Source organism: Hyperoodon ampullatus (genome assembly GCF_949752795.1).
Source record: "Hyperoodon ampullatus genome assembly, chromosome: 13".
NCBI lineage: Eukaryota > Metazoa > Chordata > Mammalia > Artiodactyla > Ziphiidae > Hyperoodon > Hyperoodon ampullatus.
In genome coordinates this window covers 58877013-60030445 of record NC_136926.1, presented here as the reverse complement: position 1 = coordinate 60030445, position 1153433 = coordinate 58877013, and the positions used below count along the sequence as shown (strand labels likewise).

Below are 1153433 nucleotides of genomic sequence, written 5' to 3'. Positions count from 1 at the left end.
TCTACAAAACAGTTAAAGAAGAATTAATGCCAATCCTTTTCAAATTCTTCCAAGAAGTAGAAAAGGTGGGTACACTTCCCAACTCATTTTATGAGGCCAATATTATTCTGTTGCCAAAGCCAGACAAGAAAATAAAATTATAGACCACTATCCCTGATGAACATAAATGCAAAATAACCTAAACAAAATATTGGCAAAATGAATTCATCAATACATTAAAATGATCATACACTATGATCAATTGGAATTTATTCCAGGGATACAAGAATGGTTCAACATACACAAATCAATAAATGTGATACACCTCATTAAAAAAATGAAGATAAATTAATACTGATCATCTCAATAGATGCAGAAAAAACATTTGAAATATCCTTTCATGATAATTCTTTCTAATTATATTATAATTATTATAATTATTAACTAATTATATGTAGATGGAATGTACCTTAACAAAGTAAAAGCCACATATAACAAGCCCATAGCTTACACCATACTCAACAATGAAAATCTGAAAGCTTTTTCTGTAAGGTCAGGAACAGTATAGGATACCTACTCTCACTACTTTTATTGAACATAGTATTAGAAATACTAGCCAGAACAGTCATGTAAGAAATACATAAAAGGCATTCAAGTCAGAAAGGAAGAATTAAATTGTCTCTGTTTGCAGATAGCATGACATTGTCAAGAGAAAATCCTAAAGACTCCACCAAAAATCTGTTAGAATTAATCAACAAATTTGCTAAAGTTGTAGGATACAAAATAATTATACAAAAATAATTTGTTTCTATACATTAATAAAGAACTATTAATTTCTATACATTAATAAAGAACTATTGTAAATAAAAATTAAGGAAAAATCCCATTTAATATAGCATCAAACAAATAAAATACTTTTAGAAATAAATTTAACCAAGAAGGTATGTATACTGAAAACTATAAAGTATTGATGAAAGAAATTGAAGAAAAGAATAAATAGAAAGATTATATATTCAAGACTGGAATATATAATATCGTTAAATGTCCATACTATCCAAAGCCATCTATAAATGTAATCCCCTATCAAACATATCGTTCAGCCTTATAAAAGAAAAAAAATCATACCATTTGTAACACCATAGATGAACTTGGACAGCATTATACTAAGTGAAATAAATCAGAGAAAAACAAATATTGCATGGCATCACTTATACGTGAAACCTTAAACAACAACAATAAAAATGTTGAACTCACAAACAGAGAGAGTAGAGCCCCTGCTCTGCCAGGGGCTGGGGATAGAAGAAATTTGTATAGGCTCTTGTGAAAGAGTACAAACTTTCAGTTATAAATTCTGTCTGAGGATCTAATGTATTACAGGTACTACAGTTGATAATATATTACATTATTGAAGTTTGCCAAGAAAGTAGAACTTAGGTGTTCTCACCAAAAAAAAAAAAAAACAACTGGTAAGTATGTGAGGTGATGAATATGTTCATTAATTCAATGGGAATCCTTTCACAATATATATGTGTATCAAATCATTACATTTTATGCTTTAAATGCATTGCAATTTTGTCAACTCAATAAAACTGAAAACACACATACTTAAATGTGTACTTTAGAAAAGTATCTGAGACAAATTATAATAAAAATGTATGCAAATGAAAAAGTCTTTACTCACTATTCTCCAAACACTGAATTTCCATCACTTTTCCATTTTGTAGCTCATTCTTTTCAAAAAGAATCAAACACTTTTCATTATCTGTTTTTCCATTGCAATTAACTTAGAGTGAAGATCTTGGGCTGACTGGAAGAATATCCATGAGCTTATACTTCCCTCGTCTGAGCACCATATCCTTTGTCACTATAATGAGAAAATAATCCTGTTCTTACAATATCATGTTTTTAAAAAATTTCTTTCATTAAAGTATATTTACATAAGTAAATTTCAACTTTTTTATTGTAAAGTTTTTGAAGTTTTGATAAATGTATTTGGTCATGTTACCATACCAAAAATTGAACACAGAACAGTTCCATCACCCCAAAATTCCCCTCTTGTCACTTTTTCACCAAATACTCTGTCCTCCTTCTCTCCCCTAAAATCCATCCCCTTGAAACCATTGAGATTTTTTTTTTGCCTCTTAAGTACTTGCCTTTTCCAGAACACTGTATAAATGGATTAATATAGTATATGGCCTTTTTTTCTGGTTTCTTTACTTAGCTTATGCATTTAAAATTCATTTATCTTGCTTCATGTATCAGTAGTAGTTTGATCGTTTTTATTACTGAGTAGTATTTCATAGAATGATGTATAACTGTTATTCTACCAATTCCACAGTTGAGAAAAATTTGGGATGTTTTAAATTTTTTTTGCAGGAATGGATAAAATCTCTACAAACATTTGTATAGAAATTTTGGTGTAAAGATAAGAGCTTATGTCACTTTGATAAATACAAGTTCGGTTGTTAGACCATATTGTTTAACTTTGTAATAAGCCACCAAACTGTACTCCAAAGTGGCTCTACAATTTTTCATTCCTATCAACTATGTAGGAGAGTTCCATTTGCTCTGTAACTATGCCAGCATTTGGTACTATTCATTGTTTTTAAATCCATTCTAATAGGCATATAATGTCATTTCACTGATATTTTAATTCTTATTTCTATAATGACTATTGAGTGTAACTCTATTTTCTGGTGCTTATTTGTATATGTATGTTCTTTTTTTGTTAAGTATCGGTTTAAATATTTTGCTGACTTTAAAAAAATTAAGTTTTTAAAAATTATTGAATTTTAAGTTTATTTTTTAATATTCTAGATGAGGTCCATAGCTAAATTTGTAATTTGCAAACATTTTTGTGGTTTATATTAATATTTTTTTGTAAATTTCAGTATACAGATTTTACAGTTGCTTGGTTAGATTTATATTTAAGTTTTTAGATTTTTGTGGCACTACTGTGAATCTTATTTTTCTGCTTTGTTTTGTTTTGTTTGTTTGTTTTGTTTTTTGGTCTCCAGTAGTTCATTACTAGTATATAAAATTACAATTGATTTTTGTGTGTTAATCTTGCATCCTATGACTTTGATAACTCACTTATTAGTTCTAGAAGATTTATTTTTGTTTGTTTGTTTTGTAGATTCCTTGGTAAGTTTTGTGTAGAAAATTCATGTGATCTACAAATAGAGACAGTTTAACTCTGTCAAATCTATGCAGCTTTTATTTTTCTTGCTTTACAGCACTAACTAGGACTTTCAGTACAATGTACATAAGGGTGGGGAGATTAAACATCCTACCTTATTCCCCATCTTGGAAACATTTATTCTTTCATCACTAAGTATCATTAATGTCTGTGAAGTTTATAGTATTATCCCTTCTATCATTCCTGATGTTGTTAATACATGTTTCTTTCTATCTGCATTTTTATTTTAGTTTCTTAATTTTAACAAATTAACTGTGATAATGCAAATTAGAGGAAAATAAGCAAAGTATGTAAGGAAAATAGTTGTACTATCTTTCATTTTTCTGTAAATCCCAAATTATTCCAAGATAAAAATTTTACTAAAAAACTCATTAAGTTCATTTGTCTATATGTGATTTTAATATCACACACTAGAGAAAAGACAAAGTTTGATCATTTACTAATATTGATGTCACTATACTGAAACACCCTCTTTTCTTTCTATTCTCAACATCTAAATTTTTTGTATGACATAAGCATGGACCTTGAAACCAAAGTTTACATAATTTTGGATCATAGGTCTATTACTAAGAGACTGGGTGAAGTTAGGCAAGTAACTTAACCTCCACAAACTTGTTTTTACCTTTATAAAACAAGGTTAATTGTCTTTGGCATATAGGACTAGGAATGTTATGAGATATCATAATAATACATCTAGAACAGTCTCTGGGACATTTAGATACTCATTTCTAAAGAAGCATCTAAATGCTCATTTCTTCCACTTTGGACATAGGAATTGCTTATTTTTGCTTAGATGTCAATGTTCTTTTCTTCTTCTTTAGTTCTATTTTTGTTTATAAAATTATTTCTTATTAATACTTTAACTGGACTCTGTAAGTTGGAAACAAATTAAGACAATAGATTTTACATGCAAAACAGGAGACCATAGCTTCTGTACTTAATCACTAAATTTCTCAAAACTCTGGAAATCCTATTCTAGAGATAGTCATTATTAGATATGTGATTAGAGACATGCTGATATTCCTCCCTGAAAACAGCTTTTAGACACAGATACACAAATCTTGTCGTATTCAGAAATCTTGTATTATTTATACTCATATGAGTTAAATCGGAAATGTTGGGGACTCATTGACAAGGGTAAATGTATTGGAAACTAATTCTTTATTTTCATATTCTTCTTCTCTGATTTTTATATCACAGTCACAAAAGCTTTGTAGAATGAGTTGGAAATTGTTTTCCTGTTTTGCTTCCCTGGAATATTTGCAGTGTTTTTCAAGATCCATTTTTTAAAAGTTTAAACCTTCTGAAAACTATCCTTTTTTTTCATTCTTTTGAAGGGGAAGAAATTTTAAACTATTCAATTTCTTTAAAGATTATAGATGCAGTTATGCTGTTTATTTTGTCTTGGGTAATTTTTGGTAAGTTATATTTTTCTTGAAATTTATCCATTTTGTTATATTTTTCTTATAATTTATCCAACTTTTCAAATATTTTTCCATAAAAATTGTTGAAAATTTTTATATTTCTTTAACCTCTGCTATATTTCTAATCATGTTCTATTTTTCAAACCTGTTTCTCTCTTTTTTTTCCCTTGATCAATCCTACCAGAATTTTAATCTATTTTCTTAGCTGTTCCAAAGCCAACAATTTCCTTCAGGTACTATACTTGCTGCATCTCACAAATTTTGAAATATACTATTTTTATTATCATTTGGTTCTAAGATATTTTAAATTTCCACTATGATTTTCTGAGCAATAAATTATATTAGTTCCATCAATATAGTTACTTAACAGAGTTAGTAATATGAAACATGAAAAGAAATGAAGAATTATAGGTAGTTTATAATCACAGAATAAATAAAACACTACAGATTCTTCTGTCCTTATATACATTTATTCTAAACAATACAGAATCCTCTGAGAATTGTCCTTTAAATTCCTTTCAAAATTATCTTATATACAGAGCATGACAAAAAAAAGAAATTGAGATGCAATCACTCACCCTTCCCAGGTTTTTAATACAGTGTAATTCCCAGATATTAATTGTAATTAGCTATCATTATTTTAGCTTTCTCTGTCAAAGAATCAGCTGGTTTCCCTGTTCCATTTCCCTTCTCAGCTATATCTATAAGATATAACTATGACAAAAACAAAAGTCCAGTTATTAATGCATAGAAATAGTTAAATGTATTCTTTATTATTACTGTTGTATTTGTGTTCCTCTGAGTAGAAATATTACTAAAGATACATATAGTTAGGGTTTTTCATGACTTGCCATTTACAATTTCTTTAATAAACAAACAAAAACCTCAGGGAAAACTAATATTCAAGAGATGTGTTCTTTTTCTGGATATTGTTAACCAAAAGTATCTAAAGTGGTCTTTTGTTAATTGAAATATTCTGGTGACTGATTATGTCTAATTTTCAGAGTCATGGTCTTTTTGCTCAAAGAGTCTATTCCTATCATATCATAAGAACTAAATTGTATAAAAATACTTAATTAGGTGATTAAGTATTTAGTCACCATCTGTGCCTTTTTCTGAAAACTTCAAGTAATCACTTTGATGGATATACCTATTCACTGGCATATTCATATATTTGTTTACTCAGTTAAATAGTAAGTGTTTTAAGCACCTACTATGAGTTTCAACCTATCTCAGGAGCCATGGGATATTCAAGAAAAATAGAATAAATATCTACACAAGGAGATAAAATATAACAGAGAAAAATAAGACAAATAACAATAAAACTCTAAATGTTGTGCATAATTAGAACAAACACCCTATAAAAATCATCAGATAGTTAACACTTACTTTGTGTTAACTATTCATTCAACAACAACAAAAAAATAATAAAAATTTCTATTTGTAAAAGAAACAGGGAATACAACTATAAATAAGAATCTTTTGCAAATAACTAACACCAAAAATGAAAAAATATACTAAGCAATTAATTAAACATCATAAAGTAATGGGTATACCATACAAAAGAGAGTGTTTTGGGATGTCATGTTGGAGGGCACACATCTAGTCTTTGCAGGCCAAGGAAGGTTAAAACACACAGGCAGAATTCAAGGAGGACAGGGTGTAAGCATGAGTATTCCAGAAGTCAGAAGAATGTTATGTGCAAAGGATAAGAACACATTTGAAAAATTGTAATTAGTATAAATAGTTGAAGATGGCTGGAAAAATGACCAAGAAATGAGGTTGATAAACTGGGAGATGTAAGCAGAGAATAAAATATGACAGAATTTATAAGCCACAGTAGGAAACTGAGCTATAGTCTGAAGGAAATGGGTTCAGAAGTTATAAGTAGATGTAATCAAACTTATCTTTTCAAAAATCAGTTTTCTTTTATCATGGAAAACGGGTTAGACAGAAAGAAAACTAGAGTCATAATATAAGGGCTGCTCCACTAATCAAAGAAAGGTGATCGAGACCTAAGATAGCCAGATTTGGATATAGAGAAGTGCTGATTCAAAAATTATTAAGGAAGTAAAATGGAAAGACCTGAGGATTCTTACTTGTGAAAAACAGGAAGAGTGAAAGTCAATGATGAAGTTTTGGTTAACAACTTCTACATTTAGTGAATGGTGTTGTCATTCACCTAAGTTAGGGAATACTAAAGGAGGTTTGGGTGAATGGGTCATTGAGTTTTAAATATATTGATTTGGAAGTGCCTTCAATATACCTAAGTGGATATTCAGACTACATCATGGCTACTGAGTTCAGTAGAGATTCTGGATGAGACATGAAAATCTGGGGGGCATGATTACATAAAATAATTTCATAAACCTCTCAGCTGTCTAATGATACAAGTGTTATTCCTAATTTGTAGATAAGACTCTGAGGCTTAGAGTTGTTAAAGAACTGCCAAAGTGTCACATCTGGTAAATAGTAATACCAGGATAAAATCCACATCTTTTTTCCTCCAAAGTCAGTGTTTTTCAAAATTTATTTGTGTATTAAACTTTTTTTAAAGAAAAATAATTCTCATAAAACCATAGTTTATTTAAATTACTTTTTAATTGTAAAACTAAATCTGCACCAAAATGAGTTAGAGTATTCTTTTTTACCTAAACTTCGTATAACAATCAAAATCAAACACAAATCAAATGTAAAAAATCCCACAATATAAATGGAATTCATTTTAAGGACATTAATTTAATGGGGTAAATCGTGTTTAGCTTGGACTAAATCTTCACCTACTGTTTACCTATGGACTAATTGCTGTGATATGTGGAGTTTTCAGTTTGGCTGCCTTTACTATTTGTGCAGTGCAATAACTTAGTTTTCCTATTTCTTCTATTATGTTTCTCTTGGTTACTTATAAAACTTTAAGTTGGTAATTTTCAGACTTTCTTCCAGAGAAAACTATTTATTTGCTATTTTTTCCTAAGTCAAGAACAACTAAAGTAGCATACTTGGTATGAGCACTATTTTAGTCACAAATTAAGAGTAGGTACAGATTTTGGGGAGAAGATGGTGGAAGAGTAAGATGAGGAGATCACCTTCCTCCCCACAGATACACCAGATATACATCTACACGTGGAACAACTCCTACAGAACACCTACTGCACGCTGGCAGAAGACCTCAGACCTCCCAAAAGGCAAGAAACTCCCTGACATACCTGGGTAGGGCAAAAAAAAAAAAAAAAAGAATAAACAGAGACAAAAGGATAGGGACGGGACCTGCATCAGTGGGAGGGAGCCGTGAAGGAGGAAAGGTTTCCACACACTAGGAAGCCCCTTCGTGGGCAGAGACTGTGGGGGGCAGAGGGGGAAAGCTTCAGAGTCATGGAGGAGAGCACAGCAACAGGGGTGCAGAGGGCAAAGCAGAGAGATTCCCTCACAGAGGATTGGTGCCGACCAGCACTCACCAGCCCGAGAGGCTTGTCCACTCTCCCAACGGGGCAGGCGAGCCTGGGAGCTGAGGCTCGTGCTTTGGTCGGATCTCAGGGAGAGGACTGGGGTTCTCGGTGTGAACACAGCTGGGAAAAGTCTGGACCTGCTGAAGAGGCAAGAGATTTTTTCTTCTCTCTTTGTTTCCTGGTGCGCAAGGAGAGGGGATTAAGAGCGCTGCTTAAAGGAGCTCCAGAGATGAGAGTGAGCTGCGGCTAAAAGCGCGGACCCCAGAGATGGGTGTGGGATGCTGGGGCTGCTGCTGCCACCGCCAAGAGGCCTGTGTGCGAGTACAGGTCACTATCCATGCCTCCCCTTCTTGGGATCTTGTGCAGCCCGCCACTGCCAGGGTCGTGGAATCCAGGGATGGCTTCCCTGGGAGAGTGCACAGTGTGCCTCCAGCTGGTGCAACGTCACGCTGGCCTCTGCCACCACAGGCTTGCCCAGCACTCCGTACCCCTTCCTCCCCCCGGTATGAGCTAGCCAGAGTCCCACAAGCAGCTGCTCCTTTAACCATGTCCTGTCTGAGAGAAAAACAGACGCCCTCTGGAGACCAACATGCAGAGGTGGGGCCAAATCCAAAGCTGAGACCCGGGAGCTGTGAGAAAAAGAAGAGAAAGGGAAATCTTTCCCAGCAGCCTCAGAAGCAGCAGATTAGAGCTCCACAATCAACTTGATGTACCCTGCATCTGTGGAATACATGAATAGACAACGAATCATCCTAATTTGAGGAGGTGGACTTTGAGAGCAAGATTTATGATTTTTTAACACTTTTCCTCTTTCTGTGAGTGTGCAGGTGTATGTTTCTGTGTGAGATTTTGTCTGTACAGCTTTGCTTCCACCATTTGTCCTAGGGTTCTATCCATCCGTTTTTTTGTTTGTTTGTTTTGATTATTTTTAATAATTATTTTTTATTTTAATAACTTTATTTTATTGTATCTTATTTTATTTTATTTTATTATCTTTCTTTTTTCTTTCTTTCTTCCTTTCTTTCTTTCTCTTTCTTTCTTTGTTACTTTCCTTTCTTCCTTCCTTCCTTCCTTCCTTCCTTCCTTCCTTCCTTCCTTCCTTTCTTCCTTCCTTCCCGCCTTTAGACAATGAATCATCCCAAATTGAGGAGGTGGACTTTGAGAGCAAGATTTATGATTTTTTTCCCTTTTTGCGAGTGTGTATGTGTATGTTTCTTTGTGAGATTTTGTCTGTATAGCTTTGCTTCCATCATTTGGTCCAGGGTTCTTTCCATCCGTTTTTGTTTTTTTTTAAATTTTTTCTAAATAATAATTTTTTGTTTTAATAACTTTATATATATTATCATACTTTATTTTATTTTATTTTATCTTGTTTCTTCTTTTTTTCATTCCTTCCCTACTTCCACCATCCCTCCCTCCCTCATTTCTTTCTTTCCCTCTTTCTTTCTTTCTACTTCTACTAATTCTTTCTTTCTACTTTTTCTCCTTTTTATTCTGAGCTGTGTGGATGAAAGGCTCATGGTTCTGCAGCCAGGAGTCAGTGTGTGCCTCTGAGGTGGGAGAGCCAACTTCAGGACAGTGGTCCACAAGAGACCTCCCAGCACCACATAATATCAAAAGGTGAAAATCTGCCAGAGATATCCATCTAAACACCAGCACCGAGCTTCACTCAACAACCAGCAAGCTACAGTGCTGGACACCCTATGACAAACAACTACCAAAACAGGAACACAAACCCACCCATTAGCAGAGATGCTGTTTAAAATCATAATAAGTCCCAGACACACCAAAACACACAACCAGACGTGGACCTGCCCACAAGAAAGACAAGATCCATCCTCATACACCAGAACAAAGGTATTAGTCCCCTCCACCAGGAAGCCTACACAATCCACTGAAACAAACTTAGTCACTGGGGACAGACACCAAAAACAATGGAAACTATGAACCTGCAGCCTGCAAAAAGGAGACACCAAACACATTAAGATAAGCAAAATGAGAAGACAGAAAAGCACACAGCTGGGGAAGGAGCAAGATAAAAACCCACCAGACCTAACAAATGAAGAGGAAATAGGCAGTCTACCTGAAAAAGAATTCAGAATAATGATAGTAAAGGTGATCCAAAATCTTGGAAATAGAATAGACAAAATGCGAGAAACATTTAACAAGGACATAGAAGAACTAAAGATGAAACAAGCAACAATGAAAAACACAATAAATGAAATTAAAAATACTCTAGATGGGATCAATAGCAGAATAACTGAAGCAGAAAAATGGATAAGTGACGTGGCAGATAAAAAAATGGAAATAACTACTGCAGAGCGGAAGAAAGAAAAAAGAATGAAAAGAACTGAGGACAGTCTCAGGGAACTCTGGGACAACATTAAACACAACAAAATTCGAATTATAGGGGTTCCAGAAGAAGAAGAGTAAAAGAAAGGGACTGAGAAAATATGTGAAGTGATTATAGTTGAAAACTACCCTAATATGGGAAAGGAAATAGTTAATCAAGTCCAGGAGGTAGAGAGAGTCCCATACAGAAAAAATCCAAGGAGAAATACACCAAGACAATGTTAATCAAACTATCAAAAATTAAATACAAAGAAAACATATTAAAAGCAGCAAAGGAAAAACAAAAAATAACACACAAGGGAATCCCCATCAGGTTAACAGCTGATCTTTCAGCAGAAACTCTGCAAGCCAGAAAGGACTGGCAGAACATATTTAAAGTGATGAAGTAGAAAAATCTGCAACCAAGATTACTCTACCCAGCAAGGATCTCATTCAGATATGATGGAGAAATTAAAACCTTTACAGACAAGCAAAAGTCTGAGACAGTTCAGCACCACAAAACCAGCTTTACAACAAATGCTAAAGGAACTTCTCTAGGAAAGAAACAAAAGAGAAGCAAAAGACGTACAATAATGAACAAAACAATTAAAATGGGAATAGGAACATACATAATGACAATTACCTTAAATGTAAATAGACTAAATGCTCTGAACAAAAGACACAGATTGGCTGAATGGATAAAAAACAAGACCCATATATGTGCTGTCTAGAAGAGACCCACTTCAGACCTAGAGACACATACAGGCTGAAAGTAAGGGGATGGAAAAAGATATTCCATGCAAATCGAAATCAAAAGAGAGCTGGAGTAGCAATTCTCATATCCGACAAAATAGACTTTAAAATAAAGACTATTAGAAGAGGCAAGAAGGACATTACATAATGACCAAGGGATCGATCCAAGAAGATGAGATAACAATTGTAAATATTTATGCACCCAACATAGGAGCACCTCAATAAATAAGGCAAATACTAACAGCCATAAAAGGGGAAATTGACAGTAAAACACTCATATTACGGGACTTCAACAGCCCACTTTCACCAACGGACAGATCATCCAAAATGAAATAAATAAGGAAACACAAGCTTTAAATGATACATTAAACAAGATGGACTTAATTGATATTTATAGGACAATCCATTCAAAAACAACAAAATACACATTTTTCTCAAGTGCTCATGGAACATTCTCCAGGATAGGTCATATCTTGGGTCACAAATCAAGCCTTAGTATATTTAAGAAAATAGAAATTGTATCAAGTATCTTTTCCAACCAAAATGCTATGAGACTAAATATCAATTACAGGAAAAGATCTGCAAAACATACAAACACATGGAGGCTAAACAATACAGTATTTAATAACGAAGTGATCACTGAAGAAATCAAAGAGGAAATCAAAAAACATCTAGAAACAAATGACAATGGAGACAAGATGACCCCAAACCTATGGGATGCAGCAAAAGCAGTTCTAAGAGGGAAATTTATAGCAATACAATACCACCTTAAGTAACAGGAAACATCTCGAATAAACAACCTGACCTTGCACCTAAAGCAATTAGAGAAAGAAGACCAAAAACACCCCAAAGTTAGCAGAAGGAAAGAAATCATAAAAATCAGATCAGAAATAAATGAAAAAGAAATGAAGGAAACGATAGCAAAGATCAATAAAACTAAAAGCTGGTTCTTTGAGAAGATAAACAAAATTGATAAAGCATTAGCCAGACTCATCAAGAAAAAAAGGGAGGAGACTCAAATCAATAGAATTAGAAATGAAAAAGGAGAAATAACAGCTGACACTGCAGAAATACAAAACATCGTGAGAGATTACTACAAGCAACTCTATGCCAATAAAATGGATAACCTGGAAGAAATGGACAAATTCTTAGAAATGCACAACCTGCCAAGACTGAATCATGAAGAAATAGAAAATATGAACTGACCAAACACAAGCACTGAAGTTGAAACTGTGATTAAAAATCTTTCAACAAACAAAAACCCAGGACGAGATGACTTCACAGGCGAATTCTATCAAACATTTAGAGAAGAGCTAACAGCTATTCTTCTCAAACTCTTCCAGACTATAGCAGAGGGAGGAACACACCAAAACTCATTCTACGAGGCCACCATCACCTTGATACCAAAACCAGACAAGATGTCAAAAAGAAAGAAAAGTACAGGCCAATATCACTGATGAACATAGATGCAAAAATCCTCCACAAAATACTAGCAAACAGAATTCAACAGCACATTAAAAGGCTCATACACAATGATCAAGTGGGGTTTATTCTAGGAATGCAAGGATTCTTCAATAAACACAAATCAATCAATGTGATACACCATATTAACAAATAGAAGGAGAAAAACCATATGATCATCTCAGTAGATGTACAGAAAGCTTTAGACAAAATTCAACACCCATTTATGATAAAATCCCTGCATAAAGTAGGCACAGAGGAAACTTTCCTCAACATAATAAAGGCCATATATGACAAACCCACATTCAACATCATCCTCAATGTTGAAAAACTGAAAGCATTTCCACTAAGATCAGGAAAAGGCAAGGTTGCTCACTCTCACCACTCTTATTTAACATAGTTTTGGCAGTTTTAGCCACAGCAATCAGAGAAGAAAAGGAAATAAAAGGAATCCAAATGGAAAAGAAGAAGTAAAGCTGTCAGTGTTTGCAGATGACATAATACTATACATAGAGAATCCTAAAGATGCTAGCAGAAAACTCCTAGAGCTATTCAATGAATTTGGTAAAGTAGCAGGATACAAAACTAATGCACAGAAATCTCTGGCATTCCTATACACTAATGTTGAAAAATCTGAAAATGAAATCAAGAAAACACTCCCATTTACCATTGCAACAAAAAGAATAAAATATCTAGGATAAACCTACCAAGGAGACAAAAGACCTGTAAGCAGAAAATTATAAGACACTGATGAAAGGAATTAAATATGATACAAATAGATGGAGAGATATGCCATGTTCTTGGATTGGAAGAACCAACATTGTGAAAATGACTCTACTACCCAAAGCAATCTCCAGATTCAATGCAATCCCTATCAAACTACCACTGGCAGTTTTCACAGAACTAGAACAAAAAAATTTCACTATTTGTATGGAAACACAAAAGACCCCGAATAGCCAAAGCAATCTTGAGAACAAAAAACTGAGCTAGAGGAATCACGCTCCCTGACTTCAGACTATACTGCAAAGCTACAGTAATCAAGACAGTATGGTACTGGCACAAAAACAGAAATATAGATCAGTGGAACAGGATAGAAAGCCCTGAGATAAACCCATGCACATATGGTCACCTTATCTTTGATAAAGGAGGCAGGAATGTACAGTGGAGAAAGGACAGCCTCTTCAATAAGTGGTGCTGAGAAAACTGGACAGGGACATGTAAAACTATGAGGTTAAATCACTCCCTAACACCATACACAAAAATAAGCTCAAAATACATTAAAGGCCTAAATATAAGGCCAGAAACTCTCAAACTCTTAGAGGAAAACATAAGCAGAAATCTCTATGATGTAAATCACAGCAAGATCCTTTTGGACCCACCTCCTAGGGAAATGGAAATAATAACAAAAATAAACAAATGGGACCTAATGAAACTTCAAAGGTTTTGCACAGGAAAGCAAACCATAAACAAGGCCAAAAGACAACCCTCAGAATGGGAGAATATATTTGCAAATGAAGCAACTGACAAAGGATTAATCTCCAAAATTTATAGGCAGCTCATGCAGCTCAATAACAAAAAAACAAACAACCTAATCCAAAAATGGGCAGAAGACCTAAATAGACATTTCTCCAAAGAAGATATACAGACTGCCAACAAACACATGAAAGAATGCTCAACATTATTAATCATTAGAGAAATGCAAATCAAAACTACAATGAGATATCATCTCACACCAGTCAGAATGGCCATGATCAAAAAATCTAGAAACAATAAATGCTGGAGAGGGTGTGGAGAAAAGGGAACACTTTTGCACTGCTGGTGGGAATGTGAATTGGTACAGTCACTATGGAGAATGGTATGGTGGTTCCTTAAAAAATTACAAATAGACCTACCATATGACCGAGGAATCCCACTACTGGGCATATACCCTGAGAAAACCATAATTCAAAAATAGTCATGTACCAAAATGTTCATTGCAGCTCTATTCACAATAGCCCGGAGATGGAAACAACCTAAGTGTCCATCATTGGATAAATGGATAAAGAAGGTGTGGCACATATATACAAGTGCCACATATATACAATATTATATACTTGGAAACATATATACTTGGAAACAACCTAATTGTCCATCATCAGATGAATGGATAAAGAAGATGTGGCACATATATAGAATGTGGCACATATATTGAATATTACTCAGCTATAAAAAGAAATGAAATTGAGCTATTTGTAATGAGGTGGATAAACCTAGTGTCTGTCATACAGAGTGAAGTAAGTCAGAAAGAGAAAGACAAATACTGTATGCTAACATATATATATATATATATATATATATATATATATATATGGAATTTAAGAAAAAACAATGTCATGAGGAACCTAGGCATAAGACAGGAATAAAGACAGAGACTTACTACAGAATGGACTTGAGGGTATCAGGAGGGGGAAGGGTAAGCTGTGACAAAGCGAGAGAGAGGCATGGACATATATACACTGCCAAACCTAAAATAGAAAGCTAGTGGGAAGCAGCCGCATAGCACATGGAGATCAGCTCTGTGTTATGTGACCGCCTAGAGGGGTGGGATAGGAATGGTGGGAGGGAGGGAGATGCAAGAGGGAATGGATATGGGAACAGATGTATATGTATAACTGATTTACTTTGTTATAAAGCAGAAACTAACACACCATTGTGAAGCTATTATACTCCAATAAAGTTGTAAAAAAAAAAAAAGAGTAGGCATAAATCCCAGTTTTAGTGTTCACCTAAATAATGCATGATATGATTGTATTAATTTTGTAAGCATCTATTGTCATTAACATAGAGACAAAACTTTAAAATAAAATAGAATAAAATTTTTAAAGCTTTGAGGGTATTTGGTTAGCCACCATGAGAAAAAAATATTGCTCTGTGGGGAGCGTCTCCCCATACAAATTTGTGTATACTTTCTCTTTCATCATACATTTGATTTAAGGCATTCTCTTTGTATTTGTTTCTCAGAAGAAAATTAGAGTTTTCTTTGTCTAACTGATTTATTTCTGTAGACTGTTTTGTAAGCTAAGGTTATATTTTACCTAGTATGTTTAATTATCTACACAAGTTGATTTAAAAAGAAAAGTTGTTAGAAAACGGACAATTAAATTTTGAATATGGGAGAAGGAAATCCCAGAGTATCTGAAGAAGACGATTCCAAAGTGGAAGGAAGTAATTCAAAGGAATGCAGAACCACCAGAAACAACCTTGGTCTGTTTTAATGTAATAGCCTATGTTTGGTCCTGTTCTGACCTGTTCTGTGAACAATTCCTGCTAGATGTTTTGCATGTGCAGCTCATCAAAGAGGGCATTCACTGATTCTGCACAAACTGTATTCTGTTAAATTGACTCTAATGACTTGACAGCCTACTCAAGCAAAACAAAACCTGAGCCAGAGTCAATGCACTTGAATTCAAGAAAATGAAACTTAAGAGCAATCAATTACAAAGACACAACTAGGTTTTTTCAAATAAGGTAACTGCTTAAGCTATAACCAATTAAATAATTCTTTTTCTTTGCTTCTAAGTAGTCTCCATAAAAACCTCTTTTCTGGATTCCTTCTCTCTTCCTCCACACCATCCCAAAGTGCTTCTTCAAACAGCAGTCAAAGTTTCTTTTTAAAACATAAGCATGTCTCGCCTCCTTGTTTAAATTTTTTAATGGCTTCCATACCACTTAATGTAAAAACCAAATCTCAGTGCCACATTTTTCTGCCACATTGGCTTTCTTTTTCACCAGGGACACGAAGGTTGACATCTTTTCTACTTGGGATCCTCTTTCCCAGATTTTCATGTGGCTGGCTATTTCTCAACACTCAGCATAAATGACTCAGCTTCTCTTCACTAAATTTAGCTCAACTCTCCTCCCTAAAAAATGAAGTGTTTGTTATCCTTCTCTCTCATTCAAACTAACATTTGTTCAAAAGCAGGCATTTTATCTGTGTTGTTCACTGCAATGTAGTCAGTCCCTAGAACAGTGCCTGTTATATAAATAATACTCAAAAAAACATTTTTTTACCTCTTGTTGTAATTTTTTAATGGTGTTTATTTCCACTGATATTGCCATGGTTAGAGAATGTTCAAACATTATGATCTAGGATAAGGAAATCTGAGATCAAATAGGACAAAAATTATTATTTACAGGTGACTAAGCTTACATTCTGAAAGATAAACTAGTAAGTGAGAAAGCTGGTCTAGAATTCAGGACAACTGCATATAACTCCTGTGCTGCCTATCTTTTGTTTTATATTTACTACTACTGGTCAGTATTAATGTGGGCAGGAAAATAGATTTTTAATTAGCCATAAACCACTTATATAATCATGTGTTTGTTTGTGTCCTGGATATGTATGGAAAACAAAAGACCTCTGAGATGTAAACACTGCCCTCAAGAAGGCTAGTAATGGATAAACTTATTTTTTCTTTAGTCATTTATTTGAGTAAATTAAAAAAAAATCTTAAGCAGCTAAATAAGATCAAAAGAGGTGCAGACTCTACAAATATAGGGGACTGAAATTACTAGGTACATGACTATGAGCTGGAAGGGAGAGGCTGGAAGAGGGACTATGCTTGAGTTCTCATTTGAGGAAGAAAAGGATTTTTATCCAGAGAAGAAAACGGCAGATAGAAGAAAAGCATTGATGGACAGAACACAACAGAGGACTCTACAACATTACAGTTGATTCAGTTTGTTTTTAAATACATTTCGGAAACAAAATTTTAAAATGATGTTGACCCATCCATTTGTTTTAACTGGAAAACTCCAGGGAGTGAAACACAAAATTTGGAGTAAGAGGAATGGATGGGAGGGAAAAAACAAAACAGAGTATCTTACCTTAAGGATTTTTAACAAAAGTTCCAAATGAACTGGACTTTGGGAAATATGATCACTGTAGGGGAAGGGATTATAATAAGGAAAGGAGAGTGCAAAAAAAAAATAAGGAAAGGCAAAAAAAAAAGGAAAGTTATACTTAACTCTTATACATAAGAATGAGAAGACTTAAGAATGAGAATGGTAAAGAAACCTGTACTATAAAGAAAGCCACATTTCTTAACTTCAACGTGTGTAAGTATGTGGTGGAGTCAAATGCCCTGTGGCAGAAACACACATTTGTGCAGTAGTGGATGGGGTATGCCTAAAATGGAGTTTCATTCAACTATGGAAAGAGAAAGGAAGGAAGAGGAGCAGAGCGAGGCATAGAAAATCACAAAATTAATAAAAAGAGAGACAGCAAGGAGGAAGAACAGAAAGGAGGAGAAAAAACATAAAGAAGTTGACATTATAAAATGACACAGTAACATAGGTTTTGTTTTCATTATTGGTGTTCAAAGTTAGCCCATGTGTACTGAATCTTTGGAGGAGCCTGGCACCATCAGTACCATGTAGACAATTCTATCAACAGGTGGTTTATTTTCCAAATCTGATAATGAAGTACAGTAGCCCTCAAAGCTTGGAAATAAATGTGTCTGTTCTTCCCCAGGAATCACCTTGATTGGCAAATGACTGTAACTCCATCTTTGCCATTTAATGTCTCAGACAGTTCCAATGGTACCTGTAAGATAGTAAGGAGGTGTCGTATTTTTCTTATCTTTTAATTGCTCTTAGTCAAATTTCTTTTGTTATCCTGTAGGCAAAATTGTAACACTTGGCTAAGCATACAGTGGATAAAAGGAGATATAAATGTTCAGACTAAAATATTCTCTTAAGTACCCATTACATTGGATAACTATGAGCAACAATATAGTTTTGCAGGAAAACCTCTTCATTGTTAAAAATTAAATTGCCTTTAAATAGCTTTATTACATGCAAACAATTAAACTAATTATATCAAGATGCAGCTGATGTTCTGGTATGTCTGGCTACAAAATAAAATACATAAAAAGGAAAGAGAAGGAAAAAAAGAAAGTATAAACCCCAAGAGCAAATTCAGAAACTTGTGAAATCAAAGAATCTAAAATCAAAGTCGAAAGAGAAGGAAAAAAAGAAAGTATAAACCCCAAGAGCAAATTCAGAAACTTGTGAAATCAAAGAATCTAAAATCAAAGTCATACACTATTCATAGGGTTGAAGGAATTTTCTTACATACACTTCCATATTTATAAGAAAAATAATATAAAGCATCCCACACTATTTATAAGGTTTCATGGAACTTTTGTATTTTGTAAAGTGTGAGAAATACTGCTTTACAGAATCCCTAAGCAGTCCCCTCACCTTGATTTAGAACACTTTGTCAACAACTTAGACATCTCTGTGCCATGAAAAGTAAAATGATTTCAAAAGAATACAGAAAATTGGAAATTTCAACATCTCTGAAATTTTATTTGACCCCCATACATTTGTGCATTAGTTTCAGGTAAAACACTTGTGTATTAGGAGAATTCAGTAAGAAATTGCAAATGATTTCTGTGTGCCTAAGATTGTGTGGAGTTCTGTGGGACAAAAGAAGGCAAGGTATGCATGCATACAACAGGCAGATAAAACCATATGAGCTCCAATTCCATCCACTTTCCATCTTTTCAACATTTTTATTAATATGCATGGTTAATATTTAAAATCAAATTCAAATTTATCTAACTCTAAAGATATTATAATAAACCTGAGTTTCTCTTTTTAGAAGACAAACTGTTTCTAAACTTACTTAGTATACCTATGCAGGCTCTAAGTTGGTGCCACCACACTTGGCTTTGAAAATCATTTAGTTTTTTCACAAGTGCCCAATATTATACCTGTCTATGGTGTTTCCCTTTTGATGAAGAGAAACTTTAATTTCAATTTATATGAGTTTAATATATCTTACTTTACACCTTGTGCATTTTATGACTTGTTTCAGGAATCATTAAAGCATACTAATCTTCTTCTCTATTGTCTTCCAAAAAAGTTGTCTTTTATTCTTTCTCTTTAAATCACCTGGTGATGGACTTTACATATGGTTTTAGGTATGGTACAATTTCATTGCTTTCTGTATAACAACCAGTATTCAATTGTCCCAGGACTATTTGTTAAAATAAAGAACTAGTCTACAATTTTCTTACTCAGCTACAATTACAGGTTTATCATAAATTCTGTTTCCAAAAATGCATGGATTGCTGTTTATCATATTGCCTGTCTTTTTACCAATATCACCTGTCATGATTACTTTCAGGCATACTCCTTATTTTTTTAAAGATAGCCTTGGCTATTCATAGATTTTTTTTCTCTTACATATAATTATAGAATTAGTCTGTAAAGTTCCAATAAATAAATAAGGCATGAAGTTGCTGATTGGAGCGGCACTGAATCTAAATATGAAGTGTGAGAATTAATATATTTCCAATTCATAGACAGAATAGATCACATCTTGGGTCACAAATCAAGCCTCAGTAAATTTAAGAAAATTAAAATCATATCAAGCATCCTTCTGACCACAACACTATGAGATGAGAAATCAATTACAGGGAAAAAACTGTAAAAAACACAAACACATAGAAGCTAAACAATGTGTTACTAAATAACCAATGGATAACTGAAGAAATCAAAGAGTTAATCAAAAAATACCTAGAAACAAATCACAATGAACACATGAAGACCTAAAACCTATGAGATGCAACAAAAGCAGTTTTAAGAGGGAAGTCTATAGCAATACAATCCTACCTCAAGAAACAGGAAAAATCTCAAATAAACAACCTAACCTTACACCGAAAGCAACTAGAGAAAGAAGAACAAACAAAACTCAAAGTTATTAGAAGAAAAGGAATCATAAAGATCTGAGTAGAACTAAATGAAATAGAAACAAAGAAAACAATAGAAAAAATCAATGAAATTAATAGCTGGTACTTTGAGAAGATAAACAATTGACAAACCTTTAGCCAGACTCATCAAGAAAAAAAGGGAGAGGACTCAAATCAATAAAATTAGAAATTAAAAAAAAAAGTTACAACAGACACTGCAGAAATACAAATGATCATAAGAGACTACTACAAGAAACTCTATGTCAACAAAATGGACAACCTGGAAGAAATGGACAAGTTTTTAGAAAGGTACAACCTTCCAAGACTGAACCAGGAAGAAATAGAAAATATGAACAGACAAATCACAAATAATGAAATTCAACCTATGATTAAAAACCTCTAACAAAAAAAGTCCAGGACCAGGTTGTTCACAGGTGAGTTCTATCAAACATATAGAGAAGAGGTAACACCTATCCTTCTCAAACTCTTCCAAAAAAACCACAGAGGGAGGAACACTTCCATGCTCATTCTAATGGGTCACCAACAAGTGCTACCAAAACCAGACAAAGATATCACACAAAAAAAGAAAATTATATGCCAATATCACTGATGAACATAGATGAAAAAATCCTCAACAAAATACTAACAACACATTAAAAGGTTCATGCACCATGATCAAGTGGGATTTATCCCAGGAATACAAGGATTCTTCATTATACACAAATCCGTCAATGTGATATACCATGTTAACAAATTGAAGAATAAAAACCATATGACCATCTTAGCAGGTGCAGAAAAATAACTTTCAACAAAATTCCACACCCATTTATGAAAAAAACTCTCCAGAAAGTGAGTATAGAGCGAACCTACCACAATATAATAAAGACGATATATGACAAACCCAAAGCAAACATCATTCTCAGTGTTGAAAAACTGAAAGCATTTCCTCTAAGATCAGGAACAAGAAAAGGGTGTCCACTCCTGCCACTATTTTTAACATAGTTTTGGAATTCCTAGCCATGGCATTAGGGAAGTAAAAGAAATAAATGACATCCAAACTGGAAAAGAAGTAAAACTTTCACTGTTTTCAGATGACATGATACTATACATAGTAAATCCTAAAGATACCACCAGAAAACTACTAGAACTAATCAATGAACTTAGTAAAGTTGCAGGATACAAAATTAATACACAGAAATCTCTTGCATTCCTATATACTTAGAATGAAAGATCAGAAAGAGAAACTAAAGAAACAATCTCATCCACTATTGCAACAACAACAAAAAATAAAATACCTAGGAATAAACCTACCTATGGAAGTAAAAGACCTGCACTCAGAAAACTATAAGATACTGATGAAAGAAATCAAAGTCAACACAAACAGATGGAGAGATGTACCATGTTTTTGGATTGGAAGAATCAATATTGTGAAAATGACTATACTACTTAGAACAATCTACAGATTCAGTGCAATCCCTCTCAAATTACCAATGGCATTTTTCACAGAATTAGAACAAAAAAAAATTGTACAATTTGTATGGAAAAACAAAAGGCCCCAAATAGCAAAAAAAAAAAAAAAAAGAGAATCAGCCTCACTGACTTCAGACAATACTACAAAGCTAAGTAATCAAGACAGTATGGTACTGGCACAAAAATGGAAATATAGATCAATGGTACAGGATAGAAAGCCAAGAGATAAACCCATGCGCCTATGGTCACCTAATTTATGACAAATGTGGCAAGAATATACAATGGAGAAAACAATCTCATCAATAAGTGGTGTTGGGACAACTGGACAGCTACATGTAAACGAATGAAATTAGAACACTCCCTAACACCATACACAAAAATAAACTCAAAATGATTAAAGACCTAAAATGTAAGGCCAGGAACTATTAAATTCTTAGAGGATAACATAAGTAGAACACTCTTTGACATCAATCACAGAAAGATCTCTTATGACCCACCTCCTAGAGTAATGAAAATAAAAACAAAAATAAACAAATGGGACCTAATGAAACTTAGACACTTTTGCACAGCAAAGAAAATCATACAGAGATGAAAGCTACAGTAATCAGAAAAGACAACATTCAGAATGTGAGAAAATATTTGCCAATGAAACAACTGACAAAGGATTAATCTCCAAAATACAAAAACAGCTCATGCAGCTCAATATATAAAAAAAAAAATACTAATTAAAACTTTTGCTGAAGAACTAGTCATTTCTCCAAAGAAGATATATAGATGGCTAACAAACACATGAAAAGATGCTCAACATCACAAATTATTAGAGAAATGCAAATCAAAAGTACAATGAAGTATCACGTCACACCAGTCAGAATGGCCATCGTAAAAATATCTACAAACAATAAATGCTGGAGAGGGTGTGAAGAAGCAGGAACCCTCTTACAATTTTAGTGGGAATGTAAATTGATATAGCCATTATGGGGAACAGTATTGAAGTTCCTTAAAAAAACTAAAAATAGAGCTACCATATGACCAAGCAATCCCACCCCTGGGCGTATACCCAGTGTAAACTATAATTCAAAAAGATACATGCACCCCAAGGGATACATGCAGCACTATTTAAAATAGCCAGGACATGGAAACAACCTAAATGTCCTTCAACAGAAGAAAAGATAAAGAAGATTTGGTATATGTATACAATGGAATATTACTCAGCCATAAAAAGGAATGAAATTGTGTCATTTGCAGAAACATGGATGTACCTAGAGACTGTCATACAGAGTGAAGTAAGTCAGAAAGAAAAACAAATATTGTATATAAACACATATATGTGGAATCTAGAAAAATGGTATAGATTATCTTATTTGCAAAGCAGAAATAGAGGCACAGATATAGAGAACAAAATATGGATATCAAGGGGGAAGGGGGTGTTGATATATTGGGAGATTGGGATTGACTTATGTACACTACTCTGTATAAAATAGGTAACCTATGAGATCCTACTGTATAGCACAGGGAACTCTACTAGGTGCTCTATAGTGAGATAAATTGGAAGGAAATCCAAAAAAGAGGGGATATATTTATACAAATGGCTGATTCATTTTGCTGTACAGCAGAAACTGATATAGCAGTGTAAAGCAACTATACTCCAATTTTAAAAATTAGATAAATGGATTATGACTTTTACTTCAGACAGAAGAAAGGTGTAGTACACAAAAATCCCAATCAAGGATCTCTTTCAGGTGAAAGAATGGAAGTTACCTGCCACATTGAAAGAGAACAGTAATTACAAAGAAACTAGAGATCAGGCAATTTTTTTTTTTTTTTTTTTTTTTTTTTTTGCTGTATGTGGGCCTCTCACTGTTGTGGCCTCTCCCATTGTGGAGTACAGGTTCCGGACACGCAGGCTCAGTGGCCATGGCTCACGGGCCCAGCCGCTCCGCGGCATGTGGGATCCTCCCAGACCGGGGCACGAACCCGCGTCCCCTGCATCGGCAGGCGGACTCTCAACCACTGTGCCACCAGGGAAGCCCCCAGGCAATTTTTTAAAGCTAAATTTTGAAAGAAATATGAGATAATGTATGCAACTGAAAACATTCAAACATCAGGGCAGGAGTGAACAAAGATTGATATGTATGCAGCATTCCAGAAACTTTTACCATACTCTGCAAATATTTTTTCAGAATTCAAATAAAATACAGTAGGAGTTATAGCAGAAATAGCTGACTGTGGGAATTGTCACTGACACCCTTTGAGAGATTCTAGGAATATAAGCAGAGGAACTTGGAGGTGTTCATTGTTCTTATCTACCTTTTTTTTTTAACATTTATTTCTATTTAGTTTTGTTCTAGTTTCATAGATTGAATGCTTAATTCATAAATATCTAGATTTTATCATTATTAATATGTACAATTTAAGGTAATCTTTTCTAACTTTTTGTGATTATTTTCTTTTACACAAAAATCTATTGGAAGATTATGGCTTACTTAAAAAATATATGGAATTTAACTGGTTATCTCTTTGTTATTAACACCTAATTAAATAGCATAGTGATAATGGGCAGGAAAGGGCCAGGCTGAAGGACAGCCTCCTCATGCATTAGGCAGAAGGCAAAGCCACCTCCTTGTTTTGCAATTAATGAGGCCATTATGCATGGAGGGATGACATCTAAAACAGAAACTTTGTAACATGTGAACAAGAAACTCTGACCATGAAAACTTTGGTGCATGCACAGAAAAAATGCACAGGTTCTGATGACTGCTGTAAGACGTTTTGTGATAGGGCACTCAACTAGTCAGGGAAAACAGCTCTTTGATCACATGCATCATGATTTTCAGGAGACAAATGCACAGGATCAGGAGCTGATGCAACCTAGAGCAATCCAGGCCACCCTTAAACCTCCCCATCAATGAATAATCCACCCTTAATTAAAAAGGCCCCCTACCAGTAAAAATTTCTAAAAATAAGATAAAAAGGGGGTCAAAAAACTCTGCAGCTTACCCCTAAGTCCAGAGGATGCTCGTATTTTTCTTTGTGTGTGTACTTTTAGTTTTGCCTCAATAAACTGCTTCTTTGTTCTCTTTGCTCCTCAGCCTGTGTTGTTTTTTTGTCTGTTTTCTTTGTTTGTTTGTTTCCTTTGTGTTCCTTGCCCAAATTCTTTTGGATGAGTTGAGCAAGAGCCTGGACTTTTGATAAAGCTTTTCTGGTATAAGTAAGACTGTGATCTACATGCTATCTATCCTTAGAGAGTTATTTTTATTTGCTTTATGGTATTATTGGTACTTGGCCAAATGTTTGGCCAACTTTTTAAAATGTCTATTTATTTTTTTGTCATTCTTGAAATTATTTGGATTTTCTGAATCTATTGATTGTTCCCATTCATTATGTCTGAAAGCTTCTCAGCCATTAGATATTCAATTATTCTTCTATATCATTCTCCTTCTTCTGGACATATATTAAATGCTCCTTAATATACTCCATGTCTCTTAGTTATTCATATTTCTCAGTTATTTTATACCTTCTGTTTTGCATTGTGGATGAGTTCTTTAATTTTATATTCCAAATCCTTAATTCTCTTATTAAATGACCTTACTGACTTTTATTGTCAGTTCACCATGGTTTAAGTTTCTATTACATATTTTTCAATTTTATAAGAAACAGTTAGTTAAAAAAAAGAAATTCTTCATCATCAATTTGTATATTCTCTTCCATTTAAACATATTTTTAATTTCTTCTTTTTTAAAGTATATCAAAAATGATAATTTATTTTTCTGAGTCTACAATGCTATTATCTGAGAAATTTGCAGATCTGATTCTGGTGTGTGTTTGTGTGTATTTCATTACTTATCTTTAACTTATAAAGTATCATTTCCTTGTGTTTTGTTTTGTTTTTTGAATGTGAGGTCATAATTCTTGTCACTGTAAATATGAAAAATCTTTAAGAATAAATTCAAGTTTTGTCCCTTATAAGAGTATTTGTTTCTGCCTATTTCTGGGGAACTACGTATTCTCAGGACAGAATTTTTTCCTTTTCATTCAGCAGCCAGATACATCACTGAAAATTCTCTTTGGAGTCTCTAAGGAATGGAAGGTTTATTTCTGTTGTATCTACTCACAAAAGTTAGCCCTTTGGGGTCTCAGCTTTATGTGAAGAGGTCTTCTCTTCCTCTCCCTTATATGCAGACCTAATTTTTTTCCTCTCCCACATGTCTTGTGAGGCAATAAAAAAACCAAAATTGATGTTCACTGGGTTTGACAAATATCCTCGAGATAGAAGCCAGACTCTGTGCTCTTTTTATCTTTATGAGCTCTCTCTTTCCTTAATTTTTGCTTTGTGAAATTCCTTTCCTTTTTCCTGGTATATTAGAACATTTAAATATATACTTTAAAATATTTTTACATTTTTTCCCAATGCACTTGAGACATTGGTCAGCATACCAAATATGCCATACAGCCAGAAGCAGAAGCCCTTATAAGGCCTTTTTGTCATTTTAACATGTTTAATTTTGCTTTATTGCTGTTTTAACTTCCTGAAATTTTCTCTGTATCTTTTCCTTTCTCTATGAACTATTATGTGAGCTCTATTAAGTGGAGGCACATTTTTGTTGTTATTTTAGTTTTTTACTACAATATTCCCAGTGCCTAGAATAGTACTTGAACATAGGAAAAAAAATAAACATTTTTTGAATGAAATAATGAGGATTTTCATGTGGTTAGTGATCAAAGCCTGAGGTAGCTGAGTCTCCTTTTTCTCTTTTAAAATTTCTCTTTCTTTATGTGATAGCTGGTTCCAAAGTCATTACACTGGTATGAGAAGGCATTAGTTTTGCATCTCACTGAAGCTGCAGATTCCAAAATTCAGATTTTAGATTGAGAAGACCAAAGATACTTGGGTCTGTAGTGTTGGCAAAAGCAGTGATCCATTGGTCCAATAAAAAATATTAACTTCCTGAATGGCAAAACATGATTAATAATAGAGCTGTCATGTACTTTATGAGCACCAAGCCAATATTTGGGTATTTATTGTCCTTTTGCCTAAAAAAATCTTAATAGTCCTGTGGACTCACTTAACTCTTTAATAGTGTCCATTTAGAATTTTATCACCTGTTCTCAACAACATGATTTTTTTTTTCAGCTGGCAATACTATTCTTTATTTTCTTTTTGAGGGAGAAGCATGCTTTACAGCACCTGTAAACAAGTCAGTGAAGTTTACTGTTTTGAGTTTCTCCATAAATATATATTATTATTTTTTTGGAATGTTAGAATACCACAACACCAACTGCATTGCATAACAGCTACTGAAGGCAACACAGGTTACAACAAGGATAAAATTTTATGGCTAAAAATATTCATAGCAGCAATTTTAAAAGATGATTTTATTAAAGCAAGTCATTGCACTTGGTCATTTTGTTGCTAGAGCAAAACAAGGCCATTAAATTTTAACACTTCTTATTTCTGAATTGAACTGATTGTCTCATTCTGTTCATACCTTTCAAGTTTAAATGCAAGCATAAAATGTTTACCAACACATGTAGAGAGCATTTGGGTTTATTTTTTTTCTGTGATCACAGTAAGAAGCATAAAAAGAGAATCCTCTGTTACACCAGGCCCATTCTCTCTTCCTATCTTCAGACTTGGATTTTGTAAAGAGGTAACAGCTTTATAGTATGAGCAAAGCTTGGTGGTCGCACACACACACACACAATACTTCTCATATTGAAATATAATTAGGGGGCTTCCCTGGTGGCGCAGTGGTTGAGAGTCCGCCTGCCGATGCAGGGGATACGGGTTCATGCCCCGGTCCGGGAAGATCCTACATGCCATGGAGCAGCTAGGCCCGTGAGCCATGGACGCTGAGCCTGCGCGCCCGGAGCCTGTTGCTCCGTAACGGGAGAGAACACAACAGTGAGAGGCCCGTGCACCGCAAAAAAAAAAAAAAAAAAAAAGATTTACACCCAATTAAAAGCTATATAATTACAAAGCATTTTATGATATGAACTTTATAAACAGGAATTAATAAAATTCCTATATCAAGAGCAAATTCTGGTAAATTGCTAGATTAAAGTAATCGTTTTTCCCTTTGATTTTTGGTTTTCTTTTCTTTACTATTTGGTCAAGGGCAATAAAATAGAGACACAGTACTTGAATTACTTTTCAATTCTGACTGAGGAGTATACAAGCAAACACTTTAAATGTCTCTCAGTACTCATGACCATATTGATTTTATGCAATGGTGAGAAAATGACCAACAAAAACTTTAAGAACAGCCTGAAATCTGCTGGTAACTTCCCCTACCCCATTATTAGGGTGGGGAGGGAGCACTTAATCAGATCTTCCAGTCATAAAGCTGGAGGGTGATTTCCAGGGTATATTGTTTTTATTTCTACCTGAAGACTTTCATATTAAAAGAAAATAAGACCTAATTTATTTAAGAAGAAGGAAATCATTCATTTGACAAGTCATTTAAAAACACTAGAACAGGAATAAACAATTTTGTTCAGCAGTGACCTCATCAGAAGAGCCCAAGGACTTTAAGAAGTTAGAATGTACATACTTAGTGCACAGATTTCCCCAAAAGCACTAATTTAAGTTGTGAATTTAACATTAAGTAATTATGTATTGGAGTTTCTATTATTTTCTATTTCACTTTTATTTGAAACAACATGACAAAATTTCATTAACACAAGATTTCAGTATTATAAAACTAAAACTTAAAGGAAAAATATTGGTTTGGGGGTTTAAAGAACACAAAATAGAAGCATGATAGATGGTACTCAAAATCTGAAAGTCATTTGCTATAATAAAGCTTAAAATCTAATGTTTTTGAAAAAAAAGATCAAATTTTCTACTTTCAATATAAACCCACATATTTTGAGACATATTATCCGTAGATAACATTTTTAAAAGTTCAAGTGTTCATAAGTGACCGTGAAGAAACTGCTATTCACCCACTTTGTGAAAATGCATTTTGAATATGGCCAACTATTTGGTTTTAAATAAGCTGTGATATTACGTTTTATGACATACTAAACACTCTTTATAAAGCTGATTACCTAAATGACAGCCCCAAATATCTCCACCAGTTAGTTTAGTCTAGTAGGTAAATTACACAATGTAAAACCTGAGTATTTACATAATGATAACTTGTCAAAGTATGAAACTGCACACTAAAGTTCTGAAAGTTCTGGAGTTCTGTTTTTCTAACATTACCATTATTAAAAATCAAATGGAGGGGCATGAAGAATTAAATCACAAGATTATGAAATGAGTAATATTTGAGCCTGTAAAATAAGCAGGAAAGTATGGCAATAAGGCTGGTGTTTGCATATTATATGTGCTGTAGTTTCTAGGCACAACAAGTTAAGGGTTAAATTGACATTTTCAATTCCTTAGACCTGATGAATTTAAAATATAGCTCATATTTTCCCCAATATATTTAACAATCCCATACTTTTTAACTAAATTCCTTTATGAATCCTATAGTGCAAGCAATAAAAAAAAATACTCCAAAAGTTGAAGAAATTATTTTGATTAGTTCATTATAGTTATTACTATATGCACGGGTGAGTAACCTGGTTTGAAGCTAGGAAACTCCTATTTCATCACCCAGAGTATCACAAACTGCAAACAAACAGGCAAAACAGTGTAATCCTGGGTAAGAAGCTAAACATAAAAAATATATATATATACAAAGTTTATATCCCTTATGTTTTATGGGAAAAGTAGTGATTATAGTTACTATAAAGCTAAACTGTCCATCTCAAATGGTATATTTTACAGATTATTCATAAAGATATCATCATATTTATAGCATATATCTCTTTAAAAATAATACTAAAAGTTTCAATTAAAAAAACTATTGTGAATTTTTTTTCCATTTTATACAGATTCAGTAGTATTTTCAAGCAAACTAAACAAAAGAGTTCGCAATCCCAGCACATAAGAAATAAGGCCTCTTTTTTTTCATATTGGCAAAACAAAATATATAAAATAAATTCACCCTCCCCCTACATTTTTCTATAGATATAATAGTTCATATATGTATATTTCTTTATCACGACATCAGCATTTGTTATTTTTAAGTAACAAGTCAGTTGAAGTTCATAGTGTTGCTTCTGAATCCCTGGAACACTGAGAACACTGGGTACATGTCACTTCAAGAAGACATGATTGTTTTTTTCAGCTTCTCTATTTCCACTTCTAGATTACTTCTCGTTGCTTTCTCTTCCAAATCTTTTCGTAGTTTTTCCAGTTCTTTCCCATGATCCTTTTTTAGTGCTTCCACAACACACAGCAATTCAACAATCTGAGCTTTAAGTTCATCCAAGGAATTTTCTGTTTCTAGCTCAGCTTTGATTTCTAATGGAGTTAGAAAAGCAGCTGTATTTGGTTTAGAAGCACTTGAAGGTGTTGAAAGGTAAACAGACGGCTTTGGAAAGTAGCATGAATCCTTCTTAAATTCAGATGGCTTTAGGTTGGAACTATCATCTTCCTTTGGTAACTTCAGGATTTTTTCTGGGCTTTGAGTTGGAGAATGTCCACCATTGAAGTGGCCGGGCAATCTTCTTCCAGGCATCTTTGGTCTATTTGCAGTGAGATGTAGCAAGTTTTCTGAGGAAGCTATGTCATCATAATTTACAAGATCTGTTTCTTTAGAGCTTCTAACTGTAAATGTATCTAGGTCTACTGATTTTGGTCTGAGTGGTAACTGTTCAGAATCTAGCTTTGGTTTTGATACTGGCTCAGTTTCAAATTTTGATAAAATGGTAGAAACGTCTCCATTAATCTTGGCTACAGGAGGTGGAGGAACCGGTTTTTCAGGTCGCTTTGGGTACACTGTTCCAGGAGATCGCAGTAAATTATTGGTTTTGGTGGGTGGAGTAGTCTTCTTGGGTGGGACTTGTGGAGCAGCTGGTTTAGAAGGCTTCTGTTCCAGCACTGACTTTTCATCTTTTTCTTCAGGCTTTGTAGGAAAATACTTCTTCTCTGCACCTGTCAGCTCAGGCTCTGGAGCTGGACCCTTCGCAGGTAGTGGTGGTTTCTTTGGTTTAGGAAAGTCCTTATCCAGTTCATTTATCTGAACAGTAAAATTGTCTGGAAATACTCCTTCTTTACCATTAAGTTCACCCTTCCACCAGCTAGCTTCTCCAGTCTCCTTACTTATCAACTGTATTATCTCCCCTTCTTTAAAAGTAAGTTCATTTTCATTAGTACCTGCATAGGCAAACAACGTTCTACAATATTCTTTAGCTTTAATTTTACTTTCAGTGTCTGTTTTTGTTATCTCCAAACTCTGAGTTTTGGATCCTAGTGACTGTGTGTTTAAGGGCTTCTCTGGTTTTTTCTCTTCTGTTTCACTACTGGATGTTCTTGTCCTAAGTTTCACAGAGCCTTCTTTAAATATATCTCCAAATTCAATTCCTCGGATTTTCTTTGGCTGGGTAACTGATCCAGGTGCAGTATCGTTCCCATTTCCCGGAGAAGGTAAAGGTGAGGTAGACCCAGCCAAAACAGTTTCTGAATCATCCTGGGCTTCATGAGCTTCACCATCATCTGTTACTCTAATTCTTTCACAAAATTTGAGGGAAACAGTCCCAACTTGTTGTTCAGGGTTTCACTCCACCAGCTTTCTTCTACCTCTTTGCTAATATCAATAGTATCTCCCACTTTCAGCTCCAGTTCATCCTCTTTTTATGGAATGTATTCAAAGAGAGCTTTACACTGACGCTTCTTGGTCTTCTTCTTAATGCTTTTGGTTTGTGGATGTGGCTGAATTCCTCCGGCTAGAAGTCCATAGGTGCTTATTCGTTGTACAAGACTTGCTACATTCCCTTGCCTTTCCCGTTTGATGGGCAAATTGTCAACCTTGGATTCTGTCTCTCTCTTAATTTCCTTAACAAAATTATCAGGAAACATTCCTCTTCTCCCATTTAGTTCTCCTTCTAGCCATCCTTCCTCCTGTCGTTTTCTCACGTTTCTGATGATTTCCCCAACTCGAATAGTTAACTCATCATCATGTACAGCATCATAGTCACACTCCACAATATAGTCAACCATGCTTGGGACTCCCGCGGGGAGCAGCCCGGCGCCCACCGATCCTCCTCCAGCTGCTCGAGAGGCCGCTCCGGTGGCAGGAGGCGGGCCCTCCACTCGGCTCTAGCCCGGCTGAGCTCAGGCGGGGCAAGAAGGTGCCTCCATCCGCCCGCGGCGTTCCCCGGCCAGTCCCGTCCGTGCCTCCCGTGAGGAACAGGCGGCGGCCGCTCCTCACTCGCGGCGGCTGGAGTGCCCCAGCAACATGATTTTTTTCACAGTTTATTCTTTTGACCTTAAATTTGTTTCTAGCTATTGTTTGCTTGCTTGCTTGCTTTCTGTCTATGGTCAAATCCATACTGCCAAAATACTGTGGTTACAAATTTACATTTAGATTTCTGGTCACAAAGCTTTGTCCCACATTATAATAGAATTTTCTATTATGAAACCAAGGTATTTAACATTTCTTGCAAGAAGAGATGAAACTGAGTAGGACCCTGTGGGGCTCCTGGGCACAGAAGGCTTTCTGTCCCCCTCCAGCCTCAATGACCTTCCCTGAGTTCCAAAGGGCAGATCCAAACAGTTGATAATCCAAGAAAGGAAGGGATGCAAAGACAAAAGATGGGCAGCCAAGAAACAATAGTGAAGGCTTGGGGCGGGGTTCTGGTGCTGCCTCAAGGGATACACATAGCAATATCCTCAAGCCCTTTAGATGTCAGCATTCTTCACGCTGGAGAAGACCACCTGAGGCCAGACTAAATGAACCAGAAAAGCTCATCAAGAAGATTACCTGAGATGAGATTAAAAGAATGCAGGCCCTGCACATACCCTAATCTAATCAGCAATCTTGAACCGTTGCCATAAAACTCCTCACCAAACTCCCCTAGGTTGGGACACACAGTTTTCAAGGGCAGGAGCCCACTGTGTCCCCCTTTGCCTGGCAAAGCAATAAAGCCATTCTTTTCTACTTCACCCAAAACTCTGTCTCCAAGATTCCATTCATCACCCATGTACAGAGGCTGAGCTTTCGGCATCAGGGAAGGAGTGTTAATCAATCTTCCTAGAAGAGTTCTAAATTTATGTGTGAGTGTGTGTATGTGTGCTGTGTGTGTGTGCCTGTATGTGTGTTCATAGAGACTTGTACTTATTCACTGAAAGGGCTCAAATTTTTTGGAACAGAAACTAGAGGTACACGCCTCACTGCCCACCCAAACCCAATTTATTAAATTCCTTACCTATTCAAAAAATCAATATTTATCTTTTTCTAGATTCAGTTAAACTCAATGTTTACTTTATGATCTATAATTTTAAGTATGTGGTTAGATTGATTTGCTTTAAAGAACACTATTACAAAACTTTGACTTCAAAAATGTGTTCTTTTCTAAATATTTTAATATCTACATTGAAAAAAATGCAATTCTTAATTTAAACCTATAATTTCCTAACTTTAATTTGTCACATGTAACCTTCTTCCCTGGGTCATTCAATCCTGCTTATTTTCATTTGCAAAATGTACTATTTCTGGTTTTTGTATTATGATCTTTATATTAAAGCTACCTCTTTTAAAATATTATCTAAGATGAAGTTTAATCCAATGCTTTATTGATGAGTCCCAAGAGAAAGGTTCTTTCAAAATCTACCCAGATTAGAAAAAGCTATTGGTTATGTACCAGTGGCATTATCTCAATAGCATCACTGATCTTTATGGAGCAAAAGAAGCCATTTCTTTCATTGTTAAATCTTAGTGCTGGGTTTCAGAACTATCAAAACCAAAAGGCAATGCCTCAGTCATTTACATTCCTAGTCACTAATATAAAAGTGAGAAGGCCATTACTAGCTGTTTTTATCACACTGAATTTACTTTTCTTTCTGAAGAGAAAAATGAAAGAGCATATTAATTCTCTTCATACTCTTGGCTTTTTCTTCCTGCTGATAATTAGAGTGCTTAGAAAATAAGATAGCCACAGATTCTTGTCAGGCAAATAGAAGGCTTTCAAAATGATTGCATCTATCTTTCTTCCAACTGCAAGACGCAGAGAAGTCCTCATTCAATTATCATGCATTTACCTGAGGAAAATTCAAAAAGAGCTTAATGCTAATTTTCTTGTCAAGCATTTTCAAAATCTCATTTAAAAAAAAAATTAAGGTAAATCTTTCGGAATTACAAGATTGTTGTTTCTTTTCTGGGCAACTTTTATAAGCTGATCACTAGAAACAAAGGATCATTTATGAATTGAGGAGCTAATAGAGAGAATGTATACAAGAATATTTGCATATTTTACTTATACTTGAGGAAAAATTGTCCCCCTAATATATTTGGCTCCATCCTCAATTTTTAGGTATAGACTGAGTTTAAGAAGACTAAATGTTTCTGATTCCCATTAAAAGAGAGAATAGAAGTATGAATGGAAATGTTTTTTTTTTTTTAATTTTGGAAAACAAAAGCATGGATTTATTTTTTAGAATTTTTAATGTTTCAGTTTATTAACATCTGCTTTTATTATTTTTTAAATTAATTTTTATTGGAGTATAGTTGATTTACAATGTTGTGTTAGTTTCTGCTGTACAGCAAAGTGAATCAGCTATACGTTTACATATATCCACTCTTTTTTGGAATTCCTTCCCATTTAGGTCACCACAGAGCACTGAGTAGAGTTCCCTGTGCTATACAGTTGGTTCTCATTAGTTACCCATTATAAATGTAGTAGTGTACACATGTCAATCCCAATCTCCCAATTCATCCCACCCTCCTCCAACCTTTGATGTCCATATGTTTGTTCTCTACAGCTGTCTCTCTATTTCTACATTGCAAATAGGTTCATCTGTATCATTTTTTGAGATTCCACATATAAGCTATATTATACAATATTCATTTTTCTCGTTCTGACTTACTTCATTCTGTATGACAGTCTCTAGGTCCATGCACGTCTCTGCAAATGGCACAACTTTATTCCTTTATATGGCTGAGTAATATTCCACTATATATATTTACCACATCTTTATCCTTTCATCTGTGAGTAGACATTTATTATGTTTCCATGTCCTGGCTGTTGTAAATAGGGCCACAATGAATGTTGGGGTTCATGTGTCTTTTTGAATTATAGTTCTCTCTGGGTATATGCCCAGTAGTGGGATTGCTGGGTCATAGGGTAGTTCTATTTTTAGCTTTATAAGGAACCTCCATACTGTTCCCCATAGTAGCTATATCAATTTACGTTCCCACCAACCCCCATAGTAGCTATATCAATTTACGTTCCCACCAACAGTGCAAGAGGGTCCCTGTTTCTTCACACTCTCTCCAACATTTATTGTTTGTAGATATTTTTATGATTGCCATACTGACCAGTGTGATGTGATACTTCATTGTACTTTTCATTTGCATTTGTCTAATAATTTGTGATATTGAACACCTTTTCATGTGTTTCTTGACCATCTGGATGACTTCTTTGGGAAAATGTCTATTTAGCTCCTCAACCCATTTTTTGATTGGGTTGTTTGTATTTTTTTTTTCTTTTGCGGTACTCGGGCCTCTCACCACTGTGGTCTCTCCTGCTGCAGAGCACATGTTCCAGATGCACAGGCTCAGCGGCTACGGCTCACAGGCCCAGTCGCTCTGTGGCACGTGGGATCCTCCCAGACTGGGGCACGAAGCCACGTCCCCTGCATTGGCAGGTGGACTCTCAACCACTACGCCACCAGGGAAGCCCTGTTTGTATTTTTTATATTGAGCTGCATGAGCTGTTTGTGTATTTTGGAGATTAATCCCTTGTCAGCTGTTTCACTGGCAAATATTTTCGTGCATTCTGAAGGTTGTCTTTTCATCTTCTGTATGGTTTCATTTTCTCTGTAAAAGCATTTTAGTTTAATTAGGTCCCAATTGTTTATTTTTGGTTTTATTTCCATTACTCTAGGAGGTGGGTCATAAAAGATCTTGCTGTGATTTATATCAAAGAATGTTCTGCTTACATTTTCCTCTGAGAGTTTTATAATGTCTGGACTTACATTTAGTTCTTAAATCCATTTTGAGTTTAGTTTTTGTGTGTAACGTGAGGGAGTGTTGTAATTTCATTCTTTTACATGGAGCTCTCCAGTTTTCCTAGCACCACTTATTTAAGAGAATGTCTTTCTCCATTATATGTTCTTGCCTCCTTTGTCATAGATTAGGTGACCATAGGTGCATGGGTTTATCTCTGGGCTTTTTATCCTGTTCCATTTTGATCTATGTTTCTGTTTTTGTACAAGTACCATACTGTCTTGATTAATGTAGCTTTGTAGTGTGGTCTGAATTCAGGGAGCCTGACACCTCCAACTCCGTTTTTCTGTCTCAAGATGGCTTTGGCTATTCAGGGTCTTTTGTGTTTCCATACAAATTGTAAAATTCTTTGTTCAAATTCTATAAAAATGGCATTGGTAATTTGATAAGAATTTCACTGAACCTGTAGATTGCTTTGTGTAGTATAGTCATTTTCACAATATTGATTATTGCCATCCAAGAACATTGTATATCTCTCCATCTGTTTGTATCATCTTTGAATCCTTTCATCAGAATTTTATAGTTTTCTTCATATAGGTTTTTACCTCCTTAGGTAGGTTTATTCCTGAGTATTTTATTCTTCTTGCTGTGATGGTAAATGGTATTGTTTCTTTAATTTCACTTTCTGATTTTTCATTGTTAGTGTATAGGAATGAAAAAGATTTCTGTGCATTAATTTTGTATGTTGCAACTTCACCAAATTCATTAATTAGTTCTAGTAGTTTTCTGGTAACATCTTTTGGATTGTATCATGTCATCTGCCAAGAGTGACAGTTTTACTTCTTTTCCAATTTGGATTCCTTTTATTTCTTTTACTTCTCTGATTGCTGTGGCTAGGACTTCCAAAACTATGTTGAATATAAATGGTCAGAGTGGCAATCATTGTCCTTTTCCTGAGCATAGAGGAAATGCTTTCAGTTTTTCACCATTGAGAATGATGTTTGCTGTGAGTTTGTCATATATAGCCATTATTACTTTGAGGTAGGTTCCCTCTATTCCCACTTTCTGGAGAGTTTTTTTTTTTTTTAATAAATGGGTGTGGAATGTTGTGAAAAGTTTTCTTCTGCATCTATTAAGATGATCATATGGTTTTTATTCTTCAATTTGTTAATATGGTGTACCACACTGATTGATCTGTATATATTGAAGAGTCATTGCATCCCTGGGATAAATCTCTCTTGATCATGGTGTAAGAACCTTTTAATGTGTTGATGGATTTGTTTAGCTAGTAATTTGTTGAGAAAGTTTTTTTCTATGTTCATCAGTGATGTTAACCTCTAATTTTCATTTTTAGTGATATTTTTGTCTGGCTTTGGTATCAAGGTAATGGTGTATTCATTCAATGAATTTGGGAGTGTTCCTCCCTCTGAAATTTTTTGGAAGAGCTTGAGAAGTATACATGTTAGCTTTTCTCTAAAACTTTGATAGAATTCACCTGTGAAGCCACCTTGTCCTGGACATTTGCTTGTTGGAAGTTTTTAATTGCAGTTTCAATTTTGTTAATTGTGATTGGTCTGTTCATATTTTCTATTTCTTCCTGGTTCAGTCTTGGAAGATTGTACCTTTCTAAGAAATTGTCCATTTCTTCCAGGTCGTCCATTTTGTTGCCATAGAGTTTCTTCTAGTAGTCTCATGATCATTTGTATTACTGCAGTGTCTGTCATATCTCCTTTTTCATTTCTAATTTTATGGATTTGAGTCCTCTCCCTTTTTTTCTTGATGAGTCTGGCTAAAGGTTTATCACTTCGGTTTATCTTTTCAAAGTACCAGCTATTAGATTCATTGATTTTTTTCTATTGTTTTCTTTGTTTCTATTTCATTTATTTCTGCTCTGATTTTTTATGATTTCTTTTCTTCTACTAATTTTGTGTTTTGTTTGTTCTTCTTTCTCTAGTTGCTTTAGGTGTAAGGTTAGGTTGTTTATTTGAGATTTTTCTTTTTTCTTGAGGTAGGATTGTATTGCTATAAACTTCCCTCTTAGTACTGCTTTTGCTGAATCACATAGGTTTTAGGTCTTCATGTGTTCATTATCATTTGTTTCTTAGTATTTTTTGATTTACTCTTTGAATTCTTCAGTGGTTATTTAGCAACACATTGTTTAGCCTCCATGTGCTTGTGCCTTTCACTGATTTTTCCTGTCATTGATTTCTAATCTTATAGTGTTGTGGTCAGAAAAGGTGCATGGTATGATTTTAATTTTCTTAAATTAACTGAGGCTTGATTTGTGACTGAAGATGTGATCTATCCTTGAGAATGTTCTATGTGCACTTGAGGAGAAAGTGTATTCTGTTGCTTTTGGATGGAATGTCCTGTAAATATCAATTAAGTGTATCTGGTCTAATGTGTCATTTAAGGCCTATGTTTCTGTATTAAATTTTTGTCTGGATGATCTGTCCATTGGTTTGAGGTGGGTGTTAAAGTTCTCCACTATTATTGTGTTACTGTTTATTTCCCCATTTATGACCATTAGCATGTGTCTGATATATTGAGGTGATCCTAAGTTGGGTGCATAAATATTTACAATTGTTATATATTCTTCTTGAATTGATCTCTTCATCATTATGTGGTGTCCTTCCTTGTATCTTGTAATAGCCTTTATTTTAAAGTTTATTTTGTCTGTTATGAGTATCACTACTCCAGCTTTCTTTTGATTTCCATTTACATGGAATACCTTTTTCCATCCCCTCACGTTCAGTCTGTATGTGTCCCTAGGTCTGAAGTGTAGGTTCAGACCCTAGAAACCTAGTCCCTAGGTTCTCTTGTAGACAGCATATATAGAGGTCTTACTTTTGTATCCATTCATCCAGTCTCTGTCTTCAGGTTGTAGCATTTAACCCATCTATATTTAAGGTAATTATCGCTATGTATGTTCCTATTACCATTTTCTTAATTGTTTTGGATTTGTTTTTGTAGGTCTTTTTCTTCCTTGTGTTTCCTGCTTAGAGAAATTTCTTTAACATTTGTTGTAAAGTTGGTTTCATGGTGCTGAATTCTCTTAGCTTTTGCTTGTCTGTAAAGCATTTGATTTCTCCATCAAATCTGAATGATGTCCTTACTGCTTAAACTAATCTTGGTTGTAGGTTTTTCCCTTTCATCACTATAGATATATCATGCCACTCCCTTCTAGCCTGCAGAGTTTCTGCTGAAAAATCTGCTGATACTCTTATGGGGTTCCCTAGTATGTTATTTGTTGCGTTTCTCTTGCTGCTTTTAATATTTTTCTTTGTATTTAATTTTTGTTATTTTCATTAATATGTCTTGGAGTGTTTCTCCTCGGGTTTATCCTGTATGGGACTCTGTCCTTCCTGGACTTGGGTGACTATTTCCTTTCCCGTGTTAGGGATGTTTTCAACTATAACCTCTTCAAATATTTTCTTAGACCCTTTCTCTTTCTTTTCTCCTTCTGAGACCCCTATAATTCGAATGTTGGTGTGTTTGTCTCAGATGTCTATGAGACTCTCCTCAATTCTTTTCATTATTTTTCCTTTATTTTGTTCCATGGCAATTTTTTCAACCATTCTTTCTTCCAGCTCATTTATACATTCTTCTGTCTCAGTTATTCTGCTATTGATTCCTTCTAGTGTACTTTTCATTTCAGTTGTTGTGTTTTTCATCACTGTTTGTTTGTTCTTTATTTCTTCCCGGTCCTTGTGAATCATTTCTTCTATCTGCTCGATCCATGCTTCCATTTTATTTCTAAGATCTTGGATTATCTTTACTATCATTACTCTGAAATCTTTTTTCAGGTACTTGCCTCTTTCCTCTTCATTTATTTGATCTTGTGAGTTTTTACCTTGCTCCTTAGTCTGCAACTTATTTTTCTGTTGTCTCATTTTGTCTAACTTATTGTGGTTTTGGTCTCTTTTCTGCAGGCTTCAGGGTCATTGTTCCTCTTGCTTCTGGTGTCTTCTACCTGGTGGGTTTGGTTGTCCCAGTGGCTTGTGTAGACTTCCTCGTGGGAGGGATTGGTGTCTGCACTCTGGTGGGTGGAGTTGTCTTTTCCCTCTGATAAGCAGGGCTGTGTCAGGTCACGTGTTTTTGGTTGTCTGTGAGCTTAGTACTACCTTAGGCAGCCTGTCTGCTGATGTGTGGTGCTGTTTTCCTGTCTTGATGGTTGTTTGGCCTAAGGAGTCCAGCACTGGATCCTGAGACAGTTGGGTTGAGCTGGAGCTTGTTTTCGAGATGGAGAGCTCATACTGATTAATACTGCCTGAGGCTAGGAATTCTCTTGAAGTCCAGCATCCTGGACTCAGTGCTCCCACCCCAGAGGCTCAGGCCCAACCCCTGGCAGGGGAACAAAGATCCCTCAAGCTGTGCAGCATGGCAGAAAAAAAAAAAGGGAAAGGAAAAGAAAACAGAAACATTGCCCAAGACAAATAACAAAACCAAAACCAACAACAACAAAAAACAAAACAGACCAACGAAACTCAGACAAATGGTAAAATCAAAACCAGACAAACAAAAACAAAGAAATAGACAAAAATCAAAGAAAAGTAAAACATCAAGAGAACAACCAAACAAACAAAAGAATCAAAAAACAAAAACAAACAATAAAAACAAAACTAATAAAAATAAAAACAAAAAAACCCCAGAAAGCAAACTTAAAAAAAGCTAAAAAAGGGCTTCCCTGGTAGCGCAGTGGTTGAGAGTCTGCTTGCCGATGCAGGGCACACGGGTTTGTGCCCCAGTCTGGGAAGATCCCACATGCCACGGGGTGGCTGGGCCCATGAGCCATGGCTGCTGAGGCTGTGCATCCGGAGCCTGTGTTCCTCAATGGAACACAACAGTGAGAGGCCCACGTACTGCAAAAAAAAAAAAAAAAAAAAAAAAAGTAAACACAAAAATGATTAAAAAAAGATAAAAACAAAAGAAAACTAAGAACAAAAACAATAAAAAACAATAAAAAAGTGAAATAGAAAAATTAAAAATATATTAAAAAATTTTTAAAAGAAAAGAAAAATAAACAAAAAGTAAAAAATAATAGTAAAACATCAATAGAGCAAATGAAATAAAAGAAAAAAATAATAGTAATAATAAAATTTTCCTGGGGGCTCAGCTGTCAGTGTCCCTGCTTCCACAGTGAGCCACAACCAACACCTGCCTCCCCAGGAGGCCTCCCAATACCTCAAGATCTCTGGACCCACTGTGGGCACTGTGGGGGCAGCTCAGACTCTGACCTGGCCCAACTCCCATGTGTACTTGTCCTGAGTCCACAGCTGCTAAAACTAGACCCGTCTCTCTTGTGGGAGCACTCATTGTCCATTCAGATATTCCACAGATTCAGGGTCTACCAAGCCAGTCATGGGGATTTCATCTGTGGCTTGTGCAGCTGAAGAAAGATTTTTGTTCCCCTTCCTTAGTCCCAGAGCTCCTGGGGTTCAGCTTTGGTTTTAGTCCCACCTCTGAGTGTGGTGCACCTTCAGGTGTCTGTTCCTCACCCAGGTGAGAAGGGTGAAAGCAGTAGCTGATTGGGACACACTTACCCACTCAGGTTGGGGGGGGGAGGGATAAGGCAGCCACAACTGGGGCATGTGTGAAGTGGTGGCAGAGACTGGCAGGAAGCTCCAAAAACTGGGGTGTGCTGTATGCTCTCCCAGGGAAGTTGGCCCCAGATCGTGGGACCCTCAGCAGTGGCTGGCCATGCAGGCTCCCAGGAAGGTGATGGCAGTGACCTGCACTCAGTCACAGGATGATTTGTGACAGCAGCAGCAGCAGCAGCAGCAGTAGTGGTAGTGGTCTTTGTCCACTTCTGAGGTCCAAGATAGCAGCTGTGGCTTGCATCCACCCCTGCAGCTCATGTAGGTGGTGTTCTGCCACCTGTGAGTGCACAGAGAAAGAAGTTCCTATGTTGGGATAGCCCCTCTCCTCATGCACCACCCCAACAATGTTCCCTTGCCTCTCTGGTGGGCTCAGCCTTCTTCTCAGGCTCCCTCAGATTTGGCACACTACACTCTAGCCCCCTCAGGCTGTCTTCATGCAGCCAACCCCAGTCCTCTCCCTGGAGCCTGACCTCTGAAGCCTGAGCCTCAGTACCCAACCTGAACCTGCCCCAGTGGTCAAGCAGACAATTATCTCAGGTTGGGGAGTGCCAGTTGGCACTGACCCTGTGTGCAGGTTTCTCTCCACTTTGCCCTCTGCACACCTGCTGCTACACTCTCCTCTGAAATTCCTAAGCTCCCCCTCTGTCCCTGCCAGTGAGGGGACTTCCCAGTGTGTAGAAACATTTCCTCCTTCACATCTCCTTTGCAGAGGCATAGGTCCCATCCCAATTCCTTTCTCTCTCTCTCTTTTTTTTCTTTTGCATGGAGATTTCCTTGCGCTTTTGGAAGGCTGAGGTCTTCTGCCAGTGTTCAGTAGATGTTCTGTGAGAGTTGTTTCAGATGTAGATATATTTTTGATGTATCTGTGGAGAGAAGGTGAGCTCCACGTCCTACTCCTTTGCCATCTTGATCTCTAGTCAACCTGGTTGTTTAAATAATTGTCTGTCATGGTAAAGTGCTTTACATGGCTTTCTAAACCCATTGCCGCACTTTTGCTAATGCTGATCTCACAGCCAGCTCCCATTAGAAACACGAGATAATGTCATGCATTATCATTGTTTTACTCTTGTCCATCTAGCAAGCAACAACTTTTTAGAAACCTCTGTACATCTCCTCTCTCTGAAGCCCATTCCATCTACTTTGGACAACTAGTAGTCTTCTTCTTTGTATTTCCACAATAAAAATATGTTGAAAAATTTGTTATCCAAAAACTGGGTTTTCCTCTTGGTGGGTGTTAAGCCAAAATACACTTAAGCCAAAGAGCAGGAGAAGGAAGGGTTTATTACTTGAGGCAAGTAAAGAGAGAACCAGAGATATTTCCCAAAGCAGTGTCTCCCTGAACAGCAAACTTAAGAAAAATTTAAGCTAAAGGGGGCATGCATACTCCTGAAGAGGCTTGAGCAAAGAAGAATTCAGCATAGAGCTGGGGCAATTGTTGACAAAGTCCAGACTGTAGTTGATTTAAGTCATGAGGGTTAGAAAAGTTTAGCATCCTTATTCCTTAGGTTCCATTTAATTTGGTGGTTAAGTGGTGAAGGGGATTTGAATTCTGCAAAACATCTCAAGAATGTGCTTTATTCTAATCTTTATCTTTGAAATAGAACTGGGAGTCTTTACAACTAATAAACTGTCTCAGATACGGTTATCTCCCTGACCCGGTAATAGCTGTTTTACCTCCTTTTGTTACCTTAAAATCATTAAGTACTGAGACCTATTCTTCTGCAGTGCAAGCATTGTGGCCAGGCTTAGATCACCAAATGGCTTAGGCCTAAAATGGCTTCTCTTATGTTAAAAAATTTATGTATGGTTGTTTCTCTGGGGTCCCCCTACCTTATCTGCTTAGACTTCTATTAAAATTATAATTTCACATTTATATATATGTGTGTGTGTATATATATATATATATATATATATATATATATATATATATATATATATATATATATATATATATAATTTATTCAACTTCCTAACTGCATTGTGAGTTTTTGATAAATAGAACCATGACCGCATTATCACTAAGGCTAAAAGTGTTATCTTCATGTTTTAAGTGTTCAATATGGATTTGAAAAAAATATATAGTCTTACCTCTTCTGTAAGGATTGCTCTATTTTTTCCAGATTATGCTCATTACACTATCCTACACATCATACTTTAACCAAAGAAAATTGACAATAATTTAATGTGAGTAAACTGTGCTTTATAATCCAAGGTTTGATATATAGCTGAGCAATTAAGGGAGGCTGCTAGATAAGCTTGGCAAATGGATGCATAGATAGATGGGAAAAAAGGAAGGAATAAAAGGAAGAAGGGAAAACAGACCAGGGCTAATAGACAATATACAAATAACAAAGGCGAAATCATGTTTGACAAAAGAATTCTGACCCACAGTCTCTTGAGCCATCAGTTCAGGGAGCCAAACCCCAACCTCTGTGGGATCAGCCCAGAATAGACAGGACTTGGACTTCAGGCTTGCTCCCTCTCCCAACACCTGGCCAACCAGATAAACATAAATCTGCTTTCCAAACCAATCACATAAGATGCCTTGATTCTAGTTAGTCTGTTTCTAGCTTTGCTAAGCAACAACCTTCTACAGTAGCATACCTGAAGCCATCCTTTTTTTCTACTATAAAGCTTTCATGCTCCCCTTCCTGCCTTTGAGTTTTTGCCAAGTGCAAGTGATGGTTTTGGCTCACTTGCTATAGCAAAATCTGAATACAAAGACTTTGTTCCCATTTGTGTGATTTTTGTTTAATTCCACAGGCTCTCTGTGGCACTAGTTCTGTCAGTGACAATTTGAAGAAATATCAGTCTAACAGAAAAATAATAATGAACTAACTTACATTTAAATAAACCAAGGCTCTTTACATAACACAGAAGAGTGGGAAATACAAATATCTTTGAAATCCTCACTGTCTGTTATTATTATTCTCAATGTTCTTCACAATATAGCAAATATAGTCCTAAAACCCTCTCCCACACTTTCTGTCTGCAACTAAAATGTTATTTTAAACTAAGAGACTCTTTCCTTACAACTCAACCCATGAAATTCCTCCACTTCCCTCTCCCATAATTTTTATAAATCATGTGAAATTTCAGCCCTTTTTTTTTTTTTTTTTCAGTACACAGGCCTCTCGCTGTTGTGGCCTCTCCCATTGTGGAGCACAAGCTCTGGACGTGCAGGTTCAGACACCATGGCTCATGGGCCTAGCCACTCCGTGGCATATGGGATCTTCCCGGACCGGGGCATGAACCCATGTCCCCTGCATAGGCAGGCGGACTCTCAACCACTGCACCACCAGGGAAGCCCCCAGCCTTTATTGATGCAAATTCTCTGTGATGTTTTCCTGTTGTTTCCTTTTTCATACTTTTCTCAGATTCTGAATCAAAAGACAATTTGTAAATAAAACGGGAAATCTGGATAAGATGGGTATATCCTGGTTATGATATTTCATTATAGTTTTTAAAATAAACTTTATTTTTTAGAGTAATATTCACAGGAAAATTGAGTAGATGAAGGGATTTATCATACACCCTCTGACCCCACACATGGATAGACATTATCTACAACTCCCACCAAAATGGTACCTTTGTTACTTACATTAACACATAATTTTCACTCAGAGTCCATAATTTACACTAAGATTCACTCAGTGTTATATATTCTATGGGTTTGGACTAATTTATAATGACATGTATCATACATTTAGTTTTATTATAATATCATACAGAGTAGCTTCATGCCCTAGGTTTCTTCTGTACACCATCTATTCACAACTCTCTTCCCACTAAAGCTGGGAAACCACTGATATTTTACTATCTCCATAGACTGCCTTTTACAGAATGTCATATAATTTGAATCATGCAGTATATAATCTTTTCAGATTGGCTTCTTTAACTTGGTAATACACACTTAAGACTTCTCCATGTGTTTTCACTACTTGATACCTCATTTCTTTTTAACACTGGTCGATATTTAATGTACCATAGTTGATTTATCCATTCCCCTACTAAAAGACATCTTGATTGCTTCCAAGTTTTGGCAATTGTGAATAAAACATCATAAACATCCATGTAGAGAATGAATAATTTTAGTTGATTTCATCCCAGGTTCTAAAGATCACCTTTGTTTATTCTTAATGCTTACTAGTAATCCTTTAATAATTCCTTTCAAATATTCCCAGAGGTTGAGGTAAAATGTATAATTTGTGGAATGCACCTCCTCTTTTAAATAGAAATGTCATGATATGCACAACTATTTCATCCTGGCAGAACTCAAACTGTTCATTAGTATTTTTTTTTAACATCTTTATTGGAGTATAATTGCTTTATAATGTTGTGTTAGTTTCTGCTGTATAACAAAGTGAACCAGCTATATATATATATATATATATATATATATATATATATATATATACATATATATATATATATGTATCCCCATATCCCCTCCCTCTTGAATCTCCCTCCCACTCTCCCTATCCCAGCCCTCTAGGTGGTGGTCACAAAGCACGGAGCTGATCTCCCTGTGCTATGCAGCTGTTTCCCACTAGCTATCTATTTTACATTTGGTAGTGCATATACGTCAATGTAGATTAGTAATTTTCCAAGCCAGAAGTTACATTGTATATTTAGCTGGAATTTACCTACATGAGGAGACTTAAAATTGCTTGAAAAGTCCAGTTCCTCTCTTTTAAACACCTCATCTATTTTAAGCTTCAGTCTTTCTCTGTGAAGGTTTTTATCCTCCTTTCAAATCAAAGAAATTTTCCTTGACAGTGTATCCAAGAGACAATTAGCGGTCAAGGTTTTCTTTTTTATGTAAACTATTAATAATACATCATCTCCAAGGACAACAGTGCTTATCCTTTTGATGCATATTATAACTCCAAATCTCACTCTGGTTTTCTTGGCATTTTTTTTAAGGTTTGATTTTAACCAATCCATGATATACTGTTAACTTTGTTTGTTTGATATTTTAAATGATATTTTGATGTCTTTGCTCATTAAAATATCAGAAGTACAGTTTTGTCTTCTCTGTAGAGTTTTGTCAGCACAATCACAATAACAATTTGCAACTTGGGGTTTGAATGATTCTGCAAAGTTTTTCCTCTCCATTCCAATGTGTTCCTTAGAAGTCATTTATATTCTATGATTAGGTTTCTCTTACCTGTAAAAATGGAAATTGTAGTGGGTTGAATGGTGACCCTCAAAATGATATCTCCATGTCCTAACTCCTATAATTGGAAGTATACAGTATATAGTCTTTTCAGATGGTTTGTTTCACTTTGTTATATGCATTTAAGATTCCTCCATGTCTTTTCACTGCTTGATAGCTCATTTCTTTTTAACAGTATAGTATTTCATGTACTATAGTTTATTTATCCTTATAAGAAAAGAGAAGGATAAATTGATAAAGAAACAAGGGGAAAAAGGCCATGTGAAGATGGAGCAGAGATTGGAGTCATGCAAGAGCCACCAGAAACTGTAAGAGCCAATGAAGGATTCTTATCTAAAGTCTTAAGCAGGAGGGTGGCCCTGCTGACACCTTGATATTGGACTTTTCACCTCCAGAAGTGTGAGAGAATAAATATCTATTGTTTGAAGTCAGCAATTTTGTGGTAATTTGTTACAGAAGGCCTATGAAACTAATATAGAAATAATATCACTTTTTGAGGAAAGAAAATTCTGATAACCCATATAATAATTTTAGCAGAGAATCTCGTACATATCTTTGAACATTAATTCACTTCCTCTTTCTTAGATTTCCTTTTGAAATATAATGGTATTGAATTCAGGCTAAATATTTTATGTTTTTGGAGTCTATCTTTCTAAAAAGTTGGCTACCGTGTTTAGATGATACACATTATTCAATTTTCTTATTATTGTCACTTTATCAAACAGTCAATGTTACTTACAATAAGATAGAATTAGAGAATCACATCTAGCCACAGCTATGTTTGACTTTGTCATTAAACTGACCCCTGGACTTAATCAGGTCTCCATTCTTTCACCTTGTGTGTCCTGCTGGTTTCTTTATTCTGTCACCAACCTGGGAAAATGTTTCATGCTTAGGTTCATTTGATTCAACTCCCCACACAAACAAAATGTCTACCATATATTTAGAGCTTGGTGTTCATGGTTTTATAGTCAAGAGAAAGAGAATATAAATGTCATAGAAGAATGAATAGGATTTTACCTTTCTTCAGAGAAATATACTTTACTTTGCTTGAAGGTGAGAGGCTGACTTAAGAAACCTCCTATAATCAATTTCTAGTTTTCTACTTTATTGTAGAAAGCTCAAAACTATTTTTATTTAGTAGAAACCAATTGAACTTCTACAACTTTCAGGCTGTAGACTCATTTAAATTTGAGATATCTTACCTTGAAATTTGCATTAAAGTGTCAATATTGACAGGTTTACCTTAAAAAAATGACAACCTGATATAACAGTAACTGTTTCCTAAATGAAATAACGTGAACGTCTCTGAATCAGATGAAATAAATGTTGGTCTATAAAAGCAGTAATCCATTCTCACTGCTTGCTTTATTGCAATGTAAAAAATTATTACCATTATGCTTACTAACCTGAACAAATAGACATTCATTGAATGATTGCATTTCTTTTTTGCTATGATTTTCACAATAATAAATGTATCTAAATTTATCTTTTACATTATGTGTATGTTAAACATCTCAGATGAAAATGAGATGAACAATGTGATCAAAGTATTGAGGATAAAACTATTTAAGAAGAAATAACTTATATTACCAGAAAAGAACCTGTTTCTTTTCTAATATTCTTTTTATTTCCTTTTCTTTTTCACACCATGAATGTTCTCTATCTCTCTCACCTTTTCCTTCATCTTCCTTTCCCGTTCGCTTCCATCCTTCATTCTTTTCTTCCTTCTTGCTGTCTTTCTCCCATTCATCAAGTATGCATTGAGGATTGTCTGTGTCACCCATGAGAATCTAGGTCTATGACAGGTAACAAGACAAAGTCACTGATCTCATGAAGTTGACAAGTGAACTCTTTGTGGAGAAATTTTCCTCTACCCTTCTAGTTTCTTCTGCCTAGTCTAAGAATTAACTGACATGAGATAGGTTAAAAGGAGAAAATAAAACAGAAGTTTAATAACACATATACATAGGAGAGACCCAGGAAAACTGAATAACTCACCAAAATGGCTGAAGCCCTCACCTTAAATACCATCTTCAGCTAAAGACAAAGGAGGATTCGGGGATGGGGGTTTGGGACTTCAAAGGGAAGGAAGGCAATTGACACTGAGATGGAAAAGCATATGTTTGCTGGGCCATGTAGAGACAATGGAACACAGAGTAGACTCAGACCTCTAGGCTCCCCTGTGTTTCCCTACCACACCTATTCCATATTCTTTGCATATCTCTCTGGTGATAGCTTTATACTGGGAACAGGTCATCTATGGAAATATTTTTAGGAAGTTAAGAAGAAGTTGAAATTTCTTCTTGAGTCTTTTGGACCTTGATCAATTTCAACTCAATATAATCTGCATGCCAAAGAAACATTTTGGGATGGCAAATTTTGCTCCCCCATATTTCTTTATACAACCAGATTTTTGTACACAACCCCTAATTAGAAATTATTACCTGGTTGTCATTCTACAACTGCAGCAAATATGACATCTACAAATTAAACTCATTTTAAAATCTCTGAGCCCTTATGGATTCCTTTTCCTCCTTTATTCTTTACGTCTGGTCACCAAAACAAATTTACTTTACCTCTATATTTCTTGAATTTTTGATTACTTCTTTCCTGGTTTCAATGTGGTTATTCTCCAAATTCCTCTTTATCTTGTCAATAAATGATCTCTCTATAATTTAAATTGTATCATATCTGAATACTTAATGAAAATATTAAGATGTCTTGACAAAAAAGTTGCCTGTCAGTAAACAATGAATGTTGCTTGACATCAAGCCATCAGCCCTTGCAGCTTCCCCCGATGGTGTACCCTGAGGAGAATGCAAGATGGAGAAAAACAGAATACTAGTCCTAGATAGTTAAGATGCATATCTATGGAATAATTTCAGTGAGCCCAAACTCTTGCATCTTCCCATACATAGAAAGGCACTAAAATCATTAACTTGAGATATCTGATTTTTTGTGATTAGCAGTAAGCTTTTGATGTTCAACTACATTTTTTTTTCTTTTTTCAGCAAAAACTCCTATGTATACTGGCTCCTCTTTTATCTTTCTGGAACAGTTCCTCAGAGCTACTTGAGAGGTTAATTCTTGGGCTATAGTCCTCAGCAAGGTCCCTGAATTAAACACAACTCTCAATTTTTAGATTGTGTGTTTTTTTTGAGTTGACAGTTTCAGCAATGAAGAAGTGTCCACAGCAGACTTCTCTCCTTTGCCTGAACTCTATGAAGAACCAGACCTTTGGTACCAGCAGAGGCCTCTTTGCAGCCAGTAGAATAAATTGACATTCTGAGCAGTCTTTTTGTCTGGCTGTGCCAAATCGCAGGAAAATTTGACATAAGGGGTTTCAGCCCATGAGGTGCCTTTGTCACCTTAACCTTTGTTTTGTCTGCCTGTACAATGAAGGACCTTTACTTTCTTAGACTATTTTGGGGGATAAACTTTCTAGATCTTGTGAAGACTGCATCCTTTGTACTCTCTTGTGAGGATGCCTCTTGTGTCATTGTTTTGAGTCACTATTAAGATATTACTCATCAATAGCAAGATAATGGATACTTTAAATTGGAAAAACATCTAATTTGTTAAACTTTTAGAGAGCTCTCATTGTAAACACCTATTTTACTGACATCTATGAAAAAACCTTGAAAGTTGGATAAAAATATATATGTATTATATATAAATATATATACATATATAAGTGTATATATACATATATACATATACATACATATATATATATATATATATATACATATGCTAACTTAAAACTTTCTTAGTTTAAAAAACCAAAAAATACGAGTTTCGGAAGCCTATTTGCATATGAAAATATGCTCAACATCACTACTTATTAGAAAAATGCAAATCAAAACTACAATGAGGTATCACCTCACACCAGTCAGAATGGTCATTAGTAAAACTCTACAAATAATAAATACTGGAGAGGGTGTGGAGAAAAGGGAACCTTCCCACTCTGTTGGTGGGAATGTAAATTGGTACAGCCACTATGGAGAACAGTGTGGAGGTTCCTTAAAAATCTGAAAATAGAGCTACCATATGATCCAACAATTCCACTACTGGAAATGTATCCAGAGAAAACCATAATTGGAAAAGATACAGGCACTCCAATGTTCATTGCAGCACTATTTACAATAGCTAAGACTTGGAAACAACCTAAATGTCCATTGACGGATGAATGGACAAAGGTGTGGTGTATATATACCATGGAATATTACTCAACCATAAAAGAGAGTGAAATAATGTCATTTGGAGTAACTTGGGTGGACCTAGGGATAGTCATATTTAGTGAAATAAGTCAGAGAGAGAAAGACAAATATATGATATCTCTTATATGTGGAATCTGAAAAAAATGGTACAAATGAACTTATTTACAAAACAGAAGGAGAGTTACAGATGTAGAAAACAAACTTATGGTTACCAAAGTGGGAAAGGGGGAAAGGATAAATTTAGAGATTGGGATTGACATATACACACTACTATATACAGTAAGTCCCCTACATACGAACCTTCAAGTAGCGAGCTTTTGAAGATGCAGACTTGCATTCCATCAACGTCAGGCATGAGTGAAAATTGCTGCTTGCTCTTCACCTCTTATTGTTGATGATATTTCAGCTCTATTATCTCTCACCTCCTCTTCGTCCTCCAGTCAGTAACCCTTCTTACTGTTCACTCTATGCCAGCCCTTATATGCCAGCTGTCGTACCATACTACTGCACTTTTCAAGCTACTGTACTGTAAGATTAAAAATGTTTTCTTTATTTTTTGTGTTTTTTAAATATATTATTTGTTCAAAAAATTATTATAAACCTGTTACAGGACAATACTATGTAGCTGATTGTATTATCTGGGTACCTAGACTAAATTTGTTGAATTTAAGAACAAATTGGACTTAAAACACACTCTCAGAACAGAACTCGTTCATATGTAGGGGACTTACTGTATAAAATAAACTAATGGGGACCTATTGTGTAACACAGGAAACCCTACTCAATACTTTGTAATATGAGATACTTTGACCTATATGAGAAAAGAATCTAAAAAAAAGATCACACATGTCGGGTGGTGTGGGGAAAAATAAAAGAGTGGAGATATACATATATATATATATATATATATATATATATATATATATATATATATATATATATGTATAACTGATTCAGTTTGCTGTACAGCAGAAACTAACACAACATTATAAATCAACTATACTCCAATAAAAATTAATTTAAAAATAATAAATTGGAAAAGCACCTAATTTGGTAAATTTTTAGAGAGCTCTCATTATAAATAGCTATTTTATTGGCATCTATGTAAAAACTTAAAAGGTGGATAAAAATATACTATATATATACATATATAAAAATGTATATATACATATATAAATATATATTTATGTATATAGTATATATACATATATATGTTATATGCTAACCTTAAAACTTTCTTAGCTTAAAAAAACCAAAATATACTTTAGGAAGCCTTATTTGTGATGGCTTGTTTATTTCAATGGGTCTTACACATGGTAATAAAAACATTAGTTTAATTAATATTAATTAGGTTGATTAAGATCAAATAAGAAAAAACTGAGGGGAAAGTCTAGAGAATTCTTCCCAAAAAGGTAGAAAGTTAAAGGGACTTGTTCCAACAGCATAGAAATCATCAGATGATAGTTAAGAAATGGGATAGATAAAAAGGGCATCAATGGGATTAAAATGAAGGGTTTTGATAAAACACTACCTAAGGTTGCATGGATAGGTCAAAGAGACTCCCTATTTGTCCCCAACATTAGAGGGCCTCTAACAAATCTGCTCTATTGCTGCAGTTATCTATCTATCTATCATCTATCTATCTATCTATCTATCTATCTATCTATCTACATATGACTGAAGAAAATTACACTAACATACCCAATCAATAGTTGTTTGGGGCAACAGTCAGGCCAATTAATCAAGTTAAAAGATTGACAAAAGTGCCTGAGTCACTTAAATTGGTCAGAGGATAAAAAGAAACATTTCTGGACTCCTTGTAATAGCAAGACTGGTTGGAAATGTTTTAATAGAAGCTAAAGCTTGAAAATGCATATATGTGCGATCTAGAAAAATGGTACAGATGAGCATATTTGCAGGGTAGGAATAGAAATGCAGAACTAGAAAACAGATGTGTGGACACAATGGGGGAAGGGGAGGGTGAGATGAATTGGGAGATTAAGTTTGACACAAATACACTACCATATGTAAAGTAGCTAGTGAGAACCTGCTGTATAGCACAGGGATCTCAGCTCTGTGTTCTGTGATGACCTAGATGGATGGGATGTTGGGGAGGGAGGTACAGGAGGGAGGGGATATATGTATACATATAGCTGATTCACTTCATTGTACAGCAGAAACTAACACAACATTGTAAATCAATTATACTCCAATAAAAAATGTTAAAAAAGTTGATAGAATTGAGATGAAAGTTTATAAATGTTGGTATATTCAAATGAACTTTATATAAGATGGTTACAAAACTTTTGTTTATTTATATTATAGGATAGACATTATATCTCACTGGGAATGCTTGCCTCACGTGGCATTATAAGATAGGTCATAGAAATCTGCCTCCCAGGCAATATTAATTAAACATATGAAAGGAAGTCAGTAGGTTTACCTAAGTTCACACAATATGAAATAAAAACTGGGAACTAATATTCAGAGGTTAATAAAAACAATAATAGAGGTTCCTCCCACCCACTCCCTCCACACCCGGTTTAACTTCTACCTTCAAAAGAGAGACTTTGCTGAATGCCTTGGGCAAACTTTTTAAGCGTGATAAATTGAACCCTAAAGTTCTAGAACATTGAACTCTTGATTTTCAGTTTTGTTGAAAATCTTCTCACTGATATTAAAAAGTAAATTAAAAAATTTAGTTGGGCAAATCAATCTTTTAATATCATTTAGGTGACAGGCCAGTTCTTTGGAGAATTAAAAGCAACCGTCTTTGTTTTGCAAATCTCTACAAATCAGAAATGTAAGCACAGCCCACAATAACCTGTGACTGAACCTAATTAGCTCAATCAGGTAGAACCTAAAAGCAAAGGGGAAAAAAAGTGGGGGAAAGGCCTGTTTAAACTCCAGCTGCTGGAAAGACTCTCTCACTCAAAATCTAATTCACAGTCTACTTTAAGGATTTATCAAGGACAAAGACAAATCTTAAAGTCTTTTCCATAAAGAGTAAAGCCTTAATCATCTGAGCAAACAAATTTAACTTATTCCAACTATTATTTATAAAATAGTAAGTTTATGTTGTAATACCTGATTCATGACAATGTTTTAAAATGAAGCTGTGAGATCACTAGTTATGTCTGTCTATATATCTGTGTGTATGTTACACACATGAAATGTTTCTAACTCAGTATAGTATTAGCAAAATTAAATTATAAAAGTGCTCTAATTTGCTTAAAAGTAAGTGCTTACAAATTAAATATTTCTAAATATAATGGAAACTGGCCAGAATAAATTTCAAGTTCATGTGATCTAGGAAATATTCAGTATTAAATTAATATCTGATATTAAACTAGCTTAAGCTTGTTGATTAAATCAATACAGGCATGTATTACTTTTATTATACTTAGGTTTTCTGAAAGTGAAGGAGTTCATTTTATTTCTACTGCAGAGTTTGTCACCAAGAAAAATTAACTTGGTATGAAGAAATTTTCATGAGTTATAAAATAGAGGTAAAATGAGATAAGAGTTTTCAAGTGAACACTTTAGGAATCATTACATTTGGGATATGTCTATCTAAAATAATTTCTCCAGATTTTGGTAACTTGAAACTTTAGAGTTTTGCTCAGTTAAGTTAAATTATGGAATTCATTGAATATCCAGATCATTTCAGTAAGATAAAATACTGGAATATTAATTGCTACTTTTATCTTCTTATGAGAGGAAACTAAAGATATTTGGGTTTATTAGACACATATCTTGTACCACATTGAGGAAAGAAATTGTACTATGAAAAGATGTATGTTTCTAGAGGTGATGGAATGTTCCTAAGTTTGCCAGTCAGGAAATGCTGGTATGACAAACAGTTCCAATGACTTTTTGGTTGGTTTTCACTAGAGTTTATGGTTTTTAAAGGTTAAATTGTGATATGTGCAATTACTAGAATTAATAAGGGAAACATTCCAGTATGCAAGGAAAGTAGAATGTGAGTTTTAAGTAAAAGAAGGCATGAGGAATGGAAATGCATTTTGTTAAAGGAAAAGAAAGTGATTTTGTTCTAGAGCTGGTTGTTTCTAGATGAAAAAGAAAATAAGAGATAAACTAATATAGATACAGAAAATTATGGAAAGCTTGTGGAAAAAGGGTCCTGAAAAAAAGAGTTTTATGCATAGTCAGGCTGCGATTGGAATGAATTTAATTAGGTAAATGAAGCTTGTTATTGAGGGTGGACTAATGTAACACTGGTGTTTGGTTTTCCCTATGTTAAGGCAACAAAATTTTCTTAGAATGTTTAGCTACTTTCAGTAACAGATTTTGAGTTTCTTAGCCTTCTAAATGATCTGTATTTGTCCTAAAAATATTTTATTGTCATTTTTATTGGATGCATATGTATTATTTCACAGTGACCTATAATCTTATTTAACCAAGTGTTTTAAAACCTTTTGATATCTTTGACAACCATCTCCAAGTCAAATTCTAAAATTCATTTGACCTCTACCTAACTTAAGGATGCTTCAAAGGGCTCCTGAAACATCCCAAAGAGTGATATTAAATTAGGTTTATTTGATACCTTAAATTACATGAGAAACCATGTCAAACAAGTTATAACAAAACATTCTTGTTATATTATATGAATAAATATCATTAATCTTGTCACTACAAAATTTCTATGGAATTCCTAAAAATTGGTGTGCTGTAGTATAATGTTATCAGTCATAACTATAATTATTATCTTAAAATTTTGTATGTCATATAAATAACTAAGTTTATTATCAGTTACTTTGTAATCAGATCTTTGTGTCATTTTAAGTACTTTGTCATTTATAGACAATCATTGTTTTACTTTGATGCTTTTATAAGATGAAGATCTTCAAGAAGATTCATAAAAGGACTTTTTTTGACAAACATAAGTTTCTGATGACTTTTAGATCATACCACTGAACTGGAAAACGTTTTTGATTATGCTAACTATGACCTACAATAAGTTAATATAGTACACTTTTGCAAACAAAAATGAAACATTTATCTTTTTCTCTCTACTTGATAACTCCAGAATTAGGTTTCTCCAGCTGGCTCCCATTTAGACTTGATGACTTATTGCAACCAGATTACAACTAGTTATACTAATCAATGTTTTAATATGTTCTGTCTTGTTGTTTTAAAAATTATTTATGCCTGTGCTTCTCCCTGCTGTATTATGATTTTATTAATGTTACTATCTATATTACTTGTATCCTCTCTATTTAATAAAATTGTTGTCTCTTGCATTACTTAGTGTGTAGCCAGGTCTCTGACAATATTAACAATGGCTAATCATCTTAGGGTAGTCATCATATATATAACTCTACACAGAATAATTGTAATAGTTCAACTCTAGTTATGGGAAGAAGCTCCAGAGAATTGTAGGTTATCAATAGGGCTTAATCCAAAAATTAGCACATTAAGTGGCCTATGAACAGAATCCTCTCCTGATCTAGGAAAGTGACTACCTAGTGCCAAGGAACAAATGGGTCATGAAATGTCTCGGTAACCTTCGTCAAATTTATGATCAAGAGGAGATTCTGTAGATAAAGAAAATGTTGCCTGCCATTCCAGTAAACAGCAAATGTTGCCCACCGAAGCTGCCCCCAAAAATGCACACTGAGGAGAATTCAGGATAGAGGAAAACAGGATACTGGCCCTAGATAGTTAAGATGCATATATAAGGAATAATTTCAATGTGCCCAGCATCTTGCATTTTTCCAATGCATAGAAAAGTACTAAAATCTTTAACTTGAGATGTCTGTTTTTTGTGATTAGCAGTTATCTTTTGATGTTAAACTACATGTTGTTTTTTTTTTCCAGCAAAAATTCCTATATATCTTGGCTTCTCCCTTACCTCTTTGGAACCGTTTCTCAAAGCTATCTGAGAGACATATCCCCAGGCTACAGTCTTGAGTAAGGTGTCCAAATAAAACATAACTCTCAACTTTTAGGTTATGCATTTTTTCCAGTTGACAGCCTCTACAATGAAATCAGCAAGATAATTTTGGGCAGAAATGGAAAAATCTAAATAAATAGATGGATGTGTTATACTCAATATTGGAATATCAATATTGGAATACTTAATATTCTAAACATGTTAGTTTTCCCAAAATTAATCTGTAAATTTTAACCAATTCTAATTCAAATCTAAGCATTCCCCCTTCAATTTAACTAAATATTTCTAAAACATTTTTGGAAATACTGTAGGTCACCAAGAACCTAGTCAATTTTGAATAATCTATTGTAAAGATACATTAAATAAGACCATATAGTATTGGTGCAAAGATAGATATACTGACCAATAAAACTGAATATAAAGTTCAGAATATGATCAGCATATATATGACTGCCTTATTTATGGTGACAGTGGTATCACTATAGAGAAGTGGGGAAAGAATGGTCTTTTCAATAAACAGTGGAACAATTGACTAGTTTCTTCATACATCCAAATATTAGTGTGAGTAAGTTTGGAATGCCAGTACAGTTATTCTAAAGAAAAATTTCACTTGGTCTGGTAATAAAAATTCAAGATTGAAAAGATTTACTAATAACTATTTATTTTCTTTTAAGTCTTGATGACTAATAAAGATAGAAGTCATTGACAGAAACAAGGAAATAGGAAAGAGTTGCAGGTTTGAGGTAGGGGTACACAAGTTAGGTTTTGGATATTTAGTTAAACTCATCATTAGCAGTGAGTGTGTTTTGTTACTCATTGAAAAAAAACACCAATATCAAAACAAAACAAAAAACTAGGTGAATGAATTCCAGGAAAAGTTTACCATCTGGAAATCCCTGCTTATTTCACAGACTTATAGAATATATTCATTTTTGCATACTCTTTTTTTTTTTTTTTTTTTTTTTTTTTTTTTTTTTTTTTTTGCGGTATGCGGGCCTCTCACTGTTGTGGCCTCTCCCATTGCGGAGCACAGGCTCCGGACGCGCAGGCTCAACGGCCATGGCTCACGGGCCCAGCCGCTCCGCGGCATGTGGGATCTTCCCGGACCGGAGCACGAACCCGTGTCCCCTGCATCGGCAGGCGGACTCTCAACCACTGCGCCACCAGGGAAGCCCCTTTTGCATACTCTTTAATATGAAGGTGCCTAAATCTGCAAGAAACAATCAATTTAATTGGAATTGAGCTACTAATTGTGTGTAGAGTGACACAGAAGATGGATTTTTAAGGGCAAATATCTTTATTGCCTTTCAAAACTTCCTTTGCTTGGTTCTCCATTTCCAGTGTTTAACACTCCATAATATTCTGCCATTTAGTCTTTTTACTCAGCCTAAGAATGCAAATGCTGCTCAGTACATCACAGGCCTTTAGGAATCAATAAAATCAATAAATTAAATTTTACATGAGGCTGTGAAGAACTTAAAAAATACCTGGAGTGGGGCCTCCCTGGTGGCGCAGTGGTTGGGGGTCCGCCTGCCGATGCAGGGGATACGGGTTCGTGCCCCGGTCTGGGAGGATCCCATATGCCGCGGAGCGGCTGGGCCCGTGAGCCATGGCTGCTGAGCCTGCGCATCCGGGGCCTGTGCTCCGCAACGGGAGAGGCCACAACAGTGAGAGGCCCGCGTACCACAAAAAAAAAAAAAAAAAAAAAAAAAAAAAAAAAAAAATACCTGGAGTGAGCATTTGCATTTATTTTCTGCAAACCAGCTCAGGCCAGCCATTCTCCTGTGTCCTGTGTCTCTATGAGTTGTTCAGAGAACAAAGCATACTTTTTATTCCTATGATGATGCTTCAAAGTCTTTAAAACAACACAAGAATCATGTTATTTTACATACATAGCAGAGCCTTACAACAGGAAGATGACAAACAGAAGAGTTCTATCTCCTTGGCACATCATATCAAACATCTGCTAACTCAAATAAATATGTTCTCTGTTTTTCTTCCAGGTAATGTCAAAAACACAGGCATTTTAGTGGAACACTGTCATAATATATTTTAAAATAATATCTTAGAGTTTATCTCTTCAGCAAAACATAGTTTGGCAATCTCAAGGATAATTTAATTGTTTTTATTAACAATACCATAAATGAAACTTTTGTGTGACACTGATGAAGCTGCAATCAATGAAGGAAAATAATCTACTGATAGACTTAGTTGCTGTATTTTAAATTCTTAAGGAGCCTCCAAATCCAGGAGGTTGTCTTTGTCTGAAAAGACAGGGGTAAAATAATCTTGCTCTTCTTAATATCATTCTCACACATTAATCAATTATACAAGCCAACCAAATTTTACATGGAAGAAAAATTACCTTCTTCATGAACTTGACAATTGATAAAAACATAAAAATGTCAGAAATGAAAAGTGTTTTAGAAGTCCTTTACTTTAATCTTATTATTTGCTATTTGGAAGGCAGCATAGTGTAGGAGAAAAAGAATTTGTAGTTAAGTGTCATGATTACAATTATCATCTGAGTGATCTTGGACTGGTGAGAAAACATATCTAAATTTATTGTCATCATCTCTATATTATAATTATCCACAGCTTAGTATCCCAAGTGTGTAAAGAATACTTATAAATCAGTAAGAAAAATTAAATGTTCTAATAGAAAAAAAAAAAGGGTATGAGGTAGCAATTCACAGAAGACAGAATCTGCAAGGCTAATATGCATTTGAAAGGATGCTTATTCTCACTAGTAACCAGAGAAATCAAAATAAAATGACAATGAGATGTACTTCATACCATCAGATTAGCCAAAACAAACAAATTAAAAGAACCAATCAGTATTAGACATTGGTAAAAGGGTACTGCAAAACAGTGGCTTTCCAACTTTTTGAGATTTCCAATTGCTCCAGAGAGCAATATGGCTATATATAGTGAAAGTGAACATTAAAATGCCATATGACCAAAAATGTTCACTTCTAGGTATATTCCCAAAGGGAATTCTTGCAAATATATGCAACTGGTTATATAAGGGAATGTTCATTGTAGCAGTGTTTGCAGTAGCAAAAATAAATTGTGGCTATGCACAGTAATAGACTATTCTATATCAGATAAAATGGAAGAACTAGATTTATTTTTGTTGACATGGTTAAATCTAAAAGTAAATTATTCATAGGAAAAGTTAAGTTGCATAAGGTAGAATATATCATTGTTTAAGTAAAACTTTAATGTGCAAAAATATTATGTTTGTAATAGAACTAAAAATATGGGCCGATGTTGTAAAAGTTAATAATGAGAAACCTCAATTAAAATAAAGTTAGGAGACAAGAAGGAGAGGATCTCACACTCTAGGATGATAGCAGAGCCCACCAGGAGGAAGAAAGACTTCCACTGCTAGTCTGGCCAATAAGTGATTTTTACAACCTAGCAAATGAAAAGCCACTATACTTCAAACTCTCAATTTATCCAATGGAGTCTTTGTTTACTATAACCCTCCCAACTTCTTTTCCTCCTCTTTAAAAGAGTTCTCCTCTACTTGCTGTTGGGAGACTTGCACGTGGTTCATAACGGTTGCAGATCCAAATAACAATTCTTTGTTGATTCCAAATAAACCAATCTTTGCTGGAGAAATAACTGGCAGTGTACTTGTTTTAGATCAATGATTTCAAAATAAATTCATTCTTATGCTACTGGGAAGGACAAAATGTGACTAAGACATAGAATGAGGGGACTTTAACATTATTTGTTATACATTTTTTCCTCCAAAATATACAATTCATTGAGGCTGTTATTAAAAAGGTTTGAGGGCATATTTATTAGGAAGAGCAAAATTATGAAGCTACTTACATAAGATTTTAAAAAAAGTTTTCATTGAGATGGATCAAGATGGTGGAGTAGGAGGATGTGGAACTCACAAACCAGCATGAACACATCAAACATACATCCACATGTTGAATAATTCTCACTGAAAACTAACTGGAAACTGGCAGAAATACTGCGATACAAAACAAGGGTGTAAGAAAAATCCACATGAAATTGGGTAGGAAGGGAAGAGAGTGAGGAGTCAGTACCTGTGCCCCTGGGAGGGAACTCAGAGGAAAAGGGAGATTACTTGGGCAGAGATCCTCCCTAGGGTGTGAGTGGTTCAAACCACATGTCCAGTCCTGGGGTGTGACACAGGGAAGACCAGCACCTTTGGCTGGTTGTAAGACCAGTGAGACTAACAGGAGGGTTGTGGGAAGCCCGTACTCTGCTCATGAGGAATGCACCTGTGCTGGCTTGCTCCTGAAGCAGGGCAAAGAGAGCAAATTGAAAACTGCTCAAGTGGCCACCCCATTTCCCACAACTGTCCCAGCACTTGCCCCAGCCTGAGCCAAGAAAAAGCACTAAACACACTTATCTCATATTACAGGTCCACACTGGGACAAGGGCTGGTACAACTGAGCAAAGATGTTGTCTGTGAGACACAGAGGTAGCTTAGACCCAAAATGGCATGTAAGCAGGTGGAGACAGCCATTACTACCCCCACAGTAGGGAGCACATCAGAAGTAGTCCCAATCTCTGATGGTGTCCAGACCATCACAACCTGTGTCTTGACACACACTGAGAAACCACACATGACCTGCTTACCCTGCTGCAAATCTCCACACGAGGAGGAGGGTTGCAGAGGCCAAAGAGAGGGGCAAGTTGGGAGGGATGAAGGAGGCTTGGACCTGAAGTGCCATCTGAGTGGGGTCATTACTGGTGCTTACACGGGCAGAGAATCAAAACCAAACTGTACCTCTGTATGTGGCTGGGCTTCCACAGCCTGTGGCCAGTCACATGTCAGGCACCTCATGCTCTAGTACCACACCACTCTGGGACAAGGGTACAGGTGTTGGGAGAAGGGAGAGTACAAACTTGAAGGAAACAGAGCAAGCTTGGATTCACCTCTCAGGGCTTCTTCTCCTACAATTTGGGGCCACCCTTCCAACCTCCAACAGGGCAATAACAGACACTGAGCATAAGGGAAGCCCTGCTTCACATCTGGCACTGGCTCTGGCTGCTTCATCTCCAGGGATACCTTCTACCAAGGTCATAGCTGTCAGCATACCATGAGGAAAGATGTGACTTGTGTTCATGTGAAATCCAGCTCTTCCAAAAAAATGACTGGGCAGATGCAGACTATATAGTGATGCTCCCACAGAAGGACACTTTTTCAAGACAGCAATAGTAATTGTTTCACCTAATTTCATAGAGTCAAAGAAAGTTAAACAAAATGGGAAGATGGAGGAACTGGTCTCAGTTGAAAGAGTAAGAGAAAAATCCCTGAAAAAAAATAAATAATAAAACAGAAATTAAAACAAATTATCAAGTAAAGAATTCAAAGTCCTAGAGATAAGAATGCTAACTACATTAGGGAAAAGAGTAAACAGACTCAGTGAAAATTTTAACAACAAACTAGAAAATATAAAAAAAGAACATGTCAGAACTGAAGAATACAATAACTGAAATGAAAAACACATTAGAAGGAATTAATAGCAGACTAGGTGATACAAAAAAATGCATAAGAGATCTGGAAGGTAGAATAATGGAAATCACTCAATTAGAAGAGCAAAGAGAAAAACAAATTAAAAACATGAGGAAATTTTAAGAGATACCTGGGATAATATCAAGTATACCAATTTCATTATAGAGGTCACAGAAGGAGAAGAGAGAGAGAAGGGAGTTGAAAATGTACTTGATGAAATTATGGCTGAAAAATTCTGAAAGCTGAGGAAAGAAAGAGATGTCAAGGTAAAGAAAGAAAATAGGGTCCCAATGAGATGAACCTAAACAGGCCTACTCCATGACATATCATAATTAAAATGACAAAAGTAAAAGAATTCTAAAGGCAGAAAAAGAAAAATAAAGAATCATATAAAAGGGAAATCCCCACTTTACCCAAGACTATCAACTGATTTCTCTGCAGAAACTTTTCAGTCCAGAAGTGAGTGGCATAATATATTGCAATACTGAAAGGGAAAAGCCTGCAACCTATGATAGTTGACCCAGCATGATTATCATTTAAAACTGAAAGAGAGGTAAAATACTTAGAATAGCAAAAACTAAGAGTCATCAATACTAAACCTACCCTAAAAGGAATGTTAAAGGGTCTTTTCTAAGTGGATATGACAAAAATTTTAAATCTGTAGGAAAAGAAAACTCCCACTAGGAAAGAAAATATATAAGGCCTAAGGATCAACCACTTAAATAAGCTAGTAGGAAGATAGAAAGATAAAAAATTATAAAGAATTTATTACTATAACATATGTAAAGGGATAAATATGAAGATGAAGATGTAAAATATGACATCAAAATAACAACATATAGGGGAAGGGAGTAAAAATATATACCTTTTAAACTTAAATGACTACAGTTTAAAACAAGTAGATATGGCTGTAGATCAACATATATGAACCCCATGGAAATTAAAAATCAACAACTTAAAATAGATAGAAAAAACTAGAGAGAAACAAACACAAACATCATATTAAAGAAAATCATCAAACCACAAAGGAATAAACAAAAAGAAGAAGAAATGAACAGAGAACTATAAAAACATCTAGAAAAAATAATAAAACAGTAATATTTACATACCTATCAATAATTACTTTATATCTCAATGGCCTTAATACTTCAATCAACAGATGTAGGGTAACTGACTGGATGAAAAAACAAGACCCATCTATATGTTGCCTACAAGACACTCACTTCAGAGCTAAAGACACTCAGACTGATAATTAGGTGATGGAAAAATATATTTCATGCAAATGGGAATGACAAGAAAGCAGAGGTAGCAATACTCATATGAGACAAAATTGACTTTAAAACAAAGGCAGGGCTTCCCTGGTGGTGCAATGGTTGAGAATCTGCCTGCCAATGCAGAGGACACGGGTTCCAGCCCTGGTCTGGGAAGATCCCACATGCCCCAGAGCAACTGCGTCCATGAGCCACAACTACTGAGCCTGCATGTCTGGAGCCTGTGCTCTGCAACAAGAGAGGCCGCGATAGTGAGAGGCCCATGCACTGCGATGAAGAGTGGCCCCTGCTTGCTGCAACTAGAGAAAGCCCTCACACAGAAACAAAGACCCAAAACAGCCAAAAATAAATAAATAAATAAATTTATTAAAAAAAAAAAAAAAACAAAGTCTATTACAAAAGACAAAAAAAGGTGTTATAGGGACTTCCCTGGTGGCACAGTGGTTGAGAGTCCGCATGCCAATGCAGGGGACATGGATTTGAGCCCTGGTCTGGGAAGATCCCACATACCATGGAGCAACTAAGTCAGTACATCACAGCTACTGAGCCTGCACTCTGGAGCCCATGAGCCACAACTACTGAGCTCACGTGCTGCAATTACTGAAGCCCAGGTGCCTAGTGCTCTGCAACAAGAGAAGCCACCTCAATGAGAAGCCCACACAAAGCAATGAAGAGTAGCCCCCACTCACCACAACTAGAGAAATCCTGTGCTCAGCAATGCAGACCCAACACAGCCAAAAATAAAATTAAAAAATGAATAAAAAATAAGGCATTATATAATTATAAAGGGGTCAATACAAGAAGAAAATATTATAAATATTATAACACTCATTAATATATATGCACCAAATACAGAAAAACCTAAATATATAAAGCAACTATTATCAGTCATAAATGGACAAATTGACAACAGTAAAATAATAGTAGGAGACTTTAACCCTCCCATCAATGGCCAGAACATCAATAAGGCAAGAAAATATCAATATCAATAAGAAAATATCAATAAGGCAATGTCAATATCAATATTAAGTGACACAGTAGACTAGTTAGACTTTAAATAGATATTCCATTGAAGAGCAGCAAAATACACATTTTTTTAACTGCATATGGAACTTTATTCAGGATAGATCACATACTAGGCCACAAAATAAGTCTCAACAAATTTAAGAGGATAGAAATTATATCAAGGATTTTTTTCAACCACAACAGTATGAAACCAGAAATCAATTACAGAAAGAAAAATGGGAAAAGCACAAACATGTGGAGACTAAACAACATGCTACTTAAAAACCAGTGGGTAAATGAATCAATGAAAGAGGAAATCAGAAAATGTCTCAAGACAAATGAAAATGAAAACACAACTTTCCAAACCATGCTTATGAGCTGCAGCAAAAGCAGCTCTAAGAGGGAAGTTTATAGTGATACAGACCTACCTCAAGAAACAAGAAAAATCTCAAATATACAACCTAAACTACTAATTAAAGGAATTAGAAAAAGAAGAACAAAACCCAAGAAGATGTGGTATACATATACAATGGAATATTACCTACCCATAAAAAATGAAATGCTGTCATTTGCAACAGTGCAAATGGACCTAGATAGTATTATGCATAGTGAAATAAGTCACACAGACAAAGAAAAATACTGTATGATATCACTTATATAAAAGTGATTAGTGGTTATTAAAAAAAAGAAGAAGAATATATAAAACAAAACAGAAATAGACACAAAATAAAGAACAAACTAGTGATTACCAGTGAGAAGAGGGAAGGGAGGAGCAGTGAGATAGGGATATAAGTTTAAGAAACACAAGCAACTATGTATAAAATAAATAAGCAATAAGATATTGTACAGCACAGGGAAATATAGCCATTATTTTGTAATAACTTTAAATGGAATATAATCTCTCTATATATATTGAATAGCTATGCTGTATACCTGAAACTAATATAATCTTGTAAGTCGACTATACTACAAATAAATAAATAAATAAAATAAAAGCTTTCCATTATAAAAATTTCAAACACACACCAAAGTACATAGAGTAGTCATGTAGCCTTCAGCCAAGATTGAACAATTGTGGAGTCCTCGTTAATTTGTTATATCTATACTCACACTCCCCACTCTGTAGTATTTAAAGAAAACCTCAGGCATCATCTCAAGTAATACATTATTTCATTTAAAATTTAAGATATTGAAGCAAGAAGGCAGAGGAGTAGGAGGGCATGGAGTTCATCTCTCTATGAACATCTACGTATGCAACAGTTCTCACAGAACATAGGCTGAACACTAACAGGAGACCTTGGACACCAGAAAGGACTATAAAGATCCCTGCATAACAGGGTAGGATGAAAAACAGAAGGGAGAAGGTGGAGAGGAAGCAGGAACGGACCTGCAACCCAGGGCTGGAGAGCCAAAGCAGAGGAGAGATTCCCGAATTCAGGGAAACCCCCTCTCTGACGGGGAAATTGATGGGACAGAAGGGAAGCATTTGAGCCTGTCAGAAGAGGGTGAAATTGTTGATCTGTGGCAGATGGGACAGAATGAGAAATACACAGATGGTCTGTACCATGGCCCTATGTACCCAGGTCTGAGACGTGTGTTCACAGGTGTGCAAGGGGACTGGGAGATGGAGCATGGGAACTGAAGAACAGGCCCAGAGCAAGAATTGCTGTTGGCTGTGGAGAAATGGACTAAGGAGATGGAAGCGAGGAAATCCACAGCAGGGAATGCCTAGGGAGAAAGACCAGACTGCCATGGAAACAGGGCACTACTGCTGAGTCACTCACAGTAGGAGGAGCCACTATTGTAGTCTCTCTCTCCCCAGACGCTCGTGCCTGCTGATAGACAATAAAAGAAGCCCTCTCAGGGCTGGCTCTCGTGTACTGGCTGCTGAGCAAAAAAGAAGAAAAAAAAAAAAACCCTCAGGGCTGGCCCTCAGGTGTCTTATGCTGAGTACAAGAAAAGGCCCTCAGTAGGGCCATATCTCTTGTGCCCTTGGCCGCTGGCTTCCCTGCACATTTGGTGTCACCGGGGATCCTGCAATCCAAGGAGTCATACCACCTCTGCTCCCTGTATTCATTGGGGCAGACCCAAGAGTTCCAAGGCAGCCTCAGGACCAGACTTTTGTGGGTGGACAACAGCAGAGGTGATAAAACCAAAGCTGAACTCCGGGGATGGGGCAACTAAGGAAGATTGAAAATATTTCTGTCAGCTGTACAAGCTGCAGATTAAATCCCCATGGTCAGATATGTAGACCCTGCATCTATGGAATATTTGAGTAGACAATGAATATTCCCACACATGAAAACAGTCTACCTCTGAGAGCTGTAGACTTTGGGGGCAAGTACACGCAAGAATTCGGCCAGATGAGTCTGAGTGGTCCCCACAGGACCCACAGCTGGTCCAGAGACCAGCTCAGTGACAGAGGAGACCCTCTTGGGGAGGTGAACGTGGGCTGTTGCTTATGGCTTATGCAAGGACACTTACAACTGAGACCCCAGGGAAAAATAATTATTATTATATATTTTATTATGTTTTGATTTATTTTGTTTTTGGTTCTGGCTCTCTGTTGCTGTTTTATTTTTTCTTGTCTCTTTCTTGTTGTTTTAGGTTTGTTTTTAGGCTTTTGGGATCTTCAGGTTTTAGAACATATTTTTTATTTTTTTATATATTTCTATTTTTACTTTGCTTTTCTGTTGTTCTATGTTCTTTTCCCTTATTTTTCTCCTTCTTTTCCTTTAATGTATTTTTACTTCTTTTTATATTTCCTTTTCTACTTTGCTTTTCTGTGGTCCTATGTTTTTTCCCTTTTTTATTTATTTTATTTTATTTTATGTATTTTGTTTATTTTATATTATTATTATTTTTAATCATTTTTATCGGTTTGTTCTGTTTCTTTGTTTTATTTTTCAGTTGACACACTGCTTTAGTTTTGTTTTTAGGTCTTCCATTTTTGTTAGTTTTGATCCTAATTGTTTGATTTCATTTTTGAGTTCTCCATTTGTCTGGTTGTTCCTTGCTTTTTGTTTTATTTGGTTCTGTTTTTGTTTCTTTTGCATGTGTGTGTTTTGCTGTTTCTATTTTTGTTTGTGTGATTTTGTTTTTAGTATTTCTCTGTGGTTTAATATATTTTCTATTTTATTCTGTTATATTTTGATTTCTACGTTGCTTTTTTGTTGTTCTGTCTTATTTGCCTTTCTCTTTTCCTTTTTTAAAAATCATTTTTGTCAGTTTGTTTCTTTGCTTCATTCTTCAATTGTCACTCTGATTTGGTTTTGGTTTTGAGTTATGTGTTTTTGTCAGGTTTCTTCTTAATTGATTTTGTTCTTGGGTTCTTTTGTTTGTCTGGTTGTTCTCTTGCTTTTTATTTTATTTCATTCTGTTTTTTATTCTTTTCTGTGTGTGTATCTTCCTTGTTTCTGTTTTTGTTTGTTTGATTTTACTTTTTACCATTTGTCTGAACTTTTGTTAAACATTTTTTTCTTTTTAATCCCCTTTATTGCTGGGATGAGCAACTTAATGGGTCTTGGTTCCCCTACGGGAAGTCAGACTTGAGTCTCTGGGGTGGGAGAACAGAGTCCAGAATGCTGTACCACTAGAAAATTCCCAGCCCCAGGGAAGATTAATCACTAAGAGTTCTCACGAAGGCCTCTGTCTGAATCCAAGACCTGGTTCCACCCAAATGCCAGCAGCAACCTGTGCAGGACCCCTCACACCAAACAACAAACAAGACAGGAACACAAACCCACCCATCAGCACACAGACTACCTAAAGTCATAATAAGCTCACAGACACCCAAAATACACAACCTGACATGACCCTGCTCATCAGAGGGAAAAGAATCAGCCTCACACACCAGAATGCAGGCACCAGTCCCTCCCATCAGGAAGGCTATGCAAGCCACTGGAACAACCTCACCACTGGAGGTAGAGAACAGAAACAAGAGGAACTATGACCCAGTAGCCCAAGGAAAGGAGACCTCAGGCACTGTAAATTAGCAAAATGAGAAGACAGAGCAATATCTTGCAGGGAAAGGAACAAGATAAAAACTCACAAGGCCTAATAATGAAGAGGAAATAGGCAAACTACCTGAAAAAGAATTCACAGTAATGATAGTAAAGATGATCTAAATTGTAAGAAATAGAATAGAGAAAATATAACAAACGTTTAACTAGGACCTAGAAGAAGTAAAGAGCAAACAAACAGTAATGAAAAACACAATAACTGAAATTAAAAATACTCTAGAAGGAATCAATAGCAAAATAACAGGCTGAAGAATAGAAAAGTGAGCTGGAAGTTAGAATGGTGGAAATAACCACCACAGAGAAAAGTAAAGAAAAAAGAATGAAAAGGAAGGAGGAGAGTCTCAGAGACCTCTGGGACAACATTAAGCACACCAACATTCAAATTATATATATCCCAGAGAAAAAGAAAAAAAAAAAACGGTCTGAGAAAGTATTTGGAGAGATTTTCCTTGAAAATTTCCTCAGCATGGGAAAGGACATAGTTAATCAAGTCCAGGAAGCATAGAGTCCCAACAGGATAAACCCAATAAGAAATATGTGGACACACATATTAATCAAACTAACACAAATTAAACACAAAGAAAAAAAATTAAAAGCAACAAGGGAAAAGTAACATATAACATACAAGGGAATCCCCATAAGGTTAGCAGCTGATCTTTCAGCAGAAACTCTACAGGCAGAAGGGAGTGGCAAGATATATTTAAAGTGATGAAAGGGAAAAACCCACAACTAAGATTACTCTACCCAGCAAGTATCTCATTCATATTCAATGGAGAAATCAAAAACTTTACAGACAAACAAAAGTTAAGAGTATTCAGCACCACAAAACCAGCTTTACAACAAATGCTAAAGGAACTTATCTAGGCAGGAAACACAAGAGAAGGAAAAGACCTACAAAAACAAACCGAAAACAATTAAGAAAATAGTAACAGGAACATACATATCAATAATTACGTTAAATGTAAATGGATTAAATGTCCCAACTAAAAGACACAGATTGGCTCAGTAAATACAAAAACAAGACCTGTATATATGCTGTCTACAAGAGACCCATTTCAGACCTAGGGACACATACAAACTGAAAGTGAAGGATGGAAAAATATATTCCATGCAAATGGAAATCAAAAGAAAGCTGGAGTACCAATACTCACATCAGACAAAATAGACTTTAAAATAAAGACTATTACAAGAGAAAAGGAAGGACACCACATAATGATGAAGGGATCAATCCAAGAGGAAGATGTAATAATTTAAAATATACACCCAACATAAGAGCACCTCAATATATAAGGCAAACTAACAGCCATAAAAGGTGAAATTGACTGTAACACAATAATAGTAGGGAACTTTAACACCCCACTTACACCAATGCACAGATCATCCAAACAGAAAATAAATAAGTAGTCACAAGCTTTAAATGACACATTAGACCAGATGGACTTAATTGATATTCATAGGACATTCCATCCAAAACCAACAGATTATATGTTCTTCTCAAGTACACACAGAACATTCTCTAAGATAGACAACATCTCGGGTCACAAATCATGCCTCGGCAAATTTAAGAAAGTTGAAATCATATCAAGCAACTTTTCTCACCACAATGCTATGAGACTAGATACCAATTACAGGAAAAAACTGTAAAAAATACAAACACATGGAGGCTAAACAATATGCTATTAAACAACCAAGAGATGACTAAAGAAATCAAAGAGGAAATAAAAAAAAAAAACTAGAAACAAATGACTATGAAAACATGATGACCCAAAGCCTATGGGATGCAACAAAAGTACTTCTAAGAGGGAAGTATATAGCAATACAATCTTACCTTGAGAAACAAGAAACATCTCAAATAAACAACTAAATCTTACACATAAAGCAATTAGAGAAAGAAGACCAAACCCCAAAGTTAGCAGAAGGGAAGAAATCACAAAGATCAGATCAGAAATAAATGTAAAAGAAATGAAGGAAACAATAACAAAGATAAATAAAACTAAAAGTTCCTTCTTTGAGAAGATAGACAAAAGTGGTAAACCATTAGTCACTCTCAGCAGGAAAAAAAGGGAGAAAACTCAATTCAACAGAATTAGAAATGAAAAAGGAGAAGTAATAACTGACACCACAGAAATACAAATGACCATGAGAAACTACAACAAGCAATTATATGCCAATAAAATGGACAACATGGAAGAAGTGGACAAATTCTTAGAAAAATACAACGTTCAAAGACAGAACCATGAAGAAATAGAAAATATGAACAGACAAATCACAGTCACTGAAAATGAAACTGTGATTAAAAATCTTTCAACAAACAAAAGCCCAGGACCAGATGACTTCACAGGTGAATTCTATCAAACATTTAGAGAAGAGCTAACACCTATCCTTCTCAAACTTTTCCAAAATATAGTAGAAGGAGAAACACTCCCAAATTTATTCTACGAGGCCACCACCACCCTGATACCAAAACCGGACAAAGATGTCACACACACACACACATACACACACAAAAAGCTACAGGCCAATATCACTGATGAATATAGATGCAAAAATCCTCAACAAAATACTAGCAAGCAGAATCCAACAGCACATTAAAAGGATCACACACCATGATGAAGTGGGATTTATCCCAGGAATGCAGGGATTCTTCAATATATGCAAATCAATCAATGTGATACACCATATTAACAAATTGAAGGATAAAAAACTTATGAGAATCTCAGCAGATGCAGAAAAAACTGTTGACAATATACAACACACATTTATCATAAAAACTCTCCCAAATCTAGGCATAGAGGTCACCTACCTTAACATAATAAAGGCCACATATGGGGCTTCCCTGGTGGTGCAGTGGTTGAGAGTCTGCCTGCCGATGCAGGGGACACAGGTTCATGCTCCAGTCTGGGAAGATCCCACATGTCACGGAGCGGCTGGGCCCGTGAGCCATGGCCACTGAGCCTGTGTGTCCGGAGCCTGTGCTCCGCAACGGGAGAGGCCACAACAGTGAGAGGCCCACGTACCGCAAAAAAAAAAAAAAAAAAGAAAAAAAAGAAAAAAATAAAGGCCACATGTGAAAAACCCACAGCCAAAATTGTTCTCAATGGTGAAAAACTGAAAGCATTTCCTCTGAGATCAGGAACAAGACATGGGTGTGCACTCTCACTACTATTTTCCACATAGGTTTGGAAATTTTAGCCATGGCAATCAGAGAAGTAAAAAAAATAAATCTGTTTGCAGATGACATGATACTATACAAAGAAAATCCTAAAGAGGCCATCAGAAAACTACTAGAGCTAATGGATGAATTTGGTAAAGTAGCAGGATACAAAATTAATATACAGAAATCTCTGGCATTCCTATACAGTAACAATGAAAAATCAGAAAGAAAAATTAAGGAAACACTCCTACTTACCACTGCAACAGAAATAATAAAATGTCTAGGAATAAACCTACCTAAGGGGGCAAAAGACCTGTATGCAGAAAACTATAAGACACTGATAAAAAAGAAAAATCAAAGATGATACAAACATATGGAGTTATATCATGTTCTTGGATTGGAAGAATTAACATTGTGAAAATGATTATAATACCTGAAGCAGTCTACAGATTCAATTTGATGTGATCCCTATCAATTACCAATAGCATTTTTCACAGAACTAGAACAAGAAATTTTACAATTTGTATGGAAACACAAAAGACCCCGAATAGCCAAAGCAATCTTGAGAAAGAAAAATGGAGCTGGAGGAATCAGGCTCCCTGACTTCAGACTATACTACAAAGGTACAGTAATCGAGATGGTATGCTAGTGGCACAAAAACAGAAATATAGATCAATGGATCAGTATAGAAAGCCCAGAGATTAACCCCATGTACATATGGTCACCTTATCTTTGCCAAAGCAGGCAAGAATATACAATGGAGAGAACTAAGACTCTTCAATAAGTGGTGCTGGGAAAACTGGACAGCTATATGTAAAAGAATGAAATCAGAACACTTCATAACACCGTACACAAAAATAAACTCAAAATGGATTAAAGTGCTAAATGTAAGGCCAGACACTATAAAACTCTTAGAGGGAAACATAGGCAGAACACTCTATGACATAAACCACAGCAAGACCCTTTTTGACCCACCTCCTAGAGAAATGGAAATAAAAACAAAAATAAACAAATGGGACCTAATGAAACTTAACATCTTTTCCACAGCAAAGGAAATCATAAACAAAATGAAAAGATGGCCCTCAGAATGGGAGAATATATTTGCAAACAAAGCAACTGACAAAGGATTAATATCCAAAAATATACAAGCAGCTCATGCAGCTCAATATCAAAAAAAGAAAGAAACCAATCTAAATATGGGTGGAAGACCTAAATAGACATTTCTCCAAAGAAGACATACAGATTGTCAACAAACACATGAAAGAATGCTCAACATCACTAATCATTTGAGAAATGCAAATCAAAACAACAATGAGGTATCACTTCACATTGGTCAGAATGGCCATCATTAAAATATCTGCAAACAATGAATGCTGGAGAGGATATGGAGAAAGGTGAAGCATGTTGCCCTGTTGGTGGGAATGTAAATTGATGGAGCCACTATGGAGAACAGTATGGAGGTCCCTTAAGAAACTAAAATAGAATTACCATATGACCCAGCAACCCCACTACTGGGCATATACCCTGAGAAAAGAATAATTCAAAAAATACATGTACTGCAATGTTCATTGCAGAACTATTTATAATAGCCAGGAAATGGAATCAACCTAAATATCCATCAACAGATGAATGGATAAAGAAGATGTGGCACATATATACAATGGAGTATTACTCAGCCATAAAACGGAATAAAATTGATTTATTTGTAATGAGGTGGATGGACCTAGAGACTGCCATACAGAGTGAAGTAAGTCAGAAAGAGAAAAGTAAATAGCATACCCTAACACATATATATGGAATCTAAAAACAAAAGCAAAAAGGGTACTGATGAACATAGTGGCAGGGCAGGAATAAAGATACAGACGTAGAGTATGGGTCTGAGGACACAGTGGTGAATGGGAAGCTGGGACAAAGTGAGAGAGTAGCATTGACATATATTCACTACCAAATGTAAAATAGATAGCTAGTGGGAAGCAGCCGTATAGCTCAGGGAGATCAGCTCAATGTTTTGTGATGAGCTAGACTGGTGAGCTAGGGAAGGTAGGAGGGAGGCTCAAAAGGGAGGGGATATAGGGATATATGTATACATATAGCTGATGCACTTTGTTGTACAGCAGAAACTATCACAACATTGTAAAGCAATTATACTCCAATAAAGATGTAAAAAAAAAAAAAAGAAAAAAGATATTAACATTCAATTGTTCTGAGTGGTAGTTACATAGATATTTTTTATATTAGTCTTTGGCCTTTTCTGTAACTTTTAATTTAAAAAAAAGAAATACTAAAATGGCAAGGGAGAGTAAGAAAGGGAATTAAAAAAGAAAGAAAAGAAGCAATAGCCCTTGACTGTTTCTAATCATTTCCTCCAAGGTTAATCATTTCTCATCATTTCCTTCTGTTTCCATTACTGAACTTACTTTGACTTCTAGGGTATTGTTCTCATCTTTCACCCAATTATAGATTTCTTCTTCCTAAACAAAAAGAAGGATGGGGCTTCCCTGGTGGCGCAGTGGTTGAGAGTCCGCCTGCTGATGCAGGGGACATGGGTTTGTGCCCCAGTCCGGGAAGATCTCACATGTCACGGAGCAGCTGGGCCCGTGAGCCATGGCCACTGAGCCTGCACGTCTGGAGCCTGTGTTCCACAGCAGGAGACGCCACAACAGTGAGAAGTGAGAGGCCCACGTACGGCAAAAAAAAAAAAAAAAAAAGAAGCATGTTCCAAAAGATGTCATCAGAGAATATTGGATTTATTACAAAATAGAGAAATATTGAGTGTGAATTGCATTATAATGATACAGCAAGGTTATCTACAATTAGAAACTTCCTGTCCTGAACCTCATCTATGCACTTTAACCAAAGCAAAGCACTGTTCTACAAAGTGAAGAACAATGTGAGATTTTAAATGTTATTTTTAAATATTAGAACTGAAAAAAGATTTTCAGAAATATTTTCATCAAATTCACTGAAGGACTCCTGAAATGCACCCTCCCCCCCTCCTCAATAATCTAGAAAGGGAGGATTTTTACAATTATTTTGGGTTAAATAAATGAAAAATTGTTCACAGAGTTCCTAGAACCTATATTTGACTTGGAAACATACTCCAATTATGTTAATTAGAAATTTAAACTCACCCAAATACCAGGTGGATTAATCAATGACAAGAGACATAAATTAGAAAGTGGTGAAAAGAAATTTATTATCTTCATTTCTTTTCCACAATGCACACATTATTTGAATGTAAATGTCCAGGACAATTAATTTCATTCAGGTGAGAGAGAAGATAATTAGGTGTCAGGAGGAAGCATGGCTATAGAGCAATCTTTTCTCCTAAAATGTGAAAATTTAATTCACATGTCAGAGGTTAATTTAACATCTCTTCTTAGATCATGTCAATTGAATTTAAGATGGAAAAATGTTATATGTCAAGAACTATTTGATTAAATTCATGAATGACATAATTTAATTAACATTTTCTTTGTTAAATGTGATATTTACAAAATAAAAAAATAAACCACAGAGATGTTTGATAACCAGCTCAGGAAGAACTACAGCTACAAAATATGCCCAATAATTTCAACAAGTGCAAAAACAGAACATATTATTTTTATATACTTTAAACTGATTTTAAACCATATTTTTGTCAATTATATTTTGGGAAATGCTGGGTTATGTAGAAAGCTAGAAATGTGAATGTGTCCACTCAGTGAACTAGAAAGGTAATATGTTTATGAGATATATTATTATTATTTTACTGATGGCTTCTAATTTTAAATGTGCAGTTTGTGTTATCTTCTACCAGATTTTAAATATTTTCCTCCCCATCCACTCATTTCCAAAGTAAGGTGGCTACTTCAGTTAACTACAAATCATAGTGGTTAAGAGCACAGATGCATGTACTCTTTATTCAGCTATTTGAATTTGGAAAAGGAATATAATCTAAGTTTGTGGCTTCACCTGTAAAATAGGGACAAAGTTGTACCTGTTTTTATGCTTACCATGAGAATTAGATGAGATATTGTGTACAAAGTCCTTTTCACCATACCTGACAATAGTATGTATTGATTAAATGATAGTTATGATGACTATATATATTATTTTCTATTTATTTGTTTTTCTTAGTGATGCTGAAAGCTCAGCTTCTCTGTACACCAGTGCCAAATCAAGCCTTGGAGAGAGTTTTGGGTGAAGTAGAAAAGGATAGCTTTATTACTTTGCCAGGCAAAGGGGGACACAGCGTTCTTTTGCCTAGAAAAACTGTCTCCAACTTGGAGAAGATAGTGAGAAATTTTATAGTAGTGGTTCAAAGAGGGCATGAACAGTTCATGGACATTCTTCTGATGGGTTGGTGGTGAGGTAAGTAGGAGTCAGCATCACCAACCTTCACATTCCAACTGGTCTGGGGTCTACATGCTTGTGGGCATCATACCATCATTAATCATTAACTTCTCCCACTTGGAAGGAGTTTCAGTATCTGCAAAACGGCTCAAAGATATTGTGTTTACCAGTTGATCCGGAACCTTTACCCAAGGCTGCAGTATTGTTTCTCTTGACTGTTTGTTTCTCCCTTGTCTCACATCCCCTCCCTTCCCTAATTAACAACTGCTTGAATCTTCCCATTGGAGCTCAAGGAAAGTCATGAAGGCTTAATGAAGGCTATTTCCTGTAATCAAAGAAATAGGAACACAGAAAGACTTTGTGCCCAGGAGCCCCACAGGTCCCTGCTAGGGGTCATTAAGTAGAAATGTTGTAATGTTAGCAGTACTGCTGACACTAATATAGTAACTTGCATAATAACATTTTCTTCTTGGGTTAAATCTTTTACCAGCATCATTCAGACAAAAAAGTCGTGGCCTGGGAGTCAGAAAACATGGATTTGAGTTCTGTCTGTTTAATGCTAGATTTAGCTGTCTTCCTTATCTTTTGTGTGTTTTGGGCAAACATTAAAAGGGCAGAGGATGGCAGGTCCTGAGTGTTATGCCAATCGTAAGAATTTTAGACTTAAAGATATAGTGGGTCTGGGGAGGAAAGTCAGTGGGAACTGAAGGATGTTGAGTAGGACAGTGAATGTTTATTCTGGATGAATGAGAATGTAATAGGGAAGTAGAAATCTGATTCCATATTGGATCTTCTTCTTTTACTTTAACCTTTGTTTTTTATTGCTCTTATTACAAGTTAATCACTAAAGGGATGTTGTCTATAGCTTAAAATATACATAATGGTCCATCTCTGGGAACCCTGTCACCCATGCCTGATTGTTAAACTAAAACACCTTTGTTCAGCTCACAGGAAACATCTTGACCCAGCCCACCTGTGAATGGCTGCAGAAAAAAGAACACATCCCCTCCCAGAGTCTGGCCAAAATCAGGAGATATTTGCAACAACTTATGGCCTTTTTATGTTACCTCCTCACCTCCCCCTTTATTTGTTCCGTAAGATAAACTAGCACACAGACCCCAGTAAGATGGTTCTTTAGGACACTAGTCCATCATCTTCTCAGACTCTTGACTTTGTGAATAAAGTGGTTATTATTTGCTCCAACACCTCATCACCCAATTTATTGGCCTGTGGCAAGCAAAATGAGCTTAGACTCAGTAACAAGAAGAATCATTTGAATGGAGGTGGGTTGGCCTTAAAAGGCAGGCTGAGTGAGGCAGTTGGAATAATATGGGCTGAAAACAAGATCCTGAATTAAGACCATGGGAATAAGAAGGGAAAGAACAGGGTTAATATGGATGCATGGTATCATATATAATTATATCAAAGAGCTTGCCAATATGTGCCCTGTTGGCTTAGATACATTTTCTTCAGTTACTATAGAGAAGGTAGCCCTAAAGATTGATTAACACCAAGACTCGTAAAAATGGAAATGTCATGAGATTATTACTACTGAATAAGGAAGTCCCTTTCAGTTGTATAATGTCACTTAAGAATCAATGTTGGGAAGTCTGTCAGGGAGGCATTAATTCCAGTTTTAAAGTAAATACATAAACTGAGACTCAGAGAACTTAAGCAGTTCATTCATAGTGTCTCAGTTTTAAATGCTCAGGTCTTCTGTGCTTTAGTCCTCTTTCCATTCTGCTGCCTCTGAATTTAAAATGCATGGGCAATTATTCTTTCCCTTTGATTAAGGCTGAACCTCTATGGAAGTCTCAGGAGTTGAAAATGCCCTTTCCTGATTCTCACACCCTGAAAGTGAGTCACCCAGAGAATAGTCAGAAAATATTTAAAAGTAAGTCAGAAAAGGGTGGTTTTGCTAGATAGGAAAAGTCTCTTGTAGTATAGTCAAGTCAAAATCCTGAGGCTTTATAATCAACCCCCTACCCCATAATGACTACTGTCATAGGCTTCCTACCCCTGGAATTAGAACTAAGAATGGCTGATTTTTCTTATATGACTGACACATGCTCCAGACCATTGACTGAACTGCACTTCTTGAATTTCTGATCCTTCAGTCTTATTGTTCTTCTCTCATTGGCATATTCATGAATATAGCAACTGGCATGCTCCTGGGTCCTTTGTCCATCATGTTTCCCTTTTCCAAAAGGGTTTTTTCATCACCCATTCTCAGTGAAACCCCATTTATTATTCAGGTTGTAGCCCTGGTCTCATTACCTCTTTAAGGCTAACTGTCTTACAATACTCACAGGTCCCAACACTCATGTGATTGTGATACAATATGTTGCCATCTACTATGAAGGGTTTAGAAAATGTTTTTTAAATGAGAAGACTTGAGCTAGCCTTCAGCTTCCATAAAATAAACGATGTAGCCTTGGAAGTGCTACTTAAATTCTTACATAGGGCATTTGTTGTAAAGTGTAATCAAAAATATATGCTGAATAAATATAAATTCAGCTTCCACTTTTCTTTGAAAGTGGTGCAGTATGTTGCTGTATTTCCCAGCCCAGCTACAAAGTTATTTTTATGAACTAAAGATTAAACAATGAAAACAAAATTAATAACTACTACTAGGGTTGACTCACAAGGTAACACAAATTATTAATACAAAGTTTTCATTTTTCCACAATTTCCTTCTACTGAATTGTGCCTTGGCTGCAAGTTTTCTTGTTAGCCTGATGTAATGAAATATTAGCAATAAATCACTCTGATAATATTATGGTAATAAGTACATTATTTTACCAAATTAAATGAACATTATAATAATAACATAACCAAGATTTATAGGAAAATAATTGTATTCTTAATTCTTACTCATTTTACTGATGAAGCAACAGGTAGATAGGTAGATTAATCTCTGTTATCTTTGTCAAATGACATATACCAACTTGACATATATACAACTTGACAATACTTTTGAGATAGGGGTTACATAGTTTTTAAATATTTACTTTCTGTTTAGAATTACTTATTTGAGGGGAAAAGCTTGGTGAGTATGAAAAAAATATGTCACACCTCCTTAGATTTCCTCTCTTTAGTCTTAAGGTACCATAAAAAAGAACTGTTCTAATTCTGAGCATTTATAAAGAGGAAACAAATAGAGAGTTATGAAATGTGCAAACCTCTGTCAAAAGTTGGAGAGGGGTAAGACTTTGCAAAATTGAATCAAACTAAAAAGACTAAGTTGATTGAAGCAGAGGTAACATTTTTACTTGGTGTCCTGCAGAGGCCATATCTTGTGTATAGGGAAACTCTGACCACATGGCATTTGTCAGGACTTTATAATTCACGATAAATTTTCTGTGTTTATATGATAGTTTTTCTAATTAATGTCTCCTTTGTTTCCTTTTTTCCCATAAGTAGGCTTGAATTAGAGCAAACATTTGTTAAAATTTGTATCTCACAATGTCTCTCACCTGCTCTAAAATGAAACAAAATCTTACTTCATGTCCATGACAGAGTAATTGATATCTTCTTGTCTTTTCATAGCATACATCAGTAAGACTGCACAAAATGTAAAAGGTTGTCATAACATAAAACACAGGACTGTGATACTTGAAAAAGATAAAAAACACAATGTGAGTCCCATGATTAAGTTGGCTTTCTGTGTGGAGGAAGGAACATCCATTTATCAAAAAACTCTCAGCCAGAGAGATCCATGAAACAGTAAAGCATCAATAGCAAGGAGTACACCTAGCACCCAGATCTTTACTTCTAGATATTATTCTCCGTTAAAAGAAACAGAAGTCCTTAGAAAAAAAAGCTGACACCAGGACTGAGAAACAGGAGTCCTTAGAAAAAAAAGCTGACACCAGGACTAAGTACAGATGAGCCTGGATCATCTTGTAACTCTAGGAAGTAATGAAATATTCTTGGGACATATCAAAAACACAGAGACCAGGTTGAAGGTAAACTCACTAGAAAAACCTGGGAATATTTGTTTATCAAAATAAATAATGACAGCAGCAAATATAATTAAGAATCCCTAAAACCATATGAATATAAATAAATGAATAAATAAATAAATGGAAAGAAAAACTATTTTAGATGTAGAAGAAATAATTGAGTTAGACAATCATCAGGGAACTGAAAAACAAGTGGGTGAGTGCCTGATAAGAACAGTGATATTAACATTTTCTCAAAGTATCTTCAAAGTAATAATTAATTTAAAAGGTAAAATGTTGGGCTTCCCTGGTGGCACAGTGGTTGAGAGCCCGCCTGCCGATGCAGGGGACACGGGTTCGTGCCCCGGTCTGGGAAGATCCCACATGCCGCGGAGCAGCTGGGCCCATGAGCCATGGCTGCTGAGCCTGTGCGTCTGGAGCCTGTGGTCTGCAATGGGAGAGGCCACAACAGTGAAAGGCCTGCGTACCGCAAAAAAAAAAAAAAAAAAAAACCAAAAAAAAAAAAAAAAAGGTAAAATGTTAATTTTATAATGCAGATTCCTGGTGTATATTACCTTATCCAAGTGATTAAAGTTAACAAACACCAAAATTGGGACTAGCTGACATTAAAGGTCTCAGTGGTGAACTGAGAAGGGTGCAACGTCACTTCTGAGAAAGCATGCAAGGGAGGGATTATAATGGTTCACAATGGCCTTTCAACTGGCTAAGGAGTGAAGAGGAGAATCTGAAGGATATGTTATGCTCTTATCCTCACTTTATAGACAAGGACACAAGAAGGTCCAGTAGGTCAATCTACCTGTTCAAGTTCACAAACAAGTGCGTCCCAAAGACTATAAGAGTTCTAAGCTCTGTAAATTTTATTCTTTCTGTATAATTTCAAGTAAACAAAACATGAAATTAAGAAACGGAGATTAAAAGTGTTTCTGCCCAGAAAAAAACTGTGAAATTTTGTATTCTCAACTTCCCTGGACATCTATTACCTTTGCTGATTTATACTTTTATTGTTATAAGAGCAGAATGCCTTTGACCTAAGGGTATTCCTTTAAGTGGCAGCCCAATATGCTTGCATGTGGTAAATATATTCTTTGTAAAACTTTCAACACATTCAACATTTTCATGTGAAGCATGTTGGGGAGGGGGAAATTTATCCCTCTACCCTTCTTGAGTTCTTGTGGCTGGACTAATAATAAAATTGACACAAAACAGATTAACAGGAAAGAAAGAAACAAATTTTAATTCATGTGCATGGAGGTTCCATAGAAATGGGAACTAAGAAGTGTCCAAAGCAGGCAGCTCTTATACTTTGTAGACAAAGAAACGATTTGTAAGGAATTGAGAGGACAAAGAAACTTAGGTTTTTGGTGCCCAAATAGTGAAGAATCTAAACAGGGTTTGGGCTTGGGGTAGTAAATTAAAGAAGTAACAAGATTTGTTGATATAGGCTTCTCAACCGAATGGCCTATCTGGCAACGAGATGGTCCTTCTACCTCCAGAGGAGAGAGTGCCCCTTTTACATAAGAGACTTATTTCCTGCATTCATGGAGACAGAAAGGAGGAGCAGAATGTTCCTTTTCCATTGGCCATTTCTTAAGTAACTTTAGTTCAAAATAACCAATATGCCATTGAGGCACATTTGGGGGCAGCCTACTCTGGACCCTAACAAGGATAAGTCCATTTTGAAATTTTTTTCTGTTTTCTACAAACTGTCAGAAACACATGTAAATTTAAGTAGTCAGTACTTTCAATATACAACACTGTGCCAACAATGTTTTTATGAAGGAATATTCATTTAAAACACCTCACCACTCAAAAACACTTAGGATATTACCCTTCAGAGATTCCAAATTTCTGTCACAGGTTTACTTCTATTTAGAGGCAGTTACAAATAATTACTTCAAATAGAGAATTCTTTGTAAGTTCATGTGAATTCCTTTCATTTAAAATTTTTAAAAAGTTATAAAAATTTCCAGTTTCTCAGAAGTTTTATAGGAAAAATATATAAAACATAACTACATATAAAACATGGTGTCAGAGTAGGATCTATGAGATATGATACTACCTGGAAGAGTTTAAAACTTTATTGATCCAATATCCAACATTCATGCACACACAAATAGAGGATCTCATGTAGTCATATACAGACAAGGGCAGGCTTGTCAGTTCAAAGGCAAAAGCAGCCTGGGCTTTGTCAACTAAAGAATATCACTTGTCACCTGGTTGTACAAGAATTAAATCATTACCCATTGCAGTCACTGACCTTCAACACACCCTGAACAGAATTCAGTGCAGAGATCATAAGGAACTCTGTGCTCTGGGAAAACTGGCCAAATAGGCCATCAGATAGTTAGATATTTTCAGGAGAAATTTTTTATGAACCTAGATTATTCCATCTTTCTATACTTAGAAAAGCACTAAAACCATTAACTAGGATATCTGTTCCTGTGGCTAGCCTCCTACCAAGATGTGTGTTTGATTGCACATACCCCTCTGCTAAGATCACATGTATACTGTCCTCCCCCTTTATGTCTTCAGAACAGTTTCTCAGAGCTATCTGAGAGGCTTTCTCCTGGGTTATAATCCTCAGTAAGACACTGAATAAACTCAACTCACAGTTTTTATGTTGTACATTTTTTAAAAAGCTGACAGCTAGGTCTGGAATCAGAATATAAAAATATATTTTTGGATAACGGAGGATGGGGTTTGCCCAAAGTATCCAAATTATAGAAATGGAGGAATTCAGACAAGTAAATTCATGAGTAAACACAAGGTATTAGATTTAGTAGCTGTATGTGGTGTTCTATAGACTTCTGTTTACCAGATGTTCAGGTTTATTTGGGATATGGTATATGAAAACACCTTTTAGATGATGAGACTCTCAGGGACAGTCATCTCATCAGTGGCATCTCAGTGAGATTTCATGGCACCAGTGAAACGATTAGAGGAGTCTGTTAGTGATCCCAGAAGTATCCCCAACTCCACCACTTCCCGTACCCTGCTCTGGTTGCTATGCTCCTGCATATATGTGAGGCAAAACTTAAAAAACATTAACCGTAAGACCAGATTTCTATTGGCGTTCAAAGAGGAAATACGCCAAATCTGTCCTGCAGGAATGTAGAAACCCCATATTACGCCATATTAATGAAAGGAAAACACTCAAGCAACATCTACAAATCATATAGTATAAGGAGTTTACATGAGAAATTAGCACCTATGTTAAATTTACATATATTTTATTGACATAACTAGAGTTTTTAACAAGGGAAATGAATGATGACAGAGTAAAAGTCTAATACACTTATAGTTGTCAGGAACACTCTCTGCATGAGAAAAGAACAAGGCAGGAAGATCTCTGCTTAAAGGTGAAGATTACTTTTATCCTTAGCAATCCAGTTCAAAAACAAAAGCACCTGGAATAGTGACTCTTACACAACACTTATGTACCCCAGGTACTGGTCTAGTGTGTTACATATTTTTAACTCCATGAAACCTCACAATGAGTATGTTAGGTAAGTAACTCAACCAAGGTCACACAGTTATTGAGGGGCAGAGACAAGAGTCAAAACTGTGCAGTGGGGTCATGGAATCTGTCACAGATGAAGAAATTTTCCTATACAGTTTTATGTTCTTCTGGCTGGTCTAAGAATTAAATTGACATGAGACAGATTAACAGGAGACAATCAAACAAAAGTTTAATAACATGTATACATGGGAGAGACCCAGGAAAACTGAGTAACTCACCAAAATGGCTAAAGCCCTCACCTTAAATACCATCTTTAGCTAAAGAAAAGGAGGGGGTGGGGGTTTGGAACTTCAAAGGGGAAGAACGCAATTGAAATGGAGATGGAATGCAAAGGTTTGGAAACAAATATTTGCTGGGTCGTGCAGAGACAGTGGGACACTGAGTGGTCTCTGATCTCTAGACCCTGCCTAGAGTTTTCCTCCATCACGTGTTACCCATATTCTTTGCAGATATCTGGTGATAGCTCCATTCTGGGAACAGGCTCCCTATTTAAATTTTTCTAGGCAGTTAGGGGGAAGGTCAAAGTTTCTTCATGAGTCTTTTGGGCCTTGATTTGATCCACATGCCAAAGAGATATTTTAGGGAGACAAGTTTTGCTCCCCCTACAGGTCCTTGTTAATAACAAATGTATATTAATCATCCAATATACCAATTTCAGTGTTAGGCACTGAGGAAAGAATATATAAGACAAGGCTTTTAATCACAAGAAAATATCTATCTAATTTAACTTATATGTAGAAACTAAAAATTTTGTACTTATAGAAACAGTGGGTAAAATGGCAGTTTCAGAGACTAGGGGTTAACTGTTGACTGCAGAAAAATGAACAACTTAAAAATTGCAAAATATATTTTATTCAGGTACCATACTAAGGACTATAGCTCAGGAAAGATCCTCTCAGATAGCTCTGAGGAACTGCTCCTAAGAGGTAAGGAGGAACAGGAATATATAGCAGTTTTTGCTAAAAAAAATACGTAGTTGAACATCAAAAGATTGCTACTAATTACAAAAACCCAGATATCTCAAGTTAATGATTTTAGTGCTTTTTTATGTATGGGAAGATGCGAGAGTTTAGGCTTACTGAAATTATTCCTTAGATATCCATCTTAACTATCTAGGACCAGTATCCTGTTTTTCTCCATCCTGAATTTCCATCAGGGAGCACAATTTGTGGCAGCAGTGGCTGATTGCTTTATGGCAGGCAACATTTTTTGTTTATTGAAATGGCAGGCAAGTTTTTCTAGTTATAAGATAAATAAGTTCTTGGTATCTAATATACAATATGGTGACTCTAGTTAACACTGTATTATATACTTGAAAATTGCCAAGAGTAGATCTTAAGTGTTACCACCTCATACACACACACACACAAAAAAAACAAATTATGTGAGGTGATGCAGGTGTTAACTGACCTTATTGTGGTAATAATTTTTCAATATATACCTGTATTAGATAATCATGTTGTACACTTTAAACTTAAACAAAGTTTTAATGCTAATTATATCTCAATAAGCCTGGGGGGTGGGTGTGCAGAAATTCCACACTACAAGGAAGTTCATAGATTGAGAAAACCCCCTCTTTGAAATAGATTTTTATGTTGAACTAAACAAAGAGAAAGGCAGAGAACATCTGCAGCATTTGCCAAAGGCCACGTTCTGAATTACTAGCGTGGGTCTTTCAGTATAGTCTTTCATGTGAGCTGTTTTGAACTGTGACTGCATTATCTCCTGAAACCAAAACTAATCACCTCCTTCATCCTCTTCTCCTATTCTCCTCTATATGTATGCACAAAATACACTTGCTACCATATTCTGCATCTCTAAAACTTACTTATCATCCAAGACCTCATTTAAATCCTACCTCTTCCTTGAAGCCATCTGTTAACAGTTTAGTTCATATTTATTTTTCCTTTTCTTAACCTATCATATGTCAAATGCAAACAGAACTCATTTCGTGATGAAATCATGTTTTTACTCATTCAAGAAATAACCATTGTAGTCAGTATTCAGTGATCATAAAAAAAATGACCTTGGAGCTAGACTGCATGGGTTCAAGTCTTGGAGCTCCTGCCTACTCACAGTATGACTTTGAGTATGTTGTACAACTTCTGTGAATTGCTACTTCCTAAAATGACTTTAATGGTAATTTCTATCTCATAGCATTTTTGTAAAAAATTCAATGAATTAACACATGTGAGGTGTTTATAAGAATGCATAATGTACACTTTTTAAGATTTACACATTTTTATTTTGTTCCAGTTACTGTTATATCCCCAGTCATTGAGATAGAGCACTGAGCTTACAATTTTGTTCTATTCTTCACAACAATCTTCAAACAAGGGTGAAATAATTTAAATTGAAATGATAGTAAGTATTGATTGTATCCCAAGACATGGAGTTTGAATGAGTCCTTTTCCGAATCTGTCTACACCCATCTCAGTACTTGAATATTCACATCAAGTAAAGCCCTAAAATAAATTAGAATTTTCATTTATTGTTCAGTTTTACAATCGCTATTTAATAAAAATAATGGAACCACAGGGTCTTGATTTATTAAGAGGACAACCATCAATTTGTTACATAAAGCTAGCCCAATAGAGTTATCCATAGACAGAAATAAAACAATGAGTCATTATATAATGTTTTCCTTCTTTCTCCCATTTAAACGATTGGTACAAATAGAGATTCTGTTTTTGCTCAGTTCCTTCTCCTGCCTTTGAATAATCTAAGTTCTATTCAGTCACACAGCAAACAGCCATCTTTTTCTTGCTGTTCTTTCCTTACTAACAAAAATCATGCCTGTGCTGTACAATATGATAATCATCATCCACATGTGGCTAGCATGTAAAATGTGGTCAATCCAAATTAAGATGTGCTGTAAGTATAAAAAACACGCTGCATTTCTAACGTTAGGTATGAAAATTTTAAAAAACAATGTGAACTATCATTAAGTTTGTATATTGGCTGCATGTTGAAATAATATTTGAGTATACTGGTCTAAATAAAAATATATCATTAAAATCAATTTTATCAGGGCTTCAGTCAGAGCACAGGGAGAGGACTGGGTTTGGCTGCATGAACACAGCCTTCAGGGGATTAGTGCACCACGGCTAGCCAGGACGGAGTCCAAGAAAAAGTCCGGACCTGCCGAAAAGGCAAAAGACTTTTTCTTCCTTCTTTGTTTCTTGGTGTGTGAGGAGAGGGGATTAAGAGCGCTGCTTAAAAGAGCTCCAGAGAAGGGAGCATGATGTGGCTAAAAGTGCGGACCACCGAGACGGGCAGGAGAAACTAAGGCTGCTGCTACTGCCACCAAGAAGTGTGTCTGCGAGCACAGGTCACTATCCACACCCCCATTCCGGAGAGCATGTGCAGCCCACCACTGCCAGGGTCCCGGGATCCAGGGACAACTTCCCCGGAAGAATGCACAGCACGCCTCAGGCTAGTGCATTGTCACGCCCGCCTCTGCTGCTGTAGGCTCGCCCCGCACTCCGTACCCCTCCCTCCCCACGGCCTGAGTGAGCCAGAGTCCCCGAAGCAGCTGCTCCTTTAACCCCGTCCTGTCTGAGCAAAGAATAGATGCACTCTGGTGACCTACATGCAGAGGCGGGGCCAAATCCAAAGCTGAGACCCGGGAGCTCTGAGAACAAAGAAGAGAAAGCAAAATCTCTCCCAGCAGCCTCAGAAGCAGCGGATTAAAGCTCCACAATAAACTTGATGTACCCTGCATCTGTGGAATACATGAATAGACAACGAATCATCCCAAATTGAGGAGGTGGACTTTGAGAGCAAGATTTATGACTTTTTACCATTTTCCTATTTTTGTGAGTGTGTATGTGTATGCTTTTGTGTGAGATTTTCTCTGTATAGCTTTGCTTCCACCATTTGTCCTAGGGTTCTATCTGTCCGTTTTTCATTTCTTTGTTTGTTTGTTTCATTTTTGAGTATTTTGTTTGTTTGTTTGTTTTTTGTTTTTTCTTAAAAAAATTGTTTTTCTTAACAATTATTTTTTTATTTTAATAACTTTATTTTATTTTATCTCTATTTTATTTTATTTTATCTTCTTTCTTTCTTTCCTTCCTCCCTCCCTCCCTCCATTCTTTCTTTCTTTCTCTCTCTCTCTCTCTTTCTTTCTTTTTTTCTCCCTTTTATTCTGAGCCATGTGGGTGAAAGGCTTTTGGTGCTCCAGCCAGGAGTCAGTGCTATGCCTCTGAGGTGGGAGAGCCAACTTCAGGACACTGGTCCACAAGAGACCTCCCAGCTCCACATAATATCAAATGGTGAAAATCTCCCAGAGATGTCCATCTCAACACCAGCACCCAACTTCACTCAATGACCAGCAAGCTACAGTGCTGGACACCCTATGAAAAACAACTAGCAAGACAGGAACACAACCCCACCATTAGCAGAGAGGCTGCCTAAAATCATAATAAGTCCACAGACACCCCAAAACACACCACCAGACGTAGACCTGCCCACCAGAAAGAAAAGATCCGGCCTCACCCTGCAGAACACAGGCACTAGTCCCATCCAAAAGGAAGCCTACACAACCCATTGAAACAACCTTAGCCACTGGGGACAGATATCAAAAACAATGGGAACTACGAACCGGCAGCCTGCAAAAAGGAGACCCCAAACAGAGTAAGATAAGCAAAATGAGAAGACAGTAAAACACACAGCAGATGAAGGAGCAAGATAAAAACCCACCAGACCTAACAAATGAAGAGGAAATAGGTTGTCTACCTGAAAAAGAATTCAGATTAATGATAGTAAAGATGATGCAAAATCTTGGAAATAGAATAGACACAATGCAAGAAACATTTAACAAGGACCTAGAGGTACTAAAGATGAAACAAGCAATGATGAACAACACAATAAATGAAATTAAAAATACTCTAGATGGGATCAATAGCAGAATAACTGGGACAGAAGAACGGATAAGTGACCTGGAAGATAAAATAGTGGAAATAACTACTTCAGAGCAGAATAAAGAAAAAAGAATGAAAAGAAGTGAGGACAGTCTCAGAGACCTCTGGAACAACATTAAACAGACCAACATTCGAATTATAGGGGTTCAAGAAGAAGAAGAGAAAAAGAAAGGGACTGAGAAAATATTTGAAGAGATTATAGTTGAAAATTCCCTAATATGGGAAAGGAAATAGTTAATCAAGTTCAGGAAGCAAAGAGAGTCCCAAACAGGATAAATCCAAGGAGAAATACGCCAAGCCACATATTAATCAAACTGTCAGAAATTAAACACAAATAAAACATATTAAAAGTAGCAAAGGAAAAACAACAAATAACACACAAGGGAATCCCCATAAGATTAACAGCTGATCTTTCAGCAGAAACTGTGCAAGCCAGAAGGGACTGGCAGGACACATTTAAAGTGATGAAGGAGAAAAGCCTGCAAACAAGATTACTCTACCCAGCAAGGATCTCATTCAGATTTGATGGAGAAATTAAAACCTTTGCAGACAAGCAAAAGCTGAGAGAGTTCATCACCACCACACCAGCTTTACAACAAATGCTAAAGGAATTTCTCTGGCAAGAAACACAAGAGAAGGAAATGACCAACAATAACGAACCCAAAACAATTAAGAAAATGGGAATAAGAACATACATATGGATAATTACCTTAAATGTAAATGGACTAAATTCTCCAACCAAAAGACACAGATTGGTAGAATGGATACAAAAACAAGACACATACATATGCTGTCTACAAGAGACCTATTTCAGACCTAGAGACACATACAGACTGAAAGTAAGGGGATGGAAAAAGATATTCCACGCAAATGGAAACCAAAAGAAAGCTGGAGTAGAACTTCTCATATCAGACAAAATAGACTTTAAAATAAAGACTATTAGAAGAGTCAAAGAAGGACACTACATAATGATCTAGGGATTGATCCAAGAAGAAGATATAACAACTGAAAATATTTCTGCACCCAACATAGAAGTACCTCAATACATAAGGCAAATACTAACAGCTATAAAAGGGGAAATCAACAGTAACACATTCATAGTTGGTGACTTCAACACCCCACTTTCAGCAATGGACAGATCACCCAAAATGAAAATAAATAATAAAACACAAGCTTTAAATAATACATTAATAAAGATGGACTTAATTGATATTTATAGGACATTCCATCTAGAAACAACAGAATAAAGATTTTTCTGAAGTTCTCATGTAACATTCTCCAAGATAGATCATACCTAGTGTCACAAATCAAGCCTTGGTAAATTTAAGAAAATTGAAATTGTATCAAGTATCTTTTGCAAACACTGCATGATGAGACTAGATAACAATTACAGGAACAGATCTGTAAAACATAAACACAGAGGCTAAACAATACAGTACTTAATAACGAAGTGATCACTGAAGAAATCAAGGAGGAAATCAAAAAATACCTAGAAACAAATGACAATGGAGACACGACAAACCAAAACCTATGGGATGCAGCAAAAGCAGTTCTAAGAGGGAAATTTATAGCAATACAATCCTAACTTAAGAAACAGGAAACATCTCGAATAAACTACCTAAGCTTGACCTAAAGCAATTAGAGAAAGAAGAACAAAGAAACCCCAAAGTTAGCAGAAGGAAAGAAATCATAAGGATCAGATCAGAAATAAATGAAAAAGAAATGAAGGAAATGATAACAAAGACGAATAAAACTAAAAGCTGGTTCTTTGAGAGGATAAACAAAATTGATAAACCATTAGCCAGACTCATCAAGAAAAAAAGGGAGAAGACTCAAATCAATAGAATTAGAAATGAAAAAGGAGAAGTAACAACTGACACTGCAGAAATACAAAAGATCATGAGAGATTACTGCAAGCAACTCTATGCCAATAAAATGGACAACCTGCAAGAAATGGACAAATACATAAAAAGGCACAACCTGCCATACTGAATGAGGACGAAATAGAATATATGAATAGACCAATCACAAGCACTGAAATTGAAACTGTGATTAATAATCTTCCAACAAACAAAAGCCCAGGACCAGACGGATTAACAGGTGAGTTCTACCAAACATTTAGAGAAATGCTAACATGTACATTTCTCAAACTCTTCCTAAATACAGCAGAGGGAGGAACACTCTGAAACTCATTCTATGAGGCCACCATCACCTTGATACCAAAACCAGACAAGGATGTCACAAAGAAAGAAATGTACAGACCAATATCACTGATGAAAATTGATGCAAAAATCCGCAACAAAATACTAGCAAACAGAATTCAACAGCACATTAAAAGGATAATACACCATGATCAAGTGGCATTTATTCCAGGAATGCAAGGATTCTTCAATATATGCAAATCAATCAACACGATACACCATATTAACAAATTGAATGATAAAAACTATATGGTCATCTCGATACATGCAGAGAAAGCTTTTGACAAAATTCAACACTGATTTATGGTAAAAACCCTGCAGAACGTAGGCATAGAGGGAAGTTTCCTCAACATAATAAAGACCATATATGACAAACCGACAGCCAGCATCGTCCTCAATGGTGAAAAACTGAAAACATTTCCACTAAGATCAGGAACAAGACAAGGTTGCCCACTCTCACCACTCTTATTCAACATAATTTTGGAAGTTTTAGCCACACCAATCAGAGAAGAAAAGGAAATAAAAGGAATCCAAATCGGAAAAGAAGAAGTAAAGCTGTCACTGTTTGCAGATGACATGATACTATACATAGAGATTCCTAAAGATGCTACCAGAAAACTACAAGAGCTAATCCATGAATTTGGTAAATTAGCAGAATACAAAATTAATGCACAGAAATCTCTGGCATTCCTATACACTAATGATGAAAAATCTGAAAGTGAAATCAAGAAAACACTCCCATTTACCATTGCAACAAAAAGAATAAAATATCTAAGGATAAACCTACTTAAGGAGACAAAAGACCTGTTGGCAGAAAATTATAAGACACTGATGAAAGGAATGAAAGATGATACAAATAGATGGAGAGATATACCATGCTCTTGGATTGGAAGAATCAACATTTTGAAAATGACTCTACTACCCAAAGCAATCTACAGATTCAATGCAATGCCTATCAAACTACCACTGGCATTTTTCATAGAACTAGAACAAAAAATTTCACTATTTGTATGGAAACACAAAAGACCCCGAATAGCCAAAGCAATCCTGAGAACAAAAAACGGAGCTAGAGGAATCAGGCTCCCTGATGTCAGACTATACTACAAAGCTACATTAATCAAAACAGTATGGTACTGGCACAAAAACAGAAAGATAGATCAATGGAACAGGATAGAAAGCCCAGAGATAAACCCACACACATATGGTCACCTTATCTTTGATAAAGGAGGCAGCAATGTACAGTGGAGAAAGGAGAGCCTCTTCAATAAGTGGTGCTGGGAAAACTGGACAGGTTCATGCAAAAGTATGAGATTAGATCACTCCATAACACCCATACACAAAAATAAGGTCAAAATGGATTAAAGACCTAAATGTAAGGCCAGAAACTATGAAACTCTTAGAGGAAAACATAGGCAGAACACTCTATGATATAAATCACAGCAAGATCCTTTTTGACCCACCTCCTAGAGAAATGGAAATAAACCAAAAATAAAGAAATGGGACCTAATGAAACTTAAAAGCTTTTTCACAGCAAAGGAGACCATAAACAAGACCAAAAGACAACCCTCAGAATGGGAGAAAATATTTGAAAATGAAGCAACTGACAAAGGATTAATCTCCAAAATTTATAGGCAGCTCATGCAGCTCAATAACAAAAAAACAAACAACCCATTCCAAAAATGGGCAGAAGACCTAAATAGACATTTCTCCAAGGAAGATACACAGACTGCTAACAAACACATGAAAGAATGCTCAACGTCATTAATCATTAGAGAAATGCAAATCAAAATTACAATGAGGTGTCATCTCACACCAGTCAGAATGATCATCATCTCAAAATCTAGAAACAATAAATTGTGGAGAGGGTGTGGAGAAAAGGGAACACTCTTGCACTGCTGGTGGGAATGTGAATTGGTACAGCTACTATGGAGAACAGTATGGAGGTTCCTTAAAAAGCTACAAATAGAACTACCATACGACCCAGGAATCCCACTACTTGGCATATACCCTGAGAAAACCATAATTCAAAAACTGTCATGTACCAAAATGTTCATTGCAGCTCTATTTACAGTAGCCCAGAGATGGAAACAACCTAAGTGTCTATCATCAGATGAATGGATAAAGAAGATGTGGCCCATATATACAATGGAATATTTGTCAGCCATAAAAAGAAATGAAATTGAGCTCTTTGTAATGAGGTGTATGGACCTAGAGTCTGTCATACAGAGTGAAGTAAGTCAGAAAGAGAACGACAAATACCATATGCTAACACATATATATGGAATTTAAGAAAAAAAATGTCATGAAGAACCTAGTGGTAAGACAGGAATAAAGACATAGACCTACTAGAGAATGGACTTGAGGATATGGGGAGGGGGAATGGTAAGCTGTGACAAAGCGAGAGAGTGGCATGGACATATGTATACTACCAAACATAAAATAGATACCTAGTGGGAAGCAGCCACATAGCACATGGAGATCAGCTCGGTGCTTTGTGACCAACTATAGGGGTGGGATAGGGAGAGTGGGAGGGAGGGAGACGCAAGAGGGAAGAGATATGGGAACATATGTATATGTATAACTGATTCACTTTGTTATAAAGCAGAAACTAACACACCATTGTAAAGCACTTATACTCCAATAAAGATGTAAAAAAAATCAATTTTATCTCTTTCTTTGTAATTTTTTAATGTGGCTACCAGTGAATCTAGAATTACATATGTAGGCTGAATAGTATTTATATTGCAGTGTGTTCCAGCCAGGAAATGCATCCAGTTGGTATTCTGATGCAATGTATTCTTACTCCTTTATTAACCCCTCTTAATTCTTGTTGACAGTAGTGGCAGAAAGAATATATTGTAAAGGTAAATAGATATTGGGAGATCATCCAATTTATTCTACAAACTATAAGAAAGAAAATCTGAAACTATGCTTATGGTTATAACACTCTCTAAATGAAAATTCTTCAGTGAATTTTTGTTTTTCTCAGAGTAACATCCAGGGTCTGTCACACACCTTAAGGCCTTGCATAACCTAGCCCTTGTCTTTGTTCAAGCTTCATCTCTCCAAACTCCGCACCTGGCAGTTATATTGCCTCTATGCATTTTTTTTTTAATTTCTCATACAGAACTTCTTCTCTCCTGCCCACAGATTTTTGCACAAGTCTGTAAATACCTCTCTTCAATCATCATTTCACATGGTTAAATTTTGCTCATCCTTTAGTTTCCACTTCTTTTGACAGAAGTTCCCTAATTTTCTAAAGGTCCAAAGTTGGCTTAGGCATACCAAGTGTATATGTTGTAATATCTCATGAGTGGCAATTATATATTTAAATTTTATATGTTGTGCCATATTTTAAAATGCACATTGTTTTCTTTTCCTGCAGTGGTATTCAAGAGAGGTACTATAAGCATGTTGGGCAGGCCATTCTTTATTAAGTGTGTCTCTCCCAGGTTGCACAGGATGTTTACCATACCTGTACTTTAATCATTGAAGATCCATAGCACTGACCAATCATTATGTCAATTAATTGCAGCCAAGCTCTCCCCTCCCCCACTACGTACACACACATACACCATTTACCAATATTCCACACCCTACCTAGTGGGTGGCTAATCAGCTCTGGTTGAAACCCACATGATTATAAGACCCATGAAATCAGAACACCATGTCTGACCATTTCATTACTGAGACCCTTGCACCCAGTGTAGTATATGCCATAGAGCAGTAGTGCTCTGTTTGTTAAAGTAGAATTTTTCCTAGTATTATTTTAAACTTCATAACATGATACACGACTAGTCATTTTTAAATGACTAAAATAGAGTAAGTTTAGTGCTCCTCATTTAGCAAATATTCATTAAGGTCATCACTATCACTACATTCCTCCCTGGGTCTTACAATCCAGACTATATAAGTATTTATGAAATGAAGGCTGAGGAAACTAACTGTCCTTATTCTCATAGTCTCTGAATTCCAAGCTCCTTCAAACATCAAGGTTTATATATTGGTACATTTCAAAAGAACTTAATGCAATATCCAACTTAATAAAAAATCTTTTCTAATGGTTCAAATATTTAGTTCATAATTATTGTTCAATAAATATTTATTAAATTAAAATTAATATGTAAGTGCCTATTTTTCTATAAAAGATAGTGTTTGTTGCTAGAAATGAAAATAGGGGTAACATTTAAAGAAAAAGGAGTAATTGGGCTGAATGGGGTACTTTGTTGACTAATTTATTGCTTACATATTTCTGTAATTCTCCAATTAAGTCTAATGCCTGATTATTGTTACATCAGTTTGCCTAGGCATTCAATTTGATGCTTACCAAGGCTGTCTCATTCCCATCTTCTATTCTTGTCCCAATGTGTTTCCACTGCAATCCAAGTTACCAGTGTTGTCAGAGCCCCTACATCATTTTTACAAATGACATGTGTATGTATGAGAGCTTGTGTTCTAAACAATGAGCCCTGAATCTTAAGCTCTGGCTAATAATAGTACAAGATATAATATGGGAATTCATATTAAGTACAGAAATTAAAGTTAGATCCCAGCTCCAACAATCAATATTTAGGAAACCACTAAAATATCCAGAAAATGAAAGCCAACACACTCAGAATACAACTAAGTGAACAAAATATTTGTTTTGAGATATCATTATAAGCCACTTAAAAATCATTTTTGGATTAAAGCTTGAGCACAGATAAACTAAAAATAAAATGTGTGTTTTTATTTTATGGGGGAAAGAAATATTGATCTTGGTGACTGCCATGAGAAAAATAAATCAACAGATGCAAAATGGACTGATGACTTCAGATTTTTGTTGTTGTTAGATTTTTAAAACACCCGGTGCAGTACCTGTACCAAGAATCTGACAAATTGAAAAAAATGATGTGCAAATGTGTTAGCTTATAAGTAAAACTATATACTCTTCCAGTTCCATATTTAATTCACTACCTGATAATATGTATTTACATAGAATTTAAGAATGAATTATTTCAATTCATTCTTATAATTTCCCTACAAGTGGAGCATTATTTGTTTTATTCGTATAATTCAACAAGCAGATTATCTATCCTTATTGATTTTCCTTCACCGAGATTGACTGTCTTATCATTTAATTTCTTAGTCACACCCTTTCTAACCAATTTAACAGTAAATTATATCTTTTTTAAGCTAATTGCTATCCCATATGTTTGTCTTCCTTCTCAGATGCACTAAAAGATGTTTTTGGTCCAAGTATCATATTATTACAGGTGTATACATTCAGACACATGTTTACTTACTCATTAGCCATGAATTGATCACTTACTGAATAGAAAGGCAATAGTAATATATATCTGAATAAAATGTAAAAAACAAAAAGTTTGAATTTAAGTAGAAGAGGGATACTTGTGTAAGCAGCTTCAATGACAGATATTGAGTAAAGGGAATGAAAGGGCATTGTCTGGTGTACATTAAGAACTAGAATGATGTTTTCCTATGTGCCACTTGAAAATTCTCTTCTAATAGCTGCCTTGTCCTTTCTAAAGCTTAATTACTAGAGTCTTGAAAGCAAGCATATTTAAAGGACTACCCCAAAATCATTATGTTAAATTTTAAAATGTATCTGGACATCTGAAGAGACTTCACAGTGTTTGGTAAACACTGGATCTCTGCTAAGTATTCAATAAATAATTGTTTGGTTATTGAGACTTTAGTAGACATTGTTGATGCTGTCAACTACTATTGGCACTCACCACTGGGACTTGCCATCTACCTCTACAAGGATTAAATCATGTGCTGCTGCAGCTGCTGATTTTCAACACCCCCCTGAAAGGAGTTCAGGGTGGAGAACTGAAATGAGACACTCTGTGCTCTGGGAAAAACTGGCAGAACAGGTCTTCAGATAGTTAGATATTGTCAGCAGCTAATTTTATGAGCCCAATTCTTGTATCTCCTCATATCTAGAAAAACACTAAAATTCTTCATGGTGATGTCTGCTCCTCCTGAGTAGCAGTAACTTTCATGAGACTAACAGAAACGTTCTACAAAAAATATGTGCTTGATTGCATGTATTCCCCCTTCACCAAAATCACATATATACTGACCTTCCTCTCTAACTCTTTGGAGCAGTTTCTCAGAACTATCTGAAATGTTGTCTTCTGGGCTGCAGTTCTCATTTTGCCCCAAATGAAACTTAACTCGCAACTCTCACGTTGTGCATTTTTTAAAGTCGACAGTTATGGTGACCACGAAGGAAGAGACAGAGTGAACTTCTCTCCTTTGCCTGAGCTCTACAAGAATCGGGAGGCTTGGTACCAGCAGAGGTCCCTTGCATCCATCTGCCTCCTCAGAGAGTCCAGAGGAATTTGGGTAAGTCTCTCCTCATTCTCGGATCTCCCATATTGGTTGATGATCCTGAGTTTTTTTTGGCAATATAGCAGGTATCTGCCTCCTACCAGTGGAAAGATACTGGGCAGGGGGTTCCTGGTTGAAAGATACCAGGGAAATACCCACCCAGTGGAAAGATAGTGGGTGGGGCTTGGTTGAAAGATACTGGGGAATATCCACCCAGGTGAAAGATACTGGGGTGGGGAGGCTGGTTGAAAGATAGCAGGGTTTGTTCAGTTGTAGGAGACTGAGTGGTCTGTGCTGAGTGGTTAGGTAATTTGTTGATCTGATGCTTTTTCTCAATTCGGCTGCCTTAATAGAATTTGTAGCAATAAAAATGGAGAGATTACATGAGAACTTTGCTCCGAAGAAAAGGGACAAGACACCTCCCGGCCGGTTACAGCTTTCTCAGGAGACTGAGAAATATGCAGGAGTGGTGGAGGCAGAGTCCTCATACTGTGCAGTGGTCCCGTAGGGAAACCCACTCATTAATTAAAACACTTGCTCATCCAGGGGTCACAGATAAGAATTGGCCATTCAGCGATCTGAGCACCCGTGATGGTCTTAGAGCGCCAAAGGGAGAAACAGAGAGGTAAGAGGTCTGAAACAACTCTAGGGTGTTGCCTAGAGGAGTTAAGCTCACAAGCAGCACACTGACCTACCACACAATTTCACTAGTGTTTTTATCCCTGACAAATTCAACTTTAAAATGGGAAATAGAGCTTCTCAAACACAGAAACAAGGGGCGTCAGAAAGCCAGCCTCTGACTAACACTCCAGCCAGGTTCATATACATACAAAATCTCATACTTGCAAGTACACTTAATTGGGGAACTTATACTAAAGGAGATCTCAACTTAAAATGACCAAATTGGGTTTCTTTTGATATTCCAAAATTAATATTTTTGCACACACAGAAAAAAGCCAGCCATAAAATCAAACAAACTGAATAGAATGCTTACTAGAATCTTCTAAAAGAAGAAATGATAGAGTAACTTCTTTTCAGGAAACCAACAATTAATTACTTGAAACTATATATCAGACCAACTTTGCAGAACCATTAAAAAGAAAGAAAAGGGGGATCTACAAAAATTATGTACCAATTGCGCCACTTAAGTACTCAATGCCAATTAAGTACACAATGCCAGTTAAGTACACAATGAAGGTTAACAGACCCCCATTTAATTCCCAACCAGTAGAGAAAGCTAGCTTGAAGGAAAAAAATTCTCTTCAGAATTCTGACCCTAAGGGAATAAGTCCTACTAGGAAAACTTGATTTTCTCTCCTTGTGCCTTGAGACCAGGGCTCTCAGGAACACTTGTGTAGACTATTTCTAATTCCTAATATTGGAAAATAAAATAAAATAAAATAAAAACCTGGAAGAAGGATTAAAAAAATTTTTTTTATTCCAGCTGTTATTTATAAACCAGTGAGTTTTATATTATAATATCTGATTCATGACTAAGTATAGAAAGTGAAGCTATGAGATCTCTCATTGTGTCTGTATGTTTATGTGTGCATTATCTTTGTTTTTATCTTTGGATGGCATTATCAAAACTTAATTTGTAAGTGAGCTCTACTTAATTGGGTTAAAGGAAATTAAGTGCTTATATAAATTCTCAAAAAGAAAATACAGAAGGTAACTGACCAGAATTAATTTTAGGTTCATGTGAACTGGGAAATATTCTGTATTAAATTAATATCTGGTATTAATGTTTGTTGATCTAAATATTATAGACATGTTTTTAGTCATCAACATTAAATATAATACTTTTATTGTGCCTAGGTGTAATATAAGCTAAATAAAATCTTTTTATATCTGTTACAAATTTGTCAGCAAGGAAAGTAACTTGATGTGAAGAAAATTTTAAGGAAAGAAAATGTAAATGAGATAATAGCTTTTAGATAAACTCTATTAAGAATAGTTATGCTTTAGGAATGTCTATCTAAAATAGTTTCTCCAGATTCTGGTAACTTGAAATTCTAGATTTGTGTAAAATTAAGTGAAGTGATGGAAACTTATTGAATAGCTTGGTCATTCCCAAATAAGATACTGAAACATTAATTACTGAACACTGGCTTCCTCTTACAGAGAAACTAAAGATAACTTGGACTATTAATGAATATGTTTGGTGCCATGTTTTCTAAAAGTAAGCAAATGTTTTTAGAAATTATCATTGGCATTTATGTTCACCAATCTACAAAATGCTATTATAAAGGACAGTTCATGGTTGCTTAAGGAAAGTAAGATGTGTGTTTTCTGTAAAGAAGGCATGAGGAATGGAATTGCATTTTACTAAGGGAAAAGGAGGTAGGTCTGACTTACAGGTGGCTCTTTCTGAATGGGAAAATAAAGTGATGGATAAGGAAAGTGACAAAAGTGTTTGTGGAAAGTGGACCCTGAGAAAAGAGTTTTGTGCATGTTCAGGATTGACTAAGTTTAAAATACATTTAATAAGTAAATGAATTTTAAAAGTAAGTGGGTGCAAAACTGGCATTTGGCTTTTTTCTCTCTTAAGAGGACAAGATTTCTTAAAATGTTGAACTGCCTTTGATAACAGATTTTAAGTTTCCTTACCTTTTAAGTGATCCGTTCTGTATTTGCCTTTAAAGTGTTTTATTTTTACTTTGGCTAAGTGAATAACTATTGTTTCACAGTGACCTGTGATCCTAAATGAGTGAGTGTTCTAAACACTTTGATTTTTTTTGACAAAACTTCCTAAATCAAATTCTAATAAAGTCCTTTTGACCTCTAGCTAACTTTGGGATGCTTCAAAGGGATCCTGAAACATCCCAAAGAGAGTTATAAACTAGGTTTATTTGTACCTTAAGTTACATGGGAAGTATTGTCAAATGAGTAATAAATCTTCTTAGCTTTTAGTGTATGATAAATGCTATTAATATAGATATTCTAAAAATTATATGGAGTTCCTAAAATTCTGACATGTCCCAGTAAAATGTTATCAGTCATAATTCTAGTTATTATCTTAAAGTGTTGTATGTCACAGCATTAACCGAGTTACTTTGTCAGTTGCATTGCATTGTAAGAAGATTTTTTAAAATAGATCTTTATTGGAGTATAATTGCTTCATAATACTGTGTTAGTTTCTGTTGTACAACAAAGTGAATCAGCCATTGCATACATATATCCCCATATCCCCTCCTTCTTGAACCTCCCTCCCACCCTCCCTATTCTATCCCTCTAGGTTGTCACAAAGCACCAAGCTGATATAACTGTGCTATGCTGCTGCTTTAAACGTGCCTTAAGTCTTTTGTCACTATAGACACTTATGGTTTCACTCTAATGCCTTTGCAAAAATGTTTCCTCTTCAAGAAGATTTATAGACAGGACTTTTGGATAAATACAAGTTTCTGACTTTCAGACCGTAATGCTGAACTGGATAAGACATTTTTTATTTTTTTATTCTCTTATTTTTGTCTGCGTTGGGTGTTTTTGCTGCGCATGGCCTTTTTCCAGTTGTGGTGAGTGGGGGCTCCTCTTCATTGCAGTGCACGGGCTTCTCATTGAGGTGACTTCTCTTGTTGTGGAGCATGGGCTGTAGGTGCGAGGGCTTCAGTAGTTGTGGCACTTAGACTCAGTAGTTGTGGTTTGTGGGCTTAGTTGCTCCACGGCATGTGGGAACTTTCTGGACCAGGGCTCAAACCCGTGTCCTCTGCATTGGCAGGCAGATTCTTAACCACTGTGCCACCAGGGAAGTCCCTGAACTGGGTAAGAAATTGAAGAATTCTAATGAAAAACCTGATGGCTTCATAAAGCTGTTAACAAAAAACATTATTTACACAGGACTGGGTGAACTGGTGAATATGGTTATAAGTTTTATGGTTTCTATCTGAAAAATTACTGGCTTAAATCTGTGTTTTCCAGGTGTAAGGAACACCTTCCCCTCAAGGAAGGTTTACCTTATACATTTGTAAGCAGGATTGAAACATTTATCTTTTCTCTCTATCTGTTTCCTCCAGAGGTTGGAAACTCTTAGGTTCCCAGCAACTTTATCAGATAAATTAGGAAGGCTACCTCACTAACACGTATAGAAAACTCAAGGTATTTTGGGGACCTTGAAAAGGGAGGAATTCACCTAGATCTATTAGGCAAAATCTGTGATAAGCTCTTGGCGTGAATTTCCTAGCCCGAGAGGTATTTTTAATTTAATTTAATTTTATTTTATTTTTATTGGAGTAAAATTATTTTACAATGTTGTGTTAGTTTCTGCTGTACAATGAAATGAATCAACTATATGTATATCTATATCCTCTCCCTCTTGGACCTCCCTCCCACCCCCTGATCCCACCCATCTAGGTAGTCACAGAGCACGTAGCTGAGCTCCTTGTGCTATACAGCAGGTTCCCACTAGTTACCTATTTTACACATGGTAGTGTATTTACGTCAAACCAATCTCCCAATTCATCTCACCCTCCCTTTCCCCCCATGTCCACAAGTATGTTCTCTATGTGTACGTCTCTATTCCTACCCTACAAATAGTTCATCTGTACCATTTTTCTAGATTCCACATATATGCATTAATATACAATATTTGTTTTTCTCTTTCTGGGTTACTTCACCCTGTATGACAGACTCTAGCTCCATCCACATCTCTACAAATGACCCAATTACATTCCTTTTTATGGCTGAGTAACATTTCATTGTATATATGTACAACATCTTCTTTATCCATTCATCTGTCATTGGGCATTTAGGTTGTTATCATGTTCTGGCTATTGTAAATAGTGCTGCAATGAGCATTGTGGTTCATGTGCCCTTTTGAATGATAGTTTTCTCAGGGTATATGCCCAGTAGTGGGAGCACTGGGTCATATGGTAGTTCTATTTTTAGATTTTTAAGGAACCTCCATACTGTTCTCCATAGTGGCTGTATCAATTTACATTCCCACCAACAGTGCAAAAGGGTTCCCTTTTCTCCACACCCTCTCCAGCATTTATTGTTTGTAGATTTTTTGATGATGGCCACTCTGACCGGTGTGAAGTGATACCTCACTTTAGTTTTAATTTGCGTTTCTCTAATAAATAGTGATGTTGAGCATATTTTCATGTGTCTCTTGGCCATCTGTATGTCTTCTTTGGTGAAATGTCTATTTAGGTCTTCCACCTATTTTTTAATTAGGTCATTTGTTTTCTGGTAATGAGCTCCATGAGCTGTTTGTATATTTTTGAGATTAATCCTTTGTCAGTTTCTTCATTTGCAAATATTTTTTCCCATTCTGAGGGTTGTCTTTTCATCTTGTTTATGGTTTCCTTTACTGTGCACAAGGTCTTTTAAAAGTCCAGTCTGACGGCTTCCCTGGTGGCGCAGTGGTTGAGAGTCCGCCTGCTGATGCAGGGGACACGGGTTCATGCCCCGATCCAGGAAGATCCCACATGCCACGGAGCAGTTGGGCCCGTGAGCCATGGCCACTGAGCCTGCGCGTCCGGAGCCTGTGCTCCGCAATGGGAGAGGCCACAACAGTGAGAGGCCCACGTACCGAAAAAAAAAAAAAAAAAGTCCAGTCTGAGACTCCTTATAAAAGTTTCAGCAAGAAAAAATCCTTTATGATCAATCACAGTTATATGAATAATCAGGCCAAGTTTATTGAGACCAGATTTATTTTTCAAACTAAATAGTCTTAATTTGCTTATATTTAGTAGAAATAAGGGTAATTTTAGAGGAAAAAAACAATGTTTCAGTGAATGTTAAATCCCAGTTTTGTTAATGGAGGTCTGTATTTACTACAATGACTCACTTCTCATATAGTTCCCTGCTGTCATGTTATATTAATGTAAAGTTAAATTGAATTATTAAAAGGGCACTCTAAGTTTGTTCCTGAAGCTTACCTCAGTAATCTATCTTTGGATGAAAATCAGATGTCCCACAACCTGCAACCAAAGGACTATGTATATTGGAAAAGACATCATTTAAAGGACTCACTACAACCCAGATGGAAAGGCCCCCACTAGGTACTCTTAACTAGCTCATGTGCAGCAAAACTAAAGAGAATTCACTCTTGGTTTCATATTTCCCACTTAAAAAGGGCTCCTGCACTGGACTGGTCTATAGAGTGGACTGCTGACCTCAAAGTAACGTTAAAATGATGCTCAAACAGAGGAAAGTACACTCACACCAGGATGAGAAGATGACATCAGAACTAGACTTCTTACCAAAGATGCTGGACCTGATTCATATGATGTTTTATAATGTTTTCTTGAATTCTTGGACCTTTGCATATAAATAAAATGTTTCTCTATCATAGACACAATCCTATGCTAGTTTTAAAAATCAATCTAATTGTTGGGTTCATGGACACTTTCCTGTATCTAGTACTTCTGGATTACCTTGGTGGATTTCTGCACTCCAAGGCTCTAATTGGATGGCCCTTAGGAAATTTATTTTAGAAGAAAGAAAGTTCAGTTTTGTTCAGGCTACTCTCTATATTACTAAATGAGATCCCCACACTTAGACAATTAATAATACCTGCTTTGACACTGACCATAAAAATGAATTTTCCTCTAAAGTTACTCAAGCACAATCTGAGCAACAAGCAATATTTCAGCCAGGGAGTAAAACCTCTCACAATTATGGGATGGTTTTATGTGGTGAACACCAGGCTATGGTCATTTAAGTTTTAAGGCACCTGTTTATCTTGGGAACAATTAAATTATACTAAGGATAACCAGCCTAGTAACTAGGAAATTAGGCTGGGAGCTTTACAGACAGTGCCAATATATCATTTCCCTGAAAGATAAGGATTGGTACAGAACAGACTAAGTCAGACAACCTGAGGATATACTGGTCTGAACCTAATGGAAGTTCTTGGCTTAATTCTTTCTTATGGCTTTAATAATACTACTAGCTATGTTATTTGTATTTTGCCTGCTTTACAAGATTGTTTTTTCTTGTATTACCAAATGTGTGACGGAGCCACCAACAAAAATAATGATGACTAAGTTACTTGAAACAGGTGATCAAATATATAGTTCTGTATGCAATCAATGATTTTTATAGTGTAACTCTAGATATGGGAAGATGCAAGAAGAGGGTATCTTTTTCCTGGACCATAACAGACTAGGAATACAGGTGGTCCAGAGACCTTTGTTAATAAGACCTAGCCCAGTAATAGCACATTGAGTGGCGTATCCACGAAATCTTCGCCAGACCTAGGAATGAGCCTTCCTAGCACCGTGGGAAAAATGGTCATGAAATGTCTCCCAAAGCATGGTCGAATTTATGACCGTGAGGGGGTCCTGTCAACTACAATTGGCACTCGTCATTGGCACTTGCCATCTACCTCTACAAGGATTAAATTATGTGCTGCTGAAGCTGCTGATTTTCAACATACCCCTGGAAGGAGTTCAGGGTGAAAAACTGAAATGAGGCATTCTGTGCTTTGGGAAAAACTGGCAGAACAGGTCTTCAGATAGTTAGATATTTTTAGGGGCTGCTTTTATGAGCCCAATTCTTGTATCTCCTCATATCTAGAAAAAACACTAAAATCCTTCATGGTGACGTCTGCTTCTCGTGACTAGCAGACCTTCACAATACTAGCAGAAATGTTCTACAAAAAATGTGTGCTTGATTGCATGTATTTCCCCTTCACCAAAGTCACATATATACTGACCTTCCCCCCCTACCTCTTTGGAACAGTTTCTCAGAGCTCTCTGAAATATTGTCTCCCTGGATGCAGTTCTCATTTTGCCCCAAATAAAACTTACCTCATAACTCTCACATTGTGCATTTTTTTAAGTCGACAATTCCCTTCCTGGATCTCCTTTACCAAGCTGATGCACCTGCTCTCCCAGCTGCTGTGAATGTTGGTCACTAATGCTCACAGAAACTCTCTTCTCTAGAAAATTGCCCTCAGCCAAATGGCAGCTGCCTTGCCTGGGAGGTTGTATTCCCTATCCCAGTAATTGGTGTTATCAATGACTGATTGGCATAAAAATAAAAATGGCCAACTTTCTTGCTTTTGGTCTTTTCTCTGTGTAGTACAACTTATGCTCCAGAGCTCCTATGGAGATTAGGTTAAAGCTAGACTCCAGCTGAGACACATATTGGGCAAGCCTCTTTCCTTGCCCTGTCCTGCTTCCTTCATGCTCTTTCTTCTGAAGGCACTGACTTACAAAATATCACATGGACTTGAATATTTGTCTTCGGCATTTCTTCTAGGGAATCTAGCCTTAGGTAGAAATTAAACAAAGTTAAAAATGCTTGTGTATAGTATTTTTGACTATAGAGAATATACAGGAAACTACTAGTATCTGTCATTTTTCATTATAAGGGAGAATTCAGTATAAAGTGAATATAATGTAATTCATCAGTATTTGTATAATACAAGATAAAGGGAACTTCATTAAATAATTTCCTTTCTGAAACATTTCCTTTTAGAAAATATTTACTGAGTGCTGGATAAACTTGATAACAGATACGTGGATAATTTTAAAACATCATTCTACTTAAAGCATATTTTAAAACATTACTTGGACCAGGATAAAGTATAGGTATTTTTTAAAAAATAGAGGTGCTTGGATCCTTAAGGGCCTACAAGTCAGAATAGTAGGGAGTGGGTTCTAGGAATCTCTCTATAAAATAATAGCATTTTACCTACTATCCTGTCAGGGAAGAAGGAATTTTCTTTGTTCTTCTATGTTCTTCTGGATAACATAACAATTAAATTGACATGAGATGGATTAACAGGAGAAAATCAAACAAAGTTTAATAGCATGTATATGTGGGAGAGACCCAGAAAAACTGAGTAACTCACCAAAATAGCTAAAGCCCTCATCTTAAATACCATCTTCAACTAAAGACAAAAGAGGATGTTGGGGGTAGGAGTTTGGGGCCCAAAAATGTAGGAAGGAAACTGACAGGGAGATAGAAAAGTAAATGTTTGGTAAATAAATATCTGCTAAGCTAGGCAGAGACAATGGGACACAGAGAAGAATTTTAACAAACAGATTTTGCTAGGTTCCTCACTGTTTACCATACCTACTTCGTATTATAGTTATCTATGGTAATACCTCCCTTCCTGGAATATGTCCTCTATCTACACTCTTTTAGACAGTTAGGGAGAAAGTCAGAGTTTCTTCCTGAGACTTTTAGGCCTTGATTGTTTTCAGCTCAAAATAATCTGCATGCCAAAAAGACATTTTTTGGAGGCAAGTTTCACTTCCCTACACTATCAAAAATACAAAATACAAAAAATAATTGCTTTGATAAATGTAATCACATTTGCATGAACAACAATAATCTTTTATACAGATAAATCTTTTATCATAACCTTAAGAGTAGTATAGATGATGCATGTAAGGTACCCTGAAATGATCCTGGGGAAAAAATATGTGTGAGTGTGTGTGTATGGAGATGAAGGAAGGAGAGAGAAAATAATAAAGTAGCCAAATGGGGTTAAATGTTAACAGTGGATGAAACTGAATAATGAGTATATGGACGTTACTTGCACCATTTTTATTTCTGACACATTGTGTTAGCTGAATAAGTAAAACAGTTTTTTAAAATAATAAGTGATATAATATGCTCCATGATAGAGAAATGGTGTGGTATAGTGAAAAAATATATACAGTTTCTGTTCCTATGGAATTTCTGGCACAAAACCCCTAGAGCCGTTAGAATTTCCTGAGTGATAGGAGTTCTTTTTATGTTAATGAGGTAAAAAGGTAAGCCACTAGATAGTTTCAGGGTGAGGAATGGACACCATAAAGACCAAGTATATGATTAGAAGTTTGAAATTTTGGATGAAGCTGATATCCAAAGAGAGGAGGGTGTGCTGGAGATTGAATTCAATCACTTAGTCAATGATTTAATTAATCATGCTTACATGCCCAATACAAACTCTAGACACAAGACTTGGTAGAACTTCCAGGTTGGTGAACACACTGACATACAGGGAGGTTGATATGCACTGACTCCACAGAGAGAGGGCATAAAGGCTTTATGTCTGGGACACTTCAGATCTTGTTTTATGTGTAACCTTTATAATAATACTGAAATAGAAAGTATAGTGCTTTGAGTGAGTTCTGTCAGTTATTTTAGTGAATTGTTGAACCTGAAGGAGTTGTGGGGATTCTCTAATTTATAGCTGGTCTGTTGGCTCTTAGAATTGAGGCTGGCATTTGAAATGAAAGCAGTCTTGTGGGAACACTTAAACCTATGGAGTTTGATGCTAATTCTGGTCTTGGGTGACCTCGGCTTGCAGCAGCTTTAAGCAGGATTTTGGTTCCCTGGCCAGAGACTGAAGTCAGGCCATGGCAAAGAGAGTGCTGAATCCTAGCCACTAGACCACTACAGCCACTGATGAGGCCCTGGACTGTTGGATTTGTAGAAATGAATTTCTACAAAGTGACAGAAAGTAGTGAAACAAGTAAAGTGTTTATTAGGAGGAAAAAGAGTATGTGTGAGTAGACTCTCATGGGTTGGCTCAGAGAGAGAGTCACCCCTGTGTGGTAGTTTGAGTCACTTATATGGGGTATTTCTTACAGGCTTCCTATTGCTAATCATCTTGCTTTATCTGGCTCTGAGTCTGTATTTGGTTTATCTCAGAGTCCTAACATGTGTGCACATGCATCTCTTAGCCAAGACGAATTCTGGTGAAAAGGCCTATGGGTAGGTTGACATAACGTACTATGGGGTGGTGCCCCCTCCCTTTTTGACCTCTGAGGAGACTTTCTTCATGTGCGTAGTCAGGAAGGTATTCTTGATCCAAAGGATATCTCTTATGTGGGCAGGGTTCAGCTCCTCCTCGCTCCTGGTATTATCTTTATCTTGGAGTATCTGTCCACAGGGGACAAACTCCAGCTGCTCAGTCAGGGGCCCATCTATCTCCTGCCTCAAATCCTCCCTGAGAGACATAGACCCCAATAAATCTTTATTGGGAAGATGAAGAGTGAAGGCCTGTCTTCTGTAATTTCTTCAGGCCAGCATGGGGCTGGTAGACCCTACCTAGCTGGGGTCATGGAGCTCTCACCCTGTCTCATTAAGGGGCCCAGGGTGACTTCCACTGTTATTTCAACAGGATCTCTTCCAAGGACTGGCTGGAATCTCTGCATCACAGTCATCTTGTCTAGGAAGCCGTTGTGTCATTAGAAAGGACAAAGTAAGTAAGTAGATTAAGAAAGCAGGGACCAAAGATCAAAAAAAGAATTATTGTAACCAGGGGCCCAAGCAGGAGTAAGAACCAGGCCATGTTTGGTAGCAAGTTTGATCCTGGTTCAGATAGAGTTAGAACTTGGGTTACCCTGTCCAAAAGAATGGAGCCATTTGGCATGGTCATATATATTTTTGATGTCCTCTTCTATTAGCCCAGTGTGATTGATGTAGGTGTAACAGACACAGTTAGAAGTAGTTGGAGGTGTGCCAACTTGAATGTTAATAGACAAAATAGATCTCATTTCTTTTCAGGAGAATAAGCATGAAACCCAGTCTGGACCTTGGACTTTGGGGAAATCACACCCATAGTGTTACCTAATATTACCTTGCATGTCTGAAACATAGGTACTCCATTTTCATTTTTAATTTTAATTTTCTCCCTAATAGCCAAAGCAGATGTAACCATTAATGTTAGTGTTTCTCTAGGTATGAGAAGATGCAAGAATTTTGGCTCACAAAATCTCTTAAAACTATCTAACTATCTGAAGACCTATTCTGCCAGTTTTTCCCAGTGCACAGAGTGAGTACCTTATTCCTGATCTCCACACTGAACCTCTTTTAGTGGGTGTTAAAAGTCAGCAGCTGCAACAGCTCATGATTTAATCTTTGTAGAGGTAGATGGCAAGTGCAAATTTCCAGTCAGGATGGCCTATTCATGGTCATAAATTCGACCATGGTTTGTGGAGTATTTCATGACCATTTTGTCCCATGGTGCTAGGAATGCTTATTCTCAGGTCTGGTAAAGATTTCACTGATAAGCCACTCAATGTGCTATGACTGAACTAGGCCTTGTTAACAGTAGCCAAAAGTCTCTGGACCACCTGTCTTACTAGTCCCTTATGGTCCAGAAAATTATTCCCTCTTGTTGCTTCTTCCCATATCTAGGGTTATACTATTACAATCATTGATCTCATATGGATCTACATAATATCACAATTTTGTCAGAGGCTCAGTCACACATTTGGTAATGTAAGAAAGAACAATTTTCTGAAACAGGCAATATAGAAAATAATATAGTTAACAGTATTAGTAAGGTCATAAATAAGAATTTAGTTCAAGAAATTTCATCAGGTGCCATCCAGCATATCCCAGGTCATTTGACTTAGTCTGTTCTGTACCAGTCCTTATCTTTAAGGGAAATTATATACTGGCATTGTCCACAAGGCTTTCAGCCCAGTCTCCTAGTGTTACTAGACTGATTATCCTTTTTTTTTTTTTTTTTTTTTTTGCAGTTTGCGGGCCTCTCACTGTTGTGGCCTCTCCCGTTGTGGAGCACAGGCTCCGGATGCGCAGGCTCAGCGGCCATGGCTCACGGGCCCAGCCACTCTGCGGCATGTGGGATCTTCCCAGACCGGGGCACGAACCCGCGTCCCCTGCATCAGCAGGCGGACTCTCAACCACTGCACCACCAGGGAAGGCCCTGATTATCCTTAATATGATTTAATTGTTCCCAACATAGTGGAACCTTTAAATTTAAATTACCATAGTCTGGTGTTAACTACATAAATCCATCCCATAATTGTAGGAGGTTTTATTCCTTGGCTGAAATTTTGCTTGTTGCTCTGATTGAGCTTGATTGATAGAGGAAAATTCATATTTATGGCCAGGGTCAGAGCAGGTATTGTTAATTGGCCAGGTGAGGGGAATCCCACCTAGTAATATCAATAGTGGCCTAAACAGGACTATAATTTGTTTTTTCTAGAATAAATTTCCTAAGGGCGAACTAATTAGAGCCTTGGAGTGGAGAAGTTCAAAAAAAGGTAACCCAGAAGTACTAGACACAAGCAATTGGCCATAAACCCAACAATTGGATTGATTTTTAAAACTAGCATAGGATTGTGCCCACAATAGGAAAACATTTGATTCATATTAAAGAATCCAAGTTAAGAAAAAAATTATAAATGATCATATGAGTCAGGTCGAGGATCTTGGGCTAGCTGTCTACTTCTGATGTCATCTTTTTCTTGTCCTAGTAGGAGTGTAGTTTCTCCTCTGTTTGGGCATTGTTTTAAGGTGATTTTGAGGTCAGCTGTCCTCTCTATAGGCCAGTCCAAAGCAGGGATCTTTTGTGAATGGAAATTAAACTGTGTCAATTCCCTAGTTTCACTGTGAGTGAGCAGTTAAGAGTATCTGCTAAGGCTCTTTCCATCTAGGTTGGAGATAGTGCTTTAAATTATGTCTTTTCTGGTATGCATAATCCCCAGGTTGTAGGTCATGTGGCATCTGATCTTCATCCAAATGTAGATCACCAAGATAAGCTTCAGGAACAAACATAGAGTGTCCTTTTAATAATTCAATTAAATTTTACATTAATATAACATGACAGCAAGGAACTATCTGGGAAGTGAGCCTTAGTAAATACAAACCTCCATTAACAAAACTGGAATTTAATATTCACTGAAACATAATATTTTTTTGCTCTAAAATTAATCTCATTTCTACCAAATATAACCAAATTAAGACTAATTTGTTTGCAAAATATGTCTAGTCTCAGTAAACTTGGCCTGATGTTTTATATAACTATAATTGATCATATAGACTTTTTTTTTTTTTTTGGCTTTGCTGAAACTTTTTTAAGGAGTCTCAGACTGAACTTTTAAAAGACCTCTTGGGAATAGGAAAGACATGCCAAAGGCTTATCACAGATTTTCCCTTACAGATTTAGGTGAATTCGTCCCTTTTCGAGGTCCACAAAATACCTTCAGCTTCCTTCACCTGTTAAGAGGTAGTCTTCATAATTTACCTCATAAAGATGCTGGGAACCAAAGAGTTTCCAGTCTCTGGAGGGAGCAGATAGAGAGAAAAGATAAATGTTTCAATCCTGCTGACAAAAGTGTAATTTACTAAATTACTGTTAAGTCATAATTTGTTTGAGGAGAAGGTTTTCCTTATACCTGGAAAACAGATTCAAACCAGTAAATTTTCAGATAGAAATCATAAAAATTATAACAATATTCACCAACTCACTCAGTCATTTTGTTAAATTTTTATGAAGTCATTCATCAGGTTTTTCATTAGAAATTTCAATATCTTATCCAGTTCAGCATTATTGTTTGAAAGTCAGAAACTTGTATTTATCCAAAAATCCTTTCTATAAATCTTCTTGAAGAGGAAGCATTTTTGCAAATGTATCAGAGTGAAATCATAAGTGTCTGTGAATGACAAAAAAAATTAAGAAGGTATGGTAAAAAACCTGATTACAATGCAATTGACAAAGTAACTTGGTTAATGTTGTGACATACAAAACTTTAAGACAATAACTAGAATTATAACTGATAACATTTAACCAGGACATACCAGAATTTTAGGAACTCCATATAATTTCTAGAATATCTATATTAATAACATTTACCATACAATATAACGTAACAAAATTCATTACTCATTTGACAATACTTTCTATGTAATTTAACATACCAAATGAACATAATTAGTTCAATATCTCCTTTTGGGATGTTTCAGGGGCTCTTTGAAGCATCCCAAAGTTAGTTAGAAGTCAAAAGGCCTTCACTAGAATTTGACTTAGGAAGTTTTAGCAAAAAATTATCAAGAAAAGTGTTTAGAACATTCAGTTAGATAGGATCACAGGTCACTGTGAAACAATATTCACTTAGCCAAGTGACAATAAAAAATTTCAAAGAGAAATATAGAACAGATTACTTAAAAGGTCACAACACTAGAATTTCAAGTTACTAGAATCTGGAGAGACTACTTTAGATAGACATTCCTAAAACGTAACTATTCCTATAGAGTTTATCTAAAATCTCTTATCTCATTTACATTTAATTTACTTATAAGAATTTTTATTATACCAAGTTATTAATTTATTTGCTATAAATTTGCAACAGATATAATAAGATCTTATTTAACTTCTATTAAACCTAGGTACAATAAAGGTATTATACTTAATGTTGATGACTCTAAAGGCATGTCTATATTAATTAGATCAACAAGTTTATACATTAATACCAGGCATTGGTTTAATACTAAATATTTCTCAGTTCACATGAACCTGAAATTAATTCTGGTCAGTTACCTACTATATTTTTCAGAATTTATATTTGTGCGTAATTTCCTTTAGGCCAATTAAGTAGAGCTCATTGACAAATTAATTTTGATAACACTATCTGAAGGTAAAAACAAAGATAATGCACACATAAACATATAGACAGACACAAGGAGAGATCTCATGGCTTCATTTCCTAAACTTAGTCATGAATCAGATATCACAGTATAAAACTTCATATTTGTAAATAACAGTTGGAATAAGAAAAAAGTTAAAAGGTTTCTTCCTCTTTTTTATTTTTTTTTCCCTCAGTACTCAGGAATTAGAGATGGTCTAGATAAGATAAGGGTTCCTGAGACCCCTGGTCTCAGGGCACAGGGAGGGAAAATCAAGTTTTTCTAGTAGGACTTTTTGTTCTCTCAGGTTCAGAATTCTGGAAAAAAAAAAAACGTATTTTAACAAGCTAGCTTTCTCTGATTGTATATGCAAAAAAAGAACAGGTTTTGCATTTTCAAAAAAAAGTTTTTTCTTAATCAATTTTCTCTGGAGTCCAAAGAACATTGTTGCCACACTGTCAAAACTTATCTTCCTTTTTCTTTTGTCATAGTTTCATAGCTAAAATTTAGATTGGCCCTGATAACAGGAGCAGACTTGTTGATAAAATGTTGTCCCAGCAGAGGTTGTCCCTCTGGGGAGGTGGGGTTCTAGTTTGATCAGAAGAATCTGAAGGAGTAAGGGAAATTGCAGGAGTGGGGGAAGCTTAGTTTCCCCCATGACAGTTGGGAGAAGTTAGAAGGCAATCGTTTAGAATGTCAGGAGAGTTTTTCTGATTCCTCAAGATTTTGATTATAGGAGCCATATAGAGCAGGATTATGATAAAGGGCCATAAATTCCTGGACATAAGGGTACCTCAGTCCATTTTCCCATCCTGGGCCAATAAAGATATAATTGTAAGATAGTATTTTAATCTAGAGACCGATTTGCAGGCCATTTTCTATCCCCAAACTTAAATAAAGGCCAGGCAATGTTACAGCAAAACTTAAGTTTTCACTTCTTGGTCCATCTGGCTTAGAAAGGGGATCCTCTCATGTTGAGCAGCCTGCATCCGAGAACAGCACTCCTAGAAAACATTACTAGGAGGCACATGAAGGAGATTCAGAACATCCTTTGAATTTCCTTTGAATTCTGTTGCTTAATGGAATTTTGAACCGCCTCTACTCTCCCATTGATCCCTGACCAGATGTCTCTGGTCGACCGAGTTCCTGACATGAGGGGTCCCCAGAAGGGGGGATATTGGATGCACTGCCAGTGCATTACCATGACTGTCCTTGAAGGGAATCTGTTGTCTATGACAGTGCATAGGTTGCCAAGGTCTGGAGTAAAGGGGGAACTCCTAGAGGAACTGGAGTTGGCTGCAATGGAAAGTGCCATGGGGGTCAGGACATGAGGACCAAGAGGTGGGAGTATTCCCATAGGGGATTTCGGACACAGAGTAAGGTGGGAGATTAAACAGCAGAAGAACCCCTAGTCTGTTGCCCTGTTTGTTTGGCAGCTAAGGTAAAATTGAAGAGGACCTAAGGTTTAGGTGAAAAAGAAATCTTGCCTCGTGAGTAAATTAGGAAAGAAAATCTCAGGAAAAAAGTGAAGAGCAGTTGTGCACGTTGGTGGGGTGGTGTGTGTATCGGCGGGCAACTCTGGGTGAAAGACACTGGAAGACAGCGGGGCCCAGGAGATGAAATTTTTCCACCCCTAGGAAATAAAGTGTGCTGTGTAACAGGGTACAGTTTGTTGGAAACCGCAGCAGACACCAAGCTATGACTCCCAGCGTGTTGCTCACAATGTTCCTGAGGATACACACCTTGGGTGCTGGGCATGCTGAGGGTTGTGGTTTAGGCAGAGCAAAAGATAGAGAGAGGAGAGAGAATAAACCCTTGGGCTCCTTCATGGTTGGAAATCACATTTCCACCAGGTCCCAAAGGACAGTGTCAGCTGTCACACAAGCATTATTTGAATCTGCACAGCCTCGGGATACCAGCTGCCACCCTGAATTTGAGGGAACCATAATGCACATAATGCAGTGAGTGGATTGAGTTTATGCCTTGTGGGTCTTGAAAAGAAAGCAAAGCAGGGAGCAAGAGAAAGAGGGCAAGAGAGAAAGTCAGGGACCTCAAGCTGCACCCAGGCAAAGCCTGCAGTTTACCTTGAATTCCTGGGTTTCAGCACCAAAATGATTTCAGGTGGCTTCAGTCTGCAGCAGATTGAAGCAAGAATTCAGTTCTTCATCCAAAGATTGAAGTCAGACGTGTCAATGAGAGCACTGAATCCTAGCCACTAGACCACGATGGCCAGTGACACAGCCTGTCAGATTTATAGAAATGAATTTCCACAAAGAGACAGAAAGTAGTGAAACAAGTAATGTATTTATTAGGAGGAATAACAGTACAGTAAAGCTCCTACATATGAATGCGTTCCATTGGAGAGCACGTTCATAAGTCCAATTTGTTTGTAAGTCCAACAAAATTAGCCTAGGTACCCAACTAACACAGTTGGCTATATAGTACTGTACTGTAATAGGTTTATAATACTTTCCCCACAAACTATACATAAAAAACAAACAAACACAAAAAATAAAGAAACATTTTTAATCTTACAGTACAGTATCTTGAAAAGTACAGTAGTACAGTACAACAGCTGGCATACAGGGGCTGGCATCGAGTGAACAGGCAAGAAGAGTCACTGATTGGAGGAGGGAGAGGAGGTGGGAGATGGTAGAGCTGAAGGATCATCAGCAATAGAGATGGAGGGCAAGCTTCAACTTCACTCACACCTGATGTTGATGGCACAGGTTCTGGTTCCTTGCTGGATTCAACTCTATCTACACTCTTGAAAAAATGACCCAGTGATGTCTGGGTAGTAGCTCTTTTTTTCTTATCATAAATGACATCCTGGGCTTGAAGTAAATATACTGTACTACTGTAGTCTATACAGTACTGTACAGTAAAGTACACAAAAGCACAACCACTTGTAGAGGATGCATGCATATGACAATATTTGCCAGACATGTGAATTAACTTATGTGATTGGACATGCAAATGCATGTTCACCTCTTTAAAATTTGAAATTTGAAGGTTCGTATGTAGGGAACTTACTGTATGTGTGAGTAGACATACACGGGTGAGATCAGAGAGAGACTCGTGGCTTTGTGTAAGTTTAAATCACTTATACAGGGAATTTCATCTGGGTTTCCTTTGGCCAATCATCTTGCTTGGTCTGGCTATGAGTCCGTATTTGGTTTATCTCAGTGTCCTCCTCTGTGTGTGTGTGCATCTCTTAGCTAAGATGGATTCTAGTAAAGAGGACTATGGGGTAGGTTGACGTCACCTACTATGGGGTGGCATGCCCTCCCTTTTTAACCTCTGAGGAACCTTTGTGCACTTGTGTAGTTGGGAAACTCTCCTTGACCTCAAGAGTGAGAAATATGTGGTCTCTCTCTCTCTTTTTTTTTTTTTTTAATATGAACACATTTATATGAAATGTCAAGAAAAAGCAAATCCATGGAGACAGAATGTAGATTAGTAATTGCTCAGGGTTGGGGAAGGAGAAAAAAAGGGTATGGTGTTTCTATTTGAGGTAATGGAAATGTTTTGGATATAGTGGTGACAGTGGTAAAACATTGTGAGTATACACTATAAAGTGGTTAACATAGTGAATTTTATGTAAATTTTATATCAATAAAATCATAAAAATATTAAAATATACCATTTTATTTAACCCTTCATCAAAAAAAGTTTAGGAAAGCTTTCTTTTTTTTAACATATTTATTGGAGTATAATTGCTTTACAATGGTGTGTTAGTTTCTGCTTTATAACAAAGTGAATCAGTTATACATATACATATGTTCCCATATCTCTTCCCTCTTGTATCTCCCTCCCTCCCACCCTGCCTATCCCACCACTCTAGGTGGTCACAAACCACCTAGCTGATCTCCCTGTGCTACGCGGCTACTTCCCACTAGCTATCTATTTTATGTGTGGTAGTGTATATATGTCCATGGCACTCTCTCACTTTGTCACAGCTTATTCTTCTCCCTCCACATATCCTCAAGTCCACGCTCTAGTAGGTCTGTGTCTTTATTCCCGTCTTACCCCTAGGTACTTCATGACTTTTTTTTCTTAGATTCCATATTTATGTGTTAGCATAATGTATTTGTTTTTCTCTTTCTGACTTACTTCACTCTGTATGACAGACTCTAGGTCCATCCACCTCACTACAAATAACTCAATTTCGTTTCTTTTTATAGCTAAGTAATATTTCATTGTATATATGTGCCACATCTTCTTTATCCATTCATCTGTTGATGGACACTTAGGTGACTTCCATGTCCTGGCTATTGTAAAGAGAGCTGCAATGAACATTTTGGTACATGACTATTTTTGAATTATGGTTTTCTCAGGGTATATGCCCAGTGGTGGGATTGCTGGGTTGTATGATAGTTCTATTTGTAGTTTTTTAAGGAACATCGATAGTGACTGTACCAATTTACATTCCCACCAACAGTGCAAGAGGTTTCCCTTTTCTCCACACCCTCTCCAGCATTTATTGTTTCCAGATTTTTTGATGATGGCCATTCTGACAGGTGTGAGATGATATCTCATTGTAGTTTTGATTTACATTTCTCTAATGATTAATGATGTTGAGCATTCTTTCATGTGTTTGTTGGCAGTCTGTATATCTTCTTTGGAGAAATGTCTATTTAGGTCTTCTGCCCATTTTTGGAATGGGTTGTTTGTTTTTTTGTTATTGAGCTGCATGAGCTGCTTGTAAATTTTGGAGATTCATCCTTTGTCAGTTGCTTCATTTGAAAATATTTTCTCCCATTCTGAGCATTGTCTTTTGGTCTTGTTTATGGTTTCCTTTGCTGTGCCAAAGCTTTGAAGTTTCATTAGGTCGCATTTGTTTCTTTTTGTTTTTATTTCCATTTCTCTAGGATATGGGTCAAAAAGGATCTTGCTGTGATTTATGTCATAGAGTGTTCTGCCTATGTTTTCCTCTAAGAGTTTGATAGTGTCTGGCCTTACATTTAGATCTTTAATCCATTTTGAGTTTATTTTTGTGTACGATGTTAGGAAGTGTGCTAATTACATACTTTTACATGTACCTGACCACTTTTCCCAGCACCAATTATTGGAGAGGCTGTCTTTTCTCCACTGTATATTCTTGCCTCCTTTATCAAAGATAAGGTGACCATATGTGTGTGGGTTTATCTCTGGGCTTTCTATCCTGTTCCATTGATCTGTATTTCTGTTTTGTGTCAGTACTGTACTGTCTTGATTACTGTAGCTTTGTAGTATAGTCTAAAGTCAGGGAGCCTGATTCCTCCAGCTCCGTTTTTCATTCTCAAGATTGCTTTGGCTACTTGGAGTCTTTTGTGGTTCCATACAAATTGTGAAATTTTTTGTTCTAGTTCTGTGAAAAATGCCAGTGGTAGTTTGATAGGGATTGCATTGAACCTGTGGATTGCTTTGGGTAGTAGAGTTGTTTTCATAGTGTTAATTCTTCCAATCCAAGAACATGTTATATCTCTCCATCTATCTGTATCATCTTTAATTTCTTCATCACTGTCTTATAATTTTCTGCCTACAGGTCTTTTGTCTCCTTAGGTAGGTTTATTCCTAGATATTTTATTCTTTTTGTTGCAGTGATAAATGGGACTGTTTTCTTAATTTCACCCTCAGATATTTCATCATTAGTGTATAAGAATGCCAGAAATTTCTGTGCATTAATTTTGTATCCTCCTACTTTACCAAATTCATTGATTAGATCTGGTAGTTTTCTGATAGCATCTCTAGGATTCTCTATGTATAGTGTCATGTCATCTGCAAACAGTGACAGCTTTACTTCTTCTTTTCTGATTTGGATTCTTTTTATTTCTTTTTCTTCTCTGATTGCTGTGGCTAAATATTCCATAACTATATTGAATAAGTGTGGTGAGAGTGGGCAGCCTTGTCTTGTTCCTGATCTTAGTGGAAATGGTTTTAGTTTTTCACCATTGAGGACAATGTTGGCTATGGGTTGGTAATATATATTGCCTTTATTATGTTGAGGAAAGTTCCCTCTATGCCTACTTCCTACAGGGTTTTTATCATAAATGGGTGTTGAATTTTGTCGAAAGCTTTCTCTGCATCTATTGAGATGATCATATGGTTTTTCTCCTTCAATATGTTAATATGGTGTGTCACGTTGATTGATTTGCATATATTGAAGAATGCTTGCATTCCTCAACTAAACCCTACTTGATCACTGTGTATGATCCTTTGAATGTGCTCTTGACTTCTGTTTGCTAGTATTTTGTTGAGGATATTGGCATCTATGTTCTTCAGTGATATTGGCCTGGAATTTTATTTGTGACATCTTTGTCCGGTTTTGGTATCAGGGTGATGGTGGCTTTGTAGAATGAGTTTGGGAGTGTTCCTCCCTCTGCTATATTTTGGAAGAGTTTGAGGATAGGTGTTAACTCTTCTCTAAATGTTTGATAGAATTCGCCTGTGAATCTGTCTGGCTTTTGTTTATTGGAAGATTTTTAATCACAGTTTCAATTTCAGTGCTTGTGATTGGTCTGTTCACATTTTGTATTTCTACCTGGTTTAGTCTCAGCAGGTTGTGCATTTCTAAGCATTTGTCCATTGTTTCCAGGTTGTCCATTTATTTGGCATAGAGTTGTTTGTAGTAATCTCTCATAATTCTTTGTATTTTTGCAGTGTCAGTTATTACTTCTTTTTCATTTCTAATTCTATTGATGTGAGTCCTCTCCCTTTTTTTCTTGATAAGTCTGGCTAACAGTTTCTCAATTTTGTTTATCTTCTCAAAGAACCAGGTTTTACGTTTATTGATCTTTGCTATGATTTCTTTGATTTCTTTTTCATTTATTTCTGATATGATCCTTATGGTTTCTTTCCTTCTGCTAACTTTGGGGTTTTTTTGTTCTTCTTTCTCTAATTGCTTTAGATGCAAGGTTAGGTTGTTTATTTGAGATGTTTCCTTTTTCTTAAGGTAGGATTGTATTGCTATAAACTTCCCTCTTAGAACTGCTTTTGCTGCATCCCATACGTTTTGGGTCATCATGCCTCCATTGTCATTTGTTTCTAGGTATTTTTTGATTTTCTCTTTGATTTCTTCAGTGATCACTTCATTATTAAGTAGTGTATTGTTTAGCCTCCATGTATTTGTATTTTTCATAGATCTTTTCCAGTAATTGATATCTAGTCTCATAGCGTTGTGGTCGGAAAAGATATTTGGTACGATTTCAATTTTCTGAAATTTACAAAGGCTTAATTTATGTCCCAAGATATGATTTATCCTGGAGAATGTTCCATGAGCACTTGTGAAAAATGTGTATTCTGTTGTTTTTGGATGGAATATCCTATAAATATCAATTAAGCCCATCTTGTTTAATGTATCATTTAAAGTCTATTTTGGGAGAACCCTGGGAAGATGGCGGAAGAGTAAGATGCGGAGATCACCTTCCTCCCCACAGATACATCAGAAATTCATCTACACGTGGAACAACTCCTACAGAACACCTACTAAACACTGACAGAAGACCTCAGACCCCCCAAAATGCAAGAAACTCCCCACATACCTGGATAGGGCAAAAGAAAAAAGAATAAACAGAGACAAAAGGATTGGGACGGGACCTGCACCAGTGGGAGGGAGCCGTGAAGGAGGAAAGGATTCCACACACTACAAGCCCCTACACGGGCGGAGACTGCAGGTGGTAGAGGGGGAAAGCATCGGAGTAGCGGAGGAGAGCACAGCAACAGGGGTGTGGAGGGCAAAGTGGAGAGATTCCGGCAGAGAGGATCGGTGCCCTCAGGCACACACCAGCCCGAGAGGCTTGTCTGCTCGGCCGCCGGTGCGGGCAGGGCTGGGAGCTGAGGCTCGGGTATCGGCTTTCAGTCGGAGCGCAGGGAGAGGACTGGGGCTGGCGGCAGGAAGAGAGCCTGAAGGGGTTAGTGCACCACGGCTAGCCCAGAGGGAGTCCGGGGAAAGGTTCTGGAGCTGCCGAAGAGTCAAGAGGATTTTTCTTCCCTTTTGTCTCCTGCTGCGTGAGGAGAGGGCATTAAGAGGGCTGCTTGGGGAAGCGCCGGAGACAGGCGTGAGCTGCGGCAAAAGGCGCGGACCCCGGAGATGGGCGTGGGACGCTGGGGCTGCTGCTGCCACCACCGCCGCGGGGCCTGTGTGCGAGCGCGGGTCACTGTCCGCCCCACCTTCCGGGGGGCCTGTGCACCCCGCCACTGCCGGTGTCCCGGGACCCGGGGACGGCTTTCCCGGGAAAGCGCATGGAGCACCTCGGTCTGGTGCAACCTCACGCCGGCCTCTGCCGCCGCAGGCCCGCCCCACACTGCGCGCCCCTCCCTCCCCTTTGCCTGAGTGAGCCAGAGCCCCCGCATCAGCGGCTCCTTTAAACCCGTCCTCTCTGAGCGAAGAATGGACGCCCTCTGGCGACCTATGCGCAGAGGCGTGGCCAGGTACAAGGCTGAGACCCGGGAGCTGTGAGAGCAGAGAAGAGACAGGGAAATATCTCTGTGCACCCTCGGAGGCAGCGGATTAAAGCTCCACGGTCAACTTGATGTACCCTGCGTCTGTAGAGTGCATGAATGGACAGCGAATCATCCCAAATTGTGGAAGTGGACTTTGAGGACAAGATTTAAGACTTTCCCCCCTTTTCCTCTTTTTACAACGAATTATCCCAAATTAAGGAGGTGGACTTAGAGAGCAAGATTTCAGACTTCTCGCCCCTTTCCTCTTTTTACAACGAATTATCCCAAATTGAGGAGGTGGACTTGGAGAGCAAGATTTTTGATTTTTCCCCCTGTTCTCTTTTTGTGAATGTTTATGTGTATTCTTCTGTGTAAGATTCTCTCTGTATAGCTTTGCTTCCACCATATGTCCCAGGGTTCTATCTGTCCGTTATTTTTTTCAATAATTACTTTAATTTTAATAACACTACTATATTTCATAATTTATTCTATTTTACTTTACCTGCTCTTTCTTTTTTTCCTACCTTCACTTCCTCCCTCCCTACCTCCGCCCCTCCTTTCCTTCTTTCTCTCTTTCTTTCCTTCCTCCCTCCCTTCTTCCCAACTGTCTTTCTTTCCTTCCTTCCTCCCTCCCACCCTTCTTCCTTTCACTCTCTTGTTCTTTCCTTCCTCCCTCCTTCCCTCGCTCCTGTCTTTCTTTCTTTCTTTCCTTCCTCCCTCCCTCCCTACCTTCTTCCATTCACTCTTCCTTTTTCTTTCATTCCTCCCTCCCTCCCTCCTTTCTTTCTTTCTTTCCATCCTTCCTCCCTCCCTCCCTCCTTTCTTTCTTTCTTTCCATACTTCCTCCTTCCCTCCCTCCTTTCTTTCTTTCTTCCTTCCTTCTTTCTTTCCTTATTCCTTTATTTCTCTCTCTCTTTCTTTCTTCTACTAATTCTTTCTTTCTACATTTTCTCCCTTTTATTCTGAGCCGGGTAGATGAAAGGTTCTTGGTGCTGCAGCCAGGAGTAGTGCTGTGCCTCTGAAGTGGGAGAGCCAAATTCAGGACACGGGTCCACAAGAGACGTCCCAGCTCCACATAATATCAAGCAGCTAAAATCTCCCAGGGATCTCCATTTCAACACCAGCACCCAGCTTCAGTCAATGACAAGCAAGCTACAGTGCTGGTCACCCTACGCCAAGCAACTAGCAAGACAGGAACACAACCTCACCCATTGGCAGAGAGGCTGCCTAAAAACATAATAAGGCCACAGGAACCCCAAAACACAACACCAAACGTGAACCTGTCCACCAGAAAGACAAGATCGAGCCTCAACCACCAGAACACAGGCACTAGTCGCCCCCACGAGGAAGCCTACAAAACCTACTAAAACAACCTTAGCCACTGGGGACAGACACCAAAAACAACGGGAACTACGAATCTTCAGCCTGCAAAAAGGAGACCCCAAACACAGTAACATAAGCAAAATGAGAAGACAGAAAAACACACAGCAGGTGAAGGAGCAAGATAAAAACCTACCAGACCTAGGAAATGAAGAGGTAATAGGCAGTCTACCCGAAAAAGAATTCAGAATAATGATAGTAAAGATGATCCAAGATTCTATTTCCAAGATACAAAATCTTGGAAATAGAATAGACAAAATGCAAGAAACAGTTAACAAAGACGTAAAAGAACTAAAAATGAATCAAGCATCGATTAAAAACACAATAAATGAAATGAAAAATACTTCTACATAGGATCAATAGCAGAATAACTGAGGCAGAAGAACGGATAAGTGAGGTGGAAGATAAAATAGTGGAAATAACTGATGCAGAGCAAAATAAAGAAAAAAGAATGAAAAGAACAAAGGACAGTCACAGAGACCTCTGGGACAACATTAAATGCACTAACATTCGAATTATAGGGGTTCCAGAAGAAGAAGAGAAAAAGAAAGGGATTGAGAAAATATTTGAAGAGATTATAGTTGAAAACTTCCCTAATATGGGAAAGGAAATAGTTAATCAAGTCCAGGAGGCACAGAGAGTCCCATACAGAATAAATCCAAGGAGAAATATGCCATGACACATATTAATCAAACTGTCAAAAATTAAACACAAAGAAATCATATTAAAAGCAGCAAGGGAAAAACAACAAATAACACACAAGTGAATCCCCATCAGGTTAACAGCTGATCTCTCAGCAGAAACTCTACAAGCCAGAAGGGAGTGGCAGGACATAATTAAAGTGATGAAGTAGAGAAACCTGCAACCAAGACTACTCTACCCAGCAAGGATCTCATTCAGAGTTGATGGAGAAATTAAAATCTTTGCAGACAAGCAAAAGCTGAGAGAGTTCAGCACCACCAAACCAGCTTTACATCAAATGCTAAAGGAACTTCTCTAGGCAAGAAACACAACAGAAGGAATATACCTACAATAGCGAACCCAAAGCAATTAAGGAACTGGGAATAGGAACATACATATCAATAATTACCTTAAATGTAAATGGACTAAATGCTCCAACCAAAAGACACAGAATGGCTGAATGGATACAAAAACAAGATCCATATATATGCTGTCTACAAGAGACCCACTTCAGACCTAGAGACACATACAGATTGAAAGTAAGGGGATGGAAAAAGATATTCCATGCAAATGGAAATCAAAAGAAAGCTGGAGTAGCAATTATTATATCAGACAAAATAGACATTACAATAGAGACTATTAGAAGAGACAAAGAAGGACACTACATAATGATAAAGGGATTGATCCAAGAAGAAGATATAACATTTGTAAATATGTATGCACCCAACATAGGAGCACCTCAATACATAAGGCAAATACTAACAGCCATAAAAGGGGAAATCGACAGTAACATAATAATAGTAGGGGACTTTAACACCCCACTTTCACCAATGGACAGATCACTCAAAGTGAAAATAAATAAGGAAACACAAGCTTTAAATGATACATTAAACAAGATGGACTTATTTGATATTTATAGGACATTCCATCCCAAAACAGCAGAATACACATTTTTCTCAAGTGCTCATGGAACATTCTCTAGGATAGATCATATCTTGGGTCACAAATCAAGCCCTGGTAAATTTAAGAAAATTGAAATTGTATCAAGTATCTTTTCCGACCACAATGCTATGAGACTAGACATCAATTACAGGAAAAGATCTGTAAAAAATACAAACACATGGAGGCTAAACAATACACTACTCAATAACGAAGTGATCACTGAAGAAATAAAACAGGAAATTAAAAAAATAACTAGAAACAAATGACAATGGAGACACGACAACCCAAAACCTATGGGACGCAGCAAAAGCAGTTCTAAGGGGGAAGTTTATAGCAATACAATCCCACCTTAAGAAACAGGAAACATCTCGAGCAAACAACCTGACCCTGCACCTAAAGCAATTAGAGAAAGAAGAACAAAAAACACCCAAAGCTAGCAGAAGGAAAGAAATCATAAAGATCAGATCAGAAATAAATGAAAAAGAAATGAAGGAAACAATAGCAAAGATCAACCAAACTAAAAGCTGGTTCTTTGAGAAGATAAACAAAATAGACAAACCATTAGCCAGACTAATCAAGAAAAAAAGAGAGAAGACTCAAATCAATAGAATTAGAACTGAAATAGGAGGAGTAACAAATGACACTGCAGAAATACAAAAGATCATGAGAGATTACTACAAGCAACTCTATGCCAATAAAATGGACAACCTGTAAGAAATGGACAAATTCTTAGAAATGCACAACCTGCCAAGACTGACTCAGGAAGAAATAGAAAATATGAATAGACCAATCACAAGCACTGAAATTGAAACTGTGATTAAAAATCTTCCAACAAACAACAGCCCAGGACCAGATGGCTTCACAGGCGAATTCTATCAAACATTTAGAGAAGAGCTAACACCAATCCTTCTCAAACTCTACCAACAATTTCAGAGAAAGGAACACTCCCAAACTCATTGTATGAGGCCACCATCACCTTGATACCAAAACCAGGCAAGGATGTCACAAAGAAAGAAAACTACAGGCCAATATCACTGATGAACATAGATGCAAAAATCCTCAGCAAAATTCTAGCAAACAGAATCCAATAGCACATTAAAAGGATCATACACCATGATCAAGTAGGGTTTATTCCAGGAATGCAAGGATTTTTCAATATACGCAAATCAATCAATGTGTTACACCATATTAACAGGTTGAAGGAGAAAAACCATATGATCATCTCAATAGATGCAGAGAAAGCTTTTGACAAAATTCAACACCCATTTATGATAAAAACCCTGCAGAAAGTAGGCATAGAGGGAACTTTCCTCAACATAATAAAGGCCGTATATGACAAACCCACAGCCAACATTGTCCTCAATGGTGAAAAACTGAAACCATTTCCACTAAGATCAGGAACAAGAGAAGGCTGCCCACTCTCACCACTCTTATTAAACATAGTTTTGGAAGTTTTACCCACAACAATCAGAGAAGAAAAGGAAATAAAAGGAATCCAAATTGGAAAAGAAGAAGTAAAGCTGTCACTGTTTGCAGATGACATGATACTATACATAGAGAATCCTAAAGATGCTACAAGAAAACTACTAGAGCTAATCAATGAATTTGGTAAAGTACTAGGTTACAAAATTAATGCACAGAAATCTCTTGCATTCCTGTACACTAATCATGAAAAATCTGAAAATGAAATCAAGAAATCACTCCCATTTACCATTGCAACAAAAAGAATAAAATATCTAGGAATAAACCTACCTAAGGAGACAAAAGACCTGTATGCAGAAAATTATAAGACACTGATGAAAGAAATTAAAGATGATACAAATAGATGGAGAGATATACCATGCTCCTGGATTGGAAGAATCAATATAGTGAAAATGACTCTACTACCCAAAGCAATCTACAGATTCAATGCAATCCCTATCAAACTACCACTGGCATTTTTCATAGAACTAGAACAAAATATTTCAAAAGTTGTTTGGAAAAACAAAAGACCCCTAATAGCCAAAGCAATCTTGAGAACGAAAAATGGAGCTGGAGGAATCAGGCTCCCTGACTTCAGACTATACTACAAAGCTACAGTAATCAAGACAGTGTGGTACTGGCACAAAAACAGAAAGATAGATCAATGGAACAGGATAGAAAGCCCAGTGATAAACCCACACACATATGGTCAACTTATCTTTGATAAAGGAGGCAGGAATGTACAGTGGAGAAAGGATAGCCTCTTCAATAAGTGGTGCTGGCAAACTGGACAGGGACATGTAAATATATGAGATTAGATCCTTCCCTAACACCATACACAAAAATAAGCTCAAAATGGATTAACGATTTAAATGTAAGGCCAGACACTCTCAAACTCTTAGAGGAAAACATAGGCAGAACACTCTATGACATAAATCACAGCAAGATCCTTTTGGACCCACCTTCTAGAGAAGTGGAAATAAAAACAAAGATAAACAAATGGGACCTAATGAAACTTCAAAGCTTTGGCACAGCAAAGGAAACCATAAACAAGACCAAAAGACAACCCTCAGAATGGGAGAAAATATTTGCAAATGAAACAACTGACAAAGGATTAATCTCCAAAATTTATAAACAGCTCATACAGCTCAATAGCAAAAAAACAAACAACCCAATCCAAAAATGGGCAGAAGACTTAAATAGGCATTTCTCCAAAGAAGATATACAGACTGCCAACAAACACATGAAAGAATGCTCAACATCATTAATCATTAGAGAAATGCAAATCAAAACTACAATGAGATATCATCTCACACCAGTCAGAATGGCCATCATCAAGAAATCTGGAAACAATAAATGCTGGAGGGGGTGTGGAGAGAAGGGAACACTCTTGCACTGCTGGTGGGAATGTGAATTGGTACAGCCACTATGGAGAACAGTATGGAGGCTCCTTAAACAACTACAAATAGAACTACCATATGACCCAGCAATCCCACTACTAGGCATATACCCTGAGAAAACCATAATTCAAAAAGAGACATGTACCAACATGTTCATTGCAGCTCTATTCACAATAGCCCGGAGCTGGAAACAACCTAAGTGTCCATCATCGGATGAATGGATAAAGAAGATGTGGCAAATATATACAATGGAATATTAGCCATAAAAAGAAACGAAACTGAGCTATTTGTAATGAGGTGGATAGACCTAGAGTCTGTCATACAGAGTGAAGTAAGTCAGAAAGAGAAAGACAAATACCGTATGCTAACACATATATATGGAATTAAAAAAAAATGTCATGAAGAACCTAGGGGTAAAACGGGAATAAAGACAGAGACCTACTTGAGAATGGACTTGAGGATATGGGGAGGGGGAATGGTAAGCTGTGACAAAGCGATAGAGAGGCATGGACATATATACACTACCAAACGTAAGGTAGATAGATAGTGGGAAGCAGCCGCAGAGCACAGGGAGATCAGCTCGGTGCTTTATGACCACTTGGAGAGGTGGGATGGGGAGGGTGGGATAGGGAGGGTTGGAGGGAGGGAGATGCATGAGGGAAGGGATGTGGGAACAGATGTATATGTATGACTGATTCACTTTGTTATAAAGCAGAAACTAATAAAAAAAATAAAAAATAAAAAAATATATAAAAAAATAAATAAATAAAAGGGAAAAAAAAGTCTATTTTGTTTAATGTATCATCTTGGGTTTCCTTATTTATTTTCATTTTGGATGATCTGTCCATTGGTGAAATTGTGGTGTTCCCCTACTATGATTGTGTTACTGTCAGTTTCCCCTTTTATTGTTGTTAGTATTTGCCTTATGTATTGAGGTGGTCCTAAGTTGGGTGCATAAATATTTACAATGATTATATTTTCTTCTTGGATGAATCCCTCGATCATTATGTAGTGTCCTTCTTTGTCTCTTCTAATAGTCTTTATTTTAAAGTCTATTTTGACTGATATGAGAATTGCTACTCCAGCTTTCTTTTGATTTCCATTTGCATGGAATATCTTTTTCTATCCCCTCACTTTCAGTCTGTATGTGTCCCTAGGTCTGAAGTGGGTCTCTTGTAGACAGCATATATATGTTTCTTGTTTTTGTATCCAGTCAGCCACTCTGTGTCTTTTGGTGGGAGCAGTTAGTCCATTTTCATTTAAGAAAATTATCAATATGTATGTTCCTATTACTAGTTTCTTAATTGTTTTGGGTTTGTTATTGTAGGTCTTTTCCTTCCCTTGTGTTTGTTGCCTAGAGAAGTTCCTTTAGCATTTGTTGTAAAGCTGGCTTGGTGGTGCTGAACTCTCTCAGCTGTTGCTTGTCTGTAAAGCTTTGAAATTCTCCATCAAATCTGAATGAGATCCTTGCTGTGTAGAGTAATCTTGGTTGTAAGTTTTTCTCCTTCATCACTTTAAATATGTGTTGCCACTCTTTTCTGGCTTGAAGAGTTTCTGCTGAAGGATCAGCTGTTAACCTTATGGGGATTCCCTTGTGTGTTATTTGTTGTTTTCTCCTTGTTGCTTTTAATACTTTTTTCTTTGTATTTAATTTTTATTAGTTTGATTAATATGTGTCTTGGTGTGTTTCTTCTTGGATTTATCCTGTATGGACTCTCTATGCTTCCTTGACTTGATTAACTATTTCCTTTCCCATATTAGGGAGGTTTTCAACTATAATCTCTTCAAATATTTTCTCAATCTCTTTCTTTTTCTCTTCTTCTTCTGGCACCCTTATAATTCGTATATAGGTGCCTTTCATGTTGTCCTAGAGGTCTCTGAGACTGTCCTTAGTTCTTTTCATTCTTTATTCTTTCTTTTTTTTTTTTTTTTTTTTTTTTGGTGATACACGGGCCTCTCACTGTTGTGGCTTCTCCCATTGTGGAGCACAGGCTCCAAATGCGCAGCCTCAGCGGACATGGCCCACTGGCCCAGCTGCTCCACGGCACGTGGTATCCTCCCGGACTGGGGCACGAACCCGTGTCCCCTGCATCAGCAGGCGGACTCTCAACCACTGCGCCACCAGGGAAACCCCATTCTTTTTCTTTATTCTGCTCTGCAGTAGTTATTTCCACTATTTTTCTTCCAGGTCACTTACCCATTCTTCTGCCTCATTTATTTTGTTATTGATCCCTTCTAGAGTATTTTTCATTTCATTTATTGTGTTTTTAATCATTGCTTGTTTCCTCTTTCATTCTTCTACGTCCTTGTTAAATGTTTCTTGCATTTTGTCTATTCTATTTCCAAGGTTTTGCATCATATTTACTATCATTATTCTGAATTCTTTTTCAGGTAGACTGCCTATTTCCTCTTCATTTGTTAGGTCTGGTGGTTTTTTATCTTGCTCCTTCATCTGCTGTGTGTTTTTCTGCCTTCTCATTTTGCTTATCTTACTGTGTTTGGGGTCTCCTTTTTGCAGGCTGCAGGTTCATAGTTCCTGTAGTTTCTGGTGTCTGTCCCCAGTGGCTAAAGTTGGTTCAGTGGGTTTTGTAGTCTTCCTGGTAGAGAGGAGTAGGGCCTGTGTTCTGGTGGATGAGGCTGGATCTTGTCTTTCTGGTGGGCAGGTCCACCTCTGGTGGTGTGTTTTGGGGTGTCGGTGGTCTTATTATGATTTTAGGCAGGCTCTCTGCTAATGGGTGGGGTTGTGTTTCTCTCTTGGTAGTTTTGTGTCATAGGGTGTCCAGCACTGTAGCTTGCTGGTCGTTGAGTGAAGTTGGGTCTTGGTGTTGAGATGGAGATCTCTGTGAGATTTTCGCCATTTGATATTACATGGAGCTGCGAGGTCTCTTGTGGACCAGTGTCCTGAATTTGGCTCTCCCAGCTCAGAGGCAGAGCAGTGACTCCTGGCTGGAGCAACAAGAGCCTTTCATCCATGCAGCTCAGAATAAAAGGGAGATAAATTAGAAAAAAAGGAAGAAAGAAAGAGGATAAAATAAAATATAATAAAGTAAGATAAAATAAAGTTATTAAAATAAAAAATAATTATTATGTTTAAAATGTTTTAAAAAGTAAAAATACAAAACAAAACAACGGATGGACAGAACCCTAGGACAAATGGTGAAAGCAAAGCTTTACAGACAAAATCTCGCACAGAAGCATACCCATACACACTCACAAAAAGAGGAAAAGGGGAAAAAATATATATCGTGCTCTCAAAGTCCACCTCCTCAGTTTCGGGTGATTCGTTGTCTATTCAGGTATTCCACAGATGCAGGGTACATCAAGTTGATTGTGGAGATTTAATCCGGTGCTCCTGAGGCTGCCGGGAGAAATTTCCTTTTCTCTTCTTTGTTCGCACAGCTTCTGGCGTTCAGCTTTGGATTTGGCCCCGCCTCTGTGTGTAGGTCGCCTGAGGGCGTCTGTTCTTCATTCAGACAGGACGGGGTTCATTGAGCAGCTGATTCGGGGGCTCTGGCTCACTCAGGCTGGGGGGAGGGAGGAGTATGGATGTGGGACGAGCCTGCGGTGGCAGAGGCCTGCATGACATTGCACTAGCCTGAGTCGCGCCATGCGTTCTCCCAGGGAAGTTGTCCCTGGATCACGGGACCCTGGCAGTTGCGGGCTGCACAGGCTCCCGGGAGGGGAGGTGTGTAAAGTGACCTGTGCTCGCACACAGGCTTCTTCGTGATGGCAGCAGCAGCCCCAGTGTCCCACGCCCATCTCCGTGGTCCGCACTTTTACCCGCGGCTCGTGCCCGTCTCTGGAGCTCCTTTAAGCAGCGCTCTTTATCCCCTCTCCTCATGCACCAGGAAACAAAGAGGGAAGAAAAAATCTCTTGCCTCTTTGGCACGTCCAGAGGTTTTCCCGGACACCCTCCCTGCTCGCCGTGGTGCCCTAACCCCTTCAGGCTGTGTTCCCGCCACCAACCCCAGTCCTCTCCGAAGCCTCAGCTCTCAGACCCCGCCCGCCCCGCGGGTCAGCAGACAAGCCTCTTGGGCTGGTGAGTGCTCGTCGGCACCGATCTTCTGTGCGGGAATCTCTCTACTTTGCCCTCTGCACCCCGTTGCTGCACTCTCCTCCATGGCTCTGAAGCTTCCTCCTTCTGCCACCTTCAGTCTCCACCTGCGAAAGGGCTTCCTAGTGTGTGGAAACCTTTCCTCCTTCACAGCTCACTCCCACTGGTGCAGGTCCCATCCCAGTTCTTTTGTCTCTTTGTTTTCTTTTTTCTTTTGCGCTACCCAGGTATGTGGGGAGTTTCTTCCCTTTTGGGAGGTCTGAGGTCTTCTGCCAGTGTTCAATGGGTGTTCTATAGGAGCGGTTCCACGTGTAGATGAATTTCTGATGTATCTGTGGGGAGGAAGGTGATCTCCACGTCTTACTCTTCTGCCATCTTCCTCAACTCCCTATGTGGTCTCTTTATCTTTTATCTGGGCAGGGCTCAGCTCCTCCTTGCTCCTGGTGTTATCTTTATCTTGGACTATCTGTCCACAGGAGATAAACTCCAGCTGCTCAGCCTGGGGCCCAACTATCTCTTCACTCAATTCTGGGTAGTGAGAGATCAGAATTAAGTTGCAGGTCACCAAATTGGAATTGGAGAATTGTTGTCAGAGCATTGTTGGTGTTGAATTTTTTCAAATAAATAACGAATGTACCAAATATCCCCCTCACTCAGTGGCCTCCAGGGGTTTCACCTCATGCTATTGGATCCCTCTGTTACTTCCACTTATGGTCTCTGATTCTGGAAAGCATGATCAGTGCATCTTTTAGAAATAAATGGTTCTTGTATAAGCTTGTTATAATTATAGATTGATAATTAATTATAGTTTCAGAATGTCCCTTTTGCTAAAAATGACTAGTAGTATATTGGTAGAAATACCTGAAAATCTGTTCTTTCTTGAGTGTGGAATAGATAGAGAGGTGTAGCAAGAAATAAAACTAGAAAGATTGGATAGTGTTAAAAAGCACAAAGGAAGTCCAACGAGCAGTAGAGTGTTTTGGACTTTATTCAATAGAAAACAAGGAGTCTCCATGTGTTCTTACATGGGGCAGACATTATCTGACTTGTGATTTAAGAAGATAAATTGGGTCACCTTGTGAAGGAAAGATTTTAGAGAAGAGATAACAGAGAAGTCAGGAATCCATTGCCACAATTACCCATGTGAGAGACAATGAGGACCTGAACATGAGCTGTGGAATTGGCACTGAATACACAGGACACCATGACTGTCTGGATGTGGGGAAGGTAACAGAATCTAAAATGATGCTTTTTTCTGGAGAAGTTTAAGGATTCATGTTCATGAGTACTAAAGATAGCATAAATTTGGAGAGAGCCCAAAGGATGATGGTGACTTTCTGGAGCTTTAGAGCACTTAGACATAGCAGAAACATTACAATAAGGTCAGTTTTGATGTGGAAAGATGAGAAATACAGCAAAGAAGCAAAAGTTGCATTTTCTTTTCCAAATATTCATATATAATCTCCTGTCACTCTGCAATTAAAACTATCTAGTAATGACATTCTATATTGTGGGAGAATATTTGAATTCCCAATGTCTTTATATGAGTACTATTTTATTTTAATGAATGTTATTAACCTTCATTGGGTATGACTTGGAGGATGTCATATGGAGTCTTTAATGGGACTCTTCTATGTCTAGAACGTATATTTATATACATTCACCAATTATTCCTAGTTGAAACAACACATTTCATTATACAGTCTGTAGACTGGTCACTATATCATCTTAGAGTTAATTGGTGTCATTTTGGAAATACATATGCATAAATGTAGGCACCAAGTGTGTTGACATTTTTTCCTTCTTCAGAAATGCATGTCTTGCTAATGGACAATTTCAGGACTAAAATTTAAAAGGGACTTTTGGTATCACTTATTTTATTATTTGATCTTTAGGTAAGTTCTCTTAGATTATTTTCATTTTTAAGCTGGCAATATAATTTATTGTTTTTTTATTTTTATAATTTTTTTCAGGGTTGTTAAATGACATTTATGACTGCTCTACATTGCAGGAAGCAGTAGGGCGTGTTTAGGGTTCAGGCTCCAGTGACACCCACTTGGTTCAAAATCCTGCCTCCACCACCTAAGATGTGTTATCACAGGCAACTTGCTTAAATCTCTGAACCCCACTTCCTTGTTATAAAATAGGGATACCCTAGAAATGATCCACAGCCAGGTTAGGGCTCACAGGCCAGTATCTGTTCCAAGGAGTCCGTACCTCTTCTTGCTGTTTGTCTGAAGTGTTGAAACTATGACTCTTGGATATGGCTGCTACCCCATCTCACAGGGCAGCTGCGGGAAGCAGTGTTAAGTCACTCTGCATGCTGTGCTTTCACCCCACCAGCAGGTATTCTCCCCCTTCATGCAGGAAGGTCTGGAATTAGGTAGTTATAAAGCCCTGCATCACCACCTCCTAACTACAACCAATCTTTCCCAGCTAGCTTAGAAGATGGTCATCACAGGGGAGGCAAGGCAATTTAAAATAAATATCAAAACTGAGGAGAGACCTCTCTTTCTGCTCTTCTGAAGACTTCTCTCCTGCACAGGGAGGTCCTGCAGGTATAGATAACACCCTGCTTCAAGATATCTACTCCCCTTTGAAGAAGCCATCACCCACGAAGGAGGCAGGGTAGGAAAGGGTTCGATGTTCAGTTTCCTTTAGTGACCCCCATTCTCCCTGAAGGGCAGGTGCAGGCAGCTAGGCAATGGCAAGAGATGTTCATTTGAAGAATTTTCCCTGATTGAAGGCTTTGCCTGCATGCTGGAAGACCCCATCCCAGGAGAAATATTCTTGAACCAGCGGCTGGGTATCCTCGCTGCTGGGGTCCAGTTTCTGCCATGTGTATGACTCATAATCCACCTGCCAATCTGGACTCAGGGGAAAGGCAAGCTCCTGGTCTCGGAAGACCCAGACTCCAGAAATGGAGCTGCTATTTTTGGTTCCAAAGAGAATGACACTGGCAAAAGCATTCTTTCTCAGTTTGTCCAATCGCTGGAACATTCCATGGATGAAGTTGCAGCTTATGAATGTCCGGGTGAGTTCTTCAGGGAAGCGGTAGTCGGAGTACCACAGGGACCAGCCATTTTTGTCAAAGTGCTCCCAAAAGTACGGCAGCACCACGGAGAGTGTGTCCTCGTTGGAGTACTTGCACTTAAATTCATCCAACACAAAGTTACTCTTGGGCAGGTGAGCAAAGGGATCCTTGTCCTTCTGCTCAGCACCCAGTGCCTGCTCACATTCATCCAGCTCCTCCTCAATAGCAGGGGCAGCTGTCTTCTTCTCCTCTTTCCGCTCGGCCTGGGGCTTCTGCTTCTCTTCTCAAGAAGCTTTCTCTTTCCGTGAGGTGTCCTTTTTAAGCTGGCTCTCTGCAAACTTTTTAGCATCAAACTGGGCTATTTTTTCAGTTTCACCTCCCCCAAGACAGCCCAGAACTGGGGCTGGTTAATGCAGGTGAGGAGCCAGTGGTTTGTATTAGGAAAGGACTGGCAGAAAGAAGGCTCCAGAACCTGTTTATAAAGCCACAACAGGGTGCAGACAAATGTAATGTCAGCCATTGTCACACGTTCGCCCACCAGAAAAGTCCTTGTCTTCAAGTGAGCATCCAGCAGCCCCATAATTTGCCTCACCACCTCCTTTGCATTCTCTGTGACCTGCTTGTTGTGGTGCATGATGCCCAAGTTGGGGAACACCCAGATTCTGGCTGGGGGAACTATGTCGCTATCAGCAAAGCTCACCCACTGCACCACCTGGGCTGCTGATTCAAGAGTACTTCTCCGCAACTCCTCATTGCTCACATAGTAGCCAATGGCATTGCTCTCAAACACACAGAATCCATCATCACCCTCAAAGGCTGGAACCTTGCCAGCAGGAAATTTACTGAGAAATTCTGGGGGGCATTTGGTTTGGCCAAAATAGAAGTGGGGTGGTGCAGAGAGCACACGGACCTGAGCCCCACTGTACTGAATGTCAGTGAGGGCCTTGAAGGCTCTCCAGTTTTCAGGATATGTGCACAAGGTCCAAGCTGCCCTGGTGATTCTGCAGAGAAAGGGGCTAATTTATTGTTATAGTACCATGTGATCATTTTAAGCTGGGTACCTTATAAAAGTGATGCCTAAGGCTCTTAGAGGGAAGGCAAGCATGAAGATTTTATCAATAATGTGAAGATTCATTAAGTCAATTGAACAAAATTATCCCATCGCTTAAACAACCCTATGATTTTTGAAGCACTCGCTCAATCTTTATTCAGCTTACTTAATACATTAAGTGTCTTTTAAAATATTTCATATACTAGCTGGAATAAGAAAACATTCTCTTAAAAGTTTTTTTATTTTATCTCAAGAATTAATATAAGTACATTATTATGATGATAGATAATTCTACTTAGAACTATTATCTTCTCTTATGTACAATACTAACATTTCCATAAACTAGCAACAGGGAGAGCTAATATTGCTGGGATTTTTCAACCCTCATTACACGACTGGAACACATTTCTTTGGAAAAAAAAACCCGACATTCTCAGGTGACTATTACCCACTGTGATAAACTATTTCTTACTCTGCCATTATTGGCATAAGAGTTAATGAAAAGCCTCTTGTTACTTTACAAGTACAAATCTTTTTTTAAATTTTATATTTTTATGGAAGTAGAGTCAAGTTACAATGTTTCAGGTATACAGCAGAGTGATTCAGTTATATATATATGATACTGAATATAGTTCCCTGTGCTATACAGTAGGTCCTTGTTGTTTATCTATTTTATATATAGTAATGTGTATCTGTTAATCCCAAATTTCAATTTTATCCCTCACCCCCTTTCCCCTTTGGTAACCATAATTTTGTTTTCTATGTCTAGGACATTTTAAAATATTCATTCAGAAAATAGTTATTATTACTATGTGAAAGACTATGGATTAGGGACTAGGAATACAACAATAAAGACAAATGTTTGTGCCTCATGGTTTTCATTCTAGTGACGGATGAGGTTATGTCTAAGTGGGTTTTTCCTTTCTTGGCCACACGCTTAGATACTGACATTTGAATATCTAAATTTTAGCATCTCATGTTGTTTTGTTTGCTCTATTATGCATCTCTGATTGGTTTGTGTGTTTTGTCTTTAGGGAGTTGGTAACAACTTAGTGGTAAAAAGTGCAAGGTTAGGGCCTTATTGCCTAGGTCTGTGTCCTGCTCAGCTACTTTCTAGTTGTGTTATATTGAACAAGTTTTCTTTATCATTATAAGCTTCCCAGGAATAGCAGTAGGGACAACTATGCCATAGGTTTAAAAGAGACACTTGTAAAGCACTTAGCAGAGTGACAGGCACATTCATTAACCATTATTTCTTAAGATTAACTATTAATTTTGAGGCCAAATATTTTCATTAATATATATTTTTCATATCCTATAACAATTAGAATGGTGCTGTGTTCACAGAGAGGCAATAATAAATTCCCTGGAAAAAAAGTAATAAGAGCAGCTTTGATAAAGAAAAGCAGGGGAGAATACATAGGCTCTAAGCAATTCCATCAGGGGAAGTGATAAATGAAGGGGAGAGGGAAGCTGAAAACAAAGGTCTCAAGGTAAAGCCATACTCCATAGTTAGCTACTTTTACCATCTATTAATGGCCAGTCTTAAGGGGGAGGATTCAAGAGAAATTTTTTTTAAACAATATTCTCCTCAGAATTGAAACTCTGTATCTATGGTTCTCCCTTTCCCTGGAGAAAGTTAGATAAGAGGATACAGAGAAAGGGTCCTCTTTGAAAAGTCTTCTCTTCCTTGAAATGAGTTTTCAGACCCAGTAGCACAATGTGTTGGAGAGGCAAGGGAATTGTGGCCCATCAACTGCAAAGATGTCTTCCTGCTCTGCTTTACTAAGAAGCCAGATGCCTGGGAATGACTGCTTTCATCTCCTGATATCTCCAGAAGGTTTGATGTGTTACTGTGGGGGCCAATAATCCATTTTGTCTGTGATGAAAGAGTTCTGAGCCCAGCTGTATCAGACACAAAGAGGAGTGATTCTTTCCTTCGAATGTTGGGGTCTCACCTAGTGTGAGAAACCTCGATGGGATTGTAACTTTGGGGAGTTGTGACAATGATAGCATAGCCCTGGTTGCTGGGTCTGAGTGATGCATAATTCTTGCAGTCAGCAAAATCCTCAGCCAAGAACAGAGAATCCTTTTTGTACCGAGTTTCTCTTTTCTTCACACTCTTCTCTTTAGAGAATTCTGAGTTGAATTGGGCAGATGGAGATTTTGCTGTTTATCACATCAGACAGCCTTCTCTCTAGACACAATTCTTCTGGGAGTTTCACTGATTTTAGATGGAAGTCTACATGTGCCACATCCATATTGGGGCTGAAGAATTTAGAAATGTAATCAGGAGTCATCACTATTTGGAAAATGTCTTTGTCTTTGCTTGTTAGTTTAGCTTTTGCTGTGGGTTTTCTCAGTCTGGAGCTGGTCCAAGCAAATATGCTTTTACTAGCACCCTTCATGACAAGCTGAGATGCTGTTGACAGTATGATTTCAACCTGAGAGTAGATAGAGTCCCAGACTGTGAGCTGATTGAAATCTCTCTCCTCAAGTACTGGAGGGGAACTCATCTTTTATTAAACCAGACAGCACCCATTATGTCATGTCCTGGTAAGGTGTCATTGGCATGGCAATAGGAGATAAATATCCTGTTACACCTCAGCTCAAACTCACCCAGTGATTCATGAAGCACCATTACATTAAGGCAACTCAAAGTGGCTCATATAAAAAATTCTTCTTAAATCTCACCTATCTGAATGCAAATTTGGAAAAACAAATGGAGTAATATAAAATAATTCAGTAAATTTATCACGAAAAATGCATTTATACCAATGTGTAAAGTTTGCTGCTAAAATATGAACAAGATGGTAAAATAAAAAACAGAAGGTTTGTCAATGTATCAAACAGGTACACAAGGATTTAGATATGGATAGGGGGCTCTGTGTGTAATTTATAGTGTCTTTTTATTGATGGCATTTATGTTTGTTCATGTTTAGAGCAAAGCCTTTTTCATTTCCAGAAGCAGCTTGAAAATGACAAATGGTATTTGTGAAAGGGTAAGGAACAGATATTTTTATAGGGCGAGGGAACAAACTGATGTATAGTTTATATATAATTTATAGTTTATATAATACTTGATAAGACATGAATCTGTCACTTTATATTAAGTACATCCTAGTGATCTAGTAACATGTTAATTCGCCTGGAAGAATTAAAAAACAGAACCCCCGACCTGCAGGTACATACACTGTAAACACATTTTCTTGAAAAAATGCCATAGAGAAAGAGCAGTATAAATTAAAACACTTAGCTATATATCATTCAAATTATATTTGTGATTCTTAGAAGTATGGTGTGTAGTAATTTAGGAAACTGTGGATAATCTAAAATGAGGGATCATTTTTAGGAGAAATAGGGGAAGAGGGCATGGAGTGTAACATGGGGGCTAGGGTAGCACCGTGGCTCATGTACAGCTGTCAGTTTGGGCCACTAATGAGAGAGATAGGAAGTAAGGGGGTGGGAACAGAGACTTAGAGAGAGCTTGAAAGATTAAAAGAGAAGCATAGAATACATGTGCCAGGCAATCAGGAGACATCATTGCACTGAGAATATAACTGCAGGCACTGATTAGGTCAAAGGCTCCACACTGCCTTTCCATGCATTGGTGAATTTTGCACTCAGGTTTACAAGACCTGAGTTTACAAGCTTTCTCTTTAGAGCATTTGCTACTTTGCACTTCCCAGGATGCTTGAAATCTTGCCTAGTCACCACTAATCGTTCATTCATCACTTGCTGTATTCAGTTTTCCCAGATCCTGATGCTCTATCAACCTATCTGATTTCCAAAAGACTACAGATCTATTGGAGCATTAGAAGTTGGGCTTCAATGGGGCTTCTGATCATGTCTTCATTCCTCCCTCCTCAACAAACAAAATTAGGCTTGGAAGAACTCCCTTTGCTCTTCATTCATTTGCATGGTAATAAAACAAAACAAAACCAATGGAGTAGGGATCTATCATTTTGATCTGCTTGTATCCCAGGGAGCTTTGTTAAACTACTTTTATCGCTCACTATTGGAAGCAGCCAATTGAGTGAGGAACAATCTCTGCAGCCTGCTACTGATCTTGCTAACATGGAGGTAGATGTAGTTAGTGGAAAGATATATGGCTATAGATGCAGAAGATCCCACTGTACTCATACCCTGGATCTGCCTGAGGGAAACTCTTTTGGGGGCCTGACTCCTGTTATCAGGGTGAAATAAAACAACCTCTATAAAATATGTTGTAGTAACAAAAAGCTAAACATTCACTTATTAATAAATAAAATCATATTTTCAGGCAAATACACAATGAAATGTCTCCCTATCATTCATGCTTAGCTTTGGGGATACCACGGTAAAAAGGATTGATATGGTTCTCCCTCTTGTGGAGTTCCCAACCTAGTAAATTAGGGGTTTGGAGGATGAGAAAAATGTCATTGAACTAGGAAGAAAGAAGAGAAACATGAGAGATGCTAGGCTAAAAATCATACGATTATGTACCTTAACTAAACTGTAGACATAATCTCCTATACATGAAATAAAATGCAGCAAGACCTAAATTTTCTTGTTCATGATCTGTTTCCTTTTCCCTATTACCAACCCTGGTCATAACATACAAGATCAGCTGAAATTCTGGCACTATCTGTTCCTTGTAATGTCCCAGGCTAGATAAATGTACCACCCTTAGAAACTCCAATTTGTTCTTCTGGCATCACAGGAATCTTCTTAGGTTGTTGGATCAGAAAACAAAAAAACAAAAAAAGTTGCAGAGACTATCAGGGAACAAAGAAACAGAAGAAATTAAGGCCAAAAAAAAAAAAAGAAAGGAAAAAAGAAAGAAAGAAAGAAAGAAAGAAAGAAAAGAAAGGAAAAGAAAAAATGAGAAAGAAAAAGACAGCAAAAAGGAAGAAAGAAAAAGAAAGAAAGAATGGGGCTGGAGAAAAAAAGTGTTAAAATCTTGTCACTCTTGCTCACTCCCCAGTCTTTATTTATTTAGTTATTTTTCACTATATTACATTCACCAATGCATGGAAAGGCAGTGTGGAGCCTTTGACCTAATCAGTGGCTGCAGTTATATTCTCAGTGCAATGATGTCTCATTATAAAATGTTATACATTATAAAAGGTTATAACTCAGGAGCACAGAGCTTCCATGCCCTCTGAGTTCTCTACTTCCCAAATCTCCACAAGTTCACCAACCTGGAAACTCTCTGAACCTTATCATTCTGGGGTTCTATGGAGGCTTCAGTACAATGGGCATGACTGACTAAATCACTGGCCATTAGTGATTGTGTCAACCTCCAGCCCCTCTCCCCTCTCCAGGAATCAGGGGGTGGGACTGAAGGGAAGTAGAAAGATCTTAGAGGAACAGATTCAAGTTACTGGGCAAAGAACACCTCTGCCTGGATATTTTAGTAAAATCCTCTGGTGACTGTCTAGAAGATGAGCCAGAGATATTTGGGGGATATCAAGGCAATGCCAGCCTCACAGAATAAGTTAGGAAGTGTTCTTTCCCCTGAATTTTTTTTGCATGACTTTGAGAAGGATTGGTGTTACTTCTTCTTTAAATGTCGTATGATTCACCTGTGAATCAATTTGCCAGCTATCAATTTGTTCCAGAGCTCTTTTTGTAAAGAGGTTTTTGATTACTGATCCAACCACCTTACTAGTTATGAGTCTATTCAGATTTTCTATTTATTTGTGATTCAGCCTTGGGAGGTTTTATACTTTTAGGGATTTGTCCATTTTATCTAGGTTATCCAATTTGTTACAGTACAATTTTTCATAACCCTTTTTATCTCTGTACCATCAGTAATAATGCTCCCATGTTCATTTCTGATTTTCATAATTTGTCTTCCCTTTTCTTTAGTCATTCCAGCTAATGATTTGTCAACATTATTAGTTTTTCCAAAGAACCAATTTTGGGTTTTGTTGATTTTCTCTATTGATTTTCTCCTCTCTATTTTGTCTCTGCTCTAATCTTTATTATTTGCTTCCTTCTGCTAGTATTAGGTTTAGTTCATTCTTCTTTTACTAGTTCCCTAAGTTTCATGAAGTTAGGTTGTTGATTTGAGAGTTTTAAAAATGTGTTTATAGCTATAAATTTCTCCTTAGCACTGCTTTGCTGTTTCCCATGTTTGGTGTATTGTGCTTCATTTTCCTTCATCTCTAAGTATTTTCTAATTTCCCTCGTGCTTTCTTCTTTGACACAGTGGTTCTTTAAAATGGTTTAATTTCCACAAATTTGTGAATTTTCCACTTTTTCTCCTGTTGCTGGTTTCTTTTTCTTTTTTTTTTTAATAACAAATTCTTCCTTTTTAAAGATTTTTTTTTTGATGTGGATCATTTTTTTAAAGTCTTTATTGAATTTGTTACAATATTGCTTCTGTTTTGTTTTGGTTTTTAGGCCCTGAGGCACTTGGGATCTTAGCTCCCTGACCAGGGATTGAACCCACACCCCCTGCATTGGAACGTGAAGTTCTTTTTTTATTTTGAATTAATTTTTTTAAATTAATTTTATTTTTATTTGTTTACTTTTTGGCTATGTTGTGTCTTCATTGCTGCAAGAGGGTTTTCCCTTGTTGTGGTGAGTGGAGGCTACTCTTCATTGTGGTGCATGGGCTTCTCATTGCATTGGCTTCTCTTGTTGCAGAGCATGGGTTCTAGGCATGCGAGCTTCAGTAGTTGTGGTGCACAGGCTTAGTTGCTCCACAGCATGTGGGATCTTCCCAGACCAGGGCTTGAACCCATGCCCCTTGAACTGTCAGACAAATTCTTATCCATTTTACCACCAGGGAAACCCAGAAGGTGAAGTCTTAAACACTGGACTGCCAGGGAAGTCTCACTGTTTCTGATATCTGTTATCCCATTGTAGTTGGAGAAGATACTTTGTACGATAACAATCTTTTAAAATCTACAGAGACAAATTGTGACCTAACACATGGTCTGTCCTGGAGAAGGTCTCACATGCATTTGAGAAGAACATGTGTTCTGTTGTTGGGAAGGGTTCTGTGTGTGTCTGTTAGATCTAATTGGTTTATTGTATTGTTCAGTATTGTGTCCTCTACCTCCTCATTTCTATTGTCTGGTTGTTTATCCATCATTGAGAGTTGAATATTGAAGTCTCCAACTATTATGTAGAACTATTTTCCCCTTCAGTTCTGTCCACATTTGCTTGTCTTTAGGTATGTAAATGTTTATGATTTTACCTTCTTGCTCTATTGAACCCCTTATTAACATATAATGTCCTTCTTTGTCTCTTGTAAACTTTTCTGATTTAAAGTCTATTTTGTCTGATATTAGTACAGCCACCCCTGCTTTCTTTTGGTTACTATTTGCATGGACTATCTTTTTCTATCTATGTTCAACTTTTTTTTGTCTTTGGATCTGAAGTGAGTCCCTTATAGGTAGCAAATATTTGCATCATATGTTTTTATCTTTTTTATCTGGGAATGTCTTAATTTCTCCCTCCTTTTTGAAGGACAGTTTTGCTAGATATAAGATTCTTGGTTGACAGCTTCTTTCCTTCAACACTTTGAATACATCAACCCAAGCCATCTGATCTCCAAGGTTCCTGATGAGAAATCTGCTAATGAACTTCCTGGCAAATCATCCTGGATGTTAATAATATACATTATCATGTCTTATGCAACAGAAAATTTTTCTACAGTGTCCTGATATCAGTTAAGTTGTAACGTCTTTTTGAGATCAGAGTTTAAGGAAAAGGAATTGAATATTTCAAGTGTAGATATTATGAGGTCTTTAAAATTCCTACAGATTTTCAAACTAGAAATGAAAAGGTCACTGAAGCATCCTACAGATTTAAATGTCTAACAAAGTAAATACCAATCTGTAATAACACACATAAAGAAAAATCTCTTTGGGATCATTTTTTTCCAAGCATAAAGGGGTCTTGAGACCAAAAAATGAAAGAAAAAAAAAAAAAAAAAGCAAAACACTGTGGTTTATCCCCAGCCATGATTGGTCCATTTCTTTCTCTGACCTCATAAGGTGCCATTAAGTCCCTGGTTAGGCCTAGGTTTTTTGTCCTTAGAGTCCAGGAAGATGCTTTTTGTGACCTGATGTCCTTGGACTCACAGTGAGCTTGTGTTTTCTCCTTGTTTTTGCCATCTTGTTTTCTTTATTTTTTTCTCTACTCCTTTTTTATTTTTCTCGTTTTCTTTTGCTTTTCATTTTACTTATTTTTCTTTGTCCTGTTTTCTAATTTTTCTTTATTTTTGTCTTTTTATCATTTTTTAAAAAAATTTTCTTCTCAATTTTTTTTTGTTTTTCCCACTTTTTTCTTCCTGCTTTCTTTTATTTCTTTGTTCTTTTTCTCATTTTATCTTATTTTTTCCCCTAATATTGCTAGTATTAGTACAGTTAGTATAGTCATTATTGTTGGTATAGTTAGCATAGTTGGTATAGTTAATATTGTTTATTAGCATAGTTAGTATAGTTAGCATTGTTAATATAGATTTTTAATATTAGCACTGTTAGTATATTTAGTACACTTACCATACTTAGCATTGCTAGTTAGTGCTGTTAGTTGGTGTAGTTAGCAGGCCACCATGATGCAGGGCCCCAAGGCCATCTCTGTTGATGAGGAGGTTCATATTGACAACTATGAGATCCTCCACACCATTGGTGAAGGTAACATTTCCAAGGTGAAGCTGGCCTGACACATTCTGACTGGGACAGAGGTAGCCATCAAGGTCATTAAGAAAAGTCAGCAGAGCTCCACCAGCCTCCTGAGACTTTTCTGGTATGTCTACATTATGAAGGTTCTGAATCACCCCTATACTGTACAGCTATTGGAGGTGACTGACACTGAGGAAACGTTGTTCCTGGACATGGAGTACCTCAGTGGGGGGAACATGTCTAGCTAGGTACAGGACCATGGCCACATGACAGAGGAAGAGGCCTGAGACACATTCTGGCAGCTGATTTCTGCTCTGCCGCACTGCCACCAGATGGGCATCATGCACCAGGACCTGAAGCCAGGGAGCCTCCCCTTTGATGCCAAGATGAACATGAAAATTACAGACTTTGACCTCAGCAATGAGTTTAATTAGTGTGACAAGCTTGATATCTTCTGTGGCAGCCCCATTCATGCTGCCACAGAACTCTTCCTGGGCCAGAACTATGCCAACCCCATGGTGGACGAGAGATGACTGGGTCCCTACCCTTTGGAGGAGAGAACTTTTGGAAGCTGGGCAGCAAACCTTGAAAGGGCAACATTATATCCCCTTTTATCTCTCCTTAGAGATAGAATATCTCTTGAAAACATTGATGACCCTCAACCCCAGGAACAGAGGCACTTTAAGTGACTTAATGAGGCATTCATGGGTGAACATGGGCCAGGAGGAGCCACTCAGTCTGTACAGTGAGCTGTCTTGTGACAAGAGTTCCTGGGATTGGAGTGGAGCCAGGTTCACCACTCAGGAACAGGCAGGAGGCATGACAGCATGAGCTCCAAGGAATCCAAGGTTGGGTCTGCACCATCACTATGAGGCTCTCCCCTTTCACTAACCTCAACAGCCACAGGGTTGAGCCTCCCCAAGGCCTGAGGTGTCTGTCTGTGAAGAGTGAACCTCTTAACCCCACATGGCTGGAACAGGGAGAAAATGAGTGGCTTCAGGAAGACCAGGAGTCAGGGCAGAAGGCCAGAGAGCCTGCCAATTCCCCACCTAACCTGGAGGTGAGGACTGCCATCCCCATCCCAGTCCACGCAGTGAGGGCCTGGGGCATCCCCCTCCATCGGCAGCACCAGTAGCAGGACTGGAGCTCAAGAAGGAACCAGCTGCTCTCAGGATGTGTCCAACTCTGGAAATTCCTCCCATGCTGGGGAGCCTGATAGAGTGTCCCCAGCTGCTCCCTCTGACCACAGCCAGAAACAGCAGGAGGTGTCTGGGAGATTCTGGAACTTTATTTTAAAACACCTATGTTGCAGGCTGCCCAGCAAGAAGTGTCAAAATAAAGTGAGCCCAATGTAATACCGAATGGATGGCCAAAGCAGGAAGATCAGGCCGTGCTCCCCGAGACTTTGTCCAGTGGATGATGGGAGTGTTCTCAGCACATCCATGGCCTTCAGAAGCATCATATCCAAAACATGGCCAGCTCAGAGGATGGTTTGGAGTCGCCTGGAGGACGAGAGTAGAGGCCACCCTGACTGCAGGTCTGTCCCCTCAGTCCCCATCTAGGTGAAACTTAAGAGACTGAACTGCATCTCCTGGGGAACTTTCCCTCACTCTGTCTTCCATGTTAGTGGAGGAGAGGGATAGCTCTTGTCAGCTACTTTGTGCTTCCAATTCTTGTCAATAAACTTGATGCTCCAGAAAGATGTATCACAAACACTTTGTTTTGCATCCTCCCTTCACAAAATTGGGGCTATGCATTTTGCAGTTTGGGAAGCGTGTAGTCATGCAGTACTTGGAGATAATGAGAACAACTAAATGGAAAAATGACCTAAGAGAATTATCACGATGACTCCCAATGGCAACAATTGCTGCATTGCAGGGCAGAAATGCAGAAAGTGTGTATTACCTTCTGGCACTAACATTACCAAACATTTCCATAAGGTCCAAGGGGAACTTTTGGTCCCTGCGACCAGTGTTAATTATAAGAAATGCCATAAAATTATTCTATAGTTTACCCTGAGCTTAACTAGTATTAAAGAAGTAAGGATTTCAGGTGTCTTTAGAAAGGAATTGCCACAGATACATCATTTCATTAATTGAAGGGCTCTTTATAAACTTGATCCTGGATACCTCTTTGCCCTGGGTTGTTTACTTTATTAAAAAAAGTATTACCTAACTGCACTGTATACTTGAAATTTGCTGAAAGAGTAGAGCTTAAGTGTTCTTGCTACACACACAAAATGATAACTTTTTGTGGTGGATATGTTAATTGTTTTTACTAAATCATTTCCCAATGTATATTTATATCAAAACATCATGTTGCACACCTTCAATATATATAATTTTTATTAATAAATACAATTCTCATTGAAAGATAAAAAAAATATGACTGAGGGGTCTGTAATAGGATAACAATGTCCCATGAACCAACCTGTGTGTTGTGTGGTCACTTTCCTGTGCAGCTGAGTTTCCGATCATGTAGGATTTGGGCTCTGCTCTCCCCTTTCCCCATGGGGAGGGGCCCCAACATGTGGATTTGACTACAGGAATTGGAGAGCAGGCATCCGTACAGTAAGAAGCTGGAGTGTTGCAAGTGAGGCTGGGGAGTGGGGTGTTGGATGAGCACCACTTGCTTCCAGACCACCTCCACTGGTGCACTGTGCTCTGTGTCTCCAAACTTAACCATCCCCCAGTTCAGGGCTGGAAAACAGTTAGGCCTGATGACAGAACACTGTGCTCATGAGACCATCTCCTGTTCTGTAAGCCTTGGGCCTAGACTGGCTGGCTGGGCCATGGCTGCTTCTGGTTGCCCTCATTAATCCAAGCACAGTCCCACAGGGAGGGCTGTGGGTTTTGTTCTAAAGAGAAGGGGGTCCATGAGCAGGTAGTGACATGGTCACCTTCCATTGGATGAGACATCTCTGGCTTTAGGTGCCCAGTGAGCTAGTCCCAGAGGAGGGAGATGGGACACCACGCATGACCTCACCACATGAGGAAGCACAGGAGGAGGTGGAGGATCAGGGAGCTGTGAACAAACGGAAGACTTTATCATGTTTCATCACTGCCTGGACCATTCTTGTCTGTGGCCTACAGCGTCCACACACCCAGCACACATTCACTGTGGTCCTACTGTGCGCTGGGCAGCTTTTAGACACCAGGCACAGAAGGGAGTGAAGCATTCTGAAGGAACAGACAGCATGAATAAGTCCACAGGCAGAAGGGTCTGGCAGCGTTGTACTTGGAGCTCAACGATATCAGCAGGAATTGTCTCTCCCAACCTCTTGGCTCTGCTTACTGGTGTCATCCTCACTCAGGTGACTGTACCTTTATGAGAGCAAGCTGGCCACCCTGTCACAGGCTGAGGTCATGTCTCTTCTGCTCCAAACAGAAATCTTACTTCCCTGTCTTTATAAGCTCATGTTAATGTTTTTATTCTTTTTGTTTTTGTTATAGTCTCTACCAGTACCACAAAATACAGCTTTCAGTCATATTCAGTTATAATTTTGATTATGGTTAGTAAAAACAGAAACTGATTTGAATTAAATTAAGCTAATACTAAAAATAATAATAGTGATTTATTCTGATCTACAAGGTTGGCACACAGAATGAAAAGGCAGAATATAGCTGGGTTCAGGAGAATAAAAGCAGAAAATGTAAAGCTATCATAACTCCCTTTTTGACTCCTGATCTGCCTTTCCCAGCATATCTGCTCTTTTTAGTTCTCCCTGCATGGCAGCTCTCTGTTGCAGATGTGGTTTCTAGGATGAAGATGCTGAAATAGTTAGGATACAAGACGTTTATCAGCAATCTTCATAAAGGAAAGCAGGAGAAAACAGAATTGGGTAGAGAAAAAATTCAAATTCAAAGCAGGAAAAAACAGAATTGGGTAGAGGTACGCCTGACCAGGGCTCTACCAAGTTGGCAGAGATCTGGAGTGAGTATTACCTATCAGGGCTATGCCCTGTCAGGCTGAAGTGAGGGCAGCATTTTATCCCCTCTTGGCAGACATAGGATTTGGGCTGCCCTAGAAGAGGTGAGAAGGAGCTGCCTGCTGACCACACTTCTCAAAACTGGCAGCAAGTCTTTCCTTAAAGGGATCTGAGTGTCGCGTCTTCATGTTCACCACACTCTGACTTTCTTGAACTCATGTAAGAGTGGTCATTTCACCATGGCTGAGTTTCTTTCACATGCTGTCCAGCAAATACATTTTAGAAGACAAAAATTTCCCTTTACCACTTGTGTATTCCCTATAGGAGCCTGAGCAATTAGAAAGTAGACATTCAGAGCACCACACCATCAATGCAAAGAGTACTACACTTTTTTTAAACATCTTTATTGGAGTATAATTGCTTTACAATAGTGTGTTAGTTTCTGCTTTATAACAAGTTAGCTATATATATATATATATATATATATATATATGTCCCCATATCTCCTCCCTCTTGCATCTCCCTCAGACCCTCCCTATCCCACCCCTCTAGGTGGCCACAAAGCACCGAGCTGATCTCCCTGTGCTGTGTGGCTGCTTCCCACTAGCTAGCTATCTTACATTTAGTAATGTATATATGTGCATGCTACTCTCTCACTTAGTAAGCTCTAGTAAAATTCTTGATTAGTTTCTGAGGAAGACAGACATAGAAAAAATTAGGAAGTTTTAAAGTTGGGAGGGACAGAAAGAAAGGATTCTAGTGAGAAGAAACAATAGAACAGAGTACTGAGGAACTTTATGGAACTTATTTTCCTAGAGAACATTAAAAGGGGGAAATAATAATTTGCTTTAAAAAATATGTACAAGAGTTAACGTTGGCAACTTCAGTTTCTGCCTTAGTTATATTAATGATTATATGTGTGACATTGTTCAAGGCACTTAGATTTTCTGAGATCATGTTTTTTAATCTGTTAAACAAGAGGTTGGGATAGATGTCTCATGAAATCTATAAGAACATAGATAGTTACATACATCATGCTGGATGTTTTATCCATTTATCACTGAAAACTAGATGTCTTCCTCAGGGTTACTTGTTTTTCTCTTAATTTAGGACATCTCTAATTATAAACTGAAGGCTTATAGGGTAAATCAATAAAGAAGGAACAGAACGAAGAGGAAACAACATGGAGAAGACAAGATGAAGTAAGCCAATATGGCTGACTTGGATAATTATTACAATAGAAACATTTTTTTTTTGAAGCCTTGGATTTTACAATAGATAAACTTGAGTTGGAATTCATCTTCTTCCACTGATTAGCTCAGTTACTGTGAATAGGCCACTTAAACCCTCTGAATCATTTCCCATACCATTAATAAGAGGTATGTATAATATCTAACATATGCACCACAAGGTAATGCTGTAAGGTTATAATCAGTAGTATATGGGGAACAGTGCCTTGTAAAGTGTAAAGATTTATACATGCTTTAATGTGGTTATAATTTCTTCATCTTAGATAGTTAATAGATTTGGTATTTTAAAAAAGCTTAATCATGAGCAGGTCAAAGTGGGTGAATTTATAAGACCACTTTTCATGATGGTGTGGAAATCTGGGATAATTTGAGGCATTAAAAAATTGAGCAAGAGGTAGGGATGCTATGAAAATGTAAGGGTGGAATGGATAAACTATGACTTCCAATATTTCTGAGATTTGGCATGTTATCTGACTTGACATGTCATCTCTGTCCCAAGCCTGTCATTTTTTACTATCTATTGACAGATATTTTTTCCCCTCAAGATAAAGTAAAATTTCAAGAGATAATTGAAGTAAAATTTAGCTCTTAAAGAAATAAAGCCAACCATAAAATGAAAGACTTATTCAAACCATAAACCTCATTGAAGCCTATCATTTCAATTAAAGCTCATTCTAAACATCTATGATGGTCTCATATTTTTCTTAGTCACCAAGATTTTTCATGGAGCAGACATAAAGTCAGTAATAAATAAATAGTTTTGTGATTAATGGAAAAGTTGTAAAATCATCATTTTTAGTCACTGTAGTTTATATATAAGAAATCATACAATAATGGTAAATGATAATAATGTTTATAATCTCCTAACCTCTTACTTGCTCTATACTGACCAATTTTGTTTCATGATAGTAAAACTGTGTATAAATAAAATTGATATAAATAAATACTCATGAGCATGCTTTCCTAAGGAAATACTTTGTAAAACTAAGAATAATTTTGTGAAGTAAAGGATTGGTTCATAGTTATTTAGATTTGAATAATCAACATTTGGGGGTTTTAGAAATTAATTTTATCTCAGTTCCTATTGATATACAATCACTTAAAGCTGGCAATTATATTTGAAATTACTTTGTCTAACCCCTTTTTATTTTTCTGGAGGATAAATCTGAAGCACTGGTAAGTGAAGAGATCTGCCAAAAGTTCACAGCTCTTTATTAAGAGAGCTTGAGCCTGAGTTCATTCTTCTGATACCAAGCCTAGTGCAAAAGACACTGTGACTCTAGCCCTCCAAGCTCTCAGCATGAGCAGTCATTTCCAAAGTGTTCTGGATTCATCAACATTTATAATTTTTCTCCCTAGAAATCATCTTCTGAGTTCTTGGTCCTCCAATATTTGTGCCAGTGTAAGACATTCTTATTGGGTACATGTAACTCCAGTGACAGACTACAAGAATCATAGTAAAAGGAGACCTTAGAAGTCACTTATTATTACTCTTTATTCCATGCATGATGCCTTCAGAGTGGCCATATAAACCCTGATGAAACACCTCCAAAGACAGAAACTTACTGCTTTATGTATCATTGTGGGCAGTTTTAAGCATTGGTTGGTCATCTGTTTAAAACCATAATATTCTGTTTCAAATTTGAAGATATTTGAGGCAGCCATTTTTCTTCTTACCCGTTCTCTTTTTCAGGTAAACATAAAACATTAAGCCATGCACTGACACATTATTGTGTCTACTAAAGATCTTTATCTAAAACTTGAATAGGTCATTCACTCATGAGAACTTTAAAATGCATAGCATCAAGGAATAGAAAAATAAATTTATAAATAGTTCTATCATAATGAACTCATAGTCCAGTTGAGGGAAAAGTTAGGTAACTAAATACTTGCAAAAATCTTATTTAACCACAATATAAGTTATGCAATGCAACTTAGGAACATAAATGATTGAGAGAATGTGCCTAGAAAATGGGGAGAGGTAGAATTTCCAAGATGCATCGACATTGTTGTACTTGTGTAATTAACTCAAGGACCAGAAACAGAAGTAACAATAAAGATCACTTCCAATTTGCTGATTTTAGAGATGGAGACATTGAATCTTAGAGAAGTGACTTCTCCAATATTCTGTAGATTTGATGAGAAACTGGGGCTTTTAACATGCTCATAAAGACCCAAAGGGAATTCAGTGAGCAACGAGGTGTGGAAGGGCATTTTAGATCAAGGAACAGCCATTTTGAGACTTGGAGGTAAGACACTTCAGGAGTTGTCAGAGTTGCAGTAAGCAATTCAACATGGTGAGGCCATTGTAGCACCAGGGAGGAACAAAACAGAGAAAAATCACTATTAGTAAAAATAAAATTTAAAAATCTCCAATGTTTTGTTGTTGTTGTTGTTGTTGTTATCCAGTTCCAATCTTTCCCAACCTCCACCATCAGAGAGTTCTTTCCTCTGTTAAACCTCTTTCATTTGTTATCATCAATTAGAATTATACAAAAGAAATGGATATAACTGTTCATTAATCATTGCTCTAGCTCAAACAAATGGCTCTTCAAATTCACATTACCGCTTTCCTAATTTACATGTAAAGAATTAGGGGAGTAGATTTCTAGTTACCACTTTCTTGGTTTTCCTTTTATCTTGAAGCAAGAACAATTGGGTTAAGACATTGCAGAAACTTCCTCATCTCTTCTTCAGCCCTATTATATGGTTTCCCTTGGTTTTTATCCATCTACTTTTCTACATGACATGACAGAACTATTCACTTCACATAGTCATCCCTTCTGCAGGGTTTGTTTCTTGTCCACTTGTTCTGACATTATGGAAATGAACCTCAGATGTGAGGATCGAGAAGGCAGGCCTGTATAAATCTCCACCATTAGAATTATTGGCATATGTATAACTGATGTTCAATAGAAAATAAATAAATGCTACCCTCTACTGTTTTTCATTTGTAAATATGAGTGAATTCAGGAAGAATACAAGTAAAATCCTGTCTGCCTAAAAACAAAATAGCTATATGGAGCCTTAAAAGCCTATAATTTACCTAGGAGCGTACTCTCAAAATAACCAAAACAAAAATATAATCTGTTTAAAAACCATGAGCATTACAGACTTTTCGCTTCAAATTATACTTTCCATTAAAGAGGGAAGAAATCACTTGGATGTGTTGTAGAGATAAACAACAAATGTGTGTTTGTGCATCCCCTGAAAGATTTGAGGTTACGGTGCCCTATAATTCACTATGAGGAAGAACAGATTCTCTCACAGAAAATGGAGATGTTGACTTCTGAGCAGACAGTTGCATAGTCAGCCACAGAAAATGACATGGATGCGGATGGGAGTGTCTTGAACATGAATCAAATTTCATTATGGCAACATGAAAAAATCTTCAAGTGATATTGTGAAATAATAGAAGTTAGATATTTAGATACCCTGGAAGGAAAAATCTCTTTGTGGATCACTTCTCCCTTCTCCTCTGGAACCACAGCTTCCCACCGACTACACGAAACTGCAACACACAACCACACCCACAGGACATAGCAGTAGGAATTTTGGACAGTAAATTGATGAGACGACCCCCCTCCTTCAGTCTCTAATATTAAGCACTGAGGGTTATGACTATCTTCTAAGGACATTCTAAATAACACTCTATAAAATTTGAAAATTAGAGTTTTTCTTTTAAACATCTTTATTGGAGTAAAATTACTTTACAATGGTGTGTTAGTTTCTGCTTTATAACAAAGTGAATCAGCTATACATATACATATTTCCCCATATCTCTTCCCTTTTGCATCTCCCTCTCTCCCACCCCCCCATCCCACCCCACTAGGTGGTCAAAAAGCACCGAGCTGATTTTCCTGTGCTATGCAGCTGCTTTCCACTAGCTATCTATTTTACATTTGGTAGTATATATAAGTCCATGCCACTCTCTCACTTTGTCTCAACTTACCCTTCCCTCTCCCCATGTCCTCAAGTCCATTCTCTAGTAGGTCTGCATCTTTATTCCCATCCTGCCCCTAGGTTCTTCATAACCATTTTTAAAAATTCCATATATATGTGTTAGCATACAGTATTTGTTTTTCTCTTTCTGAATTACTTCACTCTGTATGACAGACTCTAGGTCAATCCACCTCACTTCACTACAAATAACTCAATTTCTTTTCTTTGAATGGTTGAGTAATATTCCATTGTATATATGTGTCACATTTTCTTTATCCATTCATCTGTTGATGGACACTTAGGTTGCTTCCACATCCTAGCTATTGTAAATGTAGCTGCAATGAATATTGTGGTACATGACTCTTTTTGAATTATGGTTTTCTCAGGGTATATGCCCAGTAGTAGGATTTCTGGGTCGTCTGGTAGTTCTATTTTTAGTTTTCTTAAGGCAGCTCCATACTGTTCTCCATAGTGGCTGTATCAATTTACATTCCCACCAACAGTGCAAGAGGGTTCCCTCTTCTCCACACCCTCTCCAACATTTATTGTTTGTAGATTTTTTGATGATGGCCATTCTGACTGGTGTGAGGTGATACATCATTGTAGTTTTGATTTGCATGTTTCTAATGGTTAGTGATGTTAAGCATCCTTTCATGTGTTTGTTGGCAATCTGTATAACTTCTTTGGAGAAATGTCTATTTAGGTCTTCTGCCCATTTTTGGATTGGTTTGTTTGTTTCTTTGATATTGAGCTACATGAGATGCTTGTAAATTTTGGATGTTAATCCTTTGTCAGTTTCTTCATTTGTAAATATTTTCTCCCATTCTAAGGGTTGTCTTTTCATCTTGTTTATGGTTTCCTTTTCTGTGCTAAAGCTTTGAAGTTTCATTAGGTCCCATTTGTTTATTTTTGTTTTTATTTCCATTTCTCTAGGAGGTGGGTCAAAAAGGATCTTCCTGTGACTTATGTCATTTAGTGTTCTTCCTATGATTTCCTCTAAGAGTTTTATAGTGTCTGGCCTTACATTTAGGTCTTTAATACATTTTGAGTTTATTTTTGTGTATGGTGTTAGGGAGTGTTCTAATTTCATTCATTTACATATAGCTGTCCAGTTTTCCCAGCACCACTTATTGAAGAGGCTGTCTTTTCTTCACTGTGTATTCTTGTATCCTTTATCAAAGATAAGGTGACCGTATGTGCATGACTTTATCTCTGGGCTTTCTATCCTGTCCCATTGATCTATATTTCTGTTTTTCTACCAGTTAGCATACTGTCTTGATTACTGTAGCTTTGTAGAATAGTCTGAAGTCAGGGAGCCTGATTCGTTTTTCTTTCTCAAGATTGCTTTTGCTATTTGGGATCCAGCTCCATTTTTCTTTCTCAAGATTGCTTTGTCTATTTGGAGTCTTTTGTGTTTCCATACAAATTTTGATATTTTTTTGTTCTATTTCTGTGAAATATGCCACTGGTAGTTTGATAGGGATTGCACTGAATCTGTAGATTGCTTTGGTTAGTATAGTCATTATCACAGTGCTGATTGTTACAATCCAAGAACATGGTATATCTCTCCATCTGTTTGTATCATCTTTAATTTCTTTCATCAGTGTCTTATAATTTTCTGCATATAGGTCTTTTGTCTCCTTAGGGAGGTTTCTTCCTAGGTATTTTATTCTTTTTGTTGCAGTGGTTATGGTAGTGTTTCCTTAATTTTTCTCTCAGATTTTTCATCATTAATATATAGAAATGTAAAAGATTTCTGTGCATTAAGTAAATATCCTGCTACTTTACCCAAAACATTGATTAGCTCTAGCAGATTTCTGGTAGCATCTTTAGGATTCTCTATGTATAGTATCATGTCATCTGCAAACAGTGACAACTTTACTTCTTCTTTTCTGATTTGGATTCCTTTTATTTCTTTTTCTTCTCTGATTGCTGTGGCGAAAACTTCCAAAACAATTTTGAATAATAGTGGTGAGAGTGGGCAACCTTGTCTTTTTCCTGATCTTAGTGGAAATGGTTTCAGTTTTTCACTGTTGAGAATGATGTTGGCTGCAGGTTTGTCATATATGAGCTTTATTATGTTGAGATAAGTTCCCTTTATGCTTACTTTCTGGAGTGTTTTTATCATAATTCAGTGTTGAATTTTGTTGAAAGCTTGTTCTGCATCTATTGAGATGATCATATGGTTTTTATTATTCAATTGTTTAATATGGTGTATCACATTGATTGATTTGTGTATATTGAAGAATCCTTGTATTCCTGGGATAAACCCCACTTGATCATGGTCTATGATCCTTTTAATGTGCTGTTGGATTCTTTTTGCTAGTATTTTGTTGAGGATTTTAAAATCAATGTTCATCAATGATATCAGCCTGTAGTTTTTTTCTTTGTGACATCTTTCTCTGGTTTAGGTATCAGAGTTATGGTGGCCTCGTAGAATGAGTTTGGGAGTGTTCCTCCCTCTGCTATATTTTGGAAGAGTTTGAGAAGTATAGGCATTAGCTCTTCTCTAAATGTTTGATATAATTCACCTTTGAAGCCATTTGGTTTTGGGCTTTTGTTTGTTGGAATATTTTTAATCACCGTGTCAATTTCAGTGCTTGTGATTGGTATGTTCATATTTTCTAATTCTTCCTGGTTCAGTCTCAGAAGGTTGTACATTTCTACGAATTTGTCCATTTCTTCCAGGTTGTCCATTTTATTGGCATATCATTGCTTGTAGTAGTCTCTCATGATCCTTTTTATTTCTGCAGTGTCAGTTGTTACTTCTCCTTTTCCATTTCAAATTCTATTGATTTGAGTCTTCTCCCTTTTTTTCTTGATAAGTCTGGCTAATGGTTTCTCAATTTCTTTTATCTTCTCAAAGAACCAGCTTTTAATTTTATTGATCTTTGTTATCGTTTCCTTCATATCATTTTCATTTATTTCTGATCTCATCGTATGATTTCTTTCCTTCTGTTAACTTTGGGGTTGTTCTGTTCTTCTTTCTCTAATTGCCTTAGGTGTAAGGTTACATTGTTTAGTTGAGCTGTTTCTTGTTGCTTAAGCTAGGATTGTGTTGCTCTAAACTTCCCTCTTAGAGCTGCTTTTGCTGCCTCAGATAGGTTTTGAGACGTCGTGTTCTCATTGTCATTTGTTTCTAAATATTTTTTGATTTCCTCTTTGATTTCTTCAGTGATCTCTTGATATTATGTAGTGTATTGTTTAGCCTCCATGTGTTTGCATTTTTTACAGATTTTTCTGTGTAATTGATGTCTAGTCTCATAGCATTGTGGTCAGAAAAGATACTTGATACAATTTCAATATTCTTAAATTTATCAAGGCTTGTTTTGTGACCTAAGAGATGATCTATCCTGGAGAGTGTTCCATGAGCCCTGGAGAAGAATGTGTATTCTGTTGTTTTTCATTGGAGTGTCCTATAAATATCAATTAAGTCCATCTTTTTTAATGCATCATTTAAAGCTTATGTTTCCTTATTTATTTTCATTTTGGATGATCTGTCCATTGATGAAAGTGGGGTGTTAATGTCCCCTACTATGGTTGTGTTACTGTCAGTTTCCCCTTTTATGGCTTTAGCATTTGTCTTATGTATTGAGGTGCTCCTATGTTGCATGCATAAATATTTACAATTGTTATAACTTCTTCTTGGATCAATCCCTTGATCATTATGTAGTCTCCTTTTTTGTCTCTTGTACTCATCTTTATTTTAAAATCTCTTTTGTCTGATTTGAGAATTGCTACTTCAGCTTTCTTTTGATTTCCATTTGCATGGAAGGTCTTTTCATATCCCCTCACTTTCTATCTGTATGTGTCCCTAGGTCTGAAATGGGTCTCTTTTAGACAGCATATATACGGGTCTTGTTTCTGTATCCATTCAGCCTGTCTATATCTTTTGGTTGGAGCATTTAATCCATTTACATTTAAGGTAATTATCAATGTGTATGTTCCTATTACCAGTTTCTTAATTGCTTTGGGTTTGTTATTGTAGGTCTTTTCCTTCTCTTGTGTTTCCTGCCTAGAAAACTTCCTGTAGCATTTTTCATAAAGCTGGTGTTCTGATGCTAAATTCTCTTAGCTTTTGCTTGTCTGTAAAGTTTTTAATTTCTCTGTCAAATCTGAATGAAATCCATTCTCGGTAGATTGATCTTGGTTGAAGCTTTTTCCCTTTCATCATTTTAAATATGTCCTGCCACTCCCTTCTGGCTTGCAGAGTTTCTGCTGAAATATCAGCTGTTAAGCTCATGGGGATTCCCTTGTATGTTTTTGTTGTTTTTCCCTTGCTTCTTTTAATATTTTGTCTTTGCATTTAACTTTTGATAGTTTGATTAATATGTGTCTTGATGTGTTTCTCCTTGGATTTATCCAGTATGGGACTCTCTGTGCTTTCTGGACTTGATTTACTATTTCATTTCCCATATTAAGGAAGTTTTCAACTATAATCTCTTCAAATATTTTCACAGTCCCTTTGTTTTTTTCTTCTTCTGGGACCCCTATAATTCAAATGTCAGTGCACTTAATGTTATCCCAGTGGTCTCTGAGACTGTCCTCAATTCTTTTCATTTTTTTTCTTTATTTTGCTCTGCAGTAGTTATTTCCACTATTTTATCTTCCAGATCACTTATCTTTTATTCTGCCGCAGTTATTCTGCTATTGATTCCTTCTAGAGGATATTTAATTTCATTTATTGTGTTTTTATCATTGTTTGTTTGCTTTTTAGTTCTTCTAGGTCCTTGGTAAATTTGTTTTGCATTTTATCCACGCTATTTCCAAGATTTTTGATCACATTTACTGTCATTACTCTGAATTCTTTTTCAGGAAGACTGCCTATTTCCTGTTCATTTCTTTGGTCTGCTGGGTTTTTATCTTGCTCCTTCATCTGCTGTGTATTTCTCTGTCTTCTCATTTTGCTTCACTTACTGTGTTTGCAGTCTCCTTTTTGCAGGCTGCAGGTTCATAGTTCCCGTTGTTTTTAGTGTCTGCCCCCAGTGGCTAAGTTTGGTCCTGTGGTTTGTGTATGCTTACTGGTGGAGGAGACTAGTGTCTGTGCTCTGGTAGATGAGGCTGAATCTTGTCTTTTTGGTGGGCAAGTCCACGTCTGGTGGTGTGTTTTTGGGTGTCTGTGAACTTATGATTTTAGGCAGCCTCTTTGCTAATGAGTGGGGCTGTGATCCTGTCTTGCTAGTTTTTTGGCATAGGGTGTCCAGCACTGTAGCTTGCTGGTCCTTAAGTGGAGCTGGGTCTTGGCATTGAGATGGAGACCTGTGAGAGTTTTTTACCATTTGATATTATGTGGAGCTGTGAGGTCTCTGGTGGACCAATGTCCTGAACTCGGCTCTCCCATCTCAGGCGCACAGGTCTGACACCTGGCTGTAGCACCAAGACCCTGTCCTCCACACAGTTCAGAATAAAAGGGAGAAAAAAGAAAGAAAGAAAGAAAAATAATAATTGAAGTATAAAAAATAAATTAATTATTAAAAATTAAAAAATAATTAAAAAGAAAGAAAGAAAGAAGAGAACAACCAAAACAAAAAACAAATCTACCAATGGTAACAGGTGCTAAAAACTGTACTAAAACAGAAACAACAACAAAAACGGACTAGACAGAACCCTAGGACAAATGGTAAAAAGAAAGCTATACAGACAAAATCACACACAGAAACATACACATACACAGTTAATTAAAAAGAGAAAAAGGAAAAAAATTATATATTTCATTGCTCCCAAATTCCACCGCCTCAATTTTGGGATGATTTGTTGTCTAGTCAGGTATTCCACGGGTGCAGTGTACATCAAGTTGATGGTGGAGATTTAATCCACTTATCCTGAGGCTGCTGGGAGAGATTTCCCTTTCTCTTCTTAGTTTTCACAGATCCTGGGGTTCAGCTTTGGATTTGACCCCACCTCTGCATGTAGGTTGCCTGAGGGCATTTGTTCATGTCTGAGACAGGACGGGTTTAAAGGCGCAGCTGATTTGGGTGCACTGGCTCACTCAGCCCGGGGGGTGGGAGGGGTACAGAATGTGGTGCAAGCCTGTGGTGGCAGAGGCCGGCATGACGTTGCACCAGCCTGAGGCACACCGTGTGTTCTTCCTGGGAAGTTGCGCCTGGATCACGGGACTCTGGCAGTGGCTGGCTCCACAGACTCTCAGGAGATGAGGTGTGGATAGTGACCTGTGCTTGCACACAGGCTTCTTGGTGGCTGCAGCAGCAGCCTTAGCATCTAATGCCCATCTCTGGTGTCCATGCTGATAGCTGCAACTTGCGCCCATCTCTGGAGCTTGTTTAGGTGGTGCTCTGAATACCCTTTCCTCGTGCACAGTGAAACAAAGGGGCAAGAAAAAGACTCTTGCCTCTTCAGCAGTTCCAGACATTTTCCCAGGCTCCCTCCTGGCTAGCTGTGGTGCACTAGCCCCCTTCAGGCTGTGTTCACACAGCCAACCCCCGTCCTCTCCCTGGGGTCTGACCTCCAAAATGAAGCTTCAGCAGCCAGCCCCCATCCGCCCTGGTGGGTGAGCAGAGAAGCCTCTCAGGATAGTAAGTGCTGGTTGGCACCGATCCTCTGTGCATGAACCTCTCCACTTTGTCCTCTGAACCCCTGTTACTGTGTTCTCCTCTGTGGCTCTGAAGCTTCCCCCCACCAGATGCACACCCCCGTCTCCACCAGTGAAAGGACTTCCTAGTGTGTGGAAACTTTTCCTCCTTCCACTGCTCCCTCTCACTGGTACAGGTCCCATCCCTATTCTTTTGTCTCTCTTTTTTCTTTTTTCTTTTGCCCTACCCAGGTACGTGGGGAGTTTCTTGCCTTTTGTGGTGTCTGAGGTCTTCTGCCAGCGTTCTGTAGGTGTTCTGTAGGAGTTGTTCCACATGTAGATGTATTTCTGATGTATCTGTGGGGAAGAAGGTGATCTCCACGTTTTACTCTTCTGCCATCTTGAAGGTCTCCTTGGAAAATAGATTTTTTAAATTAATTTATTTATTGGTTAAACCAAGCTCTCATCATGTGCTGCAACTCTTGATCTAGAAGAACTTACAGACTACACAAGGAGACAGACATGCAAACAAACACTGAAGAAATCAGCAGAGTTGTAAATGCAGCCATTTGGTTTTATTCCAGGAGATACAGACACAGAAGTAAGGGGAATCTCTTCAGAGAGTTCACATTTTGCTTTTGAGTTCTCAGTCTTCCCATTTTTCTGTCATTATGCCCTGCTGGCATTCTCCTTTTCACCATATCCCCACTGCCTGTCAATTGCCCCCATCTCCAATACCACTTCCCTCAGAATCTCAAAATCTGATTTCTAATCTATTCACACTGAGATATAAATGTGGAAGGGTGGACTTGGGGGATGGGGTATATAAAACTCTATTTGTATAATTTCAGATATAATCTAATGGACAAAAAGTATGTTTGTGTAAGGAATATAGTGAGGAGAGGGAGAAGCAGGCATCAGGCCCTTGTCTAGGACCCTAGACAATGTGTAAAGCTAGTACTGGAAACACACATCATGTGGCTATTTGTAACTGGGGCAAGCACTAATGGCAGTATAAACCTTTGCTCTGTCCACACATGCTGATTCAAAACTCCATGTTCCTCTTTCCTGAGGAATGTGAGCAGTGTGTAAAAAGTAGCTTGCATACACTCAAGAATAAATCACATCTGATGTCACCTGCCATTTACTGCTATGTTTTTTCTCCAGTGTTTCAGCTTCTTCCTGCTGTGTAGCTTGGTGTCTTATGGATTTTCTATGCTTTCAGTTTTTTTGGAAGCTGGTGTTGCTTCCTGTAGGTTATCCTCTGGTTGGAGGTTATCCCATTAGGATCTATGAAAGAGATATCACAAATTGCTTTCCTCTGTTCAAATGCAATAACCATAATTTGCAAATCAAAACATGGGGACTAACAAAAAATTTTCTTCAAGTAAGTGTTGCATTCATATTCTTACACTTTTATAGCAAATAATTCACATTTACTTATATGTTTACTTTATTAAATATTAATACAGTTATACTAATATAGTGATCATTGAAATCATTATTTTAGTCAATTACTGTGGTTTGATACTTATATCTTGTTGAAAACTCAGTTTGAACAATAAGCATTTTTTAAGAGGAATGATTCAGTTTGATTCTAGTTGTCAATATATTGGAATTTTCAGGGCATTTCTATGATATATGAGGAAAACACATAAGGATATATGAAAATGACATAAATAAAAATCTCCTTTACCCTCTAATTCTCTACAGGAAGAATGATTTCAATAGAATTATGATCATTTTATTGTTTTGTTTTATGTTAATTTATTTTAGGTTAGGAAATGAAACTCTTTTGCATTCCTGCTGGTATGAAACTCTAGTCAGGCAGATGTCTGCTTAATTAAACAACAGCAAAACATTCTGAAAAGCTAATCATAGTAGTTTTGTTTCATTTTTTGGTTTTTACACTGGTTCATGTGGTTTTTAATACTTCATACGTAGCTTCTGATATCCATATACTTCTCAACAACCAGGTTGTGTAATTGGGGAAAGTGGAAAGAGATAGGGGGTGTACACATAATTTCAGGGTGTAGAAGTCTAGCAAGACTTACTATGACAATTATGATCATATTTTGAGCTCTCTTTTTTCTCTGTTGGAATACAGCACTCATTTGCTGCACCAATGACTCCATTATTTCCTACACCCTTTATATTCCCAACCATATCTTCTCTTTCAGGTCCCTTGTCCTTTATACTACAGTGAAATGAAAGTTAAGCAGGCTGACTTCTTGGAACATGTCTCAGTACATGTCTCCTTCCTTCATTTGAATTTCTTAGGGTTGTTTTTATTACAAATATTTTCCTATACTTCTTAACTAGTGTCTTCAAACCCGTAGATAGAACATAGATACAATTCAGGCAATACTGATATTGCATGTAAAATTTTGGGTGTGTATATTTTTAGGCATCTTTCTTGGAGGAAGTTTGTTAATACTTGATAAATTCTCTAAAAACTACTCATAAAATTACAAATCTCTTTGTTATATTTTCTAGGCTTATATTTTAAATAATTAATATAACTTGATCAGCTCATTTTTCTTTACACAGAATCTCTAAATGTCCACATTCTTTAACATCTCACAATGAAATTTAAATTAATTAAGCTGAGTTCAAAGGCCTCAAAGATATAACTTTTTTTTCTATTAGAGTCATATATGAGTATCTATAATTTTTTTTAAATCTATTGAGCAATGAGGAAATGATAGTATTTCAACAAATGGAGCTGAATCAATTTGTTAACCATATCCAAATAAATGAAATTAGATGCTTAACTCATGTCATATACAAAAATTAACTCAAAATGGAATACAGATCAAAGTTTGAGGGCTAAAATTCTACTATTTCTAGAAAGAAACAGGAAAATTATATAGGGGGAAATATTTTAATAGACACTTTTCAAAGAAGATCTATAGGTGCAAAATATGCACATGAAAAGATGTTCCAAATCATTAGTCACTATATACAAATTAAAACCACAACTTGATATATTATATTCTCACTAGAATGATAAAAATAAAAAAATACTGATGATATTAAGTGTTGGGGAAAATATGGAGCAATTTAGACATTCTTATACTGCTGGTGGGAATGTAAAATGGTTTAACTCCTTTGGAAAAGTTTTACAATTTCTTACAAGTTAAACATACACCTTCAGTATGACCCAGCCATTTCATTCCCAGGTACTTGCTCAAGAGAAAAGAAAGCATATACAAGAATATTCATAGTAACTCTATTTATAATATCTCTAAACTGGAAGCAACTCAAATGTTTATCAACAGGTGAATGGATAAAAAAAATCCATAAAATGGAATACTACTTGATAATATAAAGTAATGAAACTTTGACATATGCAATGATGGGCTGGATTTGGCTAGAACTGGCTCATGAGATCTGATTGTGTTCATCTATTCCCACCAGTGACCTCATGTTAGTAGCTTGAAATCAGTCATAAGGGTAAATATTACACCATGTAAATCAGTGAGTGCTACAAATCAGTCCCCTTGCCCACTGCCACTAGAGAGCTGATTGTTAAATATTTACCAGAATGTAAATTAATACATGTAAAAATGTGAATGAAAATAAAAGTCATTACGATGTATGCAAGAAAACAGACCATAAGGAAGCATGATTCTATTTATATGAAATTCTAGGAAATGCAAACTGATCTATAGATCTGGAAAACATATCACTTGTTGTCTAGGGACTGGGGGAGGAATGAATTACAAAGGGCTATGAGGAAACTTTTGGAGTCAATGTATATGTTCATTGATGGTGATTTTGCTTTCACAGGTGTGTACATATATCAAAAACTCATCAAATTGTACTTTATTGTGTGCAATTTATTGAATGTCAACTATATCTCAATAATGATGAAAAATCCACTGGAGCACCAAATTATCTACTTCTTATTGCCAGATTATACTTTATTGACCATCTCAGCATTTTTTGTTAACTCTGTATTTTCTTCTGGATTTTTGTCTCCCTTTCCTTACTTTTCCTCTATGCTCATATAAAGTCTTCTGTGCAAACTTGCTTCATCACAGAATGGACATCTGACACTAGATACATGAGATAAATAGCAGTTTATTGGTCACATACTGTGAAGTATATTAGTCACATGAGTTGTGAAGTCCAAGGATAAGGAGACTGCATGCTGCACAGAGAAACACAGGGGTTGCATTCAGGAACAGAGTGAATAACTATTGGCGGTGGGAGGCAGATTTTGTAGTATCAAGAGAGTGACATGACACTTGGTTCCTAAGGAAGGATGTGATTTACTTATTTAAATAATTTTATGAGCTGCGGGAACTGAAACCATGTCCTCAGGGATAAGCAGGAACTATTCCTGATCCTCTTCATTAAAAGGATTGTTTGGTTAGGGAACTTTATCCATAGGAGTAGAGTCATGAGAGAACTTATGTTCAGGCCATTCAAGATTCTCCTGGTTTTGGAGGTCAATGCAGCACATAATAGTGGACCTTAATTTAATCTAATTTAATTTTTTTAATTTTTTTTCATTCTTTTACAAATTATTTTCCAATTTAGGTTATTACAGAATATTGAGCAGAGTTCCCTGTGCTATACACTAGGTCCTTGTTGGTTATCTATTTTAAATATAGTAGTGTGTACATGTCAATCCCAAACTCCCAAGAGTTTGGATGGACCTAGAAATTATCATACTAAGTGAAGTAAGTCAGACAGAGAAAGACAAATATGATATGATATCACTTATATGAGGAATCTTTAAGAAAAATAATACAAATGAACTTATCTACAAAACAGAAACAGACTCACAGACTTAGAGAATGAACTTATGTTTACTGGGGGAAGAGCAGTGGGGAGAGATAGACTGAGAGTTTGGGACTGACCTGTACACACTATTTTATTTATTTTTTTAAAAATTTTTTATTGGAGTATAGTTGATTTAAAATGTTGTGGACTTTAATTTTAGATGTTACACCACAGTTATGTGTCCCAAACAGTGAATATCATAATCATCACTAATATTTATTGGCCAGTTCCTACTTGTTAGGAATCTGTTCTAAAAGTATTACAAGTATTATGTCTTTTAATTAAAAAAAAAAAAAACCTTTGATGTAGGAACCATAAGAAACCATTTTAAACACACAAAAAAACTGAGACATAGAAAAGTTACCTGATTTTCTCAATTCAGTTAGTAAATATTAGAACCAGAATTTGAACCCCAACTTACCCAATGCCAAAGTCCTTGGAAAACGCATGATGCAGCATAATAGAAAGAAATTATCAGTCAGTGATTTATGTTTCAGTTAAATCCAGCACAGATATATTATGAATAAAATACCAAATATGCTTACAATTTTAAGACAAATTCAAGTGACTTTATACCCAGAGGGAGTTACTTTGGACTCTGATCCTAGATCCTGATCCCATCAAAAAGAGGGAAAAGGGGCTTCCCTGGTGGCGCAGTGGTTGAGAGCCTGCCTGCTGATGCAGGGGACACGGGTTCGTGCCCGGGTCCAGGAAGATCCCACATGCTGCAGAGCGGCTGGACCCGTGAGCCATAGCCACTGAGCCTGTACGTCCGGAGCCTGTGCTCTGCAATGGGAGAGGCCACAAGAGTGAGAGGCCCACGTACCACACAAAAAAAAAAAAAAAAAAGGAAAAAACAGTAAAGGTTTATGAAGACAGGTGGGCACAAGTTCAGAGAGGCAAACCACAACTTTAAAATGTGAGTCTATGTTCTTTCACCTAGGATATATCATGTTTGGAAATAAGATTTTACAAAAATACCTAATAAAAATATGAAATTAAGTGAACTAAAAATTCCAGGATATAAATGAGTTAATTTTTTTGTTTGCATGCAACATCACCCAAGATGGAGTCAGGCTTTACCTGCTAGAGATATGAAGTCAATCATTAGACATTGATATTACACAAAAAGTCATAGACATAAAGGTAGACAGACAAAACATAGACATCAAGAAAGATGACATGGGACATGTTTCCATCTCTGGGGTAACTGATGACGTTCCTGGTGATCTTCACAATTTCAGTCTAAAATTAGAGACAGAAGTTAAATTGCAGTGGGTTAACATAAAATGAGAGATGAGGGAGAGGAGAAATTTAAGGCTACTTTGTTAAGAAGAGGTTAATATAGTAAAGGTGGAAGAATGAAGTTAATTATAAGATCTCTATGGGACTTTTAAGTATGGTAGATGTTTAAACATATTTTAGGCAAAGGGAGAAAGAAATTGAAGCTTCCAAAGAGAAAGTGTAGTTAATAGAAAAAGTGTTTCAATTTTAGTCTATGCTGAACAAGAAAAAAAAAAAAAGAGTGAAAATTAAAATCCAAAGGACTTTTACACGGAAGAAAAAAGTGTGGTGATGGCCTTAAAGTACTGATAAGATAGCAGAACAGCTGGTGTGGGAGTAAGGTCGGGGGTAGAAACAATAAAAACCTGAGAACAGATACTGGAAGCTTAGAGACTAAGATTTTGGAGATAAAGAAATTCTCAGTGGAGTTGGCTATTATTTCTAGGAGTCCAAAATCATTGTTTTCTTTCTCTGCCTATGTTAAAACTTATATAAATCACTTTCTGTCATTTCTGTAATACACAGTTGCCTCCTGGCATACTACACCAGAGAACCTTTGGACTGGCATTGTCTTCTAATTATAACATACCTGGGACTAAATATGAAAATGTGGATCTGGATTAAAATGAGAGTATGACTTGTTGGATATTACAAAATAAAATCCATTATTTTTTTCAGGCTTTATTCTTATGTCTTAAATTCCAATGTCTTTTACTGATTTTGAAATTGAGTGCTAGGCACTGTGCTAAATACAGAAATTTTAAGTCAAAGTGAGAACAATAATAACCCCTGTTCTTATGAACTAAATTTATTTCCAAATGCATCACACTTTGAAATTGGGTTCAGAAACAGGAAGGCCTAGAGTAATGCAACTCAAAATATGGTCCATGAACCTACATCAATTCAGGAACTGTTTGATACCTGTGGGCAATGAGTAGTGAAATTGAGAGTGAGCATGTAAAAATGCTTGGATCAATTTATAAAATTATATTTATGTCGGTGAAATATAATAATTAAAAATAAGGGACTCAACTTCATTTTATATATCATTGTTGTGTTTGTATTTCATTTTCCTACACGTTTATTTTTACTTTTTTTCTAAAAGTAGCACCTATAACACATTAAGAGAACAAATAAGGCAGGCCTTCATCACAGGTAAGGTAGTTTAAGAAGCACTACCTTCTCAACACTCTCAGGAAGATTTTTGGTAAGAAATGCTTTGCACTTCAGGTTTGTAGGGCTTATGTTCTTGCTACCACTTCCATACTTCGCATAATAAAAGTCCTCACCATAATGCCGTGGATTCTGTATTCACACATCAAGGCCATTGACTTATGTAGAAGCCTCTGAGTAATAATACCAATATAAAATGAAATTTTAGAGGGCAATTTTTTTAAACTCCAGAAAATATTCCATTTTTGTAGTTAATTTCACTATCAATTCAAAAATAAATTTACAGTTAACTCCTAAGTTAAATTACTTAGATATATATCAACTTTCAGGCTTAATTTTGAATATGTTATGTTATCTGTGGTTATGGTAGATGAGTCTATTAAACGCCTCCTTTATAAGGCATATGAGTGCAAGTAAAGTGATTCCAAAATGTGTAATTAAACACTGGTAAGTATAAGTGTATTTGAATTGGATTACTCTGAAGAAATTATCATGCAAAGAATTTTTAATATTTGTTCTTATTTCTTTGAATGCACTGCTTTCACTGTTCGAATGAATAATACTACCTTTTAATTTTTGAAATTTTATGGGATAATTTAGTCAAAACGTCAGGTTTCAATTCTCTCAGACAGATAATGCACTCAGACAATGAAAGTATAAGTGAATTAACTTCAGGCAAAATGTTATATGAAAACTCAATAAAGCTAACACTTGATGCTGAAATGAAAAGCAGGCACAGGACACAACAATAAAAACAATGCCTGGTTGGAATTGTGGCCAATATGATGAAGTAGAAGACCCTTACATCACCTCATCTCATGGGCATACCAAAATTACAGCTATTTACAGAACAACTATTGATGAGAAAGACCCAAATATAGCAGAAAAGATCTTTTACAACTAAAGATATAAAGAAGGCACCATGATTAGATGAGTAGGAGGGACAGAAATGTAGTATAGATATCCCCAAGTGGACAAGCCACAAATAAGAAGATAGCTACAATTGCAGAGGTTTTTCTCAAGAAGCATGGGTCTGAGCTCTACATTGGCCTGCCCAGCCCAGGGGTCCTGCACTAGGAAGATGAGCCCCTAGAATATTTGGCTTTGAAGGCCAGTGGTGCTTATTTTCAAGAGAGGCAGAAAGCTGTAAGAAATAGAATGCTACTATTAAAGGGTAAACACAAAACCTCACACACTCCAGCACCCAGGATTGAGGCAATAATTTGAAAGGAGCCTGGGTCAGACCCACCTGCTGATCTTGGAGAGCCTTCTGCGGACATAGAGACTGGTAGCAACCATCTTGGGAGCTTATTCGGCAATGAGGACAGATGTGCTGGGAAGCAGCACTTTGGAATGCTCCCTCTAGCTTATTAGCACTGGGCCTGAGACCCACACATCAACCTGTCAACACTAGTACTGTGATACTGCAGGAGAAGCAACAAGCCAGTCAGGGACACAACCTCACCCAATAGCAGGCTGGCTGCCTTAAGACACCCTAAGCCCACAGTCATCCTGGAACATGGCCCTGTCCATCAGCAGACCCAGGATACAACCCTGCACACCAGTGTGCTGGCACTAGCTCAAGGACCTGCAGAGCCCTACAGCTGGGTACCCCAGTACCCTCTTCATTCACCAGAGAGCTGGCAGTAACCCTGGAACCAACCTCACCCATCAGTGGGCAGGCACCATATTCAGAACACCCTGGGCCCTGGGTCTGCTCATCAGTTGGCCAACACACCAACACTGGGACAGCCAGAGCCCTGCTGCAAGAGACATTGGGACCAAGCTTCACCCACCAGTGAGCCAGCACTAGCCCCGGGACCCCCTGGGCCTTGGCTACACACACCAGTGGACCAACACCAGCTCCAGACACTTGAGCCATGCAGCCAGAGAACCTAGGACTTGGTTGGTTCCTAGCTGGCACTAGCTCCAGGGACTAGCCTCACCCACTATAGGTGGGCATCAACCACAGGATGCCCTGAACTTTGGGCTTGCCCACCATCAGGCCAATATTAGCTCTGGGAAAATTTGGGAATCCTCAGCTGGCCACTCTGGGGTCCAGCCTTATCCAACAGAGGGCTGACACTTGATTCAGAACACAGACCCTGCAGCCACTGAATCAGGAACCTGTCTTGCCCACCAGTAGGCTGTCATGAGTCCCAGGACCCACAGGACCCTGAAGCCAGAGACCCAGGGACCTGGATCCTCCCACCAGTGGGCTAGCATTAAATGGAGTCCCCTGTGTACCCTGGACCCACCTACCAGCAGTGCAACAGAAGGTCTGAGACATTTTGGCCCTCTCAGCCAGGTGTGTTGAGATCCAGTCCCACTCACCAGCAGGCTGACATGAGAAGTAATCAACAGTAAATTAGAAGACACAAAGGAATGGATCAGGGAGCTGGAAGACAGAGTAGAAGAAATCACTGAAGCTGGACAGAAAGAAGAAAAGAAAGAAATGAGGACAGTTAAAGAGACATTTGGGACAACATCAGGTGTAGTAACATTCACACTATAGGGTTCCCGGAAGGAGGAGAGAGAGAGAGAAAGGAACAGAGAACATATTTTAAGACATATAAGCTGAAAATTTCCCTATCCTGGGAGAGGAAACAGACACCAAGCTCTAGGAATAACAGAGATTCCCAAACAGAATCAACTCAAAGAGAACCACACCAAAACACATGGTAATTAAAATGACAAAAATTAAAGTTAAAGAGGTAACGAAGCAGCAAGGGGAAAACAAGGTAAAAACTAGGAAACTCCCAAAAGGCTATCTGCTGACTTTTCAGGAGAAACTTTGCAAGGCATAAGTGAGTGGACTATTTAAAGTGACAAAAGGAAAGGAACAAACTTACAATCAAGAATACTCTACCTGGAAACAGTATCATTCAGATTTGAAGGAGAGATCAAAAGTTTTAGAGACAAGCAAAAGCTAAGAGTTTAGCACCAGCCCACCAGTTGTGTAAGAAATGTTAAAGGGCCTCCTCTATATACAAAAGAGAAGTCCACAACTGGAAATATAAAAATTAAAGAGGAAAAAATCTCATTGGTAAAACCAATTATACAGTGAAAATAGTCTGCATGTAAACCTCATGGTAACCACAAACCAAAAATCTATAATAGATAAACACACAAAAGGGGGAAGGAATCCAAACATAACCCTAAAGATAGCCAGCAACCACAGGGAAGAGAGCAAAAGAAGAAGAAACAAAACAGAACCACAAAAAGAACAGGGAAATAATTTAAAAATGACAATAAATACATACCTGTCAAAAACTACTATAAATGTAGATGAACTAAATGCTTTAATCAAAGAGAGTGGCAGAATAGATTTTTTAAAAAGACCCATATATATGTTCTCTACAAGAGAGTCACTTGAGATTTAAAGACACACAATAACTGAAAATGAGGGGATGAAAAAAGTTATTTCATGCAAATGGAAATAAAAGTACATTTGAAGTGTCTATACTTATATCAGATAGACTTTAAAACAAAGACTGTAACAAGAGACAAGGACATTACATAATGATGTAGGGATCAGTCCAAGAAGAATATAACAATTGAAAATATATATGTACCCAACATAGGAGAACATAAAGGCATAAAGCAAATATTCACAAATAAAAAGAAAGACATTGACAATAATACTAGAGAATTTGAACACCCCACTTATATCTAAGGGCAGATAATTTAGACAGAAATCAACAAGGAAACACTGGCTTTAAAAATCACATTACAAAAGATGGACTTAATAGATATATAAAGAACAGCCCATCCCAAAGCAGAGAGAATACACATTCTTTTCAAGTGAACAAGGAACATGTTCCAGGATAGATCACATGCAAGGCCAGAAAACAAGTCTCAGTAAATTTCAGAAAACTGAAATAATATCAAGTATCTTTTCTGACCACAATGCTATGAGTCTAGAAATCAAACACACACACATACAAAAAGAATGCAGAAAATCATAAATATGTGGAAGTTGTATACTACTAAACAACCAAATGGTCAATTAAGAAATCAAAGAGAGAATCAAAAAATACCTGGAGACAAATGAAAACACATTGATCTAAAATCAATAGTTTGGCTCTTCCTAGCACTGCCTACAGAGATGGCAACCATCACCTACTCAGCATCATGGCTGCCCTCAGACCCCTGGGGTAGCCCAAGACCATCAGAAAGAGGACCAAGAAGTTTATCCAGCACCAGTGAGACCAATATGTCAAAATTAAGTGTAACTGGTAGAAACCCAGAGGCAGTGAAAACAAGGTGTGCAGGAGATTCAAGGGTCAGATCTTGATGCTCCACATCTGTTATAAGAGCAACAAGAAAATAAAGCATGTGTTCTTCTGGAAGTTCCTTGTCTACAATGTCAACAAGATTGAAGTGCTTCTAAGGTGCAAAAAATCTTACTGTGCTGAGATTGTTCACAATGTCTCCTCCAAGAACTGCAAAACCACTGTGGAAAGAGCAGCCCAGCTGGCCATCAGAGTCACCAATCCCAATGCCAGCCTGCATAACAAAGAAAATGAATAGATAGCTCATGTGCACATTGTGTTTGTGTTAATAAAACCACGAAACTCAGAAAAAAATCAATGGGATGGAGACTTCCAGGGAAGATGGCGGAAGAGTAAGACGTGGATATCATCTTCCTCCCTACAGATACACCAGAAATACAGCTACACATGGAACAACTCCTACAGAACACATATTGAATGCTGGCAGAGGACCTCAGGCCACCCAAAAGGCAAGAAACTCCCCACGTACCTGGGTAGGGCAAAGCGGAGAGATTCCCACACAGAGGATTGGTGCCAACCGGCACGCACCAGCCAGAGAGGCCTGTCTGCTCGCCCACTGAGGTGGGCGTTGCTGGGAGCTGAGGCTCGGGCTTCAGTCGGAGCGCAGGGAGAGGACTGGGGCTGGCAGCGTGAACACAGACTGAAGGGGCTAATGCACCACAGCTAGCCGGGAGGGAGTCTGGGAAAAAGTCTGGACCTGCCGAAGAGGCAAGAGACTTTTTCTTCCCTCTTTGTTTCCTGGTGCACAAGGTGAGGGGATTAAGAGGGCTGCTTAAAGGAGCTCCAGAGACGGGCATGAGCTGCAGATGAAAGCGCGGACCCCAGAAACGGGCGTGGGATGCTGGGGATGCTGCCACCAACACGAGGCATGTGTGCGAGTGCAGGTCACTCTCCACGCCCCACTTCTGGGGTGCCTGTGCAGCCCATCACAGCCGGGGTCCCGGGATCCAGGGATGGCTTCCCTGGGAGAACGCAAGGCATGCCTCGGGCTGCTGCAACATCACGCCAGCCTCTGCTGTTGCAGGCTCGCCCTGCACTCCGTGCCCCTAACTCCCCCATGGCCTGAGTGAGCCAGAGTCCCCAAAGCAGAAGCTCCTTTAACCCTGTCTTGTCTGAGCAAAGAACAGACACCTTCCTGTGTCCTACATGCAGAGGCAGGGCCAAATCCAAAGCTGAGACCCGGGAGCTGTGAGAACAAAGAAGAGAAAGGGAAATCTCTCCCAGCAGCCTCAGAAGCAGTGGATTAAAGCTCCACAATCACCTTGATGTACCCTGCAACTGTGGAATACAGGAATAGACAATGAATCATCCCAAATTGAGGAGCCAGGAATCAGTGCTGTGCCTCTGAGGTGCGAGAGCCAACTTCAGGACACTGGTCCACAACAGACCTCCCAGTTACACATAATATCAAACGGCGAAAATCTTCCAGAGATCTCCATCTCAACACCAGCAAACAGCTTCACTCAACGACCAGCAAGCTACAGTGCTGGACGCCCTTTGCCAAACAACTAGCAAGACAGGAAAACAATGCCTCCCATTAGCAGAGAAGATCCCTAAAATCATAAAAAGTCCACAGACACCCCAAAACATATCACCAGACGTGGACCTGCTCACCAGAAAGACAAGATCCAGCCTCATCCAGCAGAACACAGGCACTAGTCCCATCCACCAGGAAGCCTACAGAACCCACTGAACAAAAATAGCCACTGGGGACAGACACCAAAAACAATGGGAACTACGAACCTGCAGCCTGCAAAAAGGAGACCCCAAACACAGTAAGATAAGCAAAATGAGAAGACAGAAAAACACAGAGCAGGAGAGGAGCAAGATAAAAACCCACCAGACCTAACAAATGAAGAGGAAATAGGCAGTATACCTGAAAAAGAATTCACAATAATGAGAGTAAAGATGATCCAAAATCTTGCAAGAAAGAGTTAACAAGGACCTAGAAGAACTAAAGATGAATCAAGCAACGATTAAAAACACAATAAATGAAATGAAAAATAATCTAGATGGGATCAATGGCAGAATAACTGAGGCAGAAGAACGGAGAAGTGAGGTGGAAGATAAAATAGTGGAAATAACTGATGCAGAGAAAAATAAAGAAAAAAGAATGAAAAGAACAGAGGACAGTCTCAGAGACCTCTGGGACAACATTAAACGCACCAACTTTCGAATTATAGGGGTTCCAGAAGAAGAAGAGAAAAAGAAAGGGACTGAGAAAATATTTGAAGAGATTATAGTTGAAAACTTCCCTAATATGGGAAAGGAAATAGTCAGTCAAGTCCAGGAGGCACAGAGAGTCCCATACAGGACAAATCCAAGGAGAAATACGCCAAGACACATATTAATCAAACTGTCAAAAACTAAATACAGAGAAAACATATTAAAAGCAGAAAGGGAAAAACAACAAATAACACACAAGGGAATCCCCATAAGGTTAACAGCTGATCTTTCAGCAGAAACTCTGCAAGACAGAAGGACTGGCAGGACATATTTAAAGTGATGAAGGAGAGAAACCTGCAACCAAGATTACTCTACCCAGCAAGGATCTCATTCAGATTTGATGGAGAAATTAAAATGTTTACAGAAAAGCAAAAGCTGAGAGAGTTAAACACCACCAAACCAGCTTTACAACAAATGCTAAAAGAACTTCTCTAGGCAAGAAACACAACAGAAGGAAAAGAACTACAATAACGAACCCAAAACAATTAAGAAAATGGAAAAAGGAACATACATATTGATAATTACCGTAAATGTAAATGGACTAACTGCTCCCACCAAAAGACACAGATTGGCTGAATGGATACAAAAACAAGACCTATATATATGCTGTCTACAAGAGACCCACTTCAGACCTAGAGACACATACAGAATGAAAGTAAGGGGACGGAAAAAGATATTCCATGCAAATGGGAACCAAAAGAAAGCTAGAGTAGCAATTCTCATATCAGACAAAATAGACTTTAAAATAAATACTATTAGAAGAGACAAAGAAGGACACTACATAATGACCAAGGGATCGATCCAAGAAGAAGATATAACAATTGTAAATATTTATGCACACAACATAGGAGCACCTCAATACAAAAGGCAAATAATAACAGCCATAAAAGTGGAAGTCGACAGTAACACATTCAGAGTGTGGGACTTTAACACCCCAATGTCACCAATGGACAGATCATCCAAAATGAAAATAAATAAGGAAACACAAGCTTTAAATAATACATTAAAGAAGATAGACTTAATTGATATTTATAGGACACTCCATCCAAAAACAACAGAATACACATTTTTCTCAAGTGCTCATGGAACATTCTCCAGGATAGATCATATCTTGGGTCACAAATCAAGCCTTGGTAAATTTAAGAAAATTGAAATTGTATCAAGTATCTTGTTCGACCACAATGCTATGAGACTAGATATCAATTACAGGAAAAGATCGGTTAAAAATACAAACACATGGAGGATTAACAATACACTACTTAATAACGAAATGATCACTGAAGAAATCAAAGAGGAAATTAAAAAATATCTAGAAACAAATGACAATTGGAGACACAACGACCCAAAACCTATGGTATGCAGCAAAAACAGTTCTAAGGGGGAAGTTTATAGCAATACAATCCCACCTTAAGATACAAGAAACATCTCGAATAAACAATCTAACCTTTAACCTAAAGCAATTAGAGAAAGAAGAACAAAAACACCCCAAAGTTAGCAGAAGGAAAGAAATCATAAAAATCAGATCAGAAATAAATGAAAAAGAAATGAAGGAAACAATAGCAAAGATCAATAAAACTAAAAGCTGGTTCTTTGAGAAGATAAACAAAATTGATAAACCATTAGCCAGACTCATCAAGAAAAAAAGGGAGAAGACTCAAATCAATAGAATTAGAAATGAAAAAGAAGAAGTAACAACTTACACTGCAGAAATACAAAAGATCATGAGAGATTACTACAAGCAACTCTGTGCCAATAAAATGGACAACCTGGAAGAAATGGACAAATTCTTAGAAATGCACAATCTGCCAAGACTGAATCAAGAAGAAATAGAAAATATGAACAGACCAATCACAAGCACTGAAATTGAAACTGTGATATAAAATCTTCCAAAAAACAAAAGCCCAGGACCAGATGGCTTCACAGGCGAATTCTATCAAACATTTAGAGAAGAGCTAACACCTATCCTCCTCAAACTCTTCCAAAATATAGCAGAGGGAGGAACACTCCCAAACTCATTCTACGAGGCCACCATCACCTTGATACCAAAACCAGGCAAGGATGTCACAAAGAAAGAAAACTACAGGCCAATATCACTGATGAACATAGATGCAAAAATCCTCAACAAAATACTAGCAAACAGAATCCAACAACACATTAAAACGATCATACACCATGATCAAGTGGGGTTTATTCCAGGAATGCAAGGATTCTTCAATATACGCAAATCAATCAACGTGATACACCATATTAACAAATTGAAGGACAAAAACCATATGATCATCTCAATAGATGCAGAGAAAGCTTTCGACAAAATTCAACACCCATTTATGATAAAAACCATGCAGAAAGTAGGCATAGAGGGAACTTTCCTCAACATAATAAAAGCCATATATGACAAACCCACAGCCAACATTGTCCTCAATGGTGAAAAACTGAAGCCATTTCCACTAACAGCAGGGAAAAGACAAGGCTGCCCACTCTCACCACTCTTATTCAACATAGTTTTGGAAGTTTTAGCCACAGCAATCAGAGAAGAAAAGGAAATAAAAGGAATCCAAATTGGAAAAGAAGAAGTAAAGCTGTCACTGTTTGCAGATGACATGATACTATACATAGAGAATCCTAAAGATGTTACCAGAAAACTACTAGAGCTAATCAGTGAATTTGGTAAAGCAGCAGAATACAAAATTAATGCACAGAAATCTCTGGTATTCCTATATACTAATGATGAAAAATCTGAAAGTGAAATCAAGAAAACACTCCCTTTTACCATTGCAACAAAAAGAATAAAATATCTAGGAATAAACCTACCTAAGGAGACAAAAGACCTGTATGCAGAAAATTATAAGACACTGATGAAAGAAATTAAAGATGATACAAATAAATGGAGAGATATACCATGCTCCTGGATTGGAAGAATCAATATTGTGAAAATGACTCTACTACCCAAAGCAATCTACAGATTCAATGCAATCCCTATCAAACTACCACTGGCATTTTTCACAGAACTAGAACAAAAAAAATTCACAATTTGTATGGAAACACAAAAGAACCCGAATAGCTAAAGCAATCTTGAGAACGAAAAATGGAGCTGGAGGAATCAGGCTCCCTGGCTTCAGTCTATACTACAAAGGTACAGTAATCAAGACAGTATGGTACTGGCACAAAAACAGAAAGATAGATCAATGGAACAGGATAGAAAGCCCAGAGATATACCCATGCATATATGGTCACCTTGCCTTTGATAAAAGAGGCAGGAATGTACAGTGGAGAAATGACAGTCTCTTCAATAAGTGGTGCTGCGAAAACTGGACAGGGACGTGTAAAAGTATGAGATTAGATCACTCCCTAGCACCATACACAAAAATAAGCTCAAAATGGATTAAAGACCTAAATGTAAGGCCAGACACTCTCAAACTCTTAGAGGAAAACATAGGCAGAACACTCTATGACATAAATCACAGCAAGATCCCGTTTGTCCCACCTCCTAGAAATGGAAATAAAGTCAAAAATAAACACATGGGACCTAATGAAACTTAAAAGCTTTTGCACAGCAAAGGAAACCATAAACGAGACCAAAAGACAACCCTCAGAATGGGAGAAAATATTTGCAAATGAAGCAACTGACAGAGGATTAATCTCCAAAATTTATAAACAGCTCATGCAGCTCAATAGCAAAAAAACAAACAACCCAATCCAAAAATGGGCAGAAGACCTAAATAGACATTTCTCCACAGAAGATATACAGACTGCCAACAAGCACATGAAGTGATGCTCAACATCTTTAATCATTAGAGAAATGCAAATCAAACTACAATGAGATATCATCTCACACCTGTCAGAATGGCCATCATCAAGAAATCTAGAAACAATAAATGCTGGAGAGGGTGTGGAAAAAAGAGAACACTCTTGTACTGCTGGTCGGAATGTGAATGGGTACAGCCACTATGGAGTACAGTATGGTAGTTCCTTAAAAAACTACAAATAGAACTACCATATGACCCAGCAATCCCACTACTGAGCATATACCCTGAGAAAAGCATAATTCAAAAAGAGTCATGTACCAAAATGTTCATAGCAGCCCTATTCCCAATAGCCCAGAGATGGAAACAACCTAAGTGTCCATCATCAGATGTATGGATAAAGAAGATGTGGCATATATATACAATGGAATATTACTCAGCCATAAAAAGAAACGAAATTGAGCTATTTGTAATGAGGTGGATGGACCTAGAGTCTGTCATACAGAGTGAAGTAAGTCAGAAAGAGAAAGACAAATACTGTATGCTGACACATATATATGGAATTTAAGAAAAAAATGTCCTGAAGAACATAGGGGTAAGACAGGAATAAAGACACATACCTAGTAGAGAATGGACTTGAGGATATGGGGAGGGGGAAGTGTAAGCTGTGACAAAGCGAAAGAGCGGCATGGACATATATACACTACCAAACGGAAGGTAGATAGATAGTGGGAAGCAGCCGCATAGCACAGGGAGATCCGCTCTGTGCTTTGTGACTGCCTGGAGGGGTGGGATAGGGAGTGTGGGAGGGAGACACAAGAGGGAGGGGATATGGGAACATATGTATATGTATAACTGATTCATTTTGTTATAAAGCAGAAACTAACACACCATTATTAAACAATTATACTCCAATAAAGATGTAAAAAAAAAATCAGTGGGATGAGGAAGAATGGTTCTAAGAGGGAAGTTATAGCTATGCAGGCCTACCTCAAGAAACAAGAACAATTTCAAATAAACAATCTAAAATTACACCTAAAAAACTAGAAAAATAAGAATCAACAAAACCCAAAGTTAGTGGAAAGAAATAATGAAATCAGAGCAGAAATATAAAAAATAGACTAAAAAAAAGAAAGAAAAAAGAAAAGATCAATGAAACTAAAAGCTAATCCTTTGAAAAAATAATCAAAATTTGTAAATGTTAGCCAGAATCATGAAGGAAAAAAGAGAGAGGTCCCAAATCAAAAATGTGAAAAGGGAGAATTTACAGCTGACACCACACAGATATACAAAGGGTAACAAGAGATTACTACAAACAATTATATGCCAATTAAACAAACAATTATATGCCAATTAAATGGGCAACTTAAAAGAAATGAACAATTTCCTAGAAATTTACAAAATCCCAAGACTGAAATAGGAAGAAATAGAAAATATGAAGAGACCGAATATCAGTAATGAATTGAATCAGTAATTTAAAACCTTCCAACAAATAAAGGTTGAAGAGGAATGACTTCTACCAAACATTTGAAGAAAAGTTAACACCTATCCTTCTCAAATTGTTCCAAAAAATTTTAGAGGAGAGAATGGTTCCAGGATTTTTCTAGGAGAACTGCATCACCCTGACACCAAAACCAGACAAGGTTATCACAGAAAAAGAAAATTGCAGGCCAATATCATTAATGAATATAGATGCAAAAATCCTCAACAAAATAGTAGTCAATTGAATTCAGCTATACGTTACAAGGATCATACATCATGACCAAGTGGGATTTATCCCAGATATACAAGGATGGTTCAGTTTCCACAAATCAATTAATGTGATACACCACATTAACAAATTAAAGAATAAAAATCATATGATCATCATAATAGATGCTTTGACAAAATTCAATATCCACTTGTGATAAAATTCTCCACAAAGCAGTACAGAGGGAATATACCTCAACATAATAAAGGGCATGTATGACAAGCCTTCAGCAAACACTATACTCAACAATTAAAAGATGAAAGCATTTCTTCTAAGATCAGGAATAAGACAAGGATGCCCACTCTCACCACTTTTATTCAAAGTAGTATTGGAGATCCTAGCCATGACAATCAGCAGAAAAGAAATTAAAAGAATCCAAGTTGGAAAGGAAGAAATAAAGCTGTCACTGTTTGCTGATGACATGGAAATAGCATTATGACATGCTGTTAATGGAAAATCCTAAAGACATCACTAAAAAATTACTAGAACTCATCAGTAAATTGAGAAAGGACCAGGACACAAAATCAACATATAAAAATCTGTTGCATTTTTGTACACTAATGAGAAAGAGAAATAAGAAAACAATCCCATTTGCAATCACATCAAAAAAAAAAAAAATAACATACCTAGGAATAAGTCTAACTAAGGAGGTAAAAGACATGTACTCTGAAAAGTGTGAGACACTGATGAAAGAACTTAAAGACTACACCAATGGAAAGATATACTGTGTTCATTTATTTGAAGAATTAACACTGTTAAAATGATCATTCTACCCAAGGCAACCTACAGATTCACTTCAATCCTTATCAAAATACCAATTACATTTTTCACAGAACTAGAATAAATAATTCTAAAATTTATATGGAAACACAAAATACCCTGAATCACCAAAACAATCTTGAGAAAGATGAACAAAGCTGGAGGTATCATGTTCCCTGATTCCAAACTCTACTACAGCTACAGTCATCACACAACATTTGTTTGACACTAGCACAAAAACACACACATAAGTGAATGGTTCAAAATGGAGAGCCAAAAAATAAAGCAATGTTTATACAGGCTATCAATTCTATGAGAAAGTAGGCAAAAATATCCAATGGGGAAAAGATAGCCTCTTTAATAAATGATGTTGAGAAAACTGGACAGGTACATGCAAAAGAATCAAACTTTACTACTTTCTCACACCATATACAAAAATCAACTAAACAATGATTAAAAACTTAAATGTAAGACCCGAACTCGTTAATCTCAAAGAAGAAAATATAGGCAATATGCTCTTTGACATCAGTCCTAGTAATATTTTTTGTATATGTCTCCTTAACCATGAGAACTAAAAGCAAAAATAAACAAATGGGACTGCATCAAACTAAAGAGCTTTTATTCAGCAAAGGAACTATCTATAAAACAAAAAGGTCAACTACAGTATGGGATGAGATATTTGCAAATGATATCTGACATTGTCTTAATGTCCAAATCATACAAAGAACTCATATAACTCAACTTCAAAAACAAGCAACCTGATTAAACAACGGAGAGAGGATATGAATGTATGTTTTTCCAAAGAATATATACAGATTGGTCAACAGGGGCCCTGCAAGAAGTCAACATCACTAATTATCAAGGAAATGCAAATCAAAACCACAATGAGATAACAGGTGCTATCATCAGAAAAGCTATCATCAAAAAGACAACTGTGTTGGCCAGGATGTTTAGAAAAGAGAACACTTGTGCACTGTCGGTGGGAATGTAAATTGATGCAGCCACTATGGAAAACAGTATGGAGGTTCCTAAGAAAACCTATAAATGGAATGACCACAGGATCCAGCAACTCCACTCCTTGATATTTACCTGAAGAAAACAAAAACTCTAATCCAAATAGATATATGTATCCCAATGTTCATTGCAACATTACCTGCAATAACCAAGATATGGATGCAACCAAAGTGCAATAGATGAATTGGCAAAGAAGACTGTGTATGTATACAATAGAATATTACTCAGCCATGAAAAAGAACAAAATCTTGCCATTTAAAACAACATAGATGTACCTAGAGGGTACTATGCCAAGTGAATTGTCAAACAGAGAAAGAAAAATAATTTATGGTTTCATTTATATGTAGAATGTTAGAAATAAACCAACATAACAAAGCAAAAGCAGATCACAGATTCAGAGAAAAAATAGATGCTTTCCAGAGGGGAGGGGTGGGAGGAGGAGAGAAATATGTAAGAGATATTAAGAGGTACAAACTTCCAGTTGTAAAATAAGTGTCATGGGTATGTAATGTATAGTGTGGGAAATATAATCAACAATTATGTAATATCTTTTCATGGTGATATGTGGTAAATAGGATCACCTTTTGATCATTCTGAAATGTATAGAAATATTGAATCACTATTTTGTGTTCCAGGAAATAACATAGTGTTGTAGGTCAATTATACTTCAAAAACAGACAGATAAACTCATAGAAATTAGAGATCAGATTTTTGGTTACCAGAGGCAGTGTGTTGGGAGAAGGAGAGTTGGATACAGGCAGCAGAAAGTTACAAACTTTTAGTTATCAAATAAATAAGTATAGGGATGTAATTCACACTATGATAAATATAATTAACACTACTGTACATTATATATGAAAAGAGAGTAAATCCTGAGCTTTCATCACAAGAAGATACTTTTCTCTATTTTTAAAATCTTGTATCTTTAAGAGATGATGAATGTTCACTAAATTTATTGTGGTAATTATTTCACAATGTATATAATTTAAATCATTATGCTGTAAACTGAAACTTACACAATGCTGTATATCAATTATATATAAAGAAAACTGGAAGAAAAATATCATAAAAAAGAAAGGTACCCAGAAATGCAAATTCTCTGCCACATGACCATATGTTTCAGAGATTGTGTAGAACTCCTAATCATTTTCTTTAAGGCTTTGATCACAGTTAAATACAAATTTACTTGGGTAAGATCATTTAACAGACTAACTAGGTGTCTATAATTTTAGAGATGGAAGTTGCTATAGAATTCTCACTTTGCTATCCTCTCTTTACTTTTCTTTCCTCTCCCTTCTGCTGAGTTTCTCTCTTCTCATTTCTTACTCCATTTTTCCCCACACCCCCTTTCCTTTCTTCTTTGGTGTTCTAAGATGTGTTCACAATTTAAAATCTGTACATATAAGCCAGTAAGAACATATTTGAAAATTTAAAATTTCACAAGAAAAATGTTTTTGTAGGTGCTTTTCCTAGTAAAGGGGTCAGCATAAGTAATAAAATTTACTTCAGAGCTATATGCCATTTTTTAAAAGGAAAAATGATCTTCTTGGTAATGGAAAGTAAAATCTGGAGCAGTTTTCAAGGAAGAAAAATATGGTTCAAAGATTAGTAATACATAATAAGTTAACATAACTTAAATGTTTCATGAGCAATCTGAGAGTAGAGTTTCAAGAGCCAGACCTCAAGTAGGAAGGAAGGTGGGAAAAAATTTCTACAAAGAGAGGGACTAGGTCACTGTTACATGACAGCAGTGGATGTCTAGTCACTATTGTCAGTGACTGACAGTATTCAGTGCAAAAAATCCTTGTGTCGATCATGGACAAGGACATTAGGAACACTTCAAAAGGGTAATGTTTCTCTTATAGTATGTCTTGCCTGAAGCATAAAAATTTACATTTGGATTTAATTCCAACTGTTTCTAACCTGCTGAAGCTAATATTGGAAAGTGAAATTTGACCCTAGGACACCAAACCATTACTGAAACTAACTGAATATTTTCCTGACTAGGGAAAAAATAAATTATTTTAACCAACTGTATACAGGCCTATGGACTCATTCTATCTTCTCCAATGTGCTAGCTTTCAGTGCTAATTAGCATAATGACCATGAGCTCCTTTTCAGTCTGCAAGATCCCTGAGCTTTCTCTTCACCAAAATATACAGTGAATCTAATAACAGTGTATATTTCCTTTGCTTGACACAGCTGTGTAATTTTTAGCTTTGTTGACATTTGTTTTATTTGGCAGGCTTACAGCTAATACTTAATTTGAAAACGTTTTTTACTGTCCTCTATTTCCCTTTCTCATCTCCAAACTTTAGCTAAAAGTCCAGTATACAAAAGAGTATTTCCTTAGTAGTGTTTTTGGAAATGTCTCCTAAAATCCCACTTTTATTCTCTTCTACCTGTAAAAGTTCTCCTTAATCTTCCATCAATCTGACCCTTGAACTAGTCATGCAGTTCTATCTCTTATTCCCATGATAATAAACTTCAATTACTCCTGCTTAAAGGATAAAATTCAAACCCCCAGAGTTTCATTAAAGAGTTGCCAAATCTGGGCTTCCCTGGTGGCGCAGTGGTTGAGAATCTGCCTGCCGATGCAGGGGACACGGGTTCGGGCCCCGGTCTGGGAAGATCCCACATGCCGTGGAGCGGCTGGGCCCGTGAGCCATGGCCGCTGAGCCTGCACGTCCGGAGCCTGTGCTCCGCAAGGGGAGAGGCCACAACAGTGAGAGGCCCGCGTACCGCTAAAAAAAAAAAAAAAAAGAGTTGCCAAATCTGGTTCTACAACTTGTTTCCAGTCATATTTATTTCTAGTCTTCTGAATTTATGTATTGTTGGTTTCTTTAAAATCTATTATTATTTGAATCTGCCCAACTTAATTACTTCCTTATTTCTTCAAGTTCCATCTTTCATCCAGAATATCACTTTTGCCTCTTCAAACCCTACTGATGTTTAAGGACCTGATTAAAGTCCTTCAATATCCAAAAGGCCTTTGAGAGCTTGCCTCTAGTTATTGCTCAAATCCCCTGAAGTCCTAGTTTTCATTATATATGTCATTTATGTGGTGACTAAGTAAGTACTATCTGATAGTCTCTTTTGACTGTGATTCTGTATTGTAATTTAGCTTTCCACTGGCTTTTAGCAAACTTGATAGGGACAAAGTACAGGGACAAAGTAGGTGACTAATTCCACTAGGAGACTGTAAGTAAAGAAAAAAATGGGAGACCCCTGTAAGTTAATGATTACTCAAGAAAGCAGCTTTGCTTAACCACAAAACCAAGCAGGCTTGCTTAGCAAAAAAACATGCCACAGAAGCATGAGACATGCCTCAAAACAATAAAACAATGGTAGCATGAGGCCCACATCCTACCCAGTGAGCTCAGTAAGTTAATGATTCCTAGGACATGCTCCTCTGCTTGCACTAAAAGCAAAAATATAAGGAAAAGGTGACATTATACTAAAACCTGAGATAATTTACCATTTTTAGCATATGTTATCACCTTTTTGCTCATTTCCATTGCACCATGACAGTCCTGGCTTGTCCATGTAGGGACAAGAAAACTTCTCAGCCCAACATGGAGGAGGAACTGATGATGGAAGTGTGACATTTACTCAAGAATGAAGAAGAAGGTGTTTTTTCCCCCTCCCCACCAAATTTTATGCATTAACCCTCTATAAAATTTTCCTTTGATTATAAAACTGTAGCTCACTAAGTTCTCGGGGCATGGCACACTCTCACCCAGCCACTAATAAGCCTCAAAATCATCCTATTCTAATAAATCACTTATCTATTACTTTGCCTCTCACTGAATTCTTTCTGTGTTGAGACATAAAGAACCGGAGCTTCTTGGAGCCCCCCTAAACATCACCTAGTGCAGTGCCCCCCAACCCTTTTTGTCACCAGGGACTGGTTTTGTGGAAGACAATTTTTCCATGGGCAGACAGGGGAAGGAGGATAGTTCAGGCAGTAATGCAAGCAATGGGGGGTGATGGGAAGTGGCAGACAAAGCTTCACTTGCTCACCCGCCACTCATCTCCTGCTGTGTGGCCCAGTTCCTAATGGGCCACAGACCAGTCCCGGTCCACAGTCTGGGGGTTGGGGACCCCTGATATAGCAACTTCAAATTCATGTCACATGAACTTCTTTTCTTTTATGCATCTGTGTATTTTCCTCAGTAACTAAAGTATTTTCCTCAGTCCAACTGTTGAATTTAGTAAAGATTGTTGAGCACCTATGATAAAGCAGACATCATTCTAGGCTCAGGGTGTACCACAATCAGGGTGTACAAATGTGGTTATATATAATCTGTGAAGTTAAGCGGCTTAAAGCCACAAATATTTATTTCTCACTGAAGCAACCTGGTTATCATAAGTTGTCTAGGCATCCTATGCACCCCCAGATGTAGGCTTCCAGAGCAAACACTTTCTGGAACATAGCTGTACCTTAGCATAGAGAAAGAAAGGATTGTAAGTCTCACACTGACTCAATGTTTTCCATATGGAAGTACCATGCAGCACTTCTGCTCACATTTTTACTGGTAAAACAAGTCACATGTTCAAACCTTATATCAAGGGTGTAAGGAAGTGCAATCCTACCATATGCCCATGAATGGAACTTGAAATATTTAGTACTGTGGGCAGACAGCATGCAATAGAGACATATGTGTCACACACTACTTCAACATAAGAAAAACACAACTTCACATGGTAAACAATTAACTATTAATATTTGTTATAAATTTTACACATAGTAGTGGGTACTATTGAAATATACCCTATGTATTCATTTGACTGGCATTTATGTATTCTGTATATTTTCCTACTTCTAATGATTGAATGCTTATTAGATAATACTTGATAATAGTGAAGGATGACTGCATAATAATCGCAGCTTGTTCCTTCATCATATGCTCAAAATAGTTAAGCTTCAGAGTTAAGAACTAGTCAAAGCTGAATGAAAATAAGAAACACTCAATTTAATTATTTCATGGTCTAATCTCTGGAAAGAAGAACTAGTTAAAGCAGATAAAAATAATTTAGAACTAAAAATAATCTTATACTTGTTTTTAAAGTTTACTTAAAAGATGTGAATTTGTTTAGAAAATATGCTACCTGAAACAGAGGCTTGGGGAAATGTTGTTTGTTATTCAAAATAATGTAAAATACATTAATTGCATTAACCCCTCATAAAATTCATAGTCTTTGGGCACATCCTCTCACCTGAGTGCCTGTTGGAAGAGGAACCTTGCCATATGCATTTTATTGCCTGTCCATCTTGTTCCATAAAAAGTAATCCTGTAAAATGCATCTGCATTAGAGAGAGAAAAAGGCAACAGAAAACCTCCAATAAAAACAGAACCTGCAGGTGTTGCTTTCTCCATATACATATTTGCACTGTAAATCCAGTCTTACCTTGTAAAGTTAATGAGACTCCTCCAAGCATTTGAAATGACTATAAAGTGGAACTCACATAACTAGAGAAATAAATGGAGGTTAACCTTACTTACCTATTATAATTCCTATGTTAACAGTCTCATAAAAGCTTGGGTTAAGTGAACAGAAATATTAAATATTAAACATTCTATTGCATATATTTTGGGGCTACTGAGAACTGGACAGTACAATTAGGTCACCAGATGTAAGGTCCTTGTGAAGATGAAGAAAAAGTGGTACCTCCAGAAGTAATATAAGGTGATGGGAAAAACATAAAAGCATTAGACAGGGATTCAATAGCAGGATAAATGAGGAGAGGAGCAAGAAATGGAAAAAGGAAGAGAGAGAGAGGATAAGAGAGAGATGGAGAGAGAGAATGTGCATGATCAGATGCTACATTTGTAGTGAAGGACCAGAACTATAATTGATAACTAAAGGCACCTACCTTTTCCTCTGAGGTGTGTGTGTGTGTGTGTGTGTGTGTGTGTGTGTTAGGCACTAAACTATGTTTTAATGAAGTATATCATACATTCACTAAGGACACAAAACTTAAGCATACAACTCAATGCATTTTATTTATTTTTTATTTTAAAATTAATTTTTATTGGAGTATAGATGCTTTACAATGTTGTGTTAGCTTCTGCTGTGCAGAAAAGTGAATCAGCTATACATATACATATAGCCTCTCTTTTATAGATTTCCTTCCCATTTAAGTCACCACAGAGAACTGAATAAAGTTCCCTGTGCTATACAGTAGGTTCTCATTAGTTCTCTATTTTATACTTAGTAATGTATATATGTCAATCCCAATCTCCCAATCATCCCATCTCCTTCTTTCCCGCTTGGTAACCATAAGTTTGTTTTCTACATCTGTGACTCTATTTCTGCTTTGAGGATAAGTTAATCTGTACCATTTTTGTACATTCCACATATACTCAATGTTATATGATATTTGTTTTTCTCTTTCTGACTTACTTGACTCTGTATGACAGTCTCTAGGTCCATCCACATCTCTGCAAATGGCACTATTTTGTTCCTTTTTATGGCTGAGTAATATTCCATTGTATATATGTACCACAGCTTCTTTATCCATTCCTTTGTCAGTGGACATTTAGATTGCTTCCTTGTTCTGGTTCTTGTAAATAGTGCTGCAATGAACATCAGTGTGCATTCAGTGCATTTTTACAAAGTTAAACCACCTATGTAACCACCACCCAAATAAAGAGTCAGAGCATTTCCAGAGCCTGAAAAACTCCCTATTTTATTGCCTCCAAGATTCACTACACCCTCCCATATTCTTTTATTATTATTATTTTTTATACAGCAGGCTTTTATTAGTTATCTATTTTATACATATTAGTGTATATCTGTCAATCCCAATCTCCCAATTCATCCCACTACCACCACCACCCTCCACTTTCCCCCATTGTTGTCCATACATTTGTTCTGTACATCTGTGTCTCTATTTCTGCCTTGCAAACTGGGTCATCTCTACCATTTTTTCTAGATTCCACATATATTCATTAATATAAGACATTTGCTTTTCTCTTTCTGACTTACTTCACTCTGTATGACAGTCTCTAGATCCATCCACATCTCTATAAATGACACAGTTTCATTCCTTTTCATGGCTGAGTAATATTCAATTGTATATATGTACCACATCTTCATTATCCATTCATCTGTCAGTAGGCATTTAGGTTGCTTCCATGACCTGGCTATTGTAAATACTGCTGCAATGAACATTAAGGTGCATGTGTCTTTTTGAATTATGGTTTTCTCTGGGTATATCCCCAGTAGTAGAATTGCTAGGTCATATGGTAATTCTATTTTTAGCTTTTTAAGGAACCTCGATACTGTTTTCAATAGTGGCTGTACCAATTTATATTCCCACCAACAGTCCAAGAAGGTTCCTCTTTCTCCACATATTCTCCAGCATTTGTTGTTTATAGATTTTCTGATTATGCCTATTCTAACAGGTGTGAGGTGATAACTCATTGTAGTTTTTATTTGCATTTTTCTAATAATTAGTGATGTTGAACATCCTTTCATGTGTTTCCTGATAATCTGTATATTTTCTTTGGAGAAATGTCTATTTAGGTCTTCAGCCCATTTTTGGATTTGGTTGGTTGTTTTCTTGATATTGACCTGCATGAGCTGCTTGTAAACTTTGGAGATTAATCCTTTGCCAGTTGCTTCATTTGCAAATATTTTCTCCCATTGTGAGCGCTGTCTTTTCACCATGTTTATGGTTTCCTTTGCTGTGCAAAAGCTTTTAAGTTCCATTAGGTCCCATTTCTTTATTTTTGTTATTATTTCCATTATTCTAGGAGGTGGGTCAAAAAATATCTTGCTGTGATTTATGTCAATTAGTGTTCTTCCCATGTGTTCCTCTCAGAGTTTTATAGTGTGTAGTCTTACATTTAGGTCTTTAATCCATTTTGAGTTTACTTTTGTGTATGGTGTTAGGGAGTGTTCTAATTTCATTCTTTTACATGTACCTGTCCAGTTTTCCCAGCACCACTTACTAAAGAGACTGTCTTTTCTCCATTGTATATCCTTGTCTCCTTTGTCATAGATTAGGTGGCCACAGGTGTGTGTGTTTATATCTGGGCTTTCTATCCTGTTGCATTGATCTATATTTTTGTTTTGTGTCAGTACCATATTGTCTTGATTACTGTAGCTTTGTAGTATAGTCTGAAGTCAGGGTGTCTGATTCCTCCAGCTCCATTTTCTTCCCTCAAAACTACTTTGGCTATTCGGGCTCTTCTGTGTCTCCATACACATTTTAAGATTTTTTGTTCTAGTTCTGTGAAAAATGCCATTGGTAATTTGATAAGGATTGCATTGAATCTGTAGATTGATTTGTGTAGTATACTCATTTTCACAATATTGATTCTTCCAATCCAAGAACATGGTATATGTCTCCATCTGTTTGTGTCATCTTGATCTCTTTCATCAGTCCTATAGTTTTCTGAGTACAGGTTTTTTACCTCCTTATGTAGGTTTAATCCTAGGTATTTTATTCTTTTTGTTGCAATGGTAAATGGGAGTGCTTCCTTAATTTCACTTTCTGATCTTTCATTGTTAGTGTATAGGAATGCAAGAGATTTCTGTGCATTAATTTTGTATCCTGCTACTTTACCAAATTCATTGATTAGCTGTAGAAGTTTTCTGGTGGCATCTTTAGGGTTCTTTATGTATAGTATCATGTCTTCTTCAGTGACAGTTTTACTTCTATTCCAATTTGTATTCTTTTTATTTCTTTCTCTTCTCTGATTGCCATGGCTAGGACTTCCAAAACTATGTTGAATAATAGTGGTGAGAGTGGACATCCTTGCCTTGTTTATGATCTCAGTGCTAATGCTTTCAGTGTTTCACTTTTATGAATGATGTTTGCTGTGGTTTTGTCATATATGGCCTTTATTATGTTGAAGTAGGTTCTCTCTATGCCCACTTTCTGAAGAGTTTTTTTTTTTTTATCATAAATGGGTGTTTAATTTGTCAAAATATTTTTCTGTATCTAGTAAGAATATCTTTTTTTTTTTTTTTTTTTCGTGGTACGTGGGCCTCTCACTGCTGTGGCCTCTCCCGTTGCGGAGCACAGGCTCCAGATGTGCAGGCTCAGTGGCCATGGCTCACGAGCCCAGCTGCTCCATGGCATGTGGGATCTTCCCGGACCGGGGCATGAACCTGTGTTCCCTACATTGGCAGGCAGACTCTCAACCACTGTGCCACCAGGGAAGCCCTCATATGTATTTTATTCTTCAGTTTGTTAATATGGTGTATCACATTGATTGATTTGTATATATTGAAGGATCCTTTCATTCCTGGGATAAATCCCACTTGATCATGGTGTATGATCCTTTTAATGTGTTGTTGGATTTTGTTTGGCAGTATTTTGTTGAAGACTTTTGTATCTATATTCATCAGTGATATTGGTCTGTAATTGTCTTTTTTTGTAGTATCTCTTTCTGGTTTTGGTATCAGGGTGATGGTGGTCTCATAGAATGAGCTTGGGAGTGTTCCTTCCACTGCATCATTTTGGAAGAGTTTGAGAAGAATGGGTGTTAGCTCTTCTCTAAATGTTTGATAGAATTCACCTGTTGAGCCATCTGGTCCTGGACTTTTGTTTGTTGGAAGACTTTTAATCACAGTTTCAATTTCATTACTTGTGTTTTGTCTGTTCATTTTTTCTTTTCTCCATTGTATAGCCTTGCCTCCTTTGTCATAGATTAGGTGACTATATTTTGTAGTTCTTCTTGCTTCTGCTGTCTGCCCTCTTGTCCCCTCCCATATTCTGTAGTCATATTCTGACTTCTATCTTCACAGAGTGGTTTTGGCTTACTTGAAATTTTATACATGGAATTACATGAAATGCATTCTTTTTATACCTGGTCTCTTTACCTCAATGGTATATTTTTGAGACTCACTCATGCTTTTTTGTGTAGTTATCATTTGTTCTTTCTATTGTTCTATCTTATTCTGTTCTATGACTATATCACAACTTATTCATTCTATCATCGATTACTTTAGGGTTGGTTCTAGTTTGAGGCTATTATGAATTCTGCTGCTGCTAATCTTCTTAGTATGTCTTTTGCACATATGCAACATTCTTTTTGGGTATTTACCAAGTATTGAAGTTTGGGGAGCATAAGGTATTCTCAGCATCAGAGGATATTGCCAAGCAGTTTTCCGTATAGCTCTACCAATTTATATTCTGGTCAGCAGTGTATAAAAATTAGAAATTCTACGTATTCTCATTAATACTGGATATTGTCACTGTACTTATATATGTATTTTAATTTTGCTATTCTGTTGATTATATATTGTATTTCATTGTGATTTTCATTTGCATTTCTAAAATGACTACTGAATTTGAACACTGTTCAGAAGTCTATCACATTTCAGTATATTGTTTTGGGAGGTACCCATTCAGTTCAGCCATATTTGAGGCTTTGTCTGTGTTTTTATTATTCATTTGTGGGCATTCTTCATGTATTCTGGATACAAATTGTTTGTCAGGTAAGTATAACAAATATCTTCTCCCACACCATACTTTCCTTTTCTCTCTCTTATACAGTATCCTCAAATGAATAGATGGTTCTTAATTTTTAATGAAGCCCAATTCATTGATCTTTTTACTTGATTTTGATGATTTCTCATAAATTTAAGAAATCTTTGCTCATCTAAATATTATTACAGGGGTTTCCCTGGTTGTGCAGTCGTTGAGAGTCCGCCTGCCAATGCAGGGGACACAGGTTCGTGCCCCGTTCCGGGAAGATCCCACATGCCACGGAGTGGCTGGGCCCGTGAGCCATGGCCGCTGAGCCTGCGTGTCCGGAGCCTGTGCTCCACAACAGGAGAGGCCACAACAGTGATAGGCCTGTGTACCACAAAAAAAAATAATAATATAAATAAATAAATAAATAAATATTATGACAGACTATATGGCAATTTAGACACAATGTTGCTTTACTTTCACCTTTAGTTTTGCAATTTACTTAAAATTACTTTTGTTTTTGGTAAGAGGAAAAGATCAATGTTTTGAAACTTTTTTCCATACAGATATGTACTTGATGCAGCACTATTTCCTAAAAAGACCATAATTTCTCTCCTCCCATCCCCTCCTTCTGCACTGGTGTGGTGCCTTTCTCATCAGGTGATCCTGTATGTGTAGCTTTGTTTCTGTGATCTCTTTTCTGTCCCATCGATTCATTTAGTTATCTTTACATAATTACCAGGCTGTTTTAATAATACAACTTTATAATATGCCCTGCTAGTATAAATTCTCCATCTTTGTTCTGTTTCTTCTTTGATGTTTTTGCCCCTTTTAGAATTAGATTGTCAATTTCCACATGCCAAAATAAATGACTGCTGGAGTTTTTATTAGGATTGGGTTAAATCTTTGGATCAATTTAGAAGAGATTGAAATATTTACATGATTGAATCTTCCAATATATGAACATGTTCTACCTCTCCATTTATTTAGGTCTTCTTTAATTTCTCTTGGTAATTTTTGTAATTTTCAGAGTAGAGATATACACACTTATTATTAGATTAATCCTAAGTATTTGATGCTATTATGAATGGTGTTTTAAATTTCATTTCCACTTGTTTGTTGCCACTATATCAAAATACAATTGAAGTGTTTATATTGATATGCTACCCCAAATCCTAACTAATGGCACCTATTAATTCCAGTCATTTATTTTTGAATTCTTCTGTATGTTCTACCTATACAGTTATGTTGTCTACTTCTGAGTTCATTTTTTTTCTTTCTTTATTGCACTGATTAGGGCCTTTAGGATACTTTTGAACTGAATTGGTGATAGCAGACATTTAAATTTTGTTCCTTATCTCTGGGATAAACATTCAACTAGTCTCAATAATTTTGTAGATAATATTTTTTATCAGATTAAGAATGTTTTTTTTCTATTTTTAACTTGTTAAGAGGTTCTGGGATATTTTAGGTTTTTTAAAATAATGATTAGGTATTGAAGTTGATTAAAAATTTGAATATATTGAGATGATTATATTATTATTATGTTAATGTGATAATTTACATTGACCAACTTTTTTTTTTGACTAACTTGTTTTAAAAAATTGATTGACTTTTTAAAATTGAAATTGGGATTATTCGATTTTCTAGTTGGTTCTTGTATCAGATTTTTAAAGTTATGTTTTCTCTGAGCAATTTTTAATTTTACCTAAAATTTCATATTTATTGACATATCAGTATTTATATTCTACTCTTATTATCTATTGATATTTTAAGTATGTGTAGTGATATAAACTTTTTGAGACTCTTGTACCTTGTTTTTGATTTAATAGATTTTTTGTTCTCATGTATATTTTTCTTCTACTTTTATTTGTGCTTCATTTGCAATATTTTAAAAAAGTTTCTTTATGAGGAACCTTATAACTTTACAAATAGGTCTTTAAGGCAATAATTTCTCTGAAAGTACTTCATTAACTGCATGCCACAAATTTTGATATATTGTTTTCTTTAGTAATTATTTAACATATTTTCTTATTTTACTTTTTTATTGACCATTAGAATATTTGGAAATAAGTTTTCTTAAAAATTTTGAAAATTTAGGTATTTTAATGTTCAAACTTTTGTTTTTATTTTCTATTTTCATTCATTACAATCAGTGAAGATATGCTTTATGTTTTCATTTGTTTTATACTTTATTTGCTTTATGATCCAGCATATTATCCATTATTGTAAAATTGGCATGGTTATTAAAAATGTGTTCTACATTTTTTGTGACCTATCTAGATCATTTTGATAATAGTATTTTTCAATTTCTCTATCTATCTACTGATTCCTTGTCAGTTTGTCTATCAGTTTGTAAAGACAGTTGTTTTCAAACCTCTGGCTCTGACTTAGGCTTTTCTTTTTATCCCTTTATTTCTGCTTTTATTTTATATTTTGGTAGCATATAAATTTATGTTAGTTATAACTTTCCACCGAATTAGCAGCTTTTATTATTATTAAATGCTCCTCTTTATCTCTAGTAATAAATATTACCTTAAAGTCTATTTAGTCAATGAATTTATATACACAAGTTTCAGTTACTATATGCATGTTATATCATATCTCTTTGATATTTTGAATTTTAACTTTTTGTGTCATTTTATTTTAGATGTAATTCTCCAGAGGATCAAATATTGTTTCCTTTTTTGTCTATTACTTGGCCTATTTATTTTTATTGTCTGATAATCTTTGCATTTTAATTGGAATATTTATTTATTTTTAATTTAATTATAGTTAAATTTACAATGTTGTGTTAGTTTCAAGTGTACAGAAAAGTGATTCAGTTATACACACACACACACACACATATATATGTGTGTATAAATATATGCACACACAGACACACAAATATATATATATATTCTTTTTGAGATTCTTTTTCATTATGAGTTATTACAAGATATTGAGTATAGTTCCCTGTGCTATACAGTAGGTCCTTGTAGTTTACTTATTTTATATATAGTAGTGTGTATATGTTAAACCCAAATACCTAATTTATCTCTCTTTCCATCCCCTTTGGTAATTGCTATGTAAATAAGTTTATTTGTATCATTTTTTTTAATTCTACATATAAGTCATCTCATATGATATTTGTTTTTCTCTTAATAATCTCTAAGTCCATTCATGTTGCTACCAATGGCATTATTTCATTCTTTTTTTATGGTTGAGTAATATTCCATTGCATATATGTACCACATCTCCTTTATCCATTCCTCTGTTGATAGACATTTGAATTGTTTCCATATCTTGGTTATTGTAAATTGTGTTGCAATGAACATTGGAGTGCCTGTATTTTTTTCAAATTATAGTTTTCTCTGGATATACAGCCAGGAGTGGGATTGCTGGATCACAACGTCATTCTATTTTTAGTTTTTAAAGAAATCTCCATACTTATCTCCATAGTGGTTGTACCAATTTACATTCCCACCAACAGTGTAGGAGGGTTTCCTTTGCTCCACACCCACTCCAACATTTATTGTTTTTAGACTTTTTTTTTAACATCTTTATTGGAGTATAATTGCTTTACAATGGTGTGTTAGTTTCTGCTTTATAACAAAGTGAATTAGTTATACATATACATATGTTCCCATATCTCTTTCCTCTTGCATCTCCCTCCCTCCCAACCTCCCTATCCCACTCCTCTAGGTGGTGACAAACCACCTAGCTGGTCTCCATGTGCTATGTGACTACTTCCCACTAGCTACCTATTTTACGTTTGGTAGTGTATATATGTCCATGTCACTCTCTCACTTTGTCACAGCTTACCCTTCCCCCTCCCCATATCCTCAAGTCCATGCCATTCTGACCAGTGTGAGGTGATACCTCACTGTAGTTTTGATTAACATTTCTCTAATAATTAGCAATGTTGAGAATTTTTTCATGTGCCTGTTGGCCATCTGTATGTCTTCTTTGCAGAAATGTCTATTTAGGTTATCTGTCCATTTTTTGATTGGGTTATTTGGGTTTTTTTGATATTGAGCTGCATGAACTGTGTGTAAATGTTGGAGATTAATTCCTTTTCAGTCTCTTCATTTGCAAATATTTTCTCCCATTCTATGGGCTGTCTTTTCATTTTGTTTATGGTTTCCTTTGCTGTGCAAACACTTTTAAGTTTAATTAGGTCCCACTTGTTTATTTTTGTTTTTATTTTCATACTCTAGGAGACGGATCCAAATACATATTGCTGTGATTTATGTCAAAGAGTGTTCTGCCTAAGTTTTACTCTCAGAGTTTTATAGTATCTGGCCTTACTTTTATGTATATGATCCATTTTGAGTTTATTTTTGTATATGGTGTTAGAGAATGTTCTAATTTCATTCTTCTACATGTAGCTGTCCAGTTTTCCCAGCACCACTTATTGAAGAGACTCATTTCTCTATTGTATACTCTTGCCTCCTTTGCTATAGATTAATTGGCCATAGGTGGATGGGTTTATTTCTGGGCTTTCTATCCTGATCCATTGATCTATATATCTGTTTTTGTATCAGTACCACACAGTTTTGTACTGTAGCTTTGTAGTATAGTCTGAAGTCAGGGAGCCTGATTCCTCCAACTGAGTTTTTCTTTCTCAATATTGCTTTGGCTACTCAGTATCTTTTTTGTTTCAACACATATTGTAAAAAAAATTGTCCTGGTTTTGAGAAAATGCCATTTGTGATTTGATAGGTATTGCATTGAATCTCTAGATTGCTTTGGGTAATATAGTCATTTTGACAATATTGATTCTTCCAATCCAAGAACATGGTATGTGCCTCCATATGTTTGTGTCATTTTTTATTTCTTTCATCAGCATCTTATAGTTTTTTTGAGTATTTGTCTTTTGCTTCCTTAAATAGGTTTATTCCTAGGTACTTTATTATTTTTGATACCATGGTAAATGGAATTGTTACCTTAATTTCTTTTTCTGCTCTTTCATTTTTAAGGCATAGGAATGCAAGGAATATGTATATTAATTATGTATCCTGCAAATTTACCCAAATTCATCAATGAGCTCTTGTAGTTTTCTGGTAGTGTCTTTAGAATTTTCTGTTTATAGTATAATGTCATCTGCAAACAGTGACAGTTTTACTTCTTTCAAATTTGAATTCCTTTTATTTCTTTTTCTTCTCTGATTGCCATGGCTAAAACTTCCAAATCTATGTTGAATAAAAGTGTTGAAAGTGGACATCTTTGTCTTGTTCCTCATCTTGGAGGAAATGCCTTCAGTTTTTCACCATTGAGAATGATGTTAGCTGTGCATTTGTCATATATGGACTTTATCATGTTGAGGTAGGTTCCCTCTATGCTCACTTTCTGGAGAGTATTTATCACCAATGGGTGTTGAATTTTGTCAAAAGCTTCTTCTGCATCTTTTGATTTATGGTCCTTTTAATGTATTGTTGGATTCAGTTTGCTAGTATTTTGTTGAGGATTTTTGTGTCTATGTTCAACAGTGATATTGACCTATAATTTTATTTTTTTGTAGTATCTTTATCTGATTTTGGTATAAAGGTGATAGTGGCCTCATAGAATGAACTTGGGAGTGTTCCTTCTTCTGCAATTTTTTGGAATAGTTTCAGAAGGATAGGTGTTAATTCTTCTCTAAATCTTCAGTAGAATTATTGAGAAGCCATTTGTCCTTGACTTTCATTTGCTGGGAGTTTTTAAATTACTGATTCAATTTCATTACTGGTAATTGATCTGTTCATATTTTCTATTTCTTTCTGGTTCGGTCTTGGGAGGTTGTACATTTTTAAGAATTTACCCATTTCTTCTAGGTTGTCCATTTTATTGGCATATAGTTGCTTGTAGTAGTCTCTGATGGTCCTTTGCATTTCTGTGGTGTCTGTTGTACTTTCTCTTTTTTCATTTCTAATTTGTTGATTGAGCCCTCTTCTTTTTGTTTTCTTGATGAGTCTTGATAAAAGTTTATCAATTTTGTTCATCTTTCCAAAGAACAACTTTTAGCTTTTAATTTCTATGAGTTTAAGAAAAATAAATTTAGTGCTTTATTTCACTGAAATTATTTTTTTATTTCCAGGTGACATTCCCCAGATGATTTTAAGGTTTATATTTTTCATCTCACTATAATCCACTGTCATCCTGTTTTGTATTCTGAACTCATAGAAACTGATATCTATATTTGGCAGTGCATAATCTGCTATAAGGATCATCAGTTTTATGTCTATTTTATGTTAATATATTTCATATTTATTCATTTAATATGTATCAGAAATATTTAATGTGTCCATGTGTTATAAACATATTGTATGTCTCATCATGCCTACTGTAACATCAGACACCTAATAAGTGCTGGGATGATTGAATGGTTTGTTCAGCTTGCTGGGTTCACACATTATTGACTTACACACTAGGGAGTAATGAAATAAGAAATGCTGAGGTAAGATTTCACAATTCTTTGGGGATACCATAGACAGAAAGTTGAAGAGACCTTAAAGAAAAAGACTGTAGACTTATTTTGTTAATTAAAATACTCTACACTAAAAAAAGTCAATTTGTGAACTGAGAAAAATTTATAAGAAAAATAATCATAAGTATCCTCTATATATAAAGAAATACTATAAATCTTTTAAAAATAAATGTAGGCACTATTCTACATCTGTGAAATACAACAATAAATAAAAAAGATAAATTGAACTTAGAGTCTAGTAGGGGGAATAGACAGAATGCATTAAATATAAGTTAATTCTAAGAGGTTCCTGTCTTCTGAATGTGATCTGGACCTGTTTAAACTACACTATTTGCTCAGTAAATAAAAAACTTTATGTACTTTAAGTTATGTTATATATACACACACACACATGCACACAAGAAAATACTTTGAAACCTTCTGATGGGGCTACAGTGGAAAGTGCTAAGTAACTTCAGGCGCCTCCGGGGTATACCTTGCAGGATACAGAATAATAAGTTAGGACTGTACAGTACAACAGCATTGTTTGAAACAAGGCCCTTACTTTTCCAGACAGGGAGACTTTAATTAAGGTAGGGGATCAGAAGAGAGAGGTGAGTGTTATTTTGTTGGAGAAAGATAGAAAATTACTATCTTATTCCTTTTTAAAGACCATTAACCATAGATAATGATAGATGCTCATTACAGTTATATTGAGTCATTTTTTAACTCCTTGAAAAATGGCAATCTACAAATGGTATACTTACTAAGTTTCAGTTAACCAAACTCTAAAGTTGTGGATAGATGAGTGATGAAGATACTTTTTGGCCTCAACCTGTTTAGTTCAGGCACGATGACACACAAAACCTCCACCAAAGCAAAAACTCTTTTGACTCAAAGATGGAATTTCAAGTTTAAATAAAATGATGCCATTTTTGTTATGCTATGGCAACATTTTACTAAATCAGTACAATCTGAAGAGTCTATAATAACAGGCTGGCTGGGAATACTTCACTGTAGCTATCCCAAGTGAAAGCAGATACAGGCAAGATCTGCCTCAGTCTAAAATAACCATTTCAAGAGTGTAGGATTCAACTCTATGATATTTCTAAGGTGGTAATGTGGAATCTTTTTATAAAATGATTGATTGGTATTTCAAAGCAAATTTATTTTCTTGAAGTCTGAGCAAAGTGCTTGAGGCTTTTCACAAGTACAGCATATAAAATATTAATACTTTTCTCAGTAACTCTACATTTTACTCCAGTCAGGTGCAGAAAAAGTTAATTTTAGAGGAATCAGCCAAGGTTTACAAAGACAAGAAGATGATTTTTTAATACATATTTAGATTTATTCAAAGTCCTCTCCTCACTGCTGGGTGAAATAGTTAAATACTAACATATCTTTCATATAAACATCATATTCAGTTGTAAAGCCCCCTAGCAAAGCTCAGAGTCCAGAAATGCTCCAATTTTGTCAACTTTTATAACTATGATAATATTTTAATGGGGAAAGGAAATACTATGGCTCTACTTTCTGTTTGGTAAACACACATTTCTGAGGTAAACCACCAAAGCTTCTCAAGGTATGGATGTTTCTTACAAAGGGGCACATTGAGATTTTTATAGCAATGTTTATCAAACTGCAGGTTGGAATGACTCATTAGATTGAGATTCAGTGACCCATTCAGTGACCCATGACCCACTAGAGGACCATGCAATCAATTTTGTGAATTATTTTGCTTTTTTATTGCAAGGTAATGGACTAGGATGGAATGAAATAGAAGATAACACAAAGGATAGAATAGAATGGAATAGAATAGAATAAAATAGATCAGAATTAGTCACATGTACAGAGGTCACATGATATAGATATATGTGTGGGGGGGAAGACATATAGATTTCCTAACTGTGCTCAGGTTACAAGTGTTTATTAAAAGATAATGGATACAAGTTATGAACAAGTATACTGCTGGATATTCCAAGACACAGTACTATATTATTTCTTATTTCTTTATATTTATGTTTAAATGAAGTATAATTGATTTACAATATTATATTAGTTTCAGATGTACAACATATTGATTTGATATTTTTATAAATTAAAATATTTTAAATAAAATATTTTTAATAAAATATTTTATTAATATATGTTAACTCCATTTAATGTTATTACAAAATAATATATATTTCCCAGTACTGTATAATATATCCTTGTTGCTTATTTATTTTATATGCAGTAGTTTGTTTTTCTTCATCCCATACCTCTATCTCTCCCCTCTCCACTTCCCCTTATTTATTTTATACATAGAAGTTTGTACCTCTTAATCTCCTATTCTTAACTTGACTTTCCTCCCTTCCCTCTCCCCACTGGTAACAACTAGTTTGTTTTCTATGTCTGTGAGTATGTTTCTGTTTTGTTATATACATTTGTTTGTTTTATTATTTTTTTTTAGATTCCACATATAAGAAGTGATAACATACCGTATTTGTCTTTCTCTGACTTATTTCACTAAACATAATACTGTCTAAGTACACTCACATTGATGCAAATGGCAGAATTTCATTCTTTTTTATGGCTGAATAATATTCCATTATGAATATAAATAAGATGTGGTATATATCTTTATTCGTTTATCTGTTGATGGGCACCTAGGCTGCATCCATATCTTGGGTACTGTACATAAGACTGCTATGAACATTGGGATGCATGTATATTTTGAATTAGTGTTTCTGTTTTCTTTGGCTACATAGACCCAGCAGTGGAATTTCTGGATCGTATGGTAGCTCTATTTTTAGTATCTTGAGGAAACTCCATACTGTTTTCCATACAGGCTGTACCAAATAACAATCCCATCCACAGCGTACTAGGATTCCCTTTTCTCCACATCCCTACCAACATTTTTATACCTTTTGTTGATAACCATTTTGATACGTGTGAGGTGATATTCTGCCTTTAATTTGCATTTCACTAATGATTAGTGATGTTGAGCATTTTTACATGTGCCTGTTGGCCATCTGTATATCTTCTTTGGAAAGAATGTCTATTCAGGTCTTCTGCCTGTTTTAATTGGGTTGTTTCTTTTTCTGATATTGAGTTATGTGATCTGTTTATATTTTGGGCATTAACTCCTTATTGGTTACATCATTTGAAAATATTTTCTCTCATTCAGTATGTTTTCTTTTTATTTTGTCAATAGTTTCCTTTGCTATGCAAAGACATATTGCTATTTCAAATGACAAGGTAGAAATAAGTGATTATGAAAAATGCTAAGCAGGGCCAAGTTCCTCCATTTAACAAATAAGCACTGAAATAGTTGTCACATTCCAGGTCCTCTACTGGCTCTGGAGCTACAAAGATAAAATATCTAATACCCTCTCTTTAAGGGTTAAATGAATATTTAATATTTGAATATTCAGCATATTTGAATATTCACTAAACAGGTTGCATCTTTTTGGTCAAAATTTATTTGTAAATTATTAATTCTTATCTAATGTGTAAACACAAGTATTTAATTATATATGTTAATATATTTAAAGATAAGATTATAAAACACTGTAATTTCTAATTATGGGAAATCCCTTAAAATTGACATTTTTACACCTTATTTTATACATTCTAGATGTAATGGCATTCTGTAAATGCTGCCAATTTGAATACTGTACTGTCCCCATTTACTAGATTTTTATGTGATAGAGAGGTCTCCTGTCATGAAGACCACATAGCCTTCACACTAACTTTTGATATCCAGCAGATGTGGTTCAATTCTCTTGCTTATGGATTTGCATCTATCCAAATATTTCTTAAGTTGACATATTGATATTGAAGGATTTTTTCTGAGAAATCAGGTTATAAAGAGAAACACAGAAGATTCGGAATTTTGCACACATTTTCTGAAACTCTTTTCTATATGGTCCCATACTGCTTCAAGAATTAGATTTGTGCCAGTACCATACTGTCTGGATTACTGTAGCTTTGTAATATAGTCTGAAGTCTGGGAGCCTGATTCCTCTAGTTCCATTTTTCTTTCTCCAGTTTGCTTTGTCTATTTGCAGTCTTTTGTGTTTCCATACAAATTGTGAAATTTTTTGTTCTAGCTCTGTGAAAAATGCCATTGGTAGTTTGATAGAGATTGCATTGAATCTGTAGATTGCTTTGGATAGTATAGCCATTTTCACAATGTTCATTCTTCCAATCCAAGAACATGGTATATCTCTTCATCTGTTTGTATCATTTTTAATTTTTTTATCAGTGTCTTATAGATTTCTGCATACAGGTCTTCTGTCTCCTTAGGTAGGTTTATTCCTAGGTATTTTATTATTTTTATTGCAATGGTAAATGGGAGTGTTTCCTTAATTTCTAGATCAATGGAACAGGATAGAAAACCCAGAGATAAACTCATGCACATATGGTCACCTTATTTTTGATAAAGGAGGCCAGATTATACAATGGAGAAAAGAGAGCCTCTTCGATAAGTGGTGCTGGGAAAACTGGACAGCTACATGTAAATGAATGAAATTAGAACAATCCCTAACACCATACAAAAATATGAACTCAAAATGTATTAAAGACCTAAATGTAAGTCCAGACACTATAAAATTCTTAGAGAAAAACATAAAAAGAACTCTCTATGACATAAATCACAGCAAGATCCTTTTTGAATCACCTCCTAGAGAAATGGAAATAAAAACAAAAATAAAGAAATGGGACCTAATGAAACTTAAAAGCTTTTACATGCAAAGGAAACCATAAACAAAATGAAAAGACAGCCCTCACACTGGGAGAAAATATTTGTAACTGAAGCAACTGACAAAGGATTAATCTCCAAAATTTACAAGCAGCTCATACAGCTCAATATCAGAAAAACAAACAACCCAATCCATAAATGGGCAGAAGACCTAAATAGACATTTCTCCAAAGAAGATATATAGATTGCCAACAAACATATGAAAGAATGCTCAATGTCATTAATCATTAGAGAAATGCAAATCAAAACTACAGTGAGGTATCACCTCACACCAGTCAGAATGGCCAACATCAAAAAATCTAGAAACAATAAATTCTGGAGAGGGTGTGGAGAAAAGGGAATACTCTTTCACTGTTGGTGGGAATGTAAATTGATACAGCCACTATGGAGAACAGTATGGAGGTTCCTTAAAAAGCTAAAAATAGAACTACTATATGACCCAGCAACCCCACTACTGGGCATATACTCTGAGAAAACCATAATTCAAAAAGAGTCATGTACCACAATGTTCATTGCAGCTCTATTTACAATAGCCAGGACATGGAAGCAATCTAAGTGTCTATCGACAGATGAATGGATAAAGAAGATGTGGCATAGATATACAATGTAGTATTATTCAGCCAAAGAAAGAAATGAAATTGAGTTATTTGTAGTGAGGTGGATGGATCTAGAGACTGTCATACAGAGTGAAGTAAGTCTGAAAGAGAAAAACAAATATCATATGCTAACACATATATGGAGTCTAAAAAAAAAAAGTTCTGAAGAACCCAGAGACAGGACAGGAATAAAGACGCAGTTGTAGAGAATGGACTTGAGGGCATGGGGAGGGGGAAGTGTAAGCCGGGATGAAGTGAAAGAGTGGCATGTGCTTATATATATATTACCAAATGTAAAATAGATAACTAGTGGGAAGCAGTCGCATAGCACAGGGAGATCAGCTCAGTGCTTTGTGACCACCTAGAGGGGTGGAATAGGGAGGGTGGGAGGGAGACAACAGAGGGAGGATATATGGGGATATAGGTATATATATAGCTGATTCACTTTATTATTGAGCAGAAACTAACACACCATTGTAAAGCAATTATACTCCAATAAAGACGTTAAAAAATTAGATTTATAGAGAATGGTTTGTGCATCATTTGCCACTATACTGGCTCAAAGTGAGCTTTTCCTACCTGAAGGAACATAGGAACAATGGAAATTCAAGCCTCTGTACTTTGGTGTTGTACAGAATATATATTTAAAATAATAAAGAGGGGCTTCCCTGGTGGCGCAGTGGTTAAGGATCCACCTGTCAATATAGGAGACACGAGTTTGAGCCCTCGTCCTGGAAGATCCCACATGTCATGGAGCACCTAAGCCCCGGTCCACAACTACTGAAGCACAGACACCTAGAGCCCGTGCTCCAAAAGAAGAGAAGCCACCTCAATGAGAAGCCTGAACACAGCAACAAAGCATAGACCCCACTTGCTGCAAAACTAGAGAAAGCCCACACGTAGCAACGAAGATCCAACACAGCCAAAAATAAATAAAATAAGTAAATTTATAAAAAATAAAATAAAATAATAAAGAAAAGTTAAAAATGAAAGTTTTAAAATTAAAAGGAAATTTCACTTACCTAATAGTAAATTCAAGTTCCTACATATGATGTCACCATCTTCTCGCTGTGTCTTCATATCATCTTCTTCTTTTTAGCTCTCTGTGTCCAATTTTCTTTTTATAAAGACACTAGTGAAAGTGGTAAGGCCCACCATAATTACCTAAATTTATTTTATTTTATTTTCTGTACCAATGCATATATTTAATCAGATGAGTACATCATGTGTTCCCAGTTTCCTCATTTACACAATTTCTCTCAGTATATACTTTCCAGCCACCATATGAGCTAAAAAATTTTGCTCAATTATTTACATCTTTTATACATAGTATGCCTCTGAGTTTTGTTTTGTTTTGTTTTGTTTTACTACATAATTACCTAATTTTAACTTTATTGCCTCAGTAAAGACACTATCTCCAAATATGAGCATATTCTGAGGTACACAGATTTAGGACTCCAACATATGAATTTTGTGAAGGACATAATTCAGCCCATAACAATGCTTAATAACTCTATATACCATAAGAAACAGCTACTATGTCAATTTTACAAATGAGGAAACCAGTACTAAGAAGTTAGGTGAATGATCCAAATTCACTCAACCAGTACAGGACAATCCACGGTTTGAATCTGGGTATCCTGTGTCTAATTAGGCATTCTTCCTAGTTCTGAATTCTGTTCTATAAAGCACTCCAGAATTGGCTCTGCATCACATTTTTCATTTTACCTCTTACTTACTTGCTACATAAGGCATTCTTGCCCTCAGTCCTTTGCAAATCTCCTATCTTCACCTCTATCTCTGCCTGTCAAGATTTTATATATCTATGAAGTTTTTACCTCAAATGTCAACTATTTTATAACTTAAAACACCTGGTAAGATTTTTCAAAATCTCGATGTCCTGTCTACCATCCACGGCAATTAAGTCAATATCTCTGGGGGAAGAGACCAGAGAAGAGTATGTATTTATTAGAGCTCCCAGATGATTCTAATGTGCAGCCAAAATTGAGAGCCATAGACTTAAAATCTTGTCTCATTCATAATCAGCTGATCGTTACCAACCCTTTTCCCTGTTAAATTTTTACATTGGAACTAAAGACATCCATTAAGCAAAAACAGAATGCAAATATAAGTCCATATTTTAAGATTATCCTTTATAATATTTTCTGGCTTAGTCTTTCATTTTCAAGACAAACAATGCACACATATTAAAATTTACCACTTAATTACCCATGCATATTATATATCTCTTATATTAAAAACAATATTATAATGGACTAAAACTCTATGGCTGTCATGCATCAGAGTATTTATATTCCCAAGAATACCAGATGGGAACATTTCATTCTGATTTGCTTTATATCTTTTATTGCAATGGCCTTTACTTGTTGGTACCACAGAAGTATTCTCATATTGATATAACTGTTAATACCATCCCCATCAACACCCTCCTCCTCATCATCATCATTAATCACTTCCTAGCTATTGAAATCAGGAAATCATTGCTTCTCACTTTGGTTATTGCAGTAACTTTCTGCCTCATCACTTGCTTCTTTTCCATTCTCTAATCTTTCTTCCACTTTGCTTCACAGGTAGTTCCCTACAGATTTTCTTACGTTAGTCCCCCATTGAAAGAACTTCAGTGGCTCCATATACACATAGAAACATGTTAACACCTGGCATTTAATACTTGGCATTCAAATTCCTGTCAAATATGGCTTCTATGTGAAATTTGCAGCATTTGCTCCCATAATATACCCCCTTGTAACTTATGGTCTCTGGAGACCCAGTCATCTTTCCCTCAATATATCCCAAACATGTTCTGCTAATTCCAGTGTCTGCCTGGGAAAATCCTAAAGTTTCCTTAAAATCAGATCATATCTATTCCATCAAAAAACCTATGCATAATCATCCCAATGGAATTAGTGTCCATTTATCATGTTTCTTTAGCACTTCTCTGGTTCTCCTAATGCAGGACCATGGATGGGATTTAAAGGTTCATTAGCAGAATTTAAATTATTTTCACAATTTTGTGTGTATATGCATTTCCCAAGTGTACATTTTTCATCAACATCTTACTAATTCCATGACCCCAAGAGTGAGTAAGACCCAATGATCTATGAGATAATTTACTTAACTGTATTTTCATTCAGACTATAGTATCCTAGACAATAAGGTCTGAGTCTTAGTTATCTTTGTAGTGACCTCAGAATTTGGCTTAAAGTGTAAGCATGATCTGGGAGCAAATAGAAACTGAGTTAGTTCATAAACTATTGTGGACATTTATTTATATTATGTGGCTAAAATATTATGTAACTCTCTTTAGCTGGTTAGACTATACATGTACAAGAATGAGGTAGCCAGCCCAAGTGAGCAATATCATAAAGGATTTTTTAAAGAAATACTAAGTTCAGGAAACTTGGAGACTTCTTTCCAGGAACAAGCAACTGACATATGAAAATCATAGTGGAATTCATCATCAAAAGTGTAAGAATTCCTAAGGAGAAATACAACTCTGCTGGGTGAGAAGAAATATGATAGTATTTTATTTTCCTTTCTATATCTCTCTAACACCTTATCCAGTTCCTTGAGGTAATTGGTACTTAATATAAGTTTATGGATTACATGATTAAATAAGTAAATGAGAAATACCCATGTGGCTGAGACATATATATATATAGTGGAGGTACTTTGTTGAAACAAGTGAGATTATCTCATCTGTCCTAGAAAGGGCTATGCTTTAGTAAAAAAAAAAAAAAAAAAAAAAAGGAAAGAAAAGAAAAGAAAAGACACATTTGTAAATGATTTTCCTTTACACCCCCAGTTCATAAAAATCAGTGAATTCTTTTTACAGACCATGTATTATTGCAGTGAAAATGCCGAAACAAAAATAAGTAATATCCCAGATGTATTAGTGGCTGAAGTTCAGCTCCATTTGACACCGATTTATCAATGTTATATTACTGGTGGTTTATATCATAGGTGGTAATTGTGGGGATAAAGTCAGACAAGGGTGTGAGAAATTACTTTTAAATCAATTCTTAATGCCTAACCGTCAGCACTTTTGTGACCTTCTTCTAATTCTTTCAACATTCTTCAATTGATAAAGCAAAAGAAGAATGATGTTAGCTTAAAGTTCCCACAACAATTTGGGGGGTTAACCTAATATTTGAATAGGTAAAAGTGAATTTTATGACAATGATTGGTAACCAGGATTACTGCTTACCATTACTAATATTTCTAAATGGAAACAATAAAACAGTACAATTTACAGAGAATTTTGAATTGGAGTTTTGAGAACTGCAGTCTTCCCCACCAATAGACACCATTATGAAGGAAAGAGAGCATAAAATATACCAAAGTTAAAAAGTGTGTGTTACACATTTCTTTTCCTTCAAATGTGCACATTGTTCCCAGTGTTTGGTTGCCCATAGGCTTATCACCACTGTAGGAGAAATGAATCCAGAATCCCACCAGGAGGAGAAGCCTGCTAAAGCATGTTCTAAAGAGGAGCAAAAACAATCTGGATTCTTAGTTTGGTGTGATGTGTCTTAGTTTCAGAACAGCCAGATAATGCACCAAATGTACTAGCACATTTCATACAGAGACAGAGTTGGAAAGTTTCATATAGCCACAGGGAAATCCTAGTGGTAGCAACCATCTGATTAGAGGTACAGCAGGATGATGGTTCACAGCAGGGCTTGTCACATTAGCTTATGATAGGCCAGAAAACTCTGCTGTTCAAGTAGTCTGCACTTGATCATTCTAAACGAGGTAAGCCCTACTCAGATCCAGTGCCTGTTAATAACTATCATCATTCTACCACTTCAGATGTTTGAGATGAGTATTTCCTCTAATTTTCAGCAGGATAAGTAAATATTTGTTCCTAGTCCTTTTATAATTGTTTTGAGATGCAGTATATAAAAATTGTTGTTGTTGTTGTTGTTAAGGTATTTTGTGTTTGATTTTTTTCTACTCAAATTTGCCATAAAATCAAAATTTCTTTTAAGTACAGGTGTACTATAAAAATCTTTAGTGCTACAGGGAAAGCATATCTCAGCTAGGTAAAGGCAGTGGTTCTCAAACATGAGCATGCATCGGAAGCTCCTGGAGACAACTTGTGAAAGCAAACATTATTGGACCCCACCACCAGTGTGTCTGATTCACTGGGTTTGGAGTAGGGCCTAGAGTAGGAACAGGTGATCCTGATCCTGCTTGTCCAGGGACCACACTTTTGAGAACCACTGACATAAGGGAGTATGGATCATATTTAGAGAAGGTGGTAAAATTATGAGGAAACTCATGCCATTTCTAAGGTATCATGTTACTTTTTTATGTGAAGCTCATGATGCTGTCCATAAACATGCTGGGCTTTGGTGTTTTTGTTCATCTATGTGTGTTTAATTTCCAAGAGTGGAATAGATGTAGCCACTGTCTTCATCCACCCTCTTCCTGCAAGTGGCAGTGGTTGAGGATCATCTAAAACTGCTTTGCAAGACACTGATTCAGGCCAGTTTGGGGAAATAAGAACTTAGTAAATAAAATTTTCCATTCAAGATGATATAAATATTAATGTTTTATCCTCCTACATTTTAAAAGGGAATAGTCTTTTCCTGTTTTTCCTTTTCTTTCTTTTATTTTTACATTTGGATTTTCAAGTTCAGCACAAAAGAAATTCTTCATTGCCTTTCCTAAGCATTTGTCCATAGGCAGCACTCTGTGGAATATATTCCTAGGTCATGGTCTTATGGTAAATAACAGAAGGACTTAAATTCTAGGATAGACAGGTGACTAACAAAACACACACACACACACACAGACACAGAGTCTTTGAAAATCACCTTCAAAGAGAAGAACAGAAATCTAATCTGTTCATTTAATACTTAAGTAAATATAACTCTGTTTTTCAACTCACCTTTAATTAGCATGTTCTTTTGGGGAAGACACCACTTCTCTTGGTTAAATCTTATGTCCTGTCACTTGCATGACTCTAGAGACTGAATTCAAGTTAGCATCTCAAGCCCTTGAAACTTACCACTACTTAGTTATGGATATGTCAATTTAGGGTAAAATTACAATGACTATATACTTTCATAGCCTACTCCTGAAGAAATGTAGTACTGTTTACTTCCTTTGTCTTCAGACTCTACTTTCTGAAAATACTAAAAAAATTACAGCATACACCTGCATAAACAACCAAATATATTTTTCCTGAAATAGATTATTTCTTACTTCTTCCATCTAAACTTCTTTTTGACAGAGAAAGTCTTTTCCCTTGTTTGTTTGGTTTCATTAGCTGATCTAGGATAAATTTAAACTTATCCCCCACTAGTAAGATGAGATTCACATTTGCTTATTATGCATAGATAGTAATATGTAAATCTCAGTTTATAACAAAAGTGTGTTCTTTAACAAAACAGCATCGTCAAAGAACACATTACTAACACAGACAGGAAATTTGGGCAAGCTTTTAGTTTTTTCTTGTGAATAATTCACATTTTAGAGATTTAAAGTGGTGAATTATAAAATTAGGATTATCCAACTTGACATGTATATTATGCATGTTAAATAATTGCATTTTTACTTATAACATAGTATTCCAATTGAGAGGTTGTAGACCCAGGAGAATTTTTTTTATATTTAAAAACTTCCTTTTTTATTTGTCAAGAGCCAAAAATTTAACAAGTATGAATGTATTAATAGATTGGTATCAAGAATTAACATAATTTAAAGTGTGGAAAGTCTTTGGGTAATTGTGATGAGATAGATCTCTGGGTCGGAGTGGACAAAGAACTAAACATGATTCATTTGTGTAGGAAAACTCCAAAAGGATGTACGTAAAATGTTAACAGTGGTTTTGTTGTGGTTTGGTTTATTTTTCTGGGTAACAGAATTATTTTTTCTTCCACTTCCCTTTACCTGCCTGTATTTGATAGGTATAATGTAGTGAATACATGTTGCACATGTTGCATCTGTAACATTTTTAAAGGAAAATCAGTTATTAAAATATCTTGATGATGAAGATTATTGAGCATGACATTGTAATTTTACTTTTACTGAAATTGTTAGTATAGAAATTTTGGAGGATTTTTGCTTTGGTGGTCAAAGTATAACTTTCTTCCAGAAAGTAAGAATGGTAGAACTTTTTTGCAGGTATGATATCTATGGCCCTATTATTAAAAGAGACACATATTATGTGTCCATTAACTTATTAGTTTATTAACCTTAGATTTATTACTTTTTGGTCAAGCCATGTTTAAAAGATATCAAAGAACTATTAATAGCTGATAATTAGCTCCTTGAATTGACAGGATTCTAGAGTATTCTGTAGATATATTTTAAACTTCTTCCTGACTCTTATTTCTAAATTAGGGTCAATAAGGCATGTTTGTATAGATGGTAATACATTTATGACAGTAATCTTTTTACTTTCCATACTCATCTATCTTTTCATACCTGTGCTCTCATTTCTCCACTCCCATTGCCCTACTTCTCTTGGTTGAGGACAATAATTATAGCCTCCTTACTAGCCACTCCTCACCCTCACCACTCCGTTTTTTCTCCTTTTCAATCACATTGATGCCATATTAAACTTATTAAAGGATGAATTTCTAGCTTAGATTTCAAACTACTCTATGAATTACCTCCTTAAATGCTTTCAAATTAATTACTCCTAAATCTCTCTCATGAACTGTATACTCTATCTGAAATTAACTATTCATCTTTTACCATACATCCCCCCACACCTGCATCTGTGTACATAAAGCAAAGTGCTTTGCACAAGCTGGCCCAGAGAAGGTGCTCAGAAAATGCTCTCATTTCTATCTCTTTAGTTGTCCATATTCTCTCTATACTTACCATGATCAAAAGTCCTGAGAGGGCTTTCTTGGTGGCGCAGGTGTTGAGAGTCTGCCTGCCGATGCAGGGGATACGGGTTCGTGCCCCCATCCGGGAAGATCCCACATGCCGTGGAGCGGCTGGGCCTGTGAGCCATGGCTGCTGAACCTGCGCGTCTGGAGCCTGTGCTCCACAACGGGAGAGGCCACAACAGTGAGAGGCCCGCTTACCGCAAAAAAAAAAAAAAAAAAAAAAAGTCCTGAGAAAAATGCCACTGCATTTAGGGAAACTTCCCTAAAGTATCCTAACTGGAATTCATCTGTCCCCTTTTTTGATGGTCATAGAACTTGGTGGTATTATTCATAACTCTTATATTTTATATCCTGTGGCATAGCAATTTCTGTATTTCTCTTTATTGAACTGAATGTCCCTTAAATTCATATGGTCTCAGTATCACCAATATTGCCTAATATATACTTCCACATAGTAGTTGCTCAATAAATACCTGTTTAATTAAGGAATAAAACCTGTAGTCTCTTGGAAATCCTAAGTGGGTTCCCTTATTAAACGAAACAGTAATCCTTTTCCTGACATTTTCTTGTCAAAATTGAAAGATCATTCTTCTGAAATTGTGGTCTCAGGAAAGGTAATTTAAAACTTATCACCAGGGCTTCCCTGGTGCACAATGGTTGAGAGTCCGCCTGCCGATGCAGGGGACGCGTGTTCCTGCCCCGGTCCTGGAGGATCCCATATGCCACGGAGCGGCTGGGCCTGTGAGTCATCACCGCTAAGCCTGCATGTCCAGAGCCTGTGCTCCACAATGGGAGAAGCCACAACGGTGAGAGGCCCGCGTACCACACACAAAAATAATAATAATAATAAAATTTTAAAAAAACGTATCACCAAAAACTAAAATTCTGACTTTAGGGGAAAAAGTTCTGTTTTAGTTCTATATATACAAATATGTGTACCCAAATATTAACAACCTTTTCCATATTCTGTATATAATGACCACTCTGAAGGGTCCTAGTCTGGCAGAAAGAGAAGTGAGAGGCAACTCAGATGTATATTTCAGGGAAATATACCCAAAAGTTTAACTTCCTTGGACTATTGTAGAAAGCTGTTATAAGGCCTTCAGAATATGCTAAAATATTCCTTTCCCAGAAAGACAATTTTAACAATGATTCTACCTGCCAATACTTCTTCTCATTCACTTCCAAAAATGAGTTGGTAAGATGTTTGGGGATGTACTGATCAAATTTCCTCAGAAGGATTTTTACTGTGAAAGTAAGTGTTCTAACTTTTATATTCAAATATTTTTAGTTTCTTGGCTGTCACCTATGTATGAACAAGTCTTTATTTTAAAAAATATTTTGGCAAAATAATACTTTATCTTTTAAAAAAATATTATGGCCATTAAAGACAAAATTTCCTATTGGATTATAATCAGCAAAAGTTTTATGTTCCTTAGGGAAATTATATCATTGATTAATAACTATTTACTATTTTGTATTGTTCTGCAAATCCCCACCCCCTTCTTCCACATTGAAACTTATCTGCCATGACTCGTTGTCCTAAAATCTTGGTTTGGAAACATAAAACAATGTAAATTAGTCTTGTATTGTTTCCCTAGTGAAACACTGGGCCACTTCTTTATAATCACTAGGGTCTTTATATTATAAGCAAAACTCTAAGCACTGGGCTTATAAAAACCCAGACCTATACAATTTCTAGAAGTAGAGATTGTGAATCTGTAATTTAATAAGCTCCAGAGATTTATTCATGCCAAACCTTGAGAACTGCAGGTTTAATGGGTTAGTTCTCTTGAAGAATAGTGACATTTTAAAAACTATTTTAAAATGACCAATTTCTATTTTTTGAGGTAATGTAAAATTAGTATGTACATTTCAGGTGTACAACATTATACTTAGACATCTGTATACATTATAAAGTGATCCAACTTTTAAAGGCAGTGCTAACTAATGTTACAAATATTAGCTCAAGCTACGACTATTCTGAAGGAGTCCTGCATTAGTTTTCAGGGGCTGACTTGTTCCTTACAAATACTAGCCACAATCTCCATTGCTAGAATGGTTGCTTTTGTTCTCCAGCCATGTGAGACTCCTTTTATAAGGAGAAATCAGGAGTTTGGAGATAAAGATAAAAATTTGAATATTCTTTGGTTGTAGAAAAACAGTTGGAGCTGGAAAGTCTGCTTGCTTCTTGGTAGTAATTAACAGTGGAAGACAAGTAGGTAGAAATAAAGAAGAAATGGGAAGAGTAAAATAAAAGGCACAAGATCACATTTGCTTATACCATTCTATTTGGTTACTTCAAGTGGTTTCAATTACACAATTTAATTCTTCACTCATTAAAGCTACTTTTTTGTTGTTTTTTACAGCGACGTTGCATGTTTTTAAATCAACAAAACAATAAACTGGTGGTATTTCCTTCAGGGATCTCTGAGTACAATGAAAAGGCAAGGAAGCTATGTACAATTTGGATAATTAACATTGATCTTCCATGCCTTAATGTAAAGAGGAGTTTATGCCATTTTGCTTAGGTGGGAAAAGAGTAATTTTCAGGTTCTAGCATAAAGAAAATGATGACCTAAATCTGAACAAATTAACAGAGAATCTCTGATCATTGTTGCCAGCAACTCATTGCATGCCAGCACACTGATATGTATTGGGCATGTATTAAGAGTCATGAACAGCAGTGGTCAGTAAAGATACTACAGTAAATAGGTAAACAGTTCACAAGTTACCAAGCAAATAAATTTTACAAGTTGCAACAGTAATAAATAGGAAACAAACAGGTATAAACAGTGATAACAGTGAAAACTAATTCAGAGATTGTGGTCAGAAAAGATCTTTTCTGACAAGGTCTGCTTTAAACAGTGGAGAGTAGATTATATACTTTGTTATTCTTATATAACTATGTGCTCTTAAATTAGCATGCACATTTTATATACTTTTTTACTTGTATATGATTTGTTTCAGAAATAACAAGTTGATACAACGGTTAAAATTTTCCAGGCATTCTTTACTGTTGTCATTTAAAACCCAAAGCACATAACATGATATATAGAAATGGCTCTTTTTGATGAGCGCTCTAATTTCTCCTCCACTATGTAATTGTTCATACCCTTCCCCCATGTCATAGTGACCACTTGCATTTCCCAACTGTATTATTTTATGACTGTGTGCATTTGTAGGTCTTTTAACTTTATGTGGAGGAGTGGCCCTACCTTATCCTGGTCACCCCTATCTTAGGCTTTCTAGCTAACTTGTATTTGTTCCATAATCCTCAGGTAAAATGTCTCCTTCTTTTTGCCTCCCTCTTTTTTATTAGATTTGTTGATTCCCATAGTATCTCATACAAATCTCTACTTAACAGTTTTTTTTTTTGCATACATTATGTTCAATTGCTGCTTTTCTTTTTTGCTTCTCCTACAAAAATGTGACTTCTTGAAAAGAACTATTGTCCATTCTCTGGATTGCCAGCATAATCCACAGTAATTAGCTTAGAGTAGTTCTCCAATAAATGTCAGGTAAATGAAGTTAGGAATTAATTGACTACACAATTGCTATTTAATTCCTGTTTTCTCATGTCACATCAGACTGTGGTTAAAAATAAGAAACACTTCTGAGAAGATGGAGTATTTCCATATTCCTCATGCTAAGTACAACCCAAAATTCTGGACCTTCAATACAAAACAAACACAAGAAGATGCTGAAAGGTGGAGAGCAGTTGACATGGTGATAAGTTCCCTTGGTTTTCTTTTTGTTGCATATATACTGTAATTGGAACTGAAGGAGCCAGCAACCTGGAAACAGAAACAGGCACAGACAAATAAAACCCCTTAAAAATCCAGCTCTCTTTAGAGAAAGAACAAGGAAAGCAGCAGCTTAGCAAGACAGAAAACTTTTAGATAAAAATATGGATAAAATTTTATTTTAGGTAAATAATGATATTACTTCAGCCAAACTCAACCCCCTAAATTGTGACCCCAACTCTAGCAAAAGCTGAGTGAGGAACTAAGTCTTCCATTCTTGTCACCCTATACCAAAATCCCTAGATCCCTGTTGGAACACTATCAGAGAAGGCCAACTCAGGCACCTGGGTTTTCATTCTCATTAGCCAGTAATGGGTCCCCATTGAACAATGCCAGTGGACACAATGTCAAGTATCTAGACTTTGATTTCCATCCATCAGTAACAAGGTGGCCCTCATCCACCAAACTGGAGTGGTGCCATCCCTTACCCACCCTGCTGAGGAGGTACCAAAGGAGGCCTAGTGGAGGGTCAGGATTTTCTACTTCCCAACGGTAAAAGGTCATGTCTTCCATGGTGTCAGGGGAGGTGAAGTGGAGAGCAATAAGGAGGTCTTCCTACTCCTCATAGCCAAGGCAGTACCATTAGAAGCCTAGTGGGATCCAGAACTCCCACAGCCATAAAAGAGTGATGAGGGTTCTTCCTCAGCTGTGTGTCAAAAAAGGTGTTGGAATGGAAAACCTTTGCTGGGACAATGCTATGAAAAGCCAACTAAAATCAAAGTTTTAATAAGAACCAGGATTTCCTCACATAATACCCAAAATGTCCATCTTTTAAATGAAAAGCCTTTATTTTGCTAAAAAACAGGAAGATCTCTAACTGAATAAAAAAAAAAGACAGTCTAAATTATTTTTTAAAAAAATTCAGGTAAGTCACAGGAAGATGGGAAAAAAATAGAGATAAAAAGCAGACAGAAAAAAACTGAAAACAAAAAGTAAAATGGCAAATTTACTTATATTAAACATAAATAGCCTAAATATACCAATTAAAGGAGGTACAAACTACTATGGATAATATAAATAATGGTATATTGTACAATTATTGTACAATGGCATATTGTACAGCACAGGGAATACAGGTATTTTATAATAACTATAAATGGAGTATAATCTTTAAAATTGTGAATCACTATGTTGTACACCTGAAACTTACATAATATTGTAAATAAACTACACCTCAATATACAAAAGATAGAGATTGACAGAGTGTATTAAAAATATCACCCACATATATTCTGTTTATAAGAAACATACCAATGCAATGTTATAAGCAGATCAAAAGTAAAATATGTATCTCAAGTAAATTTTAATTAAAAAAGCCAGAATGTTTATATTAGTATCAGATAAAGTAGACTTCAGAGCAAATAAAATTACTACAGACAGAGATGTACGTTATACAATGATATGTGTTAATATACTAAGAAGACTTTACAATTTTGAATGTACCTACCCTCAAATAGAACTGCAAAATATGTGAGCAAAAACTGATAGAACTGAAAGGAGATATAGAAAGATCAACAATTATAGTTGGAAACATCAATATCCCTTTTTCGTCAATTGATAAAATGAGACAGAAAATCCACAAGGATCTAGAAGAACCCAACAACACCATCAATCAACAGTACCTCATTGACATTTATAGAACACTTCATCCAACAACAGCAGACTATACATTTTTTTTCAAGTGCCTATGGAATAATGTATACCAAGTTTGACCATATATTGGGTTATAAAATAAATCTCAATAATATTAAAAGATTGAAATTATATAGATTGTGTCCTCCAACTATACCGATATCAAACAAATATCTGTAACAGAAAAATAATAAAAAATATTTTAATACTTGAAAAATAAACAGCAGACTTCTAAATAATCATGAGCCAAAGAGGAAACTTCAAGGGAAATTAAAAAAATACATTGAACTGAATTGAAAATGAAAATTGAACATATCAAAATTTGTGAGAGACAGCTAAAGCAATACTGAGAAGAAAATTACAACACTAAATGAATCATCTGAAAAAAGGAATGTCCCAAATGGATAATCTAACCTCCCACCTCAAGAACTTAGAAAAATAAGACCAAAAGAAAGGGAATAAATATCAATGAAATTAAAAAATAAAACCATAGAAAAAATCAATAAAACAAAGGCTATTTCATGAAATGATGAATACAATTGATAAACTTCTAGGAAGTCTGACAAAGAAAAAAAATCTACCACAACTACCAATAGGCAATTTGAATAGTCATATAAATACTAAGGAACTTGGTTTTACAGTTTAAAAACTCCCTCCAAAGAGAAATATCTAGACTGAAATGGTTTCAATGGAGAATTCAACCAAACATTTAAAATACCATAAGAAGAATTAACATCTAATATGTAAATAGAATTGGATGGGACACCTCTCAATTTATTTTATGAAACTAAGATTACACTGATACCAAACCCAGGTGAGGATTGTACAAAAAATGAAAACTAAGAACAATATTCCTGATTTGGGGCAAGATGACAAAGTAGGAGGACCCTGAGCTCACCTTCTCTCATGGGTGCACCAAAATTACAATGGTTTACAGAGTAACTATCAAGAGAAAAACCTGAAGACTAGCAGAAAAGATTTTCCACAACTAAAGATATAAAGAAGGAACAATAAGATGGGTAGGAGGGGAGGAGAGGCAGTAGCATCAAGACCCACATCCCTTGGTAGGCAATCCACAAATGGGAGAATAATCACAATTGCAGAGGTTTTCTCCAAATAGTAAGGGGTCCAATCCCCACATTGTGATCCACAGGCCAGGAGTCTTGCACAGGGAAGCCAAGCTACCAAAATAATTGGTTTTGAAGGCCAGCAGGGTTTGTGTATGGGAGGCCTGGAGGACTGTAGGAAACAAAGTGTCTGCTCTTAAAGGGCACACACAAAATCTTACACACTCAGTGCAAAGGCAGCAATATGAAAGGAGCCTGGGTCAGACCCACTTGCTGATTTTGGAGATTCCTCCCACAGAGGCAGGAGGCAATTGACATTCCTCCAAGGAATTTTTGTGATCTTATTCTACCACAAGGACACTGGTACTAACAAGTGCTATATTGGAGCCCTCCCTTTAAACTGTTAGTGGTGAGACCTGGTCCTGCCCAACAGCCAGTAGGCACCAGTTCTAGGTTTCCCTCAGGCTGAGTAGCCAACTTCATGGGGACAAAGTCCCATCTACCAGTGGGCCAGCACTAACCTGGGATCCTGGACCCTTCAGCCAGTCATGCTGGAACAAGGCTCCAGTGACCAGCAGGCTTGCACCAGCCCCCAGAAACCCCCAGGCACTGGATCCACAGCCAGCTGCCCTGAGACCTGGCTCCACCTATAAGCAGGAAGGCACCAGCCCCAGGATATCCAGGCCAAACTGCCAGCCATGCCAGGAATGAGCACTACCTAATACCAGGATGGTATCAGCCTGGAGACTCCATGGGCCATGCAGCCAGCCATGTCAACACCAGACCTTGCTCACCTGCAGCCAGCAGCCTCTGAAAAGTCAGGATCTGGCAGCCAACAGAGCTAAGGCCAGCCCTTCCTACCAGCATTCCCACAGAAGTTGGCCCCAGTAAAACATAAGGTCCCACTCAGTCCACTTAGGGTGCACCCCTAAGCATACAGCTATGGTGGTCAGAGGGGAGTGTGCTGCTGGACCCCACAGGAAGTCTTCTACTTAAGATCACTTCTCCAAGATCTGGAAATGTAACCAACCAACCTAACACATACAAATAAACACAGAGAATTAGACAAAATGAGGTGACAAAGGAATATGTTTCAAATGAAGGGAAAGGATAAAAATGCCATAAGAAGGACTATTCATGGTGGAAATAAGCAGTCTACTCAATAAAGATTTCAACACAATAATCATAAAGATGTTCAATGCATTTGGGAGAACACAGTAAGAAGTTTAACAAGAGCTAAAAATATAAAGAAGAACCACACAGAACCTGAAAAATAAAAGAACTGAAAATTTTAAAATACACTATAAGGAATTAACAGTAGATTAGATGATACAGAGGAATGGATAAGTAAAGTGGAAGACAGTAGTGGAAATCACTCAAACTGAACAGAAAAAAGAATTCTTAAAAATGAGGACAATTTAAGAGACCTCTGAGACAATATCAAGAGTACTAACATTTGCATTATAGGGATCCCAGAAGAAGAAGAGAGAAAGAAAGAGGCAGAGAACTTATTTGAAAGGATAATAGCTGAAAACTTCCCTAACCTGGGAAAGGAAACAACATCCAGGTCCAGGAAGCACAGAAGGTCCCAAACTAAATAAACTCAAAGGGGTCCACACCAAGACCTATTATAATTAAAATGGCAAAAATTAAAGGAAAACAAAATTTTAAAAACAGCAAAAGAAAAGCAATTAGTTACATACAAGGGAATCCCCATAAGACTTTTGGCTAACTTTTTAACAGAATCTTACAGGCTGGAAGAGAGTGGCATTATATATTCAAAGTGTTGAAAGGAAAAAACCTACAATGAAAAATACCTACCCAGCAAGGTTATCATTCAGAAGTAAAGACAGATAAAGAGTTTTATAGACAAGCAAAGCTAAAAGAGTTCAGCACCACCAAATCAGCTTTTACAAGAAATGTTAAAGGGCCTTCTCCAAGTAAAAAGGAAAAGGCCACAACTAGAAATATAAAAAATATGAAGGAGACTTCAGATATAAAAAACTGAAAGTGAGGGGATGGAAAAAGGTATTCTTTTCAAATGGCAAAATATTTTCAACATCATTTGCCATTAGGTAAATGAAAATGAACACAACAATAAGATATCACTACACACCTATCAGAATGACTAAAATGACTAATCATAACACCACTGAATGCCAGTGAGGATGCTGTGAAAGTGAATCACATTTACTTGGGAATATAAAATTACACATCACTCTGGAAAACAGTTTGGCAGTTTTTAAAATACATTGAGCATGTACCTATTATAAAATCCATTGCCCACTGATGGCCATGATGAAAGCACCAGCATGAAATAATTTCTCATTTCTCACCTAATCCCAGTGGAAAATGTTCCACCTTCATGCTTTTTCCAAGGCAAGCTGATAATTTTGCCAAATAGAAAAAAAAAAAGTCTTCTCCATTGTATCACCTAGTCTTTCATTGTCCTAAAAAGCAGTATTGCCTTGTCCTATAAAGTTATAGAGATTTTAAGGTTTCCTTTAATTGTTATTATAATTTTTAATGTACTAAATCCCTACTACCACCCAAGTAAATTCTCAATAGGATTTCAAGGGCTTTCTGCTACACAATAACCCAAGTTTTACATTACACTGCTCCCAGAATGGCCAATTCTGCCACTCTTCCTTTTTCTTTGATCAAGGCCTATGCTCTCTAACAGCTCTATCCTTGGGTTTCCTTTCATAATCTATGTGGGAATGTGAAACTAGCCCTGACCACATGCCATGACCAATAAGAACCAGGGTAAACATGCTTTTGCCTCCAGTTTGTATTGCCTTATACAAAGTGGCCATGCCACAGAAAATTGTCACTATAATATAAAGGACTAAGCTTGTTCCTTTGTGATACACTCTTGAATTTTACTCCATCAAGGAGCAAGAAGTTTCTGTTTACTTCTGACAAGTATAAAACCAAGACTGGATGGCAGCAGCATTAATTACTAAGTAACCAATACCCAGAATTACCTTTTAGAAATGGGAACTTCCATTCTAAAACTGTCTAAAATATATTAATAAACTATATTAATTATCAAAGATAGCAAGAAACAGAAAGCAAGATATTGCTTACCAGATGAAAATTTATAATATTTCAATTATAACAAGCTATTGAACATATAAATGCAATGAACCTTGCAATGCATATGAATTATTTTCCTGCCATGGGTAACAGTATCACAGCCTCTCCACTTGGTAGAGTAAATAGCATCCCATTTATTAATAAAGGCTGTCAATGAAATGCTAAAAGGCTGCTGGAGTGCATGCACACACAGCACTCATCAACAGTATATTGGTCTTCTAGGTCATTTCCTCTTTCACCCACTACCTCTTCATCATGTTTCAATGTCAGTGGCATCTTTGTGAGAACTTCCTGTGTTTTCCTTCCTAACTTCAACTAATAATTAGACAATGACTATTATGAACTTGGAGAATCCAATTGATCCTTAAGTTACTTTCTATTACTCTGATATCAGCCCTCCTTGCTCCTTTAATCATAAAATACATCAACAATTTCAGCCCACTTGCCATGAAGATCAACTTTCTGAGAATTTATGTGAGAACTGGATATATGTCTTTTCAATAATTTAATGTATTTTAGTGTATGTGACTCATTATTTTTTCCTAAATTTTTTTAACATTTTAAATTCATTTTCTGTTATATGACAATATATGATAATTTCTCACTTGCTGTTTCTTGTGTCCTTGGTAATTAATATACTGTATTAATATGCTTTGGACAGGTTCAGAATGGCAAGGAGAATGCATGACAATGGTGAAGAATTGCTACAGTAACAAAAGGGTGTGAAGGGTGGCAGGATATGCCACCAAAATATATCATTTTGGCATCAGGATTATTTTGAGCTAAAAATACTTAAAAAACATCAGATGCACCAAGGGTATTCTAAGGATATTCCCTTTTCTTCCTAAAAACATTAGCTTAAACTCCGATGTGAAAGATAAAAGTATTATTCTTCTATGAGGAGTCACAGCTGACAGAATTCTGTACAAACATGTTGTTAAAATAATTCTTACCTTCTTTTAGCCTCACCACACAGTTAAGTTACTTTTCCACATTGCTTCTCTTTGTTCAACCTAATATAAAATAATCAAAGTTTTGCTATGTCATTGAATCATTTCCTTATGAAGGCTCCCATGTCACATGAAAATTATATAATTTTTTCTCCTGTAAATGTCTCATATCAATTTAATTCTCAGGCCAGCTGCAAAACCCTAAATTTTGCCTCCCCTACATGTATAGAGAGAAAAATATTATATCCTCCTATACACTTCCCAGAGGACACCATATTACATACAATAAAGCCAATGTTTTATTTCTTCCACCACAAAGCCTTTGTTTATACTTTTATTATTCCCAATATAATATCTTGCATAGATGGAGCTAGTTTTAGACTATAGCCTATACCCTTCTCTTGAAGAAAAATGTTATGAAGCTAACCCCACCCTCAAATATTGGGTGTCTCTCTAGGTGTGTGTCAGGGGTGTTACTCATTAGCTTGTAGACCTGCACAATCACCATTGTTGTAGCCTACCCCACACTTACTAAATTTCAATCTCTTGTGTGGACCCCAGCAATCCTTGTTTTAAGTCTCTTCAGGTGATTCTTATGAACCCAAAAGTTTGATAAGTCCCTCTTTGATTGCACTTTGTATCATTGACTCCATCAGGAAATATTTATTGAGCATTTTCCAAATCAAGGAGCTCTTCTGAGTGGATCAGATATGAGTCATCTTTTGAGAGACTACACAATCTAATAAAGATGACAACTAATGTAAATAAGGCTACAATACGGTTGAAGTGGATATTATCATAAGAGATTCAAAGTATCATGCATAAGATAGAGATTCTTAAAATTAAAATGCTTTGTAAAATATTATAGAAAAGTGAGATTATAGCAGAACTTTGATGGATGTTTGAATATGGAATTACAGATGATGAAGATGGAAAGGCCAGTGGTATGGAAGAAAGAGAACACAAAAGTACAAGGTGGGACCATATGACAAGAGCATATGCTAGTAAGTGCCTGAGCGAAGCATAAGGTATGTAAATGCTTATGGTTGGAAATAGGAATTTGAAGAGTAACTAGGGCCATTTCAGAGAGGGTTTTGAAAGAAAGTCTACTACATGTTTACTCTAAGTTATTTTTCTATATTTTCAAGCGAGTCTCGAAAAAAAGCTCTCAGTGCATGTATTACAAAATTCCATAAAGACTTGACATCTTTGTATCTATGGCTCCTAGTATGGCTCCTAAGAGACTATAAAAGCTCAATATTTATATTGTTGAGTAAATAAGCCCATCTTTATTTAGAAAGTTAAATATTTATAGCCTCCAAATAAGCTAACAACAAACAGAAGTTCTAACTTTGTATATGGCTTCACACATCCAGCTGAAATCTGACTCCCAAGAGAAATTTAGATGATCAACTGTGTCCAACTAGTAGATAGGCCATATAGCAAAATAAGGAGTTTGTCTAAATATCAATTACTGTACTTATCTGATTTATAAAAGAATAAATGATAAAATGTTTTTGAGAAATAAGAAAAAATGTCACATGTTTTCATGCTTTCACAAGTCTAAAATCTGATTATATTTGATCTCTTGTTGCTAAAAGGTAATTATAATTTTGGCAAAATTCTAAATCTTCAGACAAGAAGACAAGGTTATAAGTTTTTCTAGGCCAGAGATCATGCTTATTCATCAATGTGTCTCTCACAGTGTCTTGCACATAATATGTGATCAATAAATAAATGTTTCCTTTAATTAAATAACCACCCAGAGAAAAGCTTGGGACAGCCAGATTCTAGGAGGTTTTAAAGACATTCTAAGAGACCCCAAATAGCCAAAGCAATCCTGAGAAAGAAAAACAGAGCTGGAGGAATCAGGTTCCCTGATTTCAGACTATACTACAAAGCTACATTAATTAAAACAGTATGGCACTTGCACAAAAATAGACACATAGATCAATGGAACAGGATAGAAAGCCCAGAAATAAACCCATGCACCTATGGCCAAATAATCTGAGAAAGGAGACAAGAACATACAATGGAGAAAAGACAGTCTTTTCAATAAGTTGTGCTGGGAAAACTGGACAGCTACATGTAAAAGAATGAAATTAGAAATTCTCTAACACCATACACAAAAAATAAACTCAAAATGGATTAAAGACCTAAATGTAAGACTGGATATTATAAAACTCTTAGAGGAAAACAAAGGCAGAACACCCTTTGACATAAATCACAGCAATATCTATTTGGATCCATCTCCTAGAGTAATGAAAATAAAAACACAAATGAATGGGACCTCATTAAACTTAAAAGCTTTGCACAGCAAAGAAAACCATAAACAAAACAAAAAGACAACCTACAGAATGGGAGAAAATGTTCGCAAATGGTGCAAATGACAAGAGATTAATTTCCAAAATATACAAAGATCTCATGCAGCTCAATATCAAAAACAACAAACAACACAATCAAAAATGGGAGGATGATCTAAATAGATATTTCTCCAAAGAAGACATACAAATGGCCAACAGGCACGTGAAAAAAAGCTCAACATCACTAATTTTTAGAGAAATGCAAATCAAAACTACAATGAGGTATCACCTCACACCGGTCAGAACTGTCATCAACAAAAAATGTACAAATAAATGCTGGAGAGGGTGTGGAGGAAAAGGAACACTGTTGGTGGGAATGTAAATTGATACAGGCACTATGGAGAACAGTATGGATGTTCCTTAAAAAACTAAAAATAGAGCTACTATATGATCCAACAATCACACTCCTGAGCACATATCCACAGAAAACTGTAATTCAAAAATATACAGACACCCCATGTTCACTATATATATCTGACTCATTGTGCTATATACCTGAAAGTAACACAGCATTGGAAATCAACTATACTTCAATAAAAAAAGAGTTTAAAATACATTATAAAGTAATAATAAACTAAATGAATAAATAATAAATAAAAATTTCTGAGTTACAAAAGTTTATATTTGCAATGGTAGATAGAGGTGGGGAGTCACTATGGAGGAAACATACACAGTCACCTGTGCTGGGAAGTCAGAGTGTCAGCAGACTGACCCATGCCTATCTATAATCATAATTTTATTATTGTTCTGGGATTTGGACAGCAAATGGAGATATTTATGAAGCCTCATTTTGTGAATACAATACCTCCTCCTTAAATGAACCAGAATGGTGCAGTTATGGTCATTTCCTTCCCAGAAAGGGGTCGAATTATGCTTAGAGCTCCAAGAGAGAAACTAACAATGTAATGGGACAGACCTGCTTCTTTTCTTCTTTCCCAACCTATGCCTCAGCAATATAGCAAAGTTTGTGACAATTAACCCTATGTGAGTCTCTTTCTTTTTGCAGAGCCTCCATAAGAAATAGAAATAGAAGTAATGACTGACTTACACACTTTTTTGTTGTGAAGAATAACATGAGTAGTCACCTCTGCCTGTAAAGCTGCTAGCAGGCAAATCTGTTTCATAAAATAGGGCTCAGATTTCATAGTCTTAAAAAGAAAATAATATTTTAGGGCAAAGTGCACAAGTTCTTTCCCTCATCCACTTCTCTTTTTTTCTCTTCTCTTCCAAAAATGAGCGACAGCTCTATTAAATATCTCCTTGCCTAACCAGGAAGACAAACAGTTTATCACAGAGATTGCTTATCCCAACAGACATTACACCTTTGTCTACCAGCCTGGATGTGCTGTCTGTAGGATTGAGGAAGGTAACTTGTTAGAATCTGAGTCCTTTCCTATATTCTGAACACAGATTCAGAATCTTATTTCCTATGGTGGAGCTAACCAACTCCAGAGGCTCATAATATTTCTTGAGGTCTCTGCAGTAAGCATGAAGAGTAAAAACTGTCATTTTGAATTGCTTATAGGCTGTTATTTAAAGCAGTGTGTCCTTTTAATGCTTTGAAAACAACTTGAATGTAGTAGCATATGAGAACACTATGAGTTTCTTAGAATTGAAACACCCTTTTCCCTAATAATATTCCATATTACAATTTCAAAATATAAAACACCATCCCTAAGTCCTTATTATATGCCAAAGAAAACGTTAATCAATTACATTCATTCTCTTTCTCTCTCTCTCTCTCTCTCTCTCCCTCTCTCTAAGTTTTTCAGGACATCCTTTACATGTCATATCTCATTAACCATTACCTCTCTACCACCCCATCCCCCAAACTACTACCACCACCCAGAATATAAGCTCCAAGACAGCAAGGTTTTTTATCTGATTTGTTGACATCTGCCTCCTCAATGCTTAAGACCAAGCCCAGCAATAAAAGTGTTTTGAATAAATTATTCTCATGTTACTAATAATGACCAGACAGGTTTTATCCTACACAAAATCACAGAGTCACATGGAGCTGAATTCCATTCTGTGCTTAGAAGAGGTTTTCCTCAGTCTGAGGAAGAAAAATGTTCCTTTTTATAATACTCAAAAAGACACCCTAGGTGCCAGCAGGCCATGCACTGGAGACTCTGAGCTGAAGTGATTAGCTCAGTATTCTAGCACTGAAGAACTGTGGAACTGGGGAAATAATGAGTTCTGACTGACTCCAGACATGTTCTCCCCATTATATCAAAAGGGAAGTGTTCACTTTTTAGCTAATGGTCTATACCCAGTTCAGAGGTATATGGCGGTGAGGGTGGAAGCATTACTCTTTGAAAAATTAATTGGAGCTGTGAAGTGTCTCTGGACACACACAAACACACACACACACACACACAAATACACACTTTGTACACAATTTTTAAGTGTTCAAAAGAAGACCTGAAGCAAAGATTAAGAATCCTTGTTTTAGTCATTATTCCTATATAGTCATTACTGTTGTCTGCTGTGAGCTAATTAGGAAATTGTATTAGAACACCTCCCATTTCTAATAAACATGTGTACTTGATCGTTTACGTAAACTGTAAAAATAACTTTAATTTTTCTCACCAGCTACAGAAGCCTTACGGTCAGTATTATACTGTTCTGTACCACCCTTGTCCCCTGAGCAACAATTGGTACTCATACACTCCCACAATAAGCACTGAAAAGTACATTTGTCAAGGACAGATTTTATCAGAGCATTGATAATTTAAAAAAATATATTGGTATATAGTTGATTTACAATATTATGTTGATTTCAGATGTACAGTATATTGATTCAGTTATACATATACACATATTCATTATTTTTCAGATTCTTTTCCCATATAGATTATTACAGAATATTGAGTCGATTTTATATGTAGTAGTGAGTATGTTAATCCCAAGCTCCTAATTTTTCTCTTCCCCCCACCTTTCCCCTTTGGTAACCTTAAATTTGTTTCCAAAATCTGTTAATCTGGTGAAATGTGTCTTTAATCCATTTGGAGTTTATCTTTGTGTATGGTGTTAGGTAGTGTTCTATTTACATTCTTTTACATGTAGCTGTCCAGTTTTCCCAACACCACATATTGAAGAGAGTGTCTTTTCTCTATTGTGTGTTCTTGCCTCCTTTGTCATAAATTAGGTGACCAAATGTGCATGAGGCTATCTTTGGGTTTTCTATTCTGTACCATTGGTTTATATTTCTGCTTTTGTGCCAATACCATACTGACTTAATTACTATACCTTTGTAGTATAGTTTGAAGTTCAGGAGCATGATTCCTCCAGCTCCATTTATTCCCCCTCAAGATTGCTTTGGTTATTCAGGGACTTTTGTGTTTCCATACAAATTGTAAAAAATTTTGTTCTAATTCTGTGAAGAATGCTATTGGTAGTTTGACAGGGATTATTACATTGAATCTGTAGATTGCCTTGGGTAGCATAGTCATTTTGACAATATTCATTCTTCCAATCCAAGAACATGGAATATTTTTCCATCTGTTTGTATCATCTTTGATTTCTTTCATCATTATTTTATAGTTTTCTGGATATAGGTATTTTGCCTCCTGAGTTAGGTTTATTCCTAGGTATTTTATTCTTTTTGTTGTGATGGTAAATGTGATTGTTTCTTTAATTTCTCTTTCTGATTTTTAGTTTTTAGTGTATAGGAATGCCAGAGATTTCTTTGCATTAACTTTGTATACTGCAACCGTACCAAATTCATTGATTAGCTCTAGTAGCTTTCTGTTGGCATCTTTAGGATTTTCTACGTATAGTATCATGTCATCTGCAAACAGTGACAGTTTTACTTCTTATTTTCCCATTTGTATTCCTTTTATTTCTTTTTCTTCTCTGATTACCATGGCTAGGACTTCCAAAACTATGTTGAATAAGAGTGGTGAGAGTGGACATCTAAATTGATAACTAATAAGAACCTACTGTATAGAACAGGGAACTCTACTCAATACTTTGTAATGGCCTATATGGGAAAAGAATCTAAAAAAAGAGTGGATATATGTATATGTATAACTGATTCACTTTGCTGTACACCTGAAACTAACACAACACTGTAAATCAACTATACTCTAATAAACATTTTTAAAAAATCTGTGAGTCTATTTCTGTTTGTACATAAGTTCATTCATATCATTTTTATAAATTAGATTCCACATATGGGTGATATCATATGATATTTGTCATTCTCTGTCTGACTTACTGCACTTAGTATGATAATCTCTAGGTCCATCCACATTGCTGCAATTATTTCATTCTTTTTATGGTTAAGTAATATTCCATTTATATATGTACCACATCTCCTTTATCCATTCATATGTCAATGGACATTTAGGTTGCTTCCATATCTTGGCTATTACAAATAGTGCTGCAATGAATATCAGGGTGCATGCATCTCTTTGAATTATAGTTTTCTCTGGATATACAGCTAAGAGTGGGATTGCTGGATCATAAGGTCGTTCTATTTTTAGCTTTTTAAAGGAATCTCCATACTGATGTCCACAGTGATTGCACCAATTTACATTCCCATCAACAGCGTAAGAGGGCTCCGTTTTCTCCACACCCTCTCCAGCATTTATTGTTTGCAGATTTTTTTGATGATGGCCATTCTGACCAGTGTGAGGTGATAATTCATTGTAGTTTTGATTTGCATTTCTCTGAGAATTAGTGATATTGAGCATCTTTTCAAGTGCGTTTTGGACATCTGTATGTTTTCTTTGGAGAAATATCTATTTAGTTCTTCAGCACATTTTTTGGTTGGTTTTTTTGTTTGTTTGTTTTTTTTTGACATAGAGCTGCGTGAGCTTTTTGTATATTTTGGAGATTAATCCCTTATCAGTCTCTTCATCTGCAAATATTTTCTCCCTTTCTGTGGGTTGTCTTCTTTTTTTGTTTATGGTTTCCTTTGTTATGCAAAAGCTTTTAAGTTTAATGAGGTCCCATTTTTTTATTTTTGTTTTTATTTTCATTACTCTAAGTGGTAGACCACAAAATTTATTGCTGCAATTTACATCAAAGAGTGTTCTGCCTATGCTTTACTCTAAGTGTTTTAATAGGGTCGGGCCTTACATTTAAGTCTTTGATCCATTTTACGTTTTTTTTGTGTGTGTGCAAGGTGTTAGAGAATGTTCTAATTTCATTCTTTTGAATGTAGCTGTACAGTTTTCCAAGCACCACTTATTGAAGAGGCTGTCTTTTCTGCATTGTATATTCTTGCCTCCTCTGTCACATGTTAATTGGCCATAGGTGTGTGTGTTTATTTCTGGGCTATCTATCCTGATCTATTGATCTATATTTCTGTTTTTGGACAGTACTATACTGTTTTGATGACTGTAGCTTCATGGCCTGATTCCTCCAGCTCCGTTTTTCTTTCTCAGGTTTGCTTTGGCTATTCAGGGTCTTTTGTGTTTCCATACAAATTTTAATTTTCTTTTTTTCTAATTCTGTGAAAAATGCCATTGGTAATTTGATAAGGATTGCATTGAATCTGTAGATTGCCTTGGGTAATATAGTCATTTTGACAATATTGATTCTTCCAATCCAAGAACATGGCATATATTTCCATCTCTTTGTGAAATCTTCAGTTTCTTTTATCAGCGTCTTATAATTTTCTGAGCACAGGTCTTTTCTTCCTAGGTATTTTAATCCTTTTGTTGCAATGGTAAACGGGATTGTTTCCTTAATTTCTCTTTCTGATCTTTTGTTGTTATTCTATAGTAATCCAAGAGATTTCTGTGTATTAATTTTGTATCCTACAACTTTACCAAATTCATTGATGAGCTCCAGTAGTTTTCTGGTAGCATCTTTAGGATTTTCTATGTGTACTATCATGTCATCTGCAAACAGTGACAGTTTTACTTCTTATTTTCCCATTTGTATTCCTTTTATTTCTTTTTCTTCTCTGATTGTAATGAGTAGGACTTCCAAAATTAGGTTGAATAAAAGAAGTGACAATGGATATCTATGTCTTGTTTCTGAACTTAGAGGCAATGCTTTCAGCTTTTCACCTTTGAGAATGATGTTTGTTGTAGTTTTGTCATATATGGCCTTTATTATGTTGAGGTATGTTCCCTGTATTCCCATTTTCTGGAGAGATGTTATCAGAAATATGTGTTGAATTTTGTCAAAAGTTTTTTCTGCATCTATTGAGGTGATCATTTGGTTTTTATTCTTCAGCTTTTTAATGTGGTGTATTACATTGATTGATTTTCAGATATTGAAGAATCCTTGCATCCCTGGGATAAATCCTAATTGATCATGGTGTATGATCCTTTTAATGTATTGTTGGATTCAGATTGATAGTGTTTTTGTTGAGGACTTTTGTATCTATGGTCATCTGTGAGATTGGCCTGTAATTTTCTTTTTTTGTGGTATCTTTAGCTGGTTTTGGTATCAAGGTGATTGTGGCCTCATAGAAAGAGCTTGAGAGGTCTTCCCTCCTCTGCAATTTTTTGGATGAGTTTCAGAAGGATAGGTGTTAACTCTTTCTAAATGTTTGCTAGAATTCACCTGAGAAATCTTTTGGTTCTGGACTTTTGTTTGTTGGGAGTTTTTGAATCACTCTTTCAATTTCAGTACTTGTGACTGGTCTGTTCATATTTTATATTTCTTCCTGGGTCAGTCTTGGATGGTTGTACCTTTCTAGGAATTTGTCCACTTCTTCTAGGTTGTCCAATTTATTGGCATATAGTTGTTTGTAGTAATCTCTTATGATCCTTTGTATTTCTGTGGTGTCTGTTGTAACTTCTCCTTTTTATTTCTAATTTTATTGATTTGATCCCTCTCCCCTCCTTTTTTTTTTTTTTTTTTTTTTTTTCTTTTTGAGATGAGTCTGGCTAAAAGTTTATCAATTTTGTTTATCTTTTCAAAGAACTAGATTTTAGTTTCATTGATTTTTTTCTGTGTCTCTATTTCATTTGTGTCTGCTCTAATCTTTATGATTTTTTTCCTTCTATTAACTTTGGGGTTTGTTTTTTCTTCTTTCTCTGGTTGCTTTAGGTGTAAAGTTAGGTTGCTTATTTGAGATTTTTCTTATTTCCCGAGGTAAGGTCGTATTGCTATAAACTTACCCCTTAGAACTGCCTTTGCTATGTTCCCTAAGTTTGAGGTCATCGTGTTTTCATTTTCTTTTGTCTCTAGGTAATTTTTGATTTCCTCTTTAATTTCTTCAGTGATCCATTTGTTATTTAGCAACATATAGTTTAGCATCCACGTTTTCTTCTTTTTAAAATTTTTTTCCTGTAATTGATTTCTAATCTCATAGTATACTGGTCAGAAAAGATGCCTGATACAATATCGATGTTGTTAAATTCACCAGAGCTTGATTTGTGACCCAAGGTGTGCTCTATCCTGGAAAATGTTCCATGTGCAGTTGAGAAGAAAGTGTATTCTGCTGCTTTTGGATGGAATGTCCTATAAATATCAATTAAGTCTATCTGGTCTATTGTGTCATTTAAGGCCTGTGTTTTCTTATTGATTGTCTGTCTGAATGATCTGTCCATTGATGGAAGTGAGGTATTAAAGTCCCCCACTATTATTGTGCTACTGTCAATATCTCCTTTTATAGATGTTAGTATTTGTTTTATATGATGAGGTGCTCCTATGTTGGGTGCATATATACTTAGAATTGTTATGTATTCTTCTTGGATTGATCTCTTGATCATTATGTAGTGTCCTTCCTTGTCTCTTGTAACAGTCTTTATTTTAAAGTCTATCTTTCCCGATATGAGTACTGTTACTCCAGCTTTCTTTTGATTTTAATTTGCATGGCATAATTTTTTTCATCCCTTCACTTTCTGTCTGTGTGTAGACAGCCTATATATGGGTCTTGTTTTTGTATCCATTCAGCCGTCGTTGTCTTTTGGTTGGAGCAATTAATCTATTTACATTTAAGGTAATTATTAATATGTATGTTCCTCTTGCCATTTTGTTAATTGCTTTGGATTTGTTTTTGTAGGTCTTTTTTCTTCCTTTCCCCTTTTGTTCACATCTCTTGTGACTTGATGACTATCTTAGTGTTGTGCTTGGATTGTTTTTTTCTTTTTTGTATTTGTATCTATTGTAGACTTTTTGTTTGAGCTCCCATGAGGCTTTGATATAGCAGTCTGTATATATACAAGTTGCTGGTCTCTTAATTGCCAATGCATTTCCATTATCCTGCATTTATACTCTCCTCTTCTCATGATTGCTGGTTTTGATATCATATATGTATGTGGATGATTTCCTACCTTTACTTTTTATTTGCCTTACCAGTGAGCTTTCCCATTCATAATTTTCTTGTTTCGAGTTGTAGCCTTTTCTTTGCCACCTAGAGAAGTTTCTTTAGGATTTGTTGTAAAGCTGGTTTGCTGGGGCTGAAATCTCTCAGTTTTGGCTTGTCTGTAAGTCTTTTGCTTTCTCCATCAAAACTGAATAAGATTTTTACTGGATATTCTTGTTTGTAGGCTTCCCCCTTTCATCCATTTAAATATATTGTGCCACTTCCTTCTGCCCTACAGAGTTTCTGCTGAATAATCAGCTAATAACCTTATGGAGATTCCCTTGTATGTTATTTGCTTGCCTTTCCCTTGTCACTTTTAATATTTTTTCTTTGTCTTTAATTTTTGTCAGTTTGATTAGTATGGGTATCCATGTGTTTCTCCTTAGATTTATCTTGTATGGGACTGTATGCACCTCATGGACTTCAGTGAGTGTTTCCTTTTTCATGTTAGGGAAGTTTTCAGCTATAATCTCTTCAAATATTTTCTTGGGTCTGTTCTCTCTCTCTCTCCTCCTTCTGGGACCACTATAATGTGAATATTGGTGCATTTGATATTGTCCCAATGGTCTCTGGAACTATTCTCCTTTATTTCCATTCTTTATTATTATTATTATTCTGTTCAAGGACAGTGATTTCCACCACTCCATCTTCCAGCTCACTTATCCATTCTTCTGCTTCATTTATTCTGCTATTGATTCCTTCTAACATGTTTTTCATTTCAGTTATTGTATTGTTCATCTCTGTTTGTTTAAATCTTCTAGAGACCATTGTTAATTTTTAAGGAGCCTCTCTTTTGGTCTGAAAAGGCTTAGTCATGATAGCACTATTCTGACAGTTAGCTCCAAAAATAGATAACCCAGTGAGATTCATTTCTTATAAAATTGAGGGTATACACATAATTTTAATTTTAAAATTTAGTTTTAAATCTAGTAGAAAATTTTGGTATTTGAAAGTCTATTCATGAATTCATTACCTCTTAGGATTGAACATTCTGATTTTATTACTAGGAATCTAAATTAATAAAATTATAACAAAAATTTTATTTTATTTTTTAAATTATTATTATTATTTTTTGGCGGTACGTGGGCCTCTCACTGTTGTGGCCTCTCCCATTGTGGAACACAGGCTCCGGTTGCACAGGCTCAGTAGCCATGGCTCACGGGCCCAGCTGCTCCGCAGCATGTGGGATCTTCCCGGACTGGGGCACGAAGCCGTGTCCCCTACATTGGCAGGCGGACTCTCAACCACTGCACCACCAGGGAAGCCCATAACAAAAATTTTAAATATCAGAATACATTTATGAGCTGAACTTATTATCTTAAAACTTGGCTTGCTAACCTAATAATTGGTTAAAAGTACACCTAGGCAAGAATCCTACTTTTGATCTAAAAGGAAAATAAGGATATTTGCTATAGAACTTCATTGAAAAAACCTGTTCCAAATGGTAAAATATATCACTAAGAAAATTATTGCTTAAAATCCCACTGGAATTTTATGCAATATTTTTTAAAACTAGTTGATATAACTTATATGCAGAATCTAAATAGAAATGGTACAAATGAACTTATTTACAAAACAGAAACAGACTCACAGACTTAGGGAACTAACTTATGGTTACCAGGGAGGAAGGGAAGGAATAGTTTGGGAGCTTGGGATTGACATGTACAGACTGATATATTTAAAACTGATAACCAACAAGAACCTACTGCATAGCACAGAAAAGTCTGCTCAATGTTATGTGGAAACCTAGATGGGAAGGGAGTTTGGGGGAGAATGTATACATGTTTTTGTATGGCAGAGCCACTTTGTTGTGTACCTGAAACTAATAATACAATGTTAATCAGCTCTACTCCAGTATAAAATAAAAAGTTAAATAAAACACCTAGTTGTTCATTCAAAAAGAGAATTATAGTATGATCTTCTTCCTAGACAAATTTTTGTTTGAATCAAGATAAGTGATTAGTTTCATAATGGCATTTCCTAGGTAGTTTCATTATACTCACATGTAAAGACCATTTCCTGGACAGTAGTTACTTAACTTGCTTTTATTTTAAGTTGTTCGTGGATTTTTCAACACTTATTTAAATCTCTTCAATGCAAAATTTTAATATAGCACATAAATAAAATGAGAATAAGGGCTTTAGCAAAGTGTTTTCTCCTAACTGGAATAATTATGCATTTTTGCTCATTTGTTTATCTAAATCCTGATTGCACTCCCACCCTGTGTTGTGACACAGTAACATATCTCAATGTATTCCTAATTTAAGTGTTAAAAATTAAGGTATTTTACAAACAAAAATCTGGGTTTTGTTCTTAAATAAAAAGCCCTGTAATTACAGTTTACAATATAAACTGTAATTAGGGACAAAGCCTGCTGTGGTTTTCTTAGTATAGTGATAGATAAACATTATAATAATTGGGTTGGCCAAAAAGTTCATTTGGGATTTTCTCTAAGATGTTATGGAAAAACCTGTACAAACATTCTGGCCAACCCTATACATTGTTGGCTCCTAAATGAAGTTTAATAAGTACTATCATCAAAAGATGGTTCTCGAGGGATTACTGGGAAGATGGCAGAGGAGTAAGATGTGGAGATCACCTTCCTCCACACAGATACACAAGAAATTCATCTACACGTGGAAAAGCTCCTGCAGAACACATACTGAACGCTGGCAGAAGACCTCAGACCCCCCAAAAGGCAAGAAACTCCCCACATACTTGGGTAGGGCAAAAGAAAAAAGAATAAACAGAGACAAAAGGATGGGGATGGGACCTGCAAGAGTGGGAGGGAGCCGTGAAGGAAGAAAGGTTTCCACACACTAGGAAGCCCCTTCGAGGGTGGAGACTGGGGGTGGCAGAGGAGGAAAGCTACGGAGTAGTGGAGGAGAGCTCAGCAACAGGGGTGTGGAGGGCAAAGCGGAGAGATTCCCGCACAGAGGATCAGTGCCAACCAGCACTCACAAGCCCGAGAGGCTTGTCTGCTTCACCGCTGGGATGGGCAGGGCTGGGAGCTGGGTCGGAGTGCAGGGAGAGGACTGGGTTTGGCAGCGTGAACACAGCCTGAAGGGGTTAGTGCAGGCTAGCCAGGAGGGAGTCCGGGAAAACGTCTGGACCTTCCAAAGAGGCAAGAGACTTTTTCTTCCCTCTTTGTTTCCTGGTGCGTGAGGAGAGGGGATTAAAAGCGCTGCTTAAAGGAGCTCCAGAGACGGGCGCGAGCCACAGCTAAAAGCGTGGAGCCCAGAGACTGGTCTGGGATGCTGGGGCTGCTGTTGCCTCCGCCAAGAGGCCTGTGTGTGAGCGCAGGTCACTGTCCATGCCCCGTTTCTGGGGAGGCTGTGCAGCCCCCCCTGCTGGGGTCCCGGGATCCAGGGACGATTTCCCCGGGAGAGCGCTCGGTGTGCCTTGGGTTGGTGCAACGTCACGTCAGCCTCTGCCACCGCAGGCTCATCCCACACTCCGTGCCCCTCCCTCCTCCTGGCCTGAGTGAGCCAGAGTGCCTGAAGCAGCAGCTCCTTTAACCATGTCCTGTCTGAGCAAAGAGCAGATGCCCTCCAGCGATCTACATGCAGAGGCGGAGCCAAATCCAAAGCTGAGACCTGGGAGGTGTGAGAATAATGAAGAGAAAGGGAAATCTCTCTAAGCAGCCTCAGAAGCAGCGGATTAAAGCTCCACAATCAACTTGATGGAACCAGCATCTGTGGAATACCTGAATAGACAATGAATAATCCCAAATTGAGGAGGTGGACTTTGAGAACAAGATATTTGATTTTTTCCTCTGTTTGTGTGTATGTTTGTGCTTCTGTGTGAGATTTTCTCTGTACATCTTTGCTTTCACCGTTTGTCCTAGGGTTCTATACCTCCATTTTTTTGTTGTTTGTTTTTTGAATTATTAAAAAAATTTTTTTTTCTTAATAATTATTTTTATTTTAAAGACTTTGTTTTATTTTATCTTTAGTTTATTTTACTCTATATTCTTTCTTTCTTTCCTTCTTTCTTTCCTCCCTTCCCTCCTTTAGACAATGAATCATCCCACATGGAGGAGGTGGACTTTGAGACCTAGATTTCTGACTTTTTCCCCTTTTCCTATTTTTGTGAATGTGGATGTGTATGCTTCTGTGTGAGATTTTGTCTGTATAGTGTTGCTTCCACCATTTGTCCCAGGGTTCCATCTGTCCGTTTTTGTTTTCTTAATGTTATTTCTTAATAATTGTTTTTATTTTAATAACTTTATTATATTTTATCATACTTTATTCTATTCCACTTCATTTTCTCTCTTTTTTCCTACCTTCCATCCTTCGTCCCTCCCCCCCACCTCCTTTCTTTCTTTCTTTCTTTCTTTCTTTCTTTCTTTCTTTCTTTCTTTCTTTCCTTCTTTCTTTCTTTCTACTTCTATTAATTTTTCTTTCTACATTTTCTCCCTTTTATTCAGAGCCATGTGGATGAAAGGCTCTTGGTGCTCCAGCCAGGAGTCAGTGCTGTGCCTCTCAGGTGGGAGAGCAAACTTCACGACACTGGTCCACAAGAGACCTCCCAGTTCCACTTAATATCAAACAACGAAAATCTCCCAGAGATCTCCATCTCAACACCACCATGCAGCTTCACTCAACGACCAGCAAGCTACAGTGCTGGACACCCTATGACAAACAACAACCAAGACAGGAACACAACCACAACCATTAGCAGAGAGGCTGCCTAAAACCATAATAAGTCCACAGACACCCCAAAACACAACACCAGACATGCACCTGTCCACTAGAAAGACAATATCCAGCCTCATCCCGCAGAGAACAGGCAATAGTGCCATCCACCAGGAAGCATACACAACCCACTGAAACAACCTTAGCCACTATGGACAGACATCAAAAACAATGGGAACTAGGAACCTGCGGCCTGCAAAAAGGAGACACCAAACACAGTAAGATAAGCAAAATGAGAAGACAGAAAAACACACAACAGGTGAAGGAGCAAGATAAAAACCCACCAGACCTAACAAATGAAGGGGAAATAAGCAGTCTACCTGAAAAAGAATTCAGAATAATGATAGTAAAGATGATGCAAAATCTTGGAAATAGAATAGAAAAAATGCAAGAAACAGATAACAAGGACCTAGAAGAACTAAAGATGAATCAAACAGTGATGAGCAACACAATAAAGGAAATTAAAAAAACTCTACATGGGATCAATAGCAGAATAACAGAGGCAGAAGAACGGATAAGTGAAGTGGAAGACAAAATAGTGGAAATAACTGCTGCAGAGCAGAATAAAGAAAAAAGAATAAAAAGAAATGAGGACAGTCTCAGAGACCTCTGGGACAACATTAAATGCACCAACATTCGAATTATAGGGGTTCCAGAAGAAGGAGAGAAAAACGGACTGAGAAAATATTTGAAGACATTATAGGTGAAAAGTTCCCTAATATGGGAAAGGAAATAGTTAATCAAGTCTAGGAGGCACAGAGAGTGCCATACAGAATAAATCCAAGGAGAAATACGCCAAGACACATATTAATCAAACTGTCAAAAATTAAACACAAAGAAATCATATTAAAAGCAGCAAGGGAAAAACAACAAACAACACACAAGGGAATCCCCATAATGTTAACAGCTGATCTTTCAGCAGAAACTCTACAAGTCAGAAAGGAGTGGCAGAACATATTTAAAGTGATGAAGGAGAGAAACCTGCAACTAAGATTACTCTACCCAACAAGGATCTCATTCAGATATGATGGAGAAATTAAAAACTTTACAGAGAAACAAAGGCTGAGAGTGTTCAGCACCACCAAAGCAGCTTTACATCAAATGCTAAAGGAACTTCTGTAGGCAAGAAACACAACAGAAGGAAAAGACCCACAATGACGAAACCAAAACAATTAAGAAAATGGGAATAGGAACATACATATTGATAATTACCTTAAATGTAAATGGACTAAATGCTTCCACCATAAGACACAGATTGGTGGAATGGATACAAAAACAAGACCCATATATATGCTGTCTACAAGAGACCCACTTCAGACCTAGAGACACATAAAAACTGAAAGTAAGTGGATGGAAAAAGATATTCCATGCAAATGGAAATAAAAGGAAAGCTAGAATAGCAATTCTCATATCAGAAAAAATAGACTTTAAAAAAAAGTCTATTAGAAGAGACAAAGAAGGACACTACATAATGATCAAAGGATCAATCCAAGAAGAATATATAACAATTGTAAATATTTATGCACCCAACATAGGAGCACCTCAATACATAAGGCAAATAATAACAGCCATAAAAGGGGAAATCGACAGTAACACACTCATGGTAGGTGACTTTAACACACCACTTTCACCAATGGACACATCCAAAATGAAAATAAATAAGGAAACACAAGCTTTAAATGATATATTATACAAGATGGACTTAATTGATATTTATAGGACATTCCATTCAAAAACAACAAAATAAACATTTTTCTCAAATGTTCAGGAAACATTCTCCATGATAGATCATATCTTGGGTCACAAACCAAGTCTTGGTAAATTTAAGAAAATTGAAATTGTATCAAGTAACTTTTCTGAACACCATGCTATGAGACTAGATATTAATTACAGGAAAAGATCTGTAAAAAACAAAAACACATGTAGGCTAAACAATTTACTACTTAATAACGAAGGGATCACTAAAGAAATCAAAGAGGAAATCAAAAAATACCTAGGGACAAATGGCAATGGAGACACGACAACCCAAAACCTATGGGATGTCCCAAAAGCAGTTCTAAGAGGGAAGTTTATAGCAATAAAATCCCACCTTAAGAAACAAGAAGCATCTCGAGTAAACAACCTGACCTTGCACCTAAAGCAAATAGAGAAAGAAGACCAAAAAAAAAAAAAAACCCAAAGTTAGCAGGAGGAAAGAAATCATAACAATCAGATCAGAAATAAATGAAAAAGAAATGAAGGAAATGATAGCAAATATCAATAAAACTAAAAGCTGCTTCTTTGAGAAGATAAACAAAGTAGATAAACCATTAGACACACTCATCAAGAAAAAAAGGGAGATGACTCAAATCAATAGAATTAGAAATGAAAAAGGAGAAGTGACAAGTGACACTGCAGAAGTACAAAAGATCATGAGAGATTACTACAAGCAACTCTATGCCAATAAAATGGACAACTTGGAAGAAATCGACAAATTCTTAGAAATGCACAACCTGCCAAGACTGAATCAGGAAAAAAATAGAAAATATGAACAGACCAAAGACAAGCACTGAAATTGAAACTGTGATTAAAAACCTTCCAACAAACAAAAGCCCAGAACCAGATGGCTTCACAGGCGATTTCTACCAATCATTTAGAGAAGAGATAACACCTATCCTTCTCAAACTCTTCCAAAATATAGCAGAGGGAGGAACACTCCCAAACTCATTCTATGAGGCCACCATCACCTTGATACCAAAACCAGACAAGGATGTCACAAAGAAAGAATGCTACAGGCCAATATCACTGATGAACATAGATGCAAAAATCCTCAACAAAATACTAGCAAACAGAATCCAACAGCACATTAAAACGATCATACACCATGATCAAGTGGGGTTTATTCCAGGAATGCAAGGAGTCTTCAATATATGCAAATCAATCAACGTGATACACCATATTAACAAATTGAAGGACAAAAACCATATGATCATCTCAATAGATGCAGAGAAAGCTTTCGACAAAATTCAACACCCATTTATGATAAAAACCCTGCAGAAAGTAGGCATAGAGGGAACTTTCCTCAACATAATAAAGGCCATATATGACAAACCCACAGCCAGCATCGTCCTCAATGGTGAAAAACTGAAACCATTTCCAGTAAGATCAGGAACAAGACAAGGTTGCCCACTCTCACCACTCTTATTCAACAAAGTTTTGGAAGCTTTAGCCACAGCAATGAGAGAAGAAAGGGAAATAAAAGGAATCCAAATTGGAAAAGAAGAAGTAAAGCTGTCACTGTTTGCAGATGACATGATACTATACATAGAGAATTCTAAAGATGATACAAGAAAACTAGTAGAGCTAATCAGTGAATTTGATAAAGTAGCAGGAGACAAAATAAATGCAGATAAATCTCTGGCATTCCTTTATATTAATGATGAAAAATCTGAAAGTGAAATCAAGAAAACACTCCCTTTTACCATTGCAACAAAAAGAATAAAATATCTAGAAATAAACCTATGTAAGGAGACAAATACCTCTAGGCAGAAAATTATAGGACACTGATGAAAGAAATTAAAAATGATACTAATAGACAGAGAGATATTCCATGTTCCTGGATTGGAAGACTCAACATTGTGAAAATGACTCTACTGCCCAAAACAATCTATGGATTCAATGCAATCCTTATCGAAATACCACTGGCATTTTCCACAGAACTAGAACAAAAATTTTCACAATTTGTGTGGCAACACAAAAGACACTGAATAGCCAAAGCAATCTTGAGAACAGAAAATGGAAGTGGAGGAATCAGGCTCCCTGACTTCAGACTATACTACAAAGCTACAGTAATCAAGACCATATGGTACTGGCTAAAACACAGATAGATAGATCAATGGAACAGGATAGAAAGCCCAGAGATAAACCCACGCAGATATGATCCCCTTATCTTTGATAAAGGAGGCAGGAATGTACAGTGGAGAAAGGACAGCCTCTTCAATAAGCGGTGCTGGGAAAACTGGACAGGGACATGTAAAAGTATGAGATTAGATCACTCCCTAACACCATACACAAAAATAAGCTCAAAATGGATTAAAGACCTAAATGTAAGGCCAGAAACTATCAAACTCTTAGAGGAAAACATAGGCAGAACTCTCTATGACATAAATCATAGCAAGATCCTTTTTGACCCACCTCCTAGAGAAATGGAAATAAAAACAAAAATAAACACATGGGACCTAATGAAACTTCAAAGCTTTTGCACAGCAAAGGAAACCATAAACAAGACCAAAAGACAACCCTCATAATGGGAGAAAATATTTGCACATGAAGTAAGTGACAAAGGATTAATCTCCAAAATTTATAAGCAGCACATGCTGCTCAATAGCAAAAAAACAAACAACCCAATCCATAAATGGGCAGAAGACCTAAATAGACATTTCTCCAAAGAAGATATATGGACTGTTAACAAACACATGAAAGAATGCTCAGCATCATTGATCATTAGAGAAATGCAAATCAAAACTACAATGAGATATCATCTCACACTGGTCAGAATGCCCGTCATCAAAAAATCTAGAAACATTAAATGCTGGAGAGAGTGTGGAAAAGAGGGAACACTCTTGCACTTCTGGTGGGAGTGTGATTTGGAACAGCCACTATGGAGAACATTATGGAGGTTCCTTCAAAAACTACAAATGGAACTACCATATGACCCAGCAATCCCACTACTGGGCATATACCCTGAGAAAACCATAATTCAAAAATTGTCATGTACCAAAATGTTCATTGCAGCTCTATTTACAATAGCTCTGAGATCGAAACAACATCAGATGAATGGGTAAAGAAGATGTGGCACATATATACAATGGAATATTACTCAGCTATAAAAACCAACAAAATTTATCTATTTGTAATGAGGTGGATAGACCTAGAGTCTGTCATACAGAGTGAAGTAAGCCAGAAAGATAAAGACAAATACTGTATGCTACCACATATATATGGAATTTAAGGAAAAAAATGTCATGAAAAACCTAGGGGTAAAACAGGAATAAAGACACAGACTTACTTGAGAATGGACTTGAGGATATGGGGAGGGAGAATGGTAAGCTGTGAGAAAGCGAGAGGGAGGCATGGACATATATACACTGCCAAATGTAAGGTACATAGCTAGTGGGAAGCAGCCACATAGCCCAGAGAGATCAGCTCGGTGCTTTGTGAACGACTGAAGGGGTGGGATAGGGAGGGTGGGAGGGAGGGAGATGCAAGACGGAAGGGATATGGGAACAGATATATATGTATAACTGATTCACCTTGTTATAAAGCAGAAACTAATACAGCATTTTGAAGCAATTATACTCCAATAATATTGTTAAAAAATGGTTCTCTTTTAGATATGAATAGGTTTTTCTTATAAAAACAAATTTTTTGCTATTATTAATTATTTGTTATACAGAGTATATTTAAACCATACTGTATGAAATAAGGGTTTATATTGCCCTGCATCTTTTCGTCCCAAAGAATTCTCCATTTCCACCAAAGTATAATAACTTGGATAACAGAAATCTAGTCAGTTAGAGTATTAAAGACAAGCATAGGAGGTAACTGATTGAGAAAGGCTGTTGATCCCTCTCTTTCACCATCTCATCTCATCTTGTTCTTTGTTAGTGTACTGATTGCTCACTGCCTGATTTATAGGGTGGAATGGTAGCTTGTTTATACAGAGATGAAATAATCATAAGAACACTCTGCTGAATTATAGTGTAAATAGTCACGAATTTAAAAGTAATATCGAAACAGGTAATTTAATCACAAGTGTGCAGAGACTCTGTCTCAAACTTTTATGTATTCCTTGACTATGGGTTAGACACCTTTTCCTCCAACAGGCCCTTGAGGATATCATGGGGTCATTGTTTTACATTTTGCTTTTACAGCAAGATTCCGTATGCTCACTTTTTGTGAATTGAACTCTGACCCACAGTAATGTTTTTCATTGTGTTTGGGATTGAGGGCAGGGGAATACATTGGAATGCATTTACATCCAATCAATATTTATTGCTTATATAATATACAATTATTGCTTATTGCTTACTTATTGCTTACCTTATATGATAAGGTAAAATCTGGTTGCAATTTAAGCTATAAGATACTAGAATCTTCCTAAATTATGGTATATATGCAACTGGAGGAAAAATGAGTAAACGTACAGCCCAAAGGTACAAATTTAGGGTTCCTTTTATAGAACTCAAATGGGAGCTCTTAGAAACCACCTGGGGTACCATTGCCCTTTGCCCTTCAATTTCTATACTCACATATAACCACAGCTTTCTAAGCAATATGTAACACATACATCATTCCACATAGTACAAAACTTCAGCAATATATATATATATATATATATATATATATATATATATATATATATATATATAATTATATATATTATAAAATAATTATATATATTATATATATTATAATATATGTTATATATATAATTGAAGCCATATATATATTATATATATTATAATATATGTTATATATATAATTGAAGCCATATATATATATATATATATATATATATATATATATATATGGCTGCAAGAGAGTAAATTGTACACTCCTTCAGCTAAAAAGCATTTTATCATTGAATTAGTTGATTTGAGCACTGGAAATTCAAATCAGATACACTCTCCTTATTTGCATGCCAGAAGTCAGAGTCCACCCAGAGCCTTCCTGCCCACAGTTGTTTTAGAGACCTACTTTTCTGCTTCTCAGTGCAGAGGTGGGGCCATCTGCACTGCTTGAGGTCTTCTGGTAGGCACATTCGTTACTCTGCTGCAGCATTTTTAATTAACTGAGAGTTAGGTAAAGGAATTTTCAGGTATTGAAGCTAGATAGTAGAAAAAAAAGAATCAAAGAAAATGAAGAAAATGAACATTATTATTATTATTAGTTGACTCATATTCTGCGACAATACCTTGGATGCAGACCCAATATTTTGAACCAGCCACCAAGGAGCACAAGATCAATTTCAAAAGAATGAAAACATTTTGCTGTATTATGAAAGAGAACAAATCATCACTGTTATGCAAAGTAGACCAAGCATTATGCTGTAGGGCTTTGTCCATAAAGCATAAGTGTTTGATAATTTCATAAAAGTAAAATATGTTCCCTAAAATAGAGTGCCCTGGAAAGTGTAATGTACCACACAGTTTAGTTTTTTATATATAAATTTATTTATTTATTACTTATTTAGTTAGTTATTTAGTTATTTTTATATTTGGCTGTGTTGGGTCTTCGTTGCTATGTGTGCGCTTTCTCTAATTGCAGCGAGCAGGGTCTACTTTTCATTGTAGTGTACAGGCTTCTCATTGCAGTGGTTTTTCCTGTTGTGGAACACGGGCTCTAGGCACATGGGATTCAGTAGTTGTGGCACGTGGGCTCAGTAGCTGTGGCTCATGGGCTTATTTGCTCCATGGCATGTGGGATCTTCCTGGAACAGGGCTCAAACCCGTGTCTCCTGCATTGGCAGGCAGATTCTTAACCACAGCATCACCAGGGAAGTCCACAGAATTTACTTTTGATTTTGCTAGAGGTGCTTCTAAATAGCTCAATTAAAACAATTGTTTCCACTTGTGATTTAAACTCACATAAGTACAAATCTGTGCATATAATGGCATAATTCAAACCTACATCCATACCTATGTAACTTAGAAGGAATTTCATAATTCTCTTTCTTTCTGCATTTTCCAATTCTCTGCGCTATGATCCTCCTTCACAATAGTATTCTCTCCATGGTCCCACTCCTCCAGGTCTTACTCTCACTGAACCTCTGTGATTTTTGCTGCAGTCTTATAAAGAAAATGTCTATTGTTTAGATTTTCTTTAAGCACTAACATAAGTTATTAAAAGGTGAGTGTTGATGGAATTCTAATGAATAAAGATGTAGTTCTTATACTGTATTTATAATCATAATGTTTAAATGCCATAAGTACTATTCATCACAACCACCATTTTTTTCAGACCTTCACAATGAGTAAACTTGAAAAAAATCTCCATGCCTAGTCTGATATAACCTCTGAGGAAAGCAAGTTTTATTTTCCTTTTGATTCTTTAAAAAAAAAAAAAAATAGAGTTACTGCTATCAGATTTAATCTGTGTAAGTAATCCCCACTGTTGGTAAGAAAATATTTCATAAAAAGGCAAGAATTTTTTAGTTCAACAATTTCAGTCAGTAGTCTTGCCCCATGTATATTCCTGGAATTGACCTGTATTTACTAAACATACTGAGTCAAGTGAATCACTACTTCTTCATGGATTTTTTTCTTGAATCTTAACTTCAACACTGGGTTTCACTCCTATAAAAGATTTTCGGGTATTCCTTTTTGCATTTACTACTGCTCTCTAACACTTAGCATCACCTTTATCACTAAACCTACTTCCTTTTATGACTACCCTTGATCCCATTTCCATCACTATTGGGTTAAGTCTACTAGCAACACACATTTAAAATCTTGTTGATTTTCCCATCTTTCTCCTACATGACACTGATGCAATTTTTGCTTTATAATATTGCTTGAATGTATATGTTTTGGCCTGTTATCACTGCCTCCACATTGGGGCAAGAAACTCATGCCTCACAAATGGGAAATTACAATAGTTTTCAAAGTATGCGTCTGTCTTCAGTGCTTTCTGGTTGTATAATAGGCAATGAATTTTTATTTCTAGGATTTTTAATACTTTTTAATACTGTAGCTTACCCCATGCTCTCAGTATGGACTACTGCATGGTTTTCTTTCTCCTACCTCCAGGAATAATGTCACAAAAGGACTAAAGAAGAATGAAGATAATATTTTTTTTCAAATTGAATTTTAAACTAATGGCAGAGGCAGTAGAATTGTAAAAGCTCTTGATTTGTCAGTTCCACAAGACAGGCTAGTCTGTCCCTCAAAATAATTATGAAGAGAAGATGGCAGAAGAGTAAAACACAAAGAAATCCTTCCTTCCCCACAGATACATCAGAAATATATCTACAGGTGGAAATGCTCCTATAGAACACCTACTGAATGCTGGCAGAAGACCTCAGACCTCCCAAAAGGCAATAAACTCCCCATGTACCTGGGTGGGGCAAAATAAAAAAGAAAAAACAGAGACAAAAGAATAGGGATGGGACCTGCACCAGTGGGAGGGAGCCATGAAGGAGGAAATGTTTTCACACACTAGGAAACCTCTTCACGGGTGGAGACTGTGGGTGGCTGAGGGGGAAGCTTCAGAGCCACAGAGGAGAGCACAGCAACAGGGGTACAGAGGGCAAAGTGGAGAGATTCCTGCACAGAGGCTCGGTGCCGACCAGCACTCACCAGATTGAGAGGCTTCTCTGCTCACACGCCCGGGTGGGCGGGGGTTGGGATCTGAGGCTCGGGCTTCAGCCGGATCGCAGGGAGAGGACTGGGGTTGGTGGCGTGAACACAGCCTGAAGGGAGCTAGTGCACCACAGCGAGCCAGGAGGGAGTCCGGGAAAATGTCTGGACCTGCCGAAGGGGCAAGAGACATTTTCTTCCCTCTTTGTTCCCTGGTGCACAAGGAGAGGGGATTAAGAGCACTGCTTAAAGGAGCTCCAGAGACAGGCGCTAGCAGCAGCTATCAGCACGGACCCCAGAGATGGCATGAGATGCTAAGCTGCTGCTGCCACCACCAAGAAGCCTGTGTGCAAGCACAGGTCACTATCCACACCTCCCACTCGGGAGCCTCTGCAGCCCGCCACTGCCAGGGTCCAGTGATCCAGGGACAACTTCCCCGGGAGGATGCATGGTGTGCATCAGGCTGGTGCAATGTCACGCCAGCCTCTGCCACCACAGACTCACCCTGCATCCGTATCCCACTCTCCCCCTGGCCTGAGTGAGCTAGAGCCTCCGAATCAGCTGCTCCTTTACCCGGTCCGGTCTGAACAAAGAACAGACGCCCTTAGGCGACCTACATGCAGAGGCGAGGCCAAATCCAAAGCTGAACCCAGGGAGCTGTGGGAACAAAGAAGAGAAAGGGAAATCTCTCTCAGCAGCCTCAGCAGAAGTGGATTAAAGCTCCACAATCAACTTGATGTACCCTGCATCTGTGGAATACCTCAATAAACAACAAATCATCCGAAATTGAGGAGGCGGACTTTGGGAGCAAGATATATTATTTTTTCCCATTTTCCTCTTTTTGTGACTGTGTATGTGTATGCGTCTGTCTGCGATTTTGTCTGTATAGCTTTGCTTTCACCATTTTTCAAAGGATTCTGTCCATCCATTCTATTTATTTTTTAATTTTTAAAATATTTCATAATAATTATTATTTTTATTTTTTATTTTAATAACTTTATTTTATTTTATCTTACATTATTTGATATTATTTGATTTTATCCTCTTTCTTCCTTTCTTTCTACTTTTTCTCCCTTTTATTCTGAGCCATGTGGATGAAAGGCTTTCGGTGATCCAGCCAGGTGTCAGGTCTGCGTCAGTGAGGTGGGAGAGCCAAATTCAGGACACTGGTCCACAAGAGACCTCCCAGCTCCACATAATATCAAATGGGAAAAATCTCTCAGAGATCTCCATCTCAACACCAAGACCCAGCTTCACTCAACGACCAGCAAGCTACAGTGCTGGACACCCTATGAAAAACAACAACCAAGACAGAAACAGCCCCTCCATTAGCAGAGAGGCTGCCTAAAATCATAATAAGTCCACAGACAACCCAAAACACTCCACCATGGACCCGCCCAACAGAAAGACAAGATCCAGCCTCATCACCAGAACACAGGCACTAGTCCCCTCCACCAGGAAGCATACACAACCCACTGAACCAACCTTAGCCACTGTGGACAGACACCAAAAACAACGGGCAATATGAACCTGCAGCCTACAAAAAGGAGACCCCAAACACGGTAAGATAAGCAAAATGAGAAGACAGAAAAACAAAGCAGATGAGGGAGCAAGGTAAAAACCCACCAGACCTAACAAATGAAAAGGAAATAGGCAGTCTACCTGAAAATGAATACAGAATAATGAGAGTAAAGATCCAAAATCTTGGAAAGAGAACACAGAGAATGCAAGAAACATTTAAAAAGGACGTAGAAGAACTAAAGAGGAAATAAGAAATGATGAACAACAAAATAATTGAAATTAAAAACACTCTAGAAGGGATCAATAGTAGAATAACTGTGGCAGAAGAACGGACAAGTGACCTGGAAAATAAAATAGTGGAAATAACTACAGCAGAGCAGAATAAAGAAAAAAGAATGAAAAGAACTCAGGACAGTCTCAGAGACCTCTGGGACAACATTAAATGCACCTACATTTGAATTATAGGGGTCCCAGAAGAAGAAGAGAAAAAGAAAGGGACTGAGAAAATATTTGAAGAGATTATATTTGAAAACTCCCCTAATGTGGGAAAGGAAATAGTTAATCATGTTCAGGAAGAACAGAGAGTCCCATACAGGAAAAATCCAAGGAGAAACATGAAAAGACACATATTAATCAAACAATCAAAAATTAAATACAAAAAAAATATATTAAAAGCAGCAAGGGAAAAACAACAAATAACACACAAGGACATCCCCATCAGGTTAACAGCTGATATTTCATCAGAAACTCTGCAAGCCAGAAGGCACTGGCAGCACATATTTAAAGTGATGAAGGAGAGAAAACTACAACCAAGATTACGCTACCCAGCAAGGATCTCATTCAGATTTGATGGAGAAATTAAAACCTTTACAGACAAACAAAAGCTGAGAGAGTTCAGCACCACCAAACCAGCTTTACGACAAATGTTAAAGGAACTTCTCTAGGCAAGAAACACAACAGAAGGAAAAGACCTACAGTAACAAACCCAAAACAACTAAGAAAATGGGAAGAGGAACAAACTCATTGATAATTACCTTAAATGTAAATAGATTAAAAGCTCCCACCAAAAGACACATACTGGCTGAATGGATACAAAAACAAGACGCATATATTTCCTGTCTACAAGAGACTCACTTCAGACCTAGGGACAGATATAGACTGAAAGTAAGTGGATGGAAAAAGGTATTCCACGCAAATGGAAATCAAAAGAACACTGTAGTAGCAACTGTCATATCAGACAAAATAGACATTAAAATAAAGATTATTACAAGAGACAAAGAAGGACACTACATAATGATCAAGGGATCGATCCAAGAAGAAGATATAACAACTGTAAATATTTATGCACCCAACATAGGAGCACCTCAACATATAAGGCAAATACTAGGAGCCATAAAAGGGGAAATTGATAGAAACACATTCATAGTTGGGGACTTTAACACCCCACATTCACCAATGGACAGATCATCCAAAATGAAAATAAATAAGGAAACACAAGCTTTAAGTGATACATTAAACAAGATGGGCTTAATTGATATTTATAGGACATTCCATCCAAAATCAACAGAATACACATTTTTCACAAGTGCTCATGGAACATTGTCCAGGATAGATCATATCGGGTCACAAATCAAGCCTTGGTAAATTTAAGAAAATTGAAATCATATCAAGTATCTTTTCCAATCACAACAGTGTGAGATTAGATATCAATTACTGGAAAAGATCTGAAAAAATAAAAACACATGGAGGCTAAGCAGTACACTACTTAATAACCAAGAAATCACTGAAAAAATCAAAGAGGAAATCAAAAAATACCTAGAAACAAATGGCAATGAGAACTCGATGACCCCAAACCTATGCGATGCAGCAAAAGCAGTTCTAAGAGAGAAGTTTATAGCAATACAATCCTACCTCAAGAAACAGGAAACATCTCAACTAAACCACCTAACCTTGCACCTAAAGCAATTAGAGAAAGAACAACAGAAAAACCCCAAAGTTAGCAGAAGGAAAGAAATCATAAAGATCAGATCAGAAATAAATGACAAAGAAATGAAGGAAACGATAGCAAAGATCAATAAAACTAAAAGCGCGTTCTTTGAGAAGATAAACAAAATGGATAAACCATTAGCCAGACTCATCAAGAAAAAAAGGGAGAAGACTGAAATCAATAGAATTAGAAATGAAAAAGGAGAAGTAACAACTGACACTGCAGAAATACAAAGGATCATGAGAGATTACTACAGCAACTCTATGCAAATAAAATGGACAACCTGGAAGAAGTGGACAAATTTTTAGAAATGCACAACCTGCCGAGACTGAACCAGGAAGAAATATAAAATATGAACAGACCAATCCAAGCACTGAAATTTAAACTGTGATTAAATATTTTCCAACAGGGATTCCCTGGTAGCGCAGTGGTTGAGAGTGCGCCTGCTGATGCAGGGGACACAGATTCGTGCCCTGGTCTGGGAAGATCCCACATTCCATGGAGCGGCTAGGTCTGTGAGACATGGCCACTGAGCCTGCACGTCTGGAGCCTGTGCTCTGCAACAGGAGAGGCCACAACAGTGAGAGGCCCACGTACCACAAAAAAAAAAGGAAAAAAAAAAAGAAAAAAAAATATTTTCCAACAAACAAAAGCCCAGGACCAGATGGCTTCACAGGTGAATTCTATCAAACATTTAGAGAAGAGCTAACTCTTCCAAAATATAGCAGAGGGAGGAGCACTCCCAAACTCATTCTATGAGTCCACCATCACCCTGATACCAAAACCAGACAAAAATGTCACAAAGAAAGAAAACTTTCTTTCATGTTCTGAGAGGTCCATGTACAACACACACACACAAAAAAACCCCACAAAAAACGGATTAAAGACCTAAATGTAAGGCCAGACACTATAAAACTCTTAAAGGAAAACATAGGCAGAACACTCTATGACATAAATCACAGCAAAATCCTTTTTGACCCAGCTCCTAGAGAAATGGAAATAAAAACAAAAATAAACAGATGGAACCTAATGAAACTTCAAAGCTTTTGCACAGCAAAGGAAACCATAAACAAGACCAAAAGACAACCCTCAGAATGGGAGAAAATATTGGCAAATGAAGCAACTGAAAAAGGATTAATCACCAAAATTTACAAGCAGAATATGCAGCTCAATAACAAAAAAACAAACAACCCAATCCAAAAATGGGCAGAACACCTAAATAGACATTTCTCCAAAGAAGATATACAGATTGCCAACAAACACATGAAAGAATGCTCAACATCATTAATCGTTAGAGCAATGCAAATCAAAACTGCAATGAGATATCATCTCACACCAGTCAGAATGGCCATCATCAAAAAATCTGGAAACAATAAATGCTGGAGACGGTGTGGAGAAAAGAGAACTCTCTTGCACTGTTGGTGGGAATGTAAATTGATACAGCCACTATGGAGAACAGTATGGAGGTTTCTTCAAAATCTAAAAATAGAATTACCATACGACCCAGCATTCCCACTACTGGGCATATACCCTGAGAAAACCATAATTTAAAAAGAGTCATGTACCAAAATGTTCATTGCAGCTCTATTTACAATAGCCAGGACATGGAAGCAACCTACATGTCCATCAACAGATGAATGGATAAAGAAGATGTGGCACATATATACAATGGAATATTACTCAGCCATAAAAAGAAATGAAATTGAGTTATTTGTAGTGAGGTGGATGGACCTAGAGTCTGTCATACAGAGTGAAGTAAGTCAGAAAGAGAAAAACAAATACTGTATGCTAATACATATATATGGAATCTAAGAAAAAAAAAACCAAAAAAGTCATGAAGAACCTAGGGGTAAGACGGGAATAAAGACACTGACTTACTAGAGAATGGTCTTGAGGATATGGGGAGAGGAAGGGGTAAGCTGTGACGGAGTGGGAGAGTGGCGTTGACACATATACACTATGAAACGTAAAATAGATAGCTAGTGAGAAGCGGCCCCATAGCACAGGGAGATCAGCTATGTGATTTGTGACCTCACAGAGGAGTGGGATAGGGAGGGTGGGAGGGAGGGAGACGCAAGAGGGAGGAGATATGGGAACATGTGTATATGTATGACTGATTCACTTTGTTATAAAGCAGAAACTAACACACCATTGTAAAGCAATTATACTCCAATAAAGATGTTAAAAAATTTATGATTCTATGACATGGGAGAAGGGATTGTTGAAGAAGAGAGGATGAATGATTGATAAAGGTTAGTGAAGCTTGTAATGGTAGGTCCTGACCTGAGCAGGAATGTATGGTGTAAGGATGGAATGAAATTTTATTTTTTTATTTATTAAATGAATAATATTATTTAAGCTTTACTTATTATAAGTCCATACTTTTTCCAATGATCTCCAATACCAGTTCAGCCAGCTTATCAATCAAGTTTATATACATGTATGGGTCTTTTTGGCTTTTATTCCATAGCTGTAGTCTAAATGCTAATCTCATGCTCTACAAACACTTTATCCTATTTGATATGAAAAGTCATATTATTTGGCTGATTTTCTCAATGATTCTTTGTTATTTGCTCCTTATAAATTTCAGAATCTGTTAGATTTTATGAATACAAACAAACACAAGGACCAATTTACGTGCAGTGATAGAACATTAAATCCACAGATTCATAAATTTCTGGTAGCATCTTATACCTCTCTATTTATTTAAATCTGCTTTAAATTTTTTAATAAAGTGTTATAATTTTGTCCATTTCAGTTTTGTATCTTTGGTTAGATTTATTTGTGGAAATTTATATAACTTATACATTATTAAATGAGAGTTTTAAAGTTACATTTCCTAACTATGTGTTGCTAGCGCATATGCAATTGCTATGTATCTATATATATTTTTAATGCAATTCTGTTGAACACTCCTATTAGTTATCTTATTTGACCTGTAGATTCTAATTTTATCTGTTATGATTGCTCACAAATATTCCAGTCTCTTCAATCTGGGAACACAATAGGATTGCACTCTTGTACCCATTTGAAGTTAGGCATATTCTTGATTTGCCTTGGCCAATGAAATAAATAAAAAGTGAATGGAAATGACACATCATTTCTAGATGGAAAAATGCAATTTCTGCGGATCAATTTCAATTTTCATTTCCACTTCCACTGCAAGTGTTATTGTGAAAATCATGTATGAAATCTTTCATCTTAATTGGGTCACCATCAACTGGGGTTCCTGACGAAATGTCAAGAGCATTTCTCTGCTCATTCTTGTTAGACATGAAGTGTGAAGAAAATATGTTTTTGATTTTTAAGCTTCTGAAATTTTGTAGTTTTTTGTTATCAGAAAATAATCCAGCCCATTTTAATTAATACAATCCTACTGAAGTTTTACATATAAATTTGTCTCAAGAACAGTAGCAACTTAATGTCTTTCCGTTAAATAATCATATTTCTATAGGTTCTTCTTGCCATAGAGCACTAGCCAGGACCACTAATATATTATTGTATAAACCAGAGTACAGTGTACACTCTTTTCTTGTTCCTAATTATGAGGTAAATACCATTTAGTATGAGGTTTGCTTGGCAATTTTGTAGATACTTTTTATTATATTAAAAAAAATTTTCTCTTCCATTCCTGGTTTGCTAAAAAGGAGTTCAGCTTTTTAAAAAAAATCATCAGTGGTTGTTGAATTTTATCTGATAATTTTTCTATATCTATTGACTTAGAGATACAGTTTTCTCTTTTAATCCTTTAATGTGGTTAATTATATTACTTGATTTTTCTAATGTTAAACCAAATTTACATTTCTGGGTTTTATTCAACTTTACCATTATTTAAAATGTATAACTAAATTCAGTTCATTAACATTTTGTTTAAATTATTGTCATTTATATTCTTGATCAAGATTGGTCTTATAATTTTCCTTTCTAATATTTTCCTTGAGAGGTTTAGTTATAGAGATTATAAAATGAGTTGGAAAATATTCCATATTTATCTAGACCCTGCAGAATTACATTAAAATTGAATGTATTTTTTCTATGTGTATATAATTCATAAATGAATAAATATTCACATAGTGAGGACTGTGCTATACTTTTCTAATCATGAAGGGATATTGAAACTGTTTGGTGGCCAGTGGTATATATAAAATGTACGATTCCTTAGTTTAGCATTTGAGGTTCTCTACAGTCTAGCTCTAGTCTCTTTTTTAAAAAATTTAAGTCTAAGGGAAAATATTATTCTTGATTTCCATTAGCTAGATTCATTTTCTTTGTATAAATATATAGAGTTGATATTTTAAGTTCTTAAGAGAACTTGTATGGTGTTTGGTAAAATCTTATCCCTTTCCAGATAGTTCTCTAAGGTCATGTAAATAAGGATTCACCCTTTAAATTTTAATTCCTTTTTAAGGTTTTTTTATTGTTCTACCACTCAAACTCCTACAACAGGAGGATGTTTCACCACTCTGCAATTACAATGCACCATATCAAACTTATCCTCTCTCATAATATATGACCTCCTCAGAAGACTAATAAAATTCATTACAGTCCATTGTTTATAAGGGTAAGAAAATGGAAATTATATTGTAGACGCACAATAAATACTTGTGGATTGGATACACTATTGAATGAATGACTATGTCTTCCATATATTCCATTAAATTGTAAGATTCCTGAAGACAGATTCAATGCAGAGGTGTTCCATACACGTATATTAAACTGAGGAATGCATGGAATAAACCAGTGCTAGAACTGACCCAGCTATTTTTCACCCATTCTATTTTGCTATCCTGTATGTGAAGAATATAAATTCACAAAAAATACGTATTTGAAACACCTCATAATTTTTTTTTTCCTGAAATGGAACTGAATGTGCAGAAGGAGTTAACAGGAGAAGGGATTCCCTAAGGAGGTTTTCTCTAAAAACAGCTTTTTTTTTTTAAAGATTGCCTAAGGGATTATTACACTAAATGCTCATAGTAAAATGCAGAGTAATGTGGCTTCCGTGTGCTCCTCCTGCAGTCAAAAGGACTATGATATTCATGTGTGTGTGCTTGTTTGTGTGTGTGTGTGGAACAAGGTAGAATTATAAATAAATATTTACATAATATAATCAAAAGGGACATGTTGTTCCACAGTTAGGGATCATGAGACATGCACAAGACAAAATGTGTGGTATTTTCTTTAATTAAACATTTATAAATTAACAACACAATCAGATATTCTCCAATTAAAAGCTAAGGTTTTAAATAATTAGAGATGACAATGTGCTCTTTGTTCTTTTGTAATCTGTGCATTTCAAGTGTCTATTAGTTATCAAAAAGAAAATTTAGACACTACCCTAAAATTGAGTCGTCCATGTCTTTTAGAAGACACAGATGCAGACAAATTTCATGTGTCTGGTTGTGATCCCAGTTATCATTCTGATGTGAGTCTAATCATGTGGAGATTGTCTAGGGCCAAAAGAACAGCAAGGCCAAGTGAGGAGAACCCTTGGGAGGTTTGAGAGAAAACATGATGCAGAAGTACTTGGGCCTCATTTATATTTCAAGCTGATGAATTTGATCTTTATTTAAGAAATGATAGTACTGGAAGGAATAATATCAGTTTGTATTGTTAATTATATGATTTTCAGTATAGTTCCTGGTTATGAGATGCAGTGTTGGGTAGTGGATAAGAATATGGACTTTGTAATTATATTGTGTGGATACATACCCACTTCTACTACCTATAAACTGCATGAACTTTAGCAAGCTTTACAATTTCTTAGTTTCCTCACCTCTAAACAAAGGCAATAATAGTTAGTACCTCTTTGGGTGTTTTGGGGAATTAATGGATTAATAAATGTAAAGCACTTATGACAATGCCAGGTGTATTGAAGCAGTTTATAATTATTATTATTATTGAGGCATAATATTAAAATAGAATTAACAGTGAGCTCCATACCTGGGGGCAGGGAGGTATTTGGAAAAGCAAAATTTCACCTTAAAGAAAATGACTTGGAATAACTATCAGATATGTTCATTGTATTTACTCTTTGCCACTTTTCTTCTAGCCAAATTGGGACCAAACATAAATCTTGTTAAATAAAAATTTTGGAAAGAAATGTGACTGGTATATAAAATCTAGAATTTAGATGACTGAGATTTAGAATGGATAAGAAAATGTGACCTTACAGTAGCAACCTCTCCTGAGATATTCTTTATATTTCCTCCTATCAAATAAGTGCAGGAATTATAATATATACTAAGAGAAGAATGACATTTAAGGAAGAAAGTTTGGGAAATTAACATGATTAAATCTTTGTGAAGTCTCTTTCTTTCTCCCTATCTCTGTTAGCTTTTGTCTTAATTATTGTTCAGCTCCCTTACAATGGCAGGCAACATATTTTTTCAAATAGGCCCCAAAGAGTTTCTGTTAAACTTATGTTACACAGGACTGTGTAATATAAGCAACCAACTGCTTACTAGACTGTTTTATTTCAATATCCCACAGGCAATTCAAACTCCTCAAAGGAGCCTTTCATCTGAATCCATTAAATCAGATACTCATTTTTTGCCTCTTATTTTAGTGAAGGACACCATTGTTCACCAAGTGACTCAAGTCTATATAAAGCTCTGGTTCATTCTAGTATACTTCCCTTCCATATTTTCCACATATAAATTTCCTGCATTCTGGGAATTTTGTACCTTTTAGAGCTTTTTATCCACTCCTTTCTATTAATTAACCAGTCACTCCCTTTTGAATTAGGCTTTTGAATTTTGTTAATCTTTTGGTTGCACAATTTCATACTTGTTTATCCTCCAGGCTCACCTCCCTCTGCTTTGCCCCTCTAATTCTTTATGTCATTTCCTTGCATAAAATATAATAATGGCTTCCCATGGATAAAATCAAATTCTTTGGAATTGAACATGTTTGGAATAAGCAGGATTTGGTCCTTGGCTACTTATTGAGCTTTCTGTATCACAATTCCCTAAATATGAAACTCCTAATACACCATGCAGGCTTGAATTTTAGAATGATCTGCTATAACTGATCATGTATATATATTTGATTATTTGAAATCTCTAAATCTATGGTCAGCAAACTACAGCCTGTGGCTAGCATGTGCTTTTGTAAATAAAATTTTATTGGAATAGAGCCATATTTCTTCTTTTACATATAATCTATGGATGACTTCACACTATAAGGCAGAGTTGAATAATTGTGATAGACACTAGCTGACCCCTCAAACCTATAATACTTTCAGGCCATATACAGAAAAAGCTTCCCTTACTCAGGTCTAAATTGTTGTCATAAATAATAAGGAAACTTGATTCAAATCAGGATTTTAGAAGTCAAGGTTTATAAGAGGTATTCTTTTGTTTTGTTGTTGTTTTGTTTTTACTTCATCAACTTCATATAAGTGAATACGTTTTATTAAAAAAAACACTTGGTTAGCATTTATTATAGGCAGAGCTTATATTTATTGTGTATTCTTTATCCACAAGAACTAAGATGCTATGTCATCTTCCAAAATTCCATTTTGACCACATTATTCTCTGTTTTGAAAATTCCCATCATTGATGGGCCAGAAATCTGAAAGTCAAACACTTCCCAGCTGGTGGCAGGTATGAGAAAAGGCTTCACAGACCTCCAAACACAGGGACCATAATTTACTGAGAGCCTAAACTGCTGAGCTAATATCCATGGTTGATTTGCACTGAGGCCATGGCTCCCATGGGCTCCTCCAGCCAGTGACTGAGTTCAGCATCTATTCTAAGGCAGACTTTTTCCTACAAAATGTATGTTCCTTGGATGCTTGCTTTGGCTTGAGGATTCTTTGAAGGGCTTGTCAAACATTCTTTAGATTGCATGATTGTCTAGGATGCTTATACCCAACCTTCCTTCCCTCTTTCCTTCACTCAAAGTCAGACTTGCATCAAGATCTGACAGCTCTGCCAGGTTTCCTGAATTCCTCCTCATTTTTCTCTCACAGGCATTTTCTATTAAATTCTAATATTACTATCTCTACTTGTCTAATCTCTACATCTCAAGACCCTTAGCAATCTTTCCATCTATAACCTTAATTATCCTTTGCCATGTAATTAATATATTCCCCCAAACTTAAAATCTTTTGCACAGAAAAGGAAACCATAAACAAAATGAAAAAACAACATAAGGAAAGGGAGAAAATAATTGCAAATGATGCAGCCAACAAGGGATTAATCTCCAAAATATACAAATAGCTCATACAGCACAATATCAAAAAAAAAAAACACAATCAAAAAATGGGCAGAAGGTCTGAATAAACATTTATCCAAAGAAGACATACAGATGGCCAACAGACACATGAAAAGATGTGCAACATCATTAATTATTAGAGAAATGCAATTAAAAACTATAATGAAGTATCACCTCACAGCAGTCAGAATGGCCATCATCAAAAATTGTACAACTAATAAATGCTGGAGAAAGTGTGGAGAAAAATAAACCCTTTTACACTATTGGTGGAAAAGTAAATTGGTAGAGCCACTATGGTGAACAGTATGGAGGTTCCCTAAAAAAAATAAAAATAGAGTTACCATATGATCCTGTAATCCTACTCCTGGGCATATAGCCGGAGAAAACTGTAATTCAGAAAGACATATACACCCCATTGTTCATTACAGCACTATTTACAGTAGCCAAGACATGGAAGCAATCTAAGTGCCCATTGACAGATGAATGTATAAAAATGATGCAGTATACATATGAAATGGAATATTACTCAGCTATAAAAAGAATGAAATAATGTCATTTGCAGCAATAAGAATGGACCTAGAGATTATCATACTAAGTGAAGTAAGTCAGACAGAGAAAGACAAATATCATGATATCACTTATATGTGGAATATAAAAAAGAGATATTTATGAACTTATTTACAAAACAGAAAGAGACTCACAGACATAGAAAACAAACTTATGGTTACCAAAGAGGAAAGGGGGGAAGGGATAAATTAGGAGTTTTGTATTAACATATACATGTTACTGTGTATAAATTAGATGACAAATAAGGACCTACTGTTAAAAACAATAACAAACAAGTAAACAAAAACCACACATATTCCTAGGTTCTGAATATTAGGACAGGGATGTCTTTGGTCACCATTATTCTGCCTACCACAGTATACAAACATCTAAAGAAATAAACTACAGTGGTGTAACCTCATAGGAATGAACCCCATCCATAACATATTAAATGGAAACAATTATCCTCAAAATATTATATATAACATGACATCCTTCTTATAAAGAGAGAAAAAAACTTTAAAAATGTGTATACTTAAAAAACAATGAAGCATTATAGAAATTGGAGTTTGGGGCACTCTAGTGGTATTGCAAGAAGATGTGGATGGGGAATAGGGACTGGAATGAGGGAGGTGAAATTTTGGAACACCTGCAGTGATGCCTCAGGTACAGCTTACTTTGTCTTATTCACCACATAATTTTTAAGAGTATGGATTTTTAAAGCTGATAATTTTTTGTGATATGGAAAATTTTATACATCCCATAGGAAATTTAAATCAATATTGCTGCCCTTTAGGTTAAAAAATACATTTATTAAACTTTACATATGTAACTCTACATGTGAAAACAATTATAAGAAAATAAATGGAAAGGTAGATTAGTGAATTTGAAATCACTGATCTGGGCTTTCAGAGTCAGGCCATACAGCATCATCTTGCTGAGTGCTCCCATTGCACTTTGGTGGTTTTCTCAGTGAGATTAATCTGTTTTTGGCCTGAGTGAAGTTATAGATAAGGTTATGATTGACTTTGGTTTTCAATTTAGTGTTTTTCCTTTGAACAATCATGCACAGGAGAGTATCTCTATACTGTGGTGTGAAAGGCAGGACTAAATGGGACCATGTGTTAACTTTCTCTTCACAACATCTGAACATAGATTCATCTATGCTAATAAGTATTTCAGAAACTGAGCAGGAAATCATTCACATGTATAAGAAGCAAGATATTTTGTTCAGAATGGAGATATCAATTCAATTTACTGGTCACTTAAGAGGTCTGGGCACCCCAAATTATTTTATAGTGTGTTGTACACATATCATATATCATGCTTTTCAGTAACTTCTCAGATCCATTATCTTATTAGGGCTACCCTGTGATCTTGTATGATGGTTGAAAAAACATAATTAGTGCCATTATACAGATGAGGATGCTGAGATATGACAAGATTAAATACCTCATATGAGTATAAACCTCATCATCATCTGATGATAGAGCTTATACCAGAATTCAAGTCTTCAAAATCCTAGCTATATTAATTAAATTAATGCTTGTTACAACAAATACCAAAATTCATAATAGTTAACATATTATAGAAGTTCCTCACTTGGATAAAGTCCAAAGTAGGTGCTCCTAATTGGCAGGCAATTTTCTCCAACTGTGAATTAGGGACACAGACTCTACCAGTAGCTTCCAAAGTCATTGTCTTTATCTGCATCAAGCAAGTGTAAGAGTAAGTAATATGGAAGATTTATACAAGCCAGGCCCAGAAGTGGCATGCATCACTTCCACTCACATTACATTTGTAGAATTCAGTTTAATGCCAAGAAAAGTCTGGGAAATGTCATCTAGTTGTGTCCCCAGAAAGAAAAAACTGTTCACAAGTTTAGTGAACAGGTAGTCTATTTTTTCCATACGATCCAAGCACTGTTTTCACTATTCCAAGTTATGACACAGGTTAATTTATATCCATTTCCCACACCAAAGTCATGAAACTCTGAAGACTGATAAGTTTATTCCCTGTTAGAATCTCTAATAGGCCCAGTGAACATGTTCAATGCATGTTATCAATGTGTTTGTTGACACAGATCTAAAAGGGGTTCTCCAATAAGGAGACAGTGCTTTTATGTTAACCTTACCATGGTTAACATTGCAATGGCCACCTGAATACAGATATAGATAAGCATATCGTTTCTACTCACAACACTCTGACATCAAATGTGTGTGGTATTTTTTTTTCACACTAATCAGTTCTCCAACCCTCAATACCAACTGGGTGACCTACGATTCAACTCAATTCTGCCACTAACAACCCAGAGTAAGAGATGCATAGGGTGAAGTATGGTGAAATGGATGTAGGCCTCCATGCCCTCCCCAGGTGGGTCACCTTCCCAGCACCTGGATGTGGTCACCACTCCAGAAGCTTTCCAAACTCTGTTGTTTAGGGTTTTTACAGAAGTTCCATTGCATAGTTATGATCAATTAAATCATTTGTCATTGGTAATGGAATTCATTGTCCTCCCTGGAAGTCTGGAGATAGGGCTGAAAGTTCCAACCCTTTAATAACATGGTTGGACTTTCTGGTGACCAGCCTGCATCCTGAAGTTATCTAGTAATCCCTCAGCCAAGAGTCATCTCATTAATTTACCAAGGCACTCATCAATCATTCCAAGGATTTTAGGAGCTCTTTGTCAGAAACCAGAGGCAAAGATGAGATTTTTACAACAAAAGATGCTCTTATCATCCCTGTCACTCAGGAAATTCCAAAGGTTTTAGAAGCTTTTTTGCCAGGAACCATAGACAAAGACTAAATATATATCTCAAATTATCAATATATCACAATATCACACACAAACCAGTTTTATAGATGCTTTATAGATGTTTTATAGATAACATTAATAAGTTAGTTAATGTAAGATGTCTGAAAATGGAAGAAGTTTCTGCATGATGTTGTGTTTAATAACATTGTCCATTTTATTAACCATATTTTATATGTCAGAACCTGAGTTCCCATACTGAGCAGTAAGGTGAGACAAGAGGGAAATGCAATGACATGCTATATCACACATGGATATGATCTTTTGAAAAAGTTTACTCTACTGCAATTATATCATTGGTCTTGCAATTATATCATTGGTCTTGACTTTCTTAAGGTCTGCTTGAATAAATGAATATTCCATGAACTGCTACAGCTATAATTATCTGTAATTCAGGGATGATATATAAAGAAAATAGTAAAGTGTTCTATGATGCTTTTAACCTCTTCATGGAAATTGGATTATCAGTGGATTAGATAAAGAACCCGTGTAATGTTTCTTGTAAAATCAGAGTCTGATCAAATTCCCTGCAACTGGCAGAGGTCACATATAGGAGTCTGCTCTCCAACCTTAGTTCCTGAGAGCACAGCATACACCAGCCCATGTACACAACCCACTCATCATTCTGTACTGCCTCTAGGAGTATTCTGGGTATCTTCTCAGCAGCCTCTGCTTGTTCTTCTCTTTCCTAGACAGCCACCTCTGCAGAGGCTACCTAAGATCCTAAACCTGTCACAAAAGCAGCAGTAGCCTACGTAGCACCATTCATTTTTGGGGGTGAATCATGATGCTCACCTGAACAGAACCCAGATCTGGTTTCTGAGATGCTGCATTCTCATCAAATTTCTAGACTAATCAAGTATTATTGGGAGTTTTTAAATGATCAAACTCTTTCTTAAAGTGAAATCTTTCATGGAAGTATACTATACAAAATAAAAAAGAAGATATCTACCATGCAAAAAAGATAAAGTTGGGTTGGGTTGCCCAGACTTCCACTGCTTAGCTATTACCTTTGTAAATGCCTCCAAAGATATCACCATATGCTCCCAAGGCATTGAGTTATGGGGTCTAAATCCACTGTATTAATCCAGAGACATGGGTTTGGGCCTTGATTTCCTCCCACTCTCTGGAAATTTATAGGCATTCTTCCTCCTGTCCCAGACCTCTTTTTAGACTAGTGTTTTATACTGATCCCCAGTAACTTAGATGAGGCTTTTGGGCCTCCTTCATGCCCCTCTTACTATGAGAGTAGACCCCATTGTGAATGGACAAATTGCCCAGAACTATGATGCAACTTGAAACTTCCTGCTTCCACATTCTTCCCTGCCTCAATAGACCATGAAGGTGACTGCTGTTATTTGATTTCAGTGATTCAATGCTCCAGCTTGGATTCTACCTAAGGACATATCAACTTCAAGTGTAGAGAGGTAGCCAGTATATGTGAAAACAGATATGTCCAAATTAGGCATAGTCAGACCTCAAACTGGGACCTCCCTAAATCCTTCATCCTCCACACTAGTTGCAATTTGGCCTGGATATTTTGTTCTTTACACCTGGCCCACAAGTTCTTCTAGAATTTCCTTAGGGTCCCTGTCCATGATAGTGTTAAACATATTGTCACTGGCTGCTGAAATAGGTGTTTGCATGACAGAACTCTCTCTTAGCTGCACTCTGTTCAGTGAGATGGAATAGCAAGTCTGATTTTATCCAGTATGTCTATTGAAATGGAGACCTTATGTTGAACCATGAAACCCTGGTCTGAGGAGTCCTCAATGAGGCTACTTAATGGTGGAGGTAACTGCCCAAGATATTGGTCTGCCTTATGTCCAGCACAGCCACCCTGAGTACTGAGGGCAGTAAGATCTTCATACACATATAGCTCAATTCTTTCCATTTGCACTAGGAATTTCAAAAGTTGGGTTAAACAACAGGGAGAACAAGGAAGAAAGAGGAAAAGGCTCTGGTACCCTGGTGACATATTCCAATACTGGGTTTAAGTAGATGTGCTAAAGGAATAAAAGGTATACAAATGCGTATAACAATGTTGGATATTTTTAAGAGTGGACATGGTAGTTTCCTCTACCCTTATTTCAGATATCTTCTTAAATTGTATTATATTGAAGGAGGCTTTCTACCTAAGCCCTATATCAACATACACACATACACATACACAACAGGCTCACACATGTGTGCACATGTGCACCTGTTCTTATACAAATAAGATATTAGTTAATATTTGGCATTTTCTATACTTACATGCTGAGCATTGATTTTCATTCTGAATGTCTGAACTTGAGGTTCAACAACTTTAACATCACTCATTATTATTCATGAGATGCATACAGGGTGAGGAGTTTTTACTGAAAAATTTCATTGAGTTCTGATTATAACAACCAAACTCATTTGACAACTCCATAGTCCTGAAAGTTTTATCTTAGTTTGAAGAACGACAGTTATTGATACTGTGAGGTTTAAAGGGCCAAAAATTTTCGTTGTTGATGTGTAGAAAGAAAATCAATTTTTATATCTGGAGAAACACAATCAATGATGCATTACTTTAGAACCAAGATTGAAAGGGGGATAGCTATAGAACCATTTTTGCCACCAGATGGTGTTTGTCTGCTTCTGTGTACTAGTTGCAATCAATAAGTTAACACAGGTCTCTGTATGCACAGCAGTGATTCTTAAACATTTTAGAATGATTATAACACATTTTATAGGTTCAGCTAAACATAGGACTCTGGCTGATTATGATTAAACATGCTGATACTAAATTTCATATTGATCTTACAAATATCAATGCATGCAGAGAAGCAGTGAGAAGAATGTTTGTAACTAGAAGGAGCAATTTAATTTTAAAAGATAATGGAGACAGTTTTTAGTGGAACATCAGGCAGAAGTTTGGATTCTCCCTGTTGACTTTCATCATGTAGGAAATGGATTCTGTTTTTCCTTTCAGACTATTAGACATTAATTATAGACTATGTCTAATTTTCTGAAGTACATAGCCAGCAAAATTGTATTCAAGTATCTTGAAAATAAAAAGAAGAAAAAAATTATTTTCTCAATATTTTCTTAGAACTGTAAACATAGTAATTAATACAACTTAAACTTGGTTCTATTTCCTTGAATGTTTACCACTCAATAAAAGAGACAGATGAACTGTACTGAATTCATCAAATACAAAAACTATAAAAGTTATTTTTGAAAAGGACATACACTGGATTGAAAAAAAAGGACTGTGGTTCAGACTGGATATTACCATGCTATGTGACTTTGTACCCAAACTCTTAACTAGACTGAGTATTTGTATCCTCACCAAGATTTCAAAGAAGAGGGTATAAAGTTTTCTGACGTTTCTTATAGCTCTAAAATTTATATGATACTATTATCTTATTAAATTCCACAGCTGTTTGAGAGGAAGCTGCTTTAGTACAAATGGGAAATGAGATTGCTCATGGAAGCCAAAGCTACATTTGATGATTCACTCATTTCCAGTCATTTCATCTGCAAATCCACTGACTGATGTAGATACTTTATATATTCTCAAAGCCATCAGATGATGAAACATATATAAAAAGCTCTCTCTCTCAATTATGAGTTATGTGTTCAACTGAGCTTGAGGAGACAATAAATAATGAAAACATTTGTACTATGTGAGGAAGGGCACTGTTCTTTATAAAAATAGATAAATGACGTATTCTTATTGTCAAATTGTTAACTTCTCTGTTATAGTGTATGAGATGCATAAAGAATAGATAATCCTTTCTTAGAGCCTCAGATAACTTCATAGAGCTTTTGTCTTCAAGAAGTTTCAAAAACTTTTAAGAAGATTTTAAATGTCACAATTGATTCATTCTCCTTTCTACTCTATCACTTTGATTTTCTACCAGAATTGCCTGTGCCAGTTTAGAGAGGAGACCAACAAAGTACATGGTCTCTACAAGGTCAAAGAATTAACAAAACTGTATTCACTATAAATATAGCCCAATTTACTCAGTATTATCAGGTTTCTTTCAGTGTGGCCTTAGGGACTTATCAATTCCAACAACTGTAGGACTCATTTTAAGGATATATTTATAAAAGTAGGTAAACAACAAAGGAGAAACCTCTACCACTCTTCATGCTGTGCTTTAATATCCTCATCTATAAAATAGATCTATTGATATTCCCATGAAAATATTAAATATGTTGAATAGTAAGACTTAACTATTGGAATTATATCAATTTCATATTGTAGTTTACTGTGAGCATTGCAATTTATCCCCATTCTGCTTTATTTTTTTTAAAAGAGATATTTACCCACGTTTATTCACTACAGAACTATTTAGCCCAGAAGTGGGAGTTTCCCAAGTGTCCATCGGTGAGTGAATTGATAAACAAAATGGGTTACATACATATGATGGACTACTTTCAGCCTTAGCAAGGAAGGAGGATTTCTTGCCACATGCTGCAACATGGATGAAACTTGACAAAATTAAGCTAAGAGAAACACGTCAGTCATAAAAAGACAAATTTCACTTATATGAAGTATCTAAAGTACTGAAATTCACAGAAAAGGAAAGTAAAATAGTGGTCATGAGGGGCTGGGAAGATGAGGTAAAGGAGAGTTGCTGTTTAAAGGAAATTGAGTTTCAGATTTACAAGATGAAAAAGTTCTTATACTTAACACTTCTAAACTGTGAACTTAAAAATGGTTAAGATGATAAATTTTATATGATGCGTACTTTAACACCATAACAAAGAAGAAAATTAGTATATGTAGATCGATAAAACAAATATTGCAAAATATTAACTGTTGAATGTAGGTAGTAGGTAAATGGGATTTCATTGTATCATTCTTTCAATTTTTCTGTATTTTTAAAAATTTTTAAAATCAAAGGTTGAAAAGAAAAAAGGACATATTGTATGATTCGACTTATATGAAAATTTTAGACCAGAAACATTTAAAGAGACAGAAAAAATAATGGAGATTGCCAGGGACTGAGGCAGAGGGAGAGTTTGAGGTGACAAAAAATAGGTGGAAACAGAACGTGGTGATGACTGCACAAAAATGTGAATGTAAATATGCCACAAAAATTTCACACTTTAAAGATATTATAATTGCAATTCCTGTGTTATATATTTTACCACAATTTTAAAAAGTAAAATGAGCATACAGTAAACATATCATTCCCTTTATAGAATTTTAATACCAACTTTTCCATTTTCAAAGTAGTAAGTTCAATATATTTTTCCACATTAATTTTTTAAAGTTTTTATTGGAATACAGTTGCTTTACAATGTTGTGTTTCTACTGTACAGCAACGTGAATCAGCTGTACGTATACATATATCTCCTCTTTTTTGGATTTCCTTCCCATTTAGGTCACTACAAAGCATTGAGTAGAGTGCCCTGTGCTATAGAGTAGGTCCTCATTAGTTATCTGTTTTATACATAGTATCAATAGTATATATATGCCAATCCCAATCTCCCAATTCATCCCACCCACCTTTCCCCCTTGGTATCCATATGTTTTTTCTCTATGTCTGTGGCTGTATTTCTGTTTGTAAAAAAAATCATATATACCAATTTTTTCAGATTCCTCATATATGAGTTAATGTATGATATTTGTTTTTCTCTGACTTATGTCACTCTGTATGACAGTTTCTAGGTTCATCCACGACTCTACAAATTAAACAATTTCATTCTTTTATATGGCTGAGTAAAATTTCATTGTATATATATATACCACATCTTCCATATGCATTCCTCTGTTGATGGATATTTAAGTTATTTCCATGTCCTGGTTATTGAAAATAATGCTGCAATGAACATTGGGGTGCATGTGTCTTTTTAAATTATGATTTCCTCTGGGTATATGCCCAGGAGGGGGATTGCTGGGTCACATGGTAGGATTATTTTTAGTGTTTTAAGGAACTTCCATACTGTTCTCCATAGTGGCTGTAGCAATTTACATCCCCACCAAAAGTTTAAGATGGTTCCCTTTTCTCCACACCCTCCCCAGCATTTACTGTTTTTAGATTGTGTGATCATGGCCATTCTGACCAGTGTGAGGTGACACCTCATTGTAGTTTTGATTTGCATTTCTCTAATAATTACTAATGTTGAGCATCTTTTCATGTGTTTGTTGGCCATCTATATTTCTTCTTTAGAAAAATGTCTATTTAGGCTTTCTGCCCATTTTTTGATTATTTTTTTTGATTTTTTTTTTTTTTTTGATATTGAACTGCATGAGCTGTTTGTATATTTTGGAGATTAATCCTTTGTCCGTTGCTTTGTTTGCAAATATTTTCTCCCATTTTAAGCATTGTCTTTTAATCTTGTATATGGTTTCCTTTGCTATGAAAAACATTTTAAGTTTAATTAGGTCTCATTTGTTCATTTTTGTTTTTATTCTTATTACTTAAGAAGTTGGGTCAAAAAAGATCTTGCTGCAACTTATGTCAAAGAGTGTTCTGCCTATGTTTTCCTCAAAGAGTTTTATAGTGTCCGGTCTTACATTTAGGTCTTTAATCCATTTTGAATTTATTTTTGTGTATGGTGTTAGGGAGTGTGCTAATTTCATTCTTTTACATGTAGCTATCCATTTTTCCCAGCACCACTTATTGAAAAGGCTCTCTTTACTCCATTGTATATTCTTGCCTCCTCTATCATAGATTAGGTGACCATAGGTGTGTGTGTGTTTATCTCTGGGATTTCTATCTTGTTCTATTAACCTATATTTCTGTTTTTGTGCCAGTATCATACTGTCTTGATTACTGTAGCACTGTGGTAAAGTCTGAAGTCAGGGAGCCTTATTCCTCCAAATCGGGTTTTTTTTTTTTTTTCCCCCTCAAGATTGCTTTTGCTATTCAAGGTCTTTTTGTTGCCATACAAACTGTGAAATTTTTTGTTCTAGTTCTGTGAAAAATGCCATTGGTAATTTCATAGGGATTGCATTGAGTCTGTAGATTGCTTTGGGTAGTATAGTCATTTTCACAATATTGATTCTTCCAATCCAAGAACATGGTGTATGTCTCCATCTTTTTGTGTTGCCTTTGATTTCTTTCATCACCATCTTATAATTTTTTGCATACAGTTTTTTGACTACTTAGGTAGGTTTATTCCTAGGTATTTTATTCTTTTTGTTGCAATGGTAAATCGGATTATTTCTTTAATTTTTCTTTCTGATCTTTTGTTGCTAGTATACAGGAATGCAAAAGATTTTTGTGCATTAATTTTGTATCCTGCAACTTTGCTAAATTCATTGATTAGCTCTAATAGCTTTCTGTTACTACATTTAGGATTTTCTATGTGTAGTATCATGTCATTTGTGAACAATGACAGTTTTATTTCTTTTCCAATTTGGATTTGTTTTATTTATTTTTCTTATCTGATTGCTGTGGCTAGGACTTCCAAAACTATGTTGAATATTAGGGGTGAGAGTGGGCACCCTTGTCTTGTCCCTGATTTTAGAGGAAATGTTTTCAGTTTATCACCATTGAGAGTAATGTTTGCTGTGGTTTTGTCATATATGGCCTTTATTATGTTGATGTAGGTTCCCTCTATGCCCACTTTCTGGAGGGTTTTTATCATAAATAGATGTTGACTTTTGTTCAAAGATTTTTCTGCATCTATTGAGATGATCATATGGTTTTTATTCTTCAATTTGTTAATATAGTGTATCACATTGATTGATTTTCATATATTGAATAATCCCTTGAATCCTTGGGATAAATACCACTTTATCATGGTATATGAACCTTTCAATGTGTTGTCGGATTTGGTTTGCTAGTATTTTGTTGAGGATGTTTGCATCTATGTTCATTAATGATATTGGCCTGTAATTTCTTTTATTTGTGATATCTTTGTCTGGTTTTGGTATCAGGGTTATGGTGGCTTTGTAAAATGAGTTTGGGTGTGTTCTTGTCTCTGCAATATTTTGGAAGAGTTTGAGAAGGATAGGTATTAGCTATTCTCTAAATTTTTCATAGAATTTGCTTGTGAAACCATCTGGTTCTGGACTTCTGATTGTTGGAAGATTTTTAATTAGTTTCAATTTTGTTACTTGTCATTTGTCTGTTCATATTTTCGGTTTCTGCCTGGTTCAGTCTTTGAAGGTTGTACCTTTGTAAGAACATGTTCATTTCTTGCAGGTTGTCCATTTTATTGGCATAGAGTTAGTAGTAGTAGTCTACTACTTGTAGTAGTCTCATATGATCTCATGTATTTCTGCAGTGTCAGTTGTAACTTCTTCTTTGTTTCTAGTTTTACTGATTTGAGTCCTCTCCCCCCCCCCTTTTTTTTTTGATGTGTCTGGCTAAAGGTATATCAATTTTGATTTTCATCTCCAGGAACCAGCTTTTAGTTGTATTGATCTTTGCTCTTTTTATTTTTTAAATTTCTGTTCTGATCTTCATGATTTCTTTCCTTCTACTAACTTCGGGTTTGTTTGTTCTTCTTTCTCTAGTTGCTTTAGCTGTAAGGTTAGATTATTTATTTGAGATATTTCTTGTTTTTGAGGTAGGATTGCATGGTTATAAACTTCCTTCTTAGAACTGCTTTTGCTGCATCCCATAGGTTTTGGGTCATTATGTTTTCATTGTCATATGTTTCTAGGTATTTTTTCATTTCCTCTTTGATTTCTTCAGTGATCTCTTGGTTATTTCATAGCATGTTGTTTAGCTTCCTTGTGTTTGTAATTTTTATGATTTTTTTCCTGTAATTGATTCATAACCTCATTGCTTTGTGGTCAGAAAAGATGCTTGATAGGATTTCAATCTTCTTAAATTTACTGAGGCTTGATTTGCCACCCAAGATGTGATCTATCCTGGAAAGTGTTCCATGTGCACTTGAGAAGAATGTGTATTCCACTGCTTTTGGATGGAATGTCATATAAATATCAATTAAGTCTATCAAGTGTAATGTGTCATTTAAGGCTATGATTCCTTATTAATTTTTTGTCTGGATGATCTATCCATTGGTGTAAGTGGAAAATTTCCCCATTTATGGGTGTTAGCATTTGCCTTATGTATTGAGGTGCTCCTATGTTAGGTACATAAATATTTACAATTGTTATATTTTCTTTTTGGATTGATCCCTTGATCCTTATGTAGTGTCCTTCCTTGTCTCTTTGACAGTCTTTATTTTAAAGTCTATTTTTTTCTGATATGAGTATTGCTACTCCAGCTTTTTTTGATTTCCATTTGCATGGAATATCTTTTTCCATCTCCTCACTGAAGTGGGTCTGAAGTGGGTCTTTTGTAGACAGCATATACATGGGTCATGTTTTTGTACACATTCAGGCAGTCTGTGTCTTTTGGTTTGTGCATTTAATTCATTTACATTTAAATTAATTATTGCCATGAATATTCCTCTTGCCATTTTCTTAATTATTTAGGGTTTCTTTTTGTAGGTCTTTTTCTTCTCTTTTGTTTCCTGCCTAGAGAAGTTCTTTTATCATTTGTTGCCAAGCTGGTCTAGTGGTGCTGAATTCTCTTAACTTTTGCTTGTCTGTAAAGCTTTTGTTTTCCCCATCAAATCTGAATGAGAGCCTTGCTGCATAGAGTAATCTTGGTTGTAGGTTTTTCCCTTTAATCACTGTAAATATATCACACCACTCTCTTCTGACTTGCAGAGTTTCTGCTGAAAGATCAGCTGATAACCTTATGGGGATTCCCTTATATGTTATTTGCTGCTTTTCCCTAGCTGTTTATATTTTTCTTTGTATTTAATTTTTGTTAGCTTGATTAATATGTGTCTCAGCATGTTTCTTTTGGATTATCCTGTTGGGACACTCTGTGCTTCCTGGACTTGATTGACTATTTCCTTTCCCATGTTAGGGAGTTTTTCAACTATAATCTTTTCAAATATTTTCTCAGACCCTCTCTTTCTCTTCTTCTTCTGTGACCTCTATAATTAGAATATTGGTGTGTTTAATGTTGTCCCAGTGGTCTCTGAGAGTGTCCTCAATTCTTTTCTTTTCTTTTTTCTTTTTTTTTTAATTCTTCTCTGTGGTAGTTATTTCCACCATTCTATCTTCCAGGTCACTTATCCGTTCTTCTGCCTCAGTTATTTTGCTATTGATTCATTCTAGTGTATTTTTAGTTTTAGTTATTGTGTTCATCACTGTTTACTTGTTCTGTAGTTCATCTAAGTCCTTGTCAAAGGTTTCTTATATTTTCTCCATTCTATTTCCAAGATTTTGGATCATATTTGCTACCATTACTCTGAATTCTTTTTCAGGTAGATTGCCTATTTCCTCCTCCTTTATTTGGTCTTTTGGGTTTTTACTTTGCTCCTTCATCTGTGACATAGTTCTCTCTCTTCTCATTTTGTCTGACTTACTGTGTTTGAAGTCTCCATTTTTGCAGGTTATAGGGTTGTAGCTCCTCTTTCTTCTGGTGACTGCTCCCAGTGGGTGAAGTTGGTCCAGTTGTTTGTGTAGGTTTCCTGGTTGAGGGACTGATGCCTGAGTTCTGGTGGGTGGAGTTGGATCTTTTCCCCCTGATGGGCAGGGCCACATCAGGCAGTTTGTTTTGGGTGTCTGTGGCTTTAGTACAACTTTAGCCAGTCTATCTGCTCATGAGTGGTTTTGTGTTCCTGTCCTGCTTGTTATTTGGTGTGGGGCCTTTTGCACTGGAGCCTGCAGGCAGTTGGGTGGAGCTGGTAGTTGAGATGGAGACCTCTGGGAGAGTTGTCACTGATTGATATTCCCTGTGGCCAGGAATTCTCTGAAGTTCCAGCGTCCTGGACTCAGAGCTCCCACTCCAGGGTCTCAGGCCCAACCCCTGGCCTGGGAACTAAGACCCCACAAGCCACACATGTTGGCAGAAAAGGGGAAAAAGGAAAAGAAAAAATGGAAAATATAAAGAAGGGCCAGAAGAACACAAATGAAAGCAAACAAACAAAACCCAAGACAAATAGCAAAGACAAAACAAGCAAACAGCAACATTAACAATTAAAAACAAACAAACAAATGGACAAACAAAACCCCAGACAAATGGTAGAAACAAAACTAAACAAACAAAAACAAAAACAAAGACAAAAAAAACAAACACATACAAAATAAGAAACAAAAACAGAGAAAACAATAAACAAGAGACCAACCAGGCAAATAAAAGAATCCCCAAATGAAATGAAACAATTAAAAAACAAAACTCACAAAAATAAAAATAATAAAAGAAACAAAAACAGAATGCAAACTGAAGGAAAAAAACGAACAAAACAAAACTAACACAAAAGTGATAGAAAAAAGACGATAAAAAGATAAGAACAAATAGGACAAAGAAAAAAGAGATAAAAACAAAGTTGAACAAAAGTAAGGAAAAAAAGTAAGGAAAAAACACAGAACAACAAAAAAGTAACTTAAAAATAGAAATATAAAAAAGTTTCTTAATTTAAAAAAACTAAATAAATATAAAAACAAATAAAAATCCCCACAACAAAAGAACAAAAGATATCATAAAAAATAGTAATAATTATATTTTCCGGCTGTCAGTGTCCTTGCTCCCACTGTTAGTCACAGCCAAACTCTGCCTCCCCAGAATGTCCTCCAAAACCTCTAGGTAGGTCTCTGGTCCCCCTGTGGGCATTATGGAGGCAGCTCAGACTCTGACCTGGTCCAACTCCAACGTGTACTAGTCCCCAAAGTCCATGGCTACTAGGGCTGGTTTCAGTTGTGGGAACTCATTGTCCATTCAGATATTCCATAGATGCAGGGTTTACCAAACTGATTGCAGTGATTTAATCTGCAGTTTGTGTAGCTGCACAGAAAGATTTTTGTTCCTCTTCCTTAGTCACCATGCCCCTGGGGCTCATCTGTGGTTTTAGCCCCACCTCTGCCTGTTGGCCACTTACAGGAGTCTGCTCCTGAGGCTGCCCTGGAGCACTCGAGTCTGCCCTAATGATGACAGGGTGCACAGGTGGCACAACTGACTGGGTCACGGGAAAGCCAGTGGCCACATGTGTGAGAGATCCAGTACTAGTGGGAGACTTTCCTAGTGCCTGAAACCCAGTGCAAGAAGGTCAGCCCTGGTGGGAGCTTTTTCTAGTGTCTGGCAGGGAAGGGGGCTGACACGTGGGGAGAAAGAGGTTTCAATGGTGGCTCCACCCACTGCATGTTACTCAAGTGCGTCACCTTGCTTCTATGGCAGTCTTGGTTTCCTGTACAAGCATTCCCAGTTAGGGACTACCTCCCGCCATTCCCTCAGCCTGTCTCCTCACAGACAACAGCAGTCTTCCCCCTGGGACTGCTCTCCAATACCCACATTCCAGCTCCCAGGCCCCTGTGCATCAGCAGACACACGTCCTGGTCTGCACCATGCAGGGCTGTGGCACAGACCATCTATGTAGGTCTCGTTCTGTCCTGTCTGCCACAGACTGGCCATTTCACCCTCCTCTGACAGCCTCCGCTGCTCCCATTCTGTCCTAACTAATTTCCCCATTGGTGAGGGGGGCTTCCCCAGATACATGAACCTCTCCTCTGACTCAGCTCCTCCCAGGGGTGCATATCCCATCTTGCTTCCTCTCTTCTTCTTTTTCTCTTCTTTCATTCACCCTACCTGGTTATGCAGGGATCTCCCCTGTCCATTCCAGTGTCCAAGAACTTCTGCTAGTGTTCAGCCAGTGTTCTGTGAGAATTGTTCCATCTGTAGATGTATTCTTGATGCATTTGTGGAGAGAGATGGACTCCATGTCCTCCTACTCCTCTGCCATCATGGTTTCCTCCCAATTCTGCTTTATTTAGAGATAAACATTGGACCCACTGTTCTCAATGACCTTCAAAAACTTTTCCTCCCAAACAGTTATAATGATTATGCTTGGGTTTTGTTTTGGAAACATTCATTGCTGTACGTGAAAGAATGTTGTCATTTTAGGTTGATAAAATCATCATAAATAAGCATATCATTTTATATTACTTGTTCAGGGTTTTGAAGTAACCAAGACAATAGTAGTGTAAGATTTTTAATATATTAATTTATTATGTAGTTTTTGAATTATAAAAAGACACATTGTCTAATAAAATAAAAAATAAAATCAAAATAACAGGAATAGGACAGAAACGCAATATGTTCTACATGTAACAGAAATATGGTGTGCAAGAGGCATCTGTACAATTTAGTGATGTAGAAAAATAAAAAGAGAACATATTTTATTTTTCTAACACTGTGCCTCAGAGTCAAACCCCAATAGATAATGACACAAAGTAAACTAAAGCAAGTGTCATAACATCACAATTGGATGTAAAATTATACAAAGAATGGATGACTGTGGTTAAATCTACAGAGATGTGAAAAGAGAAAATGCAGTTCATGGTATGTGTACAGATACCATATTACACATGTAAGTTGCTGCTCATGCAGATAAAGAAACATTATTCATAAGTTCACAAAGGTCATTTGAAATATAGAATTAGTCAAAATGCAAGACTGCATGTAGCAGGCATGCAGTGATGCAGATATATATGTGCAGATGTGCTTTGGAAATAGAATTCTCAACTGTCTTACCCAGTTCAGAATATATTTTTAAGTGAATGAAAATGTTGACTTGTTAAATTGAAATATAGTTGATGTACAGTATTATGTTAGTTTTAGGTGTACTATATAATGATTTGACATTTGCATCAATATGAAATGACCACCAAGATAAGTCTAGTAACAATTGGTCCTCATCAAAGCTATTACAATAATATTGAGCATATTTCTTATGGTGTACATTACATCCCCATGACATTTATTATATTATATGATTGGCGGATTGTACCTCTTAATCCCTTTCACCTATTTTGCTCACTCCCCCACACCTTTTTTCCTGGCAACTAACTACATGTTTGTTCTCTGTATCTATGAGTCTGTTTTGTTTTCTTTTTTAGATTTTACATATAAGTGAGATCATACAGTATTTGTCTTTCTCTATCTGACTTACTTCATTTAGCATAATACTTTCTAAATCCATCCATGTTGTCCCAAATGGCAAGATTTCATTTTTCTTATGGCTGAGTAATATTTCATTATATATATATATATATATATACCACTTCTCCTTTATCCATTCATCTGTTGATGGACACTTTGGTTGCTTCCATATCTTGGATATTGTAATTAATGCTTCAAGGAATATTGGGGTGCATCTATCATTTCAAATCTTCGATTTCATCTAGTAAATACTCAGAAGTAAAATTATTGGATCATATGGCAGTTCCATCATTAATTTTTTGTGTAATCTCAATATTTTTATTTCACAGTAGCTATACCAATTTACAATGCCACCAATAGTTTAAGAGTGTTTCTTTCCTCCACATTGTGCTAACACTTGTTATCTGTTGTATTTTGCTGATAGTCATTCTGACAGGTGTGAGGTGGTATCTCATCATGGTTTTGATTTGTATTTCTCTGATGATTAATGATGTTGAGCAAATTTTCATGTGTCTGTTGGCCATCTTTGAAAGAATGTCTACTAAGGCCTTCTGCTCACTTATTGAGTTGTTTTTGTTTTTCTTAATTTTCAGTTGCATGAGTTTTTTTTATAAATTCTGAATATTAAACCCATATTAGATATATCATTTATAAATATCTTCTCTCATTTAGTAGGATAATTTGCCTTTTATTTTGTTGATTGTTTCCATCACAAAATAAAAGTTTTTTAGTTTGATATAGTTCCATTTGCTTATTTTTCCTTTTGTTGCCACTGCCTGAGGAGGCACATCAAAAAACTATTGCTAAGACTGATGTCAAAGGGCATACTGGCTATGTTTTCTTCTAGATTTACAGATTCAGGTCTCACATCTAAGTCTCACATTTTAGTCTCACATTTAAGTATATGGTGTCAGAAATTAGTCCCATTTGATTCTTTTTCATGTACATGTCCAGTTTTCCTAACACAATTTGTTGAAGAAGCTATCTCTTCCCAACTGCATATCCCTGCCTCCTTTGTCATAGATTAATTGACCATATAATCATGGGTTTAATTCTGGGCTGTCTATTTTGTTCCTTTCATCTATGTGTGTGTTTTTGTGCCAATACCACACAAATTTTGTTTTGATGACTGAGTTGTATAATAGTTTGAAATCAGGGAACATGTTACTTCCAACTTTGTTTTCTTTCTCAAGATTTTTTTGCTACTCAAGGTTTTTGTGATTCCATACAAAGTTTAGAATTATCTGCTCTGGTTCTGTGAAAGGTGCCTTGTCATTTTGATAGGGATTTCATTGCTTCTGTATACTGCCTTGTGCAGTATGGTCATTTAAACAATATTCATTTTTCAAATCCAGGAGCGTGAGTTATCTTTCCATTTTTTTCTGTCATTTCATTTCCAATTTCTTTCATTATTGAAATACAGTCTCAAGTACAAGTCTTCTAATATCTTGGTTAGATTGTTTCCTAGCTATTTTATTCTTTTTGATGCAGTTGTAAATGGGATAGTTTTCTTAATTTCTCTTTCTGATTGTTTGCTGTTAGTGTATAGAAATGCAACAGATTTCTTTATATTTATTTTGTATCTTGCAACATTGCTAAATTCATTTATTAGTTACAATAGTTTTTTTGGTGGCATCTTTAAGGTTTTCTATATATAGTATCATGTCATCATGTAACTATTTGCTTTTCCTTTGTTGCTTGTAAGATTCTCTTTTTCTTTTATTTTTATGACTTAAATAATAAGGGGTCTTGGTGTGGATCCCTTTGAGTTCCTTTTGTTTGGGAGTCTTTGTGCTTCCTGGATATTAATGTCTGTTTTCTCTCACAGGTTAAGGAAATTTTCAGCTATTTTCTCCTCAGATAAGTTCTCTGCTCCATTTTCTCCCTCTTTTCCTTCTAAGATCCCTATTATGTGAATGTTAGTACACTTACATTGTCTCAGAGGTCTCAAACGATCCTCATTTAAAAAAAAAAAAGCTTTTTCTTTTACCTTGGGTGACAGAAAAATTTCCACAACTCCCTTTTCCTGTTTATTGATCTGTTCTTCTGAATCTTTTAATCTACTGTTAATTCATTTTAGTGTCTTTAAAAGATTTTAGTTATTGTATTTTTCAGCCCTCTTTGGTTCTTTATATTTTCTAACTCTTCTTTAAACTTCTCACTCTGTTCATCCATTCTTCTGCCAAGTTTGATGAGCATCTTTATGATCATTACCTTGAACTCTTCATCCAATAGATTGCTTATCTCTAGTTTTCTTAGTTCCTCTGCTAGAGTTTTATCTTTTTCTTGCATTTTGAATATACTCCTTTGACTCCTCATTTTGCCTAATTCCCGGTTTTTATTTCTATGTCCTATGTAGGTATGTTATGCTTCCTAATCTTGGGGGAATGGCCTTACATCTTATGGGGTCCAGAGGCATAATCTCTTTGGTCACTAGAACTATGGGCACCCCCTATATGGGCTCTGTGGGCCTCTTGGGGCCAACTACTGTGCCTGAGCTGGTAAGCAGAGATAGCGTCTGGCCTTGTTGCCTGGTAGGTCTTTCCTCATGTAGGGGCTGCCAGCTTGCTAGTGGTGGGTCTGGGCATCAGGGAAGCTGGCCTTATGTTCTGACAAATCTCAGAGCTGGTGTTGGCCCACTGTGTTTGGGGTTAATCCCCACATGGCTGGCTGCTTAGCCTGGAGAGTCCTGGGTCTGGTGCTGCTGGGCTGTTTGGAGGTAAGTCCCAGGCACTAATAGGCTAGAGGGAGGACCATAAAATGGTGCTTGCCAACACTAGTGTTCTCCTGGTAAAATAAGCTTCCAAAAATGGCCACTGCAAGCATCTATATCTCCAGGGGAAGTTTCAGTTGCCTCCTGCCTCTCAGGGATATTCTTAAAAATCAGCAAATGGAATTGACCTAGGCTCCTTTCAAATTATTGTCCCTGCACTGGGTGTCAGAGTGCATGAAATTTTGTGTAGCCCTTTAAGAGAGGAGTCTCTGTTTTCTACAGCCCGCTCACTCTCCTGTACAAAAACCCTGCTGGCTTTCAAAGGTAGATTTTCTGGGGGCTCGTCTTCCTGGCACATAGCCCCAGGATTGAGAGCCCAATGTGGGGCTTGTATCCCTTCCTCCTCAAGGAGAACCTCTACAATTGTGGTTATTCTCCCGTTTGTAGTTCACCTACCCAAGGGTGTAGGTCTTGACTATACTACTTCTTCAGCCCTCTTACCCATCTTATCACGGTTACTTCTTTATATCTTTGCTTGAAAAATCTTTTCTGCTAGTTTTCAGGTCATTCTCATCAATAGTTGCTTTGTAAATAGTTGTAATTTTGGTGTACCCATGAGAGACAGGGTCTTACTACTTTGCCATCTTGACCACCTCCTTTTAATGTTCTGTGTGTCCTTCTTTGTCTCTTATTACAATCTTTGTTTTAAAGTCTAGATTCTCTGATATAAGTATTGTTACCCCAGCTTACTTTTCATTTCCATTAGCATGGAATACATTTTCCATCCCTTCACTTTCTATCTGTGTGTGTCTTTAAATCTGAATATTTCTCTTGTAAGAATCATATATATGGGTGAGAATGTTATTAACTTTTGAGTACCTACATAAGGAGGTCATTAACTCTACTAAAAGTTAGTGTAAAGCCCTACTGATAAGGAATCCACAGTGAGAGAGTACTTTGCCTATTTTTCCTGAAACATCACTAGGAGAAATCACAAGGAAGTATGGTTCAAAGGATTTGAACATTGCCTCCTCAAAATTTGCCCTCTAATAATAATTTAATAATCCAATTCTGAAAGGACTGAATACATTGGCTTCCCAACAGTAAAGGGAATCACTCCAATAGGTACTTCATTTATTGTACATTGTGCCTCAAAAACAAATCTGATGCATTTATTTAATTAGGCCCAAGTATTTTCCATTGCATGCAGAAAATTAAGAAATAAATTGTACATTTCAAGCAGCATGAGTTTTTCTTTTACCCTCACCTTGGGTTAATGTGCCTAATTTGTGTCTTGGAATCTATTATCATTTATCCGTTCTCAGATTTTAGTTTTAACTACAGAGTTATTGAAGATCATGCAAAAGAAATAAGGAAAATTATTTTCATCCCTGTTTTCTTGAATGATCTCTTGTCTTTAAGATTCATCTGAGGTTTTTCTAGTTGCTTGATGACTTCAAAATATCCTGACATAGAGAAAAAGTATATCTTCTAATAACAGAAAAAAATATGTGAAAGACAGATTCATTCAGGGAATTATTAAGACAGGATAAATTCCTACAAAAGCATTGTTGTATGTAGTGTACCCACCACGACACTTAAAAGTTTTTCCATCTTTTCCTTACAAAGCTCATGTTGCTTACTTCTTTAGATGGTTTTGCAAATAGTGTAGCTTTTAAATTATTTATAGTTCCTGCAGGGAGTAAGTAAAGAAAGTCAATATGACCCAGTACTGCATTGAATCTAATAAATCAGATAAGCAAGATCAGGGAAAATCCCAAGAAAGTTAAAATAAAGGTGAGAAAAGTGAAGGGAAAGTAAAGTTTGGGTTGTGCACAAATTCTGTACTCCATGTAGGGTGCTGTGTGGTAAATATTGAAAGCTCTGAATGCTTGAAAGATGAAGAAGAAGAAAAAAAGAGAAAATGTAGAAAATAAATAGACATATACTGAAGACAATTTTGTTTTTAAAAGTTTTTATACCAAAGACAACTGCTGAGTATAATTGCTATCTTACACTGGTTATCTGGCAGAGAGATGTTGCTACAAAAACAGGGGCCAGAGTTAGAATTATCCCCAACACTCTTCTTCTCTTTGTCCTTCATTTGTAAAGAGAGAAATGAAAGGGAAAATTTTAAGAAATGGTTTAGTAGAAACTAATATTATTAAAGTATCAAAATACAAAACCAGTAGGAGAAGCTTACAGAATTAGATTCCTTCCTTCTCTGAGTCCAGATAGCACTTTTAGTCTAGAATGTGATAATAAAACTTGCTTATCCAATAGAGTATGAGTTTTTCAAGGACAAGGACCATCATTATGCTTCTGTTTTCTAAAACATATCTATGTCTATGTATATGTTCAATAGACACATGTTGATTATGTTTGTTAACTCCATAAACAGAGAAAAGAGGAGTCTAACAAGGGATTACAATTTTAGAGATGAACTTGGATGATAAATTCATATGGGATGAATAGTCTGGTGAATGACCTAAACCAAACTAGAGATAGCCCCAATTGCTGCTACTAAAATCCTGAAGACTAGTTGGTGTAGTTTCATAATATCTGGGCAGGGAAGGCATAATTCATGAATGACAGGGTTTGGAAGAGTGTTGGGAATAGCCTGAAATAAAATTCTTGTACTCTTGTGAAGGATTTAGAGTAATATAAAGCTCTTTTACACTTCTTATTCTTTCACAGCATAAAATATTTTCAAATAATCAATAGGATAGACTGAGTAAACATGTATATCCTTTTATAGCACTTACCACACATTATTGTGATTCTTTGGTGGTGTTTATAAGCTTATCTTCCTCACTAGAATGTACACTTCTGTAGTATAACTAAGATATTCTAATTCATCCTACAGTCCCTACAATGGCCCATTGGTAGAGAAACTCAATAAATCCTTATTGAATGTACAACTCAAACAAGTAAAAATATCCTGTTGGTGTTTAAGTTGTACCACAAAATTTTCCCAGGTTATTTCCAACATTTTAACCATTAATATCCTATACAAACACTAATAAACTCTAACTTCTTTACTCAATGAACCTATTTAAATCTTTCCTTTGGGGAAATTATTTGTTGATACAGATTATATATATATATATATATATATATATACATATATATATATATACATATATATATATATATATATATATATATATATATATATATATATATATATATATAATGATCTGTACTATGATACTTTTCCTTTGCTTTATCATGGCTAAACCAGAACAGTGATGAGAATTTACCTTTTGTACTAATATTCTAAAATGGACTTTTTTTTCCTATAAATGACCCATAAATTGGTGTCTTGCATTGGTTTATGTACCTCCTATGAAAAAAAAAACTAATACACTTTTATTTTGGAATAACTTTAGATTTATATGCAGGTTGAAAATATAATACAGATGACATAAAATTTTATGCAGAAAATCCCAGAGAATAATAATATAAAACCCTCCCAGAACCAATAAGTGAGGTTTGTAAGGTTGTAGGATACAAGGTCAACAAAGAAAATGTAATTGTGTATTTGTACATACAAATGATAGACAATTAGAAAACAAGATTTAAAACCACAACATCATTTACAATAGCTCCAAAACATGAAATACCTATACATGAATCTAAAAAACATACACAGGATCTGTATGCTGAACACTAAAATGTTGATAAAAATATATCAAAGATGACTTAAGTAAATTGAGAGACTTACCAAGATCATGGTTTGGAAGACTCAACATAGTAAATATATCAGTTCTCCTCAAAGTGATCTATGAGTCTGATATAATGTCAGCCCAAATCCTAGCTAGAGCTTTATAGATGTACACAAGCTGATTCTAAAGTTTATATGAAAGGGTAAAGAAACTACAACAGATAAAGTAATTTGGAAGAAAGAACAGTGTTGTGAGAATTACACTACTAGAATTTAAAATTTAATATAAATTTACAGTAATAATGTGATATTGTCAAATATAGACATATATATATATATATATATATATATATATATATTTCAATGGAACAGAATACAATCCAGCAATAGACCCATGCAAATATGATCATTTTGTCTTGACAAAAATTGCAAAAGCAATTCAAGGGAAAAAGGAAGTCTTTTTTTTTTTTAACAAATGGTGTTCATAAACTGTATGTAAACAAAAGTGAAATTCAAACTAAACTTCATATCTTATTCAAAAGTTAATGACAAGTGGATTATAGGTCTCAATGAAAGCATAAAATTATAAAAACCTTTTAAAAGAAACATTTCCTGACTAGGTTTGGAACAAGAGCTCTTAGAACTAACACCAATAACATGATCCATTAAAGAAAAAATTGATAAATCATAGTTTTTCCAAATAAAAAAATGCTTTACCAGAGGCATTGGCTAGAGAAATCAAAGACAAGCTGCAGATTGGTAGAAAGTATTTGTAAATCACACAGGATATTCCACCAGAGTATACAAAGAAACCTCAAAACTCAGCAGTAACAAAATGAACAACCCAGTTTTTAAAAACTGTAAAGTACTTGGACAGTGTTAATGTAATTAAACAAGGAGGCAAATAGACTGGGGTTCAAATTATTGGTAGCCTACATAAGCAAACTGAAACCTAAGGCACAGTAAATGAACTAGAATTGGAGAAAGTAAAACTTAAGAACAACCAACCAAATAGCCAACTTAGCTAATGAGCTATAAGGCAACCACTTTTGTAACAGCCAATCAAAAAAAATTATCTGCTTTGCTTCCAACTCTTTTCTATAAAAAAACTTGCCACAGTTCCTGTTCGTGCAGCACTCCTAACTACTTTCATTTCAGTGCTGCCCAATTAGAAATAATGTATGTCAAATAAGCTTTAAAATTTTTTATTGTTCTGAAGTCTATCTTTTAACAACAGACATTCTACGAAAAAGGATATACAGATGTAAGCACATGAAAAAATGTTCAGTGTTATTTATTAGCCACTAAAGAAATGCAAATTAAAACCAAAATGTATTATCTCTATACACACTTTGCACACCTGGTAGAAAGACTAAAATAGAAAATGCTGACAATACCAACTGTTGGTGAAGATGTAGAGCAATTAGAACACTCATGAATTACTGACAGAAATGCAAGACCACTTTGGAAAACGGTGTTTTGTTTTGTTTTGTTTTGTTTAATAACCGGGTAAGGTTTTCTTTAATGTTTATTTATTTATTTATTTGGTTGTGCTGGGTCTTATTTGTGGCACACGGGATCTTTGTTGTCATGGGTGAGATCTTCATTGTGACACACAGGACCTTTAGTTGTGGTATGTGAAATCTTCAGTTGCAGTATGCAGAATCTTCATTGCAGCATGCCTTTAGTTGCAGCATGCAGACTCTTAGTTGTGACGTGCAGGATCTGACCAGGGATTGAACCTGGGCCCTCCACATTGGGAGCATGGACTCTTAATCACTAGACTACCAGGGAGGTCTCATGCAGTTTCTTATTAAATGAAACACAAGCATGCCACTAGACCCATGCAAGCAACTGGGTATTTACTCTAGTAAAATAATAACATATGTACACAAAATTCTGGACATGATTGTTTCTAGCAGTTTTCTTTGTAATAGATAAAAACTGGAAACAGTCCAAATGTCCTTCATTGGGTTAATGATAAACAGTGGTTTATTCACAAAATTTAATACCACTTAGCAATAAAAAGATGAAACTAATAATACATGCAACAGCTTGAATAATTCTGAAAAGAAGTTATGCTGAGTAAAAGAAAGTCATCATTCATACTGTATTATTCCATTTACATGGTTACAAAGTATCAATACACATGGTATGATTACATTTATATGATATTCTCAAAAAGACAAAACTATAGTGATGTAGAACATATTAGTTGTTAGAATTTATACTTGAGAGGTGGTAGAAAAATAAAGATACGCCACAAGGAAGTTTTGAGGGGTGATGGAACAGTATCTTAGTTTTGGTAGTGGTTATACAAATCTATACATGTGTTAAAGTTCATAGAACCATACAAAAGAGTCAATTTCTTGTATTACAATTTAAAATGTTGAATTAAAAAATAGCCATAAACAAAACAGGTGGATCCAGCAGGTGGATCAAGATGACAGAGTAGAAAGACCCTGAGTTCACCTCCTCCCATGGGCACACCAAAATTACAACTATTTACAGAGAAACTAACTCTGAGAATTACATGAAGTCCAGCAGAAAATATTTTCCATAAATAAACATACAAAGAAGGAGCCACCATAAGATGGGTAAGAGAGGTGGAGACACTTTCTAGTAAGGACCACACCCTGGGTTGGTGATTCACAAGCAGGAAGAATATCACAACTGCAGAGGTCATCCCTGAGGAGTGAGGGGTCTGAGCCCCACATCAGGCTCCCAGCCTAGGGTCCTGCACGAGGAAGATGAGATCCCCAAAAGTCTGGCTTTCAAAAACAGCAGGACTGGGCTTCCCTGGTGGCGCAGTGGTTGAAAGTCTGCCTGCCGATGCAGGGGACACTGTTTCGTGCCCCAGTCCAGGAAGATCCCACATGCTGTGGAGCGGCTGGGCCCATGAGCAATGGCCACTGAGCCTGTGCATCCGGAGCCTGTGCTCCGCAACGGGAGAGCCCAAAACGTGAGAGGCCCGTGTACCACAAAAACAAAAAACAAAAAAACAAAACAAACAAAAAAATCAGCAGGACTTATGTTTGGGAGAGATAGAGAGCTGTAGAAAACTGACATTCCACTCTTAAATGGTGTGAGCAAAATCTCTCATGCTTGTGAATCCCAGCACAGAAGCATCAGTGTAAACTTTGCCTGGGTCAGATACCCTTTCTGAACTTAGAGAGCCTCCATGAGAGGAAGGGGGAAACTGGGGCTCCCCTGGGGAATGAGACATTGGAAGTAGCAATTTTTGTGATTTTTTTCTACTGTACTGACACCAGTGTTGGCAAGAACTATTTGGAATCCTCCTTCTAGCCTATTACCACTAGGAGCCTGCCCTACCCACCAGCATGCCTGCAGCACTTAGGTGCTGCTAGGCCCCACAACCAAGCTGTGCAGGAAAACTGCTTTGTTCACCTGCCCACCTGCAGCAGTCATGTGCTGCTGGACCTTGCAACAAGCTGGTCAGCATCAGCCTTGCTTACCAGCGCATCAACAATTTTCTTCCCCTAACAAAAATAGGGTGTATGTACCACATATAGGGGACAGCTCTGGAGAATATAGTCCCTGCTGGGCCATAGAATATGACTTACATAAAGCCACTTCTCCAACATTAGGAGATATAACAGACCTACCTAATAAATGGAAATAAACACAGAGAATTAAGCAAAATGAGAAGAGAGAAGAATGTCTTCCAAAAAAGTATTCTTTTGTTTTAACAAAACCTTAGGAAAAAAACTAAACAAAATGGAGATAAACAATCTACCCAAGGCAATGATTATAAAGAAGTTCATGGACCTAGGGAGGAAGATTGGTGAAACAACTGAGAGCTTCAACAAAGATTTAGAAAAAAATCAGAGCTTAAGAATACATCTAAAATGAAAAATACAGAATAAATTTACCATAGGTTAGATGATGTAGAAGAATGGATCAGTGATTTGGGATGAAAAAGTAGTGGAAATCACCCAAGCTGAAGAGAAAAAATTAAAAAAAATAAGAATTTAAAAATTTGAGGATAATTTTATGAACATCTGGCACAACATCAAGGGTACTAACATTCACATTATAGGGGTCCCAGAGGGAGGAGAGAGAAAGGAGCATTGAAATTATTTGGAAAAAAAATAATACTTGCTGAAAACTTCCCTAAGCTAGGAAAGGAAACACACATCCAGGTCCAAGAAGTACAGAGAGTCCTGAACAGATCCTCATAGAGGTCTACAACAAGACACATAAACAAAATGTCAAAAATTAAATATAAAGAGAAAATCTTAAAAGTAGCAAGAGTAAAGCAACAATTACCTTGTTATCTACAAGGAAACACACATAAGCTGACCTTTTAGCAGAAATTTTGCAAGCCAGAAAGGATTGACAGATGGATGAATAGATGATATATTTAAAGTGTTGAGAGGAAAACATACAACCAAGAATACACCACATGGCAAGGTTATTCAGAATTTAAGGAGAGATAAAGAGTTTTACAGAAAAGAAAGAGCTAAAAGTTGAGCATCACTATATCAAGTTTACAAGAAATGTTAAAGGAAATTCTCTAAGTGGAAAAAAAAAGGTCACAATTGAAATATGAAAATTATAAAAGAAAAAATATCTCACTGCTAAAGGAAACTATAGTAAAGGGAGTAAATCAACAACTTAAACAGCTAGTAGAAAGGTTTTGAGACCCCTGAACCTGACTCCACTCACTAGTGGACAGACACCAGCCCTGGGAACCCCTGGCCTGGCGACCAGCAGTTGAAAACCAGATGCAGGATCACAGCAGTATGACATGTCAGGATCCAGCTGACCCACCAGCAGGCTGGCACCAGGCCTGAAATGCCCTGGATCCTGGCCCTACCAGTTAGCAGGTCAATGCCATTTCTAGGACACATTGGAAACCTCAGCCATCCACTTCAGGATTGAGTCCCACCCATCAGCAAGCTGACAACAGCTTCAGGACATCCAGGGACCTGCAGCCAGAGACTCCAGGATCTGGTTCCACACATCAGTATGCTGGCACTAGCCCAGGGAAACCCTGAGCCCTGGCAATGCCCACCATCAGGCTGACACCAGCTCCAAGAAACACAAAGACACAAAGCCAGCCACCCTGGGATCCAGTTCCACTCACCAGTGGGCTTTGGGCACCCCAGGCACTGCAGTCAGCTGTGTCAACAGCAGTCCCATTCATCAACAGGCTGACACCAGATCCAAGAGCCCAGGCCACAACCACCCACCCTAGGACTCAGCTCTGCCTACCAGTGGGCCAGCACTAGTCCTGGAACTTCCAGGGATTCTGCAGCCAGCTGCCTCCTGACCCTGTCTTACTCACCAGTGGATGGTGGCTTCTGTACAAGGTATGGCCTGGTAACAACTGAACCAACAGACAACCTACCTGAGTGCCTACAGTAGTCAGCCTGCAAAATAGAAGAACCCCCACAGCCCACATAAGAATATAACTTTGGTGACCAGAGGGGAGTGTACTGCTGGTATGTATAGGACATCTAAAAAAATGTAAGTCTAAGTTTGGGAAAAGTAGCCAATCTACCAAATACATATAAATAAAAACAACAAATTAGGCAAAATGAGGTGACAGAGAAATATGTTCCAAAAGAAGCAAAAAGATAAAACTCCAGAAGAAGAACTAAGTGAAACTAGAGATAAGCAATCCATGTGATCATGGTCAAGAGATCATGGTAATAATCATAAAGATATTCAAAGAAGCAGAAAACATTGGATGAACAGAGTTAGAAGTTAAAAGTTTTAACAAAGATTTAGAAAACATGAAGAAGAACCAAACAGGAAGAATACATTAACTGAAATTAAAAATGCATTAGATGGAATCAAAAGTAGATTAGATGATACAGATGGATGGTTCAGCAGGCTGGAAAACAGAATAGTGGAAATCACTGAAACTGAACAGAAAAAGAAAAAAAATAATTTAAAAAGTGAGGACCGTTTAAGAGAACTCAGTGAAAACATCAAGCATAATAGTAGTCACATTAAAGGGGTTCAGAAGGAGAAGAGCTAGAGAAAGGAGCAAGGGACACATTTGAAGACAAGATATCTGACAAGTTCCCTAAACTGGGAAAGGAAACAGACATCCAGTTTCAGGATATAGAATATTTATATAAATATAATTATATACTAAAATGATAATAATTTACATATAAACTTCTTACCATGTACAGAACAAGACACTCTTCCAAGAGCTTTATGTATTTTAACTCAATTTTTGCATCAACTATGTAAATTAGGTACTTTTTTAATGCTCCATTTATTTCCAGTTGAGGAAACTGAGAAAGAGAGGTACCATAAAATTTCCATGAATACTTAGCTAGTAAGTGGCAGGCAGGATTTAAAACCAGCGTGTCTCTGGAGACCATACTCTATCCACTGCTATGTTGAACTCTCTCCCTGTGAATTACAAAGGTCTTTCAATTCAATTCAGCTCTCCCAGATAGCTTATGATCCATACTCAGAAATATGCTTCTTCTTCTAGACATACCCATAGAAAAATAACCAGATTAATTTAGTACTCCATTATTTTACTCCATCAGCACTGTGTTGATGTTTGGGGAGGAATAGGAAGCAAAAGTGAGTACAATATAACCTCTGCTCATAACAAACTTACAGTATCAGTGGATTCATACTAAATGAGCACATAAAATTTACATTAAATAAGGTCTTTATTTTTCACAAGATGGAAACATTCTCTTCAAAATAAATGTCATGCAAAAATGCACTATATATAAAATAAAAGTGCAATAATTTTAAAAAAAAAAACATAATTTATGGGAAGCAGCATAAACAGTTCCAGAGAAAAGTTTATGGCTATGCAGGTGTACCTTGTGAAACAAGAAAAATCTCAAATAAGCAATCTAACCTTACACCTAAAGGAACTAGTAAAACAAGGACAAACAAAACACAAAGTTAAGAGAAGAAAAGAAATAATAAAAGATCAGGGCAGAAATAACTGAAATAGTGACAGAAAATGATAGAAATAATCAATAAAACTAAGAGCTGGTTCTTTCAAAAGATAAATTAAATTCATTTACCTTTACCCAAACTCATAAAAAAAAAAAAAAAAAAAAAAAAAAAAGGAGGGAAGTCCCAAATCAATAAAATCAGAAATGAAAGAGGAGAAATTACAACAAACACACAGAAATACAAGGAATCATAAGAGATTACTATGAGCATGTATATGCCAATAAAATGGACAGACAAGAAGAAATGGATGCATTTCTAGAAACATACAATCTCTCAAGATTAAATCAGGTAGAAATAGAATATATGAACAGACTGATTACCAGTAAAAATTGAATTAGTAATTTAAAAATTCTCCTAGGGGCTTCCCTGGTGGTGCAGTGGCTGAGAGTCCACCTGCCGATGCAGGGGACACGGGTTCATGCCTGGGTCCAGGAGGATCCCACATGCTGTAGAGCAGCTAGGCCCGTGAGCCATGGCCACTGAGCCTGCGTGTCTGGAGCCTGTGCTCCGCAACAGGAGAGGCCACAACAGTGAGAGGCCTGCATATTGCAAAAAAAAAAAAAAAAAAAATCTCCTCAAAAACTAAAGTTCGGATGGCTTCACAGTTGAATTATAGTAAATATTTAAAAAGAGTTAATGTCTATCCTTATTAAACTATTCCAAAAAGTTGAATAGGGAAAAATGCTTCTGAATTCATTCTTTGGAGCCATCACCCTGCTACAAAAAGCAGACAAAGACTCTCCCCCCCAAGAAAATTACAGGATGGTATCCCTAATAAACATAGATGCCAAATCCTCCACAAAATATTAGCAAACCAAATCTAATAATATATTAAAAAGATCATATACCATGATCAAGGGTAAAACAGCTCAGGGATGCAAGGATGGCTCAGAAACACTAAATTAAACAATGTAATAGAGTGCATCAAGGAACTGAACAATAAATATCATAAGATCATCTCAATAGGTACAGAAAAAAAATTATTAACAAAATTCAACATCAGCTTATGATAAAATCTCTCCAGAAATTTGGTATAGAAGGTAAACACCTCAACTTAATAAAACAATATATGGTAAACCCACAGCCAACTGCATATCAAGAGTGAAAAGCTGAAAGCCTTTCCTCTAAGATCAGAAACATGACAACGATGCACACTCTTGCCTCATTTATTTAACATTGTATAGGAAGTCCTAGCCATAGCAATCAGACAGTAAAAGGAAATAGAAAAAAAAAATACAAACTGGAAAGAAAGAAGTTAAACTGTCACAGTTTGCCAATGACATAATACTATATATATAGAAAATATACATACTCCAATAAAAAATATTATCAGAATTAATAAATGAATCTGGTAAAGTTGCAGGATACAAAATTAGCATACAGAAATCTGTTCTTTCCTGTATGGAAAATCTGTGTATAGGAATCTGCATTTCTATACATAACAGAAATTAAGAAAATCCCATTTACAATTGCATCAAAGAGAATAAAGTACCTAGGTATAAATTTAATTAAGGAAGTGAAAGCTCTGTACTCTGAAAACTATAAGACATTGATGAAAGAAATTGTAAGTGACAAAAATAAGTGGAAAGATACACTGTCTTCATAATTTGCAAGATTTAATACTGCTAAAATATTCATACTACTCAAGGTAATGTACAGTTCAATGTTATCAAAATACCAATGATATTTTACATAGAACTGAAACAAATAATCCTCAAAATTGTAAGGAATCACAGAAGACCCCAAAAAACAAAAGCTATCTTGATAAAGAAGAAAAACCTAGAGGTACGAATCTACCCGATTTCAAACCACATTAAAAAGCTATAATATTCAAATCAGTCTGGAACAAAAGCAGACACATAGATCAGTGACACATAGATCCCAATCATAGAATACCTGGGAATAAAGCTATACATATATGGTCATTTAATTTACAACAAAGGAGGTAAGAATATTCAGTGGGGGAAAAGACAGGCTCTTCAATAAATGGTATTGGGAAAACTGGACAGTTACATGCAAAAAAATCAAACTGGACTACTTTCTTACACCATATATAAAAATAAAGTCAAAATGGATTAAAGACTTAAATGTAAGACCTGAAACCATAAATATCCTAAAAGGAAACATATGCAGTATGCACCTTTACATTGATCTTAGCAATAATCTGGGAGATCTGTCTCCTCAGGCAATAGCAACAAAAGCAAAACTAAACAAATGAGACTACATCAAATTAAAAAAAAAAAAACTTTTGCACAGAGAAGGAAACCATCAACAAAATATAAAGTTATCTACTAAATGCAAGAAGATATTAGCAAATTATATATATCTAATAAAGGATTAAGATCCAAATTTTACAAAGAACTTATAGAACTCAATATCCCAACAAATAACCTGGTTAAAAAAAATGAGCAGAGAACCTGAACAGCCATTTTTCCAAAGAAAACATACAGATGGACAAAAGATGCATGAAAAGATGCTCAACATCACTAATCATAAGGGAAATGCAAATCAAAACCTCAGTGAGATAATACCTCACACCTGTCAGAGTGGCTATCATCAAAGGACAACAAGTAACAAGTGTTGGTGAAGATGCAGAGAAAAAGGAACTCTCCTGCACTGTTGGACAGATTGTAAATTGGTGCAGCTACTATGGAAAACAGTATGCCACTGCTTCAAAAAATTAAAAATAGAACTATCACTTGATCCAGAAATTCCACTTCTGGGTGTTTACCCTATGAAAATAAAAATATTAATTCAAAGATATATCAACCCTTTGTTCATTACAGCATTATTTACAATGGCCAAAATTTTGTCCCTGTATGTGTCCAAAGATAGATGAATGAGTAAAGAAGATGTGGTATATATACAAAAGAATATGACTCAGCCATACAAAAATGAAATCTTGTCATTTGAGACAACATAGATGGATCTAGATGGTGTTATGCTAATTGAAATAAGTCAGACGGGGAAAGAAAAATATCTTATGATCTCACTTATATATGGAATACAAAAAACAAAACAAACAACAAAGCAAAGCAAAAACAGACTCGTAGACATGGAGAGCTGACTGATGGTTTCTAGAGGGGAGCTATGTGGAGGACTGGGAAAAATAGGTGAAAGAGATTAAGTGGTACAAACCTCTAGCTATAAAATAAATAATTCATGGGTATACAGCATATATAATATGGTCAATAATACTTTTGAATTGCTATGTTGTATATCTGAACCTAACCTAAAATTGTATGTTAACTATACTTCAACATGAAGAGAGAGAGAGAGAGAGAGAGAGAGAGAGAGAGAGAAATGAAAACAAAGCCCTCATTGCAGCTCTATTTACAATAGCCAGGACATGGTAGTAACCTAAATGTCCATCGTCACATGAATGGATAAAGAAGATGTGGCACATATATACAATGGAATATTACTCAGCCATAAAAAGAAAGGAAACGGAGTTATTTTTTGTGAGGTGGATGGACCTAGAGTCTGTCATACAGAGTGAAGTAAGTCAGAAAGAGGAAAATAAATACTGTGTGCTAACACATATATATGGAATCTTAAAAAAAAAAAAGGTTCTGAAGAACCTAGGGGAAGGACAGAAATAAAGATGCAGACATAGAGAATGGACTTGAGGACATGGGGAGGGGGAAGGGGTAAGCTGGGACGAAGTGGGAGAGTGTCACGGACTTATATATATTACCAAATGTAAAATAGCTAGTGGGAAGCAGCCACATAGCACAGGGAGATCAGCTCAGTGCTTTGTGACCACCTAGACGGGTGGGTTAGGGAGGGTGGGAGGGAGACGCAAGAGGGAGGAGATATGAGGATATACGTATATGTATAGGGGATTCACTTTCTTATAAAGCAGAAACTAACACACCATTGTAAAGCAATTATACTCCAATAAAGATGCTTAAAAATAAAAGAAAAAGAAAAAGAAAACAAAGCCCAGGATAAGAAAAGATCACAGACAAACGGAGGAGATAGAGGGATAATATAATAGTGATAACAGCAAAAAGACTCAAAAGGAAGCAAATTTCTGTGACTGCAATTTGTTAGTAGACTACTAAATTATATGTTTTTAAATTTTTCTATTCAAAAGAATTTCTTTTTTGCTTTCTTCTCTTCTCTGTCACCTCTCTTCCTTCCCTCCTTTCTCACTCATCTCTGCCTTATTCCTTTCTCTATAGTCTTGTTATTCTTTTCCCTATTTTTCACCTCTTCACTGTGTTGTTTCCTTTTCTTCTTCTCTTATACTTTGGCTCTTTGGACATTAACCAAATATTTTGATGAAGTTCATAATTTTCTAGAAGGGCTAATCAGCAATTCTGGGAGCGATGACTATACATCAAATGGACTAAATGTGGTTTGGTGTCCAAAGTTAATTAGTAGGTTATATTGATACTTAAATTAAAAAAAAATGATTCCTGTGAAAGATGGGGAGCAGTAAAATATGCAAACCAGACTAAATTAATTTCATAATTTCTAACTAATCTGTGTTATTGTGAACTGTTACCTAAAAAGGTAGCATTTTAATAGTGATGATTTGACATACTAAACTACCACTGACTTTTTCTTTCTCCAGATTATGGATACCTTCTCAGGTATCAAATGATAGTTATTAAGTTAAACTTTATAGTTTCTTCTCTTTTTTTCTTCCTTGCCACTATTAAATCAATACCATCAAAATCTTATCTTAATTTCACCAATATTTCTCATCAGTATGTGTCCTGCTTTCCAAGGGGAGATACTGAGAGGAGAAACAAAACAGCATAGTCATTATATGATTTTAGAGGCTCAGGTAGGCAGACAGGTGATTTTTCACTCTTTTATTAATTTCCTGTAGTAGATAAGGATCTTTGGTTATATTCACACATATAAGTATTTTAAAATCTATCTCCTCGTGCCTCCCTGGTGGCGCAGTGGTTGAGAGTCCGCCTGCCAATACAGGGGACGTGGGTTCGTGCCCTGGTCTGGGAAGATCTCACATGCCACGGAGCTGCTGGGCCCGCGAGCCATGGCCGCTGAGCCTGCGTGTCCGGAGCCTGTGCTCAGCAACGGGAGAGGCCACACAGTGAGAGGCCCGCGTACCGCAAAAAAAAAGAAAAAAAAATCTATCTCCTCAAGAGAAGTCACAAAAGGATTTTATTTAAAAGTATGCTATGATAAATTGCTATTAGTTTTTCACCCAAGAGAAAGTATGCATTTGTGAAAGGGAGAGGGGAAAACAGATAAGCAGATGAATACTAAGTTTGTGAAAAAGTGAGTACTGAAAGGTAAAGAAAAGGTTTGCGTAAGGCAAGGATAAGTATGTCAAAGACACATTTCAATGTCAATTTTTTATTTTGCACATTTGTATTGCTATACTTGACTTTTGGCAGTGGAAATGGTACTCTATGCAGAATAGGTTCAGTAAAATGGAGATTAGAGCTATTTCTGCTGGGGTAATGAACTGTTTCTTAGCATGGAATAATTGGAAGGAAGCTTAAAGGTCATGGAGTTCTAAACCTTCCCAACCTTACCTTTCCAATCTGATGTTAGATAATGGTTCCAGCCCCCTGAACTTCACTTCACCCTAACTGTATTATATATGTATGTATATATATATTATATATATATAAACATTTAAAATGTGTATTCATCTGATGTAGAAGTTCAAGAAGTTCACATTTCACATACATTTTCTTTTTATAATCTTTATGCAGAGCCAATTCCTAATACTTTCAATTCTCATAATAATCATCTATTTTTATAGTATCTGTACCTGGGTAAGGAAATAGTTCAGAATTGATGGCTCTCTCTAAATTCGAGGTGGAAGTGCAGCTCTTTGACTATGAGATAGAAGTGAAACTGACTAGATAGTTGAAAAGTTAAAGTTCAAAGGAATACTCAATTTTTGGAAAACAATTTAAAACATAGATGCATAATAAAGTATACACAGTCTATCTCCAATTTAATTTACTTTTCTGCCTTATGCCCAATTGCCAGTCATAGTTTCCTCCCTTACATAAATCAACTTTAATATCTACCCTAATTTTTTGTGTATATGTCCTTGAAAATATAATTGCCCTTGTAAGATATGTAGCAATGTTAAGTGCACACACACACACACACACACACACACAGATTTTTGGGTAAACTTTTTTTTGACATGTAACATATAAAGACTTAAACAAAAGACATAACACCATAAAACTAGAAAAGAACATAGGCAAAACATTGTCTAACATACATCATACCAATGTTTTCTTAGGTCAGTCTCCCAAGGCAATATAAATAAAACAAAATTAAACAAATGGGACCTAATCAAACTTACATGCTTTTGCACAGCAAAGGAAACCACAAACAAGACAAAAAGACAACATACAGAAAGGGGGAAAATATTGCAAACAATGTGACTGACAAGGGATTAATTTCCAAAATATAAAAACAGCTCATACAACTCAACAACAAAGAAAGAAGCAACCTAATTGAAAAACCAGCAGAAGACCTACATAGGCATTTCTCCAAAGAAGAAATAGAAATGGCCAATAGCATATGAAAAGATGCTCAACATCGTTAATTATTAGAGAAATGCAAATCAAAACTACAATGAAGTACCACCTCACACTGATCAGAATGGTCATCATTTAAAATTCTACAAATAAAATTCTGGAGAGGATGTGGAGAAAAGGGCACCCTCTTACACTGTTTTCAGGGATGTAATTTGGTACAGTCACTATGGAAAACAGTATGAAGTTTCCTCAGAAAACTAAAAATAGAATTATGATCTGGCAATCCCACTCCTGGGCATACATCCAGACAAAACTGTAATTTAAAAAAATACATGCACCTCCATGTTCATAGCAGCACTATTCACAATATCCAAGATGTGGGAACAACCTAAATGTCCATCAGCAGATGGATGGATAAAGAAAACGTGATACATATATACAATGGAATACTACTCAGCCATAAAAAGTACAAAATAATGCCATTTGCAGCAGCATGGATGCAACCAGAGATGATCATACTATGTGAAGTAAGTCAGAAAGAGAAAGAAAAATAGCATATGATATCACTTATATGTGAAATCTAAAATATGACACAAATGAACCTATGAAATAGAAACAGACTCACATAGAGAACAGACTTGTCGTTGCCAAGGTGGAGGGGCTTGGGGGAAGGATGTGGTGGGAGTTTGTGGTTAGCAGATATAAGCTATTATATATAGAATGGATAAACAACAAGGTCCTACTGTATAGCACAGAGAACTATATTCAGTATCCTATGATAAGTCATAATGGAAAAGACTATATATATAAAAAGAATGTGTATATATATATGTATAACTGAATAACGTTGCTGTGCAGCAGAAATTAAGTCAACTTTGTAAATCAACTACAATAAAAATTTTAAAAAATAGAACACCGGTTGTAACTGAGTAACTCAATGAGTTAAAAAAACGATTCACCATCTACTGCCCAGATCAAGATATAGAATATTAATGCCGAAGAAATCTGTCTGTGCTCCATCTCAGTTATTGCCTCCTTCATAGATAATCACCATATGACTTCTATTAACACTGATTAGTTTTTATTTTATTGAAATTTAAATAAGTGGATCTTATAGTGTTTATAATTTTCTATCTGGTTTCTTTCATTCAACATAATGTTTATGAGATTCACCCTTGTTATATATAGTAGCATTTTGTTCCTTTTCATTTCTGTATAGTATTATAGTGTATAAAGTGTTTATTCAATTTAGTGTTATAGGAAAGGTAAGATGTTGCCAATTTTTTGGCTACTGCAACTAATACTGTTATGAACATTTTTGTACTTGGGTGTAGTAATTTCAGTTTAGAATTTAACCACAGGTGGAATTACAGGGCCATAGCACATGTCTATGTTCTGCTTTAGTAAGTATTGTCAGTTTTCAAAATATTTGTAACAATATAAAAGCCAAAAAATCAGTGAATAAGATTTCATATTACCCCACATTCTTATCAACACTTTGTATCATCTTTCCTTACACTGTCAGGCCTTTTGGTGGGTGTGTAGTACTACCTCTTGTGGGAGGTTTTACTTTGTATTTTCTGATGACTGCTGCTGCAAAGCTCTTTTCATTGATCATTAGCCATTAAGATGTATCCTCCTTAGTGAAGTGCCTGTAATAAGGCTTTTGACCATTTTAAATTGGAATGTTTGTTTTTAAAAGGAATTTTTCTTTACATATTTCTGTATAAAATACCTATGTCAGAAATATTCATTGCGAATATATTCTCTAAGTCCTGCTCTATGGCTTGTCATTTTTGCTCTGTTGTTTCATTTGTAACTTTTATTTTTCCCTGTTTTCTTTCTTATCAATATTGCCAGGAATTATCAATAAGATTAATTTTCTCAAATAAATTATTTTAGATTTTTTAGCTCTCTTTATGTAGTATTGTTAAAATTGTATTAATTTATTTTCTGTCTATTTTCCTTCACAACATTTCTTGCATAGAATTGCTTTTGTTTCTATTTTTTCCCAATAAATAGTTAAATTATTGTTTTCCAGAATCTTTTCTATTCTAGTATGTGCATTTAAGACCACATACTCTCTCAGCATTTTTAAAGCTGTATTCTACATAATTTAATATATGTTGTAATTATCATTCATTTGAAACTTTTCCCCTAATTTCTACTGAGATTTCTTTGTGACCCATGGGCTATTTACATGTTTCATGCTTAGTTTTCAAACAATAAGTGGTTTTCTAGATAGCTTACTGTACTATTTCCTGCTTAATATCTTTGTGAACAAACTGAATTATTTCAGTCTTTTGAGGTGTTTTGAAACATTTAATGGCTACTTCATGATCAATTTTACTAAATGTTCCATATTTACTTGTAAAAATTACTAGGTATTTTTCATTAGCTCAAATTTATTAATTTGTTTAGGTACTGTGTTTCTGTACTGGTTTTTGTCTGCTGCTATCAGTTATGAAAAAGTTTTGAAAATATTTCCTCTATGATGTGGATTTGTCTATTTCTCATATTATTCTACCAACCTAAACTTTATAGATTTTGAAGCTGTATTAATGAGCATATATAAATTTAGACATTTTATATCTTCCTGACATAGTTATAAACTTATCATTATAAAATATCCATTATTATCTTCCAAATACCTTTTTGTCTGACTTAAGAATACTTATTCAAAGTACATAAGTAGAAAAATGAATATATACCACCTTCTCTCAGTTAGCGTACGGGACATATATTTTCTATCCTTCTACTTTGATACTTTCTGTCTTTTACAATTGTCTCTTATAAGCATCATAGAGTGATGTGTTAGGTTTCTATCTTTTTCTCCAGTCTGACAATTCAACCCCCCATCTTTTAATAGGAATATTTAGTCCATTTCAGTTAATGTTTTTATTATTATCCTCCAAATTTTCATTTGTATTCTATTGGGCCACCTGTTTCTTTCTTTTTTCTACCTTTTTTTTTTTTCTTTTACTTTCTATTAGCTCTTTGGCACTTACTAACTTCTTACGTACATTTTTTCCCCTGATACTCATTTGGAGTTACCCTGGAGATTAAAAGTTAAATATAAATTATTACTATTACCATTTCCAAGATTTAAAACATGATAACTCAACTTACTCTCTTTTAATCTTTGAAACATTGTTAGTCATACATTACAATTCTACATATATTTTGTATATCACAATACATTTTTATTCTTTTAAACAGTTAATATTCATTTATACTTAGACACATATTAACCCTTTCTGTGTTCTTTGTTTTACTCTGCATTTCAGTGTTTTGGTCTGTGATCATTTTCCTTCACTTAGTTAACATTTGCTGGCAATAAATACTCTCGTCTTCTGCTTTTCTAGAAATTTCTTTCTTTCATCTTGATTTTTGCTAGGATAAATTTCTAGATTGACGGTTCTCTTTTATCATTTTAGAGTTATTCAATTGTCTTCAGACTTCTCTCATATCTATTGAGATGTCAGATGAATGTTACTGCTGCTTTTTAAGGTAATATATATGTTTATTGTTGAAAGAAGGCTAAGAGAAGTCTCACTTAGTAATAGATTGGAATAGGGAAGATGGATGTGTTGTGAGGAGCTTGCAAGAAATACCTTTAAATTAAATGGAAACAGGACAAACTTCTAGAATGGCTCCAGGTCAAATTCTTGTTGAAGAACCAATATCCAACAACCGGAGAACTTGCTTCAAAGACCACAACCTAAAAACAGGCCTGGAGTGTAAAAATAAAATTAAGCCAAGAGATATGAAAAAATTGGTGCCAAGATCATGAACAAATGTGAAACTTGTGGAATATTTGAGGGGAGAATTAGTGGAGGCCTCTGGTTTACCTTTCTGGGAATTCTTGGCATGTAACCAAGGATATGTCAAGCTGAATTAAAGGACTTCACTAGAGATAGTGTTATAAAAATTTAAATCAGAATAGATCCATGAGTGCTGGTAAGTCAGAAACTTCATAGTATAAATGAAACTCTCTTAAATGGGAGAAAAGATGTGGACAGTTCATAGGAGAAGGAAGAATGCAATCTGAGTGTATCATAATGAATCTACAGTTATGAAGAACAAGATCAATAAAGACAGACTGAATGGGATAGAGAGTGATGGCTGTGGAATAGTGCTGACCAAGTTTGGTAGGAAGTACCAAGTAAAAGAAATATGATTACAATTATGATCTGAAAAGTTTCTGCCCAGTTCTAAAGGAAGGGCTGTCTATTTTCTCTATGGTCTGTAAGCTCCATGATGACAAGGATCATTTTTATCATCTTGACCAGCATAAATCCCCTACTTAGGTAAAACCTAGGAGGTATTACATATTTCATAAGGATGTGTTGAAAGAAGAAAAGAAGAAAGGAAGAAAGTTTATTGGCTTTTTTTTTTAAACTAATGAGTTTTTCACTCATGAGCCATCAGAGCCCAATTTAGCTTGGTACATAGTAAGTGCTGAATAGTTTGAAGAAAAACAAATATAGAACTTGTGCATGTGAAGGGATTTCTGTAATACCAATTGGGAAAGGATTTGTCTTGTAGAATTTTGACTTGGGTATGCTTGTGATACAAACCTATTCCTTTAACATTAGAGCTAGCATTCTTAATAGAATGATATGGAACATTAAGAAAATTATCCATTATCCATTATCATATACTTCATTCTACTCTACCTGCAGACCAGTAAAATGCCTTTGTATTACTAACCTGGGTATTGCTAAAGATTACTGAATACTGAAGATCATTGAAACATTTTCAAAACTTTTTGAAATTTTATTTTGCTTAGCAGGAAGTTCTAAACACATCCACCAATAATATTTTTAAGGAAAGAAATAGAGAAAATATAGACAAAATTATGTAATTAATAAACCATAAAATAAAGTTTACAAATTAAACTATATATTAAATAGAAATAAGAAAAATAAGTAAAATGAATAAAAATGATCATGTAATTATTTAACAATAATCTCCAAAATCAACTGGATTTCTTAAGGCCAAATTGAATTCAAGTGTTCTGCTCATTGTTTCTCAAACTATCTATACATATTTGCAATCAGAAATAAAACAAGGTAAACGCTGAAGCACTTCAACAGTCAAAGAATCACTTTGAAGTAAACAATGCCACTTGTACAGATGCGTTTGTTTCCCAGGGCAGGAACTTGCTTGAGACTGTGTGTTTTGGGTGGCAATAAGGTGGTTACCTAGCAACTACCCCTCCTCCCAAATCAATGCTGCAAGAGTGGTATTGTTTACGTCAGCGAATTGATTACTTGTTTGCTGGATCTAAAGAGAATATAATACAGTGGTAGGGTGTGAATCTCAATCACAGGAAACTTACAGGTTTTTTTTTTCCTCTACGTTGGGTCAACTTCCCACTCCTCATCTGATGCTGCTGGAAGTTTGTCTAAAGAGCTTAAAAATGAATAATATGCTATTCATCATATGAAAATGAAGGAAACATCTGACATTTTAATTAATAATATTTATTTTCAGTTTGCTTTTAAAGCAAACAATGAAAGGGTTACTATATCCATAATAGCATTAGCTCTGGGCAAGAGGAAATTTTATCACAATGTGTCCTCAGAAATGAGACAGCCCAGGGTAAGGTGGGGTTCTGTAGAAACAGAGTTTAAACAATCTAGAGAGGTTTTGGATGATAGAATTTTACCACCTGAAGGTAAAATTAATGAGACATTAATTTATATAGAACACATATATAAGGTACTTATGTCTACAAGTGAGTATAACCGTATGTAGCAATAACTTAGCTAGAAAATATATTTTAGTAAACCTCACACCATATATTTTGTTTACCTGTGATACATATCACACAAAAATGCCACTCTCTCTTTCATCTGTCTAATGGATATTTATTCATAGGGACAATCTCACCAGTGCATGCAAAATCAAGAAAGCAAGTAATCTGAATTAAATGGAAAGATGAGGACAGAAAACACAGATTTTGCCAATGGAAAAATTGAACACAGTAAGTTAGTTTGTATGTTTTCATAGCAGGAAGATATAAGCTAAAGAAAAAATCTGTTAGAATAATGTTAAAATGCCAAGTATGTGGGAGTGAGTAGAAAGGGAAAGAAGAGGGATTTAGGTTTATAAAATTTTCCATGATGTAAAAGACTGAAGCCAATTTCTCCCCAGACACAGTCCTGACGTTCAGAGCAGCTGCTTGCCAGTATGCAGGAAACTGTCACTTGTACAGTATCTTTCTGGGCTCACCCCATACCCATTCTTCCCCCATCCCAGCACACACTGAATGTCATTTGCTCACTGAGCTCCAGAGAAGAGGAATTCTTTGTGGACCAATAATTGAAAGTTGAAGTTACAGCCTCAGTTCTCTTCTCTGGAAAATTGCTTATGCTTGTTTTAAAAAGTCACACTCTTCAGACTAAAATTAATCAGAATCTGACACCATATTTTCCTAGTTCCTCAACCCTGGGAATATCATCAGTTCAGAAAAAAAATATGTTTTCCTTTGAAAATAACCAATAATTATCAATGTCATTTTAGATTTTAGTATGATTCTTGTAACTATTTTGCACAAACATATTAGACTTTTAACCAGAAATGACATTCCAAAAACAATCTCATTATATGTAAAAGTCAAAACTGTGAGTTGGAATACAGAAAGGATTATTCCCATCTGTCCCTAAGTACTTTAAATGACCCAATGTCAGATATTAAAGGAAGAGAGCTAAGAGACAGATTGAGCAACAGAATCAACAAAACGTTTAGACTAATAATTTATTAGAAAACAAGTGATAATGATAGGAAAACTGTTATCTTATTTCAAATGGATCAATGTGCAGGGAGTTTTTTTTCTAATATAAGTATAATATATCAAACAAAATTTTAAATAGCAAGAAAATATAGATTTGCATTTTACAGTGGATCACTGATGCAGAAATTTCTCTCTTTTTACTCTTTCCTCAAATCGCCTCTGTAAATTATATTATTCTGATAACACAGACACATTTTTACTGATCTAGATGATCAGATTTTATATCAGGAATTGACATTGATGAGTTTCAAGACATATTTATGTACCTCTGAGCCCTCACGGAATAGCAAACGTAGTCCAACAGTTAAAATAATTGATGAATGTGTGTTGAATTCTCAGGAGGAAAGGGAAGAAGAAAGAATGAAGGGTAGAGGAGAGGCTTGGAGGAGGGAGGTGCTGATTTCAACCCTGTAGCGTCAGGATTGCGTCAATTCGGGTTTCAGCCACCTCTAGAGTCTCAGAGACAAGCGTCTCTGAAGAGCCAAAACAGGAAGAGGGGTGGCAAATCACTGTGCGAGGGCGAGTGGACCTCCCTCTTTGCCTCCTCCCTATTCCAGGCTTAGGTTCCCTGAGCTTTGCGCCGTTGTTTTCAGCATTAGGAAAAGCCCTGTCGCTTCACATCCAGGCAAGTGAACCAAGATAGGGAGTTTCCGTTCAGCACCTCGGACAGAATACGCAGCAAAAAATGGCTCCGATCGCTACCAGCCGGGAAGAATTTGGTAAGCAAGTTACTCCGCTTATAACTGCGGTTGTTCCTTAAATACTCTGGGGTGATGTGTTGTGTTTGTGTGTGTGTGTGCGCGCGCGCGTGTGCGTGTGTGTGTGTGTTCGCGGGATGTTGAACACAGATTTCCCAGGTAGGAAAATGAGAACTGTAAAAGGGCAATATCTCTGTGGTTTCTCCCTTCCTTGATATCTTTCTCCTTAAAATTGCTTTCTGCCAGGGCGATTTTACATCCAGGAAGTTCCTAATCATTCAGGTAGCCCTGTAAATTACAGCACGCTCTAAGTAAACAGGTCTGTTTGCTTGTTGGTGTCATTAATTCTGCAGGTGATTTCTATTTATACGTAAACCTGTATTTATCTTATTGGGGGAAGCCAGATGTTTCTGTGATTACATAAGTGTTTTATCTTGGCATAAAATAACTTGAACATTGGGTATTTAGAATGTATACTTTATTGCAGAGTGTACCATAAGTATTTTTTTCTCTGCTACGTTTTTCTTGTATCCTTGAAATATTTTGCTAGCGAAAGACACAGAATCCTATGATACTAGGGTTAAAGGGATATTCAAAATTAACTAGCTGAGCCCATTCCATTTCACAGGTGAGGTAACAGGAGCCCAGAGAAATAAGGGAAATGTTGCAAGTCAGTTAGCTAAAAGCTACGGGAAACTATACTTAGGGCTTATATTTTCATGTTCAATTTCCTTTTTCCTATAACAGATTTTTAGCACCATTACTCTCCTCTTTTTCAGTAAAAAAAGAAAAGGAGAAAAAATCAGATGTACTTCTTCAAATAGAAAAGTAGTATTTTTAGGTCCCATTATATTCCAAAGGCAAGAGATTTGAGTTTTACTTTACATATATTTGGAAATATCAGGGAATTTATAGAAGTTTGTTATGAAACTGAGTGAAATGACTGAGATCTTTGCTCTCAAAAGCTTAGGACCTTAACAGTAGAGAATACACAGGGAGTAGATGAGCACTTTTGTATTATATTGAATATTTTGCCATTTGACATGAATATTAAATACAGAAAATTTGTGATATTATATTCAGAAATGAATTTCTTTCACAGTTGTCCATTTGAGTGATTGAGTTTATATTGTTGTGATATGATATGTATTCCCAATTTCTGATTTGAAAATCAGAAAAATATTTGAATACTGAGGAATTTTCAGAGGCTATGCTAGTTAAAAATATGTTCTAGTGTTGACATTGTTTATTTAGGAAAAATTTTGTTTTCTATTCTTTTTTAAAAAAATTATTCTTCCTGAATTGACTAAAGAATCAAGAATAGTTCATGACTTTGCTTTAGCTCCCTGGCCTTGGATTATTAGGTAGTCCAGGAGTGTTATTTTTTTTTTTTCTTTTTCTTCTCCCCACAAAGACTTAAATAGAAGGAAAAATTGAAAAGCTGGTACTAAGTTTAGCTGATGATTTTTAGCTCTCACCTCATTCTTCTTCTGTAGCATTCCTTGTTTTTTCTATCTGGGAAATTCAAAGTTCACCTCTACACAATTCAGTTCTTTGATATAATTAAACTACAGAATTTTTTATTGTTATATTTGCTTTTTTATCTTCTTAGGCATTTTTGCTCTTGTCATTTCTTAATCTTATATTATTTGAGTTCAGTTTTGCGATTATGAAGTAGATAGGCAGAAGTTTGGAGGATTGGGGAGAGGAGAAACAAAAGATTGTTCCTTCAAGGTTAGTTAAACAAGCCTTAACCCTTTCCTGACTGGAACTTTTAACTTTATTATTCATTATTTGGGATTAAAAAAATAGACTGGAATGGAGCTAAAGGCAGATATTATTACATTAATTATATTAGTTTTGATTATATTAAACATTGACTCAACTGATGCATTGTGTCCAGAGATAGTAATACTGCTTTTACTTACACAGTGTTACTTATTATTTGTTGGAGAATATACTTACATATGGAACATGATGAGCTTCATGCATAACCAGTGTTACCTAATGTCAGTAATTTAACGTGCCCACATTCAAGGAACAAATGCCAGTTTCAATTTGATTGCCATTTGCCATGTGGAAATGTGCTAGGAAAAAAATCAGTTATGGATAAAATTGAACTCTAAATTATCTCTACACACTCTTCTCATTACATGTTAAAGATGATAATTCATTTATAACCATTGTTTGGGTTTTATTCTATTTAGGTATTAATTTGTACTTTGGATGATTCAGTGTTTGAAGAATTTTGGGTCAGCCTATGAGTTTGTAGTCTTATAAGTTGTATACTATTAATAAACTGTTCATATTTTTGTTCTTTTTTCCTTAATATTTGTACATTTCTTTTACCACTGTTCTTTAATTTGGATAGAAATTATTAATGACTTTGTGACAACTGCAGATAATTTTCCATAATTTCTGTCAGTATTTGAAGAATATGCACTTAAAGCTACATAGTAAGAATTGATGCTTCTGGAAACCCTGAAAATGTCAATGAAAACATAATGAAATTAGTACTGACTCATCATGCTGTAGTTGACTCATGTTATCTGAGAAAACGAAGGTAGGTCAGGGTCATTTAGCATTCTCCCATCCCTGACCCAGGCCCAGTTTCATCTTTTCATTTTATTTGTGAAAAATTACTACAATGAAGGATTTTCTATCATACTGTATTTATTCTTTATGTGTTACATATGTGTTTATTCTTGAAAGTGACATGAAATAGGTACATAATTCAAGCAACTGCCAGCTTTAGGATGCTTTTCAAATAGGGTGTCTCCAACTCTGCCCAATTAATGCATGTTATTGGTCATTTGATTTTTCAGATGAAATCCCCACAGTGGTGGGGATCTTCAGTGCATTTGGCCTGGTCTTCACAGTCTCTCTGTTTGCATGGATCTGCTGTCAGAGAAAATCATCCAAATCTAGCAAAACTCCTCCATATAAGTTTGTGCATGTGCTAAAGGGAGTTGATATTTATCCTGAAAACCTAAACAGCAAAAAGAAGTTTGGAGCAGATGAGAAAAATGAAGTAAAGAATAAACCAGCTGGGCCAAAGAATTCTTTGCATCTTGATCTTGAGAAGAGAGATCTAAATGGCAATTTTCCCAAAACAAACCTCAAAGCTGGCAGTCCTCCTGACCTGGAGAATGTGACCCCAAAGCTCTTTTCAGAAGGGGAAAAAGAGGCAGTTTCCCCTGATAGCTTAAAGTCCAGCACTTCTCTTACTTCAGATGAGAAACAAGAGAAGCTGGGAACCCTCTTCTTCTCCTTAGAGTATAACTTTGAGAAGAAAACATTTGTGGTAAATATTAAAGAAGCCCGTGGCTTGCCAGCCATGGATGAGCTGTCGATGACCTCTGATCCATACATCAAACTGATGATTCTCCCAGAGAAGAAGCATAAAGTGAAAACCAGAGTTCTGAGAAAGACCTTGGACCCAGCTTTTGATGAGACCTTTACATTCTATGGAATACCCTACACCCAGATCCAAGAGCTGGCCTTGCACTTCACAATCTTGAGTTTTGACAGGTTTTCAAGAGATGATATAATTGGAGAAGTCCTTATTCCTCTCACAGGAATTGAATTAACTGATGGAAAAATGTTAATGAACAGAGAGATTATCAAGAGAAATGTTAGGGTAATTCACTTTTAGTGCTTAACATATTTATAAACAATATTTTCTGTAGCTTTTTTGTATCTAGGGGATTTTTATTAAAATGATGTCATACATATCATCTTTACCATGTTTAACTATTATTAATCATAATCAAATGAGGAGCAGGGGGATAGAGTAGATGAAAGAAATTTTAACCCACATCTGAAATGCATAAACTATCTTAATGATATAAAATAAATAGGAACCCTTTATGGATTTATTTAAATATCATTTATATAAATATTTTTATTAATTTCTGTCACAAGTATGTTGACTAAGATTACCACTAAAATGCAGACAAATATCTCTTATTCATAAGAAAGTTAAAATATATTTCAATGTCAACATAATTGAATTTGAAATTCAAATTGAAATTGAAAATTAAGTCAGTTCATTTTGAGTATTTGAAGTTCTAGTGACTCTTCATAGAATTGCTTTTTAAGGAAGAGATATCTCATTATATTGAATTACAAATATTCACCTATATGTTGTATAACAGGAAGTGAGTTACTCTGCCTTTGCAGTTATGCTACTTTGGTAGTTGTGGAATTATTAGAAAATGATAAGACATCAATTAATCAAATTTAAATGTATTTTCCCTTTAAATATGGAGCTCATTTGATTCCAGTTGTGGTATTTCAGAATAACTGGTGTCTATAACGCATAATTCTATAGAATACCCTAAAGTTTGTTTTGACCACAGCCTTACCTTTTTCTGTTGAATTTAATGAAAGTCAAGATCCAGAAATATTAAGTAGTTTGAGTCATCTAACTGTTTAGTTGCACAGTGGGAATAAAGATTTGTTCACTACTCTTATTCTTCTTGGAGTGCTTATTCATACAGTTACCCCATGTCAGCTTTTATATAAATACATATTGAAGCTTTAGGAGCTCTGGGCAACCATCATTCTTAGTTATACCAAGTTTACTTCTTGTTACTTTCAGTTAGAACTTGTACTTTGAGTTCTTGGTCATCTTATCTAATGTTAAAGTAAAAATAAGATCTAAGTATTATGCAAAGAAAAACCCTATGATACTGTTCAGAGACAAAGCATTAACTATTCTGAATCAATTCTCTCCAATACTTAATTCATTCCTTGGATTAAAGGAGGACTGTGGGTGGGGTGGGAGAAGAGAATTTTAACTCCATCAGTCCTCTGGGCTAAGAGAGTGATGGGTGTCAGACTAAATTTCAAGTTTTCTGAAATTCTAATAATGTCTGTGCTAAAGAATTTGAAATCAAATCAAACTTGAGTCACTTTACAATATACAGATCCATTCAAATAATTAGATAATTTTCATTACCATTAATAACTTCAAAAAGTGGAGAGTTAATTAAAAAACAAAAACTAAAAGTACCTCTGTGTAAGATATATTTTAAATATCCCCTTTAAAACATTTCTAGTAATGGGTGTGGCTAACTCCTTACGAATTTTAACATTCTGTAGTACCTAAAAAGACCACAAGATGGCAGGTAGTTGTTTTAGAAGGTGATGGTACTGCACAAAAGCTTTTAGTTACTCTTTGATTCTTTAGCATATTAAAGTAAAATAACTAGGAAAATTACAGTTAAATAACAATGCTATTCTAGTGCTTTAAAAATTAATATAAGTATAAATTTCAACACTAAAGAATAATAAAAACATTATTTATCTCATATCTCTCTTTGTTTAGAAGTCTTCAGGACGTGGTGAGTTACTGATCTCTCTCTGCTATCAGTCCATCACAAATACTCTTACTGTGGTTGTTTTAAAAGCTCGGCACCTGCCTAAATCTGATGTGTCTGGACTTTCAGGTAAGAATGTTTTTGAAAAACTCAGGCTCAGTGTAGAAATGAGCAATATATTGGGCAAAATAGTTAACAACTAACGTTGGACTATGATTTAGATTCACCCTTTATTCACAATCACAAATTATATGATTGTTTTTCTGTTTCTCATTTTATGGAATAAAAATGTGAGCCAAGGCCATTATCAAGAAGAAAACTGCATAGTTCTAAGATCCAATACAAAGCTAGTATGTCATAGATGTCTGACTGAATGGAGTCGAAGCAGAAAGCAGTGATAAATGCAGAAGTGAGGCCATTGACAAAAACACAGTGATGGAAATAAAATTAAGGTTTAGGAAAAGTTCTTAATTTTACTATTTTAAAATTAATGAGCCTGCTTACCCTTACATTTCTATTATTTTTATCTTTCCTTTAATTCCTTATGTGTCTGGTGTCTGCTTTAAGAATTAGCTTTTAGTTTTGTGACTAATTTTTACAAAAAAAAATTCTGTATAGTACAATGAGAAAGAGCACATGACCTATGGTTTAAAACGATCTGAGTTCAAATCCTAACCCTTCCATTTCTTAGCATCGTAACATTGGGTATGTTTCTTAAACTCTATACAAGCTGGATATAATAGTACTTACCTTGAAGGGGATTATGAGGTCTGGAAATATATATTTCATTAAATATCATCCAGTGCTATAATTAATTGTAGTTTTATTATTAGATAATGGAGGTTAATAACATGGTCTCAAAGATTTAGGTTAGGAAGTTAAAATGAACTCATGCAACCAGAAAAGGGCAAAATAATATAATTAAATGTGTGATAAAGTAGTATTATCTTAAAATTCACAGAATACAGGTGACACAGGAAACATCAATACTGGGTAACGGGAAACAAATACAGCAAGTGGTTAAAGAACGACAAAAAGAATTAAAGCCAAAAAAGGCATTGCCATCGTGAATTCTAAATGCCCATTCCCCCATTCAAAATAGAAAGCAGCCCATGCTCAGAGAATTAGTGAGATTTATCCAAAGTCATACAACTCAGTAAGGATAGATGTTGTGTAATATTTTTTCCTTCTATTCCATTCTCTGGAATGAATTATTAGTAATCAGAATGTGTCATTAGAACATTTTATTTTCTTCCCCTTTATGCTATCTCTTCATCCTTCAATTACAGTTCTTTCCCGTCCTCCACTATCTCTTATGTTGTACATTCTTACTTATTTTAAATTAATTGAAAATAGAGAAGCCAAGCTTTATCCATGTTTTCACTTTGTTCTGACTCATATTCCTTATAATCACATTTTATTAGCATCTCTAAGGCACCATTATCTTGAGATCAGCTTTCCCGCCAAGTTTTGTCAGTACAATGTGTGTTGTTTCCCATTGCAGATCCTTATGTCAAAGTGAACCTGTACCATGCCAAAAAGAGAATCTCCAAAAAGAAGACTCATGTGAAGAAATGCACCCCCAATGCAGTGTTCAATGAACTGTTTGTCTTTGACATTCCCTGTGAGGGTCTTGAAGAGATAAGTGTTGAATTTCTGGTTTTGGATTCTGAAAGGGGATCCCGAAATGAGGTGATTGGGCGGTTGGTCCTGGGAGCAGCAGCAGAAGGAGCCAGTGGAGAGCACTGGAAGGAGATTTGTGACTATCCCAGGAGACAAATTGCCAAGTGGCATGTGCTCTGTGATGGTTAGCATCCTAGCCGTGATGAGTTGGAACTTGATGATTTTTACCAGGCAAGGAGAAATTTTCTTTCTTTTTTTTTTCTGATACATGATTGCAAGCTTGGGAAAGCTTTTTTGTTGTTTTTGTTAGAAATGGATTGAATTATCAGACCAGAAAGTAACTGTAAATGTGTATCATGATAATTTACTCTTTATTAGAGAAGTTGGATAAATTTTCATAAGATATTCAATTTCCCCTGCAAGTTACCAGTTATATAAATAAGAGTAGCCAAGCTTTTTAGGAATACTGTTCTGCAGTCCCGAGATACGGCTGTGGTGATGATCTCATTGGAACATGTCACTGGAAGTCAATGTGGTTGTTAGGATTTAGAAATGAAAAGCAGGTCTTCTCTTGTGAAAATTCATCCATTGTTCATCAACTGGAGAAATCAATTTTTCTTTAAACCCAAAGATATTAAAGAAATGTTCTCTAGATTATTTTATTAATTATGTCATGTGCAAATGGTTGTCCTGCATATAAAAGTATATGATTATTTCTTTTTGGTCTGTAATTATTTGACACAATTTTATCATAAGAAGGGTAACTTAGGTTTGTTGAAAAAAAAAAGTGAACAAAATGAGAAATCATTTTATCAAAGAGCTAAGTTGAGAATACTATAGCCGAAATATGCTTTCCCCTCTCTAAGTTTACATGTGAGTCAAAAATAAAATATAATCTCAGATAAGAACCATGGTGTTGAATTATTCACTGCTTGTGACAAACGTCAATGTGGCCTAAGAAAGCCCTATATAGTTTTGTGAAGTTGCTGAGTTAGCTAGTGGGTAAAGAAATAAACTTCATTGAGAAATCCAGTTAGAGATGCCGTTTTCTTATAGGAAATATATATAGTATGCAAGTGTACATTCAAGGTTATCCCTTGAACACAGAAAGGGCATGGGTAAACAAGTCTTCATTCAGCTTGTTCTCCCCCAGCGAGGACTAATCTACTATTTGAAAAGAAATGAAGACAAAAAAGTTGTGAAGTTGTAATCATTGCTGGATAGAAAGTGTTACTTAACCCAACAAACTAATAAAAAATATTTACATGGCAAGCCTAATATACTTTATATATGTTCATACATAATATATTTAGGCTGTCAAGTTAGCACAAGTATGTTTCACTATCTTTTCTAGGCTAATTTGTCTTGAGCTGTTGTCTGTTGACCAGTTTATAAACCTGTATCTTATACTGCTTTCCAGTGCTAGGGCTCTGAAATTCATTAAAAATCCATTAAACCCTGTGATTATTTGGAAAGAATTTACTTGAGGTAATGTCACTGTATTTGAGTTTTTAGAAAAGTATGAGTGAAACTCAGGTACAGTTGAATTTTAAATATGCAAGTTAGAAATGAAGTCTACTGAAAAATTTACATTTTAAGTCAGGTTTTGTGTCAGTGTTTTAGCAGTTTTTGAGAATGTGTTTGATATCACAGTGTTTGTAAAATCTATGACAATGCATTTTCAAAAAACCTTATACATGCTTTTTATGACTATTCTTAATGTAAAGAAAATGCTTTACACTCTATATACAAAGATTGAAATCAACCTCTCTTCTTGTGCTTTAAGATGATTTGGGGATTAAACAAGAATATTGTCCAATCATCATCTTCATGCCATCACAAAATCAACTCATAGCATCTTGGTCCACTCAGTATTTCTGTGAAAGCAATGTGAAATGAATTGTAGTCAGTATATGGGTTGGGGGAGTCATATGGCCTTTTAATGTTTATATATTTGGTATCATGGGTCAAGGAATATAATATATTTTGGAGCTCTGAAACATTGTAAGAAGTCAACCCTAAGTATCCTTCAGAGCTGCCAGAAGTTAATGATGGTACCAAGCAAAGTGTTGTTGGAAGAGGGTGATTTTTTTTTTTAGGGGAACAGTGAAACCAACAACAAATAATTACAAAATTACAATAACTAATTTGTAAATAGTTTTTAGTTCTTAAAAGTTAAAGTGTTTTTCGGTGTGAAAAGTTTAGTAAAACTATTTGCAACTGCTGTTAAGAAAAGAAAGAAGACAAACTAGAAAGGAATTGAAACAGGCAGGGGCGTAGTGATCTCATCATCTTCTGAAAATTGTACTGTTTTATATTGTATTACAATATCTGTGTGAATATCTTGAATTCTGTTACACATTCTGCCCTGTATTAAACATGTAAATTAATTGTTTGTCTGATTAGCAAATCTAACCACCCTAATGGGGAGGTATCCATATTTGAAGAACTGTGTAACTCAGTAACGGATTTGTTCTGATGTTGTAACTTAATAGAAGTGATTTGGGAGGAAGCATGGTATATGAGATGGTGTCTGTTCTTTCGTGCCAGCTCTGTATGATGTTTGTAAGATCATGTTATAAGACATGAATAAATGGCTGCTTTTGACCAACTCATTTCAACTCAAAGTTTTCTGTTAATGGATTCTCTTATTTCTTTCTAAGCTCTCGAGTTTCCTTAACAGATCATCTGGCATATATTAAGAAACATAAAGATTCAACACCAAGATCTCCCACATACCTTGTTGTGTTTTGCTTAATCCTCATAACACTCATCCAGAAAAGATATTATCCCTATTCAGAAGCAAACCTGAGACTCAAGGAGCTTTGGCAATTGACTCAAGTACACACGGATGGTATGTGAATAGATTTCATTGCATACCTCACTCTTCTCTCTATGCCAGGCCACTCTCCTCCAGGGATCCTCATCAATTGGCTCTGCTAGATTCTTAAAATGTTTCATGCCCACATTCTTGGACTTCTCCTTTCTGTATTGTGGTCACTTTTCCATATTTTATTTACCATTTTAAAAACATCTTTATTGGAGTATAATTGCTTTAAAATGGTGTGTTAGTTTACCATTTTCACCATTTTCAATCACAACTTTTAATTTACTCTTCCTTTTACTGTCTTTCATGATCTTCTTTCTCACTTTAGTCTCTTTCATTACCTATTTTATATTACTGGCTTTTCTTTTTCATTTTTCCTATATCCTTGCATTGGATAGATTTATTTAGTAAAATGGAGTTGAAATGGAAGTCTCTATTTCTTCTTAAAGATGTAGGAAAAAAAGACCCAGAACATCTGCAATGTTTCCATCAGACACCAGCTAAGATAAATGGGAACTATGGGATCCACCACCAGGAGGATCAGCCATTTTTTACAGCACTAATCTATATGGATGTGTTCTGTATTATCACACTTGGCAAAACAACCTTGCAAATGGTTGCAATCAAAATCTGCTGACATTGTATTTTTGTTTTAAACCATATTAATTGTATTAAGACTGTGCACAGTTATGTTAAAAGAGTTGGTCATTACATTTAAGTGCTTAAATATATTGTAGACCTCCCTGCCAAAAGCAACCAGAGACACTGAAGAGATCTTCTAAGGGAATTAGTCATTAGGGAAATGCTAATTAAAACAGCAATGAGATACTACTGCATGCCTTATTACAAAGGCTAAAATCAAAAAGTTTGAACATGACAAGTGTTGGTGATTTGGAGGAATAATCCTACACTGATCTACACTGCTAGTAGGAATATAAAATGTATAGCTGTTTTGAGAAGCAAGTAGTCAGTTTCTTAAAAAGTTAAATATACAACTACCAAATGACCCAGTCATTCCACCTCTAGGTATTTACTTAAGAGAAAAGAAAGCATGCATTTGAACAAAGACTCATGCATTAATTTTCATAGGTGTTTTTTTTGTAGTAGCTAAACACTGGATGCAACCTAAATGTTCAACAACAGGTGAATGGATAAATAAATTGTGTTGTATCTACAGAATAAAATACTACTTAACAATAAAAAAATGAATAAACAATTGATACTTGCAACAACATATATGCTTACAATAATTATGTTGAGTGAAGGAAGCTAGTTATTTTCCCCTGGAACCCCCAAAATGTAGAGTGTATAATGTATGATTTAATTTATCAGAAATGTTTGAAAATGCAAACTTATCTGTAGTGATAATAAGCAGATCAGTGTTTGCTTGCGATTGGAGTAGGGAGTCTGGACATGTGTGAGTGAGCGAGATTAAAACGGAATTGTAGGAAATTTGGGGGGGATGGATGAGTTCATTTTCTTGACTGTGATGATGTTTCCACGGGTATATTCATGTATCAAAAATTTTCAAATTGTGCACTTTAAGTGTGTACAGTTTATTATATGCAAATTATACCTCAATAAAGCTGTTAAGGAAAAAATGTATAAGATAGAAACTATTTATAACTTTTTAAAGAAAAATAAATAACAATACTAACATTATTACCAGCGATATTTTTCTGAAAATTAAAAAAAATTTACATGTGTTGGGAGCAGTTCTTTTTTTCTTAATGTACCTTTCCCCATGAATGTATAGTTGGATGAATGTTTTTAAAAGTCTTTTGTGATGGTTTCTGTGTAATTATGCCACAAACTCATTCAAGTAGATTTTTTGATTGCTTCTATTTTTAAGAAATTGATTTTTGAATTTAATTTTGATTTATAGTTATATGAAATATATTTTATAAAAATAAATTTACAAAACAAAATATATTAACAGAAGCCCATCTATTTCTACACTCAACTATTCCTTCCTCTCCCATACATAATGACATTTAAGCTTTGGGTTAATTCTTCTCATTTTTAATATAAACATACGTAGATATATTCACATTTTTCTGTGTATCAGATGAACAAAAGCATGCTATACAATATATCTTGGATATCATTCTCCAGCTGCATATATAGTCCTTATTCATCTTTACAGCTCTATAGTATTCCTTTGCAGCATTATTTTTAAAAAGTTATTTGGGAAGAAGTATTTACTCTCCCATTGTAAGATAATGCCCTTATAAATAAGAAATGTGTGTTTTACTGATCTTTACATTTTCACTAGTAGCTAGGTTGTACATAATAAACTCAATAAATATTTCTTTAACTAAATCAAACTTAATTGATGATTAGGTGGGAAAGCATTGTGAAAACCACAATTGTTCAAGAATAGCAGTAGAAAAAGTAGTTCCAAATATATAAAAGAATTTGTTGTTGCTGTTGTTGTTATTTTGATGTATAGTAGTCCCCCTTCCCCAGGGAATACTTTCCAAGACATTCAGTGGGTGCCAAATCCCATATATACTATGTTTTTTTCCTATGCATACCTACCTATGATAAAGTTTAACTTATAAATTAGGCATAGTACAAGATTAATAACAATAATTCATAATAAAATAAAACAATTATAACAATAATTGTAATAAAAGTTATCTGAATGTGGTCTCTCTCTCACTTCAATGATCTTATTTTGCCATACTCACCCTTATTCTTGTGAAGATGTGATAAAATACCTACATGATAAGATGAAGTGAGATGAATGACAGCTATTATTGACCTTCTGAAGTTATGTCAGAAGGAGGATCACATGCTTTGAGTGATCCTGGATCACTGAGCTATGACAATGTGAATTGCTGAATGTCAGGAACAGATGATGTCAAAAGTTTGGAATGCTGGTCAGGACGGAGCTTGATGGTGTGAGATTTCATCACATTACTCAGAACAGGGCACAATTTAAGACTTATAAATTGTTTATTTCTGGAATTTCCCATTTAATATTTTCCAGCTGTGGTTGACTGAGGGTAACTGAAACCAAGGAAAGTGAAACTTCAGATGGGGGGGGGGTTATTGTAATTCATACTATATTAGAAGCTAGAGAAGTCCAATTTGCTATACATATAATAGACATCCCAAACTTTTTCAAATTAGCTTTGGGGTGAATTGTGTTTCACTGTTTATTTCTTAAAATTGGATGTATACTCCAGCTTTTAGCATTAAGCTAGTACTAAAGTGATTCTGTATTCCTTGACAGGATGTCATCTGAAGTTAGGGAAAGATCATTTAAAAGCAACTAAGAGAAATTCCTATTTAGATCTTCCGTGCATTTTTGGATTGGGTTGTTTGTTTTGAAGATATTCAGCTGAATGAGCTGTTTGTAAATTTTGGAGACTAATCCCTTGTTGGTCACATCATTTGGGAATATCTTCTCCCATTCTGTGGGTTCTCTTCTTGTTTTGTTTATGATTTCCTTTGCTGTGCAAAAACTTCTGGGTTTAATTAGGTCACATTTGCTTTTTAGTTTTTGTTTTTATTTCCATTATTCTGGGAGATGGATTGAAAAAGATCTTGCTGCGATTTCTGTCAGAGAGTGTTCTGCTTATGTTTTCCTCTAGGAGTTTTATAATATCTGGTCTTACATTTAGGTCTTTAATCCATTTTGAGCTTATTTTTGTGCACAGTGTTAAAGAATGTTCTAATTCATTTTTTTTACCTGTAGCTCTCCAGTTTTCCCAGCACCACTATTTGAAGAGACTGTCTTTCCACTACTGTACAGTCTTGCCTCATTTGTCATAGATTACTTGACCATAGGTGTGTGGGTATATTTCTGGGCTTTCTATCCTGTGCCATTGATCTATGTGTCTATTTTTGTGTCAGTATCTCATTGTCTTGATGACTGTAGCTTTGTAGTATAGTCTGAAGTCAGGGAGTATGATTCCTCCAGCTCTGTTTTTCTTCCTCAAGATTACTTTGGCTATTCAGGGTCTTTTATGTCTCCATACAAATTTTAAATTTTTTTGTTCTAATTTTGTGAAAAATGCCATTGGTAATTTGATAGGTATAGCACTAAATCTGTAGATTGTCTTGGGTAATATAGTCATTTTGACAATACTCATTCTTCCAATCCAAGAACATGGTGTAACTTTCCATCTGTTTGTGTCATCTTCCATTTCTTTCATCAGCATCTCATAGTTTTTGCAGTGCAGGTCTTTTGTCTCCTTAGGTAGGTGTTTTATTCTTTTTGATGTGATGGTAAATGATATTGTTTCTTGAATTTCTCTTTCTGACCTTTCAATGTTAAAGTATAGAAATGCAACAGATTTCTGTGTATTGAGAAAGAAATATCGTATGATATCACTTGTATGTGAAATCTAAAAAGAAATGATACAAGTGAAGTTTATTTACAAAATAGAAACACACTCAACAACTTAGAGAATGAACTTATGGTTACCAGTGGGGTTGGTGGGGGGATGTGAATAGTTAGGGATTTGGGGATTGACATATACACACTGCTATATTTAAAATGAATAACCAACAAGGACTTACTGTATAGCAGAGGGAACTCTGCTCAATAATATGTGACAACTTAAATAGGAAATTAATTTGAAAAAATATAGATATATGTATATGTATAACTGAACCACTTTGTTGTACACCTGAAATTCACACAACACTGTTAATCTACTATACTCCAATATAAAATAAAAAGTTAAAAAAATAAAAATAAAAGCAACTAAGATATGAATTTGACTTGAAAATTGACTGTGGATGACTTGAAATTTAACACTGAGGTCATATAACACACATGAAATATGACTCACTGAAATGCTGAAGTTCAGCTAAGCAAAAGATTTTTAAGCACATAGAATTACCAAGGGACCTATTTAGATGGCTGACACAAAGTCATGTAGAGAGCAATTGGGAAATCACAGCAAGCAAGTAGATGTCCAGGCCTGCACCTCAAATGTCCACATGGCTCAGGGAGAGAAGGCAAGAGCACAATGAAAGTATTGCTTCAGTCTCTGTTACATTCATAAGTCACTTATAATTTCAGTGGAAAATCCATAAAGAAAAACGACCTTTGTGAAATAAGTTGAGTTCTCAACCTCAAATTGCTCCCCTGGCCTAGGTTGCTGATAATAGTGATGATGCTAGTGATGCTAGTGTTCTATTACCTCTAGTACTAACAACAACCATCTTGGAATTACTTGCCTAAAGTTTATATTCCCTCTTGATGGGGAAACCTCCTGTAATAGACATTGCTGTATCCCAACTATCTGTTCATGGTAGAAGGTAACTCAAACATTTATTGGATTGAAATTTAAAATTTAATAATATAATGCATTTTCTAATTGATATCATCTCATTTAATGTGCAGCACAACTCAAATTATAAGAAATATTCCTCTAGTTCCTCTCTTCTTATCATCTATAGATGATAAAGATAAATTTCAGATTTTTACCTCATTTAAAACCACACAATTGAAGATGGAATGGAATTTAGGGCCTCCTGAATATAAAGTCCCTACTGTGTGTATGGCATCACACTGACCTGATTTAAGCTGGCAGAGAACCATGTGTTTTGCTTCTTTCACTCCCAGTTCTTATAATAAGTCAGACCTCTGGCAAATAGTGAAAATACTAGGAAATTATGGTTGAATTAACTCCTCAGGTTTGTTTTAGTTTTTTTTTTTTTTTTAACACAGATCATATAACAAGTAAATAGTAACAAAAATTTAAACTGCAAGATTTTAAAAATAGGTATTGATATCTCTTACTAATTTAACTGTTTCTAGAAAACAGAGAAAAAGTATTTTGAATTAGGAAAATTCCAAACCATTCATGATGGGGACATGGCATGAATGATGAGGAGATTGGATGGGGTACAGGGGACAAGTAGACAATACCAACTGTATGAAAAATGCTTTATTTTTAAAAAATAAAATTAGGGACTTCCCTGGTGGTGCAGTGGTTAAGAATCAGCCTGCCAGTGCTGGGGACATGGATTCGAGCCTTGATGCAGGAAGATAAAACATGCTGCAGAGAAACTAAGCCCATGCATCACAACTACTAAGCCTGTGCTCTAAAGCCCATGAGTCAGAACTACTGAGCTCATGTGCCACAACTACTGAAGCCCACGTGCTTAGAGCCCATGCTCTGAAGCAAGAGAAGCCACCGCAATGAGAAGCTTGCACACCACAACAAAGAGTAACCCCCCTCGCTACAACTAGAGAAAGCCCGTGTGCAGCAACGAAGACCCAACACAGCCAAAAATCAATCAATCAATCTTTAAAAAATAAAAATAAAAGATGAAATTAATTAAAAATAAAATTAGAAAAACGTTTTGTTTAGGAGTAATTGAAACTACAATTGTATTTGGTTAACCTACTTTATTGCTATGCTATGCAGCTCTGCCTTCATTCGTGCATATTAATATACACATGCAAAATCCTGGGTGCTTTGCATACACCTAAGTATAAAACATGTTATTAAGAGCAAAAGTAAAATTTTCAACCTTATTAAGTTTCAAAAGCCGTAAAAGGAATTATACTAAGGCTAGAATATTTGTAAGGATGATAATTAGTATCATTATTTTAGCATATAATTTTATTCAAATAATTATAAATGAAACAAACAATGCAACTTAAAGAATTATAGAGTGACAATACCTAGATTTGCACTCTGAGGAATATATTTAAAAAGATGGATGGTATATAGTTTGTTAGGGCTCCTGTAATACATATCACAGCTTGAGTGCCTTAAACAAGAGATATTTATTTTTCTCATAATTTTGGAGGCTGGAGGTCCAAGATGAAGGTGTGTTCAGGGTTGATTTCTTCTAAGGTCTCTCTCCTTGGCCTGTGAATGGCTGTCTTCTTCCAGTGTCCTCACCTGGTCTTTATTGTGTGCGTTCTGCTTCCTCATCTCTTCTTGCAAGGACATTAGTCATATTGAATTATATAACCATATAAGCTCATTTACCTTAATCATCTCTCTAAAAGGTCTTATCTCCAAATATGGTCATATTCTGAGGTACTGAGGATTAGGGCTTCAGCATATCATTTTGGAGAGGGGAGGCACAATTTAGTCATAGTAGGTGGAGAGGAAGTGAGAGAGAAAGAAATTTATTTCCCGAAATGCTTACTGAAAAGATATTTTATATTCAATAAAGAACTTTCAGATACCACATTAATATCAAGACGTTTCTTACTCTATCTGCTCCTCCCTTTTATGTATGTGGGCAACAGTGTTTGTTTAGTTACTCCCAAAGCCAGACACAACTACAGTCATGTTTGTCCAGAGAGAGAAAGTTGTAAACATCATAATCTCTTTCTGAAAACATATTTTGTGGGATGAAACTAGTAAGAAGTATTTCACTATTATCAGTATATATAATAAAAATTTTAGTAAAATAAAAAAGAAAATGCAAATATCATGCTAGTTGGCTCTTTCACTACTGAAATAACAAAAACTAGATATTCCAAGAACTATAGACTAGATTTTTGCTTGAAAGTGATAATGAATTTGCTATAAAATATGAAAAAAATCATGTTCATAATTTGTTCATGTTAATTATCATAGAAATATGTACACTGAAAAAATTATAAACAGGCAGTGTGAAACAGAGCTGCATTGTGATAGGGCTGGCAGTTAGGATATCAAGGTTCCAATCTATGTTTTACTTTTAATATGGGGAAATCAGCTTTCTTCTAATATTTTAAGGTTCTATAATCCTGTACAACCCAGGATAACTTAGTTTTATTGTGATCTCATTTAGTCATTTAACAACTCTGGTCAATTCAATTTATCCACATTTTTCAGGAAGGACTATCTGGATCTAAAAGACAGTAGAGAAATTTCAAGCAACAATGTTAAAACAAAGACATAATTTGGTCAATATGGATTTTTTTTCCTTCAGTACTAGTTCTTTCCCCCATGCTTAATCATCACCCTCACACATGTCAGATGAGAAGTAGAAAAATCAGTTGACTTCTTCAGAGACTGACTTGTGGTCTCTGCAGCTGCCACGTCCCCTCAGTAGGTTCTTGAAAACTGATTGAGATCTATCTTCCCTGCAGGTAAAAGAGATACTTTCTAAACACATTGGCATAACAAGTTCTACAGAAATAGTGCCTTTCATTAAAGAGCCATCCAGCTGTAAATGCTTCTGTCTGTACTATTCATTCTTTAAGTCTCAATATTACCTCTTCGAAATGTCCACTTTGGAATATGCTGACATATTACTTAACGTTACTTAAGATGTTTAAGAGGCATACTACATTAATATGTTAAAAACTAAGTTGAATGAGTGTAAACCAATCTTGTAACTTGGACAAGACAACCGTGGTTCCTATATATGAGTGTAAGATGACAAATAAAAAGGAAGGGTGCTCAAGAGAATGGTTGATTCTAAAGATAAACTTGATATTCTTCTAAATTACCCTGTAGGTTTAGCATTAGAATAGTTATAAAGTTGTGTTATTTCATTGTTTTGTGCCAGTCTCAGCCTATGGATAACCAATGTTGTGGCTGGACCAGCCCAGTAGTATTAAGAGATACGAACTACTATGTATAAAATAGATAACCAATAAAGATATGCTGTATAGCACAGGGAATTATAGTCATTATCTTGTAATACATTTTAATGGGATATAATTTGTAAAAATACTGAATTACTGTACTATACATCTGAAAATAACATTATATTGTAAATCAACTATATTCAATTAATAAACAAACAAAAAACATAAGAACAGGTATTTAAAGCACAGGAAGAGAAAAAAAAAAGTGGCCCAAAATGTCAGTTATCAAAATCAAACAAGGAGGAGGTGGTGTTGGGTAGCCTAGCTCTTTATCTAGTTGTGTGGCTGGCAATGTGTTTATTGAAGTGGATCCCTCAGCATTTACATTACAAAATAAAAAGACAACTGCCAGGGCTTACACTACACCAATTGAACTACCTATTGGAAAATTTTGAACAAAACAAAGTTTTGTGCATCAAGTTATATTTTATACTGACTTGAAGCCACAAAGCCATTTATATAAATGAATAAAAAAATTAAAATATGCAATACTTATTTGATAGATTTGGAGCAAGAAGTCTTAAGATAGAACATCTTAAAGTAGAAACTGGGAAACTTGAATTTTTGGAAAGATAGATTAACAAACTCTACTCCTGAAGTTTCTGTCTCAGTACACTTCTGGAAAGACCATACTATGTTTTAAAAACAAACATACAAATAAACAACAAACCCAAATCAAAATGAAACTTCAGCAGGCAGTTCTTATTGTCAGCAACTTTTAGGCAACATTGATATAGAGTTTATAAAGTACTTTGATATACTTTAACTCATCAAATCTTCAGGAAGGTCATGTGAATTATTTAAGAAAGTTATTTTTGAGTCCATTTTACAGCTAAGGACACTGAGGAGCAGAGACACTATATAAATTGTTCAAAGATTTGAGCCTAAATCTTTTATTTTTAAATTTCATATTCATTCCTCAATAGCATGCTATAGAAAATATATTTTAAAGTATATTCTTTTGAGATGTGAAGAATATTCTTTTCATTTTCTGAAGATTAAAGGTTTTTGTTTTTTTTTTCTTTTTTTCATTTGACATTTCTTTCTGTCCATCTTACATAGGAACTCCTCTGTAATTTTAAAGTGACATCTCAAATTTAGCAGACCCAAAACAGAATTAACAATGAAACAGATTGGTTCAAGATGGTGGAATAGAAGGACGTGCTCTCACTCCCTCTTGTGAGAGCACCAGAATCACAACTAACTGCTGAACAATCATTGACAGGAAGACACTGGAACTCACCAAAAAAGATATCCCACATACAAAGACAAAGGATAAGTCACAATGAGATGGTAGAAGGGGTGCAATCACAATAAAATCAAAGCCTGTAATAGCTGGGTGGGTGACTCACAAACTGGAGAACACTTATACCACAGAAGTCCACCCACTGGATTGAAGGCTCTGAGCCGCACGTCAGGCTTCCCGACCTGGGGGTCCAGTAACTGGAGGAGGAATTCCTAGAGAATCAGACTTTTAAGCCTAGTGAGATTTGATTGCAGGAATTCGACAGGACTGGGGGAAACAGAGACTCCACTCTTCTAGGGCACACACAAAGTAGTGTGTGCATCGGGACGCAGGGGAAGGAACAGTGACCCCATAGGAAACTGAACCAGACCTACCTGCTAGTGTTGGAGGGACTCCTGCAGAGGCAGGAGGTGGCTGTGTCTCACTGTGAGGACAAGGGCACTGGAAGCAGAAGTTCTGGGAAGTACTCCTTGGCATGAGCTCTCCCAGAGTCCACCATTAACTCCACCAAAGAACCCAGGTAGGCTCCAGTGTTGGGTTGCCTCAGGCCAAACAACCAACAGAGAGGGGACCAAGCCCCACCCATCAGCAGACAAGTGAAATAAAGTTTTACTGAACTCTGCCCACCAGAGCAAGAGCCAGCTGTACCCACCACAAGTCCCTCCCATCAGGAAACTTGAACAAGCCTCTTAGATAGCCTTAACCATCAGAGGGCAGACAGCAGAAGCAAGAAGAACTACAATCCTGCAGCCTGTGGAACAAAAACCACATTCACAGAAAGATAGACAAGATGAAAAGGCAGAGGGCTATGTACAAGATGAAGGAACATTAAACAGCTTCATTAAAGAGCTAAATGAAGTGGAGATAGGCAACCTTCCAGAAAAAGAATTCAGAATAATGATAGTGAAGATGATCCAGGATCTAGGAAAAAGAATGGAGGCAAAGATCGAGAAGATGCAAGAAATATTTAACAAAGATCTAGAAGAATTAAAGAACAAACAAACAGAGATGAACAGTACAATAACTGAAATGAAAGCTACACTAGAAGGAATCAATAGCTGAATAACTGAGGCAGAAGAACGGATAAGTGACCTGGAAGATAGAATGGTGGAATTCACTGCTGCAGAACAAAATAAAGAGAAAAGAATGAAAAGAAATGAAGACAGCCTAAGAGATCTCTGGGACAATGTTAAACACAAGAACATTCACATTATAGGGGTCCAAGAAGAAGAAGAGAGAGAAAAGACCCAAAAAAATATTTGAAGAGATTATAGTCAAAAACTTCCCTAACATGGGAAAGGAAATAGCCACCCAAGTCCAGGAATCACAGAGAGTCCCATACAGGAGAAGCCCAAGGAGAAACACACTGAGAGTTAGAGAAATCAACTTGGCAAAAATTAAAGACAGAGAAAAATTATTGAAAGCAGCAAGGGAAAAATGACAAATAACATACAAGGGAACTCCCATGAGGTTAACAGCTGATCTCTCAGCAGAAACTCTACAAGACAGAAGGGAGTGGCAGGACATATTTAAAGTGATGAAAGGGAAGAACCTACAACCAAGATTGCTCTACCTGGCAAGGATCTCATTCAGATTCGATGGAGAAATAAAAAGCTTTACAGACAAGCAAAAGCTCAAAGAATTCAGCACCACCAAACCTGCTCTACAACAAATGCTAAAGGAACTTCCTTAAGTGGGAAAAACAAGAGAAGAGAAGCACCTGCAAAAGCAAACCCAAAACAATTAAGAAAATGGTAATAACAACATACTTATCGATAATGACCTTAAACGTGAATGGAGTAAATGCTCCAACCAAAAGACACAGGCTCCCTGAATGGATACAAAAACAAGACCCATATATATGCTGTCTACAAGAGACCCACTTCAGACCTAGGGACACACACAGACTGAAAGTGAAGGGATGGAAAGTGATATTCCATGCAAATGGAAATCAAAAGAAAGCTGGAGTAGCAATACTCATATCAGACAAAATAGACTTTAAAATAAAGACTGTTACAAGGAAGGACACTACATAATGATGAAGGGATCAATCCAAGAAGTAGGTATAAGCATTGTAAATATATATGCACCCAACAAAGTAACACCTCGATATATAAGGTAAATGCTAACAGCTATAAAAGGAGAAATTGACAGTAACACAATAATAGTGAAGGACATTTAACACTCCACTTTTATCAATGGACAGATCATCCAGACAGAAAATCAGTAAGGAAACACAGGCCTTAAATGACACATTAGACCAGATAGACTTAATTTATATTTATAGAGCATTCCAATCAAAAGCAGTAGAATACACATTCTTTTCAAGTACCTATGGAATATTTTCCAGGATAGATCATGTGTGGGGACATAAAGCAAACCTTGATAAATTTAAGAAAATTGAAATCATATCAAGTATCTTTTATGACTAAAATTTTATAAGATTAGAAATCAAATATAATAAAAATAATAACTGGAACAAACACATGGGGGCTAAACACAATGCTACTAGATAATCAATGGATCACTGAAGAAATCAAAGAGGAAATCAAAAAATACCTAGAGGTAAATGAAAACAAAAGCACAATGATCCAAAACCTATAGGATGCAGAAAAAACAGTTCTAAGAGGAAAGGTTATAGTGATACAATCTTACCTCAGAAAATAAGAAAAATCTCAGATAAACAACTTAACTTTTAATAAACCAGCAAGGGTTTAATCTCCAAAATATGCAAACAGTTCACGCAGCTCAATATCGAAAATCAAACAACCCAATCAAAAAATGGACAGGAGATCTAAGTTGATACTCTCCAAAGAAGACATCCAGAAAACCAAGATGCATATAAAAGATGCTTAATATCACTAATTATTAGAGAAATGAAAATGAAAACTACAATGAGGTATAACCTCACCCCAGTCAGAATAGCCATCATCAAAAAAAAAAAAAAACAAAAAAACTACAAACAATAAATGCCGGAGAGTATAAGGTGAAAACCAACCTCGTACACTGTTGGTTGAACTATAAATTGGTACAGCCACTATTGAGAAAAGTATGTAGTTTCCTTAAAAAACTAAAAATAGAGAAAAATAGAGCTAACATATGATTCAGCAATCCCACTCCTGATCATATATCCAGAGAAAACTATACATTGAAAAGATATATGCACCCCAATGTTTATTGCAGCCCTATTTGCAAGCCAAGCCATGGAAGCAACCTAAATGTCCATAGACAGATGAATGCATAAAGAAGATGTGGTGTATATATCTACCGTGGAATATTACTCAGCCATTAAAAATGAAATAATGTCATTTCCAGTGACATGGATGGACCTGGAGATTATCATACTAAGTCAGACAAAGAAAGACAAATATAATATGATATAACTTATATATGGAATCTAAAAAAATGATACAAATGAAGTTATTTACAAAACAGAAGCAGACTTACAGACTTAGAAAACAAACATATGGTTCCAAAGGAGAAAGGTGAGGGGGAGAGATAAATTGGGAAATTGGGACTGACATATACACACAACTATATATAAAATAGATGGCTAACAAGAACCTACTGTATAGCACAGGGAACTCTACTCAGTACTGTGTAATAATCTATATGGGAAAATAATCTAAAAAAGAATAGATATATGTATAACTAAACCACTTTGCTGTACACCTGAAATTAACACAACATTGTAAATCAACTATACTCCAATATAAAATAAAAGTTAAAAATTTTACATAGAAAAAAAAGAGAAATAATAGCTGAAAACATCCCTAACCTGGGAAAGGAAGCAGATATCCAGTCCACGAAGCACATAGAGAAGTAAACAAGATGAACCCAAAGAGTTAAACACCAAGGCATATAATTCAAATAGCAAAAATTAAAATAAAGAGAGGATCTTAAGAGCAGCAGGAGAACAGCCACTAGATATGTTCAAGGGAATTCCAATAAGATTATGAGCTGACAAACTGTTAATTTGCAGGACACAAAATTAATACACAGGGGGACTTCCCTGGTGGTCCTGTGGTAAAGAATCCATTCCAATGCAGGGGACACGGGTTTGATCCTTGGTCAGGGAACTAATATCCCACATGCTGCAGTACAGCTAAACTCACACACTGCAAATACTGAGCTTGCACACCTCAGCGAGAGAGCCCATGTGCCACAAACTACATAGCCCATGCACCCTGGAGCCTGTGCACCACAAATAGAAGCCCATGAACCACAACAAAAGATCTCTCATGCCTCAACAAAGATCCCGCGTGCTGTAACTAAGACACAATGCATCCAAAAAGAAAGAAAGAAAGAAAGAAAGGAAATAAATAAATAAAATAAAAATATAAAAAAATTATACAGAAATCAGTTGCATTTGTATACATCAACAATGAACTATTAGAAAGATAAATTAAGAAAATAATCCCAGTTAAAATTTTATCTAAAATGAATCAATATATGTAAGGAGGTAAAAGACCTGTACTGAAAAAACTGTTAGATGTTGATAAAAGGAATGAAGTTGAGGGAGGAGTGACCAAGATGGTAGAGTAGGAAGACCCGAGCTCACCTCCCCTGTGGGCACACCAAAATATACTATTTACAGATCAATTTTCCATGAAAAAGACTTGAAGACTAGCAGAAACATCTTCTACAGCTAAGATATAAAGAAGTAACCACAACAAGACAGAGAGCAGAGGTGGAGATGTGGTATTAGGGTTAGGAGACCCCTAACCCTAGCCCCAGGTAGGTGGCCCACAAATGAGAGGATGGTTACAATTGCAGAGTCCACCCAAACAAGCAAGGGGTCCAGGTCCCAAGTTGGTTTCCCCAGCTCAGGGGTCCTATACCAGGAAGACAAACCTCCAGAAGACAAACATCCAGAATGTTTGGCTTTGAACACCAGCAGGACTTACTTTTAGGATAGCAAGAGGGCTGTGGAAAAGAGAGACTCCACTCTTAAAGGGCAAACACAATATATCAACACTCTGAGACAGAGGGCAAAAGCAGTAATTTGATTGAAGCCTGGGCCAGACCCACTTGCTGATCTTGGAGAGCCTTTGGGAGAAGCAGGAGGCAATTGAGACCCACCCTGGGGACATTGGCACTGGCATAAGTATTTGGGGGAACATGACCCACCACAAAGACACTGGTACTGGTAAGTGCCATTTTCATCCTCTCTCTAGTGCCAGGACCTAGCTCTAGCCACAAGCAGACCCACAGAGCCCCTGACTGCCCTGGGACACAGTCCCACCCATCAGCAGGTGTAGGACCTGGCCCTGCCCAGCAGTGCACCATCACCAGCTCCAGTACCCACAGGGGTCCTGCAACTAGCTGCCAGATACAGCCCTGCCTGCCAACAGACTGACACTAGCCCTGAGACTTAACCTCACCCACCATTATGTGGGCACCCTCCCTGGGATCCATTAGGTCCTAGCCCTACCCACATTGGACAGACATTAATTGTGGGAACCCTAGGGCCATGCAGCCAGAGACCCCAGGATCAGGGTCTGTCAACTAGAAGGCTAGTACAAGGCCTGGTACCCCCAGGGTACCAGCCTTGCCCACCAATGAGCAACAGGACAAGCAGGGCCCCCAGCCAGCTGTGTAAACACCTGACTCATTCACCAGCAGATCAGCAAGACCTTGGGATGTCCTGGATCCTGGCTTTTCCCAAAAATGGGTCTACATCAGCTCCAGAAAATCTTTGGCCCCTCTGATAGCCATGTCAGGATCCAGCCTCACAAACAAGCAGGCTGTCATAAGATCTAGGTTACCCCAGACATAGTAGCCAGCTGTGTCAAGAATTGGTCCTACTCACCAGGACACTAACAGCAGCCTTAGGACCACTTGTGGCATATAACCAGTTGCCTCATAACCTGGTCCTGCCACCTGTGGGCAATCACCAGGACCAGGACTCCCCTTCCATGCAACCAGCCATGCATGACTTGGTCCCACCCACCAGTAACCAGAAACATTGGCAACCAACCATACCAGCAGCCTCACAGCTTACCAGTAAACCCACAGTAGTCAGTCTGCCACACTGGAAGGACCCACATAGCTACATAGAGGGCACCCTTAAAGCATATAGTTTTGTTGACCAGTGGGTAATGTGCTGCTGGGTCCCATAGGACACTTCTTACATAAGGCCACTTCGTCAAGATCAGGAAAAGTAACCAACATACAAAACCCATAGAATAAAAAAAGAAAATTAGGAAAAGTGAAGTGACAGAGAAATATATTCCAAATGAAGAAAAAAGATACCCCCCCCAAAAAAAAACTATGTGAAGTAGATATAAGCACTCTAGCAGTTAATGAGTTTAAGGTAATGGTCATAAAGTTGCTGAAAATACTTGGGAGAAGACTGGATGAACAGAGTAAGAAATTAGAAATTTTAACAAGGAGTTAGAAAATATAAAGTAGAACTAAGCAGAGATGAAGTATTCAATAACTGATGTAAAAAATACTCTAGAAGAAATAAACAGTAGATTAGATGATATACAGAAATGGATTAGTGACCTGGAAGACAGAGTGGTGGAAATCACTCAATCTGAACAATAAAAAAAAAAAAAGGACTAAAAGAAAATGAGAAGTTTAAAGATCTCTGGGACAACTTCAAGTATACTAACATTTACAGTATAGGGTTCTCAGAAGAAGAGAGAGAAAAGGGACAAAAACCATATTTGAAGACATAAAAGTTGTAAACTTAACTAACCTGGGAGAGGAAACAGACCTCCAGGTCCAGAGAATCCCAAAAAAGAACAACCCAAACAGGACCACACCAAGACACATTACATATTATAATTAAAATGGCAAAGATAAAGAGAAAATATTAAATGCAGGAAGGTGAAAATATTACATACAAGAAAACACCCATAGGCTATCAGCCTTTAATGACATATTAGACCAGACCTCTCTCTGTCTCTGTCTCTGTCTCTCTCTCTCTCTGTATATATATAAATATATATGGTCAATTTATCAATTTACCAATGGCAAGAATATACAATGAATAAACCACATCTGCAAGTAATGTTGTGGGGAAAACTGGATGGCTACATGCAAAAGAATCAAATTGTATTACTTTCTCACACCATATACAAAAATAAACTCAAAATGAATTAATGATTAAGTGTAAGACCTAAAACCATATAACTCCTAGAAGGAAACATAGGAGATAAACTCTTTGATATCAGTCTTAGAAATATATTTTTTTAGATATGTCTCCTCAGGTAAGGGCAACAAAAGCACAAATAAACAAATGGGACCACATCAAAGTAAAAAAAAAAAAAAGTACCAACAAAACAAAAAGGCCACCTACTGAATGCCAGGCAATATTTGCAAGCAATACATCCTGTAAAGAGTTAATGTCCAAAATATACAAATAAATCATACAACTCAATATCTGAGAAACAGACAACCAAATTAAAAAAAAATGGGCAGACCACCTGCATATACCTTTTTTCCAAAGAAGACATACAGATGACCAACAGACACATGAAAAGATGCTCAACATCATTAATCATCAGGGAAATGCAAGTCAAAACCACAATGAGATACCACCTCACACCATACAGAATGGCTATCATCAACAAGACAACAAAAAACAAGAGTTGGTGACAATGTGGAGAAAAGGAAACCCTTGTGTACTATTAGAGGGAATGTAAATTGGTGTAGCCACTATGGAAAACAGTATAAAGAGTCCTCAAAAAATTAAAAATAGAACTACCATATGATCAGCAATTCCATTTCTGGGTGTTTTTCTGAAGAAAGCAAAAATACTACTTTGAAAAGATATATGCACCAAAATGTTCATTGCAACATTATTGATAATAGTCAAAATATGGAAGCAATCCAGGTGTCAATCAATAGATTAATGGACAAAGAAGAATTGGTATGCATATAAAATGGAATAGTAGCCACAAAAAGAGTGTAAACTTGCCATTGGTGAAAACATGGATGAACACAGAGGTTGTATCCTAAGTGAAATAAGTCAGAGAAAGACAAATTCCATAAAATTTTACTTATATGTGGAATCTAAAAAACAAAAGAAGGAAACAACATAACAGAAACAGACTCATACATACAGAGAATAATCTTGCAATTGCCAGAAGTAGGGGAGTGGGGGATGAGCGGATTAGTGAGAAAGCTTAAGAGGTATAAACTTCCAGTTATAAAATAAATAAATCATAAGTCATGGGATGTAATGTACAACATACAATACATAGTGAATAATATGGTATAACTTTGTATGGTCACAGATGATAACTTGGCTTATCCTGGTGATCATTTTGTAAGATATAAAAATATTGAATCACTATGTTGTACACCTGAAACTAAAATATTACTCTAAGTTACTTATACTTTAATAAAAATGGTATACTATTTAAGAAAGACTAACTTTTTTCAAATTTTTTGACTTGTAATAAGAAATGAAAAAATTCTCCTCTATAAGGTGCTTTTTAACGTAGTTACTTCATTAATTTGAATAATTTAGATAGTGTTTTCTCCATGGTGAGTCCAATATTAAGTGTGAATCCAGGTGCAAAAACATCTCTGATAATTATACTCTTGGGTAAAAGAGGCTGAACTGCTATGATTATAAGGAGATTTTTCTATTCCTTTCCAAGTGTACTCAAGTAATTGGAGAAGTAGATTCTTCAACCTCTTATTTGTAATGTTTTTTGAACTTGTCTGAAATGCTGAAGGATATTACTTACAGACATGATTTATAAATCTTTAATGTAACTTACTCTTCAATATTAGTTTTAGACACAGATTTCAAGAAATTGCAACATATTTTTAAATTTATGAAAGTTGATTTTATATGTTTGTGTATAGTTTATCATAAATATATTTTAATGTTTCTTTCAAACAGTGTAGGGACTGCTAGACATGGAAAACAAAAGTTACATTTCAAACAAAGTCACTCATATATTCCAGACTCATGAAAGACTAGAATTGGGAAAGAATTTAGACATCAATCAGGATTAAAGCTTTCATTTTTTACATTGGAATACTGGGTACCGGAGGAGAAAAGCCAAAATCACCAACAGGAAAAAAAGTAAGATTGAAAATCCTGAGAGATAGAAAACTCAAGAATAAGTCCCCAAATTGTTCCAGGTCTTTGCTTAGAGAAAGATAATTGACTACAGCATAATGAGCTAGAATCCAGTCAGAACACAGCAGTATGCTGAGACAAGGAGGCACAGATATATCTGAGGAGAAGCTGAAGCAGTTGGTATCTGCAATAGAGCAGAGAAGGGAGAATTGAATAAGGTTATCTCCCGAAGCCTCTTTGGGTCTCATGTGAGTCTTTAGCTGAGGGAAGGCAGAAACATGTACAGAATGAGAATGCCTAAGAGAGTGACCAAAGAATAGAAGTTGAGAGCAGAACAGAGATACTAGAGGTCTAGTGACTCTGGAAAGGGGCTATTATATTTTTAAGCAGTGTGGTAGAAATTTCTAGTACCTGATTAGCACACAGACCTCCAGCTGAGACACCAGAAAATTCTATAAGAAGCAAGCATTGTACCCTAGATTAGGGCTTACTCTAGAGCCACTCTAACAAAGTCCAAGTTTAAACCTTTACAAGATATGCAAGAAAGACATAGTTTGGAGTTTGATTACCATCCAGCTAGAGGGAAACATTTTATGTTTTCCAGAGAGCTGCCCTAACAATTCATCAAAACAAGCTTATAGTTGTACAAGGTAATCACTGAGTAATTATACTGCCTACTACAAATTCAACATTATTCAGAGGAGGATAACAGAATCCAAAACATTACAACATAATATCTTCATTGTCCATTATGAAAAGAAAAATTTACTAAATATACAAAAAATTCAGAAAAAAGTCAGTAAATAAAAATCGACCTTGAAGTAACCAGAATCTGGATTTAGCAAACACTATAAATTAGCTATTATAAATAAGTTCATATCATTAAAGGAAAATATGCTTTCAATGAGGAAACAGAAAATTTTAACAGAGGAAATAAAATTATAAGAACAAAATGGATGTTTAAGAAATGACAATTGCTCTAAGAAAAATAATATGTAATAAACGTATAATTATATTTTATATTATATTTAAAAAATAATAAGTATATACAGAATAACAGAAAGTTCAAGACAGTATAAAGTTATAAAAATTTAAAAATATTATATTTATATAAGAATGCACATATAAGTCAGTGGAACAAATAATTGATTAATAGCTATATATATTTTTTTCTTATTTTTAAGTTATTGATGCAAGTACTTTATTTTTTTATTTCTTATTGTTAAAAAATTTTATTGTGGTATAGTTGATTTACAATGTTGTGTTATTTTCAGGTGTACAGCAAAGTGAATCTGTTATACATATACATATATCCACTCTTTTTAAGATTCTTTTCCCATATATGTCATTACAGAGTATTGAGTAGAGTTCTCTGTTTTATACAGTAGTTCCTCATTAGTTATGTATTTTATATATAGTACTGTGTATATATCAATCCCAATCTCCAAATTTATCCCTCCCCACCCCTGACCATCAGTAAACATAAGTTTATTTTCTACTTCTGTAACTCTATTTCTGTTTTGTAGATAAGTTCATTTGTAGCTTTTTTAAAAATTACACATATAATGGATATGATATGTGTCTTTTTCTGTCTGACTTACTTCACTAGGTATGACATTCTCTATGTCCATCCATGTTGCTGCAAATGGTATTATTTCATTCTTTTTTATAACTAATATTCCACTGTATATTTGTATCACATCTTCTTTATCCATTCCTCTGTTGATGGACATTTAGGTTGCTTGCATGTCCTGGCTATTAAAAATAGTGTTTCAATGAACACTGGGGTGCATGTATCTTTTCGAAGTACAGTATTCTCCAGATATATGCCCAGGAGTGGGATTGTTGGATTAAGTGGTACCTCTACTTTTGTTTTTTTAAGGAACATCCATACTAACAAGAGTGGCTCTACCAGTATAAATTCCCAACAACAGTGTAGGAGGGTTCCCTTTTCTACACACCCTCTACAGAATTTATTGTTTGTAGATTTTTTGATGATAGCAATTCTGACACTTGTGAGGTGATACCACATTATAGTTTTGATTTGCATTTCTATAATATTTAGTGATGCTGAGCACCTTTTCATGTGCTGTTAAACCATCTGTATGTCTTCTTTAAGACATAATCTTCTATTTAGATTATCTGCCCATTTTTTGAGTGGGTTGTTTGTTTTTTGATACTCAGCTGCATGAGCTGTTTGTATATTTTGGAGATTAATCCCTTGTCAGTTGCTTGGTTGGCAAATACTTTCTCCCATTCTGAGGGTTGTTTTTTTGTTTTGTTTATGGTTTCCTTCATTGTGCAAAAGATTTAAGTTTAATTAGGTCCCATTAATTTTTATTTTTATTTTCTTTACTCTAGAAAGTGGATCAAAAATCATCTTGCTGTGATTTATGTCAAAGAGTGTTCTGTGTATGTTTTCCTCACAGAGTTTTATAGTATCCAGTCTTACATTTAGGTCTTTAATTCATTTTGAGTTTATTTTTGTGTATGGTGTTAAGGTGTGTTCTAACTTTATTCTTTTACATGTAGCTGTCCAGTTTTTCCAGCACCACTTATTGAAGAGACTTTCTTTTCTCCATTGTATATTTTTGCATCCATTGCCATAGATTAGGTGACCATAGGTGCATGGGTTTATCTTGAAACTTCCTATCCTGTTCTGTTGTTCTATATTTTTGGTTTTGTGCCAGTATGATACTGTTTTGATGACTGTAGCTTTGTACTATAGTTTCTGTCATCTTTTATTTATTTCATCATATCTTATAATTTTCTGAGTATAGGTCTTTTGCCTCCTTAGGTAGGTTTATTCCTAGGTACTTTATTTTTTTGATGTAATGGTAAATTGGATTGTTTCCTCTATTTCTCTTTCTGACATTTTGCTGCTAGTGTATTGGAATGTAAAATATTTCTGTGTATCAATTTTTTATCCTGCAACTTTACCAAATTTATTAATGATCTCTAGCATTTTTCTGGCAGCATCTTTAGGATAGTCTATGTATAGTTTCATGCCATCTGCAAACAGTGACAGTTTTAGTTCTTCTTTTCCAATTTGGATTCCTTTTATTTCTTTTTCTTCTCTGATTGCCATAGCTAGAACTTCCAAATCTATGTTCAATAAAAGTAGTAAGAGTGGACATCCTTGCCTTGCCTAGAGGAAATTCTTTCAGTTTTTCACAACTGGGAATGAAGTTTGCTTTGGATTTGTCATGTATGGCCTTTGTTATGTTGAGGTAAGCTACGTTCCCTCTATACCCACTTTCTGGAGAGTTTTTATAATAACTTGGTGTTGAATTTTGTCAAAAGCTTTTTCTGCATCTATTGAGATGATCATATGGTTTTTATTCTTCAATTTGTTGATGTGGGTTTATCGCACAATATATGTTGATATACTGTATGATATATATATGTATAAGTCAATATATGATTGACTTGCATATGTTGAAAAGTCCTTGCATCCCTGGGATAAATCCTACTTGATCATAAGGTATGAACCTTTTAAAGTGTTGTTTGATTTGGTTTGCTCATATTTTACTGAGGATTTTTGCATCTTTGTTCACCAGTGATATTGGTCAGTAATTTTCTGTTTTAGTGATATCTTTGTCAGGTTTTAGTGTCAGGGTTATGGTGGCCACATAGAATGAACTTAGGAGTCTCCCTTCCTCTGCAATTTTTTTTGTTGAGGTATGCAGGCCTCTCACTGTTGTGACCTCTCCTGTTGTGGAGCACAGGCTCCAGACAAGCAGGCTCAGTGGCCATGGCTCACAGACCTAGCTGCTTCACGGCATGTGGGATCTTCCTGGACTGGGGCACGAACACGTGTAGCCTGCATCGGCAGGTAGACTTTCAACCACTGCACCACCAGAGAAGCCCCCTCTGCAATTTTTTAGATGAGTTTGAAAAGGGTGGGTGTTAGCTCTTCTCTAAATATTTGATAGAATTCACCTGTGAAGCCATCTGGTCCTAGACTTTTGTTTGTGGAAGCTTTTTAATTAGTTTTAATTTCAGTACTTGTGATTAGTCTGTTCATATTTTCTATTTCTTCCTGGTTCAGTCTTGGAAGGTTGCATCTTTCCAAGAATTTGTTCATTTCTTCTAGGTTGTCCATTTTATTAGTTTATAGTTGCTTGTAGTAATCTCTTATGGTCATTTGTATTTCTGTGGTGCCCATTGTAACTTCTTTTTCATTTCTGATTTTATTGATTTGAGCCCTCTCCCTTTATTTCTTGATAAGTCTGACTAAAGATTTATCAATTTTGTTTATCATTTCAAAGAGCCAGCTTTTAGTTGCATTGATCTTTGCTATTGTTTTCTTTGTCACTATTTCATTTATTTCTGCTCTGATCTTTATGATTTATTTCCTTCTACTAACTTTGGGTTTCGTTTGTTCTTCTTTCTATTGCTTTAGGTGTAAGGATAGGATTTGATATTTTTCTTTTTTCTTGGGGTAGGACTTGGGGTAGTATTTATATAAACTTTCCTTTTAGAACTGCTTTTGCTGTATCCCATAGGTTTTGGATCATCATGTTTTCATTTGTCTTTAGATATATTTTGATTTTCTCTTTGATTTCTTCAGTGATCCATGTATTATTTAGTGACATATTGTTTAGTGCTCATGTGTTTGTGTTTTTTACAGTTTTTTCCCTACAATTGATTTCTAATCTCATAGTGTTGTAGTCAGAAAAGATGCTTGACATGATTTCAATTTCCTTAAATTTACCAAGGCTTGATTTGTGACCCAAGATGTGATCTATCCAGGAGAATGTTCCCTGTGCACTTGAGAAGAAAGTGTATTCTGCTACTTTCAGGTGTAATATCCTATTAATATTAGTTAAGTCCATCTGGTCTAATGTGTCATTTGAGGCTTGTGTTTCCTTATTAATTTTCTCTCTGAATGATCTGTCCATTGTTGTAAATGGGGTGTTAAAATCCCCCACTATTCTTATGTTGCTGTTGATTTCCCCTTTTATTACTGTTAACATTTGCCTTACGTACGGAGGTGCTCGTACATTGGGTGCCTATATTTACAATTGTTATATTTTCTTCTTGGATTGATCCCTTGATCATTATGTAGTGTCCTTCCTTGTCTCTTATAAGAGTATTTATTTTAAAGTCTATTTTGTCTGATATGAGTATTCCTACTCCAGCTGTCTTTTCGTTTCCATTTGCATGGAACATCTTTTTCCATCTCCTCACTTTCAGTCTGTATTTGTCCCTAGGTCTTAAGTGGGTCTCTTGTAGACAGCATATATATGGGTCTTGTGTTTATATCCATTCAGGCAGGCTGTGTGTTTTTGTTGGAGCATTTAACTTAATTATCAATATGTATGCTCTTACTGCCATTTTCTTAATTGTTTTGTGTTTTGGTTTTTTTTCTTCCCTTCTTCTTTTGTTCTCTCCTCATGCTTCCTACCTAGAGAAGTGGCTTCAGCATTTGTTTTAAAGCTGGTTAGGTGGTACTGATTTCTCTTAGCTTTTGCTTGCCTGTAAATCTTTTGATTTCTTTGTCAAATCTGACTGAGAGCCTTCCTGTGTAGATTATTCATGGCTGTAAGATTTTCCATCTCACCACTTAAAATATACCATGTATATATAATGCCACTCCCTTCTGACCTGTGGGGTTTCTGTTGAAAAATCAACTGATAACCTTTTACGAGTTCCCTTGTGTTTTAATTGTTGATTTTCACTTACTGCTTATAATACTTTTCTTTGTGTTTAATTTTTAGTTTGATTAATATGTGTCTCAGCTTGTTTCTCCTTGGGTATATCCTGTATGGGGATCTCTGTTTTTCCTGGACTTGGGTGACTATTTCCTTTACCATGTTAGGAAAGATTTTGACTAATATCTCTTCAAAGATTTTCCCTATCTCCTTCTCTTTCTCTTCTTCTGGGACCCCTATAATGGGAATGTTGGTGTGTTTAATGTCATTCCATAGGTCTCTGAGACTGTCATCATTTTTGTTTTTTCATTGTTTTTTCTTTATTCTCTTCTGTGACAGTGATTTCCACCAGTCTATCTTCCAGCTCATTTATCTGTTCTTCTGCCTCACTTATTTTGCTATTGTTTCCTTCTAGTGTATTTTTAAATTTCAGTTACTGTATTGTTCATCACTGTTTGTTCTTTAGTTCTTCTAGGTCTTGTTAAACATTTCTTGTATCTTCTTGATCTGTGCCTCCATTCTTATTTTTTTGAGATCTTGAATCATCTTTATTGTCATTACTCTGATTTTTCTTCAGTTAGATTTTCTATCTCCGCTTCATTTAGTTGTTCTTGTAGGTTTTTACCTTGCTCCTTCTTCTGCCACATATTTGTCTTTTATCTCATTTTGTCTAACTTATTGTGTTTATGGTCTCCTCTCTGGAAGCTGCAGTTTTGTAGTTCCTCTTGCTTCTGGTTTCTGCTCCCTGGTGGGTGAGTTTTGTCCAGGGACTTGTGTAGGCTTTCTGGTGGGAGGGACTTGTGCCTGCCCTCTGGTGGGTGGAGCTGGGTCTTGTCCCTCTGGTGGACAGGTCTGTGTCAATGAGTGTGTTTTGGTTTATGTGTGCTTAGTATGACTTTAGCCTGCCTGTCTGCTGATGGGTGGGACTGTGTTCATGTCTTGCTAGTTGTTTGTCCTGAGGTGTTCCAGCACTGGAGCTTGCAGGCTGTTGGGTGGAGCCGGGTCTTAGTGCTGAGCTAGGGACCTCTGGGAAGGCTCATGCCAATTAATATTTCATGAGGCTTGGAATTCCCTGGTGGTCCAGGGTCTAGGATGTGGCACTTCCACTGTGGGCCCTCAGGTTCAACCCCTGGCCAGGGAACCAAAACCCCACAAGCCTGCAAGCCAGATGGTATGGCCAAAAAAATAAGAAAACAAACAAACAAAAACCAAAACAAACAATAAAAACAAAACCAAACAAATAAAGAAAACAAAGGAAACAACCAAACAAAAACCCAAGAACCAACACAAACAATAAAAACAAAACTAACAGAAACAAAAACCAAAAAAACACACAAAAAAACAAAAAAAGCAAAGAAATACAACCAAAAATATAAAAAAAAAAGATCAAAATAACAAAACAAACAAAATTACATAGAGAGAAGTAAAAAATATATTAAAAATTAAAATAAAGCTAAATAAAATAAATAAATAGAACAATGACAAAAAGAACAACAATAAAATTATCTGGGGCCTCCACTATCAGTGTCCTTGCACCCATGGTGAGCCACACCCAACCCCCACCTCCTCAGAAGGCTCTCCAAGACTTCTAGGTAGGTCTCTGGACCCACTGTGGGCACTGTGGGGGTGGCTCAGACTCTGATCTGGCCCAAGTCCCATGTGTACATGCCCACAAAGTCCACAGCTGCTTAAGCTAGACACTTCTGTGTTGTGAGAGCATCACTGTCCATTCAGATATTCCTCAGGTGCTGGATTCCCCAAGCTAATCACAGGGGTTTAATCAGTGGCTTGTGCCGCTGCATGGAGAGATTTCAGTTCTTTGTTCTTAGTCACACAGACCCTGGGGCTCAGCTTTGGTTTTGGCCCCAGCTCTGTATGTGGGCCATTCTCAGGCATCTGTTCCCCACCCAGGTGAGAGGGGACGAAGGCAGCAACTGAGTGGACCATGCTTGCTCATTTAGGTGGGAGAGGGATAAGGTGGCAATGACTGGGGAGTACACACTTTCTCCAGTGGGAGTCCCCTCTAGAACCCACAGTGGCAGGGGCTGGCAGGAGGTGGTGACCAACCGGAGGACACACATTCATCCAAGCTGAGGGGAACAAGGCAGCAAATGGGGCATACACACACTTTCTCAGGCAAGAGTTCCATCCAGTGCCTGCAGAGACAGGGACTGGTGTGTGGGGAGAGAGGACATAATGGCCTCCCCACCCTTCACATTCCACTCAACAATCATGCCTCACTTCAATGGCAGTCTGTGCTTCCTCCAGGAGCATTCCTGGTTGTGGAGCTATTCACTTCCATTCCCTCAGGCTGTCTCTGTACAGCCAACAGCAGTCCTCCCCTTGGGTCCACTCTCCAAACCCCATGCTTCAGCACCCTGCCCCTGCTATCACTGGCAGACACCCGTCTCAGGCTGGGGTGCACAGAGCTGTGGCACATAACACCTGTATAAGTCTCACTTTGTCTTGTCTGCCACAGACCAGCTGCTGCACTTTCCTCTGATAGCCTCCAGAGCTCCCCTTCTATTCCTGTTGATCTTTCCACCAGTGAGGGGGCTTCCCTGGGTGCAGTAACCTCTCCTTTCCTTCAGCTTCCCCCAAGGGTTGTGGGTCCCATCTCGTTTCCTCTTTTCTTTTTCTTCCTTTTCTCTCTTTTGGGGTATCTAGTTATGCAAGCATCTTTTCTTATCCTTTTAAGTGTCTGAGGTCTTCTGCTAGTGTTCAGAAGGTGTGGTGTGCAAATTGTTGCACTTGTAGATGTATTCTTGATGTACTTGTGGGGAGAGGTGAACCCCAGGTCCTCCTATTCCTCCGTTTGACCCAAACTCTATACATCTGTTCTTGAACTATGGCATTATGGCAATTTAATCAGAAAAATAATACATTCATTAAAAAAAGAAACTGAATATTCATATTAAAATATGAAAATTGACCCTTAGCACATACCATAAACAAAAATTAACTCAAAATGGATAATAGCCCTAAATATAAAAAATGCTGGAAGAAAACAAAAGCAAAAGGAAATGATAAGTTGAAATTCATTAAAACAAAATTTGCTCATTAAAACACACTGTTATAAATATAAATACATGTCACAGAGTAGAAAAATATTCATAATATATATATCTGTCAAAATACTTGAAACCAGGATATATAAGTACATTGAAAACTCAATAATAAGAAAACAAACAACCAATTTAAAAAATGGGCTGAAGTATTGGAGGGATACTTAACAAATGAGACATATGGAAGTCATGACATAGTGCTTTATATCATTACTCATTTGGTCATTTCAAATTAAAGTGTAATGAGACACCATTATAGTAGTTAACATTTTTAAAAAAGCTTGGCATGACAAATGTTGGTGAGAAATCGGAGCAACTAGAATTTTTATATATTGCTGTATCTATAAAATTGTAAAATTAACCAATTTAGAAAACAGACTGGCAGTTTCATATGGAGTTAAACATGCATTTACCACATAAGTCGGCAATTTTTCTCCTACATATTTACCCCCAAATAAAAATATCTGTCCACCAAAAATACTTATTTGTAAATTTTCTTAGTAAATTTATTCATAATATCAAACCTGGTAACAAAAACAAATGTCCACTTATAGGTGAATGGATAAACAAATTGTCATGTAGCCAGACAATAGATTATTCCACAATAAAGTAACAAATTACAGATACATAGAGCAACAGGGGTGGAACTCAAAAACACTAAAATAAGTGAAAATAATTGTTACAAATGAGTATATTATTCTATTTATATTATGTCCTACGGCAAGGTAAACTAGTAAACAATCATAGAAAGTAATCAGTTGTTGCCTGGAGCCAGTAGTGAATTTGGGTGGCTGAGGGGATTGGGAACAGGTTGAAAGTCATATTTGGAACTTTTTTGGTTGATGGAAATGTGGAAAGGTTCTGTATCTTGAATGGGCGTGGTTATATGTTGATATGCATTTGACAAAATTCATCAAACTTAGTCTAGCCAAAGGTTTTGTCAATTTTGCTTATTAAAAAAATTTAAAAACTCTTAGTTTCATTGACTTTTTCTATTGTGTTTAATAGTCTCAATTTCATTCATTTTTGCCCTAATCTTTATTGTTTCCTCCCTTGTGCTAACTTTAGGCTTAGTTTGTTTTTTTCTCCTGTATCTAGAGGTGTAAATGTAGGTGGTTTATTTGAGACCATTTTTTTTCCCTAAGGTAGTCATTTATGACTATAAATTTCCTTCTTAGTACTGCTTTTGTTGCATAACAGAAATTTTATTATATTTGGTTTCTACTTTTCAAATGTGTGCGTTTAATCTAGTGTAAATTATATTTAAAAGAACTTGATTAAAAAGAAACACACCAGGGGCTTCCCTGGTGGCACAGTGGTTGAGAGTCCACCTGCCGATGCAGGGGACATGGGTTTGTGCCCCAGTCCAGGAAGATCCCACATGCCGTGGAGTGGCTAGGCCTGTGAGCCATGGCCACTGAGCCTGCGCATCCGGAGCCTGTGCTCCACAACAGGAGAGGCCCCAACAGTGAGAGGCCCATGTACCGCCAAAAAAAAAAAAAAAAGAAAAAGAAAAAGAAAAAGAAACACACCAAATATAAATAAGTAAAACAAAGAAAGCCAGTAATGGGTCTGTTCTTCATTATTCATTTATTTAAACAGTGAGCACTATGAAAAGCCCAAATGTAAAAAGAGAATAAAAATAAATATAAGGTGAAAAAGAAACATTAATCACAGGAAATGTCTATAAAATTTAAATTAATATCAAAAGGACAAAACTTTGAACAAAATATTGTAAATGGTAGATGATAAGAAATCAAAAATCACTTTTTAATTTCAGTTTGAAACAAGATGATTAAGAAAAAATAATCATAAAATGTAGGAAAAAATCGAGTGATGTTTATATAAAACTCCAGTACAGGATTACAGACTGTAAAGACAGTTTTATCTCTTCTTCCTCAAAAAATAAATGATGAAAATAATTTTTTAAAAAGGTAAAAACAGCAGTAAGAAAAGAATGGAGGTTAAAAATGGAACACCAAGATACTGATAAGTTTTTGTTCAATGGAAAACCAAATGGTGAATGGCAAGGATTTTGCGGTTTGAAAGAACCTTTAAATCTATGTATTGGCAGAATACATCAGTGCAATAAAAGACAATTCATCCCATTTATCATTATCCTAGAAGACCTGGGAACATAAAATAATAAATTTAAAGGCAAATTAATTTAATTAAGCAAATTAAATATTTTATTATTAATGGTTTTTCACCAAGGCAAAGAGAAGACTTGATACTCAATCCAAGAGCTAATTCTTTGAATAGATAGATAAAACTACAAAAGAGGCTACTATATTTTTAATTGGGAAAATAAAACACTGAATAGTAAAAAATTAATAGTTTACCAATGAAGCAAAGATAGAAAAATTTAAATGATCATATTCAGCTATATGTAATAAATTTGAAAATATGGATACAATTAAGAATTGTATAGAAAAATATCAATTATTAACATTGATTCAAGAAAGAGTTATCAAAAACAAAATGACTAGATCAACCAATTGAAAACAAAGTAAAAAGACAATACTAGATAGTATTGAGGCAAGTTTCTTTATAACGTCTTTGAAGACCATATAATTTATTTGCCTTTTACAGTGCTTAAGAGCCTGGAAAATTAAAAATAAAATGCACAAATCATTTTACTAAGTTAAAATGTATGTAATGTCAATTTTGTATCTAGAGATGCAAATTTCATAAAGAAAATATTAGTAAATTCAATGTTAGAATAGTGTTGCAAGATCAATTAGGGCTTATTACAAAAAATGAAAGACTGAATATTAGGAAATATATTATTATAATTCTTTACATTCAAACTTTGGAAAAGGAAAATAAGTTTTCAGGATAATATTTAGAAGCTAGAAAAATATTTAATAAACTTCAATATCTACCAAATATAGCAATAAGAAAATGTCCTCTTAATATGAATAATTTTTCTAAATGACTAGATTCATTGAACAGGGCAGACATGAAATCAGAGAGAAAAGAAAAATGTATGTTCTATTATTTTGCATTCTAGTGGAAGATCTATGATTAGACACAAAAAAGTAAAAAGAGGAAAAGAAGATGATAAAATAACCATTACTGTTCACTTGGGAAGTTTAATAAAATCACTGAAAAAATTTTAAAATGATAAAAATGTTAAGTAATGTGATCAGTCAAAAATATGCAGTTATCAAAATCATTATCTTTCCAGGGTATAATTTATAAGCTATGGGAAAAAATTATGCAAACTTATAATTTATTATGTCAATATGACATATATTTCTTTGAACAGCATACAATTATATACTATATTCTATGACGTATAATATTCACAGTACATTTTTATTTAATTTTTTTCTACATATGTGAAGAAAATTACACTATATCCAGGAATATAAAATAATATTTGAAAAAATAATGTTGTTTCTAAGATAGTAAGAATACTATAGATACATTTATGTTTAACTTGATCTACTAAATAATATCTTTACATGTCAGTAAAAGCTTTTTCAAATTAATGAAATAAAAACTAAATTTCATGAAGAATAATATATACATAAAAATTTCCAAAGTTTTTGAATTAGACTATTACGTAATATATTAAAATTGATGTCACAATACTCAACATGCTATGATACTGGCATCAAAATATGCTATCTATAAATGTTTACAAAATATTCAACATTTTAATAAATTATAAAGTGACATTTAAAATAATTGGAAAAATAATCATTGGTCTCAAGATAACTGCCTAATCATTTAATTTTATATGTCTTATGTTGTGGTATATCTCAAGAAAAAGAAATATATAAAGAGGCAAATGAAGATTCAGAGGCAGAGAAAGAAAAAACAATGAGAATAAATTAAGAAAAAGTTGAACTATGCAAATGTTGTAGTTTGTTTCTGTCTTAGCCACCAAGGGAAATACTTCAGATTAGAAAGTAAAAATAAATCCACTCAAATGACATCAAAACCCCAATTCGATCTTACTTTAAATAATTTCTGATAATACATCTGTTAGTTATGCTGTTTAAAAATCTATTTGACCTCTTGGGTGTTTTTTTTTTTTATTTCATACCTCTAAATTTTTATATTCTAATGAAATGAACATCTCTCCATAAAATCCTTAGGTAACACTCTTCAAATAGTGCTCCTTCATATGCTTACCCACAAGTGCTTATTTAACAGTTTTTAATGTATTCCTAATAATTTAGGGCATTGAATTAATAAGATCAGTTTACAAGTGTGTTATGCATTAAATTTAATAAATAAGAAATGACTGACAGATTGATTTAGATGCCAGGTTTATTTTTTTTTTCCATATAGGTTATAGAATAAAAGTTCTCCCACTACCCCTGTAGATGCATTTGAATTTCTTGCAAATGTTTCATTGTGTAAGAAAGCTTTCAGCTCTCTACTTGTTTTTGTCTTTTGTTTCTTTTATCTTTGTTTATTGGTTTTGCCTCTTCAGGCCAACTAACTGAAGAAATCTGAGACCACAAGGACAACTCACATATGTTGAACATGGAAAAAGGCTCAGGTGTGCCTTCTAGGCTCTCTCTTGTCTTTGACTGTTGTACAATAACAGGTGAACATGGAACCAGATTCCTTTTCATAATAGCATGTTATAATAAGTTAAATTTGGGGTACCTCTTGATAAGAATTTAGTAAATTTTAAAATATCACCATTAAGATGTGCTGGGTCTATAAGTAATTTGGTTAAAATTAGACTCAACTAGCAAAACTAAATAAAATTTACTCTTTGGAAATTTTGAAGGAATATCTGACAGATAAGGGCACTGAGATATCTGACATTTCAAAAGATTACATTTTAAGTTTATTGATGAGAATATAGAATACATTATCTTTGGAGGATAATTTGGAAACATCTATTAAAGTCAACTGAACATGAACTTAAAGTAAATAAATCTATTCTAGAATGTATCTACTGCCCTCACATATCCACTTCTGGACAAAAGAGAGAATTATCATTCTATATCCCTTGGCATTAAGACAGACATACAATTAATTCTGACTAATGGGTTGGGAGCAGAAGTGATAAATATCATCTATACACTAAAGCATTTAGCCACTGATATGATTCTTCAGTCTCTCTTCACTTACTGCAGTAATTATGCAGTTGGCGAATTGTTGAGATAACAGGACCAAAAGTTCAAAGTAGCAGAACCACTGTATCACCTCATGGAGGACAGTTGCTTATGAGATTCCTTGAAGTGGTAATCACATATTTCAAATAGATTAAAAAGGTCACCAATTGTAATAGTACAGCTTGTTAAATCAGGATTTCCAACCTAAACAAATTATAGAAGTGAATAATAAACCTGATATTTTATGTATAAGCCTCTAGATTTGAAATTTTCGTGAGCATGAAATAGACTCATTCTTTCTATTGGCTAGTCTTATAATAAATAATTACTAATTTAAACAAATAAAATGTATCTATGCTAACCAAATACTTATCTTCTCTTGTATTGCATTACTGCCTAAGTTTTTCTTGCATAAATTGTTTCTCTAATGAAAATGATCACACTGGATCATTTTCCAACTCTAAGATTCAATGATTCTATAATCATTTTCTACTACTTATAAGCAAGAATTGGTAAAGTTCATCAATCTACTTAACACCTGACACATTAAGTATACCTCTTCAACAGAGTTGAAATTAGAAAATTATTACCCTTTTGAGCCTAGCAGACTAATATTCACGATACAGATATTGCTTAGTGCTGGAATAAGTTACCCAGTGAAGAAAATGTAAATAAAGAACATTTGTCAGGTTTTTAAAAAACAGCCTTCAGGGGCAATACCCTGTTTATATTCATTTGTGAGGTTCCTAGTGATAATAGCTTCACTTAAAATACTACAAACCCTTTAACACGGGAATCATCACTGAAATGCAGCCAGATTTAAGTTACTTTTTTTCATTTGTTATTGAAGTGTTATGTTCATTTTACGCAACTTAATGTCAAAGAAACTTAAATATCATACAAATCTTAATTTACAGACTCAAAGCATTAATCTTTTAGCTTTTAAATTGTTTTATTGAACAACGAAACCATGTTGTTTTAAGATGTGATTTTTCCATGGTAAATGACTGAATCAGTAATGCCTCTGTTATCTCATAAATCACCTATGGTCTATCCTTTCAACAATATTTTACTTCCATAACTTCCTGTGTGCCAAGCACAGTTCTTGGCTTAAAAACATAATTACATTAGATCTCTACCATTGAAGAACTCCCTGTCTGTTATTCTTGTCTTTATTTCTTTCTGTCTCTCTTTCTATCTCTTTCCTACACAAAATCATGCACATACATATGTATAAACACATACTCATCCTCTTGAATATAAGACTGCAACCCTCCAAAACTTTATTACCAGTTTTTGCTGAGTTTTGTCTTACATCATTAATTTTATGCATTATAATAGTTGCACTCAAGCAGAGAGGATGTTTGGATGCCACTTAGGATAGGCATGGTTTCCTGTCACAGAGCACATTAGCTTATTATTCTGTTCCTCAATCCAAGTGATGAGTTGTGTGTAGGAGGATAAATGGCTCATACAGTTCTCAATGAACTAATAGCAGGACCATCTGTGGAAGACATTGTTGAGTTGTTGGCAATGTCGGCAGCTAGGGAGCTTTAACTAACCTGTTCTTCATGTCATCAGCTAGGTGTCTTTGAAATGGTTAAAAATTATGATGGATTTTCAGGAAGTATAAATGTTGTCTTCACTAATTTTTTAGAGTCAGTTTCTTCTTTGTGGCCCATATTTACATTATCAACCTCTTCTGTCTATTTATATTGATTATTCCTGTTATGGAAACTAACAGGAATGTATGGAAAATATGTTGAATATTATTACCTGGTATGGTGAATTACAATGGTTTAATTCTCATTCAGATGTACATATTTCTTTCATTTTTCCATTGTCATTTTGTTGTTAGCAGTGATTTGGAAGCAGAAAACAGAAATATGCAACTCTGGTAGAAACAAGGACATTTGAGAATTATGCAGAAATGGCATCCAAAAGTTTTACCAGAGATTTGTGTTAAACACAGGGTGAAATTATAGCCTGACATGCTGACAAAATTTTAATGACATCATTTTGTTCCTAATTTATGTTTCAGGCAGTCAAGTTTAGAAAAATGTAAAATATCTTGGGAACTGATGATGATATAACTTGACTGCACCTGTCTTCTCACTTAATTCTGAAGCATTTGTAGTTTTACCTGCATATGGCATCTCTTCTTGTTATCAACTCATAGTAGTTAAGGTACTAGTTTCTTGAAGTTTTGCTCAAATTAGGTTTTGTTTTGTTTTGTTGAGTTTTTGGAGAGCATCACCAGTGAATTAGGTTTTTCCGAAATGCATAAATAAGCACCACTTAAGTTCAGATCTGTAGTGCAATAAAAATTAAAATTAGCCCAAATGTAAAAGAATCATAACTTTTATATACTATTATCAGAGAATAATAATATTTTTAAGTAGAAATGCAAACGTTAAATTAAAATAAAGTCTTCAGAAAACTCCATTTGAGAGGGGGCATACTTATTCTATTGGTGCTGCTTTGTCTAAACCCATTAGAGACATTCTTGGAGATAATCTTTAAAATAAGACTATAAATTGTATAAGAACATTAATCTAATTTATTTGGATTCCTACTTTTGTCAGGCCTAATAGGAATATATCTCAGCTTAGCTTTATGCATGCACCACATAGCAGTCTTAGGTGTAGAGGACATAAAAACACAATAGTCCACAAATGAACATTCTGTACTTTGTTGTTCCCACCATAAATAATGCTGCAATAAAAATTTATATACTATTGTCAGAAAAAGAAGTTAAGCAATTAATTTTAAAAAAGCCCTAATCTTCCTTTTAGGTAAATGCTATAAAGAAGAGTACATAGTGGTGTGAAAGTATATAACAGATAGATCTAATTTAGAATGAGGAAAGTAATATTTCCCTGGGATGTATAGAAGAAAACTTTGTAATGTTGGAGGATATGCAAGATAAAAATTCCACTGGAAGGTAAGTCATATAAAGTGTCTACCTTTTGAAAAGTGCTGTGTATTTAAGGAATACATCCTTGGGCTGACTTGTAAGCCGCAAGGATAGTCATATTCCTACTAAGATCTGTTATCTTCCACTAATGTATTTTAAGATGGGAGTAACAGGTGGACAATTAGGAGAAAAAGTCTCACTGATTTTGTAGGCTCAAGGCCCACCTGATAATGGTTTTATTTCTATATTTCCATATTCCTCCCCCATGGAGAAGGAAAGCCTTCACCTGCTTTTGCAGGTATTGGTCCAAATTTGGTATGCTGAATCTTGATAGAAAGTTTAGGCTTCAACAAAGGGTGATGCTGTGGTAGGACAGGGTTGCCTGCAATATATGAGTCAAACATGTATTCTATTCCTAAGTTAATTATGGTTGCGGATGGAAATAACATGTTCAGCGTAATCATCATCATAAAATACATATAAATTTGTACAACATGTGCTTGCTGTTTTCTTTGAGAGTATTTTATTCATATGTATTAAGGACAAAACACAATAGGATAGATGAACCTCATGAGAAGTGATAAATATACATAATAGATACGTTAGTAGCTTGTGAGACATATTAGTCATAAATAGAATAAATGGAGCACATTTGTTTTGAATATAGATAAAAGGATGGAACAATAAAGAGTGTCTTATAAATATAAAAAGATAGAAATGCCAAGTACTTCTTAATTATAGGAAGCAGATCATGACAGCTCCAGATTGACAACTTTAAGCCAAAATAGACATCCACTGATTTAAGGTTGTAGATTTAGCAAATAAAAATACATATAGGACAACCTATTAGATTTGAATTTAAGATAAAGATAAACAATGATGCAATATTTGGGATAAACTTATAGTAAAAATATATATTTTGTCATTTTTTTCCTAAAATTCAAATTTAACTTGGTACCTGTATTTTACCTGGCAAACCTATACCTGTGACATCTATGATGGTGCAATTCTTCCTCCTGCAGATAAAACCTAGAGTTTCTAAGCACATTAATCTGTGAGCTATAGCTGTGGCAGGTGTTTCTGTCCTTCTATTCTGCAATAAAATAAGTATAACTTCTTGACTTTTATCACCTTGCAACTGTGAGCCTCCTATGTTAAACATCAGCTCTGATTCTTGTCACCACACCACTAGTGTGGTAGGCTGAGAGTGAAAAGGTTTGTGACAATTTCATGACACAAGATTCAGACAGTAGATTAGTCTGCTCAGGTTGTTATAACAGAATACCACCGACTGAGTGGCTTAAACAGCAGACACTTATTTCTCACAATTCTGGAGACTTAGAAGTCCAATACTAAGGTGATAGCCGATTTGGTTCCCTGTGATGGCTTTCTCACGGGTTTTCAGATGGCTGTCTTCTTGCTGTGTGCCCACATGATCTTTCCTTGGTACCCAAGCTCTTTGATGTTTCTTCTTATAAATACAATAATCTTATTGGATCAGGACACCACCTCTATGACCTTAGATAAAGTCAAATAAGTATTCCTTAGATACACCAGTTCCAGCCACGTTGGGTGTTAGGATTTCAACATATTAATCACAGGGCTGTGGGTGGTGGGAAGCATAAATCATCCATAATAAGCAGAATAGTGTTTATACAATACATGTACTCTACTCCAAAGTTATTAAGTTACCACATCTTATTTTCCTTGATTCTTGTTGTATGTTTTAAATTGATGTAATAAACATGTGTGATTTGAGTATCTTAATTTGGTCTATAAGTTTTTCTGTTCTGTTTTCACTGGATAGCTTGCTAGGTAGGTAATTTTTGGCAAGAATACATCAGCATAATTTCCACACATAAATGAGGTAAAATCGGTCAGATTGTTAGATCAAGAAATTCTAAAATTATACTTCTAGAAATTTATTCAAGGAATATGATAATCATAATGAGATATTTATAAAGATGTTCTTCATTTTTAAAAAATACAGCTTTATGAAAACTGTGAAAGGGTGAGGGAAGAGTCAAAATCCCCAAAAATATGAGCCAGGTTGACCAAGATTTCACTGGTCTCAAGGTTATTGGTTTGAGTATTCAATGAGCCTCTTTCAACAGCCTTTCTTTCTCTTTTAAATCAGTTATTTCCAAGGTTGCTGAAAATTAGAAACTCTGTTTAAATATTCTTATTTCAGATTTAGATTTATTTATATCCACCTGTATTGGAATGCATGTAAGCAGAATGTTGGAAATGGGATAATTTAGTCCAGAAGAAAGTGATCAAAACTTTCAAAATAAATATGGTAGATTTCCCACACAAAGTTGATACCTGACAGTTGAGAATTAGCTGGGGTGTCATCAGAATGAAAACCGTAGGACAAGGTTAAGGCAGAAACAACGATTTTTGAAAATCAGAATCAGAAAAGGAACCAACTATCATTTGAATGAATGTGTCCCAGATACTAAAGGCTATTGACAAACTGAAACTCTAGATTTTTTCTTTAATGTACTATTTTGAGTTATCTAACAACAACAACAAAAATGACTATAAAAGGGAAAAAATCACTTCCAGAAATATTTACCTAAGACAGTGATTCTCAAAAATTTTCCTGCATTGTAATCATCCACAGAACTTGTGTAAACACAGATTGCTGAGTCCTACCCCCGAGTTTCTGGTTAAGAAGGTGTTTGGTGGGGTCCGGGAATTTTCATTTCTTGCTATATGTTGCCAGGTCATGCTGATGGTGCAGGTCAGGAACACAATTTAATAACCACTAGCCTAGGAGATATAAAAATTGAATATTGTTATTCATCACAACTGCTTCTAAGCAGCTGAGATTAACAAAGGACAATGGATTTGATTCACTACAGGACACCCGACTTTTATTAGGCCTAACTTTTAACTAACTGTGTGCAAATCTATGGACTTATTCTATCCTATCCAGGGTGCTAATATGTATGACCACCATGAATTCCCACTTTTTAACATTTAAAGTAATTGTGACTTTTGTGGTCCATGATGGACTACCTGATAAATTATTTCTTCACTAGTATGTATTTCCTTCCTGGTAAATTAATAAACTCAAGTTGAAATGTTTTAACTCTGGTTGGCTTCCTTATGTCCTTTGATAAATCCATAATCATTTTCGAAAATTTGTAATCCTAGAGGTTCTTCAGGTGAGCCCATTTGGATGTACATCACTAAGTTAAATCTTTGTGTAGCTACTCATTTCTCAAGATATATTCACAGGCACACTCAAAATATTATATTTTAGTGCAGTTGTATGAGTAATTACATTGTGTGTGTTTTTTTTAATACATCGATTTATTTATCTATTTTTGGCTGCATTGGGTCTTTGTTGCTGCATGCAGGCTTTCTCTAGTTGCGGCAAGTGAGGATAAGTCTTCCTTGTGGTGCATGGGCTTCTCATTGCAGTGGCTTGTCTTGTTGCAGAGCAGAGGCTCTAAGCATGCAGGCTTCAGTAGTTGTGGTATGCAAGCTCAGTAGTTGTGGCTCACAGGCTCTAGAGCAGGCTAAGTAGTTGTGGTGTACGGGCTTAATTGCTCTGTGCTATGTGGGATCTTCCCGGACAAGGGCTCGAACCCATGCCCCCTGCATTGGCAGGCAGATTCTTAATCACTGCACCACTAGGGAAGCCCTGGTTAATTACTCTGTTTTTTATGATCAAAAAGGGGAATATCAGAATCTGGTAGTGCTTATTTAGTCATTGATATTTATGTGTATTTTTCTGTCTTCTCCCTCTAGAAGGAAGAGCAAAGTTCTTGTTTACTTCCTTACCAGTGAATTCCCAGTGACTGGTGGGGGAATGAATTGAACCTTATTCTGGAATTTTAGCTCGAGGAGAGGAGAAGATGACTTCTTATAATATAGACATTTACTTGGCTTCTCTGGCACTTCACTTTTTTGTGTATGACATTGTGTTTCTCCACATAATGTGGTTTATGAAGTTCTCTCCTCTTTAAGAAAACGGGAACAACTCCTACAGAACACCTACTGAATGCTGGCAGAAGACCCCAGACCTCCGAAAAGGCAAGAAACTCCCCACGTACCTGGGTAGGGCAAAGCAGAGAGATTCCTGCACAGAGGATCGGTGCCGAACAGCACTCAACAGCCCAAGAGGCTTGTCTGCTCGCCTGCTGGGGCAGGCAGAACTGGAAGCTGAGGCTCGGGCATCGATCAGAGCGCAGGGAGAGGACTGAGGCTGGCGGCGAGAACTCAGCCTGAAGGGGGCTAATGCACCACAGCTAGCTGGGAGGTAGTCCGGGAAAACTCTGGAGCTGCCGAAGAGGCAAGAGACTTTTTCTTCCCTCTTGGTTTCCTGGTGCGAAAGGAGAGGGGATTAAGAGCACTGCTTAAAGGAGCTCCACAGACAAGCGCGAGTCGCGGCTGAAAGCGTGGAGCACAGAGGCGGACGTGGGATGCTGGGGCTGCTGATACCACCGCCAAGAAGCCTGTGTTCGAGCGCAGATCACTGTCCACGCCGTCCTTCCGGGAGCCTGTGCAGCCCGTCACTGCCGGGGTCCTGGGATCCAGGGACAGCTTCCCTGGGAGAACGCACAGCACGCCTCGGGCTGGTGCAGCATCATGCCAGCCTCTGGCGCTGCAGGCTCACCCCGCACTCCGTACCCCTCCCTCCCCCCCTGGCCTGAGTGAGCCAGAGTCCCCGAAGCAGCTGCTCCTTTAACCCTGTCCTGTCTGAGGGAAGAACAGATGCCCTCCGGTGACCTACATGCAGAAGCAGGACCAAATCGAAAGCTGAGAGCCGGGAGCTGTGAGAACAAAGAAGAGAAAGCAAAATCTCTCCCAGCAGCCTCAGAAGCAGCAGATTAAAGCTCCACAATCAACTTGATTTACACTGCATCTGTGGAATACATGAATAGACAACAAATCATCACAAATTGAGGAGCCAGGTGTCAGTACTGTGCCTCTGAGGTGGGAGAGCCAACTTCAGGACACTGGTCCACAAGAGACCTCCCAGCTCCACCTAATATCAAACGGCGAAAATCTTCCAAAGATCTCCATCTCAATACCAGCACCCAGTTTCACTCAACGACCAGCAAGCTACAGTGCTGGACACCCTATGCCAAACAACTAACAAGACAGGAACACAACACCAACCATTAGCAGAGAGGTTGCCTAAAATCATAAAAAGTACACAGACACCACAAAACACACCACCAGACATGGACCTGCCCACCAGAAAGACAAGATCCAGCCTCATCCACCAGAACACAGGCACTAGTCCCCTCCACCAGGAGGCCTACACAACCCACTAAACCAACCTTAGCCACTGGGGACAGACACCAAAAACAATGGGAACTACGAACCTGCAGCCTGCAAAAAGGAGACCCCAAACAGAGTAACATAAGCAAAATGAGAAGACAGAAAAACACACAGCAGTAGAAGGAGCAAGATAAAAACACACCAGACCTAACAAATGAAGAGGTAATAGGCAGTCTACCTGAAAAAGAATTCAGAATAATGATAATAAAGCTGATCCAAGATTCTATTTCCAGGATCCAAAATCTTGGAAATAGAATAGACAAAATGCAAGAAACAGTTAACAGGGACCTAGAAGAACTAAAGATGAATCAAGCATCAATTAAAAACACAATAAATGAAATGAAAAATACTCTAGATGGGATCAATAGCAGAATAACTGAGGGAGAAGAATGGATAAGTGAGGTGGAAGATAAACTAGTGGAAATAACTGCTGCAGAGCAAAATAAAGAAAAAAGAATGAAAAGAACAGAGGACAGTCTCAGAGACCTCTGGGACAACATTAAATGCACCAACATTCGAATGATAGGGGTTCCAGAAGAAGAAGAGAAAAATAAAGGGACTGAGAAAATATTTGAAGAGATTATAGTTGAAAACTTCCCAAATATGGGAAAGGAAATAGTTAATCAAGTCCAGGAGGAACAGAGAGTCCCATACAAGATAAATCCAAGGAGAAATACACCAAGACACATATTAATCAAACTGTCAAAAATTAAACACAAACAAATCACATTAAAAGCAGCAAGGAAAAAACAACAAATAGCACACAAGGGAATCCCTATAAGGTTAACAGCTGATCTCTCAGCAGAAACTCTACAAGCCAGAAGGGAGTGGCAGGACATAATTAAAGTGATGAAGGAGAAAAAACTGCAACCAAGATTACTGTACCCAGCAAGGATCGCATTCAGATGTGATGGAGAAATTAAAACCTTTACAGACAAGCAAAAGCTGAGAGAGTTCAGCACCACCAAACCAGCTTTACAACAAATGCTAAAGGAACTTCTCTAGGCAAGAAACACAACAGAAGGTAAAGACCTACAATAATGAACCCAAAACAATTAAGAAAATGGGAATAGGAACATACATATCAATAATTACCTTAAATGTAAATGGACTAAATCTTCCCACCAAAAGACACAGATTGGCTGAATGGATACAAAAACAAGACACATATATATGCTGTCTACAAGAGACCCACTTCAGACCTAGAGACACATACAGCCTGAAAGTAAGGGGATGGAAAAAGATATTCCATGCAAATGGAAATCAAAAGAAAGCTGGAGTAGCAATGCTCATATCAGACAAAATAGACTTTAAAATAAAGACTACTAGAAGAGACACAGAAGGACACTACACAATGATCAAGGGATCGATCCATGAAGAAGAGATAACAATTGTAAATATTTATGCATCCAACATAGGAGCACCTCAATACAAAAGGCAAATACTAACAGCCATAAAAGGAGAAATCAACAGTAACACAATCAGAGTAGGGGACTTTAACACCCCACTTTCACCAACAGACAGATCATCCAAAATGAAAATAAATAAGAAAACACAAGGTTTAATTTAATACATTAAACAAGATGGACTTAATTGATATTTAAAGGACATTCCATCCAAAAACAACAGAATACACATTTTTCTCAAGTGCTCATGGAAAATTCTGCAGGATAGATCATATCTTGGGTCACAAATCAAGCCTTGGCAAATTTAAGAAAATTGAAATTGTATCAAGTATCTTTTCCGACCACAATGCTATGAGACTACATATCAATTACAGGAAAAGAGCTGTAAAAAATACAAACACATGGAGGCTAAACAATACACTACTTAATAACGAAGTGATCACTGAAGAAATCAAAAAGGAAATTAAAAAATACCTAGAAACAAATGACAATGGAGACATGATGACCCAAAACCTATGGGATGCAGAAAAAGCAGTTTAAGGGGGAAGTTTATAGCAATACAATCCTACCTTAAGAAACAGGAAACAACTCGAATAAACAACCTAACCTTGCACCTAAAGCAATTAGAGAAAGAAGAACAAAAACATCCCAAAGTTAGCAGAAGGAAAGAAATCATGAAGATCAGATCAGAAATAAATGAAAAAGAAATGAAGGAAACGATAGCAAAGATCAATAAAACTAAAAGCTGGTTCTTTGAGAAAATAAACAATATTGATAAACCATTAGCCAGACTCATCAAGAAAAAATGGGAGGAGACTCAAATCAATAGAATTAGAAATGAAAAAGGAGAAGTAACAACTGACACTGCAGAAATACAAAAGATCAGGAGAAATTACTACAAGCAACTCTATGCCAATAAAATGGACAACCTGGAAGAAATGGACAAATTCTTAGAAATGCACAACCTGCCAAGACTGAATCAGGAAGAAATAGAAAATATGAATAGACCAATCACAAGCACTGAAATTGAAACTGTGATAAAAAATCTTCCAACAAACAAAACCCCAGGACCAGATGGCTTCACAGGCGAATTCTATCAAACATTTAGAGAAGAGATAACACCTATCCTTCTCAAACTCTTCCAAAATATAGCAGAGGGAGGAGCACTCCCAAACTCATTCTACGAGGCCACCATCACGCTGATACCAAAACCAGACAAAGATGTAACCAAGAAAGAAAACTACAGGCCAATATCACTGATGAACATAGATACAAATATCCTCAACAAAATACTAGCAAACAGAATCCAACAGCACATTAAAAGGATCATACACCATGATGAAGTGGGGTTTATTCCAGGAATGCAAGGATTCTTCAATATATGCAAATCAATCAACGTGATACACCATGTTAACAAATTGAAGGAGAAAAACCATATGATAATCTCAATAGATGCAGAGAAAGCTTTCAACAAAATTCAACACCCATTTATGATAAAAACCCTGCAGAATGTAGGCATAGAGGGAACTTTCCTCAACATAATAAAGGCCATATATGACAAACCCACAGCCAGCATCATTCTCAATGGTGAAAAACTGAAACCATTTCCACTAAGATCAGGAACAATACAAGATTGCCCACTCTCACCACTCTTATTCAACCTAGTTTTGGAAGCTTTAGCCACAGCAATCAGAGAAGAAAAGGAAATAAAAGGAATCCAAATCGGAAAAGAAGAAGTAAAGCTGTCACTGTGTGCAGATGACATGATACTATACATAGAGAATCCTAAAGATGCTACCAGAAAACTACTAGAGCTAATCAATGAATTTGGTAAACTTGCAGGATACAAAATTAATGCACAGAAATCTCTGGCATCCCTATATACTAATGATGAAAAATCTGAAAGTGAAATCAAGGAAACACTCCCATTTACCATTGCAACAAAAAGAATAAAATATCTAGGAGTAAACCTACCTTAGGAGACAAAAACCTGTATGCAGAAAATTATAAGACACTGATGAAAGAAATTAAAGATGATACAAATAGATGGAGAGATGTACCATGTTCTTGGATTGGAAGAATCAACATTGTGAAAATGACTCTACTACCCAAAGCAATCTACAGATTCAATGCATTCCCTATCAAACTACCACTGGCATTTTTCACAGAACTAGAACAAAAAATTTCACAATTTGTATGGAAACACAAAAGACCCCGAATAGCAAAAGCAATCTTGAGAACGCAATATGGAGCTGGAGGAATCAGGCTCCCTGACTTCAGACTATACTACAAAGCTACAGTAATCAAGACAGTATGGTACTGGCACAAAAACAGAATAATAGATCAATGGAACAGGATAGAAAGCCCAGAGATAAACCCACACACATATGGTCACCTTATCTTTGACAAAGGAGGCAGGAATGTACAGTGGAGAAAGGACAGTCTCTTCAGTAAGTGGTGCTGAGAAAAGTGGACAGGGAAATTTAAAAGTATGATATTAGATCACTCCCTAACACCATACACAAAAATAAGCTCAAAATGGATTAAAGACCTAAATGTAAGGCCAGACACTATCAAATTCTTAGAGGAAATCATAGGCAGAACCCTCTATGACATAAATCATAGCAAGATCCTTTTGGACCCACCTCCTAGAGAAATGCAAATAAAGACAAAAATAAACACATGGGACCTAATGAAACTTAAAAGCTTTTGCACAGCAAAGGAAACCATGAACAAGTCCAAAAGACAACCCTCAGAATGGGAGAAAATATTTGCAAATGAAGAAACTGACAAAGGATTAATCTCCAAAATTTATAAGCATCTCATGCAGCTCAATAACAAAAAAACAAAGAACCCAATCCAAAAATGGGCAGAACACCTAAATAGACATTTCTCCACAGAAGATATTCAGACTGCCAACAAACACATGAAAGGATGCTCAACATCTTTACTCATTAGAGAAATGCAAATCAAAACTACAATGAGATATCATCTCACACCAGTCAGAATGGCCATCATCAAAAAATCTAGAAACAATAAATGCTGGAGAGGGTGTGGAAAAAAGGGAACACTCTTGCACTGCTGGTGGGTATGTGAATTGGTACAGCCACTATGGAGAACGGTATGGAGGTTCCTTAAAAAACTACAAATAGAACTACCATATGACCCAGCAATCCCACTACTGGGCATATACCCTGAGAAAACCATAATTCAAAAAGGGTCATGTACCAAAATGTTCATAGCAACCCTATTTACTATAGCCCGGAGATGGAAACAACCTAAGTGTCCATCATTGGATGAATGGATAAAGAAGATGTGGCACATATATACAATGCAATATTACTCAGCCATAAAAAGAAACGAAATTGATCTCTTTGTAATGAGGTGGATGGACATAGATTCTGTCATACAGAGTGAAGTAAGTCAGAAAGAGAAAGACAAATACTGTATGCTGACACATATATATGGAATTTAAGAAAAAAATGTCATTAAGAACATAGGTGTAAGACTGGAATAAAGACACAGACCTACTAGAGAATGGACTTGAGGATATGGGCAGTGGAAGGGTAAGCTGTGTCAAAGTGAAAGAGTGGCATGGACATATATACACTACCAAACGTAAGGTAGATAGCTAGAGGGAAGCAGCCGCATAGCACAGAGAGATCAGCTCAGTGCTTTGTGACCGCCTGGAGGGGTGGCATAGGGAGGGTGGGAGGGAGACGCAACAGGGAGGGGATATGGGAACATATGTATATGTATAACTGATTAAATTTGTTATAAAGCAAAAAAAATAAAAAATAAAATAAATGGATTATGTGATCTATATATTACCCACAATGCCTAAGAATGTGTACTTAGTATTGTCCAGATTCTATAATAAACATCTTGCATGAGTTAAACAATGTAATAGTCACAATAACTCCATGAGTTAGGTCTTAATATAATCCCCTTTTGGGGATGAGGAACCTAGAAGTTGGAAAGACTAATTTAACTAAGATCACAGCAAAAGCAAGTGGCACAGAGAAGACATAAATTCAGAAAATTTGACTCTTATCTACACTCAACAGTCACCAACATAATTAATTTTCTTCTATGTTTTTCAAATAATCCATAAGAATGATGATTTAATTTCTTTCTTATCATTAGAGTTCATATAAACTTAGCATTTTAACCCATAATACAATATCAAAATAATAGTTGATATTACTTAGCATTTTAAAAGTAATGCTCCAGGATGATGTACCAAGCTTATACTTTGGTTTCATGGGGCTCCTTTACACTTCTGGCTATGACTAGGAATATTTTTACGATAGTTAGAAAGCATGGCTATATGAGAATTTAATCTGATTATTTATGCTTAAGACATTACATCTGTCTTCTAGGAAAAATGAATTAGGAAGACAAATCACCTATAAATTAATAAACAGTAAGTGGAATGATGTACACTATATGTCAAAATGTGACAACTGAACAAAGCTCTACTTATTCAGGTTCTTCTCAATTGAATCTGGTAACACTACATTCTTGTGCTTGATATTTATTTTTTCAACCAGAATTTGGATGAGATTTCAGTGTTCAATTAGACATCAAATTTTAGGGTTTTGTTCTCTTGAATGAGGGTGATAATCTTCCTGAGTGTCAAAACAATGTCTGGAAAATATTAGTAATGATGACAATGGTGATGATGGTGATACTAATAGTGGTTGTAATAATGTCAAAATCCTTCACAGGCAACATCTAATTTGATGACCCTCTCTTTATTACCAGGTGATTATTTTGTTTCTATTAAACACCAAGACCTTTGGTTCTCTGATTCGGAAATTGAATTTTCCCTGAGCTAGGCATATGAACTGGTAATTTTAGAGACTTTGTGCAGTAAGTCTTAATGAACAACTGCTTTGGAATTTTAATTTTATGTATTTTCTTTTATTTATGTAGCAGCATGACTTTGATACTGGTAGATTATTAATGAGGGACATATGTTTACTTTTAGAGGAGAAGACATGAATCCACACAAATATTTTATTACTTCAAACTGTGTAATAAGCAATTATAGAGACCTGCTTCAATTCTTTGGACATGAGATAAACCTCCATTGTGAAGAAATCCATTTTCAAGGAAAATAGGCATTTTAACAATGTTGACTTAATAATTCTGCTTCCAGGGATCTGCCACAATCTAAATGCTAATCTCATCCATTTATAATACTAATAATCCCATCCATTTATATACCTGAATAAAAATCTATGAGTCTGTTTTTTAAGTTTAAGTATATAAGTAAAAGGTAAAAAATAAATTAATAAAAAGGAAAAAGTAACCTAAGTTAGTTTGAAATCCTTTGAAAGACACTGGTTTTAACCATTTCAGTAGACCAGATCAACCCCCAACTCTATTATGTTAATCAATAACCATTTAATTCCAATAAATTAGCTTATATGTGTGTATCTGTGTCTCAGTGTGTATTTATAGAAGTTTTTTTTTCCATCAGGTGGTTTTCAAATTAAAATTGTTTCTAATTTAAATTGAACTCCTCTCCCAGTGGTCTCAAATACGTTGGATGTAGCTTGAGTTCATGGAGACAGATGGAAGTTGATTCAAAACAGAAATGTCCTTTTAAGTTTTTCCAGCTTGTCTACATTTTAAAGTGAAAATAAAATTTTAACACAGTAATATCTGTTAATATTTGGTCCATTTTCCTACAATACTCCTAATTGCTTGTTTGGAAAGCAGTATGACTACTAGCTAACAAAAAGAATAGTGAGAAGCAGCAAGTTAAAATTTTATATTGAAAATAGCTTACAGCTTTGGGGATGGACATTTCCTAAGGGTTCATCTTTGGCATGACAGTTATAGAACTGTGGTGGATTTAATCCAGAATCAACCTAGAGTGAAAATGACATTTATAAATTACTAATGGAATTCGTTATTATTGACTTTGAAAGTAAAATCTACAAACATTAAAGTAAAAACTCCCTAATAACAGTTATATTTAAAAGTATGGGCAGAGTTAAGTTCATCTTGCCCATCACCTTGTCACAGGGAAACAGAGACATACTGTAATGTTATCAGCAAAATTGGTATTCTTATTCGATTGATTTTATTAGTGATGCACAGACATAATTCTAAAAATTTCCATAAAAATAGTGTAGATAAATAAACCAATGTTCTAATTCAGAGAAAAGAATCATTTCCCTTGAGAAAAAAATCAGAAAAGAGATAAAGGTGCCTATAATAAAGCCAACTTTAGTTCATAATAAATCTAATATTCATGCTTATTTCTCTTTTTTTATTTTTATTTTTTTTATTTTTTTATTTTTTTAATTTTTATTAGTTTCTGCTTTATAACAAAGTGAATCAGTCATACATATACATCTGTTCCCACATCCCTTCCCTCATGCATCTCCCTCCCTCCCACCCTCCCCATCCCACCCCTCCAGGCGGGCACAAAGCACCGAGCTGATCTCCCTGTGCTCTGCGGCTGCTTCCCACTATCTATCTACCTTACGTTTGGTAGTGGATATATGTCCATGCCTCTCTTTCGCTTTGTCACAGCTTACCCTTCCCCCTCCCCATATCCTCAAGTCCATTCTCAAGTAGGTCTGTGTCTTTATTCCCGTTTTACCCCTAGGTTCTTCATGACATTTTTTTTTTAATTCCATATATATGTGTTAGCATACGGTATTTGTCTTTCTCTTTCTGACTTACTTCACTCTGTATGACAGACTCTAGGTCTATCCACCTCATTACAAATAGCTCAGCTTCGTTTCTTTTTATGGCTGAGTAATATTCCATTGTATACATGTGCCACATCTTCTTTATCCATTCATCCGATGATGGACACTTAGGTTGTTTCCAGCTCCGGTCTATTGAGAATAGAGCTGCAATGAACATTTTGGTACATGTCTCTTTTTGAATTATGGTTTTCTCAGGGTATATGCCTAGTAGTGGGATTGCTGGGTCATATGGTAGTTTTATTTTTTAGTTTTTTAAGGAACCTCCATACGGTTCTCCATAGTGGCTGTACCAATTCACATTCCCACCAGCAGTGCAAGAGTGTTCCCTTTTCACCACACCCTCTCCAGCATTTATTGTTTCTAGATTTCTTGATGATGGCCATTCTGACTGGTGTGAGATGATATCTCATTGTAGTTTTGATTTGCATTTCTCTAATGATTAATGATGTTGAGCATTCTTTCATGTGTTTGTTGGCAGTCTGTATATCTTCTTTGGAGAAATGCCTATTTAAGTCTTCTGCCCATTTTTGGATTGGGTTGTTTGTTTTATTGTTATTGAGCTGCATGAGCTGTTTATAAATTTTGGAGATTAATCCTTTGTCAGTTGCTTCATTTGCAAATATTTTCTCCCATTCTGAGGGTTGTCTTTTGGTCTTGTTTATGGTTTCCTTTGCTGTGCAAAAGCTTTGAAGTTTCATTAGGTCCCATTTGTTTATCTTTGTTTTTAGTTCCATTTCTCTAGGAGGTGGGTCCAAAAGGATCTTGCTGTGATTTATGTCATAGAGTGTTCTGCCTATGTTTTCCTCTAAGAGTTTGATAGTTTCTAGCCTTACATTTAGGACTTTAATCCATTTTGAGCTTATTTTTGTGTATGGTGTTAGGGAATGATCTAATCTCATACTTTTACATGTCCCTGTCCAGTTTTCCCAGCACCACTTATTGAAGAGACTGTCCTTTCTCCACTGTACATTCCTGCCTCCTTTATCAAAGATAAGTTGGCCATATGTGCGTGGGTTTATCTCTGGGCTTTCTATCCTGATCCACTGATCTATCTTTCTGTTTTTATGCCAGTACCACACTGTCTTAATTACTGTAGCTTTGTAGTATAGTCTGAAGTCAGGGAGCCTGATTCCTCCAGCTCCGTTTTTCGTTCTCCAGGTTGCTTTGGCTATTCGGGGTCTTTTGTTTTTCCAAACAAATTTTGAAATTTTTTGTTCTAGTTCTGTGAAAAATGCCAGTGGTAGTTTGATAGGGATTGCATTGAATCTGTAGATTGCTTTGGGTAGTAGAATGATTTTCACAATATTGATTCTTCCAATCCAGGAGCATGGTATATCTCTCCATCTATTTGTATCATCTTTAATTTCTTTCATCAGTGTCTTATAATTTTCTGCATACAGGTCTTTTGTCTCCTTAGGTAGGTTTATTCCTAGATATTTTATTCTTTTTGTTGCAATGGTAAATGGGAGTGTTTTCTTGATTTCATTTTCAGATTTTTCATCATTAGTGTACAGGAATGCCAGAGATTTCTGTGCATTAATTTTGTATCCTGCGACTTTACCAAATTCATTGATTAGCTCTAGTAGTTTTCTGGTAGCATCTTTAGGATTCTCTATGTATAGTATCATGTCATCTGCAAACAGTGACAGCTTTACTTCTTCTTTTCCAATTTGCATTCCTTTTATTTCATTTTCTTCTCTGATTGCTGTGGCTAAAACTTCCAAAACTAGGTTGAATAAGAGTGGTGAGAGTGGGCAGCCTTGTCTTGTTCCTGATCTTAGTGGAAATGGTTTCAGTTTTTCACCATTGAGGACAATGTTGGCTGTGGGTTTGTCATATATGGCCTTTATTATGTTGAGGAAAGTTCCCTCTATGCCTACATTCTGCAGGGTTTTTATCATAAATGGGTGTTGAATTTTGTCGAAAGCTTTCTCTGCATCTATTGAGATGATCATATGGTTTTTCTCCTTCAACTTGTTAATATGGTGTATCACATTGATTGATTTGCGTATATTGAAGAATCCTTGCATTCCTGGAATAAACCCCACTTGATCATGGTGTATGATCCTTTTAATGTGCTGTTGGATTCTGTTTGCTAGTATTTTGTTGAGGATTTTTGCATGTATGTTCATCAGTGATATTGGCCTGTAGTTTTCTTTCTTTGTGACATCCTTGCCTGGTTTTGGTATCAAGGTGATGGTGGCCTTGTAGAATGAGTTTGGGAGTGTTCCTTCCTCTGATATTGTTTGGAAGAGTTTGAGAAGGATGGGTGTTAGCTCTTCTCTAAATGTTTGATAGAATTCCCCTGTGAAGCCATCTGGTCCTGGGCTTTTGTTTGATGGAAGATTTTTAATCACAGTTTCAATTTCAGTGCTTGTGATTGGTCTATTCATATTTTCTATTTCTTCCTGAGTCAGTCTTGGTAGGTTGTGCATTTCTAAGAATTTGTCCATTTCTTCCAGGTTGTCCATTTTATTGGCATAGAGTTGCTTATTGTAATCTCTCCTGATCTTTTGTATTTCTGCAGTGTCAGTTGTTACTTCTCCTTTTTCATTTCTAATTCTATTGATTTGAGTCTTCTCCCTTCTTTTCTTGATGAGTCTGGCTAATGGTTTGTCAATTTTGTTTATCTTCTCAAAGAACCAGCTTTTAGTTTGGTTGATCTTTGCTATCGTTTCCTTCATTTCTTTTTCATTTATTGCTGATCTGATCTTTATGATTTCTTTCCTTCTGCTAACTTTGGGGGTTTTTTGTTCTTCTTTCTCTAATTGCTTTAGGTGCAGGGTCAGGTTGTTTACTCGAAATGTTTCCTGTTTCTTAAGGTGGGATTGTATTGCTATAAACTTCCCCGTTAGAACTGCTTTTGCTGTGTCCCATAGGTTTTGAGTCATCGTGTCTCCATTGTCATTTGTTTCTAGGTATTTTTTAATTTCCTCTTTGATTTCTTCAGTGATCACTTAGTTATTGAGTAGTGTATTGTTTAGCCTCCATGTGTTTGTATTTTTTTACAGATCTTTTCCTGTAATTGATGTCTAGTCTCATAGCATTGTGGTCGGAAAAGATGCTTGATACAATTTCAATTTTCTTAAATTTACCAAGGCTTGATTTGTGACCCAAGATATGATCTATCCTGGAGAATGTTCCATGAGCACTTGAGAGAAATGTGTATTCTGTTGTTTTTGGATGGAATGTCCTATAAATATCAATGAAGTCCATCTTGTTTAATGTATCATTTAAAGCTTGTGTTTCCTTATTTATTTTCATTTTGGATGATCTGTCCATTGGTGAAAGTGGGGTGTTAAAGTCCCCTACTATGATTGTGTTACTGTCAATTTCCCCTTTTATGGCTGTTAGTATTTGCCTTATGTATTGAGGTGCTCCTATGTTGGGTGCATAAATATTTACAATTGTTATATCTTCTTCTTGGATCGATCCCTTTATCATTATGTAGTGTCCTTCTTTGTCTCTTCTAATAGTCTTTATATCAAAGTCTATTTTGTCTGATATAAGAATTGCTACTCCAGCTTTCTTTTGATTTCCATTTGCATGGAATATCTTTTTCCATCCCCTTACCTTCAATATGTATGTGTCTCTAGGTCTGAAGTGGGTCTCTTGTAGACAGCATATATATGGGTCTTGTTTTTGTATCCATTCAGCCACTCTGTGTCTTTTGGTGGGAGCATTTAATCCATTTACATTTAAGGTAATTATTGATATGTATGTTTCTATTCCCATTTCCTTAATTGCTTTGGGTTCGTTATTGTAGGTATATTCCTTGTGTTGTATTTCTTGCCTAGAGAAGTTCCTTTAGCATTTGTTGTAAAGCTGGTTTGGTGGTGCTGAACTCTCTCAGCTTTTGCTTGTCTGTAAAGGTTTTAATTTCTCCATCAAATCTGAATGAGATCCTTGCTGGGTAGAGTAATCTTGGTTGCAGGTTTCTCTCCTTCATCACTTTAATTATGTCCTGCCACTCCCTTCTGGCTTGTAGAGTTTCTGCTGAGAGATCAGCTGTTAACCTGATGGGGATTCCCTTGTGTGTTATTTGTTGTTTTTCCCTTGCTGCTTTTAATATGATTTCTTTGTGTTTAATTTTTGACAGTTTGATTAATATGTGTCTTGGCGTATTTCTCCTTGGATTTATTCTGTATGGGACTCTCTGTGCCTCCTGGACTTGATTAACTATTTCCTTTCCCATATTTGGGAAGTTTTCAACTATAATCTCTTCAAATATTTTCTCAGTCCCTTTCTTTTTCTCTTCTTCTTCTGGAACCCCTATAATTCGAATGCTGGTGCATTTAATGTTGTCCCAGAGGTCTCTGAGACTGTCCTCTGTTCTTTTCATTCTTTTTTCTTTATTTTTCTCTGCATCAGTTATTTCCACTATTTTATCTTCCACCTCACTTATCCGTTCTTCTGCCTCAGTTATTCTGCTATTGATCCCATCTAGAGTATTTTTCATTTCATTTATTGTGTTTTTAATCGATGCTTGATTCATCTTTAATTCTTCTAGGTCCTTGTTCACTGTTTCTTGCATATTGTCTATTCTATTTCCAAGAATTTGGATCTTGGAAATAGAATCTTGGATCATCTTTACTATCATTATTCTGAATTCTTTTTCAGGTAGACTGCCTATTACCTCTTCATTTGTTAGGTCTGGTACGTTTTTATCTTGCTCCTTCACCTGCTGTGTGTTTTTCTGCTTTCTCATTTTGCTTATGTTACTCTGTTTGGGGTCTCCTTTTTGCAGGCTGCAGATTCGTAGTTCCCGTTGTTTTTGGTATCTGTCCCCCATGGCTAAGGTTGTTTCAGTAGGTTGTGTAGGCTTCCTGGTGGGGGGGACTAATGCCTGTGTTCTGGTGGTTGGGGCTCGATCTTGTCTTTCTGGTGGACAGGTCCACGTCTGGTGGTGTGTTTTGGGGTTCCTGTGGCCTTATTATGTTTTTAGGTAGCCTCCCTGCTAATGGGTGGGGTTGTGTTCCTGCCTTGCTAGTTGCTTGGCATAGGGTGACCAGCACTGTAGCTTGCTGGTCATTGACTGAAGCTGGGTGCTGGTGTTGAGATGGAGATCCCTGGGAGATTTTCACTGCTTGATATTACGTGGAGCTGGGAGGTCTCTTGTGGACCAGTGTCCTGAAGTTGGCTCTCCCACTTCAGAGGCACAGTACTGACTCCTGGCTGCAGCACCAAGAGCCTTTCATCCACCCGGCTCAGAATAACAGGGAGAAAAAGTAGAAAGAAAGAATTAGTAGAAGAAAGAAAGAGAGAGGGAAAGAAAGGAAGAAGGGAAGGAAGGAAGAAAGAAAGAAAGGAGGAAGAGAGGGAGGAAGGATGGAAAGAAAGAAGGAAAGAAAGGAGGGAGGGAGGGAGGAATGAAAGCAAAAGGAAGAGTGAATGGAAGAAGGGATGGAGGGAGGGAGGAAGGAAATAAAGAAAGAAAGACAGGAGGGAGGGAGGGTGGAAGGAAAGAAAAAGAAAGTGGAAAGAAGAAGGGTGGGAGGGAGGGAGGGAGGAAAGAAAAAGTAAGAAGGAAAGGAGGAGCAGAGGGAGGAAGGGAGGAAGGGAAGGTAGGAAAAAAAGAAAGAGCAGGTAAAGTAAAATAGAATAAAGTATGAAATATAGTAGCGTTATTAAAATTAAAAAGTAATTATTGAAAAAAAAAAAAACACGGACCGATAGGACCCTGGGACATATGGTGGAAGCAAAGCTATACAGAGAGAATCTTACACAGAATTTTACACATACACATTCACAAAAAGAGAGCAGGGGGAAAAATCAAAAATCTTGCTCTCCAAGTCCACCTCCTCGATTTGGGATAATTCGTTGTACAATGAGGAAAAGGGCGAGAAGTCTGAAATCTTGCTAAGTCCACCTCCTTAATTTGGGATAATTCGTTGTAAAAAGAGGAAAAAGAGGGGAAAGTCTTAAATCTTGTCCTCAAAGTCCACTTCCTCAATTTGGGATGATTCGCTGTCCATTCATGCACTCCACAGACGCGGGGCACATCAAATGGACCGTGGAGCTTTAATCCGCTGCCTCGGAGGCTGTACAGAGAGATTTCCCTGTCTCTGCTCTCACAACTCCCGGGTCTCAGCTTTGTACCTGGCCCCGCCTCTGCGCGTAGGTCGCCGGAGGGCGTCCGTTCTTCGCTCAGACAGGACGGGTTTAAAGGAGCCGCTGATTCGGGGGCTCTGGCTCACTCAGGCAGAGGGGAGGGAGGGGAATGCCCTCTCCTCGCGCACCAGGCAACAAAAGGGAAAAAAGTCTCTTGCCTCTCCGGTAGCTCCAGACCCTTTCCCCGGACTCCCTCCGGGCTAGCACTAACCCCTTCAGGCTCTCTTCCTGCCGCCAGCCCCAGTCCTCTCCCTGCGCTCTGACTGAAAGCCGATACCCGAGCCTCAGCTCCCAGCCCCGCCCGCCCCGGCGGCCGAGCAGACAGGCCTCTCGTGCTGGTGTGTGCCTGAGGGCACCGATCCTCTGTGCCAAAATCTCTCCGCTTTGCCCTCCGCACCCCTGTTGCTGTGCTCTCCTCCGCTACTCCGAAGCTTTCCCCCTCCGCCACCTGCAGTCTCCGCCCAGGAAGGGGCTTGTAGTGTGTAGAAACCTTCCCTCCTTCACGGCTCCCTCCCACTGGTGCAGGTCCCGTCCATATCCTATTGTCTCTGTTTATTCTTTTTTTTCTTTTGACCTACCCAGGTATGTGGGGAGTTTCTTGCCTTTTGGGGGGTCTGAGGTCTTCTGTCAGCGTTCAGTAGGTGTTCTTTTGGAGTTGTTCCACGTGTAGATGAATTTCTGATGTATCTGTGGGGAGGAAGGTGATCTCCGCGTCTTACTCTTCCGCCATCTTCCTCCGGCTACCCATGTTTATTTCTTAATTCATTTGTTTATTCTGCTAATTTGTTCTAAATATTTTTTGTGTATATGGAACCACTCTAGGTCCTGAGGAGGAGTCACGGGGTATCATATAAATTCTATAACTTGTGGAGGAAATAGAGCTGCATCTGTGGCCCTGTTCCCCACCTGTGAGGTCTTTAGCATTTTAAAGACTTAGCTAAACTTTCAACACCTCAAGAAAAGTAAATAGCACATATTTTATAATGTCTGAAAAATACTTAACACAATGTATGACACAGAGTGGATGCTCTCTTAATACTGGTTTATTCTCTTATTATTGAGCTTCTTTTTGGAATTTAATTATAAATCATACATGATCTTTACCCACAGGAGCTAAAAATCTGGGGTAAAGTATGATTGCAAACAACTACAAAGGAATATTATGATGTTTCAACTTTGTTGAAAAGCTTCTTAAGGCTGGACACATGGCTCTGAGTATTAAATACAAATATTTTATATATTATATATTTACATTTATAAATAACAACTTAATTTCAGAGTGGATAAATAATATAAACCACAAAGCATACATGAATATATATATGACATGGACCAACAAAATCCAAATGTACAGGAGATGATGGTGATAATGCTGATGGTTATGATAGCATTAATAATAAAAATATCAGGGCTGGCATTATGTTAAATGTTTTCTATTATTTTGATTTCCTCAAAGTAGCACAATAAAGCTTATATTATTGATTATTGCCATATATATAGAAACTGAATATTATAAATGTAAAATAACTTTCCTCACATGAGTGTAGGAGAAGAGATTAAATTCAGCTCATATTCATTAAAAAAACTAATCTTTTATTAACATTCCTAGATGATTCAGCCAACTAGAGGTCTTCCAGCTGTTTTCATATATAAACTAATCTGACTTCCATTTCTTTCAAACTGACTTTCTTCTCTGAGGTAATTTTTTTAGTGATATTATATATGTATTTTTTTCCTCCTGAGGTGCCAACTGTAATATATATATATATATATATATATATATATATATATATATATATATATATATATATATATTTATTAATTTTATATATTTATTTTTTGCTGCACTGGGTCTTCATTACTGCTCACAGGATTTCTCTAGTTGCAGCAAGTGGGGTCTACTCTTCATTATGGTGTGTGGGCTTCTCATTGCGGTGGCTTCTCTTGTTGTGGAGCACAGGCTCTAGGCATGTGAGCTTCTGTAATTGTGGCACGTGGGCTCAGTAGTTGTGGCTTGCAGGCTCCAGAGCACAGGCTCAGCAGCTGTGGTGTACAGGCCCAGCTGCTCAGTGGCATGTGGGATCATCCTGGACCAGGGCTGGAACCCACATCCCCTGCATTAGCAGGTGGGCTCTCAACCGCTGCATCACCAGGGAAGCCCAGTAATATATTTTGTATAATCCAGGAGCATACATTTCAACTGCTATCTATCTCCTTGACATTAACATTTATTTTATTAATTTAACAACTTTATAGACTATTAGTAATATAAAAAGTTTTAAGCAAAATAATATACATAATTTATCTGTATATTCCTCCTTAGTTAATCAAAATCATATCATTTTTATTCTAAAGAAATGATGCACCATTTTATAAGGTCATGTGCATAAATAAACTCTCAACTACTTATTACTCTGAGAAATCAGTGTGGCAAAAACAATTGAAATACACAAGTAATCTAAAGGGAAATATGTGATATATATATATATATATATATATATATATATATAGAAAATTAGTACAATACAAATAAGAAATAAAGTGGGCTTGCCATCAGATGGCCTGGAAACCAGATCCACCCACCAGTGGGCAAGCACAACCTCCAGAATACCCTGGGCTCCACCTCTGCCTTCAGGGTGCCTGCTCTAGCCACTGGACCAGCTTCACCCACCAGGAGGCAGACATCAGACAAAAGAAAACCCACAATCCTGTAGCCTGCAGACCCAGCCAGCCCACAGCATGACAGACCTTGCCTTGAGACCAAGTGGGCTCAGACCCTGTCCACTAGCAGGACAACACAAGCTTCTGTACACTTGTACCCAACTGAGTTATGAACCAGCCAACCCCACTATCAATCTGACACCAGTGTTGAGCTCTCTGGGCCCTGGAACAAGGATCCAGAACCTGACTGCTTTCCAGTAGTCTGGCAGTAATCCCAGGACCTGGCTTCACATGCCAGAGGGTGAGCAACAGCCCTGGAGTCTTCTGGACCCTGACTTCACCATAAGTGAACCAGCACTAACCCCAGGGACCCCTGGGGTGCTGCAGTTAGCCACCTCATGACCCAGCCCCACCAACCAGCAGCTGACGGCCTCCACACAAAGTAGAGGCTGGCAGCCAACTGAACTAGGGGCTAACCAAGCTTATAGAGCACCCAAATTGTCAGCCCTCAACAATAGAAGGATTAATGCTGCCCTCATAGGGGAAAACCCTAGAGCATGTGCTTTGGGTGATGAGGGGGGAGTGTGTTGCTGTGATGCATAAGCTATCTCTTAAAGAAGGCTGCTATTCCAGCATAAGAAAACATAACTAATATACCATATACCTAAAAATATAAACAGCAGCTTAGGCAAAATGAGGTGACAGAGAAACTCGTTCCAGACAAAGGAACAAGATAAAACACCAGCAGAAGAACTAAGTAAAGTGGAGGTAGGCAATCTACCCAAGAAAGAGTTCAGGGTGGTGATCGTAAAGATAATCAATGAACTCAGGAGAAGAATGGATGCACAGAGTGGGAAGTTAGAAGTTTTTAACAAAGGATTATAAAATATAAGAACAACCAAACAAAGATGAATACAATAATTGAAATGAAAAATACACTACAAGGAATCAACAGTACACTAAATGATACAGAGGAACACATCAGCGAGCTGGAAGAGAGAGTAGTGGAAATCACTAATGGTGAACAGAAAAAAAGAATGAAAAGAAATGAGGGCAGTTTAAGAGACCTCTGGCATAATATCAGGCTCACTAATATTTGCATTATAACTGTCCAAGTAAAAGAAGAAAGAGAGAAATGGACTGAAAATATATGTGAAGACATAATAGATGAAAACTTCCATAACTTGGGAAAGGAAACAGACATTCAAGTCTAGGAGGCACTGAAAGTCCTATACAGGATTAACCCAAAGAGGAACACACCAAGATATATTGTAATTAAAATGATAAAAAATTAAAGATAAAGAGAATATTAAAAACAGCATGGGAAAAGCAACAAATAATATAGAAGGGAACTCCCATAAGGCAATCAGCTAATTTTTTTCCACAGAAACTCTGCATGCCACAAGGAAATGGCACAATATATTTAAAGTGATGAGAGGGGAAAAAAACTATACCCAAGAATACTCTACCCAGCCAGGGTCTAATTCAGATTTTATGGAAACAAAAGTCTTTACACACAAGCAGAAGCTAAAAGACTTCAGCAACAGTAAATCAGCCTAACAAGAAATGTTAAAGGAATTTCTCTAAGGCAAAAAGGAAATGTCCAGAATGGGAAACATGAAAATTACAAAATAAAAAAGCTCATTAGTAAAGGAAAACTTACAGTAAATGTAGGAAATCATTCACACGCGAAGCTAGGAAGAAGGTTAAAAGACAAAAGTAGTAAAATCATCTATATCCAAAATACATAGTTAAGCAATACACAAAATAATTAGATGTAAAATATGATATCAAAAACAGTAATTGTGAGGGGAGAAGAGTACAAATGCAGGGTTGTTAAAATGCATTTGAAAGTAAGAGATTAGCAACTTAAAACAATCATGTAAATATGTATAGATTGCTATATAAAAACCTCATGGTAACCACAAATCAAAAGTCTATAATAGATATACAGACAAAAAGCAAAATAAGAATTCATTCCTGACACTAAAGACAGGCATCAAATTACAAGAGAAGAGGGCAAAAGAAGAAGAAAGGAACAAAAAATATCTATGAAAACAAGCCCAAAATAATTTTAAAAAATCACAATAAGAATATATATATCAAAATTAGTGTAAATATAAATGGAATAAATTCTCCAGTCAAAAGACATAGCATGGCTGAATAGATACTAAAATAGGACCTATATATATGCTTCTTACAAGATACTCACTTTAGAACTAAATACAAACAGCCTGAAAGTGAGGGAATGGAAAACAGTATTCCATGGAAATCAAAAGAAAGCTGGGGTAGCAATACTTATACCAGACAAAATAGACTTTAAAATAAAGACTGTTACAAGAGACAAAGCAGGACACTACATAATGATCAAGGGATCAATCCAAGAAGAAGGTATGACTTTCAAATATATATGCACCCAACCTAAGATATATAAAGCGATACTAATGGAAATAAAAGGAAAAATGAACAGTAGCATAATCTAGTAGAGGACTTTAACACCCAACTTACATCAATGGTCATATCATCCAACAGAAAATCAATAAGGAAACACTGGTCTTAAATGAGACATTAGGCCAGATGGGCTTAATAGATATATATGGAACATTCCATCCAAAAGTAGCAGAAAACACATTCTTTTCAAGTGCAAGTGGAATATTCTCCAGGAGACCCCACATGCTAGGCCACAAAACAAGCCTTGGTAAATATAAGAAAATTGAAATCATATCAAGCATCTTTTTTTCTGACCACAACGTTATGAGATTAGAAATCAACTATGTGGAGTCTAAAAAGTATGTTTCTAAACAACCAAATGGATCAGTGAAGAAATCAAAGAAGAAATTTTAAAAATACCTAGGGACTAATGAAAATGAAAACACAATGATCCAAAACCTATGGGAGGCAGCAAAAGCAGTTTTAAGAGGGAAGTTTATAAAAATACCAGCTCATCTTAGGAAACAAAAAAAATCTCAAATAAACAGCCTAAACTTCTACCTAAAGGAACTAAAGAAAGAAGAACAAAAAAATAAATAAATAAAAAGACAAATAAATTTAGTAGAATAAAGAAGTCATAAAGATCAGAGAAGAAACAGAGACTAAAAAACAGTAGAAAAGAGCAATACTTAAAAGCTAATCCTTTGAAAAGATAAACAAAATTGATAAACCTTGAGCCAGAATCATCAAGAAAAAATTTGAGAGGGCCCGAAACACTAATATCAGAAGTGAAAAAGAAGTCACAAGCAACATCACAGAAATACGAAGGATCATAATAGACTACTGAGAACAACTATATGCCAATAAAATGGACAACTTGGAAGAAATTGACAGATGCTTAGAAATGTACAGTTCCCGAGACTGAACAAGGAATAAATAGGAAATATGAACAGACAAATTACCAGTATAAAATTTAGTCAGTAATTAATAACTCTTAGCAAACAAAAGTCCAGGACCAGATGGTTTCACAGGTGAATTCAGCCAAACATTTAAATAGTTAACGCCTATCCTTCTCAAACTATTCCAAAAATTTGCAGAGGACAGTATGCTTTTGAACTCATTCTGTAAGGCCTTAATGCCAAAGCCAGAAAAAGATATCACAACAAAATAAAATTACAGGCCAATATCACTGATAAACATATGTACAAAAATCCTAAAAATAAATAGCAAGTCAAATCCAACAATACATTAAAAGGACCATACACTATGATCAAGTGAGATTTATCCCAGGGATGCAAGATTTTTTCAATATCTGCAAAACATACAATGTGAAACACGACACTACAAATTGAAGAATGAAAAACATATGATCATCTCAATACATGGAGAAAAATCTTTTGACAAATTTCTACATTCATTTATGATAAAAAAATCTTCAGAAAGTGGGCACAGAAGGAGCATATCTCAACATAATAAAAGCCATATATGACAAGGCCACAGCTATCATCATAACCAATAGTGAAAAGCTGAAAGTATTCCCTCTAAGATCTGGCACATGGTGAGGATGCCCACTCTCATGACTTGTATTAAACACAGTATTGGGGCTTCCCTGGTGGTGCAGTGGTTGAGACTCCACCTGCTGATGAAGGGGATGCAGGTTCTTGCCCCGGTCCGGGAGGATCCCACGTGCCACAGAGCGACTGGGCCAATGGGCCATGGCCACTGAGCCTCCACGTCCGGATCCTGTGCTCCACAATGGGAGAGCCCACAACAGTGAGAGGCCCGTGTACTGCAAAACAACAACAACAACAACAAAAACAACAACAACAAAAACAAAAACATAGTATTGGAAGTCCTAACCACAACAATCAGCCAAGAAATAGAAATAAAATTAACCCAAATTTCAAAGGAACGAGTAAAACTGTCACTGTTTGTGGATGACATGATACTATACATAGAAAATCCTAAAGACACCAGAAGAAAATTACTAGAGCTTGCTTATCAATGAATCTGGTAAAATTGCAGAATACATAATTAGTATACAGTATATCTGTTGCATTTCTATACACTAAGAATAAACTATCAGAAAGAGAAACTAAGGAAACAATCCCATTTACCATCATATCAAAAAGAGTAAAATAGATAGGACTAATACTATCTAAGGATGTAAAACAGCTGTGCTCAGAAAGCTGAAAGACACTGACAAAAAAAATTAGATATGACAGAACATAAGGAAAGATATACCACGTTCTTGGGTTGGAAGGATTAATATGTTTAAAATGACCTTACTGCCCAAGGCAATCTACAGATTCAATGAAATCCTTTTAAAATGCCAAGGGCATTTTTCACAGAAGAAGATATAATTTTAAACTTTGCATGGAAACCCAAAAGACCCCAAATAGCCAACAAATAATCTTGAGAAAATAGAACAGAGCTGGAAGAATTACATTCCTGGACTTCAGACTATACTACGAAGCTACAGTAATGAAAACAATATGGTACTGGCACAAAAACAGATGTAGAGATCAATGGAACAGAATAGAGAGATTAGAATAAAACCATGTACTTATGGTCAATTAATATATGACAAAGGAGGCAAGAATATACAATGGTGAAAAGACAGTCTCTTCAGTAAGTGGTGCTGGGAAATCTGGAAAGCTACATATAAAGGACGAAATTAGAACATTCTTTAACACCATATACAGAAATAAACCCAAAATGGATTAAATGTCTAAATGTAAGCCCAGAAACCATAAAAATCCAGGAGTAAAACATATTCAGAACACTCTTCAACATAAATTGTAGCAATATCTTTTGGGATCTGTCTCCTAAAACAAAGAAATTTAAAGCAAAGAACAAAACAAAAAACCCACACAAAAACCAAAAACAACCCCCCAAAAAACAAAATTAAACTTAAAAGGTTTTGAACAGCAAAGGAAACCACTGATAAAATGAATAGAAAGCCTACTGGGTAGGAGAAAATATTTGCTAATGATATGAACAATAATGGGTTAATACCAAAATATATTAACAGTTCATAAAACTCAATATCAAAAAGACCAAATAACCCAATTAAAAAATGGGCAGAAGACCTGAAAACATATTTTTTCCAAAGAAGACACACAGACGGTCAACACACACATGGAAATATGCACATCATCACTAATCCTCAGGGAAATGTAAATCAAAACCACAATGAGGTATCACCTTACACCTGTCAGAAAGGCTGTCATCAAGAAATTTACAAAGAACAAATATAGGTGAGAATGTGTAGAAAAGGGAATCCTTGCACATTGTTGCTGGGAATGTAAGTTGGTGCACCCACTGTGGAAAACATTATGGAGGTTTCTCAAGAAACTAAAAATTGAACTACCCTATGACCCAGCAATTCCATTCCTGGGCATATATCCAAAAAAATAAAAACACTAATTTGAAAAGATACATTTACCCTATTGTTCATAGCAGCATTATTTACAATTGCCAAGAAACAAAGTAGGAAGCAACCTAAGAATCCATCAACATATGAATGGATAAAGAAGATTTGGTATATATATATACACAATATATACACACACACAATATAATACTATGCAGCCTTAAAAAAGGTCAATTTGTTATTTGCAATAACATGGATGTTTGGAAGGTACTATGTTAAGTGAAATAAGTCAGACAGAGAAAAATAAATACTGTAAGATATCACTTATACATGGAATTAAAAAAATACAACACACTAGTGAATATACAAAAAAGAAACAGACTCATAGATATAGAGAACAAACTCCTGGCTCCTAATGGGGAGAGGGATTGGGAGAGGAACAATATAGGGGTAGGGGATTAAGAGGTATAAAATAAACTACAAGGATATATTGTACAATGTAGGGAATATAGCCAATATTTTACAATAACTATAAATGGAGTATAACTTTTAAAAGTTGAATCACTATACTGTACACCTGTGAGTTATATAATATTGTACATCAGCTATATGACAATAAAAAACCCAGAAATAAAGTAGGCATGCATTAACACCCTGGCAGTGGGATTGAAAGAAAGCACAATTGAGCAACATTATCACTTTGGAATTTACCAAATTTTAAAAAATGTTTAGATATCTGTGCACAGAAGGAGACTAAGATAATTTTTGAATTTTGATCCAACTTGGGGCACTATGGAATCATTGCAGCACAGAAATAGGAAGGACATTAGAGTTTATCTAGTTCAGACTGAGATATTTTTCAGTTAAATGACTGGTCTAAGGTTTCCAATATGTCTAAAGAAAAAGAATCAGGATACTAGAGTGAGAACATCAAGCTGACACACGTTCTGTCAAGTGTACTCTCAGGTATCTTTAATTCACAAACAAAAATGAGAGAGTCTAATTAGGTCTTCTGCCCATTTTTAGAGTGTATTTTTTGTTGCTTTTGATACTGAGCTGCATGAGCTGCTTGTAAATTTTGGAGATTAATCATTTGTCAGTTGCTTCACTTGCAAATATTTTCTCCCATTCTGAGGGTTGTCTTTTCATCTTATTTATGGTTTCCTTTGCTGTGCAAAAGCTATAAAGTTTCATTAGGTCTCATTTGTTTATTTTTGTTTTTATCTCCATTTCTCTAGGAGGTGGGTCAAAAAGAATCTTGCTGTGATTTATGTCATAGAATGTTCTGCCTATGTTTTCCTCTAAGAGTTTTATAGTGTCTGGCCTTACATTTAGGTCTATAATCCATTTTGAGTTTATTTTTGTGTCTGGTGTTAGGGAGTGTTCTAATTTCATGCTTTTATATGTAGCTGTCCAGTTTTCCCAACATCACTTATTGAGGCGGCTGTCTTTTTTCCATTGTATAATCTGGCCTCTTTTATCAAAAATAAGGTGAGCAGGGCTTCCCTGGTGGTGCAGTGGTTGAGAGACCACCTGCCGATGAAGGGGACATGGGTTCATGTCCGGTCCGGGAAGATCTCACATGCTGCAGAGCGGCCAGGCCCGTGAGCCATGGCCTCTGAGCCTGTGCATCCAGAGCCTGTGCTCCACAATGGGAGAGGCCACAACAGTGAGAGGCCAGCGTACCACCAATAAATAAATAAATAAATAAATAAATAAGGTGACCATATGTTCGTGCATTTATCTCTGGGATTTCTATCCTGTTCCATTGATCTATATTATTTCTCCAAAGAATATATAATGATTGCCAACAAACACATGAAAGGATTCTCAACATCACTAATCATTAGAGAAATGCAAATCAAAACTACAATGAGGTATCACCTCATACCAGTCAGAATGGCCATCATCAAAAATCTACAAACAATAAATGCTGGAGAGGATGTGGTGAAAAGGGAACCCTCTTGCACTGTTGGTGGGAATGTAAGTTGATACAGCCACTATGGAGAACAGTATGGAGGTTCCTTAAAATACTAAAAATAGAACTACCATATGACCCAGCAATCCCATTACTGGGCATATACCCTGAGAAAATCATAATTCAATAAGAGTCATGTACCACAATGTTCATTGCAGCTCTATTTACAATTGCCAGGACATGGAAGCAACCCAAGTGTCCATCAACAGATGAATGGATAAAGAAGACATGGCACATATATACAATGCAATATTACTCAGCAATAAAAATCAATGAAATTGAGTTGTCTGTAGTGAAATGGATGGACCTACAGTCTATCATACAGAGTGAAGTAAGTCAGAAAGAGAAAAACAATACTGTATGCTAACATATATGGAGTCTAAAAAAAAAAGTGGTTATGAAGAACCTGGGGGCAGGACAGGAATAAAGACGCAGAAGTAGAGAATGGACTTGAGGACACAGGGACGGGGAAGGGTAAGCTGAGACAAAGTGAGAGAGTGGCAAGGACATATATACACTACCAAATGTAAAATAGATAGCTTGTGGGAAGCAGCTGCATAACACAGGGAGATCAGCTCCGTGCTTTGTGACCACCTAGAGGGGTGGTATAGGGAGGATGGGAGGGAAAAGCAAGAGGGAGGAGATATGGGGATTTATGTATATTTGTAGCTGATTCACTTTGTTATAAAGCAGAAACTAACACACAATTGTAAACCATTTATACTCCGATAAAGATGTTAAAAAAAAAGAGAGAGTTAGCAGGTAGAGGTAAGTATGTGAGTGAGTTTGTGTATGTATGTTGGGAGGTGCAGGTATTGATCTTTATTTGAGACAGACTGAGGGCAGAAAATTTGTGTTTTTCTACTCTGCTCTGTTTCAGGAGCAGTGAAAGATAGGATATAGTTTGTTCCTAATCTGATTAACCATTATTTTATTTTATTTTTGGTACATTGACATGAAAGATATAGGCTTCCAGTTTTTGAACATTTAATTTTTGAGGAAACACTTTTCCTATAATGTCTGATAAATATGATGGTGATAACATAATGTATAGAACATCATAGTTAGTAAAAATTTACTCCTAAAGTGATTTCTGTAATTTTTCTAATATAAGAACACAGAAATTTAACTAGAATTTAGAAATCGGACTTAAATTTCAGTGTTCTGCTCTTCTACTTTGCTAGTCACATTATCAATGCTACAACCTCTATTGAAGACAACCCAGCAGGATCCACTGCCAGATTATTTTCAGTCTTCGAAATGTTACTTCACCTACATACTTCTAAACGTGCAAAAGAGCAGGTATTTATTGTTTATACAAATAAAGGGTTAAAATCATTCCAATGTCTTAAGGCATATTTTTCTTAAAATAAAGGAATGGGGATTTGCTTTACTTTTTACTCTGGAATGCTGTCCAAGGTGTATTGTTAAATAAAAAAGGCAAGACACAGAATCATATTTTACTGTTTTTTATAAGACAGAAGAAGAAAAATCAAACACATACACATACTCTGGTATATGTATAAAAACTCTGGGTGCATAGACAAAAAAAACTATTAGCAATGGTTTATAGATTGGAGAATGAAGTTGGTGGACAGGAAAAAAGAATGGGTGGGAACACGTTGTTGAAATCTTTTTATATTTTTGAGGGTTTGAAAAAATAAACTTATTAGCTATTTAATAAATAAGCAAACAAAAAAACCTGAATTCTTTACTTTATCTACAAAGGTTATTTTTTTTTCCTGTTTTGAGATAAAATCTTCATACAGTAAAATTTTTCTTTCTTTTTTCTTTGGAAAAACTTTTAAGAACATTTTTAAAAAGTCTATCATGCTAGCATCATTTATGGAAGCTATAAACAGACACAGCTGACTTGCCTTCTAAGGAGTCATGTTGTGAAGGTATGTTTACTTGTCCTCTGATTATACTGTGTGAAAATCTAGGACCAATCAATATAATTGGATGAATTTATTTACTAGCTTTACTAATTAGGTTTTATTAAAAAAAAAACTAGTCCCTTTCATATTGCACACGGTCATTAAGATGTTCAGAAGTAACCGTTTTTAAAGCAAAGCTCTATATAGCAAGGCAAAAAACATGAAAAATAGTTAATGTTTTAAAGTATTTAAAAATAGGCCAGAACTGTATATTAATTGCTTCATTCTCTTAAGTAAATTTCATTGTATACATTTTCTAGATAGGAAATCTGTTTAATTTAGCATTTAAAAAAATTTTATACTAGAATATTAAAAAGAAAAGGAGAGAGATTAAGTCAAATTTCAAGTCAGCATCATACTACCTTTATGAGATATTGATTATATAATTATCAGTAAGCTTCATTACATGAATAGAGAATTCACACTAGAAGAGTGCCCAATCATTACAAGTCTTGAATCAAGCTTCAGTTTACTTTTAGTTAGCAAACAGAAGTATAGTGTACCCCTAACAAGACTTTCTCCTTGATTCATTTTTCTATTATTGACTTCATACAACCATGAATGTTCTCCCCAACCAAACCTCTATCAGTTTACTCAACATTTCACTGTTGAAAATCTGCTTTTCTCTTTCTTTTCCTACATATTTTTGACTTCCTTGGTCAAGTGCCATCTCATCCACACAGCACCAATCTGGAAGATTGTTTCTAAATGACTGGGAAACTGGGAGGAAAAGATTGTTGTATATCAAACAGCATATCTATTTATTATTTTGGTTTTTTGTTTTGCTTTTAAATTTTATTCAGATTTATTTAGGTATAATTGACAAAAATTGTATGTATTCACAGTGCACAATAAGGTGGTTTGACATGCATATATATTCTGAAAGTACTATCACAATCAAGCTAACAAACAGTCATGAACTCACATAATTATCATTTTGTGAGAACATTTAAAGTTTAAAATCTTACCAAATTTAAAGTACACAATGCAGTATGATTAACTTCAGGCACAATGCTTCACATTAGATTCCCCACAACCTATTCTTCTACATATGAATAGTTTGTACCCAATGATCAGCTTCTCCCTATTTCACATGACATCAATTTCCTGGCAACCTCCATCTTCTTTCAGCTTTTCTGAGTTCTAATTTTTAAGATTCCACCTATAAGTAAGATCATACAATATTTTTCTTTCTATATCAGGCGTATTTCACTAAGCATGATGTCCTCCAGGTTTATCCATGTTGTCAAAATGGCAGGATTTCCTGATTTTTAATAGCTGAATAATGTTCCATTATAGATAGATAGATGATACATAGATAGATAAATGTTTTCTTTATTCATTCATCTGTTGGATAAGTCAGTTTTTCCAATATCTTGGCTACTATGAATAATGCTGCAGTGAACATGGGAAGGCAAATATCTCTTCCACACGGATTTTATTTCCTTTGGATATACACCCAGAAATACTATGATGGGGCATATGGTAAACATATATTTTAATTTGGGGAGGAACCTCCATACTGTTTTTCACAATGACTATACCAATTTACATTCCCCCCAACAGTAACTAGGTCTCCCCTTTTTACATATCATTCCAACACAGTATCTCTTGCCTTGTCAATTACAATAATTCTAAAAATTGTAATGCACCTCAATGTGGTTTTGATTTGCATTTTTCTGATGATTAATGATGTTGAACACCTTTGCATATACCTGTTGGCCATTTGCATGTCTTCCTTGAAAAAAATGCGTATTCAAGCCTTTTGTCCTTTTTAAAAATAGCTTGTTTGTTTTGCTATTGAGTTGTTTAAGATCTTTATATATTTTGAATATTAATCCCAAATATCCCCTTATCTGATATATGGGTTGTAATTTTTCTTCTATTCCACAGGTTGCCTTTACATTTTGTTAATATTTTCCTTACTGTGTGTAAACTCTTTAGTTTGATGAGGTACCACTTGTTTATTTTTTCTTTTGTTGCCAGTCTTTTTTGTGTCATATTCAAAATATATCATCAACACCAGTGCCAAGAAACTTTTGGTGTTACAAGCAAAAAAACAAAAAAAAAAACAAACAAAACACTTGCCAAGACCAATGTCAAGCAGCTTTTTCCTATGTTTTCATCTGGGAGTTTTACAGCTTCAGCTTTTTTTTTCAGTCTTTAATTTATTTTGAGTCAATTTTTGTGGATGGTGTAAGATAAAAGTTCAATTTCATTCTTTTGCATATAGATTTTCAGTTTCTCAACACCATTTATTGAAGAAACTATCCTTTCCCCATTGTATATTCTTGGCACCCTTGTGAAAGATTAGTTGATGGTAAGTATGTGGGTTTAGTTTTGTGTCTGCTATATCAATCATCTTATAAGTAATAATGGCTTGCTACCTTCTCTCTATCCCCTGTTCACTAGTAACCCAGGACTGAGGACTACTTGCCCACAACCCTCTGTGTTCCCATTACATTAATGTAATGTAATTTGTTACATTAAGTAACAAAACTTGTGACCTACTTCCATTGTGTGAGTGTTGAAACTGCACTTTGATGAAAAATAGCCCTGGGGTTTTTACTACCCCAAAGTGGGAGAACAGATACAGAAGGAATTACTTGTCAATCTCATGTGGATGGCTTCTGGCTTGCCAGTTCAGAATGTGATGATCTGCATATTTTTAAAAAATTGAAGTATAGTTGATTTACAGTATTGTGTTAGTTTCAGGTGTACAGCATAGTGATTCAGTACTTTTGCAGATTATACTCCATTTAGAAGTTAGTGACTATAATTCTCTGTGCTATAGAGTATATCCTTGTTGCTTATCTATTTTATACATCGTTTGTTAATCCCACACCCATAATTTGTCCCTCCCTGTTTCCCTCTCCATTTTGGTAACTACAAGTTGTTTGTTTGTTTGTTTGTTTTATATCTGTGAGTCTGTTTCTGTTTTGCATATTATTTTTTATATTGTATGTATAAATGATAATATACAGTATTTTATACAGACAAATACTGTATACATCTGTCTCTGTCTGACTTATTTTACTAAGCATAATATTCCCTAGGTCCAACCACGTGGCTACAAATGGCAGTATTTCATTCTTTTTGAAGGCTGAGTAATATATATATATATATATATATATATATATATATATATATATATATATACACACACACATATACATATATATCATCTTCTTAATCCAGTCATCTGTTGGTGGGCACTTGGGTTGATCCATATCTAGGCTATTGTAAACAGTCCTGCTATGACGACTGCGATTCCTGTATCTTTTCCAGTTAGTGATTTCCATTTTTCTAGATATATTCCCAGTAGTAGAATTGCTGGATCGTATGGTAATTCTATTTTTAGTTTCTTGGGGAAACTCCACATTGTTTTCTATAGTGGCTGCACCAAGTTAAATTCCCACCAACAGTGTACAAGGGTTTGTTTTTCTCCACATCCTTGCCAACATTTGTTATTTGTACACTTTTTCATGATAGCCATTCTTACAGGTGTGAGGTGATACTCATTGTTTTTTTTTTTTGTTGTTGTTGTTGTTTTGTTTTATTTTTTATTTATTTTAACATCTTTATTGGAGTATAATTGCTTTATAATGGTGTGTTAGTTTCTGCTTTATAACAAAGTGAATCAGTTATACATATACATATGTTCCCATATCTCTTCCCTCTTGCATTTCCCTCCCTCCCACCCTCCATATCCCACCCCTCTAGGTGGTCACAAAGCATGGAGCTGATCTCCCTGTGCTATGCAGCTGCTTCCCACTAGCTATCTATTTTACGTTTGGTAGTATATATATGTCCATGTCACTCTCTCACTTTGTCACAGCTTACCCTTCCCCCTCCCCATATCCTCAAGTCCATTCTCTAGTAGGTCTGTGTCTTTATTCCTGTCTTACCCCTAGGTTCTTCATGACCTGTTTTTTCTTAGATTCCATATATATGTGTTAGCGTATGGTATTTGTTTTTCTCTTTCTGACTTACTTCACTCTGTAGGACAGACTCTAGGTCCATCCACCTCACTACAAATGACTCAATTTCGTTTCTTTTTGTGGCTGAGTAATATTCCATTGTATATATGTGCCACATATTCTTTATCAATTCATCCTATGATGGGCACTTAAGTTGCTTCCATGTCCTGGCTATTGTAAATAGAGCTGAAATGAATATTTTGGTACATGACTCTTTTTGAATTATGGTTTTCTCAGGGTATATGCCCAGTAGTGGGATTGCTGGCTTGTATGGTAGTTCTATTTGTAGTTTTTTAAGGAACTTCCATAGATACTCATTGTTTTACTTTGCATTTCTCTAATAATTAGCCATGTTGAGCATCTTTTCATGTGCCTCTTATTCATCTGTATATCTTATCTTGAAAAATATCTATTCAGATCTTCTACCCATTTTAGAGTGGATTATTTGTTTTATTTATATTGAGTTGTATGAACTGTTTATATATTTTGGATAATTAACCCCTTGGCAGTAGTATCATTTGCAAATATTTTCTCCCATTCCATAAACCTGGAAAAAAGGAAAACCTTTTTGTTTTATTGATGGTTCCTTTGTTGTGCAGTAGTTTTTAAGTTTAATTATGTCCTATTTGTTTATTTTTGCTTTTATTTCTTTTGCATCAGGAGACTTATCCAATAAAATATTACTATAATTTATGTCAAAGAATGCTCAGCCTATGTTCTTTTCTATGAGTTTTATTATTTCAGGTCTTACTTTCACATCTTTATGAGTTTGTATTTGTATATGGTGTTAGGGAACGTTCTAATCTCATTGTTTTACATATGGCTGTCCAGTTTTTCCAGAACCACTTGTTGAAGACACTCACTTTTCTGCATTGTATATTCTTGCTTCTTTGTCATAGATTAATTGATCATAGGTACCTGTGTGTATTTCTGGGATCTCTATTCTGTTCCATTTTTCTCTGTGTCTATTTTTGTGCCAGTACTATGCTCTTTTGATCACTGTAGCTCTGTAGTGTAGTCTGAAGGTTGGGAGGGTTATACCAGCAGCTTTGTTCCTTTTTGTCAAGCTTATTTTGGCAATTCAGTGTTTTTTTGTGATTCCATATGAGATTTAGGATTATTTGTTCTAGCTCTGTGAAAAATGTCAAGGGTATTTTGATAGGGATTGAATATAATCTGTAGATTACTTTGGGTAGTAGTCCATATTAACAATATTAATTCTTCGAATCTAAGAGTATAAGATATTTTTGCATTTCTTTGTAATATCTTCATTTTTCTTCGTCAGTGTTTTATAGTTTTCAGAGTATAGGGCAGTTACCTCCTTGGTTAAGTATATTCCTAAGGATTTTATTCTTTTTGAGGCAATTTTAAATAGGATTGTTTTTACTTTCTCTTTCTGATATTTCATTGTTAGTATATAGAAACACAGGCTATTTCTGTATATTAATCTTTTATCCTGCAGGCCTGCTGAATTCATTTATTAGTTTTAATAGTTTTGTAGTGGAGATTAAGGGCACTCTATATAGAGTATCATGTCATTTACTAATAATGACAGTTTTATATTTTCCTTTCCAATTCGGATACTTTTATTTTATATTTTTCTTGTCTGATTGCTGTGGCTAGGATTTCCAATACTGTGTTAAGTAGAAGCATGGAGGTAGGCATTCTTGTATTGTTTCTGAATTTAACAGGAAGGCTTTCAGCTCTTCATTGTTGAGTATTATGTTGGCTGTGGGTTTGTTATAAATGACCTTCATTATGTTGTGATATGTTTCCTCTCTAACCACTTTGAGGAGACTTTTATTATAAATGAAAGCTGAATGTTGTGAAATGCTTTTTCAGTGCCTGTTGAGATGATTATGTGATTTTTATCTTTCCTTTTGTTAATGTGGTGTATCATATTGAATGATTTGCAAATGTTGAATCATCCCTGTGACCCTGGAAAACATCCAACTTGATCATGCTGTATGATCCTTTTTATGTATTGTTGGATTCTGTTTGCTAAAATCTGTTGAAGACTTTGCATCTATATCTCTCTATATTGATAACATTCTTTTTTTATAGTATCTTTGTTTGCTTTTGGTAACAGGGTAATTGCAGTCTCATAGAATAAACTTTGGAGTATTATCTCCTTTTCAATCTTTTGGAATAGCTTGAGAAGGATAGATGTTAATTCTTCTTTATATGTTTAGTAGAATTTCCCTATGAAGCTGTCTGGTCATGGACTTTTGTTTGCTGGGAATTTTTTTAAATTACAAATTCAATTTCACTCTTAGTGACTGTTCTATTTAAATTGTTTGTTTTTTCTTGACTTAGTCTTGGCAGGCTGTATGCTTCTAGAAATTTGTCCATTTTTTCTAGGTTGTTCAATTTGTTGGCATATAACTGTTCATAGTATTATGACTTTTTGTTTCTCTGGGGTACCAGTTGTTATTTCTCCTCTTTCATTTTTTATTTTGTTTATTTGTGTCATCTTTTCTTCTTGGTGAACCTGGCTAATGTTTTATCAATTTTGTTTATCTTTTCACAAAGTTAGCTCTTTGTGCCACTGATCTTTTTAATTTTTTTTATCTCCTTTTTATTTATTTCCTCTCTGAACTTTATTATTTCCTTCCTTTTGGTGACTGGGCTTGGTTTGTTTTTCTCTTTCTAATTCTTTCTGGTTGTAGTATACATTGTTTATTTCAGATTTTCCTCATTTCTTGAGGAAGTCCTGTATCACTATGAACTTCCCTCTTCAAACTGCTTTTGCTGAATCCCATAGATTTTGAAAATTTGGGTTTCCATTTTTGTTTGTCTTGAGGTATTTTCTGATTTTCTCTTTAATTTCATCATTGACCCATTCAGTTTTTAGTAGAATATTGTTTAGTTTCCTGGTGATTCTTCTTTTTTTTTTAATTGCAGTATATTTTCTTTACACTGCTGTGTAAGTTTCTGCTGTACAGCAAAGTGAATCAGCCATATGTACACATATATCCCCTCTTTTTTGGATTCCCTTCCCATTTACTTCACCACAGAGCACCGAGTAGAGTTCCTTGTGCTATACAGTAGGTTCTCATTCGTTATCTATTTTGTACATAGTTCTCATTATTTTTCTGTAGTTGATTTCTGGTTTCACTCCATTGTGTTTGGAAAAAATGCTTGGTATAATTTCTAACCCCATAAGTTTGTTTTAGCTTATTTTGTGACCTAGTGTGTAATCTATCTCATAGAATGTTCCAGGTGGAGTAGAAAAAATGTGTATTCTGCTGTTTTTTTGATGGAATATCCCATAGATAGCTTTTAAGACCTACTGATCAGTTGTGTCTTTATAACCACTGTTGCCTTATTGATTTTTCTGTCTGGATAATCTGTCCATTGATGTCAGTGGTGTGTTAAGGTTCCCTACAATTATTGTATTATTGTCAATTTCTCCCTTCATATCTGTTAGTATTTGCTTTATGTATTTAGGTGCTCCTATATTGGGTGTATATATGCTAACGAGTATAATATCCTCTTCTTGCATTGATCCCTTTATCATTATAAAATCCCCTTCTTTGGTTTCTGTTATAGACTTTGTTTTAAAGTCTATTTTGTCTGATATGAGTATTGTTACTCCCTCTTTCTTGCAGATTTTCTGTTCACATGAAATATCTTTTTCCATTTCATAACATTCATTCTGTGTGTATCTTTAGCTCTGAAGCAAATGTCTTGTAGGAAGTATATTGAATGGTCTTTTCTTTCTTCTCTTTTTCTATCCAATCAGCCATCTTATGTCTTTTGATCAGATAATTTAGTTTATTGTCATTTAAAGTAATTACTGATAGGTATGTACTTACTGCCATTTTATTCCTGTTTTCCAGTTGTTTTTGTAGGTCTTCTATGTTCATTTCTTTTTCTTTTTGTTTCTCCTGATGTGATTTGATGATTTTCTTTTATTGTATGCTGATTTCCTTTCTTTTTGATTTTTGTGTACCTATTGTAGGTTTCTGATTTGTGGTTACCGTGAGATTTATAAACATTTACCCATAATTATATCTATTTTATTTAAACTGGTAGTCATTTAAGTTCAAATACACTCGAAAATATCTACATTTTTTACTATTTTTCCCCACATTTTGTGTTTTGGATGTCATATTTTACATCTTGCTTATCCATTTTCTGTTGATTGTAGTTATAGTTGCTTTTAAATTTTTTTTTAAATCTACATACTGACTTATTTATGTGATCTTCAATCCTTACTATATATTTCCCTTTCCTATCAGGATTTTTCCTTTTCCATATACTCTTACATCTTTTCCATTTAAAGGTGACCCATCAACATTTCTTTTAAGCATAGGTTTAGTATTGTTGAGTTCTTTTAGTTTTTGCTTGTGTGAGAAATTATTTCTCTCTCCTATTCTGAGTGATAATCTTTCTAGGTAGACTATCCTATGTTGCAGGGTTTTCCCTTTCAGCATTTTGAATATATCATGTCATTCCCTTGTGGCCTGCAAAATTTCTGCAGAGAAATTGACTGATAGCCTTATGGGGATTCTCTTGTATATGACTCTATATGTTTCTCTTTTTGCTTTTAGAATTCTCCTTTTGCCTTTAGAATTCTCCTTTTATTTTTAAATTTTTTCATTTTAATTATGATATGTTTTCATGTGGGTGTCTTGGATTTATCTTGTTTGGGACCCTCTTTGCTTCCTGTACCTGGGTATCTGTTTCCTTCTTTAGATTTGAGAAGTTTTCAGCCATAACTTCATCTTTCTTTCTCTCTTCTTCTTCTGGAACTCGTATAGTGTGAATATTGGCATGCTTGATATTATCCCAGAGATCTTGTATGTAGCACCTTTTTTTTTTTTTAACTATTTGTCTTTCTGTCTGCTATTCTGATTGGGTGAGTTCCATTATTCTATCTTCCAGATCACTTATGTGTTCTTCTGTGTCATTTAGTCTGCTGCTCATTGCTTCTGGAGTGCTTATAATACCAGATATTGAATTATCTATTTTTGATTAGGTCTTCTTTATAGTTTCTAGTTCCTTTTTAAAATGATCTGTGTTTAGATGAATTATCTTCCCTAATTCATTTAGCATTTTTATTACCAATGTTATGGATTCTTTTTCTTGTAGATTGTTTATTTCTCTTTTATTATTTTTTCAGGGGTTTTCCCTTGCTCTTTCAATCGAGAGTAGTTCTTCTGTCTTTTCATTTTACTTAAGTTTCTCTGTCTCTATGAATTTAGGTGACACAATTACCTATTGTGGTCTTAAAAGTGTGTCCTTATGTGGGAACATCCCTATGCTGACTCTGTGTGCCCAATGCATTTGATGGGAGGGCTTGTTTGGTGTGGATGACAGTTATATCTTTCCTCGGGGTGTGTTGGCTGCTCTCAGCTTGGCATGGGCTCTGCCTAGTTATGGAGGAGATAGAGCCTGAACAGAGTGTGAAATAGGACTTCCTCTCTGCTCAGTGGCGATCATCACCCTGTCAGGGGTAGGGTCTATTCCCAAGTTGCTGGAGAGGAAGATCTGAAGCTTGGGCTCAAGTTGGCTATGTTCCTTTTAGGTGTGTGATTTTTCTTCTCCCTGCACTGGAGCATTTGCTCCAAAGGAAGGGAGTGCTGAAGCAAGTGGGGCTTATGTGCTTACAGAGGTCAAATGTTCTGCCTGTGTAGTCATCTCCACTCAGATGCAGCCCATGGTCACATGATTTCCCCTGTTGTGGTCTCCCCAGATCTAGAGCTATGCTGTCATGTGAAGTGGGAAGGGCCAGAGAATTTGCCTGGCTTGTGCTGGGGTGCACTTCAAGCTGGTTTTGGGAATTCTGAGCCACCACAGTTGTCAGAAGTCTGAGCTGTTTCTAGGGTGCTCTTTGAGTAAACACCAACTATGGCTGCCACTACCCAAACTGGGCTGTGCCCTAGGTCCCTGGCTCACTTCTGTATTCCTAGATTGAGTCTTCTCCCAGGTCCTGGATGCCCTAGATCCAGGGCCAAGCTATGGTAAGGAGTGGGCTATGTTCAGGTTAGCTTGGTTTGCTCTGGAGAACACAACAAGGAGGCAGCTGCTAGGGCAGAACTCTCTCCACCCTGCCTGGGGGCAAGACGGTACTTGTACACACCTCATAATTGGAATCTAGGTTTCTCCAGCCTTTCTATCTGTTGCAGTGGTTCTTTGAACATTCAAGGGAGCTTGTCTCATATGTGTAGGACCCTAGGACTGGCTTGACCTGCTCACTCCCTAGGATGAGGGTCTGCCAATGTAGTATTCCCTTTTCTTTTCTTCCCTTCCCAGTGAGACACAAGTCCCCAACTGATGCTTTTCTTCCCATCCTACCCAATTATGTCTTTATCTTTTCTACAGCCTTTGTTGTATAGGAGCCCTTATACCAATTTCCAGTTCGTTTTCCATGAGAATTTTTCCACATATAGATGTATTTTTTATGTGTTCCTGGTGGGAGGTGAATTTCATATCCTCATACTCCATCATCTTGATCTCCCTCATATTTAGAAGTTAATCTTACATTAATCTTTTTTATGTCTGGATTATTACACAAAACATATTCCCACGTGAAAAAGCCTTAATGTTCTTTTTTACAAGAGACATTTGCATTCTACAAACTGATACTAAAAGTTTTTTTTTTTTTTTTTTTTTTGCGGTATGTGGGCCTCTCACTGTTGTGGCCTCTCCCGTTGTGGAGCACAGGCTCCGGACGCACAGGCCCAGCGGCCATGGCTCACAGGTCCAGCCGCTCTGCGGCATGTGGGCTCTTCCCAGACCGGGGCACGAACCCATTTCCCCTGCATCGGCAGGCGGACTCTCAACCACTGCGCCACCAGGGAAGCCCGGTACTAAAAGTTTTTAACTCAAGCAAATGTTGGTCTAATGGTGGAATAAAATAAAATAAGTTTGAAGCAAAATTTTTGGGGAAAAAATTTTCTAAGTTTCAAACATAATAGTTTATTTTTCATTCACATAATCCAAACCAAGTATTTCTGATTACTGGCTGACCTCTTCTTCAAATGGAGCTTCAGGAAAAATGTTGTGTCTCCAACTTTTTCAGTATATGGCTTTCAAAATCCCCTGTATTACAATTTAAAAGATTTCAGGATTAAAAAGAGCATGAAAAATTGAGAATGGGAAGGTTTTATGGGAAGGGCCTGGAAAAGAAGCAAAATATTACACGCATTACATTGACTGGAGCTTCTTCATATGGTCACATCTTACTGATTATTTATTGTTTAAGAAAAAGTGAAAATTGGTTTAGTAAAATGCTTGCCAGTTTCTGCACAATAGACATGCAAATAAATATCAACTCTCTTTTGTTAAATCAAAATATACTTTCTTTTGACTTCCTCTGAGAGACAATTCTTCATACATATATTTAACAGAGGAGTATCTTTACAAAAACTTACTCTAGACTATTCATTTTTCTCTGCCAGTTTATCCAAAGGCTGCCCAATATCTATAATAAGTAAGTAATCTCTCCAAATTTCACTATTTCATATTTTAAACATTTTGCTAATCTCATGCCAACATAACTTGGTAACGTATGCTTTTCTTCTTTAGGCACATTATACTCAGATTAAATAGAATAATATATCTATGATAGTAAAGGTCCATTCATGCCATCCTGAATTTGGTTCATGTATTTATATCTCTAGGAATTTATGCATTCCTTAGTTTGAACTTATCCAAATTCTATCTTTAGATATCCCTCATGGACCAATGGTATATACTATAAGGTGTGGTATATAAATTTAGCTAGAAATGAATAATACCTTTGTCTATAGTTGTGGTGTATTATACTGAGGGTAAAATATTGGAATAAATCATGAAAGATGGGAATCAGGAAAGAACCAGAGATGTCCTAATAATCTTGGTTACTGAATTCAAACACTATTGGGTAGGATCAAAAAAATTGAATTAATGATAAATGAAAGGAATTGTAAAGGTTTGAAGAAAGATGGCCTGGGCAAATGCTGTGATCCCAAGCATGCATTGCTCTTCATGTCATTTTTCAGGCTGCTCAGAGTCAATATATATACAGCAAGAACTACTTAGAGCATCTGAAATGCAGTATACTCTCATTAACTTTCAGTTTCAGGACGAATGTTGACATTTCTATGAAAATTTCTTTATTCCTTCCATTGAAAGTCAAATATATTTTTGTGAACTCACTTTTACCAAATAGCTCTTATATATGGTTTGATGTTTATATTTTTGTAGTATTATTTGTGTGCATGTTATAACTCTAACAAGTCATTTACATACTAGAATTTTATAAAATAAATAACATATTTAAAATATCAAACAGTACTGAGAATATAGTGGTAACTCAAAAATATACGCTCTGAAGGATCCCAAATTCTCTACCTTCTTCATTTATTTCAAAAGAGTTGATTAAATATTTTTTAATAAGCAAATCAACAAATTAATAAAGTAGATGTTTAGGAGACTAGCATGTAATAGTAATGGTAGAGTCACTTATAAATTATGACCTTGGGTAAAAGTTTAACTTTCATTAAACTCACTTTCCTTGTGAGTAAATAAAAATGTTGAACAAGAAGCTCACTAGGAATCTGTATACTTCTAATTTGCATTGTCTTTCTACTCTTTTAAACCGAATTTCCACTAATTTGCTGCTTAAAATAATACCCATTGATTATCTCACAATTTCACGAGCCAGAAGTCTGGACATAGCATGACTCAACTGGGTTTCCTGCCCAGGGTTTCACAGATTGAAATCAAGGTGTCAACAGAGCTGCAATCTTATGTGGAGACTCTGAGGAATAAGTCAATTCCAAACTCCTTCTGATTGGTGGCAGAATTTGACATGGCAAATTGAACCTTTCCCTGACTTCCCTTTCTGTTTGTAATTACATCTACATGATAAAATTCCTTTACCATGTAACATAATATAACTGCAGGAATAAAACCAAGGAGAGAAGATCATGGAGCCCAAAAATATATCTACCATAGATATTATATTCAAAAAGCCTCTAGAGATGGACAAAGCCAGAATGAGTAGATTTCAGAAGTTATTATTGCCCACTACTTTGAGTTCTGCAGTTAGCTACATTTTAGAGAGAGAATGGTTGAAACATATTTTCTTTTGCCTTTGGTGCGGTGCATGCCAACCCTGCGAACAAATGATTCTCTGACATACACTTGTGATTTAAACTATTAACGAATAAGATTTTTCTATTTACTGAAGTCTACTGGCTATCCTAGGCAGCCTAAGGGTGGTGCAAAAAATGGTCCAGAGCATGGCAGGGTCAACACAGAAAGAGTTTTTGAACACCCTCCTCTCTTTCCAGTGCTAAGAAACCATAATAACATAGTATCAAATGAATGTTAAATAAATGTGCACTTAATTTATGCCGCATTTAATTCATATGTCTAAGTTGGCCTGACACAAGCTTAAATATTAATGCACATATTGCAGTACAGCTAGTAAACTTGGAAAAGTATGTAAAATGTATTTAGAAATAATGCAAATTGGAGAAAAAAAATTTTCAAAAATATCTGGGATACCTCTGAATACAGAATGAGCACCTTCTGGGAATATTCCAATTTTACCTGCTGTCATCTCTCTCCAAATTACTTCAGAAATGCCAAGTTTGGTTGAGTATTGTATACACAGGTGGCTCTGTATAATCACATTTAATGCATTGGGGAAAGAGAGGAGGAGTAAAATACCAATTTAGAATGTATGGCTTTTAATAGAACTACATTAGCAAATGTAAAGCACATTATAATAAAATCTCCATATCTGGAAAGCTACTGACGAAGGAAGAGTGTTCCAACCACCTGAATTTCCTGGTCTGTGGATGATTATCCTGAATTCCCTTCCTGCTTTGAAATACTTTGTAAAATGCATGTAGTCACTTTCATGAATTAAAAATTTGTCATTATACTGTTGAATTATTGATTAAGGAAATCTGTCATAGATCTTTGTCAAAGATTGAGAGTAGAAAATAAATGAGCTATAGTAGCGTGGATTGAACTGCCCAGAGCCCAACACATGCCCCAGAAATGTAGTGCACAAGCGACAAATGGGGTGTCAAATATATTTGTAATACTGACCTTTGTAGTTGCCATTTACTGACAATATTGTAATGTGGTGAATTCAATTAGTTGAGGGTATTGGTGAATAGAAGCTTATTTTGCTGTATGCATGCACTCACATGCAAAGTGAAAAATCAGTGCTGGTGCTTGTAGCCTATTTATTTAGTCCTTCCTGGTTCTATGGTTAGGTGGAAGTTGGGGACAGATATGCATTATAGTTATTTGAAAATCCTTTTGATAATTCTGTGGGGGGGGCATCAAAGGAATGATTTTGGAAATCATAAAGCAAAGTGTCAGTCTAGCCACGAACTAGTGATGTGACTTTGAATGCCATTTTTCTAGTTTTCCCAGTTGTATTAAGATATAATTGACATATAGCACTGTATAAGTTTGAGGCGTACATCATAGTAATTTCAGTTACATCATCATGAAATAACTCATAATAAGTTTAGTGAACATCCATCATTTCAAACTGATACAAATATGAAGAAATAGAAAAAAAAGGTATTTTCCCTTGTGATAACAACTCATGATTTTCTCTAACAATTTTCATATATAACATACAGCAATGTTATTGCTTATTTATCATGTTGTCCATTAGATCCCTACTACATATTTATCTTATAACTGGAAATTTGTACTTTTAAAATGCCTTCATACAATTCCCTCACCCCCAAACCCCACTTCTGATAACCACAAATCTGATCTCTTTTTCTATGTGTTTGTTTGTTTTTGAGGTATACTTGACTTATAGCACTATGATATTTTCTATTACACAATAGAGTGATTTAATATTTCTATACATTTCAAAATGATCACCATGATAAATCTAGTTATGATCTGTCACCATACTAAGATATTATGTAATTATTGACTATATTCCCCACACTGTACATTTTATCCTCATGACTCATTTATTTTGTAACTGAAAGTTTGTACTTCTTAACCTCCCTCACCTATTGCTTTCTTCTCCTCATCTCCCTCACTCCTGGCAACCACCTTTTTTTTCTCTGTATCTATAATTCTGTTTCTGTTTCTGTTTCTGGTTTGCTATGTTTATTCTTTTTTGTTTGTGTTTGTTTTAATTTCACATATAAGAGAAATAATATATTATTTACCTTTCTCTGGTAATTATTTCACTTATCATAGCACCCTCTAGGTCCATCCAAAGCAAATGGCAAGCTTTCATTCTTTTTATGGATGAGTAATATTCCTTTGTATATATACACCAAATCTTCTTTACCCATTCATCTATTCATGAGCACTTAGGTTGCTTCTATATCTTGGCTATTGTAAATAATGTTGCAATGATCATAAGGGTGCATATATCTCTTCTAATTAGTGTTTTGGTTTCCTTTGGATAAATACCCAGGAATGGAATTGCTGGATCATATAATAGTTCTACTTTTAACTTTTTGAGGAATACTCTTACTGTTTTCTATAGTGGCTGCACAAATTTACATTCCCATCAGCAGTGAACCAGGGTTCCCGTCCTAGCCAACACTTGTTATTTGTGGTCTTTTTGATAACAGACTTTCTGACAGTTGTGAGGCGACATGCCATTGTGATTATGATTTGCATTTCCGTGGTGATTAGTGATGTTGAGAATCTTTTCAAGTACTTGTTGGACATCTATAAGTCTTCTTTGGAAAAATGTCTTTTCAGACAGTCTACCCATTTTTTTAATCCAGTTGTTTGTCTTATTTCTTTTTTTGGGGGTGTTTGGTTGATTTATCTCTCTTGCAATTAAGAGACATGGATGCACCAGGGGTGTGAAGAGCTCTCTTACATGATAAAAGGACTGCAAGGGGTCAGCCAATTCACCCTCTACTTTGTTTTTTATTTTAATACATCTTTATTGGAGTATAATTGCTTCACAATGCCATGTTAGTTTCTGTTGTACAAAAAAGTGAATCAGCCATATGCATACATATATCCCCATATCCCCTCCCTCTTGAGTCTCCCTCCCAACCTCCCTATCCCACCCCTCTAGGTCGTTGCAAAGCACTGAGCTGATCTCCCTGTGCTACGCTACTGCTACCCACTAGCTATCTATTTTATATTTGGTAGTGTATATATGTCAATGTTACTCTCATTTTGCCCCAGCTTCCCCTCCCCCCATCCTGTGTCCTCAAGTCCATTTTCTATGTCTGCATCTTTATCCCTGCCCTGCCACTATGTTCATCAGTATAATTTTTTTTTTAGATTCCACATATATGTGTTAGCATATGGTATTTGTTTTTCTCTTTCTGACTTACTTCACTCTGCATGACAGACTCCAGGTCCATCCACCTCACTACAAATAAATCAATTTTGTTTCTTTTTATGGCTGAGTAATAGACCATTGTATACATGTGCCACACCTTCTTTATCCATTCATCAGTTGATGGACACTTAAGTTGCTTCCATGTCCTGGCTCTTGTAAATAGTGCTGCAATGAACATTGTGGTGCATGTCTCTTTTTGAACTATGGTTTTCTCAGAGTATATGCCCTATAGTGGGATTGCTGGGTCATATGGCTAAACTATTTTTAGTTTTTTAAGGAACCTCCATACTGTTCTCCATAGTGGCTGTATCAGTTTACATTCCCACCAACAGTGCAGGAGGGTTCCCTTTTCACCACACCCTCTCCAGCATTTATTGTTTCTGCATTTTTTGATAATGGCCATTCTGACTGGTTTGAGAGGATACCTCATTGTAATTTTGAATTGTAATTATTTTTGATGATTATAAAGTTGTAAAAAAATTTATTTGTATTTGTAGGAATATGAGAAAAGTTAAAGAGCAACATTCATTTGGTTAGAGACAGCATAACAGATGCCAAATAGTTTATGTGATGATTCAACAAATAAATGCTACAGATTTTTATGTAGTAGCAATTAATTGGAGAGTGAAAGCACTTCCAAATTCAATGAGAGAAAAAATGAATAAAGCTATTTTAATTTTCAATCTTGTTTCTTTTTTAAAAAACACATTAGCTAACTTTATTTGCTGTGCTTGGAGGCCAGTACATTAGAAAAAATAAAAAGCACAAGACATAATTTCTGTTTTGAGCAATTTTAAATGGACCTACATGAGAAAATATTTTCTGTGGCTAGTCCACACGTTTATTTATGACAATGGATGGGTCATAACACTTGAGGGTGAGGAAGGTTCGCTTTTCTCCACACACTCTCTGGCATTTGTTGTTTGTAGATTTTCTGATGATGCTCATTCTAACTGGTGTGAGGTGATACCTCATTGTAGTTTTGATTTGCCTTTCTCTAATGATTAGTGGTGCTGAGCAGCTTTTCAAATGCCTCTTGGCCATCTGTATGTCCTCTAGGTGAAATGTTTATTTAGGTTTTCTGCCCATTTTTTATTGGGTTTTTGTTTTTTTTAATATTAAGTTGCATGAGCTGTTTATATATTTTGGAGATTAATCCTTTTTCTGTTGATTCTTTTGCAAATATTTTCTCCCATTCTGAGGGTTGTCTTTTTGTCTTGTTTATAGTTCCCTTTGCTGTGCAAAAGGTTTTAAATTTCATTAGGTCTCATTTGTTTATTCTTATTTCCATTACTCTAGGAGGTGGGTCATAAATGATCTTGCTGTGATTTATTCAAAGAGTGTTCTTCCTGTGTTTTCCTCTAAGAGTTTTATTGTGTCTGGTCTTACATTTAGGTCTTTAATCCATTTTGAGTTTATTTTTGTGTATGGTGTTAAGGAGTGTTCTAATTTCATTCTTTTACTTGTAGCTGTCCAGTTTTCCCAGCACCACTTATTGAAGAGACTGTCTTTTCTCCATTGTATATCCTTGCCTCCTTTGTCATCATTGACTGTAGCTGCATGGATTTATCTCGGCTTTCTCTCCTTTTCCACTGATCTATATTTCTTTTTTGTGCCAGTACCATACTGTCTTGATTACTGTAGCTTTGCAGTGTAGTCTGAAATAAGGGAGTCTGATTCCTCCAGTTGCGCTTTTCCCCCTCAAGTTTGCTGTGGCTATTTGGCGTCTTTTGTGTCTCCATAAAAATTTAAAGATTATTTTGTTCTAGTTCTGTAAAAAACGCCATTGGTAATTTGATAAGGATTGCACTGAATGTGTAGATTGCTTTGGGTAGTACAGTCTTTTTCACAATATTGATTCTTCCAATCCAAGAACATGGAATATCTGTCCATATACCATGTCTGTGTCATCTTTGATTTCTTTCATAAGTGTCTTATAAAAACTTGATAGTTTTTTGATGTTATAAAACTAGAGATAAATGGTGGTTCATAATTATTGTTTAGCTTAATATTGGGCTGAATTTCTTAGCATTTTTAAAAGAATCTGTTCAAATACATCAAAGGTAAAAATAAATTTGCCAACAACATAAATAAGGTATAAATACAATTCACTTAGATGTACTAAAGTTTAATACACAGCAGTCTCTTTAAAGTGGCCTTAAACATGATATATCCATAAGATGATATGGTTATTATAGCTGAAATAAGAATGAGAATAAAAGGAACCACAGAAAGTGGAAGAATATTAATCTATGTTTAAAGAGAATTTCTGATATTTGTGGAGTAGTATTTTGGTGTAGGATAAGTTAAGCACTACATGATTTGCTATGAACCAGCAAACAGGATTAATCTCTACTCATCTATCAGGAAGACTGATGGTCTTCTTTGGCTTGTTAATGCAGGGTCTTTTTTCAGTATCAGTTGTCTTATGATGCAAGTTTTATGGCTCAACAATTTTCCAAGGTTACTCTATTTATAGTGGACAGTAATTTGCCAATTTAACCACTGTTGCTTGGAGTAACATTCATTCTGCTCTCCAACTATACATTCATATTTATTGTGATATGTGATGATTATATGTCACAGCTGAGTAAGATCCAGAACGTTTACTGTGGTGACTAAAAAGCTGTCAGAACTCAACCTCAAATTTGTTTCTTTGGATTTAATATATAAACAGCTTATATACACATTTGTTGTTAACTAATTCTCTTATTTATCTCTTTATGCTACAGCATTTCTATTATCTTTGTTCTGTTCTTTGTTACAATTGGTAAAAAATAGAGCCTGTACTTTTTAAAACTTCTCCTGGAAATTTGTATTAAAATTTAGCCAGTATAAATTATGCTTTATAAGATGCATTTGTTCTGGAAGGAAGAAAAAGCTAAAAATATAACCAACATCTACTGGGAGCTTCCTGTCACATGTATTATTTCATTTAAATTATAAAATATTTTATTACTGTGAATATTTCATAAGTGGCTGTAGGATGCAAGGGTGAGCTGTCCTTTGGAAACAGTGTAATAAATATACCTATGGCTCAAACACAAAGCATTTCCACAGATAAACTGCAAGGCTATTCTAATTTAAATGTGAGCAGTAGGCAATCCAGAAATCTGGAATAAAACACATAGAAGGTCCTGAATTCAACTATTTACCAAGTGCTGCTGAGGGAGCAGCACTATTAAAGTCTGCCTGGCTATCAAGTGATGATTTAAAAATTCATTGAAGGGAGATGACACCATGGACCAAGTAGTTTGAGAAGGCTAGAGAGGGATATTTGTAGAGAGAAAGGTAAGAGAAACAAAGGGTGCAAGATAGAGATAAGGAGAAAGTACGTGAGTCCAAAAGCAGAGGTAGGAAGGAACAGGTGGGAATCATGTTTCTAAGATAAGGACAAAGTGAAGATTGGATAGACATTGGATAAATATAAGTTCCCTCACGTAGTCCTTTTAATTTGATAACTTTTTGTCTGTCAATCTCTGATTTCTCAATAAAAAAGTTTCCACAGGTCCCTTGTAATATCATTCGGTGAGAGCTCTCCCAGAGATCTCTGTCTCAATGTTAAGACTGAGGTCCACTCAAAGAAAAGCAAGCTCCAGTGCTGGACAACCCATGTCAAACAACTAGCAAGACAGGAACACTACCTCACTCATTAACAGAGAGGCTACCTAAAATCAGTCTAAGTTCACAGACACCAAAAAACACATGACTAGAGGCAGTCATGACCACAAGAACACGGGCACCAGTCCCCTCCACCAGGAAGCCTATACAACCTACTGAACTAAAATACCTGCTGGGGGGAGACAGCAAAAACAACAGGAACTACAAACCTGTAGCCTGTGAAAAGGAGACCACAAACAGAGTAAGTGAAGCAAAATGAGAAGACAGAGAAACACACAGCAGATGAAGGAGCAAGGTAAAAACCCACTAGACCAAACAAATGAAGAGGAAATAGGCAGTCTGCCTGAAAAAGATTTCAGACTAAGGATAGTAAAGATGATCCAAAATCTTGGAAATAGAACGGGGAAAATACAAGAAACATTTAACAATGAACTGGAAAAACGAAAGAGCAAACAAACAATGATGAACAACACAATAAATGAAATTAAAAATTATCTAGAAGGAATCAATAGCAGAAAAACTGAGGCAGAAGAATGGATGACTGACCCAAAAGATAAAAGAGTGGATATAACTGCTGCAGAGCAGAATAAAGGAAAAAGAATGTAAAGGACAGCCTCAGAGACCACTGGTACAACATTGAACATATCAACAGTTGAATTATTGGGGTACCAGAGGAAGAAGAGAAACAGAAAGTGACTGGGAAAATATTTGAAGAGATTATAGTTGAAAATTTCCCTAATATGAGAAAGGAAAATGTAATCCAAGTCCAAGAAGTGCAGAGAGCCCCATACAGGATAAATCCAAGGAGAAACATGCCAAGACACATATTAATCAAACTATCAAAAATTAAATCTAAAGAAAAACTATTAAAAGCAGCAAGGGAAAAGCAACAAATAACATACAGGGGAATCACCATAAGGCTAAGAGCTGATCTTTCAGCAGAAATTCTGCAAGCCAGAAGGGAGTGGCAGGACATACTTAAAGTGATGAAGGAGAAAATCCTACAACCAAGATTATGCTACCGAGCAAGGATCTCATTCAGATTTCAAGGAAAAATTAACACCTTTACAGACAAGCAAAAGCTGAGAGAGCTCAGCACCACCAAACCAGCTTTACAACAAATGCTAAAGGAACTTCTCTAGGCAAGAAACAGAGGAGAAAGAAAAGGCCTACAATAACAAACCCAAACATTTAAGAAAATGGGAATAAGAACATATATATCAATAATTACCTTAAATGTAAATGGATTAAATGCCCCCACCAAGAGAGACAGACTGTCTGAACAGATACAAAAACAAGATCCATATATAAGCTGTCTACAAGAGACCCACTTCAGATCTAGGGACACATACAGACTGAAAGTGAGGGGATGGAAAAAGATATTCCATGCAAATGGAAATCAGAAGAAAGCTGGAGTAGTAATTCTCATATCAGAGAAAATAGACTTTAAAATAGACTTTACAAGAGACAAAGAAGGACACTACATAATGATCAAGGGATTGATCCAAGAAGAAGATATAACAATTGTAAATATTTATGCACCCAACATAGAAGTACCTCAATACAGAAGGCAAATACTAATGCCATAAAAGGGGAAATCGACAGCAACACATTCATTTTAGGGGAATTTAACACCCCACTTTCACCAATGGACAGATCATTCAAAATGAAAATAAATAAGGAAACACAAGCTTTAAATAGTACATTAAACAAGATGCACTTAATTGATATTTATAGGACATTCCATCCAAAAACAGCAAAATACACATTTTTCTCAAGTTCTCATTGAGCATTCTCCAAGATAGATTATATCTTGGATCACAAATCTAGACTTGGTAAATTTAAGAAAATTGAAATTGTATCAAGTATCTTTTCCGACCACAATGCTATGAGACTAGATATCAATTCCAGGAAAAGACCTGTAAAATACAAACACATGGTGGTTAAACACTACCCTACTTTATAACGAAGTGATCACTGAAGAAATCAAAGAGGAAATAAAAAAATACTTAGAAATAAATGACAATGGAGACACGACGACCCCAAACCTATGGGATTCAGGAAAAACAGTGCAAAGAGGGAAGTTTATAGCAATACAATCCTACCTTAAGAAACAGGAAACAACTCGAAGAAAAAAACTAACCTTGTACCTAAAGAAATTAGAGAAAGAAGAATAAAAACCCCCCAAAGTTAGCAGAAGGAAAGAAATCATAAAGATCATATCAGAAATAAATGAAAAAGAAATGAAGGAAAAAATAGCAAAGATCAATAAAATTAAAAGCTGGATCTTTGAGAATATCAACAAAATTGATAAACCATTAGCCAGACTCATCAAGAAAAAAAGGGAGAAGACTCAAATCAATAGAATTAGAAATGAAAAAGAAGTAACAACAGACACTGCAGAAATACAAAAGATCATTAGAGATTAGAAGCAACTGTATGCCAATAAAATGGACAACCTGGAAGAAATGGACAAATTCTTAGAAATGCACAACCTGCCAAGACTGAATCAGGAAGAAATAGAAAATATGAACAGACAAGTCACAAGCAATGAAATTGAAACTGTGATAAAAAATCTTCCAACAAACAAAAGTCCAGGACCAGATGGCTTCACAGGCAAATTCTATCAAACATTTAGAGAAGAGATAATACATATCTTTCTCAAACTCTTCCAAAATATAACAGAGGGAGGAACACTCCCAAACTCATTCTACGAGGCCACCATCACCCTGATACCAAAACCAGACAAAGATGTAACCAAGAAAGAAAACTACAGGCCAATATCACTGATGAACATAAATGCAAAAACCCTCAACAAAATACTAACCAACAGAATCCAACAGCCCATTAAAAGGATAATACACCATAATCAAGTGGGGTTTATTCCAGAAATGCAAGGATTCTTCAATATACGCAAATCAATCAACGTGATACACCATATTAAAAAATTGAAAGAGAAAAATCATATGATCATCTCAATGGATGCAGAGGAAGCTTTCAACAAAATTCAACACCCATTTATGATAAAAACCCTGCAGAGAGTAGATATAGATGGAACATTCCTCAACATGATAAAGGCCATATATGACAAACCCACAGCCAACATCGTCCGCAATGGTGAAAAATTGAAACCATTTCCAATAAGATCAGGAACAAGACAAGGTTGCCCACTCTCCCCATTCTTATTCAATATAGTTTTGGAAGTTTTAGCCACAGAAATCAGAGAAGAAAAAGAAATAAAAGGAATCCAATTTGGAAAAGAAGAAATAAATCTGTCACTCTTTGAAGATGACAAGATTCTATACATAGAGAATCCTAAAGATGCTACCAGAAAACTACTAGAGCTAATCAATGAATTTGGTAAAGTAGCAGGATACAAAATTAATGCAGAGAAATCTCTGGCATTCTTATACACTAGTGATGAAAAATCTGAAAGTGAAATTAAGAAAACACTCCCATTTACCATTGCAACAGAAAGAATAAAATATCTAGGAATAAACCTACCTAAGGAGACAAAAGGCCTGTATGCAGAAAATTATAAGACACTGATGAAAGAAATTAAAGATGATACAAATAGATGGAGAGATATACCATGTTCTTGGATTAGAAGAACCAACACTGTGAAAATGACTCTACTATCCAAAGCAATCTACAGATTCAACTTAATCTCTATCAAACTACCACTGGCATTTTTCACAGAAGTAGAACAAAAAATTTAACATTTTGTATGGAAACACAAAAGACCCCGAATAGCCAAAGCAATCTTGAGAACAAAAAATGGAGCTCGAGGAATCAGTCTCCCTGACTTCAGACTATACTACAAAGCTACAGTAATCAAGGCAGTATGGTACTGGCACAAAAACAGAAATATAGATCAATGGAACAGGATAGAAAGCCCAGCGATAAACTGACGCACATATGGTCACCTTATCTTTGGTAAAGGAGACAAGAATATACAGCGGAGAAAAGACAGCCTCTTCAATAAGTGGTGCTGGGAAAACTGGAAGGTACATGTAAAAGTATGAAATTAGAACACTCTCTGACACCATACACAAAAATAAACTCAAAATGGATTAAAGGCCTAAATGTAAGGCCAGACACTATCAAAGTCTTAGAGGAGAAAATAGGCAGAACACTCTATGACATAAATTACAGCAAGATCCTTTTTGACCCACCTCCTAGAGAAATGGAAATAAGAACCAAAATAAACAAATGGGACCTAATGAAGCTTAAAAGATTTTGCACAGCAAAGGAAACCATAAACAAGACCAAAAGACAACCCTCAGAATGGGAGAAAATATTTACAAATGAAGCAACTGACAAAGGATTAATCTCCAAATTTTACAAGTAACACATACAGCTCAATAACAAAAAAACAAACAACCCAATCCAAAAAATGGGCAGAAGACCTAAATAGACATTTCTCCAAAGAAGATATAGAGATTGCCGACAAATGCATGAAAGAATGCTCAACATCATTAATCATTAGAGAAATGCAAATCAAAACTACCATGTGGTATCATCTCACACCGGTCAGATTGGCCATCATCAAAAATCTAGAAACAATAATTGCTGGAGAGGGTGTGGAGAAATGGGAACACTCTTGCACTGTTGGTGGGAATGTAAATTGATACAGTCACTATGGAGAACAGTATGGAAGTTCCTTAAAAAACTACTAATAGAACTACCATACGACCCAGCATTCCCAGTCCTGGGCATATAACCTGATAAAATCATAATTCAAAAAGGGTCATGTACCACAATGTTCATTGCAGCTCTATTTACAAGAGCCAGGACATGGAATCAACCTAAGTGTCCATCAACAGATGAATGCATAAAGAAGATGTGGCACATATATACAATGGAATATTACTCAGCCATAAAAGGAAATGAAATTGAGTTATTTGTAATGAGGTGGATGGAGTTAGAGTGTGTCATACAGAGTGAAGTAAGTCAGAATGAGAAAGGCAAATACCATATGCTAACACATATATATGGAATCTAAAACAAAACAAACAAACAAACAAACAAAAGGTTATGGAGTACCTAGGGGTAAGACGGAATAAAGACACAGACATACTAGAGAATGGACTTGAGGATATGGGGGAGGTAAGCTGTGACAAAGTGAGAGAGTGTCATGGACATATATACACTACCAAACATAAAATAGATAGCTAGTGGGAAGTAGCCGCATAGCACAGGGAGATCAGCTAGGTGGTTTGTGACCACCTAGAGGGGTGGGATAGGGGGGGTTTGAGGGAGGGAGACACAGGAGGGAAGAGATATGGGAACATATGTATATGTATAACTGATTAACTTTGTTATAAAGCACAAACTAACCCACCACTGTAAAGCAATTATACTCCAATAAAGCTGTCGAAAACAACAACAACAACAAAAAACTGGATTGTCATTAAAAGCAATTCTTCTTACTCCTGAAATAATTAATAAAGTTACTTTATGCTATGAAAAAAAATATTAGCTTGCTCATGTTCCCATTTACATTGATCAGTCCTGATATTTTATATTAAATATCAAACAAGGAACAATTATAATGCATTTAATAAAATTAGATTGGAAGGAGGAATGCTTCAATATTAAAAAAAAGAAGGAAACATAAGCTCTTACACACCTGATAATTAGTTTCCATGGCCTGCCTGTGCCATGTTCCTATGGACTATACTTCAGCATGCAGGAAACTCATTTCCACTCTTGAATTGGCATGTGAATGGATCCAGCTTCTTCACCTTGGCATTCACCTTTTTCTAAAGACTGAAGATTCAGGGAAGGGAGACTGATGATCAAAATGGAAAGGGCATCATCAGAGAATCCATAGTCTCAAGAAAGCTACAGTAGTTTGATTTTACATTTTCTTATTAGCTGTAGTTGGTCTACAATAATGTGTTTAGATGGTGCAGTTCAATTGGTCTGGGTGTCTTTTCACATCCTCCACCTTTGCGAACTGGGCCATCCTTCAGTTTCCAAACCCTCCCTGGCATCTGGCAGGCACCAATAGAAAACTCACATTTAGGTACATTTGAATAAGATTCTCTTCCTAGTATTCTCAAATTCATCATAAAGTTGACCATATACTCTGCTTATATTGTAAGACCAATTTACACAAGATCCCCATGCAATCTCAGCTAATAGATAGCCCTAAGTAATTTATGCAAGCTCATTATATGAGTGGATCGAGACAGAAGTTGATATCTAAAGCAATATCACTGAAAAAAAACATGCTGTACACATTCAAAGTGTTTAAGAAATGTCTGTAAGAGAGATGGTTTCAAAATATAATCAGAAAAAGTACCTGAATTATTTTTCATCTTCAAATTGGTAATCAAAATTTGGCATACTTTGTACATCACAGTAATTTTTTTCTTATTTTCTATTCAAAATTTCCCATTTTCTATCTAAATTAAAAATTGGGTTACATCAACTTGCGTTTTGGAAATGGTAATGAAGCATTTAAACTAAAATAAGATCATTCACCTGTGACATATGCTGATAGGAAGTGCAAAGTGGATTTTTCCAACCTGATTGTCAGTTTACTTCTGCCATAGCTAGTGTTGTTGATTCCCAGTTCCTCTTCAAATTTTAGGTTTTTGTTTAAGTTTTAATTTTTATCCTGGCCTTTCTGGGCTTATTAGAATCTGTAAACTGTGAACAAGTATAAATTTTATTATTTTAATTTTTATTGTATAAAGAACTAATATTTTTACTTACAAAGAAAAATGACAGGGAAGAACTCCATTAGGCCTGTTTGCATGTATAACTGATTTCTTTCCTTTTTAAAATATAGGATCTGGGAGAGCAACATGTCGATTTGGGTCATTTTGTGAAAGTCAACTGTTCTCAGCTGAAAATGTAAACACTTTTTGGTGCTAAACCTTCCTCCCCAGCAGTGTGTCATCAGCTGGAAGTGATGGCCTGGTTTTTGTTTTGTTTTGTTTTGTTTTTTATACAGACAGCTTGGAGTGAAGACTTCTTGCTCTAAGAGGCCCAGTTTCCCAATTTGAAGAAAACATTCAAAATTCTCTCCAGTTGAGCTCCCTAGGGTGTGGGGCAGTTAATAATCTCAAAATCACAATCCAGAGAAGTCAACCTGACCTTTTACCTCAGAAAGCCACATATTCCCTTAGTTGCAATGGCAGCCTGAGGCACCACGGAGGCAGAAATCCTAAGAGCTTTTCTTAACGTTGCAGATGCAAGGAAGCAGCTAGGGTTATTTCTTGTATATCTTATAGCTGACCTAATCACACCTTCCTCTGTGAAACTCCCTCTCCAAATTTAACGGATGTGACAAAAAAGTCTTCAACTGTCTACAAACACTCCTCTGATCTAATAAAAATGTCAGAGTTTGTGCTACCACAGGTTTAAATAGCTTCCTAAAATAGCTTTAAAAGGTGGGAGAATAGAAATTCCTCACAATTTGGAGCATTAAGAATGCTGAGAGGATGGGCTTCCTTGGTGGCACAGTGGTTGAGAATCTGCCTGCCAATGCAGGGGACACGGGTTTGAGCCCTGGTCTGGGAGGATCCCACATGCCGCGGAGCAACTAGGCCCGTGAGCCACACTACTGAGCCTGCACATCTGGAGCCTGTGCTCCGCAACAAGAGCGGCCACGATAGTGAGAGGCCCGTGCACTGCAATGAAGAGTGGCCCCCGCTTGCCACAACTAGAAAAAGCCCTTGCACAGAAACGAAGACACAACACAGCAAAAATAAATTAAGTAATTAATAAACTCCTACCCCCAATATCTTCTTAAAAAAAAAAAAAGAATGCTGAGAGGAAAATAAAAGAAGGAAAGAAAATTATGAGAAAGAAGGCTATAAGTCTTGTAATGTATTTACAGAGGATAGAACAAAAGAAACTCTCTTGTTGATAAAGAAGAGCAGGCTAAGTGCCCAAGACACACTCAGTCCTCTGTAACTTTTCAGGAGCAACCCTGTTCAGTGGTGGGGCTGGATGGGGGCTGGGCAAGTCCACTCAATGTAATCAGTGCCTCTTGCAGCACACTGTGAGGACACAGCCTTTACAAGTTCATCTCTCGCTTTCTTCTGATTTAGATCTTCATTGCCAGATACTCAATATTTTTCTGATTGACCTTCAATTAGGAGTGGTTCCAAACCCTTTAGCTTTAAGTTTCACTTCCCCTTCTCCTCATTCCCCATGGCTTCTCAATCAAATGGTTGGAGACAAACGTATTGGGAGACTGGGATGCTATTAAGGAACACTTTGCAAGGTGGATTTGTTAAAGGGAACAATAATTTGCTAACATATTAGCAAGTTTTTACTGAGGTGTGTTCATTTTTTAAAGAGAGGCCGGCATGTCCTAAGCTTTCATGTGATGCAATGGGAATATTATTGTGTGGATTACACATGAATATTACACTGAATATTCACAGTGCAGGCTTTCATTGAACACAGGTTAATTGCATTGGAGGCAGGTGATCTTTGCCAGCCCCCCTCCCCTTTTCTTCTTTCCTGTGATTCAAGTGTTCTTACCTTGTGTGAGAAGAATATTCAAATAAATAACTCTAGGAGGGTGCTGGGACATTAACTAGGTTGCGGTCTGTTGAAGTTTCAAGTACAGTTTAACTCAGTTTAATATATGAGCCCCGCACTATGCCATGTGCCATTAGGGTTTCAAAGGAATAATCTCGATATTTAAATGTTTGACCATCCATTTAGTGAAATCAGTAACCATCACAAAATAAACAGTAAAGGGAGGATTTGAATGAACATGCATATGCAAAGAAAAAGAAAATTATTTTAACAAGTGCACAGCTAAAGATGCCTAAATAAAAGCATAGAATCATGGTTCTGAGTCATCTCATTGTATCCAGAAGTGCTCAGTGATACTGGAAGTGTTATGCTAATTTTTAGCCCACCATTATAAGAGCAACTCTGAGAAACTGGATAAGATATGCACAGAGGAAGGTAAGTAGTATAATAGAGAGTGTGTCTGTCAAGAGAAACCCTAGTAGTAACAGGATACTTGTCTCCAAAAGGAAAATCTAATCTTGAGAAAAATAATTACTTCCAAACATGTGACCATTTATTTTTGAGAAGGATGTATTTGCTCCTTCTAAATGGAAATTCTAAAGCATAGTGCTTCATCCTTGCAATAAATGGCAGAGTTAAGAATTAAATCATGTCTTTTAGTTCTAGGTCCCTGAACTATCACTGGCACCTTGGATTCATGCTGAAGACGAGGTTTGCTGTCACTGAAGGGATTCAAGCAGAAACAGCAGGACCATCTGTGGGGGTCCCTAATTAAGTGGCAAATTTTGCTGGGACAAACTCTCAACACTCTTGCAGCTCTAAGACTTCTTTTTATTAGTTGTAGAATCTTCATAAGACTATTTCTGTTAAACTTGTTCATAGCTAAGAATGACTTAGATATGTTATTTTCAACTGATCCTTTTCTTGTTTGAAAATCTAAGTTTTTGAGAACTCCTGTCTGTAAAAAAAGCCCAGCTGGGCTTCAAGTTGGAAGACTCTTACTTTCTATTTTAAGCATATATCAGATATCTACTGATATTTCTGCCTCAGTTCTTAGCCAACCTCATTCCTTTCTGAGACTGCAAAGAACTGAAGGCTTGGTGAATAGTAATCCTTTCCCTTATGTATCCTGATCTTTCTTCTGCAAACTCAATAATACCTCAGCAATATTTTTGATCCTTTAAAAGGCTTAATGTGTGTACTTAGAGACACCTACCAATCTTAATAAGGACTTTGTCTTACTTTTAATTTGTCTAACATTTAGCTAACATTATTTCCTTAGAGTTCCCAATTGGAGATTAACCACCAAAATCCACTACACTTTATATTCCTAGTCTATTTTGGGGGTATTTATGAGATGTACTAAGTGCATCAGCAAGCAAGAAGAAATTCACAGCTAGTGAATATTTCATGGCTTCTGCTTTTCAGGAGGTTGGTTGAGGCATTTCTGCATCTAAGCACAAATCCACATTTGGAAAAAAAGTGGAGGCTGTTACATATATATATATATAAAGCAGCAATTAAACCCAAGAATTACTGCAGTTGAGGTTTGGGGCCACATAGAACAGTACTGAAAGTTTGTTGGTACTACAATTGCATGTGATTTTTATCATTTCTTCCAGCCTCACTTTAGAAGGATCATATTTATGTTAGTTATTTGGGTGGACAGACAGACATTATATAAATTTTCTAAGATAAAGCAACAGGAAGAATTTAGAAGAGGCCTTTTATATGAGGGTAAGTAGGATACTGAAGTCTTTAATCCATATCACAAAACCATTACAGAAACCTGTGGTGTTGTGCCTAGAAAGAAGAGCAAAAGAGGACACAGTAAATGTGCTAAAGGGTGCAAAGGGCTTTCTTATCAAAGTGGGACTAGACCGTTTCCAACTCACTTCCAAAAGCAGAACTAAAATAAATAGAAGATATCAAGCGAAAGACTTCAACTCAATATAAAACAACTTTTTGCAATAATCACAATATTAAAACAATGAACTAGTTCACCCTGAGCTCCAAATCTCTGAAGTATTGAGGCAAAGCTACATGAATGCAAATATGGGATGTGGAAGAGGATGTTAAGATGGGGACTTAGGTCTAGGTGACTGACAAAGTCTTTCTATTCTGGAGTTTAAGACTCAGATTATTTTCCTGGAAGGTCAAATTTAAACCAGAATTCTGCTCGATAGGCACAGAATTAACATGATACAAGGTGCTTAAGGCAGCTGCAGTCTCTAATGGCTCTTAAATTTATTGCTGAATTAAACTTTAGTCCACTCGCCCAATGTGAAGCAAAGTGAAACAATCTACTGACACCAGGTTGTGGTGAAGGAAAGTACAATGTTTATTGCATAGTGCCAAGCAAGTAGAAAGGGTAGCTTGTGTTCAAAAGATCCAAACTCCCCAATGACCTTCAGGGAAGTGTTTTTAAAGACAGTGTGATGGAAAGTGTCACAGGGTGCCTGATCAGCTCATGCACAATTCTCTGATTTGTTGATGGTGAGGTAACAGGGTGATGTTTCAGGAATCTCAGTCATCAACCTTCTTGTTCTGACTGTCCTGGGGTCTATTTTCTGGTAGTCAACATGCAGTTAACTTCCCCCACCTGGAGGGCATTTTAATATCTGCAAAGCAGCTCAAAGATGTGGCTCAGGATATTATCTATAACCCTTGAGGAGGAACTAAAGGTCCTTGATTTTGTTTTATGACTAAACTCATTATTTTGCCTTGACTGTTTTTTCTTATTTCTGGATTTTTCTCACTTCTCTGATTAAATTTGCTCTTCAGAACTCAGCGGAGGCCTTGGAGGCTAACATTTTTCTACAAAAAGGGGGCAAGTGGGGCTTCCCTGGTGGCACAGTGGTTGAGAGTCCGCCTGCCGATGCAGGGGACATGGGTTTGTGCCCCAGTCCAGGAAGATCCCACATGCTGCGGAGCGGCTAGGCCCATGAGCCATGGCCACTGAGCCTGCGCATCTGGAGCCTGTGCTCCACAACAGGAGAGGCCACAACAGTGAGAGGCCCGCATACCCCCCCACCCCCAAAAAAGGAGGCGAGTGACATGGGAGCATGTTCCAAGGAAGTTCCCACAGGGTCATGCTTGGTTTCAAGTTCTCCTCATCACAAACAGAGGCTCTTGATCTGACAAGGTACATGGACTGAGGCTCTGGAAACTCTTTCACCACTGACTCCCATTTCACTCTTTAGGTTTCATACATCTTTATTTAGATCATATAAATAAAGGCATCTTAATGAACTGTGCTCAGTAGCAAAATAAGACCTCTCATGTGGGCTCAAAACCTGACACATTATTACTTATTTGGATTGATATAAATAACATATTTTCTGGAAATCAGATCCTCTCTAGGTAAGGTTGGAACCTGGAAGAGCTATTTCCCATAAAACATGTGAAGACATCTAATTAAACATGAATTTGTCAGTTCAGGAAATTTCTCCTGGCTGGAACCCCCCATTGTCTGATTTGGGTTCTTTTTTTTTTTTTTTCCTGATATTTCTTTGTTTCCACAGTATTGGTGTGATGTCAACCTCTTTCCTCAGACTAACCATTTCTGGCTTCTGTTTTGATTTCTTTCCAAGATGCCATTCCTTATATTTCTTCCCCAGGGAACACATGTAGCAGTTAATTGTAAAAAAAAAAAAAGAAGAAAAATTACCTGCCCTACACCTGTTCCTGGAGCAGGTTGTTTCTGACCTTATCATTTAACTGTTGTGTTGCATCAAATCCAGCACCACACACAGTGTATTCATTCTCCACTTCTTTAAGAGGAATAGTAAGAAAAATGAATTGGGTGAAAGTCCCATGTCCTCTATCTCTACCATTTCTTTCATCATTGTCATCAACTTCCTTTTCCTCTGCATCTTAACTTTTTCCTCCACTACACAGATTTTAGTTTGAATAATGTCATATATGATTTTACCATCTTCAGTTTGGGTTTAAAATCCATTATTGAAACACATTTCTTTTCATTTTTCAATATTACTTTCTATTATTTTTTTATCGGTCTGTTGTCATTGCATGCAGGAGCTGATATTTAATGAGAACCCACTATGTGCCAGTTCTGGTGTTTGGTACTAAAGTAACTTGCATCACTTTATGATTGTTATATTGTATCTCTTACCACTGTACTTTAATCTGAGATCTACCTCTTTATACAGCATATATACTACTTTTGTATAAAGACTTTTCTCTTTTTAAGCTATCTACTTTTCTATAGAGACCATGTTCTAGCATACTCTTAAGAATTTGTGAATTTTTTTTGGAGCAAAAATTACAGAATTTGAAGATTTTCATAGATCTGATTTTTCTCTTTGCATTGTGATAGCGTTTCTTTTACTTGTGCCACATATTTTTTTTAGAAAACTCCCTTTCTGATTACTGTTCCACAAATATGTAGATCTATCTAAGCTTATTCGACAAGACTGCTTGGGCCTCACTCTTAGTTTCCTGAACAGGAGTACTTATGTAATCCACAATATCTAGCATGTCTTCTTTCTAGGGCTATTCATTTTTCTGGTTTTGTTGAGACTAACTTTCCAGAATGCAGTACTTAACTATCTATGCCACTCTCATGTACCTGACACACTGCCATTTTCTGTGAGTTGCAATTATATATAGATTTTATTAATGGTGATGGGAAAGTGGACTTCTGAACATGTCAAAAAACAGGAGTAGGAAAGTGGAATAATCCATTTACAATTTCATGTTTGGTTCACACCCTCATCTCTAAGCCAGGGGGGAGATTGCAGGAGGTTTCACAATTTTCCATATTGATTTTTAAGACAATAGACTGGTTGATTTCATCAAGCCAAGTCCAAAAATGTCAGTGATCTTTTTTTTTCTTTTTTCTACTTAGCCAGATTTTTCCTTGGCTTTGTCTTCAGTGTAATTTTTTCTCTGTTTTCTACATCTTGATAAGTATGTTGGTTAGCATTTTGGAGATGCTATTTTAGGCTTTTTGCTAGATATCATTTCAAACCATTAGCTTTCCACCATAGTTTCTCTTTGTAATACTGACAAGCTATAGAGAGGAGTTAAGAATGCTATGTGTCAAGTTGGTGACCTCAAAAATAATAATATATAGACATTTCACTTAGTTCCAAATCAAAGGAATTTGAGAAAGCCCCAAAATTTAATAGAAGAAAAGTAGCTTCAGTTAGAGAAGATTTTCTTTTAATCAGAAGCTTATGTCATTCACTGTTCTGCTTCAAATTGGACATTGTGCTTTGCTAAAGCTTAGACAGATAGATAGATAGATAAAAAAGAAATTCACACTGTATGCAATAATTTAAAGTTCTTTGTGATTCATCTATAATCCAACTTTTAGACTATGTTTCTATGTTTTTATGCATAAACCACATATCACTGACTTGCAGGTCACCAAGCACCCTATTCTCTAAACTTTCAATACACCTGCTTTTAGTAATTTCCACCGTTTGAATTCTGACTTTACTTTTATTTTATTTTTTTATAGTTCAAGTCCTTTATTTTTCTTTTTATTTTTTTACAACTTTATTGGAGTATAATTGCATCACAAGGGTGTATTAGTTTCTGCTTTATAACAAAGTGAATCAGTTATACATATACATCTGTTCCCATACCCCTTCTCTCTTGCGTCTCCTTCCCTCCCACCCTCCCTATCCCACCCCTCCAGTCAGTCACAAAGCACTGAGCTGATCTCCCTGTGCTATGCAGCTGCTTCCCACTAGCTATCTACCTTACATTTGGTAGTGTATATATGTCCATGCCTCTCTCTCGCTTTGTCACAGATTACCCTTCCCCCTCCCCATATCCTCAAGTCCGGTCTCAAGTAGGTCTGTGTCTTTATTCTTGTTTTACACCTAGGTTCTTCATGACAGTTTTATTTTTCTTAAATTCCATATATATATATATATATATATATGTTAGCATAATGTATTTGTCTTTCTCTTTCTGACTTACTTCACTCTGTATGACAGACTCTAGGTCTATCCACCTCATTACAAATAGCTCAATTTCGTTTCTTTTTATGGCTGAGTAATATTCCATTGTATACATGTGCCACATCATCTTTATCCATTCATCAGATGATGGACACATAAGTTCTTTCCCTCTCCGGGCTATTGTAAATAGAGCTGCAATGAACATTTTGGTACATGACTCTTTTTGAATTATGGTTTTCTCAAGGTATATGTCCAGTAGTGGGATTGCTGGGTCTTATGGTAGTACAATTTGTAGATGTTTAAGGAACCTCCATACTCTTCTCCATAGTGGCTGTACCAATTCACATTCCCACCAGCAGTGCAAGAGTGTTCCCTTTTCTCCACACCCTCTCCAGTATTTATTGTTTCTAGATTTTTTGATGATGGCCATTCTGACTGGTGTGAGATGATATCTCATTGTAGTTTTGATTTGCATGTTTCTAATGATTAATGATGTTGAGCATTCTTTCATGTGTTTGTTGGCAGTCTGTATATCTTCTTTGGAGAAATGTCTATTTAGGTCTTCTGACCATCTTTGGATTGGGTTGTTTGTTTTTTTGCTATTGAGCTGCATGAGCTGCTTATAAATTTTGGAGATTAATCCTTTGTCAGTTGCTTCAATTGAAAATATTTTCTCCCATTCTGAGGGTTGTCTTTTGGTCTTGTTTATGGTTTCCTTTGCTGTGCAAAAGCTTTGAAGTTCCATTAGGTCCCAATTGTTTATTTATTTTTTTTATTTCCATTTCTCTAGGAGGTGGGTCAAAAAGGATCTTGCTGTGATTTATGTCATAGAGTGTTCTGCCTATGTTTTCCTCTAAGAGTTTGATAGTTTCTGGCCTTATATTTAGGTCTTTAATCCATTTTGAGCTTATTTTTGTGTATGGTGTTAGGGAATGATCTAATCTCATACTTCTACATGTACCTGTTTTCCTAGCACCACTTATTGAACAGGCTCTTCTTTCTCCACTGTACATTCCTGCATCCTTTATCAAAGATAAGGTGACCATATGTGCGTGGGTTTATCTCTGAGTTTTCTATCCTGTTCCATTGATCTATCTTTCTGTTTTTGTTCCACTACCATACTGTATTGATTAGTGTAGCTTTGTAGTATAGTCTGATGACAGGGAACCTGATTCCTCCAACTCCGTTTTCCGTTCTCAATATTACTTTGGTCTTTTGTGTTTCCATACAAATTGTGAAATTTTTTGTTCTGGTTCTGTGAAAAATGCCAGTGGTAGTTTGATAGGGATTGCATTGAATCTGTAGATTGCTTTGGATAGTAGAGTCATTTTAACAATATTGATTCTTCCAATCCAGGAATACGGTATATCTCTTCATCTATTTGTATCATCTTTAATTTCCTTCATCAGTGTCTTATAATTTTCTGCATACAGGTCTTTTGTCTCCTTAGGTAGGTTTATTCCTAGATATTTTATTCTTTCTGTTGCAATGGTAAATGGGAGTGTTTTCTTGATTTCACTTTTATATTTTTCATCATTAGTATAAAGGAATGCCAGAGATTTCTGTGCATTAATTTTGTATCCTGCTACTTTACCAAATTCATTGATTAGCTCTAGTAGTTTTCTAGTAGCATCTTTAGGATTCTCTATGTATAGTATCATGTCATCTGCAAACAGTGACAGCTTTACTTCTTCTTTTCTGATTTGGATTCCTTTTATTTCCTTTTCTTTTCTGATTGCTGTGGCTAAAACTTCCAAAACTATGTTTAATAACAGTGGTGAGAGTGGGCAGCCTTGGCTTGTTCCTGATCTTAGTGGAAATGGTTTCAATTTTTCACCATTGAGGATGATGTTGGCTGTGGGTTTTTCATATATGGTCTTTATTATGTTGAAGAAAGTTCCGTCTATGCCTACTTTGTGCAGGGTTTTTATCATAAATGGGTGTTGAATTTTGTCGAAAGCTTTCTCTGCATCTATTGAGATGATCATATGGTTTTTCTCCTTCAATTTGTTAATATGGTGTATCATGTTCATTGATTTGCATATATTGAAGAATCCTTGCATTCCTGGAATAAACTCCACTTGATCATGGTGTATGATCCTTCTAATGTGTTGTTGGATTCATTTGCTAGTATTTTGTTGAAGATTTTTGCATCTATGTTCATCAGTGATATTGGCCTGTAGTTTTCTTTCTTTGTGACATCCTTGTCTGCTTTTGATATCAAGGTGATGGTGGCCTCGTAGAATGAGTTTGGGAGTGTTCTTCCCTCTGTTATATTTTGGAAGAGTTTGAGAAGGATAGGTGTTAGCTCTTCTCTAAATGCTTGATAGAATTCACCGGTGAACCCATCTGGTCCTGGGCTTTTGTTTGTTGGACGATTTTTAATCACAGTTTCTATTCTGTGCTTGTGATTGGTCTGCTCATATTTTCTATTTCTTCCTAATTCAGTCTTGGCAGATGGTGCATTTCTAAGAATTTGACCATTTCTTCCAGGTTGTCCATTTTATTGGCATAGAGTTTCTTGTAGTAATCTCTCATGATCTTTTGTATTTCTGCAGTGTCAGTTGTTACTTCTCCTTTTTCATTTCTAATTCTATTGATTTGAGTCTTCTCCCTTTTTTTCTTGATGAGTCTGGCTAACGGTTTATCAATTTTGTTTATCTTCTCAAAGAACTAGCTTTTAGTTTTATTGATCTTTGCTATCATTTCCTTCATTTCTTTTTCATTTATTTCTAATCTGATTTTTATGAGTTCTTTCATTCTGCTAACTTTGGTGTTTTTTGTTCTTCTTTCTGTAATTGCTTTAGGTGCAAGGTCAGTTTCTTTACTCGAGATGTTTCCTGTTTCTTAAGGTGGGTTTGTACTGCTATAAACTTCCTTCTTAGAACTGCTTTTGCTGCATCCCATAGGTTTTGGGTCATCGTGTCTCCATTGTCATTTTTTTCTAGGTATTTTTTTATTTCCTCTTTGATTTCTTCAGTGATCACTCGTTATTGAGTAGTGTATTGTTTAGCCTCCATGTGTTTATATTTTTTCAGATCTTTTCCTGTAACTGATATCTAGTCTCATAGCATTGTGGTCCTAAAAGTTACTTGATACAGTTTCAATTTTCTTAAATTTACCAAGGCTTGATTTGTGAACAAAGATATGATCTATCCTGGAAAATGTTCCATGAGAAATTGAGAAAAATGTTTATTCTGTTGTTTTGGCATGGAATGTCCTATAAATATCAATTAAGTCCATCTTGTTTAATGTATCATTTAAAGCTTGTGTTTCCTTATTTATTTTCATTTTGGATGATCTGTCCATTGGTGAAAGTGGGGTGTTAAAGTCCACTACTAAGTATGTTACTGTTGATTTCCCCTTTTATGGCTGTTAGTATTTACCTTATGTATTGATGTGCTCCTATGTTGGGTGCATAAATATTTACAATTGGTATATCTTCTTCTTGAATTGATCCCTTGATCATTATATAGTGTCCTTCTTTGTCTCGTCTAATAATCTTTATTTTATAGCCTATTTTTCTGATATGAGAATTGCTACTCCAGCTTTTTTTGATTACCATAAGTATGGAATATCGTTTTCCATCCTGTTACTTTCAGTCTGTATGTGTCTGTAGGTCTGATGTGGGTCTCTTGTAGACAGCATATATATGGGTCTTGTTTTTGTACCCATTCAGCCAATCTGTGTCTTTTGGTGGGAGCATTTAATCCTTTTACATTTAAGGTAATTATTTATATGTATGTTCCTATTCCCATTTTCTTAATTGTTTTGGATTCGTTATTGTAAGTATTTTCTTTCTGTTCTGTTTCTTGCCTAGAGCAGTTCCGGTAGCATTTGTTGTAAAGCTGTTTTGGGGGTGCTCAACTCTCTCAGGTTCTGCTTGTCTGTAAAGAATTTAATTTCTCCATCAAACCTGAATGAGATCCTTGCTGGGTAGAGTAATCATGTTTGCAGGTTTTTCTCCTTCATCACTTTAAATATGTCCTGCCAGTCCCTTCTAGCTTGCAGAGTTTCTGCTGAAAGGTCAGCTGTTAACCTTATGGGGATTCCCTTGTGTGTTATTTGTTGTTTTTTTCCTTGTTGCTTTTAATATGTTTTCTTTGTGTCTAATTTTTGACAGTTTGATTAATATGTGTCTTGGCATATTTCTCCTTGGATTTATTCTGTATGGGATTCTCTGTGCCTCCTGGACTTGATTAAATATTTCCTTACCCATATTAGGGACGTTTTCAACTATAATCTCTTCAAAAATTTTCTCAGTCCCTTTCTTTTTCTCTTCTTCTTCTCGAACCCCTATAATTCGAATGTTGGTGCATTTAATGTTGTCCCAGAAGTCTCTGAGACTGTCCTCACTTTTTTTCATTACTTTTTCTTTATTCTGCTCTGCAGCAGTTATTTCCACTATTTCATCTTCCACATCACTTATCCATTCTTCTGCCTCAGTTATTCTGCTAGTGATCCCATCTAGATTATTTTTAATTTCATTTATTTTGTTGCTCATCATTGTTTGATTCATCTTTAGTTCTTCTATGTCCTTGTTAAATGTTTCTTGCATTTTGTCTATTATATTTCCAAGATGTTGGATCATCTTTATTATCATTATTCTGAATTATTTTTCAGGTAGACTGCCTATTTCCTCTTCATTTGTTAAGTCTGGTGGGTTTTTATCTTGCTCCTTCACCTTCTGTGTATTTTTCTGTCTTCTCATTTTGCTTATCTTACTGTGTTTGTGGTCTCCTTTTTGCAGGCTGCAGGTTCCTAGTTCCCATTGTTTTTGGTGTCTGTCCCCCGTGGCTCAGGTTGGTGCAGTGTGTTGTGTAGGCTTCCTTGTGGAGGGGACTAGTGCCTGTGTTCTGGTGGATGAGTCTGGATCTTGTCTTTCTGGTGGGCAGGTCCACGTCTGGTGGTGTGTTTTGCGGGGTCTTTGGCCTTATGATTTTAGGCAGCCTCTCTGCTAATTGTTGGGTTTGTGTTCCTGTCTTCATAATTGTTTGGCATAGGGTTTCCAGCACTGTAGCTTGCTGGTCGTTTTGTGAAGCTGGATGCTGGTGTTGAAATGGAGATCTCTGGGAGATTTTCGCCATTTGATATTATGTGGATCTGGGAGGACTCTTGTGCACCAGTGTCCTGAATTTGGCTCTCCCACCTCAGTGGCGCAGCACTGACTCCTGGATGCAGCACCAAGAGCCTTTAATCCACATGGCTCAGAATAAAAGGGAGAAAAAGTAGAAAGTAAGAACTAGTAGAAGTAGAAAGAAAGAAAGAAAGAAAGGAAGGAGGAAGGAGGGAAGGTAGGAAAAAAGAAAGAGAGAAGATAAAGTGAAATAGAATAAAGTATGTTAAAATATAATACAGTTATTAAAATAAAAAATAAATATTAAAAAAAATTTTAAAAAATTGGACAGGTAGAACCCTGTAAGAAATGGTGGAAGCAAAACTATACAGACAAAATCTCCACAGAAGCATACACATACACATTCACAGAAAGAGGAAAAGGGGAAAAAATCATAAATCTTGTTCTCAAAATCCACCTCCTCAATTTAGGATAATTTGTTGTCTATTCAGGTATTCTACAGATGCTGGGTACATCAAGTTTATTGTGGAGCTTTAATCCACTGCTTCTGAGGTTGCTGGGAGAGATTTCCCTTTCTCTTCTTTATTCTCACAGCTCCTGGTTCTCAGCTTTAGATTTGGCCCCGCTTCTGTGTGTATTTTGTCGGAGCACGTCTGTTCTTTGCTCAGACAGGACGGGGTTAGAGGAGCGGCCACTTTGGGGACTCTGGCTCACTCTGGCTGGGGGGAGAGAGGGGTACAGAGTGCGGGGCAAGCCTGTGGTGGCAGAGGCCGACATGATGTTGAACCAGCCCGAGGCATGCCGTGTGCTCTCCCAGTGAAGCTGTCCCTGGATCCCGGGACCCCGGCAGTGGCGGGCTGCACAGGCTCCCCAGAGAGGGGGTGTGGACAGTGACATGCACTCGCACACAGGCCTCTTGGTGGTGGTAGCAGCAGCCCCAGCATCCCACACCCGTCTCTGGGGTCTGTGCTTTTAGCTGCGTCTCGTACCAGTCTCTGGAGCTCATTTAAGCAGCGCTCTTAATCCCCTCTCCTTTCGCACCAGGAAACAAAGAGGGAAGAAAAAGTCTCTTGCCTCTTCATCAGGTCCAGACATTTACCCGGACTCCCTCCTGGCTAGCCGTGGTGCAGTAACCCCTTCAGGCTGTGTTCACACCGCCAACACCATTCCTCTCCCTGTGCTCTGACCGAAACCTGAGACTCAGCACCCAGCCCCGCCCAGCACAGAAGCCAAGCAGACAAGCCTCTTGGGCTGGTGAGTGCTGGTTGGCACTGATCCTCTGTGCAGGAATCTCTCTGCTTTGCCCTCTGCACCCCTGTGGCTGTGCTTTCCTCCACTACTCCGAAGCTTTCCCCCTTCACCACCCGCAGTCTCCGCCCACGAAGGGGCTTCCTAGTGTGTGGAAACCTTTCCTCCTTCACGGCTCCCTCCCACTGGTGCGGGTTCCATCCCTATCCTTTTGTCTCTGTTTATTCTTTTTTCTTTTGCCCTACCCAGGTACGTGGGGAGTTTCTTGCCTTTTGGGGGGTCTGAGGTCTTCTGCCAGCGTTCAGTAGGTGTTCTGTAGGAGTTGTTCCACGTGTAGATGAATTTCTGGTGTATCTGGGGGGAGGAAGGTGATCTCCGCCTCTTACTCTTCAGCCATAATCTTAATTCTTACTTTAAATGTAGCCTGAGGTACTGTACTCCCCCTTTCTGGCATCTCACCTTGTCTTCCTATTTGTAACCAGTCTCTCCTTTCCCTGTGTTCCTGTCAGACTCTGCTCATTCATTTATTCAAGTACCTGAGACATTCTGGCTTATTCCGGTGATTGGTATGCAGGTGACTTTCTCCCACATGAGGGTATAATCTCTTTGAATTCATGGACTATATTGCATATTCCTTTATTTTTCTAAAAACCTTAACACATTTGAATAAATGATTTTGAGCATGAGCAAATTAATCCATATTTTATGAATGAATCCATGTTGAATGAATAAATGAATGAATACAGCTTATTTAGATCTCATGTAAGATCCCACTTTTCAGATATTCCTACCTTAATTAGTGTTCTGGAATAAAGTGAATCCTTCCCCAACCAGAGGCATTAACACCTACTGTGAGTTTTACTGAATATGCTTATGAGGAGATCAGTGTGATAGAGAAATCTGTACCATGCAAATGGAACTCTGCGTCCTATTTACAAAGTTAGCTCTTTTCTGTTTATCCCTTGGTTTTGATGTTTCCAGTTCACTTTTTGTCATGAACCATTGTGCTATCATCTTGTTTACAAAGGTCTTAAATTTCATGCTGAAAATGCACATGACAAACATTTATTTACTCAGAGATTATCAACTATGTTGCAATTTCTTCCCTCTCTGTTTTTTCTTTTCATTAGGGTATAAATAGTAAATAATACACTTTCAAGGTTAATTTCATTAATAGTGACAATAGACAGTCACTCTGCAATTAATTCCTTCATTTAACAAGAATGTCTTAGTCATCTAGCACATGCCAGGTACTGTGCTAAATTCTAAAGAGATAAAGATGAATTAGGGAAGGGTCATCACTTTTTAGTGAGGTGAACTGCAATGTAAATAAATCATGGTAATAAAGATTGTAAATGCTCTAATTAAGAGAAGAATGGCTTTGTAGACACAGGTGTGATGAGCTCTGCCTTTCAGTGACTGAATAAGTGAGAAAAGAACTCTCGATGTGCCAAACTTCCCCTTACAGTGAAGTAGGGTGTCACTTACAGTGACTGGATGCCTTAGCAGTTCCTAGAGGAGTTTAGAAAGATATCCATATAAATAGAGTTAATGCATTCACTTTGAAGGAATTGCTTGTTAAATTATTTTCTCCTTTTGTCCCCTAAGGCTTGGAAAGGTGAGCAGCAGCTGACAGAGCTGAGGTAGAGAGTACTTTGATCCTGCTCAAGGAGTTGAGTAAACACTGAACACCTGGGTCTTCACTGATGGAGATGAGCACTCAAAGGGAATCATGTGACATTAAAAAAGGATGGCAAGTGTCAGAGTAGGTTAGAGGAAGAAAATGCAAACGTCAATCATTTAATAATTTGCCCAAGAGCAAATCAATCTGCCATGTAAAGATTTGTTTACTTAAAGATTCATATTGATCATCATTTACACACCTGGAAGATACTTCTCTCTCTCTCTCTCTCTCTCTCTCTCTCTCTCTCTCTCTCTCTTCCACCGCCCCCCCATTTCTCTCTCTCTCTCAAATAGACATAGACACATACTCTCAGACTCTTGGGTGAACTCTTCAAGGCATGAGGTATGCAAATTCACAAAAGTTCACTAATAAAACTGAAACTCTGTAACATTAGAATGCTCCGGGCTTCCCTGGTGGCACACTGGTTGGGAGTCCGCCTGCCGATGCAGGGGACACGGGTTCATGCCCTGGTCTGGGAAGATCCCACATGCCGCGGAGTGGCTGGGCCCATGAGCCATGGCCACTGAGCCTGCACGTCTGGAGCCTGTGCTCTGCAATGGGAGAGGCCACAACAGTGAGAGGCCCGCATACCGCAAAAAAAAATAAATAAATAAAATAAATAGAATTCTCCAAAATTCAACCATTGTCAATGAGGATGTCTTGTGGCCCTTAGTAACTTAGAAGAAGGGACTAGAGTAGAGTGATATAGAATTTCAGAGCAGAGGCAGAGAAAGAGGATTTTGTAGCTAAGAAAGTCCCCTTGCACTTTATGTTTTACATGTTCCATGTAAATAGGGGAAAATCTTCCTTACTTCCATTTGAGAAATATGAACAGATACATTAAACATTGAGATTAAAGCCAATTCACTAGCTAAATTTTCCTCTCTCTGTCCAGCCATTTATTTGTTTATGTAAAAGGACATTTCAATGTACTCCTTTCTCTTAACCAATATTGAAATAAGTGTACCATAGAAATAAGCATCAAGAACACAACTGACATGGCAATTTGTGTGCTTTACCACCAAATCAGAATGACTGACATAGTCAGAGTATCAGAATGGTGGGACAAATACCCAGAGGGGCAACATTTTTCTTCTTTTTTCTCCTCTGATTCCTCTAGTAAGATGGAGGCAGAAAATGAAGTCAGCTGCTCCCCCAGCAGGTCATCACTCAGGGCCACAGAGTACACAGAGGTAATGCTGGGAGCAGGAAGAGCTGGTAAAAGCAGTGAGTTTTAATACCAAATGATGGGATCTCTGTAGAGGCAACCTTATAGAGTGAATAATAATAATAACCACAACAAAACAACAATCCTGATGCTGCCAGAGGTTAATTAGCTGTGGATGTTAAATACCAAGTATTTGGCAAAATGTTTAAAAGCATAAGGACTGTAAAAGGAATGCTGATGGAGAATAGAGAGACAGCAGGTGACAACATATAGAACTTTAAGAAAATCATTTTTTCCTTTGTCTTCCTGCTGGGTGACATTTGATCTTAATTTATATGTCTTTTAAAAAATATTTATATGATATTTATGAAATAGCCATGGTATGAGAAAAATGTGTTCCTGATCTCAAAAATGCTCACATAAAGAAAGAAATGTTATGAATAGTCAATGAAATATATATACAAACACAGACACACATATCATTGCTGATTGCTGTGTTTGTTTCTTTGATTATGAATTTCCTGTCTCCTTTTTCTTATCTGTGATCTGACATAGTATGTGTGTACTTTGGATACCAAAAGGAAAGTTGTTTTTAGAAAGTTACAGGAGTTTAAGAAACTATACTCATTGTGGGATCTATACAGGGTGATCAAACCAAATTTTATGGTTAATGAATTAAAAGAGAAAGTTACAAGAATAAAGAAGTACAGGGTATTAATGAAGGTAAAGACTGGTAATTTTTTTATTTTTGATACATAAGAAACAGAAGTTGTCAGTGGTTGGGTTTCTGGAGGGGCTTACAATGCTGAATATAACAAATTAAAGAAATAGTATTGGCTGGCAAGATGGCAGAGTAGAAGAACGTGAGCTTATACTTTCTTATAAAAACATCAAAATCACAATTAACTGCTGCACAACCACTGACAAAAAAGAAAAAGAAAAAAGCTGGAATCTACCAAAAGCCATACCCTACACCCAAAGACAAAAAGAAGACACAGCAATACAGTAGAAGGGGTGCAATCACTATAAAATCAAATCCTATACCTGCTGGGTGGGTGACCCACAAACTGGAAAATAATTATACCACAGAATTTCTCCCACAAGAGTGAAAGTCCTAAGTCCCATGTCAGGCTTCCCAGCCTGGGTGTTTGGTAATGGGAAGAGGAGTCCCCAGAGAATCTGGCTTTGAAGGCCAGTGGGGTTTGATCACAGGAATCCACAGGACTGGGGGAAACAGAAACTCCACTCTTGGAGGGTGCATATAAGGTCCCTTGTGCACCAGGACAGAGGGAAAAAAGCAGTGACCTCTTAAGATACTGGGCCAACTACCAACTTGCTAGTATTGGAGGGTCTCCTGCAGAGATGGGGGGAGGTGCTGTGACTCACTGCAGGGACAAAGACACTGGCAGTGGCAGTTCTGATGAGTACTCATTGGCATGAGCCTTCCTGGAGGCAACCATTTCCTCCTCAAGTCCTAACTCCACCTAACAAACAGTAGGCTCCAGTGCTGGGATGCCTCAGGCCAAACTATGAACAAGGCAGGAACACAGACCCACCCATCAACAGAGAGGCTACTTAAAGTCTTACTGAGCACAGTCCTACCCACCAGAGGGACAAGATTCAGCTCCACCCACCAGTGGGCAGGAACCAGACTATCTCACCAGGAAGCTAGCACAAACCTCTAAGACAGCCTCATCTACAAGAAGAGAGACAGCGGAAGTAAGAAGAACTACAATTCTGCAGCCTACAAAATGTAAACCACAGTCACAGAAAGTTAGACAAAATGAGATGGCAGAGTAATATGTCCCAGATAAAGGAACAAGGTAAAATCTTAGAGCAACTAAGTGAAGTGCACACAGGCAATCTATCAGAAAAAGAATTCAGAGTAGTGATAGTGAAGATGATCCAAGATATCAGAAAAAAGCATGGAGGCGTAGATAGAGATGCAAGAAATGTTTAACAAAGACCTAGAAGAAGTAAAGAACAAATAAACAGAGATAAATAATACAATAATTGAAATGAAAAATACACTAGAAGGACTCAAAAACACAGTAACTGAGCAGGATAATGAACAAATGACCTGGAAGACAAAATGGTGGGAATCACTGCTGCAGAACAGAATAAAGAAAAAAGAATGAAGCAAAATGAACACAGCCTAAGAGACTTCTGGGACAATGTTAAACACACCAACATTTGCATTATAGGGGTCCCAGAAGGAGAAGAGAGAGATAAAGGGCCTGAGAAAATATTTAAAGAGATAGTAGCTGACAACTTCCCTAATATGGGAAAGGTAACAGTCACCTAAGTCCAGGAAACACAGAGAGTCCAAGCAGGATAAACTCAGGGAGGAATACACTGATACACAGAATAATCAAATTGATAAAATTAAAGACAAAAAAAATTAAAGACAAATAAAAATATTGAAAGCAGCAGGGGAAAATAAAGAAATAACTTACAGGGGAACTCCCATAAATTTATCAGCTGATTTCTCAGCAGAAATTCTGCAGACCAGAAGGGAGTGGTATTTAAAAAGATGAAAGGGGAGATCCTACAAGAAAAAAAATACTCTACCCAACACGGCTCTCATTCAGATTTGATGGAGAAATCAAAAGCTTTACAGACAAGCAAAAGCTAAGAAAATTCAGCACCATCAGACAAGCTTTGCGACAAATGCTAAAGGAATTTCTTCTCTATTCTCTAAGCAGAAAAGAAAAAGCCACTACTAGAAACAAGAAAGTTATGAATGAAAAAACTCACCAGTAAAGGCAAATATACAGTAAAGGTAGAAATTAAAAGACCAACATCTTAAAATAATCCTGTTTATGCATTGACTGCTATATCAAAATCTCATGGTAACCACAAACAGAAAATCTACTATAGATACACATACAAAAAAGAAAAAAAATCCAAACACAACATTAAAGTGAGTCATCAAATCACAAGAGAAAAGAACAAAAAAGAAAGGAAAGAAAAAAGACTGACAAAAACAAATCCATAAAAATCAAGAAAATGGCAATAGGAACATATGTATTAATTACCTTAAATGTAAATAGATTAAATGCTCCAAGAAAAAGACATAGACTGGCTGAATGGATACAGAAAAAGCACATTCTCTAGGATTGATCACATGATGGGCCACAAAGCAAGCCTCAGTCAATTTAAGAAAATTGAAATCATATCAAGCACCTTTTGCAACCACAATGCTATGAGATTAGAAATCAACTACAAGGAAAAAAAACAGTAAAAAACACAAATACATGGAGGCTAAACAATATGCCACTAAGCAACAAATTGATCACTGAAAAAATCAAAGAGGAAATCAAAAAATACCTAGAGACAAACGAAAATGAAAGCATGACAATCCAAAATCTATGGGACGTGGCAAAAGCTGTTCTAAGAGGGAAGTTTATAGAAATACAATCTTAGCTCAGGAAACAAGAAAAATCACAAATAAACAGCCTAATCTTACACCTAAAACAACTAGAGAAAGAAAAATAAACAAAACCCAAAGTTAGTAGAAGGAAAGAAATCATAAAGTTCAGATTAGAAATAAATGAAATAGAGACAAAGAAAACAATAGAAAAAAATCAATGAAACTAACAGCTGGTTCCTTGAAAAGATAAACACAATTGATAAAGCTTTAGCCAGAGTCATCAAGAGAAAAAGGGAAAGGACTCAATACAATTAGAAATGAAAAAGGAGAAATTACAATGGACACCACAGAAATACAAAGGATCATCAGAGACTACTACAAGGAACTATACAGTAAAAAAATGGACAACCTAGAAGAGATGGACAAATTCCTAGAAAGGTAAAACCTTCTAAGACTGAACCTGGAAGAAAGAGAAAATATGAATAGACTAATCAAAAGTACTGTAATTGAAACTGAGATTTAAAAGCTGCCAACAATCAAAAGTCCAGGACCAGATGGCTTAACAGGTGAATTCTATCAAATATTTAGAGAAGAGTTAACCCCTATCATTCTGAAAATCTTCCAAAAAATTGCTGAAGAAGGAATACTTCCAAACTCATTCTACGAGGTCAACATCTCCCTGATATCCAAACAAGACAAAGATATCACACACACAAAAAAAGTTACAGGCCAATGTGACTGACGAACATAAATACAAAAAATCCTCAACAAGATACTAGCAAATAGAAACCAGTGGTACATTAAAAGGATCATATACCATGATCAAGTGGGATTTATCTCAGGGATGCAACAGTTTTCAATAATCACAAATCAATCAATGTGATATATCACATCAACAAAGTGAAGAACAAAAATGTTATGATCATTTCAATATATACAGAAAAGCTTTTGACAAAATTCAACACCCACATATCATAAAAACTCTCCAGAAAGTGGGCATAGAGGGAACTTACCACCACATAATTAAGGCTATACATGAGAAACCTACAACTAACATCAGACTCACTGGTAAGAAACTGAAAAATAAACTCTTAGGTCAGAAACAAAACAAGGATATCCACTGTCACCACTTTTATTCAAAATAGTTTTGGATGTCGTAGCCATGGCAATCAGAGGGAAAAAAAAAAAGTAAAAGGAATCCAAATTGGAAAAGAAGTAAAACTGTCATTGTTTGCAGATGACATGATACTATACATAGAAAATCATAAAGATGCTACCAGAAAACTACTAGAGATCAACAATGAATTTGGTAAAGCTGCAGGATAAAAATTAATACACAGAAATCTTTTGCACTGCATTCTTATACACTAACAATGAAACATCAGAAAGAGAAATGAAGGAAACAATCCCATTTACCATTTCAATAAAAAAGAATAAAATACCTAGGAATAAACTTACCTAAGGAGACAAAAGTCCCGTACTCTGAAAACTATAAGACACTGATGAAAGAAATTGAACATGATGAAAACAGATGGAAAGATATACCATGTTCTTGGATTGGAAGAATCAATATTGTGAAAATGACTATACTACCCAAAGCAATCTACAGATTCAATGCAATAACTATCAAATTACTAATGGCATTGTTCGGAGAACTAGAACAAAATATTTTACAATTTGTATGCAGATCCCAAAGACCCCAAATAGCCAAAGTAATCTTGAGAAAGAAAAATGGAGTTAGAGGAATCAGGCTCCCTGGCTTCAGACTATACTACAAAACTACATTCATCAAACAGTATGGTACTGGCAGAAAACACACATATCAACCACTGAAAAAGTATAGAGAGTCCAGAGATAAACCCACACACTTATGGTCAATTAATCCACAACAAAGTAGGCAAGACTATATAATGGAGAAAAGACAGTCACTTCAATAAGTGGTGCTGGGAAAACTGGACAGCTACATGCAAAAGAATGAATTAGAACACTTCCTCACACTGTACACAAAAATAAAGTAAAAATGGATTAAAGACCTAATGTAAGACCAGATACTATAAAACTCTTAGAGGAAAACATAAGCAGAACACTGTCTGACATAAATCACAGCAAGATCTTTTTCAATCCACCTCCTAAAGTAATGAAAATAAAAACAAAGATAAACAAATGGGACCTAATTAAGCTCAAAAGCTTTTTCACAGTGAAAGAAGCCATAAACAAAACAAAAAAACAACCTACAGAATGGGAGAAAATATTTGCAAATGATGCAACTGCCAAGGATTAGTCTCCATAATTTATGAACAGCTCATGTGGCTCAATATAAAAAAAAAAAAAAAAAAAAAAAAGAAAAAAAGCAAAAAATGGGCAGAAGACCTAAACAGAATTTCTTGGCTGACCAAGAGGAACATGAAAAGATGTTCAACATCACTAATTATTAGAGAAATGCAAGTCAAAAATACAAAGAGATATCACCTCACACTAGTCTGAATGGCCATCATCAAAAAATCTACAAACAATAAAGCCTGGAGACGGTGTGGAGTAAAGGGAATACTCCTACCCTGTTAGTGGGAATGTAAATTGTTACAGTCACTATGGAGAACTGTATGGAGGTTCCTTAAAAAACTAAAAAAAGAGCTACCGTATGATCCGGCAATTCCACTCCTGTCATATATCCAGAGAAAAACATGATTTGAAAGGATATATGTGCCCCAATGTTCACTGCAGTGATCTTTACAAAAGCCAAGCCATGGAAGCAACCTAAATGTCTATCAACAGATGAATGGATACAGATGTGGTACATATATACAATGGAGTATTACTCAGCCTTTAAAAAGAATGAAATAATGACATTTGCAGCAACATGGATGGATCTGGAGATTATCACACTAAGTGAAGTAAATAAGACAGAGAAAGACAAATATCATATGATATTGCTTACATGTGGAATCAAAAAAAAAAAAGAAATAATACAACGGTACTTATTTACAAAGCAGAAATAGACTCACAGACTTAGAGAATGAGATTTTGGTTACCGGGGGGGAAGAGTTGGTGTGGGGGAGAGATAGATTGGGAGTTTAGGATCCATATATACACTACTATATTTAAAATAGGTAACCAACAAGGATCTTCTGCATAACACAGGGAATGCTGTTCAATATTCTGTAAATACCAAAATGGGAAAAAATATGAAAAATAATAGACATATATATATATATATATATAAAACTGAATCACTTTGCAGTATACCTGAAACTAACACAATAGTGTTAATCAACTGTGCTCCGATATATATTAAAATTTTTAAGAATAAAGAAATAGATATGTAGTAGGCTTTGAGGTGATTAAATGTTGACTATCTTGAGGTTAGGGATATCACTAGAAAATAAACAGGTAAATATAACTTTTTATATAAATATAAAAAGACCCCCATGGGGGATATATCTTTGGGGATGCCAAAAGAAATGAAAAATATTAGAGTTAGTATGGAAAAGATATATACAAAAGACTCAATAGTTTTAGTGCTTTACAAAAGGACTCAAAGTCGAGGCAACATTCTTGGTATACAAAAGAACAGTATAATCCCCAAAAAGCTGATTATTTTTGTTGTGGGTCCACAGGTGATAAGAAAATTGATCCATAAAGAAGAGGAAAAGGGAATATTCCTTTCACAGACAGCAAAGGTAAAGAGATTGAAACAGTAGCAAGAGACACAAAATTAAACACCTTAACACCCCTCCAGCCCCACCCAAAAAAATAAAACAAAACACAGGGATAAGTAAAAAGAAAAGAAATAGGTAGATCTGGATGTGGTCAATCACTAAAGGCTTGTCAGTGTGAAGTGAAAACTTCACAACTGTATGTGAATGAGAAATTTTCTAAAAACTTTCCTCTAAAAAGATGTAATAGTTTGAAGGAGAACGAATCAAAATAGGTAAGGATTAGGGAGGGAGGTAAGGATAAAAATAATATAATCCATATAAAATAAAACTGTTTTGAAAGAATATAGTAAGTCTGACTCAATGAGGAAGAACAATATGAAAATAAAATGGAGAGATGAGAGAGAAAAAGATCTAAGAAAAGGTGATGGCCTAATCAACAGAATTGTCATGAGCAGTATGTGAGGTCAGAGAGGTGCTGTGTGGGTCCCATAATGTGCCCATGTAGTCCCTTTTTTTTGCTGAATTGATATTTTCTTGTTTCACCAGGAGCTTGGGAGATGTGGGAATAGAGTGACTAGTTTTCAGTCATTTATTCCAGGGAAATGGAATTTGGAGAGATGTTGGATAGGAGCATCCTTCAGCAATATACTTACCCTGGAGGTGATATTTTCTATTTTGACCCCGCCTCAGTATTAATTGTACTGACTGATCATTGTCACCATTCCAACACCTGAAAAATTTTAACATAACAAATTGGCCAGCAGTGGGACCTGGGTTACTCTCACATTCACTATGTACCAAAGAAGTCAGTTCATAATTAAATACTTGAGCAAATTCTTCTAATGTGATAAAGACAGGAGTAGCCAGCTTACCTTAGAGATGGTTAAGAATGAAAAAGTGTAAATAGTTCAGTTGTACTGATTTTATAAATAACATACTTGGCTATAACTTCAGAGAGAATTCATAGTACAGTTCCAGGCCTGGAAAATGCTGTCCTGATGGCTATATGTTTGGAAACAGAGTGATGGAATCATATCTTATCCTTTGGCTTTGCCCCTATGATGCATTTGATGTTACCAGTATATAAATATTCAAACACTGATTCTCAATATAACATTCTTTTGAAGGTTAAAATGTTTCCTTTCAAATGAACTGTTGATAAAATATTTTTTAAAATTATAAAGCCACTTTTTGTATTGCTGAAGATCTGTATCAATACAGGTACAATTTACTTTCCTTCCCACAATTTGAGTGCTTATGCAAAAGGACTGCACATGCTAGTTGAAGGGGTTATATGAAGGGATTTCAAGAAGGCTGCTTTTCAGAAGAATCTAAAGAAGATATATCTATTTCAAATCCTAAATTAGTTCCATGTCAGCCTTAACATGAATGAGAAACTCAATTTACTGGGACCATATATATATATATTTTTTTGCTGTACATGGGCCTCTCACTGTTGTGGCCTCTCCCGTTGTGGAGCACAGGCTCCGTATGCATAGGCTCAGCAGCCATGGCTCATGGGCCTAGCCTCTCCGTGGCATATGGAATCTTCCCGGACCGAGGCATGAACCTGTTTCCTGTGCATCAGCAGGCGGACTCTCAACCACTGCGCCATCAAGGAAGCCCGGACCATATGTTTTAAATGAACAAAATATTGGAGATTTTCCATGCTTACTAAGAAATTAAGATTTTTTTTTCTATCTATATTGTACTAAGATATAGTTCTGTGAGCAGGGAATTTTGAAAGGATTTGCAACTTTACTGGAGCACAACTTCTCACAAGATTTAAAATGTATAGGTAAATAAATAAACTGTGTGTGAGAAATTTCAAAACCCAAGTAATTGATCAGAAAATTATTGAGTACATACTATGCATAGGTCCTGTACTAGTTACTATAGAGGGGAAACAAGAAGGAAGTGAATATTTATGAAGCACCACTGTGTAGCAGGTATTAGCTACATGGTTTTCATGCATATATTCAATCCTCATCACAATCTGACTAGTGGTTCTCATTTTATAGATGGAAAAACTGAAGCCCAAGGCAAAAACTTGTGCTTGGAAGTAATAACTTTTGTCATGGAGGTAATAATTTATAGAGTTCTGTGAGATTTTATCTAACTCTTTTACATTATTTTTAACACCCTGGAGAGGAAGAGGAAAGAGTTCTACAAGTCACTATTAAGAAGAAAATAAGGCTGTTGGTATTTCATTCTCTACCTCCTGAAGGTTATATTTAGAAGAGATCTAAACCATCTGGATTAACACTCTCTTTTATACATTCATGCCTTTTTAATATTTAAATTAATATAATTGAACATTATATATTATATCCTATATAAATAAAAATGTATTTATTTTGTTTTATATATGAAACATTACACCTAATAGTATCTAAGAATTCTATAAGTGCTGAGAGAACAGGATAAACCAGAATCCCCACTGTATTTGAAAGATGGTGAAACTGAGACCACAGGAGTTGAAGGGACTTGCCAAATACATGTACACAGTAGTATCAGAGTCACATTTAGAATGCAGACTTCATGACCCCCATTTAAGCTGTTTTTCTACTACACATAAATTTTTACACAGGGTAAGCTAAATAAAAGTTGAACCAATTATCCAATGAATTTCATGTAACTTGGACCCATTCTTAGCTTTCTCTCTTTGTTCCACTGCCTACCATCCCTTCCCCTTGCTCAAAAAACAAAAAAATGTAAAATCTCACAGCTATACTTTAAGATTTAAATGGAGTTTTTAAAAACCCTATAACTGTTTTAAATATTGATCTTTCTATGTGTTTGTGGTTTGATATATAAAGGTTGTTCCTCAGTGATAGAGCATGATCAGTGTCCACTTACTTTCCCTGCATTCACATTTGGTTCTTCCAGTGCAGAGTCAGGTTTTTCAGCAAATCTTACCCAGTAATTATAAGATTTTACTTTCCAAAATGCATTTTATGTATTATGATTTTTAATCTTATTTGAGGATAAATCTTACTATAAAATAAGATTTTATAATCTTATTTGAGAAGGCAAATAAATGATCTATTCCCTGTGTTCACATGAGATAACTGAGGTCCAGAAATGTTGACAGATTCGTTCAGGAGTACACAGAAGTAAGTAAGAACTATGAAAGGAATTCAAGTTTTCTAACAATAAATTGTTTCTCCACCAAATTTCATGAGAAAAGTAGAGAAATATCCAAATATCAGATGAGATCTACATGTTCTTCTCTAGTTCTGGGACACATCTTGAAATTACCTTGATAAAATTATGTCAAGTGTAAAGTATGTATGAAATATACAAGTCATTGGGCATGGAGAGAGTGTTATTCCTACATACTGTTGCTGACATGACCCCTTCCCTCTCTAGGAGTTCACCATCTCATGGGAGAAAATAATGTATACTACAATAATAATTTATATTACAAAATGATATGTTTATATTAGGCCTCTGACATAAAAACTGTGGAAACTCAGGATAAGGGGTGCTAAATCTGCATGCTAAAGTTAAGAAGGAATCACAGCAGTGATGATATCTGAATTGTGTACTAAAGGATGAGAAGTATTTCTTGAGGTTGAGAACAGAAAGTAAAGGGAGTGCTGGGGTTGGAGAGGATGAGAATTTAATGGTAACAGAGAATGCAAAGACAAAAAGGAATGCAAGAGTTAGTTACAACTTTTTATGAAGGGATCTTGATAGCTTGATGTCTTTTGGGGCAGTTGGACAAAGCTCTCCTGAGATTTGCTCAAAACCTATCTTAGGAAAACTGAAAACTAAAACAAAACAAAACAAGCTGAAATCATATAACTCATTAAGGAACTCAGAATTTATTAGAATGCATCTGTTGTGGATTTTTTTGTAATGGGAAAACTGATTTTTAAAGTAAGTAATCATGCTCTGCCCAACACCTTTTTTCAATTTGGCTCTTTTTTACATTGAGTTTTGTGTAGCAGGATTCTATAAAATGAAAGCAATAGGGATATTTTCTGTTGTAAACAGAAAGCAGAACAAAGCCAATCCTTCAACCACAAAGAATTGGTATAAGAAGGTAGAAGATCAAGTCTTTATCTGATGAATTAAATCAAGGCCAACAACCAAGTACATCAATCACTTCCCTAAGGCACTGTGATTTACCTCATTAGTAGAACTTTGGAACTGACAAAGCTGAATAATTGTCAAATCATGACTACTTGAACGTTCTGAATTTCAAAGACAAAAGAAAAGATAAACAAGGGAAAAATGAAAATATTTCAAGACTTAGTGAGCCCTCTGCGGTCACCCTTAATTGTCACCACCTTAATTATACTGTAGATCATCACTCACTTGCAATATTGTCAGCAAGAATTATCCAATTCCAAATAAGCCTCAGTAGTAAAGTAAATTGGTGCCTACCCACTGAAGTAATGATTGAAAGTATAATTCATGTAAAAGATGTTGACTGATAATATGTCTAAGATTATATGCACTCTATAGATTTTAAATTGATTTTAAAAAGGAGTTAGTACAGCTATGTCTTTACCAGAGAAAGGGCCTGCAGATGGATATGCTTGTATTGGTCTCTGACTACCCACATGCTGCTAGGCTCCTTCAGAGTCACACATTTACTCTGGTGTCCCAATGGCTAAAGTTCTCTCAAATTCACCTGGCCCCCATGTATTCCCTAATTTGATCTTGTGAGGTAAGCATAAGTGTCTACACTTTGTATGTGAGGAAACTGAGGCCCACAGGAAAAAAAAAAAGTAATATGCCCAGAGACACAGAGATATTAAATGATGGTCCTGAGGCGCCTACACATACATGTCAAAGTTAAACGGTTACACTATTTTAATTTCCTACCCTAAGAAATTTTACTTTATTTCTTGAGGATATGATACAAAGAACCTGAGTTCTAATTCAGCTGAATTTTCATAGATACATTTTAGACATCAGACAAAATCATGTACACCAAAATACTTGAAAAATTTTAATTTTCTATGTAAACAACACGGAGTGTTCCTTTTATTAGGTGGGGTGGGGGAAAGTATGGGACGGTCTGACCAAGCATTTCAACATGTATGGATCAAAGACATTATGTTCTGGTCCATACAAGGACCCCTGGAGCGCTCGACCACATAGAGAAGGGATGATAATTCTCTCAATTTGAGAAAATCAAGTATTAACCCAGTAATAATAAGAAATTATTAAAGTCTGCTATCATACGAATGAAGAAAGTAAACAAGGTCTACTAGGTGCTCATCAATTACAGGGAAAGTGTTCTTTCTCTCTCTCTGTCAATCCCAGTGTGTGTGTGTGTGTGTGTGTGTGTGTGTGTGTGTGTGTGTGTGCGTGTGTGTATTACAGAGTAATTGATAGAAACTATAGGTAACAAATAGAAAATACCTTCCCTGAAGGCTGAATGGGGTGGTGAGGCCCGAGGCAGAGACTTCCAGGTAAGATGGAGGAAGAGTAAGACACAGAGATCACCTTCCTCCCCATAGATACACCAGAAATACATCTACACGTGAAACAACTCCTACAGAACACCTACTGAACGCTGGCAGAAGACCTCAGACTTCCCAAAAGGCAAGAAACTCCCCACGTACCTGGGTAGGGCAAAAGAAAAAAGAATAAACAGAGACAAAAGGATAGGAATGGGACCTGCACCAGTGGGAGGGAGCTGTGAAGGAGGAAAGGTTTCCACACACTAGGAAGCAGTTCATGGGCGGAGACAGTGGGTGGCAGAGGGGGATAGCTTCAGAGCCGTGGAGGAGAGCACAGCAACAGGGATGTGGAGGGCAAAGCAGAGAGATTCCCACACAGAGGATCGGTGCCGACCGGCACTCACCAGCCTGAGAGGCTTGTCTGTTCGCCTGCTGGGGTGGGCGGGGTTGGGAGCTGAGGTTCGGGCTTCAGTCATAGCGCAGGGAGAGAACTGGGGTTGGCAGCATGAACACAGCCTGAAGGGGTTAGTGCACCACGGCTAGCCAGGAGGGAGTCCAGGAAAATGTCTGGACCTGCCGAAGAGGCAAGATAATATTTTTCCCTCTTTGTTTCCTGGTGCGCGAGGAGAGGGGATTAAGATCGCTGCTTAAAGGAGCTCCAGAGATGGGCATGAGCCGCGGCTAAAACGTGGACCCCAGAGAGGGGCATGGGATGCTGGGGCTGCTGCTGCCACCGCCAAGAGGCCTGTGTGTGAGCGCAGGTCACTGTCCGTGACACCCTTCTGAGGAGCCTGTGCAGCCCGCCACTGCCGGGGTCCCAGGATCCAGGGACAGCTTCCCCGGGAGAGTGCACGGTGCGCCTCAGGCTGGTGCAACATCACGCTGGCCTCTGCCACTGCAGGCTCGCTCCGCACTCCGTACACCTGCGTCCCCCTAGCCTCAGTGAGCCAGAGTACCCGAAGCGGCTGCTCCTTTAACCCCGTCCTATCTGAGCAAAGAACACATGTCCTCCGGCGACCTACATGCAGAGGTGTGCCCAAATCCAAAGCTGAGACCTGGGAGCTGTGAGAACAAAGAAAAGAAAGGGAAATCTATCCCAGCAGCCTCAGAAGCAGTGACTTAAAGCTCCACAATCAACTTGATGTACCCTGCATTTGTGGAATACATGAATAGACAACGAATCATCCCAAATTGAGGAGGTGGACTTTGAGAGCAAGATTTATGATTTTTTCCCCTTTTCCTCTTTTTGTGAGTGTGCATGTGTATGCATCTCTGTGAGATTTTGTCTGTACAGCTTTGCTTCCACCATTAGACCTAGGGTTCTATCCGTTCATTTTTGTTTGTTTGTTTTGTTTTGTTTAAAAAATTTTTTTTCTTAATAATTATTTTTTTTATTTTAATAACTTTATTTTATTTTATCTTACTGTATTTTATTTTACTTTATCTTCTTTATTTCTTTCCTTCCTTCCCTCCTTTAGGCAATGAATCATCCCAAATTGAGGAGGTGGAGTTTGAGAGCAAGATTTATGATTTTTTCCCCTATTCCTCTTTTTGTGAGTGTGTATGTGTAGGCTCCTGTGTGAAATTTTGTCTCTATGGCTTTGTTTCCACCATTTGTCCCAAGGTTCTATCCGTCATTTTTTTTCTTTAATAATTAATTTTTATTTTAATAACTTTATTGTATTTTATCATACTATATTTTATTTTACTTTACCTTCTTTCTTTCTTTTTTCCTTCCTTCCCTCCTTCCTTCACTCCTTCCTCCCTCCCTCCCTCCTTTCTTTCTTTCTTTCTTTCTCCCTTTCTCACTTTCTTTCTTTCTACTTCTACTAATTCTTTCTTTCTATTTTTTCTCCCTTTTATTCTGAGCCCTGTGGATGAAAGGCTCCTGGTGTCATAGCCTGAAGTCAGTGCTGTGCCTCTGAGGTAGGAGAGACAACTTCAGAACACTGGTCCACAAAAGACCTCCCACCTCCACATAATATCAAATGGTGAAAATCTCCCAGAGATCTCCATCTCAACATCAGCACGCAGCTTCACTCAACGACCAGCAAGCTACAGTGCTGGACACCCTATGCTAAACAACTAGAAAGACAGGAACACAATCCCACCCATTAGCAGAGAGGCTACCTAAAATCATAATAAGTCCACAGACACCCCAAAACACACCACCAGACGTGGGCCGGCCCACCAGAAAGACAAGATCCAGCCTCATCCACCAGAACACAGGCCCAATCCCCTGCACAAGGAAGCCTGCACAACAACATGAGACAACCTTAGCCACTGGGGACAGACAGAAAAAAACAACGGGGACTAGGAAACTGCAGCCTGCAAAAAGGAGACCCCAAACACAGTAAGATAAGCAAAATGAGAAGACAGAAAAACACACAGCAGGAGAAGGAGCAAGATAAAAACCCACCAGACCTAACAAATGAAGAGGAAATAGGCAGTCTACCTGAAAAAGAATTCAGAATAATGATAGTAAAGATGATCCAAAATCTTGGGAAAAAAATAGACAAAATGTAAGAAACAGTTAACAAGGACCTAGAAGAAGTAAAGATGAAACAAGCAACGATGAACAACACAATAAATGAAATAAAAAATACTCTAGATGGGATCAATATCAGAATAACTGAGGCAGAAGAACTGATAAGTGACGTGGAAGATAAAATACTGGAAAAAACTACTGCAGAGCAGAATAAAGAAAAAAGAATGAAAAGAACTGAGGACAGTCTCAGAGATTTCTGGGACAACATTAAATGCAGCAACATTCAAATTATAGGGGTTCCAGAAGAAGAAGAGTAAAAGAAAGGTACTGAGAAAATATCTGAAGAGATTATAGTTGAAAACTTCCCTAATATGGGAAAGGAAATGCTTAACCAAGTCCCGGAGGCACAGAGGGTCCCATACAGGACAAATCCAAGGAGAAATACGCCAAGACACATATTAATCAAACTGTCAAAAATTAATTACAAAGAAAACATATTAAAAGCAGCAAGGGAAAAACAACAAATAACACACAAGGGAATCCCTATAAGGATAACAGTTGATCTTTCAGCAGAAACACTGCAAGCCAGAAGGGACTGGCAGGACATATTTAAAGTGATGAATGAGAAAATCCTGCAACCAAGATTACTCTAACCAGCAAGGATCTCATTCAGGTTTTATGGAGAAATTAAAATATTTACAGACAAGCAAAGTCTAAGAGAGTTCAGCACCACCAAACCAGCTATACAACAGATGCTAAAGGAAGTTCTCTAGGCAAGAAACACAACAGAAGGAAAAAACCTACAATAACGAACCCAAAACAGTTAAGACAATGGGAATAGGAAATACATACCAATAATTACCTTTAATGTAAATAGACTAAATGCTCCCATCAAAAGACACAGATTGACTGGAGGGATACAAAAACAAGGCCCATATATATGCTGTCTACAAGAGACCCACTTCAGACCTAGAGACACATACAGATTGAAAGTAAGGGGATGGAAAAAGATATTCCATGCTAATGGAAATCAAAAGAAAGCTGGAGTAGCAAATCTCATATCAGAAAAAAATAGACTTTTAAATAAAATTATTAGAAGAGACAAAGAAGTACACTATATAATGATCAAGGGATCAATCCAAGAAGAAGATATAACAATTGTAAATATTTATGCACCCAACATAGGAGCACATCAATACATAAGGCAAATACTATCAGCAATAAAAGGGGAAATCGACAGTAGCACATTCATAGTAGGGGACTTTACCACCCCACTTTTACCAATGGACAGATCATCCAAAAGGAAAATAAATAAGGAAACACAAGCTTTAAATGACACATTAAACAAGATGGACTTAATTGATATTTATAGGACATTCCATCCAAAAACAACAGAATACACAATTTTCTCAAGTGCTCGTGGAACATTCTGCAGGATAGATCATATCTTGGGTCACAAATCAAGCCTTGGTAAATTTAAGAAAATTGAAATTGTATCAAGTATCTTTTCCGAACACAACACTATGAGACTAGATATCAATTACAGGAAAAGATCTGTAAAAAATACAAAGACATGGAGGCTAAACAATACACTACTCAATAACGAATTGATCACTGAAGAAATCAAAGAGGAAATAAAAAAATACCTAGAAACAAATGACAATGGAGACACGATGACCCAAAACCTATGGGATGCAGCAAAAGCAGTTCTAAGAGGGAAGTTTATAGCTATAAAATCCCACCTTAAGAAACAGGAAACATCTGGAGTAAACAACCTGACCTTACACCTAAAGCAATTAGAGAAGGAAGAACAAACCCCCCCAAAGTTAGCAGAAGGAAAGAAATCATAAATATCAGATCAGAAATGAATAAGAAATGAAGGAAACAATAGCAAAGATAAATAAAACTAAAACCTGTTTCTTTGAAAAGATAAACAAAATTGATAAACCATTAGGCAGAATAATCAAGAAAAAAGGGAGAAGATTGAAATCAATAGAATTAGAAATGAAAAAGGAGAAGAAACAACTGACACTGCAGAAATACTAAAGATCATGAGAGATTACTACAAGCAACTCTATACCAATAAAATGGACAACCTGGAAGAAATGGTCAAATTCTTAGAAATGCACAACTGGCAAGACTGAATCAGGAAGAAATACGAAATATGAACAGTCCAATCACAAGCACTGTAATTGAAACTGTGATTAAAAATCTTCCAACAAAAGCCCAGGACCAGATGGTTTCACAGGTGAATTTTATCAAACATTTAGAGAAGAGCTAACACCTATTCTTCTCAAACTCTTCCAAAATATAGCAGAGGGAGGAACACCCCCACACTCATTCTAGGATGCAACCATCACCTTGATACCAAAAGCAGACAAGGATGTCACAAAGAAAGAAAACTACGGGCCAATATCACTGATGAACATAGATGCAAAAATCCTCCTCAAAATACTAGCAAACGGAATCCAACAGCACATTAAAAGGATCATACACGATGATCAAGTGGGGTTTATTCCACGAATGCAAGGATTCTTCAATATACACAAATCAATCAACATGATACACCATATTAACAAATTGAAAGAGAAAAAACACATGATCATCTCAATAGATGCAGAGAAAGCTTTCAACAAAATTCAACACCCATTTTTAATAAAAACCCTGCAGAAAGTAGGCATAGACGGAACTTTCTTCAACATAATAAAGGCCATATATGAAAAATCCACAGCCAACATCATCGTCAATGGTGAAAAATTGAAACCATTTCCACTAAGATCAGAAACCAGCCAAGGCTGCCCCCTCTCATCACTCTTATTTAACATAATTTTGGAAGTTTTTGCCACAGCAATCAGAAAAGAAAAGGAAATAAAAGGCATCCAAATCAGAAAAGAAGAAGTAAAGCTGTCACTGTGTGCAGATGACATGATACTATACATAGAGAATCCTAAAGATGCTACCAGAAAACTATTAGAGCTAATGAATGAATGTGGTAAAGTAGCAGGATACAAAATTAATGCAGAGAAATCTCTGGCATTACTTTATACTAATGATGAAAAATGTGAAAGTGAAATCAAGAAAATACTCCCATTTACCATTGCAACAGAAAGAATAAAATATCTAGGAATAAACCTACCTAAGGAGACAAAAGGCCTGTATGCAGAAAATTATAAGACACTGATGAAAGAAATTAAAGATGATACAAATAGATGGAGAGATATACCATGTTCTTGGATTGGAAGATTCAAGATTGTAAAAATAACTCTACTACCCAAAGCAATCTCCAGATTCAATGCAATCCTTATCAAACTACCACTGGCATTTTTCACAGAACTAGAACAAAAAATCTTACAGTTTGTTTGGAAACACAAAAGACCCCAAATAGCCAAAGCAATCTTGAGAAAGAAAAATGGAGCTGGAAGAATCAGGCTCCCTGACTTCAGACTCTACTACAAAGCTACAGTAATCAAGACTGTATGGTACTGGCACAAAAACAGAAAGTTAGATCAATGGAACAGGATAGGAAGCCCAGAGATATACCCACACACATATGGTCAACTTATCTTTGATAAAGGAGGCAGGAATGTACAGTGGAGAAAGGACAGCCTCTTCAATTAATGGTGTTGGGAAAACTGGACAGGGACATGTAAAAGTATGAGATTAGATCACTGCCTGGCACCATAAACAAAAATAAGCTCAGAATGGATTAAAGACCTAAATGTAAGGCCAGAAACTATCAAAACCTTGGAGGAAAGCATGGGCAGAACACTCTATGTTATAAATCACAGCAAGATCCTTTTTGACCCACCTCCTAGTGAAATGGAAATGGGAGCAAAAATAAACAAATGGTACCTAATGAAACTTAAAAGCTTTTGCACAGCAAAGGAAACCATGAACAGGACCAGGAGACAACCCTCAGAATGGGAGAAAATATTTGCAAATGAAGCAACTGACAAAGGATTTATCTCCAAAATTTACAAGCAGCTCATGCAGCTCAATAACAAAAAAACAAACAACCTAATCCAAAGTTTGGCAGAGGACCTAAATAGACATTTCTCCAAAGAAGATATACAGATTGCCAACAAACACATGAAAGAATGCACAACATCATTAATCATTAGAGACATGCAAATCAAACTACAATGCGATATTATCTCACACCAGTCAGAATGGCCATGATCAAAAAATGTAGAAACAATAAATGCTGGAGAGGGTGTGGTGAAAAGGGAACACTCTTGCACTGCTGGTGGGAATGTGAATTGGTACAGCCACTATGGAGAACAGTATGGAGGTTCCTTAAAAGTCTACAAATAGAACTATCATATGACCCAGCAATCCCACTACTGGGCATACACCCTGAGAAAACCATAATTCAAAAAGAGTCATGTACCAAAATGTTCATTGCAGCTCTATTTACAATAGCCTGGAGATGGAAACAACCTAAGTGTCCATCCTCGGATGAATTGATAAAGAAGATGTGGCATATATGTACAATGGAATATTACTCAGCCATTAAAAGAAATGAAATTGAGCTATTTGTAGTGAGGTGGATAGACCTAGAGTCTGTCATACAGAGTGAAGTAAGTCAGAAGGAGAAAGACAAATAACGTATGCTTACACACATATATGAAATTTAAGAAAAAAAATGTCATGAAGCACCTGGGGGTAAAACAGGAATAAAGACACAGACCTACTTGAGAATGGACTTGAGGATATGGGGAGGAGGAAGGGTAAGCTGTGACAAAGCGAAAGAGAGGCATGGACGTATATACATTACCAAACGTAAGGTAGATAAATAGTGGGAAGCAGCCTCATGGCACCGGGAGATCAGATCGGTGCTTTCTGACTGCCTGGAGGGGTGGGATAGGGAGGGTGGGAGGGAGGGAGATGCAAGAGGGAAGGGATATCGGAACAGATGTATGTGTATGACTGATTCACTTTGTTATAGAGCAGAAACTAGCACACCATTTTGAAGAAATTATACTCCAATAAAGTTGTAAAAAAACCAAAAATACTTTCCCTGTCCATTTATTTAACAAGATTAAGGGTTTTGGTGTGTCTGTGTGTGTTCCCAGACCTTGAAAGGCCCTGAACTGCTACCAAGAATTAGACATAATCCTCACCCTGTACAATGGGATAAAAAGGATGTATAAATAGAGAATTACAATGCAGTGGGGTAGGCACAAAGATAGAGATGTATACGTGGTATTTTGAAAACAATGCAAACTGTGGCTCACGAAGTTAGTTACCTACCACAGGTTGCTCAGCTGCTCAGGCATAACATTGGGACCAGAAGCCTCTTAAATTCCTGGATCATGGATTTTCTTTTTTTTTTTTTTAATTAGATCATGCTGCCTCCCATAAAACAGCATAAAATCTACTTCTCCTAACTGGAGTTTAGGCTGCTTATGGTGACTCTTTTTGAGTGTGTATGTCTTTGCAGTGTTGGAATTGTGACTGTATACACTCATAGGCGGCAGTCCTCTGCATTGCTTACAAGCATGTAAGAAATTCTCTTATCACTGAATTTGGCTGTTATTTGCAAAGCCCGTCAATGATCTCAACTCAGTCGCTCAGGCTTTGCTCATAAATGTCAGCTCTTTGACGACTGTCCCCAAAGAGTGCTACCTGCTCTTCTGGTTCATCAGCAGGCATCAGCTAAGTGCTGTTACTGGCAACATGCCAGGTAATCTGTTCTGCCCTTTCTGCTTGCTATAACCCTACTCCAGCTGACACAATAACATTATCATTGAAGCATGACCTATTCTTGTCTCCACACTCTCAAGTACTTCAATCCTGCCCCTACCAAGTGTATTAGAGGGATAGAAGTATGTGCCAGATTCTCCCTAGAGTATGTGTGAAGGATGGATTATGCTGGAGTATGTTGAGGATGATGGTTTCTCTGGGGATGTTGTATTGAGTTGGGAATCAGAGGATACACACAGTTCAGAATCCCAGGAAAATAATCTTTAATTAAACTGTAGTGAAATTGTATAGAAAATTTGTGGTCTCACAATGGAACACCAGACAAGGACTTTTAACTGGTTATGTAAGTTGCAGAGGCTTTTATGCAGTGGACTGCTTGAATAGGGAAGTGATTCTTTGGGTAGTCACTAACTGAATGGATAAGAAAACATTAGATAGTTTATAACCACATAGTTCCTCTTAATATGCTTTAAAATGAGCAGCAATTATGTCAGAGTACATGTCGTGTATATAAATCTCTGTGCACTCACAAGGAAGAATGATTGTTGTTTTGTCTAAACTATTTCTCTGTCTTCTAATTTCTTCCCCTAATGAAAAGCAGAATAAGAACCCACATCTTTGAGTCATACATATGTCTGACCCTGTTCAAAATGCTTTATGTACATTATTTCATTGAATCTTCACAAAAATGCTAAGCATATTTGTGGTGCTTATCCGTAATTCACAGAGGAGTAAAGTGAGGCTTGAAGAGGGTGAGCTATTTGCTCAGGAACACAGAACCTGTGTCTGGGCAGATCTTAGTCACCTCCAAATCCCAGGTCCTTAACACTGTCTACTATGCCACTCACCATCCCATGTTCTTAATCTACCCTTGATCTTCATCATAAGGCCTCAGCATAGAAACTATGACAGAATAATGTGAACTGGAGGCTTTAACATCCTAGCAAATACAGATTTGTGTTTTCTCATCTGTAAATAAGGAATAACAATAATAGATACTGCAATGACTGCTATTTATAGAGCAGTTATAACAAAGCCTGTCACATGGTAAGTGCTGAGTAATACTTGTAACATAAAGACATAACTTTGCTTTTAATTATTTGTCTTAACAGAATTTGACTTTGAGCAAGTCACTTAAGCTCTTTGTTTTTCATTTACATTGAGGTATAGTTGATTTAAAATATGTTAGGTTTAGGGGTACAATATAGTAATTAAAATTTTTATAGATTATAATCCAATTAAAGTTATAAAATATTGGCTATACACCCTATGTTATAAAATATATCCTTGTAGCTTATTTATTTGTACATAGTAGTTTGTATCTCTTAATCCTCTACCCCTATCTTACCCCTACTGGCTACCCTCTTCACACCGGTAGACAATAGTTTGTTCCCTATATGGGTGAGTCTGTTTCTATTTTGTTATATTCACTCATTTGTTTTATTTTCCACAAGTAGTGATAACATACAGTATTTGTCTTTCTCTGTCTGGCTTACTTGACTAAACATAAGATACACTTCAGGTCAAACTGTGTTGCAGAAAATGGCAAAATTTCATTATTTCATATGGCTGAGTAGTATTGTATTGTGTATGTGTGTATGACATCTTCTTTACCCAATCATCTGTTGATGGACACTCAGATTGCTTCCAAATCTTGATTATTATCAATAATGCTGCTATGAGCATTAGAGTGCATGAATCTTTTCAAAATAATGTTTTCATTTTCTTCAGTTATATACCAAGGAATGGAATTACTAGATTATATGGTAGTTCTATTTTTAGATTATTAAGGAAACTTCAAATTGTTTTGCACAATGGCTGTACCAATTACATTCCCACCAACAGTATACAAGGGGACCCTTTTATTCGCATTTTTTTATTCGTGGTCTTTTTGATGGTAGCCATTCTGACAGGTATGAGGTGATTTTGTGATTTTGACTTGCATTTCTCTGATTATTAGTGATGTTGAGCATCTTTACATATGTCTATTGACCATCTGTATGTCTTCTTTGGAAAAATATTTATTCAGGTCTTCTGTCCATTCTTTAATTGGGTTGTTTATTTTGGGAATATTGAGTTGTATGAGCTGTTTATATATTTTTGATATTAACTCCTTATCTGTCATATCATTTGAAAATATTTTCTCCCATGTAGTAGTTGTCTGTTTATTTTGTCAATTGTTTCCTTTGCTATACAAAAGTTTTTAAGTTTTATTAGGTCCCATTTATTTACTTTTGCTTTTATTTCCTTTGCCTTAGGAGAAAGATTAAAAAAATTTAAAAAAGCAACAGTGCTATGATTTATGTCAAGGAGAGTTCTGCCTATCTTATCTTAGAGGAGTTTTATGGTTTCCGGCCTTATATTTAGGTTTTTAATCAATTTTGTGTTTATTTTTGTATGCAGTGTGAAAAAATGTTATAATTTATTATTTTACCTGTAATAAATGACTTATTGAGAGTGCATTTTTTCCTCATTGTACGTTCTTGCTTCCTTTGTTGTAGATTAATTGACCATAAGCATATGGGTTAATTTCTGGACTTTCTGTCCTGTTCCATAAATTTTTCTGTCTTTTTGTTGTTGTTGTTCCAGTACCATACTGTTTTGATTACTATAGCTTTCTAGTATAGTTTGAAGTCAGGGAGTGTAATACCTCCAACTCTGTTCTTCTTTCTCAAGATTGCTTTAGCTATTCAAGGCCTTTTGTGTTTTATAGAAAATTTAAATGATTTGTTCTAGTTTTGTGAAAAATGCCCTTGGTATTTTGATAGGGATTGCACTGAATGCCTTGGGTAGTATAATCAATTTAACAGTATTACTTCTTCCAATCCATAAACAGAGTTTATCTTTCCATTTGTGTCATCATCATTTTCTTTCATCAATATCTTATAGTTTTTTCAGTACAGGCCTTTTACTTCCTTAGCTAGCTTTATTCATAGGTATTTTATTCTTTTTGATGTGATTGTAGATAAGATTGTTTACTTAATTTCTCTTTCATTATTAGTTTATAGATATGCAATAGATTTCTGTATATTAATTTTATATCCTGCAAATTTAATGAATTAATTGATGAGCTCTAGTAGTTTTGGGGTGGTGTATTTAGGATTTTCTATGCATAGTATTATGTCATCTGCAAACAGTGAAAATTTTACTTCTTCCTTTGCAATCTGGGGTCTTTTCTTTCTTGTCTGATTGCTGTGCCTAGTACTTTCAACACTATGTTGAATACAAGTGGTGACAGTGGTCATACTTGTCTTGTTCTTGTTTTTAGAGAAAATGTTTTTAGCTTTTCACCATTAAGTATGATGTTAGCTGTGCTTTTGTCATATATGGCCTCTATTATGTTGATATATGTTCCCGCTATACCCACTTTGTGAAGAGTTTTTATCATAAATGAACATTGCATTTTATAAAAAGCCTTTTCTCCATCTATTGAGATGATTATATGATCTTTATTCTTCAATTTGTTAATGTGATATATCACATTGATTGATTTTCAGATATTGAACCATCCTTGTATCCCTGGGATAAATTCTAGCTAATCATGTTGTATGATACTTTCAATATATTGTTGAATTTGTTTTTCTAATATTTTGGTGAGAATTTTGCACCTATTTCTTCAGTTTTATTGGCTTAAATTTTCTTTTTTATGATATCTTTGATTGGTTTTGAGATGAGGGTGATGATGACCAAATGAGTTTGGAAGCATTCCTTTCTTTGCAATGTTTTAGACTAATTTGAGAAGGATAGAAGTTAACATTTCTTTAAATGTTTGGTAGAATTAACCCGTGAAGCCATCTGGTCCTGGACTTTTGTTTGTTGGGAGTTTTAAATTACTGTTTAAGTTTCATTACCAGTAATTTGTCTGCTCATATTTTCTAATTATTCCTGGTTTAGTCCAGGGAGATTGTATATTCTATGTATTTATCCATTTTTTCTGGGTTTTCCAATTTATTGGTATATTAATGTTTGTAGTAATGTCTTATGATCTTCTGTATTTCTGTGGTGTTGGTTGTAACTTCTCCATTTTCACTTCTGATTTTATTGATTTAGGCTCTCTCTTTTTTCTCTTGATGAGTCTGGTAAAAAGTTTATCAATTTTGTTTATCTTTTCAAAGAATTAACTTTAAGTTTCACTGATCTTTATTGTTACTTTAGTCTCTATTTCATTTATATTGGCTCTGATCTTTATGAATCTCTTCCTTCTACTAACTTTGGGTTTTGTTTATTTTTCTTTTTCTTGTTCCTTTAGGTGTAAGATTAGGTTTTTTATTTGTTTTTTTCTTGTTTTCTGTGGTAGGCTTATATCACTATAAAATTTTCTCTTACAACTGTTTTCTCTGCATCCCATAAATTTTGGATGTTTTCAATTTTATTTTTCTCAAGTTATTTTTTGATTTCTTCTTTAATTTATTCAGTGACCCATTGGTTGTTTACTAGCATATAGTTTGTCTTCCATTTGTCTGTGTTTTCTGCAGTTTTATTTTGTAGTTATTTTCTAGTCTCATGGCATGGCAGTCAGAAAAGTTGCTAGATATAATTTCAATTTCCTTAAATTTATTGCAACTTGTTTTGTTGCCTAGAATTTGATCTATCCTGGAGAGTGTTCCATGTGCACTTGAAAATAATGTGTATTCTGCTGCTTTTGTACGCAGTGCAAACATACAAATATATATAAACATGAAAAAAGTTATATATATGTACTAAACCTTTTGGTCTAATGTGTAATTTAAGTTCAGTAGTTTTTTTTATTGATTTTCTGTCTGGATGATCTGCCCATTGATATAAGTGGGGGTGTTAAAGACCCCTATAATTATTAATTTCTCCCTTTATATCTGTTGATATTTGCTTTATGTATTTAGGTGCTATGTTGGGTGCATATATATTTACAATTGTAAATATATTCTTATATATTGTTATAAAACAGTTATATCTTCCTCTTAGATTGACCCCTTGATCACTGTGTAATGTCCTTCTTTGTCTTATTTTGCAGTCTTTGTTTTAAAATCTATTTTGTCTAATATAAGTACTGCTACCCCAGCTTTCTTTGATTTCCATTTGCAAGGAATACTTTTTTCCATCCCCTCACTTCCAGTCTGTGTGTCTTTAGATCTGCAGTGAGTCTCTTGTAGGCAGCATATGTACCAGTCTTGTTTTTGTATCCATTTACCTACTCTATGTCTTTGATTGGAGCATTTAGTCCATTTAAATTTAAAGTAATTTTTATTTGAATTTTATTTTGTTAATTTTTTTATACAGCAGGTTCTTATTAGTCATCATTTTATACACATCAGTGTATACATGTCAATCCCAATCTCCCAATTCATCACACCTTCACCCCCACCCACCGCCACTTTCCACCCTTGGGGTCCATACATTTGTTCTCTACATGTGTCTCAATTTCTGCCCTGCAAACCAGTTCATCTGTACCATTTTTCTAAGTTTCACATATATGTGGTAATATATGATATTTGTTTTTCTCTTTCTGGCTTACTTCACCCTGTATGACAGTCTCTAGATTCATCCACGTCTCTACAGATGACCCAATTTCATTCCTTTTTATGGCTGAGTAATATTCCATTGTATATATGTACTACATCACCTTTGTCCATTCATCTGTTGATGGACACTTAGGTTGCTTCCATAACCTGGCTATTGTAAATAGTGCTGCAATGAACATTGGGATTCATGTGTCATTTTGAATTATGGTTTTCTCTGTGTATATGCCCAGTAGTCTGATTGCTGGGTCATATGGTAATTCAATTTTTAGTTTTTCAAGGAACCTCCATACTGTTCTCCATAGTGGCTGTATCAATTTACATTCCCACCAACAGTGTAAGAGGGTTCCCTTTTCTCCACACCCTCTCCAACATTTGTTGTTTGTAGATTTCCTGATGATGCCCATTCTAACTGGTGTGAGGTGATACCTTATTGTAGTTTTGATTTGCATTTCTCTAATAATTAGTGATGTTGAGCAGATTTTCTTGTGTCTCTTGGCCATCTGTATCTCTTCTTTGGAGAAATGTCTGTTTAGGTCTTCTGCCCATTTTTGGATTGGATTATTCATTTTTTAAATATTGAGCTGCCTGAGCTGTTTATATATTTTGGAGATTAATCCTTTGTCCATTGATTCATTGCCAAATATTTTCTCCCATTTTGAACATTGCCTTTTCATCTTTTTTATGGTTTCCTTTGTTGTGCAAAAGCTTTTAAGTTTCATTAGGTCCCATTTGTTTATTTTTGTTTTTATCTCCATTGCTCTAGGAGGTGGATCAAAAAAGATCTTGCTGTGATTTATGTCAAAGAATGTTCTTCCTATGTTTTCCTCTAAGGGTCTTATAGTGTCCAGTCTTACATTTAGGTCTCTAATCCATTTGAGTTTATTTTTGTGTATGGTGTTAGGGAGTGTTCTAATTTCATTCCTTTACATGTAGCTGTCCAGTTTTCCCAGCACCACTTATTTAAGTGACTGTCCTTTCTCCATTGTACATCCTTGCCTCCTTTGTCATAGATTAGTTGACCATAGGTGCATGGGTTTATCTCTGGGCTTTCTATCCTGTTCCATTGACCTATATTTCTGATTTTGCACTGGTACCATATTGTCTTGATTACTGTAGCTTTGTAGTATAGCCTGAAGTCAGGGAATCTGATTCCTCCAGTTCTATTTTTTTTTTCCCTCAAGACTGCTTTGGCTATTTGGGGTGCTTTGTGTCTCCATAAAAAAATTTAAGATTTTTTCTTCCAGTTCTGTAAAAACTGCCATTGGTAATTTGATAGGGATTGCATTAAATCTGTAGATTGCTTTGGGTAGTATAGTCATTTCGACAATATTTATTCTTCAAATCCAAGAACATGGTATATCTCTCCATCTGTCTGTATCATCTTGAATTTCTTTCATCAGTGTCTTATAGTTTTCTGTATACAGGTCTTTTGTCTCCCTAGGTAAGTTTATTCCTAGGTATTTTGTTATTTTTGTTGCATTGGTAAATGGGAGTGTTTCCTTAATATCTCTTTCAGATTTTTCATCAGTGTATAAGAATGCCAGAGATTTCTCTGCATTAATTTTGTATCCTGCAACTTTACCAAATTCATTGATTAGCTCTAGTAGGTTTCTGGTGACATCTTTAGGATTTTGTATGTAAAGTATCATGCCATCTGCACACAGTGACAGTGTTACTTCTGTTTTCCAATTTGTATTCCTTTTATTTCTTTTTCTGCTCTTACTGCCATGGTTAGGACTTCCTAAACTATGTTGAATTATAGTAGTGAGAGTGGACATCCTTGTCTTGTTCCTGATCTTAGAGGTAATACTTTCAGTTTTTCACTATTGAGAATGATATTTGCTGTGGGTTTGTCATATTTGGCCTTCATTATGTTGAGGGTTCCATCTATACCCACTTTCTGGAGAGTTTTTATCATAAATGGGTGTTGAATTTTGTGAAAAGATTTTTCTGCATCTATTGAGATGATCATATGATTTTTCTTCCTCAATTTGTTAATATGGTTTATCACATTGATTGATTTGCATATATTGAAAAATCATTGCATCCCTGGGATAAAGCCCACTTGATTATGGTGTATCATCCTGTTAAAGTGTTGTTGGATTCTGTTTGCTAGTATTTTGTTGAGGATTTTGCATCTATAATCCTCAGTGTTATTGGTCTGTAATTTTCATTTTTTGTAGTATCTTTCTCTGGTTTTGGTATCAGGATGATGGTGGCCTCATAGAATGAGTGTGGGAGTGTTCTTTCCTCTGCAACTTTTTGGAAGAGTTTGAGAAGGATGGGTATTAGTGCTTCTCTAAATGTTTGATAGAATTCACCTGTGAAGGCATCTGGTCCTGGTTTTTTGTTTGTTGGAAGATTTTTAATCACAGATTCAATTTCATTATTTGTAATTGGTCTGCTCATGTCTACTGTTTCTTCCTGGTTCAGTCTTGGAAGGTTATACCTTTCTAAGAATTTGTCCATTTCTTCCAGGTTGTCCATTTTATTGGCATACTGTTGCTTGTAGTAGTCGCTTAAGATACTTTGTATTTCTAAGGTGTCTGTTTTAACCTCTCCTTTTTCATTTCTAATTTTATTGATTTTAATCCACTCCCTATTTTTCTTGATGACTCTGGCTAATGGTTTATCAATTTTGTTTATCTTCTCAAAAAAACAGCTTTTAGTTTTATTGATCTTTGCTATTGTTTTCTTTGTTTCTATTTCATTTATTTCTGCTCTGATCGTTATGATTCTTTCTTTCTGCTAACTTTGGGTTTTGTTTGTTCTAGTTTCTCTAATTCCTTTATGTGTAAGGTTAGTTTGTTTATTTGAGATTTTTTTTTGAGGTATGCTTGTATTGCTATAAACTTCCCTCTTAGAGCTGCTTTTGCTACATCCAATAGGTTTTGGATCGTCCTGTTTTCATTGTCATTTGTCTCTAGGCATTTTTTTTATTTCCTCTTTTATTTCTTCAGTGATCTCTTGGTTATTTTGTAACATATTGTTTAGCCTCCATGTGTTTGTGATTTTTATGGTTTTTTCTCTGTAATTGATTTCTAATCTCATAGTGTTGTGGTTAGAAAAGATGCTTGATATGATTTCAATTTTCTTAAATTTACTGAGGCTTGATCTGTGACCCAAGATGTGATCCATCCTGGAGAATGTTCCATGCACACTTTAGAAAAAAGCATAATCTGCTGTTTTTGGATGGAATGCCCTATAAATATCAATTAAATTTATCTGGTCTATTGTGTCATTTAAAGATTGTGTTTCCTTATTAATTTTCTGTTTGGATGATCTGTCCATTGGTGTAAGTGAGGTGTTAAAGTCCCCCACTATTACCGTGTTACTGTCAATTTCCTCTTTTATAGCTGTTAGCAGTTGCCTTATGTATTCATGTGCTTCTATTGTGTGTGCATATATATTTATAATCGCTATATCTTCTTCCTGGATTGATCCCTTGATCATTATGTAGTGTCCTTCCTTGTCTCTTGTAACATTCTTTATATGAGTATTGCTACTGCAGCTTTCTTTTCATTTCCATTTGCATGGAATATCTTTCTCTATCCCTTCACATTCTGTCTGTATGTGTCCCTAGGTCTGAAGTGGGTCTCTTGTAGACAGCATATATATGAGTCTTTTCTTTGTATTGATTCAGCAAGCCTGTGTCTTTCTTTAAAGCATTTATTCGATTCACCTTTAAGGTAAATATCAATATGGATGTTCCTATTACCATTTTCTTAATTGTTTTGGGATTGTTTTTGTAGGTCCTTTTCTCCTCTTGTGTTTCCCACTTAGAGAAGTTCCTTTAGCATTTGCTGTAGAGCTGGTTTGGTGGTGCTGTATTCTCTTAGCTTTTGCTTGTCTGTAAAACTTTTGATTTCTCCATCAAATCTGAATGAGATCCTTGTCAGGTAGAGTAGTCTTAGTTTTAGGGTCTTCCCTTTAATTACTTTAAGTATATCAGGCCACTCCCTTCTGGCTTGTAGAGTTTCTGCTGAGAAATCAGCTGTTAATCTTATGGGAGTCCCTTTGTATATTATTTGTCATTTTTCCCTTGCTGCTTTCAATAATTTTTCTTTGTCTTTAATTTTCACCAAGTTGATTACTATGTGTCTCAGAGTGTTTCTCCTTGGGTTTATCCTGTATGGGACTCTCTGTGTTTCCTGGACTTGGGTGGCTATTTCCTTTCCCATGTTAGGGAAGTTTTCAACTATAATCTCTTCAAATATTTTCTTGTGTCCTTTCTCTCTCTCTTCTTCTTCTGGGACCCCTATAATGTGAATGTTCTTGTGCTTAATGTTGTCCCAGAGGTCTCTTAGGCTCTCTTCATTTATTTTCATTCTGTTTTCTTTGTTTTATTCTGCAGCAGTGAATTCCACCATTCTGTCTTCCAGGTCACTTATCCGTTCTTCTGTCTCAGTTATGCTGCTATTGATTCCTTCTAGTGTATTTGTCATTTCAGTTGTTGTATTGTTCATCTCTTTTTGTTTGTTCTTTAATTCTTCTAGGTCTTTGTTAAACATTTCTTGCATCTTCTCGATCTTTGCCTCCATTTTTTTTTTCTGAGATCCTGGATCATCTTCAGTGTCATTATTCTGAATTCATTTTCTGGAAGGTTGCCTATCTCCACTTCATTTAGCTGTTTTTCTGGGGTTTTATCTTGTTGCTTCATCTGGTACATAGCCCTGTGCCTTTTCATCTTGTCTATCTTTCAGTGAATGCGGTTTTTGTTCCACAGGCTGCAGGATTGTAGTTATTCTTTCTTCTGCTATCTGCCCTCTGATGGTTGAGGCTATCTAAGAGGCTTGTTCAAGTTTCCTGATGGGAAGGACTGCCGGTGTGTAGAGCTGGCTCTTTCTCTGGTGGGCAGAGATCAGTAAGACTTTATTCCACTTGTCTGCTGGTGGGTGAGGCTGGGTCCCGTCTGTGTTGGTTATTTGGCCTGAGACGACCCAACACTGGAGCCTACCTGGGCTCTTTGGTGGGGCTAATGGCAGATTCTGAGAGGGCTCACGCCAAGGAGTACTTCCCAGAACTTCTGCTGCCAGTGTCCTTGTCCTTTCGGTGAGACAGAGTCACCTCCCAACTCTGCAGGAGACCCCCCAACACTGGCAGGTAGGTCTGCTTCAGTCTCCTATGGGCTCACTGTTCCTTCCCCTGGCTCCCGATGCACACACTACTTTGTGTGTGCCCTCCAAGTGTAGATTTTCTGTTTCCCCCAGTCCTGTCGAATTCCTGCAATCAAATCCCACTAGCCTTTAAAATCTGATACTCTAGGAATTCCTCCTCCTGTTGCCAGACCCCCACGTTGGGAAGCCTGACGTGGGACTCAGAACCTTCACTCCAGTGGGTGGACTTCTGTAGTTTAAGTGTTCTCCAGTTTGTTTATCCCGCACCCAGCAGTTATGGGATTTGATTTTATTTCGATTATGCCCATTCTACCATCTCATTGTGACTTCTCCTTTATCTTTGGATGTGAGGTATGTTTTTTGATGAGTTCCAGTGTATTTCTGTTGGCGATTGTTCAGCAGTTAGTTGTGATTCTGGTGTTCTCTCAAGAGGGAGTCTAAATTAAATATTGATAGGTACGTTCTTACAGCCATTTCTTAAATTGTTTTCTGGTTGTTTTTGTAGTTATGTTGTGTTCTTCTTATTTTGCTGTTTTCCCTTGTGATTTGATGACTAATTTTTCTCTTTTTTTTGTGTGTGTGTATCTATTATTGAGTTTTGATTTGTGGTTACCATGAAGTTTATATATAGCAATCCATATATTTATTTGATTATTTTCAGTTGCTGGTCTCAAGTTCAAATGGGCTTTAACAACGCTTCATTTTTAGCCTCTTCCCCAAACAAGTGTTCTTGACATCATATTTTACATCTTTTGGCTTAGTGTATCCCTTCTCTACTTATTGCAGATATAGAAGATTTTACTAATTTGTCTTTTAGTCTTGCTATTAGATTTGTTCATGGTTGAATTACTATCTTCACTGTATATTTGCCTTTATCAATAATTCTTTTGTGTGTGATTTTCATTTTTCTAGTTGTGAAATTTTGTTTTTGCTTAGAGAAATTCCTTCATCATTATTATAAAGCTGTGCTGGTCATGCTGAACTCTTTTACCTCTTGCTTTTTTGTCCAAATTTTTTTTTTTTTTTTTTTTTTTTTTTGCCGTATGCTGGCCTCTCACTGTTGTGGCCTCTCCCGTTGTGAAGCACAGGCTCCAGATGTGCAGGCTCAGCAACCATAGTTCATGGGCCTAGTTGCTCTGTGGCACGTGGAGTCCTCCCAGACCGGGACACGAATCCATGTCCCTTGCATCGGCAGGTGGACTCTCAACCACTGCACCACTAGCCCGATATTTTGTACAAATTTTGATCTCTCCATCAAATCTGAATGACATGTTTGCCAGGTAGAGTATTCTTCATTGTAGATTTTTAACTTTAGACACTTTAAATATATTATACCACTCCCTTTTGACCTGCAGAATTTCTGTTGAAAAGTTAGCTTATAGTCTTATGGGAGATCCCTTGTATGTAACTTATTGCTTTTTCCTTGATGCTTTTAATATTGTCTCTTTAATTTTAAATTTTGCCATTTTAATTACAATATATCTTCTTTGGGTTAAACCTGTTTGGGGCTTTCTGTGCTTCCTGGACCTGAATGTCTGCTTCCTTTCTCAGGTTAAGGAAGTTTTCAGCTATTATGTCTTCAAACATATTCTCTGTCCCTTTATCTTCCTCTTCTCCTTCTGGGAAACCTATAATGCAAATGTTAGTATGCTTAGTGTTGTCCCAAAGGTCTCTTAAATTGCCCCATTGCTTTTTTTTTTTTTTTTTTTTTGTGATATGTGGGCCTCTCACTGTTGTGGCCTCTCTGTTGCAGAGCACAGGCTCTGGACGCACAGGCTCATGGGCCTAGCCACTCCGCAGCATGTGGGATCTTCCCAGACCGGGGCATGAACCCACATCCCCTGCATTGGCAGGTAGACTCTCAACCACTGAGCAACCAGGGAAGCCCCCCATTGCTTTTTATTATTTTTATTTTCTTCTGTTCAGCTCCAGTAATTTCCACTACCCTGTCTTCCAGCTTGTTAATTTGTTCCTCTCTACTATCTAATCCACTCTTGATTTCTTTGAGTGTATTTTTAAATTTTAGTTATTGTATTCTTCATCTCTATTTGGTTCTTTAATATTTTCTAACTTTGTTAAAAACTTCTAATTGCCCACTCTGTTCATTTATTCTTCTCTGAGTTCTTTGATTATCTTTGTCATCATTACCTTGTACTCTTTATTGGGTAAATGCTCATCTCATCTCCACTTCACTTACTTCTTCTGGGGTTTTATCTTGTTTATTCATTTGAAAAGTGTTCCTCTGTTGCCTCAATTTGCCTACTTTGCTGTTTTTATTTTTATGTGTCTGGTAGGTTGGTTTCATTTCCTGACCTTGGAGGAGTGCTTTTTTTAGATGTCCTGTATGTCCCAATAGCACACTCTCCTCTGGTCAACCAGAACTATATGCTCTAAGGATGTGCCTATGTGTGTTTTGTGGGTACTTCTGTTGTGTCAGACTGACTATTATGAGCAGTCTGGTAGTCATGACTGGTGTCTGGTCCAGTTGGTTGCCTGGCTCTGCCTTTTGCAGAGTCTGCCAGCCACTGGTTTTTGGGATTGGATAATGAGGCTTCTGGCTGCAGAACGCCAGGATGTCCCAGCCCTAGTGCTGCCTCACTGTTGGGCTGATCTGGGTTCTGGGATGGGTGGCTATGAATCCAGGGTTTTTATATCTAGTGTCTGTCTGTTGGTGGGTCAGGCCAGTTTCTGACATGCCTGTGGCTTCTGGGGTGTCCCAAATTTGGTGCTGGCCCTCTCATGCATGGGGCTCGTTCCTGGTGAGGATTTCTGAGGAGTCCAAGTTATCTTGGAGCTGGTATTGTCCTCCTGGTAGGTGAAACTGGGGCCCCAGGGACCTCCCAGGAGTTGATTCCCACTCACCAGTGCATGAATTGGGTCCTAGAGATAGTGGTGAGTCACTGACAGTCAGAGCTGGGTCCTGACATCTCAGGCTGCAGGGCCCGGGATTCCCAGAGCTGGTGTTGGACAACTTGTGGGTGGGGCCAAGACCTAAATGGTTTCAGGGCTATTGCTGGCACACTAGTAACCAGAGTCAGGTCATGGGATCTCTGGCTGCAGAGCCCTGCAGTCCCAGAGCTAGTGTTGGCCTTTGATGGTTGATGCCAGTTTACACAGCTGGCTGTGGGCTCCTGAACCTCACATTGGCCCACTAGTGGGTGTGGTCAGATGCCAGGGAAGCTGGCTTGGGGACCCAAGGTGTCTCAGAGTTGGTGTTTGCCTACTGGTGAGCAGCACAGCCATTGCCCAGGTTGTCCAGAACTAGTGCCAGACTGCTGGTGGTAGGGTTAAGTCCTGCCACAGTATGTTGTGGGGATGTGGTGTTCCTGGGACTGGTGTCTGCCCATTGATGTGTGAGGCTGGTCCCAGGGTTAGTGTCAGGCCCCTTGTGGTTAATGTCAGGGTCCAATGTCTTGGGCTCCAGGGTCTGAGGATATCAGAGCTGCTGTTGTCTTGCTGGTGGGTAGGGCCCAGGACCTTGGAGGCCCAGGTTTAGTGCTTATTCACTGGTGGGTGGAACCAGGTCCCAGGGTCTCTGGCCACAGGGCCCTTGAGGTGTGGGGTTGGGCCCTGGACCTTCTGGTGGACAAAGCCATATCTCAGGGTGACTGTGAGCTATGAGGGTCTTAAGTCTGCCTGTCTGCTTGTGGGTGGAGCTGTGTCACTTCCTGCCTGGCTGCTCAGCCTGAGGTATCCCAGTACTGGAGCCAATAGGCTGATGGGTTGTTCTCGGTCCTCATGCTTATAAGCTAGAGGAGGATTCCAAAATGGCGCTTGCCAGCACCAATGTCCATGCAGTAGAATAAACTCCCAAAATTGGCTGTCTCAGTTTCTATTTCCCCAGGTTGGGCTCCAGTTGCCTCCTGCCGCTCCAGGAGACTGTGATCAGAAGATGGATCTGACCCAGGTTCTTTATTTATTTATTTTACTTTAATTATATATTCTTATTTTTCCAACCTCTTTTTCTATTATACACATTTCTATTCCCTGATAGAAATTTACTGAAAGTATATAAACTCATTTATAGTATTTCACAGGTGATTATATATATATATATATAAATGATGCTTATTAAAATTTAACTAATATATAAAAGAGACAAACCAACTTAATTATTTATTAACTAATTAATGATATGATAATTAAATATTTAATAGTTTATGTTACAAAATAATAATTCTCTTCTTTTATCTTTATTTGTTCTTCCAGTTTTATTGAGGTATATTTGACACAGGAGCGCTGTATAAGTTTAAGGTGTACAGCATAATGATATGACTTACATACATTATGATATAATCATCACAGTAATTTTAGTGAACACATATCATCTCATACAGATGCAAAATTAAGGAATAGAAAAAAGTTTCCTTGTGTTGAGAACTCTTAGGATTTACTCTCAACAATTTTCATATATAACATACAACAGTGTTGATTATCTTTGTAATGTTGTGTATTACATTCCTAGTACTCACCTAAAACTGGAAGTTTGTACCTTTTATTTTTTTAATGGGAAGTCCTTGTTGGTTATTTATTTTTAAATATAGCAGTCTCTTTTCAAATTACTTCTTCTGTCCTGGGTTCCAGGGCATGTGAGCTTTTATGTGTACCCTTTAATAGTGGAGTCTATTTCTGACAGCCCTCTGTCTCTCCTGAAATAAAGCACTGCTGGCCTTCAAAGGCAAACATTCTGGGGTCTTGTCTCCCCAGTGCCAGGGAACTCAATGTGTGGCTCAGACCCATTGCTCCTTGGGGAGAACCCTCTGCAATTATAATTATCCTCCTGTTTGTGGATTCACCACTGGGATATGGTTCTTGAGTATACCACAACTCTTACCCTAATACCTACCTTTTTGTAGTTGCCCCTTTATACCTTTAGTTGTAGAAGATCTATTATGCTAGATTCTGTTTTTTCCCTATCAAAAGTTTCTCTGTAAATAGTTGTAATTTGGCGTGCTCATAGGAGTAGGTGAGCTCAAGGTCTTTCTACTCTATCATCTTGGCCAATCTCCCTTCACTTAAGCTCTTTGAGTCTACATTTTCTTCATCCTAACAATGACACTAATTAAAATTATTTTAAAGAGTTGCTGCATAGATGACATTAGAAAATATTAAATTAAAAGTGTGAATTATAGTGTCCAAGATATTACATCCTCATTAACTCTGTTGTCTACTGTTCTTTCTTCATTCCTTCATTTGTCCATTTGTTCCTTCCCTCCCTCCTCCCTTCTCTCCTTCCTTCTTTTCTTCCACTCCTCCACCTAAGGCAGTTTACATCAGTGGAGTAAGGGAGGGTAGTGACAGAAAATCTTTCAAGTGGGTATCAGGAAAAATGTAATTTGGTTTCAACATTATATGTCATTGTATATCCACCTGCCCTATACCTATCCTTGTTGTCTGTATCCTTATATTGATTAGTTTCAGCTTTAGTCTCTTAAGTGGTAATTTCAGTGACAATAGTAATGGTAGCTTGCTAGTTACTCTATTTATCCTAGTTGACCCATTACACACACACACATATGCACACACACACACACACACACACATGACTGCCTGTTAGAGAAAGGATTTGAGAACAATTGCTTGACCTGCTACAACAGCTACAAAAGGCCGGATTAGAGTGGCTGTATTTTATAACAGAGCATGCCTGTACATGAACCTGGACTGTAATTAATTTTTCCAATACTTGTGTTGTTTTAGTAAATTTTGAATAATAAGATGTTCCCTTTGTTCTACACAGTAACAACATTGCTACCTTTAAATGGAAAGAGTCATATTTAACAGTTGCAGGAAAAGTTAACAGTAAGCTACACACATATAGAGTTTTTGTAAAATGAAGAAATTAGACTATTTATTTAGAAGCACAAGGGGCACTCTGTTATTTGAAATTGTAAAGACTTTACAAGTCTTTACAATTACAATTCTAATTGGCCCCTGCCTATTATCTTTTAACAGACCACATCCCACTACAGTTTGCTTTCCACTCCACCATCAGGCCAATTGTCCTGAGGTTCCATTTTGCTTCTTCTGATCAAATGTTTTCAGTGGCTTGCTCACTGCCAACAGACTGACATCCAAAGCCCACAGGACTCCTGATGTTTGAGACTTGTGGGATCATCTGTCAACTAAATAAAAAGGAGGTATCCCTAAGGTGAGTCAGATGGGGAGGACTGTAGTGTTGAATGGCACAGAGGAGTCAGGCCAGAGAAGGCAGAATTGGGAACCAGGTAACAGAGACAAATGTCAGGAGCCAAGAGGGATCAGTGAGATTTGAAACTGAGAGTGAAAAACATCTTGACAATGAAGTTAGGTGAAGTACAAATGAGAAGATTTAGAACGGATGTTACAAATGTTGAGTTGCTGCCAAAATGTTATTTTATGTGGGCCCTCATATGATATGATTTTTTAGACTGTATCATCTCTCATCTCACTCTTGGTCTCTCTCTGTGTCCCTGTGTCTCTCTTTCTCTCTTTCCCCTTACCTGAGTGTGAGCTATGCCCTAATTTTAAAAGACCCATAACCACTAGAATTATCCTTTTAGCATGTTATCTGTCTTCTAGACAAATTATTATACTCTTATTCTACTCCCAAGTTCTTGAGACTTCTTCCCGGTATTATTTACATAATAACTCCAACATAAACTCTCTTCTCCTTTCTCTCAATTTGTCTGTCTTTATCTGCTCTTCCAGATTCTGCACAAGTATTTCCTGATTCTTAATATTGTCCCTATCTACTTCAGTCTAACATAGTTTCTCCCATTTATAGCACTTAAAACTATTTATTTCATAGCTGTTCATAATTATATAGGTTCATCCAGCATCTGGTTTGTGGTCTTAAAATGTTATTTAAATCTTGTATTTTTATTTTACTTTGTGTCTTTTAAAATTTATCTCCCCATCTTGGTTACAAATTCCTGCAGAACAGGAAATAAACTTTATATATTTTTTTCTCTCCCATGAAAAGATATGGTAGTAAATTCTCAAAAATATTTACAAATGTAATTTCCTTCTTTCACCTTTGGGAAAAAGCAGAGAATAAGGCACAATGCATACACAGTGAAATAAAATTAACAATATTCTAAAACTTCATGATACAAAGAGCCATGGATATAGAGAAAGAAACTGGCAGCAATAGAAATGTAATACGTTGTAGCTTGGGAGGAAAATAGACTCAGGCTAGCATGTATAGACTTTGGTGGCAGCGGTTTTGACCACTCTATGTTTAGGAGGTTCAGTAAAACAAAGAAGCCAAAGTAAGATTGTGGGCTGAAATTTAACAGATAGGCAAGAACAAGTAAGATGAAAATTCCACGTTATAAGAAGTGATCATGTGCAAGGCAGATACAATAGGATCAGGAGCTGTGTAATTTCCTTTAAAGAAAAAGGACAGAAACAGCTGATAGCCAAATACAGATGAGACATTGAAAATAACTCATGTTTAGTTTTCCAAATAATTTTTCATTGGACACCAGGAAGAGGATGGGGAAAGAAAATTATTTTATAAAACTTTATGGGGAAACCTTGGTAAACAAGCCTGCAGAATTTTGTTTACTCGTGTTTTTTGAGTTCAAAATGCATATTAACATCTCAATGAAAATAATATTTCTTGGTTTACAGTAAGAAAAAACAAGTTAGATTGTGATTGTAAACCTGAATTCTGAAGAATCTACAAGTTTCCACAAATTTTTCCTGTGAGGATGAAAAGCTCCCTGGGTGGTGATTTAATTTTGGCAATCTATATTCTAATGCGAAAAGAAAGAGGAACACCTAGCCCCAATCATAGGAGCAGATTATAATCAAGGCATTATACCTTCTCCTTAATTTCAGGACGCTCTAAAATCAAGACAGGAAGAACCATTTTATAGGTAAAATTGTTGCTGCTATGAAAGAAAAAACAAGCACTTTCTTTGTTAGTATCAAGAGCTTTTCCTTTCTATTTTTCCCCGTGACTTACCTCACTCCTTACTCCTTTCTTTTGCTTCATTATAATGAAAGAGCTTCAGCAACCTAATATCAGTTTCCACCATTTTTTAGACCACTCCACAAAAGCCTTTAATACTTTCCCCCTGGGGGAAATAAAAAACTGTATCGTTCACTTACTTCATCACAGAAAAGCAAATGGAAAACATTTTTACATAGAATACTCTGTTGTAACAAGCACACAAGTTATCTGCTTCTCTGAGCTTATCTGCATTTTCCTTGAGTATAATTCTGAGACAGTGAAGCATGTTTGAAGGTGGAGAGACAAGCACTGAAATTCTATTCTACTACTTATAAGGCAAATGACTTTGCTGGCTCTTCCTTTTCTTTCTGATCTTTGAGTATTGGAGGGTCCAGGGCTCATTTCTTGGACCTCAACTTATCTTTAATTTACTAAATTATTTCATCCAGCTCTATGGATAAATTTATGTATCTTTATATCTTTAGATTAAATTAAATTAATATCTATATTAAAACTATAAGGAGATAATATTAAACTGGCTAAAATTAAAGAGACTACCAATACCAAATGTAGAGTAAGATGTAATGGGAGAGTAAATTGGTAAAACCACCATGGAAAATGATATGTCACTGTGTGTTAAGTTGAAGAAATACATAAGTTGACCATATGATCTAGAAATTTTACTCTTAGCTATATATACCCAACAGGAATTCACATATGTGTAGACCAAGAGGCATGACCAGAGTATTCTTAGAGCCATTATTCCTAATAGCCTCATATTAAAAGTTTAAATATTCATTAATATAAAAGTGAGTAGAATCAATTATGTTAGAATATTATGTATACTATATATATGCACACATATACATGCATTTGTACAATATATGCGTGTATATATGTGTGTGTGTATATATATATATATATATATATATATATATATATATATATATATATATATATAATAACCATAAAATCTGGGATATTAGTTACCTGTTGAGGGAGGTAGGAGGCAGTGATTGGGAAGGGCATGGGGATTCTGGAGTTCAGGAAATGTTCTTGCTTTATTATGGGTGGTGGTAGCATGAGTGTTCACCTTGTGATAAACCATAGAATTATAAAATATTCTGTTTTGCATCTTCTTAAGGTACGTGAAATTTCACAATAGAAAAGATTTATGAACTTTTAAAACACTATATCTCCAGTCCAGACTTCCTTTCTAAACTCCAGTCACGTATTCAACTCTCTACTTGACATCTCCAGTTAAATAGCTAATAACAATTTCAAACAAACAAACAAAAAATGTCCAAAACTGAAGTACTGATCTTCTTCCCAAACTTGTTTCACCTGCTGCCTAGGTCTTATCAATTGATGACAACTCCAACTTTCTAATTTCTCAGGCCCAAAATCTTGGCCTGATCCCTTGCTCTTCTACTTCTCTCATATCTCCACATCTAATATATAAGTAAATCCTTTTGCCTTTACCTTTTATACATATCCAATCGTCTTTTCTCAAAACCAATTATTACCATCTTGGTCCAAATTACCATCCTCTTTTGCTTGTTTCTGCAATATTGCCCTAACTGTGCTCCATGCTTCTACTATAGCCCCCTACAATTTATTCTCAACACAGCAGCCAGAGTGGTTCTTTTAAGTTAAAATTTAGGTTTTGTCAGTCTTTTGCTTAAAACCCTACCACAGGTCCTGTTTCACTCACAGTACTCCCAATGGCCTATATCACTTCTCTGATCTCATGTCCTACTACCCACTCTCTTGCTTCTCTCTCTTATAATAACACCAGCTTCCTTATTCTTCCTAAAATATTTCAGACATGAACACTCTCCTTTTAAGGACTTTGTTCTATCTTTTCCATCTTCCTGGAATACTTTTCTCTAGATATCTGCTTGGCTGCTCTATCTCTTACAATCATTGCTCTTTTTTATCTCAATGGGCCTATCCTGACCAGTTTGTTTTGTTCAAAACCTCACCTCCTTACAATACACCCATATTCTTTTATCTGGTCCACCTTCTTCTTTATGTAGCACCTATTATCTTCTAATTTAATATTTTTATATTATTGGTTATTGTTGGTCTTCCCCAACTAGAATGTCTATTTTGTTCTTCCAAGTCCCTAGTGCATAAATGAAATAAATAAATCACCTAAACTTGTGAAGCCTCAATTTCTTCATCTCTAAAGTATAGATAATATATTATATATAATAATATAATATAATATACAATAACTATTGTACCAACCTTGCCTTGGGTTGTAAGATTCAGAATAGTAGCAGTGGAGATGGGAAGTGATAAGATTCTGGATATACATTAAACAAATGCCAAAAGTATTTAGTAATTGATAGGAGAGAACAGTTGGCTCAAACAATTGGAAGGATGGTTTTGCCATCAACTGAAATGGAATTATTATATGTAAAGTTCTTGGCACTTAAAAAAACCCACAAAATTATTCTTGTAATCTTATGTTAAAAAAAAGAGAGAGAGAGAGAGAGTGTATGTAGCTCTTGACATTACAGAGAGACAAAATATAGACACATTTTATGATAACTAGAAGTTTGTGCTCCAGTTGGGTTCAAGACATTTTCAAACAGAGCTTATACTGATATGAATATTAAATGTAATAATCCAAATAAAGCAATATGATAGTTACAGTAGGTAATGTTTGAAATTCTTCTTTGTTTAAATATTTATTTATTTGTTTATTTATTTGGCTGCACCGGGTCTTAATTGTGGCATGCAGGATCTTTGTTGTGGCATGCAGGATCTTTAGTTGCTGCATGGGATCTTTTAGTTGTGACATGCAGACTCTTAGTTGCAGCATGCAAGCAAGATCTAGTTCCCTGACCAGGGATTGAATGGGGACTGCTGCATTGGGAGCACATAGTCTTAACTGCTGGATCACCAGGGAAGTCCCATGAAATTCTTCTTCTTCTTTATATGAATAAAAAGGCTGATACTTGAGGTGAGTAAGAAAGGGAAACATTTGTAAGTATAAGATAAAAATGTAAATTTACATTTACACATTCTAACGGAAAGAGAGTAGATGAAAGCTTATTTATAGATCATAGTAATCTTGGAAATCTTCCTCTGTTAAGGAGGTTTTGAACCAAGCCATTCTTTCATTTTATATGCAGCTTAGATATATTCAGCTCTTGCTTTCCAGCCATTGTTCTGGAAACTAGAAACACAGCATTGAATTAGGCTCCACCCCACCTTCAAAATACTCTGTTATAATGGTAAACAGAGACAAATAATTTGGAAATTACAATTACATAGCTTAAAGCTGATCTTGTTGGTGTTCACTTTCCTGATTATCTTTCCCACATAAATTTGCCTTGTTATTTGTCTAGAACCAAAACAGAAAATCAGAAAACTCCATCCTCTCCTCTCCTTAACTGATCCTTTCTTGTCACAGTCATAGGCCAATAGCATGGACGTTTTCCCCATGTGTGCAGCTCAGATATCACCTTTCTGTTTCTATATTTCATTCCAAATGCTCACATGACTTCACTCATCCAACTCTGGATTTGTTTTGCATAGAGTGTGCTTTAAAGCACAGATTTGAGACCCTGCTACCAGCATTCAAATCCTGGTTCATTCATTTATTGTGACCTTGGGCACATTACTCAGCATCTATGAATCTCAGTTTCCATCTCTGTCAAATGAGGGTAATAATACAATGGCTTTGCAATGAATTAATAATTTGACTTCCAGTAAATTAGTGAGAATAAAGTGCTCAGAATAGTAACTGGTCCTTCTATATATATGCTCATTACTGTTGTTATTGTTGTCACCATTGTTATTATTATGTCTTTCCAAAAACACTATTCAGTTCTATTCAGATTGAAGGCTATGTTTTCTACATTTTTTTCAATGCTGTTATGACTTTCCTTTCCTCATATTCCCAGAAAAACATTTCTCATTTACTTCCCTATAACACGTTACTTTGAGTTTAGGGTAAAAAAAAAAAAAAAAAATCATGCATTCCTAAGCAAATGGGCTAGAGGGATCAGGACCAAAGGTCACTTTTACTAACTAGTTTCTAGGGAAGAAAGTGGCTTCTGACTTCTAAGATTTTGTTCCTTCCCAGAAAGGAAGATATAGCTTTCTGCAGTTTTTAAAAACTCTGACCGTAAAGAGTCAGGACATGAAATCGTTCTGAAAACTCAGAGAAGGACTTTCTAATAGTTTTTTCAACATTGCAAGATTTGTTCAGTGTTTTTTTTGTTTGTTTGTTTGTATTTTTGTTAATGTGGAAACCTAATGTGTAATGAAATTGTATATCAAGAGATTCAAAGGATAATTAGGGAAACAAAGATAGTTTTAGTAGTTTGCGAAATATGAGCTTATCATGGAAGGTGACACATTTTACATCTCTCTGGGTTGTTCCCCATTGCTACTGGTATCATTTTTATTTTTATTTTTATTTTTTTTATTTTATAGCTAGCACTTAAGCTATACCAGCTAATCCCTATCTAACTAATAAGCTCCTCGACTTTCACTTTTATTGATTAATCATCTGTTGTAGTTTTTAATATCCATTTGTGTTTAATTTGATAATATTAAAAATGTCTCATTTCTGAAAGTGATTAATTGTCTTTCAAAAGATAGGACTTCAGTTTTGATTTATGTAATATTGAGTTCACTGGAGTCTGGCTAGATATCTGCTACTGATGATCATTGTAATAAAAAGCCCTGCAAGGGACACTTTTCAGGTCTTTAAGAATTTCCCTACTGCCTGGTGGATAAACTGTATTTTTATTCAGATTTTTATGTAGATCCTCCAGCACCGGCTTTCAAAAAGACTCTCCAAAAGGTAACCACTGTTTCCTTGCACAAATCTTTTGTTTCAGCCAGTGAGACGTTATTGTCTCCCAAACAAACATCACTACCTAATTTTACACAGGTACTTCTAGTCAATGAGCTTCCAGTTCCAATGGAGCTTCTGGAATTTCCTCTTGCCTATTTAAATTCCATTTATTCTTCAAAGCCAAGAGGTGAACATCCAAACCCACAGTAATTTATTCTTCCTCTTTTAGTGTCTGTACTATTCACTTAACACTTAATATATCCACGGACGTGTGAGTGATTTGGCTGATATGGCTGACGGGGCAGGTGTTTCCTTCCTCCCTGCCAGTTCCATGTGCATCCTTTCCAAAGCTCCTGGCTAGAGCAGGACCACTCTTAGGTCATAGGTAGCTGCGCTCCTCTGCTAGAACCGCCAAACAACCTCCAAACAAGCTCATTTAACACTTAACATATCCTGATTTGTATATCTAACTTTCTCTGTGTGTGTGTGCTGTGTGCTCATAATGATATAAACTCCTTTAAGTTAAAGGCTAGTTTTATATACTCTATGGAAATAGTTCTCAAAGTGCGGTTTCCTGGCCCTTAGCCACTGCAGCATTTGGATACTTGTTAGACATGTAAATTTTCAGGTCTCACCCAGATTTACAGAGTCAGAAGCTCTGAGTTTGGGTCCCAACAATTTGTATTTTAACAAGCAGTTTTGGTATTACTGATATAAGCTCAAGTGTGACAGTCAAACTTGGCTGCACATTAGAATCACCTGAGAGAGTTTTAAAACTGCTGATACCAGTTACCATGATTTTACTTGGTCTGAGGTTCAGCCTGGGCATTGAGATGTTTTCAGAGCTCCCCGTATGATTATATTGCACAGCAATATTTGGGAATCACTACCCTACACACACTGCTTTCTTTTTCTCCCAGAATAGACAGGCCAAAGCATATACTGGACACACATATTAGTTTGTTAAAATCGGTTTCTTCTAAGAGCTAAAACCCTTTGGATCAGGACAAAGAAATATCTTTTTCTGTGCACAAATCTGATTTTGGAATTCTTTCTCTGTTTCTCTTAATTTCTCCATTATCTTCCCCTTTCAGTCCCTTATATTTCATCTTCATACTTTCCCAGAGAACACCAAATGTAGCATATAATATATATAAGCAACTCTGGCATAAAATATTATGGTAAGCAATTTCCCTAGGATTTTATTTTTTATATTTTTAGTATAAAATACTTGATACATATAAAATAATATGTAACCTAAAAATCAAGAAGAACAATAAAACAAACACCATTGAGCTGTACCATTCAACTTAGTGGGTAATTTTGGTTGTTTTATTAAATACCTTTAATCACCAAACAAAAACAGTTTTTAAATCAATTTAGATATTATTATAGAAAGATATAAAGGCAAAAGTATCTCTTCAGCAGTCATCCAAACATAACACCTATTCCTGTGCTAGCATGAATCTTTGAATAGTATAAATATATGTTGTCACTTGAATAGGAGTTTGTCATATTATGAAATAATCTTCGCAATCCTTCTGTGGTATGATGAGCATGTCTTGCTCTTCTTGAAAATGTGGATTCATTTTTGGATTTAGGAGGCTTGTCACCCTTCTAAATCTCAAGAGATACTGTTAATAACCTAACAGGGGCAGCATGACTGCTGACTCAGTTCTACAAATTGCTAACATATGGGCCAATGGAAATTCAAATAGGGTAAATTTTAGTTTCGATCAATTTATCTATGCCTGTTTTTCAGTACTTATCTAGATTGTCTTCATTAGAAATGTTCTTTCCCAGACTTCCTTAACAGACCCTAAGTAAACACTTGTTGGCTAATTAGTATTTATGCTTACTCTTCTGTTTCTTTCCTTCCATTTTTACTCCAAGGTAAACTATTCTCCTTGCTCTGGTTGTTCTGTTTCTTGAACACGTACTCTATAAAAGACTTCCTGCATATCAATACCTCTGCAGAGTTTTAATTATTGTAAATATGCATGTTTTTGTGTATAAGTGTTCACTGTGTCCTGATAAGCCAGAGTCTTTGAACAGAAAGTTGAGAGGCCAAACATCACCTAATGACAGATTCCTCATCTTTAATATTAGAGTAAGAAAAAAAGGTAGATTAGATAATATCCAAATTCCTTATGATTTTTTCAGAAATAATAATGTAAATATCTTGTTCAATCAAATCAGCATGGCACTTTACACACTTAGAATGTGCATCTTTGAAGTATTAACTCAATTTACCAATCAGTCAGCTCATGAAATTATACTGCAGATAATTGTATAGAGATATATTACACATAAATCTTCCTTATATCATTTTAGTTTAGATAAAATGATTACACTGAATTTAAAATAAAGTTTACTTTTTTTACATATGAGCTAGGGAGTAAATGTTTGCTCCCAAGTAGTAAGTTTTAACTTTATTTGTGTACTTGTCTATGTTTTCAAGCTGAATTTACCACGTCAGTTTTTCTAATTGATGGGAACAACAGCTTGTTAATTTATGTCTAATATTTTGACCAATTTTATCCCTCATTTCTTGAAGTCATTTCTCCATATGCTGTTCCATGATATCTATAGTAATTCATTAATTGTGAAGTCTTTATATAAAAAGGTAGACATATTCTCAACACAATTTATTTATATCTCCATGTGATCCTCACGTCATTTTCTGTATCATCAAACCCATGTTGTCTTGCATTTTTTCTTTAGTCCTTCTAATGACAGTCAATTCAAATCAAAGTAATTAAAAATTCAGTGTTATCAAGTACCAGGTAAAGAAAAAATATATTGCAGAATCTATGACTAGGTACTGATAAACAGTATGAGATATTTGAAAGCAAAAGTGAATTTGAAGGAGCTGACCTATACATAGGTATTTTACATTCAGCTCCAATCAAACTTCTGTAAATAGTCATTCTTTATAATCCCACTCCTATGATATTTAACACCACAAAAATATATAGTCACTCAGTTTCCTTCTGGCTTGTCTTGATCATCCATATCTTTGCATTGCTTTTTGAATTTTAAATAATTGCATTATAGTTATAATTTCTCGATTACTGAATTTTTTGACATCCTCTAAATTTTGTGTCTGCCTCACCCTAGTCTCATGCTGGTTTCCATTTTCAACTTTGCTTTACACGTACGTTGTTTCCTATGTAATCCAAAACTCGATCTTTCATAAATTTCTCAATATGATGTAAAATGAAGATTTTGTGTTGAATGTAAAACAATATTTCCATGTCAGTGGCAACGAGATCCCACAGCAATTTGCATGGTCTTCACCAGTTTTCACAGATCTCTCTGTCTCCCATATCTTCTCTTAACAAAAGTGATAGAGTTAACTTATGCAGAAACCAAATTTTCTTTTCTTTTCTTTTTCACTGAGCTAACAAAGACCTGACTTCATTGGAAATTTCTGGTCTGAAGAAAGCATTGACTTCACCATGCTGACAGGTTCCATCACCTGCAGGATATTTATTCTCTATTCCCTTGTCTTATATTTAAATGTTTCTTCTTCTGAGAAACACATCTCCCAACACTCCTCAGTTGCTTGAAATGGAGGGGGATCAGTAGACAAGAAGGGTCTATAAAATAAACTGTTGATGCTAATAAACATTTAAAAAAATACTTTTCCCTGAGATATAACTGAAATAAAGTGAAGCACATTTTCATCTTCTCAATGAAAACCAGCTGTTCAGCTTTGCCATTGTTAGTGGAGTGAGTTACAGCAGATTGACAGTGGCACAATTTAATATGAAATACCACAGTGACCTTCACTCCTTTGGGGCTCAGTTTTCTTATTTCAAAAGAGAAAATACTGAATTACTTTAATTAGAGATGTTTTCCAGTTCTTAAAAAATTCTCCTACCGGGCTTCCCTGGTGGCACAGTGGTTGGGAATCTGCCTGCCAATGCAGGGGACACAGGTTCGAGCCCTGGTCTGTGAAGATCCCACGTGCTGCGGAGCAACTAAACCCGTGAGCAACAACTACTGAGCCTGTGCATCTGGAGCTTGTGCTCTGCGACAGTGAGAGGCCCGTGCACCACGATGAAGAGTGGGCCCTGCTCGCCTCAACTGGAGAAAGCCCTCACACAGAAATGAAGATCCAACACAGCCAAATATAAATAAATAAATAAATTTATTTATTTAAAAAAAAATTCTCCTACCTACTCACATGATTGATTCCTCAAGAAGTTTCTCTGTTTGACTTAAGCTAATAAAATAATTTTAAGTGGGATTACACTGTAATTGTATTCTTTTTAAAATTTTGATAGACACTGTGTATAAATAATCCTGCTTACATATAAAAATATGCCATGCCCTCATCAAAGCTTACATTAGCTAATGTTAGTGATGAAAATCACATCATTTAAATTGTCCCTTTTATTAACAGAAAGACTGAAACTTCCCCTGACCATTCCAGACTGGCCCAACACCACGGCAGAAAAGAGATCTATCATAGGATCTAAGTTCTAGCCATAATTCCCTGGTTTAATAACACTATATTGCTTGCATTTATATAATACTATCTTGTCTCACATTTGCTTGATAATAAGCAAATATGCTTGGGCACAAAAGCACATGTTGAACTTCTGTCCTTACAAGTCAATACAAAGCTTATATTTGGAACTATGATCCTTCCTGTGTGCAATCACAGTGGTCTTTCATCTGAAGGAGAATTTAAGATGTCTAAAATTCTCCCAGAATACCTACAGTTAATTTAGAGACTACATTTACATCTCACAGACTCAAATGTATAGTCCATATTCAGTGAGACACTATTTTACCATTGTCATGTGATAACACATTTGAGATTAGTTAAACAGATTTCAGAGAATAGCATCACCTTTACCCAAAAGTATCTCAAGGCGTCTGATCCAAGCCTTCTATCATTGTGAACTGGTCAGGCAGGTGTGTTTCCTCCATTTTTATGATGAGGAAACACATCTTAGGTTGTGGGTCTTGAAAATATTACCCTGAGTCTTCTAACTCAAAGAGCCTCAATTTGGGGGATTAATGAGTTGGATCTCTACAGAGCTCTTGCTAAAAAAGCATGTTTCCTGGAATGAGGCAACTGCATGACATCTTCAGACCAAAGAATCTCTTTCTGTGTCCTCTAACAATTTTACAATGGTGGTGGATATCCTGATAGCTTGGAAAGCAGGAATGTTTTTAATATTGTGTCTGCACGTGATGCCATAGATGGAAGAATTCTGTGCCCTGTTCTAACCATAACTGTCTTTAAAATTATCCAGGAAGTAATGCATATGGAGTGACAAATGCATCGGAACATCAATGTTTGGAATTCTTTTGACTTAAATATATGTAGCTGCTGCTTAGCTAGATATAGCTAAGATCCAAGGGAAAATGAACTCATCACATGTTTTTAAAATATTGCTTAGGAAGGAAAGGTTAAATTAAACAGATAATATCATCTTTCAATCATCATAGGCAGGAATGGGACCAGGTGAACTCAGAATCCTAAATAACAAATAATCCAAAGGTCATCTTTGTCTTTGGAGCATATAATGCAATTTCTTCTGCAGCACATCTTCTTCCTGCTATGTAACTGGACAGCCAATTTTGTTTTAATTTCCAGAAAATGAGCCAGTTTAAGGTAAACAGCAGAAGCACATGTGGCTCCCAGGAAATCAGGCTCACAGTCCCAGTCACAGGAGAGGGTTTGAATGAAGATGGTCACCACCCACTGCTCATGGCCACATTCAACATCTTGGAAGCAAGAAATTTCCAAATGAGGCTATGAAAAAGACTGCATTATTCAGCACTTCATTTTTTGAAACAGTTTTAATATCCTTATTTGTTATATCACCCAAAGCAAATCCACAGTTTAAGTGTTAAAATGAATAATCAAACCTCTAACTAAGGATGTTAGTGAAACACATTGGTGTTAGTGAGAAAAAAACAAAGCATGCCTCTGTCACAGGATTTGCATTTATAGGCTGGTCTCCCCCATGAATTAGTGCATAAACATTTTGAAGGCAACAATTACATTTTCTTTGTCTTGTATGGAACACAAGTTTGTGTGCCCACCACACAGTAAGGCCAAACAAACCAAAACATCGAAGTTTGGAGCAAATAAAGTTTTATTATAGGGCCAAGAAAGGAGAATGGGTGGCTCATGTCCACCCAAACTGTAAACTCCCTGAATGGTTTCAGCAAAGGATTTTTAAAGGTCAGGTGATGGAGAGGGGAGTCACAGGGTATGTGATCAACTTGTGCACAATTCTCTGATTGGTTGATGTTGAGGTAACAATATTATCAGTGCTTAGGCACCAGTAAGTCTGGGGGCTTATGATCATCAGGTAGTTAATTTATTTCATTTGGTGGTTATTCTAGCATCTGTGAGACAACTCAGGAAGTGTGCATCATATACTGTTATCTAAGTACTTCAGAGAGGAGCTACAAAAAAAGATATGAGGTAAGGGTCTGTCCCAGGAAGACCCCATAGAGTCCTGCTCATTTATAATAGCATAGAAGTCAGTGCCTTAAACAGAGTAAATATTAAATTAATATATGTTAAAAGAAAGAATGAACAAAACATGTTTCTTTATTTACTTTTAAATTTAGGAGAAAAAACTTGGGAACTTGATTAAAAAAGAAACAAAAAACAAACAAACAAAAAACTCCCTGGAGAAGTATAGATTAACTTTTAACAGTATTCAATGTGTTTTTAATGAAACTTCATTCTATTTTCCCCCAATAATTGATGATAAAACTTTTACAAAATATTTTCCCTATATTAATACCTTCACATACATCCCCTTAGATTGCCTCAGTCAGGACCAAATATTACATGGAGGATATTGAACATGGATATATTCCAATTAGGTCCCAAGACTGAACCAAGAAGAAATAGAAAATATGAACAGATTAATTACCAGTAATGAAATTGAATTAATAATTTAAAAACTCCCAACAAGCAAAATTCCAGGACCAAATAGCTTCACCGGTGAATTCTACCAAACACCTAGAGAAGAGTTAACACCTATCCTCCTCAAACTATTCCAAATATTGAAGATAAAAGAATGCTTTCAAACTCATTCTACAGGACCAGCATCCCCCTCAAACAAAAACCAGACACATATATACACAATGGGATACTACTCAGCCACAATAAAGAATTAAATTGTGCCATTTTCAACAGCATGGATAGTCTTGAGGGTATTACACCTTGTGAAATAAGTCAGATAAAGCCAAATTCTGTGTGATATCACTCATATGTGGAACCTAAAAAATAAACTAGTGAATATAACAAAAAGGAAACATCTTACAAATATAGATCTCAAACTTGTCATTACCAGTGAAGTGAGGGGAGGGGGGTGGGGTAAAATAGGGGTAGGGGCTTAAGAGATACAAACTATCATGTATAAAATAAACTATAAGGATAAAGTTTATAGCACAGGGAATATAGCCAATATTTCATAACAGTTATAAATGGAATATAACCTTTAAAAATTGTGAATCACTATGCACTACATCTGTACCTTATATAATATTGTACATCAACTATATCTCAATTAAAAAAGAGGTAAAAAAGAAAAATAAAATTGCCCAGAACACAAGCTCAGAGGTACACTGACAAGTCAAGTAAACCACGCAAAGGGAGTCTCAGCTATGGCTTCAGACATACAGTAGGAAGCCTGAGGATGTCAGAGCTCTTGATGAGGAGACTATGCATGGTGACACTTTGATATGTTTCAACATTTGCTGTAAATAATAACACACTGCTATTGCTATGTGTCAGGCACTATTCTATTTTCCTAATATCAGTGCAGCTAATTTTCAAAACGACACTTTGAGACACATAACTACCTTCTCCCTTTGAGCCCAAACAAGGTTTTTTTTTTAGTTTTTGATTAGTTTTAATTAATTGTGAGTTTACATTACTCAGTCCCATCCAAAAGTAACAGTGTAGTTCTTTCTTCTCTCTGATTGTGGAGTATCTGTATTCAATAATACAATATCTGAAAAACACAAGTGACTTGATTTCAAAAGCGCCCTTCATCACATAACTTTCCTTTATCATCTTTGTCCTACAGTCATTTGCTGATTCTTGGTGGAGTAGTGCTGGAGGTCTACTGCTACTCTGCTCACCAGTCTAAACACCATTATGCAAGTGGACACAGAGGAGTTAGAATGGAGAAGCAGAGAGGTAAGGAGGGAGTAAGGAAAGAGACCCCACTCCTGTATTGTTTCAGTGGCATTGACAACTATAACAACCTCTTTTTGGAAATACACCACATAAATGTGATACAGGAGATACATTTAGAAGTCAAAATATGCCTCAAGTTAAGCACATTTATTAGGCTGTTGTGTCATAATAATTGGTTTTTCTTAATAATTTTATTACTCAATCACCAGCCTCATCCAGGAACAACTATATAAGTAAAAGGCAATAATCAGAAGGACTGGACTCCAATTCAGTTCCTGCCATATAATACCTGTGTCTCATACTTGTAGTATCAGTTGTAACCTCTCCTTTTTCATTTCTGATTTTATTGATGTGGGCCCTCTCTCTTTCTTGATGAGTCTGGCTAAAGCTTATCAATTTTGTTTACCTTTTCAAAGTTTTATTGATATTTTCTATTTTTTATTCTCTATTTCATTTATTTCTGCTCTGATATTTATGATTTCTTTCCTTCTTCTAACCTTTTTTATTATGTTTTTTAGGTGTAAGTTTAGGTTGTTTATTTGAGATTTTATTTGTTTCCTGAGGTAAGATTCTATTGCTATAACTTCACTCTTGGAGCGGCTTTTGCTATGTCTCATAGATTTTGGATCACTATATTTTTGTTTTCATTTGTCTCTCCAGTTATTTTTTTTTTCATTTTTTTATTAGTTTCTGCTTTATAACAAAGTGAATCAGTCATACATATACATCTGTTCCCACATCCCTTCCCTCATGCATCTCCCTCCCTCCCACCCTCCCCATCTGACCCCTCCAGGCAGTCACAAAGCACCGAGCTGATCTCCCTGTGCTCTGCGGCTGCTTCCCACTATCTATCTACCTTACATTTGGTAGTGTTTATATGTCCAGGCCTCTCTTTCGCTTTGTCACAGCTTACCCTTCCCCCTCCCCATATCCTCAAGTCCATTCTCAAGTAGGTCTGTGTCTTTATTCCCATTTTACCCCTAGGTTCTTCATGACATTTTTTTAAAATTCCATATATATGTGTTAGCATACGGTATCTGTCTTTCTCTTTCTGACTTACTTCACTCTGTATGAACAGACTCTAGGTCTATCCACCTCATTACAAATAGCTCAGTTTCGTTTCTTTTTATGGCTGAGTAATATTCCATTGTATATATGTGCCACATCTTCTTTATCCATTCATCCGATGATGGACACTTAGGTTGTTTCCAGCTCCGGGCTATTGTGAATAGAGCTGCAACGAACATTTTGGTACATGTCTCTTTTTGAATTATGGTTTTCTCAGGGTATATGCCTAGTAGTGGGATTGCTGGGTATATGGTAGTTCTATTTGTAGTTTTTTAAGGAACCTCCATACTATTCTCCATAGTGGCCGTACCAATTCACATTCCCACCAGCAGTGCAAGAGTGTTCCCTTTTCACCACACCCTCTCCAGCATTTATTGTTTCTAGATTTCTTGATGATGGCCATTCTGACAGGTGTGAGATGATATCTCATTGTAGTTTTGATTTGCATTTCTCTAATGATTAATTAAGTTGAGCATTCTTTCATGTGTTTGTTGGCAGTCTGTATACCTTCTTTGAAGAAATGCCTATTTAAGTCTTCTGCCCATTTTTGGATTGGGTTGTTTGTTTTTTTGCTATTGAGCTGCATGAGCTGTTTATAAATTTTGGAGATTAATCCTTTGTCACTTGCTTCATTTGAAAATATTTTCTCCCATTCTGAGGGTTGTCTTTTGGTCTTCTTTATGGTTTCCTTTGCGGTGAAAAAGCTTTGAAGTTTCATTAAGTTCCATTTGTTTATCTTTGATTTTATTTCCATTTCTCTCGGAGGTGGGTCCAAAAGGATCTTGCTGTGATTTATGTCATAGAGTGTTCTGCCTATGTTTTCCTCTAAGAGTTTGATAGTTTCTGGCCTTCCATTTAGATCTTTAATCCATTTTGAGCTTATTTTTGTGTATGGTGTTAGGGAGTGATCTAATCTCATACTTATACATGTACCTGTCCAGTTTTCCCAGCATCACTTATTGAAGAGGCTGTCCTTTCTCCACTGTACATTCCTGCCTCCTTTATCAAAGATAAGTTGGCCATATGTGCATGGGTTTATCTCTGGGCTTTCTACCCTGTTCCATTGATCTATATTTCTGTTTTTGTGCCAGTACCATACTGTCTTGATTACTGTAGCTTTGCAGTATAGTCTGAAGTCAGGGAGCCTGATTCCTCCAGCTCCGTTTTTCATTCTCAAGATTGCTTTGGCTATTCGGGGTCTTTTGTTTTTCCAAACAAATTTTGAAATTTTTTGCTCTAGTTCTGTGAAAAATGCCAGTGGTAGTTTGATAGGGATTGCATTGAATCTGTAGATTGCTTTGGGTAGTAGAGTCATTTTCATAATATTGATTCTTCCAATCCAGGAGCATGGTATATCTCTCCATCTATTTGTATCATCTTTAATTTCTTTCATCAGTGTCTTATAATTTTCTGCATACAGGTCTTTTGTCTCCTTAGGTAGGTTTATTCCTAGATATTTTATTCTTTTTGTTGCAATGGTAAATGGGAGTGTTTTCTTGATTTCATTTTCAGATTTTTCATCATTAGTGTACAGGAATGCCAGAGATTTCTGTGCATTAATTTTGTATCCTGCTACTTTACCAAATTCATTGATTAGCTCTAGTAGTTTTCTGGTTGCATCTTTAGGATTCTTTATGTATAGTAACATGTCATCTGCAAGCAGTGACAGCTTTACTTCTTCTTTTACAATTTGGATTCCTTTTATTTCCTTTTCTTTTCTGATTGCTGTGGCTAAAACTTCCAAAACTATGTTGAATAAGAGTGGTGAGAGTGGGCAACCTTGTCTTGTTCCTGATATTAGTGGAAATGGTTTCAGTTTTTCACCATTGAAGACGATGCTGGCTGTGGGTTTTTCATATATGGCCTTTATTATGTTGAGGAAAGTTCCCTCTATGCCTACTTTCTGCAGGGTTTTTATCATAAATGGGTGTTGAATTTTGTCGAAAGCTTTCTCTGCATCTATTGAGATGATCATATGGTTTTTCTCCTTCAACTTGTTAATATGGTGTATCACATTGATTGATTTGCGTATATTGAAGAATCCTTGCATTCCTGGAATAAACCCCACTCGATCATGTTGTATGATCCTTTTAATGTGCTGTTGGATTTTCTTTGCTAGTATTTTGTTGAGGATTTTTGCATCTATGTTCATCAGTGATATTGGCCTGTAGTTTTCTTTCTTTGTGATATCCTTGTTTGGTTTTGGTATCAAGGTGATGGTGGCCTCACAGAATGAGTTTGGGAGTGTTCCTTCCTCTGAAATTGTTTGGAAGAGTTTGAGAAGGACGGGTGTTAGCTCTTCTCTAAATGTTTGATAGAATTCGCCTGTGAAGCCATCTGGTTCTGGGCTTTTGTTTGTTGGAAGATTTTTAATCACAGTTTCAATTTCAGTGCTTATGATTGGTATATTCATATTTTCTATTTCTTCCTGATTCAGTCTTGGCAGGTTGTGCATTTCTAAGCATTTGTCCATTTCTTCCAGGTTGTCCATTTTATTGGCATAGAGTTGCTTGTAGTAATCTCTCATGATCTTTTGTATTTCTGCAGTGTCAGTTCTTACTTCTCCTTTTTCTTTTCTAATTCTATTGATTTGAGTCTTCTCCCTTTTTTTCTTGATGAGTCTGGCTAATGGTTTGTCAATTTTGTTTATCTTCTCAAAGAACCAGCTTTTAGTTTTATTGATCTTTGCTATCGTTTCCTTCATTTCTTTTTCATTTATTTCTGATCTGATCTTTATGATTTCTTTCCTTCTGCTAACTTTGGGGGTTTTTTGTTCTTCTTTCTCTAATTTCTTTAGGTGCAGGGTCAGGTTGTTTACTCGAGGTGTTTCCTGTTTCTTAAGGTGGGATTGTATTGCTATAAACTTCCCTCTTAGAACTGCTTTTGCTGCATCCCATAGGTTTTGGGTTGTCGTGTCTCCATTGTCATTTGTTTCTAGGTATTTTTTAATTTCCTCTTTGATTTCTTCAGTGATCACTTCGTTATTAAGTAGTGTATTGTTTAGCCTCCATGTGTTTGTATTTTTTACAGATATTTTCCTGTAACTGATCTCTAGTCTCATAGCATTGTGGTCGGAAAAGATACTTGATAAAATTTCAATTTTCTTAAATTTACCAAGGCTTGATTTGTGACCCAAGATATGATCTATCCTGCAGAATGTTCCATGAGCACTTGAGAAAATTGTGTATTCTGTTGTTTTTGGATGGAATGTCCTATAAATATCAATTAAGTCCATCTTGTTTAATGTATCATTTAAAGCTTGTGTTTCCTTATTTATTTTCATTTTGGATGATCTGTCCATTGGTGAAAGTGGGGTGTTAAAGTCCCCTACTATAATTGTGTTACTGTCGATTTCCCCTTTTATGGCTGTTAGTATTTGCCTTATGTATTGAGGTGCTCCTATGTTGGGTGCATAAATATTTACAATTGTTATATCTTCTTCTTGGATCGATCCCTTGATCATTATGTAGTATCCTTCTTTGTCACTGCTAACAGTCTTTATTGTAGAGTCTATTTTGTCTGATATAAGAATTGCTACTCCAGCTTTCTTTTGATTTCCATTTGCATAGAATATCTTTTTCCATCCCCTTACTTTCAATCTGTATGTGTCTCTAGGTCTGAAGTGGGTCTCTTGTAGACAGCATATATATGGGTCTTGTTTTTGTATCCATTCAGCCAATGTGTGTCTTTTGGTGGGAGCATTTAGTCCATTTACATTTAAGGTAATTATTGATATGTATGTTCCCATTCCCATTTCCTTAATTGCTTTGGGTTCGTTATTGTAGGTATATTCCTTCTGTTGTGTTTCTTGCCTAGAGAAGTTCCTTTAGCATTTGTTGTAAAGCTGGTTTGGTGGTGCTGAACTCTCTCAGCTTTTGCTTGTTTGTAAACTTTTAAATTTCTCCATCAAATCTGAATGAGATCCTTGCTGGGTACAGTAATCTTGGTTGCAGGTTTCTCTCCTTCATCACTTTAATTATGTCCTGCCACTCCCTTCTGGCTTGTAGAGTTTCTGCTGAGAGATCAGCTGTTAACCTGATGGGGATTCCCTTGTGTGTTATTTGTTGTTTTTCCCTTGCTGCTTTTAATATGATTTCTTTGTGTTTAATTTTTGACAGTTTGATTAATTTGTGTCTTGGCGTATTTCTCCTTGGATTTATTCTGTATGGGACTCTCTGTGCCTCCTGGACTTGATTAACTATTTCCTTTCCCATATTAGGGAAGTTTTCAACTATAATCTCTTCAAATATTTTCTCAGTCCCTTTCTTTTTCTCTTCTTCTTCTGGAACCCCTATAATTCGAATGTTGGTGCATTTAATGTTGTCCCAGGGGTCTCTGAGACTGTCCTCTGTTCTATTTATTCTTTTTTCTTTATTTTGCTCTGCAGCAGTTATTTCCACTATTTTATCTTCCACCTCACTTATCCGTTCTTCTGTCTCAGTTATTCGGCTATTGAGCCTATCTAGAGTATTTTTCATTTCATTTATTGTGTTTTTAATCGATGCTTGATTCATGTTTAGTTCTTCTAGGTCCTTGTTGACTGTTTCTTGTATTTTGTCTATTCTATTTCCAAGATTTTGTATCTTGGAAATAGAATCTTGGATCATCTTTACTATCATTATTCTGAATTCTTTTTCGGGTAGACTGCCTATTACCTCTTCATTTGTTAGGTCTGGTAGGTTTTTATCTTGCTCCTTCACCTGCTGTGTGATTTTCTCTCTTCTCATTTTGCTTATGTTACTGTGTTTGGGGTCTCCTTTTTGCAGGCTGCAGATTCGTAGTTCCCATTGTTCCCCAGCGGCCGAGCAGACAAGCCTCTCTGGCTGGTGTGTGCCTGAGGGCACTGATCCTCTGTGCTGGAATCTCTCCACTTTGCCCTCCACACTCCTGTTGCTGTGCTCTCCTCCGCTACTCTGAAGCTTTCCCCCTCTGCCACCTGCAGTCTCTACCCGTGAAGGAGCTTCTAGTGTGTGGAAATCTTTCCTCCTCCACAGCTCCCTCCCACTGGTGCAGGTCCCGTCCCTACCCTTTTGTCTCTGTTTATTCTTTTTTCTTTTGCCCTACCCAGGTATGTGGGGAGTTTCTTGCTTTTTGGGGGGTCTGAGGTCTTCTGTCAGCATGCAGTAGGTGTTCTGTAGGAGTTGTTCCACGTGTAGATGAATTTCTGATGTATCTGTGGGGAGGAAGGTGATCTCCGTGTCTTACTCTTCCACCATCTTCCTCCGGGGACGACCTCTCCATTTATTTTTGATTTCCATTTTGATTTCTTCAGTATTCATTGGTTGTTTAGAACTATACTGTTTAGCCTTCACGTTTGTGTTTTTTGCAGTTTTTTTTTTCTTACAGTTGATTTGTAGTGTCATAGCATTGTGGTCAGAAAAGATGCTTGATTTCAATTGTCCTAAATTTGCCAAGGCTTGTTTTGTGGCCTAGCACGTGATCTACCCTGAGGAATGCTCCAGGTGCATTTGAAAAGAATGTGTATTCGGCTGCCTTTGAATGGAATGTTCTATATATTTTTTCTAAGTGCATCTGTTCTAATGTGTTATTAAGGCCAATGTTTCCTTATAGATTTTGTGTCTGAATGACCGTTCCATTGATATAATGGGGTTATTGGAGTAAACCTACTATTATTGTCTTACTCTCAGTTTCTCCCTTTCTGTTTGTTAATATTTGTTTTTGTGTTTATGTGTTCCTATGTTAGGGACATATATATTTACAAGTGTTATATCTTCTTCTGGGATTGATCCCTTGATCATTATATAATGTCCTCCTTTGTCTCTTTCAACAAACAATCTTTACTTTAAAGTCTATTCTATCTAATGTAAGTATTGCTGACCTGGCTTTCTTTTAATTTCCATTTGCATGGAATACTTCTTTCCATTCCCCTCACTTACAGTCTGTGTTTGTTTGAAATCAACAGTGACTCTCTTATAGGCAGTATATATACAGATCTTGTTTTTGTATCCACTCAGCCACTCTATTGATTTGCTTTTACAGCAAGTATTAATACCTATGTTCTTAAAGTGTTAATACCTATGTTCAAGTATTAATACCATTTGCTTTTACAGCAAGTATTAATACCTATGTTCTTACTGCCATTTTGTTAATTGGTTTCGGATTGTTTTTGTATGTATTTTTTGTTCTTTTCTCCTTCTTTTGTTCTCTTGTAATTTGATGACTTTCTTTAGGGTTATGTTTGTATTCCTTTTTATCTTTTGTGTGTCTATTTGTTATAGATTTGTGGTTTGTGCTTAGCATGAAGTTTATATATATGTATATGATTGTTTTAGGTTGCTGATGTCCCATTTTCAATGCATTCTAACAACCCTGTATTTTTATGTCCCCTCTCATGATTAGTGTTTTTGATGTCATATTTTACATCTAATAGTTTTGTATATCCCTTAAATGTTTATTGTTTTTATAGATGATTTCAATACTTTTGCCTTTTAAGCTTCCTACTGGCTTTGTGCATGGATGATTTCCTATCTTTACTGTACCTTTGGGTTTACAAATGAGTTTTTCATTTAGTAATTTTCACATTTCTGGTTGTGGCCTTTTCCTTTTTTCTTAGAGAATTTCCTTTAACATTTCTTGTAAAGCTGGTTTGGTAGTGCTGAACTCTTTTAGCTTTTGCTTGTCTGCAAATCTTTTGACCTCTCCATCAATCCTGAGTGAGAACCATGCTGAGTAGAAGGGTTTTTTCCCTTTCATCACTTTAAATATATTGTTCCACTCCTTTCTGACCTACAGAGTTTCTGCTGAAAAGTCAGCTGATAGCCTTATGGGAGTTCCCTCATATGCTATTTGTTGCTTTTCTCATGCTGCTTTTGATATTCTCTGTTTATCTTTAATTTTTGCCTTTTTAATTACTATGTGTCTTGGTGTGTTCCTCTTTGGGTTAATCTTATATGGGACTCTGCACATCCTGGATTTAGGTAACTGTTTTCTTTCCAAGGTTAGGGAAGTTTTCAGTTATTATGTCTTTAAATATATTCTCACACCCTTCTCTTTGTCTTCTCCTTCTGAGAACACTATGATGCAAATATTAGTATCCTTGTTGTTGGCCCAGTATTCTTTTAAACTTTCTTCATTGTTTTTCATTCTTTTTTCTGTTCAGAATCAGTGATTTCCACTACTCTGTCTTCTAGCTCACTGATCCATTCAGCTGTATCATTTAGTTTACTCTTGATACCTTCTAGTGAACTTTTCATTTCATTTATTGTATTCTTTACCTCTTTGTTTTTTCTTTATATTTTCTAACACTGTTAAAAATGACTAAATTCTTGTTCTGCACATCCAGTTTCTCCTGAGTTCTTTGATTATCTTTACAATCTGAATTCCTTCTCAGGTAGATTGACTATCTCTATATCACTTAGTTCTTCTGTGGCTTTATCTCATTCCTTTGCCTGGAACATGTCCTCTGTTGTGGTCAGCTCTTGTTTGTCCTTTGTGGAGTGAAATGTCATCTCCATGCCCAGACTTCACAATAAAGTATAAATCCTAGAATGTTTTATACAAGGCCCTCAAGATCTGTTCCCTCTTTTGTTCCACTTGCCACTTTTAGCCACTGACCACAGGTCCCTCTACAGAGACTCTCTTCTCCCATTCTTCTCCTTCTGCCTTCCTGCACTTCCATAACACTTCCTCAAAAAGACTTCCTCTTCCTCCATTCTTTCATTTCTTTTTCTTATCTTCCTCCTCATTCCATCTCCATCTATAGGAGTTGCTCTCACTGTTTCTCTCCCACATCATTATGGCACAGGCTATAGTAATTCTTGATTTATAGATCTGAAATCCTCAACAGATTGTAAGTCTCTTAAACAGAGTGTCTCTTAAGCAGGAGATTGTCTTTGAGTAGACTGCTTGAGCCTATAGCTAGGAAGACAACAGTTACTCAAAGATATTGCATGATGGAAGAGAGGGGGGAAGAAAATAAGAAAAGTTAAGGATTGCAAGAGTAAATCCAACTGGTGTAGGTCTTGAAGTACACATTGAAGTGTTGGAGCATGATCCCATGAGCTATTATGTTGATTAAAAGTAATTATTCATGAAGCACTGCATGGCAAAAGAGGAAAGCAGGTAATAAAATTACCTGAGTTTTAAACAGAGCTCTCCCACTTAGTAACAGGGAGACTTTTCATAAGTGCTCAGCCTTTCTGTGCCTCAATTTGTTCATCTGTGAAAGAAACAGGTAAGATGACACATGCCCTATCTATCTCAGTGTGGAGGAACTAATAACATATAACAGTTAAGAGCACATAAATTACGTTGGGAAGAAAGAAATGTTCCTCTGCCTTTCTAGATTCTTCTCACTTGTCTAAGAGTTAAATTGACATGAGACTAATTGACATAAGAAAATTACTCAAGGTTTAATAACAGGTATACATGGGAGACACTCAGAAAAACTAACTTGCCAAAAAGGCTGAAAACCTCACTTTAAATACCATCTTCAGCTAAAGACAAAAGAGGATGTTGGGGGTAGTGGCTTGAGACCTCAAAGGGAAGAAGGCAATTCACATGGAGATGGAAAAGCAAATTTTTGGTAAAGAAAAGTTTGCTGGGCCATGCAGAGAAAATGGGACACAGAGGGAAATTTTAACAAACAGACTTTGCTAGATTTGTCTGTTTTTAACACACCTACTTCATACTATAATTGTCTATGGAGATAACTCCCTTCCTGGAACAGGTCTTCTACCTAGGCAGTTATGTGAAATGTCAAAGTTTCTTCCTGAGTTTTCTGGGCTTGTTTGCAGCTCAAGATAATATGCATGCCAAAGAGACATTTTGTGGTGACATATTTTGCTCCCTTAAATTGGAAATCAGATGTACCAGCAGTGAGACAAGTAGGTCATAATACCTCTGTCTCTCAGTTTCCATCTTTGTAACATAATATAGACAAAATAATAATACCCAGTCCTTAGTTACTGAGAGGATTGAGTGACAGAATGTATTTAAAGCAGTTAGGACATAGTAGTTGCTCAATAAACATTAACCATCATCATTGTGATTGTCATGAAAATTATTACATAGTTTAAAAAATAATTATGTTAGCTACTTACAAGAGTGGTATATAAATCATAAAATGTGGTGGCACAAGAAATGTTGTAATTATTATTCTAAGTGCTTTTATAAAAGGATGAGTTCAAAAGCCTAAAGAGTAAACTATTGTGAAGGCTTCTGACTAGTATTAGTACATATCTGTTAATAGACCAATATGCAACAATTATTATATCAATTACTGAGGAAACTGGATTACTTTTGTTACATAACAGTGTCCATCACATGTCACTGTAACTTCTGGCATTTTACTAATGGGTCATATTTTTTTTTAAAGAGAACGTTATGTTCATTAAGACTAAGGTGATCATCTGTTCAGTTTTGCCCAGGAGTCTGGGTTTATTCCAGTCGTGCTAGATTTATTTATTTGTTTGTTTGTTTGTTTGTTTGCTTATTTATTTATTTACTTATTAACATCTTTATTGGAGTATAATTGCTTTACAATGTTGTGGTAGTTTCTGCTGTATAACAGAGTGAATCAGCTATATGTATACATATATCACCATATCCCCTCCCTCTTGTGTCTCCCTCTCACACTCTCTATGCCACCCATCTACATGGTCACAAAGCACCGCAGTCATCTCCCTGTGCTATAAGCCTGCTTCCCATTAGCTATCTATTTTACATTTGGTAGTGCAGATATGTCAATGCCACTCTCTCACTTCATCCAAGCTTACACTTCCCGCTCCCTGTGTCCTCAAGTCCATTCTCTACATCTCTGTCTTTATTCCTGTCCTGCCCCTAGGTTCTTCAGAACAATTTTATTTTTTTAGATTCCATATATATATATATATATATATATATATATATATTAGCATATGGTATTTGTTTTTCACTTTCTGACTTACTTCACTTTGTATGACAGACTCTAGGTCCATCCACCTCACTACAAATAACTCAGTTTCGTTTCTTTTAATGCCTGAGTAATATTCCATTGTATATATGTGCCACACTTTCTTTATCCATTCATCTGTTGATGGACACTTAGGTTGCTTCCATACCTTGGCTATTGTAAATAGTGCTGCAATGAATATTTTGATACATGACCTTTTTTGAATTATGGTTTTCTCAGGGTATATGCCTAGTAGTGGGATTCCTGGTAATATCATAGCTCCTTTTTCAGTTTTTTAAAGAACCTCCATACTGCTCTCCAGAGTGGCTGTATCAATTTACATTCCCACAAAAAGTGCAAGACTGTTTCCTTTTCTCCACTCTGTCTCTAGCATTTATTATTTGTGAATTTTTGATGATGGCCATTCTGACCAGTGTGAAGTGATACCTCATTGCAGTTTTGATTTGCATTTCTCTAATGATTAGTGATGTTGAGCATTTTTCATGTGTTTGTTGGCAATCTGTATATATACTTTGGAGAAATGTCTGTTTAGGTCTTTGGCCCATTTTTGGATTTTTTTTTTTTTTTTGATATTGAGCTGCATGAGCTACTTGTATATTTTAGAGATTAATCCTCTGTCAGTTACTTCATTTGCAAATATTTTCTCCCATTCTGAGTGTTGTCTTTTCATCTTTTTTATGGTTTCCTGTACTGTGGAAAAGCTTTTAAATTTCATTAGGTCCCATTTGTTTATTTTTGTTTTTATTTCTATTTCTCTAGGAGTTGAGTCAAAATGGATCTTGCTGTAGTTTAAGTTATACAGTGTTCTGCCTGTGTTTTCCTCTAAGAGTTTTAAAGTGTCTGGCCTTACATTTAGGTCTTTAATAAATTTTGAGTTTATTTTTGTATATGGTATTAGGGAGTGTTCTAATTTCACTCTTTTACATATAGCTGTCCAGTTTTCCAAGCACCACTTATTGAAGAGGCGGTATTTTCTCCATTGTATATTCTTGCCTCCTTTATCAAAAATAAGGTGACCATATGCGTGTGGGTTTATCTCTGGGCTTTCTATCCTGTTCCACTGATCTGTAATTCTGTTTTTGTGCCAGTACCATACTGTCTTGATTACTGTAGCTTTGTAGTAAAGTCTGAAGTCAGGGAGACTGATTCCTCCAACTCCCTTTTCCATTCTCAAGATTGCTTTGGCTATTTGGGGTCTTTTGTGTTTCCATACAAATTGTGAAATTTTTTGTTCTAGTTCTCTGAAAAATACCATTGGTAGTTTGATAGGGATTCCATTGAATCTGTAGATTGCTTTGGGTAGTATAGTCATTTTCACTATGTTGATTCTTCCAATCCAAGAACATGGTATATCTCTCCATTTATTTGTATCATCTTTAATTTCTTTCATCAGTGTCTTACAGTTTTCTGCATACAGGTCTTTTGTCTCATTAGGTAGGTTTATTATTAGGTATTTTTTGCTTTTTTTGCAATGGTAAATGGGAATATTTCCTTAATTTCTCTTTCAGATATTTCATCATTAGTGTATAGGAATGCCAGAGATTTCTGTGCATTAATTTTGTATCCTGCTACTTTACCAAATTAATTGATGACTTCTAGTAGCTTTCTGGTAGCATCTTTAGGATTATCTATGTATAGTATCATGTCATCTGCAAACAGTGACACTTTTACTTTTTCTTTTCCTGTTTGGATTCTTTTATTTCTTTTTCTTCTTTGATTGCTGTGGCTAAAACTTCCAAAACTATGTTGAATAATAGTGGTGAGAGTGGGCAACCTTGTCTTGTTGATGATCTTAGTGGAAATGCTTTCAAATTTTCACCATTGAAAACAATGTTGGATGTGGGTTTTGTCATATATGGCCTTTATTATGTTGAGGTTACTTCCCTCTGTGCCTAGTTTCTGGAGGGCTTTTATCATAAATGGGTGTTGAAATTTTGAAAGCCTTTTCTGCATCTATTAAGATTAGAATATGGTTTTTATCCCTCAATTTGTTAATATGATGTATCACATTGATTGATTTGCTTACATTGAAGAATCCTTGCATTTCTGGGCTTAACTTGATCGTGGTGTATGATCCTGTTAATGCTCTGTTGGATTCTGCTTGCTCACATTTTCCTTGAGGATTTTTGCATCTATGTTCATCAGTGATATTGGCCTGTAGTTTTCTGATTTGATTTTGGTAACAGTGATGGTGGCCTTGTAGTATGCATTGGGGAGTTTCCTCCCTCTGCTATATTTTGGAAGAATTTGAGAAGGATAGGTGTTAGCTGTTCTCTAAAAGTTTGGTAGAATTTGTGGTGAAGCCATCTGGTCCTGGGCTTTTGTTAGTTTTAAGATATTTAATCACAGTTTCAATTTCAGTGCTTGTGACTGTTCTGTTTATATTTCTAATGCTTCCTGTTTCAGTCTCAGAAAGTTGTGCTTTTCTGAGAATTTGTCCATTTCTTCTAGGTTGTCCATTTTATTGGCATATGTTTTCTTGCAGTAATCTCTCATAATCCTTTGTATTTCTGCAATGTCAGTTTTTACTTCTCCTTTTTCATTTCAAATTCTGTTGATCTGAGTCTTTTCCACCCCCCCCTTTTTTTTTTCATGAAGAGTCTGGCTAATGGTTTATCAATTGTGCTTATCTTCTCAAAGAACCATCTATTAGTTTTACGGATTTTTACTATTGTCTCCTTCATTTATTTTTCATTTATTTCTTTTTTTTTAAAAAACATCTTATTTGGAGTATAATGATTTCTTTCCCTGTGCCAACTTTTGGTTTTTTATTCTTCTTTCTCTAATTGCTTTAGATGTAAGGTCAGGTTGTTCATTTGAGATTTTTCTTGTTTCCTGAGGTAGGATTGTATTGCTATAAACTTCCCTCTTAGATGTACTTTTGCTGCATCCCATAGGTTTCTTTTTCCTTGTGTTTTCATTGTCATTTGTCTTAGGTATTTTTGATTTCCTCTTTGATTTCTTCAGTGATCTCTTGGTTATTAAGTAGTGTATTGTTTAGCCTCCATGGGTTTGTGTTTTTTACAGATTTTTTCCTGTGATTGATATCTAGTCTCATAGCATTGTGGTCGGAAAAGATATTTGATAGGATTTCAATTTTCTTAAATTTACCAATGTAAATTTAATGTATCATTTATAGCTTGTGTTTCCTACTTCATTTTCATTTTGGATGATCTGTCCATTGGTGAAAGTGAGGTGTTAACGTCCCCCAGTATTATTGTGTTACTGTCAATTTCCCCTTTTGTGGCTGTTAGCATTTGCCTTATGTATTGAGGTGCTCCTATGTTGGGTGCATAATTATTTACAATTGTTATATCTTCTTGGATTGACCCCTTGATCATTGTGTAGAGTCCTTCTTTGTCTCTTGTAATAAATAGACTTTCTTTTAAAGTCTATGTTGTCTGATTTGAGAATTGCTACTCCAGCACTCTTGATTTCCATTTGCATGGAAAATCTTTTTCCATTCCCTCACTTTCATCTGTATGTGTCCCTAGGTCTGAATTGTGTCTCTTGCAGATAACATATATATTGGTCTTGTTTTTTTTTTATCAATTCAGCTAGTCTATGTCTTTTGATTGGAGCATTTAATCCATTTACATTTAAGGTAGTTATCAATACGTATGTTCCTTTTATCATTTTCTTAATTTTCGGGGGTTTGTTATAGTAGGCTTTTTCCTTCTCTTGCGTTTCCTGCCTAGAAAAGTTCCTTTAGCATTTGTTATAAAGCTGGCTTGTTGGTGCTGAATTCTCTCAGCTTTTGCTTGTCTGTCAATGTTATAATTTCTCCATCAAATCTTAATGAGATACTCGCTGAGTAGGGTAATTTTGGCTGTAGGTTTTTCCCTTTCATCACTTGAAATATGTCCTGCCACTCCATTCTGGTTTGCAGAATTTCTGCTGAAAGATCAGCTGTTTCGCTTGTATGTTATTTGTTGCTTTTCCCTTGCTGCTTTTAATACTTTTTCTTTGGATTTAATTTGTGATAGCTTGATTAATATGTGTCTTGGAATGTTTTTCCTTGGATTTATCCTGTATGGGACTCTCTGTGCTTCCTGCACTTTTGAGTATTTCCTTTCCCATATTAGGGAAGTTTTCAACTATAATCTCCTCAAATATTTTCTCAGTCCCTTTCCTTTTCTTTTCTTCTTCTGGGACCCTTATAATTCGAATGTTACTGTGTTCAGTGTTGTCCCAGAGGTCTGTGAGACTGTCCTCCATTCATTTCATTGTTTTTTCTTTATGTTAAAAAGTCCCCTGCTATTATTTTGTTACTGTCGACTTCCCCTTTTATGTCTAAAACATGCTCTGTGGTAGTTATTTCCACTATTTGATCTTCTGGGTCAGTTATCTGCTCTTCTGCCTCAGTTATTCTACTATTACTTCCTTCTAGAGAATTTTTAGTTTCATTTATTGTGTTGTTCATAATTGTTTGTTTGCTCTTTAGTTCTTCCAGTTCCTTATTAAACGTTTCTTGTATTTTCTCCATTCTATTTCCAAGATTTTGGATGATCTTTACTATCATTAATCTGAATTCCTTTCCAGGTAGACTATTTCTTCTTCATTTGTTTGGTCTGGTGTGTTTTTACTTGCTCCTTCATCTGCTGTATATTTCTCTGTTTTTCATTTAGCTTAACTTATGTGTTTAGGGTCTCCTTTTCACAGGCTGCAGGTTCATAGTTCCCATTTTTTGTGTGTGTCTGCCCCCAGTGGGTAAGGTTGGTTCATTGGGGTGTGTAAGCTTCCTGGTGGAGGGGAGTGGTGCCTGTGTTCTGGTGGATAAGGCTGGATCTTGTCTTTCTGATGGGCTGTACCATGTCCAGTGGTTTGTCCATGAACTTATTATGGTTTTAGGCAGCCTCTCTGTTAATGGATGTGAGTGTGTTCCTGTCTTGCTAGTTGTTTGGCATGGCGTGGCCAGCACTAGAGTGTGCTGGTGGTTGAGTGGAGCTGGGTCTTTGCATTGAGAAGGAGATCTCTAGGAGAGCTCTCACCAATTGTTATTACGTGGGGAAGTGCAGTCTCTGGTGGTCCAATGTCCAGAACTCAATTCTCCCGTGTCAGAGGCTCAGGCCTGACACCCGGCCAGAGCACCAGGACCCTGTCAGTCACACGACTGGAGGATGGGCAAGTCATAAAAGAATCAGGTTTCCAGCCGTTTGTTTGTGGCCAACTTGGGATTGGGCCTCTACAGCTCTACCTCAGCAGTTGAAGTAGCCTTCCCAGTATATTTGGGGCATTAGTTCTCTACCTTAATTATTAAAAGAACCTCCTTTCTTTTTAAAGAGTGTCCTGGTTTGGATAATAAGCTATATGGTCATGTCTTTAAGAAAAAGTACCCACAGGAAAGTACATAGGACATGATGGAAATAAGAGTACTGTCCTTAGAGCAAGTAAGTGAGTGACAACAAGTGATCTTAAGTCAGTCACCGATCAGTTGCTTTGGATTTTAAGACGTTTACTCTGAAGTAAATTGGGAGACTTAGAGTTCCCCTTTCTACTTTGCTTTTGAAAGTATCAAATGAAATATGCATATAATGGGTTTTGAAAAACAAAATTAGTGTTTTATTGTCAATGTTAGTTTTTCAAATCTAATGGCAGAAAAAACAAAGCAGCAGGAATTCAGTAAAGGGGGAGGTAGGTATTTTGTCATTTAGCTTGAGGTTGCTCTGGGCTATATGTCTGTGTCAGTGTGATCAAACATTCAAATGTTCCACAAAAAGCCTACCTAATTGTGAAACTCAGAACCAATAACTAAGAGACAGGATTGTGTGAGGAATCAGAAAGTTTTGGATTCAAGTTCTACATTTATCCTTTACCAGGTGTGTGGCCTTGGGCAATACACTTAGACCCTCCTTGGAACTCATTGCTCTCATCAGTAGAATGGGCATTAAATAACTTGCCTTTGCAGAGATGAGGTGAAGAATTAGGAAATGTGCATACATTCTCTAACAGACGAAGGTGTTCTGACACAGGGTAAGAACTCAATAAAGATTGGTGGCCTCAAAGGCAATGGGACACAGGAATCTTAGTTCCTAATAAATAAATAGAAAAATAAGAACTGAATGTGGTGAATAATAAGTGAAATTTAAAGCTTTATGCCTCAGTTCCCTCTCTTTGATTTTTTTTTTGAGATGGAAATTAACAAATATTTTGTTGAAGTTGTAATATCTAAAAACATTTTTATCTCACTTGTGATGATAGTGAATGATGTTTGCCATCTCTGTGACAGGAGACAGGCATATGACAGAAGGCAATTTTTAAAAAGCTGAACCAGCGTACTAAAGCTCAGGAGTCTTTCTCATATTCTAACTTGACAAGAGTTTTGAAATTCAAACATGGAAGATACCTCATTTTCTTGGTAGATAAGAAGTGCAAAAACGAATTCATTGACCTATAGTGAGCCTGATGAAACCAGATTATACATTCCAAACTTACTTTTAAACATAGTATATCTCTAGCTTGCTTAAACATGCTGCTGGAGCTGAGAATACAAAATGGAAAAATAGCATTGAGTTCAGAGATGGGGAAGCATCTGCCTTTGGACTCACTTGTCATAAATCACATTTTCCAAACTTGCAGTTACTCCGTGGCTTTAGTTTTCATCACAGATCCACTTACAGATGACTGTTGGACATCTTTTCAGTCCTATAGAAAAACTTGGAAATTTTCCATTTCAAATAAGTTTTGTCTTAATACAGATGAAAGCATCAGGGTGATGCACATTTTCTTATGTTTAGTCTCTTGGCCACCAAAAATTTCACAGTGGATTAGAAATATAGTAATTACATTGCACCCAATAAATCCTTTCTGATTTTTCAGTTCAATAATCTTTGTCTTATTTCCAGTTTTATAGGTCAAAACCACACAACTCCAAAATAGAAATAAAATACCACACACACAAGTGTCCTTAACTCCAGCGTTCCGCTAACACATGAACATGAGTGACTTTTACAAACCCTTTGTTTTGTTTTTTAGTTTTTCATTTGAGAGAAAGTTAAAGGATTGAATTCGATTATTATAAGGCTTTAAATTTCTATAAATAATCTGAGACTCACTTATAAAAATATTTATAAAGCTACTTCAAGACACTTGGTTTATTTTTAAGTGAAACAAATTATCTTTGATGCTTATCTGAGAGAGAATGCTAAGTATCCAAACAGAATGCAATATATCTGACTTGGCTTTGTTCTGTCACTGGAATTACTTTTAATTATGGCGTGTATCCCAAAGTTCAGCCAAGGCACACCGTTTAGATTGTCCATGTCCCTTCCTAGACTGTACACTGGCCTCCCTTGGCTCTACAGGTGCCTCCAAACAAAGACTGATGCAGTTCAGGTAAAAGGGGCATAGTCATAGCGAAACAAATCAGAAGAATATTAAGAAAGAAAATCTGAGACTCTCTCCTGGGCCCAAAGCTCCATTGCTGAGGCCAGTAATGTCTGAAAGAGCAGGGGTTCTGGATGCCCCTCACCCTTCTCCTAGTTTTGCCTCAACTTTGTATCCATACTTGTTTCTGGCCTCTTATGGAAGTTAGGGTGTGCTAGATAGTATTTGGAACCAGTAATATTTGCCATGTAAAAAAGACAAGTATCAATGTGGTTTAAGGGAACTTAAAAGCTATTGGGGGATGTTGAACATATCCATAAAAACAAATTTTAGAGTTTCTGAAATTCAGAGGTTATAGATTTATAGAGGTTGCAGTGATCAGGAAAGGTTTTCTTGTAAAGGTGGGAATTTAGCTATACCTGGAAGGACAACTTGTTGAAGGAAATAGACCAGGCTTTGGCAAAGATCTAGAAGCAAGAACACACCTGGCAAACAGAGTGGTCAGAGAGAGAACTGTCTCAGTATGTGGAGAGTTTAGGCTTTTAGAGAGCTTGGGTTTGTGGAGAGCAGAGATATGGTTAGAGGAATGGGATGAGGCCAGATTATGATTTAAAATATCAGCCTGGGGCTTCCCTGGTGGCACAGTGGTTGAGAGTCCGCCTGTTGATGCAGGGGACACGGGTTCGTGCCCCGATCCAGGAAGACCCCACATGCCACAGAGCTGCTGGACCCGTGAGCCATGGCTGCTGAGCCTGTGTGTCCGGAGCCTGTGCTCCACAACGGGAGAGGCCACAAGAGTGAGAGGCTCACGTATTGCAAAAAAATAAAAATAATAATAATAATAAATAAAATAAAATAACCTGGAAGGTTGAAATTAGCAAGTTAAATATTAGCAATGTAAAATAATTATCCACAGTATTAACTTAAAAAACAGAATGTTTAACTGTCCATGAAGTGCAATATGCTGGAGGTGAGTATGAAATTGGACCTGAATATAGAAAGACTCTTTTCTATTTGCATGCTTTTAGGAGAAAATATCTTTGAGAAAGCAAGGAATGTCTGTTTGAAAAACACAAATGTTTTTCACATTTCTTGATGTCAATATTAAGCTGGATTTCCTGATAAGAAGTCAACATCTAGGTAACATTTACTTCACCTGACACAGAAAATAGAAACATATTATTTAAAAAAATTCAGTGTCCTAGAAGAAATGATACATACTACCTGCTCTAGACATTATTGTTTTAATCTCCAATACAGTCTAGTAAACATAGATTTTGTGCATCTATAGAAATAGTCATGATGAGAGGATCAAGATGGCAGAGTGGGAGGATGTGGAGTTTGCCTCCCCCAACAATGCATTAAAAATACATCTACATATAGAAGAATTCTCCCAAAAAACCAACAGGAGATGGGCATGAGACCTCTTATACAACAAAAAGTGCAAAACCAGGTAGGATGGGAGAAAAAAGACATCAGGATGGAACTAGGGCCCCTGGGAGGGATCTGTGAAAGAGGGAAGGTAAATACAGGCACAACCTTGCACTGGAGAGACACTTTATCTGTTGGGATGTCCACTGGGACAGATAGAGGGGCTGGAGGAGCCTGCACTCTGCTCAAGAGGAGTGCACAAATGCTGGTTTGCTAGACTGGCTCTGATGGTTGAAATCTCGCTGCACTTCCCAGCCTGAAATATGCACTGGACAGGGCTATTAGTATGTGCAGCACCTAGGCACTGAATATTGGGCAGACAGGCCCTGGAAGAGGACTTGGTCTAGCTGTGCAGAGACAACCTGGAGGTCCTGGGGTGTGTTCTGAGCCAAACCTTGGAGCTCATTGCCAGCATGCGCACATCAGGTATGGGTTCACCTTCAGAGCACATTATCAATTCTCACACGGTGGGATTGTGCCCAACAGTGGTGGATTTTGTTGGTGCACACATAGTGTAGCACCACAGAAGAACACATCTAGGGAAGACAGCCCTTGGACAGGAGTATACAGTGGTTTGGTTCCTGGTATAAGCACTCATGCTCTGCCTACCCCACACTGCAGCTTAGATCAGGATCTGGGGCAGATAGGTCCTGGGAAAGGCCTGCCACAAAGGCAGTCCAGGTCCAAGGAAGCAACATGACCACCCTGATTCCTGCAACCACAGTGTCCTGCCCCCCAGCACCAGCCTATTACTAGATCTGGGGAAAAAATGAAGAACAGGAAGTGACCTTGGACTAATTCTGGGCAGAATTGTGGATGTCTGCACTGTCAACGTATGGGTTTGCTATGACCATACAAGCCTCTAGTTTTAATGCTTAGTTCCTTTGGGACAGAGCATGCACTTAAGGCCAACAGAGCCTTATTGAACACAAACCCCAGGGCTTCTACTCCAATGACTTTGGAGCAGACCACACCCCCAACAGGGCTGTGTGAGCCATAGAACAAAAAGGAGACCCCATCCAACATCCAGTGAAAGCTCTGGACACCACAACACCAATAAAACACTCTATCAAGGGAATAATGGCCAGCACACTTTGAGGAGAAATATGGCTGCATCCATACCAAAAACAGCCCTCACACCAATAATATTAGACTATTTTTGCTCGTACATAAAAACATCCCTTTAAGATCACAGTAGATAACTGTTTCTCATAAATTAATAGAGACAGATAGAGTTAAGTAAAGTGAAAAAGGAGAGGAGGGCTTCCCAGGTGGCACAGTGGTTGAGAGTCCGCCTGCCAATGCAAGGGACATGGGTCCGTGCCCTGGTCCAGGAAGATCCCACATGACATGGAGCAGATAGGCCCTTGAGCCATGTTCACTGAGCCTGTACATCTGGAGCCTGTGCTCCACAATGGGAGAGGCCACAACAGTGAGAAGCCCGTGTACCACAAAAAAAAAAAAAAAAAAAGGAGAGGAACTACTTACAAGTAAAACAAACAAATAAATAAATAAATAAATAAATAAATAAATAAATAAATAAATCTCCTGAAAGAACACATGATGAAATGGACCTCACCAGTCTCCTAGATCACAAGTTCAGAAAGGTAGTAATAAAATGCTAAAGGAGTTTAAAAAGATTATTGATAGAAATGCACATCATTGCAACAAGGAAATTGAAACTATAAAGAGGAACCAATAAAAATTAGACAACTCAATTGGCAAGGTAAAAACCAATCTAGAATAATAAGAGACTAAATAGCACAGAAGAATGAATAAGTATTCTGGAAGATAGAATAATGGAAATCACCCAATCAGACCAACAGACACAAAGACAAATTAAAAAAAAAGCAACATATGAGATCTATTGACTAATATGAGTGCTGAATTATGCATATTATGTGTTCCAAAAGGAGAAGAGAGAGAGAAGGGGATCAAAAATGCATTTGAAGGGGATCTTCAAGACGGCAGAGGAGTAAGATGTGGAGGTCACCTTCCTCCCCACAAATACATCAGAAATACATCTACATGTGGAGCAACTCCTACAGAACACCTACTGAATGCTGGCTGAAGACCTAAGACTTCCCAAAAGGCAACAAACTCCACTTGTACCTGTGTAGGGAAAAAGAAAAAAGAAAAAACTGAGACAGAAGAATAAGGATGGGACCTGCACCTCTGGGAGGGAGCTGTAAAGGAGGAAATGTTTCCACACACTAGGAAACCCCTTCACTGGTGGAGATGGGGGGGTGGGCAGGGGGGAAGCTTTGGAGCCACAGAGGAGAGCAGAGCAACAGGGGTGCAGAGGGGAAAGTGGAGAGATCCCTGCAGAGATGATTGGTGCCGACCAGCACTCACCAGCTGGAGAGGCTTACCTGCTCACCTGCTGGGGCAGGTGGGAGCTGGGAGTTGAGGCTTGGGCTTCGGAGGTCGGATCCGAGAGAGAGGACAGGGGTTGGCTGAATGGACACAGACTGAAGGGGGTTAATGTGCCATAGCTAGCTGGGAGGGACTCCAGGAAAAAGTCTCAAACTGCCTAAGAGGCCAGAGACCATTGATTTGAGGTGTGCGAGGAGAGGGGATTCAGAGGTCCGCCTAAAGGAGCACCAGAGACAGGCGTGAGCCATGACTATCAGTGCAGACACCAAAGATGGGCATGAAATGCTAAGGCTGCTGATGAAGACAGCAAGAAGTATGTGTGTAAGCACAAGTCACTATACACAACTCCCCTTCCAAGAGTGTGTGCAGCCCACCACTGCCAAGGTCCTGTGATCCAGGGATAGTTTCCCAGAAGAAGATACGGCACGCCTCAAGCTGTTACAAGGTCACACCAGCCTCTATCACTGCAAGATCGCCCCACATTCTATACCCCTTTCTCCCCCATGCCTGAGAGAGCCAGAGACCCCAAATCAGCTGCTACTTTAACCCCATCCTGTCTGGGCGGGGAAGAGACGCCCTAAAGCAACACAGAGGCAGGGTCAAATCCAAAGCTGAACCCCAGAATCTGTGCAAAAAAAGAAGAGAAAGGGAAATTTCTCCCAGCAGCCTCAGAAGCAGCAGCTTAAATCTCCACAATCAATTTGACGTAGCTTGCATCTGTGAAATGCATGAAGACAATGAATCATCCCAAAATTGAGGCGGTGGACTTTGGGAGCAACTGTAGACCTGGGGCTCACTTTCTGCATCTAATTTATTTCTGGTATTATGTTTATCTTAGTTTAGTATTTAGAGCTTATCATCATTGGTAGACTTGTTTATTGCTTTGTTTTATCTCTTCCTTTAAAAAATATATATATATATATATTTTTTCCTTTTTCTCTTTTTTTCAGTGTGTATGTGTAGGCTTCTTTATGAGATTTTGTTGGTATAGCTTTGCTTTTACCATTTGTCCTAGTGTTCAGTCAGTCTTTGCTGTTGTTGTTGTTGTATAGTTTTTAGCGCTTGTTATCATTGATGGATTTGTTTTTAGATTTGCTGGCTCTCTTTCTTTCTTCCATTATTTTTTAAAATACTTTTAGTAATATTTTTTATTATTTATTTTAATAATTTTATTTTACTTTTTTCATTCTTTCTACCTTTCTTTTTTATTCTCATTTTTCTTCTGAGCCATGTGGCTGACAGAGTCTTGGGTGCTCAGGCCAGTGTCAGGCCTGAGCCTCTGTGGTGGGAGAGCCGAGTTTAGGACATTGGTCCAGCAGAGACCTCCCAGAGCCACGTAATATCAAATGGCAAAACCTCTCCCAGAGTTCTCCACCTCAATGTTAAGACCTAGCTACACTCAATGAGCAGCAAACTATGGTGCTGGACACCCTATGTCAAACCACTAGCAAGACGGGAACACAACCCCACCCATTAGCAGAGAGGCTGCCTAAAATCATAAGTTCACAGACACCAAAAAACACACCACCGGATGTGGTCCTGCCCACCAGAACGACAAGATCCAGCCTCATCCACCACAACACAGGAACCCAACCTCTCCACAAGGAAGCCTAGACAAACCACTGAACAAACCTTGACCACCGGGGGCAGACCCAAAAACAATGGGAACTATGGACCTGCAGCCTGTGAAAAGGAGACCCCAGAAAGAGTAAGCTCAGCAAAATGACAAGACAGAGAAATATACAGCAGATGAAAGAGGGAGGTAAAACTCCACCAGACTAAACAAATGAAGAGGAAAGAGGCAGTCTACCTGGAAAATAATTCAGGGTAATGATAGTAAAGATGATCCAAAATCTTGGAAATAGAATGGAGAAAATACAAGAAACGTTTAAAAAGGAGTTGAAGAACTAAAGAGCAAAGAAACATTGATGAATAACACAATAAATGAAATTTAAACTTCTCTAGAAGGAGTCAGTAGCAGAATAACTGAGGCAGAAGAATGGACAAATGACCTATAAGATAAAATAGTGGAAATAATTACCACAGAGAAGAATAAAGAAAAGGAGAATGAAAACAATGGAGGACAGTCTAGGAGATATCTGGGACAATATTAAATGTACCAACATTCGAATAATAGGGGTCCCAGAAGAACTAGAGAAAAATAAAGGGACTGAGAAAATGTTTCAGGAGATTATAGTTGAAAACTTCCCTAATAAGTGAAAGGAAATAGTCAGTGAAGTCCAGGAAACACAGAGTCCCATACAGGATAAATCAAAGGAGAAACACAGAAAGATACATATTAATCAAGCTATCAAAAATTAAATACAAAGAAAAAATATGAAAAGCATCAAGGGAAAAGCAACAAATACCATAAAAGGGAATCGCCATAAGGTTAACAGTGAATATGACAACAGAAACCCTTCAAGCCAGAAAGGCATGGTAAGACATTTTTAAAGTGATGAAAGGGAAAAACCTACAACCAAGATGAAACTACCCATCAGGGATCTTATTCAGATTTGATGGAGAAATTAAAACATTTACAGACAAGCAAAACCTAAGAGAATTCAGCACCATGAAGCCAGCTTTACAACAAATGCTAAAAGGACTTCTCTAGGCAGGAAACACAAGAGAAGGAAAAGACCTACTGTAACAAACCTCCCAAAATTAAGAAAATGATAAAAGGAACATACATATTGATAATTACCTTAAATGTAAATGGATTAAATGCTACAAGCAAAGGACACAGAGTGGCTGAATGGATAAAAAAACAAGACCCATATATATGCTGTCTGCGAGAGACCAACTTCAGACCTAGGAACACACAGAGACTGAAACTGAGGGGATGGAAAAACATATTCCATGCAAATTGAAATCAAAGGAAACCTGGTGTAGCAATTCTCAAATCAGGCAAAATAGACTTTAAAATAAAGTCTATTACAAGAGACAAAGAAGGACATTACATAGTGATCAAGGAATCAATCCAAGAAGAAGATATAACAACTGTAGATATTTATGCACCCAACATAGGAACACCTCAGTACATAAGGCAAATACTAACAGCCACAAAAGGGGAAATCTACAGTAACACAATAACAGTAGGGGACTTTAACACCTCACTTTCACCAACAGACAGATCATGCAAAATGAAAATGAATAAGGAAACAAGCTTTAAATGATACATTAAGCTTTAAATGATACATTAAGAAAGATAGACTTAATTGATATAGGGCATTCCATCCAAAAGCAACAGAATACACATTCTTTTCAAGTGTTCATGGAACACTCTCCAGGATAGATCATATCTTGGGTCACAAATCAAGTCTTGGTAAAGCTAAGAAAATAGAAAGAATATTTTCAGACCAAAATGCTATCAGACTACATATCAATTACAGAAAAAAAAAACAGTAAAAAATACAAACACATGGAGGCTAAACAGTATGCTACTAAATAACCAAGAAATCACTGAGAAAATCAAAGAGGAAATAAAGAATACCTAGAAACAAATGACAATGAAAACATGACAACTAAAACGTATGGGATGCAGCAAAAGTGTTTCTAAGAGGGAAGATTATAGCAATATAATCCTACCTCAAGAAACAAGACACATCTAAAATAAACAATCTGACCTTACACCTAAAGCAATTAGAGAAAGAAGAACAAAAAAACCCCAAAGGTAGTAGAAGGAAAGAAATCATAAAGACCTTTTCAGAAATAAATGAAAAAGAAATGAAGAAAATGATAACAAAGATCAATAAAACTAAAAGCTGGTTCTTTGAGAAGATAAACAAAATTGATACACCATTACTAGACTCATCAAGAAAAAAGGGGGAGAAGACTCAAATCAATAGAAATAGAAATGAAAAAGGAGAAGTAACAACTGACACTATAGAAATACAAAGGATCATGAGAGATTACTACAAGCAACTATAGGCCAATAAAATGGACAATCTGGAAGAAATGGAAAAATTCTTAGAAATGCACAAACTTCTGAGACTTAACCAGGAAGAAATAGAAAATATAAACAGACAAATCACAAGCACTGAAATTGAAACTGTGATTAAAAATCCTCCAAATAACAAAAGCCCAGGACCAGACGGCCTCACAGGAGAATTCTATCAAACTTTTAGAGAAAAGCTAACACCTATCCTTCTCAAACTCTTCCAAATTATAGCAGAGATAGGAAAGCTCCCACACTCATTATACAAGGTCACCATCACCCTGATACCAAAATCACACAAAATTGTCAGAATAAAAGAAAACTACAGGCCAATATCACTGACGAACTTAGGTGCAAAAATCCTCAACAAAACACTAACCAACAGAATCCAACAGCACATTAAAAGGATCATACACCATGATCAAGTGGGGTTTATTACAGGAATGGAAGTATTCTTCAATATAGGCAAATCAATCAATGTGATACAGCATATGAACAAACTGAAGGAGAAAATCCACATAATCATCTCAATAGATGCAGAAAAAGTTATCGACAAAATTCAACACCCATTTAAGATAAACACCCTCCAGAAAGTAGGCATAGAGGGAACTTTCTTCAACATAAGAAAGGAAATATAAAACAAATCCACAGACAACATCATTCTCAATGGTGAAAAACTGAAAACATTTCCACCAGGATCAGAAACAAGACAAGGTTGCCCACTCTCACCGCTATTATTCAACATAGTTTTGGAAGTTTTAGCCACAGCAGTCAGAGAAGAACAAGAAATGAAAAGAATTCAAGTTGGAAAAGAAGTAAAACTGTCACTGTTTGCAGATGACATACTATAGATAGAGAATCCATCCTAAAGATGCTACCAGAAAACTGCTGGAGCTAATCAATGAATTTGGTAAAGTAACAAGGTACAAAGTTAATGCACACAAATCTCTTGCATTCCTATATACTAATGATGAAATATCTGAAAGAGAAATTAAGGACACACTACCATTTACCACTGCAATAAAAAATGAATAAAATACATAGGAATAAACTTACCTAAGGAGACAAAAGAACTGTATGCAGAAAATTATGAGACACTGATGAAAGAAATTAAAGATGATACAAACAGATGGAGAGATATAGCATGTTCTTGGAGTAGAAGAATCAACATTGTGAAAATGACTGTACTACCCAAAGCAACCTACAGATTCAATGCAATCCCTATCAAGCTACAACTGGCATTTTTCAGAGAACTAGAACAAAAAAATTCACAATGTACATGGAATCACAAAAGCACCCAAATAACCAAAGCAATATTGAGAAAGAAAAACAGAGTTAGAGGAATCAGGCTCCTGACTTCAGACTCTACTACAAAGCTACGGTAATCAAGACAATATGGTACTGACACAAAAACAGAAATATAGATCAATGGAACAGGATAGAAAGCCCAGAGATAAACCCATGCACATGCGGTCACCTTATCTTTCATAAAAGTGGCAAGAATGTCTAATGGGTAAATGAGAGCTTCTTCAGTAAGTGGTGCTTGGAAAACTGGACAGCTACATGTAAAAGAATGAAATTAGAACACTTCCTAACCCCATACACAAAAATAAACTCAAAATGGATTAAAGACCTAAATGTAAGGCCAGACACTATAAAACTCTTAGAGGAAAACATAGGCAGAGCACTCTATGACATTAACCACTGTAAGATCCTTTTTGACTCAACTCTTAGAGAAATGGAAATAAAAACAAAAATAAACAAATGGGACATAATGAAACTTAAAATCTTTTCCACACAAAGGAAACCATAAATAAAATGAAAAGACAAACCTCAGAATGGGAGAAAATATTTGCAAATGAAACAACTGAGAAAACATGAATCTGCAAAATTTACAAGTAGATCATGCAGCTCAATATCAAAATGAAATTATATGAATGAAATATATATATATATATATATATATACAGCTGATTCACTTTTTTTATAAAGCAGAAACTAACACACCATTGTAAATCAATTATACTCCAATAAAGATGTTAATTTTTTTTTAACAGAATGTGAACTCTAAAAAACAAATATATATATTTGAAGAAATTATGCTGAAAACTTCCGAAGGAAGGAAGCAGATATCTTCATAGAAGGAGCATGGGGTTGGGGTGTTCCCAAACAAGATGAACCCAAACAAACCCACACCAAGACACATCATAATTAAAATGGCAAAAGTTAAACAGAGGTTAGTAATGGTAGCAGGAGAAAAGCAAGGGTCAGAAACAATGGAACCCCCATAAAGCTATCAGCTGATTCCTCTGAAGAAATATTGCAGGCCAGAAGGGAGAGGCATGATATATTCAAAGTCCTGAAAGGGAAAAAATACCCTGGCACCTAGGATACTCTACCCAGATAGATTATCATTTAGAGTAAAAGGAGAGATAAATAATTTCTCAGGCAAGCAAGAATTAAAGAATACAGCAGTACTAAACCTAACCTAACAGAACTATTGAAGGGGCTTCTCTAAATAGAAAGGAAGCAAGAATCTACAGGAAAGGGAAAATCACAATAGGAAAGGCAAATATATAAAAGAATGGAAGATCACTTAAATAAGCCAGAACATATATTTAAAAAGTATATATGTAAAGATGGTGGAAGAGTAAGACGCGGAGATCACCTTCCTCCCCACGGATACACCAGAAATACAGCTACACGTGGAACAACTCCTACAGAACACCTACTGAACGCTGGCAGAAGACCCCAGACCTCCCAAAAGGCAAGAAACTCATCACATACCAGGGTAGGGCAAAGAGGAGAGATTCCCACACAGAGGAGTGGTGCCGAGCAGCACTCAACAGCCCGAGAGGCTTGTCTGCTCTCCCGCCGGGGTGGGCGGCACTGGAAGCTGAGGCTCGGGCTTCGGTCAGAGTGCAGGGAGAGGACTGGGGCTGGCGGTGAGAACTCAGCCTGAAGGGGGTTAATGTGCCACAGCTAGCCAGGAGGGAGTCCGGGAAAACTCTGGAGCTGCCGAAGAGGCAAGAGACTTTTTCTTCCCTCTTTGTTTCCTGGTGCGCGAGGAGATGGGATTAAGAGAGCTGCTTAAAGGGGCTCCACAGATGGGCACGAGTCGCGGCTGAAAGCGCGGAGCCCAGAGACGGGCGTGGGACGTTGGGGCTGCTGCTGCCGCCGCCAAGAAGCCTGTGTGCGAGCGCAGGTCACTGTCCACACCGCCCTTCCGGGAGCCTGTGCAGCCCGCCACTGCTGGGGTCCCGGGATCCAGGGGCGGCTTCCCTGGGAGAACGCACGGCGCGCCTCGAGCTAGTGCAACGTCACGCTGACCTCCGCCGCTGCAGGCTTGCCCCGCACTCCGTGCCCCTCCCTCTCGCCCGGCCTGAGTGAGCCAGAGTCCCGGAAGAGGCGGCTCTTTTAACCCTGTCCTGTCTGAGTGAAGAACAGACGCCCTCTGGCGACCTACACGCAGAGGCGGGGCCAAATCCAAAGCTGAGACCCAGGAGCTGTGAGAACAAAGAAGAGAAAGAGAAACCTCTCCCAGCAGCCTCAGAAGCAGCGGATTAAAGCTCCACAATCAACTTGATGTACTCTGCATCTGTGGAATACATGAATAGACAACAAATCATCCCAAATTGAGGAGCCAGGAGTCAGTGCTGTGCCTCTGAGGTGGGAGAGCCAACTTCAGGACACTGGTCCACAAGAGACCTCCCAGCTCCACATAATATCGAACAGCGAAAATCTTCCAGAGATCTCCATCTCAACACCAGCACCCAGCTTCACTCAACGACCAGCAAGCTACAGTGATGGACACCCTATGCCAAACAACTAGCAAGACAGGAACACAACGCCACCCATTAGCAGAGAGGTGGCCTAAAATCATAAAAAGTCCGCAGACACCCAAAACACACCACCAGAAGTGGACCTGCCAACCAGAAAGACAAGATCCAGCCTCATCCACCAGAACACAGGCACTAGTCCCCTCCACCAGGAAGCCTACACAACCCACTAAACCAACCTTAGCCACTGGGGATAGACACCAAAAACAACGGGAACTACGAACCTGCAGCCTGCAAAAAGGAGACCCCAAACACACTAACATAAGCAAAATGAGAAGAGAGAAAAACACACAGCAGGAGAAGCAGCAAGATAAAAAACAAGCAGACCTAACAAATGAAGAGGTAATAGGCAGTCTACCTGAAAAATAATTCAGAATAATGATGGTAAAGATGATCCAAGATTCTATTTCCAAGATCCAAAATCTTGGAAATAGAATAGACAAAATGCAAGAAACAGTTAACAAGGACCTAGAAGAATTAAAGATGAATCAAGCATCGATTAAAAACACAATAAATGAAATAAAAAATACTCTAGATGGGATCAATAGCAGAATAACTGAGGCAGAAGAACGGATAAGTGAGGTGGAAGATAAAATAGTGGAAATAACTGCTGCAGAGCAAAATAAAGAAAAAAGAATGAAAAGAACAGAGGACAGTCTCAGAGACCTCTGGGACAACATTAAACGCACCAACTTTCGAATTATAGGGGTTCCAGAAGAAGAAGAGAAAAAGAAAGGGACTGAGAAAATATTTGAAGAGATTATAGTTGAAAACTTCCCTAATATGGGAAAGGAAATAGTTAATCAAGTCCAGGAGGCACAGAGAGTCCAATACAGAATAAATTCAAGGAGAAATACGCCAAGACACATATTAATCAAACTGTCAAAAATTAAACACAAAGAAATCATATTAAAAGCAGCAAGGGAAAAACAACAAATAACACACAAGGGAATCCCCATCAGGTTAACAGCTGATCTCTCAGCAGAAACTCTACAAGCCAGAGGGAGTGGCAGGACATAATTAAAGTGATGAAGGAGAGAAACCTGCAACCAAGATTACTCTACCCAGCAAGGACCTCATTCAGATTTGATGGAGAAATTAAAAGGTTTACAGACAAGAAAAAGCTGAGAGAGTTCAGCACCACCAAACCAGCTTTACAACAAATGCTAAAGGAACTTCTCTAGGCAAGAAACACAACAGAAGGAATATACTTACAATAACGAACCCAAAGCAATTAAGGAAATGGGAATGGGAACATACATATCAATAATTACCTTAAATGTAAATGGACTAAATGCTCCCACCAAAAGTCATAGACTGGCTGAATGGATACAAAAACAAGACCCATATATATGCTGTCTACAAGAGACCCACTTCAGGCCTAGAGACACATACAGATTGAAAGTAAGGGAATGGAAAAAGATATTCCATGCAAATGGAAACCAAAAGAAAGCTGGAGTAGCAATTCTCATATCAGACAAAATAGACTTTAAAATAAAGACTACTAGAAGAGACAAAGAAGCACACTACATAATGATCAAGGGATCGATATAAGAAGAAGATATAACAATTGTAAATATTTATGCACCCAACATAGGAGCACCTCAATACATAAGGCAAATACTAACAGCCATAAAAGTGGAAATCGACAGTAACACAATCAGAGCAGGGGACTTTAACACCCCACTTTCACCAAAGGACAGATCATCCAAAATGAAAATAAATAAGGAAACACAAGCTTTAAATGATACATTAAACAAGATGGACTTAGTTGATATTTTTAGGACATTCCATCCAAAAACAACAGAATACACAATTTTCTCAAGTGCTCATGGAACATTCTGCAGGATAGATCATATCTTGGGTCACAAATCAAGCCTTGGTAAATTTAAGAAAATTGAAATTTTATCAAGTATCTTTTCCGACCACAATGCTATGAGACTAGAGATCAGTTACAGGAAAATATCTGTAAAAAATACAAACACATGGAGGCTAAACAATACACTACTTAATAACGAAGTGATCACTGAAGAAATCAAAGAGGAAATTAAAAAATACCTAGAAACAAATGACAATGGAGACACGACAACCCAAAACCTATGGGATGCAGCAAAAGCAGTTCTAAGAGGGAAGTTTATAGCATTACAATCCCACCTTAAGAAACAGGAAACATCTCGAATAAGCAAACTAACCTTGCACCTAAAGCAATTAGAGAAAGAAGAACAAAAACATCCCAAAGTTAGCAGAAGGAAAGAAATCATAAAAATTAGATCAGAAATAAATGAAAAAGAAATGAAGGAAACGATAGCAAAGATCAATAAAACTAAAAGCTGGTTCTTTGAGAAGATAAACAAAATTGATAAACCATTAGCCAGACTCATCAAGAAAAAAAGAGAGAAGACTCAAAACAATAGAATTAGAAATGAAAAAGGAGAAGTAGCAACTGACACTGCAGAAATACAAAAGATCATGAGAGATTACTATAAGCAACTCTATGCCAATAAAATGGACAACCTGGAAGAAATGGACAAATTCTTAGAAATGCACAACCTCCCGAGACTGAATCAGGAAGAAATAGAAAATACGAACAGTCCAATCACAAGCACTGAAATTGAAACTGTGATAAAAAATCTTCCAACAAACAAAAGCCCAGGACCAGATGGCTTCACAGGCGAATTGTATCAAGCATTTAGAGAAGAGCTAATACCTATCCTTCTCAAACTCTTCCAAAATATAGCAGAGGGAGGAACACTCCCAAACTCATTCTATGAGGCCACCATCACCTTGATACCAAAACCAGACAAGGATGACACAAAGAAAGAAAACTACAGGCCAATATCACTGATGAACATAGATGCAAAAATCCTCAACAAAATACTAGCAAACAGAATCCAACAGCGCATTAAAAGGATCATACACCATGATCAAGTGGGGTTTATTCCAGGAATGCAAGCATTCTTTAATATATGCAAATCAATCAACGTGATACACCATATTAACAAACTGAAGGAGAAAAACCATATGATCATCTCAATAGATGCAGAGAAAGCTTTCGACAAAATTCAACACCCATTTATGATAAAAACCCTGCAGAAAGTAGGCATAGAGGGAACTTTCCTCAACATAATAAAGGCCATATATGACAAACCCACAGCCAGCTTCGTCCTCAATGGTGAAAACCTGAAACCATTTCCACAGAGATCAGGAGCAAGACAAGGTTGCCCACTCTCACCACTCTTATTCAACATAGTTTTGGAAGTCTTAGCCACAGCAATCAGAGAAGAAAAGGAAATAAAAGGAATCCAAACTGGAAAAGAAGAAGTAAAGCTGTCCCTGTTTGCAGATGACATGATACTATACATAGAGAATCCTAAAGATGCTACCAGAAAACTACTAGAGCTAATCAATGAATTTCGTAAAGTAGCAGGATACAAAATTAATGCACAGAAATCTCTGGCATTCCTATATACTAATGATGAAAAATCTGAAAGTGAAATCAAGGAAACACTCCCATTTACCATTGCAACAAAAAGAATAAAATATCTAGGAATAAACCTACCTAAGGAGACAAAAGATCTGTATGCAGAAAATTATAAGACACTGATGAAAGAAATTAAAGATGATACAAATAGATGGAGAGATGTACCATGTTCTTGGATTGGAAGAATCAACATTGTGAAAATGACTCTACTACCCAAAGCAATCTACAGATTCAATGCAATCCCTATCAAACTACCACCGGCATTTTTCACAGAACTAGAACAAAAAATTTCACAATTTGTACGGAAACACAAAAGACCCCGAATAGCCAAAGCAATCTTGAGAACGCAATATGGAGCTGGAGGAATCAGGCTCCCTGACTTCAGACTATACTACAAAGCTACAGTAATCAAGACAGTATGGTACTGGCACAAAAACAGAAAGTTAGATCAATGGAACAGGATAGAAAGCCCAGAGGTAAACCCACGGACATATGGTCCCCTTATCTTTGATAAAGGAGGCAGGAATGTACAGTGGAGAAAGGACAGTCTCTTCAATAAGTGGTGGTGGGAAAACTGGACAGGGACATGTAAAAGTATGAGATTAGATCACTCCCTAACACCATACACAAAAATAAGCTGAAAATGGATTAAAGACCTAAATGTAAAGCCAGACACTATCAAACTCTTAGAGGAAAACCTAGGCAGAACACTCTATGACATAAATCACAGCAAGATTCTTTTTGACCCACCTCCTAGAGAAATGGAAATAAAGACAAAAATAAACACATGGGACCTAATGAAACTTAAAAGCTTTTGCACAGCAAAGGAAACCATAAAGAAGACCAAAGGACAACCCTCAGAATGGGAGAAAATATTTGCAAATGAAGCAAGTGACAAAGGATTAATCTCCAAAATTTATAAGCAGCTCATGCAGCTCAATAACAAAAAAACAAACAACCCAATCCAAAATTGAGCCGAAGACCTAAATAGACATTTCTCCACAGAAGATATACAGACTGCCAACAAACACATGAAAGGATGCTCAACATCTTTACTCATTAGAGAAATGCAAATCAAAACTACAATGAGATATCATCTCACACCAGTCAGAATGGCCATCATCAAAAAATCTAGAAACAATAAATGCTGGAGAGGGTGTGGAAAAAAGGGAACCCTCTTGCACTGCTGGTGGGAATGTGAATTGGTACAGCCACTATGGAGAACGGTATGGAGGTTACTTAAAAAACTACAAATAGAACTACCATATGACCCAGCAATCCCACTACTGGGCATATACCCTGAGAAAACCATAATTCAAAAAGAGACATGTACCAAAATGTTCATAGCAGCCCTATTTACAATAGCCCGGAGATGGAAACAACCTAAGTGTCCATCATCGGATGAATGGGTAAAGAAGATGTGGCACATATATACAATGGAATATTACTCAGCCATAAAAAGAAATGAAATTGAGCTATTTGTAATGAGGTGGATGGACCTAGAGTCTGTCATACAGAGTGATGTAAGTCAGAAAGAGAAAGACAAATACTGTATGCTGACACATATATATGGAATTTAAGAAAAAAAAATGTCATGAAGAACATAGGGGTAAGACAGGAATAAAGACACAGACCTACTTGAGAATGGACTTGAGGATATGGGGAGGGGGAAGGATAAGCTGTTGCAAAGCGAAAGAGAGGCATGGACATATATACACTACCAAACGTAAGGTAGATAGATAGTGGGAAGCAGCCGCCAAGCACAGGGAGATCAGCTGGGTGCTTTGTGACTGCCTGGAGGGGTGGGGTGGGGAGGGTGGGAGGGAGGGAGATGCATGAAGGAAGGGATGTGGGAACAGATGTATATGTATGACTGATTCTCTTTGTTATAAAGCAGAAACTAATAAATATATATATATATATGTAATAGCAATTATAAGTACAATCAACAGCAAAAGGATAAACATGAAAATGTAAAATAAGACATCAAAATCACAGTGTGGGGAGAGGAATAAAAAAGTGGACCTCAGAATGTGTTTGAACATATACGACTATCAATCTAAAGCAAGTAGATATAGGTATGGGGTAGCATACTTGAAAATCAAGGTAACCACAAATAAAAAATATACAGTATACTTATAAAAACCCAAAAGAAAGGAACTCAAACATAATATAAAAAAAAACTATCAAACCACAAAAATGAAAAAATGAACAAAGAAAAACTACAAAATTAACTAGAAAACAAATTTTAAAATCGTAATAAGTACACAACTATCAATAATTACTTTAGGGCTTCCCTGGTGGCACAGTGGTTGAGAGTCTGCCTGCCGATGCTGGGGACACACGTTGGTGCCCCAGTCTGGGAAGTTCCCACATGCCGCAGAGTGGCTAGGCCCGTGAGCCATGGCCTCTGAGCCTGTGCGTCCGGAGCCTGTGCTCTGAAACAGGATGGGCCACAACAGTGAGAGGCCTGCATATCGAAAAAAAAAATTACTTTAATGTAAATCGACTAAACTCTCCAATCAAAAGAAAACAGTGGTAGATTGAATAAAAAAATAAGAACCTACAATAATAAGCTGCATATAAGAGACTCATTTCAGGGCAAAAAACACACACAGATTTAAAGTGATGGGATGGACAAACGATATTTCATGCAAGTGGAAATAACAAGACAGTGGGAGTAGCAATACTCAAAGTCCATAAAGAAAGATGAAGAAGCACATTATATAATAATAAAAGGATCAAAAACAAAAAAGAATACACTTGTTAACATATATGCACTTAACATATGAACACATAAATATTTAAAACAAAAACTCACAAGCATAAATGGAGAAATTGAGAGGAACACAAAAATAGAAGACTTCAACACACCACTGACATCAATGGACAGTTGTTCCAGACAGAATGTCAGTAAGGCAACAGATATCCTAAATGACACAATATACCTGTTGGACTTCACTGATATCTCATTACTTCAAAAAAAAAAAAAAGAAAAAAGGAAAAAAGAAAATAAAGAAAAAAAGAATAAACATTCTTTTTAAGTATGCGTGAAATAGACCACATACTAAGACACAAAAAAAGTATCAACAAATTTAAGAGAATAGAAATTATTTCAAGTATCTTCCCTGACCACAATTATATGAAACTAGAAATAAACTACAAGAAATGATGGGGGGAGAAAATGAACACGTAGAAGTCAAACAACATGTTACTAAAATACCAATGGGTCAATGATAATGTCAAAGAGGAAATCAGAAAATACCTCAAAACAAATAGCAATTAGAACACAGCTCTACAAAATATGCAGAAAAAGCAGTTCTAAGAGGCAAGTTTACAGACTTTCCTGAAGAAACAACAGAAATCTCAAACAACCCAACTTATCACCTAAAATAATTGGAAAAAAACAGAACAATCAAAATGTAAAGTCAACAGCAGAAGGAAGGAATAAAGATCAGAGAGGAAATAAGTTAAATGGAGATTAAAAAGATAGAAAAGATCAGTAAAACCATGAGCTGCTTTTGTTGAAAGGATAAACAAAATTAACAAACATCTGGCCAAGTTCACCAAGAAGAAAATAAATAGGACCCAAATAAACCAAACAAGTAATGAAAGAAGATAAATAACTATTGATACCACCAAAATATGAAATATCATAAGAGAATACTATGAACAGTTATATGCCAACAAATTGGACAACATAGAAGAAATGGACAAATTTCAAGAAACAGATAATTTGAACAGACCAATCACTAGAAGTGAAATAGAATCTGTAATTTTAAAAACTCCCTGTAAAAAAAAAGGTCAGGATCAGACGGTTTCAACTTAGGAATTCTACCAAACATAGAAAGAAGAACTTATACCTATCCTTCTCAAACTATTCCAAATATTGAAGAGGAATGAAAACATTTGAACTCATGCTACAAGGCCAATATCACCCTGATATCAAAACCAGACAAAGCTATCATAAAAAAGAAAATTAGAGGCCAATATCTTTGATGAATATAGACAGAAAGATTCTCAACAAAATATTAGCAAAAAAATCCAACAATAAATAGAAAAGCTCATATACCATGATCAAGTTGGATTCATTTCAGTGTCACAAGAACGGTTCACCACACACAAATCAATCAATGTGATAAACCACATCAATAAAAGAAAAGACAAAAATCATTTGATTATCTCAATAAACACAGAAAAAGCATTTAGGAAAATTCAAGTTCATTCATTATAATTTTCTCCAAAGTGGGTATAGAGGGAACATATCTCAACATAATAGTGATTTATGGTAAGCCCACAGCTAACATAATAGTCAACATTGGAAAGCTGAAAGACTTCCTGCTACATTTAGAAACAAGACAAAGATGCCCAATCTCACCACTTCTATTCAACATGGTATTGGAAGTGCTAGCCACAGGAGACAAGAAAAAGAAATAAAACATACCCAAATTGGAAGGGAAGAGGTAAAACTGTCACTCTTTGCAAATGACATTATACTCTATATAGAGAATTCTAAAGACTCCACACAAAACCTATTAGAACTAATAAATGAATTTAGCAAGGTAGCAGGATACAAGATTAATATACAGAAATCTATTGCATTTCTTTACACTACAAACTGAAATATCAGAAAGAGGAAGTAAAACAAAACAAAACATTCCTGTATAAAATCAAGAAAAAGTGGGGCTTCCCTGGTGGCGCAGTGGTTGAGAGTCCGCCTGCCGATGCAGGGGACACGGGTTCGTGCCCCGGTCCGGGAAGATCCCACATGCCGTGGAGCAACTAGGCCCGTGAGCCATGGCTGCTGAGCCTGTGCGTCCGGAGCCTGTGCTCCACAATGGGAGAGGCCACAACAGTGAGAGGCCCACATACTGCAAAAAAAAAAAAAAAAAGAAAAAGTGAAAAGAGTAAAAAAACCTAGAAATAAACTTAACCAAGGAGTTGAAAGACCTATATGCTGAAAATTATAAAACATTGGTAAAGAAAACTGAAGAAGATTTAAAGAGATGGAAAGATACCTTAAGCTCTTGGACTGGAAGAATTAATATTGTTAAAATGGCCAGACTACCCAAAGCAATCTACAAATTGAACATAATCCCAATCAAAACACCCATGTCATTTTTCACAGAACTAAAACAAATAATACTACAATTTATGTGGAAGCACAAAAGGCCCAAAATTTCCAAAATAATCCTCAGGAAAAAAAAAACAAAGCTGGATGCATAACCCATCCCAACTTCAGACTATACTACAAAGCTACAGTAATCAAAACATGGTATTGGCACAAAAACAGGCATATAGATTAAAGGAGTAGAATACAGAGCCCAGAAATAAACCCACACACCTATGACAAAGGGGGCAAGAATGTACAATGAACACAGTCTCTTCAGCAAGTGGTAAAGAGAAAGCTGGACAGCTACATGTAAAACAAAATTAGGGCATTCCTTCACACCATAAACAAAATAAACCCCAAATGGTTTAAATACCTAAATATAAGACAAGGCACCATAAAATTCCTAGAAGAAAACATGGGCTAAACATTCTCAGACATGAATTGTAGCAATATTTTCTTAGGCCAATCTCCAAAGGCAAAAGAAATAAAGGCAAAATTTAACAAATGAGACCTAATCAAAATTAAAAGCTTTTGCATAGCAAAGGAAACCATAAACAGAATGAAAAGACAACATATGGAATGGGAGAAAATGTTTGCAAAGGATGTAACCAACAAGCGGTTATTATCCAATATATACAAACAGCTCATATAATTCAATGTCAACAAAACATACAACCCAATCAAAAAAATAGGCAGACGACCTAAATTGATGTTTCTCCATAGAAGACATACCTATGGTCAACAGGAACATGAAAAGATTCTCAACATTGTTAATTATTAGAGAAATGTAAATCAGAACCACAATGAGGTATCCCCTCACCACAGTCAGAATGGCTATCATCAAAATGTGTTCAAATAATAAATGCTGGAGAGGGTGTGGAGAAAATGGATCCTTCTTATACTGTTGGTGGGAATGTCAACTGGTACACCCACTATGGAAAACAGTATGGCTGTTCCTTAAAAAACTAAACATAGAGCTACAATACAATCCAGTGATCCCACTCCTGAGCATATATTCAAAAAAGATGAAAACACTAATTTGAAAAGATACATGCAACCCAATGTTTATAGCAGCATTATTTACAATAGCCAAACCATGTAAACAACCTAAGTGCCCAACCAACAGAACATTGGTTTAAGAATATATATATATATATATATATATATATATATATATATATATATATATATATATAATGGAATATTACTCAGCCATAAGAAAGAATGAAACATTGGCATTTGCAGCAACATGGATAGACCTAGAGATTATCATACTAAGTGATGTAAGTCAGAGAAACACAAATATATGATATTACTTATGTGGAATCTAAAAAATAATACAACCCAATCTATATAAAAAACAGAAACAGTTTCACAGACATAGAAAACAAACTTATGGTTACCAGTGGGAAAAGGGCGGGGAGAAGAATAAATTAGAAGTATGGGATTAATAAATACAAACTACTATACATAAAATAGATAAGCAAAATAGATTTACTATATAGGCCAGGGTACTATATTCAATATCTTGTAATAACTTGTAATGCAAAATAATCTGAAATATACATATATATATATATATATATGAATCACTTTGTTGTACATCTGAAACTAACACAATTGTGTAAATCAACTATATTTCAATTAAAAAAAATAATAGACATTATGACAGGACGGTGTGCAATGGCCATAAGATAAGTGAAGGGCTGTTAGAGAAAAAAGACTTGCTATGCTGCTCATGTCACAATTTAAACCCAAAAGGTGTTACATGAATCATTATAGTGTAAAGCTAGTTAGTGTTCAACAATGGATTAGAACTTGGTTCTCCTGACAATACAGTATTCTCACTAAAAATATAATAAAGATGAAACAGATAGGATATCAAGTTACAACAGGCCAAAGAAACTCAAAGTGAAGCAGTTTTTCCTTGGGATAGAAGCTATCCCAAGGAAAACAAAATGTCACAGAGGAACGTGTTCAAAGGGGGCTTCCCTGGTGGCGTTGTGGTTAAGAGTCCACGTGCTAATGCAGGGGACACAGGTTTGATCCCTGATCCAGGAAGATCCCACATGCTATGTAGCAAATAAGTCCATGTGCCACAACTACTGAGACTGCACTCTAGAGCCCGTGCACCACAACTACTGAAGCCCGCATGCCTAGAGCCCATGTTCCACAAGAGAAGCCACCTCAATGAGAAGCCTGCACACTGCAATAAAGAATAGCCCCCGCTTGCCACAACTAGAGAAAGCCCGCATGTATCAACGAAGACCAAACGCAGCCAAAAAAAAAAAAAAAAAAAAAAAAAAAATTCAAGGAAATGCTTTGGCCACATGGTCAGGGACATGAATGAAGGATGTCTGTCCCAACTGAGTTTGAACTAGATACTATTAGCTACTGTAGGGAAGCAAACTTGTCACCCAAAAATGTCTCTTTGGCATGCGGATTATTTTGAGTTGAAAAAAATAAAGGCCCAAAAGTCTCAGGAAGAAACTTTTATCTCACCCTAACTGACTAAGGAATATAGATAGAGGAACTGTCCCAGGAAAGGAGCTATCACCATAGATGACTATAGTATGAACTGAGTGTGGTAGACAGGAAGGAACCTAAGAAAGTCTGTTAAAATTCCTTTCTATGTCTCATTGTCTCTGTATGACCCAGCAAAATTTTGTTTACAAACATTTGCTTTTGTATCTCCATGCCAATTGCCTTCCTCCCCTTTGAGTTCCCAAACCACTACCCACAACCTCCTCTTTTGGCTTTAAATGAAGGTGGCATATAAGGTGAGGATTTCAGCCATTTTGTAGAGTTACTCAGTTTTTCTGGATCTCTCTCATGTATGCATGTTATTAAATTTTGTTTGACTCTCTCCTGTCTAATGTTAATTTAATTCTTAGACCAGCCAGATGAATCTAGAAAAGTAGAGAATAACTTCTTCCTCTCCAACACTACACTTCCTTATTCAATGTTATAGAATCTTACCCCTTCTTGGGGTAAGATTCTATAATAAACATCTACATATGCACAAGCAGAATTTTGTCTTCTCAACAGCTGCCTGTAGAAAGCACTCTTACAGGTCTTCTTTACTTCTTGTCATCCCATACCTGGGCTTTCTCTAACAGTATTTGTGAAAAAGCAGAAATTATAGGTCATATCAGATTTGACTGAAGATTTTAGATTGAGCCTCTTAAAAATAAACTACTAAATCTTTGACGTTATTTTGAAAATTTAATGTCCTATTGTCTACTATAAACTGGCACTTGCCCATTGGCACTTGCCATCTACCTCTACAAGGATTAAATCATGTGCTGCTGCAGTGGCTGACTTTTAACACCCACTGAAAGGAATTCAGGGTGGAGAGCAGAAATGAGGTCCTCTGTGCCCTGGGAAAAAATGGCAGAACAGTTCTTTAGATAGGTATTTTCAGAAGACGATTTTATGAGCCCAGTTCTTATATCTCCTCATATCTAGAAAAGCACTAAAATCCTTCATGGTGACATCTGCTCCTCGTGACTAGCAGTAACCTTCACAAGACTAGCAGAAAACTTCTGCAAAAAATATGTGCTTGATTTCATGTACTCCCCCTTCACCAAAATCACATATATACTGACATTTCCCCCTGGCTCTTTGGAGCAGTTTCTCAGAGATATCTGAGACGCTGTCTCCCAGGTTATAGTCCTAATTTTGCCCCAAATAAAACTTAGTTCATAGCTCTTCTGTTGTGATTTTTTTCAAGTCAAAACTCTACAAAAGTAATTCATCCTATCTATGAATATGTTCACACATGCATCTCAAGAATTAAAGGAGGATTAAAAAAAAGAGGAGTAAAAAAAAAAACACTTTACCTAAAGATCTTAAAATGTCTGAAAAGTATTAAGAACTCAAATGCTTAGGATAATTTTTATTATCACTCAGGAAAAAAAGATAAAATCCAGCTGAGTCTCCATGTGATCCAGTAGCTCAGCAAGGTACTCAGAGTTTCAGCAAGAAGGAGTGAGAGTCTACACTCTAAATTCTGGATTTCCCTTAGTTTTTAGCTATGCTCAACCCTTTCTGATTACAGGAATCTTTCCTGCCTTCCTTAGAATCATGGCTACAGATATTTCTCCAAAAATCCACACGGCTTGTTCTTTTACCTCTTTTAGGGCTTTAATCATATGTTATCTTCTCTGAGACTTTCCCTGATGACTGTTCCATTCTCATCTTTGGGTCTCTCCTTGACACTTACCATAATCCAATATGATTTACATTATTCTTTTCTTTTTTCCTTACTGTCTATTTCTTATCACGCTTATCCCCTCCCCCCACCACACAAACCTAGTTAGAACATAAACTATGTAGGGTGGGGATTTTGTTTTTTCTATTCTGTTTACTGCTGCTGTATCCCAAGCTTGACATATAGTGTATGCTCAATAAATACTTATTGACTAAAAAAATATCAATTTTAGGGAAAGAAGGCTATAGCTATGCAGCTCAAGTAGAAGAGCATCTCATAGCCACCTTAACTGAACTGCAGAAATCAGAGTCAGCAATTGGAGTCAGCAATTTGGAGACTGCCCTATTTCTGTCACTATCCTGTATATTTAGGTTTCACTATTTTAAGCTCTTTATTAGGAAGAAATGATATATTCTCAGAATCCAAATAATGTGAAGCTGTAAGTAAAACAATATAAAGCAGAGGAAATGAATAGAAGTTAGATATGATCAGAAAAATGAATCTTTCTAGGAATGCCAACAACACTCTAAAGTCAGACCTATGTTTAATTGTCCTTCATCTCAGCTCATTTCTATTGAATTGGCTTCACGTTAAAAATGATAAAAAATGATGCTCACTATTGCAGGATTTTGCAAATATCATTTTATTCACTAAAGCCAAATAGGAAATGAGGTTTGGATTTATAAAAAATTCAATCATTTTCAAAAAGCCCATTTTCTCCCCTTTCCTTTATGTCTAGTGCAGTCTGAAAAAAGCTAAAGCATATTGATAAGACTGAGAGAGTTCTTAGACAAAGTGGGGAGGGGGGGACAGAATGAAACTTTGTGACAAGAGGTGAGGAGACAGCAATTCTGAATGCTGATTCCAACCACAATTCCAATTATGATTAAATTATGCTGAAAAGAATATGTATGTATATTTAGGCTGAATAACTGCATGCTCTAAATTGTGTGCCTTAAGGCAGAATTCAATTTAATTTCCTATAAAAAGCTAGTCTTTTAAAAATATAAGATATGTATGCATTGAGTATGCTCAAGACTGGCTATATCAAAGCCTCTTACAGTTTCTGAACTAGTTAAACATTAACATTTACAAAGGAGTCAATTTCTTGTAAAGGAATTTATTCATAGACACAGAAGAAAAGAAAATGTCAGCAAACTGTTGTCACCATAACCCCTGTTCATAGCCCTTCATGAGAGGACAAACTAATATTTTATTGCTTGTATCATATAGATTAGTGTGCATTTTTCACTGGTAATTGTGGTCAAATTAGAAATAAAAGAGGGAGAGGGAATTTAAAATTAAATATACTCAGGGAATATGTAAGCATGATTAAAAAACATGATATATTGATGTTTGAACAAGAACCACAAAGCTAAGAATGATAAATAATTTAAGACATTTTGGTGTTATGTCTTAAAAAGAGCCTTAAGGCACAAACAATGCACAGTTCTGGATAGGATCCTAGTTTAGACAAATTTCTATGAAGGACATTTTAGGAATCACTGGGGCATTTTGAAATGAGTCTGAATTTTAGATAAAAGAAACATTTACTAAAGTGGAAAGATGAAAATTATTAGCTGAAAAAGTTGTTATAAAACAGTATGTACAGTGTGTTCTAACTTTTGCTTAAAAATACATACACAAGTTGGAGCCAACATTCCCTGTGTCCACCAGGACTGACACTAAGAAATGGGTGGTTGGGTTGTCACCTGACTAGGAAGGCAGGGGCATTAAATTCTGTCAATTATGCAATCCCTTCCCTTTCTCTTCAGATAATTAAGCATGGACCATTGGAGAGTCTAACACATAAGTCACACTTCTGTAAGTTAGAAATAGCAATTTACTACTCTAAGGTCACTTTAAAAATTCAGATATTTGTAGTATCTGTTAAAACATGCCAAGGGGGTGGTGAGTAGCATAATGTAGAAAGAAGAGGGGACTGAGGTGTAAAAGAGGGACTTGCAGAGAAGCACCATGCTTTATTCTTACTCTCCACAGTGCCTAACCCCTAGAAAGTGCTCAACAAATATTGAAAGAAAAAAATAAGTGGATGTGAAAATATTTTTTCCTCTACCTTTCTTTTTTCTATAGTATTAATTCCATTAAGAGATTAATTACCTACCGCCTTGGAATATATGGGAGGTTGCAAACAGCCTGAGAAAATGAGATTCAGAATAAGCAGATGCAATGTAAAAACAGAGATTTTGACAAGGTAAAGTTTTGTGGAAGAAACCAGCATAGGGGAAAAATTCCCAGTGTCCTCTGACCAAAAACTAGATGATCAATTCAGTTTGCTAGTTGGCTGGAGTTGATGACTAACTTGCTAAGTGATTGTTTTGTTTTTCACTGTAACATTAGGGTTGTAGTTTCCTGAGGACTTGAAGGGCTTCCTTCCATTTACCTCTAAAAGTGATGTTTTATTTCCTTTATGCAAGACATAAAAAACTCAAAAGAATTCTTAGCCCTAAATAATTGGCTGAATTTTTAACTCTGCCAAAAATATTAGGAGCAGATTGATCTGGGAAAAAAATTTGGAAGATAGACCCCAGCTCTGGAATTTTCCTTGATGAATTGCTGAGGAACAAAACTACCAACAATTGTAATATGTAGAAGTATGAAGAAATATTCTGAAAAACTGAAAATTATTTTGATAATTGTCTGATTTGAAGGGAGACTAATTGTGTGAACAAAAAAGGAACAGGCTATCCCAAACCCACCCTGTCATATTTTGAGTAGTAGACACATTTTACTATATGGTGAAGTTTATAGAGCCCCTCCTCAGAATAATGCTTTTAAACACATAAAATAAAGGAGATGAATTTGCAAATGAAACCAATTATATTGAAACACATTTATCATAGTATTAATAAATGTGATACAGTAATGTAAATGCTTCTTTAACATATTAAATAAGATTAACCAGAAGGAAAAATAACTTCTGTAATTTCAAAGTAGTGATAATCATTAGTGATACCTTGGGTTCTCTTCATAACTTGCAGATGATTTGAAAACTGTCTTTTCTATTAGTGACAAAGTCATAGATACTGTTAGTAGTGCTCCAGTTGGTTGACTATATTTATAATGGAACAAATGACAACTGTCAATTATAGGTTAGTTAAAAATAAATATGTTATCTTTTTGTTCCATTCAAATACATAGACCCAGTAAATTGAGAACCCATGATCTAGTTGCATTTATTTAGACCCATCCAGGGATAATACTATAGGTTAGAGTGTAAATAAAAATATGAGACTCTAATGATTCAGAGTTCGCAAATAAAATTAAGACTGCAAGGCAGATTTGAAGAAAAGGATCTTTAGGAATTTTTAAAATATTTACTTCCAAATTTCAGAGGAACTGAGCCATTAAAGCAAGTCTCTAGATTAGAAATTCTTTCTTCCAAAATGCAATGGAATAAATTTTACATGATCTCTATCATTCAGATGGAGGAATCCAGAAAAGTATTGAGAAAAATAAACACTTTTATTTGAAGTGATATAAACCACAAGAAAATCTAATATTCTTATTATTTCCTACATCAAGTTGTTTCAGAGGCACTTTTTATACAAGTGTAACAAGAAAAAGTTAATTACAAGATCCTTCACAGTGTTTAAGGGGTGGTAAAACTGGCTGTATATGAAAAATAAGCTGATAAATATAAAACTGGCTTGTAATTGATGGAAGCATGTGGACTGCTATAGCAATACCCAGATCTTTGGGCAGACATTTGACTGGATTACTGCTGTATTTCTCATAGCCATTATCATTCTATAAAAGGGTTGCTCTGGTGATTTTCAACTGAATATATTCATTATGTTGGGAAAATTTACTACATAATAGATGATGCACTTAATGGACACTGTGGTAAATAGGCAAATCATATTTTTCTATAAATAATATGAGAAACAAAAAACGTGCTTCTCTTAACCCCTGCTGCATTCACTCTAGTTAAAAGTACACCCTGTGTGACTTGAGAACAAACATGATTTTTTAGGTCAGCCCATGATTTTCATTTCTAAAATGGCACTTTATTGTTGGTATCTAAAACAGCCCTTGGCAGTGAGGGACCAGTTTTATTGAGTTGAACTAAAATCATCACTCCTGTAATTTCATTTCTGCTTTGATATAAACAAAGAATTTAGAGGACAATATCAGGTTTTGTCCTATGTGAAGAGAAAGAAATTGTGCTTATAGTTTTCCTTTGCATTCTTAAATTTTCAGATCTTTGTGAAGAAATGACACTCTATTGATTATCAATTCCTGCTACCTCATTATGTCTATTTGACAGTGTGATGATATGTCTTCATAAATATAGTCATAGAAAATTATTTCCCAGTTGAAGAAAACCTCTAAAGGGAACAAGCAATGTGAATCATTGATATAAACATTATTTCCTTTCTTTGTCTATTAATTTAACACACATTTTTGAGAATTATTCTGGGTAATAATTTTTTCTAGCTGTAGGGATCTATGGAATTTACATTTTAGAAGAAACAAATATATCTAAGTATTATCTTGGTTACTTTATGAGGAATAGGCTGTCGGCGGGCTTTTATTTGTTTTTGTCCTACGAAAGTTAGGAGGTTGCTTAGTTGGTGGAAACAAGTCAAGCCCAGTTGGGACTAAAGAGGTCTTGATGACTGGTTATATTTCCAAGTTAACTGAAATAACATTAAGGATCATTTAGAACAAGGTGAATTTAGGGAAGGTATGGAAGTTGCACAACCATGAAGACCGGATCCAACACAAATCAAAGCTTAGCGTGTACTTGAATCTCTCTTCTTTTTGTCTTCTGAACTTTCAAAACAGTAGTTATTTCAAAACAAGTTAATTATCACCTTGACAATTGTAATGTCCCTTATATTCCTAAATTCCACTGAAGCTTCTTTTACAAATGTCATCTCAATTGCCAAACCAAATTATGGATTTTTACTGGCTTCTCAAATTGACTGCTGACCTGACCACCATGACACTATGTAGCCTGGTTCTCTATAAACCTCTTTGATGATTGTCTCACTCATAGGCTCACTCATAGTCTCACCTATATTTTAATAAAATAATAAACATAAAACACTAAGTTGTGGTATTCTCCATGGTTCTGCTATTGCCAACAGCTTCTCTCACTATACAGTTTCCCAGAGAAGCCATATAGTCTATGGAGTCAGATTTCCTGAGCTTCTTTCTGAGATCCAACCCTACCTAGCTTTGAGACCTTGGGACAGTTCCTCTCTTGACAGCAATTCTCACTTTACTGGTCTATAAAATGGGGATTTTACTAGTATTTACTCTATATATTTGTTGAGTCTTAAATGAGATAATTCATTTAAAGGACTTTGGAAAGAGCCTAGCCTCCTGTAATTGCTTAATAACTTGCACCTATCTTAAACATCCTCAGATTGTTCAACTATTAAATTTTTGAATCTTAAAACTATATTTCTAAGCCATAGCTTCTGCCCAAGTTTCAGATTTGTATATTCATCTGTCAATAGAGTCATGTATTGGGTAGCCCACAGGCCCTATACTCCCAATATGTCAAAATTAACTCATCATTTTCTCTTCAAGTTTTTTTTATCTCATTATAATCTCATTCTCAATTGATAGATATGTCTAAGCCAGAAAACTTATTTATCCTTGACTTCCTCCTTTCAGTCATGCTCCATGTGTAGTCAGTATTCTACCGATTTTACCTCCTAAATGTAATTTTTTTCATTCTGTTTTCTATTATCACCTGTGTTCTAGCCCAGGGACTCATCACTTGAGATAATATTAGAATAATCTTCATCTACTATCCTATTCCTCTTCTTAGAGTTATCTTACTAAAATATCAAGTCAACTCTGTCACCCCTCATTTCTCATTCCCTAAGAGCTCTCCATGGCCCAAAGATGAAGCCAGTGTCTTAACAACAGCAATTTACTACAACCACAGGGATTAGCTGCTGTTTACACTCCCAGTTTAATTCCCTAATATCTGCTGCTTCAAACTTTTCACTTTAGCAACATCAAAGGAATGTTTATTCATGCTGTTTTTTTATTCTTCAAGGGCCCCACCCCTGCCCCTACAAACACACACACATACACACACTTACTCTCAAACTTAAACACAATTTCAATGTACTGTTTAAAACTTAGTTTAGTCATTCAGTATTCTCTGGCCTCCATGCAGGGTTAAATGCCACTTCTCTGTCAATCTCTCTACCATTGTATATTCATATTTTATTATTTTTATAAGTCAAGGACATTTTCCTCACCTAAATCATGAGCTTCTTTATGGCAGAACTATGTATTCATCTTTTTTTTTCTCTGACACTTAGTACCTAGGTGGAATCTAGGGGATTAGTTAAATATTAGTTGATAGAATAATCTAAGGAACAGGAAAGTTCTCCAGTATCTCTTAAGATGAAATTCTCTAGAATAATTCTTTTAAAGTGACAATTTAATTGTACTTTTAAAATTTAGTGGCTCTACATTGGTTATAAGACAGTAGGTCTTAAATTGGGGATTACAGATCCTTGCTATCAGGAAATGAAATTTCTCTATGGATTTTCTTCTTAATTATACAAATTCATTTAAATAACAATTAATAAATCAATATAAGCATATTCTGGATCATTCTGGATAGCCACTTTGTAATCCAGACTTGCCACTTTGTTTTAGTTCATATGCTTACACTTGTATTCCAATGGTGATACTTCAAGTGTTCACTTAGAGAGTTCCCACTCAGATTTTAATTCAGCAGGAATCAATGTCTGTGAAACCATTGGAATATTTTTTGGAGATACACAAGGTCTTAAATTTGAGAAATAATGCTATAAGTTAAAATCCATTGTCTTACAATTAAAGCACTCTATTGATCTGAATATAATTTTGTAGCCTGAACATAAATACTACCCACTAAACATACCTTAACCATGTCTTTTTTTTTTACTTCAACACCATGCTTTCAATTAAGTCATTATCTATATATCTAACTACATCTACATGTACATCTACATCCATGCCATCTAAACTGTACTCCACCTGCCGTTTCTGCCTTTATGTATTCTATTTATTGTTCATTGTCTCACTCACATGCTATGTTGTCTATAAAACCTTCCTTAATTGTTGTAAGTTAAAGTTAACTAGTTCTATCCTCTTTCCCCCTCTTTTCTTACTTTCCACACAATTTGTAATAGCATGTAAATGTACCTGTCTAGTATCTTTCTTTTTTTAAGCCAAAGTTTGAGGTGGGTGGGAATACAAATATTATTTATTCAAGTGAATAAAGAAGATAAACCACTTTGATTACTCTTAAACTACCTGTATATGTACAAATGGTTGAAGACATTTTCTCAGCATCCCAGAAAGTTGTATTGACTAGCATTAACTCAAGGAAGGCAGAGAGAAATTAAAACAAAACAGAAAAACATTCATCTACATTGAAATAAGTTGTCATTCCATGACTTATTTTAAATGCTTAGAAAAGATGAAAGTGGGACAAGATGGAGTTTCTGATGATAAAATTCACTAAAATCTAATACTTCTTAATAAAATAAATATATTTGAATTTTTATTGTGATGATTATAGAAAATAACAATTCTGATTAAATTGTAGTAAGAGTGACATGTGGTCAATTACCTCACTGAGCATTAGAATCTGATGCTCTGATTTTGAATTTTTTAAAGGGTCCTTGTGAGACCATTGGTCTTTTAGAAGTTTATTGTGAAAAGCATTTTTGTGTTAGAACACATCATATAAACCCAGAAGAATAATTGCCCCAGAAATCATATTGTTCTAGTGTTCTTTAAAAGTTTTATGGAGATCTGTCTGTAATCTAATGATTCCAAGTACTATTTTCCATCTGAAATTGTGTCTCTTTATTTAATTCCCGTGTTATGCTAAGTGAAATGTGTATTGCTTGGTAATAGGATGTAAAGAGAGATTCATCACCTCCAAGATAGTCATTACTTAGAAATATTGCAGTCAGGGGAATAAGCTATTCACCAATAATAAATGCATTTAACACTCTTCTGTAAAGGTCATGCGTTACTCTAACTTGGAACCAATGCTTAATAAATGTTTTTTATGTGTTCATTATATATTCTGGTATATGACTTTATGGTGAGTTGAGATTTCTGGAGTTAGGAAGATGCCAGAATTACCTTTGCCTTAATCTACATTTCTTCAACAAAATTTAGGATTGGATCCCACTCATTTCTGTTCTGAAATTTTGAACCACCTTATGAGGGTATCCATCCAATAATTTAACAGGTTTTTTTGATTGAATGTTAAGGAAGTCATGAAATCTTATGTCTGCTTCCAGTGTTGCCACTGCTTAGCTTGTACATCCTTAAGAAAATCCTTTAGCCTCTCTGGACACAAATTATTTCATCTGTAAAACATGCAGTTGAACTTTTAAGGTGCTTTTCATTTTAAGATATTGGAATTCTGTACTGAGGATGTGGCACCTGGGTGAGGTCTCAGTCCTCCCTTGTGATTTTCACCAATTCAAATCCCAGATTTTGTGGGCCCCTGATAGACATTTCCATCATCATTCCCATGGCTCATTTTTCATTTTTAATATAACTCACCTGGTAGTCTGTTTAGTAACAAAATTAAAGAATTCTCTAATTTTTTTGATTTTGCAAAAGTGTTCATTATTTGTTAATGTTCTAAATTGTCATTTAAGAATTGTATTATTTTCATTTTAATACTTCCATAAAATCTATACCCTAAACAAAGGAAAATAACTTATGAGTAAAAATTGAACTTTAAAAGGTTTGGATTAGATACCTGATTGGAACATAAAAACTCTCCAACAAAGTTTAAAATCAATTTCAAAAATGAAGTAAATGACTTTTATCAAATGTGTCAATGGCTTAGGGTTGCCAATGTCCCTAAGTTATTCTTTACCCAAATGGAAAGGTCTTGGGTGGGTCTTGAGTTTTATCTCCCTGCATATAAACCAGAGGTTGGCTACTTCTTGAACTCTGAAGGTCACCAATGGAACCAAGCAAGTGAGTCAATATTGGTCAACAGTCTTATCAGATTGAAAGCATAGACACTGTGCTCTTGACGCCTGGCTGGGAGTAAAAGTTCCAGACACACATTCGGTGACTCTTATTTTAAATCACCCTTTCCCCCGATAGATGGTATAATATAATGATGCCATAATCACATTTATAAAATATATCTTTTTTACTCAAATCTACTAATATTTACTGAAAACATTTTAAAAGAAAGGCATGATTCCAGCCATAATAGATTAGATCTTTATGGCTTGACTTGAATCTGCTCTTTTGTGATTTAATCTTCCTGCTCTTGTTTTTACTCTTAAATATGTAACTGTTGCCAGAGCCATCTCGAATATGTCCCCAGCCCTTTCCTTTTAAAAATAATCACAGATTTCTAATTCTTTCTCAAGAATGTCCATTATCTTGACTGCCACTCACTAAGTTATCTGCATCATATTTGACTTAGGATGCCTTGTCTAATCAGTGCTTTCTATGCCACTCTGTTCTCTATTTGCATGACAGAATTTTTTTTCCTTTTTATGCACCCACTTGATACTGCATCACTAACCCATATTTAAGCATGTAGTTATTCCATTCTTTTATAAGATGATTATTTATCCAAAGTGTATTAACTTTTTACACTACTGTTCTAGAATAAGTAGGCTGTTGAAGAGGATATTTAAACTAATGATCCTGGTGCTGTGGATCTCATAAATTTATTGATTTTCATGGGGAGAAAGGGTGGCTTATCAAAGTCTCTTGGGGCAATATGCAATTTTAAAATGCATATTCAATATTATAATGCAATATTTATTTTGAATAGAATGTTAAGAATCATGATTCTCATAAACTCCAAAAACTAAGGCTTCTGCCACTAAAATTGTAGACTATACTCTAAGATATATAGAGATATATAAAACATAATGAGAAGAAAGGAATGTGATATTTTTATTCATAACTGGGATATAGCTGACCATATTAAAGAATGCACTCTTCTGTGTTCTGAAACACAATATATGTAGTTACTCATAACTTTCTTTTTTTATTAACCTGTAGTTGATTTACAGTATTATCTCAGGTATACAGCATAATGATTCAATATTTTTATAGATAATACTCCATTTAAAATTATTTTAAAAAGATGGTTACATTTTCCTATGCTGTACAATATGTCCTAGTTGCTTATCTATTTTATACATACTAGTTTGTATCTCTTAATCCCATACCACTATCTTGCCCCTCCCTTCTTCCCTCTCCTCACTAGTAATCAGCAGTTTGTTTTCCATATCCATGAGGTTGTTTTTGTTTCATTATATACATTTGTGTGTTTTATTTGTTGGATTCCACATATAAGTGATAACATACAGTATTTGTCTATTTATTTCACTAAGCATAGTACTCTCTAGGTCCACCATGTTGTTGTAAATGGCTGGGTTTTATTCTTTTTTATGGCTGAGAAATATTACAGTCATATACAGAAATAGTCCACATATATACGTATATATCTCACATCTTCTTTATCTGTTCATCTGTTGATGGACACTTGGGTTGCTTCCATATCTTGGCTATTGTAAGTAATGCTGCTATGAATATGGGGGTCCATGTATCTTTTCAAATTGGTGTTTATATATATATACACACACACACACACACACACACACACAGGGATGAAATTGCTAGATCATATAGTAGTTCTATTTTTAGATTTTTGATGAACCTCCATACTGTTTCCCATAGTGGTTTTACCAGTTTACATTCCCACCAACAGTGTACAAGTGGTTCCCTTTTATCCTCATTCTCACCAACGTTTGCTATTTGTAGACTTTTTGATGATAACCATTCTGACAGGTGTAAGGTGATATCTCGTTTTGGTTTGGGTTTGCATTTCTCTATTAATTAGCAATACTGAGCATCTGTTACTGAATCAGGTCTGACTGCTCAGCACCTGAAAATCAATACATGAGAGAGAGGAATGTTGGTAGAAAAGAAAGTTGCTTTAAATAAGAATGTCAGCAATCTGCAGAGGTATTGTACTCAGTGTACCCCCAAAAAGATCTCTCAAGATTCTGCTTGGCCATGAAAGTTTTTAATGGGAAAAAGGGAAGTCATCTTAGTTAATCATTGAGATGGGGGTCAGAGTCATCGCCATCCCCTACTGTGTGCAGGCTTCTTGACTTTTTGTGATTCTTCTTTAGATAATATTTTGTTTACACAGTTTGTTCACAGGAGTACTGAAGGGGAAGCTAGGGAATAGATCTGGTCATCTGTTAATTGCTTATTCTTTATTTCTACTTCTTTGATTTATGGAAAGAACCAACAGCTTAGGCAAGGTATTCCATGATGAAAATATTTAAATGTTGTGCTAGGGCCAGAGATGAGTAGAGCACGGGGACACCTGATTTAAAAGTTAGTTAAAATGTAGCTTTGCTTAAATTGGCAAGAAAGGGGATTTCCTGCTGAGGGTGGTTTTCCGGCAAAAACTGCATACAATAGTGGTTATGTTGTATGAATTCTGACTCTTCCACATACTACCTTTGTGATCCTGGATAATTTACTTAAAGTTTCTGAAACTCACTATCAACGTCTTTATAACAGGAATAATCATACCCATCATATATTTGGATAAATGAGATGATGCTTATGAAACCCTTGCAAGAGTTGTTTGCACATTGTATATATATATATATATATATGTTCAGTAAATACTAGCAATTACTCTTATTATCTTAAGAAAATTTCATATCTCTCATTGAAAAGATATAGAGGCAACTTTATACCCAAACATTCTTTAAGCCTACAGCCTCTGTAGAAGTTTTCCCTTGATGTGAGTCCAGTAGGGATGGGCAGCCATGATGAACATGGGGGCAAGTTGCTTCTGAAGAGCAAGAAGTAGGGAACAGTATTAGTCATGGGCTCAAGGTTGCAATGTATTGAAAAATAAAACATCTTTTATAAACTGATTTTCAATGACAGTGCTATTCTTGTACATGTGACTCACATACACAAACACTGACACATCAAACCTTCTTAAAGTAATTGAGCAGTACATCTCAAATTTCAACGTGCATATAAATCACCCAGGGATGTTGTTAAATGAGATTCTAATGTAGTAGGTCTGTAGTGCAGCCATAGTGTCTGCATTTCTAACAAAATCCCCAGTGGCATCAAAGTTGGACCATTCTTTCAGCAGTCAGGTAATGTAGAATCTTTATTTCTTAGTCTGATAATTCACAGCTAGGCCTATCATTTTGGTAATTTTTGTGTCACTGTACATCCAAGTAATTAGTTTAATCTAAAATATATACATAAGAAAGAATGTCTTAACATAACCATCAACAAAGTTACAACCATGTTTGTTATTCTAAACCATCAAGCATGGCAGCAAAGTGTTTGACTCTGAAACCACTACCCACTTCTTTTTCTTTTTTTATCATTTTAATTACCACTGTAATTTAGGTATAATAAACTGACCAGATCCTTTGCTAAAAATAAAATATTCCTGATACAGTTCCAATTAGCTTTGTTTGTAAGTTGCATGTTGCCTCTTCTCATATAGCTCCAGAAAGTCCAATATTGAATTTTGTGTTGCCCAGGCAGGACACATTGCAATCCTCCTAAGGACATTTGGCTTGAGCTAATTCTAATTTTTGGGCCAAATCCACTTGCTGCATCTGGTTCTGCTTTAGCTGATATACAAAAAAGGAATTGTGAATCCTTTGGATGTTAGCTTCATCACTAGAGAATATATCAACATCTGCTCCTCCATGATTGTTTGATGTTCTTTGATGGAGCATGGAAAACTGAAGAATGCAATCACCAAATCTTAAACCTAAACTAAAAGTCTTCTGCTTTTCATGCTAACTAAATATTGAATGTCAGTTTAATGCACACACATGATGGATTCAAAATGATCCATGCTTATTACTCCCAATTCTTTTACATTATTGAGAATGTGTTGAAACATGAGATTCATAAATGCCCAACTTTTTCAGTGCAAGGTAAAAATCAAGAAAGTATGTGGTGCCATCTGGAAAGAAAATCCTGGAGATGAGGTTGACAGGTTTATGGCACCAGACTTGTCTTATTTTCAGTAACTCATTTTACATTTAGTGCTTCACATTGGAAAGCCAAGGGCTTCAGCCTTCTATGATTTAACTCAAACAATAAGTAAGTTTGTGGTATCAAAATGGGTAGAAAGTAGGTCTGCTGATTAGAACAGTAGTTTAGGGGACAAGAGGAGGCAAACAAATCTGGATACAACAAATATAAACAAGTATTTAATTCTGTTAGCAATACTCTCTGCCTTAACTAATAGATAACACAACGTACAATATTCAAAAATAGTCTCCACTGGTATCCCACATTAACACAACCACCTGGGATGATTAGAAGTGCTTATTTAGCCTTCATCATAAGAATAAGAATAATTTTTTTTTCAGAAGTCAGACCATGGAAAAGCAAAACTACATGAATACAATCAAATAAAAGTTTGTTTTGGACATCTGAAGTATCAGAAGGCAGGAATAATGAAATAAGGAGTTTGCTTTGTTTGCTGAAGATATTTCAAATGTTATAAGAGCTTTGTTCATTCAAAAGCTATTGTCCTGGTCATTACTCCTGGCAAGGCCTAGGGGACCCATGAATGCTATGGTTCTTACTGATGCCTTGAGCAATTCAGATGTGTTCAGTGACTAGAATCCATCCTGAGTCTCTATATTATTTGACTTTCCAAGCCTAGGGTTTCAAAAATCCAAATTCTTTACTATCATCATGATTTATTTCTTCAATATCTTTGAAATGTAGTAAAATGGCTGTCATGTGCCAACTTCTTTTTTCATAAGTGCCACCAATTACACTGTCCCCTATTGGTTATTTCTCAACTTAATATATGATGGGGGATAGAGTTTCCTTTAGACCATGGCTCCCATAAGTACATATTTCCCGAGGAGAAAACAGTTCTGGGAAACTTTCCAATAATATTTTACAATAAATGTTTATTAACTTTGATGACAGTGTCTGCAGTCTTGGGAGGAATATTACTTTTGCTGGTTTTCAGATTGAGTGTATCATGGTATTGATGAGTTTTACAGTGATAGCTTAGATTTACAGATGGCTTGAGTCATCCTTTAGTACCCTGAACTTTGTCTCTACCAATAACTTCTAAAAGTGTAAACAGTATCTGTATCACAAAATATATCATTGTGCAAGAAACGTCTGGACAGCTTAGACTTACGTATGTGTAATAATAAACCAGTTCTTGATTGTCAACTATGAGCAGATACAAGCATGTTATTTAAATGTCTTCATTTAATTCTCACTTTGCAAACAGGACTAGATTTTGTCTATATGTAAATATTCACCTCCATGCTCTAGGTCACCCACACACACCAAGGCAGCCAATAAAATTCAGAGAAAAATGAGGACTAAGTACAGAATTCACCTTCATTGCATCCTAATTTTTAACTTGCTATTGCAAACCCATAACCTTAGAGACCTGTTTGCCAACACATACAGTATCTGCCTGCCCTTGGTTCATTTATCTTACTTCTCTGCACTCAGATTCTTGCTTAGTAAATCCAGTTTGCCTGTGTACTTTTATGTTCCTTAGAATCCAATTTTTTTCCTCCTAGACCAAAACATGTGCAGAAACCTTATAGTCAGTCCTACAGTACTGCCCCTGGTATTAGAGAATGTCAATTATTCAGTGTGAAACCTGTGGACTTTGTGCTATATTTTAAATTACATCCTTTATACAAACACAACAAAGAAATATTTTGCCTTTGTCTTTAAGTAGTTACAAAAGAAACTACAAAAAATTGTAGTCTGCGTTCTTTCAGTTGTTGATAACAATTAATCTTTTTTATTTAATCATTTTTTATTATTTTCTGGAGAACCTGAAGATAATCAAGTTCTTCTCACTTAGAGGTAGATACACTTGACATTGAGAGACCTAACTCATTTGCTTCTAATTCGTCCTCTAATACTGATTTGTCAAGAACCCACAACCATAATTTCCATCTTGGTGTCCTACTGCCATTTCATCACTTTATTCCTCACCAGGTATTCATCAAATACTCTTGGAGAACATGGTCTTAGATGGGACTTTTTTGTAGATCAGAAGGAATTATACTGAGTGCAGAGTTTTTCTTCATAAAAAGAAAATAGCTATTTTTTTCTATTTTTTGAGGTGGCTATTCATATACACAATTAAGAAACAATTTATCAGGCTGTCTTTCTCTCTTGAACATGGCATTATTATATTTCAGAAGGCATAGCAAAAGTACCATCAGAATCAGCTGAAGAACTCTTTAAAATAATGATATATCAACCCCTGGCTGATTCCACATATTTTGAGGGGTACGTATGAACTGCTGCTTGTAACAACAGCCAAGGTGAATCCAATGCAAAGCTAGATTTGACAGCCCAAGTTTAAATGGAAAATGTCAGCAGGTTTAAACCACAAATATGAACCATGGGGGCATCTCAACAGATTCAAGATCTTCTTTGTTTTTCAGGTTCAGAAATGAACTTTCATGAGTGCACCATGGGAATAATAAGTCCTGAGAATACTTTACCCTGATCAACTTTTTATTTGTAAAGAAAATAATAATTTAAACAGCAGCAGGAAAAGCAAAAAATAACACACAAGGGAATGCCCATAATGTTATCAACTGATTTCTCAGCAGAAAATCTACAGGCCAGAAGTGAGTGGCACATATACTTACATTGGTGAAAGGGAAGAACGTACAACCAAGAATAGTGTACTCACCAGGGCTTTCATTCAGATTTGATGGAGAAATCAAAAGCTTTACAGACAAGCAAAAGCTAAGAGAATTCAGCATCACCAAACTGGCTTCAAATCAAATGCTAAAGAAACTTCTCTATGTGGCGGGGAAAAAAAGAGGCCACAACTAGCAAAAAGAAAAGTACAAATGAAAAAGTTCACAGACAAAGGCAAATATATAGTAAAAGTAAGAAATCACCCACACACAAATATGAAAGCAAACCCAGCAACTGTGAGAAGAGGAGAATACAAATGCAGGAAGTGGAACTTAAGAGAGCAGCAGCTTAAAGCCACCTTGTATATATACAGACTGCTATATCAAAACTTCATGGGAAATGCAAACCATAAAGCTACAATAGATACACACACACAAACACACTCACACACAAAACAACCAAACACAACACTAAAGATGGTCATTAAAACACAAGAGAACAGAAGAAAAGAAGGAAAGAAAAAGACCTACAAAAACAAACCCCAAACAATTAAGAAAATGGCAATAGGAACATACATATTGAAAATTACCTTAAATGTAAATGGATTAAATATTCCAAGCAAAAGACAGATTGGCTGAATAGATATAAAAACAAGACCCACTTCAGACCTAGGAAATCATACAGACTGAAAGTGAGTGAATGAAGAAAGATATTCCATACAAATGGAAATCAAATAAAAGCTGGAGTAACAATACTCACTTCTGACAATACAGACTTTAAAATAAAGACTATTACAAGAGAAAAGGAAGGACACTACATAATGATCAAGGGATCAATCCAAGAAGAAGATATAACAATTGTAAATATATCTGCACCCACCATAGGAGCACCTCAATACATAAGGCAAATGCTAACAGCCATAAAAGGGGAAATCAAAAATAACAAAATAATAGTGGGGCATTTTAACACCCCACTTACAACAATGGACAGATCATCCAGACAGAAAATCAATAAGGAAACATAAGCCTTAAATGATGCATTAGACCAGATAGATTTAATTGATATTTATAGGACATTCCATCCAAAAGCAGCAGAATACTCTTTCTTCTCAAGTTCACATGGAACATAGTCCAGGATAGATCATATCTTGGGCCACAAAATATGCCTTGGTAAATGCAAAAAAAAAAAAAAAATGAAATTTTATCACGCATCTTTTCTGACCACAACACTATGAGATTAGAAATCAATTACAGGAAAAAAAGGACTGTGAAAAACACAAACACATAGAGGCTAAACAATATGTTACTAACAATATGGATCACTGAAGAAATCAGAGATAAAATAAAAAAAAAAATACATAGAGGCAAATGTCAATGAAAACACAATGATCCAAAACCTATGGGACATAGCAAAAGTAGTTCTAAGAGGGAAGTTTATGGCAATACAATCTTACCTCAGGAAACAAGAAAAACCTCAAGCAAACAACATAAACTTACACCTAAAGCAACTAGAGAAAGAACAAAACCTACAGATAGTATAAGGAAAGAAATCATAAAGACCAGAGCAGAAATAAATGAAATAGAGACAAAGAAAACAATAGCAAATATCAATGAAACTAAAATCTGGTTCATGAAAAAGTAAACAAAATTGATAAACATTTAGCCAGACTCATCAGGAAAAAGAAGGGAGAGGGCTCAAATCAATAAAATTAGAAATGAAAAAGGAAAAGTTACAATGGACATCACAAAAATACAAAGACATGGAAGAGACTACTATAAACAAATATATGACAATAAAATGGACAACCTAGAAGAAATGGACAAATTCTTATAAAGGTACAACCTTCCAAGACTGAACCAGAAAGAAACAGAAAATATGGAAAGACCAATCACAAGTAATGAAATTTAAACTGTGATATAAAAAACTCCAACAAACAAAAGTTCAGAACCAGATAGCTTCACAGGTGAATTCTATCAAACATTTAGAGAAGAGGAAACACTAATCCTTCTGAAACTTTTCCAAAAAATTGCAGAGGAAGGACCACTCCCAAGCTAATTCAATGAGGCTAACATCACCCTGATACCAAAACCAAAGACAACAAAAAAGAAAATTACAGGCCAATATCACTGATGAACATAAAAGCAAATATTCTCAACAAAATACTAGAAAACCGAATCCAACAATACATTGAAAGTATCATGCACCATGATCAAGTGGGATTTATCCCAGGGATAAAAGGATTCTTCAGTATATGCAAATCAATCAATGTGATTTGCCACATTAAAAAACTGAAGAGGGCTTCCCTGGTGGTGCAGTGGTTGAGAGTCTGCCTGCCGATGCACGGGACATGGGTTCATGCCCCAGTCCGGGAGGATCCCACATGCAGCTGGGCCCATGAGCCATGGCCTCTGAGCCTGCACGTCCAGAGCCTGTGCTCTGCAATGGGAGAGGCCACAGCAGTGAGAGGCCCATGTACCACAAAAAACAAAACAAAACAAAACAAAAAACCTGAATAATGAAAACCATATGATCATTGCAACAGATGCAGAAAAAGCTTTTGACAAAATTCAACACCATTTATGATAAAAAGCTCCCCAGAAAGTGGGCTTAGAAGGAGTATACCTCAACATAATAAAGGCCATATATGACAAACCTGTGGCTAACATCATACTCAAAAGTAAAACCTGAAAGCCCTTCCTTTAAGATCAAGAACAAGACAAGGATGTCCACTCTCTCCACTTTTATCAGCATTGTTTAGGAAGTCCTAACCATGACAGTCAGAGAAAAAAAAAAAAGAAAAAAGAAATAAAAGGAATCCAGATTGGAAAGTAGAAGTAAAAGTGTCACTCTTTGCAGATGACATGATACTATACATACAAAATTCTAAAGATGCTACCAGAAAACTACTAGAGCTCATCAATGAATTTGGTAAAGTTTCAGGATACAATATTAATATGTAGAAATGTCTTGCATTCCTATACACTAACAAAGAAAGATCAGAAAAGAAATTGAGGAAAGAATCCCATTTAGCATCACACCAAAAAAAAAAAAAAAATCTAAGAATGAACCTAAGGAAGCAAAAATCTGTACCCAGAAAACTGTAAGATACTGATGAAAGAAATCAAAGATGACACAAACAGTTGGAGAGATATACCATGTTCTTGGATTGGAAGAATCAGTACTGTCAAAATACCACCCAAAGGAATCTACAGATTCAATGCAATCCCTATCAAATTACCAATGGCATTTTTCTCAGAACTAGAACAAAAATTTTACAATTTGTATGAAGACACAAAATACCTGGAATAGCCAAAGCAATCTTTTTTTTTTTTTTCCAGGTTCCTTTTTAATTTATTTATTATTTCTTTCACCACATCAAAGTTTAGAAATATTATACAATCAAACTAGCTAATCTTTCCCAGTATTCTTTGTACACTACCAAGGAAAAATGGTACAACTGTAGCTGGAAGATGACAGTTACAAAACAGGGAAGTTACCTAAAAATAAGAAGTTGAGATGTGGGGAGATTAAAGGGGAGACTCTTTCTTCTAATGTAAATATAAATTATTCAACTCCCACTCTTAACGGCATGCCTTGGGTGAGTTAAGTGTGTTATCTGCAAGAAACTAGAGCAGGGAAATACTGCTAGGAAGCCCTGCCAAGCCCTGGGTGGTGGAGAGAGGCTGGGCTTTTTGCCTAATCCCTGGCTGCAGTTCCTGGGTAGGAGGGTCAACATGGAGAAAAGAATCCTTGAGGACTATAGGAGTAAGGATTGGGCAGAGGTGTCAGAAAGGTCTTCCCTTCTGGATTACTGCCTAGCAGACATGAAGCCCTCGCAGGGATAGACTGCCAAGAGCTTGGTACAAGTTGTGCACCACCTCACCAGACTTCAATCAACATTCATCAACTGCAAATCAGATTACATCTCTAAGTATAAAAATAGGATGCTACCTTGTGTCTTCATCATATTTATATACAACGATCAAAAACAGCACAGAAAAAAAACTCAGGGTTGCTTGTCTCACTGGCCTGCTAGCAACTGTGTTGGTACCTGGGGTCTCTCCAGGAGCACCTGGGGACAGGTTTCCAACTACTGCTTCCACAATGATCTCCATGTTCTCTGTGTCCTCTTCAGTTGCTGTGGTTTCTACCAGCAGGCAGCCTGGGTCAGCAGGCAAAGGTGGAGGGTTCCCAGAAGGACAGGGTCTCTGGACAGGTTCTAGGAGTCCACAGTTAGAGAGAGGTCGGGGGATCAGCAATAGCTCAGGGCACAGTCCATCCATCTCCCCAGTGCTGTTGACTGGCTGTGAGTCCAACACAGGGTCTGTCATCACTACCAACTTGTGTGCTATGTCCTCTTACATGCACGTGGCCTTGGACAGATACAGTCCCCTCACTTCTCGAGGCCTCAGCTTTTCTATCTGTAAAGTGGAGGCGATGACAGCGTCCACATCGTTGGGCCGGAGCGGGAATCACAAGTGCCAGCAAATGGGAAAGCCGTTTTGTAACCTGCAAGACTCCCAGCCCTGCACGGGTGGGAGCCTCATCTCTATGGTCGACCAGCAGCTGGAGCCGCCTCCTGTGACTCCTTTTGTGCGACCGCTAGCCAAAGCAATCTTGAGAAAGAAAAAGAGCTGGAGGAATCAGGCTCCCTAACTTCAGACTATACTACAAAGATACTCTCAACAAAACAGTATAGTGCTGGCACAAAAACAGAAATATACATCAATGAAACAGGATAGAAAGTCCAGAGATAAACTCATGTACCTATGGTCACCTAATCTATGGCAAAGGAGTCAAGAATATACAATGGAGAAACGACAGTATCTTCAATAGTGGTGTTGGGAAAATTGACAACTACATGTAAGAGAATGAGATTAGAACACTACCCAACACCATACACAAGAATAAACTCAAAATGGATTAAAGACCTAAATGTAAGGTCAGATACTATAAATCTCTTAGAGGTAAACAAAGGCAGAACACTCTCTGATATAAATGCAGCAATATCTTTTTTGTTCAACCTCCTAGAGTGGTAAAAATAAAATCAAAAATAAACAAATGGGACCTCATAAAACTTAAAAGCTTCTGCACAGCAAAGGAAACCATAAGCAAAATGAAAAGGTAGCCCTCAAAATGGGAGAAAATATTTTCAAATGAAGCAACTGACAAGGAATTAATTTCCAAAATATACAAACAGCACATGCAGCTCCATATTAAAAAAACAAACAGCCCAAGCAAAAAATGGGCAGAAGATCTAAATAGACATTTTTCCAAAGAAGACATACAGATGGCCAAGAAACACATGAAAAGCTGCTCAACATCACCAATTATTAGAGAAATGCAAAGCAAATCTACAGCAAGGTATCACCTGACACCGGGAAGAATGGCCATCATCAAAAAATCTACAAACAATAAATGTTAGACAAGGTGTGAAGGAAAGGGAACCCTCCTACACTCTTGTTGGGAATGTAAATTGTTATAGCCACTCTGGAGAACAGTATGGAGTTTCCTTAAAAAGCTAAAAATAAAGCTCCCACATGACCCAGCAATCCCACTCCTGGGCATATATCAGGAGAAAACCATAATTCAAAAAGATACATGCACCCCAATGTTCATGGCCACACTATTTACAATAGCCTGGACATAGAAGCAACCTAAATGTCCATCAACAGAGAAGTGGATAAAGAAGTTGTGGTACACATGTACCGTGGGATATTACTCAGCCATAAAAAAGAACAAAACAATGTCACATGCAGCAACACAGATGAACCTAGAGATAGTCATGTGAGTGAAGTAAGCTAGACAGAGAAAGACAAATATAGTATGATAACACTTATATGTGGAATCTAAAAAAAAAATGGTACAAATAAAATCATGTACAAAACAAATGGAATCACAGATGTAGAAAACAAATATATGGTTACAGGGGGGAAGAGGGGAGGGATAAATTGGGAGATTGTGATTGACACGTGCACAGAACTATATTTAAAATAGATAACTAACAGCACAGTGAACTCTACTCAATACTCTGTAATGACCTATATGTGCAAATAATCTAAAAAAATAATCAATAAATGAATATGTATAACTGACTCACTTTGCTGCACACCTGAAACTAAAACAATATTTTGCATCAACTGTACTTCAATAAAAATAAAATAAAATAAAAATATAAAAACCAGAAATACTAATTTACTGTGAAAGCTATTCTTTTTCCAATGACCAGAAACTTCTTTTCTGCTATGCCAAGAAACGTTTCTATTATCAAGATACAAGCAAACAGAATAAGAAAGCACACTGGTATATAGGAAAATAAAAATAGGAAAGCAGAACATGAAACAGTATAAGGAATTGGAGAAGGTTGTGGAAAATTTTAGAGTATTGTGTTTTTCTTTCTGATGATTAAAATACTCACTTTCCAGATAACATTTATATCTCCTTAGTCATTCCTGACTTATCCCTGTCATGTAATTGCTCTTCAATTAATTATCTTGATTCCATATAGACCATCTTTTTTTTTTTTTTTTTTTTTTTTTTTTTTTTTTTTTTTTTGCGGTACACGGGCCTCTCACTGCTGTGGCCTCTCCCATTGTGGAGCACAGGCTCTGGACGCACAGGCAAAGTGGCCATGGCTCACGGGCCCAGCCGCTCTGCGACATGTGGGATCTTCCCAGACCGGGGCAGGAACACATTCCCCTGCATCGGCAGGCGGACTCTCAACCACTGTGCCACCAGGGAAGCCCCACCTTTCTTTATTATATCCTTTTTATTTTTAACATGTTTATTTGACATAATTCAATTTAGTTTCTAGGAGTTATAGATTAATTCTCTTTCTGGGATATAGTAATCTTCTTAATCTTATTTGTAACAATTTATATATTGCCTCAGAGGGACACCTTTGGATCTCAACCTGGAATTCTCTGTTATCCGTTGGGTGATGTCATTATCCTGTCTACTTTCAGTTCTTCCACGTTTTTCAGAGGGGTATTTGAGAACTGACCTAACTGCACACTCTAGCCTTGTCATCCTTGCAATCACAGGCACATATTTAGGAGGAGACTGGCTAGAATTTGGAGGTGGGGACAAATAAAACTAACTTTCAAAAAAGAACTGACTCCACAACATTTTCTCTCCTGGTACAGATTGCAAATCATCAGAGAGTTCTCCATACCAATGCATGCTAGGTGCTATGCTGTGGGCACATTTAGATATGAGTGTCCTAAAGGGAGTAATGATAGAAAATAATGGAGCAGAGTCCAAAATACACTTGGATTGCAATATTATTGGAAAACATGAGTAAAGCAAGTTTTGGATTCTGAGGTAGATTATATTGAAGGCTTTTGCTATTAAATGGATATAATGTCCAATGATGAAATTTCCCCCACAAAGCTTATTTCTAAGTGGTGTCATAAAATATTCTTCCATTATTGAATAGGGTTTAAATCTAAAAGGATCTAATACTGTATTGATGTATCTGTCAATATTTAACAACGCTCTGTCTTTTTTCACTTCATCTTTCAAAATAACTAATATATTAAATAATAAAATGAATAAGTTTTTATGAAGCAAGTAACTATATGCAGAGTTAATTTTTGATGAGATAAAAATATATAATTCCTGCCCCCAGCTCTCCAGACAGCACAAATTGTTGCCAGAGATGCTTCAGGTCTTTGCTCAAAACAAACCTACCACCACCTTTAGCAGAAATTAACATAAATCTTTAATTTAAAGGATATAGAGATAAGAAAGGAAGCTACAAACAAACGAAAAACAAGTAGGACCAGCTCGGACAAAGATGACAAACAAATCTGACCTCCAACAGGCCCTGAGTCTCATTATACACTGCTTTTACTATATTAGCATAATAAATAACACACCTACCAATGGCCATTACAGGACATTAAGGACCAAAGAAGAATCAAAAAGGGGTGGTTTCCCACTCCCTTGAAAAACCTCTGTCCCTTCCAGATAGACTAATGCATATGTCTCCCCATCATTAGCCTCACTCTTCCTCCCTTTGTCTTTACTCTTTAAAATTAAATCCTTCTCATCTTCTGGGTGAGAATTTGTTCTGTGAACTTAGTTCCTGCTTCTCCATTCTTTAGCTATTGAATAAAGCTTGTGCTGTATTGATCTCAGCTTCAGTTTTATTTGGCTGCTTGAACCCAAATGGAAAAGTACCCTTCCCCACTGAAGCAAAAGACCTCGAGCAGCCTAGGGCCTGAGGAGGCTCTGTAGGCCTTAATTCGGAAACAAAATAATTAAGATAACAACAATCATTATTATCTAGTTACTACTATGCAAGTCATTGTGCTGTTTTCCTATTATCTCATTTAATCTTCTAATTAATCTTGTATCCATTTTATACATGATGAAACTGTTGCTGCTTAAAAGGGTTATAGTAGTTTCCCATAGGGGCATAATGATTAGCATATTAATTTAGAATGTAGGTTCAGACTTCCCAGGATTGAAGTTCAGTTGTGCCTCTAATTCTATGAACTTGCTTAGGTTACCCAAACTCCCTGTGCTTCAATTTCCTTATTTATAAAGTGACAATAATATTACCACCATGGCTTAGTGTTCTTGCTCACAATCTTACCTGTATTGAGGTTTGTAAAATCCTTAGTAGAGAATATAGAAAATGTTTGATAAATTTGTCCACATAGCTAGCAAGGAGCAGCATTGCAATTTAAACCCTAACACCCCAGTTTCAAAGCCCATGCCCACCTCATCCTGGCCATGGGTAAGATGAGCAAGAGGAAAAAACAGGCAGCTCTGAATTCAAATCCAGTTCCCCATTAAAACCTGAGGGAGTTCTAAGAAGTTATCTGAACCTCTCTGAGTCTCATTTAATCATATGCATATAATCTATCTAAAAGTACTATTGAGACATAAGAAAATATGCAATGTGACTGGAATTAGAGGGCAAGATAAAACTCTTTGTCTCTTGCTCACTCCTGGTCACTTCCCTCAACGTTTCTTTTATAGGTGACTTTGGAACACAGATATACACATATGAAGAAAGTGAGAGGGTGACAGAGAATAAGTGCTGAATATAATTAGGATCACTGAAAATTGGAAAGATCAGGAAAGTTCCCAGAAAAGAAGAAAAACTGAACTAAAGGTTGGTGAGTATAGAGAGAGAAGGAAACAAACAGACATGGCTGGCACCAAGTCACAGGTATAGGCTGGAAAGGGGATCAGTTGCTGGAGTTCACAATTTTATGTTCAAATTCAGTCTAACAAATTAGGAAGAATTTTTGAGCATCAAACTAGGGAGTTTGGGATTGATCCTATATGCAATGGAGATTAAAGTGTCTTCTATGGGGGATTATATAAATTCCATGAAAGATTCAGGAAGTTAGAGCTGGGAAATATCATCTGTTTTCAATCACATTTTTCATTATATAAATCATGACAGATATTATAATAGAAACAAGAAAGTCCAATTAATAAATAATTCCTATACATAGTTCTTTATTATTTACATAATCCTAATTAAATTTCTTAGAGCATCCATATTTTTGTAATGATTCTTTTTCACATATAACAACGGAATTATTTAACTTAAAAAATTATATATGTAATAAAAGTTAATGCAATAATTAAAAGTTGACATTGTGAGAGGGAAAGGGACTTGATTGTTATTTATTATCAATTGTTGAACAGAAAGACAATGGAAGTAACAAGAGAAAAAGCTTAAGATAAATTCAAAAGAGAAGTGTCATTGTCCAGGAAGTTACTGTCTGGCAATACTTGGCTTGTAAAACTTTGGTAGAGCCCTGGGTACTCTGTCTGTCTCTGTGTCAAACAACATATGAACAGTCTTGTGATAATCCAAAGAGCCACACAAAAAGAGAGGGAGTATAAAACAGAAGAAGCTCAAAGGAATCTCTAGCTTGATAAAGTAGAAATTTTATCTGGAAAAATGTGACTGAGGGGTATTCTAAAATAGGTTAAAGAATTAAAAGGTGAATATTTCTTTTGGCATTCTATTTTCTATATTTTGTGGGTTAATTATTAGATAACAAGACATATTCCTTCTGAGTTAGTGAGCTACTTCAAAGCAAGGGCAATGCAAATACTTAAATAATATTCAGTTTTTCAATTATTCAGATTTAGACTAATGGCTAGAATATAGTTAGCACTAAAAAAGTTTCTCTTAGTTAAGCAATTTTTGGGTAAATTTAGTTATAAAATTATTTGAAAAGATAATTGAGGGATCATCTCTTGATTTCTAGACCCATATGTCCAACGTTTTGATGGATGTCTCCCATTATAAATGCAAAGGAAACTTAAACTGAATCTATCCTATATGGAAATTTATCAGCTTTTCCAACCTGTTCCCATTCCTGTGTTCTCTCAGCAAAGAGCACCACCCCATCCACCCAGAAAAATAACTCTCTTCCAGATCTCATACATTTAATCAGTCTCTAATTTCTACAAATTTTCTTCCTATAATATTTATCAAATCCATTCCTCCATTCCCACTACTGCTGCTGGAGTCATATGTCAAGCCTTCATTATTTCTTACCTAGCTTTCCCATAGCAGTTTCCTAACAGGTATCCCTTCACGCAGTAATGTCACTTCATATCTATTTTTTCATTTCTGCCAACGGGTTTTGTTTTCAAAATGCAATTCTGAATATGTCAGTTCCTCTTAAAAATTATTTCACGATTACTCATTGCTTTCAGGATAAAATTTTAAATGATTAGCATAATGGGGCCTTGGCAATATGAACTTGGCTTCCCTCTCCATCTTCCATCTGGCCTTTCCACACCCAAGGCTTCATTATACTGAATTACCAGAAATTCCTGAAGTTATCACGTTTCCTCAGCCTTTGGTACTCCTGAATATACTGTTTCCTTTGCCTGGAAGTCTCCAATAATTCCTACTCCATGCACATTTTTTTTTTTTTTTTTTTTTTTTTTTTGCTGTACGCGGGCCTCTCACTGCTGTGGCCTCTCCCGTTGCAGAGCACAGGCTCCGGACACACAGGCTCCACGGCCATGGCTCGCGGGCCCAGCCGCTCCGCTGCATGTGGGATCCCCCGGGACCGGGGCACGAACCCGTGTCCCCTGCATCGGCAGGCAGACTCTCAACCACTGCGCCACCAGGGAAGCCCTCCATGCACATTTTTAACACACATTTACTATATTCACTATTTGAGATTCAGAGTTGTCCCCATTGTCTCAGAGAAGTAATTACTCATATCCAAGATTAGATTACATTCTTCTCTTCTTTGCCTAAATAAGAACCTGGGATTAAATATCATAACCTTTAGTGTCCTTCACTGTACTGTGAATTCCTTCAAGACGGGGTTTATCTACTTCAACTCTGTGTCCCAAAAGTTAACAGGGTACCTAACAGTAGTACAATTAGTTATTGAATAAAAATACAATAGAATAAAAATTAATAATATGTCTGATATAGCCCTTGTGGTTTAGAGTTAAGGAAATTAAACTAGAGCTGTTATTATGATTAGTTTGAATTAACTTAGCATTAGCTATTTTGAGAACTCAGCTCACATCATTGCTCAGTGATCTTTCTATTAAACCCTAGACAAATTCCAAGTAGCTCCTACTGTGTCATTGTTTATGAAAGGTAAGTACAGGCTGTCTTTGAGAGTTCTCACACCAGTATTCACTATCACCATGTATGTCACCATGTATGTCAGTGCTGGTTTACCTGTTATTTTTACATAATTCACTTAGGTTTTGCTCTAGAGAGTTGGAGTGCTGTACTAGTAGTGCTACAGTTTATATATTAAGAAGATCAAACAACAGGAAACAACACTAATGAAGTAATCAGGGTATATATTCTAGGCTCGAACAATATATTTTTTTTAATTTCAGTGTATCATGTGTTTTAAACAATCTTTGAAACCAGTACATAAATTATATTCTCTTCTCTACTGACTTATTAATTCAAAGACAAAAAGATAAAAGCAAAAACAACTGGCATTCCCAGGATAATACAAGGGCTATCAATCTAGGTATATTCATGAAAGCAAAACACCAGTTGATTGAAATGTTATATTTCAAACAGATGGGATAACATCATATGAACATGTGTGTTGCAGTTTGTAAAAGCATTATATTCTAGCCAATTTGACCCTGAGACCACCATGCAATATTGGAAAAGAGAAATCATGTAAATCATTCCAAATAAAAGAATTTTTATGTCTTGATAATGTTCACTGAGACCTTAGAATTGACCAATCACTAGTTTAAGTTTTATATATATATATATATATACATTTCACTTATTCTTCTCATTTGAAGACTCCTCACTTCCCATAAATAAAATAATTTTCTTTGCTTTTTACTTTATTTTCCTTTTATGCTTTTCTAAGAATCTTAAAATATTTCTAGAGAAAATTTCAAACATTACATTAAAGTATGAATTAAATATTTATTTTTGGTGTCTTTTTGGTTTTTAGAAATGTCACCAAACTTTTAATTTTAGCTACCTTGAGGAGAGAGTAAAATGAGAGATTTGATATAAATATATTAAAATTTTATTTACTAAGAAAAGCATATATTTTTAATTCTATGATTTGATACTATGTACACTTACAGTAGTGTAAAATAGAAAAAGATGGCAGCAAGGTCTGGGAGGGAAGAAAGAGAGAGAGAAAGGAGAAACAGTTGGGTACAGAGAGAGGAAAAGGGAAAGATAAAAAGGAAAATATATAAGCACATTAGCCATGAATATATGACATGGAAACATAGAGAAGAAAAGATAGAAAACAAAAATGAAAAAAATGAGATCTGGAGTTATATATAATTATCTTGACCAAGTGAGCTTCTATGTTGTTTAATCTTTAACTATAGGTTTTACAAATGTTATTAATTGAATATAAATATTAATTGAGTATGAATAATCATACTTTTTCCACCTGCTTTTATTTTATCAAGCTAAGGTTTTGCCCTAGATCAGTAGAACTCAAACTTTTTGGTCTTAGTTTCATTCCATTCCCTTGAAAATGAATAAAGACCCCAAAGAACTTTTGATTATATGGATAATTTCTATTGATATGTACCATATTATAAATTAAAACTATTTTTTATAAAACTGAACTAATTTATTAAAAAGGTATAATAAATATTAATTTAAAATATATCATAACAAGTAACTTTAAAAGATTTATGTCTCAAAATAAATTGAGAAGAATGACATTATTTTACTTATTTTTAAATCTCCAAAGATACCTAGCTTAAAAGACATTAGGAGTCATCTATTTACTTCTGTATTCAATATGCTTCAGTATATTTTGGTTGAATATATGAAAAAAATCCATTTTCATACATATAGGAAGTTGGAAAAAGAGAGAATCTCATTAATCCTGTGAAAGAGTCTCTCAGACTGCTTGGGGTTACATGACCACATTTTGAGAACCACTGCTTTAGACAGAATAAAAACAATTCAATTCTGTAAATGTTAATAGAGCAAAGGAGCAACCACCTGTGTCATCTGCTAGCAAAGTTCTTCTAGTTCCCAGGTTGGCAAGGCCCTGAGCTATCAGCTGTTTGGAGGCCAGTATAAAAAGTCCAGCTGTAGGCAGACCTCATCTCAGGGCTGTACTGGGATGAAAACATGTTTGTCTTAGAGGTTGGATGAAATCCAGCCGAGGTACTGGATCAAGCAAGTGGAAAAAGAACAAATGTTCATGTCACCATAACAAATCCAACATAATGAACCAACCTGTGGTATGTTGAAATTTAATAATAAAATCTCCCTTAAACTGTGCATCTCCTTCAAATTTATTTTGTGTCAGATAATTATGTTGACTAATTTTAACCCCCATGTATTTTTTCATTGAACAGATGTCATAGCAGGTCCAACTCATTTAATACTTTTTAAATTGTAAAATGTATTATTCAAACCAAAATATAACATTGTTACATTATTATTATTTTTTTACTTACTCACATCTTGTATTTTATTTCTTATAATTAATGGCTAATGAAGGAAAAGGTGTTTGTAGCACCCTACTATATTAAGACAGCAACTGTAACTTAAATGCTAACCTACTCCATAAAACAGGGAGCCTTCCCCCAGAGCTGTAGTGGGCATTTATTTAAGTTTCTTGAACCCAGTGAACTAATCAATTTTATTACTTATCAAACACAGAAAAAATTACATGTTATTATTTTTCCCCATAGCTGGAAAATTCAACAAACAATACATTTTCTCCACGTACACAATTACTTGACTCAAACCAGAAGATAGCTGCCAAAATACCTACAATTACGATTCTCAGACTGTAGCCTGGTTGCTTCTGAGTGTTATTTGGTGAGATGCCAAGGGGTATAGCCCACGATATGGTGAGTATACTTCATCTTTTGAGAGAGCAATGTTTACTTGAGGCTAAGGAATCACGTTTATTTTTCAAAAATGTCAAATGGAAGCTTTTTCCCCCAAAATGAAATACAGGGAACTCCATACATAAAACAAGTTTTAGGAGCCTGCACTGGCAGCAGTAGTTAGCTGACACGAATTCTCACTGCACATACACCCTGTGGGTGCACAGCCCTCCCTGCTGGCGTGCCCCAGGGAAGTGTTCTGTGAACCAGGCCTCACCACCCTGAATCTCTCAGTTCAAAGACTGGGCATCCTGCCCGGAATACCCAAAGGTCTACGGGGGTCCAAGAGGCACCAACACTGTGCCAATGCTGCTTGCCCTTTTTTTGGGGGTAAATGCTAGTCAGAGGTAGCAGAGCTAGTCTTTTATGTGCCGAAGTCTGGCTTTTTAATTTAACTTTTCCGGCTTTGCCTTTTTGGTTGCAATAAATTTCAACAAATTACTAGTTCAGCTTGTGTTACTGCAGCTCTCAGACCCTGTAGCACCTCATTCTAGATCACAGGAAACAGCAATACATCTTCCCAAACTGTGAGAAAGTCTTGAACCTTCCCACACAGCTTCCTGCCCCGTATCTAGTTTCTGAATATTCAGGTTCTTCCCCTTCTTTGTATATTCTTCTAGTCGAAGAAGTCACTTTGCCTAGTACTGGGAGCAGAGCTCTGCATCCATGAAATGTGGGTGGGCATGGGACCCATCTTTGTAGGCCACCACGATCAAGCCACAGTGAACCTGAAAGCTGTAGTTGGCCTTATGGTTTATGGCACCGACATACACCACGACTTGCAGCGGGTTGTCAAATGTATTTCGGATGAAAGACTTTGGTTTCTCAGACGTCTTCCGATCAGTCACACACAGCTTGCCCTGATAATCAGCCACACAGTGCAGCAGACCTACATACTTTAGGGTCTCACATTTAACAGCATTTTCCAGAGCCCACACTCCACTGACATCTCTCAGAACATGCTGGACCCTTTGGATGTAGCCAGATTTGAGATTTTCATCTCGCTCTTTTAAGTTCCCCTGGGGTGAAAGTAGGCTTTCCAAGGCTTCATGAAACCATTTCCCTTGTAAAAACATGTTTGAAGTATATTCTGCAAAACCATCCTCTCCCAGTTCCAGAATCATCCACTGTTTCCACCTCTCCAAACACGAAATCTGTTCTGAGTTCATGGTCTGCTGAAGGACTTGGGTCACCCTTGGTGTCATATTCCTCTGCAAAGGGATTTTCAGAGGAATTGTAGGATCATTTCTTGCATTTGCTTTTCCGCTTTTCTCTGGATTGAAGAGAGGACCTCAGTTTCGTGGACCTCCTGCCTCTTCGTTTTGCTTTGGGGCCTTACACTTCCTCACAGATCCATAGAGTAAAGCATCTTCCTCGAACAAAGGCTGTGGAGTCTGAGCGTGGCCTCTGAATGACAAGACAGACCTTACTAAATCAGAGTACTTTTTTGGGTCCACTTCTTCATAACGTTCACTTTTTTCTTCCCACCACACGTATAAGAGGAAGTGGAGAAGATCACACTGGGGGCTGGTTCTACAGAAAACCCCTTTGAACTTATAAGCTGCCTGCAGATGGTCTGAAATACCTTCATCTTTAGATATTTTTCACATCTCTCTAGTCTACTCCTAATGTCAAGGGCCTTTTTAATTTTTGCTTTCCTCAGAAGCCAGCACGCTCTGTCGTCTCCACAGCATGACGACACCGTGGGCTGGTACTTTCGTCGGTCCCGCACTTTGCTCTTGACTTAGGCCCTTGCATTAATTTTTTTAATATTTCGTCTATCTGGGTTTGCTCCATCATTCCAGCCTAACGCAATTACAATAAAATTTGCTTCTGAAACCCAGTCTATTAGCTTTTAAATTTAATTTTATGTCATTTTACACTGTTGTGAATAAAAAGCATATAGCTTAAAAGTATGTATAAACCAAAAAATGCCCTGAAGGAGTATAGTATTATAAAGGTTATAATAATTATTTAGAAATCATCTAGGTAAGGCCATAGAAAAAGTGTGACTTTTATTTAGAGTGTAGTCCATCTCCCTTTTCAGAGCTTTTTCTGCCTGGCTGAAGCATCTATTGTATCATGAAGGACTGTAAAACCTGATAGAAGCTAATTGAAACTGCACTCCCTCGCACATGGGACTCAAACCCAGCTAAAATTCAGATTGGGACTTGAACGTATGATTCCTGACTAGGAGGGGCCTCAAACACACTGTCTTGATTAAAATTGCTCACTTGTTTTCAGGACTTAGTGAAACTCAGGTTCTTTTGTCTCATTCTTTGCAGAAAGAATTCACTGTGGGGCAAAGAGTGAATTTATTAGCATGGAATACTTGTGAGCGATACAAGCAGACTGACAAGGGAGCGCAGCAGCCCCAAGAACAAAGAGGACTACACTTTCATAATCAAAGAAAAAGTGGGGAGGGGAGAAGACCATCTTCTTCCTCAATCATGGGCAGACATCAAGGCTTACATTATTAGTTCCTCCCTTGGCCTTTTATGGTTTAGCTGGGACTCTCATGGCACTATTGAAATCATATGTATATTAACAAGAGGGTAGTAACATATACTAAAATATGGTAATTCATCTCAGGTTTCCGTATATTGTCCCCTTTCAACTAGTTTTTTTTTTTTTTTTCCCCTTTCACCTATATTTCTGTCTTGGCTACATGCAGAAATGCTACGCTTCAGGGATTATTAACTCTTTGACTTCATGTAACAAGATTCAGTCCCCATATCTATTGTCTTGTGTTTTGATTATCAGGACTTCTGGCTTGAGTGTATTTGACACTTGGATACAGCTGGTCTTCCTTCAAGGAAGTGCAGATTGTTGCTAGGTTATTGGATCCTTTTCTTGAGTGGTCATTAGCTTACAACAGTCTCCCCAACTCCCTTAAAATTCCCTTTCTGTCCTTAATCTCCTAGTGGGATTTCTAAACTGATTAATTATACTACTCTATCCCTATCATAATGATGTTTTCAAAAGAGAGTAAAGGAACCCAGAATCATGCAAGGCACAAAGCACTGAATGGGAAATTTCAGGCAGAAAGAAGAAATATGTAATGGGGCAGGAGAAAATTGTTTAAACTGTCCAATGCTCTTCTGGTAATGTAAGCGGCTGACTAGTGTAGGGGAGGAACATTCTCTTCCTGTACACATCTTAGGTTCTCACACTGGGGTCCTGTAAGTTGGACTGACAAAAGACATTAGCAAGATAAAACATACACATTTATTTAAATTTTATATGACTCTGGAAACTTCATTTAAAAATGAAGACCTTAAGAAGTGGCTAAGCTTGAGCATTTTTATAATAGGTTTGATGAAGGGTGGAAAGTCATGGGAAAATGTAATAAAATAAAAGGGTATGATGAGCTAAGGGTGGTAAATTGGGGGAACTTAGCAAGTCCTGTTTGTTCTGAGTCTCTCAGCATCCCTCCTTTAGAGATAATTTTTTTTTTCCTCCATGTATGACAGGGACAGCTCTCAGAAGAGGGTCTTATAACCTGCTTCAAGAAAGATAGGTGAGGTCTTTCCTGTACCTGTCATTTCTCACACCCCTTCACCTTAAAATGTTCACCATGTCAAGATGTCATATTTTGGGATAGCATGTTCTGAACCCTGTCACTAGCCTATGACCTAGTCTGCAAAGCGTATTATAAAATTTCTAGAAAAAGATGGAGATTCATCAAATAAAGGAAAATGCTTAGCAAAGATACAATATTATAATAAACATTTAAATCACAGGTGTTTCATGGTGGGGTCATCTTCTAAAACTATGGAAGAAAAACATTCAGCCCCAAGGCATATGTTATATATTAGTTACTAACATGATAAAATACCAGGAAATGCTTTATTGCAGAATCAGGATGTCAAATAGAGTAAATTTTTATTATAACAAATAATAAGAATATGAATTCTGATATAGACTAGATTTTAATGTCTATGATAACTCCCAGGGCAAATTATACACATTATAAAATCTGAACACTTTGCCCCGTCACTCATTCACATGAATGAGACTCCAGTAATTATCTCCATTAATTATTATACTCTTTAAAATGGAGCTAAAGGGGAAGATATATTTACTTGTGTTAGTACATGTTTGCAGGACATCAACAAAATTTTATTTATCTAAGGAGATGAGGTTTATACTAAATGATAAAATACTTGGGAAATTATTGGTGAAAATATAGTTTTCTTTTTTGTTTCATTAAGTACAAATTAAACTGTCAGTATAGAGCAAATAAGTAATGACTGGTAATACTGAGTTTTAATATCTATCACTTCTTTCTGTGTCCCATCAATCATTCTTGAAAATCACTCAGTGAAGATAAATAGAATTTTTAATGTCCTGAAAATTATAATTTTTATGTTAGCAGAAGGTTTTTGAGGAGAAGAAAACAAAGGGAAGTGATTGACAGCATTCCACAGAAGGGGAAATCCTCAGAAAAATGGAGAATTTTGAAAGCTGCCTCTCCCATGAACTGACAACACCCTAGCTTAGTGCCATACCCCCAAACAAATGATGCCATTTTCTAATCTATTCCTCAACCTCCAAATCTCAATCCCTTCATTCTCAACCATCCTCATCCTATATCTACACATATATAGGAATATGGGAACATACCAGGCCTTCAATAAATCTATAACTAAGTGAACAAATTAAATTACATTCTCACATTACCTGTACACCTTTGAACTATGATGGTTCTGTTCTAAGAAAATAATAATGAGTGAAGAAAACCCAACTCTTGGAGGCATAGGTTTGGCAATTCCTTGGGTTACTGCAACCAGATATAAATATGTTGAATTATGCTATTAACTTACAAGTCACCAAACTGATATTGCTTAATTCCTCGTTCTAAATGTTAGTTTTATATAATTTTAGAACCTGTAATACCCTTAGAGAAAACAGAAAAGAACCCCATTCATGTTAGAAATTCATAAATTAGTAAAAACAAAAGAATAGTGGCATTAGAGTGGAGATTAGGATTCCTTTTACCTAATTTCTGATTCAGCATTCCTCCCAGTCTACCCAACAGTTCAAACTGTTCAGTATTAACTGCTATAAAGAGTGAGAGGAGTAAAGATGGTGGAGGAGTAGGAAGAAGTGGAGTTCATCTCTCCACACAAATGTATCAAGAATACATCAATGAATGGAACAGTTCTCACAGAGCACAAGCTGAACACTAGCAAAGGACCTCAGACACCTAAAAGGACAAGAAAGATCCCCACATAACTGGGTAGGACAAAAGAAAGAAGGAATAAGGAAGAGGAGAGGAAGTGGGATGGGACCTGCACCCCTGGATGGGGGAACTGAAAGAGAGCTGAGGTTCCCGCATCTGGGGAAGCCCCCTCACTGGCAGGGAAATCAGTTGGGACAGAAAGGGAGCTTCTGGGGCTATCAGAGGAAAGTGCAGCAACCGTTCTGTAGCAGGCAGAACAGAGTGAGACCTACACATATTGTTGGCATCACACAACAACCCTGTGTGTCCCAGCCTGAAATGCCTGTCCACAACTGTGGACAGGGGTTGGGTGCTGGAACGTGGGGTTTGGAGAACAAACCAGCATGAAGAAAGCTGTTGGCTGTGAGGAGACAGCCCAAGGGGGTGGAAGTGAGGAAATCCACAACCGGGAATGCTTGTGGTGAAAACTTGGACCACCATTGAAATGAAGCACCATTGCTAAGTGATGCACAAGGAGTGGGGCTACCATTGTAGCCTCTCTCCCCATGCTCCAGCCCCTGCCTCCCCAGGCACTAAGAAGGGCTCCCATGTGGTCTGGCTCTCTTGTGCCCAAGGCTGCTGGCAACCCCACATGCCCCATCCACACAGGGTATCCTGCAACCCTAGCAGCCACCACCTCCTCCTCCATGGTGGGCACTCATGTGACACTGGCTGCCACTACATCCACGCCCCCTCCTCAACAGGGCAGACTCATGTGCTCTGGGGCAGTCTTGAGAGCAGACCCCTGTGGGTGGTTGAAATGCAGAGGTGTGGTTGAAACCACAGCTGAGCCCCAGGGGCCGTGCAACTAAGGAAGAAAAGCTGAAATCTCTCCTTGCAGCTGTGCAAACCACAAACTGACACTTCCACAAGTGGCTTTGTAAACTTAACACCTACAGAACATATAACGGACAATGAGTGTTCCCTCAGCCAAGGTACATCCAGTTTTAGCAGCTGTAGACTTTGTGGGCACATACACATGAAGGTTGGGCCAGGCCAGAGTCTGAGCTGCCCCCATAGCACCTACAGTGGGTCCTGATCCATGATTACTGCAACCCTGGGACCTGATTTCAGTGGATCTACAGTGGTGGCCTGGTGAAAACAATATCTGAGAGACACAAGGACCAATTGCCAGCATACCCATGGTTAAGGTGGGGCTGAGAGCAGTGCCAATAACAGTGTAATCTGAGAGCTAGCACAATAGGTGAAAGGTGACACAACAGAGCACGCCCACAGGTAAACAGATCCAGAGGAGGAATACTCAGTGACTTCCCTCCCAGTGAGAGTGCTCCAATCCCACCAACCTCACACCGTAGATCAGAAACACAGCTAAGAAACAGATCTGAGGGACTCTACTCCAACAACTAAGCAGCAGACCCTACCTCTGACAAGACAGTGACCACCACAGAGCAAAGGGGAGGCGCTGCTCAATATCCCGTGTAGGCTTTTATCACCACAACTTCAGTCACATTTTGTACCAAAGGATAATGGCCAGCATACACCTAGGAAAGAGGTGGCAGACATCTGTAGTTAAAAATTCCTCAGACACAAAAAAATTAAAACCATGATGACTACAAAGGGACGTTTCCACATAAAATAACCCTCCAAGATGGTCTGAGGGTCTGGCATGAGGAGGAGGAACCTCCAGAACATTTAGCCTTGAAGGCCAGTGGGGCTTGAGTGCAGGAGTTCCACAGGGCTGGGGAAAACAGAGACTCCACTCTTCGAGGGTGCACACCAGGTCTCATGTGCACTGGGACCCAGCACAAAGTGATACCTCCGTAGGAACCTGGGCTGCACATACCTAGGGGTCTTGGAAAGCCTCCTGGGGAGGAAAAGTTTCACTATAGCTCACCATGGAAGCAAGCACACTGGTAGCAGAAGCCCCAGGGAATATTGATCGGAGCAAACTCCCCAGGAGGTCTACATTTTGAAACCAGCACCCAACCCCACCTAACAACCTGCAGGCTCCAGTGCTGGAAAGTCTCTGGCCAAACAACCAACAAGATAGGAACACAGTCCCACCCATCAGAAGACAAGCTGCCTAAAGTCATACTAAGCACACAGACATCCCAAAACACACCCTTGTCACGGCTCTACCCACCAGAGGGAAAAGACCCAGCTCCACACACTAAAGGTCAGGTACCAGTTCCTCCCACCAGGAAGCCTGCACAAGTCCCTGGACCAACATCACTCACCAGGGGGCAGACACCAGAAGTGAGAGGAAATATGAGCCTGCAGCCTGTGAAAAGGAGTATACAAACACAGAAATTTAGACAAAATGAGAAGAGAGAGAAATATGTTGCAAATGAATGGACAAGATAAAAACCCACAAGAACAACTAAATGAAGAAGAGATAGGCAATCTACCTGAAAAATAATTCAGAGAGGTGATAATAATGATGGTCCAAAATCTCAGAAACAGAATGGAGGTACAGATCAAAAGATACAAGAAACCTTTTATGAGTAGCTGGAAGATTTAAAGAACAAACAAACAGAGATGAACAATAAAATAACTGAAATGAAAAATATTTCATTTTTGCTTTTTTTCCTTTCTGCTAGAAGGAAACACTAGCAGAATAACTTAGCCAGAAGAAGGAATAAGTGAGCTGGAAGACAGAGTGGTGGAAATCACTGCCACAGAATATAATAAAGAAAAAGGAATGAAAATAAATGAGGACAGTCTCAAATTATCTGAGACAACATTAAACGTGCCAACATTCACATTATAGGTGTCCTAGAAGGAGAATAGAAAGACAAAGGGCCTGAGAAAGTATCTGAAGTTATCATAGCCAAAAGCTTTCCTAATGTGAGAAAGGAAACATTCACTCAAGTACAGGAAGTACAGAGTCCCATACAGGATGAAGCCAAAGAGGAACATGCCAAGACACATATTACTCAAACTGAAAAAAATAAAGACAAGGAAAAATATTAAAAGCAACAAGGGAAAAGCAACAAATAGCATATAAGAGAATACCCATAAGGTTACCAGCTGATCTATTCAGCAGAAATTCTACAGACCAGGAGGGAGTGGCACAATATACTAAAAGTGATGAAAGTTAAGACCTTACAACCAAGAAAACTCTAATCATTAAGGCTCGCATTCAGATTAGACAGAAAAATCAAAGGCTTTACAGAAAAGCAAAAGCTAAGAGAATTCAGCATCACCAAACCAACTTTACAACAACTGCTAAAGGAACATCTCTAGGCAGGAAAGAGACCAACAACTTAAAACAACACTGTATATATATAGACTGCTATATCAAAACCTCATGGGAACAGCAAACTCAAAAACTACAATACATAAAAACATACAAAAAAAAGCACCCAAACACAACACTAAAGATGGTAATCAAACCATAAGAGAAGAGAACAAATGAGGAAGTGAAGAAAAAGGCCTACAAAAAAAAAAAAAAAAAAAAAAACCCAAAACAATTAAGAAAATGGCAATAGGAACATATATATTGACAATCACCTTAAATGTAAATAAATTAAATTCTTCAACCCAAAGACATGGACTGGCTGAATGGATACAAAAACAAAACCCATATATATGTTGTCTACAAGAGACCTACTTCATACCTATGGACACATACACACTGAAAGTAAGGAGATAGAAAAACATATTTCATGCAAATGGAAATAAAAGAAACCTGGAGCAGGAATACTCATATCAGAAAAAATAAACTTTAAAATAAAGACTGTTGGGCTTCCCTGGTGGCGCAGTGGTTGATAATCTGCCTGTCAATGCAGGGGACACGGGTTCGAGCCCTAGTCTGGGAAGATGCCACATGCCATGGAGCAACTAGGCCCATGAGCCACAACTACTGAGCCTGCACGTCTGCAACCTGTGCTCCACAACAAGAGTGGCCACGACAGTGAGAGGCCTGTGCACTGTGATGAAGAGTGGCCCCCGCTTGCCGCAACTAGAGAAAGCCCTTACACAGAAACAAAGACCCAACACAGTCAAAAATAAATAAGTAAATAAATAAATTTATTAAAAATATAAAATAAAATAAAGACTGTTGCAAGAGACCAGGAAGGACACTACATAATGATCAAGTGATCAATCCAAGAAGAAGATATAACAATTTAAAATATATATGCACCCTACATAGAAGCAACTCAATATATAGGGCAAATGCTAACAACCATAAAAGGGGAAATCAATAGTAACACAATAATAGTGGGGGACTTCAACACCCCACTTACACCAATGGACATATCATCCAGACAGAAAATTAATAAGGAAACAGAAGCCTTAAATCACACATGTGACCAGATAGACTTAATTGATATCTATAGGACATTTCATCCAAAAATAGCAGAATACACTTTCTTCTCAAGTGCACATGGAACATTCTACAGAATAGATCACATCTTGGGTCACAAATCAAGCCTCAGTAAATTTAAGAAAATTGAAATTGTATCAAGCATCTTTTCGACCACAATGCTATGAGATTAGAAATCAACTATAGGAAACCAAAAAAAAAAAAAAAGCTGTAAAAAACACAAACACATGGAGTCTAAGCAATATGTTACTAAACAACCAATGGATCAAAGAAGAAGTCTAAAACTACCTAGAGAAAAACGCCAATGAAAGCACAATGATCCAAAACCTAAGGGACGTAGCAAAAGCAGTTCCAAGAAGGAAGTTATAGCAAAACAGTCTTACCTCAGGAAACAAGAAAAATCTCAAATAAACAATCTAACCTTAAAACCAAACCAACTAGAGGAAGAAGAACAAACAAAACCCAAAGCTAGTGGAAGGAAAGGAACTTAAAAACCAGAGCAAAAATAAATGAAATAGAAACAAAGAAAACAATAGCAAAGATCAGTGAAATTAGAAGCTGGTTCTTGAAAAGATAAAAAAAAAATGACAAACCTTTAGCCAGACTCAAGAAAAAAAGGGAGAGGACTCAAATCAATAAAATTAGAAATGAAAAAGGAGAAGTTACAATGGACACCAAAGGATCACAGTAAATGTAACAAAATTAAAATCATATGAAGCGTCTTTTCTGACCATAACACTCTGAGATTGGAAATCATTACAGGAAACCAAAAAAAAGGACACCACAGACATGCAAATGATCATCAGAAACTACTACAAGCAACAATACAACAATAAAATGGACAACTTAGAAGAAGTGAACAAATTCCTAGAAAGGTACAACCTTCCAAGACTGAACCAGGAAGAAACAGAAAATATAAACAGACCAATCGCAAATACTAAAATTGAAATTGTGATATAAAAAACTACCAAAAAACAAAACTCCAGGACCAGATGGCTTCACAGGTGAATTCTATCAAACACTTAGAGAAGAGGTAACACCTATCCTTCTCAAACTCTTCCAAAAAAATTGCAAAGGAAGGGACACTCCCAAGCTCATTCAACAACACAACCAACACCCTGGTACCTAAACCAGACAAAGATGTCACAAAAAAAGAATATTACAGGCCAATATCACTGATGAACATAAATGCGAAAATCCTCAACAAAATACCAGTAATCTTAATCTAACAACACATTATAAGAGTCATACCATGATGAAGTGGGATTTATCCCAGGGACAAAAGGATTTTTCAATATTCATAAATCAATCAATGTGATACACCATATTAGCAAACTGAAGAATAAAAGCCATCTGATCATCCCAATAGATGCAGAAAAAGCTTTTGACAGGATTCAACACCGAATTATGATAAAAATTCTCCAGAAAGTGGGCATAGAAGGAACCTACCTCAACATAATAAAGGCCACATATGAAAAACCCACAGCAAACATCATTCCCCACAGTGAAAAACTGAAAGCATATCCTCTAAGATCAGGAACAAGACAAGGATGTCCACTCTCACCACTTTTATTCAACATAGTTTTGGAAGTCCTAACCATGACCATCAGAGTTGGAAAATAAATAAAATGAATCCAGATTGGAAAAATAGGTAAAACTGTCACTGTTTGCAGATTACATGATACTATATGCAGAAAGTCCTAAACATGTTACCAGAAAACTACTAGAGCTAATCAATGAATTTGGTAAAGTTGCAGGATACAAAATTAGAACAAAAAATCTCTTGCGTTCCTATACACTAAAAAGAAAGATCAGAAAAGAAATTAAGGAAAGAATCCCATTTACCATCACACCAAACAGAATAAAATACCTAGAAATAAACCTACCTAAGGAGGCAAAATACCTGTACTCTGAAAACTATAAGATACTGATGAAGGAAATAAAAGGTGACACAAACAGATGGAGCAGTATACCATGTTCTTGGATTGGAAGAATCAATATTGCCAAAATTACTATACTACCCAAAGTAATCTACAGATTTAATTCAATCTCTATCAAATTACCAATAGTACTTTTCACAGAATTAGAACAAAATATTTTACAATTTGCATGGAGACACAAAAGACCCTGAAGAGCTAAGGCTATCCTGAGAAAGAAAAACGGAGGTAGAGGAATCAGGCTCCCTGACTTCAGATTATACTACAAAGCTACAGTCATCAAAAGAGTACAGTACTTGCACAAACACAGAGATATAGATCAATGAAACAGGATAGAAAGTCCAGAGAAAAACCCATGCACCTATGGTCAAGTAATCTACAACAAAGAGGCAAGACTATACAATGGAGAAAAGACAGTATCTTCAATAAGCAGTGTAGGGAAAAATGGACAGCTACATGTAAAAGAATGAAATTAGAATTCTCCCTAACAACATACACAAAAATAAAGTAAAAATGGATTAAAGACCTAAATTTAAGACCGACACTATGAAACTCTTAGAAGAAAACATAGGCAGAACACTGTCTGAAATAAATTGCAGCAAGAAGTTTTTTGATCCACCTCCTAGAGTAATGAAAACAAAACCAAATATAAACAAATGGGACCTCATTAAACTTAAAAGCTTTTGCAAAGCAAAGGAAACCATAAGCAAAATTAAAAGACAACCCACAGAAAGGGAGAGAATATTTGCAATTGAAGCAACCAACATGGGATTAATCTCCAAAATATACAAATGGCATATGCGGCTCAATATCAAAAAAATAAAACAACCCAATCAAAAAGTGGGTAGAAGATCTAAATAGACATTTCTCCAAAGAAGACATTCAGATGTCCATGAAGCACATGAAAAGATGCTCAACATCACTAATTATTAGAGAAATGCAAATCAAAACTACAATGAGGTATGACCTCACACTGGTCAGAATGGCCTTCACCAAATAATCTACAAACAATACACACTGGAGAGGGTGTGGAGAAAAGAGAACCCTCCTACACTCTTGGTAGGAACGTAAATTGGTACAGCCACTATGGAGAACAGTATGGAAGTTCCATAAAAAACTAAAAATAGAGCTATTATATGATCCAATAATCCCACTCCTGGGCATATATCCAGAGAAAACCATAATTCAAAAAGATACATGCACCCTAATGTCCACTGCAACACTATTTACAATAGCCAGGTCATGGAAGCAACCTAAGTGTCCATTGACAGATGAATGGATAAAGAAGATGTGGTATATATACACAATGGAATATGACTCAGCCATAAAAAATAACAAAATAATTCCATTTGCAGCAACATGGATGGACCTAGAAATTGTCATACTGAGTTAAGTAAGTCAGACCAAGAAAGACAAATATCATATGATATCACTTATATGTGGAATCTTAAAAAAAGGTACCAAAAAACTTACTTATAAAGCACAAATACAGTCAGAGTTGTAGAAAACAAACTTATGGTTACCAAGGGGGGAAGGGGGGAGGCATAAATTGGAAATTGGGATTGAAATATTCACAGTACTATATATAAAATAGAAAGCTAATAAAACTTACTGTATAGCACAGGAAACTCTACTCAGTACTCTTTTATGACCTATATGGGAAATGAATCTAAAAAAAAAACAGTGGATATATGTATATGTATAACTGATTCACTTTGCTGTACAGCAGAAACTAATTCAACATTGTAAATCAACTATACTCCAATAAAGTTAATTAAAAATTAAAAAATAAAGCTATAAAGAAAATCAAGGAGGAGTCTCTAGATGTGTTTGCCAAACTCCATGAAGACTCTATTATACTACTACTTTTAGTAACTCCCCCTATTACCTTGACTTTATAAAGAATTCTATCATTTCTGTTTGGGAGCATTCCAGATTGGTAGCCACCTCATCTTACTCAAGGTAATCAGTAGGATGTTACATGTCCGCCGTGGGAAAAATTTCATGCTATGGCATCTTATGAGGTTGTCCTTGACCCTCAGCTCAATGCATTTTAGAAAATGTAACTGTTGAGTGTTGGTGGACAAGTATAAGATCTATCTACCATTTTCACCTGAGTTTAACTGTGAGTCAAGATAATTTTAGACATTCATTTATTTATTCATTCAAAAAATTAATGTTTCTCACCTATTCATGATATTATTCAGCAAATATCCATGGTCCATTCATGAGACAACAAAAGTTTTCAGTTAAGAGAGACAGAATAATAAGAAGTAACTAGCACAATGGAAAGTGTCTGGCTTTGGAGTCCTATGACCTGACCAATTTGATTCCTTGTTAGATCTGTAACCCTGATCAAGTTAATGCATGGATCTTAAAACATTTTTGTTAAAATGTTTTTTAAAGGAATTTTGAAAGATTAAGTACCCAACTTGCATAATTCTAGATTGATATCTAAAAACCTCATCTTAAATTTAAAACATTTTAAAGTATATAATTCTCAGCTTACTTTAAGTAATAATCATTTAAATAAAAATGTTACATTTTTTTATAAATATGTCCATTGGGATATAAAAGACATAATAATTTGATACTCACTATTGTCTTTTTAAAAACTATATGCACAAGTTCTTTAATAGTGTAAAAAGTGTCCTTGTTCCTATTCTTCCTGGAAATTGTATAGTCATTACATTTTTTCCATAGAAGTTCATCCTAATGTACTATATCTTTATATTAAAAAAAATGATTCTATAATAATTTTACTTTTTTCATAGCAGTTGGTATCATCAAACATGTTATTAATACATGTGCAAATATGTGTGCCTTTTTATTTTTTGTCTTCCTTTCCAATTCCCCACCTTCTTCTAGATTTTAAGCCCCTAGAGAGCAGGGGTTCATTCTGTGTCCCAAGGACCTAAAATAAAGTCTGACACATAATATAAAGCAGGGCTGGCACATAATAAATAAATTTTTTTGAATAGGTGAATGAATGAATGAATATTAGGAAGGGGGCATAGGGAGTTCTAGTGGGGAGGAATGGGTTTCAATTTAAATTCAGAGGTGAGAGAATACTTCCCAAAGGAGGTCACATGTACATAATCTTAAAGATAAAAATCAAGTGTTTATTTGGGAGAAGAGAATTCCAGCAAAAGAAACAGCACCAGGAAAGACAATTCCTTGGGAAGGATCATGGTTGGAAAAGTTCGGAAAACCCACATAAAGCCAGCATGAATGAAGCAGAATGACTAAATAGAAGGCAGAATAAGAACAGAGAAAAGAACCAGATCTTAAATGGATAAAGAACTTATATGATGATGGTAAGGACAATGAGATGAAGAAAGAAGTTTTGTAGAATGCTTAATCTAGATGCAGTTTTAAGTTGTCTTTCCTTCCTTCTCTCATTTTGCAGACAAGAAAACTGACACAGAAAGTTTAAATGATTTTGTCAAGGTACTACAACAAACCAAGAGAAAAATGGGAATAAATCTTAGTGACTAGACTCCCATCATATATTTCCTACTCCACTGACAGACTGTCAAGTTCCAAAGGAACAGCAAAGACTTGCTAACATCTTATCTCTGTGTAATTAAATTATAGCATTCTACAAAGTGTTTCAGTTTAGTACTTTCCATAAATATCATATTCTTTTGTAGGGGGAGTACTAATGAAGTAGTGTGATTTTATGCAGTATTTTAATATTTTAAAATATTTTGTAGTAGAAAGTTACTCTTTTCTTTCCACAATTTTCCTTTTCCATAACTGACAGTCTCTGCCTCTGGGCAAATACCACTGACATTCCAATGATGGTGATATATAATATTGTCAGATTTTTCATATAAGTAACTATGACATTTTAATACTAAATTATGTAAAACAAGAAGCAGTTGATTTTAAATTTAACTTTAAAATGAAATAGTAAATTAATGGAATATCTGAATAAAAAATAGAAATTTAAATAAAAAACATATGCATGAAAAATTAGTCCAAGTAAAATGAATTTGTTTTTTAAAAATGATTGTATTTAATCTCTCACCACTACTTTTGCATGAACACTGAAGTTGCAACTGATCATTATTTACTGTATACATTTAATGAATATTTTATAAAGTTCAGGCAAGCACTACATTTACATAATATATGTTAAAGCTATGGCCAATAATAAAGGAAAAGTGTCTTTGTTATAAAATCCATCAGGTACTATCTGATGCTGTCTACAGCTTAGTATTAAGTAAGTACCCATTTCTATAGGCAAAAAAAAAAAAAAATCTTATTTGCCAACAATGGTCATCCACTAGTAATTTTAGAAATCAAATAGACCAAGGCTGCATTTACCAAATACTCTTTATTTTCATCCCTAATTGCTTTTTATTAAGATTACAGTGGATGACTCAACTTTTCTGATCTTTAAAAGCCTTCTGTACTTCTATACACTCTGCAATTTTTTGTACCTATAAAGCCAGTGAAAGACAAACTGACATAAGGAGAAACATTTATGTGCATGGAGTGTGACAAGTCTCCTGTCACTATTTTTTTTTTGCACCTTTTAATAATGGTCACAGAGGTGACCTGAAAAACAAAATACCCATCATTTCAGACATACTTTTAGCTGGAGAACTAATTTTTAAATCTATAAATTATATATAGATTTCCACCATGTAGATTTGCTGAAACCTACAAAAATTTAATTTAGTTTCTTGTAATAATTCCTTGAGTTATTCAGTAAAAATTAAAAGATACTTTATTTAGAAAAACTTAGAAGTGTCCTTCATGGGTATTAGTAAGGAAAGAGTAACAGTAAGACTGAAAATAAATCAACAGAAATAGAAAAACTACTAGCTAATTTAAACAAATAAAAAATGGAGACAGCAAACATAAAAAATTATAAGGAGGAAATGATTACTGATACAATAGAAATTTAAAACATTATCAAATAAGTTTACGTACCTCTTTGAAAATGACATTGAAAACCTATGTGGATAAGTTCTCGGGATAATACAGTTTCCTAAAATTGTCCCTTGTAGAGTTAGAAAATTTAAACAGACAAATATACACAAAATAAATAGAGAAAAGTTTTCAAGGAACTACTTCTATTAAAAAGGCAAAAAGTCCAGCTGGTTTCAGAGGAGATTCTACCAAACATTTAAAGACCACATAGTTCCAATGCTTTATAAATTATTTCAGAGCATAGAAAATAAATAAAAATCTCCTAAATTATTTTATAATGGAAGCACAGGATTTACGTCTAATTCTGATAAAGATAACCCAGAAAGGAAAGCTGTAGAGAAATATTACTTATGGATAATAATTTGAAAATCTTAAATAATTTATTAGCATGTTCCAATAACTTAAAAAAAAGACATCATAACCAAATAGATTTCAATATTGAAATGCAAGCTTGGTTTAATATTCAGATACCTATTTCTATAGACATAATAATAATTATTAATAAATTTATAAATTAATTACTAATAAATCACCATACTAATGGTTCTCAGCAGAAAAAGTTGATAATTATCTCCATTATACTGAAAACGTCTTTTAAATAATATGACTTTTATTCTTTATTAAAGATTTCAAGAAAGCACAAATGAATAACTATATCATAAGGTAATGAAATAGGTAAATATATTACAATGTTAAAGCCAGAATCTTACTGTGAAAAACAAAAATGTTATTCCCACTAAGGTCAAGAAAAAAATAAAACGTGATCACCATCTGCATTACTATTTAATACTTTCATGAAGATTGTACTCAATGAATATACACAAGATTAATTAGTTATGAAAATAAAAATTGGTAACTATTTCAATTTGTAGATGGATGTTAGAAACTCCTAAAATATCTTGATAATATAACTCAAATAATAAAATACTTTTGCAAGATAGAATATTTTAAATTTAACATATAAAAATCAATAGCCTTCATAAAAACAAATGATAGGTACCCTAATGGTTCACTTTGATACAGAGATTCTATGGTCCAATACCAGTATTTACCTGATTCATACACAAAATTCTATTTAAATCAAGGGGTCTAAGATACTTTATGAGATACAACAAATTCTTGTGCTTACTTCCCATCATCTCACTGCTTCCTGAACATTTTTATTGCTGGCTAATATCCATGTCCTCCTGCTGAATTTAGCAATACAGTCTCTGAGACAAGCATTGCTACATGTACATTGGTAATGATTTTGACTGTGAGTGAAACTCTGAACACAATAAATCCATCTGTATATCATCCAGTGGTTCAGCACTTTGTAAAACATTTTTTAACTATTTCAAATACATATATACAAAAAGAATCTCCCATTGTTGAAAGACTACAACTTCTGGTAAACCCTCCAAAATTCTGACTCTGTTGACTTAGCAGGTTTTCTGAAGTGTATGGAAAAGTTATCCTGGCCTCAATGTGAAATTGCCCTTCTTCAAAATTTTCCAAAATGATTCTTGTTATCTTTTAAAGAACAGCAGAGACACAGCCAGGGTAACTTCTAGAATAATATTTGTGAAATTTATTTCTAGTACTATCTTGCCTTGCTTGTCTATATCTTTCCTGAATGTATTAAATATAAACTGGTCATGCTTCCAGGTGGGTTTTGTCAAGTTGATCGATTGAACTGGTTTAGAGTTAAGTGTTATGAACTTTGTCTACAACTCCTCAAGGTAATATTTTATTAAAAAAAAAAAAAAAAATATATATATATATATATATATATATATATATATATATATGGACTTCCCTGGTGGTCCAGTGGTTAAGACTCCATGCTTCCACTACAAACAACTTTCAAAAGTTGTTTGTTTATCATATTATCTTTGCAAAGGGAAATAACTCTTAGATGTCCCATGAGGCATTCACTTTGTAAAACAGAAAATAAATTTTGCAAATCAGTCTTTCTAAAATAATCTTTTTAAGTTCTGGAACAAAGCTCAGCTGGCCCTCTCTTCTTTAGCTCTGTCTCAGTAGTAAGTCAGAGGCTTAGAGAATTGAAGGGCTTTTACAATATACAGTAAGCAGCAGGTTTCCAATAAAGCACAAATTCCATCATCTAACTATACGTTGGGTTTCTTATAAATAAGTGTAATAGGTAAATCTTTGACTGATTCATTTAATACTGATACTAGGCCTGGGAATCTCAAATCTAGTATAAAATATATATCAATTCTTAATATATATATATATATTTTTTTCTTTAAGTTTCTTCCAAACTTCCTCAGCCTTCAAAATTCTTTCCTAAATATATAGTAATTCACTTAGCCCATAATTATACACATTGTTTTCTAATTCTTCTTGGGAGCTTCCATGACTATCACATACTGGCACCTGGTAGATGAGGAGTATAAATGTATTGATTGAAAGGTATGGCATTGCAACAGGCCCCATGGTGTACTAATTAGCACTCTGGACTCAATGGTATGATATTTGAGTGGAGATATGGAGCATTATTAACATTGTTGAAGAGAAGCAAACCTGGACAGTAGTTAAAAAAGTAAAAATAGATTGTATTCAGGGATTATTGCAATAGGAGAGAAAATTCAGTACACAATTGGGCTCAATTTCAAATACAGCAAGGACAATTAGGAATTTACAGTCAAGGAGCAAGGTGGGGGTGAGTGGATGGAAAAATTGCTAAAAGTGTAGAGTGGATTTTTTTTTTGAATTTTATTTTATTTAGTTTTTATACAGCAAGTTCTTATTAGTTATCCATTTTACACATATTAGTGTATATATGTCAGTCCCAATCTCCCAATTCATCACCCCACAACCACCCCCACCCTCACCAACCCTGCCACTTTCCCCCCATGGTTTGTTCTCTACATATGTGTCTCAATTTCTGCCCTGCAAACTGTTTCATCTGTACTGTTTTTCTAGGTTGCACATATGCGTTAATATATGATGCTTGTTTTTCAATTTCTGACTTATTTCACTCTGTATGACAGTCTCTAGATTCATCCACGTCACTACAAGTGACCCAATTTCGTTCCTTTTTAGGGGTGAGTAATATTCCATTGTATATATGTACCACATCTTTATGCATTCATTTGTCAATGGGCTTTTAGGTGGCTTCCATCCTGGCTACTGCAAATAGTGCTGCAATGAAAATTGTGGTACATGACTCTTTTTGAATTATGGTTTTCTCTGGATATATGCCAAATAGTGGGATTGCTGGGTCATATGATAATTATATTTTTAGTTTTTTAAGGAACCTCCATACTATTCTCCATAGTGGCTGTATCAATTTACATTCCCACCAACAGTGCAAGAAGGTTCCCTTTTCTCCACACCCTCTACAGCATTTGTCGTTTGTAGATTTTCTGATGATGCCCATTCTAACTGGTGTCAGGTGGTACCTCATTGTAATTTTGGTTTGCATATCTCTAGTAATTAGTGATGCTGAGCAGCTTTTCATGTGCTTCCTGGTCATCACTATGTCTTCTTTGGAGAAATGTCTATTTAAGTCTTCCACCCATTTTTGGATTTTTTTTTCTCTTAATACTGAGCTGCATGAGCTTTTGATATATTTTGGTGATTAATCTTTGGCTGTTGATTTATTTGCAAATGTTTTCTTCCATTCTGAGGGTAGTCTTTTCATGTTGTTTATGGTTTCCTTTGCTGTGCAAAAGCTTTTAAGTTTCATTAGGTCCCATTTGTTTATTTTTGGTTTTATTTCCATTACTCTAGGAGGCGGATCAAAAAAGATCTTGCTGTGATTTATATCAAAGAGTGTTCTTCCTATGTTTTCCTCTAGGAGTTTTATAGTGTCCAGCCTTACATTTAGTTCTTTCATCAGTTATGAGTTTATTTATTTGTTTGTTTGTTTGTTTTATTTTTTACTTTTTTATTTTTTATTAGTTTCTGCTTTATAACAAAGTGAATCAGTCATACATATACATTATGAGTTTATTTTTGTGTATGGTGTTAGGGAGTTTTCTAATCTCATTCTTTTAAATGTAGCTGTCCAGTTTTCCCAGCAAGACTTATTGAAGTGACTCTCTTTTCTCCACTGTATATCCTTGCATCCTTTGTCATAGATTAGTTGACCATAGGTGAGTGGGTTTACCTCTGGTTTTTCTATCCTGTTTGTAGGTCCTTTTCTTTCTATATTTCTGTTTTTGTGCCAGTACCATATTGTGTTGATTACTGTAGCTTTGTAGCATAGTCTGAAGTCAGGGAGTTGGCTTCCTCCAGCTCCGTTTTTTTCCCTCACACTGCTTTGGCTATTTGGGGTCCTTTGTGTCTCCATACAAATTTTAAAATATTTTCTTCTAGTTCTGTAAAAAATGCCATTGGTAATTTGATAGGGATTACATTAAATCTGTAGGTTGCTTCGGGTAGTATAGTCATTTTCACAGGATTGATTCTTCCAATCCAAGAACATGGTATATCTCTCCATCTGTTTGTATCATCTTTAATTTCTTTCATCAGTGTCTTATAATTTTCTGCATACAGGTCTTTTTTCTCCCTAGGTAGGTTTATTCCTGAGTATTTTAAACTTTTTGTTTCTATGGTAAATAGGAGTGCTTCCTTAATTTCTCTTTCAGATTTTCATCATTAGTTTATAGGAATGTAAGAGGTTTCTGGGCATTAATTTTATATCCTACAACTTTACCAAATTCATTGATTAGCTCTAGTAGTTTTCTGGTGGCATCTATCTTTATCATTCTCTATGTAAAATGTCATGTCAGCTACAAACAGTGACAGTTTTAATTCTTATTTTCCAGTTTGTATTACTTTTATTTCTTTTTCTTCTTTGATTGCCATGGCTAGGACTTCCAAAACTATGTTGAATAAGAGTGATGAGAGTGAACATCCTTGTCTTGTTCCTGATCTTAGAGGAACTGATTTCAGTTTTCACCATTGAGAATGATGTTTGCTGTGGGTTTGTTGTATATGGCCTTTATTATTTTGAGGTAGGTTCCATCTATGCCTACTTTCTGGAGAGTTTTTATCATAAATAGGTGTTGAATTTTGTCAAAAGCTTTTTCTGCATCTATTGAGATGATCATATGGTTTTTCTTCTTCCATTTGTTACTGTGATGTATCACATTGATTGATTTACATATATTGAAAATCCTTGCATCCCCGGAATAAATCCCACTTGATCATGGTGTATGATCCTTTCAGTGTGTTGTTGGATTCTGTTTGTTGGTATTTTGTTGAGGATTTTTGCATCTATATTCATCAGTGATATTGGTCTGTAATTTTTTTTTCTTTTGTAGTATCTTTGTCTGGTTTTGGTATCAGGGTGATGGTGGCCTCATAGAATGAGTTTGGGGGTGTTCCTTCCCCTGCAAGTTTTTGGAAGAGTTTGAGAAGGATGGGTGCTAACTCTTCTCTAAATGTTTGATAGAATTCACCTGTGATGTCATCTGGTCCTGGACTCTTGTTTGTTGGAAGATTTTTAATCACAGTTTCAATTTCATTACTTGTGATTGGTCTGTTCATATTTTCTATTTCTTCCTGGTTCAGTCTTGGGAGGCTATATCTTTCTAAAAATTTGTCCATTTCTTCCAGGTTGTCTATTTTATTGGCATGAAGTTGCTTGTAGTCTCTTAGGATGCTTTGTATTTCTGTGGTGTCTCTTGGACTTCTCCTTTTTCATTTCATACTTTATTGATTTGAGTCCTCTGCCTCTTTTTCTTGATGAGTCTGGCCAATGGTTTATGAATTTTGTTTATCTTCTCAAAGAACCAGCTTTTAGTTTTATTGATCTTTGCTATTGTTTTCTTTGTTTCTATTTCATTTATTTCTGCTCTGATCTTTATGATTACTTTCCTTCTTCAAACTTTGGGTTTTGTTTGTTCTTCTTTCTCTAGTTCCTTTAGGTGTAAGGTTAGATTGTTTATTTGAGATTTTTCTTGTTTCTTTAGGTAGACTTTTATTGCTATAAACTTCCCTCTTAGAACTTCTTTTGCTGCATCCCATAGGTTTTGGATCATTGTGTTTTCATTGTCATTTGTCTCTAGGTTTTTTTTTTTTAATTTCCTCTTTGATTTCTTCAGTGATCTCTTGGTTATTTAGTAACATATTGTTCAGCCTCCATGGGTTTGTGTATTTTTGCATTTTTTCCCCTGTAATTGATTTTTAATCTCATAGCATTGTGATCAGAAAAGATGCTTGATATGATTTCAATTTTCTTAAATTTACTGAGGCTTGATTTGTGACTCAAGATGTGATCTATCATGCAGAATGTTCCATGTGCACTTGAGAAGAAAATTTAATCTGCTGTTTTTAGATGGAATGTCCTATAAATATCAATTAAATCTATCTGGTCTATTGTGTCTTTTAAAGCTTGTGTTTCCTTATTAATTTTCATAATGGATGATCTGTCCATTGGTGTAAGTGAGGTGTTAAAGTACCCCACTATTTTTGTGTTACTATCAATTTCCTCTTTAATAGCTGTTAGCAGTTGCCTTATGTATTGTGGTGCTCCTATGTTGGGTGCACATATATTTCTAATTCTTATAACTTCTTCTTGGATTGATCCCTTGATCATTATGTAGTATCCTTCCTTGTCTCTTGTAACATTCTTTGTTTTAAAGTCTATTTTATCTGATATGAGTATTGCTACTACAGCTTTGTTTCGATTTCCATTTGCATGGAATATCATTTTCCATCTCCTCACTTTCAGTCTATATGTGTCCCTAGGTCTGAAGTGGGTCTCTTATAGACAGCATATATATGGGTCTTGTTTTTGTATCCATTCAGCCAGCCTGTGTGTTGGTTGGAGCATTTAATCCATTCACTTTAAAAGTCATTATTGATATGTATGTTCCTATGACCATTTTCTTAATTGTTTTGCATTTGTTTTTGTAGGTCCTTTTCTTTTCTCATTTTTCCCACTTAGAGAAGTTCCTTTAGCATTTGTTGTAGAGCTGGTTTGGTGGTGCTGAATTCTCTGAGCTTTTGTTTGTCTGTAAAGCTTTTGATTTCTCCATCAATTCTGAATGAGATCCTTGCTGGTAGAGTAACCTTGGTTGTACATTCTTCCCTTTCATCGCTTTAAATATGTCATGCCACTCCCTTCTGGCTTGTAAAGTTTCTCCTGATAAATCAGCAGTTAACCTTATGGGGGTTCCCTTCTATGTTATTTGACATGTTTCCCTTGTTGCTTTCAATAATTTTTCTGTGTCTCTCATTTTTGCCAATTTGATTACTATGTGTCTCAGTGTGTTTCTCCTTGAGTGTATCCTGTATGGGACTCTCTATGCTTCCTGGACTTGGGTGGCTTTTTCTTTTCCCATGTTAGGGAAGTTTTCAACTATAATCTCTTCAAATATTTTCTCGGGTCCTTTCTCTCTCTCTTCTCCTTCTGGGACCCCTATAATGCGAATGTTGTTGCATTTAATGTTGTCCCAGAAGTCTCTTAGACTGCCTTCATTTCTTTTTATTCTTTTTTCTTTATTCTGTTCTGCAGCAGTGAGTTCCACCATTCTGTCTTCCAGGTCACTTATCCGTTCTTCTGCCTCAGTTATTCTGTGATTGATTCCTTCTAGTATAGTTTTTTTTTCAGTTATTGTATTGTTCATCTCTTTGTTTGTTCTTTAATTCTTCTAGGTCTTTGTTAAACATTTCTTGCATCTTCTTGATCTTTGCCTCCATTCTTTTTCCGAGGTCCTGGATAACCTTCACTATCATTATTCTGAATTCTTTTTCTGGAAGGTTGCCTATCTCCACTTCATTCAGTTGTTTTTCTGAGGTTTTGTCTTGTTCCTTCATCTGGTACATAGCCCTTTGCCTTTTCATCTTGTCTATCTTTCTGTGAATGTGGTTTTCTTCCACAGGCTGTAGGATTGTAGTTCTTCTTTCTTCTGCTCTCTGCCCTCTGGTGGATGAGACTATCTAAGAAGCTTGTGCATGTTTTCTGATGGGAGGCACTGGTGGTGGGTATAGCTGGCTGTTGCTCTGTTCAGAAGAACTCAGTAAAACTCTAATCTGCTTGTCTGCTGCCAGGTGGGTCTGGGTTCCCTCCCTGTTGGTTGTTTGGCCTGAGATGACCCAACACTGAAGCCTACCCAGGCTCTTTGGTGGGGCTAATGGCAGACTCTGGGAGGGCTCATGCCAAGGAGTACTTCTCAGAACTTCTGCTTCCCTTGTCCTTGTCCTCATGGTGAGAAACAGCCACCCCTCACCTCTGCAGGAGACCCTCCAAAACTAACAGATAGGTCTGCTTCAGTCTCCTGTGGGGTCACTACTCCTTCCCCTGGGTCCTGATGTGCACACTACTTTGTGTGTGCCCTCCAAGAGTGGAGTCTCTGTTTCCACCAGACCTGTCAAAGTCCTGCAATCAAATCTCGCTAGACTTCAAAGTCTGATTTTCTAGGAATTCTTGTTCCCATTTCTGGACCCCCAGTTTGGGAAGACTGATGTGGGGCTCAGAACCTTCACTCCAGTGGGTGGACTTCTGTGGTATAAGTGTTCTCCAGTTTTCGAGTCACCCACCCAGCAATTATGGGGTTTTATTTTATTGTGATTGTTCCCCTCCCACCATCTCATTGTGACTTCTCCTTTGTCTCTGGATGTGGGGTGTCTTTTTAGGTGAGCTCCAGTGTCTTCTCTTCCTTCCCATTTTTCAGCAATTAGTTGTCTAGCATGGATTCTGGTTAAACATACTTAATAGTATTCTTGCTGAAGGCAGACTAAGATAATTAGATATCACCTGGAGGATGATGATGGAGAATGATGAATTTGATCAGATATGAAGTGTGGGGCATTCCCTCTAAACTGACTTAGAAAAATTTTTACTAAACTAGGCAATGCAGAGAAACATATGGAACCCTAAAAATCAAGGCCTAGTTTATAGGAGGTGTCAGAGGAACTTGACTAAGTGTTAGTCAAGGAAAGTCTGTGTTGGTATGATATTAAAATGAAGGAGAAGTTGAAGGCCATTCTAAGCCTTGGGATAATATATGGAAAGTACTTCAGTAAGTCTGACTAGACAGAGTAGCTGTTTGGACAGTGGTGTAAATTGAGGCTGACAAGGTATGATGGGTAACATGAAAGACAACGTACACTATCATGTTGTGTTAACAACTATGATTTTTATCCTAATAGTTGATGACATATGCATGATGTTTTTTTCAAATGATAATTCTAGTATCATTGTAAAATTTCTAATGCAAGAGAAAGAAAAGAGCTACAGAGAAATCAGTTTTGAGTCTATTGCAAGAGATTTTCAAGAGACTCCTAAGATTTTGAACTAGAGTAATATGATAAAGAATCTAAACATATTTGAATGATATTTTGGTAGTAAAAATAAAAATTCATGGAACTTAATAGAGGTAAAATGTCCAAAGATATCTTCAAGATTTTGGCCTAAATAATTGACTATCATATAATAGATGTTGAGGCTCTTAATCATGTTAATGAATAGGTGCATATCTCTTTGCTTTGAGTGAGGTGTTGTGGGTCTCTTCATTTTTGTTTTAAATGAACCTGAAATATATTTCAAATTTAATTGATTGACTAACAAGTCCAATTGTTCATTATGAGGCCAGGCCTATGACCTTTGTGATCTACTTGAGAGTAAACCAGCAAGGGACTAAGAGATAGAGGAGACCGTTCTTTTAAAATTCATGAAAAATATTTTCCAAATTCTCGATATCCACTTAATAAACATGTTGCTTTCAGTTTGTTTACCTGAAATAGCCTTAGTCTTAAGCTATCTGTAAGGAATATTGATTTTCACTTCAAAAATTTCCCTTAAACTGTCAAATTAAGTAATACTTTCATATGGACTTCCTTTGTTAATGCAAAAACAGGAGGTAAATACTGTCAAAGTGTAAACAAATTTTCTTTTACTGTGTCAGATTCTATTTCTTTGCATTTGTCAGCTAGTGCCTTGTACAGGTTTGTTGAATTTAATGGAGTCTTCCCTGTTCTGAACATTTTCTAAAGCATGTACACTGTTAAAAAGAATCAGAGCCAGAGAGTAAAGTAGTAAAAACACATTTATTCAGGAACTAGGAGTAAAGAGATTTCATTATAAACTGAGCTTAATTACAAATACAAGGAAAAGTGGGATTTTATAGGCAAAGGAGGGGGAAATGAGAGGAGACATTGGTGGATAAAAAATAATTAAGAAGAGACATCAAGGGTAGGAGAATTCTTGCTAAGCAGACTTAAAAGATTTCTTACTGAAGCCAAGCCAAGGTGTTAGATAACAACAGTAGGGGAATTTCTCTACACTGACTTAGCAGGATTCTTGCTACTAATGGCCTGTACAGTCCTAGAAAGGACAAGGGCCAAGGTCAAGGCCTAGCTGAAAAGAGGACTTAGAGAAACCTGACTAAAGTTGGTCAAAGAGAGAGTCTTTATCAACACACACACACACATACGCAAACACACACACAAGAAAAAAGGAAGAGAAGAACTATTATATACCAATTTTTTTCTGAGTTTATTGCTTTGCTTCAGAGTTTTCTTTGTCTCCTAATAATGGAAATTTACAAGGGGAAATTCTACAACAGAAACATTAAAAATGTTTTACAAAATTATAGTTTTGAAAAGAATATAGAAAATTTAGAGTAGACACCAAAAAAAGTAATGCAAATTAATAGTGTTATAAATAATATAAATTAGACAAAATAAAAGTGACAAATAATTTTAGCTGTGAAAAACTAAGGATAAAACCTCATGTAATCATGTACCTTCATAACTAATAGAGACCTCTGAGAGGATTTCTTTATTATAAAGATGAGGAAGTTAAGTCACAGAAAATGTACAGGAACATCTCTTAGTGAAAAAAATCTTCCCTGCTAATACCAGCTTTTTAACCAGAAGGAGGATCCTACAGCGAGTTTACATTCCTATTATGTAAAGAGCCTCCTTATTTTTACTTCAAGGCAATTTTTATTGAAATGCACTTAAAATTTGGACAAATTTATTCCAGAGAAATATCTGGGATTATTTTTTTCCTCTAGATATATTGTTTTCCCTCTAGAATTTTATCTAACTATCATTTTGTTGTTTATGTTTTATAATTAAATTAGTCACTGAGAAATAAATTACTTACTAGAACCTATTAGAATACTAATATTACATTGGTTAATAATTTATTGATGAACTGGTGAATTTTTGTTAAATTTAATTTACTTGTTTTTCAGCAATGACAATGTAGCCATCAATTCCCTGATTACCATGACCCGACTGAAACAGGAGGGAAGCGGGCAGGGCACAGCCCTTGAAAGAATGACATAGCCCGAGGAAATGACATAATCTGATTAGAACAAAATGGGTCCAAGATGGTGGACAAGTTGACTTCCACTAGACCTTGAGCCTAAGTATACACTCACTGTAACACATCAGGAAGCTAAATGACACACCCACAGGTGCCATGACAGTTCCAAGACAGACCATAAGTATCAAAACGTGGGCAGTAGCTCAATTCCTGAAATAACTGGAATACTCCTCCCACTCATTAGCCTATGAAATTACCCACCCCTATAAAAACTGACACTATACCCTGGTGCCTTTTTCACATTCTGAGAGGGCCCCCACTCTGTCTGTGGAGTGTGATTCTTCCAAGGTTGCTCTGGCCTTCTGAGATGGTCTACACTCTGTCTGTGGAATAAATAAATCCACTTCTTACCTACCACTTTGTCTCTCACTGAATTCTTTCTGGATGAGACATCAAGAACCTGAGATTCATTAAGTCCTGAAACCAGATGTGTGATCTCAGTTGGAAGACTGTAGGTTTTGGCTGGGTTCAAGTTCCAGCCTCATGAATTCAAGTCCCAATCAGGGTTTTGGCCAGGTTTGAGTCCAGGCCATGTGGGTTCAAGCCCTAATCTGGGTTTAGCCTCAGTTTGAGTCCCATCACAAGAGTTCAAGTCCCAACACAAGTGTTCAAGCCCAAATGAAGGTGCATGTTTTCAGCTATTGTTGAGTAGAGGCCTCATTTCTCCTTTAGCCAAAACAGACACTCTAAATAGTTCACAAATATTATTGATACCTATGGACAATAAGAAATATATTTTACTCTAGATACATTGCACACATACAGTAGGTAGGCTACCACAATAAAAGTTTCAAGATACAATATTTTTCCTTACTTCTTGCCATGTATTCTTGTATTTTCCATTATATTCTGTTTCTTTCTGATAAATGATGATGGAATACATTAAGTTGATTTCAGGATCCACTAATGGGTATTTACCTGCACTTGAAAAACTGTACTCTGGAAAATATATCTGATGCAGTTGTATGCTTATTTGGTCATTTGCTCACTTTACAGTCTCTAAACTTTTTATTGCAGAATTATTTTAGAATATTAAGGGTGCATTTGGAAAGGATGTTAGATATAGATATAAATGTAGATACAATTTTGTTCCCCATAGTCAAGATGAGGCAATTAAGATCCAAAGAATCAAAATATTGTCAGAGCCTCCAGACATGTTTCATTCTTCTTATCCAGTTTTCTTTCTATCATAATACACTGCAGGGACATTGTACTTAAGAACATATTTTATCCCTCAGTTAAAGCAGAAAAGATGTCTTTAAAAGTCCTTTACTCATTCAAGGAGGCACTTTAAAGTATCAGTGGAAAATTTCCAAGTAGATTCTGCCATAGCATTCTTTGTCATGAAACACACTGGCACTGAAAACATAACAAGCATTATTTTGTGGTAGAGGAAAACATGGCTTTTGGATCCCTCATGGTTGTCTGCTTTCCTAGATTGTGAGATACTTTGACTACACATCATCACTTACCCTTTTTACTCCCTCAATCTAAATATCTCTTACCCTCACCCCCAATAGGTAAGTTTTTCTAGTTCCTATTTTATTCATTACTCAATTTTAATGCAAGGCCTTATTGTATATATAAACTGTTATCCTACACAAATTATCTTGTATCCCTTCTTGAAAATACACCAGGATTTGCTTAAAAGCTATTGATGAAAGGAATAAAATGCACTCATTTAAAAATATCCCATAATTCAGCAAGGCCTCTTTATTAATGAAAATCAGTAAGATTTAATTATAGGCAATCTGTATGTTGTTAGTCAAGAAGTACTTCCTCAAAGATTATGTTTCTAAAGAGAAAATAATCACTTTGTAAACTTTTAAAAGCAGTTTGCTGCACCCCTTTCTTGTTTTTCTAAATCAATTTTCTAAGTATCTTGATATTGGAATGTTGATAACTTTGCATGACCAACTATGAGTTACAGAAAAGTATCTCTGGGCAATAGCTCTGAATCCGTTATCTTGTTGGAAAACTCAACAGTATAATATATCATTTATGAATTCATAAATTCACTATACTGTTTATTATTCTCATAATTGTTTAAGCTTTACATGAATTGGAATTTCAAAAACCTAATTTTGCTATCCAGCTTCTCATGTCTAATGGCTTGAATAGGGCAATATATAAGAATAAATTAAAAATGCCTTCTTCAAGAGGAAGAAATAATAAGACTGTGATAATAACTCCTTTAGATAATCATGAGACACACCCATCACACAAGATTAAGTTAATTGGCAGGGGTGGGGGAGAAAGAAGATGGCAGAAGTGTAAGACATGGAGATCACCTTCCTGCCAACAAATACATCAGAAATACATCTACATGTGGAACAACTCTTACAGAACTCATACTGAACACTGGTAGAAGACCTCAGACCTCTCAAAAGACAAGAAACTTCCCACATACATGTGTAGGGCAAAAGAAAAAAGAAAAAAACAGGGACAAAAGAATAGGGACAGGACCTGCACCAGTGTGAGGGAGCTGTGAAGGAGGAAACGTTTCCACACACTAGGAAGGCCCTTAACCAACAGAGACTGTGGGTGGTGAAGGGAGGAAGCTTCAGAGCCACAGAGGAGAGCACAGCAACAGGGATGCAGATGGCAGAGCAGAGATATTCGAACACAGAAGATCGGTGCCGACCAGCACTCATCAGACCAAGAGGCTTGTCTGCTCAGCCGCCAGGATGGATGGGGGCTGGGAGCTGAAGATTGGGCTTCAGAGGCCGGATCCCAGGGGGAGGACTTGTTTTAGCTGTGTGAACACAGCCTGAAGGGGGCTAGTGCACCACAGCTAGCCGGGAGGAAGTCTGGGAAAATGTCTGAGCTGCCGAAGAGGCAAGAGAGTTCTTCTTGCCTCTTTGTTTCCTGGTGCGCCAGGAGAGGAGATTAAGAGTGCAGCTTAAGGGACCTCCAGAGGTGGGCGCAAGCCACGGCTATCAGCGCAGACCACAGAGATGGGCATGAGATGCTAAGGTTGCTGCTGCAGCCACCAAGAAGCCCGTCTACAAGCACAGGTCACTATCCACACCTCCCTTCCAGGGATCCTGTACAGCCCGCCACTGCCAGGGTCTCGTGATCCAGGGATGACTTACCCGGGAGAGCACACGGCACACCTCAGACTGTTGCAATGTCACACCGGCCTATTCCACCACGGGCTCACCCTGCACTCCGTATCCCCTGGGCCTGAGTGAGCCAGAACCCCCAAATCAGCTGCTCCTTTAGCCCCATCCTCTCTGAAAGAAGAACAAATGCCCTCAGGTGACCTACATTCAGAGGCATGGCCAAATCCAAAGCTGAACCCAAGGAGCTATGGAAACAAAGAAGAGAAAGGGAAATTTATCCCAGAAGCCTCAGAAGCAATGGATTAAATCTTCACAATCAACTGGACGTACACTGCATCTCTGGAATACATGAATAGACAATGAATCATCCAAAATGGAGGAGGTGGACTTGGGAGCAATGATATCTATATATTTTTCCCTTTTTCTCTTTTTGTGAGTGTGTATGTGTATGCTTCTGTCTGTGATTTTGTCTGTATAGCTTTGCTATTAAAATTTCTCTTAGGCTTCTGTCCATTTTGATTTTTGTTATTTTTTTTTTTGGTATAGTTTTTAGCGCTTGTTATAAATGGTAGATTTGTGTTTTGGTTTGGTTACCCTCTACTTTCTTTCTTTTATAAAAATTATTTTTGAAAAATATTTTTAATAATTATTTTTTATTTTAATAATTTTATTATATTATATTTTATCTTCTTCTTTCTTACTTACTTTTTTTCTCCAGTTTATTCTGAGCCACGTGGATGACAAGCTCTTGGTGCTCCAGCCAGGCGTCAGGGTTGTGCCTCTGAGGTGGGACAGCCAAGTTCAGGACATTGGTCTAGAAGAGAACTCCCAGCTCCGTGTAATATCAAACAGTGAAAATCTCCCAGAGGTGTCCATCTGAACCCCAACACCCAGCTCCGCTCAAAGACCAGCAAGCTACAGTGCAGGACACCCTATGCCAAACAACTAGCAAGACAGGAACACAACCCAATCCATTATTGACAGGGTGCCTAAAATAATAATAAGCCCACAGACATCCCAAAACACACCCCCAAACGTGGACCTGTCCACCAGAAAGACAACATCCAGCCTCATCCACAACAACACAGGCACTTCTCCCCTAAACCAGGAAGCCTAAACAATCCACTGAACCAAGCTTAGCCACTGGAGGCAGACAATAAAAACAACGGGACCTACGAACCTGCAGCCTGCAAAAAGGAGACCCCAAACACAGTAAGATAAGCAAAATGAGAAGACAGAGAAGCACATAGCAGATGAAGGAGCAAGATAAAATTCCACCAGACTTAACAAATGAAGAGGAAATAGGCAGTCTACCTGAAAAAGAATTCAGAATAATGATAGTAAAGATGATACAAAATCCTGCAAATAGAATGGACAAAATACATGAAACATTTAACAAGGACCTAGAAGAAATAAAGAGCAAACAAGCAATGAAGAACAACACAATAAATGAAATTAAAATACTCTAGAAGGGATCAACATCAGAATAACGGAGGCAGAATAACAGATAAGTGACCTGAAAGATAAAATAGTGGAAAAAACTACAGTAGAGCAGAATAAAGAAAAAAGAACTCAGGACAGTCTCAGAGAACTCTGGGACAACATAAAACACACCAACATTCGAATTATAGGGGTCCCAGAAGAAGAAGATTAAAAGAAAGGGACTGGGAAAATATTTGAGGAGATTGTAGTTGGAAAGTTCCCTAGTATGAGAAAGGAAATAGTTAATCAAGTCCAGGAAGCACAGAGAGTCCCATACAGGATAAATCCAAGGAGAAACATGCCAAGACATATATTAATCAAACTATCAAAATTTAAGTACAAAGAACAAATATAAAAGCAGCAAGGGAAAAACAACAAATAACACACAAGGGTATCCCCATAATGTCAACAGCTGAACTTTCAGCAGAAACTCTGCAAGACAGAAGGGAGTGGCAAGAGATATTTAAAGTGATGAAGGGGGAAAATCTAAAACCAAGATTACTCTACACAGCAAGGATCTCATTCAGGTTTGACAAAGAAATTAAAACCTTACAAACAAACAAAAGCTAAAAGAACTCAGCACCACAGAATCAGCTTTACAACAAATGCTAAAGGAACTTCTGTAGGCAGGACACACAAGAGAAGGAAAAGACCTACAATAACACGCCCCAAAACAATTAAGAAAATGGTAATAGGAACATGCCTATAAATAATTACCTTAAATGCAAATAGATTTAATGATCCGACCAAAAGACATAGACTGGCTGAATGGATACAAAAACAAGACTCGTATATATGCTGTCTAAAAGAGAGCTACTTCTTACCTAGGGACACATATAGATGGAAAGTGAGGCAATGGAAAAAGATACTCCATGTCAGTGGAAATCAAAAGAAAGCTGGAGTAGCAATTCTCATATCAGACAAAATAGACTTAAAAACAAGACTACTACAAGAAACAAAGAAGGACACTACATAATGATCATGGGATCAATCCAAGAAGAAGGTGTAACAACTGTAAATATTTATGCACCGAAAATAGGAACACCTCAAAACATAAGGCAATTACTAACAGCCATAAAAGGGGAAATCAACAGTAACACAATCAGAGTAGGGAACTTGAACAACCCACTTTCACCAATGGAAAGATCATCAAAAATGAAAATAAAGTAGGAAACACAAGTTTTAAATGACACATTAAACAAGATGGACTTAATTGATATTTATAAGACATTCCATCCAAAAACAACAAAATACACTTTCTTCTCAAGTGGTCATGGAACATTTTCCAGTATAGATCATATCTTGGTTAAAAATCAAGCCTTAGTAAATTTGAGAAAATTGACATTGTATCAAGTATCTTATGCAACCACAACTCTATGAGACTAGATATCAATTACAGGAAAAAAACTGTAAAAAATACAAGCACGTGGAGGCTAAACAATACACTATTTAATAACCAACAGATCACTGAAGAAATCAAACAGGAAATAAAAAAATACCTAGGAACAAAAGATAATGAAACATGATGACCGAAAAATTATGGGATGCAGCAAAAGCAATTCGAAGAGGGAAGGTTATAGCAATACAATCCTACTGCAAGAAACAAGAAACATCTCAAATAAACAACCTAAATTTACACCTAAAGCAATTAGAGAAAGAAGAACAAGAAAACCCCAAAGTTAGCAAACGGAAAGAAATCATAAAGATCAGATCAGAAGTAAATGAAAAAGAAATGAAGGAAATGATAGTAAAGATCAATAAAACTAAAAGCTGGTTCTTTGAGAAGATAAAATAAATTGATAAACTATTACTCAGACTTATCAAGAAAAATAAGGAGAAGACTAAAATCAACAGAATTAGAAATGAAAAAGGAGAAGTAACAACTGACACTGCAGAAATACAAAGGATCATGAGAGAGATTACTACAAGAAATTCTATGCCAATAAAATAGACAATGTGGAAGAAATGGATAAATTCTTAGACATGCACAACCTTCTGAAACTGAACCAGGAAGAAATAGAAAATATAAACAGACCAATCACAAGCACTGAAGTTGAAACTGTGATTAAAAATGTTCCAACAAACAAAAGCCCAGGACCAGATGTCTTCACAGGCGAATTCTATCAAATATTTAGGGAAGAGTTAACACCTATCCTTCTCAAACTCTTCCAAAATATAGCAGAGGGAGGAACACTCTCAAAATCATTCTACAAGGCAACCAACACCTTGATACCAAAACCAGACAAAGATGTCACAAAGAAAGAAGGCTACAGGCCAAGATCACGGATGAACATAGGTACAAAAATCCTCAACAAAATACTAGCAAACAGAATCCAACAGCACATTAAAAGGATCATAAACCATGATGAAGTGTGGTTTATCCTTGGAACGCAAGGATTCTTCAATATACACAAATCAATCAATGCAATACACCATATTAACAAACGGAAGAAGAAAAAACATACAATCATCTCAAAAGATGCAGAGAAAGCTCTTGACAAAATTCAACACCCATTTATGATAAAATCCCTGCAGAAAGTAGGCATAGAGAGAATTTTCCTCAACATAATAAAGGCTATATATGACAAATCCACAGCCAACATCATCCTCAATGGTGAAAAAGTGAAACCATTTCCACTAAGATCAGGAAAAAGACAAGGTTGCCCACTCTCACCACTATTATTAAACATAGTTTTGGAAGCTTTATCCACAGCAAACAGAGAGAAAAAGAAATAAAAGGAATCCAAATCAGAAGAGAAGAAGTAAAGTTGTCACTGTTTGCAGATTACATGATACTATACATAGAAAATCCTAAAGATGCTACCAGAAAACTACTAGAGCTAATCAATGAATTTGGTAAAGTAGCAGGATACAAAATTAAAGTACAGAAACCTCTGACATTCCTATGTACTAATGATGAAAAATCTGAAATAGAAATTAAGAAAACACTCCCATTTACCATTGCAACAAAAAGAATAAAATATCTAGGAATAAACCTACCTAAGGAGACAAAAGACATGTATGCAGAAAATTATAAGACACTGATGAAAGAAATTAAAGATGATACAAATAGATGGAGAGATGTACCATGTTCTTGGATTGGAAGAATCAAAATTGTGAAAATGATTGTACTATCCAAAGCAATCTACAGATTCAATGCAATCCCTATCAAATTACCAGTGGCATTTTTCACAGAACTAGATCAAAAAATTTCACAATTCATATGGAAATGCAAAAGACCCTGAATAACCAAAGCAATCTTGAGAAAGAAAAATGGAGCTGGAAGAATCAGGCTCCCTGACTTCAGACTATACTACAAAGCTACAGTAATCAAGACAGTATGGTACTGGCACAAAAACAGAAATATAGATCAATGGAACAGGATAGAAAGCCCAGAGAAAAACCCACACACATATGGTCACCTTATCTTTGATAAAGGAGGCAAGAATATACAGTGGAGAAATGACAGCCTCTTCAATAAGTGGTGCTGGGAAAATTGGACAGGCACATATAAAAGTATGAAATTAGAACACTCCCTAACACTATACACAAAAATAAATTCAAAATGGATTAAAGATCTAAATGTAAGGCCAGACACCTTCAAACTCTTAGAGAAAAACATAGACAGAACACTCTATGGCATAAATCACAGCAAGATCCTTTTTCACCCACCTCCTAGAGAAATGGAAATAGAAAGAAAAATAAACAAATGGGGGGCTTCCCTGGTGGCGCAGTGGTTGAGAGTCCGCCTGCTGATGCAGGGGACACGGGTTCATTCCCTCGTCCGGGAAGATCCCACATGCCACAGAGCGGCTGGGCCCGTGAGCCATGGCCGCTGAGCCTGTGCTTCCGGAGCCTGTGCTATGCAACGGGAGAGGCCACAGCAGTGAGAGGCCCACATACTGCAAAAAAAAAAAAAAAAAAAAGGGACCTAATGAAACTTAAAAACTTTTGCACAGCAAAGGAAACCATAAATGAAAACAAAGACAACCCTCAGAATGGGAGAAAATATTTGCAAATGCAGTAACTGACAAAGGATTAATATCCAAAGTTTACAAGCAGCTCATGCAGCTCAATGTCAAAAAACAAACAACCCAATCCAAAAATGGGCAGAAGACCTAAATAGACATTTCTCCAAAGAAGATATACAGATTGTCAACACATGAAAGAATGCTCAACATCTTTAATCATTAGAGAAATGCAAATCAAAGCTACAATGAGATATCATCTCACACCAGTCAGAATGGCCATCATAAAAAAAATCTACCAGCAATAAATGCTGGAGAGGTTGTGAAGGAAAGGGAACCCTCTTGCACTGTTCGTGGGAATGTAAATTGATACAGTCACTATGGCTAACACTATGGAGGTTCCTAAAAAACCTAAAAATAGCACTACCATACGACCCAGCAATCTCACTACTGGGCATATACCCTGAGAAAACCATAACTCAAAAATAGTCATGTACCAAAATGTTCATTGTAGCTCTATTTATAATAACCAGGACATGGAAGCAACCTAAGTGTCCACCAACAGATGAATGGATGTAGAAGATGTGGCACATATATACAATGGAATATTACTCAGCCATAAAAAGAAACAAAATTGAGTTATTTGTAGTGAGGTGGATGGATGTAGAGTCTGTCATACAGAGTGCAGTAAGTCAGAAAGGGAAAAACAAATACCATATGCTAACACATATATATGGAATCTAAAATAAAATAAAATAAAATAAAAAAGGTCATGAACAACCTGGGGCAAGAATGGAATAAAGACACAGACCTAGTAGAGAATGGACTTGAGGATACGGGGAGGGGGAAGGGGTAAGCTGGGACAAAGTGAGAGAGTTGCATGGACATATATTCACTACAAAACGTAAAATAGATAGCTAGTGGGAAGCATCTGCATAGCACAGGTAGATCAGCTGGGTGCTTTGTGACCAACTATAGGGGTGGGATAGGGAGGGTGGGAGGGAGGGCTTCACAAGAGTGCAGAGATATGGGAACATATGTATATATAAAACTGATTCACTTTGTTATAACGCAGAAACGAACACACCATTGTAAAACAATTATACTTTGATAAAGATGTTTTAAAAAAATAATAATGAAGGCAAACATGTGAGCATAGAAAGCCAGATGACTTCATTTGACAAATTAATACAGATAGAAATATGATATAGTCTCAAATAGCTTACTCTGAATAAGACTTTTGATACTGGATAGAAAATTCTGAACCTTGAAGGATTTGTGTTCCTTCTCAGTCACAAAGTGAGACAGGAAGTAGGCAGGGTACAACCTTTAAAAGAATGACATAATAGTTGCGGACATGACATTAACTGGTTAGAACAAACTAGGTTCAAGATGGCAGACCACTGACTTCCAGTAGACTTTGAGCCTCATTATACACTCATTTTAATGCATCAGCATGCTAAATAACATACCCACAGGTGCCATAACAGTTCCAAGGCCAACCAAGAACCCACACTTGGTGGCCTGTCCCATGGTCTCTCCTGAGACCACTTCTTTTTTCCTGCAACAACTTTTCTGGCACCCAATGTGGGGTCTCAAAGGGCATAATCTTGATCTGTGTATTGGACTATGGCTTCCCTCTGTGGAGGGTGGCTGGGACACGTCCTGAGCTGTGTAGAGTCAAGTAGCCCCTTAGGTGGCATCTTATGCTGCCTTGCAGGATCTGGCAGGGACCAGTTATCTGGCTGTGAAGGAGCCCACTCAGCTGAAGTCTTTTCTCCCCTCAATCTTTCTCAGTCTCCTACCACTCTGTCTCTTTGGACTTGAAAAGATCCACTGAGACAACTACCGGACATCCAAATTAAGACCACGGGGCAAGTAATTGGCAACTTTGCTGGGTGACTTTCCCTTCTGTGACTCCTTGAGCCCAATTCCCCCTCTCTACTCTTTCTTAATCCCAGTGTGGTTTGGGGATGTTGGAACTGTGTTGGGGGTCCAAATTGGGGGACTCTGTGAGTCCTCTAAATTTTCAGCCTGGCCCTCCCCAAGTGCTCTTGGGCCTCATTGCATCCCTGAGTGGATGTTGTAGGTGAGCACTTCCCTCAAGAGGGTCACGGTCCCTTGCTCCCACCCCCCAGGAATTGTTGTGGCTGTACACTTGAAGCAGAAGGCAGGAGATAGATGGGCTCCAGGCTAAACATTTACAACTGGCCTCCTGTTCACACTTCCTGGGGCAAGAAGAAATGGGTTCCAGGCCAGACATTCATTACCATTTCCCTGTTTACATTTCCTGAAGCAAGAGACAAACAGGTTTCAGGTCTACATATTTATGACCGGACTCCTGTCTATATTTTGAGATCTGTACCTCGATATAAAAACCAGCAACAGAAATAGGGTAAATAACTGGACATTGGACAGAGTAGGATTAAACCCTGTTAGACGGTCACGAGGTCTTTTGTTTCCCATCCTTGGGGCAAAGGAAACATTGCCACATGCACAGAAAGTCTCCTTGGGGGTCAAAAAGGAGGGGGCACCACCCAATAATATGTGATGCTAAGGCCATCCAATAGCCCTCTGGGATGTAGTCCATCTTGAAAAAAAGTTGGGCACGTATGTTGGGGAGGGTCCTAAGACAGGTCAGGTGTGGAAAAAAACAGATAATTGGCCAGAGGTAAACAAAGACCTGGAAAAATTGTCCTATATAAATGACTTAACCACCTCTTTACTGAGCTCCTCATTAGGGAGGATGCCCACAACCTTTCTCTCTGGATGTGTATCTCTGCCTTGCTTCTATCTTAACTAAACAAACTGTTTCTCTCTGTGTTCTCCCACTTGTCGTTGTGCTATGTCTCTAATAATAAACATTGTACCTGCCTTTAGCATTTTGCCTCTGTGAGAAATGCATTTTTCACTGGGGGCAAGAGCCAGGGCATGTGGTGGCTAGGATTCTTTGTTTTCATCCAGGCTACCCAGGTTCAACTCCTGGGCAGGAAATTAAGATCTCACTTCACACCACAACCCACTGCTGCCTTTCCAAGATCACAACTTCCTAGTCCCACTCAGTCATCCTCCTTATTTCAACCCCCATTTCAACTGTGATACCAAGCCAGGTCGTGCTCCCTGTTAAGGGTCACTTCTCATGGGGAGCCCAGACACCCCTGAGCAGAAGTTGTGAGTGAGCACTTCTCTCATAGGGGTCACTGGTGGACTTTATCAACCCCTGAATGGAGGTAGTAGACAAGCACCTTTCTCAGTAGGCTTATGAATTACTGGACTAGGAAGCATCATGGCTGTGCACCTTCTTGCCAACTCCTCTCTATTCTAACAAGTGTCATGGCTGCACACCTTCCCTCCTGCCCTGGATTTCTCTTATATCCTCCACCTCTCCTTACTTCTTGGACTGTCTATTGATACTTGAACCTCCTTGCCAGCTTTGCCAGCAGGATGTGTGTTGTCTCTTTTATTTCTGTGGTCTCAGGACCATATCCTGAGAGCTTTTGCCTTGTATTGTTATCACTGCTTTGTGGTGCTCCAGCCTTACCCTTCAGGTCTATTTATTTCTCTTTCTTTTGTTTCAGTGATAAAGTTAATCCGTTTAGTTTGCTCAGGGCCTGGGTCTCCTTCCTCCCTCTCTGAAGGATTTAGGCCCTGGGACCCCGGTTGCTTTTACTCCCACTGGCTCTTGTTCCTTTCCTTGATTAATCCAAGAGGCCTCCTCAGGCTCACTGACCAGGCAGATTTCGGGGGCTCACTGTTGACACTGGGAGAACGAATGCCAGGACAAATAAGTACCATTTGGCCAGGATCCATCAGACCCCCATTTTATCAAGATACAGATTTTTTTTTAAATGGGGACAACTATAAGCATCGTGAAGGACTCCCCCCTTGGATGCATATTAGCTAATTGGGGAAAATTTAGACGGGATGGTTTAAGAAAAAAAGAAATTAATTTTCTTTTTCAATACTGCATGACCCCAATACAAACTAGAGGACCAAGAGATCTGGCCAGAAAATGGGTCATTGAATTACAATACCATCTTGCAGCTGGGCTTATTTTGTAAAAGGAAACATAAATGAGGGGAAGTCTTATACATCCAAATATTCGTAACCTTTTTCCAAAATCCATGTCTAAAGAATTCCTGCCAAGTGTGCCTGGCTCACATCCCTTCAAAGTGCTTCTTCCCCAACAGGAGCCTGATGTTTTAGGTGATCCCCTTATGAGTACACCTCCCCAGGGTCCACAACTGGGAACTGTTACCTCTCCCAATTCTGAGGGAGGGGACAGTCTTCTGGACTATTTACCCTTGACACCCCATCTGGGGAGCTGGAGACCACAGACCCCCATAAATCAGCTCATGGATTTGGCCTTTGGAGTATTTAACAATAGAGATAAGTTTGAAGAGGCAAAAAGAATTCAAGGACAACAGCAAAAAGCACAGTTACTGGTGGCATTCCTAAACCCTGCACCACCTCAGGGTTACATTCCTTTGTGAAGATCCATGGTGAGGACAAGTTCCAGGAAGCCTGAATCAGAACCACTGTCTTGCCAAGAAAGCATCTGTTTTAAGTGTGACCAAGAGGGCCACTGGAAGGTCAAATTCTCCCTGTATGGGAAAAGTCCACAGGGATCCGCACAATGTACAAACAAGAGGGCTATTTGAAGTGAGACTGCCCCCAGTCCCAAAGGGGACTCAGGGCCCCCAAACCAGTGGTGTCTGAGAGGACTGGAGATTGATGGGGCTTGGGATCCTCCCTGGCTTCCAAAAGACACCTGGTCCTTTCTGTGGACGAACCTTGGATAACCCTTGATGTGGTAAGTAGGAAAGTTATTTTCTTATTAGATATGGGGATTGCCTACTCTGTGCTGACTGATTTCCCTGGACCCTTGTCCTCCCCATGTTGTATAATAACGGGGATTAATGGAAAGCCCAAACCCAAGCTATTCACCCCTCCCCTCAACTACTTGCTAGGAAATTTTGCCTTTCCACATCAGTTTCTGCTCATGCCTGAGTTCTCCATCCCCTTGTTAGAAAGAGACTTACTCACTAAATTACAGACAATAGTTCAAGCTGGAAACCTTCATAGAGAAGGCACACACCAAGAAAAATAATTGCTCTTTGCTGGAGGAGTCTACCTCAGTTACAAGCTAGATGAGGTCTCCATTCCACCCCATCTAGGTTTCTAAACTATGGGCTGTTAAACAAGTTCACAGTGCCAGAACTAAAGGCCACTTTCTTCTGCATTCCCCTGCACCCAGACTCCCAATATCTCTTTTTCTTTGAGTGGACAAATCCAGACACTGTAATACCATGAATGCCTCCACTCTGTGTGCTTATAAAATTCAAGCTGAGAGTGCCTACATTATAGGAAAGGAATGGACAGAAAAAATGTCTAAAAATTGTCCAGCTACCTTTAGAAATGGAGATCATATGAGACTGTATGAAAGCCTCCTCAGATCAAAGGCTGGACTGAGGGAAATAATTTAAAATTTTCTTAAACCGAGGGAGGACCCACAAAAGAGTTTGTAAATAGGTTACCAAAATAGGAGGCCACCCGTTTGACTAAACTAACCATACTTGATAACAATATTATAAAGAAGAGGAGGCCTTCTCTTCTAAGCTAAATGAGGGAAAGTAAAACATTCCAACATAGGTAAATGATAATGTCAGTCCTTCAACATCATTGAGGTAGCCACCAAATTCTTCTTCAAAAAAAATAAAATAAAATAAAACTGTCCTTGTTTTACAAATCTAGTCTTTACAGGACCAGAGGTGTGACTCTAGAAATAATTCAAAGCCCACAAATCCTGTTACCACTCCCAAAACCTTCCCTATTTATCTTAAGAGGCCTATAAGTATTAAACAAAGAGGGAACAAAGTCATCCTAAGAAGAACTTGCCTTTCTCCTCCCATGTCTTTGAAATGCAAATGTTTACCTGGTTTTCTCCAGGAACGCTTATCTCTGCCATCTTTAAAAAATACAAATTAAAATAATAATAATAATAATAATAATAAAATATAAATTTTGAAACAGGGGGTAAGCAATTTGGAACTTGTCAAGGACAAATAAGGACCTTAAGTGTCTTCCCTATAAATATTAGTGAAAAATATATTTAGCCATCTAGACAGGTGACCGTGACTTTTATATAAATGCTTATAAATATGAAGGAAACCAGTCAGAGTGAATTTCAGGTTCATGTGATCTAGAAAACATTCAGTGTTAAATTAATATCTGGTATTACCTTAAGCGTGTTGGTTTGATTAACATAGACGTCTTTAGAGGCATCAATGTTAAGTATAATACTTCTGTTGTACTTAGTATTACTAGAGGTCAAATAAGGCCTTTTTAATATATATGTGTTGAAATTTGTCAGCAAGAAAAATAAATTGGTATGATGAAATTTTTATAAGTGAATTAAATACAAATGAGATAAGAGCTTTTGGATGAAATTTTTAGGAATAATTATATTTAATAAATGTCTACTTAAGAATAATCTCTCCAGGTATTTGGAAATTTACTTGAAATTTAGAGTTGTTCTAAATTAAGTGATGGATGTTTATTAAATAGCTAGGTCATTCCCAAATAAAATAAGATAATGAGTCTTCAATTACTAAACAGAGAATCTAAATATATTTAGGACTATTGATAAATGTTTGTTACCACTCTGAGATATTCTCTATAACACAGCACATGGTTTTTAGAAATCATTGGTATTTATGTTTACCAATCTACAGAGTACCGGTGTAGAAGACAGTTTATGATCACTTAAGAAAAGTAGGATGTGTGTTTTGAACAAAAGAAGGTATGAGGAAAGGCATTACATTCTCTTAAAGGAAAATATTTTTGTCCTACAGCTGGTTGCTTCTAATGGAAAAAACGGGCACAGTGATATAGATACAAAAATTCGTAAAAGGTTTGTGGAAAATGAAAAGGGAATTTAGCTGGGTAAATTGATTTTGTTGGGAGTGGGCTGAGGCAAAACTTGGATTCGGTCTCTGTGAAGAAAACAAAATTTTCTTGGAATGCTGCTTTTGATAAAACATTGCATGTGTTTCTGTGCCTTTAAGTGATCTGTATTTCCTTTTGGGATATGCGGGCCTCTCACTGCTGTGGCCTCTCCAGTTGCAGAGCACAGGCTCTGGACACACAGGCTCCAGACGCACAGGCTCAGCGGCCATGGCTCAGCGGCCATGGCTCGCGGGCCCAGCCGCTCCGAGGCATGCGGGATCTTCCCAGACCGGGGCACGAACCCGTGTCCCCTGCATTGGCAGGCAGACTCCCAACCACTGCGCCACCAGGGAAGACCTCCTTTTGGTATCTCTTTTAACTTTGGTTAAGAAATGAGTATTGTCTCACAGTGACCTATGATCTTATCTGACCAAATGTTTTAAAGTTTTTGACAAAATTCCCAAATATCAATTTTTAATTAAAGTTCTTTTGACTTCCAATTAACTTTGGGATGCTGTAGAGAGCTCCTGAGGCATCTCAGAGAGATATTTAACTAGTATTATTTGGCATGTTAAATTATATGGAGAGCACTATCACATGAGTGATAAACTTACTTAAGATATACCATGTAGATGAATGTTATTAATATAGATATTCTAAAAATTATATAAAGTTTCTGGAATTTGGATATGTCCTGGTATAATGCTAAAGTCCTAGTTGTTATCTTAAAATGTTGTATGTCACAGCAGTAACCAAGCTTCTTTATCAATAACATATAATCAGATATTTAACTGTGAATTTTAAGTCTTTTGTCATTTATAGACAGTTATTTTTGTACTGAAGCTGTTACAAAAGTGCTTCATTTTCAAGAAGAGTCATAGGAAGTCTACAGAAGCAGTTACAACAGTTCCCCATCGAGATGATGGTTATGTGAGGACTCCAGCCCATACCATCTTAAAACCAGTAGCCATCTTGCCCCTGGGGCCCCTAGATCAAGCATCCAGAGATTTTTACTCTCTGACAGAGAGGGCTGATGCCCTTACTCAGCTTTGAAGCAGCTACAGAAAACAGACCATCACCCTCTGCTTCCCATAAGATTATGGGAGTAAAATCTCAGTGGGGAATGAGACAGGAAGGGGGCAGGGCACATCATTTAAAAGAATGACATAGCGGTTAAGGACATGACATTCACTGGTTAGAACCAACTAGGTTCAAGATGGCAGATGATTGAATTCCAGTAGACCTTAGCCTCATTATATGTTCATTGTAATAAATCAGCACACTAAATGACACACCCACAGGTGTGATGACAGTTCCAAAGCTGAACATAAAATGTCAACAAAGTGGGTAGTGACCCAATTCCTGGAAATCTGTGCCCTTTCCCCAAAATAGTGGAATAATCCTCCCACTCATTAGTCTAGGAAATTAGCCAACCTATAAAAACTGATCAACCCATATTTCAGGGTCTCTCTCCTGAGGTGACCTATACTCTCTCTATGGTGTGTGTGTAGCCCTGAAAAAACCTTCTTTCACTTTACCATGGCTCACTCTTGAATTCTTTCCTGCACAAAGCCAAGAACCTACACTTGGCAGCTGTCCCAGGGACTTGCCTGAGAACTGGAATGTGACCATCTTCTCACACTTCACTTTCTTTCCTGCAACAAAAGCATCATAATTTTAATTAAGTTCTATATGTACTTGATGATTATCTCTCACTGTCCTCAAAGACTGTTGTTATTGCCTCCTTTCTCTTCATGCTTATAGATCTTTATCATATATATATATCATATTAAAATTTATCAATTATATAATATTATATGTGTATATGTTTGTATTTTTATTACTCTAGGAGGTGGATTTAAAAAGATCTTTCTGTGATTTATGTCAGAGAGCGTTCTCCTATGTTTTCCTCTAAGAGTTTTATAGTATCTGACCTTACATTTAGGTCTTTAATCCATTTTTACTTTATTTTTGTGTATCATGTTAGAGAACATTCTAATTTCATTATTTTACATGTAGCTGTCCAATTTTCCCAGCACCACTTATTGAAGAGACTGTCTTTTCTCCATTGTATATTCTTGCCTCCTTTGTCATAGATTAGGTGACCATAGGTGAGTGGGTTTATCTCTGGGCTTTCTATCTTGTTCCATTGATCTATATTTCTATTTTTGTGCCAGTACCATAATGTTTTGATGAATGTAGCTTTGTAGTATACTCTGAAGTCAGGGAGCAATCTCAAGATTGCTTTTTCTATTCAGCATCTTTTGTGTTTCCATGCAAATTGTAAAATATTTTGTTCAATTTTTTGAAAAATGCTATTGGTAATTTGATAGGGATTGCATTGAATCTGTAGATTACTTTTGGTATTATAGTCATTTTGACAATGTTGATTCTTCCAATCCAAGAACATGATATATCTCTCCATCTGTTTGTGTCATATTTGATTTATTTCATCAGTATCTTATAGTTTTCTGCATACAGCCCATTTGCCTCCTTAGGTAGGTTGATTCCTAAGTAGGTTTATTCCTAGGTATTTCATTCTTTTTGATATAATGGCAAATGACAGAGAAAGACAAATATCATGGGTTATGGCTTATATATGGAATCTAAAAAAAATGGTACAAATGAACCTATTTACAAACAGAAATAGAGCCACAGATGTAGAAAACAAACTTATGGTTACCAAGGGGGAAAGGGGGGAAGGGAGAAATTGGGAGATTGGGATTGGCATATACACACTACTATATATAATATAGATAACTAATATGAACCTACTGTATAGCACAGGTAAATCTAGTCAATACTCTGTAATGACCAATATGGTAATATAATCTAAAAAAGAGTGTATATATGTATAACTTAATCACTTTGCTGTATAGAAGAAGTTAACACAACATTGTAAATCAACTATATTCCAATAAAAGCTAATAAAAAAATACATGTAGTGTGATGTCAGATACCACACTAAACACAGGATGTATAGAGATAAACACAGAATTTTTGCCTTCAAAGCATTCCCAGTTGGGTGGGGAAGATAAGTGAGCAAACAAGACCATGATCATACAATGAGTTTATGAAATAAAAATAGCACAAGGTGCTGAGGAAGGACAAGGTAGGTGTACATCTCACTTGATCAGAAGGGGCAGGGAATATCTGTAGAGCAGATGCTCTCTGCACTGAGTTTTGAAGGGTGCATAAGAGTTAGGCAAGTGAAGAGGAGAGAAGAATAGATATTACTCTAAGAACAAAAAATACAGGCATGAAGAAAGACAACACAACACGTGACTGAGATGGGGTATTTGAGGAACCAAAAGTCCTAAGGAGGAAATAAATGACACAGTGTGCAGAGCTGCAAAAGGAAGCAAAAATTTGTCAGGGACGATATCTTTAAAGATCTTGTAAGACTGGCCAAGGGTTTAGATATCTACGGTCATGTACTCTTTTCTGAGGTAAAAATGAATATTACTGACAGCCTGCTTAAGATATACATTTAGATAGCACCAAGGCAGACAAAAGTAAGCATGCTCCAACTTCAACTAATTACTGATTATCCCTAGTAGACCTTCTTCCTGTCTTCTTATTCTAAGCCACTCTCATTTCCAATTTGGACTAGCTCTCCCAATTGGTTTCTACACAGAATCCAGAAATATCTTTAAAAACTCAAATTTGCATTGTGTAACAGTTCCCAATGTTGTCCATTATGTTTAAGATGGAGAATAAATTCTAAGCATACAGTGAACACTCATGGTCTTGTTACTGTTGTTTACACACTTGCCATCCTCCACTCTTTTCTGGGCTTCAAACACATCTATCTTCTTTCAAATTCACAAACCAGCCAAGACATTTTCTGCCTTAAGATATTTATACACACATTTTAACTCTGAATGCTCTTTATTTCTCCACCCGCCACCTTTGCTTCATTATCTCATACTATGATCAAATTTCAGCCTAAACATTGCTTCCTCAAGAGAGTCCTCTTTGTCTACCCAAAATAAAGTAAGACCTTCTTTCATGTATTCTCTCAGGACCTTGAATATTTTCTTAATATCATTTATTTCTATGCAATTAAACAATTATGTAGTTAACTATCTTTTTAATTACAGTGTCATGATGGTAGGAATACCAGACATATGATTCAGAAGTACTTCCCCAGACCTTAGCAGAATGCCAGGTATATAGTAGATGCTTAGTAAATATTTGTTGAATAAAAAATGGATGAACAAATACATTTCTAGAAAGGCAGTATCAATTTTTAGATGCTGCTACAGTTAACTTTAGGGTCATAGGGAGCAATAGTTAATCAAATGTATGTTAGTGGTCTTTAGTAGAAATTCCTTATATATGTTAATGGCTATTTCTTAACCTGAAATGGTTATCAGAGGAAAATTTCTTTGAAAAATAAAGGCACTATATTAATGCCTATTATTATTTCTTCTGCTTTCTGTTCATACTCTTTCTCCTCTTCTACTTCTTCCACTCTTTTCAATATTGTAAGCAGCTGAACCTAAGTTGGTAACAGTATTAATTAATTAACAAATATTTGTTAGGCAGCTATGATGTTTCAGGCATTGTACAAAGCACAGGAATCAATGATGCACAAAAATAGGTAGGAATCTATTCTGATTTGAGCTTTCCTGCCTAATTCTATTTCATCATCTCTAAGAGCCGATCATACCTCTATAAAGGTATGATTTTGTTTTAGATCCAATTGCCCCCCCGGCCTTTTTCTTCATTGCATTAAGATGATGAGGTCATTATGTAAATACAGAACACAATTTGATTAAACTGGCCTTATGGACCGATTCAATTGTTTGGGTTGCTTTTCCTGCAAAAAGGAAACAGCTTTAAAAACTCATACATTTATTTAGCACATTATTTAGTACATTTAAACAGTATTCACAGTGCCCTAAAATTCATATGACCAACAAGTTTCCAACTGTGCTTACTTTCCAGCTGTCCCATTTTCAAAGAACACATACTTTCTGTGAACGATTTTCCTCTTTTAGTGTTCAAACCTTTAATTTCACTTACAAGCCATGAATACTGCATAATACACTCCCCTGAAAGATTTATATTCTACGTGAGCAATTGGTTAGGACTGTAACAAGCTCTAAAGAAAAAGAATGAAATGATATATATAGAGTTATATATAGAATTAAGTCTTCCTGAATAGTTTGAAAAGCTTGAAAAAACAAGGGCCTCATTTAAGTGGCAAAGTACATTAACAATGTAGACAGGTTGTGTATGGATAGCACCATGCCCAGTGACTGTTATTGTACCACAGTGCATAAGCATGAAAAAATATCAATGTGATTAGACCACCAAAGGACAAATGTACCATATTAAGTATATATTTCTCAGTATCTCTGGTAGAATACAATGTTCCTAAGCTAAGGATTTTAGAGAAATAATGGGCTTGAATTACACTGAAATGGCCTGTTCAGTGTCTAAGATATGCACTAACAGAGTCACTCCTTTGTGCCACTAGAAAATCCCTGTTAGGACTTCCCTGATGGTGCAGTGGTTAAGAATCTGCCTGCCAATGCAGGGGACATGGGTTCAATCCCTGGTCCAGGAAGATCTCACATGCTGCAGAACAACTAAGCCTGTGCAAAACAACTACTGAGTCTGCACTCTAGAGCCCACGAGCCACAACTAGTGAGCCTGCATGCCAAAACTACTGAAGCCCTTGCGCCCTAGAGCCCTCATGCAACTACTGAACACACGTGCTGCAACTACTGAAGCCCGCATGCCTAGAGCCCATGCTCTGCAACAAGAGAAGACACCTCAATAAGAGAAGCCACTGCAAATGAGAAGCCTACACAACGCAATGAAGAGTAACCCCCATTGACTGCAACTAGAGAACGCCCACATCCAGCAATGAAGACCCAACACAGCCAAAAAGGAAAAAGACAAAAAGAAAATCTATGTTAAAATGTGAATGCTCAGGGGAGAGGTAATGCCCAGAACCACTAGGAGTCATTTATACATTAGCATAGATTAATGTATTCGATTATTCTAGTGAGCAAACCACAAAGCTATGGTCTACAGAGAAACTATGAATAGGTAGCATGAGATTTGGAGAAGGAGGAGTATTACTACAAGGTAGAATAAGTGCTACAGTATAATTCTTGAAGAAAAGCAAGGTGTTGTATAATGAAATTGAAGAATTGCATTTCTTAGTGACTCTGGAATGACAAACATGGTAGAATAGAAAGGAAATTCATATAAAATCAGATCAGAAATTGAATTCTGCTTTCATGCTGGCACCATATTTTCTTTCCTGGCTCATGCCATATCACTCTCTTGTTTGCTGTGCTCCAGCCACACTAGTCTTCCTTAAATCTGACAAGAAAGCTCCTATCTGGCTTTCAGTTTTTGCCAATGTGCTATTGTTTACCTTGGGTATCTTCCCTCTACTCTTTACATAATAAGTTCATTTTCATCATGTAGGTCTCAGCTTGTTTGCATATCACCTTCTCAGAGAAGTCTTCTTTTATCACCTTACCTAAATTAATTGCCCAAAACAAATGCAAACACAAGCATGTGTATGTGTAGTATACAGATGTATTGTCAAAGTCAACACGTGGTTTGTTCTCTTAATAATATTTATCAAATTCTGCATTAAAAATTGTTTTATTTTTGTTTGTCTCCCCATGTGGGATAAAGGCTCCATGATGGTAGAAACCATGTCTGTCTTATTCACTGTATTTCACACAGAACCTAGCATAATGTATGGTTAACAACAAATGTTCAAAATACTTGTTTATTAAAAGAAGGTATGAATGATTTTGGTGTCCTCTTCTTTGTTCTATTTAAATTATATTCCATGATCACATAATTTCAGATCCCTTAGCCCTCTCTTTTTTGAGGTAGTAAGCAAGCACCACCCAGGTTAAATTCAAAACTTTGCCCGTTCTGAAACTACTTTGGAGTGGCTGAACGCAACCATGCAGCTTGGTCTCACTTTAAATGTATTACCATGGATCTCAAATGTTCTTTGAATGATGCCTGGTAAACACATTTAGGACATAGATTACTCATTCACTCCTCTAAAACCACCAACTTCTCCAATCTTCACACTCTCCCTGAAGACCTTGCTTGCTATCTTACTGAGAAAAACTGAAGCAATCTGGAGTTAAATTTACAAAGACTTCCATCCAGAAGATACTTCCAAAGCTACCCACAACTCTGCACCCATATTTGGTCTTCCTACTAATTTTATTACTTATGTGAACTTTTCATGCTCCTATATAAGCCAGTACTGTACTTTCTATTGAGTAGATTACATCTCCCTCTCTTGCTCAAGAATCTTGCTCAAACATATTTTCTCTTTTAAAGAGCATTTCCTATCATCATAAAAAGCATGCTGTTATTTCTTGCATCCTAAATATTAAAACAAGTCAAATCATTTTTGATCCTACTTCTTCCACCAGTCCCTGCCTCATTTTCTCACTGTCTCTGCTGGAAAACTACTCAAAAAGTTGCTTGTGCTACCACTTCTACTTCCCCTTCTCCTACGTTCTTCAATTAACTCTAACTAGGTTTTTAATTCCATCGCTCCACTGAAATTGCTTTTATCAAAGTTATCTTGACTCTATAGTGTCTAATCCAATGGACAATTTTCATTCTATCAATTTTGATCTACCAGCAGCATTTTATATTTTCTACCACTCTCAGATTTTCACTTGGCACTCAGGATACCACAGTCTCATGGTTTTCTTCTAATCTCTATAACAGCTTCTCTGAGTCTTGGCCTGGCTCTTCCTTTTCTCCTGGATATTATTGTGCCACTAAGACTCAGTGCTTAGTCCTCTTATTGTCTCCGTCCACATTCTCTTCCTTGGTGATTCCCTTCAGAGTCATGATATTGAGTGTCATTTATATGTTACAGCTCCTGAATTCCAGAAATGTATATCTAACTTTTACTCAACTTTTCCATTTGGATGTCTAAAAGACAACCCAAATTATCCTGTCCAAAGTGATATCTGGTTCTTTCCACAACATCTTTCCTTCTATCGCCTTTCTCATCTTTATGACAATCCCATTCTTTCAAGAGCTTTCACCTAAAACTTTTGAATCTTCCCTGATTCCTCTCTCTTAACACACAACATACCCTCTGGAAATCCTGTTGGCTTTACTCACTAAGTGTATCCAAAATACGCTTATTTCTCACTACTTCTACTGCTACTATCTTGATGTGAGCCATCAGAATCTCCAAGCTGGATTACTACTCTGGCTTCTTAGAGGTATCCCTGCTTCTACTCTTACCCAACCCTCCAGTCTATTTTCAGCACAGCAGACAGAGTGATCTTTAAAAAACTAGATTATGTCACTTTGTTCAAAACCCTGCAGTAGTTCCCTATTTTACTCAAAGTAAAAGCTAATATACTGACAAAGGCTTATAATGTACTTAGGAATAACACCTCTTGCCCCTCTGACTTTGTTTCTTTCCATTTCTTACCATACCCCCTCATTCTTCTGATTTCAACCATACTAAGCTCCTTGTTGTTTCTGAAACATGCAAGATGGTTTCTCACCTTGGCCTGTTTGCAAATGATTTTGCACTTGAGCACTTGGGTACTCAGAGGGATAACCTCATTACCTTCTTCAAGTCTTTCCTTCAGGTTCAGATGCCCCTTCTCAACCAGGCTTATTCTGAGCACAACCAGAAATCCTGATTACATTCACTCTCTTCTATCTATTTTTCTCATAGCATATGTTACCTTCTTATTTATTATACAGTTACATCTGTCTCCTTTAGCTAGAACACAGATCGTGTTTTGGTCACTGAAGTTTCCCAAGAATCTAGATTAGTGCATGGTCCATAGCAGATGATCAATAAATTGAATAAGTGAATGTCTAAAGCACTTACTGGTCCTTCAAATGAGTAAATTAACATAAAATGCTGACCTTTTCTCACCTATAAAAATGAGGTGATGGCACTATTTCTCATAATTGTTCTGTGAGCTAATGTAGATATAACTGATTCACACTCTGCTCAAGACAAAATGAATATTATGATTTCATTAGTAGAAGTCAGTTGAACTGAAAGATAAAAATGGTAACAAGGAAAACTCTCAGAAAAGACCACAAATATTTTTTCCTCTTTTTTTAAGGCCCAGGTAATCCATCCAGAAAAGATGTCAAAATCACCAGAATGACAATTTATTAGCTTACAATGATGTTAGTGTTCCTGTAACTGGAATTACTCAAAGTACTTATGATTATGATCATTTTTTTCCCTGTGGCTAAACTACATAAAGCAGAAAAAAATCATAATTACAAATTCATGATTCAATTTACCATGTGAAGTCTCTAACAAAAAACTGGATATGAGCAGCACATCATCTCCATAATGGCTGTCTTGCTTTTGGGGTATCAAATTAGTCCAAAGGGAGTTAATAGAACTGAAAGTTTAATGATATTAAGCTAAGAACGTGGGCCACATCTATCAGGACTGCACTGTCTTGCGCTGAATTCTACACTACCTAGTTTTTAGCTCCAAAATAGACTATGAATTAGATCATTCCTGAAAATAATTGAAATAACACTTGCTGTTTTATCAGCATTTTTGGTAAGTCAATTTCCTCCTGAATGAGATATTCATTGTTTATATATGCTAATATAATCTTATTTCTGCTAAGTTCTGTGGGTTCAGGGTAACTCCAACTTCTTCAGGTTGTTTTGACTACCAACATTCTGGCTCCTGTCCATTCATTCTTTAATAAATAATTACTAATCACCAAATCTGTGCTGGGTACTGTTCTTAAAGCTGGACCTCAGCTGTGAACAAAACAAAGACTCTGCATTCATGAAGGTTACATTTCGTTGGAGTAGAGAGACAATGCAAACTTACCAATACATATGTAATAATGTCAGGAGGTTTATTTGAGGACACATTATATTTGTGTGTAATCAAATATATTTACTTGATTTGCAATCACTTCTATGTATAGTCAGGTTCTTGCTAGTTCATTTGATATGGTTTCCAGAAATACTCCTACCTCTTTAAGAAAAAAAAAAAAGATAAAGTTTTTGAATACAAAATTGGGAAAAATTTTGAATACAAAATGGAAGGAACCACTGCAACTGAACAGCCCTGAAGCTTCAGCTTCATTAATGTCACAGTCTACTGTCCTCTGAGGTACCTCTGCCTCTTTCCAAGTCACTCCTGATGTTAAGGACAATGTGAGGGAAATGAAGTAAAAGTGAAAGGAGACAGTAGTCCGAACAAAGGTAGGTTACTTTGAAAATTTCTACAGAACTATTTGATCTTATACTCATTTTGTTTGGGAAACTTCCTATAAAACTTTCAAGAGATTAAAAAAAAGGAAGAAAGTTTACATCAGTATCAACATAGTAGCACAGCAGTTCTGGAGTATACTGTCTGTTTTAGTCTTGCAGTGTGTGTTTGTGTATAAGGTTGCAAAGAGAATTCTCTTCCTATAGTCATCCAAATTAATATTATTATTGATTCATTAATATTATTATTGATTATTGATCCAAATTAATATTATTATTGATTCACAATCAATATTATTATTGATTCATTATTATTGATTTATTATTATTTATAAAACTAAAGGCCAGTCTTCCTGCCTCACAGGTGGAACTCTAATGAATCTCATTTTAAATACCATGTGATTCCCAGTTGTGTGACCCAGGGAAGCTGCTTACATTCCTACCTCTGATTTATTGAACTCAATTTCTTCACTTGAAAAATTGAAATAATTGTTGTTCCTACCACATAAGGCTGTTATAAGGATTAGTGGAGATAACATATGTGAATTGTTGGCATAGAACCTATCATACTGTAAATGTCCCTTAAATCTAAGTACTGTTAGTACTTAAATAAATCTTAATATTAAGTATTACCATTGGACGAGGTCATCAAGATGACTGCTGGTTGACCCATGAGCTGCACTAGGGCAATCAGAGGCTCCTTGCCCTCTTCCCTGTTTCTTAAATGTATGTTCAACCCACTGTTCTCAAAACTGGAGTTATTCCAAGGACACAAACGTGAGAGAGCAGTGTATTGTTGAGACCATATGGATGATATATGATACTGAACACAGATAAGGACCTTTATATAAACTTTTAAAATACTAGCAGGTGGGTGTAGAGATCTACTTATACTGGAGATGTCCAAGACAAGCCTCATATATAAGTTATTTTGCTTATTAAAACCATCACCAACAATCTGGAGTGGTCTGCTTATTTCTTTGGTCTCTTCTTACCTTCCATGTACTGGGACCAGTTTGCAAACCAAGAACAGGTGAGCCAACAAAGAGACCAATGAAATGAGTCCTGGGAATGAAGCATCAATGAGGGAAATCTCAAGCTGGCCAACAATATCTACGTGAGAAGGGTTGGCCCATATGTTGGATACTTATGGACCATCATGTGAGTATGGCAACACCATCAAATTGCCAGCTTGTCTAATGCACTTACTTAAGAAACTGCATAGAGGAGACAGCATCAATAAAGAGAAAAAAATGGCATCCACAGTGGGTTAGCCTCTGCTTTGGGCAGTTCAGCTCTCCACCGATGCCCTACTAGAGTTGAAAACTCAAGTTGCAAAGTTGAAAGAAGAAATAGGGTTAGAGAAAGACATGCAGTTATTCACTACTCTACTACATTTGGGGCTAATAGAAAAGGTGGCAGAGCTGAATAATAAATTGAAGACCTTAATATGCAATTTTGCAAAGTTAGGAGGGCACACACTGTGAAGGATTAAGCTCCAAACCCTGGTGACAAGGCCTGATGGAGACATTAAGAGGCGGTATCAATGGAAAATGAGGAGAGCTAAGGGAAGGAGGTTATGGTAATTGACAATGAAACAAAAAAACACCCCATGTCATCTTACACCTAATACAAAAGTAAATTTTAAATAATAATTAGCTTAGATTTTGAATAATAGAGAACTATACCTCAAACTCCTACATAAAAAAAAAAAGAAATCTTTCTCTGTTCCTTGAAGATGTAAATCTTGTCATGTCTTTGAAGTGTAAACACCCTAAAAGGTTGAAGAAAAAAGGGGAGAAAAAAAGGCTTTTTAAACTACAGACTGCTCCAAGACCCCCAGAACACAGACCTAGGCTTGTGGGTGGCATCAGCCCCACCCTCCTTCCCCATCCTCACAGCCAGCCAAGCTGGGATCCAGCCCTGAACACCAGCATGATGGAAGTCACCACATGAGACAGGTCTTAGCAGCTAACAAGTGCAGGGGGCAGCCCCATGTACAAACTCACTCAAATTAGTTAGCCTGCAACAACAGAAGGGCTCATGAAGCCTACAAAAGGAATACCTCAGAGCAGATGACTGCAGCTGAACCCCATAGGTAATATCCTATATGAGGCCACTTCTCCAAGATTGGGAAACATAACAAACCTACATAATACATAGAAATAAATGCAGGGCATTAGGCAAAATGAGGAGAGAGAGGAATGTGTTCCAAATGAGGGAACAATACAAAACCCCAGAAGAAGAAATAAGTGAAATGAAGATAAGCAATATACCTGATAAAGAGTTCTGGTAATGATCATAAAGATAATCAATGCATTCAGGATAAGAATGATAAAAACAGTGAGAATTTCAACAAAGAGTTAGAAAATATAAAGAAGATCCAAACAGAGCTGAATAACACAACAGCTAAAATTAAAAACACACTAGTACTCCAATAAAGATGTTAAAAAATACATAAAAAAAAAACACTAGAAGGAATCAACAATAGATAAGATATTACAGAGGAATAGGTCAGCAAACTGGAAAACAGAATAGTGGAAATTATCCAAGCTGAACGAGAAAAAAAGAAAACAGATTTTAAAAAATGAGGGTAGTTTCAAAAGACTCTGGGGCATTAAGCTCATTAACATTCACATTACAGGGGTTCCAGAAGGAGACATGAGAGAGAAAGGGGCAGGGAAATTACCTGAAGAAGAAATAGCTGAAAACTTCTCTAACCAGAAAAAGGAAACAGACACTCAGGTCCAGAAAGCACAAAGAGTCCCAAACAGGATGAACCCAGAGGTTCACACCAAGACACATTATACTTAAAATGGAAAAAAAAAAAAAAAAAAAAAGATAAAGAATCTTAAAAACAGCAAAAGAAAAGCACATAGTTACATCCAAGGAAACTCTCATAAGACAATCAAATTACTGTTATGCAGAGATTTCACAGCACAGAAGGGAGTGGCATGATATATCAAAGTGATGAAAAAACCTACAACTAAGAATACTCTGCCTGGTATGGTTATCATTCATAGTTGAAAGAGAGACAGCTTTAAAGACAAGCAAAAGCTGAGTTCAACACCATTAAATCAGCTTTACAAGAAATGATAATGGAACTTCCTTAAGAGGAAAAGAAAGGCCACAACTAGAAATATAAAAATTACAACAGAAAAAAGAATCTCACCGGTAAAAGCAAACATATGGTAAATGTAGTACATAAACCAGTTATAAAGCCAGAAGGAAGGTTAAAGTACAAGAGTAGTAAAATAATCTATATCCACAATAAATTATTGAGATAAACAAAACAAAAAGATGTAAATTATGATGTCAAACACATTAAATGTGGAGAAGGGAGTAAAAAATGCAAGGTTGTTAGAATGCTTTCAAACTTTAGAGATCATCAACATAAAATAATCACATTTACATAAGTTATTATATATGAACCTCAGGGTAACCAAGAAGCAAAAATCTATAACAGATACACACAAACAAAAGAGAAAGGATTCCAAGCATGAAAATATAGTCACCAAATCAAAAGGGAAGAGAGGATAAAAAGAAGAAAAGAACAAAAAACCACACAAAAGATCACAAAAACAATGAACAAAATGGCAATAAGTACATTATTATTAATAATTTAAATATAAGAGCTTTGATCAAAAGACAGTGACTGAATGGATATAAAAATAAGAGTCATATGTAAGCTGCCAATAAGAGACTCACTTCAGATCTAAAGACACACAGACTGAAAGTGAGGGGATGAAGAAAGTTATCCCATGCAAATGGAAATAACAGAAAGCTGAGGTAGCAAAATATATATCAGGCAAAATAGACTTTAAAACAAAGACCGTAACAGGAGACAAAGAAGGACATCACATAAAGGGATCAATCCAACAAGAAGATATAACAATTGTAAATATAATGCAACCAACATAAGAGGACCTAAATACATCAAGCAAATATTAACAAATATAAACCAGAAATTGATAGTAACACAATAGTTGTAGGGAATTTAAGTCCCCCACTTACATCAATGGACAGACCATCCACACAGGTAATCAATAAGAAGCACTGGCCTTAAATGGCATGTTAGGGTGAAAATAAGAGATATATGCAGGATATTTCATCCAAAACCCAGCAGAATAGACATTCTTCTCACATGCACATGAAACATTATCTGGGATAGATATATGATAGGCACAAAACAAGTCTAAGTTAAAACATTAAAATCACATCAAGCAACTTTCTGACGATGGTATGAGACTAGAAATCAACTTCAAGAAAAAAAAAAAAACCCTGCAAAATCACAAACATGTATAGGCTAACATGTTAACAAACAAACTGTGGGTCACTGAAGAAATCAAAGACGAAACCAAAAAAATACCTGGAGACATGAAAATGAGAACACTGATCTAAAATATGTGGGTCATAGCAAAAGCAATTCTAAGAGGGAAGTTTAAAGTGATATAGGCCTACCTTGGGAAACAAGAACTATCTCAAATAGACAATCTAACCTAACACATAAATGAACTAGAAAAATAAGAACAAACAAAACCAAAAGTTAGTGGAAGGAAAGAAATCATAGAAATCAGGGTGGAAATAAATGAAATGGAGACTTGAAAAAATTAAATAGATCAATAAAAATAAGAGGAGGTTCTTTGAAAAGGTAAAATTGAAATAAACCTTTAGCCATAGAGAACAAAAAAGATAAGGCAAAAAAATAAAATAAAATAAAATCATAAATGAAAGAGGGAAAGTTATAATTAACACCACAGAAAAACAAATATGAGCTTACTATGAACAGCTATATGCCAATAAAATGGACAACCTAGAAGAGATGGATAAATTCCTAGGAATGTACAATTTCCGAAGACTGAATCATTAACACCACAGAAAAACAAATATGAGATTGCTATGAACAATTATATGCCAATAAAATGGACAACCTAGAAGAAATGGATAAATTCCTAGGAATGTACAATTTCCAAAGACTGAATCAGGAAGAAATAGAAAATATGAACAGACCAACTATCAGTAATGACTAGGATCAATAATAATAATAATAACAATAATAATAAAAACCTCCTAAAATCTGAGTAGATGATTCTAGGACCAGACAGGTTCACAGGTGAATTCTAACAAACAATTAAAGAAGAATTAATATCCATTCTTCTCAACTATTCCAAAAATCGAAAAAGAAGGAACACTTCTGAACTCATTCTACAAGGCCAGCATCATCTTCATATGAAAAGCAAAGACACCATACACACACACAAACACACACACACATACAGACCAACATCCATGATGAACATAGATTCAGAAATCCTCAACAAAATATCAGCAAACCAAATTTAACAATACCTAGAATGATCCTATACCATAATCATTTGGGATTTACTCCAAGGATGCAAGGATAGTTCAATATCTGAAGACCAATCAATGTGATACACCACCCAACAAATTGAAGATTAAAAATCATATGATCATCTCAATGGCTGCAGAAAAAGCTTTTGACAAAATTCAACATCATTTACTATAAAAACTGTCAACAATATGTGTACAGAGGTAACATATCTCAACATAATAACGTCTACATATGACAGACCATTTTTAACATCATACTGGTGAAAATTTGAAAGCTTTTCCTCTAAGATCAGGAACAAGACCAGGATGTCCAAACTTGTCACATTTTTTCAACATGATATTTGTACCCTTGGTCACAGCAGTCATGCAAGAAAAATAAATAAAATGAATCTAATTTGGAAAGAAAATCACATGCTTCTATATAGAAATTCCTAAAGATGCCACCAAAAAAAAAAAAAAACTGTTAGGACTGAAAAATGATTTCAGTCACATTGCTGGATACAAAATTAATATACAGAAATCTGTTGCATTTCTGTACACTAACAACAAAATATCAGAAAGATAAATTAGGGAAAAAATCAAAGTATGATTGCATCAAAAATATTAAAATACTTAGGAATAAAGCTAACCAAGATTTACTGTACTCAGAAAACTATAAGACATTGATGAAAGAAATTGAAGATGACAATGGAAAGATACACAATCTTCATGGATTGGAAGAATTATATTGTTAAAATGACCACATTGGCTGGAGTGGGAGACTTCCTGCAGTGGTGTGGGTTTGAGGAAGTGGCTCACGGGGGTGAGGCATTTAGGTGCGTGCCTTCCTCACTCTCACTGGCTGAGGTAACAGACCTTGGAGCCAGATTTGCTGCATTTGTGCCCCAGCCCCAACATTCAAGTATTCTATGGCTTTGGGCGATTCAGGTAGCATGAATCTCATTAGCACAGAGGGACAGCTTCAGTGAAAACACATTGCAGAGCAGTGGGGGAAGCCAGATTCCATGATGGCAGCAGCAGGGTTTGTGGCAAGGATCACAGATTGCAGACAACCCCGTGCAGTCTCGGCTTCCTGCAGGTTGTAGACCCTCAGGCTTAGGAGCTGTTTCAAGCACACACCTTGAGAGAGTAAGGTGTTCATGAGACCATCTGTACCGAATCCATGATTGAACCCAGTGAAGACCCCTATATAAACATTTAAGATTCTGGCAGCATATGTAGAGACCTAATATTTTACCCACCAGCTGCTGGAGACAGCCTCATAGACAAATTTCTACCAAGTCAGTCTGTTCTAGCTGAAGAGCTATTGTAAAACCTCATAATATGACTTCATAATGGAGACTGCCACATTCACTGCTGTGTGGCTGAGAGGGCACTTGTGCTCTGGCCAGGTGTCAGGCCTGAGACTCTGAGGTGGGAGAGCCGAGTTCAGGACTTTGGACCACCAGAAACCTCCTGGCCCAAATAATATCAATCAGTGAGAGCTCTCTAGAGATCTCCACCTCAACAATAAGACCCAGCTCCACTCAACGACCAGCAAGCTACAGTGCTGACACCCTATGCCAAACAACTAGAAAGACAAGAACACAACCCCATCCATTAGCAGAAGGCTGCCTAAAATCATAATAAGTTCACAGACACCCAAAACACATCACCGGACGTGGTACTGCCCACCAGGAAAACAAGATCCAGCTTCATTCACCAGAAAAGAGGCATGAGTCCCCTCCACCAGTAAGCCTAAACAACCACTGAAACAACTTTACCCACTGGGAGCAGATGCCAAAAACAATGGGAACTACCAACGTGCAGCCTGTGAAAAGGAGACCCAAAACACAGTAAGTTAAGAAAAATAAGAAGACAGAGAAATATGCAGTAGATGAAGGAGTAAGGTAAAAACCCACCAGACCAAACAAATGAAGAGGAAATAGGCAGTTTACCTGAAAAGAGTTCAGACTAAGGATAGTAAAGGTGACCTCAAATCTTGGAAATAGAATAGAGAAAATACAAGAAACATGTAACAAAGACCTAGAAGAACCAAAGAGCAAACAAACGATGATGAACAACACATTAAATGAAAAAAAAAAATTTCTCTGGAAGGAATCAATAGCAGAATAACTGAGGCAAAAGAATGGATAAGTGGCCTGGAAGATAAAATAGTGGAAATAAATACTGCAGAGCAGATTAAAGAAAAAAGAATGAAAATAATTGAGGACAGTCTCAGAAACCACTGGGACAACATTAAACACTTCAACATTCAAATAATAGGCGTCCCAGAAGAAGAAGAGAAAAAGAAAGGGACTAAGAAAATATTTGAGGAGATTATAGTTGAAAACTTCCCTAATACGGGAAAGGAAAGACTCAAGTCCAGGAAGTGCAGAGACTCCCATACAGGATAAATCCAAAGGGAAATATGCCAAGACATATTAATCAAACTATCAAAAATTAAATACAAAGAATGAATATTAAAAGGAGCAAGGGAAAAGCAACATATAGCATACAAGGGAATCCCCATAAGGTTAACAGCTGATCTTTCAGCAGAAACTATGCAAGCCAGAAGGAACTGGCAGGACATATTTAAAGTGATGAAAGGGAAAAATCTACAACAAAGATTACTCTACACAGCAAGGATCTCATTCAGATTCAATGCAGATATTAAAACCTTTAGAGACAAGAAAAATAAGATAATTCAGCACCACCAAACCAGCTAAAGGAAATTATCTAGGCAGGAAACACAAGAGAAAGAAAAGACCTATTATAACAAACCCAAAATAATTAAGAAAATAGTAACAAGAACATACATATCGATAATTACCTTAGATATAAATGAATTAAATTCTCCAGCAAAAGACAGAGACTGGCCAAAAGGATACAATAACAAGACCCATATATATGCTGTCTACATGAGACCCACTTCAGATCTAGGAACACATACACACAGAAAGTGTGGAGATGGAAAAAGATATTCCATGCAAATGGAAATCAAAAGAAAGCTGGAGTAGTAATTCTCATATCAGAAAAAATAGACATTAGGGCTTCCCTGGTGGCGCAGTGGTTGAGAGTCTGCCTGCTGATGCAGGGGACATAGGTTCGTGCCCCGGTCCGGGAGGATCCCACATGTCGCAGAGCGGCTGGGCACATGAGCCATGGCCACTGAGCCTGCACGTCCGGAGCCTGTGCTCCCCAATGGGAGAGGCCACAACAGCGAGAGGCCCGCGTACAGCAAAAAAAAAAAAAAAAAAAAAAAAAAAAAAGACATCAAATAAAGACTGTTACAAGAGACAAAGAGGACACTACATAATGATGAAGGGATCAATCCAAGAAGAAGATATAACAATTGTAAATATTTATGCAGCCAACATAGGAGCACCTCAATACATAAGGCAAATGCTAACAACCATAAAAAGGGAACTCAACAGTAAAAAATAATAGTGGAGGATTCTAACACCCCACTTTGACCAATGGACAGATCATCCAAAATGAAAATAAATAAGGAAACACAAGCTTTAAATGATACATTAAACAAGATGGGATTAATTGATATTTATAGGACTTTCCATCCAAAAACAACAGAATACAATTGCTTCTCAAGTGCTCATGGAATATTCTCCAGGATAGATCATATCGTGGGTAACAAATCAAGTCGTGGTAAATTTAAGAAAATTGAAATCATACCAAGTATCTTTTCTGACCACAATGCTATTAGACTAGATATTAATAACAGGAAAAAAATCTGTAAAAAATACAAACACATAGAGGGTAAACAATACACTACTTAATAACCAAGAAATCACTGAAGAAATCAAAAAGAAAATTTAAAAAGTACCTAGAAACAAATGACAATGAAAACAAAAACATATGGGATGCAGCAAAAGCAGTTCTAAGAGGGAAGTTTATCACAATACAATCCCACCCCAAGAAATAAGAAACATCTCAAATAAACGACCTAACCTTACACCTAAAGCGATTAGAGAAAGAAGAACAAAAAAAACACAAAGTTAGTAGAAGGAAAGAAATCATAAAGATCAGATCAGAAATAAGTGAAAAAGAAATGACAGAAACAGTAGCAAAGATCAATAAAACTAACAGCTGGTTCTTGAGAAGATAAACATAATTGATAAACCATTATCCAGACTCATCAAGAAAAAAAAGAAGAGTAAAATCAACAAAATTAGAAATGAAAAAGGAGAAGTAACACGAACATTGCAGAAATACAAAGAATCATGAGAGATTACTACAAACAACTATATGCCAATAAAATGGAAAACCTGAAATAAATGGACAAATTCTTTAAAAAATGAAACCTTCTGAGCAGAACCAGGAAGAAATACAAAACATAAAAAGATCAACCACAAGAACTGAAATTAGAACTGTAATTTAAAATCTTCCAAAGAACAAATGTCAAAGACCAGATGCCTTCACAGGTGAATTCTATCAAACATTTAGAGAAGAACTAACACCTATCCTTCTCAAACTCTTCCAAAATATAGCAGAGGGAAGAACACTCCCAAACTCATTCTATGAGGCCAGCATCACCCTGATACTAAAACCAGACAAAGATGCCACAAAAATAGAATACTACAGGCCAAGATAACTGATGAACATAGATGCAAAAATCCTCAACAAAATCCTAGCAAACAGAATCCAACAGCACATTAAAAGGATCATACACCATGATCAAGGGGGGTTTATCCAAGGAATGCAAGGTCTCGTCAGTATATGGAAATCAATCAATGTGATACACCATGTTAACATATTGAAGGATAAAACCATATGATCATCTCAATAATGAAGAAAAAGCTTTTGACAGAATTCAATACCCATTTTTGATAAAAACTCTCCAGAAAGTTCAAGGCATCGAGGGAACTCACATCAACATAACAAAGACCATATGTGACAAACTCACAGCCAACATCATTCTCAATGGTGAAAAATTGAAACCATTTCCACTAAGATCAGGAACAAGACAAGATTGCCCACTCTCACCACTATTATTCAACATAGTTTTGGAAGTTTAAGCCACAAAAATCAGAAAGGAAAAATAAATAAAAGTAAGCCAAATTAGAAAAGAAGTAAAATTGTCACTGTTTTGGGATGAAATGATATTATACATAGAGAATCCTAAAGATGCTACCAGAAAACTACTGGAGCTAATCAACGAATTTGGTATAGTAGCAGGATACAAACTTAATGCACAGAAATCTCTGGCATTCCTATACACTAATGATGAAAAATCTGAAAGAGAAATTAAGGAAACACTCCCATTTACCATTTAAACAAAAAGAAAAAAAAAAAACCTAGGAATAAACTTACCTAAGGAGAAAAAACACCTGTATGCAGAAAACTATAAGAAACTGATGAGAGAAATCAAAGATGATACAAACATATGGAGACATATACCATGTTCTAGATTGGAAGAAACGACATTGTGAAACTGACTATATTACCAAAAACAATATACAGATTCAATGTAACCCCTATCAAACTACCAATGTCATTTTTCATGGAACTAGAACCAAAAGAGAAATATAGATCAAGGGAACAGAATAGAAAGCCCAGAAATAAACCCATGTATCTCATGTCAATTAATCTATGACAAAGAATGTAAGAATATACAATGGAGAAAAGACAGCCTCTTCAATTAGTGATGCTGGGAAAACTGGACAACTACATGCAAGAGAATGAAATTAGAACACTCCATAACACCATGTATAAAAATAAACTGAAAACGGATTAAAGACCTAAATTAAGGTTAGACACTATAAAACTCTTAGAGGAAAACGTAGGCAGAACAGTCTATGACATAAATCACAGCAACATCCTTTTGACTCACCTCCTAAAGAAATCAAAATAAAAACAAAAATAAACAAATGGGACTTAATGAAACATAAAAGCTTTTGCACAGCAAAGGAAGCCATAAACAACACGAAAAGACAACCCTCAGAATGCAAGAAAATACTTGCAAATGAAGCAACTGACAATGGACTAATCTTCAAAATATACAAGCAGCTCATGAAGCTCAATATCGTAAGAAAAAACAACCCAATCCAAAAATGAGCAGAAGACCTAAATGGACATTTCTCCAAAGAAGATATACAGATGGCCAACAAACACATGAAAAGATGCTCAACATCACTAATCATTAGAGAAATGCAAATCAAAACTACAATGAGGTATCATCTCACACCGGTCAGAATGGCCAACATTAAAAAATCTACAAACAATAAATGCTGGAGAGGTTGTGGAGAAAACGGAACCCTATTGTTGGTGGGAATGTAAATTGATACAGCCACTATGGAGAACATTATGGAGGTTCCTTAAAAAACTAAAAATAGAACTACCATATGGCATGCTATATGCCCAGTAGTGGGACCCAGTAGCAATCCCACCACTGGGCATATACCCTGAGAAAACAATAATTCAAAAATATTCATGTACCACAATATTCATTGCAGCACTATTTACAATAGTCAGGACATGGAAGCAACCTAAGTGTCCACTGAGAGATGAATGGGTAAAGAAGATGTGGCACATATATACAATGGAATATTACTCAGCAATATAAAGAAGCAAAATTGAATTTTTTGCAGTAAGGTGGATGGACCTAGAGACTGTCTTACAGAGTGAAGTAATTCAGAAAGAGAAAGACAAATACCGTATGTTAACACATATATATGGAATTTAAAAAAATGGTCTTAAAGAACCTAGGGGCTGGACAGGAATAAAGACACAGATGTAGAGAATGGACCTGAGGATATGGGGAAGGCAAATTGTAAGCTGGGATGAAGTGAGAGAGCGACATGGACATATATACACTACCAAATGTAAAATAGATAGCTAGTGAGAAGCAGATGCATGGGAGATAAGCTTGCTGCTTTATGTCCATCTAGAGGGGTGGGATAGGGAGCATGGGAAGGAGACACAAGAGGGAAGAGAAATAAGAATATATGTATATGTATAGCTGATTCACTTTTTTATACAGCATAAATTAAAGCACCATTGTAAAGCAACTATACTCCAGTAAATATGTTAATATATATATAATATATATAATATATATATATATTATATATAATATATATATAATATATAATATATATAATATATATATATATAATATATATATATTATATATATAACTGTCTCAAAGTGAAATCCTATCATTTGTGCATTTAAGTATGTACATTTGTATCCCCAAAAAGGAAAAGAGAGTTATGATTAGATGTTGTACTAGTTTTCTATTGGTGCCATAACAAATTACATAAATATAGTGGTTTAAAATGTATATGAAATGTAAAACAATACTAATTTACATTTCTGGACGTCAGAGTCCTGATCCAGAACTCACTGGATTAAGATCGAGGTGTCAGCAGGGCTGCATTCCTTTCTGGAGGCTTTAGGAAAGAATCTGTTTCCTTGTTTTTCCAGTTTCTTAAGGATGCCTACATTCATTGGCTTGTGGCTCTCTTCCTCTATCTTCATACCTAGCAGCATAGTATCTCTCTGGCCCTGCTTCTTTAGTCACATTATTTCTCTGACCCTCTTTGGCCTCTTTTTCCACTTTAAAGACCTTTGTGATTACCTTGGCCCTCCTGGATAATATGAGATATTCTCTCTATTCTGAGGTCAAGTGATTAGCAAGGAAGGTTAAATCCATCTGCAAACTTAATTTCCCGTTGCCATGTGATATAGTATATTTATAGGTTCTGGGGTTAAGAGACATATATCTTAGGAGAGCATGGTTCTGCCTACCAGAAACATTATAATGAATCATAATTTATACTGTAAGTAAAGAAATAAAATGGCTCAAAATACTCCCTCCCACACTGGCTTATTGATACAAAAGTCCATGGAAGGGCTCACCTGGAAGATGAAGCCAATTCCTTCTACTTTCTGACTCTTAAAGAGGCCTACCGTCAGGCAGAAAGTGATATTGTGAAAATAATATCTAGGTATTTTAAAAACTAACCTTTGTTATGGAATAATATCTTTTAAATTGTTCCTGAAATTCTGAAATTTCAGTCTTATTGCACACACACGTGCACACACACACACACACACAGCAGCAGCAGCAGTGGGAGGGGTGGGCTTCTTAATTCTCTTAATTTTGCCAGACATAAAACAGAACATTTTAAATTGCTCAATCCTATGTTAAATGATAAATGGCAAATTGATAAAAGCTGAAAAAAAATAAGTACAGTGAGGATGTAATATAAAGAGAAAACAAAATTATAATGTTTAAAAGAAGTGAAATTAAACTTTTAAGTCTCCACATAAAATCCCAAATGACTTTGTCATATAAGTACTATTTCTTACTCCATTTATATCCCCAAATCTTCTTACAATCAACTTTCTCACTTCTGTCTCTGTAATTTCTCCTTTAAAAGATGTAAGAAATATCTAAAAATATCCAATCTAACAGCCTGTTTTATGTTTGAACTCTCTTTACAAGATTTCCTCTAACTACAACCTATATTTCCCTGCACCCATTTTCTTACAAGAAAATCCACCCTATCTTTTGACAGTGTCCTTTTCTTGCCTGTACTATTTTTTTCTTATATTTGAGCTAAAATATATTTTTTCTTCTCCTTTAATCAAACAATTTAGTTATTTGTCTTCCTAGCACTCCCTTACACCCACACTAAAAATGTGTAATTCTTAGATGGTGGAAGAGTAAGATGTGGAGATCACCTTCCTCCCCACAAATACATCAGAAATACATCTACATGTGGAACAACCCTTACAGAACACCTAATGAATGCTGGCAGAAGACCTCAGACTTCCCAAAAGGAAAGAAACTCCCCACGTACATGAGTAGGGCAAAGTAAAAAAGAAAAAAAAAGAGAAAAAATAATAGGGATGGGACCTGCACCAGTGGGAGGGAGCTGTGAAGGAGTAAATGTTTCCACACACTGGGAAGCCCCTTCGTGTGCAGAGACTGTGGGTGGCGCAGGGGGGAAGCTTCGGATCCACGGAAGAGAGCACAGCAACAGGGGCGTGGAGGGCAAAGCAGAGAGATTCCTGCACAGCGAATCTGTGCAGACCAGCACTCATCAGCCCTAGAGGCTTGTCTGCTCATCTGCCGGGATGGGTGGGGGCTGGGAGCTGAGGATCGGGCTTCGGAGGTCGGATCCCAGGGAGAGGACTGGGATTGGCTTCGTGAACGCAGCCTGAAGGGGGCTACTGCGGCACAGCTAGCTGGTAGGGAGACCGGGAAAATGTATGGAGCTGCCGAGGAGACAAGAGACTTTTTCTTGCCTATTTGTTTTCTGGTGCGAGAGGAGAGGGGATTAAGAGTGCCACAAAAAGGAGCTCCAGAGACAGGTGTGAGCCATGGCTATCAGCGCGAACCCCAGAGACGGGCATGAGATGCTAAGGCTGCAGCTGCAGCCCCCAAGATGCCTGTGTGCAAGCACAGGTTGCTCTTCACACCTCCCCTCCAGGGAGCCTGTGCAGCCTGCCACTGCCAGGGACCCATGATCCAGGGACAACTTCCCCGGGAGAACACATGGCACGATTCAGGCTGGTGCAATGTCATGCCGACCTCTGTCCATGAAGACTAGCCCCACATCTGTACTGCACCCTCCCCCCGGCCTGAGTGATCCAGAGAGCCAGAATCAGCTTCTCCTTTAATGCTGTCCTCTGTAAGTGAAGAACAGACAGCCTCAGGTGACCTAAACGCAGAGGTGGGACCAAATCCAAAGCTGAACCCCAAGAGCCGTGCGAACAAAGAAGGGAAAGGGAAATTTCTCCCAGCAGCCTCAGGAACAGCAGATTAAATGTCCACAATCAACTTGATGTACTCTGCATCTGTGGAATACCTGAATACACAATGAATTATCCAAAATTGAGTAGGTGGACTTTGGGAGCAACGATATATATATATATATATATATATATATATATATATATATATTTCATTTTTCTCTTTTTGTGAGTGTGTATGTGTAGGCTTCTATATGTGATTTTGTCTGTATAGCTTAGCTTTTACCATTTGTCCTAGGGTTCTGTCTACCTTTTTTTTTTTATTACTTAAATTTTTTTCTTAATTATTTTTTATTTTAATAACTTTATTTTACTTTACTTTACTTTATTTTATTTTATCTTCTTTCTTTCTATCTTCCTTTGCTCCCTTTTATTTTGAGCCATATGGAAGACAGGCTCTTGGTGCTCCAGCCAGGAGTCCAGGCTTGCCACTAAGGTGGGAAAGCAAATTTCAGGACACTGGTGCACAGGAGACCACCCAGATCCACATAATATCAAATGGCAAAAATCTCCCAGAGATCTCCATCTCAATGCTAAGACCCAAATCCACTCAACGACCAGCAAGTTACAGTGCTGGACACTCTATGCCAAACAACTAGCAAGACTGGAAGACAAACCCGACCATTAGCAGAGTCTGCCTAAAAATATAATAAGGCCACAGAAACCCCAAAACACCCCCAGACGTGGACCTGCCCACCAGAAAGACAACATCCAGCCTCATCCAACAGAACACAAGCATTAGTCCCCTTCACCAGGAAGCCTACACAGCACACTGAAACAAACTTAGCCACTGGGGACAGACACCAAAAACAACAGAAACTATGAAACTGCAGTGTGCAAAATGGAGACCCCAAACAGAGTAAGTTAAGCAAAATGAGAAGACAGAGAAAAACACAGCAGATGAAGGAGCAAGGTAAAAACCCACCAGACCTAACAAATGAAGAGGAAATAGGCAGTCTACTTGAAAAAGAATTCCTAGCAATGATAGTAAAGATGATCCAAAATCTTGCAAATAGAATGGAGAAAATACAAGAAACGTTTAACAAGGACATAGAATAACTAAAGAGCAAACAAATAGTGATGAACAACACAATAACTGCAATTAAACATTCTCCAGAAGTGATCAATAGCAGAATAACTGAGGCAGAAGAACGGATAAGTGACCTGGAAGATAAACGAGTGGAAATAACTACTGCAGAGAAGAATAAAGAAAAAATAATGAAAAGAACTGAGGACAGTTTCAGAGACTTCTGGGACATTAAACAAACCAACATTCGAAATATAGGGGTCCCAGAAGAAGAAGAGAAAAAGAAATGGATTGAGAAAATATTTGAATAGATTGCAGTTGAAAAATTCCCTAATATGGAAAAGGAAATAGTTAATCAAGTCCAGAAAGCACAGAGAGTCCCATACAGGATAAATCCAAGGAAAAATACGCCAAGACACATATTAAACAAACTATCAAAAATTAAATACAAAGAACAAATATTAAAAGCAGCAAGGGAAAAACAACAAATAACACACAAGGGAAACCCCATATGGTTAACAGCTGATCTTTCAGCAGAAACTCTGCAAGCCAGAAGGGACTGGCAGGACATATTTAAAGTGATGAAGGAGAAGAACGTACAACCAAGATTCCTCTACCCAGCAAGGATCTCATTCAGATTTGATGGAGAAATTAAAATCTTTACATACAAGCAAAAGCTAAGAGAATTCAACACCACCAAACCAGCTTTACAAGAAATGCTAAAGCAACTTCTCTAGGCAGGAAACACAAGAGCAGGAAAAGACCTACAATAATAAACCCAAACAATTAAGAAAATGGAAATAGGAACATACATATCAATAACTACCTTAAATGTAAATGGATTAAATGTTCCAACCAAAAGACATAGATTGGCTGAATGGATATAAAAACAAGACCCATATATATGCTGTCTACATGAGACCCACTTCAGACCTAGCGACACATACAAACTGAAAGTGAGGGGATGAAAAAATATATTTCATGTAAATGAAAAGAAAAAGAAAGCTGGAGTAGTAATTCTCTTATCAGACAAACCAGACATTAAAACAAAGATGATTATAAGAGACAAAGAAGAGCACTACTTAATGATCAAGGGATCAATCCAAGAAGAAGATATAACAATTGTAAATATTTATGCACCCAACATCAGAGCACTTCAATGCATAAGGCAAATACTAACAGTCATAAAAGGGGAAATCAACAGTAACACAATCATAGTAGGGGACTTTAACATCCGAGATTCACCAATGGACATATCATCCAAAATTAAAATAAATATGGAACACAAGCTTTAAATGATACATTACACAAGATGGACTTAATTGATATTTATAGGACATTCCATACAAAAACAGAAAATACACATTATTCTCAAGTGCTAATGGAACATTCTTCAGGATAGATCATATCTTGGGTCAAAAATCAAGCCTTGGTAAATTTAAGAAAATTGAAATCTTATCAAGTATCTTTTCCAACCATAATGCTTTGAGACTAGATATCAATTACAGGAAAAATATCTGTAAGAATTACAAACACATGGTGGCTAAAAAACACACTACCTAATAACCAAGAGATCACTAAAGAAATCAAAAAGTAAATAAAAAAATACCTAGAAAAAAATGACAATGAAAACATGACGACACACAACCTATGGGATGCAGCAAAAGCAGTTCTAAAATGGAAGTTTATAGCAATACAATACTACCTTAAGAAACAAGAAACATCTCAAATAAACAACCTAAACTTATACCTAAAGCAATTACAGAAAGAAGAACAATAAAAACCCCAAAGTGAGCAGAAAGAAAGAAATCAGAAAGATCATATCAGAAACAAGTGAAAAAGAAACGAGGGAAACAATAGCAAAGATCAATTAAACTAAAAGCTTGTTCTTCGAGAAGATAAACAAAACTGATGCACTAGTAGTCAGACTTATCAAGAAAAAAAGGGAAAATACTCAAAGCAACATAATTAGAAATGAAAAAGGAGAAGTAAAAACTGACACTGCAGAAATACAAAGGATCATGAGAGATTACTGCAAGCACCTCTACGACAATAAAATGGAAAATGTGGAAGAAATGGACAAATTCTTAGAAATTCACAACCTTCCGAGTCTGAACCAGGAAGAAATAGAAAATATGAACAGGCAAATCACGAGCACTGAAATTGAAACTGTGATAAAAAATTCTCCAACAAACAAAAGCCCGGGAAAAGATGGCTTCATGGGCGAATTCTCTCAAATATTTGGAGAAGAGCTAACACCTATCTTTTTCAAACTCTTCCAAAATATAGCAGAGGGAGGAACACTCCCAAACTCATTCTACAAGGCAACCATCATCCTGATACCAAAACCAGACAAAGATGTCACAAAGAAAGAAATCTACAGGCCAATATCACTGATGAGCAAAGATGCAACTATTCTCAACAAAATACTAGCAAACAAAATCCAACAGCACATTAAAAGGATCATATACTATGATCAAGTGGGGTTTATCCCAGGAATGCAAGGATTCTACAGTATATGCAAATCAACCAACGTGATACACCATATTAACAAATTGGAGGAGAAAAATCATGTGATCATCTCAATAGATTCAGAGAAATCTTTCAACAAAAATCAACACGCATTTATGATAAAAACCTCCTAGAAAGTTGGCATAGAGGGAACTTTCCTCAACATAGTAAATGCCATATATGACAAATCCACAGCCAACATCGTCCTCAATGGTGAAAAACTGAAATCATTTCTACTAAGATCAGGAAGAAGACAAGGTTGCCCACTCTCACCACTATTATTCAATATAGTTTTGGAAGTTTTAGTCATAGCAATCAGAAAAGAAAAAGAAATAAAAGGAATCCAAATCAGAAAAGAAGAAGTAAAGCTGTCACTGTTTGCAGATGACATGATACTATACATAGAAAATCCTAAAGAGGCTACCAGAAAACTACTAGAGCTAATCAATCAATTTGCTAAAGAAGCAGGATACAAAATTAATGCACAGAAATCTCTTGCATTCCTATACACTAATGATGGATAATCTGAAAGTAAATTTAAGAAAACTCTCCCATTTACCATTGCAACAAAAATAATATAATATGTAGGAATAAACCTACCTAAGGAGACAAAAGACCTGTATGCAGAAAATTATAAGACACTGATGAAAGAAATTAAAGATGGTACAAATAGATGGAGAGATATAACATGTTCTTGGATTGGAAGAATCAACATTTTGAAAATGACTGTACCATCCAAAGCAGTCTACAAATTCAATGAAATCCTTATCAAACTACCACTGGCATTTTTCACAGAAGTAGAATAAAATATTTCACAATTTGTATTGAAACACAACAGACCCCAAATAGCCAAAGCAATCTTGAGAAAGAAAAACGGAGTTGGAGGAATCAGGCTCCCTGTATTCAGACTACTACAAAGCTACAGTAATCAAGACAGTATGTTATTGTCACAGAAACAGAAATATAGATCTATGGAACAGGATAGAAATCCCAGAGATAAACCCATGCACATATGGTCACCTTGTCTTTGATAAAGCAGGCAAAGGTATACAGTGGAGCAAAGACAGCCTCTTCAATAAGTGGTGCTCAGAGAACTGGACAGCTACATGTAAAACAATGGAATTAGAACACTCCCTAACAGCATACACAAAAATAAATTCAAAATGGATTAAAGACCTAAATGTAAGGCCAGACACCATCAAACTCTTAGAGGAAAACATAGGCAGAATACTCTATGACATAAATCACAGCAAGATTCTTTTTCACCCACCTCCTAGTGAAATGGAAATAAAAAGAAAAACAAACAAATGGGACCTAATGAAACTTAAAAGCTTTTGCACAGCAAAGGAAATCATAAACAAGATGAAAAGACAACCCTCAGAATGGGAGAAAATATTTACAAATGAAGCAACTGACAAAGGATTAATCTCCACAATTTACCAGCAGCTCATGAAGTTCAATATCAAAAAAACAAACAACCCAATCCAAAAAATGGGCAGAAGACCTAAATAGACATTTCTCCAAAGAAGATATAAAGATTGCCAACAAACACATGAAAGAATGCTAAACATCATTAATCATTAGAGAAATGTAAATCAAAACTACAATGAGATATCATTTTACACTGGTCAGAATGGCCTTCATCAAAAAATCTACAAACAGTAAATGCTGGAGAGGGTGTGGAATAAAGGGAACCCTCTTGCACAGTTGGTGGGAATGTAAATTGATACAGCCACTATGGAGAACAGTATAGCAATTCCTTAAAAACTAAAAATAGAACTACCATATGTCCCAGCAATCCCACTCCTGGGCATATACCCTGAGAAAACCATAATTCAAAAAGAGTCATGTATCACAATGTTCATTGCAGCTCTATTTAAATAGCCAGGATATGGCAGCAACCTAAGTGTCCATCAACAGATGAACGGATAAGGAAGATGTGGCACATATATACAATGGAATACTACTGAGCCATAAAAAGAAATGAAATTGAGCTATTTTTAATGAGGTGGATGTACCTAAAGTCTGTCATACAGAGTGAAGTAAGTCAGAAAGAGAAAAACAAGTACCCTATGCCAACATATATATATGGGATCTAAAAAAAAAAAAATGGTCACGAAGAACCTAGGGACAAGATGGGATTAAAGATGGAGACCTACTAGAAAATGGACTTGAGGATATGGGGATGGGGGAAGGGTAAGCTGGGACAAAGTGAGAGAGTGACATGGTTATATATATACTACCAAACGTAAAATAGATAGCTAGTTGGAAGCAGCCACGTAGCCCAGGGAGATCAGCTCGGTCCTTTGTGACCACCTAGAGGGGTGGGATAGGGAGGGTGGGACAGAGGGAGATGCAAGAGGGAAGAGATTTGAGGACATATGTATATGTATAACTGATTCACTTTGTAATAAAGCAGAAACTAACACACTATTGTAAGGCAATTATACTCCAATAAAGATGTTAAAAAAATAAAAAAAATTAAAATGTGTAATTCTTGTTTACATGGAAGCACTAAAATTAATATAAGATAATTAGACATTCACTGCCTGCCCCTTCTCCAGGTTCAAAATCCTCAATTCCTTAATTATCCCTTCTATAACAAGGCTTCAAATCCATATATATCTCATGTCCCTCCCTGTATACATTACAGTCTATCAATATCTCAGAGTAGTGTCCCACAGCAGTAAATGAAATATTTCACTTACAGCCTGACTGATAAGGAATATGGTGGACATAGAGTCTGTCATACAGAGTGAAGTAATTCGGAAAGAGAAAAACAAATACCATATGCTAACACATATATATGTAATCTAAAAAAAAAAAATCTGGTCATGAAGAACCTAGGGGCACAGTGGGAATAAAGATGCAGACCTAATAGAGAATGGACTTGAGGATACAGTGAGGGGGAAGGGTAATCAGGGACAAAGTGAGAGAGTGGCGTGGACATATATACACTACCAAACATAAAATAGATAGCTAGTTGGAAGCAGCCGCATAGCACAGGGATATCTGCTTGGTGCTTTGTGATCACCTAGAGAGGTGGGATAGGGAGGGTGGGAGGGAGGGAGATGCAAGAGGGAAGATATATGGGGATATATGTATATGTATAACTGATTCACTTTGTTATAAAGCAGAAATTAACTCACCATTGTAAAGCAATTATACTCCAATAAAGATGTTAAAACAACAAAAAAAGAATATGGTGGGTTCTTAACTCCTTGTTCTAAGTAAATGCAGATATTCTTACCTTCACAATCTCTACCTGCTAGAGCCCAATAGACTTTAACTGGCTTTTGGATATATCTTACTTTGTTGACTCATATTGGGATTCTTATCATTAGAAAAATGTTCAGATATTTTATTATAACTAATACTTTGAGTTCAAATCTCCTATTCCTGTCCATAGGTTTTAAGGAGTGGGAAAAAAAGCACTCTCAGAAATTCACATCAATCTCCAATGTGTGTTGTCCTATTATAAACTGTCCATTTTTCAACCCTCAACCCTGTGAAGAATCTTTAGCACACCAATAATATCATATAAATTATTCACTATCTTTTCCAATCTTCCCTTATGAACATGTATTATTCTGTACGTTCTTGAAAATCATTAATAGAAATGGAAAACACATTGTGGCAAATGACAGGATATATAGCAAACTACTAGAAAATTTCCTACATACTGAAAGACTCTAACTTTTATTATTGTGGATAAAGTAATTCAAATATTTACTCTTCTTTCTAATCATCTTTGGTTCTAGTTTATACTTCTCCATTTTATCAATAGAGATTGTAAGTTAAACACCTATCTGATGCCCATTTCCCTGCTCAGTGATGGTTCAAAATTCCATTCATTTATTTTGTAGAAACCTAAAATGCCATTACTCTAAAAAAGCAATTTACACTCCATTGCATATCTTGGTATTTTAGTCTCTTTACAAATGTGAATTTTATATTTTGATTCTCAATACAATTCTCCTAAAAGAGAATAAGAAGTCAGGGAATTCTGATGGTTTGGCCATTCATCAGCATTACAGACTCTTTTTATCACCTTTTTTTCTGGATATATTGTCTTTTGAATCTTTTTTAAAAATTAATTTTTATTGGAGTATATTGTTTTACAATGTTGAGATAGTTTTGACTGTACAGCAAAACAAATCTGCTATACATATACATATATCGCCTATTTTTTTGAATTTCCTTCCCATTTAGGTAACCACAGTGCATTAAGTAGAGTTCCCTGTGCTATACAGTATGTTTTCATTAGTTATCTATTTTATACATAGTATCCATAGTGTATATATGTCAATCCCAATCTCCCAATTCCTCCCACTCCCCCTTCCCATCCTTGGTATCCATACATTTGTTCTCTACATCTGTGTCTCTATTTCTGCTTTGCAAATAAGATCATCTATACTATTTTTCCAGATTCCACATATATGTGTTAATGTAGGATATTTGTTTTTCTCTGTCTGACTTACTTCACTCTGTATGACAGTCTCTAGGTCCATCCACATCTCTACAAATGACCCAATTTCATTCATTTTTATGGCTGAGTAACATTCCATTGTGCATATATACCACATCTTCTTTATCACTTCATCTGTCAATGGACACTTAGGTTGCTTCCATGGTCTGTCTATTGTAAATATTGCAGCTATGAACATTGGGGGAAATGTGTCATTTTGACTAATGGTTTTCTCTGGGATTATGCCCAGTAATGGGACTCCTGGGTCATATGGTAGCTCTATTTTTAGTTTTTTAAGGAACCTCTATACTGTTTTCCGTAGTGCCTGTATCAATTTACATTCCTACCAACAGTGCCTGAAGGTTCCCTTTTCTCCACACCCTCTCCAGCATTCGTTGTTTGTAGGATTTTTTGATAATGATCTTTCTGACCAGTGTGAGGTGTTACCTCATTGTAATTTTGATTTGCATTTCTCTAATAATTAGTGACGTTGAGCATCTTTTCATCTGTTTGTTGGCCATCTGTATGTCTTCTTTGGAGAAATATCCATTTAAGCCTTCTGCCCATTTTTGATTGGGCTGTTTTTGTTTGTTTGTGTTTTGTATTGTTTTTTAATCCTGAGCTGCTTATATATTTTAGAGATAAATCCTTTGTCATTGCTTCATTTGCAAGTATTTTCTCCCATTCCAAGGGTTGTTTTTTGTCTTGTTTATGGTTTCCTTTGTTGTGCAAAAGCTTTTAAGTTTAATTAGGTCCCATTTGTTTATTTTTATTTTTATTTTCCTTATTCTAGGAGGTGGGTCAAAAAAGACCTTGCTGTGATTTATGTCAAAGAGTGTTCTGCCTATGCTTTCCTCTAAGAGTTCTATAGTGTCTGGACTATGGCAAAGGAAGCAAAAATATACAATGGAGAAAAGAGGGATCCTTCAATAAGTGGTGCCTGGAAAACTGGACAGTTACACGTAAAAGAATGAAATTAGAACACTCCCTAATACCATACACAAAAAATAAACTCAAAATGGATTAAAGACCTAAATGTAAGGATGGACTCTTATGTATCTTTTGAAAATCTTAACTTCTCTGAAGTTCGAAAGAAAAGAAATTAAAACCATTGAGTCTCCTGGTAAAATCTTCAATGTTCCCATGGGCAAAGTATTGTTTTTCTTTCAATTTCTACTCTTAAATTACTTTATAATTATCTGGGTTATCTCTGGTTTTGAAACTTCTCCTTAGTTTGCCAAGTTCGACTGCTTGGCTCCATCTTCAGTGGAAACATCCTGTTCTTCCCCATGAATATCCCAATACTTCCTTCAGTTATGAGAGGATAGGAAATGCACACGTGTACAGAAATTCATTAATTTCCCTCTCCCCACATCTTTCTCTATTCCCACAGTAGAGGGAAGTGTGAAAAGGAATTCTATATCAATAAGCTTCAGGCCTTTTAAAATCAGAAATGTTGATATGGACTTCTCATCCTCATTAGTTGAATGTCTCTTGAAATCACTGGTTATTTTACAAGAGTTTGGTGGGAACACCTTGACTTAATAAAACTGTACTTCAGTATTTATCACCTTTTATTATTTTAGGTTCTCTACCTTCATGTTAAAAATATGTGAGGGCAATGGTGATGTCTGTTTTGTTCACATTGTTCCCCAGAACAAAATACGGTTGACACTTGTGCTGACCACACCTCCATTCAATCAAAAATCCCTGTATAACTTTAGAGCTGGTCCTCCCGTGTGTATCCTCTATTCTGTATCCATGGATTCAACCAACCTCAGATGGTGTAATGCTGTAGTATGGATTCACTGAAAGAAATCTGCAGGTAAGTAGACCCTTGCTGTTCAAATCCCTGTTGTTCAAGGGTCAACTGTATGTAGAATGTGCTCAGAATATTTTTAAATGAGTAAATGAAATCCATGATGATACATATGGGATACAAAATTAACATCACTAGCTCTGTCTGCCTGGCATAAAAATGTGGATCAAAGTGAAATTTTAGACAGCTAATAACTTCAGGCTAGGTTTTGTTTGTTTGTTCATTTGTTTTGGCTTCTCAAACATTCCTTTATTCCAAAATTCAGCCATAACATTGAATGTAATAGGAAAGGGAGGACAAGAGATAGGAAAAAAGATACACATCTGTAAGTACCTGCTAATAGCACCTAAACAAGTATGTGTGTGTGTGTGTGCATGTGTGTGTGTGCAGGTGCCAATCACCACAGCCTCCAGACTTAGCAGATAGTTTTCTACTTTTGGTGCCTAGAAGGGAGAGAAAAACTGAAGTATAAATTATGTGCTGGAAAAAATCAATCAGCAGCTGTGTGGCCTTGTCTTCTGCTCTAATGCCTAGCTCTGAAACACCAGGCTGTTCTCAGTGAATGGTGGAAAGGTAAATGGAAACCAGGTGTTCAAAGGTGACACATAGACTATAAATTAAAACTGTTGCTATGAAAGAGAGAAAAGAAAACTAAATCACCCATGGTGTAAAAGTCTATAAGAAGAAGGGGGTAGAATCAGTGCTAGGTCTGGGAAAAATCCTTCTCACATAAATTCTCATGGACATGGAGAAGTGAATTCTGAGGATATGCATCCTGAGCCAGGTCTAAGTTATACTCTGGTTGTGCTGATCAAGCAATGAAGCTGATATTGCTGCCACCATTCACGGGAGTGGTGTTTGCCATGCTTTATCATCCAACTAGAAATTCAAATACCATGGCACAGACATCCTCATAATGATCACATTTGAATCAAGGATTTCATTGGATAGACTTGCTTGGCATAGTCTAGGTCACATGCCTGTAACCATGTTGCACAGGAGGCCGGGAAAGTGAGTCGTTGCTTCTATCTCAATCATGGAAAGTAGGACTTAATAAATACAGGTCGTCACGAACTTAACAATTGTCCACTATGTTACTTTTTCTTGTCTTTCACTAAATGTGGTTTCATGGAAGATTAAGCTGTCTATTATTTATATCTGAGTACTAATTTAAACTTGGACCAGATTTTGCAATTACGTATTCACTCACATCAATTAAGAAACAACACCTAATCTTCAAGGTAAACCTCTTTACTTATTTGATTAGTCTTTAAAAAAACAACCAGTTAGCAAAATAAGAATGGCTTTTGGTGTTTACCAGACCTAGATTATTCTCCCAATCACCTCCTACAGGTTTGTGAGTTTTGTAAAGTTTAATACCTATTTATATTTTTCATATTTAAATTGCCCATATTGATATATATGCAGTGTGTTATGTAACTGAAATGAGCTAACACATCTGAAAGAATCGAGCAGAGTGCAAAAGGTAAACTGAATTTATTGACCACTTACGTGACTGTCAGAATGCTAGAAAATGCATATACAAAGATGAATAAGTCATGCTCCATACTTACAAATAACTGAGACTAAGAAAAATAATTAGAATGGAATAGCTAAAATGTTTTAATAGAACTATGTGCAGTGTTATAGAAGTATAGGAGAAGGCATAAAGTTTCTCAATGAACAAATACAGGAAAGCTTCATAGGGAAGTGTGATGGTTAATTTTGTGTGACAGCTTGATTGGGCCATGGGGTGCCCAGACATTTGGTCGAACATTATTCTGGGTATATCTGTGAAGGTGTTTCTGGATGAGATTAACACTTGAATCAGTAGAGTGAGTAAAGCAGACTTCCCTTTTTAATGTGGGTAGTCCTAATCCACTGAATTGAGAACCTGAGTAGAATATAAAAGCTATGTAAGAGAAAACTTTGCCTGCTTGACTGATTGGTCTGGGATGTCGGTCTTCTCCTGCCCTTGGACTGTAAATTACACCATCAACTATCCTGGATCTCCAGTTTGCCAACTGAGGATCTTGGAATTTCTCAGTCTCCATAATTGTGTGATCCCATTCCTTAGAATAAATACAGCTCATATATTTCTGTTGAACAGTACTGCTATCAGCCCTGGATCCGTAGCATGGGCATGACCTGTTATCTAATAGAAATACAGAATCAGAATCCCAGGCTGAGACCTACTGACACAGATTGTGCACTTTAACAAGATCCCCAGGAGATTTGTATGTACAGAAAAGTTTCTGAAGCATTACTTTAGCCCATTGCTCTAAAAATACCTCCACTTCTTCCTCCATCTGTAGAGGAAATGTCATTCTACAGCCCTTATTCCTAGAGAGCTGACATATTAGGGATTATCTGACTTCACAAAAGGAAAGCCTGGCATTCTGAATAACGTGTTTCTGTAAGTCAGATTCATCTTTGGTATACACATAATGTTCAGTTATTAAAATGCCATACTCAGCAAACTTGGGGCACAGAACAACTTCATTTTGTTATCAGTTTTGAGAAGGAGGAAGAATGCATTGTTTCTTCCTCTGCATACATTGTTTTTGTCAGGCTGGGGCTAAAACCTGGGGTCCTTTCTGGGCCTTGGGTGCCCTTAGGCCTCCTGGAACTGGTGTTCACCCTATACTCTCTCAGTCTCTGTACCCATAGCTGTTAGCAGTGTTTTCCCTCCCCTTCCATTATGTTATCATCTCTGCTGATCATCCCCTTAGGCCCTGCTTTCTGCTTTCTCTCACGACAGCTAATTCTGTGCAAAAGTAATTGCAGAGTAAAGTGTTTGTGCTTGATAATAGCTTAATATTTTACCTCTCGTGTAGTTTTATTGCATTTTAATAGGGAGTTCCTGGAAATTACTTGGCTTATCTTAACTAGGGAGAATGAAGCAGAAGGGGTGGAATTTGGAGCACCATGCCAGGCCAATAAGAAAAGGTATTTTGATATTATTCTGTTTTCAATCTCAATAACCCATATTCATCAACATTGTAAAGATTTATACAATACAAAGACTATTTAGAAATTGTCATTATGTGAAATAAAATTGATCTAGACTAGAGGAAGATAGAGAAAATCATTTGAAAAAATTAAGTCATAGTTTAACTTTGTGCAAATATTGTTACCAGAAAAATATGAACAAATAGGGAACGGGAACTGGGTATTTTCTCCTTTTTTTTTTTTTTTTTTTTTTTTTTTACATTTGAGTAATTTAAAACATTTCCTTTTTAATTTGTTTTAGTAAAGTACAGCATAGATACAGAAATTATACAAAACAATAATTTATCACAAAGTAAATATTCAGATAATCTCTTGCAAGGTTAAGAAAGCATTTTCCAATAAATATAGCTTAGCTTGGGTGTTTAAGTTTGAATTTTATTTAAATGGAAATATGCAATGTCTGTTCTTTTATATCTAGCTTCTTTTACTCAAAATTATATTGCAAAAATTCAAATATGCTGTAGAGTGCTACAGTTTTCTACATTTCATAGCAAAACTAATGCACTGTATAAATGTACTCGAGTTTATTTGTATCATTTGTAGTTCATATTGATGAACTCTGGGTTGTTTCTAGTTTAGGGACAGTATGAATAATGCTGCCATAAATATTTTCATTCCTGCCTTTCCTGCACATGTGTAACTGTACATGTGCATATACTTCTGTTTTTTAAACATCTTTATTGGAATATAATTGCTTTACATTGTTGTGTTAGTTGCTGCTGTATAACAAAGTGAATCAGCTATACGTATACCTATAACCTCATATCCCCTCCCTCTTGTGTTTCCCTCCCACTCTCCCTATCCCACCCCTCTAGGTGGTCACAAATGTGCATATATTTCTGATGAGTAAAATTGCTTATAACAAACTGCCAAAAATTTGGTAAAAATAATAACACTTATTTGTCCCTCACACACCTGTAGATTATTTGGAATGTCTTCCCTTCAGACTGGTATTTATCTTGCTTCTGAAAGCAGTGGGCATCTCAGGAAATATTCTTATCATGGTGATGGAAGAATCAAAAGAGCACAAGCCCCACTGCACATGAATATTCCATGCGCCTGTTCATGTCATATTCATTAGTATTCCATTGCCCTAAGTAAGTCACATGGTCGAGCTTAAAGTCATAGAATGGGGACATATACTCCACCTTGTATAAGGCCATGGCAAGAGTGTAGATATACAATATTAGTACAGAGAAAAACTAGGACCAATAATTCAATTCAACCCATAGGTTACACGTATGATAAGCTTTAGTAGACAGCCCCAAACTAGTTTTCTAAACTGGTTGCACCATTTTACACTCCACCTGTAATATATAAAAGTTCTCCATACTCCAACAGTTCACCACTATTTGATGTTGTCAGTCTTAAATTTGTCAATTTGTTAGGAAAGCATTTGCATTATACTATAGTTTTAATTTGCTTTTACTGATTATTAATAAGGTTGTGCAGCTTTAAATTTATTTATCAGCCATTTGAATGACCTCTTCATACAAACTCAATCTCTTGTGCTCACTTCATCAACACACATACTAAAATTGAACAATACAGAGAAGATTAGCATGGCCCCTGTATAAGATGTTATGCATATTTGTAAAGCACTGCACATTTTTTATCACATTACCTCCTCAATTCCTGGTGCCACTATCACTGCCTCCTAACACCAAGAAAAGAAAGAGAAGGGAAGGAAAGGGAAGAGAAGGGAAAATACATCATACTTTTTCTGGTACTGCTGCCTGCACCTGGGAATTCTTTCCTTCCTTACTCTTCTCCAGTTCTCTCAGTGAGATGACTGTTAAGGTAGCTGAAGGTTTGTTACGTATTCTTCAACCTCCAACTACAACTAAACTTTGTTATACCTCCTTTGTACAGTCATTTAAGAACAAGGGCCACATCTTATTAAACTTTATACCCCTAGTACCTAGTATTATTTTAAATACATATTAGAAACTAAATAAATATTGTATAAATGGGTAATAAGTAAATGAAAGTTTATCTACAGTAGCATGCTTTACACAAGTTGTGTGAAGTTGGGCAAATGATATAACGTTTCTGATCTTTAATTTCTCAACTGTAAATGGAAGTGAGAATAATTTTTATAGGCTTATTATGAGAATTGTGACATAGTTAATGTAAAAATAGGTATTTTTACCATGCTAGTACAGTTTCAATGCTCAATAAATTATAATAATAAATGTTATTACTTTAAAAAACGCTCAATTTTTTTTACATCTTTATTGGAGTAAAATTTCTGTACAATAGTGTGTTAGTTTCTGCATTATAACAAAGTGAATCAGTTATATATATATATACATATGTTCCAATATCTCTTCCCTCTTGCATCTCCCTCCCTCCCACCCTCCCTATCCTGCCCCTGTAGGTGGTCAGAAAGCACCGAGCTGATCTCCCTGTGCTATGCTGCTGTTTCCCACTAGCTATCTATTTTACGTGTGGTAGTGTATATATGTCCATGCCACTCTCACTTTGTAACAGCTTAACCTTCCCCCTCCCCATATCCTCAAGTACATTCCCTAGTAGGTCTGCGTCCTTATTCCTGTCTTACCCTTAGTTATTTCATGATATTTATTTTTTCTTAAATTCCATATATATGTGTTAGCATATGGTATTTGTCTTTCTCTTTCTGACTTACTTCACTCTGTATGAAAGACTCTAGGTCTATCCACCTCATTACAAATAGCTCAATTTCATTTCTTTTTATGGCTGAGTAATATTCCATTGTATATATGTGCCATATCTTCTTTATCCATTCATCTGATGATGGACACTTATGTTGTTTCCATCGCCTGGCTATTGTAAATAGAGCTGCAATGAACATTTTGGTACATGAGTCTTTTTGAATTATCGTTTTCTCAGGGCATATGCCCAGGAGTGGGATTGATGGGTCATATGGTAGTTCTATTTGTAGTTTTTAAAGGAACCTACATACTGTTCTCCATAGTGGCTGTACCAATTCACTTTCCCACGAGCAGTGCAAGAGTGTTCCCTTTTGTCCTCACCCTCTCCAGCATTTACTGTTTCTAGATTTTTTGATGATGGCCATTCTGACTGGTGTGAGATTATAACTCATTGTAGTTTTGATTTTCATTTCTCTAATGATTAATGATGTTGAGCAATCTTTCATGTGTTTGTTGGCAGTCTGTATATCTTCTTTGGAGAAATGTCTATGTAGGTCTCTGCCAATTTTTTGGATTCGGTTGTTAGTTTTTATGCTATTGAGCTGCATGAACTGCTTGTAAATTTTGGAGATTAATCCTTTGTCAGTTGCTTCATTAGCAAATATTTTCCCCCATGCTGAGGGTTGTCTTTTCATCTTGTTTATGGTTTCCTTTGCTGTGCAAAAGTTTCAAAGTTTCATTAGGTGCCATTTGTTTATTTTTGTTTTTATTTCCATTTCTCTAGAAGGTGGGTTAAAAAGTATCTTGTTGTGTCGTAGAGTATTCTGCCTAAGTTTTCCTCTAAGAGTTTGATAGTTTCTGGCCTTACATTTAGGTTTTTAATCCATTTTGAGCTTATTTTTGTGTATGGAGTTAGGGAGTGACCTAATGTCATACTTTTACATGTACCTGTCCAGATTTCCCAGCACCACTTATTGAAGAGGCTGTCTTATATCCACTGTACATTCCTGCCTCCTTTATCAAAGATAAGTTGACCATATGTACGTGGGTTTATCTCTGGGCTTTCTATCCTGTTCCATTGATCTATCTTTCTGTTTTTGTGCCAGTATCATACTGTCTTGATTACTGTAGCTTTGTAGTATAGTCTGAAGTCAGAGAGCCTGATTCCTCCAGCTCCGTTTTTTGTTCTCAAGATTGCTTTGGCTATTCGGGGTCTTTCATGTTTCCATACGAATTGTGAAATTTTTTGTTCTAGTTCTGTGAAACATGCCAGTGGTAGTTTGATAGGGATTGCATTGAATCTGGAGATTGCTTTGGGTAGTAGAGTCATTTTCACAATGTTGATTCTTCCAATCCAAGAACATGGAATATCTCTCCATCTATTTGTATCATCTTTAATTTCTTTCATCAGTGTCTTATAATTTTCTGCATACAGGTCTTTTGTCTCCTTAGGTAGACTTATTCTTAGATATTTTATTCTTTTTGTTGCAATGGTAAATGGAAGTGTTTTCTTGATTACACTTTCATATTTTTCATCATTAGTGTATAGGAATGCAAGAGATTTCTGTGCATTAATTTTGTATCTTGCTACTTTACCAAATTCATTGATTAGCTCTAGTAGTTTTCTGGTAGCATCTTTAGGATTCTCTATGTATAGTATCATGTCATCTGCAAACAGTTACAGCTTTACTTCTGCTTTTCCGGTTTGGATTTCTTTTATTTACTTTTCTTCTCTGATTGCTGTGGCTAAAACTTCCCAAATGATGTTGAATAAGAGTGGTGAGATTGGGAAGCCTTGTCTTGTTCCTCAACTTAGTGGAAATGCTTTCAGTTTTTCACCATTGAGGATATGTTGGCTGTTGGTTTGTCATATATGGCCTTTATTATGTTGAGCAAAGTTCCCTCTATGCCTACTTTCTGGAGAGTTTTTATCATAAATGGGTGTTGAATTTTGTCGAAAGCTTTCTCTGCATCTATTGAGATGACCATATGGTTTTTCTCCTTCAATTTTTTAATATGGTGTATCACATTGATTGATTTGCATATATTGTAGAATCCTTGCATATCTGCAATAAACCTCACTTGATCATGGTGTATGGTCCTTTTAATGTGCTGTTGGATTCTGTTTGCTAGTATTTTGTTGAGGATTTTTGCATCTATGTTCATCAGTGATATTGGCCTGTAGTTTTCTTTCTTTGTAAGCATGCTTGTCTGGTTTTGGTATCAGAGTGTTGTTGACCTCACAGAATGAGTTTGGGAGTGTCCCTCCCTCTGCTATATTTTGGAAGAGCTTGAGAAGAATAGGTGTTAACTCTCTAAATATTTGATAGAATTTGACTGTGAAGCCTTCTGCTCCTTGGCTTTTCTTTGTTGGAAGATTTTTAATCAGAGTTTCAATTTCGGTGCTTGTGATTGGTCTGTTCATATTTTCTATTTCTTCCTGATTCAGTCTTGGCAGGTTGTGCATTTCTAAGAATTTGTCCATTTCTTCCAGTTTGTCCATTTTATTGGCATAGGATTTCTTGTAGTAATCTCTCATGATCTTTTGTATTTCTGCAGTGTCAGTTGTTACTTCTCCTTCTTCATTTCTAATTCTATTGATTTGAGTCTTCTCCCGTTTTTTCTTAATGAGTCTGACTAATGGTTTATCAATTTTGTTTGTCTTCTCAGAGAACCAGCTTTTAGCTTTATTGATCTTTGCTGTCATTTCCTTCATTTCTTTTCCATGTATTTCTGAACTGGTCTTTATGATTTCTTTCCTTCTGCTAAATTTGTTTTTTGTTTTTTCTTCTTTCTCTAATTGCTTTAGGTGCAAGGTTAGGTTCTTTATTCGAGATGTTTCCTGTTTCTTAAGTTAGGATTGTATTGCTATAAACTTCCCTTTTAAAACTGCTTTTGCTGCATCCCATAGGTTTTTTGTTGTCACATCTCCATTGTCATTTGTTTCTAGATATTTTTAAATTGCCTCTTTGATTTCTTCAATGATCACTTCGTTATTAAGTAGTGTACTGTTTAGCCTCCATGTGTTTCTATTTTTTTACAGATCTTTTCCTGTAATTGATATTGAGTCTCATAGCATTTTGGTCGGAAAAGATACTTGAACAATTTCAATTTTCTTAAATTTTCCAAGGCTTGATTTTTTACCCACGATATGATCTATCCTAGAGAATGATCTATGAGAACTTGAGAAAAATGTGTATTCTGTTGTTTTTGGATGGAATGTCCTTTAAATATCAATTATGTCCATCTTGCTTAATGTACAACTTAAAGCTTCTGTTTCCTTTTTTATTTTAATTTTGGATGATCTGTCCATTGGTGAAAGTTGGGTGTTAAATTCCCCTACTATGAATGTGTTACTGTCGATTTCCCATTTTATGGCTGTTAGTATTTGCCTTATGTATTGAGGTGCTCCTATGTTGGGTGCATAAATATTTACAATTGTTATATCTTCTTATTGGATTGATCCCTTGATCATTATGTAGTGACATTCTTTGTCTCTTCTAATATCTTTATTTTAAAGTCTACTTTGACTGATATGAGAATTGCTACTCCAGCTTTCTTTTGGTTTCCGTTTGCATGGAATATATTTTCCATCCCCTTACTTTCAGTCTGTGTGTGTCTGTAGGTCTGAAGTGGGTCTTATTTAGACAGCATATATATGGGTCTTGTGTTTGTATCCATTCAGCCAGCCTGTGTCTTTTGATGTGAGCATTTAATCCATTTACATTTAAGGTAATTATTGATATGCATTTTCCTATTCTCATTTTCTTAATTGTTTTGGGTTTGCTATTGTAGGTCTTTTCTTCCTCTTGTGTTTCTTCCCTACAGAAGATCCTTTAGCAATTGTTGTAAAGCTGGTTTTGTGGTGCTGAACTCTGTCAGCTTTTATTTGTCTGTAAATGTTTCAATTTCTCCATCAAATCTGAATGAGATCCTTGCTGGTTAGAATAATCTTGGTTGTAGGTTTTTCTCCTTCATCACTTTAAATATGTCTTGCCAGTCCCTTCTGGCTTGGAGAGTTTCTGCTGAAAGATCAGCTATTAACCTTATGGGGTTCCCTTTTGTGTTATTTGTTGTTTTTCCCTTGCTGCTTTTAATATTTTTTTTTTATATTTAATTTTTGACAGTTTGATTAATATGTGTCTTGGTATGTTTCTCCTTGGATTTATCTTGTATGGGACTCTCTGTTCTTCCTGGACTTGATTAACTATTTCCTTTCCCATATTAGGGAAGTTTTCAACTATAATCTCTTCAAATATTTTCTCAGTCTCTTTCTTTTTCTCTTCATCTTCTGGAACCCCTATAATTTGAATGTTGTTGCATTTAATGTTGTCCCAGAGGTCTCTGAGACTGTCCTCTATTCTTTTCATTCTTTTTTCTTTATTCTTCTCTGCAGTAGTTATTTCCAATATTTTATCTTCCAGGTCACTTATCCATTCTTCTGCCTCAGTTATTCTGCTACTGATCCCTTCTAGAGTATTTTTAATTTCATTTATTGTGCTGTTTATCGTTACTTGTTTCATCTTTAGTTCTTCTAGTTCCTTGTTAAATGTTTCTTCCATTTTTTCTCTTCTATTTCCAAGATTTTGGATCATCTTTACTATTATTATTTTGAATTCTTTTTAAGGTAGACTGCCTATTTCCTCTTCATTTGTTACATCTGGTGTGTTTTTATCTTGCTCCTTCATCTGGTGTGTGTTTTTCTGTCTTCTCATTTTGCGTATCTTACTGTATTTGGGTTCTCCATTTTGCAGGCTGCAGTTTCATAGTTCCTGTTGTTTTTGGTGTCTGTCCCCAGTGGCTAATGTTGGTTCAGTGGGTTGTGTAGGCTTCCTGGCGGAGGGGAGTAGGGCCTGTGTTCTGGTGGATGAGTCTGGATTTGTCTTTCTGGTGGGCAGGTCCACCTCTGGGGGTGTATTTTGATGTATCTGTGGACTTATTATGATTTTAGGCAGCCTCTCTGCTAATGGGTGAGGTTGTGTTCCTGTCTTGCTAGTTGTTTGGCTTAGGGTGTTCAGCACTTTAGCTTGCTGGTCGTTGAGTGAAGCTGGGTGTTGCTGTTGAGATTGAGAGCTCTGGGAGATTTTTGCCCTTTGATATTACGTGGAGCTGGGAAGTCTCTTGTGGACCAGTGTCCTGAAGTTGGCTCTCTCACCTCAGAGACACAGCGCTGACTCCTGGCTGTAGCACCAAGAGCCTTTCATCCACATGGCTGATAGGAACTCTGAGGCTCAGATGCTCTCCTCAGAAAGTTCAAGATTCAGATTCCAACTACAGCACAGACAGCAACCAACGGCAAGGTCCCTAAGTCTCTAGCTCACTTTTCATTGGAGAAGTCTGCCTCTTTCTGATTGATTTGTAGGAATTCTTTACATATTATATATATGAGCCTTTTTTTTTCCTGCTACATATACCTTGTTTCACACTATGACTTGATTTCTCTTCTCTTAGTAGTGTCTTTGATGAAACTTTCTTTTGTTTTAATGTAGTAGCAATTTTAATAAATATATTTCAATTTGTCAATCTTTCACTTTATAGTTAGTGTGTTTATATTAGTTTTCAAGATATCTTACCAGTATATGCCTTGGAGGTATTCTCCTATGAAATCTCTGAGAAACTTTGTTGTTTTGCTTTCCATATTTATATTTAAAACTGAACTAGAATTTATATTTTTTTATATTTTAAGGCAAAAGGCCAGTCCGTTGGTTCAATACTTATATCTGATTCAGAGTACTATTTATTGGAAATATTTTCTTTTTACTACTGCTCTAAAATGCCAATTCTATTATCTAAAAAAGTGTTCATTAGTGTATGTGTTCTCCATTCTGTCAGTTTATTTTTCAATCAATTTGCCAATATCATATTGTCTTAATTGCTGTGGATTAATAGTAAATCTCAATATATGGTAGAAATTATTCTGTTTTGAGATTGTTGTAACTATTTTTGGCCTTTTTCATTTTCTTATTAATTTAGAATTAGTTGTGAATCTCCACCCTCCCTACAAATCTGTTTGGTTTGTTTTTATAAATCAATTAGAGGAATTTGACACCATTAAAATATTGACTCTTTCAATCTGTAAGTATGGCATTCACTTCTACTTGTTTATATCATCTTTAATTTTTCTCAAAATGTTTTCCAGCTTCCTACGTAGGAGTCTTGCAAAACTTCTGCAAGATTCATTTTTTGAGATTTGACATATGTGATGTTATGGTAATTGACACCATTAAATAATTTCTTTTCTTATCTTTTGTTGCTCATTTATAAAAATAAAATTGATTATTTTCTATATTGACATTATTGCAAGAAAACTTACTAAATTCATTTATTCAATCTACTGATTTATCTATAGAATAAATAGAAATTTTATTTATTTGAAATTTCTTTGAAATTTTCTACATACTCAAAATATATTTTCCATGAATAGTGACATTTTCCTCTTTTTTAAAACTTTTTTTTAACATCAGTCATATTTTTGCCCAGCTGCACAGCTTAGAATTACCAGTATAAAGTGAATAAAGGTATTTATAATGAGTATTTTTATCTTGTATCCCAATCTGAGAGAGAGTGGTTTTAATATTTATTAATCATAATGTTTGCTTTGTTTAGATACCTGCTATTAAATAAAGCAAGCTGCTTTCTATGCCTAGCTTGTTAAGATTTTTTTTGAGATTTTTAATAATTTTAAACATAAGTGAATACTTTTCTATGATTTCTTTGAGACAGTTGTAAATTCAATTGAATTTTAAGAAATAATGCAGAGAGATCCCATGTTCCTTTACCCAGTTTCTCCAGTGATAGCATCTTTCAAACTATGGTACAATATCACAACCAGGATATTGATATCGATACAGTCAAGATACAAAACATTTCCATTGTCATAAGGATACTTCATGTTGCCTTATTATTTATTTATTTATTTATTTATTTATTTTTATATAACTTTGAGAGAACACATTTTATTCTCCAGAGATTTAAGCATATCATTAAAGTTTAATATATACAAATCAAGATAAGAGTAATTCCTTAATTACATCTAGTATGGATGACATAGGGAAGACTATATTTTGAGAGACCAACTGTGAAAGGAAAATATTATATAAATTTTCCACAAAGGTGTAAATAATTTAGCAGTCTATCCTGTGAGGTACTTGAAAAATTCTTAACTAAGTAAAGATATGAAGTAATTCTTTAGCAAATGAGTGGTATTCTGGGAAAGTATTTGAGTTATACCATGGATAAAAGTGAGCCACTCTTCTTTTTAACACCTTTATTGGGGTGGGGTGGGGGGCATGTTGCCTTTTAAAGCCATAGGCCACTTCTTCTATAATACTTGGCGACTATTAAGCTATTAATCATATCTGCAATTTTGTCATTTGAAGAATATTGTATAAATGGAATCATATATTATGTAACCTTTTGTGATTACCTGGTTTGAGTTAGCATAGTTCTATGGAGATTCATCCAGGCTGTTGCATGTTTCAACACTCCTTTTTTATTTTTATTTTATTGTTGAGTGGTATTCCATGATATGGTTGTACCACAGGTTGCACAACCATTGAAGGATATTTGGGATGTTTCCTGTTTTAGCTATTATGAATAAAGCTACTATAAACAATTTGGTAATATTTTTAGTGTGTTTTTGTGTGAACCTAAGTCTTCATTTCTCTGCAATAAATGGCCAAGAGTGAAACTGCTGCTTTATATATTATATATAGGATATATGATATATACATCTTATATATATATATATATATATATGTGTGTGTGTGTGTGTGTATGTGTACACACACACACACACACACACACACACATATATATATATATATCTTTTTAAAAGAAACTACCAAACTGTTTTCCAGAGTGGCAATATCATTTTATGTTCCCACCAGCAATGTGTGAGTGATCCCGTTTTTCTGCATACTTAGCAGCGTTATATTGTCACTGTTTTGTTTTCTTTTTAATTTTTAGCCATTTTGATACATATATAGTGATAGCTCATTGCGGGTTTAATTTACACTTACCTAAGGCTAATAACGTTGAAAATGTTTTATGCACTTATTTGCTTTCTGAATATGGTTCCTGAAGTTCTTAGAAAGTTTGCCTCTTTCTGCCTTTCAGAATCTTCTTACTCTTGTTTCACATGTAATGTCCATGATTTTATATTGTATGTAGCAGGAGGCATAGGGAAAAGTACATCTATTCCATCTTCCAAGAAACAGTAGTTTTGGTATAAATCAATCCTCTGTCACTAGATATTCTCATATTGTATCTATGGGTTCCAGAGTTTCTTTGCAGTCCTTTAGGAGTTGTCCATTGAGTGAGGGTGAAGAGCCAGTAGGATTCTGGGACTCCCATGATTGCCCTGACCATAACATGTCTTTTTATTTCTATGAAGAAATCTGTATTTAAACTCATTCAATCTTACAAAAGCTCTGGAAGGCAACCATTGTACAGATCATGGCCTTAGGATCATGAAACAATTTATCATGTGTATGGTGAGTGGGGGCATGAAAGATAGAACAAGGTATGCCATCTTTCTTTGCTGAAGAAGCTGTAGAGCAGAGGATATCTGTGTCTTCTACTTATCCCAAAACAATAATTGAGGCAGAGCCAAATGACTTGAGACATTCAGTATCAGTACCTGTGACCTAGTCGTACTGCTTCTCATATCTATTTGGCAAAAGACAGCCAGGCAATCAGGCTTTCCATGGATTCCTCTATCTTCTCATGCTGAAAGGAAAAGGTTAAAAGCCCTAACATTGAAAGGATGTCCTGAAGTACTTTCTGTAGATGTACTTTGGGGAAGAACATTGATTTGGCTGCTATCTCGGCAAATGCTTGCCCAGGTCTACTCCCTAGAAGATGACTATTATTTCTTGTCAAAAGCCTCACTATCAGCTTGTCCTTACTCTAAGAAGCCATTGGTTGGAATAACATCTTCCAGTAGAGGCTCTCAGCACGTAAAAATCTCCAGATGATTTCCTGCTGTTCCAAAAGAAACACTCCAGCTTGCACCACCTCACTGGGTCTGACATATGTGGCAAGGCTTCCTGAAATGCAAGGCAGTGCCATTCACTGGAAAATCTGCCTGTAGACCATTCAGAATGCATATGGTTGACCACCTTAGGGTCAGACTTCCCAGAACAGTGACATTGATCTTCTCCCTTAGGGGTAGTAGAGAAATGCTTGTTAGTATAAACTACTCCACTAGAATCTGCTTATATGTCTAGGGGAAAGATTTCAATTGCTGTATACCTCAGATATCATCAGGGAGCACTTACCCCTCACAGACCTAAATAAAATTGACTAAATTCTCAACTTTACAGCATGGGGGAAAAAATTAAAACTCTGCCTTATAAATCCTGTGGATTCCCCAGGATTTATTTTATAATGGCACCTCTTTCTTCAGATATTATTTCCAGGTTGGGGGGGGGTGTTCTTCTTCACCCTGAGTCATCTTAGAGGCTAATTTCAGCTAGTTTTCAAAATCTTTTTTACACTCAACAAGCATATATACCCAAAACATATAAAATTTCACTGAATGTTTAGGTTCAAGAGAAGGGACTATACAAGAATACAAGCAACTTCCTTTCTTTTTTCCGGCTCTCACAGTCTTCCTCTTTCCAAACTTTGTTTTCTATCTTCTCACTTTGAAGACTGCCCTTAGCTGAACTACAGCTCCTCTGAGTGTCTTCTGCTATCTACCTAATTACTTTTCAAATGCTTCTAATATAACACTGTTTAAAATACTGTGTAATTGCCTGCTTACTTTTATATATTCCCCTACATAGAGATTATAAATTCTATGTAGGTAGAAATCAAATCTGTCTCTTTCAACATTGTAGATTCTGTGCCTAGGTGAGTGTGCAACACATATTACACACTCAAATGATGTTATTATTGATAAATACTCTGATTCATTACATTTGCATCAGTGCTGATTCATCCATGATTTAACTTCTTGTTCAAGAGAAAGTGTCCAGTACAATATACTCCAAAATGTTTCTGCTTTATACATACATACACACACACACGCACACACACATACACACACACACAATTAAGATAATTTATTTAAGTAATTCTTTGAGAAAGTTCTCATAAAGAGATTATTTGAACCTTTATTTTTTAACCATTTTCCTGTTTTTAAATTGGATCAATGATTAATATCTTAGAGGTGTATACTATCTCAGAGTTATATCTTCAATTTACTACATTTCAGATTTTAGGTAAACCACATAAAAGTATTCCACTATCTTAAGATTTTTAAAAAGTCTTCTAGTGAAAATTAAAGAATAAGCTTCTAATATTTTCTCTCAGTTACATATTGTAGTTTTTTTTGTTTGCTTTTATTTTTGTGGTATGTGGGCCTCTCACTGTTGTGGTCTCTCCCATTGCAGAGCACAGGCTCCAGACACACAGGCTCAGTGACCATGGCTCACGGACCAAGCCACTCTGCAGCATGTGGGATCCTCCCAGACCAGGGCATGAACCCGCGTCCCCTGCATTGGTAGTTGGACTCTCAACCACTGCACCACCAGGGAAGCCCACATATTGTAGTTTTAAATTACCCCAATTTCATATTTACAATTAAAATATTTTAAAGTTATTAAAATACATATGTTTACTCTTTGAAGGCATTAAATCAATTATTCTGGTTAAATCATCCAGAACACATTAAGGTTTTTTAATTAATTAAAAACTTTATATTTCTATGATTATTGCAAACATACCCTACTGAATGCTCTATGATTTACTTGTTGGGAAGAAAGCATTCCCTCATGGGTAAATATAAATAGCAAAAGTGATTTTGTTTTAATATAGTTTCATGGTTACATTGGAAAATTTCTTTTTAAAACTTACAATATAGCATTCCTTGAGTTTGAATTGTGGTTTCTTTTTTTTTAAAAGCACCATCATAAATGTTACTTTGGTTGATCCTTATAGAATTCCTATGTATTGATATAGCTTGTACTATACTGGTCTCAACAGGCTCTTTTGGGACCTTGTAATTTAAATAAACAAATATGAAATCTAAAGATTCACATGTGATCCTCAGGTCACAGAGCACTTTTCAGAGTAACTATTTTTATTTCCCCATGAAACTGAAAAACAACCCTATGCATTTTCAAAATAAATTGCAAGCAATTCCACAAGATTTCTCTTTTCTGAGAGAAAGATCAGTAAAAGCACAAAGAACAATAGAGTGAAAAAATAGAAATTGTGTCATTGCTTGTGCACTGAATGCTGTTAGAATTGTTGTGTAGGGGAGCAAAAGCTGCTACTCCAAAATGTCTCTTTGGCAGAAGGAGTATTTTGAGCTGACAACAGTCAAGGCCCAAAACAAGCAGGAATAAATTTTGACTTTCCCCCAACTGCCTAAAAGAATGTAAATAAAGGACATATTCCAAGAAGGAAACTACTATCATAGTTAACTACAGTATGAACTAGATATACTAGAGATGGTGAAACCTAGCAAAGTCAGTTTGTTAAAATTCCTCTCCATGTTCCATTGTCTCTGCATGTCCCCGAAAATATTTGTTTACAAACATTTATCTTTCCATCTCCATGCAAGTTGCCTTCCTCCACATTGAAGTCCCAAACCACTACCCCAAATATCCTCTTTTGTTTGTACCTGTATTTAAGGTGAGGGTTTCAGCTACTTAGGTGAATTACTCAGTTTTCTTGGGTCTCTCCTATATATACATATTATTAAACCTCTGTTTGATTGTTTCGTTCTAATCTATCTCATATCAATTTAATTTCTAGTCTAGCCAAAATAACCTGGAAGGGTAGTGGCAAATTTCTTCCTCTCCTAAAGCTGGTAATTGCTAAAACCACAGTAGTTTAACTTCTCTGCAATTTTCACTTCCCACGACTTCATTTTTCTTGAGCATAGTCATAAGGAATAAATTTCCTTGAAGGTAGGCTATATGCCCTATAAATTTTTGGATTTTAACATCCCATTGCATGTATGTGTCTTCCACCATGATTGTATAAATTCCTTTAGAGTGGAGATCATGATTATTATGTGTGTGTGGGTCTGTGTGCATGCATGTGTCTCCGTATCTCCAACAGCTAGAAAAAAATTGAATTTGGTGGAATTGAATTGAATAGTAAAATTGAATTTTTCTACTCTGCATTGAAAAAGTGCATCCTGTGTTTGGTTATTATTATTTTCTACACCAAAAGATTCTGAAAGTAATTAATTTTTTATTTGTGGTTCAAAATCAACAATATGAATAATTATTGTGTCAATATTCAATGCTGTTCTAAATGCTTTTGTAGTGGAGTGGTACTGTTTGTTCTTTACTTATAACATAGATGGTGGATAAAACAAAATAGAGATTGCAGCCATACTCCAGGAATTTGTGTTTCAGGCTCAGAAGTTTCAACCATGTTTCACAAATGATAGTGTATTCACTGTAAGTATTTGAACAGGCTGAAATACATAGGATGGGACTGTCATGAATGAGGAAATAAAAAACATAATGAAATAAGACTCTCAGATCTCTCTGCAGAGCTTCAGACCAAAATATTCACTATTTTCACTTGACTGAAACACAGACATGGCAAAGTTAACTTTTCCCAAATTGAACTTGTGGTTCTCCTCCTTTCTTTCTCTTCTCAATAAATGTTATAACTATCTGTCCATCTGCAAATGCCAGGAATCTGAGAGCTTCTTTGGCATCATCCTCCTTCCTTGTTCTCCATATATCACTAAATGCCATAGGTTCAACCTCTAAACATTGTGCAAATCTATAAGTTTCCCTCCAACCTACTGTCATTATCGTAGTATAGGCCATCAATATTTCTCACCTAGATTACTATATATCTACTTAATCTTTCTAGTTTTCCACCTTAAAATTCATTTACCACATTTCAGCCAGAGTTAGTATCCCCAAATAACATTACAATAGAGTCCAAATTTCTTAAAAACAATAATCATACTTAACACTTATTAAACATTTACTATACACAAGGCACTATACTGGATGCCTTCTATGCTTTATCTCTTTGAATCCTCTGACCAATTCCATGAGTTAAATACCAATATTATTAAAACATTTTAAAATGAGTACTATATATTTTAGAGACATAAAGTAAATTTCCTAAAATCAGAAAGCTGGTAGTGGTAGAGCCAGGATTTAAACTCAGCCAGTCTGACTTCAGATGCCTCACTCAAAAATATGATTCAATTTAATATATTAATAAGCAAGTTTAATATATCTCTTAAATTTTACTTTTCTTTCCTGAACTCTAAGATTTAGCCACACTGAAATTATCTATGATCTTTTTTTGTTCCATCATCTTTATAACATCTGAGATTCTGATTTCAGTTTTCCTTTTTCTTTACTTTTTTGTAACTCCTACTCAGTTTAGGTGCTGTTTCTTACAGGAATCATTCCTTAACTTTCCAAGAATATATCGGAAGTAAGATTGAAATGACACAAAATACCTTTTCCAATCACAATGGAATGAAACCAATAGCAAAAGGAGAGGAAAACTGAAATATTTACAAATATATGGAAATTAAAAAACCAAAGGTTGAAAGAAGAAATCAGATGTTAAATTAGAAAATATTTAGAGATTAATGAACATGAAAACACAACATTCCAAAACTTATGGAATGGAGCAATAACATTAAAAGGGAAATTTATAACTCTAAATGCATACATTAAAAAGAAATATCCCAAATTAACAAACTAACTTTAAACCCTAAGTAACTAGAGAAAGAACAAACTAAACCCAGAATGAGTAGAAAGAAGGAAACAATAAGAAGACATAATAAATAATTAGAAGAGCAGTAAATAAAATAGAGAATAAAAAACTGTAGAGAAAATTAATGACACAAAGTGTTGATTTTTCAAAACAATGAATAAAATTGACAATGGCTCTAATAGCTAGGTTGACTAAGAAAAAGAGTTTAATCAAATAACTAAAATCTGAAATTAAAGTAGGAACATTACTACCAACCTTACAGAAATGAAAAGAATAATAAGATAATTTTATACAAATAAATTAATTTATAGCATTACCAAACAACCTACAAAAAATATTAATTGAAAATGGATCAGTGACCTAAAGACCAGATTATAAAAGTCTTAGAAGAAAACATAAGGTTAGATATTCATGATCTTGAATTTGGTAATATATCCTAAGCTATGATACCAAAAGCATGAGCAACAATAAAAAAACAAATAAACTGGACTTGATAAAATTAAGGATTTTTTATTCATCAAAGGCTACTATTAATAAAGCAAAAAAAATCACCTACAGAATAGAAGAAAATATTCACAAAATATATATCTTGTAACTAACTGTTTATATTCCAGAATATGCAATGAACTTATATAAGTTAATAACAAGTAAACAAAGTAAAATGTTTTATAGTTTTCAGTGTACAACATTATCTCCTTAGCTAAGTTTATTCTGAAATATGTATGTATATATGTATTATTTATGTATTCAATTATTTATTTATATCAGCAGGGATGCAGGGATGCTTATTTTATTCCTTGAGTTATAATCCAAAACTTTCATTATATATCTAGTTGCTCTGAAGTATTTACTTTTGATCCTATTGTAAATGAAATCATTTTCTTACTTTGTTTTTCAGATTGTTCATTGTTAGTATACAGAAATACAACTGATGTTTGTGTGTTGATTTTGAATTGTTCAACTTTGCTGAATTTGTTTAGAAGTTCGATGTGTGTGTGTGTGTGTGTGTTGTGGAATCTTTAGAGTTTTCTACATATAAAGCCATATTGTCTGCAAACAGAGATAATTTTACTCCTTTTCCAATTCGTATGCCTTTTTTTTCTTGCCTTTTTGCTCTGGCTAGAACTTCCACTACTACATTAAATAAAAATGTTAAAGCAGGTGTCCTTGTCTTGTTTCTGATATTAGAGGAAGAGCTTTTAGCCTTTCACTTTTGATTATAATGTTAAGATGCAAATTTGCAGTGCATGATTAGAAAGAACTGATAAATTTGTTCCATGGTTTGTTCCCTAGGTAATATGACTAAGGGACCTCAAATCATGAAATTCTTCTGATGAAGAAGAAACCCACCTGACTTCTCTTTAAGCAGAAACTCCTTTCTTCTATTTCCCTGGGTTACATCCTATGTACTCTATGTAATCTATGTGCTGTAATTAAGTACAGTACATGATTCTCTTGATTAGTAACCTAATTAAACATTATTCTTCGTTATGAAATCTAAAAATTAATCATAACATTTATGTTGAATATATTTAAATGTAAACTTTTTCTTGCATTATTCTCAGAAGATGCATATAAGACCCAGGTTAGGATCGACAATGAGCCCGCTTATTGGGATAACTTGGACACTGCTGATAAAGTAGGTAACTTCTTTAGATCTTTTCAATCTCTGACGTCAGTTTATGCTTTAACCTCAAATTCTTTCACCACAGAGTAGAAGATGAATTTACTCAAACAGAAGAGCAAATTTTTAATAGCAATCAGGAATTAAATAAGAATTAGCAAAAAAAACATGACTCCTTGTCACTCCAAATATTTCAACATTCCCTTAATTTTTTAGATATAAAAGTAAAGGTATTGATGTAATATTGCCAATGAGATCATAAAATTAGTAAAATAGTTTATTATTCTCCCTCAGATTTGCACAAAACTCTGTCCTAGACCCTAATGTGATGATAATTTTTATTAGAAACATTTAGTTGAATATATATCTTCATTATATTATTTTCCTTTGCAAACAAAAATTTAAAATTTTTTTTAAAAATGGCTAAAACTTCCAAAACTATGTTGAATAATAGTGGGCAACCTTGTTTTGTTCCTGATCTTAGTGGAAATGGTTTCAGTTTTTAACCATTGAGAATGATGTTGACTGTGGGTTTGTCATATATGGCCTTTATTATGTTGAGGAAAGTTCCCTCTATGCCTACTTTCTGGGAGGTTTTTAGCATAAATTGGTGTTGAATTTTGTCAAGAGATTCTTCTGCACTTATTGAGATGATCATGTAGTTTTTCTCCTTCAATTTGTTAATATGGTGCATCACATTGATTGATTTGTGTGTATTGAAGAATCCTTGCATTCCTGGGATAAACCCCACTTGATCATGGTGTACGATCCTTTTAATGTGCTGTTGGATTCTGTTTGCTAGTATTTTGTTAAGGATTTTGGCATATATATTCATCAGTGATATTGACCTGTAGTTTTCTTTCTTTGTGACATCTTTGTCTGGTTTACAGAGTGAAGTAAGTAAGAAAGAGAAAAATAAATACCACATGCTAACACATATATACAGAATCTAAAAAAAAATATGGTGATGAAGAACATAAGGGCAGGACAGGAATAAAGATGAAGACATAGAGAATGGACTTGAGGACATGGGGAGGACAAGTGTAAGTTGGGATGAAGTGAGAGAGTGGCATGGACATATATACACTACAAAATGTAAAACAGATAGCTAGTGGGAAGCAGCCACATAGCACAGGGAGATCAGCTCGGTGCTTTGTGACCACCTAGAGTGGTGAGATAGGGAGTGTGGGAGGGAGACACAAGAGGGAGGAGATATGGGGATATATCTAAATGTATAGGTGATTCACTATGTTATAAAGCAGAAACTAACACACCATTGTAAAGCAATTATACTCCAATAAAGATGTTAAAAAAATGTTTTATTGGGATTCCCTGGTGGTGCAGTGGTTGAGAGTCTGCCTGCCGAAGCAGGGGCCGCGGGTTCATGCCCCGGTCTGGGAGGATCCCACATGCTGAGGAGCAGCTAAGCCCATGAGCCATGGCCACTGAGCTTGCACATCTGGATCCTGGTCTCAGCAATGGGAGAAGCCGCAAAGGTGAGAGGCCCGTTTGTACCATAAAAAAAAAAAAGTTTTATTATCTCATCTATTTGATGAAACTATTTTAAAAATAACTGCATTAATTGGAATATTGGTACTATACAAGCCACTGGAAAAAGCTGTTTTTTTTCTATATTTATGAGATATATTAAGACTATTTAAAAGCCATATATAAACAAAATCATTTGTTTCCAGGGACATTTGGATATGGGGGAAAAATGTTGAAGTGATTGTGAATATTTAGAATAAAAAATATTTCAATTATTTTTTTAAAAAGCTGTGTTATCCAAGAGAAAGTACACTTTTGGTGCTAATACAATCATGAATACTGAGACGTTTCTCCTCCCCACAAGAGTAGGCTTGGCCATGTCACTGCTTAGATCAATGATTTTTAAGCAAATGAGTCAACGTGTTAGTTCTGGGTCACAGTCTGAAGAGACACTAATAGTGCTTCTGCTAATTCCCAAAGAGAAAAGCATAAGACAGGTAGCTCTTGGTCCCAGAAGAATGAAGAAGTATGAGAAGCAGTCCTAAATCCAACTCAAAGATTGGCGCAAAACCCAGATGACTCACAGCCTGAAACAGATCTGCTCCATCAACCTCATAGACTTGTGAACTAGAAAAATCATCAACACTAGTTGCTTCAATCTCCTGAATTTGAGGTGGTTTGTTACACAGCAATTGATATAGCATATTGATTGATATAGCATATTAAAGGATCATTTATGAGTTTGATATAGCTAGAGATGAAGAATACTACCCATTTGTGGGTGAAATGGTGAATGTTAAGAGATAAATCTGCATATACACACTCAAGTGTTTTTGTTCTGGGTGAAATGTTCTTGTCTTGTCACAGAAAGAATTCTGAGACAAGACAGGAAGGTTAAGAAAGCAAAGTGAGAATTTAAGTGATAGTACACTCTTGAGATGAGATCAGGCAGTTTCAGGTGAATAGCTGCCCTGAGTGTTATTGGCAAGCCTGTTATGTGGGGTGTACAAAAGAAGGGATGGAATATTCATTGGGGAGGGAGGGGTTTGGGGTTGTATTCCCTGATTTTTATCCCAGTGTCACCTCCCCAAGGGATGGAAGGATTTTTGTCCTTCTTTCACTTTGATCAAAAGTGTCATGAGTTTGGTACATGATGGGTACATCTTATTTGCAAGGCTAATTTTATTGTAATGAGAGCATAAAGAACAACAGGTTACATTTGGACCCTGGAGATTCCTACCTTTTCCCACCTTTCTTTGTCTGCCTCCAGGACATTTATCACCCTTTCCTACCATCTGGCCCATGCACCCCTTTCTCTGCTCATATCTAGCTACCTGCTTGTTGTAACACTTTCTAACTCTAAGATTATATGCTTTGGAAACAATAAGAAACTTTCAAATACACAATTTAAAAAATAAAATTATTTCACCTGTATACCATTAAATATTTTTCTAACTTAGTTTCAACTGCAGCCAAACATAATCAGGAATATATCAGGCTTAAAAATGGTGACTTGTTGGCTTCCAAACCATTATTAAACAAACACCCACATGCAATAGGTAATCTATACAGTAGATTTAACAAAGCTTATTTCCCTGTAGGAGATAGGAGAGAACACCATAAAAATACTTTTAATGATATTGCCTTGTTTTCTTTTGGTGTTGTTACTATTCAACATTAATTGAAATTTTATCCTTACAACAAATCCAAGAAGTAGATAGGAAAATTACTATTACTGTTACCTCCTAGAATTTGAGTAAAATGTTGTACAGAAATGAAGTGACTGTCCTCTTAGAGGCAATATTTTGGTTAAGAATTTATTTTTTTTTACCTATGATAAACTTTAATTTATAATTTAGACTCAGAGATTAACAACTACCAATAAAATAGTACAAAATTTAAAATATAGTGTAATAAAAGTTATGTGAATGTTTGACCTATGTTTGACCACTTCTGACCACTACATATGTTTGACCACTTCTGTTGATCAGGAATTGTTGTTCTGGAAGCAGACAAGTAGAGCATTTTGAAAACATTAATTATTAGAAAGTTTTCTTGCAATGAGCTGAAATTTTCCTCTCTATAGTTTCCATCTATTGGTTTCAGATCTATGCTTTCAAAAAAGTTATATTACTCATTTATAAATGGAAACTTAAGGCTCATGTAGGTTACATAACTTTATCTCAGGCCATGCAGCAAGCCAGCAGTGACTAGAATCCATCTCCACTCCCATTCAAGCTCTTTCTTATTTCACTTCTCTAAGGGAATCCCTTAGTGTGTACCAAGTACTATCTTAAGTCAAGAAAATGCATAATACAACAAAATTGAGCCTCTGTTCTCAAAGTGCTTAAAGTTTGAGACAGTGAGAGAGCACAAAATTAAACATTGTACCAATTGTGAAAAGGAGTAAGGTAGAAGTATGCAAATTGTGGCCATGGGTTACCTCTGATACCTAAGTTATCTTTTGTCCTGGCCTAAATGCAAAAAAAAGTATATATCAATATATATATATATATATATATATATATATATATATATATATATATATATATATATATATATATATATATATAATATATATAATATACATATATATATATATAAAATATGTAATATAAATCAAAATAGAAGAAAGTTTTTGAAAAAATAATTTGTCAGTGTATTTAAGTGAAACTCTAACAAAATAAATATAATAAATTCAATTTAATTACAAAGGTATTTAATCCTCAGCCTTATTAGAAATAATAAAAATAATTCAAGTACTCTAGATTCTACTTTTTTGATGTATTAATATATCCACTCACTGAAACTTCCTACACCTGGGCATGGCCCCCAACATCTGACAACTGCTTGGATTAAGACATTTTGGAGCAATATGAAATATAATTTAAATTTGATATTTAGTTTAGCTCTTAACCAACTCTGAAGTCAACGCAAGTCCTTTAACCAATCTGGTATGAAGGAGGTCTAGAGATTTCTGCTGTCTTTGTAATAATCCCTTCAGTGTCCTACTCACTACTGCCTACACAACACCAGACTCTAATACAGGTTTCCTATTACTGTTAGCACAAGTTTCTGTGCCCAATGCACAATGAGTCCAAAAAAACTGAAACATTAGAGTTTGGAGCAGAGGAAGATTTATCGTAGGGCCATGCTAAGATACAGGTGGCTATTACTCTGAAAACCCCAGCTCCCGAGGCTTTGGGGAAGATGGCAGAAGAGTAAGACGTGGAGATCACCTTCCTCCCCACAGATACACCAGAAATACATATACACGTGGAACAACTCCTACACAACACCTACTGAATGCAGGCAGAAGACCTCAGACCTCACAAAAGGCAAGAAAGTCCCCACGTACCTGGGTAGGGCAAAAGAAAAAAAAATAAACAGAGACAAAATAATCGAGACGGGACCTGCACCAGTGGGAGGGAGCTGTGAAGGAGGAAAGGTTTCCACACACTAGGAAGCCCCTTCACGGGTGGAGACTGTGGGTGGCGGAGGGGGAAGCTTCGGAGGCACAGAGGAGAGCACAGCAACAGGGGTGCGGAGGGCAAAGAGGATAGATTCCCACACAGAGGATCAGTGCCCACCGGCACTCACAAGCCTGACAGGCTTGTCTGCTCACCCGCCACGGCATGCAGGGCTGGGAGCTGAGGCTCGGGCTTTGGTCGGAGTGCAGGGAGAGGACTGGGGTTGGCAGCGTGAACACAGCCTGAAGGGGGTTAGTGCACCACGGCTAGCTGGGTGGGAGTCCGGGGAAAAGTCTGGACCTGCCAAAGAGGCAAGAGACTTTTTCTTCCCTCTTTGTTTCCTGGTGGGTGAGGAGAGGGGATTAAGAGCACTGCTTAAAGGAGCTCCAGAGACGAATGAGAGCCACGGCTAAAAGTGCGGACACCAGAGACGGGCATGAGACGCTAAGGCTGCTGCTGCCATCACCAAGTAGCCTGTGTGCAAGCACAGGTCACTATCCACAAACCCTCCCGGGAGCCTGTGCAGCCCACCACTGCCAGGGTGCCAGGATCCAGGGACAACTTCCCCGGGAGAATGCACGGCACGCCTCAGGCTGGTGCAACGTCCCACTGGCCACTGCCTCTTCAGGCTTGCCCCACATCGGCACCCCTCCCTCCCCACAGCCTAAGTGAGCCAGAGTCCCAGAGCAGATGCTCCTTTAACCCTGTCCTGTCTGAGAGAAGAACAGATGCATTCCGGCGACCTACATGCAGAGGCAGGGCCAAATCCAAAGCTGAGCCCCGGGAGCTCTGTGAACAAAGAAGAAAAAGGGAAATCTCTCCCAGCAGCCTCATAAGCAGCAGATTAAAGCTCCACAATCAACTTCATGTACCCTGCATCTGTGGAATACATGAATACACAATGAGTCATCCCAAATTGAGGAGGTGGACTTTGAGAGCAAGATTTATTATTTTTTCCCCCTTTCCTCTTTTTGTGAGTGTGTATGTGTATGCTTCTGTGTGAGATTTTGTCTGTATACCTTTGCTTCCATCATTTGTCATAGGGTTCTATCAGTCAGGTTTTTTTTCTTTTTCATAAAAAAAAATTTTTTTCTTAACAATTATTTTTTATTTTAATAACTTTATTTTATTTTATTTGATCTTCTTTCTTTCTTACCTTCCCTCCCTCCCTCTCTCCCTCCCTCTTTCTTTCTTTCTTTCTACATTTTCTCCCTTTTATTCTGAGCCAAGTGGATGAAAGAATCTTAGTTCTGCAGCCGGGAATCAGTGCTGTGCCTCTGAGGTGGGAGAGCCAACTTCAGAACACTGGTCCACAAGAGACCTCCCAGCTCCACATAATATCAAATGGCGAAAATCTCACAGAGATCTCCATCTCAACACCAGCACCCAGCTTCACTCAACAACCAGCAAGTTACGGTTCTGGACACCCTATGCCAAACAACTAGCAAGACAGGAACACAACACCACCCATTAGCAGATAGGCTGCCTGAAATCATAATAAGGCCACAGAAACCCAAAACACAATGCTAGACGTGAACCTCCCCACCAGAAATACAAGATCCAGACTCATCCACCAGAACACAGGCACTAGTCCCCTCCATGAGGAAGCCTACACATCCGACTGAACCAACTTTAGCCACTGGGGACAGACACCAAAAACAACAGGAAAAACAAACCTGTAGCCTGCAAAAAGGACACCTCAAACACAGTAAGATAAGCAAAATGAGAAGACAGGGAAACACACAGCAGATGAAGGAGCAAGACAAATTCCACCAGACTTAACAAATGAAGTGGAAATAGGCAGTCTACCTGAAAATAATTCAGAATAATGATAGTAAAGATGATACAAAATCTTGGAAATAGAACTCAGAAAATGCAAGAAACATTTAACAAGGACATAGAAGAACTAAAGATGAAACAAGCAACGATGAGCAACACAATAAATTAAATTAAAAACACTCTAGATGTGATCAATAGCAAAATAACTGAGACAGAAGAACGGAGAAGTGTCCTGGAAGATAAAATAGTGGAAATAACTACTGCAGAGCAGAATAAAGAAAAAAGAATGAAAAGAACTGAGGACAGTCTCAGAGACCTCTGGGGCAACATTAAACACATGAACATTCGAATTATAGGGGTCCAAAAGAAGAAGAGAAAAAGAAAGGGACTGAGAAAATATTTGAAGAGATTATAGTTGCAAACTTCTGTAATATGAGAAAGGAAATAGTTTATCAAGTCCAGGAAGCACAGAAAGTCCCATACAGGATAAATCCAAGGAGAAATATGCCAAGACATATATTAATCAAACTATCAAAAATTAAATATAAAGAAAACATTAAAAGCAGCAAGGAAAAAAATCAAAAAACACAAGGGAATCCCCATAAGGTTAACAGCTGATCTTTCAGCAGAAACTCTGCAAGCCAGAAGAGGCTGGCAGGACATATTTAAAGGGATGAAGGAGAAAAACCTACAAACAAGATTACTATACCCAGCAAGGATTTCATTCAGATTTGATGGAGAAATTAAAACATTTACAGAGAAGCAAAACCTGAGAGAGTTCAGCACCATCAAACCAGCTTTACAACAAATGCTAAAGGAAGTTCTGTAGGCAAGAAACACAAGAGAAGGAAAGGACCAACAATAGCAAACCCAAAACAATTAAGAAAATGGGAATACGAACATACATATTGATAATTACCTTAAATGGAAATGGACTAAATGCTCCCACCAAAAGACACAGACTGGCTGAATGGATACAAAAACAAGACCCATATATATGCTGTCTATAAGAGATGAACTTCAGACCTAGAGACACATACAGACTGAAAGTAAGGGGATGGAAAAAGATATTCCATGCAAATGGAAACCAAAAGAAAGCTGGAGTAGCAATTCTCATATCAGATGAAATACACTTTAAAATAAAGACTATTAGAAGAGACAAAGAAGGACACTACATAATGATCAAGTGATGGATCCAAGAAGAAGATATAAGAATTGTAAATATTTATGCACCCAACATAGGAGCACCTCAATACATAAAGCAAATACTAACTGCCATAAAAGGGGAAAACAACAGTAACACATTCATAGTAGGGGACTTTAACACCCACTTTCACCATTGGACAGATCATCCAAAATGAAAATAAATAAGGAAACACAAGCTTTAAATGATACATTAAACAAGATGGACTTAATTGATATTTATAGGACATTCCATCCAAAAACAACAGAATACACATTTTTCTCATGTACTCATGGAACATTCTCCAGGATAGATCATATCTTGGGTCACAAATCAAGCCTTGGTAAATTTAAGAAAATTGCAATTGTATCAAGTATTTTTTCCAACTACAATGCTATGGGACTAGATATCAAATACAGGAAAAGATATGTAAAAAATACAAACACATGGAGGTTAAACAATACATTACTTAATAACGAAGTGATCACTGAAGAAATCAAAGAGGAAATAAAAAAATACCTAGAAACAAATGACAATGGAGACACGATGACCCAAAATCTATGAGATGCAGAAAAAGCAGTTCTAAGAAGGAAGTTTATAGCAATACAATGCTACATTAAGAAATAGGAAACATCACGAATAAACAACCTAACTTTGCAAATAAAGCAATTAGAGAAAGAAGAATAGAAAAACCCCATAGTTAGCAGAAGGAAAGAAATCATAAAAATCAGATGAGAAATTAATGAAAAAGAAATGAAGGAAATGAGAACAAAGATCAGTAAAACTAAATGTTGGTTTTTGAGAAGATAAACAAAATTGATAAAACATTAGCCAGACACATCAAGAAAAAAAGGGAGAAGACTCAAGTGAATAGAATTAGAAACCAAAAAGGAGAAGTAATAACTGCCAACATCATCCTCAATGGTGAAAAACAAAGTATTTCCACTAAGATCAGGAACAAGACAAGGCTACCCAGTCTCACCACTCTTATTCAACTTAGTTTTGGAAGTTTTAGCCACAGCAATCAGAGAAGAAAAGGAAATAAAAGGAATCCAAATCGGAAAAGAAGAAATAAAGCTGTCCTTATTTGCAGATGACATGATACTATACATAGAGAATCCTAAAGATGCTATCAGAAACCTACCAGAGCTAATCAGTGAATTTGGTAAAGTAGCAGGATACAAAACTTATGCACAGAAATCTCTGTCATCCCTATACACTAATGATGAAAAATCTGAAAGTGTAATCAAGAAAACACTTCCATTTACCATTGCAACAAAAAGAATAAAATATCTAGGAATAAACCTATGTAAGGAGACAAAAGAACTGTATGAAGAAAAATATAGGACACTGATGAAAGAAATTAAAGATGATACAAATAGATGGAGAGATATACCATGTTCTTGGATTGGAAGAATCAACATTGTGAAAATGACTCTACTACCCAAAGCAATCTACAGATTCAATGCAATCCCTATCAAACTACCACTGGTATTTTTCACAGAAGTAGAACAAAAATTTCACAATTTGTATGGAAACACGAAAGACCCCAAATAACAAAAGCAATCTTGAGAATGAAAAACGGAGCTGGAGGAATCAGGCTCCCTGACTTCAGACTATACTACAAAGCTACAGCAATCAAGAAAGTATGGTACTGGCATAAAAACAGAAAGATAGATCAATGGAACAGGATAGAAAGCCCAGATATAATCCCACGCACATATGGTCACCTTATCTTTGACAAAGGAGGCAGGAATGTACAGTGGATAAAGGACAACCTCTTCAATAAGTGGTGCTGTGAAAACTGGACAGGTACATGTATAAGTATGAGATTAGATCACTCCCTAACACCATAGACAAAAATAAGCTCAAAATGGATTAAAGACCTAAATGTAAGGCTAGAAACTGTCATACTCTTAGAGGAAAACATAGGCAGAACACTCTATGTCATAAATCACAGCAAGATCCTTTTTGATCCATTTTCTAGAGAAATGGAAATAAAAACAAAAATGAACAAATGGGACCTAAAAACTTCCAAGCTTTTGCACTGCAAAGGAATCCATAACAAAGACCAAAAGACAACACTCAGAATTGGAGAAAATATTTGCAAATGAAGCAACTGACAAAGGATTAATCTCCAAAATTTACATGCAGCTCAATAACAAAAAAACAAACAACCCAATCCAAAAAATGGGCAAAAGACCTTAATAGGCATTTCTCCAAAAAGATATACAGACTGCCAACAAACACATGAAAGAATGCTCAGCATCATTAATCATTAGAGAAATGCAAATCAAAACTACAATGAGATATCATCTCACACCAGTCAGAATGGCCATCATCAAAAAATCTGGAAACAATAAATCCTGGAGAGGGCATGGAGAAAGGGGAACACTCTTACACTGCTGGTGGGAATGTGAATTGGTACAGCCAGTATGGACAACAATATGGAAGTTCCTCTAAAAACTACAAATAGAACTACCATATGACCCAGCAATCCCACAACTGGGCATATATCCTGAGAAAACCATAATTCAAATAGAGTCATGTACCCAAATGTCCATTGCAGCTCTATTTACAATAGCCAGGAGATGGAAATAACCTAAGTGTCCATCATTGGGTGAATGGATAAAGAAGATGTGGCACATAGATACAATGGAATATTACTCAGCCATAAATAACCTGAAGTTGAGCTATTTGTAATGAGGTGGATGGACCTAGAGTCTGTCATACAGAGTGAAGTAAGTCAGAAAGAGAAAGACAAATATTGTATGCTAACACATATATATGGAATTTAAGAAAAAAAAATGTCATGAAAAACCTTGAGGTAAGACAGGAATAAAGACACAGACCTACCAGGGAATGGACTTGAGGATATGAGGAGGGGGAAGGATAAGCTGTGACAAAGCGAGAGAGTGCATGGACATATATACACTACCAAACGTAAAATAGATAGCTAGTGGGAAGTAGCTGCATGGCACAGGGAGATCAGCTCGGTGCTTTGTGACCACCTAGAGGAGTTGGATATGGAAGATTGTAGGGAGGGAGATGCAAGAGGGAAGAGATATGGGAACATATGTATATGTAAAACTGATTCACTATGTTGTAAAGCAGAAAGTAACACACCATTTTAAAGCAATTATACTCCAATAAAGATGTAAAAAAAAAAAAAAAAAACAGTTCCTCAATGGCTTTCAGCAAAGCATTTTTAAAAGTCAGATGAGTTGGGGGTGTCTCAAGGTGTGTTATCAGCCCATGCATAATTCTCTTATTGGCTAATGGTGAGGTAACAGGGTGGTGTCACAGGGGTTTACATTATCAGTACTTAGGCTTCAGGAGGCCTGGGCTATGTGCTCATGGTCATCAAGTAGTTAACATCTTCCATTAAGTGGGGGGTTTTCACATCTGTAAAACAACTCAGGAATGTGCATCAAATACTTTTATCTACGAACTTCAAAGTAGAGCTTCAAAGGAAAGCAGAGGATATGGGGGAAGTACCTGTCCCAGGAAGGCCCCATAGCGTCCAGCTCAGTTACATTACTGTAGTCTTAATATGTATATTCCTTTTATGTGTCCCTCAAATATTATCAAGCATGTATCACCTAATCCCTCTAGAAGTAAGACATATTTTAAGAAACTACTTTAACTCTAGAAATAAGTTTATATCTTAAGGGCTTGCCATATAGTCAGAAATTATTAAAGAAAAAACTAAAAGAAAATTTAAAAAATTTTAAAAACATAGCCAAAGATTTAAGGGCAAACTAATATTATCAGTATTGGCATTAAGAGAATCAACAAAGGTCAATCCAGCTCTAAATATGAGAAGAGAGAGCAGGTTTGCAACCAGAATTATATCCTGAATTTATATAGATTGATCATAGATTTTTATCTTGAGAAAATGGACAAATGCTATGGTGGCCCATTGCATTTGGTCTGAGACACTTGAAAACAATTTACTATTAACATTACTGCAAACAAGGTGGACAGGAATCCTGATTTTCTAAGGACATTCCTTGTTGGTACTGTAAGAGAAGAAGAGATTTTTCCTTTACCCTTCTATGCTCTTCTAGCTGGTCCAAGACTTAAATTGATATGAGACAGATTAGCAAGAGAAAATCAAACAAAAGTTTAATAACATGTGTACATGGAAGAGACCCAGAAAAACTGAGTAACTCACCAAAATAGCTGAAATTCTCACATTAAATACCATCTTCAGTTAAGACAGAAGAGGATGTTGGGGGTAGTGGTTGGAACTTTGAAGAGAGAAAGCCAATTTAAATGGAGATGAGGAAACGAATGTTGTAAACAAATGTTTGCTGCACCCTGCAGACAGTGGGACACTGAGAAGAATTCTAACAAACTTTACTATGCTCCCTTCGCTGTCTACCACACCTAGTTCACACTATAATTGTCTATGGTGATAGCTCCCTTCTTGGAATAGGTCCTCTATCTACATTCTTTAGGCAGTTAGGGAGAAGGTCAAAATTTATTCCTGAGTCTTTTAGGCCTTGATTACTTTCAGCTAGAAATAATCTGCATGCCACAGAAATATTTTGTGGTGGCAAATTTTGTTCCCTATAGTAGCAGGTATAGCTCAATTAATATTTGTTAATTTTTTTTAGCACTGCTTTTCACTCAAAGGTGCTCTGTTTGTATGATAACTCATATAGTCATCCAAACTACAAAGTAATAGACACCTTCTCCGATAAGGTGGATCTGAAACATGAATATACAACCAACTGTGATTTAAATATACAAGCCAGGAAAGCAAATACTATACAAAATAAGACCATAAATCAGAAATCAAACTAAAAAACAATTCTTAATAGCCAAAGCAAATGTTAAAAAAAAAATCCATAGAATAAAGTTCCTATAATTTTATTAAAGTTTCTCATAACGGGAGATTCTCAGGATTTCTTTCTCAGTCTATTTGATATTAGAGTCAGATATTATATGCTGGTTACTGTTTTTATTCAGTTTACAACTTTTAGAACCAAAATTTCAGAAGAAATGGGTTTCTTGGCTTCTCTGGTAGCACAGTGGTTGAGAATCTGCCTGCCAATGCAGGGGACATGGGTTCGATCCCTGGTCCAGGAAAATCTCACATGCCTCAGAGCAACTAAGCCCGTGCACTACAACTACTGAGCCTGTGCTCTAGAGCCTATGAGCCACAACTACTGAGCCCAAGTGCCTCAACTACTGAAGCCCACATGCCTAGAGCCCGTGCTCCACAACGAGAGAAGCCACTGCAATGAGAAGCCTACGCACTGCAACGAAGAGTAGCCCCTGCTCGATGCAACTAGAGAAAGCCCTCACACAGCAAAAGAGACCCAACACAGCCAAAAATAAATAAATAAAAATAATAAATAAATTTTTAAAAATGGATTTCTGGAAACATATTTTTATAGTAAAATAAACTGAAACCTATAATTTAGGGACAAGAGAAAATTATTTTAAAATACAAGACGAAACAAAAATATTTTAGAAGTTCAATTCTGGGATCATTTGACATAAAAGCAAGCATTTCTATAGATAGGCACTATAATTATACCATAAATAACTTTATTAATCTGTCAAGAAATTATAATTTAGACTTCTATGAAAGGCAAAAAATGTAATAAAAATACTTATACAAGATGATAACTTTAGGATATTTTAAGGGTAAATTTCTATTGACTCAGGAAAAATAATGGATAGACCATAAATTGTATAAAAATATATAAAAGTTATGAAGGCCAATCCAATATCTTAGTAATTCAGTGTGGGTGAAACTATGTGAGATTATATGTCTGTAAATCTGTGTGTATATATGTATCAATAGCTCACATTTTCAACATAATTAATTTGGCATCCATAGATTTACAATACTGGATTAATTGTTCTATAGGAATACAAAAATATAACATCAAAAATCAAAATATAAAATATAATTTGTGGCATTGAAGACATTACGTATTTAAGAAAGAATCTAGACTCAAAACTGAAGAAAGACATCCCAGATTTAATTGCCATGTCTTTAATTATATCACCTCTTTAGCTTTCTCTTTTAAACAGTGTTCCTTATCAAATACTGTTTTAATATTTAATTACTCACCAGTGTTATATGTAGAAAATTAAGATTTATATTTATCATTTATATTTTTAGCTAAAACTTGGCAATTTCAAAGCTAAACTTGCCAAATTAAAAGAAAAAGATTTTATTTATACTTAACATAAACAAACTAAATAAAATGACTCCCAAGGCACTCTAAAGTATGCTATTAGTAGAAATAGTAGAAAAACAGAATGTCATTTAATGACCTCATTATTTAAAACATATCCTTCAGTACTCCATTTTTGTGATGGACAATACCAGAACCTTGCTTCCTGTGATTACCATTGTGCCACTGCACAAACAATACTTTCACTAAGAATAGTCCTTAGTAGAAACTCTACCATCACTTCATAAATGTTTCTGTTAAATATCCATGTAAATTACTATAATTGTCAATATTTAAAATGAAAAGGGGCTCTAGAAGTCTAATATTTTAGTTCTCTTTGTTTACAAATAGGGACACCCAAGCTCAGAAGGGGTAAGTTGTTTATTCAAGGTCATGTGGCTTCTAAATGCCAATGCCAGAGTGATCTTAGTGCTATGCCTGTTTGTCATTCCTGAAATTTACAGTGACTTTGCTACATTATGTCTTCTAAAAGCCATCTCTGTGAATAGTGCTAGACTATTCATGACAGGTAATGCTTGCTAGTTGGGTATTACTTTTTTGACAATGTCAATGATATTTTGATTAAGAGTCTTAGTTGAAAACCGCTGGTACAGAAAACTGGTAAGAATGATGGACCAAAAACTCAAGATGGTGAAACCAAGGAAGAATCTGAAGAAAAAGAATGCCATCATTGCAGAGTTTTTTTACGACCATCTTTTTATCTTTCTTTATATATTTTATACTATTTTGCACAAAGGATTTATCTTCCCTAATTCTAAATATCAGGGGGATTTTTTTTTCCATCTTCCTTTGAGTTACATTATCAATATATCAGTCCACTGGAAAAAATTTAAATGGTATATATGAATAGCAATATTACATCCCTTTGACAGCTATATGAATGATCAAATTAGCAAGAACAATATGAGTCAGCCAATACCACTTGCTGTAATTTTTATTTTATTTTTTATTTATTTTATTGAAATGCATTTGATATAAAATATTATGTCAGTTTCAGGTATATGACTTAGTAATTTGATATTTGCATACATTATGTAGTGATCATCACAGTAGGTGCAGTAACCATCTGCCCCATACATATTATTGACCATATTACATACTAATGATGTATATTACATCCTCATGACTTATTTATTTTATAACTGGTGGTTTGTACCTCCTAACTGCCAATATCCATTTAACCCACCTCCATTTTGTCCAGGCCCTCCCCTCTGAAACCACTCATTTGTTTTCTGTATCTGTGAGTCTGTCTTTGTTTTGTTTTGTTTGTTTTGTTTTGTTTCCAATTTCACATACAAGTCTGAGCACGCAGTATTTGTCTTTCTCAGTCTGAGTTATATCGCTTAGCATAATAAATCCTAGATCCATCCACCTCTCAAATGGCAAAATTTAATTATTTTTCATGGCTGAGTAATATTTGTGTGTGTGTGTGTTTGTGTACCCCATCTTTATCTACTCATCTATCAATGAATGGACCTTAGGTTATTTTCATATCTTGACTATTATAGTTACCCTACTAAGAACTTTGGTGTGCATATATCTTTTCAAATTAATGTTTTTGTTTTCTTCAGGAAAATGCTCAGAAATGAAATTCCTGGAACATATGAGAGTTCTATTTTGTGTGTGTGTGTGTGTGTGTGTGTGTTACACGGGCCTCTCACTTTTGTGGCCTCTCCCATTGTGGAACACTGGTTCTGGATGTGCAGGCCCAGCGGCCATGGCTCACAGGCCCAGCCGCTCCACGGCATGTGGGATCTTCCCAGACTGGGGCACGAACCTGTGTCCCCTGCATCGGCAGGCGGACTCTTAACCACTGCACCACCAGGTAAGCCCGAGAGTTCTATTTTTAATTTTTTGAGGACCTCTATATTATTGTCCATAGTGGCTGCACCAATTTACAATCTCACCAAAAGTGTACAAGGGTTCCCTTTACTCTACACCATTGATAACACTTGTTATTTGTTACCTTTCTGATGATAGTCAAAAGATAGTCACTCTGACAGATTTGAGGTGGTATCTCATTGCGGTTTTAAATTGCATTCTCTGATGATTAACAATACTTAGCAACTTTTCTTATGTCTGTTGGCTATCTGTATGATGTTGGAAAAATTTCTAATCAGGTTTTCTGCCCATATTTTAATTTGGGTTTTTTTTTTTTTTTGATGTTAAGTTGTATGACGTTTTTGCATATTTTGGATATTAACCCCATATCAGATATATAATTTTCAAATATCACAAATGATTCAGTAGGCTGCTTTTTAATTTTTTTGATAGTGTCCTTTGCTATACAAAAGCTTTTTAGTTTGATTTAATTCCATTTCTTTATTTGTGCTTTTGTTGCCCTTGTAGGAGGAGACATATCCAAAAAAGAAATTGGTGAGATTGATGTCAAAGAACATACTTCTTATGTGATCCTCTAGAATTTTATGATTTCAGGTATTACATTTAAGTCTTTAATCCATTTGACTTATTTAGTATGTAGCCATCCAGTTTTTCCAATACCATTTATTGAAGAGGCCATGTTTTCCCCAGTATATACTCTTGCCTTCTTTGTCATAGATTAATAGATGATATGTGTGGGATTATTTCTGGGTTCTCTATTCATTCCATTGATCTGTGTGTCTTTTTTTGTGCCAATACCATACTGTTTTGATTACCATACCTTTGTAGTATAATTTGAAATTAGGAAGTGTGATGCTTTAAGCTTTGTTCTTCTTTCTCAAGAATTCTTTGATAAGTTGGAGTCTTTGTTTTTATACAAATTTAGAGTCTTTTGTTCAAGTTCTGTCTGGAAAAATGCCTTTGGTATTTTGATAAGGATTGCATTGAATCTAGGCATTGTCTTTGGGAGTATGGTCATTTTAACAGTACTAATTCTTTCAATCCTTGAGCAAGGCATATATTTTTACTTATTGGTGTCATCTTCAATTTTTTCATCAATGTCTTTTTAGAGTACAGGTTTTTCATCTCTTTGGTTAGATTTATTCCTAGGTATTTTATTCTTTTTGATGCAATTGTAAATGGAATAGTTTTCTTAATTTCTCTTTCCAATAGTTTATTATTAGTGTATAGAAATGCAACAGATTTCTGCATTGATTGAGTTCATTTATTAGTTTACTAATAACTTTATTGAATTCATTTATTAACTTAATAATCTCTCAGTTTTTATTTGATTTTTCTATATACAGTATAATTTACAAACACTGACAATTTTATTTCTTCCTTTCCAGTGTTTATTTAAGATTTTTAAAAATTTTTATTTATTTATTTTGTTTGTGTGTGTGTGTGTGTGTGTGTGTGTGTGTGTTTGCGGTACACGGACCTCTCACTGTTGTGGCCTCTCCTGTTGCGGAGCACAGGCTCTGGATGCGCAGGCCCAGCAGCCATGGCTCACGGGCCCAGCCGCTCCACAGCATGTGGGATCTTCCCGGACCAAGGCACGAACCTACGTCCCCTGCATTGGCAGGCGGACTCTCAACCACTGCGCCACCAGGGAAGCCCTATTTATGTTTTTATACAGCAGGTTCTTAGTAGTTATCTATTTTATACATGTTAGTGTATATATGTCACTCCCAATATCCCAATTCATCCCACCACCACCCCACATACCCCCGCTTTACCACACTGGTGTCCATACATTTGTTCTCTACATCTGTGTCTCTATTCCTGACTTGCAAACTGGTTCATCTGGACCATTTTTCTAGATTCCACATATATGCAATAATATATATCTCTTTTTCTCTTTCTGACTTATTTCACTCTACATGACAGTCTCTAGGTCCATCCATGTCTCTACAAATGACCCAATTTCGTTCCTTTTTATGGCTAAGTAATATTCCATTGTATATATGTGCCACACCTTCTTTATCCATTCATCTGTCAATGGGCATTGAGGTTGCTTCCATGACTTGGCTATTGTAAATAGTGCTGCAATGAACATCGGGATGCATGTGTCTTTTTGAATTATGGTTTTCTCTGGGTATATATCCATTAGTGGTATTGCTGGGTCATATGGTAATTCTATTTTTTTTTTGTGTGTGTGTGGTACGCGGGCCTCTCACTGTTGTGGACTCTCCCGTTGCAGAGCACAGGCTCCAGATGCTCAGGCTCAGCGGCCATGGCTCACGGGCGCAACCGCTCTGCTGCATGTGGGATCTTCCCGGACCGGGGCACGAACCCGTGTCCCCTGCATCGGCAGGTGGACTCTCAGCCACTGCGCCACCAGGGAAGCCCTATTTTTTGTTTTATAAGGATGCTCCATACTGTTCTAAATAGTGGCTGTATCAATTTACATTCCCAACAACAGTGCAAGAGGGTTCCCTTTTCTCCACACCTTTTCCAGCATTTATTGTTTATAGATTTTCTGATGATACCCATTCTAACCGGTGTGAAGTGATACCTCATTTTAGTTTTGATTTGCATTTCTCTAGTAATTAGTGATGTTGAGCAGCTTTTCATGTGCCTCTTGGTCATCTGTATGTCTTCTTTGGAGAAATATCTATTTAGGTCTTTTGCCCATTTTTAATTGGATTTTTTAAAATATTGAGTTGAATGAGCTGTTTATATATTTTGAAGATTAATCCTTTGTCCATTGATTCACTTGCAAATATTTTCTCCCATTCTGAGAGCTGTATTTTCATCTTGTTTGTAGTTTCCTTTGTTTGCAAAAGCTTTTAAGTTTCATTAGGTCCCATTTATTTATTTTTATTTCCATCACTTGAGGAGGTGGATCAAAAAAGATCTTGCTGTGATTTATATCACAGAGTTTTCTTCTTATGTTTTCCTCTAAGAATTTTATAGTGCCCAGTTTTACATTTAGGTCTTTAATCTATTTTGTGTTTATTTTTGTGTATGGTGGTAGGGAGTGTTCTAATATCATTCTTTGACAATTAGCTATACATGTAGCACCACTTATTCAAGAGACTGTCTTTTGTCCATTGTATATCCCTACATACTTTGCCATAGATTAGTTGACCATGTGTGTGTGGGTTTATCACTGGATTTTATATCCTGTTCCATTGAGCTATATTCCATTTTTTTTTTTTTTTTTTTTTTGCGGTAGGCGGGCCTCCCTCTCACTGTTGTGGCCTCTCCCCTTGTGGAGCACAGGCTCCGGAGTACAGGCTCAGCGGCCATGGCTCACGGGCCCAGCCGCTCTGCGGCATGTGGGATCCTCCCAGACCGGGGCACGAACCCGCGTCCCCTGCATCGGCAGGCGGACTCTCAACCACTGCGCCACCAGGGAAGCCCTATATTTCATTTTTTGTGCCAGTACCCTATTGTCTTGATTACTGTAGCTTTGTACTATAGTCTGAAGTCAGGGAATCTGATTCCTCCAGCTGTGTTTTTTTTTTTTTTTTTTTTCCTGCAAGATTGAATTGGCTATTTGGGGTCTTTAGTGTCTCCATAAAAATTTTAAGATTTTTTATTCTAGTTCTGTAAAAAACACCATTGGTAATTTGATTCTGATGACATTGAATCTGTAGAATTTTTTTGGTAGTATAGTGATTTTTACAATATTGATTGTGCTAATCCAAGAACGTGGTATATCTCTCCATCTTTTTGTGTCATCTTTGTTTTCTTTCATCAGTGTCTTATAGTTTTCTGAGTACAGGTCTTTTACTTCCTTAGGTGGGTTTATTCCTAGGTATTTTATTCATTTTGTTGCAATGGTGATTGGGATTGTTTCCCTAATTTTTCTACTGACCTTTCCTTGTTAGTGTATAGGACTGCAAGAGATTTCTGTTCATTAATTAAGCAACTTAACCAAATTCATTAATTAGCTCTAGTAGTTTTCTGATGGCATCTTTAGGATATCTATGTATAGTATCATGTCATCTGCAAATGGTGACAGTTTTACTTCTTCTTTTCCAATTTGTATTCCTTTTATTTCTTTTTCTTCTCTGATTGCCATGGCTAGGACTTCCAAAACTATGTTGAATAATAGTGGCAAGAGTGGAAATCCTTCTTTTGCTCTTGATCTTAGAGGAAATTCTTTCAGTTTTTCACCATTGAGAATGATGTTGGTTGTGGGCTTGTCACATATGGCCTTTATTACATTGAGGTAGGTTCCCTGTATTTCCACTTTCTGTAGAATTTTTTTTTTATCATAAATGGTGTTGAATTTTGTCAAAAGCTTTTTCTGCATCTACTGAGATGATCATATGGGTTTTCTCCTTCAATTTGTTAATATGGTGTATCACATTGATTGATTTGCATATATTGAAGAATCCTTGCATCCCTGGGATAAATCTCACTTAATCATGGTGTATGGTCTTTTTAATGTGTTGTTGGATTCTATTTGCTAGTATTTTATTGAGGATATTTGTAAATATATTCATCAGTGATATTGGACTGTAATTTTCTTTTTTTGCAGTATCTTTGTCTGGTTTTGGTATCAGGGGGATTGTGACCTTGTAGAATGAATTTGGGAGTGTTCCTTCCTCTGCAATATTTTGGAAGAGTTCGAGAAGGATGGATGTTAGCTCTTCTCTAAGTGTTTGATAGAATTCCCTTGTGAAGCCATCTGGTCCTGGACTTTTGTTTGTTGGATGATTTATAATCACAGTTTCAATTTCAGTGCTTGTGATTGGTCTGTGCATATTTTCTATTTCTTCCTGGTTCCATCTTGGAAGGTTATATATTTCTAAGAATTTGTCCATTTCTTCCATGTTTCCATTTTATTGGCATAGATTTGCTTGTATTAGTCTCTTATGATGCTTTGTGCTTCTGCACTGTCCATAGTAACTTCTCTTGTTTCATTTTTATTTTTATTGATTTAGCTCTCCCTCTTTTTCTTTATGAGTCTGGCTAAGGGTTTATGAATTTTGTTTATCTTCTCAGAGAAATAGCTTTTAGGTTTATTGATCTTTGCTATTGTTTTCTTTGTTTCTATTTCATTTATTTCTGCTTTGATCTTTGTGATTTCTTTCCTTCTACTACCTTTGGGTTTTGTTTGTTCTTCTTTCTCTAGTTCCTTTAGGTGTAAGATTAGATATTTTATCTAAGATTTTCTTTTTTCTTGAGGTAGGATTGTATCGCTATAAATTCCCTGTCTTAGAACTTCTTTTGCTGCATTCCATATGTGTTTGATCATTGTGTTTTCATTGTCATTTGTCTCTAGGTATTTTTTGATTTCCTCTTTGATTTCTTCAGTGATCTCTTGGTTACTTAGCAGCGTATTGTTTAGCCTCCATGTGTCTGTGCTTTTTACATTTCTTCCCCATAATTTATTTCTAATCTCATAGTGCTGTGGTTGGAAAAAAATGCTTGATATGATTTCAATTTTCTTAAATTTACTGAGGCTTGATTTGTGACCCAAGATGTGATCTATCGTGCAGAATGTTCTGTGTGCATTTGAGAAGAAGGTGTAATCTCCTGTTTTCAGATGGAATGTCCTAAAAATATCAATGAAATCTATCTGGTGTACTGTGTCATTTAAACCTTGTGTTTCCTTATTAATTTTCTGTCTGTGTGATCTGTCCATTGGTGTAAGTGAAGTGTTAAAAACCCTCACTATTATTGTGTCACTGTCAATTTCCTCTTTTATATTACTACCATTTGCCTTATGTATTGAGGTGCTCTTATGCTGAATGCATATATATTTATAATTGTATGTCTTCTTCTTGGATTGATCCCTTGATCATTATGTAGTGTCCTTCCTTGTCTGTTGCAGCATTCTATGTTTTAAAATCTATTTTGTGTGATATGAGTATTGCTAATCCAGCTTTCTTTTAATGTCCATTTGCATGGAATATCTTTTTCCACCCCATCCCTTTCAGTCTGTATGTGTCCCTGGGTCTGAAGTGTGTCTCTTGTAGACAGCATATATATATATGGGTCTTGTTTATCCCTCCATTCAGTGAGCCTGTGTCTTTAGTTTGGAGCATTGAATCCATTCACATTTAAGGTAATTATTGATATATATATTCTTATGAACATTTTCTTAATTCTTTTGTTTTTTTGTTTTGTTTTGTTTTGTTTTGTTTTTTTGCTGTACGCAGACCTCTCACTATTGTGGCCTCTCCCGTTGTGGAGCACAGGCTCTGGATGCACAGGCTCAGCGGCCATGGCTCATGGGCCCAGCTGCTCCGCGGCATGTGGGATCCTCCCAGACAGGGGCACGAACCTGTGTCCCCTGCTTTGGCAGGCGGACTCTCAACCACTGCGCCACCAGGGAAGCCCTTGGGTTTATTTTTGTAGGTCCTTTTCTTCTCTTGTGTTTCCTGCCTAGAGAAGCTCCTTTAGCATTTGTTGTAAAGTTGGTTTGGTGGTGCTGAATTTTCTAAGATTTTGCTTGTCTGTAAAGCTTTTGATTTCTTTGTGAAATCTGAATGAGATACTTGCTGGGTACAGCAATCTTGGTTGTAGGTTCTTCCCTTCCTTCACTTTAAATATATCATGCCTCTCCCTTCTGGCTTGTAGATTTTCTGCTGAGAAATCAGCTGTTATCCTTATAGTAGTTCCCTTTTATATCATTTGTGATTTTTCCTTTGCTGCTTTCAATAATTTTTCTTTGTCTTTAATTTCTGTCAATTTGATTACTATATGTCTCAGCATGTTTCTTCTTGGGTTTACCCTGCCTGGCAGTCTGCACGTCCAGGACTTGGGGGGCTATTTCCTTTCCCATGTTAGGGAAGTTTAAACTATAATCTTTTCAAATATTTTCTCAGGTCCTTTCTCTCTCTCTTCTCCTTCTGGGACCCCTATAATGCGAATGTTGGTGTGTTTATTGTTGTCTCAGAAGTCTCTCATGCTGTCTTCATTTCTTTTCATTCTTTTTTCTTTATTCTGTTCCACAGCAGTGAATTCTACCATTCTGTCTTCCAGGTCACTTATCTGTTCTTCTACCTCAGTTATTCTGTTGTTGATTCCTTCTAATGTATTTTTCCTTTCAGTTACTGTGTTGTTCATCTCAGTTTCTTTGTTCTTTAGGTCTTTGTTAAACATTTCATGCATCTTCTTGATCTTTGCCTCTATTACTTTTCTGAGGTCCTGGATCATGTTCACTATCATTATTCTAAATTCTTTTCCTGGAAGGTCGCCTATCTCCACTTCATTTAGTTGTTTTTCTGAGGTTTTATCTTGTTCTGTCATTTGGGACATTTTCCTCTGCCTTTATTTTGTCTATCTTTCTGTGAGTGTGGTTTTTGTTCCACAGGCTGCAGGATTGTAATTCTTCTTGTTTCTGCTGTCTGCCCTTGGTGGATGAGGCTATTGACATGGTTTGTGTAAGCTTCCTGACGGGAGGGTGTGGTGGTGGGTAGAGCTGGGTGTTGCTCTGGTGGGCAGAGATAATAAAACTTTATTCCACTTGTCTGCTATTAGGTGGGGCTGAGTTCCCTTCCTTTTGGTTGTTTGGTCTCTGGTGACCCAGCACTGAAGCCTACAGGCCCTTTTTTGGGTCTAATGGTGGACTCTGGAAGGGCTCACACTAAAGAGTACTTCCCAGAACTCCTGCTGCCAGTGTCCTTGTGCCCACAGTGTGCCACAGCTGCCCTTCTCCTGCACAGGAGGCCCTCCAACACTAGCAGGTAGGTCTGTTTTAATCTTGTATGGGGTCACTGCTCCTTCCCCCTGGGTCCTGATGCCCAGACTACATTTTGTGTCCCCTCCAAGAGTGGAGTCTCTGTTTCCCCTAGTCCTGTTGAAGTCCTGCAATCAAATCCTGCTAGGCTTAAAACTCTGATTCTCTGTGAATTCCCTCTCCCATTGCCAGACCCCTAGGTTGGGATGCCTGATTTTGGGCTCAGAACCTTCACTCCACTGGGTGGACTTCTGTGGTATATATATATTTTTTCCAGTTTGTGAGTCACCCACCCAGCAGTTAAGGGATTTTATTTTATTGAGATTGTGCCCATCCTACTGTCTCATTTTGGCTTCTCCTCCATCTTTGGATATGGGGTATATTTTTTGGTGAGTTCCAGTGTCTTCCTGTTGACGATTGTTCAGCAGTTAGTTGTGATTCTGGTGCTCTCACAAGAGGGAGTGAGTACATGTTCTTCTACTCTGCCATCTTGAACAAATCCCCTAAGAGTTCTTTTTTACGTGGACAAATTTAAAAATCTTTATTGTATTTGTTACAATATTGTTTGTGTTTTAGGTTTTCCTTTTTTGGCTGTGAGGAATGTGGGATCTCAGCTCCCCAACCAGGGATGAAACCCACACCCCTACATTTGAAGATGAAGTTTTAACCACTGAACCACCAGGGAAGTCCCCATTCCTTTCCAGTTTGGATTCATTTTATTTATTTTTATTTTCTGATTGCTGTGGTTAGGACTTGTAATACTATGTTGAATACAAATGACAAGAAATGGGAATCCGGGCCTCCCTGGTGGCGCAGTGGTTGAGAGTCCGCCTGCCGATGCAGGGGATACGGGTTCGTGCCCCGGTCTGGGAGGATCCCATATGCCGCGGAGCGGCTGGGCCCGTGAGCCATGGCTGCTGAGCCTGCGCATCCGGAGCCTGTGCTCCGCAACGGGAGAGGCCACAACAGTGAGAGGCCCGCATACAACAAAAAAAAAAAAAAAAAAAAAAAAAAAGAAATGGGAATCCTTCTATCATTCCTGATTGTAGAAAAAGTGCTTTCAGCTTTTCACCATCAGTTACTCTCTTTATGTTTGTTAATATTTGCTTTGTCATTTAGATGTTCATATGTTGTATGCATATATACTTAAAATTGTTATATCTTCTTGTTGGATTTATCCCTTTATCATAGTGTAACCGACTTCTTTGTCTTGTTACAGTCTTTGTTTTAAGTCTATTTTGTCTGATGTAAGCATTGCTATCCCAGATTTCTTTTCATTTCCATTTCCATGGAATACCCTTTCTCATACTCTCACTTTCAATCTGCGATGTGTCTAAATCTGAAATGTGTCTCTTGCAAGCAATATATATATCTTGCTTTGTATCTGTTCAACCACTCTGTCTTTTGAATGGAGCTTTTAGTCCTTTCACATTTAAAGGAATTATTGATAATTATGTATTTATTGCTATTTTGTTAATTGTGTTCTGGTTGTTTTTGCAGTTCTTTTTTTTTTTTTTTTTTTTGCGGTACACGGGCCTCTCACTGCTGTGGCCTCTCCCATTGCGGAGCACAGGCTCCGGATGTGAAGGCCAAGTGGCCATGGCTCATGGGACCAGCTGCTCTGTGGCCCGTGGGATCCTCCTGGACTAGGGCACGAACCTGCGTCCCCTGCATCAGCAGGTGGACTCCTAACCACTGCGCCACCAGGGAAGCCCTTGCAGTTCTTTTTTATCTTTTTTTTCTTTTTCTCTCTTCCATTGTGATTTGATTACTATCTTTAATGTTATGTTCGAATTTTTATCTCTTTTTTTGTTTTTTATTATAGGTGTTTTGTTTGTGATTGTCATGAGGTTTATGTATAAATCATATATATATATATGTCTTATATATGATTAAGTTAATGATCTCTTAAGTTTGAATGCATTCTAAATACCCTACATTTTTACACTCACCCTGACATTTAATATTTTAATATAAACTTTTACATAATTTTGCTACCTGTATCCCTTAACTTCTTATTATGCATATAGATGATCTTACTATGTTTAACCTTCCTATAAGCTTTAAAATTGATGTTCTACTACCTTTACTATATGTTTGCCTTTACCAGTGAAAATTTTCCTTTTATAATTTTCATATTTCTAGTCATGGTCTTCTTTTCCACTCTAATTGGAAATCTATTTAACATTTCTTGAAAAGTCAGTTTAGTGGTACTGAACTCTTTTAGCTTTTGCTTTTCTGTAAAAGTATTTGTAAATCTTTTAAGTCTGAATAATAACATTGATGGTTAGAGTATTCTTGTTTGTAAGTTTTTTCCTTCCATCATTTTAACTATGTTGCCACACCCTTTTGGTCTGCAAATTTTCTGCTGAAAAGTCAGCTGGCACTTTTATGGGAGTCCCCTTGGACATAACAAGGTGCTTTTCTCTTGCTGCTTTTAATGTTCTTTCTTTATCTTTAATTTTTGCCATTTCGATTTTAATGTGTCTTACTGTGAACCTTTGGGGTTTCAACTTTTTTCATACACTCTGTGATTTCTGGTTTTAGACGTCTCTTTTCTTTCCTAGATTAGGAACTTTTCAGCTTTCATTTCTTCAAGTAAATTCTCTGCCTCTTTCTTCTCCTTCTGGTACCCATATAATGTGAATGTTAGCATGCTTGATGTTGCACCAAAAGTCTCTTAAAATATCCTCATATTTAAAAATTCTCTCTCTCTCTCTTTCTTTTTTTTTTTTTTTTTTTTTTTGTTTAACTTGCGTTATTTCTACCCAAGAGTAAAAGCCACACAGAACTCTGTCTTCCAGTTCCCTGATCTATTTCTCTGTATCATCTAATCTACTGTTGATTCCTCCTAGTGTATTTCTTATTTCATTTATTGTACTTTTCAGTTCTGTTTGGTTCTTCTTTATGTTATCTAATAATAGTTTGTTGAAATTCTCACTGTGTTCATCCATTCTTCTCTTGAGTTTGTTGACCATCTTTATGGTCATTACCTTGAACTCTTCCTCAGGTAAATTGTTTATCTCCAGTTCATTTATTTATTTTTCTGAGGTTATGTCTTGCTCCTCTATTTGGAATATATTCCTCTGCCTCCTCATTTTAGATAATTCTCTATGTTTATTTCTATGTGTTAGGTGGGCAAGTTTCATTTTCTTATCATGAAAAAGTGGTTTTATAGAGGAGACATCCTATAGGGTCCAACAGCATGCTCCACTCAGGTCACCAGAACTATATGTTCTAGAGGTGCACCCATGTGGTCCACATGTGCCCTTCTGTTGTGGTATGGCTGACAACTATAGGTACCCTGGTAATTGGGTCTAGCTCCTGGCCTGATCAGCTATGAGGCTGTGCCTTGTGTATTGACTCTGGAACAGAACAGGCTTCCCTTGTGGTTGGTTGCATGGCCCAAGGTGTGTGGGACTCATGTCAACCTGATGGTCCTCATACCACTATCTTCATGGCCTGAAGCGTCTTGGGACTGGTGTTGGCTTACTGGATAGGGGGGTCAGGTCCGTGTCACTAATAGGCTAGAGGGAGGATTCCAAAATGGCATTTGCCAGTGCCAGCTTTATCACAGTAAAACAAGCACCCAAAAATGGTCCACTTTGTTCAGCTCCAGAAGGCATAACCCTTTCCTCATGCCTCTCTGGGAGGTTGTTTACAATCAGTAAGTGAGTCTGACCCAGATTCCTTTCAAACTACTGCATCTGCATTGGAACTTGGAGTGTGTGAGATTTTGTGTGCACCCTTTAAGGGCAGAGTCTCTGTTTCCTATAGCTCTTCAGCTATAGGTCGTAACTCTACCCCATCTCCTACTCCTCCTACCCATCTTGTTGTGATTCCTTCTTTGTCTTTCATTATAGAAAATATTTCTGCCAATCTTCAGGTTGTTCTCATAAGTGGTTGTTCTGTAAATAGTTTAATTTTAGGGTGTCTATGGGAGAAGGTGAACACAGGGTCTTCCTATCTGCCATTTTGAACACTTCACTTCTGTAATTCTTATCTAGCTATATCATGAAGATAGATATAGCTATATATATATATATATATATATATATAATTCTTATCTAGCTATATCATGTGTAATTATCCTTAACTGCGTTAAGGATAATTAAATTTATCTGTAAATAAAGTGGATAGGGCTTCCCTGGTGGCGCAGTGGTTGAGAGTCCGCCTGCCGATGCAGGGGACACGGGTTCGTGCCCCGGTCTGGGAGGATCCCACATGCCGCAGAGCGGCTGGGCCCGTGAGCCATGGCCACTGAGCCTGTGCTCCGGAGCCTGTGCTCCGCAGGGGGAGAGGCCACAACAGTGAGAGGCCCGCCTACCGCAAAAAAAAAAAAAAAAAAAAAAAATAAAAAAATAAAAAAATAAAGTGGATAAATTTATCTGTTAAATTTATCTGTATTGCAGTAAAGGATAATTACACAATAAAAGTGAATGATACATTTTGGCATATGACCTGTATTTTTCTCACATCTGACATAAATGGGATATGCAGAATTAGACAAAATATTTACCATCTCTGTGATTCACTTTCTTCCCATTTTTAAAATAGAGAGCTTAGATTAAATGTTATTTAAATATTTTCTGCTCTATTATATTATTCTCAAAACTATTTCATTCATTCCACAGTAAATTATAAAGTTTTGAACACTGATTATGCTCTCTCACCTGTGCTACTAGCTATGACAGATTCAAACAAATTTGAAAAATGTTTCCTGCCTTTTAGAAATTTGAAGTTTAGGCAGTGGAGGCAAGATGTACATGGCTTATTAAGAGAAAATGTCACTAATGTGTCATAAAAGTAGTTCTCAATTAACTTAAAGAATAAAAATCAACTATTTTTGCTAAGACAAAATGATAACTAGAGAAGCATAATGCAGGAGGACTTCTCCCAACAAACTGTTAATTTCACTGAGGAGGTATATTTATACACATAAGTTCCAATATCTGAGTCTCTTAAAAGAAAAACAACTGGGCAATGTTTCTCATGATAGACATTCTTGGAATAGGACATTTTGATGCTAAACTTTGATTTGTATAATTTTTTTCTTCTGGAATATAACAATATCATGATGTTAAAACTTTTTTTCTATGTTCTTTTGTGGGGAATAGTCAAAAGGTGAGAAAGATTCTGAGTGTGTTTGGAACATCTTGTATATCCAGATAGTTAAGAAGGGTCAAGATAGGAATCAGAGGAAAGGAAATGGAAAACTGAGTTCTTGAAACTTAATCAATCCTTAAAGGAAAAAGCCTGCTGTTTCTTACTAGATCATATTTCTACACTTTAAAGACCATTTTTGCAGGTTGGGAACATATATGATAATAAGGGGGTAAAAACTTTAATCAGAAATTGACATGAATTTGATTGGAATGATCTATGATTCCTGAATATGATAACCATAATGCAGTAGAAAATCAATTGTGAAATACCAGTAGTCCTTATATACTATATAGCTAATATATAAAAATTTAAATAGGTCAGTTGGTCTCCTTTACAAGATTGAAAATCCTTTAAGTGAGTGAATATGTTCTGTCCTTTTATGTGACTGTCTATGTCTAGTTATTTTTTGTTAGGTATATTGTAGGTGTTTCTTAATAACATAGCTTTTTCAATCAACTGGAAAAGAAAGAAATCCAGTTTTTTCCTTTTTGGTTCAAAATTCCTGGTCTTTATTTTCTATTCAACCTGTTCTTATATCTAAGAATCTTCAAAGGCCCTGGAAAATGAGTGTGTTTCATTTTACTTGAAATTCAGGAACAGATGGAGTTACAAATCAATTCTCCATTAGAAATCAATTTTGCAATTAGGCAGCAGAGCTACTGAAATTCTCTCATTCAAGAAATTTGGGTTATTCTTTGGACCAACTACTGGCATGCTAATTTTGACTTCAGTGACCAACTGGAGACAGACTGTGACCAAAAGACTTAGAAATTACATTACCCCAGAGCTATTAAGTGCCTTCTTCTAATCAATAGAATTTGATGAGGAGTCATTTAATACAGATACTTTGGAGACTAAATTTATCTGTATTGCTAAACATGCTCTGGTTTTTAAACTCTTTTTAATGCAAATGAAAATAACACCTAAATCAGAAATTACTGAAAGATATAGAGGGTCTATGTTAGAATGACAGTTTGAAACTAAATGATGAGTCCATCCACTAGGCTAACAAATGTTTTTAGTATCACTAAGAAATCAAAAGACATGTTTTTCCTACCAGGCTCCTAAGTCAAAAATTTTGAACCCTGCTTTCAACTTTGTAGCAAAGCTGTTTGACTCCCAAAGGCTCTTCAGATAAACATACTTTCACTAAATATAATACTTCTGTGAGATACTCTGACAACCCTGGGTTTTCCAAGCTTATTATCCAAAAATATTCTCTCATCCTGAATTAATTCATGTTTCAAATGAAAGCTGAAATAGCTTAACTGATGGAAGCTCAAAATACATTTTTATCAGTAATATTTTAGTGACTCATAAACTGAGTCCTCAAAGGATAAAAATAGTTTTAAAAATCATTTTAAATAAGTTTCCCACTCTCTTTGTTATTTTTTTTCCTACTATAATTCAAGAAAGCCCATTTGTATTAAAATTCAAAGTGATATTTTTCTTTTCCTATATAGATATATAGATATAGACACAGATATAGATAAGTATGAGAAGGAGATTTATTATAGTAATTGGCTCACACAGTTATGGAGGCCAAGAGAACCGACAATCTGCTGTCTGCAAGCTGGAGAATCAGGAAAGCCTATGGTATAATTAAAGTCCAAAGCCTTGAGAACTGGGAGACGTGATGATGTAAATCCTGATCTAAGTCCAAAAGCCCAAGAACCAAAGGGTCCAATGTCTGAAGGCAGGAGAAGATGGATGTCTCAGCCCAAGTAGAAAGCAAACTCACCCCTTTTCCACCTTTTTGTCTTATCTGGACCCTCAAGGAGTTGAACTATGCCCACCCAGACTGGGCCATTTGCTTTATTTAGTTTACCAATTCAAATACTAATGTCTCCCAGAAACACCTTCAAAGATATACCCAGAATTAATGTCATACCAGGTATCTGAGCATCCCTTAGCCCAGTCAATTTGAAACATAAAATTAACCATTAGAAATACCATTTGGGGAGACTCTTATACTAATTGTTATCAAAATATCAGATGATTCCATTTTAGTAGATGTGCTAGTTAAGGAAGAATTATTCCTTCTTTCACTCTCTGACCCTGGTGAGACCATAGGAAATGTAGCCTAAAGAGCAACCAACTGGTGTCTCCAGGGAGATACTTATAAAATTTAACTGTGGGGTCAAGTCACTCACGGGGTCCCACATCTTCACAATAGACTGTGAAAATGCCACAAATGTTGTCTTGACTTGGTCATAGGTGCTATGTCTGCTCCTACATTGATCTTGTAGATAAGAGAAACAGGTAACAATTGAGAGCCAGTTAGCATAGGTCAGAGGTGGAGTTGGGGTAGTAGTAGAGTAAGTTTGAGTCTTGAATAGCTTCATCTAGGTCTTGATGAGAACTCTCAATATGCCTGTAATTGTATCAGGGATTCAGCATTTCTGTATTAAACTTGAGTTGATATGTCCAGCAATAAATTGGCCAACCTTACTATTCAGAAATTTCCAAAACTCCATTTCTGGAGTAACTGGTAACAACCTTAATAATATTTCTAACCAAACATTTATTCATCTTTGAGAGAAAAAAAACAGCGTAGAATTTGAGTCAATTCAAGAAAAACTGAAATTCCTAAATTGTTTTTATAGTAGAGGATTGGAATAAATACAGAATTATAATAAATATAATTATAATTGTGCTAGTATATAATATATAATAAATAAATAATATATATTATTATATTATTATAATATATATATATTTAATAATAAATAATAATAATAAATTTAATATATAATAAATAAATAGCTGGGTATATAGTGACTATAGCATTTATGCTTTCAATTATTTTATTCTTTTATGTATAAACATTATAAACCAAATAAATTTTAAAATGATTCCCAAAACTATATTACCTGTTCATCCCATGAGTAACCATAACATGGTACCACATCTGGAATACAACAAATCAGACTCTCTAAGATGCACTGAGAAATTTCAAAAGCATAAATAATAAACAAAAAACCCAACCAACAGGTAATCTTAAAAAATGGTAAAAAAACTTTAGAGAAAAGGTGATTAAAAATATGCAAATTATAACATTTTGCAAAAATATGCAAATTATACCGTGTTGAATAACACAAATATTTTCCTCCTATCCTGAGGCAATGATGAGCAATATTTTCTCTGAAAAATAAACATGCTAGTCAACATATATGCTGGTAATAGCAAACTGTAAATAATTTTGATGAATGTGTGCTAGCCTATACCATTGCTATAGGATATGGTAAGAAAATATAGTTGGGAAATATGATTACAGTCTATTAATGTTATACAGCTGATGTTTTAACCTTCAGCTTGGACTAATGATCACTTATGAGTACTACTGAAAATGTTGGCAACAACTCAAATAATTTGCTTCATATGTTCTGAACTGTAGATGCCTTCTAGGATTTTTGTCCATTTAAGTTTGTTCATGATGTTAAGTAATATAGACTTCCATGACAATTCTTAAATTTCTTTCTGAGGTGATCCTCAGAACAGTGAACTTTCATGAAGATTCTGTGTCCTTGTAAATCTACAGAAGAGCAAAGCTTGAACAGGGCTTGAGACATTCCAATTAATCTATAGAAAAGAACTTTCTGATTACTTTTATTTGTATCATTCATTTTTAAAAAATATCCTTTTATTTCATTACCTGTTTGGTAGAGTATATAGTCTAATTCATTTTTTGTTGGAAATTTACTTTGGCTAAATTTACTTTAGTGAAGAGGAACTAGCTGATGGCTTAATCAAGGGCATTATTATTATCCATAATAATTTCCCTAGTCATTATTACAGAAACTTATGTAGGCATTAGATAAATGGCTCAGTTATATTTCATAGGCTGTAATGTCTTCACCAGTCTATAGATTCCCTTTGCAACAAGTAAATCTCTAAGCAAAGTTCATAGTGCAAGTAAATTATGAACTTATATTAATGTAACAGGTTTTTTTCACATGAATTAATCTTAAATAAAGGGCAGTGACCTAAGTCTAACAAATTACAGGTCCCTATAACCTATTAGGAGAATAGCAACAATCTGTCTTGAGCATTCAACTCTGTTTGATTCAAAATAGAACAAACACCTCTTAACATGTAAATCCCAGAGAGTAGACTGATATATAAAAATTTTCAATAGGTCACAAAGCTGTCATTTTTAATTTAGTGTTTGTTTAGGATTTAGAGTAAAATCCACAACTGTTCAATTGTAAGGTTTAAGAGCAATGGTGTAATTCTTGTCATACTTAACATGTCATTCATAAATATATATAGATGTGTGTGTGTTTATTTATTTTCATCCTTTAAACCAAAAATTGGGTTTACTTTAAATTTTTTTTAGTCTTATGAAAGTATGATATTTGTTGTCTTAAAGTTACTATGTCCTAATATTGACAAATTTTCTACAGTTTTTAACCCTAGCAATTAAAAAGTCAAACAGCAAGACCCAAAGTTATTCTGTAAACAATAAAATAACTGATTTATTTAGCAAATTTTGATTAAGAGTCTATGATGCTTACACATGAAACTGGACACAAGGAAGTGGCTGAGTAAAGCAGAGATCGACTCTGGACTGGACACAAGGAAGGGGCTGAGCAAAGCAGAGATCAACTTCCCTCATGGACTGATCTCATAGAGAAGATAGATGAAAAACTACAAACTAAACTAAACTAGACTAAATGAACAACTGCAACTGTACAAAGGGAACCTGCCCTAATGTGGAGGGTTGAGGTTAGTGAAGGCTGTAATTTCCATGAGTTTGAGTTTATGAAGCAGATGGGAGGGAAAATAAAAACTATTCCAGGCATGGGAATTGGCATGTGGGGATGCCTGTATCAGGGAAGAGGATGGTAGGTGTGCAAATTAAGAGATGTCCAGTTCTTCTCAGGGAGCATGTTGGGGGTTATGTGGAGAGATGGGACTAAAGATTCAGTCTGATTATAATAACCTGACTAACCAGGTTAATCATTCTGAATTTAATTCTAGCAGTAAGCAGAAGTAGTTGATGAAGAGTAAAAATAACAGAGTTGTATTTTTAAGTATTCACCTTGGAGTAGTATAGAGAACTATAAGGAGACAGAATAAATTGTAGGAACATCATTAAGTGGCCTTTACAGAATTTCAGGCAAAGGATGATAGCCTTCTTTGGGTTGATGAAGAGAAGTGACACACTACAAGAGTCATTTCAGATATAGAAATAAGATTTGGGGAAATATTCTAGAGTTACATATCTGGAATTATTGTTAGCATCTAGTCATGGTCTGATATTTTAGTATTTTTCATTGTCAAATTAGATATTGTTATTTTGTAAGACTATTTTATTATAAAATTTTTCCCTTAATTTTCATGAAAAGCACTCATTATTTATTTAGCTACTGTAAATATGGACTGTCTTATGTTAATTCACTCAGCTTGCTAATATTTCTATGCTAATTGAAATGAAAATTCATGTGTAGACCCTGGAAGGCTAAATACTTCAGTCAAATAATATTCTATGGTTTTTTTCAACATTACAGATACAGACTCTCAGCCCTATATAGACCAATAAATGAGAATTGCTGGAGTGCTCTTGCAAAATTACATTAAAAAACAGAAACATAGATCTAAGTTTATAAAGCTGCAAAATTTCCAAATTGCCACTCTTAAAATAAAGACTTTATAAGAAACTCCTTTTTATAAACCTTCTTTTTTTTTTTTTTGCCATGTAAAAATAGTCTCTGGCTCCAAAGTCTGTGACACAATACCTCACTCTGTTCGTGCTACCTGTTACAGTAGGAACCCTTAACCAGCCTTCTCTTTAACTCACTCATCTTGTTAACCAGTGTACCCTACTCCCATTCTAAATCTTATGATTGATGCTGACATCCAGATTACTCTCTACTTCATCTGCACTTCAGCTCTCCCCAATATGCTTATCATAAGAATTGGTGATATTGTCTCCTCAATAAGTTTATCCCAGTTTTACATAATTTTGTAATTATATAATGTAAGTATGTCACATGAACTGATAAAATATTGTGAGAAGAGAGTCAACATTTAAACTAATTTGAAAGTTTCAAAATGGTATGCTAATGATGAGTCTCAGCTCTTATACCTCTCAAGTTGTCTCTGAAATAGGGGTGGGCAAGATGGTTTAAAATTTGGCATTAAAAATCTACAATTCTGAACTCATAAATTCACAAGAATCTTAAATTCTTGCTCCACTTTAAAGATATCAAAGCTTCAAAGTATGCATTATGCATTACGGATGTTTTACGCAAAAATATAACTCCATTTGGCAGACTTATTTTTAAAAATGGGTGTGTTGGCTCATCATCAAAGATTGAAAGATAAATATGTATTTGTATGTTTAAAACGAATATAAAAAATTTAATGTATGTATCATTTAAAATTATTCCATGTTTTAACTGATGCCAATTAACCAGCATGGGGCCAGATCAGATATTTTATGGTCCTTAAAAGTCCCTGGCCACAGGACAACCCAGACACCAAATATTCTTTGAATGAATCAGCAGTAAACATTTTGTCCTCTAGATTTTTACTCCCTGGGCTAGGATCTGGTTTCTCTGATTTACAACAATCTCCACTTGACTTCTTGTCAAACAAACTCCTAACCAGATTGCTCACATCTCCCCTCTTAGCTGTCTTCTGTGACACCAGGATTCCACTGTAATTCATGACACATATCAGGATCAAACTTTTCACCTCTGCCTCATACTGTCTCAGTAGTGAGAAGTTGTGTACCTCTGAACTGTTTGGTTATTTTTCCTCTGCTAGGTACCGAGAGAGTAGTAATCAAGATAGCACCATGTGCAGGCAAACTTTTATCCAAGAGCCTGTTCTCTGTTGATGGTGCATTTCCTTGGAATAATTAAAATAGGCAATTTGACCACAGATGCATTTCTCTTGTTAATCATAAGGTCATTAGCCTTAATAAGATCAATCTGTGATTAGATTTACCATGTCTCAAACCAATGAAATGGAGCAGAGAGGAAATGAAATTTCAGTACATGTTTCATTTATCTCTAACCTTCATCTTATGCCACAAAACCTGAATAGTCTGTGCAGGTTATAAGTGCCTATCATGATGCCTAAATGATCAAAAATTCAGCAGATCAAAGAAATGCAAATTAAAATCAAAATGAGACATTACATCACACTTTTGAGAATGGCTATCATAAAAAGACCACAAATAACAAGTCCTGGCAAGGATTTTGAGAAAAGGGAAACCTCGTACACTGTTGGTGGGGATGTAAATTCGTGCAACCACTATGGAAAACAGTATGGAGGTTTCTCAAAAAACTAAAATTAGAATTACCATATGACCCAGCAAATCTACTCCTGGGTATTTAGCTGAAAAAAATGAATTCAAAAAGATACATGCACACCAATGTTCATAGCAGCATCATTTACAATTGCCAAGATATGGAAGCAGCCTAAGTGTCTATCAACAGATGAATGGATAAAGAAGATGTGGTGTATATATATATATATATATATATATATATATATATATATATATATATATATATATATATATATATATAATAGAATATTACTCAGTCATAAAAAAGAATGAAATTTTCCCATTTGCAATAACATAGATGAACTTGGATTGTACTAGGCTAAGTGAAATATGTTAGACAGAGAAAGACAAATATTGTAAGATACCACTTATATGTGGAATCTAAAACAAACAAAACAAAACTGGTGAACATAACAAGAAACAGGCTTAGAGGTAAAGAGAAAAAAAGCTAGTGGTTACCAGTAGGGAGATGGAAGGGGAAAGTGCACAACTGGGGGAGGGAGCTAAGAGGTACAAACTACTATGTATAAAATAAATAAGCTAAAATGATACATTATACAACACAGGGAATATAGCCAATATTTTATAATAACTATAATGAAATATAACCTTTAAAAATTGTGAATCACTGTTTACACATGAAAATTATATAATGTTGTACATCAACTATACCTTAATAAAAAAAGAGATGCTAAAAAAATTCAGCAGAATTACAGCAAAAGCGGGACACATAGAGAAATAACCAAAACTTATTTAATGGTCTGCTCTTATTCCTGGGATATTGAGCCAGGGTTGGCTGGATTACTGGGGATGCGACCTATTTCTTTTAATCATTATTGTCCTCTAACAGGAATGTGGGGTGTGGGTATATCTCTCCCATATATCAAGGAGTGCATAAAAACCATAAACAAACCTTATACAAGTTATATGAATTATCCAAAATAAGCAAATCCATAGAGACAGAAAGTTGATCAGTGGTTGCCAAGATATAGGGGAAGCAGGGATAAGGCATAACTGCTAATGGTTTTGAAATTTCTTTAGGCAGTGATGAAAATGTTTTGGACTTATTGGCAATGGTTGCACAACTTTGTAAATATACTAAAAAAACCCCTGAATTGTACACTTTAAAATGCTGAGTTTTACGGTATAATAATTAAATCTCAGTTGAATAAACAAAAATTTAAAACCATGGTAGTGGAACAAAATTTGCCATCCCAAAATGTGTCTCTTGGCATGAGAATTAATTTAAGCTAATTACATTTTAAGAAACAAAGATTCCTCAGCTGCCTAAAGAATCTAGATAAAGTGCCTTTTCCCAAAATAGAGTTATAACCAGAGATATCTGCAAAAATATTACCTAGGTGTGGTGGGAGTAACTAAAGATCAGGGTCCTCTCTGTGTTTCATTGTCTCCGTATGGCCCAGGAAACTTCTTTTTCCATCTCCATGTGAATTTCCCTCCTCCCGTTGGAAATTTCAAATCACTGCTGCCAACATTCTCTTTTGTCTTTAGCTGAAGATGGTATTTAAGGTGAGTGTTTCAGCCATTTGGTGGGTTACTCAGTTTTCCTGGCTCTATCCCATGTATACATGTTATTAAACCCGTGTTTGATTTTCTTTTGTTAATCTGTCTCAGGTCAATTTAATTTTTAGACCAGCCAGAAGAACCTAGAAAGGTAGAAAAAAATTTCTTCCTCCCCAAGAACATCATAAGGAGCAGGCTAAACCAGACCAATTACTTCAGAACATCTGGGACATAGACTCAGGCATATAACCAGAGAATAGTAATCTTAGCCTTTGCTCTTTCACTGACCTGCTCTTTCACATGGGAAAACCATGAAATCATAAAAAGTGAGAAGTGCAAAGATTATGTGACCCTTGTGTTCAAGCCTTAACCTGACAGTACCCTCTTTAAAATTTAACTGGAAAAAGTTTTGGGGTAACTTCAGCACCAAAGAAATGTTAGTTTGTAATCAAGCCACTGTTCTTTATGTGCAATCATGGTCAATGCCATCATGGCCAACTGACCTCCTGCTTTCACATCAACCTGTATCTTCCTGTATTTGTTTTCCTATTAATCTATCTATCAACCATTTTTATATGAATCCTTACACACTCTATCTTCTACCCTTTTGCATGCACTTTGGGTTTCAGCAGCAGTCATTTTTGGCTGAATTAGGAATAGTAGAACTGAACAATTTCAATCTGTGGATAAAACTCTTCTGGTCTCTATTTTGAAACAGCTTGAACTATCATACTCTACTATTTTTCCAATAATTTGATCACTGCTTATCTGACTTCCTCAGAAATGTGTTAAGATATGACATCATGTGACCTACATTAGCCTCTTCATATCTAACATGGAGACAATAGTCTGACCTCATGGCTTCCTGGAGCTCCACATATAATAGGTTGCCTGATGTCAAATGCTCTGATATGCCCAATAACATCTGTATTATTAAGCAAAATAATTCCTATTTCTTTCTCACTTATTGTGACCTAAATCTGCTATACAGAGAAAGGAAAATAATATGTTGTAGATGGTGTGAGAAGTGATGAATGTAAATGAAATATATTTTTGAAAGAATAAAGTTTAGGAGAAGGACAACATCTTTACGTTAATTAAGATAATAGAAACAGGGAAGGATAGACTTCACTTATATCTGACAAAGGCAAAGTTCTCTCCCCCAAAAGCATCTATATTACAATTTTACACTAAATGGAATAAAATAATGAAAAAATGTATTTCTAAAACAGTTGAGATGTATTATGTACCTAGTTCATGAAAGTATTCAGAATACGACCTGCATTTAAGCTATTGTTCTACACTTACTAGTACACTTTTGGTATACTACTAAGTCATTCCTGTCTAGTCAATGTAAGTTCTCAAACATTTCTGCATGATTCTAATAGCAGGGCAGGAAAGAGTGGGGGTAATTCCATTATAATGAAAACTGTTTGCACAATCCTTAGCAACATTTCAATTGGCAGTGTTGCCAGTAATTACAACAATTCCTGAGCAATGGTTTTGCTAAGAGTGGACTTGAGATAATATGATTTTTATATTTATTCACTAAAATTGAAAACTCACTATCAGTATTAGAAAAAAAACATGTAGAGAGTTTTATATCAGTCTTTTAATTTTTTATAAATTTATTTATTTTAATTTATTTATTATTTTTGGCTATGTTGGGCCTTCATTGCTGCTCACCAGCTTTCTCTAGTTGCAGCGAGCAAGAGTTACTCTTCATTATGGTGAGTGGGCTTCTCATTGTGGTGGCTTGTCTTGTTGCGGAGCATGGGCTCTAGGCACGCGGACTTCAGTAGTTGTGGCTCACGGGCTCTAGAGCACAGGCTCAGTAGTTGTGGTGCACGGGCTTAGTTGCTCAGCGGCATGTGGGATCTTCCCGGACCAGGGCTCAAACCCATGTCCCCTGCAGTGGCAGGCAGATACTTGACCATTGTGCCACCAGGGAAGCCCTATATCAGTCTTTTAAAACCAAAGAAAGTGGCAACAATTATTTCTCCTTCCTCCTATGAGCCAGTTCTGCTCTAAAAAGGCCTTTTTGATAGAACATGGAGAAAGCACTGACTCATGGGATGGACAGGAGATCAAGGACCTAATAATGTACTGAGAAATTCAGTTAAAAGACTATATGATTACATACATATCTCATTAAAATTAAAAAAAATAAAAGAACAATGAAAATTCAAAATATATTTAGCTTCAAATAGTAAGAGATTGCTGAAAAACTAAAAACTGACCAAGCCTATATAACACAGAACTTGTAAGAGAGTCTGCATCTTGGATAAGAAAGAACATGCTTCATAAGAGGGATCATGTGCTAGACTAAATGTCATGTATTTATATGGTTTATTTTGAAAGTTGATAACCTCTAGAAATTTTATTTACTACATATTTTTTAAATGTATAATACCACTGTTATTGATTTCTGTCTTTACTCCTCTACAAGACTTTTTTCTTGTGACTTAAGAAATATCAGGAATGTAAAGCATGTAGTTTGAAAGGAAAGCCTTTTCAGGAAATTTGTGACCCTTTCTTTTCAAGTCTAGAGTGATCGAATTCCTTTTGGAAGAAAAGGAAAGCATGATGTCTGCGTTCAGCCTGGAACAGTGTAGCTGGAAGGACTCTAGATATTATCTGGTCTCTATTGTTATTCTTTAGCACTTTATTTTTTAAATACCACTATTTCTGACACTTCTTTTAAACTTTTATTTATAGAGACAATAATTAAAATATTTTTATATACAGCACTGGGAATCACAACTAAATTTGGAAGTATTTGATGCTTTAGGGGAGACTCTCTGGGAATATCCCAAGCCTTTAAAGTTGTTGTTTACAAAGATAGCAAGGCCTTTCCATGGCACATCTTGGTGATTCCATAAGAAGCAAATGGTCTTAACCAAATGTGGGACCCCTGATGTCTTTTTAAACATTCTTGTCCCTGATAGGCCAGAATCAGAGGGCTATGGTAGTCAAACTAGCACTGGCTCCTCTACAAATGCCTCCCATACTTTGATAATGTCCTCTCATATTTCCAAAGTACCCACTGTGTCTGTGTATATCATCCACTTTTAGATAACACTTAGATGACTCACTATTCCATAAAATATCTTCTCCTTTTAATCACTGATTCTTGGACTCTCTTTGTCATGAATCAATATCATAATAAAGAATAAGCCTTTTGGTAATTATATATGATATATCATAGCTTACAGATAAACATGATAAACTGTTAGCATATGTCTATTTTCTCTCTTTCAAACCATATTAAAATTATATTGAAAGACTAAAACTTGATATTGAAAGACTATAACTATACTCACAAAGACAAAGAGGATAAAGATGAGATTGCAACATATTTTTGGAAGAAACAAAGTGAATGGAAAACTACAAAGTAGGTGTCTGCAGAGAAACACAATGAAAAATAATGCAATTTACTCTGAGGGTTCCTGGAAAACCTGAGAAGTGGAGCTATAATGTACTGAAAAAAAGTGGGAGCATAAAACTATAAAAAAAAGAAAGGGATGATAAAAAATGCAGGATAGAGTTTACCTCAGGAAAAAGAACCTTGTTCTCAGGGAGAGATATATAGGAAATGTCAATAGTATGAGTAATATTTTATTTCTTAAGCTGGGTGGTGGCCTTTATTATCTCATACATTACTGATGCAATATATATGTATAACATGTATATATACATATATAATTTTGTATTTAATAAAATTGTAAGAACTCTTTTATTAACTAAAAGAGGATGAGGCTTGGGGTTAATTTAGAGGAAATGGCTGAAAATTTATGCAAAAGGATAAAGTATTGGGAGGAGTATGATAGGAAACTTGTATTTTTTGGTATCAGCCTTGAAATATGATTCAGTTTTTTACATCTTGTACATGAATTGTTTTAATTAAAAAAAAATACTTAGAACTGCTAAGAAATGCTTCTCTATCATGTAGATATAAGTGAGAAGCAGATATTTATGCTTTCCTTCTTGTGTATACATAGGCCAAACCCTAAGAAAACTCCTTTTTGGGAACACATTGGAATGCAGCTCAACTAGGATGGAGATTCTGTTGATTTTTCCTTTTATATTCAACCAAATTGATTCTGCAAATGTTCTCTCCACTGGGGTATACAGTTTTCAGGCTATTAAATCCAAAGCCCCATGTCATTTCTGTCCCTCTGCATGTCCTTTTTTCAGTTTCCTTACCACCCTTGAGTCAAAGAATGCCACATCATCTGGTATTCTCCTCCCTACCCCTATTCTTTCTGAAGCAGGGAGATGTGTATAGTTCTTTTTGGCCTGAAAGCCATGGTCTATATCACAGAGCATCTAATTAGTGTTCCTAGTTTTGAGTATTGCTGCAGCAATCTCTATTTTAATTTCTCCCCAGCTGTGCAACTGGCTGGAACACAGATAGGAAGTAGAGCTGTGGGAAATAAGAATTAAAAAGTAAGTGGAAAAACCAATGAAGCTTTAACAAGAGCAGAGTTGCTCTGAGAGTTCTAAGCCCCCAAAGTGGGCAGGATTCTCTGAATTTCTCATTTCCTTTCTTATGCTTCGGGGTATAACTGTATCTTGAGGTGAAATGGAGAGGAAAGTGAAGGGCTAGAGGGTAACTTGGGAGAAGTGTTCTCCTATCAGAATGTTTTACGTACTTTAGGTTTGTTCCAGCTGATTGAGCAATACCCGAAATAAAGTATTTTTCTCTTAATTTTTCTCTTATTAAGATGACCACATAATTTATCATCCAAATCAGACATTTTTCAGGATATAAAGGATGTATTAATAAACAACCAAGACAAGTCAAGCATAATCCAGGACTCCTTGGGCAAACTGGAATATTCCTTAATTTACATTCTGCCCAGGCCCATTAGCTAGAGCACATATACACTTCCTGTACTTGTATTTTCTGTCCTGACTTACATTCTCATCCTCCTATCTGATGCAGCTCATTCTTAGACTTATAATTCAATAATAAGAGGCCTGTTTGTCATGGCCCTAAAACCTGCCACGCTGGTAATTTACACTAAATGGCAAACCCTTCCATGCTCCTGTTGACTTCAGACTATCATTGAGGAAGATCAGATATCAAAGATTAATTTACCTGAGTGTAAATTCATAATAGCCAAACCTCCTCTAACCAAGTTCTCTAATGCCTTTGAACATATGAACAACATGTCAGGCTATTGAGTGTGTGTCTATATATATATATATATATATATATATATATATATATATATATATATATATATATATTTGTAAAATACCTGGAGGAGTTATTTAGTTCAGGAATTTAGTTATAGGACAAAAACCAAAAACATGGTAAAAGTAATAGCACCTCTAGGAAAAGGACTACATACATTTTATTTTTCTGTTTACTTAGGTACATTTTATATATGGCTATTATGAACATTGGACAGAAGTGTTCTGTATTAATCCTCAGTTCTTCTGCATTTCACTGTCCTGATCCAGTTCAAGCTATACTTCATCCACATGACACTGACTCTCTTTTGTATGTCTAACTACTTTGCCTGCCTCATGCTTACTACGCTGGAATAGTGGCAGTGTTGCTGATTCAGACCTCACTCTCGGTACAGAAAATCCTTCATTTTTATACCTGTGCCTTTTAAATTTCCTATTAAGTCCAATCTTCATTAGTGGTTTCTAAGGAGCTTCTTCCCTCTAACATGCTGTGCACATTGAGTCATGAAATGTCACAGGGAGTAACAAACGTCAATACAGGAAATACAAAACAAATTCCATTTTCTTAATGTGTTCAGCCATGGGAAATGAAAGATTCATTTATTGAATTGTAAAGAATCAACTGATCACAACATTCACAGTTTGACTGGGATTCCACAAATGGATTAATCAATCCAGCTGTCAACCTTGTTTTCATGACAAAGGAATTCAGTTTGCTCTCATTTGTCTTCTTTCCAAATGGAACTACTTAGTGATTCACTGTCTATGCAACTCATTCCAGCTAACTTGCCTTTAAGAATATTCTTGTGTGCTCCTGCAGGGTCAGTTTCCTCTATATCCACATGTCTAAATTATATTCCTAGGTCAAGAACTAATACAAATCTAGCTCTTCCATGAATCACCCTCTGATCTGTTCAGCTGGAAATTCTGTAGTGTCTCCTTATATTCATAGTTATATTTTTTATATTAAAATATAAGAGAGTGAGAAGGCTGAGAGATCCCTTCTCTTCCTTGACCCATGTCATTTCCGGTCTTGCCAAACAAAGAAAGTCTATAACAAAGATGGAAAAAAAAAATAAGAAAGGCTGTCTTCTTTTGTGCTTCTAACAGCTTAGGTCAGGAAATTTAAGGGTATTAAGGGATAGTCAGGGTTCATTTGAACAGGCATTTTTTTTTTTTAATCTTTGGATCTTAACTGACTGACTGATTCCTCTTTCATTTGCATCTTTTTTGAACTGGCAGAGTACTTTATCTTAAACCTTCTGCAGCAAGAATTATATTTTTGAGATTTTAGGTCAATATTAGCCTTGGTCATTCCAGTTCCTAGTTGTTTCACAACGCCCTGAATGAGAACAAAGTTGACAAAATTCAGTTTGAAGAGCTTCTTAACTGTTTAACAAGAATAGTCAGTTCTATCCCTAAAATAATATCCCCTAAATTAATAATATCCCCTAAAATTAATAATTTTATTAATAATAGGTAATAATATTCACATATTAGCAAATAACAAAATAACTAGTTTTTAACCAATGGAATCTCTCTGAAGTGCAAGTATACTACACATGATTAAGTAGAGCATTTAAACAATCTACCTTATAATTAGTATAATAACTGATAGGAAATGTTAGACTCACTGAATTTTAAAAGAGAGTAGAAGAATTCCTGAACACAAGAATTTTAATGAGTGTTTAATAGAGTTGTAACAGACTTACTGGAAAGATGGGATATAGAAAGATATTGGCTACATTAGGGACTTTCAAAGTGGGTCCTAGACCAGCAGTATCAGTATCACCTGGGAATTAGTTAGAAGTGCCAATTCTGGGGCCCAGCAATCTGTGTGAAGAAGCTGTCTGGGTAATGTTAATTCATGCTAGAGTTTCCAAACCACGGGCCTATATTAGGAGTTTGCTAAAAGCTTGACTTTTTGATACTAATGTCATAATGGCTTACAAGTTTTTACCCCTTTAGATAAAATTTCTATATTTTTTCATAATGTCCATATATCATGCTCAGTTTATTTAATTTTATATTTGAAAAACTTTAGTTTTTTTTTTAAGGCTAATGTGTGATTACATAAAATGTGTGTCCAAAGTATACATAGCATTTAACATTTGCTTCTGTATGATTTTTTAAAAAGAACTAAGAGTTAAATAAAAACATTTCCAAATCAGTGCTTCTTTGTCTACAGCAAACCCATTTATCTGATATCCCCTTATCTGTGTTTTCTCATGCAAATATTTCAAATGGTATAACGAGCATAATATCTGTCAAAAAATATTTTGACAAACTTTTTATTTGTTGATAAACTGATTTGTTCTTACTGTCAGATATACTCTGTGTAGCTTGCTCATCTTATAAACACAATCTTATAAGCACTCATCTTATAAGCACAAGTCTGAAAATAAAATAAAATGTATGCTTTAAATAAATAAATAAATAAATAAAAGACCAGAAGTTAAGAAAGATCACACTTAATACAAAATAATCACAGAAATAAACCTAATTAAATATAACATTATAACTGCCTGATTGAAATAAACATGTTTATTCTGTCAAGGGAAACACTTAACAACAAAATCCATGTTTACTCACGTAGGTTTTGTAGTGTAGTTGCAAAAACTCGGCCTCTGTTCACCAGTGCTGTATAGAAACATGGAGATAGAGCTTCGGGTGATGTAGAAAAGAGTAATTTTTATTGCTTTGCCGGGCAAAGCGGGCCACAGTGTGCTAATGACCTCAGGACTGAGTGACCCACCCTGGAGTGGGTAGTGAGGAATTTTATAGTGTTCAAGGAGCAGGGTGCAATTCTCGGATTGGCTGGCATCAAGGTGAAGTTTTAATCATCATCAAACTTTTGGTTTCAACTGGTCTAGTGTCTATGTGCTTGTGGTCAGCAGTTTTCATCTGGTGGGGATCTGCTTCCTGTAAAAACAACTTAGGAATATGTGTCAGGCCTTTATCTACATCTTTCAGGGAACTGGGAGTTCAGTGATTCTGCAATGTGACAGAATTATAGTCCAAATTGTTACCAGTTCCCGAGCCCAGCAGCTATTCTTTGTTTCTACATCTTCACATTTCCTAATCATTAACTCTTAAGCCAGCATTTTACTTCAAAAGACAAGGTCACAGGGGCTTGTACACAGTTTCAGTGTCAAAAACATATGCCCATTTCACACAGTGTTGTTGCCCAAATTCTCAGAGGTATGATCAGCCTGCAGTGTTTTAATGGAAGGAATATTTCCTAGTCTTCTTTGACTCTTCAAAGAAGAATTATGACCTAAATGAGTGTTATACTTATATCCCAACATTTTCTCTCCCATGGAACAAGAAAATAAGTTAAAAAAAACAAAACCAAAAATAAACAAACAAAGAAAACTAGATTCACTCATTGGCCATGTATGTTTGTAGAATAGGATTACCCTTTGCAGAATATCTGTTAGGGAATTGATATCCATGAGCAGTTTAAGTTAATGTTAAAGGGTCAGTGACATAAATGTACCTATAAAATACCTAATCTAAACAAGTGTTAAAGTCATCAGATGGAAAAAATTACATTTGAGAAAAAACAATGTTAGATAGTAACCTACCACATTCAATAATATAACTATTAAGGAAAATGTTGTGAAATGCTATTTTATAAACAAAAGAGAACAACACACAAACACTAATGCTTGAGTTTTAGTAGTATGCAATAATTAAAATAATCACTCTCAAAACTCCTTTAATTATTGTAATTGCCTTCTCACCTCTCCTAAAAAGGCTTAATGGAGAGAGACTTTCCAGAGTGATATAATCTCTCTCCTAGGATGATTGAAAATATTGGCTCTTTTAAATTATATATTTTCATGGAAATATGTGTGATCCAGTAATGCATCCTTTGAGTGTTTGAGCTGAAAGGATTCCTAGCATCTCAGAAACTCAGAGTAGAGCCCCCAAATTGGTGACTTGTGGGCATACCTTCTCCTGTCCATATAGGGTTTGTTTGTTTGAAGAGCTAATGTTAAACAACACCAACAAAAAATCTGTTTTGAATATTTTTTCAGTCTTGATATCAGGAGATTTCTCACAAAAATCCAGAATTCTGGCCCTCCCTATCCTACCATGTGAACATAGTACATTGAGGCTGAATGGAGTCTGCCTCATTGAGATGTGTACTTGCTCTTCAAATCACAAGTGCCCACTTGGCCAACACCCTTTCCTCAGACTCAGCGGTCACCTGCCCTGTTCTATGCATAGCCCAGAGATTAGGGGATATAGCTGCAAATAAAAGGGAAACAAATCTCTAACCTTAGTAAGTTTACATTGTAGTAGAGGAAACAGACATATATAAACAACCAAACTCAATGGTCTGTTAGATGAAATGGAAACTATGGAGAAAAAAATAGCTTGGAGTGCGTGTGTGTGTGTGTGTGTGTGTGTGTGTGTGTGTGTGTTAGGAGGGGATGATTAATAGGGCAGTCACAGAAGGTCTTTCTGGAAGGTAACATTTGAATAAAGCCCTGAAAAAGATGAGGGGGTGTGCCACGTGGACATTTGCAGGCAGAATGACTAGGTAGTACTACAGCCTTGACACAAGAGCTTGACCAGCATATTTGAGGCACAGAGAAGAGGCCAGCATGGCTGGAGTGGGATGAGCAAGAAGAATATAATAAGACATATGATCAGACATGTAATGGATGAGGGACAGTCTGCATAAGGACTTGTGACCCATTGTCAAGACACTGTCATTTCCACTGAATGACATGGAGAGCCAATAGCCAGTTCTGAGCAAGGAAGGGGACCTGATCTGGCTTTCGTTTAAGAGGCTCACTCTGAACATTGTGTTGATAACAGACCTGGGAGGAAGGAACAAATGTAAGAGCAAGAAGAGCAGCTGGGAGGCTACTGCAATAAAATAAGTCAGAGGAGGTGGTGACTTGCACCAAATTGGTATCAGTGGTAAAAGAAATTTGTTGGATTATGGATATATCTTGAAGGCAGAACTGACAAAATTTGCTAATAGATTTAATGTGAGGTACAGAAAAACAAAGAGAGAAAAGTCAAGGATGACTCCATAATATAGAACCAAAGCAACAGGAAGTTAAAGTGACAGTTAACTAAGAAGAAGAAGACTACATGAGCAGTGACATCCAATTGAATATTAAGTATACTAGAAGGCAATTAATTGAATTCCTAGGCAGAGAGTTCAGATGCTGAGAGTCCATCTTCCCTCTACTGTCCCAATGTTGGGACTCATATATAGAAGAAGTTGAGACCTCACAGCATTATCCAGTCTGTGCACCAGAGAAAAGGAGTTCATATGCCAAGCCATATCAAGAAGTTGTTACATAATTAATTGTTACTTCTAGGGATTGTTGCTACTTTGAAAAAGGCAAATGGTAAACCAGTGCAAGTATTTGATATATTCATTATTTTGTTAACTTGAGCAATTCAGTTAATAACTTTAAAAAGACATCTAAGTAGTTACATTTAAAATGATGCTTCAAGGATTTGAGTACCAGTAAGAAAAGTGCTTATTTTTTTTTATAAACTGATAAATGGAAATGAGAAAAATAAAAGTACCTATCACAATAATCACAGTTCTGACAACAACTAGCTGTGTAACTTTGACATGTTTCTTTTTTTTTTTTTTTTTCGGTACATGGGCCTCTCACTGCTGTGGCCTCTCCCATTGCGGAGCACAGGCTCCGGACACGCAGGCTCAGCGGCCATGGCTCACGGGCCCAGCCGCTCCGCGGCATGTGGGATCTTCCCGGACCGGGGCACGAACCCATGTCCCCTGCATCGGCAGGCGGACTCTCAACCACTGTGCCACCAGGGAAACCCTGACATGTTTCTTAACCTCTCAGGTTCTTAATTTCTCTTCTCTTTAGTTTCTTAGTCCCTCTTTCATAAGGTTGTTCTAAAAATTAAGTGAAAAAATATGTATATAGTCACAGAATAACACCTGACTAATAATAATACAGTAGTATCACTGTATTGTAATGTTTAGTAATGCTAGTCCTTAATTCTATCTAAATGTGCTAGATATTAGTGATATTTTAAAGCAAATAATAAAATATTACATTTGTCTAACACTTTTTCCCCATAGGAAATTCATTCACAAAAATCCTGTTTGTTAGGAAGGGTAGAGCTCCTCATCACCTGTTCTGAAAATGAAGAAACTGGGCCTGAGAGGACTATTACTTACTCAAGGTTACATAATGAGTTGGTGGCAGAGTTTCTGTTCTTTCAAAGAGACCCGATTTCCCATGGAAGATCCTGCAATGTGGGACTGCAGTGTTCTGAGACTGTTGTTCTTCAAGTTCTGATTATTTATTGGTAATTGATATGGCCAACATTGTAAATGGGTAAGTGAGTAACAAGAACAATGACTTCAAGGAAAGTATTTTTAGAAAAATTTGTTTACATGCCTTATTCTGGTTTTACTTGTATTGTTTTAAGGAATTCATTACCCTTTGCTAATAAATCACTTCATATTATATCTATGAGCAGCAAGCACTGAAAGCTTCATCCCTTCTAGGAAACATACTTGCCTGTAAACAGAAACTTTTGATTCTTTAACTCAGAAAAATAAGTAATTCTAGTTGGGGGGAGAGGTCATTGAGAATGGCTTTTAGTGTCCCTTAAATCACACCAGGTTGACAGTTTCCTATCCTAAGGAAACCGTGCAGCCAGTCTATATTCTTTCATAACAGAAGCTTTTGGTTCTCACCATACAAATCTGCTTAATAAAATGATACACAACCATTGCTCATTTCTCTTTTGCTTCTGTAGTCTCAGTCTAGTTATATATCCTTCCCCACATTCAAGATCAAACTTTTCCTTTTCTCCCTTAGATGTGGTTTAAAATTCCCCTTATGCTGAATAATGTCTGTAAGCCAAATATATATGTTAGCAGCCTGAGTGTCAAGCCTGATGGAATTAATGCAATTTTCCAAGATAAAACTAGGAATAAATGGGACCTGATTTACACTATCAGAGGGTTGCATTCAAAGTCTTAGGATAGTGGGATTTTGTACAATGAAATAAACGGCATTGCTGCTCTAAGAGTCAACAAATTGACCAATGCACAAGAATTACTGTCAGATAAAGTTAAATTCAAATCATCATCCTTCCACTCACTGTATGTGACCTTGGTCAAAGTATGTAATATTATTCCTGAGTTTCATTTCCCTAACCTGTACCTTTCAATATTGTTGTATTAAAGAAAAAAGCTCATGAAAGAGCCATATAAACTGTAAAGAACTTTGTATAAAGTGTGATTCTCCATTTCCTTAACAAATGTTTGTGGAGGACCTAATAAGTTCAAGACAAAGGCAACTTACCAGGTAGCCCACATTGCAGTAGAGAGTGTAGAACAAGGATATATATATATATATATATATATATCCCTATATATTCTATTAGGTCAGTTTTATATTTTATCTCTTTCAAGCAAATCAGAAGCAGTCTATCTTGTGTGTTACTATCAACTTTTTATCAGAGTAGTTCAATATTTCTCTTGATCTTTTTGCCTAAATATAAATAGAATATTTTTCATTATTGTAGTATCATCCTTCAGTTGATAATGCTAAATTCTAACACTGGAGTGGACAGTTGGCTATTTGTGGAAACAAAATCATCTCCTAAAGTGTGCTTTAAGGTTGAAAATTGGTTATCTTGTGAGGTCTTCTTTTAACAACTTTGAAGGCGCTGGGAGCAGGGAAAAAGGGCTTGCAAATTTCAGAAATACCTACCAAATGTGTTAATCTTTCCTGAATCCTGAAAGCTAGGTAAAAAGGACTTACTTTATAGTGCCATTTTTTTTGTTTTGTTTTGTTTTTTGTTTTGTTTTTTTTTTTGCAGTACGCGGGCCTCTCACTGTTGTGGCCTCTCCCGTTGCGGAGCACAGGCTCCGGACGCGCAAGCTCAGCAGCCATGGCTCACGGGCCCAGCCGCTCCGCGGCATGTGGGATCCTCCTGGACCGGGGCATGAACCCGCGTCCCCTGCATCGGCAGGTGGACTCTCAACCACTGCGCCACCAGGGAAGCCCCTATAGTGCCATTTTTTAATTCCCCATCTAGAGATCTCATGAAATACATGAGTTCACACTTATTCAGTCTCATTTCAAATATCTCTGGGACTGGCATTTCTACCAAAAGACATTCTGCATGTGTTCTTAAAAGTCCCTTGTTTTTACTTTCCTTAATTGTTCTTCTCCCATTATTGTGTCCCCTCAGTCACACTCAATGCATTATCTCTCTTCTCATTTATAGCTTTCAAATATCACATTTCAAACATCTATTGTATCAAGTGGAGCACAGCTACTTTTTCCTCTTTTTCTCACATCAGTCATGTTACCTCTGTGCTAAATACTGAACTCTTGGAATACCTCAGTGACCCATATTTGAACACCTTTCCATTTTTCTACTCTGTGCCTGATGCTGAGGTTTTGTTAACACAAGGCAATTTTCTACAACCATTGGAGACATCTGTTAGAGGTAGAAAACTCTTCAGGCCTGGGCCTTGTCTTACATTTGCCGCTCAAATAACCATGGCCAATCCTTTGCTTCTTGAAGTGTTTTGTTTATCCTATTACTTCCTAAAATAGTCACAATTACTATTTCCTGCGTTCTTGATCTGATAAGTTTGGGTTAGCTTTTATTTGTCCCTTATGTTTTTTTCTCTGTTTTTCACAAATTTGTGTATCTCCCTGAGATAGTCCATCTTTGTCATATGAACTCCCTTTCCTATTCAATCTAGATTTGAGAAAATTGAATCCAACACTGAGATATGTAGAGCAGGAAGCTTTGTGGTTAGTTGATAACTAAATCAGCTTTGCAGATTGTTTTGATGTTCTCCAGAGCACATCTCCTACTTATCTTCTTTTTCTCTCCGACTTACCTCTCAATCCATGTGTGCCAGACTGCTTGCCACAATATTGCTAGGAGAGTCAGGCTCTTATCATCCCCTTTGTCAGCTTCTCTGATATACCTCTAAAGTTCAAGTAATATAAAACATAATTTGAGGATCACTCTGATAATAGTACTCTCCACCTAGGTGGACATGTTTTCAAGGACTTTTGCTAACAAAATTGATGGCCAAATTTTTCAGTAATAAAACATTGAAATTAGGGTTTGTTATTTTGGTTTCCACGAAGATGGAAAAAAAATGATATGAGGGAAATAGCTAGTAATTTTTAGTGGCAAATCACTTTAGAACCAAACATAAGACATTTTTTACACATTATATCATTTAATCTACATGTTGGTGGTATTAGAGAGGCATTGATTTTTCCATATTGCAGATGAAGAAACAGATAGAGAGAGAAATGAAAAACTTGTACAGCAAATTAAAAGTTATGTTTATGGGGCTCTTAAGTCACGGTCTCTTCATTATATCACCTGTACTCTGTCCTTGATATGGAGTTGGAGTGGCAAGACTGCCACATGTAATGGAAGAACATATACTTAGGTGTGTAATTGATGTTCTAAGTGTAATAATTCATAAAAGATGGAGATCACAAAGTGGTGAGGAGTCAGGAAAAGTGTGTGGGAGGTTAGAAAAGTTTGTAATGTCTCTGATTTTTCATTTCAGTAGTCTAAAACTTCTGAAAATGGTCTATATTTATGAGTTCCCTAAACTAAAAAAATATCCTCTTGTACTTTTTGTATTGTTTCGAATTCTTAAAAGGAAACTTCCTAATATTGTTCAGTGTAACTGGAAATGTGTCTTCTATTTTTGTTACGACAAAATCTGGTTGGGAAATGGAAGTTTATACCCATCCTGACAACTTCGTAAGTTAAATGAGAATGCACCTGATAGTGTGACTTTTAAAGTATCTTCATTTATTAGTTATTCAGAACATGCTATTGTCTAATATTATATATCAGAGACTCTTGTGTGAAGGCTATCATGTTGAACACACTCGACAAGTCTTCTGCCTTCTTGGATCTTAGAGTCCAGCAGTGTACCACAGACAATTTCAGTAACACTGTTTATTATGTGTTATGATAAGCTAGCCCAATGCATTATGGCACTTAACTAGCCCTGAGACATTAGTATACAATGAAATCTAAAAGACTTTCAGGCAGCAGACTTCTGCAAAAAAGAAAGAGAGAAATGGGTGTTTGCACTAGGGTTGATGTAAGGGATTCCATTAGTATAATACAATTCCCACCTGAGCAGGGTTCTCATTTATTCATCCCTGGTCCACTCTACTGTCTTGTGAAGCAGTTCAGAATTACCTCAACATCTGTTATGCTGTCTTTATTGAGGCTTTAAAACCCACATCCGGATATCCCCCATCTAGATTTTCCACCTCCCTTAAAAGGATCAGCAGGGCTTTGAGCTAAGGTGGAGGAAAGGAGTGTCACTTGTCCCAGATATTCCTTTATTTAATTATTCTGACAAACAGGCCCTGGTCCACTGTTTTTCTATATGCTAGTGACTTAGTGTTTAAAAACTACTAAGACTACACTAGGAAGCCTTCCGATAATCTGTCTTTGTTTTGTTTTGTTTCACCTTTAATCTCCTAGAAAATTTAAGGTACTGTTTTCATTATTTTGTTTTCTAATGGTATTTATATATTTAAGAAAAAAATCTGGGATTATAATTGTATTTTGAGATGGGGGGAAGAATGGGGAAATTGCCTACCATCATAAAGAGCAAATTTTCAATTTTAAAATATTGATTCAATAGAGATTGTTTTAGAAAAAAATTGCTTCAAATTTCTAAATATACTGGGCACCAAAGTACATTTTTAAAATAATAAAGCTGATATGTTAGATGGGAAATATATTAGTATCTATGATTTTTTATTAACTACTGAAACTTATGATTTATATGAACTATTATCTTCCCTATTGAATCCACTTTCAGGCATCTCACAACACTATGACAGTAGCCAACTTTGATAGTTTTAAAACTCAGTTTTCCTCATTATCTTACCTTTACCCATTATCTTTATATTTTTACTGGCTTTTTAACCTCCTGTTATTAACCTGTATTTTGGAATATTTACAGTTGAATATGTAATTTTTAAATTATTACATTTTAAATACCTAGATGAAAATTATCTTAAAATCACCAAATTAGTATTTTAAAACTTTTATGTTATTGAGGAGCTAACTGAGTCTGAAAGTGGAATGAAGCACAGTTACATTTGTATAACCAAATTATTTGGTAAAGCAGTTACTGCAGAAAGTTGAAATAATTTGGGGCAAACAATAACTGTTCTGTATTCAAAAAATTAATATATTGGTATACAAGGTTGCAAAATAATTTTTTAAAAGAGAGAGATTGGCTGATTTGAGGACACAAATTTTACTGATTTTACTTGTGTAGACATGTTCTCTAAAAGTTTAAATTTTCAAAAGTTTTTCCTAAAAATTTTATTAAAAATTGACCAATTAAAATATATTCTTATATGTCTTCAAAAATCCTGTACTGTTAGAAGCTTTCTTATTTCACTGTTCCAGAACACGGACATTCTCTGAGGACCAAGTATAAAAATGTATTTACTTGAAATGACATTTATCCATTCAAACAGCAACAATTTAATTGAAATTTCCATCTACCCAAAATCTACTAGGCAATATAAATATTAAACACAGTTTAAGCCTTGATGTTGACTCTCATAAATGTTTAAAATCTACTTCATAAAACAAATCTAACTCACTTAAATAATAACAACATGATAAAGATAGAACTGCTAATTTTTGAGACTCATAAGTGATGAAAATATATAAAACAGAACAATTATTAATAAGGGCTGGGCCCATTAGGCATATATGCATAAGAGAAGAAAGAATGGGGGCGAGGCCAAGATGGCAGAGTAGGAAGACCCTGAGCTCACCTCCTCCTATAGGCACACCAAAATTACAACTATTTACAGAGAAACTATTGAGAAGAAAGACTAGAAGACTGCAGAAAATGTCTCTACAACTAAACAAATAAGGAACCATGATAAGATGAGTAGTAGTAGAGGAGAGATACTGTCAAGACCCATACCAGCAGATGGGTGATCCACAAACAGGATTATTACAAGTGCAGAGGTTTTCCCTAGCAACAAGTTTTCCAAGCCCCACAGAGCTCCCAAGCCCAGAGGTCCTGCACCAAGAAGACAAGCCCCCTGAATGTTTGCCTTTGAAGGCCAGTGGGGCTTACGTTTAGAAGAGACAGAGGGTTGTGGGAAATAGAGAATCTACTCTTAAAGGGGACATACAAAATCTCACATCCTCTGGGACCCAAGGAAGAAGCAATATTTTGAGAGAAGCCTGGGTCAGCCTTACCTGCTGATCTTGGAGAGTCTCCCAGAGAGGAAGGAGGCAAATGAACCTCACTATTGGGACATAGACACTGGAGACAACAGTTCTGGGTAGTTCCTTCTACCATGAAGACACTGGTCCTGGCAAGCAACATTTTGGAATCTTCTCTCTCGCTTATTAGCACCATGATGTGGGCAGGCCTGTTGGCACCAGTACTGGGACACATTGGGCCAAGAAACTAGACAAGTGGAGACACAGCCCCACCAACAACAGGCTGGCTGCCATAAGACCTCTTCAGCCAGGAGCTGCCTTGAAACCTGATCTTTTCCACCAGAGGGTCAATGACCCAACCCCCCACACCAGTGTGCCAGCTCTATCCCTGAGGTACCCAGAGCCCAGAAGCTGGAGACCTCAGGACATGGCTTGGCCCACAAGTGAGCAAGCACTAACCCCTAGACCAGCCTCACCTACCAGTGGAGAAGCATCAGCTCCAGGACTGGCAGGGCCCCAGTCCTGTCCACCATTGAACCAACACACCAAATGCAGGACCCTCAGGGACCAGCAACCAGAGACCTCCAGGGACCAGGACCACCCACTAATGAGTGGACTCTAGCCCCAGGAACAACTTGTCCTTGGCCCTGTTCATTAGAGGGCCAACACCAACTCCAGGAACCCCAAGCCCTTCAGCTAAAGATCACAGGACATGGTGTTGCCTACCAATAGGCCAGCACTAGGCTCAGGACATGGCCTAACCCACCAGTGGTAGACACCAGTCCCAGGATCACTGTAGCCCTGTAGCTTGCTATGTCAGGATGCAGCCCACATACCAGCAGACAGGCACTAACCCCAGGACCCCAAGGGCCACAGCCCCACACAACTGTAGCCTGACACCAGTAGTAAGACACTTTGGACACCTCAGACAGCTGCCCTAGGATCCAGCCCTACTCGCCACTGGGCAAATACCAGGTTTGAGCCACTCTGGACCACACAGCCAGCTGTGTCAGGAACCATCCCTGCCCTCTAACAGGTCAATGTTAGATCCAGGATCCCCAACACCTGTAACCACCCAACTCTGAACATAGCTACACCCAGAAGTGGATCAGTACTAGCCCTGGGACATCCCAGGGCCCACTCACTAACAACCAGCAGTCTCCACACAAGACAAGGACTGGCAACCAATGACTGGAGGCCAGCAACACCTACCAGATCATCCAGAGTGGTCAACCCACCACAAAGCAAAGGCTCACACAACCAACACAGGTGTACCACTAGAGAATATAGCTCTGATGACCAGAAGATAATACACAGCTGAGATGCATAGGATGTCTTCTATAAAAGGCAGATTCTCAAAGGTTGGGTAATGTAACCAACCTATCAAATACATTGCAATAAAAACAGCAAATTCAGTAAAATTAGGTGACAGAGAAATGTATTAAAAATAAAGGAACAAGATAAAACCCAAGAATAACTAAGTGAAATAGGTATAGGAAATCAATTCAATAAAGATTTCAATGTAATGAATGTAAAACTGTTCAAAGGTCTCAGGAGAAGAATAAATGAACAGAGTGAGAAGTAAGACATTTTTAACAAAGGGTTAGAAAGTATAAAGTAAAACCAGAGATAAAAATTACAATAACTGAAATACAAAATGCACAAGAAGGAATTTACAATAGATTAGTTGATACAGAGGAATGGATGAGAGAGCTGGAAGACAGAGTAGTGTAAATCACTGAAGCAGAACAGAAAAAGAAAAAGAAAGTTAAAAGAAATGAAAAGAAAAATAAAAAGAAAAGCTTAAGAAATTTAGGGACACCATCAATGGCACTAACATTCACATTATAGAGGTCCCAGTAGGAGAAGAGAGAGAAAGGGGCAACAAACATATTTGAAGACATAATATCTGAAAACTTCCCTAACATGGGATAGGAAACAGACAATTCCAAACAAACAATTCCAGCAAGTACAGAGATTCTCCAAAAGAATCAACTCAAAGAGGAACACACTAAGATACATTGAAAGTAAAATGGTAAAAACTAAAATCAAAGAGAGAATATTAAAAGCTACAAGGGAAAAGCAACACATTTCCTGCAAGGGAACTCCAATAAGCTATCAGCCGGTTTTTGAGCAGAAACTCTGCAGGCCAGAAGAGAGTGGCACAATGTAGCTAAAGTGATGAAAGGAAAAAACTTACAACCAATAATCTCTCCCCAGCAAGGCTTTCATTCAGACTTGATAAAGAGATCAAATTTTTATAGACAAGAAAAAGCTAAAAGAGTTCAGCACCACAGAACCAAATTTATAAAAAATGCTAAAGGGGCTTCTTTAAGCAAAAAAAAAAAAAAAAAAAAAAAATACAGAAGAAAAAGCTAATGGGTAAAGGCAAATATACAGTAAAGATAATAAATCAACAATGTATAAAGCTAATAGAAAGGTTACGTCAAAAGTAGTATAATTATCTGTTTCTGTAATAAGTAGTTAAGGGATATGCAAAACAAAAAGATGTAAAATATGATGTCAAGACCAGGACCAGGAAGTGTGGGTGAGGAGGAAGTAAAAATAAAGGGAGGGTTGTTAAAATGAATTTGAACTTAAGAGATCAGCAATTAAAAATAATCATATATATAGAGAGAGAAAGATTGCTATATATAAGCATAATAGTAACCAGAAACTACAATCAATAATAGATACACCAACAAACAAGAAAAAGGAATTCAAGCATAACACTAAAGACAGTCATCAAATCACAAGGGAAGACAGCAAAAAAGAAAGGAACAACAAAAACAACAACAAAAAAACCCTACAAAAAAATCCAAAACAATTAACAAAATGGCATGTGTATACTTATTAATAGTTACTTTAAATGTAAATGGACTAAATGCTCCAATCAAAAGACATAGAGGGCTTCCCTGGTGGCAGAGTGGTTGAGAGTCCGCCTGCCGATTCAGGTGACATGGGTTAGTGCCCCGGTCCGGGAAGATCCCACATGCCGCAGAGTGGCTGGGCCCGTGAGCCATGGCTGCTAAGCCTGCACGTCCGGAGCCTGTGCTCTGCAACGGAAGAGGCCATAATGGTGAGAGGCCCGTGCATGGCAAAAGAAAAAAAAAAAAGACATTGAATGAGCACAAAACAAAACCAAAATATATGCTACGTACAAAAGACTCATTTCAGATCTAAACAAACATGTAGACTTAAAATGAGAGGATGGAAAAATGTATTCCACGCAAATGGAAATGAAAAAAAAAATTGGGTTAGCAATACTTAAAACAGACAAAATAGACTTAAAAACAAAGTCTCTAACAGGAGACAAAGAAGAACATTACATAATGATTAAGGAATCAATCAATCAAGAAGAGATAACAGTTTTAAATATATATGCAACCAACATAGGCACACCTAAATACACAAAACAAATATTACAGACATAAAGGGAGAAATTGACAGTAACACAATAACATTAGGGTACTTTAACACCCCACTTAATAAGTGGACATATCATCCAAACAAAAAATCAATAAGAAACACTGGCCTTAAACAACACATTGTCCAAAAGAACTTTATATATATCTATATCTATATCTATCTATATCTATCTATCTATATATATCTATATCTATATCTATCTATCTATCTATCTATCTATCTATCTATCTATATATAACATTCCGACCAAAAGCAGTAGAATACACATTCTTTTCCAGTGCACATGGAACATTCTCCAGGATAGATTACACTCCAGGCCACAAAACAAGCCTCAGTAAATTTAAGAAAATTGAAATCATATCAAGAATCTTTTCCAGACACAGTATTATGAGACTAGAAACCAACTACAGAAACAAATTGCAAAAATACACAAATATGTGGAAGCTAAACTAAACACTATTAAACAACCAATGGGTCATTGAAGAAATAAAAATAATAAAAAGCACCTGGAGAGAAATGAAAATGAAAACATAGTTATATAAAATCTATGAGATGCAGCAAAAGCTGTACTAAGAGGGAAGTTTATAGTGATAAAGTTCTACCTCAGTAAACAAGAAAAATCTTAAATTACCAACCTAAGTTTATACCCACAAGAACAAGAAGAACAAACAAAACCAAAAGTTAGTAGAGTAAGAGAAATCAGAAATATCAGAGCAGAAATAAATGAAATAGAGTTTCAAACAACAGTACAAAAGATTAGTGAAACTAAGATATTAGATTTTTGAATACATAAAAAAATGATAAATCTTTAACAAGGTTCACCAAGAAAAAAAGAGAGGAGGGTCCAAATCAATAAAATGAGAGATGAAAAAGAAGTGACAACAGGAACCATAGAAATGAAAAGGACCATAAGATATTACTAGGAATCATTATAGGCCAATAAAATATAAAAACCTAAAGAAATGAATACATTTCTAGAAATGTAAAATCTCTTCAGACTGAACCGAGGAGGATTTAAAAATATGAGAAGACCAATTACCAATAATGAAATTGAGTCAATAATAAGTCAACTCCCCCCACACCCCCACCCAACAGAAACCAAAAGCCCAGGAGCAGATGGCTTCACAGCTGAATTCTACCAAATATTTAGAGAGGAGTTAACACCTATCCTTCTTACACTATTACAACAAAACAAAACAAAACAAAACAAATCAAAACAAAAATTGCAGAGGGAGGAATGCTTTTGAACTCATTCTACAAGGCTAGAGTTTCCCTGATACCAAAACCAAACAAACATCACACACACAAATTTATAGGCAAGTATCCCTGATGAACATAGATGTGAAAATCCTCAACAAAATGTTAGCAAATGAATTTAACAATACTTTAAAAATAGCATGCATCCTGATCAAGTGGGATTTATCCCAGGGATGCAAGGGTGTTTCATTAAGAATATGTATACAGTAAGGGCCCTATATATGAATGAGTTCCATTCTGAGAGTACATTCATAAGTCCAGTTTGTTTGTAAATCCAACAAAGTTAGCCTAGATACCTACCTAACACAATTGACTATATAGTACTGTACTGTAATAGTTTTATAATATCTTCACACAAAGATAAAAACAAACGAAAAATAAAGAAAACTTTTAATCTTACAGTACAGTAACTTGAAAAGTACAGTAGTACAGCACAATAGCTGGCATACAGGAGCTGGCATTGGGTGAATAGACAAGAGAGTTACTGACTGGAGGAGGGAGAAGAGGTGGGAGATGGTAGAGCAGAAGGATCATCAACAATAGGAGACGGAGGGCAATCTGCAACTTCACTCACGCCTGATGTTGATGGAACTCACATTCACAGCTTTGAAAGTTCACAGCTTGAAGGTTCATATGTAGGGGACTTACTGTAATATGATCATCTCAAAAGAGGCAAAAACAGCTTTTGACAAAAGTGAAATTTGTATTCGCTAATTTATTTAGAGCACGTGATAGGATACTACTATAAATAAAGAAAAATGATATATGATATATATGAAATACAGTAAAAAAAAACACCCCATTATCACACAGAGTAATTCATATTTCTATTGGACGAATGGAAAAAAATAAATTACTATTTGGTTTCCCCCCCAAGTAAAAACCAAATCATCTTGCTTTGTAATACTTAGAATAATTTGTCTCCAGAAAATCCAAAAAATTTTCAGTTGTATTGAGTAGCCAGCACTGCCTCACAACACAAATAACTGATGCCCATAGAAGATAATGGTTCGTCCTCCATAATTTCAGAATTATGGTGACAAAAGTTCTTTCCTTCATTAAATTCTATCCAGGTTCCCTGAACCTTTCAAATACTTCTCAACTTTCTGACTTTGGTTTCTGCCTTTTCATGGTCCAGTTTTATCAAGAATCCTGCTACATTGGTTTAGCTCGAACTCTCCACCCTCCTACCTCATCACCCTTAATATATAATCAGGTTCCTCAACCTCCACTACCCCCAAGTGATGTCTGATCACCCTGGTCTCCCTTCAGTAAGAATGCTTCTAGGTAGGTTTAACCAGAATCCCCCCCCCCACTCTTTCTATTTACTGTTATTTTCCAGCCACCAATCCCCACCCTGCACATTGGCTATAAATTCCCAATTGTCCATGCTATATTTGAAATTGAGCCTGGTTCTATACTGAGGTCCTTTCTCCCTTGTTACAACAATCCTTAATAAAATCTGTTTTTACCACTTTATTATCCAGCTCTGTTTTTTTTAACCAACAACCAGACAGAAATTAGAGTGTTCCTGACTTATAAAGTACTGGTATATATTATGCTCCATCTTAGATACAGCTTCCTGAGTGGTTGCCCTAATCCCAGGTTGTCTCTTCCAATATATCCATCATTCATTTATTTACCTAACTAAGCTTTCTTAAGCATTATATTCCTTATGCTTCTCTTTGGCCTCCAAGGTCCAATGGATACCCACTTGCATTCACATCAAATCTATACTCATCTGTCTGATTTTAACACCCTATGCAATCTGATACTATGCTACATATCCCAATTTATGTCCCATGACTCCTGAATATTCACTCTATATTCTAATGGGGTCACATGTCTCATGGCTTGATCATATAAATTGTCTCATTTCACCACTGTGCCCCACACTTGCACTTTTTCCACATAGTAGAGAATTTAGTGATTATCAGCTGTGACCCTTTTACTCAGCAGATAAGAAATCAGGTCCCAGAAAAATTGTAAAGACATCATTTTCTCATAAGGAATTGAAATGCAGCTGGGTCAGAAAATTCAGTCTTCCAATCTCTTTTACATTGTGTGGGAAGCTGCCCTTCTCCTTTAGTGACCTGATTTACACAAGCACTTCAGGGTCAGTGCCATTTTTCTTTTTTATTTCTTTTAATTTTTCTTCTACTTTTACTGAGATATAATTGATATACAGTATTGTGTAAGTTTAAGGTGTACAGCATAATGATTTGACATACATACATCATGAAATGATTATCACGAGTTTAGTAAATATCCTTCATCTCATATAGATACAAAATTAAGAAATAGAAAAAAACTTTCTTGTAATGAGAACTCTTAGAATTTACTCACTTAACAACTTTCAGATACAACATACAGCTATGTGAATTATATTTATCATGTTGTATGTTACATTCCTAGTATTTATTTATCTTATAACTGGAAGTTTTTACCTTTTAACTGCCCTCATTTAATTTCCTCTCCTCCAATCCTCACTTCTGGTAAACACAAATCTGATCTCTTTTTCTATGAGTTTATTTGTTTGTTTTTGAGATATAATTGACCTATGATACTATGTTATTTCATGTTACACAAAATAATGATTCAACATTTCCATACATTTCAAAAGGATAAGTCTAGTTGAGATATGTCACCATACAAAGTTATTACATAGTTATTGAAAATATTATCCACACTGTATATTTCATACCCCTGACTCACTTATTTTGTGACTGGAACTTTGTACCTCTTACTCTACCTCACTTCTTTGTTTCCAGCCTCCACCTCCTCCCTTCTGGCAACCACTTGTTTGTTCTCTGTATCTGTAACTCTGTTTCTGTTTAATTATGTTTATTCATTTGTTTTGTCTTTTAGATTTCACATATAAGTAAAATCATACAGTATATGCCTTTCTCTGTCTGACTTATTTTACTTAGCATAATACTCCCTAAGTCTATCCATGTTGTGGCAAATGTCAAGATTTCAATTATTTTTTATGGCTGAGTAATATTGTTTTATATCTATATATATCTCACATCTTCTTTACCCATTCATCTATCAATGGGTACTTAGGTTCCCTCCATATCTTGGTTATTGTAAATAGTGCTGTAATGAACATAGGCATGAATATATCTTTTCAAATTAGTGTCTTTGTTTTATCTGAATAACTATCAAGAAGTGGAATTGCTGAGTCACATGGTGGATCTATTTTTAATTTTTAAAGGAACCTCCAATAATGTTCTCTATAGTAGCTTCACCAGTTTACATTCCCACCAACAGGGCATGAGGATTCCTTTTTGTCCACATCTTTGCCAACATTTGTTGTTTGTTGTATTTTTCATAATAGGGGTTCTGAAGGTGTGAAGTGATATCTCATTGTGGTTTTGATTTGCATTTTCCTGTTTATTAGTGTTGTTAAGCCACTTTTCATGTACCTGTTAGCCATTTGTAAGTCTTCTTTGTAAAAATGCCCTTTCAGATCTTCTGCCCAGTTTTTAATTGGTTTGTTGTTGTTGTTGCTGTTGAGTTGTATGAATGCTTTGTGTATTTTGGATTTTAACCATTATTGGATTTGTTGTTTGCAAATTTCTTCTTTCACTCATTGGGAGACCTTTTTGTTTTGTTAATAGTTTCCTTCATTGTGCAAAAGCTTTTTAGTTTGATGTAGTCCCATTTGTTTGCTTTTGCTTTTTTTCCCCTCTTTCTCAAGGAGACATATCCACAAAAAATATTGCAGAGATTGATGTCAAAGAGCACACTCCCTATGTCCCCATTTATTTAAGTATTTAATCTATGTTGATTTTATTTTTGTGCATGGTGTGAAAGAATAGTCCAGTTTGATTCTTCTACATGTAACTGTCCAGTTTCTCCAAGATCATTTACTGAAGAGGCTATATTTTCCCCATTATATATTATTGCCTCCTTTGTCATAGATTAATTGCTCACACAAGTGTGGGTTCAATTCTGTGCTCTCTATTCTGTTCCATTGATCTATGTGTCTGTTTTTGTGACAGTACTATACTGTTTTGATTACTGTAGTTCTGTAGTATGTTTTGAAATCAGGGAGCATAATACCTCCAGCTTTGTTCTTCTTTCTCAAGTTTGCTTTGGCTATCTTTTATTTTTCCAAACGAATTTTAGAATTCTTTGTTCTAGTTCTGTAAAAAATGCATTTGGTATTTTTGATAGGGATGCCATTGAATCTGTTGATTGACTTAAGTAGTATGGTCATTTTAACAATATTAATTTTTCCAATCCATGAACATAGTATATCTTTCCATCTGTTTGTGCCACCTTCAATTTCTTTCATCAGTGTCTAAGAGCTTTGCAAGTACAGGTTTTTCACCTCCTTAGTTAGATTTATTCCTAGGTATTTTATTCTTTTTGATGCAGTTTTAAATGGGATTGATTTCTTAATTTCTATTTCTTATAGTTTGTTGTTATCTACAGAAACACAACAGATTTCTGTATACTAATTTTTTATTCTACAATTTTCCTAAAATCATTGATGATTTCTAGTAGATTTTTAGTGGCATCTATAGGATTTTCTATGTATAGTATCATGTCATATCCAAACAGTGACAGTTATACTTGTTCCATTCCAATTTACTTTGCTTTTCTTTCTTTTTCTTGTCTAAATCCTGTAGTTAGGAGAGCCAATACTATGTTTACAAAAACTGGTGGGACAGTATCCTTGTGTTGTTCCTGAACTTAGAGGAAATGTTCTCAGCTTTACACCATTGAGCACAATGTTAGCTGTGGGCTTATCATATATGACACATTATGTTGAGACATGTTCCCTCTGTATCAACCTTGTTAAAAGTTTTTAAACAACACAGTTAAGTTGCTTCTTTCATAATGCATTCTTGTAGGTTTTATCAGAAGAAAAGTAGCTACCAATATGAGTGCCCTCCAGGATAAACAGGAAGCCAGCTGTGATAATATTTTTTGGTGGATTTCTATTACCAGAGACTGTCATGAAACTTTAAGGCTCTGAGGAAGTACATGTCAAACAGATGGGGAAAAAGGCAAACAGACTTCTCTGGGAAAGAAATTTGATGCATCCAAAGACAATAAGATTCAGACTTCATTTCTTCTTAGAAAAAGACAAATAATTGAAGGTAGAGAACATTAAGTTGCTCTCTAATTGATGCAAATTTTAGTGATATATATGGCTACATAAAAGTTAAATGAGGCCTGGCCTTACATGTGCAGGAATGAGTAAATAACAATATAAAAGCTTTATCCATTTATTGTAGAGATTTGATCTCCTTTTCCTTTTGTTTCAATTCTCCAGCCTTCAAACTTCACTCTCCATAAAGTGTATATCATCAAGGAAATGGTAACATTACTTTAAACATTTAGCTTAAGCTAAGTAATTAACCAAATGATAATATAATTATCTACTGGGCTCTGATCCAGGTACCATCCCTAGTGCTTTGGAGTATACAAGGCTGAACAGGCCTTATCTCAGGTAGTTTAGAACCTACTGTTGGGAATGAGAGCAAAGTACATGAATTACAATAGAAAGAAAGAATTATAAGTGCCAAAATCTGGAAGTTGTTAAGTACTGAGCATGTTTGGCAAGAGGGAATACAACTAGAAGAGAGCTGTTAAAAACCATTTTCATAAAATCTTTAAAATAGATACATATACTTGAAGTGGTACAAAGCTCCACATCTCAAGGAAAAAAAAAAGTGGCAAAACAATACTCTTTCCCAAAACTGATCCAGACTAGTCAACTTTACACCCTAATTCCTGTCCTTATTGGTCAGTCCAAAATACTTGCCCCACCTCTGATTGCGGCTTTCATACCTACCCCTTTTAGATTTTATTCTTTCATATATACCATATTTCCAGTTACCTATGGATAACTCCTTTTAGTGCAAACATATATGAGACAAAATGGCCCTTAAGTTATTCACTTTCTTAATTAACTTCTTTCTGTTATTACTTCTGTTGTTGTTTGCCAGGCTCCAGAGCTACAAAATCTGGAGACATATTTTGTTTAATTTTTCCTTTCTTGGCTAGGCAGTGTGGCATGATGTGTATCTGATTTTCTAAGTACTGGATAATTGAAAAATTATCTACCAATTCCTGTAGATTTTATCTAATTGATAAAACCTACAGGAATACACCTTGAAATAAGACAATTCTAAGAATTTGGCCATACTATTTAGTATATCTATATTTTGATTTTTTAAATATCCAAAGTGGGAGTTGATAACATAGACCACAGAGGTAGAGCATGTGCAAAAGCCCAACCTATTGCCTAGTATCATTGATTGAACCATCAATAGCATTTTCCCACTTCCTGTCTCTCTTACACCCAAACTAGTGAGCATCAAGTTTTTCTTCATATTTCTCTTCTCCCCAATTCTTTGTATCATGACCTTTCATTTAAGTATTTCACCTTCTATTTCTTCTCCTATGGAAAAATCAGGGTTACTGCAAAAGCCTTCAAGAATTTCTCCCTGCCTGCAACCTCTCTTCTCTCCATTACTCCTACTATTGCCAGACCAATCCTGGCAATAAACTGGGCTGCATGTTGCTTTCCTCCTTTCTCTTGAGTTCTTGGTTTACTGTCACATCAAGTCCAAAATCTTGTTGTCATGGGTCAATAACCTGACCTTGCTCAACAACAGGAACATGTCACCCCTTTACATGAGCTATACTCATGTCTCTTTCTGTAACATAATTTCCCATCTTAAGTATATATCCCAGTCCCACATCACATGTCCTGCACTTTCTCTCTAACCCCACACTTCATCTCCTCCTTGCACATCCAACCAATGCCCAGTCTTTTGTCCCCCACAGGGCTCAGGAAACTTCAGTAATGACTTACTATTTGAACAGAATTGCCACTCTCCCTTCCCCTGGGAAACCTGCCCAGATACATTCTCTTGTGAGTTCCCCTAATATGTGCTCCTGGCTACTATTTTGTGTGTTGATTTGCTTCTTTCATACTAAGAAGATAAATTTGGTGCAGAGATATGGTTGTAGTGGGTATAGTAACCAGTATAGACAATGTTATGTGTGTTGTACCAGGAAACAGTTGAAAGGCTGGTCTGACTATTGTGCTAGCTCATTCATACAATGTAATACCACTAGTTGAATGCAATGGAGAGCTGGTTCTGTCCCTAAGTTTCCAAATACCTGCTCAAAATTCTTACTCTGATAATCAAGAAACTGGGATAGGAGACTAATCAAAACTTATTTCTTTATTTTCAGAATTAAGAGAATTTTTACACTATTTCATTATAAATTTCATTATAAGAAAGCATATCAAAGGGAACTGATCAAGCTGCAGCATTGTACTCAGAATAGCTTGGAAGATATTGGAAACGTTTATGTTTACAGCATTTTACTGTGCACCCATTCCATATATATTTTGTTACTTACAGATAACAAATAGAATCTCATAATGTTCCTGAATAATTAACCAACAACTTTTATTTATAGCAGGATGCAAATGAAGATGTTCATATTCAAGATACACAGAACACAAAACAGAGGGATCTTTAATTCATGGATGAATGAAGATGGAAGCAGCATGTTGAACATAGCATTTTTCCTTGAAAAGTGATTTCCGTATTTTATGTTATTAAGTTGATACATAGCTGCAGATCTGCTCAATTCTCTGGGCTCCACCAACCTCCAGTGCATCTTTCAGTAACACACACACATATATATGCTATGAAAGAACTGGTATGGATAAGGTCATCTAAGAGGAAGTATCCTCTGTATTCTTTGGGATAACTTAATTATACCTGTTTTACTGGTGGCAAGATTCTCCTATTTGGAGAAAAAGCTTAATAATTTTCTGATTGAGCTTATTTAAGAAATGCTCTCACACATATTTACTGCAGCTCAAAGAGGATTTCATGCCTGTGCCTTCAGGGAAATGTTGCATTCTGCAGGATTTGTACCAGAGATAATAGGCTTAATTTGTATTTTAAAAATTTATCAAAACATTTTCACTTCTCTTTGCTCATTTGATCTTTTCTATAGCTTTGTAAGACAGGTTTAGTGTGTGTCCTAATTTCTATTTGACAAACAGGACATTGAGGTGCTGAGGGGTTGTTAGAAGATACACCCTAAGTGAGTAATAGACCTAGAAGTTGTATACTATGTCTTCCAGATTCTGTGCTTTCAGATTATATAGACAACTTTTGAACATAAATGCAAAGTTTTGTACCCTTACATACATGTGCAAAGCAAAATCAGCCAAGGAGCTTGGTAAAACACTATGATGCTAGAACCTTATACCTGGAGACTACAATTCAGGTCAGATGTGAGGCCTACTGTATCTATTTTTAAAATGACATATATGTGACTTTGAGTTTGGTTAACCAGCATTATTGGATATTCACTCATCCATTCATCCAGTGTTATTCTTTGTGAATTTCACCTTTATGTACTTTACCTGTCTTCCTAACAGGTTGTTGGGATCTTTAAAAAATTTTAGTCTTTTGTCTATGGTGTAGGTATTGTTGAAATAGTCAAATTTACTGTTCTTCTCTTTTGTTTCACATATAAAGAAACTTCCCCAGTCCAAATTAAAAAAAAAATCCTAATTCAAAATCAAAAAATATTTTGTTTCTTACAACAAAATTGAATCCATATCTAGAAGAGAATTTGTAAATGGACAATAAACATAAAAGATGTTCAATATAGCTCATAAATAAATACAGATTAAAGAAACAAGATACTATTTTTACCCTAAAATCTATAAAAGATAGAAAACTTTGATGGTAAATGGTATTGGTAAGAATTAAAGGAAACAGGCACTTTTGTATAATGCTGGTGTTATTGGTACAATATCTTTAGTGGTGAAATTGGCAGTATTTCTCAAAAGTAAAAATATATATTCTCTTTGATCTAGCAGTACTACTTCCCAGGTATACATAAATTTGTGAAATGTGGATGGCTAAAAATATACACTGTTGCATTGTTTGTATTAGGAATAAAAGGAGGATATCTAGATGCCTGTTCATTGACAACTATTTAAATAAAATATAGTATATGCATAAAAGGAATTATTATGCAACCAGGGAAAATAATAATCAATACTTGTGTATGCTTAAATGGAACAATTCCAAGTTATATTAAATATATTATATTCAAGGTATATTAAGGTTCTTAAGGCTTAATTAAGATTTAAAGTAAAAATTAGGTATATTATGTTCCTATTTTAGTATAAAGAGGTGTATAAAGGTGAAATGTATGTCTCTGGCTGTGTATACATAGACTGTTTCTGTAAGGATAAAGAAAAAATTAACTCATGCATTTACGAAAAAAAACTAGAAGTTTGAGGTGGAAAGAAAACTAAATTAATTTTATATACTTGTACCATTTAAACATTTTGCAATGTGCATTTAATATTTTTCAATAAACACTAGACGATTAAAAATAAGTCTAATGTTTAAAATAATAATTGACAATTAGACTGACTGAACAGTAAATTGTAAAATATGTCTTTTCCAGTTCAGTTTGCACTTTTATTATGACTTAAACCATATACAACTGATTCAACAAATCTATTTACATTTTTTGCAAGATTTGATATATTTCTATGATGATTCTATCATTTCTATATGAAAAAGTAATTAAAAGTTTGGGAAATATCAGTTAGCTATTTCAATCCATGCTTCTCTAGTCGATCTATATCAACTGTAGGATTCTGATTGAGGCATAGCGTTTTCAAAATCAAAGAATGTCAGAAGTATGAGGGACCTCAGACATTTTATAATCTAACTTTGTTTTGGAGATGAAGAAACTGGGTCCAGTAGGATTTTTTTCTCCCATGTTAGTTTGTTTCACTCACATGGTAAAATTTACGATTGAGTTAAAGTAAAATTTAGTATTTAATAAATTGAAATAGTGAGGGTCAGAGAATATTAATTATTCAAACCAGCTCTACATTAGCTGGCTATCTACCCTTGGATAAGTTTTCTTTTCTCTCTTGGCTCATTCTTACAGCTTTGAAATGATTGGCTGAATTCAGTGATACTGTTTGCATTTGTCATACTGACTGAAAAATCTTTAAGAGATTCACCAACTAACTCAGGACCTTATTAACTTTATTACTTTCTCTGGACTTGTAAGCACCTCAGTTTTCCAGAATTTCTGGATCTATGTAAATGCTGCCATCCTTTAAATGTCAAACCATGTTAAATCAAATTGACATTTATTTTGACAGTTACTCTGATCAGGTTTTGTTTTTTGTTTGTTTGTTTGTTTCACAATATGGTCCTGTGTTGTTTTTGTATTTTTTAGCATGGCTTGTTCCACAGCTAGAGTCTAAGTTTTATATTACCCATTGCAAGTGTCTAATTAACCTTTGTGTTTTTAGCAAGAGGTTCAGAGTAATAGTGAATGAAAACAGATATTTCAGAGTAAAATAAGTGTTTCATATCACAAGTCAAGCCAAATATTGAATTTTCAGTTGCCAACCAATTTAGTTTAGGTGTAATGCAACATAAAAACTGATACAACAATGTCTCCCAGGTTGGGATATTGGTACATTGGGGAGGGAGTTACTGTCCTCCTCTACAAAGAGAGGATGGAAGAGTCAACAGAATGTAGAAATGGACCCGTGACTCAGCAATTAATATCTCTCTGTTTATGCCTCTTAGGGAGGCATATCTAAGAATACCCCAATATATCTCTGGGTTAGGGAGTATTTATGTTAATAACTTCCTCCATTCACAAGGATAAAGTAAAACTCTAGTTTGTTTTCATATTTTTTCAGGAGAAATTTAGTGAGTTCCTCTAGGTTTTAATGTTTGGAGTGTACAAATTTAGATTTCTTTTCCTAAAATTAGGTCATTAGAAGTATATAATCTATAAATAATCACCAAGAGTTCATGAGTAAATTTGCTTTTTAACATATCTCCCCTAATATCTCTTTTTTTTTTTTTTTTTTTGTGGTACGCGGGCTTCTCACTGCTGTGGCCTCTCCCGTTGTGGAGCACAGGCTCCGGACGTGCAGGCTCAGCGGCCATGGCTCACGGGCCCAGCTGCTCCGTGGCATGTGGGATCTTCCCAGACCGGGGCACGAACCTGCGTCCCCTGCATCGGCAGGCGGACTCACAACCACTGCGCCACCAGGGAAGCCCCCCTAATATCTCTTAAATCAAATCTTCTGTGATTAAAGATCAACACTTTGAGCAGTTTAAAACATTTGGATTTCATAATGGTTTGTTTAGACCTCACATGGCTCTTCTATCTGCAAAGCCTATAAATATACTTTTAGAAAATTTCTACCCAAACTACTTAGTCTCCTAATTTGTCTACTTTTGACCTTTTATGTTGCTAATGTTATGTGTTCACTTCATTGTTTTAAATTACATAATAATTTTACTCTTTTCCTGCAGGCAGAATTCACAGCCATGTGGGAATAGTACATGTCAGGTGGTGAGGGATTCACCATCTGGTACTCTGTCACTGACCATCAGTCATTCCAGGAGGCTGCCAAGTTTAAAGAGCTCATTTTTCAGGTCAGCCACACTTATGATATCCCCTTGGTCCTGGTGGATAACAAAATTGATCTGACAGACTTTCATCAAGTGAGTGTAAATTTTACCTGTTACTGTCTGTCTTTTCCTCTGAGAATACATAGTATCAAGTATGGCTGCTTTCTGAGGTTTATATTGAGAATTATGAGAAATAAATATTGCACACAAGTTTTCTAAGAAGTCTTTGAAGAACTGTGATAGATTTTATTAGTCACCACAATATACCTTATTCCACATACTACTTTTCAGTGTCCTAATCACTCCCCCAACAAGAGGCAGAGTCTGTTTCTCCCATCCTCTTGGATCTGGGCTGGCCCTATGATTTGTTTTGAGCAGCAGAGTGTAGTAGAACTGATTCTCTATAACTTTTGAGGCTGAGCCTTAAGAGTTAAGTGAGAACAGTTTACGAGATCTCTGGGACAATATCAAGTGCAATAATATTCACATTACTGGGGTCCCAGATGGAGAAGAGAGAGAGAAAAGGCCTGAGAAAATCTTTGAAGACTTAGAAGCTGAAAACTTCCTTAACCTGGGAAAGGAAACAGTCACCCAAGTCCAGGAAATGCAGAGAGTCCCATACAGTATTAACCTAAAGAGGAACACACAAAGACTCATTATAATCAAAATGACAAAAATTAAAGATAAAGAGAGAATATCAAAAGCAGCACAGGAAAAGCAACAAATAGCATTCAAGGGAGTTACCATAAGACTATTGGCTGTTTTCTCAGCAGAAACTCTGCAGGCCAGAAGGGCGTGTCATGACATATTTAAAGTGATGCAAGGGAAAAACCTACAACCAAGAATACACTACCCAGCAAAGATTCCATTCAGATTTCATGAGTAATCAAAAGCTTTACAGACAAGCAAAAGCTAAAAGTATTCAGCACCACCAAGACAGCTTTACATCAAATGTTAAAGAAATTTCTTTAGGTTAAAAAGAAAAGTCCACAGTGAAAAACAAGAATGTTATGAAATGAAAAATCTCATCAGTAAAGGCAAACAAGCAATAAAGGTAGGAACTCATCCACACACAAAGCTAGTAGGGAGGTTTAAAGACAAAAGTATTAAAATAATCTATTTCCATGGTTAAGGGCTAAACAAAAAAATTAGATATAAATATAATATCAAGAACAGTAATCATAGGGGAGGAGAGTACAAATAGAGGGGTTTTAAAATGCATTTAAAAGTAAGACATCAGCAACTTAATTATGTGTATATATAGACTGCTATACAAAAATCTCATAGTAACTGCAAACCAAAAATCTATAATAGATATACACACAAAAAATAAAAAGAATCCAACACAACACTAAAAATAGTCATCAAATCACAAGAGAAGGGGACAAACAAAGAAAGGGGGAAAAAGGCCTACAAAACAAATCCAAAACAATTAACAACATGGCAATAAGAACATACATATTGATAATTACCTTAAATGTAAATGGATTAGATGCCCCATCCAAAAGGCACAGATTGCATGAATGGTTATAAAAACAAGACCCGTATATATGTTGTCCACAAGACACTGACTTCAAATCTAGAGACACATTCAAATTGAAAATGAGGGGATGGAAAAAGATATTCCATGCAAATAGAAATTTTAAAAAGCCAGAGTAACAGTACTTATATCAGAAAAAAAAAAACCAGTAGATCTTAAAATGAAGACTGTTACAAGACAAAGAGAAATACTACATAGTGATCAAAGGATCAATCCAAGCAGAAGACATAACAATTGTAAATATATATTCACCCAACATAGGGGCACCTCAGTATACAAGGCAAATGTTAAGAGACATAAAAGGGGAAATTCACAGTAACACAGTAATAGTGGGAGACATTAACACTCCACTTTTATCAATGGACAGATCATCCATACAGAAAATGAATAACGAAACACAGGCTTTAAATGACACATTAGACCAAATAGACTTAATTGATATTTATAGAGCATTCCACCCAAAAGCAGCAGAATACACATTCTTCTCATGTACACGTGGAACATTCTCCCTGATAGACCACATGCTGGGCCACAGAAAAAGCCTTGATATTTTAAGAAAATTGAAATCATATCAAGAATCTTTTTTTTTTTTTAACCAGAGTGTTATAAGAGTAGAAATCAACTGCAAGGAAAAAACTGCAAAAACCACAAACTCATAGAGGCTAAACAATATGCTACTAAACAACCAATTAATCATTGAAGAAATCAAAGAGGAAATTTAAAAAAAATACTTAGAGAGAAATAAAAAGGTAAGCACAACAACCAAAACCTATTGAATGCAGCAAAAACACTACACCAAGAGGGAAGTAGTTAGCAATACAAGCTTACCTCAGAAAACAAGAAAATATCAAGTAGACAACTGAATTTTACACCTAAAGCAACTAGGGAAAAAAGAACAAACAAACCCATTATTAGTAGAAGGAAAGAAATCATAAAGAACGGAGGAGAAATAAATAAAATAGAGACTGAAAAAGCAACAGAAAAGATCAATGGAACTAAGAGCTTGTTCTTTGAGAAGATAAACAAAATTTAGCCAGACTCATCAAGGAAAAAAAGGAGAGGGCCCAAAACAATAACATCAGAAATGAAAAAGAGACAGTTACAACAGACACCACAGAAATACAAAAGATCATAAAAGACTACTCTGAATTACTACATACCAATGTAATGGACAATCCAGAAGAAATGGACAAATTCTTAGAAATGTGAAATCTCCCAAGACTGAAACAGGAAGAAATGGAAAATATGAGCAGACCAATTACCAGTAATGAAATTGAATCAGTAATTTTAAAACTTCCAACCAACAAAAGTTCCAGACCTTAAATGTAAATGGATTAGTTTTGGCTTCACAGGTGAATTCTACCAAACATTTTGAAAAGACTTAACACCTACTCAAACTCTTCCAAAAAACTGAAGAGGAAGGAACACTTCCAAACTCATTCTATGAAGTCAGCATAACTCTGATACCAAAACCAGACAAAGACATCACACAAAAAAAGAAAATTACAGGCCAATATCACTGATGAAGCTAGATGCAAAAATCCTCAACAAAATACTAACAAACTGAATCCAACAATACATTAAAAGGATCATACACCATGATCAAGTGGGATTTATCCTAGGAATTTTCCAATATACACAAATCAATCAGTATGATACACCACATTAAAAAACTTGAAGAATGAAAACCATGTAATCACTTCAATAGATGCAGAAAAAGCTTTTGATAAAATTCAACATCCATTTATGATGAATACTCTCCAGACAGTGGGCATAGAGGGAATCTACCTCAACATAATAAAGGTTATATATGACAAATTCACAGCTAACATCATACTCAATGGTGAAAAGCTGAAAGCTTTACCTCTAAGATCAGGAACAAGACAAGGATGTCCACTCTGACCACTTTTACTCAACATAGTATTGGAAGTTCTACCCACAGCAATCAGAGAAGAAAAACAAAAACAAAATAATCCAAATTGGAAAGAAATAAGTAATACTGGCACTGTTGGCAGATGACATGATACTATATATAGAAAATCCTAAAGAGGCCACTAGAAAAATACTAGAGCTCATCAATGAATTCAGTAAATTTGCAGGATACAAAATTAATATACAGAAACTAGTTGCATTTCTGTATTGTAACAACAAACTATCAGAAAGAGAAATTAAGGAAACAATCCCATTTACCATCACATCAAATAGAATAAAGTACCTAGGAAAAAAACCCACCTAAGGAGGCAAAACACCTATACTCAAAAAAACTGTAATACACTGATATCACTGAAAGAAATTGAAGATGACACAACAGATGGAAAGATATAATGTGTTCTTGGCTCAAAAAATCAATATGGTTAAAATAACTGTATTACCCTGGCAATCTACAGATTCAAGGCAATCCCTATCAAAATATCAAAGATATTCTTCATGGAATCAGAAATAATAATCTTATAATTTGTATGGAAACCCAAAGCCCCAAATAGCCAAAACAATCTTGAGAAAGTAGAACAGAGCTGAAGGAATTACACTCCCTGACCTCAGACTATGCTACAAATATACAGTAATTAAAACAGTATGGTACTGACACAAAAACAGAAACATAGATAAAATCAATGGAACAGGTTAGAGAGCCTAGACATAAACCCATGCACTTATGGTCAATCTATGACAAAGGAGGCAAGAACATATAGTTGAAAAAGAACAATCTCTTCAGTAAGTGGTGTTGGGAAAACTGGACAGCTACATGTAAAAGAATTAAATTAGAAATTTATCTAACGCATACAAAAATAAACTCAAAATGGATTAAAAACTCAAATTAAGACTGAACATATAAAACTACTAGAACAAAACATAGGCAGAACACTCTTTGACATAAATCAAAGCAATATTTTTTTTGATCTTTCTTCTAAAGTAAAGGAAATAAAAGCAAAGATAAACAAATGGGACCTAATTAAACTTAACCTCTTTCCCACAGAAAAGGAAACTATCAACAAAATGAAAAAACAACCTATGAATGAGAGAAAAAATTTGCAAATGTTATGAATTATAAGGGACTAATATCCAACATATATAAACAGCTCATACAACTCAATATCAAAAAAACCAGCAACTTGTTTAAAGAATGGGGAGAAGAACTGAATAGACATTTTTCAAAAGAGAAAATGCTGATGATTAACAGGCATATGGAAAGATGCTTGACATCACTAATCATTGGGGAAATACAAATCTAAACCACAATGACATATGACCTCACACCTACCAGAATGACTATCATCAAAAAGACTGCAAATAACAAATGTTGGCAAGATTTTGGAGGAAAGGGAATCCTCGTGCACTGTTTTTGGGAATGTAAGTTGGTGCAGGCACTGTAGAAAATAGTATGGAGGTTTCTCAGAAAACTGAAAATAGAACTAGCATATGAGCAAGCAATTCTACTTCTGTGTATCTATCCAAAAAAAAAAAAGAATACTAATTTGAAAAGATACATGCACCCCAATGTTCATAGTAGCATTATTTACAATTGCCAAGATATGGAAGCAACCTAAGTTGTTCATCAACAGATGAATGGATAAAGAAGATGTGGTATATATATATACACAATGGAATACTACTCAGCCATAGAAAAGAACAAAATTGTGCCATTTGCAGCAACATTGATGAACCTGGAGGACATTATGACAAGTGATGACAGAGAAAGAGAAATACTATATTATATCACTTATATGTGGAATCTAAAAATACAAAAAACTCATGAATACAGCAAAGAAGCAGACTCACAGATATAGCAAACAAAGTTCTGGTTACCAGTGGGGTGAGAAGGGAGGGGAACTATTGGGGAAGCAGGAGCTACAAGCTATTCTGTGTAAGGTAGGCTACAAGGATGCATTGAACAACATGGGGAATATAGCCAATATTTTGTAATAACTGTAAATCGAGTGTAAGCTGTGAATATTGAAAAAAAATAAAAAAACAGAGTTATTCAGGTTCTGCCTTTGCCACTTGAAATTCTTGTTCTTGAGGTCCAGACACTATGTAACGAGGACCAATCTAAATATTGGAGAGAGCCATGAGGACAAAGCAACATCCAGCCTCACATCTGTCCCTGTCAAGGCACCACACAGGTGGGCAAAGCCATTCTGCATGTTCTAGTACCAGCTGCCATTTGACTGCAATCTCATAAGATATCCTAGTCAATCCATAAGGATCATTAAAATCTCCCAGCTGAGGCTTGTCTAGATTTCTGACACACGGAATCATGGACAAATAAAATTGAACTATTTAAAACACCATGGTTAGGAGTGATTTTTCATGCAGCAATGGATAATCAAATAGGACCCTTCCTACTTTCCAGAATCAGAACAACTGTTTCTCAAGTTGAATAAGAAATGACTCCTATATACCATCAATCTGCTTCAATCTCCTCTGCTGTATCACTGTGATCCTCACAGTCTCACAATTTCTCCAAACAAACAAAATTGATAATCCAGAAACCATGCTTGGTTTAAACTGTGATCCATTATTAGATTTCATGTAGTTCATTATAGTTTATTCTCATCTGATCAGACTATCAGATGGACAAACTATGATTGCCTTGTCTCTGAGATCTCTGCAATGTAACAATACTTCAGTTGTCCTTATACTCCTTACGAGACTAAAAGACAAAAACCTAATTCAGGGATAAGGCAAATCATCTCAAAATTCCATCGCTGTTACTTGTACAAAGTTGCATTACTGAGATGTTGCGTACAAATCAAATTTTTCTAAATCAAATTCTCTAAATCAAGTAGTTTATAATTTGAGATGCTACATCTTTATTTGCACTGACCTTAAATTTGACTGGATTTTAATAATTTATGTTATTCCAGCTAATGATTTATTTTTAGACTGCTCAAACTACCCTGTTAATAAAACCTTTTGCTAAGGTAAGAATCTTCACTAAAACAAATGGTTTTCTTCTATGTTAAGTGTTTTATACATTTTAACTTTCGTATCTAATGCATTTTAAGTTTTCTTAAAGTGAAAAAATCTCATATAAGAGCCAATGTTTATAAATTTATGCTTAACACAGAAACATATTCCTATGATTTAGAGCAATGCATTTTTGTATATTTCACTTAAAATTAAAGCATCTTAAAGTGGCAGCTAACTATTTTTCAGGAGTTATACCATTTATTTTCCTCTGCACCTGTTCTGCTGCCTTCCTTTTTTTTCCCTTTCTACCATGTTTAATTAGATATGGTTACATTATTATGGGTTAGGAATTCAAGTTTATCTCAGCAGCTAAATATGAATCTATTCTCAGATACTTGACAGAGAGGAAAAAGAGAGGTATAGATCTAGTGGTAAACCCTTCAGATACTCCTCTGAAAAGTGGGGACAGTTTAGTTTTTTTAGGACTTCTGGAAAGTGGCATAAGAGAGAATCCTGAGATGTGTGTGACCATCAGTGATCACATGACCACCCTTGTTTCACTTCTCAGAATTCCTAGAAAACATAAACATTTATTTGGATGCCAGTCAAGAGAACTGTAAGTAACTCTGAGAAAGCTAGTGAATTTGAGAATATTAGGGAAACTTCTTCAGGTAGAAGTTAATCAGATTCTCTCTAGAATGATTGCTCTCCATGACTCCAATGCTGGCGGACATGTGCTTTCCTCTCACCCTCCTGTCCCTGCTTCTGCTTTCTGCTCAAAGGTGGTCCTCTGCATCTCACAAAGGAATATTCAACAAGACCCCTATCTTTGCCTGAGTAATTTCACATTAGCAGCGATGTGAATCACAAGCATTACAAATGCCACTGAAAGAAATAACAAAAAATACATTAAGCTGAGTAATTTAGTGGATTTGACAAACTTTTCCTTTTAGATAAAAGCAAGATAGTCACAGAAAGTGCCAAAAACATGAAAACTCAAATTACTATCTTTTAAAAACTGCTCATGTACCAACCTCTCAAATAATGAAGTGTTGATATGCAAATTTGGCTTCTGGTTGTGGTGCTTGTGATGGAAATAATTATTCCTGTAATTGTACCGTGTTTTTTATTTTCTTTTCAAAATGCTTTCAATTCACACTTTATTTTAATCATATAACTGCCCTGTGTAGTTGTAAGGCAAGCATTTGCTGGCTGAGGATATTTGAGAAGTGAATATATTGATAGAAACTGAGGTAAATTATTGTTGTTAGTGACAAAATTAAGACTAAAACCCAGATCATATGTAACCCTTTTATTACATCAGTATTTAAAGTTAGGTCACTGTTTCTTTTTTGTTTGTTTGTTTTGTTTTTTGGGGGTTTTTTTTCATCTAAAGCAAAAGCAAAAACAAAAATGTTGGCACCTGAGTCATCTATAACTCAAAGGAGTTTTGTGAAGATTTCAAGAGTAATAATGTTAAACTCTCAAAGGTATGGAAGGAAATCATGCTGGTGTTTTGTTCAGTGCTGAGAGGCAGAGAAGTAGGATTCTCATTTGGCAGCTCTTCTTCCTCCTGCCTACACTGAAAGGTATTGAAAGGAAAGAAGGCTGCTGATGAAAGCTGTTTCTTATCACGTTTGTTTAGTATAGGTGTCTGCATTCTTAAAGCATTTTGGTGAACCACAAGTCCCTTTCTTCCAAGAAAAATAAACAAGTTTTAGTGCCTGATTTTTTAAAATTATCATTCATCTCTTTGAGCTAAAATATTGTATTTAAAGTCTAGTATTTTATCTGTGAACAATATTCATTCTGACACTGATGATGCTGATGATGCATTTACTATTTGCAAGGATCTGTGCCAGGCACTTAACACACATCATTGTATTTATTCCTTACCAGAAGCTCATGAGTAGGCTCTTTTATGATACCTATTTACCTATGAGTCCACTGAGCTTTAATACTTTCAGTAGGGCTTCTCTGGTGGCGCAGTGGTTGAGAGTCCACCTGATGATGCAGGAGACATGGGTTTGTGTCCCGGTCCGGGAAGATCCCACATGCCGTGGAGCGGTTGGACCTGTGAGCCATGGTCACTGAGCCTGCACATCCGGAGCCTGTGCTCCACAATGGGAGAGGCCACAACAGTGAGAGGCCCGCATACTGCAAAAAAATAAAATAAAATAAAATAAAATAAAATAAAATACTTTCAGTAACTTGCTCAAGGTCACACAGCTAGTTAGAGTTGAGAGACAATATCCACTGTGTTCTCATTTGAAATCTCACTATGTTAGACTGTTGGCCTGTAAGCCATTATTATTTGTATGACTTTTTTTTTTAAATATCAGCTTCTGGACCTTAGCATACTTCTCAGAGAATGGAACATAATCAATTGTATTTCATTGGCAAGATGGATCACGAAGGATCAGAATGATAACTCTTTGGATGTGGAGTGAGGAGCTCCAGTACCTGGACAAACGAGTAATAGTCAGAATTTGGGGGGAAGAGTGTGAGGGAAAATAAAAGAAAGAAAATGAGTTTCAAAACTACTCAAAGATAGTATTTTCTAATCAGTTGAACAAATTTGCCCAGATTCCATCTAGACTACTCTAAAGCCTTTTTAAAATTCCCAGACATTAAGTCCCTCAGCTTCCACTGGCTTTGTCCATATTTACAATATCTTCAACTGTCATAATGGAGGGTAAAAGGAGATAATTCCTGTTTTGTTTTTTGATTTGTTTCTTTCTGGAAAATCCTAACCAACTGTGCAAAGTTAAAATGTTGCTATGAATGGAACGAATTTCAGAGATTTGGGAACTGGATTAGAAAAGTCTTACATCAGTAACAGACTACAAACTGTTTTATCCTGAAGATAGACCGAGACAAATACCTCAGGGCTGCCAGTCTAATTGCAGTTTAATACTCAGCTTGGGGTCTTGAAACTCTGCTTTCCACAGCCTGAATGCTGCTTGGGATCCTGAAATACTCTTTGTTTATTAATCAGTGAGCTATCTAATGAAAGTAGTTCTATTACTTTACTGAGAGGGACATATGAAGGCTGTGGGAATCAGGGATTTTTGTACTAAGAAAAATACCTTCTATTTAGAGTTATATCAAGCATCTACTTATCTTTCCAGCGTGGTGGCAGCTTCAGAGTGTAGTAAAGAAATGAGTAAAACTTAAAATCTCTTGCACAACAAAGGAAACCATAAATAAGATGAAAAGACAACCCTCAGAATGGTAGAAAATATTTGCAAATGAAGCAACTGACAAAGGATTAATCTCCAAAATATACAAGCAACTCATACAGCTCAATATCAAAAAAACACACAACAAAAACAAAACAAAACAAAAACAAAAACAACACAATCAAAAAATGGGCAGAAGACCTAAATAGACATTTCTCCAAAGAAGACATACAGATGGCAAACAAACACATGAAAAGATGCTGAACATCATTAATTATTAGAGAAATGCAAATCAAAACTACAATAAGGTATCACCTCACACTGGTCAGCATGACCATCTCAAAAAATCTACAAACAATAAATGCTAGAGAGGGTGTGGAGAAAAGGGAACCCTCATACACTGTTGGTGGGAATGTAAATTGATACAGAGAGTATGGAAAACAGTATGGAGGTTCCTTAGAAAACTAAAAATAGAGCTACCATATGACCCAACACTTCCACTATTAGGCATATACCCAGAGAAAACTGTAATTCAAAAAAACACATGCACACCAGTGTTCATGGCAGCACTATTTACAATAGCCAGGGCAAGGAAGCAACCTAAATGTCCTACATACATGTGAAGGGAAATTATTTAAGTCATTTGAGCAGAGCTGTAGCATGAATACATTTTTCATTTTCAGGCTAGGTATTGGGGTGTGGCAAGAATGGAAACAGGGAGACCAGTTAAGAGATTTAGACATCCAGATGAGGAATGATGGTAACTTTAGTGAAAAGAGTAACACTAACTATTCACAGATTCCATACTCATGAAGCACACAGACAGGATGACAGGTGACAAACTACTGTAGAGGTTTGGAGACCTTCCATGTATGGATGAGCTACACTACATCCTTCAGTGGCACCTGAGGTCATCATTGTATTATCACATTATACAGTGTGTGTCCATCATGGACTCCTAAGACAAGGTTAAGAAATATATTTGGTAAATATATTTTAGAAAGTAAAAAATATATATTGTATAAATAGTCCTTGATTTTCAGTCTTTACTGAGACAGTGCTGTGTTCTTGGAAAAATCAGTGGTAGACACAAGATGGACACCCGGATTCCCCTTCAAAGAAGTACTTCCTGAATAGCACAAAGGTAGGAGGTATAATCACTAGACATCTTCCAGCCATCAGATATTTCAGGATCAGCCTCAGCTACACAAAGTCTCCTTGCCTGAGGTCATAGCCTTCCTGGGGGAAACTCATTTCCAGTGTGGTGTGGGCATAAATGTCTAGTCATTGCAGCCCAATGTGGGTCACTGGGAAAAGTAAATCTTGCTCCAGATCCCTTCACTGGTTTGGCAAGAACTTTGTCAGTCTTGCCTTGAGGTTCAACCTTTCCCTCTTCCTAATCCAGTTTCCTTCTCCTTCCTTTCATGAGTTTTGATCCCTAATAAATATCATGTACTCTAAAATGTGTCTCAGTGTCTGCTTCTATAAAATGGAGATATTAATACCTATTTCATAGGTTATGAGATGGGGTAGATGAGATTATGTCAGTAGATTATCTAGCATAGATAGTGTTTGGCACAAAGTAGGAACTCAATAAATATTAGATACTACCATCCTCATCCCTCACCTGAATTGTTGCAATAGTCTTTGGTTATTATCATGTTCTGATCTGTTATTTTGCAAGTTATAAACTAGCAAACCAAAAGTATAAGAATTTGGTGAAAAGAAATAATTAATCCTGACTTAAGGCTCAGGGAACTTTGTGATGACCACAGTGTAGAGATGTCAATGCATGGATTTTGCAAAATCAATTTTGTAATTATTTTTTCTAATTTTCAGTTGTGAAACATACAGTAACAATTTTGAAGTAACTGAATTCTGAAAAATAGAACTCTGTATAAATCATTGTTTTCTTCCTTTAGTTCATTAATTAAGTAAACCTGCGTAATCTGAAGATATATGAGCAAGACAAAAAATATTGAGCATTGCAGAAAAGTTAAGCTAATTTTTCCATGTACCAACAAACTCACTATGGATGAGACCTGTAATTCTCAAAGTGTGGTGCACAAACCAGAAGAATCAATATCACCTGGAAACTTTGTTAAAAACAAATTCTCAAGTCCCAGCATATTCCTACTAAACCAGAAAACCTGGGGATAGGCACAACAATCTATTTTAACAAATTCTCTGGGTGGTTCTGAACCATGCTAAAGTTAGGGAATCACTGGGCTAGAATATAGATGAATGGACATAAACGGTAATTTTATCCTTTAGGTCCTGTAAGAAAGCCTAGACACTACAAATAGTTCAAAGGTCTTGAACAAAATATTTGAGACCTAGAAGAAAAAAAAGTAAATAAACATACACCCTCACATGTGCACACACATATTTAAAATATAAAAATATTTTTAAAAATAAAATTAATTAGTGCTTATATAAAAACTGAAAAAAATATTATAGATTAAATCAATGTGTTATAAAAATCTAAATTGCTCTGTATATAGTGTGCAACTCCCACTAAATGGATTTTTATTTGGCAGTTTTTTGTTTCATTGGAGTAGAGATTGTATCTGCTCAGTTTGAATTAACATAACTTCTTGCTTCCTTTCCTTATTTAAATATTATACTGTATTGTTTGTTTTTCATGGATCATTGACTACATTTATCAAATTGATAAGTCAGTGAAAGCTAATAGAAATGAGCTTGCTTCTTCTTAAGGAAAAGAGGGGGAAAAACGCTGTATGTAGATTATTGCTAGTTCCTTGAAATGAAACCCAAGGTTACAAAATTGCTCAGAATAGATCTCTTATGATTTTTAAAGCCAATCATTTAAAACAGCTGCACAAAAGGAAATAAATACTGAAGTAAAGTTTTAAATTTTATATTATTCTATCCAAGGTTTCAGCTTTCCATGTGTTTTCCTAGGTATCCTGGCCAACCCAAACTCTGACATTTGTGAGAATTTTCTTCAATTCTCGGTCATTTTTCTGGCTATTCCCAATAAATCAGTGTGTGTGTGTGTGTGTGTGCACACATACACACACACACACAGTTATGTATATAGGTACAGGTATCTTAAAGACCAAGGTAATCCTATAAATCCAAAATAATGATCTAGGTCAAATTACAAATACTGTGAAAGAGGAAAACTTGCTATTTGCACTTTGGAAACCTTTAAACTTTATCTGACCACATGTTTAGGAAACTACATAATCCATCCTGTTTTAAAACTTTCATATTTCAAAATATGAAATAATTATAGAGGCAAAGGAGGTTGTGAAAAAATGTGTAAAAAGCCCCATGCACCCTTCCCGTAGCATCCCCAATATTAACAAATTATAAAACTGTAAAATGATATCAAAAATGAAAAAAATGACATTGTTTCAATTCATAGAGCTTATTAAACTTCACCAGTTATACACATGCTCATTCATGCATGTGTGTATAATTACATGCAGTTCTATTACATATATAGTTTGCATACACCACCACAATCAAGATATTCAACTGTACCATTACCATAAGATCCCCTCATGTTGCTCCTTACAGCTACATCCACCCCCTATCTATCCCAATCCCTACCTCCTAGAAACCACTAGTCCATAGCACATTCTCGACCTTTACAATTATTTTACTTTTTGATTTTTTACTTTTTGATTTATTATGTATGTGAAGTCATCTAGTATGTATCCTTTGGAGACTGGCTTTTTTCATTGAACATTATATCCTGAGGTACATCAACTTTTTATGCTTATCAATAATGTGTTTCTTTTTATTACTGAATAGTATTCAATTTGGATGGCACCATAGTTTGTTTATCCATTCACCATTTATGATGACATGGGCAATTACCGGTTTTCAGTTATCATGATTAAAGCTTCTATGAACATTCATATAAAAGTTCCTACATGAACTCAAGTCTATAATTCATTGGGATAGATGCACAACAGTGAAATTGTTGGGTCTTATAAGTCTATTTTTAGTTTTGAAAGGAAGCAACCAAGTATTCTCCAGGGTGGCTGTACCCTTTTACATTCTCACCCCTGTCAACTTTAGAAGTTATCACTATTTTTCATTTTAGATATTCTGCTGGGTATATAGTGATATCTCACTATGGTTTTAGTTTGCATTTATCCAATAACTAATGATATTGGACATTTTTTCCTGTCTTTATTGGCCACCACTATAGCCTCTTAAGTGAAATATTTGGGTATGTCCTTTGTCCATTTTATAGTTGGATTATTATTTTTTAATATTGTTTTGAGGGTTCTTTGTATATTCTAGATTCAAGCACTTTGTCATATATGTGAAAAGCAAATATTTTATCCAAGCCCATGATTTGACTTTTCATCTCTCTAGTGTGATCTTTTGTTGGGAAAATTTTTTTAATTTGATGAGGTCTATTTATGGATTTTTCCTCTTATGGATCACTAATTTGGTATTAAATTGAAGAACACCCTTAACCAAAGATTTCTCCTATGCTGTCTTCTAGAAGAGAGTAAGTTTTATGTGTTACTTTTAAGTGCACAGTCCATTTTGAATTAATTTTTGTATAAAGTGTTCATTTTGTGATGATGGATGTTTAATTGCTCCAGCACCATTTACAGAAAAAGTCATCCCTTCTCTATTTAAAATTATTTTGCACCTTTGTCAAAAATTAATTGCGTATATTTGTGTGGATTTAGGTCTGGGTTCTTCAGTATGTTCCATTGATCTATGTATCTATCCATTGCCAGTGCCAAACTGATTTGATCACTACATCTATATAGTAAGCTTTAATATCAAGAGTTCTAATTTTTCCTTCTTTTTAAAATTGTTTTGGGTATTTTAGTGTCTTCCTTTTCCATATGGATTTTATAATAAGTTTCTCCATGTTTTCAAGAGGAGGCAAGGGTATACAATGGAGAAAATACAGTCTCTTCAACAAGTGGTGTTGGAAAAACTGGAAAGTTTTGTGTAAAACAATTAAATTAGAATATTCCTTCACACTATATAAAAAATAAATTCAAAATGGTTTAAAGACCTAAATGTAAGACATGACACCATAAAACTCCTAAAAGAGAACAAAGGCAAAATATTATCTGAAATAAATAGTAACAATATTTTCTTAGATTAGTCTCCCAAAGCAAAAGCAATAAAAGCAAAATTAAACAAATGAGACCTAATCAAACTTTAAAGCTTTTGCAAAGCAAAGAAAACCATCCAGAAAGTGAAAAGACAATATATGGAATGGGAGAAAATATTTGTAAGTGATGTGAAAAACATATTTTGAACCAATTTTTTTCCAGACGTATGCCCAAGAGTGGGATTTCTAGATCATATGGTAGCTCTATCTTTTTAGTTTTTTAAGTAACATCCATACTGTTCTCCACAGTGGCTGTACCAATTTAAATTCACACCAAAAGTGTAGGAGAGTTCCCTTTCTCCACACCCTCTCAAGCATTTATTGTTTGTAGATTTTTTTATGATGGCCATTCAGACTGCATTGAGGTGATATCTCATTGTAGTTTTGATTTGCATTTCTCTATTAATTAGTGATGTTGAACATATTTTCATGTGCATGTTGGCCATCTATATGTCTTCTTTGGAGAGATACCTATTTAGGTCTTCTTCCCCCTTTTTGATTGCGTTGTTTGCTTTTAAGGTATTGAACCACATGAGCTGTTTGTAAATTTTGGACACTAATCCTTTGTCAGTGGCATCATTTACAAATATTTTGTCCCATGTTGTGGGTTGTCTTTTCATTTTAAGTCTTTTCATTTGTTTATGGTTTCTCTTTTGGTGCAAAAGCTTTTGAGTTTAATTAGGCCCCATTTGTTTATTTTTGTTTTTATTTCATTTACTCTAAGAGATGGATCAAAAAAGATATTGCTGTGATTTATGTCAAAGAGTATGCTGCCTATATTTTCCTCTAAGAGTTTTATAGTATCTGGTCTTATATTTAGGTCTTTAATCCATTTTGAGTTTATTTTTGTGTGTGGTATTAAAGAGCGTTCTAATTTCTAAAGGATACAGGCACCCTAAAGTTCATTGTAGCACTGTTTACAATAGCCAAAACATGGAAGTAACCTAAATGTCCATTGACAGATGAATGGATAAAAAAGTTGTGGTTCGTATATACAACAGAATGTTACTCAGTCATAAAAAAGAATGAAATAATGCTATTTGCAGCAACTTGGATGGACCTGGAGATCACCATACTAAGTGAAGTCAGTCAGAGAAAGACAAATACCATATGGTATTACTTATATGTGGAATCTAAAAAAAATAATGATACAAATGAACTTATCTACAAAACAGAACAGACTTACAGAGTTAGAGAATGAACTTATGGTTACCAGAGGGGAAATATGGTGAGGAAGTATAGACTGGGAGTTTGTGACTGACATGTACACACTGCTATATTTAAAATAGATAATCAACAAGGAGCTGCTGTATAGCACAAGGAACTCTGCTCAGTATTCTGTAATAACCTAAATGGGAAAATAATTTGAAAAAGAATAAAAAATAAAGTTGCCCAAGGAAAATGAAAAAAAAATCTACAAATAATAAATATTGAAGAGGATATGGAGAAAAGCAACCCTGTACACTGTTGGTTAGAATGTAAATTGGTGCAACCACTATGGAAAACGGCATGGAAGTTCCTTAGAAAACTAAAAATAGGACAACCATATGATCCATGAATTCCAGTCTGGAGTATATTACCAGAAAAAATGAAAACTCTAATTTGAAAAGATACGTGCACCCCAATTTTCATAGCAACTTTATTTACAATTGTCAAGATATGGAAGCAACCTGAGTGTCCACTAACAGATGAATGGATAAAGAAGATATATATAATATTATGCAGCCATTAAAAAAGAATGAAATATTTTCATTTATAGCAACATGGATTGACCTAGAGAATATTATGCCTAGTGAAGTAAGTCAGACAGAGTAAGGCAAATACTATATGATATTGCTTATATGTGGAATCTAAAAAATAATGCAAATGAATCTATATACAAAATAGAAATATATTCACAGACATAGAAAACAAACTTATGGTTACCAAAGGGGATAGGGTAGGAGGATGGACAAATTAAGAGCATAGGATTAAGAGATAAAAACTACTATACATAAAACAGATAAGCAACAAGGATTTACTGTATATCACAGGGAATTAAACACAGTATTTTATAATAACCTGTAATTAAACATAATCTGTAAAAAATAAAATCACTATGATGTACACCTGAAACTAACACAGTATTGTAAATCAACTATACAACTAAAAAAAAAAAAACAAGAAAAAATGTCTACAGATTAATTTATAGTGAATTTACATTTTTACTATGCTAAATCTTCCAATCCATTAATATGATCTGCCTCTCCAAACATTTAGATCTTCAATGATTTATTAATCTGCATTTTATAATTTTCATCATGCAGATACAATAGATGTTAGACTCATACTTAAGTAATTTTATTTGGAGCAACTGCAAATGGTATTGTGCTTTTTTTTTTCTGTTTCCAATTGTTCCTTGTCAGTATATTGAAATGTAATTCAGTTTTGTGTCTTGTTATTGTGTTCTATAACTTCACTGAACTTATTAATTCTCAAAATGGATTTTCTCTTGGGGTTTTCTATGTAATCAATCTTGCCATTTACAAATAGAGACAGCTTTATTTCTTCCTTTCAACTGTGTATGCCCATTACTTCCCTTTCTTGTCTTATTGCAGTGGCAAAAAACTTCTAGTACTATGTTACATAAGTGTAAGGAAAAGAGACATCCTTGAATTGAACCCAGTCTTAGAGAGAATGCAGTCATTGATACGATCATAGAGTTTTCCTCCTTTATTCTGTTGATATGGTAGATTACAATGCAAGGTTTTCAATGTTCAATAACGCTTGTGTATCTGGAATAAATCCTATTTTATCATGGGATATTATTCTTTTTATACATGGTTGTACAACATTTTGCTAAAATGCTGTTGAATATTTAGCATCAGATTCGTGAGAGTTACAGGTTTCTAATTTTCATTTTCTGTGATGTTTTTATCTGGTTTGGTTATCAGAGTAATACTGGCCTCATAATATGAGATGGGAAATATTTCCTGTTCTTCTATTTTTTGAAGAGATTGTGTAAAATTTGTGTTAATTCTCTTTTGAGTGTTTAGTAATACTTTTTATTAAAACTATCTGGGCCTGGATGTTTCTTGCTTGGTAGCTTTGAAAATTAAAATTCAATTTCTTAATAGTTTTGGACTATTCATTTTATCTGTTTGATTTTGACAGAGTTTTGTCAGTTTGTAGTTTTCAATGAAGTTATTGATTTCCTCCAATATGTTCAGCTGATGAGTGTGAAGTTTTTCATATTCCCTTATTATCCTTTTAATGATTGTAGGATCCACTGTGATATTTTCTGTTTCCTTCCTGATACTAGTTTTTCAGTCTTCTCTCTTTTTATCCCTTGCCAGTCTTTCCAGAAGTTTACAGATTTTATCTTTTTTATAAGAATCAATTTTAGTTTTATTAGTTTTCTCTCCGGTTTTCCTCTATAATTTGTAATTTTTGCTCTTTATTATTTCCTTCCTTCAACTTGTTTTGTATTTATTTTTCTCCTCTTTCTTTTTCTGTTTATTTTTTGGTGTCTTGTGTTTTCACTTATATATTTATTATGTTTATTGCTATTTTTATTCATTCTAATCTTCTTTGCTTTCTGAAGGTCCCATTCTTCTGTTATCATTTTATTTCTGTTTGTAAGAGTTTTATTTTGTTTTGTTTACCATTCTTTAAAAGTAGATTTGCTAGCGATGAATTCTTAGTTTCCTTTCATATGAGAGTGCCTTTATTTTTTCTTCATTACTGAAGGATAATTTCACCAGATATAGGATTTGGATTTGACAGTTCTTTTCTTTCTGCCCTTGAAAAAGCTTGCACGTCTTCCTTCTGACCTCAATGGATTCAGATGAGAAATTCTCTGTCATTTAACTTACTTTTCCTTTAGAGGTGATGTATCATTCCTCTATGGATATTTTGAAGATTTGTTGTTTGTCTTTATTTTTCAGAACTTTAATTATGATGTGTCTTGGTGTAGATTTACCTGGGTTTATAATCCTTGGATTTTACTCAGCTTCTTGAATCTGTAGGTTTATGTGATTTTTCAAATTTGCTAAGTTCTCAACCATTATTCTGTTAAACACTTTTGAAATTCCACACCATTTCTCTTCTCACTCAGGGCTCTGATGTCTAGAATGTTAGGTATTTGTCATTATTCTACAGATCCATAAGAAGTTTTATTTTTTCTTTCAATGTACTTTCTCTCTGTTGTTCAGACTGAATAAATTCTATTGACCTGTCTTTGATTTAACTAATTCTATCTTTTGCCTTCTCCACTCTACTATTGAGGCCATCCAGTGAGATTTGTTGTTTGTTTGTTTTTCTTCTTATTTTTGGTTGGTATGTTTTTCACTTGTATGATTTCTGTTTGATACTTTTTATACCTCCTATTTCTTTCTTGAGTTCTTTTTTTATTTCTTTCATAAGAATTTGTAATGATTATTGAAGCATTTTATGATAGCTGCCCTAAAATCCTTATTAGATAATTTTAATATCTGATTCATATTAGTAATAGAATCTGAATGTATTTTTAATTCAGATCATGATTTTTCCAGTTTTTATACTGATGAATGATTTTTATTGTATCTTTCACGTTTTAACCATTATGATAGGAGATTCTTCATCCTATTTAATTCTTCTATTTTAGCAGGTGGTTACCATATTTAGGCTAATATGTGATTTCTGCCTTACATTTGTGGGGTTTAGACCCAATGACAGTTTTATTTTTATACTCCTTGCAATGGTATTCTGGTTTGTTTTATTCCTTTAGTGCTGTTGGAGCTCCTGCTCCAATCCCTAATGGTGCTGTCTAAAGGGTTGGAAGAAATTTTTCCAGACCACTGATTTCTCTGAGCTAACTTCTATGTGAAGTAAGGGCAGAAGCTCTTGGGCCTATGTCTCCTTGTTGAAGGGAAGGAGAATAGAAGGCAGGTGTGATGCAGGCTCTGTGAAAGGATTGCTCTAACTGCCAGTGTTCTAGTTGTAAAGTGGGTCCTGGAATAGTTCTGTTTCCTCTGCTGCTCTTCATGACAGATTGGACTTCCATATAGCTCTTTTTAAGGTTATCCTGTTTCCAAATGACAAAATCCAGTAGTGGGTCCCAAGCAAAATGATGGTTCCTATCAGAGTTTCCATCCACTAAACATTCTTTATCCTTAAAATATCACTAGAAGGTAGCATTGCTGAGCTCCAGAGAAATACTTCCCATGCATATTCCCACTTTATTTCCTGCCTGTGCTCATGCTGAACATCTAAGGCTTTTTCTATTTGCTTTTTCAGTCTCACCAATTTTCTCTATCCCCCAAAGCCGAGCTCAAAGTAAAATTTCTCTACCATGCCTTAGCCAAAATAATTCCAGATAGAACTTTTCTTTTTTGAATTCCTTCAGTTCACCCTGATGTTACAATTACTCTTTTTTTTTTGGCTATGTTTATTTATTTTCTGAATTATGCTTTAAACACCTCAAGGTGAGTATCTTTTGATTTTAATTCTCTTCAATCCCTCATCAACTTTAACAGTGTCTTTTTTACATATAAGGTGTTGTATAAGCACCGATTTGTTGATTTCAAACTGAGGTTCAAGTAGTGCTGACCTCTTTTAATCTCATTGTCAGAATGAACAAAGCGACCCTGAAAGCTAGATTTGGAAGGGATTTTAGATTCACTTAAGTCCAATACACTCATTTTAAAGAGTACAATTTGAGTAAAAGGACACAGAGACAAACAGATGGTCAAGAGCAAAACAGAGAGCAAACTACAGCCATTCTTCTCATTATCACATCAATGTGTCCACCATTAAACTTGCCTTTTTTCTACAAAGTATTACTTTTACATGATTTTATAAATTAAGCTTTCTTCTGAGCAGGAAGGGAGGGGAGAGGAAAATAATAGCTGTAAAATTAAGAAGCCAAACCTGATATCAGCCTACTGAAGAGGGTTGTACCCTACCACATCCACAAGAAATTCTGAAGGAGAATGTTTATTAGAACTCTTGAAAAACACCCTTTTAGGCTGCACTAGATTGGAATATTATTATTATTATTTTTACTTTTAGTAAAGACTTTCATGCATGCAGAAAATTATGACAATAATAAGTGTATGGCTTAAATAATTAATAAAACTAAGCATATTTGTGTAACCACCACACAGATCAAGAAATAGAAAACAGCACCTTGGAAATGCCCTCGTTTTTTCTGAAGAGCTTTACTTCTTCCTTCTACTTGCAAGAAAACCACCATCTTGATTCTTAACCACTTTGGTTAGTTTTGCTTTTATACTTTAAATAAATGAAATTAAAACACGATTCACATGTTTCTGACTTCTTTCAGAACATTGTTCAACATTGTATTTGTGAGATTCATCTATGGGTTTATGTACCTATTTGTTATAATTATAATAATATATTATTTTGTATGAATATACCACAATTTATTTATCCATTCTGTTGTTAATGGACACTTAGATTGTGTCCAGTTTGGGGGTCTTATGAATAATGAGGTTACTGTTGTTTCTTTTATCATTTGAAGCACTCATGCAGTATTTTTATTGGGTTTATATTTAGTGTGTAATTGCAAGGTCATAAGACTTGCATATGTTCAACATCAGTAGATTTTGCCAAACTATTTTTTTAACATCTTTATTGGAGTATAATTGCTTTACAGTGGTGTGTTAGTTTCTGCTTTATAACAAAGTGAATCAGTTATACATGTACATATGTCACCATATCTCTTCCCGTTTCTGTCTCCCTTCCTCCCACCCTCCCTATCCCACGCCGCTAGGTGGTCACAAAGCAACGAACTGATCTCCCTGTGTTATGTGGCTGCTTCCCACTAGCTATCTATTTTAGGTTTGGTAGTGTATATATGTCCATGCCACTCTCTCACTTTGTCACAGCTTACCCTTCCCCCTCAGCATAACTGCAAGTCCATTCTCTAGTAGATCTGAGTCTTTATTCCCGTCTTGCCCCTAGGTTCTTCATGACCTTTTATTTATTTATTTATTTATTTATTTATTTATTTATTTATTTATTTATTTATTAGATTCCATATATATGGGTTAGCATACTGTATTTGTTTTTCTCTTTCTGACTTATTTCATTCAGTATGACATACTCTAGTTTCATCCACCTCACTACAAATAACTCAGTTTCATTTATTTTTATGGCTGAGTAATATTCTACTGTATATATGTGCCACATCTTCCTTATCCATTCATCAGTTGATGGACATTAGGTTGCTTCCATGTCTTGGCTATTATAAATAGATCTGCAATGAACATTTTGGTAAATGTCTCTTTTTGTATTATGGTTTTCTCAGGGTATATGCCCAGTAGTGGGATTGCTGGTATGGTATGGTAGTTCCATATTATTGTATGATACTTCTATTTTTAGTATTTTAAGGAACCTCCATACTGTTCTCCATAGTGACTGTATCAATTTACATTCCCACCAACAGTGCAAGAGGGTTCTCTTTTCTCCACAGTCTCTCCAGAATTTATTGTTTGTACATTTTTGATGATGGTCATTCTGACTGGTGTGAGATGATATCGCATTATAGTTCTGATTTACATTTCTCTAATGATTAACAATGTTGAGCATTCTTTCATGTGTTTGCTGGCAATCTGTATATCTTCTTTGGAGAAATGTCTATTTAGATCTTCTGCCCAATTTTGGGTTGGGTTTTTTGTTATTTTGACATTGAGCTGCATGAGTTGCTTGTAAATAGTGGACATTAATCCTTTGTCAGTTGCTTTGTTTGCAAATATATTTTTTCCCATTCTAAGGGTTGTCTTTTTGTCTTGTTTATGATTTCCTTTGCTGTGCAAAAGCTTTTAGTTTCATTAATCCCATTTGTTTATTTTTGTTTTTATTTCCATTTCTCTAGGAGGTGGGTCAAAAAGGATCTTGCTGCCATTTATGTCATAAGTGTTCTGCCTATGTTTTCCTCAAAGAGTTTTACAGTGTCTGGTCTTACATTTATGTCTTTAATTCATTTTGAGTTTATTTTTGTATATGGTGTCAAGGAGTGTTCTAATTACATACTTTTACAGGTAGCTGTCCAGTTTTCCCAGCATCACTTACTGAAGAGGCTGCCTTTTCTCCACTGTATACTCTTGCCTCCTTTATCAAAGATAAGGTGAAAATATGTGCATGGGTATACCTCTTGGCTTTCTATCCTGTTCCATTGATCTATATTTCTGTTTTAGTATCAGTGCCATACTTTCTTGATTATGGTAACTTTATAGTATAGTGTGAAGTCAGGGAGCCTGATTCCTCCAGCTCCGTTTTTCGTTCTCAAGATTGTTTGGCTATTCGGGGCCTTTTATGTTTCCATGCAAACTATGAAATTTTTTGTAATAGTTCTGTGAAAACTGCCAGTGGTAGCTTGATAGGGATTGCATTGAATTTGTAGATTGCTTTGGGTAGTAGAGTCATTTTCACATTTTTGATTATCCCAATCCAAGAACATGGTATATCTCTCCATCTATTTGTATCATCTTTAATTTCTTTCCTCAGTGTCTTATAATTTTCTGCATACAGGTCTTCTTTCTCCTTAGGTAGGTTTATTCCTAGATATTTTATTCTAGTTTTGCAATGGTAAGTGGGAGTGTTTTCTTAATTTCACTCTCAGATTTTGCATCATTAGTGTGTAGGAATGCCATAGATTTCTGTGCATTAATTTTGTATCCTGCTACTTTACCAAATTCATCGATTAGCTCTAGCAGTTTTCTAGTAGCATATTTAGGATTCTTTATGTATAGTATCATGTCATCTGCAAGCAGTGACAGTATTACTTCTTCTTTTCTGATTTGGATTCCTTTAATTTCTCTTTCTTCTCTGATTGCTATGGCTAAAACTTCTGAAACTATGTTGAATAAAAGTGATGAGAGTGGGCAACCATGACTTTTTCCTGATCTTAGTGGAAATGGTTTCAGTTTTTCACCATTGAGAATGATGTTGGCTGTGGGTTTCTCATATATGGCTTTTATTATGTTGAGAAAAGTTCCCTGTATGCCTACTTTCTGGAGGGTTTTTATCATAAATGAGTGTTGAATTTTGTGGAAAGCTTTCTCTGCATCTATTGAGATGATCATATGGTTTTTCTGCTTCAGTTTGTTAATATGGTGTATCACATTGATTGATTTGTATATATTGAAAAATTCTTGCCTTCCTGGCATAAACACCACTTGATCATGGTGTATGATCCTTTTAATGTGCTGTTGGATTCAGTTTGCTAGTATTTTGTTGAGGATTTTGGCATCTATGTTCATCAGTGATATTGGCCTGTAGTTTTCTTTCAATGTGCCATCCCTGTCTGGTTTCAGTATCAGGCTGATGGTGGCCTCATAGAATGAGTTTGGGAGTGTTCCTCCCTCTGTTATATTTTGGAAGAGTTTGACAATGATAGATGTTAACTCTTCTCTAAATGTTTGATATAATTCCCCTGTGAAGCCATCTGGTCCTGGGCTTTTTTTTGTTGGAAACTTTTAAATCACAGTTTCAGTTTCAGTGCTTGTGATTTGTCTGTTCTTATGTTCTATTTTTTCTTCCTGTTTCATTATCTGAAGGTTGTGCATTTCTAAGTATTTGTCCATTTCTTCCACGTTGCCCATTTTATTGGCATAGAGTTGCTTGTATTAATCTCTCACGATCCTTTGTATTTCTGCAGTGTCATTTGTTACTTCTCCTTTTTCATTTCTAATTCTATTGATTTGAGTCTTCTGCTTTTCTTTCTTGATGAGTCTGGCTAATGGTTTATCAATTTTGTTTCTGTTCTCAAAGAACCAGCTTTTAGTTTTATTGATCTGTGCTATCATTTCCTTCATTTCTTTTTCATTTATTTCTGTTCTGATCTTTATGATTTCCTTTGGGTTATTTTTATTCTTCTGTCTCTAATTGCTTTAGGTGTTATATTAGGATGTTTATTTGAGATGCTTCTTATTTCTTAAGGTAGGATTGTATTACTATAATCTTACCTCTTAGAACAGCTTTTGCTGCATCCCATCGGTTTTGGGTCAAAATGTTTTCTTTGTCATTTTTCTTCTAGTTTTTTTCGATTTCCTCTTTGATTTCTCCAGTAATCTCTTGGTTATTAAGCAGTGTATTGTTTAGCCTCCATGTGTTTGCAATTTTTATAGATTTTTTCCTGTAATTTATATCTAGTCTCATAGCCTTGCAGTCGGAAAAGACACTTGATATTCTTTCATTTTTCTTAAATTTACCAAGGCTTGATTTGTGACCCACGATATGGTCTATCCTCGAGAATGTTCCATAAGCACTTGAGAAGAATGTGTATTCTGTTGGTTTGCAAGTAATGTCCTATAAATATCAATTAAGTCCATCTTGTTTAAGGTATCATTTAAAGCTTGTGTTTTCTTATTTATTTTCATTTTGGATGATCTGTCCATTGGTGAAAGTGTGGTATTAAAGTCCTCCACTATGATTGTGTTCCTGTCGATTTCCCTTTTTATGGTTGTTAGTATTTGCATTATGTATTTAGGTGCTCTTATGTTGGGTGCATAAATATTTACAATTGTTATATCTTCTTCTTGGATCGATCCCTTGATCATTATGCAGTGTCCTTCTTTGTCTCTTGTAATAGTCTTTATTTTAAAGTCTATTTTGTCTTATACGAGAATTGCTACTCCAGTTTTCTTTTGATTTCCGTTTTCATGGAATATCTTTTTCCATTCCCTCACTTTCAGTCTGTGTGTGTCTCTAGGTCTGAAGTGGGTCTCTTGTAGACAGCATATATATGGTCTTCTTTTTGTATCCATTCAGCCAGTCTATGTCTTTTGATTGGAGCACTTAATCCATTTACCTGTAAGGTAATTATCAATATGTATGTTCCCGTTACCATTTTCTTAATTGTTTTTGGGTTTGTTATTGTATGTCTTTTCCATCTCTAGTTTTTCCTGCCTAGAGAAGTTGCTTTAGCACTTGTTGTAAAGCTGGTTTGGTGGTGTTGAATTATCTTAGCTTTTGCTTGCCTGTAAAGTGTTTAATTTCTCCATCAAATCTGAATGAGATCCTCACTGGGTAGAGTAATCTTGGTTGTGGGTTTTTCTCTTTCTTCAATTTACATATGTCCTGCTTCTCCCTTCTGGCTTGTAGAGTTTTTGCTGAAAGATCAGCTGTTATCCTTATTGGGATTCCCTTGTGTGTTATTTGTTGTTTTTCTCTTGCTGCTTTTAATATTTGTTCTTTGTATTTAATTTTTGATAGTTTGATTATTATGTGTCTTGGAGTGTTTCTCCTTGGATTTATCATGTATGGGACTCTCTGTGCTTCCTGGACTTGATTAACTATTTCCTTTCCAATGTTGGGGAAGTTTTCAACTATAATCTCTTCAAATATTTTCTGCCTCTTCCTTTTCCTCTTCTTTTTGGGACTCCTATAATTCGAACATTGGTGTATTTAATATTGTCCCAAAGATCTCTGAGACTGTCCTCAATTCTTTTAATTCTTTTTTTTCTTTATTCTACTCTGCAGTAGTTATTTCTACTGTTTTATCTTCCAGGTCACTTATCCATCCTTCTGCCTCCATTATTCTGCTATTGGTCCCTTGTAGAGAGTCTTTAATTTCATTTTTTGCATTGTTCTTCACTGTTTGTTTTCTGTTTATTTCTTCTAGGTCCTTGTTAAACGTTTGTTGTATTTTCTCTATTCTTTTTCCAGGATTTTTAATCATCTTTACTATCATTATTCTGAATTCTTTTTTCAGGTAGACTGCTTATTTCCTTTTCATTTGTTAGTTCTGGTGGGCTTTTACCTTGCTCATTCCTCTGCTGTGTGTTTTTCTTTCTTCTCATTTTGCCTAACCTACTCTGTTTGGGGTCTCCTTTTCACAGGGTGCAGGTTCGTAATTCCCATTGTTTTTTGGTGCCTGTCCCCATTGACTAAGTTTGGTTCAGTGGGTTGTGTAGGCTTCTTGTTGGAGGAGACTAGTGCCTGTCTTCTGGTTGATGAGGCTTGACCTTGTCTTTCTGGTGGGTAGGTCCATGTCTGGTGGCATGTTTTGGGGTGTCTGTTTCCTTATTATGATTTTAGGCAGCCTCTCTTCTAATGGATGGGGCTATGTTCCTGTCTTGCATCGGGTGTCCAGCACTGTAGCTTGCTGCTCATTGAATGAAGCTCGGTCTTAGCGTTGAGATGGAGATCTCTGGGAGATTTTCGCCTTTTGATATTACATGGAGCTGGGAGGTCTCTTGTGGACCAGTATCCTGAACTTGGCTCTCCCACCTCAGTGACAGTGCCCTGACACCTGGCTGGAGCACCAAGAGCCTTTCATCCACACAGCTCAGAATAATAGGGAGAAAAATTGAAAGGAAGAAAGGAAGGAAGGAAGGTAGGAGGAAAGAAGGAAAAAGAAAGAAAGAAGGTAAATAAAATAAAATAAAATGAAATAAAATAAAGTTATTAAGATAAAAATTAATTTTAAGAAAAAATTTTTTTAAATTAAAGAATAACGGACAGACAGAATCCTAGGACAAATGGTAAAAGCACTATACAGACAAAATCACACACAGAAGCATAGACATACACACTCAGAAGAATAGAAAAAGGGAAAAAAGATATATATCTTTGCTCACAAAGTCCACCTCATTTTGGGATGACTCGTTGTGTATTCAGGTATTCCACAGATGCAGGGTACATCAAATTAATAGTGGAGATTTAAGCCATTGCTCCTGAGGATGCTGGGAGAAATTTCCCTTTCTCTTCTTTGTTTGCCCAGCTCCCGTGGTTCAGCTTTGGATTTGGCCCCGCCTCTGCATGTAGGTCGCCTGAGGGCACCTGTTCTTTGCTCAGACAGGACAGGGTTAATGGAGCAGCTGATGTGGGGGCTCTGGCTCACTGAGAGTGGGGGGAGGCAGGGGTACAGATGTGGGGTGCGTCTGCGGCGGCAGAGGCTGGCGTGACATTGCAACAGCCTGAGGTGTGCCATGTGTTCTCCCGGGGAAGTTGTCCCTGGATCACAGGACCCTGGCAGTGGTGGGCTTCACAGACTCCCTGGAAGAGCAGTGTGGACAGTGACCTGTGTTTGCACACAGGCTTCTTTTTGGCTGCAGCTACAGCCTTAACATCCCACGCCCGTCTCTGTGTTCCATGCTGATAGCCGTGACTTATGCCCATCTCTGGAGCTCCTTTAAGTGGCACTATTAATCTCCTTTCCTCACGCACTAGGAAACAAACGGGCAAGAAAAAGTCTCTTGCCTCTTCAGCAGCTCCAGACTCTTTCCCGGACTCCCTCCCAGCTAGGTGTGGTGCACTAGCCCCCTTCAGGCTGTGTTCACGCAGACAACACCAGTCCTCTCCCTGGGATCTGACCTCTGAAGCCCGAGCCTCAGCTTCCAGCCCCGCCCATCCCGGCGTGTGAGCAGACAAGCCTCTCGGGCTGGTGAGTGCTGATTGGCACGGATCCTCTGTGTGGGAATCTCTCCACTTTGCCCTCCGCACACCTTTTGCTGTGCTCTCCTCTGTGACTCTGAAGCTCCCCCCCCCCCATGCCATCTGCAGTCTCCGCCCGTGAAGGGTCTTCCTAGTGTGTGGAAACCTTTCCTCTTTCACAGCTCCTTCCCAGTGGTCTAGGTCCCATCCCTATTTTTTGTCTCTGTTTTTTCTTTATTCTTTTGCCTTACCCAGGTACGTGGGGAGTTTCTTGCCTTTTGGAAGGTCTGAGTTCTTCTGCCCACGTTCAGTAGGTGTTCTGTAGGAGTTGTTCCACATGTTGAAGTATTTCTGATGTATTTGTGGAGAGGAAGGTGATCTCCGTATCTTACTCTTTTGCCATCTTGAAGCTCCTCCACCAAATTGTTTTTTAAAGCATTTGTTTAAATTGATACTACTACCAGCAGGGTATGAGAATTCTAATTGTCCCAAATCTTCACCAACTTGTCAGTCTTTATATTTTTAAACACTCTGTTCTGTATGTAATGATATTTCCGTGTGGTTTTGCTTGCATTTTCTTGGATATTAATGAGAATGAATGTCTTTCTAAATGTAGAGTGAAATTTTCCATTTCCTCTCTAAAAAGGCTTATTCAAGTCACTCACCCAGTCTCCTCTTAGGTTGACTTGTTCTTTTAACTGCATAGAAAGTCTTTAACATTCTGGATGTAGGCCATTTGTCAGAAACACGTGTTGTACATATTTTCCTCACTCAATGGCTTCTCTTCTCTTTCCTTTAATATGAACAGAAATTCTTAATTTTAACATGGTATAATTTATTGATCTTTTCTTTTATGGTTAATGCTTTCTATACATTTTTGAAAGGAATTTTGTTAAAATTGTCTCCTTTGTTTTCTTCTAGATGATTGATTTTACCTTTTATATTTATAACTGCCATCCTACTGGATTTCCCACTGTAGGGATCAACCATTTTTTCCTCCATATAAATGTCAATTTGACCTGGTTCCATTTGTAAAAAAGATCTTGCTTTCTTCATTGTTCTTCAGTGTCACCTTTTGAGAAAGCAAGTATACATGCATTTTTTAGTCCACTTATTTACTCTCATTTCTTCCATTATCTATGTATCTATCCTTGTACTGATAATGCAGTGTCTCAGTTACAGTAGCTTTGTAATAAGTCTTGATATTTATCAATAAAAGGCCTTAAATTTATTTTTCTTGGTTAAGATTGTCCCATCTATTCTTGCTCACATTTCCATAAAATTTTAAAATTAGCTTGTCTATTTCCATATGCAAACACACACACACACACACACACACTTGTATTTTAATTGGATTGTAGTTTATATATAGAAAATCTTGAGGAAAATTGACAACTTTATATTATTGAATATTTTAGTCAATGGATATTGTAAAACCCTTAATATTTCCTATAACATTTTATGTTTTTTCTAAGAAAATGTTGTACATCTTTCATTACTTTTTATATTTTCATACCATTTTAATATTTTATTTTCTAATTTTTTTAATATACTGACCTAGTAATTCATTGTTGAAGAATAATCACTTTTAAAACATTGTCTTAAAACAATAGTCACTTTGTTAGTATTCGTCAGGGTTCTGGGGGTTGACTGGGATCATCAAGGCAGTTTTTGCCCAGAATCTCTTATATGGTAGTGGTCAGATACTATCTGGGAATACAGTCATCTCTAAGACTTCCTCACTAACATATCCAGCAGTTGATGCTGGCTGTTGACTAGAATCTCAAGTATTGACTGTTTGCCAGAGCACCTATATGTGTCCTATTTACACAGGATGGGCTCACTCACAGCATGAAACTTGAGTCCTAAGTGCAAGTGTCCCAAGAGGATTAAACAGAAGCTGCATCACCTTTTATGAACTAGCCTCATGATTCAAATTGTATCACTTCCTTCATAGTTAGAGGTTTGTCCAGATTCAAGGAGAGGACCATAAACTTCATCTCCCAATGGGTAGATTGTCAAAATCACATGTTGAAGAGAATGCTGGATAGGAGAACTTGTTGCATTCATCTTGGAAAATATACCCTGCCACAACTTCACTAAATTCACTCATGGATTTTCATAATTTATCCTCAGCATTTTCTATATATATCATTATGTCATCTATAAATAATGACATTTTTATTATCATCTCTTCAACATTTATAATATCTTTTAAAAAAAATATTGCCATGATATTTAGTACAATGTTGAATAGAATTGTAGAACTCAATTTGAAGGATAAATTAAATTGGATATCCTTGTCTCATTCCTGATTTCAGGCAGTAAACTCTCAACATTTCTTCATTAAGTATGAATTCTGTAATTTTTTACAGGTACCCATTTATAAAATTATGAATTTTTTTTCCTAGTCATTGTTTGCTCAGAGTTTTCATTATGAGAGAATGTTGAATTTCATCAGTGCTTTCCTTTTTCTACTGAGAACTCATGTGAGTCTTCTCCTTTATTTTGAAATTAAGGATTGCAGTGATTTTTTAACTTGTGACGTCTACCATATACTCCTGGAATAATACCAAGTTTTGATGTATTATTACTTACATATTATTGGATTCTGTTTGCTGATATTTTGCTTAGGATTTTTTGTATATAAGGTAATAAGTAAGATTAAGGTAAGGTAATAAGTGAGATTTAATTTATTTTAGTTATATCCTGGTCAACTTTTGGTTTCAAGGTTATGATGACCACAGTTGGTAATTCTTCTTTTGAAATAACTTGTGTAAGATCAATATTATTTTTGCTTAAAAGTTTTGGAGTAAATCAACTGGGCCCAGTATTTGTTGGGAGAAAGTTTTAAATTATGAATTCAACATTTTTAAGAATTATAAGAATATACAGTTTTTCTACTTATCCTTGTATTCATTGGATACATTTTAGGTGTTTTTCAATTTGTAAAAATTTCAAATTTATTGGTATAAAATTATTATAATAGCTTCTTCTAATCTTTTAAAGGCTGTAGAAACTGAAGTAATGTCCCCTTTTAAATCCCTCATAAAGTTCATTTGTGCTTCTCTTTTTATTGAACAGTCTTGACAAATATTTATCAATTTTACTAGTTTTTCAAAGCACCAACTTTTGGCTTTGTAGTTTTACTAAGAGTGAATTCCAATGATTATTTTTTAATTTTAACACGTATCATAAATTTCTGGAATAAACACAGGTCTTGATATATTATTCATTATATCTCAATATTTGTATTAGTGAGATTGTCCTGAAAAACTTCTATTTTATTATTTCCTGCTTTATTTTTGATTAAGTGTTTATTCATTCTAATTTGTTTGAGTTTTATTTGCTATTCTGTTTTTGAATGCTTGAGATGGATGCTTAGCTCATTGATTTTCATTCATTCTTCTTTTTTTTAAATTTATGCATTTAAAGTTATAATTGTCTCTCCAAGGAAGACATTAGCTATAGAGCTATATCTTAAAATTCTATTTTATATTTTATTAAGTTCAAAGTATTTTTCAATTTCAATTGTAATTTGTGTTCTGACTCATGGGGTTTTCAGAAGTATAGATCTTAATTTCTGAGCATATGGTGAATTGCAAGTTATTATTTCATTATTTAATTTCTACTTATTTTCTACTATTTTAATGAATATACTTTGTGTAATTTTAGTCCTTTAAAATTTATAGAGTGTTGATTTTTTAACATGACAACTGGTCAGTTTTGCTAAATATAACATGTGTATTTGATAAGAATATGTAATTTCAGGTAGCTTTTTGTGTAGGTACAGATTTGCAGTTATTTCATTTATTTATATTTTTCGGTAAGCGGGCCTCTCACTGTTGTGGCCTCTCCCGTTGTGGAGCACAGGCTCCAGACGCACAAGCTCAGTGGCCATGGCTCACAGGCTCAGCCACTCCGCAGCATGTGGGATCTTCCCAGATTGGGACACGAACCCACATCCCCTGCATCAGCAGGCAGACTCTCAACCACTGCACCACCAGGGAAGCCCTTGTAGTTATTTTATTTCAACAATTTGAAGGTATCATTCCATTTCTCCTGGCATCCATAGTTTGTGTAAGAAAATCAAATATCCATCTATGTTATTTTGAAGATACTCTATACCACATCTCCTACACCACATCTCTCCACCCTTGATGCTTAAGATATATCTTCCATGTAATTTTCAACAACTTCAATCTGATATATGTTATGGCTTTCTCTCTCTCTCTCTCTTTCTCTCACTCTTGCTCTTTCTCTGGGTGTGTGTTACTTTTGTCTGTAGTGCTTTTTGAGTTAGGCATTATTTTTAAAAAATCAGATTTGCAAATTTCTTAGTCATTATCTCTTTAAATATTACTTTTGTCTTATTCTCTCCCTTCCTTTTGGGATTTCAGCTAATCCTATGTTAATACTTTTCACCTTATCCTCAATTTCATTTATGATTTTTTTCTGCATTTTCTGTCATTTTGTCTCCCTGTGCTTCATTCTAGGTAACTTCTTCTGAACTCTTTTTTTCTGTTTGTTTGTTTGTTTACTATTTCATTTTTCTTTTATACTTAATTTGATTTAAACTCATCTACTGAGTACTTAATTTCAATTGTATTTTTAAATTCTAGTAGTTCTGCTTTTTAAGTTTCATATTATTTGTTCAATTTTTTAATCTATCCTTGAAAAGCCTAAACATGATTATTTAAAACATGTGATGGGCTTCCCTGGTGGTGCAGTGGTTGAGAGTCTGCCTGCCGATACAGGGGACACAGGTTCATGCCCCAGTCTGGGAGGATCCCGCATGCCACAGAGTGGCTGGGCCCGTGAGCCATGGCCACTGAGCCTGTTCATCCAGAGCCTGTGCTCCACAGTGGGAGAGACCACAACAGTGAGAGGCCCACGTACAGCAAAAAACAAAAAACAAACAAAAAAAAACCCAAAAAATACTGTGATGGATACCACTTTTCTGAATCCATTGAAAGTCTCTCTCTCTCTCTTTTTTATTACTATTGATTTTTTAGTCACAGTGATTTATCAAATTTACTTCTGGCAGGAGACCTTTAATCTAAAATCCCACATCAACTTAATCCAGTTAGGAATTATATCTGTCTTTGTTTCTCCAGTTCTACTACTTTGTTTCAGTAGGAGAGTTATTCAAAGTTACCTGGTGGGCTATCACCAGAAGGGGACTCACACTCAAGTTTTAATGACATGTTCTTTCTCTGGCCAACAGACTCTTTGCTAAAGTAGTTTAAGCTTGTAGGCCTTGTACATACATCTAGCTATTTCAAATTTATCATAAATTAATTTAAATGCCAATGAATGTGAATGAATTTTAAGTCCATTTTTGAAAAGATGTGTGAGTTACTTGAGCCAGGGCCTGACACCTAAAGTCTGCTATTCTTGGTAAAAGCCAGGAATATACAGCCATCTGGTCCTATATTAGGACTTTTGGAGGCAGTAGCCATCTTAGTGGGCAGTGGGTGAGTGGGTGGAGGAATGCTGTATCAGTCACATACAGTTTGAGATAGTAGTATGGTAAATTTTTCCCAGCCTGTGGGAAGCACCATTGGTAGGTTTCTACTTTGAGCCTCGGGTTTATTTTTTCCCAAATGTATATTTCAGAATGCTTCATCCCTTGTATGCAACCCTCCAGATAATCTACAGAGTAAATTTCAATGTCTAATCCCATCTAAATATAGCACTTGTCCACCTCTCTCATGCTAAGTTATTTCACCACTTTTTATAACTTGAATTTAAAACACCAACTTTCAGAAAGATGATGGAAAATGATGAGAGGAAGAGAGAGAGCCTAGTCAGGAACATTGGTTAGTCTAAGTCTTGAGTATAACATAAGGAAATTGGGAATGATTGGAAAAACTGCATTGTTTTCATTAGTGATTCCCTTAATAGAAGAAACAAAACCATTTTCATAAATCAGTCAAAATCTGTGGCAGGCAAGTTAGGTTTTGAAATAGAGTGTTTTATGCACAGCAATTAGTAATGTCTATCATATGTTTCTAATCTACCAGTAATGTTACAAAAATGAACTTGTAATTAAAATTACCATTAGGAGAAGCTGGGGAGAGGCTGGATAGGAAGTTTTTATTCTCTCAGAAACCAATAATTTCAGAAGCATCTTTGGAGTGTCTTAAGTACACCATGATACTATTTAAATTAAGGTTTGCCTTTTTCTTCTTCTAAAATATATTCTAATTAGAAAAGATCTAGGAGTAAAGACACTTTTCATATAATCAAAGGAGATATTTCTTTTCTTTTTTTTTTTTTTTTTTGCGGTACGTGGGCTTCTCACCGCTGTGGCCTCTCCCGTTGCAGAGCACAGGCTCTGGACGCACAGGCTCAGTGGCCATGGCACACGGACCCAGCCGCTCCGCGGCATGTGGGATCCTCCCAGACCGGAGAACGAACCCGTGTCCCCTGCATCGGCAGGCGGACTTTCAACCACTGCGCCACCAGGGAAGCCCCAAAGGAGATATTTCTTATAAAGAAATCCATACAATTCAATATTAGGGAGCACAAACTTTTATTCCAAGAGAGAGACAAGCCTTAAAATGAAAGTTCTCCTGGAGAAAGAGATGCATAAGCAGCTGTATATATTTAAGTTTGCCTCAGTTACTTTTATTTAATAAAAAGAAAAAGTATTGCTTATAAATATAAGTTCATCTTTTTTTCTCCTTAGACTTTATCCCTAGTTCTGTGCATTAAAGCAAGCCTCTAACCTGTTCTCTGTTTCCTCTAATCAATTTTATCAACAGCCTTAGATTCTAGCTTTTTGGAAACAGAAATATTATTGTAAATGTGTTTTTGTTCAATTATGAAATATACGTACTTAGAAATAATAGGTAATATTTTTTATTTATTTTAAAATGTAAATACATTTAAATACATTATATGGGATACATATACACACATATATTCATACATACATGTCTATCTATTTTTCTATCATTTATGCATGTATACATCTTGCTCTGTTTCATACCATGCTATGATTTTGGTATCTATGTTGATATACATATATAACTTGTTCATTAATTTCGATGGTTTTATAATAATATTCCAGTCAATTAATACACTGAAATTTATATCAGCCTGTTATAAAATGTTTCCCCCATTTTTTTCACATTGCTAGAAATGCTGCTAGGAACATTTCTGTGCATGTCTCTTCAAACACTTGGGCAAGAACTTCCTTAGCAGGATGAAGTGAAATTGAACTAGGTGAAGGCATGCAAATTTTCAGTTTTACTTGGTACTGAAAGATTATTTTCCAAAATAATTGTACCGATTTACACATCCTCTAGAATATATAAAGAATCATCTTTCTACACCCTAATTATTGGATTTTAAATGTTTGCTAGTCTAGTGTAAAATTTTATCTCATTCTTTTGTTTTGATTTTCATTTTTCTGATTACTAATTAAGTGTAACACTTTTTCATGTATCTTTGTTGTCCGTTTCTGTGAATTATCTTTTTATATACTTTGCCCACATTTTTATTGTTACCTACCCTTTGCATGTGAATTAATGAGTTCCTTAAAAATTCTATTTTTTTGTTTCTTATAAGTTATATATGTATATACCAGTCAATCACTTATTTTTTCACCTTATCTGTTATCTCAAGTTTCCTTTCTGTGTTGTATTTTGTGATTTACATAAATTTTCTTTCTTAACAAGACACACTAGTGTTGCTGGTCAATCTCTCTATTATGCAAATTTCATATTGGTTTCTTTATTACATCAAATTCTAAAAGAAGTATATCTGAGAGTTATAATGCTAAGATTGAAAATTAGTCCACTTTTCTTATAACTTTGCTCATCTGTGTAGATTGCTGCTTTTTTCTAATATTTTATGCTGCTCTTTTTTACTGGTTTATAAGTCAAATTCTATTACTATAGCTTTTTTATTTTAGTCATCTTCTCCAATCCTTTATCCTCTCTGTCATTTTAAATTGTACTTTAAGTAGTATGTAAAAGTATTTTGTTTTAATTTTAAATGTAATCTTAGAGACTATTTTTAAAACAATGTTAATTCAATTGCATATTTTATAATTACTGATTCACTGAGATTTATTTACTGTTTTCTGTTTATGGTGTTTTTCTTTGTTTCTCTTTTAATATATTCCTGTCTTTAATTAACAATTCATTGTCTTTAATTAACAATTCATTGTTCCTTTTTTATTACTCTTATTGTTCAGAATTTAAAGCTTAGACTTGTATTATTTTACCTTCTAATTTTTCACATATTCATCTTTCTTTTTTCCCTAAGAAAAAACAAAATTATTAGATGTTTTTATTCTCTTGACAAATAAGGTATTTTCATACTCCAACTTCTCTCTAATTTTTACCATTCTATCTTTCAATCAATTGTTATTTAGAATTATACTTCTATATTTAAATTTTTCAAATAGTTGATATAACAGAATATGTGTACATTATTAAGTACATATTAATAATGCTATCCATAAAATCTACACCCAACTTAAAATCAGAACATTCTCAGCAACACTGAAGTGCCCCAGGGTCTTCCTGTGATTGTATTTCCTTGTTGTCCTCTTCTGAATTTATATTCATAATAATTTGCTTTCTTTACACTTTTGCTACATGTCTTTGTACTGGTCATTATTATGGTACACTCATACACATTTTATAGGTAATAAAACATAAAGCCTAGTAGTTCTCAAGAGTCCCTTTACATTCTTAAAATTATAGAAGAACCTCAAAAAGCTTCTGTTTATCTCAGTCAGATATGTTGATATTCACCACATTAAAAATCTAAAAAGAACCATTAAATTTATTATTGTTATCTGTCATTTAAATTAACAATAGTGAACTGATTACACATTAATATCAATAAGAGATTTTTATAAACAGCCTATATTTCTTCCCCAAATTAGTGATAGAGTGACATTATTTTATAATGTTTGCAAATATCTTTAATTTCTGGCCAAAAAAAAAGACAGCTGGATTCCCTTATCTGCTCCTTTATTCAATCTGTGATGAACAAGTTTTGGTTAAATTATATGCAAAAAATCCAAGTTCAGAAAAAGTATTTTCATAGCTCTTCCATATAGTTATGGACATTCTTCTTTGACAATACAGGAAAATACAGGAATATTTTCTTAAAAATAGTTGCCATGTGGAACCTAAATCCATGTAAATGAAATTTCAAACTCTCCTACCTCAAAATTCATTGGTTTACCATTATTTTGTATGGATAATTTAGCAAAGCATGCATAGCTTTGTAACATCATTTGGAAAATATTGGTTTACTGAGTTATGCAGCTTTTCTGAATAGTAACACATTTAGTTATACAAAACATTAGATTCATTAGTTTTACTATAAATTTCACTTACAAAGTATTTTAGGATTGGGAATTTGTTAAGTTCATGATACAGGATACAAGATTTCCAAAATTCTAATTTTTGCTTGCAAGCTCAAATTTTATTATTGGTCACAAACATTGTCAGTAGTTCTCCTTGAAATGGAAGTTTCACTTCCTTAATTTTCAAGATAATATATGCCAAGTATTCAAGCCTGAGAAACTATTGTTTGTCTGTAAATCATTCTTTCAAGCATAAATAGTATTCCACAAAAAGTGGCTAGCTCAGCTCATAACACAAACAATTGTGTAAGTACTTTAAGTTGATCATTGTACATGGGTAGCAAAACTGCTTTGTGCAAACTTTTAATTTCTTTACACAGAATACTAAAAAGATGTGAATTCGAGTCAATATTTAATTAAATTAATAATGTGTACTGCTTCATCAAGTTTATTCTTCAATTAAACTGCCATTATTTGTACAGTGAGTATGTGGCAGCAAGAATACAATAATACAAGTGCCACTGCCTTGATTCATGCTAAAGCATCAGTTGTTTTACCCAAAATTTTATTTGCAGCTATGGTATAAATGCCAGCACAGGGAAAAAGCCAAATAAAATCTTATTAATAGTATGAAAACAGTTTTGACCTCAGGGATACGCTGAAAAATTCTTGGAAAGCCCAGTGTTCTAGGTGTCAAACTTTGAGAATTACTGTTAAACATAAGCCCTCTTTATGTACTTTCTGATTTCATTCTTTGCAAAATTCTCTGTGATACAGTTTCATGAAATTTTCCATTTTGCCAACATCTATAAATTTTTACTTTCCTCTCCAGGCCTTATGCATCAGCCTACAAACTTGAATCTCTATTATCCCCATAAGTCTTGTTATTGAAATACTATCAACATTGATCTTAAAAAAGAGACAGAATTATTTAATGGTATATATTCATCCTTGTAAGGAAGCTGACAGTAGAAGATTGAGCCAGACAGATGGTGATATGGTATTTAGATATAGTCAATACCATCAAAAGAAACTCTTTCATTAAAAGTTGTTCACAGGTGTCCTGTTTAGCTTCTTTTCTACAGAGAGCTATAGCCATGCCACATTAACTTGGCACATTCTAAACCTAATAATTTATACCCGGGAATTAGTTGAATTTCAGTAGTTGTTTGTATGTGCTTCTCATGTTATGGATTACTAACCTGACTTCCCATTTAGTTTTGACTCCAAAGGTAGGTTTTGCAAAACAACCCAGAGACATCACTAAGTGACTATATAATGTCTGTCACATATTAGGTATTGTAATGATATCTTCCTACTAAGAGAAGCACACATTTCACCCAAATTATGCAACATTAAATTTTCTACAATTAAAAGCACCTCATTAAAACTGAATTATCCTAAATTTCTTAATTGCACACTTAATTTAGATTAATTAAGACATATAATGCATACCTTGTAAGTACTAACTGATTATAACATATTTCTGGGATTCAATGAATAATTAAGTTAATTTCTGGTTGTTCATTTTTTAACAAATTCATTAATTCAATTCCATTATTTGTTTTTTTGTTTGTTTTTTACTTTTTTTATTTGATAGCTCTTTATTTTATTTTTTTAAAACATCTTTAGTGGAGTATACTTGCTTTATATTGTTGTGTTAGTTTCTTCTTTATAACTAAGTGAATCAGCTATACATATATCCCTATATACCCTCCCTCTTTCGTCTCCCTCCCACAAACCCTATCCCACCCCTCTAGTTGGTCACCTAGAGGCGAATGAAAAACCAATGAATTGATCTTCCTGTGTTATGAAGCTGCTTCCCATTGGCTATCTATTTTATTTTATTTTATTTATTTATTTTTTTAACATCTTTTTTTTTTTGCTGTACGCGAGCCTCTCACTGCCACGGCATCTCCTGCCGTGGAGCACAGGCTCCTGATGGGCAGGCCCATCGGCCATGGCACACAGTCCCAGCCACTCTGTGGCACGTGGGATACTCCCGGACCGGTGCACAAACCCGTGTCCCCCACATTGGCAAGTGGACTGCCAACCACTGTGCCAACAAGGAAGCCCTAACATCTTTATTGGCGTATAATTGCTTTACAATGGTGTGTTAGTTTCTGCTTTATAACAAAGTGAATCAGTTATACATGTACATATGTCACCATATCTCTTCCCTCTTGCATCTCCGTTCCTCCCACCCTCCCTATGCCACACTTCTAGATGGTCACAAAGCACCGAGCTGATCTCCCTGTGCTATGTGGCTGCTTCCCACTACCTATCTATTTTACATTAGGTAGTGTATATATGTCCATGACACTCTCTCACTTTGTCCCAGCCCCGTATCCTCAACTCCATTCTATACTAGGTCTGTGTCTATATTCTCATCTTGCCCTTAGGCTCTTCATGACCAGTATTTTTTTTTTTTTTTAGATTCCATATATATGTGTTAGTATACTGTATTTGTTTTACTCTTTCTGACTTAACTTCACTCGGTATGACACATTCTATGTCCATCCATCTCACTGCAAATAACAATTTCTTTACTTTTTACAGCTGAGTAATATTCCATTGTATATATGTGCCATATCTTCTTTATGCATTCATCTGTTGATGGACACTAAGGCTACTTCCATGTCCTGGCTATTGTAAATAGAGCTTCAATGAACATTGTGGTACATGACTCTCTTTGAATTATGATTTTCTCAGGGTATAGGCTGAGTAGTGGCATTTCTGGGTCATGTGGTAGTGCTATTTTTAGTTTTGTAAGGAACTTCCATACTGTTCTCCATAGTGGCTGTATCAATTTACATTACCACCAACAGTACAACAGGGTTCCATTTTCTCCACACCCTCTCTAGCATTTGTTTGTAGAATTTTTGATTATGGCCATGCTGACCAGTGTGAGGTGATATTGCATTGTAGTTTTGATTTGCATTTCTCTAGTGATTAATGATGTTGAGCATTCTTTCATGTGTTTGTTGGTAATCTGTATATCTTCTTTGGAGAAATGTCTATTTAGTGCTTCTGTTCAATTTTGGATTGGGTTGTTTGTTATTTTGATATTGAGCTGCTTGTAAATAGTGGAGATTAATCCTTTGTCAGTTGCTTCATTTGCAAATATTTTCTCCCATTCTAAGGGTTGTCTTTTGGTCGTGTTTTTGGTTTCCTTTATTGTGCAAAAGCTGTTAAGTTTCATTAGGTCCCATTTGTTTAGTTTTGTTTTTATTTCTATTTCTCGAGGAGGTGGGTAAAAAAGGATCTTGCTGTGATATATGTCATAGAGTGTTCTGCCTATGTTTTCTTCTAAGAGTTTTATAGTGTCTGGCCTTTAATCCATTTTGAGTTTATTTTTGTGTATGGTGTTAGGGAGTGTTCTAATTTCATTCTTTTACATGTAGCTGTCCAGTTTTCTCAGCACCACTTATTGAAGAGGCTGTCTTTTCTCCACTGTATATTCTTGTCTCCTTTATGAAAGATAAGGAGACAATATGTGTGTGAGTATATCTCTGGGCTTTCTATCCTGTTCCATTGATCTATAATTCTGTTTTGGTGCCAGTGCCATACTGTGTTGATTATTGTAGCTTTTTAGTATAGACTGAAGTCAGAGAACCTGATTCCTTCAGCTTTGTTTTTCTTTTTCAAGATTGCTTTGGCTATTCGTGGTATTTTGTGTTTCCATACAGATTGTGAAATTTTTTTTCTAGCTCTGTGAAAAATGCCAGTGGTAGATTGATAGGGATTGAATTGAATCTGTAGATTGCTTTGGGTAGTATATTCATTTTCAGAATATTGATTTTTACAATCCAAGAACATGGTATATCTCTCCATCTATTGGTATATATTTAATTTGTTCATCAGTGTCTTATAGTTTTCTGCATACAGGTCTTTTGTCTCCTTAGTTAGGTTTATTCCTAGATACTTTATTCTTTTAGTTGCAATGGTAAATGGGAGTGTTTTCTTAATTTCTCTTTCAGGTTTTTCATCATTAGTGTATAGGAATGCCTGAGATTTCTGTGCATTAATTTTGTATCCTGCGACTTTACAAAATTCATTGATGACTTCTAGTAGTTTTCTAGTAGCATTTTTAGGATTCTGTATGTATTGTATAATTTCTTCTGCAAATAGTGACAGCTTTACTTCTTTTTTTCTGATTTGGATTCCTTTTATTTCTTTTTCTTCTCTGATTGCTGTGGCTAAAACTTCCAAAACTGGTGAATAATAGTGGTGAGAGTGGGAAACGTTTTCTTGTTTCTGATCTTAGTGGAAATGGTTTCAGTTTTTCACCATTGCAGACGATGATGGCTGTGGTTTTTCATATATGTCCTTTACTATGTTGAGGCAAGTTCCCTCTATGCCTTATTTTTGGAGGGATTTTATCAGAAATGGATGTTGAATTATGTCAAAAGATTTCTCTGCACCTATGGAGATGATCACATGAATTTCTCCTTCAATTTGTTAATATCATGTATCACATTGATTGATTTGAGTATATTGAAGAATCTTTACATTCCTGGGATAAATGCCACTTAGTCATGGTGTATGATCCTTTTAATGTGCTGTTGGATTCTGTTTGCTAGTATTTTTTTTGAGGATTTTTGCATCTATGTTCATCAGTGATATTGGCCTGTAGTTTTCTTTCCTTGTGACATCTTTGTCTGGTTTTAGTATCAGGGTGATGGTGGCCTCGTAGAGTAAGTTTGGGAGTGTTCCTCCCTCTGATATATTTTGGAAGAGATTGAGAAAGATAGGTTTTATCTCTTCTCAAAATATTCGATAGAATTCACCTGTGAAACCGTCTGGTCCTGGGCTTTTGTTTGTTGGATGATATTAAGTCAAAGTTTCAATTTCAGTGCTTTTTTTGGTCTGTTCATATATTCTATTTGTTCCTGGTTCAGTCTCGTAATGTTGTGCATTTCTAAGAATGTTTCCATTGCTTCCAGGTTGTCCACTTTATTGGCATAGAGTTGCTTGTAGTAGTCTCTCATAATCCTTTGTATTTCTGCAGTGTCAGTTGTTACTTCTCCTTTTTCATTTCTAAGTCTATTGATTTGAGTCTTCTCCATTTTTTTCTTGATGAGTTTGGCTAACGGTTTATCAATTTTGTATATCTTCTCAAAGAATGAACTTTTAGTTTTATTTATCTTTGCTCTCGCTTCCTTCATTTCTTTTTCATTTATTTCTGATCTGGTCTTTATGATTTCTTTCCTTCTGCTAACTTTTGCAGTTTTTTTTGTTCTTCTTTCTGTAGTTGCTTCAGGTGTGAGGTTAAGTTTTTTTATTTGAGTTGTTTCTTGCTTCTTAAGATAGGATTGAATTCCTATAAACTTCCCTCTTAGAACTGCTTTTAGTGCATCCCATAGATTTTGGGTTTACATGTTTTCATTGTCATGTGTCTCTATGTATTTTTTGATTTCCTCTTTGATTTCTTCAGTGATCTCTTGGTTATTAAGTAGTGTATTGTTTAGCCTCCATGTGTTTCTATTTTTTACAGATTTTTTCCTGTGATTGATATCTAGTCTCATAGCATTGTGCTCAGAAAAGATATTTGATAGGATTTCAATTTTCTTAAATTTACCAAGGCTTGCTTTGTGTCCCAAGATATGATCTATCCTGGAGAATGTTGCAGGAGCACTTGACAAGAATGTGTATTCTGTTGTTTTTGGAAGTAATGTCCTATGAATATCACATAAGTCCATCTTGTCTAATGTATCATTTAAAGTTTGTGTTGCCTTATTCATTTTGGATGATCTGTCCATTGGTGAAAGTGGGGTGTTAAAATAGCCTTCTATGATTGTGTTCCTGTCGATTTCCCCTCTTATGGCTGTTAGTGTTTGCCTTATGTATTGAGGTGTCCTTTTGTTGGGGCATAAATATTTACAACTGTTATATCCTTCACTTGAATTGATACGTTGATCATCATGTAGTCTCCTTCTTTTTCACTTGTAATAGGCTTTGTTTTAAAGTCTGTTTTGTCTGATATGAGAATTCCTACTCCAGCTTTCTTTTGGTTTCCATTTGCATGGAATATATTTTTCCATCTCCTCACTTTCAGTCTGTATGTGTCCCTAGGTCTGAAGTTGGTCTCTTGTAGACAGCATATATACAGGTCTTGGTTTTTTATCCATTCAGCCAATCTATGTCTTTAGATTGCAACATTTAATCCATTTACCTTTAAAGTAATTATCAATATGTATGTTCCTGTTACCATTTTCTTAATTGTTTTGGGGTTTGTTATTGTAGGTCTTTTCCATCTCTAGAGTTTCCTGACTAGAGAAGTGCCTTTAGCACTTGTTGTAAAGCTGGTTTGGTGGTGTTAAATTCTCTTAGCTTTTGCTTGTCTGTAAAGTGTTTAATTTCTCCATCAAATCTGAATGAGATCCTTGCTGCATAGAGTAATCTCGGTTGTAGGTTTTTCTCCTTCATCCCTTTAAATATGTGCTTCCACTCCCTTCTGGCTTACAGAGTTTCTGCTGAAAGATTAGCTGTTAACCATATGGCGATTCCCTTGTGTGTCATTTTTTTTTCCCTTGCTGCTTTTAATATTTGTTCTTTGTATTTAATTTTTGATAGTTTGATTGATATGAATCTTGGCATGTTTCTACTTGGATTTATCCTGCATGGGACTCTATTTGCATCCAGGTCTTGATTAACTATTTCTTTTCCCATATTAGGGAAATTTTCAACTATAGTCTCTTCAAATATTTTCTCAGTCCCTTTCTATTTCTCTTCTTCTTCTGGGACCCCTATAATTCGAATGTTGGTGCATTTAATGTTGTCCCAGATGTGTCTGAGACTGTCCTCAATTCTTTTAATTCTTTTTTCTTCATTCTGCTCTGCAGTAATTATTTCCACTATTTTATCTTCTAGGTCACTTATCCGTTTTTCTGCCTCAGTTATTCTTCTATTGATCCCTTTTAGAGAATTTTTAATTTCATTTATTCTGTTGTTCATCACAGTTTGTTTGCTCTTTAGTTCTCCTAGTTCCTTGTTAAACCTTTCTGGTATTATCTCCATTCTATATCCAAGATTTTGAATCATCTTTACTATCATTATTCTGACTTCTCTTTCAGGTATACTGCCTATTTCCTCTTCATTTCTAAGGTCTGGTGAAGTTTTGCCTTGCTCCTTCATCTGCTGTGTGTTTTTCTGTCTTCTCATTTTGCTTAATTTACTGTGTTTGGGTTGTCCTTTTTGCAGCCTGCAGGTTCGTAGTTTTCCTTGGTTTTGGTGTCTGTCCCCAGTGCCTAAGTTTGGTTCAGTGGGTTGTTTAAGTTTCCTGGTGGAGGGGACTAGTGCCTGTGTTCTGGTGGATGAGACTGGATCTTGTCTTTCTGGTGGGCTGGTCCACGTCTGACAGTGTGTTTTTGTGTGTCTGTGGCCTTATTATGATTTTAGGCAGCCCCTCTCTTGTTGGATGGGGTTGTGTTCCTGTCTTGCTAGTTGTGTGGCATAGGGTATCCAACAGTGTAATTTGCTGGTCGTTGAGTTCAGCTGCATCTTGGAATTGAAATGGGGATCTCTGAGAGATTTTTACCATTTGATATTACATGGAACAGGGAGGTCTCTTGTGGACCAGTGTCCTGAACTTGATTCTCCCACTTCAGAGGCACAGCCCTGATGCTTGGCTGGAGCACCAAGAGCCTGTCATTCACACGGCTCAGAATAAAAGAGAGAAAAAGAAGAAAGAAAGAAAGAAAGAAAGAAAGAAAGAAAGAAAGAAAGAAAGAAAGAAAGAAAGAAAGAAAGAAAGAAAAAGATAAAATAGAATGAAATAAAGTTATTAAAATAAAAAATAATTGTTAAGAAAAAAATTGTTAAAGTAAAAAAAAAATACTGATGGGGAGAATTTTTGGACAACTGAAAAGTGAAGCTATACAGATACAGTTACACAGAGAACCATACACATACATACTCACAAAAAGATCAAAAGGGAAAAAAAATACATTGTTTCTCCCAAAGTCCACCTCCTTAATTTGGGATGATTCACTGTATACTCATGTATTCCACAGATGCAGGGTACATCAAGTTGATTGTGGAGATTTAATCCACTGCTCCTGAGGCTACTGGGATAAACTTCCCTTTCTCTTCTTTGTTCACACAGCTCTTGGGGTTCAGCTTTGGATTTGGACCCACCTCTGCATGTAGGTCGCTGAGGGCAACTATTCTTTGCTCAGACAGAATGGGATTAAAGGAGCAGCTTCTTCGGGTATTCTGGCTCACTCAGGTCAGCAGCAAGGAGGGGTTTGGATGCAATGTGAGCCTGTGGCCTCAGAGGCCAGCATGATGTTGCTGTAACCTGAAGCACACAGTGTGTTCTCCTGGGGAATTTGTCCCTGGATCACAGGACTCTGGCAGTGGTGGACTGCACAGCCTCCTGGGAGGGGAAGTGTGGATAGTGACCTGTGCTTGCACACAGGCTTCTTTGTGGTTGCAGCAGTAGCCTTAACGTCCCACGCCCATCTCTGGGGTTTGCACTGATAGACGCCGCTCACACCCATCTCTGGAGCTCCTTTAAGTGGCTCTGTTAATCTCCTCTCCTTGCTCACCAGGAAACAAAGAGTCAAGAAAAAGTCTCTTGCCTCTTCATCAGCTGCAGAATTTTTCCCAGACTCCCTCCCAGCTAGCTGTGGCACACTAGCACCCTTCAGGCTGTGTTCATGAAGCCAACCCCAGTCCTCTCCCTGGGATGCTACCTCCGAAGCTGGAGGCTCAGCTCCCAGCCCCCGCACATCCTGGCAGGTGAGCAGACAAGCCTCTTGGGCTGGTGAGCTCTCCTTGGCACCGATCCTCTGTGTTGGAGTCTCTCTGCTTTGCCCTCTGCATCCCTGTTGCTGCACTCTGCTCCATGACTCTGAAGCCTCTCCCTCCACCACCCATGGTCTCCACCAATGAAGGTGCTTCTTAGTGTGTGGAACCCTTTCCTCCTTCACAGCTCCCTCCCACTGGTGCAGGTTCCATCTGTATTCTTTTGTCTCTGTTTTTTTTTTCTTTTTTCTTTCATCCCACTCACGTTCTTGGGGGCATTTCTTTCCTTTTGGGAGGTCTGAGGTCTTCCTCCAGCATTCAGTAGGTGTTCTGTTGGCGTTGTTCCACATGTAGATATATTTCTGATGTATCTGTGGGGAGAAAGGTGATCTCTGGGTCTTATTCTTCTGCCATCTTGAAGCTCTAGCTATTTTTTTTTTTACATTTGGTAGTGTATATATGTCAATGCCACACTTTCTCTGCCTCCCAGTTTTCCTCCCACCCCCCACCCCACCGCCGTGTCCTCAAGTCCATTCTCTATGCCTGTGTCTTTATTCCTGTCCTGTCCCCAGGTTCTTCAGATTTTTTTTCTTTTTTAGTTTCCATGTATATATGGTAGCATACGGTGTTTGTTTTTATTTTTGACTTACTTCACTGTGTACAACAAACTCTAGATCCATCCACCTCACTACAAATAACTTTGTTTCTTTCCATGGCTGAGTAATAATCAATTGTATATATGTGCCACATCTTCTTTATCCATTCATCTGTCAGTAGACACTTAGGTTGCTTCCATGTGCTGGCTATTGTAAACAGAGCTGCAATGAATATGGTGGTACATGTCCCTTTTTGAATTATGGTTTTCTCAGGGTATATGCCCAGTAGTGCGATTGCTGGGTCATCTGGTAGTTCTATTTTGAGTTTTGTAAGGAACATCCATACTGTTCACCATAGTGGCTGTATCAGTTTACATTCCAGCCAACAGTGCAAGAGGGTTCCCTTTTCTCCACACCCTCGTCCACATTTATTGATTTTAGATTTTTTTAATGATGGCCATTCTGACTGGTGTGATGTGATACCTCATTGTAGTTTTGATTTACACTTCTCTAGTGATTAGTGATGTTGAGCATCTTTTCATGTGTTTGCTGGCAATCTGTATATCTTATTTGGAGAAATGTGTATTTGTGTCTTCTGGCCATTTTTAGTTTCTTTTTCTTTTTTTTTGATATTCAGCTGTATGAGCTCTTTGTTAATTTTAGAGGTTAATCCTTTGTCAGTTGCTTCTTTAGCAAATATTTTCTCCCATTGTAAGGGTTGTCTTTCAGTCTTGTTTTTGGTTTCCTTTGCTATGCAAAAATTTTTAAGTTTCTTTAGGTCCCATTTGTTTATTTTTGGTTTTATTTCCATTTCTTTAGGAGGTGGGTCAAAAAGGATCTTGCTGTGATTTATGTCATAGAGTGTTCTGCCTATGTTTTCCTCTAAGAGTTTTACAGTGTCTGACCTTATATTTAGGTCTTGAATCCATTTTTAGTTTATTTTTGTGTATGGTGTTAGGGAGGGTTTTCCTTTCATTCTTTTAAATGTAGCTGTACAGTTTTCCCAACACCACTTATTTAAAAAGGTTGTCTTTTCTCCATTGTATATTCTTGCCTCCTTTATCAAAAATAAGGTGATCATATATGCATGGGTTTATCTCTGGGCTTTCTATCCTGTTCCATTGATGTATATTTCTGTTTTTGTGTCAGTACCATACTTTATTATTTACTGTAGCTTTGTAGTATCGTCTGAAGTAAGACAGTCTGATTCCTCCAGCTCCATTTTTCTTTCTCAGTGTTCCTTTGCTGTTTGGGGTCTTTTGTGTTTCCATACAAATTGTGAATTTTTTTGTTCTAGTTCTGTGAAAAATGTCATTGGTAGTTTAATAGGGATAACATTGAATCTGTAGATTGCTTTGTGTAATATAGTTGTTTTCACAATGTTGATTCTTCCAATGCAAGAACATGGTATATTTCTCCATCTGTTTGTATCATCTTTAATTTCTTTCATCAGTGTCTTATCGTTTTCTGCATACAGGTCTTTGGCTCCTTAGGTAGGTTTATTCCTAGGTATTTTATTCTTTTTCTTGCAATGGTAAATGGGAGTGTTTCCTTAATGTCTTTTTTCAGATTTTTCATTATTAGTGTATAGGAATTCAAGAGATTTCTGTGCATTAATATTCTATCCTGCTACTTTACCAAATTCATTGATTAACTCTAACAGTTTTCTTGTAGCATCTTTAGGATTCTCTATTTAGAGCACCATGTCATCTGCAAACAGTGACAGTTTTACTTCTTTTTGTCTGATTTGAATTCCTTTATTTCTTTTTATTCTCTGAGTGTTGTGGCTAAAACTCTACAACTATTTTGAATAATAGTGGTGAGAGTGGGAAATCTTTTCTTGTTCCTGATCTTAGTGGAAACGGTTTCAGTTTTTCACCATTGAGAATGATGTTGGCTCTTCATTTGTCATTTTTGGCCTTCATTATGTTGAGGTAATTTCCCTGTATGCCTACTTTTTGGAGGGTTTTTATCATAAATGTGTTGAATTTTGTCAAAAGCTTTTTCTGCATTTATTGAGATGATCATATAATTTTTCTCCTTCAATTTGTTAATATAGTGTATCACATTGATTGATTTGTGTATATTGAAGAATCCTTGAATTCCTAGATTAAACCCCAATTGACCATGGTTTATGATCTTTTAATGTGCTTTTGTACTCTGTTTGCTAGTATATTGTTGAGACTTTTTGCTTCTATGTTCATCAATGATATTGGCCTGTAGTATTCTTTCTTTGTGACATCATTGTCTGGTTTTGGTATCAGGGTGATGATGGCCTCATTGATTGAGTTTGGGAGTGTTCCTCCCTCTGCTATATTGGAAGAGTTTCAGAAGGATAGGTGTTAGCTCTTCTTTAAATGTTTGATAGAATTCACTTGTGAAGCCATGTGGTCCTGGGTTTTTGTGTATTGGAAAATTTTTAATCACAGTTTCAATTTAAGTGTTTGTGATTGGTCTGTTTATATTTTCTATTTCTTCCTGGTTCAGTCACAGAAGGTTGTGCTTTTCTAAGAATTTGCCCATTTATTCCACGTTGTCCATTTTATTGGCATAGAGTTGCTTGTACTAATCTCTCATGATCCTTTGTATTTCTGCAGTGTCAGTTGTTATTTCTTCTTTTGCATTTCTAGTTCAGTTGATTTGAGTCTTCTCCCTTTTTTTGTTGATGAATCTGGCTAATGGTTTATCAAATTTGTTTATTTTCTCAAAATCCAGCATTTAGTTTTATTGATCTTTGCTATAATTTCCTTCAATTCTTTTTCATTGATTTCTGATCTGATCTTTATGATATCTTTCCTTCTGCTAACTTTGGGGTTTTCTTTCATTCTTCTTTCTCTAGTGGCTTTAGTTGTAAGATTATGTTGTTTATTTGAGATATTTCTTCTTTCTTGATGAAAATTATATTGCTATATTGTTCCCTCTTAGAACTGCTTTTACTGCATCCAATAGGTTTTCGGCCTTCATGTTTTCATTGTCATTTGTTTCTAAGTATTTTTTAATTTCTCCAGTGATCTCTTTGCTATTTAGTAGGATATTGTTTATCCTCCATGTGTTTGTATTTCGTACAGATCTTTTCCTATAATTGATATCTAGTCTCATAGTGTTATGGTCAGAAAAGATTCTTGGAACAATTTCAATTTTCTTAAATTTACCAAGGTTTGATTTGTGAGCCAAGATATGATCTATCCTGGAGAATGTTCCATGAGCACTTGGAAAGAAAATGTATCCTGTTTTTTTTTTTTTTTTAATAGAATGGCCTATAAGTATCAGTTAAGTCCAGCTTGTTTTAATATATCATTTAAAGTGTGTTTTTCCTTTTTTATTTTCATTTGGATGATCTGTCCTTTGGTGAAAGTGGGGTGTTAAAGTCCCCTACTATGATTGTGGTACTGTCAATTTCCCCTTTTATGGATGTTCACATTTGCCTTATGTATTGACATGCTCCTATGTTGGGTGTGTAAATATTTACAATTGTCATATCTTTTTTTTGGATCAATCCCTTGATCATTATGTAGTGTCCTTCTTTGTCTCTTGTAACAGTCTTTATTTTAAAGTCTATTTTGTCTGATATGAGAATTGCTACTCCAGCTTTCTTTTGATTTCCATTTGCATGGAATATATTTTTCCATCCTCTCACTTTCAGTCTATGTGTCCCTAGGTCTGAAGTGAGTCTCTTGTAGACAGCATTTATATGGGTCTTGTTTTTGTACCCATTCAGCCAGTCTATATCTTTTGGTTGGAGCATTTCATCCATTTACATTTATGGTAATTATCAATATGTATGTTCCTATTACCATTTTCTTGATTGTTTTGAGTTTGTTTGTGTAAGTCTTTTCCTTCTCTTGTGTTTCATGCCTAGAGAAGTTCCTTTATCATTTTGTTGTAAAGCTGGTTTGGTGATACTGAAGTATCTTAACTTTTGCCTGTCTGTAAAGGTTTTAATTTCTCTGTTGAATCTGAATGAGATCCTTGCTGGTTGGAGTAATCTTGTTTGTAGATTTTTTCTCTTTCATCTGTTTAATTATGTCCTGCCACTTAGTTCTGGCTTGCAGAGTTTCTGCTGAAAGTTCAGCTGTTAACCTTATGGGGATTCCATTGTATGTTTGTTGTTTTGTTTTTTTTTTTTTTCCACTTGCTGCTTTTAATATTTGTTCTTTGTATTTAATTTTTTTATAGTTTGATTAATATGTGTCCTGACGTGTTTCTCCTTGGATTTATCCCATATGGGAATATCTGTGCTTCCTGGACTTGATTAACTATTTCCTTTACCATATTAAGGAAGTTTTCAACTATAATCTCTTCAAATATTTTCTCAGTCTTTCTGTTTCTCTTTTTCTTCTGAGGCCCCTATAGTTAGAATGTTGGTGCATTTAATGTTGTCCCAGGGATCTCTGAGACTGTCTTCAATTCTTTTCATTTTTTTTTTCTTTTTTCTGCTCTGTGGTAGTTATTTCCACTATTTTATCTTCCAGGTCATCCATTAGTTCTTCTGCCTCAGTTATTCTGCTTTTGATCCCTTCTAGAGAATTTTTAATTTCATTTATTGTGTTGTTCATCATTGTTTGTTTGCTCTTTAATTCTTCTAGGTCCTTGTTAAACGTCTTTTGCATTTTCTCCATTCTATTTCCAAGATTTTGGATCATCTTTACTATCATTACTCTGATTTCTTTTTCAGGTAGATTGCCTATTTCCTCTTCATTTATTCGGTCTCGTGAGTTTTTACCTTGCTCCTTCATCTGCTGTGTGTTTCTCTGTCTTCTTATTTTCCTTTACTTATTGTGTTTGGGGTCTCCTTTTCACAGGCTGCAGGTTGGTAATACCCGTTGTTTTTAGTGTCTGCCTCCAGTGGCTAAGGTTTGTTCAGTGTGTTGTGTAGGTTTCCTGATGGAGGGGACTAGTACCTGTGTTTTGGTGGATGAAGCTGGATTTTGTGTTTCTGGTCAGAAGCACTGCATCCAGTGGTGTGTTTTGGTATTTCTGTGACCTTCTTATGATTTTATGCAGCCTCTCTGCTAATGGGTGGGTTTGTGTTCCAGTCTTGTTAGTTGTTTGGCATTGCGTTTCCAGCACTATAGCTTGCTGGTCATTGTGTGGAGCTGGATCTTAACTTTGATATGGAATTCTCTGGGGGAACTTTCACCATTTGATATTATGTGGAGCTGGTCAGTGTCTGGTAAAACAATGTCCTGATCTTGGCTCTCCCACCTCAGAGGCAGAACCCTAATGCCTGGCCAGAGCACCAGTCCACTGTCAGCCACATGGCTCAGAAGAAAAGGGGGAAAATAAAGAAAGAAAGAAAAAATAAAGTTATTAAAATAAAAAATAAATAAAATAATTAGAAATAAAATAATTAAAAAGTAATAAAAAAAAAGAAAGGATGAAGAGAGCAACCAAACTGAAAAAAAGAAATCCATCAATTGTAATCAGTGCTGAAAATTATCCTAAAAAAAAAAAAAAAAAAAAAAGGAAAGACAGAACCTTGGGACAAATGGTAAAAGCAAAGCTATACAGACAAAATCACACAAAGAAGCATACATATACACACTCACAAAGAGAAAAAGGAAAAAAAATTCACTTATTCCACAGGTGCAGGGTAAATCAAGTTGATTATGGAGATTTCGTCTGCTGCTCCTGACGTTGCTGTGAGAGATTTCCCTTTCTGTTCTTTGTTCACACAGCTCCTGGGGTTCAGCTTTGGATTTGGCCCCGCCTCTGGGTGTAGGTCACCTGAGGGTTTCTGTTCTTTGCTCAGACAGGACCGGGTTAAAGTAGCAGCTGATTTGGGGGCTCTGGCTCACTCAGGCCATGGGGAGGGATGGGTACATAATGCAGGGCAAACCTGTGGTGGCAGAGGCCGGCATGACATTGCAACACCCTAATGTGTACCATGTTCTCCCGGGGAAGTTGTCCCTGTATCACAGGACGCTGGCAGTGGCAGGCTGCACAGGCTCCTGAGACGGGAGGTGTGGATATTGACCTGTGCTTTCACACAGGTTTCTCGGTGGCTGCAGGAGGAGCCTTCATGTGTCATGCCCGTCTCTGTTGTCCACACTGATAGCCGTGGCTTGGGCCCATCTCTGGAGCTCATTTAGGTGGTGCTTTGAATTCCCTCTCCTCATGCACCCAGAAACAATTTTCTCTTACCTCATAGGCAGGTCCAGACTTTTTCCCAGACTCCCTCCTTGCTAGCTGTAACACACTAAACCCCTTCAGGCTGTCTTCACACAGCCAACCTCAGTCTTCTCCCTGGGGTCTGACTTCTGAAAGCTGAGCCTCAGCTCCCAACCCTCACCCACCCTGGTGGGTAAGCAGACAAACCTCTCAGGCTGGTGAGCTCTGGTCAGCACCTATCCTCTGTGTGGGAATCTCTCCACTTTGCTCCCTGCACCCCTGTTGCTGAGCTCTCCTCCATGGCTCCAAAGCTTCCCCCCACCCACTGCTACCACCTGTCTCTGCCAGTAAAGGGGCTTCCTAGTGTGTGGAATATTTTCCTCCTTCACAGCTCCATCCCAGTGGTGCAGGTCCTGTCCCTCTTCTTTTGTCTGTGTTTTTTCTTTTTTATTTTGCCCTACCCAGGTACGTGGGGAGTTTTTTGCCTTTTGGGAAGTCTGAGTTCTTCTGCCAGTGTTTAGCAGGTGTTCTGTAGGAGTTTTTCCACATATAGATGTATTTCTGATGTATTTGTGGGGAGAGGGGTGATCATCACATCTTTCTTTTCCGCCATCTTGAAGGTCTCTCTTCTTGTCTTTTTGACAATAGACATCCTGACAGGTGTGAGGTGATATCTCATTTTGGTTTTGATTTGTGTTTCCCTGATGATTAGTGATGTTGAGTATCTTTTCATGTACCTGTTGGCCATTTGCATACTTCTTTGGAAAAACGTCTACTCAGGTTCTTTGCCCATTTTTTAAATTAGGTTACTTGGTTTTTTGCTATATAGATTTGTATGAGTTCTTTGTATATTTTGGATATTAGCCCCGTATTGGATATATGGTTTGCAAATATTTTCTCCCATTTCTCTTTTTATTTTGTTGATGGTTTCCATAGCCAGAAATAAGCTTTTAGTTCGATGTAGTCTTGCTTGTTTATTTTTGCTTTTGTTGCCTTTGTTTTGGTGTCAGTACAAAAAAAAAAAAAAAAAACCAACAACAAAAAAACATTGCCAGGACCATTGTCAAGGAGTTTACCTCTATGCTTTCTTCTAGGAGTTTTACGGTTTCAGGTGTTATATTTAACTCTTTAATTCTTTTTGAACTGACTTTTCTGTATGGTGTAAGATAGAGAACCAGTTTTGTTCTTTTGCATTTGGCTAACCAGTATTCCCAGTGCCATTTATTGAAGAGATTATCTTTTCTCTATTTTATATTATCACCTTCTTTGTTGAAAATTAACTGACCATAAATTTCTTCTTAGAAGTTATACATGAAAACAAACTTTCTTTTAAAAACTTAAAATCGTACCAATAAATCTGAAGACTAGATTTGACTGCCTCCCAATGTACCTGCCCCAGCCCTATCTTTCTTCCCATCCCAGAGAAAATCACTGTTAACAGTTTAGTGTGTTACTCTCTAAACCATTTATATATATATATATATATATATATATATATATATATATATATATATATATATATATATATATACCATTTCATAATTTGCTAGGTATATATTATTCGGCAAATTGCTTCTACCTCTATATATTGTGACTGAGAGATTTATTTATGTCAGTTAATAGCCACCTAAGACTTTGCACTTGATAGAATGGGACAATGAGGATTATGAAATACAAAAGGCACTCTTAAGATCACACAAATATTTAGCAATCAACCTGGACAAGAATCCAGGTCTTAATTTTAATTAAAGTCCTTCATCTCTCAGATGTCTTCAATCAGAAGACGCAATCACATTATTTCATGGTGACTTTTCACTTTGGTATTATAAGTTCTGTTACTTTAATGTTGAATTTTATTTTCAGATATACTTCTGTCACCAAATAACTCAAATTTTGAAATTAAAAGACATAGAGTATAAAGAAAAATATGTATTTAAACAGTATTCAATAGCAAAAATCTAAAATACATGTTTATTTTTCTCAATGTCAGAACATAGGGGAAAATTCTATTTTATGTGTGGTCCTTAACTGGTAACACATAGTAATCATTGCCAGCAATGTAAAGAACATATTGGAAGGCCTGAGTATTCCTATATAAGGCAATGTAGTGTTGGCTGGAAAAAAAGAATCACTAAAATGAAAACCATAACTATTGAGGTGGTGTGAAAAATGTTTGAGAGAAGTTTCCCATTCACATACTACACCTGATTACATGAGATTAAAATGTCAAAGTTTAATTCCTCATCATAAAATTATCTGTAGATTTCCTCATTGAGGATAAGAGAAAATTCTCTCTCTCAAGTACTTATACTTGAGGTTTCCCCTCTCATACTAGATGGAGTGACAAAACCAGAAATTATGTAATCCCTAGGTAAAATTACTTCCCTATTCCTAGAGCAGTTATGGTTAGTGCCTGAAGTTTTTTCATACAAACTGGTTTCTACTATTAAAAAGTATATCTATGTACATAAAACTATCACATTCCAAAAAGTGTGATTGCTTTATCATACCACAGTATCATTTTTTCCACATAGCACACTATAATTTTATGTAAGTTGATTATAATTGTAAATTTTCTTAATTTTGACTCTACAATGCTGCTTATTTTATTTCCTCTTTAGAGTTGATTTTATAGTCTATTATTTACCAGTATCAGAAATATTCAAGATGTATTTCATTATTATCATAACCCAGGCTATATACTGATCAAAGTATTATTTTATCAGTTTTTAAAAATTAGTTAACTTTAAATGGAGTTCTGCTAATAACCTTATTGTTCTTAACTTACTCCTTCAGGAAGCAGCATGATTTCTCCAAGAAAAACATAGTCTGTAACATCTATGCCATTTGATGGACAATATTTTACTATGCTAACATCTCTTCTTGTCCCCGTTTTAATGAGTCACTGACAACATAATATACATAGGGATGTGACAGGAATGATATACAGCTGCAAGGCTTCAACTAAGCTGTCCTGTTTCCACTGGATGCCTTGAGAATTTTGACATAGACAGAGAGCTTTATCAAGCTTACTGTCCTGAACACAGCTCACCATCTCTCAATTGATAAATTACTGTTTCTAAAATTTTATCTTTTAGATGTGAACATTTTGTGAAGAGATTAATCCTATGGTTCATTCATATTTCAGGGTCAATTGTTTTAATCTGGTGAGGCAAAAACACTTTTATTAATATGAGTTTTGACTGAGAACAAAAAGGACTAAAGAGAAATAAAAATGAAAGAGATGTACACAAGCTCATGGTAGAAAGAAATCACTGGATTTCTCCATTTTTGACTCCTTCCTTCCTTCTCTTCCATCTTTGTTATAGATAGAATTTTCCTTCTAACAGGAACACATAAAAACCTATTTCAAAGATGATGTTTCATTTTTTAATATAAACAACTTCATGTTTTTTAAGAACCTACAATTAGAGAGTTAGCTTTTAAAGAGCCTGGTATAAACCCGATGTCTCCAAGTGCCCTGAGCTTTGGATTTTTAAAGTCCATTGCTCATGTATATGAAATAAAATTTCAATAAAGTCCACCATACTGTAGTAATGATTTTTTTTTTGCCTCAAAGCCTGATGGAGGCTAAAGTAGTAAGCAGAGATAATTAGTCTTAGTTCCCACACTTCGACAAACCTAATTTAGACCTCTCTGAGAGTGGACAATCTAGAGTTCTGCTAGCTCAATATTGTGATTTAGTATGAAGACCTATTCCCAGGCAAAATAGAATGTTTGATGGTCTTTTTATGAGACAACAGGATTGCAGGTGATTTTATTTTGCATTTTTATCTCAATGAAAAGTAAATATTCTTAGTTTTCTCATAAGCATTTTGTCACTAATGCATATTTTATAGACATAATTCAAGTGACTTTATTTCCCAAATGGCTTTGGTGCATTGTCATATGTTGTGTTTTGTTTGAATTCAAAAGAACTCCAGATTCTGAACATTTAAGTTTCATGCCACACAATGGCAGATAAATTTAATATGGGCAAAACCCTTTAGGAATGCAGATACTAGCTTGTTAAACAGGATTATTTCCTCTGGAGCACTAAGATATTATGAGAACAGAGATTTTTTTTTTTAATAGCTTAAGAATCAGTATAATCCAATGGGCTCCAAGTAAGTTAGTATTAAAATACATTAATTCATGATAATTTCTTAATCATAGTAAGTCCAGCCCTGGGTTAGATTTTACAGGAAAAAAATGTTAACATGAGCTGAAAAAATAATGCCTATATATATGAAAGAGTTTTTAACAATGCAAAGTACTCTACTTCAAGATATATACTGAGGTCTAAATTAGTGCTCCAGACGAGATGTGCTACGGAGCTCAGAAGTGGAAACTCAGGGTGTAGATCGAAGAATGTGAGCATAAACTTCAGCAAGAGGTAACTCTGATCTTGGCCCTTAATCATGGATAGGTTTGTTTTTACTGTTGTTATTGTTGTTTTTCATAGATTTCATTTTTAGAGAAGTTTTAGCTTCACAGCAAAATTGCACATGGAGGATTTCCATATACCTCTTGGTCCCACCAATATCATAATCTCCCCCAATATCAACATCTTCCGCCAGAGTGATACATTTGTCACAATCAATGAACCTACATTGAAACATTGTTATCACCCAAAGTCCATAGTTTACATTAGGTTTACTCTTGTGTTATACAACATATGGGTTCTGAAAAATGTATAATGACATGTGTTTTCTATTGCAGTATCATACAGAAGAGTTTCACTGGCCTAAGGATTTTCTGTGCTCTGTTCATCCGTCTCTTCCATCTAACCACTGGCAAAAACTGATCATATTACTGTCTCCATAGTTTTGCCTTTTTCAGAATGGTGTATAGTTGGAGTCATACAGTATGCAGTTTTTTTTATATTGGCTTCTTTCACTTAGTTATAAAAATTTAAGATTCTTTCATGTCATTTCATGGTTTGATAGTTCATTTCTTTTTAATGTTGAATAATATTCCTTTATCTGGATGTTGCTTGGTTCCTTCCAAGTTTTGGCAACTATGAATAAAACTGCTATAAACACCCACACACAGTGTTTTTTGAGAACATTGGATAAGGTTTACATGGCCCGTGTAAATAAGATATGGAGAAAATATTTGAATTAATTGAATAATTTATTTAGCGGTCATAATAATCCTTCTTTATATGTTTTTAATATAGAGATAGAGGACTATATGACAACTCCATAAAAGCATGTGAATATCTTGGGAAGTTTGATGGATATTCATATGACTATTATTAAAATATGAGTAAAGTATTCGATTTAGGATTGAAGCTGAATGCAGCACTAAGGAAAGGAAAGGAAAAAGGACTGCTTGTACCAGTTCTCGGTCCCTGCTTGTCTTCTGCTCTGCCTGCATACGTTGAACTTCACCAAATACAAACTCTGAAGTTATTCAGATCTTTCTCTTTTGAAGTCATTGAATGATGATCTGTTTCGAGTTGAGTATGTCTGTTGGAGGGCTCAAAGCTTCCCCTTCACCTAAAAAGGCTTATCAGAACCTTTTTTCCAAATACAAACTGAACATAACTTCTGGTAAACATAAATATCTTCATTTTGTCTATTTCCAGTGATATTTTAATATCCATCCTACAATTATAACTCAGGCAGCTGTCCTATTCCTTAATATAGCTCTGTGTTTATGTAAGGTTAATAAGGAAGAGGAAAAGTGATTTATCTTTATTATTTTTAATTTGATGTTTATATTTTTTTCAGATTTGGTAACATAGCCAAGAGAATATGGGGCCATATTGAGTGAGTCTAAAATACCAAACTATATTAATGACCTTGACCATTACATAGAAATGTCCAAAAAGGCAAATATTATGGACCTTTCTGTTGGCTCTTAAAAAGTGTTCCCTACCTCCCTTTCTTCCTTCACATTTAAAGAATTGCAAAAGCTAAGTTTCTTGCCAAATAGGATTCAAGCTGCCTAGGAAAGAGTATTAAACAGAACTTATCTACAACAAGATAAAAATGAAATTAAAATCCTTATTGTTGGCCACATTATTTTGTTCTTTTTTGCTACTGGTAACTTTGATGAAAATTTCTGTTTGGATGTTGTTTATAATAGAATTATGTTATGGAATAATCGAAATAAAGAGTAACCATGTTTATTTCTCCATGAAGAACATAGAAACTTAGAGTTGAAAGGCAAGTTTAGAATAAAACTATCCTAAAGCTCTCATTTTTAAGTTGAAGCCACTCAAGTCAAATGATTTTCCTTAGTTCATCTTAATGGTAGCCAGAAATGGTGCCCAAATCACCCAGCTTCTTGCATTGTAGCATAATGCATAATACCATAATGCATAAACCTATCAATATATTTAAAGATAATTAAAATAAATCACTCAAAAGAGTCTCATAAAATCCCACAAGGACTCAGAGGCAAAAAATATACAAATCAATTTTCACTGCAAAGTAAAGGAGCTGTTACAGTGGAAGATTACTGGACTGAATGTCAATATTATGACATAGTATGAGTGTGTTTCATGTTTGGTAATTGCAATCATTGTTGCTTTTGTCGTGGTCATCCATTTACAATGCTTGGTGTCAGTTTATTTATCTCTTGTAAAAATAAAATACAGTGTGTGTGTTAAAAATAATAAAAAAATAAAAATGAAAAAATAAAAGAGTCTCATAATTTGGAGGAGATGGTAGAGGTTTCATCATTTTAGGTATATGTCCTTTGTAGAAAACAAAACAGAACAAATTTATAGCACAAGTGTACATCTGATTAAATGATTCTTATCCCTACTTGCTATTCAAAGTAATAGAGTATAAATAACAATACAAGCTAATGTACTTTCTGCATTCCTCTGTCCCTTTGTTGTCAACACACGTGCCTGCTTATGTTACATAAGGTAGAGTGTGTGTTAACCTTTTGTAATTATATGTATAAATATTTGATAGCAGTATACAGTTTTAAAAGGAAGCTTGTCAATAATGTGTCCATCACAAAATGGCTTTTCTCCTTAGCTTTAAGGCATATTTGTCATTCACTAACCCATTTAAAAAGAAATAGATCACAGAATTTCCAGTTGGGATATTCTAAAACCATCACTTTTCTTATGGTAAGCCCTTTGAATTAATATATGCAAGATCAAAGGTCTTCCATTATAGCAGGGATATTAAGAAATTAAATATCCATGGCATTGTATAGTCAATGGTAATTCTACTTTATTTCCTTGCAGGAAAGTAATTTAAATAAACCACGTTTTACTATAATTATAATGTTATAAATAATATAATCCATCTAGGGTGAAGTGAAGTTGGAAATTTTAGCTTGTGGTACAGACAAAGAATCCTAGTTCTAAAGAGATTATTTAAATTAACTTACTATAACTGTACATTGGTGAATACATTGAGTTAATGTTGGGTCAGTAGAATCTCTTCTGTATCAGTATAACTGAGGGAAGCTGGTTACCCTGAGTGTTTTTTAAAGGGAATATATCACTTATTTGTGAAATAGCATGTATTAACTTCTTATGTAACAAACACAATTGATAGAAGAGCTGCCCCTTATATTAAAATGCATTTTAATTTTTAATATATTTTAAATTAATACTTTATACCTTAGAACAGGTTCAGTTTTATATTGAGTGGAAAGTACAAAGAGTTCCCCTAAACTCCCTTTTCCCACACACATACAACCTTCTCCACTCCCACTATCAACATTTCACAACAGAGTGGTACATTAATTACAACTGATGAACCTACCTTAACATATCATTATTACCCAAAGTCCACAGTTTATATTAGGGTTCACTCTTGGTGCCCTACATTCTATGGGTTTTGACAAATGTATAATGACAGGTATCTACCATTGTAGTAACATACAGAATAGTTTCACTGCCCTAAGAATCTTCTGTGTTTCATGCCTTCACCCCCACACTATCTTTAAAAACCACTGATCTTTTTACTGTCTACTTTTGCCTTTTCCATAATGTCATATAGTTGGAGTCATACAATATGTAGCCTTTTCAGATTGTCTTCTTTTACTTCGTAATATGAGTTTAAGATTCCTTCATGTCTTTTCATGGCTTGATAGCTCATTTCTTTTTAATATTGAATAATAGTTCACTGTCTGGATGTATCACATTTATTTTTCCAGCCACGTACTAAAGGATATTTTGGTTGCTTCCAAAATTTGGCAATTATGAATAAAGCTGCTATAAACATCTATTTGCAGGTTTTTGTGTGTCCATTAGTTTTAAAGTCCTTTGAATACATACCAAAAGCTGTATTGGATGTACTTATTGGATGGTATTAAGTTTTATAAAAACCTGCCAAACTTTTTTAAAGTGGCTTGTGCCACTTTGCATTCCCACCAGCAATGAATGAGTGAGTGTTCCTGTTGTTTCACATCCTCTCTAGCAGTGGAGGTCATCAGTGTTCTGGATTTTGCCCACTGTGATAGGTTTATAGTGGTATTTCTTTGTTGTTTTAATTTGTATTTTTCTGATGACATATGATATTGAGCATCTGTTTATTTGCTTATATGCCCTCTGTATGCCTCCTTTGTGAGGTGTCTATTAAGGTCATTAACCCATTTTTTAATTGGGTCATTCATTTCCTTATTATTGGGTTTTAAGATTTTTCTGTATATTTTGTGGGAGTCGTTTATCAGATGTGTCTTTTGCAAATATTTTCTCCTAGTCTCTGGCTTGTCTTCTCATTCTTTTGACATTGTCTTTCAAAGAGTAGACATTTTTAATTTTAATAAAGTCTAGCTTATCAGTTAATTTGATCATGATGGATTATGACTTTGGTGTTTTATATAAAAAGTCCTCACCAGAACTCACCATCAAGTAAACCAAAAAACTCAATTAAAAAAATGGGAGAAGATCTAAATAGACATTTTCCAAAGAAGACATAGAGATGGCCAATGGGCACATTAGAAAATAACATCAATAATCATCAGAGAAATACAAATCAAAACCACAATGAGATATCACCTCGTGCCTGTAAGAATGGCCATTATCAAAAAGACCACAAATAACAAGTGTTGGTGAAGATATGGAGAAAAGGGAACCCTCCTGCACTGTTAGTGGGAATGTAAATTGGAGCAGTCACTATGGAAAACAGTATGGAATAATCCTCAAAGAATTAAAAATAGAACTACCATATAATCCAGCAATTCCACTCCTGGGTATTTATCCAAAGAAAATAAATACACTATTTCAAAAATATATATATGCACCCAACATTATTTACAATAGCCAAGATATGAAAGCAACCTAAGCATTCATCAATAGATGAATGGATAGAGTAGATGTATATATGCAATGGAATATTAGACTTAAAAAAGAATAAAATCTTGCCATTTGCACCAACTTAGATGGACCCACAGGGTTTTATGTTAAGTGAAATAAGTCAGAGAAAGACAAATACTGTATGAATTCACTTGTATGTAGAATCTAAAAGACAAAATAAATAAAACAATCTAACAAAACAGAAACAACGTTAAAAATACAGAGAATAAACAAGTGGTTGCCAGAGGAGAGCAGGGTTGGGGAGGGAAATATAGGTGAGGGAAATTAAGAGGCACAAACTTCCAGTTGCAAAACAAATGCCATGGGAATGAAGTGTACAGTGTGGGAAGCATAGTCAATAACAATGTAATATCTTAGTATGGTGACAGATCATAACTAGATTTACCATGTTGATCATTTTGAAATTTATAGCAATATCTAATCACTATGCTGTATAACAAGAACTAATATAGTGTTTTTATATTTCACAAACTAACAAACTCATAGCAAAAGAGATCAAAAGAGTCAGGGGGTGGGTGAAGGGGAATTGGAGGAAAGCAGTCAAAAGGTACAAACTTCCAGTTATAAGATAAATAAGTACTAGGAATGTAATGCACAACATGAAAAATATAATTCACACTGCTGTATGTTGTATATGAAAGCTGTTAAGATAGAGAACTCCTAATAGTTCTCATCCCAGGGAAAATATTATTTGTCTATTTCTTTAAATTTGTATCTATAAGAGATGATAGATAATCATTAAACTTATTGTGATAATCACTTCATGATATAAGTCAAATAATCATTCTGTACACCTTAAACTTATACAATGCTCTATGTCAATTATATCTCAATAAAACTGGAAGAAAAAGTGTTAAAAAAATAAGTAAAAAGTCATCTCCCTATCTAAGGTCATCTAGATTTTCTCTTATGTTATCTTGTAAGAGTTTTATAGTTTTGTATTTTATGTTTAGGTCTATTATCCCTTTCGAGTTAATTTTTCTGAAAGGTATAAGTCTGTGTCTAGATTCAGTTTTTCTTGTGTATGTCCAGTTGTTCCAGCACCATTTGTTAAGATTTTCTTTGCTCCATTGTATTTACTTTGCTACTTTTTCAAAGATCAATTGATTGTATGTATGGGGGTCTATTTTGGGGCTGTTTTGTTCTATTGACCTATTAGCCTTTTCTGTCACCAATACCACATTCCTTTGGTTACTGTAGCCTTATAGTATACTTTGTTAATGTCAGTCTGCTGACTTTGTTCTTGTCCTTCAATACTGTGTTGGCTGTTCTGGGTCTTTTGCCTCTCCATATAAACTTTAGAATCTGTTTGTTAATATCCACAAAATAATTTGCTGGAATTTTTTATTGGGATTGTATTGAATTCATAGATCAAGTTGGGAAGAACTGATATCTTGACACTATTGAGTCTTCCTATTTATGAACATGAAGTATCCTTTCATTTATTTAGTTCTGCCTTGATATCTTTCATCAGAGTTTCATAGATTTTGTCATATAGATCTTATGCATATTTTGTTAGATTTATGTCTAAGTATTTCATTTTGAGGACACTAATGTAAATTATATGGTGTCTTAATTTTTAATTCCACTAGTTCATTGTTGGTATATTGGAAAGTAATTGAAGTTTTACATTAACCTTATATCTTGCAAATTTGTTATAATGGCTTTAAGTGCTAGAATTTTTTTTTTTTTGTCCATTCTCTCAGATTTTCTGCATAGTAATGTCATTGGCCAACAAAATTTTATTTTTTCCTTCACAATCTCTATATCTGTTATTTAATTTTTGTTTTATTAAATTATTCAAGACTTCCAGTACAATGTTGAAAATCTATGGTGAAAGGGCCTTGTTTCTGACCTTAACAGGAATACTTTGAATTTCTCATGATTATATATGATGTTAGCTGTAGATTTTTTGTAAATTTTAAAAATTAAATTAAGGAAGTTTCTCTGTATTCCTAGTTTTCCAGGATTTTTTTTATCATTAATATGTGTTGGTTTTTGTCAAATGCCTTTTCTATATCTATTGATGCAAACCTAACCTTTCTTAAGTCTGTTGATATGAGGAATTACATTAATTGATTTTCAAATGTTGAACCAGTCTTTTATATCTTGGATAAATCTCGCTTGGTCATGAATGGGGGCAGTATAGATTTTTTTAAACAGGGTTTTTGCTAGAACTTTGTTGAAGATTTTTACACATAAGTTCATGAGAGATATTGGTCAGTAGTTTTCTCAAAATGTCTTTGTTTGGTTTTGGTATTATGGTAATTCCAGTCCCATAACATTAACTAAGGAAATATTCCTACTGCTTCTATCTTCAGAAAGAGATTATAGAGAATTAGAATACTTTGGTAGAATAAATCCGTGAGTCCAGCTGTGCCTGGTGCTGTATGGTTATTACTCATTAATGCAATTTCTTTAATAGATATACGCTTATTAAAATTGTCTACTTATTTTTGTGTGAGTTTTGGCAGACTGTATTTTTTAAGGAATTGACCATTTCATCAAGGTTATCAAATTCATGGTCATAGAATTGTTCATAATATTCCTCTGCTTTTTTTTTTTAATGTTCATGGGAGAGGTAGGGATGTCCCTTCTTTTAATATTTCTGATATTAGTAATTTTCCTTCTCTCTCTTTTTTCTTAGTTAATCTAGAAAGATGCTTAACTATTTTATTGACATTTTTAAAGAATCATGTTTTTGTTTGTTTTTTGCTTTTCCTTATTGTTTCTTGTTTTCAATTTCATTGATTTCTTCTCTATTTTTTCTTCTGCTTACTTGAATTTAATTTGCTCTCCGTTTTCTACTTTCCTAAGGTGGAAGCTCGGATTACTGATTTTAGATCTTTTTTCTTTTCTAATATATGTATTCAATACTATAAGTTTCCCTCTAAGTCCTGCTTTTGCTTCATCCCACAAATTCTAAGTTGTTTTTATTTTTATTTAGTTTAAATAATTTCAGATTTCTCTTGATATTCCTTCTTTCACCCATATGCTATTTACAAGTTATTGATTAATCTTCAAATATTTTGGGATTTTCCAGCTATCCTTCTGTTATTGATTTCTAAACCACTTCCATTGTGGTCTGAGAACAGACATTGTATGATTTCTATTATTTTGCATTTTCTAAGGTGTGTTTTATGGCTAAGAATATGGTCTATCTTGGTGAATGTTCCATGTGAGCTTGAGAAAAATGTGTATTCTGATATTTTCTATAGATGTCAATTATATTCAGTTGATGAAGTCACTGTTGAATTCCAGGATGTCCTTACTGAATTACTGACTACTGGATCTATTTCTTTTACACATATCTTAATATATTAGTGAATTCATCTATTTCTCCTTTGAGTTCCACCAGTTCTCTATCAGTTTTTGCCTCAGAACACATTGTAACAGCAAACTCACTACCCATATGAGAAAAATTATAGTTGCAGTGATTGATAGACATTCATGTATACACTGGTGTAGAGAGGAAACTAAAATGATTTAACTGATAGATATTGTTAATTTATTATCAACTAGAGTACTGAGTAAGGTACTGGCAAAAAAAAAATCCTGTCTGGTTTGATAAGCTCTGGAAAAGGCACATGGACCTGGGGGATTATATAAATTAAAATATTATTTTCCTGAGTTTTTATAAAATAGAGCAGCCACTCATTTGATAGTAATAATATACCCAGATCTGCAAACTAAGGACAGAATAAATCATACTTTCATAAAATCAGCTGTTCATTTTGAAATAAATTTAGAATTGATTACTAAGCTCATTATTAAAATCAATTATTACAATTTGAAATGGATAACATCAGAAATGGTCTTGCCTATTGTCTAAGAAGGGATTAATTTAATTATTTGTAATTTTTGCTACCATATTAAAGGCATACATAAGGAGGTGTTGTTCAATTCCTTTCCTCAAATGTATGCTTTGAGACAATCAAAGTAGTTCACCACTATCTAATATGTGGGAGTATTTGGAAAATTAATCAGCACCCATATCTTTCCCTGTCACCAGCTGGCAAATAACTGGGAAAACCAAGATTAGCTGGGGGCAAGAGGGGTCAAGATGGTGGAATGCCTCAGACCAAGCAAGCAACAAGAGAGGAACACAACCCCACCCATCAACAGATAGGCTGCCTAAAGTCTTACTAAGCTCACAGACACTCCAAAACACTTCCCTTGACATGGTCCTGCCAAACAGATGAACAAGACCCAGATCCACCCACCAGAGTGCAGACACCAGTCTATCCCACCAGGAAGCCTCATAATCCCCTGGACCTACCTCACCCAGCTGGGGGTAGACACCAGAAGCAAGAAGTTGTACAACCCTGCAGCCTGCAAAAATAAAACCACAAACACAGAAAGTTAGACAAAATGAGTAGTCAGAGAAATATGTTGTAGAAGAAGGAGCTAATTAAAAATCTACAAGAACAACTAAATGAACAGGAGATAAGCAACCTACACGAAAAAAAATCAGAGTAATGATATCAAAGATGATCCAAGATCTCAGAAAAAGAATGGAGGTACAGATCAAGAAGATACAAGAAATGATTAACAAGGACCTAGGAGAACTAAAGAACAAGAAAACAGTGATGAATAGTACAATAACTGAAATGAAAAAGACACTAGAAGGAATCAACAGCAGAATAACTGAGGCAGAGGAATGGATAAGTGAGCTGAAAGATAGAATGGTGGAAATCACTGCCATGGAACAGAATAAAGAAAACAGAATGAAAAGAAATGAGAACACTCTCAGAGACATCTGGGACAATATTAAACACACCAACATTCAAATTATAGGGGTCCCAGAAGAAGAAGAGAAATGGAAAGGGGCTGAGTAAATATTTGAAGGGATTACAGTCAAAAACGTCCTTTACATGGGAAAGGAAATGGTCACCCAAGTCCAGGAAGTGCAGAATGTGTCAGGCAGGATATACCCAAGGAGAAACATGCTGAGACACTTATTAATCAAATTAACAAAAACTAAATACAAAGAAAGAATATTAAAAGAAACAAGGGAAAAGCAGCAAACAATGTATGATGAAATCTCTGAAAGGTTATGAGCTGATTTTTCAGCAGAAACTCAGCAGGACAGAAGGGAGTGGTGTGATATGTTTAAAATGATGAAAGGGAAAAACCTATAACAAAGAATTCTCTACCCAGCAAGGCTCTGATTCAGATTCGATGGAGAAATCAAAAGCTTTAGAGACAAGCAAAAGCTAAGAGAATTCAACACCACCAAATCATCTTTACAACAAATGCTAAAGGAATTTTCTAGGCAGAAAACACAAGAGAAGAAGAAGACCTACAAAAACAAACCCAAAATTAAGAAAATGGTAATAGAAACATACATATCAATAATTACCTTGAGTGTAAATGGATTAAATATTCCAACCAAAAGACACAGACTAAAACAAAACAAAACAAAACAAAACAAAAAAAGACACAGACTGCCTGAATGGATATAAAAACCAGACCCATATGTATGCTGTCTACAAGAGACCCACTTTAGACCTAGGGACACATACAGACTGAAAGTGAGGGCATGGAAAAAGATATCTCACACAAATGGAAATCAAAAGAAAGCTGGAATAGAAATACTCATATCAGAAAAAATAGACTTTAAGATAAAGATTGTTACAAAAGACAAGGAATAACATTATATAATGATCAGGGGATCAATCCAAGAAGAAGATATAACAATTGTAAATATATATGCACCCAACATAGGAGCACCTCAATATATAAGGAAAATACTAACAGCCATGAAAGAGGATATTGACAGGGACACAATAATAGTGGTGGACCTTAACACTGTGCTTACACCAATGGGCAGATTATCCAGACAGATAACTAATAAGGAAACCCAAGCCTTAAATTACACATTAGACCAGATAGAGTTAACTGATATTTACAGGACATTCCATCTGAAAACAGCAGAATACACTTTCTTTTCAAGTGCCCACGGATCATTCTCCATGATGGATGGCATCTTGGGTCACAAAACACCTCAGCAAATTTAAGAAAATTGAAATCTTCAAGCATTGTTTCTGACCACAATGCTATGAGATTAGAAATCAACTACAGGGAAAAAAAACTGTAAAAAACACAACACAGGGAGGCTAAACAATATGTTACTAAATAATAAATGGATCACTGAGGAAATTAAAGAGGTAATCAAAAAATATCTGGAGACAAATGATAATGAAAACATGATGATCCAAAATCTATGAGATAAAACAAAAGCAGTTCTAAGAGGGAAGTTTATGGCATTACAATCTTACCTCAAGGAACAACCTATCCTTACACCAAAAGCAAAGTACTTTAAGAAGAGCAAACACAACCCAAAATTACTAGAAGGAAAGAAAACATAAAGATCAGAGGAGAAAGGAATGAAATAGAGATGAAGAAAACAATAGCAAATATCAATGAAACTAAAAACTGGTTCTTTGAGAAGAAAAACAACCTTATAAAACTTTATCCAGACTCATCAAGAAAAAAAAAAAAGGGGGAGAAGACTCAAATCAATAAAATTAGAAATGAAACTGGAGAAGTTACAATGGACACCACAGAAATACAAAGAATCATAAGGGACTACTGAAAGCAACTATACACCAATAATATGCACAACCTAGAAGAAGTGGACAAATTCTTGCAATGATACATCTTCCAAGAATGAACCAGGAAGATATAGAAAATATGAACTGACCAATCATAAGTACTGAAATTAAAACTGTGATTAAAAATTTTCCAACAAACATAAGTCTGGGAAAAGATGGCTTCATAGTTGAATTCTCTCAAACATTTAGAGAACAGTTAACATCTACCCTTCTGAAAAATTTCCAAAAAATTACAGAGGAAGGAACACCCCCAAGCTCATTCTATGAGACCACCATTACCCTGATACCAAAAATAGATATGACAAAAAGAAAATTACAGGCCAATATCACTGATGAACATAGATGCAAATATCCTTAACAAAATACTAGCAAACCAAATCCAAAAACACATTAAAAAGACCATACACCATGATCAAGTGAGATTTATCCCAGGGACGCAAGGATTCTTCAGTCCACAAATCAATCAATGTGATACACCACATTAACAAATTGAAGAATAAAAACCATATGACCATCTCAATAGGTGCAGAAATATCTGTTGACAAATTTCAACATCCATTTATGATAAAAACTCTCCAGAATGTGGGCATAGAGGTAACCTACCTCAACATAATGAAGTTCATATACAGCAAACCCACAGCAAACTTCATTCTCAATGGTGAAAAACTGAAAGCATTGCCTGTAAGATCAGGAAAAAGACAAGGATATCCACGCTCACCACTTTTATTCAACATAGTTCTGGAAATCCTAGCTATAGCAGTTGGAGAAGAAAAAGAAATAACGTTACAAATTGGAAAAGAAGTAAAATTTTCACTACTTGCAGATGACATGATAGTATACATAGAAATTACTAAAGATGCTAACAGAAAACTACTAGAGCTCATCAATGAAATTGGTAAAGTTGCACGATTCAAAATTAATACACAAAAATCTTTTGCATTCCTCTACATTAACAATGAAACATCAGAGAGAGAAATCAAGGAAACAATCCCATTTACCATCACATAAAAAATAATAAAATACCTGGGAATTAACCTACCTAAGGAGGCAAAAGAACTTTTCTCAGAAAACTACAAGATACTGATGAAAGAAATCAAAGGGGACACAAACAGATGGAGAGATATCCCATGTTCTTGGGTTGGAGAATCAATATTGTGACAATGACTATACTACCCGAAGCAATCTACAGATTCAATGCAATCCCTGTCAAATTACCAATGGCATTTTTCACAGAGTTAGAACAAAAAAATTTGCAATTTGTGGAGAAACACAGCAGATCTGAATAGCCAAAGGGACGTTCAGAAAGAAAATTGGAGCTGGAGGAATCAGGCTACCCGACTTCAGACTATACTACAATGCTACAGTCATCAAAACACTATAGTACTGGCACAAAAACAGAAATATAGGTCAGTGCAACAGGATAGAAAGTCCAGAGATAAACCTACACACCTATGGTCATCTAATCTATGACAAAGGAGGCAAGAATATACAATGGAGATAAGACAGCCTCTTCAATAAGTGGTGCTGGGAAAACTGGACAGCTACATGTAAAAGAATAAAATTAGAACACTTCCTGATACTACATGGATTAAAATGGATTAAAGACCTTACTCTAAGCCCAGATACTATAAAACTCTTAGAGGAAAACATAGGCAGAACATTCTTTGACATAAATCACAGCAAGATCTTTTTCAATCCACCTCCTAGAGTAGTGGAAATAAAAACAAACATATATAAATGGGATCTAAATAAACTTAAAGACTTTTGCAAATGAAAGAAAACTTTCATTTCATTTCATTTTTTCATAAAAAAAATTAAAAGGCAATCCTCAAAATGGGAGAAATCATTTGCAAATGAAGCAACTGACAAAGGATTAATCTCCAAAATATAGAAGCAGTTCATGCAGCTCAATATCAAAAAACAAACAAAAACAAAAAATCAAAACAGAAACAACCCAATCAAAAAATAGGTGGATGATCTAAATAGACATTTCTCCAAAGAAAACATGCAGATGGTTAAAAAGCATATGAAAAGATACACAACATCACTAATTATTAGAGAAATGGAAATCAAAACTAGAAGTCAGAATGGCTCCCACAAGTCAGAATGGCTGGCATCTCACACAAGTCAGAATGGCTGGCATCCAGAATCTACAAAACAATAAATGTTGGAGAGGGTGTGGAGGAAAGGGAACCCTCCTACACTGTTGGTAGGAATGTAAACTAGTACAGCCACTATGGAGGAACAGTATGGAGCTTCCTTAAAAAAACTAAAAATAGCACTAATATATGATCCAGTAATCCCACTCCTGGGCATATATTGGAGAAAACCATAGTTTGAAAATAATGTTCATTGCAGCACTGTTTATAATAGCCAGGACATGGAAGCAACCTAAATGTCCATGAACAGAGGAATGGATAAAGAAGATGTGAGATATATATATATATATATATATATATATATATATATATATATATATATAATATTACTCAGCCCTGAAAAATGAATGAACTAATGCCATTTGCAGAAACATGGATGGACCTAGAGACTGTCATACTGAGTGGAGTAAGTCAGACAGAGAAAGACATATATCATATGATATCACTTATATGTGAAATCTAAAATACTGTATAAATGAACTTATCTACAAAACATAAATAGAGTTATAGATGTAGAAAACAAAATTATGATTACTTTCACCCTTAGTATCCATACATTTGTTCTCTACATCTGTGTCTCTCTTTCTGCTTTGCAAATAAGATCTATACGATTTTTCTAGGTTCTACATATATTCGTTATTACATGATATTTTCTTTCCTCTTTCTGACTTACTTCATTCTGTATGACTCTCTCTAGTTCCATCCACATCTCTACAAATGACCCAATTTCATTTCTTTTTACAGCTGAATAATATTCCATTGTGTATATATATACATATATATATATATATGTATATATATACCACCTCTTCTTTATCTTAAAATGTATGCTTTAATCGATAGTCAATCATGAAAAATCACAGTTTACAGTAAATCAAAGATTACCACTTTGTCTTAATTTCCCAACTCCATTTAAAGTGAAAATTGAAAGAAGTTCATTTTAGAGAAAACACTCTGAATTAATATAATCACACAACCTGGTTACTAATAAAACACTTCTTAAGGAAGAGGCAGTGTAGTTTCGGGCTTAGATACTTCAATGCTGGTATCATAGAGCTAATATAATAAGGTTACTTCCATGCCTGGTCCCATGAAGATCTAAGAAGTTTATAAAATATGGAACCAGTGGTATTATAAAGCTGTGGGATTGATTATTGAGCCAGAATCCCCAAACTTTTACATGAAAATAAGTGTTGACTCTTTCAAAAAAAGTCTTTCATTTAGGTGACTTTGACTATTGCTCTTTAACATCCATAAGGAAAGTCCTACAACTAGTGGGATATTATTGCTATCCCACCAGCCCTCTCCTGTAATAGTAAACATTCATGAAAATATATTCATAATATTTCACATATCTCTTCTCATTGTGGACTCCCATTGCCTGTTCTCTAATTGTTGACAAAGTGTTCTTCCCATTTTGTTTCCATTAGTGATTGGTATTTTTACTAGGGATGAAACCAAGTCCAATTTGTCACCTCTGAGTTGAATATTACTTATAAAATAGCACCTAAAGTTTTTGAGTTGTTTGTGTTTGTTTTCTTCTATTTTAATGCTCTCACTTTATCTTGCTGCCAGCCACACTTCTTTTAAGCAACTGTTAATCTGATTTAAGAAAGTAGCAACAGAAGGAATGCAATATCACAACTGACTTTGGAGTCAATCGTCAATCCAATGGTATGATATAATGGCTATCAAGCCATTCATTTTGGTAACCTTGGTGAAAATAGTTTCAGTGGGATTCTATAGTAGAAACTTCTGGCAATTGGGTAAAGTGTGAACTAGAGCTGAGGAAGTGGCAATTTTAAGTACAGATAGCTTTTAAAGAAGTTTACCCATAAAGTAGAGAAAGATTGTTGTGATATAGTCTAAAGATCTCCTCATGTGATAACCACTGATTACATTATAAGAAGAAGTATTCCTATTTTCTTCAAGTTTTAAAATTTTCTAGCTTCCCTTAACCAAAGTCTTATGTTGTGTCTATATCCTTGAGTTTTTTGGGTGTCATTTTGTTTGTCTGAGAAATTAATCTGAGATCTATGGATAATTAGTGGGTTACCAGATTACTATTCCAGGTAATATAATAATACATTGACAGGACTCTATAAGAGGATCAAGTGAACATCTTTAATAATAAGGGTGAGATTGGAGAATGAACACTGAGGACAAATGAGACACCCAGAACCTCTGAAATGACACAGTCTAAGAGGTCTACATAACAGTATCAGCCATCAGGAAGAAAAATGTGATAGAAATCTATGAACTATGATCAAAGTTAGAACTTAAGGTCCTGTTGTTTATTTCATGGATATACAATGGAGATTTCCAAAGGGAACCTTTCTCAGGTGATTAGTATTGCCTTGGGTTCTCATAGTTATGACCTTAACTGTTGACAGAGAAAAGAGAGAGGGTGATTTTCTGAGAATCTATACCCTCTGTACCGAGAGAATTCAACTCACAATCCATGGAGACGAGCAGCTTCACAAGATATTTAAAGTTCAAGAGTTGTCAATTCCCAAGGGGGACAGCTTAGATCCTGGGTTACCAATTTTTTTCTTTTTTCTTTTTTTCCTTTTAAGGAAAGGCTTTGGTTCATTGCGACACTCTGTCTGTAAACTGACCAAATTTTAAGAACATTTTTCTAAGCTATTAAGTTTTAATATATTGCAACCTTTAATGTTGTGACATCTATAATTTGCATTTATTTGGATGATTACATATAATTTTATTGTCTTGTAAGCTTTTAAAGATTTTTTAAGGCTGAATGACCCCCTCAACTTCTATAATGTATAGTATGGTGGAAAGGACTGTGATCTGCTACTAGTGAGACACATCATTTTAGGTATAGCACTTAACCCTTCTGAGATTCTGATCAGAAAATGATGGTAGTCAGACACGTCAGTTTTAAGGGCTCTTTTTTAGAAGTAATAGTTGTATTAAAGAGTCATCTGAACATAGAATCTCTGGAGAGTCACACATCTGAGTATTTGGGATCACCCAAGATTTAAATAAATCTTTTTTTTCTTTATGTGCCTAGAATCATAAAATTCTATTTCAAAGGGTTATTTACATACTCACACTTCAACTCTTTCTGAAAATAGCGTTGGGGTTTCCCACTGAGAACAAAAATGCTATTTCTCTCATAAGTTGAATAAAGCAAAAGAAAATCTGAGAAACCTCAAGCACTCACCTATAGAAACCAATTTGCAAAAGTGCTATTTAGAATCTGTCTCCTACTGAGGCTCTAAAGTCCAATTTCTTCAACAGAGGATTTACACATGAAGTATGATAATGTTTAATGTAAGAAAATTAGCATAGTCATAGATGGAACAAATACAGAGTACCTCAAATTAACTACAGAACAATTACAGTGACATTGTGCATCATGCAATAGCCCATCAAACAATATTAGATCACTGGCTCCCTTTGTTCCTGGCTTTATTGTTAGGAACAAAACTAACTTAGCCTTAGTAGCATTTTGTGTAGTAATCAGAATTTTACATATGCTAACACCAGGTCTCTCTGGGGTTCTGAAATACATTTTAGAAACCTCTCCCCCCACCCCCACACGCAAACCACTTCAAGCTCTAATGTATTTCTTTAGCAGCACTTCAAAATTTATCTTATTCTGTAACTTGTAGACCTAACTATTGGTGTCTAGATATAGAGTGAGAAAATTTATTTAATTCTTAAATAATGATTTTATTAATATAAATATGTAATTTATACTAAAATATACTTTCATATTTGATAATTTCATATTTTTCTGTTAAGTGTGTAAATTAAAAAAATCATAGAGGGATCATATTAAAGAAGAATATATCACACTGTCAGATTCTCTCCTATCAATCACACTGCTTCCAAGTAGAAGTTTATCCAAATTCTCCTGGATGATTTCTTTATATTGAAAATGCTTGAATACAAACTTACAACATACCTCTATATGCAATTTCGAAGGAAACTTTTTATTTACCTGGAAGAAAATTTCTACACATAGTAATTAAATATAACCTCTTAAAGTTAACATGTTTTTCATTATTTCTATTCTGTGTGGAGAAAATCAATGTTCATATACATACACTCCCACATATATAATTACTGTAAGTTCATGAAGAACTCTGTACTGTTCATAACTGTGCCATTAGAACCTAGAACAGTTTCTGGCACACAAGAGATGCTCAAAAATTATATGATTTAGCTTGAAGTAAGATGTCTATTTGAAATAGAAGGGGTATAAACATGTGCTGTGAGTGAAGATCCTATTTATAAAACATGTGATGGTTATACAATGACTCTTTAGGTTATCAGTCTTTCTGCTCACTGTCAAAAATTATTTAAGGGTGGAAGAAGGCATACTAAAAATCCAAAAATGATCTTAGTTCTCCAAAATTTACTAGAATTGCAAGCAGCACACCATAGGCTATAAGAGTGTTCCAGGACCAGAATTAATGATCTAAGTAGAGCTCTATAACCAACATTACTCTGTGGTCCTTCTCTCATCTAACCACCTTACTTGTCAGAAGCAGAAATCAAAGCTTAGAGTTTCACTGATTGACCCAAGCCAAGCCAACTAACAGGGCTAATGAATAGACTTAGTGCTTGATACCAGCTTTCAGCTTTTTTAAGCTGACAAGAAAAACTTCATCCTTCTTGACTGAATTACCTAGTCTTCTCCACCAGCCAACCCCAGTAGTTGAAATGTAATTAGTATGAATTAACTAGACTAATGATTTCTTCCAGGTCAAAGCACATAGAGTATATAGCCACAGTCCCAGGTGTAAGTAATTCATCGTTGCTGAACTTGAAAAACACTGCTACAATAATAACATTTTAAAACAGAATACTTGAAACAATGGAAAATTTTCAGCCTTATGATAAGTATCTCAACACAATCTTAGATCCAGATCCCTCACATTCTGGCCTGTAAACATTTGGAGACAGAGGTTAAGAATGGAGAGAATGGATCAGAACTACCTCTAATTTGATACCACCAATGGCTCAGTAGCTGAATGATTTCCCATTTTTGAATACTAGTCCATTAAGCTTGTCTTTTATTGCTCAGCAATAAACTTGAATGGCAGAAAAAAAATAGTCTAAAACTAATCAAATAGAAGGCAAGGACACAAGTGACCTCATTTATCTGATATAAGGAGGTATAAATGGAAAAAAGAGGCAAATTTAGGAAAAACATGAAATGCTTATTTTCTGTAGCAAAGAGAAAATAAGATCTTTACAATCATGTGAAAAAAATTAAATCAACTATGAGCTCTGGAATGATTCATCCCTATACCTGGGATACAATTAAGATTTTAAGATATATGCTTCCATTATAAAGCATTAAGATTATGTGATTCAGAGCATTAATTGAGTAGGGAAAACAGAATCAAAAGATTGTGAACTTGGACAATAGTATTTTCAGGGTCTTAGCTAACTGGTTGTTTTAAATTTGCCTTTCTGCACAATAGGTCCAATCAACAATCACACTGCTGATTATAAAACATGACTGAATATGGTAAATCAACTGCTCTCTGTCCAGTTCAATAGTGGTCATGCCATTATAATCTGAATTAGAAATATGCCCTCTCTTTTGTTCCACACAGACTGACAGATACAACAGGATAGATATGGGAAAAAATATGAACAAATAAAGTTTTGTGTTTTACTCCCTCCTAACTACTTCCTGTTTTCCAAACGTGTCCCTTTATATATTCAGCTTTCCCTAAGTGTTGCCTGAACAAACACAACAGGTGGTGTTCATAATTAGAGTCATCTTTGCTCATTCAACCTTGCTTTCATTCAGTAATCCAATAAGCATTTCTTACCCACTATCTAAGTATCAGTTACTGGGCATAAATAGGATACAATTCTTGCCCTTGGTCTAATGGGCAATCAAACTCTTGCTCTAATGGGCCATAATGAAAAAATGCTGAGAGAAAGTTATATATAGGGAACACAGAAAAGAGGCATCTAACCAGCCTGACCATGCTGAGAATGTTTCCTAGAGGCTATGATACCTGAGTTGAAATTTTAAGAAAGTTCTAAGATTAGTTAGATAAAGAAGACCTAAAGGAACAACATATGCAGAGTAGAGGAAAAAATATAGACAATTGGAAGCACTTCAAGTCATTTGCTGGAATTCTGCATGCATGTAGAGGAGAGAGAAAGCAATGGTAGCAAGGAAGGTGGAGAGTTACTAAGGAGCAGGACTTGGACTTTCACACAAGAATTTAGACAAAGAAGTATTACTGGATGGATTAACCAAGAGAGTGACTTAGTTTTATTTATGTTAGAAATTATCATTCTGGGGACAAGATAAAGAATCAATCAAAGGGGCAAAGCCTGAGCCTATTATAATAAGAAAAAAAGTAAGAGTTGTTAATAGCTGAACAAGATAATAGCAAAGGGAAAGCAGGGATAGAGAGAGAAAGGGAAAGAAAGATATCACTAAAAGAACAAAGTCAGTGATATTTATTGGCCAATTGTAATTAGATGAGGGAAACATGTGAAAGCAAGGTATTTAAGTAATTTCTAGTTTCTGTTATTTGTTTATTTTGCTTGCTTTATTAGCGCATAGGTTGTGGTGCCATTCACAATGGGCTTCTAAGTATCAGAGAAGCAGCAAGTCTGCAGAAGATGGGAAAAAGGTAAAGAGAGGAAGAAATATGTATTGGACACATGCACTTGCAGTTATAATCACTGTTCTGAAACAGAGGGGTGGAAAATAGGGTCAAGATTTTGATTTCACAGTCATCAACGTATAATGAAGAATTTAAAGTATGATGAAGTTTCAGAGAAAGAAAGACATGGAGATTGGAAACTCTGAGGAACATGATTGTTTTATAGAATAGAGGAGGAATAAATACCTAGGACAGAATATGTGAACAATAACCATAAAAAAGGAGAAGAATAAGGAGAGAACAATGATGCAGATATCAAAGACCAAAAAAAAAAGCAGTTTCAAGAAAGGCAGAGTGGTTTCAGCTACCGATTGAATACATACACAAACTTTCAACCCTCTTGGAACTTCACTAAACCAATAGGATATTTTTTAAAGGCACAAGCTTACAGGAATCAAGAAAACAGAAATAGGAAATGAACAATGAAAGTTTGGAAGCTGGAAAGCATATCCTAAACTAGCAGTGGAGAAAATAGAAAAAGAAACTGATAAATTCTACATAACTCCAAAAAGGCCTTAGGTATCTCTGGAGATGGAGTGGAAGATAGGGAAGTTCACAGGAGAATTGCTAGGAGTCTGTATAAGAACTTGTGATACTAGATATCCTACTTTTTATTATATAGCTATATTATTACACCTTTCCCATGTAGAAAATGGTTAGATTTGTCAAGGATGAATCATTGACTGGATCACTGGTGTCAGGATCAAGTTCGGGAGGTGGGGTTGTGCTCAAAAAAGAAAAATTAAGGCAATATTTGAATACTGTATGTTGCAAGACTTAGCACTCTTTTCCCACTCAGCTCCCAGAAATCTACTAGCTGTATCAGGAGATTGAAGTCAGTCTATCTGGAGAAATTGATGAACTTATGAAAATCTAACACTTATAAATATACTGAGATCAAAATTAAATCATTCAGTCTCAAACAACCACCACAATATGAAGCCCAAAATCAAAAAGTCTTGCCCATGCAGTCGGTTTCTTATCTTTTTTTCAGCTTTTTAATGCCCCACTGTTAAATATGATCAGACTGCATCTGATTGGGTGTCATTTGAAAAAAGCCTTCAACATGAAAGCTATAGATGAAAACAAACATTTAAAAAGCAATTTGGAAATGGAGAAGAACACCTAAAGCAACAGCAACTATCAATGTTATACTCAGAGACACACATGCACAAAGTTGTACCTATGAAACAAAAAAGACACAATTATTAAAAGAAAATTTAAAGAATAAAAATGATTGTTTTACAGAAACAAAAAGACCAACAAAACAAAGAGGTCAGGTGATACAAAAGTAAGTGATTATAATGGAAAATAGTTCCTTCTTTATAATAATAGCAACACTAGGATTTTAAAAGCAATTAAGCAATGCCTTAAAAATTTTGAAAGTGAGTTCCAATAAAACCCTTATCCAGCTCAACTATTAATTAATAATATTTCAGCTGGAGGACATTGCAAGATGGCAGAGTAGGAGGACGTGAGCTCACCACTTCTTATAAAAACACCAAGATCACAATTAACTGCTGAACAGCCATAGACAAAAAAAAAAAAAAAATGCTGGAACCTACAAAAAAATACCTTATACTAAAAGACGAAGAAGAAGCCACAACAAGATGGTAGGAGTGGCACAACTGCAATAAAATCAAATCCCATATCCACCAGGTGGGAAATCACAAACTTGAAAATAATTATACCAAAGAACTTCTCCAATGGGAGTGAAAGTTCTGAGCCCCACGTCAGGCTTCTTGACCTGGGGGTCTTGCAATAGGAGGAGGAGCCCCCAGAGAATCCGGCTTTGAAGATAAGTGGGGTTTGATTGCAGGAATTCCACTGGACTGGGGGAAACAGAAACTCCACTCTTGGAGGGCACACACAAGGCCTTGTGCACACCATGATCCAGGGAAAAGAGCAGTGACTTCATAAGAGGCTGGGCCAGACCTCCCTGCTAGTATTGGAGGGTCGGCTGTGGGGGGTGGGTGCTGTGGCTCACTGTGGGGACAAAGAGACTGACAGCAGCAGTTCTGGCCAGTACTCATAGCATGAGCCCTCTTGGAGGTCAACATTTCATCCCCAAGACCTAGCCCCAGTCAACAGTCTGTAGGCTTCAGTGCTGGGACACCTCAGGCCAAACAACCAACAGGATGGAACACAGCACCACCCATCAGCACACAGGCTGCTTAAAGTCTTCCTGAGCATGGCCCTGCCCACCAGAGGGAAAAGGACCATGTCCATCCACAAGTAAGCAGGAACCAGGAAGCCTGTGCAAGCCTTTTAGACAGCTTCATCCACCAGAGAGCAGACAGCCAAAGCAAGAAAAACTACAATCCAAAAAAGAAGAAGAAGAAGAAGAAGAAGAAGAAGAAGAAGAAGAAGAAGAAGAAGAAGAAAAGAAGGAGAAGGAGAAGCAGAAGCAGAAAGAAGGAGAAGGAGAAGGAGGAGGAGAAGGAGAAGGAGAAGAACTACAGTCCTGTAGCCTGCAGAATGGAAACAACAATCACAGAAAGTTAGACAAAATGAGACACAGAGAATATGTCCCCAGATGAAGGAACAAGATAAAACCCCAGAAGAACAACCAAGTGAAGTGCAGATAGGCAATCTACCTGAAAAAAATAATTCAAAGTAATGATAGTGAACATGACTCAAGATCTTGGAAAAAGAATGGAGGCATGGATCAAGAAGATACAAGAAATAGTTAACAAGGACCTGGAAGAACTAAAGAACAAACAAACAGAGATGAGCAATATAATAACCGAAATGAAAAATATACTAAAAGGAATCAATAGCAGAGTAACTGAGGCAGAAGAATGGATAAGTGACCTGGAAGAAGAATGATAGAAATCACTGCTGCAGAAGGGAATAAAGAGAAAAAAATAATGAAAAGAAATGAAGATTGTCTAAGAGACCTCTGGAACCACATAAAATGTACCAACATTAGCATTATAAAGGTCCTGGAAGGAGAAGAAAGAGAGGAAGGACCTAAGAAAATATTTGAAAAGATAATAGCTGAAAATTTCCCTAACATAGGAAAGGAAATAGTCACCCGAGGCCAGGATCACAGGAAGTCCCAAGCAGGATAAACCCAAGGAGGAACACACTGACACATAGTATTAAAACTGACAAAAATTAAAGACAAAGAAAAAATATTAAAAGCAACAAGGGAAAAACAAAAAATAACATACAAGGGAACTCCCATAGGTTATCAGCCGATTTTTCAGCAGAAACTCTGCAGGCCAAAAGGAAGTGGCATGATACATTTGAAGTGATGAACAGAAAGAACCTACAACCAAGAATACTCTACCCAGCAAGGCTCTCATTCAGATTTGGTGGAGAAATCAAAAGCTTTACAGAGAAGCAAAAGTTAAAAGAATTCAACACCACCAGATGAGCTTTGCAACAAATGCTAAAGGAACTTCTCTAAGTCAAAAAGAAAGGGCCACTACTAGAAACAAGGACATTAGGATTGCAAAAGCTCACTGTTATAAGCAAACATAAAGTAAAGGTAGGAAATCATCCCCACACAAATATATAGACTGCTATACCAAAACCTCACCATATGGCAGACTGAAAATCTGCAATAGATACATACAGAAAAAAGAAAAAGTAATCCAAACACAACACTAAACTTCATCATCAAATCACAAGAGAAGAGAACAAAAGAGGAAGGGAAGAAAAAGAACCTGTGAAAAAAATCCATAACAATTAAGAAAATGGCAATAGGAACTTACATATCAATAATTACCTTAAGTCTAAATGAATTAAATGCTCCAACTGGAAGACATAGACTGGCCAAATGGATACAAAATAAAAGCAGTATATATGCTGTCTATAAGACACCACCTTCAGATATAGGGACACATGCATACTGAAAATGAGGGAATGGAACAATTTTCATGCAAATGGAAATCAGAAGAAAGCTGGAGTATCAATTCACATATTAGACAAAATAGACTTTAAAATAAAGACTGTTACAAGAGACAAAGATGGAACTACATAATGATCAAGGGATCAATCCAAGAAGGAGATATAACAATTATAAATATATATGCACTCAACATAGAAGAACCCCAAAATATAAAGCAAATACTAACGGCCATAAAAGGAGAAATGGACACTAACACAATAATAGTGGGAGAATTTAACACCCCACCTTCATCAATGGATGGATCATACAGACAGAATATCAATAAGAAAACACAGGCCTTAAATGACACATTAGACCAGATGGACTTAATTGATATTTATAAAGCACTCCATTCAAAAGCAGCAGAATTCACATTCTTCTCAAGTACACATGGAACATTCTCCAGGATTGATCACATTCTGGGCCACAAAATGAGCCTTGGCAAATTTAAGAAAATTGAAATCATATCCAGCATTTTTTCCTACCAAAACATTATGAGATTAGAATTCAACTACAAGGAAAAACCAAAAACACATAGAGGTTAACCATATGCTACTAAACAGCCAGTGGATCACTGAAGAAATCAAAAAAGAAATTAAAAAATACCTAGAGGTGGATGAAAATGGAAGCACAATGATCTAAAACCTATGGGGCATGGCAAAAGCTGTTCTAAGAGGGAAGTCTATGGCAATAAAATTGTACATCAGGAAACAAGGAAAATCACAAATAACAACCTAACCTTACACCTAAAGCAACTAGAGAAAGAAGAACAAGCAGTACCCAAAGTTAGTAGAAGGAAAGAAATCATAAAAATCCAAGCAGAAATAAATGAAATAGAAATGAATAAAACAATAGAAAAGATCAATGAAATTAAAGCTGGTTCTTTGAAAGGATAAAGAAAATCGACGAACCTGTAGCCAGAGCCATTAAGAAAAAAAGGAAGTGTGCCCAAAACAATAACATCAGAAGAGAAAAAGGAGCAGTTACAACTGACACCACAGAAAACAAAAGATCATAAGAGACTACTATGAATAGCTACATACTGATATAACAGACAATCTAGAAGAAATGGATAAATCTTTAGAAATGTACAATCTCACAAGACTGAATCAGGAAAAAATAGAAAATATGAATGACAAATCACAATTACTGAAATTAAAACTGTGACTTAAAAACTTCCAACAAACAGAAGTCCAGGGCCAGATGGCTTCACAGGTAAATTCTATCAAACATTTAGAGAAGAGTTAACATCTACCCTTCTGAAACTATTCCAAAAAATTGCAGAAGAATGAACACTCCCAAACTCATTCTATGAGGCCATCATCAATCTGATACCAAAACCAAAGATACAAAATAAATAAATAAATAAAATACATAAATACATAAATAACTAAAGAAATTGCTGGCCGATATCACTGATGAACATAGACACAAAAATCCTCAACAAAATACTATCAATCCAAATCCAACAACACATTAAAAGTATCATACACCATGATCAAGTAGGCTTTATACCATGGATGCAAGGATTCTTCAATATATGCAAATCAATCAGTGTGATACACCACATTAACAAATCAAAGAATGAAATATATCTGATAGTCTAAATAGATGCCGAAAAAGCTTTTGACAAAATTCAACACAAATTTATGACAAAAACTCTCCAGAAAGTGCCAAGAGAGTGAACATACCTCAATATAATAAAGGCCATATATGACAAACATACAGCTAATGTCATATTCAATGGTGAAAAGCTGAAAGCGTTTCCTGTATTATTAGGGAAAAGACAAGGATGCCCACTCCCACCACTTTTATTCAAAGTAATTTTGGAAGTCCTAGCCACGGTAATCAGACAAGAAAAAGAAATAAAAGGAACCCAAATTGGAAAATAAGAAGTAAAACTGTCATTATTTGCAGATGACATGATATTGTACATAGAAAATCCTAAAGATGTTACCTGAAAATTACTAGAGCTCATCAATGAATTCAGTGTAGTTGTAGGATACAGAATTAATACAAAGGAATCTGTTGAAATTTTATACACTAACAACAAAAGATCAGAAAGAAAAATTAAGGAAACAATCCCATTCACAACTGCATCAAAAAGAATCTAATACTTAGGAATAAACATACCTAAGGAGACAAAAGACCTGTACTCCAAAAACTATAAGAGGCTAGTGAAAGAAATCAAAGACAACACACACAGATGGAAAGATAAAACATGTTCTTGGATTGGAAGAATCAATACGGTCAAAATGATTTCATTACCCAAGGTAATCTATAGATTCAATGCAATCCCTACCAAATTACCAACTGCATTTTTCAGAGAACTAGAATAAAAAATCTTAAACTTTGTATGGTTACACAAAATAACCCAAACAGCCAAAGCAATCTTGAGAAATAAAAATGGATCTGGAGGAATCAGGCTCTCTGACTTCAGACTATACTATAATGCTGCAGTCATCAAAACTGTATGGTACTGGCACAAAAACAGAGATATAGATGAATGGAACAGGATAGAAAGCCCAAAAATGAACCCACACACCTATGGTCAATTAATCTATGATAAAGGAGGCAAGACTATACAATAGAGGAAAGACAGTCTCTTCAATCAATGGTGCTAGGAAAACTGGACAGCTACATGTAAAAAAAAATGAAATTAGAACATTCTTTAACACCATATACAAAAATGAGCTCAAAATGATTAAAGACCTAAATATAATACCAGATACTATAAAACTCTTAGAGGAAAATTATAGGCAGACATTCTTTGACATAAATTGCAAGATCTTTTTCAATCCATCTCCTAGAGTAATAGAAATTTAAAAATAAATAAACAAATGGGAACTAATTAAACTCAAAAGCTTTTGCACAGCAAAGCAAACCATAAACAAAACAAAACAAAAGAAAGCAAAATAACACACAGAATGGGAGAAAGTATTTGCAAATGATGCTACAAACAAGGGATTAGTCTAAAAAATTTACAAACAGCTCATGTGGCTCAATATCAAAACAAACAAACAAAAAAAAGCCCAATCAAAAAATTGGCAGAAGACCTAAATAGACATTTCTTCAAAAAAAGACTTAAAGATGGCCAAGAAGAACATGAAAATATGATCAACATCATTTATTATTAGATAAATGCACGTCAAAACTACGTTATATCACCTCACACCAAGTCGGAATGGCCATCAGCAAAAAATCTACAAACAATAAATGCTGAAGGGGGTGTGGAGAAAAAGGAACCGTCTTACAGTCTTGGTAGGAATGTAAATTGATACAGCCACTGTGAACAGTACCGAGGTTCCTGAAAAAATTAAAAATAGAGCTAACATATGATCCATCAATCCCACACTTGGGCATACATCTGGAGAAAAGTATGGTTCAAAAGGATACATGCACCCCAATGTTCATTGCAGTGTTGTTTACAATACCCAAGACATAGTAGTAACCTAAATGTCCATGGACAGATGAATGAATAAAGAACATGTAGTATACATATACAATTGGGATATTATTTAGCCATTAAAAAGAATGAAATAATGTCATTTGCAGCAACATGGATGTACATGGAGATTATCATACTAAGTGAAGTAAGGCAGAAAGATAAAGACAAATATCATATGATACCATTTATATGCAGAATCTAAAAAAAGATACAAATGAACTTATTTACAAAACAGAAAAAGACTCACAGAGTTAGAGAACAAACTTTTGGTTTCCAGAATGGAATGGGGAGGGGGAGAGATAGATTTGGAGTACACACTACTATATTTAAAATAGGTAACCAACAAGGACCTACTGTATAGTACAGGGAAGTCTTCTCAGTATTCTGTAATAACCTAAATGGGAAAGAATTTGAAAAAAATAGATACATGTATATGTATAACTGAATCACTTTGATGTCACTTGAAACTAACACAACATTGTTAACAAACAACTCCAATATAAAATAAAATTTAAAAAATACACACACAAAATAATAATATTTCATATTTCAGGATATCAAACACATTTCTTCCATGTACTTTTTTTTAAGACACTCTGAGATATGCTCCATCACAGTGAAAGAGTAGAAAAATATAGAGGAAAACATATTATTCAAGAAAAGGGAGATTTAACTCAAAAGAAAAGTGAAGGAAATTCCCAGAAGATGGTGAAAAGTATCCCATGATGACAGCTGTACAGCAAGTTTGGAAAGAAACCATTCACTTAGAACAGATCAGAAGTTTCTTGTAGAGGCTTCCTAAGGAAGATTTCCTCTGCATTTGTAGAATACTTGATGTATTTGAATATACTGAGAGAAAACAAGAATAATTGGAAAAGATTTTAATATTGAATTAGTGATAAGTACACAGAGAAAAAAAATGAGACCAAAGTAATTAACTCCTGGAAAAATTGAAAGCTGTGGAGGAATCACAAGTTTCACTTATAATAGCAATTAATACTCTAATCAAAATATGGTACCAGGGTGTGGGGGAAATAAGCAAATAGGAAGTAGGAGTTGGGAGAGAGAGATACAGAAAGCTAAATCCTCACCTTCAGTAAAGTGAAGTCAAGGGAAAACTTCCAACCAAAACTCAGGAGAAAATGTCTAACATAGAAAGATAAAGAAGGTGTAATTTAAGCATGGTTTATAGTGATATGGAGGGGTGTGTGTGCATGTTTGTGTGTGTGTGTGTGTGTGTATGTGTACAAAAATCCAAGATCAGGGGTTATGTCTCATTGTTCACTCATGTATGGCTAGACCATCTAGACCAGAGCCTGGCACATAGCAGCATGGTAAGCCCATAAGAAATATTCATTGATGAAAAGATAACAGTAGAACTAAGCAAAATAAAGTTACACTTGTAGACAGAGCCACAAAAATAAAAATAATATTTGCAATGTCAAAGTCATGTTAAAAAATAAATAAAAGGTCTCTCTCAGGTCAATATCATAGTAGAAATAGAATAGTAAATGAAATGTAACTGAATATTATGCAAATCACATTACCTTTATATGTATATTTACATACACTTGACCCTTGAACAAGGCAGGAGTTAATCTGTGTATAACTTATAGTTGGCCTTCCGAATACTTGGTTCCTCTGCATCCTCAGATTCAACCAACATTTGACCGAGGAGTACTGTAGTATTTACTATTGAAGAAAATCCATGTATAAGTGGACCTGTGCAATTCAAACCTGTGTTGTTTAAGGGTCAACTGTACATCCTAATCATATATATATGAACTGTCTTGATCCTTTTAAAAATTTGGTAGTTTTCTTCTTTCTTCAAAAATGTCTGTCTCTTTAATCAAATTGAAACTAAACCTGATATCTCCCGTGGTCAGTAAATGGTAAAGGAAAGGCAGAATTATTCTTTACTCCCTGGGTGTCCTGGAAAAAATGGGTCTCCTAAGAAAATATGTGAGAGAAAAAGACATTTAAAACTAGGATAAATTTCCTCCATGGCTAATGTCCCATGCCAGTTTTTAGTATAGGGAATAGTCCATCCAGTGAAAGTAGACTTTAGAACTGTGAGCATTGTTATTGCTGGGGCTGGCAGAATTTTTTTTAAATCTAGATCTCTGAATTTCCTAAGAATTGACCTTAAAATATTTTAATATATATCACAGTGTTAATTTTTACAAAATATTAATTTTTGTAAGAATAAAGTATTATATGCATCTATTAAAAAATAGAAGAGCATAATGTTGTCACTTAATAACACACTTCCTTGAAAGTTGACTGTTGCTTATAAGAAAAAAATACACTAAAATAAATACTGATCTCTAAATAAATGAACAGGAAAATATGTTTCTCAAAATTAGTTGGGAACATTTTTTTCTGGTATTATTTATGAACTTTACAAAATTCAAGGTTTTATTGTTTTCTTTTCCCTCCCTCTGCTTGTGATTACTTTTCTCACGTGGTGGAGACCAAAGAGAGAAAAGAGGCATGAAATTGAAAACAAAGTTAATTTAAGACCTCATTCCTTTTCTATTACATCATGGATACTCCTTTCTCTCTGTACTCTTAAAATTGATGACTCATTTGAATAATCTTTATCAACAAATCAGTGTATTTTCTTGAAAAAATGTTTCATACACAGTTCAGTGAATGTTTGATTTCAAAACGCATTATGAATATTTGAATATGGGTTGATAACTTGAACTGGGAGTCAGAAGACCTGAGTTATGTAATCTTGGCTATCCTAATGAGAGATATATTTGTTCCCTCATTCTCTAAGACCTCATTTTTTTTTTCATTTTTTATTAGTTTCTGCTTTATAACAAAGTGAATCAGTCATACATATACATCTGTTCCCACATCCCCTCCCTCATGCATCTCCCTCCCTCACACCCTCCCCATCCCACCCCTCCAGGTGGTCACAAAGCACCGAGCTGATCTCCCTGTGCTCTGCGGCTGCTTCCCACTATCTATCTACCTTACGTTTGGTAGTGTATATATGTCCATGCCTCTCTTTCCCTTTGTCACAGCTTACCCTTCCCCTTCCCCATATCCTCAAGTCCATTCTCAAGTAGGTCTGTGTCTTTATTCCCGTTTTACCCCTAGGTTCTTCATGACATTTTTTTTTTTAAATTCCATATATATGTGTTAGCATACGGTATTTGTCTTTCTCTTTCTGACTTACTTCACTCTGTATGACAGACTCTAGGTCTATCCACCTCATTACAAATAGCTCAGTTTCGTTTCTTTTTATGGCTGAGTAATATTCCATTGTATATATGTGCCACATCTTCTTTACCCATTCATCCGATGATGGACACTTAGGTTGTTTCCAGCTCCGGGCTATTGTGAATAGAGCTGCAATGAATATTTTGGTACATGTCTCTTTTTGAATTATGGTTTTCTCAGGGTATATGCCTAGTAGTGGGATTGCTGGGTCATATGGTAGTTCTATTTTTAGTTTTTTAAGGAACCTCCATACTGTTCTCCATAGTGGCTGTACCAATTCACATTCCCACCAGCAGTGCAAGAGTGTTCCCTTTTCTCCACACCCTCTCCAGCATTTATTGTTTCTAGATTTCTTGATGATGGCCATTCTGACTGGTGTGAGATGATATCTCATTGTAGTTTTGATTTGCATTTCTTTAATGATTAATGATGTTGAGCATTCTTTCATGTGTTTGTTGGCAGTCTGTATATCTTCTTTGGAGAAATGCCTATTTAAGTCTTCTGCCCATTTTTGGATTGGGTTGTTTGTTTTTTTGCTATTGAGCTGCATGAGCTGTTTATAAATTTTGGATATTAATCCTTTGTCAGTTGCTTCATTTGCAAATATTTTCTCCCATTCTGAGGGTTGTCTTTTGGTCTTGTTTATGGTTTCCTTTGCTGTGCAAAAGCTTTGAAGTTTCATTAGGTCCCATTTATTTATCTTTGTTTTTATTTCCATTTCTCTAGGAGGTGGGTCCAAAAGGATCTTGCTGTGATTTATGTCATAGAGTGTTCTACCTATGTTTTCCTCTAAGAGTTTGATAGTTTCTGGCCTTACATTTAGGTCTTTAATCCATTTTGAGCTTATTTTTGTGTATGGTGTTAGGGAATGATCTAATCTCATACTTTTACATGTCCCTGTCCAGTTTTCCCAGCACCACTTATTGAAGAGGCTGTCCTTTCTCCACTGTACATTCCTGCCTCCTTTATCAAAGATAAGTTGGCCATATGTGCGTGGGTTTATCTCTGGGCTTTCTATCCTGATCCACTGATATATCTTTCTGTTTTTATGCCAGTACCACACTGTCTTAATTACTGTAGCTTTGTAGTATAGTCTGAAGTCAGGGAGCCTGATTCCTCCAGCTCCGTTTTTCGTTCTCAAGATTGCTTTGGCTATTCGGGGTCTTTTGTTTTTCCAAACAAATTTTGAAATTTTTTGTTCTAGTTCTGTGAAAAATGCCAGTGGTAGTTTGATAGGGATTGCATTGAATCTGTAGATTGCTTTGGGTAGTAGAGTCATTTTCACAATATTGGTTCTTCCAATCCAGGAGCATGGTATATCTCTTCATCTATTTATATCATCTTTAATTTCTTTCATCAGTGTCTTATAATTTTCTGCATACAGGTCTTTTGTCTCCTTAGGTAGGTTTATTCCTAGATATTTTATTCTTTTTGTTGCAATGGTAAATGGGAGTGTTTTCTTGATTTCATTTTCAGATTTTTCATCATTAGTGTACAGGAATGCCAGAGATTTCTGTGCATTAATTTTGTATCCTGCTACTTTACCAAATTCATTGATTAGCTCTAGTAGTTTTTCGGTAGCATCTTTAGGATTCTCTATGTATAGTATCATGTCATCTGCAAACAGTGACAGCTTTACTTCTTCTTTTCCAATTTGGATTCCTTTTATTTCCTTTTCTTCTCTGATTGCTGTGGCTAAAACTTCCAAAACTATGTTGAATAAGAGTGGTGAGAGTGGGCAGCCTTGTCTTGTTCCTGATCTTAGTGGAAATGGTTTCAGTTTTTCACCATTGAGGACAATGTTGGCTGTGGGTTTGTCATATATGGCCTTTATTATGTTGAGGAAAGTTCCCTCTATGCCTACTTTCTGCAGGGTTTTTATCATAAATGGGTGTTGAATTTTGTCGAAAGCTTTCTCTGCATCTATTGAGATGATCATATGGTTTTTTTCCTTCAACTTGTTAATATGGTGTATCACATTGATTGATTTGCGTATATTGAAGAATCCTTGCATTCCTGGAATAAATCCCACTTGATCATGGTGTATGATCCTTTTAATGTGCTGTTGGATTCTGTTTGCTAGTATTTTGTTGAGGATTTTTGCATCTATGTTCATCAGTGATATTGGCCTGTAGTTTTCTTTCTTTGTGACATCCTTGCCTGGTTTTGGTATCAAGGTGATGGTGGCCTCGTAGAATGAGTTTGGGAGTGTTCCTTCCTCTGATATTGTTTGGAAGAGTTTGAGAAGGATGGGTGTTAGCTCTTCTCTAAATGTTTGATAGAATTCGCCTGTGAAGCCATCTGGTCCTGGGCTTTTGTTTGATGGAAGATTTTTAATCACAGTTTCAATTTCAGTGCTTGTGATTGGTCTATTCATATTTTCTATTTCTTCATGAGTCAGTCTTGGTAGGTTGTGCATTTCTAAGAATTTGTCCATTTCTTCCAGGTTGTCCATTTTATTGGCATAGAGTTGCTTATAGTAATCTCTCATGATCTTTTGTATTTCTGCAGTGTCAGTTGTTACTTCTCCTTTTTCATTTCTAATTCTACTGATTTGAGTCTTCTCCCTTCTTTTCTTGATGAGTCTGGCTAATGGTTTGTCAATTTTGTTTATCTTCTCAAAGAACCAGCTTTTAGTTTGGTTGATCTTTGCTATCGTTTCCTTCATTTCTTTTTCATTTATTTCTGATCTGATCTTTATGATTTCTTTCCTTCTGCTAACTTTGGGGGTTTTTTGTTCTTCTTTCTCTAATTGCTTTAGGTGCAGGGTCAGGTTGTTTACTCGAAATGTTTCCTGTTTCTTAAGGTGGGATTGTATTGCTATAAACTTCCCCCTTAGAACTGCTTTTGCTGCATCCCATAGGTTTTGGGTCGTTGTGTCTCCATTGTCATTTGTTTCTAAGTATTTCTTAATTTCCTCTTTGATTTCTTCAGTGATCACTTCATTATTGAGCAGTGTATTGTTTAGCCTCCATGTGTTTGTATTTTTTACAGATCTTTTCCTGTAATTGATGTCTAGTCTCATAGCATTGTGGTTGGAAAAGATACTTGATAAAATTTCAATTTTCTTAAATTTACCAAGGCTTGATTTGTGACCCAAGATATGATCTATCCTGGAGAATGTTCCATGAACACTTGAGAAAAATGTGTATTCTGTTGTTTTTGGGTGGAATGTCCTATAAATATCAATTAAGTCCATCTTGTTTAATGTATCATTTAAAGCTTGTGTTTCCTTATTTATTTTCATTTTGGATGATCTGTCCATTGGTGAAAGCGGGGTGTTAAAGTCCCCTACTATGATTGTGTTACTGTCAATTTCCCCTTTTATGGCTGTTAGTATTTGCCTTATGTATTGAGGTGCTCCTATGTTGGGTGCATAAATATTTACAATTGTTATATCTTCTTCTTGGATCGATCCCTTTATCGTTATGTAGTGTCCTTCTTTGTCTCTTCTAATAGTCTTTATTTTAAAGTCTATTTTGTCTGATATAAGAATTGCTACTCCAGCTTTCTTTTGATTTCCATTTGCATGGAATATCTTTTTCCATCCCCTTACTTTCAATCTGTATGTGTCTCTAGGTCTGAAGTGGGTCTCTTGTAGACAGCATATATATGGGTTTTGTTTTTGTATCCATTCAGCCACTCTGTGTCTTTTGGTGGGAGCATTTAGTCCATTTACATTTAAGGTAATTATTGATATGTATGTTCCTATTCCCATTTCCTTAATGGCTTTGGGTTCGTTATTGTAGGTATAGTCCTTCTGTTGTGTTTCTTGCCTAGAGAAGTTCCTTTAGCATTTGTTGTAAAGCTGGTTTGGTGGTGCTGAACTCTCTCAGCTTTTGCTTGTCTGTAAAGGTTTTAATTTCTCCATCAAATCTGAATGAGATCCTTGCTGGGTAGAGTAATCTTGGTTGCAGGTTTCTCTCCTTCATCACTTTAATTATGTCCTGCCACTCCCTTCTGGCTTGTAGAGTTTCTGCTGAGAGATCAGCTGTTAACCTGATGGGGATTCCCTTGTGTGTTATTTGTTGTTTTTCCCTTGTTGCTTTTAATATGATTTCTTTGTGTTTAATTTTTGACAGTTTGATTAATATGTGTCTTGGCATATCTCTTCTTGGATTTATTCTGTATGGGACTCTCTGTGCCTCCTGGACTTGATTAACTATTTCCTTTCCCATATTAGGGAAGTTTTCAACTATAATCTCTTCAAATATTTTCTCAGTCCCTTTCTTTTTCTCTTCTTCTTCTGGAACCCCTATAATTCGAATGTTGGTGCATTTAATGTTGTCCCAGAGGTCTCTGAGACTGTCCTCTGTTCTTTTCATTCTTTTTTCTTTATTTTGCTCTGCATCAGTTATTTCCACTATTTTATCTTCCACCTCACTTATCCGTTCTTCTGCCTCAGTTATTCTGCTATTGATCCCATCTAGAGTATTTTTCATTTCATTTATTGTGTTTTTAATCGATGCTTGATTCATCTTTAGTTCTTCTAGGTCCTTGTTAACTGTTTCTTGCATATTGTCTATTCTATTTCCAAGATTTTGGATCTGGGAAATAGAATCTTGGATCAGCTTTACTATCATTATTCTGAATTCTTTTTCAGGTAGACTGCCTATTACCTCTTCATTTGTTAGGTCTGGTAGGTTTTTATCTTGCTCCTTCACCTGCTGTGTGTTTTTCTGCTTTCTCATTTTGCTTATGTTACTGTGTTTGGGGTCTCCTTTTTGCAGGCTGCAGATTCGTAGTTCCCGTTGTTTTTGGTGTCTGTCCCCCGTGGCTAAGGTTGTTTCAGTAGGTTGTGTAGGCTTCCTGGTGGGGGGGACTAATTCCTGTGTTCTGGTGGTTGAAGCTCGATCTTGTCTTTCTGGTGGACAGGTCCACGTGTGGTGGTGTGTTTTGGGGTGCCTGTGGCCTTATTATGTTTTTAGGTATCCTCTCTGCTAATGGGTGGGGTTGTGTTCCTGCCTTGCTAGATGCTTGGCATAGGGTGACCAGCACTGTAGCTTGCTGGTCGTTGACTGAAGCTGGGTGCTGGTGTTGAGATGGAGATCCCTGGGAGATTTTCGCTGCTTGATATTATGTGGAGCTGGGAGGTCTCTTGTGGACCCGTGTCCTGAAGTTGGCTCTCCCACTTCAGAGGCACAGCACTAACTCCTGGCTGCAGCACCAAGAGCCTTTCATCCACCCGGCTCAGAATAACAGTGAGAAAAAGTAGAAAGAAATAATTAGTAGAAGAAAGAAAGAGAGATTGAAAGAAAGGAAGAAGGGAAGTAAGGAAGGAAGGAAGGAAGAAAGAAAGAAAGGAGGGAGGGAGGAAGGATGGAAAGAAAGGAAAGAAAGGAGGGAGGGAGGGAGGAATGAAAGCAAAAGGAAGAGTGAATGGAAGAAGAGAGGGAGGGAGGGAGGAAGGAAAGAAAGAAAGAAAGACAGGAGGGAGGGAGGGAGGGAGGAAGGAAAGAAAAAGAAAGTGGAAAGAAGAAGGGTGGGAGGGAGGGAGGGATGGAGGAAAGAAAAAGAAAGAAGGAAAGGAGGAGCGGAGGGAGGGAGGGAGGAAGGGAAGGGAAGAAAAAAAGAAAGAGCAGGTAAAGTAAAATAGAATAAAGTATGAAATATAGTAGCGTTATTAAAATTAAAAAGTAATTATTGAAAAAAAACACGGACCGAAAGAACCCTGGGACATATGGTGGAAGCAAAGCTATACAGAGAGAATCTTACACAGAAGATTACACATACACATTCACAAAAAGAGAGCAGGGGGAAAAATCAAAAATCTTGCTCTCCAAGTCCACCTCCTCGATTTGGGATAATTCGTTGTAAAAAGAGGAAAAGGGCGAAAAGTCTGAAATCTTGCTAAGTCCACCTCCTTAATTTGAGATAATTCGTTGTAAAAAGAGGGAAAAAAAAGGGGGGGGAAAGTCTTAAATCTTGTCCTCAAAGTCCACTTCCTCAATTTGGGATGATTCGCTGTCCATTCATGCACTCCACAGACGCAGGGCACATCAAATGGACCGTGGAGCTTTAATCTGCTGCCTCGGAGGCTGCACAGAGAGATTTCCCTGTCTCTGCTCTCACAGCTCCCGGGTCTCAGCCTTGGACCTGGCCCCGCCTCTGCGCGTAGGTCGCCGGAGGGCGTCCGTTCTTCGCTCAGACAGGACGGGTTTAAAGGAGCCGCTGATTCGGGGGCTCTGGCTCACTCAGGCAGAGGGGAGGGAGGGGAATGCCCTCTCCTCGCGCAGCAGGCAACAAAAGGGAAAAAAGTCTCTTGCCTCTCCGGTAGCTCCAGACCCTTTCCCCGGACTCCCTCCGGGCTAGCACTAACCCCTTCAGGGTCTCTTCCTGCCGCCAGCCCCAGACCTCTCCCTGCGCTCCGACTGAAAGCCGATACCCGAGCCTCAGCTCCCAGCCCCGCCCGCCCTGGCGGCCGAGCAGACAAGTCTCTCGGGCTGGTGTGTGCCTGAGGGCACCGATCCTCTGTGCCAAAATCTCTCCGCTTTGCCCTCCACACCCCTGTTGCTGTGCTCTCCTCCGCTACTCCGAAGCTTTCCCCCTCCGCCACCTGCAGTCTCCGCCCTCGAAGGGGCTCGTAGTGTGTAGAAACCTTCCCTCCTTCACGGCTCCCTCCCACTGGTGCAGGTCCCGTCCATATCCTATTGTCTCTGTTTATTCTTTTTTTCTTTTGACCTACCCAGGTATGTGGGGAGTTTCTTGCCTTTTGGGGGGTCTGAGGTCTTCTGTCAGCGTTCAGTAGGTGTTCTGTTGGAGTTGTTCCACGTGTAGATGAATTTCTGATGTATCTGTGGGGAGGAAGGTGATCTCCGCGTCTTACTCTTCCGCCATCTTCCTCCGGCTCCTAAGACCTCATTTTTATACTACAAGTCAGAGTATTCTACTAGTAAATGGTCTGAGAAGACCTTCCCAAAATTCTAAACTTTTTTGACTCTAATATGGTTCAGTGACTAATTTAATTGACTTTTTGTGGATGTTTGTGATTTGGTGTTCAGTCATCTGTTGATGCTTTGGGAGGTATCATCTCTTAAGAGAAGCCACTGTCAAGCCATCTTCTTCCCAAACTCCATGCTGATAATGACATCATGTAAGATTAAACCCTTGGTATAAAGCATTATACCTTCTCCTTGTTCTCTTTTTAATGCAAATAACTGAGTCAAGTGATGCATGTATTCCTAGAACTCTGTTATGATTAAATTGGTTAGATTATTTTCACCATAAGGAATGACAGGAAAAAACAAACAAACAAACACACACAAAAAAAGAATGTTTGAGTGTACATGGATAAAGGAGACTAAAATGGGTGGCATAAGTGATAGAGTCTATTCCTTTCTTGCATTATTCCTAAAGCTATCTGTAATGGTAATAAAAAATTATCCTGAATTCTAAATGCACATTTTACAAATCTCCTAAAACGTATTTTTAAACAACAGTGCAGCTACATGAAATCAACATATTGAATAAGGAGTGCAGAAATATCATTGACTAAAGGTTTTTCCTGCATAACACAAGCATCTGTGTTTTCACATATTCAAGTTTTGTTATTCATAAAGAAATAAAGCCATTAGTGACAACACAATACCCTTTACTAGCATGTTATATTATGTAAAGGGCTATGCTCTTTCTTTCTACATAATACTCTCTCCTTTAAGCTTAACTTAAATTCTATAAAGTATGCATATTATCCTCTTTCTTCTCTTTCTTTCTTTCTCTCTCTCTTTCTCTCTCTCTCTCTCTCTCTCTCTCTCTCTCTCTCTCTCTCTCTCTCTCACACACACACACACACACACACACACACTTTTTTAACAGAGGAGGCAACTGTGGCTTACAAACAGCCAACATTTAAAATGAAGCAAGTCTATATTCATTGTTACTTGCTTCAAAGGACAAAAATACCATGCTAAATATACAACAAGAAGAAAAGAAAATAGAGGAAGAATGAGAAACAATAAGGGTGGAAGGAAGTGTAGCAAAAAGGTGGCAGATGATGCAGTAGGGAGGGTTGAGAGATAAAAAAGCAATATACAGAAGTGATATGTTTTAGGCCATGGCGTTCATGATGCCAGTCACAGTGACATGTCGACTACTCTGGTTCTAGATTTTTCTACCTGCTTAGATCCTAAATGTGAGGATAATGTTAAACCACATGCTGCATGTATGTGATCAGTTCAACTTCAGAGGGATAGAATCCTGGTTATGTGTTGTAATTCTCAGGGCCCCAGGCAGTCTTGAGTGAGCCTTCTCTGACTCCTTGCAAAATTTCCTCACATGGAAAGATGTTCCACCTCTTTCCTCCCAACTGTGAACTGGTGTGCAAAATCATCAGAACTACAGTTTAACATTTTGGTGCCTACGAAAATTCAAATTCTCAAGTAAAGTAAGTCTTTTCAACTGTTTTTGTTATTCTTAACACAGTATGATGAAGATTCTGTAACCAAGATCTCATTAAAGGGGGAAGTGTATTGCACACCAGGAAGTTAAACTGTGGTTTCATAGTGGCAAGTCCAGGGAAACACAAGACAGGTTCTTGATCCTACACATACATGAATAAAAATCTAGCCGCCTTTAACTTTTTCTGTTAAGATCTAATCTCTTCAAATCTCAAGGTTTCAACAATGCAAAAGAGAAAAATTCTCCTTCTATTGTAAAGATTCTATTTCAGTCACATACAAATATCAGTTGTGTTTATGTAAAACAGTTTGACTAAAACAGGGATCTCAACAAATCTGCAAATATAAATATGAAGGGAAGAAGAAAAACTCTTTTACGTAGACTTCAATTAAATTACAACAAGGCTGCAGCAAGTGTCCATTAAAGATTTAGTTACCTTCTGCGGTGAACATTAAGGAGCTATTACTCAGATTCTATTTAAACTGTTAAAAGAAATTAAAATGTATAGGAAATACCATTACAAATCATGAGCTAATTTTCTAACAAAAGCTTAGCAGTTGATAGATTGTTTAAGCCTCTCCAAGGTTTCAGTTTCATACTCAATAATTCAGAGGCAAGAGCAGGGTTATGTTGATTCATAATTTGCTCCCAGCCATCTCTCCGTTAAATGATGCTGTGATGGAGAATCAGCTTTCATTTCCCATTCTGTGTCTAAAGCTGTGTTTTCTAAGTTAAATTTAGAATTATAAACAAGAAAGTAACACTGTGCTCTCCCAGGGCCCACATATCACTCACCATTGCTTTATCTGATTCCCACTTCAGTGTTCTTTGCACTGTTCCATGTAGCCTTTTCCTGTTTCAAGACCATTGTCAAGGACAGAGAAGTTAACTATTTTATTAGCTTAGAAAATGTGATCCCCTTCTTTCTGAAGAGAAATTACTTTTAAGAATACAGTGTTCCTTTCTTTTCATTTCATTTTTGAGAAATAATTACTTTAAAAAGTTTCCAGTATCTGCTTTTATCATCTTCAATATCCCTTGTGTTCAGCAGAAGAAAACTGTTCTTTCTTTCTCCTTATTATAATATCACCATATTTTTTAATTAAAAAATCATCACAGAGCAACTAGGAGATGAACAAAAGAAAAACTTCAAGAACTGTAAAATAAAACTGTGCAAAATAAATATAGGGGTTGAAAATATTCCTGGGTTTGCCTTCTATACTTTTGCTCATGAGAATTCCTCTCACACTCACAATAAGCCAATAGTCATTTATTGAACATGGTCTATTTTGTGATCAACCTAGCTCTACTCACAGATGGGAATCTAATAACATAAATTGTAAGAACTTTAATGTATGAAAAGCATAGATGTTAAGTGTAACGTTTTTAGCTATAGAAAGGTTTCTTCCCTTGGAGAGATGTAAGTTTCACTCAGTAGATAAAACACAAGGAACAAATAAATGATGACTAAATTTCAATAATAAGTAAAAACAAACTAGATATAATAGGCATCTTATTGCCCCCAAATACTGAATTTTTTAATCAAACAGCACTATTAAAGTCTTCTGGGGAAAGCACCTGTCTACAACCCTCAGTCATGTGGAGTTAACCTCACCCTCAGATCAGGGACTGGGTTATGACTAGCTAAGTCGAAGGAACATATTCCATCATTCTGATGACATTTGTAGTTCCCAAACTGTGGGCCATGGGTTATTATAACTTTTCAAGAGAAACAAAGTGATGCACAGTTTCTGTTGGACATCACAAACATCACAATGTATTGTACAATATTCCTTTCCATAGCGTTGTTTATTTGTGAAAAAAAAATTTGTTGTGGTAAAAATAACAAATGCTGAGTGAAAACCTATGTGTAACAGGAAATAAGGATAGAAGTGTCCAATCTGATTCCAAGATTTGAGAAATTGTGCAGTGCCACATGCAACCTACAAGTTAGTACTTGGAGTTATTTAAAAATAAAAATAAAAATATTTTTTAAACTTATGTGTATTGTATTTTCTAACAGCTACCATGTTGTTCAGATATAAATTCTTATTGAGTTGTTTGGACCTAGGTACTTAATAAAAAACAGTGCTTTATATTTTCCTGGCACACTGTGAAAAAGCTATTGAGACAAAAGGGTGATGTGAACAAAGAATGTCTAGGCTCCCCTGGGCTACGGTGATTAATTCAGGGTTGGGCACAAGATGCAAGTCCAGCCAATGAGTTCTAGAACTAGGACTTCATCCAACTTTGTGAAGAGAAGCTCTCTTCCTCTGGAAGTGATTTTGTGATCATGGGTGTGGAGGGCATCTCAATGTGTATACGTCCACAATGTCGATGTGGAAGATGAAGCCAATAAAATGGACCTAGAGAAAGGAAGAGAGGAATTGGTGTTTTGGTGACAATTAAACAATTGAAAGAAGACACATCTGAATCCAGTCCTGTTTCTGGATTGTAAACTATATGAGCCAAGGAATTTCCTTCATTGTCTAAAACCAGATTGAGAGCCAGTTTATTTGCAACTGAAATAATTTAAGATGTTACACTGAAAGAAAAAATCTGTCAAATCCTAGCTTTTAAAAAATTTAATATCAAAAATTCAGATATGAGGGATCATTTTTTACAGCACTGTAATGAAAGACAAATGGGGATGACCCTGGATACTCATTTCCTTCCCTCATTTGGCAACCTAACAGAGAGCTAGCTCCCTGGACTGAGTAAGTCTGTGGGAGAAGGCTATTGGCTAATGTCCATATTTCTGATACATAAGAATTGTTTCCAGGGCCTTCATATACACTCTCTACCATGGTTCCTAGTCCCACAGATTGTTTGAAATGGCTCTTGTCACTTAGAAAAATTCAGAGTTGCTCAGCTTTTAAGGAGACCTATATAATTTTTACATGTAAAGGGATGGAGCTTGCTGTCCTTCTGGAGTGCTTTCACTTGCAAGCCCTTCTTCCTATTGGACAAGTCAAGCCTTGCATGCCTTGCCACAGCTTTGGCTTTAATGCCAATATAACATTTATATATAACTGGCCTAAACTGTAGAATAATGGTTTTGGACACTGCGCTTGCTCTATTATTTCACTGTTCATAAGTTTCCTCCTTGTGTACCTATCCAGGACATTCACATCTAAAGGCAAAAATAACACCTGGCTTAAACAAATTCAGTATGAATTTATTGTGTGTCCAAGTGTGATTTTATTTGGAATAAATGATATAATACACTGATCCTGTTTTATTTTGGCATCATGAAATACAAAATGTGCCTAATTAATTAATCAGCAAGTAATTGTTGGAGTATACATTATCAATCTCTCTATTCATCTATCTTCACATCAAATAAATATATCTATGACTTCTACAAAGGGTTTAAAATATTGTTTAATTATAGTTTCCCAAATGAAATATCAGATGAGATAAAGAAATATTAGAGGAATGTTAAGTGCTAAAATGTGTTACTGTTTATTATTGCAATAACATTAAGAAATATTACTGAAAGAGTTGATTAATTTTGTTTAACAATGTCACATTCAAACAGGTTTTTCTCCATTTCTTTAAAAAGTGTTTTTTTCTTCTTTTTAAAAAAAAAATTTGGAGGAGAAGATGGCGGAAGAGTAAGAGGTGGAGATCACCTTCCTCCCCACAGATACATCAGAAATACATCTACACGTGGAACTGCTCCTATAGAACACCTACTGAATGCTGGCAGAAGAGTGCAGACCTCCCAAAAGGCAAGAAACTCCCCAGGTACCTGGGTAGGACAAAAGAAAAAAGAATAAACAGAGACAAAAGAATAGGGACGGGACCTGCACCAGTGGGAGGGAGCCGTGAAGGAGGAAAGGTTTCCACACACTAGGAAGCCCCTTCATGGGCGAAGACTGTGTGTGGTGGAAGGGGGAAGCTTCGGAGCCATGGAGGAGAGCACAGTAACAGGGGCGCTGAGGTCAAAGCAGAGAGATTCCCATATGGAGGATTGGTGCTGACCAGCACTCACCAGCCTGAGAGGATTGTCTGCTCACCCGCCGGGGTGGGCAGGGTTTGGGAGCTGAGGCTTGGGCTTCAGTCGAATCACAGGGAGAGGACTGGGGTTGGCTTCATGAACACAGCCTGAAGGGGGCTAGTGCACCACGGCTAGCGGGGAGGGAGTCTGGGAAAGTCTGGAGCTGCCGAAGAGGCAAGAGACTTTTTTTCCCTCTTTCTCCTGGTGCGTGAGGAGAGGGGATTAAGAGAGCTGCTTAAAGGAGGTCCAGAGATGGGCATGAGCCGCAGCTATCAGTGCGCACCCCAGAGATGGGCATGAGATGCTAAGGCTGCTGCTGCAGCCACCAAGAATCCTGTGAGCAAACACAGGTCAATATCCACACTGCCCCTCCTGGGAGCATGTGCAGCCCGCCACTGCCAGGGTCCTGTGATCCAAGGACAACTTTCCCAGGAGAATGCACGGCATGCATCAGGATGGTGCAACAACATGGCGAACTCTGCCGCCGCAGGTTTGCCCTGCATTCATACCCCTCCCTCCCCCCGTCCTGAGTGAACCAGAGCTGACAAATGAGTTGTTCCTTTAGCCCCGTCCTGTCTGAGAGAAGAACAGACGCCCTCAGATGACCTACAGGCTGAGGTGGGTCCAAATCCAAAGCTGAACCCCAGGTGCTCTGGAAACAAAGAAGAGAAAGGGAAATCTTTCCCAGCAGCCTCAGGAGCAGCGGATTAAAGCTGCACAATGAACTTGATGTACCCTGTATCTGTGGAATACCTGAAGGGACAACGAATCAACCCAAATTGAGGAGGTGGACTTTGGGAGAAAGATATATTATTTTTTCCCCTTTTCCTCTTTTTATGAGTGTGTATGTGTATGCTTCTGTGTAAGATATTGTCTGTATAGCTTTGATTTCACCATTAGTCTTAGGATTCTCTCCGTCCATTCTTTTTTTTTTAATTTTTAAAAGTTTTTCATAATAATTATTTTTTATTTTAATAACTTATTTTATTATATGATACTTTATATGATTTGATTTGATTTGATCTACTTTCATTCTTTCTTTCTTTCTTTCATTCATTCTTAATATTTTTTCTCCATTTTATTGTGAGCTGAGTGGATGAAACTCTCTTGGTGTTCCAGCCAGGAATCAGTGTTGTGCCTCTGAGGTGGGAGAGCCAAATTCAGGACACTGATCCACAAGAGACCAGACCTCCCAGCTCCATGTAATATCAAATGACAAACATCTCCCAGAGATCTCCATTTCAACACCAGCACCCAGCTTCACTCAATGACCAGCAAGCTACAGTGCTGAACACCCTATGGAAATAAACTAGCAAGACAGGAAAACATCCCCATCCTTTAGCAGAGAGGCTGCCTAAAATCATAATAAGGCCACAGACACCCCAAAACACACCACCAGTCGTGGACCTGCCCACCAGAAAGACAAGATCCAGCCTCTTCCACCAGAACACAGGCACGTCGCCTCCACCAGGAAGCCTACACAACCCACTGAAAAAACCTTAGCCACTGGGGACAGATACAAAACAATGGGAACTACAAACCTGCAGCCTGTGAAAAGGAGACTCCAAACACAGTAAGATAAGCAAAATGAGAAGACAGAAAAGCACACAGCAGATGATGGAGCAACGAAAAAACACACCAACCCTAAAAAATGAGGAGGAAATAGGAAGTCTACCTGAAAAAGAATTCAGAATAATGACAGTAAAGGTGATCCAAAATCTTGGAAATACAATAGAGAAAATGCAAGGGACATTTAACAAGGACCTAGAAGAACTAAAGAGGAAACAAGCAATGATGAACAACACAATAAATGAAATTTAAAATACTCTAGAAGGGATCAATAGCGGAATAACGGAGGTGGAAGAATGGATAAGTGCCCAGGAAGATAAAATACTGGAAATAACTACTGCAGAGCAGAATAAGGAAGAAAGAATGAAAAGAACAGAAGACAGTCTCAGAGACCTCTGGGACAACATTAAACACAGCAACATTCGAATTGTAGGGGTCCCAGAAGAAGAAGAGAAAAAGAAAGGGGCTTAGAAAATATTTGAAGAGATTTTATTTGGAAAGTTCCCTAATATGGTAAAGGAAATAGTTAATCAAGTCCAGGAAGCACAGAGAGTCCCATACACGATAAATCCAAGGAGAAACACGCCAAGACACATATTAATCAAATTATCAAAAATTAAATACAAATAGGACATATTAAAAGCAGTAAGGGAAAAGCAACAAATAACATACAAGTGAATCCCCATAAGGTCAACAGCTGGTCTTTCAGCAGAAACTCTGAAAACCAGAAAGGAGTGGCAAGACATATTAAAAGTGATGAAGGAGAAAAATCTACAACCAAGATTATTCTACCCAGCAAGGATCTCATTCAGACTTGATGGAGAAATTAAAAACCTTACAGACAAGCATAAGCTGAGAGAGTTCCGCACCACCAAAACAGCTTTACAAGAAATGCTAAAGGAAGTTCTCTAGGCAAGAAACACAAGAGAAGGAAAAGAATTACAATAATAAACCCAAAACAATTAAGAAAATGGTAATAGGAACATACATATCAATAATTACCTTAAATTTAAACACTCCAAACAAAAGACACAGACTGGGTGAATGGATACAAATACAAGAAATGATATATGCTGTCTACAAGAGATCAACATAAGGCCTAGGGACACATACAGAGTGAAAGAGGGGGGATGGAAAAAGATATTCCATGCATATGGAAATCAAAGAAAGCTGGAGTAGCAATTCTCATATCAGAGAAAATAAACTTTAAAATACAGACTATTACAAGAGACAAAGAAGGACACTACAAAATGATCAAGGGATCAACCCAAGAAAAAGATACAACACTTGTAAGTATTTATGCACCTAACATAGGAGCACCTCAATACATAAGGCAAATATTAACAGCCATAAAAGGGGAAATCGAGAGTAACACAATCATAGTAGGGGACTTTAACACCCCACTTTCACCAATGGACAGATCATCCAAAATGAAAATAAATAAGGAAACATAAACTTTAAATGATACATTAAACAAGACGGAATTAATACATATTTATAGGACATTCGATCCAAAAACAACAGAATACACATTTTTCCCAAGTGGTCATGGAACATTCTGCAGGATAGATCACATCTTGGGTCACAAATTAAGCCTCGGTAAATTTTTAAAACATTGAAAATGTATCAAGTACCTTTTCCGACCACAACAGTATGAGACTAGATATCAATTTCAGGAAAAGATCTGTAAAAAATACAAACACATGGAGGCTAAACAATATAATACTTGATAACCAAGAGATCACTGAAGAAATCAAAGTGGAAATCAAAAAATATCTAGAAACAAATAACAATGAAAGCAAGATGACCAAAAACCTATGGGATGAAGCAAAAGGAGTTCTAAGAGGGAAGTATATAGCAATACAATCCTACCTTAAGAAATAGGAAACATCTCAAATAAACAAGCTAACCTTGCACCTAAAGCAATTAGAGAAAGAAGAACAAAAAAACCCCAAAGTTAGCAGAAGGAAAGAAACCATAAAAATCAGATCAGAAATAAATGAGAAAGAAATGAAGGAAATGATAGCAAAGATCAATAAAACTAAAAGCTGGTGCTTTGAGCAGATAAACAAAATTGATAAACCATTTGCCAGACTCATCAGGAAAAAAAGGGAGAAGACTCAAATCAATAGAATTAGAAATGAAAAACGAGAAGTAACTACTGACACAGCAGAAATACAAAGGATCATGAGAGATTACTACAAGCAACTCTATGCCAATAAAATGGCCAACCTAGAAGAACTGACAAATTCTTAGAAATGTACAAACTGCCGAGACTGAACCAGGAAGAAATAAAGAATATGAACAGACAAATCACAAGAATTGAAATTGAAATTGTGATTAAAAATCTTCCAACAAACAAAAGCCCAGGACCAGATGGCTTCACAGGCGAATTCTATCAAAAATTTAGAGAAGAGCTAACACCTATCCTTCTGAAACACTTCCAAAATATAGCAGAGGGAGGAACACTCCCAAACTCATTCTACGAGGCCACAATCACCCTGATACCAAAACCAGACAAGATATCACAAAGAAAGAAAACTACAGGCCAATATCACTGATGAACATAGATGCAAAAATCCTCAACAAAATACAGGCAAACAGAAACTAACAGCACATTAAAAGGATCATACACCATGATCAAGTGGGGTTTAATCCAGGAATTCAAGGATTCTTCAATATACACAAACGAATCAACGTGATACACCATATTAAAAAATGAATGAGAAAAAACCATATGATCATCTCAATATATGCATAGAAAGCTTTCGACAAAATTCAACACACATTTATGATAAAAACCCTCCAGAAAGTAGGCATAGAGGGAACTTTCCTCAACCTAATAATGGCCATATATGACAAACCCACAGCCAACATCATCATTAATGGTAAAAAACTGTAACCATTTCCACTAAGATCAGTAACAAGCCAAGGTTGCTCACTCTCACCAGTATTACTCAACATAATTTTGGAAGTTTTAGCCACAGCAATCAGAGAAGAAAAGGAAATAAAAGGAATCAAAATCAGAAAAGAAGAAGTAAAGCTGTCACTGCTTGCAGATGACAGGATACTATACATAGAGAATCCTAAAGATGCTACCAGAAAACTACTAGAGCTAATCAATGAATTTAGTAAAGTAGCAGCATAAAAAATTAATGCATACAAATCTCTTGCATTCCTATACACTAATGATGAAAATCTGAAAGTGAAATCAAGAAAACACTCCCATTTACCACTGCAACAAAAAGAGTAAAATATCTAGGAATAAACTTACCTAAGGAGATAAAAGACCTGTATTCAGAAAATTATAAGACACAGATGAAAGAAATTAAAGATGATACAAATAGATGGAGAGATATACCATGTTTTTGGATTGGAAGAATCAACATTTGGAAAATGACTCTACTACAAAAAGCAATCTACAGAATCAATGCAATCTCTATCAAACTACCACTGGCATTTTTCACTGAAATAGAACAAAAAATTTCACAATATTTATGGAAACACAGAAGACCCCGAATAGCCAAAACACTGTTGAGAACGAAAAATGGAGCTGGAGGAATCAGGCTCCCTGACTTCAGACTATACTACAAAGCTACACTAATCAAGACAGTATGGTAGTGGCACAAAAACAGAAATATAGATCAACAGAACAGGATAGAAAGCCGAGAGATAAACCCATGCACATATGGACACCTTACATTTGATAAAGGAGGCAAGAATATACAGTGGAGAAAACATAGCTTCTACAATAAGTGGTGTTGGGAAAACTGGACAGGTACATGTAAAACTATGAAATTAGAACACTCCTTAACACCATACAGAAATATAAACTCAAAATGGATTAAAGACCTAAATGTAAGACCAGACACTATCAAACTCTTAGAGGAAAACTTAGGCAGAACAGACTATGACATAAATCACAGCAAGATCCTTTTTGACCCACCTCCTAGAGAAATGGAAATAAAAACAACAACAACAAAAAAATGAGACTTAATGAAACTTCAAACTTTTTGCACAGCAAAGGAAACCATAAACAAGACCAAAAGACAACCCTCAGAATGGGAGAAAATATTTGCAAATGAAGCAACTGACAAAGGATTAATCTCCAAAATTCACAAACAGCTCATGCAGCTCAATAAGAAGAAAACACAAAACCCAATCACAAGATGGGGAGAAGACCTAAGTAGACCTTTCTCAAAAGAAGATACACAGATTGCCAAGAAACACATGAAAGAATGCTCAACATCATTAATCATTAGAGAAATGCAAATCAAAACTACAATGAGATATCATCTCACACAGGTCAGAATGGCCTTCATCAAAAAATCTACAAACAATGCAAAAAAAAAATCTACAAAGAATGAATGCTGGAGAGGGTGTGGAGAAAAGGGAACACTCTTGCACTGTTGGTGGGAATTCAAATTGATACAGCCACTATGGAGAACAGTATGGAGGTTCCTTAAAAAACTAAAAATAGAATTACCCTATGACCCAGCAATCCCACTACGGGGTGTATACCCTGAGAAAACCATAATTCAAAAAGAATCATGTACCAAAATGTTCATTGCAGCTCTATTTACAATAGCCAGGACATGGAACCAACCTAAGCGTCCATCAACAGTTGAATGGATAAAGAAGATGTGGCACATATATACAATAGAATTTTACACAGCCATAAAAGGAAACGAAATTGAGTTATTTGTTGTGAGGTGGATAGACCTAGAGTCTGTCATACAGAGTGAAGTAAGTCAGAAAGAGAAAAACAAATACCATATGCTAACACATATATATGGAATCTAAGAAAAAAAAAAAAGGTCAGGAAGAACCTAGGGGAAAGATGGGAATAAAGACACAGACGTACTAGAGAATGGACTTGAGGATATGGGGAGGGGGAAAGGTAAGCTTTGACAAAGTGAGAGCATGGCAGGGACAAATATACACTACCAACTATAAAATAGATAGCTACTGGGAAGCAGCCGCATAGCACAGGGAGATCATCTCAGTGGTTTGTGACCACCTAGAGGTGTGGGATAGGGAGGGTGGGAGGGAGGGAGATGCAAGAGGGAAGAGGTATGGGAACATATGTTTATGTATAACTGATTCACTTTGTTATAAAGCAGAAACTAACACACCATTGTAAAGGAATTATACTCCAATAAAGATGTTAAAAAATAAATTTATTGGCATAGAGTTAATTTACAATGCTGTGTTAGTTCCAGGTGTACAGCAAAGTGATTCAATTATACATATATTCATTCTTTTTCATATTCTTTTCTCATATAGTTGATCACAGAATATTGAGTGTAGTTCCCTGTGCTATACAGTAGATCCTTGTTGATTATCTACCTTATATATAGTAGTGTGTCTATTAAACAGTCTTTTTATCCAATTTATGCACAGAGTTGCTAGTTCTCCAGCTCATTGTTTTCATTTTATTACATCACTGTTTGTTCTTTTTCTATGGAACAGTTCCGTATTTAATTAGTTTGCCTTCAGTCTCTCAATACATAGATATTAATTATTTATTTCTGCTTTTTCTAATTTACTTAGATTTATTCTTGAAATACACGCCCTTTGTTTGTTACTTGAAATTGATTCAATAACATGATGATCTGAGATTTAGACTGTGTTATTTTGCATCTATATTCCAAGTTTCTGCACTGGGAGAGTAACCTACCAAAAAATAGTGGAAGAAAGATTGGAGAAGTTTGGAATTTTCCAATAAATATCCTAGGTGTTATTACAGAGTAAGAATTGTATAGTTCATTTCCTTAAATTTCCAAGGGAGCATGCTTGACCTTCAAATTTATCTTGGAAGATATTTGCTTTATTGCTCAATAAGAGGTCCAGCTAAATCCTTTGTTATTTTCATCCAGATAATTTTTCTTCAAGTGAACTACAGAAACTAGAAAAGGCATAGAGGCATAGAGGGAGAATGTTCTTTTCATTTCTAAAAACATCAGGAGAATCAGGAATGGTTAAATATTGACATTTAATGGTAGAAAAACTGTAGAAGTAAAACTATGACAATTCGATTAAGGTCCTTTGATTTTTGTCAAGTTTCATGGAGAGAAGATAGTAATTCTCACACTGCCTATGCTATGGCCAAGCTTGTACTGATGTTTTACATACTTTTATAACGTTTTGATTCTATAATGGCCTGATACATGTCTCCTCAAGGACCACACATGGTTTAATTTAGAGGTCCAAAAATTTCTTTTAGTCCAAAAAACACTGTGAAGGATTTTTGTATTGTTTTTAAAAGCAGACTTGGTTCTCTACTACCCAGTCTGATTCAGTATATCTGGAATAGAACCTAGAGTTTTGCATTTTAAAACAAGTATGCCTGAGGACTGTGAATGAGTATAAAATGATGGAAGTCTTTCTGGCCATTACCAAATCAAAAGAAGTATTATTCAAATTGGTCTTTTTGATATTAGATCAAGATGGAAGAGTAAGAAGATAAAGAGCTCACCTCTCACCACACACACACACACACACACAACACCTACATGTGAAGCAATTCTCACAGAAAGATTCTTGTACAACCAAGGCTGTAAGAAAAATCCACATGAAACCAGACTTGGATCTCTGCCCCCAGGAGGGACCACAGAATGTAGGGGGATTACACAGGCAGAGTTCCTTCCGGGGGAGTGAGCAGTTTGAGCCACATATTCAGTGCCCCAAAACTGAGGTCTGACACTGGGAAGTTGAGTCCCCATAGCTGGTTTGAAAACCAGGGGGACTACCAGGAGAAGCATAAGAAATGTAGATTTTACTCATGAAGAGAATGCACACTCTTGCTTACTCCTGAAACGAGGCATAGGGCATGGATTGAAACTGCATGAGACTCTGGCCAGTTTCTCCCAACTTCCCTGGCTTGTGCCTCAACCTGAGCCAAGCTCCTGCTCTGGGCTTGCTGGCTCCATGATGCAGCTCCACACTAGGGCAAGCTACAACTAAAAGGAACGTTCAGTTTTGAGGGATGGAGCCAGTTCAGACTGGAATGACAGAATGGCACAGGGACAGCCACTACTAATGCTCAAAGTGGCAGTTCACTGTGTGCAGTCCAGGACTCTGACCATGGTGGGACTGTCACAGTGAGCACTAAATGCATGATGAGCATTCAGTCTAGCTCTTCTTGTTCTAGTACTGCTCCATTCTGAGGGAAGGGTGGCAGTGCTAGGAGAATGGAAAACACACACTTAGAGAGAATGAAGCCAGCTTGGACTCAAACCACAGGGCTTCTGCTCTAGCAACTTGGAACCCAATCCCACCACCAAATGGTTGGTATCGGTCACTAAGAGGCAAAGTCCCAACTCACACTTGCCTCTGACTCTAGACCCTCCATCTCCACCCCCACCTCAAGATGAGGGCTGTCATCACAACCTAGAGTAAGATGTGACTTGTGCTCACATCAGATCCAGTCCCCCCATTAAATCCACTGACCACACACAGACTGTATAAAAATGGTCCCACATAAGTACACTTCAAGGCTGAAATAGATAACTGTTTCACCTACTCATAGAGATAGAGAAAAATGAATAATTAGAAGACAGATAAATTTGTTTCAATTGTAAAAATAAAAGAAAACCCTTGAAAAAACAACTAATGAAGAGAAATGCAAATCAAAACTATGAGATATCACCTCATACAAGTCAGAATGGTCATCATCAAAAAATCTACAAACAGTAAATGCTGGAGAGGGTGTGGAGAAAAGGAACCCTCTTGCACTGTTGGTGAGAATGTAAATTGATACAGCCACTATGGAGAACAGTATGGAGGTGCCTTAAAAAACTAAAAATAGAACTACCATACGACCCAGCAATCCCACTGCTGTGCATATACCCTGAGAAAACAATAATTCAAAAAGAGTCATGTACCACAATGTTCATTGCAGTTCTATTTACAATAGCCAGGACACGGAAGCAACCTAAGTGTCCATTGACAGATGAATGGATAAAGAAGATGTTGCACATAATCACATTGGACTATTATTCAGCCATAAAAAGAAACGAAATTGAGTTATTTGTAATGAGGTGGATGGACCTAGTCTGTCATACAGAGTGAAGTAAGTCAGAAAGAGAAAAACAAATACTGTATGCTAGCACATATATATATGGAATCTAAAAATAAGAAAAAAAAGGTTATGAAGAACCTAGGGGAAGGTCAGGAATAAAGGTGCAGACATAGAGAATGGTCTTGAGAACTCGGGAAAGGGGAAGAGTAAGCTGGGACAGAGTGAGAGAGTAGCATGAAATTATATATACTACCAAATGTAAAATAGATAGCTAGTGGGAAGCAGCTACATAGCACAGGGAGATTAGCTCAGTGCTTTGTGACCACATAGAAGGGTGGGATAGGGAGAGTGGGAGGGAAATGCAAGAGGCAAGAGATATGGGGATATATGTATATATATAGCTGATTCACTTTGTTATAAAGCAGAAACTAACACACCATTGTAAAGCACTTATACTCCAATTAAGTTGGTAAAAAATAAAAACAACTAATGAAGCAAAACTAAATAATTTACCAGACAAAGAGTTCAAAACATTAGCAATAAAATTAATGCTAACTGAATAAGGGGAAATAGTAGATGAACACAGTGAGAATTTTAACAAGAAACCAGAAAATATAAATAAAGCCAGTAAGAACTGAAGAATACAATTGTGAAAATAAAAATACACTAGAAATAATATGAGACTAGGTGATACAGAAAAATGCATAAGTGATCTATCTGGATGATAGAATAATGGAAACAACCAACCAGACCAGAAAAAAAGAAAAACCAATTTAAAATTGAGAGAAAAATTTAAGGCAACTCTGGAACAACATCACGCATACCAATTTTCCCATTATATAGGTCCCAGAAGACAAGAGAGAGGATAATGATGAAAATGTATTTTATTAAATTATGGCTAAAAACTTCCCAAACGTGAAGAAAGAAGCAGAAAACAAGGCATGGGAAGAACAGAGTGTCCCAATCAAAATGAACCCAAACAAACCAACACCAAGACATATCATAATGACAAAAGTTAATGATAAAGAGATTATTGTAAAGGCAGCAAGGGAAAAATAAAGAGTCATATGCAAGGGAATCACCACAAGGCTCTCAGCTAATTTCTCTGCAGAAACTTTGCAGGCCAGAAGGGAGTGCATGTTATATTTAAAGTACTTAAAGGGAAAAATCTGCAAACTAGAATACTCTACCCAGCAAAGTTATCATTTAGAATAAAAGGAGAGATAAAGAACTTTTCAGGGAAGCAAAAATTAAGAGTTTCTCAATATTAAACATAATCTAAAATAAATCTTAGTCTCCTTTAAGTTGAAAAGATAAAGCTAAAACAAGAAGTAAGCATCCAGAAGAAAGGAAGAATATCACTAGTAAAGGCTGCAGATCAACCAATTAATTAAATTAGTATGAAGAATCAGAAAAAAATTAAAATCAGTGATAACTACATAATAATAAAGGATAAATATAAAAATGTAAAATATGACATCAAAAACAAAAAATTTGGGGGAGGGGAGTAAAAAATGCAGATCTCTTAGAATGTGTTTGAATAGCTACAAATTTAAAACAAGTAGATATAGGTCAACATATATGAACTCCAAGGAAATCATAAATCAAATGCCTATCACAGATACACACAAAGTGGACAGAAAGGAACAAAGAATACCACTAAAAATCACCAATCCACAAGGGAGGAAAAGAAGAAAAGAACAGAGAAGAAGAAGAAAAGAACAGAGAATAACTACACAAACAACCAGAAAACAAGTAACAAAATGTCAATAACTACATGCCTATCAATGATCACTTTAAATGTCAATAGATTTAAAAAAATTTTTTTTATTAGTTTCCGCTTTATAACAAAGTGAATCAGTCATACATATACATCTGTTCCCATATCCCTTCCCTCATGCATCTCCTTCCCTCCCACCCTCCCCATCCCAACCCTCCAGGCGGTCACAAAGCTCCTAGCTGATCTCCCTGTGCTCTGCGGCTGCTTCCCACTGTCTGTCTACCTTACGTTTGGTAGTGTATATATATCCATGACTCTCTTTCGCTTTCTCACAGCTTACCCTTCCCACTCCCCATATCCTCAAGTCCATTCTAAAGTAGGTCTGTGTCTTTATTCCTGTTTTACCCCTAGGTTCTTCATGACTTTTTTTTTTTAATTCCATATATATGTGTTAGCATACGGTATTTGTCTTTCTCTTTCTGACTTACTTCACTCCATATGACAGACTCTAGGTCTATCCACCTCATTACAAATAGCTCAGTTTCATTTCTTTTTATGGCTGAGTAATATCCCATTGTATATATGTGCCACATCTTCTTTATCCATTCATCTGATGGTGGACACTTAGGTTGTTTCCATCTCCAGGCTATTGTGAATAGAGCTGCAATGAATACTTTGGTACATTTCTTTTTTTTTTTCTTTTTTTTTTTTTTTTTGGTTTATAACAAATTTAATCAGTTATACATATACATATGCTCCCATATCCCCTCCCTTTTGTGTCTCCCTCCCACCCTCCCTATCCCACCCCTCCAGGCGGTCACAAAGCACCGAGCTGATCTCCCTGTGCTATGCGGCTGCTTCCCACTAGCTATCTACCTTACGTTTGGTAGTGTATATATCTGCATGCAGCTCTTTCACTTTGTCACAGCTTACCCTTCCCCCTCCCCATATCCTCAAGTCCATTCTCTAGTAGGTCTGTGTCTTTATTCCTGTCTTACCCCTATGTTCTTCATGACATTTTTTTTCTTAAATTCCATATATATGTGTCAGCATACAGTATTTGTCTTTCTCTTTCTGACTTACTTCACTCTGTATGACAGACTCTAGGTCCATCCACCTCATTACAAATAGCTCAATTTCATTTCTTTTTATGGCTGAGTAATATTCCATTGTATATATGTGCCACATCTTCTTTACCCATTCATCCAATGACGGACACTTAGGTTGTTTCCATCTCCGGGCTATTGTAAATAGGGCTGCTATGAACATTTTGGTACATGTCTCTTTTTGAATTATGGTTTTCTCAGGGTATATGCCCAGTAGTGGGATTGCTGGGTCATATGGTAGTTCTATTTGTAGTTTTTTAAGGAACCTCCATACCGTTCTCCATAGTGGCTGTACCAATTCACATTCCCACCAGCAGTGCAAGAGTGTTCCCTTTTTTCCACACCCTCTCCAGCATTTATTGTTTCTAGATTTTTTGATGATGGCCATTCTGACTGGTGTGAGATGATATCTCATTGTAGTTTTGATTTGCACTTCTCTAATGAGTAAAGATGTTGAGCATCCTTTCATGTGTTTGTTGGCAGTCTGTATATCTTCTGTGGAGAAATGTCTATTTAGGTCTTCTGCCCATTTTTGGATTGGGTTGTTTGTTTTTTTGCTATTGAGCTGCATGAGCTGTTTATAAATTTTGGATATTAATCCTTTGTCAGTTGCTTCATTTGCAAATATTTTCTCCCATTCTGAGGGTTGTCTTTTGGTCTTGTTTATGGTTTCCTTTGCTGTGCAAAAGCTTTTAAGTTTCATTAGGTCCCATGTGTTTATTTTTGGCTTTATTTCCATTTCTCTAGGAGGTGGGTCCAAAAGGATCTTACTGTGATTTATGTCATAGAGTGTTCTGCCTATGTTTTCCTCTAAGAGTTTGATAGTTTCTGGCCTTACATTTAGGTCTTTAATCCATTTTGAGCTTATTTTTGTGTATGGTGTTAGGGAGTGATCTAATCTCATACTTTTACATGTCCCTATCCAGTTTTCCCAGCACCACTTATTGAAGAGACTGTCATTTCTCCACTGTACATTCCTGCCTCCTTTATCAAAGATAAGGTGACCATATGTCCATGGGTTTATGTCTGGGCTTTCTATCCTGTTCCATTGATCTATCTTTCTGTTTTTGTGCCAGTACCATACTGTCTTGATTACTGTTGCTTTGTAGTATAGTCTGAAGTCAGGGAGCCTGATTCCTCCAGCTCCGTTTTTCGTTCTCAAGATTGCTTTGGCTATCCGGGGTCTTTTGTGTTTCCATACAAATTGTGAAATTTTCTGTTTTAGTTCTGTGAAAAATGCCAGGGGTAGTTTGATAGGGATTGCATTGAATCTGTAGATTGCTTTGGGTAGTAGAGTGATTTTCACAATGTTGAGTCTTCCAATCCAAGAACATGGTACATCTCTCCATCTATGTGTATCATCTTTAATTTCTTTCATCAGTGTCTTATAATTTTCTGCATACAGGTCTTTTGTCTCCTTAGGTAGGTTTATTCCTAGATATTTTATTCTTTTTGTTGCAATGGTAAATGGGAGTGTTTCCTTGATTTCACTTTCAGATTTTTCATAATTAGTGTATAGGAATGCCAGAGATTTCTGTGCATTAATTTTGTATCCTGTTACTTTACCAAATTCATTGATTAGCTCTAGTAGTTTTCTGGTAGCATCTTTAGGATTCTCTATGTATAGTATCATGTCATCTGCAAACAGTGACAGCTTTACTTCTTCTTTTCCGATTTGGATTCCTTTTATTTCCTTTTCTTCTCTGATTGCTGTGGCTAAAACTTCCAAAACTATGTTGAATAAGAGTGGTGAGAGTGGTCAACCTTGTCTTGTTCCTGATCTTAGTGGAAATGGTTTCAGTTTTTCACCATTGAGGACGATGTTGGCTGTGGGTTTGTCATATATGGCCTTTATTATGTTGAGGAAAGTTCCCTCTATGCCTACTTTCTGCAGGGTTTTTATCATAAATGGGTGTTGAATTTTGTCGAAAGCTTTCTCTGCATCTATTGAGATGATCATATGGTTTTTTTCCTTCAATTTGTTAATATGGTGTATCACGTTGATTGATTTGCGTATATTGAAGAATCCTTGCATTCCTGGAATAAACCCCACTTGATCATGGTGTATGATCCTTTTAATGTGTTGTTGGATTCTGTTTGCTAGTATTTTGTTGAGGATTTTTGCATCTATGTTCATCAGTGATATTGGCCTGTAGTTTTCTTTCTTTGTGACATCCTTGTCTGGTTTTGGTATCAAGGTGATGGTGGCCTCGTAGAATGAGTTTGGGAGTCTTCCTTTCTCTGATATATTTTGGAAGAGTTTGAGAAGGATAGGTGTTAGCTCTTCTTTAAATTCTTGATAGAATTCGCCTGTGAAGCCATCTGGTCCTGGGCTTTTGTTTGTTGGAAGATTTTTATCACAGTTTCAATTTCAGTGCTTGTGATTGGTCTGTTTATATGTTCTATTTCTTCCTGATTCAGTCTTGGCAGGTTGTGCAATTCTAAGAATTTGTCCATTTCTTCCATGTTGTCCATTTTATTGGCATAGAGTTGCTTATAGTAATCTCTCAGATCTTTTGAATTTCTGCAGTGTCAGTTGTTACTTCTCCTTTTTCATTTCTAATTCTATTGATTTGAGTCTTCTCCCTTTTTTTTCTTGTTGAGTCTGGCTAATGGTTTATCAATTTTGTTTATCTTCTCAAAGAACCAATTTCGGGCTTTCCTGGTGGCGCAGTGGTTGAGAGTCCGCCTGCCGATGCAGGGGACACGGGTTCGTGCCCCAGTCCGGGAAGATCCCACATGCCGCGCAGTGGCTGGGCCCGTGAGCCATGGCCGCTGAGCCTGCGTGTCCAAGAGCCTGTGCTCCACAACGGGAGAGACCACAACAGGGAGAGGCCCGCATACCGCAAAAACAAACAAACAAACAAACAAACAAACAAACAAAAGAACCAATTTTACTTTTCTTGATCTTTGCTATCGTTTCCTTCATTTCTTTTTCATTTATTTCTGATCTGATTTTTATGATTTCTTTCCTTCTGCTAACTTTGGGAAGTTTTTGTTCTTCTTTCTCTAATTTCTTTAGGTGCAAGGTTAGATTGTTTATTCGAGATGTTTCCTGTTTCTTAAGGTGGGATTGTATTGCTATAAACTTCCCTCTTAGAACTGCTTTTGCTGCATCCCATAGGTTTTGGGTCGTCGTGTCTCCATTGTCATTTGTTTCTAGGTATTTTTTAATTTCCTCTTTGATTTCTTCAGTGATCACTTCATTATTAAGTAGTGTATTGTTTAGCCTCCATGTGTTTGTATTTTTTGCAGGTCTTTTCCTGTAATTGATATCTAGCCTCATAGCTTTGTGGTCAGAAAAGATACTTGATACAATTTCAATTTTCTTAAATTTCATGTCTCTTTTTGAATTATGGTTTTCTCACGGTATATGCCTAGTAGTGAGATTGCTGGGTCATATGGTAGTTCTATTTTTAGTTTTTTAAGGAACCTTCATACTGTTCTCCATAGTGGCTGTACCAATTCACATTCCCACCAGCAGTGCAAGAGTGTTCCCTTTTCTCCACACCCTCTCCAGCATTCATTGTTTCTAGATTTCTTGATGATGGCCATTCTGACTGGTGTGAGATGATATCACATTGTAGTTTTGATTTACATTTCTCTAATGATTAATGATGTTGAGAATTCTTTCATGTGTTTGTTGGCAGTCTGTATATCTTCTTTGGAGAAATGCCTATTTAAGTCTTCTGCCCATTTTGGGATTGGGTTCTTTATTTTTTTGCTATTGAGCTGCATGAGCTGCTTATAAATTTTGGAGATTAATTCGTTGTCAGTTGCTCCATTTGCAAATATTTTCTCCCATTCTGAGGGTCGTCTTTTGTTCTTGTTTATGGTTTCCTTGGCTGTGCAAAAGCTTTGAAGTTTCATTAGGTCCCATTTGTTTATCTTTGTTTTTATTTCCATTTCTCTAGGAGGTGGGTCCAAAAGGATCTTGCTGTGATTTATGTCATAGAGTGTTCTGCCTACGTTTCCCTCTAAGAGTTTGATAGTTTCTGGCCTTACATTTAGGTCTTTAATCCATTTTGAGCTTATTTTTGTGTATGGTGTTAGGGAATGATCTAATCTCATACTTTTACATGTCCCTGTCCAGTTTTCACAGCACCACTTATTGAAGAGGCTGTCCTTTCTCCACTGTACATTCCTGCCTCCTTTACAAAGATAAGTTGGCCATATGTGCGTGGGTTTATCTCTGGGCTTTCCATCTTGTTCCATTGATCTATCTTTCTGTTTTTGTGCCAGTACCACACTTTCTTGATTAATTTAGCTTTGTAGTATAGTCTGAAGTCAGGGATCCTGATTCCTCCAGCTCAAATTTTCGTTCTCAAGATTGCTTAGGCTATTCAGGGTCATTTGTTTTTCCAAACAAATTTTGAAATATTTTGTTCTAGTTCTGTGAAAAATGCCAGTGGTAGTTTGATAGGGATTACGTTGAACCTGTAGATTGCTTTGGGTAGTAGAGTGATTTTCACAATGTTGAGTCTTCCAATCCAAGAACATGGTACATCTCTCCATCTATGTGTATCATCTTTAATTTCTTTCATCAGTGTCTTATAATTTTCTGCATACAGGTCTTTTGTCTCCTTAGGTAGGTTTATTCCTAGATATTTTATTCTTTTTGTTGCAATGGTAAATGGGAGTGTTTCCTTGATTTCACTTTCAGATTTTTCATAATTAGTGTATAGGAATGCCAGAGATTTCTGTGCATTAATTTTGTATCCTGTTACTTTACCAAATTCATTGATTAGCTCTAGTAGTTTTCTGGTAGCATCTTTAGGATTCTCTATGTATAGTATCATGTCATCTGCAAACAGTGACAGCTTTACTTCTTCTTTTCCGATTTGGATTCCTTTTATTTCCTTTTCTTCTCTGATTGCTGTGGCTAAAACTTCCAAAACTATGTTGAATAAGAGTGGTGAGAGTGGTCAACCTTGTCTTGTTCCTGATCTTAGTGGAAATGGTTTCAGTTTTTCACCATTGAGGACGATGTTGGCTGTGGGTTTGTCATATATGGCCTTTATTATGTTGAGGAAAGTTCCCTCTATGCCTACTTTCTGCAGGGTTTTTATCATAAATGGGTGTTGAATTTTGTCGAAAGCTTTCTCTGCATCTATTGAGATGATCATATGGTTTTTTTCCTTCAATTTGTTAATATGGTGTATCACATTGATTGATTTGCGTATATTGAAGAATCCTTGCATTCCTGGAATAAACCCCACTTGACCATGGTGTATGATCCTTTTAATGTGCTGTTGGATTCTGTTTGCCTGTATTTTGTTGAGGATTTTTGCATGTATGTTCATCAGTGATATTGGCCTGTAGTTTTCTTTCTTTGTGACATCCTTCCCTGGTTTTGGTATCAAGGTGATGGTGGTCTCGTAGAATGAGTTTGGGAGTGCCCCTCCCTCTGCTATATTTTGGAAGAGTTTGAGAAGGATGGGTGTTAGCTCTTCTCTAAATGTTTGATAGAATTTGCCTGTGAAGCCATCTGGTCCTGGGCTGTTGTTTGATGGAAGATTTTTAATCACAGTTTCAATTTCAGTGCTTGTGATTGGTCTATTCATATTTTCTATTTCTTCCTGATTCAGTCTTGGCAGGTTGTGCAATTCTAAGAATTTGTCCATTTCTTCCATGTTGTCCATTTTATTGGCATAGAGTTTCTTGTAGTAATCTCTCATGATCTTTTGTATTTCTGCAGTGTCAGTTGTTACTTCTCCTTTTTCATTTCTAATTCTATTGATTTGAGTCTTCTCTCTTTTTTTCTTGATGAGTCTGGCTAATGGTTTATCAATTTTGTTTATCTTCTCAAAGAACCAGCTTTCAGTTTTATTGATCTTTGCTATCATTTCCTTCATTTCTTTTTCATTTATTTCTGATCTGATCTTTATGATTTCTTTCCTGCTGCTAACTTTGGGGTTTTTGTTCTTCTTTCTCTAATTGCTTTAGGTGCAGGGTCAGGTTGTTTACTCGAGATGTTTCCTGTTTCTTAAGATGGGATTGTATTGATATAAACTTCTCCCTTAGAACTGCTTTTGCTGTGTCCCATAGGTTTTGGGTTGTCGTGTCTCCATTGTCATTTGTTTCTAGGTATTTTTTTATTTCCTCTCTGATTTCTTCAGTGATCACTTCGTTATTAAGTAGTGTATTGTTTAGCCTCCATGTGTTTGTATTTTTTACAGATCTTATCCTGTAATTGATGTCTAGTCTCATAGCATTGTGGTCGGAAAAGATACTTGATGAAATTTCCATTTTCTTGAATTTAACAAGGCTTGTTTTGTGACCCAAGATGTGATCTGTCCTAAAGAATGTTCCATGAGCACTTGAGAAAAATGTGTATTCTGTTGTTTTTGGATGGAATGTCCTATAAATATCAATTAAGTCCATCTTGTTTAATGTATCATTTAAAGCTTGTGTTTCCTTATTTATTTTCATTTTGGATGATCTGTCCATTGGTGAAAGTGGTGTGTTAAAGTCCCCTACTCTGAGTGTGTTACTGTCGATTTCCCCTTTTATGGCTGTTAGTATTTGCCTTATGTATTGAGGTGCTCCTATGTTTGGTGCATAAATATTTACAATTTTTATATCTTCTTCTTGGATCGATCCCTTGATCTTTATGTAGTATCCTTCTTTGTGTCTTCTAATAGTCTTTATTTTAAAGTCCATTTTGTTTGATATAAGAATTGCTACTCCAGCTTTCTTTTTATTTCCATTTACATCGAATATCTTTTTCCATCCCCTTACTTTCAATCTGTATGTGTTTCTATGTCTGAATTGGATCTCTTGTAGACAGCATATATATGAGTCTTGTTTTTGTATACTTTCAGCCAATCTGTGTCTTTTAGTGGGAGCATTTTGTCCATTTACATTTAAGGTAATTATTGATATGTATGTTCCCATTCCCATGTCCTTAATTGCTTTGGGTTCATTATTGTAGGTATATTCCTTCTGTTGTGTTTCTTGCCTAGAAAAGTTCCTTTAGCATTTGTTGTAAAGCTGGTTTGATGGTGCTGAACTCCCTCAGCTTTTGCTTGTCTGTAAACGTTTTAATTTCTCCATCAAATCTGAATGAGATCCTTGCTGGGTAGAGTAATCTTGGTTGCAGGTTTCTCTCCTTCATCACTTTAATTATGTCCTGCCACTCCCTTCTGGCTTGTAGAGTTTCTGCTGAGAGATCAGCTGTTATCCTGATGGGGATTCCCTTGTGTGTTATTTGTTGTTTTTCCCTTGCTGCTTTTAATATGATTTCTTTGTGTTTAATTTTTGACAGTTTGATTAATTTGTGTCGGCGTATCTCTTCTTGGATTTATTCTGTATGGGACTCTCTGTGCCTCCTGGACTTGATTAACTATTTCCTTTCCCATATTAGGGAAGTTTTCAACTATAATCTCTTCAAATATTTTCTCAGTCCCTTTCTTTTTCTCTTCTTCTTCTGGAACCCCTATATTTCGAATGTTGGTGCATTTAATGTTGTCCTAGATGTCTCTGAGACTGTCCTCTGTTCTTTTCATTCTTTTTTCTTTATTTTGCTCTGCATCAGTTATTTCCACTATTTTATCTTCCACCTCACTTATCCATTCTTCTGCCTCAGTTATTCTGCTATTGATCCCATCTTGAGTATTTTTCATTTTATTTATTGTGTTTTTAATCGATGCTTGATTCATCTTTAGTTCTTCTAGGTCCTTGTTAACTGTTTCTTGCCTTTTGTCTATTCTATTTCCAAGAATTTGTATCTTGGACATAGAATCTTGGATCATCTTTACTATCATTATTCTGAATTCTTTTTCAGGTAGACTGCCTATTACCTCTTCATTTGTTAGGTCTGGTAGGTTTTTATCTTGCTCCTTCACCTGCTGTGTGTTTTTCTGTCTTCTCATTTTGCTTATGTTACTGTGTTTGGGGTCTCCTTTTTGCAGCCTGCAGATTCGTAGTTCCCATTGTTTTTGCTGTCTGTCTCCAGTGGCTAAGGTTATTTCAGTAGGTTGTGTAGGCTTTCTGGGGGGGGGGGACTGGTGCCTTTGTTCTGGTGGTTGAGGCTCGATGTTGTCTTTCTGGTGGACAGGTCCACGTGTGGTGGTGTGTTTTGGGGTGCCTGTGGCCTTATTATGTTTTTAGGCAGCCTCTCTGCTAATGGGTGTGGTTGTGTTCCTGTCTTGCAAGTTGCTTGGCATAGGGTGACCAGCACTGTAGCTTTCTGGTCATTGACTGAAACTGGGTGCTGGTGTTGAGATGGAGATCTCTGGGAGATTTTCGCAACTTTATATTATGTGGATCTGGGATTTCTCTTGTGGACCCATGTCCTGAAGTTGGCTCTCCCACTTCAGAGGCACAGCACTGACTCCTGGCTGCAGCACCAGGAGCCTTTCATCTACCCGTCTCAGAATAAAAGGGAGAAAAAGTAGGAAGAAAGAATTAGTAGAAGAAATAAAGCGAGAGAGAAAGAAAGGAAGAAGGAAAAAAAGGAAGGAAGGAAGGAAGAAAGAAAGAAAGAAAGGAGGGAGCGAGGGAGGAAGGACGGAAAGAATGAAAGAAAGGAGGGAGGGAGGGAGGAAGGAAAGAAAAAGAAAGAGTGAAAGGAAGAACGGATGGAGGGAGAGAGGATGGAAAGAAAGAGAGAAAGATAGAAAGGAGGAGCGGAGCTACGGAGGGAGGAAGGGAAGGTAGGAAAAAAGAAAGAGCAGGTAATGTAAAATAGAATAAAGTATAAAATATAGTAGCATTATTAAAAATAAAAAGTAATTATTGAAAAAAAATGGACAGATAGAACCCTGGGACATATGGTGGAAGCAAAGCTATACAGAGAAAATCTCACACAGATGCATACACATACACATTCACAAAAAGAGAGCAGGGGGAAGAATCGAAAATCTTGCTCTCAAAGTCCATCTCCTCAATTTGGGATAATTCCTTGTAAAAAGAGGAAAAGGGGGAAAAGTCTGAAATCTTGCTCTTAAATTCCACCTCCTTAATTTTGGATAATTCGTCGTAAAAAGAGGAAAAGGGGAAAAAGTCTTAAATCTTGTCCTCAAAGTCCACCTCCTCAATTTGGGATGATTCACTGTCCATTCATGCCCTCCACAGACACAGGGCATATCAAGCAGACCGTGGAGCTTTAATCCACTGCCTCCGAGGCTGCACAGAGAGATTTCCCTGTCTCTTCTCTGCTCTCACAGCTCCCGGGTCTCAGCCTTGGACCTGGCCCCGCCTCTGTGCGTAGGTCACCGGAGGGCGTCCGTTCTTCGCTCAGACAGGATGGGTTTAAAGGAGCCGCTGATTCAGGGGCTCTGGCTCACTCAGGCAGAGGGGAGGGAGGGGCGCGCAGTGTGGGGCAGGTGTGCAGCGGCAGAGGCCAGTGTGACGCACCACCCTGAGACTCTCCATGCCCTTTCCCGGGGAAGCTGTCCCTGGGTCCCTGGACCCCGGCAGTGGCGGGCTGCACAAGCTCCCCGGAAGGGGGGGTGGACAGTGACCTGTGCTCACACACAGGCCTTGTGGCAGCGGCAGCAGCAGCCCCAGCATCCCACGCCCGTCTCTGGGGTCCGCACCTTTAGCTGTGGCTCACGCCCGTCTCTGGAGCTTCTTTAAGCAGCTCTCTTAATGCCCTCTCCTGCGCACCAGGAAATAAAAGGGAAGAAAAAGTCTCTTGCCTCTTCGGCAGCTCCAGACTTTTTCCCCGGACTCCCTCCGGTTTAGCCGTTGTGCACTAACCCCTTCAGTCTCTCTTGCTGCCGCCAGCCCCAGTTCTCTCCCTGTGCTCCGGCTGAAACCCGATACCCGAGCCTCAGCTCCCAGCCCCGCCCATCCTGGCGGCCGAGCAGACAAGCCTCTCGGGCTGGTGTGTGCCTGAGGGCACCGATCCTCTGTGCCGGAATCTCTCCGCTTTGCCCTCCACACCCCTGTTGCTGTGCTCTCCTCCGCTACTCTGAAGCTTTCCGCCTCCGCCACCTGCAGTCTCCGCCCACGAAGGGGCTTCTAGTGTGTGGAAACCTTTCCTCCTTCACGGCTCCCTCCCACTGGTGCAGGTCCCGTCCATATCCTTTTGTCTCTGTTTGTTCTTTTTTCTTTTGTCCTACACAGGTATGTGGGGAGTTTCTTGCCTTTTGGGGGGGTCTGAGGTCTTCTGTCAGCGTTCAGTAGGTGTTCTGTAGGAGTTGTTCCACGTGTAGATGAATTTCTGATGTATCTGTGGGGAGGAAGGTGATCTCCGCGTCTTACTCTTCCGCCATCTTCCTCTGTTCCCCAATGTCAATGGATTAAATGCTTCAATCAAAAGACATAGGGTGGATGATCGGATAAAGAAAATAATAAGACCCATCTGTATACTGATTACAAGAGATTCACCTCAGAACTAAAAACACACACCAGCTGAAAGTAAGGGGATGAAAAACAATATTTCATGCAAACTGAAACAATGAGAAAGCAGGGGTAGCAATACTCATATCAGACAAAATAGACTATAAAACAAAAGCTGTAACAAAACTCAAAGGACATTATATAATAACAAAGGGAGCAATTAATACAAGAAGAGGAAATAATACTTGTTTACATGTATGCCCTTAATACAGGAGCACTTAAATGTCGAAAGCAAACATTAACAGAGATAAAGGGAGAAGCTGACAATAATACAATAATAATAGAGTTTAGCACCCCACCATCAATGGACAGATCATCCAGACAGGAAATCAATAAGGGAACAGTATTCCTAAATGACATATTAGACATTTGGACTTAATAGATATCTACAGGGCATACCATCCAAACCCTGCAGAATATACATTATTTTTATGTGCACATGGAACATTTTCCAGGATAGATCACATGCTAGGCAATAAAACAAATCTGAGCAAATTTAAGAAGACAAAAATTATACCAAGTATCTTTTTCCAACCAAAATGACATGAAATTAGAAATTGATTACAAGAAGAAAAATTGAGGCTAAACAACATGCTACTAAAAATACCAATGGGTCAACAATAAAATAAAAGAGGAAATCAGAAAATACTTAGAGATAAATGAAAATGAAAACACAAGTTTTCAAAATCTATGCGATACAGCAAAATCAGTTCTAAGAGAGAAGTTTATAGCATACAGGCCTACGTCAAGAAACAAAAATATCAAATAAACAACGTGATCTACCATCTAAAGGAATTTTAAAAAGAAGCACAAACAAAGCCCAAAGTCAGCAGAAGGAAGGGAATGATAAATTCAAAGAGGAAATAAAGAAAATGGAAACCAAAAAGACAGTAGAAAATATTAATAAAACCAAGAGCTGTTTTTTTTAAAGATAAGGTTGATAAGCCTTTATTAAGGCTCATCAAGAAAAAACAACACAAAAAAAATAAAATAAGAAATGAAAGGGAGAAATAACAACTAATATCACAGAGATTCGAAAAATCATAGGAGAATATTTTGAAGGCTTATATATCACAAATTGGACAACTTAGAAGAAATGGACAAATTTCTAAACAACCTTCCAAGACGGAATCAATGAAAAATAGACAATCTGAAAAAATTGATTACCAGTAGTAAAACTGTATTTGTAAAAAACAAACAAACAAAAAAAACTTTCCAGCAAACAAAAGTCAATGCTTTACAGGGAAATTCTACTTAACATAAAAAGAAGAGGTAATATTTATCCTTCTCAAAACATTCCAAAAATTGAAGAGGTGAAAGCACTCCCAAATTCATTCTAGGAGGTCACCATTATTCTGATATCAAAATCAGACAAAGATAATACAAAAAAAAAAAAAAAAGGAAAGAAAATTATGGGCCAATATCTCTGATGAATATAGATGCAAAAGTCCTCAACAATATTAGCAAACCAAATTCAACAATATATAAAAAGGATCATACACTGTGTTCAAGTGGGATTTATTAAAAGTATTCAACATATTTACAATATCTGCAAATCAATCAATGTAACTCATCACATTAACACCATATTAACAAAAAGGATGAAAATCATATGATCACATCAATAGATGCAGAAAGAGCACTTGACAAAATTCAACATCCATTCATGATAAAACTCTCATCAAACTTGGTACAGAGGGAATATAACATAGTAAAGAAAATTTATGAGAAACCCACAGCTGACATCATACTCAATGGTGAAAAGTTGAAAGCTTTTCTCTAAAATCAGGAACAAGAGAAAACTGCCCATTCTCACAACTTTAACATATTATTGGAAGTTCTATCCTCAAGAGTCAGACAAGAAAAAAGAAAGACATCTCAATTGGAAGGGAAGTAGTAAAAAGTCACTATTTGCAGATGACATACTATATATAGAAAACCCTAAAGTCTCCCCCGAAAGTTATTAGAACTTGTAAATGAAATCAGTAAAGTGGCATGATCCAAGATTAATATACAGATATCTGTTGCTTTGTTATACACTAATGATGAACTATCAGAAAGCAAAAGAAAATTTCATTCAAAATCATATCAAAAAGAATAAAATACCTAGGAATAAACTTAACCAAGGAGGTGGAAAACATATACTCTGAAAACTATAAAATATTAATGAAGATGCTACAAAGAAATGGAAAGATATCCCATGTTTATTGATTGAAAGAATTAATATTATGAAAATGTTCATACTACCCAAAGCAATCTACAATTTAATGCAACGTCTATCAAAATACCCATGTTATTTTTCACAGAACTAGCCCAAAAAATCCTAAAATTTATATAGAGCCACAAAAGACCCAGAATAGTAAAAACACTCTTAAAAAAAAAAAGAACACGGTATCATGTTCCCTGACTTCAGACTATGTTGCAAAGCTACAGCAAATAGAACAGCATGGTACTGACACAAAAGCAGACACATAGATCAATGGAACAGAGTGGAGAGCCTAGGTATAAACCCACGTTTATACAGTTAATTAATCTATGGCAAAGGAAGAAGAATATACTATGGAGAAAAGACATTTTCTTCAATAAGTGGTTCTGGGAAAACTGGACAGCTACATATAAAATAGCGAAATTAGAACATTTTATCATGCCATATTCAAAATAAAATCAAAATGGATTAAAGACCTAAGTGTAAGTCCTGAAAACCATAAAAGTCCCAGAAGAGAACATAGGTTGAACACTCTTTGATATAAATTGTAACAATGTGTTTGGTGTTTGTTTGTTTGGGTCTCTCTCCTAAGGCAAAAGAAAGAAAATTAAAAATATACAAATGGGACCTAATTAAACTTTAAAGTCTTTGCACACAAAGGAAACCACTGACAAAATGAAAAGACAACTGACTGAATGGGAGAATATATTTGCAGATGATATGACTGAAAAAGGGCTAATAACTAAAATATACAAACAGCACATACAAATCAATATCAAAAAAAACAAACAAATAACCAGACTAAATAATGGGCAGAAGGCCTGAATAGATATTTTTTCTAAAGAAGATATACAGATGGCCAAAGGCACATGAAAAGATGCTCAACATGGCTAATCATCAGAGATATGCAAATCAAAACCACAGTGAGATACTACCTCAAACCTGTCAAAATGGCTAACATCAAAATGTCTACACAAAGCAAATATTGGCAAGAATGTGGAGAAAAGGGAACATTAGTACACTATTGGTGGGATTGTAAATAGGTGCAGCCACTATGGAAAATAATACAGAATTTCCACAAAAAAACTAAAAATAGAACTCCCATATGATCCAGCAATTCCACTCCTGGGTATATATCTGAAGAAAATTAAAACATTAATTCAAAAAGATACTGCTCCTCTATATTCATAGAAGCACTATTTACAATAGCCAAGATATGGAAGCAACCTAACTGTTGATCAACAGATGAATAGATAGAGAGCACGTGATTTTATATATATATGTATATGGAATATTACATATATACATGGAATATTACTCAGCCATAAAAAAGAATGAAATATTTACAGTTGCAAGAACATGGATGGACCTAGAGGTTATTACACTTAATGAAATAAGTCAGACAGAGGAAAACAAATTCTGAATGATAGTGCTTATATGTGGAATCTAAAAAATAAAATAAATAAATATAGCAAAACAGAAACAAATTCATAGGTATAAATACTGGTGGTTACCACTGGGGGAGAGGGAGAGGGGAGAGGTAGGATGGAGGTATGGGATTGAGAAGTACAAACTACTATGTATAAAATACATAGGTTCCATGCATCTATTATACAAGACATGGAACACAGCCATTATTTTGTTGTGAACTTAAGTGTAGTATAATCTATAGTAATGTTGCATTGCTATGTTGTACACCTGAAAATAATATGATGTTGTAAATCAATGATACTTCAATAATAAAAGTGGCCTTTCGAATGGTGAGAAGTCCAAAATACATAACACACACACACACACACACACACACACACACTTGAATGCCAAAAGTCAACAGGCGGAAGATTCTGCCAAACTAAGTATACTTCTCTAAATATCCTCATCTGTAATGGAGTTTATTTCATTGGCATATCAACACAGTAAATTCTGTAATCCCTACCAAGAGAATGTTCATGAGCTATAAATATTAGTCAACAATTACCTGGATTGAGACATCTACTCAATCCATTGGGTGAAAATACTTCATCTTTGTTATGTATCTCTCCCTCAAAACAAAGGAGTAACATAATAAAACATGAAGTGTGTTAATCCAAAGTTGGTATCTTGTGAGGATTTAAAGATTCTAGGTGTTAATAGATTATTTAGTATGCATTTTATGCCCTCCAACATTATGCCCAATCTAATCATAGATACCCTTGAAAATATAAAGAGTTAACAGCTTTATCCTTTGTTTGAATAAGTTTCATAATCTTAGTAGGGAGGTTAGATATGCCCACAATAGAGAGTTAAATTACAATGAAAAGCAGTACCTGCTCAGGAGGCTGAAACACTATGTTTACCTGCACAGATGTGGGTTTGGGAAGTTTGGACGTTTGGTTGTAGAGCACAATGAATGATATATAACATACAATAAGGACATTAGTAAAAAATGTATAGAGATCCTGTAAGAATTAGGCCATGATTCGATGGACTCACAAAATATGGAATTGTCACTACAAGTTCACAATTTATAACTTGAAAACATTGACCTCAAATAGTTGATGCCTTCTGTTTGATGAATGCAGTTGTATTACATGCCACAGTGAAATGTGTTTGGCTTCATAAATCACAACATGTCTCTGTCTCTCTGGATCATATTACAAATGTATATATGGTAATATTTTGAAAAAAAACAAAAAAAAGAGTAGTATGCTTTTCTCTTTTGTTTTTCAGCATACCTGACCTTCTCCTCCACCCTTGGGTTTAAAAGTCCAACTTCCAGAGTAAAAGTGGGATTAGGATTGTGCGAGTAGGAATACAGAGAGAAAGGTAAAACTGGCATTCAAAACAGTATTATGCTTTGACATATTAAGATTAAAAGCTGGGCTTCCCTGGTGGCGCAGTGTTTGAGAGTCCACTTGCCAATGCAGGGGACGTGGGTTCGTGCCCCAGTCTGGGAAGATCCCACATGCCGCGGAGAGGCTAGGCCCGTGAGCCATGGCCGCTGGGCCTGCGCGTCCGGAGCCTGTGCTCCGCAACGGGAGAGGCCACAACAATGAGAGGCCAGCGTACCACAAAAAAAAAAAAAAAAGCTAGCTGTTATTGAATGAGACAGAGTTTCCTAATTACTTTTAACCCCTGTTTAGCATGGACCTAGTGAAAGGGAAATAAAGTATATTGGATAAATTGACAGAAAAGGAAGACCGATTACTGACACACTTCTAGAAACTTTAGAAAAACACTTTTCTGCAGGATCCCTGAACAAAATGTATGACCCCAAACTAACATAGGGAGAGTATCGAGTTATTTATAGGGTAGAAAGACATTGTCAGACAACAGAGAAATGGTCTCTTCTGTACTCTTGAGACTTACGTTTTTCTCCTATCGTGTGAATGTTCCACTGAAAGCCAGCATGCCTGGCATGGGTTATACTGTGATGGGGTACATGGTGGTGTCACCACAGAGACATAAATTAGAGATTATGACATAAGTAACTAATTAAATACATGACAGAGACTTAGAGGCAATAGAGACTAAGGAAAGTTGAATCAGCTAGCAGACACTGACAGAATACAAAGATAGATATATGCTGCTATCCAAATTATAGTATCTTAGCAGTGGAAGCCAGAGTTGGGACTTAGGTCAAAGGATGTCACACAGGAAAAGTAGGGCAAATCTCCTTGCCTTAACTGTCATAGGATTACTCAGATCCCTTCCCCATCCTCATACACAATTTGAGAGTGACTGGGGGTGAAGAAAATGATTGTGGAACATTGAATAAATCATCCAGTGTAAACCTAAATAGACTGCTTTAAATATTAGATCCTAATAAACTTTAAAGCAGATTGCTCAAAATATAGTTGTTTTATTTCCTCACTATACATAGGTATGCCTTATAAGAGAGATAAGATCAGCTATAGATGAAGAAACTATGTCTTCTCTGTGCATGTAAATACAATATGAATAGACTTGTGACACAGACACACACACATCCTTCATAAAGATGAATTCTCAGAGATAGATAGATATTAAGGAAGAAAAATAATTTCCTTATGCAAAGTGTAACCTGCACAGACACTTACCATCCTGGAAATATATGAACAAGGTTATACAGAGTGAAGTTATTTTTCTCTTTGGTTCGTCTGCTCTTTTTCATGCTCTGCCTAAAGGCTTGCCCACTGGAATAAATAATGTATAAAAGGCAGAATTATTACAAAGCTCTCTACAGCCCTTTGAGGGCTATATAGAGACTGGCAGGAATGTTTCTACATTTCAGATTAAGTAGCACCCCTCCCAGGAATGGTTTTCTCATCCTATCATCCCCGTTCACTCCCCAACTAGAGATCAAAGGAAACCACAAAATAATTTTTGTTCAAATTATATCAGGACAGAAAACACTTCTGGAATGGTGAATTAAGGACCTCCAAAAATCTGCCTCCCCATAAAAGGAATGACAATACTGGCAAAATATGTCTAAATCAACTTTTTCAAAACTCTGAAAATTAATCATATGCTTAAACTTAACCCTAAGGAAAAATGACTCTCAATAAGCACAGCAAGCTTTGTGGTGTTTTAACTTGCCCCATTCCCATCTCTCTCCCCAGCTTCAGTGCCTGTACTCCTAAAAACACTTAGGTTCCACAATAGCATGTGTGCTCATACAGGAGCAAAGTAATGGCCCTCTCCCTATATCTTTGTCACATTTTATTACTTGGATGCCAAAAGAAGTTCTACTTGAGCCTAAAATTAAAGTCTTTAATGAATGTTATTACATCAGTTTTTGTTCTTACATTTCTAGCCATAGGATTTTTAAAAGTACAAACATCATGAGTATTACCAGATACCATGCAATTCCCTCCATAAATCTTTCTTTAACCTATAGCCTGCTCCTAATCAAAACATCTCCCATTTATCCCTGTTGCAAAAGTAAAAACCCCATCCATATTAATGAATGCAAAATCATTCTGGAGCATTCACATTGCACAATTCTAATATTCAATTATAACATCATGTTATACTAGGTCAGAAAAAATAATACTAGAGTAATGAAGGATAACATTAGAGTAAAAACAATAATACTAATCTATTCACACCAATAACTTAGTACTGTTATTTAAAAATGTGTAGCTTGATATAAAAATAAAATGAAAAGAGCCTTTTGGACAAAGAAGTTAGAGCAATGAGTATAGAATTTGAAGTAATTTTGTAATATTTTAGTCCAGCATTCCCAACTGTGAAACTATCGACTTTTGGGGATCAATAATTATTTTTGGTGGGGGGTGGTCTTGTGCAGTGTAGGATGTTCAGCAGTATCCCTTGCCTTTTCCCCACTAGACAATAATAGCTCCTTTACCCTGGTTGTTATAATAAAAAATGTCTGTGGAAAGAGGGCAATAATTTCTCCCAACAATCGGGAATCACTTTTTCAGTCTAATCCCTTATGAACAGAAGGGATATTGAAGCTTAGTGATTTCAAGTGACTTGCTTTTGGTGATATATAATTCAAAGTAAAATCAAGTTAGAACACTTCTGTGACTTCTTGTCCTGTGTTCCTGCCAATATTACCCTTAATATACACAGAAAAGACAAACTGGATCTTAAAAGAGAATACTAAAATTTCACTAATTTTCTGATTCAGCTGTAGTAGTGACCTATATATAGTTAAATATTTATCAATTGTTTGTGTATTTTCCTCTTTTTATTGCCTTCTATATAATGTCTGAAACAAGCTAGAAAACTGTATGTTATAGACAATAGAAAGAACAGGATTCAATACATTCTTCTAGGTTAAGCTCTATAACTATTCATGTTGACTAGATTTTGTGAACTTTTTAAAATGGAGAGGGGCAAGGATTATAAAAGATATTTTGCTAAGTAATCTAAGGAGGACCATGAGACTACAGCTGAGTGGTAACTTTTACAAGGTGTAATTCTGTGACATTTCCCCCTTTCTGCTTACATGTTGGGTCAAGTGAATAGATTAATTTATTTCATTTTCTATTCTCATTAGAGATTTTGTCAGGAAAAGTGAGTTATCACAGAGTTTTATCATGCGATATATTTGGTGAATTACAGCAGTGAGCAGAAGATGGTTAACCTCTCTTATAACTGTATGTCTTGAGTGACTATTCTGTCCTTTCCAAGTGCTCCTAGAATAAAATTTGACCTCTTAATCTCTATAAGTTTCAAGATAGTAATACTTAAATGAACTGTTAGAAGGTTTGAGAGTATTTCCCCGATGAAGAAAATTTTCTATCTAATACTCTAACCTAAAAGCAAATCAAGCTCTCAACAGGCCTTGCTATGTAAAGAAATCTCAAATTTCATAAATAACATTTAATATAGATGTGTCTTAGCTGTTCAAAACAGCTTGCTGGATTTCTGAAATGGGAGCACTTTATATAATTCTGCTGTCTAATTTCCTACTTGGCCCAGAAGATTGTTGATTGTTGACTCTCCCAAAAGCTCGCAATAAAAACATAGTAATAAGATAAATCTAGGCATTTTACATCTACTGCAATAGGGGAGAACACTACATTGATAGCTTCTTAATAGTGTCTCAAAACGGAGAGGTCAGGGCAGGATATTTATAAGATTTTGGTCTGAGATGTGTGGTTTCAAGCTAAGTCTCACAAGAAGGGTAAATGATGGGAAGATTTAGAATTTATGATGTGCTGGCTTTGGATGGATGGATACAGCAAGGTAAGGGTCTTAATGTAAATTTTGATGAGCAAGCTGTAAGCCTTCATAGGAAGCTAAGAGGAGTATTTTCTGGAACTTAATCATATTTCTTATTCTCAGAATTATTTAATTGTATGCCTGGCCCCATTATTGCTTAACACATGGACAGGAAATTATGGTCAATCCCAGTAAGGAAGGGAAGGAAAATTATGTTCATTTCAGTTTCAAAGGCCAATTTGAATTCACAGATACTATTAAGATCCTAAAGTAAATGTAGGGACAAACATTAATAACACAATATACTGGGTAAGACAGAAGACTCCACATAAGAATGCCTTAGCTCTGTGTTTATTAGGAATGTGGGGTAGAATTTTGTTTGTCAGATCTTTCATTTACCTGTTAGTCATTATATGCTCAGTTTATTAAAAATTCTAGACAAGGAGCTATAGAGATATAATATGATAGGCCCCTGCCAATCAAGCCAAAGTTATATTATCTTCCTCTGGCTTATTTGTTGGAGAATTGGGATACTTACTAACTAATAAAACAGTAAAGGTAAAAGTGGTGTAACCACTTTGTATTAAGTTCTGGGCTATAGAATATGAAGAACCAAAGTAGTATAAGATGTGGCTTTTTCCCTCAAGGAGTTCACAAATTAATTGTAAAGATAAAGCAAAATTGTAAAGAATAAATAGTTTAAAATGTTATAGAATAAATTGTAAATTTTATGATACTTCATCACAGTTAAATGATCAATCAATGTAATAAGTTGCCTGTCATGTGAAGTAATAAGAGAATATAGAAAAGAAATAGGTTGTTTCCTTTGAGTCTAGTTTCAACAGAACTTCCAAATGGAAAATAAGATTCTTTTACATAGAACAAGTTAAACCTTTAATCAGTGTATAAACCCAGGGTTCCTCTCTAAGCATTTAAAGCAACCTATTTTTAAACACACAGGTCAAAGATTTAGGGAGAAATAGTCCAGTTGCATTTTTATAGAGCCAAAAATAGCTTGAAATTCTATACATTCAGTTAAAACTACCGAGCATATTCACAGGACTTTAATAAGCTCAATAGGAGCTACAGGTCTAAGTGAGAAACCTCACATTCTCAGATATCTTGCTACAGAAGCAGAATTAAAATTATAACAGTAGCTTAAAATCTGAGGGAGAGAACTACAAAGTATAGTTATGTAGGTGAAAATAAAAACAGATCCCACAATACTATTCAAGTATACAATTCTCTGGTTCCTTACTTTGGGTTTTATGTTTTTAACATGCAAATGTTAGAAGATAACTACTAATTATGAAGCAATAGAAATTCAGAGAACAGAGACTTTATCAATTTATTCCAAATGATGGATTTAGTTGCTATTCTTACACATAGACTGAATTTATTTTTGTTTTTTCTTTTTGCGGTACACGGGCCTCTCACTGTTGTGGCCTCTCCCATTGCGGAGCACAGGCTCCGGACGCGCAGGCTCAGCGGCCATGGCTCACGGGCCTAGCCGCTCTGCAGCATGTGGGATCTTCCCAGACCGGGGCACGAACCCGTGTCCCCTGCATCGGCAGGCGGACTCTCAACCACTGCGCCACCAGGGAAGCCCATAGACTGAATTTATGACAGTGACTTTATTCTAACTTGTGCATGATCAAAGTTTATGGAAGTATGGTATCTTACCACATGCGGCAAAGCAGTCTCAATCCTACAGCAATACATTAAATACTCCAAATGGCTTATTAGATAGCTCTATCTTTAAATCATTATTATATCAATACTGAAGGTATAAACAGCAACTTTAAGCATACATACAAGAAATGTATAACAAATTTATTTCCAGTCATTACAGAATTCTTAAAAGAAAATCTCAGAGAATTAAATTGAACCCACTCAATTTTACAGAGACTTATAAATAACAAGCTATACAGGCAGGGGTGATAGAGTTGTAGAGAGTATGTGATCATAAAAGAGGGCAAGGCCTTGTAAAGGAGAGCATTTGGAAAGAGACTTCCATTGTCATTTAAGTTTGACTCTACTCTGTCTCACAACATCATCTCTGAGCAATCAATAAATAATGGAAGTCAGGACAAAGCCTTAGAATCTGTGTACCATAAGATAAGAGGCACATTACTTCAATCTATCTAAAACTCCGTATTCAGTCACATGAGTTCAATTGTTCAGGACCTTATTGGTATATTATTGTGTCCCGCAGTTCACTAGGATTTTTAAGTGTGTTCTTTTATATTCTAAATTAATTATTGCCTCTTTTAATTTATATCAGAACTAATCTTTCTTAAGTTTTAGAGCCATGTTCATGAATTTTAAAGTAACAGCTAGGAACCTGATTCATCTAGATGTATTAAGCTATAAATGAGAGACAGCTATAGCATAATCTGTTATTACTTTACTATCTTAAGGTACATTTTGTATTTGAAGAGATGTATTTGAATAGTCATTTAGGACATAATGACTTAATTTAGAGGTTACAATTTCATGATGGAGAGTTGAGAGTGAAAGTAGACAGAGACTGTCACTGTTACGTTCCTGTGGTGTACCTTTAGCTGGAATCAGGTGCACAGCCCTAGTGTCTGGAAGCAAGCAGAGATCAGGGATGACTTCGTAAGCATACATGGAATCTCATATACCCTGAAGACCACCTCATCTCTGCAGTCACCTCATAGAGCAACTTTACCCATAAGAGTTAGAGTTCTCTGTTTTGAGATCTTTACTTGTATTTCAAGAGTGCTGAGGTTAAAAAATAAACAAAAAAAGGTTGAAAACAACTGCCTTTCAACTTTCTGCCTGTGTCTTTGACTGGTTTTAGACATATGATGTGAGAAGCACTGTTGAGCACAATTCTGAAGAATCCTCCCCTTTTGTTTTTGTTTTGTTATTGTTGTTGTAGCCATTGTTTTTAAAACACATTACTTCCCAATATCCTATTCTGTAATACTCAGATTCTAACACAATCTGTAGGCAAAATTAGGATTTTAAAATCTGCTGCTAGCTTATTATCAAGATTAAACAACATTCTATGTAGAAAGTAGATTATAAATTGTAAGCACATTACAAATGTTAAGTAACAAGTGGTTCTGCAGAGGTAGAAAAGAGAATAACCATCTCAAAATGGTCAGGGACATCTGAGAAATAGAAGTCTCATTTGACTGTATTCTTGCCATCAACTGAAAAAACAGTGCAGTCATTTGAACAAAATTAGGAAAAATTTTGATTGGTTATTGTCACTCTCACTTAGATCATAAATTAATGAGTTTATTTATTTTCTTCAATTCCTCACTCATGAGTGCCTCTTATATGTACATTACTGTAGAAGACAATGTGGAAGATATAAAAGAACATGACACCTGGTTCTTATGAGAATTATAGAGTAGTTGAGGAAACAGTGAATACAATGGTGACAGGACAAAATAGAAGAGAGAATTCCTAATGTTCTGTCAAGATGATAATTTCAGAAATAGATGAGATCATTCGGTATAGGAGCAGGGAGTCAAGAAAGCCAGGACAAAGTGGAACTTGCATCCAGGATGAAAGAATAGATAGGGCCAGAACATTTCTGTCAAGAAAACAACTTTAACTGACTTCATATGAAGACAGAATAAAAATCAAAATGTAAATTTTGAGTCTTCTACACATTATTTCTACAAATTTTTTTCTTTCCATTCTCAATAATCTACCCCAAGCTTTTCAAATAATTCCATCTTCTAGGCATATTTTTGCCAATGATTCTGCTTGACTTGTAAAACTAATTCGTGTTGTAAAGGCTATTAAAACATTCATCATCAATTATAGTCTGCCAACATGTTTATGTCCAGACCAACCTTACTCTTTCTTTTTTTTTAAAGATTTTTTTTGATGTGTACCATTTTAAAAGTCTTCATTGAATTTGTTACAATATTGCTTTGGTTTTCTGTTTTGGCTTTTTGACCATGAGGTATGTGGGAGCTTAGTTCCTTGACCAGGGGTAGAACCCACACACCCTGCATTGAAAGTCAAAGTCTTAACAAATGGACCACCAGGGAAGTCCCCAGACCAACCTTACTCTTTACAATATAATCCATCAACTGTGCAAAAACATGTTTAAGCAATATAGATAATGTGGGTAATGGTGAAACTGAGTGAATGTCATGCCCCAGGGTAAAATGATTCAAAACTGGTGGCATTTAAAATTTCTGGCCAGATGTTAACTGATTGTTTTGATAGCAAATTAAACATGAAGAGATAAAAGGTAATTCCAAAGAATTATCATTGACAGGTATCTTTCTTTCCTAAATGTCCCTGTGTGGTCCGAAAATTTATTCATTAACATTTTTGTTCATCTTGTTATGTTTATTCATACACACACACCCACACACACCCACACACAAACACACACACAGAGTGTTTTTGCTTAACTAAAAATTTACTTCTTAGACTCTTCTAGAAATGGGAGGGAAGTGCACTTTGAATCTTAGTTTTATAATACTTACCATGATAATTATTAGAGAAATGCAAATTAAAACTACAGTGAGGTACCACCTCACACTGGTCAGAATGGCCATCATCAAAAAGTCTACAAATGACAAATGTTGGAGAGGGTGTGAAGAAAAGGAACCCTCCTACACTGTTGGTGGGAATGTAAATTTGTGCAGTCACTATGGAAAACAGTACGGAGGTTCCTTTAAAATCTAAAAATAGAGTTGCCATATGATCCAGCAATCCCACTCCTGGATATATATCTGGAGAAAAGTATAATTCGAGAAGATACATGCATCCCAATTTCATAGCAGCACTATTTATAATAGCCAACACATGGAAGCAACCCAAATGTTCATCAACAGATGAATGGATAAAGATGTGGTATATACACACAATAGAATACTACTCACTCATAAAAAAGAATGAAATAATGCCATTTGCAGCAACATGAATGGACTTAGAGATTATCATACCAAGTGAAGTAAGTCAGAAAGAGAAAGACAAATAACATATGATATCTCTTATATGTGGAATCTAAAATATGGCACAAATGAATATATTTACATAACAGAAACAGACTCACAGACATAAAAACAAACTTATGGTTCCCCAAGGGGAAAGAAGGTGGGGAGGGATAAATTAGAAGTTTGGGATTAGCAGATACAAACTATTATGTATAAAATAAACAAGTCCTACTGTATAGCACAGGCAACTATATTCAATATCCACTAGTACACCATAATGGAATATATATATATATATTTATATATATATATATATAAATATATATATAATGGAATCACTTTTCTGTACACCAGAAACTAACACAACAGTGTAAATCAACTATACTTCAATAAAAATTGAAAAAAATACTTAGCATGAGAATTATGGATTATTACATTTCAAAGGAAACTTAGAATGTATCTGAAACCATCTTAATTATATAGATGAGAAAACTGAGGTACAAAAATATTAAATGGCTTACCCCATGTCAAACAGATTATTGTTGTCTGAGCTGAGGACCTGGTATATTTCCTGCCTCCCTAGAATTTCCCAACACATTGTGTTGGGTTGGGTTAGAGATAGGAAACTCATAGACATTATCTTCCTTAGGTTTATATGAGGGGATGGTGGATGAATGTCCCATGATTCCCTGTATGATTTAGAGAGTTCTTTATTGAAGATGGTTTATCTTGATTTTCTTATTGTTGAAGTTCACTCTCAAAATGAAGAAAATTTTATGCTGCAGTAGTATTAATATAAATGTTACCAAACCAAACTTGAGTCTGCTCACCCTTGCTCAGTAAAGCCAATCTACTGACACCAGGTTGTGGTGAAGGAAAGTACAGCATTTATTGTAAGGCACCAGACAAGGAGTCTGAGGGAGCTAATGCTCAGACAAACAAACAAAAACAAACACAAACTCTCTGATGAGTTTCAGGAAAGCATTTTTAAAGGCAAGTTGAGGGAGGGGAATCACAGGGTGTTTGATCAGCTTACGCACAATTCTTTTATAGATTGATAGTGAGGTAATAGGGCAGTGTCACAGGTTAAACATTATCAATCCTCAGGCTCTGGTAGATATGGAGGCTATGTGTTCATGGTCATCAATAGCTAACATTTTACATTTGATGGGGCTTTTAGCATCTGTAAAAGAACTCAGGAAATGTGCATCAGATACTGTTATTTATATATTTCAGGGAGGAACTAAAGATTCTGTGACTGCCATATGGCTGATTTACTGGTTGAATTGTTACCATTTCTCCTGGACCAACTGCTATGTTGTCACTACATGTTCACAATCTTTCAATCATTAATTCTTGAGTCAGGTTTTTGTAACACAGGGGAGGCCTGAAAGTCTACAGTTTTTCTACAAACAAGAGGCAGGCAGAGGACAAAGAGTGAGGGATCTGTCATGGGAAAGCCCATTAGAGGTCTGCTCAGTTACATAAATATTAATAATAATCAGTAACTCTATTGGATGCTTACTACATGCCACACACTGTGATCAACAACTAACATACATCATCTCAGTTAACCTTCATAGTTAGCCTGAAAAAATTATGAGTCCACTATTATCCATGGGAGAACTGAGAATAAAATGAGTTATAACCTATATAAGGTCTTAAGGTCTTAAAGCTGGTACGTGAGGGTGGTGGGATTTGAATTTGAGTAGTCTGACTAAAATATATTTATATAAACTGCCAAACATAGACACTAATTCAAGAGCTATTTCTTCTGGTTTCTTGTTATCTAAATTCATAATTACACGAAAATAAAAAAAAACTAGAAATGGTGATCTACATGTTTACAGACCTATCTTTGATGAATCATAATAATCAATAATTTTGTTTTTGTTTTTCTGAATATATATTCATATATATATGTATATATATATATACATATATATATGTATATATATATATATATACACACATATATATATATATATATATATATATATATATATATATATATATATATATATATAGAGAGAGAGAGAGAGAGAGAGAGAGAGAGAGAGAGAGAGAGGGAATTGCCTTCCAGGGTTGTATTGAATTGAATCAAGATGACTAGGCCTTTATATTTCAACACTGATCAGGCTTTGGATAGGGGACACACTGGAATAGGACTTGGGCTGGGCAGTTTGGAGAGAGGCAGTTACCAAAGTGGCTGATAGTGAAGATAATCCAGACTGCACTCCAAGAATCTGGGCAACAAGTCCTTAATTATAGGGTGACCTAGGTAGTATATCATAGTCTCTATGACAATTCCTTATAAATTCTTAAAAATCAGGTTTATAAGTCTGATATCCAGTAATACTCCAAACTGTAATTTTTACTCCCCAAAGGCCTACCTAGAACATAGTTATAAATAATTCCAACTATCTGTCCAGCAATTAAAATATAAACTAAAAGACTTAAATTTCCTTGATTAAAATATATACATTTAAAAAAGATTAGAAATTATGATTATATGGACTGGAAATGTGAAGAATGACAGATGGTTTTATTGGAGGAGTTAATAGAGAGAACATGACTGCAGTTGAACTGAAAGCTGGATCTAGATAAATTCCCTCATCCCCCATCCTTGGAATGTACACTCTGTCCACCACTCCCACAGTGGGAGCAATTTTCAAGGATGCAGCCTTGAGTAATGTGTTGTTGAGACCTTCTAGATGGTATAAATGATGACCCCATTAAGGCCTCTCTATAAAATCTTAAGATTCTGGTTGAACCAGGGCAGGATCTACTAATCTTGCAGCACCCAAGACAAGGCTCAAATGTAAGTTCCCTTTCTTGTTAAACCCTCCACTCACCAACGTGGAGTGATTGCCTCTTTCTTCAGTTTCTTCATGACCTTCCTGTGCGGGGCCCAATTTGTGAACCAATAGGCTTGACCGTCTATATTGAGGTGTATCAAGGAACTTCCTACAACTTATTTATGACAGAAAAGTATTTTAAACTGAGAGAAAATTTGCCACTTTTTTTTTTTTTAACTTAAAATGACTTACTATGTAGTCCAAATGAAGAAAAACAGTCATGGCTATTCATGGCACTTTTCCAAAGTCAAAGGAAAACTCAAACTCAACTCAAAGGAAAAGTATCAACATTTAAATTTAAGTGTAATGTTTGTTTGGATTTTTTTGTTTTTACCTCTTAGGAGAGTGAATAAGTTCTCTTTTTATTCCTGGCTTGCTAAATATTTTTAATATGAATAAATAATGTATTTTATATTATGTTTTTCTGCATCTACTTAGATTACTGTGTATTTTTTCCTTTATTCTTCTCCATTCATGAGATGAATTACACTGTTTGGTTTTTGAATATTAATCTTTGAATTCCTAAAGTAAACTCATCTTGTAATATATTGTCTTTTATACACTGATGGATTTGGTTTGTTGATATTTCATTTAGAATGTTGCCATCTGTGTTTGTGAGATTATATTTGCTGATGGGAATATCAATAAAATAATCTACAATAAGAATAGAAGATAGGTTTTTTGTTGTTGTTTTTGTTTGTTTGTTTGTTGTTGCTAAACTGAGGACTATAAACTGGGTGACAGATTCAAGGAGCAGTTGAATTATGTTCTGCCTGACTACAATATGTGGAGGCTTATTAAGGCAAAACTCACAAAATTACAAAAGTTGTTTGTTCAGAATTAGAATTGGAGCTAGCAAGAAGTAAGGGTGTTTGTTAAGCAAGGATTATTTGGTGTCCAAAATGATTGTAGAGTTACAAGGGGATACCCTGAGACCATACAGTTATAGCTGGAAGCTGCTAACAGATGTACAATGCATATTTGACAGGCCATAAGACAGGCTGTTCTGGTTAGACATAAAGTTTAGGCCAAATCATGTGTAAGCCAGAATGACTTTCCCACACCTCAATATGAAAATTTCTTCCATCAGTCTATAATTTTTTTTCTCTTGTAACTCCCTTGCTACATTTATTATCAAAGCTGAAACAATGTCAAGCTTGAAGAATTTATACAAGATTATTCATGGTGAAAAGTCATTTCTTTTGGTAAAGATTCTTAGTTACAGATTTATTTTCTGTCACAATTATAAGACTATCCTAATTTTTTTTCCTTGTGTGTCAGTTTTAAATATTATTTTTTTCTGAGAATTTATCCATTTAACACAAATTTTCAGTGTTGTTGTTTATCGGCCTTCTTTATAATTTATTTTCAGTGTCTGGTGGAAATATATCGTGTCATCTATTTTCTTCCTGATTTTGCATATTTTCTGCTTGCTTTCTCTCTTTCACTTTGCTTAATATGTCCAGGAATTATTTCAATTGTATTAATTTTTTTCACATTTTATTTTTCGGGAAGTTTGACTTTACTAGATATTTTTTATGCTCTTATATTTGTTATTTTCTTCCTACTACATCCTTGGGTTTAATTTCATATTATTTTTCTCATTTCTTACTGATTAATATTTAGCTTACTTTATTTCTCATATATGCATAAAAAGAAAAAACTTTTAATTTCCCTGTAGGCACAGCTTTAGTTGTATCCTCCAAGTTTTAAAACATATCATTTTCTTTATAATTTATTTCAAAGCATTTTCTAAATTCCCTATTGATTTCTTCTTTGATGTATTGGTTATTTATATGATTATTTTTCAATATCTAAATATGAAAATATTTCCTACTTTTTTTGTTTTTAATGATTTCTAACTTAATTCCACTGTTATGAGATAATGTACTCATTGATTTTTATTTTTTGGAATATGATGAAACTTGTATCATGCAAATATATGTGCAATATTTGTAATTGTTTCATGTGTACTTGAAAATGATCTGTATATTACAGTTATTGGGTGCAATGTTCTGTACATGAATAAGGTTGTTTGTGGATAATGCTCTTTAAATATATATATATATATATATATATATATATATATATATATATATATATATATATATTTTTTTTTTTTTTTTTGTGGTATGCGGGCCTCTCACTGTTGTGGCCTCTCCCATTGTGGAGCACAGGCTCTAGACGAGCAGGCTCAGTGGCCATGGCTCACGGGCCCAGCCTCTCCACGGCATGTGAGATCCTCCTGGACTGGGGTACGAACCCATATCCCCTGCATCGGCAAGCAGACTCTCAACCACTGCGCCAACAGGGAAGCCCTAAATATATATTTTTTACTGAACTTTTTTTTGTTAGTTTTATCTATCAGTTACTAAGACAAGAGTGTTAAAATTCCTATTATGACTATGAATTTTTCTATTTCTCCTTTTAGTTTTTCAATTTTGTCATATATTTGGAGCCTATATTATTAAGATTATCTACATTTAAAATTGTTATTTTTTTGGATGTTGTGATCTTTTCTTTAGATTTGTGAAGTGTACCCCTTAAATTCTGGCTTTTAAATTCTCAACTTTGTCTTAGTTTTTGAATACAATAATCAAAGTTGTATAAAAATCTGTGCTGGGGAAAAAGCTGAATCCATGTGCATCTGTTTATAATGTTCATTGCTTCTTTTGGATTTAATTTCTATTTTCTTACCAACTGCCTTATTTTTTCATATCTGAATATTATATGAAATATTTTAAAACTAGCATAAGTCCTAGCATGATATTATTTTCCTTTTAACCAAAATTTATGTTAATTATTTTCTGGGTGGAGGCTAGGGACAATATAATTCTGTAAAAAAAATAATAATCTATTTTAAATGTGTGAAATTATTTTAATTTGGATTTCACACTTGTGAGTACCAGTTTGTTTCTGGCTCATTTCCTATTATGGAGACCTCCTGGGTCCCAATTGAGAGCACGTGGATTTGTTACAGCAAACTTCATGGAACACTGGTTCCAAAATTTTCTCTTTATCTCACATGGCATCTGAAAATTTCTTTTTAGCTTCTGAGATTCTCATCTACCTTTTTGTAGAAAAGATATACCTCCATGGAAAAGTGATACCAGATTCTGGATGGAATACTCTGGAGTTTTATATTTTCCAGCTTCTTACTGTCTTTGTAGCACTCTGATGCCTTCAAGTACATAATTTGAATTTTTTTAATTTTTTTTATATGTGTGAGTCTGTGAATAATAAAGTGCAGTACTTTGTTCAACATACTCATATACATGGGAAGGTTTATCCAAAGTTCATACATCACCATTAATAGAAATTGAATACCAGTAGCTATTTCATTAAAATTCAGAGCGATTTTTTCTTTCTTTTTTGGGGGGGTACATGGGCCTGTCACTGTTGTGACCTCTCCCATTGCAGAGCACATGCTCCAGATGCGCAGCCTCAGCAGTCATGGCTCACGGGCCTAGCCGCTCTGCGTCATGTGGGATCTTCCCAGACCAGGGCATGAACCCGTGTCCCCTGCATTGGCAGGCAGACTCTCAACCACTGTGTCACCAGGGAAGCCCCAGAGTGATTATTTTTATTCCTGTTGTTTATAATACAAGTTTATGGGCCAAATTTTACTTTAGAATCACTTTATTTTATATACTCAAAGTATAATACAAAGACTTTATGATTATTATAATTGGTTTCTACCATACACTAAAGAAAAGCAATAATTCTAGTAAAACTTATGTTACTCTCCTGAAATAAAGAGGGGAAGTGTGTGGTAGACAGAAATCTAAAAATGACTCCAAATGATCCTTGTCTTTTAATGAAATTCCCTCCACTTGAACATGGGTAGAACTTGTGAATATGATGAAATATCACTCCTGTGATTAAGACACATTATTTGAGAAAAGAAAAATTATCCAGGTGGGCCCAATCTAACAACGTGAACTCCTTAAAAGAAGAGAGTCTTCTCCAGTTGGTGGCAGAAGTTAAGTTGGAGAGATTGTAAGTATTACTGTTTTTAAGATAAAGAAGATGTGGTATAGGTATACAATGGAATATTGCTCAGCCATACAAAAGAACAAAATAATGCCATTTGCAGCAACACTGATGGACATAGAGATTGTCATACAGAGTGAAGTAAGTCAGAAGAGAAAGACAAATATTGTATAATGTCGCTTATATGTGGAATCTAGAAAAACGGTACAGATGAACTTCTTTGCAAAGCAGAAATAGAGTCACAGATGTAGAAAACAAATTTATGGTTACCAAGGCAGGAGGTGAGGTGGGATAAACTGGGAGATTGAGATTGACATATACACACTACATATATAAAATGGATAGCTAATGATAACCTACTGTATAACACAGGGAACTCTACTCAATGCTCTGTGGTGACCTAAATGGGAAGGGAATCTAAATAAGAGTGGATATATATATATATATATATATATATATATATATATATATATAACTGATTCACTTTGCTGTACAGCAGAAACAAACACAATACTGTAAAGAAACTATACTCCAATAAAAATAATTTAAAAAGAAACTAATTGTGTGTTAATTTGTTACATGAAAAACAAACAAACAAACAAACAAAAAACCAAATGCAAGCTACATGTGAGAGTCATCCCATAGACATGAAATCAGGGAATCTTCATTGTAGGTTCTCAAAGGATGTTGGCTTAGCCATTTATAAAATTATAAAAGTGGCTTAGTTCATTATAAAGAAACCATCATCATTACCTTCTTAGTTCTTATTCATTCTCACTGCATTCTGCCCTCTTTTTTCAATACAACATTGAATTTACCCAGTCAAGCTTACCAATCATTTATTTATTGTCTAATTTGATAGACTGTCTTCATTTAGTATCTTATTTGACCTCTTTGCACCATTTGAAATCGTTCACTACTGCATAGACTCTGTAATTTCTTTTATTTTTTTTTATTTTAATTTTTACTGTCCCATGGAGTTTCATGTCAAGTCTTTTTGTTTTCTCTAAAGATGATGCCTGAGCTATCTCTCCTAGTTTCATTGTTCCAATTGTCTTCAATATGCTAGTGACTATTAAATCTATATTACCATCAAGATTTTTTTTTGACTGCATTATAATCCTATAAATCCAACTTCTCAATTTTGATATCCTACACATCTCTCAAATTGAAGGTAAACAAAATTGAATTTATTATCGTTTCTGAAACATACTTATGCTTTTGTGGCAATAAATAGAAGCAGTGTCTAAGATGCCTTATCAAAAACTTTAATATTACCTTTGACTACCTCACCATCCTCCCATACCATTAATAAGCACATATATATCAATTGTTTTTTATATGTATGAGAGTTTTAATTATCAATTAGATTCTACCTATTTAATGTTTCTTAAAATATTCTAGTCTTTCTATCTCTGCTGCAAGTAACATAGAATCTCTTCCAGGACTATTTGTATCTTTTTTCTTTACCAAAATAACTTAATTGGCTTTCAGGTGCTGTCTTAGACATCAATTCCTTTGGAAAATTGAACCTGTGCTCTGAAACTTCTCTTGAGCTGAGAGGTCCTATTTCATCAGTGTCTCTGCAGTCATTGCTACAAACATCAACAATTTTCTGATATCCAAGTGTCAGTTGTATACCTGCCAACATTCTAGAGAAATAGGTCTCAATAATTTTCTAAATTGGTAAACCCCTAAGTTTGCTTGCTTTATTCCAATGTCACTGAGGCCAACAGAATGGTAAATAAGCAGAGTTATGCTTTGAATCTGGAGCTTATATATATATATATATATATATATATATATATATATATATATATATATATATATAATATATTATATGGATGTAGATATATACTCCTACTTCAGCTCTTTTCCTTTGTAATTCTGTGTGTCTGAGTTCTATGCATCAAGTTTCTAGACAGGTAGTCGTGCCCTGGAAGTGGTCTTGGTCAAAGCATCAAAGAATTCTATAAAATTGTATTTTATAGTCTCTAAATTATCTTGAGATTAATATTTTATTGCTTCCTTTTTGTATCTTTTTAGTGGGGACATATAAGAAGTTTATAGGAGAGACTTGTAAGCACCCGGGGATTTTTGAAAGGATGAGATGGCAGGTTTTAAAGTTTATGGGTTTTAGGCGTGTACTCATTAGTATATGGAGTCTTAGTGGATGGTGTTTTTAGTTTAACATGGTGTCACTTTCTCATTCTCTTCCACAATTCAAGTATGGTGTCTCTTTATGGTTCCCAGTAAGCCCTGTGCTTACCCCTACTGTAGCACTTATGACACTCTATGTGAATTGCCTGCTTACCTAATAGCCTTTAGCACTAGTCTATAGCTAGTTGATGAAAGAGACTTAACATTTCTCTCTTTATATCACTAATGCTTAAATGATATCTACTCTACAATAGGCGCTAGGTAAATACATTAAATTTAATTGATTCCAACAAAGAAATGATAATATAAATACCACTGGCTTTGACATTGATGGAAATGAGTCACTAAATTCCTTTGGGTCTTGGTTTACTGTTCCTTTGAATGATATTGGAAGAGATCATCTACAATTTTTTTTTTCAGCTCTAACAGATTGCAACTCAACTGAAGTCATCTGGACCTGGTCTTCTTTATTTCTTGAACACATCTTCTTTTGGAAGACTTCATTTTCATATAGTCATATCTCACGATTGCCAGCAGTACCTCTCAGGGGTTACACAAAAAAGAAAGAGATCTTCTCTTCCATAACAGTTTGAACAAAAGTCTTGTACCTGATCCTTATTGACCTGAATAATGGGGTCCTATGTCCATCATGATTGTTTTGAGAGGGGATATAATTCACTAATTGGTTTAGGTCTGAGGCAAGCACTCACATCTGGATTAGGAGGTCGAGTCAGCCTCATTCAAAACACATAAATGGATAATAAGATAATTATTATATGGGGAATTTGATGTTATTGACCTACGGAGGGAGAATGTGTGGTGAGTATTCAAAAAACTTCACAGATATTCACTATAATGAGTGGATGTCATAAATATTAACATTTCCTACGCCTAAAATAATAAATGAAAGTTTAATGTTTGAGAGAAATCATACTGTTCTGGTATATGTATTTTGGAAACTTTATTTTAGGCTAGAAGGAATATGGATCCTATGCAGTATTAAAAATGTTTGTTTCAATTGTCCTTTATTTGACATACATCTGTTATTGGTTTATTTCATTAAAAATAGTGTCACATGTTTATACTTCCTCACATCCATCATAGTCTTAAAGCCAATACTGGGCATTCATCATACACTAACTACATGTGCATTGACTTATTTGTTGATTAAGCTGCTAAGTGATTTGGTGGAAAGTTAGTTTTGCCATAATGGAAGCTATCAGGACTTAGAACTTTCTTTATGAAGCTTCTTAAAATGAGGGATTAAAAATGTATCTCAGCTTGAGGTAGGCAGACAAAGTAAGTGAGTTTCCGCTTAACCTCCCAGCTCTGTCTGTGTATTTGAGAAAAGTCTGAGGAAAATATTTATAAGACTTCTAGTCACCCTACCTCCTTTAATAAACAAATTAATTTTCTAATACAGAGTTATATTCAAAAAAATAAGGTAAAGTCAAATATTTTATATAAGTAATTTATATATATATATATATATATATATTTAACATCTTTATTGGAGTATAATTGTTTTACAGTGGTGTGTTAGTTTCTGCTTTATAACAAAGTGAATCAGCTATACATATACATATATCCTCATATCTCCTCCCTCTTGCATCTCCCTCCCACCTTCCGTATCCCACCCCTCTAGGTGGTCACAAAGCACCGAGCTGATCTCCCTATGCTATGCAGCTGTTTCCCACTAGCTATCTGTTTTACACATATATATGCAATTTAAAAAAATGTTCTGAAGAACTTAGGGGCAGGACAGGAATAAAGACTGGGACGTAGAGAATGGACTTGAGGACATGGGGAGTGGGAAGTATGAGCTGGGACAAAGTGAGAGAGTGTCATGGACATATATACACTACCAAAATAATTTATCTTTACATATTCTATTTCAACCTCTTTCTGATTAGGTAATTTACACTCTTTTGTTAGAGGATGACAGACATTGATAATGAGACCCAAGACAATTTTATTTCCTAGACAGTTTGATAATATCCCTGTACCCTTTTGAACAGATGGAAACTAAGTTGTGGGTGATATGTATTAATCGACCAAATAATGCAAATAAAATTAATAAATGACAATCAGACATGCACCATAACAGAAGGTGAATCTGGAAAGATCCTGGAGGAATACCTCCCTTGGAGGAAAATGTAATTTATAGACAAATTAGTTGCATATTTGCCCTTAGCAAATACAATTTTTTTAACTCCTCGTTTAGCTGGAAGTAGCCTGGAATAATGGGGAAACACCACAGAAATGAAATTTAGTAGGAATAAATGTGGTCTTAACTTTATGCTTATAATAATTATTTATATGAATACAGGACGCAGGATGTGCAAGATCTGGGTAACACGTTTAATGAAAAGCTCTGGAAAGTTGAGTGAGAACAGAGACTCAATGTGGCCTAATGGTATAAATCAGCTGATTCAGAGCTTGAGAAATTTTAGGCTGAATTAATAAAAATAAGGAAATTGCTTTCTTGTACAATCATGGAAACATATACGTATTGTATAATATTAAAAGAGACTGTTAAAATTCACAGATGGAATGGGAAATAAATATGACACAATTTAAATTAATATACTTATTCCACTGGTGTGATGTTATTATTGAATGGTAGATTTAGAATTACGTAGAGAAGGTAAGGTCTTAAAGGAAGTTTAGGGTATGCAATCTGAAACCCAGTGTTTAGATTAGAATTCAGATTAGCCTTAAATTTGACTCTAATTTTGAGTGGCCATGATATAAAGGGAAAAATTTTGGGTATTATAGTTTTATTGTTAGATGAAAGAGGCATATCATCAGGAGTAAGAAACAGTTTTTTTCTAGAAAGCATATTTCACCTAAATTCATCATATAGCTCTTTATAGAAGGAAAATTAGAAAACAAGATTTTATCATTCTGTAATTTTAAAACTGCACATTTTCCTAAATGAACCTAATGATTTATTTAGTTTCGATTTTATGGATGAGAAGCTGCTGTAATTCCAACTGAAGGCTGTTCTTTTTTACAACTTTAAAGTGTGTAAGGGATGGAAGAGAAAGGAAAATATGTGTGAGCATCTCTGTTTTGTCTGTCACAATTATTATGCTTATTATATGAAATTTTTAATGGGGTTTTCATCAGAGTATTCATTGAAACATTGCCATTGATATCACTCACTCTCATTTTCTTTCTGTTCCTAAATCTAGCACATCCCTCTATTTAGGATCCTTATATGCAAATCTCTCCCTCCTCTCTGGCTCATAGAGCAGCATTCAGGTCTCCTTACACAGGAATTTTTTTGCAAATTTCATTGTGGAAATGCCAATCTTCAATTTGAAAGCTAGTTTAGTGGTAAAGGACATCAGCTTCACTATCTGACAGATGTAATTTTTAATCCCTCATTCTAGCACCCAAGCATATTGTTAAATATCACTCAACCACAGTTGTCCCACTTGGGAATGACAATATCCACTTTGGAATATTGTGAAAGTTAAATGCAATATATGTCAAAACTCTCACAGCAGTTCTTGTTATATAGTAAGTAGGGTTTCCAGAATTAGCAAATAAAAATACAGGGTGCCCAATTAAGTTTGAATTTCAGATAAACAATAATATTTTAGTGTAAGTATGTCCTGTGGAAATAAATAAAGACCAACACATGGTAATAAACAAAGGCTATTCATAGCAAGGGAGTCAACCATTGCTACTTGCATTCTGGCAGAAGCTTAAAGGTAGGAAGAGAAATGAGAAAGCTTTACAGTAGAAGAAAGAGAAGTTTTCAGGTATGCCCTGATAGAGGCTGTTGGCAAGAGGAAGCTGCAGGTTTATTAAATAGAAATGGGCATCTTATGTGATTCATTAGGGGTACATCTTTTGCTTCCTGTTGTTGGTTCTAAATGATAAGCAGGGGCAAATTTGGGAAACTTAGTCAGCTACTAATCAAGTCCTGGCCATTGTAGTCTGATTGTTAACAAACGTTATTGCTTAGCTTTCTGGATTGTCCCTAGAGATAGCAGTCTGACTTTGCATAACTCTGACTTATTAGGCTGACTTTCTGGACGGTTATTGTAGATAAGGGATTAGTTTTCTTGACAGGTTGCCAAAGGTTGTGGGTCAGAGTTCTATTTTCATATATGGTCTATTGTCCATTTGTATATTCAGTCTCTCAACCAAAAATATTGCATTGTGTTCTGAATTTTATCTGGCAACACTAACATAAAGTATCAATACTTGCTAAGTGGTTGATGCTATATTACTAACATTCCAATGACAATGACATGAAGTATTAATCTCCCAAGAGCACTTGCATTTTATAAGACCAAGGAGAACACAATAGTTTAATGTGACAAAGTCAGTCTCTTATGATGTAATTCCAGACTATGAAATTTTCTTGAGAGAACTTGAGGTCAATCAAGTCTTCACTATGCTATTATCCATTTGCTCGTAAAGTCAACTGAGGCCAAGACAAGCTTTTTCAGGTTGAGGAAACAGTTTAGATTAATGAGAAAGCATGTGACTTTCAAGCAATTCCCAAACCTCTCATTTCAGCAAAGTCCAGTATTCTCACTGTATTTTTTCTTTCTTCGCTCTCTCCTTCCATTGTAATGTTTATTGGTTCTGCTTCTTTTATCCTTTTCCATTGATTGGTGGGTGTCTGTAATTATGCACTTGGGGTGTTGATCCTGAAGGAATGGCCCTCTAATGGGGGTCAGCTGAAGTTAGATATGTAGCTTGACCCTTTCTTGCTTTTTAAAATTTTGTTTATTGGAATTTTGCTGTTCTCATTTTCCAGTGTCCATTGAGTGAGTTTGGGATGAAGGAAGATTTTTAACATGTTTACTAGCTGATCTGGTTTCTGTTATGTTAACATCTTCCTTGTCGTTCTGAGCTGAGTGTTGTGATACATACTGCCAGAACCCATCTGGCTGGAGTGAGTTGTTGCTGGAAGTTGCTCTACAGGTGAGGTATGCACTAACTCTGACAAGCTCCTCTTCTCAAGTGAGGGAAATTTATGCATGTCAGTTTCAATAACATATGCAGGCTTTTCTGATGATTATCTCTTTTGGTTGTAAATAATAGCTGAAGTAAACCATCTAGTGCTCGATCAGAACCCATGGGCTTTAGGGTTTCTAAGTGAGGCCACAGATTTTCAAATTCTGAGACTTCAATCTAGAAGATACTAGACATTTAAAAATGTAACATGGTTTATAGGGAAAACACCGCAAGATGAAGAAATGAGGTTTTTGACCCAGAAAGAGCTGTTTTTAACACTTCATAATAACGCTTCCAGTAGAAGAAAAAGAAGGAGAAGCAGAAGTAAAACAATGATTTGCCCCAAATTCCAGTATTTTTTAAATTCATGTTCCTTTCATGTAGTTGTGTTCCAAATCTAGAGAGAATCTTGTTTTTAGAGAAGAGTTTGACAAGTTCTTATTGGAGAAGGGTTTGGAAAATTCTTAACAAATCGCCTAATTACTCTGAATAGCATTTCTGTTCAAAGTAGCTCCCTGAACCTGTCCATGAACAGTATTAGTATATGATGAGATAAGTACAGAACTTGAAGCTGTTTCAAAAATTTTATAGCAATTTAACACTGTCATGATATTCAAGGGCAGAATTAGTTGAATTTTTTCCCTGAAGATGGTTTAGATCATGTTGAATGTGATTGAATTCACATAGTAAGTTGCTTGTGGCTTGAGTTAAATAGGAGACAGGCACAGTAGGACTCTGTATCCAAATGTGACCACTGAACAAATAAAAGAAACAAACAAACAAAAATAATCCTCCCCTACAGATAGTTTGCAAAACCATGCATTAGTGAATTTAGTGGATCTGTCAATTTCTTCTCTTAGTCACTGCCTGTAATGCACATAGTCACAGAGCTCTTACCATCAGGAACAACATTCTTGACATTCTTGACCTTGGGGAAATCACAACATATTTTAAAAGCTGTGAGATGCTCAAATCATAACTCATTTCATTTTGAAGGATGCATGGGATAGAGAATGATATATCATCTCACAATAATTTGGTACTTTCAAAGTAAAGTAAACATAACCAGTACATTGCTATTCCTCAACAGAAGCAAAAAAAGCCTGGTACCATATTCCTCTCTTTTAATGTTTATACTTCTATGGGCTTAATTTTCCTTTTCCTTGTTTTTATTAACCAAGCATGGGAAAATATGACTTACTGTCCCCAGAAGAAGTCTCACCGTACTACCATTTTGTGGTAAAACTCTAAAGAAATTGAAGTTTGCCTACTTTGCTTCCTTATCAACTTTTTTTCTTCTGTTGTCTTACTTTCTGATCTCCAGTGCCCAGGGCTCTCATGCTGACTTCTAGTCTCTGTGATGATTCCCCAGGCAAAGACTCACAAGACATAACAGGGGATAGCTGAACCCCTATCCCCACCACCCTACTCTGTGTAGTTTCCTTGAGCTTAGCTCAGACAATGATGAGTCTAAATCTAAATTAGAAGTTTTGTGATTCATTGTTTCCAGGGAGATATTAAACTATTTGTGACCTGAGAGACAAGGAAGTACGAAGACTTTTTTTGGGAAAAATAATGGAAGAGCCTCCCTGGTGGTGCAGTGGTTGAGAGTCCACCTGCCGATGCAGGGGACACGAGTTCGTGCCCTGGCCCGGGAAGATACCACATGCCACAGAGTGGCTAGGCCCGTGAGCCATGGCCACTGAGCCTGCATGTCCAGAGCCTGCGCTCCACAAAGGGAGAGGCCACAACAGTGAGAGGTCCGCGTACCGCCAAAAAAATAAAAAAAAATATTGGAAGATCAAGTATGACATGAACGTTTACTAATATATTTTTGGTCTGGTTAAAATTTGTATACCATATGGACTAATACTATCCCAATTTCTTTTCTGTCCATAACTCTGAAGTGAAAATAGTATGTATATAAGAAATAGTAACTCCTTATGTAAGAAACAGGATAGTACACCTAGAAAGGGAACTTAATGATCGTCTTCTTCTCCAGCATCATTTTACAAAATAGAAAAATGAAGCCCTAAGAAGTGAAATAATTTGGATACTTTTACTGCGTTATTGTTAGTAATGAAACAATTTCATATTTGGTTGAATACAAATTTATTAATTAGTTAAATAATTCCATTTGATCAAACAACAAATATTCTGGCCAGGGCAATATGATACCCATTAATTTACACTTCTTTATTAATCTCCAATCATTTTGAAAGTATATGCTCCCCATGAATTCTAAAATTGGCTCCAACATTTACAGGCATTCACTCCTTCACATTGAAAACTTTGTTTTTGAAAGTTATCATTATTAGGTACTATTCCAACTTTGTGTTTCTCTGCATGTTTGTACATGTCCTTTTGGCCTATCTACTGAATCTTGGGCAGAAACCTTTAAAAAACAAGTAAAAGTGGAAGTTTTTAAAAGGGAATGTCATCATAGGTTTTTAATGTATAGAATGGTGACTATAGTTAATAATACTGTATCGCATATTTGAAAGTTGCAAAAAGGGTAAATCTTAAAAGTTTTGGTCACAAGAAAAAAACATTTGTAATTATGTAAGGTGATAGTTAACTAGATTTCTTGTGGTGATCATTTTGCAATGTATACAGGTATTGAATCATTATGTTGTATACCTGAAACATAATGTTACATGTCAATTATGCCTCAATTAAAAATTATACAAATATAAATTTAAAACAGATGAATAAAAGGGAATGGCAAATGAGTAGAATGAACTAATGTAAGATTTGGAGAAATGTCTTTACAAGTGCATGGAGTGTGGCCAAAACAGAACAGATTTTCAGAATAATTTTGACTTGATATTTTACTCTAGTTAGAAATAGTTAAACATGAGAGATATAAATTGGTAACTTCATGGATTACAATTTCATATGGACCTCATGTAGAATTATTTTTCTCCTTATGTGGAACAATAGAATGATGACAGTTTGAAGACTCCTTCTTGACCAATTCTTTCAGCAAATTTAAATGAATTTTGTTTTGTGCTTAATTTAGCAACCATGTCTGTTATGAGACTAATTTATGTCAAGCATGTCAAAAGCATTCTAAAAGATGCAATGAATTCACCGTGGCATCAATTGCTTTTAGCTTAATTTGTAGGTACATATTTAAGTAGAGAAAATATGGAACATACATATTGGAGTGAGATTTATCCATTGTATAACTGTATATTTAAAATTTCTTTCAATTAAATTTTATTTCTATAATTCAAATTCCTTATTACTCAATAGAAATTCATTTACATATACATAAATATATATAAATCTTCATTGGAAAAAAAATTTTGAAAGCTATTCAAAACCATCATAGAAGTCTGTGTGTGAGAGAGAGAGACAGAGAGACAGAGAGAGAAAGCAAGTAAGTGGTAGCAAAATTCTAAACTTTGCATTATACACCATTGCATATATAAATAGTGGAGTTGCAAATATCCAGTAATAAAATTTAACCAGTAATATAATTATCGAGTAACATAATAGGTCAAGTTCAGTCAAAGTGCTATTTCAGAAATAGGACAGATTTTAGGTCTAACCCATCCATTTATAAGTGAGAAAAATTAAGGTTCACATAATTCATAGTTTACATGTATTGCCCAAGTCTACAAAATGAGTTTAAAACAGATAAAATCTAGACTGCAGACTTTTTGATTTTCAATCTAGAAAACTTTCAACTATATCATGGACAAACCAGTCAGGGACCTTAGACAAAATAATCAATCCTATTCTCTCCTCCTCATGAACTTAAGTAGTAAATGAGTTTTGCTTTTCATTTATTTATAATTCCTGGGAAAGAGAAAAGTTTGATGGGGAGAAGATGAGGCTGATGGAGTTGAATCCACACCCACTGGGGGACGGGTGGGCAAGTTGTGTAACTTCTCTTTGTTTGCACTTCCACCATATAAAAGAGAAGCAGTATGTGCTTTGAATGATTGTTAGGAAGGTTAAAATAGATAGCACATTTAAAATTACCTGACACCAGGCAGCCAGAGCAAATAATTTCTTCTCCTTTTCCACTTTTCTCAAATTTATACCTTTTTACTATTGTCTTCCTACACAATCTTTCTGTACAATCTTCTTGTGAGCAGTACAGTATCATATCTATTTCCTTTTTAAATTTTCTATTAATGCTTAATGAAAATGCTGGGCAGAGTTGGTACTCAATAAATACTTACTGAATTATATTGACTGGTTGAATTGAATCAATCAATAAAAATACATTGAATAAGTGACTGTAGCTTAATTTGTAATTGAGATAACTTCAGATTTTGACTCAGCAGAATCAGTTTCAGTGATCCATGACTTTCAAGATGAATGATCACAGGTAAAAGTTATTTTGCTTATTTTAGTTGACCTAGAATATGTGAATGTATGTGTACTGTAAAATGCTATACAAATTAAAATAACTTTATTGATGACAGAGTTTATCATCTCAGTTAAAAAATGAGACTTGCATTCAGGGTCATTTTACAATACCATTTATTGGGAGTACACGTAAAATATATTCTGACAGTGAGAGCTGCTTGAAAATTACATTAATTAATCTTAGAAGGAGAATATCTGTTTTTCCTTTCACTTTGTGGGTAGAGTGGATAAGTTTATTTCATTGATGGTTTCCACTTGATATTTACCACTATTTGGAAATAGCTTGATCACATATTTATTTTAACACCAGGTCATTTGTTGCTGCCTCAGACTCAAGATTAAACCTGATAGTTGAATTCTTTCTTATCTGTGCCAAACGTTAAATGATTGAGTCAAACTAGTAGCACACTAGACCAAAATCTGCCTCCTCACCATCCTTTTCTCTGATTCCTCATTTCCAACCCATTTCCAGCATTTCCTGTACAACTGTTCTTCTGATAATAGCATGCCCTGAAGCTTTCTCCTCTGAGTCTGCATTTGACCTATGAAAAGAAAGTTGAGTATAAAAATAGAAGACATGACACACTGTGGCTTGTTCTTACCTGATTGTTTGTAAGATCAGAAGAAAATCAGGTGGTGTTTCAAGCCATGTCATCCAAGTTAATAATCTAGAAACAAAGAGATCAATGCAGAATCATAGCTGTTGCAGGGAAGAGGAGAGGCAGCAAAGAGCAGGACAAGCGTTAATCACTCAAATGATTTTCCAAACTAAGATTCAAACTCTATGCTAGGGAGCAGGGAAGAAATAATAGTCAACACTCCTTGGGCATCACTTTCCAAGTTTAGCTTGTGTTTATATATCTGTGTTCTATACCTACAGGAATTGGGTCAAATATAAGACTTGTTAACATTCACAGATGCAAACAATTTTCTCCTTTCTGCCTCCAGTCCTCTCATGTCCCTTGACTCTTCACATTTTCTGCTGTTTGGAGGCTGTTCCTTTAGGGCCTCAAACTAACCCTGCCTCTACTCTACTCTCACACTGAGCATAACCCCTTCTTGTCACTTAGAGGAAAGGATCCAATAAACCATTCTTCCTATCAAAACAAACATATCCCAACTACCAGTAGATTTAAATTTAAAAAAAAAAATCAATGAGGACAAAAGGACAAATCTGGGAAAAAAACAAAAACAAAAACAAGAGCTAGTTTTGTGGAGAATGAGAACTTCCTACTGCCTTTCAAAACAATCTTCCTCTGAAGTATTTGCTTGTTTAGATATAAAACCAGCTTTATGAGAAAACAAGTGTTTTAACACTGAGATGATCCTAAGCACAGATGTTTAATTTGTTTTATTTGAGAAACCATTCCTGCCTCTCATAGTATAAACAAAGAAAGGAATAAACTGAGAAACACACTCATTTACATAATCTGTTCAGTTTAAAATGATAATTAGTTAGTCCCAAGCTATAATGTACAACTCAGCAGGCCAAAGTAATTTTAAAATCATTAGACTTATACAGCATGGTCAGGAGGTCAGCACACTTGAATTTCATTATGCAATAAGGAAAAGTACTTCCAGTTCCTACATCTTTGTTCTGTGCCCTTATTTAGAAGAGTAAATTAGAAAATACTGTGGGAGGAATAATCGATTTCTACCAATTACTTTCCGAAAGAAAGTAAAATTTGTGACCCAGTGATTCTGATTTTAAGTGGAGACCTCAATCAACATCAATTCATTTAATGGTCCTAGAAAAGAAAAAGAAAACAGCAGGTTACCATCAAAAAACATCTATAATAAACCCATTTAAAGACTACCTTGCTTCAAATTCTTATAGCACCCATTGTTTTACATTTACCAGACACTCAGGCAAGATGGACAGAATGATGGGGGGAGAACCCCTGATTTCTAGTCTCACTTGGAAACCCTATTTTCAGCTCCAGATTGTTAGGAAAATTCTGTCTTTATTTAGTTCCAGTAGAGCTTGGGTCTATACAATTTTAAGATACAGAGTTTAATCTTCCACCACTATTCCAGCAAATTCCGTGAACGGACAGTGTATAATTTCCCCTGGGGCATTTATGAAGGCTCTTCCTTCTTGGAAAATTCCTCAGCACCTGGCTGAAGTCTCTACTGAAGTTCTCACCCTGTCCATTTATGTGAATCATGTGAAAACATTACTATTTGACCATCTTATAGTGGAGAGTAGTATAAACTCCACTCCAAATAACTATTGTGAATAGGAAACAACTGATCAGACAGCACCAGGCTACAACTAAGCAGCAAGTAGGATGTTTTCTTAGCCTAAATTGGCTCTTGCTTTTGAAACTCAGAAACTGTACAAATAGCTCTGTGACATGAGCTCATGATTTCAACTTTTCAGATAGTGCCTTTATCAGCCTGCCCCTTAAGGGAGTGAAAACTGATGGCAAGTTATTATCCCTAAGTTCTGCCCATGAGAATCACAGGGTAGGGGATTGTGGTGCAGTATCTCTCGAGAAGGAAAGTTGGACAGCTCTGAGAACTCTTAAAAATTCTCATTCCTGGGCTTCCCTGGTGGCGCAGTGGTTGGGAGTCTGCCTGCCGATGCAGGGGACGCGGGTTCGTGCCCCGGTCTGGGAGGATCCCGCATGCCGCGGAGCAACTGGGCCCGTGAGCCAAAATTGCTGAGCCTGCGCGTCTGGAGCCTGTGCTCCGCGGCAGGAGAGGCCGCGATAGTGAGGGACCCGCGCACCGCGATGAGGAGTGGCCCCCGCTCTCCACAGCTGGAGAGGGCCCTCGCACAGAAGCGAAGACCCAACACAGCCAAAAATAAATAAATAGATAAAGCAAACTGTCAACAAGTAAAAATAAACACTATAAAAAAAAAAAAAATTCTCATTCCTTAGTTGCTTCTAGTAATTTTTATTAACCCTCTCCCCACCTTTTCCTCATCCATCTCTCATCTTCTCAATGTTTGAGGTTTTTTCATTTAAATATGGCTTTCTTCAACTTTCTTTATTTTTTATACTACAGTCCTATTACTACTACTTTTTAATTTTATTTACTTTTTTATTTCAATTTTGCCATAGATTTCTTTTCTGGTATTTTAACTCTCTAAGTTATACCACATTATATATACATTGCTTTTGCTACTCCTAATACTATTTATTTTAGTTTTAATTACTTTTTAATTTCTATCTCCTCACCTCACACACCTCTTATATTTTATCTGTTTCTTGTCATTTTGTAGTTTTTCTTAAGTTTTCTTGAGTTTGAGTGCTCTTTTTGCTGATTTTTAAGAAGCATATCTAGAAAGATGGTGTGGGTTTGAGAAATTCTAATCCAACAACAAATAGTCAGGGGACTTTTCTTGACATTTAACTGCTACCACATGCACCTCAGTACCAGAAGCCATACCTGAGCTCTCATCCTCACCCTCAGAAGATCTCCCTGTCATTTAGGCTCCACCTAGAGATACAAGAAACACAAAGGTCAGCTGTCCAATGAGGGCTAATGTATAGGTAACATAATGTGATGTTTTGTGAGGGTATTATTTCTTGGCATCTCACATTGTCTAGACTTTATATAAGGAGATGTGTGTTTTATAGTATTAATGTTAATTTTACTTTTGTAATTATAGTTTTAAAAACTATGTTTAAAACTATTCCAATTGCAGCCATGAACCACAAAGGTAAAAAAGCAGGTCTTCCTCAAAGAGGTGAATTTTTTTCTCTCTACCATCCTCCTCTGCCAGGATGTTTTTGCTGAAGTATCAAATACAATCAGATCTCCAGAGAAGGGACCAATGTAAGGGAAACAGTCAAAATTCTGGCATCAACCAGTCTCTAATATACTTACTTCCATATGCCCAAATGATTCCTCCAACAACTTAGGCAGGGTCCCAAGTAATTTCGCTCAGTGCTCACTGCCAATAGACCTGGGTGAAAAGGCTTCTCAAAACCGGCAACAACTATGACCTTGTTGGAAGAAACTCTTAGTTTTTCAAGACTTCTTTTAGATAGTGTATTCCTCTCCTGAATATCAGAGCCTAAAAAGAAGGATGCTAATTTCACTTCTAGAACATAGACTTAATTGTTAGGTAACATGACAAGGCTGAGGCTAGGCTTTTTCAGTTTTCAGTCCATTTCCCATAGGAGAGCAGGATTCTATAAATCTTTGGTCTCCAGGCCATGATTACAATTCTCTTGACTTTCCACATTTGTTTCCCTGGAATTGATGTTGAGTGTCCTTTCAAGATACCACCAAGTGTCAGTTCTCATGCCATGAAGGGTCTTGGGCCATTAATATCCAACTTGGCTTATTGATTTCTTACACTAACTCTACAAATTTCATTGCTTTAATAACCAACTGCTTTTGTTAATTTCTGCCAAAATCAAGGGCTACATGACAACTGTTCTAAAAACAAAGTTATCACTCTAAATAGAAGCCTCTCATCATATAACTGAATGGTAGTTGAGAAATTTACTGGCAAATTAAACAAGTCACCTAAGTAGATATGTTGCAAACAGGTGATTTTTAAGGATGCTCCAAGGAATGTTCAAGATAATACATTTATTCTAGTAGCACACAAGTTTGAGTTTTATTTTAACAACTGCAGTAACAGTTTGATAATAATTGCACTATGTAGAATTGATAAATATACATATATTAGTATACAAATATTTTGTGTTTATATTAACAAACCACTCTCCGAAGTTGTAAAAATGTATGATATTGCCAGCAGGGTCTCAGAGTCCCTTCCCAAAATACATTCTTATCAACATTTGGTACTGTCCAATTGTTCTTATTTTCTTTTTTTTTTTTTTTTCCTTAATGTGATGGAGATGAAATGGTATCTCAGTGTATTGCTTTTTTCTGTAAACTATATTTATTGAATGCTTACTGAACACTGGGCACATCAGATACAAAAGAGATGGGATAGGGGCAGGTAAGAACTTAAGAAATTAAATATACACATTAATGTTAGCACTAATTCTAGCTACTAGAGAAGTACAAAATTTTTACAAGTTATACTTTATAGTGAAATTTTGATGCCTGTCAAAAGGATAAGCTATATATACAATGCAATAGAAGTGTTTTTAAATTGTGCTTAATATCATAGAACTACCCCAAAATTCATTGATAAAGTGCCTATACAGCATTCATTCTTTTTATACACATATATTTCACATTAAAGATTGCTTGTAAAGTACAAATACTTTGACTTCATTGTTGAGAAATCTATGGTCAGCGACTATATATGCAGTTCTTCTAAGAAACATCACAGCATTTGTAGTCCATCTCTCCTTTAACATCTATCTTATTTTTAGTTTCCCTTACTATTGAGTTCTCTTCAGAACTGTTTATATTACTTTTGTAGGATCATCTTCTTCAAGTTTCTTAATTTCATTTTTTAAACAATTTATAGTGTCACAACTTGCTTTTAATCTCTCTTTAAGCTCTGCAATTTCGAAGCTTGTTTGTCTGTTTTTTAACATCTTTATTGGAGTATAATTGCTTTAAAATTGTGTGTTAGTTTCTGCTGTATAACAAAGTGAATCAGCTATATGTATACATATATCCCCATGTCCCCTCCCTCTTGTGTCTCCCTCCCACCTTCCCTATCCCACCCCTCTAGGTGGTTACAAAGCACCAAGCTGATCTCCCTGTGCTATTCAGCTGCTTCCCACTATCAATTTTACATTTGGTAGTGTATATATGTCAATGCTACTCTCTCACTTCGTCTCAGTCAAAGCTTGTTTATTTTTCTCTTTTTTTTTCCCTCAGCTTCTAATTTTTCTCTGGTCTTCACCTCAAGTTCTGCAATTTCTGTTTCATGCTTATAGGTTCCTAAAGTAAGCTGACAAGATGTTAATAATTGGTGCATTATTGCTGTTGGGTCTTAAAATATCATTTCATCATAGAACTCTGAAACCACTGACTTTTTTTCCCAGCATTGCACTGGTGTTTGATTGAAACAGCTTTAATAAATGTTACAGGGTTAAGGTCTTTCATTAGGATCAATGAAAAATATTTTGATGATTATTTCAAATTCATCCCATCTTGTTTCAGTAATTTCATATGGAGGTTTAGTAACAACTCTAAAAAGACTGTCATAACTTTCATGTAATTTAAAGTCAATTTTCTTCACATATGCTAACATATCCTCATTTCTGTTGAATATATGGTTTTACATATACTGTCCACTGATGAGTGAGACCATCCTCTTCTCTTTTCTTTCCAAAATATTGAGAAAGATTACCATAAACTATTGGTTTAATGATAGTAACCCCCTTCACTATCTTGCCAGAGTCAAGCCCAAATTTAGCCATTCTCTTGAACATATTGTCCTACTGAAAAGCCTCTGATGCTAAGGAGAGATCAGGGCCGGCAGGCTCACAGCCACCCTCAGAGGCCCTGCTCCTCCCACACAGGCCCAGGAGGAGGGTTTCTGGCCAGCAGGACTCGGGATGCTGAGGAACCACCAACTTCTCAACATGGGCAGTATCCCTCATTATAGTTTTATTTTATATTTTTCTCTATTCTTATGAGATTGAACAACTTCATGTTCTTCATAATAAATACATTTTATTCTTCTGTGAATTGCCTATTCATAGCCTATATCTAATTTTTATTGTGTTGCATTTCCTTTTCCTACTGATTCATGTGGAAGGTCATACATTTTTCCCCAAAATGAATTCCTTGTTTGTTTTATGAAGCAAATATATTTACATAGGTTGTTACTTAACTTTTAATTTTTAGTGTTCTTGGATTCCTGTGTAATGAAAAACTGTTTGAAGTTTATACAAAAATAAGTCTTATTTTGTGTATGATTTTTGTCTTTTGAATCTGATTTAAGAGATCTTTTACTACCCTGAGATCTTAAAGTCAATCTCTTATAATTCTTACTAAATGTTATAAAGTTTTGCTTCTTGTGTCTTTAACCCAATAGATATTTATTTTGTATTTGATTTAATACAGGAATAAAATGCTATTTTGTTTTTTTCTTCCAAATAGAAAGCCAACTGTCTCGAGCAGAAACAAGAATAACTAAAATCCTGCAGCCTGTGGAACAAAAACTTCACTCACAGAAAGATAGACAAGATGAAAAGGCAGAGGTCTATGTACCAGACAAAGGAACAAGATAAAACCCCAGAAAAACAACTAAAAGAAGTGGAGATAGGCAAACTTCCAGAAAAAGAATTCAGAATAAGGATAGCAAAGATGATCCAGGACCTCGGAAAAAGAATGGAGGCAAAGATTGAGAAGATGCAAGAAATATTTAACAGAGACCTAGAAGAATTAAAGAACAAACACCTAGAAGAATTAATGAACAAACAAACAGACGTGAACAATACAAAAACTGAAATGAAAAATACACTAGAAAGAATCAATAGCAGAATAACTGAGGCAGCAGAAAGGATAAGTGTCCTGGAAGACAGAATAGTGGAATTCACTTCCACAGAACAGAATAAAGAAAAAATAATGAAAAGAAATAAAGACAGCCTGAGACCTCTGGGACAACATTAAATGCAACAACATACGTATTATAGGAGTCCCAGAAGGAGAAGAAGGAGAGAAGGGACACAAGAAAATATTTGAAGAGATTATAGTCAAAAACTTCCCTAAGGGCTTCCCTGGTGGCGCAGTGGTTGAGAGTCCGCCTGCCGATGCAGGGGACGCGGGCTCGTGCCCCGGTCGGGGAAGATCCCACATGCTGCGGAGTGGCTGGGCCCCTGAGCCATGGCCGCTGAGCCTGAGCGTCCAGAGTCTGCGCGTCTGGAGCCTGTGCTCTGCAATGGGAGAAGCCACAGTGAGAGGCCCGTGTACCACAAAAAACAAAACAAAACAAAACAAACAAAAAAAAAACTTCCCTAATATGGGAAAGGAAATAGCCACATAAGTCCAGGAAATGCAGAGAATCCCAGGCAGGATACACCCAAGCAGAAACACATGGAGACATATAGTAATCAAATTGACAAAAATTAAAGACAAATAAAAATGATTGAAAGCAACCAGGGTAAAATGACAAATAACATACAAAGAAACTCCCATAACATTAACAGCTGATTTATCAGCAGAAACTCTACAAGCCAGAAGGGAGTGGCATGACATAACTAAAGTGATGAAAGGGAAGAACCTACAACCAAGATTACTCTACCCAGCAAGGATCTCATTCAGGTTCGATTGAGAAACCAAAACTTTACAGACAAGCAAAAACTAAGAGAATTCAGCACCACCAAACCAGCTCTACAAAAAATGCTAAAGGAACTTCTTTAAGTGGGAAACACAAGAGAAGAAAAGGACCAGCAAAACAAATCCATACCAATTAAGAAAATGGTAATAAGAGCATACATATCAATAATTACCTTAAAGGTGAATGGATTAAATGCTCCAACCAAAAGAAACAGGCTCACTGAATGAATACAAAAACAAGATCCATATATATGCTGTCTATAAGAGACCCATTTCATAGGTAAGGACACATGCAGACTGAAAGTGAGAGTATGGGAAAAGATATTCCATACAAATGGAAATCAAAAGAAAACTGGAGTAGCAAGACTCATATCTGATAATATAGACTTTAAAATAAAGAAAGTTACAGGGGACAAGGAAGGACATTACATAATGATCAAAGGATCAATCAAAGCAGAAGATATAAAAATTATAAATATATATGCACCCAACATAGGAACAATACATAAGGCAACCGCTAACAGGTATAAAGGAGGAAATCAACAGTAACACAAAAATAGAGGGGGACTTTAACACCTCACTTACACAAATGGACAGATCATCCCAACAGAAAATTAATAAGAAAGCACAAGCTATAAATGACAGAGTAGACCATATAGATTTAATTGATAATTATAGGGCATTCCATCCCAAAACAGCAGATCACACTTTCTTCTTAGTGTGCATGGAACATTCTCCATTATAGATCACATCTTGGCTCACAAATCAAGCCTCAGTAAATTTAAGAAAACTGAAATAATATCAAGCATTTTTTTCTTAGCACAACGCTATGAGATTAGAAATCAATTACAGGGAAATAAACATAAAGCACAAACACATGGAGGCTAAACAATGAATTACTAAATAACGAAGAGATCACTGAAGAAATCAAAGAGGAAATCAAAATATACTTACAGACAAATTACAATGAAAACACAATGATCCAAAACCTATGGGATGAAGCAAAAGAAGTTCTGAGAGGGAAGTTTATAGCAATACAAGCCTACCTCAAGAAACAAGAAAAATTTCAAATAAAAAATATAATCTTACACCTAAATAAACTAGAGAAAAAAGAAAAACCCAAATTTAGTAGAAGGAAAGAAATCATAAGCATCAGAGCAGAAATAAATGAAATAGAAACAAACAATACAATACCAAAGATCAATGAAACTAAAAGCTGGTTCTTTGAGAGGATTAAAAAAAATGATAAACAAGTAGCCAGACTCATCAAGAAAAAGAGGGAGAGGACTCAAATTAATAAAATTAGAAATGAAAAAGGAGTAGTTACAAGAGACAGCACAGAAATACAAAGCATCCTAAGAAACTACTACAAGCAACTCTATGCCAGTAAAATGGACAACCTGGAAGAAATGGACAAATGCTTAGAAAGGTATAAACTTCCAAGACTGAAACAGAAAGAAGGAGAGAATATGAACAGAGCAATCACAAGTAATGAAATTGAAAGTATGATTAAAAATCTTCCAACAAACAAAAATCCAGTACCAGATGGCTTCACAGGTGAATTCTATCAAATATTAAGAGAAGAGCTAATACCCATCCTTCTCAAACTCTTTAAAAAATTGCAGAAGAAGGAACACTCCAAAACTCATTCTATGAGGCCACCATCACCCTGATACCAAAACCAAACAAAGATACTACAAAAAAAAAAATTACGGACCAATATCACTGATGAATATAGATGCAAAAATCCTCAAAAAAAAATACTAGCAAACAAAATCAAACAATGCATTAAAAGTATCATACACCACGATCAAGTAGGATTTATGCCAGGGATGCAAGGATTCTTCAATATATGCAAATCAATCAATGTGATACACCATATTAACAATTTGAAGAATAAAACCATATGATCATCTGAATAGATGCAGAAAAAGCTTTTGACAAAATTCAACACCTGTTTACTATAAAAACTCTCCAGAAAGTGGTCATAGAGGGAACCTACCTCAACATAATAAGGACCATATATGACAAACCCACAGCAAACATCATTGTCAATGGTGAAAAACTGAAAACATTTCCTCTAAGATCAGGAACATGACAAGGATGTCCACTCTCACCATTATTACTCAACATAGCTTTGGAAGTCCTAGCCATGGCAATCAGAGAAGAAAAAGAAATAAAATGAATACAAATTGGAAAAGAAGAAGTAAAACTGTTACTGTTTGCAGATAACATGATACTCTACATAGAAATCCTAAACATGCCACAAGAAAACTACTCAAGCTAATCAATGAATTGGGTAAAGTTGCAGGATACAATATTCATGCACAGAAATCTCTAGCATTCCTATACACTAATGGTCAAAAAACAAGAAATTAAGGAAACACTCCTATATACCATTGCAACAAAAATAATAAAATACCTGGGAATAAACCTACCTAGGGAGACAAAAACCTGTATGCAGAAAACTATAAGACACTGATGAAAGAAATTAAAAATGATACCAACAGATGGAGAGACATACCATGTTCTTGGATTGGAAGAATCAATATTGTGAAAATGAGTATACTACCCAAAGCAATCTACAGATTCAATGCAATCCCTATCAAATTACGAATGGCATTTTTTACAGAACTAGAACAAAATACCTTAAAATTTTTATGGGGACACTAAAGACCCCGAATAGCCAAAGCAGTCTTGAGGAAAAAAAATGGAGCTGGAGGAATCAGACTCCCTGACTTCAGACTATACTACAAAGCTACAGTAATCAAGACAGTATGGTACTGATACAAAAACAGAAATATAGATGAATGGAACAGGATAGAAAGCCAAGACATAAACCCATGCACCTATGGTCAACTAATTTATGACAAAGGAGGCAAGAATATACAATGGAGAAAAGACAGCCTCTTCAGTAAGTGGTGCTGGGAAAACTGGATAGCTACATGTAAAAGAATGAAATTAGAGCTCTCCCTCACACCATGCAAAAAAATAAACTCAAAATTCATTAGATCCCTAAATGTAAGACTGGACACTATAAAATTCTTAGAGGAAAACATAGGAAGAACACTCTTTGACATAAATCACAGCAAGATCTTTTTGATCCACCTCCTAGAGAAATGGAAATAAAAACAAAAATAAACAAATGGGACCTAATTAAACTTAACAGATTTTGCAAAGCAAAGGAAACAAAACGAAAAGACAACCCACACAATTGGAGAAAATATTTGCAAATGAATCAACGGACAAAGGATTAATCTCCAAAATATATACAAAGCTCATGCAGCTCAATATTAAAAAGAAAAATAAACAACCCAATCCAAAAATGGGAGGAAGACCTAAACAGACATTTCTCCAAAGAAGACATATAGATGGCTAAGAAGCACATGAAAAGCTACTCAACATCACTAATTATTAGAGAAATGCAAATCAAAACTACAATGAGGTATCACCTCACACCAGTTAGAATGGGCATCATCAAAAAATCTACAAACAAAGAGAAAAGGGAACCTTCTTGCACTGTTTGTGGGAATGGAAATTGATACAGCCACTATGGAGAACAGTATGGAGGTTATTAAAGAACTAAAAATAGAATTACCATATGACCAAGCAATTCCACTACTGGGCATATACCCATGGTTTTTGAGAAAACCATAATTCAAAAAGACACATGAACCCCAATGTTCATTGCGGCACTATTTACAGTAGCCAGGTCATGGAAGCAAGCTAAATGCCCATCGACAGAAAAATAGGTAAAGTGTGGTACATATATACAATGGAATATTATTCAGCCATAAAAAATGAAATTGGGTCATTTGTAGTGACGTGGATGGATCTAGAGACTGTCATGCAGAGTGAAGTAAGTCAGAAAGGGAAAAACAAATATCATATATTAATGCATATAGGTTGGACCTAGAAGAATGGTACAGATGAACCAGTCTGCAGGGCAGAAATTGAGACATGGATGTAGAGAACAAACATATGGGCACAAGTGGGGAAAGTGGAGGTGGGGTGGTGGTGGTGTGATGAATTGGGAGATTGGGATTGACATATATACACTAATATGTATAAAATGGGTAACTAATAAGAACCTGTTGTATATAAAAAAAAAAAAGAAAGGCAATTTTCTCAAACACAGTATGTTAAAGCATTCTTATTTTACCCCCAAATTTCTACTACATCTTCTGAAGTATAACATTGTCCATACAATTGTCAGTGTCTCTTCTGATCATCCTAGCACCAACATTATTCTGTTCTAATTACTGTGGAAAGATAGCATTATACTAAACCTTGAACTCGCTAGGGCAATTATTCTCTCTTTGGTTTTTGTTTGTTTTAAGATTTGCATGCTTGGGGCTTCCCTGGTGGCACAGTGGTTGAGAATCTGCCTGCCATTGCAGGGGACATGGGTTCGAGCCCTGGTGTGGGAAGATCCCACATGCTGCAGAGCAACTAGGCCCATGAGCCACAACTACTGAGCCTGCGCGTCTGGAACCTGTGCTCCACAACAAGAGAGGCCACAACACTGAGAGGCCCGTGCACCACGATGAAGAGTGGCCCCTGCTCACTGCCACTACAGAAAGCCCTCTCACAGTAACGAAGACCCAACACAGCCAAAAATAAATAAATAAGTAAATAAAAAATTTTTTAAAATTGCATGCTTGGACCTTTTCATGTGAATTTGAGGAACTGACACATTTTAAATAACCCAGGAACTATCATAATCATTATTTCTCTTGTAAGTTTTCAAAAATATATTGTAATTTTCTCTTTTAAATACTTATAGTGTTGTTGTATTTGTTCCTGAGTATATCAGGAATAGTAAACAGTTTATAGTTTATTTTGCTAACATGAATTTATTTTTTCTTATTTTATTTTTATAATTTTTATTAGTATGTGTAAAAAAATAGTAAAAATACAATTGATATTTGATAATGTATATTATATCCAAAAAATTTGCTGAGTTCTTCTACTAATTCTTTTATTCCTTCTCAAAAATCTTAGTATATTCTATATAGATAATCATAATGATATTTATAAATAACATATTTATTCCAACTGTGAAATGTCTTTTTAATCTTGATACTGCCTGGGCTTCCTGTATAATATTAAATTGTTGGGGTGATAATTCTTTCACACATTCTCGCTTTTTTATTGAAATTTAATTGCCTTAAAATATTATATTACTTTCAGGAGTACAACATAGTTCTTCAATATTTTTATGCATTACAGAATGACCAAGATGACAATCTAGTTAACATTTGTCACTATACAAAGTTATCACAATATTATTGGCTATACTCCCTGTGCTGTACATTACATCCTTGTGGTTCATTTATTTTATAACAGGACCTCTTAGTCTTCCTCACCTATTTCATTCATCACCCCAACCATCTCCACTTTGACAAAGGGAGATATATATATATATATAATCACAACTTTTTTATCCATTCATCTATGGACAGAGGTTGCTTCCATTTCTTGGCTATTATATATAATGCTGTAAAAAAAATTGGAATACATGCATTATTTATAATTAGAGTTTCTGTTTTCTTCAGGTAAACACTCAGAAGATAAATTACTAGATCATATGGCAGTTCTCTTTTTAGTTTTTGAGGAACATTCCATACTGTTTTCCATAGAGTCTGAACCAATTTACAATCCCACCAACAGCACTCAAAGATTCCCTTTGCTCCCCATCCTCACCAAAACTTCTTACTTTTATCTTTTTGATATAGCCATTCTGAAATGTATGATGTGGCATCTCATTGTGTGTGTGTGTGTGTGTGCATGCGTGTGTGTGTGTTTTAATTGGGGTATAGTTGCTTTATAATGTTGTGTTAATTTCTGCTCTACAGTGAAGTGAATCAGCTATATGTATACATATATCTCATCTGTTTTGGATTTCCTTCCCTTTTAGGTTACCACAGAGCATTAAATAGAGTTCCCTGTGCTATACAGCAGGTTCTCATTAATTATTGATTTTATACTTATTAGTGTATATATGTCAATCCCAGTTTCCCAATTCATCCCACCTCCTCTTTCCCCCCTTGGTGTTCATATGTTTGTCTTCTGCTTCTGTTTATTTCTGCCTTGCAAACAGTTTCATCTGTACCATTTTTCTAGATTCCACATATACGTGTTCATAAACAATATTTGTTTTTCTCTTTCTGACTTACTTCACTCTGTCTGACAGTCTCTAGGTCCATCCACGTCTCTACAAATGACTTAATTTCATTCCTTTTTATGGTTGTGTAATATTCCACTGTATATACCACATCTTCTTTATCCATCCGTCAATGGACATTTAGGGTGCTTCCATGACGTGGCTATTATAAATAGTGCTGCAATGAACATTGTGGTGTATGTGCCTTTTTGAATTATAGTTTTCTCAGTAGTGGGATTGCTAGGAAAAAAACTAAAAATAGAATTATCATTGTAGTTTTGATTTGCATTTCCCTGATGATTATTGATGCTGAGAATCTTTTCATGTGTCTGTTGGCCATCTGTATATCTTTCTTGGGAAAATGTCTATTCAGATCCTATGACTATTTTTTATCAAGTTGTTTTTTTGATGTTGAGTTGTATGAGTTCTTTGTATATTTTGGATATTAACCCCTTATCAGTTATATTGCTTGCAAAAATATTTACCCATTAGTAAGCTATACTTTTGTTTTGTCCATAATTTTCTTCACTGTGGAAAAGTTTTTAGTTTGATGTAGTATCATTTGTTTATTTTTGCTTTTGTTTTCCTTGTCTGAGGAGATAGATCCAAAAGAATATTGCTAAGACTGATGTCAAAATCATTCTGCCTATGTTTCCTTCTAGGAGTTTTATGGTTTCAGGTCCTACATTTAAGTTTTTAATACATTTTGGTTTTATTTTTGTATATGTTGTGAGACAGTAATTCAGTTTGATTCTTTTGCATGTAGCTGTCCAGTTTGCCCAATACCATTTATTGCAGAAGTTCTGTCCCCATTGTTTATTCTTGCCTCCTTTGTCATAGATTAATTGACCATAGATGTATGAGTTTATTTCTGAGCTCTCTACTCTGTTCCCTTGATCTATGTGTCTGTGTTTGTGCCAGTTCCATATTGTTTTGATTACTGTAGCTTTGTAGTATATCCTGAAAACAGGGAGCAAGTTACCTTCAGCTTTGTTCTTTTTTTTTTCTTAAGATTGTTTTGGCTATTCAGGGTCTTTTGTCTTTCCAATTAAGTTCTAGAATTATCTGTTCCAGCTCTGTGTAAAATGTCATTGGTATGTTGATAGAGATTGCACTGAATCTGTAAATTTCCCTGGGGAATATGGTCATTTTAACAATATTAATTCTGTCAGTCCATGAGCACCATATATTTTTTCAACTCTTTTTGTCGTCTTCAATTTCTTTCATCAATGTCTTGTAGTTTCCCAACTACAGGTCTTTTACTTCCTTTGTTAGATTTCTTCCCACGTACTTTATTCTTTTAGATGCAATTGTAAATAGTATAGCTTTCTTAATTTTACTTTCTAATAGTTTGTTGTCAGTGTATAGAAATACAACATATTTCTGTATATTAACTTTATATCCTGCAACTTTACTGAATGTATTTATTAGTTCTAATAGCTTTTTTGTTAGCGTCTTAAGAATTTGCTCCATATAGTATCATATCATCTGTAAACAGTGACAGTTTTACTTCTTCCTTTCCAATGGAATTCCTTTTATTTCTTTTTCATGTCTGATTGCTGTGTCTAGAACTTCCAATGATATGTAAAAAAAGTAGTGGGAATGGGCATCCTTGTGTTTTTCCTGATCTTTGAGGAAATGCTTTTAGCTTTTCATTGTTGAGCATGATGTTGGCCACATATGGCTTTTACTATGTTGAGGTATGTTCCTTTTGTAACCACTTTGTGGAGAGTTTTTATCATAAATGGATGTTGAATTTCATCTACAGCTTTTTCTGTATCTATTGAGATTTTTACTCTTCAATTTGTTAATGTGGTGTATCACGTTGATTGACTTACAGATACTGAGCTCTCTGATATCTATGACATAAATCCCACTTGATCATGGTGTATGAGTCTTTTCACATATTGTGTTGAATTTGGTTTAATAATATCTTGTTGAGTGTTTTTGTATCTATTTTCATCATTGATATTGGCCTGTAATTTCCTTTTTTGTGTTGTCTTTGACTGGATTTTGTATCAGGATGTTGTTGTCCTTGGAGAATCAGCTTGGAAGCATTCCTTTCTCTTCAGTTTTTTGGAATAATTTGAGAAGCATAGATGTTAACTCTTCTTTAAATGTTTGGTAGAATTCACCTGTGAAGGCTTGTGGTCTTGGATTTGTTTGTTGGGATGTATTTATTACTGGTTCAATTTCAATACTGGTAACCTGTCTGGTCGTATTTCCTATTTCTTCCTCTCAGTCTTGGAAGATTGTACATTTTAGGAATCTATCCATTTCTTGTGGGTTGTCAACTTATTGCTTATAGTAATATGATCCTTTGTAATTCCATGGTGTCAGTTGTAACTTCTCTTTCATTTCTGATTTTATTGATTTGGGGCCTCTCTCTTTTTCTTTTTCTTTTTTTTTTTATTTTTCATAATAAGTCTGTCTAAAGGTTTGTTAATTTTCTTTTTAATGTTGTCAAAGAACCAGCTCTTAGTTTCACTGATATTTCCTATTATTGTTTCAATCTCTTTGTCATTTATTTCTGCTCTGATCTTTATGATTTATTTCCTTATACAAACTTTGTTCTTCTTTTTCTAGTTCCTTTAGGTGTAAAGATTGGTTGTTTATTTGCAATTTTCCTTGTTTCTGGAGGTAAGCTTTTATTACTATAATCTTCCCTCTTAGAACTTCTTTAGCTGGTCCCATATACTTTGGAACATTGTGTTTTTGTTTTCATTTGTCTCCAGGTATTTTTTTTTAATTTCCTCTTTGATTTCTTCACTGATCCTCTAGTCGTTTAGTAGTGTACTGTTTAGCCTCCATGGGTTCTTTGCAAGTTTTTACTTTACTTGACTTGTAGTCTCATAGCAGTGTGTCAGAAAAGATGCTTGATATGATTTCAATCTTCTTAAATTTATTGAGATATTTTGTGGACTAGCATATAATTTAACCTGGAGAATGGTCCATGTACACTTGAAAAGAATTTTTATTCTGCTTCTTTTGGATGGAATGCTATCTCTCTCTCTCTCTCTCTCTCTCTCTCTGTATATATATACATATATATGTATATATATATATGTGTATATATATATATGTGTGTGTGTATATATATATATATATATATATATATATATATATATATATATATATTGCCCATCTGGTCTAATGTGTGATTTAAAGCCAATGTTTCCTTGTTTGCTAATTGATATTTTTGTCTGGATAATCTTCCCATTGATATAAGTAGGTTGTTAAAGTCCCCTACTGTTAAAATATTACCATCAATTTCTCCCTTATGTCTGTTAATACACCCTGTATGCGTTAGGTGCTCCTATGCTGAATGCATATATATTTACAAGTGTTATATCTTCTTGTTGGATTCCTCTGTTTATCATTATGAATGTCCTTCTCTTTCTCTTGTTATAGTCTTTGTTTTAAAGTCTATTTCATCTGATATAAGTATTGATACCCCAGCTTTCTTTTCATTTGCATTTGCATAAAATATCTTTTTCTATCCCATCACTTTCAGTCTGTGTGTGTCTTTAAATCTGAAGTAAGAAGTGTGTGGGCAGATGTATATGGGTCTTTTAAAAAATATTTATTCTGAGACTATATCTTTTGAGTGGAGAGTTTGATCCATTTACATTTAAAGTAATTATAGATAGGTATGTACTTATTGTCATTTTAATAATTATTTTCATTTTTTTGTAGTTCTTCTTTCTTTCTTCTTCTTTTTCTCCCTTCACTTGTGAATTAATGACTATGTTTAATGTTATGATTGAATTTCTTTCTCTTTTTTGTGTATGTGACAAGTATAGATTTTTGTTTATTTGAAGATTATATATAAAAATATATATGTGGATATATATACACACATATATATACACACACACATGATTATTTTAGGTTGAAGATCTCTTAAGTTCAAACACATTTTAACAACCTAGCATTTTTACTCCCCTCTCCCACATTTAATATTTCTGACATCATAATTTACATGTTTGGCTTTGTGTGCTTCTTAACCTCTTATTGTGGACAGAGATGATTTTTCTAATTTTGTACTTAATATTCCTCCTAGTTTTATAATTGGTTGATCTACTGCCTTACTGTATGTTTGTCTTTACCAATGAGATTGTTCCTTAGCCTTGGAGAAGTTACTTAATATCTCTATGAGTGTCAGTGCTTACCTCACTGAGTACTCATAAATACATATAAGAAAAGGTGGAGTCCTAACTCATACAAATATATAATGCACATTTGTCATACTTTTATTTAACTAATTCATGAGGGAACCAGCAAAGTGTTACAACTGATTCAAATGAGAATTAATAGTACCATGCATATAGTCAATAATGCATGCATTTTGCATTTCAGCATTGAAATGAATTTACAAAGATATGCCAAACAGGTAAATCCACAGTGCAATAACAAAATGCATTCCACAAGACACAAATCATGTTATTATATATTCAAGAATTATTTGCAGTAAATCAGTTTTCCACAAATTATGGAGTTGTAAAATAGCTCAAAGACAATATAGGACACAGAGACTCCATAGACTCAGATGGACCCAGAGGGTATGATACACAACCCCAGATCTTCAACTGAACGCATTCAATACTTTTTGTTCCATTAAAAAAAAAATCTATCAATTTTATTTATAAATTGTTGTGATAATATATATACATGTACATATATACATATATTTATAAACACACACAGAGAGACTGTTGTACAAGGAATAAAATTAAAACTTAATTTTAATTACAGTTCTTTGCTACTGTTACTGATATTATTTTACATACTGGTAAAGTTTATTTGCTCATACTTTATTTAGCATTTTTACAACCATATACTTAAGTAAATTGTGCTATAATTATTTATGGAATGCTTTGTCCATATATTTTTTAATCATACATATTCTAACCAAAGTTATGCAGTAGTTTTCCAATTGTGGATATTTGGAGGAACTTTTAGGGGACTTTGGCTAAATACATTACTTCTTTGGGAAAATTTTCTCTTTGGTCCTAGTACTAGAAATATTTTATTTTCACCAAGTAATCATTTAATTTCTATCCTAAAGACCTTGACTTATGTGGTTGATCTCCCTGTTTGAACTGCCTGTTAAAAAGTTAGAGCTGAATTTATAATCTACATCAAGCTTATGTTTAAGGCACTATGGAAGGAATTTGACTTCATGCATTTTACTCTTATCTTTTATTTGTTCCATTTTCTCCCTATAATTAATGCTTGTTTTGTCTTAATGAAATATATATATATATATGGAAATGACTTTGACCAACTTAAAAAAATTAAAAAAACCTGTAGTGACTCTTATTTTTCATTAAATTGAGAAACACAAGTTTAACTAAATCATCAAGTTATTGGACTAAACACAATTATGATTCAGTCAAAATTATAAAACTGATTATGTGTGCAAAATATAAAACTCCAGCAATTAGCAGAATTGATGAGAATGGTCCAATCCAATATTTTTTCTTTAGCCTAAAAGCAGAAGCTAGTTCAACTTTATATACATGATCCTCTGAACATGACTATCAGACACAAACATAACTTGTTAAAATTTTATAAATAAAGAAGTGATATTATGAGGTGTGTATTTTTCTTCTTTCTTACAATTTTTCTCCTTAATTTTTTCTCCCTGTAGTGAAAGAGAAAAAAGAAAACAAAGAGGATTTAAACAAGCTTTAGCAAGAGATTCGCCTAGGAGAAGAATTTGATATGAATATCATTATTAAAATCCCACTGCTTCAAATGGATTTTTACATTAATATATCTTCAGAGGTATAAAAATATCTGATTTATAATTTTACATTATTAGATCTGAAATGTCCATTATTATCTCCTCAACTTAATACTTAGACTAGCATATAATTTTATGCATCTTTGAGAAAAAAGCACACATCTTCATAATTCATTCCTTGTTTATGAGTATTCTTTGTTACAGTCTAGTTGACTTACTGTGTTATGACCTACCACTCATTTTTTTACTTTTAAATTGTGAATGCATGAAATTAAACCAAGAGAATTTATCAACCCAACTTTCACTTCCTTCAGTGTATGGCATTTGAAGTTAACAATGTGCTACATGTTGAAAGAGAAAGTTGAAAGTTCAAATCTTTCTAACAAAGTCCTAAACTTGTGAATCTAGAATCCATTAGTAGTAGCAAAGTTGATCTTTTTTTGTTGTTTATTTATCCATGTTTATTTTGATATTAATAAACAGGGAAATAATGGAAGATATATGAATATGAATGAAAATACTTCATCTGAAAAGAGGATAACTGATATGTAATTATGTTTTATATCTATAGAATCTTGTGAGATAATCTTAAGATTGAACACATGCTTGTTTACCAAACTCCTTAATACTAGAATGGAAAAAGGGTAGATGTAGGTAAAGAAAAACTTTAATCCCAGCTCTGTCTCTTGCTTACTTTGTGAATTTGGCTCTATAAATTCCTTCAGTTTCCTTATCAATTTAATATGAGTATCTACCTCAAACATTTGCTGTGAACATTAAATAAGATGATGGATGTAAAGACTACTGATATAGTTTCAGTACATAATAGACAGTGAATAAATTTTACCTTCTGTGTTTACTATTATTTTTATTCTAATCCACTTTTCTTTTTATAATTAGGAAACAAGTATATAGTGGTAAGTTGCCAGCCTGATGCATAAGCATATTAAGCAGAAATCAGAAGTAGAAGCATGATCGCTTGACTCTACTACACTGGTATTTCCACCAAAATATGGCTTTTATATTAGCAATTATTTAATTACCTAATATTGCTCCTGCATGTTTCACCAAAGTGCCTTGCACAAAATATGTATTTGATAAATGCCTGTGGAACTTAAACACATGGATATAACCAGTTCATTTTCCCCTCACTGACTCTTTAGCCAAGCTGTGTAAGGGTAAAACCTAAATATTAGTCAAGGATTAGTTATTTGCCATATCCATCTTCATAATTTTTAAGCAAATGTGTTGGACATTTTCTGATAATTGTCCCAACAGTTCTAGTTGGCTGGCTCTGCACTTTTATTTTTGGGAGTGCTCATGAAGCTTTTTTCTAACTAAAGCTCTAAGTGGATATTTTTCATTCTTAATTTGTCATAAAGTAGGCTTCACAGTTGTCTGATTTGAGATTACCAATACATCTGGCCTATCAGGACTTCCACAGGGTCTAGATGTCACATTGTTGCTAGCCCAATGTTGATTTATTTGCCACAGATGGCTTTTCACCATAACCTTCAATGGCACAGTATCAATAGTGGGAATCAGTCAGCTTCTTTCTTGTGTTTGAACTGTGCTTACAAGGGTTTATTTACACCTGCCTTGCAAGCTTTACTATAGTTGTTATTCTGTTTGGATACTGGCCAATGTTTTGCATCATGGATTTCATGTGGATACATTTTAAGCTTTGAATTTCCAATTATTCTTTTAAAATTGCTGCATACGCCCTTATATTTGCATAGTATTTTATGCATTTTAGTATGGCCTCAAAGGTATGGTGTCATTGTATCCTTAAAAATGTATAATAAGAATATTATTAGAAACATCTTTAGCAGAGAGACAGACACATAGTTTCAGGAAGTTTCTGTATATCACAAGGTCATTAGAGACGAGCTGGAAGTAACTTCCTGGTCTTCTGCCACCCCACCAGTACACTAGACTAGGGTATCGTGCTCTGTTGTCTTTATTAATGTACTACAGATCATTGAAACCAAGTACTACAGATGAAAGAGACTGGAATATTAGATATAAGAAAACTTGAGACAGTTCCTTTTCAAATTGTCACCCTCATCTCTCTCCATAAACATGCACACAAGTTTTGTTTAGAATGAGTGAAGTTATCAAACAACTTCAGAGCCTAAATTTTGGATATAGAGTTTTGCACATGATTGGCCATTGAGCTAGTTATAATTAGTACCATTTATAGAACATTACTCATACGTATGGAAGCTTTGAATGGAATAAGAAACAGTTCTTAGTTCTGGACAATTTACTCCTTAGTTAGAGATAAAACAGTTTCAAACACAAATGCAACCATGAAATAAAAATACTCTAACAAGTAAATAATATACTTTACAACTTATGTACATACATATTTGGGATTGGCCAGTTGCTCAGACCTCCAAACACTCCACATGCTCTCTCCTCTGTATTCATACTTCTTCCCTACCTAACTCAATTCCTACTGAATTCTTGTTCAGGCAATCTTTTCTGACCTCCTTGATTAGACCAACAACTCCCAACCCCCATCTTAAGTTTCTATATTTTCAACAGCCTCCGTTAACATAGCTTCTATTTTACATTTATTTGTGTAGTTAATTAATGACTTCTTCTTGCATTTGATTCTAAGTTCTCTCCTTTTTGTATGCTCTTGTAATACAGTGCCTTGCACAGTGTTGTACACAAAATATGTAATCAGTAAGTATTTGTTGAATTACTTTATGAATCTTCCCTGCCTAATTAAGGTTTTATGGTAGGACAAGTTGTCAAGAAGTACTGAATGCACTCCAAAGTTAGCTGTCAAGTAAGGTTTGGTAACTTTGGCACTATTGACATTTTAGGCTAGATCATTCTTTTCTGTGCTGTGTTGTACATTGTAGGATGTTTAGCATCATATCTGGCCTCTAGTCACTAGATGTTAATATCATTTCCTCCTGTTCCCTACCCCCACCTCCAAGTCTTAACAACCATAAATGTCTCCAGACATTGCCAAATGTCCCCTGGGTGCAAAATTATTCTTGATTGACAATCTTTGCTTTAAAGAAATAATTACAGTCTTATTTCTCATATTTTCACAGCATGAATTGTCTATATCAAATCAAAGCTAACCTATTTACAGTCAGATAAATCCACCGTGAACCATCCCTATGCCATTGTTTGAGGTAGTATTTTTGTTATTCCTTCTTTAAATTTCCTCATTCTACTTAATTTCCTCAAATCTTATTCATACTATAGAGCCTGATTCTGATCCTCAGCAGTCAGATGAGGCTTTCTCTATTAGTCAGGGTCTTAGCAGGAAACAGAGGACATCTCAAATAAGGATAAAAGAAATATATACAGAAGTAGTCAGAGTGTAGGCAAGAAAAAAAGGGGGATAATGAAGTATCCCACAGTTGTTAAGATTCTAAGACCTGACAGGATAGAGAAATGGAATTGTTAACAAAACCTAGGAAGAAAGAGTCACCTTGATAGGTTCTGTGACTTTCAGTAGAGGGTCCAAGGCAAACCAAGGTGACCTCTTAGGGAAGAAGTCAGAGAAACAAGCACTCTGATGTCACTCTTCTTCACATGAATCCCTTCCATAGTTTCCCATTGACTGAACCATACAGAAAATTATAGAATAAGAAAAACTGTTAATATAGTGTCTATGGTTCAAAGTATTGGGGTAGAGATCAGAGTGGAGAAGGATAGAAATTGAAGCTGCTAAAACAAAATGAATTCAGCCCACTTTTTCTCCCTACCTTTGTAAACAAAACAGAATGGCCCTGTTATTAATGTAAACATATAATTTACATTATCATTGTGAAATTAACTTCTATGGCAGACAATAGTTCTTCCTTAATTGACTTACTTGTTTTTTAAAACAAATCCTTGTTTACCTGCTAGCTAGCACACCAATTACAGTGAATCTGAAAGTCTTTAAAAGCAGGGACTATGTTTTAATTATAGTATATTCTCTTGGACATATGTGGTTACTAGAGACAAGTTTTTAAACTATTTATAATTTTTTGTTACTGTTTAAATTAATTTTGATTTCCAGGTGGAAAAAGCAAAAAGTACAAGGATTTCATGCTTGTGCTCTCTTCTGATCTTGAAACCGTTTCTTTAAGCAAAGTGTACTTTCCTTCTTCTCACATTTTATTTATACTTCAACCCCCTGTAATTAACCTACCACCTTCTTCATGGCGTTGAATTTGGTTTGATATAGGTTTATATCAGTAGAGAAGTTCTTTAATTTTTTTGTCACGACATCTTGCATTGCTTGATAATAATGACAACTCCTTTCCCTAAACTCTATCTTTAATCAGTTTCTACAAACAATGAATCTTTTATACTCTTCCTAATTCTCTGACCATTCCTTCTTTTCTACGTTGTCCTGTCTTCTCAATGAACCTTATTAATGGAAATGTTCTCTAGATTCATTTCTCTTTTGCCATAAATAGTCTTCCTAGGCAATATTGTATATTTTTATTTATTTAACTCCTACCTACATGCTCATAATTCTTCAATCTGTATTGCCAATACATGGTCATGGGATGCTGCAGAAGCCCTCAAATTAAACTTTTTTTTTTTCAAAATTAAGCTGACTGTCTCTTCTTTCCCAAAGTAACATTTTCTCCTGGTTTCTTTGTGTCAAATGAGAACAGCACTACCTCAGAATCATCAAAAACCAAAGATCTCAGAATAATTTTCTAAACCAATACTCTAGCCAGTTCACCTTTCTAATTCTCCACAGATAGTCATTTATAAATCCACTGTAGTTTATCTTCTAAGTAACTCTCAAATCTGTTTGCTATATCTCATCCTTCTTGTAATGTGCTATATATGAAACCCTGGACATCTTTGCATTACTTATTGTCAGAACCTCCTATATTTTGTGTACCATAAGGGAGAACTGGCTGAAATCTGTCCTGTCCTTCTATGGCCATGAATTAGAAGTGGTTCTCAGAGGTCAACAGTACTAATAAGTTAGTCCAAAAAGAAAGAAAATATCAAATAGCTCCAAGTTAGATCATTAAAAAGCCAGTAGCTAGAGAGACATAATACAAAGTCAAAAGAGAAAAGAGCAAGGTAATAAACCAGAGAGCTGAGAGTCAAGAATAAGAGGGGGATATGTAAAATGAGAGGTAAATGATTAGTAGGATTAATATTAAAAATAGTTAACAGTGCATATAATTTTGCCACCCACTCACCAAAAATATACTGTCCATAGACTTAGAGAAGTAAGAACAATATCCCCAGAAGATTTTGGTAGAGGGTCCAAGGAGGGACAAATATGAGTGGAATGGCAAGTGAAAAGCTCTTGTGGGGCTTAAGGTAGTGAGTTTTCCCCTCCAGTATGGAATGAATATAATTCAATTGTAATTTGCCTATGTCAGCCCTGGGAGAAACTGAAGGAAAAAAAATGGGTAAAATATCAATGGAGTGACCGCACCCACAGTGAACTCCCAGGTCCCTGCATATACTGTGCTTAATAAAAACTATATGGTTGAGATGAACTATAACTTGCTAGTTAATGTCTGTTTCATACTAGTATCCTCTCCCATTTAGTCTCAATATTACCACTTCTGATCTTTTGAAATAGATATGTTAATCATGACACTATCACATGAACCTTCTAGAGCTATCTAGCTTCTTGGTATGTGTACAAAACTCTTGATGATTTTGCTGTCAATAATCTCAGGTGTGTAATCTTTCATTTTTTCTCAACTTGCACCTTACAGTTGGTTAACCCTACACAGCCTTGAATTCTATAAGCATACAAAGCTTTTTCATTCTTTTGCTCTTTTTGTTATGCTATTCCTGCTTCCTGGAACAGCTCAAAAATGCCGACATGGAAAACTCTGACTTGTCCTTCAAGAAGCTAAAGTTTCATCTAATCCTAACGAGGCTGCTCTGACTCCTGGATACTTCATTCTTGAAAGAATTTCTGTCCCCTCTTTTTCTTGAATAAAAATGCATAAATGAATGAATGAATTTATGCCCCATCATGCATTTTTCTGTAAAAATCTTCAGAATTTACCATTATGTTAAACTGCCTTATTTCCATGTCCTACATTTAAACATTCAGTTGCTGTTCAAGGTCAGGGTCATGATCATATATATTCATCTTAAAATCTCTAACAATGTGTACACTGTCTGTTGGGGAAAGAGAAAATTTTCTCTACCTTTATAGGTTCTTCTGGCTACTCTGAGAATTAAATTGACATGAGACAGATTATTACGAGAAAATCAAACAAAAATGTAATAATGTGTACATGGGAGAGACCCAGAAAAACTGAGTAATTTGCCAAAATGGCTTAAGAGTTCATCTTAAATACCATCTTCATCTAAAGACAAAAGAAGTTGAAGGTAGGGTTTTGGGACTCCAAATGGGAAGTATGCAATTCACATGGAGATGAAAAGACAAATATTTGGTAAACAAATGTTTGCTGGGCCATACAGAGACAATGAGACAGAGAGTGAACTCTGATCTCTAGGACCTGTTGAGTTGCCCCCACCACACCTAGATCATATTCTTTGCTGATAGGCCCTTTTTCTAAATTAATTAAGCAGGTAAGGGGAAAGTAAAAGGAAAGCTTCCAGAATCTTCTGTTTATTAAAATAATCAGTCTAAATTCGTCCTCATATCAAAAAAAAAAAAACACATTTTTGGAGGAGGAGCTTCAAAATGGTGGAAGAGTAAGATGTGGAGATCACCGTCCTCCCCACAGATACATCAGAAATACATCTACATGTGGAACAACTGCTACAGAACACCTACTGAATGCTGGCAGAAGACCTCAGACTTTTCAAAAGGCAAGAAACTCCCCCACATACCTGAATAGGGCAAAAGAAAAAAGAAAATACAGAGACAAAAGAATACAGACAGGACCCACACTAATGGGAGGGACCTGTGAAGGAGGAAAGGTTTCCACACACTAGGAAGGCCCTTCCCAGATGGAGACAGTGGGGGAAGGGGGAAGCTTCAGAGCAACAGAGGAGAGCACAGCAACTGGGGTGAAGAGGGCAAAGTGGACAGATTCTCACACAGAGGATTGGTGATGACCAGCACTCACCAGCCTGAGAGGTCGTCTGCTCACCTGCTGGTTCGGGTAGGGGCTGAGAACTGAGGCTCAGCCTTCGGTCGGATCCCAGGGAGAGGACTGGCGTAGGCTGCATGAACACAGCCTGAAGGGACTAGTGCACCACAGCTGGCCGGGAGGGAGTCCAGGGAAGTCTGGAGCTGCCGAACAGGCAAGAGACTTTTTCTTGCCTCTTTGTTTCCTGGTGCATAAGGAGAGGGGGTTAAGAGTGCCGCTTAAAAGAACTCTAGAGACGGACATGAGCCGTGGTTATCAGCACAGACCCCAGAGGTGGGCATGAAACTCTAAGGCTGAAGCTGTAGCCACCAAGAAGCCTGTGTGCAAACACAGGTCACTATCCACACCTCTCCTCCTGGGAGCCTGTGCAGCCTGCCACTGCCAGGGTCCCGTGATCCAGGGACAACTTCCCAAGGAGAACGCACGTCATGCCTCAGGCTGGTGCAACATCACACTGGCCTCTGCTGCTACAGGCTTGCCCTGCATCTGTACCACTCCCTCCCCTCAGCCTGCATGAGCCAGAGCCCCCGAATCAGCTGCTCCTTTAACCATATCCTGTCTGAGCGAAGAACAGATACTCTCAGGTGACCTACAGGCAGAGTTGGGGCCAAATCCAAAATTGAACACTGGGAGCTGTGCAAACAAAGAAGAGAAAGGTGAAATTTCTCCCAGAAGCAACAGGAGCAGTGGATTAAATCTCCACAATCGACTTGATGTACCCTGCATCTGTGGAATACCTGAATAGAAAATGAATCATCCTAAATTGGGGAAGTGGACTTTGGAAGCAACTATATATATATTTTTTTCTTTTTTTTCTTTTCGTGAGTGTGTATGTGTATGTTTCTGTGTGTAATTTTGTCTGTATAGCTTTGCTTTTATCATTTGTCCTAGGGTTCTGTCTGTCTGTTTTTTTGGGCTTTTTAATTACTTAAAAATCTTTTTTTCCTTAATAATTATTTTTTATTGTAATTATTTATTTTATTTTACTCTATTTTATTTTATCTTCTTTATCTCTTTCTTTCTTTTCTCCCTTTTATTCTGAACTGTGTGGAGAACAGTCTCTTGGTGCTCCAGCCAGGTGTCAGGACTGTGTCACTGCGGTGGGAGAGCCAAGTTCAGTACATTGGTCCACAAGAGACCTCCCAGCTCCACGTAATATCAAATAGCAAACATCACCCAGATATCTCCATCTCAATGCCAAAACCCAGCTCCACTCAATGAACAGCAAGTTACAGTTCAGGACACCCTATGCCAAACAACTAGCAAGACAGGAACACAACCTCATACATTAGCACAGAGGCTGCCTAAAATCATAATAAGGCCACAGACACCCCAAAACACACCACTAGATGTGGACCTGCCCACCAGAAAGACAAGATCCAGCCTCATCCACCAAAACACAGTCACAAGTCCCCTCCACCAGGAAGCCTACACAACCCACTGAAACATACTCAAACACTGGGGACAGAGACCAAAAACAATGGAAACTATGAAACTGCAGACTGCATAAAGGAGACGCCAAACACAGTAAGTTAAGCAAAATGAGAAGACAGAGAAACACACAGCAGATGAATGACCAAGGCAAAAACACACCAGACCTAACTAATAAAGAGGAAATAGGTAGTCTACCTGAAAAAGAATTCAGAATAATGACAGTAAAGATGATCCAAAATCTTGGAAATAGAATGGAGAAACTACAAGAAACGTTTAACAAGGACCTAAAAGAACTAAAGAGCAAACAAACAGTGATGAACAACACAATAAATGAAATTTAAAATTCTCTAGAAGGGATCAATAGCAGAATAACTGAGGCAGAAGAATGGATAACTGACATGGAAGATAAAATAGGTGGAAATAACTACTGCAGAGCAGAATAAAGTAAAAAGAATGAAAATAATTGAGGACAGTCTCAGAGACATCTGGGACAACATTAAACACACCATAATTCAAATAAAAGGGGTCCCAGAAAAAGAAGGGAAAAAGAAAGGGATGACAAAATATTTGAAGAGATTATAGCTGAAAACTTCCCTAATAACAGGAAAGGAAATAGTTAATCAAGCCCAGGAAGCACAGAGTGTCCCATATAGGATAAATCCAAGGAGAAACACTCCACAACATATATTAATAAAACTATAAAAAATTAAATACAAAGAAAAACTATTAAAAGCAGCAAGGGAAAACAACAAGTAACATATAAGGGAATTCCCATAAGGTAAACAACAGAACTTTCAGCAGAAACTCTGCAAGCCAGAAGGAAGTGGCAAGACCTATTTAAAGTGATGAAGGAGAAAAACCTACAAGCAATATTACTCTACCCAGCGAGGATCTCATTCAGATTTGATGGAGAAATTAAAAGCATTACATAAAAGCAAAAGCTAAGAGAATTCAGCACCACCAAACCAGCTTTACAACAAATGCTAAAGGAAATTCTCTAGGCAGGAAACACAAAGGAAGGAAAAGACCTACAATAATAAACCCCAAACAATTAAGAAAATGGTAATAGGAACATACATGTTGATAATTACCTTAAATGTAATTGGATTAAATGCTCCAACCAAAAGACATAGACTGGCTGAATAGATACAAAAGCAAGACGTGTATATATGCTGTCTACAAGAGACCCACTTCAGACCTAGGTACACATACAGACTGACAATGAGGGGATGGAAAAAGATATTCCATGCAAATGGAAATGAAAAGAAAGAAGGAGTAGCAATTCTCATATCAGACAAAATAGACTTTAAAACAAAGACTATTACAAGAGAAACAGAGGACGCTACATAATGATCAAGGGATCAATCCAAGAAGAAGATATAACAATTGTAGATATTTATCCATCCAACATAGGAGCACCTCAATACATAAGGAAAATACTAACTGCCATAAAAGGAGAAATCGACAGAAACAGAATCATAGTAGGGGATTTAACACCCCATTTCCACCAAAGGACAGATCACCCAAAATGAAAATAAGTAAGGAAACACAGGCTTTAAATGATATATTAAACAAGATGGACTTAATTGATATTTATAGGCCCTTCCATCCAAAAAAAAAAAAATACACATTCTTCTCAAGTGCTCATGGAACATTCTCCAGGATAGATCATATCTTGGGTCAAAAATCAAGCCTTGGTAAATGTAAGATAAATGAAATCATATCAAGTATCTTTTGGACCACAATGCAATGAGACTAGATATCAATTACAGGGAAAAATCTGTAAGGAATACAAACAGATGGAAGCTAAACAACACGCTACTTAATAACCAAGAGACCACTGAAGAAATCAAAGAGGAAATGAAAAAATACATAGAAACAAATGACAATGAAAACACTATGACCCAAAACCTATGGGGTTCAGCAAAAGCAGTTCTAAGATGGAAGTTTATAGCTCTACAAGCCTACCTTAAGAAACAGGAAACATCTCAAATAAACAACCTAAACTTACACCTAAAGTAATTAGAGAAAGAAGAACAAAATAATCCCAAAGTTAGCAGAAGGAAAGAAACCATAAAGATGAGATCAGAAATACATGAAAAAGCAATGAAGAAAGCAATACCAAAGATCAATAAAACTAAAAGCTGGTACTTTGAGAAGATTAAAAAAAATGATAAACCATTAGGTAGACTCCTCAAGAAAAAAAGGGAGAAGACTCAAATCAATAGAATTAGAAATGAAAAAGGAGAAGTAACAACTGACACTGCAGAAATACAAAGGATCATGTGAGATTACTACAAGCAACACTATGCCAATAAAATGGACAACCTGGAAGAAATGGACAAATTCTTAGAAATGCACCACCTTTCGAGACAGAACCAGGAAGAAATAGAAATATGAACAGACCAATCACAAGCAAATAGAAATATGAACAGACAAACCACAAGCACTGAAATTGAAACTGTGATTAAAAATCTTCCAACACACAACAGCCCAGGACCAGATGGCTTCACAGGCAAATTCTTTCAAACATTTAGAGAAGAGCTGACACCTCTCCTTCTCAAACTCTTCCAAAATATAGCTGATGGAGGAGCACACTTAAACTCATTCTATGAAGCCACCATCACTCTGATACCAAAACCAGACAAACATGTCACAAATAAAGAAAACTAAGGCCAATATCACTGATGAACATAGATGCAAAAATCTTCAACAAAATACTAGCAAACAGAATCCAACAACACATTAAAAAGATCATACACCATGATCAAGTGGGGTTTATCCCAGGAATGCAAGGATCCCTCAATATATGCAAATCAAACAATGTGATACACCATATTAACAAATTGAAGGAGAAAAACCATATGATCATCTCAATAGATGCAGAGAAAGCTTTTGATAAAATTCAACACTGATTTATCATAAAAACCCTCCAGGAAGTAGGCATACAGGGAAATTTCCTCAACATGATAAAGGCCATATATGACAAATCCACAGCCAACATCATCTTCAATGGTGAAAAACTGAAGCCATTTCCGCTAAGATCAGAAAAAAGGAAAGGTTGCCCATTCTCACCACTATTATTCAATATAGTTTTGGAAGTTTTAGCCACCACAATCAGAGAAGAAAAAGAAATAAAAGGAATCTAATTTGGAAAAAAGTAAAGCTGTCACGGTTTGAAGATGACATGATACTATACATAGAGAATCCTAAAGATGCTACCAAAAAACTACTAGAGATAATCAATGAATTTGCTAAAGTAGCAGGTTACAAAATTAATGCACAGAAATCTCTTTCATTCCTATACATTAATGATGAAAAATCTGAAAGTGAAATCAAGGAAACACTCCCATTTCCCATTGCAACAAAAAGAATAAAATATATGGGAATAAATCTAGCTAAGGAGACAAAAGAACTTTATGCAGAAAACTATAAGACATTGATGAAAGAAATTAAAGATGATACAAATAGATGGAAAGATATACCATGTTCTTGGATTGGAAGAATCAACACTGTGAAAATGACTCTACTACCCAAAGCAATCTACAGATTCAATGCAATCCCTGTCAAACTACCACTGGCATTTTTCACAGACTAGGACAAAACATTTCAAAATTTGTATGGAAACACAAAAGACCCCGAATAGCCAAAGCAAACTTGAGAAAGAAAAATGGAGCTGGAGGAATCAGGCTCCCCGATTTCAGCCTATACTACAAAGCTACAGCAATCAATACAATATGGTACTGGCACAAAAACAGAAATATAGATCAATGGAATGGGATAGAAAACCCAGAGGTAAACCCACATACCTATGGTCACTTTATCTTTGAAAAAAGAGGAAAGAATATACAGTGGAGAAAAGACAGCCTCTTCAATATGTGGTGTTGGGAAAACTGCACAACTACATGTAAAAGAATGAAATTAGAACACTCCCTAATACCATACACAAAAATGAACTCAGAATGGATTAGCGACCTAAATGTAAGGCCAGACACCATCAATCTCTTAGAGGAAAACATAGGCAGAACAGTCTATGACATAAATCACAGCAAGATCCTTTTTGACCCACCTCCTAGAGAAATGTAAATAAAAACAAAAATAAACAAATGAGACCTAATGAAACTTAATAGCTTTTGCACAGTAAAGGAAACCATAAACAAGACGAAAAGACAGCCCTCAGAATGGGAGAAAATATTTGCAAGTGAAGTAACTGACAAAGGATTAATCTCCAAAACATACAAGCAACTCATGCAGCTCAATATCAAAAAAAACAAGCAACACAATCCAAAAATGAGCAGAAGTCCTAAATACACATTTCTCCAAAGAAGATACACAGATTGCCAACAAACACATGAAAGTATGCTCAACATCATTAATCATTAGAGAAATGCAAGTCAAAACTACAATGAGATATCATCTCACACCAGTCAGAATGGCCATCATCAAAAAATCTACAAACAATAAATGCTGGAGAGGGTGTGGAGAAAGGGAACACTCTTGCACTGTTGGTGGGAATGTAAGTTGATACAGCCACTATGGAGAACAGTATGGAGGTTCCTTAAAAAACTACAAATAGAACTACCATATGACCCAGCAATCCCACTACTGGGCATATACCCTGAGAAAATCATAATTCAAAAAGAGTCATGTAACAAAATATTCATTGCAGCTCTATTTACAATAGCCAGGACATGGAAGCAAGCTTAGTGTCCATCAATAGATGAATGGATAAAGAGGATGTGGCACATATATACAATGGAATACTACTCAGCCATAAAGGGAACAAAGCTGAGTTATTTGTAGTGAGGTGAATGCACCTAGAGACTGCCATACAGAGTGAAGTAAATCAGAAAGAGAAAAACAGACATCGTATTCTAGCACATATATATGGAATCTAAGAAAAGAAAAAAGAAATGGTCAGAAGATCCTAGGAGCAAGACGGGAATAAAGAGGCAGACCTACTAGAGAATGGACTTGTGGATACGGGGAGGGGGAAGGATAAGCTGGGACAAAGTGAGAGAGTGGCATGGACATATATACACTACCAAATGTAAAATACATAGCTAGTGTGAAGAAGCTGCATGGCACAGGGAGATCAGCTTGGTGCTTTGTGACCACCTAGAGGGGTGGGATAGGGAGGGTGGGAGGGAGGGAGATGCAAGAGGGAAGAGATATGGGGACATATGTATACATACAACTGATTCACTTTGTTATAAAGCAGAAACTAACACACCATTTTAAAGCAATTATACTCTAATAAAGATGTTAAAAAAACACACACACACTCATTTTGGGATGGCAAATTTTACCCCCCTACATGTCTGGCACTTAAAAGTTAGTGAACAAATGAGTGAATATCTGTTTATCAAGCTGAACTAAAGCTGAATGCCAGTGGTGAAATTAAAATGTAATTGACAGGTTAATTAGACATTTCTCCAAAGGAAACATACATTGGTCAAAAGGTACATGAAAATATGCTCATCATCACTAATTATTAGAGAAATGCAGATCAAAACTAAAATGAGGTACCACCTTACACCAATCAGAATGGCCATCATTAAAATGTCTACAAATAATAAATGCTTTAGAGGTTGTGGAGGAATGGGAACCTTCTTACACTGTTGGTAAGAATGTAAATTGGTGCAGCCACTATGGAAAACAGTATGGAGGTTCCTCAAAAAAACTAAAAGTAGAGTTGCCATAAGATCCAGCAACCCCACTTTTGGGCATATGGCCAGACAAAACTGTAATTCCAAAAGATATATGCACCCCAATGTTCATACCAGCACTATTTACAATAACCCATACATGGAAACAACCTAAATGCCCATTGATAGATAAATGAAGAAAGAAGATGTGGTATATATACACAATGGAATATTACTCAGCCACAAAAAAGAATGAAATAATGTCATTTGCAGCAACATGGATGAATCTAGAGATTCTCATACTAAGTGAAGTAAGTCAGAAAGAAAAAGACAAATACCATATGATATCACTTATATGTGGAATCTAAAATATAACACAAATTAACATATCTATGAAACAGAAAGACATAGACATAGAGACATAGACATAGAGAACAGACTTGCAGTTGCCAGGGGGCTGGATGAGGAAGGAAGGATTGAGATTAGCAGATGCAAATTATTATATATAGGATGGATAAACAACAAGTTTCTACAGTATAGCACAGAGAACTACATTCAATATCCTGTGATTTAACCATAATGGAAAAGAATATGAAAAAGTATATATATGTATAACTGACTTTGCTGTACAGTAGAAATTAACATAGCATTGTAAATCAACTACACTTCAGTAAAAATGTAATTGAATACTCATGTTGGAATTACATAGAACACAAACAGTTTCACTACGTTGTTCAAGTAACTTTGTTAAAAAAAAAATAGTGGCCCAAATAGTCATTTGATATTTGTGTTTGTCTGTTTGGACATTTTTATTTATATTTTTGTACCCATTGCTCTCTGGTTTTTTTGTTGATGTTTTTACTGAATTCTCTGTTGACTTGAATAAGTTGAACAGATAGATGAAATTGGGCAACAAATTCAGGCCTCTCAGTTGTATATATTAAGTCATTGTTTTCCTATATAATGTAAAATAGGAACTTCACCTTTTAACACATACGGATAACATAAACAGAATGAATTAATTTATATTTGCAGAGTACAGTGAGCTATGCATAAAGATATGTTTTATTTAAATATAGAAAACATATAATAAAAGCCCACTGTGCTGAGAATACATTATAAAAGACAGATAGGCTTACTTTAGAAGAAGAAAAACAAGAAAACCATACTTAAAGTAATAAGAATTTAACACAATATTCTTGGAAATAAACAGTTTATGAATTGCAATCTTTCCTATGTTTGACCTATCGCTTACATGGTATTCCAAATCTCTGGTGATTTTAATGAAATGGAATTAGGGGTTTTGCATCAAGTGTTAAAATACAAATTCAGGGATTGCAGCATTTACATTGTTGTTCCATAATCTTATTAATTGGTGAATACAAATTTGGTAACTCCCATGGTTTGGATGCTACCAGTTCCTATTCAGCTATATCATTTCATCATATAATGCAGAAAGAGAAATATTTGTTTGAGATAAGAATATCTCACTTCTGATCACAAGCCAAGCTTCTTATCACCTCTGTCTTCCTTCATAATTTGTTTTTTCTGAACAAATGATTTTTCTGATCTAAGAATTTATATAGTATTGATGTGATGCTCTGTCTTTTCTCAATTCTATACATTATTTTCATCACTTTTTAAAATAAATTTTATTTATTTTTGGCTGGGTTTGTTTTCATTGCTGCTCATAGGCTTTCTCTAGTTGCGGTGAGTGAGGGCTACTCTTCATTGTGGTGTGCAGGCTTCTCACTGTGGTGGTTTCTCTTGTTGCAGAGCATGGGCTCTAGGTGCACAGGCTTCAGTAGTTGTGACATGCAGGCTCAGTAGTTGTGGCTCATGGGCTTTAGAGCTCAGGCTCAGTAGTTGTGGCCCATGGGGTTTGTTGCTCTGTGGCATGTGGGATCTTCCCAGACCAGGGATCGAACCCGTGTCTCCTTCATTGGCAGGCAGATTCTTAACAACTGCACCACCAGGGAGTCCAATTTTTATCACATTTAACACTTAAAATAGAAATGAGAAGTGAGAACTTTTTATAAAATTCATTCATTCATTCATTCATTTTTAGCTGCATTGGGTCTTCGTTGCTGTGCATGGGCTTTTCTTTAGTTGTGGCAAGCAGGGGCTACACTTCTTTGCAGCACATGGGCTTCTCATTGCGGTGGCTTCTCTCGTTGTGGAGCATGGGCTCTAAAGCACAGGCTCAGTAGTTGTGGCACACATGCTTAGTTGCTCTGTGGCATGTGGGATCTTCCCAGATGAGGGCTCAAACCCATGTCTTCTGCATTGGCAGGTGGGTTCTTAACCACTGTGCCACCAGGAAAACCCTAAGTGAGAACATTTTTAAAGACAATATTATAAGCCTTTTTGTGATTGCTATATCTTCTTTTTCTTTCCCTTTTTTTTTTTTTTTTTTGAGGTACGCGGGCCTCTCACTGCTGTGGCCTCTCCCGTGCATTGACGAGCACAGGCTCTGGATGCACAGGCTCAGCGGCCATGGCTCACGGGGCCAGCCGCTCGGTGGCATGTGGGATCCTCCCGCACTGGGGCATGAACCCGTGTCCCCTGCATTGGCAGGTGGACTCTCAACTACTGCACCACCAGGGAAGCCCTGCTATATATTTTATGACTTGAATTTTTTTCTTCTTTCCAATTCCTCCCACATAGAACCACCTTAATTGTTGATTTAATGCACTATCTTTATTACATCATGGTTTTGCTTATCACATTGCTCTGAAATGCTGCTGTATGCTGTCCAGATGCTACAAAATCTGCCCCATCCTACCTACCCAGCTGTATTGAGCACATCTCCCCAGGATCCATTTTTCACTACAATTAGCCACATGCCTGCAGTGTTCTTTATTTATTGTTCATTGCACAGTCTGTGTTCCTTGACATCCTCAGTTAAGTGAACATGATTACTGCTTGGAGCAGTATCTCCAAATTCAAGCTAAACTTCAAGGTCAAGTATTAGATACCAAGACCTCCACAAAACATATTTAATGACTGTGTTAGTCAAAGAATTCACTCTTTTCTACATATTTACAAATATAAATGTCACCATACATTATACCATATGGGTCTTCTTTTTTCATGTGTGAATCTGGTTATCAAATTTTTGAGAGAAATAAAGGTCACATTTTATACTTTTAAAATGTTTCCCACAGTGCCAAGTGTAATATGAAGTAAAAATAAGAAAAAGTAGAATAATAAAGTTCCTTACAGATCCAGCTTGCCTGGTTTTGAGCATTTTGAGCATCAGTACTTCGACTCTAAATCTGTTAATGTGTGGCCAATTCATTCTGGTTGAAAAGTTAACTCATATATATATATATCATATCTTATTTTTTTAAAGAAATTTCATATATAGTATCCTGTTTTATCTTAACAATTGAGCATATTAAGCAGACACATCATTAATAAAAATGATTACTGTTTTTCAATAAAACTTCAAGAAAAATTACAGGAGAAAATACTAGTGAACTTGGGATAAGCAAAGATTTCTTGGGGCCCAAAAAGCATGAACCATAAATGAAAAATTGACAAATGTGCCTCTATCAAAATTTAAAACTTCTATTCTTCAAAAGACATCATTAAAAAAATGAAAAGGTGATCTTTAAACAGAAAGAACATATTCACAGTGCATATACCTGACAAATGACTTGTAGCCAGAATATATAAAGAACTCTTACAGCTCATTAAAAAGACAGCTCAGTTAAAAATCTAGGCACAAGAAAGTAATGAATGGACAGTGCAGCACAGGAAAAAGGGTTCAACATCATTAGACATCAGAAAAATGCAAACCAAAACAATGAGATACTATTTTATATTTATCAGAATAGCTAAAATTAAAAATTAAAAGAACAAGTGTTAGAATGGAACTTTCATATACTGCTGGTAGGAAAGTAAAACGATAAAACCATTTAAACTCTTTGGCAGTGTGTTATAAAGTTAAACATATTACCATAACATACAACAATTTTACTACTAAATATTTACCTAAAAGTAATGAAAACATATGTTTACACACATACTTGTACATGAATGTCCATAGCAGCTTTATTCATAATAGCCTCAAGCTGGAAGCAACTTAAATATCCATCAACTAGTGAATGGATGAGGACATTGTGGCATATCCGTGTAATAATATACTACTTAGCACTTAAAGGGAAGAAAGTACTGATACATATAACAACATGAATGAGTCCCAAAAACATTATGCTGAGTTCAATAAGCCAGACACAATTACTACCCATGATTATTATACCAGAAATGTTGCTTTAAAAAAAAAGAAAAAAACAGATTTAATCTACAGTGACAATAAGCAGACATACTGTTGTCTGCAGCTGAGGGTGGAGTGTGATTGACCTGGATGGAGCTCAAGGGAAGCTTTTGGTTTGATCAATGTGTTCTATATCTCGACTATGGTGGTGATTATATGGATATATGTATATGTTTCTAAAATTCATTGAAATGTACACACTTTACCTCAATACTGTTGTTTTGAAAAAAAATGATTACTGTTTTTAATAAAAACTCATAAAATATCAAACAAACATAACTAATATATTACTTTAATAATATGCACTCTAGGATAAATACAAATTTCATATTAATATTTATATTATATTTTATTAAATATAATAAACCATGATAATGATTACTTATTATAAATGAGTACATATTGAATGCTTGCTTTGTGTGAGCAGATTCAAAAGTTTACAGACTTCATTTTTGAGACATAGTCTATTATGTGTCTACTTCATGTGGTCCTCACTAAGGGATTCAAACCAAGGGACGCTCCTTATCTGGACACTTATGATTATCAAGGAAGGAAAATAGGAATATGAAGACTTGTACCCTAGTGCTTAAAACTTCTACTCACAACTTATTGGCCAAAGCACATGACATGACCACACCTCACTTTAAATGTAGCCAGGATACACTATTCTACTATGTCCTGGAAAATAGAAAGTCAGAAATGGTGAACAGCACTAACATTTATACCAAGAGGCTTAAGTAGCTCCTATCACATGTAGCACACTACTATGCATGCTTCTAGGTCTCTAAATTTTCTTCTGCTTGCAAATATCTTATTTATGCATTTCCAGGCCCAGGACTTCCATGTTTATGTAGAATGTTCAATATTTATATCCAAGTGACTCATATTTGCTTTATTTACCTTATGCTTTCTTGACATAAAATCTGGGTCTTTGCATTCTTGGATAATTAATTTTTTGTAACATTTGTTGACTTTTCCCCCTCATCACTGTATATATGTTCACTTGATATTTTGTGTCTTTTATTCGGTGATCATATACCCAGAATTCTAGCACCTTGCCATGTGTTTCAGATGAATCATTCAATTCTAATTACATTGTTCAACTAAAGCATGACAATTTGTGAATGTTTAGGTAGTATTTATTTTTATCTATTGGATATTTATAATTTTACCTAGTTTTAAATTTATCTCTTTTACAAAAAATTTTCAGACCCTATTATTGAGGAAGTTAAACACAAAGTTGAATCATTTTATTGTATATAAGTTTTTGAACTCCTGATATATCTTTACAGCCTGGGTGACATTCCCAGTTCAACAACACATTGTCCTTTCTGTTCTCTGGCATTTGTAGTATCCTTTAACCTTAGTCCAGCTCTTTGTTTTTTGGCTGTGGTCCTGCTTAACAATTCCTGCTTTACATATCTTTGCTCATACATGTCTCCTACAAATATGCCTTCGATGTGAACTGTTTCTGAACTTTCAAAATTGTTATTTGTGATACAGTCCTATCATTTAATGGTCAGTGGGAAACCATAGATAATGCTAGAATTGCTCTTGAATCAAGAGCAAAATCTATTTTGTCTATAGCTGAATGAGAGATGACACTGAATGAACTGAGAAGCAATAAAATAAAATCTGAGAAATGGAAGACTGTTTTGAGATAATCTACTTTAATTTCCAAGTCGAAGTCTGAAATTTTAAGCATGTTCACGAAGTTGAAGGGAATGAATCTGGCATTCCAAACTGGGAGAATGGGATGAACTAAAGCAAAGCCAGAGAAAACTGTAAAACCTCTTTTGAGAGATTGAAACACAGCAGAATCCTGTGGAGCCCTCCCAGGTACAAAATATCCTCTATGTCCCTCATTTCTTTTTTGTAAAAAAAAAAAGCTTTAGTCTCCTAGGCCTTACCAGAGCCCCAAAGAACAGATTCAAGTAGTTGCTAGTGAGAGAAGAAGGGAATGCAGAAACAAAGGAAAAGCAGTCAAGGAACAATAGTTCAGTTATAAAATAAAGTCCTAGTTCCTCTTCAAGAGATATACATAAAAATTAGATGGATATGTTTGAGATGTTCTACAGAAACTAAGACCTGACCAGGCTGACCACAAGCATGTAGACCCCAGACTGGTTGAAACCAGAAGGTTGATGATTAAGATTCCTGAAACTTCACCCCGTTACCTCCTCACCAACCAAGTCATACCCCTGCAACTCTCACCTCAAATGTTGTCTTTAAAAATCCTTCCCTGACAGCCATTGGGAAGTTCTGGTCTTTTGAGAATGAGCCACCCATAGTTCTTGCTGGACCCTGTAATAAATGCTCTACTTTCCTTCACCACAACCTGATGTCAACATATTGGTTTTGCAGGCAAGTGACTCAAGTTCTGCTCAATAACATGATAACAATTGGAAAGTTACACATAGTATGATAATCTCTGGGCTATTCATGTTGCTGCAAATGACATTATTTTATTCTTTTTTTTTATGGTTCAGTAGTATTCTATTGTGTATATATACCACATCGTCTTTACCCATTCATCTGTTGATGGGCAATTAGGTTAGTTAGGTTGCTTCCATGTCTTGGCTATTATAAATAGTGTTGTGATGAACATTGGGGTGCATGTATCTTTTTGAATTATAGTTTTCTCTGAACATATGCACAGGAGTGGAATTGCTGGAACATATGATAACTTTATTTTTAGATTTTTAAGGGGCCTCCATATTGTTTTCCATAGTGGTTGTACCAATTTACTTTCCTATCAACAAGGTAGGAAGATTCCCTTTTCTCCACACCCTCTCCAATATTTATTATTTGTAGTAACTGTTGTGGTTTTTTTACAAATACTCCTGACTCCAAAACACCTTAAATATTATCCTGCAAATTTTTAATTCTTTAGGGTTTTCTATATACAGTAGCATGTCTTCTGCATATAATGATAATTTTACCTCTTCCTTCCAATTTGGATGCTTTTTTATTTCTTTTTCTTGTTTGATTGCTGTGGCTATGACATACAATACTATGTTGAATAGACGTTGTGAGAGTGGGCATTCTTGTTTTCTTTCAGATTTTAGTGGGAATGCTTTATTTTGGCTGTGGGTTTGCCATAAAAAGCCTTTATTATACTGAGATATGTTCCCTCTCTACCCACTTTGGTAAGAGTTTTATCATGAATTGATGTTGAATTTTATCAAATGCTTTTTCTGCATCTATTGAGATGATTATGTGGTTTTTGTCCTGTCTTTTGCTTATGTGGCATATCACATTGATTGTTTTGCATATGTTGAACCATCCTTGTGACCCTGGTATGAATCTAACTTAATCATGATATATGATATTTTTTGCACGCTTTTGGGTTTGGTTTGCTAATATCTTGTTGAGAATGTTTGCTTCTATTTTTATCAAAGATATTGGCCTGTAATTTTCTTTTTTTGGTAGTGTCTTTATCTGGTTTTGGTATAGGGATAATGGTGACTTCATAAAATTATTATGGAAGTGTTCCCTCCTCTTCAATCTTTTGGAAGAGTTTGAAAAGAATTGGTATACATTCTTCTTTGTATGTTTGGTAGAATTCCCCAGTGAATCCATGTGGTTCTGAACTTTTGTTTTCAGGGAGTTATGTTTATTACAGATTCTATTGCACATCTAGTGATTGGTCTGTTCAACCTATCTATTTCTTCTTGATTCAGTGTTTGTGGACTGTATGTTTGTAGAAACTTGTCCATTTTTTCTAGGTTGTCCAATTTGTTGGCATATAATTGTTCATAGTATTCTCTCTTTCTCTCTCTCTATCTCTGTTTTTTTTGGGTTTTTTTTGTTTTGTTTTTTTGAGTTTTTTTTTTTTTTTTTTTGTATTTCTGCAGTCTCCGTTGTCATTTCTCCTCTTTCATTTCATTTTATGTTTATTTTGGTCCTCTCTTTTCTTCTTGGTGAGCCTGGCCTGAGGTTTGTTGTCTTTGCTTACCTTTTCAAAAAAATGGCTATTATTTTATTTTTTTTTTCTATTTTAAAAAAATCTTTACTTATTTCCTCTCTGATCTTTAATATTTTCTTCATTCTGCTGACTTTAGTTTTTGTTTGTGCTTATTTTTCTAATTATTTTAGTTGGTAGGTTGTGTTGTTTATTTGAGGAAGGCCTGCATCATTATGAACTTCCCTCTTAGGACTGCTTTTGATACATCCCATAGATTTTTTCTGGTTCTGTGTTCATTGTCATTTCTCTCAATGTATTTTTTAATTTCTTCTTTTCTTTCATCATTGACCCATTGTTTTTTTAGTATCATGTTGTTTAGTCTCCATGCAATCAATTTTTTCTCATTTCTTTTTCTGTTGTTGATTTCTAGTTTCATGCCATTGCAGTCAGAAAAAAGCACAGTAAATAAGAGTGATTGTGATGCAGATTTAAGCCATTTTTTCCCCATTGATAATAGTTTCTAGAAATTTGGCCTCCCTCTTTTTTCAGGTACAGAAAAACCCTTACAAATGAGTTTCTCACAAAAAGGTAATTTTCACTTGGTTTTCAGAGCCCTTCCCATGTCTGCTGTTTCTCTGAAAATAACTGGTTTAAAAGAATTAATACTCCAGAGAAATATTTTGGGGTGTTAAATTATTCTTCCTTATAGTGTCATTAAAAGAAACTAATACAGGTATTTAGGATATTTGAATTAAAGTAATTTAAGTCTATCTCTAGTTATAGAATTTTGGTCAAGTATTTTAATCTTGTCCTTATATTTTCATTTCAGTAAATAATTTGGCCCAGATTTTCTCTAAATTTCTTTCCAGTGCTAAAACATTGAGTCAAACTTGATTTTTTTCAAAACACAACATAAGCAGAATTTTTATTGAATTTAATATTTTTGCTATCTTTTTATCACTAATCATATAATGTAATAAGTATATATGACCTTTACTCTTTTTTTTTTTTTTTGCCTATTCTAGCTCAATAGTATTGTAAAATCCTTAAAAAAAAAGTCAAATCTAATACAAATTTCCCCCAATATAAACACATTCTAAAAGAAGGCTTTTTCTCATTGCAATGATATTGATATAAAGCTTGGGAAAGCCAGATCTTTACTGTAAACCTTGAGAGGCTAGAATTTCTGGTAGTATCACTGTCACTTTAAATTCAGTAATTGGTACTGATAGAGAACTAATCTAAATAGAACAATAGGATTATATTTTGATTATTGCCAGAATTGTTCATGGTTATTTATTGAGTCCAGTCTTCGGTGAATTTTCACACCCAGTGATGATTTATATGAACAAATTACGTCCTAACATTCCTGCAGGTATTTGCAAAGTAACACAAAAGTAGTTTCAAGAGGGAGTACAACTAAACACAGAAGACCTAATATTCAGTTTAATCAAACTTTTAGTTGGTAGCCTCCTTTTCATCTAACTCACCAGGTAAAAAGATACTAAATTATCTTTTTTTCTTTTTAAGCCATCTTTTTAATTCAAATTATGTGTACTTAAGTTTATTTAAACATAGATGTTTTTATCATGGCATCTATACTGAAATAAGATATAGAACTATCATTTCTCTTTAGAGAGAAAATAATTAGCTCTTTTCTTTAGCAATAGTATGGGGCAGGGGGCTGAGGTGGTAAACTTCCCCACAAGATTATGACTTTACATGTCCTTTATGTGTGTTCTTTGCATGAGTTTATAAATTCTCTTTTATATGAAGTACATCATTTTCCAGATTCTCTTGATGTATTTTAGCAGAATGTGTATGTCAAAATGTGCTAAATAACCAGCATGTGTGATACAGAAATTTGTGTTAATATTTTACTAATTTCCAGGAGTAACTCAGCTTTTTCAGTTAGTTCATACAACTCTAAGGTGAGAGAATAGATGCTAAATGATTTTGCTTTTACTCCATTGAGCAAAACAACCTTAAGAGATGCCATATAAGCCTTCCAGATTTTAATTAATCCTTTGTTCATATTTATTCTGTCACTCTGAGAATTCTGACTAGCTTCCGAACTGACAGCTCATTAAATTCTGCTGAACAATTCCTAACACATCATCCACTCATGCCAAAAGAGCCAACCTTGAGTCTTTTATTCATTTCTCTATACACTAGCCTAATCAAAAATCTTACCTTAATATTTTTAGCATTGTTTGTTATCTACACCATTAATACCTGCTGAAGCTCCTAAGCAAATTCACTTCTAATTTATTTCATTTCAGATGAGATGTGTACTCACTTTGCATTAAAATAATCTTGTATCTTGCTTTTGTGCTTCTAAGGGGCAGTGGTTTCCATAAAAGCAAAAGCACAAGAACGGGAAATGTTTTGTTTTACTACTTATTCTGACTCAGTGTCTATGACACAGTTTTCAGATACCACATTTAAAAATAACAGCAGTGTTCTCAGAACACAAACACTTTATTCAAGGCTGCTTAAAAAATATGAAAATGCATGCAATGACACATTCTGAAAGAAAACAGAAGAGCCTGAGGACTGCCTCTTATCAAGAAAATTCTGGGGCTTCCCTGGTGGCGCAGTGGTTGAGAGTCCACCTGCTAATGCAGGGGACACGGGTTCGTGCCCCAGTCCAGGAAGATCCCACATGCCGTGGAGTGGCTGGGCCCGTGAGCCATGGCCACTGGGCCTGTGTGTCTGGAGGCTGTGCTCTGCAATGGGAGAGGCCACAACAGTGAGAGACCTGTGTACCGCAAAAAAAAAAAAAAAAAAAAAAAATTTTTGAAAGAATTAATGACCCACTCAGAATAAAATGGTCTTTTTTTTTAATTTAAAGTAACAAATTTATATATTGATAGACTCAGAGATACATAACTTAAAAGATCCATAATGTTAAGATAATGAAATCAACACAGAAATGTAAGTATATCTAAACAATTACAACCAATACAAGATATATTTTAAAGCCATACACTGTCCTTCATAAACATACCATAGGAATCATCTTTCAAAATTACTGTGATAAAAAGTTATTTTCTTCAAATAAAAATAATTATTTCTATATGCTGAGCCTCGAAATTCCTGTTTACAATTAACTGTTTTATATTTTATCAGTATTGCTTAATATGTCCTTCTTTACTAGACTAGTATTGAAAATTTTGTAATTATTACATTTGTAAATTCAGTAGTGAATTGTTATTTACTAATAAATTTAGGTTACTTTCTTTGCAAAATGTTAATATATAATAGTTACAAAGAGTAGTCCACGACCCCTAAGACCCTAGGAGATCAGAATTATTTTCACAATAATACAAGTTGCTATTAACCTCTTTTACAGTGAAGTCACTGGCCCTTTAGCACAAATCAAAGCAGTGACATTAAATCATATTGGTGGTCATTTGTATTCTTCATGGCCATGAAGTCTTAAAAACAAATACCCAGTTTCACTTAAAAATGCCTTTGATGAATCAGTAAACATTATGAATTTTACTGAATTTCTACCCTTAAGTATATGTCACTTTAATATTTTGTTGACAAAATAGGAAGTCTACATAAGGTACATATAGAAATACATAGTAGTTGTAGCTTCTCTATACATAAGGATTTCTCTTATGAGCTTGGTAATGATATTAATAAATGTGATATTTCTGATATTTTATAATCATTGTATTAATCTTTGGAAGATCAGCATCTCTCAGTAAATCAATATTTTCCAAATGATCAATACAAGATTTACAAAATCAAGCATGAGTAAAAAATCCATTCAAAATGCAAATTATACAAATAGATATACATGTAAGAATGTATAAGCCATTTACTTATATGGTTTCAGACTGGTACAATGACAGAAGAATATTCTCAATTATCTAGAAAGTCTATTCAAATACTCCTCCCTTTTCCAACTTTGTAAGCCCAGATTTTCTTCATGTACCACAAAAAAAAGTAACATATTAAATAATACTAAAAAAAAAAGATATCTGAATCCAACTTTCTTATATCTGACCAGACATTAATGAGATTTGTAGAAATGTAACTCAATGCCATTATCTCCCACATTTTTTTGTAAAGTGCATTTTTAATAAAAATTTATGTTAAAATCAATGAGTTATCATTGTTATTTTTCAATGAATTAATAAACATAATTAAAGGTCAGTTTTAATTTCTAATATGTTAAATGTCAATAGATGTAACTTACTTAAATTCGGAGCCATTGATCTAATGACCTTAGACTTTAGTCTCATGTTTTGATATTCAAAGAAAGATGGGTGTTTTCTTTTGTCCTCAGTTTTGCTTTTGCTGGTGAAAATTGTCTCAGTTATCTTAAGCCTCTCTGTTAAGAACACTCACTCTCCTTTCTGACATTCTCAAACTGTCTGTTTTCTTTTCCTGATTAGGGCACATCTAGGAAACAGAAAATGACAGAGTTCAGGTCATCCCCACCTGGAAATTAAAACAGGAGTTAGCGATTATCTACCTTGGTCAGCTAGTGTTGGTAAAGAACCTCAAGTGAGTTGAGACAGTTGACTCGGTCACAGTGAGCTGTGATAGTTGGCACCAATTCTGAGGACTAAGGGCATGAGTTAATCATTTATATCTTGTTAGATATGGATGAAAGACTGGGGATACAAGGAAGATATTTATCTTTAATTTCCTAAGAATATAAACCTTAATCCATGTTGGGATGAATGTTCTTTCTTGTCCAATTTATGCTTGATATGTCTATTGTTATCCTGGAAATGCTGATGTGTTTGTTAAAATTTCCTTTGGAACATCCTGACTTTAAAAGTTTTTTGTCACATTTTTTTATATATATAATCCAGTATCTTTGAATCTATTCTTCAACTATTACTATAATTCTTCAGTTACAAGCAGCTTGATTCACTAGCTAGTCAGAATGCCTTAGAGCCCTTTGGCACATATTTTCCTTTTAGACCTGAATGTAACAAAATTATTACGTTACCAGACCGTTATCTTAAAAGCAGCACTACGGGGGCTTCCCTGGTGGCGCAGTGGTTGAGAGTCCGCCTGCCGATGCAGGGGACACGGGTTCGTGCCCCGGTCTGGGAGGATCCCGCGTGCTGCGGAGCGGCTGGGCCCGTGAGCCATGGCTGCTGGGCCTGCGCGTCCAGAGCCTGTGCTCCGCAACGGGAGAGGCCACAGCAGTGAGAAGCCCACGTAATGCAAAAAAAAAAAAAAAAAAAAAAAAAAGCAGCACTACGCCTTAAAACTTACCTGTACTCTGACCAATCTGGGTCAAGTCCTATGCTAGTTAATAATTAAAGATTCTATTTCTTAAAATGGAAACATCTCTTGAAAAGTAATTAAAATAAAGTTCTTGCTGAAATTGAATTTTTACAATAAGTGTTTTCATTTTTATCAGAGAAATGTTTGCAAAATGTTTATAGGATTATTAATAAACACCTTGGGCAGCAAATAACATCAGGTTGAAATATACCAAAACATGTATTAATTGCCCCATACAACATGCTCTGTTGTGTCTTATTGATTAAATTAGGTGGAGTTGCCAAGGCAATGCTTGTATACTACAATACCACTATGGCTAAAAGAAGGCATACTAAATTCTGTGTTCCATTTACAGAAAGGCTAATGGGAAATGTGCACAGATATGAAGATCTCGTTGTTTACACTTGACTGCAAACACTCTCACTGACATACAGTATTCAGTAACAAATTATTAAACAATATTAGATGGAGATGAAACCAGGTCAGATACAAATTATTTTCAATGGACTGTTGAAACTGACAGCTACGGGTTTCCATACAGGCACCAAAGTCACATAACACATGAGCATAAGAATATTTTTTTAACTTCCCAGCTCTATAGTCCCAATCCATTAAAAAAGCAAGTGATCTTATGTTTCAAATGAGATTCTAAGACCTTTAGAATCCACTTTAGGGTATTTTAACTATATCCTTAGTCATTGTTTTTCTTTAGTCTGTTATTAAGTACTAAATGCTTTGATAGGGCTGAATGGTTGCTGGTTTTTGATTCTAAAATCTAGAAGCTTATTCTTCACTAGATAAGGGCATTATGGAGGGTAATTCTTGCTAGTTTCTATAACAACCAAAAACAAAAATCTCATTGGTTTAACAACATGAGACTTTATTCTAGTTCATGTCATAATCTGACATAGGTTGAGCAACTCTTCTGGGTGGCTTCTTTCCAAGTAGTGACTCAGGGATCTAGGCTCGTTCCATCTTGTGAAACTGTTATCTTCAACACAGGGTGTCTACAGTTGCCATAAAAACGTAAGAAAATATGTAATTACCCAGGTGATTTTACGGTAGATGTGCAGTCATTTTTTGTCATGTTTTATGTGAGGCCTCCTTTTCTAGTTGCTGATGCACTAAAGAGACAAGTTATATACCTCCTGTTATATCCCATATACAATAACAGAACAGGACCTTACCATAAAGAAAATGGAACAGATGAGAAACATAACACTTATCACTCCTTACTAATTCTAAAATTCAGTTTGACAGCTATTTTAAAGGACTCCTTCTCCCACTAGGGATCAAGGAGTGTTACCTTGTTAAGGCTTGTTACTTCTCTTGCCCATTGGTATCTATAGTACCTGTTCTTAACCTCTGATTTGAGTATTGAGGAACATGCTTCCTTCAGGATCTGTACACACCTAGAAGCTTATTCTTGTCCATGGTAAGTTGGAAACTAAAGAATTGTTTCAGGTCTTGAATATTCAACCATATTTAAATTGAATACATGGTTTCTCTGTCAGTGCAATTCCTTAAAAAATGGAATTAAACTTCTGATCAATGTGCTTCAGTGATCACTCTCAAAATTATGTGCAAGACACAATTTTAAAATATGATTCACTTATTTGCTTTCTTATACTATGTTTTTCTTTCTATGATTAATGGAAGCTACCTTAGAGATATCAGAAATAACCTGGTCTTTGTCTAAATTACTTTACTCATTTGAAAAGTTTTATGGCTTATTATTGTACAAAGACTTTTCAAAGTCTTATTCCTATTTATTAAGGGTATAGACCTACATTGTTCAATATTTCAGTTACCAGCCACATATGGCTCCTCAGCACTTAATTGTTAGCCCAAATTGAGATGTGATATAAATTTAAATACATACTGATTTTGAAGTCTTAGAATGAAAATAAAAGTATAAAATATCAAATTAATATTTTATATTGATTACATGTTGAAATAGTATTTTATAAATATTAGATCTTATAAGATATTATTCAATTCATTTTACCAGGTTCTTTTTAACGTTTTGATATGGCCACTAGAAAATTTTAAATTACCTTTGTGACTCAAACTATATTTCTATTTGAAAACACTTGTCTAGAAGCAATTGTCCAAAGCAAGTTGTCAATTTTCTGAAATCTCTCTGTTCCCTTTCATATCTTTTTAAAAACCAGTCAATTTGTTCCTTAACTTATCTCTATCTTATAACCCTTCACCAAGCACAGAAAAAAAAAAATGTAACACATAACATTAATATCCCATTTTCCAAAGCCTTGCCTTAAAACCACAATCTCATTAGGCAAATGAGTGGCCTTCTAGGGTATATTGGATAATAATTTTACTAAAATTCTTTGCTACTATATATCACTGATTTTCATCTTTCTAGTGTCTGATACCAGTTTTTAGCTTGCATATCACCCAATACCAAACCAACTTTATGAGCTTTAGCTTTGGGCTAAAACAGCACCCTAATTCAAGCATAAATTACTCAAGAAATTGAAGTAGGCTCTGTTGTAGTACAAGAGCAATTAAATTCTTAGTGACATAACACAGGCCACTCATTTTAGAATCTGATGTATTTTGGATAGCTCCTGTCCAAAGAATGACTTAGGAATATAGGCTTTCTGTGGGCTTGTGACATTTCCATTGTAGTTAGAGAATAAGAAGAGTGACAGTGACACAGGGGTTCTATACCAGGCCTTGGATTAGCTTACATCACTTTGACCACACTACATTTACCAGCTTACAGTTACATAGCCCCTGTGTAAGTACAACAAAAGCAGAGAAATGGAGTTTTCCTATGTGCTCAGAAAGAGGAAATGGAATTGGTGTGCATTTCAGCTGTCTCTACCACAATAAATGAGTTCAAATACCGTATAAGGAGCATAAAACAAAGGACATGTGAGTACTCTACAGAGCTTTTGTCTGGGTGCCATATGATGTGAGTGGAACATATGTATGTTGATATTTGAATTCCTCAGGGGAGCCTGGTAGGGACAGATCTGAGCCCCAAGGCTACTCATAAGATGAAGACTGAAGAAACTTGGGATGGCTAGCATATTGCTCATAAAACTATAAGCACTCAGTCAATGCTTGTCAGTGGGGTGAGATGAGACCTATATTTAAATAATGAAAGAAGTTCCAGGGAAGCAGAAATTAGACCTACTTATGTACAGTTCTACAGGAGGCTACTTGGTAAAAAATAGCAGAAAATATTTTTAAGTAAAACAAATTCCTTATTAGATATTGGAATCATCTAAACATTTTAAGAGTTGCCTTATGAAGTGTTGAGATTCTTATTAGTATAAAAGTCTAAGTATTTCTGGAAACAATCTATCAGAATTATTTCTGAGAACATTTCTGAGTACACTTGTTGTTATCTGATTTTCCTTCCAAATCTAAAAGCCTAAGTTTAGACACTGAGGATTGTGTATATATGACAAATGAAATGATAAGGTTTTGCCAAAGACAGTTACATCTACAGAAGGTGTAAAACCTAGCAAACAAAACTTAGGTCTGCTCATTTATATGCAGCAAAGCCAATCTACTGACACTAGGTTGTGGTGATGGAAAGTGCAGTGTTTACTGCAAGGCCAACCAAGGAGTATGGACAGCTAACGCTCAAAAGACCCAAATTCCCTGAAGATTTCAGGGAAGGGTTTTTAAAGGCAAGGTGAAAGAGAGAGTAGCAGGTTGCATAATTGTCTAATGCACAATTGCCTGACTGTTGATGGTGAAGTAACAGGGTGTTGACACAGAGGTTAACATCATCAATCCTCAGGCACCAGCTGATTTGGAGGCTATGCACTCATGGTCATCATGCAGTTAGCTTCTTCCATCTGGTGGGGGGAGGGTTTGCATCTGTAAAACTACCAGGAATGTACATCAGACACTGTTATCTATGTCCTTTAGGGAGGACTAAAGATTCTGTGACTCTGCTATATGGCTGATCTGTTGTTTAAATTGGTACCAGTTCTCCTGGGCCAACTGCTATATTTTGTTATTACATGTTCACATTCTCCTATCATTAATTCTTAAGCTAGCCTTTTGTAACTCAAGGGAGACCTGGGAGACTAAAGTTAAGTACAAATAAGAGGTAGGCAGGCAGAAGACATGAGAAGGGGGGAACAGTTACAGGGGGACATGTTATGGTAAAAAATGTTTAATTAAATATAAAAGACTATTATCTGAAGACTTTTAATATATCTAATACCATGTTTTAAACTGATACTAGAATTTATTATAATTGGGGAACATTTATAGTTATGCCATGTCCAATTTCCTACCGTAACTCTCTCTTCACCAACTTATTCCTAAACCATCAGCAAAATAATTTTGCCAACATGATGTTAAAAGGAATAAAATAATTTCAACATTTAATCAGAAAAGTGGGAGACAGAAGATTGGATCCTGTCCTTTACAACCCCATCAGGTTGCCTGCTCACAAATCAGATCTCTAACTCAAAGACTAGTACAGGTAAAAACTAAAAAATATAATTGATCTTTATGATGTTATATTGTATAAAATATTCAAAATGATTCTGTACAGCCTTTTCTCAAGAAAATTATTGCTAGGTTGAGAGATTATTTTAACATATGCAGACATTCATAAATGTTGATTCAGGATTTATGGACATCTTATCTATGGTTTCATGTCAAAAGCAGCTAGTATACTCCTCAAAATATTCAATTTCACAAAGAAAAAGTTCACGATAACACATGTGAAATAAGCTCAACAAAGAGTAATTAAAATCCCACTTAATCCCATAGAAACTTCCCTGGGTAGTCTATTTTCATTTGTTTTCTATTATTCTGTATTTCCTTAGTAAATATAAATTTATACAACACAATTCTAAATTTATACACATTTCATTTTTAATTAATTTTGTTATATTTACCATTTGTAAAATCTTGTCTCTCTCATTATGGTATTAGGACTTTGAAGAATACCTTGTACTGAAATACATAACTAATAACCAATGATTAAAAATAATCAAATGGAAAATTTCTTATTTGTTGATGAAAATATATTCTAGCATGTGAATTATATGCAAACACATAATATTCAAATATCATCAACTTTGAAAAAATATCCTTCCACTCTATATATTAACAGAGATAACCAACATTGCCTCATATACAAACAGGTGCAATTAAAAAACAAAACATTTAGAAAAGAGACAATCATGCTGATGTGGATAGTCAGCACATTTATCTTTGAGAAAATTAATATATGATACACAACTTATTAAGTGAAAAACACTTTTTACCCCATTAGTTTAACATTTGTAAAAAGGAATCAAATAACTTTGAATTTACAGTGATTTGAGTTAGTACTTCAGTTAGCTGCAAAAATGCATAAGAATTGTTTCCAACCTTATTGAGACATAATTGATATATAATATTTGATATATAAGTTTAAAGTGTGCAACATGATTTTATACACTTATATGTTATTTCATGGTTGCCACAATAGGGATAGGTAACAACTTCATCACCTCACATAGTTACCGTTTTTGTTTGTTTTTTGTGGTGAGAACATTTGAGATCCATTCTCTTAGAAACATTTAAGTGCATAATACAGTGTTGTTAACTATAATCACTATGCTATACCTTAGTTCCTTAAAACTATTCATCTTATAATTGCAAGTTTGTACCATTTGACCAACATGTTTCCATTTTTCCCACCTTTAGCCCTGGCAATAATATACTCTCTGTTTCCATGGGTTTAGTATTTTTTTGTTGTTGTTGCTTTTGTTTATTTTTTTTTAGATCCCACATACAAGTGAGATCAAGCAGTATTTGTCTTTCTCTGAACTAGTTCAATTTTAATGCCCTCAAGGTTCATGCTTTTTGTAGGAAATGGCAGGATTTCCTTCTTTTATGTTTTAATAATGTTACATTGTATATATATATCATGTCTTCATTATTCTTTCATCCGTCAACAGACACTTAGGTTATTTCCATATTTTGACTATCATAAATAATGTTGCAATGAACATGGTAATACAGATAACACTTCAAGATACTGATTTCATTTCTTTTGATATATACTGAGGAGTAAGATTACTAGATTATATGGTAGTTCTATTTTTAATTTTTTTAACACCTCCATACTGTTTTCCATAGTGGTTGCACCAAATACATTTCCACCAACAGTGCATAAGGATTCCCTTTTCTCCATATCCTTGCCAACACTTGTTATCTTTTATCTTTTTGATAATGATGATTCTAACAGATGTGAGGTAATATCTCACTGTGGTTTTGACTTGCATTTTTCTGATGATTAGTGATATACAGCATTTTTTAGGTACCTGATGTCCATTTGCATGTGTTCTTTGGAAAAATGTCTAAGTCCTCTGCTCACTTTTTAATTGGATTTTTTTTTGTTTGCTTTGCTATCTAGTTATATGTGTTCCTTATATATTTTGGATATAAACCTATCAGATGTATGGATTGCAGATATTTTCTCCCATTCCATAAGTTGTCATTTCATTTTGTTGATTTCTTTTTGCTGTGCGGAAGTTATTTAGTTTAACATAGTTCCACTTATTTATTTTTGCTTTTGTTGCATGTGTTTTTGGTGTCATATCCAGAAAATCATTGTTAAGACCAATGTCAAGGAGCTTTTCTCCAATGTTTTCTTCTATGAGTTTTATGACTTTAGGCCTATATTTAAGTCTTTACTCCATTTCAAGTTTATTTTTCTAAGTGGTGTAAAATAGAGGTTCAATTTCAATCTTCTGGGTATGATTATCCACTTTTCCCAACACCATTTAGTAAAGAGACTACTCTGTCCCCATTTAGTATCATTGACTTCCTTGCCAAATAATAGTTTACTGTATGTAAGAGTTTATATCTGGGCTCTCAATTCTGTTCCATTGATCTATGTTTCTGTTTTTATGCCAGTATCATACTGTTTTGATTACCATAGCTTTGTGATATAGCTTGAAATCAGGAAGTGTGATACTTCCAGCTTTGTTCTTCTTTTTCAAAATAGCTTTGGTTATTTGAGATCTTTTGTGTTTCCATACAAATCTTAGGACTTTTTCCTATTTGTGTGAAAATGCCATTGAAATTTTGAGAGGAATTACCAACAATCTATAGGTAGCTTAGGATAGTATTGACATTTAACAATATTATTCTTTTCATCCATGAACATAGAATATCTTTATTTGTATCTTCTTTAATTCCTTTCATTAAAATCTTATAGCTTTCAGTGTACAGAATTTTCACCTCCTTAGTTAAATTTAATATTAAGTACTTTGTTGTTTTTGATTCTATTGTAAATAGGATTGATTTTATTATATTTTTTAGATAGTTTTGGTTTTTATGTATAAAAATGCAATTGATTTCAGATATTGATTTTGTATCCTTCAACTTTACTGAATTTGTTGATTAGTCACAATGGTTTTTTGATGGAGTCTTTAGGATTTTTTAATATATATAATCATGTCATCTGTAAACAGAGACAATTTGACTTCTTCCTATCCAATGTGTATGTCTTTTATTTCTTTTTCTTGTCTAACTGCTCTGGTGAATATTTCCAGTACTATGTTGAATAAAAGTGGTAAGAATGTACACCCGTGTCTTACTCTTGATCTTAGAAGAAAAGCTTTCAAACTTTCACTGTTGAGAGTTATGTTCAGTGTGGGTGTATTGTATATAACCTTTATTAAATTAAGGTATATTCCATGTATACACAATTTGTTGAGAATTTTTATCATTGAATTTTGTCAAATGCATTTTCTGCAACTATGGAGATAATTATATAAATTTATCCTTCACTTTATTAACGTGTGGTATCATATTTATTGATTTCCATATATTGAAAAATTCTTGCATCCCAGGGAAAAGAATATCCCCCTTGATCATGGTATATAATCTTTTTAATGTGCTGTTGAAATCTGTTTGCTAATGTGTTGAGAATTTTTGCATCAATATTTATCAAGGATATTGGCCTGTAGTTTTCTATTTTTACAGTGTCCTTGTGTGGCTTTTTAATTAATGCTGGCCTTGTAAAATGAGTTTGGGAGTGTTCCCTCCTCTTCAATTTTTTTGGGAAGAGTTTGAAAAGGATTAGCATTAATCCTTCTTTAAATGTTTGATAGAATTCACTAATAAAACCTTCTGTTCCTCATTTTTTATTTGTTGGGAATTTTTTTTTCTTTTTTGTCTTTTTTTTTAGTTTCTGCTTTATAACAAATTTAATCAGTTATACATATATATATGCTCCCATATCCCCTCCCTTTTGTGTCTCCCTCCCACCCTCCCTATCCCACCCCTCCAGGCGGTCACAAAGCACCGAGCTGATCTCCCTGTGCTATGCACCGAGCTGATCACCCTGTGCTATGCACCGAGCTGATCACCCTGTGCTATGTGGCTGCTTATTTGTTAGGAAATTTTTGATTCAACTTCCTACTCATTTTTTTTTTTGATCTGTTCAGATTTTCTTGTTTCTCATGATTCAGTCTCAGTGGATTGTATGTTTCTAGGAATTCATTTCTTTTAGGTTATCTGATTTGTTGGCATATAATTGTTCATAGTAGTGTCTTATGATTCTTTGTATTTCTGTAGTATTAGTTGTAATATCTCTTTCGTTTCTGATTTTATATTTATTTGAACAATCTCTCTTTTTTTTTCTTTGTCTAGTAAAGGTTTGTCAATTCTTTTCTTTAAAAAAAAGCTCTCAATTTTGTTAAACTTTTTCAATGCTGTTCTGGTATAGATTTCATTTATTTCTCCTCTTCATTTTGCATCTCTTTCATTGTATTATTCAGCTGTTTAATTTCTTTTTAGTTCTTTTTTATGACTTCCATCTCTTTATTTAACTTTTCACTTTGTTTCTGTATCATGTGCCTGATTTCATTGAATTTTCTTTCCATGGTTTCTTATAGCTCATTGAGCTTTCTTAAAACAACTATTCTGAATTATTCATTGGGAAAGATTATTGAGATCCTTTATTGGTGTCATGTTTCAATGATTTTTCATATTACTTAAAGTCTTGCATTGCTCTCTTCACATTTGAAGTAGCAGTCACCTCCTCCATTTTTCCTGGCTATTTTGGGAGAGAAATACCTTCTGCCAGCCCTGTTAGGGATTCTGAGACTTTCTCAGACCTTCTACATACACCTACTTCACACTTATTTCTCCCTCTTGTGACAGAATTCTTAAACTTGTATGCTTTCTTTCTATCCTGCAATATACTGTGGTCAGGGATAACAGCTTCCTTTTTGCTTTCCCAATGTCAGTTTTAAGGCTCCAATTGGTGATCTTACCCTCACCTGCAGATTTGATCCCCATTCTGTTTGTGTTTACTTGCCATCTGCCAAAGCGTTCTCTCACAGCTGATGGAAGAAATTCTTACACATATTGAGGTATGGGGAAGTCGTTCTGGTTTATACATGATTTGGCTTGAACTAGAACAGCCTGTCTTGTGGCCTATCAAACATACATTGTACATCTGGTTTAACCATTAAAGAAAAGAATGCATTTAAAAATCAAAATGGAGTAACTGCTGTTCAGGCATTCAAAATGGAGCCTGATGGCCATTATGAATATTTCAGACATGTTCCTGCATTACTGAGAACTTGAATTTTCTTACCTGAGTCAAACTCAAGGACATGACCAGCCATTCTCAAAATGGTATCTGCTAGTAGCTATAAGTCTGGATAACTTTAGGGAAATTTTCAAAAAATAGGTAAATAAATGGAATAGAAAGTTAACTTAATTAGCTTCAGCATTATAAACTTCACTTCTGCTATATTATTGATAAGTAAATACATTGAATAATTAATAAATGCCCATTTTACAGGTACATAATTGGTTTCTGTGAATAAAAATATATAGATGTTAGTGAATTAAAAATGTAAAAATTTATTTCCATTCATATTCCTAATTAACAAATGTAACTTTAGTTCCTTTCTTTGGAAGATGGGGAAAATTTGGTACAATAAGTTTAATTTACCAAAAGAAGCAGATAATGCTTGAATAAAGAATAGGTTGAGTGAATTCCCTGATGGTCCAGTTGTTAGGACTCCATGCTTCCACTACAGGGGGCATGGGTTTGATCCCTGGTCAGGGAACTAAGATCCTGCATGCCACATGGCCCGACCAAAAAAAAAAATTAGGTTGAGATAATGAAGTCATTGGAATTTACTTTTGATAAGAAGAACAGTTAACGTTTATCAAGTACTAAATAGATGCCTAGAGTAGACATTAACAAATATTTAATTAAAAATATAACATTGAGTGAAGGGATTCATGGCACTATCTCCACTTTACAGTCATGGAAACTAAGACTTAGAAAGATTAAGAATCTTGCTCAAGGTCACAGTGCTGGTGGTGACAGAGCCATGACCCTCTGACAGCACCAAAACCCATGGTATACTGACACTTGAAGAGCTTAAACTGAAATATGTTACAGGTTTGTTTTGTTTTGTTTCATAAACCATTAGGGAATAAGATTTCAAATTACCTGACAACAACATGATTTTGGGATTCTAGGACACACATAAAGAGTAAATGAGAGATAATATAAACATCTCTGTAGTCAGCAACATCAGTAGATTAGGAGAATCAATCCTGACCGTGAATAAAGTAAAAGAAGATCCCTATATGTAGTTTAAAGTGTCACTTTATGATAAAACATACCTTAAACCCCAGGAAGGATTTACAAAATAGCTAATGCCTCCATAATTTTATGCTTAACTCTTTTTAGCAGTGTTTCTCATTTTTATCTTGTCGGTGTGCAAATAGGAAATGATACTAGACTTTGTTACTTAAAGTAATGTATACTCTAATAAATACTTTTTTGAAACATGATGCCCAAAACTGAAGACAAGACTTCTAATGTTATTTGACATACACCAAGAGCAATACAATTGCTGACTTTCTTATTTTTAGTATTTTTATATTTATTCAGACTAAAATTGCATTCACTTTTTGTAACTGCATCACACCACTGTTTGTTTAATCATATTAAGTATGCTATCTAATAAATTGCTTTTTCTTCTGCATGAACTAGTTTTTAAATAAGATCCCAAGTATCTCTGTGTGTTTTATGTTTTTTTCAACTGAAGTATTTGGGTATTATCTTCATTATAATCCCAATTAAAATTCACACTTTCAGTTTTAACTCTATGTTCACATTTTTCCAATTGACTGATATCCCATATTTTCTGCATTTGAGCTTTTCAATTTTTGTCTCTTGCACTATTTACATGCCTGTTTTATAAGTCATCTTTATGAGCCAAATAAAAAATTAATTAATTAACTAATAATACTATAGATAGGGCTGCAGTCAAAGCCCTGTAGCTCTTGGCATTTGATGTCCAAAGTGACGTTGAGCAGAGGCCCAATGTCACATGTTTTGAGTACATTGATCAACAAACTTCAACTGTTTCTAATAGCACTAGCATCAAGTTAATATTTTGCATATTGTAAAATAGACTGTCATGAGAAGCACTTTCAAATAGCTGTTTAAATCAAGCTTCTTTTTTCTGCAGCTTAGGCGCTGAGTACAAGAAAGAGATAAAAATGACAGCCATCAGCAATTGGTCCTCTTAAAACCTATGGGAGAAAATGAAATTGCCAAGGGAATGCATACAAAATTAGTGGGATGGAGTAGAGAATATGATTGTGAATTCATCAAAAAATAGAAGCCATTCAGAGGAAAGGGTCCAATATAGGAAACTAAGAGGAAAAGATTAAAGAGGTTAAAGGAGAAGGGAGAGTACAGTGTCCTGAAAACAAAAGGAGGGACAATTACCTTCAGGGTGCTTCAGCTCTGAAGTTTACCTCCACATACAATTTAAGCAGGTTAAAGTCAATGTGTATAATGCTCTAAATATAAACCCTTATGTAAAGCAAAAATCAAGATCCTAAGGATAGCAACTAGCAGCTGAAACTTAATCCTATGTAAAGAATTAAAGTTACTAATAAAAGTTAGCTTAAAAATAGAACTAAGGGCTTAAGGGAAATGTGCTATCCTCAGATCCCTATACGACCAATTGTTTGTAGCTCCAGAGAACCATACTAAAATTAGATGGTATTTGTTGTGCTGTAAGTGAGATGACCAATCTTACAAAAGAGTAATTGGAAATCCTACTTTTACATGAGTGTCATTTATTCCTCTATTCTTTTGATTAACTAATGTTTGTTGAGCCAGACCATGTGTCAGACATTTTTTAAAGTGTCAAGGATATAGTGGTGACTGAGACACACATTCCTAACTTCATGGAGTCTATAGGCTAAATGAAGAGGGTAGATACAAAACTTATATACAAGTAACTATTTAAATTTCAATTATGATCATCTTAATGAAAGACAAATACAAGATCTATAATAACACGTAGTAGGAGAATTAGGCTCGTTTGGAAGGCTCTCTATGTGGAGGTGATGTTCTAGCTGAGAAGACTGCCAAGTGAAGAGGTAGAGGAAACACCTGAGCAGGAAACAAACACAAAAGTTGCTCACTGCAAATAAAAAAAAAACTAAAAGAAAATCAATATGGATGGAGAAAGGTATTCTTTATATTCATGAGGAAATGCAGTCTTTACATGGATCAAGAAAATTAAGCAGGACCCAGACCATGCAGTGTTCTGTGAGGTTTTAGTCTTCATTTTTATTTTTAAAACATAATCATTGAATTTTCTAAAAAAGTGACACGGATTAAAGAGATCACTTCAGCTGCTGAGAGGAAAATGTATTCATGGGACTGTGAGAGAATAAGAAAGTAACAATTAGGAAGTTATTGCAATAGTTTAATCAGGAAATCATGGTAGCTTGGGCTACAGTAGTAACAAAATAAAAATGAATTCAAAATATTTTAGACATTTATTTTGGTGTGCAAATGGATATGAAAAATGAGTATTTATGAGAAATGCAAGACTGAGAAATTTTGCTTTAGATAAAGTCTTTGCCTAGGTAATTTCTAAGGTCTATTCCAGACAGTCTGTAAACTCATTATTCTGTAACACCTTAATACCTACTTATATTGCAATTCCATGAAAAGAGAATAGACTTTGAATTTATTGTCACAGCTCCACTGGGGGCAGGGAAGGCAGAGAAGTAGGATTTCATTTGATTCACTGCATCCTTTTTAAAAAATTAATTTTATTGGAGTATAGTTGATTTACAATGTTGTGTTAGTTTCTGCTGTGCAGCAAAGTGAGTCAGATATATACATACATAGATTATTTTCCCATATAGGCCATTACAGAGTAATGAGTAGTTTCCTGTGCTATACAGTAGGTTCTTATTCATTATCCATTTTATATATAGTAGTGTGTATATGTCAATCCCAGTCTCCCAATGTAACCCCCCCTTTTCCCCTTGGTAACCATAAGTTTGCTTTCTACATATTGATTGAATGCATTTTGTTTCTTCAACCTATGAAGGCCTGACAGAAGTGCCCTATTTATTTATTTTTCAGAATACTAAATAGCCTCCTGATAACTGCTGGGGTTAATATGTTGACAGTGTGACAGTAGTGGAGGATAACATACAATTACAAACAAATGCTAAAACTAAAATACTTTATGCAATGAGACTGGATATATTTCCTTGAGGGTTGATCATGATTAAAGACCTGTAAAAATCCTCCCTCCACAATGATTCTACAGCATGCTGAGATCCTCAGGAAAGTGTTATTTATGCCTCCATCTGCATCCGAGTTGTCACCAGGCTCCCTAACAGAGGGGCAGGAGATTTTTAATTAAACTTTTGTGACTAAAGACAAAACCATTTTCTAAAGCAATTGTCTGGAAGTCAGTGGCAACCCAATATTCAACATGCAGTGTAGCCATTAATTGGCTAGATGCCAATAGTGGATGGGAGGGGTTGGGGAGAAAGTATGTCAGAATAGAAGAAAACCTACAATTTAATGTTCTTTTACTAGTATACTTTCCTAGAGTTCCATCAGAAGGATCAGTATGATTGAAGATCTCTATCTTTCCAATTTTAATATCTACTGGTTATTTATTTTTGTAATACTTTATTTTAGCGCAATAAATTTTAGAGAGGGAAGGCCAATATTATAATAAAATATTGGCAATTGAATTAAAGTAAACTAGCTTTTATCAAATATACCTAATCTCAATGCTTAGCCAAAAACAAGCAAACAAACCAAAAACAAAAACAAGAAAGAGACTGTAGTGTCCTGGAAGTGGTTTCAATTTTAACTTTCTATGATCATGAGGTAAAATTTTTGATAACATTAAGTTCACAAATTCCAGACTGTTGTGTTTCTTTCAGAATTAATAGCAGTGAATCTGAAGGAAAACTTCTTGAGACAATTATTTAAGGTTTTCTGAGATCAGGATGATTCTTGACATATAGTGGGTACTCAGTGAATATTAAATGGCTGAAGACAAAACAACAATTTTAAATGCTGAAAAGGCAGGCTAAAGTTCTACTGGATAATGGCTCAAAAGATCAGATAATTAAAACCATATATCCCATGGTATTATATTATAGTCTGCATATTTTTATGGAAGTTAAGATTTATGATCTAGAATTTGGGTCACAACCAAACCTTGAATGTTTTAGATCTGCTTGTGCTGAGGTTGATTGTGATGGCTCTTCCTCATAATTTGTAACAAGCAATGTGTAAAATGACTAATTTTGCAAATTAACTACCTTTAACAAAATAGAGAGCTGTATATTAATCTCCATATACTATCAGTTATTCATGTGCAGTTTTTTTTTAATTCTTGTGGAATATAAACGGAATTGCTCAGAAACCCACAGCTTTCCCCTCCAGTACAAAAGCCCCTCTATGTCCACTGACTCTTTTTTGTAGAAAAATTGAAGTCTCCCAGGCCTCCCTGAGTCACAAAATTGCAGGCTCAAGCAGTTAATAATTAGGACTATAGAGTCACAGGCTCAGTGTCTGATGCACATTCCTGAGTTATTTTACAGATACTATAACTGCTACCAGAGAGAAAAGGCTAAGTGCATGGTGACCAGACTGTAGCCAATATATAAACTTCTCCATCTTGAGTAGTACTGAATCTATGGTTAGCATAATTCCAAGAACTGGTCTTAAGAGAACGGATTAACACTATTGCTCATAATCTATATCTTTGTGGGCATCAAGATAATTGTAGCTTGTCCTGTCTGTCTATGTAATCAGGCAACTAAAATTATCAACAAACAGATGGTACAGATCCATGTCAACATCTTCCACTTGAAGTATATGGCATCCTATGTCAGCATGAAGTTACACAAGATCGAACCTTGCCCCTAATCTCATAGAAACAGAATGATGTCTGAAAAGTGGGTATTTGTAAGCAGCTCTTTTCCCCCTTTCTTATTTTGTCTATTTCTGTTCCACTGAAACCTTAATTATAAAAATGAGATTACTAGGTAACATTTAACAACTGCTGATTTTTACCCTGCTAAAATGCACACAATACCATGCCTAACCTATTGATTCTTTCCCTAGATTAAAACAAGTAGAAATGAAGAATTAAGTAGTTAAAGAATGACTAAATCTCTACCCCTAGTAACCCCCTTGACAATACTGCAAGTAGACTACAAAGGGATGGGATAGCATCTGAAGAAAGATCATGAGGAGTCAGCCAGCCTGCAGGCAAAGGAAAATGACTCAGAGATTGACTTCTGCCTTGATGATTCACTGAGATACTTTCCCCTTTAAAAACTGTTATGGCTGAGCAGAATCTTTAGAGTTGGTTTTTGAGGACATGAGTCCACATGCTCCCTAGATCACTGTCTTTCTGATTAAAGCAACTTTCCATTCTACCAAATTTGCCTCTCAAGTATTGACTTTTGAGCAGTGAGCAGCTGAAACTGAGTTCAGTAACAGAAAGAGATGAAGTCTTGATTATAGATCCCAGGTGTTTTCTTCATGTGATTTAAGTGAAGAAAAAATTGTAACATTACTAAAGTAAAAATATCTTATCCTCCTTCTCAGTACTACATCCATAATCATGGATTTTTGGTTTTCTAATTGAACCTTTCTTAACATTTGAGTTCCTTTTTATATTGTGTGTGTGATTTCCTATCCTTTACATTTCTTCTACAGAACTAGAAAGTAAGCGAAGGATCAGGGAAGGAAATTAATATTTACCAAGGGACTATTGTGTAGATGTTCTCTGGAGATACAGATGTTTATATTATTTAAATCTCTCAATCACCCTATGAGGTTCTGGCTATTATTCCTTGGTACAAATAGATAGATATGAATTTGTGTATATCTAAGATTAGCCAGCAGAAGAATGCAGAAAGAAATAAAAATTTTAACTTATTTTTTTATTGGAGTATAGTAGCTTTACACTGCTGTGTCAGTTTTTTTTTCAGTACAGCAAAGTGAATCAGCCATACACATACATATAACCCCTATTTTTTGGATTTCCTTCTCATTTAGGTCACCACAGAGCACTGAGTAGAGTTCCCTGTGCTACACAGCAGATTCTCATTAGTTATCTATTTTATACGTAGTAGTGTATCCCAATGTCCCAATTCATCCCACCCTTCCTTCCACTCTTGGTTACATACGTTTGTTTTCTATGTCTGTGTCTATATTTCTGCTTTGCAAATAGGTTCATCTGTATCATTTTTCTAGATTCCGCATATATGTGTTAATAAACGATAGTTCTTTTTGTCTTTCTGACTTACCTCAGTCTGTCTGTATGACAGTCTCTAGGCTCATCAACGGCTTTGTGAATGACACAATTTCTTTCCTTTTTATGACTAATGTTCCATTGTACATATGTACCATATCTTCTTTACCCATTCCTCTTTTGGTGGACCTTTATGTTGCTTCAATGTCCTGGATACTGTAAATAGTGCTGCAATGAACATTGGGGTGCATGTATCGTTTTGAATTATGGTTTTCTCTGTGTATATGCCCAGTAGTGGGATTGCTGGATCAAAGGTAGTTCTTTTCAATTTTCTAAGGAAACTCCATACTGTTCTCCATAGTGCTGTATCAGTTTACATTCCCACCAACAGTGTAAGAGGGTATCCATTTCTCCACACCCTCTCCAGCAGTTATTGCTTTGTAGAATTTTTGATGATGGCCATTCTGACCGGTGTGAGGTAATACTTCATTGCAGTTTTTATTTGCATTTCTCTAATAATTAGTGATGTTGAACAGCTTTTCATGTGCATCTTGGTCATCTGTTATGTCTTCTTTGGAGAAATATCTATTTTGGTCTTCAGCCCATTTTTTGATTGGGTTGTTTGTTTTTTTGATATTGAGCTGCATGAGCTGTTTGTATATTTTGGAGATTAATCTTGTCAGTTTCTTCATTTGCAAATATTTTCTCCCATTCTGAGTGTTGTCTTTTTGTGTTGTTTTCGGTATCATTTGTTGTGCAAAAGCTTTTAAGTTTAATTAGGTCGCATACATTTATTTTTGTTTTTATTTTCATTATTTAAGGAGGTAGGTCAAAAAATATCTGGCTGCAATTTATTTCAAAGAGTGCTCTTCCTATGTTTTCCTCTAAGAGTTTTATAATGTCTGGCCTCACATTTAGGTCTTTAATCCATTTTGAGTTTATTTTTGTGTATGGTGTTAGGGAGTGTTCTAATTTAACTCTTTTTCATGTAGGTGTCCAGTTTTCCCAGCACCACTTATTGAAGAGGCTGTCTTTTCTACATTGTATATTCTTGCCTCCTTTGTCAAAGATCAGGTGACCATATGTGTGTGGGTTTATTTCTGGGGGTTTCTCTCCTGTTCCATTGATCTATATTTTTATTTTTGTACCAGTACCATACTGTCTTGCTTACTGTAGCTCTGTAGTATAGTCTGAAGTCCAGGAGCTTGGTTCCTCGAGCTCCGGTTTTCTTTCTCAGGATTGCTTTGGCTATTCGAGGTATTTTGTGTTTCCAAACAAATTGTAAAATTTTTTGTTCAAATTCTGTGAAGAAAGTCATTGGTAATTGATAGGGATTGCATAGAATATGTATATTGTTTTAGGTAGTATAGTCATTTTCACAACATTGTTTCTTCCAATCCAAGAACAGGGCATAGCTTTCCATCTGTTTGTGTTGTCCTCAATTAGCTTCAAAAGCATCTGACAGGTCTTTCCTCTTTAGGTAGGTTTACTCCTAGGTATTTTATTATTTTTGTTGCAAAGGTAAATGGGAGTGTTTCCTTAATTTCTCTTTCTGATCTTTCATTGTTAGTGTATAGGAATGAAAGAGATTTCTGTGTATTCATTTTGTATCCTGCAACATTACTAAATTCATTGATTAGTTCTACTGGTTTTCCGGTGGCATCTTGAGGAATTCTATGTATAGTATTATGTCCTCTGAAAACACTGACAGTTTTAATTCTTCCTTTCCAATTTGGACTCTTATTTCTTTTTCTTCTCTGATTGCTGTGGCTAGGTCTTCCAAAACTGTTGAATAAGAGTGGCAAGAGTGGACATCCTTATCTTCTTCATGATCTTAGCTGAAATGCTTCTGTTTTTCACCACTGAGAATTCTGTTTGCTATGGGTTTGTCATACATAGCTTTTATTATGTTGAGGTAGCTTTCCTCTATGTTCATTTTCTGAAGAGTTTTTATCATAAATGAGTGTAGAATTCTTTCAAAAGATTTTCTATGCAGCTATAGAGATGACCATATGGTTTTTATTCTTCAACTTGTTAATATGGTGTATCACATTGACCAATTTACACACATTGAAGAATCCTTGCATCCCTGAGATAAATCTCAGTTGGTCATGGTGTATGATACTTTTTACTGTGTTGTTGGATTCTGTTTGTTAGTATTTTGGTGAAGATTTTTGCATCTATGTTCATCAGTGATATTAGTCTGCAATTTTCTTTTTTTGTGTGTGTGTGATATCTTTGTCTGGTTTTGGTATCAGGGTGATGGTGACCTCATAGAATGAGCTTGAGAGTGTGCCTTCCTCTGAAATTTTTGGGAAGAATTTGAGAAAGATTCATTTTCGCTCTTCTCTAAATGTTTTATAGAATTCACTGGGAAGCCATCTGGTGCTGGGCTTTTGTTTGTTGGAAGATTTTTAATCAAAGTTTCAATTTCATTACTTGTGATTGGTCTGTTCATATTTTCTGTTTCTTCCTGGTTCAGACTTGGAAGCTTATACCTTTCTAAGGATTTGTCCATTTCTTCCAGGTTGTCCATTTTACTGGCATATAGTTGCTTGTAGTAGTCTCTTCTGATTCTTTGTATTTCTGTGGTGTCAGTTGTAACTTCTCCATTTTTATTTCTAGTTTTACTGATTTGAGTCCTTTCCTATTTTTCTTTTCTTTTTTTTTAAACACCAGTGTTTTGTTTTTAAACATCTTTATTGCAGTATAATTGCTTTACAATGTTGTGTCAGGTTCTGCTGTATAACAAAGTGAATCAGCTACATGTATACAGTCTGGCTAAACTTTTATCAGTTTTGTTTATCTTCTCATAAATGTTTTAAATTCATTGATCTTTGCTATTGTTTTCTTTGTTTCTATTTCATTTATTTCTGCTCTGATCAATATGATTTCTTTCTTTCTACTAACTTTGGGTCTTGTTCATTTTTTCTAGTTGCTTAAGGTGTAAGGTTAGATTGTTTGTTTGTGATTTTCCTTGTTTAAATTTTTTTTAAATTCATTCACTTTATTTATTTTTGGTGTGTTGGGTCTTTGTTGCTGCACACAGGCTTTCTCTAGTTGTGGTGAGCAGGGGCTACTCTTCATTGCAATGCACGGGCTTCTCATTGTGGTGGCTTCTCTTGCTGTGGTGCATGGGATCTAGGCACATGGGCTTCAGTAGTTGTGGCATGCAAGCTCAGTCATTGTGGCTCACAGGCTCAGTAGTTGTGGTGCATGGGCTTAGGTAGTCTGCAGCATGTACGATCTTCCTGGACCAGGCATCAAACTCATATCCCCTGCATTGGCAGGCAGATTCTTAACCACTGTGCTGCAAGGGAAGTCCCTTTCTTGTTTCTTGAGGTAAGATTGTACTGCTATAAACTTCCCTCTTAGAACTGCTTTGCTGCATCCCATAAGTTTTTGGGTCTTCATGTTTTTGTTGTCATTTGTTTGTAGGTATTTTTAGATTTCCTCTTTAATTTCTTCAGTGATCTCTTTGTTACTTAGTAGTATTTATTTAGCCTACATGTTTTTGTATTTTTTACCGTCTTTTTCCTGTAATTGATTTCTAATCTCATACCATTGTGGTTGCAAAAGATGCTTGATACAATTTCAATTTTCTTAAATTTACCAAGGCTTGATTTGTGACCCAAGATGTGGTCTATCCTGGAGAACGTTACATCGGCACTTGAGAAGAAGCTCTATTCTGTTGATTTGGGATGGAATGTCATATAAATATCAATTAAGTCCATCTTGTTTAATGTGTCATTTAAAGCTTGTGTTTCCTTCTTTATTTCATTTTGGATGATCTTTCCATTGGTGAAAGTGGAGTGTTAATGTCCCCTACTATGATTGTGTTACTGTTGATTTCCCCTTTTATGGTTGTTAGCATTTGCCTTATGTATTGAGGTGCTCCTATGTTGGGTGCATAAATGTTTACAATTGTTATATCTTCATCTTGGATTAACCCCTTGATCATTATGTAGTGTCCTTCTTTGTCTCTTGTAATAGTCTTTGTTTTAAAGTCTGTTTTTTCTGATATGAGAATTGCTGCTCCAGCTTTCTTTTGATTTCCATTTGCGTGGGATATTTTTTCCATTCCCTCACTTTCAGTGTGCATGTGTCCCTAGGTCTGAAGTGAGTCTCTTGGGGACAGCATATATAGGGGTCTTGTTTTTGGATCCATTCAGTCAGTCTGTCTTTTGGTTGGAACATTTAATCCATTTGTATGTAAGGTAATTATCAATATGTATGTTCCTATTACCATTTTCTTAATTGTTTTGGGTTTGTTTTTGTAGGTCCTTTTCTTTTGTGTTTTCTGCCTAGAGAAGTTCCTTTAGCATTTGTTGTAAAGCTGGTTTGGTGGTACTGAATTCTCTTAGCTTTTACTTGTCTGTAAAGCTTTTGATTTCTCCATCGAATATGAATGAGATCTTTGCTTCGTAGAGTAATCTTTGTTGTAGGTTTTTCCCTTTCATCACTTTAAATATATCCTGACACTCCCTTCTGGCCTGCCGAGTTTCTGCTGAAAAATCAACTGATATCCTTATGGGGATTCCCTTGTATGTTATTTTTGCTTTTTCCTTGCTGCTTTTAATATATTTTCTTTTAATTAAATTTTTGTTAGTTTGATCAATATGTGTCTCAGCGTGTTTCTCCTTGAGTTTATCCTGTATGGGACTCTCTGTGTTTCCTCAAATTTGGTGGCTATTTCCTTTCCCATGTTAGGGAAGTTTTTGGCTATAATCTATTCAAATATTTTCTTATTCCCTTTATCTTTCTCTTCTTCTTCTGGGACCCCTATAATCCAAATGTGGGTTCATTTAATGTTGTCACAGTTTCTGAGACTGTTCTCACCTCTTTTCATTCTTTTTTCTTTATTCCTCTCTGTGGCAGTTATTTCTTTGCTTTTTGTGAGCGAGACTGATACCTGTACTCTTGTGGAGCTGATCCTTTTCCCTCTGATGGGCAGAGCCATGTTATGTGGTGTGTTATGGGATGTCTTTGAGCTTAGTACAACTTTAAGCAACCTATCTGCTGATGGGTGGGGCTTTGATCCTGTCTTGCTGGTTGTTTGGCATGAGGTGTCCAGACCTGGATCCTACAGGCAGTTGGGAGTAGCCAGGTCTTGGTGTCATGGATACCTCAAGGTGAGTGCATGCCAATTAATATTCCCTGGGCCTGGAAATTATCTGGTGGCCCAGCATTCTGGACTCATCTTTCCCACCCTGGAGGCCCAGGCCTGAGTTCTGGTTGGGAACCAAGAGCCTGAAAATCACATGGCACAGCCAGAGGAAAAAGAAAGAAAAAGAAAAAAGAAAAGAAAACAACAAACAAACAAAACCCAAGAGAAGTAGCAAAAACAAAAATAGACAGCAGTAAAACAACACACAAAATAAGAAGGATGAAAACAGACACACCAAACCCAAGACAAATGATAAAAACAAAACCAAACAGAAACAAACAAGCAGACAGAAAAGAAAGAAAAAAGAAATGAGAGAACAAACAAAAGAACTCAAAAGTGAAAATAATAAATACTAAACTAACAGAAACAAAAAAAAAGATGAAAAACAAAATGAAAACAGAAAGGAAACCAAAAAAAAAAACCACAAAGAGAACATAAAACAAACATATAAAAATGATTAAAATATAAAATAAAGAACAAAAAACAAGAAAAAAGCACAAAACAACAAAAAGTAAAGTAAAAATAGAAAAAAATATCAAAGAACAAAACTTAAACAAATATTAAAAACAAGAACACCAACTACTGAACAAAACAAAACAAGAAAGAAAGAAAGAATAATAGTGATAAAAATAATTTCCTGGGTCCTCCTCTGTCAGTGTCCTTGCTCCCTCAGTGAGCCAGAGCCAACGCCCACCTATCCTGGAGGTCCTCCAATACTCTAGGTAGGTCTCTGGACCTGCCGTGTACACTGTGGGATCAGCTCAGACTCTGACCTGGTCCAACTTCCACATGGACTTGCCCCCAAATTCCACTGCTGCTAATGCTAGACCAGCCTCTCTTGTGGGAACACTTATTGTCTCTTCAGATATTCCACATGCAGGATTTAACAAGCTGATCACAGGGATTTAATCCATGGCTTGTGCACCTGCATGGAGAGATTTCCATTCCTCTTCCTTAGTTGCATTGCCCTTGGGGCTCACCTTTGGTTTCGGTTTGCCTTCTCTGTGTGTGCCATCCTCAAGCATCTGTTCCCTGCCCACGCAAGAGGGAGCAGAGAAGCAGCATCTTATTGGGCTACACTTACTCAGGCCAGGTAGGGGTATGGAGGTCACAACTGGGGTGTCTCTGTTGGCAGCGGAGACCAGAAGGCAGTTGCAACAGATAGTGGTGTAGTCGCTTTGCTGGGAATCTCTCCCAGTGCCCATGAAAGCAGGGGATGGCATGTGGGGGCGGTGGCAGCCCGGACCCTTGCATTCAACAATGCTGCCTCATTTCCTAGTCAGATGACAGTTCATCTATGGGCATTCCTGGTGGTAGAGCCCCTCACTCCCTTTCCCTCTGTTGGATCCATGCAGTCAGTTGTGGTCCTTTCCCCAGATTTGCTCTCTTGACCCCATGCTTTAGCACTCAACCCCCACAAGCACTGCCAGATTCCTGTCTCAGGCAGGGATGCTCAGGGCTGATTCCCGAGGAGGCTTTTGGACGGACAGCACTCAGGACTGTGAAGCCTACATGAGCTGAGGAGGCCTTGGTTTGAAGAGCTGGCGAACCTATTCAGATGGATGCCCCTCCCAGTTCCCTCAGAAGCTGAGGTCAGTGGGTGGGGAAGGGGGTTGCAATGGTGGCCCACCCCTTGCACACCACTCAACAGTGACACATTTCTTCTTATGGTGTCCCAGGCTTTTTCCTCAAGCTTTCCCTGTTGTGGAGCTCTTTACTCCTGTCCCTTCAAGCTGTCTTTTTCACAGCCAGTATCTGTCCCCTCCCTGGGTTCATGCTCCAAACCCCACTTTCCAGGACCCAGCCCCCTTCGGCAATGAGACACATGACTCAGGCTGGGGTGTGCACGGCTGAGGCACAGACTATGAGCAGAGTTCTTACTTTGTCCTGCCTGCCACAGACTATCCATTTTGTTCTCCTTTGATCCCACAAGGGTCCCTTTATGTCCCAGCTGATTTCCCTACCATGAAGGGGGTGTTTTTCTGAGTGTGGGAACTTCTCACCTTCAGCTTCCTACAAGGGTTGCTGGTCCCTTTTTTGATTATTCTTTTCTTTTTTTCTTTCTTTCATCCTACCTGGTTGTGAAGGAATTTTTCTTGTCTTTTAAGGTGTCCAAATCTTCTGCTAATGTTCAGCAGGTGCTCTGTGAGAATTGTTCCTTTTGTAGATGTATTCTTGATGTACTTGTGAGGAGAGATGAATTCGCATTCTCCAATTCCACCATCTTGACTCCTCCTATAATTATTTTTATTGCTTTTACCAAATGTCTATTGACTCAACTACTCTGATGTTCTGAGCTAATCCTTCTCTTTACTTAAGGAGGAAGGAATCATAGCTGGAAGGTTTGAAAGACAGGTGTCAAGTAAATTTTGCAATTCTTTCTGTTTGGACCTTATATTGCTGTTCTGGTAATTGAGCTCTCTGTTAGAACCCAGCATATACTCCTGAGGTAATGTTTTAGGAGAGGATTTAAGACACCCCAAAATACTAGTCCTGTTGACTAGATGAGATAGAAAGAGGAGCAGATTCTGAGGAACTATGACAAGTTCAATTTAGAGGAAATTGGATGAAAGTTGTATGTGAAATGAAAAAAAACCTGAAATATGTGCTTAAAACACTCCAAGGTTTGAAAAAAACACATTTAAAAAAGATGGTCACCTTTTAGAAATGGGTTTAAATCCTGTCACATACTAACTTTATAAACTTGGTCTCCGTTTTTTTTTTTTTTTCTTTTCTTTTATGGAAAACAAGAACTATAACATCCACCTCATAAGGATGCCTAATGGAAGACAACCCAATGATAAAACTCCTATAAACCCCACACTCAGCACCCAGCTCACTGTGGTCAGGAGTATATGTGGGTGCTATTGTCTTTGTTTCAAGGAAGGGGAGATATTTAAAATGTTCATGTCAATTTTTCTACAGCGTCTGACATATTCAAGATTTTCCTGTGGAAAAGAAATGCAATAAATTAATGGTTGTATGTCTTTCACCAGTGTCAACTTATTTGACAGTTATTTTCATAGTTTTTTATTATGCATTATTGAAGGAAAAATAGCCCCTCCCCCATTAGCAAAGCAGTCTCAAAGATTTTTCATTCCTCTTTTGATAAATGACATAGTACGAATCGGCTTTTACTGCACAATATGAACTGTTTCCTCTAATAAAAGTGTACCATACAAACAATTCCCTCACTCTTATTGGATTTATGTTGTTGTTGTTGTTTTCAATTTTAACTGTTTGCACTGATACATCCATATGAGCCATTTGTAAAATCAGATGTAGAAGTCAGAGGTATAAATTGTGTCTCCAGGACCTCATTATTTTAACCTTAGAAAAAACAAAACAAAACAAAACAAAAAAAGCACATGTTGGCTTACATTTCCATCCCTCATAAATAATGTAGAAGTGAGCATTTTAGTTAATACAAAACTGACTAGTTAATTAGCTAAATACTTTATATTCATATGATAGACTATTCAATGATATATAATATTCAATGTGATATCCTATAAATGATGTATTATTTGATTTGGCCTAGGTAGATATTCCTCCTTAAAAATTAAGATTCCAATGATTTAATAGATCAGTGACTTTACTGATATTACAGAGTCAATGTTAGAACCAGGATTAATTCATTTTACACTTTGCATCTGGTGCAGTTTTCTGCTGAGTTCTTACTGAATGTGTCTGAGAGGGAATGAGTGTGGCAGAGTAAGAAGATGCTAAGCTCACTTCTACCCACAGGCACACCAAAATTGCAACTATTTACAGAGCATTTATTGATGATAAAGGTGGAAAGGTTAGCAAAAAAGGTTTTCTACAACTAAAGATATAAAGAAAAAAACATAATGAGACATGGTAGGAGGGACAGAGATCTGGTATAGGCAAGACCCAATCCTGGATGAGTGACCCACAAACAGGAGGATAATTACAATTGCACTGGTCTCCCCAAGGAGCAAGTGGTCTGATCCCCCACAGCAAGTTTCCTAGGGATCCTATGCTGGAAAATAAGCCCCCAGAACATTTGGCTTTAAGGCCAGTGAGGCTTACTTTCAGAAGAGCCACACGGCTGTGAGAAATAGCGACTCCACACATAAAGGGGGAACACAAAATCTCACATGTTCCAGGACCCAGGGCAGGAGCAGTAATTTAAAAGGATACTAAATCAGACCTACCTGTTGATCATGGATAGCATCCAGGAGAGGTAGGAGGCAACTGGAGCTCAAACTGTAGACATAGACACTGTTTGCAGCATATTGGGGAGCACATTCTACCACATGGACAGAGATGCTGACAGGCATTATTTTGGAATCCTCCCTCTAGCTTATAGTGCCAGTAGCCAGCCATTCTCATCAGCCTGTCAATGCCATTATTGAGATACCTCAGATCAAGCAACTAGCCAGGAAAAGACAAAGCCCCACTCACCAGCAGGCCTTCTACCTTAAGACCCCCTGAGTACACAGCCACCTTGGGACCTGGCTCTGTTCACCAGAAGAAACAGGACCCACAAACACATACCAGTGCACTGATACAAACCCCAGGATCTCCAGGGCATTGCATCCAGAGACTCATTTTCTGTGGACCAGTGCACCAGCTCTAGGCCCCTAGGGCCCTACTACCAAAGACCTTGAGAGCCAGCTCCACTCACTAGTGAGCTGGCACTAATGCCAGACTCCCTGGCCTTCAGCCTCTCCAACCAATGGGCTGACACAAGTCTGGAACCCTGGGCCTTACAGCAAGAGACCCCAGAACTTGACTCTGCTAACCAATGGGCAAGCACAAGTACCAAGATCCAATGTCACCTACCAGTGGGTGAGCAAAATTCTCAGGATCACCTGGGCCCCAGTCCTGCCTACGAGTGGCAGACACCACCACTTATAAAGCTAGTAGGAGAATTAAAATACAAAACTAGTAAAATTGTCTATATCTGCATAAATAGTTAAGGAATATGAAAAGCAAAAAAGATGTAAAATATCATATATATGTACATGATCTATATATAGGATCATATACATATATATGATCATATGTATATATAGATCATATACATATATATATGAGAGAGAGAGAGAATGAGGGAGTGCTATATATAAACCTCATAGTAACAACAAACCAAAAATCTATGATAGATACACACACACAAAAGAGAAAGGAATACAAAACATATAACTAAAGGTAGTCATCAACCTCAATGAGAAAGAGCAAAATATAAAAAAGTAACAAAAACTATAAAACGCCCTGTAAACCATTTAAAAACTGTCTATAAGTACATACCTATTGATAATTACTTTAAATGTAAATGAACTAAAAAGATATAGATTTGAATGGATACGAAAACAACACCCGTTGCTGCCTACAAGAGACCACTTCAGATGTAGAGACACAACAGACTGAAAGTGAGGGGATGAAAAAAGGTATTCCATGAAGATGGAAATCAAAGGAAAGCTGAGGTAACAATACTTATATCAGAAAAAAATAGACTAGAAAATAAAGACTGTAATGAAAGACAAAGGATTTTACATAATGACCAATGGATCAATCCAACAGAAGATATAACAACTGTAAATATATATGCACTGAACATAGGAGCACCTAAATATATTAAGCAATCATTAACAGACATAAAGGGAAAAATTGACAGTAACACATTAATAGTAGGGGAATTTAACACCCCACTTAGATAAGTGAAGAGATCAGCCAGACAGAAAATCATAAGAAAACAGTGGTCTTAAAAACACATTACATATATATATAATTTTATCCAGGATCGATTATTAGCTAGTTCACAAAACAAATCTCAGTAAATTTAAGAAAACTGAAATAATATCAAAATTTTTTGGCCATAGTGTTATGAGAATAGAAATCAACTATAAGAATAAAAACTGCTAAAAATACAAACACATGGAGGCTAAATATTATGCCCCTAAACAACCAATGGATCACTGAATAAATCAAAGAAGAAATAAAAAAAATACCTAGAGACAAATGAAAGTGAAAACACAATGATCCAAAATCTGTGGGATGCAGCAAAAGCAGTTTTAACAGGCAAGTTTGCAGCAATACAAGCCTACCTCAGGAACCAAGAAAAATTGGAAACATACAACCTAACTTTAAACCTAAAAGAACTACAAAGTGAATTGAAAACAAAACCCAAGGTTTGTAGAAAAAAAAATCAAAGATCACATAATAAAGAAATGAAATAGAAAGCAGAAAAACAATAGAGAAAATAAATGCAGCTAAGAGCTGGTTCATTGGAAAGATAAACAGAAGGGATAAACCTTTAGCCAGTCTCATCAAGAATATAAAAGAGGGCTTCCCTGGTGGCGCAGTGGTTGAGAGTCCGCCTGCCGATGCAGGGGACACGGGTTCGTGCCCTGGTCTGGGAAAATCCCACATGCCGCGGAGCGGCTGGGCCCGTGAGCCATGGCCGTTGAGCCTGCGCGTCCGGAGCCTGTGCTCCGCAACGGGAGAGGCCACAACAGCGAGAGGCCCACATACCGCAAAAAAAAAAAAAAGAATATAAAAGAGAGGGCCAAAATCAATAACATCAGAAATGAAAAAAAAAAACATTTTAAAAAAGCATTTACAACCAACCCAAAGAAATACAATGATCATAAGAGATTACTGTACAATAATATATGCCAATAAAATGGGCAACCCAGAAGAAATGGACAAATTCCTAGAAATTCACAATCTCCCAAGACTGGAGTTCGGAGAAATTACCAGTAATTTGATTACCAGTAATACAGTTGAATCAGCAGTAAATCACCCTCCCCCCCCAAAAAAAAGAACAAAAGCTCAGGACCACAACTCTTCACAGGTGAATTCTACCAAACATTTACAGATGAATTAATGCCTATCCTTCTCAAACTCTTATGAAAAATTACAGAGAAAGAAATATTTCTGAACTCATTCTATGAGGCCAACATCATCCTGATACCAAAACCAAAGATAACACAAAAAAAATAAAATTATAGGCCAACATCACTGTTGAACTTAAACTCAAAAATCCTCAACAAAATATTACTTAACTAAATTCCACAATATATTAAAATGATATACACCATGATCAAGTGGGATTCATCCCAGGAGTGTGAGAATTTTTTAATATCCACAAATCAATCAATGTGAAGTGCCACATTAACAAGCTGCAGAATAAAATAATAAAATTATCTCAATAAATGTAGAAAATCTTTTCACAGATTCAATATTAATTTCTGATAAAAACTCTCCAGAAAATGGGTATAGAGGGAGCATACCTCAACATAATAAAGGCCATATATGTAAGCCCACTGAGAACATCATACTGAAAAATTAAGAGCTGAAAGCATTACCTCTACTATCAGGAAAAAGACAAGGATGCCCACTCTCATGACTTTTATTCAACATAGTATTGGAATTCCTAGCCACAGCAATTAGAGAAGAAAAATAAACAAACGGAATACAAATTGGAAAGGAAGCAGTAAAACCGCCACTGTTTGAGGTCACATCATATTATACATAGAGAATCCTAAAGACATCAACAAAAACATATTAGAGCTACTCAAGGAATTTGGTAAAGTTGAAAGACAAAATCAATACACAGAAATCTGTTGCATTTCCATACACTTACAACAAAATGTCAGAAAGAGAATTGAGAAAACAATCCCATTTACAATTGCATCATAAAGAATGAAATACCTAGAATAAATCTAACCAAGGAGGTAAAAGATATTTATTCAGCAAATTGTAAGGTACTTATGAATTAAACTCAAGATGACACAAACATATGGAAAGATTCCCTGTTTTCACAGATATGAAGACTCAATATTTTTATTTTTATTTTTTTATTTTATTTCATTAAAAATTTTTAACATCTTTATTGGATATAATTGCTTTACAATGGTGTGTTAGTTTCTGCTTTATAACAAAGTGAATCAGTTATACATATACATATGTTCCCATATCTCTTCCCTCTTGCATCTCGCTCCCTCCCACCTTCCCTACCCCACCCATCTAGGTGGTCACAAACCACAGAGCTGATCTCCCTGTGATATGTGGCTGCTTCCCACTAGCTATCTATTTTACATTTGGTACTGTATATATGTCCATGCCACTCTCTCACTTTGTCACAGCTTACCCTTCCCCCTCCCCATATCCTCAACTCCATTCTCTACTACGTCTGTGTCTTTATTCCCATCTTACCCTTAGGTTCTTCATGACCCGTGTTATTTATTTTTATGTTTTCTTAGATTTCATATATATGTGTTAGAATATGGTATTTGATTCTGTCTTTCTGACTTACTTCACACAGTATGACACACTATAGCTCAATCCACCTCACTACAAATATCTCAATTTCGTTTCTTTTTATGGCTGAGTAATATTCCATTGTATATATGTGCTACATCTTCTTTATCCATTCATCAAATGATGGACACTTAGGTTGCTTCCATGTCCTGGCTATTGTAAATAGAGATGTAATGAACATTTTGGTACATGACTCTTTTTGAATTATGGTTTTCTCAGGGTAAATGCACAGTAATGGGATTGAAGGGTCGTATGGTAGTTCTATTTTTAGTTTAATAAGGAACCTCCATACTGTTCTCCATAGTGGCTGTATCAACTTACATTCCCACCAACAGTGCAGGAGTGTTCCCTTTTCTCCACACCCTCTCCAGCATTTATTGTTTCTAGATTTTTTGATGATGGCCATTCTGACCGGTGTGAGATGATATCTCATTGTAGTTTTGAGTTGCATTTCTCTAATGATTAATGATGTTGAGCATTCTTTCATGTGTTTCTTGGCATTCTGTATATCTTCTTTGGAGGAATGCCTGTTTAGGTCTTCTGACCACTTTTGGATTCTTGTTTTTTTTTGTTGTTGTTGTTGTTATTGAGCTGCATGAGCTGCTTGTAAATATTGGAGATTAATCCTTTGTCAGTTGCTTCATTTGCAAATATTTTCTCTCACTCTGAGGATTATCTTTTTGTCTTGTTTATGGTTTCCTTTGCTGTGCAAAAGCTTTTAAGTTTCATTAGGTCCCATTTGTTTATTTTTGCTTTTATTTCCATTTCTTTTGGAGGAGGATCAAAAAGGATCTTGCTGTGATTTATGTCATAGAGTGTTCTGCCTATGTTTTTGCCTAAGAGATTGATAGTGTCTGGCCTTACATTAAGATCTTTAATCCATTTTGAGTTTATTTTTGTGTATGGTGTTAGGGAGTGTTCTAATTTCATACTTTTACATGTACCTGTCCAGTTTTCCCAGCACCACTTATTGTAGAGGCTGTCTTTTCTCCACTGTATATTCTTGCCTCCTTTATTAAAGATAAGATGACCATATGTATATGGGTTTATCTCTGGGCTTTCTATCCTGTTCCATTGACCTATCTTTCTGTTTTTGTGCCAGTACCATACTGTCTTGATTACAGTAGCTCTGTAGTATAGTCTGAAGTCAGGGAGCCTGATTCCTCCAGCTACATTCTTCATTCTCAAAATTGCTTTGAGTATTTGGGGACTTTTGTGTTTCCATAAAAATTTTGAATTTTTTTGTTCTAGTTCTGTGAAAAATGGCAGTGGTAGTTTCATAGGGATTGCATTGAATCTCTAGATAGCTTTGGGTAGTAGAGTCATTTTCACAATGTTAATTCTTCCAATCCAAGAACATGGAATATCCCTCCATCTACTTGTATCATCTTTACTTTCTTTCATCAGTGTCATAATTTTCTGCATACAGGTCTTTTGTCTCCTTAGGCAGGTTTATTCCTAGATAATTTATTATTTTTGTTGCAATGGAAAATGGGAGTGTTTTCTTAATTTCACTTTGAGATTTTTCATCATTAGTGTATAGGAATGCCAGAGATTTCTGTGCATTAATTTTGTATCCTGTTATTTTACAAAACTCATTTGATTAGGTCTAGTAGGTTTCTGGTAGCATCTTTAGTATTCTATGTAGAGTATCATGTCATCTGCAAACAGTGACAGCTTTACTTCTTCTTTTCTGATTTTGATTCCTTTTATTTCTTTTTCTTCTCTGATTGCTGGGGCTAAGACTTCCAAAACTATGTTGGGTAATAATGGTAAGAGAGGGCAACCTTGTTTTTTTCCTGATCTTAATGAAAATGGTTTCAGTTTTTCACCATTGAGAATGATGTTGGCTGAGGGTTTGTCATATATGGCCTTTATTATGTTGAGATAACTTCCATCTATGCATACTTTCTGCAGGGTTTTTTTTATCATAAATGGGTGTTGAATTTTGTAGAAAGTTTTCTCTGCATCTATTGAGATGTTCATATGTTTTTTCTCCTTCAGATTGTTAATATGGTGTATCATGTGGATTGATTTGCATATATTGAAGAATCCTTGCATTTCTGGAACAAACCCCACTTGATCATAGTGTATGATCATTTTAATGTGCTGTTGGATTCTGTTTGCTAGTATTTTGTTGAAGATTTTTGCATCTATGTTCATCAGTGATATATGCCTGTAGTTTCCTTTCTTGGTGACATCTTTGTCTGGTTTTGGTATCAGGGTGATGGTGGCCTCATAGAATGAGTTTGGGAGTGTTCCTCCCTCTGCTATATTTTGGAAGAGTTTTAGAAAACCAGGTGTTAGTTCTTCTCTAAATGTTTGATAGAATTTGCCTGTGAAGCCATCTGGTCCTGGGCTTTTGTTTGTTGGAAGATTTTTAATCACAGTTTCAATTTCAGTGTTTGTGATTGGTCTGTTCATATTTTCTATTTCTTCCTGGTTCATTGTCAGCAGGTTGTACATTTCTAAGAATTTGTCCATTTCTTCCAGGTTGTCCAGTTTATTGGCATAGAGGTGCTTGTAGTAATCTCTCATGAACTTTTGTATTTCTGCAGTGTCAGTTGTTACTTCTCCTTTTTCATTTCTAATTTTATTGATTTGAGTCTTCTCCCTTTTTTTCTTGATGAGTTTGGCTAATGGTTTATCAATTTTGTTTATCTTCTCAAAGTACCAGATTTTAGTTTTGTTGATCTTTGCTATCATTTCTTTCATTTGTTTTTCATTTATTTCTGATCTGATCTTTATGATTTCTTTGCTTCTGCTAACTTTTTTTTATCTTTTTCTCTAATTGCTTTAGGTGCAAGGTTAGGTTGTTTATTTTAGATGTTTCCTGTTTGTTAAGGTAGGATTGTATTGCTATAAACTTCCCTCTTAGAACTGCTTTTCCTGCATCCCATAGGTTTTGGGTCGTCTTGTCTCCATTGTCATTTGTTTCTAGGTATTTTTTCATTTCCTCTTTGATTTCTTCAGTGATCACTTGGTTATTATGTAGTGTATTGTGTTTTTTTTTTTTCCTTGTTTGGTTGTTTTCTGAGGTATGTGGGACTCTCATTGTTGTGGCATCTCCTGTTGCAGAGCACAGGCTCCACATGCGCAGGCTCAGTGGCCATGGCTGACGGGCCTAGCTGCTCCATGGCATGTGGGATCTTCCACGACCGGGGCATGAACCCCTGTCCCCTGCATCGGCAGGCAGTCTCTCAACCACTGCCCCACCAGGGAAGCACTAAGTAGTGTATTGTTTTGCCCCCCTGTGTTTGTATGTTTTACAGATCTTTTCCTGTAATTGATATCTAGTTTCATAGCATTGTGGTCAGAAAAGATACTTCATACGTTTGTGCTCAAGAGTTTAGGCATTTAGCAAAATCTAATGTAAAATATAGTTGTTTTTTTCTTTCTCAAATTCTTTTCCCATTTAGGTTGTTACATAATATTGAGTTCCCTGTGCTATGCAGTAGGTACTTGCTGCCTATTCATTTTAAATATAGCAGTGTGTACATGTCAATCCCAAACTCCTTAACTGTCCCTCCCCACCCACCCCTTCCCCGCTGGTAACAATGTTTGTTCTCTAAGTCTCTGAGTCTCTTTCTGTTTTGTAAATAAATTTATTTCTATCATTTTTTTAAGATTCTGCATATAAGCCATATCATACTATATTGCTTCTGATATTTCACAGTCTGACTTACTTCACTCCATATGGCAATCTCTAGGTCCATCCATGCTGCTGCAAATTGTATTATTTCATTATTTTTAATGGCTGAGTAATATTCCTTCATGTATGTATGTATGTATATATATATATATATATATATATATATATATATATATATATATATATATATATATATATATATATATATATATATATATATATATAACAACTTCTTTGTCCATTCTTCTGACAATAGACCTTTAGGTTGCTTCAATGTGTTGGCTATTGTAAACAGTGTTGCAATGAATATTGCGGTGCATGTATCCTTTCAGATCATGTTTTTGTCTGGATATACACCATGGAATGGGATTGCAGGATCATATGATAGCTCTATTTTTAGTTTTGTAAGAACCTCTCTACTCTACTCCATAGTGGCTGTACCAATTTACATTACCACGAACAGTGGAGGAGGGTTCCCTTTTCTCCACACCCTGTCAAGCATTTATCCTTTGTGGATTTTTTGATGACGGCCATTCTGACTGGTGTGAGGTGTTATTTCATTGTAGTTTTGATTTGCATTTCTCTAATATTTAGTGATTTAGAGCAGCTTTTTCATGTGCCTCTTGGCCATCTGTCTTCTTTGGAGAAATGTCTATTTAGGTCTTCTACCCACTGTTTCGATTGGGTTGTTTAGTTTGATGATATTAAGCCCCATAAGCTGTTTGTAAATTTTGGACATTAATCCCTTGTCAGTCACATCGTTTGCAAATATTTTCTCCCATTCTGTGGGTTGCCTTTTCGTTTTGTTTATGGTATCCTTTGCTGTGTAAAGCTTTTGAGTTTAATTAGTTTCCAAAATAAACAACCTAACATTTCACCTAAAGCAACTAGAGAAAGAAGGACAAACAAAACCTAAAGTTAGTACAAGGAAAGAAATCATAAAAATCCGAGCAGAAATAAATAAAATAGAGATGTAGGAAACAATACCAAAGGTCAATTAAACTAAAAGCTGGTTTTTGAAAAGATAAACAAAATTTATAAATCTTTAGCAAGACTCATCAAGAAAAAAAGGGAGAGGACTCAAATCAGTAAAATCAGAAATGAAAAAGTAGAAGTTACAACTGACACCACAGAAATACAGAAATACAAAGGACCATAAGAGACTACTACAAGCAACTGAATGACAATAAGATGGACAACCTGGAAGAAATGGACAAATTCTTAGAAAAGTATGTTCTCCCAAGACTGAACCAAGAAGAAATAGAAAATATGAACAGACCAATCACAAGCACTGAAATTTAAACTGTGATTAAAATCTCACAACAAACAAAAGTCTAGGACCAGATGGCTTCACAGGTAAATTCTGTCAAACATTTAGAAAAGAGTTAATATTTATACTTCTGAAACTGTTCCAAAATATTGTAGAGGAAGTAAATCTCCCTAACTCAATCCATGAGGCCTCCATCACCCTGATACCAAAACCAGACAAAGATACCATAAAAAAAAGAAAATTACAGGCCAATATCACTGATGAACATAGATGTAAAAATCTTCAACCAAATACTAGCAATCCAAGTCCAACAATACATTAAAAGGATCATACACCGTGATCAAGAGGGATTTATCCAAGGGATGCAAGGATTTTTCAATACCCAGAAGTCAATCAGTGTGATACACCATATCAACAAGCTGAAGAACAAAAACCATATAATCATTTCAATAGATGCAGAAACAGCTTTTGAAAATATTCAACACCAATTTATGACAGAAACTCTCCAGAAAGTGGGCATAGAGGGAACATACCTCAACATGATAAAGGCTATATATGACAAACCTACAGTTAACATTACACCCAATGGTAAAAGCTGAAAAAACAAAACAAGCTCTTAGATCAGGAACAAGATGAGGATATCCACTTTCACCAATTTTATTCAACATAGTTTTGGGAGTCTTAGCCATGCCAATCAGAGAAGAAAAATAAAATATAAAAGGAATTGGAAAAGAAGAAGTAAAACGGTCACTGTTTGCAGATGACATATTATACATAGAAAACCCTAAAGAGGCTACCAGAAAATTATTATTATTATTCTAATTATTAGAAAACTGTTAGAAGATTATTAGAGCTAAATAATTTGGTAAAGTTGCAGGTTACAAAATTAATACACAGAAATCTGTTGCATTTGTATATACTAACAATGAAAGATCAGAAGATAAATTAAGGAAACAATCTCATTTACCATTGCAACAAAAAGAATAAAATACCTAGGAATAAACCTACCTAAGGACCTGTACTCTGAAAGACCTGTACTCCAAAAATTATAAGTCACTGATGAAAGAAATTGAAGATGACACAAACAGATGGAAAGATATACCATGTACTTGGATTGGAAGGGTCAATATTGTGAAAATGTTGATACTACCCAAAGCAATCTTGCAATCTCTAGATTCAGTGCAATCCCTGTCAAATTACCAATGGCATTTTTCACAGAACTAGAACAAAAAAATCTTAAAATTTGCATGGAGACACAAAAGACCCCAAATAAGAAAAGCAATCTTGAGAAAGAAAAATGGAGCTGGAGGAATCAGGCTCTCTGACTTCAGACTATACTACAAAGCTACTGTCATCGAAACAGCATGGTATTGGCACAAAAACAGAAATATAGATAAATGGAATAGGATAGAAAGTCCAGAGATAAATCCATGCCAACATGGTCACCTTATCTTTGATAAAGGAGGCAAGGCTATACAATGGAGAAAAGATAGTCTCTTCAGTAAGTGGTGCTGGGAAAACTGGACAGCTACATGTAAAAGAATGAAATTAGAACACTCCCTAACACCATATACAAAAATAAACTCAAAATGGATTAAAGACCTGAATGTAAGGCCAGACACTATAAAACTCTTAGAGGAAAACATAGGCAGAATGCTCTCTGACATAAATTGCAGCAGTAACTTTTTATATCAGTCTCCCAGAGTAATGGAAATATGCCCTTATCTTCAAATGGAAGGTGACTTCTAAAAAACAAATGACTCACAGATTAAATAAATAAATCAGGTTTAATCAATCAAAAGGACTTTCACTGGAGCTGTTCAAGGAAACTGGCAGGGATGCTCATATTGTTAAAATGATCAATATTATTATACAACTAAACAAAATGAAAACTAAACAATCTAAGTTTAGATAGCTTTTCCTTCAAATAACGTGCTGGCCCCAAACTTCTCAGGAAACTATGATTCCAGTTACTGCAATGATGTAGGCTATATAATAAAAATTAATAATTCCATGGATAAAAATGAAGTGAAACACAGACAGGGAGATATTTTAAAAAATTAAAACAAATCCCAAAGAGTTTGTTCTGTACACTAAATATTTTAACAGTGCCCAGTAGTCCTAACCATGAACATATTTTTTCTTTTGAAGCTTCTCCTGGAGGAGTCACAACCATCTTTCTGCCAATCTTTCATCATTCAAGTTTAGCAATTATAGCAGAGCATTATCAGAGCTTCCTTTTGTGATATTAAGAATTATATAGCTTATAGAACACCACTATTACCATGAATACCTACAATAATTTAATTTAGTTTATTTTTACCCAGCTCGGGTATAAGATAAAAAAGATGTGAAGAACAATGAAGCTCCTGAAGTCAGCAGATTGTTGGGATTGGAATTCTAATTGCCCAGTATGCTTGTCACTTCTCACTAGCAGCTGGGCCTGGACTAGAACAGGCTCTGCTAGCCATTGTGCCCCAATAGTCTCATCAACCCACTATGCAGCTGTTGCTGTATTCAAATGCCTTCTTTGGCAGATGGGAAATGGCATTTCAGGGAATACCTGGCATATTATATGGTAATCTTCCTTGCTGGAAAAGGTCACATATATTAAAAAGATGGTATCCCTGGGTTACTGAAATTTTTATTACTTGTATGAAACATTTTTCTTTATTCCTTTTTTTTTCTTCCAATACTTTCTATGGCCTCCAGGTGGTATGTTTAATCACTAATGCCCTTTCTTTTAATGGAGGGCCATGCTGTTATAATGGTATCTGCACCAATTGTTCCCCTCCCCAAATAATCTTTCTACAATATATAATTTTTCTTATTTTTCTGCACTTATTTAAATTTTTCCCTTTATGTAAATGTAATATAAAATATTCTATGCCAATTTTTTTTACCATTTAAGACTCATCTTAAGTTGTAACACCTCACATCAGTATAATTAATTATTCCACATATATACTATATATGAAATATTGTACTAGCAAAGGGAACTGGAAAGACCCCTATTGGAAATAGTAAGAAGGACTGGAAATAATACTTGATGGAATAGAGTAGAACTTAACAGTTTTTTTACCTTAATTAAATGTGTGCTTAAACTTTCTGGACTTGAAACTCCTCACTTAGTAAATACAAAAAAAATTTAATTCCCTTATAAAACTATGCTTCATTCTTAGCAGTTACTATAGCATGTGGATGAATATTTGTGATTTAAAAATATTTAATTTTACTCGAAATTTATAGAGACAAGATATAACATCTTAGAAAAATATGTTGATCATCCTGGTTTTGAGCTCTGATACAGAAGCTGTAATTGCTGAATCAGTCAGACACCACTAGTGGACAAAAAAAAAAAAAAAAAAAAAAAAAAAAAAAATTACTCTCAGTGATACTATTGCAATATTTATGGCCTTCAAACTGACTCATAATTACTAAGTAAAAAGCCCAGAAATCTGTAAAAATTAATGTTTCTTAAACTTACTTTTTCTTACATGTTTGGACTCGTTTTTCCATTGAAGTTATAGTATATAAATTTCAAGGTCAAAGGTAGAAATGACAAATGTATGATTTGTCAATAAACGTATGAGATGGAATTTATTGAAATGTGGAAATTTATTTTTAAAATATGCTTTCATCTTAATATTTTTTCTAAAAATAGAAAGCTTTAGGTCACTGATCTAGTAAGAATTTTTTAAAGAAGAGATCAAATATTTTACTAAATTTAAATTCCATTTAGACTTTATTATGAGTTTAAAATTTACTGAGTTATTCATTTAAATAACATGGAATTAATATTCTCATAATGAACCTAAGGGTATATACAACTACATTTTATACTTTGAAATAGAGGGTTCATGATTCCTAAGTTACCTCCCAAAGTAATGCATAGTCATGGAGTTAAATATATGTTCTTCAGCCTGCTACAAATAATAAAATATGCAGTTATGTCATCTATTCAGGTGTTGTTTTGCTGTATAATATTTCAATAAGAATCTTTGCATAGAATTTGTTTTCCAATTTTATTTCAGGTTAAGCTTGATTATTATATTGGACTGAATTTTGATGTTTCCAATGGTTTATTTGTGTTGCTACATTTTTATAATTAGGAAACACTTAGCTAATATATATGTGTATTTGTTTAGTGAGATTTTTCATATGTGTAAAAGAATTGTATATTTCATGAAAAACTTAGCTCCAATCCCTTTCTACTTCTATTCTCCCCAAAGAAAAATCACCTTGCTGTATTGGTGGAAAAAATCTCTTTGAAATAATACATCAAAAATAATCCAAAATGATAACTCAATGTCAGTGTACCATTGAATGCACTTTCATTTCCCCTAGTTTGGAATGCCACCAATAATATATCAAACTCCCATATACATTTTGACCATATTCCTTCATTCTTTATTGAAGTTTATTGGTCTCTCTAGCCCTTAACTAATACCCTGCTGCCTAAACTGCTACAGCTTTACAGAGAGCCTTAAAAGAGTGAGTTCAACACCATCGTTATTGTTCCTTTCCTCCTTACCTCCTTCTTACTAGAATTCAAATATTTCTTTTTTATTTTTACCTTTATTCTTCCCTACTAATTTTAGTATCTCTGTATGCATTCTATGATTCAAAAGATTTCAGGACTTGAATGTATTTGTATTGAAATTATATATTAATTTGGGATAATTTTTAATTTTTATGATGCTGAAACTTCTCACTAAAAACACAGGTCCACAATCTGTTATCTGATTTCAGAAATGTAAATAATATGAAAGATAAAGTTTTCTTGATGTAGTTACTTGCAAAATCTGACACGAATCAATTCATTTTGTGAAAAAAATATAATCTGATGTGATCTGAGTCTATTTAGAGACTTACATAACCAATTTACTGTGGATGTTAAAATATTTAGCTATGGAAATATTACCATACAGGCACACCTCAGAGACACTGAGGGTTCAGCTCCAGACCACTACAATAAAGCAAATACAAAAAAAGTGAGTCACACATACTTTTTGGTTCTCTAATGCATATAAAATTTATGTTAACACTACACTGTGGTCTATTAAGTGTGAAGTAGCATTACGTCAGAAAAAAACTGCATACCTTAATTTAAAGTACTTTATTGTTAAAAAATGCTAACCATCATCTAAGCCCTCAGTGAGTCATAATCCTTTTGCTTATAGAAGGGTTTGTGTAGCTGTTGATGGCTGCTTACTGGTCAGGATGGTGGTTGCTGGAGGTTGAGGTGACTGTGGCAATTTCTTAAAATAAAGCAGCAATAAATTTTGCCACATTGGTTTACTCTTCTTTTCATGAACAGTTTCTTTGTAGCATGTAATGTTGTTTGATAGCATTTTACCACAGTAGAACATCTTTCAAAATTAAGGTCAATCCTCACAAACTCTGCTGCTGCTTTATCAACTAAGTTTATGTAATATTCTAAATTCTCTGTTGCCATTTCAACAATCTTCATAGCATCTTCACCAGTATTAAATTCCATCTTAAGAAACCACTTTTTTTGCTCATCCATAAGAAGCAACTATTTATCTATTAGAATTTCATCATGAGATTGTAGCAGTTCAATGACATCTTCAGGCCCCACTTCTAATTTTAATTCTCTTGCTATTTCACCACGTCTGCAGTTACTTCTTCCACTAAAGTCTTGAACGCTTCAAAGTCATCCATGAGGTTTAGTACCAACTTCTATCAAATACATGTTGATGTTAATATTTTGACCTCTTCTGATGAATCATGAATGTTCTTAATGGCATCTACAATGGTGAATCCTTTCCAAAAGATTTTCAGTTTTCTTTGCCCAGATTCATCAGAGGAATCACTATCTATAGCAGTAAGCTATAGACTTATGAACTGTGTTTCTTAAATAATAAGACCTGAAAGTTGAAATTACTCCCTGATCTATGGGTGGACATATGGATATGTTAGCAGGCATGGAAACATTAACCTCCTTGTACCTCTCCATTAAAGATCTTGGTGACCAGGTGCATTGTCAATGTGCAGTCATATCTTGAAACAAATCTTTTTTTTTTTCTGAGTAGTAGGTCTCAACAGTGGACTTAAAATATTTAGTAAACTATATTGTAAACAGATGTGCTGTCATCCAGGCTTTGTTGTTCCATTTATAGAGGACAAGCACAGTCAATTTAGTATAATTCTTAAGGATCATAAGATTGTTGGAACGGTAAAAAAGCATTACCTACAACTTCAAGTCACCAGCTGCATTAGCCCCTAACAACAGAGTCAGTCTGTCCTTTGAATTCAGACACTGACTATGAAAGTCCTAATGGTAGACTCTTGTGATATAAGGCTGTTTCATCTACATTGAAGATTTATTATTTAGTATAGGCACCTTTATTATCTGAGTTAGATCTTCTGTATAACTTGCTACAGTTTCTACATCAGCACTTGCTGCTTACCTTGAACTATGATGTTATGGAGATGGCTTCTTTCCTTAAATGCCATGAACCAACTTCTGCTAGCTTCAAACTTTTCATCTGCAGCTTCCTCACCTCTCTCAACTTTCATAGAATTGAACAGATTTAGAGCCTTGCTCAGAATTAGGCTTAAGGGAATGCTGTGGCTGATTTAATCTTCTAGGCAGACCACTAAAACTTTCTCCATATCGGCCTTTTGGCTGTCTCATTTTCTTATCATTTGTATGTTCATTGGAGTAGAACATTTAATTTCCTTCAATAACTTTTCCCTCACATTCACAACTTTGCTAACTGGCACAAGAGGTCTAGCTTTTGGACTGTCTTGGTTTTCAATATGCCTTCCTCGTTAAGCTTTATCATATTTAGCTTTTGATTTAAAGTGAGAGATGTGTTACTCTTCCTTTCACTTCAACACTTAGAAGCTATTGTAGTGTTACTAATTGGCCTAATTTTAATATATTGTTGTGTCTCAGAGAATAGGGAGACCTGAGGCAAGGGAAGAAGATGGGGGAACAGCCAGTATGTGGGGAAGTCAGAACACACAACATTTATTGATTAAGATCACCATCTTATATGAGCATGGTTTGTGATGCCCCAAAACAATTGCAATAGTAACATCGAATTTGTGTTTCTACCTTTCTAAAACATTCATATAATACTATAAACATCATTCTAAACAAAGTTTTAGATAATGCACAGTTTTGATATGTGGTATTTTCATTATTGTTCAGTTACAAATATTTTCTCAATTTTATGTAATATATTTTTGACCTATTGACCATGTAGAAATATATTTTTTTCCTACAATATTGAACCATATTCAAATTTGATTAATTTCATTTGTTTGGGAGTATGCTATGAACTTGATTCTTTGTTATGCTTTGAGAAGTGCTTTATACCTTAGCATGAAGTCAATTTCTATAGATGCTTCAGGTTCATTTGAAGAAAATGTGACTTTTTCAGTTGGGTACAACATCTTATGTATGTATATTAGATTGATTGTGTTGTTTTGTTCAAACTTTCCATATTTTTATTGATGTTTTTCCTACATACTCTTTCAATTGTTGAGGGAGATGTGTTCAAATATCTTACTATAATTTTCAATTTTTGTTCTATCAACTTTTCTTCACCGTAAACTGAGGCTATATTTTCAGTGCACACAAAATATAATATCCTGATAGATTAATCTTTTTATCATCATAATACAATTCCCTTTAACTCTAGCAATTTCTTAAAAAGTACTATGTACTTTGTCTGATATTAAGTCAGTGTATCAACTTTCTTTTTGTATTAATTTCCATTCAAATTTTACGATTTCTATATCCTTATGTGTAAGATGTTTCAATTACAAGTGCTTTTAAAAAATGTGTTCTGATAATCTTTGTCTTTTTTAATTTGGGAGTGTACTGCATTGAAATATAACTGATTTTGGTACCTTCTATTATTTCTTTACAATTTGTTTTTTTTCCTCATCATTGCCATCACTCATTGTAAGCTGAGTATACATCCTGCTTCATTGACTTTAGATTTCTCCATTTGTCTTTGACCGTGGGATGTGGGTGCAGTTATCTCTACCTTCTGCCTACCTGTTCTCCATCATAGGAACATCATATTCCAGGTAAGACGTGCTCTTTCAGCCAGAGTCCCAGGATAAGAAGATAGGAGGGACAAAGTAGAAACTAACTAACAGCCTGGAGCTGAACTCCAGTTAAGAGTCTAGAGTTATGAGCTCCACGTAAGACTACAACTAATAATAACTAAGAGTTATAGAGTTTTAACATGTGCCCAGCACTTTCAATGTATCTCTTATAGGTCATCTCATTTAACCCTAACAAAGAGCCTCTGGGACTGGTGTTATTATCTTATGTTACAGATGAGAACAGTGAGACCAAAAGTTTAAGATATTTACTCAGATTTGCAAGGCTAAAAAGTAGTAGAGCTAGGCCTTGAAACCCAGTAGTTTTAACCTAAAGCCATGTTTTTGACTACTGTACTATGTTATTTCTTTTGAAGTCTGGAGAGTGGTTTCCAGTTTCATTTTTAATCAGTTCTCTTCTACTGCCCTTTCAGAGGTTCTGATTTCCCATTTGTCCTTCAAGTTCAGAAATTCTAGGAGTCTTCCCTTAAAAACAAATTCTCACCCATAAAAAGGGATGAAATTGGGTCATTTCTAGCGATGTGGATAGACCTAGACACTGTCATGCAGAGTGAAGTAAGTCAGAAAGAGAAAAACAAATATTGTATATTAATGCATATATGTGGAACCTGAAAAAATTGGTATAGATTATCTTATTTACAAAGCAGAAATAGAGACACAGATGTAGAGAACAAACATATGGATACCAAGGGGGAAAGAGGGGATGGGATGAACTGGGAGATTGGGATTGACATATACACTATTGATACTATGTATAAAACAGATAACTAATGAGGACCTAATGTATAACACAGGGAACCCTACTCAGTGCTCTGAGGTGACCTAAATGGGGAGGAAATCCAGAAAAGAGGAGATATATGTATACATATAACTGATTCACTTTGCTGTATAGTAGAAGCTAACACAACTAACACAACATTGTAAACCAACTATACTTCAATAAAAATTTTAAAAAAAGAAAAATTCTCGCATTTTACATGTAACCAAGGTCTACATGTAACCGAGGCCTACAACACTGGTAGAGAACATACTTTTTGATCAAAGTCTCTCTCCCTTTTTCTCTTTCTAATATAGTTTATTTTCCTCTTAGGTCTCTATGGAAGAAGGCTTGAGACTGTCCCGAGTATATAACAGTGGTTTTTTTGAGACCTCTGCAGCCCTCAGATTCTGCACTAATGATGCCTTTCATGGCTTAATGTGGGAAATCCACAAGAAGGAGTCCATGACATCCTTGATGGAAAAGGAACTGAAAAGACAGCCTATGGAAGAAGTTAAAAGGCTCATTGAACTGTGGTTTTCTCAGGGTTTTTGCACAGTAGTGGGATTGCTGGGTCGTATGGTAGTTCTATTTTTAGTTTTCTAAGGAATCACCATACTGTTCTCCATAGTGGCTGTATCAATTTACATTCCCACCAATTGTGCAAGAGGGTTCCCTTTTCTCCACATCCTCCCCAGCATTTATTGTTTGTAGATGTTTTGATGATGGCCATTCTGACTGGTGTGAGGTGATACCTCATTGTAGTTTTGATTTGCATTTCTCTAATGATTTGTGCTGTTGAGCATTCTTTCATGTGTTTGTTGGCAATCTGTATATCTTCTTTGGAGAAATGTCTATTTAGGTCTTCTGCCCATTTTTGAATTGGGTTGCTTGTTTTTTTGATATTGAGCTGCATGAGCTGTTTGTAAGTTTTGGAGATCAATCCTTTGTTAATGTTTTGTTTGCAAATAGCTTCTCCCATTCTGAGGGTTGTCTTTTTGTCTTGTTTATGTTTTCCTTTGCTGTGCAAAAGTTTTTTAAGTTTCATTAAGTACCATTTACTTATTTTTGTTTTTATCTCCATTTCTCTAAGAGGTGGGTCAAAAGGATCTTGCTGTGATTTATGTCATAGAGTGTTCTGCCTATGTTTTCCTCTAAGAGTTTTATAGTGTCTGGCCTTACATTTAGGTCTTTAATCCGTTTTAAGTTTATTTTTGTGTATGGTGTTAGGGAGTGTTCTAAGAATCATGTACCACAATGTTCATTGGAGCTCCATCTACAATAGCCAGGACATGGAAGTAACCTAAGTGTCCATCAACAGATGAATGGATAAAGAACATGTGGCACATATATACAATGGAATATTACTCAGCCATAAAAAAAGAATGGAATTGAGTTATTTGTAGTGAGGTGGATGGACTTAGAGTCTGTCATACAGAGTGAAGTAAGTCAGAAAGAGAAAAACAAATACCGTATTCTAACACATATATATGGAAGCTAAAAAAAAAAATAAAAAAAATTCCGAAGAACCTAGGGGCAGGAGAGGAATAAAGACACAGACGTAGAGATTGGATTTGAGGACACGAGGAGGGAGAAGTGTAAGCTGGGATGAAGTGAGAGAGTGGCATGGACATATATGCACTACCAAATGTAAAATAGATAGCTAGTGGGAAGCAGCTGCATGGCACAGGGAGATCAGCTCAGTGCTTTATCACCACCTAGAGGGGTGGGATAAGGAGGGTGAGAGGGAGAGGCAAGAGGGAGGAGATATGGGGATATATGTGTATTATAGCTAATTCTCTTTGTTATAAAGCAGAAACTAACACACCATTGTAAAGCAGTTATACTCCAATAAAGATGTTAAATAAATAAATAAATATATATTTTTAAAGGCTCATTGAAGAAGAGAGAAAATATGACATGATATCCTTGCTTCTAACTCCTTTACTCTCACTCTGAATATTTTCAGTCAAGCACGTCTAGATGTTGTATTGAGCTTTAATATTCTCCCTCTCCCTCCACCACTCCCTTCCTCTCTCTCTCTCTCTCTCTCTCTCTCTCTCTCTCTCTCTCTCACTTTCAATATCTGCCTATAAGTAAAGCAAAATCTGCATAACTGTACCTCTTGAGATAGTTTGTTTTGCCCTTAAGTGTTGGATGGATTTTGTCAATCAGCCAGATATGTTGCTCAGTTTTTACAATATATTACTAAATAAAATTGACATTCCAATTGTCTCATTTCCCTTTAAAGACTCTAGCTTCATTTGCTATGCTGTCTGGTTATAGAGAAAATATTCAAAATTGCAGACAGAATGATAAAAGACTCAGGGGATCTGCCTTTGCCTGATAAGACTCCAGTTGTTTGCATTTCAGACATCTCAGTATATAATATAGAAGCTCAGGAAACAGTTCAGATCAGGAGTCTGCAACCTGATCTTTCCTTAAGTGCAAAAGTCATGCTGTTTTTCTTGAATGTTTGAGATGAACCCTGGAGGAATTATTAATAATAGGAGCTAGTTGTGGGTCATTCGAGGGCTGAAATAAAATATCACCATATTTACAGTGCTCTGACCTATCAGGCTTCAGCAAAATTATCACAGTGAAGTCACTGAGCTGTCGCAAATAGATTTTTTATTTGTTTTTATAGCAGTAAAAGAGAGGTTTCTATGAATCTGATGGTTCACATACTTCCAAAAGGACATCCTGAACCCTCTCAGTAAGGAGTCCCTATTAGGACTGAGTAACCTGAGTTAAGACCACCTGCAAGGCAAGAGGCTTCTTGACTCCAGAGACCCTGTTTTCTCCCTTTGTTGCCAAAATTTTCTATATCTTCTTACTCAAATGGTGAAACACCATCAGTTAGAGGGCTTTTTTTCTTGTTTTAAAATGGATCATTTTGTAAATGAAATTGCACATATACTTATTCATCCCATTGTATTAATCGGTGTGTTCAAACTCAAACTCAGAAAACACCTTACCAGAAAGGACAGTTCTGATTGTTTAATAGACTAGAGTTAAAATAAAAAACATAAAGAACAGACAGCTAAACATGAGGTGGAATCCACCAAACTAATCTTCATGGGTTGGGGACAGTTTATATAATAAATTAGAGAAAAGGAAGGACTAAGACCAGAGTTATCATTAAGCATGCAAGCACTTATTATTTTATTCACAATGCTTCTGGCACTAGATAATCTCTGAGAATGCAGGAATGAATCAAGGTAGTTTAACACTACCTAGAAGACTCACTTGTGGAAGAAAAATGGGATTATAAATTTGTAGATAAGAAGACACATTTTATATCGTAATATAGCTACAGCAAGAATGAATAGAGATTGTCATTTTTCAACCACTGGACTAAAATCTTAGCCTTTCAGAATATTGTACTTATGGATCCTTTTATTGCTTGGGGCCGAGGTCTTTCTCAAACACATATGGACTTCACTGCTCTTATTCCTAAGCTCTGGGATCAAGGCAATCAGCTTGCATTTATTCACTTGTTAACTGCTTCTACTCTGTCCCTTTGTATTTTTCTCAACCCTCATCTTCTATGGAGTAAGGCACAATCTATTGAGTTTTCTCTGTCCCATATTACCTCTAAAATTAAATCCACTATATCTTTTCATTCTAAGGTATTCATAAGTAAGGAGCAAAACCAAAAAAATATAGTTTTTAAATGTGGAGATGATATAAAAATAACAAGATTCTTATAGCCATAGAACTGGTCTTTACTTCCTCCTTTCCTTTGCTCTAAATGTTTAATACTCTGCTTTTATCCTGCTAAAATGGGTTAGTACATTATTTTTATCCCTCAGCTACCCTGACCCCTGGAACTCTTCCAAGTTTGGGAAGACTCTGTGAATACTACAGTCCATTAGGTTGTTCTGTTTGCTAGAAGATGACATCTAAGAAACAGAGTAGTTGGCACCTAGTTTCATATGATGGACCTACATCTTTGAAAACCTGATGACTGCCCTATCTATGAATAATAGTAGTGTTTGACACATTTCTTTAAACAACTAAAAGTCTTTGTAAATTTTATTTTACTGTCAGCTTCCTTGCCTTTGGCTCTAAAGTTTTGTATCTCTTCTCTCTTGTTCCTTCTCTTTATACTTTTTGAGTACTGATAAATAATTTACATGGTTTAGAAATTCTTAGAGAGGTTTAGATTATGGAACAGTTACCAAGTCCAACCATTTCATCCTGTAGAAGGAAGGAGGTCTGTAAATGATCACTCAGGGAAACGGCATGAATTTGAAATAATTATCATCAGCAGAGAGAGGCAGACTTTAACCAGTCTGCTAGAAGGAAGTAAATGTTCTAGAAGAATAAAACCGAGTTATTTCTGACCAAAGACTATTGACTCACTCTCTTTGATATGACCTAAATTCCAAGATCTCATACATGATCACTATCCCTGAAAACTTCTAACCAGAGCTAGGATACCTCAATCAATCTCAAAGCTTAAAGAAGAAAAGCACAATGTGCACATACCCACATAGCCAAGGGAGTGTCAAGAAACTATGAAACAATAAGCATCCATGTGCATTGTAAACAAATATGTAGTCACCCAAGACAATTTACCAAATAGTAACTAAATGCGTGCTATGTGCAAGCACTTTTCTAGATACCACTGGGTGTGTGTGCATGCATGTGTGTGTGTTGGAGAGGCACTGTGCAATTCCAAATACATTTTCTGCTCTCTAGAAATATATCATTCATTTATTTTATGTATTTTTAATTAACTGGTCTTGTGGGTCCCCATAATAAAATAACTTGCCAGATTGGACAGTTTATAATGAGCCTTGGAACTTGTGTAGAAAATGCCAATAAGAAAAAAACATGGACAGCTAGAACCAAGCATTATTCACATCACACTCATATATGCAAAGAACAAATAGTTGTTTTATTTCTCTACAACTCGTCTATTCTTTCTCATGCGTCCTTGACTGATGGGTAGCTGGGGTGAGGAGGAACTAAATTTTGGTTTAGTCCAGTAATTCAGTGCTAAGCTACGGCAATAATTTAAGAAACATATTTAAATAACACAACTTCTGCATGGGGCACTTAGGCCAGTTGTTTTCATTCAAAGGTCTGCCCTGTTCACTGTCCTTTCCAAAATTGCACCTGAGTGTGGGGGAAAGGTGTGGCTTATGCGACCTCATGGCAGTAGAATTTCCTCCTCTTATCTTCTAAGTCCTACAGTATCCTCTGTATTGTTTTTGATGTTTTTAACCAAGGGTCAGGTCTGATTCTTCTTCTTTTTTTAAAAAATTTATTCAACTGTCATTAGAACACTTCACATGAGATCTACCCTATTAACAAAATTTTAAGTGTGCAATATATTATTGCTAACTATAAGTACAACGTTATACATCAGATCTCTAGAGCTTCTTGCTTGAAACTTTGTGCCCTTTGATTAGTAATTCCCCATTTCTCCTTCCCTCCAGCCCTTGGTAACCATTTGATTCTGTTTACTAGACTGGTTTACTCTGAGGTATGTCAAAGACAGGCAAGTGGGCCCATGATAAATAGGCACTTTCTACTGGAACACATGAACTAGTTCCTTTGCCTTTGGGTCTCAAGGTCCTTCTCAACACAGTCTCTTTATTCTTACACCAGGCCTCCTCCAGTCAATTTCTGCCAGTACTTTTGACTCTCTTTGGTATTATTTACATGTCACACGTAGGCCATGTGGACTCCTGAGCATTGTCTCAATAAAGGTGTTGCAGCTCTCTGCTGCCACCTCTGTCTAGCTCATGTGGGGCTGCCCCAGGGAGTCCAGCTTACTCCTAGCATTCCTTAAAAGTGAAATATAAACAAAGACCAATCAGAATGGAGATATAATGTAAACAGTAAGTGTGTTCATAACTGTGGGAAACTCGGTCACTAGCCCCAGTGTTTTCAAACTTCCTTGTGATTGTTTGTAAGCAACCTCCCATTAGTTGGCTTGAATGGCATAGAGTGGAGGATTAGGGAGAGGATGCTGCTCTATGACCCATATGCTTTGTTAGTGTCTATCTAACACAAGCCATCTTGTGGAAGGGGAGTAGGCTACTTACTTATTCTTTCTCTAAGTAACCGTTCAACAACATGCTGGCATCTAAAATAAATAAGAAAACAGAATTTGAGTGGCAAAGATGAGAAATGAGTTTCTTATTTTAGGGGGCTTCTGTTCAATGAGTGGTACACATTGAATAGACATTTTTCCAAAGACATGCAGATGACCAAACACACATGCAAAGATGTTCATTATTAATCATCATTCATCATTAATCACCAGAGAAATGCAAATTAAAACCACAATGATGTATCATCTCACACCTGTCAGAATGGTTATCATCAAAAAAACCACAAATAACAAATGTTGGCTAGAATGTAGAGAAAAGGGAACACATATAATGTTGGTGGGATTATAAGTTGGTGGAGCTACTGTGGAAAACAGTATGACAGTTTCTCAAAAAATAAGAATACAGATACTATATGACCCAGAAATTCCATTCTGGTGTACATCCAAAATAAAAACAAGAACATAAATTTGAAAAGATACATGCACCCCAATGTTCATAGCAACATTGTTTACAATTGCCAAGATATGGGAGCAACCTAAGTTTCTGTCAACAGATGAATAGATAATGAAGATATGGTATACATATACGATGCATTACTATTTAGCCATAAAAAAGAATGAAATTTTGCCATTTGTTACAATATGGATAGATTTGGAGGGTATTATGCTAACTGAAATAAGTCAGAGAAAGACAAATACTGTATAATATCACCTATATGTGGAATCTAAAATAAACAAACTAGTGAATGTAACAAAAAGAAACAGACTGACAGGTACAGAGTACAAACTAGTGGTTACCAGTAGGGAGAGGGAAGGGGGAGGGGCTAGTTGATAGTGGGGGGTTAAAAGGTACAACTACTATGCATAAAACAAATAAGCTATAAAGATATATTATATAACACAGGTAGTATGGCCAATATTTTATAATAACTATAAATGGAGTATAAACTTTAAAAATTTTAAATCACTATGTTGTACACCTGTAACTTTATATAATATTGTAAAAAATATGAAAACCCCATCTCAATAAAGATGGCACATATTTTTTTAAAAGGGTAAAAAGCCATGGATCAAGAAAAATGTCAAGATAGGAGAATATACCTAAACATATTTTAAAACATAATTATCCCTGTTACACATGCACCAACTAAAACTAAGCCTCTTGAACTATATTTATATAAATTAAAGTTGTAGTTCTTCTAGTTTGTTGTTTACATGATTCTAGAGAATGTTCTAACATCTACCTGGCCTAAATCATCTACTGTAAGGTTGCATTTGACCACATCCACTTGGCCTAAGTTTTCCCAATTAGAGTTACTATTTAGGTATAGATGGCAAAAGTGAAGTTGTTCTTTCAAGCCATCCATATACTATTAAATACAAATGTTAGAAAGTATAAAATTTAGTCTTCTATTAAAATGTCAAGAGCATAAATATATTTGTCATATAATCTTGTTGCCAATTGTAAAAGCAGAGCAGAAGGGACTGTGGTGGAAAGGACAAAGAATATGTGAATTTTTATCAGTAAAAAAAAAGAGTACCTAGACCATTCATCATTTTCAGGTCTAAGTAGCCTACTGGGAACTCTGGACATACAGGATAGAACAAAGGAATCAGAGTCCCCACAGTAAAATGATTATTAAGGGGAGTAAAGGGATGCTGGTCACAAAAGCAGGGTAGGAGGTAAGAATGCAACACAAAACTCACACCGACAGACTATCATCTACTTCATTCACCTTTTTGCTTCAGTCCAGCTCTGTCTCTAACACACACACACATGCACACACATATATATATATATCGGTATAACCATCACTGTTCAAATTATTGGTGTGAAAAATTAAATATTATAAAAAAGAAATCACATCAGTGCTCACTTCAGCAGCACATATAGTAAAATTGGAACAATACAGAGAAGATTAACATGGACCTGAAGAACATAGGGGTAAGACAGGAATAAAGACACAGACCTACTAGAGAATGGACTTGAGGATATGGGGAGGGGGAAGGGTAAGCTGTGACAAAGTGAAAGAGTGGCATGGACATATATACACTACCAAACGTAAGGTAGATAGCTAGTGGGAAGCAGCCGCATAGCACAGAGAGATCAGCTCAGTGCTTTGTGACTGCCTGGAGGGGTGGGATAGGGAGGGTGGGAGGGAGACGCAAAAGGGAGGGGATATGGGAACATATGTATATGTATAACTGATTAAATTTGTTATAAAGCAAAAAAAAAAAAAAAAAAAGAAGAATGACACGTGAATTTGTGAAGCATTCCACATTTTTAGGCCAGAAGGGAATGGCAAAATGTATTTAAAGTCATGAAAGGGAAAAGCCTACAACCAAGAATATCCAGCAAGGCTCTCATCCATATTGCATGGAGAAATTGAAAGCTTTGTAAACAAGCAAAAGCTGAAAGAATTCAGCACCACCAAACCAGCTTTACAACAAATGCTAAAGGAACTTCTTTAGGTAGAAAAGAAAAGGCCACATCTATAAATAAGAAAATTACAAAATGGAAAATCTCAAGGGTAAAGGCAAACCTAGAGTAAAGGTAAGAAATCATCCACACAAAAACTAGTAGGGAAATTAAAAGACAAAAGTAGTAAAATTATCTGTATACACAATAAGCACTTAAGGGGTATGCAAAATAATTACATGTAAAATATGATATCAAAACCAGGACTCATGACAGGAGGAGAGGACAAGTGCAGGAGATTTAAAATGCTTTTGAAATTAAGAGATCAGCAAACTAAAGTATTCATGTATATATATAGACTGCTATACCAAAGCCTCACAATAACTGAAAAACAAAAATCTATAATAGATATAAAGACATAAAGATAGTCATCAAACCACAAGAGAAGAGAAAAAAGAAGAAACAGAAAAAAAAGACTGCCAAAAACAAATCCAAAACAATTAACAAAGTGTAAATAAGAATACACATAGTGATAATTACTTTAAATGTAAACAAATTAAATGCTCCAACTAAAAGACAAAGACTTCTTGAATGTGTATAAAAACAAGACCAGTATATATGCTGTCTACAAGAGACACACTTCAGATCTAAAGACAAATACAGACTGAAAGTGAAGGTATGGAAAAAAGGTATTCCATGCAAATGGAGATAAAAAGAAAGCTGGAGTAGCAGTATTTATATCATATAAAATAAACTTTAAAATAAAGGCTTTTATAAGAGACAAAGAATGACACTTCATAATGATCAAGGGATAAATCCAAGAAGAAGATATAATAATTGTAAATATACATGCACTCAACATAGAAGCACTTCAGTATATAAGGCAAATATTAACAAACATAAAAGGAGAAATTGACAGTAACACAAAAAATTGATAAACCTTTAGCCAGATTCACCAAGAGAGGGTCCAAATCAATAAAATCAAAACTGTAAAAGAAGTGACAACTCACACGACAGAAATAAAAAAAGATTGTAAGAGACTATTACTAGCAATTATACACTGATAGAATGGACAACCTAGAGGAAATGAACAAATTCTTAGAATGGTACAGTCTCCCAAACTGAACCAGGAAGAAATAGAAAATATGAACACAGCATATGAACACAAAATATGAACACAAAAACAGTAATATAAAACTCCCCAAAACAAAAGTCCAAGACCAGATGACTTCACAAGGGAATTCTACCAAATATTTAGAGAAGAGTTAACATCTGTCTATCTGAAACTATTCTAAAATATTGCAGAGAAAGGAACACTTCTGAACTCATTCTATGAGGACACCATCACCCTGATAAGAAACCAGACAAAGATGTCACAGAAAAAGAAAACTACAGGCCAATATCACTGATGAATATAGATGCAAAAATCCTCAACAAAATACTAGCAAACCAACTCCAAAAACATGTTAAAGGGATCATACACCATGATCAAGTGGAATTTATGCCACAGATGCAAGAAATTTTCAATACCCGCAAATCAATCAGTGTGATACACCACATTAACAAATTGAAGAATAAAAACCATACGATGATTTCAATAGATGCACAAAAATGTTTTGACAAAATTCAACACCAATTTATGATGAAAACTGTCCAGAAAGTAGGCATAGAGGGAACATACCTCAACATAATAAAGCCTATATATGACAAACCCACAGCTAACATCATACACAGTGGTAAAAGCTGAAAACATCACCTCTAAGATCAGGAAGAAGACAAGGATGCCCAGTCTGGCCACTTTTATTCAACACAGTATTGGAAGTCCTAGCGACAGCAATCAGAGAAAGAAAAGAAATAAAAGGAATCTAAGTTGGAAAAGAAGTAAAACTGTCACTGTTGGCAGATGACATGGCAACATACATAGAAAATCTTAAAGATGCTACAAGAAAACTACTAGAGATCATCAATGAATTTGGTAAAGTTGCAGGATATAAAATTAATATAGAAATCTGTTGCATTTCTATACACTAACAACTAAAGATAAGAGAGAAAAATTAAGGAAAACATCCCATTTTCCATCAAAAATCAAATAAAATACCTAGAAATAAACCTACCTAAGGAGGCCAAAGACCTGTACTCCAAAAACTGTAAGACATTGTTGAAAGAAATTGAAGATGACACAAACAGATGGAAAGATATACAGTGTTTTTGGATTGGAAGGATCAATATTTTTAAAATAACTACATTACCCAAGGTAATCTACAGATTCAATGCAATTCCTGTCAAATTACCAATGGCATTTTAAATAGAACTAAAAGAAAATATTTAAAAATTTGTATGGAACTACAAAAGACTTTGAATAGCCAAAGCAATCTTGAGAGAAAAGAATGCATCTGGAGGAATCAGGCTTCCTGACTTCAGACTACATCACAAAGCTACAGTCATCAAAACTGTATGGTACTGGAATAAACAGAGACATATAAATGATTGGAACAGAATAGAAAGCTCTGAAATAAACCAACTCACCTATGGTCAATTAATCTATGACAAAGGAGGTCAGAGTATACTATGGAGAAAAAGACAGTCTCTACAATAAATAGTACAGGGAAGACTGGACAGATACATGTAAAAAAATGAAATTAGAACATTCTCTAACACCATATAAAAATAAACTCAAAATATATTAAAAACCTAAATGTAAGACTGGATACTATAAAACTCCTGGATGAAAACAGAAGCAGAACACTCTTTGACATAAATCACACCAATATTTTTTTGGATCCATATCTTAGAGTAATGGAAATAAAAACAAAAATAAACAAATGGGACCTAATGAAATTTAAAAGCTTAACTATAAAAAAAATAAAAAGACAACCCACATAATGGAAGAAAATATTTGCAGACAATGTGATCCACAAGGGATTAATTTCCACAATACATAAACAGCTCAATATCAAAAAAGTAAACATCCAATCAAAAAGTAAGCAGGAGGGCTTCCCTGGTGACACAGTGGTTGAGAGTCCACCTGCCGATGCAGAGAGTATGGGTTCATACCCCAGTCCAGGAAGATCCCACATGCCACAGAGCGGCTGGGCCCGTGAGCCATGACTGCTGATCCTGCGCATCTGGAGCCTGTGCTCCACAATGGGAGAGGCCACAACAGTGAGAGGCCTGCGTACCGCAAAAAAAAAAAAAAAAAAAAAAAAAAAAGCAGAAGATCACATTTCTCCAAAGAAGACATACAGATGGTCAACACGCACATGAAAAGATGCTCAACATCACTAATTATTAAAGAAATGCAAAACAAACCTACAATGAGATATCACCTTACACTGGTCAGAATGGCCATCATCAAAAAGTCTATAAATAATAAATACTCGAGAGGGTTTGGAGAAAAGGGAATCCTTCTACTCTGTTGATGTGAATGTTAATTGGTGCAGTCACTTTGGAAAAGAGTATGGATGCTCCTTAAAAAACCAAAAAATTAGAGTTAACATATCATCCTGCAATCTCACTCCCAAGCCTATATGTAGAGAAAACTATAATTTGAAATGACACATGCTCCCTAATGTTCATAGCAGCACTACTTCCAATAGCTAAGACATGGAAGTAACCTAATTGTCCATCAACAGATGAGTGGGTAAAGAAGATATGGTATATATACATACTATAATACTACACAGCTATTAAAAAAGAATGGAATAATGCCATTTGCAATAACATGGATGAACATAGAGATTATCATACTATTTGAAGTAAGTCAGAAAGAGAGAGACAAATATCACTTATATGTGGAATCTAAAATAGGACACAAATAAACTTATATAAGACAGAAATAGACTCAAAGACATAGAAAATAAACGTATGGTTACCAGAGGGGAAGGGGGGTAGGGATAAATTAGAAGTGGGGGATTAACAGAAACAAACTACTGTATATAAAATAGATAAACAACAAGGTCCTACTGTATAGCACAGGGAACTATACTTAATATCTTGTAATAACCTATAAGGAAAAGAATCTGAAAAAAAGAGATATGTATTTTTTTACTATATCTCCCAGTTTTAGTAAAAATTATCTCAAAAGGAGAAAAAAATTGTTCTCTGATATACCTCACATGTGACTAAGATAACAAAAATAATTTAATCTTCTGACTCTGCTGCAATCAGGGCTTCATTCAGCTTTCTCTAGAGGTGTAATTAAAACCAGCTAATAAATAAAATAAAAATATGGTTTCTGGAGTAGATCCATAGTATCTCTTTAAAATACATAAAATATGAGGATGGTTTACCTCCCTTTATAGGTTAGGGAAATAGGACCCTGAAAACATTGTTATTGGAAGTCACTCCCTCCAGGGAAGTTAATTAGACAAGGGAGTGAGACATCAATTAAGGGAAGTCGGCCAAAGGTTTTAAATTTATTTCTGGTGAGAAGTACTGGACTTGCAGCAATTAGAATCTGAATTTATGTGTTGAAAAGGTGAAGAAAAATAAAAGTACTACCAGCATGCCACTATTCTGATGATGTTTCGGAAGCTTAAAACAACTATAATTCAAGTGTTTTCTGTTCATACTGAGTCTGAATCACAGAATTTGTGAATTTCAGAGGATATGCTAAAAAAAAGTTGAGCTGAAATAACAGATGACTCATGAATTCACAGGTACTCAATTCACTAACAGATAATTCAGCATTGAATTATTCATATATTTATTCACTTATTTTTTATTGAAGTATACTTAATTACAATATTATATTAGTTTCAAGTGTAAGACATAGTGATTTGATATTTTTATAGATTATATTCCATACAAAGTTATTAGAAAACATTTGTTATATGCTCTGTACTGTACATTACATCCTTGTAACATCTATTTTATACCTGTTAGTTGGTACCTCTTAATCCCCCTCACCCATTTTGCTCATTCTCTCACCCTCTACCCGCTGGCAACCACCAACCTTTTCTCTGTATCTGTAACTCCGTTTCTGTTTTGTTTTATTCTTTAGATTTCATATATAAGTGAAAACATACAGAATTTGTCTTTCTCTGTTTGACATTTCACTAAGCATAATACCCTCTACCCTTCAGGTCAATCCAGTTATCACAAATGGCAAAATATCATTCTTCTTAATGGTTGAATTGTACATATAATTATATTATATATTATATAGTTACATATAATATAAAATACATAATATATAACTCACATATTCTTTATCCATTCATCTGTTGATGGACACTTAGGTTTCTTGTTTTAATATTTTGGCTATTGTAAATAATGCTGTTATGAACATTGAGGAACATATATCTTTTCTATTTAGTGTTTTCACTTTCTTCAGATAAAATACCCAGGAGTGAAATTGCCTCATCCTATATTAGTTCTATTATTAATATTTTGAGGGACCTCCATATAGTTTTCCATAGTAGCTGAATCAATTACATTCCCACCAGCAGGGCATTACAGTTCCCTTTTCTCTATATCCTTGCCAACATTTGTTATGTGTGGTCTTTTTGATGACAGCCATTCTGACAGGTATGAGGTGATATCTCACTGTGGTTTTGATTTGTATTTCCCTGAGGATTAGTGATGTTGAGAATATTTTCAACTATTGGCTATCTGTAAGTCTTCTCTAGAAAATGCTTACCCAGGTCCTCTGCCCATCTTTTAATCAGGTGGTTTGTTTTCACTCCTATTGTGTGCAACACACCCTGATTAGCATTTTTATTAACTCCTCAGTAATCACACACACAAAAACAAATGATTCATACACAAAGAACATAATTTCTGAGAACTTACTCTCTGAAATATACCGCACTAAATCAAGGGGATAATATTGCACCAAAATAACTATCATCCTTGCTCTTTTGGAGCTTACAGTCTAATCAGGAAGAAAGATAGTGATAAAATATTTAGACTTATAATGTTTAAATTGGGACCATAATCAATGTTATAATGGAGAATTTTGGTGTGTAAATATTGTCCATAATAGGAGCATTTGAACTAGTTGAGGAGCTCAGGAGCTTCCCTGAAGACATGAAGATTGGGTTGGGATATGAAGGAGGAACATTATTTATTTAGGCCAAGAGGATAGGGATGATGTTAATGTATTTCAATCAGCAAGAACAGCATGAGCATCAGCCCTCTGGCAAGTGGATGCATCATGAGTAGAGGTGACCAGCATGATTGGGAGGAAAAAAAAAAGAGGTCTGTGAAATGATGACACATGAAGGGAGACTTAGAAAAAAGAAACATGCAGATCTATTTAGGTGAGAGTTATGAGTTTGATCTTTATTTTGAGAAAAATGGGAGGCTATTAAATGGAGTTAAACAGTTAGATGAGGTAACAATTATTTGGTCTTTAAAATGTTAATTTTGGAGGGAAGAGGTAAGATGGTGGAGTAGAAAAACTCTGAGCTCACAACCCCTCATGGAAACACCAAAATTACAACAATTTACAGAACACCTATCAAAGAAAAAGACAAGAACCTACCACAAAAGATCTTCTACAACTAAAGATATAAAGAAGTAACAACACCAAGACAGCTAGGAGGGTTAAAGTCATGGTAGAGTCAAGACCAATAACTCAGGTGGGTGACCCACAAACAGGAGAATAATTACAATGACAGGTTCTCCCCATGGACTGAAGGCACTGAGTCCTATATTGGGCACCCCAGCCTGGGGGTCCTGTACCAGGAAGACAAACCTTATCAAGAAAAAAGAGCATGAGAGAGAGGGCCCAAATCAATAAAATCAGAAATAAAAAAGGAGAACTTACAACTGAAACTAGAGAAATACAAAGGACCATAAGAGATTATTGCAAACAAGTGTATGATAATAAAATTGACAAATTCTAAGAAACATGCAATCTCCCAAAACTGAACCATAAAGAAATAGAAAGCATGAACAAACCAATTACCAGTAATGAAACTGAATCAGTAATTGTAAAACTTCCAACAAACCAAAGTCCAGGACCAGATGCCTGAATTCTGCCAGACATTTAGAGAAGTGTTAACACCTATCTTTCTTCAAACTATCCCAAAAAATTATAGAGGAAGGAATGCTTCCAAATTTATTCTGAGACCAGCATCACCCTGACACCAAAACCACACAAAGACATCACATGAAAAAAAGAAAATTCCAGGTCAATATCACTGATGAGCATAGATGCAAAAATCCTCAACAAAATATTGGCAAGCCAAATTCAACAATAATTAAAAGGATCAGACTCAAAGACATAGAAAACAAACTTATGGTAACCAAACCGGGAGTGAGGGCAGGAGGGATAAATTAGAAGTTTGGCATTAGCAGATACAAACTACTATATATAAAAGAGATAAACAACAAAGTCCTACTGTATAGTACAGGAAACTATATTCAATACTTCGTAACACAATATTATGGAAAAAAATCTGAATCACTTTGCTGTACACCAGAAACTAGCACAACATTGGAAATCAAACACACTTCCAAAAAAAAAAAATACACTATGATCAAGTGGGATTTATTCCAGGAATGCAAGGATTTTTCTATATCCATAAATCAATCAGTGTGATACATCACATTACCAGGTTTAAGAATAAAAAAACATGGGGCTTCCCTGGTGGCACAGTGGTTGAGAGTCCACCTGCCTATGCAGGGGACGCGGGCTCGTGCCCCGGTCTGGGTGCCCCGGTCTGGGTGCCCCGGTCTGGGAGGGTCCCACATGCCATGGAGTGGCTGGGCCCGTGAGCCATGGCCACTGATCCTGCACGTCTGGAGCCTGTGCTCTGCAGCGGGAGAGGCCACAACAGTGAGAGGCCCGCGTAATGCAAAAACAAACAAACGAACAAAAAAAAAACTCTCCAGAAAGTTGGTATAGAGGGAACGTACCTCACCATAATAAAGGCCGTATGTGCCAAACCACTGCTAGCATCATACTCCACAATGAAAACTTGAAAACATTTCCTCTTAGATCAGGAGCAAAACAAGGATTCCCACACTTTCTACTTTTATTCAAAGTACTATTAGCAGTCCTAGCCACAGCAATCAAAGAAGGAAAATGGATCCAAATTGTAAAAAAATAAGTAAAACTGTCATTGTTTTCACACAACATGATACTATATATATAGAAAATCCTAAAGATGCGACCAAAACTGCTAGAAATCATCGATGAATTCAGTAAAGTTACATGATACAAAAATAACAGGCAGAAATCTGTTTCTGTACACTAACACTAAACTATCAGAAAGAAAAATTAAAGAAACAATCCAGTTGCAATGACATCAAAAAGGATAAAATACCCAGGAGTAAACCTACCTAAGGAGGTAAAAGACCTGTATTCAGAAAACTATAAGATACTGATGAAAGAAATTGAAAATGAAACAAAGAGATGGAAAGATATACTGTGTTCATAATTTGAAGAATTACCATTGTTAAAATGACCAGAATACCCAAGGCAATCTACAGATTCAATGCAATCCCCATCAAAATACCAATGGCATTTTTCACAGAATGATATAGAAGAACAGATTTTTAGGTATCATGCTCTGTAACTTCAGACTGTACTACAAAGCTACAGTCATCAAAACTGTATGGTACTGGCACAAACGAATCAATGGACAAAGGATTAATCTCCAAAATATATAAACAGCTCATACAGCTCAATATTAAGAAAACAAACAACCCAATCCAAAAATGGACCAAAGACCTAAATAGACATTTTTTCCAAATTAGACATACAGATGGCCAAGAAGCACATGAAAAGCTGCTCAACATCACTAATTATTAGAGAAATGAAAATCAAAAGTACAGTGAGGTATCACCTCACACCAGTTAGAATGGGCATCATCAGAAAATCTACAAACAACAAATGCTGGAGATGGTATGGAGGAAAGTGAACATTCTTGCACTACTGGTGGGAATGTAAATTGATACAGTCACTATGGAGAACAGTATGGAGGTTCCTTAAAAGACTAAAAATAGAATTATCATATAATCCAGCAATCCCACTACTGGGCATGTACCCAGAGTAAACCATAATTCAAAAAGACACATACACCCCAATGTTCATTGCAGTACTATTTACAATAGCCAGGTCATGGAAGCAACCTAAATGCCCATTGACAGATGAATGGATAAAGAAGATGTGGTACATATATACAATGGAATATTACTCAGGCATAAAAAGGAACAAAATTAGGTCATTTGCTGAGACGTGGATGGATCTAGAGACTGTCATACAGAGTGAAGTAAGTAATAATGAGAAAAACAAACATCATATATAAACACATATATGTGGAACCTAGAAAAATGGTATAGATGAACCGGTTTGCAGGGCAGAAATTGAGACACAGATGTACAGAACAAATGTATGGACACCAAGGGGGGAAAGCCACAGGGAAGTTGGGGTGGTGGTGTGATGAATTCGGTGATTGGGATTGATATGTATACACTAATGTGTATAAAATTGATGACTAATAAGAACCTGCTGTATAAAAAAAATTAAATAAAATTCAAAAATTAAAAAAAAATAAAGAAATATGAATGTCCAATAAGCACATTAAAAAAAAAGTCTGCAGTTAGCCTTAGATTACTGGTTAAGATATGCAGGAATATTGGTAACTGAATTTGTGATTATGAAAACATTTTATATTCTTCTGGGCTTTAATTTCTCCATTTTAGAAATAGGAATAGTAAACCCTACCAACCCCTCTATTGTGAGGATCAAATGGGGTTAAAAATTAATAAAGGTCTTTCATTAGGGAGAATTTGGCATTGTGTTCCTTAAATTCATGTAAATTGTTAGGAATATTATGTGAATGTTGAAATAAGATGCTAACTTCAGGTGGAGAAGAAATGGACAGGAATGCAGAGAAGAGATTATTACTATAAAAGAAAGGTGCAATCAGGATAGAGATTTTGAAAAGCCTGGTTTGGAGATTCTAATTCTTATGAATAATAATCTCTAATAATCAAGTTTGGTGGGAGGGGGAAACAAAGTGAGAAATGGTAATAAAGTGTTTAGAGAGATCAAGAGCAGGACAGGAAGTAAAAAAGAGAAGCACAGAGCTGCAAGAAAAATATTCATTTTTTACACAAAGCTCTGGATCTAATAAAAATGTACCTAACACTATAACCTGAAGTATATGTTAGATGTACAAAATGATCAGGGAGAATAATTAGAAATCCTAAGAAGTAAGTAAGTCAGGATCTGCCTGTGTTTTGATGTAGTCATTGTGGAATGAAGATGTTAAACTTTTTATAAAGCAAGAGTTTTTCTTTAATCTTTTTTGTGTTCTGTATTATTTTTGAGCCTGGTGAAACTATGGAGTCTCAAGAAAAATGTACACAAAAAATGTCCTACTTATCCATGTATATGAACTCAAACTTAACATGTACACTTACATCTATATGTACCCATACAACTACATCTACAGCTTTACCTACAGTTACAGAGACTTATACATATACAATTTCATGGAGTTCATCAACCCCCTGAATTTGGTCTATAGACTGCTAGACACAAAAATTTCTACTCTTCTTTAGAGATTAGCTAGAATCTTTGTTTTTATGATTTGTTGGTAATTTAAGTAAGTACTAGAGAAGGAAAAATTCTAAGAGAATGAGCATGTTAATACTATGGCACAACATAGCATAACAGAAAAACATTTTAACTACAACTCTCTAAGTTAGTTCTAAGATAAATGGACAAGCTTCCAACAGTTCATTTTATTTATAATAGAGTACATCTCATCTCCTGTGACAGTTGGTAAGTTATGTAACAAAGTTGGTTAAAGCAGGATAGTTTAAAAAACTCATACACAGCTAAACAAATATTTTAATTTATATGTATATATTCAAATTTATCTATCAATATTTTTCTACCCATTTTATAATTTTGACAATTTTTACCCCGTTTATATAAAGAAAAAATTATTTTTGAATACTTAAGTTGTTTGCACTTTGAACTGAGAATATGTCAGCTTTAAAATCAGAAGGCCTTAGCAGTATTCCTGGACTAGACACTCAGAAGCTAAATGATCTCAGTGAAGTTACTTAAATTATATGCCTTACTTCTTGAAACTTCGTGGACTGTTATTAGATTTGAGTGAAGTATGCAACCAAAGTATTTAATAAAGGCTTTTACCTGGATACTCCTGAACCCACAGTTGGAGGCATAAGTCTCTGACTAGCGGGACCACAAAGAATTAGTTCAGATTTAGGACGGTTTTTTGTCAAAGATTGGGTGGAAAAAATTCTGAATGGGAGTCAGCAAGTGGCTTATGAGTCCTGACAACAACATTCTGATTCACCCTGACAAAATAATTAAAACACTTTAGTTTAATGTCCCTATTTATAAAAGGACAGGACCAAAAATAAAATACCAGCCCAAACATGTTATTATTCCTACTCCTCTTCTCTGAATTTTCTGCAAATTTCTTTATATATTTATATTATAACTCAACATATAATTCATATTAAGCTCTGAAAATATTTGAAAATAGCTCTTCAGGAACCCTAGATTAGGAATCACTATATAAAATAATCCCGAAGCTCTCTCTCAGCTCTCAAAAAATTTATGATTTTAATATATTCTATCAATATACCTATGTGGTTAATAAACAACACAATTTGCTAGGAACAAAAACATTTTTCTTTGCCTTTTATTTTCTGCAAAAAAAAAAATATATATATATATATATAAAGATTTTAGGGTAGTCACAGCTAGTGGTATACATGAGACTAGTACATAAAATAAATTTTTACTACCTTTCAAATAGTCATTTTCCCCTTTGTTTCTTGTACCAGCACATAAGCTTTCAGTCTTCTCAGGAAATAGAACACACATACAAGCAATTTTTGTGTGAATACACTGGGATTTTATCTGTGTCATTAAATTCACATGTCACACTGCTCATGTTGTGAAATCAAGTGAAGAAGACCAAATGGAGCATTTTAAAAAGTTAAGTTTATTTGGCCAATAAAGAAATAATTTCTTATAATACAGAACAGAGAGGGACAAAAAGACTGGAGTACCAAAAATCAAATCTCTTTATCCACCTGCAGTTAAGCCTCAGAAAAAGATGGAGTATATATCAGGAAAGTATGACTTTCAGAAGTCAGAACTGAAAGAAAATTTAAACATATTCACTTAAATTAAAAGTTGAATAGACTAAATTCCAGAAGTTGAGTGACTTGACCTGTCATTAACTAGGCGGTACAAGAGTCTAAGCTCAAGCCAGGTATTCATTTCTCTTGGTAGTTACAGAGAGATATTTTAATAGAGATATTGAGAATATGGGAAATACCCACCCACCTGGAGTGATCTGTTTCAAGAGAGATTTGAAAAAATTTAGGAGCCAATGTCATTTTTAAAAATTATTTAAAAATTCAATGTCCAACTTAATTCAGCAAACACACATAGAGTTACTTATTGCAGTCACTTATATGTATAAGGCACTTCAAAGAGTAGAGAAATAAGATACTCTCCTTACAGACAATTATCAGGAGGTAGAAATAATTGTAATTTTAAAAAAATACAAGAACAAAAAGTACAATCAGATTTCAAAAGGAAGAGATTGTATCTGAATTAGGTGAACATAAGAAGATCTCCATGGAGGACTTCCGGGTAAGATGGCGGAAGAGTAAGACGCGGAGATCACCTTTCTCCCCACGGATACACCAGAAATACAGCTACACGTGGAACAACTCCTTCAGAACACCTACTGAACGCTGGCAGAAGACCCCAGACCTCCCAAAAGGCAAGAAACTCCCCACATACCTGGGTAGGGCAAAGCGGAGAGATTCCCGCACAGAGGAGCGGTGCCGAGCGGCACTCACCAGCCCGAGAGGCTTGTCTGCTCGCCCGCCGGGGAGGGTGGCGCTGGAAGCTGAGGCTCGGGCTTCGGTCAGAGCGCAGGGAGAGGACTGGGGCTGGCGGCGAGAACTCAGCCTGAAGGGGGCTAATGTGCCACAGCTAGCCGGGAGGGAGTCCGGGAAATCTCTGGAGCTGCCGAAGAGGCAAGAGACTTTTTCTTCCCTCTTGGTTTCCTGGTGCGCGAGGAGAGGGGATTAAGAGCGCCGCTTAAAGGGGCTCCACAGACGGGCGCGAGTCACGACTGAAAGCGCGGAGCCCAGTGACGGGCGTGGGACGCTGGGGCTGCTGCTGCCGCTGCCAAGAAGCCTGTGTGCGAGCGCAGGTCACTGTCCACACCACCCTTCCGGGAGCCTGTGCAGCCCGCCACTGCCGGGGTCCCGGGATCCAGGGGCGCCTTCCCTGGGAGAACGCACGGCGCGCCTCAGGCTGGTGCAACGTAACGCCGACCTCTGCCGCTGCAGGCTCGCCCCGCACTCTGTGCCCCTCCCTCCCGCCCGGCCTGAGTGAGCCAGAGTCCCCGAAGAGGCTGCTCCTTTAACCCTGTCCTGTCTGAGTGAAGAACAGACGCCCTCCGGCGACCTACACGCAGAGGCGGGGCCAAATCCAAAGCTGAGACCCAGGAGCTGTGAGAACAAAGAAGAGAAAGGGAAACCTCTCCCAGCAGCCTCAGAAGCAGCAGATTAAAGCTCCACAATCAACTTGATGTACCCTGCATCTGTGGAATACATGAATAGACAACAAATCATCCCAAATTGAGGAGCCAGGAGTCAGTGCTGTGCCTCTGAGGTGGGAGAGCCAACCTCAGGACACTGGTCCACAAGAGACCTCCCAGCTCCACATAATATCAAACGGCGAAAATCTTCCAGAGATCTCCATCTCAACACCAGCACCCAACTTCACTCAACGACCAGCAAGCTACAGTGATGGACACCCTATGCCAAACAACTAGCAAGACAGGAACACAACGCCACCCATTAGCAGAGAGGTGGCCTAAAACCATAAAAAGTCCGCAGACACCCCAAAACACACCACCAGACGTGGACCTGCCCACCAGAAAGACAAGATCCAGCCTCATCCACCAGAACACAGGCACTAGTCCCCTCCACCAGGAAGCCTACACAACCCACTAAACCAACCTTAGCCACTGGGGACAGACACCAAAAACAACGGGAACTACGAACCTGCAGCCTGCAAAAAGGAGACCCCAAACACAGTAACATAAGCAAAATGAGAAGACAGAAAAACACACAGCAGGAGAAGGAGCAAGATAAAAACCCACCAGACCTAACAAATGAAGAGGTAATAGGCAGTCTACCTGAAAAAGAATTCAGAATAATGATGGTAAAAATGATCCAAGATTCTATTTCCCAGATCCAAAATCTTGGAAATAGAATAGACAAAATGCAAGAAACAGTTAACAAGGACCTAGAAGAACTAAAGATGAATCAAGCATCGATTAAAAACACAATAAATGAAATGAAAAATACTCTAGATGTGATCAATAGCAGAATAACTGAGGCAGAAGAACGGATAAGTGAGGTGGAAGATAAAATAGTGGAAATAACTGCTGCAGAGCAAAATAAAGAAAAAAGAATGAAAAGAACAGAGGACAGTCTCAGAGACCTCTGGGACAACATTAAACGCAACAACATCCGAATTATAGGGGTTCCAGAAGAAGAAGAGAAAAAGAAAGGGACTGAGAAAATATTTGAAGAGATTATAGTTGAAAACTTCGCTAATATGGGAAAGGAAATAGTCAATCAAGTCCAGGAGGCACAGAGAGTCCCATACAGAATAAATCCAAGGAGAAATACGCCAAGACACATATTAATCAAACTGTCAAAAATTAAACACAAAGAAATCATATTAAAAGCAACAAGGCAAAAACAACAAATAACACACAAGGGAATCCCCATCAGGTTAACAGCTGAACTCTCAGCACAAACTCTACAAGCCAGAAGGGAGTGGCAGGACATAATTAAAGTGATGAAGGAGAAAAACCTGCAACCAAGATTACTCTACCCAGCAAGGATCTCATTCAGATTTGATGGAGAAATTAAATCATTTACAGACAAGCAAAAGCTGAGAGAGTTCAGCACCACCAAACCAGCTTTACATCAAATGCTAAAGGAACTTCTCTAGGCAAGAAACACAACAGAAGGAAAAGACCTACAATAACGAACCCAAAACAATTAAGGTAATGGGAACAGGAACATACATATCAATAATTACCTTAAATGTAAATGGACTAAATGCTCCCACCAAAAGACACAGATTGGCTGAATGGATACAAAAACAAGACCCATATATATGCTGTCTACAAGAGACCCACTTCAGACCTAGAGACACATACAGACTGAAAGTAAGGGGATGGAAAAAGATATTCCATGCAAATGGAAACCAAAAGAAAGCTGGAGTAGCAATTCTCATATCAGACAAAATAGACTTTAAAATAAAGACTACTAGAAGAGACAAAGAAGGACACTACATAATGATCAAGGGGTCGATCCAAGAAGAAGATATAACAATTGTAAATATTTATGCACCAAACATAGGAACACCTCAATACATAAGGCAAATACTAACAGCCATAAAAGGAGAAATCGACAGTAACACAAACATAGTAGGGGACTTTAACTCCCCACTTTCACCAATGGACAGATCATCCAAAATGAAAATAAATAAGGAAACACAAGCTTTAAATGATACATTAAACAAGATGGACTTAATTGATATTTATAGGACATTCCATCCAAAAACAACAGAATACACATTTTTCTCAAGTGCTCATGGAACATTCTCCAGGATAGATCATATCTTGGGTCACAAATCAAGCCTTGGTAAATTTAAGAAAATTGAAATTGTATCAAGTATCTTTTCCGACCACAATGGTATGAGACTAGATATCAATTACAGGAAAAGTGCTGTAAAAAATACAAACACATGGAGGCTAAACAATACACTACTTAATAACGAAGTGATCACTGAAGAAATCAAAGAGGAAATTAAAAAATACCTAGAAACAAATGACAATGCAGACACGACGACCCAAAACCTATGGGATGCAGCAAAAGCAGTTCTAAGAGGGAAGTTTATAGCAATACAATCCCACCTTAAGAAACAGGAAACATCTCGAATAAACAACCTAACCTTGCACCTAAAGCAATTAGAGAAAGAAGAACAAAAACATCCCAAAGTTAGCAGAAGGAAAGAAATCATAAAAATCAGATCAGAAATAAATGAAAAAGAAATGAAGGAAACAATAGCAAAGATCAATAAAACTAAAAGCTGGTTCTTTGAGAAGATAAACAAAATTGATAAACCATTAGCCAGACTCATCAAGAAAAAAAGGGAGAAGACTCAAATCAATAGAATTAGAAATGAAAAAGGAGAAGTAACAACTGACACTGCAGAAATACAAAAGATCATGAGAGATTACTATAAGCAACTCTATGCCAATAAAATGGACAACCTGGATGAAATGGACAAATTCTTAGAAATGCACAACCTGCCAAGACTGAATCAGGAAGAAATAGAAAATATGAACAGACCAATCACAAGCACTGAAATTGAAACTGTGATAAAAAATCTTCCAACAAACAAAAGCCCAGGACCAGATGGCTTCACAGGCGAATTCTATCAAACATTTAGAGACGAGCTAACACCTATCCTTCTCAAACTCTTCCAAAATATAGCAGAGGGAGGAACACTCCCAAACTCATTCTACGAGGCCACCATCACCTTGATACCAAAACCAGGCAAGGATGTCACAAAGAAAGAAAACTACAGGCCAATATCACTGATGAACATAGATGCAAAAATCCTCAACAAAATACTAGCAAACAGAATCCAACAGCACATTAAAAGGATCATACACCATGATCAAGTGGGGTTTATTCCAGGAATGCAAGGATTCTTCAATATACGCAAGTCAATCAACGTGATACACCATATTAACAAATTGAAGGAGAAAAACCATATGATCATCTCAATAGATGCAGAGAAAGCTTTCGACAAAATTCAACACCCATTTATGATAAAACCCCTGCAGAAAGTAGGCATAGAGGGAACTTTCCTCAACATAATAAAGGCCGTATATGACAAACCCACAGCCAGCATCGTCCTCAATGGTGAAAAACTGAAACCATTTCCACTAAGATCAGGAACAAGACAAGGTTGCCCACTCTCACCACTCTTATTCAACATAGTTTTGGAAGTCTTAGCCACAGCAATCAGAGAAGAAAAGGAATCCAAATCGGAAAAGAAGAAGTAAAGCTGTCACTGTTTGCAGATGACATGATACTATACATAGAGAATCCTAAAGATGCTACCAGAAAACTACTAGAGCTAATCAATGAATTTGGTAAAGTTGCAGGATACAAAATTAATTCACAGAAATCTCTGGCATTCCTATATACTAATGATGAAAAACCTGAAAGTGAAATCAAGGAAACACTCCCATTTACCTTTGCAACAAAAAGAATAAAATATCTAGGAATAAACCTACCTAAGGAGACAAAAGACCTGTATGCAGAAAATTATAAGACACTGATGAAAGAAATTAAAGATGATACAAATAGATGGAGAGATGTACCATGGTCTTGGATTGCAAGAATCAACATTGTGAAAATGACTCTACTACCCAAAGCAATCTACAGATTCAATGCAATCCCTATCAAACTACCACTGGCATTTTTCACAGGACTAGAGCAAAAAATTTCACAATTTGTATGGAAACACAAAAGACCCCGAATAGCCAAAGCAATCTTGAGAACGAAAAATGGAGCTGGAGGAATCAGGCTCCCTGACTTCAGACTATACTACAAAGCTACAGTAATCAAGACAGTATGGTACTGGCACAAAAACAGAAAGATAGATCAATGGAACAAGATAGAAAGCCCAGAGATAAACCCACGGACATATGGTCACCTTATCTTTGGTAAAGGAGGCAGGAATGTACAGTGGAGAAAGGACAGTCTCTTCAATAAGTGGTGCTGGGAAAACTGGACAGGGACATGTAAAAGTATGAGATTAGATCACTCCCTAACACCATACACAAAAATAAGCTCAAAATGGATTAAAGACCTAAATGTAAGGCCAGACACTATCAAACTCTTAGAGGAAAACATAGGCAGAACACTCTATGACATAAATCACAGCAAGATCCTTTTGGACCCACCTCCTAGAGAAATGGAAATAAAGACAAAAATAAACACATGGGACCTAATGAAACTTAAAAGCTTTTGCACAGCAAAGGAAACCATAAACAAGACCAAAAGACAACCCTCAGAATGGGAGAAAATATTTGCAAATGAAGCAACTGACAAAGGATTAATCTCCATAATTTATAAGCAGCTCATGCAGCTCAATAACAAAAAAACAAACAGCCCAATCCAAAAATGGGCAGCAGACCTAAATAGACATTTCTCCACAGAAGATATACAGACTGCCAACAAACACATGAAAGGATGCTCAACATCTTTACTCATTAGAGAAATGCAAATCAAAACTACAATGAGATATCATCTCACACCAGTCAGAATGGCCATCATCAAAAAATCTAGAAACAATAAATGCTGGAGAGGGTGTGGAAAAAAGGGAACCCTCTTGCACTGCTGGTGGGAATGTGAATTGGTACAGCCTCTATGGAGAACGGTATGGAGGTTCCTTAAAAAACTACAAATAGAACTACCATATGACCCAGCAATCCCACTACTGGGCATATACCCTGAGAAAACCATAATTCAAAAAGAGACATGTACCAAAATGTTCATAGCAGCCCTATTTACAATAGCCCAGAGATGGAAACAACCTAAGTATCCATCATCGGATGAATGGGTAAAGAAGATGTGGCACATATACAATGGAATATTACTCAGCCATAAAAAGAAATGAAATTGAGCTATTTGTAATGAGGTGGATGGACCTAGAGTCTGTCATACAGAGTGAAGTAAGTCAGAAAGAGAAAGACAAATACTGTATGCTGACACATATATATGGAATTTAAGAAAAAAAAATGTCATGAAGAACATAGGGGTAAGACAGGAATAAAGACACAGACCTATTAGAGAATGGACTTGAGGATATGGGGAGGGGGAAGGGTAAGCTGTGACAAAGTGAAAGAGCGGCATGGACATATATACACTACCAAACGTAAGGTAGATAGCTAGTGGGAAGCAGCCGCATAGCACAGGGAGATCAGCTCGGTGCTTTGTGACCGCCTGGAGGGGTGGGATATGGAGGGTGGGAGGGAGACGCAAAAGGGAGGGGATATGGGAACATATGTTTATGTATAACTGATTAAATTTGTTATAAAGCAAAATAAAAAAAATAAATAAATAAATAATGAATTTTAAAAATAAAACAGAATAAAATAAATTACCACAGTAAAATCTAGCCTAAAAAAAAAAAAAAAGAAGATCTCCATGGAAAATAAGGAATAGAATGACAATAACAATGATAAGGAACAGTTATTAAATGCTCACATGGCAAGCACTAAGTGTTTTACAGGTGCTACCTTATTAATCTTTACATCAATTCTTTGAGGTAGGTAAATATTATTCACATGTAGATGTAAGAATATTTCTTGTCCAATATCATACAGTTTTCACTGAGCAGAACTAGAGCTCAAACTTGGTTCCATTTGACTCAGACTCAATGTATTTAAACTCTAGGTTATACTGCAAATGAGATGTGCTGTGAACTCTGGATAGTTTGGTGATAAGAACTTTTTTTCATCCTAGGAAAACCACATACAAAGACTTGGCATCCTGAAAGCATAATTCCAGGAAAAAGTCTAGTTTTATTTAGATGGCAGCTCAGGGTATATATAGAAGTGTATGGTGACAAGCTTGGAAAAATAAGTTGAAGTGAACTTTGGAGATCAGTCTTAAAGGTATATATTTTACTTTTTAACAAATGAGATTCCAAAGAAAGGGAAAGCATCTTTGAGAGGAGCTATGGTGCATCTCTGTATTAATTACCTATTACTGTATAACAAATTTCTTCCAAACTCAGCACCTCAGAGTAACAAAATAATTTATTTCCCATTTTCTTTTTGTCAGGAATCCAAGATTTCTTACAGAGGTGATTTGTACTCAAGGTCGCTCATTAGTTGCCATGCTAGACTAGACTAGACTATAGCTAGTGCTGTATTCTCATCGGAAGGCTTGACTGAAGATCAATACACTTCCAATCTCAATCAAGTGACTTCCAGTAGGCCTCTGTTCTTTGCAGTGTGTTGTACTGAGGGCCTTACTTCCTCACTGGCTGCTGACTAGAGGCATTCTCTGTGCCTCATCACTTAAGCCTCTCCATAGAGCAGCTTTCAACATAGTACCTGGTTTCCCTCTGAACAAGTGATCAGAGACGGAAAGAGAGAGAAGACTCGGTCATTCTACTACCTATTTTCAGAGAGTACAAACCATAAATTATGTCATATTCTGTTCTTGAAGGTAAGAATATCAAATAGTATGTAGATATGTTTTTAAAGCCACCATAACCTCCCTACATTCAAATTAGATTAATAACTATCCAAGACTGTTGATTATCAATTATCTTAGCTAGCTCTCTGAATATTCACTTTCTTGTCTCTGAGAGTCAAGACATTCTTGTACCTAAATTTTAGGCCATGTTTTCCTTGTTCAGAGGCTTGTAGAAAAAACATCCTAGATGTACTTTATAAGTACTTCCTGTCCTTAAAAAAATACTATGTCACATCTTAGGCTTCTTGTCCTAGAATAAAAACATCCCAGGAGAAGTGAGAATTATAGAATTTTGGCCCTGGAAAAGTTCAGGGACTTTCTGCTCTCAATAAAACTGCTTAAACCACAACAGCAAGATCTATTTATACACTAGAGATATTCTAATCCAGATGTGTCATTCCATGACTGAAGGTACTAAAGTCCAAAATGTAACATGATATATATAAACAGCCAGCAGTACAGGTAGTCAACTTGATAGTAGAATCTGGATCTGTTTCTATTTCCATTTCATCATCTTGCCATTTCATGTGCTTTTAAATCATTGATTTCCCATCTCATCTTTATCAACTCTAGTCTGGAAACAGTGCAATTTCCAATGGAATTGATAGCATACCAACACTGATTGGGAGCATACATCTGTAGTCAGGATCTCAACATGAATAGAATAATTTATGAACCTTTGCTCAATCAAAGATAGGAAGGTGGGGGTGGGGTAGATTGGGAGCCAAAAATTATTAGCACATTGGAGGGCCTTGGTCATTTTCTCCCTCAGAATGAAATCTGAGAACTATTCAGAAAGCTTCTGAGGAATAAATATTAGGAAACCAAAATTTATTGGTCAGCATTTCAGAATACAGTCAAAAAAAAAAAAAAAAAAAGCTGTAGCTTAGAGGTTTCTAAAGAGGTGAGATCACTCAGGCCAGGTACTTGTCCCAAATGGGGCAAAAATACAAGAGTTATTGAGATTTAGCATGGAGAGGTTTTTGTTTTGTTTTGTTTTAATAGAAAAAATCTCCTTCCTCTTTTCTTGAACATATCCTTCCCAAACTCCACATAAGAACCAAGCCTTCACACCTCTCCACATGCATATACACCTTTCCCATTTTGTCATTGGCAAGCTTCTTGTTTTTTTTTTTTTTTAGATTCTTATTTAACTTTATTTCTTTTATTTTTTATTTTATTTATTTTTTAAACATCTTTATAGAAGTATAATTGCTTTACAGTGGTGTGTTAGTTTCTTCTGTATCACACAGTGAATCAGCTATATGTATATATATATCCCCGTATCCCCTCCCTATTGATTCTCCCTCCCACCCTCCCTATCCCACCCCTCTAGGTGGTCACAAAGCACTGAGCTGATCTCCCTGTGCTATGTGGCTGCTTCCCACTAGCTATTTTACATTTAGTAGTGTATATATGTCCATGTGTCATTGGCAAGCTTCTTAATGATGATTCTTTAGATGTAGAATTTAAGGACTCCGGGGAGGAACCTTATTTTGTTTTTTTGTTTACTGCTGGATTCTTAGTGTTTAAGAAAGTGTCCTGCTCACAACAGTGAATGTTAAGTGGTGGAAAGCACGGAGGAAGCCTGCAGGTGAGCAAGATAATCACTGATTACTAACTTTTTTGCAATTGTCTCCCCTTATTGATTTTTACAGTTGTTATTCTTCCCAAATAATTCTGATTGACAGATGTAATTTGTCTTAAAATCAAAGATAAATAGTTTTATGGACAACAGTTATTTGATTGATATCATTGACACTTCAAGGTATTTAGAGGTAACTTGGCTCAGGGTCAAGAATTACTGATTGAAATAAGTTTGTGGAGGAATAAGCTAGTATTTGAAGGGATCCTAAAGACTTCTTTGCTCATCTCTACAATTTTGTAAAGAAAGGGACTGAATGGAAGTACACAAAATCTAAGTAATTTGTCCATTTCTTAGGTAGTTAATTAAATAGTAAAGACCCAAACCCAGATTTTTTTGAAACTTAGTTCATTGTATTTGCCATTTAACTCATTATGGACTCTGACATGTCTGTTTCTTTGTGGAGCTTGTGTGAAGTGAAGGAAGACTTAAAGGATGATATGTTTGTAAACAAGAGAGATGAAAACATAAATAGTCAATAATTGGTGAGTAGTTACGTAAATGCTGATACTCAGAGAAGAAACATATCAAGCTTAAGAAATTTTTCTATCTGGAGGTAAATAAAAACTGCAACTTCAGTAGATCACCTATTGCTTCAAGAGTATAATTATGAGACTTCATTACTTATAAATAAGTAGGCCCTGGACATGTCCTGAAGTGGAGGAGGATATGTAAAGAGGGAATGGAGGTTGTCCTCTTTGTGAGAATTATTATTTGTAATGTGTGTGTGTCCATATGCATAAATATACTATAAATAGAGTGAATTAGGTCCAATAGTTTCCCACCATGAAGACTGGAAAAAGGTGAGAAATTAAAGGGCTTATCTTCTCCTGACACCAGCAAAGATCACACAGCAGACCAGATCTGGAGCCTCCCTGTCCCTGGCCTGAACTGGTCTTCTGGGAAACATACACTGGCCCCTCTCCAACTAACCACTGATTACCCCACCTCTTTGTGTGTATTTCTGAAAATAAATAGCTCAGACTTTGGGAAATACGATGCTTCAGGTTACTGTGTCCTTTTGTGGGGTGGCAGGGTCAGGGAGAGCACATTTCAAGACAGTGCAGCAAATAAAGGCAATGGTGAACCAAGGAAGATTTTAATATTTGATATCTTGCTTTAGATTCTGGGAATTTCCTATTCAGTATCTAGGTTATATCCCACCCTACACTATCCCCAGAACATTAATCACCTCTAGTTATTCTTCATCCTTCAGTAAAGTATGTTATACATCTAAAGTTTCCAGGCAATTTTATAGATGGGGACCATCGAGGAGTGTGCCCTTCTCTGTATTACCCCTTTAGTGAGGTCAGTAGAGTACTGGCCAAATTAGATTGGGGAGAACTGACTGGAATTAATCGTTGAGCTTCTGGAAAGGGAATGTTGGTACTAGAAGGGCAGCAATCAAAAAGGAGCACCTGCAGAACAAATGGACTCAGGGATAACTGTCTGGCAAATTATCCTTTGCATAAATTCTGCTAGAAGAAGACATTTGAAAGAGGTGAGGCTAATACTCAGGGCTATATAAAATTCTAAATTTTTTACAATTGTTAGTGGTAAAAAACAGGTCATGTAAAACTCTATACATAGTATAATCACACTTCATATAAAGATTTATCTATATCTCTATATATCTATCAAAATATATATATATGTTTCATATAATTATACATATATATGTGATTATAACTATACATGACAAATACATACAACCATTTTATACACATACATATTTCACAGTATACAGATAAAAAACTAAAACTTAATACTTTAAAAATTTAATAGGGGGTTATACCCAGGATTTAACATTTTGAATTATTTTAACATCAGCCTTTTCTAAATTTTCCAAAATTTGCATCTATTTCTTTTGTGTTTAGAAGTCCCTATTTGAATAGCCATCTAATAGTGGTGTCTTCAGGGAAACATGAGAAATAGCAGAAGACCTCCTCCATTATCAGTTCTCACTTGACTGCCTTAAAACTAGCCTGAGCTCCCTGTTGAAATGAATTGCCAATATGGCACACTAATTAAATCTGGCTTCACAATGGAGCACTGTAAGCTTTATTTGGTTAATTATTTTTAGCTTATTTCAGGAGAAACCAAATGATACTTAAATAAATATCTATTGTTATGCTTCAATTCAGTTTCTACTCCACTGAAGTCTCTGATCACCTGACAGACCAGTCTACCTTAGAACCTGTGATGCTGCAGCTCACTCTGTAATGCTGATCACCTGACAGATCAGGTATCCAGTTCTTCAAGATGCAATGCCTGAAGGGTTCCTGATTATGACTCCTGCTATTGTTCCTTCTCATTAATTATTGCTGTCCTTTGGCACTTTCTCAGATATCACCTTACTTTCTCTGTATTCACACTGCTTTCTTGTGCTGCCTGCTTTGTAACTAGTTCAGATGTGGACTAGCTCATAAACACTGGCAAGGTCATGAACTCCTACTTGGCAGAAGCTGTTTCATGTCTGTAGTCTTTCTTGAAATGCCACACCCTCTAGGTAGCCTCTTATTTCTCCAGCTACTTGATGTGAGCCTCTGGATAACAATTTGTGTTATAAACCTCTGTGTTGCCCTTTGAGACAGCAAGTACTTGTGTGATGGAATGGAAAGTTGGGAAGTAAGTGCCTGATTTGCCTTGAGGCTTTACCACCTGCTTCACCACATACTAACTTTGGTTAAGTGACTTTTGAGAAGCCACTTTGCCTAGATAGCCTTGATTTTATTGCCCTATATACTTCCAAAATTTGTTCCAGGAGTCAACAAAATAATGTACACAAAACCAATTTGTAAATTACAGAGTACTCAAAAGTATATGAAAGGATTTCCCTGGTGGTGCAGTGGTTGAGTGTCCACCTGCCGGTGCAGGGGACACAGGTTCGTGCCCCGGTCTGGGAGGATCCCACATGCCACAGAGCGGCTTGGCCCGTGAGCCATGGCCGCTGAGCCTGTGCGTCCGGAGCCTGTGCTCCACAACAGGAGAGGCCACAACAGTGAGAGGCCCGTGCAAAAAAAAAAAAAAAAAAAAAGTATATGAAAAATGTTTATGCAATCTTCCATACTTCAGGTGTGAACAGTGGTTGATTATTCTTGTGGTCTCCACCACACCCAAAACAAGGCTTGGTACCGTCTGAGTACTCCACAAGTATTGCTACCTAAGTTAAGAAATAAATAATTGATCCATGAGAAACTCATGCAACATAACCAAGCAGAAAAGTTTAAGAACAATCCCACGCTTGTATTCCTTTTTTTTTTTTTTTTTGATAAAATTTTCCAACTTTTTAAAAAATTAATGCTTTGATGTGTCTCCTGTGCCTCATACCCATTTCTTCTTATTTCTGGTTTATGGGCAGTTGCTTTATTCATGGACAGATTGCTCCTGTCTCAGATGCCTTCTACGTACAATCATCTCTCATGCTGAGCCATATTTCTTACTGATAGCTTTTAAAAAGCAAGCTAGCCCTTCATCCCAGCACAGACACTGCAGTTTTCCTTTTGGATTTTGTTCATCTGTTTACAAGGCAACAAAACACACATAAACATCCTTGACACAGCTCAGTGGTGGGAAAATATGTTAGTAATAATCTTGGTTTTCAGGCAAGTAGTGAATAGTATATCTGTATCCCTGAAGATATGATTTAGAAATGATTACAGCATGCAGCTGCCATATGACCTACTTCATATAAATGATGCTGACAGAAACTAAGATAAAAAAGAATTTTGTGGTCCTAATGATGTTAACAGCTAAGATGATGATTAGAGTGATGATACTAATAAAAATATGTCAGAATAGACTTGTGCATTCCTATATCTTATCATATATATCCTTTAAGGTTAGTAGGACACTGATTATTACCTCAAGTAATAAGTGAGGAAATTGAGGTACTAAGTAACTTTTTCATGCTCCATTCATTTATGAAGTTTGTATAATGTTGTGTAGCAGGCCCTATGTGTTCAGCACTATCCCATGAAAATATCTGCCTCAGCAGCCTGTGTTCTACCACTGGGAGTTATACAGTGCCCATATAAACAAGTAATGTGCAAGATAGTTCAGATAATGACAAATGTACTAAAGGTAATAAACACATACTGTAATTGTAATTTTAAAAAAGACATAGAGATTCCTAGAAGGGAAGGTAGATGGGCTTCTCTCAGAGTGGGTGGTCAAGAAAGATCTATCTGAGGGTTAAATATTTGGCCTGATATGAAGAAAAGAATATCTAGTCAGTAGGAAAGCTGTTGTAAAAGAATTTCAGGAAGAGAAATATAGATACAAAGTTGTACGTCAAGAAAGAGCTTGATTCTGTATAGAACAAGATACTTGGTGGCTAGAATCTAGCATCAATGAAGAGACACAAATTAAGTTGAAACAGGTAAGCAGGGACCAGATTATGAAAGTTTTATAGGCCATGTTTAGGAATTTGTATGGTAATTTATTTTTAACCATCTTAGAGACCAATAAATCCTATTTAACAGGGATGAATATATTTGTATAGAAAAGTTGGAATTGATTACCTAATATTTGTTTTATAATTTTTATATTTGTCTTCTCTTGTCCTATCTATATCTGATTGGGAATAAAATTTATACAAGCCCCATAAATAACTAAACATTAATTCCTTTTATTCTGGAAAATATTATATAAGAGAGAAAATTTCTATTTCTTAAAAGCTTGATAGAAGACTCTCTAAACCAAGCACATTTAAATTTGGGTAGAGGAAAGGGAGTAGCTTTTATTATTTTATTGGGCATTTCACTATCATTAAAAATTATTAATCTATTCATTTTCAGTTTCTTTTTTGGTTCAATTTAGCATTTTAGAATTTTCCAAGGATTTCTACCTCTAATTTTTTCTTAATAAATTTATTGTCATATACTTTATGATGTTTTACATGCTATTATAGCCAACTTATTTTTTAAGGTATGTTTTACTCACATCTGTCTTTTAATTTTTATTGTTCCTGCCAGAAATTTGATTATGCACTTAAGACTAAGAGGATTTTTCCTAAAGAAGCATCTTGTGATTTTCTTCCTTTTTTTTTCTGTTTAGTTTATTTTTCTTTCTTTTGTATATATATTACCAAGTGAAAAATATAGCTTCATGTCATCTTTTGAAAGGCTGCATAATCATAATTTTAATAATTTCCCTATTAATAGATTATTGTATCTAATTTTCCCTATTTTAAATTATTCTGAACATTGTTCCATTTTTTTATTAAGAAAAATTCTTACAAATGGACTTATAAAATAAAAGGTTATAAACATTTGAAGTTTTTTTAAATATTTGAGGCTTTTAATGCATTTAACAAATATTCCACCAGAAATATTGATTTAATCATTTTCTTGCCAAAATACAAATAAACTTTTAAGCTTCTATTTCTTTTTACTTTTTCCAGAGCTCAGTGTAATTAATCATTTTAATATTTGGTTGTGTTAAAAAAAATACCTGTTCATCTCATCCAGCATAAAATACAAAGTCTTTAAAATACCTACAAAACCATACATGATCTGGCCATTGCCTCCTCAGAGCTTTACATCCCTGATGACTCATATCTTCTCATTAACCACTATTTCATTTGCTTTCAATCAGTTCACACCAAGTTCTTCACTGTTCCTCACACTAAGCAAACTCCTGCCTTAAAGATTTGTACCTGCTCCTTCCTCTAACTAGACCACCTTGGACGTTTGCTAAGCTTGTCTACAGTTTCTCCATATCACTTATTCATGAGGCCATCCCTGAAAACCCTATTTTAAAATTACTCACTCCTTACCCATACTCACACTGTAATGTTAGAGCTAATGTAGAAATAGCACTTTAAACTCATGATTTAAAAAAATATGTATCTTTATGTATCCAACAAAATTGTCAAGGACCCAGGTCATCCCTATAATGCAAACTTGACATATACCACAAGAATCCAGACTTTTCTAATATGATTTTTCAACTGACAGAATCCTAAGTTTCTTGTAAAAATGGCTAATTCCCTTATGTAAGCAAGGAGAATAGAAGGAGAGCATGTAATCTTTTGTGTAAGAAGAGGGAAGATTGCAAAGATTAATATGACAATATGTAAGAACAAAAGTGCGTCTGTTTCTATTTTGTTATATTTGTTTCATTTTTGACATTCCACATATAAGTGAAGACACACAGTATTTGTCTTTCTCTGTCTGACTTACTTCACTAAGTATAATACCCTCCAGGTCCATTCATATTGTTGCAAGAGGGGAGAGGGTGGGAGAAAGTGCAAAATAGGTGAAGGGGATTAATAAATATAAATGACTAGGTATAAAACAAATACGTTACAAGGATGTAATGTACAGCACAGGAGATACAGTCAACATTTTATAATAAATTTGTATGGAGTGTAATCTATAAAAATATCAAATTACTATGATGTACAACTGAAACTAGTATGATACTGTAGGCCTAATATATTTTCATTAAAAAAAGAAAAAAAAAGGAAGAACAAACATGACAGCTTGGAGGGAGTTCAGATGACTAATGTTGTTACAATGTGAACATCAAAAATATAATAATGGTTATTGAAATACATTGATTCTGTGAAAAGTCATTGGTCCATAGTGTTTCTCAAAGTCAGAAAATAAATATGCGACATATAAAATCACATCTGATGTCTCTTTGGAAAAAATAACTTGTTTTTAGTTGAATATTTAGAATTAACTTCCAATTTATAGGAGTTAGAGGGATAAAGGAAAAAATGAAATGATATCAACAAGGAAGTAATCACACAAATCCCAAGTTAACAATGAACAGGTCAATAGGTAGAATGACATTGCAAAAACAACTTGAACTGAAAGAAACTTAAGGGGTGTAACAAACAGATGTAATATATGGTTTGGGTTGGATTATGATTGGGATGGAAGAAAATACAAAGGACATTTTTAGACAGAAGATAATTTTTATTGGTTATGAGATGATGTTGGGAAATTATTATTCATATTTTTGTTTTGACCACATTTTGTAGCAATGAAAAAGACACTTTTATTTTTCAGTAAAGCACCTTGAAATATTTAGGGCTGGATCATTATGATGTCTGTGATTTGTCTTAAAGTATTTTGGCATAGGCAATATGTATATGTGTGGAGCAGGGAGATTGGCATTAATGTAACAGAGAAGAATAAAACTGATTCCATATTAAATTTTTCCTTTTACTTTAACATTTGTGCTCTGTTGCCTGTGCTTAGTCATGCTGGCTTTGCACCTTTTGTGAAAGAATGTTGCTTACATCCTGAAATACACAGGATAACCTATTTGCAAGGCTCTGACCTTTAAAAGTCCATTCATATAGAGATAAAAAGTTGCAGAACAAAGAATAAAATTTGTCTTTTTAGAGGTTTACTGAACATAACGGCCTGACCTATGTGGACAATTGAAAGAACAAAGGATTCCTACACCAAGAAGTTTGCAACAACTAACCATGACCCACCCTCACCTTGCCTTTAAAAATGCTTTGCTGTACAGACTGCTTTATCAAAACTTTATGGTAATCACAAACAAAAAATCTACAATACACACACACACACAAAAAAAAAAGAAATATAAACACAAAACTAATGTTAGTCACCAATTCACAAGAAAAGAGAACAAAAGAGGAAGGGAAGAAAAAAGACCTGCAAAAACAAATCAAAATACATATTGATATTTATCTTAAATATATATGGATTAAATGTTCCAACCAAAAAACATAGACTGGCTGCATTGTTACAAAAACAATACCTGTATATATTCTGTCTAGAAGAGATTGACTTCAGACCCAGGAACACATACAGACTGAAAGTGAGGGGATGGAAAAAGGTATTCCATACAAATGGAAATCAAAAGAAAGCCAGAGTAGCAATGCTCATATCAGAAAAAAATAGACTTTAAAATAAAGACCGTTACAAGAGACAAAGAAAAACACTACATAATGATCAAACGATCAATCTAAGAAGATATCGCAATTTCAAATATATATGCACCCAACATAGGAGAACCTTGGTTTATAAGGCAAATAATAACAGCCATAAAGGAAGAAATTGACAGTAACACAATAATAGTGGGGGACTTTAACATCCCACTGTCATCAATGGACAGATCATCCAGAAAGAAAGTCAATAAGGAAGCAGAGAACTTAAATAACACATTAGACCAGGTGAACTTAGTTGATATTTATAGAGCTTCCATCCAAAAGCAGCAGAATACATATTCTTTTCAAGTGCACATGGAACATTCTCCAGGATTGATCACATGTGGGACCACAAAGTGAGCCTCAGTAAATTTAAGAAAATTGAAGTTATATCAAGCATCTTTTCCAACCACAATGCTATGAGATTAGAAATCAACCACAAGACAAAAAACAACAACAACCAAAAAACTGTAAAAAACACAAACACATGGAGGCTAAACAATATGCTGCTAAACAGCCAATAGATCACTGAAGGAATCAAAGATGAAATGAAAAAGTACCTAGAGACAAATGATAATGAAAGTACAATGATCCAATACCTATGGGACACAGCAAAAGCAGTTCTAAGATGGAAGATTATAGCAATACAGTCTAACCTCAGGAAACAAGAAAAATCACAAATACAAAACTTAACTTTACACCTAAATCAACTAGAGAAAGAAGAACAAAGAAAACTCAAAGTTAGCAGAAGGAAGGAAATAATAAAGATTAGAGCAGAGATAAATGATATAGAAATGAATAAAACAATAGAAAAGATCAATGAAACTAAAAAATTATTTGAAAAGATAAACAAAATTGATAAAACTTTAGCCAGACTCATCAAGAAAAAAAGGGAGAGGGCTCAAATAAATAAAATTAGAAATAAAAACAGAGAAGTTATAAATGACACCACAGAAATACAAGGATCTTAAGAGACTACTAAAAGCAAATATATGCCAAAAAAATAGAGAGCCTAGAAAAATGAACAAATTCTTAGAAAGTCACAATCTCCAAAGACTGAACCAGGAAGAAATATAAATTATGAACAAACCAATTACAGGTACTGAAATTGAAACTGTGATTAAAATTCTTCCAATAAACAGAAACCCAAAACCAGATGGCTTCACAGGTAAATTCTATCAAACATTTACAGAAGAGTTAACATCTATCCTTCTGAAACTATTCCAAAAAATTGCAGAGGAAGGAATACTCCCAAATTCATTCTATGAGGCCACCATCACCCTGACACCAAAACCAGACAAAGATACAAAAAAAAAAAAAAAAAAAAACGAAAATTACAGGCCAATATCACTGATGAATAGATATGCAAAAATTGGCAACAAAATAGTAGCATTCCAAATCCAACCATACATTAAAAGGATCATACACCATGATCAAGTGGAATTTATCCAAGGGATGCAAGGATTTTTCAATATCTGCAAATCAATCAGTGTGATACACCACATAAACAAACTGAAGAATAAAAAGGATATGATCATCCCAATTGATGCAGAAAAAGTATTTCACAAAATTCAACACACATTTATGATGAAAACTCTACAGAAAGTGAGCATAGAGGGAACATACCTCAACATAATATAGGCCATATATGACAAACCTATAACTAACATCATGCTCAACAGTGAAAATCTGAAAGCACTTCCTCTAATATCAGGAATGTGACAAGAATAGCCACTTTTATTAAACATAGTTTTGGAAGTCCTAGCCATGGCAATTAGAGAAGAAGAAGAACTAAAAAGAATCCAAATTGGAAAAGAAGAAGTAAAACTGTCACTGTTTGCAGATAACATGATACTATACATAATAAATCTTAAAGATGCTACTAGGTCTCATCAGTGAAGTTGATAAAGTTGTAGAATACTAAATTAATACACAGAAATCTGTTACATTTCTCTACACTAACAAGGAAAGATGAGAAAGAGAAATTAAAGAAGCAATCCTATTTATCACTGCATAAAAAGAAAGTAGCTAAGAATACACCTACCTAAGGAGACAAAAACCTGTACTCCAAAAACTAAGACACTGATGAAAGTAATCAAAGATGACACAAACAAATGGAAAGATATAACATGTTCTGGGATTAGAAAGCTGGCACACAGCAACAAAGGCCCAATGCAGCCAAAAAATATATATAAATAAATAAAAAGAAACTTTATATAAAAAAAAGTTACAACAAAGCAAACTTTGAAAGGCCCATGTGGTAAATTACCATTCTTTCTGTGCTTATGTAAGTAAGGCCAAATCTAATAAGACCAGACTTATTTTGTAAACAAGACTCAGAAGGGGATGCCTCTACAGAGAAGTTTTATGTTTTAAGTGCACCCTTGTGAGTTATTAGATTATAATCTTGTGCATTATCTTTGAGCTATTTTTCACCTCTTAGTAAACTCCATTTTATGTTCAACTTTGATATCTACCTGTACATTTTATCCTGTCTCTTGTACATTTTATCAATAATTAAAATTTCCAGTTTTTCTCCCTGCCCAAAAAAAATGACTATATTACCCAAGGCAATCTACAGATTCAATGCAATCACTATCAAACTACTAATGGCATTTTTCACAGAACTAGTACAAAAATCTTAAAATTTGTATGGAGACACAAAAGACCCCAAAGAGCCAAAACAATCTTGAGAAACAAAAACGGAGCTAGAGTAATCAAGCTCCCTGACTTCAGACCACACTACAAAACTACAGTCATCAAAACAGTATGGTATGGGGCTTCCCTGGTGGCTCAGTGGTTGAGAGTCCGCCTGCCGATGCAGGAGACATGGACTCGTGCCCCGGTCCGGGAAGGTCCCACATGCCGTGGAGCGGCTGGGCCTGTGAGCCATGGCCGCTGAGTCTGTGCATCCGGAGCCTGTGCTCTGCAACGGGAGAGGCCACAACAGTGAGAGGCCCACGTACCGCAAAAAAAAAAAAAAAAAACAGTATGGTATGGGCACAAAAACAGACATATAGATCAATGGAACAGGATAGAAAGCCCAGAGATAAACCTACGAACCTATGGTCAATTAAGCTATGACAAAGGAGGCAACACTATGCAATGGAGGAAGGACATTCTTTTCAATAAATAGTGCTGGAAAAAATGGAGAGACACTTGTAAGAAAACAAATTAGAACCTTCTTTAACACTATACACAAAAATAAATTCAAAGAGTATAAAGACCTAAATGTAAGACAAGATACTATAAAACTCTTAGAGGAAAACATAGGCAGAACACATGCTGACAAATGGCAGCAATATCTTTTTTGATCCATCTCCCAGAGTAAAACAAAATAAACAAATGGGACTTAATTAAACTTAAAATCTTTTGCACAGCAAAGGAAACCATAAACAAAATGAAAAGACAACACACAGAATGGGAGAAAACATTTGCAAGTGATGTGACTAACAAGGGATTAGTCTCCAAAATTTACAAACAGCTCATGCTGCTCAATATCAAAAAATAAACAATGTGCTCAAAAAATGGGCCAAGGTCCTAAAGAGACATTTCTCCAAAGAAGACATACAGATGGCCAAGTGGCACATGAAAAGATACCCAACGTTGCTAATTATTAGAGAAAGGCAAACCAAAATTACAATGAGATACCACCTCACACCAGTCAGAATGACCATATCATCAAAAAATCTGCAAACAATAAATGCTGGAGAGGGTGTTGAGAAAATGGGAACCTCCTACACTTTTGGTGGGAATGTAAATTGGTACAGCCACTGTAGAGAACAGTATGGAGTTTCCTTAAAAAGCTAAAAATAGAGCTACCATATGATCCATCAATCCCACTCTTGGACATACATCTGGGGAAAAACATGGTGCAAAAGGATACATGTGTCCCAATGTTCATTGCAGCACTGTTTACAATAACCAAGACATGGAAGCAGCCTAAAAGTCCATTGACACATGAATAGATAAAGAAGATGTGGTACATATATACAATGGAATATTACTCAGCCATTAAGAATGAAATAATGCCATTTGCAGCAACATGGGTGGACCTGGGGATTATCATGCTAAGTGAACTAAATCAGAGAAAGACAAATATCATATGATATCACTTACATGTGTAATCTAAAAAAAAAAAATGCAGATGAACTTATTTACAAAACAGAAACAGACTTGCAGACTTAGAGAACGAACTTATGGTTACCATTGGGGAAGGGGGAGGGAAGGGATAGATTGGGAGTTTGAGATTGACATGTACACACTGCTATATTTAAGATAAAATGCCTTTTCATGAAATAAACAAATGAATAAAAATGCTTTGCTGAAACCCTTCAGAGAGTTCAGAGTTTTCTGGGCATAAGTCATTCATTTCTTTGCATGCCCCAACCACAAACTTTTCTCTCCTCCAAACTCCAACTTTTTGGTTTGTTTCACCTCACTGTGTGTTGGACACATGAACTTGTGTTCAGTAATATTAGTTTTGATCTATATACCAGGGTGATCAATTGGTTTAATAACTGACCAAAAATGTTGATATATACCTTCACACTTGGCTTATGTGAATATTGATCTTACCACTTAGCCATTTGGCATTTCAGCCAAAATGTATATTTGATGTACAAGGTCATCATTGCTAAACAGCATCATGAATATTAGAAATAGGTTTGCAGTAGTAGAATTAATGACGTTAATTAGCACAAAGAATGAAAAATTTTGAGGTTTTGTTGGCAAGATTAATGGTGGTCAAAATATATGGATTATCTAAAATATTACTGAGACAGTCCACAATGTTGCCTAGTATAGACATAAGAGTATAAGAATCTTTAATTCTTTATTGTTCAAGTTTCACAATCATTCTCTAGGACTGATTCATAAGTGAACTTGTATCCAGCAACTCGTTTTTGGTAACCTGATTCTGACTATCAGGGTCAGCTGGATCATGTCCCTAAAGTTATTATCACATTTATTTCTAGTGCAAAGTGCTTTGGAACCCACAAAGGGCCAGATATGAGATTTTATCGAGCCCACTGATAAGGTTATGTGACTACTTTATGCCTCCTAGCTAATAAATATTTGTATGTGTGAAATTACCTTTCCCTATAGTTGTGGAGGAAGAAAAGTATAGTTATCATCTATCTATAACTATTGATAAGTATTGATTTTTACCAAAAATATTATGATATTTTTCATGACCAAATTGTCTTAATTCATAATAACAATCCCTCTGAAAAATTCTAAATGCAAATGTATTCATGTGTTTCTGCACACACACACACAGGACCATCTTCATCGTTATCCTTTCTATTTTTGTAACAGTTCTTACCTCTTCTTTCATTTTTTCCTTTGGGTGAAAATTAGTAAATACTAATTAAAAAAAAACAGAGAATTATGTATGCCATGGATGTCCCCATTTTACCTCAAAGGGAAACCACACCTAGTTATAAAAGTGGGTGAAGTAGGTATTACTTAAATGAAATATTTATATTCCATTCTATGACTGTTATGATATATCTCAAATACAATTTCAGTAACATAAATACAAACTTTACTTTAATGATTAAATAATTAGATATACCACTTTTCCCTACTTTTTTCCTCCTTTTTCTTCCTCTTCCTCCTTTTCTGAGTCTTGATTTTGGAAGTTGTGCCAGGGTGGAAGTTAGAAGTATGCCCAAGGATGAACTTTGTGCTATTGTGGCAGACAGATTGGTTATATACATGGGAGACTGAGCAAGTAAGTAAATACTTTGATGATGATTGGAGCTAGATTTATCACTGTACATGTAATAAAAGTGGATACTAAAATCAACCCTGTAGTTTTGAATTGAAATTGGAGAAAGTAGGATGAAATTTTGGGTTTTGAGATAGATAGACAGTTGAGAGAGAGAGAGAGAGAGAAAGGAAGAGAGGTTAGATAGGAATACATGTGTATATGTATGTATGTGTATGTATGCTTGATTTCTAAATACCATTCTCTACTAAAGAGAAAAAATGAAAGATCCTTGGTGAAATGGCTGACTCCAAAACTGTAGCACAAAAAATAGCAGATTATCCCAGAAGAAAATATAACAGAATGTAAAATGTATGAAGAAAATGATGGAGGTATGCCTAAGTGACAAGGAGCCAGCTTGAAAGGTTTCTTATTACACAAGACTGGGATAATGTGAGTGTGAGGTAGAGATAGAGACAGACACAGAGATAGAGGTAGAGATATTAAATAATTTTAGATTGTAAATTATAAGTAAAATAATAAGAACCCATGATTATATTCTGGTATAAATTAATAAGTGAAAAAGATTAAATGAGTAAGAAGGAACAGCTCTACATTACAGTAGAAGTCTTAATATCTTCTCCTAAAATTATTACTTATTAATTATTTAACATAATTATTAATTAACTTTACAGTGGAGAAATGTCAGACCTCATCTTAGCCATGTGATAAAAGTTAATACCCCCAGTATGGAAAAAGTTGGTATTATATGCTTATTAATGTGTTGCAATGAAAAGAAAATAGCATCACTTTTAGTATTTTCCTGTCCTTCCCAAATTATTATTTATTTATGTATAAGTTCCACATAAATTATGAGCCAATAAAATCAAATCCAAATTGATGGAAATTCTACAAAGAGTTTGGTCTATAATCTATAAAACTATCAATATAAGAGTCAGGAAACATAAGGAAAGACTGAGGCACTATTCCAGATTGGAGGAAATTAAAGGAACATGATGACTAAATGCAATAAAAGGTTCTGGATTTTATAAATATCACTTAGACAGTGGATAAAATTTGAGTGGGATCAGTTAAGAAGATGGTGATATTAGATAGTATTAACTTTTTAATATTGATGGTTGTACTGTTGTTATGAGGAGAATGTCTCCTTTTTGCAAATATACATTGAAACATTAAATGTTAATATCATATATGCAGCCTACTCTCACATAGTACAGAAAAAGAAAACAAAAAAAAGAGGAAATGCTAGCACAAATATAACAGTAAACAATTGGGGAAGCCCTGTGTAAGGGCATATAGGAGTTCTGTGCACTATCAAAATTATTCTGTGGATTTGAAAATATTTTCAAATAAACAGTTCAAATAAATAATATAGTTACAACATAACATCATATAACAACAGCAGAAGCAGTAGTCCTCACTCTCTCTCAATTCTGTTGATAGAATTTGGAGATCTCTAATGAAGTTAAAAAGGAATTCTTGGCCTAGTCTTCCTTCTTCAGGTTTCTACCACTTGCTGTCCAACTTCTGGGTTTTCTTGTATTTTTTTTCCTCAGAGTTCAGTCCTCCACCTCTGCCCTTTAGTTTTGCAGTCATGGTGAATGGTTGCTGTGTTTAAGGAGCCAGTGGATGATGAAATTCACCTGAGACCACATAACCAGAGAAGGCCAAACTGAGTTTTGAAACTAGGAAATCCTGACTTCAGAGTCCTCTGACCTAAAGCCACCTGGCTGACAGGGTCCTGGTGCTCCAGCCTGGTGTCAGGCCAAGGCCTCTGAGGTGGGAGAGCTGAGTTCAGGACACTGGACCACCAGAGACCTCCTGGCCCCATGTAATATCAATCGGCAAGAGCTCTCCCAAAGATCCCAATCTCAACGCTAAGACCCAGTTTCACCCAAAGGTCAGCAATCTCCAGTGCGGGATGCTCCATGCCAAACAACTAGTAAGACAGGAACACAATCCCACCCATTAGCAGAGAGGCTGCCAAAAATCATAATAAGTTCACAGAGACCCCAAAACACACCGCCGGATGTGGCTCTACCCACCAGAAATACAAGATCCAACACCACACATCAGAACACAGGCATAAGTCCCCTTCACCAGGAAGCCTACACAAGCTACTGAACAAAGCTCATCCACTGGGGGCAGACACCAAAAACAACGGGACCTATGAATCTGCAGCCTGTGAAACGAGATGCCCAAAACAGTAAGTAAAGCAAAATGAGAAGACAGAGAAATATACAGCAGATGAAGGAGCAAGGTAAAAACTCACCAGGCCAAACAAATGAAGAGGAAATAGTCAGTCTACGTGAAGAAGAATTCAGAGTAATGAAGGTAAGGATGATGAAAATCTTGGAAAGAGAATGGAGAAAATACAAGAAACGTTTAACAAGGAACTAGAAGAATTAAAGAGCAAACAAACAATGGTGAACAACACAATAATTGAAATTAAAAATTCTCTAGAAGGAATCAATAGCAGAATAACTGAGGTGGAAGAATGGATAAGTGACCTGGAAGAGAAAATAGTGGAAATAACTACCACAGAGCATAATAAAGAACAAAATAATGAAAATAATTGAGGACAGCATCAGAGGTCTCTGGGACAACATTAAAAACACCAACATTCGAATTATAGGGGTCCTAGAAAAAGAGAAAAAGAAAGGGTCTGAGAAAACATTTGAAGAGATTATAGTTGAAAAAGTTCCTAACATGGGAAAGGAAATAGTCAATTAATTCCAGGAAGTGCAGAGAATCCCATACAGGATAAATCCAAGGAGAAACATGCCAAAACACATATTAATCAAACTATCAAAAATTAAATACAAAGAAAAAATATTAAAAGCAGCAAGGGAAAAACAACAAATAACATATAAGGGAATCCCAACAAGGTTAACAGCTGATTTTCAGCAGAAATTCTACAAGCCAGAAGGGAGTGGCAGGACATAATTAAAGTGATGAAAGGGAAAACCTACAACCAAGATTACTTTACCTAGCAAGGATCTCATTCAGCTTCAAAGGAGAAATTAAAACCTTTACAGACAAGCAAAAACTAAGAGAATTTAACACCACAAAACCATCTTTATAGCAAATGCTAAAGAAACTTCCTAGGCAGGAAACAGAAAAGAAGGAGAAGATCTACAATAACAAACCCAAAACAATTAAGAAAATGGTAATAGGAACATACATGTCAATAACCACCTTAAATGTAAATGGATTAAATTCTCCAACCAAATGACATAGACTGGCTAAATGGATACAAAAACAAGTCCCGTATATATGCTGTCTAGGGAGACCCGCTTCAGACCTAGGGACACATACAGACTGAAAGTGAGGGGATGGAAAAAGATATTTCATGCATACGGAAACCAAAAGAAAGCTGGAGCAGCAATTCTCATATCAGACAAAATAGACTTTAAAATAAAGACTACTACAAGAGACAAAGAAGGACACTACATAATGATCAAGGGATCAATCCAAGAATAAGATATAACAATTGTAAATATTTGTGCACCCAACATAGCAGCACCTCAATACATAAGGCAAATGCTACCAGCCACAAAAGGGGAAATCAACAGTAACACAATTAGTGGGGGACTTTATCACCCCACTTTCATTAATGGACAGATAATCCAAATGAAAATAAATAAGGAAACACAAGCTTTAAATGACACATTAAATGACATGGACTTATTTGATATTTATAGGACATTCCATCCAAAAACAACAGAATACACTTTCTTGTCATGAGCTCATGGAACATTATCCAGGACAAATCATATATAGGGTCACAAATAAAGCCTCAGTAATCTTAAGAAAATTGAAATCATATCAACTATATTTTCGGACCACAATGCTATGAGACTAGATATCAATTACAAGAAAAAACTGTAAAGAATACAAACAAATGGAAGTTAAACAATATGCTACTAAATAGCCAAGAGATCAGTGTAGAAATAAAAGAGGAAATTAGAAAATATTTAGAAAGAAATGACAATGGAAACACGACAACCCCAAACCTATGGGATGTAGCGAAAGCAGTTCTAAGATGGAAGTTTATAGCTATACAATCCTACCTCAAGAAACAAGAAATATCTCAAATAAACAATGTAACTTTACACCTAAAGCAATTAGAGAAAGAAGAACCAAAGAAACCCAAAGTTAGCAGAAGTAAAGAAATCATAAAGATCAGAACAGAAATAACTGAAAAAGAAATGAAGGACACAATAGCAAAAATAAATAAAACTAAAAGCTGGTTCTCTGAGAAGATAAACAAAATTGATAAACCATTAGCCAGACTCATCAAGAAAAAAAGGGAGAAGACTCAAATCAACAGAATTAGAAAGGAAAAAGGAGAAGTAGCAATTGACACTGTAGAAATACAAAGGATCATGAGAGATTACTACAAGCATCTATATGCCAATAAAATGGAAAAATTGTACAAATTTGTAGAAATGCACAACCTTCCGAGACTGAACAAGGAAGAAATAGAAAATATGCACAGGCCAATCACAAGCACTGAAATCAAAACTCTGATCAAACATCTTCCAACAAACAAAAGCTCAGGACCAAATGGCTTCACAGGCAAATTCTGTCAAACACTTAGAGAAGAGCTAATACCCATCCTTCTCAAACTCTTTGAAAATATAACAGAGGGAGGAACACTCCAAAACTCATTCTACAGGCCATGATCACCCTGGTACCAAAACCAGACAAACATGTCACAAAAAAAGAAAACTAGAGGCCCCTATCACTGATGAATATAGATGCAAAAATCCTCAACAAAATAATAGCAAACAGAATCAAACAACACATTAAAAGGATCATACACCATGATCAAGTGGGGTTTCTCCCAGGATTACAAGGATTCTTCAATATATGCAAATCAATCAATGTCATACCCCATGTTAATAAATTGAAGGAAAATAAAACCATATGATAATCTCAATAGATGCAGAAAAAGCTTTTGACTAAATTCAACACTCATTTATGATAAAAACACTCCAGAAAGTAGGCATAGAGGGAATCTACCTCAACTTAATAAAGACCATATATGATAAACCCACAACCAATACTGCTCTCAGTGGTGAAAAACTGAAACCATTTATTCTAAGATAAGGAACAAGACAAGGTTTCCCCCTCTTACCACCATTATTTAACATAGTTTTGGAACTTTTAGCCATAGCAATCAGAGAAGAAAATGAAATAAAAACAATGCAAATTGGAAAAGAAGAAGTAAAACTGTCACTGTTTGCAGATGACATGATACTCTACATAGAGAATCCTAAAGATGCTACCAGAAAACTACTAGAGCTAATCAATGAATTTGGTAAAGTAGCAGGATACAAAATTAATGCACAGAAATATCTTGCATTCTTATACACTAATGATGAAAAATCTGAAAGACAAATTCAGGAAACACTCCCATTTAAAATTGCAAAAAATTAATAAAATACCTAGGAATAAACCTACCTAAAGAGACCAAAGACTTGTATGCAGAAAACTATAAGACAGTGATGAGAGAAATTAAAGATGATACAAACAGATGGAGAGATGTACTAAGAATCAACATTGTGAAAATGACTATACTACCCAAAGCAATCTACAGATTTAATGCAATCCCTTTCAAACTACCAGTGACATTTTTCACAGAACTAGAACAAAAATTTCACAATATGTATGGAAACACAAAAGACCCCAAATGACCAAAACAATCTTGAGGAGGGAAAATGGAGCTGAAGGAATCAGACTCCCTGACTTCAGACTATACTATAAAGCTACAGTAATCAAGAAAATATGATACTGGCACAAAAAAAAGAAAAGAAATTTAGATCAATGGAACAGGATAGAAAGCCCAGAGGTAAACCCACACGCATATGGTCACCTTATCTTTGATAATGTAGAAAAGACAGCCTCTTCAATAAGTGGTGCTGGGGAAACTGGACAGCTACATGGAAAATAATGAAATTAGAATACTTCCTAACACCATACACAAAAATAAACTTAAAATGGATTAAAGACGTAAATGTAAGTCCAGACACTAAAACTCTTAGAGGAAAACATAAGAAGAACACTCTTTGACATAAATCACAGCAAGACCCTTTTGACCCACCTCCTGGAGAAATGGAAATAAAAACAAAAATAAACAAATGGAACACAATGAAACAAAAGCTTTTGCACAGCAAAGGAAACCATAAACAAGAAGATAGGGCAACTCTCAGAATGGGAGAAAATATTTGCAAATGAAGAAACTGACAAAAGATTAATATCCAAAATATGCAAGCAGCTCATTCAGCTCAATATACAAAAAACAAACAACCCAATCCAAAAATGGGCAATAGACCTAAATAGTCATTTCTCCAAAGAAGATATACAGATTGCCAGCAAACACATGAAAGGATGTTCAACATCACTAATCATTAGAGTAATGCAAATCAAAACTACAATGAGGTATCAACTCACACCAATCAGAATGGCCATCATCAAAAATTTACAAACAATAAATGCTGGAGAGGGTGTGGAGAAAGAGGAATCCTCTTGCACTGTTGGTGGGAATGTAAATTGATACAGGCATTAAGGAGAACAGTATGGAGGATACTTAAAACCTAAAAATAGAACTACCATATGACCCAGCAATCCCACTATTGGGAGTCATGTATCACAGTGTTCATTGCAGCACTATTTACAAAAGTCAGGACATGCAAGCAGCCTAAGTGTCCATCGACAGATGAATGGATAAAGATGTGGCACATATATACAATGAAATATTACTCAGCCATAAAAAGAAATGAAATTGAGTTATTTTTAATGAGGTGGATTGACCTAAAATCTGTCATACAGAGTGAAATAAGTCAGAAAGAGAAAAACAAATACCATATGCTAACACATATATATGGAATTAAAAAAAAATGGTTCTGATGAACCTAGGGGCAGGACAGGAATAAATACGCAGACGTAGAGAGTGGACTTGAGGACATGGGGAGGGTGAAGGGTAAGCTGGGACGAAGTGAGAGAGTTTCATTGACATATATAAACTACCAAATGTCAAATAGACAGCCAGTTGGAAGTAGCTGCATAGCACAAGGAGATCAGCTTGGTCCCCTGTGACCACGTACATGGGTGAGATAGAGAGAGTGTGAGGGAGATCAAGAGGGAAGGGATATGGTGATATATGTATACATACAGCTGATTCACTTTGTTATACAGCAGAAACTAACACAACACTGTAAAGCAATTATACTTCAATGAAGATGTTATAAAAAAATGAATTCTTATACAAACTCTTGTGTACCAATCACAGCAATATCAATCGTCATCTGTAAGGTTCTGAGAACTCCTATTTGTTAATACAAAAGGGTTCTGCACCGTAAATCATGACTTTAATGCCATCCCAGGCTGGATAAACTTCCATTACCGACAAATACTATATAATTATAGCATATTTACCCTGTTATTTTAAATCTAAATTAGATAATATAAGTCGATTAAATGTAGTATGTAGAAATACCTTTATGAACCAAAGTATATACTAGCTAGCCATGTTTTTCTTTCTTCTGTTTCTTTAAAACTCAACCTGAAGATGTGCAGAAAAAATAAAAAAGTTGCTCACCAGCATTTTACCCTCTAATCATCTCTGAAGGATACATAAGAAACAGAATAGATTAAAATCTCTCTAGTCATTTGCCATCAATTGTGATATCTCCTCCTCTCAAAAAACTCACAGTAAACTTATTCCCAAGAGAAACTGATAATGTCCAGATAATAAATTTTCTAAAGGTGTGTAAAGTTATTTAGGTACAAGGATGTGTATAGAACAAAGTGTTTCAGTGTAAAACAAAGCTGACTTCACATTCCCACTGTGCTTGCCCTATGGAATCCTTCTATGTTGAACTGACTATATCTCCAAACTATGGATAAATCAGACTCAATGTACCTTCATAGGGTAACCTGTAAACTGTTACCAAGAAATGGCTCGCTGCCCAACTCACACATAAGCCAATACTATGACACTGGCTTTTCAGAAAAGAAAAGGCTTTATTGAGAGATCTACTGGGAAGGGAGACAGGAGGTAAGACTTTTAATATGTCTCTCCCATCTTGGGTCAGGTCAAACTTTCATGGGTTAAGGGAGGGTGAGCTGGTATGCAGAAGCACTGGTGGGGCAGGTTTCAATTAGAAGGCTTTGGAACCTGACAGTTAATGGTAAGATGTGGTAAAGGGGTTTCAGCACCAGATCTTCTTGGACAATGGACCATTCATTTCTGAAAGGGTTCTAGCATTCAGGTTGTTGTCCTGTCCTGGTCCTTTGGTTCCATGCAGAGGGGAGAAACTTTGGCTCTGGGTATTACCTGAGATCAAAATTTTTCCTCTGCACATGTTTGTCTGCATCACCCTATTTCCATAATAATGCCACATTCTGAAGTATTAAGGGTTAGGACTTCAAATATGATGTGTTTTTTTAGAGAGAGCATGTTGAAGGGAACACAATCCAAGCCATTACACACCTGAAACAACCAAAAATGAAGAAAAAATCAAACAAAATATTAAAACTAATATCAGAAATAATAAATGGCATCAAAACAACTCTACGCCAATGAGTTTGAAAATATAAATGATATAGATAAATTCCTTGAAAAACTATTAAAGTTTATTTATGAAGAAATAGATAACTTGATTAGCCCCTACATCCATTACAGAAAATAAATTTGTAGGAAACACAAATAACAAAAGCCTCCCACAATGAAAGGCCCAGATGGCTTTACTGATACTTTCTAACAACATCTGAAAATTAAATAATACTAGTTCCATACAAACTGTTGTAGAAACTCATTCTGTGAGGCTATTACTAGCTTGTATGTTAGTTTCTTAAGGTTACTACAACAAATTAATACAGACTGGGTGGCTTAAAATAACAGAAATTTATTTTTTTTCTAGTTCTGGAGTCTAGAAGTCTGAAATCAAGGTGTCAGCAGGACCACACACACTCTGAAGCCTCTATGGGAGAATCTTTTCTTGCTTCTTCCAGCTTCTTGTTTCTTAAGGTGTTTCTTGGCTTGTGGCCACATCATTTCAATCTTTGCCTCTGTGGATATATTGACTTCCCTTTTCTTTGCCTATGTTCCTGTGTCTTTCCTCTACTCTCTGTCTCAAATATCCCTTTACCTCTGTTTTATGGATTGAGAGCCAGCCAGATAATCTAAGATAAACCCTGCCTCTCAAGATCTTTAATGCAATCTTATTTCTCTTTTTGGTCACATAAGGTGATATGCTTTTACCATATAATATTCACAGGTTTTGGGTATTAGGATGTAGACATATCTCTTTAGTAACTACCATTCAGCAAACTAAATATTGATGCCAAAACTGGACAAAACCATTATTATAAAGGAAAACTACAGATCAACATCTAAGAAATAACTAAGAAAATTATAAAGACAGTTTTAGAAATTTGAATACAATATATTTTAAAAGTACAGTTTGACTAACTAAGGTTTATCCAAGGAATGCAAGATTGGTTGAATATTTAAATATCAATTAATAAATTAATCATATTAAAAGATTAAAAAATAAAACTTTATAATGTAGAATTTGATTTAAACTAGTAGCTTAACATCATTGAATAGTAAGTTTCCCCTTTCAGACTTTCTATTTCACAATTAATGAAGTCTTCACCTGACCAGAAGAAATTTGAAAAATAAGATTTCTTTTAAACACAAATTTATTATTTTTTAAAACTCTGAGACTATTTAATTATGTTTATGTTTTTTATGTCAAAATGTCATTTATGTTATCAAATTATGATGATGATAGATTATATGTTTACTTACATTTATTTATACATAACTATATATTTTACTTGACAAAATAGTATCAGCATGTTTATGTAAGTCCCTGGAAATGTTACCAACCCATGAAATTCCAAAGTGTTGGAACCACTGTTATGAAATATTACACCACATTATTTGTCATTGTGTATTATATAGTCTCCCCTGTTCTGACAGAGAGAAAAAGACAAAGACAGAGAGAGAGAGAGAGAGAGAGAGTGAACACACATAGTATACTCTCTCTGGAGTAAGTGTAATAGAGTAGAAACAAAAAGGAAGAGTAACTCTATCCACTAGAAAACACAATCCACTCTTTTTTCTGGAATCGTCTTCTTTTTTTTTTATATTTCAACAAATAATTTTATTTTTTTAACATCATTATTGGAGTATAATTGCTTTACAATGGTGTGTTAGTTTCTGCTTTATAACAAAGTGAATCAGCTATACATATACATATATATCCCTATATCCCCTTCCTCTTGCCTCTCCCTCCCGCCTTCCCTATCCCACCCCTCTAGGTGGTCACAAAGCACCAAGCTGATCTCCCTGTGCTACGCGGCTGCTTCCCACTAGCTATCCATTTTACATTTGGTGGTGTATATATGTCCATACCACTCTCTCACTTCATCCCAGCTTACCCATTTCCATCCCAGTGTCCTCAAGTCCATTCTCTACATCTGCGTCTTTATTTCTGTACTAGCCCTGGTTCTTTTTTTTAAAAAAATTTTTGAATTTTATTTTATTTATCTTGTTTATACAACAGGTTCTTATTAGTCATCAATTTTATACACATCAGTGTATACATGTCAATCCCAATTGCCCAATTCATCACACCACCATCCCCACCACCTATCCCCCCACAGCTTTCCCACCTTTGTGTCCATAGGTTTGTTCCCTACATCTGTGTCTCAATTTCTGCCCTGCAAACCAGTTCATCTGTATCATTTTTCTAGGCTCCACATACATGCATTAATATACGTTATTTGTTCTTCTCTTTCTGACTTACTTCACTCTGTATGACCATTGCTAGAGCCATCCACATCTCAACAAATGACCCAATTTCCTTATTTTTTATGGCTGAGTAATATTCGATTGTATATATGTACCACAACTTCTTTATCCATTCATCTGTCAATGAGCATTTAGGTTGCTTCCATGACCTGGCTATTGTATATAGTGCTGCAATGAACATTGGGGTGCATGTGTCTTTTTGAATTATGGTTTTCTCTGAGTATATGCCCAGTAGTGGGATTGCTGGATCATATAGTAATTCTATTTTTAGTGTTTTAACGAACCTCCATTCTGTTCTCCATAGTGGCTGTATCAATTTACATTCCAACCAACAGTGCAAGAGGGTTCCCTTTTCTCCACACCCTCTCTAGGATTTGTTGTTTGTAGATTTTCTGATGATGTTCATTCTAACTGGTGTGAGGTGATACCTCATTGTACTTTTGATTTGCATTTCTCTAATAACTACTGATGTTGAGCAGCTTTTCATGTACTTATTGGCCATCTGCATATCTTCTTTGGAGGAAGGTCTATTTATGTCTCCTGCCCATTTTTGGATTACGTTGTTTGCTTCTTTAATATTGAGCTGTATGAGGTGTTTATATATTTTAGAGATTAATCCATTGTCCATTGACTCATTTGCAAATATTTTCTCCCATTCTGAGGGTTGTCTTTTCACCTTGTTTATGGTTTCCTTTGCTGTGCAAAAGCTTTTAAGTTTCATTAGGTCCCATTTGTTTATTTTTGTGTTAATTTCCATTACTCTAGGAGATGGATCAGAAAAGATCTTGCTGTGATTTGTGTCAAAGAGTGTTCTTCCTATGTTTTCCTCTAAGAGTTTTATACTGTCTGGTGTTACATTTAGGTCTCTAATCTATTTTGAGTTTATTTTTGTGTATGGTGTTAGAGAGTGTTCTAATTTCATTCTTTTACATGTAGCTGTCCAGTTTTCCCAACACCAATTATTGAAGAGGCTCTCTTTTCTCCACTGTATATCCTTGCCTCCTTTGTCATAGATTAGTTGACCATAGATGCGTAGATTTATCTCTGGGCTTTCTATATTGTTCCATTGATCTATGTTTCTGCTTTTGTGTCACTACCATATTGTCTTGACTACTGTAGCTTTATAGTATAGTCTGAAGTCAGGGAGTCTGATTCCTCAAGCTCCGTTTTTTTTTTTTTTTTTTTTTTTTCCCTCAAGACTGCTTTGGCTATTTGGGGTCTTTTCTGTCTCTATACAAATTTTAAGGTGTTTTGTTCTAGTTCCATAAAAATTGCCATTGGTAATTTGATAGGTGTCACATTTAATCTGTAAATTCCTTGCATAGTATAGTCATTTTCATGATATTGATTCTAACAATCCAAGAACATGGTATATCTCTCCATCTGCTGGTATCATCTTTACTTTCTTTCACCAGTGTCTTATACTTTTCTGCATACAGGGCTTTTGTCTCCCTAGGTAGGTTTATTCATGGGTATTTTATTCTTTTTGTTGAAATGGAAAATATGATAGTTTCATTAATTTCTCTTTCAGATTTTTCATCTTTAGTGTATAGGAATGCAAGAGATTTCTGTGCATTGAGTTTGTATCCTGCAACATTACCAAATTCATTGATTAGCTCTAGTAGTTTTTTGGTGGCATCTTTAGGATTCTCTGTGTATAGTATCATGTCATCTGCACATAGTGACAATTTTACTTCTTCTTTTCCAATTTGTATTCCTTTTATTTATTTTTCTTCTCTGATTATCATGGCTAGGACTTCCAAATCTATGTTGAATAATAGTGGCGAGAGTAGAAATCCCTGTCTTGTTCCCAGTCTTAGAGGAAATGCTTTCAGTTTTTCCCATTGAGAATGATGTTTGCTGTGGGTTTGTCATATATGGCCTTTATTATGTTGAGGTAGGTTCTCTCTATGCCCATTTTCTGGAGAGTTTTTATCATAAATGGGAGTTGAATTTTGTCAATAGCTTTTTTGGCATTTATTGAGATGACCATATGTTTTTTATTCTTCACTTTGTTAATATGATGCATCACATTGATTAATTTGCATATATTGCAGAATCCTTGCATCCCAAGGATAAATCCCACTTGGTCACAGTGTATAATCCTTTTAATATATTGTTGGATTCTGTTTGCTAGTGTTCTGTTGAGGATTTTTGCATTTATATTCATCAGTGATATTGTTCTGTAATTTTTTTTTTATTTTTGCAGTATCTTTGTCTGGTTTTGGTATCAGGGTAATGGTGGCCTCATAAATGAGTTTGGGAGTTTTCCTTCCTCTGCAACTTTTTGGAAGAGTTTGAGAAGGATGGGTGTTAGCTCTTCTCTAAATGTTTGATAGAATTCACCTATAAATTCATCTGGTCCTGAAATTTTGTTTTTTGGAAGGCTTTTAATCACAGTTTCAATTTCAGTCCTTGCGATTGGTCTGCTAATATTTTCTACTTCTTACTGGTTCAGTCTTGGAAGTTTATACCTTTCTAAGAATTTGTCCATTTCTTCCAGGTTGTCCATTTTATTGGCATAGAGTTGCTTGTAGTAGTCTCTTAGGATGCTTTGTATTTCTGTGGTGTCTGTTGTAACTTCTCATTTTCATTTCTAATTTTATTGATTTGAGTCATCTCCCTCTTTTCCTTGATGAGTCTGGCAAATGGTTTATCAGTTTTGTTTACCTTCTCAAAGAACCAGATTTCAGTTTTCTTGATTGTTGCTCTTCTTTTCTTTGCTTCTATTACATTTATTTCTGCTCTGATCTTTATGACATTTTCCCTTCTACTAACTGTTTGCTTGTTCTTCTTTCTCTAGTTGCTTTAGGTGTAAGTTTAGATTGTTTATTTGAGATTTTTCTTGTTTCTAGAGGTAGGCTTGTAGAGCTATAAACTTCCCTCTTAGAACTGCTTTTGCTGCACCCCATAGGTTTTGGATCATCGTGTTTTTCATTGTCATTTTTCTCTAGGTGTTTTTATTTCTCCTTTTACTTCTTCAGTGATCTCTTTGGCATTTAGTAACGTATTTTTTAGCCTCCATATGTTTGTGTTTTTTACGTTTTTTTCCCTGTAATTCATTTCTAGTCTCATAGCATTGTGGTCAGAAAAGATGCTTGATATGATTTCAATATTCTTAAATTTACTGAGGCTTGATTTGTGACCCAAGATGTGATCTATCCTGGAGAATATTCCGTGTGCACTTGAGAAGAAAGTGTAATCTGCTGTTTTTGGATGGAATGTCCTATAAATATCAATTAAGTCTATCTGGTCTATTGTGTCATTTAAAGCTTCTGTTTCCTTATTTATTTTCATTTTGCATGATCTGTCCATTGGTATAAGTGTGGTGTTAATGTCCCTCACTTTATTTTGTTACTGTCAGTTTCCTCTTTTATAGCTGTTAGCAGTTGCCTTATGTATTGTGTTGCTCCACTGTTGGGTGCATATATATTTATAATTGTTATATCTTCTTCTTGGATTGCTCCCTTAATCATTATGTAGTGTCCTTCCTTGTCTCTTGTAACATTCTTTATTTTAAAGTCTATTTTATCTGATATGAGTATTGTTACTCCAGCTTTCTTCTGATTTCCTTTGCATTGAATATCTTATTCCATCCCCTCATTTTCAGTCTGTATGTGTCCCTAGGTCTGAAGTGGGTCTCCAGTAGATAGCATATATATGCATCTTAGTTTTTTGTCCATTCAGAAAGCCTGTGTCTTTTGTTTGGAGCATTTAATGCATTCATGTTTAAGGTAATTATTGATATGTATGTTCCTACAACCATTTTCTTAATTGTTTTGTGTTTCTTTTTGTAGGTCCTTTTCTTCTCTTGTGTTTCCAACTTAGAGAAGTTCCTCTAGCATTTGTTGTAGATCTGGTTTGGTGGTGCTGAAATCTCTCGGTTTTGCTTGTCTGTAAAGCTTTAGATTTCTCCATCGAATCTGAATGAGATCCTTGCCTGTAGACTAATCTTGGTTTTAGGTTCTTCTCTTTCATCACTTTAAGTATATCATGTTACTCCCTTCTAGCTTGTAGAGTTTCTGCTGAGAAATCAGCTGTTAACCTTTTGGGAGTTCCCTTGTAGGTTATTTGTCATTTTTCCTTTGCTGCTTTCAATAATTTTTCTTTGTCTTTAATTTTTGCCAATTTGATTACTATGTGTCTTTGTGTGTTTCTCCTTGGGTTTATCCTGTATGGGACTGGCTGCTCTTCCTGGACTTGGGTGGCTCTTTTGCCATGTTAGGGTAATTTTTACTATAATCTCTTCAAATATTTTCTCGGGCCCTTTCTCTCTCTCTTCTCCTTCTGGGACTGCTATAATGCAAATATTCTTGTGTTTACTATTGTCCCAGAGGTCTCTTAGGCTGTCTTCATTTCTTTTCATTCTTTTTTTCTTTATTCTGTTCTCCAGAAGTGAATTCCACCATTCTGTCTTCCAGGTCACTTACCGTTCTTCTGCTTCAGTCATTCTGTTATTGATTCCTTCTAGTGTAGTCTTCATTTCATTTATTGTATTGTTCACCTCTGTTTATTTGTTCTTTAATTATTCGTGGCCTTTGTTAAACATTTCTTGCATCTTCTCAATCTTCGCCTCCATTCTTTTTCCGAGGTCCTGGATCATCTTCACCATCATTATTCTGAACTCTTTTCCTGGAAGTTTGCCTCTCTCCATTTCATTTAGTTTAGTTTTGTTTTTTTTTTTTCCTGGGGTTTTATCTTATTCCTTCATCTGTTACACAGCCCTGCCTTTTCATCTTTTCTATCTTTCTGTGAATGTGGTTTTTGCTCCACAGGATGCAGGATTGTAGTTCTTGCTTCTGCTGTCTGCCCTCTGGCAGATGAGGCTGTTTGAGAGGCTTGTGCAAGTTTCCTCATGCTAGGGGACTGGTGCTAGTTAGGGCTGACTGTTGCTCTGGTGAGGAGAGCTCAGTAAAACTTTAATCCACTTGAATGCCTATGGGTGGGGCTGGGTTTCCTCCCTGTTGGTTGTTTGGCCTGATGCAACCCAACACTGGAGCCTACCTGAGCTCTTTGTTGCAGCTAATGGAAGACTCTGGGAGGGTTATGCCAAGGACTACTTCCTAGAACTTCTGCTGCCAGTGTCCTTGTCCCCACAGTGAGACACAGCCACCCCCCACATCTGCAGGAAACTTTCCAACACTAGCCAGTAAGTCTGGTTCCTTCTCCCCTGGGGTCACTGCTCCTTCCCCTGCATCTCCATGCACACACTATTTTGAGTATGCCCTACAAGAGTGGAGTCTCTGTTTCTGCCAGTCCTGTTGATGTCTTGTCATCAAATCCCACTAACTTTCAATGTCTCATTCTCTAGAAATCCCTCCTCCCATTGCCAGACCCCACGTTGGGAAGCCTGATGTGGGCCTTAGAATCTTCACTCCAGTGGGTGGACTTCTGTGGTATAAATGTTCTCCAGTCTGTGAGCCACCCACCCAGTAGTTATGGGATTTGATTTTACTATGATTGCACCCCTCCTACCATCTTACTGTGGCTTCTCCTTTGCCTTTGGATGTGGTGTATATTTTTTGGTGAATTCCAGTGTCTTCATGTCGATGATTGTCCAGCAGCTAGTTGTGATTCTAGTGTTCTCACAACAGGGAATGAGAGCACGTCTTTCTACTATTCCATGTTGGTTCATGGCCACCTGTTTTGGAATCTTCTGATGCACAAAATTAGCAACTCTTTCCCCCACCTCTTTTGTTGATGGGAATGCATAAGAAGGATAATTTTTCATCCTTATAAGAGATTTCAGTAATTAAAGGACGACTCATTCTTTCACCAGTCTTTGCTTTAAGTCCCTGTCCTCTTTCCTAGTCTGGTAAAATGAACTGAGCACATAGAAACAACCATGAACTGCTACCTCTTTGTTTTCTCTCAGGCCTCACCTCTCTTATTTTTCAAAAGCAAAAGTAATAACTGTCACCAATTTGAGCCCTCCCAAATCTTACTGCCAAGAATGACACACCAAAGGGCTGGAAAAATAGGTTGCAATGAGAGTGGACATGTATTCCTCCTCCAAATACAGTCTTCTCTCTGCCACCACCACCATCACAATTGGAAGAATACTGAGTGCTTGATGTTTACAAACTCTCATATGGAGGGGGATGAGTAGAGGAAGAGGGACATGAAAGCAACCTAAGATTTTAGGAAATTAATTGTAAGTAGTAAATGAAGACAGAGAGAAATAATTTAGGGTGTGTCCTTCATCACACCTCTGGCCAGGTGTGTTGTTCAGACCATCTGAATTCCTTTGTTTGGAAAGTAAAGGATAAGGATAGCTTTTTGCTATCATTTCTCTCTACTTCTGCTTCCCAAACTCATTTTGGGACTCTAAGCTACCCCTCATGCTGCTCCCACCATGTAAAGCTTCATAAATGTACTCTTCATCAGTTAAATATGCCTCAGGGAGAAAAAAATGTTGCATTCTTAGTCTGAGATTGTCATTCATCTTTAACTAGAACAATAAGGGGGATAAAAACATCGACAGGCACATATTTCATAGTACAGATATTTTATCCTACCTTAACTCAGTCTGGCCACAGATGGGATGGCTGGCACAGCCCAAGATGCATTGAGCCAGGATCTTTTTCATTCGGACCTGCCCAAATCTAATCCCCTCCATTCCTTGGACATTTCTCTCTCTCAATTCTTTCTTTAGATGTTTCTCACTCTGATGGAAGACTCAAGCCTTAATAATCCATAATTTTAGAAGGAGCAATTTACAGTGTCACTTCCTTGGCACATTCATACAATTTTGATCCTAGAACATTGTCTTTCCATGTAAGGTAAAGAAACTTTTCCTTAACTGTAAATAAGAAGTGGAGAAGCCAACTGAATTTATACTGAGCAAATTTTATCTAATGTAATTGAGCACAGAAACACGTGGAATTCATGCTGATTATGTAAATTGCTTATGAAGGCTCAACAGAGTTTGTGGGCAAGATGTCTTTTCCCATGAAAAGGAAGATTTTTATAATTCCCTTCTTTCTTTTCCCCTAGAACTACATAGAGAAACTGGGAGCACACTTATCTTTTCACCCCCAATAAGCACAAGATATTTGATTCTTTTCAGAATGAGATTTTGCAAAGCAAGCAGACTGAAAAGGCTTAAGACAAGTGCAGTCAAGAAAGTTTAAGCTATGTGCAGAAAGTATCAAAATCCCAAGTTTATTTTGAGAGAAGGGTTTCTGTAGGCTATACCTAGCAATGTCTAAACTGCCAGGTAAAGATATTTGGATTTCATCTGTGAGAAATAGGTAACTGTTGAAAGGTTATAAATTGGGGAGGAATATGATAAATCTGGAGATTAAAGAAGATGAATCTGGCAACAGTGTATAGAAGGACAGGTGGAGGGCAGTGACTGGGTTAAGGTGTATATATTCCACATAAGGAGCCCTGCAGCCTTCCGCATTAGTAGGAATTCTTTAGCAGATTACCAGGGGCCACTTGTAAGAGCCCTCTAATGGTGCTGCCCTCCCTGTTCAACATCTAAGGGCGCATCCTTCTGACAGCATGCATCCCCACTGAGAATTAGACTGATAAAAAATACACATATCCACACACACATATATATTCATATTGTAATATACTAAATCTGAAGGTGAACGTTTTATAGCATATAAAGTGTATATTAAGTTACATTTCAATGACAAATAGCATCCAGGTTGTCACATGGTTTCATACAAAATGTCCTCATTAATTCAGCTCCATGAATCTGTGCTCATAAAGCATCTAAGCTCCTGATGTTCTTTTGGCAGCATTATTTATTTAATACCACTTTGATATTCCTCCCCAAAAATAAACTTCTCAAAAGTGTTTCAAAAAAGCATTACTGTTATCTCTTCAAATCCATATCCTCATTTAATTACATCTCCTTTTTAAAGTCAATTCCCTTAGATTTCCCAACTTCAACTTGTTCATTGCCTGAAAAAAGATAACTTATTCAGTGTGGGCTCTTCATACATGCAATAGTATATGTGGCCTTCAAATTTTGAAATAAGTAGCAGCAAAACTCAATCCCTTCTTCCAAATCCCTCTCCTCTTAGTCATCTAAAATGCTTAATAATCACCACTAAAAGTTGTATAGTTGTCCCACAGGGTATTGGTTCCTGGACCCCACAGATACCAAAATCCTCTGATACTCAAGTTCCTTTTGTAAAATGATATTGTACAGTTGGCCATCCCGTATCCCAGCTTCAGCATCCAGTGAGTCGACCAACAGTAGATGAATAGCTAAATTCACCAATAAAAATATTTCTCCCACTCACCAGTCTGACTTGTGTAATAGGAGGTGCTGATCAAGATACCTTGTAGTAGCTGCTTCTAGAATATAGACTTTTCTCAATGAAAAACCCCTGCAGTGTGCATTATAAATGAGGACAATGGCTCCTAAAACTGAGGCTTAAACTACTTAACATATATACAATATATCCTGCCCAGGACAGATTATTTTGAAGTTCACTGTAGATGTATCATAAGCTAGCTAACATATTTGAAAAATACTGGACTGGGAGTAAATAAAACTGAAATCCACTGATGAATTTATTACAAGTAATATTTGTGATCTTAGAAAATTTTTCATTCTAGTCATTCTAGTTATTAGTTCTCTTGCTCCTTTGTTCCCTCCTTTCATCTGTCTCTCCCTTCCTACTTTCCTTTCTTCTTCTTCATTTATTGAATAGGTAATCTCTAATACTCTTTGCACTCTTAATATTATATACCACACTTTATAGTATAATATACTGATATTATCATTACTAACTTGCAGATGGAAATGAGGCTCAGAGAGAGAATGTACTGGAACCTCCAATGGGCCAAATCTGGTTGATAGTCTGTGGTCAAGAACAAGAAAATTTCATTATCTCTTTTCCTATGATGTCGTTATGTTAGAGTTTTACTGTTGGAGGACCACCTCATTCTCTAGTATCTGATCTAGGTCTTATTAAAAACAGCTTTTTCAATGTTTTCTCACACTCCTCTCCCCTTACCTATTAAGTTATACTATAAGCCTCAGTTCAAATCCAATAGGCACATTCACCTGCAAGTTACTAGGGTTGCATTAATAGGTCAAGCTTTTCTGTTTGATTCTTCTCTTCAGAGAAAGTCTCTCCAGTGAGGCTTCTCAGCCCCTCAGAGAAGCAGATTTCTCGTGAACATGTCATACAAATTGGTCAGACATAGCTGGTGACAATAAGTATTTTAATACCTATATAAATGTCATTGAAAAACCTTCATTGCCAGTCTTTTAAATTGTTCCCAGAACCATAAACACACAAAGATGCAAGGTCCTCAGCTATATGAATGATTGCTTTTCCTTGCTTTGTGGAGCAGTAGTTGTATAGGTAGATTTGAACAGAGGATAGATATATTATTTCTTTGTTCTAATTTTTTTTCCAATAAATTTCTCCTTGGGATGACAATTTTATGCTTCTGAATAACATTCTGTTCTAGATGATGGCATCTCTGGCTCTTTTGGTCCTTCATGCTTTGGGAGATAAATAGCATGTTCAAAGGAGTTAAGTCTGAGAAGCCATCATACACTGGATTAAACCTTGTATATATGTTTCCCTGCATCAGAGTTTAATGACAGTTTCTTTCTCCTTCCTCATGTTTCTCTGTTTCATAAAGAGATATGGCAAGAAAGACTTCAAAATCCTTTCTGCAGAGTTCATGTTATCCCTGACTAACTAGTTGCCAATTGGGCTCCAGGGTGGCAAGTCAACAACACTATCAGTCTCCACATAAGCAGAGTATATTGTATTGTCTGCCAAAATTAGTGAACTTTTTCTCCTCAAGACTAGAGTGAATTTTGTTATGTAATTGGAATGAGACAAACATTTGAAGAACGAATTAAAATTGTTTTATAAGAACGTTTACTTTATCACACACTATGCCCAGACTCTATCTATTTTCTACTATGCATTAAATCTTCTGTCTGAAGGTCAGACACTCACTTCTCTGAATGGACCTGGTATTGCTCCCTCATTATTAAGGGCAAACAATGACAGTGTCCATATGGTAAAATTTATTGACAGTCTGCTCCCTTGTGCTAAACTTCCACCTCTGGTAAAATCTCATTAGACCTAACTGCTTTGTAAGGACAAATCTCTGCTCAGATAGGTTAAGGAACTTACATGTCAAATGGCAAATAATTTCAAATGCTAAAGGAAGGAATTTGAAGCAGGAGATACTTATGTGTTATTCATTTTCCCACAGTGCACTACAGATAACTTATGGGGAATAAACAGCATCTTGATTTCAAAAATGGTCATGATTTATTGACTTCTCTGTTCTAGTAAGATGGAAAAAGTGCTCACGTGAATAATCCATGAGCTTGAGCTTGGGTGGAGCTATTCCCAAGGAACTGACAGTGATGCCTGTGCATCTCCTTAATTAAATCTGTGTGACTTTCTACCTGTAGTTTTATCTGCTCTTCTAGCATCACATATAGGGATTAATTTCCTTAGATAAAATGGTATCATCCAATTTTCTCTCTGATAAACTGGATTCTGCTCTGCAAAGGATCAATGAGAGTCCCACCATCATCTGTCCCAGAAAAGAATGTTGAGATAGAGAGAGGAACCAAGATGATGGAGTAGAAGGATGTGCTCTCACTCCCTGTTGTGAGAACATAAGAATCACAACTAGCTGCTGGACAATCATTGATAGGAAGACACTGGAACTCACCAAAAAATATACACAACATCCAAAGACAACGAGACAGTAGGAGGAACACAATCACAGTAAAATCAATTCCAATAACTGCTGGGTTGGTGACTCACAGACTAGAGAACACTTATACCACAGAAGTCCACCCACTGTAGTGAAGGTTCTGAGCCCCACGTCAGGCTTCCAGCAATGGGTGGAGGAATTCTTAGACAATCAGACTTTGAAGGCTAGTGGGATTTGATGGCAGGACATGGACAGGACTGGTGGAAACAGAGACTCCACTCTTGGAGGACACACACAAAGTAGTGTGTGCATTGGGACCCAGGGGAAGGAGCAGTGATGCCAGGGGAGACAGATCCAGACCTACCTGTTGGTGTTGGAGGATCTCCTGCAGAGATGGGTGTGGCTGTGGCTCACTGTGGGGACAAGGACACTGGCAGCAGAATTTCTGGACAGTACTCCTTGGCGTGAGCCCTCCCAAGGTCTGTCATTAGCCCCAACAAAGAACACAGGCAGGCTCCAGTGTTGGGTTGCCTCAGGCCTAACAACCAACAGAGAGGGAACCCAGCCCCACCCATCAACAGTCAAGCAGATTAAAGTTTTACTGAGCTCTGCCCACCAGAGCAACAGTCAGCTCTACCCACCACCAGTCCCTCCCATCAGGAAACTTACAGAAGACTCTTAGTTAACCTCATCCACCAGAGAGCAGACAACAGAAGCAAGAAGAACTACAATCCTGCAGGCTGTGGAAAAAAGACCACATTCACAGAAAGATAGACAAGATGAAAAGGCAGAGGGCTGTATACCAGATGAAGGAACAAGATAAGACCCCAGAAAAACAACTAAATGAAGTGGAGATAGGCAACCTTCCAGAAAAAGAATTCAGAATAATGATAGTGAAGATGATCCAAGATCTCAGAAAAAGAATGGAGGCAAAGATCGAAAAGATGGCAAGAAATGTTTAACAAAGACCTGGAAGAATTAAAGAACAAAGAGTGATGAACAATGTAAAGACTGAAATGAAAACTAAACTAGAATGAATCAATAGCAGAATACCTGAGGCAGAAGAACGGATAAGTGACCAGGAAGATAGAATGGTGGAATTCACTGCTACAGAACAGAATAAAGTAAAAAGAATGAAAAGAAATGAAGACAGCCTAAAAGACCTCTGGGACAACATTAAATGTAATAATATTCACATTATAAGGTTCCCAGAAGGAGAAGAGAGAGAGAAAGGACAAAAGAAAATATTTGAAGAGATTATAGTCAAAAACTTCCCTAACATGGGAAAGGAAATAGCCACCTAAGTCCAGGAAGTGCAGTGAGTCCCATACAGGACAAACCCAAGGACAAACATGCCAAGACACATAGTATCAAATTGGCAAAAATTAAAGACAAAGTTAAATTATCGAAAGCAGAAAGAGAAAAATGACAAATAACCTACAAGGGAACTCCCATAAGGTTAACAGCTGATTTCTCAGCAGAAACTCTACAAGCCAGAAGGGAGTGGTATGATATACTTAAAGTGATGAAAGGGAAGAACCTACAACCAAGATTATGTTACCTGGCAAGGATCTCATTCACATTCGTTGGAGAAATCAAAAGCTTTACAGATAAATAAAAGCTAAGAGAATGCAACACCACCAAACAAGCTCTACAAGAAATGCTAAAGGAACTTCTCTAAGTGGGAAACACAAGAGAAGAAAAGGACCTACAAAAACAAACCCAAAACAATTAAGAAAACGGTCATAGGAACATACATACCAATAATTACCTTAAACGTGAATGCAATAAATTATCCAACCAAAGACACAGTCTTGCTGAATGGACACAAAAACAAGATGCATATATATGCTATCTACAAGAGACCCACTTCAGACCTAGGGACACATACAGACTGAAAGTGAGGAGATGGAAAAAGATATTCCATGTAAATGAAAATCAAAAGAAAGCTGGAGTAGCAATACTCATATCAGGTAAAATAGACTTTAAAATAAAGAATGTTACAAGAGACAAGGAAGGACACTACATAATGATCAAGGGAGCAATCCAAGAAGAAGATATAACAATTATAAATATATATGCACCCAACACTGGAGCACCACAATACATAAGGCAACTGCTAACAGCTATAAAAGAGGAAATCGACAGTAACAAAAAAATAGTGGGGGATATTAACACCTCACTTATACCAATGGACAGATCATGCAAAATAAAAATAAATAAGGAAACAGAAGCTTTAAATGACACAATAGACCAGATAGACTTAATTGATATTTATAGGACATTCCATCCAAAAACAGAGATTACACTTTCTTCTCAAGTGTGCATGGAACATTCTCCAGGATAAATCATATGTTGGGTCACAAGTCAGGCCGCAGTAAATTTAAGAAAATTAAAATCATATCAAGCATCTTTTCTGACCACAATGCTATGAGATTAGAAATGAATTACAGGGAAAAAAAAGTTAAAAAATACCACAAACACAATGAGGCTAAACAATATGTTACTAAATAACCAAGAGATCACTGAAGAAAGCAAAGAGGAAATCAAAAAATACTTAGAGACAAATGACAATGAAAAACACGATGATCCAAAACCTATGGGGTGCAGCAAAAGCAGTTCTAAGAGGGAAGTTTATAGCTCTACAAGCCTACCTCAAGAAACAAGAAAAATCTCAAATAAGCAATCTGAACTTACACCTAAAGGCCCTAGAGAAAGAAGAACTAACAAGATGCAAAGTTAGAAGAAGGAAAGAAACCACAAATATCAGAGCAGAAATAAATGAAATAGACACAAAGAAAACAATAGCAAAGATCAATAAAACTAAAAGGTGGTTCTTTGAGAGGATAAACAAAATTGATAAACCATTAGCCAGACTCTTCAAGAAAAACAGGGAGAGGACTCAAATCAATAAAATTAGAAATGAAAAATGAGAAGTTACAACAGACACCACAGAAATACAAAGCATCCTAAGAGACTACTACAAACAACTCTATGCCAATAGATTGGACAACCTGGAAGAAATAAACAAATTTTGAGAAAGGTATAACCTTCCAAGACTGAGCCAGGAAGAAGTAGAAAATATGAACGGACTATTCACAAGTAATGAATTTGATAGTGTGATTAAAAATCTTCCAAGAAACAAAAGCTCAGAACCAGATAGCCTCACAGGTAAATTCTATCAAACATTTAGAGAAGAACTAACACCCATCCTTATGAAACTCTTCCTAAAATTTCCAGTGGAAGGAACACTCCCAAACCCATTCTATGAGGCCACCATCACACTGAACCAAAAGCAGACAAAGATACTACAACAAAATAAAATTATAGACCAATATCCCTGATGAATATAGATGCAAAAATCCTTAACAAAATACTAGCAGGCAGAATCCAACAACATATTAAAAGGATCATACACAATTACCAAGTGGGATTTATCCCAGGGATGCAAGGATTCTGCAATATCCACAAATCAATCAATGTGATACACCATATTAACAAATTGAAGAATAAAAACGATATGATCATCTCAATAGAGGCAGAAAAAGCTTTTGACAAAATTCAACACCCATGTATGACAAAAACTCTCCAGAGAGTGGGAATAGAGGGAACCTACCTCAACATAATAAAGGCTATATACAACAAACCCACAGCAAACATCATTCTCAATGGTGAAAAACTGAAAACATTTCCTCTAAGATCAGGAACAAGACCAGGATTTCCACTCTCTCCACTATTATTCAACATAGTTTTGGAAGTCCTAGCCTCGGCTATCAAAGAAGGGAAAGAAATAAAATAATACAATTTGGACAATAAGAAGTAAAACTGTCACTGTTTTCAGATGGTATGATATTATACATAGAGAATCCTAAAAAATGCCACCAGAAAACTACTAGAGTTAATCAACGAATTTGGTAAAGTTGCAGGTTACAAAATTAATGCAAAATAATCTCTTGCATTCCTAGTCACTAATGATGAAAAATTTGAAAGAGAAATTAAGGAAACACTCCCATTTACCATTGCAACAAAAAGAATAAAATAACTAGGAGTAAACCTACCTAGGGAGACAAAAGACCTGTATGCAGAAAGCTATAAGACATTGATGAAAGAAATTAAAAATCATACCAACAGATGGAGAGATATACCATGTTCTTGGATTGGAAGAATCAATATTGTGAAAATGACTATACTACACAAAGGAATCTACAGATTCAGTGCAATCTCTATCAAATTACCAATGGCATTTTTTATGGAACTAGAACAAAAAAATCTTAAAATTTGTATAGAGACAAAAAAGACCCGCAATAGCCAAAGCAGTCTTGAGGTAAAAAAAAAAACAGAGCTGGTGGAATCAGACTCTCTGACTTCAGACTATACTACAAAGCTACTGTAATCAAGACAATATGGTACTGGCACAAAATCGGAAGCATAGATCAATGGAACAATATAGAAAGCCCAGAGATAAACTCATGCACCTATGGTTAACTGATCTGTGACAAAGGAGGCCACAATATACAATGGAGAAAAGACAGTCTCTTCAATAAGTGGTGCTGAGAAAACTGGACAGCTACATGTAAAAGGATGAAATTAGAACACTCCCTAACACCATACACAAAAATAAACTGAAAATGAATTTGAGACCTAAATGTAAGACCAGACACTATAAAACTCTTAGAGGAAAACATAGGAAGAACACTCTTTGACATAAATCACAACAAGATCTTTTTTGATCTACCTCCTAGAGTAATGGAAATAAAAACAAAAATAAACAATGGGACCTAATGAATCTTAAAAGCTTTTGCACAACAAAGGAAACGATAAACAAGACTAAAAGAAAGCCTTCAGAATGGGAGAAAATATTTGCAAATGAATCAATAGACAAAGGATTAATCTCCAAAATATATAAACAGATCATGCAGCTCAATATTAAAGAAACAAACAACCCAATCCAAAAATGGGCAGAAGACCTAAATAGACATTTCTCCAAAGGAGACATAGAGATGGTCATGAAGCACATGAAAATCTGCTCAACACCAGTAGTTATTAGAGAAATGCAAATCAAAACTACAATGAGGTATCACCTCTCACCAGTTAGAATGAACATCATCAGAAAATCTACAAACAACAAATGCTGGAGAGGGTGTGGAGAAAAGGGAACCCTCTTGCACTGTTGGTGGGAATGTAAGTTGATGCAGCCTCAATGAGAACAGTATGGAGGTTCCTTAAAAAACTAAAAATAGAATTACTATATGATCCAGCAATCCCACTACTGGGCATACACCCAGAGAAAGCCATACTTCCAAAAGATACATGCACTCCAATTTTCATTGAAGCACTCTTTACAATAGCCAGTTCATGGAAGCAACCTAAATGCCCATCTACAGACAAATGGATAAAGAAGTCATGGTACATATATACAATGGAATGTTAATCAGCCATAAAAAAGAATGAAATTGCATATTTGTTGAGACGTGGATGGATCTAGAGACTGTCATACAGAGTGAAGTAAGTCAGAAAGAAAAAAATAAATATCATATATTAATGCATGTATGTGGAACTTAGAAAAATAGTAGAGATGAACCAGTTTGCAGGGCAGAAGTTTAGACATAGATGTAGAGAACAAACATATGGACACCAAGGGGGAAGGCCATGAGAGGGTGGGGATGGTAGTGTACTGAATTGGGCGATTGGGATTGACATGTATACACTGATGTGTATAAAATTGATGACTAATAATAACCTGCTATTTAAAAGAAGAATTAAAATAAAATTGAAAAATTCAAAAAAAATGGTATGATCCTTTCCACATGTCTATATTTTATAAAAATTTATAATTTCTTGCACTGCCCTGGAAATCCACACTTAATGTTTTTCAGTGTTGCATTTGTGGTCAAATGTTAAGCTTCTTACTGTCTCTTACTTAATTTAAGCTCATACAAATTGGGACTTGCTGAATCCTCTCTGGTATCATTCAATCCACAGTAGAGTCTGTGTCCACGTTTCTCATGACACTATAGACAAGCACCAGGTATGTTATTTGCAGTTCACTTTATTCCAGAATGCTCAAATTTACGATTGAAACTCTAAAATTGTAGATTTATCTAAAACACAATAAAGTGATGTTAGTTTATTATGTATCATTCAAGTGATTCCTTGCTTGGAGGCTTTCAGTTCTGTCACCTAAAGGAAAATATCCCATTCCTTAGTATTCTCAATGGTCCTGATTACCCTACTGGTGCTGTATTTTTGGTATTCTGTGAATATACTCACTGAAAAGAGGAAACTGTTTGCTAAGCTGAAACCTATAATATGCACATTACAGTTACAGCCACTACTGACCATTTCTGTCTAGCATGATACTAGTTAGAAAGCAAGTAACAGAACTCTTGTTACTTCACTTCTGGAAAAAAAAATGCCATATATTTCTTTTTAGAATTTCTCTATGAGTGCTAACTCTGGAATTAAAAACTCAGATTTTTGATGAAATTTCTGTTGATAAAAACAATAGGCTGCTTACCTGTTTTCTTTGTACTCACATACAGCTTTAACCATCTGAAAACTGTATTAATGAAAACTTTATTATTGAAAAATAAATAGGACTTAGTAGGATCTATAAATATCTGTGCTAGAGAATGAACCAAGGACCCCTCCAAAGTTTTCTAGCATAGCTTCATTGACTTACTTCCCACACTTATTCCCAAAGAGTACAAGAGTCTAAAAGGTCTTATTTCTCTTTTGTTTATGAAATGTCCCTTTTGGAATCTATTGTTTTTTTGTTTTGTTTTGTTTTGTTTTGTTTGCAGTAAGAGGGCCTCTCACTTTTGCGGCCTCTCCCGTTGTGGAACACAGGCTCCGGACGCGCAGGCTCAGCGGCCATGGCTCACAGGCCCAGCTGCTCTGCGGCATGTGGGATCTTCCCAGACCGGGGCATGAACCCGTGTCCCCTGCATCGGCAGGTGGACTCTCAACCACTGCGCCACCAGGGAAGCCCTGGGATCTATTTTTAATTAGGGTCCAAGCTGAGATTTGAAACCTATTTGTCAGTTTTTTTTTAAATGATGGACTAGTTCTTCTTAAATATCCCAGAGCACACATTGCATTCAAATAATGCCTTAATCCTCAGGAATTGATGGATGTGGTGGATAACCAGTGAAGAAATCTGCCTGATGAATTCTTATTCCTACTGGGTCAATATACCCCCCATATTTCAAAAGGGCCCACCAGAATTAGTGCCTATTCATGGACAATTTCACACTAGCTTTCACCTGAATATCTGGGTTGTGCAGAAATTATTTATTTTATGTCGTGATAATGACAATAATTTCATCTGTGTGTATGCTAGAATCTTTTTGAAGTTCGTGTCAGCTATCATATACCCCATTGGTTTTTAAGGATGTCCTGCTTTGCCAAATATAAACTTTGTAACCTTAGTTTTATCTAGGATTCCCAGATTCAGAATATAAAATTGTAGGACACCCAGCTAAATATGAATTTCAGATAAGCATGCAATGTTTGAAATATATTTAACTAAAATTTGTTGCTTATCCAACATTCAAATATAACTGGATACATCACACTTGTACTTTATCTGACAATACTTATTCAGTCACTTCCCAAACCTAAATTTATTTTCTTCATCTCAAAAAAGTTGCCTCTTGTGAGCTGCTGAATATTTTAAATGTATTTTGTAAACTTTAAAAGTTTAGTCACATGTTATTATTTCTCACATCTAATTCTACAATTTTTATTTCCATAAGGTTTTTGTTTAATATACATCTAAATGGATTATTTAAATATTTTAATATTAATGATACATCTTTCCCCCAAAGGGTCAAAATAATGGTCTATGTTTATTTTTTTTGTCTTTGGGGTTTTTTTTTTTTGGCCATACCATGTGGCATGTGGGATCTTAGTTCCCTGACCAGGGAATTAACCCACACCCCCTGCATTGGAAGCACAGAGTCTTAACCACTGGACCTCCAGGGAAGTCCCTATGTTGTTTTTTTAAGAGAGAATTTAATTGTGTTTCAGTGTCTATGGTTATGAGAGCAATTTCCTCTCAGTTTCTCCTGGATTTGATGGATTGCCTGCATCTGTTGTACAAACAATCATGGTGAAACAGTAAGAGAAACAGAGTTCCAACTTGACTTTACTCCCTGAAATATACTAAGCATATGGTGAGTTGGCAATAACCTGGTCCCAGGATAGGAATTTTGAGAGAGAGGGGAAGCTTTTTTACATTGCCCAGTCAGATCCCTGAAACCTTTATTAGCAGGGTAATCTCAAGAAAATGTGACAAAAGAAGCTGGGTCACTTCCCACTCATACCTAAGATGATAGAACTTGGGAAGTTTTAAATGCTAGGAATCAGCAAAAGACATGTCTATAAAGAAGACATGTTTTCAATGTATTTTCAAAGAAGAGTTTACCTTTTGGGAGGATGGAAAGGAAGAGAAGTAATAGAAAATATTCTAGAATGTTTGACATTATACCAAGATATTTAAATTAAGTTCCACAGTCTGTACACTTTCCAGATGTCAAAAAAAAAAAAAAAAAAGAAAGAAAGAAAAAGAAACCTTCACACAAACATTCAAGGTCTAGAAAGCAATGAAAAAGTCAAAGTGAGATTATTAGTATTTAGATTCCTTTGTAGTTCAATACACTCTTAGCAGATAGAGCTTCCTTCACAAAACTATAAAAGATGTTTGTTCTGAAGAAAAATGGAGGACTGGACATCACGTACAGATAGACAAAGGATGACTTAGTGGACCTTACATATCCCAGGGCATATTAGTAATCAACAATTTTAATTGCCAGTGACAATGATTTAACTCAATCTAACTTAAGGGAAAAAAAAGATTGACTGGAATATCTCATAAAATCATCTCCAGTCTGTCTCTAAGAAGGTCAATATTGTAATCTAGCTTCTGGAACAACTAGAACCAGGCGTTCAAACACTTCTGGTACTCTCAATCCTTTTCTCATCTCTGATTCTTTATGTATGTCAGGCACATTCTCTCCCATTGTAGACATCTAGGATTTCACCAAATTGTGGTGACACGACTAGCAAGAACCTCAGAATTCTACTTGAGAAAATGTTGACTATGATCATTGAGGTTTGCAAACTCCTAGGGAAGAATTGTGGCTAGATAAATGTGCCCATTACTCTACTAGAAATTGTTGTTGGGGTGAGATTACAATTATATAGGAGAAAAGGTATTTCTAGGGGAGATAACATAGATGGAGTGGGGAAGAAGTTTCCAGAGAAGTCACAGAAAATATGGAGGAATACTGAGCAGGTAAAACAATAGTCACTCACTGTAGAGAACTGACAACTATTAAACTAATAATCTGACACAAAACAAATTACAAACCTCATAAGTGTTTACTTATAACAAGACACTTTAATTGAAGGTTGGGGAAAGCCTTTTTGAAGAAATGTTACCTGAAACAAAAGGAAGAGTAAGGAAAACAGTATTCCAGTAAAGGGAACACTTAAAGTTCAAAGAAAAAAACAAACAAACAAACAAAACCTATCCAATAAAAGGCTACTCTGTCTAGAGAATGATGAAAACATATAATACCACAGCATGAGCTTATGAAGGCATGGATGAAATCATGCCCATTGGAGAGCAAGTTAAAGATTTTGTATTTTTTTCCTTAAGTGGAATTAGTTTTGATTAAAAATGTGGTAAAATCCAGTAGATGCTGTTATAACTTATATCACTCAGCTGAGAATTCTGAGGTCATGAAGGATAAAAATATAAATGAAGAGAAAAATATTGTAGTTGGGGTAAGATGGGAGATGAAGACTGAAGTTACTCACTACTATCTTGCTATTTTGCCAGATGAACATTTTTTTCCGAATACATTGAAAATAACTACATATCTATATTTAGCCAGGTTGACAGAGTTTGACATTTCCAAGTCTGTTCCCACCTGTTCCAAGATCATGAAAATAAATTTAAGTGTATTGTTGAAACACTAGATTAAGCTGTATGTGAGGAAAGAAAAATTAGTAAGTTTGAAATGACAGCTTTCTCTAATAATTATTGAATAAAAATAAACATGTCATAGTCATAGGAAGCTAGAAATGCCTATGAGAATTCATATATCCCACTATCCTGTTTTCATCAAGACATCACCAAACTGATCAGTATAGTAAATAAGGTCTGCCATTTTTAAACACATCACAGAAGTTGAGTCAGCAATATGAATTAAACAAACAAACGCTGGAAATATTTGTCTTCTTTCTTTGTAATGTTTCTGGAATATAATTTGCTTCAGGTAAACTTAAGACATAGGTACAGTGGAGGGCACCAAAGGAATAAAAATACTTTTGCTTGAATGCACTGAGGACACATCTAATCTGGCATTGAGTACACATACTACTCTTAAAACAGAGCAGAAAGGGAAATCAGTAAACAAAATTAACAGTAACTTTTTCTACACATTGAGCACCAACCAATTTGATGGAATTTCTTTTCAATTTATTGACTTGATGGTTAATTTTGGACATGCACAAAGATATCAATTTAATCATCAGAATAAGTTCACCAAAGAACAAATGCATTTACAAGGCATTATATCTGCATATAGTAGAACCCTATATGTTAATTAAATTAACTAAAAATATAAACAAAGTGCTCCCTGGTTAGGATAGGCTCAGATGTTCTGCTGCAAAGGAGACCCAAAATTAATTCAGTCACTTAAGAAATAAAAAGGTTTGTTTCTCACTCATGTAATAGTCCAAGGTGGGCATTTGGGGGCAGTAGGCAGCTACCCACATACCATGATTCACAGACATAGGGGAACAGTGGCTCCACCATCTTCAACAAATGACTTCCTGAGTGGCCATGCTCTGGTCATCTCAGTCAACAGGAAGGCAGAAAAGAATACATACAGAAAGGCATCCAAGTTTGGGGCTGCCAGGCACAAATTCAATTATATAGTGATACCTAGTTCCAAAGAAGGCTGAGATACGTGCTCCCTAGAGAGCTGAGTCCTAGTTCAATTCTATAATTTTGGAAGAAGAAGAATATGGATTGTAGTGGACACCTAACCATCTCCAATAGGTGTTTAGAAGAACATAATTCACATATCTACAAAGGGTTAAAATTTAAGGCCAATCCTCAGTTCTGATATGGGTCTGTGGGATCTCTATCACCTTGGCCAGCAGAGCAACTGTGGGAGCTATGAGAGGGAAGTTCCATCTTGGGCGTGGGTGTTAGCTGCAGCTCTGACACTTAGGGGATATGTGATTTCAAGTGTTCTCATGACAGTGTTTACCTCACAGGATTATGGTGTGAACTGAATAACTTTAAGTAATATAACAAAGTAAAACAAATAACTCAGTGGTGGGTACACAGTGAGAGCTCAACAAATGAGAGTTTGTGCCTCTCTTTTCTTCTGCCCAGAAAGGTTCTATCTTGTGATGGAACCAAACCTAGACAGATTCAAGAACATAGAGCAGTCCCCTCACAGGCCCCAGCAAATTTAAGGATTAAGATATGTTCACAGATTAGGTAGAATTTAGGGTTATACTTGATGATAATTGGCTTAATCTAAAAAGGCTTGTCCTTATTTTAGTATTCCCAAGTGAGCTGCATACACCAAGAGGAGGATCGCTTTATTTTAGTCAGGGACCCATAAGAATCAATGTGGAAGTCCCTGGGCTGGGCTGCAGCCCACAGCCCATGCTTCCTCCCACTAAGGGGAAATCCAGATTGCTGTTGGTAAAGTATTACAACTTTAGGGCAGTATATATTGAGAGGAAGGAAGGAAGGAAATTGATACTATATCGTAAACTTCCTCAGCCAAACAAATTGAAAGGAAAAATAGGAAAGCTCTATTAGCAGTTATATTCATCAGAGTTCAGAACCAATAAGACATATATATATATATAAAGGGTAGGTGACAAATCTACTAAATGATATTTATGAGGAAAGAGAATCAAATTAAATTAGGAAGAATGATCCTTATATAGGCATTGCAGTAGAGTATGAAAATCTCTGAATAATTTTACAAAACTGCATCCTAAATAAATAATATCTATGTCTTTTTTATGGGAAGGAGAGTTAATATTTATTATTAAATTTACTCTTGTCAAAAGCAGTCAAGAAGGAATTTGGTTGCTAGTTCTGGAAACATGCTAAAATTCAAGGAATGTGATAAATCTTGCATAAATTGTATTTTTATAAGTTTGCTGTAAACAACATTGAACACTTTCTGATAAATTGTGCAGGAAATTGCCATCCTTCACATCTTCTGAGGAACCAAATAGTAATATTAGAATGAAGCCTGGCTGAAATTTATGGTAAGCATCAAAGACATGGGATTAATTAGCTGTAAATGAGAAAACTTTATGAAATTGTTATGCTGGTTTTCTGACTAAGAAAATATAATTTAAGCCTAGTCCTATAGAACTAGCATATTCTTTTTTGTGGAGGTTGAAATTTTATGGAGATATAAACCACAAAAGGAATTGACAAACTGTAATGTGTCTAAAGAAGGGAAAACTGTATCTGCATAGAAATTTTAAAAAGTGAACAATGGTTCATTTTTGGTATATTTAGTCAGTAGATATTCTGAAAGCCTGGAATATGTAGGGCCCTGATATGTAAGATAGAATCTCAATCCTCAGAGCAACTGTTCTCAGTCTCAGGTTGAGAAATATTCTATAAGATAATAATTTACCTTTTTTCAGCTCATCTAATCAAAATGTTTGCTCTGTTAAGATGCAGTAATTTTGATAATAAATGTAAACCCATGTAACATTGTTCAAAATAGAGTAACACCCATCAAGGGCCACTATCAAGTCTTTTTCAGACACCCAAGGACTGGAAAATTACTGAAGACAAAAAGTTACAGATTCTCAGAAAAACCACATCCTATTAGAAGCATAGCCAGCTCGAATACAACTGTGGACCAAAATACATAAAAACCCACCACCTCTTTCCTGTACCTTGCCCTTTGTAGCCCAATAAAAGACTCAAACCCCCACCCTTCAGGGACCACACCATTTTATGCGTCTGGCCCCTTTCCTCCCTTGGAATGTGAATTAAAACTTTCTTTTCTTCTCACTTCTGTGAATTCTTTCACGACCCACATTGGCTCACCTAACAATAGTTCCATGAGAGTGATTCACAGAAAAGGGGGTGGGAGGCAAAAGTATTTCAGACTAATTATATTGAAGTCTTTTCTTCCCTGAAATAACTTTACTAATATTGGGCATGAAGAAAGCTATAAAAATATAAATGTAAAACCCAAATGTAATGAAGAAATCCAGCATTGATAATATCTCTATTTTGTTCAAGCGTAACGTTCCTATTCCTATTGTTCTTTTCCTATTGCCACCAGCACTGTGGCTGTCCACATCATAGATTCTCTTAATCATGTTGTCACTGTTACAGAGATAAACAGCACAATTCTGCTTAGGTTTTGTAGTGTTAGGTCCCACTTGCCATATCAGTATAAGCAGTCACAATTCACATAATGAAAACCACATATGTTCACATTTCAAGTTGTAAAACAGTGAGTTGCAGGCAAAAATTCAGATATATGTGAACACATACATCAACACACAAAAACATTTTTTCTATCCCAGTGAAACCTGTGTTTTCCACAGAATATCCTCAGATCTGAAAGAAGATATTGCTCCATTCTCATTGAACCATCCCACACCCGTCCCGCCATGCACACTTGAACAAAGACACACACACACACACATATAATCTACTGTTTTTCTAAGACATACCCTGTTAACTTCTGCTTTTATCTTTATTATTTACTTTCTTGAGCTTTCTTTTACTTGTTCTTTTTTCAGTTTCTTCAGCTGGGTATTTAATTTGTTTACATTCTTTCATTTTTCCTAGTGAAACAGTTTGTTATGAATTTTCCTCTGACCACTGTTTTAAGTGTATCCCAGGATTTATTGTATATAATATTTTTATTATTTGATTGACTTCTCTGGTTTCAATCTGTATTTCTCTGTTTCACCAAAGATTTGTCTCATAGAAAGAGGAAGCGGTTTTTAATTTCTTCATTTGTTAATAATTTCTAGTTATATGGCACTGTCATCAGAGAGTATCATTTGTAGTATTTATGCTTTATAGGACATCTTGATGTTTTTCTTGTGAAATAATATGTGAAACACTTTGTAAATGTTCCATAAACACTGGAAAGGAAGACTATTTTCTAATATCAGGGTCTAAAATTTGTTATATGATGATAAGATCTACTTTATTGATTATGTTGGTTAGGTTTTCTGGCTCCTTAATTAATTTTGGCTTGTCCACTTGTTCTGTCTTGATCTGAGATTGCTGTCTTAAACTCTCTTATTATTACGGTGTTTCTATATATGTTCTATAGTTTTTACTTCATAAAGGTGGTTGCTATATTATTTGTTCTTATATACTAATAAATTACATATTTAAAAATATGAGCATTAAAAATCTCAATTTTTTAATTAATTTTTAAATTGAATACTGCTTTACAGATATCAAGTTCACATTCTTCTCTTCTTACTGTTTTTATGGGCCTGGGATACTTTTGTCTATATCATTTGCTTGCTTTGCTGAATCACTTTGTTTAATTATGTCCCTTGAATACAGCATATAGCTGGGTATGGCTTTTTAAGCCAAAGTGAAAATCAAAATGTTTCACAACTTTAGTTCATTCATATTTATTGATATAATATGTCTCAATTCTGTTGTCGCAATTACATCACTATATTTTTAAAAATTTCGTGTATTAGATTATACTTGCTATACTTACTTCTTCACAAAATGTGCATTATTTGCTCTTTAATTAAACACAATAATTAGGAAGGATCATATTTTCATTCTAGTGGTTACCTTTGAATTTATATCTTTTATAATACCATTTATCCTACGTTTTCTTATTTGATATTTTACTCTTTGGTTTGTTAATTTTACATGGTATATTTTAAATCCTACTTATTGACTTAGAGTTGAGTTTATTCTACTTTCTGTTTCCTTTCTTCTCTCATATTTAGTTGCTTTTTTTGCTGTTTTGTCATAAAATATAACATCTGTGCATTCATGTCTTTGTTTTCTTTTTGCAATGGACAAGGAATTTTAGTTATTTCTGAAATATATATTTTAAAATAATAACTAGAATTATGACATAACATTATACCAAAACATATAAGATTCTTAGAAATTTCATGTAATGTCTGAAACATTTATATTAACATATTTGCATACAAATAACCCAAAGAAATTTTAGAATTGGTGTTTTTTTAATTTAGTTTAATTTATTTTTTTATACAACAGGTTCTTATTAGTTATCAATTTTATACACATCAGTGTATATATGTCAATCCCAATCACCCAATTCATCACACCACCATCGCCACCCCCCCATGGCTTTCCCCCTTGGTGTCCATGTATTTGTTCTCTACATCTTTGTCTCAGTTTCTGCCCTGCAAACCGGTTCATCTGTACCATTTTTATGTTTCCACATACATGCGTTAATGTATGATATTTGTTTTTTCTCTTTCTGACTTACTTCACTCTGTATGACAGTGGTTAGATCCACCAACGTCTCAACAAATGACCTAATTTTGTTCCTTTTTATGGCTGAGTAATATTCCATTGTATATATGTACCACACTTCTTTACCCATTCATCTGTCAATGGGCATTTAGGTTGCTTCCATGACCTGGCTATTGTATATAGTGCTGCAATGAATATTGGGGTGCATGTGTCTTTTTGAATTATGGTTTTCTCTGGGTATATGCCCGGTAATGGGATTGCTGGATCATATGATAATTCTAATTTTAGTTTTTTAAGGAACCTCCATACTGTTCTCCATAGTGGCAGTATCAATTTACATTCCCACCAGCAGTGCAAGAGGGTTCCCTTTTCTCCACACCCTCTCCAGCATTTGTTGTCTGTATATTTTCTGATGATTCTCATTCTAACTGGTGTGAGGTGATAGGTCATTGTAGTTTTGATTTGCATTTCTCTAATAATTAGTGATGTTGAGCAGCTTTTCATGTGCTTCTTGGGCATCTTCTTTGGATAAATGTCTATTTAGGTCTTCTGCCCATTTTTGGATTGGGTTGTTTGTTTCTTTAATATTGAGCTGCATGAGCTATTTATATATTTTGGAGATTGATCCTTTGTCTGTTGATTCGTTTGCAAATATTTTCTCCAATTCTGAGGGTTATCTTTTCATCTTCTTTATAGTTTCCTTTGCCATACAAAAGCTATTAAGTTTCATTAGGTCCCATTTGTTTCTTTTTGTTTTAATTTCCATTACTCTAGTAGGTGGATCAAATAAGATCTTGCTGTGATTTATGTCAAAGAGTGTTCTTCCTATGTTTTCCTCTAAGAGTTTTATAGTGTGTGGTCTTATATTTAGGTCTCGAAACCATTTTGAGTTTATTGTAGTATATGGTGTTAGGGAATGTTCTAATTTCATTATTTTACATGTAGCTGTCCAGTTTTCCCAGCATGACTTATTGAACAGACTGTCTTTTCTCCATTGTATATCCTTGCCTCCTTTGTAATAGATTAGTTGACCATACGAGCATGGGTTTATCACTGGGCTTCCTATCTTGTTCTATTGACCTATGCTTCTGTTTTTGTGCCAGTACCATATTGTCTTGATTACTGTAGCTTTTGAGTATAGTCTGAAGTCAGGGAGTCTGATTCCCCAAGCTCTGTTTCTTTCCCTCAAGACTGTTTTGGCTATTGGGGGTCTTTTGTGTCTCCATACAAATTTTAAGATTTTTTGTTCTAGTTCCATAAAAATTGCCATTGGTAATTTGATAGGGATTGCATTGAATCTGCAGAATCCCTTGCGTAGTATAGTCATTTTCACAATATTGATTCTTCCAATCCAAGAACATGGTATATTTCTCCATCTGTTGGTCTCATCTTTAATTTCTTTCATCAGTCTCATACTTGTCTGCATACAGGTCTTTTGTCTCCCTAGGTAGGTTTATTCCTAGGTATTTTATTATTTTTTTGGCAATGCTAGATGGGAGTGTTTCCTAAATTTCTCTTTCAGATTTTTCATCATTAATGTATAGGAATGCAAGAGATTTCTCTGCATTAATTTTGTATCCTGCAACTTTACCAAATTCATTGATTAGCTCCAGGAGTTTTCTGTTGGCATTTTTAGGATTCTCTATGTATAGTATCATGTCATCTAAAAACAGTGACAGTTTTACTTCTTCTTTTCCAATTTGTATTCCTTTTACTTATTTTCCTTCTCTGATTGCCGTGGCTAGGACTTCCAAACTATGTTGAATAATAGTGGTGAGAGTGGACATGCTTGGCTTGTTTCTGATCTTAGAGGAAATGCTTTCAGCATTTCACCATTGAGAATGATGTTTGCTGTGGGTTTGTCGTATATGACCTTTATTATGTTGAGGTAGGTTCCCTCCTTCGCCTCTTTCTGGAGATTATTTATCATAAATGGGTGTTGAATTTTGTCAAAAGCTTTTTCTGCATCTATTGAGATGATCATATGGTTTTTATTGTTCAGTTTGTTAATATGGTGTATCACAGTGATTGATTTGCATATACTGTAGAATCCTTGCATCCCTGGGATAAATCCCTCTTGACCATGGTGTATGATCCTTTTAATGTGTTGTTGGTTTCTCTTTGCTAATATTTTGTTGAGGATTTTTGCATCTATATTCATCAGTGATATTGGTCTGTAATTTTCTTTTTATGTAGTATCTTTCTCTGGTTTTCATATCAGGGTAATGGTGGCCTCATAGAATGATTTTGAGAGTGTTCCTTCCTCTGCAATTTGTTCAAAGAGTGTGACAAAGATGGGTGTTAGCTCTTCTCTAAATGTTTTGAAAGAATTCACCTGTGAAGCCATCTGGTCCTGGACTTTTGTTTCTTGGAAGATTTTTAATCACAGTTTCAATTTCACTACTTGTGAATGGTCTGTACATATTTTCTACTTCTTCCTGGTTCAGTCTTCGAAGGTTATACTTTTCTAAGAATTTGTCCATTTCTTCCAGGTTGTCCATTTTATTGGCATAGAGTTGCTTGTAGTAGTCTATTAGGATGTTTTGTATTTCTGTGGTGTCTGTTGTAACTTCTCGTTTTTCATTTCTAATTTTATTGACTTGAGTCCTCTCCCTCTTTTTCTTGAAGAGTCTGGCTAATGCTTTATCAATTTTGTTTATCTTCTCAAAGAACAAGCTTTTAGTTTTATTGACCTTTGCTATAGTTTTCATTGTTCTATTTCATTTATTTCTGCTCTGATCTTTATGGTTTATTTCCTTCTGCTAAATTTGCATTTTGTTAGTTCTCCTTTCTCTAGTTCCTTTAGGTGTAAGGTTAGATTGTTTATTTGAGATTTTTCTTGTTTCTTGAGGTAGGCTTGTAGAGCTATAAACTTCCCTCTTAGAATTGCTTTTGCTGCATCCCATAGGTTTTGGATCATCCTGTTTTCATGTCATGTGTCTCTAGGTAGTTTTTGATTTCCTCTTTGATTTCTTCAGTGATCTCTTGGTTATTTAGTAACGTATTGTTTAGCCTCCATGTGTTTTTGTTTTTTATGGGTTTTTTTTTCCCTGTAATTCATTTCTAGTCTCAAAGTGTTGTGGTCAGAAAAGATGCTTGATATGATTTTAATTTTCTTAAATTTACTGAGGCTTGATTTATGACCCAAGATGTAATCTATCCTGGAGAATGTTCTGTGCACACTTGAGAAGAAAGTGTAATCTGCTGTTTTTGGATGGAATGTCCTATAAGTATCAATTAAATGTATCTTCTCTATTGTGTCATTTAAAGCTTCTGTTTCCTTATTTATTTTCATTTTGGATGATCTGTCCATTGGTGTAAGTGAGGTGTTAATGTACCCCACTATTATTATGTTACTGTCGATTTCCTCTTTTATAGCTGTTAACAGTTGCCTTATGTATTGATGTGCTTCTTTGTTAGGTGCATATATATTTATAATTTTTATATCTTCTTCTTGGATTGATCCCTTGATTATTATGTAGAGTCCTTCTTTTTCGCTTGTAACATTCTTTATTTTAAAGTCTATTTTATCTGATATGAGTATTGCTACTCCAGCTTTCTTTTGATTTCCATTTGCATATAATATCTTTTTCCATCCCCTCACTTTCAGTCTGTATGTGTCCCTAGGTCTGAATTGGGTCTCTTGTAGATAGCATATATATGGGTCTGGTTTTTGTATCCATTCGGTAAGTCTGTGTCTTTTGGTTGGAGCATTTAATCCATTCCCATTTAAGGTAATTATCAATATGTATATTCCTATGACCATTTTCTTAATTGTTTTGGGTTTGTTTTTGTAGGTCCTTTTCTTCTCTTGTGTTTCCCACTTAATGAATTTCCTTTAGCATTTTTTGTAGAGCTTGTTTGGTAGTGCTGCATTTTCTTAGCTTTTGCTTGTCTGCAAAACTTTTGATTTCTCCAACGAACCTGAATGAGATCCTTGCCAGTTAGAGTAATCTTGGTTGTAGGTTCTTCCCTTTCATCACTTAAGTATATCATACCACTCTCTTCTGGCTTGTATAGTTTCTGCTGAGAAATCAGCTGTTAACCTTATGGGTGTTCCCTTGTATGTTATTTGTCATTTTTCTCTTGCTGCTTTCATTTCTTTGTCTTCAATTTTTGCCAATTTGATTTCTATGTGTCTTGGCATTTTTCTCTTTGGGTTTATCCTATCTGGGTACTTTCTGACTTGGGTGGTTATTTTCTTTTCCATGTTAGGGAAGTTTTTGACTATAATCTGTTTAAATATATTCTCAGGTCGTTTCTCTCTCTCTTCTCCTTCTTGGACCCCTGTAATGCGAATGTTGTTGCATTTAACATTGTCCAGAGGCCTCTTTGGCTGTCTTCATTTCTTTTCATTCTTTTTATTTTATTCTGTTTTGCAGCAGTGAATTCCACCATTCTGTCTTCCAGGTCGCTTATCCATTCTTCTGCCTCAGTTATTCTGCTATTGATTCCTTCTAGTGTAGTTTTCCTTTCAGTTATTGTATTGTTCATCTCTGTTTGTTTGTTCTTTAATTCTTCCAGGTCATTGTTAAACCTTTCTTGCCATCTTTTCGATCTTTGCCTCCATTGTTTTTTCCGAGGTCCTTGATCATCTTCACTATCATTATTCTGAATTTGTTTTCTGGAAGGTTGCCTATCTCCACTTCATTAAGTTGTTTTTCTGGGGTTTTATCTTGTTTCTTCATCTGGTACATAGCCGTCTGCCTTTTCATCTTGTCTATCTTTCTGTGAATCTGTTTAGTGCACTTTGATAGAAGTACAAGGTAAATATATATATGCATTTATTTTTATGTGTGTATGTAAATATATCAAGGTCTTTGCTTTCATTAGTGTTTTTAACCTAGTTATAAACATAGGACATATCCTTTAAAAGATTTAGAAATATAGATGTGCCTGCTTATTGCTAAATGAGTGATTAAAAAAATAAATTTTATATTCAGCTGCATTGTGTCTCAGGTGCGGCATGCGTTATCTTCATTTAGACATGTAGGATCTTTCGTTGTGGCACAGGCTCTTTGTTGGGGCACGTGGGCTTCTCTCTAGTTGTGGCATGTGGGGTTTCTCTCTCTGGTTGTATCACAGGGGTTCCAGGGCGTGTGGACTCTGTAGTTTCTGGCACATGGGCTCTCTCGCTGAGGTGCATGAGCTCAGTAGTTGTGGTGCACAGGGTTAGTTGACCTGTGGCACATGGGATCTTAGTTCCCTGACCAGGGATCTAACCTGCATCCCTTCCTTCAGAAGCCTTCTTTGTTTCTTGTCCTCTCTGATCAGCCCTGTAATCTCTCTCCATTTAGGGGTACCATTATGTAGGCCTGCCAGTCAGCAAAGCTCCCAGGTTTGCCATCTGTTCATTGGACAACCTGGGCTTATGGGTGCCCCTCACTGCACCCCAAGGTGCTCTGCCAGCCCCCCTGCTCACAGCCTGTGGACAGCACTGCCTGTGTCCCCTCTGCTCTGCACTCCAACCCACGCTCAGCTGCCTTTCCATGCCTTTGTTTTTGTCTTAGATCTACATCTGTATGCATTAAAATGCTCATCATCAGTCCTTTGCTGAGGTTTTCCCATTTATCTATTGATTGAATGAAGCTAATCTAGTAAATTCTTCATGGAGGGCTCATGGGCAGAGAATGTTTTACATTGTGTACGTTTAAAACTGTTTTTTTTTAAAGACTTGGTATTTGACAAGAACATTAGCTGGCAATAAAAATCTGTTTTCATACCTTCATTCATTGAGATTTATTATTCTAAAGTTACTCTGTTGTTGCCTTTCCTTGTGTGTTGTTTTTAAAAAGTCTAGTGGTCTTGTAAATTATTTGATTTTTGCCTGGAGGCCTTGATAGGCTTTTGGATTTGTTTTTAGTCTAATAATTTTAGTAGGATACACTTTGGAGATGATAATTCTGTGTTAATTTTCCTAGGTCCCAAGTGGGACTTTTCAATATGTAAATTTTACATTCTTTTATTTGTTCAGTTATATTTTTAAATATTAATTCTGTTCTATTGTTTAGTTTTCTTTTTCAGGGACTCTGATTGTACCTATGTTATTCCCATTTTGTCTACCTTCCATGTGCATTACTTCATCTTTGACTTTTTTACTTCTTTTCTTACCTCATTTTCATTTTGTTAGTTATTTTCCTGACTTTCTTCAACAGTCTTCAGTTGAGAAATATTTCTGTATTTCTTCTACTTTGTTCCTGAGTACAATCAACTCGTTTTATTGCTTCCAGAATTTTGTTTCTATTCTGGTTCAAAGTGGTAATCTACTTTAGCATCTATAATTTTCTTTTGCTGTATTTTTCTACTTTCAAAAAGGGTTTTGTCAGTCAACATGTGTTAAGCCATATTTTCTGTTATGTTATGGTAATTTTGACTAGATTTATCCAGTCTCTTCTGTTCATTCTGTGGATTTGGGGTGGTTTACAAGATTAATGTTTACAATGGCATATTCTGTCAGTTCTCCAAAGTTTAGATGCTTTAGAGAATTTTTGTCTTTTTGCACATGTGTTTGGTTGAGGGTGGAACTGTGTTTTTCCTCTTTTGTTTTTTCTCTTTCCACATAGTCACCAAAGATCCTTCTCTGTCACTTTTGTCCTTTCTTCCTCCTCCCACACATAAGTTCTACAGGGCTGTCATTTCAAGTAGTACATACTTGTAAATGACTTCTTTGCCATGCATGCTGTGATCTACCAAGGCACATTGTTAGTGTTTTCTGACTTAAGAGTTAATGTAATCTTTCTGGCAGTGTTTTGGCTCAAGTTTAGTCCTGTCACCAGCTGCCTTCTTCTTTCTTCCCTGCACTTTGCTTAGACTGCTCTTGCTTGACCTCAAAGTCTTATGATATAATGGAAACATAAGAGGTCATTTTGTGATTTTTCTTCTGCTGCTTTTTTCTTATTTCTTTTTTGGTCCTACTTATTTGTTTGTTTGTTTGTTTGTTTGTTTATTTGGCTGCATTGGATCTTAGTTGCTGTGCACGGGCTTTCTCCAGTTGTGGCCAGTGGGGGCTACTGTTCATTGTGGAGCGTGAGCTCTAGGCATGCAGACTTCAGTAGTTGTGGCTCCCAGGATCTAGAACACATGCTCAGTCGTTGTGGCTCATGGGCTCAGAGTGTAGACTCAGTAGTTGTGGTACATGGGCTTAGCTGCTTTGCAGCATGTGAGATCTTCCCGGACCAGGGCTTGAACCTGTGTCCCCTGCCTTGGCAGGCAGATTCTTAACCACTGCGCCACCAGGGAAGTCTGGTTCCAGTTATTTTAAAATTAAGTGATACTCTAAGTACATTGAGTGTGTCCTTCATGTGTAATTTTGACTGACTTGTTTTTCTGTATTATTCTATAGGAAATAGTGAGGGACGTGGACTTAAGCATAGTTTTCCAGCTACCATATTTGCTTCTCTTTTCCATTAGAAACCAGAGTTGAAACATTCCCTACGGGGAGGAACTAGAAGGCATTACTCAAATGCTCCAATAAAAAGCACATTTAGCAATGAAGAATGTGGCTTCTTTATGAAAGTAGCTTCCAAGTTTAAACTTGGAAGAAGCCTTAGTGATTATCTGGTATGACCAGAAATTAGAAACTTAAGTAAATAAAACAACTCTTTAAAATTGTCATAGATATTGACTGAGTCATTGTCAGAAGCCAGGTCTCCTGATTCTCAGTCCAGTGCTGCTTTTGGGGTTTTTGTCTTGTTTGTTTTTTAATATTCAATACATATTCATTTATTTTACTCTTACAAAATAAATTGCCCACCCCTCTGCCTCATCCCTCTAAATAATTTAGTTTTACAAACATTAAGAATTTTAAACTAACTGAAGATAAACAATTGTAGAACAATTATTTTTCAATGTAGCTGTCATAATTACTAGAGTTTAACTCTCCTAAAAGTGACCAGTGTCCGACCAATTTATAAGGAAATCCTGCTTATCATTCAAAAGGAAAATTCCATATTACAAGTTAGCAAATTCTAGTATAAAAGTAGTCTGTGTGATGGAATAATCTTTTTTTTTAATATGGAATGCTTCATGAATTTCTGTGTCACCCTTGCTCAGAGGTCATGATAATCTTCTCTGTAATGTTTCAATTTTTTTTCTATGTGCTGCTGAAGTGAGCACCAGTTTTGTTTATCATGCCTTAATGCCTAGTTTGTATGAGATACAATTTCCAGCAAGTGTTATGGAACATTGAAAATGATTATCAACCTATATTTCCACATTTATACCTTGGTGGGCCTTTGTGGACTCATGAAATAGATAAGTTTTTAGATCCCTTTAACGTTCCTTGTCTTTCTGACAGTACATATCATATCATCATGTTGTGAAATAGAAGCCCAAGAACACCTATCTCATTATAAATATGCTAATTGACACAAAAGAATTTGGATTTTGATGTAATCATAAAGAAATTTCTCTTCCATTATTAAAAAAATGAGTAAGTTTACATATATGAAGTTAGGGTAAAGACTGATAAAGATGGACTTTTCGGCTCTCACATACTTGAGCCTCTTTTTAATACAGGCTTTAAATCTAAGATGAAATAAACAGATTGGTACTTATTTGTCACTACCATCACCTATGGGTATTACATACATTGCTGCATACTGCTTTGCTTTAGAAAGGGAGAAGGGAAGACCCTGTCTTCATAAACTGGTTTTTACGTAAGTGACATTTTCTCAAGTTGTCAACATTTAATTTTCCACTGACACACTTACAAGTTTTCATGAACAGTTGAATGCAAATGTGACACTAACCCTGAATGAAGCATGGTTTCCCTATTAAAGCCTTTGGTACCAAGACAATGGCAAGTAATAAATACTTACCACTTGTCCATTTCCACAGTGAAGTTTCTCATTGCAGAGTCACCAAACAACTTTTGACCTCTGAACCCAAAGATCATCAATTATCCAGCTTACAGGGGTGGAATATAGTGAACCAGCAGCATCATTTGGCTGTCACCCAGTTAACATCAAAAAGCAATTTGTCCAATATTTCAACCTCCAGGGAGAATCTTTACTAGCTTTTGTATAGGTTCGCCTTTCAATTGGATGATTTGAATAGCTTCTGTGGTAAGAGAGATGCTGCTCTCAGATAGTGATTTTGCATTTCATCTCATCATTAATGCTTTGAACCTCATGGGAAGTCACTATGCCTTTTATGAAGGTTGAAGCATTTTACAACCTTAATAAAGACTCATAGCCTCAGGAACGTCAAGTGTGAGCAAGTGAGGGAGATTGATGAATAAAAATATAATTAAATTGCCACTTTAGATTGCACTAGTTGGAGGATTTCAAGTGCAAATCAACAGTTAAAGTGTACAATGGCACCCCAAACTTCAGTGCTATTCATAAATACACAAAAGCTGGCATAATTCAAAGAAAAATGAGATAAATCATCTTTTTCTCCTTTCTAGAAAAGCACTTTTTAATAATTTTATATTTAATTCCTAAATATTTTTATGGGAGCTGTACAGAGATAGGTTAATAAGCATCTTGATAGATTTGAACTCAAAACAATTAATAATCATGTTGGTTCTTAGCTATTGTAAATTTCTTTCTATACAGCATTTAAGTCACTGTATTTTGAAGTGTGAAATGAATACAAGATAATATGCAAGAGTGATTTTGAAACTATATCATCATCTACATTTCCCAAGGGATAGGTCACTCTGTCCCAAACATTACTAATAAATCATAGCTTTCAATACTTACTTAAGGGTATTCTCCAGTGGAATCACCTCAATTTCTAAATTGAGTTAACACTTTTACAGTTTTCCTGAGCATATACTTTCTTCTTTCAGACATTGTTTACTCACCTTACTTATGTTCATGGGAATTATGAAAGAAAACAGGAGCTCCTATGCCAGGCATTGTGATAGAATAAAATCACATCTTCTTTGACCTTCACAGAAACCTTTAGAGGAAGGCATATTATTACAGACTGTGGATCAGAGAGGTTAAATAATTTTGCAAGGTCTTATTTCTGATGAGTATCAGAACTTAGTTTTGCTGAACTCACCTTGTCTTTCAAGTGCAGTAAAACATACTGTCTACTGCAGCAGTAAAAGAAAGTAGGCCAGGTTTTAGGGAATGATCTCAGGTATAATAGTGGTTGTAGTGTCTGAAGTGATCCTTGGACTGGTAATATACTTGACTGGAAGGCTAGTTCTCAGGGTCAGTACTGGGGAGCCTGACACATAGGCTGACCCTGAGGCAATTAAGGCTCTGGTTTGAGTTGGCACCTTGAAGTAGAAACTGAATAGTCAACCTTGTTAGAGGAGCAATTGGCTAAAAGTCCACTGGGTTTCCCAAGAAATTATCCCATAAGCTACAGGAAAGTTTTAAATTTTCAGCTTTATTTGTCCATTACCCTATGAACTTGAGCTATGTGAGAGCAGAGTGTGGCTCTTTCACTTTATCTCAAATATCTAGAAAATGCTTGCTAAAAAGTAATTTCTAAATAAATAAATAATAAATGAAGATGGGCAAAATTCAAGCTAAGCAGAGAGCAAAAGTCAGAGTTCAGACGTCCATCCTACGCCCATGACCAGTATTTCTAGGAGTAGGTAATATCCAGCAGCTGGAACACATTAGTATGCCCAGGAGTTCTGGAATTTAAGGACAATGTTTATTAAGTTTAATTCCTACCTTAATATCTGTCACATCAATATACTGACTTTTAGGACCAGAACTCCATTTGAGCTGGCCAGATTTTCATTACAGAGTAGAAAGCCATTTGATCATTTGAGGTTTATTCAATATTCCTATTGTCTTTTCAACTTGTACATATACCCACCAATAACACAAATATGGAGCTGACTGTCCTGGGTCACTCACTCCAGTTCCAATAAGCACCATGTCTCATCACAGACCCTAAAATGTCCTTATCTTCTTCTTTAACATTCATTCATTCATTCATTCCTTTGTTCTTAACTGTTTATTAATGTTATAATGCACCAGGCAATGAGGATAAAATAGTTAGTAGCTTAATAGCCATTATCTTTCATACTAGTTGGCTGGGAAAACAGTAATCTATGAGAGAAGTTACAATGTAAAAGGCAAGGAAAAGTATGGAATGCTAGCAAATCACATACCTGGTATTTTCAGTTATTTTACCAGAGAGGTCTCCTGGCATCTCCTCCCTTTATTCAAGTCTTCTTGTTAGCAGATATAGCAAAGTGACATTTCCAAGGAAATTGATCAATACAGGATGTATCACTCATGTCTCATCATCAAGAATAGTTTACTTCTTGCATAAGTTTGTTTGTCTTCATGGACATTGTAAATCTTGAGCTGATCTGTGTTGCCTCTTTACTTTTAAACTGAGGACAATTAAAGCTAGATGAGCAACCTCTGCCTGCAGTTATATGTATTAATTTCATCCTTTGCTGATCTTGTTTTTCATTTGTCTCATTTACTTCACTACTAATTTCCTTCTTTTATCTTTTCTAAGTAGCTTCAATGAGTGGGATGAAATGGGATATGAGTAAATAAATGTATCATCCCAGAAATACTCCTCTTACTTATTGGTCATTTGGTGACTTTATACATAGCAAATTGTCTTATATATTTATTTTCCTTGCTGGACAACTGTGCTGAGAGTAAGATTAAAATTTTATTTTAATGTTTAAGTATTTGAGGGCCCTATATATATTACTTCCAATACAGTTAAGAGGTAGAAAGATTATAAATTCATTTATTCATTCTACTTTCTTCTTTCACACATTTATTATGGGACCATTCAGTGCCAGATACTGGGAGATTAAGTAGTACAAATGTTTTAAAAAGATAACTTGCCCTCATGAAGACTACATTCTAGAAGAAGAGATAAACAATAAATGCATGCTCTGTTCAAAGATGAGATGCATTATGATAAAAGATGATGCAGGGAAGGGAGATAGAGATAGATAGGGTATATTTTTATACAAGAAGGTCAGAGAAAAAATCCCTGATAATATCTAAGAAATATGAAACAAATAATCATTACTTTTTTTTTTTTTTTTCTGAGGAAGGACCTTCCAGGTAGCGGAAACAGCAATTACAATGACCCTAATACAGAAGTCTGCTGGCAAGGTAGAGGACTACTAAAGAGACCACTTTGAACGGAGTAGAAAAATAGTGTTAATAGAAAATGAGGTCAGGAAAGTAAGGATCTTTCAGCTTGTCATATAGACCAAGGTGGAAACAGAGTGACCATTTCAGAGACTATTTGTAACAAATGAGGAATTCAGTGATGGTGGCTTTAGAGGAAAGTGGTAACAATGGAGGTACTGTGAAATAATTATATTCTAGAGACATATTGAAGGGAAAGCTGAAAGGTTTGACTAATAAATATGATGCTGAGTGTGAGCAGCCAGACTTCCAGTTTGTAAATAGGAAATAGAGGACTGATAAAGTTGATGAAATTGATCAAGATTAGGGTAAACAAGTACAAGTCAAGCAAGGGTGAGCCATGAGTACAGAAATGAGGAATTGGATAAAAGCCAGGAATGAAGAGGGAGTAGGTAGAGAATAAAGTAAGGATAGGGAGATGGGAAAAAAAAAAAAACAATCTTAGGGTCAAGAGCAGCCTTATTTTAAACTTAGGAAGACACAAGACCTATGTGTTTATTGCCAGTGACCAGGAAGTACTGACTACAGCTGCAGGATAAGTTCTCCCCCACTGCCTTACATTAGATACAGGCACATCATTGGAAGGTTGTTTAAAAATTCTGGCCTTGATCTTGTTTTATTGACGAAGCTGACGTATAAAGACTTATTTGAGCAACCCATGAGCAAAGTAACTATCACTAATATATTCTTCCTTATGCGGATTCCAGAATTGATCTTCCTTAGAGTGAATTCTCCTCTACAGCTAATTTTTTAATAGTATTTGTTTATTTTTTCATGAATGTGATGGCATTTTTATCTGTGTATGTGATCAAACTCAAGTTCCTGTGCCCAATGTACAGTGAGGCCTCACTTGCTTGCTTGTGGTCAGCATGTAGTCAGCATCCTCCACCAGATGGGGGTCTTAATTTCTGCAGAACAACTCAGAGATATGCATCAGATTATTACCTATATTCCTTCAGGAGGAACTAGGAGTCCGCTGACTCTATTGTCCTAATAACTGCTTAAGCCTGCTCTTTGGAACTCAAGGAAGGCATAGGAGACCAAAGCCTTTTCCCTCATAAACAAGAAAAAGGGAACGTGGAGGGGCTTTTGTACCGGGAGCGTCCTGTGCGGTTTCATGCATTTATTCTGACATTCTCAATGAATGAACTTTTTGAAGAAGTGACCCATGTGGGTGCTTCTCCCTGACTACACTCTCACCATACTAGATAAAACCAAGGCTAATTTTTGATACCCCAAGACAGAGCACACTCATTTACAGTTGTATGCCAAATAGTCTTGCTTTCAAGGGCCTCAGACATTATTTCTCTGACAACTGGTAACTTTCTTATAATGAGGCATTTGGATAACAACATGCTGTTAGGTTAGGTGCATGAAACGTCTTATTTATGAGGCTAGATATAAACTCTTTTAACATGAAAATATATTTTCTTTGCTGCATTGTAATGAATAATTACTATTCTAAAATGAATATTCATTCCAGAATAGTAAGAGTACCTCTTAGCTCTACAAATTAGAGCTACTATTAAAAAAAATATGCAAGATATCGTGAAGCAAGAGACCTTCCTTCTCCTGTTTGAGGAAAAATATTTTTTAAAGCAGTGAATGATGTAGAAAAAACAGATTAAAATAAGATTTTTTATACTGAAGGATTAGCAATAAAAGGGACTCTATCTCATGGATGACTGTAGGGGAAGAGGAAGAATGTAATGGAGGAGTGAAATTATACCCATGGGGAATGATGTGCTTACCCCGTTTTTGTGGATAGCAGAGAGATGAGTGAGCAAGCTAAAGACTCGCAAGTTTTAATTATGTTTATTAAATACTTCCATACATTTAAAGATTATCTCTTTATAATATAATGAAAGGTACTATTTGCTGTCTTAAAACAAAACAAAACAAAACAAAAAACAGAAAACAGAAACCAGACATTTTCTTCTGGAAGTCTATGTCTGAATTTCAATAGCTCCAACCAGATAGAAGGTTGTATGTTATAAAGCAATGTTGACCAATAAATAGACTTTTGGTTTAAAACTCAAACCAGTTATTAGAAGAAAGTAATCAGCTTTTAAAGTTTATGTCTAATAACTTGAACCTATTTTAAAATACAGTAAAAAGAAAAAAAGTAATGAGATTCCAAATTTCTTCCTGTAATGTTGGATCTGGGTAAAAATAAATCCTAGCTATAATGCTTCATTAATATCCAGATCAAATTTATTTTGATTAGAAGTTTTCCTGTGACCTCAAAAATAATAATTATTATAAGTAATTATTAAAGGCTATTCACAGAAATAGAAAAGTGGGCAAAAGTCATGATGAAATGACTCTCTATCTCTCATACACACACACGCACACACACACACACACACACACACACACTTATCCACAAAAAAATATCCGTTAAATAGAAGAGAAAATGTTCAATGTTATAAATAATGCAAATAAAAACAATGACATATTTTCACCTATCAAATTGGCAAAGATCTTTTTAAATCCAAGATAATATCAAAGTTGACAAGGAATCTTTTATGAAATAGTTGGGTCTTCTCAACTATTATAAGTTGGATTATAAGTTGGTGTTTTTAGGAGAAAAGTTTGGCAGTATGTGCCCAAATCACTAAAAATGTTGATACGTTTCAATTCAGACATTTCACATCTGAGAATTTACTCTGAGAAAATAAGCATTGAATTATAGATTGATGTTGAGTGATGTTCATCAAAGTGTTAATTACAACAATGAAACATTATAAAAATGTAAATATTTAACAAAAATGAATATTTCAATAAATTATAGTATGTTATGAGGAGATTAAGTATATTTTGAAAATGGCATAGGAAACATTTTTAACATAAAACGAAAGCAAAAAATTAGGAGACCAATGATATGTTTGGCAGGATCACAATCATAGTAGATAAATAAATACGTAAATAAAGTATTACACCATACAGGATTAAAAAGCTAAATGGAAATTCACCGAACTATTATCTGTGATTTCTTTGGTAAAATTATGGGTGACTTTTAATAAACATTATTGTTTATATATTTCTCTAACCTAGCTTGTAAGCTAAAGAAAGGGAGAGTGTGTGTTTTTTTAACATCTTTATTGGAGTAAAATTGCTTTACAATGTTGTGTTACTTCTGCTGTATAACAAAGTTAATCAGCTATATGTATACATATAACCCCATATCCTCTCCATCTTGAGCTTCCCTCCTACCCTCCTTATCCCACCGCTCTAGGTGGTCACAAAGCACTGAGCTGATCACACTGTGCTATGTAGCTGATTCCCACTAGTTATCTATTTTACATTTGGTAGTGTATATATGTTGATGTTATTGTCTCACTTCATCCCCGCTTACCCTTCCCCCTCCCTGGGTCCTCAAGTCCATTAAGAGATGGGTTTTAAAATCCCTGTGTTCTGAGGAGGGACCTTCAAGATGGCAGAGGAATAAGACATGGAGATCACCTTCCTCCCCACAAATACATCAAAAACACATCTACGTATGGAACAACTCCTACAGAACACCTACTGAACACTAGCAGAAGACCTCAGACTTCCCAAAAGGCAAGAAACTCCCCACTTACATGGGTAGGGCAAAAGAAAAAACAGAGACAAAAGAATAGGGTTGGGACCTGAACCTCTGGGAGGGAGCTGTGAAAGAGGAAAAGTTTCCACAGACTAGGGAGCCCCTTCACTGGCGGAGATGGGGGCTGGGCTTGGTGGAAGCTTCAGAGCCATGAAGGAGAGTGCAGTGACAGGGGTGCAGAGGGCAAAGTGGAGAGATTCCTGCACAGAGGATCAGTGCTGATCGGCACTTGCCACACTGAGAAGCTAATTTGCTCACCTTCTGGGGCAGTTGGGGGCTGGGAGCTGAGGCTAGGGCATCAGAGTTCAGATCCCAAAAAAACAGGCTGGAGATGGCTGAATGAACACAGCCTGAAAGGGGCTAGTGCACCACAGCTAGCTGGGAGGGAGTCAGGGAAAAAGTTTGGAACTGCCTAAAATTCAAGAGACAATTGTTTTGGGGTGCCCAAGGAGAGGGGATTCAGAACACCACCTAAACAAGTTCCAGATATGGGTGTGAGCTGTGACTATCAGCACAGACAACAGAACCTGGCATGAAATGCTAAAGCTGCTGCTGCAACCACCAAGAAGCCTGCATGCAAGCACAAGTCACTATCCACACCTCCCTTCCCAGGAGCCTGTGCAGCCTGCCAGGATCCCGTGATCCGGGGACAACTTCCCCAGGAAAACACACGACTTGCCTCAGGCTATTGCAACATCATGGCAGCCTCTGCCCTGACAGGCTCACCTTGTATTCTGTACCCCTCCCTCCCACTGGACTGAGTGAGCCAGCATCCCCAAATCAGCTGCTCCTTTAACCTCGTCCTGTTGGGTGGGGAACAGACATCCTCAGGCAACCTACATGCAGAGGCAGGGCCAAATCCAAAGCAGAAACACAGGACCTGTGTGAACAAAGAAGATAAAGGAAAATTTCTCCCAGCAGCCACAGGAACAGGAGATTAAATTTCCACAGTCAACTTGATGTATCCTACATTTGTGAAATACCTGAATAGGCAATGAATCATCCAAAAACTGAGAGCAACTGTAGACTTGGGGTTTGCTTTCTGAACTAATTTGTTCCTGGTGTTATGTTTCTCTTAGTTTAGTATTTAGAGTTTATTATCATTGGTAGATTTAGTTATTTATTAGGTTGCTCTTCTTTTTTTACATATATATATATATATATATATATATATATATATATATATATATATATATTTACTTTTTTCCCTTTTTGTGAGTGTGTATATATGCTTCTTTCTGTGATTTGGTCTGTATAGCTTTGCTTTCACCATTTGTGTTAGGGTTCTCACTGTCCGTTTTAGTTTAGTTTTTTTTTGGGGGGGGAGAGGTGTTTAATATAGATTTTAGTGCTTGTTACCATTGGTGGATTTGTCTTTTGGTTTGGTTGCTCTCTTTTACTTTTTTTATTACTTTTTATTTTTTTATTTTTTATAATATTTTTTCATTATTCATTTTAAATATTTTACTTTATTTTATTTTTTCTTTCTCCTTTCTCTCTTTTTTCTTCTCCCTTTTCTTCTGAGCTCTGTGGATGATAGGTGCTTGGTGCTTCGGCCAGGTGTCAGTCCTGAGCCTCTTAGATGGGAGAGCTGAGTTCAGGGCATTGGTCCACCAGAGACCTCCTGGCCCCACATAATATCAAATGGTGAGAGCTCTCCCAGAGATCTCCATCTCAATGCTAAGACTCCACTCCACTCAATAACCAGCAAGCTACAGTGCTTGACACACTTTGCCAAACATCTAGCAAGAAAGGAAAACAACCCCACCCATTAGAAGAGAGGCTGCCTAAAACCATACTAAGTTCAGAGACACCCTAAAACACACAAACAGATGTGGTCCTGACACCAGAAACACAAGATCGAGCCTCATTCACTAGAAAAAAGTCACCAGTCCCAACCACAAGGAAGCCTACACAACCAACTGTACCAACCTTACCCATTGGGGACACACACCAAAAACAATGGGAACTACGAACCTGCAGCCTGTGAATAGAAGACCCCACACACAGTAAGTTAAGCAAAATGAGAAGACAGAGAAATACACAGAAGATGAAGGATCAAGGTAAAAACCCATCAGACCAAACAAATGAAGAGGAAATAGGCAGTCTACCTGAAAAAGCATTTAGAGTAATGATAGTAAAGATGATCCAAAATCTTGGAAAGAGAATGGAGAAAATAAAAGAAACGTTTAACAAGGACCTAGAAGAAATAAAGAACAAACAAAAAAGATGAACAGCACGATAAAGGAAATTAAAAATTCTCTAGAAGGAATCAATAGCAGAATAACTGAAGCAGAAGAACGGAGAAGTGACCTGGGAGATAAAATAGTGGAAATAACTACCACAGAGCAGAATAAAGAAAAGAGAATGGAGGACAGTCTCAGAGACATCTGGGACAACACTAAACACACCAACATTCGAAATATAGGGGTCTCAGAAGAAGAAGAGTAAAAGAAGGGGACTGAGAAAATATTTGAAGAGATTATAGTTGAAAAACGTCCCTAACATGGAAAAGGAAATAGTCAATTAATTCCAGGAAGTGCAGAGGGTCCCATACATGATAAATCCAAGGAGAAATATGCCAAGACACATATTAATCAAACTATCAAAAATTAAATACAAAGAAAAAATATTAAAAGCAGCAAGGGAAAAACAACAAATAACATACAAGGGAATCCCCATAATGTTAAGAGCTGATCTTTCAGCAGAAACTCTGCAAACCAGAAGGGAGTGGCAGGACATATTTAAAGTGATGAAAGAGAAAAATGTAAAACCAAGATTACTCTACCCAGCAAGGATCTCATTCAGATTTGACAGAGAAATTAAAACCTTTACAGACAGGCAAAAGTTAAGATAATTCAGTACCACCGAACCAGCTTTATAGCAAGTGCTAGAGGAACTTCTCTAGGCGGGAAACACAAGAGAAGGAAATGATCTACAATAACAAACTGAAAACAATTAAGAAAATGGTAATAGGAATATACACCAGTAATTACCTAAAATGAAAATGGATTAAATGCTCCAACCAAAAGACATAGAATGGCTGAATGGATACAAAAACAAGTCCCATATATATACTGCTTCAACAGACCAACCTCAGACTTAGAGATACATGAGGGGATGGAAAGTGAAAAGTGAGGGGATGGAAAAAGCTATTCCACACAAATGGAAATCAAAAGAAAGTTGGAGTAGCAATACACCTATCAGACAAAATAGACATTAAAGTAAAGACTATTACAAGAGATAAAGAAGGACACTACATAATGATCAAGGGATCAATCCAAGAAGAAGATATAATAATTGTAAATTTTTATGGACCCAACATAGGAGCACCTCAATACATAGTCAAATGCTAACATCCATAAAAGGGGAAAGTGACAGTAACACAATTAGTAGGAGACGTTAACACCCCACTTTCACCAATGGACAGATCATCCAAAACGAAAATAAATAAGGAAAGAGAAACTTTAAATAAGGCATTAAACAAGATGGACTTAATTGATATTTATAGGACATTCCATGCAAAAACAACAGAAAATACTTTCTTCTCAAGTGCTCATGGAACATTCTCCAGGGTAGATCATACCTGGGGTCACAAATCAAGACTTGGTAAATTTAAGAAAATTGAAATTATATCAAGTATCTTTTCCAACCACAACACTAGGAGACTGGATATCAGTTACAGAAAAAAAAAACCTGTAAAAAACATTAACATGTTGTGGCTAAGCAATACACTACTAAATATTCAAGAGGTAACTGAAGAAATCAAAGAGGAAATCAAAAAATACCTAGAAACAAATGACAATGAAAACACGACCACCCAAAACCTATGAGATGCAGCAAAAGCAGTTCTAAGTGGGAAGTTTATATCTATACAAGCTTACCTGAAGAAACAACAGACATCTCAAATAAACAACCTAACCTTAAACCTAAAATAATTAGAGAAAGAGGAAGAAAAAGACCACAAATTTAACAGAAGAAAAGAAATCATAAAGATCAGATGAGATAAAAATGAAAAACAAATGAAGGACACAATAGCAAAGATCAATAAAACTAAAAGCTAGCTCTCTGGGAAGATAAATAAAGTTGATAAACCATTAGTAAGGCTCAAATCAACAAAATTAGAGATAAAAAAGGAGAAGTAACAACTGACACTGCAGAAATACAAAGGACCATGAGAGATTACTACCAGCACCTATATACCAATAAAATGGACAACCTGGAATAAATAGACAATTTTTTTTAGAAAAGCACAACCTTCCGAGACTGAAGCAGGAAGAAATAAAAAATATAAAAAGACCCATCAAAAGCACTGGAATTGAGACTGTGATTAAAATCTTCCAACAAAAAAAGCCCAGGAACAGATAGCTTCACAGGCGAATTCTATCAAACATTTAGAGAAGAGATAACACCTATCTTTCTCAAACTCTTCTAAAATATAGCAGAGGGAGGAACACTCCCAAACTCATTCTATGAGGCCAGCATCACCCTGATACGAAGACCAGACACAGATGTCACAAGAAAGGAAAATTATAGGCCAATATCACTGATATACATAGATGCAAAAATCCTCAACAAAATACTAGCAAACAGAATCCAACAGCACATTAGAAGTATCATACAACATGACTAAGTGAGTTTTATCCCAGGAATGCACAGAAACTTTTATATATGCAAATCAATCAATGTGATAAACCATATTAACAAATTGAAGGAGAAAAACCATCTGATCATCTCAATAGAGGCAGAAAAATCTTTTGACAAAATTCAACACCCATTTATGATAAAACCCTTCAGAAAGTAGGTACAGAGGGAACTTACCTCAACATAATAAAGGCCATGTATGACAAACCCACCGCCAACATTGTTCTCAATGGTGAAACACTGAAACCATTTCCTCTAAAATCAAGAATGAGACAAGGATGCCCAGTCTCACCACTGTTATTCAATGTAGTTTTGGAAGTTGTAGACACAGCACTCAGAGAAGAAAAAGAAATAAAAGTAATACAAATCAGAAAAGAAGAAATAAAGCTGTCACTGTTTGCAGATGACATGATACTATACACAGAGAATCCTAAAGACACTACCAGAAAACTACTAGAGCTAATCAATGAATTTGGTAAAGTAGCAGGATACAAGATTAATGCACAGAAATCTCTTGCATTCCTAGACACTAATGATGAAAATTCTGGAAGAGAAATTAAGGAAACACTCCCATTTACCACTGCAACAAGAAGACTAAAATAACTAGTAATAAACCACCCTAAGGAGACAAAAGACCTGTATGCAGAAAACTATAAGACACTGATGAAAGAAATTAAAGATGATAAAAACAGATGGAGAAATATAGCATGTTCTTGGATTGGAAGAATAAACATTGTGAAAATGATAATACTACCCATAGCAATCTATAAATTCAATGTAATCCCTATCAAACTACCAATGCATTTTTCACCGAACTAGAACAAAAATTTTACAATTTGTATGGAAGCACAAAAGACCCCAAATAGCCAAAGCAATGTTGAGAAATAAAAGCAGAGTTAGAGGAATCAGGTTCCTGACTTCAGACTGTACTACAAAGCTACAGTAATCAAGACAGTATGGTACTGGCACAAAAACAGAAATATAGACCAATGGAATAGGCTAGAAAGCCCAGAGATAAACTCATTCACATGTGGTCATCTTATTTTTGATAAAGGAGGCAAGAATATACACTGGAGAAAAGACAGCCTCTTCAATAATTGGTGCTGGGAAAACTGGACAGTTTCATGTAAAAGAATGAAATGAGACCACTCCCTAACACCATACACAAAAATAAAGTCAAAATGGATTAAAGACCTAAATGTGAGTCCAGACACTATAAAACTCTTAGAGTAAAACATGGACAGAACACTCTGTCACATAAATCACAGCAAGATCCTTTTTGACCCACCTCCTAGAGACATGGAAATAAAAAGAAAAAATAAACAAATGGGACCTAATGAAACTTAAAAGCTTTGGAACAACAAAAGAAACTGTAAACAAGGCAAAAAGACAACGCTCAGAATGGGAGAAAATTTTTGCAATCGAAGCAACTGACAAAGGATTAATCTCCAAAATATACAAGCAGCTCATGCAGCTCAATATCCAAAAAATAAATAACCCAATACAAAAATGGGCAGAAGACCTAAATAGACATTTATCCAAAGAAGATATACAGATTGACAACAAACACGTGAAAGGATGCTCAACATCACTAATCATTAGGGAAATGCAAACCAAAACTGCAATGAGGTATCACCTCATACCGGGTAGAATGGCCATCATCAAAAAAATCTACAAACAATAAATGCTGGAGAGGGTGTGGAGAAAAAGGATCCCTCTTGCACTGTTGGTGGGAATGTAAATTGATACAAGCACTATGGAGAACAGTATGGAGGTTCCTTAAAAATCTAAAAATAGAACTACCATATGACCCAGAAATCTCATTACTTGGCATATACCCTGAGAAACCATAATTCAAAAAGCATCATGTGCCACAATGTTCATTGCAGCTCTATCTACAATAGCCAGGATATGAAAGCAACCTAAGTGTCCATTGACAGATGAATGGATAAAGAAGATGTACCACATATATACAATGGAATATTACTCAGCCATAATGAGAAACAACATTGAGTTATTTGTAGTGAGGTGGATGGACTTAGAGCCTGTCATATACAGAGAAATAAGTCAGAAAGAGAAAGACAAATACCATATGCTAACACATATATATGGAATCTAAAAATTTTAATAAATGGTTCTGAAGAACCTGAGGGCAGAACAGGAATTAAGATGCAGATGTAAAGAATGGACTTGAGGACATGGAAAGGGGGAAGGGCTAGCTGGGATGAAGTGAGAGATTGGCATGTGCATATATACACTACCAAATGTAAAATAGATAGCTAGTGGGAAGCACCTGCATAGCTTAGGGAGATCAGCTCAGTGTTTTGTGTCCACCTAAAGGGGTGGGATAGGGAGGGTTAGAGGGAGACCTAAGAGGGAGGAGATACATGTATATGTATAGCTGATTAAATTTGTTATACAGCAGAAACTAATACACCATTGTAGACAATTATACTCCAATAAAGATGTTAAAAAAAATCAAGACACTAACTTAAAAAAAAAAATCCCTGTGTTCTGAGCAGTGGGTGTTTAGTTGTTTAAGTGAAAGCAGAAATATAAACAAACAAATATAGTTATTAAATATCTGCAAAGGCCAGCCTTGTAAAGAAAGTCACAGACTAACAATTCTGTGGATAATATATGAGTGATCAAGTAAAGCAGCAAGAATATTTTCTCTTATGAAAATATCATGAGATTTTACATATTTAATATAGAACTATGAGAATGTCTGGTTTCATAGTCTGATATGAAAGCTCCACACACATAAAAACTCCTTAGGTTTCAATTTGTCTACTTTGCTGAAAGACTGTGTCAATGTCTCCTGGGAATCCACCTTACCTTTCAGAGAGTCTGAATATTGTGGTGAGCCAACACTTAACTGAAATAATTCAATGTTTCCTTTAGGACCTAGGTTCATTTCATTTTCATGTATGATGTAAAATATGAATGCTATTTTCTATATTGTCTACTGATGATATGGCATCACATAATATTTGTACTCTATATTTGTGCATTACTTTCTCTGTACTTTTGTTCATTTTCTTATTCCTTCCTTTTTAGAGATGAACCTTTTTTCTCTTCTGCTCATGCAATTCTATTATCTTCTACAAGGCCCAAGATAAATACCACATTATCCATGAAAACTTCCTTGGCTCAACAGTGCTCACTGTATCTCTCCTTTAAGCATTTAAATCTCTACACAATTTAACGATTGACCACAGAGTAATTTTTTTCCACAGTTTTTCAATTAGTCTAGGGTACTAGAAAGCAAGAACTTTGAGGTATGATTATTTTGTTTTCCTCCTCACTGCCTCACAATGCTATTCACAGTCACTGAAAGCTAATTGACTGATTTCCAAATATGTTTGAAGTAGCTCGATGTTCCTCAGAAGTTTTCTGTCAAAAAAATTTAATGCGTTTTGTACCTTGAGATTTTTAAAGAGAATACTTCAAATAATGTAAGAGAACTTGGCCCAGATGGGTGTTCATTTCAATATGGCAGGAGAACATTTCTAATGCTGAAGGACTGCTTCTTTCCACCTCCTCCTGCATAAACTCTGGCTTTCACACCTTAATTATTTAACATCTCCTTTTGACATGAAATCAAAAGAGATTGGCTCATTAATGTTCCATTCCAGCACACACCCTTTCTAAAAGACTTTAAGAAATTCATGAATATTTTGTTGTCTTCATCAGTGTCAGGAATATGGCACCATCATCTAAGAAACCAAATGCTACTTGCTAGGTTTGCTTCCCTGTGCTTACACCCAAATAGTGTGTGTTCCCTCAACTATCATTTCTGTGACTCAGTACACTTTTACAGGTGACATAAATGAAAAACCGAACCTGAAACAGGGAGATCAATGAAAGAAAACATTTCTTTTAAAGGCAGATACCTGCCTTCTTCAACCTGCATATGTAAACTCAGTCAGAGCTCAAGAGATGTTAATAAAGTTTAATCTAATATAGTTTCTTAGTGGCACTTAATGAAAGTTAAAAAATATATATATATATATATATATATATATATACATATATATATATATATATATATATATATATATATATATATATATATATATATATATGCAGGTAGGGCTTCCCTGGTGGCACAGTGGTTGAGAGTCCGCCTGCTGATGCAGGGGACATGGGTTCGTGCTCCGGTCTGGGAAGATTCCACATGACGCAGAGTGGCTGGGCCCGTGAGCCATGGCCGCTAAGCCTGAGCGTCCGGAGCCTGTGCTCCACAACGGGAGAGGCCACAACAGTGAGAGGACCGCGTACCAAAGAAAAAAAAAAAATGCAGGTAAATCTGTCCACAAAAAAATATCTTAAAACAGAAAGGGAAATGACTCTCGTCTTTTTCTTTTCTTTTCTCTTTGTTCCCCTTATTTTTCTTTTCAGAGATAATACTTCAAGCCATGAAAACTCTAAGAAGTTTGAATCTTTATTGTTATGTTTTCCCACCATCTTCTTTCACACTCTTTTCTATATCCTCAAGAGCCATATAATTGGGGCCATAAGGAAGAGCTGCTTAACTCAAATATATCCAAGCTCTGAGCCAATTTTGAAAATAGAAACTAAAAAAAAAAAAAACAAGTATACCACATTTCAAAGGACCCAGGTCCACAAGAGCTAGTGAATTATTATGATACATAGGACATAAAAATGATAAACACTGTGGTGTTAAATGAGATATTTTCCAAATATTTATTTCAATGAAAATGTACTTTTAACACCTTAGAAATACTGCAAAAGGCACAGACATTATTTTCCCATTTTATAAGTGAGAAAACTGACATGAAGAAATTAAATAATTTGTATCCAAAAATATTAGGTGAACCGAATTGTAAAACACTCATCTCTGATCAGTCTAGTTCTCTTTAATTGAAACCATGTGCTATATACTAAGGGGGTAATCCTTACCTGGAGACTTAATATATAATATTCTCTCAGAGAGATTAACTCTCCAGTATAAGCACTGTTTCAAAGTATTCAGAAGTTGGGTCTAAGATCTGGTTCAAAATTTATGTGGAAAACTAAAATATCTCCAGCTGACAACTAATTATCTTTTTTTTCCATAACTTAAAAGTAATTTTTGAAAATATCTGATCACAAAGAATGTACCATTTGGAGTACAGAATTGGGTGCAAACTCAACAGCTCAATACCACCCATTTGAATTCCTTATGAGACCATGTTCCGTCTGTCTCTGAAGGCTTATTTTATTCTATTTTCATGAAAAGAACAAATCATTATCTGCAATTTGACCAAAAAAAAGAGATAATTCAAATGCAGTTTGACATTACTAAAAATAAGTTACTATATTATAACTTCACTAGTAGCGTGCACTTTAAAAAAAAATAAATACAATTCTTGATACAACCTCTGAAAATTACAATTTGCTATAGTTTGAAATTATTGGTCTCCCTGAAAATCAATCCAGTACTTTCACCTAGATCGCCTTATTCCTGTGCCCAGTTTTGCATCTAGGCAGTTATATACAACAATTGAAATTGGTGATTTCAGAGGCAAAGAGAATACCCTGATCCTACAGTCCCCACCTACTGACTGAAAGAAATTATTACTAAGAGCTGTGGTGCTTCTAAGATTCAGCAAGTGCATTGTGGTTCCCTGAGTACCCTGAGATTGGACACAGAATCAAGATTTTAAGCGCCAGCCCTGTACAGCAAAAAAAGCTTCAGGCAATTTGAATGAGCTTCTCAGATGGAGGTATTCCTCAAATCCTCACTGTCTCTAAGCCATCTATGAAATAAATGTTTTATGGATGTGTTAAACAGTTATTTCTATTTAGATGAGAGTAATTATTCTTTATTTCAAACATATCAAAAGAACCAGGGAAAGAAGGCAGACAGAAAAACTAACCAGATTGTATGAGCTAAATACTTGGGATAGAAATGTCACAAAAGTGTTGATTGAATTTATATAGTGCAAGATCCCTGGACTGGAAATAGAGAAGCTGAATTCTAATCCCAGATCTGTCGCTAAGTAGAAATAAATGTGTCTTCCTAGTCTATCTTCCCAGACTGTGTCAAGATTTGACAACAAATGTGAAAGTTAAACAATGATAAAAGTGAAGGTGCTCTTATTATTTTATTAGGACAAATATTATTAATAGATGAAATAAAAATGAAAAAGTAACATAAAATTACAATGATAGGAATATCTAAGTATTTTATGACATAATATAACTGTGCAGTTTTATATTCTGCACAGTACATATTTACAACTGAAGGGATTGTTAGAGGCCTGGAAACAAATATTAAAAATAACTACAGAATAATGTTCTCAAAATTCTCTGGCAAAATTCATCAAAATTCTGGGAAGTAGGATATTTTTGTTTTCTAATTTCTATCCTAAATTTCTATTTCTGAAATCTAATATGATATATTTTCCTCATAATCTCATTTTCCAATTAAGCAATCTCAATGTCTATAGTGGTTAAACACCAATAAAATATTTATTACCCTCTTACTGTGTGTTCAATCTCTGTTCAGCCCTGGGGAACACAGAAGCAGAAGACATCCCCTTCATGAAAATTTAGGATAAAGTATAGAAATTATTTTAAGATTAGAAGTGGTGTTAGAGTTAGAATATTGTGCAAGACAGGATTCCCTGCAATCATTTCTTCTTATCTTCTCATGTCTTAAAATCTCTGTTGACCTCACACATTCATCTAGCTACAATATTACCTTTTCCTTAATTTTAGCCAAGATCCTTAAAAGCCACTTGTTTCCTGAGCTCTTGTCTGAATTGCTCCACTTGCCCAAGACAGCCACTAAAAACAAATACACACAACTAAACTTCTACCTGACAACTCTACCTAGAGCTGCCAGTTCACTTGGGGCATAAAGCATGTTTCCCAAGTTATTACAGAAAAATATTTTTCCAAACTTTTTTCACTGCATAACATGTATAGGCATCTTTTCAATGTTTAATATCAGGTTTCTTCCTGCTTGCTGACTGACCACTAGCCTTTGCCACGTGTTCTGTTTGTTATGGTAGCAACCTACTTCTGTATTAGTCAGGATAACAATAACTGCTATTTAAAAAAAAAAAGGTTTAGGGTTTAAAATAGTTTAAAAAAATCTTTCTCTCGTTTTCACCAATGCAAATGGAATCAATCTGAAATGACAGAACTTCATGATGGAAAGAACCCAGATCCCTGAGCTGCCACTAGGTGAACTGTCTTTTCTTCATCAAACTGTATGGTGAGCAACACAGATCTTCTACTTTGTGAAGCCACTGATATTTGGAGGTTGTTGCTTTAATTGTTACAAATCCCCAATGGGTCAGTGACTCCTCAGTGGGTCCTTTGCCCAGAGTCGCACATGCCAATCAAACAAAATTGGATTCAGTATAGCAGAGCAGAAATTATTCTATGATCAAGGAATGGAGAAGGGAGAGCTAGTGCTCTAAAAGCACCTTCTTCCTAAGGGGAGAGGAGTAAAGGAATTTTTAAGGGCCAGAGGAAGGTATGTCTAGGAAAGGGGCAGAGATTTCCAGGGGCTGCTGGGGCATGTGCAGTCTTCCACACTTCTTTGTACATGGCACAAATTGTGCCTAGCAAAGTGCAAGTCTCCCCCTGGGCAAGACTTCAGCATGGTAATGAAGCAAAGGTAACTTTCAGTCACCTCCAAGTCTCATCTGCCAGGCATGCTCCTGTGGTCAAATCAGAGCCGTTCAGGGCAGTTGATCATTGCATACTTCTTGAAGCACAGCTGTAAAACATCTTTGACAAATGTCAGGTGCTTTAAAATAAATACAGAGAAAAATCAAAACAAGGATCCTTTAGTTACCAGGGGCAGGTATGTGTGACACAACAACTAGCATTAGTTATCCTGACTAATAAACTATTCCTCTTAAAACCCTGCCTATTTTATTGAACAACACCACTATAAACCCACTTGCATAAACCAGAAACTGGGCATTCGTTTTGAATTTTACTTATTTCTTATTCCCTTTGTCCAATCTCTCACAAAGCCTTTTAGATTCTACCTGCATATGTAGTATCTTTGAAATGTGTGCATTTCTTTGTACCATCAGTACACAACCTTATTTCAGGCTACCAATACTCTCCCAAATTACACAGTCTCAAAGCAGTTTATCCTCCACCTCAACTCCTGATACCCAGTAATCTGTTTTCCACATTGCAGCTCGACTGATCTTTTAAGGGTCCAGTCTGGTCATATAATTTCCTTGCTTAATATCTTTCAAGGAATTGCTATTGTCACAGGGTACAGTCCTAATTATTTAGACCACTTATCAAGACTCTTATGACCTGGCCCCTGTTCTCCTCATCAGCCTCAGTTCACCATTTGACCTTGGACTTTACGCAGTTTCTTGAACGCACCATCTTCTCCCATGCTGTTGTGCCTTTGTATATTCTGCCTAAAGCTCTGTCCGTGCCATTATTGCCTCTTCCTCCTCGTTTTTCACTTTAAATTTTGCTTCTTCTTGGATGACATCCATAACTCTTAAAATAGGTAAGTTATGAGCCTTATGTTGCATTGTCACAGAACATGGATCTCATCTGTAAACAGTGCATATCTGTCAGTCTTTCCCAAACCCTACATTCCTTAGGGTCAAGGACTGAGTCTTAGTCACCAATGTATCCTGAACACCTGACTTAGTACCTTACTCAGAGTGTGCTCAATACGTACTGAATAAGTGAACAATTAATGCTCTTTGTATAAATAGTTACTTGTAGAACAGTTAGTGTAATTTTAGAACAGAGGCTTTAAAATCTCCTGGGTTTATAGAGTCTTACATGCGTTTTAAATTCAATACATTCCTACTATTCTGCACCTTTTTGATGTATAGAATATAGAAATAACCTTGATCATATAGGGCTAGTGGCAAATGTCTAGAAAAAAAAGCTAGAAATGTAACATAAATATTTATATTCTTACGTTTCTGTCCCATAAGCTAATTATCTATTTAGTAAACTTTGCCTTATTGCTAAACACACACCAAATATAATATAAATACTTCTGCATTTTTCAAATATAAGTAAATTTCTTAAGACCGGCATGCATATCTAAAGGCACATTCACCAGCTGTATCCATATAAGCACAATTCCAATCAAGGAAAAAGATTGTGCTTAAACCAACAATAAACCTTTAAAATAAAAATTAACAAGGAAATCCAATTCAATCATATGCAGTGTTTATCCTTTTCATAGCTCAAATTTTACCCTTGAAAATGCCAATGCAATTTCTTATGGTTTTCTTTTTGTGATTAATCCCAAATACTGTAAATAAACTCATCTAAATGGACTCATCTAAAAATGCTGAGTTCTATTTAATAAATTCTGTTTTATTAGAAGCAAATAATTTTTGTGTGAAAAAAAGTAAAGTGGGTCATTAAATAAATTATTTTAACTGTATAACTTTAGCTAAAATCATCTAAGTAAATAGTATTTACTGAAGCAAAATTTAAGCTTACTTTCTTTTCACTTACTTTCAAATGAAATGTAAAAAGAGCTAGTTGTTCCTTTTGTTCTCCAAAGTCCATACTTTAGTGGATGGTTTCTCATGAATGAGAACTCCATTGCTACAGTCCCACAGGTGTGATTTGCTTTTAAAGTATATTCACATTTGTTGTCTTATTTTTTCATATTTAATAATTTTACCTAATTTTATAGCTATTGAAACTATGTAACAGCTATGCTGTTCTATATCTGGACTGCTGCATATGCCCTGGAATTCATTCTCTTCATCTTTTTCGAGGCGCGCGTAGCTCTTAAAGCAACCACACTTGAATTTAAATCTGCTAATCTTTTCAATTGAACAGATTAAAAAATTATTGTCAGTAAAAAAGAAAAATCAAACCTAAGCATTACTAGTGACTTACTTTAGAGATTTAGGAAAGGGCTTCCCTTTTACTCTAAACATTTTCTGGGTCTGCTTGCAAATTACTCATATTCCTTCAGTCAGGGACCAATCTTGTTTCTGCCCCTACAGAAAAGTTGTTAATGTAAACGTTCTCACGGGAAGGAATCTAGGGTTTTATAATGACTGGTATTTGAATAACTATTGTCAGCTTCTATTAAGGTTTTAACAATGAAGCCACTGGATGTGGCAGAAAGGGGAGGCAGTTTACTAAAGACAAACTTCATCAGTTTCATAACTTTGAAGCCAGTAAGTCCTTCCCAATCCTGACTCTAACTGATTCACAGTCAGTAAGAAAAGACTTCAGATCAAGCGGTTCATTCTTCGCCCCTCAAAATTGAACACATGTCATTTTTTGCAACACCAGGTATCTTTGGGTACCACCCACAAATTCATTCATAGCATATGAAGTATCCCAAGTCATTCAATATGATTAAAAAAATGGAGTAGTTCTTTGTCCTGGTTTTAGAATTTGTTAATGCTTTTTAACTTTGAGAAATTTTAGTTTAATCTAAGTGAAAAAAATGCTTTGTTAACTTTATCTGTCTTCAGAATCAAGGACATCAGCAAGGTGAAAAGCAAAGCCAGGAGAACCATGATTTATTAAGCTTTGAGCATATACCAAACTATACACTTTACACTTATAATGCTTTAAATCTTTGCAGAGAACCTACAAGGTAGGTATTAAATACATTCTCTGAAAGAAAAAGACAAATTTACATAGCATTTGTAATTGAGTTACAAACCCCCAACCTAGCTAGAATTTAGAGCACATTAATTGCACAAACATATGATATACATGTCAGCAGACTAGCTATGAAAAGATTGCATGATCGTAACTCCCAGGATTATGGTGAATTCCAAACTAGCAACACAGAAAATCCATCCACCAAGAGGAACAATTAAGCCAGAATGGCATTCTATTCTGCTGCTACTTGCATATTGATTATTATAGCAGTTTACACTGTAATTCTCCATCTATCAGCATGTACAGCTTGAATATTCAAGCACTCTGCACTGTAGTTTCCTCATCTATCAAGCAACTTTTCAAACAGGGGCTGTGAAGAAAGAACAGCTGGAACTGCTGATTCATAAAATGAAACATATTTTGGGATCCTTTGTGAGCAGACAATTAACAACTTTTTTCTTTTAAAATATTTCTGATCTTCGGAAAAGATGAGAGTATAATTAAAACTGCAATTACTGTCTAGGTAACCAGGAGCATTGAGCATAAAAGAGAGGAAACTAAAAAGAGCTATTATGTTAAAACATAATCTAACCAGACTCTAAATATAGTCTGCTATATCTAAAAATAAAGGAACTACCCTGTAAATTGTGGCCATAATTGCACATGTTTCTTTATTCCAAAAAACCCAAAACAAAACAAAACAAAACAAAAACCCAACAAACAACAACAACAAACAAAACTAGAGCAATTTTAAATATCTGGTATTTATCATGTTTTAAGAGAGGAAAACAGGTATGAGTATCACCTATGTGGAAATCAGATCAACAAAATGGGAAAAGCAAAGGCTATTTATTCAGAGCTTGCTATAGCAAGAGAGTCAACTACCATCATTTGTGTTTGGCAGACTCAAAGACCAACAGAAGAGTAGGAAAGCTTAGTAGTGGGAAAAAAAGAGGCTTCAGAAATGCCCTGGAGGCTATTGACCTGGGGAAGACGTGGTTGGGCTAACTAGAAGTCAGACATTTATTTGATTGGTTAGGGGTACATAACTGGCTTTCTCTGATTGGTCCTAAGTTGAATGTGGGGGCAAAAATTAGGGAAACTCTTAGTTATTTATCAGGTCCTGGGTATTTTGAACTGATTGCTACAGAAGTTATTGTTTAGCTTCCTGGATTATTACTAGAGATAACAATCTGGTTTCTTACAAGTATGTCTCAGAGGAGGCTGGCTTTCTGGGTCGTTTATTGTAATAAAAGCATGGTTTCCTGGCCAGGTTGCTGCAGGCTGTGAGTTAGAGTTCTATTTTTATATATGGCCTGTGCCTTGTCCTTTTGTAAATTCAGTCTCTCACATACTTTTAGATTATCACATAAAAATAAAATCTTTTGAGTTCTATAAAAACTTGAAAAAGATGATTATATTTTATCCAGAAACACACAGCAATATAGTGAGATTGAGGCAGGAGATAGATGGGCCCCAGGCTGAGCAGCTGGAGTTTGTCCCCTGTGGGCAGATACTCCAAAATAGCAGAAGAGAGAGAAGAGCTGCGCCCTGTGCAGATGAAAGATAGAGACCATATATTTCTCATTCTCGAGGTGGAGAAGACCTTCCTGACTATACATGCTCAGAAAGGCTCCTTGGAGGTCAAAAATGGAGTGATGTCAACCTACCCATAGGCATCTTCCCTAGAATCCGTCTTGGCTAAGAGATACGTGCACACACATTGGAGGACCCTGAGATAAAACAAATATTGACTCAGAACCAGGCAAAGCAAGGTGCTTGGCCAAAGGAAACCTGGAAGAAATGCTCCATATAAGTGACTCAAACTACTACGAGGGTGCGACTCTCTCTCTGAGTCCGCCAGTGTATCTATCCTCACAAACTCTTTTTCCTCTTAATAAATACTTCACTTGTTTCACTACTTTCTGTCTTTGTGGGAATTCATTTCCACAAAGCCGAAGGGCCAGGGGCCTTGTCACCAGCCACTGGTCCCTGGTGGTCTAGTGGCTAGGATTCAGTGCTCTCACTGTCACAGACTGACTTCAGTTTCTGGCTGAGAACTGAAATCCTGCTTCAAGCTGCTGTAGATCAAGACCACCTGATTTCAAGATGGCCACAGATCCTGTAGTCCCTAGTAGGAAATGGACTAAGATACTTGAGATAATCTGAAAACATTGCTCAGTAATTTAGAAAAAAATATCAAATCAGAACTCTATCTCATAGAAACAAAAGATTGTTCTTTCTATAGTAACATTTTTCTCAATAGTCCATTAGATGTTTTGGGATGCTGTCTTTAACGGAATATATTCACCTCTACTGTTTATTCCTTTTCAAACAAATCTTGTTTAATGCCTATATTGAACCTTCTCAAAGGAGATCAATCCTTATTTTCTGGGTGGGTTTGATTTTTATTTTATTTTATTCTAGTGTGTTTTATTTTCAACAACCAAAAGTTATATAAAGGCAATAACTTTTTCTTGTATGGCTCTGAAATGGTTCAGAGTTTCAAAACAGTATTTCCCTAAAGAGTTTGGTCACTGGCAATATTAGAAGAATCATGGTGTTCCATCCCAAAGTAACCATATATAAGGGGATCTCACACCTCATTCATTCACTCTCTGAACAACACATGTCATGAGGAAAATACTGAACAAGCTGTTGGGGTTGGAGAGAAAAATTATACAAATCCTGCCTCAAAGAACTTAGGGTCAGATAGAGGGAGACAAACTTTTAATCAAAGAAGACTGAGTACTGGGGCTTCCCTGGTGGTGCAGTGGTTGAGAATCTGCCTGCTGATTCAGGGGACACGGGTTCAAACCCTGGTCTGGGAGGATCCCACATGTCATGGAGCAACTAGGCCCGTGAGCCACTACTGAGCCTGCGCGTCTGGAGCCTGTGCTCCACAGCAAGAGAGGCCGCGATAGTGAGAGGCCCCTGCACCGTGATTAAGAGTGGCCCCCACTTGCCACAACTAGAGAAAGCCCTCACATAGAAACGAAAACCCAACACAGCAAAAATAAATAAATTAATTAATAAGCTTCTACCCCCAACATCTAAAAAAAAAAAAAAAGAAGACTGAGTACTAACTAGAAGCATTCTTCTCTAAGATCATTCTAGAAGTGCTTGTAATATATAATGAAGATCACAGAGAAGGGTGCTTCAGTTCTCGGAAGAGGAAATAGTGGAAGCTCAAAAAGGACTGTTAAGAACAGGTAATTTTGGGGGCTTGTATTTTCTACTACTTGCACAAGGCCAAGGCATTTAAGGTCAGGAAACAGAAAGTAAAGGCATGGGGCATGAAGTAGCTTAATTAATTTGAGAAACTGTAAGTAGTTTATAATGGCGAAAGAGAGGGTACATGGTGAAGAGGACTAAAGGTAAAAATGAGAGGGCTAATAAGAAGCAGATAATGGAATGCAAGAATGTCCTACTGAGGATTTTGCACTTTATCTTGTAGGCAATAAAAGGGTCTTAGAGAATTTTAAGGAGGGTTATATTTTTACAAAATGGCTTTTTAGAAAGCTGCACCCACTGTTATTACATGAATTCTTGTATATGTAAAAAATAATTGTGCTTCCTTGTAGCTCTTGTTGTTACTCAGGTGAGAATTCTAATTTTCGAATAAGGGCATATACAAAGAAACTTCAGGATCAGAACCAATTTGTATAGTAGAAATTAGATGTCTAACATCCAAGGGGACAAAATTGACTTCTAGAAAAGGGGAAAAGAAACTTTAGGGATCATTTTCTCCAACCTCTCCTTCTACATAGACAGGATGTTAAATTAGAAAATTTGTTGGAAGATACAACAGATAAGATGCACCAGAGTTCATCTTGTCACATTGTCAAAGGAAACATAGAAAACCAATTACAAGACTCAAAGGAATAAGAAGATCTGGTCATTAGAAACTGAGTAAAAAAATTTGGAGAATATTTCTCTAGAAAGAGGTATTTCTTTGCTCTGAATCTCTGCCTCTTAAGGGTAGATGTGGGAAGTGTCAGCCCCCCTCCTCAGGCTTGGTGAATGGACATCAGTGTAACCTCTCTGAGTGAAATATGTGCCACCTGCAGGTGAAGTGAAGTGGATTGGTGTCTAACCATCGACTGGAATAGTTAAAGGCAAGAGACATCTGGCTAGCAGCCTGGATAGAAGGAACATAGGTGAAGTGATAAAACTGGCGAACTTCACTCCCAGCATTAATTAGGGCAAAGGTTTTATGAGCATTTTTTAACTGACCAAATGTGGGTCAAGAATGAGAGAGCAGTAGTGTGAGTTATATTAGATCTTATCCAGTAAGGCACCTACAGAAGCAAATAGGCCTTAGCCCCATCTAAGATATCCAAGGTACTTTTGTCAGAAAAGAAAGATCACACACATCAAAGGAACTATAGTTAAAAGTCCCCAGTAATAATGAGAAGTCCCTAAGGATTAGGGTTGTCGTATTTAGAAAAGAAAAATACAAAACACCAGGTAAATTTGAATTTCAGATAAACAACAAGTAGTATTTTAGTATGTCTCAAATCTTGCGTGGAAGATAAGTACACTAAAAAAAAGCATAAACAAACAATCAGACAAACAAAAACCGCTGTCTATTTGAAATATGTTTAATTCTACTTTATTTGGAAACCCTATTGAGGAAAGCAGATCAGCACTGAACGTTGGCCAGACTCAGAAACCGTAAAGACAGCATGTGACTGTACTAGCCAAGTAAAAACTTTTTGTGAACACTTTACCCCACTTCTTTCACTAAGATTCAACTCTGGAGGACTCATTAACTGAAAGTTTGTGGGGGAGGATCAAGGGAAGAAGGAATAATCTGCCCACACTTCTATCACCCACTGCAGCAACTTCCAGCTGGAGAAGCACGTAAAATAGTTGTAACTGTGAATGAATTTGACTATTCCATTAAATTGAACATTCTGAGTGCTGAGATAAGTCTGTTTTTGGCTCAAATTGACTGTAGAACATTGGATTAATTGGGAGAATAGAAAAGTTATGAGTCTGCATGAGTTTTCTTCTAGATTAAGGGGAAAAGTAACTCCCTACCTCCTAAGCAAAGTAACTAAGACAATAGGAGGAGAAAACAAATTTATGCTCTCATTGCATTCATAAGCCTTATTTGTTCAATACACAAGTTATATGTCAATTAGTGAGCAGAGGCATGAAGAGGTCTAGTGATAGTTCTGATGGCAGATTGCTGGAGATGCACAAAGGTGAAGAGGAGCTTCTTCCACATATGCTCTGCAATTCTTTCCATGGCAATTCTGTGTCATCCTTCTGCCAGTAATGGGCAATCTTCTCCTCCCCACAAATTCCCCTGGAACTAGAGAAATGAAAACTGGCAAATTGACTCAAAACTATTCAAATAATTATCATTTGAAATATCTTCAGAAAGACATGCATTAAAATTCAAAATAAATTTACCTATCCTAGTTGCATGAATTGGGAATATAAAAGCATCTATTGCCTGCCTTTAACTTGGGCACTGCCTAGACCATCTCACCAAAATATGGAGAAGCTCATCTCTCATAGGTGTAGAAAGTGAAATGGCACAAGAGTTTATCCTCATGAACACTCAGTAATAGGTTATTTTTCAAAGATGTGGCCCTGCTTTTTAGAGAAATATGAGCTAATGAATGACAAACTATTATGACAGGGAAGCCCTAGCAAATTAAGGAGGGTGACAGGGAAGGAGAGCAAGAGAAGAGACAGATGTTAGGAGAGTGAACTGATGTTGTATTAGCTTCTTATGGCTGCTATAACAAGTTATTACAAATTTAGTGGCTTAAAACAATCAAAAAATATTATCTTACAGTTATGAAGATCAGATGTCTGAAATGAGTATCACAGGTTTAAAATAAAGGTGTTGATAGGACTGCATTCCTCTGGAGACTCTGGAAGGAAATTATTTCCTTGCCTTTACTAAATTCCAGAGGCCACATGTATTTCTTGGCTTCTGGCCCCTTCCTCCATTTTGATGCCAGCAATAGATCACTCCTACTTCTATTTTCATCATTGCATCTCCATTACTGATTCTAACTCCCTGCATCCCTCTTTCAACTATAAGGACTCCTGTGTTTACATTGGGTTTACACAGATAATCCAGGATGATCTTCCCGTCACAAGAGCCTTAATTTAATCAAGCTGCAAAGTCCGTTTTGCAAAGTAAGATAATATATCACATGTTGTGAAGATTTAGGACATAGACGTCTTTGGGGACTGTTATTCTGCCCACCACAGATGTGTTCTTTTATCCTTGTCTTGGGACAAATTCTAAACTGTGAAATGAGAGGCAGGAATGGCTGCACTGCCTGGGATTTCTCCTTTCACCCCTCCCCATTTTATTGAAGTCATTTATCAGTCCCATTTTGGAGTTAAGGACTCTCAAATTTTATGATTATTTTATGCCATAACAGAAACTTGACATTCACCTTTGGTAGCACTATTTAACATTCACCTTTGGTAACACTTTATATCACTTCTTAATCTGGCTGCTTTCTTCTCCCTATGGCTATACCTATCTGCTCCTCATGGAGGATATTATTCTTCCCCCACTCTAACTGTGTGGTTCTGTGAGGGATAACAATGTAAATCCCCCTGACTCATAGCTATAAGTGTGGTGTTGTGGACCAAGATAGGAGAAAAAAGTCCTTTTGGAGATCTCTATATTGCTGAGGTATGGACATGAAACCTACTTCTAACCATTGGCATTGAAAGGCAAGGTAAAGTCTGGAAGAATCTGTGTCATGCCTCCCCCAAAACAGAAAAAACTAGCCTGTAATAGCAAAGAATGAAGCTGAGGTTCTGGAGCAATTTGACTGTGATGAAGATGCAGGTCTATTGGAAATTTGATTCCCTGTACTTGAGCTGATGATCAACCTCACCTCTACCTTTCCCTGTTATGAAAGTCAAAAAATCCCGTGGTTTGTCTGTTTAAGCTATTTTATATTGGATTTCAATCTTTTACAGCAGGTATATTCTTTATTAGTATATTCCTATCCTGAGCTAAGTGCTATAGTTAAAATATTCCATTAAATTCTTCTTCTTCTTCTTCTTCTTTTTTTTTTTTCTGTGTTGGGGCTTCATTGCTGTACACGGGGTTTCTCTAGTTGCAGTGAGACGAGGCTACTCTTCGTTGTGGTGTGCAGACTTCTCACTGTGGTGGCTTTTCTAGTTGCGGATCATGGGCTCTAGGCACATGGGCTTCAGTAGCTGTGGCACACGGGCTCAGTAGTTGTGGTGTATAGGCTTAGTTGTTCTGTGGCATGCGGGATCTTCCCAGACCAGGGATTGAACCTGTGTCCTCTGCTTTGGCAGATAGATTCTTAACCACTGCACCACCAGGGAAGTCCCCACTGCTAAATTCTTAAAACAATCTTGCAACAGTATAATTATTATCTTTATTTTACAAATGAAGGAACTGAGGCAAGGACTGGTTAAGTAACCTGCCAAAGTTCATACTGGTAGAATAAGAAGGAGTCAGAATACAACCTAGTTTCCTGAATCAAAAGTCCAGTCTCCCAACCACAATACCAACTGCCTCCTTTTCTCCCTTATAGTGAGACAGCACACCATGTTAGCCAAGGAGAGTATCCTTGGCATTCTCTGAGTACATTGTGCTCAACCTTGTATTTTTCACATGTTGTTTCTTCAATCTTGTTGGGAAACCACTACAAGGCTGAGGACAGAAAAGGGTAACTGGACAAACTCTTCAAACAGGAATATACTGCTGGTTACATTAGCTTCTACTTTAAGGAAAAAGAAGTATTTAGATCACAAATTGATGATTGTGACTGATGTGCCCAGGCTTTTGTACCTCAAACTTTCCATTGTGTGTTGTAAGCTTTCTAAACTTTAATTTGTTTTAAGCAAAACTTTTTACTTTAACGTGATATGATACATTTGAGGACTTAAAATAAATGAATATATGAAAAATGCATTAGCTGTGCAGCTTTACAATTTGTTCAAAGTACTAGGTGTAGTCAACAATTCAAAGAAAGCCACTAGGCTATTGTGTTGAGGAACCAAGAGATAACTTCCAGATGAGAAACAGGATGAAAAAGGGCTGTGGGAGAAGTAGGAAAATGTATGTCATTCTGAATGTGTTAAGAGTTTCAAGCTAGGATGATTTCAGCATAAGTATCCCTATCTCCTAGATGCTTTCTAGATTACTTGTCCCATTATACACTCTTTTTTTTTTTTTTTTTTTTTTTTTTTTTTTGCAGTACGCGGGCCTCTTACTGTTGTGGCCTCTCCCGTTGTGGAGCACAGGCTCCAGACGCACAGGCTCAGCAACCATGGCTCACGGGCCCAGCCGCTCTGAAGCATGTGGGATCTTCCCGGACCAGGGAACGAACCTGCGTCCCCTGCATCAGCAGGCAGACTCTCAACAATTCCGCCACCAGGGAAGCTCCCATTATACACTCTTAAGGAGCTGCACTTCTCATTTCTAGCACTTATTTATATAATTATTGATCAATTATTTATTTGTATTCTGTGTCACCACTAGACCTGACTTCAAGTTCCATGCTTGCAGTGGTTGTGTACATCTCTAATGCCTAAGAAGAGAGCTTTAAATTTGTCAGAAGAAAAGAAAAAGGGACAAAGTCAGGGATGTTGATTCATGCAGGTGATGGTATAGGAAAGCAGATGAAGGCCATGTTTCATGAGACTCAGGGGTGTCAATAGTGACACAGTGGTTTCAATTTGATTCTTTGCTTTGTCTTGCCATGAACAGTCTACAACCTGTCCTTTCACTTTCTCTTCAGCAGAACTTCTCATACCATCTAACCAACAGACAATTTTATCAACTTGCTATTCTGTACCTCTCTCTCAATCCCTATTATTGGTTGTGACATCATTGCTAAATATGCTAGAAACAGTTTAATACACAGTATACAATGGTATGGTGTCTTGTTCCGGTATTTGAGGATTTGCTATTATTTCTTTCTGTTCCATCTCTTAATTTCAGAACAGAAGTACTTTCTGCGAGGTTAATAGAAATTAAAGCTCAGCTTTACACTAGACCAGCTTATTTTTCTTTAAACATTTGTTCATTGTGTTAATTTTATGCAATTTATCCTTTCTTTTTTGATCTATCACTTGGTCTTCTAATCAATATATGCCCTCTTCTTGTCTCCTGCAACTACTTTTCTTAAGTAACTTGAGTTCTCTTAACTCAATCATATATCTAAACAAGTTTCTTTTTAATACTTTTTTATACTCTTTTCACTGTTTATTCCAGCTATTCCTCTCTCTTCCTTGCCTCTTCACTGTTTATTTCTGCTTCTTCTTATGAAACCAGTATCTCCAAAACTTCACATTTTTCTCAGGCATAAAAAGTGCTCATCTACAGAGGTCATGTTAAGTCAGGGGAGACAAGAATTTAAATGATCAAGTAAGGAGCCAGAGTCAGGAAGCTGAGCACACAAGAAATGAACAGATCAGAGGCCAAGAAAACAATAAGGATGAGGCTACATAGAGAAGAGACTAAGTCAAGAAGTCAATTGTCCATGAAAACAGTCAACAACCAAGAGATCTGGAGAGAAATAAATAAGGATGGCAAAATGTCCTATTAAAAATAGTCAGTCAATAGAATGTCTCCAAAGACAGAGATAAGAGGCCAGACAACACTGAAATTTCAATGACTCCTCGGCTAAAAGAGTTCCTTGTGCTGAAGCCTCTTTTGCCTCAGTCTTGGGCGCCTACAGTCCTCCTTGCATCCAAGTCAGATGGCATCCCTGCCCACCAGTGAGTGGGCAGTAGGCCAGATTTGATGAAGCTGTCCTGAAGATAGCAATCTGATGTGCAGAAGCCATTTAAGAACAGAACCAGTGCTCTCAAGAGAGGAAGAATAAATATTCCATAATATTTATTTAATCAGACACTTTCCTGCTTTGATAAATTCAGATACCACCTTAATAAATGAAAAGAGGGTTTATAATTTTGGATATAACTGCATTAGAGAAGTTAGAATCTTGAATTTCCCTTCAAAAATAAACTACTCTCAGAGTGTGGCTAAGATGGTAGAGTGTGAAGACCCTGAGCTCCTCCAAGGGGCTCACCAAAATTTCAACTACTTACAGAGTAACTATTGAAAAAGAATGAAATCTAGTAGAAAAGATCTTCTATAACTGAAGATATAAAGAAGGCACCACGATAAAACAGGTGGGGGTGGGGTGGAGATGCAGTATAGTCAAGATCCATGCACCTAGGTGGACAAACCACAAAAAGGAGGATAATTACAATCGCAGAATTTCTCTCCAAAGAATGAGGGGTACAAGCACCACATCAGGAGCTCCAGATCAGGGGTCTTACACCAGCTAGACAAGCCCCCAGAACACTTGGTTTGAAAGCCAGCAGGGCTTACTTTCAGGAGAGCCAGAGGGCTGAGGTAAATAGAGACTCCACTCTTTTTTTTTTTTTTTTTTTTTATTAGTTTCTGCTTTATAACAAAGTGAATCAGTCATACATATACATCTGTTCCCACATCCCTTCCCTCATGCATCTCCCTCCCTCCCACCCTCCCCATCCCACCCCTCCAGGCGGTCACAAAGCACCGAGCTGATCTCCCTGTGCTCTGCGGCTGCTTCCCACTATCTATCTACCTTACGTTTGGTAGTGTATATATGTCCATGCCTCTCTTTCCCTTTGTCACAGCTTACCCTTCCCCCTCCCCATATCCTCAAGTCCATTCTCAAGTAGGTCTGTGTCTTTATTCCCGTTTTACCCCTAGGTTCTTCATGACATTTTTTTTTTAATTCCATATATATGTGTTAGCATATGGTATTTGTCTTTCTCTTTCTGACTTACTTCACTCTGTATGACAGACTCTAGGTCTATCCACCTCATTACAAATAGCTCAGTTTCGTTTCTTTTTATGGCTGAGTAATATTCCATTGTATATATGTGCCACATCTTCTTTATCCATTCATCTGATGATGGACACTTAGGTTGTTTCCAGCTCCGGGCTATTGTGAATAGAGCTGCAATGAACATTTTGGTACATGTCTCTTTTTGAATTATGATTTTCTCAGGGTATATGCCTAGTGGTGGGATTGCTGGGTCATATGGTAGTTCTATTTTTAGTTTTTTAAGAAACATCCATACGGTTCTCCATAGTGGCTGTACCAATTCACATTCCCACCAGCAGTGCAAGAGTGTTCCCTTTTCTCCACACCCTCTCCAACATTTATTGTTTCTACATTTCTTGATGATGGCCATTCTGACTGGTGTGAGATGATATCTCATTGCAGTTTTGATTTGCATTTCTCTAATGATTAATGATGTTGAGCATTCTTTCATGTGTTTGTTGGCAGTCTGTATATCGTCTTTGGAGAAATGCCTATTTAAGTCTTCTGCCCATTTTTGGATTGGCTTGTTTGTTTTTTTGCTATTGAGCTGCATGAGCTGTTTATAAATTTTGGAGATTAATCCTTTGTCAGTTGCTTCATTTGCAAATATTTTCTCCCATTCTGAGGGTTGTCTTTTGGTCTTGTTTATGGTTTCCTTTGCTGTGCAAAAGCTTTGAAGTTTCATTAGGTCCCATTTGTTTATCTTTGTTTTTAGTTCCATTTCTCTAGGAGGTGGGTCCAAAAGGATCTTGCTGTGATTTATGTCATAGAGTGTTCTACATATGTTTTCCTCTAAGAGTTTGATAGTTTCTGGCCTTACATTTAGGTCTTTAATCCATTTTGAGCTTATTTTTATGTATGGTGTTAGGAAATGATCTAATCTCATACTTTTACATGTCCCTGTCCAGTTTTCCCAGCACCACTTATTGAAGAGGCTGTCCTTTCTCCACTGTACATTCCTGCCTCCTTTATCAAAGATAAGTTGGCCATATGTGTGTGGGTTTATCTCTGGGCTTTCTATCCTGATCCACTGATCTATCTTTCTGTTTTTATGCCAGTACCACACTGTCTTAATTACTGTAGCTTTGTAGTATAGTCTGAAGTCAGGCAGCCTGATTCCTCCAGCTCCGTTTTTCGTTCTCAAGATTGCTTTGGCTATTCGGGGTCTTTTGTTTTTCCAAACAAATTTTGAAATTTTTTGTTCTAGTTCTGTGAAAAATGCCAGTGGTAGTTTGATAGGGATTGCATTGAATCTGTAGATTGCTTTGGGTAGTAGAGTGATTTTCACAATATTGATTCTTCCAATCCAGGAGCAGGGTATATCTCTCCATCAATTTGTATCATCTTTAATTTCTTTCATCAGTGTCTTATAATTTTCTGCATACAGGTCTTTTGTCTCCTTAGGTAGGTTGATTCCTAGATATTTTATTCTTTTTGTTGCAATGGTAAATGGGAGGGTATTCTTGATTTCATTTTCAGATTTTTCATCATTAGTGTACAGGAATGCCAGAGATTTCTGTGCATTAATTTTGTATCCTGCTACTTTACCAAATTCATTGATTAGCTCTAGTAGTTTTTCGGTAGCATCTTTAGGATTCTCTATGTATAGTATCATGTCATCTGCAAACAGTGACAGCTTTACTTCTTCTTTTCCAATTTGGATTCCTTTTATTTCCTTTTCTTCTCTGATCGCTGTGGCTAAAACTTCCAAAACTATGTTGAATAAGAGTGGTGAGAGTGGGCAGCCTTGCCTTGTTCCTGATCTTAGTGGAAATGGTTTCAGTTTTTCACCATTGAGGACAATGTTGGCTGTGGGTTTGTCATATATGGCCTTTATTATGTTGAGGAAAGTTCCCTCTATGCCTACTTTCTGCAGGGTTTTTATCATAAATGGGTGTTGAATTTTGTCAAAAGCTTTCTCTGCATCTATTGAGATGATCATATGGTTTTTCTCCTTCAACTTGTTAATATGGTGTATCACATTGATTGATTTGCGTATATTGAAGAATCCTTGCATTCCTGGAATAAACCCCACTTGACCATGGTATATGAACCTTTTAATGTGCTGTTGGATTCTGTTTGCTAGTATTTTGTTGAGGATTTTTGCATCTATGTTCATCAGTGATATTGGCCTGTAGTTTTCTTTCTTTGTGACATCCTTGCCTGGTGTTGGTATCAAGGTGATGGTGGCCTCGTAGAATGAGTTTGGGAGTGTTCCTTCCTCTGATATTGTTTGGAAGAGTTTGAGAAGGATGGGTGTTAGCTCTTCTCTAAATGTTTGATAGAATTCGCCTGTGAAGCCATCTGGTCCTGGGCTTTTGTTTGATGGAAGATTTTTAATCACAGTTTCAATTTCAGTGCTTGTGATTGGTCTATTCATATTTTCTATTTCTTCCTGAGTCAGTCTTGGTAGGTTGTGCATTTCTAAGAATTTGTCCATTTCTTCCAGGTTGTCCATTTTACTGGCATAGAGTTGCTTATAGTAATCTCTCATGATCTTTTGTATTTCTGCAGTGTCAGTTGTTACTTCTCCTTTTTCATTTCTAATTCTATTGATTTGAGTCTTCTCCCTTCTTTTCTTGATGAGTCTGGCTAATGGTTTGTCAATTTTGTTTATCTTCTCAAAGAACCAGCTTTTAGTTTGGTTGATCTTTGCTATCGTTTCCTTCATTTCTTTTTCATTTATTGCTGATCTGATCTTTATGATTTCTTTCCTTCTGCTAACTTTGGGGGTTTTTTGTTCTTCTTTCTCTAATTGCTTTAGGTGCAGGGTCAGGTTGTTTACTCGAAATGTTTCCTGTTTCTTAAGGTGGGATTGTATTGCTATAAACTTCCCCCTTAGAACTGCTTTTGCTGCGTCCCATAGGTTTTGGGTCGTCGTGTCTCCATTGTCATTTGTTTCTAGGTATTTTTTAATTTCCTCTTTGATTTCTTCAGTGATCACTTCGTTATTGAGTAGTGTATTGTTTAGCCTCCACGTGTCTGTATTTTTTACAGATCTTTTCCTGTAATTGATGTCTAGTCTCATAGCATTGTGGTCAGAAAAGATACTTGATACAATTTCAATTTTCTTAAATTTACCAAGGCTTGATTTGTGACCCAAGATACGATCTATCCTGGAGAATGTTCCATGAGCACTTGAGAAAAATGTGTATTCTGTTGTTTTTGGATGGAATGTCCTATAAATATCAACTAAGTCCATCTTGTTTAATGTATCATTTTTTTTTTTTTTTTTTTTTTTTTTTTTATTTTTATTTTTTGCTTTATCACAAATTTAATCAGTTATATGTATACATATTAATGTATCATTTAAAGCTTGTGTTTCCTTATTTATTTTCATTTTGGATGATCTGTCCATTGGTGAAAGTGGGGTGTTAAAGTCCCCTACTATGATTGTGTTACTGTCGATTTCCCCTTTTATGGCTGTTAGTATTTGCCTTATGTATTGAGGTGCTCCTATGTTGGGTGCATAAATATTTACAATTGTTATATCTTCTTCTTGGATCGATCCCTTTATCGTTAAGTAGTGTCCTTCTTTGTCTCTTCTAAGAGTCTTTATTTTGAAGTCTATTTTGTCTGATCTAAGAATTGCTACTCCAGCTTTCTTTTGATTTCCATTTACATGGAATATCTTTTTCTATCCCCTTACTTTCAATCTGTATGTGTCTCTAGGTCTGAAGTGGGTCTCTTGTAGACAGCATATGTATGGATCTTGTTTTTGTATCCATTCAGCCACTCTGTGTCTTTTGGTGGGAGCATTTAGTCCATTTACATTTAAGGTAATTATTGATATGTATGTTTCTATTCCCATTTCCTTAATTGCTTTGGGTTCGTTATTGTAGGTATATTCCTTCTGTTGTGTTTCTTGCCTAGAGAAGTTCCTTTAGCATTTGTTGTAAAGCTGGTTTGGTGGTGCTGAACTCTCTCAGCTTTTGCTTGTCTGTAAAGGTTTTAATTTCTCCATCAAATCTGAATGAGATCCTTGCTGGGTAGAGTAATCTTGGTTGCAGGTTTCTCTCCTTCATCACTTTAATTATATCCTGCCACTCCCTTCTGGCTTGTAGAGTTTCTGCTGAGAGATCAGCTGTTAACCTGATGGGGATTCCCTTGTGTGTTATTTGTTGTTTTTGCCTTGTTGCTTTTAATATGATTTCTTTGTGTTTAATTTTTGACAGTTTGATTAATATGTGTCTCGGTGTATTTCTCCTTGGATTTATTCTGTATGGGACTCTCTGTGCCTCCTGGACTTGATTAACTATTTCCTTTCCCATATTAGGGAAGTTTTCAACTATAATCTCTTCAAATATTTTCTCAGTCCCTTTCTTTTTCTCTTCTTCTTCTGGAACCCCTATATTTCGAATGTTGGTGCGTTTAATGTTGTCCCAGAGGTCTCTGAGACTGTCCTCTGTTCTTTTCATTCTTTTTTCTTTATTTTGCTCTCCATCAGTTATTTCCACTATTTTATCTTCCACCTCAATTATCCGTTCTTCTGCCTCAGTTATTCTGCTATTGATGCCATCTAGAGTATTTTACATTTCATTTATTGTGTTTTTAATCGATGCTTGATTCATCTTTAGTTCTTCTAGGTCCTTGTTAACTGTTTCTTGCATATTGTCTATTCTATTTCCAAGATTTTGGATCCTGGAAATAGAATCTTTGATCAGCTTTACTATCATTATTCTGAATTCTTTTTCAGGTAGACTGCCTATTACCTCTTCATTTGTTAGGTCTGGTAGGTTTTTATCTTGCTCCTTCACCTGCTGTGTGTTTTTCTGCTTTCTCATTTTGCTTATGTTACTGTGTTTGGGGTCTCCTTTTTGCAGGCTGCAGATTCGTAGTTCCCGTTGTTTTTGGTATCTGTCCCCCGTGGCTAAGGTTGTTTCAGTAGGTTGTGTAGGCTTCCTGGTGGGGGGGACTAATGCCTTTGTTCTGGTCGTTGAGGCTCGATCTTGTCTTTCTGGTGGACAGGTCCACGTCCGGTGGTGTGTTTTGGGGTGCCTGTGGCCTTATTATGTTTTTAGGTAGCATCTCTGCTAATGGGTGGGGTTGTGTTCCTGCCTTGCTAGTTGCTTGGCATAGAGTGACCAGCACTGTAGCTTGCTGGTCGTTGACTGAAGCTGGGTGCTGGTGTTGAGATGGAGATCCCTGGGAGATTTTCGCTGCTTGATATTATGTGGAGGGCTGGGAGGTCTCTTGTGGACCCGTGTCCTGAAGTTGGCTCTCCCACTTAAGAGGCACAGTACTGACTCCTGGCTGCAGCACCAAGAGCCTTTCATCCACCCGGCTCAGAATAACAGTGCGAAAATGTAGAAAGAAAGAATTAGTAGTAGAAAGGAAGAGAGAGGGAAAGAAAGGAAGAAGGGAAGAAAGGAAGGAAGGAAGGAAGAAAGAAAGAAAGGAGGGAGGGAGGGAGGAAGGATGGAAAGAAAGAAGGAAAGAAAGGAGGGAGGGAGGGAGCAATGAAAGCAAAAGGAAGAGTGAATGGAAGAAGGGATGGAGGGAAGGAGGAAGGAAAGAAAGAAAGAAAGACAGGAGGGAGGGAGGAAGGAAAGAAAAAGAAATTGGAAAGAAGAAGGGTGGGAGGGAGGGAGGGAGGAAAGAAAAAGAAAGAAGGAAAGGAGGAGCGAAGGGAGGGAGGGAGGAAGGGAAGGTAGGAAAAAAAGAAAGAGCAGGTAAAGTAAAATAGAATAAAGTATGAAATATAGTAGCGTTATTAAAATTAAAAAGTAATTATTGAAAAAAAACACGGACCGATAGAACCCTGGACATATGGTGGAAGCAAAGCTATACAGAGAGAATATTACACAGAAGATTACACATACACATTCACAAAAAGAGAGCAGGGGGAAAAATCAAAAATCTTGCTCTCCAATTCCACCTCCTCGATTTGGGATAATTCGTTGTAAAAAGAGGAAAAGGGCGAGAAGTCTGAAATCTTGCTAAGTCCACCTCCTTAATTTGGGATAATTCATTGTTAAAAGAGGAAAAAGGGGGGAAAGTCTTAAATCTTGTCCTCAAAGTCCACTTCCTCAATTTGGGGTGATTCGCTGTCCATTCATGCACTCCACAGACGCAGGGCACATCAAATGGACCGTGGAGCTTTAATCCGCTGCCTCGGAGGCTGCACAGAGAGATTTCCCTGTCTCTGCTCTCACAGCTCCCGGGTCTCAGCCTTGGACCTGGCCCCGCCTCTGCGCGTAGGTCGCCGGAGGGCGTCCGTTCTTCGCTCACACAGGGCGAGTTTAAAGGAGCCGCTGATTCAGGGTCTCTGGCTCACTCAGGCAGAGGGGAGGGAGGGTAATGCCCTCTCCTCGCGCACCAGGCAACAAAAGGGAAAAAAGTCTCTTGCCTCTCCGGTAGCTCCAGACCCTTTCCCCGGACTCCCTCCGGGCTAGCCGTGGTGCACTAACCCCTTCAGGCTCTCTTCCTGCCGCCAGCCCCAGACCTCTCCCTGCGCTCTGACTGAAAGCCGATACCCGAGCCTCAGCTCCCAGCCCCGCCCGCCCCGGCGGCCGAGCAGACAAGCCTCTCGGGCTGGTGTGTGCCTGAGGGCACCGATCCTCTGTGCCAAAATCTCTCCGCTTTGCCCTCCGCGCCCCTGTTGCTGTGCTCTCCTCCGCTACTCCGAAGCTTTCCCCCTCCGCCACCTGCAGTCTCCGCCCGCGAAGGGGCTTGTAGTGTGTAGAAACCTTCCCTCCTTCACGGCTCCCTCCCACTGGTGCAGGTCCCGTCCATATGCTATTGTCTCTGTTTATTCTTTTTTTCATTTGACCTACCCAGGTATGTGGGGAGTTTCTTGCCTTTTGGGGGGTCTGAGGTCTTCTGTCAGTGTTCAGTAGGTGTTCTGTTGGAGTTGTTCCACGTGTAGATGAATTTCTGATGTATCTGTGGGGAGGAAGGTGATCTCCACGTCTTACTCTTCCGCCATCTTCCTCCAAGAGTCGAGACTCCACTCTTAAAGGCTATACACATAATCTCACACACTCTAGGACCCAAGGAAGAAGTAATAATTTGAAAGGAGCCTGGGTCAGACCCACCTGCTGATCTTGGAGAGCCTCATAGAGAGGCAGGAGGAAAATGGAGCTCACCCTGGAGACAGAGATACTGGCAGCAACAATTTTGGCATTCTCATTCTACCATGAGGACATTTGCCAGCACCATTTTGGAATCCTTCTTTTAGCTTATTAGTGCCAAGATCTGGCCCTATCCACCAGCCTGTCTGCACCATTACTGGGACAACTCAGGCCAAGCCGAGCAACTGGTCAGGCAGGGATACACCCTACCCACTAGCGGGTCTTCTGCCTTAAGACCCTCTGAGCCCCAAAATGCCCTGGGACCCGACCCTATACACGAGTGCACCAGCAATAGTCTTGAGACTCCCAGGGCCTGGTACCAATTTATGCCCACCAGCAGGTGGGCAGCAGACCAAGGACCAGCTTCACACACCAGTGGGAAGACACCAGTCCAAGCACCTCTGGGCTCTAGCCCCATCCACTAGAGGGCTGACACACCAACTCCAGGACACTCAGAGCACTGCAGTCAGAGATGCTGGGACCCATCTTCACCCACCAATGAGCCTGCACTGGCCCCAGGAACCTCCTGAGCCTAAGTCATTCCCAGCAGGGGAGTGATGCCAGATCTGGGATCCCTCAGCCCTGTAGCCAGAGGCCCCAGGACCTGGCTCCACCCACCAGCGGGGCTGGCACTAGCCCCAGAGCCCAGCCTCAACCACCAGTTAGAAAGCATCAGCTCTGGGTTACCCTGGGCCCTGGCCGTGCCCACCAGTGAGTGGACACTAGGCCCAGGACCACCACAGCCTGCCATGTCAGGACTCAGGCCACTCACCAGCAGGGCAACGTTAGGTCTGATACACCTTGGATCCCTCACCAGCCACCCTGGGATACATCCCCATTCACCAATGGGCCAACACTAGCCTCAGGACACCTTAGGCTGTGCAACCAGCCACCTTGTGACCAGACTTCCCTCCTACCAGTGCCCAGCAGCCTCTGCACAAGGCAGAATCTGGCAACCAACTGAACTGGGGGCCAGCCACACCTACCAGATTGCCCATAATAGTTTTCCTAGTACAACAGAAGGACCCACAGAGCTCACATAAGGGGCACCCCAAGAGCATATAGTTCTGATGACCAGAGGGTAGTGCACTACTGAGACACATAGGACATCTCCTACAAAAGGCAACATCTCCAAGTTTGGGGAATATAGCCAAATTACCAAATATATGGAAATAAAAACAGAAAAGTTGGCAAAATGAGGCAACAGAGAAACATGTTTCAAATGAAGCAACAAGTTAAAACCACAGAAGATGAATGAAGTAAAGTGGAGGCAGGCAATCTACTTGATAAAGAGTTCAAGGTAATGTTTGTAAAGATGTTCAAACAACTCAGGAGAAAATTGGACAAAGAGAATGAGAAGTTAGAAATCTTTAATAAAGAGTTAGAAAGCATAAAGAACCAAACAGAGATGCAGAATACAATAACAAAAATAAAAAATACATTAGAAGAAATCAACAATTTATCAGATAACACAGAGGAATGGATTGGTGAACTACAAGACAGAGTAGTGGAGATGAACAGAAAAAAAAGTAAAAAGGAATAAAAAGAAATGAGGGCAGTTTAAGAGATCTTTGGGACAACATCAAGCACACTAACATTTGCATTATGGAAGTCCCAAAAGGAGAAGAGAGAGGAAAAGGCAGAGAATTTATTTGAAGAAATAATAATTAAAACTTTCCCTATCCTAGGAATGGAAGCAGATAACAAAGTCCAGGAAGCATAGAGAATTTCAAACAGAATTTCCCCAAAGAGTATGAACATGAAAACAAATTGTAATTAAAATGGCAAGAATTAAAAATAAGAGAGAATATTAAAGCAACAAGGGAAAAGCAACTAATTACATACAGGGAACTTGAATAAGGTTATTGGCTAACTTTTTAGTAGAAATGCTGTAGGCCAGAAGGGAGTGGCACAATTTATTTAAAGTGATGAACAGGAAAAACCTACAACCAAGAGCATTCTACCTGGCAAGTGTTTAATTCAGGTTTGAAGAAGAGATCAAAAGTTTTATGAACATGCAAGAGCTAAAAGAGTTCAGCACCACCAAACCAGCTCTAGACAAGAAATCTTAAAAGGATTTCTCTAAGTGGAAAAGAAAAAGTCACAACTAGAAATATGACAATTACAAAAGGAAAAATCTCATTGGTAAAGGCAAATATACATAGATCAATGGAACAGAATAGAGAGCCCAGAAATAAACCCACACCTATATGGGCAATTAATCTATGACAAAGGAGGCAAGAATATACCATGGGGGAAAAGATAGCTTCTTCAATAAATGATGTTGAGGAAACTGGACAGCTATATGGAAAAGAATCAAACTGGACTATTCTTCACACCATGAACAAAAATAAATTCAAAATGAATTTAAGATTTAAATGTAAGACTTGAAACCATAAAACTTCTAGAAGAAATCATAGTTATTAAGCTCTTTGGCATAGGTCTTAGTTTTATAGTTATTTTATATATATATATATGACTTAGTTATATATATGTTATATATAACGTATATACATAAGTAAGACATATATATGTCTTAGTTATGTATATATGTTACATAAAACATATATATATATATATATATATATAACTAAGTCATATATATATATATATATATATATATATATATATATTCTCAGGCAAGGGAAACTAATGCAAAGATAAACATATGGACTACATGAAACCAAAAAGATTTAGCATAGTAAAGGAAACTACCAAGAAAATGAAAAGTCCACCTACTGAGTTAGAGAAGATATTTGTAAACAGTATATCCAATAAGAGGTTAATATCCAATATATATAAAGAGCTCATAAAACTCAACATCAAAAAAAAAAAAACAACCCAATTAAAATTGGGCAGAGGATCTGAATAGACATTTTTCCAAGGAAGATATATAGATGACCAACAGACACAGAAAAAGATGATCAGTATCTTTAATCACCAAGGAAATGCAAATGAAAACCACAATGAGATATGACTTCACACTTGTTGGAATGGCTATTATCAAAAAGACAATAAATAACAAATGTAGATGAGGATATGGAGAAAATGGAGCCACTGTGCACAGTTGGTGGGACTATAAACTGGTGCAGCCACTGTGGAAAACAGTATGGAGTTCCCTCAAAAAATTAAAAATAGAACTACCATATGACCCAGTAATTCCACTCCTGGTTATTTATCTGAAGAAAGTTAAAACACTAATTAGAAAATATACACTCATCCCATATTTATCACAGCATTATTTACAATAGCTGAGATATGCGAACAACTGAAATGTCCATCGACAGATAAATGGATAAAGAAGTTGTGGTGTGTATATAATGGAATATTACTCAGCCATAAAAAGAATGAAATCTTGCCATTTCCAACCACATAGATTGACCTAGAGGGTACTATGCTAAGTGAAATGTCAGACAGACAAAGATAAATACTGTATGATTTCACTTATATGTGAAAATTTAAAACAACACAAATGGGGCTTCCCTGGTGGCACAGTGGTTGAGAGTCCGCCTGCCGATGCAGGGGACATGGGTTCGTGCCCCGGTCTGGGAGGATCCTACATGCCACGGAGTGGCTGGGCCCGTGAGCCATGGCCACTGAGTCTGTGCGTCTGGAGCCTGTGCTCCACAATGGCAGAGGCCACAACAGTGAGAGGCCGGTGTACCGCAAAACCAAAACCAAACCAAAACAAAACAAAACAAAAAACCCTACAAATGAACAAACATAAAAAACAGAAACAGAGTTATAGATACAGAGAACAAACAGGTGGTTCCAGAGAAGAAGGGGGTAGGGGGAGAAAAGAAAAAGATGAGGGAGATAAGAGTTACAAACTTCCAGTTGAAAAACAAATGAGTCAGGGTATGAAATGTACCGTGTGGGAAATATAGTCAATAACTATGTAATGTATTTTTATGTTGACATATCTTAACTAGACTTATCATGGTGATCATTTTGAAAAAGTATAGAAATATTGAATCAGTATGTTATGTAACAGGAACTAACATAGTGCTGTAGGTCAATTACACTTCAAAACCCAAGCAAGCAAAGTTACAAACTGATAGAAAAAGAGATCAGATTTGTGGTTACCAGATGCCAGGGGAGGGGGAGAGGCAATTAGATGAAGGTGGTCAAAAGGTACAGACTTCCAGTTACAAGATAAATAAGTACAAGAGATGTAATCACAACGTGAGAAATATACTCTTAACTTTCATATACTTACATATGAAAGTTAAGAGAGTGAAACCTAAGAGTTCTCATCACAAGGAATTTTTTTTCTATTTTTTAAACTTTTTGTCTATATAAACTGATGGATGCTCACTAAACTTATTTTGAAAATCATTTCATGATGTATGTAAGTCAAACCATTATGCTGTACACCTTAAGCTCATACAGTGTTGTATATCAATTATATCTAAATAAAACTGGAAGGAAAAAAATAAATAAATAAAAAAGAAACCACTCTTCCCAACCCCTGTCCAAACAAAGCTGTGTTATCATTAAAGTATATTGTCCTGCAAAGTGAGCTGCCAACTCCAAAGCCCTAATTCTATTTACCTCTCATTTATTCAAGGCACCATAGTGATTTTTAAAATATTGTGAAAATAACAAGTGAATTTAACTTCATATTTCTCAAAATACTGTTTTTGGAGCTGTAGTTTTTTTTTTTTTTTCCATCCCACAATATCTCCCTCCTATTTCTAATGTAAGAAGTTGTAATTAAATGTTTAATGAGTTTGTTTATTGTTTTAAATCATTTTCATTGTGAAATATAACATATTTCAAAAAATTGCACAAAAATGTATTGCTCAATGAAACAAGTGGATAAACTCCTTTCAGGTAATGAAATAGAAGGCTGATGACTGCCTAAAGCCTCCCTGTCCACAATGTCCCTTCACCTTACTGCTCCCTCACTCCCCCTTGAGAAAAATTTTGCTAACCCCTGCTTTATAGCATTCTATCGTTTGACACACAAAATTATCAATCTGTACTATTATTAACAAAACATTTGAGTTGTTTTTATGTTGGGCCTATTATGAATAAACCCATATTGAGCATTCTTGTATCTGTCTCATGAGGTACATATTGTTGGGTATAGATTCAGATGAGTGTCTATAACTTTTGGAAATAATGCCAAAAAGTTTTTGTAAGTGGTTGTGCCCACTAATGTTTCCACCAGCAGTGTATAAGAGAGCTCAGGGCTCTTCTTCCTCTGCAATGAATTTTAAAGAATCTGATGTGTGTACAGGGACATCTAATTTGGGGTTTAAGTTCAGGTGTTTATTTATTTATTTATTTATTTATTTATTCATTCATTCATTCATTTATATTATTGGGATACCTTCTTTTATAAAGTGCCCATTCCCATTCTGGCCCAATTTTTATTATGCTGCCTCTTCCTTATTTATTTGTAGATCTTCTATATTCTAGATTCATGCCCTGTTCAATAGTCATACATATGTAAATATCTTCCATTTGGTGCTTTTAAGAGAAGTTCTTAATATTAATGTAGTTATACTTCGTATTTTCCTTTATGTAACACACTTTCTATAGACTATAAAAAGATTTTTTCTGCCTAAAAATCTTGACAGTACATAATACTTTCTAATATAACTTCTTGAAGCTTTATTTTTTAAACTTTGATATTTAAAACTACTATCCACCTGACACTGATTTTTGTATATACTATGAGGTAGGGATTAAGGTTCATTTAAAAAAAAACATATATCTAATTGTTCTAGTGATATTTATTAGAGGATTATCATTTTCCTCACAGATCTGCAGTGCTAATTTGATTTTAAATAGAACATTCATATACACAAGTATAGGCCAATAAACTGACAGAATCTACAAAAGATAAATGTATTTATATATTGCTATCTAACAATTATACTTCTAGGTATATAAAAGAAATGTATAAAAATATTTCAAAGCAATATTGCTTATAATAGACCAAAAGTAGAAACACGCAAAGTGATCATCAACAGTAGAATGGATAAATACATTCTACAAATTTATTTAGCACAAATATCTTACAATGAAAATAATAAATGATGAACTACAGTTACATATTTCAGAAACAAATCTTAAGAATATAATGTTGGGCAAAAAAGTCTGAAAAACATATATATGTATATACTGAATGATTCCTTTATTTAAGAAATAAAAACAAGCAAAATTAATTCTGTTGTTAAAATTAAAAAATAGTTACTTTTGGGAGAATGGAGTAGATAGTGATGAATGGGAAAGAAGAGAGGGAGGAACTTTGAATTACTGATAATTCAAATTCAAATTCAAATAATGTTCTGTTTCCTTACTGCATTGTTTTCATGTGGTTGGTTCATTTGATGAAAATTCATTAATCAGATTGCTTGCAATGTATACATTATTTTTCAGTATATATGCTATGTGTTAGTAAAAGGTTTACTTAAAATTAATAAAATTATAAAAACCACATGTTTATGTTGACATGGTATGTATTGATTTTGAAGAAAGTAGGAATGCTTTGTGATGTAGATGAAAGAACACAAGAAAATCTGCCGAATATGAGGCTTTTATTATGGCTTTGTCATTAACTAGTTTGCAAACTTAAAATAAAGTCCTTTGACCTCTCTGGGTTGTTGTTTTCCAATCTGTAGAGTAAAAAGCATTGGACCTTCAATAGGCACTTCCAGTAACTATATTCTGAAATTACATTTACCTGGATAACTAGAGCTGAGTTGCATACCTTTATGCCTGTCCTTATGAGAACTCTAATTTTTATTTCTTACGCTTTCCCAGTTGATTTTATTGTTGGCCTATCTTTATGGACTTTTCCCATAATAGCTTTCATCTTAGAATAATCAAAAGCTAGTTTGGAAAAAAAAAAAAAAAGCAAAACTGCTTCAGTGTTTCTCATTGGCATGTGTGACTGACCATCTGGTCGCATTCACAAAAATGGCAAGATGATGCTTTCTCAATCTTATTAATTCAGGGCATGTTTTTCTTTGAGATGTTGGATAATCATATTCAATTCCAACTTTCCTGTCAACACTCACGGGGAACATTTGGCCCTTTTAAGTCATAGCATATGCCCATACCTTCACTATTTCTTAAGGATGGGGCAGGGTTTTTTACACTAGAGGATGCCTTTTAAGCACTTCAATATTAACCTTTATACAGAGATCTCCTCTATTCATTACCGTGATTTAGAGCCATGCATCCATCCAAACACCAAGATTAATATCAGTTCTCATGCCCTTATACCTGCTTTAGAAGTGCAATAACTTTCTGTCTGATGGCCCCCAATTTCTCCTTGATCCAATCCATCTTATACTATGCTAGCACATTAATCTTCCCAAAACACAACTTTCAAAACTCTTCAGTGCCTCAGATTTTTTACTTTATATTGGATCTCCTAACATTTTATCAAGCAAAATAATCACTATGGGGTAGTTTTAAAAGGCAGATTCTGTGTCCCCTACTTGAGATGTTGATTTAATTGGTCAAGAGTAAGGCCCAGAAATCTATACCTGTTTGCCTGTTCAATTTGGAGGAAAATGGGAAACTCAGGACTATTTCAGACAATTTTACATATATTTCTCTGCCCTATGTAAGTGAAGAAATAACTGTGTAAAAATGAACTTTGTGCTTTGGCCAAACTTTCCACAACACTGAATCAGTGTGCTGCCAAGAAGCCATCCCCCACAGCAGGATCCTATAGATAACTTTAGAACTTTCTCTTAGCTACTATAGTAAAATTGCACCTGACTTGGAACATAGTAAGAAAAGGCTAAAATCAACCAAGATTTTTACAGCATGAGCTATTCACAGGCTTGTTTCTCAGAGGTTAAGATAGGAAACTTTGGACAATTTCCCAAAAAGTGGCAGGTGTCAAACAGCTGCTATCTGGAGTGCCTCAGAAACTCCTTCAGAATAGTCTTTCAGAAAGAATCAAAAGTTGATTTGACAGTACTAAAGGAGATTAAAAAATCCCTCAGAGCTATACAGGAGGAATCACTATAGCCCCGGAAATAATGGAATAGTGAATGGAAGCTCCATTAGAGATCAGCAGAGAGACATTATTAAAATTATAATTTATTGTTTGAGGATGTCCAGTCCCACATGCCTGCATCCAAGGAAATTACCCACATTGAATACACATGCTATTGTCTCATATGGAGCAAGGAAATAATAGATGGGGGAAAATGTATTTTACTGTAAATTCAATGAGAAGGGAGAACTAGATTTCCTATAAAGAAATGTGGTAGGAATTGGAATAATCAAGAAGTATCACATTATTTTGCCTATATCATCTATGCCCAATTTTTTTCCTCTACCCACTTAATACTCTGCAACCAAATAATAATTAGTTCTTGTTCTGCACATTCTTGCTATTTCATTCCTTCATGTATTTACATAGGCTCTTCCTTCTGTCTGGGATTCCAAACTGAGTGCTTTCTCAGTCCTTCAGATCCCAGCTCAGGTTCTTCATTCTCAATCTAGCCCTCTTGAATCTACTAGGAATAATTCATAGTTTTCTTCTCTTTCACTCTCTGCTAATATCTTGCCATACATATATTTTTATTGTACTACATATAATACTGTACTAGGATCATTCATTTTACCCACCAGACTGACTCTTAAGGATATCGCCTGAGCCTTTATAATCTGTATATCCCTCATGTATGAAAACAGAGCATGTTGAATTAAATAGTATTGAAATAATTGAGAGGGATAGCAGGTTCTTCATGGAACATCTAAACAGTAACTGTGTGTTGAGTTCCTAGCTAAAAGGGTAAACCTGAAGGAGAAACATAAATGTTGTATCTTCTACAATGGCTAAGAAAGGGACTTATAGGTGTTTTTCAAAAGCTGACTGACTATATGATTGATTGGTTATGGTACAAAACATCATTGTGAGTTCAATTAAATTGATCAGAGAATAAAAAAATAAATAAAAGTTTTATTGATCAATGTGACTATTTTGATTCATTGTGTTACTAAACTAAAATATACATTTAGTCAGAAGGGATAAAATTTTTAAAGTTTTCATTTTAAGATAATAATAGCTATGTATATTGATCACTTAGAATAGACTGGGTACCATGCTAAATATTTCACGTGCATTATCTCATTTAATACTCACAATAAGCTGATGATTTAGGTGCTGCTAATATCTTCATTTGGGGGAAACTGAGGTTTAGTATGGTTGCATAATTCTAACAAGAACATGTAGATGAAGCAAACACTGGTGGGGCTTGCCACCAAGAAATGTTGACTAAAAACTACACAAAGTAATTATATCATACAGTGTATCACAGGATGAGGTTATCAGGAAGAAATGTAAGGTCTAATGTAAATTATACATTTTTTCCACAATCAAATTAAATTTTATTATTAAAATGCTCTTTGAAAACTTTTAGTAAGTTTAAATGAAATTCTCTTTCAGATGTTTTAACTTATTAAAAATTAATTTTGTGAATTCCATTTTCAAATATACACTTGTGTTTAAAGGCCAGATGACAGAAGACATTATTAAATGACAAATTTTAAGAGATATGTGTACTGGAACTGATATTCTAATAACAAATTTCCCTTCATCTTGTATAGGAAAACCCATAAAATTGCCCTTCTGGCTGGTACATTCTGACCATGCACAGAGAACCAAAATAACTTGTCTCTTTATCTTATCCTCCCAAAGAAAACAAATAAAAGTATGGAGTTCCTCCAAGCCCTTGGGCTCCAGTAGATTTTCTCAAGCTAAATGAAATGGGAAAGAATTACAGAAAAAAATGGCTATGTCATTTTCTGTGGCATTTACCAAGGAAGAGCCCCAAGTCAGAGATTGTAAATGAACTGAGTCCTCTTAATATGAGCATACATCTAACAGTGCCAAACTCACAGACTTGAATTCCCATAACTGCACTGATCCCTCTATTCCTTCCTTCATCTTCATGAAGAAATCTCACTGATATTCATTGACTGGAATAAAAACAAGCTCACTTAATTCCTCACTCTACATGACAAGTAAATTCCAAAGTATCACACAACTAGTCAATTTTTGTTAATTCTAACCAGAGAATTTAAAGTTGAAGCTAAAATCTTATATTGGCAACATTAGCAAAAAAGACTAATAAAAGAAAATTAAAGAAAAATATTTCATCCAACTGGTCAGTTGGCTCCATTCTACACAAAGTTTTAGATTTGAAATCATTCATGAGTAATTATTTGGTAGCATTTCTATTGACACAGTTATGGAGAAGGATTTTTTTGGTAACATTTTCATTTTAATATAATTTCAAACTTAGAGAAAAGTTGTAAGAATAATACAAGTCATTCCCACATAATCTTTATAGAGAGATGCCAATTGTTTGCATTCTACACCATTTACCTTTTCATTTAATTAAATACAAATGGCACACCTAAGTTTTCGCTTCCAGTAGAGACAATGATTTTTACCCCAAACTTCTTTTTAAGTCTATCTCTGGTGAAGTACATTGGCTGCCCAGGCCTCATCTAGCTCCTGCAGATTTGACAGCCCCCAAATAAGCATGGTCATGAAAGGCTTGTCTCCTTAGTTACCCATCTGTAATTGCACTTGGCATCTGGTCTTCCTCGATTAGGAAAGCTAACCACTTCACACTCATTTCTAAAACAGAACACAATCTCTCCCCACTTCCCAATCCAAGCTCCATGTGCATGCTTTATCTTGATTAATAGAAGCAGTGATTAAAACAGTTAATCCAAGTTATAACCAACAATTAATTAGGTGATTCTTTACATCTCTGTCTCTTTCACTTTCCACATTTTTCTGAGAATTGAAACCTCTTTCCCTCAGATTTATATTTATCTCTCCATCACCACTTTTACTATCTTAAATAAAGTTCTCTCTGCGTCTCACTTGGACTTGAAATAAATAGTCTTCTATGCATTTTCCTCACATATAATCATATATATTGCAATAAATCTCACTATATATATGTATATAGTGAGATTTATTGCAAGGAACCTGCTTACACGATTGGGGGCCTGGCTAGACAAGTCCAAAATCCATAGCACAGCCTACTGGGAAGAGTAGGCTGGCACTTTGGACATGGACTGAAAGGGCTGTCTACAAGTGAGATTTTCTTTTTCTTTTTTCTTACTTTTTTTTTCATTTAAAAAAACTTTATTTTATATTGGAGTATAGTTGATTAACAATGGTGTGTTAGTTTCTGGTGTGAAGCAATTTGATGAAGATAAATAAATATATATATATATATATATATATATATATATATATATATACATATATATATACATATATATTTTTAAATATTCTTTTCAATTATGACACTCTGTCCTCAAATTCTAGCTTGCTGTTTGTCCATAAGAATTGCTCAGGATGTATTTTACAAATACTACTTCTGCTATGAAAAGCTAACAGTTATTGTACCCTTACTGTTTTCCAGGAACCACATGTATCATCTCACTTCAGCTCTCCTAAAACTCTCCAGGAATGGACCATCATGTGCTACTAATAGCCCCACTGTACAGGCAAGAAAGTGAAGATAAGCCATTTTCTTGGTCTTACACACACAGTGGGTCCATCACCAAGAGTCAATCCTGGATGTACTAATCCAGAACTTGAGTTATTAAACCTTTCACAGTTATGAAATACATAATATAATTTAGTCCTTGTATTAGAAGTGAAGAATTTTCTTCTTGCCAAATAGCAATGTCCTTGACCTTTCTCTCTATTCATGAAATAGAGGTCTGTGTTTCAAAAAATGGCTCTCAGATCTCTAAACATTTTTTTCTAATAGCTTTATCATCCCTTCAACTTTTTACTTGTTCTGACCTACCCAGTCAAGGCAGAATTTTTTAAGCTCAAGATTGTTTCATATGTGAGTAGCTGTCATTCAGATCCTGGTTCTGAATGACTCATCCAGACCTTTAAATTATTCAACACAATGTTTTCATTATTACTGCAAATAATAAACTGAATGGCTCTTCAAAACACTCATCTACTCTCTGCTATACCAGGGGAGCAGTTCTTCCCTCAGGAAGGACTCAAGGGGGCAATCTGCAAAAGGTAAAGGGATTTTGCTATTCACACTAATTTTAGGGTCTTTGCACATACAGAATTCAGAAAAGGAGTTGAATTCAGCAAGACCCGTTACTTTAAAATTGAATATTTGTATTCTAAATAGCAATTTAATCTAATTCCACCCCTAGTTCCCCCAAAATCAGTTTGTATATGCAGACACAACTTCAGTCTGTTTGATTTCTCAATGATTTCTCTGTCCTTTAGACTCTGAATGTGAGATAAAAACTTAGGGCCAGCCACACTGAGAGCTCCCATTTTATAGAACCCAGGTGAATGCAGTTATGATTTGTGTTTTTAACACTCCTTTTGCCACTCCCAGCCTTGTAAGCTTGAAATGATTATAGTAAGTAGTAATTCAACATTACTACTGAAATTTGTTTTGACGTTCTGAACAAAATTCTAAGAACTATAGGGTTAGTTGAAAATGTATACAGTATGAAAATATTGTAGGCTGCCAATTTCTTCTCAGTCTTGTCAGTGTCTCCCAGAAAGTAGTAATTTATTTCTTTAACTCCTTCAGTAATGAAATGAGATTTGGGGAAACAGAGGAGTACTCACTAGAGTCCCTTGGGAACAAACAAATGTAACAGAAATTGAAATAATACAAGTTCTTTTCAGAGAGCTTTAAATTGGGCCCTAGGAAGTTAGAGCTAGAAGGCTTTCAAGATAAGCTGACCGATGTTTAATGGATAAATTGAGTTCCAAGGAAGAGAAAGGACGTGTGAGGGATAGAGCTAAGCACTAAGACTGCCAACTTCATTCTGTAACTCTGGGCTAATACTCATTATGCTCCCTGGGATGGAATGTGATGGTAAAACAAAGTGGGCAATGGCATCTCTGCCATGCCCAGGGCTTTATAAGAGAAATTCACCCTGATAAAGGGGAGGGCAGTAGATATAAGCTTTTCCTAATTCATTTTTTCTTTATCACACTAACTTCTATTATACTTAAGGCTAAGAAAATAATAATTAAATATGACATGTAATTTGAAAATTAACTAAATGTTCATTTCAATATGACAAAGTGATTTTAGTGTCAGATCTATTATCCTTCTTCCCTGTCTTCATTGATCAAAAGTCCATTTATAAAACTGAAACATACAATGTTAATACTTCTTTCTCTGGGTGATAGGATTAAGCATAATTTTATTTTCTTGTATATACATTTTCTGCATTTTCCAAGTTTTCTTCAGTGAGTATGTGTTATTTTTTTCAAAAAATAAATTTAAAAAGAGTAAAAGAACTACCATTTAAGGAATATATTTAATATGATCCCATATTAGTTTCCTGTTGTTGCTATAACAAATTACAAGAAACTCAGTGGCTTAACACAACACAAACTTATATTTCTGGAGGTCAGAAATCTAAGAGGAGTTGGCAGGGCCACACTGCTTCTGAAGGCTCTAAAAGAGAACGGACTTTCTTGCACATTCCACCTTTTACAGGTCACCTGTATTCCTTGTCTCATGGCTCCTTTCTCCATCATCAAAGCCAGCAGCATAACGTCTTCAACTCTGTGTCTCTTTCACTGTCTATCACCTCTGTTTCCATCATTATGTCTTCTGTGACTCTCTCTTGATTCTCTCTTATAAGGACCCTTGTGATTATATTGGGCCCACCTGGATAATCCAGGATAATCTTCACACCTCAATATCTTTAACTTAATCACATCTGCAGAATCTCCTTTGCCATAGAACCTAACATATTCATGAGTTGAAGGATCAGGATGTGGACATCGTTGGGGGCATTTATTCAGCCTACCATAGACCCCTTTTATCAAGTTTTTTTGATGTTTTCCAAACATTCTCATTTTCTCTTTCATCTACTACCTCGTGTCTGACATGCACACACACACACACACACACACAAGGTACATTTTTTATGTCTCTACAGAGTATAAAAATATCCTGCTAAACATTATGCCAATTAACATTCTTGCTCCTTTCCCCTCTGGATTTTAAACACTACTAATTGTTTTCTCTTTCTATCTCATTCTCTCTAATTTTATTCAATGTTCAAAAATGAATCAAGCACCTACATTGCTCCAGACACTATGTTCTAAAGATAGAGTGGTGAACAACACAGATGTGAATCCTGCTCAGGGAAATTTCATAATGGTAGGAAGAGTGAAATAAACCTGTAGACAAATACATAAATAATAATCAAATAAATAAAATAATAAATAATCAGATAAATCAGATAAATAAAATAATCAGAGATTTGTCTAAATGCTAGGAGTAAAATAGACAGGATATAGTGAAAGAGTAATGAAGAGATGAATGATAGGGTCATCACTACAGTTTTTTCTAAAGGGTAAAATTGAGACTGAGAGCTGAAATGAAAAAACAAGGTAGACTAAAACCAAAACAGATTGAAGCACTGTGGATAAAGACTATCCTAAATAATTTCCTACCATATCTGCAATAGATACCAGTATTGTTTACTGGCATGCGTACTGATTTGGGACTTGGAAGACACAGAGAAATAATAGAGTTAATAGAGTAATAGCCATCAGTTTCCTCATCCTGAATGTTAGGGAGTTGAATAATAAAATCAAATATTCTATAAATGTTTGATAAATATATGTAAAATTTCATTTCACGTAGTTTTAGATGCACTATCCTTTGGGGTGCTGGAAGTCAAAGGCATTTGACACTAATATAGTGCTTTATTTTGGTTGTGTGTGTGTGTGTGTGTCTCTGTGTCTGATAAATGTTGATTCAGTAGAGTATTTCTTTCCAGGAATTATCAAATAGGCCAACTGACTGAAAAATAATTACAAGTTTATTATGGACATCTAAGTCCACATCATTATCATTTCTGAAATGAGTCTTCTGATTCCTTTGTGCTTCTAATAAAAGTGCAGGCACAGCCAAAGTTTATTGCTCTAATCAGATATGCTGTCCACAAGCTGTGTTCATCCTTTCACCACCTCTCAACACTGGGAAATTGTCTAACACTGCTGACCCCAATATGGTTTGGATTCTATTCAATACCCAGGAAACCATTATAGATCATTCTTATTTAATTATAACAAGGCAGATCAGCCCATTTTTATAATAGTCATAAGTAAAAATAACCAGTTTTGCCTGAATGAAATAAAATCAATACTTCTCCTTTGCAATATGATTCTCAGGAAGAAAATCCACAAATTTGTCTCATTTCTAAAGGCCTAGAGGCAAATCACTCAGGGATATATATATATATATATATATATATATATATATATATATATATATATATATATATATATATATAAATATAATTTTTTTTTTTTTTTTTTGCAGTACACGGGCCTCTCACTGTTGTGGCCTCTCCCGTTGCAGAGCACAGGCTCCGGATGTGCAGGCTCAGCGGCCATGGCTCACGGGCCCAGCCACTCCACTGCATGTGGGATCTTCCCGGACCGGGGCACGAACCCGTGTCCCCTGCATCGGCAGGCGGACTCTCAACCACTGCGCCACCAGGGAAGCCCAGGATATATATTTTTTTCAAGACTACATGAAATGGGCCAAAGCACGCTATCCAGATTTTGCAGAGGCCCAACAAGCTCTTAGTGGCTCAACTTTATGTAATTTTTACGGATGATTACAACGGATATATAACCTCGTGTCCCTTAGAACAACACAATCTAACTCTTTTCCTGTAACCAAGCATAACATAAAATGAGATTTATCTTTGCACCCACAATATGGAGATCAGGTGAGCAATCTGCTTATTCAAGAAGGTATAATCACTGAGAATGTTCTGACACATGATAAATGCAGTCATAGGAGCATGACTGTAAAAGTCATTCCTGGGATTTCTTTTTCCTCTTAAAACCCCCAAGTTTATGGTGGTAGTTATCGGGAAAATGTATGCACCTTTCTGTCACAGGTATTCACCAACTTTTCTGATTCCTTTATGAACTTTTAATTAAATTGTTAGATAATGTAACTAACATAAATATAATTGAGCACCTAACTTTCTTAAGGAATAGATAAGAAGTAAAAGCTATAAGCTTTGAGGAGTTAAAAACATATTTCTTTCACCAAATGATTTGGCAAAAATAGAAATAAAGAAGATAAATGCAATTTCAAGTATTTTCATGGTTTATACTTTTTTCAAAGAATTCAAAAAATGTGAGGAAGTTTACACATTGCTTAAGCACCAAATAAAAAGGCATATGGCCAATAAAACATATGATTTACTTTGTCAGGGCTCTTTACTTGTCTGTTTTTGTTTCTTTTTGCTGATTATTAATATTATAGGAACAAATGTACAAAGGCAAGAGCATTTTTAAAAAATGTGTTATAAGGTCATGGACTAGGGTTTATCTGTAACAGTTGAGGCTGTCTCTCTTATATGATTAGTTCTTGCAAAACAGCAGAACCACCAAGTTCCCAATTTAACCTACTAGAAAGCTAGCAATCCACTGTTTAGAAATACCATAAGCATTTAAAAACTACTTAGATGGCATTAAATTAAATTACTTAGGTGTCATTAAGCACAACATCCATGAGACTTTTGAACCTTTTTTCTTTAGTGCTAAACATGCATGCAGTTATTTTTAAGAATAACTTCACACGTATAATTGTAGTAAGATGTACAATAGAGTCTGATTCTGAACTCTGCGCTAAACATTAAGTCTTTAAGAGGAAGACACTCTTCCCCATGTTCCACTTCCACTACTAGATCCCATGGATATCAATGTTACCTCCTTGTGAGGCTGATATTTCCCTCATCTTCTTAAGTACCCGTTCATCAGTTCACACCTGCCTTGCAGTGAGGTAGAATATATGGCTCTCTAATTTGCAACGTTAGGGAAAGGGAATATTGGAAGGAAGTACAGAGCACCCTTCCCTTGGTTATGGTAACAGGACTGAATCGGAAGTTAGAATCCTGTGTTCTAATCCTGGCTCTCTGTAATGAGAGAGCTTAACTGTAATGATGAGCTTAACTGTACAGCTTAACTGTAATGATGCTGGCTAATTTATTAGTTTATCTTTACCTCACTCTCTTTATATATAACACAAAGAGGTTGGACTAGATACTCTCCAAGCCACTTTTCAGAATCTTTATGAATTACCAATTTCAGTGTCCTTGACTAAAGTAGTTTCCTTCTCCCTTTCACATGTGGGTCATTTCATGTAAATAACCCAGAGCCGCACAACTCTTCACTGCTTGCCAGATGAGCTGACCTCTATTTTATACTGCTTATGTCTGTATGACTGACTGGCTTGACTATTTGCAAGTCAGCCTCCTATCAATTCATCTTAACTTTGCCAGTTGGCAACAATCCAGTTGTTAAGACAACGGGAGTAACCTGACTGTGAAATGGACACTCTCTGGTTCCACTTCCAACCAGCCTGTTGTTTTGTGCCAAAGTGTTGCACAAAACAGCACTGCATCACTGCTCAGTGATGTAGATGAACCTCGTTCTTATAGTATTTAGCTCATAAATTTAACATTCTTAGACTTAGAGAAGATGATGGAGTACTACTGCCACTGAGAAGTTACCCAGCCATTTCCTCTCATACAGGTAAGCCCAAAGGCAGGGCAGAGTGGCACCACCAAAGTCTAAGAGATGGTCCATTCTAAAGGAGTACCACCTGAACATTGTTCCACCCATATAGAAGCAGATACAAATCTCCTCTCCAGGAAAAGCCAAGTCAACAGAGGAAATAAAAAGATGGTGGGTTTGATACCTGAAAGGAATCATGAAAAATGGAGGTAAAATGCAATTAGATCTTCAATATCTCAATGTTCATAATAAATTTCTACTTAATAACAACAACAAAAAAAATTCATTTTTCTTGGAGAAGGGAGAAGGGTCAAATTAACACCATTGAGTCAAGGTTAGAGTCAAGAAACAATTCATATTTATTCTAAAACTGATAAATTTTTATGAAGCTATATAGTTATAGACGTCCTTTTGCAGAAGTTGCCCCTCCTGGTAGAAATAGTTTTTCTTATGAAATCAATTGTAAGGATTGTTAATCTACCCATTCTGACTACTACTGGACTGTAGACCATATTTTGAGAAACACTGTCACAAAAATATTGGACTTTTGGAACTGAAATAACAACTTTTAGATTGAATGTGTCAATGAAAAAATGTTGCCTGCCATATCAGTAAACAAAGTATATTGCAGCCATCAAGCCATCACATTACAGCCAAACTAATGGTGAGCCCTGAGGGAACTCAGGATTAAAACAGGATGCCCGCCATCAAGCAATCAGCCACCACCAACAGTGCACCCTAGGAGAATTGGGATAGGAAAACAAAGGATACTGACCCCAGATAGCTGAGGTGAACATCAAAGGAATAATTTCAATGAATCCAGACTCTTGTTTATTCCCATCATAGAAAAGTACTAAATTCATTAACTTGATATACTGGTTTTCTCTTTTTTTTTTTTTTTTTTTACATTTTTATTGGAGTATAATTGTTTTACATTGGTGTGTTATTTTCTGCTTTATCACAAAGTGACTCAGCTATACATATACATATATCCCCATATACCTTCCCTCTCGTGTCTCCCTCCCATCTTCAGTATCCAACCTCTCTAGGTGGTCACAAAGCACTGAGCTGATCTCCCTGTGCTATGTGGCTGCTTCCCACTGGCTATCTATTTTGCATTTGGTAGTACATATAAGTACATGTCACTATCTCACTTCGGCCCAGCTTACCATTCCACCTCCCTGTGTCCTCAATTCCATTCTGTATGTCTGTGTCTTTATTCCTATCTGGCACATAGCTTCTTAGGAACCATTTTTATTTTAAATTCCATATATATTTTTTACCATATGGTATTTGTTTTTCTCTTTCTGACTTACTTCACTCTGTATGACAGAATACAGGTCCATCCACCTCACTAAAAATAACTCAATTTTGTTTCTTTGTATGGCTGAGTAATATTCCATTGTATATATGTGCCACATCTTCTTTATCCATTTATCTCTCGATGGACACTTAGGCTGGTTCCATGTCTTGGCTATTGTAAATAGAGCTGCAATGAACATTGTGGTACATGACTCTTTGAATTATGGTTTTCCCAGTGTATATGCCCAGTACTGTGATTGCTGGGTCGTATGGTAGTTCTATTTTTAATATTTTAAGGAACTTCCATACTGTCCTCCATAATGGCTGTAACAATTTACATTGCAACCAACAGTGCAAGAGGGTTCCCTTTTCTCCACACACTCTCCAGCATTTATTGTTTGCAAATTTTTAATGATGGCTATTTTGACTGGTTTGAGGTGATACCTCATTTTAGTTTTGATTTTCATTTCCCTAATGACTAGTGATGTTGAGCATTCTTTCATGTGTTTGCTGAAAATCTGTATAATTTCTTTGGAGAAATGTCTATTTAGGTTTTCTGAACCATTTTTGGATTGGGTTGTTTGATTTTTTGATATTGAGCTGCATGAGCTGCTTGTAAATTTTGGAGATTAATCCTGTGTCAGTGGCTTCATTTGCAAAAATTTTCTCCTATTCTGAGGGCTGTCTTTTCATCTTGTTTATGGTTGCATTTGCTGCACAAAATCTTCTAAGTTTTATTAGGTCCCATTTGTTTCTTTTGTTTTTATTTCCATCCCTCTAGGAGATGGGTAAAAAGGATCTTGCTGTGATTTTTGTCATAGACTGTTCAGCCTATGTTTTCCTCTAAGAGTTTTATAGTGTCTGGCCTTACATTTAGGTCTCTAATCTATTTTGAGTTTATTTTTGTGTATAGTGTTAGGGAGTGTTCTAATTTCATTCTTTCAATGTAGCTGTCCAATTTTCCTAGCACCACTCATTGAAGAGACTGTCTTTTCTCTATTGCATATTCTTGCCTCCTTTATCAAAAATAAGGTGACCATATGTGCATGGGTTTATCTCTGGGCTTTCTACCCTGTTCCATTGATTTATATTTCTGTTTTTGTGGCAGTACCATACTGTCTTGATTACTGTAGCTGTGTAGTATAGTCTGAAGTCAGGGACCCTGATTCCTCCGGCACTCAAGATTGCTATGGCTATTCAGGGTCTTTTGGGTTCCATACAAATTGTGAATTTTTTTTGTTCTTGTTCTGTGAAAAAAGCTATTGGTAGTTTCATAAGGATTGCACTGAATCTGGAGACTGCTTTGGGTAGTATAGTCATTTTCACAATGTTGATTCTTTCAATTGAAGAACGTGGTATATCTGTTTGTGTCATCTTTAATTTCTTTCATCAGTGTCTTATAGTTTTCTCTGTAGCGGTCTTTTGTTTCCTTAGGTAGGTTTATTCCTCGGTACTTTAATCTTTTTGTTGCAGTGGTAAATGGGAGCGTTTCCTTAATTTCTCTTTCAGATTTTTCATCATTAGTGTATAAGAATTGAAGAGATTTCTGTGCATTAATTTTGTATCCTGCTATTTTACCAAATTCATTGATTAGTTCTAGTAGTTTTCTAGTAACATATTTAAGATTCTCTATGTATAATATCATGTCATCTGCAAACAGTGACAGCTTTACTTCTTCTTTTCTGATTTGGATTCCTTTTATTTCTTTTTCTTCTCTGATTGCTGTGGCTAAAACTTCCAAATCTATGTTGAATAATAGTAGTGAGAGTGGACAACCTTGTCTTGTTCCTGATCTTAGTGGAAATGGTTTCCGTTTTTCACCATTGAGAATGATGTTGGCTGTGGGTTTGTCATAGATGGCCTTTATTATGTTGAGGTAAGTTCCCTCTTTGCCTACTTTCTGGAGGGTTTTTATCATAAATGGGTGTTGAATTTTGTCAAAAGCTTTTTCTGCATCCATTGAGATGATTATATGGCTTTTCTCCTTCACTTTGTTAATATGGTTTATCACATTGATTGGTTTACGTATATTGAAGAATCCTTGCATTCCTGGGATAAACCTCACTTGATCATGGTGTATGGCCCTTTGAATGTGCTGTTGGATTGTGTTTCCTAGTATTTTGTTGAGGATTTTTCCATCTCTGTTCATCGGTGATATTAGCATGTAGTTTTCTTTCTTTGTGACACCTTTGTCTGGCTTTGGTATCAGCGTGATGGTGGCCTTGTAGAATGAGTTTGGAAGTGTTCCTCCCTCTGCTATACTTTCGAAGAGTTTGAGAAAGATAGGTGTTAGCTGTTCTCTAAATGTTTGACAGAATTACCTGTGATGTCATCTGGTCCTGGGCTTTTGTTTGCTGGAAGATTTTTAATCACGGTCTCAAATTCAGTGCTTTTATTGGTCGTTTTATATTTTCTATTTCTTATTTGTTCAGTCTTGGAAGGTTGTGATTTTCAAAGTATTTGTCCATATTTCCCAAGTTGTCCATTTTATTGGCATGTAGGTGCTTATAGTAATCACTCATGATCCTTTGTATTTCTGCAGTGTCAGTTGTTACTTCTCCTTTTTCATTTCTAATTCTATTGAGTTGAGTCTTCTCCCTTTTTTTCTTGATGAGTCTGGCTAATAATTTATGAATTTTGTTTCTCTTCTCAAAGATCCAGGTTTTAGTTTTATTGATCTTTGCTATAATTTCCTTCATTTCTTTTTCATTTATTTCTAATCTGATCTTTATGATTTCTTTCCTTCTGCTAACTTTGGGTTTTTTGTTTTTTTGTTTTTCTTTCTCTAATTGCTTTAGCTGTAAGGATAGTTTGTTTATTTGAGATGTTTCTTCTTTCTAGAGGTAGGATTTTTTGCTATTAACTTCCCTCTTAGAACTGCTTTCAATGCATCCAATAGGTTTTGGGTGGTCATGTTTTCATTGTCATTTATTTCTAGGTATTTTTTTGATTTCCCCTTTGATTTCTTCAGTGATTTCTTGGTTATTAAGTAGTATACTGTTTAGCCTCCATGTGTTTGTATTTTTTACAGATTTTTTCCTGTAACTGATATCTAGTCTCATAATGTTGTGGTTGGAAAAGATACTTGATATGATTTCAATCTTCTTGGATTTACCAAGGCTTGATTTGTAACCCAGGATACGATCTATCCTACAGAATGTTCCATGAGCACTTGAAAAAAGAGTGTATTCTATTGTTTTTGGTTGGAATGTCCTATAAATATCATAAGTCCATCTTGTTTAATATATCACTTAAACATTGTGTTTCCTTATTTATTTTCATTTTGGGTGATCTGTCCATTGGTGAAAGTGGGGTGTTGAAGTCCCCTACTATGATTGTGTTACTCTCAATTTCCCCTTTTTATGGCTGTTAGCATTTGCCTTATGTATTGAAGTGCTCCTATGTTGGGCGCATAAATATTTATCATTATTATATCTTCTTCTTTGATTGATCCCTTGATCATTATGTAGTGTCCTTGTTTGTCTCTTGTAGTAGTCTTTATTTTTATTTTAAAGTGTATTTTGTCTGTTATAAGAATTGCTTCTCCAGCTTTCGTTTGATTTCCATTTGCATAGAATATCTTTTTCCATCCCCTCACTTTCAGTATGTATGTTTCCCTGGGTCTGAAGTGGGTCTCTCATAGACAGGATATTTATGGGTGTTGTTTTTCTATCATTCAACTAGTCTATGTCTTTTGGTTGGACCATTTACATTTAAGGTAATTATCGATATGTATGTTCCTATTACCATTTTCTTAATTGTTTGGGTTTGTTATTTAGGTCTTTTCCTTCTCTTGTGTTTCCTGACTAGAGAATTTCCTTTAGCATTTGTTGTAAAGCTGGTTTGGTCATGCTGAATTCTCTTAGCTTTTGTTTGTCTCTAAATGTCTTAATTTCTCTGTTGAATCTGAATGAGATCCTTTCTGGGTACAGTAATCTTGGTTGTAGGTTTTCCCTTTTCATCACTTTAAATATGTCCTGCCACTCCCTTCTGGCTTGCAGAATTTCTGCTGAAAGATCAGTTGTTAACCTCTGGGGATTCTCTTATATGTTATTTGTTGTTTATCCCTTGATGCTTTTAATATTTTTTCTCTGTATTTAATTTTGATAGTTTGATTAATATGTGTTGTGACGTGTTTCTCCTTGGATTTATCCTGTATGGGACTCTCTGAACTTCCTGGTATTAATTGACTATTTCCTTTTCCATGTTAGGGACGTTTTCAACTATAATGTCTTCAAATATTTTCTTAGTGCCTTTCTTTTTCTCTTCTTCTTCTGGGACCCTTACAGCTCGAATGTTGGTGCATTTAGTGTTGTCCCAGAGGTCTCTGAGACTGTCCTCAATTCTTTTCATTCTTTTTTCTTTATTTTGCTCTTCAGTAGTTATTTCCACAATTGTATTTGTGGTCACTTATCTGTTCTTCTGCCTCAGTTATTCTGCTATTGATCCCTTCTAGAGAATTTTTAATTTCATTTATTGTGCTTTTCATTATTTTTTTTTGTTCTTTAGTTCTTCTAGGTCCTTGTTAAACCTTTCTTTTTTTTCTCCATTCTATTTTCAAGATTTTATATCATCTTTACTATCATTACTTTGAATTCTTTTTCAGATTGACTGCCTCTTTCCTCTTCATTTCTTTGGTCTGGTGGGTTTTTAACTTGCTCCTTCATCTGTTGTGTGTTTCTCTGTCTTCTCATTTTGCTTAAGTTACTGTGTTTGAGGTCTCCTTTTTGCAGTCTGCAGGTTCGTAGTTCCTGTTGTTTTTGGTGTCTGCCCCCAGTGGCTAACGTTGGTTTAGTGGATTGAGTAGGCTTCCTGTTGGAGGGGACTAGTGCCTGTATTCTGGTGGATGTGGCTGTGTCTTGTCTTTCTGGTAGGCAGGACCATGTCCAGTCATGTGTTTTGAAGTGTCTGTGACCTTATTATGATTTTAGGCAGACTCTCTGCTAAAGGATGGGGTTGTGTTCTTGTCCTGCTAGTTGTTTGGCACAGGGTGTCCAGCACAGAGCTGCTGGTCGTTGAGTGGAGCTTGGTCTTAGCATTGAGATAGAGATCTCTGAGAGAGTTTTCACCATTTGATAATACATGGGGCCAGGAGGTCTCTTGTGGGCCAATGTCCTGAACTTGGCTCTCCCACCTCAGAGGCACAGGCCTGACACCCAGCCAGAGCACCAATAACCTGTCAGCCAGCTTCCCTGTCAGAAGATAAGGGAGAAAAAAGAAAGAAAGAATAAAATAAAATAAAATAAAATAAAAAGTAAAATAAAGTAAAATAAATTTAAAAAGTAAAGAATAAAACATAATTATTAAAAATAAAACAAAAATTAATAAAAAAAGAAAAAAGAAAGAAAGAAACAAGAGAGAAATGAAACTGGAAAAGAAATCCACAATGATAACAAGTGCTAAAAACTATACTAAAAAATAAAATAAATAAATAAATAAATAAAATATACAGACAGAACTCTAGGAAAAATGGTAAAAGCAAAGTGTACAGACAAAATCACACAAAGAAGCATATACATACACACTCATAAAAAGAGAAAAAAAGTAAAAAAATACATATATCTATACATAAAAAAAGGAGGAAGAGAGGAACCAAATAAATAAACAAATCTACCAATGATAATCAATTCTAAATTATAAACTAAGATAAACATAAAACTAAAACAAATTAGTTGCATAAAAAAAAACCAAGTCTACTGTTGCTGCCAAAGTCTACCACCTCAATTTTGGGATGATTCATTGTCCATTCAGGTATTCCAGAGTTGCTGGGTACATCAAGTTGATTGTAGAGATTTAATCTGCTGTTCCTGAGGCTGCTTGGAGAAATTTCCCTTTCTCTTCTTTGTTTGCACAGCTTCTGGGGTTGAGCTTTGGATCTGGCCCCGCCTCTGTGTGTAGGTCACCTGAGGGCGTCTGTTCTTTGCTCAGACAGGACGGGGTTAAACCAGCAGCTGATTAGTGGTCTCTGGCTCACTCAGGCCAGGGGAGGGAGGGGTACGGAATGCGTGGCTAGCCTGCAGCAGCAGAGGTGGGCTTGATATTACAATAGCCTGAGGCATGCCGTGTGTTCTCCCAGGGAAGTTGTTCCTGGATCACGGGACCCTGGCAGTGGCAGGCTGCACAGTCTATTGGGAGCGGAGTTGTGGATAGTGACCTGTGATTGCACACAGGATTATTGGCGGTTGCAGCAGCAGCTTTAGTGTTTCATGCCTTTCTCTGGTGTCCAGGCTGATAGCTGCCGCTTGCGCCCATCTCTGGAGATTGTTTAGGCAGTGCTTTGAATCCCCTCTCCTCACGCAACCTGAAACTATTGTCTCTTGCCTCTTAGCCAGGTCCAGACATTTTCCTGGACTCCTTCCCAGCTCTCTGTGGTGCACTGGCCCCCTTCAGGCAGTGTTCATGTAGCCAACCCCATTCCTCTCCCTGGGATCTGACCTCCAAAGCCAGAGACTCGGTTCCCAGCCCCCACCCACTCTACTCCGGTGGCTGAGCAGGCAAGCCTCTCAGGCTGGTGAGTGCTTGGTCAGCACCTATCTTCTGTGCGGGAATCTCTCTGCTTTGCCCTCTGCACCCTTGTTGCTGTGCTCTTTTCCATGGCTCCGAATCTTCCCCCCCCAACCCCGTCTCTGCCATTGAGGGGGATTCCTATTGTGTGGAAACATTTCCTCCTTCACAGCTCCCTCCCACTGGTGCAGGTCCCGTCCCTATTCTTTTGTCTCTGTTTTTTCTTTTGCCTTACCCAAGTACGTGGGGAGTTTCTTGCCTTTTGGGAAGTCTGAGGTTTTCTGCCAGCGTTCATTAAGTGTTCTGTAGTAGTTGTTCCACATGTAGATGTATTTCTGATGTATTTGTGGGGAGGAAGGTGATCCCCACGTCTTACTCCCCTGCCATCTTGAAGGTCTCCAGTTTTCTTTAATTAACAGTACTCATTTAAATTTTCGACTACCTGGCCTTTGTTGAAAAAATTCCTGTATGTCCTGCCTGCTTCTTTCCCTCTTTGGAGCAGTTTCTCAGAGCTATCTGTGAGCGTGCTTCCCAGACTTAAATCCTCAGTTTTGTTTGCCAAATAAAATATAGTTCTCAACTTTTAGGCTGTGCTGTTTTTTATTCAGTCAGCAAATGTTACCTGAAAAAAAGCCTATACCACTTTGCAGAAGTCACCTTATTGCATTTCCCTCATTCCCTACCCAAGGTATAGCAATCATAAACATTGATATTTAACTGTTTTCTAACTTCTTTGTTGGCTACATTTTGATGTGTATTAGTGCATTTGACTCTCACTACAACCCTACTCTCAGGAAAACTGAACAACATCTCAAGATTACACAACCATCAAGGGATGGCCCTGATTCCTTGCAATCCTGATTCCAAGCCTTGTACCTTTTCTATTGCACACAGAAGTACAACTGAAACAACTCACAGAGCTGCTTTGGGTAATCAGATTCAATGTTAGAGTTTGGAACACATGGGTCAGGAATGCAGAAAATGGAACACAGAGGGCACTCAGAGGTAAGAGCTCCAACTCCAAGTGGCAGCTGAGATGAGTAGAATGATATTCAGCAGGCACAGAGTTTCTTTCATTAAACACTAGTTCTTAAGACTTTTTTGACTCTGACATGAATATTTTCATTAGTCCTTTAAGTGACTTTCATTCTTTGTGGAGCATATAGCTTTAGAGAATTATGGAACACCCTTCCCCCACTAAATTACTTTTTCCCAAAATCATGACTGGGGACCTCTGCCACTTACCTGCCTTGCTAGTAATAAACTAACAAAACATGTTTGTGGACTTAGGTTTTAGTATTTAATCAAATACTCAAAAGAGTATTTATCACTCTTTAAAATTAAAATAAAAAAAATTATTTGTTCTCTATAGCCATTGTGTGAATGGGCATCAATGAAACATACAATGTTTGAGTTAGCACTCTATTTTGGAAACAAGCTACTTAAAACTAAAGTATGTACATAGCCTATGTTAGGCCCCTGAAAACCATATTGTAGAATCTGGTTACAGCTTGAACTATGTTACCTGAAACCCCAGCATCATTCACTTCAGAAAAAATAAAGTGACAAGCAAATGGAGCTGACCAAAATAAAGTACTATGTACATTCAGTGAAGCTCACATTTTAAAAAGAAGAAAAGAAAATAACAAAACAAAACAAAAATCTATTCTCACCGAGTGAAAGCAAACTCAAGTATAAATGGGTATGTTACTCCTTACTTTGGAAGAGTAAATACAATTTAAAATACAGCCAAGATTTCATTGAACATATTGAACACTTGTTCAATCAGACTTTGATGATGGAAGCATCTTGTTTTATTCACATAGATTTTGCTGTAGATTTTGCGAGTTGGATTTGTGCATTTCATTTCTAGACATCAGAAATAAAACTAAGAGGTGTGCATTGCCCCAGTAGATGTGGGTCACACAAAGTCATACTTCTAAATACTTTAGACACCTGGAGAATTCACTATGCTTCATGCATGATTTGTTTCCCTGGTATAGCTAGACTTTTTATCAAGAATCTAAACACTGATAGTATGATATGACAAATTGTTGCTACAAGGATATTTTCCCCCCTTAACTCACACAGGTAGCTTTTTCTAAGAGTGTCCATACATCACAAAGCACTCACTGAGAGATTCTAATGTGTCCATCAAAAATTGCTCTTTTAATTCATGAGGAAAATATCTTGAGTAGCTGCTTTTGGAATTAATTTGACTAGCTTTTTGGCATTGTGAAAATACAGCCTTAGTATGAATAGGGATTGGCTACAAATCCTAGAAAATGGACTTGTCAACTGACAAAGGACTTTACACTGTCTATGGTCTATTTCTGATGCTCTAGAGAGTTCAATTTGGTGGAAAGGTGAGATAACTAGATTTTATACTTTGATATCTAGAATCAGGAGTTCCACAGAAATGCACCAGGAGTTTTGTTAAATTTTTATTTAAATTGCAATTAACATATATTTGAACATTTTTAAATGGTAGTAAAAATATGCACTGTTTTGTTCTCATGAAAATTTATTCTTCCACTTATCACCTATTCTACTCTGACATTTTCTCCTTTCCTGGAAGAACAATATCCAAACCTTTAAGCTCTTAATCAAATCCCCAAGTCCTTCTGGGGCTGGGCAGGTAATGTGCATGGCTGAAGTGAGCAGGACATGGATGCTTACTTATACATTGGAGAGTGGAGGGATGGGTGGAGGAAGCAGGCAGCATTCAACCTCACCCACTATTGTGCTTACCTCTGGCCTGACTTGTTCTCTTTCATCTTGGGAGAAGAGAGTAATTTTGTTGTTTCCATAGCCCATGCAGAAGAAAACATTTCCATGTTTCTTAAAGTTTAGACCCATACACTGGGGTTGTAGGAAGAGGTATTGGAGGAGTTAGCTGGGAAAACATGTTACATCCCTACAATGAGGATGAGTGGATGGGGGCTTTCTGAAAAGGTGAGCACCTCATTCTCTCAGCTCACTAATCTTGCTGCAGATGCTGAAGTAAGTGTTAAAACCTGGGACATAAGAATGGTGTTCAAACCAGCGAACAGTATGGCTTGTTCAGAATAGTGAATACACAATCTACGGACTTCTAACTCCCCAGTCAATGATCCATTCATTCAACAAAAGCATTAAGTGTCTTTTTTGTGCTTAGTTCTGTATTACATGTTGGGGACACAAAAACTCTTAAGTCAGGAGGAACTCGAAGGAAAAGTTTTTTGTTTTTTTTTCCACTTGGGAATTAAAAAAGAAAAAGATGAGGAGGCTGTTTAAACAAAAGAAATAATATTTTAAGCTCCAAAAAGAACCTAGTATTATCCAGTTGGCCAGGGATGAGGGAGGGGAGTCTGTTTTAGTCACAGAGAGCACTAGGAACAAAAGCAAGAAGGCAGGAAACAGGGCAGCATGATGGTAGCAGATGTAAGCAGTGAAAATGGTCAGAGAGGAGTATTGTGAGGAGCAGAGGTAGAAGGGGAGTGAAAAATAAAATTAGAGAGGTGGGGAGAAAATCAGGACTCTCTGGATGGATGTTGTGTGTTCGACCTTGTCCTATGGTCCGGAAGATGCCTTAAGGTTTTGAAGTGTTTTGATTAAAAGGAATGTGACGGTTGGTTTGTTTGTAAAAATACATTACTATCCTTACTATTTTATTTTACACATTGGAATCTGAGGTTCAGAATTATGGCAACTTGCCAGTAGTAACACGTTTACTAAGCAAAAATGTCACTCAAACCCAGGACAGTCTGACTCCAAACTCAGTGCTCTCTCTTCTAGAAGACAAAACCTTTACAAAACTGCACAATGGCACTTTGATTGAATATCCACAAGTGCTCACAGATGCCCCTGAAAACTCTAACAATCAAAAAGGGAAACAAAATCCATAATGCAGAGTTTTAAAATGTCATTTAGTCTGGATGATATGGATCCAATTATGTCTAAATTCTACTTTCATCTGGCTAACATATGCAGAGCCAGGAGCCTCTCACTTTGGCCTACCTGAGCACTTTTAGTGAAGAGCATCTGTGCCTGTCTGACCTAGCCAGGGCCTATACTGAAACCCTACAATACCACACCAGAGGTCACACATGACCTATCGCTGCCACAATTGGAGGCAGGAGGAAGTCTGTTCTCAGAGATTTTCCCACCTAGTCGAGCAAAGCCAACTGCTTTAGGTCAAACTATTAAAAAAATATGATCATCCAAAACAGGGGGATAAGGAAGAAAATTACCTCCTTATTATATTTTGCCTAAACATTTCAAGTTTCGTTTTCTTTTTCTCCCCCACATCATGTTTTAATGATAAAAGGAGTGAAAACCTTCACTGGAGGGCTGCTCGTCAGTGTTCTCCTCGTAGATCAAAAATAAAATAACTCTTAAATTTCCACTTCTCTTCATTCTCCAATATATTTCAATGTCAGTCTCATAGTGATCCACTCTTAGATTTCATCTGCTTTTGTGAAGTTGGCCAATTATATTATTATAGTACAGTTAGCCTTGAACAATTTGGAGGCTAAGGGTTCCCACCCTCCTCAGTCAAAAATCCGTGTATAAGTTATAGTCATCCTCCATATATACACAGTTCCTCTGGATCCAACCAACTATGGATAACGTAGTACTATAGTATTTACTATTGAAAAAATCTGCATGTGAGTGTACCTGCACAGTTTAAGCCCATGTATTTCAAGGGTCAACTTCATAAGTTCTTCCTTGGCTGGTCTCAGATTTCCTACTTATGAACTGACCATTTAAGAGAAGAGGACAGATGTTCCCAGAGTTTTATCTCTATTTCTTCTGGTTATGTAGATGAAACCAAATGTCCCTGAGTTTCCCAGCCTTCAGGAGGCCACCTTCCCTTTAACAGCCAGTAACTATCATTCGGTCTCTGGCACTGATTTCTTATAGGTAACTCTATCCCCAGGTTGTAAGGAATAGGAGTCCTAACAGGTAAACTAGACATTCATGGTGGTTCTTTGTCTCTGGTCTCCCTAATCCCCAACAGGGAGGGTCACACTTGCCTTCCTGCTGCACATCTCTTTGGCTTTTCATCTCCCATCTCACTCCAAGCATGGCTGCACACTCCTCCCTTTATTCCACCCAGAACAACAAATACCAGGCTGAAAGTTTAGCAAAACCTCCTAGACACTTAGGAATGAGATAAGGAAAAAGAAACAGACTGTGTTTCCAGGGATATTGTTACCAGAGTTCAATGAGCATAGTTCTATCTGCTAGAGTCTTCCCCCTGGTCTTCTCCTCCTTTAGCTCCCTGCTTGTCAGCACATTGTTTGATAGCTTATGCATATATTTTTGGTGATGTGTGCTAAGGGGTAATCTTACCCTCCCTCAACAGATAGAAGTATGCTTGATCATGTCCCTCTTGACTCAGAAAAAAAAGGCTGCCAAACCTCTTTTGGACTCAACAAGAAAGAAAATTCCCCTTCCTTACCCTTCTTTCTTCAACCTGCTTCAAGATAATCCTGTAGTTGACCCCACTGAGATGTCACTATGCTCCAGTGATGACAGCTGTTCATATAATTTTGACATACATATTAGTGTCTGGTTTTCTAGACTACCTCCATTCCAGAGAACCTATGCAAAACCAAAAGATCCAACAGAATAAACTCTTCCAAATAAACCCAAAGATGAATAGAGAAACACACATGAAGGAAGTCTTTCAATAACATCTTGTCCCTGAGATATTACTTTGTTTTCACCTTGTTACCAATAATATACAATTCTGCATTCATATTCTTTGAGGTTTTACCTCTTCAGACCATTTTCTGGCCTGATGCTTCAATTTAGTCCTGGTGTTAATAAGGTAAGTTACATTCAGTCTCTAGGCTTACATTAATGAGGAGAACTATTTTGCAGATAGCATTATTTAGTGTATTAGTCTCCCCAAGTATATTCCAATAACTAAAGTGTATAATATATTTTCACGATTTTTGCACAAAGGACCTGCTGAATGATTTTAGTGGATTCTTCCTAAGTCACCCAGAAACATAAAATAATTTAACAAGTATCAGGACATTGTTAATCATTGGTACTGTCACAGGTCAGACAGAAAGATGAATAAGACGTTATCTTGGTCTTCAGTAGTAAGGAAGGTGGACAAGGAATACACAGATATCATTAAAGATGAAAACAAAACTCAGTGGAAACTCTATCCAAGAGAATATGAATGTACTTAGAGGATGAATAAGGCTTAACACTGAAAATGATATTTTGTCTGAAAAATAAGCAGGATTTGGACAGGTAGAGCTGAGAGACACACACAGGTCAGCAGCAGAGGTAAGTAAGGTTGAGGAAGATAACTTTTTCAGGTGAGGAGAACAAAGGAAGCAAACATTCATTAATTTTAAAGGACCAGGGTTTTGGTACCAGAGTGGTGATGGCCATATCACCTTTTCTGCTGTTGCAAATTTGGGGAGATCTTTTCTGTCATTTCTTCAAGCAGATGTATACCAGTTCTCAGGAAGGCCCTTTTCAGAAGGATGAGAGCCATTTTCTTTCATTATCAGAAACACAGCCTTTTCTTTTAAGTGGCAATAGCAGACATTTAAGATTAAATGAGAAACAAATGTTGTGTTCACTCCAAGCAAAAGATGTGTCGTATGTCATAGCGCCTGGAGCTGAAACTCTGAAAATAAGGAAATATTTTACAAAATATGTGCCTACAATATAACCAAAACACCAGACCAGCAATCATCCCAGTGTTAGCTGAACCTCTCCAGATATGTCTAGTACGTGTCTGATGACCTCAGTAGTTTTCTCAGGGGTGGGAAATAGCACAGAGAGATGTACGGGGCCATGTGACTGGCAAAGACAAATAGCCAGGATGTAGCTGTGTAGACAACTATCTAAACCAATCAAAACATGGATCTATCCATTCCCCGTGGTACCTTAAAAGACTCTGGAATTATCATAATTTATACTCCAGTCCAAGTATGTCTCCTGAATAATAATACAACTTAGCACTTCCCTGCAATTTTGCAAAGCTCACTGCAAATTTAGGAAAGGAAGATAAGTAGAAATTTCTAGCTTTGCAGATATACAAATGGATTGGAGCATTACCCCCAATTGTTTTAGGATGTGTGATTCATGATTTCATGACTTCAGTTGAGGAAATGCAGCCAGAGAGACCTAGAAACAAATCATTTATTCTAGGTCATGCATTCTGTGTAATAGAAGAAATTAAACAGCTTCTAATTCTGGGTATATCTATCTCTGACACCACAATCTTAACCCTAAATATAATATTTACCCAAGATACATAAAGACAAAGCAGCCCAGTTGTCCATCAATAAGAAAATGGACAAACTGGTAGATATCCAAGCAATGGAATTCTAGTCATCAATGAAAATGAACAAATTACCACTTCCACCAGACTTCAGATGAGATCACTGAGGCTCAGGTATAAAAAGACACCTACCATGTTGCAGTTAGGTAGGTATGCATTGCCAGCACGGGACCAATCCCTTTATCTATTCATTACATTCCACATGGGAACTCAGATCTTTGCAACAATGACAATGGAAACTGTGCTCTGTGGGAGTCCTTTGCAAAACATTTTGTTGTTGTTTTGCTTTGGTAAATGTAATCTTTCTCCAACATTTTTTTGTTTTGTTTTCTGACATGTAGAAAAGCATTTTTTAAAAATCATGCATCAAATAACTTATTTTACTAATCTGAATAATTCTAAATTATTTGGGATTCTTTATGTATATAATAAAGAACCTGGGAGCAATGATAATTTAGTTTCATCCTTTCTAAATAACAACAATAAAAAACAAACCTACAGTAGTTTATATTTGGAAGATTCTCATCCAAGTGATTTAAATAAAAGAGAACAAATAAAGAAACTGACCTTTCCAAAACAAAACAAAAGAAAACAAAGACTTCTGGTTACAAGGCAGATATTTTATTAATGACAATTTACAAAGGTTAAGCAAGAAAGTAACTTGTCTTTGAAAATAAAACCTTAATGACTGAGTAAATATTTAAGTACAACATAAAACAGAAAAAAAAATTTTTTTAATTAAAGAAGCAGGGAACATAAAGTAATGTGAGTGTAAGAATCATACATGAGAAAGCCAACCATACTTTTTATTATAAGTATTATGGAAAGGTAGAATAAGCACTGCTTTAAACTAAAAATCTGTTCTCTCTTTCCATCTTTGTCACTAACGAGTTTCTGACTTTATGGAAATTATTTCTCAGGGTTATTGACCATATAATATCTGTGATATTTCCATACTCAAAATTTCTCTTTATTGAAAAATATTTGAAAGTTATTTTAGTTGAAATTAAAGAAGTGTTTTATGGGATTATTATTATATAATAATCATATAAATTATTATACTAATTATTAGAGTATAATAATTCCTATGATTAAAAAATAAGATTACCCTATACTAATACTGTTGTTCAAAATGCCTTTTCAACTTTGACCTTCTTTAACCCTGATCATAACCCTGTATAATAAGTCTGATGAGGAATTTGTAGAAAATATTTGTAAAACTTAAAGTTGATAATTGATCTATCAAAGGCCCTCAACAGTGTACTAACAAAAAATAATAATATTTAACTCCTATTAAGTAAAACTTAAGGGTTTTAGGTTATCACATTTTTCCCCACAATAGCGCTGATTTGAAGAGCAACTAATGGTAAGTGACATTCAGCTTGGTATTATGAGATGGTGTCAGTGGCTAAGAAAACATATACATGTAATGTAAAAATGTTTGCATTTGAAGAGTTTACAATTTTTGAGAGTTCTGGGAATGGGGGAGTAGTGATTAGCAGGAAATCACAGGGGAAGTTTAGGTGTCCTGGGTGGCTATGCCATCTATGAAGAAACAAGAAAAGGCCATGGGCTCTGGAAGAGTGATAATGCACAGGGATACACTGTGCTTAAGAAATACTGAGCTGTGGGCTTCTCTGGTGGCGCAGTGGTTGAGAGTCTGCCTGCCGATGCAGGGGACACGGGTTCGTGCCCCGGTCTGGGAAGGTCCCGCGTGCCACGGAGCGGCTGGGCCCGTGAGCCGTGGCCGCTGAGCCTGCGCCTCCGGAGCCTGTGCTCCGCAATGGGAGACGCCACGGCAGTGAGAGGTCCACGTACCACAAAAAAAAAAAAAAAAGAAAAAAAAGAAATATTGAGTTGTGATGTACTGCACTTCAAGGGTGAATTCCACTAGCAGCATGGCAAGAGAGAGTTGACTTAGAATAACGACATCTGCATATGTGGCCAAGAGGCAGAGTGAATGGCTATTTAAATAGAAAACCCCAGATGTTGAGATTATGCCAACTGCTTGATGCACAGACAAGTAAGGTATACTGCCAGATTAGGAGCAAGATGCCAGACACTGAGGATGACAGAGTGAAGATGGTGGAGTTCTTCTTGACAGAAAAGGAGGTAGCTCCTGCTGACACATCAGGGGCAATATGTGCATATGGAAAATATCTCCTCACATGGAGGAGTTCATGCCTGAGTTCATGCCTTCAGAGTGCTCCCAGTAACTCTCAAATGTAGGACCAACATTATAGAATCTCAGTGGTATCAACAAATAGTGTCTGTAAGACAAACATGAGTCCAAGTATCAATACATGCTCAAAATACATTCTGAATTATTCACTTCTCTATTTCCATTTCTGGATATACTTTGCATATTGCCTTGCTCATCTTTCCAGCAGAGACAATCAGCTTTCTTCCTCAATTGATATTTTCTCCTAGAATATGAAGTCAGTACAATAAAAGTCTGTGATAGACTGAATAATGGCCCCCAGAGATACGCCCCCCCCCACCAAAGATATCCTAATTCCTTGAACCCGTATGTGTTACTTTATACAACAAAAGTGACTTTGCAGATGTGAGTAAATTAAGGATTTTGAGATTGGGAGGTTATCTTGAACCACAAGTATTCTAAGAGGAAGATAAGATTTGATGATGAAAAAGAAGGCAATGTAAGCACTGAAGCCAGATACTATGCTGCTATCTTTATAAACAGAAAAAAAGGCACCATGAGTCAAGCAGTGCCATTAATGCCATTCTACAAGCTGAAAAAGGCGAAGAGAATAATCCTCCCCTACAGCCTCTGGAAGGAGCACAGCTCTGCTGACACATTGATTTTGGCCCATTATAACTAATTTTGTATTACTGATCTTTAAATAAGAGAATAGGTGTGTGCTATTTTAAGTCACCAACCTTATGGTAATTAGTTACAAGAGAAATACAAAAATAATACAAAGTCTAAATAATTAGGAAATTTGATCTATTAGGGAGCAAATAATTACTTCTAATATCATAAAACGAAACAGATAATGCTTTCGATGGTTGATTCTTTGTGGGTTACCCACGTCACTCTCAACCTCCATCAGGCTCAGTTAACCTTCTATTCTTGACAGTCACCTAGTTTGTAATGGCACTTCTTTCTGCATATCTACATTCTACATGCATTTCAAGTACATAAGTTTCCTCCTTCAATAAGAATACTGTAATTCTTGGGCCCTCTATACTTGAAGGAAGATATCATGCTTTGCTTTTGATTTGTTTCCCTCAGAATGCCTACTGCGGAATGCTGCATATGAGGGTGTTTAATAAATATTTGTTGAGTCACTCAATGATTGATTGATTAACTATTCTAAAGAAGCATTGGACCAAACTAACCATGACATGGTTAAAATAAATGAATTAGTCCTCATTTACAGTGAGGAAGAAGGCCTTGTTTAGCCAACTTTAGGAACAATCAAAAGAGTAATCAGAGCCAAAAAGGCAGGCAGGCATACACACACACACACAGCCTCCAAATTCAGTGATGTGGAATCAGAACCTTTTGGGGAGTGGCCCTCAGGGGTGATTTTGAAGAATGAGAGGGAAATAACCGTGACCATTGGTGACAGAAAGCCACTCACTAATAGTTCTCCTAGCCAAACCAGTTATGTTTGGAGAGTCAATTATGCTTGAACAGTAATCTAAATCAACAGAAACTTAGAAAAAAATTTCACATGAAGAATATAACAAAACACCTCAGTTTAAAGAGAGTATTTTTCGTAGAACCAGGAGAAATTAGTCTTTCAAAAAACTTACACAATAAGCAAAACAAGTCATATCCCTATTCAATTTCAGTCCATCATGACTATATGACCATTGCCAGCAGACAAAAATCCAATCTTTAGTTTGATTCCAAGCTTACACTTTTCCATTGTTTGTTCACTTTAGTACTTTTGAACAAGCCTACTTTTGTGAACATTCTCTAACATGTAAACTACTTATAATTTTATACAATTATGCAAAACTTTAAGAAAAAAAGAAACCTTTGAATGCCTTGAGAGCTATTTAGCCTAAAGGAAATTTGTCAGCCTTGAAGATTTAAGAACTGTTCTTACTGAGGAATCTGTAAAACATGGATGTTCTATTTAAATTGAGGGAAATTTCTTTAGAAAGGAACCCACATCTGGAGAGATGAGAAAAGACAATCAATAGTCAGGTATTTACACGTGAGGTCATTCTTTTCCAGAAAGCATGGCCCTGCTGCGTTGAAGAGCTTTTTTCTTTATCTGCTGGCTGCCAATCTAAACCTGGGGAAAAAAAGAGAAAAAACTCAAAAATTCATGACATTTTTGCTAAATCAGTCATTGACCTCCCATAACCTCACTTTAATGCTGCTTTCTTTGTATTGATTTTTAATTTGTTCCTCTCTGACTTCTTACCTTGTATGATGTTTTGAGTTTTTAGTTCTAGCTGATGGACAACTCAAGCTCACAATCATCCCCTTTGTTTTGTCTCTCCTTCTTCTCTTTTTGTCACAGAATGTGTTTTCTCCCAGCTCAACTCCTTTTGACAATTCATTTTAACTCTTAACTGTAAACACTGTAAAGGGGTCAAAATTTACAAAATATTAAACAGATTGCCAAATTTCTAATTTAATTTTTGTATTAAAGCTCATCTCTTTCATCCCCACTCTCAACTAAAGTTATCTCAGGCTCTTATGATTTATAGCCTATTTGGGGGGGGGGTGTACTTATTTAGCTTTTTGAGATTTTCCTCATTCCATCCTTCTCTGCCTTCTAAGAAAGAATAAGGCCATCCCCTGACAAGCAGAAACTTTCATAGCTCAGGAGTTGGAGAAGAATTGTATGATCCTGGAGTCTCCTTCAGGTTCTTGCTGTGTTCATGGTGGTACCATCTGGTCACCTCATCCATATTACCCTGAACTTATTTCAGTGGGATTTGCCTGGTCCTACCTGGTCTTTTGGACATGATACTGGATGTTGCTGAAGTCAATGCCATTCCTTCCTTCCTGCCTTGATAATTGCCTCAGCTTATAGCCTTGTACATACCTGAATTACTAAATATGGATAATGTATGCATCTTCCCATGCCTGTGCCTGAGAAATTAAACATCAGATATGACACCTGAATCTTCCCGAACCATCAGAATTTTCTGTTTCTCATACTCACTCACGTTTGCCTCTGACCTCTTGCATATCACTATTCTCTCCTGGCACCACTTCCCACTGACAAGGAAGATTTACCTTCCCCTGTATGAAACAAACTCTCCTTTTTTATGATATACTCTTTTGCTTTTCCTAAACATTGGCTACAGTATGGTCAAGCCTGCAAATAGTTATTCTTTTCTTCACTCTATTTTATTTATTTCTGCTCTATTCTTTATTATTTCCTGCTTTCCGGTAACTTTGGGCTTTGTTTGTTCTTCGTTATATAGTTCCTTGAAGTGTAGAGTTACATTGTTTGAAATCTTTCTACATTTTTTTAATTGAAGTATATTTCATTTACAATATTATATTAGTTTCAGATGGACAGCATATTGATACAGTATTTTTAAAGATTATACTCCATTAAAAGTTAGTAAAAGATAATGGCTATAATTCCCTGTGCTGTACAGTATATCCTTGTTGTTTATCTATTTTATACATAGTAGTTTGTGTCTCTTAATCCCATACCCCTAATAAGCCCCTACCCCTTTGCTCTGCCCTCTGGTAGCCACAAGTTTATTTCCTATATCTGTGATTCTGCTATTGTTTTGCTATATACATTCATTTGTATTATTTTTAAAATTCCACATTTAAGTCATATCATACAGTATTTGTTGTTCTCTGACTTATTTCACTAAGCATAATATTCCCTTCATTCATCCATGCTGCTGCAAGCAGCAATATTTCATTCTTTTTTATGGCTGAGTAATATTTCTCTCTGTCTCTGTCTCTGTCTCTCTCTCTCTCTCTATATATATATATATATATATACACACACGCACACACACACACACACACACACACACCATAGCTTCTTTATACATTTGTCTGTTGTTGGACAGTTGGGTTGCTTCCATATCTTGACTATTTTAAATAGTGTTGCTATGAATATTGGGGTACATGTATCTTTTTGAATTAATATTTTCATTTTTTTCTGGGTATATACCCAGGAGTGGAATTGCTGGATCATATGGTAGTTCTACATTTAGTTCTTTGAAGTACCTCCATACTGTCTTCCATAGTTACTACACCAATTTACATAATGTACATTCCTACCAACAACATACAGGGGTTCCCTTTTCTCCACCTTGTCTTGAACATTTGTTATTTGAATATTTCCTAATGATAGCCATTCTACAGGTATGAGGTGATATCTCATTGTTTTGATTTACTTTTTTCTAATATTAACAATGTTGAGCATCTTTTCACATGCCTGTTAGCCATCTGCATGTCTTCTTCAGAAAAATATCTCTCAGGTCTTCTGACCATTTTTTGACTGGGTTGTTTGGGGTTTTTTTTATATTGAGTTGTATGAACTGTTTATGTATTTTGGATGTTAACCCCTTGTAGGTTATATCATTTACAAATATTTTCTCCCATTCCAAAGAATGTCTTTTTGTTTTGCTGATGGTTTTCTTTGTTGTGCGAAAGTTTTTAAGTTGAATTAGATCCCATTTGTTTATTTTTGTTTTATTTCTATTGCCTTAGGAAACAAATTCAAAAAAATATTGCTATGATTTATTTCAAAGAGTGTTCTGCCTGTGTTTTCTCTTAGGTGTTTTATGGTTTCAGGTCTTACATGTAGGTCTTTAATCCATTTTTATTTCATTTTTGTATATAGTATGAGGGAATGTTCTAATCTCATTTTTTTAACATGTAGCTGTCCAGTTTTCCCAGCACCACTTTTAAAGAGACTATTTTTTCTCCATCATATATCCTTGCCTCCTTTGTTATAGATTAATTGACCATAGGTGCACAGACTTACATCTAGGCTGTCTATTCTGTTTCATTGATCTACTTGTTTGTTTTGTGCCAGTACCTTGCTGTTTTGATTACTATAGCTTTGTAGTACAATTTGAAGTTTGGGGGTGTCATACCTCCAGCTTTGTTCATTTTTGTCAAGAGTGCCTTAGTAATTTTGAAGCTTTTTGTGGTTCCATATAAATTTTAGGGTTATTTGTTCTAGTTCTGTGAAAAATAACATGGTTATTTTAATAGGGATTGCCTTAAACCTGTATATTGCTTTGGGTAGTATGGACATTTTAACAATATTAATTCTTCCAATCCAAGAACATGGACTATCTTTCCATTTATTTGTATAATCTTCAATTTTCTTCATTGATACTTTATAGTTTTTAGAGTATAAGACTTTCAGCCCATTGGTTAAGTTTATTCTTATGTATTTTATTCTTTTTGATGCAATTGTAAATGGGATTTTTTTTTTGAAATTTTCTTTTGATAGTTCATTATTAGTATAGAGAAAAGCATATATTAATATATATATTAATCTTATATCCTGTCACTTTGCTGAGTTCGTTTATTAGTTCTAATAGTTTTGAGTGGAGACTTTAGGGTTTCACATGTAAAGAATCATGTCTTCTGCAAATACTGACGGTTTTACTTTTTCCCTTCCAATTTGGATGCCTTTTATTTCTTTCACTTGACTGATTGCCATGACTAGGAATTCAAATACTATGTTAAATAGAAGTAGCAAGAGTGGGCATCCCTGTCTTGTTCCTGAATTAAGAGGAAAGGCTTTCAGCTTTTCATCTTTGAGTATGATGTTAGTTATGTGTTTTTCATAAATGGCCTTTATTATGTTGAGATATGTTTTCTCTAAAATAACTTTGTTGAGGGTTTTTATCAGGAATGGATGTTGAATTTTGTCAAATGTTTTTTCTGTGTCAATTGAGATGAACATTGTGATTTTTAGCTCTCCTTTTGTTAATGTTGGGTGCTATATTAATTGATTTGTGACTGCTGAATCATCCTTGCATTCCTGGAATAAATTCAACTTGATTATGGTGTATGATCTTCTTTATGTATTGTAGGATTCATTTTTGTAATATTTTTTGAGAATTTTTGCATCTATAGTCATCAGTGATACTCGTCTGTAATTTTTTCTATTATCTTTGTCTGGTTTTGGTATCAAGGCAATGGTGGCCTCTTAGTATGTATTTGAGAGTGTTCTCTCTGCTTCAGTATTTTGCAATAGTTTGAGAAGGGAAGGTATTAGCTCTTTTCATATGCTTGATAGAATTCCCCTGTGACATCATTTGGTCCTGGACTTTTGTTTGATGGGAGATTTTTATTACAAATTCAATTACTAGTGATAGGTCTGTTCAACTTGTCTGTTTCTTCCAGATTCCATCTTGACAGGTTGTATCTTTAAAAAATTTGTCCATTTCTTCCTGGTTGTCCAATTTGTTGGCATATAACTGTTTATAGTATTATCTTATGATTTTTTTATATCTCTGTAGTATTGGCTTTTTTGGGGGGTTTTTTTTTCAGTATGTGGGCCTCTCACTGTTGTGGCCTCTCCCGTTGCAGAGCACAGGCTGCAGACACACAGGCTCAGTGGCCATGGCTCACGGACCCAGCCACTCCACAGCATGTGGGACCATCCTGGACCGGGGCACAAACCCATGTCCCCTGTATCGGCAGGCAGACTCTCAACCACTGCGCCACCAGGGAAGCCCTTGGTTGTTGTTTTTTTCCTCTTTCATTGATTATTTCATTTATTTGGGTCCTTTCTTTTTTCTTCTTGGTGAAGCTTGATGAAGGATTATCAATTTTGTTTATATTTTCAAAAACTCAGATCTTTGTTTTATTGATATTTTCTATTGTTTTTTTAATCTCTATTTTATTTATTTCCTGCCTGATCTTTATTATTTCCTACCTTCTGTTGACTTTGAGCTTTGTTTTTTATACTTTCTATATTTTTTTATTACGTTGTTTATTTGAGATTTTTGTTATTTCTTGAGGAAGGCCTGTGTTGCTATAAACTTCCCTTTTAGAACTGCTTTTGTTGCATCCCATAAATTTTGGAGTATTGTGTTTACATTTCCATTTGTCTTGAGGTATATTCTGATTTCCTGTTTGATTTCATCATTGACTGACTTGTTTGTAGTAGCATGTTTTTAGTCTTCAACTGTTTGTTCTTTTCCCAGTTTTCTTTTTGTAATGAATTTCTAGTTTCATACAGTAGTGATTGGAAAAATGCTTGAAATAATTTCTATCTTAAACTTGTTGAGACTTATTTTGTGGTGTAGTGTGTGATTTTTCCTGGAGAATGTTCCATGTGCACTTGAAAAGAATGTGTATTCTGATGTTTGTGAATGGAATATTCTGTAGAAATCTATTAAGTCCAAATGCTCTATTGCATCATGTAGGACCATTGTTGTCTTATTGATTTTTGTATCTGGATGGTCTGTCCATTGATGTAAGTGGAGTGTTAAAATCCTTAAAATTATTGAACTATTGTCTATTTCTCCCTTTATGTCTACTAATATTTGCTTTATATATTAAGTGCTCCTATATTGGGTGCATATATGTTAATGAGTATAGTATCCTTTTCTTGTAGTGATCCCTTTATCATTACATAATGTTTTCTTTGTCTTTTGTTTTAGACTTTGTTTTAAAGTCTATTTTGTCTGATATGACTATCGCTACCCACACTCCTTTGTTTTAATTTGCATGAAATATCATTTTCCATTTCTTCACTTTCAGTCTGTGTGTGTCTTTAACCATGAAGTAAGTCTCTTGCAGGCGGCATATTGATGGGTATTTTTTTTTATATCCAATCAGCCACCCCATGTCTTTTTTTTTTTTTTTTTTTTTGTGGTACGTGGGCCTCTCACTGTTGTGGCCTCTCCCATTGCGTAGCACAGACTTCGGACACACAGGCTCAGTGGCCATGGCTCACAGACCTAGCTGCTCCACGACATGTGGGATCTTCCCGGACTGGGGCACGAACCCACGTCCCCTGCATCCGCAGGAGGACTCTCAACCACTGTGTCACCAGGGAAGCCCCACCCCTATGTCTTTTGATCAGAGCATTTAGTACATTGACATTTAAAGTAATTATTGATAGTTATGTACTTGTTGCCATTTTGTTACTTGTTTTCTGGTTGTTTTTGTGCTTCTCTGTTCATTTCTTTTTTGTTGCTGTTCCTTCCCTTGTGGTTTGATTATTTTCTTTAGCAGTATGTTTGTGTTCCCATCTTTTTAGTTTTTGTACATCTATTGTAGGTTTTTGTTTTGTGTTTATCATGGAGTTCATATATGTTGACTTGTAATTTTATCTACTTCTATTAAACTGGTAGTCATTTAACTTCTAACACATTACAAACATGTACATTTATTTCTCCACAGTTTTACATTTTGCGATTTTGATGTCATAATTTGCATCTTCCATTTTACAATTTTTTTTTGTCTTTTAATCTACGTACTGGCTTATTTAAGTGGCTGACCCTCAGTCCTTACTATATATTTGCCTTTCCTAGTGGGGTTTTCACTTTCTTATGGAGTCTTACTTCTTTTCCACTTAGAGAAGACAATGAAACATTTCTTTTATGTTCAGCTTAGTATTGATGAACACTTTTAGTTTTTGCTTGTCTGAGAAGTTCTTTAATCCTTCTTCTATTCTAAATGATATTCTTGTTGAGTAGAGTATCCTAAGTTACAGGTTTTTCCCTTTTAGCACTTAGAATATTTAATTCTAGTCCCTTCTGGCCTGAAAAGTTTCTGCAGAGAAATCATCTGGTAGACATATGGGGATTCCCTTGTATATGATTTTTTGTTTCTCTCTTGCTGCCTTTAGAATTCTCTCTTTAACTTTTGTCATTTTAATTATGATACATCTTGGTGTGGATCTATTTGGGTTCATCTTATTTGGAAACCTCTCTCCTTCCTGTACCTGGATACCAGTTTCCTTCTTCAGATTTGGGAAGTTTTCAGCCATAATTACCTCAACATCATTTTTGAACACTTTCTCTCTCACTTTCTTTCTAGAACACTTATAATGTGAATGTTGGAACACTTAATGTTATCCCAGACATCTCTCAAATTGTTTTCATTTTTTAAAAATGCGTTTTGTTTTCCTTCCTGCTGTTCTGATTGGGTGATTCCCATTATTCTATCTTCCAGGTCACTTATGCATTCTTCTGTATCACTTAGTAAGCTATTCATTACTTCTAGGGTGCTTTTTATTTCAGCTATTGAATTATTCACTTCTGATTGGGTCCTTTTTTATTTGCTAGTTCCTTGTTAAAATGTTAACTCTTTACATCAATTATTTTCAGCTAATATTTTTATGACCAATGTTTTGAATTCTCTATCTGGTAATTTTTAAAATTTCTGTTTCATTATTTATTTCTCTAGGGGTTTTTCTCTTACTCTTTCAATTGAGAGCAGTTTCTCTGCCATTTCATTTTGTTTAACTTTCTCTGCTTCTATCAATTTAGGTGAAACAGTTACCTTTGTGGTCTTGAATGGATGTTCTTATAAGGAAATATCCCTATATAGATGATGTGTGTCCAGTGCCTTTGGTGGGAGAACTGGATTTGACATGATGCAAGTCATATCTTTCCTCAGGGTGTGCTGGCAGCTATCACCTTGATAGGGAGTGGATCTGGAGATAAACAGCCTAGAACCAGCACTGGGTGTAATGCAGAACTTTCTCTCTGCTCAGTGGCCATCACCACCCTATTGAGGATGAAGTCTGTTCCCAAGTTGCTGGAGGAAAAGCCCTGAGTGTTGGGCCCAAGCTGACTCTACTCCTTTTAAGTGTGTGTTTTTCTCTCTCCCCACACAAGGACTCTTGCCCCAGAAGAGGGGACTGCTGAGGCAAGTGGGACTTGTATGCAGACAGAAGTCTGGTGCACTCCCTGTGTAGGGGCATGCATCTCTTCTCAGATGCAGCCTTATATGCAAGATTCCTTTGTTCCTCATAGCCAATCACTACCTCCAGTCTTCTACCCTTTTTTGGAATCAGTCTGCAGGGCTGGCAATGTCCATATGGATTTTCAGCTCGTATTGGAAGGTAAGTTATGATGGAACAACTGCTCTCAGAAATCTGGGTGACTTCTGTGGCATATTTGAGTAAACACCAACAATGTGTGCCACCACCCCACCCAGGTTCTGCCTTGGAACCAGGTTACCTCTGAATCCCAGAGTAGAGTCTTATCCCTGGTGATGGGCACCCCAGATCCAGTGCCAAGCTGTGGCATGGAGTGAGTGAGGTTGGAGTATTTGCTTAGCTTTGGCTAGAATGCACAGTGAGGCAGTAGTGAGAAACCCAGAAGCTGCAATAGCAGTTCTCTCCCCATCCTGCCTCAGCAGCAAGTTCTCTTTGTCTCTCACAACTGATCATTGTCCACAGCCTCTGTTGCTCGCACCCTGTTATAGAACCACCCCACAGGCCATGGAGGTCTGCATGGTTTCTCTGTTTATCATGGGGTGAACTGTGATGGAGTTGCCACTCTAAGATATCTAGGCAGCTTCTGGGGTGTTGCTTTAGTAAGCTACTAGAGCAGACCTCTCTCTACTCTGCCTCAGAGGCTAGCCAGTATGAGCATCCTTCTCATGAATGGACTCCAGGCTTCCCTCAAACCTGCTGTTTGTCCCAGCAGTCCTCTAACCAGCCAAGGGTGTTTATCTCCTTCATGTAGGATTCCAGGACTGAGGTGCCCAATCTGTGGCTCAAACCACTCACTCCCTAGTTTGGATATCTGCCAGTGTAATCTCTTCCTCTGAGCTCCCTCACAAGGGCACATGTCCTGGCCTGATTTTTTTTCTTCCCTTTCTACTTGATTACATGTGTATCTTTCTTACAGCCTTGGTTGTACAGGATTCCTTTTGTCAACTTCCAGTTAGTTTTCAGTGAGAATTTTTCCACACTTAGATGTATTTTTGATGTGTTCATGGAGGTAGGAACTCCACATTCTCTTACTCTGCCATCTTGATTTATTTTAAAAAAATCCGTTGTTTCTTAATGTATGTGTTTATTGCTATAAACTTCCCTCTCAGAACTGTGTTTGCTATATTCATAAGTTTTTGTATTTTGTGTTTCTATTTTCACTTGTCTTAAGATATTTTTAATTTCACTTCTAATTTCTACTTCAATTAATTAGTTGTTCAGGAGAGCATTAACTTTCATATATTCATGAGTTTTCCAGTTTCCTTCCTGTTATTGGTTTCTGGTTGTATACCATTGTGGTCAGAGAAGATTCTTAGAATGGTTTAAATCTTCTTGAATTTGCTAAGGATTGTTTTGTGGTCTAATACATGGTCTATCCTAGAAAATATTCCACGTGCACTTGAGAAGAATGTGTGTTCTTTTGTTGTTGGATAAGATTTTCTCTATGTCTGTTAGGTCTGTTTGGTATATAGTGTTGTTCAAATCGGTTTGAGCATCAATAAAGCTGTTTTTTTAATTGATTGTCTGTTAGAAAGATGTATCAATTATTGAGAGTGGGGCATTAAAGTCCCAAGCTATTATTATATTCCTGTTTATTTCTCCTTTTAGCTCTGTTAGTTTTTGTTTAATATATTTAGGTGCTCTGATATTGGATGCATAACTGTTTACAACTATTGTATCATCTCAGTAGATTCACAAATTTATCATTGTCATATAATGACCTTCTCTGTTTCTTTTTACCATGTTTAGTTTAAAGTCTATTTTATCTGATAATAAATGTAGCCATCTCTGATTTTTTAGTTACCATTTCCTTAAAATATATTTTTCTATCCATTCACTATCAATCTATGTGTGTCACTAAGTCTTAAGTGAGTCTTTGGTAGATAGCATATCACTGGATCTTGTTTTTTAATCCATTCAGCTGTTTTATGTCTTTTTATTGGGAAATTTAATTCATTTACATTTAAAGAAATTATTGATAAGTAAGGAGTTACTATTTCCATTTTGTTAATTGTTTTCTGGCTGTTTTATAGATCAAATAGTTATTGATAAAGGCGAAGTCTTGGATTTCCAAGTAAAACTAGCCTGCCTTCAAGACTATTATTTTATTTGGAAATCTAAGATATCTTTTTTGAAATTCAAATATGAGCAATGATACATTTTACCTAGTGAGATCTATTTTATTTTTCTCTATAGTACTGTCTATATTCTAATTCAGGGATACAGTCAAAATGCTCTCTATCTGCATAACCTTAACTTGATATTTAGCCATTCCTTGAATTCCACTCTGGTATGTAAGAGAACACATTTTGTATGTATTTAATTCATAATTTTCATCATCTTTCTAAGGAATATGGTCATTAAAGTTTTCTTTGCTTTCTGAATTTGAGTGCTCTGAATAAAAAATATATTGGAATGAACTTCCTTGGTGATCAAGTGTTATAAGGAGAGGGGTGAAGAGGCACCTAAAGGCTGGTGGCTTGAGAGAGAGAGGAGACAACTGGCAAGAAAAAAATATGCTTATGGGAATTCATCAGGGACTACCCTGAGGAGTTTTGTATGCAAACTACTCTTCCATTTCTCCTGCCAACTGCTTAATAAAATTATGTATTTCACTAATATCTGTAATGGAAGTAGATTCTAGGAGTAGAATGTGAAGAATTGCTGAGTCTACCAAATTGCTGAGTGTCATTGCTTCTTTGGTCAAGACACAGTCAACCAAAACCTCAGTTAAAAGTATTTTCTATCTTGAGATTCTACAAATGTCATATTATACTTCTTTCATATTTTATTACATTTATACCAGCAATGGGAGAATATTAGGCAAATAAAATTGCTTAGTGAGTTAAACTAATTACATTATTTTTGTAAGAATTTTTTATTTATAAATTCTTTGTTGAAATAGTATATTACAAAGTTCAGTACAACAGGAGGAGCCTGTGTGAGTGTAAAACTAAGTGCAATATCTCTACAACTGTCTGATTGTTCATAGCAGGGAAGGATCAAAGTGAAAAGAAAATTTTATCTTTAAAACCACAATACTCTTATTTCTATTACAGATATGGAGTAAATTCAGTTATAGTGGATACCTCAGACCCAGTAAGAAAATCCTTGACCTATATTTGACTTATCTTCTCTCCTAGTCCCTTCAGAAGCCATTTCTTCTAAACCTCTATGGTCAATGACAAACTTTCTTTGAATTTCTGGCAAATGTTTTACCTATCAGACAGAGTATTAAATATTTATTTTTGGTTGATAAAGTCTTTAACTGCCTAAGTGCACAATTTTCCAATTACCTTTTCAGAAATGATGTGCAGGAATAATTGAACTAGAAAATGAAATCTTAGCTCTTTCACTGATGTGAAATTGATTAATTTCTTTGTTTCCAGTGATATATTTCTTTATAAAAAAAGAAAAAGGCAAATCAATTTAAGTGCTTAATTGACAGCCTAGAGACTAGAGTGACAATAGACATTTATTTGCTAAAAAGCAATACAAAGTGGGTGTAAAGATAAAGCAAACTTTCCTATGGTAGAAATTAAAATGCCTGAAGCAAACCGCTACCTACAGATCTGTGTTCTTAATTCCCAATGTTGGGCCAAGTCATCTTACCCAGAAAGATATGAACCCTGATATAGTAGGGTTGGGCCCCTTCTAGGGCCCCTCAGTAATTTGTTCCAGATTCCTATTTCTTCAGCTTTTAATGTGGATTGACCAAAGTTTACAAAATTTAGGTTTATTTGTTAGAATTAATATTCTTTTCACTTGAATAGCCCATAAGGATGCAAAACATTAGATCTCTGGGTAGTTGAACAGAACTTTTTATCAACACAGGAATGACTGGACAGTCGCTGAGAGTACAGTTAAAGAACACATCAAATCCTTTTGTCTTACGTTCTTTTTCTATTGAAAACCACTTGAAATGCATGTTTGAAATAAGTAGGATACTTATATGACCTTTTTAAAAAATACAGTTGAAGATAAATACCTAACTATTTAAAAAATGGAATGTTTAAAATGGGTTAAAATGAAACCCAACAATATAAACTTTATTAGGGATAAATGTAAATTTTTGCCCTTAAGTTAAAAGACAAAACAGAAAAAGGCACAGACTAGAACTGGATCATGTGAAGTTAGTTTCAAGGCATAGGAAACTTTATATAAGTTAGTGGCTGCTGGTAAAAGTAAAGTTGGTTGAAGCAGCTTTCTAGAATTATAGTACTTAGAGGGCACTCACAGAAACAGTCCACCCTGTGTTGTCATTCAACCCCAACCAAGATGGAATGTTCAGTTTTGGTTGCTGCATTGAAGAGGATATTTATACTTCATGGAAACCATCCAGAGATGAGGGTGGCAATAATGTTTATTCTAGAGAAGAGAAGATTTGATTAGACCATGTTCTTATCTTCAAATAATAGTAAAAATAACCAACATTTACTGAATGTTCATCTGTGCCAGACACTCTGTTATAAAATGTTTATATGTGTCATCTCATTTAGTAGTAGCATTAACAACCTACTACTATGAAAAAATCAGTAGCTGTAACCCTAGAACTTGATACTATCATTAATCTGCATTTTTTCAGAAGAGAAAACTAAAAAAAAGAGAGATGAAGTAACTTTCTCAGGGTGCAAAGGACCACCATGAAATAGAAAGATTGAAGTTGTTCTACTTGGTTAAAAAGAGTAGTTCAAAGACTAAGGGTAAAAGTTGCAGGGAGACAGAATGCAGATATATTAAAGGAAAAGAGTTTTGTGATTCAGATCTGTCTAAAGCATAATGTGCTGTCTCTGTGAGGTTGTTCAAAGAGGACGTGATAAAAGGAATGTTTGCATCTGTTACAGACCTAGCAGTTCCCTAATTACTGTCCACATGTGAGTTTTCTGTTAGTATAAGAAAATCACTAGCATTTTGATACAATATGAATCAATCTATTGAACAAAATGTGGTTTCTGTCTTCAGCACAATGGATATCCTGACAAATTTTCTAAGTTTGATGGAGAGAGAGGAGATATAATCACACATGCTGGGTTATATTACAAGAATGTTAAAAGGCACAGTATCCAATGACAAAATAGAGACCCAACCTTGACCTCTTTCTAACTATCTTTAATCCTGGTCTAGCATGACAATATAATCCTTCTTGAAGATCATTCTGCACTCATAACTCCAACCATTATATAGTTCCCTATATGAACAAAAGAGAAGACACATTTCTATCATGGTTTCAGCTTCTAAAGGTCATTAATAGGCTCTGTACTTGGGGCCAGTTTGTATCCAAAGAACAACAACAAGAGAAAACCCACAAATTCTCTGCATTTAAAGCATTGGCACCTCTCTCAGTATTTTAACTGTCCCAGTCCTATTATGAAATGTGATTCATTTTGTCAGTAATATTGTATTTTTAGCAATTCAGCTTCTAGCTACCACAGGTCAATATATTTTTATAAGACGTTTCAATTTTATCTAAAATAAATGCTTCCAGGCAAAACCAAATTCTTCATTTCTGGTCAATTATCTATAAGAAGTGAAATGAAAGACACTTTGTTTTCTGTTTGACAGTGAAAGGAGGATAAGATTTTCAGGAAGCCAATCCAACTTTCAGTTTCAACTAAAGTAACTTTCTCAAGGTACAAGTGGTCATCCTGCGAAAGGAAATCACATTGTTCTTCCTAGCTAAAAAGGATAGAACTAAGATCAATGTGTAGAAGCCACAGACAAGAGAACAAGTGAAATAGCTGATTGAGAGGTGGGTGTATTGGTCCTTCTCTAGCATCTGTTCTGGATCTCCCATAGTCTGGTACCTAGCAGAGAAGAATGGTTGGGCCAACCCATGGCCTCTGTCATCTTGTACATGAATTAGGTCAAGAATATAGCAACATAAGTAACTATAGAGTAAAGAGGATGATGAGAAAGTGAAAGCCCATCCACTCTGCTCCCCTAGTTCCTCCTCCTCTTTAAATTTCTCTTTTTCTCTCACTTTTAAAATTCTGTTTTCTCTCTCCTTTAGTTTCACAGCATGGAATATCAGGGTTAAGGTCAACAGTAGAGAAAAATAAGGTTTTTTTTCTTTTTTCCTTTTCTTTCTTTCCCAAGGAATTATTTCTAGCTAAGAATTATATATATGGTTAAATTAGGTAATGATTTATTCCTGTCCTCAAAGAGCTCAGAGTGTGTGTGGCATAATGGTGCAAGTGGACAATTATGAAACAATTCAGTGAGGATAAAATTAGTCATATCTGGGAATTATGGGAGGAAGAAGGGTTCCTCACCATGACTAGTGAAGGGACTCAGAGAAGGACTCCTGGAAACCTTCAGAAGCACTAAATCTTATTTTTTATTTATGTTTATTATTTTAATTTTAAATAACTGGCAAGCCCATAGAAAACAAATTCAAAAGGTACAATGAGAAGAGAATGAAGGTTAAGCATCCCACCTACTTTTGACTTATAGTCACCCAGTTTCCTTCTCAGGACATAATCAAATCTTTGCAAGTCCTTCCAGATATACCCCATACATTTAAAAATATATAATTTTTGGACAGAGTCAAGATGGTGGAGTAGGAGGACTTTGAGTTCATGTCTCCTCACAACTAGGGCAGCTACCAGTGTTGTTGGGGGACCTTGGACACTTAACGGAATGGGAGAAAACTTTGAGTGACTGGGTAGGTCATGGGGGCGAGGAAAGGGGAAGGAGAACTGGAGACCACATGAGACCAGTGACACTGAGGGATGGCTGGGGGTGGGGAGGGGTTCCCACCCTTAGGAAGAGCACATCTGTGGTGCGGAGATCAGCACAAAAGGAGGGAGACCCTCGGGGATTAGGAACATAGGAAGGGAATGGGCCAAAGTTTCCCCCACCCAGTCGGGCCCCAGGGAGCCTGCTGAGGTCCTCAGCCTGATCCTCTGCACTCCGAGGCCCCTTCTGGCTGCATGGAGTCTAGGTCATGCCCCCAACCTAAGCCCCAGGCCCCACAGCCAATACATTTTTCAGGCTTTTTTTTTTTTTTTGCTGTTGTGGTTTTACTTTACCTTTTTGTTTTATCATTTGCATTTTTATTTTTTCTAATAATTTTTTTATTTTTCTAATTTCATTTTATTTTTATTCTTTGTTATTGTTCTGCCTGCATTTTCTTTTTCTTCCTTTCTTTTTTCTTTTTCTTTCTTTTTCTTTTTTTTCTTTTTTGCTATGCTGCATGGCTTGCAGCATCTTGACTCCCAGGCTGGGGGTTTGGCATGAACTCCTGGGCGTGGGGAGCACCAAGTGCAAACCACTGGACTAACAGAGAAATTGAGATCCCAGGGAATATTAATCAGAGTGAGGTCCCCCAGAGGGTCCCATCTTGGCACCAAGACCCAGCTCTACCTTACTGCCTGCAAATTCCAGTGATGGATGCCTCAGAGCAAGCAACCAGTAAGACAGGAACACAGTGCCACACATCAGAAAGAAAAATGAGATGACAAAAAAATATGTTACAGATGATAGAGCAAGGTTAAAACCTACAAGCCCAAATAAAGGAAAAGGAAATAAGCAACCTATCTGAAAAAGAATTCAGAGTAATGATAGTAAAGATAATCCAACATCTCAGAAACAGAATGGAGGTACACATTGAGAAAATACAAGAAATGTTTAACAAAGATCCTAAAGAATTACAGAACAAAGAGCAATGAACAACACAATAAATGAAATGAAAAACACTCTAGAAGGAATCAATAGCAGAATAAGAGAGGCAGTAGATGAACAAGTGAGCTGAAAGATAGAATGGTGGAAGTGACTGCCAAGAAGCAGAACAAAAAATAAATAAATAAAAATAATTGAAGATAGTCTCACAGGGTTCTGGGACAACATTAAATGTACCAACATTCAAATTATAGGGGTCTCAGAAGGAGAAGAGAAAAAGAAAGGATCTGAAAAAAATATTTGGGAAGATTATAGTCAAAAACATCCCTAACATGGGAAAGTAAATAGCCACCCAAGTCCAGGAAGCACAGAGAGTCTAATACAGGATAAACTATAGGAGAAACACAACAAGACACATCAACAAAAATTAAATTCAAAGAAAATCATATTAAAAGCAGCAAGAGAAAAGCAACAAATAACATATAAGGGAACCCCCAATAGGTTAACAGCTGATTTTCAGCAGAAACACTGCAGGCCAGAAGGGAGTAGCCAGATATATCTGAAGTGATGAAAGGGAAAAACCTACAACCAAGATTAGTCTAACTAGCAAGGATCTCCTTCAGGTTAGATGGAGAAATCAAAAGTTTGACAGACGAGCAAATGCTGAGAGAATTCAAGACCACTAAACTAGTTTTAAAACAAATGCTAAAGGAACTTCTCTAGACAGGAAACAAGACAAGAAAAAGACCCACAAAAACAAACCCAAAACAATTAAGAAAATGGTAATAGAAACATACATATTGATAATTACCTTGAGTGTAAATAGATTAAATGTACCACCCAAAACACACAGTCTGGCTGAATGAATACAGAAAAAAGACCCACATAGATGATGTCTACAGAGACCCACCTCAGAGTTAGGGACACATATAGACTGAAAGTGAGGTGATGGAAAAAGTTATTCCATGCAAATGTAAATCAAAAGAAAGGTGGGACAAATGAATGGATAAGGAATATGTGGTACATATATACAATGGAATATTACTCAACCATATAAAGGAATGAAACTGGGTCATCTGTTGAGATGCGGATGGATCTAGAGACTGTCATAGAGAGGGAAGTACGTCAGAAAGAGAAAAACAAATATAGTATATTAATGCATATATGTGAAACCTACAAAAATGGTGCAGATAAACAAGTTTTCAGGGCAGAAATTGAGACTCAGATGTAGAGAACAAATGTATGGACACCAAGGGGGGGAAAGTGGTGGGGTGGTGGTGGTGGTGGTGTGATGAATTGGGCAATTGGGATCGACATATACACACTGATGTGTATAAAATTGATGACTAATAAGAACCTGCTGTATAAAAAATAAAATAAAATAAAATAAAATACAAAAATTAAAAAAAAAAGAAAGCCAGAGTAACAATATTCATATGAGATAAAATAGACTTTAAAATAAAGACTGTTACAAGAGATAAGGAAGGACACTACATAATAATCAAGGGATTAATCCAAGAAGATATAACAATTGTAAATATTTATGCACCCAACATAGAAACACCTCAATACATAAGGCAAATGCTAACAGCCATAAAAGGGGAAATAAACAGTAACACAATAATAGTGGGGGACTTTAACACCCCACTTACACAACTTGACAGATCATCCAGACAGAAAATAAATAAGGAAATGTGAGCTTTGAATAACACAACAGACCAGATAGATTTAATTAATATTTATAGGACATTCCACCCGAAAACAGCAGAATACACTTTCTTCTCAAGTGCACACAGAACATTCTCCAAGATAGATCACATCTTGGGTCACAAATCAAGCCTTGGTAAATAAGAAAATTGAAATCATATCAAACATCTTTTCCAACAACAATGCTATGAGATTAGAAATCAATCACAGGGAAAAAAATGTAGAAAACACAAGTACAGGGAGGCTAAACAGTGCAGTGCTAAATAAACAAGAGATCACTGAAGAAATCAAAGAGGAAGCAAAAAAACCCAAAAAACAACAAACAAACAGACAAAAAACATAGAAACAAATGACAACAAAAACAGGATGACCCAAAAACTATGGGATGCAGCAAAAGCAGTTTTAAGAGGGAAGTTTATAGCAATTCTATCTCACATCAAGAAATAAGAAAAATTTCAAATGAACAATCTAACCATACACCTAATACAAATAGAGAAATAAGAACAAAGAAAACCCAAAGATAGTAGAAGGAAAGAAATCATAAGGATCAGAGAAGAAATAAATAAAATAGAAACAAAGAAAACAATAATAAAGAGAAATAAAACTAAAAGTTTGTTCTTTGAGAAGATGAACAAAATTGATAAACCTTTAGCCAGACACATCAAGAAAAAAAGGGAGAGGACTCAAATTAATAAAATTAGAAATGAAAAAGGAGAAATTACAACTGACACCACAGAAATACAAAGGATCATAAGAAACTAGTACAAGAAACTATATGCCAATAAAATGGACAACCTGGAAGAAATGGAAAAAATCTTGGAAAGGTACAGCCTTCAAAGATTGAACCAGGAAAAAGTAGAAAATATAAACAGACCAATCACAAGTAATGAAGTTGAAACTGTTAATAAAGATCTTCCAACAAACAACAGCCTGGGACCAGATGGCATCACAGGCAAATTCTATCAAAAATTTAGAGAAGAGTTAACACCTATCCTTCTCAAAGTCTTCACAAAAAGTGCTGAGGGAGGAACACACACAAACTCCTTCTATGAGGCCACCAGCACCCTGATACCAAAACCAGACAAAGATATCACACACACACACAAAAATTACAGGCCAATAACACTGATGAACATAGATGCAAAAATCCTCAACAAAATACTAGCAAACAGAATCCAACAACATATTAAAAGTGTCCTACACCATGATCAAGTGGGATTTATCCCAAGTAGGCCAGGATTCTTCAATATATGTAAATTAATCAATGTGATACACCACATTAATAAATTAAAGAATAAAACCACGTGAACATCTCAATAGATGCAGAAAAAACTTTTGACAAAATTCAACACCCATTATGATAAAACTCTCCAGAAAGTGGGCATAGAGAGAACATATCTCAACATAATAAAGGCCATATATGATAAACCCACAACAAACATAATTCTCAATGGTGGTAAAACTGAAAGCACTTCCTCTAAGATCAGGAAGAAGACAAGGATATCCATTCTCACTACTATTATGCAACATAGTTTTGGAAGTCCTAACCATGAAAATCAGAGAAGAAAAAGAAATAAAAGGAATCCAAATGGAAAAGAAGAAGTAAAACTGTCACTATTTGCAGAGGACATAATACTATACATAGAAAATCCTAAAGATGCCACCAGAAAACTACTAGAGCTAATCATTGAATTTGGTAAAGTTGAAGTATACAAAACTAATACACAGAAATCACTTGCATTCCTAAACATTAGCAACGAAATATCAGAAAGAGAAATTAAGGAAACAATCTTATTTACCATTGCAACAATAATAATAATATACCTAGGAATAAACCTACCTAAGGAGGTTAAAGAACTGTACACAGAAAACTATAAAGTACTGATGAAAGAATTAAAGATGACACAAACAGATGGAGAGATATATCATGTTATTTGATTGGAAGAATCAATATTGTGAATATGACTCTACTACCCAAAGCAAACTACAGATTCAATGCAATCCCTAACAAATTACCAATGGCATTCTTTACAGAATGAGAACAAAAAATTTTACACTTTGTATGGAAGCACAAAAGATCCCGAATAGCCAAAGCAATCTTGAGAAAGAAAAACAGAGCTGGAGAAATCAGGCTCCCTGTCTTCAGACTATATGACAAAGCTACAGTAATCAAGACAGTGTGGTACTGGCACAAAAACAGAAATATAGATCAATGGTACAGGATAGAAAGCCCAGAGATAAACCCACACACATATGGTCACCTTATCTTTGATAAAGGAGGCAAGAATATACAATGGAGAAAAGACAGCCTCTTTACTAAGGGGTGCTGGGAAAACTGGACAGCTACATGTAAAAGAATGAAATTAGAACACTGCCTAATACCTTACACAAAAATAAACTCAAAATGGATTAAAGAACTATATGTAAGACTGGATACTATAAAACACTTAGAGAAAACCATAGGAAGAACACTCTTTGACATAAATCACAGCAAGATATTTTTTGACCCTCCTCCCAGAGTAATGAAAATAATTAAAAAAATAAGCAAATGGGACCTAATTAAACTTAAAAGTTTTGGCACAACAAAGGAAACCATAAACAAGAGAAAAAGACATTGCTCAGAATGGGAGAAAATATTTGCAAACAAGCAAATGACAAGGAATTAATCTCCAAAATATACAAACAGCTCATGCAACTCAATATTAAGAAAACAAACAACCCAATCAAAAATAGGTGGAAGGGCTTCCCTGGTGGCACAGTGGTTGAGAGTCCGCCTGTCGATGCAGGGGACGCAGGTTCGTGTCCCAGTCTGTGAAGATCCCACATGCCGTGGAGCGGATAGGCCCGTGATCCACGGCCACTGAGGCTGTGCATTCGGAGCCTGTGCTCCACAATGGGAGAGGTCACAATAGCGAGAGGCCAGCGTACAGCAAAAAAAATAAAAAATAAAAAATAGGTGGAAGACCTAAATAAGCATTTCTCCAAAGAAGACATACAGATGGCCAAGAGGCACATGGAAAGATGCTCAACGTCACTAATTATTAAAGAAATGCAAATCAAAACTACAGTGAGGTATAACCTCACACCTGTCAGAAAGACCATCATCAAAAAATCTACAAACAATAAATGTTGGAGGGCGTGTGGAGAAAAGGGAACCATCTTGCTCTCTTGGCGGGAATGTAATTTGATACAGCCACTATAGAGAACAGTATTGAAGTTACTTAAAAAGCTAAAAATAGAACTACCATATGATCCAGCAATGCCACTACTGGGCATATACCCTGAGAAAACCATAATTCAAAAAGAGTCATGTACCACAATGTTCATTGCAGCACTATTTACAACAGCCAGGACATGGAAACAACAGATGAAGAGATAAAGAAGATGTGGTACATATATACATTTATACAATGGAATATTACTCAGGCTTACAAGGGAATAAAATTGGGTAATTTGTAGAGCTGTGGATGGACCTAGAATCTGTCATACAGTGTGAAGTAAGCTAAAAAGAGAAAAACAAATATCGTATATTAATGCATATATGTGGAATCTAGAAAAATAGTACAGATGAACCTATATCCAGGGCAGGAATAGAGACACAATTGTAGAGATCGGACATAGGTGGGGAAGGGGCACAGGTGGGGAAGGGGAGGTTGGGATGCCCTGGGAGATTAGGTTTGACATAAATACACTACCATGTGTAAAATATCTAGCTAGTGGGAACCTCCGGTATAGAACAGGCTGCTCAGCTCAGTGCTCTGTGATGACTTAGATGGGTGGGATGGGGAGGGGGATGAGAGGGAAGTCCAAGAAGGAGGGGATACATGTATTCATATAGCTGACTCACTTCATTGTACAGCAGAAACTAACACAACTTTGTAAAACAATTACACTCCAATAATATATATATATATATATATATATATATATATATATATATATTTTTTTTTTTTCTATCATGAAAAGCACACTGGATACAAATATTGTATAATAGAAATAGAATCTCTAGCTACATTTTAATTCTAATATTTCTAGAAACCAAAGAGAAAAAAGTAAAATTAATTTTAATATATTATATTTAACCCAGTATATTCAAATATAATTTCAGCATGTAATATATTTAAAATATTATTATAGAGATAGTTTACATTTTTGTACCAAGTCTTCAAAATCTAGTGTGTTTTATACTTACAGAAAATGTCATTTCAATGAATGAATTTTCATGTAAAATACTTGTTTTGTGTTTAGGTTTCACAAAACTAACAGCTTGAAAAGTAGATTCTCATATACAAATTATTCGAAACATACTTAGTTTTTTTTTCCAATAACTAAATCAAGTAT

At 36.0% G+C, this 1153433-nt stretch overlaps 5 protein-coding genes and 3 pseudogenes across 8 annotated transcripts; 3 read left to right on the top strand and 5 right to left on the bottom strand.

The window, feature by feature from the left end:
* Positions 1 to 29955: 29955 nt before the first annotated feature.
* Positions 29956 to 31856, bottom strand: LOC307062164 (CD2-associated protein-like; the record flags this gene model as incomplete). Its single annotated transcript, XM_079717702.1, is given in 3 exon segments — positions 29956 to 31358; positions 31361 to 31490; positions 31494 to 31856. Coding segments are annotated over 3 exon segments (1896 nt in total).
* A 101441-nt stretch (positions 31857 to 133297) lies between these two features.
* Positions 133298 to 143809, bottom strand: LOC307062471 (elongation factor 1-gamma-like; the record flags this gene model as incomplete). The annotated part of the gene is given in 6 exon segments (XM_079718181.1): positions 133298 to 133945; positions 133949 to 134031; positions 134034 to 134677; positions 136671 to 136851; positions 143266 to 143506; positions 143558 to 143809. Coding segments are annotated over 6 exon segments (2001 nt in total). The 3' UTR covers positions 133298 to 133345.
* Positions 143810 to 170348: 26539 nt separating this feature from the next.
* On the top strand, positions 170349 to 170769 carry LOC307062386 (large ribosomal subunit protein eL32-like; annotated as a pseudogene). Its single transcript has one exon. The product of its transcript is annotated as a large ribosomal subunit protein eL32-like (transcript).
* A 130868-nt stretch (positions 170770 to 301637) lies between these two features.
* Positions 301638 to 308786, top strand: SYT4 (synaptotagmin 4; the record flags this gene model as incomplete). Its single annotated transcript, XM_079717817.1, has 4 exons — positions 301638 to 301671; positions 304476 to 305290; positions 306983 to 307103; positions 308479 to 308786. The coding sequence occupies 4 exons, from the start codon at positions 301638 to 301640 to the stop codon at positions 308784 to 308786; spliced, it is 1278 nt and encodes a 425-aa protein (XP_079573943.1).
* A 113644-nt stretch (positions 308787 to 422430) lies between these two features.
* Positions 422431 to 965760, top strand: RIT2 (Ras like without CAAX 2; the record flags this gene model as incomplete). Its single annotated transcript, XM_079718180.1, is given in 8 exon segments — positions 422431 to 422533; positions 575033 to 575042; positions 575044 to 575081; positions 646749 to 646822; positions 717971 to 717994; positions 717998 to 718162; positions 965532 to 965692; positions 965694 to 965760. Coding segments are annotated over 8 exon segments (642 nt in total).
* Positions 537046 to 537429, bottom strand: LOC307061894 (zinc finger protein 142-like; the record flags this gene model as incomplete). The annotated part of the gene is made up of 1 exon (XM_079717265.1): positions 537046 to 537429. The coding sequence occupies one exon, from the start codon at positions 537427 to 537429 to the stop codon at positions 537046 to 537048; it is 384 nt and encodes a 127-aa protein (XP_079573391.1).
* LOC307061927 (mitochondrial genome maintenance exonuclease 1-like) lies at positions 548110 to 549062 on the bottom strand (annotated as a pseudogene). The gene has a single exon. The product of its transcript is annotated as a mitochondrial genome maintenance exonuclease 1-like (transcript).
* On the bottom strand, positions 879006 to 879986 carry LOC307062163 (YEATS domain-containing protein 4-like; annotated as a pseudogene). The gene is made up of 2 exons: positions 879420 to 879986; positions 879006 to 879126 (listed from the first exon to the last, which is right to left on the bottom strand). The product of its transcript is annotated as a YEATS domain-containing protein 4-like (transcript).
* Positions 965761 to 1153433: the final 187673 nt, after the last annotated feature.